Source organism: Felis catus, chromosome D2, assembly GCF_018350175.1.
Source record: "Felis catus isolate Fca126 chromosome D2, F.catus_Fca126_mat1.0, whole genome shotgun sequence".
NCBI classification, from domain to species: domain Eukaryota; kingdom Metazoa; phylum Chordata; class Mammalia; order Carnivora; family Felidae; genus Felis; species Felis catus.
Genome location: NC_058378.1, coordinates 41,888,471 through 42,869,942, shown reverse-complemented (window position 1 = coordinate 42,869,942; position 981,472 = coordinate 41,888,471). Strand labels below are relative to the sequence as shown.

At 39.9% G+C, this 981,472-nt stretch overlaps 7 protein-coding genes, 6 long non-coding RNA genes and 1 pseudogene across 44 annotated transcripts; 6 read left to right on the top strand and 8 right to left on the bottom strand.

Annotated features, from left to right (window-relative positions):
- Positions 1–15,317: 15,317 nt before the first annotated feature.
- Positions 15,318–68,965, top strand: LRIT1 (leucine rich repeat, Ig-like and transmembrane domains 1). 3 transcript variants are annotated; one of them, XM_019813404.2, is made up of 5 exons: positions 15,318–15,407; positions 48,019–48,159; positions 58,955–59,421; positions 63,738–64,043; positions 65,260–68,965. In XM_019813404.2, exons 3-5 carry the CDS (start codon positions 58,980–58,982, stop codon positions 66,222–66,224), a joined length of 1,713 nt encoding a protein of 570 aa, XP_019668963.2. In that variant the 5' UTR covers positions 15,318–15,407; positions 48,019–48,159; positions 58,955–58,979; the 3' UTR covers positions 66,225–68,965. The 3 variants fall into 3 exon arrangements, with proteins under 3 accessions (XP_019668963.2, XP_003994174.2, XP_019668964.2); XM_003994125.3 differs by lacking the exons at positions 15,318–15,407; positions 48,019–48,159 and adding an exon at positions 55,296–55,492; XM_019813405.2 differs by lacking the exons at positions 15,318–15,407; positions 48,019–48,159; positions 63,738–64,043 and adding an exon at positions 55,296–55,492.
- Positions 42,229–52,888, bottom strand: RGR (retinal G protein coupled receptor). 2 transcript variants are annotated; one of them, XM_019813410.2, is made up of 7 exons: positions 52,758–52,888; positions 51,014–51,170; positions 49,765–49,898; positions 46,922–47,075; positions 45,393–45,510; positions 43,297–43,410; positions 42,229–42,875 (listed from the first exon to the last, which is right to left on the bottom strand). In XM_019813410.2, exons 1-7 carry the CDS (start codon positions 52,834–52,836, stop codon positions 42,744–42,746), a joined length of 888 nt encoding a protein of 295 aa, XP_019668969.1. In that variant the 5' UTR covers positions 52,837–52,888; the 3' UTR covers positions 42,229–42,743. The 2 variants fall into 2 exon arrangements, with proteins under 2 accessions (XP_019668969.1, XP_003994175.1); XM_003994126.4 differs by having other exon boundaries at positions 49,765–49,886.
- Positions 68,006–77,937, top strand: LRIT2 (leucine rich repeat, Ig-like and transmembrane domains 2). 4 transcript variants are annotated; one of them, XM_019813406.3, is made up of 3 exons: positions 68,006–68,110; positions 72,507–73,288; positions 75,015–77,937. In XM_019813406.3, the coding sequence occupies exons 1-3, from the start codon at positions 68,094–68,096 to the stop codon at positions 75,773–75,775; spliced, it is 1,560 nt and encodes a 519-aa protein (XP_019668965.2). In that variant the 5' UTR covers positions 68,006–68,093; the 3' UTR covers positions 75,776–77,937. The 4 variants fall into 4 exon arrangements, with proteins under 4 accessions (XP_019668965.2, XP_019668966.2, XP_003994180.2 ...); XM_019813407.3 differs by lacking the exon at positions 68,006–68,110 and adding an exon at positions 68,156–68,267; XM_003994131.4 differs by lacking the exon at positions 68,006–68,110 and adding an exon at positions 71,811–72,230.
- A 2,464-nt stretch (positions 77,938–80,401) lies between these two features.
- Positions 80,402–102,849, bottom strand: CDHR1 (cadherin related family member 1). Its single transcript, XM_023240625.2, has 17 exons — positions 102,602–102,849; positions 101,907–102,002; positions 100,802–100,947; positions 99,767–99,817; positions 98,484–98,573; positions 97,198–97,284; positions 95,856–95,972; positions 94,625–94,768; positions 92,721–92,799; positions 91,291–91,391; positions 88,503–88,706; positions 87,853–88,005; positions 86,169–86,333; positions 85,608–85,675; positions 84,893–85,121; positions 83,507–83,764; positions 80,402–82,821 (listed from the first exon to the last, which is right to left on the bottom strand). Exons 1-17 carry the CDS (start codon positions 102,654–102,656, stop codon positions 82,285–82,287), a joined length of 2,580 nt encoding a protein of 859 aa, XP_023096393.2. The 5' UTR covers positions 102,657–102,849; the 3' UTR covers positions 80,402–82,284.
- Positions 102,850–110,918: 8,069 nt separating this feature from the next.
- On the bottom strand, positions 110,919–123,054 carry CD2H10orf99 (chromosome D2 C10orf99 homolog). Its single transcript, XM_003994129.4, has 3 exons — positions 119,068–123,054; positions 117,117–117,206; positions 110,919–111,875 (listed from the first exon to the last, which is right to left on the bottom strand). Exons 1-3 carry the CDS (start codon positions 119,135–119,137, stop codon positions 111,790–111,792), a joined length of 246 nt encoding a protein of 81 aa, XP_003994178.1. The 5' UTR covers positions 119,138–123,054; the 3' UTR covers positions 110,919–111,789.
- Positions 112,919–123,121, top strand: LOC123380820. Its single transcript, XR_006587055.1, has 4 exons — positions 112,919–115,659; positions 116,983–117,041; positions 117,893–118,001; positions 123,020–123,121. It is a non-coding gene; the product is annotated as an uncharacterized LOC123380820 (long non-coding RNA).
- Positions 123,122–128,254: 5,133 nt separating this feature from the next.
- On the bottom strand, positions 128,255–146,796 carry GHITM (growth hormone inducible transmembrane protein). 2 transcript variants are annotated; one of them, XM_003994124.6, is made up of 9 exons: positions 146,638–146,796; positions 145,051–145,215; positions 143,720–143,819; positions 142,354–142,465; positions 141,572–141,713; positions 138,266–138,374; positions 131,777–131,965; positions 130,968–131,139; positions 128,255–129,688 (listed from the first exon to the last, which is right to left on the bottom strand). In XM_003994124.6, the coding sequence occupies exons 2-9, from the start codon at positions 145,177–145,179 to the stop codon at positions 129,604–129,606; spliced, it is 1,038 nt and encodes a 345-aa protein (XP_003994173.2). In that variant the 5' UTR covers positions 145,180–145,215; positions 146,638–146,796; the 3' UTR covers positions 128,255–129,603. The 2 variants fall into 2 exon arrangements, with proteins under 2 accessions (XP_003994173.2, XP_019668962.2); XM_019813403.3 differs by lacking the exon at positions 146,638–146,796 and adding an exon at positions 145,897–146,471.
- Positions 146,797–160,001: 13,205 nt separating this feature from the next.
- Positions 160,002–163,236, bottom strand: LOC123381038. Its single transcript, XR_006587541.1, has 3 exons — positions 163,182–163,236; positions 161,924–162,027; positions 160,002–161,367 (listed from the first exon to the last, which is right to left on the bottom strand). It is a non-coding gene; the product is annotated as an uncharacterized LOC123381038 (long non-coding RNA).
- A 17,925-nt stretch (positions 163,237–181,161) lies between these two features.
- LOC123381008 lies at positions 181,162–970,797 on the top strand. Of its 23 annotated transcripts, none has more exons than XM_045041010.1 (8): positions 181,162–181,856; positions 488,708–488,847; positions 734,474–734,531; positions 752,774–752,848; positions 757,398–757,448; positions 950,530–950,641; positions 966,556–966,630; positions 969,192–970,797. In XM_045041010.1, exons 1-8 carry the CDS (start codon positions 181,832–181,834, stop codon positions 969,292–969,294), a joined length of 639 nt encoding a protein of 212 aa, XP_044896945.1. In that variant the 5' UTR covers positions 181,162–181,831; the 3' UTR covers positions 969,295–970,797. The 23 variants fall into 23 exon arrangements, 2 of the variants coding, with proteins under 2 accessions (XP_044896945.1, XP_044896946.1); XM_045041011.1 differs by lacking the exon at positions 181,162–181,856 and adding an exon at positions 251,842–252,619; XR_006587504.1 differs by lacking the exons at positions 488,708–488,847; positions 734,474–734,531; positions 752,774–752,848; ... (2 more) ...; positions 966,556–966,630; positions 969,192–970,797 and adding exons at positions 190,776–190,867; positions 192,450–192,530; positions 264,662–267,528; positions 400,800–412,088.
- On the bottom strand, positions 306,063–306,933 carry LOC101083712 (annotated as a pseudogene).
- Positions 505,215–516,566, top strand: LOC123381012. 2 transcript variants are annotated; one of them, XR_006587518.1, is made up of 3 exons: positions 505,215–505,949; positions 510,654–510,873; positions 515,913–516,566. It is a non-coding gene; the product is annotated as an uncharacterized LOC123381012 (long non-coding RNA). The 2 variants fall into 2 exon arrangements; XR_006587517.1 differs by lacking the exon at positions 505,215–505,949 and having other exon boundaries at positions 510,057–510,873.
- LOC123381011 lies at positions 615,567–643,336 on the top strand. The gene is made up of 4 exons (XR_006587516.1): positions 615,567–620,385; positions 622,258–622,370; positions 641,636–641,825; positions 643,201–643,336. It is a non-coding gene; the product is annotated as an uncharacterized LOC123381011 (long non-coding RNA).
- On the bottom strand, positions 787,156–802,192 carry LOC109492537. 2 transcript variants are annotated; one of them, XR_006587514.1, is made up of 4 exons: positions 802,110–802,192; positions 801,154–802,008; positions 800,810–800,919; positions 787,156–788,194 (listed from the first exon to the last, which is right to left on the bottom strand). It is a non-coding gene; the product is annotated as an uncharacterized LOC109492537 (long non-coding RNA). The 2 variants fall into 2 exon arrangements; XR_002736858.2 differs by having other exon boundaries at positions 787,161–788,194; positions 801,154–801,495; positions 802,110–802,174.
- Positions 908,803–935,028, bottom strand: LOC123381010. Its single transcript, XR_006587515.1, has 3 exons — positions 934,868–935,028; positions 913,116–913,281; positions 908,803–909,106 (listed from the first exon to the last, which is right to left on the bottom strand). It is a non-coding gene; the product is annotated as an uncharacterized LOC123381010 (long non-coding RNA).
- Positions 970,798–981,472: the final 10,675 nt, after the last annotated feature.

Here is a 981,472-nt window from a genome sequence, read left to right as displayed (position 1 = left end):
TCTGTCCCAAAAATAAATAAACGTTGAAAAAAAAATTAAAAAAAAAAAAGTGAGGACTTAATTCTCGAATTTTTTTAATTCTCCAGGTGTTAAAGACAACAGGCCATCCTCTTTTTTAGTAAGAAGTAAGTTTATACATCAAGTCTTGTCCAAGTAATGAAGTGGGACAAGATGGAAGGACTAGAAAAACATGAGTAACTGACTTCTATGTTTACAAGTTAAAGGCATTGTCTGGTGGCTTGTTTTAATTTCTCCTTCTATGCCAACAATTTTATGGTTAGACAAGTAGGGCCAGAGGGCTGAATAAGAACAGAGTAAGTGGCTCCTGTACCAATAACAAAATTGATAAATGAAACTTCCACATCCAGGGTAACCCAGGGCTCCCTTAACTTGATGTCAAAGGAAGCCAGACCAGGCCCGTCATGCCAGATCCTCTGCTCTGGTTCCTGCATTCTGGCAGGAAAGTGAGTTCCTGTCTTCCTCTCTCTCTCTCTCTGGAGATGAGGATATTCTCTATTCCAGTGTCCTTTTTTCTTACAGACAGGACATGGCCCTGGTGAAGAGCATATGTTTGGACATTCTTTGCTTCAATGTCTGATTTGGCCACGCCATACCATGTTCTTTTGTCTGATACTGGCTTTTTCTTTGGCCCCTGGTTAGTCTGGTATTGTGGGGAATCTGTAATAGCAGCAGTCAATGTTTGAGCCTGTACTTTACCCTGCAATTTAACTCTCCAGTCCTTTTCCTACCTAAAGGCCATATCTATTGATAGACTCCAGTAGCTACCTCTAGTAGGCACTGGGTGGGGGGTTGAAGACCTAAAACCATTTTAGTCAGTTTTTAAAGATGTCAGGTGCCAACTGACTTATAAAATGTATGTTTAGTATAGTTGTTCCCTCAGGTGAGATTGGGTCCAGATTTGTATATTTACAGATGGCTTCTCTCAAATGACTTTGAAATAGAGCTGGATTCTCTCGTCAGCTCCTTGAGTAAGTTCATGAATTTTATCAAAGTTTACAGGTTTAGAGAATCTTTTTTTCATTCTTTCTATTAAACATGTTATCTTATGGTCTCATCTTTTCCCTTCCCTGTCTATCTTCTTGGTAATTCCATGGTCCTAAAAAAAGCAAAGAAGCTCCATTACCAAGAAATAATCCTCCCTGACTCCCAGTGGTGTCCCATGCAGGATATGTCAGAGGTTCCTGGTTTCAAAGAGACCCAAGTGATCTCTCCAACGAAATCACTATGATCAACACCCTGCCTTGTAGAAAGGGATGCCATCATTCCCCACTTCCCCATTGCATCCTAGGCTACAAATGGGTGCCAGTGAATGGGCCAAAATGCCATGCCGTGCCATGAAGACCTCATGTTTAACTCATGGTAAACACACAAAAAAAGTATTACAAGGGACAATTACCCAATTTTGTAATTTAAGTAGTTAGTAGGGGACATTGAAGAAAAAACAGTAAAGACAGAAATCTACCATAATCTAAGTAACCTTCTAATACATGTAGTTCTTATCACTGACTTCCTTAGGAAACGGTCCCCAGTTGAGTAAGGTAACTAACTTCTAGCCAGGGTACTAACTTCCAGCCAAAAGGCACAGGTGGCGGATTGAACCTGAGCAATCAACATGAAAGTGTTCCAATAAGACCGTACTCCTTGAAAAGCCCCTGAAATGAAAGTAAAGGAAGAGAAGTACTCACCAAGTTTGCACCGAGGCTCAGAGTCAAGATGAGTAGACTTGAGCCCCACGTTGGAAACCAAAATGATGCGATTTGATGTTTGGGTACGAGAGCAAAAGGTCAAAAAGGAATTCTTGAAATGTTTTTGGTGCAAAATGTTTGTTTTATGAAAACACTGGGACTGGACCCATGCAGAAAAAGCTGCATTATAAAGGTGAGGAGTGACTAATTTTATGGGGTGTTTTATCTTATGGAGGGGGAAGGTGACATTAGGGCTCCTGGAAATTGAGTCTGTAGATTCCTGGAGGTCTGGCTATTACTGTGTTTTTCTTGTAAATCATTAAGACAGTAACAGACTGATGGAGTTTCGTGTCCTGCATGACTGTGATCTTTATCAGTTGACCATTTGCTTTTCCTTTCTTTGTTCTCGGGCAGTCATAAGTGCCTGGGGAATGTCACACATATCCCACTCTCACCTTGGGGGAGGGTAGGTATTGGAGTGTCAGTCTGCCTTTTGCACTCAGCTTACCTTTTGTTATCTCCTCAATTTAAAATGCTGCCTTTGTCATATATTACCTTTTCAAATGCAATTGAGTCTATTTCTGGATTTTTAAATTCTGTTTTATTGATCTTTCTTCATATTAATGGACCATTACCAAAATGTTTTAAATATAAAAGCTAGCTCCAACTCTTTCCACTGCTCCCTTGTTTTCAGAGGTTTTCTGACTAATTTTGCTCCTCTGTTCCTCAAATTTTACAATCCACTTATGTGGTTTCAGGAAAAAAAAAACCCATAATATTTTTATTGGAATTTGTCTGCATTTACAAATAAGGGAGAATTGACATTTCTATGAGATTGTATCTTCCTATACAGTAACTTAATGTCTTTCCATTTTTTTGCATTCAATTTTATAATTTCTTAATTATTTCATAGCTTTCCTTCTTTGGGTATTATGTGTTATATTTATGCCTTGGTATTTTATGTACTGTAATAAATGAGGATTTCTATTATGTCTTCCATTTCTTGTTTGCATGTATGAGGGTCTTTGGGTTTCATATGTTAATTTGATGACTTTGTTACTTTACTAAATTATCTTGTTTGTACTACTTTTCTCATTAATTCTTTGGGACTTTCCTCATATATAATTTGTTCTCTGTAAATAACCCTGGTTAATGCCTCCAATTCTATATAATAGAGGACATAATGACATTATTATTTTGTTCATTACTTTAGCAGAAAAGCTAGTAAGGTGCTAACTTTTGAGGTATGGCATATATATGTGTATATATATGATATATAGATCAATTTTCAGTTTACTGAGTGTTTTGACTTAAAAAAAATACAAATGGATGTGGGATCCTGTCAAATGCCTTTACTATATCTCTAGAAATGCTTACATATTAGTAGATTTTCTAATATTGCTTTCTTTTGCATTCTTGAAATAAACCACACTGGATCACAATGTATCTTTTAAATTTGCTGTTAGAGTCTATATTAAGTTTTTTGCATTGACATTTTTAAATGGTCTATGGTTTCCTTTTAGTAGAATAAAAACCTTTGGAACTTATTCCAAATAAATTTGAAGTTTATTGGAATAAAAATCTGGCAATCTTTGTCAGGTTTGTGATTAATATTATATGTGCTTCCTAAAATGAAATACTCTAAAATAATTTAAGTAACAATGGCATTATCTGATCCTTAAAGATTATATAGAATTCCTTTGTGAAATTCCTTTGTATATTCTTTATGATTCTTTGTGTAGTTCTTTCTGTAGAATAACCCATAAGCCTTTTGATTTCTTTTACACTAACTAGTTTTTTAGACTTTCTATCTCTCCATTAGGATAAATTTTGGTAAGTTGTGTTTGCCTAAAATATACCTATTTCTCCCAAGTTTTTAAATTTATCTGCACAGAGTTATATGAAATATTTTCTTCTTAAAAATTGTTATTTCTGTTTTTATGCTGTTTCCCCATTCTCACTTCTATTTTTGTATATTTGTGCTCTCTCCCTTTTTTAAAGTTTATATTAGCTAGTGGTTTCTGTATTTTATTGTGTTTTTCAAATAACCAAGTTTTGCATTTATTCTACTCTTTTCTGTTTTCCAAATTATTATTGGTAAGTTTATCTTTATTAATTCCTTTCTTCTTTCTTTCAATTTACTTTATTTTATTCTAGCTTTCCATTTTGGATATTAAATTCATTTATATTTATTTTTTCATCTTAATTGCCCTGGTATTTAAAGCTATAAGTTTTCCTGTGATAACTGCTTTAGCAGTATCACAGAGATTCTGTGTCGTGTTTTCATTACTATCTTTGAGAAATTCTGCTATTTTATTTTTTATTTTTCCCTTTATCCCAGTAGTTGTTTAAGAAAGTGTTTTAACTTAACAGGAAAAGGAAAATTAAAACATTTTAAGAAATTCTGTCATTAATTTCTAAAAGTTTTCTTACATTATGATCAGAGAATGTTATTCATATATTCCTGTTCTTTGGAATTTCTTGAGATTTTCTTGGTGGCCTAATATTTGCTCAATTTTCATGAATGTTCCACATGCACTTTCAGAAATAAAATATATTTTCTTTTTATAGGTACAGAATACAGTATAGTGTTATAGGATATATTAGTTCCCCTTTCTCACTTAACAATGGACAGAAAACAAAAATTGTAAGACATTGGAGGACAACCTTTAACATAGAAGCCAGAGACCCAAACAAACAGACCTAAAAGGAACCAGAAACACTGCAGGAAGAAGAAACTGCCTCCATACTCTCCCCGCCCAAAAACTATAAATAATATGTTCAGAGAAATAAGAAGTCCATATTACATTCATGACGCAACAATAGGTGTTATAAAAAAGAAATGTTCTGAAAACACAAAAGAGCTCTTGAAAATGAAAAAGATACAGCAGCAATGAAAACTCAAGGGATTGAAAATAAAATTGAAAAAATCACCCAGAAACTGACACAAACAGAAAAATATATTGAGAATAAGACATAAAATGGTTTAATTAGATCTCCTGAAAATTTTCCAGTGTCCTCAGATACTAAGAGGAAGCTCCTCACTGCAGATGGTTCACTGTGGGATAAGGGCTTGATAGGCTCTCTCTGAGGCTGGGCAGACAGGGCAAGTGCCTTTCCCCACTGTACAGCTTGCCCTGGCTATTTGCCTCTGGGATCAGGACAGCACTTCTCTGGTCTGGTATCCTTCCTGGGCACGCCAACAGAACCCCCTATGGACCTCTGCCCCCCATTCACACTAGATCTGACCCTTTCCAGTCTATACACCACAGGTGGGATCATTCACAGATGCGCCAGGCACTGGACCCCAGGACCCAAAGGCCTTCTTCCTGTGTCCTACCCTCAGCCATTTCTTAGGGTGCTGGCTCCAAATCCATCTCTCCTAAAAAACACTCATTTTGCTTCTTCTGTCACAACATGGCTTAAAGTCCTTTCAGGCAAAGCTTCTCAAAAAGGAGTTCTGTTAGCAATGCAGAAGTGTCTGCTAAATTAAGGAGAGCCTATCAAGCCTTAGAAACACAATGGTCCCTCTGCTCCTGCAGTGGGGAGAGGAAATGACTTAATTCTTTCTGGATGAATCATTGTTCCAGACAGTGGGTACAAAGCTACCTATGCTTAAGTACCAAAGATCACAATACAGGTTTAATTTTTATACCCTGGAATAAAACACAGAAATCCACAGGGCTCTGAAAACAAATGAGGTAAGTATATATGTACTGATACGGAAAACTACTGGGAAATAAGTTTAAGTGAAAAACCAAGTTTCCCTGTGCTGATGGAGTGTGTGTCTCCAGAGCCTGAACACCTGGCTCTGAATTCTGACTTTGTCACTTGTCATTTATGCTTTGTGAGGCTTTGGGCGAGTTACTTTCTCTGTCCCTCAGTGTTCATACCGGTAAGTGGGGATTAAATGAGGTTGTTATAAAAATAAAATGAGTTGACACATGTAAGCCCTAAGAACAATGCCTGGCATATAGGAAGTGTTAAATAACTAGATACTATAATAATATCTAGATGTTATAATAATAACATGCCCCAATGTATGTAGAAGAAGATGGAAATGAAGATGAAGATGAAAGAGAAGAGGAAAGGGAGAGGAAGAGGAGGAGAGGAAGAAGGACAAGAAGAACAAGAAGAAAAACAAGAAGGAGTAATGAAGTTGTAAATTTATTTAAACCATTATTCAGGTATGCAGATATATTAGTTTGCTATGGCTGCCATAAGCACCACAGACTGTGCAGCTTATACAACAGAATGTGTTTTCCCACAGTTCTGGGGGCCGAAAGCCCAACATCAAGGTGTCGGCAGTGTTGGTTTCTTCCGAAACCTCTCTCCTTGGCTTGTACAGGGCGGTCTTCTCCCTGTGTCTTCACATGGTCATCCTCTGTGTCTGTGTCCTAATTTCCTCTTTTTATAAGCACACACACATTATATTGGATCAGGGCCCACAGTAATGGTTCCATGTTAACTTAATCACCACTTGAAATACCCCGTCTCCAAATACAGTCACGTTCTGAGGTCTTGAGGGTTAGGAATTCAACATATGAATTTTAAGGGGACACAATTTGGCCCATAATAGAAGAGAAATTTAAATTCCTTTATTTGACTATAACTACACTGCCTTTTTTTCCTGAGTCCTTACCTGATGATTGGGGGGGGGGGGGTGGAGTGCTAAAATATCAATCTGTTTAAAACATAGACAAGGCTGATCTCTTAAACAATACCTTTGAAGAAGTCTGATAATTTCTGGGTAAAAAGTCCTAATATCTCTCAATCGCTTTCTCCATTCCCTGCTTGTCTCTCTAAGAAGATACCTTAGAAGGTATGGGGAGCAGGGAGAGGGCTATAGCTTTCAAGACTTCTTGGTGGTAGGGGAGAGTTGGAGTCCTCAAACATGATGTCTCCTGCCTATTCTGCCCCCTGTCTATTCTTCCCCACAGAAGACTCTAGGGGAGGTAGCAGGATAGAATGTTCTCTTGACTTATATAGGGTTCCCTAGTTCTCCCTGAATGACTTAGCCTCACTTTAGCTCCTGCAAACACAATAAACCCTCTGAAGTCTGTCTGTGATCCTGGGCAGTTGGTTAAACAATGGGCCAGGGAAAAAAAGGATGGTGGGTGATTCGTGTCACTGAAGACATTGTAGAGAGGACTTCTAATAGAAGAGGCAAGGATTCTAAATTAGCATGCAGAGCAAATAGCAAATATGAGTTACATAATGAGCAGGCTTGCACTTTAGTCTGGTGTGGTGGATGGAGCCCAGTAGCAGCTTCTCCAAGCAATATGGACACTCCAAGTCAGTTGGCAGCAGCTGAGCACTTCCAAGTGACCCATCCAATTGAGAGATGGGCGAGGTGCAGGCAGCCAGGCATCAGCAACCCAGAGAGGCTTCTCTCAGAAACTACGCACGTTGCCCTAGACTTCTAAGTCCATGCACCACCAGCCAACGGTGGTGTCAGTGATAGGAAACCATCTGCTTAATGACCCACAGGATGCTTTTCTCACTTCTTCCCAACTGGCTCCCATGCCAAATCTTTGCTTCCAGTTTCCCTGGTTCTCGAGATCAGTTAGGGAGAGGATATCCATCCCAGACCATTGACCAGTAGCCAGTTCTTCTGACAAAGGATGTGTGCCCTTGAGAAGAAAGTGACCCACTCATGTCAGAGAGGCAAGAAGTCTGTTTCTGACACTATGGGTCAGGCAGGTGTTGAGCTGATGGTCTATGGGTAGGTAGGTGTCCAGGGTGTCACCTCAGTAAAAGCAGGCATGTTGGAATCCAACCTCCCAAAAGAATAATTTGAAGCTGCTCTGTAACCCTCTGCCTTGCTCCACATACACACTACATGAGCGTAGTTGGCTTACCCACCGACTACGGCTGAGATTTCAAGCTAGGATTTACTATATAGGCAGGAAAGGCAGGGGCTAAGAATGGCTGATAGCTTTTAAATCAACATCCACAAATTAACCATTGCCATTATGAGCAGCAAAAATTTAAAAACAAACATTGAAATCTATTTCTTGAAAATTCTTTTTTTTTTTTTTAATTTTTTTGAGAGAGAGTGAGTGAGCACAAGTAAGGGAGGGGTAGAAAGAGAGGGAGAGGGAGAATCCCAAGCAGGCTCTGGCTGTCAGCCTCAGCACAGAGCCAGATGCAGGGCTCTAACTCACAAACTGTGAGATCACGACCTAAGCTGAAATCAAGAGTCAGATGCTTAAACAACTGAGCCTCCCAGTGCCCCCTCTTGACAAGGCTGAGAGGATGGTAGTTTATTAGTGAGGGCAGAGATGAAAAAAATAGATGTCCGCAAAATCCAACCTGACAGAGGTTACAAGTGGACTAAAACATATTCCTTCCTCATGGAAAAGTCCCAGGTGTATGTAGTCGCAGGTATATGGGGGTGGGGTGGGTGTGTGGCTCCATCAGGTCTCTTGGAAGTCTCTCTACCATCCCTACATCCCTAGGGTATGGCCTTCATCGCCAAGATCTAAGTCAGCACCTCTGTTCTAGAGAGCAGGATGAAGAAAGAAATGAAGAAAGGGCACAAAGCATAGTCCAGCAGGCTCTTAAGGAGGGTTCCTGAAGGTGGCCAAGGGACACTTCCTTTTTCCTCAGCCAAACTTTAGATCATAATCACAACTAGTTATAGGGAGGCTGGCAAACGTGTTCTTTCTTCTCTGCAGCTCTATGCTCAGATACAAAATCTACAGCTACTGAAGGAAAGGAGTGTGTACTGGGGACAGTTTCTGCTACAGATGACTTCAGTCCAGTGTCTGGTTCCTTTCCCCCTCCTTTTCCTCCTTTGCATTATCTTGAGCACGAGGGCACAAAGTCAGGGGAGACAGGAGACTCTGTTTCCCCCTGCTCTATGGAAATCACTAGCGGAAGGAACAGGAACCAAAAGCAAGCAGGAAAATTGAACACTTTCCCATCTTTCCGATCAAGTTTCTCTCCAATGGAAACATTACACAAGGCAGGTTTTAGAGCATATAGGAAGAAAGATTAGAGAAGGTAAAACCATAAGCTAGATTGAGGACCGGGACCACGCTTTCCTGTATAATTTTATACTTGGTGCCTAGAATACAGCTTGTAATGAATGCAGTAAGCATCCAGAAATATTAGTTGAATTAGGGAGGGAAAGGCTCACTTTTTAGGAAGTGACGACGCAAAAAACATGCATGATCAAGGAGTAGGGAAATTGAGATATCTTGCAGCCTGGCCCAGCCCTGAGAAGGATGCTGTTTCCCGTGGAAAGTGACCCCTTGTTTATCTTACAGGATAAACACTCCGATAAAGCAGAAAGGATTGCTGATTTGATATTGCTGAGCCTTGCCCTCACTGTATAAATGCCATTTGTCTGCTATGGCTGGGGAGGTTTTGTGTCTCTGGGCTCCTTGCCAGGCGTCAGCATGTCATTGTTGAAGGTCCACAGACTCCCTTCCAGAAAAAGCCATTTCCCTTTTCAGCTCAGCTGATCTGGGAGAAATTAAAGTGCTGCGGCTAGAACTGCTTCATTCCTGTCCACCACGGGCAGGGAAGCGGGGAGAGCTACAGGGAGGATGCCAGCTGCTGAGTGGGGGTATGGCAGGTTTGTGGGGGGGGGGGTTGGAGCAACTGCAGCGGGTACCTCTTACTAGAAGCTACAATGTGGGGAGCAGAGGGCAGGGTGGTGGGGGGTTCCTCAGGATGACCACAGACATTTTTCCAGAAGTCAAAGTCAAAGAAATGTAATGGCATGAACAGGAATGAGCAGCTCTCTATGTGCTAAAACAGAGCTCTCTCCAAGTCATGAACTAAGGAGGGAGAAGCCAGGCACAGAATAGTATGTATAGTATGCCACAACTTGCATAGGGAAAAAGAAATACATGTATATACACAAATATGTGTAAATTCAAAGGCCATCTCTCAGAAGATACTAAAGAAACTGTTAACAGTGGTTGCTCTCACAAAGGGGGATTCCATTACTAAGAGATGTGGAATGAAAGATTTTATTTCCTCCTATACCCTTATGTAGTTTTTCAAAGTTGTATCATGTACCAAAAAAAATCACACAAAATAGTAAATAAATAAAAATTATATAATAATAATAATAATACACAACGGAAAAAGAAATGATGAGAATCACTTGTCGAAGCAAGGAAGATTGAAGGAGGAAATGGCAGACAGGATTAGGAGTCAGAGCTATGAAATGCAGAAAAGCCAGGAGCCAGGATAGTGTGATGTGAGCAACCCAGCCAGAAGGAGGGCAGGAGCAGGAGAACATCAGAGATGGGGAGCCATTCTCAGGGGCTGGGCATTCATGGTGTAGGGGGGTAGGAGCAGACTCAGGTATATTATATCCCACAGTAAAACCACCATAATTCACTTAGAAGGGTCCAAAATATTCGATTTGATAAAACGCACAGGGGTATGTTACTGCAAGTTTAATGAGAGGACAGGAAGAGGGACAAGTCTTTTTAGCTGGTGCTTTATCATGTCTCTACCCAGGTCCTGGCTGCATTTGGTGCTACTTGCTAACAGATGGTGTCCCAACCTATATATTCACAGGAGTGATTTTGGGTTCTGTGGCTTATTCAGACATCCAAGAAAGAAGGGGCAACCCCAGGAACTCTTAGCTGGTTGGTATCCAGTTGACCTGGGGTGAACGAGCCAGGGAAATTCCAGAAAGTTGGAGGCCATATTCTCTTAACTTCACTGCCCAATCTGATATTTTCTTTTTTTCTTTAATGTTTATTTATTTTTGACACAGAGAGAGACAGAGCATGAGCAGGGGAGGGGCAGAGAGAGAGGGAGACACAGGCTCCAGGCTTCAAGCTGTCAGCACAGAGCCCGACCTGGGGCTCGAACTCACAGACCGTGAGATCATGACCTAAGCCAAAGTCAGACACTCAACCAACTGAGCCACCCAGGGGCCCCACCAATCTGACATTTTCTAACATCCCCCTTCCCTTGAGGAAGATCAGAATTTTAGCTTGTCCCTTTGAAAAGGAAGAGGAGGGCTGAGAGAAGGTAGAAAGGAAGTACCAATCTCCATAGATCAAAAAAAGCATTATGTCCAAATTTACATCATCTATGGCAGAATTTTAATGTCTATCGAAATTAAAGACAGTGAGAATGCTCCATGTTGAACCAATGGAATCCAGCCAAATGCTACAAAAAGATAAACTGCTCAGGTGCCTAGGTGGGCCAGTCAGTTAAGCATCTCTTGATTTTGGCTCAGGTTATGATCTCATGGTTGTAAGATCAAGCCCTGTGTCAGCCGCGGGCTTGCAAAGGTGTCTGCAATAAAAACAGTACATATGACGCGATTCCGTTTATGTAAAATTACAGATTTATATGTGATTGTGAAATATACCTTTAATGTTGATGAAAACAAACTAAGCTTTCTGTCTGAGATGTTAGGAAAAAATAACAAAGAAATCTAAAAATGACGAGCATCATAAAGGTAACAAAATTATTCAATCTGAAAATAGGAAGGAGTAGAATTAATACATAAACCCAAATCAAGAACCATAAACAAATAGAAAACTGTCCAGCAAATGTAATAAAGAAAAAAGATAACATAATTACTACATGTTCTGGGTACAATATTTTGAAAACATTGAACTATGTATTTTTTTTAAGTTTATTCATTTATTTTAAGAGAGAGAGAGAGAAGAAAAGCAGGGGAGGGGCAGAGAGAGAGGGAGAAAGAATCCCAAGCAGGCTCCACACTGTCAGCACAGAGTTCAACGTGGGGAGTTCAAACTGTGAGATCATGACCTGAGCCGAAATCAAGAGTCGGACACTTAACCAACTGAGCCACCCAGGTGCCCCTGAACTATGTATTTCTTAATATTCTCTAAATCATGTTCCCCAGAAGACACCCTGCCATTATGGCCCAGGGGAAGGTGGCCAAATGTTCACCACAGGAAGAAGGAGGCATTAAATGGAGAAGCAACGTTCAGACAAAAGAGGATATCAAAGAAAGCCTTTCTGGTTCTGGGGGGAGAAAAGAGAGGACATAAAGAGATACATATAATATCATATGCCACTGTCCTTGTGTTTTACCAGTCTCCACATTTGGATTCCAATGTCAAAGTGGGGGAAGATGGTAGGTAAAATTACCCCTTCACCCAGAAAGCCTAAAGCAAAGGGAGCTTGTATTTCTCTTCCCCTGGGTACTTTACAAGGATGCCTCTCACAGGGAGCTCCCATGTCCTTTTAGGGGACAGGAGGAGGCATGGAATGCTCACCAGAGGGACAGCTAGAGTAAGTGCTCCCCCGCCCTGACCCTTGTTTCTCTTGTGGAATACAAGGATTCCAGAAGTTCTCTTGAGCTCCCTGTAATGTGTGAGGTAGGCAACTGAGTTGAGAACCAGTGAGCCAGCCATAGGACCACCACAGTGACAACAAAGTGACCCCAAAGTAGAGGCAGCAGGAGAGATGTGGACTAGGGCTCCACAAAGTACAGCCTTTGGACCTGCCTCACCTGGTAGTCTGTTAGAATTGCAAAGTCTCAGCTCCACCCCAGAACCTACTAATCAGAGCCTACTAATCAGAGTCTCTGGGTGTGGTGCACAGGAATCTGTTTTGATGAGCTCTCCAGGTCATTGTCTGCACGCAGAAATTTGAAAAGCACTGGTGAGGACATCCTGGCCAGGAGGTTGATGGAGAAAGGTCTAGACGAGTTGGAGGTAGGAGAGAGACTCAGTTGGCAGAGAGGGGCTCGCAGAGACTTCAAGTGCCTGCTAGACCCCACGGCCAGATGTGACAAAGAACGCAGACAGGAGACCTGTCCGAGGACCCACCCCTCCGCATCCCTAGTGCAGGCTGTGCTCTGTCAATCCGCATACCTAATCAGGGGTAGAAGGCCGACTATTGATGGATATTTTACCTCCAATAAGAAACATAAGCCAGGGGCCACCTGGGTGGCTCAGTCGGTTAAGCGTGCGACTTCGGCTCAGGTCGTGATCTCACCGTTCTCATGGTTTGTGAATTCGAGCCAAACATAGGGCACTGTGCTGGCAGCTTGGAGCCTGGAGCCTGCTTCAGATTCTGTGTCTCCCTCTCTCTGTCTCTCCCCGGCTTGCGCTCTGTCTCTCTCCCTCTCTCAAAAATAAATAAACATTTAAAAATTAAAAAAAGAAAGAAAAAGAAAAAGAAAAGGAAAAAGAAAAAGAAAAAGAAAAAGAAAAAGAAAAAGAAAAAGAAAAAGAAAAAGAAACATAAGCCAGAAGAGATAGCTAAACCTTTAAATGGCAGGTCTAACTTGCTGCCAGGTCACCTGGGTCCTGGCTGCTGCTTGTCATCCAGGACAGCACAGAGATGGTGGGGTCTTTTGGAGGCCCCTCTCCTACACACCTAGAGTCCCCAGGACCTCCTGTCCCAACACCAGCCATACAAGCAGACACACTTCCATTTTCTAAATAACTTCCTAGATTTAGCAGCTTTTATACAAGTCATCCACAAACATGGCTAAGAATGCTAAGAGGATGATAATGATAGTAATAAAGCAACACGTTCTTCGGACCATGCCCCAGCTCTCCCCGGACAGCCACTTCTAATAACAACATTAGTTTTAGACATTCTCTCTTTACTTCCTATAGATTTTAGCTCTTACGTCACTTTCTCTTTCCTCCATTCTCCCAATATAGCTCTGCTACTATTTTTGGTTAAATCAATACACAGAGGTTACATTATTATATCTACGTTGACAATGTCCTTTGTAGAGCTAGGGAGTGTGTTACAACTACATATCCTTTCTTGTCTAGCTTTGTGTCTTTCTTTCCTGGAGTCCTAACATGATTTCTTTCATTAAATAATAACCACAAAAACAAGGCCTCGTGGTACCAGGTATGGAGTTATCTCCTTTTATTCCAGGAGACAGAGCCCCCTGCCAGTGCATCTGTCTGACTACTCTGACCTAGGCGTGCTGTCCTGGTGTTGTTCAGAGGCTTTGATTAGGCAGTGGAGGAAGAAAATTTGTCTTGTAGAAGGTGGTAATTAGCACTTCTCCCCAGAATCTATTTATTACCCCTCAGGGCACAACCCATGTGCTAATCTTGCTGTGGGCCTCCTGCCTGCACCTGCCTCATGGTGCCTTTCTTGAAACCTCTACCCACCTTTTGAGCAACAAGATCTGAGGAACAAGATCTCATTTCCCACACCCATCATTTTATACTCCTGTTACATGGCTCTAGTACCTTTCCCCAAGCCTGGGTCTTTCAACCCAAACAGTCCCCTGGGCTTCGGGAAGATGATGGAGAACTCCTACCCCATAACTGAGTCCCCTAGTCCTGGGCAGAGAAGGGCTTTGGCCTTCAGACACCAGTGGTGGAGCTGCGTGCTGCCACCAGGTCAGCTTTCCTTTGCTGTGTTCCCACTGATGTGACCTTGGGCTCCTTGCTTCCTCAAATGATGCACCTATTAAATCCAGCACCAACACCCACACGTTCCATGGACAAACACCAATGCTAATTGTCAGGGACAGTGCCCAAAACCTACAATGAGGAAAGAGCTCTTCCCTGACCGGTCTTGTAATTAGTAGCACACCTATCTTTTTCCTGGGAGTCAGTACGCTGCCTTATTATGGGATGTTCTATTTGGTTCATTTCCTGCCTCTCCTTGGGTCTAGCCTAAAAAAATAAAGAAGCCATGGTAAGCATTGGAGGAGGCCTCCTTGGTCACCCCTAGAGGGGCAGTGAAATGACCCTTCCAACTATGCCTTCATTTTATTCTCAGCCAAGAGCCTTTGGTTACCCCAAGTCCTTCTGAAGGAAAGGGACATAATGGTCAGTTCTTCCCATTACAGGGATGTGTACTATGTTTCCAATTTTACATATCCTGGGAGAAAAGAAAGTGGAAGGAAATGTACCTGTATGTTAGCAACTGTTATCTCTGGGTAAGGACCTAGAAGAGACTATTTTTCTTTTCTATACTTTTCCGCATTTTCTTATTTTAAAAACAATATCTGCCATGAGATGCTATTTAACAAATGCTTATAAAATATTAAAAATTATCTATCTACCTACCTATCTACAAAGTAGCAGGGGTAAAAGAGCCTATCTTGAGTCTGAATTGGGAGTAGGTCTATTTGAACACATCTGACCATTGGGTTGATGGAAGCAGAGGTCACTTTGCAAGAATGGGCACTCCAGGTGTCCTGGGTGGCTCAGTCAGTTAAGCGTCCGACTTCGGCTCAGGTCATGATCTCACGGTTCGAGCCCCTGCATTGGGCTCTATGCTGAGAGCTCAGAGCCAGGAGTCTGATTCAGATTCTGTGTCTCCCTGTCTCTCTCCCCCTCCCCTGCTCATGCTCTGTCTCTCTCTCTCTCTCTCTCTCTCTCTCTCTCTCTCTCTCTCAAAAGTAAATAAACATTAAAAAAAAAAAAGAATGAGCACTCCAGGATGGCAGGTAGTGTGGTTACTGTAGAACCCCCAGCACCTAAAGCAGTGCCTGGTGCATAATGGGCACTCAAAATATGTTTTCAAAATGCACTGGTGAGTGAATGAGAGGGGAGGGATTCCCACAGGTGGAGGCTGATCCAATCAGGAACTTGGTCATCAGGGAGGAGGCCAAACTGGGCATCTCTCAGCTTTGTCTCTCAGCCTAGTTTTTCATGTCCAAGTGCCAGGAGAACAGGATGTTGTAAGTAAAACTAAGAGACTTCTAGAGACAAACACCTTGCCTGAAGACTCCAGCAAGAGAATGCATTACAGAAGGTAGGAAAAGGATATTCCTCCCCTGCTTCTCCAAAGACCACACACAATCTCTGGCAAGAGGGAGTTCCCTGTGAAACCCAGGCACAGCCCTTGCCAGTGGAGCTGGGTGCTTGGTGAAGCAGCCAGTGGTATGAATGATTCTGAGCTGCATAGCTTTCACTGCATGGGATACTGTTATTCAAATTCAGCAGAATAGCAGGATGCTCTCTTAAAATTTCCTATGTGGGGGCAGGATAGTGGCAGTTTTTATCTGTGTTTTCTCCACCTTGCTGAGTCTAATAGTGCATTCTTGAGGGTCAGAAGACACAAACATAATGATAAGTGGAATTTCCCACTTCAGGAATCCCTGATTATTAGGTATGTGGCCTAATTTGTCCTTGTTCTTACCTCCAAATAGCTTCGTGATACCTCTACAGGTATTCTTATCATTTTTGCCAAACATCATTTCTCAATAGTCAGTGTGATGGCTGCAGATGTTCCTGGACCAGTGGGTCTCTGGATATAAGATGTTCATTTGAGGTCAAGAAGAAAATACTTTCTACCTCATTTTTATCTCTAGGTTATAACAAGAGGTGCTATAGAGGGAAGGAGTCCTCTGAATTGTTTTCTCTTAAAAATGGGATCAGGAGGGGGCACCTGGGTGGCTCGGTCAGTAAAGTGTCTGACTTCAGCTCAGGTCATGATCTCCCACTTCTTGAGTTCAAGCCCCATGTCGGGCTCTGTGATGACAGCTCATAACCTGGAGCCTGCTTTGGGTTCTGTGTCTCCCTCTCTCTCTGTCCCTCCCCTGTTCATACTCTGTCTCTCTCTCAAAAATAAACATTAAACATTTTTTTTAAATGGGATCAGGAGACTGGTGAGCACCCCTCAGAAGTCAAAGTGGACTGAACATGTCAGCTGGACTTCCACATACTTTCTTGGGGCCCTGTGATGGTTAATTTTATGTCAACATGGCTAAGCAATGGTTCCAGTTGTCTGGTTGAATGTTAGTCTAGATGTGAAGGTATTTGGTCGGTGTGATTGACATTTACAGACAGTTGACTTCAAGTAAAGTAGATTACCCTCCAAAATGTGAGTAGGCCTCATCCCATCCATTGAAGGCCTTAAGATATCAAATATCTGAGGTTTCCAGAGAAGACATTCTGCCTTGGGACTGTAACATAGAAATTCAGCCTGGGTTTCCAGCCAGATGGCCTGCCCTATGGATTTCTGACTGGCCAGACTTCACAATTATATGAGTTGATTCCTTAAAATAAATCTTTCTCTCTCTTTCTTTCCTTCTTCCTTCCCACCTTTCCTTTCTCTTTCTACCCCCTCCACACCCATCCTCCTTTCTCTCTCTCCACATACATACATCCTATTGGTCTGTTTCTCTGGAGATTTCTGATCCTGGCAAAGACTCCCTCCTTCACCAACTGTAGTTGGTCTTCTTTGAGTCCTCTCCTTGACTAGCTCTCATCCGTCACCTGCTGAGCCCAGTTTTGCCAAAGAATCCACCCACCACCCCCATAACCAATTACATTCTTCTTCCTCCACCCTTGATATCTAATCAACCTCCTCTTCCTCCACTCTTGATACCTAACCAAGTTTCTCTTAGTAAGTTTCTTAGTAAATCCTCACTTGTTCCTGTTTGTATTTGGAATTGAGTTTAGTCTCTCGTATTGCAATGGTCTCTCTCCTGTTCCCATAGTCTTGAATAAACTCTGTCTTTCATTAAAATTTTATTTATTTATTTATTTATTTATTTATTTATTTATTTATTTATTGAGAGAGAGACAGAGAGACAGAGAGAGACAGAGAGAACAATTGGGGAAAAAGCAGAGACAGAAAGGGAGAGAGAGAATCTCAAGCAGGTTCTGTTGTTGCCAGTGCAGAGCCCAAGGCAGGACTTAAACTCATAAACTGTGAGATCATGACCTGAGCCAAAACTAAGAGTCAGGCACTTAACCAGCTGAGCCACCCAGGCTCTCCTCTGCATGGTCATTTTTAACAAGCATCCACTGAGTAATTTCTCTGTAATAGTACAGACCCCCAAATCTAATGCTGGTTATAGAAATTTTATAATATTGGAAAATCAAACTTAGTTTCTCATATGGTTGCTATTTCCTGTGTTCCTACAGCAATCAGAAGTGCTAAAATCAAGAACAGCACATAGGCTTGCCTGAGGTGCAGCAAGCAGGGGGAGGGGAGAGACTACGTTTTACTGCCTCCACTCCGGTGTGGTACAGAATGGAAGGTGGTAGCTCTAACAGATGGGAACACTTCTGAATCCTTCTGGCTCATGTGGGTAAATCAGACAGCTGGCTGTGATCTGGTGTGAGGTAGGGCCCAGGAACTGAAGAGCAGTACTGTCTACTTACAACAAGCTTCTTTTGTGTCTAGATGTCCTTTGTGAGGACATATACAAGACCCACGGGGACTTCAGCAATATCAAATTGTGAGGAAGATTAGGATGCCAGATTAGGCTATCACAAGACTGGAGAGCCTCTCTAGAAAGCAGCTGCTGATCCACAGTGGTGGGTAGCAAGTGCTCATCTGGCTGAGAGAGGCACAGTGACAGCTGACACATTAAACAGATAATGCCATCCTTCTGACAGTCGGTACCCACATAGGAGTGAGCTCAGCTGTCATCTCAGGGTATAAGAGCCTCTTCCCCTAACTGATAGACAAAGACCACAAGATCCAGGTGGGGATCCAGGCCAGACAAGTGCCAGCAGAAAAAGTGAGTTGGGAACCAGGTCAGATAGACAAGGACAAGAGGAGGGGTGGCCTGGGATTCGGTGGGCACCTGACAAGAGGCTCAACTGTGGCACAGCTGGTGGTTGAGGACATGATGTCCTTCTGTGCTAGCTGGAAATATTTCAGGATGTGGGTGGGGCTGCCTCTGCAGAGGAGTGTCACTGACACTTCAACGGGGAGGATGTGGGGCAGGGAAGTGCAATCCATCCTGTCTTTCCAGCTCTACTTTGGGGAATATGGAGACATGCTAGGGAGTGTCTCCTTTTTATTATCAAAACTTTGCAACTTTGCCTTCAGTGACCTGCATTACTGCACAGTAATGATAATAATAATGCTACTAATAGCCAGATTTTATTGAATACTTTCCATAGGCCAAGCATATAACACTCATGATTGTATACAATCAGCCCTATTATTCCCATTTTACAGATGGGAAAGGTGAGGCTTATAAAATTAAGTAAATGCCCCCAAATTACACAGCTAGTGGAAACAATGTGAATGCAAACAATCTAAGCTGATGCTTAACCACCATACTATTATCTTATCACAAAAGGATCTTCTCTAAGTCTGTGTATTGCTGAACGACCGTATCTCAGGCTTCAAGGTGAGCTCCTATTCTTAGTTTGTGAAGCCCATTCTATTCACTAGGGACCTAACCACATGCCAGAAGATGGATAGGTTGCTGTTAAGCACTGGCACTCTTAAGTCACTGTCCTTGGGGTGCCTACGTTGGTTATGCGTTCAACTTGGCTCAGATCATGATCTCATGGGTCGTGGGTTCGAGCCCTGCGTTGGGCTCTGTGCTGACAGCTCAGAGCCTGGAGCCTGCTTCCAATTCTGTGTCTCCCTCTCTCTCTACTCCTCCCCCCCCTCTCTATCTCTCTCTCAAAAAATAATAAACATTTAAAAAAAAAAGATGTTTAGGTCACTGTCCTAGGACATTGTCAATCCACATCTTCAGGGATGACATTTCTCCCACTGAATAGGCATGTAGCTACTTGCTGGCTCCCTCTAGCATGAAGAGGAGCTCCCCTGAAGGCTGAGGAAGTGCGTATGGGGGGACCAGCATCCCCTGGCTTCAATCAGAGCACTATAATAATAAATAATCAAAACTATGACCTAATCAAATACTCTTTAGTTCTTCACAGGTAGACCAAGGGTCTGCAGTACTATTGAATTTTTGGAATAGCAGCATCCAGACCATAAGGAGCTGGAGCTTTGGACTGAAAGAGACCTGGAAATAAATTCTTTCTCTACTGCTGGAGCTGACTCACAGGGGCTTGAGAGAGCCAACTGTGTACAACCGTTCCCAACTGTGGTGGTAGCATGAGCTTAACCATGATGGGAATATTTACCCCATAGAACTAGGTAAATACTAAAAATCAGGGCTTTCAAAATTGTTCTAGAAATAAGGCTTATGAGCACACCACCTGCCCAGGCTGTCAGAACAAGACATAGGCAATGTCAAAGGCTCTCATTTCCGTGTCTGGTTTTTAGTCTGTGGTTCTCTGGCTACCTCTATACCATCCAGGGGAAATGGGAATTAACATGATTGGTATGTCAGTTATCTATGACTGCATAACCAATTGCGCTGAAATTTATTGGCTTAATGCAATAGTATCTCTCATAGTTTCTTTGGGCCAACAATTTGGGAGAGGCTTGGCTGCATGGTGCTGGCTTGGGGTCTCTAACAAAAGTGCAGGCAAGACGTCAGCTGGACTTCCAGCTGTCTGCAGCGAGAGCTGGAGGATCTGGGCAAAGTTTATTCACTCACATGGCCAGTAATTTCATTCTGGCTATTGGCGGGAGGACTCAGTTCCTGGTCCCATGGACTTTATCATAGGATTGCTTGAATGTTTTCACTGTATGAGAGCTGGATTCCTTCTGAATGAATCCAAGAAGGCAAGATAAAAGCTACGATGTGTTTTAATAACTTAGCTTTGAAAGATTCAAATTCTGCACTTCCACAATATCCCATTGGTCACACCGCAGCCCTATTCAGTGCAAAAGAAGACTACACTCTTTTGGGTGTAAATATCAGTAGGCAAGAATCATTTAAGGATCTTGAAGGCTGCCTCCCAAAATTTGTATAGAGAAATTGCAATTTTCTCACGCAGGAGGACTGATAGCACATAATGTTCTCCTAAATCTCACAGCTACCTGCCTGATATCTGCAGCAAATAGGGTTTTATTCTGCACAATAAAAAAGGGTGAGGGCCGTTGGATGGGCAAACAAATGACAGTGTCTGCCACACTATACACTCTCCAGACAAGAAACCCTTCTTGTGCCCACCATTCAATTGGCCTCTGCATGTTTTCTCTCAGCTTATTAACCAGAATAAATTGCTCTTCTGTCTTTTACACTTGGTTTGCACAAGCCAACTTTGTGTCTCTCTGATCAAATAGCCTTTTCATGGGGTGGGGCTGGATCTCTGAACAGAGAGCAAAGGAAAAAAAAAAAAGGCTGATGTGCAAAACAGAGTTTCTTTGCCTCTGAGGAGACAAGGGTAAATGCTTCTGCCACATTTGGCCTGATCACAGGTGTATAATTCCAAAGCTGCTGCTTGCTCGGTTAATATCCAGGTTGAAGGAAAATGTTCTGTGACTGATCCCTAGACAGTTGTCTTTGGAAGTATTGGAAACATTTTCAGGGCAGTGTACAAGGAAGGCAGGAGAGGTATTTTCTATAGCAAAGTATCTGTGGTTATTAACATTTGATTCCTTTATAGTATAAATGGCATAAATGAGTTCCAAGGTAAGAAGGTATTGTACCCTTCACATCACATCTGTGCTTTTCACTCAAAACTTTAATATGAAGAGCTCAAAACAATATGTGTTTAATAAATCTTCACCTTGTAGAAAGATTTGGATAAAGCAGGTGCCACGATTCCCCTCCAATGCCCAAATTGAAGACTTAGATCCCAAGATTCTCAAATAGAAAATGTGATGTGTCTTCCTCCTAACAGAGATATAGCTGGGTCTGGGACAGAATGCGTTGAAAGTAGCTGTCTTTGTTAATTAGATCATTTGTCCTATCCACCTATAATGAGTGTACTGTGTAGAAAATCACACCATCCACAAGATGTGCCAGACTCCATTGAGCCATTTGTGATGGGATCACTAGATAGGCAGATTAAAGGACTGCTTTGTCTGGACTTCAGCAAGGCATGAGGTGTGTACCTCCTAATTACCACGAAGACAGAAGTGAGGGATGGGGGTCGGATGGCAATGTCATAGAGATAGTCATAATTGGTTGTTTTGAAAGGGTCCCAAATGACAATCTCTATTGACTTGAAAGTGAAGCTCCCTTTCTCTTCGTAGAAACTGTTAAATATGTTCTTGTCAAAATCCCTTTTAACATGGGCTTTTGCAGAGCAAATGCTTTTATTTTGATGTAGTCAAACTTATAAGATTTTCCTTTTATAAATTGCCCTTTTTATGTCGAGTCTAAGAACATTTTGCCTGGCTCTACATCCTATAGACTTTTTCCTAAGTTTTTTTTTTTCCCTAAGATATTTACAGTTTTACATTTTATCTTCATGTCCATGATCCATTTTAGGCTAATTTTTGTATGGAAGTGACACTTAGGTTAAGCGTTATTTTTATTTATTGTTTGTTTGTGCCTAGGGCGTCTGATTGCACCATTAATTTATGCTTCTGCATCCTCATCAAAAATCATCTGGGCAGGGGCGCCTGGGTGGCTCAGTGGGTTAGCATCCGACTTTGGCTCAGGTCATGTTCTCACAGTTCTTGAGTTCGAGCTCTCTGCTGTCAGCGCCTAGCCTGCTTCAGATCCTCTGTCCCCCTCTCTGTCTGCCTCTCCTCCGCTTTCTTTCTCACTGTCTCTCAAAAATAAATAAACATTTAAAATAAAAGTCAGTTGGGCATATCAGCGTGGGTATTTTCTTGGGTTCTCTGTTCCGTTCCACTGATCTATGTGACTATACTTTGGCCAACACTACACAGACTTGATTTCTGTAGCTCTATAATAAGCCTTGAAATTGGGTAAATGGATTTCTTCCAGTTTATTCTTTCCTTTCAAAAATGTTAAGGCCTTTCCACATAAAATTTTTAAAAATCTATATCTAGAAGCAATTTTGCTAGGATTTTAATAAGAATTGCATTATACCTATGTATCAGTTTGGGGAGAATGAACATCTTTACTGTGTTGAGTCTTCCAATTTATGAACAAGATATGTTTCTCCATTTAGATCTTTTTTTTTTCCATTTCTTTCATCATCATTGCACAATTTTCAGCATGTAAGTCCTATATATGTTTTGTTAGATTTACACCTAGGTATTTCATTGTCTTTGAGCAATTGTAAATGGTATTATATTTTAATTTCACATGCTAGTTGTTGATGTATAGAAATAAAATTTATTTTTGTATGTTTTCCTTTTATCCTACAGTCTTGCTTGAACTTACTTGTTAGTTCTAAGAGTATATTCGTACATTTGCTGGAATTTTCTATGTAGAAAATTTATCATCTGAAAATAGAGGCCGTTTTACTTCTTCCTTTCCAACCTGTATGCTGTTTATTTCCTTCTCTTGCCCTTATTATACTGGCTAGAACTTTTTTTTTTTTCCTGGCTAGAACTTCTAGCATTATATTGAATAGGGTTATGAAAGCAGACATCCTTGCTTGGCTCATGATCTTGAGGAGAAAACTTTTGTGTTTTTGCCTTTAAGTACGTTAGCTCTAAGTTTTTTAGATGCTCTTTATCAAGTTAAGGAAGATCTCCTTTATTCTTATTTTTCTGAGAGTTTTTATTATGAATGGGGGCTGAATTTTATCAAATGTTTTTTGTCTACATCTGCTGATAAGATTACATGATATTTATCCTTTAATAGTCTAATCTGGTGGATTATAATGACAGATTTCCACATATTGAACAAGCCTTGTATCTCTGGATCCCTCTTGGATCATGATGCAAAATTGTTTTCCTGTATAGTTGATTTCTATTTGCTGATATTCTAAGGGCTTTCACATCTGTATTAATGAGATACATTGGTCTACAGTTTTCTTGTTTTTTCTTTGTCTGGTTTTGGTATCACGGTAATGATAGTTTCATAAAATGAACAGAGAAGTCTTCCCTTCTCTTCTATTGTCTAAAAGAGATTTGCATAGAATTGGTGTTAATTCTTTTTTAAACATTTGGTAGAATTCTCTGGGTCTGAAGATGTTGTTTCTGGGAGATTTTAAATTCTAAATTCAATTCCCTTAATAGTTGTAGGGCTATCATCTGTCTCATATTTGATGAGTTGTGGTAGTTGGCGTGCTTTTTAAGGAATTGGTCCATTCCATCTATGTTGTGAAATTTATGCTTATATAGAGTTTATATAGAGTTGTGTGTAGTGTTCACATATTACTGCTGCTATCTGCAGAGTCTGTAGTGATATCCTTGTTTCATCCCTGATATTGATAATTTGTGCCTTATTTTTTTTATTCTTGTCACTCTTATTAGAGTTTTGTTAATTTTATTGATATAAAAAATCTGTTTTAGGGGCACCTGGGTGGCACAGTCGGTTAAGCGACTGACTTCAGCTCAGGTCATGATCTCACTGTTCATGCGTTTGAGCCCTGTGTTGGGCTCTGTGCTGACTGCTCAGAGCCTGGAGCCTGCTTCAGATTCTGTGTGTCCCTCTCTCTCTGCCCCTCCCACACTCATGCTCTGTCTGTCTCTCTCTCAAAATTAAACATTAAAAATTTTTAAAACTGTTCTATTGATTTTTTATATTATTTTTCTGTTTCAGTTCATTGATTTGGTTCTTATCTTTATTATTTCCTTCCTTCTGCTTATTTGGGGATTATTTTGCTCTTCTATTTGTAGATTCTTGAAGTGAGAGCTTAGATAAGTGAGCTAACACCTTTCCTCTCTCTTTAAATTGAGATATAATTGACATGTAATATTACACTCATTTCAGATATACAACGTAATGACTTGATATATGTATATACAATGAAATGATCACCACAATAAATCTAGTTAACATCCATCACCACACACAATTACAGACTTTTTCCTTCTGCCTAGAACTTTTAAAATCTATTCTCTTAGCAACTTTCAAATATACAATACAATACTTTTAACTATAGTCACCATGCTGTACATTAATTTCCTGTAACTTACTCATTTTATAACTGGAAGTTTGTACCTTTTGACCACCTTCACTCATTTTGCCCACCCCTCTCCCCTGCCTCTGGTACACCCCAGTCTGTTCTCAGTATCTGCAAGCTTGGTTTGTTTTCTTTTAGAATTTGTTTTTTAAGATTCCACACACAAGGGGAGGCATCTGAGTGGCTCAGTTAGTTGAGCATTTGTCTCTTGATTTTGGCTCAGGTCATGATCCCTGGGTTGTGGGATAGCGCCCTGCATGGGACTCTACACTGAGCTTGGAGCCTCTTTAAGATTCTCTATCTCTCCCTCTGCTCCCCTCCTCCAATGGTATGCTCTCTCGCTCACACGCTCTCTCTCTCTCTCTCTCTCTTTAAAAAAAAAAAAAAAAAGGTTAAGATTCCACATATAAATGACATTGAGATTGTTTGGTACTTGTCTTTATGTCTGACTTGTTTTGCTTAGCATAATACCCTCAAGATTTCTCCATGGAGTTGTAAATGGCGAGATTTCCTTCTTTTTGTGGTTAGGTAATATTCCATTGTACATATACCACATTTTCTTCATGCACCCATGATGGACACTTAGATTGTTTCCATGCTTTGGCTATTGTAAATAATGCTACAATGAACACAGGGGTGCAGATATGTTTTTGAGTTAGTGTTTTAGTGTCCTTTAAATAAATACCCAGAAGTAGAATTTCTGGATGATATGCTAGTTCTATTTTTAATTTTTTGAGGAATCTCCATACTTCTTCTTTTCTAATAAATGCATTTAATATTCTCAATTCCACTCTCAGCACTGCTTTAGCTGTGTCTCACACATTTTCATATGTTGTATTGGGTTACATGCCTTTTTAAAATTTCCCGTAAGACTGGGTGTTGTATGGAAACCAATTTGACAATAAATTTCATATTTAAAAAATAAATAAATAATTAATTAAAAATTAAAAAATTAAAAAAGACTTCCTTTTTGGTTCATGGATCATTTAGAAGTGTTCTGTTTAGTTTCGAAGTGTTTGGAGATTTTCCTGTTATCTTTCTGTTACTGATTTTTAATTTGATTCCATTGTAGTCAGAGGACATACTGTATATGATTTTAATTACTTTAAATTTGTTAAGGCTTCCTTTATGGTATATGGTATATGGTATATGGTATATGGTCTACTTTGGTATATGTTCTGTGGACACTTGAATAGAATATGTATTCTGCCATTGGTGGATGGGATATTCTATACGTGTTGACCAGATACGTTGTTTGACGGTGGTGTTGAGTTCTTCTATATCCTGGCTAATACTCTATTTCATTGTTTTCTCAATTATTGACAGGGAGGCATTGACGGTTCCAGCTGTAATTGTGTATTTTTCTAGCTTTCTTGTCAGTTTAATCAGTTTTTGCTTGCCATATTTTATAGCTCTGTTGTTTGGTGCACAAGTGTAGAAATGCTGTGTCTTCTTGGGGAATTTATACTTTTCTTATGAAATAAAATTCTTTTAACTCTGGTAATTTTCTTTGCTCTGAAATCTATATTATCTGACATTAATGTAGCCACTGCTGAACTCCTTTGATTAATTTTTCCTCTGTTCCCTCCACTCTGCTGTTGAGCCGATCCACTGAACTTTTCATTTTAGTTATTGTATTTTTCAGTTCTAAAATTTCCATTTGGTTTTTCTTTATATCTTCTGTTTCTTTGATGAAGTTTCCTAATTTTTTTATTGTTTCAAGCATGTTCGTCATTGCTTCTTGAAACAGTTTTATCATTGGTGCTTTAAAATCTTTGTCTAATAATCCCAACTTCCTTCTCGTCTTGGTATCAGCATCTGTTGACTATCTTTTTAAATTCAATTTGAGATCTTCCCAGTTCTTTGTATGATGAGCAATTTTCAACTGAAACTTGGACATTTTTATATTATGTTAGGAGTCTCTGGATCTTACTTAAATCTGTTTTATCTGGCTTTCTTTAGCAGAGGATGGTGACACCTCCTCATTATTTATAGGTGGGAGTACAGGTTTTCTTTCCGGCCTCTGTTGATGTCCAAAGTGAGGAGAAGGCTCTACATTGCTGCTGTGTAGAGATTGGTGTTTAGTCTCCTAACATGTTCTCCACTGATACTCTGGGGTTGATTTATCTGAGGAAGAAAGTCCTCGTTCCCTACCCGATCTTCCCTGACACCATCTTGGTGGGGGGGTAATAAAGTACATTGTTACAGCCTCACAAGAGTGAAAGTATAGCCTCACTTCTCAGTTTTTCCTGGTGTGGGTGGGGAAGGGGCCCATAATTTTTTCCATGGTGTTTGACTGAAGGGGTGCAGTTTGTCTAAAGGTTTTCTGTTTTGCTAGGCTATGCCTTTCCTATAAATTTGGCTAGAAAATATTGCAATAATTTTGGCAACTAGACTTACAATGGCGATCATTTCATAACGTATGTAAATGTCAAATCACTGTGTTGTACACCTGAAACCAACATAATATTGTATGTCAACTATACTTCAACTAAAAAAAAAGACACTGAAAGGTCAAAAAATAAAAATGACTGTGAAAAAAATGTGTTCACTTGTAGAACAAACTTGCACTGAAAAATGGATGGACGAATGGGGCTTGGATTGTGTGAACATGATGTGAAGCCTTTGTAGAGGAAAGGAAGACACTAGGAAGGAGTATAAGAGTATAAAGTGGCACGTCCCTGCTCTGGAGAGGCATTGCTTTGGGACATGATTGCGAACCAGTTATGCTCAGGGACTGGAGAGCTAGGAAAAGGACAACTTGTGTCCCTTCCCCAGGGAAGCCTTCCTGGATCCCCCCTTTAACTTGTAACTCTCCTCTAAGCTCCCAACCACTTTCAATTCACATACCATAAAACTAGGATGTATGGTAAGATATATATTGAGATATAATTCACACACCATAAAATTCACCCTTTTAAAGTGTAGGAGTCAGTAGGTTTTAGCATATTCACACAGCTGTGCAATCAATAACACTATCTAATTCCAGAGCAGTTACAATATCCCCAGAAGAGCCCTGTATCCATTAGCAGTCACCCACCATTCCATGCTTCCCCCCAGGTCAGGCAACCACTAATCTACTTTCTGTGTCTCTGTGTTCGTCTATTCAGGACATTTCCTATATGTGAAGTAATACATAACATGGTCTTTTGTGTCTGGCTTTTTCTACTTAGCATAATGTTCTCAAGATTCATCCATGTTGTAGCATATATCAGTACTTCATTCCTTTTTATGGCTGAAGCATATTTCATTGTATGAATACACTACATTATTCATTCATCAATTGATTGACATTTGGGTTGTTTTCACATTTTGGCTATTATGAATAATGTTGCTGTGAACATTAACGTACAAGATTTTATGTAGAAATATGTTTAAATTCTCTTGGGTATATACTTAGGAGTAGAATTGCTGGGTCACATGATAACTATATGTTTAATATTTTAAGGAACTTCTAAACTATTTGTTAACATGCTGCACCATTTAGCATTCTCACCAGGAATGTATGAAAGTTCCAATTTCTGCACATCTCTGTCAACACTTGCTATAGCCAATCTTTTTTATTATAGTCATCCTAGTAGGTGTGGAATGATATTTCATTATGGTTTTGGTTTTAATTTATCTAATAACTAAAGAGCTTGAGCATTTTTTCATGGAATAATTTGCCACTTGTATATCTTCTTTGGAGAAATGTCTATAAAACTTCTTTGCTGTTTTAAAAAATTGGGTTTTTCTGTCCTTCTATTGTTGAATTCTGAGAGTTCTTTATATATTCTGGATACCAATCTCTTATAAGATATATGGTTTGCAGATGTTTATCCTAGTCTGCAAGATGACTTTACTTTCTTGAGAGTATACTTTGAAGCACAAAAGTTCTTAATTATGAAGTCCAATTTGTCAATTTTTTGTCGTTTTTGCTTATGCTTTTGGTATCCTATCTAAAAAAACAGTACTTAATCCAAGGTCACAAAGATTTATGTCTATGTTTTCTTCTAGGATTTTAATAGTTTTAGCTATTACATTAGGTCAATGGCCTCTTTTGAGTTGATTTTTGTAGATGGAGTATGGTAGAAGTCCAACTTCATTCTTTTGCATATCCTGTTGTCCCAGCACCATTTATTGACTATTCTTTCCTTTTTTTAAAAAAAATTTTTTTTTAATGTTTATTTTTGAGAGAGACAGAGTGCAAGCGGGGCAGGGGAGGGGCAGAGAGAGAGGGAGACACAGAATCCGAAGCAGGCTCCAGGCTCCCAGCCATCAGCCCAGAGCCCGACGCAGGGCTCGAACCCACAAACTGCGAGACCATGACCTGAGCCAAAGTCGGACGCTCAACGGACTGAGCCACCCAGACACCCCTATTCTTTCCTTTTTCAATTACCCTGACATCATTATTGAAAATTAGTTGATCATAAATGTAGATTCAAATGGTCACTTGACACTGACAGCGGAATTCATGACCTTTGCAGAAGTCATTAGGTGCACCAACCTTTGCCCAAGGGCCCATGACCATGCTCACTTGGCTTCAGACTCAGCGCCCAGGACTACCTGTGGTGGCCGCATGACCAAATGAACACCTTAATCTGCTCAGGTTTTTCAACCTAGAGGTTTTCTAAGCTGAGGTTGACCTATCACTAAACAGGACAGCATACTTCAATCACATGACCTAAGTTCGACACTTCCCAGATGTAAAAAAATATAAATAAATAAAAGCTAGTTGATCATACATAAATGTAAAAACCTCTTTCTGGACTTGATTGTATTTATTGATCTATATGTCTGCCCTTATGATAGTAGCACACTGTTTTGATTGCTGTCACTTTAGAGTAAGTTTTTCTTTCAATGTTTTATTTATTTTTGAGACAGAGAGAGAAAGAGAGAGAGAGAGCTTGAGTGGGAGAGGGGCAGAGGGGGGAAGGGGGACAGGGGATCCAAATGGGGACTTAGTGCTGACAGAAGCAAGCCTGATGAGGGGCTCAAATTCATGAGCCATGAGATCATGACCTGAGTCACCCAGGCACCCTAGAGTAAGTTTTGAAGTCAGGTAATGTGAGTCCTCCAACATTGTTTTTTTTTTTTTTTTTAAGTTTATTTATTTACTTTGAAAGACAGAGAGAGTGGCAGAGGGGCAGAAAGAGGGAAAGAGAGAATCCCAAGCAGGTTCTGTGCTGTCAGAGCAGAGCTTGATGCAGGGCTCAGCCTCACAAACCCTGAGATCATGACCTGGGACCAAACCAAGAGTCAGTCACTTAACCGAATGAGCCACCCTGGTGCTCCGAACATTGTTCTTTTTAAAGATCATTTTGGGGGCGCCTGGGTGGCTCAGTAGGCTGGGCGTCCCACTTCAGCTCAGGTCACGATCTCACAGCCAGTGAGTTCGAGCCCCGCGTCGGGCTCTGGACTGACAGCTCAGAGCCTGGAGCCTGTTTCAGATTCTGTGTCTCCCTCTCTCTCTGACCCACCCCATTCATGCTCTGTCTCTGTCTCAAAAATAAATAAACGTTAAAAAAAAATTTTTTTTTAAATAAAGATCATTTTGGTTGTTCTGGGTCTTTTGCATTTACATATGAATTTTAGGATCAGATTATAAGTTTCTGCAAAAAATCAGCCAGGATTTTGATAAGGATTGCAGCAAATCTGTAGACTAATTTGGAAAGTATTGACACTTGAACAATGTTAAATTTTCTAATCCATGATTATTGCCTGTCTTTCCATCTACTTGGGTCCTCTTTAATTTCTTTCTAAAGTTATTTATTTGTTTGTTTATTTATTTATTTGAGAGAGAATGAGTGGGGAGAGGCAGAGAGAGAAGGGGACCTCTTTAATTTATTTCAACAATATTTTATAGTTTTCAGTGTATACATTTCATACTTCCTTTAATGAATTTATTCTTAAGCATTTTTTTTAAATTTCTGATACTACTATAACTGGAGTTATTTTCCTAAGTTAATTTTCATATTATTTTCTGTTAGTATATAGAAAATCAACTGCTAATTTTATTTTGATCTTGTATTCTGCAAACTTTCTGTATTTGTTTATTACCTCTGATAGTTTTTATTTGTGTGTATGTGTGTATGTGTATGTGTGTGACACCCTTAGAACTTTTATATATGAGATCCGGTCATTTGCAAATAGGATAGTTTTACTTTTGCCTTTCTAATCTGGATGCATTTTACTTCTTTTAAACTGCCTAATTGCCTTCCAGTACAGTGTTGAAGAGAAGTTGGGAGAGTGAACATCCTTGCTTTGTTCCTGATCCTAGGTGGAAAGATTTCATCCTTTCACCACTAACTAAGATATTAACTGTGGGTTTTCATAGATATACTTTATCAGTTTGAGGAAGTTCCCTTCTATTACTAGTTCATTGAGTATTTTTATCATAAGAAGATCTTGGCTTTTTGTTAAATGTTCATTCTATGTCTATTAAGATGATGATATGGGGGCTCCTGGGTGGCTCAGATGGCTGAGTGTCTGACTTTGGTTCAGGTCATGATCTCACTGTTAGTGAGATCAAGCCCCATGTTGGGCTTTGCACTGATAGCATGGAGCCTGGTTTGGATTCTCTGTCTCTCTCTCTGCCTCTCTCCCACTCACACTCTTCCCCTCTCTCTCTCTAAAAATAAACATTAAAAAAATTTTAAAAGATTATCATATGTAGATCAATGTTTTTCATCAAAGTTGTGAAAATTTTGGCCATCATTTCTTCAAATATTCTTCCTGCCCCCCCCCCACTCTTGCTCTCTCTCTCTTTCTGGAACTCCCATTATGAACATGTTGATATTCTTGATGGTGTCCCACAGGTCTCTAAAGCTCTGTTCATTTTCTTAATTCTTTTGTCTTTCTATTATTTACAGTACAAAATGTCCAGTGGTCTATCTTCAAGTTCACCGATTTTTTTTTTTTTTGCCTGCTCAAATTTGTTGTTGACCCCCTCTAGTAACATGTCAGTTACTGTATTTTTCAACATTAGAATTTTTTATTTAACTTTTTAAATAATTTTTTCTTTTTTTTTTAACGTTTATTTATTTTTGAGACAGAGGGAGACAAAGCATGAACAGAGGAGGGGCAGAGAGAGAGGGAGACACAGAATCTGAAACAGGCTCCAGGCTCTGAGCGGTCAGCACAGAGCCCAACGCGGGGCTCGAACTCACAGACCATGAGATCAGGACCTGAGCCAAAGTCGGATGCTTAACCGACCGAGCCACCCAGGCGCCCCAATAAATTTTTCTTTATTGATATTCTATACATGGCAAGACATTAATCTCATAGTTTCCTTTAGTTCTTTGAACACGTTTGAAATATATGATTTAAAGTTTTTGTCTAATGGGGTGCCTGGGTGGCTCAGTCGGTTGAGCATCTGACTTTGGCTGGGGTCATGATCTCACAGTTCATGAGTTCAAGCCCGGCGTCAGGCTCTATGCTGACAGCTCAGAGCCTGGAGCCTGCTTCGGATTCTGTGTGTCCCTCTCTCTTTGCCCCTCCCCTGCTCCCCTGCTCATGCTCTGTTTCTCTCTCTCTCAAAAAAATAAAACTAAAAAAAATTAAAAAAAATAAAGTCTGTCTAGTAAGTCCAACATGCGAACTTTCTCAGTTTCTATTGATCACTTGCTTGCCTAGGTATGGGACATACTTTCTTGTTTCTTTGCGTGCCTTATAATTTCCCATTGAAAATGAGATTCAGGGAAGTTTCCTCAATAAACACTTCGTGGATTGTTGGATGATTTTAGTTAATCCAGGGTTATGAAAACACTGATTTTCTAATTCTTTGCCGGTGTTCTCATTGCTTTTGTGGAGGAGAAGATTTTCAGTGGCCCTTAATTCCATCATTCCTGCTGACACACCATGGCATTTTGAATTAACCTCTATTGTAGCACTTGTAACAAGTGGTGTGTATGAACTACTTTGTTTCTCTGCTAGGCTGTGAGCATCTAGAGGGAAAGGACTGTGTCTTATTCACCTCCTTATCTTTCCCTTCCAGAGTAAATCTGGATGCTTGATAAATAGCAGGCTATTGTTGAAGGACGAGTGATTGAACCCCCAAAGAAGGTAACCACTGAGAAAAACTTTATGTTGACTTGCGATGCTATGGCTTTATTTCTTAATCCTAGAGTATCCTGGAAAAACCATTTTGCGTTTGTATTTAGACAGTTCTGGGAATTTCTATCCAAATTGTGTCACATTTTAATAGTGCCCTGAAGCAGTTTTCATAATCATTTAGAGCCTTAGTTTTCATATATGCAATGAGGATAATAATACTTAAGATCATAATATTGTGATCCTAGTATGGTTCAGGGGATTAGATGGGATGACACACGTAAAGCCCATAGTATAGTATAGTATCGTATAGTATCAGGCAGTGCTGCTCATGATTATGAGTGTTTATGATTCTTGCCTGTCCCAACTCCAGGAAACTTTAATCATTTCCTGTTCAACTTGAGCAAGGGTTTGGCAAATCCACCTGCTATCAACAACCGATGAACAATGCTTTCTTCAGCTCCCTCATGCTGGAGCTTCCACAAAAGCCTCTTTTGAAACACAGGCAGGCAGAACAACCAGGGCACTTCTTCCATGGAGCTCATGCACTAACAGAGCTATGAACAGGAAACATCTGATGCTTATAGCGCTGGCCAGTTGTGGAGACGGACTGTGACGCAGCTTTCTTGGAGGACTGGAGGCTTTAAAGCTGGGGAAGGTAGGAAAACCCAGGACTTACCTAGAAAGGGAGGCAACCCACAGATTCCTGAAAACCAAAACAGAGCAGTCGCTAGAACTTTCAGGATGATGGTCCTGGGGGAAGCGGTCAGGGGACGGGTTATGCTAGGATCTCTCTAATTTACTTACACTTCCTAGTATGGCTTTTCTTTAAAAAGAATAAAAAAGACACTATTTTTAAAGTTTGAAAACAACTAACCTAACTCAAACCAGTTATTAGACAGATAAAAATGCAGACGAGTAAAATTCAATGACTCACCCAAGGTCAGACAAGAGGGAGCAGCAGAGCTCCAAGGTGAATGTTGGTCTGACTGGGAGCCCAGGGTTCTTTCCATCTTATCTGCTGTGACCCTGTTAAGTCACCTTACAGAGAACTCATTGAAAAAGACACCTAAGCATGTGCTGTCTGAAGTCATGTACATCTCTTATCTCCAAGAATAATTTATCTGATCATAGATACTTGGATCTATAGAGTTTAGAGGCTAAATTTAGAATCAAGAGGGTGGGATCCAAACATAAGATCTGCTGTCATCAGTTAACCTGTGTGAATGTCATTGTTTTCATCTAAAAATTGGGGCTCCAATCCCCTTCCTATCTCCCTCCTCTGGTTGTTCGAAGTATTACAGAAATAAAAGATGTGAAAAAGATTTTTCATTCTAAATTTTTTCATTCACCTGTTCACTGAGGTCCTCCATCTATCCCCTTAGTAGCAGAATACTGGTGTTCCATGGCTTTATTTGGTTTAGAGAATCACTAGCCCTAAACCTCTCATCAGAATCGTAGGCCACCCATCTCTTCATGCTAATCTTTGGGCTAGGAGTTAGGGAGAGACTATAACACTGACTTGAAGTTTGTCACTCTGTCCCACACCTAGGGGATGTCATGTGATGTGAGTGACTCCACCCAGGACAACTCCCTTTAGTTCCTGCTCATGTTTACAAATGTTCACCGGACTCAGATAGGTGACTGGACTCAGATAGGACTTAGATATTCTTGAGTATCTAAGAGGCATCTGGGTTTTTTTTCCCCTCCAAGTCTGTTGGTTTTCCCCATCTTAGCATGACACCTCCAAAAACTTAGGTGTCATTCGCATGTTCTTCCATGCCTTCAAACCCAATATGGTTTACAGTAACAGAAGTTATAAATTGCTCCTCAAAATCCATGTGGTTCTTCCTTACTATGTAGCACCTATGCCATTTGGGTAGGATTGATCACACCCATACCTTCATTGGTCCAAGACAACTAAGATAATTTCATCCCTTATCCATGCTGATTGTTTCCAGTAACTCCCATCTAAGCTAATCAGTCCACTGTCAGTGGAGGTACAGTGGGGGTATTAAGCCGACTCTCTGATCTCCCAATCACTCAATCCCAAGATCAAGATTTTTGTTTTACAGTTGTTGGAAATGATGCCTGTCCCTGCTCCATGCAAATAAAACCATCTTACAACCATGTATGTGTCTTGCTCTTGCAAACATGTATGGAGTCAGCATAAGGATAAATGGATACACAAAGGGTGGGGGACAGATGAAACAGGACTGAGAATCAGAAAAATAAGGCTAGAGGCCTGATCAAAGCTTGCCTTAAGCCCACCTGCATCATAGTTTTCATTTTTATAAGTCTGTAAGTTGGTCCTATTTTCTGAATAAAATTAAGATTGGGTTTGATTGTTACCTAAAATCAAAAGAATTCAAACTAATAGACTTATTCAAGCCACTAGCCAATTGTTATATTTGCTTCCAAAACCATACATCGTATCTGTTCACTTCTTAACATTACCACCATCACTTTCCTACTTTCAAGGATTAAAACCTTTCAAAGACTTTAAGTTGTTCTTTTTTTTTTTTAATTTTTTTTTCAACGTTTATTTATTTTTGCGACAGAGAGAGACAGAGCATGAACGGGGGAGGGGCAGAGAGAGAGGGAGACACAGAATCGGAAACAGGCTCCAGGCTCTGAGCCATCAGCCCAGAGCCCGACGCGGGGCTCAAACTCACAGACCGCAAGATCGTAACCTGGCTGAAGTCGGACGCTTAACTGACTGCGCCACCCAGGCGCCCCTTTAAGTTGTTCTTAAACAAAACCCTAAGCGATCCTTTCTATCAACCACCTTCCACCCATCCTACATTGGGCCCCTCCCTGCATTCCTATTGCTTCTCCTTGACTCCATCTGCTTTAGCCTCACAAATCTTTCTGTTTCTTGAACAGCCAAGCCCTATCCCACTTGCTGTTCCCTTTGCCTGGAATGCTCCCCGCCCCCCGCCCCCCCAGTGCCTTATTCTCATCCTTTAAGTCTTTGTTCAAATATCCCTCCTCAGAGGTGTCTTTCCTGACCACTCTCCCAATACCTTCCTATCTTATCCCTTGTTTATTTCCTACAGAGTGCCTATCACAATTTGTAATGATCTTACACACTTACTTGTTTATTGTTGCTAGAATGTAAGCTGCTCATGAGGACCCTGTCTTGTTTAAACTGTGTCCTGGCTTATAATTAGGCTCAATAAACATTTGTCAATCAACACCCAAGAGCTGCTCAGCAACCTGAAACCCTTAGGAAGGTATTGCCAGAGCGCCACCCAGTGGTGGGCTGAGGTCTGGCATGGAGGTCAGTGGATCTCCACAGTCACTGGCATGGCTTTCAACATGGGTCTCAATCATCCACCCCAGTCAGCTGCTGGGAAGGGAAGGCCAGGCAGTTGGGATCACGTTATCGTGCTCTGCTCTGGCCGAACACAGCACAGCTTCAGTAGCAACAGCTTTACTTGAGAGCTTGTTAGAAATGCAGAATCTTGGCCCCACCCCAGACCTCCTCAACCAGTCTTCACTTAACAAGATCCCAGGTGGTGGTTTGCACGTTATGGTTTCAGAAACCAGGCTCTCTACCACCTTGACATGCACTGCCAGCACTGAAATCTGAAAGTCTCTGATCCAGGAAGCTTCCTCATGCACTGTATGAATTTAAGCAGTTTGTTTAACCTTTTTATGCCTTAGTTTCTCAATTACTTATAAGACCTGACCCTATTATCTTATAAACGATATCATGGTAATAAAACAAAAAGCCTTGGGCTGAGGATCTCCTGCTGAGGTCTATGATCGTTGGCATTTGGGGAATTAGTAACAGAAAGATGAGAGCAAGCTATAGGACAAGATGGAGGTGAAGGAAAAAAAATGTGTGTATATATTAATATACATATGTGCACATATATCAATATGCATGTGTATATATTACATATGCACAAGTGTGGTAATGTGCATATGTCATGTACATGTGTGTATATATTATATGCATATTTGTATATATTACGTGTGTATATATATTAATATGCCTATGTGTGTAGTATGTTATATGTGCACATAAAACAGGAGAGAATGGCCTCAGAGATGACTCAGAGTAAATCTCAGCTAAATCACTCTTTGTAAAATGGGATATCCATAACACCCTCCCCCCATCAGTGGTTTTTAATCCTGGTTGTGCATTAGGATCACCTGGGAGCTTTTAAAAGTCTCAAGACCAGCCAGTTCTTCAGACCGATTACATCATTGTCTCTGTGGGAGAGACCCAGACATCCGCAGTCTGTAAAGCTCCACCATGCTTCCCAAGCTCTAAGTGCACACCAATTACACTTGGTGGGGGGGTTGTTGAAAAGCATATTTGGATTCAGGAGGTCTGGGGTGGGGCCTGAGAGTCTACATTTCTAACAAGCACTTGGGTAAAACTGATGTCTCTGATCCAAGGACCACACTTTGATGAATCACCAAGCCCCAGATGATTCAAATGTGCAGACAAGTGTGAGACCTATGTTTCTGAGGATGTGTGGGAAATTAAATGAGGTAGTAGGTTTGATTCATGTTGCATATAATCGTCACACAGTCATCATAATTTTCCTGAGTGTACCCCTTTGTTGAGTGACTAATAAGAAAAATCAGGGGATAGCAGGGAATAGCTGAAAGGTCCCTGACAGAGGGAATCTAATATTTGTTGACCATCCACTGCGTGCCATGTGCTTTAAATTATGCCACCCTGGTGAGTCCATTTTGGTGGAAGTGGAACAATTTAGCCATAAGAACCTTGCTCCAACTTGGTCACACACTGAATAAAAGGCAAATCCTGGATTCATGCCTAGGTCTCTCCAATACTCAAACTTTACTGCTTTTCAAGCTGCCTTGCTGCCTCGCACCTAGAAGAGCAAAGGACTTGCATGCGTTTCAACAGCTGCAGAGGGAAGGGCAGCTGGGCTGAGGAGTCCTTGCAGGGAGACAATGGAGGCCATTGTAGGAGCAGCTGGATGGATGGAGGAAAGAACAGGTGGACAGTGTCGGGGCCAGGGAACAGCTCAAGGGGCAAACAGCAAATTACCTCAACCCAGAGGAGAGAGAACATTTAGGGATTGTGGTTTTGGCCTTCACGCAAGGCTTTTCCAGCATTCGTTACCTTAGTAACACTACCATCACCAATTGCCATTCACAGCACATTTGCTGAGGCTTGAGCTGCTTCTCTGGGCACAGAAATTGTGAGTTATTGTGAGAAATTATGATAAGACAGAGGCAAAACCTCGAGCCAGACCTCTTAACCAAATCCTATGTGCAGGAAGACTTTGGAGGTCTACATTTGCTAGACTCCCAGTCACTGCTCTGTAAGCAAAGAAAAGGGGAATTCTGCTAGGGCCATCTGGGCGCGCGCGCTCTGGCCAAGGGGCATGAAATTTCTTTTCCTTCAAGGAGAGATGTGGAATCATATCATCATTTGAGGTAGAAAACAACTACACATTAGGCTTCTGTACCAAGAGCAGAAAAGGAAGCTTGCCTGAGATCCTGCAGGAATCAAGAATTCACCCACGTGGCCTCACCAGGAAACTCCCAGGCTCTTCAGAAAGGCACCTCCAGGGCTGCCGCGCAGGATCAATTTATCATTGAGTTAGCACTGCCACCTTGTGGTAGAAGCTAAGCACTGCGCTGTCCTAACCTGCCCAGGATTTATGCCTATCAGATCTTTGCTTTTTTCCCGCCCTCCTTTTCCTCTCATTTAGCTTATATGACAGGACAGATAGTAATGATATTTACAGAGATAGGGAAAATAATACTGGAGGCAGTTTTGTGGGAGGGAGAGTAAGCTTGTATTTGAGCAAATTGAACCAGGAGTGTCTCTAACAGGGAAAACAACAGAAATCCTATCGATTCCATGGCAAGGAGAAAGATACACATAAATTAGGCCTGTTACCTTGCTATTGAATTTATTTCTCTTTGTAGAAAATTTGCAAAAATCCCCTTACTTTTGAGCAAAAATATAGACCATAGTTTAGGCTATAGTCATATTTCCTTTTTTGCTAATCAAATCGGGCACACAGTCCCTCTCCTCCCCAGAAAAAAAAAAAAAAAAATGGTCCCAGTGGGGACTTTGAGGGAGGAGACCAGAGACTGTACATTCCTATACCTCAGAGATAACTGGCTATTTTGTTTGTGACTTTAATGTAAGTCCATTTGTCAGGAGGCAGAGCCATCTTTCCCAGATGGGGTGGGTTGGGGAATATTATTCTACTGTACTTATATTCCTTTGCAAAAGTCAGCTCTGAAATAAATGGATCTGAGAATGGTAGATAATCTTAGAAAACAAATTTTGTGCCTTATAAATTGAGTTTCATACAATTCCAGGTTCTGCAGAAGTGAGACTGGGTGAGTACTCTGGGTGCTAGGGAGCAGTGGCACCAGCCAGGCACTCCATCCCCTCTGCTGTCATCTGTTTCGAACAATGAGCTTTGGTGCAACATTGTATTAGTCTGCTATGGCTGCTGTAACAAAATACCACTGGCCAAGAGGCTTAAGCAACAGCAATTTATTGTCTCATAGTTCTGGAGGTACAAGTCCAAGGTCAAAGTGTCATCAGGGCTGCTGTCTGGTGAGAGCTCCCCCCTAGCCATGCGGACATCCATCTTCTGTGTCCTCACACGGCCTCTCCTTGATGCATATGCTCAGGGGAGAGAGGAGAGAGAAAAATCTCTGGTATCTCTTCTTACAAAGACACTAGTCCTGTTAGATCAGGGCCCCACCCTTATGACCTCAGTTAATCATGTCTGTGAAGACTATCTCCAGATATAGTCACGTTGGGGGCTAGGGGGGGCTTCAACATATGAATTTTAGGGAGGACCAAAAACATAGGATCCATAACACGATCTTGTTTGAAAAAGAGACTTTGGATAGTGTCTGAAAATCTTCTGCCCTTGTCAGAGCCTGCTCAAATTGAGAAGATTGGAACGGATAGGCCCGAGAGGGCTCGTGATTGACCCAGGGCCACCCAGGGAGGGGATGGCAGGGCTGGAGCCTCGTCACCACACACGAGGGCACGCATGTGGCTCTCCTCCCCTGTAGGTTACATTTTAAAAATAATGGCGGCACGTGGGTTACCGAGTCAAGCCACAGAAACTTGGAAAATACGGAATGGGGCTGAAATGCTCCCCGTTTCAATTCTGTTGAAACACATGATTAAACCACGTGTACAGTGACACTCAGAGGACATGTTTGATTTGTCTAGAATGAGGGAAAAGAGTTTAGTTTTGACATAGAGACTTGCAGAGATTCTGAGAAAAACTTCTGGGTGCTGTTGCGAATGCTTATTACTGTGTCTGGTTCCACTTACTTGGACACAGCGGGGCCCTAATCTCTGCTTTTGACATCTTAGCCACATTAGCACAGGTTTTACTCACAAAGGCCAGGAAGAGATATGAGGGCTGAGGCGACTGGAGAGGATCTCAGGCCCAAATCACTCCGTCAGCACAGTGACTCAGACACAATGTCTCCTTGCCCTTGTTTCGCTGCCACCATGGGGTCCGGTTCCCCTGGCATGCAGGAACTTGGGGACAGCATGATGGCACCAGTGGTGGATGGTGTGGGTTGGGGGACCGGGCTGGCATGTCCCGCAAAGCCCATGGTGTCTGTGTGGGGGCAGCAGGGCACTGTCCCTACTAGTGGCAACAGGGGCCACATACGTGAACAGAGGAAAGAGACCTGGGGCAGACGCTGCTCAGCGGGAGCCTGAGGGGGCAGGAGAGCGAAGGGGGTGGGGAAGGACTCTCACCAAAATCAACGACCGACCGGAAGGGGCCAGGAAACAAACACTTCGAGGAGACAAAAGTAACTGCTTTCTTCCTATGTTTTCCTGATAGTAAAAGTGACACATGGTCACCCTAGAAAATCAGCAGACAGGCTGGGGGCTGTGAATGGGCCTGGGTGGGGGCCAGGCAGAGTGAAAGGCGCCTCGGGAGGTCCCAGGGCGTTAGGGGCTGTGCTCTAACATTTTTAAGGCGCTGACCGCCTTCTGGGCCTGGCTCTGATTCCTCTCCCGGTGACAGTGCCACGGGCTTGCAGGGAAATGGGTGTGAGGCAGGACCCACCTCCCTTGTCCTTCTGGTCCCTGAGGGCAGGATGCTGGAGGGTGGTGGCAAGGAGGGCAGAGGACAGGCTCTGCACACAGGGTCCACCAGGACTCGAGACCCTGAAAGTGCTCTGGGACATGGGCAAAAAAGCTCAAAGGTGACAGAGCTCCCTAAACCCATTCCGTGAGTGAGAGGCCGGGGTGTGGGTGGACTTGGGGCTTTGGTCATTCCCCATGGGGTGCTGCTTCAGCCCTGCCATCTCCCACCAGCCCAGTGCAGGGTGGAGAGGCCCTGAGCCCACCTTCCCCCCTCTACACAGGCTCGGGATGCAGGGTTTGAGCTACAGGTGTCCTTGACTGTGCCCATCCAACCTGCATTCCTCCCCTGCTCTTTGAGCACAGGTGGGACAGGATCTGTTTGGGGACACTGGCCAGTCTTGCTGGGCACCCTCAGCCTCTTTGTCTTCCTTCTCTCTCTGAGTCTGGGAGTCACCTCCCTTCTCTGCTGTGCTCCCTTGTCCCATCTTACAAGGTTAGAGTCTGTACTTGTAGAGTGAAGAGGGGGTCCCCAGTAAAGACAATTTAAGGATCCATGGGCTGTGGGGGCAGGGTCAGAATCTCTGGGCTCTGGACACGATCACTTTTGCAGCCACCCGCTCAGCCTGTGTGTGAGCACAGCTCAGGCCCCAGGATTTCCCCTGTCAGTCCCCACTCCGGGGCTGATGACAGGGACCCCGACTGGTTGCTGGAATGAGGCTGAGTGGCATCTTGTCTCTACAGCACTGGGCACAGGGCGTGGTCTAGGAAACAGTGCTGTGGGCAGGCTGCTTCCCTCCCCACTCCACCTGGTTTCACAACAGACCGAACTGGCCTCCGTTTGGAGCAGACTTCTTGTGAGTTATGTTTATGTGGTCTGATCTCCTGCATCTGCAGAGCTGAGAGGCACGTCCTGGTGCACAGGGACCCCAGATGTTGTTCTTATGACCACTCTATCCCCCACCCCTCCACCCCCACCCCGGGAACCTGTCCCTTCCCTGCTCAGCATCCGGAGGTGGAGCTTTCGTCCTTCCTGCATCCGAGGTGCCTGGGGCAGCTGGCTCTCCATCATCAGACCTTCTGTAGAGCCCACCATCTCCCTGCCAACCTTCTCCACTTCCCTCTAAGACAACGGGTTCCACCCGGGTCTGCGCACCTGCCACACCTTGTCCCTGAAATGCTGACTCTGCTGGAGGTGGAGATGTACATCCACGGAGGGGACCCCGGCATCACTGTCACAGGCCCAGATGCCTGCAGGCTCTGCAGGGAATATAAAGCTACAGTTGGTGGAAGGGAACGAACCCTGGGCACCGGGACAGAGCTCCCTGAGCTCTACAAACTGTCACCATGGAGCCTCCTCCAGGTTGGTGGGGCCTCATCTTCGGACATCTGGACTTTCATAAATTTTTTTTTCAACGTTTATTTATTTTTGGGACAGAGAGAGACAGAGCATGAACAGGGGAGGGGCAGAGAGAGAGAGGGAGACACAGAATCAGAAACAGGCTCCAGGCTCCGAGCCATCAGCCCAGAACCTGACGCGGGGCTCGAACTCACGGACCGCGAGATCGTGACCTGGGTGAAGTCTGACGCTTAACCGACTGCGCCACCCAGGCGCCCCTGGACATCTGGACTTTTAAATGAATTGTCTTGAATTGTAATGTTGGCAACTAAGTAACCTGCAGCTAGCTGTCTCTGACTGGCAGGTGCTGGTGGCTAACTCTCAGTGAGCCCTGAATGTGCCAGGTAACGTTGCCAGGTAATGTGCCAGGTAACGGTGCTTTCTGCACGGTGAAGTCACCATTTCTGTCATCACATCTTACAAGTTGGGAAGCAGATGCACAGACAGACTCAGTCACTGGCAGCAGATCTCAATTTAATAAGCGGCATTTGAACACGGACAACCTGGGTTGCCCCCCACAAGCGACTTGGCGCTCTCACCCCTTTCTATGTAAGACTCTGAGCCCCAACAGCTGTTTCGATGAGCTTCTGTGTGCATGGTGCGTATACATTATCTTGCTTAAGCCTCACAGCAGCCCCATGGAGGCCTTATGTTCTAGGTCAGGAAGCTCGGTTCAGAGGGAGTGACTTTCCCAAGGTCTCTCGGCCTCTGTCTCAAGGGCTGTGACGGAAACTCGGGTCGGGCTGGCTCCGAAGTCCCAGCTCCTCCCACAAGGCCTGGTTGCTCTCTGAATCCCTCGTGTCCGACCTAGGGCCAGGCCCAACAGAGCCGTCGGGGCAGTCAGCGGGCAAGTGTGTGGAGCTTAGCTTCTGAGGCTGCCGGGCAGGATCCCAGGGCAGCCTCGTCACACCGGGCTCAGTCCAGGGTGTCAGGGGTGGGCCTGGGTCTGAGCGGCTCCACGGACAACCTCACCGGGCTCGGTCCAGCCCGCTTCCCTGAGGTGAGAGGCACTGCCAAATCCCCCTGTGGACCATCTCACTGCCCAGGGCATAGTTGATAGCATTGATCGTGGGCACCGTTTTGGCAACAAGGGCCGGCACCTGCATAACAGAAAAGTTCAGGGAAGAAGCTTCACAGCCTCGGCTCCTCTCCCTGGTCCCACGTGGCGACCCTGGCCCTGCCCCACCCTTCCCCCCACCTCCACTCCACTGCAGCCACCGGTCCTCTGTCCATGGCTTGATTCTGCAACTCCTAAGGCTTCCTTGACCAGAGGGCAGGCGGTGCATGGAAACACCCTCCTTCCCAAGCACCGGTCTCAGCCTTGGTCCCAGAGTCCTAAGCAATGTCAAGCAGCAGCCCCGTGTGACCCAGGAGACAAGCAAATTCCCGATGCATTATGAGTGTTCAAAGGAAGAGAGAAAGAGACTAGCGGAAGGCCATAAAGCAGGAGGGAGAGATCGGGCATGACAGAGACACAGACATGGAGAGAGTTCTAACTTGGGGTGCGGGAGGTGTCTGTACCATTTGCAGCTTGGGGGAGACGGAGCTCACATCCGCGATGGTGGCATATAGGTACAGGAGGGCATAGGGGCCCCAACCGAACAGCAGTGTCCTGGCCGGCAGAGTGGTGTTCACCTGGGAAGAGAGTGTCATGGGAGGGAGGCATTGACTTGCTTCAGGCGACTGCAGCCCCACACGCCTAGGGACCAGGCGGGCACTCAGCAGGGCGGGGCCGTGTGATCAGGCTGTGGGGCCACACGGACCTCCCTGGCGTGCAAGCTGTGCGACCCTAAGCCTGTCATCTAAGCTTACTTGACCTCATTTGCCTTGTCTGTAAAATGGCTTGATCATGCTTGACTTACCTGGAGGCAGGGGACTAGGGGACAGATAATGACTTTCCTTTCTGGTCTGCACTCCTTCTGAGGAACCCCGGGCTCTGGGAGTGTGGATGTGTGAAGGAGGCTCCCCATATGAGCTGCCCCCATACCTCAGTCCCAGAACCAGCTCCCATCAGCCATCAGCAGCTGCAGCCACCTGGTGTGCCAACCTGTCCTGGGTTCAAAGCGGCTTTCCAAGGTGTGAGACACAACCAGGGAGCAGGGCCTGTGTTGCCACCTCTGGCCACAGGGAGGCGCACGACTTGCGATCGAACTTCAGGAGGAAAGTTGCCTGCTTCCCACGCACACTCAAATGTTAAAAAGCTGAAGCTCAAAATCAGTGCCTATTTTCTCTTTGACCGCGTCTCCCTTTAAGAAAGGAGGCGACTTAAGTTGAAAGAGGACACTCTTTTTCATGGAATAAAAATATGTTAGTTGGGAGACATTTTTTCTCTTGAATTGCCCCCCATTAAAAAAAGGGGGGGGGGGAAGGGAAGGAAAGGAAACGAAAGGAAACGAAAGGAAAGGAACGAAAGGAAAGGAACGAAAGGAAAGGCAAGGAACGAAAGGAAAGGAAAAAAGAAAAGAGAAACAGTCCTCCTGGGGCGGGGCCGAGGCGGAGACAGTGTCACTTGGAAACCGCTCTGCTCTTGGCTGAAGTCCCTGGGCCCATGCACAGAGACCTCTGCTGATGCTTCCTGAACTGATGGTTTCAAGTCAAGCCAGAAAAAAGAAAATCCGTGTGGCAGCCCTGTCTCTTGGCCCATTGAACCTCGGATAAACGTGGCAACTTTGAGCACCCAGGCAGGGCTTGGGCGGGCAGTGTGAAGGACAGCCTGGAGGAGGTGAGGGCAGGGGAGCAACAGCCCAGAGCCGGAATCCTGGTCCCCCCTCAGTCCTCCTCCTCCTCCTGCTGACTGGGGGCAACTTAGATCTCTGGCTAAAATCGATTTGTACAGTCCTTTTCCAATTCACAGGGGGAAAAAAAAATCAGGGCAGATTGAGTGTCTCAACAAAGATTGAGTGTTTCTTGTGCACTCTATGACCACTTGGGTCATGGAGTCCCAGACACGGGTTTGATCCAACTCTGTTATTACTAGTTACGGAGCTTGTGGCTACTTACTTAACAGACTCTCACAGCCTCAATTTTCCACCCTGTGACATAGTGATAACAAAACCTTCCTTTGAGAGGAATCAGATTTTTTTTCTGAAATTTCAGTGCTTGTTAAGGCTCATCTCTAGAGGTTGTCCAGGTGACAAAAGAAAATTGTGGAAAGAGAATATTAATGCAGAGATTCAGAAATGGCCAGGAGAGCTTATTTTGAAGAATTATTTTTCTTGGAAAAATGTGCTTGCGGGTGTGATTTTATGTTGTGGGTAAATTAGACATCTTGGGAGCAATTTAAAAGAAGCTTTTGAAAAACATGTAACTTTGTGCCAACCCTCAAATCCTTGGAAAGAACGAAAGATGACAGCATGGATGGTGTCCAACAGGGTGACCCGGTTCAAGGTTATGGGGTCTGGTGAGTCCAAGCAGTCCTGACCCTTCCTCCCAGGTTTTGACGATGCCCAGCAATGGGGAGGGTGCATTCCTGCTCTAACCCCCGCAAAGCTCTGAGAAAGCTGAATTTTCTCCTGATCACTGAAAACACAGAAAACCCCTCACTACTGTCTCTCACATCACTCATGTTCCCTGAGAGAGACAAAGAGATTTCTTTTGCTCTGGGAATTGGTCCTTACCTGGAGGTGGCCAGTCTTCCTGAGTTTCTGTTCCATGAGCCGATAGGATATGAATGTGATGAAGAGAGGCATGAAGAAGTTGAAAAAGGCCATGGTAAAGAGGAAGCTGGTGAAGTTTCTGCAAGCAGAGTAGGTAGAGGAGTCAGGACCATCTCTCAGGGAAGGCTCATCAGTGGTTGTGCTAGACAGTCACAGGTAGGGAACTGCTCTCATCAGACAAGTGCTCAGAGTATGATTGTTCCCGGGTCCCAGGTTGACTCCCCTTAGAGACAGGGAGCCACTGGGCCCTCCTTGAACTTGCCTCTAGGAGCCAGAGAGCTGAAATGAGGGAGAGTCCTCCTTCAACTTGCTGTTGGGCAGTTCAAGTGCTCAGTCTTGTTCACATTATGTGCCCCAAGCATGGAAAATGGAAAATGTGTTTACCAAATGGAAGATACGTCAATGGACCAAGAGGAAGGATCATTCAAAGAGTGTTCCTGGCAGAGGGATTTGAAAGGGGTCTACAAATAAGAAAGAGACTGGATGCTGTGTCATTGAAGAAAATATTGAAGGATTGCCAGGAGAGCCTGGTGTCCTATGTAGGGTCATGGGGAGGTGGGAGGGCTGACCAGGAACAGGTGGGAGTCACAAGGAGGTAGATTCCCATTCTGTGAAGGGGAGAAATGTTACCCATTCTGGGTGCTGCCCACTAAGGAGGGGTAGGAGGAAAGGCTGCCAGAGGACTGGACCCTGGCTGGGGAGATATCTGTAGGGAGCACCCTGGAGAGACACTTGGGCCAGACCTAGGGTCCTCAAGTACATTTCACCTGGAAAGACTGTCATCAGGGGCAGATGCTTCATGAGTAAACATAGTAAACATGGAAAGCAGATGAATGCGACATGACCCTAGTAGAAGCAAGAGGGGGGCTGGAGCCCATTGGACCCTTCCCCAAGGTGTCCTCTAAAGGGTGTAAGCCCTGGTGTCCCCAGAGCCTTGTGGATGGGGCAGTACTAGACATATGCTCCATGATGGTGGAGGCCATCGTGCATCAATTTTGTCTCCTAGGACTAGGTCCAAGGGTTGGTTCACAGTAGATGCTCAGGAAATTCCGAGAACTGAACTCTATGCCAAGAAGGTCCCTCCCAATGCAAAGACATTTTTGAATCTATTGAACAAAGGACATGGCTCACCCTAGAAACTGATCAGGTCAGAGCTGGGACAACTAACCATGAAGAAGATGGCAAAGGGGTCACGGGCTCAGTTGCTGTTGTAACTGACACAAGTCAACAGCTCACTGGGTAATGCCCCTTCTTGGGACAACTCTACATCCCAGCTTGTATAACATGCCCATCACTTGGTCAGCCTTCAGAATGCACTTTCCCCAGTCCCATTGTCCACTTGCAAGTGGATGTCATAACTAAGGAGTTGAGATTGACTGGCAAATGTTGACATTTCCCCACTTGGATTTTCAGCTGTGACACTGTTGTTGAAAGGACTCACAGAAAGGTTCCCAAGGAAGGGAGATTTGTAGCTGCTCCTCCCACCTCACCTGTCCCCCCTGGAGTAGTCCAGGGTGCAGCACGTCCCCAGCGGCTCATAGTCATAGTGGCCCCAGCCCAGGAGGGGCAGTGCTGCCCAGAAGGCAGAAGACAGCCACACACAGATCACCAAGGAGATGGCCGTATTCCAGGCCAGTTGGCTGCCTGAATGGGAGAGAGGAGGAGGGTTGAGAGGAGGTAATAGCTAGGCAAAATGAAAAACAATGGACTTCATGATCACACAGAATATTCCTAAATCCTGGCTCTGAAGGTTAGTGCCTCGGGCAAGTTAAAAGTTTCTCTGAGCCTCCATTTGCTCCTCCACAAAATGAAATGATAATCCCTACCTCAGAGGATTGTTATGGAGAATAAAAGAGATAATGGGTGGTGAATATCTCCTTGCAGACTCTCTTTTCCATCTTTTTTGGGGACAGAAAAGGAGGGAGTAGCAAAGAAGTAGGTGTGTTTTCCAAAACCAACTTAGTAAAGAAGCATAGGTAGTGGTTCAGATGAGGGTTATGAAGGAGGGAGGTAGAAGGCTGGATGTATCACCATGCTTAGCTGTTACTCAGAAGCAGGCCACTGTCTCTGCTTCCAAGATACCCTAAGAGGGCTCTTGACCTGGGGCTTAGGGTCCTATCTCAGTGCCAATAACTGCACTTGGTCCTGGCAGCATATTTTGCCATGACCTGTCCCACTGACCTGACCTCCTCCATGTCCCTTCTCTGTGGCAGCCTGATCCAGCCCTTCCCGTCCAGTGCTTCCTCCTGGACCTAGCTTCAGAATGCCTTGCCCAGGTGCCTCCTTATATGGCTTATTTGTCATGTTCTTTTGTAGACAAGACCCCAGGGCAGAAGGCAAGACTCCAGGTGGGGTTTGATTAGCAGAGAACAGATCTACAACCACCCTCATCCTGACACTTTACTTCCATTGATACAGCCCCAGATGCAATTTGCTTGAGTGTCATCCCCTGCTGTGGACTGAATGTTCCCACCAAACTCATATGGGGAAGCCCTCATCCCCGGGAGATGGTATTTGGAGGTGGAGCCTTGGGAAGGTAATTAGGTCATGAGGGTGGAGCCCCCATGATGGGATTGTTTCCCTTAAGAGAGAAGACAAAGAGAGATGATCTCTCTTCTCCATGTGATGACTCAGCAAGAAGGCAACTGTCTGCAAGCCGGGAAGATGGCTCTCACTGGAACCCAACTGTGCTGGTGCCCTGATCTCCGACTCCCAGCATCCAGAAATGGTGAGAAATATACTTCTGTTGTTTAAGCATCCAGTATATTGTATTTTGTCATGGCAGCCTGAGCTAAGACGCCCCTCCCCCTAACTGTGGACATAATAATTAATATCTACCATGTCCCATGTGTCGCTTTTTTGGCTTTGGAAACAGATGACCAAGGTGACATGCCCAGGGTCACCCAGTATGGAGTAGGTAAGTTCCAACACCCTCCTTTCGCCTTCCCTGTTTCCATAGTGCTCCAGGGTGCCTTCCAGCACAGGAAAGGCTTTGCTCTAGGGACCCCTGGATAGGGACTAACTGCTCTATGTTGAGGTGGAGAAGCCTGTTGCTGTCTGAGAAGGTACGCATTGTGTATGTGCACATGTGTGAGTGCATGTATGTGTATGCATGTGCACACACGATGGCCCGAGGGAGCTTTGGGGGCTGGGCTGGGATAGGAGTGGCCCGGGAGGAGCTCCATGGTCAGCTGGGGCAGGTGGGGCTAACCTGCCACTAGAAATGATAAGAACAAAGGCAATTTTTTGGCCTGGAGAGAGGTGTGTGACTTTGCCAAGGGCAGGGGGCTATGTGTGTGTGGCGAGAGCAGATCTGCAGATTCCAAAGGGGCCATGCCCGATGCTTCGGGCCATGCTGGCCATGGACACCACAGTAGCCCCCATGCCAGGCAGAGCTACAGCTCAGAACTTGGGGCCCAGGAGACACAGGGAGTGACCCCCCCCCCCCCGGGAGGCATCCAGGCCATACCCAATCCCAGCTCGGCCTCTACTAGCTGTGTGACTTTGGGAAAGCTACTTAACTTCCCTGACCCTCCGCTTCCCAGTCTGCAAGTTGGGGGTTTACAATGAGGGTTAGCTGAGTCACAGCTCCCCAAAGTATGTTCACATATCCCTGGAGGTGAGTGGGATTCTAGATGGACTGTGGGTGAACATGTTTTTTGTGTGCTAAAATTATAAGAACATCAAAGTTGTCATTTCACAGATATTGTTGAGGATGAAACTAAAGCAGGTGTTTAAATTTTTCAAAGTGAATCACTTTTAAGAAAAAAAAATTGAGTAAATAACAGTGCAGGTGGTACATGGATGTGGCCAATTACGAAGGTGATATTTGACGATACAGTTTGGGAAATCCAGAGCCAGACTAGGCTTCATGACGCCCTGGCATGGCAGAGGCCCTAGGGAAGTGTGAGGTGCAGGGACACATGCCCAGCTACACACACACACACACACACACACACACACACACACACTGCCTCTCTGCCCCCCAACAGGGCCTGTCTGCAAGAGCATTTTCTGTATCCATGATCTCATCTGATGTCCAAAAACTGGGAGGTTGGTTACAAAAATCTGCTCTTAGTGGAGACTAAGGTTCAGAGAGGACTCCTGACTTGCCTGAGGCTGCATTGAGGGCACAGGCAGCTTTTCCGGCAGGTGCCTCAGCTACTTTCAAGTCCACTCTCCCAGCCTCCCTCCTTTCCTGAATGCCCACACCACACACTCACAGACAGACACCCACCCACACTGCCCTGGACTGGGTAACACAGTGTAGACCTTTGTCCTGACCACCCTCACTGTGTAGATGTCCCTTCAGTCCAGGAACCCAAAGACGTACGTGAGCAGTAGTGGTGATAGCGCCCCCAGGCGATGGCTGCGCTGCTGCAGATGCTGGCCAACGCCGTCACGAAGCCCTGGAAGCCATGAGCCTGGCAGCCGTTGGAGCCATAGGGCCAGCGCCTGTGGGAGACACTGGGACCAGTGACCCCTTCCCTCTGTCCTTGCCCTTCTCCCACACCTGCCCCTCAGAAGCTTGGAGGGCACCTTCCTGAATGTTGGCTCAGCTCCCCAGAAGAGGGCTTCATAATCTGTTTTTCCTAGAGGAAACAGCAGCCTCAGAGGTCAAGTCCCCAAGGTGAATGGGTGGAGCCCAGTGCAAATACCCTGGGCTCAGTGTCTTTTGCTGCACCTCAGTAGGACCCAAGGGTCTCTCTGTGTGGCCAGAAGCCTCCAGCATGGGAAATGGAACATCATAGTCAGGAGGAAAGCCCATGCCTTTATTCTATAGATAGGAAAACTGAGGCTCAGAGAGGAAAAGGTACTGAACCAAGGTCAGACAGCAGATGAAGACTAAGCCAGAGGGTAGAGCTGAGGGCTCCAGCTCTTAGCTCCATGGGCCAACCAACCAAAACAGCTTCTGTTGGTCTCCTCCCTAAGCCTGGGAAGGAGCAGGCAGAGATCAGGATAAGGAATTGTCACTGATTCAGACCCCACAGACTGGTCAGCCCTGAGCGTCACACTCAGGTGTGTTCCAGCTTCTATTTGAACGCCTGAAACCAGAGCAGGAACGTTCAGTTCGCTTAAGAAAACAATCTTGGAAACACCTGACACCATACTGAAAGATCATGGTTTGCACATAAGGTTTTAGACACTTGTCAAAATCCTGTTTGCTTTTACGAACACTCAGGTAGGGCTTCCTAGGTGCCATGCATCATTTAAGTTACTTCCACATAATAACAAGTTAATACTTCCAGCTGCTGTACGAGTTAGGCAATAATATTCAAATTCTAGAAGAAGCCAAGAGATAGAAATACTGAAGCCAGGACTCAAATCTGGGCAGCCTGGTTATAGGGTCCATGCTCTTAATCCCTACAGTCATCCAGCTCTGTTGGTGGGGTTTGAGCAACTCTAGAAATCAGCCCTGGTTCTTCAGGGATAGTCTGGAACTCGGATTTAGCCTTATGCTGCCTGCCCACCCTTTCCCCTGCAGTGTTCTATAGGTGGGAAGAATGCCTCTGTCCTGGCTGTCCGATACCCAGCTCAGGCTGGGCCCCCGAACTCAGGGACTGGGGCGGGGGGGCTGGTACCGGAGGAGGCTGGATGTGGCTGCCACGAGAGCATTCAGGCTGATCCCACTGTCCGCCAGAGCCAGGCTCAGCACCAGCAGGTGGGTGGGGGTCCGCAGCTCCGGGGTCTTGCAGAAAGAGAGGATGGTGAGGCTATTGAGACAGAGGCCGGTGAGAGCTGAAAAGAAGGGATGGCTGACGTCAGGGCTGGAGAGGCTGCCTGGGGTCAGAACAGGGGGCCTGGGGTGGATGGAGCCTCAGCAACCTTACTGGTGCAGCTCGTCAGACATCGCTGGCTCTCGGATCCTAAAGGCCATAAGATGTACATCCTGCCCCACCCCAACTCAAAGATAAGGAAGAAACCAATAAGGTACAGCATGATTCATGCTGGAACAGTCACAGTTACCAACAGCTGCTGACACTTGTAGGCTGGGCATGAGGCCGAGCACTTTCTGTGGATCCTCCCATTCAGTCTTCACCTGGATGCTGTCCTCCCCGTGTACAGCTGGGAAGCAGGCTTAGGGACACTAACTAACCTGCCCTAAGCACACAGCTGGTGAGTGGCAGAGCCGGACTCAGACTCAGGTCTGTTTAATTCCAAAATGCCACTCTGAGGCTGTTCAAACAGCAATGTCAGGGACAGCCTGGGAGAGGTGGGTTGAGGGGAGATCTGGGAGCTTCCTGGAGGAGCAGGCAATGAGGTGAGTCTGAGAGGGTGACCTCAGGCAGACCAGATCTCTAGTTTTAGCCTGTTCACCCACTTGCTGCTCTCTGAACCCTGCCTCCCCACTGAAAGGGAGGAGTTGGGAGAATCCTGTCTTCAAAATTGCGAGTGTTTACTAGGAGAGCAGGGTGTGGAAGAACATTCTAGAAAAAGGGAACAGCATGTGCAAAGATTTAATGTGGTAAAATTTCCAGGTCCATTTAAGGACTGAGAGGGATGCTAGATTGTAGGGTTCCCAGAAGAGAGGAAAAGGGGCAGGGTCCCCAGCCAATGGTGTCCCAAACTTCCAGGACCAGCCTGGTGGCTGCCCCTCCCTCTCCATCATCAGCTCTCAGAGGAAATGGGCTGATTATTTCTCTGGATCTGCTGTGAAAAGGGCCGCATTCCCTAATAACTTAGTCGTGGACTGACCCAGCACCATGATCTCCAGTCCTAACTCTGGCCTCACGGAGCATCTCAGGGATTCTGGGCTGAGGCAGGCACCTTGTGGCCCCTGGAATGGAAATGCGTAGGGCTGGGAACAGAGATGGCGGGAGTAATGTGGAGCTGGAGAGGATGGGGGCAAATGAACTTAAATCCTGAGTGTCTATCTAGGCCAGCGCTTCACACCCATGACCCCATCTAACCTTCACCACCACCCACTTGGGGTCAGAGAACCCAGCTGAACTGGGTTATAGTCACACAAAGAGGAGGTGACAGAGCTGTCTGTCTCCAGAGCCTACCAGAGGCCTGAGCTTATATGAGATTCTTAGCAGGATCTGGGGAGTGGATTAAAATTTTTCCCGGCCGGTGGGACATGAAAAGGCCTGAATTCTGGTTCTTGGTCATGTTCTGGGCAGATGTCCCTCACTCCCTGGGCCTTGCTCTCGCTCGTCTCCCAGACCGCGGCCTGCATCCTACAGGTGCACCCATCAGAAGCCCCACGGGTGGAGGCACAGAGGAGCAGGGTTTGGGGACCTCTCCTTGTCAGCTCCATGGCTGTGACCTGAGTTCTGGGAGCCCACTGGGTGCCCGCTCCACCCCAGGTCCTTCCTGGCTCACCTTCTACCAGCAGCACCATCCCCACAGCCAGCACCTCCAGCTCCCCGAAGCCGGTGGGCAAGGACCCAGATTCTGCCATGCTCGGCCCTTCTCCCTGCCAGCCTGGCTCTTCTCTGGCGCACCAAAACCAAGCTCCACCTTTTAAAGGGCCATTTCACGTGCTGGCACAAGCAGGTGACTATGCTAGACCTTGGGCTCCTTCTTGCTGCCCCCTGCCCTAAACTGTGCTTTTGGCCCCAAAAGAAGGAACCCATTCACCAGTTGGACAGTGCAGCCTTTGTGAAGCGGGAATGGAAGCCTGTCTCATTCATTTCAGCCCAATCAGGCAGGATTAAAGTCCCGGAATCCAAATGGTGTGTGGCTGAGAGCCAAATTAGAAAAGAGTTGCATAACCAAGGGAAGGGTGGGGAGCAGAAAAAGGGATTTGAGTGGCAGCTGTGCTTGAGACTGGGTCAGGAGCCAGGTCCTTCCATGCGTGTGCTCACAAGCGACTGGGAAAAGATGATGCTTGGCAGGTCAGCCGTTGTCACAGAAAGAACCCCAACTGGGACTAGAGACTGAGGTCGTGTTTCAGAACCTGACATTAACCAGCTATCAGGACTGGGGTGGGACCATTGGGGTCTTCTCGGTTTCCTTCTTTGCAATGGAAATATCCTTTCTAAGTCTCAGAAAAATACATCATGGATATGGCCTCCAGGCTGCACTGCCCAACTCCCACAGGGCATTTAAGCTATAGGAGCATAAAAATCTCCCAAAGGCATTAGCTTGGGACAGAGGGACTGCTGTCTTAGTGGCCCAGGACCCCGCTAAGAGCTTTGGCTTCTACAATGGGGTCTTGTTATCAAGTTACACTGGCCAATGGTGTAACATTTGGAAACACTAGTCTAGAGTGATTTAACTCCTTTTCTGATAAAGAAACCAAGGTCCAGAGCTCTATCAGCAATATAGTTAATGTTGAGACCCCACTAAGAGCCAGGCACTATGCTAACTGACCTTATGATGACTCCTACAGCAATTCCATGAACTAGATACCATCATCCTTTGCATTTCATGTGAGGGAACAGGCTCAAAGCAGTTTAGAATTGACCTGAGGTCATGTAGTAATTTGTGAGTTCAGCTGAAACAGAAGCCTGGTCTCCTGTCCCCTGGGATCCGGGTCAAGCGGCTCATTCTATTCCCATGCCTTTCCTCCGTTGGACCCCACCCCCATCTAATCAAGCCTAACCACCTCACAGTGCTTGCCCACATCCTCTTGGAAAACTTTCTTGATAAACAGTTACCCTTTTCCTAATTTCTACCTTGCATTACTGGTTCATACATGTGTCAAGTTTTTTTCATGCCTGCAAGACTGCAGAAGACTTCAGGGGAGACGGGAAAGCAGGATAGGGCCAGGAATCAAGACCAGAGCTCCGTTAGGCCAAACAGAGATGAGAAGGCATCTCCAACAGAAGGAGGAAAAGGCAGAGATGTGGGAATGGTCGCCCTTTTTGGCTTGGGGAGGAGGAGGGACAGGTGGCAAGCACTGAGAAAACCAATGGATTGGAAGAGAGGAAGAGATGGGAACCAACATTTCCTAGAAGCCAAGATTGTCAAAACTGGCCTGGCACAGAGCTAGGCATTTCATGTGTGCACTGGGGCCCTAGGTATCTGCCTTGGTCACACCTCACTGGTCTAGGTCTGCCTACGTCTATAGGCACCAGGCACTAGGGAACCTTCTGGAAAAGCTGAAGGAGCTAGGTAGGGCATGCTGGACCAGAGAGCAGAGCCTGGGGGTCAAACGTATCAAGTATCCTAATCTTTCCAATTCCTTTAAGAGCATGTGACTTTAAGTGCCAGTGAAATTGTGGGCTTACTACTTAGGAGGGAGCTTCTATTACCACAGGCCATCAAAATCTGGGAAACTTGGGTGGTTTAATTTTCATAAACACCCTGATTAGAGTAACATTACTTCCCTTTTTCAAATGAGGAGGATACACAGTCCAAGAGAGACCGTGTAACTTATCCAGGGTCACAGCCTATAAATGGAAGAGCTGGGATTTGAACCCAGGCTGGCCTGGTCCTTGAGCTTGGTCTCTTTCTAGTGTCTTTATCACCTTCATCTCATTGCTTTTCCCCTATAAAACAGTGTCACAGGAGACAATTTCCAATGGCCTTCATCAGAGGCCAGGTCTGTCTTCATCTTCTCTGAGCCCAGGCACCCCGGCAGGGTCCATGTAGCCCACAGCCTAGCTGGCAAGAGGCGACTTCGCAGGTGGACAGCCAAGCTGGCCAGTGCAGGAGCCACTTGCCCCTGGGTGGCTGCCCACTTGCCTCACCTTGCCACACCCTGGCCTCTCTGGGTCTGGGGCTGTTGCCACGGAAGAGGATCCTCCACCCTCTCCCTTAGGACTGGGTGATTCCAGGAGTAATAAGCGGCTGAGTGCTGTGGCCAGGGCTCCCCTCCCTAATCCCCAGTCTGTCTGTGTTTATCCCATGGCTTCAGGCAGAGGCGGGGGGGGGGGGGGGGGGGGGCGGAGCTGATGAGCCAGTGGGCAGCTGCTGGGCTTCCTGGGCTGGGACGACAGAGCAGTCCAGGGACAGGCCCCTGCCTGGGCGACAGAGGAGCCAGGAGCCATGAGGGTGGCAGTGGGCATGCTCTGGCTCCTGGCCCTCTGGGGGCACCCCCCAGCCCACGGCTCCTGCCCCTCTCAATGCAGCTGCAGCCTCCACGTCCTGGGTGATGGCAGCAAGGCCAGGTATGTCACCAGGTGTGTGGGATGGGTAGCCCGCCGCTTCCCTCTAGCAGCTTGGCTGGGTTGGGAGGGCTGTATGCAGGGCCCTCAGAACATGGCTGGGTGAGACCTCTATCTTCCAGGCCCTTGAGGCCCAAGTGTCCTAGGGGGCTGGTCTGCTTTGCATTGTCTTCCAGCCAGCAGGGCATGGGAAGTACCAAGTCCCTTTCTTTACACGTGGGGGCAGGGGTGGGACACAGTGTGCCCACTCCAGGAGATCCATCCTGAGTCCTCCTCCAGGATCCTGGTGGTGGGAAACCCTCCAAAGGGCATGAGAAGTCTCTCTGTTACCTCTTTCTTTTCCTCTCCTTTCCCCCTTCCTTCCTTCCTTGCTTCCTTTCTTCCTTCCATTCTATTCCACCATTCTCTCTATATCTCCCTAGCCCCTTTTCTCCCAGGCCTCTTCCATTCTCTTGCCTCAGCTTCTGGGGTTACCCAGTACAGCCCAGGTATTTCTTACCACCCCACCCAGAATGTAACCACCTGCCTCCTCATGTTTTTCCCACTTTGGGGCACCTCTGGCCCATCCCCCAGGAGCCTCGGCCTCAACATATTTCTACAGGCTTTCCAAAAGCCCAGGAGTGCCCATTCCATTGCAAACAAGCACCCCTATATCCTCAGCCTTTTCTTTGACTTTCCCCAAGCCCTACCTGAGCTCTGAGAGCACCTCCATCCTCTCCTCCTCCCTTCCATGGGATGTTCCAAAGCCACTGTGATTTGTGGACCCTTGCTCTCCCACCATGGCCCCCTCTCCTTTTCTCTTTGGCAGTCTTTAGACTATCTTTTCTCTGACATCCTCAACTTATCCACTAGTGACCATCGCATTTCCCAACTTGCTTAGGAATTTCAGTCCTTGGCTCAGGGCCTTTCCTACCATCTTTTTAACATTTTAGAATTCCATTCTCCCTTTTTCCCTTGTCTTAGATGGGTGCTGGGAGCCACTGATGATTTCTGATCAGGGCAGCAGTGTTATCAGTGTGACACTTACAATGATCCTGGCAATGGGTGTTGGGTTGATCGGGTGTGAGGGGATGGAAAGAATGGAGAGTCACCCCCCCACGAAAGGATACCCTGTGTGGTCTGAAAAACAAGAACTCCGTTTTTGACCCAAGTCTCTGATGGTCCAATTCATATGGATCATCAGAGGTAAGGATTCTCTCCTCAAAAAAAGCCAGGGCTAAGCCCTGAGCCAGCCAGGAAATAACCTCTGGCCAAGGACAGTGTGACTAGGGTGATGAAGAGCCTCTCCTGCTACTTACAGAAAGCACAGGGCTGAGAATCACACAGCATCAGTGACAGACCTGGTCCTAGAACCCACGGCTTTGGTTCCATTTCCAGATCTCTTCTGAACTGGTAATTCTGTCATGGGCAGGGACCAAGGGAGGGCTTGTGATACCAGGTTAGCCTTAAGATAGAAAATAAAATTCCAAGGTCAGTTTCCAGGGCTCTAATGTCAGCCAGTAGCCATCTTTCCTCTGAAGCCAGAGCTCTTACCATCAGTTCCACCTGCCTGACAGTCCCATGACTGATAGGCACCAGCCCATCTGCATGGAGCATCCTATGAGGGCAACAATGCCAGGAAAGGCTATAGGAGGCCCTGAGGTCCCCAATGGCCACAAGCACAGATAGCAAAGTCAGACGGAGGCTTCCTCCTCGTCCCAGATGCCTTCCTCAGCCCACCTCCAACCAGGGACTGTCAGAGGGTTCCATCCTTACATCAGGATAGCCTGGGTGACCTGCCTCTGCTCCACGCTCCCATGATCATGAACTTGTGGGTACTTGTGGATACTGGGGTTTCCTTGGGGGGCCCAGTCTGGGCACCTGGACAGAAGTGTTCCCACGTTCTTTATGCCCAGTTTGCCCCACCAGATGTGCTGTTGGCCCCTGCTGGCTTCTTAGTGGTTTCTTTGATCCCTCCCTTGATAAATTTCAGGGCATGTTTCCGGTCAACTGCCTTCCTCCCTCCTACATCCAGACCTTCCTCTTTGCAACAGTCAAACTTCCATTATCATTGAAAATATCACTGCCGCCAGTGATATCTTCCTTAGCTGGATTGTAAGCTATTGTATAGGGACAGGGGCTATGAGTCTGATATTCTTCTGAATCTCCACAGCACCCATCCCTCAGTAGGGGCATCCATGTATACCTGAAGAATGTGAGTGGGTGGGAGCCCCTGTGCCACTGACAAGGAAAAGCAAGTCAAGTTCAGCCAGTCAACTCCGAATAGAGTATTCAGGCTGAACTGATGGATGCTGGCAGAGTGTGTGTTACATCAGGAAGGCCTGATGTGAGCAGTACAAAAAGAACAAGGTCCCCTAGCAAAGCAAAACGTGACCACTGCCCCCACCTGCTCCAGTGTGAGCGGAGAAGCCCTCTAGATGAAATAGGCTGCACAAGGGCTGGGTCCCTCTGGTCTAGCCTCCAAGTTTTATCTCCTTGAGAATCTTTTCCTTTTTACCTTATGTGGGTGTGCTGCTCTCTCCGAGACGACACGTAACACAGCCTTGAACTGTAGGTTCTTGGATGGCAAGGCATGCTTCTTTTTATCTCTCTATCCTCTGTTTTAGTGCCAAACTTAATAGAACAAAGTTTAGGAGGTCAGTGTCTGGGCAGAGGGATCACTGCAAGGAGCTTTGCAGCGCTGGGATGCCGGAATTTTTGATAGTGGTCAATAAATAGCATTGCACTCCTCCAGATGACAGGTCTGCAGAACTGGTACACAGCAGGACCTCACTTAGACCCTGAATCCACCCCAGGGAGGGGGAGTCTGTTGTGGGAAACTGAGGAAAATAGAAGTTATATAATATACTCAAGGACACACAGCCAGCAAGCAGAGAGCCCAGATATGAATCCAACTGCAGGGGCCAAGTCCTAGCTCTTAAACATCTTAATCACCTCGTGGTCCCTCCGGGTCAGGGGAGGCTTGAGGCACCCAGTGAGTGTATGGCTTCGTTTCTGATGCCCAAGTTATATATATAATTGTATGACATGATATTGCATATATGTCATATAAATAATATCACAAAAACTGAGGTATAATTTAACAAAGGAACACTTTTAACACATATATGCAGGGCTGCAATGCTCAAAATGATCTCAAGATTTATGAATACCATTCATTCTTAATGCACTGTAGGTGGTGTGAGTTGTAAGGGGACACAGAGGTCCTTCAGCCAGGGACAGGACCAAATGGCCCTCTGGGACCCCTGCGAAAGGCTCTCAAAGCAAGAACCCCTCAAAGGGAAATCCGGAGTCTTCTCGTCCGCGGCGCCACTCCAGGGCTCACCTCAGCCTGGAGCCTGGGTTTGGCGGTCCCGGTTCCCGTGCAGACCGGGAGGCCTCCTGAAGGAAGGTCCGGGAGGGAGCGGGGTAGGATCGCGGACCCGACAGGACCCTCGCTCAAATGTCCCCCATTTCTGTGACCAGGACGGTGGTGTGCAGCGACCCCGACATGACCCTGCCCCCCGCGTCCGTCCCTCCGGACACCTCCAGACTGCGCCTGGAGCGGACGGCCATTCGCAAGGTGCCCGGAGAGGCCTTCAGGCCGCTGGGCCGCCTGGAGCAGCTGTGGCTGCCCTACAACGCCCTCAGCGAGCTCAGCGGCCTCATGCTGAGGGGCCTGCGCCGCCTGCGCGAGCTGCGCCTGCCCGGGAACCGCTTGGCCGCCTTCCCCTGGGCGGCGCTCAGGGACGCCCCCCAGCTGCGGCTGCTGGACCTGCAGGCCAACCGCCTTTCGGCCGTGCCGCCCGAGGCCGCGCGCTTCCTGGGGAACCTCACCTTCCTCGACCTCTCCAGCAACCAGCTGCTGAGGCTCCCGCAGGAGCTGCTGACCACCTGGGCTCACCTGCAGACCGGGCCCTTCCTTCCCGGCCACCACACCAGGCTGGTGCTAGGTAAGGGGCGGTATCCTTCACTTGGAGCTAGCTTGGGGAGCCTGCGGGTCTTAGGCAAGTTATTAAGCCTCTCTGAGTCTTGATTCTTTACCCGAAAAATAGAAATCACGCCTGCCTTCTGGATCTGAGTGAAGACTGAGTGAGAGGCACACACTGGCAGGTTTGGAGCTCAAGCTGCTGCCAGTTCAAATCCCAGCGCTGCTTCTTACTAGCTGTGTGTCCCCGGGGTAAATTGCTTAGCTTCTCTGCCTTGGTTCCCCTCTGTAAAGAGAGAATGGCAATAACATCTATCTCAAAAGGTTGGAGCTGCAAGTAAAAGACAGTTCTTAGCACACAGTAGGTACATGTGGCAGGCACAGTGGTGTGCCACCTGGGTCCCTGTCAAGGTAGAGCTGGCTGCCCAGGTTTTGAGGGCACTGTCAGCAGTGGCCTTCAGCTGCCAGCCCTGGCAGGGACAGCCTTAGCTGCAGAGCAGCCTTGCCCAAAGCCACCCATCCTTTCCGGACACAGCCCCTATCCAAAGACCTGTCAGGTGGGAGTCTAAGGACCCAGCTGCTTGGCATGACTCTGATGGGTTATGTCAGCTCCCAAGTCCCCCAGGGATTCACCAGGCCCACTTCTCAGCTCTGTGTCTCCCTCTTCCTTCCTTCCTTCCTTCCTTCCTTCCTTCCTTCCTTCCTCCTTTCCTCCTTAATGAACATGCTGCACATGTTCATCTCAGAGTCTGCTTCCAGGAAACCCAACTTCCAACAATCTTCAAAACATGTGAACACCCCCACCCCCTTGACAGTCTCCTCTAAGCACTAGGTACACATACATGGATGGAAGGTGGTCCTAACTCTTTGCTAACTGGTCAGTCCTTACTGGCCATCTGCATTAGTGTGGCACTGAAGCTTCCCTAAATTTCTTGCTCCCTCACAGAACTTGACCCTCACCATATCCCAGGGGGGTAGATAGTGCAAGTATAATGTCCTTTGTTTTACAGATGAACAAACACAACCTGAGGTTTAGTAAGTAGTGGTTTGGGCCCAAGGCTCATGTCAGATAGACTGATTCTCTTTCCTCTGTCCTGTGAGGGGATGGAGAGTTGTGGCAGAGGGTGGGTGGTGGGGAGTGGGTGGATAGTATCAGAAGAGAGCCCTCCTAGTAGCATGTGCCTGGAACATACCTTGGCTCATATAGGGTCCAGCACCAGGGGCTGGAGCAGTCTCAGAATGGTTTGGGGCAGCTCCTGCCCTAAGGCCCGGGAGGGTCTCTCAGGGAGGTAATATTTAGAAGCCTCACTGCCTGCAAACAGGGCAGGGAACAGCAAGCCCCATTCCAGCTCTCTGCAGACTTTCTCATCTGATAAAGGATAATATATAGGATAGTACTCACAGGGAAAAAAAATTGTTTATTTGAAAATAACACTTAACTGAATGCCCTTTTCAATATATGTATGCTATATAAATTTCATATATATATATATATATATATATATATATATATATATATATGAAATATCTGATAACTTTACCGCAATGACCATGTCAGGCAGCCAGGGCAAGGGGTGTTCACCCAGTATTACAAATAAGGAAAATGAAGTACAAGCGATCTTCCAGGTCATGCAGCCAGGAAAAGGCCCCCTGCGACTCAGTTTCCCAAAGCAGAGTTGAATGGTTATACTAGCTGACCCCCTCTCTTTGATTCCTTCTTGTTTGTAATGAACCAATGTCTTAACAGGTGAACCATTTCTTTTCCTGCCTAAAGCTCATACCTAGCCATGAGGGTGACAGGTGGCATAATTCATTACAGAAAATTAATATTAATTTTAATTACATAACTCACACATGATTATATGTAAACATTTAAAATATTACAGAAAAAGCTGGGGTGCCTGGGTGGCTCAGTCGGTTAAGCGTCAAACTTCAGCTCAGGTCATGATCTCACACTCCTGGAGCCTCAGAGCTTGGAGCCTGCTTCGGATTCTGTGTCTCCCTCTCTCTCTGCCCCTCCGCTGCTCATGCTCTGTCTCTTTCTGTCTCAAAAATAAATAAAAACATTACAAAAAATTAAAATATTATAGAAAAAACTAAAGACCCTTTTGTTCCCTCTTCTGATCCCGAATCCTTCTCCCCCTTCTAACAGGTAGCCACTGTTACGTTCATTTGCATGTTCTCTTTTTGAATGTATTTGCAGGGGTACCTGTGTGGCTCAGTCAGTTACGCGTCCAACTCTTGATCTCAACTCAGGTCTTGATCTCAGGGTTGTGAGTTCAAGCCCTGTGCCGGGCTCTGCCCTGGGTGTGAAGCCTCCTTAAAAATAATACATTTATGGGGCACCTGGGTGGCTCAGTCTGTTGAGCATCCGACTTCGGCTCAGGTCATGATCTCGCGGTTCGTGAGTTCAAGCCCCACGTCGGGCCCTGGTGCTGACAGCTCAGAGCCTGGAGCCTGCTTTGGATTCTGTGTCCCCCTTTCTCACCACCCCACCCCTGCTTGTGCTCTGTCTCTCTCTTTCAAAAATGAATAAACATTAAAAACATTTTTGTTAATAAAAAAATAAAAAATAAAATAAAATAAATGCATTTACATACACATACATATATAAACATACATACACATAGAAATTTTATCTGTGTTTTACATAAAGTTTCAGATTGTATATGTCATATTGTTTATATCAACCAGCACTAACTTCTTCACTCAACAATAGGTCTTGGAAATCTTTGTAAGTTGCTACAAATGGATCAGCTTCATTATTTATAAACTACTGCATAATTTTTAATAGTATAGTTATACTACAGTTAATTTAGCCATTCTCCCTTTATTGGCCCCTTAGATCGTTTCCATTATTTTATTAACAGCTATGATGATACAGAGAACATTCTTGACAATGCATCCTTGTGCCCGTAGACAAATGTTTCTCTAGGATAGGAACTGAAAAATGGAATAGGTCATGGAGGGTGCACATTAGACAGTTTAATATCAGTCTAATAGTCTCCAAGTGGCTGGGCCAATTCTCACCCCACACCTGTGCTGTGCGAGACCACAAATGCAGGTGTTCACTCTGCCAGTTTACTTGAGTGCCTATCAGTGTGGGAGCTTGGTTCTAGGTGCTGGGGACATAGCAGGGAAGAAGATAGATGAAAATCTATTCCCTCATAAGGCTAATAATTTAAATGGTTGGAAGATTTAACTTCTGCCAGTCTTAGGGGTAAAAGTTTCCCTGTCATTTAACTTTGCTATTTGCATTCATTCTTTGGGGGCTCAATTGTGAGAGGTGAAAGCCAGGTAGCTCACCACCAGAGCTGGGTGCTCATGATTCTTGGGGTGCAGATGTATCATTAAATGCATTTAACCAGTGACACAGGGTAGCGGTTACGAGAGGGATGGAGTGAGGATGGATAGAAGAAGGAACTGGTATCCTCCCAACTGGTGTTCAGAAGGACCTGAGAGTCACACGTGCACAAGCAGATGTATATGCGACCTCCTCAAACCTTACATTTCCCCTTCCAAATATATCAAATATATGCATGCAAATAAATAATCAAATGTATGCATGCAAATAAATAATATGCCATTGATTATTAGACATACTATCAAATTTAATAACAATCTTTGGGGGTAAAAAGACACCACATGAAATGAATTCATTCCGTATTTCAGAAATGCAAACATGTAAAAAGGAATCGTGCTTTAGGTATGAGGACACATGGTACGCTCTTGGATGTAGAAGGGTGGGTGCAGTGACCTACTGTCATCTTTATAAATAAGTCCAATTTTAAAGTAAAGAGGGCTGGGGATATGACATAGGATTTGACTTCCTGGCCTCCTCACTCCTCCCCTTTTGAGCTTGTATCAAAGGGACCAATGTCAGAGCCACCCTCCTTACTGGGGTGATGCTGAGAGTTCCACACTGAGAGGACAGGGATCAAGGGTCAGGGGTCACAAAGAATTTTGAGAAATTTATTTTGGCATATTGCAGGTATTGCTGAAATCCTCGCTGCCTGACCAGTAGCCTGAAAGGGTCAGTCCAGGAATGGCAGCAGTAATTGCCAATTTTGTCAGTATGCTGTATGGCTTACCCAAATGCTTAACAGAATTTGTTTTTATTTATGCCTATAGCAACCCTGAAAGGGAAGTACTGCTATCATTCAAGTTGAAGAACCAGCCTTAAAGTTGCACAGCTAGAGAGGCAAGGAGCTGGACCTGGAGGCCAGGTCTGCTGACTCTGAGCTCAGGATATGCCTTGTCCTCCCTGACGGGGCAGGGGGGCTGGGCATGGGGATATGAATATCGAGGGCTCACCTCTTACTTGCCCTCTCATCCCTGCAGGGCTGCAGGACAACCCCTGGGTATGTGACTGCCGCCTCTATGACCTAGCCCGTTTCCTGGAAGGCTGGGCCCCAAACCTGGCTTTCATAGAGGCCAGGCTGAAGTGTGCCAGCCCGCGCAGCCTGGCCGGAGTGGCCCTCAGCCAGCTGGAACTGAGGAAGTGCCAGAGTCCGGAGATCCGTCCAGGGGTAGCCAGCCTCAGGTCCCCTCTGGGCAGTGCAGTATTGCTACGTTGTGGGGCCACCGGGGTCCCTGGGCCGGAGATGAGCTGGAGGAGAGCCAACGGGTATCCGCTCAACGGCACAGGTTTGTGAGCTACAGGGACTGTGGTGCTGAGATTGCAGACTGAGTGCGGGGGCGGGAGTGGGGGCGGGGGAGGGTGGGGATGTCAGCATCTTTGGTGGGAGGTCAGGTCTGCCGAGGAAAGGGAGGTCAGCTGAGCGAGGCTGTTTACTCCTGTTGTGGCTGAGTGGAGGTAGACAGGCTCTGCCCAGACAGAACATGGGACAGTGGCTTCCATGATGACAATAGCTGTCAACCTGCCCTACATATTCCAGAAGACACTCTGATCAGGGCCCACCCTGGGAGGAACAAAATGCTGCCATTTTGGTGGAAGATACTCTTAGTGTATTTGATATTTATGGTAAGTTTCCAAGTTGTGAATGTTAAGCCAGTTTCACTAGGAGTGATTAACAATATGAGTTACCATCTATTGAGCTCCTCAGGTGTTGAGTACATTATGTTCATAATGTCACTGAACTTTAAAGAATAACCTGGTTATCCTTTTTGTTTTGTAAGTCAACAGACTCTGAGACTCTAAAAGCTTGGCCTACAGCACACAGCCTCCCATGTTATTTTTGCTGTGTAGACAGAGATGGTTCATCTCTGGTACAGGATGGTGGGGTTTACCAGAGTCACAGCCTACCTGCGTGCAGGCAAGGGGTTGAGGAGGGATCGTTTCTTAGTGCATGACCAGAAAACTGCATGTCCTCGCAGCTCCCTTCGGGGTCTCCTTCAACTAGGCTGGCGAGTGTTGCTCTGGGATTGTGGGTTTGAAATCAATTGATAAACAAACATTGTATAAGGAGCTTCATTATGTAAAACACAAAGTCGAAGACACTCTGATGGAGGTGGCAGTGTGTCTGGGCAGGGTGGCAATGTGCTTCCGCCTAGGGCTCTGTCTCGTGTTCACCCTGACCCACCTTCCCCCACAAAGCACAGCCTGCTTCCCTAAGGAGTCCGTTCTATAGGATTCCAGGACCCTGAAGAATACAAATTTAGAAGGCAGATCATCCTGAGACTCAGCCTGAGCCTAGGTCTCCCCAAATTTGAGCCCAGGTGATCTTGATCCCCTTGGCTAGTCTAAGAAAAGTTGAGTAACTCCCAGTGGTTTCTCAGGATGACAAGGTCTCCTATGTATACAAGAGCATGCACAGTCCAGGGGCCGTGAACTTGACCCTAGGAGGAAGCTTGGGGCAGATGGGCCCACTCATTTTCCTGCTTTATGCCTCTTTCCCCTCAGTGCACCAGGAAGTTGCCAGCGATGGCACGAGTTGGACGCTGCTGGGCCTGCCTGCTGTGTCCCACCTTGACTCAGGAGACTACATCTGCCAGGCCAAGAACTTCCTGGGAGTCTCTGAGACTGTCATCTCCCTGGCCGTCACTGAGCCCCAGGCTTCCACAGAACACGGTGGGAGCCCAGGGGCACTGTGGGCAAGGACAGGTGAGGGGGCGGAAGCTGCCGCGTACAACAAGATGGTGGCCAGGCATGTCCCTGACATTCCTGGACCTGCTGTCCTGGCCACTGGGCCCCCTGTGTCCAACATGAAGGAGGAGCTGACCCTCCAGCACTTCCAGATGGGGATCCCAGGAGAACGCTCGAACGGGCAGGCAGGACGCCAGGAGACCCAGATGGTGAGGTCTCTCAAGGTGGTGGGAGACACTTACCAGAGTGTGACCTTGGTGTGGAAGGCCCCCCAGGCTGGGAGCATAACTACCTTCAGTGTCCTCTATGCTGTCTTTGGGCAGCGCAGCATGCGGAGGGTGGTTGTGCCGCCTGGAAAGACCAGCATCACCATCCGTGGGCTGGTGCCCAAGACCAAGTACGTGGCGTGTGTCTGTGTGCGGGACCTGGTGCCCCAGAAGGAGCAGTGTGTCATCTTCTCCACGGACGAGGTGGTAGACGCCGAGGCCACCCAGCGGCTCATCAATGTGGTGGTGATCAGCGTGGCTGTTGTCATCGCCCTGCCCCTCACCCTGCTTGTCTGCTGCGGTGCTCTGCGAAGGCGCTGCCGGAAGTGCCGTTCTGGGGGCTCCACCGAGGCCTACGTCAACCTGGAGAGGCTGGGCCACAGCGAGGATGGCTCTGAGGAGCTGTCCCAGCACAGCCTCAGTGAGGCCGACAGGCTCCTCTCGGCCCGTTCCAGCCTGGACTCTCAGGTCTTGGTGGGCAGGGGGGGCAGACGGATCAATGAGTACTTCTGCTGAGGGGGGTGCTCCCCTCCAGGTGCCCACACACCTGCCACGTCTACTTTCTGTCTTCCACTCTCACCTGCTCACTCTGACACCTGAGCCCACACTCACCCACTCTTGCCCACTTGGGTTCCTGCTTACTCATAGGTGTGCACACAGTGACAGCAGCTAACACTTATTAAGCACTTACTATGTGCCAGGAAGTGTTCTAAGTGCTTTACATACACTGACTTGTTTAATTCTTATAACAACCCTTTGCAGAAGGCCCTCCCATTTTCCTGGAGAAGAAACGGGGATTAACCGACTTGCTTCTATCAGTCAGTTTTTCCCATGTAACAAATAAAAGCAAAATCTCAGGGGTATGCAGCAACAGGCACTATTTTCACCCAACCTACAGGTCTGTGGGTTGACCAGGGTGTCTCTGCTTCATGAGTTCTATTTGGGGCCCAGGATGAAGGGTCAATGGCTACTTGGGGCAGTGTTTCTCGGAGAGGTCAGATGATATCAGAGGAATGAACAAAAATAGGCAATGTCTCTTAAGTGCTTGGCTGTAGAGCTGGCACATTGCCATTTCTGCCCATATTCTCTCTGCCAAAGCCAAGTCCCATGGCCAAACCCACCTTTCATGTGGCATCAAAGGACAGCTCTGCCAGGGAGGTGATGGGGGGCAGGAAATAGTTTGCCGAGCAGTGATCTAATCCACTATATTGCCCACAATGTACACACAACTAGAAGGTGGCAGTTCTGGAGTCAGGATCAGGCAGTTGGTTCCAGGGTTGACAGTCCTTACCATGCCCCTCTTCTGCATCTTGATTACATTTATGCTAACTCATAGGCACTCACACACGCAGTCCCTTAATGCATTAGCCAAATTTGTATAGTCACACACACACACACACACACACACACCCACGCTGTGCCCTCACTGTGTACACTTAAGGATTCTAACATTTTTTTTCTGGGTGCCATTCTGCCTAGAGATAATCATTCGATTTCAATAAATTCAGTGAATTGCAATAAATTTGATTTGGATGATGCCCAAGAGACCACTGCTCATTTACTCTCAGATGTCAGGCTGGAGGAATCTGAGAGACCCTCCGTGGTGGGCGACACAGTACACCCAATGCTGTCTGGCACACAGCTCACCTCTGTTCCCATGTAGCAGTCTTTGTTAGGATTACTGACATTACCTGCATTCCTGAGGGTGTCTCAGGGCTTTCCCAGTTACTCAGTAGGCCACTTCAAGGTGGGATTCCTGTTCAGTTTGCTTCAAGTTGGGAAGCCTCTGAGACACCTCTGTGAACAGGTGAAGATGAATGTTTCCAGCAGAAGGGTCAATGTTGTGTCTTGTCTACAAGTCCAGGCTTTCATAAGGGGAGCATTCAGGGTGTTTGGTGCCAAGGCCTTTAGACAACAACGGAGAAAATTTGGGTACAGCAAGCAATCCCAGGGAACTATCCTGCTGGTATCGCCTAAAGTTACTGTACTCCCTCTCACATTTACAAAAGACCTTACAACATCTGACCTTACAACATATTTCCTTGCCTTCTCTTATTTGATTTTTACAACAACCCATTATGGAGGATGAGCTGCTTGATTTTACAGATGAAAAAACTGAAGCCCAAAGAGTTGACTGATTTGTAGGGGGTAGTGATCAATTTTCTTGGAGGATCTAAGTCTTTGATAACTTTCTGGCCAAGCTGAAGGTCACTATTCAGTGTGGATCTCTACAACATGATCTACAGCAAGTTCATTATGGGAATGGATTTTTTCAAGTCATTGAAAACTGTAGGAACCATAAGACCACCAGTACACATGAGTATGGAATTTCCATATGTGGATATTTTCTGCCCATCACTCGGAGGGTACATCTGACTGTAACTTATGGGCCATAGCCATTGGTAAGAGAAATTATTTGGTTGGAAGATGACAAAACCATTGTCTACAGCATGGGTCAACAAACATATTCTGTAAAGAAAGCCAGATAGTAAATATTTTAGGCTCTGTCACTACTACTCAGCTCTTCTGATGGAGTGTGAAAGCAGCCACAGACAATATGTAAGTTATGGGCATGGATGTGTTCCAATAAAATGTTATTTACAAAAACAAGTGGCAGGCTGGATTTAGCTCTCAGGCGGTAGCTTTCCAAACCCCAACGTAGATTCATTAAGACATTTCTGCTATTGAGACCCAAGACTCAATTCTGATTGTTTGCTATATGAGATTGATAGGCACTCCCCAAATCAGAACAAATTAAGTGGATGAAAGCAGCCATCTATTGAAATGATTAAGATGTTTTCTCTAAATGATTGGCTGAGCCAATTAAGATTGAAAAATTAATGGCCCAAAGACAATAAACATCCAGTCAGTTTTATTAAACCTTGTTTGAAGAAAATTCAGGAACTTGAAAGCAAGAATTTGTTAGTATTTATTCAACATCATGTGAATGTGTGTGTGTGTGTGTGTGTGTGTGCGTGTGTGTGTGTGAGAGAGAGAGAGAGAGAGAGAGAGAGAGAGAGAATTCAAACTTTTCAATAATTCATTAAGACCTGCTTTAGTGGGTCTGGATGGAATGACTCCAAAGATAGTCAGCCTCCCAATTTCCATCTTGTCAGTCTTCCTTTGTGTGTTCTGTCTTCCCTGGTTTGTTCTTGTAGAGGGGAACCATCCTGGATTATGCTCATAAATATTCACGTAACTGGAAAAAAATTAATTCCTGCTCTAAGAAATAAAATGATGTCTGGTTTATATATTGATCTTTTGGTATATGAGTCTGATTAGTATAAGTTGGTCCCTGAAAACCTTTTAGAGGGCAGGGAAAATAATTTCTTGTCTCCCAGTGATGAAGACCAACCTACACCAGGGTGGTCCCACAGCATGGTGTCCTTGGAAGCCTTGTTTGGAGGTTGAATGAGATTGTGGCATCTCCATCATGTCTTTTTCTAACTACAACATAATTATATTTCTTTTAACCTAAGCAGGGCGTATGTCCAATGCCACTTATCTCAAGTAGCATGTGTAAGTTGCAAGGTATAAAAGACAAGTAACAGAAATTATATCCTAGAAAGTTGATGTAGGGTATTGAAATTACTCAGTGACCAGTGCCTTTAAAGATCCTAGAGCTGGAAATGTTTGCTTTAACTATCATATAGTCCAGTGGAGACAAAAACAAACTTAAGAGTACTTGAACATGTTATTTGATTGCAAAGGTATTGTAGTCAGGATAGGTTAGGCTTATGCTATGCTAACAATTCCCAAATTTCAGTGGCTTAATATAGAAAGGTTTATCCCTGCCTTTACAGAGTCTCTTCAGTCTGTGGTAAATGTGGATGGAGGGTAGGCTCTGCTCCATTTATTCACTCAGGGGCCCAGGCTAATGAAGACTCCACCACCTGGAATGTTAACACTTGCTGTAACAAGGGAGAAAAGAACCTGGAGAATAATGTAGGGGCTTTTAAAACATTATTTCCTCTAAAATGCCATTAACCAGAATTTTAGTTGGAAAGCCCACCTATTCAAGGGAGCTTGGGAATGTAGTCATTTGTATGTCCATCACAGACATGCCATTAGCATGGGTAGCCAGGAAGACATCTCAGATGGGGTTGGCAGCAGATGGAAGACTGAGAGAGAGCACTAGCTTGAAAAGAGGGAAAACAGCATGTCTGCTTCTGGATATGTCACCTAGTTCTCTGTCTGAGCCATCCCAAAGTTCTACTAACATCAGGGTGCCATTTTCCAAATGAATAGATAGAAAACTCTCTTATTAAGGTTCTATTAAGACTAGCCAGGGAGCCACCACACAGAGGCTATTTATATCTAATTATTTCATAAACAGAATGTCTCTTCTCTCATGACTATCTCTACTAATAATTCTAACAGCCAAGTTCCTGAACACATCCTACTGGAAGGGAGATGAGGGTGTCATATTCTCAAACTCTTTCCCCTTGTGGTTAATTCTCTTGAGTTTTAGGAACACCACTTAACCACTAGTTATTTAAGGTAAATGACATAACCCAGCTTTAATTGCCCCAGTCTCTTGCCTTAACTGAAAACATAGGTGTTCCCTGTGCCCATATGCCAAATAAGGAAACCAGGAGATGAAGGGGTCAGGAGAGGAGAAGGAGCAGTGCAGAAGTGGCCTGCATGAGTCCAGAAATGACATGCCAGGGGATATTCTCAAGCTTTCATCAAACCACTGGAAAGTTAGGTTCAGCTGGATTCATTTGAAGAGGATAGCATGGGATGAACAGGGAAGAAATTGTGGGGGATGAAGATTTCTTTAGGCCCTTACATTTTGAGGTGAGAAAAGAATTCACTAGTGGGTTGTGATGCAGTGAATTGAATCACATTTTTTTTTTTTCAAAAAGCAAGCTTGAAAAAATCTTGGCCAACCTGGTACAAATTCTCTGGAGTGGGAATCAGAATTGTCTGCCATCAGGCCAAACTGGCCGGGCCCTTGGGCACCCCACCCTCAGTTGCTATATATGGTTTGCTTTGGGAAGGGCATGACCTCATGCAAGCAATCCTTGCAGCTGAGCATCGACTTATTCCTTGAAGGGGCTCTAGGCAGCACATCTCCATGTCTAGCACAAGTTTTGCACCCATTTCACTCCTTTGTTTTGATTTCTACCTTGAGAGGAACTTCAGAGATCTATCCAGATTGTAGAGCTAGACAAAAAACTCAAGCAAATATATCTGGCTTGGATAGAAAGCCTGGAGTGTAATCAGCTTAGTTGGTGACCCATTTCCCCCCTCACTGGTTAACTGCTAAGCGGATTTTCTTCCTTGAGGCCTTTTGTAGGGTATGATGTATATCATGAGTCTTAAGGGAACTCATGGAATTTCAATATTCACCAGGAAATACCCCAAGTAATAGGGAAGTAGACTTTTCTGCTTTTCAAGAGTCTGTTGGTGTGGGAAGGGAATCAATATATCTACTGTATGTTAGGTACTTTATTCTATATAACCTCAAATTTTCCTAGAAATGTTATGACGTGTTTATTAATTTCCCTATTTTTCAGAGGAGAAACTGAGATTCATGGAGCTTAGTGACTTTCCAAAGATCTCAAGACAAGGAAGCATAAGCTAGAGAGAAGACCCCACAGGGTCTATGAAGTTTTGTCCACCAGTGTATTCCTGACACCTAGAAATTGTATGGTTTAGAGCACATGGCCAATATTTGTTGAATGATTACAGAGTGACAAAGTACCCCAAACCACATATATCTCACCTTAAAATGTAAGCCTTTATCATGTGGCATACACAGCATTCAGGATCCAGGATAAGAAACACACTTTGGTTTAATCAGAAAACACAATCTTGTGGTTTAACCTCTGCATCATGATGCTTCTCTGTCTCTGGTCATCCAAGTGGCAAGAACAGCTGCCTTAATACAGTAGAGGAATGAATCCATCACACCAGGTGTGGAGAGAAAGCCAGAGATGGGAGTGGTCACATCTTTGTTACCCACCATGCATTCACTTCTAGAGAGTTGTTGAAAATTCTAGCTTTCAGGAGCCAATTGTGATGAAGTATTGGATGGATTCTGGCCAAATAACTTGAACCATTGTGCTCAGGATAGTATTACTTGCTGGTTTCTTGGATCTTTTTGTAAGAAACTGAGGGAAGACAGTATCATTGCTGAATAGGACAACTGGCTTAGAGTTTGCTTTCTAGACTTGAGAACTAGAAAAAGGATAAATTTTGTGACCTTAGTTAAGACACATAGCTCTCTCTTCATGAGTTCTTATTGAGCTTGTGATCTGGGCCATAACAGACCTCAGAGCATCCAGGGACTTTGCCACTGCTGTGCTGACCTACATCACCATGGATTACCAATAATAGGATTTGCCACTCGGAAGCTTGGACTATACTTACTCAAAACTTGCAAGGTAGTTTCCTACAGGGGAATATGGCTTCAGTTTCTCACTATTGCCTGCTAGTTCTGGTCTTTCTGGATTCACATGCAGCTCAGCCATCCTGTCTACCAGGATGTACCTGCTCAGAGGACAGTTTCGGCAGGTGCGCTGTGCTAACAAGATGCCAGAAGGTTGTAGGGGATGGGTTTTATTTGGGGAAGTTGTGGAGTGGGAACAGGCCTAGATTTGGCAGGAAATCAGCAAATCTCTAGTTGGTGCTGAACTTTGGAGAATTGTGCACTTTTACCAAAATGGGTCTCTTTTATTTCAAGTGAATAGCATATATATTTTTTCTTCTAATTCATACATCTAATGCCAGAATAAACCTGATCTCACTTCCCTGATGTTCATCTTAAAGATTTTGTGGTTTCTTGTACAGGGCTCTGCAGTGCATGTCTACCTCTTTGGGAATGATCCCAAGGAAACTTCCTGAAGAGTTAAAGCGGTTGAGAATTGAAAATTCACCCTTATTCGAACTACCCCAAGGGTCCTTCATCAACATGAGCACGTTGGAATACCTTTGGCTTAATTTTAACAACATCACTGTGATACACCTAGGAGCCCTGGAGCACCTGTCAGAACTGAAAGAGCTGAGACTGGAGGGGAACAAACTTCGTTCAGTGCCATGGACAGCATTCCAAGCCACCCCTCTTCTGAGGGTCTTGGATCTCAAACACAACAGGATTGACATGCTCCCTGAGCTAGCTCTTCAGTTCTTGGTCAATCTGACCTACCTTGACCTATCCTCCAATAGGCTTACAGTTGTATCCAAGGGCGTCTTCTCGAACTGGCTGGCCTACCAGAAACCCCATCAGCCTGGCTGCGGAGCCAGGACTCACTCCAGTTTGGTGCTGGCACTGCACGACAACCCCTGGCTATGTGACTGTCGCCTGAGGGGACTTGTCCAATTTGTAAAGTCCAACAGCATTCCGGTCATCCTGGTGAATTCCTACCTGGTGTGCCAACACCCTCTCTCCAAAGCAGGGCAGCTTTTTCATGAAACTGAGCTCAGTGTTTGCATGAAGCCACAGATCTCAACCTCCAATGCCAGTGTCACCATCCAGATGGGACAGAATGTGACCCTGAGATGCCTGGCACAGGCCAGTCCCTCACCAACCATTGTATGGACTTATCCTCTGAGCATGTGGAGAGAATTTGATGGTAAGCCACATGGACCCTCTCAATGTGTCTTGGGAAAGACTGAGGTCTACAGCAACCCTATCCTCAGTAGAGAGGTTCTAAACTGGGTCAATCATGAAATAAAGGTGTGGGGAAGATTGGGATAGCCTTAAATTATACTCACCACAATAGGAAAGTTTCCAAGATATAGTTCCACTATTGGCATGATTTTAAGTGATTGCACACAGATCTCTATAGGATATACATGTATATATGTAAATATATGTATTGGAGCTGGCTTAACATATTCTATAAATATTATAAAATTATACATGAACAAATATATTCTCTGAGAGTCTTCTAGATGCAAAATACGATACTATGTATTTTTAAATCATAGAATTTCTGACTAGGACTCATTCTAGAGACTATTACTTATTTCTTAAATTTGCTGGAGCAGACTTATCTGGGGTATTTGTTTGAAATAAGATTTCCAGGCTCCTTCCCTAGAGATTCAGATTTACTGTGTCCAGGGGAGGACCTAAGAATAATGTAAATTAACAAGAGTTCCCTCTTCTCCCCTCTTTCTTTCCCCAACTAATTCTTACCATTGGGCAAGGTTGGAAATTCCTACATATAGACTGAATTTTACACTTGCCACCACTGTGTTGTTCAGACCTTATCGGCTTAAAGTTGTACTACTGGGACCCTGGATGAGGAAGTGACCTCCATGGGCCTCACAACTGGGATTCAAACCTGCCTCTCATTTTCTGAAATTCTATGGTCTGCTTTCATACATTAGATGGAATCACCTTTAATGCTACCCTGCAGCACTGGGACATATCACAGGCCAGAGGTGGCTTCCCTAGGGATATCCTGAAGTCTAGAAGACAACTAGAAATATCTGAGTAAAACTTGAGAAATATAGTCAGTTATCCAGATATTTGTTGTGCATAGTGAAAAACCACTGGAAGATTAAAAACTACCTAACTGAACTGTTGATTTTTTCCCATCATTTTGATCACATCTTATTGGCTTGAGGTTAAAGACCAATGAAGGAGAAATGTAGGATTTATTGTTGTAGCCTTTTTAAGAGCCGTGAGATGCATGTGTGTCTTTTTTAATGCTTTGAAGTCAGTTTCTTTGGTACCATATTATATGTATCCTCTCAGTAATAACAACAGCTAGCACTAAGCACTTAGTATCAAACCTACATAAAGGATACTATTATCATCCCATTTTACTGATGAGAAAATTGAAGCCAAGAGAATCTTAGCAACTTGTCCAGGACCATATACTTATTAAGGGATAGAACCCAGGCATTTGGCTCCAGACTCTGAGCCTCTCTATACCTGGCAGGCAAAAAAGACCCTTCTTGAAGCTCACAGTATCACACGGTGGCGAGAGATCTCCCAGAAACCATGATGTTGGCTCAGTGAGGCTTCTGGTAGTTTGGTGGGAGCAGCTAGTGAAGTTGACAATGTGGTCTCTGTAGGCAGAAGAGCAAGGTTCCAGATCAGTCACTGCCTCTGATCATTTCTCACAAGGGGCAAGTTGCTTAATCACTCCAATCCTCAACTTGTTATGTGTAAAAATGGGGTACTTACCTTACAGGGGTGCTGAGAGGCAAACACCTGGCACCAAACATATGCTTAATAAATCGTCACCTTCAGCTCAGAAAAATAATAATAGTTAGCATTGCTGAACGCTGTCCAGCTTTCTGTCAGAGAAATATCTATTGGAACTGTTTTGCTCTCTCCCCACCCAGTGTTGACCTCATCTACTGCAGAAGATACTGCTCTGTCGGAGCTGGTCATACCTGCTGCCCACCTGGTGGACAGGGGTAATTACACCTGTGTGGCCTCCAACTCCATCGGCAGGAGCACCCTTGTCATCTCCCTCCAAGTCCAGCCTGCCCAGACCCTGTCTGTGCCCCATTCTGCCTTTTTCCCCTCGGATGGCAATGCCTATGTTGACCTGAGAGTCGTCAAGCAGACAGTGCATGGGATTCTGCTGGAGTGGTTTGCGGTGGTTGACACCCCTGAGGAGAAATGGTTCACCCTCTACATTGCATCAGATGAAACACTCAAGAAGGAGGTGGTCCACATCGGCCCCGGGATCAACACGTACGCCGTGGATGACCTCCTTCCCAGCACAAAGTATGAGGCATGCCTCAGCCTGGGGGGCCAGCCCCCACGCAGGGGCCGGTGTGTGGTCTTTGTGACGGGCAGAGACCATGGCGAGCTGGAGGGACGGGAGCGTCTCCTGCACATCACAGTGGTCCTGTGCGCTGTGTTGCTGGCGGTGCCTGTGGGCGCCTACGTCTGGGCAGCCCAGGCCCCCTGCAGCTGCAGGGAGTGGGGGCTGCACTGCTGTCCTCACCGCAGGAAGGCTCCCAGGTGCCCCCGTGCTGTGCCACAGCACAGGGACTGCTCCTATAGAGAGCACATAGCTGTCTGTGAGGACCGCCTGGGGCACAGAGACGATGAAGAGGATGAAGAGAAAGATGGAGAGGAAGACAGGGGCTGAACGGCTCAGGCTGGGGGCAGGGGGTGGGGGGAAGCATGGTCCTTTAATCCCTAAACCCACCCTCTGTGGCAACTCTACTTGGCTTGACCCATTCATTCAATAGTATTTATTGAGCACCTACTCTGTTCCAGGCACCGAACTTGACACAATGATCAGGTAGACACAATTCTTCACAGAAGGGATGGCAATGGAGCTTTGTCCTGTCCAAATAGTTATCTTATTATACATGGTGACTGGAAATCAATAAATGTTACTCTTTCCATATATATAGCTCTGTAACATTTACACATAACATTTCACATGTGTTATCCTACTGGAGAAAGGTAGAATTCTGCCCCCCCCCCTTTTTTTTTACAGGTGAAGAAGCTGAAGCCCAGAAAGTTACTTGTGTACCATCACCCATCTAGCTGCTGGTGGAGGCACCCCCTGACGGGAGCTCGAATGCCATTGTTTCCTCTAAATGTCTGTTTTGCAATATTCTTGTGTCTTCCATTGTTCAGAAAGTATTATTCTTCCTCTAACTGGAAAACTCCCAATGAGATCACATAGGTTTGATATTCCAAAGATCTGCCCTTTGGGGCAGTGAGAGCCCGGTGGGTGATGTGACTCTCTATTTGCGGGTGCCTGTGCTCCTGTGACCAGTCCTTTGGTGTTCGTGAGAGCCTGGGGCCATCAGCACTGAGGAACAGGAAACTGGCTGTAGCCCAGGGCTCATGCTCCAGTGGTTGTTAGAAAGTAGAGTTGTATTCCCAGAAGGAATAGAACCTATATAAAAATCATATGACTATATAATTATTATTATTGTCATCATTTACAAAGGGAGGCTACAGAATCCCGATTTGTACCTAGTCTGTGACATCCTGAGTTTCAGGCTTGTTTTTTTAGCCCCGTGTCCCTAGCATCTCAGCGCTGAGCACAACAAATGTTTGCTACATGAGTGATGACATAACCCCTACTCCCTTCCCCTATTGTTTCAAGCTCTCCTGTTAAACCCCTGAGAGCTGATTGTCTCCTCTTATCTGGGTGTATGTGGGGTAGAGGGTTCCCCATGAACCCTAGAGATGGCTCATTGTCCCTCCAGGCAGCCCTGCTGTTGCTAATCTTTCCCAGGGTTTGAACCCACGTCTGTCTTTTGCAGCTTTTCCACTAGCCACAGGAAAATCCCCTGGAGACTGTTGAGTATAAACTGGCCTCCCTGTGACATCCCTAGAAATATTTCCTCCCTCCTTCCCACCTTCCCCACCAATTCTTACTCTTTCTTCCAGGTCCATTTCGAGTATCACTTCCTCCAAGCCTTCAAAAAACATAACTACAAAGACATTATCACACCTAAGAACATATATTTTAAAATTATATATGTGCATATATAGTTATATATACATATGTATATAAACAACACATTCATACATATAATGCAGAAGAGAATTTGTTCATGAGAAATTTCCCATGATAAATTTTGAAGAAAAGTGGTCAGAGCAAAAGGCAAGAGCTTGTACTCCTGTTGGCCTCTGTTTTCTTCCAACAGCATCAGAAGCTGTCCACAGGTCTTGGAGGGTACAGCAATTATGAAGGAGCCTGGGGCTACCATGAAGGCAGCAATAGGTGTTCTGGCCTCCACTCCTAGCAAAGAAATCTTCATGGCAGGCACGGGACAGAAGGGACAGGAAGGGGGAAGGGGCCATGGAGGACAAGTATAATACAGCAGTGAGAATCAGGAGTACCTCAGTGAGCAGGGCCAGTGTTCATTCAGCCACTCCTATGAACATGGAAATTTAGGCAGAGGGAACAAGGTCTAGAGAGTATTTCTGGGAATCTGATTAGTTTAACACCCTTAGAGAGACCTTTTAAAAATTCCGAGGGTAAAGATGTGTATTATTCAGATCGATCAGGCGATGTGACAGCGGAAGGGGGACACTTTAAGGCACAGACCATGGAACTCAGTTTCCTGGGCTTAAATTCTTACCGGCTTTGTGATGTTACGCAAGTTACTCTCTTTTTCTGCGCGTTACTGTCCTCATTTGTAAAATGGGAATAATAATGCTACCTACCTCATAGGGGTAGTATTTCCCAATGATTAATGACTTTTCACATGGAAAGCTCTCAGAACAATGTCTGGCACACAATAAATGTCATCACAATAAACATTAACACCATTGAAAGCATCCGTGTCCGTCTGTGTTCTCTTTCAACGTGACTCAATATACAGACTGGGCCATTTGGAGCATCAGATCTTACTAGGATTATGTGTGTGTGTATATGTATAAATATATATGTAATAATACGATATCTATGCTAATACCCTTCACATTCTGTTCAATTAATGTTAACTAGTGTTCTTTTCTGTTTAATGTTTAAAAGATGCTATCATTTCAGATTCATTTGTTATGCTCTTGGGAATATTATCTATTTCAAGCTTAGGCCAAGTAATTTTAAGGTGAGTGCCTTTGGATCAGAAGTCATTTGTAAGCAGGGTGACTTATTTTTAGAATGAAGCCTTTGCTGGCCCCAGGCATCTGCTATTGTCAACCTGAGGAAGGGATTTTGTCCTTTTTCTTTTTTCTTCCTTTCTTCTGGTATGTTGGAGCCTGTACACCTAATACCCGGCCTGGCACCGACAGTATGCTCAGAACATGTGTTATTAAAAGAATGATTGAGTAAATTATTGGTAAATAAATAAATGGCTGGACCTCGTTCAGCTAAAAACATGCATTAGCACAATTTCATAATGTCACACAGATGGCCCCAACATCACCAGCCTGTTGCTACAAAATAAAGTCGCTTACTTTATTAATCAATTTATGGTTGGTGAAGTCATAACCACTTTATTCTGGAAACTAGGCCCTTCACAGCACCACCCCCCACCCCACCCAGTTATTTCTGTGACTCTTCTAAGGGACCCTCCCTGTGTCCACATGGCAGCCTGGCAGCTTTACTCCTCGATGGCATCTTCCCCATGCTCCCCATCCATCCTCCCATGGCCAGGGCCCTTGAAGACTATCAGAGAAGCATTACCATTGCCAACAGATGCCAACATCCATGCTAGGTGGGCTGACCCCGGCTTCTTTCAAAGCTTCCAGGCTTCAGAGTAGCAGAATTGCAGAAATCCTTATAGAAGCAGGAGACTCTGGCTGTGCCCTAGCTCTTGCCACATTTTACCAGCTGGGTTCTGAGGGACAGCTGTTCAGTACAGAGTCCCCCGGGTTCTCTTAGGGACAGTCTTATCAGTTCCTAACTCCTTCAGAACGCAGATGCTCAGCTGCACAGGTCACAGAGCTATTGCGTCTGCCCTGGCATCCTCCACTTCTCTCCCAGTCCACTCTCCTCTCCTCTCCTAGTGTGGAGGAGAGGCTCCCACGCCTAGCAGTGGGCAGAAGCAACCTGGGGGTAAGCATGCGCAGGAGTCCTCGCCTCCAGGATATGGTGTTCTAGCATGTGGACATCCTCCAACGTCCTCTAGTACCTCTAGGACAGAGTCTATCTTCTGAGCTCGTATCAGCGCATACAAAGCTGGTGCGAGGTGCTTTACATAGATTAGCCCTTGTCAACTTCATAACAATCATTTTTCACACCATGTATTGATGAGGGAAGTGAGGCCCAGGGAGGCTTGGTCTCTTGCCCAAAGTCACACTTAAGCGGCAGAGCCAGGATTCAGAATCAGGGCTGTCAGATTGTAAAGCGCCATGTTATTTCATACAATTAAAAAGTCTGACCTCAACCATAGGAAAAGCACACGCTGTTCTGAAGATTCCTTGGAGACACATCTGCTGAACGTCCACTTAGTTTTTTAGGACCCAGAAGTGGGAAGGCCTGCCTAATCTGTCACCCCTTGCCTCCCAGTTCGTTAGCTGGAGGCTTAAAATTGTGCCGGCTTGTAGTCCAGGTCTGTCCCCTGTGGCTGGGCAGGCAATCCCTCGGCCCCCATCACTCCCTAATGCAGTAGAACTTGGCCCAGCTCACTCCCACTGGCTGGGGGTCACTTCCAGTATCTCCACATTTGCTGGAACCTTAGGTTTAGCCACACCTTCCTGTTCATTCTCAGTATGGCTCTTGCCAGCAACTAGGTACTTTCCCCATACTTCCCAGTGCAGGAGGTTGCCCACAGGTGCAGTTTCCAAGACTGTCTCTACCTTGGTTCAAGCTTTGGATTTGTCCAGGAGCCCATGGCCTCCCAGAGCCTGAATGCTAGCCTGACCTTCTAGCCCAGAGGCTTTCCTGACTGCTGTCCCAGAGACTACACTTCTTCCCAGGCCTTCACGTCCACACCAGGCCCAATCCCTGCCTTCTCTGGGCTGGAATGAGGGATAAATTAGTTCTAGCTCCAGAGCCCATTCCTTTCCAAGCAGCCCTGCTGGAGCTTTTGCTGCTCAGGACAAAAGCCCATTCCAGGCTCACGATGGGGCATGATTAGATAGACAAACCCTGTAAATGTATTACCACTAGAGGTATATGCATGGCCATTTGGACAAACTTTTGCAGCCCCCCAGAGAGTCAGATCTGGGGGTTAGAGGCTGGATGGATTCACCCACTGAAGGAGCCAGGAGGCAGGCCGAGCTTGGCTGCCAGGGAGACTGGTCTCTATGAGTCAGCTAATGTCCATGTAAGCAGGGAACAGGAGGTCAGCTGGGCCCTTGCTTAACAGACTTTATTCACCATTTACAAAAGAGGTTGATTGCATGCAAAATGTAAAGATGGTGTATTCCCTGTGGAGAGAAAACATAAGCCAGCACAGCCCTCTCCTGAAATACAGGCTGCAAAATGCCTATTGGTTCAGTCTGGGCTCCCAGCTTGTTAGAAATCACCTCTTAATACACTCTGGGTTGGGGACTGCAGAAAGCCCAGCAAGGAGCTTACACACCAGCGTAATTGAGTAACTAACACCTCAAAACACAGACTCAGAAATCAGGAAAACCACATGTGCATATAGTCTGTTTAAATAAAATCACTGACGATACTGTAGAGCGGTTGTTAGTGAGGGGAGCAAGATGCAAAGAATCGCTCTACTTCCCTCTCCCTGCACACGTCTAGATTCCCCATAGAGCAGCTTTCCTTAAAGTTGGGCGGAACTTCTCTGCATTAAACATAGAGGCTTGCATGTCTTCTCTCCTGGGGGAGGTTGTCACAAGTTGACAAGGTGTGCCCGGCCAAAGGAAAATGTCAAGGAGTCAGGAGCCCTCAGACCAGGTCTCTGCTACCAACCAGCTGTGTGGCCTCCAGCACTGCTCCTGTCGTGGAAGCTCGTTTTTGTCATTTTGGCAAAATGGATGTACAGCCCGGCTTTGGTCCTTTCTGACTGGCTGGCCAGGGCTGCATGGGGTGTGGTGGGGCATAACTGGACGGGAGGAGCCTGAGTCAAGGGCAATGACATCATCCAGGTCTGGCTGCCACAGGTCAGGGGCTGTACTCAAACCCTGCACAGGACCTCCTGGGGGTGCTTGGCAGAATGGCGTGAAGGGCTCCTAATACTTTCTGGAGGAGCTGCAGCCCAGAGAACTGGCCTGCAGAAAAATACTCTGCATTTGTGCTGCTTTGCACTTGGTTAAAGCCCTTGTCACCACATATTTATTTCAGTCCTCACCTTGGACCTGTGAGTGAGTCAGCCAGGACTTAATTTCTTCATTTTACAAATGAGGAAGGAAGTGATCAGGGAATTTAAACAGCTTTTCCCAAGGTTATACCACATGAGCAAAAGAGCTGGATAAAAACAAAAGTCTCTCCAGATCTCAGCTCTGCACTGTCTTTTCAAGGGCTCCTGGGTGGTGGGGGGCAGGGGCAGCACCCTGGGGAGGGGTCTTGAGGCTCTTCCAGATGCCTCTAGGACTACCACCGTGGTGCTAGCTTGGACATTTCTGGGCCTGCCTGGGACAGCTCTGGCTGGGGCCATCCCATACCTTTGTGTCTCTGGTCCCACACATGTACAGCAGGGGCCCACGGTCTTTACTCAGACACCATCCTACATCTTTCCAATGACTTTGAGGAATAGCCCCACAGTCAGCATCAGTTTTCAGTGCATCACCACCCTGCCCTGATGCATTTGCTCTCCTACAGCCTGCAAGGGTCAACTGATCACAACCTTAGCCAGAACTGAACCTCCTTCTCCTGCTCCTGTTCTTAGCTGGAGGCTTCAGGATCCAGATTCTGGTTGGCCTTGTCACATGTGGCCAGGGCCCTCTTCCTCAACTGAGGATGCTAATGCCCCAGGAGGACCTGAGGGACTGTGAGGTCTGAGGTTGGTGAGTAGTAGACACCTTAGAGTTGGCTCTTTGTCTATTCCCAGTCTCTGTGGAATGGGGAGCATCACAGCTGTGCCAACAATCTGGGTGATGAGGAAGTATTTGCCAGTTGCATTCCATAAACAGAGAAATCCCTTGTCCAAAGCATGTCCAGAGCCGTGGATATGGGGCTTACATCATTGTACAAAACACAGGTGACCCTAGGGAGCAGATAGTGGGGAGCATGGCCCAAGTAGTGGGATAGTTGGGGTTGGGAAATTAGGGCCTACAAGACACATGCTAGAAGTAAGCCTTATTACCCACACTCTTCTTCTCAAACTTTTGCCTGAGCTCAGAGACCAGAGCTGATTGGATGGGGCTTCCCACCTTGGGTTTTGGTGACCGTTGGGGTTGCTGAGGGGTGAGTGAGCCGGAGACTGTAGGCACAGTCCAGTGGGCTGTGCCCATGTTGGGCGCCATTGTGGGTGGTGGAGGGGGAGCTGGGGCTTTGGGGGGCAGTGTGTTTCCTAGGCTGTTGTTGTTGCAGTTCTCATTGGGAGGATCCTCTTTGAGCACAAACTTGGCAGCAGCCTTGGTCCTTCTGAACTTGAGCCATTCGATGCGGACGGCACGGGGTGCTGGGCTGGGCCGCTTACGGAGCACGCGCCGCACTGGCAGGACCTTGTTAGACTTCTTATTGCGCCAGAAGGTGGCGGTGGAGATGAGAACTGTTATGGCCACAATGATGGCCATGATGCCAGCCAGGACACCCACAGCCTTCATGGGGTTGTCTTTGGTCTGCATCAGGAAGGCGGCCATGGGGCTCCGAGACAGCATCTGGAAGAGAGAAGCCCCCCTAACTGCATTCTGCTGTTCCTTCCTGGTCCCTGGAGGACAGAGCAAGGGTCATGAGCTCCCTTAAGCCTGATGGTGTGTAAACTTTCTGGGGTCAAGCATCCCTTGAGAGTCTGATGAACACCAGGGGTTTCATTCCAGAAAAAATTCACCCAGAGAAAATGCGATGCATACAGCTCTCCAGAAAAATGCACAGAGAGAGAGCATGACGCAAACAACCTCTTTCAGATTTAAAACTCCTACATTAGCTGGACTCTCTACTTGAGAGATTAGGGTATGGCTTACCTTTAGTTATGGAGGGCTTCATCTGCCCAAACATATCAGGAACCCCTTAATGATGACTTTCTGCCAGATACTGAGCTGAGAACTACACATAATGATTTTACTTATGCCTTTTAACCCCTATGTGAAGGAACCATCACTCTTCCCATTTTGTAGGAAAGGAAGTGGAGGCTTGGCAAAGCCCAAAGTCACACTGTTAATAAGTGTTGAAACTAGGCTTTCAACTTGATTCCAAAGCTTATGTGTCTCATGGCACAGGCAGCCTTTGCTAGCGTTGAGTGCCTTTTGGAGGAAGGCTGCAGATGGTCCCTTCTTCCTCTAACCGTGTTTCAGCAAGGCCTGAGCTGGTCTTCTGACCCTCTTCTGACCCAGACTTGGTACTCACCTCTGTGTCTGTGATGTCAATCTTGAGTAAGGCCGTGGTGCTGAAGGATGGGGAGCCACGGTCCTTGGCCTGCACCTCTAGGGACCACGTGAAGTCCCCACCAGGTGTAATGTTGTGCAGGGCATCAAGGGAGCGGATGGAGTTCTTGAGATGGATCTCCCCTGTGTGGGTGTCAATGTCGAACACGTTGGTTGGCTCCGCGTGGGTGATGGAATAGTCCACCAGGTTGTTGGGCTCATCTGCATCCTGGTCCGTGGCCTGCATGTGAGGAGGGACAGACAGAGTTGGGACTCGAAAATGATACTTGTGCGCCATGGTTAACCCAGTGTGTCTTATTTGGCTTGCTGGGTTGACGGGAAATGGTCCTAACCCTACTGTGAGTGGACTGGAGTTGGGGGAAGTACTGAATGACCCAGGGTCTGTGCCGGACCCTCTACATGCATTAGTACATTCCACTCTCAGATCAAGCCTGGGCAGTAGGTATTGTTAAAAAACAAAAGCTTGAATGATAAGTGACCTGTCTAAGGATGGATACATCAAAGGAGGGGAAGCTCAAAGTCAAGTATGTTGGGTTTCAGAGTTCAAGTTTTTTCCATACTGGGAAGACAGTACAGCATAGCACTGCTTTGAAAGCAGGCTGACCAGCTGTGTGAACAAAGGCAAGCCAAACGGTTAAGCTGCCTGAGACTTGGGGCACCTGGGTGGCTCAGTTAGTTAAGTGCCTGACTCTGGATTTTGGCTCAGGTCATGATCTCACTGTATATGAGTGCAAGCCCCGTGTCTGGCTCTGAGCTGACAGTATGGAGCCTGCTTGGGATTCTCTCTCTCTCTCTCTCTCTCTCTCTCTCTCTCTCTGCCTCTCCCCTGATCATGCTCACATGCTCTCTCTCTTTCAAAATAAATAAATAAACTTAAAAAAAAACCTGCCTGAGCCTCAATTATTTCTTTGGTAAACTGGCAATAATATCTTTTTTCTTAGAGGTTATTTCTGGATTGAGGTGGGGATGGGGATATATAAGGTACCTTAATATCCCCTGCTCACAGGGGGAAGCCAATAAAGTTTATTTTACTTTTTAAACTTTACTCTTGAGACAGTGAGAGAGAGAGAGAGAGAGAGCAAGGGAGGGGCAGAGAGAGAGGGAGACACAGAATCCGAAGCAGGTTCCAGACTCTCAGTTGTCAGTGCAGAGCCCAATGCAGAGCTTGAACTCATGAACCATGAGATCATGACGTGAGCCAAAGTCGGACACTTAACCAACTGAGCTACCCAGGTGCCCCTGAAGTTTATTTAAATTAAATAAATTAAAATAAATTCTTATACCACAGTGTCTCTTGCAACAGCTAAAACAAGGCTTTTAGGGAAGCTTAGTTGCCTTCAAAGCTCACCTCAATTTTCACTGGGGTCCCCAGCACCATGGTCTTCTCCTGGAAACTCTTTCCAAACTGAGGGTAGTGGTCATTGACATCCAGCAGAGTGACAAACACCTCGGCCAGACTGTATTTGCCCTCCATGTCCTCTGCCTTCACATAAAAGTTGTACCTGGCAGTGGCCTCAGCATCCAGGCTGGCCCAGGGCTGGGTGTAGATGATCCCGGTGGATGGGTGGATCAGGAAGCTGCAGGGCATAGGGAGTTTGGCGTGAGTGTGCATAAGTGCACACATGCACACACACACACACACACACACACACACACACACACACACACAGTGGACTGCAGGAATGAGCTGCCTTCGATGCACTATGCAGCTTCTCCAAGGTGGCCCACCTGCTCCTCTCCTCCACCTTGCCCTCTGACTGAGGGTGCTGACCCACCCATCTACTCATCCACCTATTAACCCTGAACTTAACCCGACTCACAGCCCTTCCCTCTCCTCCCAGGGCCTGCCCTCCCTAGCTCCAGGCCATCATGATGACCCTTTTTCTCTCAGATCCCAGAACTTCTGCCCCAGGCTCTCCACTGCTTCCCTTCACCCATGGCCCTCCTGCTCATTTCTCCAACCCAGGTCCTGTCCTTTCCTGCCTTCCGCACAGATCCCCTCTGCCCCCCTGCCTCCCAAATCCCTTGCCCGAGGCCCTGTTCAGCATTCTGGATGTACTTACGGGTCTGCCCCAGACCCATAGATGGAGTATTTGACTTCACCCCACGGACCTGTGTCTGGATCTACAGCCTGGAAGAGAGAGAGCTCCAAGTGGCACCTGCTCTTTGTCAGGGCGTATTGGCAGCTAATATACCTGAGGGTTGCTTTCAATGGCAACACAAGGGAACTGGGGTTTATCCAACTGGGGAGAAACTGATCTGGAGGTCTTCTCTGGAGCCCTAGTTATCTGCCCAGGAAACCAACTATTGAAGGAAACAAAAGGTTTAGATCTGGAAGACATGTATCCCTTCTTTGTAAATGAGCATAGAGAAGGAGATGAATCCTGTGCCCTGAGCTGAGGGTTTATGCCTATGTCCTCCTTATAATCCTGGGTATTGTTGTCCCCATTGTACAGGAGTGGAAACTGAGCCTCAGAGAGTTCAGGGAGCTTGTCCAAGGACACAGTTAATGAGTTTGGGCTTTGCAATTCAAACTGGAACCCCGGTTTGTCTGATTTCATCAGGCCCCCTTCAGTAGGGACTCCCCACCCCAGACCCAATCCCTGGGCCAGTCCCCAACCCACTGTGACAGCCACCACGTTGGAGCCCCCTGGGGCATTCTCAGGGATCCTGGCAATGTAGTAGTGGGAGGTAAACTTGGGGACATTGTCGTTGGTGTCCAGGAGCTGGATCACAACATCTGCTGTAGAGCTGAATTTCTCCGGAGTGTTCACTTCAATGGCCAGGAGCTGGGAAAGGAAGGAAAACAAGGACCTGTCTGGGTGGCAGTCAGTGGGCAGAAAGCCTTCCCCCTTCCTGTCTCAGCACTGGTCCTGCACCCACCTGCCTGGCCCTGCCTTACTCTCAGCCGCCAGCCTGCGATGCCTGACATCACCTGTAGGGGCGCCTCTAAGGACCACTGTCTTGAAAGCCTGCTTTCTTGAAGTTCTTATAGTTGTATTTGGGCCAATTTCTTTTGTCCCATTGATTTGCATATTCCTTTTTAGTTTCAAGTTCAAAAATTACTTTGTTTTATAATATAATTTAATATTTGTTAGGGAAGTTCCTGCCTCATATTCTTTCCTTCTGTTTTCCTGACTATTCTTAGAAATTTATTCCTCCAGATAAAAACCCATGTAATTATATCAAACCTTCTCGCCACCTGAAAGGAAATTCCAGGTAAGACTTAGTTGGAACGACATTGGATTCTTTATTCACTTGATGAGAATTTGCATTTTTTAAACAGGGTGCACCTTTACATATCTTGCCTTCTTTATATCCCTTTGTTTAATTCTTGTGTTCATTATCGTTTAGGTGCTGTGTATTTCCTGTTTGCCTAATTCCTAGGAATTTTATCTTTTAGTTGTTATTATAAAGGAGAAACTTTTATTCCATTATTCTCTTTGCTATTATTCATATGTAGGAACACTCTTCAATTTTGTGTATTAAGTTTGTAATCAATCACATTAGCAGCTTTGTGTGTTTCTGTTTTTCAAACGTTTCTTAGATTTGTTTACGCAAACAATAACACTACCTACAAATAATGATAATTTTGTCCCTTCCTTTCTAATACTCATACCTTTTATTTCCTTTCTTTATTCAGGAATAATGTTACTCCAGGAATAGTACTAAATAATGGTGGTGGTAGCAGGCATCCATGTTTTGTTTCTGACTTCACACACTGGTTTTAGAACACAAAGCATGATGTTGGCTATAGAGTTATGTGTGTATAATTATAAATAATTATAACAGTTTAGATATCAAAGAGGTATCTGTTTTTCATTTTTATTAATATATATTATTTATATAGTTATATATAATATGCATTAGTTATGTATGTGTATAATTTTAAATAATCACAGATACAAAGGAGTCTTTTTTTCATCTTCTGCTAAAATTTTTATCAGAGTTGGTGACAGATGTTAAATGCATATGAGGAATATGTTTATCTTGATAATCAAATAGTTTTTTCTCTCTCAATCTATGAACAGGGCACACTGAACACCTTTGCATTCCTGGGGACAGTCGTAATTTAGAGCCAGGAACACGGTGAGTCTGTGTGAGCAGTGGAGAGTTCTCTTGCACCTTCTTCTTCCCCCACACTCCTGCTCCCCCAGTCAGGAAGAAGGGCAGAGGGGCTGAGGGAAACTGGAGGGCCAGGAAGGGCAGAGGGTGACAAGGACCCCTCAGGAATGAATCCGGGAGCTGCTATGAGCTCCTAGGACCACCCCCTACCCCCCATTCAGGACAGTACAAAGTATCACCTACCTTGAAGGTTAGCACTTTAAACTTTTCATAGTCAATGGCAGCTGAGTTCTCCACAATGATAGTGACTTGGGCTTCATTCAGGACTGTCAGTGGGACCACTCGGAAGATGCCCCCAGGTCCCACCAGCCGCAGGTTGAATTTGGCATTGGCTCCCTGGGCAATAGTGTTTGGAGAGAGGAAACAGGGAAGATGAATGAGAATAGAAACTCATTAGATAGTCATGCTAAGCAAGAAACCTTCATATGCCCTTAGCCCTGGGAGATGAGTATTATTATTTCTTTCTATAGGTCAGGCCATTAAGGATCAGAAGGATTTAGCAAACTATGATAACTAAGCAAGGTCCCAAACACTGACAGCCTGGCCCTCTGCTGGGCATAGGAGGTGACAGGATGCATTCACAAATGCCTTTCTACAAGATCAGATATAGAGGGGCTTTTATTTGACTGGTTTTACTTTTTAATTGATTGTAAATGTCTTTAGGCTAACCTAAAGGTCTTTGGTTAGCTACTCTCCCACGTCTCTCTCTTGGTTACACCATCATTTCATTCATTTTAACACCTGCAAGGCCCCTGGGACATAAGCGGTGAAGACTGGTGCACTCTCTCAGCTTTGGCTTCTTGGAAGACAGGGTGGAGGGCAGGACCACACACCTGGTCTGAGTCGTTGACAGTGATCTTAAGGCCCCGCAGGATCTCTCCCTGAGGTGGGTGTTCATACATAGACAGCTCAAATCTGTTCTGGGGTCCACTCTCTCCATAGAACGTAGGCGGATGGTTGTTGAGGTCCACGATCCTGATGGTGACTGGGACCATGGCCTGGGCAGCTGGGATCCCTGCAGAGCTGACCTCAGTCACCTGGGATAGGGACAGGTGGCTATTGCTGTGTGGCAGGCAACTCCAAATGGCCCCATGGATTCGCAGCTTGAGGTATTCATGCCTTTGTGTAATTCCCTCTCATTAAGTATGGCCTGCCCTAGCAACTTGCTTCTGATATCACATGGCAAAGGTGATGAGATATACTTGGTGATTAGACCACAAAGACTGTAACTTCTGTTTTCTAGCAGACTCTCTCCCTTGCTGGCTCTGATTAAACAAGCAGCTATGTTGTAGAGGCTCATGTTTCAAGGAGCTAATCGTCACCTCTAGCCAACAGCCCACTAGGAACTCCATCCTGCCAATAACCATGTAAGCCTGGAAGACAATCCTACCCCAGTCAAGCCTTCAGATGAGAATCCAGTCCCAGCTGACAGTTTGAGGGCAGCTACAACAAGAGACCTTGAATCTGAGGACCCAACTACGCCGAGCCTGGAATCCTGACCCACGGCAATTGTGAGATATGAATGTGTGTTGTTTTAAGACACTAAGCTTGTGGTAATGTTACAACAGCCATAGGCAACAATATAGTGCTGTTACTAATCCTATTTCGCAGATGAGGCACAGAGGGGTGAAGCAGTCACCTGGGGCCACACACTAGTGAGTGGCAGAACTGGACTAGGAAGAACTCAGGTGTGTCTGATTTCTTAATCACCAGTCTCTCCAACTCACCATAGTGGCCCTTCTTTATAGCCAGACAGATCTGGGTTCAAATCCCAGTTCTGCCACATTCTCTCCTGGTGTCCATTTGGCCAGGGGTGGAGGCTGCAGAGAGGGGAGGTTTGGAGATGTAGCAACAGATAACTAATACAGGCTGCAAAGCCAGGGCTGAGAATCCACAGGCTCTGTGTGAACCACTCCATGTGACAGAGACAATCAAGAACCTCTCTTCCCTTGTTCTAGAAGCATGCTCTGGTCTCACTATGCTCCCCGGACACCACTCATCACACCCCAGCTGCTACCATGACTCCCTTCTCAGAAGCCTACACCTGCTGTCTCCATTTCCTAATTCCCACTCAGCTCTCAGCCCATCCCCAGCTGAGACACTTCACACTAATTTCCATGCTGTGTGTAGCACTGCCACTTTCTTTTGCCTTCCTGAGGGTTCTAGCCCTCTGCTAATGGGACTCTGCTTTCTGCAGGCTCCCCTCCACCTCTCTGATCTCTCCTAGGTTTCTTTCACCTGCTCCTGCCTCACTCAGCCTCTGATGCTCCCAGAGCTATGTTCTTGGCCAGTGATTCCTCTGTCCCCACAGCCATCCTCTAGGTGATTCCATTCCCCAAACCCATTCTTCCACAGCCACCTGTATGCAGACACTGTCTCCCCAGGTTCCACACCTGTATACACAAGTTTGTGTGTTTCAATCTGAGCATCCCAGAGACAGCAGAATGCCCCATGTCTGTCCTACTCAACTTGCCTCCTTTCCTGCACCCCTGATAGCACGGTACCACCCAGATCCTTCATCCTTCTCCTTTCCCTACAGTCACTACAGTTGCTCCTTTTCCTTACAGTCACATTCTGTGGAGTCTGCCTCCTCCATATGTTGCAGTTTGTCTCCTTATGCCACTCCACCTCCCCTCATCTGCACAGGTCCCCCCCCCCCATTTATCACCTTGACGAATGGCTCTGCCTCCCTGCCTCTCACCCAGTTCCCTCCAAACTCAAGTTGGGACCAGTGTTCTCAAACCCTCTCCTGGGACTGGACCAGAATCACCTGGGGGCTCACAACATGCAGAGTCTTGCATTTCTCAAGGACACACCAATTTCCCGTTGCCAGGACTAGGTCCTGGAAATCTTTGTTTGCCAGACTCTCTAAATCTGAGAATCATCCTGGTCTAAAGAAGCCAGAGTGAGCTTTTCCATGATCCTGCTCAAAACCCTTCAATGGCTCTTTACTGCTCTTGGGCAGGACCAGCTACATAATGTGCAGTGAAAAATGAAAATATGGGGCCCCTTGTTAAAAAATTATTAAGAATTTCAAGACAGCAAGAGCAGAGCCTTACACCCAGCATGGGACTCTTCTAACAGTGGTCCCTGTGTGACTGCACAGGCCACATGCCCACAAAGCTGGCTCTGTTCTGGGGAAAAACCTATATTTCGTATCTGGGGCCTTTGCTCCTCCAGTTCCAGCCTGGGATCCAACCTTTTTCTCTGTCTACATGTGGTCTAAACACTTTGCTGCCGTCCCATGACTCCTTGCTGCTTCCCCAGTACATCATGTGCACATCACCTCCAGCCTCATCTCATGGGGCTTCCTAGTCCACAGTGCCTGCACTCTGCCCCCATTCCCACCAGTGATGCCCTCCACCAGTGTCCACCTGCTGGGTCTTACCCATACTCAAGGCATTGCTGCTTCAGTCCTACTTCCTTGTGAATTCATGTCTCCCCTTCCCAGAGACTTTGTGTGTGTCTGCTGCAGCCTTCACGCAGGCTATGTGACGTGGGTGCTCTTTGGAGCAACATCTAGCTCCCTCCCTGGGTGGAGGGTGGGCTGGTGGTGGGGATACTGGTTTGCATCACCACGGCCGGAGGGCAGGAGGAAAGGCCAAGCTAGAGGGAGGGTACCTGTACATGCAGCTCATACACCTCCCTCCTGAGCTGGGCAGGACTCTGCATGACGGAGATGACTCCAGACGTCTCATTAATTTCAAAGGCTCCGTCACTCCCTGTCAAGGAGGAAAGATGTGTCCTGCAGTTCCACACATGGCCAGGGAAGGCGCAGGGGAGCCATGCCAGGCAGCCGGCCCTGTAATCCTCGGGCATTACCTCACTGAAGTCTCTATAGGACGTAATTCTATCATCTGTATTTTGCCAATGAGGAAACTGAATCTCAGAAGGGCTAAGTAACTTGTCTAAGATTACACAGCGTGTGTAGAGCTGGGACTTAAACTCACTTCTGAGTCTGGTTTCAGGTTCCATAGAACTTTCCTTCTCTTCTGTGCTGTGTGTATGCACGTGTGTGTATGTGATAGAAAGAGAAAGGGAGAAATGGATACAGAGTAAGGGAAATAAGGAAGGGGAGAAAGAGGAGAGAAAGGGAGGGATGGAAGAAAGAGGCCAGAGGCTACAGGAGGTAGAGCAGAAGACGGAGAGAAAAGACGAGATGGGGGTGGGGGTGGGGTGCTTGGTAATTGTGTAAAGGCTGCAGAAGTGGAGGGGAGGGGACGAGAGGCAGTCAAGGGTCCACGTGCCTGGGGAAAGGAGCCTGTGTGTGATGGTGGCATGTTCAGGCATGCTGGAAGGAGTGTGTGCACCAGGCATATCCTAAGGGAAAGGGTTGGGAAGGCAATGGTGTCTGAGTGAGAACAGAGAGACATATGCATGTCTGCAATCAGGCACCAGGCATGATGATCCCACCAAGGGGCCTGGTGCTGCAGGGACCAGCTACCAGGGGCTATAGAGCCCACCTGGGCCGGCTTGACCTGCTCCGTTGCTGCTCAGTTGTGCAAAGAGCACAGACTTGGAGCCAGAAGACTTAGGTTCAAGTCCAGTGGGAATGTGGGATGGCCCTTTAGCTTCTCTGAGCCTCAGTCTTCTCATCCATATACAGAGCTAGTAGTAGGAAATACCATATCATCGTTGCATTTAGTTCTTTTAATTCAACTATATGCTCTAGGCCAGAAGTTTTAAAGTATGACAATAAAAAACACAGTAACTTAAAAGTGTAAGAAATGTTGCCACTCCCTCTTGTTAATCAGCATGTGCTTAGGGTGAAGGGACATGAGTTGGTGCCTCACAGTGTTGCTCAGTCCCCCAATCCAACCCCATGTTTCTCCTTGTTGCTGGACAGAGTGATAAGGCAGGGTCTGGAGCACATGCCCAAGGAGACTCATCACCTCCTAGATGTACCCAGCCCGTCTCATGCATCTTGTACTTCTGGTTCTATAGATGAGGAAACAGGGACCAGAGAGGTCTGGAAAGCTCACTCTGGTCGCCCAGGGAGTAGAAGCCACAGCCCAGTGATGGGCCTGTCCCCAAAGCTTCCCCAGACTCACCATTCAAGAGGCTGTAAAGAATTTGGTTGGGTTTGCCCCGATCTCCATCCATGGCAACCACCATCAGTACCTCCGAGCCCTTGAGAGAACAGAAGCAGCTGCCTGAGGTCGCTGGGTGATAATAGGGCTCCCCCCTCCCCCATATACTTGCCCCCATAAGAGAGGAGGCCCCACTGCCACCCAAGAAAAGGGCCAGGCCTCTGTGTGGCCCCACACCTGCTCTGCAGAGAGATCATAGCACCCACTGACCTCCCCAGGCTGGAGGGAGAGACAGCCCAAGCCCTGTTTCTCCCCTCCACATAGGTTAGCACACGGCTGCCCAGGGACACTCAGGCCTCCTGAGTGGGCCTCCTCCTCATACCCTTTCTTTCCTACATGCCACACTCAAGTCTGGCTTCTACTGTCCTACCCTCGAGCCTCACCCTCCCTGCCTCCTTCACCTTTTGCCTGCAGAGGTACATGGTGGGGAGAGGTCAGAGACAGGTGAGAGAGGAGCCGGGCACAGAGGGGTCCAATGCAAAGCCAAGAAACCAGGATGCTCTCCTGTGGCCCTGGCTGGGGTGCCATTTGACAGATTTGGGCAGCGATGCCACAGCCAGCAAGCCTGTTCCATCTCAGCCAGCCGCCCCCTTCTAAGCCTCCTCCTCAGGCACTTCTCCTCGGCCTGTCCACACTCATGGCTGCTTCCTGACTGCCACATGCCGCCTGCTCTCCCTGAGCAACGCTGTCCGCCCTTAGATTCCAGCAGGACAGCTGGCCTCCCCCTGGCCTGTCTTCGGCGCCCCCCTAGAGGAGCCCGGCATTTCTCCCTCCACTCTGTGCTCATCTCTACTACTCAGCTGCCAGCTTCGGGAGCAGCGGTATCTTAGCTTGGGCCCAGCACGTGAGGGGTCCTCAGTGAGCATCTGCATTGTCTCATAGATCCTAGAATACTCAGAGCCTGGGGAGGAAAAATTCAGACAGCAATTCAGTTCCAGAGTCCTTGAGCTGCGGTTGTATGGGGTTTGGCCCCAACCTGGTCTCCGCCTACAGGTAGCTCATGGTCTGGCTGAGCCGAGGGGGCATGTAAATACATGCAGGTACCCCAAGGAGGGGTGTGCATCCCCCAGAGAAGGGGAGCTCCCATCTCGACCAAAGATGTCAGGGAAAGCAGCGTCTGGGCTGACCTGAGAAAGGCGGGGTGTATTAGGTCTGCAGGCACATTTCAGGCAGAGGGCTAAGGGCACAGTGGGGAGATGGGCTGGGTGCTGGGGGGCTGGTGAGGGCTCAGGGGTGGAGGGGGTGCTGGGCATCAGGTGCCAGGCCCAGGGGGAGTGCCATTCCTAAGAGACCCAAAGACAAGCATAGTAGCCCAAACACCAGGGACAAAGACTGCACTGAGGGGGAGGAAGCTGAGGCCGGCCTTGGAGCCTGGCTTGCAGGACAAGCCACACCTGTGGATGACATTTGACAAGGGTTGTGGGAGCTCGGCATCAAACTGTGGGAGAACTACTGGTCTGAGGGACCCGAAGCTATGGGCTTTGAGTTGGGGAGGCACAAAGGAATCTCACCACCCCCACTGCCCCCACAAGGTGTAGAAAGGGTTCCACCCAAACCACAGCCATGGGCCACCTGTCAGCCTCTCTTCTCAGCCTTTTTGAGGGGCTGAACCTTTGCAGCCGGGTTTGAGTAAGTTTGAATGAGTGAAGAAATGGCGTGTCAGTCTTGGCTCCTGGCAGGTGCTCTACACACTGCCCCTGCTTCTTCCCCCCTACACTCCCACAGGCAAAAGGACATGTTCATGGGCTGAGCTTGAGTCAGTCCAGAGCCATCCATGTGAAGAGGGTGACCCAGGGCCAAGCCACAGGGGATCCAGGGGTAGTGGCATCTGGAGGGGACACTGGGATGAGGGGACAGCCACCCACCGGAAGGGTGTCCTCATACACATAGCCGTAGTAGGGTGTGCCCACGAAGACAGGGGCCATGTCCTGCACGTCCTCCACATTGACTGTGACCGTGGTGGTGGCTGACAACACCACATCAGCCCCTCGAAGCCTCCCTCCACCATCCTGGGGAAGAAGCAGAGAGTGAAGAGAGGTTGGGCTCTGGACTCCTGGTACAATCTGGTTTCTGTCTCTTACTGGCCTCCGGACCAGCTGCCCTCTCTGATTTCTGTTTGCTCCTGTATCACCTGGAGATAATTCCCCCTCATAAGGGTCATTTAAATCAGATGATGCATGGAGGTCTTTAGTCAGTGCCTGGTATGCACTAGGCACTCAAAAGTGTTCCTTTGGAAAAGAGAGTTCTTTCTCCAGGGAAATCATGTCCGACAAATGGCAGAAGAGGAGAGGGATCAGAGCCAAATTCCCCCTCCCACCAGGAACCAAGCCTCCAACACCTAAGGACCTACTAAGACACGATTTGGGCCTGTGCCTGAGTCTATATGATGAAGGTGTGTGCCCAGAGAGCCGAGCCCTCGGTGGAGTATTGGGCAGGTGGTGCAGGCTGCAGTGGGATGGCCTGTGGCCAATATGTGACCAGCAGGGGCCTTTCCTTTCCTGGAAAAGAAAATGCTGGGTCTAGAGGGACAGCTAGGGTTTCCTGCCCTCAGGGGACAGAGCAGTCACTTTGGCTGAGCACCTGCCGACTTGCAGGTCCCACACCATGCACTTTAGAAGTACGAGAAACTCAGTTAAGCCTCATGGGTGGGCAGATGAGGAAACCAAGGCTCATGAAGGGTCACTGATCACACAAAGAGGAACAGGTGAGGTGAGCAAGCCCAGGCAGAGAGAGGGAAGTGCCTAGAGGCCAGGTCATGGGAGATGTGAGGGAGCATGCGTGTCCAGGCCATGGCCACCTAGTCCTCCAGAGGGGACCCTGGCTCGTCAGTCCTGATGGGGCATACACCCTCTTCCAGGAGGGAATATGCCCTCTGCAACCCAAAGACTCCAGCCTCCCTGGAGACTATGTCCCTGTCTGGGCAGAGTCCACTCAACAGAGGCTTTGAGCAGCCGCACCCCTACCCCATCCCCATCCTACCTTCAGCCCTCCAAACCTCCCCCACTCCCTCAGAGGACCCAACTCTTCCAATCCAAGGGCAGCTTCCTCTGACAAAGGTTGAAGAAAAACCAGATGCTCCCTAGTCCGCCCTGTTACCTTGGCAACCACGGTGACAAAATGGGCTTGGGCCTTCTCGTAGTCCAGGGTGGCCCCAGCCCGGAGGCGCAGCACACCGCTGTGGCGGTCCATGGCAAATTTGGTGGCGTGCATATTCTGTAAGAGTGAAGGGAAGGCTGGTCCTCGGAGAGGGACCCAGGCCGCCCCAGAAGTGTCTGTTTTGCTTTACTGAAAGGGTGTCTTCACTGGCCTTCTTCACAGGAACTCTGGCCTTGGGGCTGAGGTTAACCTCCAGAGTACTCAGCCTTTCTGGCCCCTAGGGTCCCCCTCCTGCCCCTCAGCATGCTTCCAGCAGCGCCTTAGCACTTCTTGCTGCTCAGCTTCCAGCTAGGCTCTGGCCTGGAGGTTCCAGCAGGTAGAAATGGCCAGCAGAGCGCTGTAACCTAGAGGAAGTGGGGCTCAGAAGCCACCGTGATGGAGAGGGCCTTCAGGATCTTTCAACCCCAGCAAATAAGTGACAATGGGCCAGTTCCAGGAAGCTTGGGGTGGGGGTGGGGGTTGAAGGTGGGTGGGGACAGGAGATGATCCTCAATCTGGAAAAGGGTTACTGTGTGTCACAGGCTATTTATCAGAGCTGTGCACGTATTTAGTCCTCACAAGAATCCACGAAGATGTGCTTTCGTCTTTCGAATTCTACACGTGAGGAAAGTGAGCTCGGAGGGTTAGATAACAGGCTGAAGGGCCCATGAGGAGGCAGTGGGATCTCTCCAGTACATGTGGAGCCCAGGGGATTTCTCAAGTACCCGTGTTGTTAGCCACCAAGGTGTACTGCCTTGACAATTGTGAGAGCAAGTGACTAAATGTGGAAAGAAGAGGAACAGTTACAGAAGCAGCGGCTGTGTGGAGGGCAGCTGGTTCCTGTGGAACCCAGGGAGAAGGAGGAGGTTCAGGAAGGGGTCTCTGCCTTTGGTGGGGTGGAGGGGTGATGGATAGAGGTGGGATGGGGGTGGGTCACAGCTCTGCTCCTCCTTAGACAGATCTCCACAGTTCTAGGCCCAGGCAGGTTTCTTCCACCCCGTGTGGGTGCAGTGTGCTCAGTGCCTCTCCTGGGAAAGAGGTTGAGGGTGGAGAGCTGAGGGTCCCGGAGGTCCAGGGACAGGGTGGCAGGGGAACTCAGAGGGAGCCAGCGTGGGCCGGTCAGGGGAAGATGGCTCCCACTCAGGCCCCTCTCATGTCCCTGTGAGTCTGATGTGACTTCTCTGACAATCTTTGGGGAATAGTGGAGACCCGGACCTAAGTGCTTTGGTGAGGGAGGCGGTGGCCATCCAGGTGTCCCTCTCTAGTCCAGGCCTCTGGTTATGACCAGTATGCCCCTCCTTACCTGCAAGAAGTAGGTGACACTCCCTCCAGAACCTGTGTCCTTGTCTACCGCATGGACCTTAATGATACTGCTCCCAGTAGGTATGTCCTGAGGGGTCACAGTGAAGGAGGGGGGGGGAGGATCAGTTCCGAGGCAGTGACAGAATGCTCAGGGGACTGAGGGTAAAGGAGCCATGGAAAGGTGCAATTAGGGCATGAAGGGCTAAAAAGAGGTGAAAAGGTGATGATTAACCAGGGAGCACCCATGGAGAAGACAGGCCAAAGTCCAAGTGAGCGCAGGAAAGAAGGAAGGGGAGAAGAGAAGCAAACAAACATCGTCCAAAACTAAGACTCCAAACAGACAAAGGGCTTAAATACGAAATGGGGAAATGGTTAATAAATAGAGACATTCAGCATTACCAGGGATCACATATATATCATTTAGAGCCAAAATGAAATATCTTCCTCCTACTGAATTAGCAAACATTAAAAAAATTGGAGAATCCCCAGTGTTGGTGAGGGATGGGGAGACAAAGCCTCTCCCACAGCCTAGGGGAGAGAGAGCAAATACATGCCATTCTGGAAAGGTAATCTGGCAGCCAGAACTTCCCGGGTTCTCCTGCTTTCAACCTAGGCATTTCAAATCTTGGGCCATGTCTTAAGGAAATCATTCTAATTATCTATATGGACGTTTTATGTTCAGAATTTGATGTTTCTTATGACAACAAAACTTTAAAGCATCTTAAATATCCAAACATAAAGGAATACTTTGGTACACGATGGAATGTGCAGCAAATGGAAACTATTCAAATGATAGTTACCTACACTTTACAATTACTGAGGAAAGGCTTATGTTGTAAATTGAGTGAGAAACAGTATACAGAAAGCGTATGTTTAAAAGTCACAGCGATGTAAATAAAACAAACAAAATAAATCCAATAAGCACAAAATGACTAGGAAGAACTACACCAAAATTTAACAATGTTGTCTAAGCTAGAGGGCTTGAGGGTGATTTCTGAGACTTTGTTTTCTACTTTTCTACATATTTCACATTCCGACAATAAATGTACATTATGATTATAATGGAAAATGGTTAATGGACATTCCTTGGGATAAAAATAAATGTGGGAGGGATGGCAACAGAGGTGGGGGGACATGTAGAGGAAGGGTTCTCCAGAAGGTAGGGAGCAATGGGTGCTCTTCACTCGGGGGCCAGGTCCCCCTGGTCAGGTCACAGGGCAGCCCAAAGGGCAGGCCACGGATCTGGGGTGGGAGTGCATTGGCCTTGCCTTGGGGCCCCTTGCTTACCTCAGGAACCTGGACAATGTAGGGCTCCTGGATGAAACTGGGGGCCTCGTCATTGGCATCAGTCACCAGGATGGTGACTTTTTCTGCCACCTGAGAAGAGACAAAAGGGACAGGAACTGGGGCAGTTGAGACTTTCTGGGCAATAAAGGGACAGTGGCCTCTAATGCCCCAGGTGTATGTCTCTGCCCGTTGTCTCTCCTTCTTCACCTCCCCCTCTCTCCCTTCCTCCCCTTCTTCCTCCCCTCCTTCCTTCCTGCTTTTATTCATTCTTGTAACAAATATTATTAAGCAACCACGTGGTCCCAAGCACTGTGTTCCATCCCAGAGGGAGAAGACACAGTCTGATGGTGTGTGTTTTGCAGGATGCGATGGCAGGGCAAAATTCATATTTAAAAGAAAGGTGGTGATCTTGTTCAGGGTGATAACAGTGGCATGCCAGGTACTGTAGGCAGGGCCCAAGCATTACGTGACTCTGGAGGCAACATGTACACCACGGCCTAGGTAAATGCCCCCCCCCTTTTTGTGGGGTTGTGGGTGCATGGTATAGGAGGGTGTCCCCAGAGGCCCTAAAAAGAGGGCATCTAGCTCAGCCTGTGGTAGGGGACAGCAGGGAGGCTTCACTTCACTTCACTTCAGCAGGAGTGAGATTTAAACTCTGCAACAGTTTGTCAGGTGAGAGAGAAAGAGGTGGAAAAGTATGTCAGGAAGAAGGAACAACACATGCAAAGGCAAAGAGTTCAGAGAATATAAGCAGATTTATGGCTAGATGGTTGGGAGGGTGAATGTGGTAGAGAAGGTGGGCGAGGCAGACAGTGCCTGATGGAGAGACCCTGCATGCGAGACTGGGGCTTGGATTTCATCCTGAGGGTAGTGGCCTACTGTTAGTGCTTCCCGAGTGGGGCTGTGGCCAGGTCTAACATTTCACAGTGATAGCTCTGGCTGAAATTCAGACATGGACTGGGGTCAGGTAGCCTGGAAGCTGAGAAACCCCTGTGATCATCTTGGCAGGCACTGGTGAGGGCTGGGCGAAAGTGACGGCTGAGGGGAAGGAGGTGAGTGAGAAGCTAGAGTCTGGGTATCCAGGTGTTAATCCTGGGTGAATGGGCAGGAGCTGGTTGGAAGAGGCAGATGGGAAAGCCTCCCCACTGGCCTCACTCAGTGAAGCCCTGTCTTGTGGGCTTGGGATTGCCAGAGAGCCCCTAGGAGACTGGAGGGGGAATTGTGGTCAAGCCCAGGGTGCTAGTGCTGATGGGGGTTGGGGGGGGCAGCTCGGGGGCACCTACCAGATTCAGGCCGTCAGAAATGCTGATGATGGCTTCAATCTCATCCTCTCTCTGTAAAGCATAAAGATTAAGTAAGTGTATGGGAATCTGATGTATCTGGGGACCCTGAGGCTGGGGGGAGCTCTCCCTGCCCCCACTGAGCCAACCAGAGCAGACCTGGGCATTTCAAGGGAGTCCTGGTGCAAGGCAGGGTGGCCAAAAGCTGCCTCTGGCCATGCTTGAGACCTTGTTTCAGGTCTTGGCACATCAGGGGTTCTCCTAAACCCTCAGTATTATTGAGGCACCAAGAGAGAATGCTCCCCTGCTAGACTGAGGACAGATGCTAACCTAGTGTGGTGGAAGTTCCAGGGAGCTGATGTTTCCCTTTTCTTTTCTTTCTTCCCCTTATCTTCCTACACCTCTCCATATTCTACAGCCCAGGTCTGCAGTGTCTCAAGCACTCCTGAGTCCATGGTGGGACCTGAGTGAGGAAGAATGTTGAGGTCACTAGGCCCCCAGGGATGTGAGGGAGGGGTGCACTGTCATACCTCCACCTCTGTGTCGCTGCAGAAGTCTCTGAGACCAACCTTTCTGTTCTCTACCCTGGCCTGTGGCTGGAGTCTGCCATTGGACCGCAGCTGGCAGTAACCCCACGGTGGAGGTCCAGTTATGTGGTCAGCCAGGGCCACCAGCCAGGTGAGGGGTCTCAAAAGAGAAAGGGAACCCATGCCCTGGCACCTTTAGGTTCAGAAAGATGCAGAGGGGTGGAGGGGTAGAGTTTTACCCAACTCAGACCCACTCTCTAAACCACTCTTTCCAGGCTGGCTCAGTCAGTAGTGCACGCGACTCTTGGTTTCAGGGTCATGCCCATGTTGGGCATAAAGTTTACACTAAAAACCAAACCAAACCAAACCAAAACACTCTTTCCAGTCCTGATCTGCTGTCAGTTTTCTGTGGCTTACAAGACCACTCCAGGAATGAGCTCAAGGGAACCTTCTAGCCCACCGACGTTTGTCTGCACACCTGGCAGGCATCACTTCTCACGCCTCCCCATACCTCTCTGTCCAGCTCTTCAACCAAGGTGATATTTCCAAAATTGGGGTCAACAGAAAAGACGCTTCTAGCGCTGGGGTCAAAGCTGATGTGGTAGGAGATGGGGTCTCCCTCAGGGTCTGTCCCGTTTAGGGTGTATACATGAGAACCTGGAAAGAGACACAGAAGAGGAGACTAGAATCTGGGACCCAACTCTTCCTAAAAACGGCATCTATTCAGGACCAAGGATTCAACTGTTTATAAAGTGGGTATTCAATTCAGTGCCAAAGGTACTGCCCTGAAGTGAGCATTTGCTGCAGGCCTCACCCCTGCTGGCTGCTTCCCACTCTTTATGATAATTCTTCATAACTGTCGGTGAGTATCAGCCACTGTGCAAGTTGTAATCTATAATACAGATGACACAGGAGCTTCAGGTCTGCTGTGCCTAACTCCAGGGCCTCTGCCTGGTAGTGATGACTGGGCCAGCAGCCAAGATTGGGGTTCCCTGGGTATGGCGAATGGGAGAAAAGGGAGAAGCCATTAAGGCAGGACTGTGCAGCACTGTGCCCCCACGCCTGGATTAGCTCCTCAGGGATTTCTGAATAGGTGCCTCTTTCACACTGCTATCCTTTTGCTCAGAGTTCTCGGCCCTGACAGAGAAAGAGAGAGAGAAGGGAGAATCTCCTCTTTCCACTTTTCCCCCTTTCCCATGAGTATCCCAGCAAGTTGGATGTTCTTAGGCCCCTTTAAAGCCTAAAGATCTGAGGCTCGGGGAGGTAAGTATATTTGCTCAAGGTCACGCAGTGAGTCAGGGGCAGTGCTGTGGCCAACCCCAGGGGTTATCATCACGCTACCAACTACTGCCTGCTGTCTGGGGCAGTCCTGTCTCTGGACCTGCAGCTGGGCCTCTAGGACTGGACTGGCTTAGGTCTCCATGACAGCCGTGACCTCCTTTCATGCAACTGCCCTGGGGAGTTCGGAGCACAAACAGGGTGCCCCAGGAGGGCCCACAGCCTGGCACTGGGTGTCTCCATAGGCACAGAGGAATCACGGGTTCAGTCCTTGTGTCCACGGGAACGCGGGCCACCCTCCGGGGGACCAACAGGGGGCTGGTGCCAGGGCTCCTCACCTACAGGGGTGTCCTCCGGGAGGCTGAACAGGGCCATGTTTCCGTTGGTGCTGCCCACCCCGTTGTCGAAGAAGTGCGGGGCAAAATTGGCCTGGGCTAGGAAGACAACAGACAGAACAGACACACGGAAGGGCCGGTTCACACCAGTGTGGTCACACGTCTGGTCCCAGTCTGGGCAGGCTGGTAGTCTCTTCCCCAATGGCAGCACGCCTACAGACTGGGGCTGGGGAGCTCCGGAGAGCGCCACCGCCACCTCCCTCACGCCCAGGGTTTGCTCTGGCTTGTCAGGGACGCGCACCATCGCGGGCACTTAGAACCCAGGCAGCGGCCAATCTCAACCCATCAAGGGACAGACGGGGAACCCGCGCCCAGAGAGGAACGGTGCCCTGGCCAAGGTCACACTGGGAGCTGGGACACCTTCCCCTGCCCCAGCAGCCTTCAGAGAAACCGCCAAACCTCCCACCCTGCTCTGAAAAAGCCGAGGGCAGCGGGGGTCCTGGCCCCAAGTCTGCGTTCTCCAGAGGACCTGCCGAGCCCGGGCAGCTGGAAGGATCACCCCACCCCGCCGGGTCCCCCAGCCCGAGTCCCACTGTGGAAGTGAGCTGCCCGGAGCTGGGTCTCGGCGCCCACCCGGGCAGTGCCAGTACCCACGCCTCGCCCCCCCACCCCGGGCGCGGGGCCCCGCGCCCACTCACCCAGCCAGAGGCGCAGCAGCCCCAGCGCCAGGGCGGCCCGCGGGCCGCGCCTCATGTCTCCGCGGGCAGAGAGTGTCGCGAGCCGCAGCCGGGCCGGGCGCGGGAGCGCGGAGCATTCCCCGGGCCGCGCGGAGTGCAGAGACGACGGTGGGGGCGGCGGCGGGAGGGGCGCGGGGCGGGCGCGCTGGGTGGCGCGAGGGCGCTAAGCGGATGACACCGCTCGGCCCCGCGCAGCTGGAGCGCTCCCGCCGCCGCCAGAAGAGACCAATTAGTGCGCGCTAAGCTCAGGGTACAGGTTTCCAGCCGCCGGCGGGCCGGGAGGGGTCACTGCCAACTCCTCTTCCTACCACGCCCCCCTCGCCCAGGTCTGGAGCGCAGGCGCCAAGGGGTCTCCAGCTCTGTAGCTGGGGAAGGGGCCAGGTCTTTGCCCTGAGCACGGCTTCTCGCGGTCCCCAAGTTCTGGAGGGCCTGGCTCTGTTGGAGTTATCCCTTTTCCTGAACTTGCACTGTGACTTTGAGGGGATTTGCCACTCTCTGAACCTGAGCGTTTCAGGTTGTAGAACAGCGGCGGGCAAGGAACAGCCCAGCCTGAGACCAGAGGGTTCCCTCCCAAGAGGAGGAAGGAGCAGGGAAGAAAAGGTGGTGTCTCGACTAGGGGGCGGGTTTGCCCTCCAGGGGCAAACGGATTCCTAGGATGGTGCCCCTGAAGACTTGGGGTGGGGGTGAGATGAAAAACAAAGAGGAGGGTTGTGGTAGGGAGGGGAGGCAGATGCGGAGGGGTTATTAGCCCCACCTCTCTGGGATCTCAAATCTTTCCTGCCCTCTCCCCCAGGCCAGGCCAGGCCAGGCCAGCTGTCCCAGCGGGTGGGGTCACTAGTGTGAACACTAGTGGGGGTCCATATATGTGGTAAGCAGCACGGAGAGCATACAAGTCTCCACTAAGGTGGGAGGCAGAAGTTACCAGATAGCAGGCTGGCCTCACTCCCTGTCCCCATGGGTGACCATGGAGAAACAGCAGACCCATTCAAGCCTTGTAAGGAAGGGTGAACAGCTTGAAGACAGAATCAAGCCCCATCCTGGACAGACTTGCTAACACAGCTGGCCAACACAGGTATGGACGGCCCCAGGAGTAGCGAGCCCCGTATCCCTGAAGGACATTTAGGCAAAGCAGGGCACTGCTATGAGGGCCCTGGATGCTGATAAGTAGGAAAAGCAGGGAAACTCAGGAGCCTTCTTGTTGTTGGGAGATTTCCCTAGGCTGGACCCTCATTCTCTTGCTCTGACATTGGACTTCAGTTAGAGAAGCCGCCTGTCCCCCTTCTATTCATGGGGGGTACAGGGAGGTCACGTTAGGCCCAAGCTTCGTCACTCCCCAGGATGGCCTTGGAGGGGTATATCTACAGAAATAGGAGACCCCTTTGTGTGCTTCCTGGAGAGGCCTCCATGGCTGGGGTCTCAATATTTCTCCCCAGGGGCCTTCAGAGGAGCAGAACATCCCCCACCCCCAAGGCCAGATCTCTTTGATCCACAGGTAGCAAGAGTTAGGGATTCAGGACAAGAAGATAAATCAGTAGTCCCAGAGTACTGGGCTATTTTCAGGCCCAGTTAACCAGAACTCCTCTTGTTGAATCCCCTCAGGCTTGGCCCTTGGCTGGAAAATGCACTTTAAATTGCACAGGTATTTCTGCATCTTTCTGTCTCAAAATGCTGGGACAAGGCCAAGATGGGCCATTCCACAAGTCCTACATACAGATGAGGGGACTGGGGCTTTTTGTAGACCACCCAGTGTGCTGGAGGCAGAGCCAGGGTTTCCTGGGGCAAACATCTTGCCAGTGTGCTGAAAAAAACCAGCTTTCCGTGTCCTGTCTGCCTGTCTCCTCCTCACGTGGTTCTGGTGCCTTGACTTCTTTCTCCTCAGTTCACTCAGTCAACAGACTTGCACCGGAGAGGGATAGTGAAGGAATCCTCTCCTATGCTGTGTGTGTGTGTGTGTGTGTGTGTGTGTGTGTGTGTGTGTGTGTGTATGGTCACCCATATTATCTTGTGTAACCAACACAACTTCTGGTGTGATTGTCCCTGCTTTAGAAAGGAAGAAGTAAAGCACAGAGAGGACAAGTCACTTGCCCAACCTCACACAGCCAGGAAAGGACAGGGCCTAGGGTCACATCCAGTTTCGGCTGGCTCCAAAAAAAGTTGAAACATTCTGTAACAGAGGAAGATGACCTTGAAGCTACTGATGCTTCAGCTCCGGGCCCCTTGCTCACATGTCCCTTCCGTAGCCTTAATTTTGTGTTTGTAGTTTACATATATATTTTTTTCCTTAAAGAGGCCACCCCCCTCTTCAGTTATACAGGCTCAGATCTGCTAGAATGACTAGCTGTCCTGGTTTGCCTGGGACTGAGGGGGTTTCCAGGGATGTGGGACATTCAGTGGTAAAACTAAGAAGGTCTGGGATGAACTGGGACAAGCTGGTCACATTAGATCTGCCCTTGTCCTCAAAGCATTTGAGAACTTGGGAAAAGAACAGTTCCTCATGGAGGTTCTCACCATGGACCCTGATCTTGACCTTTAGTACAGAGGAATGGGAGGCTATGTGAAAGGCTCAGTTTATCAGAGCTGGGAAGGGCTCACCTGCTGTGAGACAGAGGGGTTGACCCTCACCTGCAGACCCTGGGCAGCCCCGGACACACGTCACCTTGTCTTCCACGTCTATCACCCCTGCAGGGTGACGAGCTCCCTCTCTTCTACAGCCTCCTCACCATGGCACCTGCCGTGAAATACCAAATCCGTTTCATCTCAAGGTCAAGTCCTGACAGCATTTCCTCAGGTAGATGTACAGCAGCTGGTCCAGCTGTCAGTAAATGCGGATTCAGGTGTTAGCTGCCTGCCTGGGCATGCAAGTATGTTCTAGCTCTCTGCCAGCACACCAACCCAGGCTTTTGTAACCTCTTTGCCCCCATCTGATCTACCTGAATGGGCTAACCCATGGTGCCTTGTTTCCATGGACACGTGTTTACACGGATGCCCCACCCACCAAGTTCTGTTCCCATTTGCATATACATGCATGTATACCCTGTATGTGTGAATCCTTTCCCATCTCCTTGTATAAACACACATGCCCAGCACATGCACACCTACACCGAGAGAGGTTGGGCAAGCAGCTCTCCAGGCTCCTCCCAGGGCTGAGGGTGTGGTGAAGAGCAGTTGTCTGCTATTCGGGCTCACCTTCCTAAGGACCCTGAAGTAGGAGGGGCAAAGGACTGGTCCTAGCACCCTGCTTCCGCCCTAGCTGTCTGTGATAAGACCATCTTGCAGACTGACCTCTGCCCACCTACTGGGCATCCTGAGCTGTTCGGTCCTATTGCTGAATTCCAGAACAATGACTGTTCATGACAGGGAAGCCCTTGTCCAGGGCGGAATTCGGTACTGAGCATGAAGGCATAGGGCCCAGGGATCCTAGTAGGCCTGGATGTACTCTCTCTGGACATGACTGTGAGGCCCTGTTTATCCCAGCCCAGGGGAGGTCCTGATGACTGTCCTCTGTGGTTGTGGGCCAGGGTGGACCCACCTGGCTGGAAGTCGGGAGTCCGTTCCCACAGCAGCGGGCTCTGGGGTTAGCAGGCTTGGGGAGCCCGGGACACCACCTACTCTGAAATGTGTCCCCTTCACTTGTCCCCTTGCTGTGTCCAGGCCATGTGTAAGGTGGCTGTCTCTGTCTCCTCTGACATGGAGCTGGGATTCCTCCCCTGTCTGTCTAAGGCCCTGCCTGTCCCCCTAACTGAGGTACTATGCAGGAGTCTGGGGCTGTCACCTGTTCCCCAGTACCCATCTAGTTGGTACTAGTACCCACTGAATCAACCTCCTGGGTTGCAATGCTGGCTCTTGGTCACTGCGGCACCCACACAGGTGGGCGGAAGCTCTAACCCTGATGTTGCCTGTTTTTCAGCCTGCAGTGCTCTCCCTTGCTATCCAGCCTGCCTCATGTTTGAGTCTAGGTAGGTGACACAGCAATAATATCTTCTCCTCCGGAATGTTTTCCTTTTTTTTCTGGCATCTTCTGCCCCCAGGCAGAATTGGTCCCTACTTGAGACCTTGACAGGATCCTTAAAAGACTTTAGTACTATAATCTGTCTGCTTTGGTGTCTCCCCCAGAGTGCTGTGAACCACTTAAGGAAGAGACCATTTCATGCATAGGTTTCTTCAGTATTTACACAGGACCAGTCACATAGAAGGTCCTCAATGGGTAGTTGTTGACCAGCTGAATGAATGAATGAATGAATGAATGAAGAGGTACCTGACGATGACATAAGTCTTGGTTCCTGGTCATGGTCAACAACTAATCCTCTTCATGCCTTGACATGTGCTTCCCCACTCCATCCATCCTTAAGTTGATAGACTGGAGTAGCCCGGGGGTATAAGCTGAAATGCCTGCTGAGCCAGGCAGCAGGCTGAAATGTGTGAAGTGGCTGAGTGAAAGACAACAGCGAGCGGTGGAGACCGCTGCACATGTATATGTGTTCACATCCACAGTATATTTAAACCTTGATTTGAGCAAACAAAATGGTTGCATTTTGATGTGGAAGAGAACTTTTTTTCTGTTTCGATATCTTGTAACTTGACACTTCCCACCTTTTGGTTCACACTTTGCAAATCCTGAGGGGCAGTGCAGTTTGACAGATTAAACAGCAGATGAGTCAAAGACTATTTCCAGAGATGGGGCTGTTGATAACAAGTCTGCCGGTTGCCTCTGGACCTGTCCGCCTGTTACAAGGCTGCTAGTAAACAGACAAGGTGCAGCCACTGCTTGGGAGACCAGGTCAGAGCCCTGGACACATTCACACCCTAGAAGTTTTACGATGCATCCAAGGCAGGGAAAATGGCTGCGGAGCCAGTCAGGGGAGTCATGTGTGGGATCCTGTGTGAACTAACCAGTTAGGGCATGGCCCTGTAAGGCTCCAGAAAGTGGTCTACTCTGGACAGTTTACCCAAAAATAAGCTCAGAGACGAATCAGCAGAATGGGTGAGTCCACGAGGCTGTAAAGTGCTTGTGGTGCCCAACTGGAGGTTCGATGATAGCTGGAGATGAAATGGGTCCAGGGGGACCTAATCTTGAGTGGGGTTGGGGAGCGGGGAGACACCTGGATCCATCTAATGTGCTGGAAACAGACCTGTGACCGCCACTTGGCTTCTATTTCAGAGCCAGGAGCTTCTCATTGTCTCATTTAGTCTCCCTAACAGCCCTCTGTGACAGCCTCATTTTACGGGTGGGGAATCTGGGGCTCTGAGAGGTCACCTGACCTCCCTAATGTCACACAACAGGCATATGACAGAACCCTCATTTGAACCCAAATCTGGGAAGCTTGTGCACTGTCAACGATACCACATGTCCCACCTAGTCAGAGTGCGAGCCCCTTTAGTTGCCATGGGGACCGCACACTTTCTCTAATGACACTAGTGTGAACTGTCAATCAGTCTAGGTTCTTAAGGAGTCAAGTAAGGGCAAAATAAGAATTAAAGTTTTATAAATTGAAGTCCCTTGTGGATGTTTGGAATCCTCATGGGATCCCCCGTAGCCTTGAATCACCTTATTTGTCAGACTTTCCCTGAAGTCTCAGTCTACCCTTTGAGAGTGAAGTTCTTCCACCAAATTTAAAATCTCATGTTGCAACTTCTGGAGGTGACATCCCACAGGTGAGTGGGAAGGAAAGAGTTTGGCCTTTGGCCAGCCTCTAGCTCTGCACAGGAATCTCTGGGAATCAGTCTCAGGCTTTACCTTACTTCCCCTTACTTTCCAGAGTCAGGGAGGGTGGGAACAGAGTCCTCAGCTCCCTTTTGTGCCTCCCACCTTTGGTCTGGGCTGCTCTGAGGGGCTGGCATCCCTGGAAGGTCCCATGGGGTCACTGCCCTTCCTACCCAAGGCTGGTCTCCTGCACGCCAGTGGCTCAGAGCCATGGGCACTGCATTCCTGCCCCACAGAGACAGCCTCCTCTTTCCCCCAACATTCTGCTGTGTCCTTTTAATTGTGTACATTAAGTGACTGGTCTTTCCTACCTGAAAAAGAAGCTGAGGCTCCTGGGGTTTGTGCTTTCCTGAGCAGAAGGCTAGACTTGGTTCAGTGGCCAGACACATGGCCTCTGAATTGTTTTTCCTGTTGACTTTCAAGTACATGTGTTTAGTTATATGTCAGTGTTTTCTTTACATTGTGTGTGTGTGTGTGTGTGTGTGTGTGTGTGTGTGTGTGTGTGTGTGTTAGGGGGCAGGAGTTTGGTGGTGATGGAGAGAGGAAGGATTGGGAACAAGGATGTTGAACGGTCAGCTGTCACAGTGCTAGTAGCTGAGTGGATCACCTCGCCAAGGGCGTTCCCGGTGAGGGTCTGACACAGCACAGGAATGTTCACCGTGGACTTGTCTCCATAGCCCCAGCTACCGAGTTTATAAGGCCACACCACTGCTGCTCAGAAACCCCTCAAATTTCTCTTCTGTGCCTTCGTCGGCCCTGCCTTAGTTCCGGCTCATTCCACCTCCTCCTAATAGCCCTTCTTCCCTGCATTCCCTACAGTTGCTGTGAATTCTCCTCAAACCCTCAAGTCTTCTGCCTGGCCTTTGCTGCTCCTCTTCTTCATCCCAGACACACACACACACACACACGCACGCACGCACACATATGCTTGCACGCTCACACACATATCCCTTCTCCAGCTGGAATGCTCCCATAATTCAGCCCAAGCATCAGCTCATCTTTTTCCTCCTGTGCCCGGACCTCTGTTTATGCCCCGGGGCTCACACCCTGGTGCTTCTCAGCCCTCGAGGACTGCATTTGTTCATGTCTGAGCCTCAGAAGCTGGTGTGATGGGACAACTGCCTACCCTGGGAACGGGTGAGTGAGTGAAGGGACCAGCCCATGAATGCAGCCTCTGTATGGAATTGAAAGGTCTGGCCTACGACAAGGTAAGGACTCTGGCTTGCCCTGGGACCATTGTCCCCAGAGCCCTGTGCCAGAGAACTTCCACCCATCGATCCTCAAAGCTGTGGGCCTGGCGCTTTCAGACACAGACTGTGGGGTGGCATGGGGAGGGCTTCTCACCTTCCTGGGAGAATCAGATTAGAAGGGAGCTTTACCGGAGAGATGAGCCTCTTAGACCTGGCCATCTGTTCCTTCTGAGTCACAACCCCGGCTCATTGTGGGTAGAAGCATAGCCCCCAGTGAGGGCAGGGAAGGCAGGGACTTCCCTGAACCATTTTCCTCTGTGTGCCATGCCCTCTGTGGGTACTTTCCATCACCCACCGTGCCCTTTCAGTCCTCTGGATGGGTGCTGGGGTCTCCATTTTACAGAAAAGGGAACCGACTTGCCCAGGTCACACAATTCTGGGTAGGCCTGGGATTTGAGTCCTGGTGTGTCAGACCAAGAACGTTGTTATTGTCAGTAGTCCTCACCCCCCTTCTCCTAGTTAGATTTTCTCATGATGAAGGAGTGGCCTTCAGGAGAGGCTTTGGGGCACGGGTTTCCTCTAGCAGAAAGCTGTGGCTCAGGCCCAATCACTGACTTCTTCTTTTTTTTTTCTTTAACGTTTATTTATTTATTTTGAGAAAGAGAGTGCATGTGAGCAGGGGAGGGGCAGAGAGAGAGAGAGAGAGGGAGAGAGAGAATCCCAAGCAGGCTGCACACTGACAGAGCAGAGCCCGATTCTGGGCTCAATCTTATGAACCGTGAGATCATGATACGAGCTGAAACCAAGAGTCGGATGCTTAACCAACTGAGCCACCCGGGGACACCAATCACTGACTTTCCTTTTTGTCATTTTTGCTGCTTTAAATGTTTATTTATTTTTGAGAGAGAGAAAGAGAGAGAGGGAGAGGGGCAGAAGAGAGGGAGACAGAAGATCCGAAGCAGGCCCCGGTGCTGATAGCAGAGAGCTCAATGCGGGGCTCCAGCTCACAAACATTGAGACCCTGACCTGAGCCCAAGTTGGACACTTAACCGACTGAGCCACCCAGGTGCCTCCCAATCACTGACTTTCTTTTTTTTTTTTTTTTTTAATTAAAAAAAAAATTTTTTTTTCAACGTTTTATTTATTTCTGGGACAGAGAGAGACAGAGCATGAACGGGGGAGGGGCAGAGAGAGAGGGAGACACAGAATTGGAAACAGGCTCCAGGCTCTGAGCCATCAGCCCAGAGCCTGACGCGGGGCTCGAACTCACGCACCGCGAGATCGTGACCTGGCTGAAGTTGGACGCCCAACCGACTGCGCCACCCAGGCGCCCCAATCACTGACTTTCTTAAACATGGATGTTGCATGTGCATTTTGTGTGTGTATTTATTTATTTATTTATTTATTTATTTATTTATTTATTTATTATTTGGGGTTTTTTGTTTGTTTTGTTTCAGTGTTCTTTCCAGCAGATTCACATCAGGAAGTTAGGAAGGGGTTCCTTCAGAGGCCATCGGATGTGGGACAGTTAAGGGCTGTGTGTACCTCAGGATGCAGTCTTGGTCACTGCTCTTAGGGACCTGTTACCTGCTCCCTAGCAGGATCAGAATTGTCTGAGTTTGTAGCTGTCAAAAGTCACAGTGGAATCTTGACTGTCAACACTGTAGAGGCCAGGAGGGGACTGAGACCAGGTGGGCTGAGCCTGAATAACTCAGAAAGTGGGGGGCATGAGTGGGACTAGCATCTAGAATTCCGGAACTTTCTCAGGGCCCTTGCTGACCAAGATGAAGCCCCACAACATCCCAGCTCACTGCCGGGAAGGTTGAAATGCATAGTGAAACCCATTGGTGCCAGTGACTGATGGTCTTCCTTAGAGGGTTTTTCGGTCTCTGAACTTTACATCTCTGAAGCCAACATGCACCCAGAGAGGCTAAGTTACTTGTCCAAGGCCACACAGCAAGACAGCCATTCCAGCGTTTTGACCTTTGTATCCAGGTTGTGGTTTTCAGAAAATTCTGGTTCAGGCTTTTCTAAAAGGCAGCGTGAGCACATTCCAACATAGCAGGGAAGAAATGTTGTGTCTTTAAGAGAAGAGGCTTATAGTTCATGGGCAGAAGCTTCCATGGGCCAAGGCCCTTGGCATCTCTGCCCTCAGCCCCAGCTTCAAGAGGAGCATCCTGAGAGAAACTGAGACTTCTGGGTGCCTCAGGCACTGGGCATGAGGGTCTCAACCTGTGTGCCGACTTGTTTGGGCAGCATTACACTTGCGGGAGAGCCCCAGGTACTACCCAAGTGCGGGACCCTGGCTTGACTTTGCACTGTCTGCAGATCCTCACGTGGCGCCCTGGGAAGGAGCAATGGGCGGGTAAGACAAGACAAGAGCCAGGCAGAGTGGGGAAGGAGAAAGGGGAGAACACAATTAACGTTCATTTCCAGGCTCAAAGTGTTTTTAAAAATCAAGGCAAGAATCAGATCTTATCTCCTTCCTGGAGACCCAGAAGGAAGGGCTTTCATGGCAAACATGACCAGCTCAGGTTATTTCAGTCCTGTCAGGGAGGAATCTGATTTACTGGCATCAGATGGAGAGAAGGAGGCTTATGTGCCAGACTGGCTTTGTCAACAAGAGTCCACTAAAGTTGAAGGGTCTGGTTTCTGATGGCCACAGTAGGAGGGTCTGCCCACGTCACTTGCAGGCCCTCAGACTCCTCGGGCTATTTCCTTCTGGACTGCGAGTTGCAGGCAATATGTGTCTCAAAGCTATGTTTGCATCTTGACAAACCAGTCCCACTTATGGGAGGAATAGTCCACAAGAAAAAAGAACCAGCATGCATTAAACTGTTGTTCATAGTTTTGTTTTGAATACCAGAAAAACAATTTCTGGAAACAATCTGAATATTCTATGGTAGAGAAATGGTAAGTTAGGTATGTTATGTTATGGTATCTCATCATGATGGAAATGTTTAACGTGAGAAAATTCTGTAATTACGAAGACTGTAGCAAGAGGAAAAAAAATACAATGTAACATTAATTTTAAAAGTAAGAAAATGAGGTACAATAAAAATAAAACTGGATGAACATGGTTGCTTGAAAAAAAAATAAAAGAAACACGAATGTGAAGATTACTAAATTGTTGTGATGAGACTATTCTTTTTTTTTTCCCCCTTCTGTTTCCAGATTATTACTATATGCAATGTGGTATGATAGTTAAGAACATAGAATCTGGGGGCGCCTGGCTGGCTCAGTTGGATAAGTGTCCAACTGGCTCAGGTCACGATCTCATGGTTCGTGGGTTCGAGTCCTGCTCTGTGCTGTCAGCACTGGATCCCCTGGATCCTGCTTCCAATTCTGTGTATCCCTCTCTCTCTCTCTCTCTCTGCCCCTCTCCCACTCGTACTCTGTCTTTCTCTCTCAGAAATAAGCATTAAAAAAATAAAATAAAATAAAAAAAGAACATAGAATCTGGAGCCAGAGTATTCGGATTCAAAGCCCCAGCTCTACCACTTACTTACTAGCTGTGTGCCTTTCAACAAGTTACTTAACCTCTCTGTGCTTTGGCTCCTCATCTGTAAAAATGGGGGTAGTAATGTTATCTAACTCTTAAGATTGTGAGGATTAAATGAGTTAGCAGATGTAAGTGTTAGACAATAATTGCTATATAACCACCAGCTATAAAAATAAATTTAATTATAATTTATCCATAGCCTCATGTCTCAATCATAAATAAGTGCTAACATTGGTATAGTTGTCTTTGTATTTTGTCTTCCTATTTGAAAGTGCTTTCATCTTCCAACAGTGATAGTCATGGTACTATCATGGTACAGTGTAAAGTACTTTTTTCTATTAATATAATGTCATGAGAATTTTCCACTAGAATTTCTGATGGGGGACCATGGTTTCCTGAACACTGCTTGCAACTTCTGTCCACCCTCCTCAGATCCCCAGGACTCTCTGCTCTGGCTCCTACAATAAATACTGTGGTTGACTTATTGCACACATAGCCACAATTCTCCACCCTGTTTTTGCAATGTGACTTTGTAGCTCCTCCCACCAAAATATGGGGTTTGCTTCTCCTTTCCTTCAATCTGAGCTGCCCCGGTGAGTTTCTTTGGCCAGCTGAATGCAGCGGAGGTAAAGGTGGGCCAGTTCTGAGGTGCTTAGGTGCTTTCACTCACATAGGTGGAACCCTGCAGCTTCTGTGGGGAAGTTTGGGCTGGCCTGTTGGAGGATGAGAGACCATGTGGAAGAAGGTCCAGTTGCCTAACTGAGACCCTCCAAGACTTATGGACCACTGGCCCCCAAACATGTGAGAGAGCCCAGCCAAGGTCAGCAGAACGGTGTATCCAACCCTTAGAAGAATAAATGAGCCTGTTCAGCTGACCTGCAGATTCATGGAAAATGAGAATACATGTAGTTTGGGCCACTGAAGTTGGGAGTGTTTAGTTGCGCAGCTACGGCTAATGGATATAACCCCCGGAGGAGAAAGGCTACAGATATGAGACCCTCTGATTGGTCCACTGGATAGCATGGGTGGGGCACCCTCTTCACCTCTTCCCTTCCAGAGTCCATTGTACTGGCTCTTGTGTCAACCCAGCTGTCATGCAAAGTTGCCAAAACCCTCAAGTAATCACTCTGGTGGTCCTCAATGGGTAGTCTTTGTCTCTGTAGTCTGGGCCCCTTTCTGAAGACAAGGATAACCCCATGGTGGGGGAGGAATCTCTCTGGGCCCCTTCTCCCCCATCTCCCACTGTGGGTCAAGTAATTTTGCTTGTCTTCAAAACAGGGAGGGTGGAACAGAGCTCTCAGGTCCCAGGCAGTCTGTGGGAGGGGCAGACACACTCTCAGGCTCCAGGGGTCTTCAAACAAGACCTCCCCAGTCTTGCCCAGGAGCTTCCTCACCGACAGCCTCAGGACACCTGGAAGGAGGATGGCCTGACAGAGGTCCTAGGTGGGGTCTGTCATTCTGCCCCCCGCCTAAGCTTGATGCCTGTCCAGCACGAAGAGTTAACGAACTGAACACTCCACGAAAAACCATGACACGCTGCTACACAGATTGACACAAACTTTTCAAATACTTTGGAGAAAGCTTTGTTTAGCAAATCGGTAAACGTGGTAAATTCAGCCCACTGACTTTTGGAGATGGTTTTGTCGAACCGACCCAAGATCCTGTGCCTGCCACGTCCTGTCATCCCCACGGGCCTGGCACTGCACTTATGTGTGAATCAAGGCTCAGGAAAGACACTTTACATTGAAGAGTCCCACGCTGGCATGTGTATGTCTAACTGGTATTGTCAGCCCAGGGACATCCTCCAGGCACCCTTGGTTATTTTCTCTTTGGACAGGTAGGCAGACACTCTTATACACCGGGGGGCCAGAGGACAGAGGCCACCTTCCCAGAGTTTGGCACGCTCAGCAGCTCTGTTGTTGATGACCTGGCCCCAGGATCAGGCCCAGAAAATGGTGGGTGGAACCACCAAGCCCGGGCAAGAAGGCACGGGCCTTGGTTTTCAGTGTTGAAATTTCTGGCCTCCTGCTTCAGGCGCCCTGGCAGGGCTCTGACTTCCCCAGCAGGCATGTTTATGGGGGTAATGCCTGGCTATAGTCATGACTTCACTGTCTTCTTACCATAGCCTGGCAAGGTAGAGTCTGGGATCGTACCCTTTCACAGGTGAGGAGATTGAGGCTTAGCAGAGCTGGGTGACCTGCTCAAGGGCACACAGCTAGCAGGTGGTGGAGCTGGGATTCCAACCCAGATGGCGCTTTGCTTGGGGGAAGTCTGAGGTCTTGGGAATGCACGTGTCTTCACAAGCATGCTGCGGGACCTGCTCTCTATGGAGGAGCCAGTTTGTTGTAGTGGAAAGAGGTAGACACATCCGGGCTCCTGGCTCTGCCTCAGATTCTTTCTGAGCCTCGGTTTCCCAAACTGTAAAATGGTGACAATGCTTCCCTGATGTGGTTCCAAAGATTTAAATGAGATTGTACAATAAGGACCCGATAAAAAGGTTTGTTTTTCTCTTTTTGTTCTAAGTTGTTTGCAATATTCTGCAATGGAATTAAAAATATGTGCGTACACTGAAAGAAATCCAGAGTCAACATGGAATCCGTGCACCTCGATTATTCTAAAGTGTTGAGTGAGTAACAAAACAGCTGCCCTGTACTGGGCACAAGGAGTTAACTGGCTGTGTTTCCTAGGATCTGTGTGTGCGTGTGTGCATGTGTGTGTATGTGCACGCACATCCCTAATGTCGTTTTACTTCCTGTGAGTGCATCCATCCTGGGGAAGGGTTTGGGGATGGACTCACTCAGTAGGGAGGGACTCTTACCTCTCCCTTCCCTCGGCTTTGCCTTATTTCTTTCATGGAAACACTCCTCCTCCTTCACCAGGCTGGGGCCTCAGAGGAGAGCAGAGCTGCAGTCAGCCTGTCAGTGCACTTCCTCTCACCTTTCCTGGGCGGGTGCTTCACACTTGGGTGCAGGGTGTGAGAACGGGTTATTTTTACCGCAGCTGGATGTGATGCCAGTCTGGAGGGAGGGGCTGTCAGCCTCTCTGGAGAGGTGGCCAGAGGCTAAGGAGTGCTGTCTCTCTCTCTCTCCCTGTCCTTCATACCCAAGCTCCCGCTTTGTACACAGGACTCTTGGTAGTTGGTGGGATTGGGGGATGGGTGGGAGGACCTGGCTCTGGTCATGGGCTCCCTGGGCCATGGTCTCAGAGGTGCCAGCAGGACTGGGGCCTTCTCAGACCTTAGCTGCGGAGAATCAGGGGCAGGAGCCTTGGATTAGTGTCAGGCCTGGCTGGCTCTAGGCTCTGCAGCTTTCCCTGGGGGGCTGCATGCACCAGGCTGTGGGGCCCTCCTACCCAAGGCCAGCAGAAGTCTCCTAGTGCTAACTTCACACCCAGGCCACTTCCATGCACCAGCTGGCCCTCAGCCTGGGCCGGTGCTGGGAGCTGGGTACCTGCAGCCTCCTTCGGGGCTGTCTCCCTCACCAGCCGGGGCCCCCGGGGGCCTCGTGGGAGAGGGCAGTCTTGCTCCTCCAGGCCTCACCCTGGCTCTGCACCTCCAGCCTGGTTCCTGGGACGCATGCTGCCTGCCCTCATCTCTGGGACGTTCTGAGCCTGGAAGGTGACCACCCACTGGTCACCTTTCCTCATGTGGCAGCTCACGAGGCCAGCCCTACCTTGGGTAGTAGCTTCCATGAACACCTTGCAACTCACCAGCCTCTCTGTCTTCTGTGGCTCCCTCCTGCCCATCTCAGGCCTCCATGCCTGCTGCTTCTCCTGCCTGAACCCTCCCCTCTGTCTCCCTGCCGTTCTTCAGGTCTCAAATGCGGCCTCCTCTGATGCCTCCCACCCAGGCCGGGGGTGTTCCCAGTACCGTTTTCTAATTGCATGTTGTTCTTCTCTTGACAGAACGTATTCAGTTCAAAATGATTAATTTTGCATTTTTCCACACTAGAGCGGAAGCTCCATGAGGCCAAGATCACATCTGCTGTGGCCCCTCTGTGCCAGGCACAGGTGAGGGCTGATCCACATATATGGCCTGTCCCATGGCCTCCCCAGAGCCTCTTACCATCTGGACAGGGTGCTTACCTTTCTGGGCCGTCGGGACAGGACTAGGAACTCGGGAACAGCAAAGCTTGCCTTTCCGGGGCTTGGCAAGTTGCCTAGAATGCCTTCTCCCTGAGGGTAGAAACAGAGGGGCAGAGGCCCTTCCTTAGTGTGTTGGGGACACCATGAGGTTGGATCTGTGTACAAATGACTTGAGTCAGCCTCCGCTCCCAAGGTACAAAGGTCAGGGATATTTATTGAAGGAAACTCAGGAAGAGCCAGGCTGTGGGAGGGCCTGGGGAAAGGGGCGGGGGGGCCTGGAGGTGATTTATTTTTCAGAAATAACAAAGTCATTGTGGGCAGATACTCTCTTCCTCATGTCCCTGTCCAAAACACAGCATCCTCACTCAAAGTATCTATGCCCTTTGACCTGATATTCTCCCTTTGGCAATCTAGCCTAAGAAAATAATCTTAAATACAAGGAATGTTTTACATACACATATGCTCTTACCACATACTTAAAATAGTGCAAAATTATGAACCATCTACATGTCGAAGCATGAAATTCATCATAGCGCACTTGATGGCAAGTTATACCTAAAAATATTACTTAAATAATACTATTTGGAGAATATGCCAGAAATACTCCTAAATGTTTTAGAAACTTTATGGGGAAAGGTATTCATATTCATTGAATTGTCATTAAGGTAACAGTGGCAACGTCTAGCATGCCCCCAAATAAAGGTCTGATAAACTGCATTGCTTTGGACTGTGTTTATGAGGAATTCTAATCACTGTTTTCTGTATTACATATGCAGCAATGTTCACTGCAGAAAGTTCAGAAAACAAATACTTCCTATTATCCTACCGGTCAGAGATGACGACTGTTGACATTTTGGTATAAATGCTTCCAGAATAATTTTAATAGTAAGTATTTTTGGTGATTATATAATAATATAGTGATTTTAAAAAGATACAATGTTTAACATATAGAGATATATCAATTACCAAAAATGCTTGTCTGCAATATTGAAAAGAAATAAAATGTTAAACATGGCTATATTCCTGAGTCATGAAGATATGGGTGTTTTTCAACCCTACCTATTTATTTGTCTATGCTCCCAAATCCAATAAATGTTAAAATAACCATAATTGCTTTTTTTTAAATAGGGATGGTGTTTTTTTATTTTTTAATTTTTTTTAACATATAATTTATTGTCAAATTGGTTTCCATACAACACCCCGTGCTCATCCCAAGGGGTGCCCTCCTCAATTCCCATCACCCACTTTCCCCTCTTCCCCACCCCCCCATCAACCCTCAGTTTGTTCTCAGTATTTAAGAGTCTTTTAACCATAATTGCCTTAAAAAAATAATAAAAGTAGGCAGTGTCTAGAGAGTTAGGCAAGAGAAAAAGCTCAAAATAGCTAACCTGAATGAAACAAAGGCAGGAGTGCTAAATATTCATATCCACCGAGGTACAGGGAACATCTCTCCCACTTCTAAACACATACAAACATGCCTCCCCCACCCCCCACCCCCCCCCCCAACCATCACCACACCGGACTCATCTCATCTGTTGCAGCTGTTTGCTGGGATGCTCAGACTCACACAGTCTCCACAAAATTCACCGTACTACAGGCATGATACGAGTACAAGAGCGTGGCTCTAGAATTTCTAGCTAGGTAGGATTTAGGTGCAAGAATCTTGCCAGGAGGTTGCATGTTTGCATGGTAAACATCACCTTCACATAGCTGGTGTGTGGGTTTGGGGGGAACTGGAGCTACAGATGGAGATCATGGGGTCTAAAGTTCCCAGGCCACCCCTTGGTGCCGCCACTGTATACAGAAGTGCTACAGATTCAGGAGTGAGAGCCTGTCTTCCCAGGCCCAGGACTGCCTGCTGGGGGCCTGCCCTCCAACATTTTCTGATTCCAACCTTCCCAGGCCCTGCATTCCCTGCTGGGGAACCAGCACTTTGGGGGGACAGCCCTACCTTCCACGGAGAAGATGGAGAAGCAGAGGAGCAAGATGCAGAGCAATCTGGAGAGGGCTAGAAACCTCATGGTGGGTGGTGGGAACTTCACGTCCTGGGGAGACAGCGGTGCCGCACAAGTCCTCCCTTGGGGCCACCTCAGACATTTATAGAGTGACAGAGTGAGGTGTTTCCCAATGGGCAGGGCACCAGCAGGCTTGCAATTCTCATAAAGGGTAGAGTCAGCCGCTCCCAAGAGGAAAAAACCAGCTTTTCGAGAAGTTGAGAGTATTTAGTGAACTGTAACACACAGAGCTATAAATGCCCGGCCACGGGAGCTCCCAGAGCTGGCTTCAGTGGTCAGAGTGGCAAACCCCTGCCAGGGAAGGGCCACTTCCCGGTGTTGAACGTTAACTTTTAGTGTCAGTAATAATTCCATCACACACAGATCTTCCTGTTCATTCCTAAGATGGGGCAGGAGGACCATAAAACTCTTTGCAAACCTCAGGGAGGACTTCTAAGCAATTGGTGAAATGTAGGGAGCAGAGAGCCTGGAATCAGATGACGTGGGTTTGAGCTCTTGCTTTGCACAGGATTTATCAGCAGTGTGACCCTGGAACTTGCCACTGAATGCTTCTGAGTCTGCTTCCCATCTGTGAAATGGGCACAAGCACGAGCGAGGGCATGTGTGAGAGGCCATGTGCGACGTGGTGGATATCGATATAGCTGTTAAGGGGGTGGGGCTGCAGCTGGACTTTGATGGATGTTTATGATGAAGTGAAAGGGCACTTCAGGTAGAAGATCAGCCTGAGCAAATGTGTGGAGAAGCAAACATCTTACAAGGGTGGCCATAGGGAAGAGTCTGCCAGTGGGTGCAGAAGGCTGCTTGTCACCTATTCACTGAATGTATTCTGTGGGCTAGGCCATGCGCTTGGCCCAGGAGACATGGAAGACGCTGGGCCTGACCTCAGGGAGCTTCTGTTGGTGGAGGCAAGCCATGCAGATACTCAGAATTTGTGTTTGCCCTTGTGGTATCATGGCCATCTGTCCTTTGCCTTAATGAGTGTGCCCTTCTAGCCAACTGGCTATCTGGTTTCCAGCTTTGAAGGGCACATGGGAAGATGCCAGTGTCTGGTTCAGCTCCCCCAGGATCTTGCTGGTTCCTGGCAGCCAATCGAGACATTCCCTGCTGCCCGAGACTGGCTAACAGTTGCGCTCCACTGGCCCTCCTCTCTTGCTAGAGATTAGAGATACAATTTAGACCATGTGTTGGGACAGTTTGGTGAGCAAATCAGTAGTTGGGGATATCTTTTTAAAGTCAGCTTTTATGCATTCACATCCACACAAAGAAACTGGTTGGGCTGCTGGGCTTAAGAACCACATGTCATATCATGTTAGGCACCTGCCCAGCCCCTGCCTGATTCCCTTTCCAAGCTGTGCTCTGAATCCTGAAGGCTGTGCTGAGCATTCAGTGGCCATAGCAGAGGGTATGGTCAGGGAGACCCCGGGGGGCCTACCAGGGACAACTCCAGGTGCCTTAGGAGAGCCTTTGGAGCAGCCACTTTTGGAAAGGGCCAGGAAGAGGGTGGGACTTGTCCTCAGCCTACCTTTGACAGCCAGCACACTGTTCTCAAAGGGCATGGTACAGGTCCATAAAGTCAGCGGTTTCCCAACGATGCTTCCTGTAATTAGGATTGTATCCATGGTCTACATCAAGGACTAATGCCACTGTTTTATTTTTATGTGAGGTCATTTGGGGGGTCACCACCAAGTTGGTCAACAGCTTACGTTTGGCTACCACTCACCTGTTACCTGTTGTAATAGGTAGTCTTTGCATTGGCATGGTTCCTGTTTGCTTTTGGCAAAGTGTCATCAGAGAAGAAAAGAGCAACCTATCTGCCAAAGGGGACAGGGATTAGGCCAAATCTGAACTCTAACTGCTTAGCAGTGGTGCAGAAATTAGACTCTCAGGCTAGTGAAGAGGGAGGTTTGTTTGGATTTCTCAGGACCCTCTGCCACTCGGCCGCGGAGTCAGAGAAAGACGTTAGGTTCTCAACACAGCTTTTTTCTCACCACAGATCAGAGCTGTAAGGGTACCTACCACACAGCTAAGGGCCAGCAAAACTGGCTGTCTCCAGGGCTCTGTTCCTTAGCCACTCACACATAGGATTCAGAGATTTGCAGCTATTCCTGGGAACATATGTTTAAACGGGAAGAATAGATTCAGATGTCAGAATTCCACCCTGATTTTTGAATGCTTATGAAAAATTGCCGAAGCAATCTATGCCCGCACTAATTTAGATAACACCGGGTATAAAGTATTAGTTTCCCCCAAAACCCCACTCCCCAGAGACCATCACTGTACGCAAATTTTCAGCTGCTTTTTTTTTTTTTTTTTTTTTTTTTAACATTTCAAGGATAGTTGTCAACTTCTTACTTTAAAAAAGGAAGAAACACCTCTGGCTCTTTAGAATATTTGAAATCTCATGTTGGGTTGTGAGAAGTGAAAATGAGAAGCATTTTAACAGGAACACCTGTTAGTTTTAAGCATATGCAGTTTGAGTACAAAAGATAATATTTGAGGCTTTGAATAAATTATCTAAAGATGATTTTGAAACACTTGGAAGCCTTCCTGAGAAGTCTCCGGAGACACATCCGACACTCAGGGAAATTTACAAGGAAGAAAAAATTTTCAGGTCAAATTTATGATTTCTAAGGTCAATTAGGAAAATGCCTGAAGCGTCCCCACCCTTTACAGGTAGAACATTTTTGGCCTGTGTCCCACACTTTACTCTTGGTTGCCACACTTTTTTTCCAAACGTTTTATGAATCTTGTAATTGATCAGAAATGACTCTCCCTCCTTTATTTGCTTAGCAAATTGCAGATCAGTTTACAATAGAGGAAGGGAGCCAGACACTGTTGTGATCCTCAGCTGTCTTATTTAATCCTCCCACCCACCAACCCCAGGGAGGCAGGCACTGAATTTTCATCTTGCAACAAGGGAAAGTGAGGTTTTCTTTCCCCTCACAAAAACACTCATGGCAACTTCTCACCTGGAAGGAACCAGCTCGGCCTGACTCCAAAGCTGAGGTTTTTTTCCTAATGTTGGTTCCGTGAGAGCTCACAAGTAGTCAAAAATAACCCACGTTGCTATTTAGCTTACCTGCCGCCCCCAAATTGTACAAGAAACCAATAGCTCCCTCTATTTTTTACAATTAACCCGAACTTCCTCATAAGGCTCCAGCTCACTGCCTCTTGCTACTGGAATAAGACTGGTAAATGCAGGCAGTGTTCCTTCTACCTCTGCCCTCACTGGTCCCCTGGGTTCTCACCAATGCTGTGCATCCTCCCACTGTCCTTTCTCTGGGGGTGGGCTATCTCCCTGTAGCCAGGACTGTAGGCTACCCTACCTCACCACAGTGGCTGTCAGCAGGCCTCGGGCTCTTCCGTGGGAGTCATGCTGGAATGTCACCTTTTCCACACCACAAAGGCACCTTGGGGAGACTAGAAGGCAAGGTCTTTTTTATCCTGTGGCCACTCATGTGGGTACAGGAATAACTGTGAGGCCACTACCTGATAGGCATAATCCCTTGGCTGCTTTCCTGTCTCTGTCTCTGTGTCTGGAGTTCTGGGCCCTTTGCCCCCATCACCTCACACCTGCCCCGTGGTTTCAGCCTGGAGCCGGGGACTCAGAACCCCTGTCCACAATTTCTGTCTTCCTACCTCCCCTATACTCTAGAGCCTCGGGGTCCAAGCTCTAACCAGAGCTCTGCCATGTCTTAGCCTGTGCGAACCTGGACAAATTGCTCAACTTCTCTGTTTCTCAGTAAAAGAGTAGCTGAAGCTGGAGAGAAACAGATTCTTTGGACGAGAGGGTAATGCTAAAGTGTCGTGCTACATGAAAATAATTGTTAGATTAGGTGGACCATTACCAGAAGACAGGTACATAGCTTTTCTTCCCTTTGTCAACAGCATCCGGTCTCCAAAACAATACCAGCCTCCCACTTGTGTTCAAGGATGTATGACGCTTTTTTAACGCGGAACAATGGTTGTCTTTTCTTGCCTCGATTCAGGTAAAATTAAAAAAAAAAAGAAAAAGACACTGAAATTCAGGTCTAAATGACTGAGAGCAGGCCCATTACGAACGTGAAGTTTGACCAAGAGGGTGAGGACCGGGAAAACAATTGTGAGAGAATTGGGTGGCGGGAGGAAGGGCAATGCCAAGGTTGTCCACTTTTGCCAGTGCTTAAAGCCGAGAGAACCGCAGAGTTGGGATGAATCCTGTTTGTCAGCATCTGTTCTGCGCCTTGCAGGTTTGGCAGCAGGCTTCCCAGAAGAGAGGTGTCACCTTTCTGTATTCTCACCCCCCCATTCTAGCATCACCGGGACAGGGCGGGTGTTCGGGGTGCAGCCGGAGCTGTCATCCTGGCGTCAGCTTCAAGCCTGTTGTTGTGGACGCAGCGTGTCAGGGCTACAGAGACCTCGAAGGCTCTGGATCCAGCTCGTCTGAAAGGAGACGTGCCAAAGGCCGCAGTGTGGAGACATGTTCTGCTTTCTGGGTCTTTCCACTAAGTTCCCAAAATCTGAGAAGCTTCTTTTAGGGTTTTCCAATGTACTTTCTTTCCAGAAGTACTTTCCTTTTGAAAAAAAATTGCTTAGGGGCAGCTATAATATATATTGGCAAAGATACACAACACCCCATTTTCCTACCAAATGCCATTTTTTTCCTACTCAGAATTAACACCTGTGAAAATCTTGTCATGATTTCCCCAACTTCTTTGTACATGACTCTTCTACTTCAATGAAGTAGGTGACAATACTCCCATCTTTCCTGAGGCACCCAGTATGGTAAGGGTGACAATTTGTGAGCACACCAGCAGAGTCACAAGCACGTTTGGTTTGCAAGCAGAGAAGGCTGGGCTCCCAGCAAGTAGGGCAGGATACCTCCCATGATGCTGCATGTCGGGGCTGCCCAAACATCCCCCTTCCCTCAAGCAAGGAGCCTCCTCCAGGCACCAAGCTCTGTGCTGGTGTGTGTGGACACCTACATTCCTCTGGGCACCACCCAACTGCCCCCTTTCTCCGAACTCCTGTAGCAATTAGTCTGGATAATGTTTTTGTAGTTTCTAGATGACTTTACAATTACCTTGGGTCATTTGTCGCTATTTCTCACTTTTGACCTACATGGTACCTAATAGAGGGCTCTGTTGACTTAAGCTCCTAGAAGAGTGACTTGTGTTTGGGCCCTAAATTTCCCACTGGAGACCTTCTGTCTCCAACATTCACTGCTCAAAGGTCAGCAGGGCCAGCGGCCTTCTTTCACTCGCAGATTTCTCCTGGCTACTACCCACTGCTTCTGTCCATCAGATGCTGTTTTACAGATTTTTCAAGCCCAGCTAGGACGCCAGGGCAGAAAGTTTCTCATTCATCTTTGTTCCCCCCCACAGTTGGTAGAGTTAATTCCTTCAGAATAGCAAACTGAACCTATCAAATCCCTCACTCTCCTTTATGAAGTTAGATCACATCAAACCACTAACGCTTTCTCAATTCCCACTAGTCCTGCTTTGGAAGCATTTTTGCATTGCTGGGAAATCAGTCCATTCAACCTGCATGACTTACGTAACTGGGTGTGGGGCTAATTTGTATCCTCTTGTGGAAGATTTCCTCTAAATCATCAGTAAAAGTCGCTACAATTATGGAAAGATAATCCTTCAGTTTCCCGTTCTTATAGGACAATGAATTATTAGAAATGGTAAAATCAACTACTGGAATGTTTTTTAATTCTAAAATGCCACTGATTTTAAGATCGCTTAGTTTTGCAAAAAATCCATATTAATTCAGAAATGAAGTATAAAAAACAAAGCTCTTGGTATTGAGGCAACATGACTAATGAGTAAATAAAAATTAAGACCTAGAACAAACACCCTTCCTATGAAATCATCACATAAATCTTGTTTCACGAAGCTCGGTGATGCTATGTAAAACCACTCTGGGGCATACAGGTGACCAGCCCAGGTGGTTCACACACAAGGAAAGACGTATGATGGTGGCTAGCTGACATATCCAGGTGATTAGGCAACTTTTACAAAGTACTCAGTGGAAAGCATTTGTCTTAAATTTTCAAAAATTGTTCCTAAACTTGTGTGCTCATGTGTGATCATGAATGGCAATTTGGTCCTGCTAGAAAATATCAATTCTCTATTTCTAGATCCAATGAGGCTGCAGTACCCCCACCACCTATGAGCCCCTTAGGAGAACACCCCACCAGTGAGGAAGCAATACAAATACAAGCCATGAGTGAGGCAGAATAAAATGCTGAGGCAGAGGGGGACAGACTGCACACCTGCCCTCAGGCTAACTGGCTAGAATGGCCCATATAATCCCTCTTCCCTAATTGATTTCATCTTTGCTTCTGGCACAATATGCTCCTTTTGCAATTTTCAAGTGTTATACTGGGGGAACTTTCTCCAGTTTCCTGAACTCCTTTACAAAAGGCCAAGTCTTCAAGGTGATAGCTTTCATCTTTTCCTGAAAAATGGCTTCCATTCTGACTGCTAGCTAAATTGAGTGTATTTAGGGAGAACTCCATCTTACTGATTACATTGACCTTAAAAAAATCGTTTGACCAAGCAATTGAGTAAAGGAGTTTATGGTACTAGATACAACAAATAGGATCTGGGGAAGTAAAACATGATTACCATTTATTCTTCAGATACTGGAACCAATCCCTTTTGATAAACACTAACTTTTTTTTCATTTTTTTAAAAATGTTTATTTTTGAGACAGAGATAGAGCATGAACGGGGGAGGGTCAGAGAGAGAGGGAGACACAGAATCTGAAACAGGCTCCAGGCTCTAAGCTGTCAGCACAGAGCCCACGAACTGTGAGATCATGACCTGAGCCGAAGTCGGACGCTTAACCGACTGAGCCACCCAGATGCCCCCTTTTTTAATTTTTATTTTTTTTATAAACACTAACATTCTAACACTCTAAGCATTTTTAGCAAAATCTCAACCTATTTAATTTGTACAGTGCTTTTGATTCTCAAACAGGATTTCAGCCCTGTGGCATCCATCGAACTTTCCAGCTTGATTGACTAAGATGTTCGACTCTACCCCTTCTTGCCAGCCATATGACCTTGTGCAAATATCGAACTTTTGTGGGCTTCAGCTTACTCCTTGGAAAATGGGGATATCAAGTACCTAGCCCAAAGTAATCTTATGATTTATGCAAAGGACTTAGCATACAATAAGTAAATAATACAACTGAATCATTGGCAATTAACAGTGTTATCTGTACCCTCCTGCCATACTGGAATGATACAAATCTGGGGTATCACTCAGTTTCAAGAACTTTAACATGGACACACACCCTCTGTCCAGATGAACAATTTTAAAGGAAACATACCTGCCTTTCTTCCCACGTTCTAATATTTTCAAGTATGTAGAAAACATTCAAGGGTTCGAGGTCCTGGCACAGAACACACACACCTGTTGTGAGCAGGAAATCAGGCTTCCAGGGAGCTGCCATTTCTTGCCATCCTTCCCTGCTTTCCTACTCTTCCTCCATCATACTCAGGCTGTGTCAAACACCCTCCCTTTACTGTGTGCTGAAACAATCGTTTTCTCTTGGAAGACTTCCTCCTGGCACACCTTAGAAACAAAAAGCTTTGTTCACTAATGGACCATGTTTCCCCTGGGTTCAGGCACCATGGTACCTGACACGTATGATTTTTCTTTCTTTTTTTTTTTTTAAGTTTTTATTTAAAATTTATTTTGAAAGAGAGTGAGTGTACGCGCAAGTGGGAGAGAGGCAGACAGAGAATTCCAAGCAGGCTCCATGCTGTCAGTAGAAAGCCCATGAACCGTGAGATCGTGACCTGAGCTGAAATCAAGAGTCGGATGCTCAACCAACTGAGCTAACCAGGTACCCCACCACACTCCTGTTTTCTGACTGAATGTTTAGGATACCATTCTAAAAAACCAAAAGGGCCTTTATTTTTTGATTTTTGAGAGAGGGCACAAGTGACAACGGACAGAGAGAGACAGACACAGAAGCGGGGCTCATCCGAAGCAGGGCTCAAGTCCACCTGATGCGGGACTTGAATTCACAAACTGTGAGATCATGACCAGAGCTGAAGTCAGATGCCTAACATACTTGAGTCACCCAAGTGCCTTGTGATTATTATTTTTAATATTTATTTATTTGGAGCAGGGAGGGGCAGAGAGAATCCCAGGCAGGCTCCATGCTATCTCCCGCACTGTGAAATCATCATCTAAGTCAAAATCAAGAGTCAGATGCTTAACTGAGACACCCAGGTGCCACCTGTGTGATTATTTTTTAAATATATATCTCGGTTATCCTGTAACGCTTCAGGGGATGTTTTAGAACATAAAGAACAGATATTTTTCTTTTTTTCCTAAAGCCTATCCATGTGCAGGTCTTCACTCTTCCCTGTTAGGAATGTGAAGTAAAGACCTTGATGGCATGTTAATGGAGTCTAGAAACTAGTGATTTTTTTTTTTTTAAATCACTTTAGATCTATTATAATATTTTATTTTGTAAGTATTCACATTTTATATAACTCACTTTTTATACTGCAGTCTTCCTTGTCTTAGCAAAGTCAGAATAAGTGCTGTGATAAACTAAACTGAAAAATAAACTAAAAACAAAAAAAAAGACATACCTTATTTTTCTAAATAAACTTCTGCCTGATACCCATTGTTGAAATTACAGCATTTTGTTTTATGTGATACCACCGTAACATAGGGATATAAACTTTGGATTCTAAAATGTGACTGAAGACAAGACCTTTAAGACCACACTGACATTGTATAGGAACTAAAGTAGAGAAGGGAAAAAACAGAATTTGGCACTTAAGATTTTTCTCAAGACAACACCCACCCTGACCCCCTAACCCGCAGCTGAAGCATTTATAGAGCTAAATGCCCACACATTTCAGAACCTCAATCCTAGGAGGGAGGCTCTGTTACCATCTTCAAAAATGGGCACAGAGAGATTAAGTAATTTGCCCAAGGTCACATAAGAAATAAGTGGAAGAAGTGGGGTTCAATTAAAGGCAGTCTGGCTGTAAGTGTTGTGGTCATAATCACCCTGTACTCTACATACTAGGGTAAGACAGCACATGAAACAAACCCTCTATCCAAATAGTATGCGTATGGTTCAGCTGGAAAAATTACAGACCAATCACCACCTGGCTGGAACATTTATTAATTCAGAAATAAGCATTCTATGTAATTTGAGGTGGTTAGAATAGTTACTTCTGGATTACTGTAATAAATATTTGTCAAAAACACCAATCATCTCAATAATCATACACACTTATTTCATTCATTAAGAACTTCCAAAAATAACTCTTCTGTATCAAAAAAACTTACCAATATCACAACAGTCAAGTAATCGCCCATGCAGAAGAGAAGGAAAAGTCTGCTGGGGGAAACTCTAACAAAGCACTTTGCCCATTATAGTTTTGATTGATATAGTTCATGAAGAAAGACTAGCTATGTGTTTTTAGTGCTTAGTCTGAGAGGAATGCAAGAAACCAAGTCCTGAGAGAAAAACTGCTTTCATAATCTTAAGTGTAAGCCACAAACAGGCTTTTCTAATAAAAGCTTCAAAGCCTGAAGAGATGAAGAAAGGCAAGCATATATTCTCTTAAACATTTCAATAAATATGCAAAAAAAAATTCAGCAATTAGGAATACTGTGTTTGTATATTTGAAAATGCAACAGATTTCATGCTTTGAATGTTTCATCCTGAGAAGAGTTTTAAGGATATTTTGCTCCATAAGGTTTAAAAGTAAAACTTAAACATATTTAACTACGTCAGGAATTCTCCAGATGATTAAAATTCTCAACTGTCCTAACAATGTCAAACAATGAAAAGGCAAACACGATCACTTCTACATTGTAAAGATAGCACTGAGAAAGAAAGGAACATTGGGAGAATGAATCACCTAGGTCTTTGTTTATGGTCAATGCTTTTGATTAAGTTCAAAAGATGAATGTGAAAACGGCAATGATTAATTTGTCTCCAAAGAGCCAGACCCCTCTCACTGGCTCACCACCGACACAAGTGCTAAGTATTCAAAGAAAGACTGACGGTGATCCCTTGCTTCTCTCTGGTCCCTTTACCAAACTTCTACGTCACTTATGACATTACTTAATATTTCTGCATTTCAAAAAATATGCAGCAAAACAAAATCTGCTAATTTTCACTTAAATAAATTTTAAAACAGAACAGTTAAATCCTCACAACACAAACCTTAGTCTTCACATTCATTAAAACGTTTTAGAATTACTCACACTTGAGAAACTGGAAATGTGTGTGCTTATTTGGAAGAGAACAACTGAATTTATTCTTTAGAAGAGAAAGCAGACCCGAAGCATCAAATCACCAAACATCTGAAACCTGCTGACAAGTCTTATCTTCTACACATCAGTGAAAGCTGCTTATACAAACTATTCCGTGAACACCTGCCCCTATTAAACAAACAAGATATCCGAGGTACTGGAGAGGTCAGAAGCTGAGTTGCTTCACTTCTTTCTGTTGCTTCCAGTTGCTAGAATACTGGCAACTCGCATAAATATATTTAACGTATCCATGTAGATTCCCAGCATCCTGGAAAAGAAAATTACAGCCTATTATAGATGATGTAATTCTAATAACTCTAAAAGAACTATTTCTTAATCTAGAAAAGAAAAGCAATACTATTTGTCATAGGTACAGCATATGACATGGAAATCAGAAAAAGAAAAGATGCCAACTAAGGAAGGCTCTGAAAACAGTCAAGATTTTCCTTGGCAGATTAATCTTTGAAATGTTAAAGGGCAGTTTTAAAAATCATTATTCTACCCTCTGACCCTCTCTTATGAGTGTAGTATCTTGCAGAAACACCCTGTAAGATAGGCCAAGAAATAATTAAAACAAAACTAAAGTAGCACCTTCATAAAAATGTGTTAGACACAAGTCTGGCATTTTTAAATATAATATCCCCTCAAGGAAACCCCCCACCACCAACCAAAACCTGTTATATATCTGTGTTACAGCAGCATTTTTTAAAAAAAACATTAAATTTTAGCTTCAAAGAAACAAAAAACAAATTACTTGTAAAAATGTGATAGAAAACATGAAACCCAACAAAATTGTTTAAATAAAATAACCTACTTTGGTGGAGAGGCCAAGAAAAGAGAAAAAAAGTGTTGTTATATAACAACTGCACCACAAAGCTAGTTAACAAAAGTAGGTAAATATTTGGACTTAACTGAATATCTAAATTAAACTTAGTTACAATATAATCAAATGTTCTTTCTGTGGATACATAGCTTACTAAAAAGATACAACAGATCAAACAACAACAGAGATCGTAAAATTTGACAAACCCATTACTGTGGGTTGAATTCAAGATATGTTGACATCCTAATCCCTGTACCTGTAAATGTGGCCTTATTTGGGAAGAGGGTCTTTGCAAATATAATCAAGATAGGAGGGAAGATGAGGTTAATACTGGAATGGGGTGGGCCTCCACCCAAAATGACTGGTGTCCTTATAAGAGGTGACAGAGACATACGGGAAGAATGCCATGTGAAGACAGAGGGAGAGATTGAAGTGATGTACCTATAAGACAAGGAATGTCAAGGATTGCTGGCCAAAACAAGAAGCTAGAAGAGAGGCAGGGAGGATTCTCTTAGAGCCCTCAGAAGGTATCAACCCTGATGACACCTTGATTTCAGATTTCTAGCCTCTAGAACTGCAAGAGTGTAAATTTCCATGGTTTGAACCATTCGGTTTGTAATATTTGTTATGGTAGCCCTAGGAAACTAATACGACCATAAAACAAAACAGACCATAATAACACAAACGTCCTGTGTAACAGAGACAAGACATGAAGACTACTTACGAATTGATGGGATCATATTTTTGGACTCCATATGGTGGCACTATTTCTGCACGCTTGATTACTTTCTGTGTATCATAGAGAAGAAACATGCTGAAAAGAACTAATCCACCATAAATTGCCACTGAGTACAGAGTGGCACCAGCCACAGTGGTGGGTGGAAGAAACATAGATCCTGGGAGGAAAAAAAGAAAAAAGGACTCTTCTCTAACTGGATTTATGATTAACATTTCTTTAAAAAAACCTTTTAGTGTACTGCACAGATAGGAAAAAGACTGACTATATGCACCATGTGATTTTATGCATATTCAGTCCAAACCCATGATACTTATGCCTGTAATGGGTCACTTGCCCACATTACAGAAAGGCTCTTGCATGTTCTCCAGACGAACTTTCCCATTTTAGATGTATTGTGTGAAACCCAAAATAGTTTACCATGATGCCAAATAAGAAAATGCAGTCTAATTAGTGTTTGTCTTTTAAACTTTTTAAAATAACTCTTGGGGCACCTGTGTGGCTCAGTCAGTTGAGCATCTGACTTTGGCTCAGGTTATGATCTCACAGTTGACAAGTTCGAGCCCCATGTCAGGTTCTGTGATGATAGCTCAGAGCCTGGAGCCTGCTTCAGATACCGTGTTTCCCTCTCTCTCTCTGCCCCTCCCCTGTTCATGCTCTCTCTCTCTCTCTCAAAAATAAATAAACATTAAAAAAAAATTTTTAATAACTCTTAATAAGTTCCCTCCATTAGGATAGCTGAGTACATCAATGGTTTTCGGATACCAAGAAGTGAATGTCAAAGCGCAGTAGCTCACCCAGTGATGACACAAAGACGACACCCAGGCCAACTCCCAGGGGCGCTCCCATGTTCAGAAACTTCTCACTAGGTGCGCACATGGCCACAGTGGAGAGGCCTCCCACGATGCCTGCCGTGTACCATGCAGCTCTGATGAGAAGAGGCCCCCCTAATATTGTCAGTGGAGCCACCACTGCACCCATTACACCTGGAGAAAGAGCAAGTAGTTAAGTATTGACTAAGTAAGAACCAGAAAGAAAACACCACTTGTAACTAACACACCATCTGAACATCACGTACCTTATGGTTAACAGGACTACAACATCTCTCCCTTATTTAGGTGATACTACCCCCAAATCCCACACCCCAAACTTGTGGCTATCCAAATTCAAAATCACAACACTATACCTAGTTAAACAGTCTCAACTCAAAAACACAAACATTAATTTGGCGTTTTAATAACTTCATCAAATTCTACATGGTTCATTATCTGTGTGTGAGCCTACTGGTATTCTTCATAAAATTCATATATATGTAAGAATTGAGACAAAAAGGCTTAAAATGACTAACTCAAGGTCAAACCTGCTGCTGCCAAAAGGGAACAAAGTAAAATGAGAGAACGCATATATGATGCTACTCTTAAGATGCAGGAACTTCAAGGACAGACACTGTTGTTTCCTTGGGTAGAAGGGAATGTCAGCTCAGTTTGTAAACAGTAATTTTAGTTGTCAGATATTTATCAACAAGTTCAGGAAAATTAGTGAAAGCCACCAATAATTTAATCAGCAAAGGTTAAAAGGACACCTTAATTAAAAAAAAAAATCTCAGATAAGGCATTATTTCAGTGCTCAGTAGAACAAGTTGCCCTCTTCTTACACATTAAATGTGCAGAGTTTAACTCAGAATAGGAGCTATCTTCATCCTATAATTTTAACAGTGTGTCTCTTTTGTGAAAGTAACATTTCTAGATCAAGTAATAAGATATTATCACATGATAATGAACAACTAAAAATAGCTTTTGCTGTAAGAAAAATACTGAATAAAAATTCCTCTATGACATTTCTATTAGGATTCCCATCAGTTTTGCAACTGACAGCAAAATTTTTAGCAAATTTTGTGCAGAATCCACAAAAAAAACCTTTATTCTCCATCATGCTCCCCACTTTACTTGCCCCAGGTAACTAACTCCCTGTCCCAAAATTTGCATTAAGCCACAGGCAGAGGATGAAAAAGTGTCCTTCCCCCCGCCCCCCTCCCTATACTGGTGCCAGCTCTCTGCTCCAGGTTCTCTTGACCCCATTAGCCACCAATGGCCAGGAATAGGAGGGGGCCAGGAGCAGGAGGTAGAGCTGGTACCAGGGAGCAAGAATGAGGCCCTGCCTCCCTCATCACGCTTTCACAGCACCCCCTTGTGGAGCCCAATCCTCCCCTGGCTCCCCAGGGTCTAGCCTGGTGGTCCTGTTTTCCATGGCCTGCCCCTCAAATGGTCCTCTCCTGTGTGGGCTGACCCTGTCAAAGACAGTTTCTCGAGTGGCCTCAACGGCAATGATACACTTCTTTGGTTTTGTCATTCTGCATGGTTAGGTTCATTGGAGGTTCTTTTCTTTCTTCTTTTTTTTTTTTAATATGAAATTTACTGTCAAATTGGTTTCCATACAACACCCAGTGCTCATCCCAAAAGGTGCCCTCCTCAATACCCATCACCCCCCCTCCCCTCCCTCCCACCCCCCATCAACCCTCAGTTTGTTCTCAGTTTTTAACAGTCTCTTATGCTTTGGCTCTCTCCCTCTCCAACCTCTTTTCTTTTTTTTTCTTCCCCTCCCCCATAGACTTCTGTTAAGTTTCTCAGGATCCACCTAAGAGTGAAAACATACAGTATCTGTCTTTCTCTGTATGGCTTATTTCACTTAGCATCACACTCTCCAGTTCCATCCACGTTGCTACCAAGGGCCGTATTTCATTCTTTCTCATTGCCACGTAGTATTCCATTGTGTATATAAACCACAATTTCTTTACCCATTTGTCAGCTGATGGACATTTAGGCTCTTTCCATAATTTGGCTATTGTTGAAAGTGCTGCTATAAACATTGGGGTACAAGTGCCCCTATGCATCAGCACTCCTGTATCCCTTGGGTAAATTCCTAGCAGTGCTATTGCTGGGTCATAGGGTAGATCTATTTTTAATTTTTTGAGGAACCTCCACACTGTTTTCTAGAGCGGCTGCACCAGTTTGCATTCCCACAAGTTCATTGGAGGTTCTATCTCTGGAGCTTTTATCCCTGGGGGGTCTGGCCCTTGGCGGCTTGGTCTTCCAGAGATCCTGGCCACCATGCCGTGCCAAGGTCTCATCCCAGATGCCACGGTCCTCTGAGAGATACAACTCTCGTGGCCTAGCTCTTTGGCAATCAGGCTCTTTGTGTTCTAGCCCTCTGGGAGACTTATCCTCAGTATCTGGGTCCTCAAAGAGTGTGGGCACCTGATTCTTGGCCTTTTCAGAATAGTAGCCCCTAAGTTTGAGGCCTTTGGGGGTCTGGTCCTCCAGGACTTTTTGTCAGCTTTAGGGAGGTCCCTCCAAAGGTCTGTTGCCCACGGTCTGGCTCTTTGGTGAGCCTGTTCTCTAAGGGCTGGTTATCTGATGGTGTGGGGAGCTGTGGCCCAGCCTCCCTGTAGCTTTAGCAAAACTTTTAAGTTTATTCAGAGATTTTTCAATGATACTTTCTCATAAAAATCTTAAATGGTAATAGATGTCTGCTGCTTAAGGACATTATTAATTACAAAACTAACAAAGATAGCTCACCATTATTATTGTGAACAAAAACTAACATTCACCAAACTGGTACAGCCAGTCGTATGGAGGTTCCTTAAAAAATTAAAACGATAATTACCATATGATTTAGCAATCCCACTTCGGGGTTTATAACCAAAAGATAGGAAACCAGGATCTTATACAGATGTCTGTACTCCCATGTTCACTGCAGCATTACTTATAATCTCCAAGATACAAAAACCAAATTGTCCTTTGATGGGTGAATGGATAAGGATGACGTGGTGTATATACACAATGGAGTAGTATTCAGCCATAAAAAAAATGAGATCTTGCCATTTTTGACAACATGAATGGACCCTGAGGGCATGATACTAAGTGAACTAAGAGAAGAACAAATACCATATGATCTCACTTCTATGTGCAATCTAAAAAAGTCAAACTCAGAGAAACAGAGCATAGAGTGGTGGTTACCAGGGGTAATGGGGTAGGGGAAATGGGGTGATACTGGTAAAAGGGTACAAACTTCCAGTTGTAAGATTAACAAATCTGAGGACCTAATATACACATGGTGATTACAGCTATCACTGTATCATCTGCTTGAATGTTGCTAAGAGACCAGATCTTAAATGTACTCACCACAAAAAAGAAATGGTAAATACGGATGGAGGTGTTAGCTAATGCTATGGTGGTAGTCATTACGTAATATATAAATGTATAAATCAACCAGTTGTACATCTGAAAACTTACAGTATCACGTGGTAATTACATCCTGATAAAGCTGGGGGAAAAACACAATTAGAATAGTTTTCCAATGATCATTTCAGTAATTCCTGCATAGTATCACTTAGTCCTGATGAAGACCACAGCTGTATCTGCATAGTGCTAAACATCTGGATGAAAAATGAAAATGGAATGCACTGGGATGGTAATATTGGTCAAAAGCCAACTCTGATGTCCCTTTAATACTGTGAGGGGGTGCCCTTGGGTCACCTAAGCTTCCTTCAGTTCTCAGCTCAATCATTCCAGTGAATGAAAGAGTGAACATGGGTGCCTGAGTGGCTCAGTTGGTTAAGCATCTGACTTCAGCTCAGGTCAACATCTCATGGTTATGAGTTCAAGCCCCACATTGGGCTCTCTGCTATCAGCACTGAGCCCGCTTCAGATCCTTTCTCTCTCCCCCTCTCTCTAGCCTTCCTCAGCTCATGCTCTCTCTTGCAAAAGAAATACACTTAAAAAAAAAAAAAAGTGGATACAGGGCTAGACTTGAAGAAATAATACAGCACTTCCTGGCATACTGACCTCACATAACTTAGCTTCCTCATCCACAAAACAGGAATACTAATGCCTGCCTGCATAGCTTAAAATAGGTAGGTATATATGAAGCATAAAGCAAAAATTGGCATTCACGCTGTGCAGGGAAGGTTTAGCATAGCAGGCCTAAGGTTATCTTTACAAAGACTTGCTTGCAGGGCTGGTCCTTGGCTGGGATTTAAGAACTTGGCACTTAAATCATTCTCTGGCAGGGTTAGACTACTTGTGCAAACAGTTAAGAGTTATGCTGAAAGTCTGTTTTCCTTCTGGAATCTGTATTTTGATAGTTGTTAGGAGGGTGCCTACATGATTAGCCCTTATTAAAGCCCGTGGGTACCAAGTCTCTAACGGGCTTCCCTGGGCAGAAACACTGTAAGTTACTGCACTTTACACATCCTTACTAGGTCCCCTCAAAGGAAGGAGGGAGCACACTGAAAGCCTGTGGATGGATTTCTCCAGATTCTGTCATGTGTCCTTTTGATGTCCTTAGCTCTGAGTACAACTATATGCTGAGTCCTATGACTCCTTCTAAAAAAATACTGAACAAATGGGTAGTGTTGGGGGTCCCCTCCAATACATTAAATACCTCAAGTAATTTATACACTACAGTATCAGATTAAAAGGAGTTTTCTAAGCAACCCAGATAGAAAGCCCTTAATTCTAAGCTCAAATTGAAACAACATGACTATTTTAATTCAATAAGTCACTAAATATTTACTACTTATCAGAGGTAAAAACACTGAACCAGTTTTCTCAAGGAACTCAAGTGTCTAAAATGGAAACAGGTGCAAAAGTCCATTCACTGGACAAGATACTATAATCCAGAGAATTGTAACTGTAACATAAATGCTAAACTCAGATGGTGAGGATTTTGGTGTTTTAATGAAAGGATATACACTTCATACTTAAAAACAAAAAGCTCTGTATACTACTGTGATATGCAGTTGTCCCGAAGCTGAGTAATCCTTAAATATTTACAGATAGCACTCAAGAGATGTTACATTTTTAGAAGTACACATATTGTATTTTGGATAAAATTTTTTTTTAAGCAGGTTATTGATACTAGAAAATACTGGACCACCTCCCTCCATCACAAGGACTTTGTCCTGTAAAACTCCATAGACAAAATCTATGGTTGAATAACCTCAGGCCTAATGGAAGAGAGTTGAAAACTGAGATTGTGAAGTCATGTGAAGTCTCATGTTTACCAAAACAAAAACAGCACATAATAATATGAAAGACATAGTTCGCACTGGAAATCTGGCTCACTGGGTGCCAAAAACCTAATTTCCATTTACTAACCCACGTAAGAAACATTTCAGAGCCTGCTTCCAAGAAAGTTTCAAGGAAATGCTCATAAAACTTCTCTTAAGTGAATAAAAAAATAAAAAGGAGAAACAGATCCATAAAAACAGAGAACAGATTGTTGCCAGAGGGGAGGTGGGAGGATGGGCAAGATGGGTGAAAGGAGTGGGAGATACAGGCTTCCTGTTACAGAGTAAATCACAGGAGTAAAAGGCACAGCATAGGGAATATAGTCAGTGACACTGTATTAGTGCTATAAAGTGACAGATGGTAGCTGCACTGTGAGGCGTATAGCATAATGTATACAGAACTGGAAACACTATGTTGTACACTTGCCGCTGTAACATTGTTTATCACCTATACTCAAAAAAATATATAGAAAAAAATCTGTCTTGTTTTGAGGTAGAGAACACGTTATCTAAGACACACTTTTGCTTCTAGGTCTAGTTGGTTCTTTATTCAACCCACAGATAATGGCAACACTTTATCTAAACTTTAAAATATTTGTGTCTCCATAATTAAGGGAGATATCACAACATATACCTAAAAGGATATTAAAACTGTTCTGCAATACCAGGGAGTGGACAGCCTTTGCCCTGTCCATGGTAACTTTGCGCTAAGACCCATCTAAATAATGACCCAGTTAACTGTATCAGAGACAAAGTACACTTCCAAAGGTCTTTCTTATTGTTTTCTTTCTTCCAATGCTCCATTGCAAGATCCTGTACTCCTATTCTTTCTTGTGACTTACCTCCTCCTTTCCTTCTCCACCCTCATTTTAAAATTTTTCTAAAGATACACAAGAATAATTCTCAAGTAATGTGTATCAAGTTTGAAATGCTTCTAGTATTAGGCAAAATACATAAAGGAAATCTCTACGTGTATTAGACTGTCACAGGAGGCCAAGTATAATACTGGGATGTCCATGGTCTTAGTATCTGAATAATTATTTTTTCAGAGTAGAGATCTGGCTATAATACAACCACTATTACGTACAAAAAACTATAAGTGTTTTCTAAACATGAGTCTTTATTAAATTACGCACAAGTCATTCACAATTGTAAAGAACCACCAAAGAAGACAGTAATGAAGGTTATTTAATAAAAATTTAAAGTTAGAACATACCAGAATGTAGTAACCAAGCAAGATGCTTTGGGCCTGGGTTCTGGTCATATGGTATTGACTGTACCAGCATTCCAGCTCCAATCATGGCTGCAAAGGTTGCACCAATTGTCTGAAACACACGTTACTGAGAAAAATCAATCCTTATATACAACAACAAAGGGAAAACCCTCAAGTTCCAAGTTAAGCTAGTCCCTCCAATAAATTTTGTTTAAGAAGATTAAGGATAAGGGCGCCTGAGTGGCTCAGTCGGCTAACCATCCAACTTGGCCATGATCTTGCAGCTCAGGTCATGATCTTGCAGTTCGTGTGTTCGAGCCCCATGTCAGGCTCTGTGCTGACAGCTTAGAGCCTAGAGCCTGCTTCAGATTCTGTGTCTCCCTTGCTCTCTGCCCCTCCCCCACTTGTGCTCTCTCTCACTCTCCCTCAAAAATAAATGAACACTAAAAAATTTAAAAAAAAAAATTAAGGATAATGAAAACTGATCTAGGAGGGGACAAGAGTGTCCCCTACTGTCACACAAAGTTTTGCAGACTCTTCAAGTGAGTATGTTGAGCTCTGATTGATAACATGACCTTTTAAAAATTGTATTCTTCCTAGACAGAGACCTAACAAAACCTCTTTAAGAATCCCAAAATAATTATTAATTGTATTTATTTTTGCATAGCAAACTACATTAAAAAAAACTTATCATGATACACCAATTAGAATATATACATAGCACACTGCCTTGAACTCCATCATTTGCTTAACAAAAACCTAAAAAACAGAAGCACATGGAAAAGAGAATAAGATTCTACTTCTCTATCCTCTTAGTTTTCTAGCTGACTTGGTCCTCCGTCCCTTTTATCTTACATTTCCATTGTTATGACACTTAAATACTTCTTGTGCATATAGAAAGAAATGTACATAATAGAGAAAGACTGTAATGAACCTTTAGGAAACCTGAAACAGAAACTGCAAATTTGCTACTCTTGGACAGAAAACAGCAGATATCTGGTAGCCCAACTATTCAAAAAACAACAGATTGTGAATGCTTTTGGTTAGATGTCACTAATCCCTTGTGTGACCTAAGGCCTGCCTCCCTCCTCTGCATTATCCATCTGAACACAGGCATGTGAATGTTCAACCTCAGATGTAAAGTACAGATAAAAACAAAACAGCTATTTTTGCTGAGAATGGGAAAGCCTTTACTCATTAACAGAAAAAAGCACAGAGTTCTACTAGATCACTTTCCAATGAAGAAATAATTACTAAAATCCACTTCATGCATTTCTTCATACAAATGCAAGGCACTTTCAGGGTATTTATCACAACTGTATCTTTTTCTTTTAAGGTCCTTCATGTTCATGACCCAGTTCCATTCTTTGCCTTTCACCGTTCCATACTCTACACTCCAGCTACAATGAAATAGTAGGGATGCGAATATGACCCCATTTCGTGCCTCTTTAATTCTGTTTATTCTGCCTAATTCATTTGAGTTATTCAAGGATTATCTCGTCCCCTGGGAAGTTATTCTGGGAGGTACCCTGACTGCCATGAGCAGTGTCAGAAGCCTCTCCTCTGTTCCAAAATCACTTGGTGTCAACTTTGACATTATTTGTGTGTATGTCTGTCCCCCCCCCCCCAAAATCTTCATCTTCCTCTCTGTAGCACCTGCCTGGCTTTCCAAATTTTTTAATTTAAGTAGTTCTAACAGCAGGTAAGAGTAATCTTATGCCGAAAGTAAGTTGAGAATATGGCCCAAGCACAAACACTTCTTTGAAGTCTTATTTTAGGGGCTAAACTCTTTGTATACTTAAATTTTTCTCTTATAACCACGTTGCTTTGTTAAAAATCATTGTTTTAAATTATTTGCCTGATTAAAATGTACATTCCTGGTGAGAATGCACCGTGCTTATTCTGTGCCTTCATGAAGTTCTAGGCTAGGAGATTCAGGACATCCATCTGAGAAGTAAGATTCTAAGAATACTGAAGTGTCCAAATGGCCACACTACCCTAAATGGTTCTTCTTTGGAAAGTACAGATTTGGAAATCTGTATGATATAAACGGTCCCATCTCCCATTCCCTTCCAGTCTCAAACTCATAGCTCACATTCTTATAATCCTCCACCTCAGATCTTGAAAAGCCCCAGCTGGTATACTTGCTTCTTGTCTCTTCCATTTGACTTCTTAGAACTCAAAGACAAATCGTATTTTCTGCTGTTCCAGTATCTGCAACCGCTTCTCACTGATTAGACCCGCTCCTCAGTGTGGCAACCAGACACTGTCTGATTGTGTCTTCTTTACACTCTAGACCTCAGATACTCGAACTCCACTCTGATGTTTTCTTCTAATGTTATTTGGAGGAGAGAGAGAGAGAGAGAGAGAGAGAGAGCGCGCGCGCACACGCGCGAGCATGGGAGCGCACAAGGGTGAGGGGCAGAGAAGGGATTCTGACGCGGGGGCTCAATCCCAAGATCAGGAGATCACGAGCTCAGCCAATACCAAGAGTCAGACACTTAACCGACTGAGCCATCCAGGCGTTGCCCTCCACCCCAATGTCTGTTTATTTGAGAGAGAGAGAGAGTGAGCACTCTGCGGGTTTTAATGACTACCTCTTCTCCTTTGCTCAAGCTGTTCTGCAAACCTAGACTACCTTTGTTCTCTCCTAACATAAAAAATGATAGCCTCCAACAGTTCTGGTGAAATAAACGTCTCTTTCATGGAACTTCCCTACTAGTCTAAGATAAAAACAGTCTTTCAACTGATTTTACACTTTCTACTTCTCCTTGCACATCCTTTACCACTTACTCAAGTTCATCTCTTCAACCAGACAGTAGAAAAATAGCTACCACTTTTGAAATCACTATTTTTTTTATCCAGAAAAATTAACAAATGCTCAAGAAACACTCACTGAATGTAAAACCCTACACAGGGTCAGGAAAGTTCAGAATGTTAGCAATACATATTTTCCACTGATTTCTAAGATGGCTTTGCATTTGCCCTGTCTTTTTTTTTTTAATAAAATTGCTATAAAATACAAGCTATTTGATAGCTGCTTCTAGGTAAGTAGGATATTCCTGTATGTTTGGTTTTCAACCCCTTTACCAGTATTTAAATATACACTCAACTAAGAATAATAGCTGATTTATCTCAGAATGTACTTCCTACTTTGTCTCAGCTGCACTATTAATTCAGATTTGAACAACCTGTCAATATAGTAAGGGATTCTTTCCATTTAATCCACTCCCCCCCACCCCGGCCAATATTTTTTGCCTAATCTTTTGGTATTTAGTGGAAAAGGAAAACAAAAACAAGCTGACTTACCACCCAAGAGCCTCTCATCATGAAGTTCATAAGCACAGGAGTTCTGCTCACTGCCAGGGCGGACAAAGCTGTTAAACCAATACTTCCTGCTAAGTACATATAGGTAGAATGAATTCTATCCTTCACATACTGGGGCCAAATTCTGTAAGAAACACAACATGGTTCATTTATAAAAGCATGGATATAAATTTTGGTTCAATTATTTATTTGCTGGGAAACTTTAGGAAATATCAATTTACTGCTATCGTATTCACTTCATTTATCATGGAAATAATGATGCATGCATTATGAGCTATCATAAAAATTAAATGATATAAAACATAAGAACTTTGGGGCACTGGGGTGGCTCAGTCAGTTAAAAGCATCTGACTTTTGATTTCGGCTCAGGTCATGATCTCACGGTTTGTGAGATAGAGCCCAGTACTGGGCTCTGTGCTGACAGCGTAGAGCCTGGCTGGAATTCTCTGTCCCTCTCTTTCTGCCCTTTTCCAGCTTGTACTCTCTCCCTCTCTCAAAATAAAGTTTAAAAAATAAAAACATAAAACATGAGCACTTGGCACATCTACAAAAAAACACATTTTCTCCTTGCCTAAACACATATAACCTTGGTAAAAGATTTTTACTTAAGTTTGAACAGATGCCAAAAGATTTCATTTTTATTCATGTGTATTTTTATACAGTTGGAAGACTAGATATAAAACATTCCAAAAGTGGCAAAAGGGAAGGATGAAAACCAAAGTGGAATCTTTAAGATTAGAAATGTTTGGGAACCATTTACTTACACAGCCTTTTCAATAGCTCCAATCTCATTAGACATTCCCAAGCCATAGTAGCACAATGCTCCAAGACCAACAGCAGCCCCTCCAGCAATAAACCATCTTCCCATCTGATCAACTGCAGAGCACAGAAGGAAATGCACATTAATACAGTCATATCTTCACTAAATTGAAAAGGGATGGTAAGCTCTCTCTAATATTTATACAAGGAAAATCAAACTATATACCATACTCCTTTGTAAAACCAGAGTTAGAATATATAGGGGTATAGCAATGGTCTTAAAATTAGGGCACCAGTGAAAAAGGACAATGTTAAACTAAGTATAATAATACAGAAAGGATCAGACTTGACTGGCCTTTAATTTCACTCCAATGAACTTTAAGGAGGCAGTATATCTGTGGACATGGGAATACTTCTGTAATAGTGTTTTATTCCTAAGAATCGGGGGTACGTTCTCAAGATATTCTTAGAAAGATGAAAAAGAAATGTTAACAATCATATCACGCTGTGTCTAAAGTGCTATTAACAAAGATGATGCTTTACAAAGAGAAAGAAAAAGGAACCAAAAGTGTAATCAATATTTATGCAGCGGAATCAAGGGAGAGGATGCTCTAAAACAAGAGCAAGAGAAACAAACAGCTTATCAACTCTAATTGGCTGGAAGTATTCATAAACAGCGTCTTACCCCCTTTAGTATAAATTTGCTAAGATTATTACTATGCTGTAGCTGTAGGATTCATACAATTTGGTTTTCAGGGCAAACTTACTTATCAGAAAGAAATGCCCTGAAGGACACTGATTACAACTCTTTCTCATTATAATATATTGACATTCTGTAAAGTTGTTAACAAGCAATAGTGTTGAGTATACGTGGCTAGATGAACAATCTGGTTAAACTTGCAAAGCTGAAATCCAAACTGCCTTTGTTAGGTCTGGTTTCCAGGGAGGCCATATATGAACAACGAGTTAAGAGGACTCTTCTTGAATATTTAGGTTTTTATTAGTATCTGTTTTAGTGATTTTCTCTTGACTTGAAACATACACAAACACGATATGCTTGAATGAAGATTCTATGCAACTTCAAATGAACTTCCTCAAGAGATTGTATGTTTTTATATCATGTCATACTACTAATCCTTTTCAAAAAATGGTAAAAGTAACATTTTCTCTGGAAGAAATATGAATGGAAACCAATGGACCCAGTGTGAAATATTAATCTTTTCTGGGCCACAAGATCCTGAAGAATGATGGATTGCCTTTCTTCCAAGGAAATGCTCATATACGTAAGTTTGTACATATGTTTAGGAAGCTGTTCATGCATGTAAAATGTATTCACATATTCCAGCTCAAAAACTAAAGACTACTGCCTACTTTTGAATATTTTTTCCATTGATGGTTCCACTGCTGCCTCCTTAAGTTCTTGGACAGTTTTCCCACGCCGGATCCCAACTCTCGTCTTGGTGGCATATTCCTGATATACACGAAAACAAAGACACACAGCACACCCACCAAAACAGAATGTTATCAGTAAAATAAAATTAAATCTCATTGCATCAGAAAACTCTATACTAATTTGGTCGTTTCTATGTATGTACTTTCACTATAAAGGTATGTTAGCCAATCTAAAAAATTCAATGTAGACCTTACCTATGGTCTATCTTTGAAGTGATTCACTTAACTCCTTAGTTCACAACTTTATTTCTTAAAGTTTCGGAATAATTGTTTATTTAAAAAACCACAGATTTATATCTCTAGAATTATATTTCAAGGACTAACTGCTAAAAAATCTGCATTCAATATGTATTAGCTGCATTTTTTCTAAATCTGGGGAATGGGGCTCACGAAAGTTATCTTTGCTGAACACAAAGCCAAAGAAAGGGCGGGATGACTACTACCTCTATTTTAGCTGTTTTCAACAGGGAACAGTTAACTCAAGAGGAAAACAGCTGTCTCTTTTAGCCTGTATATATTTCCTTATCTACCTCATATTTCAAAACTTATACTTCTAATGTGAACGATGAACGATAAATCTATTATAAAAGAAAACGGGTTTCTCTCTAACCTAACGGATTTTTTAAAATGTTTATTTATTATTGATAAACAGAGAGAGACAGAGCACGAGCAGGGGAGGGGCAGAGAGAGAGAGAGAGAGGGACACAGAATCTGAAGAGGCTCCAGGTTCTGAGCTGTCAGCACAGAGCTGGATGCAGGGCTCAAACTCACAAACCAGGAGATCATGACCTGAGCCGAAGTCAGACGCTTAACCCATGGAGCCACCCAGGCATCCCTAACCTAATGGATTTTACCACTCTCTAATCAAAAGCTGAAATGACATTTTTAGTAACATTTCTAGCTACTGGCCAACTGGTAATATTCCTGGGTTCTTCAGCTTTTTACGACAGGCTCCACAATCTCTTGAGCCGTAAGAGCTCTCAATCTCTCACAAATCACTGTAAATTCTCTGAATGAAATTCCAAAAGCTGTAAGAGAAAGTTATAAGAGCTCTTTCATACATGGTAAGGAGGAACAAAATGATACAAAACTAATGGGAAGAAAGAACTGATTTGGGGCATTATCAGGGCTGTTTCAGCGCATCACTAATGGTAAAATAGGGAACTTCATACTCTGTCCAAAAAAAAAAAAGAAAAAAAAAGGTCCTAGTGCACAGAGACACAACATGAAAACATTCAGATTATCTTTACCCTGCTGGGTGTTAAGAGCCATTGATGCTTCATGATGGAACTCTTCACAACAGGCGAGGCCTTGGTGAAAGCTGGTTGGAAAACCCTGGAAGGTAGTGTCCGGAGACACACAAGTCTTGCGGCCAGCATGGTGGTGCACCAGGTTTACCAGGCAGATCTGAAATGCTAGTTAGACACAGACAAAAAATAACCCACTAACTAATTGAGGGAATTAACACAGAAGATACAGAGATACGAAAGGACCAATCCTGTTTTAGGAGAAAAATGGAAGTGACCTTTTTAAATGATAAAGATGAATTCTCTGTTTATTCCCCGTTATTTCAAGAAATCTATCCCAGAATCCAGTATGGGACGGTTCACCAAAACAGAATTAAATCCCAGGTTGAACAATAAGGTGTATAACTCTGTAGAAGTTATGTATGTAATACAAAGTGAATGCTAATTTCTTAAGACAATTACAGGGTGTGTGATGGCTTTTATAGATATGGTTTTAAGATTTACACCAGAATTCGATGGGAAAATTTAAAACAAGACTCTGTACAACTTTTGAGCAGAACAAAAACGTCATCCAAGGAAGAGATGAATAACTCTTCAAGGTCAGACTGCACTGTAAGGCTTCAAGACCTCAACAGTAATGACGCATTATGAATTTTTTGCTAAACACGCCAAATAGTACTTTCAAAAATGTGATAAAAATACCCAAGGTGCTGAAACCACCTAGGATGTGTCTTAAAACGTAGATCCTGGGTCTTAACTCTGGTCCTAATAATTCAATCTCTAGGAATGGGACACAGGAATAGGTTTTACCTAGCACACCAATAGTTAAGAATCTTTGCTAAAACTTACTTAACCGAGTGTACTTCCAGGTCCACCACTGAATCTATAAGAGGGTGTACAACACTGGGAAAATACCGAGTCCTTCTAATACTTTCACGTCGTTACATCATCTCAGTACGTTGCTGCTGTTTATCTCCTCAGCCATCGACACATGGACTGGGAAAGAGGCCCAACCGAGTGGCCACCACGTCGCGTGACAGAACAACGTAGAAATCTTGCTTCTGCCACATGCTAGAAATGGCCTCGAAACACTTTGCCCTCTGAGACGCCTGTGAGTTAGCTATAAAATGGGTAAGCTATCACCGACTCCAAACCCCAAACGCTCCCGTAAGCATTGATGCAATCAAGCGCCTGGTCCCCTGAGAAAGTTCAACCAGCTCTCTAGACTAGACTCGGCAGCAAGCCTCCAGTCTCCCAGAGTCCATGCACAATCCTTATCAAGCACCCCCTTATCTGAGAGAGCGGTGGCTGTGCGGCCCGGCCGCAGGGTGATTCAGCACCTCGCTGCCCCTGCAGAAGAGGGCAGCGGGGGGCGAGCCCCTGCCAGCCTATCTCAGGCCCTGCAGCCGTCGCCCCCATTCACCCGGTCACCCACAGGACGGTGACTCTAACGCGCCGCCGCCGCCAGGCTGTGACGCAGCCAGCAGCGCCGCCGCCTTCAGCTCTCCTCGGATGCACCCAGCGGCCCCGCGAAGCTAGCCATCATGACAGTGGATCTGCGGTGCCACAATCGGCCCGGAGTGGCCATACCTCAGTCCCCGGTCACCTCAACCGCGCAGTTACCCTTCCGGGCCGGCGATACGCAAACGCGCACACCTCCCTGGCCCTCCGCCCGCTCTTTACTGTCTGTGAGCGCGCAGTCTCCCCTACTCCCTGCGTGACGCAACATCCGGAGAATCGCCAAACACTAGGGACACCCAATCATGAGCAGATCTCTGACGGAAGGGCGGGCACGGTAGGGAGGAGGGGTTCCGGGCTAGAGGGGCGGGGCCAGTAGAGAATTGCCAGGAGCGTCATAGTCAGCGTCCATTTTGGGTGTGGGCAGCGAAAGCATTTTGGTCGTGTCAGCTATGGGTAGCGGAGCTAGTCTACGTTTTTGTCTCAACACTTTGAGTAGCGGCAGTCACAAGAATTACGTAAAAATTGAAAAAGAATAGTGTGAGGGGAGGGTGGGTGATGGGTATTGAGGAGGGCACCTTTTGGAATGAGCACTGGGTGTTGTATGGAAACCAATTTGGCAATAAACTTCATATATTGAAAAAAAAGAAAAATAGTGTGAGAGTTAAAAATTATTCCTTTGCCCGTTCTTTCCTCATGTCGCCTTTTCGCCTTCTCAAGAATGTATTTCGAGATAAATAGTGTGCCAAACGTGGTAGTTTCGAAGGGGAGCAAATTGGTTTCTTGGGTCTGACACCTAAAATTGGCTAATGAAATCGAGGAAAGGGTCTAAATCACCCAAGGTCATCGGGCCAGATTTTAGCAGGTTTTGTACCACCACTGCTCTGTGACCTCCACACGGCACATTTTCAAGCTTCACTGTATACATACATGTACACGTAGAGTAGGGTGAATAACGACAGCCTCCACCTCTCACCTTGTCCTGAGAACTGTGAAGATGTTTTCATTACTCGTAATTTGTGAAGTGCAAAACCATTTCTCAGCTACACGACAGAGGTTTTGTTTTGTTTTTCGTTTACTTCCTTTTATCCATTACACAAATATTTGCTGAGGCTCACTTTCTACCAAGCACTAAACTAGGGATATTTACAAATGAATGAAACACAACTAATACCGTTGTTTGGGCAAAACAAACAAAATGCCTTTACAGCATTTACTTTCTGGAGACAAAAAAATAGAGAAAATGTTTGGTGGTAAGTACTATGGAGAAAAATAAAGCTGACTGAAGCCCTGGATGGGTGCTGTTTTAGATAAAGTGATTAACGACGTGTAAAAGTCATGAGCCTTATCTCCTACGCTGTTGTTAATTGTGATTTATGATAATCCGCTAACCATGTAAATCTTGACAAACATAAAGGTTTACATTTTATGTGGGTAATAAAACGGTTTGGCAGCACACAATTTGTCTTTACTCTGAAAATGGCAGGAAAATAACTGTAGAGAAATGTGTCACTTATGACAGTGAACAGGTCAGGCAAGATCAATTTAATCTTTAGATCTTCACCCAATTCGATTAGCTAGCAAATGGATTCTTTGTTTAGCTCCCTTAGTATGTATTTTTTCTCCCTACAGCTTCTGTTATCAGCAAAGAGAAGGGATTCACAGCATAGTACCTAAATAAACAACATGCCTTTTTTTAAGTGATTGATAAGATTCTTATTAATTAAAGCTTATGATCTTCATAAAGGAAAATAAATTTCTGATTGCATATTTTCTTCTCTCCAGTATGGGACTTGGATTGTTTCCACAGATGTCAAATGTTTTCAAAAAGGAGAGTTACTTTGTCACATCATTGGGAAGATATGCTCAGTGTAGGGGGGGAGAGATTTCATTGACTGGAAACTAATTAGGAATTTATTGCAATTGTTTAAGCAAAAGGTGTTGAAGGCTGGAATTAAGGTAGTAGAGGGACAGAGAAGGGGTTTATGACAGAAATATATGACTAAGGAGGAATTTAGAGGGTTTAATGACTGATTGAATATAGCTGATAAGGATGAGGGAGGCACCCAGGTTAATCCCAGTGTTCTGAATTGAGTGAAATTGGGTGGATAATTACACCATTAATTTAGAGATAGGATACAGAAAGAGATACAGATGTGGAGGAAGTAGGTAAATAAAAGTCAGTATTGAGACAGGGACACTGAAAGACTCCATGAAAATCTGTTTTTGCTCCTTTTTCTGCTTTTATTCTTGCTAGGACCTGCACCCTCACCCCACTTTACACATGCCTCATAATGTCCTTCTTGTAAGGGGCAAGGAGTTAATGGTTTCCTTAGATAATATCTAAGGAAGGACCAGGTGAGAAAGACTGGAGAAAGCTATTGTATGCATATTCCAGACCGTTGGCACTAGACATCCAGACACCAAGGCTCCCTGGCTCCAAGTAATAACACCTGGGCCCTTTTCTTTGTTCTAACCGGTTTCTGGATGCCTGAGGGGACATGTGTACCAGACCATCATCCCCAAGACCTGGAACAAAGATGAGACTCATATTCCTTTCCTTTCAGAGTCTCTTAGACACTCTGTCTGTATCTGCTCTCTATATCTTCCATAAACACTGCTCTCACTTCCTGCTGGTTCACATTTGATTTCCATCCTATGAAAAGCCAAGGATCTTCTTGGCTGGTTCTGCAGGACCCCTCTCCCTCTAGGTCCCTGCACATGGCCTGCTGGCATCAGTATGAGGTGTTAAATTGTAAGTTCTCTGCTCCTAAGGCCTCGGAGCATAGGACAGAAAACAGAAAAAGACATGAATCATGACTCCTAATGCTGAATGTCCACCACAATGTTTATTAAAGGCTGCTGACTCGTTCCTTATCCTCCACCTGCTGGCTAAGTGGAAAGTGCTGGGTTATAGATGAGCAAAATCAGCACCAAGGACTAAAGAAAATTATTTTATTTCTGTTTAGTTAAAATAAATTCCCTTACCTTGCCCCACTAAGCTTTTCCATCAGGAGATATGGAATTGATGAAAGAGAGTTGAAAGGGGAGTTTGTGAGGACTTTCCTTCTGTCCTCCCCAATGGGGTCTTATGTCCTCACTGTTTCTCCCAACAAATGGAAGGTGCTCCTCCCCTCCTTGTTTTTCCTTGCATTTAAAATTTGCCATGTCAGAGATTCCTGGAATCTCTGAGACCTGGATAAACCCAAGAATATAGCTGTGAGTGTCAGTTAGCTCGTTTGCACCCTTCAAGACATTGCCAGGTAGTGAAGGAGTCACCAGAAATATGCATGAGCAAGATACTCAGATGGGCACCAACAGACCATGGTGTGTGCTACACAACAGAGACAGCATCTGACTCTGTCTGAGTGAGAGACCAAACAGTGCCAACCTCAACTGAAGAAAAATGAAGTTATAGCCAAGAAGAAACTGCTCCCTCCTCTGGGTCTTGCTGAAGGCACTACCTGGGAGCTGGTACATTGACCAGAGTAGAGTGGAAGAATAGAAAGCAGGCCACACCTGTTTCTTCTTGTTTTACATAATGTTTCTAAGCCAGGTGGGGCCCGGAAGAGGAGAAAGGGCTTTAAACTACAAGGCAACTGATTGTGAGAAGTCCTAAATCTGACTAACGAATTGTCAGACTGTCCTGAGCTTGCCAGAATGGGATAAACAAAGCTATGCACTTTAGGCTGACAGGGGGCTCACAGGCAACATTGATACTAGAATAAGGAAAAAGTGTAGTTCATTTTTGTACTTATTTTACTGGGAATTTTTCAATGTATACCCCTAACAGAGATGCAACCAAATGCTGTATGTGGATGTCAAAAGAGCAAGTTCGTTAATGGATAATATCTGTTAAGGGGTGGAACATTGGAGGACTCTTGAGAATAATCTCACACTTTCTGGTCAGATTGCAAAGAAGACACTAAGACTCAAATGATAGTGGCTTAAGAAAACATAGGAAGGTAACAAGCATACTCAATGGGGACATGTCACAGAATCCAAGGGTAGAAGTATAGCTGTGTCACAGTGACTCAAGTCAAACACTGGAAAGTCACAAAACATGTAAACTGGTGGTTCCCATAACCTCCTCCTCAGGTTTGATTAATTTGCTAGAGTGGCTTATGGAACTCAGGAAAACAGTTTACTTACTGTATTACTGACTTATTGTAAAAGGATGTAATCAGGGACAGCTAGACTGAAGAGATGCATAGGGCAAGGAATGAGAGTAGGAGCATGGAACTTCCATGCTTTCTCTGGATGTACTTCCCTTTCGGCATGTCCACGTGTTCACCAGCTGGGAAGCTTCCTAAACTCTGTCCTTTTGGTTTTTATGCAAGCTTCATTACATAGCACAATTGATTAAATCATTGGCCATAGCTGGTGGGTTCAACCTCCAGCCCCTGTACCCTCCCCTGGAGGACAGGGGTGGGAGGGTTAGGCTGAAAATTTTAACCCTTTCTTAAAACCAACATGATTCTCCTGGCAACCAGTCCACATGCATAGTTATCTAGGGGCTTTCCAAAAACCATCTCATTAACATGAACTCAGGTGTAGTTGGAAGGGGCTTGTTATGAACAACAAAAGTCACCCCTTCACCTTTATTGTTTTTATCACTTAGGAAATTCCAAGGGTTTTAGGAACTGTGTGCCACCAAATATATATTTCTTGTTACAAATCACAATTCACAACAATCCTAACGTAAAGGGGTTGTATCAAGAAATCTATAATGTGGCAAGTCTTCTTAATTTTGCTTGAGGTGGTAAATATTAAGTTTGAGTCAACTGTGAAAGTTCGGTATGTATATATTGTAAACCCTAGAGCAACCACACCAAAACAAAAATAAAAATAAAACCAAAACAATACCAACAAATCATACAAGGATATATAACTGAAGAAACAAGAAATAAATTAATATGGAATGCCAAAATAGAGTCAAATATTTCAAATGAAGTCAAGGAAGGGTAACAGGAAAAAAAAAACAGAGGGACAAACAGTGAATAAAAAAAAATGATAGATCTAAATACAACCATATCAATTATTAACCTGGATATAAATGGTCTAAATACAGTAATTGAATATACAGATTTTTATATTGGATTTTAAAGAAATAACTACATGCCACGTAGAAGGAACCTATTTTAAATAAAATAATGTAGATTAGACATAAAATGATGGGAAAAGAAATACCTTGCAAACGTTAAGCAAAAGAAAGCTGAAGTAACTTTTAATTTTAGACAAAGTAGACTTCAGAAAAAAGAAAATTACCAGGGATAAAGAAAGAGATTACATAATGATGAAAGGTTAAATTCATCAAAAAGGCATAAGTGTTCTCGATGTGTGTGCCCCTATTACAAAACAGAGATTCAAAAACACATGCAGCAAAAAGTGATATGAAAAGACAAATCCTGTTATACGTAGAAACATCAAGTCTTCCCCTTCAGTAAATGATAGAAGACACAGACAGAGAATCAAGAGAAGTTATAGGAGACCCGCACAACCCTAAAATCAATTTAATCTAACTGATACTGATAGAACACTCCACCCAAGAATAGCAGAATACACATTCTTCTCAAGCGTACAAGGAAGATTCACCAAGATATGAACCATGTTCTAAGCCATAAAACAAACCCTAACAAAGTTAGATGAGTTAAAAATCATATAAGGTATATTCTGTGACCATAATGGACTTCAGTGAGGAACCAGGAACAGAAGTGTATATGGAAAATATTCAAGTATTTGAAAATTAAATAATACATCTCTAAATAACTCAGGAATCAAAGAATAGTTCTCAAAGAACTATAAAAAATATTTTTTAACTGAATTAAAATAAAAATACAACATAGAAAATTTGTGTGATGCAGGGGTGCCCGGCTGGCTCAGTCAGAAGAACATGCAACTCTTGATGTTGGGGTTCTCAGTTTGAGCCCCAAGTTGGGTGTGGAGATTACTTTAAAATAAATAAATAAATAGATAAATAGATAAATAAATAGATAAATAAAATCTTTAAAAAAAGAAAATTTGTGTGATGCAGCTAAAGCAATACTTCAGAGAATTTTATAGCACTGAGTACTTATATTAGAAGAGAAGAAATGTCTCAAATTCATAATCAAAGCTCCCACTTTAAGAAATTAGTAAGAGATGATTAATTAAACTCCCCCCAAAACAGAGAGAAGGCAACTGTAAAGAGCAGAAATCAGTGACATTGAAACCAGAAAGGAATAGAGAAAATTGATAAAATAAGAAGTTGATTTTTAAAAAAGATCAATAAAAATTGATAAAGCATTATCCAGACTGTCCAAGAAACAAGAAAAAAGAGTAGTCCCAAATTATCAATATCATAAATAAAAATGGGGATTTTGAAGATGTTAAAGAGATAATAAGGGAAAACTACAGACAATATACGCCTAAACATTTTCATGAGCAACATACCCAAATATGATATGTTGCCTCCAAATTTCAGAGGCCCACCAAGTGTTGTGCTTCTTTGTGATGAGTAGTAGAAGGTGCAGTAACTTGTCTTTCATTCTAGAGTGGATATCTGACAAGTCCTAGTCAACCTCTGAGACTCGTAGAAATGACCAATATGGCAGCCACTGTACTTTGGCAGGTTTTATTTCTTATTCTCTGGCATCCACATATCTTACTAAGGCATCTTGGGTACTTGTTCCTCTCTGTTCACCAGGTTCAATGACCTAGTGCTGCCCAATAGAAATATACTGTGTTTTTTAAAATTCTTTTTTTATTTGAGACAGAGAGGGAGAGAGAGAGAGAGTGAGCCAGGGAAAGGGGCAGGAGGAGAGAGAGAATCCCAAGCAAGCTTCACACTCAGCGTGGAGCCTGACATGGGGCTTGATCCCATGACCCCGGGATCATGACCTGAGCCCAAATCAAGAGTCAGATGTTCAACCAACTAAGCCACCCAGGCACCCCTAGAAATATACTATGAACCACATATGTTATTGTAATTTTTCTAGTAGCCACATTAAAAAAGTAAAAAGAGACAGGTAAAATCAATTTTTATAACCTTATTTAACCAAACATATCCAAAATATCATTTCAACATACAGAATGCAAAATTATTAATGAGATATTTTACATTTTTTTGTACTAAGTCTTTGAAATCTAGTGTGTATTTTATACTTATAGCACATCTCCATTCAGAATAGCACATTTCAAGTGCTCAACCACAAGTGGCTAATAGTTACCATATTGGACAGTGCAGCTCTGGAGTTTATTACACCCAAGCAGTCAAGTTGTCATAGTACTGAGTTAAGTCAGAGATGGACTAATCACTCTACCATGAAAGGCAAATTTTGTTTGATGATCTTTATTGATGGGAATAGAAAAGGAAACATTTCCTACAGTAACTGTAACATACCAGATACCAGCGTGTTTGGTGTTTGCTCTAGTAAAGATATCATATTTGGTGGAGCTAGACAGTATAATAAAAAGAAATAAATCAGAGAAAGACAAATACCATATGATTTCACTCGTGTGTGGAATTTAAGAAACAACAAATAAGCAAAGGGGAAAAAAGGGAGATGCAAACCAAGAAACAGACTCTTAACTACAGAAAACAAACTAATGGTTACCAGAGGGGAGATGGATGGCGGGGTTAAGGGAAACAGGTGATGGGGATTAAAGAGTGCACTTGTCATGATGAATCCTGGATGATATATAGAATTGTTGAATCACTATATTGTACTCATGAAACTAATATAACATTGTATGTTGGCTATATAGGGATTAACATTTTTTGAAAAGATACTATATTTGGAACTTCAGTTGCACTTGACATCACCACCTGATTAAATTTATGATAATTAACAGTCATCTCCAAGACCCAGAATACTGTTACATCGGCCATCTTGGCAGGTTAAATAGAAATGTGAAGAAATTACCACATTTCCATCTTTCTATTTTATTTACTTTTTAAGCTTTATTTTTTAATTTATTTTGAGAGAGAGAGATAGAGATCTACCAGGGGAGGGCAGAGAGAGAGGGAGAAAGAATCCCAAGCAGGCTCCACACTGTCAGCACAGAGCCCGATGTGGGGCTCAAACTCACGAACTCTGGGATCATGACCTGAGCTGAAGTCAAGAGTTGGACACTTAACCAACTGAGCCACCCAGGCTCCCCAACCACACTTCCATGTTTCAAGTCTTTGGAAGTGACATTAATCTTTGCAGTTCTGTGGGAATGCATATTGCTTTGTGTTTACTATTTTGGCAAGGAGTATTCCAGAGGTTTCCACTTGACCCTTCCTTCCATAATTTGCATGATCAGAAAAGCAATGTGGAGATTCTTCTAGTTATAAGTAATCTCTTCACTGTATGTTCTGGCTCTTGGAAAATAACCATAGGATGTGTCTATAGATGCATTGGACTCACAGAGAGACAGACTCCTGACCTCCATAAGTCTTCATGCTTAACAGTGGATGACAACAATGTTGTGATTCTTCAAGGATTAGTGACACTTCAGGGGCCGTATAATAACCATCAGAAGGGCTGGGTATTTTTGTTTCTATACTAAATGGTCATAGATATTTCCAAAGAAGACTTGGAAGGAGAGTCATAGTCCATGCTTATGGCTATATTTCAAAATGCTTCTTTAGAGGGACCCAGTCTCCATCTCAAACAAAGATTTTGAATCTGTTTACTGGTTTTAGTTTGGAAACTACATAAGAAGCCATGAATCTTCACTATGACAACTTAAATCTAGTGTCTGCTTATCAGACCAAGAAATTTTCTATTTTTATATTATGGAACAGCACTTCATTAGGCTACTTATTTATCTCATTTCCAAGGACTGGGTGGTCCATTTAGTTAGTCATATTTGCCCATGGGGCAAAATACTCTGAGTACTACTCTGTCTTTGGGATTTATTAATCATTCCCATCTTTATCTATTTATTTATTGTTAAGGATCAAAATTTGCCCTCTAGTGCACTGGGATCTCATTATTCCCATTGAGACCAGGGAGCACAATTCCATGTTGGCATCTCGAAATTGTCATCTTCAACCTACAGAGGTCAGCCACCATGGAAATTGTAAGGATGTTGGTTATCCTGTTACCAATACACGCTCAGTGAGTATGGCTAAAGGGTGGTCCAGCAGTTGCACAAAATGGATATACTCCAGTGTTCTTTTTCCCCTGAGTCTTCAGAGTAGTGTTTATAGTAGTCTTTTTTTTTATTAATTTTTTTCAACATTTATTTATTTTTGGGACAGAGAGAGACAGAGCATGAACGGGGGAGGGGCAGAGAGAGAGGGAGACACAGAATCGGAAACAGGCTCCAGGCTCTGAGCCATCAGCCCAGAGCCCGACGCGGGGCTTGAACTCACGGACTGCGAGATCGTGACCTGGCTGAAGTTGGACGCTTAACCGACTGCGCCACCCAGGCGCCCCTATAGTAGTCTTTATAGTAGTGTTTCTCAAAGTGTAGTCTCAGGTCCCAGGGCTGGTAGCCGTGGCATCAACCGTGAGTTCATTAAAAATGCAAATTCAAGGCCACTCTCAACCTACTGTATCAGAATTTCCAGGTCTGAGTTTCAGGAAACTGTTTAACCAGATATCCATGGGATATTGATGTATGTTAAAATTTAAAAATCACTGTTCTACAGTATGCTAGAGAAATTTTGGCAACTTATACTTATAGACTATAGGCTGTTGTTAAGTCTAAGCTTCAGTCAACCAACTAGAAGCCTATACAGCCGCTTTCATAAGCTTACACTAACACATTTAAACCCCGAATTCCAGGTAAGTACATCCATATTGAAAATCAAATCATATATTTTATTTTCGATAGTGTAATACCTGTGATGACTACTTCCATGCATGCTAACTGGACTCCTGATGATACCATTGGTGAGATCCCATCACTCCTTTGGTATGTAATATGTCTCTCTAGGAGCAGGATTTATACTGCTCTGTCTGGACTAACTCTAACTCTTAGGACCAGAGCCAACGAGGGATGGCATGGTTGATGAGGTTCTGTATCTCTAGTGAGTCAAGTGCTTTCGGTATAGTTGTTGAATCTCATTTTTTTTTTTTAAGTGGTGCAAAGGCTGGTTTTAGATGAGGGCAACGTATTTGTGTGTGTGTGTGTGTGTGTGTGTGTGTGTGTGTGTGTGTGTGTGTGTGTGTGTTTGTGGCTACTGCTACCAGTGAAAAAGATTAAGGGGCGCTTGGGGTTCAAAATTCTCAGTCTCATTAGTATCTGGCCCAATGTTGCCACACCATTCTCTCTGCACCAATGCCCTTACTTGGCAGACTTTTTCAACTAATACATGCTGCTACTTCATAATCCTTCCAATCAGTCCCTGGGTTTGATCCTCAACTACATCTGTTCTGTGGTTATAGGAGATTGGAGGTTCCTTTCATAGTGGTATTTTGATTTTACATCTATTACTTGAGTTTGGATTTCAAAGTTTCAGTGTCCCCTTTTCTGTGTAGGATGGTCAGAAATAGCTAGCTGCCCCCACAATATTTATAATGACCTCACTTACCTTAACAAATAAATGCCAAATTTTTGTCTTAACAACTAAATGCCATAGCTATCTCTCAACTCCTGTCCCTGGACTCGTGCTCCATCCCTTGCCACTACCAGTGATAATTTGAACAATTGTGATGTCACCTTATGACTGAAAAAGAGGTTATCTGTGCTTTCATCAAATATGTGAGCCATTTCAGAATCATGTTTTGAGAGTCTGTCTCCTGGGTACCACTTATTGTGTTAACATCCAGTGGGAAACAGATGGCACATTAAAGAGACAATTGAAGAGAGTCTAATGAAGTCACTATTTGCAAATGTGTGTACTGGGATAACATACACATGGGGATAGTAAAGCACGCTGGAATTAGCAGCATGGGAAGCTGTTATCACCTTGGGTCTGGAGGGATAAGGGGGAGGAAATGGCCATAGTGGATGGGGCAAGAGATGCTATAGGAGAGGGATCACCAAACAGGAGGTGTGACTACCATTAAACCCATAGCGTGGTGGGGCAGGAGCCAGGGGGATAAATTCTCCAACCTCCCACCCTCTGATCACCTGCTGGTGCCTCCCAATGGCTGAACCCAGCTGTAAGCCAGAGGGAGCTGGGACAATGCAGTCCCAAATGTTAGCCTTCCCGGGCTCATGGTGGGGTGGAAAAGTGTGGAGAATGGGTCTTGACTTTCTCATTTGTTATAGGCTGACTTGTGTCTCCCCAAAATCATATGTTGAAGCTCTAACCCCTGAATGTGACTGTATTTAGAGATAGAGCCTTTATGGAGGTTAAGTTAAATGAGGCCATAAGTGTGTGGCCTTAACCTGATAGCACTAACGTCCTTAAAAGAAGAGGAATAGACACTTTTATTCATTCTCATCTGAAGACAAGGTGGGAAGGCAGCTGTCTATAAGCCAGGAAGAGAGGTCTCACCTAACACCAGCCCTACTGGCTCCTTATCTTGGACTTCCAGCCTCCAGAACTGTAAGAAAGTCAATGTCTGTTGTTTATGTCCTCCACTCTGTGGTAGTTTGTAATTGTAGCCCGATCAGCCAAACACATCACCTACAAGATGCAGATTGTAACATGTGTCTCATGCGGTTCCTGTGAGGACTGAGTGATGTAACATGAAGTTTCTGAGCTGAATGGATGCATAATGGCTCTTTATTATTTTTATTATCGGTATTAAGAGTTAAACACTGAGAGTCTCACTTTACGATTTTTAGATACCACTCTGTATGGTTTTTATTGAGCTTAAGTTATCTTTCTTGAGGTGAACCAAATAGGTCTTCATACATTACATATACTATGTGGTTTAGGATACCTTTTTACATTCTATTTACAATCTGCTTTTTAAAATGTATTGCTCTCTTCCTCCCACCTCTGTAGCATGTTGGATTAGTGTCTCATTTTAGTAGTTTATAATGTCTTTTTTACTGGTTTATAACAGATGGTTCTGAGCTCATTACTCTATAAATATAGATTATATATATATTTTTTTCTGTGTGAATTACTTTGTATTAGTCCCTGATGAAGCTCACCTGCCATGTCTGAAACTGTTCTTGTCAAATAGCAGATCCAACAATATTTTAATTTTTACCTTCTGTGTTTTACATTTTGCCTTGCTTGTCTTTTTAGTGCATAAATGCTTGTGGGCAGAAAGCACTCATTTTATATGTCAGTTTCAAGCTTCAAACACACTGACAGTTTTGAAAAAACAATGAAAAGACTTTCAGGTAAAAAAAATCCTATTTTAGGACTTATTTAGGTTTACTGAAATGGTGGAATACTTGTTATAAAGCACTATAATCCAAATATTTCAGTACTGGGCTATATGATCAGAAACCCACATGTGTGATGCCCACATAGATCTTTTACAAAAGGATAACTATGGTGAGATAGTTTGTTAGCTTAAGATTATATATATATATACATATATATATATGTATATATATGTATATGTATATGTATATATATGTATATATATATGTATATATGTATGTATATGTATATATGCATTATATATGTATAATACGTATATATGTATTATATATGTATAATATATATATGTATTATATATGTATAATACATATATATATTAAAGTTTTTTAAATGTTTATGTATTTATTTTGAGAGACAGCAAGTGCGTGGAGGAGTGAGGGAGGGGCAGAGAGACAGGGAGAGAGAGAATCCCACCCTACACAGGGCTCAATCTCACATTTGTGAGATCATGACCTGAGCCAAAATCAAGAGTTGGACCCTTAACTGACTGAGTCACCCAGGTGCCCCAAGATTATACTCTTTTAACAATAATACAGAAAGTAGGCCAAAAGAATAGTTTAAAAATTTTTTTAATGTTTTTATTTATTTTTGAGACAGAGCATGAGCAGGGGAGGGGCAGAGAGAGAAGGAGACACAGAATCTGAAGCAGGCTCCAGCCTCTGAGCTGTCAGCACAGAACCCAACGTGGGGCTCGAACTCACAGACTCTGAGATCATGACCTGAGCTGAAGTCGGATGCTTAACTGACTGAGCCACCCAGGCGCCCCAAGAATAGTTTAATAACAGCTATGGCTTATTGAATTCTACTGTGGGTAGACATTACTAGTTGCTGGTCCTTTTATATATTTATTTTATTGTGTATTCTTGTAAGATGCTATCAGAGGCTTGCCCCTGCCCTTTCCCCTGTTATCCTACCTCTAGAAGAATTTAAATCATTTGATTCGATTTAACCAGGGGATGAAGTTTTTCAGATGAGTGTGTAGGAGTGAAAATGGCAAACAGGGGAGGTTAGGGTGAAAATGGCAAGCAAATTAAGAGTTTTCAAGTGAGAGATTGTAATCATGGACCACGGGATCTAGGCTGGGTCAGAACAGATATGAGAGAAAAATGAGAGACACTAAGAAACTGGTATGGTTAATGGCTTGGAAGTTTTTGAATTTGAATAATGGTTAGAGTTGGCAATTTCACTGAAATGAGATTGTAGTAAAAAAGATTAGAAACTCAGATTCTGGAGGAAAGTGGGTTATTGGTAATGGCAAGTTCATGAGTATGAGCATGGGACAGGTGACTGAGGTGTGGTAGAAAAAAAGATGATTAAAGTGATAAGGAGCTGAGAGGTCCAGATGTTGGATGGATCTTCCAATGGATGAAGATGCCCCAAGAATGGTGATAGGACTAGGGGTGGAAGGGAAGGTGGTGTGGTAAGCACAATAATGGCTCCCTGAAACACCCATGCTCTAATCTCTGGAATTGTGAGCACATGTGCCACAATATGTGCCAAAAGAGACTTTGCATATATGAGTAAGTGAAAGATCTTCAGGTGGGGATCTTGGATTACAGAGTGAGGGACAATTTAATCACAAGCGTCCTTATAAGAGTCAGGCAATAGGATCAGGAGATGTGATGATGGAGGCAGGGTTTCAAGTGATGTGAGATCATGGGCCAAGGATGTGGGTAGCTTCTAGAAGCTAGAAAAAGGCATGGAAACAAATTTTCCCCTCTAGAAGGTAGTACCTCTAGAAGGAACATAGTCCTGCTGAAATTATTTTAGACTCCAGAACTGTAAGATAAGAAATTTCTGATGTTTTAAGCCAATGGATTTGTGGTAATTTGTTATAACAGCAATAAGACACTAAAACACTAAAAAACTCTAAATATTAGAGTCATTAACAAATTAAGGAGAGTGGTGGTAGTGGGTAAGAGGTAGGGTGGTAAATGAGAGAACTAAGGAGGCAATGCCTGATGCCCACATTCAAATGTTGCTGGGGTTTCAGAAGGAGGAAGGAATTTTACAGGCTATGTGTCATGAATTCCAGTGGTCATAGTAGAAGGTTTGGGAATGATAGGAAATAGGACCATTTTTGGGTGGGCCCAGGTGATCACAGGGATATGTTGATGGAGAACCTGGGGAGTTTCAGTTTCTGGTGGCACTTGGATAAACAAGGAAGAGAAGTGAGATTCCTGAGGGTCTCTTATTTCCAGAGAGTTTAATTTATTTATTGAACACCTATAAGGAAGCTCTGACATGGTCACAAGTGGTTTAGTGGAGTAGGGGCAAGTGAATGCATCCTCGTGGGGAATCCCAGGGACTAATGCCAGGAATCTGAGTTGTTCCCAAAGCTCTCTTTCTTTGTTCTGGAGGCAAAGTAGTATGGCATGCTGGAAGGTTGAGGGGAGATGAGAAGGAAAAGATGTTGATGGGAGTATCTTACTTTGAATAGGAAGCTTGAGACTTCTTGTCTGGTGGCTTGATGGGAAGGAGAGAAGACAAGCCACATAGAATGGAAGAATCAGACTTCTTATCCACAACACTGGATGCTGGATGGCAGTGGAGTAATGTTTTCAAAACTCTGAGGGAATAGGACTGAGGACCTAGAATTTTATACCAAGGAAGAAAACAAATCAAGTGTGAGTGAGGGAGTTTGTTTTGGGATGGATTCCTGGCCTTTGCTCTGCTCTGCTCTATACTGCAAGGCACTGGCTCTGTGGGCTGGATTTCTCAAGCTCCTATTTCGTTGGCTGCTGGTGGGTTCAAGTAGTGAGAGCACAGAAGGAATCAAGAAACCAGAGTATAATTCCTATTGCCCTTATGCCTCTAGTGAAATCTGACCTTTGCTGTGCCTTCTCTGTGGCTCCAGTTTCTTCTGGGTGACCAGGCTGAGGTCTGAGATCTGCTAACACCACTTCTTGCTTTGTCCCTCCAGCCTAAGGATGGTTGTGAATGTCTACTATCTGTAATAATCTGGGTTGCCTTTTCCCTTGTTTGGTTTCTCAGTTCTTCCCTTATTTATGTAACCAATTTTCTCCATTAAGTTCCCTCTGTTTAAATGCTTATAGTAGTTTCATTTTTCCTGTTAGGAATCTGAGTAATATATATATAATAAGATAAAGACATTTTTGGAGTTCATGGAATCAGAAAGCTTATCACCTTCCTTCTGATGTAGGCAGGCCGGGTCCCAGGACCCAGAGGAGGATCCTGAAGGACTAGTCAAGAGGGTCCTTGGCTTCCATAGGATAGAAATCAAACTTGAGCTGGGAGGAAGTGAAAGCAGAGTTTATTGAAAGTATAAAAAGAGTGCAGGTACAGATAGATCATCTGGGAGGCTTGGAAAGGAAAGTAGAATGAGTCTTGTCTGTGCTTGGGGTTTGGGGTTTTTAATGAGAATTATGGTCTGATGTATGTGTATGTATGCTCTCAGGCATCCAGGAATTGGTCAGAACAAGGGCAAGGGTCGAGGTGTCATCCATAAGTCACTTATTCCTTAAAGCCAGGGGGTCTTGGCGTTGAGATGTCTAGTGTTGGCAGTTTGGAATACTCATGGGATTGCTTCACCTGTCATTTTTGCCTGGGCATTTCTTAGTTGTTATCTATTGTGCTAGAAGACTCCAAAGAAATCATTAAGTCTTTGTCCCTTACAAGGAGGACATACATTATTTGTGTATATAAAGTGGGCATTTCTTAGTTGTTATCTATTGTGCTAGAAGACTCCAAAGAAATCATTAAGTCTTTGTCCCTTACAAGGAGGACATACATTATTTGTGTATATAAAGTGGAGATAGTAGTGGGTTACGAACGTGGGTCAAACCAACACTCGCTAGTGTTGGCAGTTTGGAATACTCATGGGATTGCTTCACCTGTCATTTTTGCCTGGGCATTTCTTAGTTGTTATCTATTGTGCTAGAAGACTCCAAAGAAATCATTAAGTCTTTGTCCCTTACAAGGAGGACATACATTATTTGTATATATAAAGTGGAGGTACTTGTTCTAGCAAAAATAGAATCAGTAAAAGAAGCAAAAAAGCATATTTTTATGGTATCCTTCAGTTTTCCTATCTCATTTCTTAGGAAGTTTCACCATAATACAGTTTAGAAAAACAAGGGAGGAACTCAAGAGAAAGGCTGGATCTACCTCGAGAGGGCAAGAGGGAGCAGTGGTTCCAATCCAAGAAGGGAGTGAAGGCAAATCCAGGATAAGAGCTATGCCTCAGGCCTGGAGATAAACATTTCAGCTGAAAACAGGCTATGAAATGCTCCAAAAAAAAGGCAGTTGAAGACCCTCCTCCCGCCTCCCCCCCAAAAAACCCAAATCACAATAAGGTCACAAGCTGTGGTGGTCCTAATTTAAATACAATATGCAAGGATTGATTTTAAACACAATTGATAGAGTGTAAGAGAACCCATTTCACCTTGATGCAAGGATCTTTCTCCTCTCCATGGCCCCAGGTGTTGTGACATTGGGCTTGTAAAAAAGAAAACACAATCCTAGCGTTACACTGGGCCTTGCAGTAAAAAATATTTAGAGTCATATTAATGTAAATGCTGTTTATTGTTTGTTTTTTTTTTTAGCTCTTAAAGCCAACTTAAATACAAAGAATAAAAGACTTGACTGTGGTTGCTGCAGAGAATATAAATGTTAACAGCCTTGTACTGGAAAGTGCAGTTGCCGAAGGTCAAGGGAGGCAAGTTGAAGGGATGAATGAGGCATTAATATTCTCATTTTGCAAAGAATGAACCAACTCAAGCTGATAGAATAAGCAGAGGACTACTATATTATTAAAAATGAAATGATTAAGATAACTAATAGTAGATATAAAAGCAATATTGTAATTTTCAAACATTAGGAGAAGAGGAGTAGCATATCTGAATTCCATAGATATTGCTTTCAATTGTTATATCTAGAAAAAGGCTGTCTAAGGGCGTGGGGGCTGGGGAGCAGGGATGGTGGGGTAGTCTGTTTCTTTTCAGCCTAAACTCTCTTATTTTTTAAATTTGTTATCAGGAGGTTTTAAAACACATGGGAATAAAATAGAATAAAATGTTAACAGTGCTTGTCTCTGGGAAGTAAAACTTTATCCCCGCCCCCCCTTCTTTTTTCTTTGCCTTTTGAGTTCTCTATAGTGGACATTTATTTCCTTTTTTCATGAAAGCATTTATTTACTTAAAAAAAAAAAAAACAAGAACAAGAACACTGTTTCCTTTTTCTTCATCTTGCACAGAATTGAGTCCAAAGTCCTTATTAGCAAGAGATAGTAGTGGGTTACGAACGTGGGTCAAACCTTACTCGCTAGCTATGTGATCTCTGTCAAGTTAGGTAGCGTCGCTGTATTTCAGTTTCTTATCTGTAAAACTGAGATATGAAATATGGTACTGATCTGTTTATGACTGTTCTGAGGATGACATGAGTTAATCTGTAGAGAGCTTCTGGACTGGTACCCAGCACATTGTAGATACTATGCAAGTGCTTACGATTTTATTACTTTGCTATTCAAGATTCTTTATGATCTGGCTCCATGGTACCCTTCCAAATGTGTCTCTCCTGCTTTCTTTCATACACAAATTGTGTCTTCCCACCTTTCCCTTCTGTCCCAATCAAACTCCTTCAAAGTCCAGCTCAGGCACCACTTCCCAGGCTGCTTTCTCTGATCTTGCAGTTGAAAGTAGTTCTGCCATGCACTACAACTTTTATATGAGCTATCTTATGACACTTAAAACTTCCTATCCTGTATTCCGTTATCGATGTACATATGCATATATTTTTCTATTTAGGTGTTGGAAGCACCTTGAGGACAGAGTATTTTATTTTCAAGAGCTTGGCAGAAAGTAGATGTCCCCCCAGTACTTTTTAGTGTACATTAATGAGTCCGAAAAGAAAAGGACAAGCCATGTGGTATCTTAATTGCAATAAAAGGCTCAATATGCTTTCCCTCTCCAGTAGAATTGTTATGCTCTTTTCACTTTTGTTTCTCTCCTATAACAGGCTGGGATAAGACTTAGAGGCAGTCTTGGTAATACACCACGTTTTACATTTCCAATAAATCTTTAGTAGCTCACTGCTGAGGCTCATTAGAGAAGTGCTCTTTGTTTACGGAACAAAGACCACAGTTTTTCACTAAAATGCTGACTCATTCCTTGCTGATGTTTGATCCAGTTCAATTGTTGCAGAAACAGGCTAGTTGCTGTTGGCACGGATTTTCATTGTTGTTTCTATAGGTGGCGCTAGCTGTGCGTGTTAAAGCCACAAATTGGGCTACAAATTAACCTTGCTCAAACATAATTGAATGTCCATTTGCTTTTCATTCTTTCTCTCAGGCATTTTGCTTCTTTGTATTTTATTTACTCTTAGAGAATTTCCCTAAGCAATATTATGGAGATACTCCTCATTAAAACCAGGTCCAGTAAACATGGGATCATTGTCAACATCTTTGAATAATTTAGGTTTTAAAGAAAATATCAATAATAAAAAAACTTACATTATTTATAGTGATTATGAATCTATTATGCTGAAGCATTAATTAAAAAATGCTATTACTAATAACACCTGGTTAAATGCAGAATGCTAATTATTAATATTAATGAAAGTATTTGTAGCATTTCATATTTTATAATATTTCATGCCTAACCTCCCTGTATTTTTATTATACCTCTCAGTAAAAATGCTGACATTTCTCCTTTCAATATTGTTTTTGTATTATCAGTGTGAATATTTGATATTATTATGCTTAAGGCCATATTTTATGTTTGAAAAATAATTTACCACAAGGACTTAAAGGTGAGCATCTTGTACTTTGGCTTAGGAGTCCAAGGCCTAAAGAAATCTAGCAGTGAGCTCAACGAGACTGAGTAAGTGAGAGTCAGTGTTTTCTGCTTCTTTTTTCAAAACGCTTTTCCTGGGGTTCTTGACACACACAAACATATACACACATGTGTGAACACATTTGTCTGTGTGTAGGAGAAGTTGAGAGGGGAGTAAAATCAGAGAAATCACAATGGATTCTTGGACAGAAGTATAGCCAGTAACTGGCACTGATTGCAGGAGAAGGCAGAGATATTTTCATGAGCGTGTGATGTAAGCTGTCACATAGGGCCCTCTGCTTAGAAGAATCCAGTGCTTGGTTTAATGCTCTGCTTTTGCTGTTAAAATAATGTTCAAAAGAGGGGCCCCTGGGTGGCTCAGTCAGTTAAGCCTCCGACTTCAGCTCAGGTCATGATCTTGCAGCTTGTGGGTTCGAGCCTGGCCTCAGGCTCTGTGCTGACAGCTCAGAGCCTGGAGCTGGCTAAGGATTCTGTGTCTCCTTCTCTCTCTGCCCCTCCCCTGCTCATGCTCTGTTTCTGTCTCTCTGTCTCTCTCTCTCTCTCAAAAATAAATAAACATTTAAAAAAAGTTTAAAAATAAAAAATGTTCAAAAGTTATTTAGAATTTCATTTTGCATTGGACCTGGCCAATCATGTATGCTGTCCTGCCTGTAGGCTTAATATGTTTAAAACCCATTGCAGGGCTAACGTACAGAAATTTGCTAATACATGCCATACCCTATGTGACTATCTTGAAAGCTTTGAGATTGAATGAAATGGAGAATCAATAAGAAATCCCTGAAAATGGTCCCAGCCCAGGGTCATTGCCAACGGGCCACGGAAGAGCCTTCTGTGTAGAGCCTCAGTAGGTGCCTGCCAGTGTTCACTCACCCAGATTTCAAAACACACACTCAGCATCCTCATGCTGAGAACTGTTAACGATTTTTGTTGAGTTTGTTAAGGATTTTTGATACTTCTCCAGAAATTCTCATATCACCTCACATTGCATTCGGTTCCCGAATGGACCTATGAAACATTTTTTTTCTGGTAGGCGGAGCACGTTTTCTTGCCATTCCTGCTAAGTAAGACAAAAAAAGATAGAACTAAGACACTTATATATTTAGCCTAGTGCAATGGCAACAGACCTACAATTGGATTAGCAAACAGGGTGGTTTTCAACTTTGGAGCTGAAACTCATAACTATATTGCGGGCACTCTTTTGCAGGGAGAGATGGCTTTATCAGCTGTTCACATGGCTGTGCTCATCAGCAGAAAATAAGAGTCTGTGCTTAATACAATTTCTCCCTGGAGTGAATTTGCACTGGAAGTTTTAAAACTTAGATCTGGGATAAAAACCTGAGCATGCCATGGCTTTGCCTCCTGCTGTGTATTCCAGATAACTGTCCTGGTACAGTTTATAGGGTTTAGGGGCTTACTTAGTACAGCTATTTGTGTTTACATTATTGTATCTATTTAAGAAGAGAAAGTTCTCTGTTTCAGTCTTTACAATAAATTCTTAACAGGGACATATGGAGACAGAATCCATATCACCATGAACTTGGGAGCACAGTTCCTGGGAATACTCTTGGATATTTAGCATGCTGGGGTTCCTGAGCCTTGTTCTCAGGAGAAACCAGAGGATATTTAGATACAAACCCTTCTTAGATAGAAGCACTTATGTTTGTCATTCATTCATACATTTATCGCTATTTACTATTTTATTTTTGTTTTTTGCTTTAGAAGTGAATAGGAATTTGTCACTTCCAGGTTTACACTGGGCAAAGACTCTAATGTTGGGGTCCCCGAGCTCAAGAGACCTTTAATATTCTGTTATGTGACCGTTCCAGAAACAGGAAGGGATTTCTTCAAAGCTATCAGTTTGTTAGTATCCACTTGAAATATGTAACCTCCTTTGAGGCTAATTTCAAGGAAATAAGTCATCATATATATCAGTTCCTTATATATAAGTTCCTTCTAGCAGATGGGAGCCAAACCATTAGCACATTTGCCACAAAATTTGAATTCTTAAGATCGTGGGAATGTAGCCTTCATTTCCCATTGCCAGGTTATGGGTACTCATGAGCCTTTGCCTCTGGATGGTAGAAATGGGCTTTTTGTTCAGAATCTCAAGTGACACGTACTATTTGTGAGGAATGACACATGCTGTTTGTGAGGAATCGGATCTCTGAATAAATTGACCATAAAGCAATTCTTTATCTTACCTTTTCTACAAGAGATCATAGTACTTAATTATACGTTTTTTAGAGTTTGAGGTTAGTAAAGGTAATTTGTAATAACAGTTGGTTTCACTTTATTTCAGATGTAAGTTCACAAATATCTCTAAAATAAAACTAGGGTTAATATCTTATTCCTTATTTAGAGTTCCATTAATATAAGGTATAACACTGTTCTTACAATAAAGCAATTCATTTGTAATTTTTATAGTCTCATTTAAAAGAGTGATTAAAATAATAAAGGAAGTCCATATGTAAATATTTGGAAGGTAATTGTCAAATAAAATTAGTATTTCTATAGAAATACATGCTCAAAGCTTATTCTTCTTTTCAATAAAAGTACTTCACAAGGTACCCAGATCCCTGTTTGATTTTCTTTGTTCCCTCTTTAGTTCTCTGTAACAAAATCCTAGATGCAGGAGAAACATTTCATCATGTGGTATCATCTTTTTCCTAGAAAAGATGCTTCCAAGAGTTTCCAATGACTGGCCAATGTTATCTGAGAGACATGTAAAAAATGCTTGACAGAATAAAAAATAATTAAAACAAAGCAATCCGTAATTCCAGTGGTCAGAGATGAGCACTGTTAATACAATAGTTATAGAAGTCTAGAACCTTCCTATGAATGAGATTAGTTGGTCTTTCCATCTGTCGCCTTTTTTCCATTAGGTTTTATTTATTTACTTTTGAGAAAAAGAGAGAGAGAGAGAAAGAGAGCACACATAGAGAGCAGGGGAGGGGCCAGAGAGAGAGGGAGAGAAAGAGAGAATCCTAAGCAGGCTCCTCTCTGTCAGTGCAGAGCCCAGATGAGGGGCTCGATCTCACAAATTGTGAGATCATGACTTGAGCCCCAAATCAAGAGTTGGACACTTAATCAACTGAGCCACCAGCTGCCCACATCTATCTCTTTCATTGATTTATCTTCATGTTCCCCCAATATGTGTGTGTCCATAATCTCACTTTACTACTTTTAGGACAGTTGCTGTTTTCATGTACTCTTGCTGTCCTCTCCATCAGAGAGGGGATTTGTTGGGGGTGGGGCTTCCTTAAATCTTCCCCTCACACCAACTCCACTATCTCTGATGTTTTTGTCCATGAATGTGAGCCTGCCTGGGAACTGCCAGCCCCTTGCATCCAGATCTACACATCGACTTCAGACCTTGGGGAGACAGAAAAGTAGCTCTACTTCAAAAGGCTGGAATCCTCAGACATGGGACTCTCAAGGAGAAGGCTGTTTACCTGATTGTGAGCAAATTCTAGAAAAGAGTCCATCACAAGCCTTGTGTGTAGTTGCTGTGATTCTTTCTGGCCAGGCAATGCTGCATCTGGTTTTGCCTGTGAATTGCAGAGCGCTCCATGCCTCTCTCCAGCACCCCATGAAGAAAAGCTTTTGACATGACTGTGGTCCTTTTTTGTCCTGCTATGATTGCCTGTCTATTCCTGTGGCTTCTAGTAGCTTTTTTCCTCACTTGAGTAAGAAATTTCCCCTTCTGCTACATCAAGTTGCTATTCTTAAAAAAAAAAAAAAAAAAAAGATGTTGGTCAGTCTTTATCTCCATAACCAAGAGAGAAAGGAAAAAAAGAGAGAGATTGGCAACCCAGAGTTTTATTTAGCGTCTTCATTTTTTTTATTTCAGAATCCTTCAGTTTCCTCAAGCCCATCTGCCTGTACTTTCTGCTCTTTCTATTAAAGCATCAGCTTTGAAAGATTTCAGGAAAGGATTTGGGGACCCAAAAAGTTAATACACACTTATGTACCAATCTAACCAATCTCAATCAACCTTAGATGAGCCGGGCTAACAATTGTCTATAAAGGAAGAGCTATTTCAACTGTTTGCCTAAGCATAGATCTACGAGCCATTTTATTTGCCATCTTTATAGACACTGTGTTATTAAAGTCATTCACCGACGGGGAATATTTTCAAAAAAATTCATTCCCCCATGGGAAATTATGAAAAATTTAGAATGGCACATTTTAACTACTGAATATTAATGCAACCTTTCCTAACTACTAATAAAAGAACGAAATCCCTGTTTATGAATATATTAAAAAGTTAGATCAGGCTGTTTTATATGCACCGGTAATTTTTTCACTGCGACGTTCATTTTTACTTTAGGGTTTAGACAGGACTGTGATGGGATTGATAAAAGCAGAACTACGCACTTTGTAAATGTGTGTAATTGTGCCCATTTTTGTCTGCATGGAATTGATTGCAGTGTTTGCATTTGAGATGAATGAGTTCAAAGTCCTTAATTCCATGCATGACATACATGGAATTACTCCCCATCAAAGGGTTCAATTAAACTGATAGAAAAATTAAGTTGACTATCTTGACTGAGCTATGACATGTCCTATGTCATAACTTGGGTGTCCCAGTGAGTGGACTAGAATTATATTGATTTAATAAAGACTAGCAGTTTAGGAATCAGGGAACCTGAATTTTAGCCCTATGTTCATTAATGACAAAATTGGACAATTGCCTGTGGGCTTCATGTATGCTGAGAGAGTATATATGAGTATGTGTGTATGTGTGTGTGCTTATTAAAAGTGGTACAAGGTAAGAAGTGTAGTAGAGCTGAAACCTTGGGTGTGTTATGAACAGTGGTGGGAAATAGAGGTGACAAGTAGGTCAGACCATGAGGGACATTAAATGTCATGCTAAAGAAATTAAAGTTTATTATAAGAGTACTTGGGAAACACTCTTCTAACTTTCTAATTATAATTCATTTAAGACTTATATAAGAGCTGCAAAAATAGTGTAAAGTCCAACATGCTATTTACCAAACTTCCTCTAATGTCAACAATTTGTATATTTATCAAAACTAAGAAATTTACATTGGTACAATCCCAATAATTATAGACTTCATTCAGATTTTTACCAGTTTTCCCACTAAATGAAAAAAAAAAATCTCTTCCAAGATCCCAAAGATTCTATCTACACTGCATGCGCCTAGCTGTCATGTCTCCAGTATTTTATAATCTGTGATAGTTTCAGCCTTTGTCTTTCCTGACCTTCACATGTTTCAAAAGTACAGGTCAGTTATTTTGTAGAATATCTCTCGATTTGGGTTTGTCTGAAGTTTCCTCACGATCAGATTGAGGTTATGGTGTTTTGGCAAGAACACTACAGAAGTGATTTGACCTTCTCAGTGTATTATATCAGGTGGTACTTGGTGCTGACATGCTTATTATTGGTGATGTTAACTTCTTTCATGTGGCTAAGGGGGGATATGCCAGGCTTATCCACTGGGAAGTTATTATTTTCCCTTTGTGATTATTAAGTATTTTGGAGGGACATTCTTTGACACTATACAAATGTCTTCTTCTCCTTAATGTTCTGCCCACTAATTTTAGCATATACCCATGGATTTGCCTGGATCCATTACTACGGTGGTGTTCAAATGGTGATTTTTTAATTTCCATCACTTCTTCTACTCTTATTAATTTGAGTTCTTTTGTAAGGAAGAGTCACTGAATTATTTTCAGGAATGACAGGATTACCATGGTATTAATATATGGATAAGAGATGGGAAGAAAGCAAGACTGGAGGAAGGGAGACTAGAAACTAGGTGACTGTTGAAATAATGACCAGGGCCTGAACTTAGGCAAGGACAAAACAGATAAGCAATTGATATGAGGGATATTTAAGAGGCAGAATGGAGAGAGCATGGTGAGTTCTTAGATGTGAACCAGCAAGGAAGGCATCAAGCATTGTACCAGGCATCTGTCTTGGAGATTAGGAATATTGGAGGGATAAATGGTTTTGGAAGAAGAGAGCCAAGACAAATTCAGGGATGGACATGCAGAGTTGAGGTATCCCCAGGGAACATCCATGGAGCATTGTCTAAGAAGTTAGTCATACAAAAGCCAGGAGCTTAGAAGAGAGGTCTGCCATAGAAGCATAGATCTCTAAGTCCTCAGTAAGTAGGTCAGAGTTGCATTCCTGGACGTTGCAGCCTGAAGCTGCCTAGGAGAAGTAAGTGAAGACACAGAAGTCATGGTGAGCTAAGGAACACCAACATAAAGGCAGGAAGGGGAAAAGGAACTCGTACATAGAGAATGAAAATGTGTACCTGGAACAGTAGGAAGAAAATCCACACAGTGGGAAAACTTAGGTAAAGTGAGTAAAGGTCTCATGGAGGAGGGGATGTTCACTGGCTTGCAGGTTATAGAAAAGTTAAGTAAGGAAAACGCTGAAACAGTATGACAGCTACAAGTTAATTTGTAACCTTAATCAGAGCAATTTCCCCATAGTGATGAGAGCAGGCCCTCCAGATTCCTATGGGAAGTGGAGAAGGAGAGACTGTGTGTATAGACTATCCTATCCGTGGGTTTGAAGGAGCTGGGAAAGAGACGGGATGGTAGGAGGAGAGGGAGAACTAATTTAGATTATTATTAGATATGCTCCCCTTCTCATAATCATAGACTATGGTTTTAAGTATAATATTTATTCTTTGTACATTATCATGAGCAATTCCCCTTATTTCTCTAGTGCTTTATATTAAAACACACACACACACACACACACACACACACACACACAGAAAATGTTATCTGGTGGTATCGAAGACAATGCATCAATCCATTGTCAAAGAATGTGCTTCACCTGGCTAGAACAGAATCACCTAAAAACATTTCATTATTATATCTCAGTTCAGCTCATTTGGATTGAGTATCTGGCCAAGGTCTCAGTGTGCTCAGTGGGCATGTCAATTTGCTTTGCTTGGCCAGGTTCCTGAGTGTCCCCAGTCCCCAGCCTTACAAATGCTTCATCATCAGCTGAATGGAAAGCAAGGTGAAAGGAGACAGAATGGTTCAGCTCAAATCTATCCCCATGAGGGAAAAACAATTGAAAACACATGCCCTACTCACAGAGGAGCAACAGCGTTATCTTTGTATAACATTAATTCAACATAGAGGTCAAATTTTCCTCAGTAAACCAAATTACTTCCTTTATTCTGTCTGGAAAGAATAATATTTGCCTCTAGAATATCCTTTGAGCATGAGAAATTAAGCCTGGAATATGAGTCATTTGAGCTAAAAGTACAAGATATTCTGGAAGCTGAGTTTGGCCTTGTAACTATATATTTTATAAGGAACTTCTTTTCATTCTAAAAACAATGTAATAATATTACAGAAGGGGAAAAAACAGAAAAAAGAACCATTACTAATCTCATTAACATAGTTACTCTGCTTTTTGAGTATTTCCTCATTTCTTTCTATATGCACCCAAAGTTTTTACATAATTGCAATCATACAGAATATATAGTTTTATGCCTGGCTTTTTCACTTGACTCATAGCGTTACTCTGAGTCGCTTTTTACTCTTTCTAATTATTCTTTTTTAATGATCATATAATATTCCACGGAGTGTTTGTGCCATAAGTTAATTAAGCATTCCTCTTCTGCAGGACATTTTGTTTCTAATTTATCACTTTAATACATAAGGCTGTATTGAAAAATGTTGTGCGCCATGGTTTTATCCCTATGTTTTGTATTATTTTCTTGGGATAGATTTTCTAAACCAAGATTACTAAGCCTGAGGGATGAATATTTAAGCTCTCCATATGTACTTTCATATTGTTTTTTAAAAGAACTTACAGATTACATGTCACCAACTGAGGTTTGCCACATGGGTGGGAGATCCAAAGGCCAGAGCCAGGTCAGGTGGACTGGGTTTCCATTGGGAAAGACGTGGAAGGCCAACACACATGCTGTCTAGAGATCTGCTGATAATAAACGTTAGGGAAGCTGACATTCTTTTGTCAAGTTCCAACTGGAGGTGGAATTCTAATATCTGCTTTTGGTAGAGACAGAGAGAGAGAGAGAGAGAGAGAGAGAGAGAGCGAGCACATGAGTAGGGGAGGGGCAGAGAGGGAGACACAGAACTGGAAGTAGGCTTCAGGCTCCACACTGTCAGCACAGAGCCTGATGTGGGGCTCGAATTCATGAACTGTGAGATCATGACCTGCGCCAAAGTCAGAGGCCCAACCAAGTGAGCCACCCAGGTGCACCAGGAGGTGGAATTCTAAGTAGGAGAAACAAAACAGGAATTAAAAAAAAAGGGTCAAAATCTGGTAGACAGTTCAAGGACTGAAGAAGTTGTGGGGTGGGAAAAGCCAAAAGGGGCATAAAGTACAAGGCAATTTGAGAACTTAGGTTTGGAGCCTGTATTAGAGGCTGTACGTGTGCAGAACTGACGCATTAGGAGTGTGTCAGACATGCATAATGACACGGGACTTGGCAATAATGAAAACTGATTTAGTTTTCACTGTCTGTTGGATACTCTCTTACGTTTTTCACGGACTCCTTGATTCAGTCTCCATTACAACAGGTGAATCTGCATTAACAGGTACTATATTATTGCTCCCAATTTCAGGCAAGGATGCTAAAACTTTGAGAAGAGAAGATGAGGGACTTTCCTAAGATGACACAGTGGCAGCTGTGTCAGGTGACCAGATGCCTGGGCTCTGCCTTGCCATGCTCTCCACTCCACTGGCTTCTAATTTTGTGAACACAGTGTGAGCACAAATATGCCATACTCTTTATTTAATTTCCGCTTCTAGTTTCTAATCATGTTTAGTATTTGATTAAGACACTTAATATAAGAACAGGGAAGTGGACAACAGGATCATTTACAGATTTGAAAAATGTGCCCATAGACAAGGAGGTGAGCATATTCCATGTTAGTACTGAGTCAGCACAAAACTAAGTGAAGGCATTCAATTAAAAAAATTTTTTTAACATTTATTTATTTTTGAGACAGAGAGAGACAGAGCATGAACGGGGGAGGGTCAGAGAGAGAGGGAGAGACAGAATCCGAAACAGGCTCCAGGCTCTGAGCTGTCAGCACAGAGCCTGACGCGGGGCTCAAACCCACGGACCGCAAGATCATGACCTGAGCCGAAGTCGGCCGCTCAACCGACTGAGCCATCCAGGTGCCCCTCAATTTTTAAACTTAAGAATGTTTGTCTAACACTAAATCTCTTTAGATGTGGCTATTATTTATTGTAGATATTCCTTCCTTACAAATTAAAGGGAACACCGCGATGACTTATTATTGCAGTGTGCTGGCCACATTGGGCTAAAGTCAAGAAGGGAGACAACAATAAGGATGTGAGAGGAATTTGAGGCCTCTGGCACCTATAGCTACAGCAACCATTAAACATAACCTGACTCCTACGCAGTGACCATAAATCTTCACACTAACAGCCTACTTACCTCTGTTCTTAGGATCTGATACAGCAAGTCTAGCTTTCAACAGAAAATTACAAGGCTTACTGAAAGTCAAAACAAAACACATACACTGAAGAGAAAATGCCATTCTCAGAACCAGACTCAAATATGATACAAATTTTGGAGTTACAGACATGGAATTTAAAAAAAAATTTTTTTTTAACGTTTATTTATTTTTGAGACAGAGAGAAGCAGAGCATGAATGGGGGAGGGTCAGAGAGAAGGAGACACAGAATCTGAAACAGGCTCCAGGCTCTGAGCTGTCAGCCCAGAGCCCGATGCGGGGCTTGAACTCATGGACCGCGAGATCATGACCTGCGCCGAAGTCGGATGCTTAACTGACTGAGCCACCCAGGCACCCCAAGACATGGAATTTAAAGTAGTTATGATTACTATGCTAAGCGCTCCAATATAAAAAGTGGACAACATTCAAGAACAGAGAAGTAATGTAAGCAGAGGGTTGGAAACTCTAAGAAAGAATTAAAAGGAAATGCTAGAAAACCAAAAGCACTGTAATAGAGAGGAGGAATGCCTCTGACAGGCTCATTGGCAGGCTAGAAATAGCCAAAGGAAGAATCAATGGGCTTAAACATGGGTCAATAGCAACTTCCCCAACTGAAATGCAGAGAAAAAGTACGAAAACAAAACACAACAAAACAAAAAACCCAAACAGAACGGAACACTGAAGAACTAAGGGACAATTTCAAAAGGTTGAATGCAGGCAAAATTGGAATATCAGAAGGAAAGAAAGAGAATGGAACAGAATAAATATTTGAGGTACTAATGGCTGATAAGATTCCATTTAATGTTCCAAAATAAAAGACTCCAAACCACAGATCCTGGAACAGAGAACATCAAGCAGGTAAATGAGCAACTTCCTCCGGACCCCAAACAAAAAAAAACCTTCCCCAAACAACAACAACAACAACAACAACAACAAAAAACAAAACAACTTTCATCTAGGCATATCTTAAGTTCTAGACAAAAAAAAAAAAAAAGACAATAAGAAAATCTTGAAAGAAACTAGTGAGTGGGCAGTGATTGTGGGAAACCATAAACCTCCAGAGAGATAAGGATAAGAATTTTGCTACATTCCTAATCAGAAACTATTCAAGTAAGAAAAGGATGGAATGAAATACTTAAAGTGTTGATCAAAACACCCTCCCACTAAGAATTCTATATCCAGTAAAATGTTACTTCATAAGTGAAGAAGAAATCCTTTTTCAGGATAGCAAAAATTGAGGAAACTCATCACTACCATGCCTGTCCTTCAAGAAATGTTAAAATGTGTTCATTAGGCAGAAGAAAAATGATATAGTTCAAAATCTTGGAGCTACATAAAGAAAGGAATAGGATTGGCAAAAGAATAAAAAATATGAAAGAAAATAATTTATTTTCTTATTCTTGATCGATCTAAAAGATATCTGAGGCAATAATAATGATCAGGTGATTATTTGCATATGGATAATTGAAATGAATGACAGCAATGTCTCAAGGGACAGAAGAGAAAAACTGGGAACACTGTGTTATCAGGTGCCTGTGCTACGCATGAAGAGGTATGGTGTTGTTTCAGCATAGATTTAGATTAGTTAAATATATGTATTGTGTATTCTTGGGCAATCACTAAATGCTTTTCTTAAAGCATATAACTGATACACTGAGAAGATAAAATTGAGTGACCTGAAACACCAATTAGAACCAGAGAAGGAAGGAAAAGAGGGACCAAAAAAGAAACAAAGAACAAATGCAACAATAGATAACAGTTACAAACATGGTGGAAATTAATCCAAATATACCAATGGTCACTTGAAAATTAGTCGGTCTCACCTCATGAAGATAAAAAGCTTCTGCACAGCAAAGGAAACAATCAACAAAACTAAAAGGCAACCAACGGAATGGGAAAAGATATTTGCAAATGACATATCAGATAAAGGGCTAGTATCCAAAATCTATAAAGAGCTCACCAAACTCCACAACCGAAAAACAAATAATCCAGTGAAGAAATGGGCAGAAAACATGAATAGACACTTCTCTAAAGAAGACATTCAGATGGCCAACAGGCACATGAAAAGATGCTCACTGTCGTTCCTCATCAGGGAAATACAAATCAAAACCACACTCAGATATCACCTCACGCCAGTCAGAGTGGCTAAAATGAACAAATCAGGAGACTATAGATGCTGGAGAGGATGTGGAGAAACAGGAACCTTCTTGCACTGTTGGGAATGCAAACTGGTGCAGCCACTCTGGAAAACAGTGTGGAGGTTCCTCAAAAAATTAAAAATAGACCTACCGTATAATCCAGCAATAGCACTGCTAGGAATTTACCCAAGGGATACAGGAGTACTGATGCATAGGGGCACTTGTACCCCAATGTTTATAGCAGCACTCTCAACAATAGCCAAATTATGGAAAGAGCCTAAATGTCCATCAACTGACAAATGGATAAAGAAATTGTGGTTTATATACACAATGGAATACTACCTGGCAATGAGAAAGAGTGAAATATGGCCATTTACAGCAATGTGGATGGAACTGGAGAGTGTTATGCTAAGTGAAATAAGTCATACAGAGAAGGACAGATTCCATATGTTTTCACTCCTATGTGGATCCTGAGAAACTTAACAGAAGACCATGGGGGAGGGGAAGGAAAAAAAATGGTTAGAGAGGGAGGGAGCCAAAACGTTAGAGACTTCTAAAAACTGAGAATAAGCTGAGGGTTGATGGGGGTGGGAGGGAGGGGAGGGTGGGCGATGGGTATTGAGGAGGGCACCTTTTGGGATGAGCACTGGGTGTTGTATGGAAACCAACTTGACAATAAATTTCATAATAATAATAATAAAATAAATTTAGTTGGTCTCAGTATACCAATCAAAAGACAGAGATTGTTGGAGTGGAGTGTATTAGAAAACAAATGATCTAACAGTATGTTGTCTATAAGTGATCCACACACACAAAAATCTGTAAACACAAAGCTCCACTTAAAAGATTGGAGGAGTGCCTTGGTGGCTCAGTTGGTTAAACGTCGACTTCAGCTCATGTCATGATTTCACAGTTCAGGCTTTGTGCTGACAGCTCAGAGCCTGGAGCCTGCTTCAGATTCTGTGTCTCCCTCTCTCTCTGCCCCTCCCCTGTTCATGCTCTGTCTCTCTCTGTCTCTCAAGAATGAATAAATATTTAAAAAAATTTAAAAAAGATAAAAGGATGGAGATTAATATTGAAAGGCTCTTGTGAATATGTTTGCAGGGAAGCATGTGTAGGGAGGTCTGGACTGTATTTAAAAGTTTTTTCGGGGTTGGGGGTGGGCAGGGATCCAGGGGTAATTTATCCTCACACTGATGATTGAAAGGCATCTTTCCCTTCGGCAGGAGGCTTTTTGGTCCTGGGGTTTCTAGGGTAGATGCTCTCAAGGTGTGGGACCTGAGCCAGCAGCATCACCATCACTTAGGAACCTGTTAGAGATGCAGAGTCTTGAGCTCCAACCCAGATCTGCTAAAACAGAGCTCTGGGGGTGGGGCCCAGTAATCTGTGTTCAACAAGCCCTCCAGGGTTTTTTGATGTTCATTCAAGTTTGAGAACCTCTGCTGTGGCACCTGTTTATATTAGTTTGGTCATGGATCACTATCTGGGCATCATCAAGAACAGGTACTCATTCTCAGACATATGCTTTCTTGTACTGATGACTGTATAGGGATAAATTTATTTTTCTAGCCAAACTGTAACCTCCTGAAGGCCAGGGTGTGTCACATTTATCTGTAAATACTTTATGCCTTGCTCCTGAAGGGTTGGTCCAAGACCAGAAGCATAAGCATCACCTGGAAGCTTGTTAACAAGGTAGACTCTTGAGCCCTATCCTAGATCTACTGAATCTGTATTTAAAAGCAAACAAACAAACAAACAAACATTTTTTTTAATGTTTACTTGTTTTTTGAGAGAGAGCAGTGGTGGGGGTGGTGCAGAGAGAGAGGGAGACACAACCCGAAGCAGGCTCCAGGCTCTGAGATTTCAGCACAGAGCCTGACATGAGGCTTGGACCCTGAACCGTGAGATGCTCTGAGGTGCCCTGAATCTGCAATTTAACACCATTCCCTGAGAATGTTAAGTGAAAATTCGTTGAGCAATTGCGTAGAGAAAGTGCTTGTTAAGGAAAACATGTATTACAAATTGAGTAAAGAAAATAAAAACCACCATTTTTGTATTTTTATCAAGGGGGTCCTAGACTGAGATTTAGGACTACCTGGTTATATCTGGTGGGAATATGGTGCCTCCTGGAAAGAAAGATACCTAAAGGAAGAAGCAACCACGAAGATGTCCTGAACCATCCAGAGCCATGGGGATGTGGTTGAATGTGGACTTAGAAGCATTTGCTATTTCAGTTCTTGTCCTTGTTCTTACTCCTTTAGGTTTCACAGAAGAGGGGAATCCCTTGGAAAATAGCTGTGCCTTACATAAAACCTGACAAGGCTTGCTTTTTTTTTTTTTAATTTTTTTTTCAACGTTTATTTATTTTTGGGACAGAGAGAGACAGAGCATGAACAGGGGAGGGGCAGAGAGAGAGGGAGACACAGAATCGGAAACAGGCTTCAGGCTCTGAGCCATCAGCCCAGAGCCTGATGCGGGGCTCGAACTCACGGACCGCGAGATCGTGACCTGGCTGAAGTCGGACGCTTAACCGACTGCGCCACCCAGGCGCCCCAAGGCTTGCTTTTTTTTAATTTTAATTTTTTATTTTTTAAAGTTTACATCCAAATTAGTTAGCATATAGTGCAACGCTGATTTCAGGAGTGACAAGGCTTGTTTCTCTAAGATTTAGGGCATGAGCTACACAGCTTTGACACTCCTGCAACAGAGCAGATAATAAAGGGAGAGGGACCACTGTGCAGCATTGAACTCCTGGGGTTCCAGGAGTTCAGCTGTAATGGGAAAGGGGACATCTGGCAGGAGACAGAGGGACAGCAGCAGCACTCACACGGGGTGGACATGTCCATAAATACACCTGAGATATACCTGGGAACTCGAAGAAATACTTAAAGCACCCTGTAGGGGCGTGGCCCACAGAAAAATGAGTTATTTCTGCTGATGTCACCCCATTGGCTCCCACAGGCTGTGCAGGGCTGGCTAAAGTCACACTAACTCTCAAGAACAGTTTTCTGTTTTCTCTCATTCAGATCGTTCCTTCAAGAAACGATGGTTCCTTGCCTGCAGAAACATCCAGAACTCCTGTAAGAAAAAGCCTAGGGAGCAATATTATGTGCGATAGTTCCTTTGCCCTGTGCGGGATTTTCTTTATTTTGGGAAATATAAATTTCATTAATATCTCCTTGCAATGGATGATGTGGGCCAGCATATTTGTGAGATTCTTTGTACCACTTAGGCCTTATCCTCTTTGAATAATAGAGTCTGAAATTGGTTGAGCTGCAAACTACCCACGTTTCTCAGCTTTTATCTCACACTTTACGAGTTTCCCCCTAAGAACACTGTATTTGCTTTCTAGGACTTTGGTTGTGTGCTTTATTTCCTCCACGGAAAGACCCAGGTAAAGTTTAAATTACAGTTAATTGATAGAGGCCAAGAAGGAAGATAGAAAAATTTAATTAGTTTCCCTGCAAAGTAATGTGTATTAATCTGACTTTCCACACTAGAGACTAACATATCTTAACTTAAGGTGCACATGAAGTGTTCTGTTTAAATATACAGGGTCTGAGTCATTCTCCCAGCTTATTTTCTGTCTAGACAGTGAAGAGACTCAAATCCCTTTTAAATTATAAAATTGTTCTGTGATTAGATATCATGGTTGTCTCCTGAGGCATTCATGGAACATCATAAATAGTTAACACCTGTTAACACTTGATTATTTAGGAGGCTTGAAGCAGATGCTGTTGGTGTTTCATGGGCCATGCCCTCAGCTTACCTCTGCGTTCAGCTGCCGTGTGTTGGGAGCTCTCGGGCGACCACCTCCCACCTCCAGCACCCAAGATTTTCGGCTTTCTGTTTTAGGTGCTTCTCCAAAGTTCAAGGAGCTTGCTCAGTACACAGGCTCAGGCCTGTGGGAAGTGGGAGGGAGTTAGTGTCCCCCCAATAACCAACAACCACCGGGGCGGGAGTTAGTTGATGGATAGATGGCCCAACCCAACACGGGGTGTGGAGCTTCTAGGGGTGAGTGAGGGGGTCGGAAAGCTGGGGTTCCTTCTTGAACTTTTGAGGAAAAGTGATTTTTTTTAAAATTTAAACATGTTAGACTTTTAGCTCAAATAGAAAAAGAAATGAGAAATTTTCTGTTCACGGGGGCTTCCTTGAATTTCATGGCCTGGGTGGGTTAGCCTTGATCCTGTTTACCCGTTTCTGTCTCTACTGGAGGAAAATTCCAGAAGCCAGAATTAGTAGTATTCAATTTAGCACATCCCCTGGTGCTGGGAAATGCCAGATCTTGTGCCCTTCTGTTCTTTAGAGGGCTTAAAAAGCCCTACTATGAAACGTGCATGGGGGGTGTGTGTGTGTGTGGAAGGGTTTGTGGTTGTGGCAAATAACTAGAAAATACTGTTGCAGGAGGAGGTCACGGAGAGGACATGACCCTGGGTTTACTTGCCAGCTGCCTGGGGCAATCAGACCCCCTCAGGGGCTTCCCACCCCCTCCCCTGTGCTTGGCACGTACTTTCCGCTCGCCTTCCCAGCTGCAACCTGTTTCAAGTGCACAGCCTTGAGACCACCTGGATGGGACACGTGACTGAACCCACGCGAGACTTCTATAAAGACCGTAAGGTTGGGGCTGGTAGATATGGAGGTCTGTTTCGCTCATGGGCGCAGGGAAGAGCTTGGTCGGTAAGTTTACCTTGTTGTTAAACCTGCCACTTATTCATCTGGAGTGGTCTCTTTCTTGGATCTTTCCTCGTTCTCCGCGTCCCTGGCTGGGCTAGTTTCAGGTTTCTGCAAGTCTGGTTGGTAAGTTATCCTTGCTGTTAAATCTGTCACTTACCTACGTGGAGTGGCTTTTTTTTTTTTTTTTTGGATTTCTCCTCGCTTTCTGTGTTCTCGCGCCAGTTTCAGGTTTCCTTAGGGGAGCTCCCAGAGCTGTGACCTAGCAATTGGTGAGCTACCCGGAGACTAAAAAAATCGGCATTGGCAGAGAGGCAGCCATGGGGAGAATACCAGGTAGGTGCCGCGTCTCTCTGGGGGGAGGGGTGGCCTGTACCCCCGGTGCTTGCGGACCGTTGTGTGAACAGAGGGACGCTCTGTTGAGCTGGGTAAAGTACCCGGTGGAGAAAGGAAGCACGTGGTGCACGGAGGGCTAGTGTTTCCTGTGGGTAGCTTAGCCGCTGATGGCCAACTAGGGGTTGAAGCTTGAGTTAGAAAGTTGGAAGAGCAGAGATTTAAAGAAGGACGAGTAGGTGTTCACTATGTGGCTGGTATCAAGACTGGCAGGCTAGGTAGGAGAGCAGGATGAGTTGGAAAGCTTAGCATAAGGGCCTACAGAACTAGGAGGGTGCAGGCCTTCTGGGTTAAGGTCTGGAGCAGTTTGTGGCAAAGTTGCTTTCTTTGGCCTCTTCACTTTGTGTGTTTGGAACCAGTTTCAAATTTCACCTGAGGAAGTCCTGGAGTTACCTGTGAATCAATAGGTGCGGAGAGGAGATTGAACAAAAAGGATTATGGAGCTCTTCAGGTGTAGGGATCTTGCCTTATGGTTTCCTTTTGAATTTGATGTTTATACTAAATGTTTGTCATGTATACTTTTGCAGCCTCGAAAGGGAAGGTGGAGAAGGGAAGGCAGAGTCCATAATCTAATGCTCATTTGTAATCAACTTAAAATCTCTTTCGGGAAGAGAACAGTTTACTGTTCTGCTTTGGTTGGTAATGTTCAATAACGAACGTCTCACCTATGTTATGCAGGGGCTGCTGGGAGGTCTGTGATGAGGAGTCTGAGGTCATAAGCAGGTGTAACGGGAAGGTAATTAGTGTGACCCTATCAAACTAGTCCTGGGTTTAGGAGGGGAGAACAGCTGTGGTTGTAAAACCTCTTTGCCATCCTTGAGCCAATTTCATGGTAACTAGTCGTACTCCTCAGCTGAGAGAACTCCACGAAGTCTTGTGGAGTTATAAATTTATCAGATCTCACTGTTCAGGTTCTTGGTTGCAAACCAAGGGAATTAAGCAGAAAACAAAAATATTGTAGGATATCAGGTAGTTGACCGAGTCTCTAGGAAGACTGGAGAACCCAGCTCAGAAAATGAGCAGTAACCAAGATAAGCTGGGCATGGCCCTAGGCAGGGGATCCCTGGTGTCACTGGTTGTTGTATGGACCCCCCAACTGCTTCGGGACTTTCTTTGCAACACTCTCAGACTTGTGGAAAGTTTAACTTGTTAAAAATTTCAAGCCTACACAATAAAGCATGATGAATCTCCATGAATCAATTCCCACATTCCCTATTATAGTTCTGCTAACTTTATTTAATCTGTCTTCCATTTAACTTTTTTTGGAGTACTTTGAAGCAATTTTAGACCTCACAACAAGTCACTTACAAATACTTCCTATCTTTTTTTTCTACCAGATGACTTAAAAAAAAAAAAAAACAACCCACAATACTACCCTAACTTGAGATGCTGTCTTTCCTATAAATTCGTGTAGGATTCTGCTCCCTGGTAAATCTTTTCTATTTAAGTTTCATCATCCTATGCCTACACCCTTGCAGCCTCATAGCTGGGGAGGGAATGTTCATCCTTTTAGTATCCATGATAGAAAATTAAGCCATTCCCTACACCCACTCCCCCCACTTCCCCCAGGCCCCAACTGTCCTGGAATTACTTTTTTTTTTTTAATTTTTTTTTTCAACGTTTATTTATTTTTGGGACAGAGAGAGACAGAGCATGAACGGGGGAGGGGCAGAGAGAGAGGGAGACACAGAATCAGAAACAGGCTCCAGGCTCTGAGCCATCAGCCCAGAGCTTGACGCGGGGCTCGAACTCATGGACCGCGAGATCGTGACCTGGCTGAAGTCGGACGCTTAACCGACTGCGCCACCCAGGCGCCCCTCCTGGAATTACTTTTTAACAAGAAGGGTGTATACATTCTGGGCAGACAAAATGGTAGATAAAGCATACTAGAGATCCGAACATGCTCACACGGCCATCAGATGAGTAGCCACTTGTCAAAATTGCAATTTAAATTTCCCAATTGCCTTTGACTTCCAGCCTAGCGTTCTTTTATAACTCTATAAAAACACTTTGATTGTCATTAAGCTTTGATTTAAAGCGATATGGTTTCCACCTGGATGGAAGGCTATTTTCTTCTTGGGAGGTTTATTAGCAGTAACATATGTAAATCTATGCAACTTTCTTTTGATACGTTCTCTTGGGAAAAATTACACCAAGAAATTATTAATGTACATGAAAACAACAGTTAAAATTCCCAGAGGATAATCGAAGCATTGAATATCTTTACATATTTTAAGGCATTGGCCAATATTACTGGAGGGTGGCAAGGTTGGAAAGAATGTTAAAATTTCCTTGTTGATAAACTTGGTCAGTGAATGTTCTTATGCCAGGAGAATTAAGGTTGTTTGTGGTAGTAAGATGTAGGCTCTTGGCTTGATCTGGTAGGATCCTTAATGCAAATCTTAGTCTTCGAGAAATAGGATGCATAACTTGTCATAAACCAAATGTTCACTTTATTTGTGCTTCCTGTGGTCTCACTGTTTTTAATCCTCCTGACTGAGAGATCATGAGTGATCACAATTATATTTTTTTAAATTTGAGAGCATGTGAGCAAGCGAGGGAGGGGCAGAGAAAGAGCTCGGGAGAGTGAGGATCCCATGTAGGTTCCACATTGTTAGTGTGGAGCCTGATGAGGGCCTCTAACTCCACCCAGGTGTTCTCTACAATCTAACTTCTAACCTTTGCCATCACTGGGGATCAGAGTTTGTAAAACTCAACAAGTATCTATTGATCTACTCATCACAGAGGTGGAGTGCATAGTAAGGTACTTGGCCCTCCAAGGGATCAGGGGAGATTAGAAGAACACTTTTATAAGATGAAGGTATCAGAAAGGAGATGAAATCTAAAAAGCCCTCCATGTTTAGAGAGGGGAAAGAATCTTGCTTGGAGAGATCTAGGAAGCCTTTCTGGTGTATGTGGCATCTGAGCCGGAGTTTTAATACTAGTTCAAGGGCATTTCACATGGAAACTCAAGTACAGGCAGGCACTAGGAGTTGCCCAGCTTAATCGGTTTGTGTGTGTATGTGTATGTAAGCAAGTGTAAAAAAACATTGTCCTGCAATTAGATTGACTGAAAACCAGGCCTTTGAGTTCATTAGCAAAGGCTAGAAGCAGAAGTTTCAAAACTTAGTACTTATTTCTCCAGGTAGTTTTTGTTACTACCACGAGATCTAGTGCAAGGGCACTGCCCTAGCTGGCCCAAGGACTGGGCAGAAACAATGGGCCCACAGCCTAGGGAGAGGTGCCCCTGGGGACAACTGCTCCCTGGCTCTCTGAGCAGGCCTCTGACACGTTTCTCCTGGTCTTCCATAGATACCTTTCTGGTGGTGGTGTTTTGGCCTGCTGCTCACCAGCCGAGGAAGGCTTTAAACCAGAACAGAGTTCCAGTCCTTTGCATTTGGATCTTGCTTGTGGATTTGTGCTAAAATCTGCAGGAGCAGGGTCCAGCACTCCATGTGTGAATGCTTTCCATGCTGTGTGAAGGAGCTGGCCATGTCCCTGGGTTTGGATATTGGCTTCAGTGTGTAGAAATCTGATCTCTGGCGAGTTACCATTTCCCCACCTGTAAAATGGTGGTAGCTGCCCTGCTCTTACAGGGTTGTGTGAAATAAGTTACTAGGTATAAAGAGCTTGTAGTGGGGTTATGGAGTGCTAACTACCACTGCCGTGCCAGGGTGTGTGTGTGTGTGTGTGTGTGTGTGTGTGTGTGTGTGGGTGGGGGGGGGTTGAGTTGGGGAGGGGTGCTGGGATGCTTTATGTGCAGCCTTGAGAATGAGGCCAGGAGTCTACAGCAAGAGCCCTGCATGCTGGCACACCTGGGCTTGCCCTGGATAAGAGTCTTCCTTTCTGAGCTCGAAATTATTTCAAGGGGCCAGGGGCTAACTTCACTCCCCTTCTAGCTGCTGCTGCTGGGGGAGCTGGGTCCTCCTCCTGTAGTTCCTGAAGGCCAGCCTAGAAGAGGTCTTGGTGTGGCCCCGATGTGACTGTAGCTGCACTAGCCTGTCGTACAATGAAATGACATGTGACCATCAGTGAGCAGCTCCTGTAGATTGCAGGTGGGACATATAAAGGCCACTAAGGATTGCTTCCTGTGCCGGGAAGCTTCCATTCTAAGGCAATTCACACAACAGAGGATTACAGGGTACAAACGCATGCAAAGGGAGATATAGTTGTCAAGCTTAAAAGACCAGGACTGGGTAAAGGAGTAGGAAGTGAAAATTCAGGCAACTATAAATCTTTGAGCCATTTCTCTGCATTTTGAATGCATTGCCTTAGTCCATACAAAGCCTTACATTGCTGTTCTGAACAAGTTTTTCAGAGCAGAAAACCTAAAAGGAAGATTACCTCAGAGAAAACCAGTGCCCTGGAACATAAGGGCTGCAGCTCACTGGGCCAGACCATGCTTGACTGGAGGCATTGACCTCCACCGTGCCTCTGGGCTGAATCTGCGTGTCCCTAGAGGAAGCCAGCCCCAGGGTTCAGGGGACACGTGAGAATGGGAGCAAGGGTGTGGGACCTTGTCTGAGGGGAGCCTTTAGTGCCCTTACACTCAAGGGCATATTTCCCCTCCCAGGGCAGGGGGAAGGGCCCTATCACTTCTGTCTTGGGTGAGCTCAAGGCTTTGCTCCTGGTTCTTCCTCTCTTCCCTGGGAGCTCTTCCCTGCGGATGGCTTCAGAGGGGCATCTCTATATGGAAGGTGGACTCCCAACAGTGGAAGGAATGTCGGCTTCTGAATATGCCTTAGAGACCATACTGTCCAGTGGTTGCTGTCTTTTTTTTTTTTTTTTTTTTTTTTCTGGAGAATAACCAAATTTAGAAAAGTGCTACTCCTTATTTTACCTTCTTGTAAGGGTATTCCTAGGTAAGGCCTATCCATTACTAGCCTAAGAGGCTCTGGTTTGACCCAGCCCTTTTCTAGAAGAAAAATGGAGTTCTGGAGATGGGGAGCCATTTACCTGCAGGACCTCAGCTCCACCTGTAAGTGGCAGGGATGAGACGGGGGACCCAGGTGCTCCTGGTTCTCTATTTCGGTGTCCTTTCCACTAAACACAGCAATGTGCTCAGATTCTGTAAGTTGTTTACATACTGTAGTTGCCTTAATCTCTTCCTTTCTCTTTAGCCCCAAAGATGATGGGGCTTCTGTACAAGCTGACCTCCCTTGGGATGTGGGTATCCTACAAGGGAAGTGGAAGCCTCTAGCAGTCTTTTCTTGAGATTTCTGAATGTCTCCAGTGATCTTTTTTTTTTCTTTTTTTTGAAGAGAGAAGCTTAATAGGGTGGAGGATCTTTCCCTTCATCAGGAAAATGCCAACAGCTCACAGAATCCTTCTTAGCCTTTCTGACGTTTCCCAGAGAACTTGCAAGTCCTTCACCGTGATTTGGAAATAATGAAGGACCTTACACCTTTTGTAGTAATACGATTTCCCAAATGTGTTATACTTGTCAATGGTATAGGAGATGATTTTTAAGTAGTAGAAAGATCCGACCTTTTTATTAGGTATAAATAGGTATTTAATATATGCAATAACATGAGCATGAAAAAACTAACATTACTTAATGGACCTAAATATAAAAGCAAGGTGACTTGAAGAGAAATGTTAATATAAGTAACCAGATTTGTCAAACTGGAACAGTGATTCCCCAGTGTTACACAAGTGCAGTTCAGGGGCCCACCCTTCATCAAGGCCACATGTAATGGGTATAAATTGAACCATTAAAACTGTCCTCAAAACCTGAGTACAACAGCAGAGCCCACAGTTCATAACTGAAGGAGTTTTTCGTTTCCATGAATAGGGGAGAATTTGGTCCTTGGTCTTTCACAAACAGTAAACATGATCCAGGGGCTTTTCCCGGGTAGATTCAAGATTCTTCATCCCCCTATGGTACCCAGCTGTGGCTTTCCCCCTGCTAGCCATCTGCCCGCCCCCCCCCCCCCCTCCCAGGAGGCCCCTTTGGTGTTTGATTATGAGTGAGCAAGTTTCTTCTGGACCTCTAATATTTCCCTGCCAGGGCCTTAACTACACCGCTCACCCCGGTGGGTGACCTCACTCGGTCTGGCCTGTGATGCAGGTAGGAGGTGCAACTTGGCAGCATAGACTGTGTGCACGGTTTCCCTTCCCCCTGTGTGTACTCCATGCCCCCCACCCTGTGCCACGGGTATTCACATGCAGAGTAAGTACAGGTTCTTTGCTTTTCCAGGATCCTTAGAGCATTATGGAGTTCTTCTAAGCCAATGAAATCTGTTGGACCCCAGGGGGTCTGGGCTTGGCTGTGCCTCTCCGCTGTTCTGTCTCTTCTACGCTGTTGGTACTAGATGCACTTGTGGGGGTTGTCGCTCAGCGAAGCCCCTTCTAGTCTCACAACACCAGTCTCTGCTAATGGATGGGAGGTGGATGCAGAGGCTCCTTTTCATACTCCCTTGTGTTTTCTCTCCATTCCTGTTTTTTTTTTTTTTTTTCTCTTCCCATTTAGATCTAGCCTGGATCCCTAGGTCATCTCATCCAGTCTCATGGTGGCGAGGGTGGTGGGGAGATCAGCAATGAACAGGATTGAAATGGTACTGTTCTTCAGTTTATATCCCATTTGGGATTAGAAATTCAAAAGGCAAAAGAATAGACCATAGTAATACAAATTATAAGTTTATAAAAGGGAGGGTGGTTGAGCTAGAAATACTGCAACAAACATTGCTTAAAGTTTTGCTCAATCTTCAGAGGATCCTGGATTCTGAAAAGTGGAATTGTTAGGGAAAGTTCTTGTTTTCCAGCTTTTGGAAACCTATTCAGGTGTCTCAGGTGAGGGTGGTTATTCAGAAGTTTGGGATGCATGGGGGCGTGTTTCTAATATTTTGAGCTAGGAATTAAAGGAAATCGTCACTGAAATAACACTCTGGGTCCAATTAGACAAACCATACTGTGACTTAAACGGGAATAATTTTAATGAATTAACTATGCCAGGGTATTACCTACTAATGTGTAAGCACCATAAAGAACACAGGAAGGTAGAGGGAGTGGTCCTGGTGTCTAGGGCTGTGGCAGAGCACCAGGGAAGGAAGGACTCTTGAAGGTGTTCTCCCTCTCCCCACTTAGGGCAAAAATCTAGCTCTAATTAGAGAGGGTATGGCTGAGGCCAACAGGTTCGTCAAGTATGCTGAGGTGTTTCACCTCTGGTTCTCCCTGGGCACTAGGGTGCCAGCAGAAGTAGCCCCCAAGAATATGCCCTGCTGCAAAACTCATTGGGAGCAACTTGTGAGCATGGTGTAGCTGAAGCCCCCTGGGGTGGTAGGTGGAGGTGGTGGTGAGTTTGAGTTCAGATGGTGTCCTTTCAACACCATCTGCCGTGCTGGAGGAGTGAGCAGAGAAGATTACACCAGAACCAGGAGAAGCCCCTTCCTTCTTCAGCATCTCTCCAGCACCTTCTACCAGTGAAGCTTAACTTCATGCCAGTTGGCAAGGGGAGAATGTTGTGGTATCCCGGGAAGCCAGCGGAAGACCTACCTGGAACTGAGGGGCAACCCCTGTTCCTTTATGGTTAAGGGTTCCTTATGGCGTATTAATTCACCAGCACTTTTGGCTTTGTTCTAAAAATGCGAGTCCAACTCTTGTGGCTAGAGCAGGCTCCTAATTCGTTGGCCTGTGATGAGAAGCCCTCTGTACTGAGTGGTGAGTGCTCTGTGGATCTGGGTGCAGCAAAGTATTTGCAGTAGCCACTACTTCTACACTGTAGCTACTCCTGTTTCCCCGTATTGCCTGCCTTTCTGTGTTAGAAGGTAGGCTTTATGAGGGCAGGGTTTTTTTTTTTCTGGTTTATAGACTGCAGCCAGAAAAATGCTCGATTCATTTTTGGCAAATCAATGGATTTCCCATGGGTCCTAGGGAAAGTGTGTGCGTCAATGGCCTTGGTGCACCTGGTGTTACTACTTCTTGGGCTCCAGAGGTCTCCCTCCCTAATCTTGAGCTGGTGAGCATTGAGACCTTCAGAGCAGGCCACATAGTCTCTTTTAAATTAGCTGTATGTGCCAGCTTTGAAAGGGTATGACAGGACACAGTTTTTAATACTCCTGGACAAACATAAGGTTTGAAATTGCTCATTTCTCAAGGATCGTAGCAACCCATAGCAGCTGTCCTGGCCCAGGCTCTCTGGGCCTAGTTAACTACAAGTGGGGGATGTCTATGACCAGGGAAGGCAAACCCAGGGTGGATAGTCTTCCTTGAAGGAATGCAGCTCTTGTCTCACCAGTGTCTCCTAACCCTCAGCTGTTCAGGAATTTTTACTCACTTACGACACCATCAGTGTATTGCATCTGTACTTTGGTTTCCACGTAAGAACCATTTCTGCTTGGATGTCTTATTTACTGGTACTGTTTTGAGAGAGGTCCTGTATTTCAGGAGAATGTTACTTTAGGGTGAAAGTCTATACACACTTCTAAATTTCACTGAACATCAAATCCTCTTAGACTGTGATGTAAAGGGCCAAATGTTTACCTTACTTGATAGTTTTATGCATCCAGAATTTTTTTTTTAACGGGATTCAAGGAGCAGAACCTGAATCAGAGTCTGGACTTTGGCATCTGAGTAGAGGCCCAGGTAACTCAAGAGGAGACGAGTATAAATTCCGAATTCAGTTGGTGGTAAGTTTTCTGCTCTCCTCTAAATTTATCCTGGAGTCTGCAGTCAGGTCTTTTAAAATGATTGAGGGCATGAATGCATGCTTCAAAACCAATCTTAGGAGCCAACACAAAGTTGAAGCTTTATCAATGCTAGATAGATAATAGGGTTTGAAATGAAATCCCATAAATCAAGAGTAAGCAGATGTTAATCCAAATCCTGTTGCTATATTGGGAGGTTAGATATAAGTTGGATGATGGTGTAAAAGGTCACCATGAGAAAAGAGTTTAAGTGTTGCCTATTGTGTTCAGGAATCCTGTCTATGGAGGAGCATCTCTACATAGTGTTGAAAGGTTTTTTTTTTTTTTTTCCTCCCCCCTTAACCCTCAGATTTAGATGTGAGAATGTGGGGGAAGCGGGGACCTAAGCTCTCCGGTCCTGTCTGAATCCATTAACATGGTGTTTTGGGAAGGCAGATGGTGACCTGGCTGAGAGCCTTGGTTTTTTTCATTTGTAGTATAGGAAGGATGACCATAGGTACTCACAAGTTGGTTGGAAAGGTTAAATGTGATCCTCTAGGTCCAGTGTCTAGTGCTCTGCCCATAGTAAACACTGAAACCTGTAGATGGGATTACTTTCATTGAATATGATGTGGCTTGAAGTGGCAAGTTCTCCAAAGCTGTGCCTTTCACTTTGAATTTAACTTTTCAGTCCAGAAGCCACTGGGATTCCTAGATGATTGTAAAGAGTTTTGAGTACCATGGATTCTGCTGACAAGCATGCTAGATTGGGGTCAACAATGTTGCTTTAAAGATAAACATTTTAGGCAACAGGAGAGACTCCATTTTTAAGGAATCCAGAATAAGCTTTCTTGGAAAACCTCTTCTTGAGTGTGCATTAACCGCAGATTTACCACAAATCATGTTAAGTTCTAGTACTGATAAAGCTCAAGTTGAGTTGTGGGCAATAGACAAAATAGTGATAGAAAGGTTGTTTCCCCCTTACTAAAGGAACCTGGCATGTTTGACAAGTCAGTAAGCCTTTGATTTCTGTGTTGCTCTGTCACCCTTAGGACTCTGCCCCCATGGTTCAAGATGGCTGCTTAGGCTTCAGTCTCCACATCTACATTCCAGTGGACAGAAGTGAGGAAAGAACTAACGGGGGCAGGCCTCCTTCAAGGAGTCTGAGAGTCCTACCTAATACTTACATTCCAGTGTTCAGAGCTTTGTCATTAAGCCATACCTAGCAGCAATGGTGGCCACATTTCATATGCTCAAATATAATGGATTCTTTCCCTAGGAAGAAGGGAGAATGGATACTTGGGGGCAATTAGTAGTCCGTCACCTATCCCTTCCCTTTATTCTCTAGCAAATCTGGTTAGCTACACTGGACCACTATACCCAAAGTGTGTTTATGTGCTTCTTTGGTAGACAATGACAAAGGTTGGGCTCCCTCTTTTAAAACCACACCTAGAGGTGTTTTGCAGATGAGAAACCTAAGAGATGCTAAGTACCTGGTCCAAGATGACACAATAAGTGATAGAGCTAGGATTTAAGTCCAGGTCAGTTTGACAGCAAAGTTGCCTTCTCTCTTCTCCACCAGCAAGCTGCTGCCCGGAGCGGACAGGAAGGCTCCCTGTTGTGTGTCTGTGAGGCCATCTAAAAGCACACATGTGTGCATCAGGTAAATTGCTGTGGAAATGTCCTCTGCTAGTCTAGTGGCAGGTCAGGTGCATATTGGCCAAATGAACCAGACTCTAGGACTTGGGGCTTTTGCTCCAGAAGATTCTCTTGGGGTGCTGTAAGTCAAAACAAGAAGGACTTTACCAAGTGTCGAAGAAACGACTTGACTTCTATCTTGAAAGAGGCAGTGGTTCATCTTCCAGAATCTAGTTTTTTTCCTTTGTCCTTCTTCTTCCCGTACCCCCACCGCCCAGATAAATTTGTTGTAAAATATTTATCCCCTTAAGTTTCAGTACAAAACAATGGGGGAAAGATCTTAATTTTGCTGGACTTCACACTGCTTAAAACCTAGGGTGTGCTCCATTAAAATGAAACCAAGAAATCGGAAAATCCAAAACCTGCTCACATTGTAATAGCTACTGAAAGATCAGCCTTATGTATATAAATGCATGCTTGCAATGTGTTCTTCTTTTTAACGTTTATTTTTGAGAGCAAGAGAGACGGAGCATGAGTGGGGGAGGGGCAGAGAGGGGGGGAGACACAGAATCCAAAGCAGGCTCCAGGCTGAGCTGTCAGCACAGATGCTTAACCTGACGGAGCCACATGGGAGACCCTGATGGGTTCTTTTAATTTTCAATTTTTATTTATTTATTTCTTTTGAGAGAACAAGCCAGTAAGGGAGGGACACAGGGGGAGAGGGAGAATCCCAAGCAGATTCTGCACCATCAGAGCCTGACACAAGGCCTTGATCTTCTGAACTATGAGAACCATGAGATCTAACCAAAATCAAGAGTTAGAGGCTTAGCTGACTGAATCACTCAGGTGCCTCACTATTCTTGATGGAAGCACTACTCAGGGCATTGCAGTGTGCTCCGCAGCAAGAAAGCAAAGGACCCTGGTGAGGGCATCCCTATGGATTTTGCGTAACATTTACTTAAATTCTTTTGTTTGGCATTCATCACTTCATATCTTTAGAAATGTTGCCAGGCTGCTGGGTACCAGAAGAATCCTAGGACAATTAAGGAGTAACATGCTGTCTCAGAAGGCATAAAGGCTTTGGAATCCGGTCTGGGTTCAGTAGTTACATTTTTAGACCTGTGACCCTAGGTTAGTCTTTATTTTATATTTTCTCTTCTTTAGTTTGAGGGCCTTTCAAAGGCAGCCTGGAATCTTTTTACAAAAAAAATATATATATATATATATAATTTATTGTCAAGTTGCCTTCCGTACAACATCCGGTGCTCAAGTGCCTTCCTCACTGCCCATCACCCACTTTCCCCTCTCCACCCCCCCCTCCCCCCCATCAACCCTCAGTTTGTTCTCTGTATTTAAGAGTCTCTTATGGTTTGCCTCCCTACCTCTCTGTTAACTATTTTTCCCTCTTTCCTTCCCCCGTGGTCTTCTAAGTTTCTCAGGATCCACCTATGAGTGAAAATCTAGGATATCTGACTTATTTCACTTAGCATAATACCCTCCAGTTCCATCCACATTGCTGCAAATGGCATGACTTAATTCTTATTGCTAAGTAGTATTTCATTGCATATATAACACCTCTTTATCCATTTAGCTGTTGATGGACCTTTAGACTCTTTCCATAACTTGGCTATTGTTGAAAGTGCTGCTATATACATTGGGGTATGTGTGCCCCTATGCATCAGCACTCCTGTATCCCTTGGGTAAATTCCTAGTAGTGCTATTGCTGAGTTGTAGGGTAGTTCTATTTTTAACTTTTTGAGGAACTTCCACACTGTTTTCCAGAGTGGCTGTACCAGTTTGCATTCCCACCAACAGGGCAAGAGGGTTCCTGTTTCTCCACGTCATGGCTGGTGTTGATAGTTTCTGGAGTTGTTCATTTTAGTCACTCTGACTGGTGTGAGGTGGTATCTAAGTGTGGGTTTGATTTTTATCTCCCTGATGAGGGACGCTGAGCATCGTTTCGTGTGTCTGTTGGCCATCTGAATGTCTTCTTTGGAAAAGTGTCTATTCGTGTCATTTGCCCGTTTCTTCACTGGACTTTTTTTCCGGGTGTGGATTTTGGTGAGTAGGTTAGTCTTTAAACATCAGTTTCTTCAGCTATCAAATAGGGATAATTGCACCTGATTTGGGGATATTTTGGAAGGCCTACATGTATCTCCTAAAACACTTATAAGTGGCTTAAGATCTAAGGTGTCACCATATTGTGTCACATAGACCAGAGGTCAGTGTGCACCTTGATCCTTTGTTGGGGACTCCCTTTAGTCCCAGTAAGCATTTTATTTCTGCTCTGTTGATGTGTGACTAAACAGCCCAAAACTTAATTCCTTAAAACACAGAATTCTATAACATGGACAGGGCTCAGTAGGGGTAGCTCGTAGCTGTTCCAGGTGGTGGGGACAGGAGTCACTTGTGTGGCTGCATGTACTTGGAGCTTGGCTGGAGCAGACACTGAATGGCTTTATTTGCATATCTGGCACCTCTTTTGCAAAGACTGGAATACCTGGTGGCTGGCTAGGTGCCTTTCTCTTTCCATGTGATCTCTCCAGCTAAGTAGCCCACCTTACATGGTGGTGGAGAGCTCTAGGAGAGCAAAAGAAGCTACCAGGCTCCTTAGGGCCTAGGTCTGGAGCTGGTGTAGTGTTACATAGGCTATGTTCTCCTGCATCAGAGAAAGGCTCTGGTCTAGATTCAAGGGAAAAGGGACCTAGACTCCAAGTCTTGATGGGAGAAGGTAGAATTTGTGGTCCTCACTTATATCCATGTCAATCATGACATAAAATTACCTTTTTTCCAGCTCTGTCTTGACCAGCAGCAGTGAATGTTGGCAAATCCTAAATTAGGAAGGTCTAATTGCTGCCATCTGCCAGAACAAACTGGTGCTATAAACAGGCCCAGAAATCTGGGGCTCCAGGAGTGAAGTAGGGGAGCAAATGATCTCTCCAGAACCTTTTCTCCCCCCCCCCCCCCCCCAAAGTGTCACCTTTACAAAAATTAACGTAATCTATTAACATAATGGTTAAGGCTGTGGTGAAGTTAGGAAGCCATTTAAAGCAGCACCTTGAAATCACATACTGTAAAAGATCTCTTCTGTATTTTCCTCCCTATGAACAGCGATGCCCTCCACCCTCCCCTCTCCCCGGGGCTAGCTTGATATTAATTAGAACCTATGCCTATCAGGATCAGAGCATCCTAGAAGCAGCCTATTCTAGATGTTGCTTGTTGGTGTGTGCATTGGCATGTGAAGGTGAATGTGTCTGGGACTATGTGTGGATGTGCACGTGGGTGTGAATATGTGTGTGGGAGTGGGGAGACTGCATGATGGTTGGGAGCGAGCTCCAAACTGGGCAAAGGAAGGGGACCACGTGGAATCTTGATTCAAAGTGATGTGATTAGGACCTGCCAGCCGCTTGGACTATTGCTGGGCTCCAAAGCCTGTGGCTTCTTCTGCTCATCACTGGTGATGCCACATTCATCTTCTTAAGTGATTGAAATAAATGATGCAATCCCTGCCAGTCTGAGAGTCTGAGGCCAGACACTGAAGGTGCGGGGATCAGGATGCCAGGCAGCTGAGCAGAGGGCTCCATGAGGTAAGCCAGTCACCAGTTCCAGAACCCAGACTACTCCCCCTTCATCCTGGTGATGGGTGCCCCTGAAGGGACTGCAGTGCAGTGTGAATAGTCCCTTCCCTTCTGCTTTTGAAGGGTGGTCCCTGCCAGTCTGCACACACCCCTGTGGTGTTCACTTCAGGCTTACATACCTACCATATCCTCCCATGTTTTGTAAACCACTGAACTCTCATGGAGCTGGGAGGAGCAGAAGAGACCAGCATCTTTTACGTACCAGTCTTTCTACTTTTAAAAACTTAAAGCCTTCTGACAGCGGGATATGATTTTGTTTCTTCAGCCTGAGAAAAATTGCCTTTTACTCATTTTCACTTTTAAACTATATTTCTCTGTGGGTTTGTTTTAAGTTTGGAATGATTGATGGGTTTGCAGTGAAGGAAATAACTGAGTGTAAAAAAAAAAAAAAAAAAAAAAACAACAAACGAATGGTGCCTTACCCCAATATGATTTGTTGGAAGGTTCCTAGAGCAGAGTGCCCCGAGCCTGAAGCCAAGCAGCATTCAGGCCCCAGCCGCCTGGAGAAGACCATGTCCCTTCAGAGTTTCCATCACATTGGGCCTTGAGATGGACAGGTTTAGTAGCCTGAGTAAGATTTGTTTTGCAGAAAAGCCAGCATGAATAATTGAAGATACCTGCCTTGCTGACTGCCCAGTAGCACAGGAAGACTGGTCAGCTTTAGTATTGTATGGAATGACTCTTAGGCGATGGATGGTCCCTGGAGGCCCATACTGGTGGAAAATGCCATTCAACAATACTATGAAAAAAATCTGCCAGTGGGCTAGCGAGTGGGACAATGTTTTATTCACGGTCTACTTTCCAAGACCTTTTGCAACTCCCATGTAAAACCTGGATTGTGATAGTTTTTGTATTTTCTCTCAAACCAAGAAGTTGGTGGTTTTAATAATATAAAAAAGTTGCTTTTCAACTGGCCTTCCACGGATTGTAGCTTAGCTCCCTAGCTTTGAGCTAATCAGATACCCTAATTTTTCCAGAAAAGACTGAAGATCTGGGGAAGGGATGCATTTCACCCAATGTCACCTGAGTAAAGAATTGCAAAGGTCTAGCAGTTAGGATCCAGTCGGGAGCCAGAAACCAAACCGTGATTTGAACATGGAAGCTTCATGTAAAGAGTCATTAACTATTTACTGGAACTTTACTGTGGCCGGGGGATAGGCGAGAACTCTAAGGGCTCAGAGTACTCAAGAAGTAACTGGGAAGGGGGACCTTATGCCTGGAACTCAGACCATCTTAGAAGGGGGTATAGTGACAGATGGCAGACCAATTCACCAGGTTGCTGGTAGGGGCAGAGCTGGTCTATAGTTAGCTCTGGCACTGGGAAGCTGGCAGTCCTAGACCAGAAACTGCCTGTTGTGGGGCTGATGAAATTTCCCGGGAAGCTACCTGTGGAGGAGTGCTGCCCAATTCATCACCAGGAAACCTGTGTTTGGGTTGGGGCACCTGTGGAGCTCACTGGGGTTCTGTCTGCACAAGTGCCACTTCAGTTTGCTAGCAGGGAGCTTCCTTTGTTGTCCTGCACACCAGCTCAGCACCACAGGATCAAGAAGGCAACAAAACCTGCAGGAACCCGGAGCAGGGGCGGAACCAAAACAACAAAACCAGTCCTCTTGCCAGTGTCTCTCCAGCGCCCCTACTGACACAGGTTAATATTGTGCGGGTAGGCAAGGGAGAAATATTCTAGCATCCTAGGATGGGTGATGAAGGGGGTTGGATTTAGAGCTCAGTGACAGTAAATGCTAGGCGGCACAGGGAACATTGGAACTTAATTCTTCTACCTTCTAGTGAGCTCATCCTTTTTCCACGTTATGTGACATGCCCTTAATGATCATTTTCTCCTTTTTTTTTTTTTTAATTTTTTTTTTCAACGTTTATTTTTGGGACAGAGAGACGGAGCATGAACGGGAGAGGGGCAGAGAGAGAGGGAGACACAGAATTGGAAACAGGCTCCAGAGCCATCAGCCCAGAGCCTGACGTGGGGCTCGAACTCACGGACCGCGAGATCGTGACCTGGCTGAAGTCGGACGCTTAACCGACTGCGCCACCCAGGCGCCCCTGATCATTTTCTCCTTAACTGTACACTGAGACCATAACTATGGTAGAATTTAGATATTGACAAAATATGATCTAGAACAAAGTGATCTAGGACTTATTTTCACCCCTCCTCAGATCTGAATACTCAGGGCAATGATTAAAACTGAGCATGATACACTTGGGGCCACTGCATCACCAGAGAAATACCAGAATTGAGATAAAAAATTTAACACCTAGATTTTGAGCGTTTAATAATCTGGCTAGTGCAGGCAAGGAAATATGTTTCTACAGCCTGGAGCCTGCTTCAGATTCTGGGTCTCCCTCTCTTTGCCCCTCCCCTGCTCACACTTTCTCTCAAACATTAAAAAAACTTTTTACACTTAAAATGTAAGAATACTTAAAGTATTAAAATACTTTGTTTAGAACTTGGAGGATTACATGGGAGGTTTTATGGGCCAGTCCAGGAGGGGCGCACTTCTCCCAATCTATTGTCTGGAGCTCAGTTGCTTGGTCACCAGGGAACTATGCCTCTGGGTGAAAAAACCTTTTGGTGGACAACTAGCCGGAGCCTGTCTGAGGAGATTTATGTAGGATTGAACCCACCCAGGGTGTCAGCAGAGGGCCCAGTGTGGTTTTGATCCATCAGTTTCTCTTATTTCTTTGAACATCACGGTTAACTCCGAGCTGGGGAATTAAGCTAAGCTGATTTGACTGGAGCAAACCTCAGGACTTTTAAAGAGAATGCTAGGACAGACTGGGTCCACTGAGGTAATGACACAAGGTATAGAGTGGCCCTTCCCATGGGGAGGGAGCCTGCATTCTGGGAAACTGTGGTCAGGATCCTGTGTGCAGAGCCAATTCAGAGGAAGCAAAGCCAAGAGATTAGTCCTGGTGATATCATTTGAGATAAGGATCCAGAAGGCACCTTGTGTCTAGTTATGTGACCCAGTACACTCCCTTTTAACCTCATCTGGCTTAGGTTGAGTTCTCTGTTGCTTGTAAAAATAATTCTCCATGTGGTATGCTACTGTAATTGGGGTCTGTTAATGCAAGACCTAGTGAAGGTATCTCATGAACGTGGAAGTGAATTATAAAGACTTGCTTGGAGTGAAAGTAGAATCCAGCAAGGAACAACTCTAGCTGTCTGTTACTCTCAACCCTCTCCATGTTCTCATGGTCTCACACATTCTTCTGTTTCTACTGCACTGCTGATGTCTGTGTGAGTCAGAACTTTGACTTGTACCCAACAATTATATTGGGGTCCTTGTGTGTTACCTGTCTACGGGACTGGTCCATTTGATAGCTCTTGTCCTGGCATCCCTTCTGGCTTAGCCTTTGTCCTGCAGTTTTCATTTTTTTAAACTTATTTTTTAAATTTACATCCAAGTTAGCATACTGCAACAATGGTTTGAGGGGTAGATTCCTTAATGCCCCTTACCCATTTAGTCCATTCCCCCCTCCCACAACCCCTCCAGTTATCCTGTTCTCCATATTTAAGAGTCTCTTATGTTTTGTCCCCCTCCTTGTCTTTGTCTTTGCTTTTCTTCCCTTATGTTCATCTGTTGTGTATCTTAAAGTCCTCCTATGACTGAAGTCACATATTTGTTCTTCTCTAACTTGGCTTAGCATAATACCCTCTAGTTCCATCCATGTAGTTGCAGATAGCAAGATTTCATTCTTTTTTGATTGCTGAGTAATACTCCATTGTGTGTATATATACACCATATCTTCTTTATCTGTTCATCCATTGATGGACATATGGGCTCTTCTGGAGTTCTCCTTTTTAATGGAATGTTGATAGAATTAAAGTAAGCCAGAGCAGGCTTGGTAGACCTTTACTTTGTGCTATGAGCTTTTACCATGGTTTTGTCTAGGGGAATGTGAGATGCCAGTGCAGTGAATGTGGTATTGTTTTAACACATGGTTAAATTTGAAAGATGAGCATGATAATCTGTTTCTCTTCTCTGGACCCCTTTTAGATGCAATAGAGCTAATACCCCCCACTTCAAGGATAATAGGTGGGGTGCTCACTGGTAAAGTATGCACTTCAGTGACGGTTGGAGCTAACCTGTTGGCCTGGTTGGCTGTGGGAGAACTATTCCAGTACTGCCTCTGCTGGCCACTTGGTCTACCAGCTGTCTGTGCTGTGTCCTGAGCCTGAGATGCACAAAGTTGTCACGAATTCATTAAGAAACTTCTGAAATCTTGTGGGTGAAGTATGTGAATGGAATGCAGGGAACAGAGGCTGGGCAATCCTGGCATAATGCCCATCAGTGATGTTCTGAATGTTCTTACTGCGATGGTTTTGCAATTTATAGTGTGGCGTTAATCTATAACTCGCTATTTTTTTTGTAACACTTCCGTAATGGTCGGTAATTATAATTGTAAAACTATAATTGTAAAATTTAAAGCATTTTAACTTAAAAACTTCTGGTATGCTCTCACTATTGAAAGTATCAAAAAGTTCAGATGAAAAATGTGGCCATCCTTACTGTAAGTCCTTTTTACATCTGTTTGTTCCAGCTCTTTTTGCTAACTGCCTTGTTTTTCCTTCAGCTGAAATTTCTAAGACCATCTTATTAGCCCAACTGTGACCATGCCACGTCCTTTGTTATTGGTTAGCCAATGAATTTGCTGCTCTTGAACCAGTGTTTGCACATGGTCCAATCAGCTGTGGTGGAATTGTTAGGTTTTCTGTCACATGACACCCCCACCTATCTGTTTACAGAGCTGGCAGTTTTCACTCAAAAGTGGATATGGGTGTGATAATTTGAATTTCTATGTAAAAGTACTTAAAAAAAAAAAAACAACTGCTAAGCTCTCCATAGGGTGAGGAATTGCTATTTGAAAGCTAATGCACTGATTACTAACATAACTTAATAGAATTTAAGCCTTGAGGTCAGGACTTGTTGAGCAGTTGTGTACCCAGAATATGTAAAGGTGCTGGATCTGCAGAATAGCTATTCCAAAAAGGTATATCAAGTAAATGAATAAACAGTAAATGGACTCCAGGTGTTGGACTCAAGAAAGTGTTATCTACTACTGAGGAGCTTAGAACAGTTTTTCATCCTGTGCTCGAATGAATGCGGGCTCGAGGGCTCAATGGAATATGGCAGGAGACTGAGAGACCTGATGGAACCAGGGTAGCTGTGATCCATACATAGCTTGTCTTCTGTCTTCTGTTCCAGAAATAGAACACAGCACAAGTCTGGTAAGAGCCCCCTATAACCTAATAAGCCTAAACTCCCCTTCTGGAAAAAGAGACTTGTCATGATCTTGTCCATTCCTCTTGGTGCCCACCGTCCCCCACTCTTTGATTTTCCTGTAGGCTGACTACACCCAAACACTGAGCATTTTCTCAGCCCGAATTTTCTATGCTGCTGTGTTCTTTCCTCTGCCTGGGGCACTTTTCTCACTTGGTGAGCTCGGATTTAGTCCTTGCCACTTGCCTCTTGTATGGGCTTCCCAGTGTTGCCTAATAAGTTAGTACAAACTTCCTAGCTTAAAAGAACACACCCTTATTCCACAGGTTTCATCAGACAGTAGGGTCGTCATGGCTTAGTGGAGTCCTCTGATCTGGATCTCCAAGGCTTTAATCAAAGTGTTGGCTGGGCTGCATTCCTTTCCAGAGCTCAGGGTTCTCCTCCAGACTCATGAGGTTGTTTGCACAACTCTGTTCTTTGTGGTTCTAGCATGGAGGTTTTGGTCTTGCTGGCTGTCAGCCAGGCCACGCTCAGATCTGTGAGGCCCCTGCAGTTTCCTGCCATGTGGCTTCCTCACAACATGGCAGCTTACATCTTTAAGGCCAGCTGAAGATGCTCTCCCTCAAGGCTGCTAGGATGGAGTCTTGGATAATAGAACACAATCATGGGGGTGGCTATCCTACCACATTTACCAAGTTCAGTTGCATAGGAACAAGGCAGATTCTACACATAAAGGGTAGGGGTTACACTTGGGTGTGACTCATTGGGAGTTACTGTAGGGGATGTGTGGCTGTTAATGATTCATAATCTCCCACAAGCAAAATCCACTCCTTTCATCCCAAAGTTTCTAAAAGCCTCCTTCCATTACATCTCCTTTCTGAATTGTTCCCTATTCCCCTTCAACAGAGTTGGATTTCCCTGCATCTGTGTTTCTGCCTTCTTCTATCCATGTTGCTGTTACAAAAGAGCCTGCAAGGGCCTAGGTCGTCTTGAGTGATCCATGAAGCCAGTTGAGGTCTGTTGTCAATTCTTCTCTAAATACAGTCCTATACTGAGATATACTTGATGCCTCATAAAGGAGGGCTTTATGCAGAAAGGCTTAAATTACCCCCTAAACAGCAAAAAATTAATTTCTAATTCTTTAATGTCCTGGGTGCTTTCCAAATGTCTTACTCCTGGGAAGCTGTCCTGTTTTCCTGCTCTCCCTCCTCTGGCCTCCACCCCTGTCCTGCCAGCCCTTCTCTTGGTTACATGTATTCCAATCTCTTGACCCTCCTGTCTATATTTCTTAATCATTTTTCTTATGTTTGGTTTAGCCTTTTCCTCTTTTACAGTTGACATCCCTACTTTTAACCCTGGCTGAACAAAAGTCCAAGATCCTTATCCACACCACTGTCCTTAGAAATCAGGGCTTATGAATAACTACTTAATAATTTTCCTATCATAATTGTACTCACGCTTACCTCACTGGCATTTAGTAATTCATTCATTGTTGGGTGAATTACTAAAGCATAAGGATAATTTCTCTGGATAACTCAGGGTACTAAAATCTCTACTTTGGTTTTACTTGCGTTGTCATAGCCTGAATGGACCAACTGCCGTGATTGGGTGGTTTAGTTCTATATTGAATGCTTCAGTCTTTTCTGCTGCATCCTCATTTGGTAGTCCTCTGCTGTGGACCAGCCCTTTCCCTCCCAAAGCTCACACTGGTGGTTTTCAGCTTTGAGGGGTGCCTGATGATCTTATTCACTAACGGCACTTCGGGCAGGGCATGTGAAAACACGGGGAGGGTCCCTGTGGTTGAAAATAATACTGTTCACTAATATCCCAGCTCTTTCTTTGGGCACATGGTAGGATGGTGTTCTTTGCCTCATTCCAAGTTAGGTGTGGCTGTGTGAAGAGGAGTGATGTGTGCTACTTCCTGCAGAAGCTTGAGCAGCCAGCCAGTGACCTACCACACTCTGTTCTTCCTGTTGTGGTGGTCATGCAGTGTATGTGGAGGGGAATTTTCTCTTAGCCAGGGTCCTGGAGTGACTAAAATAATCCTGGTGCCCTCTGCCCCTGACCTGCAGTAGATGTGCGATGTGAGCAAGAAATGTTTGTTGTGTTAACTCTAGAGTTTGGGGGTTAGGACTGCAGCTTATCCTGACTGAAAGTCACTGAAAATCAAGTTTGCCAGGGTAAATACATTTCTACTCCTCCTCAAAGTAATGTGCTATAATCCTGTTTTTAAATCTTAGGCATCTATAGAACATGTTGGATGGGGTACTTTGGCTGACCTGAGTGCCTCTGTTGACAAGAAATCGATGTGCTTTTGGCTTTTAGTGTGGGTGTGGGTGTTTGGTCTCTTCCCAGGATGAAGGGACTCTGAAAGAGCCGGTGGATCCTGGACATAGACGTTTGGAAAGAGAGAGGAGAGTTATGAATGGTTTTCCTTAATGCCAAAGTGATTGGCTTAATTCCTGTCTAGATCCAGTGTCCCTTCAGATACAGTCTCGACTCCCCTTTTCTCATTGCTCTTAACCCTTCCCTGTAAGTCACAAAAGTTGTGTTTGGAGGAACTTCATTAAATGATGTATTCTTTCCTGTAAAGAAAACCACTTGTCAACATTTTTAGCATGCCTGTTTCTGTGAGCACTTGGTGGAAGTCTATGATCTTTGGTGTCCATTGAGGGTTCTATTTGAAGGAAAGCAGAGGCAATGCCAAAATTGATGGGATGATGGGGAGATATGTCCCTGAGGCCTCGTTGTTACTCCCTCACAGTATCCAAAGGGCCAGTGGAAGGATGGCAATTATTTTATTTGGCAATCCAATTGTTTGTCTTTGGAAAATGATAGGATGAAGAGTGTAAGTCACCAATAATACTCTTCCCACTGCTATTTATGACCCCTGCTGCTTTTTTTTTTTCCTGTACTAAGGATTAAACCTTAGAGGAGGTTTGTAGAAGAGCGGGAAACTATACTAAAAACATTGGCAGACACCTGTAAGCAACTGTATATCTGTCCACTTCAAAGGAATCTCCCCTGGAGACTGTATACTTAAATGTGATTGTTGTGTTGCAGACTTCTAGAGCTGCTTTTAAGTTTTTAAAAATATTCTTAAATTTTTTTAACTGGATGAATTATATGTAAGGTACTGTGCCGAGTAGGGTGCTAGATTTTGAGAAGTAATGATGAATAAGTTGGTCCAGGATTTTTAGCAGCTATGGGGGACCATAAACCAAGTGCTTTCACTATGGATTTAATAAACGTAGTAGACATTCTATACAGGATGCTATGGAAAAGTAAGAGGAGGAACACCCAATCTAGACCAATGCCCCCCAGGGAATCTTTCCTTGAGTGTGTAAGTGGTTCTTCAAGTGGAGTTTGGGGAGAGCAGATTAGAGTTCTTGTGGAGGAGGAGATGTGTTAAAGATCTGGAGGTAAGTGGTAAAGTAAGATGTAGAGTAAACCTGCATCTTCATTTGGATGCCTAATGCATATATCTAGAATTGAGGGAGAATTGTAGAGATTTTCATACAATCATAGATCTTTAAAACCCTGGATCCGGATAAGATAACCTAGGGAATAAATGTAGATAAGAAGCTCAAAGATGGGGAACATTGTACGATTAAGAGGTCAGGGGGTGCCTGAGTGGCTCAGTTGGTTAAGCATCAGACTTTAGCTTAGGTCATGATCACGTGGTTCGTGAGTTCAAGCCACCTGGCGGGCTCTGTGACAGCTGAGACCCTTTAGCCTGTTTCAGATTGTGTAAGCTTGGTTACAGTAAGCTTGGTTTACTCTAATACTTGTACTGAAAACCATCCAAAATACTGGATAAAATAAGGTAACCCCCCTCAATTTTAAGAGCAAGACTAGAAAGATGGTCTAAATTTTGGGAGAATAAACTGAAGTTAGATACATGGGTTATTGGAATCTCCAAATCTGGAGGATATGTGCTATCACATGCTTGGGCTTCAGTTAAATGGCCTAAAGAGCAAAGGGGACTGACACCCAGGACCTTCCTCAGGTGGGATGTCTTCGAGTCTTTACACATTAAGCAGAGGCTGCCATGTCAGTTGTATGAAACAGTAATCTAATGGTAAGATCTCTATTCTCAGGTTTTTTTTTTTAATTTTTTTTTTCAACGTTTATTTTTGGGACAGAGAGACAGAGCATGAACGGGGGAGGGGCAGAGAGAGAGAGGGAGACACAGAATTGGAAACAGGCTCCAGGCTCTGAGCCATCAGCCCAGAGCCTGACGCGGGGCTCGAACTCACGGACCGCGAGATCGTGAACTGGCTGAAGTCGGACGCTCAACCGACTGCGCCACCCAGGCGCCCCTCTATTCTCAGGTTTTTATATTTGGGAACAATGTAAATGTTAAACTTTAGACTTTGATAATTGAGGAGTGCATGTTATAACTTTTAGAATAATTTTATGGATAGAATGTTTGGATCCCCACTCTGGGTGTTAGGGCTTCAACATTTCAATGTGATAGTGGTAGGTGGTGGGCCTTAGGGAAATCATTAGTTAGGGTGGGTCATGAGGGTAGAGCCTTTTAGATGGGCTCAGTAGCCTTTAAAAAGAAAAAGTGCTCTTTCCCCTTGCGTGAACGTGTACCCAGGAAAGGCCATGAGAAGCGGTCATCTGCAGCCCAAGGATAGTGCTTGCACCAGACACCAACCCTGTTAACACCTTGATCTTGAATTTCCTGGTTTCTAGAACACAAATTTCTATTAAGTCCCCTCATTTATGGTATCTTTTTTTTTTTAATGGCAACCTGAGTAGACTAGACTAAGGCAGTCTCTCAAAAGGTACAAAGAAATGAAATAAAAATATTGTCCATCCAAATGCAAGAAAAGGCAGAAAAGAAAGCAAACACAATATGCAAAATAGGATGGTAGATTTAAACTTGAGTGTTACATTAAATGTAGTGAATGTTGAAGTTAAATGCAAAGATCATCAGACTGGATCTTAAAGCTCTTATAAACATCACATGCTATTAAATGGAGATCTATATATTTTTTAAAGTTTGTTTTAAGAATGAGGTAGGGAGGGACAGAAAGAGGAGGGGACAGGATCCGAAGTGGGCTCTGTGCTGACAGAGCCCAATGTGGGGCTCAAACTCCAGAACCCGGAGATCGTGACCTGAGCTGAAGTCAAATTGGCTGAACCACTCAGGTGCCCCTGGAAGGCGTCTATTTAAAATATAAGAATTCAGGGGCAGCTGGGTGGCTTAGCTGGTTAAGTGACTCTTGAACTCAGCTCAGGTCTTGATCTCAGGGTGGTGATCTCAAGCACCATGTTGGGCTCCATGCTGGGTGTAAAGCCATCCAAAAAAAAATCCCAAAAGGAAAAAAAAATATATGCAGAGACACCAAAAGAAAGTTAGTATAACTAAATCATCAAAAAATGGACTTCCATACTAAAGGTATTACTAGAAGTAATGAAAATCCGTTCAAAGTGATACAAGGTTTAGTTCATCAAGAGAACATGAAAATTTAAATTTGCTGTGGTTCTAAGTCTCAAAACTTATAAAGCGAGATTTGATCTCTGAGAATAGAAAACCTACAACCATAGTGGGAGATTTAAAGGTCTCTTAGGGAAGACTACTATAAGAGTTGGTGGTACCTCTGGGAGAGAGAAGCTTTCATTAGGAAGTAGTATGTAAAGGGCTTCTTGGAGTTACAGAATATTCTATGTCTTTGTCTAGGTAGTGATCACACAGTCCTAGACTTCACAATTTCTTGAACTGAACATTGGTATTACTTTTTCGCGGGTATATTACATGTTACTATAAAAACAGTAAACAAATGAAAACAAAGATCAGCAATCCAGTTAAGAATTGAGAACCTATGACTGGTGTGGTAGGAGGAAAACAGAATGATGTCTTGGAAGGCAAGTCCAGAAAATACGTCAAAGATGAACAAATGTTACATGCTGTTAAGTACATTAACACAAAGACTGAATATCTGTTTGGATTCAATTTTGTGGATGCTGTTGGAGATGCAGACCTGAATTGCTTTGGCAAAACCTGATTGGAGTGGGTTGAAAAAAGACCAGAGAAAAATCTGAGGTAGTTACTGTACTCATTTGCCAGGACTGCCTAAATGTAGTACCCCAAACCTGGTGACTTGAACAATGGAAATGTATTGTCTCCTGGTTCTGAGGCCAGAAGTCTGAATCAAGGTGTTGGCAAGTTTCTCTTTTGAAGCCTGTGAGGGAGAATTTGTTTCTTGCCTCTCTCCTAGCTTCTGGTGTTGTGCTACCAATCCTTGACCTTCTTTGGCTTTTCTTGTGTCAGCCCACTATCTCTGCCTTTATCTTTGCATTCATTCTCTCCACGTATGTGCTTCTGTGTCCAAATTTCTCCTTTTTAAAAAGGACACCAGTCATGTTGGATTAGGGGCCTGCCCTATGCCATCCAGTAGGACCTCCTCTTAACTACATTTGCAAAGACCCTATTTGGAAATAAGGAACATTCTGAGGTAGGGTTAAGTTAAGACTTCAACATATGGTTTTTGGGAGTAATCACTCAATCCATAATAAGTATAGGCAAGCCTTCTGTGGAGCAAAGAGCTGGAGTTGTCTGGAAGATGTAGTCAAAATCCACATGTATGTATATTTAAAGATGGGGTAATGAAGAGTGTGTTGGTATGCTGGTTTGAATGACCCAGTCGAAAAGGGAAGAATTGGTGATTAAAGATAGAGAGGGGTAATTGCTTGAGAGCTGTCCTTTTGCAGGTAAGAGGGTTTATGGTCCATGGCCTAAGCAGAAACATGGGTCTTGAGAGATGAAAGCACCATATCCATGGTAACTGCAGGGAAGGCAGCCATGCTGGTAAACATGGTAGTGGCATGGTGTGGAAGCTCTTGTCTGTTTTTGTCAGGGAATGGAAGGAAGATCATCAGCTGTTAGGAGGGAGAGGAGGTGGTGGATGGTTGCTAAGGGAGGATAGGGTGTGAAATGGTCTTATAAAGTGATAAATGTAGTGAGCTTGCTGGGGCACCCTAGGGCTCATTTTAGATTAATGGCTGTGAGTTTAAGGCGTGACTAATTCCTATAGTGTGTGCTTGTCGTTAGCCATGGTTAACTGTGTGGGTGCAGGGACAGAGTAGGCAGATATTTGGACTGGAGATGGTTTTTGTCAGGTGAATATCACAGGGTGAGTGTGGCAAAGGAGTTGATGAAACTACCAAGTGAATGATTATAGGTATCGAAGGTGGGTAAAAGAGGAAGTAAGGATATGGTGGTGTTAGGAACAGTCCCTGTGAGATGAGATCAGAGGATTGGTGGGGTTGAAGGATTCTGGAGTTCTGAGGTCTTCTCCCCAGCCCGTTTCCACTTATCCAGCCTTATTTTCTACTGTTCTATCAGTCCCCTTCAGACACATCCATCTATTCAAGGTTCTTCAAACACCCCTGATGAACTCCAATCCTGGGTCCTGTGCATTTGCTGTTACTTCTGTGAAGAGCCCTCTTACATAATCTGTATGGCTCAGTCTCCCATTCAGATCTTTGCCTTATCAGAAACTAAACACTGGATGTTTGGTTTAAGGTCTCCTATCAATCCCATGTGAGTTCTATGAATGTAGAGATTTTTCCTCGTTTTGTTATAGGTGGGAAGCATCTTGAACAGTGTCTGGGACACAGTACTTATTAAGTAAGGGAATAAATCCAGGGGATGATGAACAGAGTAAGGCTTGAGAGTGAGCTTGGAGAGGAACAGTTGTAGGTGATGGATGACATTGTACTAGGGTATGATGTTGAAGGTAGGTGGTTTAAAAAAAAAAAAACCCAAAAAACCAAAGTCGCTGGAGAAGGGGGGTGCCGAGGAAGTTGGATTACTCGAAAGAATTTCAAAATCACTAGAAATTACAGTACAATGCTAGAGTGACAAAGAGCTAAAATCCTGGAGTGACAGGTCTGTTAATTGCAACAGGAGGGAATGCTGTGTTGTCTCATGGGGTGGGTTTCAAGGCTGGAGTTCTTTGTGTGCGTGTGCATGTGTGTGGCTGTCTTGAGCAAGCATACATGTGGGAGGGGCAGAGAAAGAGAGGGGGAGAGAATCCCAAGCAGGCTCTGTACTCAAACTCATGAAACTTCGAGATCATGACCTGAGCTGGAACCAAGAGACGCTTAACCAGTTGAGCCACCCAGGCACTCCAAGACTGAAGTTCTTTAGGGAACGGAAGGGAAAATTGGTTGAGAATGTGTAAAGCAAAGAGGATGGGTTACCTCCTTGCTAGGCTCAGTGGTTGGGAAAATAATCTGCACTTGATAGGGTTGCAGAGAAATGCACGCTCTTGGGGGGAAAACCAACTTTGAGTGGAACAGGAGAATAAAGGGAACTTCGAAAAAAGATTGATATGGGGGTTTTACTTATGGTGCGTTGTAATATTATAGATCCTAGAGGAAAAGGTTTAGGAGTTGGGGTGAAATTAGGGATACAGAGCCTTGTGAAGAGAGTCTAGGTGATGAGGGGTCTGTTTGTGCCTTTTTGCAATAACAGATGGCAAAAGGGATCAGCCTTGTTGGAGTCGGGGCAGACTGTATGGTGAGGCTTCAAGTTCTGGAAGGCAAGGGAAGCAAAGGGTGGGATCTTGTCAGGACAACGCACTGGGGTTTCCTTTTCCCTCTTGCCTGTAATGGTAGTGGGGAAGCTGGAGAGGAGTGGTCTCACTGGGGCATTCAGGACTAGCATATCCTTTTGTATCTGTTTTCTAGGGCTACTATAGCAAAATACTTCAGATGGGTGGTGTAAAAAAGAAAAATGTATTTTCTCACTGGTCGGTCAGCTAGAAGTCCAAGGTTCATCAGGGTTGGTTTCTTCTGAGACCCCTCTCCTTGTCTTGCAGGTGGTTGTCTTCCCTTGGTCTGTGTCAGTGTCCTAATCTTGCCTCCTAAGGATGCCAGTCAGACAGGATTAGGGCCCACCCATGTGACTTCCTTCTATCCTGGTTACCTCATTAAAGGCCCTATCTCCAAATGTGGTCTCTCTCTGTGCTATTGGAGCTTAGGGCTTCAGAACCTAAGGGGGAACAAATTTAGGGGGAACGCTGTTCGGCCCCAAATGCCTTTATATTCTAGAATAAAGACGCAGCATTCTAAAGGGAACTATTTTGAGGTCATTACTGATCTTCATTACTGCACATGAAGAAATGGAGATCTGGAAATGTTTGGTGGCTTGGTCAAGGTGACCCTGCTAGAGCAGATTCTGGAACTCTCTAAAACAAGCCATTCTGTCCTACCTAGGCTTATACTAGTTGTTGAAATCTAGTGGAGTTAACCAAAAGAAAACGATTTGGGGGTGCCTGGGTGGTTCCGTTGAGTGTCTGACTTAGTTTTCGCTCCGGTCATGATCTCCTGTCACTGTTCATGAGGTTGAGCGCTGCATTGGGCTCTGCACTGACAGTGCAGAGCCTGCTTGGGATTCTTGCTCTCTGCCTGCCTCTCCCTGCCCCAACCCCATGTGTATACACGCTCTCAAAATAACATAAGGATTTCGATTCTGAACAATTTCTATTGCCAAGAAAGATCTGGGGGGAAAAGCTCACTGAGGGGGGAGTTATGACTCCAAACATTCATGCTTCTTCATGTTAAAAAAAAAAAATCCACTTCTTGACATTAGTATTTTTACATACGGGGATATCTAGGTTGAGAGAAATCGAAGTTGGTGAATGTTACAGATACCAATAGATTGGGCTTGTGGTTTAAAATCTGTACAGTGTCCAGTGGACCAGCCAACATTACACATACAGATAGTTTGCTCCAGAATGTCTGTGTTTGGATTTCAGGTAGCATATAGAGGCCCTGTGGATATCAGGACTATTCAAGATGATGATTGGATAATTCCAAAATAGAATCTCTCAACAGACTTGGGAATAAATGCACAGCTTGCCAAGATGATGACCTTGAAGGAAATGGCAGTCATTTGTATCTTTTAACATTCTATCTGCTAAAAGAAAAACCTTTTTGTGGCTTCAGTTCACATACTTCTATTTATGTTACTGTAAGCAGATCACTGTTTTGAAAGGTCAGTCCTTTCAAAAGCCTTCCATTATCACTTAGCAATTAGTTCAGTGCTTTATATGTGCAAAATGTTATTTTAAAATGACTATTTGTTATGAAGTGTTTTCCGTTTGGTTTCCTCTGAAGAAATTCTCAGTCTATTTTATTAGACTCAGAAAACCCTTCTCCTTCTCTCTCCCCCCCCCCCCCCCCCCAATCATCCAATTCCAAGCTCTCCAAAGCTGGTAGGCATGGGAGAAGCTTATCATAGTGGTGAAGCACATAGGGGCAGATTTATTTGCTTTGAGTTTTAAAGACCTCCAAGGGGGGAGAGGAAGTTGAATGTTTGTTATAGTCCTATCACTAAACATAGTTTCTGACTTCAGTGTTCTTGTCTCTACTGACTGTACCTTTACCTTTCAGTGCTCCTCCAGTGGAGCTCTTGGGCTCTTTATCTGTCTACCAAAGCAGAAGCCTGTTCCTAGGGGCTAAGCCCGAGCCGAGGCCTGTCCAGGAGATATCTGTATCTAGTCCCTACTGAGGGTGGTTCTCTCATTCCACTATGAACAGCTGCATCAAGGTACCTTGGACAGCAAAAATACCACTTACCCTTAGCTCCACTGTGCTTGGGTCTGGGGAGTCTAGTCTTTGAGGCTGTGCATCACACTAAATAGAACTGGGCTTCATTGGTGATGCAGGGGGCTGCATAGCACAGCACAGGCGCTGGGTAAACTGGATGGCCATTCAAGTCTTCCACATTTCTAGCTCTCCAGCCCCATTGGAACATTTTATCTGTTGCCTTTTAAAACTCGGCAGTAAAGACCATGTACAATAGACTACACTCATTTAGGGTGTACATTTTTTTTTGACTGATGTATATACCCATGAAACTGTCACTACAATAAACAGAACATTTTCATTGCCCCCCCTCCCCTCCCCTATTCCTCTTTGTAGTAAATCACCTTCCCTCTACCTCTAGTCCCACATACCTACTGATCTGTTTGTCACTGTTCTGTATTAGGTGGCATCTTCTAGAAATGTATATAAATGGAATTCTCCAGCAGGTACCCTTTTTTGGCTGACCCTTTCCTCCCCTACTCAGAATGATCTTGAGATATAAGCCTACTATTTTGTTTTTTTGTTTATCCCTTTTACTTTCTGTTCCTTTTAGTTTTCCTTTTCTCCTGACTTTGGATTGTCTAACTTTTAGAATTTTGTCTGAATTTATGTACTGGCTCTTAAGCTCTCTGCATCTCTTAGTGGCATTTCTAGGGATAAGACTAAAGGTCTGGGTTAGTCATCAATTAATTGCCTCTCAGTTCCAAATCTACCCCTCCCTCCCCGTTTTGACCCTGGAGCTAAAATCTGCATAATCCTCTGCCATTGCCAGCTGGTGCAATGGCAAGCTTTGCCAATAGAGGGCACTACAAGGCTGCAAGTGTATGGCCAAGGAGAGGGTTTCTTCTCTTGGTTCTTGGGTTCTTTTTCCTCCTATGCCCTAACTGCCCACATGTTAGTATGTGGAAGGTCCAGGGCATGCTCACTCTCCAGAGGTTCTGTCACCCAAAGGGACTTTTCCTGCTGACCAACTCAGGCCTACCAGCATCTCACCAGGTCATGTTCTGTGAGATCAACTCCAGCCTGCTGTGCCCTCGTGTGAGTTTCTGGGGCACCCAGAAAGCTGTTTCTTCAAAGACCAGCTCTGTCTCAGATATGCTGGCAAAGTTCTTGGTCTCTGGAAGGCTGTGTGTACCTGTTGTAGCCACAACTTCTCTAGCGAGGTCTTCATCTCAGCCTTCAGAGGGAGCTAGGTCTCTTCCAAGTTCTTTGTTCCTGCCTTGTGTTTTCTCTCTCAGCTCTAGGGGTAGTAGCTGTGTTCTAGATTTGCTCTTGCTTAGAGTCCTCACCCCTTTAAGTAGATAATGTTTTCCTAATTTTTTTTCTATTAAATTTGCTTCATTTACATAATGGGCATGGTTTCTGTCTCCTGACTGGATCCTGACTGATACAAAATCCATAGTTAACTGTAGTAAATGCTACAATATTCTAAGCTAATGTAGAAACTCTGCAACCGGGGGCATCTACTTAACATCTTTTGTACTACAATTGCCATATAATGTTTCTACTTAAAACATTGTCTTGTTGGGTTTAGAACCTATCTGTTCAAGAGAAGTCCTGAGGAAAATAAGTTCTTTACACTTACCTAGATATTTACTATTCAGATTTTTTTTTTTAACATTTAGTCATTTTTGAGATTGAGAGAGGCAGAGCATGAGCAGGGGAGGGGCAGAGAGAGACAGAATCTGAAGCAGGCTCCAGGCTCTGAGCTGTCAGCACAGAGCCCGATGCAGGGCTTGAACTCAGACCATGAGATCATGACCTGAGCTGAAATCGGACGTCCAACCGACTGAGCCACCCAGGTGACCCAGATATTTATTTTCACCCAAGTAACTGAATTTTCCCCGTATCCTTTCTCTTAAGCCTAAATAACTTCAGCATTTCTTATAGTGCAGGTGTCCTTGTTGGCCGATTATCTAAGTCCAGTGTTCCCGGTGCCTGTCTTCATGTTGCTTTCATTCTTGAGGGATATTTCAGTTGGATGTAGAACTCCAGATTGACATGGTCTTCTGTCCTCTATGGATTTGATGAGAAACTTGCAGTTATTCGAATCCTGTACCTCTTTACGTGTCACATGTTGGTTTTTACCAATGTTCTTATTTTTCAGTTTTTATTTTTAATCTTTGCTTTTTGGTAGTGTTCTCGTGATATGCCTAAATATAGTTATCTTTGTATTTATGCCATTTGGAGTTGGCTCAGCAAGCTTGAAAGTAAGTTTGTGATCCAGTCCTCCCTCCATGTGGAGGTGGGACCAAAAAATGGCAGGAATGCTAGTTGGAAGTGATGTCATCCATTATTCTCTGCACCTCCCCCCTTCTTCACTTTTTTTTTTTTTTCTCTAGAGGTCTATTCTACTGTTTGAAACTTTCCCACAGATCACTAGGCTCTTTTCTCATTTTTTTTTTCTTTTCAAATTTTGGGTTTTTCTTCTCTCCATCTCCCCTTTCTCCCCTTCATCATATTCATTCTGATATTAACCCCATGCAGGGGATTTTTAACTTTCATTATTCTGCACTTTTAAGGTTCACTTTTTCCTTTTTTTTTTTTTTTTTTGGTCTTGTAACATTTTTTTCATTATCATTTTTATTTTCCTTTATCTTTTTGAGTATAGTTATAAATAGCTGGACTTCACCCAAATGTCAGTTTACCCCTCCACCCTCACTGCCCTCTTTGAGGTGGAATGTTTGTAGCCTGCCCTGCCATTTGTGATGCAGGAGTCAGCCAGAGACTGGGGCAGAGTTTAAAAGCATTGGGTTCCCTTTCTTTGACTCTCTTCTTTCTGGATGCCCCCTCCCTCCTAACTGGTGGCAGCCCTGGGCTCTTCTTCCCTCTAGACTGAGAGATGATGGGTTTCTCTCAGGAGTAACTCCATGCCATGTGACCACAGCCACAAAGATGGGGGACACCTGGTGCCAATTGCTGCTTCCAAGTTTCAGCTCTCCTGCAAATTTTTCCAGCCTTTGTTCACTCCAGAGCAGATTTGGGTAGTGTTTTAGTATTGTGTCCAGGATTTGTATTTCTGAGGAAAATAAAAATTTCAAGGGGATTTGTGAGCCAGGAAATTACCTCAACTAACAAATAGGACTCTCTTACCCACTGTTTTTACTGTCCGGGTGGTGAGAATGGATCTCCTTTCACAGACCCAGGTATATAAGAACTAGAGTTTTATAATGTAACTTTATTTCTGTTAAGAGACCTCAAACCTTCTTGGGCTTTACTTTCTTCCTGGCTTGTTTCCCAGTCCCAGGGTCCTATGACCTGGCACAGTCATTGGTCAAATGGGTCACTGTGCAGCGATCTTAGTGTACATATGTGGCTCCATCAGATCACTTTATTCCCTTCTAACTACACATACGAGGCTACTTCTGTTCCCAGATGCTTAGAAACAAGCCACTGTTGGCTTTCTAGGGTCATATGGGCCCTCCTTCTCCAGGAACCCCAGACCCCTTTCTTTCTCTAGTTTTCTTCAGAGCACAAAGGGAATCTTGGTCTAATCTAGGACAAATTCTTCCACTGAGTTACTTCAAGACTTTTTCCTATAATGTCTGAGAATTTTTCTCAGAATTTAGATTTTTGGAATATCAGAACCAGAAACACATAAAAATTTTTTTTCCCCTCACCCTGGCCATTGTTTTCCCTGAGGCTGTGATCCCAGAGCTCACCACTGTATTGTATGGAGGGCAATGGGAAGGCCAGGGAAGGAGAAAACCTAGGAAGAAATTCCACAGCTTGATAGATCGAAATAATACTCAGACAGGGATAATGTCTTATTCATCTGATTCCTCAGCTTGTATTTCAGTGCCTGGCATATGATTTCTCAATAAATGTTTATTAAGTCAAGGAGCTAATTTGCCATGTAATATTGGGCAAGCCTCAATTTCTAACCTCCTGTTCTCTGAACTATAAAATGAGGATAATGATACTGATGTCAGTGTTGTTGTAGGATTAAGTGAGATTATTCACTCTTTGTAAAGAGTTTTCTAATTGTACTTTCTCATCACTGTTATTATAAATGTTCACTGAGCTGAATAGTGCTTGGCATCTTTATCCCAACTCTGGGTGATTCCAGGCAGACCCAGTCAACTGGAAACACACTTTTATCTTTCTCCTAGAGAAGCTGTACAATTTCCATGTATTTTTTTTCTGCTCAAATTATTTATCCTCCTGATGACAGTTTTTATGTCCGTTTGCTTGATGATTTCTAGATGAGAATCGATTTTGGATTAGATTCTACCCAGCATGGCGTAACTGGTACAGTCCTGAGAAAATGATAATAAGATTGTATCTCTTCTTAAAGGTACACTTCGGCTATTTATGTTATATTAGTTCGAAGTTAAACTGTGCTCTAATCACATGACATGTTAAGATGCACTTTCAATGTGCTTTTTAAGTATTCACACAAATGCTTTCCAGATCTCCTTATGAAGGAAAGATCGAATGATCTCTTGTTGAAATCTCAGTAAATACAGCCAGTGTTTAATGAGAACTTCTAATTTTTGATGTCTGTGTACTCCTGTAAAAAGGACCTCACCAGTTCCCAAAGGACAGCAGTAGGAAGGGCTGGCTGGCACTCAATGGCCTGGTGTTTTCCAAGGAGCTCCTAAAACATGGCAGGTTGCACATATGGTGGTTTTCAAAGTCTTAAGGATAGCTGGACCGGCAACATGGCAGATACCTGAACCCCAGACAAGTACTGGGGCTCAACTATGAGAGCAAGGCTAAGGTCAAGATTTGGGAGATGGAATGATATGCATATGAATTCTGTGTAAGGTCTCCAGAAAGGGAGACCCAGTATGAGGGCTACTAGTCAAGCTCTATGGTGACCACAATTAATACTACTGTAGTGTATATTTGGGAGTTAAGAGTAGATCTTGGATGGTAACTCTGAGGTCCTGAGGGAGTTAACCTTACTGTAGTTATTTTGCAGTATGTGCATTTATCAAATCACCTTGTATACCTTAAAATTCTGTTACATGTGAATATCTCAAAGTGTGGAGGGGAAACAAGCCCCAGATCTCAAACATATCTCCATGTGGAGGTGGGGCAAAAGATTGGGAGGCTAGTAGGTGATGTCAGTGTCAAAGTCTCCCCTCCAACCTTACGGATCTGAATCCAGAGAACAAGGGTGTTGAGGACCAGGAAGTCCAGTCCCTGAAGGGACTGAGCTGCCGAGGCAGAAACCTTGTCTTTGGGTAAGAAGAAGTTTTTCAATGATTAGTTCAATAAATATTTACATATTTTTGCTTCCTGTATACAAGGCTCTGTTAAATGCTCAGATAAGAGAAAATTTACACTTAATTAGCCCCTTTCAAAGTATTTTTCCTTATGCTGTATCATGTACTATGTGTTATATATGTACACATAATGTATACTATATGTGTACATATGTGTATCATATGTATGCGACACAGCATATACAGTATAACTATGTGTGATACAGCATCTGTTTCCTATGGTACATCTATGTCCTGTATACACACATGCATTCATACACATACTTTTTTGAGGAGGGCTTTTCTGTATGTTGCAGTGTAGATTCTGGAGCCAGAGTGAGTTTAACAGAGTTGATCTTGGCACCACCGAATGCTTAGTAGCTGTATTTTCTTAGGGAGGTTAACCTCTCGGTGCTTTAGTCACTGTATCTGTACAAATACTTGTACCTATTCATAGGGTTCGTGTGAAGAAAGGTGTCATTTCATGGAGAGTTCTTGAAACAGTGCCTGGTATGTGCTCGGTAATTGCTGTTTGTTTGCTGTCACTTTGTGGGGCTGGGGAGTTGGAAGCCAGGTTCGTGCAGGGCCAATATGGGTGATTACGGGTCATCCTGAGCAGCAGTGAGTTCAGTCAGTGATGCAAGAAGCTGAGTAGATGAAGGGAGCAGGATTTCTGGCTACAGACTTTGGAAGGAGGCTCTGAGAGCCTGATAGAAAGGGAGTCAGAAGTCACAATCTGATAGAGATGTGCCTTTGGAAGGCTAGGCAGAAAGCCTGACCCCGGGGGGTGGGGGGGCAGAGAGCATGGGTTCTGTTGTGGGTAGTAAGACCATGTCTGCACTGTGGAATTGAGCATGTGAAAACAGGCATCTGAGGTACTAAGGTTGGGGGTGGTGGTGCACAACATTATGGGCTGTGAGCCAGTAGAGGGGACCTCTTAAATTCTTCGTGCCTGTGGACAGGCATGGCGCAGCCAAGATTTGCCTGTAAATTGGATTTGTGGTAATAACCATAACACCAGTAACAAGGCTACTGTTACTCACAATTGCACTTACTGACTGCATACCATGGATCAGGAACTGTATTAAATCTTCCATTCACAAGAACCTTATGAGGGATACTTATTTTTCAAATGAAAGTACTAAGCACAGGTGTTAAATGTCTTGTAAAGACTGCAGATGAATAAGTGGAGGGGTCAGGTTTGAACCTAGGCAGTCAGACCCTTGCTCTTAACCAGTTAGCATACTGCCTCTTAAAACTTGGACAAAGCTGTCAGACATCCAGAGAGAAAGAGGTCAAATATAGTGGAGTTGTACCATCTGTGTATTTATATTGTAGGAATTCACCAACTTGAGCCTGGGAGAGTGAGGGAGGAGGAGAACTATGAATAGAGCAGGCAGTTCAGCCCATCACTCCTTTCAATGAACATGTGATCCAGACCCAGAATAAGAAATAAAAAATGGGAAATAGCTGTTCCTTCAGTAGGATTTTGTGTGTCGTGGGAGAAGGCTCTCACTGAATCATGATCCTAGCATTTAAATACAGTTTCTGTACAACATAACCCTTACATGCAAGCCATGTGTTTCACCTTCAAATTCAGTGGAAGACCTGCCCGTCTTTTCCAAAGCTGGAGGATAAGCTGTCCAGGTTAGAATTACTGAGAAATGGCTGGTAGGTCTCCAATGTAGTGTTGCCTAGGGAATTAGAAAGAGTGATTTTCATTATAAATGATCTTTGCTTTGTGCTGACCAACTCCTTGGGTTCATGTGGCTGCCATTTTTCTTACCCCTGTGAGGGGAAGGAATGGGCTGTGCTGAAAGTTTATCAAACTCAAAATTATGAGCATACAGTGTGATCCAATGTGTTTTCGGTTTCCTGTGTATTTGAAAGTGGAGATGACTAGATTGTTGCCAGGTTAAGGTCTTGCAGTCCTTTGTTTAGATTGTACATTTCCTGCTTGCCTTTTGCTAAGCCTACCCCAATGCTTATTTAACCTCAATGTATTTTTGTGTAAGTGGGTTATTCCTACACACAAAGGAAGTAGAAAGTGGGAAATGCAAGCAGAAATGCCTGCAAAACTCTCCCAGCATTGTTCAGTGATTAGATAGGGAGGTACATGGAATTTCCATTTCAACCAGGTTTTCCATTAACCAAGATATTGCCTTGGTTCCCAGTTTAAGTTCTCAGAAACTGCATCAGGCCACTATGTTATAGGTACGAGTAATGAGGTGGTCCCATGGCGGTAGAGAGGCTTCACTCAGTTTTCATGTGAATATCTTTGTAAAGGCCTGGTGAACTTAAAATAGCACCAGATAGTAATTTGGACTCTAGCTACTGTCTTCAAATTTTTGAGTCATTATATTTTTGTTGGGAATAGTGACATAACCCTGCCCATCATGTGAGGAAACAGCTTCCCTTAAAAAGAGAAACGAGCTTAAAGCACTGCAGTTTTTGCTGGGATTGCTTTGGGGCGAGATTCCAATAGGGTTCGCCGAACACGTGGTCTTGACTACATCCCTTGGCACTAGACTTCCTTGAGAGTTTGTCTACTGCTATCCGGTAATCATTGCCTGGCTGTGTGGAATTGTGTGTGTTGGGGGTAGGAGAGCAGGGAAGTGGGCACAGACTTTAAAAACCTTCAGGAGTGGGGAATAAAATTGTATTCATTGGGTTCAGTGGGGGAGAATCAGGGAAGTTCACAAAAACTATATGAAATTCTAATAGGGAAGAGAATGGAACGAAATCTTTTTAGTTAAAAAATTTTATTTTTTAAATATCTTTTAAAAATTTGCATCTCAGATAGCATATAGTGCAACAATGACTTTAGGAGTAGATTCTTTAGTGCCCCTTACCCGTGTAGCCCATCCCCCTCCCACAACCCCTCCAGTAACCCTCAGTTTGTTCTCCATATTTGAGTCTCTTCTGTCTTGTCCCCCTCCCTGTTTTTATATTTTTGTTTGCCTTCCCTTATGTTCATCTGTTTTGTCTCTTAAAGTCCTCACATGAGTGAAGTCCTATGGTATTTGTCTTTCTCTAATTTCACTTAGTATAATACCCTCCAGTTCCATCCACATGGTTGCAAAGGGCAAGATTTCATTTTGATTGCTGAGTAATACTCCACTGTGTGTGTATACATACCGCGTCTTCTTTATCCATTCATCCAAGGGACATTTGGGCTCTTTCCATACTTTGGCTATTGTTGATAGTGCTGCTATAAACATGGGGGTGCATGTGTCCCTTTGACACAGCACACCTGTATCCCTTGGATAAATGCCTAGTAGTTCAATTGCTGGGTTGTAGGGTAGTTCTATTTTTAGTTTTTTGAGGAACCTCCATACTGTTTTCCAGAGTGGCTGCACCAGCTTGCATTCCCACCAGCAATGCAAAAGAGATCCTCTTTCTCCACATCCTTGCCAAGATCTGTTGTTGCCTGAGTTGTTAATGTTAGCTGTTCTGACCGGTGTTACGTGGTATCTCATTGTGGTTTTGATTTGTATTTCCCTGATGGGTGATGTTGAGCATTTTTTTCACGTGTCAGTTGGTCATCTGGATGTCTTCTTTGGAGAAGTGTCTATTCATGTATTTTGCCCATTTCTTCACTGGATTATTTGGGTGTTGAGTTTGAGAAGTTCTTTATAAATTTTGGTTACTACCTCTTTATCTGATATGTCATTTGCAAATATCTTCTCCCATTCTGTCAGTTGCCTTTTAGTTTTGCTTATTTCCTTTGCTGTGCAGAAGCTTTTTATTTTGATGAGGTCCCAGTAGTTCATAACTGCTCTTTGATCCTAGTCTGAGGTGCAGCCTGAGAGGTGGCCACAATGGATGGCGAGTGGGAAGAGGGGGCTAATACCTGCAGAGGCCACTAGGTGGCACCTTCCTCACGTCTGTTTAGAGGCTGAGGGGGCTATTCACTGAGTGCCTACTACTCACTAGGGATAGTTAACATTTGCTGTCACCTCTTTTAGTCTTCACAGAAGCCCTGTGAGTTTGCAAGTAAGGTTCAGAGGAGTTTCCAGCCAGTAGGTTGCTGAACAGGTCTTGTACTGATGTGTCTGACACCTGCCATGAGTTTTTCTACTGTCTTACTCTCTCTACAAAATGGATGTGAACATGTACTTTAAAGAATGTGTATTGCAGAAAACTTGGACTAAAATGTATGAAGATGATGATGCCACCTATTATCCTATTATCCAGAATTAATACCCATTGATACAATTAATCTTGGTTATGTTTCAGGTTTTCTCTGGTAATGTGTTTAAAACAATTTGTTTCCCCACCTAATATTTAAACTTCTGTGTATCTTTAAAAAAAATTTTTTTTTCAACGTTTATTTTTGGGACATAGAGAGACAGAGCATGAACGGGGGAGGGGCAGAGAGAGAGGGAGACACAGAATCGGAAACAGGCTCCAGGCTCTGAGCCATCAGCCCAGAGCCTGACGCGGGGCTCGAACTCACAGACCGTGAGATCGTGACCTGGCTGAAGTCAGACGCTTAACCGACTGCGCCACCCAGGTGCCCCTAAACTTCTGTGTATCTTAAGACAGGGCAACTAGAACCATAAGTTTTGGTGTGATGGGGAACTATGAAACAAATACAATTAGGAAATCAAAATTGTGAATTGTTTGAACTTCTGAACCTGTGTATGTAACACGTCTGAATCCAGATCAAACAAAACTTCAGCTTGTTTGCTGTTTCATAAACTTATACTGGAGTACAAAGATGGTGTAATATTGCCTGAGCAAAGGTAAGAAAGCAACTGAAGTTCTGCCAGATCTGGTTGATAGCCCTTTTCCTTGAGAGAAGGGGCTCATAATTGTTTCAGAGAGGAAGTTGGGAGATTAGGTAGGACTGTATAGCAGCTGTGAGGATGTCCAACTCAAGTGATGCAGGAGTACAGTTTCTTGGATTCTTTAAGGAAATTAAGGAAACCACTCTCTACTAAAACAAACTACATGGGGGGAGATGTTCATTCTGCATTGTCTCTAATAGTGATTAATGGGCAACAACCTTTATGTCAGGTAGGAGATTGTTAGATAAAATAATGCAACTGTCCCCTGAATAGAATATTCAGGCTTTCTGATGGCGGAAGATAAGGTGTCAACAGAGTTAAGATTAACTGAACGCCAATAATCATGCTAACTTTGATTTGCTTAGTGTTTCCTGTGTGCTGTATACTTCTCCACAAAGTATTCGATCCTCTCCAAACCTGTGTATCAGATGTTAGCATTTTCCTTAAGTCCAGAAGGCTAAGTGATGTTCCTTGCCCAAGGTTTAAAAGCTGGGAAGTGGAAAAATGTTCTGGTTTTACAAGTAAGGTACAGGAAGGAATGCAGGGCAATGAGGGGTAGGGCAGGCTTCACATGAGGGTGCAGCAGCACGGAGGGCCATCTGAGGAGGTTTTGGCTGGCTCTTTTGCTTTCTTCCTTTCACTCGTGCTCCCATTCCTACTTCCTCTACTTTGAATAAGAAAAGTGTTCAGAAATCTGGAGCCCTTGTGCTAGAAGGCATATATGCTTAGTAACTCCAATTTCCTTAGGTAAGTTAATTTCTTGAGGTGTTGCCCTAGACGAGGGGATGGAAGTTGGATGTAGAAACCCAGTGAAAAATGACTTTGTGGAAAAGAATAACCATGTCACCTAAGATTTATCTCGCAGCTTGTCCCAGAGGCACCTCTCCTCCTGGAAAAAAAAAATGCTCTGGGCAATAGTCATAAAATAAAGCTTTTTATCTCCCTGCTTCCAGTCTACTTCTAGAGATACATAAACATTCACGAGAGTATCCACAGGGATTTGCACACACTGGCTCTGTGCAGTGGTGCCCTGGGGAAATAGAGATCCGAGGTTGCAATTCAGTTGTTTTTAAAGGAATATTATCTCTAGTAGAGAGACAACATTGGTGAATCTGCTGTGTTGCCTCTTTGCTGATTAAATCAAAATCTCAGAATAAATCAATCTGCTTTTTTCCCCCCATTTAAGCCACCACTGATTCAACTTCGATCTTCTTACCGCTCACCTGGATGAATGCAGCCACCTCCTAATAGCTCTCTCTATTCTGGTCTTTCTTCCTCCCTGCGTTCACTTCTCCATGTTGTGCTGCCAAGGGAGCTTCCTAAAATGCAGATATGGTATTGACCATCCCTTGCTTAAATTCATCTAATGGTGCTCCATTTATTCAGTATAGAAATGCCCTTTCAACACATTAGAGAAACCTTCACGATCCCTGCCTACAGTTACAGTACTATCGCTGGTCCCTTCTTATGCTCCGGATAATCTAGCCACGCTTGCCGTCATTCCTGAACAAAGCAGGCTTTGTTGCAAGACCTTCGCAGATGGAGTTTGTTCAGTCTAGAACATACTTCTAGAATGACTCCTCTTCAATGTCCTTCTGTCTGCGAAGCCTTGCACCATTATACCCTAGGTAGCCCTGAACATTTTCAGGTGTCAGATAACAGAATCCACTGTAGGTAGCATATGCAGGAATGGATGAATTGAGGAAGTTACTAGTGCTTCCTGGGTTGTTGCAGGGGCTGGGAAAATAGGTTGTAGGCTCCTTTTCTAGGCATAGCTCCTAGGATGACCTCATGGTCTGGTTCTGGTTAAGTAGGTGTGTCTGCCTCTCAAATCCAGAACTTGTGTAGATGTGTTTGGGGAGAACTGAAGCCACATAGCTACATGGTAGCAGCAATGGAGGCTCAGGGCATTTTCCTTTTTGATTCTACAATGAGAAGGCAGAATTACAAACGTGGATAACTTATAAAAATGTAAAAATAGAAGATAAGGGGTGGCACGAATGACCAAGTTCCACGAGGTCCGTTTTTTTTTTTTTTTTTAATTTCCTGTAATGTTTATTTTTGGGAGCAAGGGAGACTGTGAGCAGGGGAGGGGCAGAGGAAGAGGGAGACACAGAATCTGAAGCAGGCTCTGGGGTCTGAGCTGTTGGCACAGAGCCTGATGATGTGGGACTTGAACTCATGAACCGTGAGGTCATGACCTGAGTTGAAGTTGGACGTTTGACTGAGCCACCCAGGCACCCCTACCATGGAGTCTCTTTTTAAAAAGCCATTCTTATGTTTTACTACCATTACCTTTAATAACATGTGTGCTTCCCTTGCTAGATCATAGACTTGGGTTAAGGTGATGTCTTCCTCATTTCTGTATCCACAACCCTCTGGCATGGTTTCCCGACATAGCAGTAATTCTTTGTTGATTACTAAAAGAACAGAGCTATTGGGAATTCCTTGCTTAAAACTTTTTGCATGGTTAATGGTAGGAGATGTTTTAATCTAGTCTTGAAAACTGCATCCTGGTCTTTAAGCCCTGAAAAACAATAAACCAAATCTTAAAAAAAATAACTCGAGCTGTAGGAAATAGGACTTTCAATACTCTTTCAAATTTGGCCTGTACAAAAAGGACTGCAGACTGTTCCAGAGGGCTCCTCTCCAGTGCCACCTCCTGTCATTTGCTGAAGGGCTTACTGTGGTCATGATGTAGAAGTTATCTTTACTGCTGTTTGCCTTCCCTCTCAGCTGTCCTCACTTCTCATCTGTATCCTGATTTATTATCTGCAAAGGACTTGCACACCTTTATCCATCTAATGCTCACAGACATCCCGTGTGGTTTTATTATCTTCGTGTAATAGTCTAGGCCAGAGACTGATAAACTACAGCCTCAGGGCCAAAACTGGCGTCAGTTTGTTTTTATCAATAAAGTTTTATTGGGAGTGCAGCCACACAGTCTTAGCTCAGGCTGCTATAACAGAATACCGTGGACTAGGTGGCTAAATTGCAAACGTTGATTTCTCACCCTTCTGGAGGCTGGGAAGTCCACGATGGAAGCACCGGCTGATTCAGTATTTGGTGAGGGCTCTCTTCCAGAGTGTGTGCTGTAATCCTTTCCTCTTAAGGACAGTGTGCTATATAGTCTTTTCCTCTTAAGGCATAATGGGATTATTGTCCTTCTATCTAACCCTCGTGTGTTAACTCCCAAAGATCTTACCTCCTAAATACTATGACATTTGGGGTTAGAGCTTCGACATGTAAATTCTGGAGAAACACAGACGTTCAGTTCATAGTACAGACCCACTCATGTATATGTTGCCTATAGGTGCTTTTGGACTACGATGGAAGAGTTGTGTGTTTGCTAGGACCTCAAAAAAATCCTAAGAAACTTCTTAGCTGGTTCTTCAGAGAAAAGTTTGTTGATCTGATCCTCTAGAGCATAGGGATTTGGTGAAATGATCTGTACAAGTCGGGACTTAAGTAACCTTAAAAACTTACTTTTTTTTTTTTTTTTTTTTTTTTATTTTGAGAATGTGTGAACAGGGGAGGGGTGGAGAAGAGCAAATCCCAAGCAGGTGCATGCTGTGACAGCCTGGAGCTGTACTGGGGCTCGAATTCCTGGAACTATAAGATTATGACCTGAGCCAAAATCCAGTGTCTGAGGCTTACCCAACTGAGCCACTCAGGCACCCCTAAAAACAAGTCTTGTGATTGTAGTTTGTTTAGATATTTTTATTAGGAGCCATCTAAAAATGGGCGGAGCTATTTGAAAGTAGATTTCCAGAACTACAGTGTTCCTTTTGACTGAGTTGATGTATGCTACTGCCCACGTGCATTAGAAGTGGAGTTTATGGTGGTACCTGGGTGGCTCAGTTGGTTAAGCGTCTGTCTTTGGCTCAGGTTACTTCCCAATTTATGAGTTCAAGCCCCTCATTAGGCTCTCTGTCAGTGCCGAGTCTGCTTTGGATCATCTGTCCCTGTGTCTCTGTCTGCCACTCCTCTGCTAGTGCGCGCTCGCGCTCGCGCTCGCGCTCTCTCAAAAAACAAATTTCTTAGTGTGTTAGTACATGTCTTAAAGCCTTGGCTGTGAAGAGCAGATCACAACATTAAAGTGGGTTTTGGTAATTTGGACATTTAACACACACTGGTTATTCACAGGTGGCTCACAAAATTCAGATGCAAATATCTGAATAGCTATGTAATCATAAGCTACAAATTTAGGAGCTTAAACTAATAGTCATTTAATTGTACATCTTGATTTTTGTGGTACAGGAATTTAGGCAGGGCTTTTAGAACATGTTCTTTTCCATGTGGTATCTACAGAAGTCACTGGTTCCAGTGACCATGGGTTGGTGGATTGGCTGGATACACATAACTGGAAACTTGCTGGGGATTGGTGGAAGGCTGGGCTTACCTAGAGCTGTGTCTGCTTAGAGTACCTACACAGTTTCTCCAGAATGATAGCCTCAGTAGTCCAGACTCCTTATATGGCTTCTTAAAACTTCCATAGACCACAGAGGGTGTTCAAGAGAAAACAGCAGCTACCAATTTTTAAGACTTTTTTTATTGGGGCACCTGGGTGGTTCAGTCAGGTAAGCATCCGACTCTTGATTTTGGCTCAGGCTATGATCTCCCGGTTTGTGAGATCGAGCCCGCCATCAGGCTCTGTGCTGATAACATGGAGCCTGCTTGGGATTTTCTTTCTCCCTCTTTTTGCCCTTCCCCAACTTGTGTGTGCATGTGTGTGCATGCGCTCTCCCTCCCTCACTCTTTCTCTCAAAAAACACTTTAAAAAAATCTTAAATCTCTTTTACTGATGTATAATTGATAGGCAACATTAAGTTAGCTTCTGGAGTGCAACTTAATGGTTTGATAGTTGTATATATTGCAAAATGATCACCATAATAACTAGTTAATGTCTGCCAACATAGTTATTTTTTTATGATGAGCACTTGTAAGATTTACTTTTAGCAACTTTCAAGTGTAGACTATTAATTAGTCTCCATGCTGTACACTACATTCCTGTGACTTAAGTATAACTGGAAGTTTGTACCTTTCAATTTCCTTCATCCATTTTTCTCTCCACTCTTTGCCTCTGGTATTCATCAATCTGTTCTCTGTATCTATGAGCTAGTTTTAAGATTCTATGTGTAAGTGAGATCATAAGGTATGTGTCTTTCTAATTTCACTTAAGATAATGCCCTCAAGATTCATCAATGTTGTCTTAAAAGGTAAGCTTTTTTTTTTTTCAATGGTTGCATAATATTGCATTGTGTATACATCGTAATTTCTTCATCTGTTGGAGAGCTAGGTTGTTTCCATGTTTTGGCTATTGTAAAGCTGCAACGAACGAAGGGGTGCAGACATCTGAGTTAGTGTCTTCATTTTCTCGATAGAGGTCTACAAGTGACATTGGAGGCTCATTGTGGTTCTATTCATCTTTCAAAATCCAACTGTAGTTGTTACGGCAGTTTCACATATACAATAAAGTGATTCAACAATTCTATGCATTACTCAGTGTTCGTCATAAGTATATTCTTAATCCCCTTCACCAATTTCATTCACACCTCTACCAATCTCTCTGGCAACCACCGGTTGGTTCTCTGTATTTGAGTCTGTTTTTTTTTTTTGTTTTTCTTTGTTTGCTTGTTTTAAGTTCTATGTATGAGTGAAATCCTAAGGTATTTGTCTTTCTCTGACTTAATCACTTACTATACCCTCTAGATCCTTCCATGTTGCAAATGGCAAGATTTCATTTTTTTATGGCTGAGTATTCCATGGTGTATATACACTGCATCTTTTTTATCCATTCATCTATTGATGAATTCATCTATTGATGGACACTTAAGTTGCTTCCATTCCTTGACTATTTTAAATAATGCTGCAGTAAACACAGAGGTCCTTTAAAATTAGTGTTTTCATATTCTTTGGGTAAATACCTGGTAGTACAATTATTTAGTGGTATGGTAATTCTATTAACTTTTCATGGAAACTCCATACTGTTTTCTACAGTGGATATACCAGTTTACATTCCCACCGACAGTGCACAAGGGTTCTTTTTACTCCACATCCTCACCAACACTTGTTGCTTGTGTTTTTGATTTTGGTCATTTTGACAGGTGTGAAGTGATACCTCGTTGTGGTTTTGATTTGCATTTCCCTGATTAGTGGTGGTGAGCATCTTTTCATGGGCCTGTTGGCCATCTGTATACTTTCTTTGGAGAAATGTCTGCTCATGTTTTTTTGTCCATTTATAAATTGGATTATTTTGGGTGTGTGTTCAGCTGTGTAAACATCTATATTTTAGATATTAGCCCCTTATCAGGTACATCATTTGCACATATCTCCCATTCAGGTTGTCTTTTTTTTGTTGTTGTTTTCCTTTGTTCAGAAGTTTTTTATTTTTGGATACTCTCAGTAGTTCAATTTTGCTTTTGTTTATCTTGCCAAAGGAGGCCTATCTAGAAAAATGTTTCTGTGGCTGATATTAAAGAGATTGCTATACATGTTTTCTCCTAGGAATCTTCTGTTTTCAGGTGTCAGGTTTAGGTCATTAATCCATGTTGAGTTTATTTTTGTACGTGGTGTAAGAAAGGGGTCTACTTCTATTCTTTTGCGTGTAGCCGTCCAGTTTTTCCAGCATCGTTTGTTGAGACTTATTCCCATTATATATATCCTTGCCACTTTTGTTTTAGGTGAATAGGCCACAATGTGGCATAACATGGGTTTATTTCTGGACTCTTCTATTGATCTACAGGTCTGTTTTTGTGCCGGTATCATACTGTTATGATTACTTACAGCTGTGTAGTATAGCTTGGAATCTGGGATTGTGATACCTCAGTTTTTCAAGAGGACTTTGCCTATTCAGGGTCTTCTGTGGTTCCAAACAAACTTTAAGATTATTCCAGTTCTGTGAAAAATGCTGTTGGTATTTTGATAGGGATTGCATTAAATCTTTGGGTAATATGGACATTTTAACAACATTGGTTCTCCCAATCGATGAGCATGGGATATCTTTCCACTTGTGCCATGTAGTGTTTTATAGTTTTCAGAGTACCTGTCTTTCACCTCTTTGATCAAGTTTATCCCTAGGTATTTTATTACTTTTGGTGCAATAGTACATGGATTAATCATTAAGTATAGAAAAATGCAATGGATTTCTGTCTTATTTTTTTTTTCCTATCCTATGACCTTATTGAACTCATCAGTTCAAGTAATCTTTTAGTGAAATTCTTAGGGTTTTCCATATATAGTATTCTGTCATCTACAAATAGTGGAAGTTCTTTCTTACCACATTGGATGCCTTTTCTTATCTGATTGTTGTGGCTAGGACTTTCAGTATTATGTTGAATAAAAGTGGTGAGAGTGAACATCTTTGTCTTGTTTCTGACCTTCGTGGAGAAGTTCTCAGTTTTCCCCCATTGAGCATGTCAGCTGGGGGTTCTTCATATATGGCCTTTATTATATTGAGGTATGTTCCCTTTAAACCTACTTAGGTTGAGGTTTTTTATCGTGAATCGCTGTCCTACTTGGTCAAATGCTTTTCCTACACCTATTGAAATGATCATATGATTCTTCTGTTAATATATCGTGTAGCTTTGTAAATATTGAACCACACTTGCATCTCTGAATAAGTCCTATTTGATTGTGAATGATTTTTTAAAAAATGTATTGTTGGATTTGGTCTGCTAATACTGTGAGGATTTTTATGTGTATGATCATCAGATGTTTTCTTGTAGTTCTTTTTTCCATAGGGTCTTGACCAGGTTTTGGTATCAGGGTAATGCTGAACTCAGAACGCATATGGAATCTTTCCTTCCTCCTCTGTTTTTTCTGGGATGGCTTGAGAATAGGTACAGGCTCCTCTTTAAATGTCTAGTAGAATTCATATATGAAGATGTCTGGTCTTGGAATTGTTTGTTGGGAATTTGATTACTGATTGAATTTCATTGCTGGTAATTGGTCTGCTCAAATTTGTTTTTTTCCTGATTAAGTTTGGGAAAGTTAAGTTTCTGGGAATTTATCCATTTCTTCCAGGTTGTCTAATTTGTTGGCATGTAACTTTTCATAATGTTATCTAATAATTCTTTGTATTTATGTGGTCTTGGTTATTTCTTTCCCTCCTCCCCGCTTCTTCCAGCGCAAGGGAATGGGGGTGGAGGTGTAGAGAGAATCTGAAGCAGGCTCCATGTTCAGCATGGAAGGGGATGGGGTTTGTTCCATTGACCCTGGGATCATGACCTGAGCTGATATCAAGAGCTGGATGCTCAACCAATTGAGCTACCCCTCTCCTCTTTGATTTCTGATTTTGAGCCTTCGGTGTGTTGTGTGGTGGTGGTTGCGGGGGGTGGGGGGGCTGTTGGTGGAGGTTTTTTTTTTTTTTTTTCTCTTGGCTAAAGGTCTACCAAATTTGTTTTCTATAAAGAATCAGCTCCTGGTTTCATTGGTCTGTTTTATTGTTTTTAGCCTCTATTTCATTTTTGCTCTAATCTTTATCATTTCCTTCTTTCTACTGGCATTTTTTACCCCCCCCCCCCCCCAGCTCCTTTAGGTGTAAGGTTAGGTGGTTTGAGATTTTTCTTCCCTGTGGTAGGCCTGTTATTAAAACTTCCCCCTTGGAACAGCTTTTGCTGCATCCTAAAGATCTTAGGTAGTTCTCATTTTCATTGGTTTGTATAACTTTTGATTTTCCTCTTTCATTCCTTTGTTGACCCGTTTATCATTTAGTAGCATGTTCTTTAACCTCCATGTATTTGTGTTCTCTACAGACTTGTTTTCTAGTTTCATAGCGTTGTAGTTGAAAAGATGTAGGATCTGATTTTAGTCTCATTGAATTTGTTGAGAATTGTTTTGTGGGCTAATAGGTGATCTGTTTTGGAGACTGCTTCATGTGTTCTTGAAAAGAATGTATATTCCACTGTTTTTGGATGGAATGTTTTGAATATATCTATTAGATTTATCTGGTCCAGTGTGTCATTCAAAGCCACTGTTCCCTTGTTGATTTTCTGTTTGGATGATCTGCCCATCAATGTAAGTGGGGGTATTCAAGCCCCCTATTGTATTGATTACTTTTTTTTTTTTAAGGATTAACTGTTTTATGTATTTGGGTGCCTCAATGTTGGGTGCATAAATACTTATAATTGCTAATATATTGTTGGATTGTTCCCTTTAGGATTATAGCGTCCTTCTTTGTCATTTGTTAGTCTTTATTTTAGTCTGTTTTGTCTGATACAAGGATTGATACCCCAACTTTTTTTTACTTCCATTCACATGATGAATGTTTTTCCACCCCTTCATTTTAATCTGCATGTGTCCTTAGGTCAGAACTGTCTTGTAGGCAGCATGTAGATGGGTCTTATTTTTTTTTTTTAATCCAGTCTTTTGGGGCATTGGGTGCATTTACATTATTTTATTTTTTTTATTTTACTTTTTTTAAAATTTTTTTAAATTTACATCCAAAGTAGTTAGCATATAAGTGCAACAATGATTTCAGGAGTAGATTCTTTAATGCCCCTTACCCATTTAGCCCACACCCCCTCCAGTAACCCTCAGGTTGTTCTCCATATTTGAGTCTCTTATGCTTTGTCCCCCTCCCTGTTTTTATATTTTTGTTTCCCTTCCCTTATGTTTATCAGTTTTGTCTCTTAAAGTCATCATATGAGTGAAGTCATATGGTATTTGTCTTTCTCTGACTAATTTTACTTAGCATAATACTCCAGTTCCATCCACATAGTTGGAAATGGCAAGATTTCATTCTTTTTGATTGCCGAGTAATATTCCATTGTATATATATACCACATCTTTATCCATCCATCGATGGACATTTGGGCTCTTTCCATACTTTGGCTATTATTGATAGTGCTATTGTAAACCTGTGGGTGCATGTGTCCCTTTGAAACAGCACACCTGTATCCTTTGGATAAATGCCTAGTAGTGCAATTGCTGGGTTGTAGGGTAGTTCTATTTTTAATTTTTTGAGGAACCTCCATACTGTCTTCCAGAGTGCCTGCACCAGTTTGCATTCCCACCAGCAGTGCAAAAGAGATCCTTTCTCTGCATCCTCGCCAACATTTGTTGTTGCCTGAGTTGTTAATGTCAGCCATTCTGACAGGTGTGAGGTGGTATCTCATTTTGGTTTTGATTTGTAGTTCCTGGGTGATGAGTGATGTTGAGCATTTTTTCATGTGTTGGTTGGCCATCCGGATGTCTTCTTTGGAGAAGACTATTCATGTATTTTGCCCATTTCTTCACTGGATTGTTTTCTGGATGTTGAGTTTGGTAGGTTATCTATAGATTTTTGGATACAACCCCTTTTATCTGCTATGTCATTTGCAGATATTTTCTCCCATTCTGTCGGTTGCCTTTTAGTTTTGCTGATTGTTTCCCTCACTGTTCAGAAGGTTTTTATTTTGATGAGGTCCCAGTAGTTCATTTTTGCTTTTGTTTCCCTTGCCTCCAGAGACACGTTAAGAAGTTGCTACGGCCAAGATCAAAGAGGTTTTTGCCTGCTTTCTCCTCAAGGATTTTGATGGCTTCCTGTCTTACATTGAGGTCTTTCATCCATTTTGAATTTATTTTTGTGTATGGTGTAAGAAAGTGGTCCAGGTTCATTCTTCTGCATGTCGCTGTCCAGTTTTCCCAGCCCCACTTGCTGAAGACACTGTCCTTATTCCATTGGACATTCTTTCCTGCTTTGTCAAAGATTAGTTGGCCATACATTTGTGGGTCCATTTCTGGGTTCTCTATTCTGTGCCTTGATCTGAGTGTCTGCTCTTGTGCCAGTACCATACTGTCTTGATTACAGCTTTGTAATATAGTTTGAAGTCTGGGATTGTGATGCCTCCTGCTTTGGTTTTCTTTTTCAAGATTGCTTTGGCTACTTGGGGTCTTTTCTGGTTTCATACACATTTTAGGATTGTTTGTTCTAGCTCTGAAGAATGTTGGTGTTATTTTGATAGGGATTGCATTGAATATGTAGGTTGCTTTGGATAGTATTGACATCTTAACAATATTCTTCCTATCCAGGAGCATGGAATCTTTTTCCATTTTTTTTGTCATTTTCAATTTCTTTCATAAGCTTTCTATAGTTTTCAGTGTATAGATTTTTCACCTCTTTGGTTAGATTTATTCCTAGGTATTACGGTTTTTTTGTGCAACCGTAAATGGAATGGATTTCTTTTTTTTTTTTTCTGTTGCTTCATTGTTGGTATATAGGAATACGACCCATTTCTGTGTATTGATTTAAATCCTGCCACTTTGCTGAATTCATGAATCAGTTCTAGCAGTTTTTTGGTGGAATCTTTAGGGTTTTCCATATCGAGTATCATCTGCGAAGAGTGGAAGTTTGACCTCCTCCTAGCCAATTTGGATGCCTTTTATTTCTTTGTGTTATCGGATTGCTGACACTAAGACTTCCAATACTATGTTGAGTAACAGTGGTGAGAGTGGACATCCCTGTCTTGTTCCTGACCTTAGGGGGAAAGCTCTCAGTTTTTCCCCATTGAGGGATGATACTAGCCTTGGGTCATTGATAGTATGGCTTTTATGACCTCAGGGTATAATCCTTCTATCCCTACTTTCTTGAGGGTTTTTAATCAAGAAAGGATGCGATGTTTTGTCAAATGCTTTCTCTGCATCTATTGAGAGGATCCTGTGGTTCTTGTCCTTTTATTGATGTGATGAATCACGTTAATTGTTTTTGCAGATATTGAACCAGCCCTGCATCCCAGGTATAAATCCCACTTGGTCGTGGTGAATAATTTTTTTAATGTATTGTTGGAGCCAGTTGGCTAATATCTTGTTGAGGATTTTTGCATCCATGTTCATCAGGGAAAATTGATCTATAGTTCTCCTTTTTAGTGCCATTTCTGTCTGGTTTTGGAATCAAGGTAATGCTGGCTTCATAGAAAGAGTTTGGAAGTTTTCCTTCCCTTCCTATTTTTTGGAACAACTTCAAGAGAATAAGTGTTAACTTTTCTTTAAATGTTTGGTAGAATTCCCCTGGAAAGCCATCTGGCTCTGGACTCTTGTTTTTTGGGAGATTTTTGATTACTAATTTGATTTCCTTACTGGTTATGGATCTGTTCAAATTTTCTATTTCTTTCTGTTTCAGTTTTGGTAGTATATATGTTGCTAGGAATTTGTCCATTTCTCCCACAGTACCCATTTTATTGGCATAAAATTGCTCATAATTTTCTCATTTTTATTTCTGGTGTCTTGGTTGTGATCTCTCCTCTTCCCTTCTTCCATTCTTAATTTTATTTGGGTCCTTTCCTTTTCCTTTCTGATCAAACTGGCTAGGGGGTTATCAGTTTTAATTCTTTCAAAGAACCAGCTTCTGGTTTCATTGATCTGTGTTTTTTTTTTTTGTTTTGTTTTGTTTTGTTTTGTTTTGTTTTGATAGCATTAATTTCTGCTCTAATCTTATTTCCGGTCTTCTGCTGGTTTGGGGTTTTATTTTCTGTTCTTTTTACAGCTCCTTAAGGTGTAAGGTTAGGTTGTGTATCTGAGTTCGTTCTTCCTTCTTTAGGAAGGCCTGGATTGCTATATACTTTCCTCTTATGACTGCCTTTTCTGTGTCCCAGAGGTTTTGGGTTGTGGTGTTACCATTTTCATCGACTTCCATATACTTTTAAATTTCCTCTTTAACTGCTTGGTTAGCCCATTCATTCTTTAGTAGGATGGTCTTCAGTCTCCAAGTATTTACCTTTCCACATTTTTTCTTGTGGTTGATTTTGAGTTTCATAGCATTGTGGTCTGAAAATGTACATAGTATGATCTCAATCTTTTTGTACGTGCTGAGGGTTGATTTGTGTCCCAGTACGTGGTCTATTCTGGAGAATGTTCCATGTGCACTAGAGAAGAACATATATTCTGCTTTGGGATGAAATGTTCTGAATATACTTGTTAAGTCCGTCTGGTCCAGTGTGTCACTCAAAGCCATTGTTTCCTTGTTGATTTTTTTTTTTTTTTGATTAGATGATCTGTCCATTGCTGTGAGTGGGGTGTTGAAGTCTCCTACTATTATGGTATTACTATCAATGAGTTTTTTTAACCTTATTTTTTATTTTTTAAAATTTACATCCAAATTAGTATCTAGTGAAGCAATGATTTGAGGAGTAGATTCCTTAATGCCTCTTACCCATTTAGCCCATCCCGCCTCCCACAACCCCTCCAGCAACCCTCAGTTCTCTTCTGTTTTGTCTCCCTCCCTGTTTCTATATTTTTGTTTCCCTTCCCTTATGTTCATCTGTTTTGTCTCTTAAAGTCCTCATGAGTGAAGTCATGATTTGTCTTTCTCTAATTTCAGTTAGCATAATACCCTCCAGTTCCATCCACATAGTTGCAAATGGAAAGATTTCATTCTTTTTGATTGCAGAGTAATACTCCATTGTGTATATATACCACGTTTTCTTTATGCATTCATCCATCGATGGACATTTGGGCTCTTTCCATACTTTGGCTGTTGTTGACTATCAATGAGTTTCTTTGTGATTTATATATTTGGGTGCTTCCACATTTGGTGCGTAAATGTTTACAGTTGTTAGGTCTTCTTGGTGGATAGACCCCTTAGTTATGATATAATGCCCTTCTGAATCTCTTGATACAGTCTTTATTTTAAAGTCTAGATTGTCTGATGTAAGTATGGTTACTCTGGTTTTCTTTTCTTGACCATTAGCATGACAGATGGTTCTCCATCCCCTTACTTTAAATTTGAAGGTGTATTTAGGTCTAGAGTGGGTCTTTTGTAAACCGCATATAGATAGATCTTGTTTTCTTATCCATTCTGTTACCCTATGTCTTTTGATTGGAGCACTGAGTCCGTTGATGTTTAGAGTGAGTACTGAAAGATAGGAATTTATTGCCAGTATGTTGCTTGTAGGGTACATTTACATTCAAACTAGTTATTGATAAGTATGTACTTCTGTTTTGTTGCTTGTTTTGTGGTGGTTTTGTAGTTTTTCTGTCCTTTCTTCCATTGTGATTTGATGGCTTTCTTTAGGGATATGCTTGGATTTTGTACTTCAGTTTTTTGTATATCACCAATTTCTGATTTGTGGTTACCATTAGGTTTATATATAACATCCTATGCATGTAACAGTCTATATTAAGTTGATGTTTAAGTATGAACCCATTCTAAAAGCACTACATTTTTTATCCTCTCCCCCACCCCCAGTCTCCAGCTTGTTTTATGTGTATAATGTCATATTGTTGTTTTGTGAATTCCTTGACTTAATTTTTAAAATTTTACTTATTTTGAGGGGAGAAGGGACAGAGAGCAAGGGGGAGAGAATCCCAAGCAGGCTCTACACTGTTAGTGCAGAGCCGAATGTGGGGCTTGAACTCCCAAACCATGAGATCTTGACCTGAGCCAATATCAAGAGTCAGATGCTTAACCAGCTGAGCTACCCAGGCCTCCCTTGACTGATTTTTTTTTTTTTCCAATGTCTAGTTGATTTTAATACTCTCGTTCGTTAACTTCCATACTGTTTTTGTAAGTGCTTAATCTACTTTTTTTTTGTTTTATCGTGAAATTTTTTCCTTTCCAAATTTTCCTCTGATAATGACTTTTTCTTTCCACTCAAAGAATTCCCTTTAATGTTTCCTGTAAGGCTAGTTTAGTGGTGGTGTAGTGGCCTTGTGAAGAAGAGGTCCTTTAGTGCCCTGTAATGCCATGTTCAGAATCAGGTGCTTCAGGGGTGTCTGTGTTACATGCTCCCTACTATTGTAGTTGTGCTGCATTCGCTTTCAGTCCAGTCAGCTGCAATGGCCCACTTTGCCCATTGTGGGCAAGGTTTGGTCCCTGTGATGTTAAAGGGCCAGTATAAGGCTGCCTTGGCCTTGTAGTTGGCTCAGACCAGATGCCTGTCCTTGGCCTGGTTGCTGGAACCTTGGTCCAATGGAACTGTAGGGCATTCTCCCTGTGTTGCCCCTTGAGAGGCTTTTGTTGGTGCATGGCACTGGCAGATCAGATGTCTGTCCCCAGCCTATGGCTGGGGCTGTGGTCACACTGGTGTGTGGTTATTTTCCTCTCTCTAGGGCAAGTGTCCCTTTGGAGTGGTGCTGGTCACTGTCAAGGCTGCTTGAAGGATGAGATGTGTCAGGCACTGCTTTGGAGGGATTCCTGCTGAGTGGGGCTGGTAGAATGGGGCAGGGAGTACTGTTAGCAAGCTACATTGAGTGTTAGCATTGATTCCACAGGTGTCTGGCTGTTTAGCCTGTGGGTACTGGGGAGAAAAATGCTGCCCAACAGCTCTTTTCTTCTTAGAGAAGTCTCTTAAAGATACTTGCTCCCCCAACACATACTCTGAGATTAGTGAATAAATCTTTCATATCCAGGTGCTTTCAAACTGCTGTTTCTGTACTGTATCTCAGCAGGGTTATGCTGGCCCTTTAAGGGTGGGGAATCGGTTTTCTTTTACCCTCTGGCTTGCCCAGAGCCACGCCCACTGATCTTAAAATTTTCCTGTGTTAAGCCCCGCTGTTGAAAAACTTATGAAGTTAAGATCCTCTGATTTTCATGTTATGGGGACTTGTTTTCCCCCTGCAGATCCTCCATGGCTGGGTCTCTTCCTCTCTGTTCTCTGTGCTTGTGATACTCCTCATGGTTGTGGTCTTGTCAGGAGTTTGGTTCCTGACCAGCTCTCCATCCCTTCTACCATTTTCCATGTGGCCTTCTCTCAACAATTTAACTGTAGAGAGTCTGTTCTGCTAGTCAGTCTTAGGGTTTTCTGGGTTAGTTGTACTGATGGGACTGTTCTCTAGGTGTACTGTGGAAAGAGGCGAGCTTAGGGTTTTCATACTCCACTATCTTCCCAGACCAATCTATTTTTAAGTTTTTGAGAAAACTTCATACTGTTTTCCATAGTGCCTGTACTCCAACAGTGCATAAAGGTTTTCATCACATTCTTGCCAACACTTGTTTGTCTTTTTGATACTAGCCATTCTAACAGGTGAGGTGAACTCTTGTTTTTATTTGCATTTCCCTGATAAGTGATGTTAGCATCTTTTTGTGTATCTGTTGGCTATATGGATGTTGTCTTTGGAAAAATGTCCTGATCCTCTGCTGTTTTTTTTTCTCTATTCAATTGTAGGAGTTCTTTATATGTTTTGGATATTAACCCCTTATCAGGTACATACTTTGTAAATGCCTTCTCCAATTTAGTAAGTTGTCTTTTAGCTTTGTTGGTTTCCTGAAGCTACTGGCTTATGGCCTGGAGTTACTTCTGTTTTGTTTCATTGACCAAAGTAGTCACAAGCTCATCTTGATTGAAGGGGGAATTAACCCCTTCCTCTCCTACTCAATAGGTGGAATGTTAAAGCCTTTGTGATTATTTCTAATTTGCCACAGAAATTGATTATAGAAAGTGCAAAATGTACGTAGGTATAACTATGGACAATGTGCTGTGGAAACCTAGAGAAGGTAGGTGTCAACCCAGAGTAATAGTCAATTCCAGAAAGGGGTAAAGGGTTCTCAGACATTTAAGAAGCATTAAGTCATGGTGCTGTGAAAGCGTCTGCCAAGTTTGGAAAATAAGATAGTCAATATATTAGAGTGGAGGGGAGCATGAAAAAAGATGAGGGAGGTAATGATGATCATGGTATTGATAAGTGATAGTATGGTAAGGGTGATAATATGAATAGAGTTTCCTATACATTGTGCATTTATTTCTCAGACTTTCAACATTAATTCTATATTAAGGCAGTTGGACATTGTCAGGAAAGAGGGAGAACCAACTGAGATGTTTAAGGATGGAAGAAGATTCCAATTTGTTTTCAAAAACCAACTCTAGAAGCAGTGTGGAGGAGATGGAAGAGAGATTATGATTGGGAGACCAATTAAAAGACTACTAAGGAAGTTAGTCTGAAAAGCTTGGTAGAGCAATGGCATATGACAGAGAAGGAGGGGTTGGATTCACAGAAGGAGGAGTTGGAATTAGTGGGATTTGGTGGCCAATTGGATATGAGGTATATATGGGAGAGAGGGGTTAAACATGAGTTTGAATGTTACAGTATAAACAATGCATAGTATATTTGGAGTCTGTTTGGTCACTACTTCTATTCCTACAATTTTTGGCTTGCTCTTGGCATCTTGTGGCTCCTCATGGCTCTTCATCTACCTTGGGACTTATCTATTTTATTCTCTTTATGATCCCTTTTTAAATTTCCCATTATGAGCTGTTTGATTTCTCTAGTTTGCAACTCAAATTCCTGAGTACAAATCTGATTAGCTTAGCTTTTCTTGGTTTTGGCAATTTGGTTTGTACTAGGTCACCTCATTGATAATCTACTGGGTATTGGACTTAGAATTCATGGACTATGAATTTGTTGTTGGTTCGGGAGCCCAACTTCGTACAAAAGACCATGACTGAGGGTTGGGGGAGAGGGACTGTGGCTTTATATGTAGATGCTGTGAGTAGGGCAGTTTCTTTTAGAAGGGCCAAGAATTTAGTTCTCCTTATTACATAGAAGTTCAGTTTGTCCATCCCCACCATATCCAATGTCCATCAGCTGTAGGACTTTGTTGACCTGGAAGGTACATTGGAAGGGGTAGGGAAGAGTAAGAATGAAGATAAAGGGAAGAATTCCACTAAAAATTTGGCCCCATGGTCCAGGGTAAGAGTGAAGTAAGGTGATGGTCAACAGAGAAAGGAGTGGCTGTGAGGAAAAGCCTGGAATAGTTCTTGTTTAGGGGGAGAAGGACTAAGCAAGGAGGATATGATCTCTGAATTCAGGAGTCCAAGGTAGCACAATTCTAGATGAAGAAAATCCAAGATGTGGCTATGGGAGGAGATCCCCAAAGTAGGAAGAAAATGAAATCTTACAGGATGGTCAGTTTTCAGTTGGGTTGAGTTGTCCGTGTGGATGGTGTATGTTGAGGAGATTGAAGCATCTATGTGGATGATGAAGTTATTCAGATGATAGCAGATTTGGGTTCCGGGAGGATACAGGGAGCCAAACTAAGCTGTCTTCAGTGCAACGTTAGAACAACCAGGCTACAATAGCAAGGAGATGGATAATGGGCAGGTTTGATTGGCATGGGGGGCTGAGGGGAGGGCATTTTGATTGAATTAGAAGAGTCAGGATCTGAGAATAGTCAAAGAAGTACAAAGAGAACAATAATTCTCTTCACCTCCATCTACAATCCTGCAGCCCTGTAAACAAAGTGTAAAATATACCCTGAAATAAGGAGTAGGGCTGTCAGAAGAGCATCTTGCCCTTGAGGGATAGACTCTGGAGAAAGCAGTATTGGTTAGGAATAGCCGAGTAAAGACAGTTTAGGAACCTTTCAGGACCTGGAAGGACCGTGAAGGAATGGTTGGCTTAAAAAAAAAAAAAATTCTAATGGGCTCTCCAGAAAGGATTAGGATCTGGGCAAGTAAGTGAGGGTCTAAGCTGCCAGGGGGATGAGGGTGGAGTGAGAGACTGGAAATAAATGACACAAGGTCCCGGATCTTTGTTGTCCATATTGTTCTAAAGGTGATGCATACAAGATAAAAGGGTGAGGAGGGCCTGGGAAGCCTGGGTGGCTCAGTCAGTTCAGTGTCTGACTCTTGATTTCGGCTCAGGTCATGGTCTCCATGGTTTGTGAGTTTGAGTTCCACGTTGGGTTCTGTGCTAATGGTGTGGAGCCTGCTTGGGATTCTCTCTCCATCCCTCTCTGCTCCTCCCCTTCACTCTCTCTCAAACATTTGAAAAAAAAAAAAAAAAAGGGCCTACTTTGTCACTTGGCCTCTGGGTCCCTCTCTGAGGAAGTAGGACCAATGGTGAAGATAGATGTGACAGCAGAGAAAAACAAAGGGTTGCTCTCTGGGAGCTTAGCAAAGTTTCTAGGGAAAGTAAGGGCAGACCAATCTTTCTCAGAATCAGATGGAAAAGTGAGTATAAATGAAGTTCTTCCCTTTTTTCTCAAAGTCCTCTCAACTTCTCATGAGGGTGATGCTATGAAAAGGAAAACTTGGAAAACCCAAAACAATATATTTTTTTGAGAAGATAAATCCAACTTGTTTCCGTGTGCTTGGAGATAAATCACATTATTGTATTTTATCAGCAGATGGGTGGGCAGTTTAACAGCATAAAACTGGCAGCAAAATGCAAAGAATTGCTAGTATCTATGAGGAATCCATTTTATGCAGGTTTCTGGACAGTGTAAATCAGGTCTGTGCAGTGAAACAAAGCAATTATGTAAATTGGGACAGCTTGATGGGGAGTGTTTGCAGAGTGTGAGAGGGAGGGATGGTGGTGGTGTAAGCATGGCAGGAGGATTTTTTCCCGTAGGGTAGACACTGCCCTGGATGTAAGTGCTGGTGTGCAGAGGGACACAAGGCCATGAGTGTCAACATGATGCCACTTCTGAAGTGTCTGTTTATCATCACCTGGTGGTCAACATCGTAATCAAGAGTGCAGGCTCTGTGGCTGCACTGCCTGGTTCCCATCTAGTACCTACCACTTGCAACTCTGTCTTTTGTAAAATAGGGCTGCTGACTTGGTTTACCTCGAATGGTTGTTGTGAAGGTAAGATTACGTATGAACAGTACTTAGAGCAAGTTTCTGATACATAGCATGCATCTAAGTTACTGTTGTGGTTGTCTACATCTCGTGTGTTTTATATCCTGTATGATACAGATGTACAGGTACCCTTATACTAAGGTCTCACTCTGCTTCCTCTCATGGGACAGAATTAAGTCCTGGATTTGTCTGTCACCGAGTCACAGCCATGCAGACACCAACATACCAGTGGAGAACATGCTGCATTCCTAAATGGAGAACCTGGGTCATAAAAATAGCTCTGGGGTTGCCTGGATCTTCACTTTTCATCAAGAAATGAAGGCTTGATACTACTATAAGCAATATCACCGGTGTATAAAGTCCCAACTGGGAATCTTGTAACTGAATTACAGCTTTAGCTTTGCCATAGCTGGGCTGGGTGTCCTTGGCCTAATTAGGAGTACAGTGGACAGAAAGAGTATGGGCTGGTAAGAGACCCGTTGAGCTCCTGGCTGGGGTTAGGCAGCTTTCTTTCGTATTGCCACCATGTTCTATGCAGTTTCTGATGGTACCCTTCCAAAGATTTCTATAATTGTTTATGCCTTTGTAGTCCTCACTAGACCATTAGTTCCTCAAATACAAATAACATGTATTCTGTACCAATTATCTCTGATTATAGTATTTTTCAGATCCCATAGTATCTGGCTCATGGTTGGTAATTAATGTTCAATGGATGACTAGATACAAGAATAGGTGACATGTTGGAGTTGGACAGTTTCTTAGCTTTAGGACTTTGAGAAAATTTCTTATTCTTTCAGGGTCTTGACTTGCCCGTGCCCATAAGTATATTTAACTGAAACATCCCACTTCACCAGCTTAAGAGTACAAAATTGGTATGATGCATGATTATTCCCAGATTTCTGTCTCTTGATCCACATTTACATATTGAACTACCTATTCAAGCATTTCTGGTTAGATGTGCAATAGAAAATGCAAGACTTAAGTTCGAATGTGACCTCCTCATGGGTTCCATTTGCTAAACCTTCTCCCAGGCTTGCTTCTCTCTCCCCCCCCTCCCCCCCTCCCCCCCTCCCCCCTCCCCCCCTCCCCCTCTCAGAATGGCACCACCATCCACCTACTTGCTCAAAACAAGAATGTAGGGATCACTGTGGACTCTTCCATATTCCTCCCACCTGACATTCAGTCCATTGTCAACCTTTGTTTCTCAGTCGGATTCCTTCTAGCCATCTCCACTACCTCAGCACTGTCCAAGCTCCCCATCATTTACACACAGGCTGCTGTACTTGTCTCCTGGAGAATCTTGGTGCTGTAAATCTTTCACAACATCCCCTTTTTGGTCTGGATCCCAACACCCCTAGCTCCTTCTGGGAAAATGATGGGTGGGTATGATGGAGTAATGACCTTATTCAGCTGAAAGATGGGGGGAAACAAAAGGCAGCGTGTGTATGTGTGTTTGGGGAGCTCAGGGTTCTGGGAGACAAGGAAATTTAAGACTAGAAAGGCTCCATTACAGGGGGAATCTATAAGCAGAGGAGCAGGTGTCCTTGGAAATAGGGCAACCACATGGGTAGGAGAAAGCAAGAGTCAGCAAGGAGAGCTTGGCCTGGGAGATGTCCATGTGCTTTGAATGGGCTGTGAAGGCTGTTCTGCCAGAACTACCCTGTTCATTCTTGAGCCTCCAGGCATTTCACTGAGGGATGAGTCATTAACATTTCCTGGATGTAGGCTCTACCATCCCACTCTTGATCGATGTCAAGGGCATGATAATAGGTTTGTAATAAAACCCCTGAATCTTGGAATGGAGCCTAGGTCTAGACCTTTTCTCTCTCAGGATGCTCTGTGCTCTTGGGCATGTTTACCTGCTGTCTTGCCAGCCAACCCTGAATTTTGGATGTGGAGGTGGGGTAGACTTGTCAAACCTAAACTTTGTACTTTGAGCAATCCCTGCCTCTATCATGAGGATCTAACACAGGGCTGTCCAAGGACAGGCCTCTGGTGAATATCTAGAGAGGTTAAAGAGCATCATACATCACTGGTATTTTTTTATTTATTTTTTTTATTTTATTTAAAAAAAATTTTTTTTTCAACGTTTATTTATTTTTGGGACAGAGAGAGACAGAGCATGAACGGGGGAGGGGCAGAGAGAGAGGGAGACACAGAATCGGAAACAGGCTCCAGGCTCTGAGCCATCAATCAGCCCAGAGCCTGACGCGGGGCTCGAACTCCCGGACCGCGAGATCCTGACCTGGCTGAAGTCGGACGCTTAACCGACTGCGCCACCTAGGCGCCCCATCACTGGTATTTTAATACCCATCAGTGATCTGCTTTGAGGTCTTAAGCACGGAATTGTTTCTATGTGCGGTCCTATTGTGAGATGGTCCGTACCGAATTTCTGCAGCTTCACGTTGTGGTGTTGTACACGTGGATTCCAAAAATCCTTCAAATTGAAGATAATGTGTCAGTCCTGATCCTCTTACACTGGAAGTAAAACACAAAAGTTAAATGGGATTCCCTGGCTGTAGACCTCAGCTTAATGTGGGTAAAACCCTGGCCAAACATGAACTTCCAGTTTTCAGAGTATATTTGAGAGCTGTGGTTTATTTTGTTCCCTGAGCTAAATTGGGATCTGTACAAACAAAAAATGTGAAAAACTGTAGCTGCAGGCTTAGGGGAACACTAGTAAGAAGGAGATTGTGTTTATAAAGCCACGGGGTTGAGCCGCCCTTCCCTTGTATGATCTTTCTCTCACTTCTATGTCTCCCTTGGCTGGAGTGATGAGGCCAGTGATATTTGCGAGCCATCTGTACAGAACCAGGGGGCCAGGAGAACATCCTCTCCCACCTTCCTTTCTTGGTAGTGTTACAAGTTCTAAATCACTCTACAAAACTTGTCTAGAGCCATAAGAAAGGAAATCATTCATCCTTTCTCCTTTGGGTGACCATTGTATCCACACACTCTTCCCCTTGGCCTGCTGTCAGAACCTGGGAGCTAAAAGTGTAATACCATTTCAAATTCTGCTTTAGGGACTTGGACAGGCTGTACTGTTTAGGTGAAAAGCTTAAACACCTGAGAATAATCTTAGACATTAGGCAACTATAGTTACCAGAATTTATGCTTTGAGTTCTGTGTCCAAGGACTATGGTTTTCTAGATTTTCTAGCAAATAGAATTGCTAGGATGCTTGAATCTCAGAATTGGTAGTGACTTGGAGGTCATCTCCTCGGAGTTTGTAGGGAAAAAACCCCAATTGTAGAAAAATTTCTCCCTTTTGCAAACTGGTATCATTTGTCAGCTTTTATACTTGAAAACACAAAAATCTCCGTTAAGACCATTCTTGCTAGTTTGTTCTTCTTTTGCCAGAAAATCACAGTACCATGATAGATAACAACAGGTAGTGAGGGACTCTGCCTACTCTCCAGGATGCATAAAATGCCAGGGAAATGTGCTGGATCTATCACAGCCCCATTGTATTGTCTTTTCTATGCTCCTCAGTTTTTCTGCAGCTCTCAGCCTCAAAGGCCGATAGGGACTCCAGGAAATGAAGCTGAACCATGACCGTCCACTTACAGAGAAGGGAGAACACTTTGATATTCATGTGCTGTGGCCCTTCCTCCTGACAGAGCTTGCTGACAGCCATTCTCAGAAGGGCTCAGGATGTTTGGATGCTTCACGCTTTTATTCTGTAAACAGGGAAGGGGTGTGAGCAAGCTGCTTGCCCGGATCTGAGGATCTGAATCCAGCCTCCTCTGTAGATCCTACACCCTGCTCTGTGACCTAACTACCCCTTCATTTCTGATGCAAGGCTCCTAGGAAGCAAAAGGAGATCAGCAGAAGGGAGCCTGTGGGACATAGAGAGTTGATCAGGCCCTCCACTCCTTCCTCTCCCTCCTGGCTCTTGGCTCTTTCAGTGGTACGTTTGAAAAGACAGTGCAGTGAGAAAATGCCAGAGCCAGGCATCTTTAAAACATGCTTTTTGTGAATCATCACCATCTGTAGTCACAATGCAGGGGAGGACATCAGACAGAAGTCGCGGCTTGCTCTGAGAGACTGGTCCCAGGAGGCTTTTGGTGAAGGAGGAAAGAGGCTCTTGAGTGTGTTGGCAAGGGCAGACAAATGGCTGTTGAATTTGTTGAGATGTGGGACTGATCCCAGCAGCTGTTCAGGCCCTGAGAGGGCTGTTCAGAATGTGCTAGAACCTCCAATCAAGCTGTTCTCCTGCTACTGCTGCTGGCTTTTTATAGCCTGCCTGCCTTATATTTGTATGGCATTTTAACAATTATGGAGACCTTTTATATGCATTACTACATTTCATGCTCTTGGAAACCCATGAGAAGTATGTATTATTGTTAACAACTGTTTTATAGGCCAAAAGGAGGAAGCCTCTGGATAAATGCCATGCCCAAGAGTAAGTGGCAGAAAGCCCCATTGCCTGTGATCTGGCCTTCTTGTCACACTCACGGCTTACTATTCTGTCACCTTTCTATTGCACAAAACAGTGGTTCTCAAGCATGCATCAGAACTGCCTGGAAGGCTTATTAAAGCCTGATTGCTGGTAGCTGTCTCCAGACTTTGAGGTTTGGGATGGGCTTGAGGATTTGCGTTTCTAGCAAGTTCCCAGGTAATACGGATACTGGTCCAACGACTACACTTGGAGAACTGCTGGTATGCAGGAAGTCTCCTTTCCAGGGTGTAAAACCATTTAATGGCTCATTTTGAAGACTTATTTCCATGTTCACAAAGCAGTTTAGTGTCCGTGTGTGTTGGCTACGGGTGTGGAGGTATAGAAGTCAGAAAGCATCCACTGCTCACAGATGCCTTTTCTCTCACCTGCTTGCTCCTTGCTTAATAATTTCCAGAGTCGTCTTTTCTACTAGGAAGCCATCCTAATTGTCATACTTCGGGTTCACCCAGAGGTGGACTCTGAGGCACAATGATGGCTATATTTAGTTTGAGGAGTTCTAAAAATACTGATAGAGGGCAAGGTCTTTTCACTCCTGGAACAAAGCCCATTTCATTGTTAGCATATGTACATAAATTAATTTGTGAATAAATCTATAAAGGCATACATGCGTGCATATATATTTTCTTACTCTTGTAGCCACTGAAAATAGCTTAAAAGCCTACACATTTACTTTGCAGCTTAGGAAAGGAAAGGAACACCTTCCAAATCCTGTAAAAAGAAAATGTATCCTCTTTCTTTAGGTGTGAGGATGTGGAGAGTGAGGGGAGTCCGGCTCAGGATGGTGAAATAAGATATATGGGCTGGAAGGGCAAGTCCAAGTCCTGACTGACTCCTTCACTCAGCACCAACTTTCTCCTCTGGGTGCTGAGTTCCTGGGCCCGTGATGTGCGCTGGGGAGGCCAAGATGAACACCAGTCCATATGACTATGGAGCTCACACACTGGTAGGGGAGGCAGATGAGGTGAGATGATAATTTTACACTAAAAATTTCTGTCCTTGGTCATTTCTTTTCTTCCATGGACCTCTCTCCCATATAAGCAACTTGACCAGTCTGTGCTTATCCACTTAAAGAAGTGCTGTGATAATAGAAAAGAGGAGTTCTTTTTTGGCTTCTCGCTTGAGAAATTTCACTCTTCATGGGGAACAGAAAGGACTCCTCACGAAAAAATACTGGAGAAGCCAAACCTCCTCCTCTTACCTCCTGCCCCTCCAACTCCTCCAGCTTTTAGAAAAGGAGCACTTTGGCTTAGAGGAGACTGAGTTGGAGAAGTAACACTGATGTTGCTGGATCCTACAGAGTGTTCCAGTAGATCTGGGAATCTTCTGGGACCCTGGAGAAGAAGTGGCAGCACATCCATCAGGGGCTCTAGCAGCGGGATGATTTTATGTGTAAAATGAGAGGGAAGTCGTGGAAAGAGGCTCTGAGACTGGGTCAACTCACATGGACCAAAAATGTAGGACCAGGCAGGGTGATGGACAGGTCAACCCCACATGTATAGATAATTTTGAGGACATGATATTCCACTCCTGTGGCTGCTGGGGCACTATATAAGCCCCCTGGTAATTCTGCCATTTTGAGCTGAAGTGGAGTAGCATAGAGAAAGCTAGAGAGAGTTGCATTCACTTGACTCAGTTTGTGGATTGAGATTCAAGCCTAGTATACAGGTACGTTACACAATACAGCTTGAGGGCCCTACCCTGGTATAGCAGTAACCCAGAGGAAACAGTGATGAATCCTGAGATGTCACCTTTCTGGAGGGAGATACGGCATGAGGGTGGGGATTGATAAGTACAGATTTAGGGATACTTCGATTTTTAAAAAAACCTTGCCGAATGCAATTTAGCTAATTACAATGTTTTCCAGGACCATAATCCCGTGTTTAGGGAGAAATTGCTATGCAGTAACATTCTCCTCTAGCAGTTCTGTGCATCTTTGAAGCCAAGATCTGCTTCTCCTCCTCAAAAACTTAGCAGATCTAGCCCACATTAATCCTTCCCTTCCCATGGCTGTTTAGAAAGGTGGTCAATTCTACAGATTTTAATGCTTTAGATCACATACTGTGTGTCTTTGTTCTCAGGTTCATTTGAGTTATTCACATCTTTCTGGATTGATCGTAGCTCTGGAGGTTTCATTAAGTGGTTTTTCCCTTTGAAGTTGCTCTAATGCTTACTAAGAACTTACATGCGTTGAAGCTTCTCTAAGTGCTGTGTAGACATTTCTGTACCCTGTGCAGTGCAGTAGGTACCATATTCTCCCCATTTAAAAAATTTTTTTTTTCAACATTTATTTATTTTTGGGACAGAGAGAGACAGAGCATGAACGGGGGAGGGGCAGAGAGAGAGGGAGACACAGAATCGGAAACAGGCTCCAGGCTCTGAGCCATCAGCCCAGAGCCCGATGCGGGGCTCGAACTCACGGACCACGAGATCGTGACCTGGCTGAAGTCGGACGCTTAACCGACTGCGCCACCCAGGCGCCCCAATATTCTCCCCATTTTACAGATGAACACACTCAGGGTGAGTGAAGAGGATGATAGAAGAAGGATCATAAGAGCTGGGACCATGAAAAATGGAGAAGATCAGTGTGGTTCTAAGCAGAACAGAAGCGATTTGCCTGTTTCCACTTAGCTAAGTTTCTTAATTTAAATTTTAAGTACATAAGGATTGGAAGTTAACCATCCTACCCTGAGGTTCTGGTACTATCTTTTCTATATGGCTTATCCTGAAGTTAATGATGGTTGGACCCTGTCATTATTAGTACAAGATCCCAGCAGATCATAAAACTGGCCAGAAGGTTCAGGTGTACTCCATTATTCTTGAGTGAATCTTTGCATGTTCCCAAGGGAGCTTGGAGGGGCATTCCCTCTTTGAGGATCTACTGGTCCATATTCCTGCCTCCATAGGCACGTGCTACCCATACAGGCCCTCCTCTGACCGATCTCTGTGCTGATGTGTTTAATCACCTTCTGTTCACCCCACTGATGAATCATCGTGGGGTTACAGAGATGGCGAAACACAACACATGGACACTGAACAGAGGGGATTGAGAGCTGTGTGTTCATCACCCATACTTGAGGTCTCAGGGTAGGAAGGCCCTGCACCACAGAGGGCCACATAACTTGGGAGCAGAATGAACAGCCATGGGTTGTGGAAGGCAGGTTTGGTATCAAGAGGATATGGTGGCCCCAGGTTCATGGTGAGAGGGGTGGCGGAGGCAGTGGTAGGATGGGTTGGTTGGTTTGAATAATTCCATGGGGTATAAGGGAAAGAAAACCTATAGGGACAAACAGGAACTTCACTTTTGACTGAAAGAGATCAAGATAGTTGTTTGACTAGGGAACTTTCTCCATGGGAGCAGAGAGGGGGAATTGTGGTTGGACCATTGAGGGCCTGCCAGTTTTATTATATATCAAGGCAGTACTTAATGTTGAATCTTCTTGAGATGCCTAAACTACCTTCTGTGGGGGCACTCAGGTGAAGGCTGTCACCTTATCAGTCGATCTTTATCCTATCAAACACACTATCTTTGACCTCATGCCTGTCAGCTCTAGGATACGGATATTCTGAACACAGAATGTTGGCTCTTCAGATTCTGAAGATTGCCTGACCCTTACTTGAGAATAGTTTCTTAGTCTGTTTCAAACTGAATGAGATTACTGCCACTTGGGAAGGGGAAATCTGAGGGACGTGTTTATTATTCAACCCTCAAACCTCCCCAGGATTCATACTCTAATCCTTAAACTAGACTACCAGGGAACTCCAGACCTTCTTTGATCAGATTACCCTGAGTAGTTGGGGCTCTTTCAGTTATGTGGAGAAGGAATCTACAAGATTTACTTTCAACAAAAAAAGGGGGGGGAAGTGGGGGTTGTTGTTACAAATGCATAGATTGGTCTCAGGGAGGAAGGCAGCTGACCCTTTGGAATGAATGGAACCAGGAGCTGGCTACCCATAGCTTTTCCAGACCTCACCCATCTTCCTTTCTGAAGGTCACCCCCTTTCTCTTCATAGAGTCCATATACGTCTCCTGGCCACGTGGTAGAAACCATGATTAACCCACAGAAGAGCACCTGAATTTTCATCTGTTTTCAGTAGATTGGGCAGACTGAAATCTCTTAATCCCAAATGGAAATGTCATGGAAAAAGTTTTATTTATTTGGGTCACTCATGGGCCAATTGGACAGTCTAGAACCGAGGAATACTGGATCACCTTAGAGAAAATGAAGCCAGGATTCTCAGCTGTGTCTATGTGAATTGAGAGGGTGATGGACAGTTATAGGAAGGGTTGGGTTGACACCTCCACTGCAGTGTTCTTCCTATAAAACTGCTTTTACAGAACCAAGCTTTATTGTCATGCCATTGGTGATCTTCAGTGCCCTATATTGTGTGGCTCTTCTTTATAGGGGTAAAATTTCTATTGAGGATATCATTCATTGTGTTCCACAAGCCACAGAGTCAGATACACATGGGTTAGAATTTTGTCTTGGAAGTAGCTTGAATTAGGCAAGTTACTTACCCTGTATCAACTATGGCTTCTCATTAATGTAACCCAGATAATACACAGGATTGTTGTACGAATTAAATAACATACTGTTTGCAAAGTACTTGCACTTAGGAGACACTCCATGATCAGTAACTATTACTAATTTAATACTAATCATTGTTTCATGGAGCACTCTCTGACCAACATTGACCAAGGCTGTTCAAATAAATTGGTACTTTCCTTTTAACTGGTGACAAGACTGCAAGATGATAGGTGGTCTGACAGGCATGACCCTTGCCTCTGAAAAATGTAAAATGTGTAATTATGTTTTTATGCTAAGAAGGCTTGAGAGGTAGTAATCTTTAATTTTCCGTGTGTGTATGTGTGTGTGGGTGTGTGTGTTGACATCCACTAACCCCCACCTAGCTTTCTTTGGTTAGAAGATCACATGATGACACTTCAGTCTGAGTTGAATGTGAACCTGTGGGCAAATTGAAGCTTGTCATTGCTGTCAAGTGCAACTGGGAGAGAAGAGCCAGCTGGTGTTAGGGGTGTGCTTTTTGTTTCTCAGATATGACTTGAGGATATAGGGCAAGAAACCAGAAAAAATTATATTGGAATTTGAGATTCAACACAGGGTTGAAAGAGATTTCTTCTATTCTTCTTGGTCTATTTCATAATTTACTAAGATACGGGTCCAAGCATCCAGTATTTTTCTTAACCATAAAGACTGTTCACTTGTTTTTTGAGAGCAAGAGCATGCATGTGCATATGTGAGGAGGGGGAGAGGGGCAGAGGGAGAGGGAGAATGAGAATCCTAAAATCTATGCTCAGCACTGAGGCGACATGGGGCTCAATCTCTTGAACTGTGAGATCATGACCTGAGCTGAAGTCAAGAGTGGGATGCTTAGCTGACTGAAACACCAGGCACCCCGAGACTGTTCACTTTTAAGAATATCCATGGAATAAATCCTTTCCCTTATTCTTTAAAATCCATCACATACAAGTCTTTAACCTGCTTGCTGCTGAGCCTTCCATTTTTACTTAGTGGTAGCTTTCCTTTACCAGAACTTTAGAAAGCAATTAGGAAAAATAGGAAACTTAAAAGTATTTGGCTATTGCCTTCTAACTTGAATGAAGTCTTTCTTTTAAGGTAAGCTATTTCAAATTCTCCTCTATTTGGCAATAGGCAGTCTAAATGAATACAATAATGAAATCAAAAGTTAGAAACGAGGGCGCCTGGGTGGCTCATTCAGTTAAGTGTCTGAATTCAGCTCCGGTCATGATCTCACAGTTGGTGAGTTCAAGCTCTGCATCGGGCTCTGTGCTGACAGAGCCTGGAGCCTGCTTCAGATTCTGTGTTGCCCTCTCTCTCTACCCCTCCTCTGCTCATGCTCTGTCTCTCTCAAAAAAAAACATGCTATTTTTTTTTTAGTGTGAGAGTCAACTATGTGCATATGTACATGTATATAATACCCAAATTACTACAACATTAAATTTAAAGCTGTAATCAAGCTTTACCAGTGCTCTTCACTTTGCAGTGAAACCCAATAAAGGGACAGGGCAATTGCTCCTTTTAGGAATGGCCGTGCCACCTTGAGAAGCTAAAATGGAGGTGGGGAACATACTGCAGTAATGTGGCACTAAGCTTCAGAAGAAAGCCAACAGCCCTGTTGAGACTGAGTCCAACCAGAAGGAGGCGATCTAACATTTCTATCTTTCTCTGTCATTCCAGACTCCTGTCTCTGGTCCCTTTTGTTCTAACCGCTCCAGACCCTTTGCTACTTGGGTGAGATGTCCACTTGGATGGAACTTGGATGGGACATGCACTTTCATAGCTTCTTGTCCTTGCTCTTGTGCGATTTCGTTTCCTGAAATCCCTTTTCTCCCTCCCCCACCTGGGGGAAATCCTTAGTGCAGTGATACAGAGAACATTTCATTTTCTTAAAAGAAGAATGATCCCTCTTTCCTCAGCCCTGGTTTTTGTTGAGTAAGCATTTTTATTAGCAGCCTGGGGTGGGAGGGCATTCTCCAAGGGCTTTCTTGCATAACAAGATAGGACTCCCTGAAGTGTTTCCTCCGGAAGCTCTTTGCAAACCTTTGAACTCCCGGTTTTTGCTGAGTTGGACATGGAGGCTGAGGTTGGGAACTGGTGACTTCGGAAGCTGATGAGATTGGAGGGTATGTGGGGCAGTGGGGGTGAAATGGGGCATCTGGAAGCTGGGGAATCCCTTGATCAAGGGAAAAAAGCATTTCCTAGGGATTTAAAACTGGTCTTTACTGCATGATTTATCATTTTACTTATCTCTCTAGTAAATCTTTAGTAAAGATCAATTTTAGTCACTAATGTAGGTAGAGGTGGATCTGCTCCTGAGCCTGGGGCGAAGCCCTTCTAGGGCTCAAGAGTGATAACTGAGGACTTCTGGTAACTGACTACCTCTGAATGACTTAAGGAGTCCAGGTCCATCTCCCAGTGCCACCTCCAGGAAGTCCCCCGTGACAGCCCTAGATAGATCTGATGTCCTCTTCTGAATGTTGAAAGTGTTTTATTCATCAGGCAGAACTCTAAATCTATGACCTGGGATTGTTGAGTCATGTGCCTGGCTTACTCACTGGATTGAATTACTTGAAGGCAGGGTGCTGGGCTTTCTCACTCTGGTATCCCCAGTATTGAGTAGTGCTTAGTAGGCCTAGAATTAGGTGTCCAGGAAGTGGTAGAAATGAGTTGCCATATCCAGTTCTATACCTGGTGTCTTCAGCTATGTTGGCTGCTGGTACTCATGTAATCCTAATGTGTAGCATTAAAGGGAGCAGTTCTAAGCAGCTTTCAGGTTTTCCTGGCTGAGCCATCTAATGCAAGAATGCTATTGGCTAAGGCTTTTCATAGTTTGACATTTGCTTACGGGTTCATAAGAATGTTTACTTTTCTCTAGCAATTGGGAGGCTGCGTTTTTCTTGATTGCTGACCTTCTTACCCCATTGGGGAACTTGGCATCCAATTAGGCCTGAGGATGTGCAGACCAAGGAGTGGGGTTGTAACCAGGTCAGGCTTTCTTTCAAAATAGTTAAGAAAGGAACTCCTAAGTGAAGTAAGTATGAAGGCAGTTTCAGGAAAAAATAAGAATAAATTGAGAGAAATGAATCTTCAGTTATAATTAGAGGACAAAGAAGGTTGAAACTGGCTATTTGTTGAGTAGAATGGTATTTGCCACTTGATTGGCATATGGAAAGTTTAAGGCTGTGTGAGAGCAATCGATCATGGAGTTAGCCTTTCTGGCATCCCCTTCAGTAAAATGCATATGGTGCTTCCTCTTCTAGGAAGTGTTGAATAAGTGAAATTACCATGGGATGGTAGATGTGAGGTGTAGTGGTTAGAATCCTGGGCTGGAGCACGACAGAGAGATTGACCATATGATCTCTGGATAAACAGTTGCTTTCAAGTCAAAAAGCAAAGTTCTTCTCAACTTTGATCATGTTAGACATTTGTGTCAGGTGGATACTTTATTAAAATTTGTTCTGATGTCAAACTCTGTAATCTGTTTTTCAGGTTTACAGCTTAATTCTTACTTTGTGTAAGTTACTTAGTCTTTGTGAGCCCATTTCCCTACCTGATACACTGAGCTAACGTGTGCCCTGGGAAATCATCATTAGATTTGATAGTGATGGTGGGATGGCCGGTGATTATGTCAGAATTGTTTGTACCCTGTTATCTTTATTTTGTCATCTTAGAGAGTCCTGGTGTAGACCAGGGTGGCAACGTGCCCTGCATAGGCTGCATAAGCTAGGCTCCCTTGCAGCTTGGTGAGAGCACGTTAGTATTTCTGGCTGCAATGTGAGGTGCAGTTGGTGGGTAGAAAATTTAGTAAGGTTCCTCAAGGGAGGGGCAGCCCAGTGGCCTCCCTTGCTTCCTCCCTGGTGCATGGCATTCAGAGATGATGGCAAGTGTGCCCGCAGCCATCAAGACCCTAAAGTGATGGTGAGAATGGAAACCATGATCTGGGTGTGATAGAAAAACGGCCTGGGTTCCTGATCCATCCAGAGCTCTTCATCAGAACTTCAAGGTGAGACGTCTAAGTCCTAGTTTTTACACTTTTGAGTTTTATCTGCAGTCAAGCCTAATTCCAATTGACAGTGATGGTGAAGATCATTGCTTGTCTTTTCAAACGACCTGCATTGATTTGGGGATTTCCCAAAGATTGCACTCTTGGTCGGCTGATTTCTAGCTAGGCCAGTCAGCTGGAGCAAAGTCCTGAGGGAATGGGTCAGTGCTGGGATAGAGCAAAAACGTGGCTCCAAAAGGGGTAGTCCAGGAAAAAAATACCACCAACTCTGTATTTACCTGCTGTGGTACCTTGGGCAAGTCTGATGACAATCCTAATGTGTCAGGCTTTTACCTAATTCCTGCTGCGTCTCTTAAGTGAGATAATTATTATTGTAATATGGCTTAGAGTAACTATCCAAATGTTTCTTTGCACTAATTTACTGAAATAGGCATAGAGAGGACCTGTCCCTTGGCCATCGAAAAGGAGGTAGAAATGTTTTTTCTTACCTAGGTTTGCATGGTTTGACAAGGAAGAGGCTCGTAGTTTCTTTACTGGTTTGTTTACCCGCTTCACTCTTTGATCTCTGTACTCCAGTTTGTGGTGACTGACAGGCCTGGGCTTGCCAGGCTGTGGGGGAGGTGGGAAGAGAGAGGGTGGACACCACACTTCAGCCTTCATTCCAGGGCACCCTGGCATGTCTCGGCCCATAGCAGAGCTGATGGCTCCTCTTTTCCCTTGGGATGTTATGCTAAACACAATTACATGCTGCATTTGACAACAGAGCTGGTAATTTATGTGCTGCTGGAATGGAGAAGGAAGGAGGAGGGTAATCGAGATGAATGTCAATGCATTCTGAAAAGATACAACATTTTCTTACCCCTGTCAGGAATCAGGGATTGTTATGGAAGGGAGAATTTTCATTGGTTATTTGGTAGATTGACTTAAAACCAAATTACCTTTAGAGTGATGTGCAGGGGAGATGCAGTATCCCTCCCAAGGATGGTTCGGTTTGGTGTTGGGATGGTGGTGGTGGTGGTGGTGTGGAGAAGGGGGGCAGAAGTCAGTATCGGATTCAGCTTGCAAATGTTTGACTAAATCATGGACTTAATACCAAAGAGATCTTGAACATTACACTTCTCTGAATCTTGGTTTTGTCCTCTGTAAGTGAAAGATAAGAGCATTATCTCATTGGGTTGTCCTGAAGGATAAAAGAAATTATATAGAACCTACCTGGGATAGTTGCTGGCCTTGGAACACAGTTAGGTGGTCAGAAATTTGTTCCATTCTTGTAATCAAAGGACCGTACTTCATTCCTACAAACATTTGTGAAAATGTCTCTTTGCAAAGTCCTAACAGGGACAGAGGAGCATCCTTTAATTATATGAAAGAAAGGTTGCTTCCCTATTTAGTATCACCATAAACAAACTTGGTTTTGAGGAACAGGTGTTAAGTGTGGATGTGTGTAAATTCAAGTGTACTTTCTGTTTTTCACGAACAATAAAGAATGCTGCTTCCATATTGTCCCTTTTTAAAAAGACTTTATTTTTAATCTCTATACCCAATGTGGGGCTTGAACTCCTAACTCCAAGATCAAGAGTCAAATGCTCCACTGACTGAGCCTGCCAGGTGCCCCTATTTATCCCTTTAAATGCAGCCTCTTTCCCTTCCTTAGAGTGATAATCTGAGATTCAGGCCATTTCCCTATAATTCCAGAGCTGGGTCTACTCTCCCCATGTCACGTTCAGAGTAACCTACAAAATGCTCCAGATGGATCCAAGACTCCAAGACTTTGCTCTTCAACTAGAAGAGTGAAGTGTGTTTTTTGTTTTTAATTTAAGAAGGAAGAAATGAGATTATGAGGCTTCAGGCAGAGCTTTCCCTGTTTGGATCCCATGAGTGACCTGTGGGTGGTACATAAACACCTGCCCAGAAAAAACTTCGTCCCTTAAGAGAAAGGCCTCTAGAATAGATAGCTTATCTTACTCTCAGTGCTTTCCTCACCAGCCTCTCAGAGCCCTTAGCAGCTTTGTGCTGTTGGATGTGAGTTTCCACTTTGTCCTCTTTTATGTCTTTAATTTCTTGTGGCTCTCTGGCTGATGGCTCCCTGCAGCTTGAGGTCTAGGAATGTTTGATTCTGCCCCTGTGAATGATCCCACAGCTGTCCTCCAAACCCCCAGGAGAGGTGAGGAATTTGGGTAGATTGAGCTCCACCAAAGACCCCGAATATCCTTATTCTACCCACTGATTGATGATCTTCTCTAACTCCCTGGCTCTCTAAAAAACCTATAGGAGGCAGAAGGTGACAAGCAGCAGTAATTGGCTCATCTTCTGTTATGAGAAATTAGCCACTTAGCATGTGTACCTTTAGTGTGGAGAGTCAATGTGCATTTGTTGCCTTTCATGGCTGCTTTGCCAGAGTTAGCACATAGCAGGTGCTTAGTCTGTGTGGCAACAAGTAGAATTGAAAATCTCTGCTCAAGTCCAGTGGCTCCAATATGCTTTGTCATTGGAACTGGAGCCTCCCCAAACTTCTCCATGGCTTCTGGGCTAAAACCATGGTGCTTGGATTCAGTGGCATTGTTGGCTGCCCAGAATCACTGAAGCTGGTTCTGGCTCATCTAGTGTAGCACTTACACTCCTGTCACTGTTGGTTATGTTCCCTATGGCCCCTGAAGTCAGAGTTACCTGTCCTACCCCTTTGAATGCACTGGAAGTCCTGTGGCAAACCCATCCAGAAAATTCTTCAGTTTCGCTTGATGGCTATTTTTTGACCAAGGCCCTACTTTTCACCTCTCCTTCGTGGAACTGCTCCTGTCCTTTCTCTAGCTTCAGGCTCATGTGATTGTTTTTTGAAATGCCCTGTTGGGCTTTCCCGACACGGTAAGAGAAGCTAAGAAGCTTTGTGGTATGAGTTTGCCATACCTTCTCTACCCCTCCCATTATCCTCCCTTTGTAGAACATCTAATTTGTTTTCTTGGAGTTGGTGTTGAGGGCTGGATGAGTAGGTCTATCCCAAATGTAGTAAAATCTTTAGAAAGTTCCAGGAGTTTTCTAAAGAGACGTTATATAATTGCAATGTGTCTTTTATGCTTATGTTGTCTTTATTCCAGTCAGTTGTGATATAATCAACTGACTCAATCATCAGTTGGATGACAAAAATTTATTGAGCTTCTGATGTGAGCTCAGCCATGTATTAAGTGCCCAAGGAACACAGGACAAGGAAAAGATATAGCTCCTGTTTGTAGGCAATTACAGTCCAGTTGAGTAAGGGATGAATAACCATGTTCCTACAGAAATTCCTATGAGGCAGTTGTTCATTGATTGCTGTGTGTGTGTGTGTGTGTGTGTGTGTGTGTGTGTGTGTGTGTGTGTGTTAGTGGTACAGGAACACCTGCTGTGGAGAGGTATTATGACCTAAAGGCAGCCTGGGATTGGGGACTGGAGGAACCAGGTTTACATCTCAGTCCCCTTTCTTATTGGTTAGGGCTTTTTGAATTTCGAGTCACAAGCAGAAAACATTTGATGAGGACTTTTTGTGCACACTGCCAAACTGCAAAGTGCTGTGGGATTGAGGGAGAAAGGCGAGGTGTGACGCCCACCCTTGAGCTGCAGTCTCAACAGAAGCAATGAGACAAAACAGCAGATGACAACATCCTCCTTATGTGTTGGCCCCAGAATGGATGAAGGGGGAGTCTATGACTGTGAACATATGCCCCACCAGATTGATATAGGGAAGAGATTTATGGTTCTTTAGTGTGCAATTTGAATTAAAGGCTATCCCATTTATGGAGCTCCTACTGTATTTCAGGAAGCAAGCAAGTGATGACTGCATGTGAACACCCACTCCACATTAGCTTTTTCTCTTTAATATGTTAGTTTCTTTTTCTTTTTTGCCACGTTAGCTTCTTAAAATCCGTCATCTGGGTAATCTCCATGATCCAGTGCAATTTTGCTCTTTTTTTTCACATCGAGGAGGAAATTGAGGTTGAAAAAAGGAAAGTAAATGGCTCAGGGTCAAACACTTAAGTAGGGTTGGTGAAGCTCAAAATCCAGCTTTGTGTGTCTCTGTCCATCTTGTCCTTGTATGGGTTAGGCAATGACGACCTGGTTAGGTAATTTAAGATGATCCTGCACTGAGCTGGGATCCAAACCTGCATCTGTCTGATTCTAAAGCCTGAGGCTGTTCCTGTCTATAAGCTTGAGGAGTTAGTAGAATCTTGCATTTCCTGAAAGAAATCATTGCTGTGTGTAAAAACCAAACCAAAAAACCCAGCAGAGTGCACTTTACACTGAGGGGACCTCCTACTATACAAAAGAGGACTTAAAATAGAGTGCTTCTAACATGTGCATGTGGGTCACCAGGGGATCCTGTAAATCTGTGGTGGGACCTGAGCTTCTGCCTTCCTGACAAGCTTCAGGGGATGCTATGCTATTGGTCCATGAGCTACACTTTGAGTAGCAAGAGTCTAAACCAGATTTCTCAATCTGGACAGTAGTGATACTTTGGCCAGAAAATTAAATTCTCATTGTGGGGGCTGTCTTGAGTATTGTAGGATGTTCAGCAGCATCCTGGCCTCTTCCCACTAGAGGCCAGTAGCACCACCCCCAGGGTGATAACAGAAATACCTCCTGAGGATGCCAAATGCCACCCAGGGGGCAAAATGGGTCCCAGGGTAAGTACCGTGGGTCTAAACCAGTGATTCCCAAACTTGTCTGCACATTGGAATTGGCTGAAGAGCTTCAAAATTCATGGTGCCTATGTCCCACTCAGCAGGTTGTGGTTTACTTGACCTGGACTGTGGCCCAGGCTTTGAAATGTTTAAATGCTACCCCAGGTGATTCTAATGTACAGTCTCTACTCTAAACTCAAACCCTGGTCCAATCAGCTTCTTCTTTTCTTTAGGCTTTCAAAGAAGCCTTCAGGCCCAATGCTTCCAGCTGCCCATGGCTGACCAGATACCTTGTTTTGGGAAGGGAAGGGCGGTTTCCAGTCTATATTCATCACATGGAGAGGCCAGCTCTGGGTTGGCTTGAATTCTCCAGTAAGAAAGGAATTATGCAGGGCTGGAATCTATTTAGCCCCATCCATCATGCTGTCTGGGCTGCTTTGTATACAGAAATAGTACAGGCTTACCTTGGAGTTCTTGCAAGGTTTGGTTCCAGACTACTGCAATAAAGTGAATATTGCACTAAAGCATGTCAAATAATTTTTCTGGGTTTCCCAGGTCATATAAAAAATCATGGTTATATTGTGGTCTATTAGGTGTGTAATAGGTTTTTTTTTTTTTTGGTTTTTTTTTTTTACTTTTTTTTTTTTTAAGATATAGCACTATTGCTAAAAACATACTATCCATTATCTGAGCTTTTAGCAAGTTATCTTTTTACTGGTGGAGGGTCTTGTCTTCATGGTAGTGGCTGCTGACTGATCAGGGTGGTTGCTGAAGGTTGGGCAGCTGTGACAATTTTTTTTAACATTTATTTTTTGGGAGACCAAGTACAAGCAGGGTAGGGGCAGAGAGGGAGACAGAATCTGAAGCAGGCTCCAGGCTCTGAGCTGTCAGCACAGAGCCTGATGCAGTGCTCAAACTCACAAACCATGGATCTTGACCTGAGCTGAAGTTGGCTGCTTAACTGACTAAGCCAACTAGGCACACCAGTGACAATTTCTTAAGATGACAATGAAGTTTGTCCCATCCATTGACTTTTCATTGCACAATTTCTCTGTAGCTTGTGATGCTATTTGATAGGGTCTTACCCACAGTGGAACTTTGAAAATTGGAGTTAGTCCTCTCAAACCCTGCTGTCCTCTTTATCAGCTAGGTTTATGGAACATTCTAAATCCTTTGTTGTCATTTTTACAGTCTTCACAGCATCTTCACCAGGAGTAGATTCACTCTTAGGAAACCACTTTCGACAGATGAAACATAATAGTCAAGTTAATGGTAGAAAAGCCATTGTAGTTATGTACAGGAGCCCCACAAAGATAGGAGACTCCAAAAAGACAGCCAAGCAATTGAGCCTTATATACCATCCTGAGCTAAGGAAAGGGAGAGGGGGTCTGTGTGTTTCAAAGGTAAGAAGGCAGATCATAGGAAGATGAGACAAGGAAATATTTGGTAAAGAAAACTTGTCCTGCCACACGGGGTTACTCCAAGGAGCAAATCCAAGCATGCCTGGTGGAGGGTCCAAAATAGCACTATGAGTAGGGTAATAAAATAACCAAAGTCACAACAGAGAGCAAGTAACAGTCTCCAGAAAAACACCTCCTGAAGGGCCAGGCCCTGGACAGTGTATGACTCTCCTTTAATATAGCAGTGCTTGCAGGTGCAGAGTGTACAACAAGCTTTTAAAATGCATAAGGGACAGAAAATGAGCCAAAATGATGAAACAGAAGAATTCTCAAAAGAAGTTCCAGGAAGTAGCAACAGCTAACGAATTGATCAAAAAATGATTTAAGCAATATAACTGAAAAAGAATTCAGAATAATCATAAAATTAATCACTGGGCTTGAAAAAAACCTAGAGGGTAGCAGAGAATCTATTGCTACAGCAATCAAAGGACTAAAAAATAGTCATGAAGAATTAAAAAACGCTATAAATGAGGTGCAAAATAAAATGGAGGTGGCCACAGCACGGATTGGAGAGGTGGAGGGGAGAATAGGTGAATTAGAAGATAAAATTATGGAAAAAGGAAGCTGAGAAAAAGAGAAAAAAAAATCCAAGAGTATGAGGGGAGAATTAGAGAACTAAGTGATGTAATCAAACAGAACAATATCCGTATAATAGGACTTTGAGAAGAAGAGAAAGGGGCTGAAGGTGTACTTGAACAAATCATAGCTGAGAATTTCCCTGATCTGGGGAAGGAAACAGGCATTGAAATCTAAGTGGCACAGAAAACTCCCTTCAGGTGTAACTTGGATCCATCTTCTGCAGGACATATGGCAAAATTAGAAAAATCCAAGGGTAAAGAGAATTCTGACAGCAGCTAGGGATAAACAAGCCCTAACATACAAAGGTCTAGCTACTACCCTTATGTGTCTACCTATCTACTGAAACCTGGCAGGCCAGAAAGGAATGGCAGGAAATCTTCAATGTGATCAACAGAAAAAAATATGCAGTTGAGAATCCTTTATCTAGCAAGTCTGTCATTCAGAATAGGAGAAAGGTTTTCCCAAACAAAAACTGAAGGAATTCATCACCCTACAAGAGATCCTAAGGGGGATCCACTTTGTTTGCTCATCTATGAAAAGCAACTCCTTACCCATTCGGGTTTTGCTGTGAGACGGAGACTGAATGCAGTCTTCAGGCTCCATATTTTAACATTTTTTTATTAGTTTTTTTTTTTCTCTTTTTTAGAGAGCAGAGGGGCAGAGAGATAGGGAGAGAGTGAATCCTAAGTAGCCTCTGCGATCACTGCACAGAGTCCAATGCGGGGCTCAAACTCACCGACCATGAGATCATGACCTGAAGCTGAAATCAAGAGTCAGACACTTAACCCACTGAGCCACCCAGGAGCCCCTTCAGGCTCTACTTCTAATTCTAGTTTTTTTGCTTTCCACCATGCATGTACGTACTTCTTCCTCTGAAGTCTTGACTCCCTCAAACTCCTCCTTGAGGATTAGAACCAACTTTTTTCAGACTCCTGTGTTAATATTGATATTTTGACCTCTTTCTGTGAATCACGAATGTTCTTAATGGCATCTAGAATAGTGAATCCTTTCCAGAAGGTTTTCAGTTTACTTTGTCTAAATCCATGGGAGGAATTCCACTCCTATGTGGAATTTAAGAACCAAAACAAGCAAAGGAAAAAAGACAAACCAAGAAACAGACTCTTAACTGTGAAGAATGAACAGGTGGTTACCAGAGGGGAGATGGGTGGGGTGATGGGTGAAATAGGTGATGGGGATTAAGAGTACACTTATCATGATGAGCACTGAGTAATGTATAAAATTGTTGAATCACTATATTGTGTATTTGAAACTAATGTTAACTATAGGTTAACTACACTGGAGTTTAAAAACTTAGTGATTCCTATGATGGGTTTAAAAATTTCTTGATGTTTATTAATTTTTGAGAGAGAGCTTGAGTGGGGGAGGGACAGAGAGAGGAACACAGAATTCGAAGCAGGCTCCAGGCTCTGAGCCTGATGTCTGGGGCTCGAACTCACAGACTGTGAGATCATGACCTGAGGTCAGATGCTCAACCGACTGAGCTATCCAGGCACCCCTGACGGATTTTTTTTTTTATTGTCTATGGCAGCTACAGCCTTAAAAATTAAGATTTGAAAGTAAAAATTACTCCTTAATCCATAAGCTGCAGAATGGATGTTCTGCAAGCGTGAAGAAATGGAAGTTTCAAGCAAGCATAAAAACCTTCATTTTGTTGTCCATCTCCAGCAGAGCTCTTGGGTGACCAGGTGCATGCCAATGAGCAGTAGTATTTTGAAAGCAATATTTTTATTTTTCCTGATCAGTAGGTCTCAACAGTAGACTTAAAATACTCAGTAAAGCCTGTTGTAAACAAATGTACTGTTACCCAGGCTTTGTTCTTCCATTTATGGAGTTGGGGAGAGTGAGTAGATTTAGCATGATTCTTAAGAGTCCTAGGCTTTTCAGAATGGCAAGGGAGCATTGGCCTCAACTTCAAGTCTCTAGCTACACTGGTACTTACCAAAAGCATCAGCCTGTCCTTTGAAGCCAGGCATGGACTTCTCATTAGCTCTGAAGGTCCTAGATGGCATCTTCCAATAGAAGGCTATTTACTCTGTATTGAAAATCTGTTGAGTGTGGCCATCTTTATTAATGATCTGTGCTAGATCCTCTGGAGAACTTGCTGCAGCTCCCACATCGGCTCTTGATCCTTCACCATGTGCTTTTATGTTCTGGAGATGGCCTCTTTCCTTAAACCTCACAAACCAACCTCTGCTAGCCTCCAATTTCCCTTCTGCAGCTTCTGCACCTCCCTCAGCCCTCCTAGAATTGAGGAGAGTTGGCGGCATCTTCTGGATTAGGCTTTGGATTAACGGAATGTGGCTTGTTTGATCTTCAGTCCAGACCAGTAAAACTTCCTCCATATCAGCAATAAGGCTGTTGAGGTTTCTCATCATTTCCATGTTCACTGGGGTAGCACTTCTAATTTCTTTCAGTCTATCTCTGCTTTCAGCAAATCTTGCCTTTTGATACGCTTTCCTCACCAAGCTTAATTAGGTCTTGTTTTTCCCCTTTAGAGTGAGAGATGTGTGACTCTTTCATTTGGACACTTAGAGGCCATTGTGGGGCTGTTAATTGGCCTAATTTCAATATTGTGTCTCAGGGAATAAGACTCGAGGAGAGGGAGAGAGATGGGGGAAGAGCTGGTTGGTAGAGCAGTCAGAACATAAGGTTTATCACTTAAGTTCATGGTCTAACGTGGGCATGGTTCATGGTGCCCCCAAACAATTAACAATAGTAACCTTGCTGGTCATAGATCACCACAACAAATATAATGGAAAAGTTTGGAATATTGTGGAATTCTCAAAATATAACACTGAGACATGAAATGGGCAAATGTTATAGGAGAAATAGTGCTGGCCTGACAGGGTAGTCACAAACCTTCAATCTGTTAACACAATATTTGCAAAGTGCAATACAGTGAACTGGGTGTTGTGCCTGTATCTATTTTTATCTCCAAGAATTCTATTTTGAGCTGGTGATCTCCCCTAGGTGCTGTAAAGGCCTCTGCCATGGCTTGGCTCCTTTACCACCCCAAACCTTTGATGGAGTCCTCCTCTATTACCCTTGAACCCAGAGGCTAGGATGATAGTCTAATATTTATCTGAAGTTTGGACTGAGGAGGTCCTCAGAGGTAGAGAATCTTTGCTAGCTAAGATCTCACCCAGTGGGCCATGGAAGGGATACCTATTGTTTGCATCTCAGCTGATTGTGTATGTGTGTTGTGGACCTCCTCATTCTAAGGTTACTCCTGTCTAAAGCCGGGGATATTTTGCTGTCTGATGTGACATGCTTTGAGTATGGGCAGAAGTTCACACTTGGGGCCTTGGATAGGAATTGCTCATTAAGGACTCACTGTTGTCAGATAAGTTGCTGCTTCTGTGGAAAGTAACAGAGGAAGGATACATTCAGGGCTGTTATTCTTACTACTTACTTCCTGACACCTACTTGAGCTTTTTTTTCTCTTGGTAGTCCAGGAGAGAAGACTGAATTGCAATGGCTGGAACCATGGATGAGAGAAGCACGCTCATCAGTAAATGTGCATGGAACACTCTCGGGTGGCAGTCCTGTGCTGCTGGGACTTCTAGGATAGGCAGCCTGGGCTGGCTTTCCCAGGTGTATTTTGCTGTCAAGGTTACTAACAAGTTACCTTAAACGTTCTCAGCCTCAGTTTCCTTATTTGTAAATGTGAAGATTAGTAACACCTACAGGCTTGTTGTGAAGATTACATGAAATCTCATGTTTACTGAGCCCTGCTACATTTCAGAAACCTGTATTAGCTCGATTGATTGCCCCAACATATCCTCCAAGGTTGATCTTCTCCCTCTTTTTCCAGTTGGGGGCTCAGAGATGTTGAGTAATTCATCTGAGCTCACACAGGGAGTATCATGGCAGGCAGTCTGACCCTAGGGCACATGATTTCACACTCCACTGCTTGTTACCAAACTTCTGGGCATTGTTAGTGTTCCACAAATGTTACTGTTCCCTTCTCCTGTTTGCAACATGTTTTTCTGAATACCAACTTTATTAGTGGGTTGGATAAAGATAGAAGAGGCAGGTTTCATAGGAGAATTTGTGTATCTTTTGGATATTAGTCAAATTAGGACAGGCTGAAGTGAGGGGCAGCACCTAATTGGATAAGCTAGGGATATTATGTCCTACTCTTAGATACTAAAAACCACTAGAGAGAGGCAGGAAGGAACTAATACTTACATAGATACCTACATATATATAAACTCATGTGTGTGTATATATGTATAAAATTCACATATATGTATAATTCACATTGATAAATGTGAATTAGCTGTATACCTAGGTTATGGTAACTGGGTTACAGAGGGACCCTGCAAGTCATGAGTTGACGGTCTATTGTCCTCAGCTCTACAAGGCTGTGAGAGCCCCATCCAGTTGACAGGCAGTTCACTATCCAGTTTCTCAAATGCTTGTACATTCACCAACAGTTTTTGTTTTTGAAAATCCAAAGTAATAAACTCAAAGATATCATCTGACGTGGATTTTGAAGTTTCCTTGCTCTGGCTGATTTGCTGGCAGATGAGATAATGCACATTAAAATGGCAGCCACAGCAGCACCAACAAGCTCCTGGCACGTCCCAAGCTCTTGAGTGAATGTTTTACATGCCTTACTTAATTCAGTGCTCACGACAACCTAATTGAGGTCCTTGTCCTCTTTTATAGATGAGGACATGGACTCAGAGGGATGATCTAATTTACCCAAGGGTCCTAAAAGGAATTAGAATTTAAAAGGCATCACATCCATAAAGGGGTGTTTCAGAAAGAACTGGCTGACTGAGGGCTGCCTTGAATGATCCACGGACTGGCTATTGGGATCCTGGAGAGGAGAAGGCTGGCTCCCCTGGGAACATAAGTGCCTGGTGTGGCCAAGGCCCTGGCAACTGCTTTACAAAGTGTTTGAGTGGATCTCCATGCATCTTGGCACATACCCTTGCTGTCTGAGATAGATTTTCTATCCCAAAGTGTGACAGTTTCCCCTAAGTGTTCCTGTCACTGGCTCAGTGATAAAAAGGGTGATTTCCATAGTTTTTCTGGCATGTAGAGAATGAGATAGTGTCACATGTAATGAAGCTCAGAAAGGCCATAATATCCTAAGCTTCTGCCTCATCATTCTTTCAGTTCATCTAAGCAAGTTCAGACCTGCTCCCATTTTGCATTTATCAGAACATAACGGGGAGGTGAAAATTCAGTTCTTGTAGTTTAGCACGTTGCCCTGAATCTTGCCAATAAAGCTTAAAGGACCCCAAGAATCATAGCATGCTGGGTCCTCTCCCCATTTAGCCATAAACCCTGAGCTACTTTTTTCTAATCAAATTGTAAAAAGTCTTTTTTTTTATTTTTTTTCTCTCGGCCCTGATGCACTTGTGCAATTCTTGGGGCTTATGCTTGAGGTAGAAGGAGAATTCAGGTTTGCCTGTCAAATCCCCCCTATTCTGGAGTCCCTGGGGTGCACTCTGCTGCTTACCATCTCCTGTAACCTTGGTATATTCCCCAGGTTTGGTCACCAACTTATTTTTTGATCTTGTGCAAAATTACCGTTGAAAGGTTAAGTTAACATTCTTGGGTATGTGTTTTGCCATAGGAAGATCAGGCAATTCATTCCTTCGACAGAGATGGTTCTTCACTTTCTGTGCATTGGGTGATTTGGGGCCAAACACCAGAGATAACGCTGGTGAGCAAGTTCACATGCAGCCCCTGCCTTCTCAGGGTGGGAATCTCCTAGACCAAAGGGTTTGGACTAGGCAGTCCCCAGTGCTTGCCAGGCCTCGAGGTGCATTAACTCCTTTCCACCCTGCAACGCGTGCATTATAATCTCCTTTTAAGAGCAGAGAGGGTCAGGTGCCGAGGTGGTAGGTTACTTTCCCAGCCTCCCACAGCAAATAAGCTCCAGAACTGGAACTGAGATTTGGTTCCAAAGCCCACTGGTTCTCCAGCCTCTCCTCTGCTAGCTTAAGGGGAAGGGAACTAATATTTACTGAATGCCTCTTAAGTCACAGTCAACACCCCTGAAAGAGGGATCGTGCCCTCCATTGTGTGAATGTGGGACCTCAGATTGAGAAATTCTCAGGGGTTTGCTCAGCCTCCCAGATAATGGAGGCAGGTTGAGAGGGCACTTGGGCCTGCTCTATTTCCAGAACTCGCCGCTGGGCCTCTGCTCCCTTTGTTCCCCGGATCTGTGAAAGAGTTCACCATACATCATACTCCAAGCTGCCTGCTTCTACCGTCTTCCTTGGTCTCAGCCATCCACCCCAGAAACCTGATATATTCTGATTTGGCTGACTGCCTCTCTTCCCAACCAGCACAAAGTAGGTGCCCAGTAAATACTGGTTAAATAAATACTAATGATTGTCCTCACAAGAGCAGGTCTTACCCCCCTGTTTTAAATGTTCTATATTTTATCCTGGAATGTGAAAGCATAAACTACAGTTAATGCTAATTACTCCTGAGCTGGCATGACCAAAAAAACCCTTCTTACAGGGTGTTTGAAAGATGCCCTAGTCATGTGAGTCCAGAACTTGTATTCATGCAAGGCTTTGTTTCTGGGATAAGTGGGGCCACCAATAGTGGGTTCTGGTTTGGATTAAGACACATATCAGGTAGATTTGCATTGATATGCAGCAAAGTGGGCCCAGGTGACCTTCCAGGAACCTGGCAGAGATTTTTTTTTTTTTTTTTTTTTTTTTTTTTTTTTTTTTTGCGTTTCCCCCAACCTCACACTGGCCCTGTGGGCAGTTGGATGGCTAGGGCGGGCAGCACCTAGGACTGGAATCACATCAAGCCTGAGTTCCATAGGACCTCACTTCCATAGGGCTTCAACCATGGGCTGTGGGGGTTGAGCTATGGCCATTGAAAGCAGTGCAGAAAGGGGCCCAGGTGTTGCGGGGGTCTGGTTGCTGTTGTCTACCAGGCAAAGTTGTCTGTCTACAGTAGCAATAATCTGCAGGTTATTTCTTGAAAGAGCAGCCCTCATCCTGTTTCACCCTCTACCATACTATCCTGCTGTGTGAACTCGCAAGTTTAAGAGGAAAAAAAGGCTTAGCACAGGAACAAGGCTCTATCTTAACAGCATTGGGCTGTGCTGTTAACATACAGACTCTGGAATCCTGGTTTCTCAGGACCTGAGGGTTTCCTGAACTCCACAGCAGTTAGCAGAGAGATCAAGCATTTGTTTCATATACGGGTGCCGTCCAGATTCTTACTGCCCACTGACAGCCCATTAAAGAAAGCTGTGCCTGCATTTATTAAAAGAGATAGAAGGAAAATTCCAGGTCTCTGTGCCTTAACATCCAGGTGGAGGAGCTAGCTCTTAGTTGAAGAAACTGAAAAGAGTCTAACAAGAAGCAGCAGGCTCAGTGGTTAGTTAGTGGAGGGCTAAGTGCATGTTGGAATGTTTTACTGAGCACCTGAATCCTCAATGATATGCAGAAGCCATAGTAATTCATTCTTAGTAGTAATTCATTCCTTTTGGCTATTTTAATCATCACAGCTTTATTATAAGGCAGGCGTTGCAAGCACCATTTTCCAGATCACTAACTGAAGCACAAAACCTAGAATAACTTGCCTTTGGAAACTATACAGCAGAGCCTGGACATAAATTCCAGTCTCTGTGATTCCCAGGTTCAGTGTTCACACCCTCATGAAGCCTTCATCAAGTATCCTCCATGTGCCAGGTTGTGACTTAGGTACAGGTTGTGTGGAGAGGGTAAGACCCCCATCTCTGGCCTTCAGGGGTTTCTGTCTAGTGAAGAACAGTCCATAAAGTTAGTGTTCCATCCTACAGGATGGTGAACACATCGATGTATGCACACAAAGCTCAGTGAGGAAGATGTGCCCAGCTCTGTGTGCAGGGTCGTGGCATAGGGAGCTGGCTCTTGAGAGATGCCCAGATGTCTGCTAAGTGGCCAAGCTCAGCTGTTGAAGGGCCCTTTAAGCTTTTAGACAAAATCTAAAAGCAGGGTTCTAGAAGGCATGAGACTAGACCTGAAGTTGGGGGTGCGGGGGAGGCATTCAGGAAAAGTGGAGAATAAGAATTAATAGTTCCTCAGTGTTTATTTCCCAGCTGCTGCTCTGTTTTTCCCATGGTGATGGCATGGCTTAGATGCTTGAACTGAACCTATTGGATGGGGACATCTTCCTGATCATGGATCTAGAAGCATGGAGAGATGAGTGACTGTTGAATTAGCTCACTCGGCTTCTAAGAGGGAGGGCCTTGATTGGCGCCCAAGTGGTCTGACTTCTAAGTTTGTGGAGGGGCAGAATAAATGGAATGGAGGCTGGCAGGGGTGTGGTACTGGGGCTTCACGCCTGTCCTCATTCTCAATCTTCACTCAGGATTTTCCAGTCTCCTATGCCAGGGGCTGTGAAACGGAAAAGCAAAGGGAAATAAATTAAAATCCAGTAGAGAAGAAAAGTCTTCCAAGAACAATGATAATGTGAGGAAAGCATCTGATGAGCAGCTTGGAGGTTGAAGGGGTGCCCCATTCCCTTTCATCATTTTTATTTCTCCCAATTCATTCACCTGCTCTTTTTGCAAATACCTTTAACTTCCCAGGGGTTTCCTTTCCCTCTGTGTCTCTCTGGTGTCTGACACTGTATCTCACTAGGAACCTTTGTTAACAAGTGACTCTCACATTCCTGAGAAATTGTTTTCATGTTGAAATCTAAGACTGTTTTCTTGACCCATGTTGCCCTATGTGAGGGCTGCAAGAATCAGGCCACCTTCACCTGTCCCTCCATTAGCCACTCAGACTGATCCTATTGGTCTGAATTTTCTCTAAGATGCTGGAGCTTCCTTCTCAGCATTGATTTGAAATGAACATCTATGGAGTCATGCCTGCTTCTTTCTCTCCTATGGCCTCTCCATCTAGCTTCTTCATGCTTCTCTGCCTCTACCTCTTTGTAGATGTCTACAAAGATGAGGTCTGCTGTCTCTTTGAATCCTTTAGCATTCTATCCTTTTTGCCTAGGAGGTTTTGCCTGTGTTCAATGACTACCTCTAAATATGTGTCCTCTAAATTTTATCTTGGTATGAACTTTTACTCTTAGCTCCAGACTTGTACATCCAACTGTTTTCTTTAGGCATTCTTTTCTTGGAAATTTCAAATACCTACCAGATGAGAATGATGAACCACCAATACTTAATCCAGTTTCAAAAACAGTTTCTGCCATGCTGTGGGTCTATCCCTGTTCCCTCCTTCTCCACCTCTTGGCTGTACACTTTAAAGCAAATATCAGACCTGTCATGCCCTCTCATCTGTAAATATGTCAGAATCCAACAGCCTTCTAATTATTTCCACTTAGTTTTCTCAAAAGTATGTCAAGCTTTAAGATCTTCTACCTTAGAATTGGCTGTCTTCTAATATTCTCCAGTTTAATGATTATCTCCAGCACCCATCCTAAGGGTTATTATTGATAAATGCCTTCTCTTCATTCTCTCTGTATATCGCTGAGCTCCCTTAACTCATATAACTTGGATTCTCCTGCTCTGTCACAACCCACTCCAAGCCACGGTTTCTTATCTTGACTAGGGCAATAGTCTTCTGAATAGCTTGCTCTTCCCTTACTCTGGTCCTCTTTCTTGTTACAGCCAAATCATGTTTTCTTTGTTCCTGAAACAAATATGTACCTAGTACTTACAGTGGCATAAGTGTTATAAGATACATGTCTAGTATTGGTGAGTGGGACAGATAAATTTCCTGTTAGTGTGTGTTCGTGGAGACAACATAATTTGAAGTGATATGAAGAAAATAAAGCTGAAGCTAGATAGTGACAGGGGTGCCCTCCTAGAGTGGTCAGTAAAGGGGTCTTTGATGAACTTAACCCTTGAGCAAAACCTGAATGCTGTAAAGGCATAAATCATATGTAAGTCCTGGGGTAGAACATTTCAACCAGGGTAAACTATACAACGAATAATAAATTTTCTTTATCGACTTGGTTTTTACCTTTTGAACATAGTAATAAATGTAGAAGGTATGCAATGAAAAGTATATTTTCCTGTTTCCAGTTTATTTTACATCATTCCAAAGATGTCCCAGCATAATCAAGCACATGTATGTATATATAACTTGATTATTTTTTTTGAAGTATGAGTGCACCCCCTTTTAAAAACATTTCCTATGGGATAATGCCTGCATTCCTGACAGGGATTTTGAGGCCTTTCTTCCTCTGGCTTCACCTTTGATCTTTGGGTCCTACCACAGACCCCCTTGCTCACTGTGACCTAGGCACGTGGGTCTTCCTCCAGTTCTTGGGCATTCTCCCTGCTGCCACAGAAACTTCATACGTGTTATTCTTTCTGTTTGGAATGCCCCTTCTCCCACCCCTGCTTTGTCTTAACCTAGTCTAGATGTAGAGTCCTTGATTTGTCCTTAATTACTTCCTTATCAGCCTCAACTCCCCCTCTCTTCCCCTCTCTTATCCACTCCAGTCCTAGTTAAATTTGCCTGGCTACAGTCACCATGGCTGCTTTTAGATTCTTCATATGCACCAACAACCTTGTATTGACTATTTTCTTTGCCTGAGATGCTCTTACTTATGATCTCCTCATGGCTGGCATCACTTAGACCTCAGCTGAACTGTCTCAAAGAGGCCTTTAATGGCCATCTAACCTAAAATGATCACTCACTTTATCTTCTCTCAATTTTAGTTCTCTGCTGATGTGTTTCTTAAAATTTTATTAAAATATAATTGACAAACAGTACCCTATTAGTTTTAAGTGGATATCTTAGTGATATATAGTATTTCTGTATAAAATGAAATGATCCTGACAATAAGTCTAGTTATCAGTTATTACAATAATATTGACTGTATTTCATGTGCTGTACATTACATCTCTATGACATATATTTAATTGTAAGTTTGTATCTCTTAGGTTCCTTCACCTACTTGCCTGTTCCTCAAACCCTTCTCACTCTGGTAACCAATAGTTTGTTTCCTATATGAATGATTTTTTTTTTTTTTTTTTTGGTGGTCAAAATTTTTTTTTTTTATATTCTGTATGTAAGTGAAATCCTGTGGGAGTTGTCTCTAATTTCACTTAGCATAATACTATCTAGGTCAATCCATGTTGCACATGGCAACATTTTATTCTCCCTTATGGCTGAGTAATAGTCCCGTGTATGTGTGTGTGCGCGTGTGTGTGGGAGGGGGGTGGGGGGCTGCTTTATTCATCTGTTGTTGGACACTTACGTTCCTTCCACATCTTGGCTCTTGTAAATAATGCAGTGAATCTAGGGATGCCCATCTCTCTTCAAATTGGTGTCTTTGGTGTTTTGGATCAATCCCCAGAAGTGGAATTGCTGGATCATAGGGTAGTTCTATTTTTAATTTTCTGAGGAAGCTCCATACTGTTTTCCACAGTGGCTGCACCAATTTACATTCCCACCAAGAGTGTGAGAGGGTTCCCTTGTCTTCACACCCTCACCAACACTTGTTATTTTTTCTTTTTGATAATAGCTAATCTGACAGGTGTGAGGTGATCTCATTGCAGTCTTGATTTGCATTTCCCTAATGAGTAATGATGTTAAGCATCTTTTCATGTGTCTGTTGGCCATCTGCATATGTTTGGAAAATGCTTATTCAGGTTCTCTTCCCGTTTTTTTAAATTGGGTTGTTTTTGATATTAAGTTGTGTGAGTTCTTTAGTTTTAGATATTAACCCCTTATAGTATGTATGATTTGCAAATATCTTCCATTCAGTAGAATGCTTTTTCGTTTTGTTGGTTTCTTTCACTGTGCAAAAGCTTTTTAGCTAGATGTAATGCCATTTTGTTTGTTTTAGCTTTGGTTGCCCTTGCCTGAGGAGACTGGTCCAGAAAATTATGGCTAAGACCAATGTCATGATATTTTTCTTGATTAACTGGTTTGATTGATCTCTCCCACTTGACCCCAAATATAAGCTCCAAGAGAGAAGAAAATGGTTTGTCTTCTTCATTCTGTGTTCCTAGTGCCTGGAGCACAAGGTAGGTGCCTAATGTCTCTTAAATGAATAAAGGCATTATAGATTTGCAAGCAGGGAAGTACAGGATAAAGATGGTGCTTAAGGAGGACTTACAGATCGATAAAATTCAGGGAGATAAAGGACAGCTTAGAGGTAGAAATGATAAAGGAAACTGAAGGAGAGTACATCTATGGTGTTTCTGCCCCTTGCACCCCTCTCAATTGAATTAATCTGGCCCCCATATCTGTATGTTTTGCAAGCTCCCCAGGAGTTTCTGGTACTCAGCAGGGTGCCAGGATGGTTGTGCTTGCTCAGTGATCTGTGCTGCCCACTGAACTAGAATGCCAGTCACATATGTGACCTTGAATTTTCTGATAGTGACAATAAAGTAAAAAGAAACCAGTGAAATTTTAATTTATTTAACAATACTATTTCAACATGTTTTCTATATAAAAACTGGGTGTATATTGTATACCTTGTTTTTTCTTTAATAGGTCTTTAAAAGTAATGTGTAGCTTAACCCCTACAGCTCTTGGCAATTTGGACTAGCCACATTTTAAGGGCTCAGTGGCCATATAGGGTTGAGGAGCCTGTACTAGGCAGTACAGAACCACAGGTCCTTTCTGGTTCTAGCATCTGACAGCTAATCCTGAGCACACCAAGATCTCTGTAATTCTGAAATACAAAGCAGGCCACCATGTACTGGGCATCACATTTCTTTCTTGTTCTTATTAAAATCTGTGTTTGTCCCCCAAATATTTCTCTTTGCTCTGGATTCATTCCTATTAGCTGATTGTTGGTACCTGAAAACCCCCAGCCTGGATCAATACTATCTTGGAGGTTTCTTTTCCTCGGTGAATATGACGCAGGACCTAATTTTTAGCCAGTGGAGGTCACTGTTTACTCAAGGAGTGTCCTTGGAGGAGACTGTTTAATTCAGGGACAAATGCACACAGCATCAATGTGTCCTCGTTCCCTGTATTAGTGTTTCCCTTCTAATTTGGAGGAGTGACAGATTTTTAGGAAGGGAACTGCAGGTGGTCAGACCTGGCACACCAATGTTGTCTAGAGGTGTTCCTTGGTCCTGGGGATTCAAAGTCTCATTTAATAAAAGTTGTCATGCAAAATGACAAGGCAATCAGCAACCATGTTAATTGTAGTAAAAAAAAAAAAAAAATCCCTGATGGCCCTTTTTCTTTTTTTTAAAAAAAGTGTTTCCATAGAGCAGAGGTCACAGTCAGCCTATAGTTAAGTCTGACCAACAGCTGTGTGACAGTGTTTGGAAAACAATTGTGCTAACGTTTACATTGGAGGGGATTTCACACAAGCATTCGGATTTCTGGCTTCTGCTGAAATACTGGAAGATCTGGCCACATTAGACTCACACTCTGTGAATCTGCAGCAAAGATGACTGTCTGTTGCTTTTTCAGATTGTCCTGCCCTCTTCACTTTCCCCAGGCTCCACTATTCCTGACCACTCCCCAACTCTGGTCCCTTCCCTTGTTCACACTGGTTGCCATATGCGTTTCTTGGAATGAAAGCACATACGCAATTAACTGCTGTTTCAGTCTTCTTGAGTGATGGGGTGATTTGGGCGAAAAAGTGGTATGTGGTTTGTTTTGGAAGATCTTCTCTTTTCCTGGCTTTGGGTTTAGGGCTGGAGATTCCTTGGCTTAGGGTAGGTAAGACCAGGTGCCCTGTTGCTTCGGCCTACCTCTTCAAGATGCCAGATATCCCAGTGGTCAGGAGCTCTTTTCTGTAGCCCAGGGTGTGGGAGATGAAAAAAAGGGGTTAGGGGGACAGTAGGATCTTTGCTGAAGCTAGAGGGGTTGAGGATTGACCCCAATGGCTTCCTCTAAACTGTACTCAGTGAATGGGGAGTTGGGGACTCTTCTGCCTTTAAGGCAGTGAGAGCATCAGAGTCACCTGGAGGACTTATGTTAGTCACAAGTGGTGTGTGTGGGGTCCAACCCCCAGAGCTTTTTTTTTTTTTTTTTAAAGTTTATTTCAGAGAACATGCACGAGCAGGTGCGGGGCAGAGAGAAGGAGGGATGGAATCCCAAGCAGGCTCTGCACCATCAGCATGGAGCCTGATTGGGGGGGGAAGGCTTGAACTCCGTGAGATCATGACCTGAGCTGAGATCAGGAGTCAGATGCTTAACCAACTGAGCCACCGAGGCGTCCCAGAACTTCTGATTCAATAGTTCTAGGGTGTAGGATTTGAGAACTCGCATTCCTGACAAGCTCTCATGATGCCGAGGTGGCTGAACTGGGATGACACTGAGCAAACACCAGTGGAAGTTTTCGAGGCCAAAGCGAGTTTTTTTCTTTTTTAAGGCAAAAGAGGGGTGTGTGTGTGTGTGTGTGTGTGTGTGTGTGTGTGTATGCGTGTGCACGTGCATGCAGAGGGGAAAGGGAGAAATGATCTATTGAAAACAGGCTCTTGACTTCCTTGCTAGACTGCATGTATGATACAAGAGCCAGTATATTACCAAAGGCAGAGAAGAATGGATTCAGGCATAAGCAACACCATGGAGAAGGTTCTGGCTTTTTCCTTATCAGTGTGTTAGATACCCTTCTCAAGAAAAAAGATGAAGTGCCTTTGGGTGGCCTCTAACTCTGGGGCTGCTTACCTGCAAGTGGATGAAATGACGTTTATCTTAGATGAAAAACAGGATCACAAGCACAGGCCCCCCTTCTGCTGGCTCTGACTGCTGTGCTGAGACCCGGAGAGGAGCTTTGGAGCAGTGTCAGCGGGTGGCTGCTGAACACTCATGGTGTGCTGGGAGCTGTGTTCCAGGCTTACCTGTAACAGCTCGTTCAGTTCTCAAACCATTCCAGGGGATGTGTATTCTGTGTATTTGCTTTTTAGAGTTGAGATTGCCTCAGAGTTAAGTACCTTTCTCTAAAGCCACACAGTTAGTGGGTGAGAGCCAAAGTGTCAGCCCGGCTCATTCAATTCTATAGCTGGAGCTCTGAAACACTGTGCCATGAGTCTGAGTGGGGTTTGAAGTGGAGGGATACCGCTGAGGTATAGGCAAGCATAGCCTATTTTGTGTCTTCAGCATTTTCTGCAAAATGGAAATAATTCCACTTCCCAGACTGTTGTACAAATCCAACTGAGATCTGTAGATCTTCTGATATGTCATGGCCTCAGTAAGTGTTCATATGCTTACCCCCTCCCTTCCCTGTGTCCCATGAGTTCCCCAGTGATTTTCACTGTACCTCAAAGCATCCATTCACTTGGCATTTGTTGTACAATGTGAACGATCAGGCAGGTATAGTACCTGCAGTGTGATGGCAGGAAGGAGCTACAGGTTGATAATCTAGCTTTCCACTCTTCATTTCCACTTGCAAGTCTCCGAGAACCCTCAGATTTGCCATGTCCCCTCCCCCCCCCAACCATGGCTCTCCCCAAAGACAGCTCTGGTTTGCTTGATGGTGCCATCTACTGTCATTAAGTTTTTTTGAGCCAGTGGCCTGCCTGTCCCTCTCCATCCATCTTTTTCAGATCTCAAACTCCTTATTTCAGCAGGCTGCAGATCCTGGGGGTTCTACCTGGAGAATTGCTTAAATCCTCAGGACTCTTGTCTAATTGGGCCATCTTTCACTCCTCACCTGGATCCCTCTCTGCGTTCTAAGTGGGGCCTCCTTTTCTGCCTAGTTTGCCCCTTCCCGTAGTTTCTATGTGGCTGCCAGAATGGGTGTTCTAATGTACCTCTGAGCCCATTGCTGCCTGCTCCGCGTTCTGTAGCATCTCCTCCCTGCTCTCCTGTAACCTTTGCCCCCCTTTGCCTCCAGGATACCCAGCCTGCCACCTTTTCTGGCATCATCCTTTCCTCATTCCCCAGCAACCTCAGTCCCTTAGAACCTGTCCTTGAAATCTCCCAGCTTGTGCCTCCATGGATTTGCTCATGACGTGTACCCTGCTGGGAAAACGCCACCCATCCCTACACTTGGCTCTTTTTCTCCCCTTTTCTGACCCCACTCAGGAACCTGCTTTCTCACACTTTGCTGCTCCACAGGATGGGGTAAGTTCTTCTGAGCTCCCATAGTCCTTGCTCAGTATCCCTTTTGTACTACAACGTACTTACCTGCAGCCGTTCCTCCACTGAATTGGAAGCTCTAGACATGTCTGTATTTCTGCATTCAAGTAGAGAGCAACCAGCCATGGTCTGGGTCCCTAAGGAGCTGTGAGTGTGGAGGTGGGTCCGGGAGCTGGGTGGAGTCGTCCTGGAGTGCTGGGAGGCCAACGTTCAGAGCTTTCACACCAGCAGATCTGCATGAAGGGCCCCTAGGGTAGCCTTTGGAGCTGCAGGGCTTAGAGGCTTAAATATCTACAGAAATCAGCATCTTTATTTCAAGACCTTTCTCTCTGACATTTTTCCCCTCAAATGCCACTTCTGAGCCACATGGAGACACATGTCCAGGAGGGTTTGACCTATTCAGGGTCTTGGTTATCAGAGGAAAGCTGAGCTGATCCAGGTTCCTAGCAGGGGGTGGGGAGTGGGGAGGTGGGGCTTTGGACAGCAGGAAACATCAGTTAGGTCCAGGATTGTTTTGCCTTGCCTCACCCTGCTTGCTTGCTAGCATTTGCCTTCCCTGGCTCTCTGTGTGGACAGAGACAAGCCATTAATTAAGCCAGGACCTTTGTTTCCTGAGCTACTTTGTCCAGATGCTTCTCCCCTCCAGGCATCTCAACTGTCCCTTTGTGGCTCAGGATGCTGGTGACAGCAGTGTGAAGGGTCAGGGGGCTCTTAATACTTCCACTCTATCATGGGCTCCAGAGGCTCGGAGAAAGAGTTGAGGGCTTTCTCAGTTTCAGAGACCTGAGAAATGTTGGTGTAGTAATCTGACAGAGGGTTCAGTCTTCAGAATCTAGTAAGAATGGCCCCAGGACTCCTTGTAGGGAGGGTCATCGGAATGAACTCTTTCTTAAAAGGGTGGTTTCTTTTTCCCTGTAAGCAGTTTCCTGCTGGCTTGTATCCTGTTAACAGGACCACAGATGACACCTATTGTAGAGTGAATTGGATTCCAGCCACACCTTCCAATTCTTCTCTTAATCTGATTACTTATCAACCTGTGAGATGGTGGGATGGGGGCACTGGAGACTGGCTATATGATCCATCTTTTAAAACATGGGGAAACTGAAGCCAGAGGTGTCAAGTGTTACTAATGAGGTCATCATTTAGCAAGTGCTCTCCAGGTTGCAGAACACTTACATGTAAATGCTTGCACTTGTTTCTTAAAATAGTGCAAGATGAAGTGTGAAACATCAGCAACTATTCTGTGCTTGTATGTGTTAGGCACTATCGCTATCATGTGATTATTAGATATTGTCTTAGGCAATAACCCTATGATAGGTGGGATTATGCCCTATTTGTCCAGGACTCAACTGAGTTCTCAGATAAATGAAATAAGCTGTCTTCCTTAGTCTTAGAGCACGAGCACCGTCTTCTGTTATTTCAGGAGGAAGGCCCCTACCCAGTCCCCAGCCTATTATCAGCAGGCTGGGGAGGTGTGTTTTGGTGCCTGAGACAGGAAGGTTCAGCGTCCACTCTTGCAATGTGGAAAATGTAAAACCTTGGGTAGAACTCACAAATAGAGTAGTGAAATGTCCCCACTGAGCAAGTCCTTCTGTTCTGGGAAACACTGGAGTTTTTGCCTAGACTTCTTCCGATTCCCAGATTGTTATTTGGGAGTTAATAATTTGTTAAGGATCCAAGCCAACCGTGTTACACGTGCAACTTGATCTTTAACTCAAGTTTCAGAATTGCCTGCTGAGACCTGTAATAGTACCCTGAACCTGTGAATGAGGACTTGGGAAATGCAGAGAAGTTGAATTATTTGCTCCAGGTCACATGGCATGGTCAGTCTGTAAGTTGCATAACCGGGATTTGAATCTCTGCCTGGTTGACCCGGAGGCCCTCCAAATTATCTACTTTAGTGCACCACGGGGGAGCCTGAAAGCAGATTATGGCTGCCCTATACAGCACCTTTGAGCAAATTAAGAAAAAGTTTCTTTGCTGGGCATGAAGACGTGGCTCAGAGCCAAGCCTGGTGGGAGAGCAAAGGCATCCTTCTCTCCATCCCCAGGGTACAGTGCTACCCTGAGGTGTGGGCTGCAATTCTGACCCACTGTCCAGATGGACTTGTGCACTGAAGTTTGTTTCCATATGTTTCTTCTGGATCCTCAACCTGTGGTAGTCAGAGATGGGCCTTGCTTGTTGTCATGAACAGGTGTCTTGGTACTATAGTGAAAAGCACGTGCCCTGTGTCAGCCTGGGTTTGAATTCTGCCTCTGTTTTTTCTAATAACCAGGAATAAGCCACATTACCCTGTGTTCCCGGAGTTTTCCTCCAGGGGTTATTGAAAGGATTAAATAAGCAGTGCATGCACAGTGCAGGCCTCACCGGGTCTCAGTGTCTGCTGGTGGTACTGGGAGAGTTGCCTGAAGGCTCCTCTCAAATAAGTCACCAGTGTTTTGCCACTGAGCCTGCCTCCCAGGCTCTTTTCATCAGCTGCTTTAGCATGGTAATCAGAGGCCCATGAGGATCTAATTAGAGATGGATAAACAAGTCAGGAAAAGGAGACACTCATTATTGGCGCACACACACCCAAGGTAGCATTACCATAAGTCTCTGTTCACCTCTATAGCTGTAAAGCTTGGGTGGAAGTATCCCAGAAGTGAGAGTTCTTGTGTCCCCGTAGGAAGCTCCTATTCATCCTTCCTCATCCCAGCTTAGAGCTCTCATCTGTGAAACTTTCCCTGATGGTAGATATGTTAAACTCCTAGTTCCACTTTAGGACATTCTTTACATGCATGGAACACCTACTTGCGAATTACTCGATTGTTTATGTTGGTAGTAAGGGAGCACCTACTATGCACAAGATTCTGGCACCAGGCATGGAAGCTGGTTTCTCTTTGTCCTTGGCATTTTTTGGTTCCTGGCTGTCTTGAGCAGAATGCCTCATGCTGTTTCTGCACCCAATTCAAAGACTTCCCTGGGCTCCCCACTTACCCCTCTTCTCACTCTGGAGTTAACTCCTGCACATGGCTGAGGATGGCTGAAGGAGCCATGTGTGTATTGGCCAAAGTCTTGTGTGGATGCAGCAGAGGTACTGAGGTGAAGCCCAGGAAGGTGGGCACGTGAGCCATGCTGGGTGGGACTCAGCAAGGCGAGGGCAAGGATTCTGACCTTAGGCTCCCTGCACTGGTGAGGGTGAGTGGGGAGTGCGGTGGCTTCCAGGGCTGACTTTACCACCTCACTCCCAGTATGTTTGTGCCTTCCCTTGGTTGGGGAGGCTTTAGTGCAACTGTTCTTACAATGCTATGTGTACATCTGGGCGAGGAAGGGGGAAAAAAAACCCACAAAAAACAAACAGCTGGTGAAGGAGGCCAGCTCAGCAATAAAGGCATTGCTGCAACAACCAATAGCCTTGACCTACAAGAAACATTAAACCATCTTGACAGCAACCATTTTGTGCTGCAAAATACAGAGAGACACTGGAGAGACGGCAGCTGCAGGAGAGGTCTAAGGCTAGAGGGGTGGAGGATTCTTGCATATCATCAGGATTTTTATTAGTAATTACCTTGTGAGGGAGAGTACCAAAGACAGAGGCAGCAGGGAAGGCCTTTTGAGAAGGTGCAGAAAAGCAGTGGTGTGATGTGGTAATAAGTAGCCTGGGAAGGAAATCTCATTTCATTGTGTGGACAAATCTCCATGGAACTGAGCCCCTTACAGTCCCGGCTTTGCTCTTGTTGGTAGTAAAACACCTGGTTTCATCGGCAGCTCTGCACTTGCTGGACAGAGGTAGGATCCTGAGCAAGATATTTAATACCTTTGGAGCTACCGTTTCTGTGTCTGCAAAATGAGGATCATTTTAGCTGTGGGGTTTAAGAGACCATGCATATAAACATCCTGAACAGTGCCTGGCAGGGAATAGCCATGACCAAGTGAAATGTAACTACTATAATTTTGGGGAGACTACAATGGTCGTGATGGTATTAATGTTAACACTAGCTAGTGGAAAAAAGAAATCCCATGGTTTTAGTTGCATAAAACCATAGAAATCTGTTTTCTTGGATGTGTAACCGTCCAATTAGGGCTGAAGGTGAGCGGGTGGGTTTCTTCTCTGTGTTGACTCAGGGACCCAGGCTGTTTGCATCTTGATTTAGGATCTACCAAGACTTCAGAGTCCACAGCCAGTAGAGTGGGAAGAGGGTGGACAAAGTGTCCCTACTTCCTGAGAGCCCTGGCTTGGATGTAATCCATGGCATTCCTGCCCACATCACATTGATGAGAATTGGTCACATGGTCTCCCCTGATGACCAAGAAGGAACTTCATCAGTGATTAAATGGGAGCTCCCTTCCAACTGCACACTGTTGGAGGTACACCCATTTTTTTTTGTGAGCAGTTAGCTTTCTCTGCTCCAGTGGTATTGGGTAGGTGACAGTCTGGGGTGACATAGATGCCTTAGGACAAAGCTAATAGTAGCCAGGTCAGTTACAGTGGGCAGTGGCTTGATCAGTTATGTGGAGCCTTGCTGCTCAAAGTCCTCTGTAGCCCCAGTAGCACTGGCTTCGCTCAGGAGCTTGCTTGATGTGAAGAATCTCAGGCTCCACCCCAGACCTCCGGAGTCAGAATCTGTATTTACAATCTCACACACTTCGACTGTGTAGATTCCAATTTATCTGGTCTTGGGGTGTGCATTGTTTCTAACAGTGCTCAGGTGATGCAGGCGTTGCTCATCTACGGACTACACTTTGAGTAGGGGACGCCAACGTCCAAAGCTCAACCTCTTCCTGAACGAAGTGAAGTTTTTTCCAGTGGCTGTGTGAAATGGGGGCTTCCCACTTTGCCTTCCTTATGCTGGTGGTCATCTACCCTGCATGGGCGGTGGTGCTGCAAGAAGGTGGCTGAGGAGGACTCAAAGCTTCTTGTTTTGTCTGAAGAGGAAATCCAGAGAGCACCCACAGAAGGCCAGCAGCTGGGTGTTTACTGATATTTGGTGGCTGAACAGAGACACCCTTCTCATATATAGAATCCGTCTCTGGGCGGACGTGAATCTCTGTCCAACTGAGCTCACTTGGAGTTGTCTGTAGCGAGCGGTGTTAATGAAGCCTGTGCTAGAGTCACACAGGTAATCACCCTCTTCCTGTTCTCCTTTCCCCCTTGTGACAGTTCATTCTTTTGGAAAAATTCATTAACCTACTGTAACACTTTTCACTGGTGACAACTCTAAGTAAAAGCACGCTGGCATTTCTTGCTTTTTCAGACTATTCTCTCAGCTCCCTGAGAGTTTCACATTTTAGAAGAACAGAAAGTCTTGTTTTGAGATCAGTGGCCCTCATGTAAAAATCCCTGAGCTCTGGGGGCGCCTGGGTGGCGCAGTCGGTTAAGCGTCCGACTTCAGCCAGGTCACGATCTCGCGGTCCGTGAGTTCGAGCCCCGCGTCGGGCTCTGGGCTGATGGCTCAGAGCCTGGAGCCTGTTTCCGATTCTGTGTCTCCCTCTCTCTCTGCCCCTCCCCCGTTCATGCTCTGTCTCTCTCTGTCCCAAAAATAAATAAACGTTGAAAAAAAAAATTAAAAAAAAAAAAATCCCTGAGCTCTGAGGCTCTGTGGATGCCTTGAGGTGATTCTGGCATCAGCTGATGGCCAAGACATTTTAGAAATTGTAGACTGGAGGGAGGGTAGGGATGTAATGTACATGCATCACCTACTGTGTGCTGTACTTAGCAAATGTAGCTCTGTAATCTTCTGTTTTTTTAATGTTTATTATTTTGCATGTGTGTACGGAAGAGAGTGGGAGAGCAAGCCAGCAGGGAGGAGCAGAGAGAGAGGGAGACACAGAATCTGAAGCAGAATCTAGGCTCTGAGCTGTCAGCACAGAACCCAAAGCAGGGCTCATAACTCCTGAACTGTGCAATCATGACCTGAGCTGAAGTCAGATGCTTAACCAGCTGAGCAGCCCAGGTGCCCCAGCTCTGTAATCTTCTAAACCACACAAATAGGGAAGGGAACTGATAGTAAATGTTAGGTGCTCTGCTGGGTGCTACCTACTGTCTCTTTCATTTGCCATTTAATCCATTTGCAACTCTGAACATTAGACCTTATTGTTATAGGTAAAAGAAGGTGAGGGTGGGGAAAGGTTAAGTAAACTATAAAGCCAGGATTTAAATACAACTCCTACCCTGAATGTCTTCCAACTTCATTGTAGGGTCACTGTGAATGAGAGCCAGGTGGCAGACTTTTTTTTTTTTTTTTTTTTTTTTTTTTTTTTGAGGAGTGAGTTGGTCTCCTATAGTCCTCAGATTCATAAGATTGCCCAGCTCCAGGGTTAAGGAGAAGTCTGGTATGGTAGTTAAGAGCATAAGCATAGATCCACCTGTGTTTAATTCCTGCCTCAGCTGGGAGTTTAATCAAATTAGCCTCTCAAAGCGTTAATTTCCTCAAAGGTAAAATTGGGATAAAAATAGTACTGCTCTCATAGGAATAATGAAATGATCGTATAAAAATGTCAATGTCATGCCAGATATACAAAATAAGCACTTAACAAATGCTAATTATCAGTAATATTTGTAGAATCAAGCCGCTTTTGGCTGACATGGACAGATATCACTCAACTTAGGTTACAAGAAGAAGATAGGGTTTTTACAAAGCTATGAAGAACAGCCTGTCTGGAAAGTCAGATATTGAGATTCTTTTTTTCCCCCATCTTTTCTGGGGCCACATGTACTCCTCCTGTCTACTCCCCTTTTTGGATCTGGGCCATCATTCTCTTGATCAGAGTCCTGTTACCTTTATGCTCCACTCTGTTGAGTCTGCTTAGTTAGGCCTGAGTCTGAATGCCATTTTATCCTAAGCACATGCCATCTATCACTTATAGATTCTCAGGACTTAATTGAGAATTAATAGGCATCTTGTTAGTTGAGGGCCAGCAAACTAATGGACCTCTTCATTAGTGGATGGGGTTCACTCCCTGCTCTAGGGGCCCTCTTCATGAAGCACAGTGGGTGAGGCGAGCAGACAAGTAGGTCTAGAATAGGGATTTGGGTTTTTTCCTTTGGTGTGTTTTTGTAATTTCGGTTGGGCACAGGTTACTGATTGGCTTATTGAAGGACAAGAATTTTATTTTTTTAAGTGTATGTATCTTTAAACACTTTATTTTTGAGAGAGAGTTGGGGAGGCAGAGCACGAGGGGGACAGAGGATTTAAAGCAGGCTTTGCACTGATAACAGCGAGCCGAACGTGGGGCTCGAACCTATGAAATGTGAGATTATGAGCCGAAGTCTGATGTATAACTGAGCCACCCAGGTGCCCGAAAGGAGAAGAATTTTAAAATTAAGATTCCAAGGTGATGAAAACCATTTCCTCAGAAATGATGAATTAGTAGAAAAAGCAGGGAAGGGTAATCTCATGTGTTTGGACCCGTTATAAGAAGGGTCTGTCCTGTGTCTCAAGCCTTAGCGCTCTTTTGGGATTTTAGACTCTGCATTGAGCGGGCCGACCTTGATAGAGGTTTCTGTTTCTGTCAGTCTCTTAGACCTTTAGATGTAATTGCCATTACTTTTCATTAAAGATTTTCTTAGAGAAAACTGCTTTCTTACCTGTTTTGCCGTTTCTGTGGCCTGAACATCATTCATAAATTCTGGAGGCAGGATTTTGTCTTCGTTTAAAGATTTAGTTTACTGGCAATTATGGACAAACCAGTGCAGCCCATTGAAGAACTTTCCAAATACCAAAAACTCTGGTAGAGTCAGTTAATTACCTGTGACAGGGTGTTATGAGCCCTGAATGGAAGCTTAAGCAAATGACTTAGGGCTTAGAGGAAGAATCCACATTGACCTGGAATCTTTTCTTCTTTGGTCTCCTACTTTTCCCAGACCCTTTTCAGTTAGTTGGGCCTGAAGGCTCCTGTTGGCCAAGGGTCTGTAGGTGGCCATGTCCCTGTGGGGCAAAAATAGTGAATTGTTGGTACAACACTTCTACACACGAGCAGACCCAGTGATTGAGGAAGCTACGCGTTCCAGATCATGTAGCTACAATAGAATGGTGGAGCTCCTGAGTGATTGTGTGGAGCAGAGCCCCTACCAATCCATGATGGGCATATAGCACGAATAATAAAATGGGCATTTATTGTGTTATATCACTGACATTTGCAGTTTGGAGATTTGGCTCCGTGGTGTCATCTAGTCTATTCTGCTTAATTCAGCAAGGCAGTGTGTTATCTGATGGGATTCAGCTATGAATAAAACTACTCGTAGTTCCTGTGGAGTGGTAGTTTAGTCAGGGAGATGCGGATTTTCCAAATCATCATGCAGGTAAACAATGGAAATTTTGAAGTGCTACAGGGTGTCAGCTGTGTATGGTGAAATGTTCGTAGTGCTCTCTACTGAGCGTGGAATTAGTCAGCTTTGGCACGAGCTTATGGCTTCATCATAAATTTGGAAGTGAAAAAGTCCTTTTTGCATTGCTATGAAGAGATAAGTGCATAAAGTGAACTCCCACCTGAGTCAGAGACACGATGGTAGTACTCAGGGCAGCCTCATGGAAGGACTTCCCTTTTCTGTATTAATAATTGTAATAATAGAGTTATAACTAATTTGTCAGGCTAGGTGAATGATCCAGACAAATCTGTTCTCATGGAGCTTACAAACTAATAGGTAGGTTTCCCCAGAGTTGAAATCGGGGGGCCGGAGGAAATCGGGGGGCCAGGGGCCCAGTGCTAGCAGTACCAGACATGGCTGCTGAGGTCCAGCTTTGTAGCCAGGGACGATTTCTAGGGAATGGAGAGTCACTAGGCACATACCCTGAGAGAGGCTGCTTTTCACCTTTTTGTGAAGTATGGCTCTTAACATTTGCTCAGTTATTCTCTATAGGTGCCAAACCCCTTACTGCTATGTATATGCTTAGTTCATTGGGAAACGGCCTGGCTGATGAGATGTACAATTGCTTGGGACCATACCTGATTAGGTGGACATGAAGCAGGTATAACACATGCAGGATGATAGATGTGTATGAAGTTGTTATGAGTTCCTTGAAGAGGATGACTTGGACTTGTCCCCTGCAGTGCTTAGCACACTGTGTAGCACTTACAGGTTTCTATTAAATGCTTAATGACAGAACAGACACTACATTTTACTTACAAAGCAGTCGATTCTTGTTACGATCTGATACATCCTATTGATTCATCTTATAGGATGCTATTTTGGTTTATATGTCAACTTGGCTGGGCCATAATTCCCAGATAAGTGGTCACACAGTATTCTGAGTGTTTCTTTTGATCAGTGTTTCGGATGAAACGAACATTTAGATTGAATAAAGCAAAATGCTCTGTGTCATGTGGGTGGGTCTCATCCAATCAATTGAAGGCTTGAATAGAACAAAAGACTTTCTCTGAGCCAGAGGGAATTCTGCAGCAGACAGCCTTCAGACTTCCCTTGCAATATTGACTCTTCCCTCAGCCTGATGGCCCACCCTAAAGATTTTGAACTAGCCAGCTTCCATAATCAATCTCTTTCTATACATATGCACATCTCATCTATTGGTTCAGTTTTTCTGGAGAACTATGTCTAATAAAGATACTCATTTAACCTCTCCAATCCCCACATTTATTTAGTGTCTACTGTGTGGCAGGGATTGTTGGGGAAGCCAAGAGGAATAAACCTTATTATCTGCTTTCAATCTCTTTATTCATTCATCATTTAGAAAATACTTACTAGATACCTCCTATGTTGTAGGCACTGTTCTAAGCACTTGAGATACAGCATACCCAAATTCTTGCCCTCATGAGAGCTGATGGTGAAGCAGGGGAACATAGGCAATAAAGTGTACAAGTAAAAAATAAAAGTAAAATATGCAGATAATGATAGGTAATATGGGCACATCTGAGTTTGGCAGCATGCTAATTTAAAAAGGGTAGTCCGAGAAGACCTGACAAGATGATATTTGAGCAGAGCCCCCCGCCCCCCAAAGGATACACAGAAGTGTACCATGGTCTGTTTTAGAAGAAGGCCTCATGCTACTTACAAAGGTCCCCCCTTCTGGAGCCACCTGACCTATTTCAGCAAGAGAAGGGAGGCTTGTGTGGCTAAGTTGGAGGGAACCTAGCATGAGAGGGTGTAAGATTATGGCTCATGTCATGTAGAGTCTTTTAGACCACTGTACGAATTTGGTTCTTCTGATTGAGATGGGACACTATCTGGGGACTTTAAGCAGAGATATGCCATTTAAACAGACATGCTTTGAAGGCTCATGCTGGCTGATCTGGGGAGAATAGAGTGTAGGGGGCATAGGCAGAAGTGGGAATTGCACTTAAGCAGTTATGAGCTGATGTTGGCTTGGATCATAGTGGCAACAATGGTGGTGGTAAGTGGTTGAGTTCTGAGAATATAGCTTGAAGGTAGAGCTGATAGGACTTGATGATGGATTAGATGTGGCATGTAGGAGGAGGGGAGAGTCAAGGATGGTTTCAAGGTTTTGGTTGGACCAAATTCAAATGATGGACTTATCATTTACTGAGAGTTGGTTGGTGGAGCATCAGAGAATAAACTAGGGTAGGTCAGCTTCTGATCGCTCCAAAATTCAGGTGTTAATTCTTGATTAACAATTCTAGTTTTTCTCCTTCAAGGAGAAGAGCCAACTGTGTTGCTAATCTTCATTCTTAAACCAGGATTTCCTATTGCTTTCTATGTCCCTTGGGGTATCTTAAATGGCTGCAGCAATTCAGATTTTTGGAATTCTACTGTAAGATATTTATATCCCTCAAGTCTCAGAAATCATGCTTAGTTATGGGTTAAAGTCAGCACCACCATTAAGAGCTTGGGCTTTTGAGTTGATCTCTTTGAAATTGCAACCATGTTTACAATTTAACAGCTTTGTGACTTTGGGTAAATTCCTCCTTCCCTGTATCTCATTTCCCCAGTTAGGATACAATGATGATGATAGGTGTGTGGTAAGGGATAGTATGTGCTTAGTGTAGTGACAATATGTATTAGTGCATAGAGTCTCACCTGGCATGGATGAGTTCTCAGCAACTGTTGGCTACAATTCTGTTATGAGCATTAAGTACAGCTCTGGGGAGTTTGTACATCTGTTGAAAATTGTTCGTTGGTCAGTTTCACATCTGTGGTTTAGGATAGAAGAGGATGTGCCCTGATCCCAAACTTGTTCTCAGCCACTGATGCCAGTGAGTACAGTGGTCTCTGTGAAACTTCGTTCAGATTGAAGGAAACCTCCTCTATTCTTTTTTCCTAGTATATTTGCTTCTTTTTGAAAATAAGATTTAAGAAGCTTTTCTCCCCTATGTGGCTTTGCTTGCCAATTGTAAGGTTAGTCATACCTATTTGTTGATATGGTCCTACATTTGCCTGGTCCCTTTTCTTCTGGATAGTCTGTCATTTTTCATGCTGAAAAACCTGTAAGAATATTTAACATTTACTGGATGTTATGAATCAGCCACTGGGTTAAATAGGTTTTAGGCTTTATCTCATTTAATTATCACCATAGCACTGATAATCATCCCTTTTCTGCAACTATAGAAACTAAAGCTGAGAAATTAAGTATCTGGCTGATCTGGAACTTGGTCAACCTTAAACTCCTGCTTTTAGACCCTTTCCATGCTCCCTCTTAACAGTACACATGCCTTTTGAGTTTATTGCCCCTTCTAGTCCTGTCTTCCTGCTCTTTTTTACCCTGTCTTGGTCCTTGTGTCTTGGTGGAAAGTCCACAATGACAGAGCCAAAAGGGGCAGAGCCCATACTGTAATGAGCATGTACCACCCCCTTCCCTTTCCTGTCCCCCCCCCCCCCCATCATCGTCTGAACTCCTGAGACTGGGTGTACTGTTCTCACCACCTGCTTCAGGGAGGTTCTGTCAGCCTTCCCAGAAATGTTTCTGTTGCCCAAGGAAGTGGAAGCAATTGTGCCCAGAGAAGGTTATTAGTGAAAGGGTGGGGCAGAATAGAAACCAGGGAGAGATTGGGAGTTGGAATTACGGTTTTCCAAGTTGAGGAGTGAGACTGACCATCACATAGGCCTTAAGTTTGACCTATTTTCTGGTATTTGGCCTTGGCCAGGTTTCTTTCTCTGAATGGCAATGGTGCCTGCCTTGAACTATTGAGATAACTATCTGAAGGGACTGGTGCAGTACCTGGTAACTCCATACATGCTCTTCCCTTCGTACCCCTTAAATGGTTGAGGAACACTTTCTCCAGCCAGCAACCTCCACTCCTCAGAGTGATAAGAACTCAGGATATTCACTCGAAGGCACTGTGTTCAAGCATAGCATTGTCATTGCCAACTGGATGAACTTGGACAAACAACTTCGCTTATTGTTTCTTGTTTATGTCTGAAATGAAATACTGTATGCTTTACTTGGATGAAGCATTATGATAAAGCTCAAAATATAAAATTCCTCGTAGGTTTTAGTGCGAAATGTGTACAGAAATCATTTTCTGAATCCTGCCCTTCCCGTCTCTCCCATTCTCAGATTCCTGTGTGTGTGGGGGCTTTGAGAGTGGGAGGAAGGCTGTAGGTTATTGCCTATGTGGTAATGCTCAGCTGTGGGGTGGGGGGATCTCTGTTCACATAACATTAAAACTGAAATATCTTTGACTTTATGTCGAGGGGCACCTGGGTGGCTCAGTTGGTTAAGCATCTGACTCTTGATTTTTGGCTCAGGTCATGATCTCACAGTTCATGGGTTCAAGCCCCCTGTCAGGCTCTGTGCTGACAGCAAGGAGCTTGGGATTCTCTCCCTCCCTTTCTCTCTCTCTGTCCCTCCCCTATGTGTGCGCTCACACTCCTGCTCTTACTCTCTTATAATAAACAACAACAACAAAAAACTGTTGAAGCATGTTTTAATCCAGATGGTAGCTTTAAAGATGTTGCAGACAAGTCAGCATAGGGTTTTGTGTCCACCCCTTCACCTCATAGGTTGTAAGAGGATATAAGGGTAAAATGTGGACCATCTATAGGGAAAAGCTTTATAAATGAAGTTGCTGTATAAGTTCTGAGTATTACTGTAATTGTATACCAGTGTGCCTTTTGCTTGAAAAATATTTCACTTGAGACCCAGTACTTACGCAAGAGCAGTCAACTCTCTAAGTTGACCAGTACATTGATTCCCTACAGGAGGGTGGCAGGATATGGAGAAAACTAACAATTGGTGTCAGGGACAGGTCCTGTGGGGAGGTGAGCCCCAGGCCGGATAGTCCACATGCACTTGAAGGGACAGGGTGTGAAGAGCTCTTCAGGGCTGGAGGTGGACCTGAGTGGTTGGGGACAGAGCCCAGGCATCTGATCCTTGTGCTTTTCTGCTGCTGACAGAAGTGCCTCTTGCTTTTTATGAGAGAATATGAATGAATTCTATTAGTTCAGCTATGCAGGAAGAGCTCTCACTCTGCAATCGATCCCCACGCTGTCAGTAGGCAACTGAGATGTTTGAAGCAGATGAGCAGCCAGCCCCTCTTCCTCTACCCACCTCTGCCTTCATTGTCAACAGCTCACGGAGACCTCCTCCCATGAATCTTCAGCCTGGCCTCACCGAGGTGGGGAGAAGGGAGTGTTTTCTATTTTGTAACTACTGACTATCAGGCTTTGTAAGCACCCTTAGATTTCAGGGTAAATCATTAATATCCAATTTGGGAAAGTCAGTCGTATGTAATAGCAGCATTGGCAAAGTAAATGGAAAGTGGAAGGTTGTGAGCAGGGTGTTAATTATCCTGTGCTATAGATAGAGTGCGAGCAGGTGTATATGGGTTCCATCTATCCAGCTGCCATGGCTGTATTGCCATTCACGTTCATGGGGGTATATCTTGTTCCCTGCCAAACAGCCCTTAAGCCCCAGTAGTAATACTGTGAATTCAGAAAAAATAGAATCTCCTTTGATAATATTATGTGAGGGCATTGCATTTTCGAGAACCACATCCCATCCCCTCAGGCAGGTTTTGTTAGAATAACTGTTCTGGATACTTTGCAAACACACACTTGAGTAAATGAGACCAAATGTCACGTTTGGGAATCATAGCAAATGGGTCTGGGATGAGGGTCTCCCAGCTTACATGGAGATTATAAATGTACCCTCAAGGTGAGTATGATTATATACACAAAATTAGTGAAATTATGGAAATTTAAGCAATTGGCCCTAAGATAATCGGTATCCTCTTGGTTCCAGTTCCTTTTTGTTCTTTTGATATCTTGTGTCATCTAATTATGGTCTCATGATTCTCTGTCTCCCTTCTGCTGCTTGGTTCTGGCAATTTCCCCTCTCAATTCAAATAACTGTCATTGCTGTTAAAGATGCATTGTATGTAGCATTGTTTTAATGTTCTTGTGCTGAAAGACCTCTTCAGGAGGGGTGAGGGTAGTCAGGATAACAGAAGGCAAAGAGCGTAGACTACTGCTACTCTGCCACAGGAAGTCTTGGGCTCGGAGACTGGGAATCTTGAAGTCCTCTTAGGACTGGTGACAAGGCTTTGGCTCCATCCTGGAATGGCTTGTTCTCTAGCTGTGTGGGTTGAGGTAGACCAGCTTCTTTGCAAGAGGCCTTGGGGTCCAAGGCCGTAGGAGGCCACTTCCCAGCTTTAGCGGGGTCTGCTCTCTTTTTAGCCATATCTTCTGTGGGGCCACAAAGGAAGACTCACACTCTGTGAATATTTGGGCTGTGTATAGGGCCACTGAGTTGCATCACTCCATGGTGGCCCTGTGGATTTACAAAACAACACTTTGCTGAGTAAATAGGGTATATACTTGTAGAATGAGGATCACAGCATTAGATGAAACAACAGCTACACATGCGTGCACACATACTCCCACATCTAATTATTAGCTTCGTAGAACAGTGTTTTCTGACTTAATCTGGGAGAGGAGGAAAACTTAATGTGATTTTTATTTCCTTTCTCTTTACATTTTGGGCTTCATCCTTTCCTTTCCCCTAAATTTACTTGAATTTGTCTCATAGAGATTGGGACTGGAGATTGAGATTAGTTTACAAATAAATTTCTTTGTAATGATTGTAGTCCACTATATGTCAGACACTGGTCAGAACAGTTTACATTCAATCCTCACAAGAAGACTTATTTTTAATATTTACAGTAAGTTTTATAACCATATTAACAATTATCTGGACAACTTATTTTGCTCATTTTGTCGTTCTTATTGAGGGGACCTCCTCACTTGATTTTCTGGCTTTGATTCCTCTTTTCACAATGTAGGGTGTGTTTATTTGGGGGATGATAAACATGGTGAGCCTACTTGGAAGAGCTTGCTTCTGTTGTCCTTGGACATGTATGAGAGTTTACAAGGATCAGAATTCTGAAGCCACAATCTTTACTATGAAAAATCCCATAGAATTAATTGATGTAGGATTTTAGGGAAGACGTTTATCACCTAATCTGATTTTTGTTCCTTTGTCTTAGTGTGCCTTATCTTGTTGCGTGCTTAGAATTTTGTTCTTTAGCTTTTTTTTTTTCTCAACGTTTTTTTATTTTATTTTATTTTATTTTTGGGACAGAGAGAGACAGAGCACGAACGGGGGAGGGGCAGAGAGAGAGGGAGACACAGAATCGGAAGCAGGCTCCAGGCTCCGAGCCATCAGCCCAGAGCCCGACGCGGGGCTCGAACTCATGGACCGCGAGATTGTGACCTGGCTGAAGTCAGACACTTAACCGACTGCGCCTCCCAGGCGCCCCTGTTCTTTAGCTTTGAAATAAAAAAAAAGGTACTAGGATCAATAAGGTGTGGCTATCATTTTATTTTGGCCTTTGACTCCAGGATCTTTTTTTTTTTTTTTTTTTTTTTGACTCCATTTGGCCCTTAGCAGGCAGCTAGTTGGGGTTTTCTCACATGAATATACAGCAGGAAAAGCAGTAAAGGAGATGATGACTCTGCAAGGGAGCAATTATAACGATGAACAATGGAATCTAAATTAGACTAAGCGAAAAGTAAAGACAGCAGGGGAGTAATGGATAATGCAATAATGGAGGAAGTCAATGCATTGGAGGTCTCGATGAGGATAAATAATAGTCTTATTGGGGGTGCTGAAGTAAACTGACTAGAAGAGAGAAGGACCTGAAAGAACTGAAAAAGATTCTGTGGTGGTTCAGTTTCATTTAAGGAATGCCTACAGTATGGGGGGCAGTGCTGGAATGGAGTGGGGGATGGTATGGAGGTCAGGTTGCTGATCAGCAAGCTAGGTTTGGGGGTAGGTTATCCACTGTGATGTTAGATTGGCCAAGAGGATGCCAGAGGTGGAAGGGCAGATGCTGCTTTTGGGAGTCTAGAATGAGTGCAGGGTTGACTTGGTGGCCAGTAGATGATAAATTTGTGAAAGGTGGATGGGTGACAAGGAGTGTCTCTGAGTAAGATGGGGGAGGACTGTTTGGAAGCACAGTGAAGGGGGTAAGGAGGACTCCTACCATCCTCTCACTGAGAGGTAAATTGAAAAGGCCTCAGCAACTGCTTGGGAAGGCTTAGGGTAGACAGTAGTGTCAGGGATAGCCAGGTTAGAGAGGAAGAGGGAAGGGGACGAGTTCAGAGAGCAATGGGGGAATTTTCTGGCCAAAGGCCATGTGTTCCAGAGGATGTAGTGGAAAGGTAGGGTGGATTAGAGTGGAGGAGGGTGCCCAGATTAATACTAGGGTGATGAATGACCAAGAAAATTTTGAGTAGTTACTCAGGTAAATAGGTGTGGCTCTTCTCATGGGCATGCCACCTGTGCAGTCACACAGGGGCCCATGTTTAAAAGGGTTCTATGCTTTGTGTAAGGTTCTGCGGCTGTTATCTTAAATTTTATAATGCACTTTTTTTTTAATGTTGATTGTTGAGCGTGCATGTGCGCGAGCAGGGTAGGGGGAAGGAGGGAGGGATACACACACACACTCTCTCCCCCTCCCCCTGCCCCCCTCCCCCCTCCCCCCTCCCCCTCTCTCCCTCTCCCCCTCTCTCCCTCTCCCCCTCTCTCCCTCTCCCCCTCTCCCCCCAAAGCAGGCTCCAGGCTCTGAGCTGTCACACAGAGCTCAACACAGGGTTCAAACTCACCAACTGTGAGATCATGACCTGAGCCGAGGTCAGACACTTAACCAACTGAGCCACCCAGGTGCCTCTGATGTCTTTTGAACAAGGAGCCCTACATTTTCATTTTGCTAAGAGACCCATGAATTGAGTTTTGTAGTTGGTCTTGGGATGGGGTTTAGGTATGACCATCTCTTGGAGGACCATGTAGTCCCCATACTGTATTTGGTACTGTGAGTGTGCTGGGCTGACTGGTCAAGATTTTGCCAGATCTTTCTTCCTTTCCCAGCAGTGCTGGTGTAAACTGTTTTGTCAATCAGCTGTCCCAAGGCTCAGCACCACTTCCTTCCCACACATCTCCTGCTTATGTCTCTTATGCTAACTTTGTGAGTAGTTGGTGAGAAAAGGAATGAGCCATCAACTTTTCTTCAACCCAGACAGTTCTATAGGAAGCATTATAGAAGTTCCTAACTTGAGAGTATCCTTACTTCCTCTGTTTCCACTACTGATTACAAATTTTCCTCTAATTTTATGAACTTTGGTTTTTCAATGAGAATGGGGCAGGAGGTGCAATGAGGAAGAAAAAGTTATGTGTCCAAATTGTCATTAAAAGAGAAGGCTTTACTTTCTCGATAAGTTATTTCTTAACTCTTTTTAAAGTATCTGGGCATATATCCTTATCTGCCAAGTCCTCTTTGCTCCAAGAGATGCTTGTATCATTAGATGTAGCTGATGACTCTAGAATTTAATTTTGGGAAGTTGCCAGTACTCGTTGTTGCTCAACTATTAATGCAATAAAAGAGAACTATTCACTATACAAAAATGAATTTAGGGTTGGCCTAGCAGCAACTGATGTAGTATCAATGGGTTACTTCCTTCTGGAAAGAAACTTTTTATTCTCTTCCCTCTATGTAAACTGTTGCCTCTGTTGACTACAGATACTTACAAATACCAACATCATCAATTTACTGCTGTATTTCACATTGTGTGAGGGGGGAAAATCTCAACTAGCAGAGATTAGTTTCTGTGCATTCAAAATGAGATCTAAATAAGCAAGACCTACAAGGGGAATGACCTTATTTATCCTGGTCATTCTTCACCTTTTATCTCCACCTAAGGAGGGATGAAAATCGAATACTTTTTGCCTTCTAACCTGCCGTGTGGCCTGTGTAGCCTGTGACAGTTACGTATGGGAGGAGGAGGAGGAGGATTCATGGGAGCTTTTGAATGTCATTGGCTCAGCCAAATACAGGGCTTTCTCTTCACTTCAGAAGAGTACAGATTTCTAATGAAGATGGTTACAGAATTAGCCTATCACTGGAATTTATTACACACTTACTGTTACTTGTCAGCTCCCTACTTTTGCCACTTGAGATGAAATGACAATGCTGTGGGGCTTATTTTCTATTTCTCATATGCAGAAGCTGACACACATTAAGGATGTTGTGAGCGCAACCACACCTTGGGCTGTTGCATTGAAGTCGTTGACAGAACCAAGCATGCCTAGAAATAAAAAGCATGTGTTTTTCCAATCCTCTAGTTTCATACTCTGGACCATGCTGTGTGGAACCATAAAGATCTAGTTCTACAATGAAAATGGATGCTGAAATAAGGTCTAACTGGAGGTCCTCTGGTCATTTGGGGCAAGGTGCATGCTTGGGCTGGTGTCCATTTGGACACCAGTGGGGAGAAGACTTGGCCTTTTAAAGGACTCATGTTTGATGCATTCTGCCCTACTGGATTCCCTGTTTGTCTCTAGTCCAATTCCTAGGTATGTTCTGATGCTTTTATTCTCAGCCTGCTGGTGGGAAGTAACCTGTGTGAGCACATGTGCGCGCATGAAGCCTGAAAATAAGAGTTAAGATACTTAGCTTTTGGCAGATTAGCACTTCAACTACAGGTGTTAAAATTGTCATTCTCCAGCAAAAGGGTAAATCCCAACCTGTATATTAACCTTTTAGTTTTTCCTTTGTGGATAAATACTGAAAGGAAAAAAAAATGTGTTTTGACTTTCTTAAAATCTTGTTTCCTGTCTCCACAGATTATGTGTACTCCCTTACCTCTTCTGTCCAGCTCTGCCTGATCTGAAGTTTTGGAACCATATTTATATTGCTGTGATGATCTTCCAGCAGCTTGTCTTTGACTCAGATGCACAACAGGAGTGCATCTGGGCATGTCAGGGATGGTAGTATCATGCCAGTGACCTTTGATCCATCTGGGCTTGGAGTTGGCTGAGAGCCTTGGATTTGAGGGGCAAGTGTGATATATTTTTTTTTTTAACAACATTTATTTTTGAGAGAGACACAGAGAATGAGCGGGAGAGGAACAGAGAGAGAGGGAGACACAGAATCCAAAGCAGGCTCCAGGCTCTGAACAGTCAGCACAGAGCCTGATGCAGGGCTCAAACTCAAGATCACGACCTGAGCTGAGGTCAGACCCTTAACCATCGGAGCCACCCAGGGGCCCCTGCAAGTGTGATTTTCTAGTAAAATACCTGGCTTTAATACATACAGGGAAGTTGGCCAAATTGGTGGAGATTCCACTTGCTTTCCAAAGAGAGGTTATATCTCGACAACATCCACTTCCCCCTAAAGCTTGGACTCTTTAGTATTATGGGATGTCTACCCATATAAAAGATAGAACTTGTGCTTTCTGTATGTTTTTTCTAAGCAACACACTAATGGTCTCTTGTTCTGCTTTCCTTAACTATCCGTATGTACAGAATATACTTTGAGGGCTAGAAGTTCAGAGACTAAGAAACCCACTGTGACCTTAGATAATAGGCATGTGAAATACTGATTACCAACACAGTAAAAGTCATTATATCATGATAGGTAAAGGGTATCTGAGAACATCTTCCAGAAGACAGTAATATCTTTGAGAGAATTTGGAGAGTAGGTATGAATTTTCCCCACTAAGAAGGCAGGAGAAATGGGTCTTGAGGAAGGAAGAGGGTTATGTGAAAGGGTTTGGCTTGGTTGGGAAGGTGTGGTTGGGCTCACATAGCACGAGGGTGTGGAGGTAACAGGAGGAAGTGAAGTTGAAAAAATGTGTGGCCGGTTTGAAGGCCGTAAACCTTAAAAGCAAAAATGGTCTATAGAGTCTGAAATTTATCCTATTAGTTTATGGGAGGCATCAGAAGTTTTAAATAGGAGTGCCATGGGCAGGTTTTTATTTTAGGATAAAAATTAATGATGTATAGAGGGTGGACTGAGCTGAATGGGAATGGGGAGGGACTAGGGAGCAGGAGCCCCTAGCTGAGGATATGTTAGTAGTCTAGCCCAAATATCTTAGGTGTCTGTGATGAGAATAAGGAGTAATCTGTTCATTGACATTGTGGAGATTGAATTGGTGGAACTTGGTTACTGTATAGGTGGTGGGATTAGGAAAAGAGCAAAGTGCTAGCAACAGTCCCCCGGTTTCTAGTTTGGACAACTGAGGGGATAATGGTACCCTTTACTAAGGCAAAGAACACAGGAAAAGGGGTAAGTTTGTCAAAGGGATGAGGGGAGGATAGGAACATGATCTGTTGGAGGCACTGCCTTCTTTAGCACTGATAACATTGAATGAAGAACCAGTTTATTTCAAGGTGATGCCAGTGGAGAGATCTCCCTTCTTTCACACTGAACTTCAAAGTTCACTAGGACACTGCTATGTAGACAGCTGTGTCATCCTTGAATTCTCTGTGCAAGCAAAATCAGTCAACAGCATCAGATCTGTGAGTGGCAGAAAGGAGGTGTTTGCAGCTCAGGCTGAATGGCAAGCCAGAGCTGTCGTTAATGCAATGTGACCGTGATATCAGGCCAAAGCTTACTGTTAATTTCAGCATTGTCCCCCAGTATTCATAAAAGCTACCTACAGCAGCTTGTAAGTCCAAGCTGAATGTGCAGAGCCATTATGTGGACTCTCCCCTGATGATGATTTGCACTCCTTGGTAGCCTGGCATTGCCACTGGTGATTAGAACACTGACGATGTCCTAGCCAAAATGTTCTCCTGGGGGAGAGTTGGTCTGCACCTGTCGGGTGAATAGATGTGGTGAGCAAGGCAGACAGATATGGGCTGGCTGGCCAAACACTGAACAGCTAGAATAGAAACTCTAAAACTTTGTAGAACCAGGACATGGCATGAAGGAGAAAAAGGTTTCCTGCTAAATACAAACTCCTGTGTTATGTAAGTCCTCTCAATGGAAAATACTTGCTAACTCTTCTAAGTGCTTACAGTGCATGCAGGCAGCAAAATTCCAGGGTTGGTGAACTGCTCTGATAGTGTCTTCAACCATTTGTTAAGGGTCAGGGAACCTAAAGAGAAAGTAACAGAAAAGTTACCCTGTGTCCCTTATGACAAATCATTAAGCAAGATTCTGGAGGGTTATCCTTCGGTTGGTAGGTCTTACTGGCTGTCAGTGAAAAAATCAGAAGTGGAAAGGAATATGCATGAATGGTAGACCAGGCTTCCTGCTCTGGAACACAGAAGCCCACCAGCTGTGATCCGTGGCATCCCTTTCCTCTGCACGTATCAGCATCAATGCATCAAGGCTTTGCAGTTGTCCAGCCCAGGGCCAGTACAGCCCATCAGCTTTTATCTGTATTATCTGTGTAAGGAGAAAATTACTAAGCACAAATCCAATTGAAGGCAGGAGTAATTAATGGGGAACATGCACAGATAAATAAGCTATTTAAATGTATGGCTACAAATCCCCTGGTCTGCCCATTCACAGGGGCCCAGCAACAGAGCCCCCTCAGATGTTCCAGAACTGGCTGCCAGGGAGATATCTGAGTGTAAAACCCCAGAGGGGATGTCAGGAAATATTAATGAAATGCCTTCATGAAGAGTTTGTGAGGCTGGTGGAAGGTCTTCCTGGCTGCTCTCCTCACACGGGCAGAATGCTGGGACTCAGAGTGCAGCATTCAATTCTCTTCAGTCCTCCAGGTGGAGTTCAGTTTTGCCAGAGAGGCAGAGCACTTAGTAAACAGAACGTGAGCATTAGTGGAGTTTGGATTCTTGGCTTTTTAGTTGCCTGAGGAGTCTCTGAACAGACTGTCCCTCTTCCTGGGTGTCAGGGAAAAGTAGAACAAAGCAGGCTCAGAAATGTAACATTCCTCTTCCCCAGAGACAATGTTTAAGGTAATGTCCTAATATTTCATGACTTAAAAGGTTTGTAGGGATCTTTGACTTGGAATAAAAGTTGGAAGGAAACTAGGAAATAGGTTTGGCTAGACTAGCTGTGAGACCATGATTACAACTGCTGTACCAGTTTCCTGGCTGAGCATATCTCTTTCCTCTATACCTTCACTTTACTCCTCCTTTCCCACCCCTCATACCTTTTAAAGTCTGTATTTTTAACTGACTGAGCTCCTGAATAACATACCACTCATTGGCTCTTCTCTTCAAGTCAATTGTGTGTAAGTCATGCCATGGGTTAACTGGTACTGTTTGTGGTCTCCATAAAGCCTTCCAGTATTGTTACAGATGACTAATTATCTGATTGGCTCCTTTGTACTTACTAGATTGAATAATTTGGTGCCCACAAGAGACAAAACAGGGCTTCTATCTAAGTTCTGCCTTACCAGCTTTACAGCTGTCAGGAAATGTTGCCTGTTATAAACACATCTAAAAGTACATATTTACTTTCCTTCACTGTAAACCTTCTGTGGCCCAAATACATCAGACACTTTACAGTATCTTCATCAAGAGTTGACTAAGGAACGTATATTTTGCTGTGTCTGAGTTCTTCCAAGAGTTTAAGATTAATTACTGTGTGAATTCCAGCTCTGAGAATGGATTCCAGTGTTGTAGTTTCAAGGACAGATATTACCAGACAATTATGCTACGATTATATGGTAGTTGATTTTCAGTTTTCAAGGTCAGGATTAATAGAATAATTATAGTGCAAACACAACATTGGCATTTTTAACCTTTTTTTTTTTTTCCTACTGAAAGAGAAAATCATTTTCTCCTGAGCTTGCTGAGCCAGCTCTCTTTGTGCAAAGGCTCCCTCGTGTTATCAGTCATTGCCGGAAATGGGAGAGCTGGCTGCTAGACCAGAGCAGGCTTGACTACCCACTGTCAGAAATGGGGCAGCTATTAGCCTGGGGATAGCACACTTTTGCTTGAGGAGTTCAGATTGATAGCACAAAGAACTTACATAGGAAAAGAAGAGGGGACTCAGGACCAAGTGGGGCAGTACATCTTTTGGATGAGAAATTTTGCCACATTTGCAATTAAGGCTAGGATAGTTAGGTCTTCCAAGAAGGCAGTGCTAAGATTGAGGTTTCTCACTTACTTATAGTGAGGGTCTGCAAACTATGCCCCATGGTCCAAATCCTGGTAGCTACTTGGTTTTTAAAGTAAAATTTAGTTTTATTGGACTATAGCCAACCTCATTCATCTACATATTGGCTATAGCTGTTTTCATGCTACCCGGACAGAATTGAGTAATTCCAACAGACACCTTATAGCCTGCAAAGCCTAAGATATTACTATCTTGTCCTTTACAGAAAAAGTTTGCTGACTTCCTGCCTTACCTTGTTTCATTCCCAAGTTGTAAATATCATGGGGGAGGGAAATGTTGATGGGTTTCAGGTAGAATTAACAGTTCAGATGAAACTTCACCCTGCTAGAATACAAATTTTGTGAACAATAGTCAAAATTTAAGACTCCTTGAGCTTAAGTTTCCAGTGAAATGGGCCAGCTGTCTTGGGTGGAATACCTAGGGATCCACCCTTTTAACAAACTGAGCTTTTTGAATCACATACCAAAGCTATTTTAGAACTTTGTTATATGGTGGTAATGCAGCATGTTACCGAAAGCATACTTTTGGAAAAGCCTACTTTTTCCTCCAGCATTTCTACATGCACCCAGTTTCTACTTCCAGAAGCCCCAGTATACTTTGGTTATTCTCAATTTGCCACAAATCCAACTTCTACTTGTCTGGCTTCTAAGCATTGTGTACATAGGGTACAGGTGTGGGGAGGGAATGCTCTGGGGCATCCATCTTGGGAAAGCATGTTGTGTGTCTTCCTGAAATACTCTGGTCACTTGGTTCTCAAACCCCTTGTTGATAAGCAGATCTAATTGCAGACAGTTTGTATTCATATGTCCCTGTTCTTCCCCTAGGACTGTAAGAAGCATTTAAGAGTTTAAGCAGAGAAAAGAGTATTAAGATGTCACTAAAAGGAACTACAAAACTTTTTCTTTAATTTAAAAGATAGAATATACAGTGGGTGTTTGAAGTTCCAACTGTCAAAATTTGAGAGGTTACCTTTTCATGATTAAAAGTTAATTAGCAGAGCACCTGGGTGGCTCACTGGGTTGAGTGTATCCGATTCTTGGTTTTAGGTCAGGTCATGATCTCGTGGTTTGTGGGGTCGAGCCCTGCATGTGGCTGCATGTTGTCAGAGCTTGGAATGCTCTCCCTCCCTCCCTGTTCTTCCCCAACTCGCATGTGCTCTCAAAATAAATAACAAAGAGTCAATATAGGATTATATCATCTGCTAATAGTTCATTTTCTTTACTGATCTGGATTCATTTTTCTTGCCTAATTGCTTTGGCTAGGATTTCCAGTACTATTTTGAATAGAAGTGACAGGAGTGAGCTTTCTTGCCTTGTACCCAGTCATAAGGGAAAAACTTTGAATTTTTCATGATTGAGTATGATGTTAGCTGTGGGCTTGTCATACATAGCTTTTTAAAAAAAATATGTTGTGGTATATTACTTTGACACCTAGTTTTCTGAGCATTATTTATCATGATAGGGTGTTGAATTTTGTCAAGTGTTTTTTTGTGTACTGAGAAGATCATGTGTTTTTTAGCCTTCATTCTGTTAGTGTGGTGCACTACAATGACTTGCATATAGACTGCAAAGCCTTAAAATATTTATTTGAATAAAATGGCAGGGCATAAAATCAACATATAAAAATCAGTTGTGTTTCTATACACTAATAATGAACCACCCCAAAAGGAAATGAACAGTTCCATTTATAATAGCATCAAAAATTAAAATAGCAATAAACCTAACCAAAGAGGTAAAAGACTTCTGTACCAAAAACTACATTGGGGGCATCTGTGTAGCTCAGTTAAATGTCAGCTCAGGTCATGGTCTCACAATTTTAAGCTTGAGCCCCACATTGGGCTCTGTGCTGATGGCTCAGAGCCTGGAGCCTGCTTCAGATTCTGTGTCTCCATCTCTCTCTGCCCCTCTACCACCCACACTCTGTTTCTCAAAGATGAATGTTAAAAGAATAAAAACTACAAAGTATGCTGAAAATTATAAAAAGATTAAAAAGAAATCCTACAAAAGTAATAAAACTAAAGGAGATGCAAATAAAAATAATAAAAGGAGATGAAAATAAATGGAAAATGTTTTCATGGATTAGAAGAATTAATATTGTGAATTATCTTCTGAGTTATCTTGTTTCCTGAGGTGCCAGCTGGGCTCAGGCCCTAGAGGTAGAAGCAGACCTTCAGCATTCTCCCATTGTTGCTATGGCAGCTCCAGTGTCAGGTTCAGCTTGACTTGATACACAGCTGGCTGCTCGGAGGGTGGAGTGATACAACTTGGGAGAAAGTTAATCATCCTTGGGGGTAGCTGTAACCAGTAAGAACATTCAACAGAAGATGGCAAGGAGTCAGCCAATAAATTAATGCTCCTTCTTCCTGAAGGATGTTCCAAGACACAGTGAGTCTACAGGCTTTCCAAAGATGTGTCAAATGACTAGGAACCAGCTGGGTTTTCTTACTTCCCACACTTCGTGACAAGTTCCTAAGTTTTTATTATATCATCATTTTTCCTTATAGAGGTATAAGATCTCTTACACAAAGAACATTTGCGATTAAAATGTTGGTAATACAGGATACAACTTTTACATAACGGTGAGGAAGTTGAGGGCGAGAAATGAGGTAAAGTAGGGCCAATGAGCCTACCAAAGGCAGAGCCCGGCTTATGTCTAGGTCGTGTTAATCCAAGCCTGCAGTTTCTGTTACAGCACAACCGTGCTCCTTTCTATTCTATATAGGGTGTGCACAATGTAGTATCATATAAAGCAATAGCAGCAAACTTTGTCTGCAAAGGGCCATCTAATGTCTTTGGTTGTTGGAACTATTCAACTCTGCCTTTTTGGTACAAAAGCAGCCATAGACTATTCATAAACATAGCTATGTTCAGGACCCACTACATGGTATGTAGGGCCCAGTACACTATCAAGACTTGTGGCTCTGTGTTGAAGAATTTAAAAAAGTCTACAGTGGCCCATTAAACTAAATATGGGGCCCTAAGTGTGGTTCCTCAGTGACTGCAGGTTGCGTGCTCATGAGGTCAGCCTTGGCTGTATTTCCAGTAAAACTTGACTAAAACAGGTGATGGCTGGGTCTGGCCCATGGGCCAGTTTGCTGATGTCAGCTATAAAGAATGACATAGTAACATGTATCTTTGCTTGACCCAAGAGGGTTGTGAGTGGGTGCATGCTATGGATTTACCTATTCAGCCATCCTTAAACTTCTCCATATTTAGGCTGAGAGTCCATATACTGATACTTGATCTAGGATTGTCCCTTGGAGAGGGGTGGCCCTGGCCCCAGAAGCTAACAGGTCAGTAGCAATGGGTTCTGACCTAAGCACTTCTCATGCTGTTCCTTCCCATTTACCTCTGGGAAGACAAAACAGGCCTTTTTGTTTGTTCTTTTTTAACTCCAGTTAACTTTGTGTTGACTCTTCCTGTTAGTGTCCTTGACTTCTGAAACACCTTCAAAGACCACCTTGGAAATAAACGCAGGGATCCTTTCAGAAGCCTGTCAGCCTTTGATTAGCTCTTGTTGACTTTCTAAGAACATGTCTTATCCCTTCTCTTGAGTTTTCAGGGAGGCCTTTGTAGTGTGTGGAATATATATTTGTATGTGCTTTGCTTCCCCAAATCAGAACTAGTCTCCTGGTGAGTTCCTGGACTTGGCCTGCTGGTTTTCATCACAGCCTGCTTTGGTCTCTGTCACTGGCCTAATGACTCAGGAGCCTCAGCCTTTTTGGGTACTGATGCTTTTCCAGGTAGTTACAGAATTAAAACAAAAAAACTCCATGGTACCATTAGAAGGAGTGCTACCTAGAGAAAGGATTTGGTCTGTATAACTGGAATAGACACCTGACTCTTCCTGTTCCTTCTCTTTGGGATTTGTTTTTACATTTGAAGCCGAAAATGGATTCATATGATGTGAGAACAATGAACTGAGCAATTATGCATTCTACAAGAAGCTCCAAATTCCCGTGACCCCTAGGTGGCTTAGTCAGTTAAGTGTCGACTCTTGGTTTCAGCTCAGGTCACGATCTTGCGGTTTCGTTGAGTTCAAGCTCCGTATTGGGCTCTACACTGAAAGTGTGGAGTCTGCTTGGGATTCTTTTTTCACCTCTCTCTGCCCCTGCCCCCTTCATGCTATCTTTGTCTCAAATACAAAGTACTTAGCTGTAACAGAGATCATCTCTGGCCTGGGTGGGTCTATGCCTGCCTGTGAGAATGACCTCGGAGCTTGTCTTCTCCGAGCATGATTTTCTTAAAAACCAAACATGATAAATGTGGAATGTTGTAGCTGCCTTTGCTGCTGTGGGGGACTGTGCCTGTGAGTTGGCATGCAGGCCTCAGCCTAGGTGAGTAGAAAGATGGGTGAGAAACTGAGGCTGCGGCTCTGTGTCAAGGTAACTTCTACACAGCTTTTAGCCATTGTCTGGGGCAATGGTACTTGTGTCACGTAAATAAGACGTGAAGATAGCTGCTGGGCCTTTTTTTTTTTTTTTTTTTTAAATGTAATACTGTTTAACTTCAAAAACATTTCAGCATTCTAAACATACAAAAAAATAACAGAACGTTGCAAATTGTATTTAGTACAGCAGGTTCTTGAACTCTCATTGATGCAGTGGCTCTTCGCTTTGCTGACAATGAAGGGTTCTACGGTTTGTTTCAAAAACAGTTTAAAACTACCGCGCTTAACTAAAAAAAGATCCAAATACTTCTCGTGCCAGCTGACCCCCCCCCCCCCCCCCTTTTCCACAGCTAAGAATGCCAGCAGAATGCTAGGTCACTATATACAGAAACAAGACAACCTGAAGCTAAACAGATGCCCACTGCAGTGTCCACAGTCCCAGCCTCACAGTGCACGCCCTGAGCTACAGCCCCTCCAAAAGGCATCTTCCCCACAGCCTCAAGCCTCGCAAGGAGCATCAATCAAGATCTTGTCTTGGTGGTTGTCCTTTTTTTTTTTTTTTAAACAAACTATAGATATGTACAGTTGAACTCAGGATTTCTAGCCAATAACCATAGAGTTAACACCACGTTACAAATTCAAAAAAGAAAATGCCAGAAACATCTTCATTTAAAAAAAAATTTTTTTTCAACGTTTATTTATTTTTGGAACAGAGAGAGACAGAGCATGAACGGGCGGGGGGGGGGGGGTGGTCAGAGAGAGGGAGACACAGAATCCGAAACAGGCTCCAGGCTCTGAGCCATCAAACCAGAGCCTGACGCGGGGCTCGAACTCACGGACCGGACCGCGAGATAGTGACCTGGCTGAAGTTGGACGCTTAACCGACTGCGCCACCCAGGCGCCCCTAGAAACATCTTTAAATGCCTTGTCTGTGCACAGAGTGAGGAGAACACGAGAGCCTTTTCATTTTAAAAATGTTTGGAAATATGTACACCTTTGATACAATTTCAGGGTGCTCCAGACCCCCATGGCCGCTTCACGTAAACCACTGACAATTTCTAGAGCACTTTGAAGAGACAACAATATGACCACGACCCAATTGTGTAATTAAACCTAACAAGGGCAACAGACACGCCTCAAATAAGAGAGGTGTCAATGACGGCGCTTCCTACTCTAAGGTATTCACAAGGAGACAGTTTGTTTTATTCCTCTTCCTCCTCCTCTTCCTCCTCTTCCTCCTCCTCTTCCTCTTCCTCCTCTTCCTCCTCTTCGCCCTCGCCCCCCGCCCTCCTCCCCGCCCCCGCCCTCCTCCCCGCCCCCGCCCCCGCCCTCCTCCCCGCCCTCGCCCTCCTCCCCGCCCTCGCCCTCCTCCCCGCCCTCGCCCTCCTCCCCGCCCTCGCCCTCCTCCCCGCCCTCGCCCTCGCCCTCCTCCCCGCCCTCGCCCTCCTCCCCGCCCTCGCCCTCGCCCTCCTCCCCGCCCTCGCCCTCCTCCCCGCCCTCGCCCTCCTCCCCGCCCTCGCCCTCCTCCCCGCCCTCGCCCTCTCCTTCCTCCCCCCGGGCAACTTTGGCAGGACACTTTGTGCCATCAAACTTTCCTTTAGACTTCTAGTCAGCGACATCCTTCTCATACTTATCCTTCAGCTTTGCTGCCTTGTTGTAAGGCTGCTTTTCACTGTCACTTAAATTATTCCACATCTCGCCAGCTTCTTTGCCACATCTCGAGATACCAGGGTTTGTAGATTTGATCTTGGGGTGGAATTCTGAACAGAACAGGAAGAATCCAGATGGTGGCCTTTTGGGGGCATTAGGGTCCTTCTTCTTCTTGCCTTCCTTAGCTGGTCCATAATCCTTCATTTCCTGATCACAGCACACTCTGTCTGCCTTTGCCATTTCATCAAATTTAGACTTCTCTTTCCCAGACATTGTCTTCCACCTCTCAGAGCACTTCTTGGAAAATTCTGCAAAATTGACAGGGACCTCTGGGTTTTTCTTATGTTCTTCTCTGCATGTCTGCACAAAGAAGGTATAAGCAGACATCTTGCCCTTTGGTTTCTTGGGATCACCTTTAGCCATCCTGACTGTATTGTTTGCTAGTCTGGGCAGCCTGCTGGGCCTTCTTCCAGTGAGTTGAAGATGAGTATCTGCTGCATTTCTTGTCCTGCGTCCTTCGATCAACTTTCCAGTTTAGTGTTTGGTGAAAGCCCATCGTGTCTCCCGGGTCTGATGGTCAACCCGAACCCATAACAACCACTGTGCTGGATGTCATGCTGTCCACCTTCAGATTCAGCATCAGACAGTGGTTCAGACCTTGGGATTTGAATCTGATGACTGGGTTCAAATCCTGGCTCTACCACTAACTTGCTGTATCCCACTGGGGAGATGATTTAACCTGTGTGCCCCAAATAATAATAATAATATAGTACCTACCTGCTAGATTGTGAGGATAGAACAGGTTAGTACATGATGGGTCATAGAGAAATGACTGGCACAGATTGGGGCCAATAGGGCTGTGCTCAGTGAGTATTAGTTACTATGGCTTTTACTGAGAATAACCTCTTCATTGTTATGCAGCTTTTCATGTCAAGAATACCTTCATTGCTGTTGCACATAAATGAAAATTTGGCTCGATATTATAATATTGGCTCACTCATTTAAGAGAAGGACCTAATTATTCTATATTTTGCTGCTGACTTCTGTATCATAATTTACCCAGAACCAGTAAATCACTTTAATTTTCAATGTTTATTCCATAGCCATTTTCTTCAATTCTATCTTTCAGTATTCTATTCCAGCTGACCTATGTGATAGTTATTCAAGAAATCAAATATTCCTCTTAATATTTTCTTCTCTCACAATTTGAGTGGATAGTCTAGTTCAATCTGTTTTTCTTTAGCTCTAATGCTATTTATTGCTTCTAATTCTTTGAGTTTTATGGTTTATGATACTGTTTTTAGTTCTTAGTTACCTGATAATGCATAATTGTATATAACTTTCTAAAAAAAAGTTATTTTTGATAGATCCATTTCAGGTGTTGGGCTTCTTCACTTTCCCTTTTTTGATCATCATTATTCCTAAATAAAACTTTGTGGTCAGTGTTTTCATTTCTGTTTACTCATATTTCCTCATGATTATTTTGCACATGATCAGACTAGAAGTGATGGGACATTGGAATAAGTGCATTGTCTCTTAGCTATGGTCAGAGTGGGCTTCCCAAGTTTGATATAATTCCTACTATCTGGAAATATTAAAGAGTGGAGGGGGACTCCTGGCAGAGTAATTCTCTTGGATTTGGGGTTGGAAAAGACACTGGAGGTTGTCCTACAATTTGCTTAAACTACTATACTTAGATCTCTCCTGAGAAGCTGATTGACTTCTGTCAAGCTGATGAGTGGGAGAAAATCACTTCCATCCCACCCCAGCCATGCAGGCTCTGGCAGAGGGAACCAGAGGTAGAACATCAGGCTGGATTGGGGGCATCTCCAATGAAGGATTATATGAAGGATTATAACTGGCTATCAGGTTATAGGTATGATTAATGCAAGTGGCCATCAACCTGCTTTGCCTCCCTGTTGAGACAGAAACCCTGCAGCCATGGCTGCCTGGGTCTGACTGGGAATCCAGGTAATAGAGCCAATATCTGCGTGAACACTCAGCAAGAGCACAAAGAAATAGCTCTGAATTCCAGGGGAAATGTGCAGAGCTGTGACAAAGTACATTTGCAAGCCAATCTGTGAGCTGGATTAGAGCTGTTACTACACCTGTACCCTGCCTAGACACTCTGGATATGGAGGACGTAAATACCTTCTGGCTGCTGCTTGGTAGCTCTGGTGTTTTCTGTGGTGGACTGCTTCTTGTTTCCTGAGGCTTTTTAATTCGAATGAGACTGGGTTGAGGGTAGAGAGACAGGACTCACTCAAGATTACTCATAGGGTTCAGACAGATTTCATTTGCCTGCATTTGTAGGCACACATCAGGAGGGGAGCAGGCCAGAGTGGGCCATGCACTATATATTTGCCTTCCTATCTGCAGAGCCCGTGGGAGGAGGAACCTTTTACATCTATAACTCACTACAGGAAAACCTGTTCGTTTTAGGGATGAATAGCAGGCTTAATGAGTAGGCTCTCCATCCCTGTCTTCCAGGAAGAGTGGGGTCATCCATGTCCCCAGTCTTTGTTTCACAAATCAGAGCTCTGACTCGATAGCAGGTCAGCACAACTGCCTTGCCTGGGTACTTGTTCAATCAGGTACAGAGCTGGCTACTAGGGTAATGCAAATCAGGGGAGAAGGCAGCACACGGGGGTAAGTGGGTGGCAGTGGGAATGGCCTGGAGAATTTAGTGGGCATCAATGCCTAGCTTGTCTTTGAGAAAAGGGCTAAATGGACTCCAGGTTGTCTGGGAAAAGATGCATGCACCCTTTAGGGTGCATTGAGAGGAGGAGGCAGGAAATGTGAGTAGTCCTGCCAGTCATGCTGGGAGAGGGACACCTGGAGACAGGCTTGGAAGATAGAAACGAGAAGAGCACCAATGAGATTGGTGATCAGCCTTTCTAAACTAAGTCCTCAGGGGACATTCACTTGGAACCTTCTTGTCCCTTCTCAGTATGCTGAGCTGATGGTTTCAAAGAATGTCATTGAAGCCATCATCATGACAGTGTGTCATAACATCCCCCTACGGTTTCCTTTAATGTACATGTTTCTGCATATGTGGCAAATAGGCTTTGAGGTATAGAGTTAAGCTTTTAGCATATGAGAATAAAAGTGTTTTTTTTTTTTTTTTCTTAGAGATCGCTCTGTTTTAGGGGAAGTGTATCAGAGACCTCTGACAACAAAACAAAAATGATCATATCAATAATAAAAGCTTACATACCATTGATCCTTGGTCAACATGGAATTAAACTGCACGGGTCCACCTTATATGTAGATTTTTTTCAATAAGTACAGTATTGTCCGTGTATTTTCTCTTATGATTTGCATAACATTTTTTTTTTTTTAGCTTTTAAGAATTTGTATATAATACAATATACAGAAATTAGCTGTTATTGGCAAGTCTTCTGATCAACAGTAGGCTATTAGTAGTAGGATTTGGGGAAGTCAAAAGTTCTACATGGATTTTCAGCTGCATGGGGTTCAGTGCCCTTAACCCCCCTGCATTATTCTATGGTTCTTCCTATCAGCCATGTGCTCTAAGCACTTTGAACTCCTGTAATCTTCACAACTAGATGTTCCTGTTATCCCTTTTCTTATCTGTGGGGTCCCTGTTTTATATCTGATGCCCAGAAAAGTTAAGCAACTTGTCCAAGTCCACAGACTATCTGGGGGAAAGAGAATTTGAAGTGAGACAGTCTTTCTTTAGAGTCTCTGTTCTAGGGGCACCTGGGTGGCTCGGTTAAGTGTCCGACTTCACCTCAGGTCATGATCTCACGGTCTGAATTTGAGCTTTCAGATTCTGTGTCTCCCCCTCTCTCTGACCCTCCCCTGTTCATTCTGTCTCTCTCTGTCTCAAAAATAAACATTAAAAAAAATTTGAGTATCTGTTCTTTAAAAAAAATTTTTTTTTTTTTTGCATTTATTTCTTTTTGAGAGAGAGAGAGACAGAGCATGAGCAGGGGAGGAGCAGAGTGAGAGGGAGACACAGAATCAGAAGCAGGATCCAGACTCCAAGCTGTCAGCATAGAGCCCAACGTGGGGCTCGAACCCACAAACTGTGAGATCATGACCTGAGCCGAAGTCGGATGCTCAACCAACTGAGCCACCCAAGCGCCCCTGGAGTCTGTGTTTTAACCACTGGGTAGTGCTTCCTTTCCTGCTCCTGACTGAGTCTTATGTAGGTCATGTGACCTTAATGGTGTCCTCTGTAAAATGAGGACCCTCAAACTGACCCCAGGGGTTTTGAAAGGATTTATTCATGGAATGCACGTAGTCCAATCAGCACCTGGTACACAGTAGGTTGGAATGTTCCACCATCCCTTTTGCGTCCTCCTTTAGAGGACAGTGCACAATTTGTGCTTCATGGTGCCTAAAAGAAGGCGAAACGCAGTCAAAAGCAAGCATCTCCTGTGTGTAGAAACTGGGCAAATAATTAAAAAAATAAACTGGGCAATTAAATTATTCTTGTGGTAAAATATACATAGTATTTATCATTTAACCATTTCTTAAATACTTTTTTTAATATTGATTTTTTGAGAGAGAGCAGGGGAAGGGCAGAGAGAGACAGACACAGAATCCGAAGCAGGCTCCAGGCTCTGTGCTAGCGGCACAGAGCCCGATACGGGGTTCAAACTTAGGAATTGTGAGATCATGACCTGGGCTGAGGTCAGACCCTCAACCGACTGAGCCACCCAGGCGCCCCACCATTTTAACCATTTTTAAGTGTACAGTTCAGTGGCATTAAGTACATTCACACTGTTTAGCTATCACCACCGCCCATCAGCAGAACGCTTTCATTTTGGGGAACTGGTATTGTATACTGACTAAGCAATAACCCCGTGGTTGCCTGCCCCTAACCCCTGGAAACTGTCATTCTATCTTCTGTATGAATTTGACTAATCTGAGTACCTTGTATGAGTGGAATAATACATCATTTGTCCTTTTGTGACTGGCTTATTTCACTTAGCATAACGTCTTCAAGATTCATCTATGTTGTGGCATGTGTCAGAATTTCCTTCCTTTTCAAAGTTGAATAATATTCCATTGTGTGTATATTATATATCACATTTTGTAATGTGTGATATTTTCATTCATATGCCAATGGTGGGCACTTAGGTTGCTTTTACCTTTGGACTGAATAATGCTGCTATGGACGTGAGCATACAACTAGCTGTTTGGGTCCCTGCTTTCACATTTTTGGGTATATACCTTGAAGTGGAATTCCTGGATCATACTGCAATTCTCTTTACAACTTTTGGGGAGCCACCATACTGGTTTTCATAATGGCTTCACCATTTTACATTCCTATAAGCAGTCCACAAGGCTTCCAGTTTCTCTGCATCCTTGCCAACACTGAAACGGCAATTTTAATGATTACTAAGAACACCTGAGATAGATTTCCCTCTTCATCTAGGGGAAAGGAAAGGAAGCCAGCAGACTGAGTGTGTATCGTGATAATTCCATTTGTGATAAAAGCCTCTAGCAAGTAGACTGTTGCTGTAGAGGCTTGCTGACAAGCTGAGGCAGTTGCTAACTCAAAGGGGGAGTGAACATGGAGCTATGGTGGGAAGACCAGGGCTCTGTCCCTTCTTGGTGCCGTGCATGGTAAAACCATGCACATTCCCTTCTCTCTTGGGGCTTCTGTTTCCTTGTTGGTAAACGGAGCTTGGGCTATAGGGTATCTATGACCACTTCCTACTTGGAAAGTCTGTTGTTTCCATGAGACACCTAAAGCTGGGGGTTCTTTAGAGTCATTGGGTTTGGATTCTGGACTCACTGGAGATCTGAGTCACACAGTAGCTGTCAGGCCTAACTATGAGACCACAGGGAGTTTGGGGTGATGATAGATGGGTGAGTGCACACCCTTTCTCTGGTGGTGGGGGGGTATCTTTTCCCTGAATGGAACTGACTGCCTCCTTGTGGGAATGTTGACCCAATGTTGGGTGGATCTCCTGATTTCTCAAGAAAAGCCAGAACGCCATGGTTTTAAAGGGGATTTTTCCAAATTTTAAATACTGGTGATTAACGCGAAACTTTAAAAACACCATAAGAACCTAACAAAATATTCTCAGACCAGATTTGACATAAAGCTCACTGTTGACACCTCCTGGTCTCAGGCAGCAAGCTGCAAACATTGGTGTAGGGACCACCCAGGCTGGACTGCGAAGAGGCCTCCCTGACCACTGATGTTCTTCTCAGACAAACCCACGATTCCTGTCAGATCTCCAGGCTGTGTGGCGCACACATCCAGTGGATGCTGAGGGAGGAACCGTAACAGTGCCCTTTTGTGGTCCTCATTGTGTTCTCCCCTCTTTGTCAGGAAAAGCCAGAAAGAAGATGTAGCCAGTCACATGGAGGTTCTGGTGTTTTGGCATGTTTCATGCTCTTTAGAATATTCCAAATTGAGTCAAATAGCACCATGTGTGTCCTCAATTTTGATACTACACCTACTGATATTTTGTTTATATACCTAGGTGTTGTGACAACAAATATGGTAAAGTCAGAATGCTGGCAGTAGTTGACATTCCACTCGCACTTTCTACAGCATCATTAGAGACCCCCAGGCTGATAAAGTTGTTAGCATTTGCCTGGTATAAATGTTTTCTGTGTCTTTAACAAACTGTCTTTTTCCCCCCCTTATTATGCTTTCCAATGATTAGACTCATTCTTGCCATCTTATTTTGTTTTCTGTTACTCTTTCTCCTGCTCCCCTTTACTCCCCTGAATTGATCAAGCATTCTTTGTTTTTTTTTTCCTCTTTTGGGGTTTTGTCCTTCAGAATCTTTACCTCTACCCCCAGCATACTTTGATTTCCCACTTCTCCTACATAGCCCCACATTTTGTTTTGAGATTGTCTCGCTTCTTAAAAAAATTGGAATCAAGGGCTACTTAGACTTAACTACAAGTCTTAGTGATGCCTTATTTCTTGCATTTAATTTTCTTATTTGTAACGTTTTTCTAGTATATACTCCATTCTCTCAAAGGTGTTCAGTGAGATAAATTTTTGAGTCCTTGTATGTCCATACATGTTTATATTATTTTCCCCTCTTGAATATTTGGCTGGAGATAGGATTTTAGGTTCAAAATAATTTTCCTCAAAGTTTTGAGGATTTACCTTTTTGGTATCCAGTGTTTCCGACAAGAAGTATAATGCCATTCTGATTTTCATTCTACTGAGTAAAAAAAAATTGTGGAAGCTTTTGAGGATTTTCTGTGTATCCTTGGTGTTCTAAACCATCGCCATTGTGTTCTCGGTGTGCTTCTTGGTGAGAATCTTTAGTTTGAATGTAATGTTTTTTCAATCCTGAGAAATTTTTGATTACTTCATCCCCTTTGTTCTCTCTGCACTTTCCTTCCGCAACTTTTATTGAATTGTGACACTAGAAGTTTTAGGTATATTCCCCATGTTTCAGTAATCTCTGCCCAAACCACTAAAAAAATTTAGTGACTTAAAATGGCAACAACTTATGTTTCATAATTCTGGAGTTAATGAAGCTGTGATCCTGCTCTGTGAAGTGTTGGCTGGGGTCTTCAGAGCCTTTCCATGTGGCCCTTTTCTCCAACAAGGTAGCTTGGACTTCCTTACAACATGGCAGCTAGGTTTCAAGAGGGCATTCTAAGAGGATAGGCCCCTATTTGCATCAACCCTGATAATGTCCCATTGGACAATTGCAAGTCACACGGCCAAGCCTGAGTCAGTGTGTGAAAGTGCTCTACAAGGACCTAAATACTGAGAGGGTTTTCTGGAGGTGAGCAATGTCAATCAAAGTTGGGGTGCTGATAGCTCGTCTTCTGAGTGGAAGATTTTTGTTCAGAGATTTAATGCCTGCCTGAGAAACACTGCCCAGCTTCTCCTAGGGGTGCACATTTCTTGGTCTAGTCCTTGGGGACCATCCCTGTCACCTACTAACGGGTTCTGGTGGGGGATAGGAAGCTCTCACCTTCTTAGCATCCAAATTAATTTTCTCCCTGAGTGCTTTGTGGCCCTTCATTATTTTTTCTCTCAGCCCCTAAGTGTCCCAGTCTTGACCTGCATTGTTTTAGGCAGTGACTTTCTTCTTCTCCTTGGCTGTATCCTTCTCAGTCTTCTCCTTTCCTTTTCTTTCCCACTGGAGATGTGATGATGTCCTTTGAGAGTATAAATTAGGTTTTTTGCCAGAAATAGACTTACTTTATCTACTCCCCACCAAAGATGTTTCACTAAGTCTTTGATTTAAATAACCACCTTTTAATTACATTGAACAAATATTTGTTGAACGGCTTAATTAATGTACAAGACTTTATTGGTTGGGCTTAATGAAATCTTTTATTGGAAGCCTTAGTGTTGCAGGTACTCTGAGAGGTCACCTAGACTAGTGATTCTTAAACTTTGCTTAAAATCCATCGGTTTTTCATGGCACTTTTGATAAACCCCAATTTTCTTAGTATTGCATGAATGACCATCTGTGGTCTATACAGTGCTTAATTGTACGGTCTCCTACCTTTAATTCTTTCTTCTATATCAGCCAGTCTTCAGTTCTTCAAAAGTCAGCATACCCACACCTGTCTGTGTGTCTATTTTGGGCCTCTAGAAAAGCAAGGCTTTCTATCAGGAAGAATCTTTTCTCTTCAGTAGCCAGTCATCCATCCATCCATCCATCCATCCTCTTTTCTTCCATCTCTCCAGGCAGACTGCCACATGCAGCGCCTCATTTGAATGTGTCTGGAGTCTTGGAAGCTCAACTACAACTCTACAAAGGGACCCTGAGGATCTAGCAGGGGAGTGAAGTTACTCCTATACTCTTGACTGAAGAATGGTCCTTCTCGATCTGGGAAGGTCATGCTTTTCAGCTGGGCATGCAGCTTTGGGAGGGATGCACGTGGAGTGGTGAGGGAGGAAGGGGACACCCGCCTAGCCAGCCAGACCAGCTGAGTCAGCACTGGCAATCAATGGAGTGACTAGATCACCCTCACATCCAGTAGCTAGTCATTGTAACACATCCTTTAGACCCAGTTTCTCTGGAATATCAACCATGACATCCCCACAAGGCCAAACATGGATTTAAAATTTCTGATGTACTTAAAATTCTCCTGAGAACTGATCATTCTGTGGTGTAATTACACATGGATTGGCCCACCCCATTGACCATGAATGGCAGGAGAGCAGGGATTGTACTGGCCATCCAGCCTGTTACACATTACTGAACATCCTGCCTAGCACTGTTCCTGGAGCATGGTTGACACATAGGAACTGTTTTCTGAGTGATTGCATTAATATGCTTCAGAAGACTACAAAATCTGAAGATTTGGATCGTTAGCCTGTATTTAAACATGTTGAGAATATTATTTAATGCTTTCATATATTAGGGTTTGGAAAAAAAAGCTAACTGAAAAGTTTCAAAATCCTGCACTGAGACAAAACTTTCATTTTATAGATGCAGTGGATTCCAGCATGGGGGCTGACTTACATATCTTTGTGAGAGCCAGAAGTAGGTCATCATCCCAGTTCTCTGTGACACAGCCTCTACAGTGGTTTATGTGGTGTGACTTTGCCATCTGACCTACCCTGACACATAGCCCTACATATTCTGTCCATAGCCTTTAAGATGGTACCTGGTGGCTTCCCCTGGGATGAAAACTGACTCCATAAATGTTCCCTCATGAATGCTATTTCCTAGGACACTTGATCACCAAACCCTAATGGGGCTTGAGCAGAAAAGGCTCAGCAAATCTATTAATATCATGTGAATACTTTGAAGAGGTTCCAGTCTTTCTGTAGCAGATTCTGAAGCCTGTCCTGTGTATCAGATGTCTCCATCTGTATGTCAGTCACCATGGTCAAGTGAGGTAGGCAGGGTGGTTTTTGTTGTCTTCATTTATAGGTAGGGAAGTTAAGACAAGACTGTGATGTGAGCTGGACCAAGACAGTGAAGGGCAGAGCCAGGAAGGAGTTGGGACTCACTGCTGTCCCTCCTGGGGATCACACTGCTGCTAACCGACTGGCTTAACAAGTACCCAATGTTCCTCTTGACTGGAGGAAAGCCACAACACAAATCGACACAAAATAATCATTCATTTCTGGAGAGGATGTTAAGTAGGACTTGTCTGTCTTAGACATTCGGTGGGGACCTATGAAGGCACTTTGCTGTGGTGTACCACCCAGTCCCATCCTTCAGGATGGAGTCCCTCGGGCCACCTGCTGCTGGAAGAGCTGGCTCCGATGACTCTCGGCAGCATCCTTCCCTGGGAAATTTTTGAGGGAGTTACCTTTGCCCAAATTTGTGCCCCACTCCATGGGGGCAGCCTATATCTAGCTATAAGGTACAGAGACATGACCCCCTTGCTGTCATCTGAGAAAGGCTGATCCAGCTTCAGAGCTTCCTGGGAGATAAGCTGAGGGCTGATGCAACTGTATGGAGGTTCAACTTCTCCCTCTCTAGTCTGTCCCTTTCCTTCTTTACTGGAGTTGCTCTTGGCTGTTCTCTTGGTGTAAATCTCCATTTCAGAGTCTATTCCCCCAGAACCCAACCTACACAGAGATATCAATGAGCTGGGCATCACCCACTCTTATGAGGGAATGATGCAAGTTCTTCTCCATCATCAAGTTGAGAGGGAGGAGGAGCTTTGGAGAATCCCAAAAAGAGCATGAAATGTGTTCCCTGGATTTTGGAGCATGTGGATATGGAGACTTAACCCACACCTGGAAAGGTCTTAAGTTGGGACACTTCCTGGGGTTAGATCTGACAGCTGGGCAGGGAGACAGGAGTGGGAGTGAGTAGCAGGTGTGGGTTCCTTGGGAAAGAGACTTCAGGCACCTTGAAAGGTTCTTTACCCAAGAGGCTGGCCTGGAGGGGTGAAATGACCCCTCTCTGATGGACTGCCAGATGCAAGGGCATTGTTCTATTTATTAGCTAGAAAAGGCAATATCTGTGCCAGGGAGTGCAGGCAGGATGTCCCTGCCATATAGGGTCTTGGAAGAAAACCCACAAGAGCTCCAATAGGACAAGAGAGTCAGTTTTTGAGTGTCTGCTATGACAAAGGGCTTTAAAAAACCCAGAGAGGACTGGGAATAGTGCCAGGCATATCAGATACTTTGATATTCTTTTCCCATGGCTCTTCTCCCTTCCCTAATGTCAGAACAGAGCAGCCAGGTGCAATACACTGCATGCGGGAAGGATGATAGAGCCTTGGGCGATGCATAAGAAAAAGGTAAAGGAGAAAAGACTAATTTTCCTCCTCTTCCAATTACAGGCTCTTTGTCCTGTCCAGAGAAACCATCACCTGTTATGGTTTGGGGAGAGAAGTTTTAAGTTGGATACGAGATGGAAGTTATGGTATTCAAGCTGATGGTTTTTTGTTTTTGTTTTTTGTTTTTTTTGCCTTGGAACTTGAGACTACTTGTTAGTATCTGAGAAAGCTCTGGGACCTGCCAGGGATTTCATTCAGGGACAGACATGTTCGATTTGGCTGAGCAGGTTAAGAGGAGACCCAATGAGAAGGCCCCCTACTGAGTCTAGCTAATTCAATAAACAGGTTTCACTCTGCTTCCTTTTTTGTTAATTTCCGTCTGGGACCATGCTGAGGGCATGTGGCAAGGAGGTAGTGTGTCAAATCCTTTGATCTGGAAGGTTTTCTTAGCACAGTATTCTTCCAAGGGTGTTTTGGAGTCTGTGATGTTAATGAGTATTACTTGAAAAGGGTTCTTTGGGGTCAAATAATTTGGGGACCATTGGGCTAAAGAAAACTCTGTGGTATTCTTTATGATTTTTCAGAGGCTTTAAGACACTAATATACATTGTGAATTCCTAGGGTAGGCTTTCCCAACTGAAACTCATTTGATGGTAATATCATTTTTCTGATGAATATCTGTTAGGCCTAGCATTTCTGGATACACGTGGGAATAGATGAATTTTTGGAGCATACTTCCCTGTACTAGTATGTCAGAGCAGTGCTTTTTGGTCACAAATAGGTGGTAGGATAATACAGAAGAGATATTGCCTTGGGTTTGGGTTGCTCTAAGAAAAACACCATAGGGGCATCTGGGTGGCTCACCCAGTTAAGCTGAGTCCAGTTTTGGCTCAGGTTCATGAGTTTGAGTCCTCATTGGGCTCTGCACTGACAGTGTGGAGCCTGCTTCGGATCCTTTCTCCCTCTCTTTCTGCCCCTCCCCTGGTCATGTTTTTCTCAAGAATAAATGTTAAAAACAACAACAAAATAACAAACCACCATAGATGGGGTGGCTTAAACAGCACATTTATTTCTCACAATTTGGAGGCTGGGAAGTCCAAGATCAAGTCACTGGTAGATTCTGTGTGTGGTGAGGGCCCACTTCCTGTTTCATATACGGCTGTCATCTTGTGTCCTCATGTGGTAAAAGGCAGAACACACTGGGCTCTAAATTTCCTTATAAGGGCACCAGTCACATCATGGGAGGCCCTGCCCTTGATTGGATAACCTCTCAAGGGCCCTGCCTCCAAACACCATCACATTGGGGATTAGATTTCAACATATGAATTTTAGGGGGACACAGTCTATAATAAAGCTTAAGGTTTTCATCCTTGCCTCTCCAACTAGGTATGCCATGTAACAATTTCAGGTCTGATCTAACTCACCATTTTGGGCTGGGAACTTCCTCTAAAAGGGGCTTCCATACATTTTCTTGCGGGAGCACACTGTGGAGCATCACAGAACAGCAGTGGGAATGGTACCCCTTGGGGATGGGCAGATATGTCCTCCTGCGCTGTGAGGCTCTTTCTGGAAAATGAGGCAGATGCCCTGCTTGCTCTCATATACCAGTACTTGTATTGGGATTCTATTGGCCAGCATCTTGAGGCTAATTCCACTTGTAGCTGGACCACCTCCACCAGCATTGTGCCATTTTCTCTTCTACTTTTCTTGGAATACGTTTTCTAATTCCTGGAATACAGTCACATGGCCTTTTAGTATAAGAGTTAGGGTGTGGGGGAATGACTCAGGGAATCAACAGTTCAGTTATGAGACATAGAACGTGCTGGATTCAGGCAAAGACAGAGGTAGCACTCAGAGGGAAGCAGGGAGTAGATGTGAACAGCGGCATCTGTCATTGAGACAAGAGCCCAGAGGAGAAAATATCATACAGCTAGGAAAATCCTTTTCAAGGTTCAACTTATTATTTCCTCTGTCCCACACGTGTGACTTTTGCCCTTGCTGTAGAAATCCTATTGATTTATAATAAAGCTGTGCTCACGGAAGGGAAATGAGTGCGCAGGAGTGCATGACTGAGTTATTGTGCTTATCACTAGTACTTGGTAGAACTTGGGAAATTACTGTGGGAAGTTTGCCCCCCCCTCCCTCATGTCCCCCATGTGGAACAGTTCCCAGAAGCCACAGAGCTTGGATTTGTTTGGAGTTGGAGCCACAGAGTTGGATTTGTTTCTTTGAGTTGCTACCTAGGCATTTTGCTAGATGATAACCCTGCTCATGCCGAGTCTGGATGTTCAGACGAGGAGTTGAGTTCAGGAAGCCTGCTGTAAGTTCCCACTTCACTTTTCCTGGGGATACCTTTTAAAATAACCAGAGTTAAACCTGTGAAAATTTAGTGACCTCAACCCCAGCTACCTCATAAGTAATAGGTGCTTGGTTCCCTGCTCACTCTCTCCTCCTCACCATTTCTGGGATCTGTAAGTAAGAAATCTTGTGACTCTCCTTCCTTTGTGCAGGCATATCGAAACTGTGTTTTTAATCAAAGGGAGCTTATTGGTTTTGCTTCCCCCAAAGTGGGAGCTTAGATGCTGGGGAACTACCTCCTGACTCCCTGTGTGGGTAGCTCGCGCTGCCCCATTGAGTGGGTTATAATCTGCACCGTCTTACTTTGGTCCACCAGCTGTGGGTCTCCCAACACATCTCTATGTGATGTTTCACCTCTTCTGAGGTATCTTTGTGTTTCCGGAGCCACCAGGGGTGCTACAGAGGATAAGAGAACATAACACAATTTTTAGAGGAGTTAAAAAAAAAAAAAAACACAACAAAACCTGCAAGCATCTCAATGGAAGAACAGGGTACCTACAAAGGAAGAAACCTCTGCTCACCTCAGATTCCCCTCCAGCACAGAACCACCATCTCCAGAGGCTTAAATGAAGAAGGTTGTGACCTGAGAATTCTGTGTTCAGCTAAATTGTCTTTCATGTGTGAATCCATAAAAAGATTCAGAAATGCAATGGTTTAGAAAGTATGCCACTTTTTTATTCTTCCTAGAAACCGTGCTAAGATGTATTTCAGCTGACTAGGAGAGAAATCAGGCATTCAAAAGCAGATGATAGCATACACCAAAAAGGAAATCTTGGTATGTTCCAAAGAACATAAGATGGCCCAAGCCACATTTCCTGACTGGGATACCATAGAATTAAAGTGCATAATAAATGAAATAAATTTCATGAATAACTACTGGATGAAAGATGACCTAAAAATGCAATTATATTCTATTTAGAAAATGAAGAATTTGGCACATGTGGAAAAATTTCACAAATTAATCATAATCATTTATGAAAAGTTTTCTGGGTGACTGTCATTGTGCCAGACAGTGGTGGGATCGGGACGTGAGTCACCACCTTCTGAGAAGAAAATGATGGAAATAGGCACACACCCTGGAGAGGCCCTTGTCACCCGAACTGTCCTGGAATCGGAAGCCTTCAGAGAGGGTAGATGAACTCATTTGATATGACTTAGTTGAGGAAGAAAATGAGCTGTAGGAATGTCTCCCTTAGAGGTGGAATCAAAGCAGCAAGATGGAACCAGAGAAAGGGAGCCAGCCTGGAGATACAAAGACACTTGCCTCTGTCCCCAAATCCCTGTTCACAGGGCCCTTGCCTGCATTGCCCATGCCCCTCCAAGATGCCAGCCTGCCTGTAGAACAGCTTCCTGTGCTGCCTGCTTGTGATCACTAAAGTCAATCCAAAGCCTTACCTTTGTGGGCCCCTTGGGAGTTCCTCAGAGCCACACCTAAGTGTAAGGGCAGGAAGCCTGGGGGAGGGGCTGTCAGATGCCATCACAGAGGCCTGCAGAGACCTTCCAGTCCTCTCCTTGACCCACCCAGCACCTCTTCCCCAAGCACATGTGGCACGCCCACCCTTTTTCTGTTTAACCGCTGTATCCCTTTCCTCACCTGTTGCACACAGGAGTCCCCACAGCAGTGGTGGGAATGGTACCCAGTGAGCTGGGCAGGGGCATAGCCTATGAGGCTGTCCTCCTGTGGAGCTCCTTCTTTTTTTTTATATAATTTTTTTTTTTCAACGTTTATTTATTTTTGGGACAGAGAGAGACAGAGCATGAACGGGGGAGGGGCAGAGAGAGAGGGAGACACAGAATCGGAAACAGGCTCCAGGCTCTGAGCCATCAGCCCAGAGCCTGACGCGGGGCTCGAACTCACAGACTGCGAGATCGTGACCTGGCTGAAGTCGGACGCTTAACCGACTGCGCCACCCAGGCGCCCCTGTGGAGCTCCTTCTGGAAAACAAGGCTGGCGTCCTGCTTGCTCTCACATCCCCGGGTATGCTTTGTACAGCCTCATGGCCCCCCCCCCCCCCCCAAACACTGAGGCCTGCTGATGCTCAGGATGTGATCCTTCCCCTTCTCCTTCCCCAGGGGTGGCGCTGCCACCCTCAGGGTTTCCCCGGGGGGAAGAGAACACCGTGGCTGCTGAGACCGTGCATGCATAGCTCCTGGTTGTGCTGGATGCACTCTCCGAGAATCTGGGGCCAGCTCAGTCTGCTGGTGCTGCAGCAGCTCTGGTGCCTTTGGGCCCCCCAGCACCTGCTGCCCTGCCTCAGCCCTACTCCCTGGCCCCTGGCACCGCTGTGTGGCCTGCCTCTGTGCTGCTTTTCTGCCTTTGGCATCACACACACTCCTTGATCCCCAGGTGTCAGCTAGAGGGTGACTTTTCTACGACACAAATCTGGCCATGTTTCTTTCCTTCAGTGTGTTCGGGGCCTGCCCCTTAGGTTTTTGGGTAATACCAAAATGCCTGGGGTGGACATACATCTGTATGTTTTCTGGGCTTACCTCGTTTCTTTTTCCTTTCAGACTCTTTATTCTAGCCTCCTGGAATGACTCGGTCTTCCCCACCTTTATGTATGCCCTGTGCACTGTCTGATGTGCCTCTCTCCATCTCGGAGGAGAAGCTGTTGCTCATGCTACGGGTCTTAGCTCACACATTAGTTTAGTAGGAAAGCTGCCTTTGGTCCCTGAGGCCTAGCTTCGGTACCGTCTTTGAGCTCTGTGGATATACTCCGCCTCCCCTGTGACAGGTGTCCCGTTGAGTTGTATGTGCTTAAGTTGTGTTACACTCCCCTACCCTTCCCAAAAGATGGGAAGTTCTATTAGGGCAGGAGCTTTCTTCTAATTGTCTTTTATTTGGAGCATGTGGCCTACTCGTGTACCTGGCACATAACTGGTGTTCAACAAATGCTTGCAGAATCACAGGGTGAATAGTGGGTGTGTGGTCACCCTGCTGGCTGCTGCATTTGCCCCAGGAAAATGGCAGCACTTTGGAGGTTGTCCATCTCTTGTTGGCTCTAGAGCCCTCAGGTGAGTGGGCTATTCACCTGGAGGGTTCACAACCTCCTGAGGGAGCTGAGAAAGTCCAGTGTTTATCCAAGAACTACTGGAGTGTGCCTGGAAAAGGGAGGGCGTGTGACAGCAGGGTCTCTTAGGTGAACCCCACTTTGCAGAGTGCCTGAATGTGGTTGGACTGACATCCAAATGCCTTGCATGTGTAGTGGGAACCCACATGCAGGTTATCTGCATTCCCATCCTGAACCCAGGATCTGGAGGAGCTGAGTAGGGCATTGAATGATTTGCCAGTCTCTGTGTCAGAACTCTAAGTGGTTGGGCAGTTTGGACTGTGCCAAGGGGAATTCATGTTGGACAAGTTAGTCCCTGCCAGCCTTTGAATTGTACCCAGCAGATTTTTAAAGAAATGGCAACTGCAACAGGGGATTTTAGGTTTTCAGCAAACTCCATTTCCTTCTTTCCTCCCTGCCCGCCTGCCCCCCCGCTGACGATAGCTTGAATACATTTCTTAGTACCCCCTTGTGGTTAGGTTAGAGTTGTGGCAAGTGGAATGTGGATGGAAGTGCTGTGTGCCATTTTATGGCCTGGCATCTAAAATTCTTTCTGTGGGGTAAGTACTGTCTTGTGGCTCTCTTTGGCCTTGTTGGCCAGCTGGAGGCAGAAGATCCAGTGTAGAATTCCATAGCCTAGGAGGCTTTGAGGCATCTAGGAGGGTGAGGAACCAATACATGGAAAGATCCTGGGTCCCTGGAGGACTGCACACAGCAGGGAGACTCTTGCGCACTCCTCTTCCCTGCTGACACAGTGTGGTCTGTGGTGGAAGAAGTGAACCCTTGTTGTATTGGGCTACTGAGGGTTGGGGGCTATTGGTCAAAGCACTGTCTACTCTGACTAGCACAGTGACTTCTGAGCCAACTTCATCTCCAGATCATTCCTCCTGTCTCAGCTTCCTGAATTTCCAGCTTTACTCCAGCTACTTAGAACACAAGGTTAAGAGCAGGCAGAGGGCCTACTACCAGAGGGTTGGTGCAGATACTAGAGGTTCAAGGGAAGGGGGGGGGGGTCTTACGTGTTTGCTCTGTGTGCTGCTTCTCTGTCATTGTGATGTGCTAAGGCCTGCAGAAAATTGTTTCCTCAAAGTGTGGCTACAGCTTGTATCAGCATGGCTAGCATGGTACCTGTCATTTCCAGATGTGCTTTATGCTCAAGGACCAGGCTTTGGGGCCCTTCCGTTCCTGCAGAGCCCCTGTGTTCATGCACTGAGCATTAGGGGCCATGACCCGGGGGAGAGAACCTGTCTGTTTTGGGGCACCAAGCTGCTGTCCAAGCCATGAAGAAGGTATCCAGTTCTTCTCTGTTGTGGTGAAGAATTCCATCCTAAGAGTCAAATAGAAGCTTAAAGCCTTGCTTTCCTACTTGAGTAAATTTGGGTGATCTTAATATCTTTGAGGGCCATTTTCTACTTCTCAATCGATAAATACACACACACCTGTATGAATAATATACCCCTGTTTTATTTATTTTCATTTAGCTATTGGTTGAGAACAAGATAATACTTACACGGTCCATAGTATAGTACCTAGTCCTAAACCTGTTGATTCTTTTTTTTTTTTTTTTAATTTTTATTTAAATCCCAAGTTAGTGAACATACAGTATAATAATTTTAGGAGTAGAATTTAGTGATTGATCACTTAAAATAACAGCAAGTACTCTTTCCAGTGTCTTCCTTAATGCCCATCACCCCCAACCTCTCCTCCAGCAACCCTCAGTTCTCTAAGAGTCTTTTATGGTGTGCCTCCTCCTCTTTTTTAATCATATTTTTCCTCCCCTTCCCCTGCGTTTATCCGTTTTGTTTCTTAAATTCCACAAGTGAAATCATATTTCTGTGACTTACTTTGCTTAGCATAATATAATCTAGTTCCATCCACATTGTTGTAGATGGCAAGATTTCATTCTTTTTGATTGGTGAGTAATATTCCATATTATTGAGTACTCTTGTCAGACTTTACATATGTTAACTCCTTTAACCTTCAACAAGCCTGTGACTTAGGCTCCATTACCAGTCCCATTTTAGGATGAGGAAGCTTGAGGCAGTTATGTACTTCTTACAGTTCATCTGACTGTAATGTTAGAGCTGACATTGAGCCCACATAATCAAGAGTCCCTGGTCTTAACTATCAGGTCAAAAAGATGAGGGGCACAGGAGGAGGAAGAGGAGGATGTTAACATCATCTGGTTTCTCCACCCTTTCTGGAAGTGATGTGCCAGGGCCTGCAGGAAATTGACTCCTCAGAGTGTGGCTACAGCATCTTTTGTCCACAGGAAAATAGGGCTATGGCTGAGAGATTGCCTTTCTCTCTGGATTCCATGGATCCCATTTTGGGCAGCTTAAGCGTCTTCAGATGTAAGAAAGGGGATCTCTGTTGGTTTCACTCAAAGTGACTTTGCACAATGGCAGTCTTGCCATCCCAGCACTGGTGCCAAGGAACTTGCTTGGGCAGAAGAATGCAGACTGGCACTTCCGGGTAAGGGGCACTACTTCTCTTGCCCGCATCACCTACAGCTTCTGTCGGGAAATGCCCGAGGAGGTGCCATTTCTGTGGGGCAGTTTTGGAGGGTCCCGAAGTCTTCCCTATCACTGATTTGCTGCTGCCATAAGTGAACGTGACTGGAGAAGCCAAGACTTCCCTGGACTTCTACCATTCTCTGTGGCTCATGGCCCTGCCCTGCTCCTGTTGTAAGCAAACCAGACTCCAGCAGTGCCAGCAGGTCAGTGTTCTGGGTGAAGGCTCGCTAGAGCCCGTCCAGTACCGCCAGCTGGAGTCTTAGCAGTCCTCATCCTTAGTAAAGAATGCACTGCGTGTGGACACTGATGTTAGACACATGATGGCCAACTACAGTAAATCTACGTCAGGAGGCCCAGTGCATATGCTTGGGATTTTAGTGGCTGCCTCTGTCTTGGTGTCACCCAGCACACATGGCAGTGACAGCTGCCTCTGGGGCGGGGGCCGTTGGGCCTCACCTTTCCCTGATAGGGTCAGTTTAGCTGGGAGTCAGTGCTGGAGAAGCATATGCAGGATATCATAACCAGATAATCAAAACCACTCTTATGGACTATGTCTCCTCAAATTTGTATATTGAAGCACTAACTTCCACTGTGACTAGTGTTTGGAGATAAGACCTTCACAGAAGTAATTAGGATTGAATGAGGTCATAAGGTTAAGGGCTTTGATCCCCCAGGGAAGAGAGGCCAGAGCTTGCTCACTCTCCATGTGCATGCACTGACGAAAGGCCGTGTGAACACACAGCAACATGAACAGAAAGCGAGAAGGTGGCCTTCTGCCAGCCAGGAAGAGAGCTCTCACCGGAGCCTGGCCCAGACTTCAAGCATCCAGAAGCATGAAAGAAATTTCTGTTCCCCAAGCATCTGGTCTATGGTATTTTGTTACGGCAGCCTGAGTGGACTAAGACAGCCACCTTCATCTGCCCCAGGAATGTAGTGTTTTCCACGTGTGGGCTCTGGTAAGAGCTTCACTCATGGCCTTACCTGTTTTTAGATCTCTGGTCCCAGGCTTATCCACTGATGCCAGGGGCCACGCCACCTGTTCCACACCCACCTTTGTGTGAAGATGAGCCCTGAGCCTTCTGCTGATCTAACCCTCATCTCCACTCCTATGACCAAAGGAAGAAGTCGAATTTCCACACCATCAGTGACTCTCAGGCCACCCCGAATTCATTCCCCATGAATTTACTGTGTATCAATTTGGGCAGGCCTTGTTGGCCCTGGCGAGGCAGTCGTGAATGAAAGAGATGGGATCCCTTCTTTCATACAATTGACGTTCTCTGAGGAAAGACAGGGTATATGTACACAACAAATGGGATAATTTAGAAGGTCACTGTGCTAAGAAGGAACATTGAAGCTTAACGATGCGACAGTGAGTGAGGGTCTTGTGCTTCAATTGCTCAGGGAATGTTTCTCTGAAGTGGTGATGTTTGTATTATAATCTGAACAGAAGCAGTCAGTTGAGCTAGGATCTGGAAAGAATGGTCCAGGGAGAGGAAAGAGCAAGTTTAAATTCTCTGAGGGAATGAGGTTGGGAAGCTTGAGGTGGATCTCAGCCATAGCATCTGCAGGAACCTCTGTCCTTAGCTGTGCATGTGTAGGATATGGGCCTAGAGACTCCATCGCGTAATTTTTGGTGTTCCCTGCAATTCTGTGATGATTACGGCTTATAGTGTCTCCCCAACCCAAACCCGGGCTGTGAATCCAAGTGCTAGGATGAGAGCCCCAAGGTAGTCCTAGGTATTGGGGTTCACAGATATGGTGTGAGGTAGATACTGCATCCCTTCTGGGACTCTGTCTCAAACATATCTGCTCAAAAGTGATAACTAGACAAAGATAATTTCAAAAGAAAGGAAAAACCAACTGGTCTCCTCTCTGAGAAGGTCATTAAAGAATTGAGCTGTGACTTTTTCCCTTTGACATTGATTTGGAACACCCAAAGATGAGTAGAACACTCAAAGATGAGTAGAGACCATGCCCTTGAGGGATTTCCATGAATGCCTCAGTTTCCTGAAGCATATAGTGAGTGGTTATCAGACCCTGCTTCCTGGTCTTAGTTTGCTGTGTATACTGGAGGCCGTGTTCAGAGGGCTCACTTGAGCAGCGGGGGGGGGGGGGGGGGGGGGGGTATCTGAGCCAAGGAGGACCCCATCTTGTATTATATTGTAGAAGGTATTATAGAAGATGAGGGGAGTTGAGATTTGTTCTCTCCCCACTGTGCTATGGTGTCAGAATGAAATAGGCCCCAGTGGATGTGCAGGAGCTTGGGCTGTGTCCTCCCTAGCATGTGTCTGTCAGGCCAGATTTCCTCCTGCCTGGGCTCCTTGCTACCTCACTCCAAGTATGTCTCTTTAGTCTTGAGCCCAGGCAAGAGCTAAGTGTCACAGTCTGTCTTTGGTTTCTTACATGACCCAGAAACTGTTGAGTTTTAGAGACCTGAGTTTGAATACCATCTCTATAATTGTGTGACCTTGACTGTCACTGAACTTCTCAGAATCTCCATGTATTTCTCTGTAAATTGAGTTACTGTAAAGATTCCAAGAAATTGAGTTACCTAATGTGTGTAAGCTACCTAGTGTCATGCCGAGCGCACAGATCTTCTCTAGGACTGTACTCCACTTGACTTGCCACACACTGGCTGTTACCTTAAGAGCTGGCCTGTCCTGCTAATTGCTGAGAATGTCTCCAATTTCCCCACGGAAGATGGAGAAATTGATGAGGATATGAATCCTCAGTATCCTGTGGATGTGATGATGTGGGCTCCAAGGCCAACCTGGCTGTTTCCTATATGTAATACCAGACACTCTCTCCTTCTCTTCTGCCTGGTGTTTGATGCTTACTGCCTGGGAAGAATTGTGTTGTTAAAACAGGTGACTTTTCTGCCAGCCCAGTCTTGTGACTTGGGGGGTCAGAAACATAGATCCGACTCTTGTATACAAGATGAGGTGGGGCTGGACATTAATGGAACCAGAATCCAGTCATCTCTCTTTCACGGCCCTGCATGCTTTCACTCACACCTAGGGCTGCCTGAGTATCAGGGGAGCTGGCTTTTCCCCGTTGTCTGAGATCAGAGCCAGCCTGTCGCCTATGGTGACATTCAGAGCTGGCAATTACCCAACACAATGTCCAACCACCCTCAAATTTAATACAGAAATCAGGTGTGTTGTGAAAGGTCCTGGAAAGGCTTTAATTTTCACAGCCGTCTAAGGCTCCGTGCTGACTGGAGTGTCCCTGGCACAAAAGCAGTGTCTATCATGTGTTTTGCTGAATACAACACTTATCCCAGCTGTGCAATCTTCCCAGACAGCTTGACAATGAGGCTCAATCAAGGCTCAGAACTTCTCCTTCCAGCCCCTCGGACCTGCTCTTGCTTCCCTCTTTCTGGGAGAAAGAATGAATCCATTGTTGGGTGTTTCTCTGATGCTTCGCGTTGGCTGGCAGGAGGTATCTGCTAATGCTTGTGACTTATGAGGTGGTGCCCCATCACCTTGCAGTCCAGTTTTCTTGGCAGGGAGGTCATTAGACTGTCACTTTCTCTAGTTCTCTTCTCCTTTCTAGCCACTGAAGCAGGAAAACAGTTGCTTTGGGAAAATTTCAGAATTTCTGCTTAAATTGACAACTTGAGAGACTTTGAGGTCCATTAAGTCTTTCCTCTAGTCTCAAAGCTGAGTAAGCTGGGGGTTGGCTCCACAGGTATTAACTGGAAATCTGAACTTAAGTATGCTACTTAGACAAATAGCTCCGGGGAGGAGGGCTTGCTTTGCAGTCAGCCACAAGTAAATCAAGGAAGCACTGAGCTGGCATACATCTTTGACCTTCCTCAGTGGTGTTTGGGGAATCACAGAGGAAGTGCTTAAAAGAAAAGTTTTCACAGTGGATCCGAGTAGGCTATGTTTGGTCTATTGGCAAAGTGCTATGCTTCCTGCAAGAGTGGTCACAACTTAGGTGGCTTATCTGCAAGGTAGGTGGAGCCACTGTGGAGCTGAGGAAATAGATACAGAGCTTCAAGAAAATTCCCCAAAGGATGGCCAGCTGCTCACTTTATAGACTTTCAAAGGAGTATGGGGACTCTGGTCTAATTGTGGAAGCATCCAAGTCAGGTGGTGTGCCTGGTGGGTGTAGGATGCTAGCCAGGAGTTAAAGTGAGTCAGAGTCCAGCCCAAGGTGGTGAAGGGGGTGCTGATATCCTAGCTGAATGTTGTGGTTCAAGACATGATGGCAGTGGTTCCAAGCTGGTGTGCTGGACAAGATATTAGGCAGACTGAGCCCTTAGTTGTAGAGCAGCTCTGGGACACAGGACTCGTGGAACCCAGCACCCCCCTCCCCCACCAGTGCTGGTGAATTCCAGCTTCCTGAGGCTGTTGTTACTTGGGCAACATCTGCCACCAAGCTCTGTGAGATCTGGTGTTGCGGGCGGAGGTGGGCGGGGGATGGGTGGGTAGGCAGGTTCTGGTAAAAGCAAGAGCTGTCCTTTTTATACAGAAAGAAAAAAGACAGGTGGCATTTTCTTGGGGACACATCTTGTGCTGTCATTAATGAATGCAATTCTAGGATTTTGTGTGTGTTGCTGGCACCCAGAATTGGATTTGTAGCAGAGACTAAGAGTCCTTAGAAGCTCATGTGGTTTCTTACCACTGACTTTCCCTTCACATTTCCTCTTCCATTTCACATTCCTGTTCACATTTTGGCTGCATTCTCTGGTCATGCTTAATTCTGCCTCCTGCACCAGCTCTGTATTAAACTTCCCTCTTTCTCTGCTCCCTTTTTGCCTTTTATTTTTACTCTGTTGTGATTATTGCTGCATAACCAACAGCTTCAAAATTTAGTGACTTAAAATCACAACCATTTTGATTGTGCTATTGGATTTCATTGGGCAGGAATTTAGAGACCGCAGTGGTTGTCTTTGCTCTGTGACATCTGGGGCCTCAGCTGGGAAGACTCACTGGTACTGGGGATGATTTGAATGGATGGGGTTGGACTTGTCTGGAACCTTCTTCACTGCTATGTCTGCCACCTGGGCTGGAATGGCAGGAAGGCTGGATGGACTCTGCTGACTCTCATCTGGAGAACCCACATGAATCCTGTCTAGCATGGCAGCTCAGGGCTCCAGGAACACGTGTTGGAACATGGCCACTATGACACAGCATCCCTTCTGCCATACTCTCTTGGTTGAGTGGCAATAAGCCTGCCAACTTTGAGGGAAATAAGAGTATTTTAGAATTTGAGGCCATGCTTTAAAATCTCTATGCCCTCTGGACTTTGTATTTGCTCTATTGTTGCCTCTTCTAATACTTTACCTGTTTCTTCTCCTCTCCGTGCAAGCAGGCTGCCTCCCTATTCAGGCAACACACACACACTCACTCACTCACTCTTGTTCGTCAGAGCCTATCTGTTCATTTTTTACAGTTTGTTCTTCCTGCATGGTTGCAGAGATGGGGTTATTCTTTATCTATCCCTCAGGAAAACCTGTCATTTGGCTGAGTTTGCAGCAGTGACACCAGAAAGATCATTCACAAAGAAGCATTATTCATAGTGTTTCCATGACATTTCTGGTTTCTTCCATTTTCCCAGTAGTTTTATCAAAGGTCACCCTTATATAGGAAATAGAGACTACAGAATAAATCATTAAGTCTTAAGTATTTCAACTTACCCTGCTTTGTAATAGCTGTTCTGCATGCACATCTACACAACTGAGATTTTTATTATATATGGCAACATGTAGGGGTTTTTTTGGTTGTTTAAAAGTATCTTGGTCTAGTCTCCTAGACTGTATTTATGATCTGTAGGGGTGGCAGGACATGTGTGGTGGTTGGTTCATACCCATCCTGCCAACCCGAGTGCCAGGAAAGCAATCTGCCTGAAGCTTGATAGAATTGATTAGAAAGGTCATGCTCAAGTTTGCTTTGGGGTCATTCAGATTTTTGTTTTGTCTAATTGGCTTGACAATGCAAGTGTACAACTTAGGTGCCAATGAATGATAGCTGAAGGAACCTATGAGTCTCTTCATTTAAAAAAAAAAAATTTAAGTGTGTTCGTTTTTGAGAGCGAGAGCATGAGAATGGGAGGGGCAGAGAGGGAGGGAGACACAGAATCCAAAGCAGGCTCTAGGCTCTGAGTTGTCAGCACAGAGCCTGATATACAGGGCTCACACTTAAGAACCATGAGATCATGACCTGAGCTGAAGTCAGATGCTTAACTGACTGAGCCACCTGGGTGCCCCCATGAATCTCTTTTCAAAAGAACATTCACATGTCAGAGCAATGTGGCCTTATGATGTATGGCATTATTTTGGAATCTCTTCATGTCCTTCTCTGCTATAGGGGGAAAGTAAGGCATATTGAATGTGAATACAGAGAAGATGAGGGTTGAATCCCAACTCTGCCACTAAATAGTGCTATGACCTTGGCATGTCCCATCCTCATTCTAAAACCTTAGCTATAAAATGATAGTAATAGAGACTGTTATTTAGAATTAGGATTAAATAGTGCCTGCTTTTTATGGTAAGAATTAAATGAAAGGGTTTATGGTAAAGTGTTTGTAAAATGCAGTTATAAAAGGTTTGTGATTGTTCATTAATAGGCTGAGTCAGAGTTCTTAACTCAGGGAGCCAGACTGGTGATTTAAATGACTGAAAAAGCTGGGCCTAGAAAAAAGGGAGTGTACAAGTGCCGTGTCTGAAGAGGGTTGCTTCTGTACCACTTCAGCTGGTTGGCCAATTCAGGCTCAGGTGGCCACATTTGATTTTTCTGAGAATTTAGAGCTGCACAATTTGTTTTTGACCCTTCTGATGTTTAAATGTTTGCTTATTGACTAAATATAGACACATTAAAAATTATCTTGGAATAAACAAAATACTTCTGCAAATTGTCTTTGTGGCACACACTACCGATTTAATACTGGCTTCAGAAATGAAGCCGAAGATGACATGAAAAGATGACATGAAAACATTTTTTCTCTGCTCCACTCTACTTTGTGTAGCTATAAGCCTTGGAAATGAGAGACAACCAAAAGAAGTCTGAAACGAGGAGGATGGGGTGATTAGGGACACTGGACGGAAGGAACAACCTAATGAGAGGACATCTTAGTGCACTCCACCCGTTGGCAGGAAGGGACCCAGGCTAAGTGTCCCCCCCACCTCTGACCTAACTACAGAAGGTGTGACTTAGGTAGGTTTACTCCTCTGCTCAACTGAGTGGGGGAGGTCCTGCCTCCAAGAGTAGTGGAACTAATAAGGCTCAAATGGGATTTTTGCTGAGGAGCTAAGGGAATCATTTTCCCTTCCTACTAGACCTGAAACTCCTTTCCCCCACCTAGGGTCATCAGGTGGCGAGGCAGTGTCTGCAGGTATGGGGGTGAGGGGATGGTTCCTGCCACAACAAATGGCCTGGCCCAGAAAGTGCTTTCCATCCCTGCTGGATCTGAAATTTCCCTTCTTAACATAGAGAGATGGGGTGGCCAGGAGATTTTGGCAGGAAGTTCCTGGAAAAACAAGCATCTGGCCCAAGCAGCCTCTGTATCCTGCAGCCCAGAGAGTCATTTCCCCCCACAGGAGACTTCTTCAAGAAAGTAGTGGCTTTGGTAGGAGGCATCTTGACAGAACAAGTATCTGGTCCAAGAAACACTCTTCCTTCTTCCACTCAGGGACATCAGGTGGCCCATCTGGGGAAGCTCCTTCTCCCTCAGGCAGCATCAGCAGGGAACATTGGAACCCCCCCCCCCGCCACACACACACATGTGGTCAGCAGCATCAGATAAACCTAGTGGACCAAAATAGCACCCCAAAGGCTCTGAAAATTACAATGCATTGGAACTACCGCCCATACAATAGACCAGGAATCCATGTGTTGATCCTGAAACAGGGTGACTGCCTATTAAAATCATTTAAGCTGGAATCAAGAGTTTCCTAACATAATAAAATGTTCAGGATATGATAGAAAATTGCCCATGATACAAAGAACAAAGAAAGTTACTACTGGAATTAGGAAAGACAAGTGATGCCAACACCAGGATGAACCAGATGTTGAAATTATCTCACAACGATTAAAGACTTCAATAATTATAAATGTTCATAAAACAAATGAAAAAAAACAGGAAATCTCAGCAAAGAAATAGGTCTTTTAAAAAAGAACCATGTAATAGGATAGAAATGAAAAATTCAGTAACTGAAAAAAGAGCAGAGATAATAGAAGAAAGGACCTGTGAACTTGAGGACAGATGAATAGAATTTACCCAGTGAAATTAAACTGAAAGAAATGAATAGAACCTCAGGGACCCGAGGAACAATAAATACCCAAATGTATCATGAGAGTCCCAGAAGAGGAGGAGACAGAGAGCAGGACTGAAAGAGTATTTGAAGAAATAATGGCTGAACTCTTCCCAAATTTAAGTGCAAGACACACACACTTACAGATTTAAGAAGCTGGGAAAAGCCCAAATAGAATAAACCCAAATATATTTATGCCCAAACTCATCTTCTGAGAATTAAACTTTTTAAAAGCAGTGGTGAAAAGTTAAAAACTTTATTCTAAGATGAGGAAAAAGGCGAGGATGCCCACTCTCATTTTTGTTCAACATAGTACTGGAAGTCCTAGCAAGAGCAATTAGAAAAAAAAGAACATTCAGACTGGAAAGAAGTAAAACGGTCACTATTTACAGATGACATATATAGAAAACCCTCAAGACTCTATTAAAAAACTGGCAGAAATAATAGGTTCAGTAATAATGAAGGATATAAAATCAGTACACAAATGTTGGTTGCATTTTTATATGCTAATAAACTTATCAGAAAGAGAAATTAAGAAAATCCCATTTATAATCACATCAAAAAGAATAAAATACCTGGGAATAAATTTAACCAAGGAGGTGAAAGTCCTCTATACTGAAAATTGGAAGAGGTTAAGGAATGAAATTAAAGACACAAATAAATGGAAAACTATTTTGTGCTCATGGATTGGAAGAAATAATATTGTTAAAATGTCCATAACCACCCAAAGCAATCTACAGATTCAGTGTGATCCCTGTCAAAATTCTAATGACATTTTTCACAGAAACAGAACAAAACTAAAATATGTATGTACTCACAAAAGATGCTGAGTGGCTAAAGCAATCTTGAGAAAGAACAGAGCTGGAGGCACCAAGTTCTCTGGTTTCAAACTCTATTACAAAGCTGTGGTAATTGTAATAATAGTATGGTTTACGGGCATAAAAACAGACATATATTAGAACACAATAGAGAGCCCAGAAATAGAACCCCCCCCCCCCCCGCCATGTGGTCATTTCTGACAAAGGAGCCCAGAAGATACAATGTGGGAAAGGCCAGTCTCTTCAATAAAGGGTGCCAGGAAAACTGGACAGCCACATACAAATTGTGAATCTGGATCACTACCTCCTACTGTCCACAAAAACTAACTCAAAATGAATTAAAGATTTGAATGTAAGACCTAACACCATAAAACTCCTAGACAACATAGGTGGTAAGCCTTCTAAGACCTTGACCTAGGTCTTGGTGATGCCTTTTTGAATCTGCCACCAAAAGTAAAGGTAACAGGCAAAAATAAACATGTGGGACTACAGAAAACTAAAAAGCTTCTGCACAGCAAGGGAAATTATAAAAATAGAAGGCAATCTACTGAGTGGGAGAAAATATTGGCAAATCATGTATCTGATAATGAGTTAATATCTGAAATCTATAAAGAGCTCCTACAACTCAACAGAAAAAGAACTGATTAAAAATTGGCAGAAGATATCAACGCTGTTTCCAAAGAAGACCTATGGATGCTCAACAGGTACACGAAAAGATGCTCTGCACCACTAATCATCGGTGCAAGGCACATCAAAACCATAATGAGACAGCACCTCATACCTGTTACAATAGCTATTATCAAAAAGACAAATAACAGGGGCGCCTGGGTGGCTCAGTCAGTTGAGCATCTGACTTTGGCTCAGGTCATGATCTCATCAGTTGATGACTTCAAGCCCCGCATTGGGCTCTGTGCTGACAGCTCAGAGCCTGGAGCCTGCTTCAGATTCTGTGTCTCCCTCTCTGTCTCTCTGCCCCTTCCCTGCTCACTGCTCTCTCTCTCTCTCTCAAAAATAAACTTTAAAAAAGACAAATAACAAATAGTGGCAAGGATGGGAAATGGGAACACTTGTGCACTATTGATGGGAATGTAAATTGGTGCAGCCATTATGAAAAACAGTATGGATGTTCCTCAGATTAGAAACAGAATTATTATATAATCCAGCAATTCCACTTCTGGGTCCTTACTTGAAAGTGAAAATGTTAATGCAAAAGGGTATCTGCACCCTCATGTTGATTGCACATTATTTACAATAGACAAGATATGGAAACAACCTAAGTGTTTATCAGTGGATGAACACACACACACACACACACACACACACACACACACACACACCTACCTGCATACACAATGAAATACTTAGCCATAAAAAAATGAATCATTGCCATTTGTGACATGGGTGGACCTCAAGGGCGTTATGTTAAGTGAAATCAGAGAAAGATTAATAAATAATCTCTTTTACAGGTGGAATCTAAAAAAAATCAAGTTTATATAGAATCAACGTATTTCTGGTTGCTAGAGGCAGAGGTTGGGGGTGGGAGAAGAAATGGGTAAAGCGGGGAGTAAACGGTGAAAACAAAAAACGAAAAAGCAGGAGAGAAATGACACATGACCTATAGGAGAACATGAATTCAAATGACGTTGGGTTTTTCATCTGAGACTATGGATGCTAGAAATAAATGTCGTAATATCGTTAAAAGTGGTACAAGAAAAGTGGTTAAGAATTCTATATCCAGCAAAACTTCTTCATAAACAAAAGGGAAGTAAAGGCATCCTAAGTTGAAAGAAAACTAATAAAAAAAATCATGAGCAAAATTATCCTTAGAGTAGCTAGAAGAGTTTCTTCAGATAGAAGAAGGGAAATGTTAGGAGAAGGAACCTTGGAACATGAGGATGAAAGGAAGAACAGAGGAAAAGAACAGATATATGGGTAAACAGACTACCATTCTCATGAGTTTTATAAATACTATGTAGTGATTAAAATGTAAATTATAACACTGATACTCAAGACATGATCTTTAAAAGTGGGGCATGCAGTGACTTAGATGGAAGCAAGGTTTCCACGCTTCAATCCAAGTGGCATAACGTTGGTACCAGTTGGCGAAGTCCTATGTGTGTATTGTAACACAGAGCAACCACAGAAAACTATATGTAGTAACGTATGTAAAAACACAATAAAAGAGTGTAGGTGAAATCCTAAAATACTCCAAAGCCACCTATGAGAAGATGAGAAAAGAGGAACAGAGGAGTGAAAAACAGAGCCAGTAAGTACATGCACAGACATTCAGCACCATTAGTCATTAGGGAAATGCAAAAGCAAACCACACTGTGCTATCGCTGCATATATATTAGAAGGCCTAAAATAGAAAATATCAACATGTCGATCTGTCAAATGTAAGAGGTTACATCCACTCTGAAAACAGTTCCCCAATATTTTGTGAAAATCAACACACAGTTATCATATGATCCAGCAACTACACTCATGGACATTTATCCTGGAGAAATGAAAATCTGTTTATACAAATATTTGAAATATTTTATTTTTAATATCCCAGTATGTGGAATAATCTGTTTTTTCTATGGCTGAATGGTTAAGCTGTGGCATATCACACCATAGAATACTGCTTAACGATAAAAAGGAGCAAGTTGTTGATACATACAACAATTGGAAATATCAAGGGAATTTTGATGAGTGAGGGGAAAACAGTTCCAGAAGGTTACAGTGGGAGCAAATCGTGCTATGAGAGAGCCTGCCTATAAAACACCAACACAAACAACGTTTGTGGTGATAGAATGTTAGGTCCATCAATCTTCACACATGAAAAAGTTTCATAGAGCTAAACACCCAAGTAAAACTGGGGAAGTATAAGATTTGTAGACTGTATCAACGTGAGTATCTTAGTTGTGGTATTGTACTACAGTTTTGTAAGATGCTACCACTGGAGAAAATGGAGTAAAACTGTCTAAAAACTTAGAAAAGGATGGGGCTCCTGGGTGGCTCAGTCGGTTAAGCACCCAACTTCAGCTCAGGTCATGATTTTGTGGTCTATGAGTTCGAGCCCCGCGTTGGGCTCTGTGTCGACAGCTCAGAGCCTGGAGCCTGCTTCAGGTTCTGTGTCTCCCTCTCTCTCTGACCTTCCCCCGTTCATGCTGTGTCACTCTCTGTCTCAAAAATAAATAAACGTTAATTTTTTTTTTAAACTTAGAAAAGGCAATCAGATTAGAATGTTACCCGTTACTTTTGAGGTCAGCTCTGAGCATGAACTGTGATAGGGCTCGGGTTTTGCAGTAGGTTAAGTATTTTTTCCTGTGCTGCTGGAAGGTTGGAAAGTTTTTTCTCTTTTGATTTCTCACAAGTCAATTCAGTTATTCCTTCCTCAGAACTCACGAGATAGAACTCTATTTCTGAAAAGCGAATTGTACATGATCTGTCATCTCAAGATACCTTAGTTTTGACAAATTATAGGAGTGAGTCCCCTATTCTGTTAGAATTCTAGGGACTACTCATGAGGGAGGAGGCATCACAAAGAAACTATTTCCTACCAAATTCTCATTAGAGAAATGGCTTTTCCATCATCTGTACCTATTGAACACAGTAGCAGGATTTCTGTTTGGAAACCTCTGTAGCTCAGGGGAAGCAAGAATTGAAAGCAATTCATGATTCATCTAAGTGAATGGATTGAGGCAGACCCAATCATTTGTGGTACCTAGATGCCTTATTTCACCTATCTGTTATAGCAAAGGCTACTCTATTAGCTCTCATACTTAGAGCAACGTGTGCACTTTTTTTTTTTTATCTCTTGTCAAAAATTCTCCCATAAAATAAAGCTTTCTGAGGGGGTGAGCTGGTGATGGGAGGGGACACGAGAGAATGAACAGGAACAGAAAAATCAAGAACTTGATTTTACGTCATTTTGTTAGGCTTTGGCTCAATTTAGGCCCATCAGAAGCTTTAGGAAATTTTCGGTTATCGCATACCTACTACACATTAAGTGTTATGCTAGTTGTTAAGGGGACTAGAAACCAAGTCACAAAATCCTTAGGTGAAGTGATACACAGATTGCAGGATGTTATCAAGAGCATCTTATCTGGTTCTCACAAAAAACCTGTCAGGAATGATCACGTGCCATCATTTTATAGGAGAGAAAACAATCTTGGATAGGTTCGGAGAGGGTGCCCCCTGTTTAGGCTGTTGTCAAGCATAGAACTTGAGCTGTACTTCGGATTCCAACCCTAAGCTAAGGCTAGTCACATCTGCTGTAGACTCACATGAAGTGTGGCTTTCACTCTTAGCAATCATGGTGTGCCATTATATGTATGTCTATTTATTTGCTTAATTTATGTTTCCCCCAGTGAAGTATTTTGGAGTCCATATCTGATTTGATTCATTTATTCATAGTTTCAATCAGTGCTTGCATTACGGTGATACTAAAAAAAAGATCCTGTTGTGATATATTGATTGTATTTTAGGTTTCTTTTTTCCCTCCTTTCTGATGGTTGTTTTTTTCCCCTTTTGTCCTATGTTTTTCTATATTTTATAGATTTTAATTGAGATTATTTTCCCCAAGTGACCAGAAATTACATTATTCTTACACCAATGACTTTTACCCTTAAAACTTTATTTCTTCAATAGCAAGATTGAAAGTGTTTGATTTCTCCATATTATGACGGGTTTTTTTAATGCCATGTTTTAATATCTGTTTACATTTTTTTCCCTCCCAGAATATTCTTACTTTAATAGAGCCTCAGCTTCTCGGTTCATGTTGTTAGAGTTATCTCAGCATGAGAAAGCAATCCCAGGGAAGCAGGACTTGAGAGAGAATCTGAATGAAGGGGGGAAGGAAGGAGAGCAAATATATAAGGGGGTGTGTTGCTGAGCTGGTCTTGGTTCATGTCAAGTGGCCTGCTTTTTTCTTACAAGACATTTTCTGTGTAGCTGGGAGAAAATCCAGCATTTCTCAATAATCCATTCAGAAGAAAGGGGGAGAATGGTGTCTTTTGACTCCTCTATCCTATCAAAGTTCAACTCAGCATCAACACTGACCTCTTTGGGTTGTCCATTTGTGGGTGCTGGCTGAGTCCCTAGGTTTCTTGTTCCCTGGTGGCAGCAGGGAAACCTTGAGAGAGAAAGCAAGGTGCATGTGGCACAGATACAAATATATGAGAAAGGCATTTAGCGTTGGAAATCTGAAGAGTCAGAAGCTGTCATCACTGTAGACCCCTTAAATGCACAGTGGTGGCTACACCAACAATCTGGCTCCTTGGCCACTGGAAAAGTACAAGTAGTTGCTATGGTTGGTCCAGTCAGAAAGCTAGATAAAAGTTATATACACGGAGTCTAGCAAAATTTGAGGTGCTGCGTAAAACAAATCTAGAAAATGTATTTGATATTTTTCTGTATCTTTTTTAAAAGTATTTCCCATTTGCCTTATATTTAATAATTACATCAATAGTTATTTAGAAACTAATTCAAATGTGACCAGTTTTATTCTTCCCCATAATTTCTTTTATGTTGCATCTTAAATATAATAGACTTCTTACACATTTTTGGAGGTTACAGAATATCAAGTATTTCTTTTTCAGGAAACCTATATGGGGTGGTATGTTTTCTGAGCCATAGCAAGTGTAGAACTTTCAGCTGGCTTGATACGTAAATAACATGGTGACTGGGTATAGACTTCTGAAGAGTAATGAATGTGCTATCAAAATTCTAGTGCATCTGCTTCCAGCCATGACAGTGATACTGGGTTTTTCCTTCCTCTGAAGATCACAATAAACCTAGACAAAACAAATGAAGCATTGGGCAGCAGGCAGTATGGAATGCAGACCTTTGAGAGAAGGGGAACAAGGTGAGCCCCATGATTGCTCTGGCATTTTGTCTGGAGTCCCTTACCTGACACAAAGGAGGCAGGTGGTCCCAAGTGGAGAAGCATTCTCTCTGAGCTGCGCATTCAAAGATGAAGTCTCAGGATGTGAAGCTGTTGTAATTTGTGGAGTGCAAGAGCTTGAGGAGAGGCAGTTGTGCGGAAATGGGTGGAGAATCACCTAGGTAATCTATTTGAGGTCACAGCATGTGTCTTTGGTCAAAGGTTGAGCTGCATGTGTCCAGGGAAAGACTTTATGGGGCCTCATACAAATTTCCCACTGTAAGTCAAGAGCTGAATGGTGGTATCAGAGAACAGGACAGGAGACCTTGGAGTTCCAGATCAGAGTGAGGAGATGCCTTTAAGTACCTTAGACCTCAGTGGAAAACCCAGAAATGTTTGGCTTTAGGAGTGAGAACATCATACCTTAGGATTCAGGATAAAATCTTCATGGTTGAGTTAGATCCTACTTCATAAAAAAGCATAATGATCATGACTAATTTGAAGGCAAAAATGAAGGGAACCTCAGATAAATACAGAAAACATCAAACAAGCTAACAAGTATCATAGTTCCATAAGGAAGGGAGACAATGGGACAAACTAATACTTGAAGTAAAGGCTGGAAAGTTGCAAAATTTGGCGAAATACTCAATTTATTGATTTAGGAAGTTCAGGAAAAATACAATGAACTCAGGTTTAAACATGGATTTTGAGGGAACACAGTTAATAAAACATTGTAAGCATAATTCCTTTTGGCTCATTCTTTCTCCTACTCCAGCTGAATTAGGTACTTAAATTTCTTACTCTACATTCTGGATATAGGCTTTGTCTGTATTGTTGCCTTTCCTTCCTACCACATCCTGAGCAAAACTTCCCTTCCAGCTCAGGTTACTATCCTCCCATAGATATCCTTCTGGATGCTGAGCTGAAATCCAGAGTCAGATGCTTAACCACTGAGCCACCCAAGTGCCCCTCCTCTTCCTTCATTTTATATACAAAGGTAAGCACTTGTACGAAGAGCTGATGGAAAAGTGTTCTCTGCAGCACTAGTTGTAAGTGATGTAACATTAAAACGTCAATGAAGATGGGTTTCATATGCAAATCATACGAGAAAGCAAGTGATACTTTATCCCCTTTTTGGAGGCTTATAATGCACACTTAAATATTTAAAGTTCTGAGAATTCCTGAAAAGAAGTCTATTAAATATTTTTTATCCAGTGTTTTCCACATTTATTTCACTTTTTAAAACCTAACCTTTATTAACTTCCCATAAGGCCTAGAGTGTGAGAGAAGTTATTTTGGAAGATGCTGAGCTGGAAGGTGTCCTCATCATTTTAAACTGCAATTTCTTTCTGCCCTCTCCCTCCTAACTTTTAGAACCTTGCTCTTGCTAATTTGCCTATATACTTGTAGGTAAGACCCATCACAAAGCCTAGGGTATTGCATTCCTGTTTTACCAAAGCTGATACAATTGCATCCCTACCACATAATAGGTCTGACAAACTGATTTTTCTAAACAAATTTTTAAATGTTTATTTTTGAGAGAGCATGAGCATGGGAGGGGCAGAGAGAGAGGGAGACACAGACTCTGAAGCAGGCTCTGAGCTGTCAGCACAGAACCCAACAACGGGGTTCGACTCCACGGATTATGATATCATGACCTGAGCCAAAGTAGGACGCTTAACTGAGCCACCCAGGAACTCCTGAATTTTTTTTTAAGTAGGCATCACACCCAGCATCGAGCCTGGTGTGAGGCTTGAACTTATGACCTAGAGATAAAGACCTGATCTGAAATCGAGTCTGAGCTTAAATGACTGACAAACTGATTTGGAACGAACTCTGATCCTAGCCCAAAAGTTGGTGGGAGAAGTAGAAAACTGAGCAAAAAGAAAATTCCATATTGGAGTCTAGAAATTTTCCTAGTGATGGAGAAATGTTTGTTTGCAATATAATTTTTTCATCTAGCATTTTCCCTTCAAAGAATCTATTGCTGAGGGTACTGGAGGGTCCACAGTTCAACAAGACAACTCCAGTTTCTTCCTTAAGGTCACTGATGGCTTTACATGCAAATTGGAGAGAAAGAGGGAAGCAGGCCGGAGGTTTTCAGTACCTGATCAATTTGCTCAGCCCTTAGTGATTAAACAGCCTTTTGTCAGATAATTAAGATTTTCAAATATTCCTGGATGCAAAAATTCAAAGGGCTTGGTTATAACTAGTGTTTATTTAATATGAACAGGCTCTCATCCCTTTACCTGTCCAGAAAGCACCTCTAACATTCCTTTTCAAAGTGGATTTAGCTCATGAACTGTTTCATCACTTGCTTGCATTTTGGGCCAAAGTGAGAGAAAGACAAAACACTTGAGTGTCTGTGTGAATTTGTTCTAACAAGAATGGGGAGATAGTCCAGCCACCCCAGCCCTTTTTATCACTTTCTTCATAGCTCTTATGCCAGCTATAAAAGGTACCTTTACAACTGGAACTGTAAGGTTTTTATTCACTTCATGAATAAAAATGTCTCTGATTCACTTTGCAAGGAGAAAAGTGGGCTTGAACTTGTACTTAGCGTGAGATGGAAGTTGAGCCAATGTTTGTGTCATTTACTAGAGTGGTTCATTTCACCTTGGGCTTTATGTCCTCAGTACGGCCCTTATGACTCAGATACTGGACTCCGTTTGAGGACATCCTGTTCCTCCAATTACACTGAAGTGGTCCGTTTCCAGCTAGGTTCCAGCCACTTCACCACCAGCCTCTTATCACAGCACCACTTACACAGACTCAAAGCAGTGTCTGTCTGGGGCCAGTTATTCTGGGAATGGCTTTTCTGGGTTGATGCTTTCAATGTTTGAACATAGCTAAGTAAATAGTCTTATTTCATTTGGGAGCTCTCAACCAAAGAAGTTTCCTTCCTTCATTTAGTAGTTAGTTCTTATGCATCTAATGTCTATCTACTCCATTTTATTCAGAATTTGTTTAGCTTTTTTTTTTTTTTTTTTTTCAAATTGTTACCATTTGGGGTTGCCTTAAACTCGTATTGTGAAGATCTGTTTACCACTAAGCATGCCCCTTTCCCTTTTCCAGCTCTGTATAAATAATCCTGCAATTCCATCAGGTCTCAGTTAAAATCATTCTTCCTCAGTGAAGCCTCCCTGGATAGGCCTAGGTCTTAATTTCTCACTGGTTTCACTTCCCCAGATCCCCAAACTCTGCAGCCTTAGGAGCCAATAGCCTCTCCTCTTCCCGTGACACCTCAAATATATAGTTGAAGACTCTGCTGTTGTTATAGCACTAGAAATGCTTTATGAAATTAACATTGTTTTATTTATTTTTTTAAGTTTATTTATTTTGAGAGAGGGGACAAGCAAGTGGGGGACGGGCAGAGAAAGAAAATCCCAAACAGGCTTCACACTGTCAGCGTGGAGTCCCTGACGTGGGGCATGCACCCACAAACTGAGGTCATGACCTGAACTGAGATCAAGAGTCTGACGCTTAACTGACTGAACCATCCAGGTGCCCCTTAACATCCTTTTAAATGCAGAATTAAACTTGCAAGAGGGAGCAGATAATTGGTGTATCCTAGAAATGAAAAGGTTTCCAGGAAACAGACTGGTAAGGATGAGAGCTAATCCTTCAGTGGCTTTTTGGTGGTAGGAGATTGTCTATCTCAGCAAACTGGGGGTGTGAATTTTAACATGTGCATGTGGAATGGAAGCCATGCTGTTCGTACAAGGCAGCAGGTTGGAACTGAGATCTCTGCATGAAGCCAGCCGCGAGGGTAAGCTAGCATGAAAGAATGGTCCAGAAAAAAACAAAACAGAACAAACCATCCTTGGACACACAGAGGCACACAGCGAAAGTTGTCCGCCTCTACCTGGACCCTGGGTGGGGAAAAATGGTCCCTGTGATGGTTTGTGACTATAGGTCTGTGCCCACCTAGGGTTAATGTTCTAATTTTTACTATCAGTTGGTTCAGGGACCCTCAGGCTGAAGGGAATAGAGATTTTAAATGGTTAGTTATGGAGACAGATCATGAATGACTATGTGCTGAAAAATTGGCAATATTTAGTGAAATAGAATAGAATTCTAGAAAACTGTTTTTAAATAGAAAATTATTTCTAGAAAATTTATAAATATAAAATTCCCCTTAAAGGAGAAATCACTTATTAGAAATTTACTGAGTTGATCCCCAGTACTAATGAAAAATAGATCCACACCATTTACAGGCACCTTCCAAACCTTTTGGAACAGATAATCCTTAACCTTACAAAAGTATTTTCAGAGGATAGAAAAGAAGGAAAACACCTCAGTGAATTTTTTGAGATTATTATCTTGATTACAAAATCAGGCAAAGGCATTATTTGTGAATTATTAAACAGTCTAGGGATATGTGTGTGTAATACATGTAGGAGTGTGTGTAGTATGTGTGTGCAAGAGAGAACATCAAAACATGTCGATACCATGTGTTTCATGGCATCATGCTGCATGGGTTCCCCTAGGAATACATGGTTGGTTTTAATTGAAAAACTGACTGAAAGTCTTTTAAAACAGAAATGGAAGGGAATGTCTCCTAACTAAAACTGGTATCTTTTAAATGCCTGCAGCATTTATCATGCTCAATTGATGGTGAATAAGAGAAGCATTACCTTAAAAGTCAGCAGTAAATCAAGAATATCCCTCTATTACCGTCTCTATCCAGTATTCCATTGAAAGTTTGAGGGAGTATACTAATATAGATTGAACCATGTAAAATTGATTGTATTCAAGTATTTTTGACCAACAACCTGACATGAAAAGAGAGCAGGTATAAAATTTAAATATAGGGGTCCTGGGTAGCTCAATTAAGCATCTGACTCTTGATGTCTACTCAGGTCTTGATCTCAGGGTTGTGAGTTCAAGCCCCATGTTGGGCTCTGTGCTGTGCGTGAAGCCTATTTAAAAAATTATAAACAAAAATGTGCCGTGTGTGCATACATATATGTGTATGTATATGTGTGTGTATATATATATATATGAATCAATAAGGAAAATACCCCCTTCATAAGATGAAAAATGGGCAAAATATAGACAATTCACAGAGGAATAAATACAAATGTCCTCCTCCCAAAAGAAAGAAAAGATTATCAATCTCTCTAAAACAAAAATGAGATTATTTCCTACTTCTGGAATTGCTAAAGATGGGTAACAAGTTTGATGGTCTAGAGAAAACTCCTACATTGCTCTGGGCGGAGGGGTCAAATTAATCAATTTACAGAACAGTTTGCCAATTCCTAGTAACACTGAAAATATGCATATCCTATGACCTCGTGTAATTGAGTTCAAGCTTATCTGCTCACCACACAAGAAGCAAGATGTTAGGATAAAGAAACTGACTTTATTCAGAAAATCAGAAAACTGAGGAGAAAGGTCCCAAAGAACTACCTCCCCGTGGTATGAAATCTAAGCCTCTTTTATGTTAGGGCAGTGGGAAGGGGGTCAGAGTCAAAATGTACTGATGTCTGTAGGTATCAAGGAAGGTCATGTAACTTCTTTGTCCTAGGTCAGTTGATCTTTGCTTACAGGAATCTGGTCATGTCGTTCCTGTAAATCTTGAACATGGTAGAGTCATTTCTGTACCTACATACTACCATATCTCTTCAGATGAGGTAGATTTGGGATAAAAAGCTGTTTCTGCAAATCTTAGCTGAACATGCTTAGCTAAGCAGAAGTTTCTAAGCTATAGATCACAGCAGCAAGGGAAATAGAAGCAATATGGAGTCAGACATGCTAAGTTTCTCCCTGTTATAATTCCCCATTGTGAAAGGTCCATTCCACAATCCTGTGGGATCAGGGACAAAGGACATGTTCTCTCTCCTCTGACTACTTCCTGCTGGACAGGGTTGATGAGGGGCAATGGCAGAATGGGAGTGTTTGACTTCTGAAGTATTAATGCCTCTTTTTGGCATTGGGATCTTGGAGGTAACCATAGGCCTTTCTATGGAAACAACAGAAAAACATAGGTTAATGGTTGGAGCAAATTATAAGCCTAGTATCAGAAGGGTGCTGCCAGGAAGAAGATTTCTAGATGTTGGGCTTGAAGCTTCTTCAGATGGAGTGGGAGCAATCAGTGGCAGGCTGATGGATCTTTCTGTTTTGTAGTTCAGATGTCTTTGGTGATCCTTTTGAGTGTCCTACAGAGGCACAAAGACAGTCTGTAAGTGAACTATTGTGGCAATTTCTCTCAAGTTTACCTCAAGTTGTCCAGCTTCAATTTGCAGGAGTTCAGGAAACAGGGGAGTTTTAGTTCTCTGTGATTTCAAGTCAGCAGAATGGGAGAAGGAAGATTGGAAACCTTAGTTTGGAGAGTTAGAGCCAGCTATTCAAGGAAACCAGAAGAATTCAGGAACCAACCCAGTTCTACTGGCAAACGACAAACGCTCAAAAACAATTACTCAGGACTAGAATCTAACACCCACAAAGGTGTGTTTTTGAAACATAATTTTTCTCAGTAAAGTCACTCATTTTTATGAAAGACACCCAAATTAAGACCAATTTGTTTGTAAAATAACTGTAGCTTTAACAAATTGGCCAAATTATTTACATAAGTGCAGTGGTTGACCATGTAGCTTCTTTTAAGCCTGCTTTGCTGAAGTTTTTATGAGGAATTTCTGATTGAACTTTCACTAGCCTCTCAAGACTAGAGGCCAAGCCAAATACCTGCCATCAAATTTCCTGTGATACTTGTATATTTGGGTAAATTCCTCTTTTCGAGGTCCCCAAAATATTCTGAAGTTCCTGCATCTGCCAGGAAGTGACATCCTTAGCTCATCTGATAAGGCTGCTGGGAACTCTTTAAACAAAGTATCAAGCCGCCATTTTCAAAGGGCTTTACTGGCTCCATAAAGTCAGCCTTAGTTCCTTCAAGCTGTCTCACCATAGCTGAGTCGATATCTTGAGTCTCTCTCAAAGACAGCTCTCTAGTCAAAGCTTTGGTCAAATAACCAATGTCTTCAGTGGTGTCCTCTTAGAAAAGATTGTTTTTAAACCTATGCAAATAATTGGTGTAAAAGAAAGAATACTCAGTGTTTCTGAATTCTGGAGGATTCAGATAGGGAGAAAAGATAAATTTCAATTTGTATACAAAGGAATTTTTTTTTGTTTCTTGAGTCCTAGATAACCTAAGAGAAAAAGTTGCCTTGAATCTGGAAGGGCGAACATTAGAGAAACAGCAGTGTTTCAAACAGGAGTCATGAAAACTATAATCGTCTTCCTCAATTCATTCAATTCCGCGTTACTAATTCTTTTGTTAGCAGTTTTTCCATTAGTTCTGGAAATTCTTAGTTTTATGATTGCAAAGATATCAGAAATGCGTATTTGTCAAAAGTCATTTTCATGCATCTCTTTGAAGCTGAAACACATTTACAAGGGCATTGGTGTGAAGCAGTAACTGTAAATGACAAAAGACTCAAAAATGGCCATAGTTAAATATGTGATGAGAGTTCTTTATAATGCAGTTTGACAAGGAAACTCAGTTATTTTTGTGGCACACATTTCAATAATCAGAATTACATGTGATGATATACAATGACATATTAAAACTTTAGGAATCTTCTATAATTTCTGGAAAAGTTCTAGCATTTGCCTACACAATATTACCTAAGAAGGCTGATCATTTGTTAGTGGTTCCTATGTAACTTAAGAAATAAACAAGCCTACTTAGTTAAAAAGACTTTATTTAGAAATTGGAATTTTTGGAAGTTTGTTAAAAACCTCAGATGGTTCTAAGGCACATACCTAAATAGGGTTATAGATTATTATAAAACTTAATCTCCTCTATTTAACCAATGTGGCAATAAGTTATTCTATAAAGGGCTATATTGTTTTTAGGAAAACTTTAATAGAGAAGTTTTAACTTCTAACAAATGTCTTAAGACAAAGCATTGGAACTTAATTTTTCTCATTAAGAAAAAAATTGTTGACAATTTGTCAAGAGTAGACCAACAATCCAAGAAGATTGTCTAACAAGGGAAAAAAATCAAACTTCAATCTTAAACTGATGCACTTTAAAAACTCATTTGTTCCAATCTTAGTCCTGGCCATGCAGAACATTTTTTCCAAAGATTCCTCTTCACGAACCTTGTACAACTTTTTTTCATTCATATTTTGTCCTGAACAACCAGTCTGATTTTGGGACAAAATTACTTTCTTGTCCCTCAACAAAAACGTGTTCTCATTCCTTATACCTTTGCTACACATCTCCCGTTTTCTCTACATGCAAAGTTGTTTTCCTTCTCCTTTCTAGCAGTCTTATTTATATTTGTCAGAATTTTAACCCTTATAAACTTCACTTTCTGATAAAAGCTAAGTAGTAACCAACTGTGAACTATTAAACCAGAATTCCTTAGATTGGCAAATTGATAAACACATTTCCTAATTTCTAGAAACATGTTTTTTCATTATATAACTTTCAATAAAGTATAAAACATGTTTATTAACAGACTCAAGTATTTTTAGTTCTTCTGTAATAAAAGCTAGCAAACCTGTGTTTAGTAATTAATGTTTTAGTATTTTAACTTACTTGGAAAAGACTTAGATACCCAATTAAACTGCATTTACCATTTAACTTAGCAAGACTTCAAAGTTTTAGGTTACCAAAGATTTTGAAAGCTATTTAAAAGCTTATAAACCTTTTTGTTAACCTGTTTGCTCTTAATAATTACCTATGAAAACTTCATGACACAAAATTAACCACCATTTTAAGTCATCCTTTTGCTGATAAAATGCAACAGAGATAACATGAGCTTAGTTGGCCTTTAATAAACCTTGGTAGAATAAAAGTTTTATGTTTGATGCTGATAACTCTAAAGATGTGTTTATTTTAATTAGGGTAACAACCTTGAATTAGCTTTAATTCTGAATATGTTGTACCTGTGTCCACTAAACAGTCAATCAGTTTGTTCCCAGCTGTCAATTTTATCCAGGGCTTCTGTGGGGAAATCTGAAGTGGGTGGTGGTTGGGCCCCTTCATGCTGACTTGGTAGGTGCTTCAGTTGGATCCTCACAAGGAGATGGCTCAACAGCTTGCGGTGCTTTTTCTCCTTGATAGGGTAAAAGGAACAAGAGCCGGTGGCACCAGAGGCACCATGGATGGTACAGGAGCCAGCTAGGTTAGTTGTACTGTGGGTGGCACAGGACCAGGGGGACGTGGAGGAGGGAGGCATGAGGGTGCTGCTGGCAAGGACAGAGGCAGATTCGAACTTTGGACTGAGATTCCTTTACCACCATCTTCTCTCTCTCTCCTTCCTGCAAAATGGCTTTATCTCTGGTTGCTTTTCAGTCCTCTACACCGTTTATTCAAAATTTGTACCAAGGGACTTCCTTGGGGGAACAGGAGAGATATTCCTCATCTTCGTAGACAAAGTTCAGAAAGAACGCCCAAGAAACGGAACTATGACTAAAGGGAGCCTGAGGCATCTTTGTTAGTATCTGTTCTTCCCCAGATGCTAGTGTTTCACCAATGGAACCAAATGGCTTCTTAGTTTCTGGTTCCTTCCCACAAGCTGAAGCTTTGCCAACTGAACCAGACGGCTTTCTAGACAAGTCAAGAGAGCCAAACCACAACCTCCTGGTTGGAGGCAACTGAATGGGAGGAGGAAAGCTAAGGGTGACTAACATTTGTGGAGAGAACATGAAAGGCCTTTTACGAAACAAACCTAACACGGCTGGTTTTGTCTAAAGATGCCAAGAGCTGCCTCAGCAAACCAAATGGAGAAGAGGTAGTTCACAAACAAATTGGGTAAAAGTCTAACAACCATTTGCCTCTGTGACAGGGCATCCCTGACAAGTGTAGACAATGTGACTTCTTTTGAAGGAAAAGCCCAAAGGGAAAGGGAGTTCCTGGTTGTATATGCCAGACCCTGCTTCCCAGTCTGTCCACTTGTAGGGTTTGTCCATTCTTTGCCCCAACAGCCAGTGCAGGAGCAGCCAGTGCCGCTGCAGGAAGTCAAAGGGGAAGACTCCCCAGCAGATGGTCCTGGCTGCTTCCAGGGTCTCACCTGAAAAATCTCTGGGCTGGGCCCGGCTGGCAACCTGGCTGGCACTGGCCCTTGGCTCGTTTGCCAAGTTGTAACCAAGTTCAAGCTCATCTACTTGCTATGTGACAGGCCAAAAATCTTGACAGGCAAGATGTTGGGGACAAGAAAAGTGACTGTTTGGAAGGCTAGCCAGCTGGGCTGAGGAGATGTTGAACTACTGTCCCAAAGAACCATGTCTCCAAGCATGAGATTTTGAGTTTATGTTAGGAAGAGGGAGGAGTGGCAGGGGGTTGGAGTCAAAAGGTACTGATGTCTGTAGGCATCAAGGAAGGTTGCATAACTGCTTTGTCCTGGGTCAGTTGATCTTTGCTTAAAGGAATCTGGTCATGTTCTTGTAAATCTTAAACATAGCAGAGTCCTTTCTGGATGTACTTCCTCATCTCCTTGGATTAGGTAGATTTTGGTTAAAAAGTAGCTTTTGCATATCTTAGCTAAACCTGCTTATGTGCAAGGCTAAGCACACGTTTCTCAGCTATAGGTCAAAGCAAAGTAGAAGCAATATGGAGTCAGGAGTCAGACTTGCAAAATTTCTTCCTGTTAAACTAGCAGTTTTACTTCCAGTCTACAGAAACTGTTGGTTGAATACACGGGAGACATGTAGAAGCACCTTCATTTAAACACTGTTTGTCATGGCCGAAAACCACTCCTCAGGAAGGGAATGGATGCATACATTGTGGCTTATGCATCCAGTGGAACACTACCACATAGTGGTTTAAATGAGTCGCTTAGATCTACATGCTTCAACACATAGAATTTGGCTAAGGATTGTATATCTTTTGAAGAATAGAGAGTCCAGAGGACTTTAAATAGGAATCACATATGCCTAAAACTTGTTTCTGGAGATGAGTCATTTTTTTGGTGAGTGTTCTATGGAAAGAGGCATCCACAGCTTTGGAATGTTAACGGGATAAAAAGGCCCAGAGAAAACCTAACAGTGATTGGATTGAGCCATCCTATATGAAATCAGATCCCACCTGAGAAGTTCTGGTGGGGCTTATATAGTGTCCATCTTTTCTGGAAATGTAAATGTGACATAGGAGCAGTAACTATTAACCAAAGTAACTGTTAGAAAACATTATGTAGGGGCGCCTGGGTGGCGCAGTCGGTTAAGCGTCCGACTTCAGCCAGGTCACGATCTCGCGGTCCGTGAGTTCGAGCCCCGCGTCAGGCTCTGGGCTGATGGCTCAGAGCCTGGAGCCTGTTTCCGATTCTGTGTCTCCCTCTCTCTCTGCCCCTCCCCCGTTCATGCTCTGTCTCTCTCTGTCCCAAAAATAAATAAAAAACGTTGAAAAAAAAATTAAAAAAAGAAAACATTATGTAAACTGCAAAGTGCCATCCATACAGGTGTTGGGAGAGTTGGTCTGATAATGCAGATAATCAGCCAGAATGTCCTTCCCAGAGAGAGCAGATCATTGGCAAGGCCCCTGCAGCTCCCACCCAGCGGATCCTGTAGAAAAGCACCTTAGCTGAGCAGATTGGGCTCAATTATGGAGTGTTGGCAGCTGTCTGTGGAGCCTAGCAAAGGAGTCATGGTTTTTTTGTTTTTTTGTTTTTGTTTTTTTTTTTTTTTCCAAAAGCATTATTAATTGCCTGGGTAAAAGAACAAGGCCAATTTGAGTCTCTGATTCCACCAGGGAGCCTTGGGGCTTTGCATGAGGAGTGAGTGACACAGGCTTCAATTTCAGGAGCTTGGAGCTGGCTCACTGCTTACCATTTCTAACCGAAGGGAAATACCCCAAATCAGATTAACTTAGTCCTGGGAAAGCCCAAGGGTTGTTAATTATTCTGTCCCTTGCATGGAAAAGGAAAATAAAAATCTAAAACGGGCAGTTTCTTAAGTGAAAGGACAAGGGGAAAAGAATAAGGCATTTTTTTCCCACCTATACTTCTGAAACAAGTGAATTTTGAGACATTTAAAAGGCTACCTGCCGACTTCCCTGTGTTTATCACTCTGTTGGGGAACTGGGGAGTTTTCCTTTTTGATTCACTGGCCTTTCCAAAAGCAGCCTATAAACTTCTGAGTCCCAGTTACCTAGGAAATAGTGGGGTTCCTATGGCTGGGAATAGTACAGTGCTCTTGTAAGTGACTGTCAGGATTACAGGGTCTGTGGTTGTGTCTTGGTGAACAGTGGGCAGGGCACTCATTAGGAAGAGGGCTGTACAGAGTAGGGGTCCTGCAGCTTTGCTGCTGACAATCTGGGCAGATCTAGGCACGTGGGTCTGACCAGAAGAAGAAATGCCTCAAACCCGAGCTCTTTGTTTTAGGGCCTGACTCTTCCTGAGAGAAAGCTCTGTGTTTTTGCTGTTCTTTCTTTGACTCTCATCTTGATACTTTCTGAACTCTGCATGCTATTCTCTGGTAGAGACCAATGAAGATCCAGGCTGTTAGTAGGACACTGAATTCCCTAACCTCTTCCATCCCAGAAAAGATAACGGATATCCTCTTTGGGGCCCAAATAAAGGCATCCTGAGTGTACTGGCCTGGGCAGAATTAGGTATCATGTTACCCAAGTGTACTCTTTGGTCCTAAATAACATTTGCTGGGGGCTTTAACCTGAAGGCTTGCCTACTTTAAAGAGGACAGCCTAGCTTCCTTTGGCCGGTTCTTAATTACTAGGAAGTAAAAACACAAAAAAATAATAATTCTCAGATATTTCATGTTTTTGCAAGTCTGGTGAGAACCTGGTGGGAGGCACTTGGGAGCTGGCAACTAAATGGCACAAAGCTCATGCCAGTGCAAATCCAGCGATTGTTGGCAGCTTCAGGCATGCCGGCCCTGAGGGTGATGTGTGGGTATTGAGGCCTTCTTAGCTGGCAGTGTAGGTTTTCTGACATGTGTGGAATTCCCAGTATAAAGGTGGAAGATGAGCTCATAGGTGAGCTTGCCTGGTATGCTTTGGCCAGTCACACGGGGAGATGTTTGCCATAGAGAAACTGAGTTGTTTTTCCAACAGTGAGTCCATAAGACCACCTACTCCCCACAGCCCTTTCTTATAGTGAGTGTCTAGTACAGCTACTCTAATTGTCCTCAAAATGTTAACCTTCCCTGACACCAGCAGCATATGGGAACATTACCGTAGGGCTAGGCTAGAAAGGTCTTAAATTTTAAGGTATGTGTTCTTATGGGATTTTCAGTTTGGAGAGCGAGAAAGTGAAGGAAGGGATATGGTGAAGAAAGAAATGCCTGGTAATTTTGGAGTATTTACAATGTTCCAAGCCCCATGGTAGGAGCACTAGTCCATTATCTTACTGGACCCCCAGGAACCCGTTCTACAGATTGGGAAACTGAGGGTGAGAAGGGGTGGGTAATGTGCCCCAAATTGCCCAGCTTGGAGGTTTGGCACAGCCGGCATTCTGGCATTTGAAGCCAAGACTTGCTTATTATTTTTTTAATGTTTATTTTTGAGAGACCGAGCATGAGCAGGGGAGGGGCAGAGAGAGAGGGAGACACAGAATCTGAGGCAGGTTCCAGGCTCTGAGCTGTCAGCACAGAGCCTGACACGAGGCTCGAACTCAAGAACTGTGAGATCATGACCTCAGCCAAAGTCAGATGCTTAACCAACTGAGCCACCCAGCTGCCCCCAAGACTTGCTGTATTAAAGTCTTGGTTGTATCATTCTCTCACACTAACCTTTGAATAATCTAATTGCTGCTAGATTACCAATGTCTTTTAGAAAACGTGGCACGAGACTGTATCCTGGCTGGGTTCCAAGGAGGGTGTGGAGAGGAGTGGTCTGGATGGAGGTGGCCTTTACTGGAGAAGTCACCTGGGAGAAGAGAAGACAGATATAGGGAAGCGTGTTTGAAGAGTCTGACAAGAATGGGGAAGGGCATCCATGTCAGTCAACAACACTTCGACCTTCCCTCTTGTTCATCCTTAGTTTATAAAACCGCAGGGCAGGGCCCCGTGACCTAGGGTGACAGGAGACCCAGGAAGATGGTGAGTTGGAGGAGAGAGGAGGTGAAAGGGTGATGGGGACCAGGGTGGGGGGTGTGTCTTGGGAAGAGCAGGGACAGGGAGGGATAACAATGACAGGAGGGGAGAAGAATGAAAGAGAAAGGAAATAATAACCACAAGAAACAAAACAAGGAAAGAAAGAGCAGAAAAACATAGCCTATAGATACTGGCTGCTCAGGCTTCAGTGATGACTGAATATATCTCCACCTGCTGGCCAGACATCATCCTTTGCCCGTGAACTTGAAGACATCACTTTTGTTACTGCTTGTAGCTCTGTGCTGGTTGAAACTCACAGCTGAAGGGATGAATGCTATTTGTAACGGGCTGACTTCCCTCAGGGGAAATGTTATGTGAGGTCCAGTTTCTGTTCAAGAAGGGCTGTGCCTGTGGAGCTTCTCCTTGTTGGCTCAGCCCAGCCCACCTGAGTGCCCAGGCCAGTGCTCACCCAGCCAGGAGCATAGCTTTTGCCTAAATCCCCGGAATCTGTAGGCTGCTCCACTTGGACCTTGCTGAGCTTGCTAGATCTCCGGCTTGAGTGTCAGGCTGATCCAGCCTGCTCGACTGACACACTGCCCGACAGTTCCAGCCTGGGTTCCTGGCTGTGTTCCCGACAGAAACTGTGTTCCTCAGAGCCAGGATTCTGCTGGGGGACACCCGTGGTTGTCCACCCCTTTCTTATTAATATTTTTGTGCCAGATCCAATGTCCAGGGACACTGACACCTGCTGAAATTGAGGCCTGAGCCATCCCCTCCCCTTCCCTCTGGGCTGGTGTTTGAGTGGGGATACTACTTTCCCCTGAAGCTAGCCTGTCAGCTGAACAAAAACAAATAAAGACACAGTATCTCCTCTCCTTGTCTCCCCCTCTTCCTCTCCAGGGGAAATGGAAATACAGCTGGAAGAGTATGTGGAAGTTACCTTGGGGGTAGGGGGGTGTTGGACCCTAATTGTAGTTAAACATGATTCTGTAAAAATCAGGGGAATTCATGAAAGATCATGAGGGAAGTGCCATGGTCGAATTGTGTTTCAGAGCTCTGCAAGCATGGTAGACGTGTGGGAGGAAAGAGAGGTAAGTGATGGAGGCCGGGGGGTGGGGGGCGAAAAAAGGCTCTGGCTCAGTCCATGTGGCAGTGGGCAGTATGGCTTGAGACAAATGAGCGAGGTGAGGCCCCACAAAGCAGGTGTAACCTTTGAACTTTTCTCCCTCAACTGTGCTTACGAGCTGCGGCAGGGGTTCTCGCCAGTACCCCACTGACTATCCTGCAATCCATTCTATGCTGCTTGGGTGTTTGAATATTCTAGAAGTAAACTGGGGTTGTCCACATAGGATAGAGCTCATGGTGTGTGGTCCTGTTTAACAAATTACCCCCAAATAGCATAAGACACAAAATAGGTACCATTTGAGTTTGTGAGGGCCAGGATCTGCTGAGTGGTTATGAGAACAGTGCTTGGGACCCTGAGGCTTCTCCTGAGGAAGCTGGCTGCACAGGGACAGAGACAGGGAGCGTGGGGCTCTAACAAAGCAAATTAGCTGAGCGATTCTGGCTCAGAGTCTTATGAGGTAAAAGCTAAACTCCAGGCTGGGGGTGTAGTCCTCTCAAAGCTCGGTTGGGGGTAGATCTGCTTCCAAGAATTCTCAGGTGGTTGTTGGAAGGAAGCCTCAGTTCCTCAGTGGCTGTTGGCTGGATACCCCAGTTCTTGCTGCACCAGCCTCCTTATTGACTGCCTAAGGTATCTCATGATATGGCAGCTGGTTTCCCCCAGAGCAAGTATAACATGTAACATTTGTGTGGGAGAGACAGAGGAAACATGACAGAAGCTGCAGTTTTTACAACCTAATCTTGGGAGTTGCACACTATGTCTGCTGGATTCTGTGGTCACACAGACCTACCCCAGTACAGTGTGTGTTTGTGTGTTTGTGTGGAACTGCACATAGGTATGAATACTAGGAGACAGGGATCATAGGGGGCCATTTTGGAGGCAGGCTACTACGCAGGGCTGGAGAAAAGCCTAAGAACATCGATGACTGTCTCTCCCTTGTGCCGGGCAGCCGGCAATGGGCTAAGTCCTGATGAGAGGAAGTCCACTGTTCCTAAGGGAGACTGAGTGTAGATGGCAGTGTCTTCTAGTGATGACTCGGCTCCCAGGAACCTGCGCAAAGTCTTTCCCTTTGTTAGAGTCCCATGCTCGATGTCCCTGTCCCTTTGCAGCCAACTTGCTCAGGAGAAGCCTCAGGATCCCCAGCACTGTTCCCATAGCCACCTCTCTCTGTTTCTCCCTTTCCCCATTCTCTTTTTTAACCTCAGGAAAATTCCTGTCGAGTTGTGTTTTCTTCAGAACTGCTCTATCTTATTTGCTTTCTCCTCTCCTCAACCCTATCCTCCAGTTCTTTTGTAAGAGATCTGGAAGGCTTGTGAAACCCAGAACCTAATCATTGACCACTTACAAACCTTGTTTCTTTCTTCTCAAGGGGACAGGAGGATGTGATCTTCAAAATTTCTCAGGAGGTGAGAGGGTATGCTTACATTCAATCCACGTGCACCACAAAATGGAAGATAGATGGGCCCCTTATGTTGCCTGATTTAAGTGGCTTACTGACCATTTTTTTTTTTTTTTACTATGGAGCTATCGGGGAGGCATGGGAGAGTGAGGAGTTAGTAGTGGGTCCAAGGAGCTAAAATCAAAGACACCAACTGCATGAGGAAAGTCAGAAGCAGATTGCGAAAAGAAATCCTTGAGTTGGCACATTCTGAACAATTTAGTATCCAGTTGATGATGCTGAAGACTGCCTAGGGGAGTGGATTTGGAGGTTTAGAGGGACTGGTTGTGTCATAGCTTGGTTAACCCTGTTTAATGCTCTGTACGACTCAGCACATGCTCTTATGATACTCAACCACCACGAAAAGAGCTCCTGTTCTGTGTCAAGTCCTATATCAGGTGCAGGGGATATGGAATAAAACCAGGGCCCCATGGAGGGTTTCCTGTCCCAGTGGGAAAGGCTGACTTACGAGCAGAGGATGTTCCACTATAGTGGGTACTGTGATAGGCACATAAATAACGTTCTCTTGGAGCTTGTGAATGGGTGAGAGAATTGGGGAGCGAGGGTAGGTTTAGAGAGGCTTTGCTACCTGAAAAGTGTACGGTGGGAGACAAGCTTAGTTTTCATTGTCATCACTGAACTAGGCTTCTCTGGGACCTGTCAATGGCACTACGAAGATAGCCAACCCCATATGCTTTTGCTTTTCCATCAGGCATAGAGGATGGAAACTATTGCCCAAAGAGCCCTCCTGGTTCCCACAATGTAATTGAGTAACTCAGACTGGCAGCCTCCACCTTCCTCCTTTGGCTTTGGAGCAGTTCCATCATTATTGGCTCAGAATCCCTGGGCCTCGGTGAATTCCTAGCTCCTTCCATTTTCCCTGGACTGCTCTCTTCTTGAATTGCCTTATTTAATCCTATCAAGCTTTTTTTTTTCTTCCCTTTAAGGCATTTGTATGTTAATGAAAAAAATCTGTAAATGAAGATAGTTTTTATTTTCTCTTTTGTTTTAACAGATGATTATTTTTCTTGTTTGGGCTTGAACAGAGAACAGCATCAGCAAGGCTCTTGTTGAAAAATTCATCTTTTTGCTGGTGGCAAGAGCCACACTGGAAGCAGGAATAAGGACAGCTGCATCTGTTGTTTAGATCACCGTGGAGACAGCAACACTCCTTTCCCAGTCCATGTTTTCTTTTCCTGCCCTTTGAGCAACCCTCCACAAGTACGTGGTTTATGTGTGTTGAAGTAAACTTTAAAAAACCCATTGGAACAGACTCCCTTTTCCTATCAAGCACAGTGAAGGACCTTTTCCCCAAGTGTCATTAGAAGACAGTGTCCTTGGTCCTAATCTGGACTTTGCTGGTCCTTGGGGATGCTGTTGGCCATTCAGTCCCTGACATAGTCCTTTCTGCCTTGGATTCTTACTCTAGGCAGCCTTTTACCAATTTTTCCCTCTTCAACAGCTACATAGAGACATATTAAGTTGCTGTCCAGCTCTCTCTGCTTGTGATAAATCACTCTGGACTCCAGGGAAGGAGAGAGTGGCAACATCAAGCTAGACCTCCAAGTGATCTCTAATGGAAATTGTACTATTCCTCAAGGTCTGACTCATGTGACACCTCCTTTATGAAGTCTACCAGGTCATCAGCAAATAGGTTAATGTTGTCCTAAATACATCTGCCCATCTCTTGATGAATACACTTATCACACTGTATTGTCATTTTCTTTCAATATATCTTAAAATTTTTTTTAATGTTTATTTATTTATTTTTTTTTAAGAGAGGGAGAGAAAGATTGAGCAAGCCAGGGAGGGGCAAAGATAGGGAGAGAGAAATCTTAAGTAGGCTCAGCACTGTCAGTGTAGAGCCCGATGCGGGGCTCAAATTCATGAACTGTGAGAACGTGACCTGAGCTGAAACCAAGAGTGGGATGCTCTACTGACTGACCCACCCAGGCACCCCTCAATATATCTTTTAATGAAACAAGATCTACAGGCTTGGAACCAATTTAGAAGCAGGGCTTTGTATCCTCCTCTTTGCTTCATCCAGAGCTCCTGACCAAGCCCCTGGCAGAGAGTTAGTGCTCTTTAAGTATATGTGGATGAATTAATGAGCTCTGAGCAATCCCAAACATGTACCTTTGTTGCTGTTTTCTTTCTTTTTCACTTCATTTTCTTGGCCTTGGCTGGAGGCCCCATGTGGATGGTGTAATCTTGCACCATCTACTTTCTCTCCTGGCAACAGAGATTTCATTTGTGAAATAGCTGTGACTTCAGTGCTGAGTCCCATCAGAAATGGTGCTCAGGGAGCTCCAAGCCTGAAAGCCTGGTTGGGAGCCCCAGGCCACCACTGAAAAAAGAAAGTTTGAGCTCTCGTCAGTGTTAGTGATAGGTTAGTGGATATGTGATTTTATGGCTTCTTTATGGATACTGAAACTTGTTATCAGAGGGGTCATTTGCAAACCACAGCAGATCAATGAACAGGGGATGTCCTTAGCTGTAGGTATTTTAGTTGGTCTCTCTGCTCACAGAAGAAGAGCACTGTGTGTCTGCCCCCAGGCTATGAGGCGAGAATCCAATCGGCTAATTCAATGTTGACATTTCCCAGCTTGGGTGGCACCTCAGTCGGAGACAATACCTTTCTCAGTAAGACTGGCACTAGGGACACCTGGAGTGCTAGCACTTGGAAGGAAATATGATTTGTTTTCTCCAGTTCAGTGGCTTTGAGGTTTAGAGCACTCATAAGACACATAAAATAATTCTTAGATGTTAGGAGTCAAACCGTTTAGCTGAGAAGTTAGGGAATTTAGCCTGTGAAGGATTAGCCAAGAGTTCCCATCAAGGACTCCATCCCGTGGACCATTTGCTGAAAGGCATTACAAATAAATGTGCTTTGTCTCAGAGACTTGAGTTCATATTCTGATTGGGTCACATACTGGCTGTGAGACCCAAAGGTCTTGCCAAAGCAAAGTCACTTCTCTGAGCCTTGATTTCATTGTCTGCCAAGAATGGATATAAATGTCTACCTCAGGATGTTATTTTGAGAGTTTCAATGAGATACTGTATGAAATTTAGTTCTGACACATAGCAGGCTCAATAAAAGATGAGGAGGAGGAGGAACTGGCCTCCAGCTCTTCCCAAGCTTGGAATCCGTTCCAGCTGGTAGACGAAACTTCAAATTTGTAATTGTCATTTCAATTCTTTTATAGGGTTCAAATTTGGGGGGACATTTATAGAATAATATCCAGTTGACATCTGTATGTTTACTTCATGATACCACTCGATCATCCCAAACCTCATGAAAGGGTTTTTAATGTTCATTTTATATGTAAAACAATTGAAGCTCAGAGAAGTCAAGGTTCTATATAGTGCAGATGGGGCAAGAGTAAGTCTCAGCTTTTCTGAGCTTCAATCTCCTTGGGCAGTTTACTGCTCTTTGCTGGTAAAGTGAAGGAAAAATCTGATCATGGTTCACACTGTAATACAAATAAATGGTATCTCCTAAAGCTGTTATCCTTCCTACTAAAATGATAGGTCCCAGGGAGACACAGTTATGAACAAGTGTTCCCTTTGGAAAACAACCCAATTGGAACACTGACCAATAAGTACTCAGGCACTTACGTGAGCTGTGATGTTCTAAGAAAGATTAACTTCTGACTTATAGACAGGTTGGGGTGGTGGTGGTCACAGCTACTTGGAGAGGGTAGTGGTTCAGCCTTGAAGACTCTGGGTCAGTTTACTGGACCTCATTGTGATTCCTAACAGAGCCATAACGGAGAGGCTTGGGGAAGGATGGGCATCCAGTAATGTGGCCATGGTGCTGTCATAAACATTCCCTGGGTGTCTGTACTCAGTGTGGTGCACATCTATCTTGGGGATTGGACCATCCTGCTTACAAGTCTGGGCAGGCTCAGGTAACTGTAGCCAATATTTCTGCTCAGAGATTCGTTCCATGAATGTAGACCGTGGCTTTTCATGTTATGTATGAACACAACGCACATATGTGTATATCCCAGGCCTGGCTTTTTGGTCTCTTGTGGAAGGGTATTTCACCACCTTTGCCATCATCAGTGGATTTCTCCATTGCTTTCTATAGTCTCCTCTTTTTGGGTCTCCTTTGCATCTTCATTGCACGGTTCCTTTGTGACCTTGAATTTCCCAGGTTGTCTCTCCTCTGACCTTGTTGTGATTGCTCCTTCCAGGCTGCCTGGCTGCTCTCCCCTTCATCATCAGAGATCCCTGTGGGGAGTCTACCTGTTTCAGGTGCCGAAGCCACTTAAGTCCTGACTTTAGAATCAGGGGCTTCTCTCCCTCTGCATCAATCTATCTCCTGGTGGTTTGAGCTCATTTGTTATTTCTTGCAAACTAGATGGTCGCAGCATGGCCTCCGCTATATTTTCCACCCCCTGCTTATTAAGATGTTTCACAGGGAAATACAAAAAGGTAGTGATGCATTTTAGTTATAAGAAAGATTGTGCTCAGCTGATCTATAATTCGACTCTAGATGGAATTTCAGCCTCCATTTCTCTTTCTGACTCTTGCTGATGTTGGGGCTCTGTTCCTCACTATTAAGCTGCCTTTGCTTCTGAAAAATTACTTTCCATACATACTGAGGGTCAGCTTTGTAGAAATGTGAGCAGAGCATTAGGCTGCAGAAGGGGCAAGTCTCAAGCAGATTGGGAGAAGAGCGCTGAGTTTTTAATTTCAGGCCCGTGGCTTATCAGCTATGCGATCTGTATCAGCTTAGTCAGCTTTCTTGAACCTTTAGTTACTAAGCAGAGACAGCAACTTGTTGATTGAGGACTAAATTTGATAGCATATGAAAAGGGCCTAACTCTTAGTAAACTCTTCACAAAGGCCCCATTTTCCCCCTACCCAGTGCGATAATGCTTACGTGTGTTTGGAAAGAAACGTCAAACCATGGATGATGATGTAGGTTAATGAATTGTTTATAAAACTCCAGCAGAACAATAAACAAGGACATTACCTATATAGACCTTGAGCATTCAGATCTGTAGACACAGAAAGTCAGATAGCAGCATTTGGGTTACATGGGCCTTTCTGTTTGGACGGGAATTATACCAGCTGTTTCTGGGGTGATGACAGGGTCTTACAGTGGCAGATAGAAAACACGTACCATCGTATCTGCGCATAAGGGATTCCCAGTGAATATTCTTTATCCTTTTTATTCAGAGCTGGAAGGAAATGGGTCAACTAGACATATAGGCATAAGCTAATTTCGAAGCCATCAGGCTGCCTTGTGCCTCTGGGCACATGTTGTATGGATTCCTGGGCAGGGGATGGCCCTATGTCCTACAGCTGCGGTGTGAGGCTGGCTCCAGCAGATGTCTCTGTGATACAGGCATCCTCAGCCCAACACACAGGCCATCGGAATTGCCTGATGGCCCCACAGAGCAGAAATGCAAGCTGTGATGTTCAGGCACATTGTCCAGCTAGACTATGTTTATGGGGGTCGACCTAGACACTGTCTTGGGCCTGAGGATGATAAGCACTGGAGTTGGTGTTGTATTAAAGGGCAATGAATAAGAAAAAGGAAAGGAGTGTTTTTTTTCCCCCCCAGGAAGAAGAGGAAATTCATATCTCAGGAACAGAGTGGCTCAGAAACATTTTCAGATAAAGGACAAGGACATACTTAATCTGGGTGAAGGTCTGGGAGCTTGGGGGAGGTTCACATATTGAGCTTGAATACGAACATACTTCAGTTTCTATTGTAACCTTCATTTTTAATAGTCTTTTAGTCTTTTTAATGTCCCTAGAAATGCATGGTATGTTTCAGTGACTTTTCTTGGCTCCCTTAAAAAGGGATAAGTATAGCCACGCTTGAGCCCTCTGTTTCCTTAAAAGGGTAAGTCCTTCATGTAGCTTTAGAATTTACATATACTGCAGGCTGTTGCAAGATGAACTTGAATCTTAAATAGCTCTCCAGGTAGAGTTTTCAATGGTGATACCTACATAGATGTGTCACTTGGGGGTTTTCTATCCCTGAACACCATCCAAGTTATGGGTGTTGCAATTCGGGCGCTCAGTGATCTAGACAACTGTGAGTTGTTTCTGAGATAAGGGACCCAGAAACTACAACCATCCAGATGAAAGTGGGGATTCTGGCTTTAGAGCTAATGAGATACCTGTTGCCCAACATCTCCAGGATGTCTTGGTTGTGGGTCTGTGCACACAGCTTGAGATAGGGCAACTTATCTGACCCATTGTCATAAACAACCAATCGATAACTTTTGGTGAGCTTATATATATCATAGATTCGGAGCTGTGCAAGGGTCTGGGGAATAGGCAAGGAAGGTGCAGGCAGGGTTCCCATGCCTAAGGAGATTACTACTACTTTAGCCTCTTGAAGTGACAAATAAATGGGTTAGGAAGTGGCTAAAAACCCACTAGGGAAATATAAGCTCAGGCTAAGTGAGCTATGAGAGTCATCTGTGTGCTTGGGGGGGTTCTGGGATGACCTGGAAAAGTTGGAAGAAACTTGAGGCAGGGAAATAAGTTTGAAGTATGCTTGGGTTTGGATGTGTGGAAAATCAGGGGGAAGTACTTATAGGTGGAGGAAAACTACATGAGAGAGGCAGCAATACGTGTGGTGTGGGTGGGACTATGCTAGAGCAGCTCAGCTGGAACTACTGGTTATGGACTGAAGAAGAGTGAAGTTTACGTTGGTGACAAGTAAGATAAGGCTTCGAATGCCTTTTAATTTTATTTTTAAAAAAAATTTTTTTTAAATGTTTTTATTTATTTTTGGGACAGAGAGAGACAGAGCATGAACGGGGGAGGGGCAGAGAGAGAGGGAGACACAGAATTGGAAACAGGCTCCAGGCTCCATCAGCCCAGAGCCTGACGCGGGGCTCGAACTCACGGACCGCGAGATCGTGACCTGGCTGAAGTCGGACGCTTAACCGACTGCACCACCCAGGCGCCCCTGCCTTTTAATTTTAAATAATTAAAAAACCCAACAGTTACTTGTATAGGTAGCATGGTACCACTAGGAAATTCATGTTGTAGGAATGTGCTCCTGCTGTGTTTCAACCATGTATGTCCAAGGCAAGTACCATTGATCTTGTCATCCAAACCAAAACCAGACATTCTTGATTTATTTTTCTCGCACTACCTCTGACCCCTACCGACGACTGACCTTTGGTTTTAAAGGGATACCAAAGGGCTGGAACCACATGCAGGGTGGCAATGTGGGTTGAAATGGGAGATATCAAAGCAGAGAGGCTGATGGGAAGGCTTCCACAGCAACTGAGGTATAATATGACTTGGGCCTGCCCTGAAGGATTTGAAATGGCTAGGAACAGATGGGGATCACTCTGGGAAATACTACAGGGCGATTGTAAGGCTTGGGGATTGGCTGCACGCAGGGGATGGGACAAAGAGAGGTACGAAGGATGACTTTTCTTTGGAGTGTTTTTTTTTTTTTTTTTTTTTTTTTTTTTTTTTTTTTTTTTTTTTTTTTTTTTTTAAGCTTTGATGTGCCAAGAGCATTGTTAGGCCCCTAAAAGATAGGAAGACTTTGAGGGGGAGTCACTTTAGAATGAAAGACGAAGAGTATAGTTTGAAACCTTGTGAAGTTGATGTTACCACGCACGTGTGGACATCTAATAGCATTTGAAAAGGTGGGAGTGTGTCTCTAGGGGATGGAGCCCTGTGTTTGGGGACCGATATGATATGAGTCACAGCCTGAAACATGGTGAAGGCAGAGAACAAAGAGAAGGCAGAGCACAGGCTGAGGGCTTGGTCTTGAAGTTAAGGGCCACGGAAGAAGAACTTGCCTGTGACTGGGATAATCTGAAGAGAGCTCCCCTTCACCTCAGTGTCTAATGCGCTATTTCCTGCCATTCTTTCACTGGTGTCCTGAGCATTTCTCTTCAGGGATATAAAGACCATATAGCTCCCCTCTTTGGCCAGGAGATATTTTGCACTTGTCCCAGAGGGTCTTAGTAGGTTCCAAATAACGAGAGATCTAGTCCAGCTGTCACTGTATGAAGAGTAAACTAAAGCCTAGGGAGTGTGGAGGAGTGACTTGCCAGAGCTGTGCACTTAAGGCAAGTAAGACCACAGCCAGTGCAAGGACTTTAGCCTTAATACCTGTGCTTGTCCCCTTTGCAAAAACCGTGTGGGTCATTGTCTTGGAGCTCAGGCATTGGCATCAGGCAGGCCTGGGTTCACATAACATGACCCCTTCCTAGGTCTGACACCTTAGCTAACTTCTCTAGGCCTCAGCTCCCTCACCTTTAAAGTGAAGATAATGAGATTAGCAACCATGTTCGGTCCTCATGTGGATGGTATGAGGCGACACCGTGAAGGTTCTGAGCATATTGCTACCAGAGAAGTGCTTAACAAATCCATTAATGCATTGACTCAAGTAATAATTGTGGTACATCTATTAGGCACTTGGGGTCAGGAATAAAATCCATACTGTCTCTGCCTCATGGATCTTACAACCTTGAGGAAACAAACAATCGAGTGGTATCAGAGATTGAGAATTAACAACTGTGAGAAGGACTATCTAGGAAAAGCACATGGCATCCTTATGATAAACAACAGGGTGGCCTGGTCTAGTCTGGGGCTTAGGGAGAGCTTAAAGCTAAAGGATTCCCAGGAAGCCCCTGTATGGAGACAAGGGCAGAAATAACTTCCTGTCCAATAGAAGAAAGCTGTGTAAAGGCCACGAGGGTGAGACAGAGAGGGAGAGGGAGAGAGAGAGAAGGCCAGTGTGGCTAGAGCTTGGGGGCATGTAATAACCTTAAGGGCTTTAAGTCATTAAGGGCTCCCTCCTATATGATCATCCCAGTCTGGATCAATCTCTGTGAGGAAAGGAGACCCACTCCTCCTAGTGGAAGGGAAATTAATCAATTTACTGTATAGTTGATATTTTGAGTATCTTGGGGGAAGCTCAGGGTACTCTTAGGACCCCACATGCTCCACTTTCCAGGTTTGCCAGTTTTGGAAATCTGGTCAGCCTCCACTTCCTGCTCAGTGAGAGCCCTGCCCCAACCTTGTCCTACACCCTTAACTCCACCACCTACAGGGCTGCGCCCATCACTATATCCTCAGCTCACCTCAGGGCTTATTGCACAGAATGTTGAGGTCATCTGGTGATAAGTTAGTCACAAAGAGAGCAGGAGGAGGAGGACAGGGATGCATTTGAAGCATCAGCTTAGAGGTATTGCTCCAAGACAGTGAAAATCTACTTACCAGGAGAGAGACAGCTTGTGTTCAAAAAACTGTGGTAATACCTTCCCAGACGTTGCGTACTGATAGTAATTCCTGTCAGTGTTACTGATGGGAACACAGAGTGGATGGAAAGAGAGCAACCACAGGCAGTATAGCCAGAAGGAATGAAGACGTCAGCTTGGGTTAAGCATTTCAGAATTAGGACCGTGAAAGGCACAGAGCTGCTTGACCCCATCCCCTGCACCCCTCACCCTGGTCATCGCACTTGGCTTAAGAATCCCCCCCCCCCCCCGCCCCCCATGCTGCAGTACTACTTCAGCAGCCATCAGGTTTAACTCCTCTGAGAGCAAGATCTGCTGGTGGTAAAACCTGTTTAATCACACCCTTAGACATAGTGCAGATTTGCAGGCCAGCATGCCCCCTGGAAGATCCGCTCCATCTCCGACTTACTCATAGCTGCTTTTCTTCTGCATACCTAAGCCCTTTTCTTCTGCATACCGAAGCCTCTGAGGTCCCTACATGTCTTGTACTCAAACTTGTCCAGCTTGTACCCTGTTTTAGTCTCTGAACCTCCCAAACTCCCAGTGAAGGATTGATGAGGGAGTATGGCTGCCAGGGAGGATGCTGTGCTGGCCGTGTCCAGGGCATGGGCAGCTGAAGTCCTTATGGAGGTGAGACCAGTTGTTATTTTTCATTGTCCTAGATATCAAGGTTAAAGGGATCCATAGGCACCAAAGAATCTCACAGCATTTTTAGATTTGGAAGAAACATTAAAGTCTTCTGTCCTCGGACACAGCCAATGGATTCCAGAATTCCTTGGTGATTCTCCAGATCATTTAGTTCAACAGGAAACCTTAAATACAAGGAACTTCCTCATATTTCTGGTATTATGTGATACTTATTTTGAAGTTAAAAGTTATTTTTTCTGGATGCATAGATTTCTGAGGCTCTAGAGGAGAATCCGACAAAGGTGGGGGGATGCGCTCAAGGATAATGTTACAGCTTTAAAACCTATCACCTCACTTCCTCATTAAGTGGTAGAGCTAGAATTTGAAGCCACATCTGTGAAACCAAGCCTATGGTGGTTCCACTACATCAAATTGCCTCGTATTTATTTATTTATGCATGGAGGCAGTAAAATCAGAAAATATATTTCGTAGGTGCTGTCTCCTGGAGTTAAAAAATAACACCCAAGCGTCACACTTTTCAAGCCCTCAGTTCTTGTCATCATTTATAAGCATACCTCAATGCCAGCCAGTTGCACCTGTCACCTTCCTGCCTTGAGGAGGGTGAGGATGAGAATTTCTATGAAAGATTTACGGCCTGAGATCAAAGAGGCAGTCAGGGTAAAGTCCAAGCCCTAGTCCCCAAGTCCTTTTTTTTCCACATGCCGATAAATCCAACAGCCCCACTCTGTAGTCAAACTGCTTTTTATTCCTGTGACTTATTCATTCCATAACTGGAGGTCTGTATCTCCTCTGTTTCTTCACCCATTGTTCCCATCCAACCCCTCCCCTCTGGCAACCACCTGTTTGTTCTTTGTATTTATGAGTCGGTTTCTGCTTTGTTTGTTCATTTGTTTTGTTTTTTAGATTCTACATATAGATGAAATCATATGGTATTGGTCTTTCTCTTCATTTACCGTAATACCCACTAAGTCCATCTGTGTTGTCACAAATGGGAAGATCTCATTTTTTTAAAATGGCTCATATTCCAGTGTGTGTATGTGTATCACATTTATGCATCTGTTGATGGACACTTAGGTTGCTTCTATATCTTGGTTATTATGGATAATGCTGCAGTACACATAGGGGTACATATATCTTTTTGGATTAGGGTTTTAATTTTTTTTGAGTAAACACCCAGTAGTGGAAATATTGGATCATATGAGATTTCCATTTTCAATTTTTTATGAACTTCCATACTGTTTACCACAGTGGCTGCACCAGTTTACATTCCCATCAGTAGTACATGAGGGTTTCTTTGTCTCCACATCCTCACCAACACTCGTTTCTCATCTTTGATTTTAGCCATTCTGACACATGTGAGGTGGTATCTCACTGTGGTTGGTTTTGATTTGCATTTCCCTGATGATTAGGGATGTTGAGCATTTTTTCATGTTTCTGTTGGCCATCTTCTTTGGAAAAATGTCTGTTGATGTATTCTGCCCATTTTCTAATGTCTTCAAAATCCTGACTTTAATTCTTTTGGTTAAATACACAGACATGGGATTGTTGGAGCATGGTTATCCTAGTTTTAATTTTTTGAGGAGCTACCATACTGTTTTCCAGGCTGCTGCACCATTTTGCATTACCAACAATGTGCAAGGGTTCCAAGTTCTCCACATCCTTGCCAACACTTGTTACCTTTTTTTTTTTTTTAATATCCTAACAGATATTAGGTGATCTTACATTGTGGTTTTGATTTGTATTTCTCTGATGATTAGTGATAGGGAGCATCTTTTCCTATATCTGTTGGCTATTTGTATGTTTTCTTTGAAGAAATGTCTCTTTAAGTCCTTTGCTCATGGCAGCTTGTGGTAGAGAGAGGTCATGGTACTTATCACCAGGGAAATAGCCCAGGTGGGCCACAGAGTATCTTTTTGAGTGTCATTTTCTCAGTTTTGACATTTACATTACTCTCCTCTTCTGACAATTGGCTGACTTTTAAAAACTGTTTTCAGTCCACTTTGGATTTTTCATGTTTTTCTGAGCTTCTTTATGGACATTTTGATGGGATGTTGGAGATGGCTGATTCAGTCTCCTTTTGATGACTTTTAAAATCAGAGCTGATAGATATTAGGCTAAAGCAAGCCCAATTTCAAGGCACCTCTTTGAGCACCGACTATTGGACTGTGGGCTACCCGTTTGGAGGCCACCCAGAGAGTTCAATTAGTTCTTCCAATCTTAGTTCTGCTTGCTCTTGGATTACTCTTTTTTTCCCCAAAATATATCTGAGTTCTCTGATTTCCTAAAGGCTGTGTAGGTGATGCCACAGCTATTTTTCATTTTTCTTGAACATAGATCTTCTCTGGTCCTTCTTAGCCTTAAATCATCTTTGCCTTTTCTTGTTTCCATAGATACCTATTCCGTTATTTGGGGGAAAATACTATAAGAATTAATATTTAGTTATTTGTGGGGTGTGTGACTTCTTTATCCAAGCTGCTTTCTTAGAGTCTCAGAGTTTGGCATTATTTTTCTTTAGGGTATAAAGTTTTTAATTGGCATGCAGCCTCCTCATTAGGTGATGCATGGTTATGTATTCACACCATCAAGGTGGGATCCTGGCAGGATCCCTGCCTTTGTTCTGGAGGAGCTGCCAGGACTGGGGTGTGTATAATTGCTTCAGATACTCAGAGCCAAATCTGTCATCTCCATGACTGCCTGATGACTGGTGAGGAGTACCTGCCAGCCAGTCAGCATCAGCAGGTGCGTCCAGGCCATGTGCCAGAGCCAGGGCCCTGAAAGCCTGTAAACTAGCAGCATCTCTCTGTAGGATGTGTTTGAAATTGTTTGGAGTGGAAAATGGAGAAAAATGAGAATTTCTGCTTTAAAATATTTCTGAAAAATTTCACAAAATAATTTCCACTACTTTAAATATCCCCTATATAGTGATGACTTGGAGAGTTCTATCTCAAATCCAGACCTCTTTTTTGAACTCCAGATCTCCCTCCTTGACAATTCCACCTAAATGTTAAAAACAAATTTATAACCTTTCCATCCTACCCACAAATGTCTTCATCCACTTTGTTCCCTAACCCACTATAGCAGCCCATCTCTCTTCTTGCTCCCTGGGAATTCATTGTAGACATCTTGACTCTTGTCTCACACTTGATCTAAAAAAAAAAAAAAAAAAAAAAGGAATATTATTGACTCTGTCTTAAAAATACATTCCTAGTACAACGACATCTCACCAACTCTACTTTAACCACTTTGGTCTGAGCCACCCATCATCATTGCCCGGACTGTTACAAAAGTCTCCTAACTTTACTTTTGCCCTGCTTCAGGCTATTTCCTTCCTAGTAACTAGATCAAGCCTTTTAAAATTAAAGTTATTGCATAAACCCTCTGTTCAAAATCCTCCAAAGTTTTCCAACTGACTCCTAGCACAAACCCAAGTCTCCACAAGGCCCTGTGTGACCTGGTCCCCTACTGGTGGCCCTTCTGGTCCCTACCTGACTCCCTTTGCTCCAGCTACACTGGCAGCTGTGATTTCTCAAACATTTTAGGCATACCTCTTTCTTAAGGTTTTTCTGCTGTATGTTTTCTTTTCTGGAATCATTTTTCAGCCAGCTATTCACATGGCTAATGTCTTCATCTTTTTAAAAGTTTTGTTCATCTCTTCATGAGGGTGTTCCTGGTTACCTTAAAATTGTGACCTGTTCATCACTGCTCTTATTCCTCATCCACCTTTCTTGCTCTTTTAAAACATATGCAGAGTAAACCTCACCTTCTAAAACATGATACAATGTATTTATTATGTCTATTTATTATCTGTGCTCCATCACCTCCACTCAATGGGGGCGCTATGAGGACAGGGATTTTTTTTTTGTTTTTTTGGTTTGCTGATGTAACAATTCTATATCTGTACTAAGTACATAGTAGGTGTTCAAATATTTGTTCAATGAATAAATATTCTCCTGAGTTCCAAGAATGATTTTTTTTTCCTTCAGTATCAACTTAGAATTAGAGGTATGGAGAGTATTACTGAAGAAGTTTGAAATTTCAGATTTCACTAGTCTAAGTTAAAGCCTGATTATGCTGTTCTTGTCAGTGCTAGGTTTGCAAAAAGCCATCAGAACGAAGGCTTTTTTCTCTTTTTTTTTTTTTTTGGTAGTAATATTTTGGGGAGATATTAAGTCTTTAATTCTAATGCAGTTTACATACAGTTATTAGTTTCAGGTGTATAACATACTGATCAGTAATTTTATACATTACTCAGTGCTCATCATGATTAGTGTACTCTTAATCCCCATCACCTATTTAATCCATCTTCCCACCCACCTCCCCTCTGTTGACCATCAGTTTGTTCTCAAGAGTGTTTCTTAGTCTCTCTTTTTCCTTTTTCCTTTTTCCTTTTTGCTTTGGTGAATGGAACAGTATGTTGGTTTACACTGTGGGATAATTTCCTACTCTCATCCTAGATGAATAATTTCATAGTCCTCATTTAGAAAGCCGTCGGCAAAGGTCACATTGGGAATCAGTCTAAGACCTTAACTGGAAGACCTATTTAAGCCCGAAAGAGCATTTAAATTAGAAATCAGGTTACTGATCATCTTGGGTTAATGTGATGGCAGACCACGTGGGCCTGACATATTTCCTGATTTCCTATTAAATACAAATGACATTTGACAACTAGACAAATATTTTGGTCACTACTCTCAAACATAAGAAATATGATGTGTTAACATCGGGTTGTGAAAATGAATAAAGGAAACCTTACTTAAAATGGAGTTAGGAAGCCCTGACAGGGAAGCTCTTGTGCAGACCACTTGCAGCCATTCACAAACTCCAGCGGGAAGAATCCTGTTTCACATTTTCCAGTAGGAACAAACATAATTTACACACCCTATCAGGAAGGAGAAATATTTTCTCCTTGCCCATCAACAACAGCCTAGCCTAGCCAATGAGACGATGCCACATTTAGCCATGAGAAGTTGCCCCCCCCCCCCCCCCCCCCGAACTCTTTCTCCTCCAATGAACTCTCATTCCAAACAGCCCCTCCCAACTCCTCCTTTTTCTCCATAAAAGGAACACTCTTCTCCTTTGTTCTCTGGACTTGACAGTGGTTCATCATAGTTTGCTTATCTCAAACTGCAATTCCTTTACTATTTCTGAATAAACTCATTTTGCCAATAAGATAACTATTTTATTTTTTAAGGTCAACAAGGTAGAACTTTTACTTACTAAACCATTAGGGAGTATGGGTTATGAAGAGCCATATTTTTAAAATTCTTTAGGTTTTATTTATTTTGAGAGAGAGAACATGAGCAGGAAAGGGGGAGAGAGAAAATTCTAAGGTCAGTGCAGGGCTTGAACTCATGAACTGTGAAATCATGACCTGAGCTGAAATCAGGAGTTGGACACTTAACCAACTGAGCCATCCAGCCCCAAGACTGTATATGTATATATACATATATATAAAAGTTGACTCATTTGTTTAAAGTTTATTACTTATTTATTTATTTTGAGAGCGAGAGAGAGCGCAAGTATGGTAAGGGCAGAGGGAGAGGGAGAAAGAATCCCAAGCAGGCTCCATGCTGTCAGCACAGAGCCTGAAATGGGGCTCAGTCATAAGACCGTGACCTGAGCTGAAACCAAGGGTTGGCCACTTAACTGAGCCATCCAGGTTCCTCTATTTATTTTTGAGAGAGAGTAACCGACTGGGTCTCCTAGGTGCCTGACCATATTTTTATTATATGCTGCATACTTCATCTTCTTTAAATTTTTTTAATGTTTATTTTTGAGAGAGAGAGAGAGAGAAGGCAAGGGGCAGAGAAGGAGGGAGACAGAATCTGAAGCAGGTTCCAGGCTCTGCGCTGTCAGCACAGAGCCTGATGTGGGGTTCGAGCTCACAGACTGTGAGATCATGACCTGAGCCGAAGTTGGACGCTTAACTGACTGTGCCACCCACGCACCCCACATACCTGATCTTTTAACAAAGGGCAGGACAAACTGCTTTGAAACAATGCCATACACTAATTTCATAGCAAATGGGAAAAGAAGTATAAATAGGAACAGAAGCATAAAATGTTGCAGGAAGTAGCAGTGCTTTCATGAACTACACTTTCTGGCGAGTAACTGAGGTGTTCGTTTGGATGGTAAACCTATATTTGGAGCAGGAGACCTTGGATCCATGTCTGGTGGGCATTGCAGTTGAATCAGGGACTGCATACTTCAACCTCTTCTTTAACTGGATAAGAAAGGAAGATGCTTCAAGAACCTAAACGGGCAGGAAGAATGGTGTGGGAACACTGTGCCTACTATTTTAGCAAATGCTAAATGTAGATCAGTATCTCCCAATTTAAGGTGACTGGAAAAAACAGTCATTAATGGAGAATATGCAGAGATCTGATAATAATCATAGGTTAAGATTCTCCTAGACTGAATCTCTCACAGAAAACAACTGTAAGTATATATAATATAAAAAATAGCATTGTGAGGCATTAGAGAATGAATATCTCTGGGTGGTATGGAGTACACAGAGGAGGGGAGTTGCATGAAATGAGTTCCTGTATTTATGGTTTTTAGCTTGGGCCCAAGCACCTTTAGTGAGCCAAACAAACTTTTGGCCTGGGGAAAAAACAATATTAAGCCAGGGACACTGTGACCACTGAAGAGAGTGGGAGGACCCTTGAGGGAAAGACCCAGATAGGAAATCCCAAATCTCTTCCAGGAATTCAAAGTGACTCAGATAAAGATAAATGATCTGAACTGAGGTTCAGAGAAAGACTTTGTAGTTAAAGTTCACCCAAGATAATTGCTTATTAAAACAAAATAAATAGCATTTACTAGGGAAAAATAATAGAAACAATCTCCGTAAGTTTTATAAAATCCAGCATACAATCCTGTTTAGAAATGATGCGTTATACATGCTAATGACAGGAAAATTGAAAGTAAAACAATAGGAAAAGATAGGCCATGAAAGCAGCAAGCATTAAAGGATTGAAATAGTTATATTTATATCTGATAAAATAGATTTCAAGACTAAAATATTTCTCAAGATAAAGGGGAAAATTTATCATTTATGTTGGTCACTTCCTCAGGAAGGCATAATAATCATAAAAATTCTGGCAACTAATGACAGAGCTTCAAAATACACAAGGCAAAAATTCCACAATCATAGTTGGAAATTTTAAAACTCTTCTCAGCAGTGGAATTGCTCTCTTATATTTAATACAATACTGAAGGTCCTAGCCCGTGAAATAAGGCAAGAAAATAAATGAATACGATTGAAAAAGAAAAGGTAACACTTGTTATTTGCAGACCACATACTTATATTAAAACCCATTAGGTAAAGTTGAAGATACAAAAATCAACTATATTTCTATATACAGGCAATGAATAATCCAAAAATGAAATTTAAGAGTTCAATTTACTGTAGCACCCAAAATAATATACCTAAGGATAAATCAAAGATGTCTAAGACATGTACACTAGAAACTTTAAAATATTGCAAAATAAATTTAGAGAAAGTGTAAATGGTGCAGTATATTGTTTATGAATTGCAAGCATCGGTATGGTTAAGAGGTCAATCAATTCACTCCACATATGTAGATTCAGTACAGTTTTCACCAAAATCTAACAGCTTCTGTAGAAAATGACAAGTTTATTTTAAAATTTTAGTGGAAAGCCAAAGAACTTGTAGTAGGTTAAAGTTTTGAACAACACAAAATAGATTGAAGGATTTAACACTACCTCATGTAAAGATAGGCTCTAAAGGGACGGTAATATACACACATATGCGCCCATGCGCACACACTGGAATGCTACCTTGGCAATGAAGAAGAATGAAATCTTTCCATTTGTACCAATGTGGATGGAACTAGAGGGTATTATGCTAAGCACAATAAGTCAGAGAAAGACCGGTATCCTGTGATTTCACTCATGTGGAATTTGAGAAACCCGACAGATGAACATAGGGGAGGGGAAAGAAAAATAAGATAATAGGGTGGCAAACCATAGAGACTCTTAAGTACAGAGGACAAGCTGAGGTTTTCTGGAGGGGAGGTGGGTGGGGGATGGGTTAAATGGGTGATGGATATACAGGAGGGCACTTTCTGGGATGAGCCCTGGGTGTCATATGTGAGAGATGAATCATTAGGTTCTCCTCCTGAAGCCAGGACTACACTGTACATAAACTAACTTGAATTTAAATAAAAATAAATAAAAATTTAAAAAGGGACAGTAATCACAGCAGGGTGGTACCACTGGTCAATGCAACTGAATAGAGAGGTCAGAAATAAATGTATGGTCAATAGACTTGCACCAAAGGTGTCAAAGTAATTAAATAGGGAAAAGATAGTCTTTTTTCTTTTTTTTAAATGTACACAGAGATTTTCATCTCATTTTTAATACTGGAAAAATTAGAAACAACCTTATTCAACAGTAGGAGATAAATTATGGAATAGACGCCTAACAATACTGTGTAGCTACCTAAATGATGCTGATATGTAAATGTAATGTCAAAAGATGTTTATAAATATTGAGATAATTCACTATGTATAGAATTGAAAACATTTATACAACTATAAATATATACATTTATACATATATAAAGGGCTGGAAGTTTTTTTTAACTAAAAAAATGTTTTTAATGTTTATTTTTGAGAGAGAGCATGAACAGCGGAGGAGCAGGAGCAGAGGGAGAGACCCAGAATCCAAAGCAGGCTCCAGGCTCTGAGCTGTCAGCACAGAGCATGATGTGAGACTTGAACTGGCAAACTGCTAGATGATGACCTGAGCTAAGTTAGATGCTCAGCTGACTGAGCCACCCAGATGTCCGAGGGCTGGAAGTTTATATAAAAAAGTATGAAGGTTAGTTATCTCTAGATGCTAGGACTACTGGGTATTTTTGTTGTAGTCGTTTGTTTATCTGTATTTTCTTAAATTTAAAAAATTTTAATTTTATATAATTGTCAAGTAAGCTAACATACAGTGAAAGATACTCTTTTCAATAAAGGTCTTAGAAAAGCTGAATATGTTCATGGAGCAAGCAGACTTTGACCTTATATTACACTGTGCAAAAAAATAACTTGATTATAGACTTAAATATATGAGTCAAACCTCTAAAACTTCTGGAACAAAAAAATAGGGGGAGGAAGTTTTTTGACTTTGGGTAAGGTTAAGACAAAAAGCATGAGGCATACATAAAAATGATAAAATTTATCAATATTAAAGACTTTTCCTCTTTGGAGGACATAATTAAGAAAAAGAAAAGACAAGTGAAATGCAAAATAGTTGCGAAACACGTTTTTGCTTTCTATCCAGAACATAAATCTCTTCCACTCAATGATCGAAAGGCCAAAGCAACAAAGCAAAAACAAAAGGGCAGGGAGGGGAACCTCAGAGAAACTGTAGAAAAGATATAGCCATGGCTGATAAGTACATGAAAAAGATGGCCAACATCCCTAGTGACAGGGGGAATACACATGAGATGCCACTCTAAACCCACTAAAATAGCTAAATTAAAAAGACTGAGCATACCAAATATTATCAAGGATATGAAATAGCTGGAATTCTCATACTTTACCGGTGGTGGTGGTAACAGTAAATGGCGCAGCCACTTCGGAAAGTAGGATGGCAGTGAGTGTTCTATAAAGCTGAAAATGTACTTACCCTGTCACCCAGAACCCCCGCTCTTAGATATTCACTCAATAGGAATTAAAATGTATGTCCACACTTATATGAATGTTCACAGAAGCATTATTTGTAATAGCCCACAATTGGAAACCTAACTGTTCATCAACTTGTGAATGGTTAAAGTGTACAATTATAGAATACTACTAAACAATAGAAGACACTTTTTAAGACTCAGAACAAAATAGATAATTCCTGAAAATATTATGAGTATCAGAAGTCCAACACATGAAAATGCACTACATTCTTGAGGGGCTCCTGGGTGGCTCAGTTAGTTTAGTGTCTGACTCTTGAATTTGGCTCAGGTCGTGATTCCAGGGTTGTGGGATTGAGCTCCACATTGAACTCCGTGTTGGGCTCCGAGCTGAGTGTGGAGCCTGCTTAAGATTCTCTCTCTCCTCCCACCCCCATCCTTGCCTCTCTTCCTCACTTGCATGTGTATGCTCTCTTTCTAAAAAACAGGGGCGCCTGGGTGGTTCAGTTGGTTGAGGGTCTGACTTCAGCTCAGATCATGATCTTGCTGTTGATGAGTTCAAGCCCCGTGTCAGGCTGTGTGCTGACAGTTTGGAGCCTGGAGCCTGCTTTGGAGTCTGTGTCTCCCTCTCTCTCTGCCCCTCCCCTGCTCGTGCTTTTTTTGTCTCAAAAATAAATATAAACATAAAAAAAACCCAAAACATTAAAAAAGATACCACATTATTCGATTGATCTGAAGTTCGAGGAAAGGCAAAACTATAGGCACAGGAATCAGTTCATGGTTTTCTGGGACAAGGGATGGCAAAGAGGATTGCTTATTAAAGAGCAAGAGAAAACATTTTAGATAGTACAAATACTGTTTTTCTTGATTGTGGTGGAGGATACCTGCTTGCATATAGTTAACAAACTTTATCGCACTGCATGCTTAAAGTGGATGAATTTTATTATGTGTAAATGATACTTCAGTTGAAAAAAGTCATAGGCTCTGTAGAAATATATTGCAATACAATATAAAAAGAGTATGACCCTTTAGATTGAAAGGAAGAAAATCTCTCTAAAAGTGATGAGTTTTCTTTTTCAACAAAGAAAACATTGAAAACATCTCTTGGTGTTTTCAGAAAGTTTTGAGTTCTGTAATAGAGATACTGGAAATCATAATGCAATAAAAGGCTACTTATGAAGGCATAGATGTATAGGAAACTTGTTTCAATTTAGAAAATAGAACCTGAGTGGCTTAGTTAAGCATCCGACTCGATTTCTGCTCAGGTCGTGATCTCATGGTTTGCAAGTTTGAGCCCTGTGTTGGACCCTGCCCTGTCAGCAAGGAGTCATCTTGGGATTCTCTCTCTGCCACTCGCTGTCTCTCCCCCTCTCCCCCTCTCAAAATAAAAAAAAAAAAAAAAAAAAAAAAAACTTTTTCAAGAACCCGAAATGCACCCGTGGTAACAGACACTGAGATTCAGAGTATAGAATTTGATAGAGTACAAAATAAATTCAGCAACATCAATAATAAACTAAAAAGAAAAAAAAAATCTGTCCTGGAATTAAGAGGAAAAAGCAAGGAGATAAAATGATAAATATAGAAGGTAGCTTTTAGTTCCAACGGAATAAACTTGAATCCTCTGAGGAGTAATAATTGCCAAAGGTAACACAGAAGTCTTCGAACTAAAAGAAAGTCTGACTCTATAATTCAAATGAACTTATTGAGTAGTGGATAAAATGAATGAAAGTGGTCAACTACTAGTCAGGCTGTCAAGGATTTTCTTTGTAAGCAGAAGGAAGCACAGAATTGGTAAAAATCAGTTTCATAAAGGAAACTGCAATCAGGCTTATTTTTCTCTCTAACAGTTGTCTTCTCAAATATTTCTTTTTTAAAAAAATTTTTTTTCAACGTTTTTTATTTTTTTTAATTTTTGGGACAGAGAGAGACAGAGCATGAACGGGGGAGGGGCAGAGACAGAGGGAGACACAGAATCGGAAACAGGCTCCAGGCTCCGAGCCATCAGCCCAGAGCCTGACGCGGGGCTCGAACTCACGGACCGCCAGATCGTGACCTGGCTGAAGTCGGACGCTTAACCGACTGCGTCACCCAGGCGCCCCTCAAATATTTCTTAAATACAAAAAGAATTCCATGCTAAGTCAAAGTTTTCCTCATGTCAGAAGGCAGCTATAAAGTATTCTCCTTTATCTTAGAAGGTAACCAACTACTATCAAACTGTTCTAAAACAAGTAATTGAAAGGTGTAATCCAGCTTTTTTCAGTCTTCAGTTTTTGCATGAAAGACTTAACAGCATGAAAGAACAACATTGAATATATGATCTATGTATAAGGAACTTTTAATTTTTTTTTTTAAATTTTTTTTTTTTAACGTTTATTTTTGGGACAGAGAGAGACAGAGCATGAATGGGGGAGGGGCAGAGAGAGGGGGAGACACAGAATCGGAAACAGGCTCCAGGCTCTGAGCCATCAGTCCAGAGCCTGACGCGGGGCTCGAACCCACGGACCGCGAGATCGTGACCTGGCTGAAGTCGGATGCTCAACCGACTGCGCCACCCAGGCGCCCCTATAAGGAACTTTTTAAAAGCATGGTTACATAATTGCATTATAAAAGCCCAAACTATTGCTTAACAAAGATGACTTTTATTCTGAATGCAGTCATTATATAGTAATGATCTAGGCCCACAGTCAGTGATATTTGCAACCAGTAAGTTAGGAAAACTGAATGATGAGAATGGACACCTGCCTTTTGATGTATGGGAGCCTGTGGCCAAATATCAGCCCATTATGTCATTCAGGAGAAAATTATCAATGGCTGTGAATAGAGGGGTAGCATGAACAGGAAAGATGTGTGCACAAAAATTCTTGGTGAGGTTGGGAGAATTTGGAAGTTACAATTTGTTCTTCATTATCATATGGAAGTTTATGTATTATAGTATTGATGATTAAAAGCCTTATTTCTATCTTCCAAACCTTAGAATGTAAAAGTAACAGTCTATAACACGAAAGATGAAGAGTAAGAGAAGTGGTAGAAAAACTTAGAAGCCATACAGCATGAAACAAAATAACAAGAATATACATATGAATTACTATAATAGATAAGAATGGGTTAATTCAGTCTCCTATCAACTCAAATTCTACAATTTGGTTAAATCCACAATCAAGATATGTTACTTTGAATGTATAATATTAAAATATTAAAATAAAGATTTACAAATCAAATTAACACAAAGAACAGAAGGGACTATTACATGGCAGCATGGTTTTATATTGAAGTTACAAGTTGTAATGAAGTATAAGCAGGTTTTAATTTGTATGTATCGCCATAGTATAGGGCAAATATAAAGATGATAGGAAATACCTATCTAGCAGTCAGTGTTAGAAATGATCAGTTCTCTGTGGTCATGTAAATGAGGGAATATAGAAGCTATCAACAGTAAATAACCACATTTCACCATTCAAAATGAGAATATGATTTGTTTCAAACATACATGAATCATTTATAAATAGTTGACCATCTGCAAGGCCACTTCACAATATAAGGAAAATCTTAATGATAGACATGAAAACAACCATAAATGAATAATAAGAAAATAACGTTAAAAAGTATTTTTTTCCCCCAGAAATCACATACAAATGAAATGCTAATTGAACACTGGGATTTGTTTTTTTGTTAAAACCCTGAAAAGTCTTGATATTCTCAACATGTAAAAATCTTAGAAATAGCTACTAACTATAGAAAAATGATCACATGACATGAGAAAATTCATCTAAGATTAAAGGCTAAGAACCATGTAGAAAAAAGTTCAGTCTTTTCAATAATAAAAAAGATATATTGGGGCGCCTGGGTGGCTCACTTGGTTAAGCGTCCGACTTCGGCTTAGGTCATGATCTCACAGTTCGTGGGTTCGAGCCCCACATCAGGCTCTGTGCTGACAGCTCAGAGCCTGGAGCCTGCTTCGGATTCTATGTCTCGTTCTCTCTCTGCCTCTCCCTGGCTCGTGCTCTGCCTCTCTTTCAAAAATAAATGAATAAATGTTAAAATATATATGTGTGTGTGTGTGTATAAATAAAAGGTAGAAAATATTTTTAACTCTCAAATCTGAAAATAATTTTAAAATATATAATACTCAGTGTTGACAGGTACAAGATGAACTGGGCACTGGGCTCTTCTAGGTAACTGGTGAGGGTGTAAACTGATAGTAACGCTTCTAGAAACAACTTTGATAATATCTGTCTCCACAGTAATTTCTTGAAATGTTTTCTAAGAACATTAGAGAAATGCACAGTAACTTTGTTAGCAGGCTCATTACTATAATAATGAAAAATGCAAGCAAACTGCAAGCCCAGCATTGGAAGAATAAGTATACAATTTGTACTAGGCTAAGTGTGCAAACAGGTACCCCAAATTCATTTCAAACGTCATAGACAGGAAGCTCAGGGCAGCAATCCCAGATTCCTGAGCCTGATGCCAGGATATGGTAGCCTTGATTGCAAATGGCTCAGACACTGGGTAAGACCAAGTCCGTGATGAGAACTATCACATATTTGGTTGAGTGAGACTGGGAAAAGCAAGGGTAGTTACCTGAATTCTGTGTAGATGACTAGGCTGTTTACTTGCAGTCTTGGAACCCTGTGATTCTCACTGGATGCGAGACTACATCTGTTCAAACGATGGTCTTTTTTTTATTTCCCTTGTTTTCAATGCTAAAAAAAAATACAACATGAAGTCTGCCTTCTCAACAAATTTGTAATGTACACTACAATATTGTTAACTATATGCACATTGTTGTACATCAGATTTCTAGAACTTTTCTTACATGACTGAACTCAATGCCCATTGAATACCTACTACCCATTTCCCTTACTCCCAGCCCCTGCTAACCACCATTCTCTTTGCTTCTATGAATTTGGCTCCTTTAGATAATTCATATAAGTGGAATTAGTATTTTCCTTCTGTGCCTGACTTATTTCACTTTTTTAATGTGCTCATGGTTTATCTACGTTGCAGCATATGATAGGATCTCCTTTTAAAGGCTGAATAATATTAAATTGTTTGTGTATACCACATTTTTTTTATCTGTTGTTTTTGTCTATTTTTGCTTTTTTTTTTTTGCCTATGCTTTTGATGCCATATACAGGAAATCATTGCATAGATCAGTGTCAAGATTTCTCCTTATGTTTTCTTCTAGAAACTTTATAGTCTCAGGTCTTAAATTTAAATCTTTATTTTAGTTGATTTGTGTATATGGTATAAGACAAGGATACAGTTTAATCCTTTTGCATGTAGATAGCTAGTTTTCCCCAGCATCATTTATTGAAAAGACCATATTTTCCCCATTGTATATTCTTGATACCTGTGTTGAAGGTTATCTAACTGTATTTGCGTGGGTTTATTTCTGGACTGTGTCTTCCGTTTCATTGATCTCTATGTTGTTATGCCAGTACTATACTGTTTTGATTATTGTAGCTTTGTAATATGTTTTGAAGTCAGCAAGTGTGAGATCCCCAGCTTTATTCTTTCTCTAGATCATTTTATTCACTGGGGGTCTTTTGTGGTCCCAAATGGATTTGGGCATTTTTCCCTATTTCTACAAAATATGCCATTGGGATTTCAATGTGGATAACATTGAATTGATGGATCATTTTGAGTAGTATGGATATTTTAACAATATTAAGTCTTCCAATTCATGAACACAGAGTGTATTTCCATTTAATTGTTACTTCACCAATTACTTTAAGCAATGTTTTGTATTTTTTTGGTGTAGTCTTTGGCCTCCTTAAGTTTATTCCTATTTTATTCTTTTTTATGCTGTTGTAAGTGGGATTGGTTTCTTAATTTCCTTTTTGTATTGTTAGTGTACAGAAACACAAATGGTTTTTGTATGTTGATTTTGTAACCTGCAACTTTGATGAATTTGTTTACCAAAACATTTTACCAGCTGTTCCTGACAGTTGCTTTATGATATCTTTAGGATTCTCTGTATATGAAAATGTGGTCTAACAGGTAATTTTACATCTTCCCTTTCTATGTTGGATGACTTTTGTTTCCCGTTTACAATTTCTTGTTAGGCAAGAAAGCCTAAATGCTCTGCCTAGGACTTCCAGCAGTATATTGAATAGAAGTGGTGATAGTGGACATTCTAGCCTTGTTCTTAGACGAAAAGCATTCACCATTGACTATAAAATTAGCTGTGGGATTTTCATATGTGGCCTTGTTATGTTGAGCTAATTTTTTTCTATACCTTGTTTGTTGAGTGGAAACACCTTATTCACCTTATCACGAAAAGGTGTTGAATTTTGACAAATGCATTCTCTGCATCTATTGAAATAAACTCATGTTTTAAATCTTTTGTTCTATTAGTGTGTTGTATCACCTCAATTGATTTTTATATGTTGAACCATCCTTGCATCCTAGAGATAAATAATAGTCATGGTGAATGATCCTGTTGAATTTGGTTTGTTCATGTTTTTCTGAGGATTTTACATTATTTATTAGGATTATTGGACTGTAGTTTATTTTCTTGTAGTGTCTTTTCCTGTCTTTGGTATCAGATAATCCTGGCCTCATAAAATGAGTTTGAAGATGTTCCCTCATCTTCACTATCTTGGAAAAATTTGAGAAGGGTTGGTGTCATTTATTCTTTAAATGTTTAGTAGGATTTGCCAGTGAAGCAACCTGGTCCAGGGTTTTTCTTTGTTGGGAGGTTTTTGATTACTGATTCAGTCTCCTTACCACTGTTGGTATATTCAGGTTTTCTATTTTTTCCTGATTCAGTCTTGGTAGGTTGTAGGTTTCTAGGAATTTATTCATTTCTTCTAGGTTGTCCAGTTGGTTGGCATATAATTATTCATAGTAGTCTCTTGCAATCCTATGTATTTCTATGTTTCCAGTTGTAATGTCTCTTCTTTCATTTTTCACTTTTTATTACAGGTTTTTCAAATTAGTGTGTTTTTTTTTTTTTTAAACAACTCAGTTAAGAAAATTTCCTTATTCTCCATTTCAGTGTATTTTTTTCTTTCTGTTAACTTTGGACTCTGTTACTCTTTTTCTGGTTCCTTAAAGTGCAGAGTGAGGTGATGATTTGAGATCTTTCTTCACTTCTAGTCTAAGTATTTAGAGCTCTAAACCTCCTTCTTAGTACTGCTTTTGATGCACCCTGTAAGTTTTGGTTTATCTGTTTGTCTTCAGTTTTTTAAAGATAGTTCCTAATTTCTCTTTTGATCTCTTTGTTGATCTATTCGTTGTTTAGGAGCGTGTTGTTTACTTTTTTACCGATTTTTGAATTTTCCAGTTTTCCTTCTGCAACTGATTTCTAGTTTCATTCCATGGTGGTCAGACAAAATAGTATGATTTCAGTCTTCTTAGATTTGTTAGGAAATCTAACACATAATCTATCCCAGAGACAGCTGTATGTGTGCTTGAGAAGAATGTATATGCTGCTGCTTTGGGTGGAATGTTCTGCATGTATTTGTTAGGTCCCCTTGCTGTACCCCCCACCCCCTTTTTTCCCTAATAAGAACAACTTCAGGTGGGGAGATTATGGGACCAATTCATAGAATATTGAAGTAGATACAGTCTAAGTGATACAGATCCTGTCAAAACAAAAAAAAAAGCTGGAAGGAACAAAATGCTTTTTGCTGAAGTGTGTTAGTGAACTGGAATGGGGACTTAGACGTACTCAGGCTTGCGGCCCTTTCCTACCCATGACCTGTTCTTGTTTCCTGCCATTCAAGCCTTGCATGCGGGGGCTCAGAGCCCTCAGAATACAGCAGGCCTGTGTGCACAGTTCAGAAGAAAACCCAAAGCCTCTTTTCAGTTGGGCCATTTCATTCTTATAGGCTTTCTTAGGGTTCAGGCATCAGACAGACAGCAGTAGCTTCTTTCAAGAATCCCAAAACTAGTCACCTAACCTCGACAGATGAATTCTCCTAGGCAGGCCAGAAAAATAAGTGTGTATAGCACATGGAGATATTAGGATTTATTTCTATTTCCACAGAGAACAGTCAATGTTTTGGTTAGAAGCGTGTTCTGGGAGTATCCTAACGGTTCTCTTTTGCCTAGGGATTCATTAGGAGGATTTGCAGAAAGTTGGGGCCCTGGACAGATTTTGCTGGAATCTCTGCAGAATACCGATAAAGATCCCTGTTGTGAAACCATATGCAAAACACGGGGGGGGGGGGGGTGGACCCCACAGGAGTTGCACAAAATTTCCATTTTTCAAAGCTGACAGTTCCCATGATTATTAGAGGATTTGCTTCTGAAAGCTAAACAGCTTCTTCCTCTGATGTTTCTTCAGTGACCAAATGTACAGGCAGCAGAGTGAATTTCTCTGAAGTGCTTGGAGTGGCTCACACATATATGATTGTGAACGTTTGCATTGATTTTGTGTATTTGGTAATAGCTACATCATTAGTGTCTAACTTAAACTTTCATCGCTTCAAAGGCAGAGGCACCAGAGTTGAGTGGGTTTTGGGTTTCTTTCCTGGCTGATTCCAGTAGGGAGGTGAGAAATACGGGAATTGATTAGCAGTTAGCGAGAGCTTGGAGTCAGGGACACCCTGTCATGGTATACTTTAATGAGGAATCCACAGGTCTCTTGGTTTAGATCTGATTCATCATTTGAGAGAAGGGCTCACAGTGGGAAGCCTCTGGATTTCCACTGGCGGCTTTTCTACAAAGTTTCTGAAGGAGTTGTTACCAATGGAAGGTTAGCCTTGCGGGCCAGTTTTTGTTCTGCAGTGACCTACGGTAGCTAACCCCAGACTCTTTGCTCTCACTGTGATGGTGGCCTGGTCCCTCATAGTCCTGAATTAGAATCAGCCCTTTTCTGAGCCATTCCCACCAGACCACAGCCACTAGCCTTCTGTCTCTGCTTCTCCTCAAGTGCTTGCTGCCTTGGGCCCACATCAGTGCCTTCTCTAGATTGAACTTCTAGTTATGACTACATGTGCTGCTGCTTCTTATGCATGCATATAACCGTTGCAAATTCTTGGAGAGATTAATGAGTGTTTCAAGGTAAATAAGCTGCAAAATGTTGAATCTTCAGCTCCCCGTTCTCTTGTCCTACTCTGGCATGGTATGGGGTGGAGTGCTGCTCTCAGGGTTCTCGTTGGTAGTAAAGTGTCCTTGATTACATCAAAACTGGGTCATCTCTAGGCAATGTAACACTACCTTCTTAGCTTTTCCTAATGTAACCATTTTACCTTGATATTAAAACGTGTCAGCTTAGCTTTTCAGAAGGCAGTGGTTGAATTACAAGTGTGAGGCCATCCTCACTCATAAACCAAGATTCATTTAGCTTGGGTTTGTGCTTCAGTGGCTTTTATACATTGTTGAACTTCATTGCAAATTCATGGAGAGTATGGGAAAATATTTTTATCATGAGACAATCTGATGGAATGGAATCTATTTAAATAAAATCAGCATCCAGCCTCTTCTTTGGCAGGAATAGTGGTGCTGTCTGGTGGGCAGGGTGACTGGAGTGCTCCCAGGCAACATGTTCACAGTCTCTGGCCTTGTCATTTATTCATCGGGTTGTGAGGGAAATATGTTTGGGCTCCCCAATCCCACACTTCTGTATTTTTCTGTTTGAAATTCTGATATGTTTTCAACATTACAATGGTATTTTACATGCACCTAGCCTTTTGTAATTTCGGAAATTCTTTCATATATGATACCTCAGGAATCATTGTTATCTTTTTATACGTGAATAACTGAATTCAGAGAGGTCAGATGGCTTCTTTAAGGTCACACTGCCAAGAAATGAAGGCTGAATTTTTTTTCACCTCTACTGCTCTATTATAGCATACATTTATGGATTTGAATCTTCCTGACAAAGCCTAGCTAGGCATCAAGGCAGAAATTGCACAGAGATGATAAGATTGGGGAATCGTTTAAAAGTGATAGAATTTTTTTTTTTGACCTAGGAATGAATAGACCTTTGTCCAGCTGAGATGTAGTTCTCTAGAAGTTGGAGAAGTTTACTGTCTTTCATGTACTTTCTATTGGACTATACTTTCTTGGTTAATTATGAATTCATTCATTCATTAAAAAACTATTAAGTACATACCCCCTGTTTGGCACTGTGCTAGAAGCCTGGGATAAAGAGGTAACCAAGACAGGCACGGTCCCTGGGTTTTGTAGACTGTGTGGTCTGGTGGGGAGTCAGATATTGAACACAACCTACACAATTGCAGTGAAGGGAAGTGCCTTGGGAACATGTGTCAGCAGGAACTGAGGTATCTGGGGATACAGGAAAAGTGTCCCTTATGAAGTATCTTTGTTGAAAATGAGGATAAGACAGACAATAGTGTGTGGGAAATACACTCTTGGTCTTCTTTAGGGAACTAGAAGTCCAGTGGGGCTGAAGAGTAGAGATAGATAGCGTAGCACTTTCATTCATAATGTAGAGAAAACCTGAAAAATTTGAGTCTTGCATGAAGGCGGTAGCTTGGTCACAGAATGGTCACCCAGAGCATGTAGAAGGTCATTTGCTGCCTGACTCAGGACAATTGCGCTATTGCAGAGTTTTATTATGGATGAGGAGCATTTTGTAGCCCTATGACCATTTTATAGGATTGGCTTGAGCATTGATATGATTGAGTTGGCTAGCTGAGGATTAATGGAGCTCATTGGCATGCTTGGCTGGGGCCCTTCCTTCATTTTGAATGGTCTTTATTGGGTTATACTCCTGCCTTTGATATGGGGCAGTGTTGCCCCTTGATAATGTATCTCAGTGGGAAGACTATTTTGCATTTTGGTGTAACTATGATTTTAAAAACACCTACAATTTAAGCATTTTTTTCCTTCTTTAAATTTCTTAAGAATTTGCTTATGGGGGCAGGGAACCTTCGGTGCAACTGAAATCTAGAGTTCTTCTGTCTCATGACTTTATTCAAGGATAAATCATGTGTAACCTTAAACATCTTACATTATGATAGTTCATAGTCAAGAAACTTTCTTGGTGAAAGTGATTTGACCATGTGATCAGGTATTTTCGTTAGAGACACAATTCTGGTTTTGGTCCTTTTAGCAGAACTAGGCTGGTGCTGAGAATATAGATTCTCCATGTGCTGGTGATGAGTTGAAGAGCTACAGAGTCAATAATCGTTGATTGATATGGCAGTAATGTCTCATTTTGTGGAGTAGAGCTCTTGTGATCTGATGAGTTATGGGAGGGATAACTGGAATTGAAATAAAGCACACTGTTAGTCAAGGGAAGCTCATACCTACTATTGCCCACTTCTTTCTACCCTTAAATGCTGCTTTTCTGAATTGGCCAGATTCTGGGACATTGTACTGGGACTCAATTCCAGTGGTATAGCTTTCAAAGGAAGTGGAGATCTATGAGGATTTTTTTTTTTTAATTTTTAGGTGGACTTTTGGGCAGTCTTTTTTCTAATAACTGGGAGGAGACAGCCTTTCAGTTACTGATTCTCTGAGAGAAAGCCCAACCATCTGTGCTTTTCTCTTTACAGCCTCATTCTGAAGGATTTCTTTTCCAAAATAACTAATCAATATGTATGGTTTTTGAATTGTGGAAGACCCAGGGCCAGTTTACTGAGGCCTGCAGCAAACATCCTGGGGCTTCACTGGGTTTCTTGCTTTTGGTTGGCCAATGTGTTTTCCCCCATTGTAGCAATGAAACGTGTGACTCAGCTTCGGCCTTGCAGTAGAAGTAGATGGAGGACATCTTTCCAGATTCTGTGGGATTCTTTAGTTTAGGCAGAAAGTGTCCTTTCCCTTCTGTGGCCCATGTCAGACAGCCCACTTTATTATGCCTCAGGACCTAAGCTCTAAAAGATATCAAATGTACTTTATGTTATTCTCTGATCCTGAATTTCTCTCAGAGATCTTAAAAGAAGAGTGGACTTGAGAGCTAGATTCAGATGTTCCTGGGTCCATGACCTTACCTGCAAAATACTCACTTTAATCTAGCCGTGTTTATAGATACTATGATTTTTTTTCTGTATGAATTTCCTGGTAAATAATAGCTTCTTTCTGATAAATGTAACATTTAATAGACAAAATTGTGTTAGGCAGGATCCTAACAACTATCATTACACACATCCAAGTGAATTCTCTTGAATCTGTAAATGGCTCTTTAATCTTTGACAATATATTCTGAATCTTTATTAGACTTACAACCTTTTCAGCAAAGCACTTTCATTGTTGTGGTTATTCAGGTTGCAAAGGATTAGGGTGAACTCATGGACTCTAGAGTGTCTCTAGAGGTGACTAGAACCAAAGGTACAGTCTCACAGATTTCTATTTATGAACAGAGAATCAAAGGGAAAGTAACTTTTTTTAAGCAGGAAGAAACACAGAGCTGGGCCAGAAGGGAACAAAGGTCCTTGTAGACTATTATGTGGTGATGTGTTTTTATTTCAGATGAATAAGTTGGATAAAAAATTTTATAAAAATGTATATCTCTTCCTGGAAGTGCTTATATTATATAAAAAGATCGTGGAAAATTGGATATTTCTGGGTTTTCATAAAACATCTTAATGGGTATCACTTCTCAGTCTAACTACAGATAACCTAGTTTGCTGCAGTGGGGTTGGGATAGACTTGATGGGATCAGAGCTTGGAATCAGACCTGCTCCCTGGGGCGGGGGGGACTTCTGAAAACAGACCCACCCTTTGAACATGGGAGGATGGCCAATCTAACAAAGAGAAAATGTTGTCCAAACAAGGTGGAACTTAATTTTGGGAGCAAAGACATCAGATCGAAGGGTGATGGGACTGATCAGTTTAACCCATCTACCCAAGAAATATTCATTGAATATTTCCAATATTCCAGATACTGTTCTAGGTATAAGGGATGCATCAGTGATCAAGACACACATGGTTTCTGTCAACATGGTGTACTTAGGTTAGTCCAATAAGTGATGGAAAATATCAAAGCGAAACATGAAAACAACATATTATATTACAACATATTCTATTTCACATAAAATTTTTATGTGAAAAAAAACAAGGAAAAGAAAATGAGTAAAAATAACCATAACACCAATACTTCAAAATTTCATAAATTAGTATTGTAATTCTCTTCTTTCCATCCCATCCCACCTAAAACAGTTTATTCCTTTTCAGGAGTTTTTAAATATAAATTTATAAAGATACTGCTGCATGCCTATGCATTTTGGTGAACAGCTTTGCTTTATTATTTCACAAATGTTGTGGACAACTTCCCAAATCAATATATATAGACCTATCCCATTATTTTGATAGTTGCCTTGTTACCCATAGTACAGGCATACTATACCATATTTAACTATTTCCCCCCAGACAGGCAGTTAGATTGTTTCCAGCTTTTATTACAGGCAATTACTGTTGCGTCTTAAATCTCTTAATTTTTTTTTTATTTTTTAAGTTTTTAATTTCAGTTAACATACAGTGTAATATTAGTTTCAGGTATACATTATAGTGATTCAAAACTTCCATACAGCACCTGGTGCTCATCACAAGTGCACTCCTTAATGCCCATCTCCTATTTAATCCATCCCACCTTCCCTCTGGTAGCCATCGGTTTGTTCACTGTAGTTAAGAGTCTGTTTCTTGGTTTGCTTTTCCTCTCTTTTCTTCCCTTTGCTCATTGGTTTTGTTTCTCAAATTCTACATGTGAGTGAAATTGTATGGTATTTGTCTCTCTCTAACTTATTTCACTTAGCATAATACTCTGTAGCTCCATCCATGTCATTGTAAATGGCACGATTTCAGTCTTTATTTATGGCTGAGTAATATTCCATTGCGTGTGTATACACACACACACACACACAACCTCTTTATCCATTCATCAGTTGATGGACACTTGGATTGTTTCCATAGTTTGGCTATGTGGATAATGCTGCTGTAAACATCAGGGTGCACGTATCCCTCTGAATTAGTATTTTTCTGTTATTTGAGTAAATACCTTGTAGTGCAATTGCTGGGTTGTAGGGTAGTTGTATTTTTAACTTTCTGATGAACTTCATACTGCTCTCCAGAGTGGCTGTACCAGTTTGTATTTTAAATCTCTTTTGTTAAGATCCTACCTGGTTCTATAACATAGGAGTGGGTTGGATTTAAAGGTGGGAATCATTTAGGAACAGAGATGGGAAAAAGGCTGGGGAGCAAGCATAGCCTGAGAGACAGGACATTTCTGCCTGAGTTATCTTACATAGACAATCAGTAAATGGGTCCATGATTATTCACTAGACCCCTCTCCGATGTTGTGCCTTTGTCTTAGATATAAGGTGGTCTTGACTTACTTGTCTAAGAACCAGAGAAGTGCCTTTGAGGAAGGTTGGTGGGCATGAGGGTCATTTGGGTGACCTTTCTTGGTTGGAAAGGAATGTACTTCAGTAAAAAAAAAAAAAAAAGTGGACAAAAGGAAAGGGAGAAAAGAATATTATTTTTACATGATTAATAAAAGTAAACTTTGAAAAAGTTTGATACAATAATTAAATAAACACATAGCTTTCCATTAAGTTGGAAGTTCATGAGAAATATCCTTTCCTGGAATATTGAAACCAATTTCTGCTTTTCTTTCCAAGTTCCTTTTAAGGGAGGGCAGCCTGTAGCAAAAATTAGGCTTCGGGACTCCAAAAAGTCATGGCTCTCTCAGTATGCCAGCTCTTCCATTCCCCAGCAGACCATCCTCTGTGGTACAACCACATGCTTGACAGATTTTTCATTTCAAATTCTGGATGTGTTTTCTGAAGGATAAAAAGTATTATTGCAGAAAATGTTAGTAAGAGTGGTGCTCCAAGAATCTCCTTGAAAAGGCAAGATAAGCCAGTCTCATTATTTTCCTATTATACTCTTCGTGTTGGCTTTTTTATTCCCTCTTTTTATGTTCCCTGCCATTTGGGTCATCCTGATATTCCCCCCTCCCCTATTTTATTATCCTCCTTTGGTGACCTTTAACATTTAACAGGTGAGAGGGTCATTTATCACTTCATAGAGTCATCAAGGGCATCAGTAATTGTACCAGATGTTACCAGCTGGAGACTGGTACTTTATACATTGACATCATTTGTACATTTGTTGTTGCATTTACTACATTTTGATCTTTATATTTCAAACTAGAGGACAGATTCCATAGAGGTCAGTCTTCACTGTGTCTCATGCAGAACTTTGATGAAGTAGAAATTTAATAAATATGGGTGTTTTGTGCATGGTCTTGAGAGGAATTTGAAGGAACGGTAAGAAATAGGGGGCCCTAGGCCTAGGAATGAGGGAAGTTTTACCACAAATGAAATGTGTGGGGCAGATCAGGATGGTGTTGTGTGGCTGGTTAGGAAGTCCATTCAGGCAGGAGCCTCATGTTTGTGAAAGAGCTTAAATTTAGACTTTGACATCTCCAATGTGATTATACTTAGTCACAGATACACATTACAGAATATGGAGTATGCAACTCTTAGAGCTTTTATCCTATTAGGAGTCTATACCATCTACAATGTATACTGAATTAAGTTTTCAATAAAATTACACTTGTCTTATGGTCAGTGTAATTACACTGCATTCACCTGTTGATGGACATTTGGATTGCTTCTAGTTTTTAGCTATTGAAAATGATCTTCCAGAGTGCCTGGATGGGTCACTTGGTTGTGTCTGACTCTTGATTTTGGCTCAGGTCATGACCTCAGTTTGTGGAATCGAGCCTTGCATCAGGCTCTGAGCTGACCGCGCAGAGCCTGCTTGGGATTCTCTTTCTCTCTTTCTGCACCTCCCCTGCTTGCTAACATGCACACCCTCTTAAAATATTAAAAAAAAAATCTGCCATGCACATATGTGCGCAAGCATTCATATGGACTTAATGTTTTCATTTATTTTGGGTAAATACATAAGAGTGGAATGGATAGATGATCTGGTAGGTGTATGTTTAATTTTTTAGGAAGAAATAACTAAACAGTTAGCCAAAGTGGTCGTACTGTTTTACAGTCCCAATTCCTCTACATCCAACACTTAGCTATCCAACACTTAGTATGATCAACTTGTTTTTTCCATTCTAATATATGTGCAGTGATATCTTATTGGTAAATGAGATCTCACTATACCCATATTCATTGGTAAAAATGAACCTTCCCTTAATACTAATACTTAAGCATATGAAAAGATGCTAAATATTACTATTTATCATACATATACCTTTGTGTGTGTGTGTGTGTGTATATATGTATACCTTTTTGAAAAATTGACATTTTTCATTTAAACTTTGAGAGATCTTCATATGTTCTAGATAAGTTTGTTTTTTTTCCCCAGATATAGGTAAATATTGCAAATATTTTTTTCTCATCCTCTGGCTTGTATTTAATATCTTTTGAAGAGTCGAAGTTTTCAATTCTGATGAAGTCCAAATTATCAGTTTATTCTTATGTGAGAAATTCATCAAACCACATTTGGTGCTTGACTAGGAAAACTGACAGGACACATGATGCTGTTATACTCATGACAAACTCATAATAGCAGAAGAACACAAAACAAGATCAGCAAAGGGAAAGGCACTCAAGATGTGGTCTTGAGGAAATCAAGTGTAAGCTTCCAAAAGTCCTCTCTTTGTGGAGTCACAGAGGATGCACAATCTTCTAGCATCTAATTGTGATGACGTGATCAACATGTTGTCTACCAGGGAAGCTCATTAGAGACTCTGTGCCTAGGGTGTTATTGGGAGCTGGTCTGTAGGCATCTTCTTCCTAGTATATATCAAAAATTCCAGACTCTTAGAAGGAAAACATGGTTTCAGTATAAGCCATATTGTTTGCAGGAACAGTTTGGGCTCAGTGTGCTACACTTACCAGTTGAGAATGGTGGGAATCCTCCTGAAGTTCATTTCCAGACACTCATAAAGGGCCAACCTTTCAAGCATGCTTTTCAGGGATAGCAGTCTCAGTCCTTCTATGTTAACTCTTATCTGTACAATTTTTTTTGGATCATCCTTTTGGTGTTGTGTTGGAGAAATATTCTCCTAAACCAAAGTCACATAGATTTTCTCCTATGTTGCCTTCTAGAAATTTTAGTTTTAGCTTGAACATTTAGGTCTCTGACCCATTTTGAATTATTTTTTGTATACGGTAATATTGAGGGGTTGAAGTTCTTTTTCTTTTTCTTTTTATTTATTTTTTAAAATGTTTATTTGAGAGAGAGAGATAACATGAGCAGGGGAGGGGCAGAGAGAGAGGGAGACACAGAATCCGAAGCAGGCTCCAGGCTCTGAGCACAGAGTCCAACACAGGGTTCAAAGTCACAAACTGTGAGATCATGACCTGAGCCAAAGTTGAATGCTTAACTGACTGAGCCACCTAGGTGGTCCGAAATTCACTTTTTTAAATGAATGGGTAGCCAATTGTTCCAGCACCGTTAGTTGAAAGGATTATGTATCCCTCTCCACTTGCCTTTGTACCTTTATTGAAAATCAGTTGTCCATATATGTATGTGGGTCTATTTGTGTACTTCTTGTTTCATTGATATGTGCCTATCTTTACATCAATACTATATAGTCTTCGTTGTTGTAGTGATATAGTAAGTCTTGAAATTAGGTAGTATTATTTTTCCAACTTTTCTTTTTCAAAATTGGTACAACATTTCTAGATCCTGTGAATTTCCATATGAATTTTAGATTTATTTCATCAATTTCTATTTTAAAAATCTTGTGTTATTTTGATTAGAATAACATCGACTTAATTAACTTAGGGAAAATTAACATCCTACCTGTAATGAGTCTTCTGCCCATGAACGTAATACATCTATCCATTTATTTAGTTCTTCAATTTCCCTCAGCAATGTATGTCTTCTTATACGTTATTTGCAAAACAGATTTGTAATTATTATGTTTCAAGCATTTGTAAACAGTATTTTTACAATTTTATTTTTTTATTATTTTTTTTAAATGTTTGTTTATTTTTGAGAGATAGGAATAAGAGAGAGAGGCAGAGAGAGAGAGAGAGGGAGACAGAATAGAAAACTGGTTCCAGGCTCCAAGCTGTCAGCACAGAGCCCAACGCAGAGCTTGAACTCAGGAACAGAGAGTTCACCACCGAGGCTGAAGTTGGATGTGTAACTGACTAAGGCACCCAGGTGCCCATGATTTTGATTTTTGATCTTTTGATCAATTGTGGAAACAATTGATTTTTGTATACTTCTATTGTGCAACCTTGATAAGCTCAACTTTAGCTTTTAGTTTTTGTAGATTCCATCAGATTTTCTACATACGTGATATTATTTGTAAATAGAGAATAGATCCAACTATATCCTTTCCAATTTGGAGGGTTTTTTTTCTTTATTTCAAACTGGATAGAACCTCTAGTACAGTATTGAGTAGATGCAGTAAAAAAAAAAATCTTGTTTCTGGTAGTATAGGGAAAACATTCATTCACTCTTGGACTATTAAGTATGATGCGTATTAGTGTATTGTAGGTTTTTTTTGATCTTACTCGTTTTGGAAAATGCTTGTATACTCCTTTTTACTGAAGTGCTTTTGTTTTTCTCCTCTCTCTCCTTTTCATCTTGCACTTCTTTTCTTTAAATAAAGAGTGAATGTTGGATTTTATCAAATGCTTATTTGGCATCTAGTGAGATGATCATATGTGTTTTATTTTTCATTTTGGTAATATGACAATATACATTTATTGCTTTTTAAATGTAAAACCAACTCATATTTTTAGAGTAAATCCCACAGTTATATTTCCCTTTTTGTGCATTGTATTTGATTTGTTAAAATTTTGAATAGAATTTTTATGTTTATATCAATGAAGTTATTAATAATCTAACAGGTTATTAGTTTGTAATTTTTTTTCTTGCAATGTTTTTGTCTGTTTGACATCAGGGAAATGCTGGCCTCAGAGAATGAACTGGGGTGTGTAGTCTTTAATTTTCACTTTTCCAGAGGAGTTTGAATAAATGTATTATTTCTTCCCTCTTTTTTTTTTTTAATTTAATGTTTATTCTTGAGAGAGCGTGCATGTGTGCGCATGAACAGAGGAGGGAGAGAGGGAGACACAGAATCCAAAGCAGGCTCCAGGCTCTGAGCTGTCAGCACAGAGCCCAATGCAGGGCTGAAACCCATGAACTGTGAGATCATGACCTGGGCTGAAGTCAGATGCTTAACCAACTGAGCCACCCAGGCACCCCTTCCCTAACTCTTTAGCAGAATTCACCAGTGATGCCATCAGGTCCTGAAGTTTTCTTTGTAGGTAAGTTTTTAACTACAAATTAGCAGGATTTCAAAGAAATATATACACTTCTATGTTCAATGTGGCATTGTCCCAATAGCTAAGATGTGGAAACAATCTAATTACGAATGGATGAATGGGTAAAGAATATATATATACACACACACACGTACATATAACATATGTTATATATAGACAGTTATATATATACCATATATACGTGTGTGTGGTTATACACACATACACACGATGGATTATTATTCAGTCCCAGGAAGAAAAGAAAATCCTGTCATTTGCAACAACATGAATGGAGAGAGGGCGTTATACTAAGTGAGATAAGCCAGACAGAGAAAGAGAAATACTACATGGTATCACTAATATGTGGAATCGGAATAAAAAGTCAAACTCTGAAACAAGTAGAGAAGTGGTTGTTAAGGGCAAGGTCATCACCTATGTTCCTCTGTGCTATTGTTTTTGTACGTTTTACTTGAGTTGTTATTAATCCCATACTACATTATTATTTTTGTTTAAACACTTGTGTTTTAAAGACATTTAAATAATATGAAAAATCATGTATTTATCCATCGAGTTACCGTTTTTGGTGTTCTTCACTCCTTTTGTAGATTCATACTACTATCTGGTATTTTCCTTCTACCTGAAGGATTTCTTTTAACATTTTTTTGTAGTGTAGGTCCACTGGTGATGAATTCTTTCAGGTTTTAGATGTCTGGAAAAGACTTGATTTTGTCTTCATATTAAAATAATTTTTTTTGCTGGATACAAAATTCTAAACTGATAGGGTTTTTTTCTTTGACTAAAGATGTTGTGTTAGTGTCTTCTCACATGCATTGTTTCAAAAAAAATAACTCAGCTTAAAAAAAAAAGTCTGCCGGCTTAAATATTTCTCTGCCCATAATGTGTCTTTTTCCCCCTCTGTCCTCTTTTAGCATTTTATCTTTATCACTGAGTTTGAGCAATTTGATTATGATGGGTCTTAGTGTATTTCTTCACTTTTTCTTATGATTGTGTTTCATTGAGCTTTTTGGGTTTGTGGATTTATAGTTTTCATCAAATTTGGACAGGTTTTGTCTATTATTTCTTGAAATTATTTCTTGAAATAGATGTTCTGCCTTCTCTCTTCTTTGGGACTTTAATTACATATATATTAGTCCTCTGAGATCATTCCACAGCTTACTAATACTCTTTAATAATTCGTATTTACTTTAGCATCCATGTTTCATTTTGGATAGTGTCTAGGGCTAGGTTTTCAAGTTTACTGATCTTTTTTTTTTCTGTAATGTCTAATCTATAAATCTCATTTAGTGTACTTTTCATCTCAAACCTTATAGATTTTATGTTTTGAAGATTGATTTGTTCATGTCTCTACTTAACTTTTTCAGTCTTTGAAATACACTTACAATGACTATGGTGTACTTCTCTATTAATTCTGACATCTATGTCAGTTCTTGGTCAGTTTCCATTGATTTGCGTCTTCATTATGTGTTGTATTTTTTTAAGTTTCTTTAAATGCCTGCCTTTTTATGTGAGGCCAATCTTATAAATTTTTCTAATTGAATGCTAGATTGCTTTTTTAATTCGTGTAGATATTGTGCTTTTTTTTTTTTTTTTTTTAATCTGTGATATAGCTACTTGGAAATAGTTTAATCCTTTTAGGTCTTGCTTTTAGTATTTGTTAGGCATGATCAGAGCAATGCTTTATCTGGGATAATTATCCCCCATTGCTGATCTAAGACCCTTTGTGTACTCTACCCAGTGTCCCATGGTTCTTGAGGTTTTCCATTCTGGCTCATGGGAATAGGAATTTCTCCCAGTCTTGTGAAGCCTAGCACTGTTACCTCTACCCTTTAAGGTCATTTTCTTTATTTCTTGAGTGGTTTCCTCACATGCATGTGCTCACCAGTATTTGGTTAAATACTCAGGACTGACTCTCTGAAGACCTCCAGGGTTTTGTCATATCACAGCTCTCTCCTCACCAGTACTTTCTGTAAAGTGTAGCTGCCTTGAAGTCCCTAGACTTTTAGTTCAGTCTCCTCAGTTCAGGATGGAGTTGTGTTTCCCCTCCCTGCATTGTGGTCTGGGAACGGTCAAGAATGTATGCCATAGCAATTTTAGGGCCGTCTAGTTTATTTCCTGTTTATCAAAGATCAGTGTTCTCCTTTCCTGATGTCTAATGTCTTGCCATTGTTTCATATATTATGTCTATATTTTTGTTGTTCCAGGTGGGAGGGTATATATAATCCCAGTTAATCTATCTTCACTGGAGGCAGAAGTAACTGCATTTAGGAATGTTTGGATCCTTGCAAGTCTTAATTTGGCATGATACAAGTGTTAACAATTCACAAATCTTCTTTCCCTAAATTATTTGTCAGTAGTTCCTTTTGAAAACAAGAAAACTGTTTACTTACTCATATTTATTGAGGGTAGGGGAAGGGTTGACCACACCATAAATCTCTGTATTTTAGAGATGATCAGAGAAAATTTAGATAATGGAGTCAGTAGGTCTGTGATTGAGTAGGGTACAGATTATACAGAGTTAAAGTGCAAGGGCAAAAGGGGACAGTGCTTCTCAGAGCATTCTTTACTTGATATATGGCATCTTTCTGAAGCTCATCTTAGCAGTCCCAAAGAGCCTAACTGGTCTAATGCAATGCAGTGGATTAGAGCACTACATATTGATTAGGCATCTGTTTATGCTTGGGAAGGTATTAAGAACTCTGGAATTTCAATAAATTTTGACATGTGCAATTCTGTTAGCATGTTGCCTAGCCAGCTTTTAAAGCAGAATGGGGCCGGCCTTGTAGATGGAGAGTCTGGGCTTAGGTGGCAGGTACTACTCAATGTGAATCATGCCTCTGGCATTTATTATCATCTGCGTGGCATACGGAAATAGGTTTAATCTCACTAATCCATGATTTCCTGTTCTGAGTAATGAAGATAACCACACCTAAAGAAGTTGTGGGTAGGCATTAAATGAGACACAGTACATTACAATGTGGCTAGGCATTATGCTTGTATTCATTAGGATTGTTCAGAGAAAGAGGACCAACAGGGTTGTGTGTGTGTGTGTGTGTGTGTGTGTGTGTGTGTGTGTGTAGAGAGACAGAGAGATTTATCTGAATTATGGAGGCTGACAAGTTTAAAATCTGCAGAGTGGATCCAAAGCTTGGAGCTACAGGTAGGAGCTGAAGTTGTAGTTGAAGTCCAAAGGCCATCAGCTAGGAAAACTTCTCCTTGCTCAGGGGAGGTCAGTTTTAATTCTGTTAAGGCCGTCCACTGATTGCTAACTCACATTATAGAGGACAATCTTCTTTACTTAAAGCCCACCAATTTAAATGTAAATCTCATCTTAAAACACCCTTGGAGAAATTTCCAGAATAATGTTTGACTAAATATCTGGACACCATGGCCTAGCTAAGTTGACACATAAAATTAACCATCACAATGGTTACGTACATTAGCTCATTTAACTCTCTCATCAACCCTTTGAGGGTAGGTATTCTTTTCTCAGACTCACAGTGGGGATTTGAGGTTCAGGGAGATGAAGTAATTTGCACAAGACTGAGATTTGAATTCAGGATTTATTAGACTACAAATTCCATTCTCTTAAAAACTCTATTCAAAGATATCCCACCACAGTGCCTGTTACATAGTAGGTACACAATTGAGGTTACCCCTCACTTCTTGCAGTGGGGAGTGTTTGGTTTCTATCCTTCTGTCCTTGACTAAGCTGTAAGTAATTCTGTGACCAGGTGAGGTCTTTTTGGTCTTGACTCTTTTTTCTTTTAATTTAAAATTTATTTATTTTGAGAGAGAGCAAGCGAGCATGTATGAATGCATGCAAGTGGGGGAGGGGCAAAGAGAGAATCCCAAGCAGGCTTTGCACCTCCAGCGTGGATCCTGACACAGGGCTCAAACTCATAACTCAGGAGATCATGACCTGAGCAGAAGTCAGATGCTTAACTGACTGAGCCACCCATGTGCCCTGGTCTTTCTCTTAATGCTTATTAGTGTCTGGTACACTCAGGTTCTCTGTAAATTGATGCCTGAATACAGCTGGAAATACTATGGGGAACCTCTTAATCATTAAATCAAATAGTTTTTTTTTTCCTTGACTAATTACTTTGTATAAAGGGCCAAGAGCTTTGGAGAAAACAAAGCCAGATCTGGCCTGGATTCTACCCTCAAAAATCTTATAGTTTCATATTGGAAGTGTGGAATAAATTCATTCATTCATTTTTCATTCAACAAGTGACATTTATTTCCCTCTCTGTGCTAGGCTTTAGTCTAGGAGTTAGGAACACCGTGTAGACCCTTTATTAGTTTCTTTTTGCTGCTGTAACAAATTACCACAAACTAAAAGCAATACATTTCTGTTATTTTACACTTCTGAAGCCAAAGTCCAAAATGAATCTTAGAATGGTAAAACCAAAATGTTGGCAGGACTGGTTCCTTCTAGAACCTCTGGACGAATCCATTCTGCCTCTTCCAGCTTCTGGAGGCCACCTGCATTCTTTGCTCATGGCCTCACATCACATGCTTTTGTCCTTCTTCCATTGTAGCATTATCTTCTACTGACATCTCGCTTTCCTCTTACAAGAACCCTTCTGATTGTATCATGCCCACTTGGATAATCCAGGATAATATCCTTATCTCAAAATTCTGAATTTATTCACATCTGAAAAGTTCTCTTAGCCATGTAAGGTAACCTGTTCACATGTTGCATGGATTAGAATGTGGGAATCTTCAGTCGACCTTTATTTAGCCTACCATACACCTTCATTCAGTAAATGATACAGTAAAAGATTGGGATCCGATATAATATGTTTAGATAAGTGCTATAAATGGAATAAATTATGGTAGAGATATAGAGAATGATTGGATGGGAGGAGTTCTTCTAGTGAGAGATTTGTCAGGGAGAACCTGGCTGGTGAAGTGACATTTGAGTAGGGGCTTTAGGACTGAAGTGTACCCCAAATGTTGTTCCACAGCTGAGATCTCCTCATAAGCAACAGCATCCTACCTGGAGAGAAGCACATGACACTGTCCAGATTTCCTGTCATCGGCTTCAAGCTCTTGATGGCATTCCTGACTCGGATCAGTTACTCATCACCAAGACAACTGTGTCCAGGATCCAGGTCAACCTCAATATTCAAGAGACTGAGCAAGCAGATGCTTAGGGTCAAGGAGGAGCAGCAACCCTATCAGAAAAGGGGGGGACAGTTCAGTTTTAATAAATTTACCTGTAACTTTGCAATTATAAAGTCTAGAGAAAAATGTCTTTTAATCCAGCCTGTACATAAAGGTAATGCCATTTTGAAAAATAAATTTTCTTTTGACTACCCTATGAGGAGAATTGGACCATCACCATTCATTCTCTCAGAGTCTTCTGTGGCTCTGGCCTGGGCTTAGCTCAGAACCAGCCAATTTTCCCCAGGATCTGTCCTGCCTGGGCAGGCCGTATATCAGGAACTGGCCCTCACTGCCACTCCCCTCTGCTCCCAGCATGTGATCCTGTGACCAGCTGCCTCCTGCCTGAGTCTCTAGCTTTGTTATTTACTAGATATTTTTCCTATTTTTCCCACACTGCAATTAACATCTAGAAAGGCAGAGATCCCTATGCATAAAGCTTTGAACCATCACCTGAAAATACACCCAGCTGTTTCTATACTGGAGTTTAAGAACATTTAGCTAATTACCGTCCTCAGGAAGAGAAAGCTTCCTAATGGAAGCAGCAAGGTCTTTTCTGCCTTACAGTGGGAGCCAGTCACCAACAGATAAATAGGAGTTATGTTACACCCCTCCCCATTTATGCCTTCACAGGGGAGGGTGTCATAAAGTGCTGCCTCGGCAGGCCTAATACTATGATGTGTATTTTGACAAAGATGCTTTTTCAGAGCCATGAAAGTAAAAGCACCATAAAATCAGAAGGAAGCAGAGTATAAATTGAATCTGAATGAGTCCCAGCTCAGCTTTGCTATTGCACCTTGGCGAAAATGGCCTGACTCCTCTGTCCCCTCCAGCTGCTTCAGTGGCTGGACTTCCAGGAGCCTAATGACACACAATGGTCACTTGGGTTGCATTGGCCTGGAGGGCCTGGGAATGGAGAGGAGGGAGGGAGACAGGCCTGGTCCTAGCAATGTGAATACACAGAAGGTCTTGGAAGTGTGTGTGCATGTTCATGGATACGTGTGTGTGCGTGTGTCTGTCTCTTGGGGTTAATGTGCTGATGCTTGGCCGGAAAGCAGTTCATGGTTCCTGGCTCCTATGTTCTGATAGGTGGCTGCCCACTCTTTTTACAAGGCATTGCTGAGAGCAGGCTTGCCCTCATTAATCACAGTAATAGCAATAAGTAGGCAATTAAGTTCTCTCAAGGATGCATGTAAGATTCCTTGGCTTTAGCAAAGCTGTACTAGTTGGTGGAGTTAATGGCAAGGAGCTGGAGCTGTGAGTCTGGGTCAAGGCTCATTTTCAGGTTCAGAGAGATAATGACAGTCGTAGAATTGTCTAGTTTTCTCAGCGCAGGGAGGTCACCCTCAGGCTTGCTAAACTGTGAGCTCAGTATCGTAGGGGCTGAGATTTCTTCATCTCCCTGATGCAAGGGATAGCTGGCTAGCTGCTGCCCCCTGACCGTGCCAAAAATTCACCCTACTAATTCTTTCTTACCCTGGAGACCAAGGGGAGGATCCATTCCCCGATTGTGGCTCACACACTGTATCCTAAAAAGGAGCACCAATCCACATTAGTGAACTGAATTCAAGACTTAAAGTACTGTTGATCTGATGATGATGAGTTTGGGCATCTTAAAGGCCAACTCCAAATCTGCCTATTAGCAGGATCATTGTAATGGTTTCTTGGAGTGGGAGTTTCCTTGAAGCTCTATCTTGCCCACCTCCAAATCATCTTGCTGTTAAACAACCTTCTTAAGTACCCTCACCATGGTGCCTTTGCTCAGGAGCCCTTCACATCTTTCTGTGTATGTGTGCAGGAAGCCAGCTCCCCTGCTGGGTAATCCTTGCTTAGTAGGCCCATTCAGCTTGTGTCCCAGCATGCATACTGTTTCCATCCTCCCCAGGGGTTCTCACCTGTGCTGGGCTCCCTCCTTCCCTTTTGCCTTTTCTCCTGCTGTTCTGCTCATTTTAGAAATTTCTCTGCTTTCTTCTTCCCTTAAACAAATCCTCTTGATCTCTGGAGGGATATTATAAATCTTGTCTCCTTCGGGAAGGCTTCCCAGGTTGATCCCTGGCTGTACCAAACACTGGTTCTCTGAACTCTTAGATCTGTGTTACACAACTGAAACTTTAATTTATACTGACTTGGAAGCTTCACTACTTCCTTGTGTGCCCTCTATTGGGTCTTTTTACCCTGCTTCACTGGAAGTACCTGGAAGGCAGAAATGAAATGTTCAGTTATTCAATGGGACAGTTTGGAGTATGGGAGAGACAACAGACATGGGCACAGGAAACCAAAGAGCCTAGTTATGCCATTTCCTTCCTGTGGGAATTTGGGGAAATTACTTATGTCTGCTGGATTTCCTACCAGAAGCATAAGCATCCTACTTAAGGTAGAGACTGCCCTTTCTTATCCCACATGATGCCCACAGCTCAGACCTAGGGGTATTCACTAACCCTGCTTCTTTCTTTTACAACTAGGGTAATCATTGGGATTATAATAAATATTCAGCTCTTCCCTTCTGGGCACAGTATAGGAATATACTAGTGCTTGGTCAATAAAATGTGAGCATGACTGACACTTGTCACTTCCCAGTGAAAGTGTCAACTAGAGCATGTATCAATGTATTCTCCTTTTCTCATGGTAATGGAGAAGTACATTGTTCCAAATGGTATCCACTCCCTCAGTTTGGGTCCTTGAGTGAAGATGTGATGATATAACCATAGCCTCTATCCTATCAAACAAGGTTATGTAGTATCAGAAAGAAACAAACCTTGGTTTTTCAAACCACTGAGATTGTGTTTCCCCCCTCCACTAGCAGTGTAACTTACGGTGTCCTGTGTGACTTACCATCTTCCTTATTCTTTGCCCCTGTTTTTCTTCGTCTTTTTCCTGATGTCCCTCATCATAAAGAGTATCCTACAGGTGGGCAGCAAACTCTCCATAAACAGTGCTAAGAGCATGATACTCTCAACAGTAGTGTCTCCATCGATTTCAGAACCAGGGAATTCTCACTGCTTTTCTGGTGGGCAAACTTTGGAAGTGTCAGAGTATTTGGGGTCAAGCCAAGGCTTGGACTTTGATTTTGTAGGTGGTGAGTCATTACTTCCCCAACATATCCTTCTAATGTCCAAATCAAAGTGCTACAGAAATATGTAGGATATTTAAAATGTTAGAAGCAATAAAAAAAATCCTGTAGAAGATTTGAATTAATAAGAACTCTTATAGGCCTTTGTGATTTTTTTTTTCCCACATTACACCACTAATATAATTTAATCTAAGTTATTGAAACCTTCAAGGATTTCTTGTGGTATCAGGATCTGGCAGGGTGAGTTGTTGGTGATATACAGAACAGATAAAGTTGATTTTGTTTTATCTACTATGAGAGATGTGAACAAACCCTTGCTCAGGATCTCTGAAACGGATGTCTGAGAGATCTATAGAAAACAAACATCCTCATGGAATGAGCTCACATTTCATACGTTTTCACCCTTCACAGCCTCCAAACGTGCCTGCCCCACTGTGTCTGTAATAAGGATCTCTAAGAGAAATTCCAAAGAGGAGGAGGGAGGAGCATGACTTTGCATCTAGACTGAGAAGAACAGTACTTATATAATTTTGTTTTTCAGTCTTGGTTAACCCAGACTTTTCTTTAATTAACAGACTTGGCCAATGTCATGTTGTTATCTAACAGTGTGTCTAAGAAATAAAAACACTTCTTTTTCTCACTATGTGACAAGGTCCAGATGTGCTCAGATTAAGTGTAGAGTCCAAATTCCAAGACAGGACTCAAGATTTTGTTAAAAACTCCATGAAAAAGGCAAGAGTGAGGGAAAGAAATTTACATGTTCCCCAACCACGATGTTTGGTTGGAGATGGGGGAAGGGACCAGCTGGATGAAAGGCTCTACAGCTACTTCAATCCCTGGATGATCAGGCAGAGAAAAGTCAGGCTGCAGGATGGTATAGCTGTGTCTAAAAAGGGGTTCCAGGCAAGTATGGTTTCTAGTAATATTTTTTTTATGGGAAACAAAACACCACAGAACGTAAAATTTCTAGCAAACTTGCTTATTTTGTAGCAGCAGTTGGACAATCGAATGTACTAGCCTCCTCAATTCAGATGCTAGATATGAAAATTAAAGCTGTAATTTTTTTAACTTAAAGAATCCCTGGACACAGTGATGCAATAGCTGATTTATAGATGTGAGGACTTCAATAGCCATGATCTAAGAGAATTACAGCAATGTGACACACTGAAATACGCCTTTATCTCTCCAACTCAGCATGCGTGAGCATACTAAATACACAGATTCTTCAGTTTTACAGGAAAATCATGTGTGAATACTGAGTGTAACAAGCTTTGGAAGACTGGTAAATTCTGCACAGCAGAGTGTTTGCTAATGAAAGCATTTAGGAAAAACTAAAGTGGTAAGACAAAGTGAATGATTCTCCATTTTTCAAAATGATAAAGCAGGGTCAGTTGACTTCATACTTATTTATCCAGGTTGGAGAAGGGGAAAAACTGGGATTGGGTTCAGGAGACACTGAACAATCCCAGTTTGCCACCTTCAACCGTGTTACATTAGGTGGGTAACTCAACTTCTCCGAGTTCCAGTTTCTAGATCAGTGAAGCTACTTACAGAAGGTTGTTTGGGAAACAAATAATATAATTCATTTGAAAATGCTAAGTAATTTGTAAAGAACATCACAAATATGAGAAGTTAACGAGTGTTGTTACTTTTGCTCTTTTTGGCGAAAGGATGACCAAATAACTGGTAAGACATATTTTCTGTATGTGTCTGTGAGGGTGTCTCCAGAAGAGATTAGCTTTTTAATCAGACTGAGTAAAAAAATATTTTTACCAATATGGGTGAGCATCGTCCAATCTTTAGAGGGACTGAATTGAATAGAAAGGTGGGAGGTCGGTAGATTTTCTCTCTTGGTTTGAACTGAGATATCCATCCTGTTCTCAGGCTGTGGACTCCAGTGAATTCCACCGCTGGCTTTCCTGGTTCTTCAGCTTGAACATGGCAGATTGTGGGACTTGTGGGCCTCTATGATTGCATGAGCCAATTCCTGTAGTCAATTTCTTATTTATGTATACTTCTATATATCCCAATGGTTCTGTTTCTTTGGAGAACCCTGATTAATAGACTCATGTGACAGATGACCATGAAAGACTCGAGAATATGGTTAGGGAGCCCTAAAGATCAACTGATCTCTAGGAAGTATTACAAAAGGTATTGGAAACCCTGCAGAACATGCTTTCTCTATGGCTGTGCTCGACCTGCTGCACTGGTTCTGTATCTAAAAGAAAAATTTCAGATGAGTTGTAGGAAGCTTAGAGAGTGCGGGAGTGCTACAGGAACCAGAGGATGGAGGCACTTGCATAAGAAACCAAACCACCCAGGACAGGACTTTGGTCTGGGTTGGGGCAGCAGAGGAGCCCAGTGCATGTGATTGAAGTCTACAAAAACAATGAGTAGTGTGAATTTTATTCACCTCGCTCCATGTAAATATAGGGACAATTTTAGAGTTTGAGAAAACTTTAGAGCCAACTGCTTGAAATATGTGCACTCAAAAAGGATGATGAACTTTCTGATTCAGAGATTTATCCTATCTTATTAATCTCCCTGCCAAATTTTTTCTTTCCAGTCAACCCACCCTTCATACTGTAACTCCAGATATACCTACAAAATATACATCTGATCACCCCAACCCCATCTTTGAACTACACATACCTCCACATCATAGACATAAGACTGTACCAACATTTTGCTCTAACTGTGACCATAGCCAATAGTTATCTTAAAATCTAACCTCCACTATGGCCCTTGGAACTAAAGAACAGGAAAGAAAAGTCTTGAACTTCTCCTGGAAGGGCCAGTATTTCCCTTCTTTTTCTTGTTAATAGATTGCAGAGTCAATTCTGTCATCATCCTGAGGGTATTGCTCTAGAGAAAGAGCCTGGGTGTCGGAGAAATCCAGCTGTTTATGCCATCCCTTACCCGTTTCTTTGTTACCTTCCACTTGAGAGGATTTTGTGGTTCAGTTTCTTAAGATAGTTAGAAGCCTGTCTAGTTATTGCCCTAGAAACTTGAGGACATCACATAACTACAGGGCCATAGGTATATCAGGCTGAGATTCATCTATGATTCTGTTTCTCATTTCAAATTAGCTGTAGCCTTTTGATAAACAGGCTCACCAGAGACTTGAACAATGGACACCAGGTGACAGCATTATTCAAATAACGAATCGTCATCAACGCTACATGCCTCAAATTTGCTGTGACACTTGAAAATTATGTGAGCCCCTGCCATGTAAAAACAACTTATTTTTCCAAGAGAAATTAAAGCCTAACTGAAAAAATCACAAGATATTAGAGAAAATGCTTTCTAAAACTAGGTACAAAAATGTCTTCTCTCTCCATGTGCTACCTTACATTGCTATTGTCCCAAAGACTGGACCCTTAGGTTCTTGGTGAGAGCTGGTGTGAGCTATGCCACTTGCTTCTTTCCCCGAACTTTGACTTCCTTCAGCTCTAATGTTCTACAAGATCTGAGCAAGTCTTGCTACTCCACTGTAGCCCTGAATCTCTGCAAGTTATATTCATGACAGCTTTTTCTCCCTCTACAGTCTATTTTTATTCTCCTCTGTCAAGAGCTTTCTTCTTTCAAGTAGGTTAAACCCACAACTCAAGTCTGCAACCCAGGTTAAACTTTTCCCTCATCTCCTGTATGTAGGGCCAATACTTATATTTATTGGGTTGGAAGGTCTTTTCTCTTCCCCATGGTTTTGAACACAAAGAAAGCCTTTTTCTTTACATTATTTGTTTTCCTCGTTGAGTTTCTGATACCTCAGTTCCAAAGCCCTAAGTGATAGTTAATCGTTTAAATACTAAATCTTGAAGACTCTCATTTTATTTTTGAGATTTTTAAGCTGCCCTACTCACACACATTGGTTGGCAATTTCTTCTTTCACTGTGATTGAAACTATATTTTGGGTCTCTGTGATCCACAACCATCATTCATTGTTCATATATTGGTTGAATTAACTTGAACACACATAGTGCAGAGGTCCACAGAGGAGGCTGTACTAAGCTATAAAAATGTGTAGGTCAATTTTGCCTCAGGTATTTCCCTGAAACTGAATACAAAAATTTCAAATATGTAAAGGAAAACAAATACAGGACTTAAAATTCATTCATTCTTTCCTGCCAGTTCTAGCATCAAAAATCCCAAAGCCAGTAAGTACCATGCAATTGGAATCTGTTATTTCAAGCTGCCAAGTGGAAGGTAAATTTCAGAGCAGTTGTTTCTTAGTTATTTCAAGGGATTGGGAGAGTTTATAACAGCCTTGGAGACATTGTGGCTATGGAAGAGGTGTTGTAGGTGTTTGTTATTTTAATGTGGGACTACCAGGAACCCTAGGGTCCTGCATATTTTTAACTGGAACCTGCATATTTTTAACATATTTTAACAGCCATGGAAAGTGAAGGCCAGTGGGGTGCTGCTGAATCATTGGGATAAGAGTGCCTCCTGGATCCCCTTGACTGACAGGTAGAATATGACTTCTCAAAATAGTGCCTTTCCCAGCTCTCTTCCTGAGTGACCTTGGAAATAATCTGGAGCACAGCAGAACACAGGGACCCTTGTGTTTATTTGCTGCATTCAATAGAGCACTGTTACTATAGGTGGTACTGAATGGGTCAAATTTTCCAGAAGGACCATCACCGGGGCATACCCACACCTGCAACTCTAGAATTCAGGCTTTAGCAGGAAGGTTCTGCCTAATAGTCTTGGGGGTTGGAAGTGTCAACATATTAAAAGTCAAGTATCCAATAAAATTGGTTATCTTCGCTGGAATGAACTAAATTTAGCATTTATTTTGTCTGTTCAAGGCTGTTAGTGGGCTCAACTCAAGGCCTTTCAGAGAATGAGGGCCATAGAAGAAGAAACAGATCCCTGAAGGTGAAATTTCCCTCTTAAGGAATGGACCCTATTGCTATCTTGGATATACCAGTCTTTCCCAAACAGGGCAGGTTTGAGGCAGAGCTAATTAATGCCCCTAAGTAGCCCCTAGGCTGCGAATCAAGAAACTTGATGATTAAATCTGTCCTTTCAGAATGGGCCAAGAGTCCAAATCAATTGCACTAATAAAGGAATTGACTTTAGGGTTACCTGGGGTTCTAACCCCAGAACAACCCATACCTTTCTTGACTAGACAGAAGTAGGTCCAGAAAGTCAGTCAAATGGGTTTTATAATGCCTTTCTTCCTAGGACCTGAAAAAATAAAATATGTATCTGGTGGACGAGAAACCTGAAAAGGTAACTAAAAAGACATGGGTAGGCCTGATTTGAACAAAATTAGGAGAGCGTGGTATAAAAGCAAAAATGTAGGGTGTTTTGAGGAGGAGAAAATATGTAGAAGGATTCTGAGAGATGGAGTGAAAATGTTGTTTAGAAATGTCAATAATATAGTCACCTGGGTGACTAAGTGAGTTAAGCATCAGTCTCTTGATCTCAGCCTCCTAAGTTCAAGCCCCATGTTGGGCTCCACTCTGGGTGTGAAACCTACTTTAAAAAATGTCAATTAAATCTGGCAACATGTACATTTTTGGTGATCTTGACAAGAGCATTTCTATTTGGAAGAACCCAAGATGATAACAGGGCAAGGTATTAATGTGAGATAAGTAAGTAAAGGCAGTATATCTAGAAAACCAGAGCATTTAGGTTTGGCCGTGAAATGAATAAGAGAAATGGAATGGTAGGTAACCTTAATGGGGAGATAAAAGAGAGAATACCTTGAGAAGCAATGAAGTAGAGAAGTGAGAGTCTTGACTGAAAAGAGAAGGATGAAGAGTCCTAGAATACTGGGACTTAAAAGCAAGTTCTCAGAGCAAAGTATGGTGTACGTAGGAAAGTACTTCCAGGGATCTTTGGGCCCCAGCATGGCACAGTAGTAGTCCTGTCTGTAACTAGAAAGCATGGACCACGTGCACCTGGGTAATGAGCATCTCAGCACTAACATGTGCAAAGGTAGTCAATAACCAAATGAGTTTTATATACTTCCTGTTGCTGTGTAAGTACCCTAATATTTTTCATAACAAATGTTCATGTTGGGAATTCCCAAGGATTATTGAAGTTGAATTTCTCATTTGCTTGAGAGATTGGATAGAGGCAGAAATAATTTGGTATCATCCAAATAAATCTAATTTTTGAGCACTTGTCTTAGTGGATTTGGAGTCATACTTGGTACTTTATAAAGGAAAAGTCAAGCATAATGAGAAGTTACAGCAAAGAACCTGCTTTCCACTGGGTGGTCAATGAAGACCTCTCTGGGAAAGTGACATTGAAGCTGAGAATTGAAGGACGCAAAGGAATGAACCAACTAAAGAGGGGAGGAAAGAGTGAAAATCCCTAAGACAGGAGGTAACTTGGTGTCTGCTATGATCTTCAAGAAGGTTATTGTGAGTGGTACATAATAGACAAGTGGAAGAGTGTCCTGATGTGAAGGAGGAGGTGTGCACAGGAATCAGATTACGTACAACTTTACAATGAGAAGTATAGGCCATATCTAAAATGTTTCCTAGAAGATTCATGAAGAATTGTTTGATCAGAGACTAGTAATAGGGTGTTCATTTAGAAGGTTACTAGAACAATAGTTCAGCGGAGAAATGATAGTTGCTTGCAGAAATGATACAATGATTTAAGGAGATTCAGTAGATTTAAGACCTATCCCAACAATGGCATTGACTATACTGAACTGAGGCAGAAGTTACCAAGTATAGTTTCCAGGTTTCTAGAAAATAATGGAGAGTTATTTTTAACTGTAAAATGAAAATTCATAAGCAAATATATATGCTGATTTAAAAAATGTAAATGAGAAGAGACACGGGTAATGCAACAGAGAATGGATAACTGAAGAAAAAAAATATTGAAGACAGCAAGAAGTAGAATAATCCACAGGACAGGTTGATAAATGGTATTTCATGGGAATGAGGAAATTCTTTATTTGTAACAGGACTGAAGAAGAAGATGGCTTCAAGTATGTTTATAAATTTGGTAAGGGAATTTGAAGATACATGTGTGCTTGGCTTATTTTTCCTAATGATGTATGAGAGAATTAGTGGGTCTGGAGGGTTGTGAGAGCAGTCTAGGGGAGAGGGAAGAAGGTACAAAGGACGGACTTTGGACAAAAGAAAGCAAGCTTACTGGAGAAATTTGCTAGGGTTGCTAATCAGTGTTGAGAGCCAATCTAAGGTCTGTGTCCATTAATTTAAGGTTACATTCAGTCACAGTGATTAGAAGATTTCCTTCAGCAAGGATCAGAAAATAATGCTTTGGCCGCATTTGTTTGCCTTTTTAGAAGAAACATGAGTGAGCAGAATAATCCAGAAGAGTAGAGTGGAAAGTCTCCTAAGAAAATGGAAACCAGAGTCATCTGGGGAATTTGGTTTTTTGGACACGTCGTCCTTTGTAGTTCTAAGAAAGGCAAGGGTGATGGCAAGTGTGGGGAGTTTGTTAGTTTGATAAAATGAGGTATTTGCTTGTGACAACTTCTATTTTTCTTTATGAAAGACTACAAAAAAATTAACTGCCAGTGGGGAGTAGGTTTTTGGGGTAGGGAGAGAAGGAAAAGAAATCTGAGGTTTGAGAAACTTACACCATGTAATTGGTAGTTCTCTTAAATACGCTTCCATTGTTTGAGCATGTAAGATATTCCCTGTTTTCTGATACTTAAAAGTGATGTTGAACAGTCTTAGCAACAAAATAATTCTATCTATGGCCATTTCCTTAGGATAAATGATAAGATTTAGAAAAAAAATGTTTTCTACTTTTTGTACTTTTTCATTCCTTAAAAAATTACTTCTAAATTTTTTTTTTAAAGAAAGCATTCATTGTTAAAATTTAATTAACAGAGAAAATCTTATAGTGATGCCCTGGCTGAGAATGCAGCAAAGGACAAGATACACAGTCTGGTGTAAATTACTGCGTTCGGTGTCACATAGCTTTCAGTTCCTAAAATTGAGGTATCAACACCACTAGTGTTTTACATGGATTGTGTGTGGCTGTGTATAGGATAGAATTCAGCGCATATAATTCCGGGGCCTAATGTTAGCTCATTCTGAAAGAATCCAAAGTGAAGGCAGCAGCCTGATCTAATTAATCTTCCTTACTAAGATTTTGGATTGATGAAGTTTGGATAATTCCCTTGGATCTCTGGGGGCTGTCTTCATGACTAGCATTAAGCAAGCTATCAGTAAGAAAATTAGGAGGCAGGATTCAGTGACTAGGTCTACAAATAATTAGTATTTTCATTTTCCAGAGAAAATCTAAAAAATGCTCACATCTTTTCCAGGTTAAAGTATTCCACCAGGCTTGATGATTTAAATCAATCTACTTGTTCATTCTTTAACAAAAAAAGATGATTTTGCATTTTTTTTTCCATGCCAAATTGAACTCATTCAGTCCTTCACTCATTCATTTAACCAACACTTCCTGAACACCTTGTACATGCTGGACCCTTGCCTTGTCACAGGGAAGGCATGGATGGGTAAAATTATCTTCCCTTTAAGATGGCCATATTTTATGGGTAAGAGAGAAGCAGATTTAATAACAATGTGTTAAATTTGGTGGTAGAAATACGCACAACACATCATGGAAGCCTCAAGGAAGAAGTCCAAGAGACACTGGGTCAGAAATCCTCCCAGCAGGCAGAGATGGATGGTGGGCGGGTTGAGCTATGCAGTATGAGAAGGTTTGTCAGTCAGCTGAGGAGTGTTCTAGAATGTGGGACCATTTCTTGAGTTTAACCCAAATGTCAGCAGCCTCACTTGGTCATGATAGCACAATAAGAGTGACTACTACTACTTGTAAATCTGTAATTTTTTGAACATTTGTCTAGTAACCCAAATGTAAGAAATTAATTACCTTCAATGTGGCCTCCCAGTTACAGCCGAAGACTTTCTGTGGTATTTTCTTAGATTTTTCTCTAGAAGACATTTCTCAGATTACTCCATTTAACCATCCATCCTAGGTTGTTGTCATAGTCTTTAACTGGTCTCTTTAGACTGCTCATGTCTCCTCCTAAATCACCACTTATGGTGTGATGGGACATCTCCCTGAAGTTGAGATTCAATCAGTCTTCATCCTTATTTAAAATCACACACTTAGGTCTTATTATAACCTGGATCCTTAACAAATTTCCATGCTAGTTTGTCCCTTTTTGGGTATGAAGCAAAAAAATGTGACCTACTGTTCATATACTTATTACTTAAACTACTCATTTAAAAAGAGCAAACATAACTACTTCTTTTCTTTTTTGACCCACATACAAAATAGTGCACTATAAAATTTCCCTGCTGATTTTCTCATTTTTTTCTGGATATTGTTCCATATCAATTAATACGGACCTTTTGCTCTGTTTTCTATAACTGCATGTTACTTCATTGCATGAATGTAGTTGATTAAATAGACATCAATTCATTGATATTTTAACTTCTAATCTTATGCTTACAGTCAGTGTGTCAATAAATAAATCTTGGGCATATTTGGGGAGGTATGTATTCCACATGTTTAGAAGTGGATTGCGTTGTCAAGGATGAATTCACATGTCGTCTTGCTGGATAATCCCAAACTCTATTCCATGGAAGTTTATATCCTTTGCCAATCACAGTAGCCAGATATGAAAGAGATTCTTACCTTCCACACTCACAAAAACTGAGTTCAACCTCATGCTTTCGGATTTTTGTCAATCTTTTAGTTAAGAAATACTATTTCATGTTGTTGTCATTTTTTCTTTATTATAAGTGAAGTTGAGTGACTTTTTATGCAGTTAAGATACATTGTTTGACTTTTTTTGTTTTCTAAATATCTAATAATGTATTTTGTATATTTTTTTCTGTTATGGGTTTTTCCATTTTTGTTCATTTAGGTGTTCTTGATTTTTAAGAGTTCTTGCTGTATTTAGCAGATTAGTCTCCTGTGGTATGGGTTGTAAATGTGTTTATGCAGTATGCCATTCACCATATATTTTTTTTAATTCTTTAATTTTTTTTAATTCCAGTGTTTTTTTTTTTTTTTAATTCTTTGGGTAAATAGCCAGTAGTGAATTACTGGGTCATAGTGTAGTTCTATTTTTAATTTTTTGAGGAATCTCCATACTGCCTTCCATAGTGGCTGCACCAGTTTATATTCCCACCAACAATACACAAGGGTTCCTTTTTCTCCACATCCTCACCAACACTTGTTTCTTGAATTTTTGATTTTAGCCATTCTGATAGGTGTGAGGTGATATCACACTTGTAGTTTTGATTTGCATTTCCCTGATGAGGAGTGATGTTGAGCATCTTATTATGTGTCTATTGGCCGTCTCTATATCTTTGGGGAAATAACTGCTCGTGTCTTCCCATTTTTTAATTGCATTATTATTTTTTTGGTTTTGTAGAAGTTATTTGTATATTTTGGATACTAACCCTTTATCAGATATGTTATTTGTATATATCTTCTCTCATTTAGTAGGTTGGCTTTTAGTTTTATTAGCTGTTTCAAAGGCAGAAGTTTTTTTTTATTTTGATACAGTCCCAATGGTTTATTTTTGCTTTCATTTCCCTTAGAGGACCTATCTAGAAAGATGTTGCTATGAACAGTGTCAGAGACCTTACTGCCTGTGCTCTCTCCTAGGATTTTTATGGTTTTAGGTTTCACATTTAAGTCCTTAATCCATTTTGAGCTTATTTTTGTGTGTGGTGTGAGAAGGTGATCCAGTTTCATTCTTCTGCCTGTAGCTGTCCAGGTTTTCCAAAATCATTTGTTGAAGAGACTGTCTTTTCCCCATTGCATATTCTTGCCTGTTTTCTTAAAGATTAATTGACTGTGTAATTGAGGGTTTATTTATGGGCTTTGTATTCCGTTCTATTGATCTGTTTTTGTGCCAGTACCTTACTGTTTTGATTATTACAGTTTTGTAATGAAACTTGAGGTCTGGAATTCTGATACTCTCAGTTTTGTTTTTCAAGATAGCTTTGGTTATTCAGAGTCTTTTGTGGTTCCATAATAATTTTAGGATTGTTGAGGATTCTAGTTTTGTGAAAAATGCTGTTGGTATTTTGATAGAGATTGCATTAAATCTGTAGATTGGCTAGTGTAGACATTTAAACAATATTCTTTCAATATTTCAACAATATTTTAACAATATTCTTTCAATCCATAAGCATGGAGTGTCTTTCTGTTTCTTTGTGTCATCTTTAATTTCTTTCGTCAATGTTTTATAGTTTTCAGAGGACAGGTGTTTCATCTCTTTCCTTAAGTATTTTATTTTTAATGCAATTGTGAATGTGCTTGTTTTTTTGTTTATTTGTATGTTTTGATTTCACTTTCATATCCTGTGATCTTACTGAATTCATTGATCAGTTCTAGTAGGTTTTTTGGGTGGAGTCTTTCGGTTTTCTCTGTATAGTATCATGTCATCTGCAAATAGTGAAAGTTTTACTTCTTCCTTATCAATTTGGATGCTTTTTATTTCCTTTTGTTGTGTCATGGCTATGGCTACGGCTTCTACTGATATGTTGAATAAAAGCCATCTTGTTCCTGACCTCGAGGGAAAAGATCTTCGTTTCTCCCAACTGAGTATGATGTTAACTGTAGGTTTTTCATATATGGCCTTTATTTTTTATTTTAAAAAAATTTTTTTTATGTTTGGGGTGCCTGGGTGGCTCAGTCAGTTGAGCCTCCGACTTCAGCTCAGGTCATGATGTCACACTCTGTGAGTTCAGGCCCCATGTCGTGCTCTGTGTGACAACTCAGAGCCTGGAGCCTGCTCTGGATTCTGTGTCTCCCCCTCTCTCTGCCCCTCCCCTGCTCATGCTCTATCTCCCTCTGTCTCAAAAATCAATAAAAACAATAAAAATATTTTTTAATTTTTTTTATGTTTATTCACTTTTGAAAGAGACAGAGCACAAGCGGGTGGAGTGGAGAGAGAGGGGGGGGACACAGAATCTGAAGCAGGCTCCAGGCTCTGAGCTGTCAGCACCAGAGCCTGACACGGGGCTTGAACTCATGAACCGTGACGTCATAACCTGAGCAGAAGTCGGACGCTCAACCAACTGAGCCACCCAGGCGCCCCTCATATATGGCCTTTATTATGTTGAGTTATATTCCCCCTTAACCTACTTTGTTGAGGCATTTTTATCATGAATGGATGTTGTACTTTGTCAAGTGCTTTTTCTGCATCTGTTATTAATATGATGTATCACACTGATTGATGTACAAATACTGAACCACCCTTGCATCCCAAGTTATTCACTTGATCATGGTGAATAACTTCTTAAATGTATTTTTGGGTTCAGTTTGCTAATATTTTGTTGAGGAGTTTTGCATCCATGCTCATCAGACATATTGGGCTCTAGCTTTGTTTTTGGTGGTGTCTTCATCTGGTTTTGGTATCAGGGTAATATTGGCCTCATATGATGAATTTGGGAGTTTTCCTTCCTCTTCTGTTTTCAGTTATGTTGTTATTTTTCCCCTTTCATTTGTGATCTTGTTTGAGTCTTCTCTCTTTTTTTTTCCATGAGTCTGGCTAGAGGTTTATCAATTTTGTTTACCTTTTCAAAGAATCAACTCCTGGTTTTATTTATCTGTTATACTGTTTTTTGTTTTTGTTTTTTTAATTTCTACATCATTTATTTCTCTAATATTTATTGTTTCCTTACTTCTGCTGGATTTGGGTTTTATTTGTTGTTCTTTTTCTAGATCCTTTAACTGTAAGGTTAGGTTGTTTATTTGAGATTTTTCTTGCTACCTGAGGTAGGTCTGTATTTCTAAAAACTTCCCTCTTAGAACTGCTTTTGCTACATGTGAAAGATTTTGGACCATTGTGTTTTTGTTTTCATTTCTTTAAATGTAATTTTTGATTACTTTGACTTATTGATCCGTTTTATATTGTTTAGTAGCATGCTGTTTTACCTGCACATGTTTGTTCTCTTTCCAGATTTTTTTCTTATTTCTAAGTGTTGTTTTATAGTATTGTGGTCAGAAAAGTTGCATGGTATGACTTTGATCTTTTTGAATTTTTGAGACTTGTTTTGTGTCCTAATATGTGATCTATTCTGGAGGATGTAATATGTGCACTGAAAAGAAGGTTGGTTATTAACTGTTGTGTGTATTTGGTTGCCTCCGTGTTGGGTACATAAATATTTACAATTGTTACATCTTCTTGTGGATTGTCTCCTTTATTATCATGTAGTGTCCCTTATCTCTTTTTACAGTCTTTGTTTTAAAGTCTGTTTTGTCCTATATAATTATTAGTGTACCAGCTTACTATTGACATCCATTTACATAATAACTGTTTTTCTATCCCTTCACTTTCAATCTGCAGGTGTCATAAGGTCTGAAACGAGTTTTAGTGTAAAGATTGTTTATGCTCTTGGTTTTTTTTTTTTTTAAATCCATTTCATTGCTCTCTGTCTCTTGATGAGAGCATTTAGTCCATTTGCATTCAAAGTAATGATATGTATTTATTGCCATTTTGTTACTTTTTTTGTTGTTTTTCTCTGGTCCTTCTCTTGCTCTTTTTTATGGTTTGCTGGTATTCTTTAGCAATGCACTTGGATTTCTTTCTCTTTATTCTTTGCTTGTCTGTACTGGTTTTTGATTTGTGGTTACCATTATATTTATATATAACAGCTTCTGCATATATCAGTCTATATTAACTTGATGGTCACTTATGTTTGAATCAATTTGTTACTACCCTTCCTCCCCACATTTTAGGTATATGGTGTTGTATTTTAAATCCTTTTATTTTGTGAATCCCTTGACTGATTTTTACAGATATACTTTTACTGCTTTTGTGTTTTCTACTTTTCATGTTCTTACATCTGGTCTTTACTTTCTACTCGAAGACTCCCCTCTAACATTTCTCACAGGGCTGATTCAATGGTCTTGTACTCCTTTAGTTTTTGTTTGAGAAATTCTTCATCTCTCCTTCTATTCTGAATAAATAGCCTTTCTGGATAGAGTATTCTTTACAGATTTTGTTTTTGTTTTTGTTTTTTTTCCTTTCAGCACTTTGACAATATATATCATGCCACTTTGTCCTGCAAAGTTTCTGCTGAAAAATCCTTTAATAGCCTTATGGGTTTTCCTTTATATGTAACTGTCTTCTTTTGCTGCTTTTAAAATCCTCTCTTTATAACTACTTTTTTTTTTTTGACTGTTTAATTACTATGTGTCTTGGTGTGGACCTCCTTGGTTTGATTTGATGAGGGATGCCTGTACCTCCTGGATCTGGATGTCTCTTTCCTTCCTCAGATTAGGGAAGTTTTCAGCTGTTATTTCCACAAATAAATGTTCTGCCTCCCCCTTTACTTTCTCTCTCCTCCTGGAATCCCTATAAAGTTAATGTTTTTAATACTTGATGGAGTCAATGAGTTCCCTAAGTCTTTTCTCATTTTGCATAATTTTTTCTCACCTGTTCAGCTTGATTATTTCCCATTAATCTATCATCCATGTTGCTAATTTATTCTTCTGATTCTTCTAGTCTATCTTTTTAATCTCATTTATTGTGTTCTTCATCACTGCTTAGTTTTTTTTATGTCTTTGTTAAGGGTCTCACTGATACCCTCCACTCTTTTCTCAGGTCCAGTGAGTATCTTTATGACCTTAAGGTCCTTTCATTCTGCCATCATCCCAGCCTCCAGTCTCTCTTATTATACTGGTTTTAGATTTTGAGTCATATTTTTAAAAATCTCCCCTACCCTTGATTATAAAGAAAAATTTACTCTTTTTTTTTTTTTTTTTTTTGTAACTTGTATGGTTTCATTTTTACATTTGGTCATTCTGAGTATAGTTTGAGATACAGAGTCAATTCATCTTTTTCTAAGTGATATCTAGTGGTCACAGCTACATTTTATATTTGCTTATAAGCCATGTAAATGTTCTACGTATTCAAAAAATAAAATGGAAAAAATCAAACCCTTAAGTTGAATATAAATAAAAACAAATGAACCTATTTATATCAAATTGATAACTCAATTTTGAACAGAGTACTCTAACTGTACTTTTTTGGTGGGATGCACTGTAATGACAAAGAGGAGGTGTCAAACACCAATGAGTCATGACAAAATTACAAAAGAGCCAGCTAATTCACTTCCCACTAGCCAGATTTAGAACAATTTGAACATCTAAAAGAATCGTGACTAATTATAACACATTGAAGTTATCCATGTATTCAGTCACACAGGAACTAAGAGTGAAAAGGAACAAAAGGAAAGCCCTTTTACCAAAATCTACAAGCTTGTAAATGGAGTAAACATAGTATAATTCTAAAATCGTTATTTGAAAACTCTAGTGTAATAATTTAAAGGCATGCACTATCAAGGAATATTAAACTCCTTGCATGAAAGTATATAAAATAGGTTATTCACATGGTGGCAAAGGATCACCTGGATTACTGAAGTTATCTGGAATAATGAAGTGATACATAACAGAATAAAACTCTACATGCTTCTGTGAAATTGTTTGCAAAAACAGTCTTTTACTCCCTTCCTCATGTCTCTTTCCCTTTGTACATGGCTTTGCAGAAAGTGCCATCAAGACATGGAGTCTGTTTCCCCACCCTTGAATCTGGTTATGACTTCCTTTGGGCAGTAGAACACAGCAGAATCAATGCTGTTCAGTTCCAAACCTTGGTCTCAAGAGACACTTGTGTTTCTGCTCACTTGATTGGATTTCTGCCACACCATGAGAACACATCAGGATTGATCTGCTGGAAGATAAGAGATCACAAGCACAGAGCTGGTCCAGCTGTTATAAAGAAAGCCTTTGACATAGGAGATATCCTTGCCAAGATCAGCAAAGTTAGCACTAGTCAAGCTGTAGTTGTTTGCAGGTGCATGAGTGAGCCTTGCGAAAAGACCTAAGGCCAGCACACCCAGAAGATCTGCCCAGGTGACCTGTACACTTCTTGCTTTTAAGCTACCAGATTGTGAGGTGGCTTGTTACAAAGCAAATTCTGATTCCCAAATGGGCCTATGCATGTATGAACGTTGGCTTTGGGTCCAGGGAGTCACAAAAAGCTGTGAAAATAATGAGCAATTAACAGAAGCTGAAAACTGGAGCCTGGAAAGTGAAGCCCTGTATTATGTAGTTGTGAAATCATTGGCAAATGTTGCCTTTAGTAACTTGGAAAGTTAAAAAAAAATGTACCTAATCAGCTTGTCAGTTACCTCATTTTTTACTGTAATAAGGAGCTACAAGGGATACATAAGCTAAAATAAGAACTATTAAGTTTACAAGTAGAATTTACAGGGAACATGGAGGAAGCAGACCTGGCAGGGATAGAAAATGAAACTATTATCTCTGTTCTTCTCAGCTAGTAACAGTTTCTTAAGGTGGAATACAGCCTAAGTGTACAGAGAAAATAAGGAGTGTTCCTCTAAGACCCTTGTAAAGATGTCTGGAAGAATTAAGGAGGTATTTAGAAGGAACTCTCAGCTAGAAAAATGTTTTATAGGAATCTTTAAGTGCAGTGTCCTGCAGGAAACTGGCGTGCCCAATGTGCTGTGAGTTAAGACAGAGGCATATTTGAAAATTAGTGTTAGGTGTGGATTTTTCCCAAGTGGAGAATATACTCAGATATATAGAAAGCTCACAAAGTTTTTAAGGGTCTTGTAATAGCAGCATATCTCTAGCTGTGTTCAAAGGGACTCAGATTTTATAAATTTATCAATTGATTTTATGTACATTGGAAGGATGCAGGTTGAAAAAGGTTACTCAGATGCAAGCACAGGCTATTTCTTAAATTTATTTTTATTCATTATTTATTTTGAGAGAGAGGAAGGAAGGAAGGAAGAATGGAAGGAAGGAGGGAATCAAGGAATCACAAGCAGGCTCCATGCTGTCAGCACAGAGGCCAATGTGGGGTTTGATCTCAAGAACCACAAGACTGACCTGAGCTGAAATCAAGAGCCAGGTGCTTAAACAACTGAGCCACCCATGCGTCCCAATAACAGGCCATTTATTATATGAAAGAAAGGATATCTCAGAAGGTGACATCAAGAACCTGGAGGGAAAAGTGAATTGCATAGAGAATGGTTTTTTGAGCCATTCCTAGAATTAATAGAGGTTGTTGGATTGGAGGCCAGTCCCAGAGAACAGAACTGAGCTGTAATTAAGAAACATTTCCTGCTCCCATATTTGAGGATCTGGCAACATTTGGGGGGGGGATTTAAAATTGCTATGGACCAGAAAATGCCATGTACTGTCACTTCCCCTCTTAAAAAATTGTTTCTAATGTTTGTTTCTGAGAAAGAGCATGCAGGGGATGGGGTGGAGATAGAGGGAGACCCAGAATCTGAAGCAGGTCCCAGGCTATGAGCTGTCAGCACAGAGTCTGATGAGGGACTTGAACCCACAAACTGTGAGATCATGATCTGAGCTGAAGTCAGATGCTTAACCAACTGAGCCACCCGGGTGCCCCTCATTTCCTCTCTTTAAATAATACCATCTATTGTGGTTTTTCCCATTCTCTGTCTCATTTGTTGAGTCTCTGGACTCAACAAATAACCTTTACTGGGTATAGATCCTCAAAACCCAGACTTTTAAGAGTGATGGTGTAATTGGAGCAACCTAGGTGGCTCAGTTGGTTAAGCATCAGACTCAGGTCACGATCTCACAGTTATGAGTTTGAGCCCTGCTTTGGGCTCTGCGATGACGGTGTAAAGCCTGCTTGTGTGTGCTGTCTCATTCTCTCTGAAAATAAACAAACTTAAAAAAAATGATGTGATTACATGAAGCTTTTGCAGATGTCAGGAGGGAATGGATATCTTTTTCATATGAGAAGGTCATGAATGATTTTGGCCAGAAGAGAGATTGGTAGATTATTTACAAAAAGGTCAATATTCTCCTTTTGTATTTACACCTCATTGTTCTTCTCATCAAAGTTTGAAGTCCATTTCCCTTTCTCTTAAGTTTGGGCTGTCCTTGTGACTTTCTTTTCCCAGTAGAATTCAGCACAGTACAGTAGGCCAATTCTGAGCCCAGGGCTTACACATTTCCACTCAGTCTTTTGAATTCCTGCCTGCCCGTGAAAACAGATCCAAGATAGCCTGCTGGGTGACTAGAAATCACAAAGGCCAGAGTGAGCCCAGGTGTTCTGGGCAAGACCCTAGCCATGTAAGAGATCTCAGTTAACATCAGCAAAGCCAGTCCTTTCCAACTGACATGTACGTGATTGCAAATACCTGAGTGAATCCCACTGAGAATAGCTGAGGTAGGATTGCTCTTAACCAGAATGTCACAACTGACTTGCACACACGTGACGTAATCACTTGTTGATTAAGCCATTAAGTTTTGAGAGGCCTTTTTTTGTGTGGTAAAAACCAACAGCTACAATGATCAATGTTGTGAAACGGAGGGGTAAATAAAACTATGTGTCCCAGATGGTATCACTGGTCAGCCTAATCAATGCCAGCGACTACCTTCTTTGGGTATTTTATTATAGAGAGAAAAATCAACCCTGTTTCTTTCAGTTACTGTAATTTTTTTTGGTTTCTTGCAGCTAAATTAATTCCAAATGGATACATCCACTTTTTGTCTCTAGTGCACTTCTCTTTTTATTTGCCTTGAGCAAATTTCTCTGATTTATCTAATGCCTTTCTCAATTCCTACAACAAAATGGTGTTCTCAGAAAGTATTAAATGAATTGATGAGTGAGTGATTTGACCACCTAAAACTGTTGATCCTGGTGTGTTTGTCCTCATCAAGTAACACTTTTGGGCTGCAGGTCAGTATTTCTAGTGGTCTCAGAGTCATTAGAGCTTAAAAAAAAACTCTCAACCATGAGATCTCATTCAGCTGCTGGTTTTCTGCCTTTTTAAAGACAGGAATTTGATATATTAGGACATTTATATTGCAGTTTCAGCCTTTTTGTTTTCTTGAATAACACTGCAAACAAATTTGTCATTGCTATTAACATCCACTCACATGACTGGATGATGTATTTGACTAGAACTCTGCATTTTGCTCTGTCACCAAATAACTGGTGTCACTTCTTTACATTCACAAACTTTTGGACCTAATCCATCAAATAGGAATATAGCATATTAATGTATGGGAACAGCAGGGGTCCTCTCTAGACTTCTGAGTCTTGAGAAATTAAAGACATGTAAATGCTTTGTCTTATTGCTACCTTCCATTTTCGTGTTCCCACAGATACTGCCACATACTCAGGTGGAAGAGTGTTTTATTCTACAAAAAGACTTTCTTTGAAAAGAATTTGTCATTTATTTTTGAGAGACTGAGCACACCTGGGGGAGGGGCAGAGTGAGGGAGACACAGAATCCGAAGCAGGCTCCAGGCTCTGAGATGTCAGCACAGAGCCCTACATGGGGTTTAAAATCATGAGCCACGAGATCATAACCTGAGCCCAATGCTCAGTCAGACGCTTAACCAACTGAGCCACCCAGATGCCCCCCCCCCCCCCCCCCACCAAAAAAGACCTTCAAATTAGGCAAAAAACTCAGAGAACTCAACGATAACCAAATTCAATGTTCTATCCTAGGGAGATTTTTTTTTTAATTTTTTTAATGTTTATTCGTTTTTGAAAGACAGAGACAGAGTACAGCAGGAGTGGGGCGGAGGGAGAAGGGGAGCACAGAATCAGAAGAAGGCTCCAGGCTCTGAGCTGTCAGCACAGAGCCCGACGCGGGGCTCGAACTCACCAACTGTGAGATCATGACCTGAGCCGAAGTCGGATGCTCAACTGACTGAGCCACCCAGGCGCCCCCCTAGGGAGATTTTAAACTGAGAAAGGCGTTCCATCATCATGGCGGAGCGGGGATAGGGGCTTAAAGAAACTTGGCCAAGTCACTTAAACTTATTCCATCTCAACTTGCTCATCGTACAGCTGGGTTGATAATGATCTGTTCCCTTTACAGGGGCATTCTGAGAATACTACATGCTTTCCCACATTCCATAAACGTCTGTGTTGAAGAAATAAAAGATATCTTTGTCTTAGAAATCTTGTTTTCCTAGAAATATTGAATATATGAGGTTGAAACACTAATATCTTGATCTTGATCATTATTCTTAGTATCATTAATGTTTGTGTACTTTTTGAAAGTTTAGCTTTTCTTCAAAGAATATATTTGTAGGACTTTTTAAAAAAGATTTTGATATATTTTTTTTTTAAATTGTTTCGTGGGGCGCCTGGGTGGCGCAGTCGGTTAAGCGTCCGACTTCAGCCAGGTCATGATCTCGCGGTCCGTGAGTTCGAGCCCCGCGTCAGGCTCTGGGCTGATGGCTCAGAGCCTGGAGCCTGTTTCTGATTCTGTGTCTCCCTCTCTCTCTGCCCCTCCCCCATTCATGCTCTGTCTCTCTCTGTCCCAAAAATAAATAAAAAACGTTGAAAAAAAAATTAAAAAAAAAATTAAAAAAAAAAATTGTTTCGAGAGAGCAAGCACAAGTGGAGGAGGGGCACAGAGAGGGAGGCACAGAATCTGAAGCAGGCTCCAGGCTCTGAGCTGTCAGCATAGAGCCTGATGTGGGGCTTGAACTCATGAAATGCAGGATCATGACCTGAACCAAAGTTGGATGCTTAACCGACTGAGCCACCCAGGTGCCCCAAGATTTTTAGATACCTTTTTAAAGAAATGTTTGGGGCACCTGGGTCGCTCAGTCGGTTGGGCGTCCGACTTCGGCTCAGATCATGATCTCACGGTTTGTGAATTTGAGACCCACGTCGGGCTCTGTGGTGACAGCTCAGAGCCTGGAGCCTGCTTGGGCTTCTGTGTCTCCCTCTCTCTCTCTCTCTACCCCTCTCTCTCTCAAAAGTAAATAAACATTAAAAAATTTTTTTAAATGTTTATTTTGGGAGAGAGAATACAAGTCAGTCGGGGGGGCGGGGAGAGAAAGAGAAAGACACACTGTGAGCACAGAGCCCCCCAGATCATGAGCTGAAACCACGAGTTGGATGCCTAAGCAGACTGAGACACCCAGGAGCTCCTATTTGCAGGACTTTAGATTGCATTTCTATATTGCCATCTCTAACTACTACATAAGGATGCTGATTACCCTGACATGGTTTCCTGGGCCTTCATATGGTTAAAATGCTGAATGGCACATCCCTGATACGTGGTGATATAATCCTGTCACTTGGACAGGAGACTCTGGTCCTCAGGTTGGAAAGGAAAATGTATCAATGTGAATGAGGGAAAGTGAAATCTTTAAGAAGAGAAATGTGAACTCAATGAAATAGAAGTGGCAAGGAGGTACTGGTGCAATGTGGAGATGAAATGGATCATGTATTCAAAGCAGAGACCAATGTTGAGTAATAAGGAAGATAACTGAAAAAACTCATCTCAAGGACTAGTTGGGGTGGAGAAATAAAGAAGAGGTTGTACATGTATGTTCGGGAAGATGGATTGTGAGAGCACTTAATGCTTTAGGGATGAAAGGGTAGCATTAATAATCAGCTTTTTGTTTCTGAATCATGAGTTTAGCCCCCTGGTATGTGATTGTACCTATGACAGTTGACAAATGAGAGTCAAGCGAAGATCTCAGAGGCTTTAGTGTCTCTGGGCTGCTCTTTCAGATGCTGAGCATTTAGAACACTTTGGGGGGGGGGCTCATAATCATGGCAGGTGGAGTGGTACCTTCTGGTGGCATGATGACAACAGGTCCTATTCTTAAGGAGAGAGAACAGACTCCTTCTGCCTTCACAAAAACCTGGTTTTGTACATTTTGTACTTAGGCAACACATATTCTCACCAACTAGGATAAGGTATTTTATAGCCCACAATAACTTACACTTGTAAGTACTTGAAGAAAAATGTTCTTTTGTTCTCACTGCCGAAGAAATGGTTGAGTGGTGTTTTTCCCTTTCCTATTGTGATTTGAGCCTGGTATCTTTGTTGAATGAATTCTTGAGTTAATTCATTCCCTCACTTATTCATTCAACAAACATTTCTTGAGTAGGTACTTTGTGTCAGGGATTGGGTGCATAGTGGTAACTAAGACAAAATACTTCTGCCCTTATGGAACTCATAATTTAAGGAAAACAGTCATTCAAAGAATGAGATAATTTAAGGTAGTGATGTATGTTATAGATGGTAATGGGATTGCTATGACATGGGAGGAGAAAGTTTTAAGGAATCGGGGTATTTCTCTCTGAATAGGGACATATGAACTGATTTCTGAGTGATGCACAGACATTACAGAAAAGTAGACAAACAGTGCCTCAAATTATTGGCATTTTACTTTCTCTTTGGACATGTTCAAGATATCTAGAGGTAGGCAGTTTAGCACCAATGTGTCAGTTCAATAGCAGTATCAGAAACAAGACTCTCTTATCATTCCGCTCATTCATTTTTAATATGTTGGATTTTTTCCTCATGATTTCAGAATGACTCCTGTACCTCTAGGTATCACATGTGCATTCAATTCAGAACAAAAAGGAAATGGCCGCGTCTGTCAGGGCTGGCTACATAATTGAGAAGGGCAGTGAAAAAGGAAACTGTGGAGCCCTTATTCATAAAGCAGCAAAGAAGTGATGTTTAGGGATACTAACAAAAAAATAAAGCTTTTTCCTTTAAAAATCTCTATTATAAAACATAACAGTAACATACAAGGAACAGCATAAACTTACCAATTGGAAACATAACTATTTTGGTGCCATAAATTTATATAAAGCAATAAATACTAATGACTAATGTGATATCTTAATTGATTATACTATTTGGCTTTTCTGCAGCTTCATTTGTAATCTAAGTTTATACTAATAGTAAGTTCATGTTGAATAACGAGAATTGAAAGCGACACCAGTCACTTTTGGCAAATGCAAGACTGCAAATAATTTTGTTTAAATTTTAATTCCAGTATGGTTGGCATACCATGTTATGTTAATTTCAGGTGGACAATATAGTGATTCAGCAGTTCTGTACATTACTCAGTGATCATCATAAATGTCCTCTTAATCCCCTTCTAAGACTACATATGGTTTTTGATAATATTTTAATTTGGGGAAATAGCTTTCCACTGGTGCCACTGTCAGTGGAGCTGTTAAGAGTATTTTATAGACTGTGACAACATGGAAAAGATTTTTTGATAAGTTATTTTGAAATATAAATTTTCATACATCTCAAGTTGATTCTCATGGAACACTTTTTCTAAAATCAGTTTTGTGTAAGTCTGAATTTTAAATGTAAATTTGTACAGTGGCATTTTAATGTTTCCTCTGACATTTTCTGTGGCGTGTGGAGATTGGACAAGAAATTGAAAGTGGCTTCATGCTTTGTCTATAATTCAGAATGCCTGTGCATGCAGTCTATCATTACATTTTCAATTAAGAAGAAAACATCCATTTTGAAATTGTCTTCCTCATTAATAATTGGTTCAACCAAAGCTTCTATTGGAAATAGTGTTCTTTTCTGTGGAATGCCATGATCTTTAAATTTAATATTTATTTGCTTTTCAATGTTGCAGCAGTTTTCCAAACTGGAGATTCTAAACTCCTTGAAGAATGTAAATAACTCCTGATATGTTTTACTGCAGTGTCCATGTATATGCTATTAATTTGTGGTAATTTACTGACAGTTTCCTGTCTCAGCATTGGCGTTCCTGGCCTATACCGAGGGCAGAGTTAATATCTGTGCCAAGGCTGCAGTGAAGGTCTCCAGGGATAGATGACAAGTGACCTCCCACTGCATCCCATCACACATGGTGATGCAGCTGCCACATCTGCCATTTTGGGCCCGGGTCCCTGCCCCATGACACTGTGGCCCCATGGTATCCCCACTGCCCTGGAGTGGATTGACCTGGGCTCTGTGAAGCCTCTTGATCTTGTACAAACATTTTAAGCATCATTGGATCCTCTGGGTCATAAAATTTGATTGATAGTGTGGACCATCTGGAAACCCTGCCTTGCTCTAGGTCCTTCTCTAAGCTGGCAGTCTCTATTCTCTCTGTAAATTCATCAGAACGGCACATCTAAATGCGTATGTGTCACGTCAAAAAATAAAATGGCCTCACCATTATGCCACTTCCTTTCTGACAGAAGTTGCAGTGTGTGTAGCAATTTGTCCTTCGCTTTTGAAAATGTACCCTGATAAGTCCTAGTTCACGGGACACGACAACCCTGCTGAGGTGGCCACCCTTGTACTGGTTGTAGACTTTGTTTCCCACCCTATGGCATGTGGGACTCTTACCAGGTGATCTAGGAAATGTGCCACTTCCTGCTCTCCCAGCCCTTTCCCAAGACGTCATCATTATAGCAGACAAGTATGATGTTTTTCTTATTGTCTCTTTATGAATAAAATTTCTCTGCTTCACCCTGATCTATGGCCTTTGAGGCTGTGCTCTAAGGCTCCTTTGCTGTCTGTATTCCAGCTGGGTTTAGCCTCCAGAATGTACTGGCAGTGTATTGAAGGTTGGGAGGAAAGAGATTAGTGTGTTACTTTCCCCTCACTCTGTCCCACGAGACCTTCAGTATTACTCCACTGAAGATCACAACTTCCACTGATTGGCTGCTCATACAACTACATGTCTGATTAATCTCTACCTCCATTTGCCCCTTCAGATCTGGGATGATAATGACTTCCTGCTGTTTTAACCTCAGGCTCCTCCAGTGTCTCTCCGTGGTGTCTTTTAATCCTCTTTAGACCTTTGTAAATAGTGTCATCGGTAAATCATCTTTTACTACGTCTTTTGAACATGTCATCAATTTCTTGCCTGGCCTTGAATTCTAGAACAAATGAGGACGACTTATTGAATTCAATTCCCTTGGAATTGTAATAGGGGAAAATAGCCTCCAGATCAATAACTGAATATCAGGATCCAGGAATTATATGGCTATGTTTTAGAAAATAGTTTGCATTTAAAATAAGTAGCTATAATTATAACCACTATGTGATAATGGTTGGTACAGTCACTCCTTAAGAACACCCTGGATCATTACTCCCTGCATGTCCCAAGTTTTCCAAGGTAGAACACATATCTGCAATTACCTAGAGATGTAGATTTGGATTTGATATTACATTATGATCAGATGCTTCCACTTGGCCCTTATTGACGTGTCAAGTATGTAGGTTTTACTAGCTCTTGACAGCCATTCCTATTAAGTACTCTGTACCTGGCACATGTACACGATTGTACCATTTCTGTAAGAGAGTATATATAGATAGTTTGAGAATAGTAGAACCAGTTCCATACTCCGAATGGTGGAATGTAGTGCTATTAAGGAACACAAAGAATGAGTATTACCCCAGGCACCAGTGTTTAATAAATTCTGAAGAGAGTATTTCCCTTTCCCCGCTGTGTAGTTAACCTGGAAAGTGGCCACAGGCACCTTTATGGCAATCTAGGAATAAGATCCAGAGTTCTTGCTGCTGATGGTGTTGGAGACCCTTTTTCAAGGTTACCCAGCCTCCCCTTTTTCCAGTAAGCCTTGGAGTCTTTGAAGTGGCTTAGATTAGCATATTAGATAAGGGATTATGTCTCTCTTTTGGTTGCCTTATGTTCATAGGACTTTTACTTTGTTTTGTTTTCTCCCTAGTTACATGGGGAACTTAGTGGGATACCCATCTGTTAGTTATCCCCCATGAAGGTCATTTCACAGAAGGTCATTCTGATGCCTATGCTGCATTTTTGGCCTCTACACCCTCCTGAGTCTGGTAACCATTGCCTGGTGTCACCCATTCATGATTGTGCTATTCCCACTGAAATTAAGGAAACTGTTTCAGTCATAGTAGCTACTACCAGCCTTCCTGACCCTAAGAGAAGAGCTTAGTTTGGACAGAGGATTGCACATGTTCAATCCACTCCAATATTTGCATCTCCCCAAGCCTCTGGAGTCTTTTTTTAATAGCACATTAAGAAATTGTTGGCATTTTTATTTAGTGCAAGCCTTTGTTGAACCCATGTTTCAGTTAGTACCAAGCAACCAGTCAGAACTACCTCCTTGCTGTTTGGGCTAACACATTGAATACATAAAAGCTTCAAAGTGTGTAATAGACACATTAAGTGAAATTTAAAGTTAAGCTCTTTTTTGTTTTTGTTTTGTCTAGCACCTTCAGAATCCATTCCTGCACTTGTTTCCAGAATTTTGCAGATAGAGATAAACAAAGCCTTTCAATTCTTTTGGAGGATAAGTTTTCTATCTTAGGTCTGATGTTGTTATTGGCCCTTGGGGAATGCTGACATGTCACTCTATGTCTAGGTTGCACACAGTGAAGAATATTCGATCGAATGGAATGAGAAGACAGGTTATGTGAGAGGCAGTGAAAATGGCACCGTGAGTGAGGATGTTTACAGGCTCTTGAAGAATGACTCATCAGACAGGCATGGCACAGAGAGTTCAGGCAGTGTTAGGAGGTTGAGTTAGGAGGCAGTGTTGGGTGGTCTGGGTTTATCGATGCTTTCTCAACTAAAGTACTCAAGTCCATGTGAAAGATCTGGTGAGATTGTGGATTTGCCTGATAGTGTAATTTGCGAACCCCTCTTCAACAATCTTAGTTGAATTTCAGCTATTTCAATCTTAACTGCAAATGTTACTTTTGGAGTCTACTCGTAACATCCCAAATTTTCAGTATGTGTCTTCAGTTGAGAATTATTTTTAGGCTTTTCTCTTTTATAAACCTATCTGCTGCTGCTAATAATAAACATTCCATCCCATAACACTTGATTTTTTTTTATGCCTCTTACACTGGGGTGTGGCTATGGCTATTGAATCTCCCCAAATTTTGCCTTCACTTGACGCTTTAATTCAGATGATCACAGATTATAATATAATTATGTATTTCACCAATGTCTGCTCTCAGATAACAGAGCCTGATCCCGTATTCCATTTTGAATTTTAATAAGTGCTAAATCCAAAAAGGTCAGATAATGTACTCAGAGTTTGGATTTGGAATTTTAGGCTCACAGAAAATGCTGGCAATTAAGAAAGAAGAACTGGTTTAGTCCCACTGGGAGAGGACCAGATTTTCCAATACTGGAAAGGTGACAGATTTGTATAATGTCTGTATTTGACGCCTTCAGCATTTTTGAATGGAAGAATGTGGCTGACAGGCTACTAAGCAGGACACTGAGGGCCATGGCTTTTGAGCCTCCCTGGATGGCTCTAGCTTGGAATTGGTGGGAGGGAGGGTGGAGGGGGTGGGGGTGGAGGTGGGGTTGGGCAGGGAAAACCTGAATAAACCATAATGTTGTACAATGAGCTTCTCAGTGCTAACCACGATGGATGTAAAAGAGTCCCTGCTTCTGTTTATATAGAATGTATTTATTTGGTTCCCCCCAAATAAATAATAATATCAAATTGTGAATTTAAGGATGAATAAAATCCTGTAAGTTTCTTCATTATTTGCTGATTAACTTTGTTACCTTTCAAAAGCAACAAGGGGCATAGTCAAGGAAAAATATTTTGCTTGGGTTGATGTTGAAATTATTTCTTTGGTTCAATGTGTGGTTGGCTATAATGATATAGCATTCTTGGTGTCAAAAATTGTAAGACTTACTTGAACCATTTCAAGGTTCATTTGGCTTACAGTGTGTGATAAGGACCATGCTCTGCATTTTGATAACACAAACAAAAAACAAACCTACATAATCCTGGGGTTGAATTTAGTACTGTCAGTTTTCAATTCTATAATTTATATTTTAAAACATTTTCTAATTCTTTGCTGAGAACTTTTTGATTTGTTTTGTGGAATTCATAATTGGTTGTTGAAGCGTTTTTATGATGGCTGATGAAAAATCCTTGTCAGATAGTTCATCAATCCATCTTGGTATTGGCATCAGTTGATTGACTTCTCGTTCTAGTTGTGATTTTCCCACTTCTTTGCATGAGTGATTTTCGATTTGCCCTTGTACCCTTTGTTGTCTTAGGAGATTCCTGGTCTTAAATCTTATTTTTGCATGTCGTCACTCTGTTTAGTTTTAGCATGCGGGTCCTGGCGTGTGCACTGTGGTAACAATGGCAGTTTAAAATGCAGAATTTTTGGAGTGCTGTTTTTTGTTTTTTTGGTGTATCTGGTGCCCATGGGGGCTCCCATTGGTCCTGTTTGTGCTACCTGAGAGGTGAAAGGGGTTTTCTAGGCCCATCTGCTGGGTATCTCTTATTGGAGGATGGTGTGGAGGGAATCCCTCTGCTGGTTCCCTCTCAAGCTTCTTCCCCCACACTGCTCATGTGCCTCTGGACAGGTGCAGAGTGACTTTAGAATGCATGGACAAAGACATTTCCTAGACCACGCCACTTGTTGTGGTTGGGTTTCTTTTGTCCTGTTCTGCCTGTTGGTATCTCTTTGAGGAAAAGTAGAGTCCTCAGGGTTGATGAAGAAGGTCAGTGCCCCTCAAGCTGTTTATTTTTGGTGGTGGTCCCACATGGGTCCCCTTTGCTGATGGTGTTGGGCTCACCACCATGTCTGAGGGACTCCTGTCAATCTGAGGGAGGAATGAGCCCACCTGGGATAGGGATAGCAATAGGTAGCTTGGTGGTTGTGAAACACAGCCCTCGGGGCTGCTGCCTTCTGATGTGCGTGGGTTGCAAGATGCCCTGCTATTGTGGTGTTCCTCCAATCTTGGGGTCCCAAACCACTTTTCAGAGTTCTCCTTTGGTTGTCTTTTGAGCTATACAAAGGCTTACAGTTTGGCTTAGCAGGGGGAACCAGGAGAAATGGGTCAATCTCCTACTGCTTGGATCTAAATTCCCGGGACTGAATTTAGTATAATAGCCAGAAAATGTCCATAGTTGCCTAAGGTTACTCAGCTACATATAACAGAGTTAGGACTCAGAGTTAGGGTCTCTGTAAGCCCCAGTTCTGTGATCTGTTTTCTCTACCTAAATGCTAATTTTAAAAGAGATATTAATAGAAAACATCCACTAATTCATAATAAACATAGCTTTCCGCTCAGCACCCATGTTTATCATATGGATTCATTTTATTTATCCCAAATCTAAAAGATAGAGATTGAATCACAGACACAGATATGCTTCCTAAATGGAGCAATGCTTTTTACCTGGGCACCACGTTTTTCATTTTTCACATACTCCTTTTTCTACATCTCTTGAGATTATATTCTTCTGTTACACAATTAACACCTTTTAAATAAGATGCCCCACAGATAAAACTAGCTTTTCAACATGGCATGAGGAGGGGAAACTTCTGTTTTTTTTTTTCCACATATAATCTAAGATGAAAGAAAGTTGATCACCATCAAGGTGTTTGAGGTCCCACTTGGCTATGGAGAGGGTAACACCAGATCTTTGTAGAGCTATGTATATAAATAGTCCAGTTACAAGGTTTTTTTTTTTTTTTTGGAGTAATTATATATGAAACAAACAAAAAAAGATGTAAGTTATGTTCAGAACAGAAGGACAACTTTCCTAACCAACAGTCATTCTCAGTAGGTTCCTAGTGCCATGTATCAGGCTGTGGAAGGAAGCAGTAAAATGAATCAGGATTAAGACAGCCTTCAAGAACAGTCCTTTGTTAACGCTAAATTTATCCTGCCATAATGGCCCCTTTATACAACACTACAGGATGCATATCTGACTTCCTGAATAAAAACTGAAAAGAAATGGAATTTAACACTGAAGCCTGTGAACAATAGCTAGGTCTGCTGACACAAGTAGGTCTGTGATAATCTCCCCCTTTCTGTGAAAATGCTAATCTTGGGTAAAGGGTCAGTAGTGGTGGTTTCTGTCATGATATTCTGGATACCCCCCTTCCTCCGGCCAAGAGCAGCATCTCTTCAAGAACCTTTGCTTTACTTGTTTCCACATAAGGCAGGATAAAATTATCTGAGTTTAAGAACACAAAGCACACGGGTAAGTGAGCCCTGACCTTGGCTGTGCCTCAAGCAGGCACAATTGGTATGTAACATGGGAAGGATTTTCCCTATCTGGTGGGAGCTAGATGTTCCCTGCTCCCAGCTTGTTCCCTTTCTTTGTATTTCAAATATAACATTTTTAGGAAGTGGCGTAACTGTACTTGGTTTGGAAGATCCCTTCCTTTCTTCTCTGCCCTTGAATGTCTTTCCATTCTTCAAGGTCTAGTACACGTGCCCACTGTGAGCTTTTTGCCATGGTGTGCATATGGGGGCTGCCTCTAGTTGATCATTTGGATCTTAACACCACCTTCCCTGCCCCCCAGACCTGGTCTTCCTAGTAGATTCTCTCATTTTCTACTCTGGGCTATGTTATACTTTGTAAGTGCATATTTATGCAGTTGTTTTATTTCTGTAGTTCTCCCACAATCAGTTATTTTTGCCTATTACATTCCCAGAAAAAAGCATATCGCCTAGTATGTCATTTGCAGTAAATACAAATATTTGTTGAATATTGAATTAATTTGAAAATCAAACTGACTTAATTAACAAATTTACTTATTTGTTTATTTTTAAATTAGCAGATCTTTAATAACTGTTCCTTTCTGGGCCAACTACATTATAGCCACAGCTGAATGAATAACCTGGGGATATTACCAGGAACTCAAGTGCCGTACTGCAGTGGCCCTTGCCAGATACAGTTCCCTTGGATCTAGTATGCTGAAGGAAACAAAAGCCTAGTGAACTGAATGGTAGTGTGAATGTTCATTCTGATGACATTTTAGAGCCTTGTTGCTTTGTCAAATCCATGGTTCCCTTCCCCTTTGTGGGATTCTCTATCATCAGGGCATGTTTGCATGTTTATCAGGGCTTTTGGCAGAAGTTGCTGTAGATTTCAGGGGCTATCTGGGAGTAGGAGAAGGGAGCTCATTTTCTGTGTGTGCTCACCATGGCAGTGACTACTCACTGTCAGTGTGTAGTGTGAAGACAGTCAAAACCATTGGTGCCCATATTATTATTCAGTCCAATGATTCTTGGCTTTTAAATTGAAATCCTTTTTTTTTTCCCCTGATAAAAGTCTAATAACCTTGGCTTAACTCTAAGTGATGCCGATAGCCAGACTCGGAGAGTTTTCTGCTGGGTACACCAGTGTGTGAACCCTGGGGCATCTGTAGAGATGGGAGGGATTCTGAGGGAACTTCGCTAGCTTTCCTCTTTTCAGTGCCTGAATCTCCAATTTGAGGTGGTTTTCAGGTGCAGCTCCATCATTATCTTCTCAATTTTCTTTCTGTGAGGATGGGCTACTTTATTGGGAAGGAGGTTCATACATTTATCTTTTGCCTTAAATTTTTTTTTTTAACTTCAGTCTTTAGTCTGATAATACTCATGCTGCAGGGAACAAAATGTTATAGGAGTTGCTGGCTTTCAGGTGCACTTATTTCTTTTTGTTCTTTTTTTAAAAATAGACTTTAATTTTTAGAGCAGTTTTAGGTTAACAGAAAAATTGAGGGGAAGGTACAGAGATTTCTCGTATTTCTCTTGCTTCCACTCATGCATAGCCTCCCTCATTATCAACCAGAGTGGTACCTTTGTTTAAACTGATGAGCCCTCATTGACACATCATTATACACCAAAGTCCATAGTCTACATTAGGGTTCAACCTTGGTGCTGTGCATTCTAGGGGTTTGGACAAATCTATAATGGCATGTATGTATCCTTATACACAGTAGTTTCAGTGCCCTGAACATCTTCTTTGCTCTACCTGATCATCCTTCCCAGTCCACTAAGCTCAGTCAACCACTGATGTTTTCACTGTTTCCATTTTTTGGCCTTTTCCAGAATGTCACATAGTTGGAATAATATAGTATGTTTCCTTTCAGATTGGATTTTTTCACTTAGTAAGATAGATGTACCTACTTCTGCTTTAGCGTTTTCTCTATTCTTATTCCTGGGATGATTTCAATAGGAAAAGAGTTGAGGGGATGGAAAAAGAGTTAGATGTCTATTCTTTGCCTTTCCTACCTTTCTAATTCATAGGAGCCTCCAGGTTATTACTAAAAGCTTTAAATGTTAGAATTTGCTTAGGCTAATTAATTATGAAATAATAAATATAATGAGAAAATATTTATTATCCTCATTTTACCAATATTTATCTCCTAAAGAGTACATGTGGATTGAAAGTAATATATTTGAAATTAATTTATAAACTCCAACTACCATACAATAGGTTCTTCAATAATTACTTCCTGGTTAGCAAATGAATGTACTCACTTTGCCGGGAATATTATTCATGACCCACTTTATTCATTGGAAAACAGATACAGTAATAGTGAGTTGTGGAGAAGGTGAATCAAAGGACAGAGCTTCATAGCCAACTGAAGAATCATAGGATTAAAAATCCCTAAATTCTGTTTTTCTATCCCAAATCTCCATGATTACCCCAGAGACCAAAGCATTGCCAGACTTTAGCAAAATGGATGAAACTTGTCTTCTTCACCATGTAATACTCCAGTGAATTCCCTAATATATTTTTTTCTCCCAGGCACAAAGATTAGATATGTTTGTTTTGTTATTTTTTGGCTGTAATCAACAGAGAGCAACTCGGCTTATTAGCTCAAGGAAGCTAAGCAATGTTATAGGAAGTATCCTGGCATACAGTGCTGGATATTGAATCATGAAGGAGCAATCAGGAGAGCTCTGGAGCCCCAGCAGCAGAAGTTCATAAACCTTCTTTCCTGGCACTACCTTGAGTGTGACTTACTTCACATGACATGGTATCTGTGCCTCTGTCGGTTTCGAGCTTCTTTAGGAGAGCCACTAGTCATCAGCTTGTTCAGGAGGGAAAGGCTATGTGGCAGAGGCATGGTCACTTGGGGCCTTCCCTTGCACTGGATGCCCTTTTCAGAGCATGAGAATATCCGGGCAGCCACACCAAGGGGTACTACTTCTCCATGGAAGAAAAGGAGTCTTGCTAAAATTGGCAGGTGTGGTCATATGTTACATTTGGAAAGTGCTCTCCATTTCTTTAGCACTATCACATTTGAAGCACTATGATATACTTTCTATACCAATGAAAACAATAAATGGTAATCAAATCACTGTAGCTTTCAGAGAGACATGACACAGGAAGGGATTCTTTGGCCAGAAGAAACAGTTGATAGGAGAGAAACGTTGTCATGAGAGCCAGTAAGTAGAACTAAATGGGATTTCCCTTGGTGGTGCTTGAGAGACCTTCTGGGATTCTTTGGTATCTGAGAGTCTTGGGTAAAGACAGGTTGGAGATTAGATTTACTACTTGAGCCTTGGGAATGAGGCAATCCTAGCACAAGTCATCTGAGTAGTACTGTTTGTGCTGGTGGAAAGAATGGTGATAAGAATTTATGCTTCTTGAGCACTTACTGAAACACTATTCTAGGCCCTTTACTCATTAAGTCTTTGCAGTTGCCCTCTGAGATAGTACTTTGGTCTCAGTTTCAACTCTGAGGGAGAGCTGAAAGGGAGTTTCTATCTGCTTTCACTCTTGAGCATGTGCATTCAAGTCCCTGGAGAAGCAAACAGTGGAACATATTTCCAGACCTCATTTACCTATTCTGGAAAAGACTTTGGCATCAGGATATGTGGGTCAGGATAATTCATTTCCTACTCTAACTTCACTTTGAAATATTCTGTATTTACTCTAAGAAGATGTAAATAAATGTTAAGGGCCTTTTGCTAAAACCTACATCTTTACCTTTATATCTGACAAGATTATTATTATTTTTTTGTATTCCAAGTATTCCCAGGAATAGAGGAAATTGAGGAAAATGACACCAGGAAATGTCCTATAAAAATTGCAAGGTTTATACAATATAAACGTATAGTTATATGTTTATGTGATAATAGCATCTGTTATATAGACGTATGAAAAAAAGTTTAAAATCTGTTGATTTTTTAGTACCTCTGTGAGTTTGGCAAGGTAAGGACCATTGGCCTTACAGAGGAAGAGCCATGTGTCCACGCCAAGAATTACTCTGCGGGACAAATGGATGTTGGATATTGTCAAATGTCTTTTCTGCATCTGTTGCCATAATCATATGTGTGTTTCTTCCCTATGGAGCCTGTTGATGTATTTGAATACATTAATTGATTTTGAAATGTTGAACCAACCTTGCATAACTGGAATGAATTTAACTTGTTTATGGTGTATAATTATTTTTATACATTGTTGTGTTTGATTTCCTAATATTTTGTTGCGGATTTTTACATCTGTCTTTATGGGAGATACTGGTCTGTAGGTTTCCTTTCTTATAATGTAGGTCCTATACATTTTAAAATACATACTTAAGTGTTTTTTATTTGTAGTGATTGTAAATGGTATAGTGTTTCAATTTTGCTTTCCAATTGTCCAATTGTTAGAATATAGAAATGTTTGATTTTTATATGTTAACCTTGTATCCTGTGACTTTTATCAAAATCACTTATTCTTGGAGTTTTTTTGTGTGTATTCCTTATGATTTTCCACATAGACACTTAAACTATCTGAGAGTAGGACTGTTTTGTGTTATTTTTCTTTTCTAGTCATTTTAACGTGTATTTCCTTCTCTTGCCTTATTACAGTGGCTGAGACTTCCAGTACTCTGTTAAATGAGTGGTGATAGTGCACTGTTGCCTCCTTCTTCTTATTGCCTTAGTCTAAGTGGCAAGCATTCAGTTTTTCAACATTAAGTATATAAGTTGTAGGTGTTTTGTAGATTTTATTCTCAAATAGAGGAATTTCTCTTCTATATATAATTTTCTGAAAATTGTCAATGATGTTTTTTAAAAAATTTGTCAAATGCCTGTATCAGTTAATATAATCATATGGTTTTTTTCTTCCTTACAAAGTTAATGTGATGAATTATATTGATTGGCTTAAAAAATTTTGAACCAGACTTGAATTGTTAGTAAAAGACTCCACTTGGTTGTGGTACATGGCCATTTTATATATTTTAGATTCAACTTAATATTTTGTTAGGAGTTTTTGTTCATGAAGGATATTGGTCTCTTTAAGAATACTATCTTTGATTTGGGTATTGGTGCTGGCAACATAGAATGAATGGGTTGTGTTCTCCTTTTTTGTACACAAAATTGTGTAGAATTTTTAAAAAATATTTGATAGAATTCTCCAGTGAAACCATATTATTCTGGAGATTGCTATTTTGAAAAGTTTTCAACTATGAATTCCATTTCTTTTTTACTTGTAGGATTAATTCTATATCTATGCCATCTTGGATGAGTTTTGATAGTTTATGGTTTTTGATGAATTGGTTCATTTCATCTAAATAGTCAGATTTATGTGTGGAGTGTTTTTCATGATGTGTCTTTATTTCCTTTTAATGTCTGTGCAATCTGTAATGATACAGTGTGATTCAGTCCTGATGCTGGTAATTTGTGTTTTCTCTCTTTTTTTAATGTTTATTTTTACTTTTTTATGGGGGGAGAGGGAACCTTTGGGGGTGGGGCAGAGAGAGGAGGAGGGAGAATATCAAGCAGGCTTGCTCCACTCTGTCAGCACAGAACCTGATGCAGGGTTTGATCCCATGAACCTTGAGATCATGACCTGAACCAAAACCAAGAGTCAGATGCTCAACTGATGAGCCATCCAGGCTTCTCTCTTTTTTACTTTACCAATCTTGATAGAGATTGATCAATTTTATCATTTTTTTCCAAAAATTTATTTTTCTATTCTTTTTCTATTTTATATTTCATTAATTTATGGTCTTTATTATTCTTTCTTCATTGTTCTTTTTATTGTTTCTTCAGGTTGTAACTTAGTTATTACTTGGATATTTCTCTTCTAGTATACATACTTATTTAAATTTTCTTCTAAGCATTGCTTTAGCTTCGTCCTACATATTTGACAAGTTATATTTTCATTTTTCCTAATACATCTTCTTTGATGTATAGACTATTTAGAAGTATGTTGTTTACCTTCTAAGTGTTCAGAGATTTTTCTGCTCTCTTTCTTTTATTGATTTCTAGTTTGAATTATGTTCAGAAAATATATAAGTTTGATTTTTGTGTATGTTGTGGTGTTTTATGACCCAAATGTGGCCTGTTTTAGTGAATGTGCCATGCATGTTTTAAAAGAATACATATTCTGTTGTAGGGTGTGTTATAGATTGTCAGTTAGATTCTGTTGATTGATGGTGTTTCTCAGTTCTTCTCTGTTATAACATATTTTGTCTAGTGGTTCTGTCAATTACTGAGAGGTTGGTATTGAAGTCCTCAACTATAGTTGTGGATTACTCTATTAGTTCTATCTTTTTGTTTATTTTTGTTTTGCAGCTCTATTGTTTGGTTTATACACACATTTATACTTAAGGTTATCCTGTTTTCTTTATGATGAATTGACTACTTTATCACTGTTAGTATACTTCTTTGTCCCTGTTAATTCTCTCTTCTTGGAAACCTATTTTATGTATTAATATAATCACTCCAGTTTTCCATTGATTAGTGTTTTCCTATTGTATATTTTTTCCATTCTCGTACATCTACCCTATATTTGAAGTGAGTTTACTATAGACAGGTCATTTAAAAAAATTAAATCTATTCTGCAAACCTCTGTCTTTTAATTGGTGTGTTTAGACTATTTACATTTAATGTGTTTGTTTTGGAAAAATCAAATATTTTTAATTTGTGTTTACTCTCTTTGAAGGGGTGGGCCATCTTGAGTATTAGATTTATGTGGTAGTATCTCCAATCAGACTTTATGCTTGTGTCAAATTCAAGGCTTTTCTCCTCTGTGTCCTATTTATAGAAGACTAGGAGATCTGGATCTTGAACATGTCCCTGATAATCTTAGTGCTTGCTTATTCTCATAAACTTGTGCCCACATGTTTTTTTTTTTTTTTAACTTAATAGGTTCTCTTTTCCTTTCTTTAGGTGGAGGGGCGGGATTATTCAAATATGTAAAATTATCAATCACAGTTCTTTCAATCATGTCTTATTTACTCCTCCTTACTGTTATGTAGATATTAAAGTACCTATGTTAATACATGAGAAAATAGATAAGGACTGTAACTTCTATAGTGAAATAACATTTTCAAAAGTCAAAGGAATTGAGAGAAAGTATGTGTCAGGCAAAAGGCGGTGTTCAGATGGTTGGAAGCCTTAAAAAATAGACATTTCAGAGGGCTCCACCATTGGTCATTTAAGTTTGTCAGAGAGAGGGCTGTAGTACTGAGAGCTTTAGTTTTTAATTAAGCCACTGGAGCACCTAGAATGAATGTATCTGTCAATCATACCCCCTCAGTGCCTGTATTTTACACCTTATTTTAACAAGATAATGTGGCAGAACTTCTAGGTAAACAAAATGTCAAATATGTTATTAGCTTAGAGAAAATAATTCCCCCTTCTATAAATATATACACACACACACACACACACACACACATATATATATATATATTATAACTGACAGAAGATTGGTATCCAATGTATAACAGAAGTGAAGAACTGTAAGAAATCAGTATTAAAATTATAAATGAACAAATTTTACAAGTAAATATGAATAGGCAATTCACAGAAGAAATTAAGATCCTTTTCTAATCTTTCAGGAATCAAGAGGTACAAATGAAAACAGCAATAGCATTTCATGTTAACCAGATTCATAGATTCACCCAAATTAAAAAAAAAAAATTGATAATTCCATGTGTTACTAGATTTTGGAAAAAAAGGAAAATTCATACACTGTTACTGTAGAATCAGTGAGTATGACCATTCTAGGGAGTATTTTGAAAATATCACGTATTTGTGTTCTCTATGACACAGCAGCAATTTCAACTTTAAAGGATGCATCTTAGAGAAATTGTGAAATAGGAACAGAAATAAATTGCTTAAAAAATGTAATAGATTTTCCTATTATCTGTACTCCTCTTTACTGTCTGATTTTACCTAGGAAATCAAAGGAAAGCAGTTATTCAAATCCCTTTTCTTTCACCAATCTGAAATCCTTGTTCTAGGCTTAAATGTCTGGGCAGGCTAGCCAGAAACTGAGTAATTAAAATAGCGTGCATCACAGCCAAACTTGCACCTAGGCAATTTTTCTGTTAATTACATTGAAAGAGAGAATGGCAGATAACTTCAGAAGATATTTCAGAAATCATTCCCATTTTCTGTGTCACACCATCCATATCATTTGGCAATACATGGTAGAATTTTTATGTTAGCAAAGAATCTTTATGATTGTATTGAAAACTTGTACTAAGGCACCATGGAAAGTTGGAAACATCATATATTTTCATGTTATATTAATACTAAAGGCACTTATGGAGACAAATGAATCTTGGATAAGAACTTTTGGTTTATCATGCTTTGCTTCAGAGACACATTTTAAAAATTCATGCTTTAGTGAAATGCATCTGCAGTGTTGGAATCAGACATTTCTGGATATTTTAACCTTTTAGAAATTTAACCTTTTTGAAATTCAGTTTCTTTGTAAATAAAATGGACCTAAATGATGATCATTTAATAGAGTTTTTGTGTGGAATAGATTAAATTGTAAACAAAAGCTTTTGGCATAATGATTGGTACAGACTAAGAGCTCAATGAATGTTAATTTTCTTTTTTCCAGTTTACTTAGAATAATTCCAACATGCAGAGAGTTATAGAGCATAATACAACAGCCATTTAAAAATGGTAATACCTTGTCAAATTTGCCTCAAATTATTATTTATTATTATTATTTTAATTAAAAGAATTTTTATTTATTTTTGAGAGACAGGGAGGGACAGAGCATGATCAGGGGAGGGGCAGAGAGAGAGGGAGACACAGCATCTGAAGCACGCGCCAGGCTCTGAGCTGTCAGCACAGAGCTCAACACGGGGCTCGAACCTATGAACTGCGAGATCATGACCTGAGCCAAAGTTGGACGCTCAACTGACTGAGCCACCCAGGGGCCCCTATTTTTTTTTTTTAAGAAATAAACCATTGCAGGGGCACTTGGGTGGCTTGGTCGGTTGAGCGTCTGACTTCTGCTCAGGTCATGATCTCGTGGCTCGTGAGTTCAAGCCCCGCGTGGGGCCCTGTGCTGACAGCTCGGAGCCTGGAGCCTGCTACCCTATCCTGTGTCTCCCTCTCTCTTTGCCCTTAACCCACTCGCATTCTGTCTGTCTCTATCAAAAATAAATACACATTAAAAAAAAAAAAAAAGAAATCATTGCCCGGGTGCCTGGGTGGCTCAGTTGGTTGAGCGTCTGGCTTTGGTTCAGGTCATGACCTCACTGTTCAGGAGTTGGAGCCCCACATCAGGCTTGTTGATTTCAATGCAGAGCCTGCTTTGGATCCTCTGTTCCCCTTTCTGCCCCTTGCCTGCTTGCTTGCTCTCTTTCTTTCTCTCTCCCCCTCAAGCATAAATAAATATTAAAAAAAATATATAAAGAAACCATTGCAGGCACAAAGCTCTGTCCCATCTCTGACTGCCTTCACCTACCTTCCCTAGAAGTTAATGCCTATCCTATTTAATTTTTCCCATGTAGAAAACAAATTGTCTCAGAACAATATATTAAATAATCCATCCTTTGTCATCGATTTATCATCTCAATCATATATCAAGCTTACTTACAGGTGTGTGTTTGAGCTTGAATTCGCATCCACGCCATTGGTTTCACCATTGATATTTTATAAGGCAATTCCTTATACATTCTGATAAATTATAGTGGCTATTCTTGAATTTTTTATTTTCCATATTAGAATCTGATTAAGTTTCACACACACATTTCATATTTTCATTGGGATTGTATTCAATTTGTGGAGTAATCGGGGCAGAATTGGTGGTAATGATAATATTGTCTTTTAATTTATGTACATGGTATATCTTGATGCCTCTGTTGAAAAGAAACAAAGCCAGACATTTGTCAAAGGAAGTAGATTTTAGGTAATAACCACTGCAATGGGGAAGAGAGAGGGGAATGTAAAGTTGAGGTCAATTTCAGTCAGTGAAGAGATGACTGGGCATATTAAGTGGGAGAATGCTAGAAGCCCTGAAAATTCATCCTCCCTCAAAGTCAGAAAAATAGAAGATTATGGAGAGAGTAGGTTGAGAGGCCGATCAGTGTGATTAGGTCATCCAGGTTTGCTAACTGGTGCATATTGATAGGAGGTTTCTACTTTCCCACAGAGACTAGGACACAGGAACTCTGTTTAGGTGTTAGCTGGAACTATCAGTCAATTCTGGCAGCTTTAAGCTTTCCCAGGCAGGAATTTAAGGTGCGTGTGGCATCCTAGGGGCACAGCCTAGATGAGAAGTGAGCTCAGAGTAGTCTGGATTTGGTCAAGGAGTCTATCAATTCGGTTCTTTTTACATTTACTAATAAGTAATTATTTTTTAAAAATCCTACGGTGGATTTGTAAGAGAGCTAAAAAACATATGAGCATGTCATATAGAATATGTTGTTTTTCCTAGGCACACTGAGAGGCTTAAGCCACTATGAGACCACCTATACAAAATAAGGGTTACATTTTTGTATATCTGATTTTTGGATGTTTAAATTTATTCCCTCCAGGATGTGGTAGCCAACATGTTCTCTTTCACAAAGGGCCTCAAAAAAGAAATAAAAGGGTCAAAAGAAGAAAAATGAGCCGTGAAGTGAACTGAGACGCAGGGGTCAGAAAGCAGATAAAAATGGGAGAAAAACAAAATTTTTTGAAAAGATGAAAGCCATATGAATAGAAACACGACATAGAATAAAACTTAAAAAGCATTTGTTATAGAAATGATAATTGATATAGATGAGAGGAGATATGTCAGCAGATATATCCTTGGAAAAGGCCAAGTACAATATAAAACAATGAAATACATGCCTGAAAGAAATTTCTTCTGAAATAAAGAGCATTGTTATCTGTCAGGTAAAAAGGTGTATCAGTCCCCAGAAGATTTTTATACAGAAAAATTAACACCAGTTTATGGTTTGAGATAAAAGTTGAGATATTTAGTATGAATAGACTTATGTAATGTTTTTAAATTTAGCTTTTCATTTCCTGTTCCCCTTTCTTCCTACCTTTTCTGTATTTCTTTATTTTTCCTTGTCTCCTTCCTTTTTCCCCTCCCTCTTTCTCCCCCTCTTTCTCTTTCTTCCTCTGTGTATGCATAAATACGAGAGGTAACTGCAATGATATGTACCAAATGTTAATAGTGATTTGTGAATGTCAAGATAATTGTATTCTTTGCTTTTTTTTCTTTTTAATATTAGGATATATTCTCTACAAAAAATATTTTAAAATTATAATACTAGGTATAATTTGAAAATCTGGAAGGCAGTAGAAAAGATACTATATATAGGCAGTTTGGGGCATGAGGTAGATTTAATGTTAGTTTCCAATATCACCTTTTATGTAGGTAGCCTATTTCTAACTCCATATATTGCTTCTCATAATTATGGTAATAGCACCACAGTTTATAGCACTTCCTGCCTATTTGATGCTTCCAGACCCGTCACTGTCTTGAATTAATTTCTATCTGATAAAGGACAGCATTCTTTAAACTAGCCTCATTCACCCATTTGTCACAGACCCATGGACAGCTTACATGGCATTCAACCAGATCTCCCAGAAAATCCTCACTTATTTCTGACCTATTCCTATTTATATCAAGTTCATAATATAGTTTTGAAACTTGGATTTTGGTCATAATACATTTATTCCCCATCTGGCCCTCACAACTGCCCTCTCTGCCTTCCTTTCAAGGGCTTTGTTTGAACTTTTCCTCTTCACCTTTTTCCTGCTTCACCAAACAAGCCCTGCTCATGTTGACCCCCCCAGAGCCCAGCTTCCTGTCCTAGCACACCCACTGGGACTCTAGCACTCTGAACACATCTTGAGATAAGAAAACTTCAATTAGAGGCCACACAGGAGAGTGGTGAAGTGCCTGGTGTTTGGAGGAATCTAGGCTTGGTGCTTATCCAAGTCTTGACTTTTGCTGGTATATGATCTAGGAGCCTTATGTAAATTTCCTGGTCTGTTTAATGGGTATCAGTGTGCCTTCCTCTTAAACTTGTTGTAAGGATAAAATGAGATCCCTTACCTAGAGAACTTACCATAATGGGAGCTTTAGGGGAAGTGTTCCCTGAGAGTGGCTTTCAGTTATTATGAAATAGTAAAAGCAAAGATTCTTCTAGGAAACATAACAGGGAAAATTCTGATGTGAAAATTGCTCTTTCCATACTAATGACTATAGAGTATATTTTTCCTTCTGTGTCTGTGAGAAGTGGCGTATGGAACTACCTGTTTGAATACCTACCGATACCTTAAATTGCATTTTCCTGACTCTGAAAGATATTTTAAATTGCCCCAGAGGTAATTGTGATTCCTCAGAAATCTCTGATTCTCTTTCCATGAGATACTTCCTTTTCATCCCCAAAATGTGGATGAAGAAGAAGCTTTCCCATCGCAGAGGAACACGAGTCAACTACAAATAGGAAGATGCTGTTTATGGTGCATATTTCTTTTGGGAGAATCATTGTCACATATCTGACTCAACACTTATTTCTAGAAGAACAAGTTGTTCAGGAAGGAAATCTATTTCCATATCTAAAATGAAAGTTTTATTTAAGAAGTGCAATTGGAATAAATCACGCAAGAGAAAGTAGTTAAAGTGCACAGCTGCCGGTTTCAAATTTAACACTATTTGTATATGACAAAGTAGCTGGGAAAGTTTCACTTTTAGTTCTAGACCCGCTGGGTAGCTTCAGGGCACGTGAAAGTGTTCTCGATTCGTAGCTGTTTGTGAGGGTCTTTGCTCAGAAGCTCTGTGGCTTTCAAACAACCAACCATGAAACAAAAACCCAGGTGCTTCTCAGAGTGGGATTTTCAGATTTGACCCTGAGAGTTGTCTAACACGCGCTAGAGTGTTTGTTGCTGCTACGTTGAACAGAAGCGAAATGTAAAGGGATGCTTAGCTGAGTGGATCTAGAACAACATGGAGGTTAAGATGTCTGACCCAAGGCTGTGTATTCAGGGGAACTGTTAGCAGAGACCCACAGCCTAATGCCATAGAGAGTTTGATCATTTTATAGGGCATGTCTTCACTTTGAGAGTTTTCTATGTCTCACTTTCCTTCGGCCTTTTCACGTTCTGTCCCCTTTCCTCTCCTGCTATTTCCTCTTCTTTCTCCCCCCATTTTTTCCCTTGTATATATCTTCTCTTACAGTTTCTCTCCAAGTTTTCTGTAGTCTGCTGTTCGTTTCTTCCCCCACTTCTTTCTCCCCATTTTTTCTATCTTTTCATTACCTCTTCTTATACCTATTTATCTTTCTTATTTTCTCTCTCTTTATCAGCAATCGAATGAGCAGTAGAAAATATGCCTTACTATGATTGCCTGGTGTTTGCCACATCTTCAGGAAGCCTCACCTTACTTTGCAGTTAGAAGTGATCTTTGGCTTCCCTGGAATTTCCTGTCGCTTGATCCGTCTCTGATTTGTCCTTTCCTTCCTCCTGCTAGCTATCAGAATGTCTGTCTTCTGTCCTTGAATCACAGGATAAGCTCCTTGTATGAAAGGATGAGGTCTTTCCCACGATTGTCTCCTGCATAAAACTTAGCAGAATGGATTGCAATTGGTAGAAACATTTATTCAATAAATATTTCCAACTGTATATATAAAATGGTTAATATAGCAACTTAACATGTGATCAGAAGTTGCAAGTTTCTATCTGCTAAGAAAATTCTACAAATAGATCTCCGTATTCTGCTAATATTCTCAAAAATCTGCTAAAAGATTTTTAAGGATGAATTTTCAAGGAAACACTGTTTTAGAAAATACTATTTAGATATTATGAGTTTAGAATCAGAGTAATCACTGTATTTGTCATTAGGTATAGTAGGCCCTAAATGAATGTACTGGGTGGGGATGGGAGAAGAGAATGACCATGGTCATGGAATCCAGGAGGACCTTTGGGCTCTGAGACACCCCATAAAGTAGATATGGTAAAATACAAATTATAGTATTTGGACAGGCCTTGATGATTTCCCTTCATTGTTTAATTTTATGTTTCTAAGAAGAGCTCCAGATATGTATCCCACTTCCTCTTCTTTCAAGGTCAAGGAAGAAGGTACATGAACAGATAATTATGACAAGTATTTTCATTTTTACTGTGATAAGCAAAGGTATAAAACTACTCTGGGTGTGTGGGATTTTATGTGATGTCACTCATAGTAAAAGTCAAAGCATTTAGGATGACCTGAGATGATAACTGGTGTATATCCTTCCCCCGTGTCTGTTAGTCTTTGGTCTCATATTTTCTACTCTTTCTCTCCCTTTCTCTACTCCAACCATTGTTTCTTCAGTAGGCTGGGTGTAGATATGCTTCTGTTTTGGGGTTTCTTGTTCTTTGTAGGGAAGGCTTTTTTCCAGATGGCCCCCTGTCACCATCCCTCCATACTTCCAGTCTTTAGTTAGAAGTAATTTTCTCAGAGAGCCTTTTCCTCTTCACCTTCCCTAAAAACCTCAAACCTGCTACTTTACATCATTTATTTGTTCATACTTTATAAAGCAATATATATACTCTAACACTACATATCACTTTGCTCAGGGCAGTTTCATGGTCCCATGCTTGATTTTATGCTCTGCTATCAAGGTACTGAAATTTTTAATCATTTTTCTTTTCTAAGTGGGCTTCAAGCCCAGTGCCGAGCCCAAAATGAGGCTCTATTGTGGGGCCGCTTAACTGAGCCACCAAGGTGCCCTTGGAAATTTTTAATAACTTTTGAACAAGAGGCTCTACAGCTGCAGATTATGCAGCCATTTCTGAGTTTACTTATTTTTAATATTGCCTATCTTCCCTTCCTTTTTAAGCCTCAATGATATTATTTTCCTGAATGTATAGGCCACATTTTGTTTATGAATCATACATTTATGGACACTTGAATAGCTTCCTCCTTTTGGCTACTGGGAATATTGCTTCTATGAACATGGTGTGCAAATATCTGCTCAGGAGCCTTCTCTCTATTCTTTGGATATATACTCAGAAGTTGAATCACTGTATCATATGTTTAACCTTTAATGTTTAATTTTTTGGAGAATCACCTTATTGTTTTCCATAGCAGCTGAATCATTTTACATTCCCATCAGCAGTGCACGAGGGTTCTAATTTCTTTACCTCATTGCCAACTTAAAAAAAATCATATCCGTCATAATTATGGGTTTGTCATTTTTCTAATGATTAGTGATGTTGAGACTCTTTTCATGTGCTTATTGGCCATTTGTGTATCTTCTTTAGAGGCATGTCTATGCAAGTCTTTCTGGTTAGTTTTTAATGAGGTTGTTTAGGTCTTTTTCTTGTTGAGTTCTAGGAATTCTTTTTATTCTGGATATTAATCCTTTATCAGATAATATGATTTGAAAATATTTCCTCCTATTTTGTGGGTTGACTTTTTACTCTGTTGCTAGTGTCTTTTGAAGTTTGATGTAGTCCAATTGATTTTTTGCTTTTGTTCTTTGTGCCTTTGGTGTCTCATCCAGGAATTCATAGTCAAATCCAGTGTCATGAAAATTTTCCTTTATGTTTTCTTCTATGAGTTTAATAGTTTTAACTCTTACATTTTGGTCCTTTGATCCATTTTTAAAGTTCTTATTTAAATTGCAGTTAGTTAACATATAGTGTAGTATTAATTTCAGGTGTACAATTTAGTGATTGAGCACTTACACATAACACCCGCAGTTTAGTGATTCAGCACTTACCTATTTCTCCCCATTTTTTCCTATCCTTTCATTACCTCTTATACCTATTTATCTTTATTTCCTATTTTCTCTTTTTCTTTATCAGCAATTGAATGAGCAGTAGAAAATATGACTTATCAGGTGCTCATCACAACAAGTGTACTCTTTAATCCCCATCACCTATTTAACACCTCCCCTCTGTTAACCATCAGTTCTCTATAGTTACGAGTCTGTTTTTGGCTTGTCTTTCTCTGACTTATTTCGCTTAGCATAATATACTCTAGCTCCCTCCACGTCATTGAAAATGGCAAGATTTCATTCTTTTTGATGGTTTAGTAATATTCCATTGTATTTGTGTGTGTGTACACACACACACATACACACACACACACACACACCACACACACACACACACACACCACACACACACACACACACACACACACACACACACACACACCACATCTTATTTACCCATTCATCAATTGATGGACATTTGGGCTCTTTGCATAATTTGGCTATTGTTGATAATGCTGCTAATAAACAGTGGTTGCATGTATCCCTTCAAATTAGTATTTTTGTAGTTCTTTGGATAAATACCTAATAATATAATTACTAGGATAATAGCGTAGTTTTATTTTTAACTCTTTGAGCAACCTCCATTTCCAGAGTAGCTGCACCAGTTTGCATTTCCACCAATAGTATGAGGGTTCCCCTTTTTCACATCCTCACCAACACTTAATTTTTTTTTAAGTTTATTTATGAGAGAGAGAGAGAGAGTGTGTGAGCATGAGTGTGAGCATGTGAGCAAGAGCAAGCAGGGGAGGGGTATAGAGATATGGAGAGAGAAAATCCCAAGCAGGCTTTGTGCTGTCGGCAGGACTCGGACACACAAACCTTGAGATCATGACCTGAGCCAAAATCAAGAGCTGACTGCTTAACCAGCTGAGCCACCCATGCACCCCACCTGTTTGTTGTGTTGTTAATTTTAGCCATTCTGACTGGTGTGAGGGGATGTCTCATTTTAGTTTTGATTTCTATTTCCCAGAGGTTGAATGATACAGAGAATCTCTTCATGAGTCTTTTGGCCACTTATATGTGTTCTTTGGAAAAATGTCTATGCATGTTTTCTGCCCATTTTTTACTGGATTATTTTTCTTGGGTGTTGAGTTTTATAAGTTCTTGATATAATTTAGATACTAAACCTTTATCAGATATGTCATTTGCAAATATCTTCTCCCATTCCATAAGTTGCCTTTTAGTTTTATTGATCGCTTCCTTTGCTGTGCAGAAAGATTTTATTTTGATTAAGTCCAAATGGTTTATTTTTGCTTTTGTTTTCCTTGCCTCAGGAGACCAATCTAGTAAGAAGTTGATCTGGCTGATGTCAAAGAGGTTACTACCTGTTTTCTTGTCTAGGATTTTAATGGTTTATACTGTCTCACATTAAGGTCTGGATAGGAACATGCAGAAGAATGAAAGGGACCACTTTCTTATACTCAAAAATAAATTAAAAATGGATTAAATACCTTTAATCCATTTTGAGTTAATTTTTGTATATGATATAAGGTAAGGGTCCAACTTCATTCTTTTGCATGTGGGTATCCAATTTTCCTAGCACCATAAAAAGGGCTCTCCATTTCCCATTGAATGGTCTTGGTACTATATATATGAGGATTTATTTATGGGATCTTTATTCCCTCAGTCTATATGTTTGTTTTATGCCAGTTCTGAACTCTTGCTTAGTGGATAACTTTGTAGTAAGTTTTGGTTGTTTGAGGTACCTTGAAATTCCAGGGTACATGAGACCTTGAAGTAAATTTAATTACCTTATGGTTCCAAATTTACTTAGAGATTTTTGTGGACAATAGCTAAACTGCCCATCTCAGTGGGTCAGGAAGATCCAGGGGGTACTGCCAAGTACTGTGGGGTGGGGGATGGGGCGGCAGCAGCTTCACAAAGGCAGAAATCCTGGAACTGGGGAAGAGCACTGCTTAACTGTTACTAACTATAAATACTAAGAAATCCTGGGTAGGAGGATATTCCATACCCTCCCCTCATTCTTCTCTTTTTATAGACATGAAGCAATTCATACCCACAATCATTTCCGATTGCTCTCCCTTTCCTAGCTTCTGTAATGGAAGGAGGAATTTATTTAGGTATGGGGGTTTTTCTTAACTATTGTATGATGTGGGTTGGTTTCTTGGAATTGTTGTATTTTTGTTTAATTCCCCCGACCACTAGAGAATGATAATTCGGGAATACAAAATATTTCACAGGTTGCCACACATTGGATATCTTGCCCATAGCAGATATTGTTAATCAGATAAATCACTTCTCCCAGCTGAGACCTAGTATTACTTGAAATATCCTCCTTAGAATAATGCTAAGCACCAGCTCCCTTTGAATTGAAATTGGCTACAGAGAGAAAACTTATTGTTGCTCAGATATAAAGTTAATCATTAATCTTTTGTTCCTGTATATGTGTATGTAAATTATATCTGGAAAGATACGAAAGAACCTATTAATATAAATTCCTCCAGGGAAAGGAACTGAGAATAGAGATAGGAACAGGAAAGCGATGTTTCACTATATAGTGTTTTATACCTGAATTTTGAACCGTGGTGATTGTTTTAATTATTCAGAATTAAATACAATAATATTGAAAAGTGTTGAAAACTATTTCTTTCTAATTCTGATACATTTTATGCCTTTCCTATACAATGTTGAAGAGTAGTGGTCAAAGTGGACGTTTTTGTCTTACGTGGTGCTGAAAATGTTCTGTAAAAGTTTTACACAGTATTTTTACATAGGATTATAATTTGGAAAAAAAATTCTATCATCTCTAATGGTATCCATTTGGAAATTTTCAAAATGCTTAATTATTGCTAAGTGTAAACTGATAATTGGGTCAAGTACCAACAGGCATTACCTCCATTTTCTTGGGGGGAAATACATTAATAGCCCCAATTTGTTCATTTAATTACTTTTACATAAAGAGGAGGGAAGATAATTTGGTATTGGAAAAATTAAACAGCTAAGAGAACAAGTCAATGATGACTTTAGATGAAATTTTGATGTCTCTGTATCCAGCTCATTTCATTGCCTCTTCAAAGTGGGTACTGCCATCCTAACTTCTCAGGTATGGCTTCTCTATCTCTGGTAAATGGATGTGTAAGGTCACATTCTTTCTGAAGGCCTAGCTGGGAGGAAACAAATATGGCTGAAGACTGTGGCCTCTGCCATATTTTACCAAATATCTAATAGAGCATTGCATTAACGCACAAAGTGTTTTTTCAATGCTGAATAAAGTAGTGCTTTCTCATTGGCTATTACTGTTTGTGGGCATCTTTCCCAAGATTTTTGTGGAGGAGATCTCAGGGTTTGGGTATAATACTCATTCCAGATTCTTAACAGTTAACTCTAATTGCATCAAGAAAATAAATCATAGGAAATAATTTTTTTGGAAAAAAATACTTCTTTTGGTGTTTTTACTTATTAAACTAAATGTTAGAGAATTACAAAACAAACAAAGAAAAAAAACAACAACAACCAAACACTGAGGAATGCTTTTGGGAAACAGTTCTTAGAAACTATCATAATATTTCTTTTTGGGTTCCTGAGAGCTTGCAGGCCACTAGAGATAGAGAAATACAGAGAAATATTTGTGGAGCCAGCTGGCAGGAAATATCAGTGTCTGTGAACCAAGAGAGAATTCACATTCTTCTAGTCAGCCCTGGGCTGTAAGAGTAAATGGAAAGAGAAAATGCAATGTTTTATAAATTTATGAAATGAATACAAAAGGGAAAAAAAGATATTAGGAAAACCTGGGAAACAACATATTGTCGTAGTTGTTACATGACCCAGTTATGAATGTCTCTCTGCAAGAGATGAGAGAGATGATATGAGAGGGAGCTCCCACCACTGGGTCCCAGACATGTATGGAAGACTTAGTATTACAATTCACCTCTTGATCATGACTTTCTGCCTATTGAGTTTTTTAATAAGAGTTTTCTTTTTAATTTTTTAATGTTTATTTTTGAGAGACAGCAAGCGAGTAGGGGAGGAGCAGAGGGAGAAAGAGACACAGAAACAGAAATAGGCTCCAGGTTCTGAGCTGTCAGCACAGAGCCTGATGCAGGGCTTGAACTCATGAACTGTACCGTGAGCTCATGACCTCAGCTGAAGTCAGATGCTCAACTGTCTGAGCCACCCATGTGCCCCTAATTGAGTTTTTTTTGAAGATTTTATCTTTTTAATATTTATTTATTTTTGAGAGAGAGAACGAGCACGCATGCAAGTGGGTGAGGGGCAGAGAGAGAGGGAGACACAGAATCCGAAGCAGGCTCCAGCAGAGAGCCTGATGCCAGCCTTGAACTCATGAACTGTGCGATCATGCATGACCTGAGCCGAAGTTGGACACTTAACCAACTGAGCCACCCAGGTACCCCTTTTAAATTAAACTTATTTTAAAATAATTTTAGATTCATATACAGTTATAGAATAATATCAGTGGATCATTTGTACCCTTTACCTAGTTTCCAGCAATGAAAACATCTTGTAAAAGTAGTCCAGTATATTGCAACCAGGATGTTGAAATTGATACAGTCAGTATTCAGAGCATTTCCATCATCACAAGTATCCGTCGTATTGCCCTTTTATGGCCACCTTTGTCCCTTCTCACTCCCACCCCATTTTTAACTCATGGCAATCACTAAACTGTTCCCCATTTCTATAATTTTGTGACTTCAAGTTGATATTCATATATGTATATCTCCATCCAATTCGTACATGTATATCTCTTCATAAAATATGTAATGTTTTGGAATTTTTTTTTCACTTAGCATAATTTTTTGGTGATTCCTCCAGGCAATTACATGTTTAAATAGTTCATTTTTTATTGCTGGGTAAGTATTTTGTGGATGGATATACTACCTTTAGTTTAACCATTCAACTGTTGTAGGACATCTGGGGCATTTCTAATCTTGGGCTATTAAAAATAAAGCTACCATAAACATTCAGGTACAGGTTTTGTGTGACCACAAGTTTTCATATTTGTAAGATAAATGCCAAGGAGGGAGCTTGCTGGGCTGCGTGGTTGTTGCATGTTTAATTTTATAAGTAACTGCCAAACTGTTTTTGAGAGTGGCTGTACCGTGTTTTATTACAACCCTATCCTTGCCTGCATTTGGTGTTGTCACTATTTTTTTTTTTTTTTTAACTTTAGCTGTTCTGAGAGGTGTATATAGTGATATCTCAATTTGGTTTTCATTTTCGTTTCTTTAATGATTAGCGATGTTGAATATCTTTTCATGTGCTTATTATCTTTCTCAGTGTAATGTGTCTTCATATCCTTTGCCCTAATTGTGTCATTGTATTTTTGGTTTGGTTTTGTATTTACTGTACAGTTTTGAGAGTTCTTTATATATTCTAGATACACATCCTTTGTTGATTATGGGTTGCAAATATTTCCCCCCACCCTTTAGTTTACCTTTTCATTGTACTAATAGGGTCTTTTATAGATTAAAAGTTTTTAATTATGATGAAGTGCAACTTTACTTTTACAGGTCATGCTTTTGGTTTCAAGTAAAAGAATTTTTGTATCACCTTAGATCCCAGAGTTTCTCCTTTTCTTCCTAACAGTCTTAAATTTTTTTTTAAATGTTTACTTTTGAGAGAGAGGGAGGGAGAACAAGCAGGGGAGCAGCAGAGACAGGGAGACAGAGTCTGCAGCAGGCTCCAGGCTCCAAGGTATCAGCATACAGCCCGACATGCGGCTCGAACTCACGAACCTTACTGTGAGATCACGAACTGAGCCAAATTTGGACACCTAACCGACTGAGCCACCCAGGTGCCCCTTTCCTAAGTCTTAGAGTTTTAGGTTTCAATATAAATCTATGCTTCATTTTGAGTTAACTTTTATAAGGTATGAGATTTAAGGTGACCTGTTTTGCCTATGTTTGTCCACTCAGTCCAGCACCATGTGTTAAAAAGTCCACCTTTTCTCCTTCAAATTGCTTTTGTGCTTTTTTCAAAAACAGGCCTCTTTGTGTAGGAATATTTCTGGGTTCTCTGTTCTTTTCTACTGATCTATGTGTCTGTGCCTCTGAGAATACCACACGATGTTACTCCTATAGTTCTAAAATAAGTCTTGAAATTGTGTAGACTGGCCCCCTTCATTTTATTGTTGTTTTCAAAATTATTTTAACCATTCTAGCTTCTGAGCCTTACCATGTAAGTTTTAGGATAATTTTGTGTGTGTGTAGAAAACAAAATTTGTTGGTAATTTGATAGAGTTGTACCAAATCTGTATATCAGTTTGAGGGAGAATTGACATCTTTAATATGTGAAGTCTTCCAACCCATGAATACAGCATGGATCTCTCTTTATGTAAAAATTTGATGATGTTTTCATCAGTGTTTTGTAGTTTTTAGCACACAAGTCTTGAAGGTGTTTTGTTAGACTTGCATCTAAGTATTTCATATTTTTTAAATTTTAAATGGCATTATAATTTTTAAACTTCAATGTCCACATGTTCAGTGTTAGTATTTCTGTATACTGTTGATTTTGTATAGGTATCTGTATTCTGGGATCTTAGTGAAATCACTTACTATTTATAGAAGTTTTTGTAGATCCCTGGGGATTTTGTATGTAGATAGTCATGTCATCTGCTAATTAAAAAGTTCTTCCTTTCCAACTTGTGTGCCTTTCATTTCCTTTTCTTGTTCTATTGCACTGGCTAGAAATTTAAGCACTAAATTGAACAAGTATGGTGAGAGTAGGTATCCTTGCCTTTTTCCCAGTCTTAGGGGGTAAGCATTCCGTCTATCAACATTAGATATAATGTTAGTTTTAGTTTTTTTTTTTTAAGATGGTCTTTATGAAGTTGAGGATATTATCTCAAATTCTTATTTTTCTGAGAGATTTTATCAGGAGCAGGTATTATCGGGTGCCTTTTCTGCATTGATTGATACTATCATGTGGTATTTTTTCCTCTTTAGTCTATTAGTGGGGATTAAATTGATTGAGATTTGAATAATTGAACCAGCTTTACATCCTTGGAAGAGCACTGCTTGGTCCTTCTGTATATTGCTGAATCGGATTTGCTAATACTTTCTTAAGGATTTTTTTTTTATGTATATTCATGAGTTGTGAGTCTAAGTTTTCTCTTGAACTGTCCTTGTGTGTTTTGATATCAAAGTAATACTAACTTCATAAAATGAATTGGGAAGTATTCTCTCCTTTTGATTATGGAACAGAGTGTCTAGAACTGGTATTAATTATTCTTTAAATATTTGATAGAAGTTTTCAATAAAACCAGTTGATCCTGGAGATTTCTTTTTTGGGAGATTTATTTTTTTTAAGTTTATTTATTTATTTTGAGAGAGAGAGAGGGAGTGGGCAGGGGAGGGGCATAGAGAACCCCAAGCAGGCTCCACACTGATAGCATGGAGCCTGATGTGGAGTTGATCCCACGAACTGTGATATCATGACCTGAGCTGAAATCATGAGTTGGACACTTAATCGACTGAGTCACCCAGGTGCCCCTCATTTTTGGGAGATGTCTAATGACAAATTTGATTTCCTGAATGGTCATAGAGCTATTAAAATAATCTGTTTAATATAAGGTAAGTTGTGGTAGCTTATGTTTTTCAAGGAATTGGTCCATTTTTCTGTCAAATTAACACGTGTAGAGGTGGTGTTGAGGTGCTTCATTGCAGCCTTGCAAGAGTGATGTCTAAGCTCAGCTTTTGTTGCTGAAAGTAGGAATAGGGCTACAGGTTTTTCTGTGGTGTGTGGCCGCCAGAGTAGAGCAGTTATTGGTTAAAAGGTTTTCATCTTGTTCTGCTGTTCCTTTCTTGATCCTTAACTAAAGAGAGTAGGTTTTTGTTGGGGTCTACAGGTTGCCTGGCTTCTTTAGCTCCAAGTGTAGGCTACCTGAAGCAAAACAAATAATAAAAATAAAACTTCCCCCAAACCAAAAACCAAGCCAAACAAGCAAAACAAATGAGAAAAAACCACCTTGCTGTTCTTTGTGTCCTGAGGTCCCTAGGCAGTCTACATTCTCATTTCCATTTTTAGAGTGTTTGTCTTGTTTTATATATAATGTTCAGGGATTTTAGTTGTTTTTAGTGAGAGGAATAGGGAAAAGTGTATTATTCCATATTGCTACCAGCAGAGGTCCATGATAAGGTGTTTTGTTTTGTTTTTTAAATTTTTAAGTGTTTGTTTATATTTTAAGTGGAGGAGGGGCAGGGAGAGAGGGAGACACAGACTCTGAAGCAGGCTCCAGGCTCCAAGCTGTCAGCACAGAGACCATCGCTGGGCTTGAATTCATGAGCCATGAGATCATGACCTGAGCTGAAGTTGGATGCTCAACTGACTGAGCTGCCCAGGTGCACCAGTCCGTAATATGTTTTTATTACTGTTTTTTTTTTTTTTTTTATTTTGGGTAGAGCACAAGTGGGGGGGGGGGCAGGAGAGGATAGCGAGGGAGAATCTTAAGCAGGCTCCACGCTCATTGCAGAGCCTGATATGGGGCTTGGTCCCACGACCCTGGAATCATGACCTGAACCAAAACCAAGAGTTGGACAATCAACTGATTGAACCAACCAGGTGTCCCTCCATGATATATTTTTAAAGTATATACAGTAATAGTAGTAGTATGTATGATATTTGCCCATTTTTGTGTAAAAATAACTAAAAAATAGAATTACCGTATTATACAAGGGATGTATATTGTGTACAAAGATGTAAATATATATAATGTAAATGAAACGTAAACATCTCTGAAATATACTATGTAAATGAAACAAAATTGCTCTTTTGAAGTGCAGGTGAGATAAAGTTGATGCTTTTATTTTCTATTTTTAAACTTCTGTATTTTTTTCCTTATAAGCTACCTTTTTTTATTCTTCCATTTTTTTTCAAATTAATTAAATCTTAGTTGGACAATTTTATATTGAAGACTTCATGCCTTGGTTACAAAAATCTTAGTTTGTAGCCATGTTGTTCTGACTGCCTTCTCCCTCTGTAGAAAAATGCTTTCAATCTGTCTTACGTAGTCCTTAATACAAACTTGTTCTCATGTATTGAAGGGCTTCAATTTTGTCTGCTCTTCTATGCTCTTCAATTTCATCTATTTTCTCAGCAACTTGAATGATGTCTGTAATTATCAGAACAACTTTAATATCTTTCTTAGATACAAGGTTTTACTAATGTGCATAATTGTGCATCTGTGGACAAAACATAGTTTGTTCATATATTCCTTCTGCTTGAAAAGTGATGTCATTCTTAAAGTCTTCTCTTCAACATTGGGTAATGAGCTCATAGCTGACAACTCACTGGATTTGATCTTGATAGTCAGCTGTGATATTAGACATCCACCCAGCTTCCTTCTGGATATTAGTTTGTTAATTGGCTAGGAAATACTCTAGGTTGTTTTATATCTAATACAACCTGAGTTTGTTCATTGGTCTCAGTGGCAGTATTTCCTATGACTTAAACATTCCATAGATCCGTGGAGCTCACTAATTAAGAGCTTTTTAAAAAAAAATTTTTTTAATGGTTATTTTTGAGAGACAGAGATAAAGCATGAGCAGGGGAGGAGCAGAGAGAGAGGGAGACACAGAATCTGAAGTAGGCTCCAGGCTCTGAGCTGTCAGCACAGAGCCCGATGCAGGGCTCGAAACCCAGGAGCCGTGAGATCATGACCTGAGCCTAAGTTGAACACTTAAACAACTGAGCCACCCAGGTGCCCTTACTTTTGTTTTCAAACCTATTTCAGTTAGTTTGTTTGGACCATCATGAATGTGGAAATTACTGGGTATGTATTTGCAATAAATTTTTAAAAATTATTATTAGATACAGGAGACTTAAAAAGGACACTGCTTAACAGTTCCTAATGGGAGATCAGTGGTTTTGTTGCAACCAGCATTTAAAAATACCTAAGTAAGACCATAATCCCACTTTCATGGTGATGTCTAAGGAAATATAAGTAGATCTGAGAAAGGATCCATTGACACATACTTGATAACCAGGTCAGAATCTTAGCCATCACCTGTAGTATTTCCTGGAGTCCAGGTTATTTGTTCTTTGATGTGAGCTTGAGGAGATGTCCTAGAACAGAGAATGCTGTCAGAGCATCCTCTACAGGCTTGAGAAGTGCCTAGGCGAATGTAAATGTAATAATACCAGACCCTGCCAACACCACCACACACACACACACACACACACACACACACACACACACACACACACACACACACACACACACACACACCCCATTTTGGAATCAAACCAGTCTAGTTTATGCCTTCTGTGGAGAGGGTGGTGTAATTTTCCTTAGGAGGAAGTCTACTAGCAGTTTGGGTAACTTGGCCTTGCCAGTCACTACTGTTTATTCTTCTGACAAGATCCTCCATAGACGAAGAGACCAGTCGCCTCTGTTCATTTATTTTCTTGCTGTGGCAAAATAGTATCATTAAAAAAAAGAGCTTACCTTTCTCCTTTCAGCCTCTGCTTATCCTTGGGGGCTTTTCTTAGTTCCACAGTCTCTTCTATGAGCTTCTATCTGTAACTGCCTGGTTTTTCCCTGGTAATTAAACCACTTGACATGAGGAGCTGATGAATAGGTAACCCCACTTGTAGAGAGTCAGACACCAATGAGAAGACCCATAAGCTGTGGACCTACTCCACTTGCACATCTCTTTCAGTATAATGTTTCATACAAACAATGTTTCTATGTTTTTATTCATAAAATAAAGATATTTCCATTTTCAAAAAAAAAAAACTTGGAAAGGAAGAATCCTATTTTTTAAAGATTTTTTTTTGAGAGAGAGAGAGGGCATGTGCAACTGGGGAGTGGGAGAGAGAGAGGACGACAGACCATCCCCAGTAGGCTCCACGCTGTCAGCCCAGAACCTGAAATGTGGGGCTCAATCTCGCGAACCATGAGATCATGACCTGAGCCAAAATCAAGAGCCAGGTACTTAATTGACTGAGTCACCCAGGTGCCCTGAAGAATCTGTCTTTTAAAGAAATATTTATTGGTATGAGTTTGTAAATAACCAAGTTTATGTTCTATACCTATAAAATTGATATCTGTTTTCTTTAAACTACTGGTGTGTACCATGTGATGTATGTGATTTTTTTTCATATTACATCAAGCTTGAATTCTCAATTTGATTTATTACTGTCCATTTCCAGTAGTTTTAGATTTTCATATTTATAGCTAGCTGTGTTCAGTTCATACCTTGTTTTGTGAAAACTTTTTCAATTTTCAGGATTTTGGTGTTCATTACCTTATAGAGTTATCTTGGATAACTTTCCTCTCTATCCATGCCTTGGAATACCTGATAATATGAAATCTTTAAAGAATAATTTGGAAACCCCTCTCAGACCATGACCTTCATTGCTGTGGGTAGTCTTTAACAATTTTGTTTCCTCTTTTGTTCTGTTTAGGCTCTCTACTTCTTACCGTGTTAATTTTAGTGTTAGCTTTTCTGTTATTTTAGTACTTGATCTATTTTATAGAAAATGTCTTTCAGTGACATTTTTAATTTTATTACAAAATCATGGTAGTGATTCACTACAACTTAATCATCTTAACCATTATGATACTTCTTTTCTAATGTTGACATCTTATTAGTTTTTCTATTTTTAGGACTTCTTAAGCAACTGTATTTAGAATTTACTCATTAACTCACTTAGTTCTGTATTATTCCCTCACATTTTTTGGGGTTGCTTTTTCTCACCTTCTGAACTCTTAGCTAATTTGCATTTCAGAAAATGAGGTTTTAGTGAACATCATTGTGGAAAAATAATTTCATATTTTCAAAAAATGCTCATTCCTTCTGGGAACCTTGGATTCAATTAAGAGAAGATTGAGTAAATAAGATGTGGTCAGACCTGCTGTGCTCGGTTCCTCTCTGCCTTGTAATGTAGGGGTTTCTAGTTTATGCATAACCATGTTATGCATAACATGGTTATAATATGACCACACATGTGTCATACATGGTTATTAGAACTTACGGATAGGACAGTGAGATGTTGTGAGTGACATAGTCAGAAACTATACCGGAACTAGATAATAGTTCCAGGTAGCAGAGCTTTGTAAAAGTGTTTCAAGGTAGCATGGTCAAGGGTTCTTGTGTTCTGGCAGGACTGTATCCTGAAAAGGTAGAATACCTGAAGAGCCATCACCATAGTACTTCTCCCATGAGGAAACTGGAATGATCAAAGAAACATGGCTCTTTAGCTTTCCCATCCTGACACATTTTGATATCCTTTGTTGCAGTGTATCTTTGAACTAATTACAAGTCATGGATTTATGCAACAGAGTGATCATTTTCACCAAGCTTCAAGCCCAGTCCTCTGCGAGATTATTTCAAATGAGTTCTTTAGTGAACAGTGTTAATTCTCAAGAATGCAAAATCATGACTCTCAGGCAAATATAAAATGAGCCTATGTCAAAGATTTTAACTCCTTAATTAATGAGGGGATCAGTAAATGTGACTGGTTCAGAGTATTTAAGAAGCAAGAGTGTTAATAGGCAATTTAACAAAGAAATGTTAAGACACCATTGCTAAGTTAGTATAAACTGTTTGATGTCTAACAGACCGTAAATTTGTGGGGGTAATCTGTTTGATAGAAATTATTTGCATTACTGAAAATATGTTAATTAGTCTTAATGAGATGAACTAAGTATATTCTCCTAAATAATCCTTGAATCTTTGCCCCTATATGATATTAGAAGGATGTGAGGCCCACCTTATTTTCAAGTTTTAGACAGTTTTTCTGATAATGAAAAGCCTCTTAAACAGTTTTCACCATGGGAAAGCCTTCGATGATTGATCTTACCATTTCTAGCACTAGAAAGATGATTGCAGGTAAGAGTATGTTTCCTTCAAAAGTCAGATATCATTTCAACCCATTTGGTGAGAAACATTCTTTTTCAATTTTTACCAAGCCATGTGGAAAATTATTTAGGCAACTAAGCAAGGAAGATCCTGAGGAGAAATAGATGAATCAATTTTTACTGGAGCAAAAGAAGAGTTTTGATGCAACCATGGCCTGAGGACTTACAGATATGCTAAGGTGGACCAGACCAGAGGACCTTGTGTGTGTGTGGGGGGGGGGAGGGGTGTGTGCGTGTGGGAGGGGTGTGTGTGAGTGTGTATGTTTTACTAAGTGTTAGAGTAGTTCTCTTAACTTTTGTTCATGCCAAGTATCCCCTCGGGGAGGAGGTTTGTAAAAACACAGATTCTGGCCCCCATCCCCAGCTGTTGTTCTCGATGTGTGTGGTGCTCCTGGCCAGAATCAGCCTCACCTGGGAACTTCGAGAAAGGCAATTTCTCAGGCCCTACCTTCCATAGAAACTTTGGGGTTGGGGCCCAAGATGTTTGCCAGCCCTCAGGATGATTCTGATGCATGCTCAAGCAGCTGAGAGCTGCTCCAATAGAGTAAGTCACAGGATTGTGAACACTTCATATTAAGAAATGTCAGGGATCACTGAGAAGTGTGGTAATGCTAGCGCTAAGCATGTTATAGTTTCTGCATCGGTTAACTTCTCATAACAAAACTATTGAGAAGATACTATCATAGTTTACGTTGATCGATGAATGAAGTGGGTCAGAGAGAGGTGAAGTCATCAACACAGTATTGCATATAGAGAAATGGGGAAGCCAGGATATGCCCCCAAAGTCTGTTTTTCCCCCATTTCAGATTTGCTTTAATGCATACTACATTTAAATATTTTATAATTTATGTGTCTTTTTAAAAAATGTTTATTTTGAGAGAGTGCTCACACTAGCAGGGGGAGGGGCAGATAGAGGGAGAGGGAGAATCCAAAGCAGGCTCCACCCTGTCAGTGTAGAGCCCACAGGGGGTGGGGGGTGGCGGGCTCTATCCCACAAACTGTGAGATCATGACCTGAGCCGAAACCAAGAGTCAGACACTTAACTGACCATTCCACCCAGGTGCCACTATAATTTTTGTATCTGTCTTAATCATTCTTTCTAACACCATCTGTGACATATTATTTGGTGACTGTACCACCCACGCACAGGACCTCAATAGCACATTGGACTCCAGTTCTCTAACCTCATCTCCCTGATATTCTCTCTTTTAGCTTTTATCAGTCACTCATGCCCATGGTGATCCTGTAGAATTTAGTATTACCAGTAACTGCACCCTCTTTGCTATCTCAGCTCTAAACTTACTGTAATCTGGTGGCTACCTTCCACTTTTCCAGCTCACTCCTATAGTGACCTCCCAAAATTTGACCACAGAGCAGCCTACAGTCTTATTTTATTGACTTTTCATGGTTATAACCATTGAGTCCTCAAGTCCTTCCTTACTCAGCTGAGAGCCCAGGGTCCAGCATACTAATTACCTTTTCTCCTACACCTCAGTCCCCTTGTCTTTCTTCCCTCTATTGTATTCATCTGGTTAAACCCAACCTTGGTTCAATATAACCTATAACTCATTTCATATGTACACGTAGGCTGCTGAAGCTGGTGGGGGAAATGACCATGCTGACTGGTCATGTTAATACCATGATCTCTAACCTCAGTGCTATCCAGCAGTCATGCCCCATTTCCTTGGTCCAGTGCTCACCAAATTTATCTGCACATTGACATCAACTGTGAAGCTTCAAAAAAAATACTCATGCCTGTGTCCCACTCCCAACAATTGCAATTTAACTGGTCTGGGATATAGCCTGGGCTAAATTTTTGAAAGATACCTGTGATCTTGTCCATTTATTCTCCAGCTGTCCTAGATGACGTGTTCGATTTCTTCCTTCACATCTCAGACTCCTCCTTAATTATCCTCCCTCTCAGCTTGCTTCATTTCTCACTGAGAAAATAGAAACTAACAGAAGAGAATTTCTATATACTCTGGTTGTGTGTCTAAAAACCTATAGTTATCTGGGCCCATTTATTCTGTTATCCCCAGCTGGTATCATGGATGGGTTGCTCATGTGTCTTACAAATTAGCTTCCATCAACTTTTCCCTGCTCGAAAGCATCACTTCAGCAAAATACTTGTTCTCTTTTCCTACTTGAAATTAAGGACAAAGACTTCATTGTTTTTGTTTACTATGCTCCTCCAATGCTAAAAACAGACCTTTGCAGTAGTCAACATTCAAGAAATACTGAGTGGAAACAACTTTATCACTATTTGTTGGGCTGGTTATTTATTGTTTGGTCCTAAATCCATCTGTGACCCTTTTTTTTTTTTTTTTTTTTTTTTTTTTTTTTTTTTTTTGCCTTATCTAAGCACAACAAAGCTGGCTTTTAGAGGCTGTTTTTCCTGAGATTACTGGCTCACTGGCTTCCTGCTGGGCTCCGTGTAATGTTAAGTGGGAATGTGGGGGCATGTCTTTCCAGCTGAGCTCTGCAGTAGCCATATCTCTTCCTGATCCCCACTTCTTCCACACATTCCTCCTCCTCCACTGCTGCCCCTCTTACTGGGATCTGTAATGGGATTTTTTCTTTCTCTGCTTCAGTTTTAGGAGTGGCCACGAATCCCCACTGTTGATCCTCCCAATGTGTCAACATCCTTGTTGGCTCCTTTATTGTTACTCCTGCCTCTAGCACTGGTGCCTTCCTTAAGGTTCCTTTGTATGACCCTTGGGAGAGAATTAAATCTCTTATCAGGACCTCCATTGCTTTAGTCAGTTAGGCTTTTGTTTTAAAAGTCAGTGTCAACCTGGATAAATTTTGAGGGATTTTGCTGAGCTTAAAGAGCCAATCTTCAAAGGTTACATACTGTATGATTCCATTTATATAATATTCTTAAAATGACAAAATTATAAAAATGGAGAACAGGTTTGTGATTGCCAGTAGTTAGGGATGATTGATGGGGGGGGGGCGGAGTGAGATGGAGTTGGTGTGGCCGTAAAAGGGCAATAAAAGGGATCCTTGTGGGGATGGAAGTGTTCTGGATCTTGTGGATCTCAATGGCAATATCCTAGTAATGAGAGTGTACTAAAATTTTGCAAGATGCTACGACTGGGGAAAACTGGATAAAAAAGTGCATGAGATCTCTCTGCATTATTTCTGAAAACTGTATGTGAATCCACAGTCATCTTAAAAGTTTAATTAAAAATATATGCGCACATGGAAAAGGTTAGTTTTTTAAAATTCTATTTGCTTTACCTGCGATATATATGAAAAGCCTTCCTTTTGAGATCGTGAAGACGTCCATGTTGGAACCATCACTATTCACCTGTGATGGGGGTTCCTAACTGGCCCTCCCAGGCACAAGCAATGTATGAAGCTCCAAAGCCCTCACCTGTGTAATCCTAAATCCAGGATGACAAAGGCATTATTATCCTCTGGGTAACTTCTAAGTGCCATCTACTACACAAAGGATTTCACATATTAATGTATGTGATTTATTTAGCACTCGAAAAGCTTCCATAAGGAAAATGTAGTTGTTACTCCCATTGTTTTATTGTGGTGAAATACACATAACAAAATTTACTACTTTTAACCGTTTTTAAGTGCACAGTTCAGTGGCACTAATTACACTCATGTTGACGTACAGCCATCAGTACTATCTACCTCGAGAAGTTTTTCATCTTTCCCAAGCTGAAACTCCCCCTCCCTCCCAGCCCTTGGCAACCATAATTCTACCTCTGTCTCTAAGAATTTTACTACTCGAGTTATCTCCTACAAGTGGAATAATACAATACTAGTCCTTTGGGGTCTGGCTTGTTTCACTTGGTATAATGTTGTCGAACAAGAAAGAACTGAAAATTAAAGCAAGTAGGTATTTATTTGGGCAATTAGAATTGCAACTTGGGAGACACAGATTCAGGTAGAAACCTGAATTGTGTTCTGAGGAAGACAAATAGAGGGCAGAGTTATATAGGCAAGTCACTATGGGTGTAGTTCTCATGAACAGGGATTGATTGAAGCTAGGTTAATTATGATTGGTTGAGGTAATACACAAATAAAGGATTGAAACTTGTTTAGATGCACTGACCTCTTTCAAAGTGAAAAATGCCATTTGCAGCAACGTGGATGGAACTGGAAGGTATTATGCTGAGTGAAGTAAGTCAGAGAAGGACAGATAGATGTTTTCACTCATGTGGATCTTGAGAATCTTAACAGAAGCTCGTGGGGGAAGGTAAGGAGAAAAATAGTTATAAACAGGGAGGGAGGTAAACCACAAGAGACTCTTAAATACAGAGAGAAAACTGAGGGTGGATGGGGGAAGGGTGGAGGAGAGGGGAAAGTGGATGATGGGCATTGAGAAGGGCACTTGTTGGGATGAGCACTGGGGGTTGTCTGTAAGCCAATTTGCCAGTAAATTAAAAAAATGTGGAAGATTCAGGTGTCATGATGAAGAGGAAGTGAAGTCTCAGGCTGAGGGCTTACAGCTGGCTGAAAGGTTTTAAGAAAAACTCATGGTTTCTCATGTGTACATTCCTCTACCCTATGGCCTGCCTCCTAACCCTATTCTAAAAAGAGACTCTCTTAGCTAGGCTTGCTTGCTCCATTTTGAAACATCTTTTTACAGTGTCTTCAGTGCTGATCCATGTTGTGGCATATGTCAGCATCTCCTCCCTTTTTAAGGCTGAATAATATTCCATTTGGTGTATGTATGTCCATGTCTCTGTGTGCATCTACACACCACATTTTATTTTTCCATCTGTTGATGGACATCATGGTTTCTTCCATATTTTAGTTACCGTGAATCCTGCTGCTGTGAACATGGGTATATAAATATGAGTCCTCGTTTTCAGTTGTTTTATGTATATAGTCACAGGTGGAATTACTGGATCATATGGTAATTCTATGTTTAATATTTTTTATGTTTATTTTGAGAGAGAAAGCGAGAGAGAGAGAGAGAGAGAGAGAGAGAGTGAGTGGGGGGAGAGAGACAGAGGGAGTGTGAATGGGGGAGGGGAAGAGAGAGAATACCAAACAAGTTTGCCCTGCCAGTGCAGATCCTGATGTGGGGCTCCATCTCATGAACTGTAAAATCATGACCTGAGCCGAAATCAAGAGTCAGACACTTAACTGCCTGAGTCTCCCAGGTGCCCCTCTGTTTAATTTTTTGAGGAACACACATACTGCTTTCCACAGTGACTGCCATTATTCCTTCCATTTTTTGAATGAGGAAAATAAGACTTCGGTTAAATGATTTGCATAGTTTTGTCTCCGTGGCAAACACTAAAATCAGGGCTCTCATTTGTGCCTCTTGCTCCAAAGCCCCACTATAGCATATTAATAATCTACCCTGGCAAATAGTCAAGGCGAAAAAGGGCAAACATTTTTTTGTTGTTCAATTAGCTTTAAAAAACAAAATTAGTCACCCGACTTCTGTGTGGAGATCTACGTGTGTGTACAATTCCACAGCTTCTTCCCTTGGAGCCTCTCTTCCCATGCAAAGACTGGTACTTTTCTTGAGGATGCAAAGAAGCCCAGCTGTTTAAATATTTATATAACAGTATTGCAAAATGTATGCCCAGCCAGGAAGGCTTTTTTGCATGTAGACATAATTAAACAGGCAGATGAGCCCATGAAATATTTAAGGCTCCTGTGTAAAGTCTTTAAAGAACCCTTTCTAAACCAGTAAGAAGATGTTAGGGGAAGCGCCGTTCCCCTGTGTCGGAAAGACCTGGAAAATTCTGAATGTTCATGGAAAGAGCTGCTGTGGCCACATCAGCATGAGTCTGAGTACACATTGACACCCAGAGGAGTAACCCTCAGAGAGTTGGCCTCTCGTTGGTAGGCCAGCAAAGAAACCTCCAGCCTCTACACCCCAGGGCCTGGTTTCATTTAGATTGCAAACAGCACTTTGCATGGGTTCCAGGGAAGGAGTTGAATGAAATCATACTTAAAATTCAGTTTAATAAGATCTCACTATTATGTCCTTTTTTGGTCAAATGCTTCCAGTGCCATTGGCTCCCTCCTGGATAATAAAGGGGTCATGTTAAAATTAATCACATACTTATTTTTTTGCTAAATGCTTTGCTGAAGACTCTGATGATTTGCATTCAATTTAAAAATAGATGATAAAAATTGCTTCAATAACAACAGAGCCCAGGATACAGTAATAATAACAAAAATAGTCTGAATAATAATGATTACTATTATTGAACTCTTAAAATGTGCTTGGTACCATGCTAGCTTCTTTTACCTAAGTTTCCATCTAGGTCCTCACCATGACATAGAAACTATTTTCACCCCAGTTTCTCTATGAGGAAACTGAGGCTCAAACTCACATAGAAAGTAGTTGAATTTTATCTGAGCTCTATAGGTCTAGAGAACAGTGATGATTAGGAAATGCCCCTTCTCTTTTGTGTTCTAGGAAATGGTTTACTACAAACACACACACCCTTTGTCTTATGACTTAGACAAGACTCACAGGCATCCTTCTTGTTTACCTGTCACAAGGCCAGACACAGATACTCCAGATTCTCATTCTTTGTCCTATAGGGATTAGTTAGCTGTATTGTTTGTACCCATTGACCAGTATGGACAGAATACCTGCTATTGTGACTTGAACAAACTTAAACTTCATTCCTTCCCCCATGCCCTTAGAGTTTGATCTGCCCTCAAACTTAAGCAGCATACAGTTGCTCCCTAACCACCCTTCCCAGGAGTGGATTCTCAGGGTAAAACCCTCTGATCATCTGCCAGACCAGGCCACCTGCCACCTCCATCCACCCATCTCACTTCCCCACACTCAGTGCTTCCTGTCCCCCTTTGCTCCTTCCTGCATAAGAAAAACACTTTGCTACCTAAGCTCTGAGACATTTGTGGATCTCATGGTGTGTTCTTTCTCCCTAATGAATAGGCCCTCCCCACTATTGCAGTAGTTCCTCTTGCAATAATCCTTTGGAATAAAGTCTATCTTTACCTGAACCCAAATTTATTTTTATTTCATGAAAGTGTCATAATAAAAGTTTGTCTGAATCAAAATATCAAACACAACGCTGCATAGTAATTAAAACTCCAGAGAGCCTATGTAGACAGTTCTCATCCCCAAAATCTAGCTCCTCCAGAACACTCTGTAACTATATCACATTTGAGTTGCTTTCTCTCTCCTCCATTGCACTGTGAGCTCCTCAATGGCAGGCCCTTGGCTTTGAATTTACAGCCAGAAGAGAGTGTCTGCCAAAAAAGTGTTTGCTGAAAGAATGTGTAGTAAATGTCACTTTAAAAATATTTTTAATGTTTATTTTTGAGAGAGAGAAAGAGACATAGCATGAGTGGGGGAGGGGCAGAGAGAGAGAGAGAGAGAGAGAGAGCGAGAATTCGAAGCAGGGTCCAAGTTCTGAGCTGTCAGCACAGAGCCCGACGTGGGACTTGAACTCACAGACTGTGAGATCATGACCTGAGCTGAAGTCAGATGCTTAACTTACTGAGCCATCCAGGCACCCCTAGTAAATGTTATTTAGAGTTATTGACTGTGCTATGGTGAGAATTTCTTTCGTTGGTTCTCAGATCCATATTCCTGTAATAAGCCCTAGACCCCAAACGATCTGTCCTTAATTGTTTGTACAGTGTTGTTTAAGTCAGCCCTCAGAAATGCTCTCTGGATGCTGGTTAATTAGACCACAGCTACTAGATAAAGCAGGGTCTAAGATTGTGCCAATATGCTGCTATTGCTGCCGGCAAACCTAGGAGACCATTGTCACTGCTAGACCGGGAATCTGGACAGTCTAAAGATATTCCTGTGATCCTGTACCTTCACGGGCGTTGGAAAATGCTGTTACCAACTGTCCTGCATAAAGAACTAAGTTTGGTGTTTCTTTCTCTTAGAGTGCAGACTCCCCTTCCTGCCTCTGGCCAGGGAACGCCTCAGCTGATGGCTTCATCCCCAATTTGACTCCAGTGCTCAGTGGTATAATACCACTGACCAGTGGACTAGAGAGGCCTAGGGAGGCACCTAAAGGCCATGAGTGTAGGGAGGCATCATGGCCAAAGACAATAACAAGGTATGTGGTCCTCAGCAGGGGGTGTGACATAACATCGGACAACCTGGGGAGGCCTGGATTCACCTGAGTATGCCCTAGCACAGGAGGCCTGGTCAGCAGGTAGGATAAGGGGGCAGTGAGTCCTACTTTGAGGGAAGCAGGGGACACATCACCTTTATGGTCTGCCTGTGCCCTGGGCATGTGTAAACCATATCTTATCCCCAAAAAACCTTCTTGGGGAGGGGCGGGGGAGGGAGGATACATTTCAGAGAGGAGAGAAAGACCTAATAGGGAATTAGGAAATTTGAACTTAGTTTATCAAAAGGAATTAGGAGATTTTAACTTAGTTTATATAAAAAAGAGAATGTTCTGAACTTTAAAGGAACTGTGACAACTTTAATCGTATTCCAAACCCCACTTTAGTCAGCTGCAGTGAGATCTTCACAAGAAAAGAACGTAGCTCACACTGTATACATCTGAGTAGCAGTCCTGAAATCTGACCTCAAGACGGTGTCTCTGGTTAGTATCACAAATGAGCAAGCGCTTAGGAGGAGGGTATGTCTTGAAGTGAGCAGAGGTGAACAGAGTCAGTGAAGCAAGGCAGGGAGGAAAGATCACTACAGGTGGATGGAGACGAAGCACAAGGTCTCTGAGGAGGAGGGCACAGGGCACATGTAAGAGGTAAGGAAGCCAGCGTGGTCCAGAGGGACAACAGACGTTGCTGAGGTGTGCCTCTGAGTGTGTGGGGTCGAGAACCGAGGACGTAGGGGCAAGGTGATGTCAGAACTCCTGGCAGAGAGCTGGAGTGGAGAAACTCCTGTTTACACTTGTCCGTGGTCGGACGTGTGAGTTCTCTTGAAAAGAGAAGTAAAAAAAGTGGATTTTGTGTACATTTAAATAGAGACAAATTCTAATTTTCCAGCTGATTTGATATTTCAGCTTGTTTTTCCTGGACGTGTCCATTGCTTTTTAATGTGATATTCATGCTGTATTGAGGAAAATCATAGTATGTCCTGAGATTATCTCCAAAGTTAGGAACTGGGGACGTGAACCATGTGAACTACAGTCACTGTACCTACCATCCCTTAAGAGCCGGAATGAATCTTAAGGGGGCAAGGAGTGTGCAGGAAGTGGATCTCAGAGGTTGTGTTCCCTCTTTTCCCGTGTCAGCCTGCAAGTGTGAGAAAGTGTGGCCAAACAACTCTAAAAATGGTTTTTCATTCACTGTCCTATGTTGACTTTCACAAATTCCTGAACACTGGTGATTTTCTAATATGCCATCATCTCTTCTGATGATGGCATATTGCTTCTGATATGTTCCTTTCTGACCCACAAGCACTTCCTGGTGAGGGCCATCCTGGCCCTCAGGCCTCCAGCCCCGATCCTCTTTTCCCTCTGTCCATCACCAGCATCCTGTGCACTTCAGAGGGTAGGAGCCACAAGCTTCCCAAGGAGCTTCTCTCAGTGTGAGAAAGTGGTCAAAACTAGTCTATAGTATCACACATGGAGGATGCACAATTCACATGAGGACCCTGGCTTCACTGTCTAGAATTACTTGTTTGGATCAAGGAATGTTAATGAAAAGTTGGTCAGGGTTCCATTCTCTCTGTCTTTCCCACTTGCACACATGCCTATACATGCACACATATATACACATATGAACACATTGATAGAATGATTTGAAGAGGACTGTAATTGTTGGAAGCCCTAGTCTCTAGGAATGGCCACACCATCGTGGCCCTCATGGCCAGGTAGCTACAGGGTAGTCTGTCCAAATGGGGAAAGAGAAATTCGGGGAGACAAGCTTGGTGGTAGCGAACTGAGGGCTAGAAGGCAAAGTCCAGCTTCCTGCCTATAGTGAGCCTGTTACAAATTGTTGCTACAAAGTCCAGCCACAGGGAGAAAGAAGGTAAATTAAAGGACAAGTCTGAAGGTACTGCAGATGAAAATGGGGAGCAAAGGGTCAGCATGAAACAGGCAGCTGAACTGAGGTCTTGGAAGGACCTGGTGAGGTGTAAGGGATCCAGGCACTACCCAGGAGGTCTTGGAGAACCAGACATTGCCTCGGGGAGTTTAGCACACAGCTGCCAGTGGCTCTGGAGAAGAAGAGGCATTAACAGGTATGGTAAAGGCAAGTAGGAGGGGTCACAGTTCCTTTCTGGTCTAAATCAAGTTTAGCATTCTCCCTCCCTTTGCTTTTCCCTATGGGGATTCTCTAAGCACAAAGCATTCTACTAACAATACACATTCACTTCTCAGCCTTCTGTGCTCAGTGGGACCTCCACAGCTTACAAAATTACAAAGAATTGAGAATATCCCCAAGCTTAATGGTCTGCGCTGCAATTCCAGAATGAATGCCTGGAACAACTGATACCGAACAGTAGCCTTTCAGCCTGGAAGGAGGGGTTTTAACCAGGCAGAATGCAATGATAGCATTCTCCATCCATTTTTCAAGTTCCCAGCCAGTCAGTCCCATTTCAGAGCAAGAAGCACAATAATAAATAGTGAGCCTAAACAGGTTTACCCAGAGATCTTAATAAATAAAAGTTGGCTGCTTCAAAACATACCAGTGCAGGTTTGGAGTTTGTTATGACAGACTGTTTGTTTTCATGAAATATAAGATGTGCATTAGAGACTTGAGACTGCTGAAGCCAGCAGAGAATAACCGGGGCTTAGCAGGCAGATTTATAGAGATTCAAACCCCAGCCCTACCCTTTGTGAGCTGTGTGACTTTGGAAAAATCATTTAATCTGTTTGTTCCTCAGTGTATTGATTTGTAAAGTGGGTACAGTAATAATACTCCTATCTTAGAGTGGCTCTTAAAATGGCTCTGTCCCTCCTGTGTGAGGGACAAATCATACCTACAGAGAAACCTTATTCAAAGACTCCATCCTGCTGAAGGTCTTTCCAGCCAGAGATGGGGATTTGAGTGGGCAGGCTCTAAGCATGAAGTGGACATCAGGGTTGGAATGTTCTCTTGGCCATGCGAGAAAGAGTGCTGGAGAAAAAGCACACATGTTAGCTGGTGTTCTGCATGTGCCAATGGGGCTGGAAACTTGAAAGAAGGAACAGAAGTACAGATGATTCTTGGGGAGAAGAGTTTGTATGTTAGGAGATAGAGTGCCATCATCCAGGGCCCATGAGTCTGGGGTAGGAGTGAGCTGAGATAGGGGTCAGTTTTGTATGATGAGCCAGAGTGTTGGGGCACTTTGTTCATTCTTGATCACCGTTAGAATTTAAGAAAGTCCTCGTGAAAATACCAGCCTGTCTCCCCTCTACTAAGAAGTTCCTCAGTCCCTTGAGTCAGAGCTCTGAAGGTAAAGCCGTGCCCTCGGGAAGCAGAAGTGGTGGGTGACATCAATCCGAGGGAGAGACCCCTCTCCTCATGTTTGAGGCAGTTACCACAAGGACAGAGATCATTCCTGACTCTTCCTCTGGAGACACTCTTTAGAGGGCTGCAATGTGGAAGTTCTGGATTGCATTCACCTGAAGCCACTTATAGCTGAAAAATGGGAAGTTTCCATTGAGCATCTTCACCTGTGAATTACACGGTGTGCAGCCATTGTGTCAGCTGTTATTGTCATTCAATCTGGAATGCTCTTCAGAGCGCCACAATAAATTAAAACAAAAAAGCAACCCTTCATCCACAGTAAAACATTTCTTCCAAAATGGAAGCTGTACTGGCTGGTTAGTCAGTGCTTGAACAACAGTTTTGGGAGCTGATTTTCCAAAGTCAATTTACTAACTTTTGTGCCAAACTGGTATTCTTCATAATTAGCCTGATTGAGCAGAAGCTCACCTCCAGCTTTTAACACATGAAAAATGGTGCACTGTTATCTCTATTCCCCAGAAATGTTAACCTCCTTCATTTTCCTCATTTTCTTTCCGCATTCCACTCTCCTGGTTCTGGGGTGGTTGTTTGTTCAATTGATGGAGTCCTAACTTCTGAGAAATCCAGGTCTCCCCACATCCTCTCATGGACAATAAAACCAGGGTTTTCCTAGCTGTGAGGGAGTAAAAGTCACAGAAAGTTGTTGAAAAAGACCAGGAACTACCAGAAATGCCCAAAGCTCAAGGTGAGTTGCAAAAAGGCATGGATTTGGTCCCTAGAATACTTTGAGATACTTCCCTGGGTGTTCTAGGGAGCTTGGAACAGAGAGAAACGAGCTGCTGAGGGGCGGGAGGGAAGCTAAGGTAAGAGAGGAGAGAAGAAATCAGGAAGAAGCCACAGAGCAGTCTGCCCTAAGAGTAAAGTGGGCTAAATGATACACGGGAGAAGCAAAGCCATTCAGGCTTGTTTATCATGCCAAGAGTTAGGGTAGAAAGATTCTGCTGATTTGGAGTTTTGGATTTAAATACTAATTCTCCTCCTCCTCCTCATGTGACTTAGCTATGAATGCAGTAGAAATAAGGATTCTCCCTTCTCTCATAGGAAAGGACTCAGAAAGTCATGTGACCTGGGTGAGGCAGAATGACACAGCCAGAACTGTGCCGTGGGCTCTGACTCTGAGCCAGGTGCTGCCTGCATAGCTGAATGGACTGATGATTGTATGAGGTTGCTTGCTTTCTCCTGTTGTCTGTGAAAGCGCTGGGTGCCTGAGCACCTTGTGTGTACACACAACAGTGAAGACTTTCTTAAGCACCATTTCCTGGCCCTTGCATTAATTCAAGGGGACGTGGACATGCTTGCTCCCCATGATCTTGTTAAAAAAATTTTTTTTTTCAGCGTTTTTATTTTTATTTTTGGGACAGAGAGAGACAGAGCATGAACGGGGGAGGGGCAGAGAGAGAGGGAGACACAGAATCGGAAACAGGCTCCAGGCTCCGAGCCATCAGCCCAGAGCCTGACGTGGGGCTCAAACTCACGGACCACGAGATCGTGACCTGGCTGAAGTCGGACGCTTAACCGACTGCGCCACCCAGGCGCCCCATTGCTCCCCATGATCTTAACTGACCATGAACCGAACTGTTTTCTGTGTCCCAGGAGTTTGGCTACTTGCTCTTCCTGTATTCAGCTTCTAACATGATTCCCTAGGCCTATATGCCAGGCTTCTCTCTGCTGTTAAGATTACACTCAGCCCTGGGATTCTCTGTCAGCCGTTGCCTAGACCTGGGGAGTGGAAACTTAGCAGATTGCCCCATAGTTTGAAGGATGGTTGAGGGAATGGGTCACACTGAGCTCTCAACCCGAACACTCAAGTCAGACCACCTGCCTTGAGTTCCACCTCTGACACTCAGGGCTGTGACTAGTTTGTTTACCAATAACATGAGGATAGTAACACTTTTCCTCATGTTGTGAAATGTGTCATTAGCACCATGCTAAGCACATGCTAAAGAGCCTGCAAATGCTAGTCTATTAATATTTCTTCACGACCCTCTCTTTTTTCCTACTTAAACTAAACCACAAAAATTAAGTTCTTGTAGATGCCATGTGGCCCAGGATCTATCTTTATCCTTCTGGTCAACCATGTGTTCCAAGAAAAAGATTGTCCGAGGAACATTCATGTCTGTATCTATTTGAATTTCCCCAGACAAGAGCCTGAAGGTACTTACTCCACTATAACTATTCTTCTGAGGTCAATGTAAATTTAGCCGCATTGATTCCCTGGTGATTCTGTAATTGCTGCCTGGAAGATCGATCTTGATCACCTAAGCATGGTTTTGGAAGGCAAGTCCGCACATAATGTGTATACTTCCTCTGTTGCTGTCTGGGATGCCTGCGGAAGCTGTTTCTCCTTCCTCTGCCAAGGGAAGGTGGCCCTGAATGCTTGTTCTTTTGGTGATGAGAATTACTGGCAGATCTCCACACACAATACTAGAAAATAACTTGGTGCTGTCCTTCCTCTCATCTACAGCATAAGATGTAAATGAAAATATTAACAAATCGCAAGAAAAATTCAATAAACAAAAAAATTACAATTTTCATTATCTTGAAAGGCAATTATAAAACAAAACTCAGTAAGTGTCTTGCTCTCATTTGGCTCCAGAGGGAAATTGCAAAACAGAGGGCGAGCAGGTCTTAACCTTTTCATGCAAGATGAGAGAGATCTTTGAGAGAGGGCAGAAAAGAAAACCCACTTGAAGCCAAGCTATAGATTTAAAGGGGCAGACATTTTGTGTGAGCAGTGCTCTTGCCAAGCTGGAAAACCTACCCTTTTGCTTTTTCAGTGTGGTAGTACCCTATATATTAGGGCTTGTTTACAGCAAAGACAAAGATGTTACATTTCGTCACTCAGCATAAGTGGGGACATTTCTTGAGAGAGGAGTGTCTTTTGAAACCCAAGGGCAGCAATGTAGTGAGGCTTCAGAGTTTCTCTGTATATACCTTATTTTCTCTCACCTGCAGACCAGTTTTCTCCACTTCCAAGCCCACATAAGTAAAAAAAAAAAAAAAAAAAAAAAAAAAAGTGACCTACATTTTTGACTTTCACATGTTGGTATTACCCAATGAGACGGGGATTTAGCTTTAAACTAAAGTACTTAACGTTCTGATTGGCCCACCTTGGGCAGGTCATGTGACCCAGTCAACTGTAGATAGGGGCAAGATTGGGGACATGATCACATTGTGCAGAACGCCTACTGGGAATTCTTTATTGTGATTTAGGGAGGGAGGGAGGGAGGTTGGGAGGATACAGTTAAAGTGGTGTCACTGAACTGGGAAGGTCTGCTGTAACCCCACCAGAGAGCCAAGACATTCAAGTAGGGGCGTTGTTCACACACTTAACATTAGATTAAGTAATTTATAAACTCAAGATGGAGGAGGTCAAGAGATTTATAAGTACTGGCAACTCTTTATGTTGACATTTGGGTTTTGTTCTAGCATGAGAAAAATGAGCCTCAGTCAAACTTTCCAGATTTTAATGTTCAGGTCTCCAGGTCACCTGGAGAAATGACTTAAATGTAGGAGGGCATCTATGCAGGGAATTACAATGTGGTGAGGCCCAAATCAGTATAGCTATTCTTCCTCTAATTCTTGGAGTCTGCTAGTGGGAGTTTGTCCTCTTCATCTGGGTTTGCAGCTTACTGGATGACCACTCTTCACCCTCTGGGTATCAGGAACTGGAATCGAGGCATGCTGTCTTTGCTTTCTTGCCCAGGAGGTTGAGATCTTAGGATCTGATCCAAGTGCATTCTCATAAGTTCCAGAGGTAGAGTCACTACTAAGCAGCTAGCCTTGCTCCCTTTCCTCAGGGCTCATCTTGGACTTTTTAATTTTCATTGTGCAAAGATGCTTCCCAAATAAAAGGGACTCCTGAATCAATGAAGCCCTTCTTGAGACTGCCCTTGCAGGCACTGGCGAAGAGAAACAACAGCTTTTAGAGTTCCTTCACTCCTCACCTAATAGTCTCACCCTGTAATCCTGTGAAAGGTTTCCTTAAGGGAAGAAGGCAAGGGCTGACCAGCTTTCATATCAAGCTCTGCATATAGTGGCTGATGTTCAGGAGAGCAGGAACCAAGAGGAAAGTGAAGAATAGGAGGAAGGGTAGACTTTAAAATCATCTAATAACTCTCAAATCTCCTGCTGTTTATCAGAATATAACTTGAGCAAATCATGTAGAATTACATAAAAGTTACCAGCAAGATTATGTTGAATCCTTTAAATTTTGGCTTAAGTTATTTTTCCTTTAAAGGAACTTTAAATCTGTGTACAGAAGAATGCACAAGGCATGAGAAGCTAGATTTTTTTTTTTTAATATTTTGGATTAATTAGAGTGAAAGGCTGAATTGATAAAAAAAAAAAATTAAGGTCAGTTAATTTTCATAAATTAAAGCTCCTGTTCCTCTCTCAGTCACTTCCCCTCCAAAAGTAATAACTATCTTGACTTGTAACGCCATTGGAAAATTTTGTTGCTGAAATGTATATAGTATGTCTCCTCTTATTTGGCTTCTTTTGCTCAAAACTATCCAGAGATTCTCCATGTTCACATGTTTGGTGTGTGAAGCTTACTTTCAATTCCATGGAAGACTGCATTATACAAATATGACACAATATATTTATGCGTTCAAATGTTGGTGATTATTTGCATTGTTGCTGTTATGAGATTATTATAAACATTACTGTCACAAATGTTGCAAATATCTTTCTTAGAAAGAAAAATATGGAACACACTGAGAATTGCAGTGTCAGAGTATATATGTAAGATGAACTTTGATAAATACAGCCAGTGTACTTATGTGGCCTTATCAACATACACTGCCAACAGAAAACTAGGAAAGTTTCTAACTCCCAAATTTCCCCAACAAGTGTTATATTTAGTATTTTTTAAATTGTCAATTGTGGGGGTGCCTGGGTGGCTCAGTCGGTTGAGCATCCGACTTCGGCTCAGGTCATGATCTCACAGTTTGTGAGTTTGAGCCCCACGTCGGGCTCTGTGCCAACAGCTCACAGCCTGGAGCCTGTTTCAGATTCTGTGTCTCCCCTCTCTGACCCTCCCCCGTTCATGCTCTGTCTCTCTCAAAAAAATAAATAATGGTTAAAAAAAATTTTGTCAATTATGGCATTTTATATGGCTTTCAAAAATTTGCATATCTCTGATGATCGATGAGCTAGAACTTTTTGAAATGCTTACTGGACATTTGGATCTTAATTGTGATATGCCATTTCAGGTATTTGCCAAGTTTTCTTTGGGTTCTTATTGTTTTGGTCAGTTCTCTGCACATAAATATTTTGTCAGCTATGGACTTTCCAAATATCTTCTCTCATGCTGTGATTTGGCTTCTGACTCTCTTAATGGTGCCCATTGATGGATACAATGCTTAATTTTAATGTAGTCCAATTTATCAATCTTTTATTTATATTAATTGTTTTGTATCCTTTTAAAGAAATCTTTCTTATGTCAAATTCATGAAAGTATTTTCTTTACTGCTTGATCTTTTACATTTGGATCTATAATTGACCTGTAATTAATTTTTGCATATGATGTGAATTTAGGGATAAAGATTTTTATATGATAGGAAAAAAAGATTTTTATATTGATAGGAAATATCATTTCTTCATTCCATTTGTCCATTGTCATGAATCAAATGATCATCTGACCATCTATGTGTGAATCTTTCTGACATTTTATTCTATTTTCTTTTTGATACCAATACCATACTATGTTAAGCTTAATAGAATGACAAAAATCTTGATATCCAAGAGTATATTTTCACTAATTTTGTTCTTCTTTCTTAATTTCCAGAAATAGAGGGACTCCAGTTTTTTCTTGTGAGTGTCCAGTTAATTCCGCTGTGCTCAGAGAACATACTATTAATTATTTAAAATTTTTTGAATTTCCTTATGATCCAGCATCAGTCAATATTAGTAAATATTCATACTTGAATATTTATTCATGTGCTGCTTTTTACAGTGTGGTGTGCATATCAATTAGGTCAAGTTCGAAAGAATTTTCTGTATTTTTTTCTATAGGCTTTGTAATATTTTGTCGTCTTATTATATCACTTTCTGAGGGGGATGTGTTTACATCCTCCACAATAATTGAAGATTTGGTTATTGTTCCTTTTATTATAGTTAATTTGTGCTTTAAGTAATTGGATCCTATATTGTTAGGCACACACAGATTTGGAATTGAAAAATGCGCTTTATGAATTTGATCTTTTTATCATTACAAAACTGACTTAAAAAAAAACTTTTTAGGGGCGCCTGGGTGGCTCAGTCGGTTAAGCGGCCGACTTCAGCTCAGGTCAGGATCTCGCGGTTCGTGAGTTCGAGCCCCGCGCCAGGCTCTGTGCTGATAGCTCGGAGCCTGGAGCCTGTTTCCGATTCTGTGGCTCCCTCTCTCTGACCCTCCCCTGTTCATGCTCTGTCTCTCTCTGGCTCAAAATAAATAAACGTTAAAGAAAAAAATTAAAAAAAACCTTTTTAAATGTTTATTTATTATTGAGAGACAGAGACAAAGCATGAGCAGGGGAGGGGCAGAGAGAGGAGGAGACACAGAATCTGAAGCAGGCTCCAGGCTCTGAGCTGTCAGCACAGAGCCCGACGCGGGGCTCGAACTCGTGAGCCACTAGATCATGACCTGAGCCGAAGTCCAACGCTTAACCGACTCAGCCACCCAGGTGGCCCCCCCCTTTTTTTTTTTTTTTGAGAGCGAGAGAGAGCAAGAGCAGGAGAGTGGCAGGGGGACAGGGAGAGAGAGAATCTCAAGTAGTCTCCATAATCAGGGCAGAGCCTGACACATAGCTTGATCTTACAACTGTGAGAAAATGAGTTGAAATCAAGAGTCAGATGCTGAACCGACTGAGCCCCCCAGGTGCCCCAAAACTGACTTCTCTTTAACTCTAGGAATGCTTTTTTATATATCAAATTTTATGAAATTAATATAGTTATAACTGCTATGTTTTGGTTTTTGCATTTATATATTTTTAACCATTTACTCCTTTTTGTTCCAATTTTTACAATTTATCTTTTAAGACAGTTTTTAATCATCTTACCATTTTTTTCTTTTAATTAAAATGCTTAGTTCACTTAAATTAATTCATGATATATTAGGTTTTAAATCTATCAGTTTAATATTCACTTTCAATTTGTTACAGCTAGTCTAATTTCCTTTTATTACTCTTTTCTGGTATTTAGTAATCAAGTTCTTTTTGTGGTATGTCTCTTCCTTTAGCTATTCTTTTGTTAAACAAGCATTTATTATCTCATTAGTAGTTAGAAGGTAAAATACTTTTGATTTACTCGAGCCTAATCAAAATTAGTTTCGGGGTGCCTGGGTGGCTCAGTCAGTTAAGTGTCTGACTTTGGCTCAGGTCATGATCTCACAGCTCATGGGTTCAAGCCCCACATTGAGCTCTGCACTGATACTACGGAGCCTGCTTCCGATTCTCTGTCTCCCTCCCTCTTTGCCCCTCCCCCACACATTCATATTCTCTCTCTCTCTCTCTCTCTCTCTCTCTCTCTCTCTCTCTCAAAAATATTTAAAATAGAAGTTTCTTTTTACCACATCCCAATAATGGAAGTTTGATAAAACATTTTTATTTCATTTATAGCCCCCACCAGTCTGTGTTTTTGTTGTCATATTTATTAATTCTGAATATCATTTAAAACCTCTAAAATATTGTTACCTTAGTTTTATAATATTAATATTAATTTAGCAGTACTAACATATAAAACCATTTATTGTTCATCATTTCCTTCTGTATTTCCATGGATTTGTCCGGGATTATTTTACTTCTTCCCCAGTAGTTTTTGTGTGGTAGTTTGTTAGAAATTAATTCTTTCTCTTTCTCCCAACAAATACCTTTACTTCACTTTCTGTTTAAAGCGATGTTCTCCCTGTGCATAGAATCCTAGTTTGGCAGTTGAATTCCTTCACCCCTTCATGGTTATCTTTCCACTGTCTTCTAGCTGCTGTCACTTCTTTTGAGAAGTCAGACATACTCTTATTTTTCTTTTCAATTTATTGTGTTTTTTGAATTTTTAAATGTTTTCCATCCTCAGTTTTTTAAAATTTATTTTGAGTGAGAGAGAATGAGTAGGGGAGAGACCTGGAGAGAGGGGGAGAGAGAATCCCAAGAAGACCCTGTGTTGTCAGCACAGAGCCAACCATGGGGCTTGAACTCATGAACCATGAGATCATGACATGAGCTGAGATCAAGAGCCTGATGCTTATCTGACTGAGCCATCCAGGCGCCCCTCTATCTTCAAGTTTTTGGACCATTGCACTGAACATTTGGTTCACACTTTTCTAGTCTCTAAGCAGGCAGAGTAAAAGTAGGGGCTAAGCTAAACAGGTGTGAGAACTAAACAGTGCTCTTGAGAAATCATGTTGCTGAGCCTAACATATAGGATCTTAGAAACCTTGGGAAGTGTTTTGTTGTTACAAGGTGGTACAGGAGCCTTGGAATGTTTATTTGTGCTCTAGAGAGTTCAGACATACTGGGAAGTGGTACTGTAACTAAAGGATCCTTAAATATCAAAACAAGGATCACCTCTTCAGGGGTATGCATGGCTTGTCAATGGAAGACATCATCAGGGATACCATGGTGTGCATTATAGAATAAATATCTCCCCTACACTCCCCCACCCTAAATTACAATGTAGATACTACTCCAGAAGCAGGTAGTAGAGACCTCAAATTGAGATTAATATTCTATCACCCCAGCACACACACACACAGTAAAGAGAACAATTTTGGGGGGAAATGTTTGGTAAATATAAATTGTTGTCTTCATTGTGTAGAAAAAGAAATTTTTCCACATAGATGAATATAAGCTACAAATGTATCGATGTAAATATGTGTCCACGTGTGTACACACACATATATATTTCCCAACATATATTTATATGTGTATTTTCCCCTAAAGTTATTCTCCCCACAGTTTTAAGTTTCTGTCAACAAAACTAATTAGAACTAGGCAATTCTAAACTGTCCCTTTTATTAAGAGGAAAGAATGTTCAAACCACAAAAACAAAACGATGGTATGGTTTATAAATGGTGTTATATTGTTCTCTTCAGAGTAAAGAGAGTAACAGTAAAGAGCTGATAGGCTGTCAAAGGACAGTCTCAAGGACAAAGTACAGGCTCTCTCAAATTCATGTCCTAGGTAGACTCCAGCAAGGACTTTCTTGCTCTTTTGCTGGCTGTCCCAATAACCCTTAGTAAGTCCTTATTCAACTAGGTGCCTTTCGTTAGATATTCCTGTACTCACTTATGTGTTTATTTAGTGAATATTTTCTCTTCCTTTCTTACCCTTTCCTCTATTGATGACTTTGAGGCCTTTGTGCATTTTCTCCTCCAGTTCCATTGTCCACCCATCATCACCCTTGTCTGAAGTCCAGATGCTCACCTGTGTAGACTGCACCAGTGTTTTTTTTAAATGGTTAACACCAGGTGAGCCAGAGATGAGCTTCCCCTTCCTTTGCAGCCTCCCAAACTGCAGATCAGTGAGCAAAATAAATGTAGTGATTATAAGCTACTCAATTTTGGAGTGATTTGCCAATCCCTATTAGATAACTAGAACATTCATCTACTTGCTACTATTAGTATTTTGCACCCTGACTTTCTACATCCTCATCTTTTAACCTGTGGTAAGGAAGGAGAATATATCCTGGTGCAGATCCTGAAGTATGGAGCCACATAAGACTCCATACTAATAATCCTGGGGAACCCAGCCCTGGTCTGCCCAGAGGCGGATGTGAAGACAAAGCTGGAACAAAAGCTATTGCCCAGGAGAGCCAGGACCAAGGGGATCCAGGCTTGAGGACCAGGGCAAGGTGAGCAGTTCAGAGCTAGAATTCCATGTATTCTATGTATTTGGCATTCCATGTATTCAGTGCATGCATAAAGTTGGAAATGGCTGCCTACAGGAGTTGGGCAGGGCTAGCCAGGAGGCACAGCAGGTGTGTAAAGAGTGACATGTTGACGTTAATTCTGTTTGTACTGACCTGGAGGCAGGGCCCAGTTCTGAAGCAAATTCTTCTGCATAATTTCCTTACATTGACCTACATTTGTGCTCCAACAGCTGCTTAAAAAGCTGCCAGTCTCTCAAATAAATGATGTTGTTAACGGGGATTGCAGCCATTTAGACTCCTCAGTGAAACTGAAGTTGTGCCTTTAAAAGCAATGTACATTCCCTCTGACAGCTGACTTGTTTAAAATCTTAATCATAGTTCTTTACGATGGACAGCAAATGGTGCATGTGACCTGTTGGCTGGTATTAACCTTGTATTTCATTTCATCATAATAAAATACTCTCCTGGACACTGTTGGCAAATGAAAGGCAGCCACAATGCTTATCAGCCACTGTAAATGAATCATGACTAAAAACAACAAGTATGAACACAATAAAATATTCTATAGAATTAAATTGTGGGAAAAGAGTTCATCTTTCTTTGACAATTTTATACTGCCTGCAAGCACATGGCCCCTTAACTGCCTTATATGTTTAGGAGCAATGACTGAAGTGTCATTCAACAAACTGATGTCTTAAGCGATAACTCCAAAAATATATAAAAATAGATAGAGAAGAACACCAGAAAGTTAATGATCCTTGTAATTTGACAGTAAGGCACAGTGTTGTTCCAACTTTCCATTGAGATCTTTGTCCCCTAGATAGAAATTTGACTGTATTTGAAATGATGGGCAATGGGCAACATGAAACATTGTTAACGAGTGTGCCCTCTATGCCACTCATATTCAGCCAACAGTGAGGGATGAGCAAGAAGAAAAAGAGGGAGAGGAAACTAAGAAGAAAATGGGAAGGGAGACTAAGAGGAACAGAGAGGGCAGCAACTGGATCCTTTCCTATCAAGGGGTGTAGTGTAGTAGAATCAAAAATGGTATGAGTTCTTTTTATTCAGGGAGTCATGTGTCTGAATACGGTCTTACTTTTTACCAGCTTAGTAACCTTGGGCAAGTCACTTTAGCCGTGTGATTTCTGTACCTGCAGAATGGGGTTGATGACATCTTGTATGGTTGATGTGAGACGAACAGACAGAGCAGGGCCTGACCTCAAATGTGAGCTGAGTAAATGTTGGCTCCCTTCCCGTTTCCCAATGTGTGTTTTCTCTCAACTTCTCACTTGAGAGAAGAAAAACAAACCAGCCAAGGTGCCTAGTGTTTAGAGCAAAGGTTCTGAAGTGAAGATACTGCCCAGATCTCTTTAGTAGCACAGTCTTCCCTATGGAGAAAGTTCCTTCCGAGAAGACTCTGGGGACATCTCTGGAAGGGAAGGTGGATCATCAGGACAGCCAGCCTAATCCAATATTTGACCTGTGAAATTGGGTTGGCTTCCTTTCTCAAACAGTTGAGGGATTTGCTTAACTTCTGTTTCACACTGGGCCATGTCAGTGCAGCTTAAGAGTGTAGACAGATGTTCTGCTTGCATGTATTAATAGAGTTTCTCAGGGTCACAGTCCAATATTGAAAGACAATTCACTAGGAACTAGAATTTTTAATCAGCTGATTCTCGGACTGCTTCTCTTTGATTGCAAACTCTGGATATCAGGGTGCTAACAGGCTTTTCTGAGGGGGACATTCGGTCTTCTCTTCAAGAGTGGAGGCTCTATTTCATCTTGAAGCCTGGAGGAGTTGTAGGATTGTACATCTCATGGAGAGTAAAATGCCACCATGAGCGATATACTTGGCCTGGAGTTAAAGAAGGCTCACTATGCTCACATGATCCCAAGGTCCTAATCTGGAGTCCCCCAAATCTGGTACAGCATGCCGTAGCCCACATTCATAACTCTCTCATTTAGCTCTCTCCCCAGCCAGGCTGTGAGCTTTGTAAAGGCCAAGCCCCTGATTGGTTCTCTGTACTTGTTCTCTTCCTAGGGTGTTTGTGAGTTTATCAAATAAATTCCAAAAGGAAATAACATTAAAATGCCATTTTGCTGAATAAATGCTGGTCTTCTGATCTTTGCAAAGAGCTATTACCTGCCTAGATTAGATTTGCCAGTAAGACATGAGTAGTTTGTGTCAGAGAGAAGTGGATTGTCTTCAACTTTGGAAAGAAAGAGGATGAGGGCAAAGGAACTCATTTTATTGAGCATCTCTTATATGCCAGTTTGGACCTTCAATGAGCTATTTCATTAAATCCTCACAATGGTACTAGGGCATATATATTTGGAAATAGAGATTAGATGAAATATAGAGACAAAAAGACAGGTAAAAATGAATTTGTGCCTTGAGTCTCCCGAACATGATAGTTCATTCAAAATGGCCTGATACTACACAGAGCATGTATACAGTAAGCCTGACATGCACATACCTCACATCCCACATGAGACTTCAGTCTTTGCCAGGAGAGACTTGCTCACTTCTTTTAGAAATGAAGAATTGGGGCTGGTTCCTGAAGGTGCCTAGTGCTCATACCCTGGTCATTCATGGGCTTAAGGCCAGTTCCCCGCCCCGCATCATGCCCTCCTGCCTCTTTACAGCTTAACGGAGAAGGTGGGGGTCAGATTGAAAAAGAACAACATGTACTTTGTCTCCGTTGTGTGAATAGTGACCAAACCTTCTAAGAGAGTGAGAAAAAGACCGCAATCCCTTTTCCAGGAGCTGAGGGATACAGTACTATGCATTTGGCATGAAATGCTACAGGCAACATCAGTCCTTTCCTTTGCTTCCCTAGGTACATATTTTTCAAAGACCAGCAATCCTGAAAATAGGTTGTGTTGATGAATACTTCAGTAAGAAAAAAAAATCTCAGACACAGTATTGGCCAGTTGTAGCCAGCAGCTTTTAATGCCATGTCTGCTTTTCCACTGGTGTGATGCTCAGCACTGGGCACAATCCATCGATGTCATTGTAAGGCAACTAAACAGAAAGAAAGAGAGTTGGCTTTGCAATTAGATGGTGCAAGGCTCATCTAGTGGCTTAAACACTGACTGACTCTGGGACCTCAGGCAAAGTTCTTCTATAAAACGAGCAAATGTCAGCTACTCGACAGAAGAGCTGGGAAGATGAAATGGAATAATTTGTGTTAAATGGCTCGAGCAGTATGTGGCTAGGTAATTTGTTGTTTTCCTCGTGTTTCTTTTTTTGTTGGCCTTTCAAGTTGACTGGATTGATAGACCAGCGCTGTTCAAATGGTGAGCTTGTGTTAGAATGCCAAAGATATCTGGGGAAAAAAAAAGAGGAAGAATTCACACCCCACAACATACGACATGGAATGGGAGGCGAGCGATGTGCCTGGATGTTGCTGCCTTCCATACACTGAGTGGATTCAGTAACTAACTTTAATGAAAGGAAAAAGGTTTTCTTCTCTCTCTCTTTTTACCCAGAATAAAAAATCAGGAGGCTCTGTTTTCAAGGAATGAAAGAGAGGATGTCTGGTGGAAATAGAGAAGAGATTGGAAAAAGAGATAAAAATACAGAGAAAATTGAATTTGTGTTCCGAGTGTCCCAGATGTGATAGTTGCTCATTCAGAAGGGCCTGGTACTTCAGAGATCATGTTGCATAGGGTGGGCCTGATACACAGGCCTGATTTCAACCTTGCCCACTGGAGGCCAAGAATCCCATACCCAAGTGTCCTTACCAGGCTCTCCCTTCCTTCTCTGGGAATCTGAGGACATCTGCCTAAAAGCACAGATGCTGTCTCCTGCTGCTTTATCACTACCTGAAGTCACAGGATAGCGGTAGCCATAGCAACACCTTCAGTATTGCTAACCTGGCGCTATAAACTCTCAGGTAGGAAACAGGAGACAGATGTATTGAACCAAAAGAAATCTAAGGGGAAAAAAATGATTTCAAACGTACCACTTCCCTCCCCTCAACTCCAGACCTTAGTAGATTGTAAATCAGCAGCAACGAGGAAAGGGGAGGGAACAGTGCTTATTAAACCTCTCGTGTACCAGATACTCTGCTAGGGGCTTGACTAGTTTTTTAATGTAATTCTGAAAATAATCCAGTGAGGAAGGTATAATTATTAACCTCCATTACTTATACACAAGCCAGAAGTAACAAGCTGTTAGGTAAGTTGTCCAAGGGCACAAATTTGGTTAAGGAACAAAAATGGAATTTATACCAGCTCCATCAGATTCTGTCTGTACTGTAAGTTTGGTCTCCAGTTTATGAACATTTCCCCTATGATGTTTACTCTTACCAACTGCCATTCCTCCACTGTCTGGTGGAATTCTCCTTCTGTGAACCTTGGTCCCTGTCTGCTCCTCCCTTAGGACCTAGTCTAGAAAGCTCAAGTGTCATGGCCATACTTGTCCCATGACTGAGAAGGAATAGAAGACCGCTACTTTGTCCTGCAATGAATATCTCAGGATGTCTCTATCCACCAAACAAGATCGTTATATATGAAGAAAGGAAACAGAGACTCATGAGGTTAAGATACTAGTTGAAAGCCAAAATGCCAGAGTTAAAATTATTGCTTGTCAACTTTTGGCTTAAATTTGGTAAGGGCCCACAGCACTACTGGGAAGTGAGAAAGACCACAAGAAACAAAAAACGGACATGTGCATTGGTTCACCTTCACCTCTTCCTCTTTCTTATCAAAACAGTAGATTTCAGTATCTGCAGACCTCTAGAATAAAATTGTTCTATGCAGTGGGGCTATAGGACATTTTGACCTTCCTTTTTGTATTATTCTGAATTTCCGTAAGATTTTATAATTATAGATACAACTTGTATTTTAAAATAACAAAATACTGAATTTCTGTTAAAAATACAGCATGAAAACACACACACACACACACACACACACAGTGAAATGTTCGGATGAGACACATGATTGGTATCAGTTTAAATAGACAGCAGGAAGGACTTGACTGGTATTGTAATGAGTTGGTACTGAGCTCTTTGTTAACATTGGCCCCATGGATGTTATTTCAATGTGATTTAGTTGCAGGACCTGGAGAGATGAAGGCTGATTCTGGAACTTGGCACATTCAGAATCTTTACCTGTGGGACTCTGTATGGGGCACTTGTATTCATCACTTCAGAAACCCCTGTCCAAGTACAGAACAAAGCCCAGGACTGAAGGTACTTCTTGTTTGTGGGGCCATTGGTGCTTCAGTTGGGAGAACGTTTGCGATATGTAGATAACAATATCGAACTTCAGTAAAAAGAAAAAAAAATACACTCAGTGTACACGGTCTCCATTCACCCTGACTATGCTGCTGTGTTCTCTCAAATTTCAAAATGTTAAGCACTGTCTTTCCATCAGCAGGAAACAGGGGAATATCACACCAGTGATGCTTTGTCTATGCCTTAGCCATCCTGCTTAAGAAAATGCTACTGAACAACAAATAGGCAAAGTGAAAAATCCATCATGAAAAGCAATGAGGGAGTATGGTCAATTATACTATTATGCTTAGTATTTGATCAGTTCTTAGTATTCAGTTATGCTTATTATCAGTTGTTTCTAACCTCGAAATTCTAACTTTTCAATGTTTCACCTTTTACCTGTCCATGCTCTGTATTAATCTGTGTCATTTTTACCTTACCCTGTGATACTGGGAATGACTTTATTTAATAATTAAAGTCAGAAGCATCGTTGTAAAGAAGAAATATTGAATCCCACATTTGCCTTCATTGACTCTGTGGACCTGATCATGATCTGTCTGGATTCTGGAGCCCTGACTCCTTCCTCATGCCAGCAGAGCCCCACAGCACTTTTGATAAAATGCTTGCAAATAGCATTGGCCCCATAGGACTGCAGTCTAGAGACAGCAATGCTGAGCTCACCTTTCCTAAATCATTGGCTCCTCTATGTACCCATCCTGTCTCCTGCTACATATGAAGATGGACATACCCTTTAGTGAAAGTCCCTGCACTTTAAAGTCTGTGGAATGAAAGAGTATTAAGAGTTTAGAGGCAACTCTTCAGGGGTCAGAGCTCCACAGCCAGAGTTTAGTCCCAGTGGTAAAACAGGACAGCAGTGAAAGAGAGGTACAGATTAGGAGTCACAGCAAAATCAGCTGCTTGGGGAGGTCTCACACAGTGGGGACTTTGGGGGCAGCACACAGACAACAATTGGTGTATATACATCCATGGCTGATCCCCAAAATATTCTGCAATCTGTGTAGCCCCCAGGCAGAATGAAATCTGAATAGACATGTATCCTTTAAGGGACACATATGCAAGTTGTGGATTTTTTGCATCTCAACTTCTAATTGTAGCCTGTGAAAATGGATTTGGGATCTTTGAATATTTTTGCTTTACTAGTAAACACATGCTAAATTTTGATAGTAGAGGGTGAAAGAGAGTGATTGCAGGGGAAAGAAAGGAGGGTTCCAGGATGCAACTTGGGCAGACTGGTATAGAAAGCATGGCTTTTCCAAGTCTGTCTCCTATAGCTCATGGGATGTCCCCCGCTGTGGGTAGTTTCTCCAGCAACTGAGTCCTTCAGTGTATAGCAGACAGCAACACCTGAACTCCCTCTCAAGCTCTCCTCAAGTAGTTACGTAGAAGATGCCTCTAATGAGACACCTCCCTGTGAACAGTTTTCTGAAAAGGTTTGGAGGGTAGAATTCCAGAAATTTCTTTGGATATGTCACCATGGGACTTGTCTGCCCTTCAGTGAGCTGTGGCTGTGCCTCCCCAGCAGAAGAGAATTAAGATACTTTTATTCTCTACCGTCTCTCTTTTTAAGACAAAAACTCAGATACTTGAGGTCAGCCTTATTATTTAATTGAAATTTAAATGAATGGAAATACATTAAAAATTAATTCAATTTTTCTGTATGGGATCAAGACATGGCATTTGCTTTTGAGAAAAAAAAAAAACTACAGAAGTGTGTAAGAGAATAGAATCATAGAACATCTGAGCTAGAAAGAGATCATTTATTTCAATGATTTCATTTTGTAATCCAGAACTAGAATAAAGTGACTTTTACAAGGATGAAATGAGGTCAAGGCCTCTAAACTCATTGTATGCTCTTTGGGAAAGTTATTTAAATTCCCCAGGTATTTCTAAAATGCAGCCAAGAATCAGAACCATAGGTCTAGATGGAAAAGGCAAACCAGTCAAAGATGTAGGAAAGGTGTGTGTTCAAAAGATTTATCTGTATCTCGTTTCCTTCAGATCCAGTCCACTTACTTCTGACTTCTCTATGTGATCCATCTTCCCTAGGCCTCACTGATCAGGAGCTATCCTCTAGGAAGCAGATTCTAGTGATGGTAAAAATTGTAGTCTTTGATGCCTACCTTCTTCTTAAAATCACTGGAACTGCAACCTCCACCCCCCTTCTCATAATCTGTAGGCTCCCATGGTGACATCATTGGCTTCTGAGCAGCAATGACACCTATGCCTCACCTTCACTGTGGTTAGCCCCTTCTTGTCTTCGGTTGCACCAGGGCTCACAGTAGAGTCTCTGATTGTTTCACTGATGTCCTATTCATGGCCTTACCACTGGCTTCTCTTCTGGTCTCCTGGCTCAGGTGCATTGGTATTTTCCTAGCTGGTCTTGGTTCTACTCCAGCAGTCCCCACACTGAACTGGGGAATATGTGCTTCTATGTCTGGTGTTAAGTTTCTTCATTTGGAAATTAATTCCAAAGCTTCTAAAACACAGCTGCTTATTTCAGTCCATGCCCTATATGTCAGTAGTGTGGGTTTTTTTTTAACTTTAGTAAAATTGAAAAGGTACTTTCAGATTGCCATATTTTACTAGGCCAAGTCAAGATACAGAGAAAGAAACACTATTTAGTTTTATCATCTTTTCATAAAAGATGTTTGATCTCCGGAATATAGAAAGGGTGTGATGTTTAAATGAAGATTATTTCTTTACATTTCATAAAATGTATTTTATTAAAAGTAACAACACAATACTTTTTTCCTCATTTTTATGCAAATCTTCACAAATGAACTCTGATCCATGAAGAAGGGTTTGGGAGACAGTGCTGTACATTTCTAGGAATGCATAAGGCATTTGGTTGGAAGAGTATATAGCAATTTTACATATGCCTACACTGTGGCACTTCATAATTCACTCTCATGATTCCTAACCAAAGATCGTCAGTTTAGCTGGGGACCTTCCATGAGCAAGAGTATTCCGTATACTCCCCTCAGTGTTAAAGATGGTCACACCTTCTCAATTTATTGGGATATGTTAGTTTCATTCTTTGGTTATAAAGAACAGGTCACTTGTTTTATTTCCCAAAAGAGAATGTTGATTTTGAGTAAACGTGTGTGCTGAAACTGATACTGACCTGGAAATCATAAGCTCTCTTTATTTCATGGGACCTTACTCAGGATCTTTGTACATGAAAAAATATGAGATCAAAGAAAATGTTGAGGATGCCAATGAAAAAATATGTTTACTTTAAATGTTTGCCATAGAGAAAGTCTGGCCTTTAGAAGAACTGGGTTCTCTGAGGAAAAAGTATAGTGAGATTCTAGAGGAAAATAAAGTTGCAAATAGTCTGCTCATTGGTAGAAAAACACAAGTTGCCTCTTTTAATAATTGTAATATATAATAATTGTAGATTATATAATCTACAAGTTATAATGTATAGTAAGAGTTGGTACATGTCCATGGATATCACTATTGTGAAAGTCTGATATAAAGTTGTTTTCATTAGTGGATCAGAAATATAGAGGACGGGGCTCAAGGCAGTATTTATTTTGGGGAATAGAGGTAGATATAGGTATTGTATTTTGCAGTTTTTCTCTTAATGCAAAGTTTTTATACGTGTGATATACATGGGTACACCAAATAATGTATCTTATTCATATGGAAGCAGGGCAAGGCATCAGTCTTGCTTTTTCATCTTTCTGTTATAGGTCTCCCTAACCATGAACTATTTCATCATTACTTATTTCACCTTCCTGGAAGAAGACTATAATTGACCACATTCACTTTTTCATGTCAAATCATGAATCACTGTCCAGCCTATTATATTACTGCCCTTGAATGAAGTGCTCATCTTTGGTTCACATAGCTGTAAAGAGCTATGGGTCATATAGAGGACGTATTATGACTGAAGGACAGGCAGATTCTTCTAGAAGGAGTGTGAGCAGGCAAGTAGCATAAATACCAGGTTCTAGTGCAGCAGTCTTCAACCTTGGCAGCCATTAGCATAAACTCATTTGCTCTTTAACACTCCACAAGATCCATTACCCCTCAAGCAAACAGAAAATCAGCTAACCTACCCTACTAACCTTCCCAGGCATTTCTGGAGTCCCACAGTGGGTGACTGTGAAAGAGATGAGGTCAGGAAAACCTAGTTTGGATACACACAGTGGGACTGAATTAAGATTTTCTTGACCTGTTACATCAGAAGAACTTCAAACTGATTGTTTTTCCTTAAAAGATATTTTGGGGGATCTAAGCTAATCAAGGTGGTGATTGGTAATCCTTGAAATAAAGACATGAAGGAACTCAATAAATGAGATTTTCAAGGATATATAAATTGAGATGTATGTGCTAGTGAAGTGATACCTGTTCCTGAATATGTCAATAGTTGTTGCAAATATACTTTTATGCTTTTCTAATTAGGATAGTATTTGTTATTAGTTGCCATAATGTCCCACTGAGTAAATTTGTGTGAACCCTTTGTTTAAAATGTTAGCAAGTTTAGAGAAAAAAACTAAAACTTTAAGTTTGTGTAGGTACTAAAGAAAGAAAATTGCTGTCATATTATCAATAGTAGGACGGAAGTCATGCGTCACAAGTGTTAACTACAATGGGAAGAAATGTAATATGGTTTCAAAAATAACACACCATGAGATTGACAGTGAAGGAAGCTGAGTTTCGATCCTGTGGTGTAACTGGATCACTGCATAAACTTGGTCTAGAAACTTCTCCCTGAGTTTCCATTTCACAAGCATTGAAAACAGACAAACACTCTTTCATCTTGAACACACAATGTGAAGAGTATCCCTATTCTTTCTGAAAGGAGGCAAAAGGAAAGGAGAAAAAGAAGAGAAAGAAGTCAGATCTTATAAATGTGTGACTTTGCCTCAAAACAAAAGAGTATGGAAACCCAAGGCTACCAATCATGGAGGAGATCCAGGCCCTTGCATGCATTAGCTTTGTGACCACAAACAAATTCCATCAATGCCCCAGACGCCTCAGTCTCCTCACTTAAAAAAAAAAAAAAAAACACAAGTAAGAGGGGCACCTGGGTGACTCAATTGTTTAAGCATCCGGCTTCAGTGCAGGTCATGATCTCGTGGTTTGTGGGTTCAAGCCCCACATCAGGCTTTTGGCTCTGAGAGCCTGCTTCAGATCCTCTGTCTTCCTCTCCTGTGCCCCTCCCCAACTCGTGTGCACATCTGTGCACGCTCTCTCAAAAATAAAAAAAAAACATTAAAGGCATTAAAAATAAATAAAAGTAATAGATGAGGTACTTTAGAGCTACCTCCCTAATCCATGACTTAGCTTTATATAATTGTAAAATTGAAAGATTTCATTTTACTTGCTTTAAGCTGCCAAATACCAACTGTGCCCCTGCAGTACCAAGATGCAAGTAAGCCCAAAATGCTTTCATGGCATGACTATGCATATGCTCATGGATATCCTTCAATACCTCATGCAATCTCAGTCATTAATAAAATATCAAAACTGCAATATGTATACTTACTGTGTTTGCTTAACTGAGGAATGCATTTGCCAGGAAGGCAATCCCTGGACCTAGACCTCAGGTAAACTCTGCACGCAGTCTCTCAGTGCATCCTGCCCAAAGCTAGACCCTTAGCCCTAGCTGTATCTGGCTTAAGTATTAAAGCAAGTTCAGTGGAATCACACGGCTGTGCCTCCTAGAGCTTTGGGGAATTTTGTGCCATATGGCAGGTCCTCCTCATTGTTTCTAGTGCCTGGAGTGAGCAAGCAGACTGTGCATCAGCTTCAGTGCTGAGACAGCAATTTGGCACTTGTAGCCAGATCTGGCTTAGCCTCCAGCAAACAGCATCTGCCCTGCTGTTCAGCTTTATAGGGTTTACCACCTTTGTGAGGCAATGTTGTTTAAATGTCTAACAAACTCCTTATATAGCAACATGGTAGAATGGAATGGGAGTGCATGTTAGGGAAAATGATGGGGTTCAAATCTGTCAATCTCTCATGAACTGAAGGATCACGAATTAATCTCTAGATTTCTCTGAGCCTCTCTTCGTCTATAAAGTGGGAATAATAATGATAAATGCTCAGTTTGCCTCCTTCTGCAACTTTAATTCTCCCTCACCACGTAACGACACATTCACAGGGTCACAGGAATGGGATGTGGACATCTCTGGGGAGCCATTATTTTGCCTGTCGGAAGAAGTAATTACTTTCTGATGATAAACGATGGGGTGAGGGCACTGGGGACAGGGACAAGTTTAAGAAGGCCATTCCTGAAGGTGAGGATGTCGAAGACTTGTTCGGGGAAATGTGGGTAGTATAATGATGGAGCTTGCCCAGGGGTTAGAGAGGGAAATGGCTGGAGTTGAAGCTGGAGCCAAGAGCATTTTCAGGTGGTAGGGAGCCATCATCTGTTCATCGGGTGATCTGTGAACCAAGCTTTTTATTGGTGTTGGAGGAAAAGTGTACGTAAGAGGGTGGTTTTCAGGAGGAGCAAGAGGCATGGCTATGCAGGCAGGAATTACTGAAATAATTTCACACTCAAAGACAAGATATTGCCTCTCGCTGAATGTAATGAAAAGGGAGACAAGATAAAGAATTCGAGAGCTTTTTTGTAGAAGAAACAACTGATGGTAGTGGCTGAATGCATGTCTGGAAGAAAACACCTATAATTTCCAGTTTGGGTGCCTGAGTAAGTTCTGACCCTGTTTTCCTAGCCTCTCGCCAAGAACTCCCTCCACACCTGTTCATGGAACTAGCTACCAAGCAGCATGACTGAGATTTCCAGGCCAACCCACTGAAGTCAGGAGTGAGGGATTGGTGAGCAGGGATTCTGTGTGGGCAGAACCACTGGTGATTGTCACAATCGGAGCTGTCCTCAACTCCCCCCACATCGCATCTCTCAGACCTCCTGCCAAGACTATTTCTCGGATTAAATCTTTGAAGTGACACACCTGTCTTTTGACATATCTGATCATTTGGCTAAGTGCTCACTGCATTCTCCATTAACCTGCTCTATGCCATTGTCAACTGAAACATAAATTTAGTATTTCAAGGGCAATAACTTAGAACAAAGATTGTAAATGTAGCACTAGTGATTACTGTCTAGCTTGGGCTGCCTTAACAAAATACTATAAACCAAGTGCTGAAATAACAGAAATTTATTTCTTGCCGTCATGGAGGTTAGAAAGTTCAAGATCAGGGAACCGGAAAGACAGGTTTCATTCTGAGGCCTCTGGTCTTGGATTGGAGGTAGCTTCCATCTTGTGTGCTCACATGACCTCTTCTTTGTGTCTCTTCTCAGAAGGGAGTAATCCCATCGTGGGTACCCTACCTCTGGCATCATCTAACCCTAATGACTTGTAAAGGCCCCATTTCCAAATACCATCATGCTGGGAGCTAGGGCTTCAAATTATGACTTTGTTGGGAGAGGAAGGTGGCACACAGACATTCAGTTCCTAACAGTTACGTTACATTACTTATCTCAGATTCAAGGAAAGCCCCTTATTTTCATTCCTACTCCCTTCCCATGTATACCCCTACAATTTATTGCTCTGATTGCCGTGACCAGACAGTTGCCTATGGAAGAAGTATTCATAGATGAACTTTTTTTTTTTATGTTTATTTATCTTGGAGAGACAGAGAGCATGAGTGGGGGTGGGGCAGAGAGAGAGAGGGAAACACAGAATCCGAAGCAGGCTCCAAGCTCCGAGCTGTCAGCACAGAGCCCGACGCGGGGCTCAAACCCACAAACCATGAGATCATGACCTGAGCCGCAGTCAGATGCCAAACCGACTGAGCCACCCAGGCGCCACTTTAGATGAACATTCTTTTGATAAGTCTCTTTCATAAGACTCCAAGGCTTTGATCAGACCTCTCCACATACTCACTTATCTTTGTGATCAACTAGTCCATCAGTCACCCAGCAGAACCGGAACATTTCTGGTCTTTATAGCTGTGTGAGGCCTCGTACACACACATGCGATTCCTTGGAATGAGTTGCAGCTGAAATTGAGGCCCTGCAAGGATTTCCTTGTTGCAATGGCTGCTTGGGTTTTGGGGCTAATGTCAGAAAGATACACCATCCTGGTTTTCAGAAATTATGTTGACTTGATGATGTCCATGGAGAGAGAGTGGAAGGCTCCTGGAACGGCATAGTTCAGGGTCCTTTTGTCATCCTCATAACCTATGTTCCTTAACAAGTGACTGTGGAGTTATCTGGGAAGATGAGGTGGTGAAACAACAATTGCAGTTGTGCTCCCATTCAGAGAGGTTTATGTAAGTCATCTCCTCCTGATGTGTTTGCACATTTTATGGTCTCTTGACCTCTGATTAGTCTTAAGTGTCAGATGCATCTGGGTTCCACATAGGATCTCGTGTGAATTTCTTCAACCATATGTCTTCCTCCAATACCCAGAATTACTGCATCAGAAATCAGAATCTTAGGTAAATCCCACATAATTTACAAATTAGAATACATCTTTTTGTACCCTGACTACTAATGATGCTATTAAAACAACCCCTCCACGGGGGGGTTCCGGACACTATTTTGGGATTGAAGAAGAATACAGAATAATATATGTAATTTACATGTGGTGAGGGTCTTGCACAGTGACTTAAACACAGCAAATATTCAATTCATGCTGGCCTCCTTTTCCTCTGGTGATTATCATCCATCTTTTATTTAGCAAGATCTTGTGTCAATTGCCATGTGAAAAATAAATAGGAAAGCAACCATTCCTATTTTTCTTGTACCTCGATTAATCCATTAGTATGGGCTACCTTTTACATCTCTTTTTACCTAACCATTACCTAGTTCTCCAGCCTAGTAATACTAAATAAAATCTAGTAAATACAAGATATGAATTTCTCCTAATTTACCCTCAGAGCCAGCCTCTACTGTAGGTATTTTTGTCTATATCTGTCCTTTGAGAAATTGGCTCAGAGAGGCCAACTAACTTGTCAAGGTCACACAGCTCCTAAGTGTTGAAGCCTCCAGGGTTCAGTTTAAAAATAAAATAGCTATTAAATATTGCTCTCTAAAACTTCCTATTTTAATAGCCACCTTTTCAAGGTAGTCCAAATGACTCACATGACACCGAGGGAAATCAAATACTGCCTTGATCCTGGGCCGAGAGGAAGAAAGGTGACAGGTGGTACATGGATTTTATAAACTGTGGGCAGGCATAGATTAAAGTCATTGATCAACATCATAGAATAAGTCTGGTGGTTGCCTTTGCAATGAGGGAAGAGGAATTTGCATTTCTTATTTTCAGGACAATAATTGTCCTGCTGTCAGGATGCTGTCGCATGCCTGGTGCTGATTTATATGCTGAAGCACTATGACTCTCACGTGGGCTCTCTGCTAAGCAGAGAGGTGCCTGCCATGTATCCACCTTTGGAGGGGAGCTAATTCTACCAAGTTAGCTGTGATTTATAGCCCTGAGTCCATGCTGTGTTTCTGACAAACCACATCTTGGGAACAACAAGGAGGGAGGAGCTGGAGAAGCAGGTGTTGAGTAAGGGTATGCAGATACTATTGCACTTGGAATACATGATCTGCACCCCTAATAAGGGATGCCCAGGCCACACCTGGCTGATCAGTTGCGATATCAAGTAAGAAAACCCCCAAATTTGGGGTTACTGAGAAGATCAGGGCATCAGCTGATCCTGTGGTTGCTGTAGATGTGTTCTATGCAGTGATCTATACCTCTGGGGGAAATGGTTGGCTATAGATGCATTTGTTATATGCTCCTCACTGCGTACATCCTTGGCCAGCTTTGCCCTTACTATTGGCTTCACCAATTAAGAGAAAAACAAGCAAATAAAAACAGGGTGTTTATCACACATTATAGCAGAGAGACTGTGGAGAACACCCAGGCTCATCTGTCATTTGAATCCTGGCCCCTTGGTTTCCTTAGCATCATGATTTTGGGCAAATTCCTGAAACTCTGTGGCTTTGTCCGTCTGTAAAGCACAGATGGTTGTGATGATTAGAACAGAAAGTAATAGAGCACATTCTACCTGCTTTCCTTTTAGGAATCGTAGTTATATATATTGTTCTACTCCTTACATGCCAGGTTCATAGCTAATTCCTCTGTTGTTTTTCCCCACACCCTCAACCCAGCATCACGATTGCCATGGAGTTGAAGCCCAATGTGTATTAAATCTGAAGCTGATAGCAGAAGGAACTCTTGGCTGCACCTGTTCAAGAGGAGAGCAGATCACCAACTTCCATCATAGGAATTAGGACTAGGAGAAGACAAGGACGTAGAAATTATTTAGTAAGCACTCTGCCACATAATGTAGTGGAAGAAACGTGAAGTAAAATAAGGATAGTTGTCTTCCAATTGTGTAGTCATGTAGGTAGCTAATAACCATTAACTGCTAAAGGGTAGTACGGATATCTGTTATTAGTATTATTATGATCATCATTAGTAAATTCCCGGAATGAAGCTAAGCCTTTTCTTTTACACTGTTCCTTGACTTCCATTGACAGCCCTCAGTTCTCAACTCAACTCTGGAGTAGGTTAGTTTTTATCGGAAGGATTTGCTAAATCTTCATGGCAGTCATTCATCTATCCATTTATAAAACTTATCAAGCCACTGCCTTAGTCGAGGTGTTTTTGGGTCTGGAATGCAGTGGTGTGCAATACTAATGATAATACCAGACTTCGTTGAGTGCTTAGTGTGTGCAAGGCACCATGGTCAGTGCTTTACATTTTCTGCCACTCAATCCTAACTGTAGCCCTATGAGTTATATGTTAAATTCTTATCCCAACTTTACAAATAAGGGTGAAAATGTCCAGTAAATTGAATAACCCAGGATCAGGCAGCTAGCCAGTGTTGGTGCCAGAATTATAACCCAGGTGATTGGGCTCATGAGTCTTAACCACTACACTTGTCCTCCTGAAGCTACAGTCTGGAGCAGAAGACAGACAATAAGCAAGTTAATAAATGCACACATAATAAAATTTCGAGGGGCATCAAATATGACTAGAAAACAATAAGAGGCTAGAGAGGGGGAGATGAATCTAGCGACCTTGATAGTCTGTGAATTCACCCGTGAGAAAGGAATTAGTTGCCAAAAATTTTGAATAATGAAAATTAAAAACTATGTGTAGACCAAAGGGAATGGCTTCTCAGGCAGCATGGATCAGTATGTTTAAAGGGTAGCGAGAAGGCCGGTGTGACTAGTGTGGTGCAAATACAGTATTGAGATTCACTATTGTGACAAAAATAAGCCTGAACAAATCTTTGTGGCTTAAAAAACTTCACGTGAATCCTTGCTCATATTACATATTGGTGGCTGCCCCTGTTTGAATGCTGCTCTCGTGGGTGGGTGAGAAGGGGAAGTGCTTCCGGAAACATAACCCTGTGCTACAGAGTACCATCACTTCTCATTTTCCCCTGGTCCAAAACGGTGGTGTGGGCAGTGATGCTTCATGGCAAGCCCCGTGGCACAGGCAGAGATGAGGTCCGAGGGGAAGGTTAGTTGCTGTCCTGAGACCTGGCAGAGAGTTTCTCTAGGGTCAGCAAAGACTGATCCCAGGGTAAAGCAAGACTTCCTCAGGCAGCAGAAAAGCTGGTTACTTCACTCTAATCTGTGTTGATGTTTGCCTGGGCGGGGGGGGGGGGGGGGGCTTTCAAGCCTGGGTCTCCAGTCAAAGGGAGCTCCTCAGACAAAGGGCTTCTAATGTAGTTACACCCCTGATTTTCTGTTCCAGGGTGTGAATGGGAGAGAATATGCTTCAAATCCAGTGAAAACTTGACCTTTTAATTCTATCCTGGTATTAAAAGGCAAATGATTTCATGTTGGTGAGGCTCATGCATAAAATGGGGACCTCACACACACCTCTTAGATGATTGTTTCAACAGAAGACACATGCACCAGGGGTCACAATACTAGACACAATGCCTGGCCATTAGGTTTTCCTTTCTGATGATGAAATTTTCCTTTCTCTGTCTAGGAGAGGGAGATTATTAGCATCTATGATTTGATTTCACAGGTTAAGGAATTATAAAGATCAGACAGACAGAAAAAGTTGCGCTATCCTGTAGTAGGTAGGGATAGCACCTGCCATGCTAGACTTGATCACATGGGGCATTGGTTGTGTATTGGTTCTCTCACTTTGTGATTCTTTCTTTTGTTATATACACAAAGGAAATGATTCTCCTATCTTTCCCCTGTCAGGGCATTTTGGGATTGGCACACCTTTCATATCTATCAAAACAACCAGAAGGGGATCCAGAGAAAGACAGAACTTTCCTAATAATAAAAGACCGGGAAGTTTTTGCAGTAGAAATCTCAGAGGTTACTGGCACTGTTCATATTAGATAGCCACCAACCTGGCCACCTAATAGAATCTTTCAATTTTCTTAACATCCTAGAACCTGGCCAAGGGCTGTAGTAGCCTCTGCAGATGGTGAAACGTTGGTAGAAAGGGTATCAGAAAGGACAAAATTGCCACCACAGTAAAAGAAACTGCTCTGTTGTGGAGGAAAACAAAACATTATAAACGGAAGGGGTTCAAATGGCTTTCTTCCCCCCCAGGGCTTTAAGAGACTTGAAAGTGAAAGCTGGTAAAATTATCAAGTGAGGGGGACAGAGACTATTGATCTAGGGAAGAGAGAAGAAAAAAACATCACCTGATGAAGTTACATTAGCAAAGGCACTGGTATAAAACAAGAGAGTAGGGCGATTTTAGAAGTCCAGAGGAAGAAGGAAGATAATGAAAGATAATGAATGTCTTTTACTTCCCAGGAACGAGGAGTGAAAAAAAAAGAATAGGTGGAAAAGGGTAGGGAGGGCGGAGGGAAATGTTGGATGTTGATAGCTGAGCAACCTTCCTTTTCTGTGGTGGTACAGCTGGTTAGAGTGAGGTTTCCATGTGCTGATGAAAGGCTTATGATTAATGGTAAAAAAGACACCAATCAAAACTCCACTCTACTGCTAACTTTCCTATGTGACACAGGCTTGATTATCTGCACACAGTAAATTTTTGTTTCTGTATTTAAATACTGAGAGTTCTTTTATGTTTTAAATAACACATTTATTGGGAGCCTGCTGTGTGCCAGGAAATGTGTTAAGGGACCATAATAATACATCATTCATAGGAGTAATGTAACAAGGATTAAAAAACATAGCAATCATATACGTTGACACAGAATAATAGCCGGGTCGTCAGTGTTTACTGTGGCTGAGCATTGTTATAATTACCTTATACTTATAAACTGCTTTTGTGAAAGGAAGAGGCTAAGTAATCAGCCCAAGGTCATATGTTAATCAAGGGACTGAGATTTGAAGGAAGGCAGTCTGGCTCCGGAGTCTGCAATCTTAATCACTATACCATACTATCTTGACCCAACACAGAAGCAGGACTTGAGGCCCAGAATCCTCAACAATAGCTTAGCAGATGTTAGCTTTTGTACTTCTTATTCTCCGTGACTCTATGGCTATAGAACACTCAATGTATGCTAGATCTTAGTATCAGATAACCTATCCCAGAATTCACTGTTTCTCAATGGGGAGACAGAAGATCCATAAAACCCAACTTCCCTCTAAATACATACAAATGATTGAAAAAACAAAATCTTTCTGAGCTTGACAGCAAGAAAAGGAAATAATGCTACATGAAAAAGAAATTCAAATCTGTAATAATAATCAGAATGAAGTTTAGCTGTGCACACAAATAAGATGCCTCATAAAAACCACTCTCTGTACAGGCAGGGCTGGAACCAAGTTCCTTTCTTAAAGGCAGAAACCTGGATGTGTCTACTGATTAGTGAAAGGGGACACAAAAATCCTACCATGAGGAACTCAGACAAATAAGCACTCTGCAAGGGGCCATAACTTAGAACAGATACCTACAAATGTTAGAACATGAACAATGTACTATATGTGTGTGTATTGGGAAGGGATGGGTCAAATATCCACACTACTAGGAGGAAGAATTGACATAAAAATTGTCCCCGAGTTTGCTAAACCTATAGGGTCCCAGCAGAGGCACATGTGGAATTTTCTGAGTCATTTCTCCAAACCCGGCATTCAAAAACAAGTACCCCCCTTTTATTGAGTACAAATTAAATATTTTCAAAGTTGATTACATAAAAGCAATAAAATAAAAATCAATGGCTAAAGTTGTCATACATTTAGAAGCTATAGAACATACTTCCAGATTATTAACAGGTTAAATAAGAAAAAGTAGAAATTAGGGAATATTTAAAATTGATTAACATGGAAAGCACAAATATATCAAAACAGGAGGAATAGATCTAAAACTATTCTTAGAGGAAGATTGGTATCTTAAAATGCATGCATTAAAAAACTAGGCTAGGGGCGCCTGGGTGGCTCAGTCGGTTAAGTGTCCAACTTCAGCCAGGTCACAATCTCGTGGTCCGTGAGTTCGAGACCCGCGTCGGGCTCTGGGCTGATGGCTCGGAGCCTGGAGCCTGTTTCCGATTCTGTGTCTCCCTCTCTCTCTGCCCCTCCCCCGTTCATGCTCTGTCTCTCTCTGTCCCAAAAATAAATAAACGTTGAAAAAAAAAATTAAAAAAAAAACAAACAAACTAGGCTACACCTAGGCATACACCTGCTCTAGCAGGTGACCCAATCTTTTGAAATAAATTGAGGTGGAAGCATTAATGCCCCCCTAGTGCGCTCTTGGTGCTGGTGGAGTTAGCACTGTGCCTTTTACAGCCAGACTTGCTGCCTGCACCTTCTGGAGGTAGAGCCACCATGACTCACATGCACTGGACCCCATAGGAGCCACACTAGAATGCAGGGAGTGGATCCCTTAAGGTCAGGTGGTTCTGGGCAGTACACCGGGCCTGCAGGTGTTCCTCCTTTTAATCCATTGTCAACCTGACCCTTGCACTCTGGGCCCACGATGGAATGGCCGCCGTGAAGATCTCTGAGTTGCTTTTAGGACCATTCTTCCACTGCTCTTAGCTTCTGTTGAGATGGCTGAGTAATCTCCTTATCAAATAGTCCTTTGGCTGCACCTTTAGTGATCTCTCCCGAATAGGCTTTTTCATTCTTTGTAGTACAGGCTGAGAATTTTCCAAATCTTAAATTCTGGTTCCTTTTTGCTTAACGATTCTATCTTTAAGTTCTTTCTTTCTTCTCAAATTTTATTTTAAGCAGTTGGAAGTAGCCAGGCTGCTCCTCCAATACTTTGCTTAAAGATTTCCTCAGCCAAATATCCAATTCCATCACCCACAAATACTAGTTTCCACAAAACCGTGCATGAACATAATTTAGCCCTGTTACTTGCCATTTTATGACAAGGGCTGCCTTTTCTGCCACTATTCTGTAATATGCTCTACATTTCCATCTGCAGTCTCATCAGAATGACTTTTTATCTTCTGTATTCCTACATTTTGTTCAGGATTACTTAGGTATTTTCTAAGAAGCTTGAAGCTTTCTCTGTAGCTCGCCTCTTTCTAAGCTTTTATCAGATGGTCCCTTAACGGTCCATTCATAGCAATGTAAGGTTTTTCTGGCATGCCCTTCAAAACTTTTCCAGCCTCTACCCACCATCAGTCTGTGAAAAATTGACATGGCTAGAGCCATTTCAAGATAGATTTAAGCCATTGCAGAGAAATTGCCTTGCCTGGCCTTGTTTGAACTGGGCCAGAACCTTTGGAATGGGTAAAACAGCAATTGTTTTACGAGCAAATGTTCCTAAAAGTCAACAGGACAATGGGCACCCTGATCATGATACTGTGGGTTGTGGACTTTCTGAAAACCAGAGAGTTAATTAATGCATAGCAGAAATTGTTTCATTTGTTAACACCAATGTGGTAGTCATCAATGTGCAACAAAAAAGTGACTCAATCTGTCAGTTGACCATTTTTTTCTTTCTCTTATCCAAGTAATGGAATTGTCTCTCATCCTTTTCCTCGTAAATCCCATTTACTTTCATGCTGTAAGCAGGAAGACTATTGGAATATTTACCTGAATCTCTGTTCCCCAAATTGCAATTCTTTGATCTCTACTAAACTTGTTTTTCTCTCATTATGGCCCTTTATTTTCAGGATGATATATCCCAGAGCTGCCTCCATATTTTTAGGTATTTGTTACAGCAGCACCCAATTCTTGGTACTAATTTCTATGTCTGTTCAAGCTGCTATGACAAAAATACCATAAACTAGGTGGCTAATAAATAGAAATGAACAACTGACTCTTGATTTCGGCTCAGGTCATGATCTCATGGTCAAGATCTCACATTTGTGAGATTGAGCCCCGTGTTGGGCTCCACGCTGAGCATGGAGCCTGCTTGGGATTCTCTCTCCGTTTCTCTCTGCCCCTCCCCAGCTCACATGTGCTCTCTTGCTCTTTTTCTCTTTCTCTCAAAATATAAATAGAAATAAACTGAAATTTTTTTCTCACTATTTTGGAGTCTGGGAAGTCTAAAATCAAGAAGCCAGCAGATTTTATGTCTGATAAGAGCCTGCTTTGTGGTTCATAGATGGCTGTTTTCTCACTGTGTCCTTTCAATGTAGGAGGAGGCTGAAGAGCAATCTGGGGTCTCTCTTATGAGGATGCTAATCCCATTCAGGAGGACTCCATCTTCATGACCTAATCACCTCCCCCAAACCCTACCTCCTAATACCATCCATTAGGGGAGAGGATTTTAATACATAAATGCAGTGGCTGCGGGGGTGGGGGGCTTGAGTGTATAGCACTATGGTGTAAGAACTATTCTTTATTGTGCTCACCCCTTCAGGTTTTGATGCTTACTTCTTATGGCTATTGGTCCTTTTGAGCAGCCATCATTATTTTAATTAATATGAATGAGAAGCATTGGGGAAGCTGGTGGGGAAGGAGGATGACTGTAATTTAATAGGATGATCAGAGTGGCCTTAAAGGTAGGACTGAGGCCTTCCAGCAATAACATAGTTGGTATATTCAATAATCACTGAAGGATCTAGGGATGGTCTTTGCGATGTTTGATTTTCTCTTTGCTCTTAGGAAAATAAAAATACTGAATGGACATATCTTTGTTTACATTTTTTTACATAATTATTTCTTTTTAGGAAAAGATGAATCTGTAGAAGTGAAATTCCAGAGTTTAAAGGTATATGCATTTAAAATTTTGATACATATTCACAAACTGGCCCTCTGGGAAGAGGTAAATATTTTAGACACTCACCAGTACTGTTTTCCTATCTTTTAATTACAGAGTAGTATCAGTTTTCATTTTTGCCAAAAATAATAAGCCATAATGATAAGAATAGTTGACATTTATTGAGCACTGATTTTTTTCCAGATATGTCACTAAGTGCTTTATAAATATTAACAAAGTTAATCCTTCTATAAACACTACATGTTATTTGCGTTACTTCTACAGCATATATAAGGAAATTGAATTATACAGAGGAGTGAATCAGTATGATTCCAGAAGGGGACCATTAACTACTTAGCTATAACCAATTTAATTAAATGATGTCTTATTTTACTTTATCTTGATTTATCAGTGAGATTAAACTTTTTAAATAATAAGAAAAAATTTAAGTTTATTTTTGAGAGAGAAAGAGTGTGAGCAGGGGTGGGGAGAGCAGGAGATAGAGATAGAGATAGAGAGAGAGAACGAACTACAGAACTACAGATACAGAATGCAAAGCAAGCTCCAGGCTCTGAGCTGTCAGCACAGAGCCCTACGTGGGGCTCAAACTCACAAACCACAAGATCATGACCTGAGCCAATGTCAGATGCTTAACTGACTGAGCCACCCAGGCACCCCAAACTTTTAAAATATTTTAATTGGATATTTTCACTTCTATAAATTGTACTTCCAACTCATTTCCCAATATTCTGTTGAGAGGACTGTCCATTTCATACTGCTTCTAAGCTCTGTGCTATTTATCCCAGTTGCATTTTAAGTTGGTTACAATATCCATTGTTGGAGAAAAATATAGTTTGATATCATAAATTATCTGTCTTTAATCAGAAGCCATTTAATATTGACTGGGTATATATCTTTACAAACAGAAACAAAAGGTAGTATTTTTTAAAAATTCTGGTAATTTTAATTTAAGACAAATAAAATGAGAGAAAATAAAGCAAAATATTGAATACTAAGAAAATTCAAAAATCAAATGAAAAACTAAGTTGTCAGGTCTAAGAGTTTTTTCATTTAGATGCAGTATACACAGAGTGCACAGAACATGTGTGTCCAGTTTGATGAATGTTAACTGACACTGACACATTTACCACCCAGATCAAGATTTTATACATTCTCACAACTCTACAAGTTCCCCATGTGCTCTTCCCCAGAAAGTACCACCCTCTTCTGAATTCCGTGTCCATTAGGTTCATTCTGGTTGTGTGTTTGTTTTAATGAGGCATAATTTGCATATAGTAAGACAAATATATAGCTCATATGTACACACCCATGTAACCACTATCCAAATTAAAACAGAATATTTCCATCATCCTAGAAGTTCCTTCTTGTCCCTTCCCAATCAACATTTCCTTCCCAGGTAATCAACATTTTGACTTACTTCATCCTAATTAACAGTTTTACCTGTTTTTGAACTTCATGTGAATAGAACCATACAGGATATTCTCTTTTGGTCAGGCATCTTCATTCAATATGTGGTTGAGTGGGTCACTAGTTCTATTTTTTTTTAACTGTAATGTTCCATTACATAAATGTACTACAATTAATTATCCATTTTTTCTGTGTTGTACATTTGAGTTTCCGGTTTTTCATTTTTACGATACAGATGCTATGAACATTCTTATAAGTATTAAGAGTTTAATAAAGAGGCCAAAACAAAACTATCAAGGATAAAATCATCCCATTAAACCAGCAGCAATTAACTATAAAATTATAAAAGGGGTTCCAATTATAACTGAGCTAAATTATCTAAAATAATAAGGGCTGAACTTAATAAGAATTGTATTAGATCTTTGTAAAGGGAACTATAATATTTTATTGGGACAAATAAAGAAGTAGCATTGATAGAGCAAATCATGTACCCGGACACTTTGGCTAAATGTTGCAAAAATGTTTAGTGGTCCCAATTTACCTTATACAATGAGCACAATTGCACCTATAATCCAAATATAATTTTGGATTAAATATTTCTAAAATTCATCTGGAAAAACATCAGTGGGAGGTTTTGAAGAATATTTTATCAACAGTATTGACTTGGGGGGCATGGCTTAGTGTTACTGAATTTTCCGTATATAATGCAATGGAAGAAAATTGAGAATTGAAAAAGAAAACAACCAAAAATGCTTGATATAACATAATAAAGTAAATATTTCTATAATTAAGAAAGGACTCTTTAACAATGCTGCCTATAATTTTGGATATTAAGAAAGTTGAGCCTGAGTTTCAGCGGATACTTGGTCTTTGCCTCGTAACCAAATGGCATTGAGGGAGAACTACTAGGGCAAGGAGATGGTGAGGTTCTACAGCAAATTTATATATTTTTATACTGGTATTTTGAAGTGCTAACCATGGGCAGCAAATCCAGTAACCCATTAGAAAATCAAATCTTGATGAATGCAACACCTTCAGCCAAATCTTGATGAATGCAACACCTCAGATTTGCTGGGTGTATTAATAAGGGTAGGTTAGGCTGTGCATCAAAACCAAAAACATCAACATCTCAGTGGCTTGATGATGTCACAGTTTATTCCTCCATTTGCCCAAAGTCTGCTGCATGTCTGGGAGCTCTTGTAGAGTTCCTGTCCTTCATGTGGTACTCACATTCCAGCATGCTTTGACCTTTGAATGTCTGCATTGAACACAAGTTTCTGCAACTATTGAAATGAAGAAAAGAAAAATGGATAACAGTACCCCTGCTTATGCATGCTTTGGCTCAAATTTTGCTGACAAGACGCAGTCATGTGACCATTAAAAATTTTAAGAGTATGTAGCCAGAAGGTAATTTTCCAGTCATGAAAATTCCGCTGTCTTGGCCCACTTTTGTAGAGAGGGGATGGACTAAATACAAGCTTCCATGTCTCTGACTTTGCTCCCTCGTGACTTTTCTCCATAATGCCAGGGCTCAAATGGAGTCCAGCTCAGATGGGCGGGTTTTTGGTCCCTGTCTACTGCTTTACAAAGAATCTTTTTAGGGGCTTGTAGAACTGTGTGCCCTTCTACTGGGGGAGACAGAGTAGGTTGCCATGGCTCGCGAGAACCTTCTGATGAGCAGATTTTGCTCTTGCATCAGGGGGCTAAGCTCAGGTCCTACAAGCACTGGATCAAGGTTTTCCAGTGTGAGCCCCTCAGAGCAAGCTCAGAAGAGCTCAAAACGGATCAGGTGTAGCAGGGGATGGGTATGTATTTCCAAAAGGACTTGCCTACAGATCCTTGTACCATGAACTCACATAATGCTGGACATGAATTAAATGTATGACAAAAATATAGTCCAAAAGCAGCACTAATTCCCTAAGGATTCTGTCCATCTAAAAAATAACATGGGGCAAAAGAAACAGTTCTCCTTTTGTGTTGCATAACAGGGTGCATACACATGTTATTTGGTGAAGTATTTAGATGTTTTCATAAATTTCAAAGAAAATGGGTTTAGCATTAAGATCTCAAAATCTAAAATTTTAGATCCCTGATGAGATTAAAATGGCGCCATTAATTTAAGTGTGCATATTAAATATATTGCAGCTGAAAATTAGCCAAGTATAGAGGTGAGGGAGTTATATGCAGAGGAAAACTAAGCTTTCAGACCTGTTGTGAGGTCCTGGGATTCTAGTGAACCGTCAACCTGTTTCCTCACCTGTAAAACAGGTTAGTGGAGTCTGCAGATAGGACTTTAGGTGACATTTTATTAATGATTCACTCTGGCTGATTCTTAAAACTATAGGTTTAGAGTTTGGTAGCTAGGACTGGATTTGAATTCAAGCTCGCCAGGAAACTTTGAGAAAATCATTTGCCGCCTTTGAACCTGAGTTTCATTATTTGTAAAACAGAGATAATATCTCCTTCATATGATTCTTATGAAGATAAGTAAAATAATGCTTGTCAGTCATTGTACCACAGAGATCCTGGAATGCAACAGGGTTTTTGTTTTTAAATTTTTTAAATGTTTGTTTTTTTTTGAGAGAGTACGAGCAAGTGGGGGAGGAACAGAAAGAGGGAGAGAGAGAATCTGAAGCAGGCTTTGTGCTGACAGCAGACAGCCCGATGTGGGGTTCAAACTCACCAATCTGAGATCGTGCCCTGAGCCAAAGCTGGACACTTTACTTACTGAGCCACCCAGGTGCCCCCAGCAGATTTTCAATAGATATTTGTTCTCTTCTCTTCAATGATATATATTTTAAATGGGGGATTTTGTATATTGCTGTTGCTGTATTTGTTTTTTGATATTCTATGCCTAGCCGATGAAGTAATTAAAATTTTTATGAAGTGCACTTTGTGTGTAAGCATGCACACACATAAGCATACATACATGTGTGATTCTTTATTTCCTTTTTTTCTCCTAGCTTTGCCATTTCACTTTTGCGCAATTTACTTAACTGATTTTTCTGTTAATCTATTGCCATGTAACAAATTACTGCAAAATTTGGTGGCTTGAAAGAGGGGTCAGCAAACTATTGCCCATGGACCAAATCCAGCCCACAGCCTGTTATGTATGGCCCATAAGCTAGGATTGATTTTTGCCATTCTTAAAATGCTGAAAGAGAAAGAAAGAGAAGGAAAGAAAGAAAGAAAAAGGCGGGGGTGTGTTGTGGAGGCAATAATGCCAAACCTAAAATATCTGCTAGTTGGTTCTTGGCCTAAAATAATACAAATTTATTTTGCTTGCAGATCTGCTCTTTGGGCATGGTTTGGGGGGAGAGCTGATCTCTTCTTCACTGAATGTCAGCTGGGAAGTCTTAGCAGAGGCTAGAGGATCTGGTTCACTCACCTGGCTGGCATGTTGGTGCTTGCTCCTGACTGGGATCTTAGTTGGGCCCAAGGGCCAAGGAGTTCAGTTTGTCTCCATATGGTCTGGGCTTTCTCCTAGCATGGTGACTTGGTTCTCAGGGTAAGTACATTAAGACAGAGCCAGGCGGGACCTTTACTAGCTTCAGCAGTCACATAAGCTACTAGTCAAGCAGTCACAAAAGCCAGTAACACATGGTCTCAGTCCACTACCAGATGCGTGGCTGCAGACACAGAGGCAGTAGTTTCATAGGAACCTAAACTTTTGTTCTCACCTCCATCAAAATTAAGACCCAATTCCTATAACAATTCCCTTATTTCATAGTACTTACAGAGGCTTTGCTTTACCAATTGATCTCTGGTTGATCAGTTATTAGTATCAGAAATGGTTTGAGGGGGACAGAACCTTAGAGATTGGATTTGTTCTGTTACCTAAGTTTAGAGGGATTAATGACCCTAATACCAGTAGTATATATATTAGTAGCCTAATGCATGTTGTGGCAGATAGTTACTTAAATTGTCACCTGTGGTCAACAGGAATTAAGTGCTAATAAGCTTAATGCCATAGAGTGTTTCATGGAAATGGAACACTGGGACTAAAGGTTTGTTTGGATGTCTCTAAGTTACTGAAAAATGTGTGCAAAGAAAATTTTGAGTACAGGACTTTAAATTCTCACCTCAAATTCTGGGTAATAAACCAGAAAGAAACTTTATCTCTGCTGACCACAAGACTGAAGTCTGTGAGAAATAAACCCAAAGACTAAACCTGTGGGTTGCCAGATTACAGATTAAATGAATTCACATTCCTGGAAGCTCTCTTTTGTTAAAGTTAAGACACTGATTGTAAAGGGGCGGGACCTTGTAAATTGGAAGGATAACATCTGGGTAGATTCTTATCAAGCTAAAGACCTTGATCTTTCATATTTTGCTGAACTTCCTTTGCCAATAGAATCCACCTTCCCTCCCTTGTTTGAGAAAAACCTAAATGGCCTTTCCTGGAGTTGTCTTGAGAGAAATTCCTGATACTACCTCCAATGCCTCTCTTAGAAATGTTGTTCCTAGACTTATAGCCGAGCTTAATCCCCAACAGGTCCTAGAGATCAAGTACAAAATGTGTTGAAAAGAGGTGGAATAAATGTAACTATGTTGGGCTGAGCTTATTAATATTGGAGTCCTTAGGAGAGGTTCTTAAGGGATTATTCTAGTGCAGTCAGCTGGCTCTAACAATGTACTTGGTTGGTTGATTGAAACATGAACCTAAATGTGGTCTACAGTGACTAAAGGTGAGATGCCAAAATTTGCCTGATCTTGTAGAGGAAAGCATCCAAGGGCTAAGGGAATCTGAAATGCTAGAGTGAATTTACTATGGAAGATCTGCTCATCCATTTCTAACTATGTCCCACAGAAAGATGCAGAGGACATGCCACTTACCAAGCCTTAAAAAGTACATTGGTAGGGGAGCACTGTCATTCTTGAAGTGGTCTATAGTGGTCATTCTTCTGGCCAAGAATGACAGTGGGAGCTTATCCTATGGAATAGGGTTCCCCGAACTCAATGAGAATCATGGTAGCTCAGAGTGGCAGGGACCAAATGGTTTCATTTAAGTATCAGAAACTCTGACCACAAAAATACTGAACCAAACAAGTAGTAAAATGGAGTAACTATGTATACAGTTGCATTAAATGTAAAGAGACTAAAAAGGCAATAAAGGAGAATTTTTTAGGTTGGATAAAAAGGCAAGGTCTTCCAACCGTGTATTTTCAACAGGAGACACAGTTATAAAGACTAGATAGGGCACTGGGGTGTCTCAGTTGGTTAAGTGACTGACTCTTAATTTCAGCTCAGGTCTTCTCTCATGGTTTGTGAGACTGATTCCCACATCAGGCTCTGTGCTGGCAGCACGGAGTCTGCTTAGATTCTCCATCTCCCTCTCTGCCTGCCCCTCCCTCCCTCCCTCCCTCCCTCCCTCTCTCTCTCTCTCTCTCTCTCTCTAAATAAATAAACTTAAAAAAAAAGACTAGAAAATCTGAAATTAAATGTGGGAAAATATATACCATAAAAACTGTAAGCATAGTAAAATGGGAGTAGCTAGATTAATATTAAATAAAATAGACTTCAGGAAAAGCAATACTTTTAGACTTAAAAATGATACTACATAATGCTAAGACAGTCAAATTTCAAAATGCATGAAGTAAAACTAGCAAAACAGAACAGATAGTCAAGCCTATAATTATTGTTGGTGATATTAATCTCCTCTTTCAGTAGCCAGAGTATGAACAACTTTTGAACTAATTGCTATTTGTAAAACTACACAAAACAATTGCAGAATACCTATCCTTTTTAAGTGCCCACAGGTTTCTCAAAGAAAGCCGTAGGATGGTGATTGAGTAGGTATTAATTTTTAGGGTTTAAAATCTTATAGTTTCTTCTCTTAGAATGAAATGAAAAATAAATATCAGTATGAAATGTAGGACATCCCATGTAGTTTGTAATTAACCTTACTCTTCTAATCACATGAATCAGAAAAGAAATCACAAATTTATTTTTAAAAGATTTGAGCTGAGTAAAAAAGAAAGTACAATATAGCAAAATTTGAGGCATTCAGCTATAACAGTGCTAGAGGAGAACTTATAACTTGAAATGCTTTTTTAGTTTTTTTTGGAAAAGAAGAAGGCTTAAAGTCATTTTTTCACTTAAGAACCTAGAAAAAAATTATCGTAGAATACATAAAATGAAAGAAAGAAAGATGAGAGCAGAAATAATAAAATGGGTGACATAAGAGAAAATTAAAGTCCAGACTGGTCTTTAGGAAAGTGAAAACAATTGATGTAACTCCAGATTAATCAGAGGACACATACACCTGCATGCACATGTGCACACACAGAGAAAATTATCAACCTGAGAAAGGAAAAAAGACTACCATTATAAATCCTACCAATATTAAAAGGATAATAAGAAAGTATTACAAGCAGTTGTATGCTAAGATATTAACAATTTGGATGAAATAGCCAAGTTCTGACAATAGAAACAAAAGCACAACATACCAGGTAGGCTTAATTCTAGCATTACAAGTTTAGTTTAGCAGTTGCACATCAATCTAATGTAATCCCCACTGCAAAGATTTCAGCAGTGATGGATAAGCAGAGGGCCCACCAACTTCACAGACTACAGTTAGACTGTGCAAAAATATGGGACAGCAGGGGAAAGAGTGTGCAGGCAAATATCAGGGTCCAAGATGCTTGCAGGCACAGGTCACCAGGGTCTCTATTATTTGTACAAGGATATGCTTAACGTAAGGATTAAGCCAACTAAAATTTGTGCAGTGAAACGTGGCGGCAGGAAAATTTTATAAACATTCCAGCAGAGAGTTTTATGGAACTCTGACCATGTGGCCAAACAAGATTAGCTGATTATGTCAAATATACACCATTAATAAACAAACCAACTCCAGGTGTTGCTGGGGAAGTTTTAAATCTTAAACTTCACATAGTAAGTCATTACTGATTCCACTGCCCTTGGTCAAGAATCAGTGCCAAATTTCCAGGTACTCTTACGTGTATGCATTGTATCCTAAACCAGCTGTAAAATAGCTCTGCCCTCTATACCCACATTGTTATAAAGAAGGGAAACAACCTATTATCAGTGGAGGTAGAAAAAGCATTTGGAGACAGACTTTTATCAAAAATAATCTCTCTAAATGAGTAATAACAAAAATATAAGAATTGCAGTCATTTTAAACACAAACTTTCACGAGAGGTGTACAAATGCCCAATAATTATGTAGTAATGTATGTAATATTATTAGTAATCAGAAATGCAAATTAATATCACCTTAAGATAATACTTCATACCCCTTATGATGACTAAATTTTTAAAAGATGACAACCCCAATGTTAAATAGGAGGTGGAGCAAATTGAACATTCCTACATTGCTAGTAGGTCAGCAAAGTATTCAATCATTTTGGAAAACTTGTTTGACAATGTTTTTTTAAGGGAGCATGCACACATGCATGCATGGGGGAGGGACAGAGGGAGGGAGGGAGAGAGAGAGAGAGAGAGAGAGAGAGAGAGAGAGAGAGAGAGAGAGAGAGAGGGAGAGAGGGAGAGAGGGGGAGAAAGCATGGAGCCTGACATAGGGCTGGATTCTATGACCCTGGAATCATGATCTGAGCCAAAATCAGGAATGGACGCTCAACCAACTGAGCCATCCAAGAGTCCCTTGTTTGACATTTTCTTATAAAGGTAAACCTACATCTATTCTATAACCATTAATTCTAGGCATTTATTCAAAAGAAAAGAAAATATGTGTCTACAAATAGATTCGTATAAATATGTTTAAAGTAGATTTATTCATAATTGGAAATTGGGAGGAGGAGATCCAAATGCCCATTAACAGGACAGTGCATGAGGAATCTATGGTGTGTTAACCTACTACCAGAGGTTGAACTATTGAAATATATTACAGCCTGAATGAGTCTCCAAATTAAGTCAAGTAAAAGAAACTAGATACAAAGAGGTCTATATACATAGTACACACAATGTTGTATATTGCATTTACATGAAATTAGAGGCAAAACTAATCTACAGGATATGAACCAGCAAAGTGGTTGTCTAGGTTACATTAGGGTACTTTTTGATGTGTTCTATTGTTCCGTATCTCGATTGAGAAAATAGGTTATGTATTTGTCAGAATTCATTGAATTATGCACCTAAGGTCTGTGTCTTTTTCACTCTGTGCAAATTTAATTTTCAAAGAACAAACATTTTAAAAGATAATAAAATACAACACATTGAAAGAGAGACAACAAATAGTATATATACTATATGATTCTATTTGTCTGAAGTTTGAACCAAGCAGAATTTATGGGCTTAGAAATCAGAACAACAGTTGTCTCTAGGGATTGGAGAAGTACAGGAAAATATCAGGGAGCTTTCTGATATGTTAGAAAAAAAATGTTCAGTATTTCAATTCTGATGGTAGTTATATGGATAAGTACATTTGTTAATATTCATCAAAGTGCACACTTAAGATCTGTGACTTTCAGGGGTATTAATTTAACCACAATAAAAAGACATGTTAACCTTAAGCATATATTGCAAAAGAGAAAGTCTTAAAATCATTGTTCTGTATATTGATCTCAAGGAGCCAAAGAACAGCAAATTAAATTCAAATAATGTACAAAGAAGAAAGCAAAGCAGATAAGAGCAAGAATTAATGATACAGAAAGCAACCTACAGCAGAGGGAGTGAAGAAAATCAATGGTGTCTTCTTGGAAGGAAAAAAAAATTGACAAACTCCTGCAAAAATTGATAAGAAATAATGAGAGAAGGTAAACCCTCAATATCAGGTATAAAAAGGAGCATCCGTATAGATTGTCCAGGCATTAAAAACTTGTAACAGCATTATTAAAATAACTTTTTAAATCCAAATACAATAAACACATCCCTAGGAAATACTATTTGTAAAAAGTGACACAAGAAGAAAAAGATACTTTAATAGTTTATATAAACTATATAAAATTCTAAAATAGAAACTCTAATTTGAAAACATTCCTACAAAGAAATTTCTATTTCCACGTAGTTTTATTAGTGACTTTTTCCAAATATGTAAGGAAGGCATACTACTCAAATGTGTATAAACTCTAATAAAATGAAAGAGAACCCACTTATGAACTTATTTTATAAAGTCTGAATAACCTTGTATAACAGCATGAAAATATTAGAATGAAGAAGACAAAAACGTCTCTCTCACATAGAAATATCTAAAATCCTAAACAAAAGCAGATAATTAGTGCAACATTATGAACGATTGCATATAGTAAGGCCAAGTATGCTCAGGGTGACTAACTTAGCAATTTTCCAGGAATGCAAAGTTGGTTTAACATGTCAAAAATAAATCCACATATTTCACGTTAAGTGAACTCCTACAAATCAATAAAAAAATAGAAAATCCAATCTAAAATATACAAAAATAAATAAAAGTAGACAAAAACTTGATCAGCTACTTCACAAAGAGGATATCCAAGTGAAAGGGACATACCTGTTTGAAAAGTAGCTCTACTTCATTTTTTAACAGGAAAATGCAAATTAAAAAGAAAATTTGCAGTGTACACACAATTTCTAAAATGTACAAAAGGACATCCTTAGGGTGTGTAGTTGCATGAGTTTTAACACAGGGTGGGAGCTTTATGTAAAGTGTACAGCTTTGGAAAACTAATTCTCTGTACCTACTGAAGCTAACTGTATGTTGAGCATATCCTGTGACCCATCAATTCTATTCCTAAGTATCTAACCAATGTTCATAAATATATTCATTAAGAGACATGTAAAGAAATATTCATCACAGTACTATTTACAATAGTCCCCAAACGAAAACAACTCAAATGTCCATCATTAATGGAAAGAGAAAAGAATGGTGGTATACTTATATAATAGAATATTAGTTAACAATGAAAACAACTGTTGCTGTGTGCAACGAGTTTACTTTTAGGAAAAGAAATCAGACACAAAGTGTTTTCTGTATGCTTCCATTTTATTAAATATATAAACAGAAAAAATCTATGGTTACTAAAGATCAAAATAGTGGCTCATGTCGAATCTAAAAACAAATGAGTAAACAAATAAAAGCTGAATCACACCAATAGAGAACAAACTGATGGTTGCCAGAGTGAAGGGGAGTGGTGGGCAAAATGGGGAAAGGGGAGAGAGACAAGCTTCCAGTTATGGAATAAATAACTCATGGGAATGAAAGACCCATAGGTAATGTAGTCAATGATACTGTACTAGCGTTGTATGATGACAGGTGGTAGCTACACTTGAGGTGAGCACAGCATAACGTATAGAGAAGTTGAACTACTATGTTGTACATGTGAAACTAATGCAACATTGTATGCAACTCAAAAAATTATACAAAGCTCAACCTCCCAACCCCCCAAAGTAGTGGTTATCTTTGGGAACATCAGTAGCAAGGAAAAAGCACAAAAAGGACTTTAGGGGCACTCATATATCTTGAGTTGGATGGGTGATCCAGATATCTAGATCTTGATCTGCATGGTAATGAGCATTAAAAAAAAAACTCTTCTAGGTATGTAAGTATAATGTGTGCCATTTTCTATATGCTTGGTGTATTTCAGTAAAAATAGTTTTACAAATAAGAACAATGATGTGAAAGTGCCCATGAATTACAAGTTCCCAGTTACATTTGGGATATTCCAGCAATAATGCATTCTTTTGGACCTTTGCTGCTATGCTGTAGGAAGAGTGTATTTGAATCCTAGAATCCAATTGTTACATTTCAAAGATACTGTGGTTATAATACACAAAGTCATCTCAGCAATCCTGGGTTCCTTCTCTTTAATACCTTTAGCAATGGCTGTTTTTAAATTTAGAATAGAAAAGATGCAAAGCATCTTCCAGTTTTTTCCTAGCCATCAGGAAAGACAGATCTTTCAGTTTAAGGAAACAAAATTTAATTTTCCTCTTCAAATCATTTGTTTTTGTTTTCTCTTTGGAATTCACTACAAAATGCTGTTTTCATGCCAATTTGCCAAATAATGATTATTATAGAATTATTTTTTGTTATTGTTTTTTGTTTTTGCAAATCCTGGTAAAGTACTGTAGGGAGGTCCAATATGTTAAGAGAGAACACTAGAGAATCGCTAAGGAAGAGGAATGCCTTTTTATGGGGAGAGGGGCATGGACATGTGAAAAGACATCCCTGAGCTGGCAACAACTCGCTCTTTAGGATGAACTAAATTTCAACAGGTAGAGAATGGCAGGGAGTATCCCAGGCGTGGGAGCCAAGTAGGAATTGGTGGGGGGGAGTCAGAAATCCCAGGGTTCTGAAGCTGCTGAAAGGAAAGAATGCAGTAGAGGGCAAGGAGGGTGGGAAAAGTGACAAGGTAAGAAAGTTTGGCTGGGATCAACTTGAGGAAGGCATGAATGTCGAGCCAAATTATTTGGACTTTTTTTTTGTTTTTGTTTTTAATCTGGGGAGGGGGAGTCATCATAGAATACATTTGAAGACACAGCAGACATGTGAAAATACCTGAGATTGATTGATTTATAAATATGAAATTTATTATCAAATTGGTTTCCATACAACACCCAGTGCTCATCCCAAAAGGTACCCTCCTCTCCCTCCCACCCCCCATCAACCCTCAGTTTGTTCTCAGTTTTTAAGAGTCTCTTATGTTTTGGCTCCCTCCCTCTCTAGCCTTGTTTTTTTTCTTCCCCTCCCCCATGGTCTTCTGGTAAGTTTCTCAGGATCCACATAATTTACCATTAGCAGCTCTGTATTTAAAATGTTTACATTTATCTCATGAAGAAAGCCCAATCTGGTGTTTTGGATTTTTCTTTTTATGGTTATTTTGAGAGAGAGAGCGAGCACGATTTGGGGAGAACTAGAGAGGGAGAGCAAATCCCAACTAGGCTCCTTCTGTCAGCATGGAGCCTGAGGTGGGGCTCCACTTTCTGAACAAGGAAATCATGACTTGAGCCTGAGCTGAAATCCAGAGTCAGAAGCTTAAGTGACTGAGTCACCCAGGTGCTCTCAGTGTTTTGGAATCTGAAATCACAGTGACTACGTGACTAAACAACCACTTATAAAGATATTAAGCATTAAGAAATTGGGAAGGAATGCAAACTAATAATTTTAACATGGCTCTAATAGTTTATAATCATTCTTCCTTGACTTAAGGTTTCTAGTACAATGTTTTCCTAAATTATTTCCACAAGTATATTTGTATAGAATAGCTTTTACATTTACAATCCAAGTTTGTTTAACGGGCGTGGGTTATAATGTTAAAATCAATGGATACTGATTGTCCAAGCAGAGTTTCCAAAGTTTTTGGAAGTAAATTTACTCATCATCTTGTTTTGACACTCTACCTTCCCTGGAGTTTACAGCTGTTTTCAAGAGAGGAGGAGTTGCCCTACAGTGTTGTTTTGTGGTTGTTGTTTTCAACAGACCATTTGTAAGTCCTTAACCATACACTATGGATGTGATGGTTGCTGGTGATACAATAAGGAGTAAGTCATGAATCTTGACCTGTCTTCTTTGGTTCCTTACTAAAATCTGTTTTTGTTTCCCTGCCAATGCTTTCTTGTCCTAATGTCCTCAATGCTTGTATCTTGGCCTTCCCGTCTTATGCTAGTAAACCATCTACTCTAAATAAACACAACTTTCTAGTTATCTTCCTTTTTCTAGGCAATTGATGAAAATTAGAATCACTCCATTCATGACCATTGCTTTCCACTTAATTCCTTCTCCCAAGGTTGTTTCCGGGCTTCACATTCCTCAAAATTCTGATCCTCCTAACTTCTTCCTAATTCTCAGATGGGAGACTGAAGCCATTGATGGAACCTTCCTCAATTTTAAGCCATAGACCTGTAAAACCAACCTCTATATGCACCAATTCTCTCTCCCTCTCTCTCTGAGGAGATAGCCATCCTTCTATTTATGGCTACTCCATCGGGCATCTTGTTTCCAAGTCCCTGCTCCCTCCCTTCTCAGGAAACTTCACCTATATTATCCCATGTCATCCTTTTTGTATCTACACTCTGTTATATCATGGCAGATGGCAATATAAAACCAAGCCAAAGCAAAGTATCTAGAGTCCACTCCCTACTTTAGCTGTGTTCTACCTTTCCCCTTATTTTTAAAAATAAAAATTGTCTTATAGGTTCTTTAACATGATGTTTTGGGGGCTTAAAATTTTTTTCAGCTTTATTGAACTTCAGTTGACAAATAACACAACATGATTTTTTGGTATAAATAGTGAAATTATTATTACAGTTAAGCTAATTAACATATCCGTCTCTCACCTCACATAGTTACTTTTTTTTTTTTTTTTTGGTGTGTCCAGAGCCCCTGACATCTACTGTCTTAGAAAGTTTCCAGCATAAGATAAAATATTATTAATTATAGTTATGTGGCGTATACTAGATCTCTAGGGCTTTTAAATCCTACATAGATGCAACTTTGTACCCTTTGGCCAACATCTCATTTCCCCCACCTCCCCACTCCTGAGGTGTTCTACTCTCTGTTTCTATAATTTGACTTTTTTAGGTTCCACATATGAGACCATATAGTAGTTTTCTTCCTGTGCCTGGCTTATTTTGTTCAGCATAATGTCTTCCATGTTTATCTGTAATGTCACAAATGACAGGCTCTCCTCCTTTATTAAAGGGTGATATATAGGGTGTCTGGGTGGCTCAGTTTGTTAAGCATCGGACTTTGGTTCAGGTCATCTCGTGGTTCTTGAGTTTGAGTCATACATCGGGCTCTTTGCTATCAGCATGGGAGCCTGCTTTAGATCCTCTGTTCCCTTCTCTCTCTGCCTTTCCCCCACTTGTGCGTGTGTGCTCTCTCTTAAAATAATCATTTAAGAAAAAGAGTTATATGTATACATGTACATATTATATATATGTGTGTGTCCATCCACTGATGAATATCAAATCATCATCAGTGGATGGACACTTAGGTTGTTTCCATGTCTTGGCTATTGTGAATAATGCTGAAATGCTCCAGTGAACATGGCAACACAGACATCTATTCAAGGTACTGATTTCATTTCCTTTAGTTAAAAACCTGGAAGTGGAATTGCTAGATCATATGGTAGCTCTAGTTTTAACTTTTCAAAAAATCTCCATAATGACTATATCAATTTACATTCCCACCAAACAGTACACAAGGATTCTCTTTTCTCCATATCTTCGCCAACCCTTGTTGTATGTTGTCTTTTTGATAACAGCTATCTTAAAAGATGTGAGGTGTATCTTACTGTGGTTTTGATTTGTATTTCCTTGACCATTAGTGATGTTGAGCACCTTTTCGTATGCCTGTTAGCCATTTGTATGTCTTTTTTGGAAAAATGCCTATTTAGGCAATTTGCCCATTTTTCAATCCGGCTATTTGGGGATTTTTGCCATCAAGTTGTTTGGTTTCCTAACCTACTTTTGTTATTAACCCCTTTATCAGTTACATGGTTTGCAAATCTTTTCTCCCTTTCCATAGATTGCCTTTGCATTTTGTTGATACTTTTCTTTGCTATGAAGAAGCTTTTTAGTGTGGTGTAGTACCACATTTATTTTTGCTTTAGATGTCTATGCTTTGTGTGTCATATTCAAAAAAATCATTGCCAAAACGAATACCAAGGAATGTTTTTCCTTAGGTTTTATTCCAGAAGTGTTATGGCTTTAGGTCTTATTTTTAAGCCTTCAATCCATTTTGAGTTGGTTTTTATTTATGGTGCAACATATGGTCCAATATTAATCTTTTGAATGTGGATATCTAGTTTTCCCACACCATTAAAAAAATTTTTTTTAATGTTTGTTTATTTTGGTGAGAGAGAGTGTGAGCAGGGGAGGGGTGGAGAGAGAGGGAGACACAAAATCCAAAGCAGGCTCCAGGCTCTGAGCGCTCAGCACAGAAGCTGATGTGGGGCTCCAGCTCACGAGCCATGAGATCATGACCTGAGCCTAAGTCGGATGCTTAACTGACTGAGCCACCCAGGTGCCCTTGCCAACAACATTTATTGAGTAGACCATTCTTTTTTTCATTGTGTATTCTTGGAGTCCTTGTGGAATATTGTTTGAGCATATATGCTTGGCCTTATTTCTGGGCTTTTTTATTCCTCTAGTGAACATGTCTGTTTTTGTGCCAGTACCATACTGCTTAATTACTATCACTTTGTAATATCATTGGAAATCAGAAAGTTTGTTGCCTTCAGCTTTGTTCTTTCTCAGATTGCTTTGGTTATTCAGAGGTTTTTTTTTTTTTTAATGGTTTATGTAAATTTTAGGATTGTTTTTTTCTTTCTATGAAAAATGCCATTGGAATTTTAACAAAGATTGCGTTGATTCCATAGATCACTTTGAGTAGTATGAACATTTTAACAGTTAATTCTTTCAGTTTATGAAAATAGGATATCTTTCCATTTATTTGTGTCTTCTTCAATTTCTTTTGTCAGTGTCCTATAGTTTTCAGTATACAGACTTTTCACCTTCTTGGTTAAGTTTATCCCTATTTATGTTCCTAAATATTTTCTTCCTTTTTTGAAGCTATTGTATTGTCTCCTTGATTTCCTTTTGGTAAGGTCGCAGGATACAAAATCCACGTACAGAAAGTAGTAGTGATTCCTTTTACCAACAACAATCTTGCTGAAAAGGATATTTTTCTCCTTATATTCATTCTCCAATTTATCAGAAGAGGGAGGTATGGGTTTTCTCAATTTCCCCTCACACTTAACACTTTCTAGTTTGACCTATGCCTGTATTTCATCAAAGTTCTCCTTTGAGATCAGCAGTGACCTGCATGAGCCAATTCCAGTGGGTTTCCGTTTTTGTTTTACTTAATCATTCAAGGAATTCCACAAATTGAATATGATCCATTTCTTGACACTTGTTTGAAAAATCACTCTCTTGTCTTTCTTGTATTACTCTAGGCTCTCCCCAGATACTTTAACCAGCTCAGCCTACCCTACTTGAGTTTTGAATGTGAGAGCTCTTCAGGCTCTAGTCTTAGGCTTAGAGTCTTAGTCTAATCTCTTGTCATTCTGCTTCGTTTCTCCTGGATTTAAGGCAGCAAGTGGTAAATTACATGCTGTTATTCCCCAGCTTTTATCACTAGCCCACACTTGTTCTTTGAACAGCTTATTCTTGTAACCAAATACTTTCTTGACATCTTAGAGATCTAACAAGAGTCTCAAATTGATTATGTTGCAAACCAAACTCATGATTTTGTTCCTCAATTTTGGTCATTCTCCTGCATCCCCTTCTTATGGATGTCATCACTAAATCCATCTTCCCCTCATTCACAGTATCCAGAATCTGAACAACTCTACGCCCTGAATATCTTTTGGAATCACTGAGTTAATGAGTTCAGTGTTACAGTGGTACCTAATGGCCTAAAGACTGTGTAGATACTGTTGCCTGGGGCAGGAAATAAAATGTGGTGAAATCTGGCTTTGAAGTAAGGAAAATCTGATTTTTTTTTAACTTCAGTTTTTAAATTAGACATTTCCTCAGGTTTGTTTGTTTGTATGTTCGTTTTGGCAATGAAGTGGCTCAGTCCCTGGATTGCAATCCAGTTTTTGTATTGCGTGGCTCTGGGGATCAGTTCATTGTGTTGTTTTTTGTTAAAGTTACTGACATTTTAGACTCTCTCATAGTAGAGAAATAAATGATAGTTGACCCTCATGTAAAATTCTGGATCAGAAACATCATGAACCCAAAGAAAGGTAGGTACAGGGAAATAGTTTCCAGGCAAACATCATATACTTATTTTAAGGAATGATGTGTCAATGACATTTCGAATTATCTGACAGTTTAGTAGCTTATAAAGACCTAAGCTCTGTGCTTCTGAAAGCTCTCTCCAAAGAACTATGTTCTTTGATCTGAATGGTTATACAGGTGAATCTTGTTTAATGATGTTTCCAGGGACATCACAAGTGCTGTTATATTCAAATCTTAAAAAGGAAAGCAATTGTAAGTTTACAGAATATGTGCACCATGGGTATTTTTATTCCTATCTCAAGTAATGTTTGTGGGACGTGATGTTTGCATGCTATTTTGTATGCATATTTGTAGCAAGAACTAGAACTACATTTAAAGCTACTTAAATGTAGCTTTAATTCCCACTTCAGCGTTCCCCTTCACAGTAAAATGCCTCAATGTAAAACTCTTAATGATTATAATAGAAATAGTCGTAATAGCTAACATTTATTGAAAGCTAGTATATGCAGGGTACTTTGCTAAATAGTTCACATATATTTGTTTAATTTCCACAGAACATGAATGAAATAGGTACTACTAATAGCTGAACTTTTTCCAGATGAGGAAACTTAGGCTTAGCAGGCAAAATAATGTCCCCAGCTTTTCGAAGTGACAAGTGACAGAGCCATGATTTGAAATCAGGTACAGTACACTGACTTCACAGTTTACAATCCTCACCTTTATCTTATTTTGCCCGCAGAGAATTTTCCATTGAAGGTGACATTTCTTCATCTCCCTATCTTCCCCTTAATCCTATCTGGTTCATATTCATACGACTCCACTAAACCTAAACTCCACCTAAACCTCCTGTCTTCAGAGTGACCTATGAGCTGCATGTTGCCAAATGCAGTCTTCCTCCTCAAATCCCTCAACTTGTCAGTACTGCAAAACACAAAATCTTCTTCTACAAGCCAGGTTCTTGCTTGACTTTTGTGATGTAGCACGCTATTTTGTTGTTCTTCTGTCTTCTTTGTTCACATTTCACCCCCTTTATCCAAATTCTGGATGTTGGAGTTTCCCAGGGAATGATGGTCTTCTCTTTGAAACCTCTCTTTTGGTGTAATCCACAGAGCTTATATAGCATCTGTATTCTGATAAATTCCAGAGCTATACTTTCAGCCTTTACTTCATCTAGATTTTCCATTCAAGTCCAACCAAAGTTTCCACTTAGAAATCTAATAGGCTTCTCAACTTTAATATGCCTAAGCAGAAATTTGGAATCCTGCTCGCCTTCCCTAAATTTGCTTAGTCTGCAGACTTCCCCCATCTCAATTATTGGAAACTAATTCCTTCATGTTGTTTAGGCCAAACTTAGAAATCTTCCTTGACTGCTATCCTTCATTTACCCCCTCCATCTGAAGTGTCAGGAAATCTTACTGGATTTCTATTCAGAATGAATTCGGCATGCGACAACACATTACCACCTCTTCTGGTATTGTCTTAACCCAAGTCAACATAACCTGTAATCTGAATGTCTGCAGTAGTGTTCAAACTGACTTCGTGCTTCCGAAACCTTACCGCCATTACACCATCTATTCTAAACACAGCATCTTGAGTTGTAAAAAGCAGGTCATATGAAGTCATTCCCTTACTCAGATTCTTCCAGTATTTCCTTGTCTTGCTCAGAGTACATGACAAAGTCCTTTGAATAACCCTGCATGATTTACAGCCTTCAAACCCCCTGACCTTGCCTTCTGTTATTTTCCCCTTTAGACCCTACTCCAGCTACATGAATCTATTTTCCTGCTGTGTCTTATGTGTGTCAAGCATGCCTGTGCCTTAGGGTCTTTGTGCTGGTTGTTTCCTCTTCCTCAGACGTCTTCATGCTATTTCCGTTTCTTCCTTTTAGTATTTGCTCAGGTTTTATCTTCTTAAAGAGGCCTGCCCTGGCGGTCCTGATTAAAAGTAACACTTGCATCCCCACCCACATCTCTTTAAATCTCCCCCTGCTGCTCTACTTTCCACAGTGCTTCTCAGCTCCTGACGCACCAGAGGATTTATTACTTTGTTTCTTCTCTGACTTCCGCTGTAGGAAAGTAAGCTCTACAAGGGCAGGGATTTTTAGCTGTTTTGTTCACTTCGTATTCCTGCCTAGAATAATATCTCACATATTGTAGCACCATATATATGTGTATGTATACGTGTATCAAAGACTAAATGAAGTCAAAGTAGAAGAAAAAAGTCAGGGCCAAGAAAAAAAATGTATAAATATGTCAACACTGTAAGCTCAAAGAGCATACTTAACATTTCTAAAGCAGTGCCACCAAAGATCTTAACTAGTTGCGTGTGTATATTTATCCTGTCTATGGGGATCATCACGATATAGCTAAGGAAGCGTCAGAGATGCGGTTTGAATGGGAGTCTGCACATGGTGTAGATTAGCCTAGAGGTAGGTGGATCCAGTATGTGATTGTACAGGTGGGATCCACAAGTGAGTCCTCTAAGGGGAAACACACTCATACATTCATGTGTGTGCGCGTGCGCGCGCACACACACACACACGATGCATACATTCCCATCCACACTCACAGCTCAAATAAAATCTGAGATAATGAGTCATTTCCAGGAAGAAGTGTGGCTTTGATCCACCACACTTGACTTGTCACAAATTAGTTCAATATTAGAAAAGAATTTGGACAAAGCTTTAACCTTCCTGGGGCTCTTAACTTTTTTATAAAAAAAGTTTTCTTAACTTTATTATAAAATGGCAATAACAGTGACACCAAAACCATTGAGAGCTTAGGAGGATGAAAATAGGTAGTGTGTATGAAATAATACTTATATTTTATCATGAGGAACCCTCTCTAGTTTTGGAATATCAGGCCAGTTGAAGGTTGGCAAATATCTCCTACTCCTTGATGGCATCCTCCATTTTCCAAGGCATACCACATCTCTGGAGCTGTGAGCTGTCCTTATCATACTCCTCAACAGTGTTCCTGAAGCCATTTCCATCCGTGGAAGTTGGCATATGAGGTGGGATACTTGCCTTCCTGAGGATGGGAGAATTCCCAACTTTACTACAATTCTAAGGTCTTATAATTTTAGAAAGATGTGTTTCAGGCAGGAGCACCATATTAAAACATCATTAAAAGCAGTTGTTAATAGATGCGCAGAGAGCTAGTGATGATTTTGTTCTGGAAGGACAAAGGACAGATCATACTGGCAAATCAGTTTTAGTATAGGCTGTTGGACAGTACATGGAGATGAACCCAGAAGATCATTTAATATTTAGCCTACAATGTTTTCACTTTGGTTTAATTTGATTCTGTTGTGAGGTATATAGTTATGAACAGTAAGTAGTAATTTATGTTCCCCCTCCCTTAGGGTCTTCCAGTGGGTCAAATAATTTAGTGTCTCATCAGATTAGAGAAAAAAGAGTAAAGGAAAATGGAAGTTCCTCATGTAAAGTAGCAACGTTGTTCTTCTGCTCTAATGGTAAAGCTACAGAAAGTGCAGTGTGGATCTCCTGGTGTCAGAGAACTGTGAGTTCTAATCCCGTCTCTGTGGTTATCATGTGGGTGATTTTATTTATGTTGGTTCATTTCTAAGATTCTTGGGGATTTGTTCCCTCTCAAGATGGGCTTTAATAATATAAGTTTCTGGGGCGCCTGGGTGGCGCAGTCGGTTAAGCGTCCGACTTCAGCCAGGTCACGATCTCGCGGTCCCTGAGTTCGAGCCCCACGTCAGGCTCTGGGCTGACGGCTCAGAGCCTGGAGCCTGTTTACGATTCTGTGTCTCCCTCTCTCTCTGCCCCTCCCCCGTTCATGCTCTGTCTCTCTCTGTCCCAAAAATAAATAAACATTGAAAAAAAAATTAAAAAAAAAAATATAAGTTTCACAAAAATTCTTATGGAGATTATATGAAGTATTGTATGTAAAAGTGCTCAACACGTGGCATAGGACTAAGTATTGCCTTTCCTTCTTACCCTTGGTCCTTTTTTCACTACCTATCCCTTAGCATTTTAATGAACCTGTGCCCATGATGACGTTTTTTATTCATGCGTTGCTTTTGAAGTATTTGGTGTTTGATTTCTGATTTTTTCTCTATGCTTCTGGCCCCCACTATATTGTGGGGATTGGGTAAGGCTCAGCTTTCCAGAACCCCTGAGTGGTAGGCTCCTGTTCAGGCTGATAACAGGACTCCCCTCCCAGCAAACACTGCTAGAAGAGTGACTCCTCGAGTACAAATCTAGCTTCTCTGCCTCCTTTACCACAGATGCTAATATTGCCTCTAATAGTTTTATTGTCCAGTTTTTGTAAGTAAACACCTAGAAACAAAGCGTGCCCTTGTTTAGGGAATAGGAGAAAAGTGAGTTCTTATTTTCCCACTTTGTTTTGTTTTCTAGGTTCCAGGGAAGCAAACGTTCATTTTCTATGGGTCTGGCTCCACCAGGAGGGGAGGCAGAGGGGAAGGTGGATGCTTGACTAGGGGGTGGGTGAACTTCTGTGCTGCCCTGAGTTAGACTTGATTTATACTCAATTATTATAGACAGCAAAAATGGAAAGAGAAAATAAAGCTGAAAAATTATGTGTGAACATTGAGGTTCCAGTAAGCAGGATGTATAGAGGCCTGATAAGACGGTACTGGTTCAGAGAAAAGGTTTAGAGTTGTTAACGAAAGCCAGGATTTGGGGGCCGAGCCCTGCATGTAAGAAAAGCTACAGAGATAAAATCTCAGAAACCTGTTTTATCATTTGGCTTGCTTTCACTAATTGAGTTGTGCTGTAAAAGTAGTATGATAGCCTGGCTTGGAGGGGCAGGTACAATTTAAACAGTCATGGCATAACTAACCTTTTATGAGGGAGAGGATTATGCTTAACATTAATTTATCCCTTCATTTACTCAGTGAATAAAACTGAGGCAGTAGAATCTAAGCTCCAGGAGATCAAGGACTCTGTTTTGTTTGCTTCTGTTTCCCCAACTTCTATAAAAGCGCTGGCAGAGAGCAGACACATATAAATTTCCTAAGAGAATTGATATGTTGGGGTGTTTTCCTAAGTAGAGAGAGGACTCTGTATCTAGGACTTGTACTATTCTCAACGTTTGTTTACTCCGGCATCAAACACATCCAGACAAGGTCATGCCCCACTCAGTACTGGCCACATTTTAGACCAAGGTCTTGACTGGGAGGACAAGCACATCATCTTCATTGAGGAGGGCTTAATGCTGTGGTTTAGTGATGATGTGTGACACTCTGGAAGTGGGGAGAGGCCAGGGCCCCTTGGCCACTGCTCAGCTGGAGGAAAAGGGCCTGCAGACCCTTTGTGTGTCATTGACAGTGTTGTTGAATGTTACAAATCAGAATGAAGGGTTGCAAAGAACAGCTCAGGAATTTACAGGGTCTGCCTGGAAATGAGACAGACTTTCAGCCGATTTATCACTGCACTCACTGTGCTTGCTTCAAGGCAGAGGGAACCATAAATACGGAGGATGGGAGTGAATCTGCAGTCTGAGCATTTTAATTCCAAGCAAGTAAATATGTGGACCTCATAGGGACCATTGTCTCCTGACAATTTCTTTCATTGTCATTTGTCATCTCTCTGGAAGTTGGTAGAAATGTAGGGTGTGGAAAGCACGGTACTGGGTCTGGAAGGGCAGAGCACCAAGAAGACTTGCTCATAAATTTCAGATTTATAAAAGCTAGCAAGAAAGATCTTCAAGCTCAACTTGCCTAGCCCTTGATTTCATTCAGGTAAAATTAGAACATCCAGGATATTTGCTTTGCTTCCACTCACGTGACTTAAAACTCTCCTTCCTTCTTAATTCCACATATTCATAGTGCTGTGCATAAGGTTCACTTTGATATCTGATCACAGTTTCTCTTGCTTTATTTTAGCGAGGATTTTTGAAAAGCATCAAATAAATTGCCAAACATCTCTCAGGGGAGGGAGGTGGAAAATACACACTTTTATTTATTTATTTTTATTTTTTTAAACTTTTTTTTAACATTTATTTATTTTTGAGACTGAGAGAGAGCATGAACAGGGGAGGGTCAGAGGAAGAGGGAGACATAGAATCTGAAACAGGCTCCAGGCTCTGAGCTGTCAGCACAGAGCCCGACGCGGGGCTCGAACCCACAGACCGTGAGATCATGACCTGAGCCGAAGCCAGATGCTTAACCAACTGAGCCACCCAGGTGCGCTGAAAATACACACCTTTAAAGTCAGCGATGAAGTCATCTCTTTTTGCCCCCCCCCACCTTTATTTTATTCAAACATAAAAATTAACTCTTATCATTTTCCAGGTAGTGTTTTGAAGACAGAGTTCTGTGATAAATCCAGTATGGTCTACAGGCTCCAAGTTTAGCTAGAGTAGCCTTTCAAGAGGAATGTACACAAAATCCAACAAAACTACAACATAATGCAGATGTAAATAGGGGTCTGTGGAAGGTCAGAGTAGCAAACTACTGACCACTGAGCCCTGGGGAGCTAGCAGGTGGAGAAGTAGCATTTTTTTTTTTTATATAGGTGAGTTGATGAGGTTGTTTTGACTTTGGGACAATTCGATGTGGCCAGTTTGAAGCTTCAAAATGCAAAAATGCTTTAAAAATATTACTGATCACAGTAGATGCCCCTAAATCTTGTATTTTCTGCTCTATCCCCGACCATATCCTTACATTTCTCCCTCAGGGGTGGGTAGTAGCAAAGACGAGGGTTAGAGGTTGAGGACAGGCTGCAACCCAGGGATAAGGTGCGGATTTTCATGCCTCTAACTATGGTACATCACATAATGTATGTAATACTGTATATACATTTTAACAGATTTATGAGAAATAATTTACATATCACAAAGTTCATCCATTTAAAGTGTTCAATTCAGTGGTTTTTAGTATATTTACAGAGATGTACAACTAACACCATAGTCTTTTACCGTAATTTCATCACCATAATTTTAGAACATTTTCATCACCTCGAAAAGAAATGTCATACCCATTAGCAGTCACATCATCTAACACACCCATATACAAAACACACACAGATATACACACATCCCCTTCCCCTCCTACCCTGAGCAACCAGTAATCTCTCTGTCTTGATAGCTTGTCTTATTCGGGATTCTTGTCGATGGTATCATGTCATATGATCTTTTGTGGTTGGCTTCTTTGACTTAGCCTGATGTTTTTGAGGTTCATCCATGCTGTCACGGGCGTCATCAGTACTTTATTATACTTTTTTTCCTTTTAAGAAAAATGCTGCTGTGAACCCTCATGTACTAGTTTGTGTGTGTGCATATGTTTTCATATCCCTTGGGTGTATACTTAGGAGTGGAATTAGTGTGTCCCATAGTAACTGCATGTTTAGCATTTGAAGATCTAAGTTGTTTTATCTATCTATCTATCTATCTATCTATCTATCTATCTATCTATCTATCTATCTATCTGAGAATGCAAGAGCATGAGCTGGGAGTGGCAAAGGGAGAGGGAGGGAGAATCCCAAGCAGGCTCCATATCCAGCAGAGCCCAACATAGGGCTCGATCCCATGACCCTGAGTTCATGACCTCAGCCGAAATTAAGAGTCAGACATTTAACTGACTGAGCCACCTAGGTGCCCTGAAGTGTAATTTTTAACACTGAAGATGTACTAGTTTTTCCTTTTAGAGTTTATTGAAATGCATGTACTGCAGCCAAGTGAAGATATTTCATACTCACTAAATTGGGTATTACAAATGATCAGGACTCATGCTATTCAAAGAATAAATCATGATGCTATCCACAAAAGCTCATGATTTAGAAGTGAGACAGACCATGACGCTGCAAGGTGTTAGGAAGCAGAAGAGAGCAGGTGGAGGGAAGGTAGCCAAGAAGGCCAAGAAAAACATCCTAAGGAGTTTAAATATTGTCAACAGTAGAAACTGGTGAAGAAGGGGACAGAAGGGCAGAAATGCATTGTAAAGCAAGAGAGCATCACCTACGATAGCATGCATTGGGTGAAAAGATACAAAACATCATAGGAAATCAAACAACACAATCTAAATGCGGGGTTAGTTTGGAGGTGGTAGCCTGCAACCTCAGACCTTTATGCTTCAAGAGAACTATTTTCTATTTTCTTTTATCATTGAGAGAAATAAAGGAAAACTGCTTGCTATAAAATGCTTTGAAAAATAGAACTATGGAAAAGTTTATTCTTATTAGAACGTTAATGGAAAAAGCAATACCTTATTTTCAATTCAAACCATCCTATCCTGAAACTTTAAGTTTTAAAAGACATAAATGCTATTGTAGAAAATTTGGAAAATACTAAAGAGTATAAAATAAAAATCAGTAGTAATGTCACAACTTAGAAACAACCATTTGTAATTTTAGATTCTACCTCTATTCATTTCATGTTTATAGCTGCTTATATAGTTGCAATTGTAAATGTAGTTATATTTATAAAATAGGGATTAAAGCATAAAGATTATTTTAATTGTGTTTTTACAGTTAATACTATGTTATAAACATTTTGCTGATTCCTAACATATTCTCCAGGAAAAAGATTTTTAAGACAACATGGAATTTCCTTTTATCACATCTACATGTGGTCATTTTATGACGTTCTCTCTCTCTTTTTTTTAATGCTTACTTATTTTTGAGAGAGAGAGTGTGTGAGTGAGCAGGGGAGGGACAGAGAGAGAGGGAGATACAAAACCTGAAGCAGGCTCCAGGCTCTGCGCTGTCAGCACAGAACCATAGGTGGGGCTTGAACTCATGAACTGTGAGATCATGACCTGAGCTGAAGTCAGATGCTCAACTGACTGAACCACCCAGGTGCCCCTATGACATTCTTTTATTTCAGTATAATCTACAATTATTTTGATGTTAGAAATGGCCTTTGGGCATGGATAACTGCCCACTAATATGATTTACAGGTGGATCAATTGAACAAAATATTAAAAAAGATATTTCTAAAAAGGAAGAAAGTGTTTTGTATCTTTCTTGACTTATGAGGAAAAAGACTTACTAGCCACACATAAACACTGTTGAGACCCTTGCCCAGACAATAGATGATGGCTTTGATTACATTGAAGATTTAAACAACAAAACATGTTTGAAATAAAAACAAAGGAAAGCCAGGCATCTTATTGACCAAAAAATGAAGAAATGTTGATATTCTTAATGTGCACAGGACTAACACATGTATTTTAAGTAGTAGACAGCACCTAAGGTAGTAATAAAATGGGCAAAGAATGTGTCTAGTCATTTCTCAAAGAAAGTCACATACTTAATGTAAAGTTTAAAAACAATGTTTCTTGTTATCCAAAAAGCATATTAAACAGAAATTAGATATCATTATTTTGCATATCTAGTTAGCAACCAGTTAAAAACCAGTCATTTTTAATCAGAGAAGGTTTAGCTGAAATCTGCATTCCCGGCTTTCTTAGTGGGAAAAGTGGTCAAGACTTTCTTGAATGTAGTTTGACAATATGTAGTCATGGCTTTAAAATGTTCATGTGCATTAATGTGATCTGAGGAAGTTTCAATGATTTATGACCAATGATATCCATGTCAGGTATTTTTATACCATATCACGTATTTTCATTATCACTAAATAATGACTGTAAAGAATGTTAACAAAAAGTGTTAAATAAATTATGTCAAAAACTACATATAGTGGAATATTGGTCTTTCACTAGAAGTGTTACTTTAAAGAACATTTTATGACATGAGCTAATTTATATTATGTAATATACATGAAAAATCAGGATAGAAAATTACTTCTGGATAAAGTTTATAAGCATATGTAAATGAAATATATTTATGATGTTAATATTGGTTTCTTGTAGCAAGTAGGCTACAGTTAGATTTCTGTATTTCTCAAATCCTGTTTTTCATTCTGATAAGGTGAGAAGGGGATATTCCTCGAGAGCCCTATGCAAGGAGATGCTTATAGGAAGTGTCTAGAAGGATATCGAAAGTGTCTCCTTGCAAAGATGTTTTAGAGTTTTGTAGGTCCTGAATTTGTCATTCATCCTCAGTTCAAGGATAATGTTCTTGTCCTGTATTAATTCCTACCCAGTAGGATGTCCTATCTAGTTCATGGCAGCCTTTCACTGAGGACTGAAACTTTGTCTCACAGCCTCAGTTGCCAGACTTCTGTCTTATGTGGACAAGATTTTGGGACTGGAGCAGAATCCACAAAGTCATCTGCTGCATTTCCTGCACCAGAACTGGCTTTTGTAGTTCTATCCAGTTCCTCACTAACCTTCCTCAGTTTCTTAAGATTTTAGGATCTTTGCTGGCTTTGTGTTGATTCATCATACATACTACTGTGGCACACGTGCTTTGTAGAGGGTTTTCTTGGGTGATTTTCATTACATCAAAGGAGAGCAAAGAACAACACAGAAGCTGGTGATGGGAACAGGCATGGGCACAAGTACACAGAGTTGTAAATCCAAAGGGGAAATACAATGTTAAAGACTCAAGGGAGAAACAACAAAATCAGAGTGAATGAAGAAACCTTGGAGCCCTTTCTTTGAGTTGTGCCGTCTCTGAAGGCTGACTTGAAGTAGTAGAATAGTTATTTCTGCCTAGATCTTCCTAAGGGCCCAATGGGGAGCTTGTTCTTGAACATCTGGAAAATTATGTAGACAATAGCCAAACGCTGAGTTGTCTTCCTCAGAGATTGCTGTTCTTAAAAGACAGATGGCAGCTAAAGTCACTGATGCCTTCACCTGGAAGTTTAGGTCCCTGAGGTGATCCTTTAAAAAAATAAGATGTTTATCATACCACACAAAGTGGTATAAATTGTATTACAGATATTGAATTTTCCTTATCACTCAAAATAATAGCTTAAGAAATATTTGCCAGGTTTCAACTGTGCACAGAGAGCAATAGTAGGCTGTAGGGTAGAAGATAAAATATGGCACCTGCACATGGGAAGCTAATTGTATTTCTGGAAGGGTAATATATGTTATATTATGGCACATAGTTGCTATAGATGAGGTATTTACATTCCTTGTGTGAAGGAAAGAACATATGGCTGTTCAGTGACTATTGATATTAACAGGGTAAGAACATGGAACAGTTAGATTTCAAAGCCAGAAGAACTCAATAAATTAAGTCATAAAAGTACTAACAATTTGTGTGATCAGAGAGTGTATATCACATCTACTTCTGTACTTTAATTTTTATATATATAAAGGGAATACATTGGGAGACATTTGGAGGGCACTGGAGGCTCACTTAGTTGTGAGGAAAAAACAGGACTGTCAACAACTCCCATGTGTCAGACATAGCACTAAAAATGTTTCATACAGGGTGTCGTCTGGGGTGATAACTCTGGTAATAGATATTATATCCATATAGAACAAGGCACTTTTTAGATGGGATGTTTTTTCAATTTTCATTGTAAATCTGGAGGTAAATATTAGTTTCCCAAATTGAGTCTGAGTCCCTTCATGGCTGATTTCGTTTTATAATTATCTGTATCTCTATCACCTGACTAATGCTTGGCCCTCAGTAAGTGTTGAAAGTTTCAGAGAAAATAAATGGCATGCTGGAACTTTCACTATAGTCTGCATGACCTCAAAGTCAGAATGTCTAGATTCTTCTGTTTGGCCTTGGAGAAGTCACTTCTCAAATATTCAGTCTCCTTTACCTGTAGGTAAAGGCCATTGGTTTACTAATTGGTTGTGAATTGAAATCTAAGCTCTACCACCATGAGCAGCATGAGTAGAAGTCCTGAGGAAGTGGGGTTGGGAGACAAACAGAGGAAGGGTATCAAATATCTGAATGTTTCAAATTTCCCCTGATGATGTGGCCACAGATAACCTCTGGCAGGCAAACTCTACTATGCTCTCAGCTGCAATGTGCTCTGGTTGGATGATCTGAAGGAAGACTGTCTGTCGTAACCAACAAATAACTAGAATGGGAAATAGAATGTGACTTCAGGAAAATATGGGGATGCATTTTACCTCTATATTTGTGCTGCCCAATACATATAGGATGTGTGCCACATAAGTGATTATAGATTTCCCAGTAACCATATTAGAAAAATAAAACTAACTAAAGATAGTTGAAATTAATTTATTGATTTTAATTATATATTGTACTTATCTCAGTATATCCATAGTGTATTTTTAACATGGAGTCAGTGTAGAAATATGAATGAGATATTTTAAATTCTTTTTTTCATTGTCTTTAAAATCTAGTGTGTATTTTATATACGCAGCACATCTCACTTTGAGCTAGTGACATTTCAAGTGCTCACATGTAGCCAGTGGCTGTTGTATTGGACAGTGTAAGTCTAGACTCCCTAGTTTACTCTTAAAATCTGAAACCTGCGGTTCATACTTGCTTGGAAACCCAATATGGTCTGGGCTATGCAAACGATCTCTGTGGAAGACACATCTTTGCACCTCTTTGTGTGTACTATACACTGAATTGGAAGTGTGGGTGATGGGCATTGAGGGAGAATAAGCATTCCCTCTTAAAAATAAAATAAAAAGCTTTTTATACACACTATCTCATTTAATCAGTACGACACTAATACACAGGTTTCATAATATTCATCATACAGATGGGAAGGCCAAGATGTATTAGTTTCCTGGCGCTACTGAAACAATTAGCACGAACTGGGTGTCTTAAACAATAGAAATTTATTGTCTTACAGTCCTGGAGGCCGGAGGTCTGAGATCCAGGTATTTGCAGGGCCATGTTCACTTTGAAGACACTAGGGAAGGTGCTATTCCAGGCATCTCTACCTTCTGATGTGGCAGCAGAGTTCACACGTGCTCTTGCTGGGCGTATGTCTCTGTCCAAATTCCCACTTTTTATTTTTTATTTATTTTTATTTATTTTTATTTTTTAATATATATATGAAATTTATTGTCAAATTGGTTTCCATACAACACCCAGTGCTCATCCCAAAAGGTGCCCTCCTCAATACCCATCATCCACCCTCTCCTCCCTCCCACCCCCCATCAACCCTCAGTTTGTTCTCAGTTTTTAACAGTCTCTTATGCTTTGGCTCTCTCCCACTCTAACCTCTTTTTTTTTTTTTTCCTTCCCCTCCCCCATGGGTTCCTGTTAAGTTTCTCAGGATCCACAGAAGAGTGAAACCATATGGTATCTGTCTTTCTCTGTATGGCTTATTTCACTTAGCATCACACTCTCCAGTTCCATCCACGTTGCTACAAAAGGCCATATTTCATTTTTTCTCATTGCCACGTAGTATTCCATTGTGTATATAAACCACAATTTCTTTATCCATTCATCAGTTGATGGGAAAAGATATTTGCAAATGACATATTGGACAAAGGGCTAGTATCCAAAATCTATAAAGAGCTCACCAAACTCCACACCCGAGAAACAAATAACCCAGTGAAGAAATGGGCAGAAAACATGAATAGACACTTCTCTAAAGAAGACATCCGGATGGCCAACAGGCACATGAAAAGATGTTCAGCGTTGCTCCTTATCAGGGAAATACAAATCAAAACCACACTCAGGTATCACCTCACGCCAGTCAGAGTGGCCAAAATGAACAAATCAGGAGACTATAGATGCTGGAGAGGATGTGGAGAAACGGGAACCCTCTTGCACTGTTGGTGGGAATGCAAATTGGTGCAGCCGCTCTGGAAAGCAGTGTGGAGGTTCCTCAGAAAATTAAAAATAGACCTACCCTATGACCCAGCAATAGCATTGCTAGGAATTTACCCAAGGGATACAGGAGTACTGATGCATAGGGGCACTTGTACCCCAATGTTCATAGCAGCACTCTCAACAATAGCCAAATTATGGAAAGAGCCTAAATGTCCATCAAATTCCCACTTTTTAAAAGGACCCCCCACCCCCCCCCGACTCTTGCAGTACCTATCTTGACTAATCACATCTGCAGTGACCCTATTTATAAATATGGTTACATTTAGATGTAATGGGGGTTAGAACTTGATATGAATTTTAGGGTGACACATTCAACCTATAGGCTTGAAGAGGTTAGTCATCAGTTCGAGTGCTTTAGATGGACTGGTTTTGCATTACTAACTTCACAGGGTATTTGTGCATATGTGTATCTGTGTCTGGGTTTGTATAGATGTTTCTCCTCAGCTTCAGAGGGGCCCACTCATCACCTCAGGCTTCAAGCAGTCCTCAGCACACAGTAGGCTCTTAATAAATGTTTAGTGAGCAAAGAGTAAAAGAGCAGCATTTCTGGCAAGCTAGGAACCATGTTTATGTTGTTATTATTGTCACATCAAGGAGGTGTGCACCTTTTATAGCTTGTCCTTGCTTTGGCTAGACTCTCTGGTTTTCAGAGCTTTATAACACTTATTATAAATTCCATCTTGATGGAAACTTGGCTAAACTTCTTGGCCTTCAGCTTTTAATTGATGCTATGTTTACTGGAATGTGAAAAATAGGAGTTCTAGTCTTTATGATGCTCTTTTATGCCTATATAATTTACAAATAGTTTGTTGCCACCACAGGCTGTTTCTGACTCAGATATCCGTTTTTACAGAAATTAAATATAGATGCCTTGAGGATATGCCTTCAGAGGAGGCATCGGGTGCTATGGGTGGCGGTGTCCTGAGCAGCAAATTATCTTATATTGAAATGTGTTTTTTTTTTTTCAGATTCTCTTAAGAAGGGCCCTCATCCTGACACAGGTTGAGTTAAAGACAATCTACATGTAGACACACAGTGCTGCTTTCTCATAAAGGGGCTCCAGGCCATCTTCAAGCACAGCACCACCTGTTCACAAACACGCTCTCAAATCTCGATCCAGCTGGTTGGGTTTTATTTCCGATTCTATGGTGTGGAACACAGATTATTGGCCTTAGAGATACTAATGTGTGTTTTGTGAGTTAGAGATATAATATAACTGAATTCATCCATTTATTGAACTAACATTTGTTGAGTACCTATTGTACGTTCAGTGCTGGGAATGCACATAAATGAGACTGTGAAGTTGCCCTTGAAGACTTCAAGATCTATAGATATAAACAATTCATACTCTAATGAAGAAAGGTCAATAAAGGTAGGATAGAGTGTGTTGAAGGCAGAGAGGACGTTTTTATTGTGCATATTGGAATGGGGTAGATGGGGGACTCACTGTAGCCCTGCATGAATTTCTTACAGAGCAAGCTGATTGTGGCAAATATTGGCAAATTAGTAAATATTAACATGAAATAGCACTGCAGAAAAATAACTTTTTCACTCTAATAGTACATTAAGTGAGGGGGGGCTCTTAAAACCATATCTCATGGCTTCTAGTAACTGAGCCACATCATTATGGCGTCAAAGGAATCCCCCTTTGACAACTCGAGATGTCCTTCTTCCTCTCTCTCTCATAATAACAATGATAATAATATGGGCATGTTGTACACTGAACTTTGAAGCATTTTTATATAATTTTCTCATGCAATCATCATCCTCAAACTGTGATGTAACAAAGTTTTACTATATTCATCCTAGAGATCAGGAAATTAAAGCTTGGGAGATTATATGATTTGTCAAAGGTCACATGGGTATTTTGTGATTATATTGGTCAGCACTCTTGCTTTTTGATAGACATAAAAACTGGAATTAACCTAAATAGAATAGACAGTTTATTGGTCGGCTATCTGAAAAGTACCAGTGTAGACGTGTTGCCACAGATGATTAGAAATAGGGGCACTAAAGTCATCAGGACTTTCTCTGCACTGAATCTGTCCCTTTCTGCAAGTTGGCTTTGCTTTCTCCAGCAGGTCTCTCCATGTGGTAGTTTACCCTTTCCCTGGCAATGCTTAAGGCGTATTCCAATGGCTTTACTACTGGAGGGCACATAGGGTTCTCAACCATCTCAGATACAAAGTCCCAAGGTGGGCTCCCACTGGCTCATTTTGGGGTGGGTAGCCACTTGCTAGAGCTGAAGGTAAGTGTCACCATTCACCCATGCATGTGTTTTGAGGCATTTCTTAGAAGAAAGATCATGTTTTTTTTAGGCAATCAAAATAATAAAGTCCACCATGGTGGTAGAGCTGGAACTGAAATCCATACTTCTTGACTCCAAGTTCAACATTATTTTTGGACATTGAGAACACCATCATAATTTTTAAGTTGTATGTCTAAAAGATTTTTTGTCATTTGCACTTAAATGTTTTACAGGGACCTCAAAACCTTCAACAGATGTCATAACTGACTTGCACTGTGCTACTATAACCCTCCAGCCCCATGCCCACCTGGTCTTTCTCCATTTGTTTCAGTGACAAATGGCTCAGGGCCATGTTGTAATTTTCATGGGCCCTGGGGACTTTGACTTCCTCCATAAAAATATTAAAGATTGCATTTTACTGTACTGATAAAGATGGATATGTTATATATGTAAGCCCTTCCTTTGAACTAAAAGTTCATTTTTCTTCTATCATTAAAAAAGCCTTAAAACACTTTTGTGAGCCTCTACAAATATTTTGGGCCCTGGACACTGTGCCCAGTGAGCCTAATGGATAAATTGGGACTGAATTTGCCTGAATCAGTCTGAAGAGTACAATCCAGAAACTGAGAATGTACCCTTAACACGTCCTCTTTCCATCAGCACATCTCAGTCACTATATTCCGCCAGATTCACCAGTTAATTTCTCCCGAAATAACAAGTCCTCTGCATTTCTTCTTTTCTACCATCTTGACTCATCTCCTTGTAGCCCTTGTTATTTTTCTCCAATCTATGATCATTAGTGCAGCCTGAATGATCTTATAAAAACAAATTTTGGTTTTACAACCTTTCAAGAGCTTAATTTTCTTCTTGAGTTAGTGAAAAAAATAATCTTAGCATAGCCTTTGGGTCCCCAGAGGGGCAACCTCCTGCCTGCTTCACTGAATGTATAACATAGGACTCTGGCTAGCTCTTTATGCCATGGCAACCCTGGGCTTCCCTTAGTGCCTTGAATGCAGATTTATCCTTTGCATTTCGAGGCCCTGAAGCCTATTCTGTCTTCTAGAATGTCCTTTCTTTTCTTCTCGCTGATCTGTCATAGTAACTAGTCATCATTCTTTATATTCTGCCTCAAGTGTGCCTTTATCAGGGAATCTTTCCCTGGAACATCCTTACAACAGCTTGGATCAAAATAATATGCTTTCTTAGCAAACTGTATTTACCTTTGTAGTGAACTATCCACACCTGAAATCCGGTATCTAATTGTGTAAATGATCATTTACTGTCCATTTCACCCACCAAGAAGTAAGTTCCATATCTAATTTGCTTATTGTTTCCCCACTGTGTCTGCTACACAGTATGTACTCAGTATCTGCTAAATGAATGAAAAATTTATGTTGGTATATACTTAACTATGTTACATTTTTATTCATAACAAAGTTTTTTGAGGGTGAATGCAAGGCACTCTAGTATGCTCTGAAGACACAAGACATTTGTAATCACTACCCTTCTGGACTTTTTGTTAGGTCAATGGAAGTTAGGTCAATAGCAAATTAATTAAGCCCTCTCCAGTTGTGTTTAGTGTTCTAAAGGAGTGAGAAGGATGCCGAGTTAGTCTTTAAAAACTTCCTCATTCATTACAGAGAGGTAATTTATATGCTAGAACAACAGGTTCTTGAAGTTTGGGACGTAATTTTTTTCCTCTGGCCTGAATTTACTGTGAGATGTGTGAAGTATACAAGGGTTGAGGATCCTAACAGCTTGTTGCCTTACTCACATCTGAATCACTGAGTTCGTGCCTATTGCACTGAGCAAAAGTACAGCTAGCAGCTGGAAGGTTTTGACCCTTCATCCTGGAATTCTACTTAGTTTGGATAGTTCCCTGATGCTGACTCAGAGCTGATCAGAGTAGGTGGTTGTTTAAGAAAATGAGGCTCTGGAAAATGTAAATCCCCAAAAATGAACACAAATATCGATGGATACATTAAATGGTCAAACCAATGCGGAAAGTCTACTATACTCTTAATCACTGATATCAGTCTGGTCTTCTCTGATCGTGTAGATCAGAAAATGTTGCATCTTTTGAAAGTTGAATGCAATATCAGGAGTGTGGACTAGTCCACAAACTTAATGGTAAATGAATTACTGCAGAGGGAAATTTTTTAATACTGGTCTCTTGTATAACAGTTACCCACCCCCCTCCATTTCGTATACTGATTTCTGGCATAAGAAGTAGAAATAACTTTGTTTTATAGTTGATGGAATGGTGACTCAGGGAAATGACGTGATTTACTCAAAGTTACAAGATTTCTTAATGATACTACTCACTCTAGAGACTGCCTAAGAGATTTGGTGATCCTCCTGTTTTATCATTCTACTTTGCTCTTCCATTATCATTTGGTTCACAATCAATGCTTACTCATTTGGGAATGTACTAAACACACTGTGGTTTGTATAATGTAAACCATCTGTCATAAATTATGTGATGCTCACATATTAGCACACCCTCTCCTCCTCATTGCCAATTCCTCTGTTCCCAGAAGTCTAAATAATAACAACAGCCTGAGGAAGACAGAAGTAGGAGGTGAAATAAAGGTAGCCCCACCTGAATATAGGGGCAGACCTATCATGTGCTATAAGATGGAGAGCTAAAAGTAATCAGCATCCTTAAGACTACCACAACAATATAAGGTATTCCAATAAAGAGTTTGGTCTTTGGAGTCAGAAAAAAATTAGAAATGTAACTACTGATTTTTGCCAGTGACCTTGGGAAAATTAATTGACCACTTTAGAGTCTTGGGTATTTTCCTAATTAATTTGAGATAATAAAGCCAACCAGCAGAGCTGTATGTGAGAGTCCCTTCCTTGCTATGCAAAAGCTGATTTGAAGGGAGATTAGAATCTGGCAGCATTGTCTCTTCCTTCGTCCACTCTTTATTCCCCTTGTAAGAGGGTAGCCATTTCTAAAATGATTGCTTAGCTTGGAAAGTATTTATTGGGCCAGGGAGAAATCATTGTACATTAAACTATCCTAGTGCATACTTCAGCATATTTTCCACTGCACGGTGTCAGAATCATGCAGCCTGCTGGAGGGTGCTGCAATCCCAAGATATAGATGCAAGATTCAGAGAGGTCAGAGCATCTGCTTAGATGTAGAGGTTAAGCCCAGATTCACTAAAGTGTCCTGCGTTGCAGCATTTGCCAGTGGGTCAGCTTTTAATAATGTCCTTTTCTCTCATTTCCCCATTGACAAAATTGGAATCATAATAGTATTCCCCCCCCCCCCCTTGAAAGTTGAGTAAAACTCAGTAAGGAGAGTAGGATGCCTGACAGGGTTCGTGCTCAATAAACACACATAGTGTGAAAGAACTGCCTTGTGAAAGAGGGTTATGATCAACCCCACTTTGAAGATGAGAACACTAGAGGCTAGAGAGGTGATGCCACACGTGGGAGATACCAGAGCCAGTACTTGAACCAAGGCCAGCTGACTACAAATTGCATTAGCAAATATTATGCATTTCTTGGTGGGGAGAATACAGAAAAAAAAGTCTTTAAATTTCCTTCCCCAATTCCCTATTGCACCGCTGAGAAAAGAGATGTGAAGGAAGGGCAGGTTAATGTTGAGTGACCTCGTTTGGCATCTGCACATTCATTTCCATACTTGGGTTAAATCGGTTGTCAAATGATAGGAAGAGTTAAGTGAGGGCGGGGGGCTCAGGGTAAGGACAGAGTCTGAGGTGATAGTCATCTCTGATCCAGATAATCACTGGCTGTTTTCCCCAAACTCCGGTTATGTCACTAAAACAAGAGGTGTGCTCTTAGCTGAAAGTGAGGAGGAGGAGGAACTGAGCTTGGGAACTTAAGAATTATGAAAGAAGCCAGTAAGTCACTGTGGAGAGAAATCAAATATTGCCTAGAGTCCTGCAGAAGAGCCATCTCATCATTCAGGATACAGATTCCAGGAAAAGGTAAAGGATAGAAAGATGGAGGGGGAAGGAGATGGAGGGAGGGAAAGAGAGAGATTATGGGAAGTAAGTAGTAAAATTTCCATATGAGAACATGTTTCCATTTCACCAAAATAACTTAGATAAAAGGCACCCAGAAAGAGAATCTCAAGCCCATATTTTGGTTTTGTGTTCTGGGATACAGCCTATTATAAACAATTTGCCATGAACTCAGAAATTCACAAGGCACACTGCAGCCTTCAAACCTTTTTCTCCTCACTCCCTCATCTCAGAGATATGCTCACTTTCCCTGGCTCTTGGCTGATACTGTAATTAGCCCATCCAAAGCAGAACTGTCCCTGATATTTTTCTATGAGCCAATTCCTGCACAACTTGGCTAATCCTCCTCTATGGCTTAAAGGTATAATGTGGGCCATACCAGGAGAGAATTTTTAATTTCAACAGCCGTACTTGATTCACATGGGTCACATGCTTCTTTGCGTGAGTGAGCCAGCCAGGACTTCCAACTTGTAACTAAACAGATCTGCAGTCTGCTGTCATAACAAATTCCAGTGTGTCGAAATATGGTGGTAGTGGAAAAAGAGATGTGGATGTGGCCTGTACCATGACACTATCTTCAGACCTATAGGAGTTGGGCTCAGATAGGCTTCTGTTTTTAAAGGCACTAGGAGGAAATTGATGCACATAATGTTAAACAGGCTTTGCTCATCCTGCCAGATGGAAAGGTAATTCAAATTGAGTTCCAAGTTCCACCCTATAGATTTTACAGCAGTCTTCTGGTGTAAGTCATTACCCTTTTCCTTTTTTGTTCTTGCATGGTATATTGATGCAGAAGCAAGCAGCACCTGGGAAGCACACAGTAATGCTGCTGAAATACATGGTTAAATAAGTAATGAATTCTACTTTTTGAAGGGTGGAGTGAAGGGTCCTATTCTTATTGTCAGAAGATCTGAATAATTGAGTGGGGCTTGGGGTGAGGATTGAGTCTAAGAGACTAGTAGTGGTGATTTATGATCTAAATCATTAAAAGAGATCTGTAATGCTGACTTTAGCAAGATTCAAAGTAGCTGTGGTTAAAAAAAAAAAAAAACCCACTGAGGAAACCTACAAGAGAGATTCAGGAGCAGAATAGGCACAATGTTTAGATTGTCCTGAGTAAATCCGATGAAATAAGGTTTAGGGTAGTGTAATGAAACCCAAAATCACATAAAATTATAACTGTTTTTAGTATCGCTTAGAATTATGAGTATTGCAATAGGTCCATCTCACCTCTGACTTCCTTAAGAGCTAAGATAAGCTCTGAGAATTCTATCCGTGAAACATTATGTTTATGATGACATAAATTCAAAAGAACCATTGTTACTATCTTAGAAAAGTAATGCTCTGATTACTCATTTCCTTTAGCTTCTGTTGTAGGATAACCAATCGCCCAGGACTTGAGGATATTTTGACTTGTTGATAATGTTACCTGTGTAATGAGATTGGTCAATCCATCTGACACTTCTGTTCACCTCTTCTCCAGTTGAATAATGGATGTCTCAAGAATAAATCTTCAACAATCTATAAAATTGATGGTTCGCTGATGAAAATATCTCCAAACCATGACAAGAAACATAGAAAATAATTCATATTTTCTGTGGTGATTTGTTGGCTCTTTATTTCTTTAATTTCACCAGGCATGAGTAGGTTTTGTGAATCAGGGTAAAATTTCATTCATCAAGAAAGTTTAGGAAGTATCAAAATTTGGTTAATGGGATAATCAGGATATACTGAAGTTAACAAAAAAAAACCCACATTTTTTCTATTTTTTTTTTGTTAAAAATTTTTTTGGGGGGGGGGGGAAGAATAGAGGCCCACAATTCCTACATATTTGGCTACCCTAAGAAATTAAGACAGGTATTTAATATTCTTGAAAAGACTCATAGCTATTCCATTCTTCCTTCTAGTATTCATACTGGACAATAGGAAAAGAGGCTGAGAATGAGCTTGGCTTAGGATAGAGAAGAGATTTATTCCTCCCCCTTTCCTACCACTGCCTCTTCCTCCGTATCTGAGAACAAGAGGGTCCCTCTCTCTTAGCTTTTGAATTTCTTTCGAGATTTTACTTTCAGACTTCTACAAGAAAGAGCTTTGGTTCTAGTTCGTGTTGAAAACCGTAATTTTTTTAAATGGAATATACTCTTTGAATTACCATGGATTGCTGTTTTTCAAGTCTTTGGGTGACTCACCATATGCTATTTTCTTATCTTTGTTTATTTAAGAAAAATAACTTCCTAATAACTAGATGGGGTGAGGAAGAGAAGTCCCTTCTCATCTGGGAGCCAGGAGTCCAAAGTTCCTGTTGGGAAAAAAAAAGAAAATTTTCCATCCTGGACTATGGTTGTGGTGGGAATTAGAGATGGCTTAGACAGCTCCTGGGTGGCTCAGTCGGTTAAACCTCTACCTTCGGCTCAGGTCATGATCTCATGGTTCCTGAGTTCCAGCCCCACATTGGGGTCTGCTGCTGTTCGTGCAGAGTCTGCTTCAGATTCTCTGTCCTCTTGTCTCTCTACCCCTCCCCTCTTGCACTCTCTCTCTCTCAAAAACAAGCATCAAGAAAAGAAGCATGGGGGCAGAAGAGGGTTGTTAAGCCTATAGTGACTTGAGCTTGTTTATACACTGAAAGCAAGAGCAGAAGAGTTGCTGGAACAGGACCCTGGAATATAGGAAAGTCTCCAAAAACGTGAGACAAGGAAGGGCAAAGGGTTCACCTTGAACAGAAGGAAAGACTACTCATTTTACCAGACTTCTGGACAAAGGAGGGATTGTTGCCAGCACAAATTAGCATCTTAGTAGAGGGAAGGAATTGAGGGTGTTCAGCCTGATTGACCAACTGAAAAGTGGGAGAAAATTGGGGCAGAGCAAGAATATTTATAAACAAGGAAGATGAGACACAAAAAGGTCAAGTAAGAGACTCAGAGTCACACAGTGGGTACATGTAGAGCCAGGATTCCTACCCAGCCAGACATAGAGTTCCACAGTGGGTGTTCTTATCTATTATTCTGTGTCTCAGTGAAGTAAAAAAAATGGTGCCCAATATATTATCTCCTGTTTTACCAAGACAAGGTCCAAGGTTCAGGCCGTTATCTGAATATTGCATCCTAAAACATCTCCGTCTTAGTTTATAGGTAGATCACCTCTCTTTAGTTTGAGCCACAGGGAACAGAAAGAAACACAGTATCTGCCAGAAAATCCCGGAGTTGTTGTTCAAAACACTTCATTTTGTATGTGCTTAGTGGATGATGTCTTAATCTACTACTGCGTTTTATTAAAAAATCCATCCTTATTTTCCCAGAGGTGTAAATTAGTTTGTGCCACTCGCACCCCCACCCTCTTTCATTGGTTGCCCTGATATTACTATCTTAAAAAGCCCTCCCTTTGAGGAACGCTTTGAGCCCTACAAACCTCACAGAGCTGGAAACCTGCAAAGATCAATTTCTTTTGTTAAACTGGCCAGCTCCCCCAACTCCCAGAAGTGAAATCCCAGGAATTGGAGAAGCCTCCTGTTGTGATTGTTTCTTGGGCAGGTATTAAAGGGCTTCTGTACCATTTGTCCAAGTTCATTCCGGATCCCGTCTGGTTTACGGCCAGGTAGAGTCTGAAATCTTGACTATTGCAGGCCGAGGGCTACGTATCCCACTGCCAGCAGTATAACCAGTTGCAATCTTTGTTTGGGATCCCGTGGAAGGGTGAGTGAGACTGATTGGCATTCAGGGAAATAATTTCCTCCAGCCTAATCGTGCCTGTTAATTAAAACCGCTCAAACTGTCACTTTGGGCAGTTGCAGAGAGGTCCTGGTTGCCAGGGAGAGTGAAATGCCACAGCGACTCTGACTGATGTGTTCAGGCATTTTTGACAGGGACAATCTTCTGAAGAAGTCAAGTTAAAAAAAAATTTTTTTTTGGTTTTATGTTTTTTTAATTAGCAAGAACAAAATTACTTTTAACCCTTTGCCTCTCTTCTGCCAAAGTAACCTGTATGAATATTCTGAGAGTTGAGCAAGTTTTCAGAAATGACACACATTTTGGATTTGCCATTAGACTTCTTTTGAGACCATCCAGGAGCTGTTGTATGCTAATGTAAAGTAGTATGGACTGGGAATCATATATTCCTGGGTTCAAATTCTGGTTCAGACCCTTCCTAAATATGTGGTAGAACGACTTAAACTTTTTATACCTGAAAGGCTAAAAATCAGGGGCATAACATTACATATCTCAAACTTTATAGGACTAAATGAGATAGTATATACAATAAGCTTATATAGCAGATATTTGATAACTGTTACTCTTTTATCTTTCCATATCTCTTATAGTAGGTTATATTTTGCAAAAAACAAAAAGCCTTCAAAGTCAAGACTTAAATTAGGAAGTATTTTTTTATTTTAAAACAAATAGCAGGGGCGCCTGGGTGGCGCAGTCGGTTAAGCGTCTGACTTCAGCCAGGTCACGATCTCGCGGTCTGTGAGTTCGAGCCCCGAGTCAGGCTCTGGGCTGATGGCTCGGAGCCTGGAGCCTGTTTCCGATTCTGTGTCTCCCTCTGTCTCTGCCCCTCCCCCGTTCATGCTCTGTCTCTCTCTGTCCCCCAAAAAATAAATAAACGTTGAAAAAAAAAATAAATAGCAGCCACATAGGAATAGTTGATATAGCTTGATATAGCCAAATGAAAGAATATTTTACAACCATTAAAAAACATATTTTTTACTTCTGTGAGAATATTGTGAAAATACTAAATGGTATATAAAATATGATTTTATTTTTAAAGGAACACAAAAAAACTTATCATGATTTATAGAAACATATTAATACTTCTTAATTCCTGTCAGTGGGTCTGTAGGGCATTCTTATTTTCCTATATCTTCTGTGCTTTAATACAAAATGTATAGTTTTAAAAAGAGGGTAATATAAAAATGATTCAAAAACTGGAAATGCAACTAAGTGCCAGTGAAGTGTTTTTCTTGCATGGCTTGGAAAATGACTCTGGAAACAATTTTGAGAAAGAGTTGGCCTGAAGTTATTTAAGCAATGCCAGTGGTATTTAAACAACGTAGTTTGGGGCGCCTGGGTGGCGCAGTCGGTTAAGCATCTGACTTCAGCCAGGTCACGATATCGCGGTCCGTGAGTTCGAGCCCCGAGTCAGGCTCCGGGCTGATGGCTCAGAGCCTGGAGCCTGTTTCCGATTCTGTGTCTCCCTCTCTCTCTGCCCCTCCCCCGTTCATGCTCTGTCTCTCTCTGTCCCAAAAATAAAAATAAACGTTGAAAAAAAAATTAAAAAAAAAAAAGAAAATAAACAACATAGCTAAACTGGAAGAGTCAAAGTCATTTACACACAGGAGTTCTTCTAGTTTTTTTTTTTTTTTTTAATTTACATCCAAATTAGCATATAGTACAACAGTGATTTCTTCTAGTTTTGAGATAAAAGTTCTTCTAGTTTTGAGATAAAAATTAATATTTTGTTTTATTTTAATTTTATCTTGTCATTTTATTGATCTCAAAACACTCTCAGCAATGTATGAGGAAGGGGGGTGGGGCATGAATTCTGGGGAAAAGGGTGCATATCTTTATTGGAAACTTCTTAGAATGCTTTACTGCTGGCTACTTTACTTACTTTTCTGTTTTGTTCTTCCAATCCTGGCAGGGAATCTACTGTTATTCCAGTATTTAAAGATAAGGAAACTCTGGTTCAGCAATGTTCTGTAATTTAGCTAAAGTATGCAGCTAGGATGAGGAAGAGAAGGAATGGAAGGGTTTGTCTAATTTTATTATTTTTAAATTTCTTTAAAGTTCATTTAATTTGATAGAGGGAACAGGGTAGGGGCAGAGAGTGGGAGAGAGAAAGAATCCCAAGCAGGCTTCGTACTGTCAGCATGGAACCCAATGTGGGGCTTGAATTCACGAACCTTAAGATCATGACCTGAGCCTAAACCAGGAGTTGGGCGCTTAACTGACTGAGCCACCCAGATGCTCCAGGTCTATATAACTTTAAAACTGTCCAAATCTTTACCACAAAATCAATAGTAGGTGCTTCAGCTGTGCTGGCCAATGCACTAGACATTGGTCACATGTAACTTTAAATTTCAAGTCCATTTAAAATGAATACAACTAGAAACTAGTCATACTAGCAACATTTCAAGTGCTCTGTGGTCACATGTGGCTAGTAGCTGAAGTAGCAGACTGTGCAAATATTGCACATTTGCATCATCTCAGAAGCTTCTGTTTGACAACACTGCAAGTCTAGAGATTCACAGACTTTAATTCTTTCTGCATCGTGGGGTGGTTAGAAATCACCTTACGATGGAGAAAGTAAGAATCAGCCAGGTTAAGGGGAAGTAATCTTTATTTTTAGTATCTCTTTCTTTCAAATTCTTTTCCTAATCCTTGTTCCTCACCAAGTACCCTGAGTCCTGATTATCTCCTCCCTGCTTTCCGTGACAACCATCTTGAGTTCTGCATTCAGGACCCACACTCTGGTCCAGTGATATGTTTCCCTTCCCAGGGAATACAATTTATTACTCGGGTTTTGCCACAGAGTTCCATTGAGCAAAGATCATCTTCACTTTTCATTTAATGAAAACAGGGTAATGGATATAATTGTCTCAATTTAAATTTTTTCATTCATAACTGTGCTTAAACATTGATTCTTGGACCTAATTTCTGTTAGGAGTACTTGCAGGGCAGAAAAGGGATGACCCTTCAAAGACTTTTCTTGCACAAAGGCAAGGGCTACCCATTCCATTTGTTCTCAGACCACTCCTCTTCCCAATCCTTCTCTTTGTTCCGCAAGACTGCATCTCCCAGGCTTCCTTACCACTGGGCTTCAAACTAGGGTTGACTGAAAAGTAAAAGAAGGGGAGAAGCCAGGATACTTCTCTCTTCCTGCCTCCTGAGGCATTTCTGGTAGCAGCTGTGTGGCTCTAGCTCTTGCCAGGAAGCTCTGGCCCTAGTACCTGGGCTTCTATGACACCACCACCTTCATATGCTCCTTCAGCCTAGAGGGCACGGAGCCTCCTTGTTATTGAAGCTGTAGGTTCCCTCCATGTCTTCTCTTTCCAGCTCTTCATCCCCAGTAAAATCAGTTCCTTGTGTCACATTCTGTTCAATTGGAAGTATTTAGAGTGATTTTTGTTGTCTTAACTGGATGTGAGTGAAATATTTCCTAGTGTGTCCCCTCCCTGCTAACCTCCCTAGCCTCATATGTCGCCTTTTCCCCATTACTTTCTGACCTCCAGTCGTAGGATAGATGCTTAGCTCCTGAATGTGCCCTTTCCCGCTCATGTGGAAAATTCTTAGTTCTTAGTCATCATCAGAGAACAGCCATCCTGACTCTCCTAGACTATCTTAGGGACTCTGCTACTTCTTCAATAGAAGCTATCCTACTACCTACCACATTTTAACATAGCTATTAAGTTTTCTATCTTCCTAAGCGCTGTGAGAATATGGGCCATGACTTTCCTCTTTACCACCATCCCCGTAGCTTCTGGAGCAATGCCTGATACATGGAGAATGGTCAAAAATATTTTCAAGTGAATAAATATATGTATATATGAAGTAAATTTTAATGAAAGCCAGTCTATGTTGGTGGCCAGTTTTATGTTGCAAATGCAGAAGTCAACTTTTAAGCCTCTAAAATGATTCTTTGTCCGTATGGTAGAATTGTGAGCATTTTATGATGTCCTACAAAGAGTACCTTTATCTCTGGGTGCTCTGACATCCACAGGTGCCTTAGCATCACTGCTGTCATCTTCTTTCCTCATCCCTTGTCTTGGGCCTTATTTCACTGAACCTCGTTTTGAGGATCCATTTCTAATGAGTCCATTAATGGACTGTTGGATAAATTATAGCATATGTTCAAATGAACAAGGCCTTTTTAGAGAGCATGACTGATTCAAAAATAGATGAGAAAAGAAGGGGAATTTTAGGCTTTAGTAAAATAGTATTATTGTGGATATATTTGCACTTAGTCAAGAGTGTGTTTGAAACTTAATAATTAGGTGATCTTGAGAAAGTTAGTAAACGATAACCCATTATTCCTTCCCATGTAAAATGGGGAATGTAATCTTTATAGGGTTGTTGTGAAGATTAAATTATAATTTAATGAGTTGTAAGTTGTATAGGTTGTAATGAGTTATGTCAAAGCCTAAAATGCCTACAAATATTAGTTATAACTAAGAGGATCATTTAGAAAAGAGTCTCATTTAAAGGCTTAAGAGAAGTAGCCATTTCATTGATCAGCTGCCCAAGGAATGAATGATATGGTCAAAGCTTCCAGTGTGGACCTTCCTATTCCTGAATCTTCAGACCATAGTAAGTGACAGTACCAGAAGTTATCTCAGGTGGCAAATGTCTAAGTAACCTTTTAGAGTCTTCCATATATAAATGAAGGATTGGGCTTTCTATGTGTGGTTTTAAGAGGTAGTAGTGGGTCGCCTCTGGGAAGTTTAGTACTGATGTGTTTTAGCTAATCTATTAGTCATATACATTGACCTCACGTGAGTGTAAGCTCTGGATTTCGGAGAGACATGAATAGAAGCTGGTGTATATGTGATACAGATGCTGTTCATGTACTTGGAGCCTGGCTGGAGTATGAGCCCTGAGGAATTCTTCCACCCATGCATAGGTTTATGTTGATCTGTGTCCTGCCCCAGCAGCCACATGCTCTGCTCTGACATATAGTATAGAATCCCTGTGTGTTGTCTCAGGAAATCAGTAGTGTCTCGCCTGGAACAGAAGGGTAAAGACACTTAGGATAACACTTCTTAGGTATACCAGAGCCTGCACTAATTATTTTATATACATTTACTCAGTGAAACCTTATACTTATTATAAGGTGAGCTTTGGATCATGATTAAAAATAACATTTTAAATGGAGCTAGAGAGGATTATGCTAAGTGAAATAAGTCAGAGAAAGACAAATACCATATGATTTCACTTCTATGTGGAATTTAAGTAATAAATGAGCAAAAGGGGAGAAAAAGAGGCAAACCAAGAAACAGACTCTTAACTATAGAGAGCAAACTGATGGTTATCAGAGGGGAAGTGGGCAGGGGGGATGGGTGAAATAGGTTAAATAGGGGATTATTTAGGGCACTTGTGACGCCCACCGGGTGTGTATGTAAGTGATGAATTGCTAAATTCTACATGTGAAACTAATATTACACTCTATGTTAACTGGCTGGAATTTAAAAATTTGGAAAGAAAAAAATAAAATTTTGTCCTCTGAAAATTTGCACGTGTAAGAGCTATTTCATGCCACATGGATACTGCCTTTCTTAAGCAGTGATATGAAACTGGAGATAAGAAATATCCCTTTATGAAAAGACATTTTGCTTTTTTTTCAGCTATGACAATATTCCATATACGATATCTGACTCAATGCCCAGGATCATACCCCTCGGTCTCAATCCTCTTCATCAGAGATTAGCTTTTTTTTTTTCTTAGGATTAATTCCTTCTTCTGAGGCAGGACTATTTTGCTTATAAAATGTCCCAGAGAATAAATATTCATCCCTTATGGAAATTTAGCCTGAGAAAGGGTACAGAAAGCAGAGGGAACTTGCACATAGCCACTCTCCACCACCATGTGTTAGCACAGCTAACTGATTTACACAACATGGCAGTTAAATAAGATCAAATGAGGAGCTCCATTAATACTGTTTTTAAAAATGGTCACCATTCTACTGCTGCTAGATGGCATTTGCGTTTGCATCTCAGTCTAGGCCTGCCATTGAGGGCTGGAAGATGGTCCCAATCTTTACTAAAAGTAAAATTGGCAACACAGGTCGATGGGAACAGAAAGAGTCTTAATGGTGCATTAAGTCTCCAATTACTTGAGGCTATTTATCAGAGCTCAGTTATATGACTTTAACAGTGCAGATTTCAGATTTCACACCTTCTGGGTTGAAGTGCCATTTATAATTCATATTGTCTTACAGCAAATGCAAAAATCAAAGCAGATTCATATATGGTAATTTACCAGTTAAGTCTCTTCATTGCAGATTTCAGATTTGTTCTTCCCTGTGACTCATTCTTTGACAAAGGAGGCTTCTTATAATGGAAATTGCAGTGATAGCATCATCATCATCATCAATCATTTTATTATTCATTACTATTAGTATTTAGCCCAGAAATTGTGAAGAGGTCATTCTAAACAATAACTAGCCCAAGAGGCTTGTGGAAATGTCAGAATCTGAAAACGAGTAAGTTTGAAGCGCCTGTTTTATAGGCTAGTTCTTTGCACTTGGCACATTAACCATAAAGATATACCTAGGAACCTTAAGATACCTGAAGGCACAGCATACTTGGTGGTGGGCATATGGAGGCCTGAGTTCTTATCCCAGGTCAGTAATAAAATATGTGCATGTTCTATGAATCCTGATCACCACTGTTTGCAAGGAGGTGAATGTTATATGGAGACCTTCTAGTTGGATTGAAGCTAATTTGTGTCTTGCTCTACCCTTAAACTTTCTTATCTGTCAAATGTAGATAATGATAGTGTTGTTGGGAGACTTGAATGAGGCAAAACACGCAAAAGATGTTTATCATCCTGCTTGCTGTCTTTCATAGTAAATGCCTAACAAATGTGAGCTCTTGGTTTCATTAAATTGAAAGAGTATGAATAAGTGATATTGAACCTTCTTTGACCTGATTTACATTCTCATCGAAAGTACTTTGTGTGTATGCATGCATACCTCATAGGTAAGGATTAACTTGCAATCAGCTAAATTGAGGCATAATATTCTTTTGATATTTAGAACGGAGGTACCTAAAAATATTTCAGAAGTAAATATGATGAAAGCAAACAGGAAGCACAGCTGATTCTTGCCCATTAATTTTCCTAAAATTTCTAGTTTGTGAGAGCTGGAGTGGGTGGCGTTTGACAACTGGCATACCTTGATGTCTTGGAGAGGCACTCTGATTCAGTGTGGTAGAGTTCATTTCTGTTGTTTACTGTTTCCATGACCCTAGGCAAATAATTTGGCCTCTCTGAGCCTCTGCTTTCTCATTGGAGATAACACCTGCCTCATTGGAATTGGGACAAATAAATTTGGTAACTGAGTGCCGAGTCCCTGACATAATACATGGCATCTAGTAAATGTACAAAAATATTCCTGGGCTAACTCAAGATTATTAGGATGGGGGAGATGGGAAATAACATATAAGAAACCTCCTTAAACCAAATAGGCTGAAGACAAGGTAATAAGACAAACTCCAGAAAATGAAGCTGTGCTGTCACTCTGTGATTTTCTAGTTAGTTCTTAGTCCCACTAAATTGCCTTTCTCAGCAATGCCAATGACAAAATAATTGTGTCTTTGGTTTTCATAATATATTTTGTGTTAAGTTTTGCTTGTTGTTTTTCCAAATAAGGCAGGTGCTACAGAATGAATGTTTGTGTTCCCCTCCTACCCCCAAATTCATATGTTGAAGCCTGATCCTCAATGAGCTGGTGTTTGGAGGTGGGGCCTTTAGGAAAGGATTAGGTCATAAGAGTGAACTCTCATAAATGGGATTAGTGATCTTACAATAAGAGACCCTGGAGAGCTCCCTTGCTCCTTCTACCTTGTAAGGACACAAGATGGGTGTCTTTGCAGCAGGAAGTGGTTTTTTACCAGTGGTTTTTCTACTAGCACCTTGACCTTAGACTTCCCAGTCTCCAGAACTGTGAGAGGTAAATTTCTTTTGCTTTTAAATGACCAAGTCTGTGGTATCCTATTGTAGCAACCCAAACAGGCTAAGACAGGAGGTCATTAGAGAGACTTTTTTAAATTGTTTTTTAATGTTTGTTTATTTTTGAGAGACAGAGCATGAACAGGAGAGGGGCAGAGAGAGACAGACAGGGACACAGAATCTAAAGCAGGCTGCAGGCTCTGAGCTGTCAGCGCAGAGCCTCATGCGGGCCTCGAACTCACAAACCGTGAGATCGTGACCTGAGCCGAAGTCGGATGCTTAACCAACTGAGACACCCAGGCGCCCTGAGATTTTTTTTAATATGAAAAAAAAATGTATTTAAAAACTTTTCCTGGCCCTTTTTAAATTTCCAAACAAGCAAATTTGAGATTCTTTTGGCTCCAAATATTACTTGGGGTAATTTCTTGGGGATCAGAATGTGGGGAAGTTATTAGAGACAAGGGCTCTGACTGTATCTAAATTGAATCTTGAACAAAAATACCTGGAGGTCCAGCTTGTATCGTGAGATCCTTGAGTACAGAAAAAAATTCTTTTTTTTAAAAATTTTTTAAATGTTTATTTATTAGAGAGAGAGACAGAGACAGTGTGAGCAGGGGAGAGGCAGAGAGAGAGGGAGACACAGAATCCAAAGCAGGCTTCAGGCTCTGAGTGGTCACCACAGAGCCTCATGCAGGGTTTGAACTCATGAACTGTGAGATCATGATCTGAGCTGAAGTTGGATGCTTAACTGACTGAGCCATCCAGGTGCCCCAGAACAGACAAATTTCTATTTCATCATTTACAACATGTCTTCTGAACCATGACCATACCTGAAACCATGACGTAAGTATAGATACAGCCACATGAGTTTCCTTGTTTCCCACAGAAGCCTATGAATTAAGATGCCAAATCCTCATCATCCACAGAGATCATAGACCTGCTGCTAGGGCTGCTCTGGGGGAAGATGTGGAAACCTACTCTTCATCCTTCTCCTCAGCAAGACCCTATGAGTTGCCCAGTATTCCAGACAGTAATGTGATGTTTTGATAATTAGGAGTGCATGGGATGCCAGAGCTGACTCAGCTATTAAATAGCTGTGTGACCTCGGGAATCGATTCATCTTTCCTGTGCCCCAGTTCCGACATAAATATTAAACACAGCTTTGTTATTAAGTGAAGTTAAGTGAATTGTAAGCTATAACAGGGTATATAGATGATACTTAACTAATTTTAAGCAGCGCAATTAGTAGAGTGGGTTTATGGAAAAGAAGGAATGGAGGTAGGTATTTGTTAGTTTTGTGCTGTTTTGTTGGTTGTTGTGGATGGCATGTGAATATGGAGCCCCACCACACACGTTGTCAGAGTTCACCGCACTAGGTGAAGTCACAGGTCTGACAGTACAGGGCACATGTGACAAGAGAGCCAGATCTGGTCTACTTTCCCAAGGAACACTGAAATATGGGGTCTGAGGTTGAGTGAGGGGCTCAAGGGAACAGTGGCCCACAACTCAGGCCCATCATGGAAGTTGGTTCGACACACAATCCCTTTGTGCCCTTTGTGTGCTGTTATTGTTATAGTTGCCATGGGGAATGAATGGCAAGCAAGGGACAGACTCAAGGGACAGACTCTCTGTTCTCAAGTTGCAGACATATTTTAGGATAATGGAAGGAACAGACCTGAAAAAGACAAAATCAAGTTACAACTCAACCAAGTATGTGTAGACAGGGAAAAGAAAATGACTTGGCGATAGGGTATTAAGTTGGAGGAGATTTCTGGGGTTATGAGTGATAATCTTTTCATGGTACAGAGTGGATGTGAACCTAGAGAGAGGAAGGGTTCAAGAGGAATTTTCAATTGGTACAAGGTAATTTGGTAAAACAGTAGCATCTTGCTTATCGTAGGGAGACATGTGGAATTGTATTACAATGTACATATTGTTAAGTCTTTAAAAAGATGCTTTCATGCTCTTGATTTCTAAAAACAGTATCACTGGTACTAATAGGACTGTGAGCAGGGTTCCCCAAACCAGACTATACCATGAGCTGGTATATCATCTCAGCTCTGCTGAGACTCTCAGGGAACAAGGATGGGAGATAGAGGGAGGATGGAGCTGAGTTGTAGCTGCTGTTCCTGAAGGTGAGGCACAGATTAAAAAAAAAAAAAAATCAGCCTTGGTAGTTAAAGGACAGGCTGTTCAGAACCATAAAGTGCCGAGGGCCTGTTATGATCCCTTTGGGTAACACTTGTTTCTTTTCCACAGTTGTAGTAGGATGTGAGACAGGCCTACTTTTTACTTAGATTGCATGTTTTGGGATTCCTTTTGATGGAGCTACTAATAAATACAATCTGGTGGTTAAAACGGCCTCCATCCCAAGCTACCCTTAAGAGCAGCAACTGTTCACATTCTGGGAATACAATTGCAAGCTGTGAAGGAGTAATATTTGGTGTTCTCTGTTATTGGCAGCCTCAAGGTGATGAATCAGCAGAAAGATTGAAACACCGATTTCAGTGCTTCCTGACTTATGTAGTCTTAAGCTCAGTTTCCCAGTATAGAAAATAGAGATGATAATTCATCATTTAATTTGGAATATAACATATTTATGTTTCTGATATGTGAGAAAGAAGCCTTTCAGATTAATACTGGCTAGAATATTGAGACAGGTTTTAAGTTGGAGGTTGAACTTGAACACTGAAGATGCTATTCATGAAAAGGATGGTTTGAATGGAGGAGCAGAAAAACAATATACGAGTTGGTGCACTGATGCTTGAACTGTGTTGTACATTAGAAGCATGTCATTTAATTGATTTTATTTTATTTATTTTTTGAGAGAGTGTGAGCAGGGAGGAGGAGTAGAAGGAGAGGGAGAGAGAGAGAATCTTAAGCAGGCTCCACAACCAGCCTGATGTGGGGCTCCATCTCATAACCATAAAATCATGACCTAAGCTGAAATCAAGAGTCAGACACTTAACCCATTGAGCCATCCAGGCTCCTTATTATATAATTGATTTTAATACTGTTTTGTCTTTTGCAGATTAGACTAATGGTAACTTCTCTTTCTAGTGGTATGGCAAAGTAAATACCTTGGCAGACCCTTCTAATAAAAATAGTTAAAAATGCTGGATTAAAAAAAATGTTTAGTAGACAAATAAGTTGTAGAGGTCAAAAACAATGTCAAAGTGGAAATCCACAGCAATAAACAACTTTTACATATAAATCATCTGCTGAATCCTAGTGACCTTGGGTTTAGTATTGGTGACCTTATGGTCTAGAGTAAGGGCTTGAAGAAACAGACAAATGCCTATTCTCAGTCTCAAATGAGAGTTTAATAGGAGGGCTGACATAAGGTTGTCAAAATGGACTAGAAATAAGTCAGCTTTGCCTGCTCCCTGAAGGACTTCAGGAATAGGATAGTTAATTACACATACTTTTACTATGTTTAAATCAGAGAAAGAATTTGTATCTAGGTCATTTTGTGCTGGATATAGCAGAAAGTAATTTTTCTTTGGACTTGGTAGACATAAGCCAATACTCACATGAGTTTACAGCCCACATTTACACTGCATGGGAAGTAATTAAAACTGTAAACTAATAATTTAGGTTAAAGTGCTTCTGAGTTAGTATTGTCCACCAAAGCCTGGAAGAGGCACATGTAAAGACTCTCAAGAATAATCCACCTTCGTCCAATACCCCAAGAATCCCTACAAGCAAAGTTATAAGGATGTAGTAGCTCATAATTCGAAGCCAATTAAAAAAAATAACACAAATGGGTAGCTAAAAATGAGGAAAATCAACAGGGGGTAGAATCACACCCTTAAAGGCTCAGGAATATGTGTAATAGACACAAATATTCTTTCTATTTTTTAAATAACTTAAAAAGACAGTAAAGGCTATATAAGCAAAAGACTATGAAAAGGAAAAATTAGATTTAAAAATAACAACTCCTGGACATAAACAATTAAATATTGAAAAGAAAAAGAAATAGCTGATTAGGCAAAGTTGCAAACAGAGTTAGTGATTGGAAAAAGTTAAAAAGAAATTATTTAAAAGGCAACACAGAGAGACAAAAAGAAAGCACTGGCTGGAACATTATACTGAAATTTAAGAAAAAAAATGAAATTTTTAAAAAAGTTAAATAAATGTCAAATTATAAAATATTATATTTTAAATACATATAAGAGTTAGGCAGTCTCTAAAATGACTCACTCCCAGAAATAATTCATTCAACATTTATTAACTCCACATCAGTGTGGTATAACAATGGGGAAAAAAACACCCTTTCCACAGTAATCCTGTGGGGGAAAAATGGCTATTTAATAGAAAGTAGTTGGAGGGGCGCCTGGGTGGCTCAGTCGGTTGAGCATCCGACTTCAGCTCAGCTCAGGTCATGATCTCTCAGTCCGTGAGTTCGAGCCCCGCGTCGGGCTCTGTGCTGACAGCTCAGAGCCTGGAGCCTACTTCAGATTCTGTGTCTCCCTCTCTGTTCCTCCCCTGCTCATGCTCTGTCTCTCTCTCTCTCCAAAATGAATAAATGTCTAAAAAAAATTAAAAAAAAGAAAGTAGTTGGGACAGATATCATGCTTTGAATTGACAGAATTTTTTTTACTTCATACAATCTTAAGTTTATTAAAATATTTTTTGAGTATAGTTGGCACAGTGTTACAGTAGTTTCAGGTGTTCAACAGCTCTGTCTGATGCTATGCTCATCACATGTGTAGCACCTCTCCACATACAACACTGCTATAATACCATTGGCTATATTCCCTATGCTGTAACTTTTATCCCTGTGGGTTATTCATTTCATAACTGGAAGCCTGTAACTTCCACTCCCCTTCTCCCATTTTTCCCATTCCCCAAACCCTTCCCTTTGGTAGCCATTAGTTCTCTGTGTATATAGGAATGATTTTTTTTTGTTTGTTTATTCATTTGTTTTACTTTTTAGATTTCCCCATGTAAGTGAAATCATATGATACTTGTCCTTCTCAGTCTTACATATTTCACTTAGCAGAATACCTGCTAGCAGAATATATCCATTCATGTCACAAATGGCAAGATCTCAGTTTTTATGGCTGTATAATATTCCATTGTATATATGGGCCACAACTCCTCTATTTCATCTATTTATAGACACTCAGGTTGCTTCCATATATTAGCTATTGTAAATAGTGCTGCAATAAACAAAGGGGTGTGTGTGTGTGTGTGTGTGTGTGTATGTATGTGTGTGTGTGTGTGTGTGTGTATATATATATATATTTGAATTAATATTTGCATTTTCCTTGGGTAAATACCTAGTATTAGAATTATTGGATCATATGGTATTTCTGTTTTTAATTTTTTGAGGACACTATATACTGTTTCCTACAATGGCTGTACCACTTTACATTCTCAACAGTGCATGAGAGTTTCTTTGTCTCCATGTCCTCGCCAACACTTGAATTGATGGAAAATGTTTTTTTTTTTTAATTTATGACAATTATGTTACAGTGGCAAAGAAAATATGGCTTTAGTAGACCAGATATTGTGAGACTTACCTGAAGGACAGAGGCAGATAAGACTTTACTGATGTAAAAAATAGCCCATAACAGACTCAGGAAAGGATTAGATAAAAACCCGGAAGGATAGGCAAGGTTTTCCAAGCTAAGAAATGGGGGGATCAAATGGAAGCACTCAGAGCTGGGTGGTTGCAATACCATACATGATTGTCCAGACTACCTGTTCTCTTGCCTCTAATGCCTTTTGTGCAAAGCCCCAGATTTTAGACGCATTTGTACCGGGCAGTGACAAAGAAAGATTGGGGGTTTCCTGGAAGGCTGGAAATTATAGGTGTATGGTCCTCACTACTCAATGAAAACTAGGTATTTCTGTATATTGCTGAATATTGACTTCTTCATGGCTACTCTTCATGGCTACTAAAGGAGATAGTTACACTAAGTTACAACATTCACATACATGCCTTTAGCGGATCTAAAAACCAAAGATGAGAACCCACACAAAACGTGAGAAAAACTGATATAATTAAACAGAGACAAGCAGATTTAGTACAATAATGAAAAGGAGAGTTTCAAAAAGTAAATAAATTTAAGAAATGATATTTTGTCATAAAATGTTTATCTTGTCATTAAATGCAGTAAAGTAGTGACTTTGTACAGGAAAACTATAATTATAAACATTACAAAATCAATAGTTATAACAAATAGCAAAGTGCTGCTGAAGAGCAAATCACTAAAACAGAAAGATGGATTGAGAAATTCTTCCAGAATAAAGAAAAACAACAATAAAAAAAGATCTGGAAACTTTAAATAAAAATTTGAGAAACATGATGTTTCCACACTCCTCTATTGTGAGTTCCCGAAGAAATGTCTAGAGAACATACAGGAAGGAAATAATTAAAGGATTGGCAGAATATTTCATGGACTGTGATAGATACAGATCTTTAAGTTGACAGGCCTCACTGAGTGATGAGAAGACTGAAAAAAATATCTAACCTCACCCTGGGGAAGTTGTGAAAAATTTCAGAATGAGCCTGTAGGGACTACCTACACAAAATGTACAATAAAAGAAAAAGAAAAAAAAATATCTCAAAGCAATAAATAATGGTATTGACACCAGAATCCACAGAATACAATACTGAAAGCATGAAATAAAGGGAACACTAGTTTCATATTTCTGTTCTCCCATCTTCATTAGATGTGATAGTTCTACAAGAGCCAGGAAAGTTTTGAAAAACAGTAGATCCATTTTTTTTCTTTTTTGGAGGATGCTGACTTGATTTGGAAGTTAGAAAAACCCCATGTATCTCTGAGTCTGAAACAGTAATGATCTTGGTGGCAAAAGAATGTGCAAGGTCAGCATTGGTGTAGAGTTATAATACTGGTTGGGTCAAGCAGACTGGCAGACATGCCAAGGATTGAAACAGTCATAGTGACTGTGTGTAAATTCCCACAAAGCCCAGCTGTCTGGAAGACAGCGTGCATTTGCAAGACTGTGTGCATGTACAGGAGAAATTAGAGAGGGCTATACCTATATACGTACCCTTGGCTGAGTATGAGGTCCTGCACATGTGCCCAAGAGATACAAGAAAGCCCATGGGAAAAAGAACAACCTGGGGCATGTTCTTAAACTTCCCAAAATGTGAATATTTTATGGAACACTTAGTGTTCCGTAAGACTCATTGACTCAAGGTTTTTGAGTAAAACATCTGACTAGTCATTGGCTTACCACTAGGATTTGCCTATGTGTGAGCCCTAGGAAGCTATGCATAAAAATAAAAATAAAAATGAGCCTGGTGGCTCAATTGGGTGAGTGTCCGACTTTGGTTCAGGTCATGATCTCACGGTTCATGGATTCGAGCCCCGCCATCGGCTCTGGGCTCTGTGCTGACAGCTTAGAGCCTGGAGCCTGCTTAGGATTCTGTGTCTCCCTCTACTTCTTTGTCTCTCACTGGCTTGTGTGCGCGCTCACGCTCTCTCTAAGTGAATAAGTAAACTTAAATAAAAAAATAAAAATGAAAATAAATATGACCTGAGTACTCAGTATCTGTACAGTGTGAGACCGTATAGCGTCAGACTAGGCAAGTCACAGGAAAAAAAAATCCCATGAAGAGCATCAATATAAATACCCAAGGGGGATCAAAATCTAGAATTGCTATATGATCTGAAGGTGTATTTTCCACAAAATAACTTGTGAGACATAAAAAGTAACAAAAAAGTGCAACAGGTTTAACTCATACACAGGAAAAACACAGTCAGTAAAAGCTGAGGGAGTTCAGAGATTAGATGTGCCTAGCAGATGCCTGTGGTTTTTTGTTGTTGTTTAGGCTCTATTTTTAGTATAGTTGACATAGCAGATGCATGTTTTAAAGCAGCTATTATAAATATGTTCCAAGCACTAAAGAAAACCACAATAAGGAATTAAAGTACAATAATGATCATAAAAGAGAAAATCTTCATAAATAGAAATTATTTTTAAAAGAACCGAATAACTTTAAAGTGGAATTCATAAGTACAATAATTTAAATTTTAAAAATTCATTGAAAGGGTTATCTTCCCTTACGAGATGGCAGAGGAAAATATTGCACTTGAAAGTAGATCAGTAAAAATTATCCAATCTGAACAGTAAGTAAAGACGCCTGTGAGACACTATCAAATACTAGTCTAGCAAGTCCCTCCCACCCATAAAGCTGTTTTAAAAATCTGGGAAACTGAACAACATATTTAAATCCAAAGCTAACTAAAAGACAGGAAAAAGAAGGGTATTTCCAAAGCTAACCAAAAAACAGAGAAAAGAACAAAGAGACATTTTATAGTGACAAAATACACAATCTATCAAGATTTTAGACTTAATATCATAGGGATGAGATGTATATTGCAAAATTTGTTAGAAATGTTAAAAAGTAAACTAATGATTAGAGTGGATATTTAAAAGGACACTTTCCTCAGAATGGATAGGTTATACACACAAAAATAAGAATATGGAGGACCTAAATAACATAGCTGTTAAGACTTATCTAATAGATAAAATAGTGCCTTATAGCAAAAACATAGAGAATAAAGTTATTTTTCTAAAGACACCAGAAATAATTCACTTCTGTTTATTTCTTGTTCACTTCTGTTTAATTCTGTTAAAAATATTTTTGACTATGTTACTTGTAATTTAATTAGAAGATTGTATTATACGGGGTCAAAATCTTCCTTGACTATCTTTTGGAGGCCCTTGAGGGAAGAAACCCTTACAAAGGAGGTCAGAATAAAAAGGGAAGTTTGAGTGTCTACACCCTGTCCCAGCAGTGTGTAGGCTCTATGCATGCTTCAATTCACCTAATTTAAATGATAGAGTCCTGGTTGCTTGGTGTGGAAAGGAAGGGAGTTTAGTTTATATATGTATGTTTAACTTGGAGGCTGCTCTACAAACTCTCCCTAGGGAATTGTTGTTTAACTCTAGAAAACTGTTTTCTGTGTTCATTTACAAAACCCAAGTGCATTTTGAGAGAAAATCAATTTTAAAATGTGTTTTCTCAGTTAAATGAAACTGAACTCTGTAAACAGTCACCTCCCAGGATGATAAGGTGTTGGGTGAGTTGGCATTTGTCTCTGGGGAAGGCAGTTGGCCTAAGTAATCACCTCTTTCCTATGAGCCTCAGTGACCTATGAGAGAGGCTGGCGCACAGATCCACCACACGTGATGTATTAACTCACCAAAGCGAGGCAGCAGCGTGATGTGGGTGCCTGCCTCTCATTCCTTAAAATGTCTACATGGCTCTGCCTGTATATTAATATCTTAGCAGTAAGGTTAGAACCAGGTTTAAAAGTGTGTCACTTCTTATCAATCCATTGGTGACTACTGAGACGTCTGTGTGTTCGGCGGGGGGCACCCACTGCCAAGAGGGGGTTCTGAAAACTTTTCAGGCTTAGCACAAAAGAGAGTGCTGGTTAATTAGATAAACATAGCTGTGTTTTTCTTGGGTATAGAATACAGGGGCTCTGATGTACAAGCATTCATCCTCACCAGCACTGCGACAATTGGCGAGGCACTTGATCTTCTCCAGCCCCAATTTCCTCATTTCGTAAAACCCTATCTGACAGTGTTCCTAGATAGAGATAATGCATGTAAAACCATACTGTCTGAGAATAGTTCGTTCAATAAACATACTTTTTTTCTTTTGTTGGATTGACCTGTTTGTTTTAAGCAATTTTCTATGTAGAATATCATAGATCTAGTCATCACCTAGCTGTTTATTTCCAAAGCTCGCATAGGATAATAGAAAAAAAAGTCACTTTTTTTCCTAATGTCCAGAAGTTTTTCTTGGGATAAAATACAGACAATGCCAGTAGGCCTGAGGACAAAGGAATACACATTCATGCCTACCATTAGGTCAGTGCATATAGATCGACACTTCTGGACCTATAATATAAGCTGTGTATATAGACAGTTAATAGCAGAAATGCCAACATTGCTAAGTAATTCTAACACCGGACCAAACACAGACAATTTTGGATCTTTAAATGGAGACCTAACTCCCATATACCCAGCTCCTTTTGTAGAGCCACTGAATACAATATCCCAGCCATTCAGATAAACAATCAGGACAGCACATTCAGTTTCCTTGAATTGGTATGGGTGTGGTTTTCACAGAATTTTACCCATTGAGAATACAAGAAAGTATCAAAAGGTTAAAGAACATGGAATTTGGAGTTAGAACTTTGAATTTCTCCTCTTTCATTTCCTGGCTGAGTCATATTGGGAAAAACTTTGAGTGTCTCTGGGCTTCAGTGTCTCATCTGCAGAGTGGAGCTGATAATAACTATCTTTTAAGGTCAATGTGGGGATTATAGTAATGTATGTAAAGCATTTGGCACAATGCCTGGCACAAATTTGGTATTCACAGAATGGAGAAATACAACTGTATGGATCTTAGGTGCTAGAGAATTTAGTAATTTTTTTCCCTTTTTTTTTTTTCTAAATTTGGGTTTCATATTAGATAGTATCATTCTTTGGAACAACCTTTTCATGCTGAAATTTCATTACATATGTAAATCTGAGGGCTTTTTTTTTTCTACCTCCCAATATGATTAGTGCTTTGCCAAGTCACTAATTACTGAATTAGCAAAAGCAGCTGGTTTAAATCAAATCATTGATGGAAGTTAAGGTGAGGAATAGCAATGTCAGAGCGGTATTGATTTGAACAACAGACAGGCATGCCGTGTTTAACCTTCAAGCTCAAATCACACCGTTAGGAAATCTACCATTGATACTAATTGGGAGGAGGAGAAAATCAAATCATCTATTTGCTGAGTGGAAAAAAATAGATCAGCATTATTGGGCAACGGGCCTCTTCAAATGAATTGTGTAACACAATTTAGAGTCTGTTATGCCAAAAGCTCAAGGTCTTTAAGAGGTGAATGGTTACTTTCAAACAATCAAACTGGGCAGATACCCAACAATCACTGAGCCTTTCCGGTTAGTGTGGTGGGAAGAACCCTGGGAGCCTGATCCCTAGAAATGCCTGGATAATGACAGAGGTTTTATTTTATTGGCCATCGAGAAGAAACACACTCCCTCCCCAATCCTCTTATTCACCCATCCCAGTTCATCAAGGTACAGGGAAAGATTAGAAGGCAGTTCATGCTTAAAGGACCAAAGATAATGGTTTTATTTGTAATTGTCTACCATGAGGATCTCTGTTCTTCCTCTCATTTACCCTTAGGATTTGAAAAAGTCTGTCCAAATGCCCATGAGGCTAGATACTAAGGATGATTGCACTGTGTCTAGCAGCGTGTTGAATAAGTAGACCAAAAGCATAGTAACAGGACAAGGGGTTGTTCTGTATGACATTGCCTCAAGACTATGCTGATATGAACAGAAATGGATGGTTGCCTGGTGAACTCAGGGTTTAATGCCAACAGATGGGTCATGGAGACTAGAGTAACTGATTAGAGATACACACCTGAATGGTTGCTATGATAGGAACTCCTGAAGCATTGTAATACAGTGTTTGAATTTGGAGTAATAAGTGTGTGATGGTTAATTGTATGTGTCAATTTGGGGCATAGGGGGCCCAGATATTTGGTCAAGCTTTATTCTGAGTATGTTTTTGAGGATGCTTCTGAATGAGATAAACCTTTGGATCAGTAGACAGAGTAAACTGGATTTCCCTCACTAATTAGGGTGGGCTTCCTCTAGTCAGTGGAAGTCCCAAATAGAACAAAAAGACTGAGAAGAGAGAACTTCTGTCTGACTGCTTTGAGCTAGGACATTGGTCTCTTCCTACTTTAGGACTTAAATTTAAACATTGGCCCTTCTTGAGTCTTCAGCTTGCTGTCTTTTGATTGTAACTTATACCAACAGTTCTAGTTCTTAGGCCTTAGGATTCAGACTGGAGCTACGCTGTCAGCTTTCTTGGGCCTCCAGTTTATAGACTGCAGATTGCAGGACTTCTTAACTTCTATAATTGCATGAACCTATATCTTACGATAAATGTCATGCATGAGTTATGTATAGATAGATAAACAGTAAAATCTTAAATTGTGAGTAACTTGTTCTGTGAGTGTGCTACAAGAGGAGCAAACATTTCTAATAAATTTTACCTTGATAAATGAATGATGTCTTGCAATACAAGTAGTAGGTGATGCTGAATGTCACACGATCACAACTGAGCAGTGGTGTGTTCTCTCTCTCTCTCTCTCTCTCTCTCTCTCTCTCTCTCTCTCCAGGATTGTGAGTGATCATCTCCCATGCTCAGAAGCTCGGTCTCAGGCTTTGGTGTTTGGCAGAAATCAGTGATTTTTCAGAACGTTGGAAGGTGCCCGCCATGGGCACCAGTGTATTTTTTTTTTTTTTTTGTCACTTCAAAGCACCTATGGACAGTCCTTTGCTTTTCCATACAAGAGTAAGCTTAGGAATGCTTTGCTTCATTCTAGATCAGGCTGCCTGCAGATATAGACCACCCTATTGCCTCTGCTGCCTTATTGCCAGTTATATTAAATAAAGTATATAACAAGAGTTTGTTAATACGGTACTGTAGTTAACATCCGTGTGAGTGTGTACAGTGGCCTCCATGCAGAAAAAGATTCCATTGAGCCAATAATTAGCAGTGATTCTGTTAGTGATAGAGCAAGTCGCCCTACACAATAACCCTCCTCGCTTTGGTCTCCCTCACACCAACCATGAAGGTTTTCAAAGGTGAGTGCAGGATAATTTATATTTCTTTATATTTTGTATTTTCTTCATTATTTATATTAAAGTATTGTAAGAATTTTATATGAATATTTTTGGGTTGTGGAATGGATCATCTGAGTTTCCATTATTTCTTATGGGGAAATTCACTTTGATATACAAGTGCTTTGGATTACACGCATGTTTCTGTAACGAATTATGTTCACAAACCAAGGTTTTACTGTATCTCCTATTGGTTCTTTTTTTTTTTCTTTCTTTCTTTTTTTTTTTTTTTTTTTGGAGAACTCAGACTAATACAGAGAGATTCCTAGGATTACCTATATTAAAGCCAATACTAAGATCTTTTTTTTTTTTTTTTTTTTTTTTTTTACCATGCTATCCTTTCTTCACATACTGTTGGGTTACACATAAGAAACTTCATAATCTTTACAACCATGATGGGAGACGTTGTCACTTGCAAATGGGGAAACTAGAAATCTAAGGGATTGACTTTCCAGAACCAGATATCTATTAACTAAGACTTAAGTTTCAAGTCATTGTCTAGGGATTGTATTTTGCTGCCTCATCACTAACTGCTAATCCAAAAATAGCCCTCTGATTTCTTTTACCAATTCTACTCACAAATGGCCTCCAAATCCCCAGTTTGAGTTGTGAACAGATAATGAAAGGGGCAAATTTAGTTATCAATTAGTCTTCCCTTATAGGCTTTGGCTACTATTTTTGTGCTTCAGTATCCTTGGTCAACATATAAGCCTGGTGGAGATGAGGGAAATAAAGACAGTGGAGAAACACATATCATCCAATGAGTAGGTGATCAAGACAAGTCCCTTTTATATATATCTTTTAGAACTTACCTGAATTTCTTTAATGTTGGGAAGCAGACCTTTATTTTGTTTGTATACTTTATAAGAGTCCACTTAAGCGATTTCCAGACTAGAATTACAATTTTGCACACTCAAAAAAAAAAGGAGAGAGAGAGAGAAAGGCGATTTGGGATTTATTTGTGTGTGTGCAAATTTGTGTACAAATGCATGTACACAGTTTTGCAGACCTGCACATTTATCAGGGTGGCACTTCTTTGATAAACATTTAAGGCCTTAGGGAATTCTAGAGCCAGTCAATGCTGTGGATACTAGATGAAAAGAACACAAACTTCTCCTAAATTCAGTGGTCTGGGGAACACAGCTGACCACCATCACTAGAAAAGTGTCTTAATTGCTCTGTTACAAGTATGTGCAGATTGCTTTGGAATGATTCAATCTACTTGAGAAAGCATTAGTGAGAAAAGAACATTTAAATTGGATCTTGAAAGATGAGAATAATCTTCCAGGTGAAGAATAAAGACCATTTTAGAAAACTGTGAACAGTAGATGCCTAGAGATGGGTCTGGGTCAGTCTGTGAAATACCATTCATAAAGCCCAAGAAGTTGGATTCTTTATTGAAGACAACAGGTTTTCCTTGAAAGTAATACCTTTTCCACCATTCCACCTAAGGCCTGGCATGTTCAGAGCTTGCTTTTGGACAATTCTAGCAGTGGCGTAGTGGAAAGATGGTATATTGGGAGAAAATGGAGAAAAGGGATTATATAGACTTCAAAGAGTTTCAGTTTACTGTATTTTGCATTATATTTTCCTAATATAACCCTAGTCTGCATTGTGACAGTGCCAGAAAGATTACAACAGCAATTTTCAAGGGCTGTAAGAAATCCTTGTGATATATAAAACTTGAAGCAGCTATTTTTATACATACATACATACATACATACATACATACATACATACATACATACACTTAACATCAAAACTTGATGGCCTTTTATTGCAGTTTCAGTTAACCATGCTGGAATTTGAACACACTGTGACATTTACTATTCACATAACCATTTAGCCTTGGTAATTGGGTAATGGTGGAGTGTTGCAATAGTTGCAGAGCTTCAGTATTTAAATTCTTTCTTTTTAAAAAAGATGTTTATTTATTTTGAGAGAGAGAGAGAGAGAGAGAGAGAGAGAGAGCGCGCGAGCGAGCAGGGGAGGGGCAGAGAGAAAGGGAGTATTCCAAGCAGGCTCCATGCTGTCACCACAGAGCCCATTGTGGGGCTCAATCTCATGAATTGTGAGATCACGACCTGAGCCAAAATCAAGAGTTGGGCACCTAATCGACTGAACCACTGAAGAGTCCCTTTAAATGATTTCTGTAGCACCCTTGGCAAGTGTGTGTGTGTGTGTGTGTGTGTGTGTATGTCTGTTGGATGAGATACAGGAAGGCTCCTCTTTATTTCTCCAGGAAGTCCATTCATTCATGGAAGAGCTCTTCCTCATACTGAAAAATTTTAACTTTTAACAAGATATCCCAATACAAGGTTTGTAGTTTTAAATCTTGGAGAAAAACAGTTCAGACTTTCACATGATAGCATCTGGGCTACTTTTATCCTTGATTCTTTTCTATCGATATGTTCTCCCTCTTCAGCCTCACACACATTCATGGCCCTACATCCCACACTGCATGACAACTATCAAATCCAGCCTGAATATCCGATCCCCCCCACACACACCCTGAATACCTGCACTTGAATGTCCTTTATATAAATTCCCAGTATCCCAAAATGGGTTGCTCTTCCCCTCTCCCAAATTGCTCTTCCATCTTTTTGCCCTGTTTCAGTGGTGGTTACACACTGTATACCCAATCGCCATCAATTTGATCACTTACTCTGCAAATCTATCATATATCATTGAAGGATGCTCTTTCAACTTCAATGTGCGTAAAAATCACTTGGGTGGGGATTCTTTTTAAACTGCTAATTAAGTTGCCTTGGGGTTGGACAGTTTACATTTCTAACAACCTTTCATGTGGTGCCACACAACACATCCTTAGATCATACTTTGCGTAGCAAGGCTTTAAACTTACTTGTCTTTTAGTCATACATAGATCTTAGTGGCTTGGTAGAGAAAACATAGGCTTTGGAATTGGACAGCTCTAAGTTTAAATCATGGATCTGATCAATAATAGTAATGTGTCTATGGACAAACCATTTAACCTCTGTGCTGCGATCACCTGCTCTTTAAAATGGGGATGGCCTATCTCATGGGGATCTTAAATTATACAAAGTAAGTAAAATGCACACTCAGCATCTGCTGTACTGTAGAGACTCAAAAACCTTAATTTCCTGTCCTTGGTCAAGCCTGGAGCCTGCTAAAAATAAATTGGTGATCATTAGGTGGTAAAATTTCCTTGAGGGAAAATGCTTAGTCTTTATCTGACTGGGCTGAGATCTCAGTGGCCTGATTAGAAGGTGGACTTAGACCAGGTGATGCTATGTGGTTCAGGACACAAGGTGAGCTTCCCAGGAGAGAAGAATTTTTTCCTCTGATAAGGAGCACAGGTACCCCACTATTGGAGCAACTCTGTGAGTGCTCGAAGCTCTGTGCATGTTAAATCTGTGGTTGCTATGATCATTGTCCATATTAGGAAGGAAACTGAGGCCCCAACTGATGATCTCTTGATGATTCCCATGGTGACTTGTGGTACATAGGTGGCTGGGCTATGAAGAAAACAGATCAGGAGGGAAGAAACTGAAACTGATAGAAGAAGGACTGAATAGGACGGAAAGTCAAGTCTTCATAAGCTAAGTCTAAACTACTGTTTGCAGTTGTGGAGTTTAACATCTATTGGAAGATATGAATAACTAGACAATTAACTTCAAGATAGGATAGAGCTAAGACGAGGTGTTATATAGCAATCATGCATAATCCAGTCTTAGGGAGTAATAGAAGGTTTTCAGAAGGGAGAGACAATATGACACTTACCATATTTCGTTTAAAAATGTGTTCATGTGATTATATAGAAATCATAACTTTCCATATCTTGTGAAGCAGTACATGATAAAAATATACCATAGTTTATTCAATGTTGTTTCTTCAGTAGATTTTTATAAAACTTTTATGTAAAAGTTCAAAATTGTCCTGCTATAAACAGTGCTGCCTTGAACAGTTTGTATGTGTCTCCATGTGGATCTATGCAGTGTTTCTCCAGTATAGACACTAGATTTGAAAGGAGCAATGATTCACTGGAGAGCTGACTTCTCAAAGCAAATTGTAGAAGCCAATTCAAAGCAATGATGATCTTTAAATCCGGAAGGGAAAGAATGAACAAAATTTCAACATACAGAGATGGTATTTTTTCCATAGTGTGTTTTCTAAGTTAATGCATCAAATTATCAGTGGCTAATCATTTAAAAAATTATATTATTTTCATGTTTTTAGTGCCTCTCTCACACTCTGAAAGACTACTTGTTCAAATGATAAATTGGAACATATGCCCCTTTCTGGGTAAGAGCATGTTTAGTTTTGCTAGAAAGTGCCAAACTTTCTTCCAAAGTGACTGTGCCATTTTGCATTCTCATAATCATTGAATGAGATTTTATGTTGCTTCACATCCTTTCCCATTTAACACATAACATTTAGTGTTATCAATGTTTCAGATTTTAGCAGTTCTAGTAGGTGTGTAGTGATGTCTCATTGTTTTAATTTTCATTTCCCTAATGACATATGATGTTTAATATCTTTTCATATGCTAACTTACCATCATTACATCTGCTTTGGTGAAGTGTCTTTTGGATCTTCTGTCCATTTTTAATTGGGTTGTTTATTATTGACTTTTAAGAATTCTGTATATTTTGAGTATCAGCCCTTTATCAAATACATGTTTTGCAAAGGTAGTTTCTCAGTCTGTGGCTTTTCATTCTCTTAAAATGTCTTTTGCAGATCAGAAGTCTAATTTTGATGAAGCCCAATTTATCAGTTTTTTTTTTCTATCATGGATCATGTATTTCCATTTTTGACAATTTATTTCTACTAATGTATATTTTCTACTAAAAATCAAGTTCTCAAGACAGGACAATGGTACTGGTTTTGTTAAAAACAAAAACAAGTAACAATTTTATTTTATTTAAAAAGTTTTTTAAATGTTTATTTTTGAGAGAGAGACAGAGCACAAGCAGGGGAGGGGCAGAGAGAGAGGGGAGACACAGAATCCAAAGCAGGCTCCAGACTCTGAGCTGTCAATACAGAGCTTGATGTGGGGCTTGGACCCGTGAACCATGAGATCATGACCTGAGCTGAAGATGGTTGCTTAACTTGACTGAGCCACCCAGGCGCCCCAAAACAAGTGACAGTTTTAACTTACAAAGGATGGAAATATAAAAAACATCCATCTCATAGTACATACAATTATAATAAACTGATTAGATGTATACTAATAAAACATTTAAGACTTTATGTACATACATATGTACCTTAAAACAAGAAACACAGAACACCCCTAATCTTAAATATATCATGTCTACTGGGAGAAAGAACATTGCTGATTTGAGTCTAATCGTTTCTCTAGTAGGCAAACAGAAAAATGTGGTGTATCTTCCTTCATTCCTTTCCTGTTAATCTGTGTCTTTATATTTAAAATGGGTTTCTTATTGACAACATATATTTGGATCATGGTGTTTTGTCCCCCCCCCCACTGTTTAGTCCCTTAATGGGGGTATTTATGGGTATTTATACCACTGACATTTTAAAGGACTATTGGTATATTTGGATTGATGGCTACCATATTTTTACTGTTTAGTGTTCGTTGTTCTTTGCTTTTGTGGGTTTTTTTTTTGTTTTGTTTTATTTTGTTTTGTTTTTGGTCTTTATTTTCTGCCTTCTCTGGTTTTATTTGAGCATTTTGTAGGATTCCATTTGTTTTTCTTGTCTTAGCATACTGTGTGTGTGTGTGTGTATACTATATGGTATAGTGTGTGTTTATACACACACACACACACACACACACACACACACACACACACACACACAGATGTATGCTAAGACAAGAAAAACAAATGGAATCCTACAAAATGCTCAAATAAAACCAGAGTGTGCGTGTGTGTGTGTATGTATGTGTGTGTGTGTGTGTGTGTGTGTATATATATAGAGAGAGAGAGAGAGAGAGTGTATATACAGTGTGTGTGTGTGTGTGTGTATATATATATAGAGAGAGAGAGAGAGAGCGAGCGAGCACGCATGCACGCAAGAGAGAGCGAGCCTAATAAAAATAAAGCGGTGATCATTAGGTGGCAAAGTATGTTCTTTTTTAGTGGTACTCTTATGTTTGCAATATACATTTACAACTAACACAAGTCACTTTTAAGGAACCCTATATTACTTCATATGTAGTGCAAGTACCTTTTAACAGAATATATGTAACTCCTCTCTCCCATCTCTTACAGCATTGCCATTATTCATTTTACCCATCAAAGCACTAGTCTCTTAACACATTGTTACTATTATTAACAAACTGCTACCTGTTAGGTCAACCAAGAATAAGAAAAAGAAAATATTTTATTTTACCTTCATTCATTTTTTTATAGACATCTTCCTTTCTTTATGTAGATCTGAATTTCTGATCTCTCTCTCATTTACTTAAGAATTTTTATTTGCTTGATAAAGTCTTTATTTCTCCTTTACTTTTGAAGGATATTTGCTGAACAAAATATTCGGTGTCGGCGATTCTGTAAACACTTTAAATATTTTATTCTATTCCCTTCTTACTTGTATGATTTCTGCAGAGAAGTCTGATGTAATTCTTATTTCTCCTCTTCTATAGGTAAGGTATTTTTTTCTGTGGCTTCCTTAAATATTTTTTCTTTGAGTTGATTTTCTGCAGCTTGAATATGATATGCACAGGTATCAATTTTTTAATATTTATCTTGGTTTATGTTCTCTAAGCTTCCCGCATTTGTGATTTGGTGTATATCATTAATTTGGAAAATTCTATTACTGTTGCTTCAAATTTTTCTTCTGTTTCTTACTCTTTCTTCTCCTTATGGTGCTTCCATTGTGTGTGTGTGTGTGTGTGTGTGTGTGTGTGTGTGTGTGTGTGTGTGTGTTTTAAAACCTTTTATAATTGTCAATAGTTCTTTGATTTCTGCTCCTTTCATCTTTTTTTTTTTTTCCTTTTTGAATTTCAATTATGGAAGTTTCTTTTTTTTTTCAATGTTTTTTTTTAATTTATTTATTTTTGGGACAGAGAGAGACAGAGCATGAACGGGGGAGGGGCAGAGAGAGAGGGAGACACAGAATCAGAAACAGGCTCCAGGCTCCGAGCCATCAGCCCAGAGCCTGACGCGGGGCTCGAACTCACGGACCGCGAGATCCTGACCTGGCTGAAGTCGGTCGCTTAACCGACTGCACCACCCAGGCGCCCCTCAATTATGGAAGTTTCTATTGACATTTCTTCAAGCTTACTTACCCTTTTATGGATGATTCTTTCCTTTCTATTGGTGAGTCATTTAAAGGCATTCTTCATTTCTATTACTTTGTCTTTAGTTTCTAGCATTTTCTTTTGATTCATTCTTAGGCTTTTATCTATCTGTTAATATTACCTATTTATGCTTGCATGTTACCCACATTTTCCATTAGTGCTTTTAGCTTAGGAATCATTGTTGTTTTTAAATTTCTAGCCTGACAATCCCAACATCTCTGCTATATCTGAGTGTGGTTCTGATATTGGTTCTTTTCAAAATTTTGTTTTAGTATGAGTTGTAATTTTTTTGTTTTAAATTTGACATGATGTACTGGTTAAGTAGTCCTTTAGTGTAAGGTTTTTTTGTATATCTGGATTGGGGTTAGGCTATGTTTACTGCCTATGGTAACTGTAGGTATCACAGGCTAACATTTCCTCTGATGTCCTTGTTTCCCTCTCATCTCTTGGCTTTCAGTTTCCCTAGGGACTCCTTCTTAAATACAGTCTGAGTCATGCAGCTCTTCTGATTGGATTCTCTTGTTATTATACAGAAGCCCTATTGAAGTGATGGAGGGAAAGCATTCTAAAGTACTGTGACTATGCATCAGTCTTTCAGGGAGCCTGTGCCATCAGCTGTGGCCTTTACAAGTGCTTCTCAGTTTTGTTTTGCTTTGCTACACTTAGGTAAGACAAGAAGGCTAAAGGGAGCTAGAGTTGGGTATTTTCCTTCACTCTTGTGGAAGTCCAGAGACAGCTGGAGTTGGGTATTTCCTACCCAACTCAGAACATTTAGATTCTGATAAAACCCTAGAGTTAGGCTTTCATAAAATAGACTCTTTTGAGGGCAGGCCTGTTAAGAAGAGCAAATGCTTCAGGCTTATTTCATAATGGCTGCTTTCCCCTTCCCTGCTGGAAGGAAGCAAGAGGGAATTTTTCTCTGATCTTTACTGTGAGAACTTGTTAGTGTTCCTGGAGGTAAAACACAAAATGTAGGGCCCCCAAGTCTGGATGCTGCTAGAGATTTTAACTCTCAGATTTGAACACATTGAACTACCAGCAACTCTTCAGTTATACGTTATATTTTTCTTTCCCTGTTATTGGTTCCCACAGAGTTTTCTTCTCCTGGGTTTCTGCTCTAGTAAGTTGTAATTCTTGGAATCTGCTTGTCTGTATCTCCAATTCTGGGTGGGGGGCATTGGTTTTCCCCGTGACCCCCGTTCTCTGGTGAATCAAAGAAGAGTTGTTGATTTTCAGTTTGCTTAGCTTTTTTGTCACTGGATGAAAGTAAATACTTCCAAACTCTGCATGGAAGTAAATACTTCCAAACTCTTGGCATGCCAGTACTCTTTATAGTACTTTTATTTAGTTGTTTCTAATATTTGCTTCTTCTCGCATGTGCATTGGGTGCAAATGTAACTTCCGAGTGAGCAGGGGGCCTTTCTGTCCCTTAATGCATGCATAAATATCATTGGTTCAAGTGCCCATACTACATATACAACTTGTGAAAAGTCCAGTGTCCATTGAAAGATTTTGAAATTTTTAAGGGAATCATGTTTCATGGCCTTTAGCTCACACCTTCTGATTCTTCTATTAGGTTAATGTATGAGTCCACTCAAAATCTGTGCATGTGGTCCCATTTATTACATTAAAACAAATACGCAGATGTTCTCTATTAACCAAAGACCTTTTGGTGTGTAGACAACTTTAGTAATGTTTAGAGACCACTTGAAAGCTACTAACAATATTAGGCATTTCTGGTCTTTCAAAAAGTTTCTAAGTAATTGACACCAACTAGAGTTCTAGACTTCAGCCAAGTGACTAGGCCCACTTCCATTTTTCTCTCTCCCCTCCCTTTATGGAAGCAAAAGAAATATAATTAACAAAACCCATATTTTCATTTTTTATATAAATTATGTGTATATGGTAATTCAGCACCCTACTTGCTTTGCACACCATCCCTCTGATGCACCTGTCCTACTACATTGCCTTCAGGACCCTTGCTGAAGTGCAATCCATGGAAACATTGGCATCACCTGGGAGATTGTTAGACATACTGATTCTCAAATCTAGGTCAGAAAAGCATAGCCTTTCTTGCAAACCCTGCAGAAATCCTCTTATATCTTATGGTCCAGAATCATATCGCATGGCCACCTCTGCCACAAAGGTACACTGTTGGAAGGTCTAGTTTGGGCATTCCAGGATATAAAAGATGATCCAAGAGAGAGATTTAGAGTGGGCATTAAATGAACTAAACTCATGGACTCTGCCACAGTTATTTCCTCCTTTTGAAAACGAAGAAATTGAATTCAGAGAATCTGTGGCTCTCTTGAGGTTCCACATGAGGCATTTGGGGATCAGAAATTAAATCCAGGTTCACCATCCGACAGCATCGTAGTTGCCTCTGATTTTCGTGCATGTTGGTAATGAAAACCACCTGTGAATAAGCTTGGCAAAGAAAAATAAAACTTTTTCCAAACATTCCAAAATTATTTTTTTCGTTTTCACCATTGCTTCCTATTCAAAACCTAGTGAGAAGCTTACTTGAAAAGAACTTTTATTTTTCTTAGCCCTTTTCTTCCTGTTCCTGCCACTCACTAGCTTGTTAGGTGCTGGCATGCAGAAGGTCAGATTGGAAAGCTCTTTGCAGCTGTACTGAGCTAGGGAGATGCTGACTGGCATCAAACGAAGACAGGACTGATGAACTCGTCAGATGCCCTTGTGTTATAGAGAGTGAGGAATGGATTTTCTGTAATGCTATTAAAGCATGAAAATCAGCTGCTCGGGGGAATAAATGGTAACTTGCTGTCTTTCACAAAATAGATAACTCTTTGGGAAGCTCATAACTTTATTGTATGTTACGATGGGGTGAGGAGGGGTGTGTGTGTGCAAGTGTATGTGTGTATGTGTTTTAGTTGTGGAGCAGGACACAGCTCATTATTTCCACAAATATGAAAAACTGTGTTGTCTTAGTGTTGTCAGAAGGGAAAAAAAAAACTTGCTTCTGAAAATGCCTGTCACACATGTTTTTCTATGAAGCCGGAATTTCCAGTATATTCTACTTGTCTTTGGCTCATCTTTCTCTGAGAAAGTCCACTGAATCACTTACCCAATAGAGGAGGAGAGTGAAGGACTTAATAGTGACCTCAAATTCTTGACAGCTTGTCCAACAGAGAATGGTGCCTGGCTTCTATCATTATGTCAGGTAGACCTGATTTCTTCCCCCTGCCCCAAGAAATAAGGGAAAATTGCACATATTTAAAATCCTTCCTTCGTATATGAAGAGACAATTATGTTTTACAATGCTTCAGCCCCCGGTGATACCGATGGTCTTTATATTGGCATTTCTGATAACATTAGCTAGTAGTCCCATGATTATTGATTTTATGAACTATGTCCCATGATTTTATGAACTAAAATGGCATGGATGAAAGATGACACATTGTGTGTTATATCCTCCTTTAGGAAATTTATCAAGTATATTAATATGCAAACTGCTGTGCCGTAAGAGAATCCATTTAGTTTTGTTTAGCTCAATAATTCCCACACTTACTTGGATTTGTATCCCATTGTACATAACACTTGTTTAATGTAGGAAACAAGCTGTGGGAGACACTCTCCATATATGTGCTCAGGGGGTGGAGGAAACCTGGTTTGTAACTCCAGCTCTGAACTTGTAGGTTAGAAGGGAAGTAGCCTAGCCTCTGCTTTTCTCTTAGCATTGTTGGATCAAAAACGAATTAATTTTCTTTATATTAAAAAACTGAAAATTTTTTAGCCTAGGAGACTGATTCACATCAACTAGATGGTGATAGAGATTGAGGAATGACTTAAGAGTTAAGTTATTGATGTGCAATGGCATATCTTAATTTTAGTTGTCAAAACTTTTTCTCCCCAATCCAGGGCATGTTTCTCTCAGTGTTAGAGACTGGGTTAGGAGGCTTAATGTTGCTGACTGAAATAAAAGGAAAGCACAGTTGCAGGGAAGCGTCAGGGACATTTCACTGAGGCAACACTCAACCAGGCCATGTGAATCAACTCCATTCCAAACAGCGCCATTTTAATGATTGGGACAAAACTGTTCTTTCATGCAGTGCTTATTTGTTTATTTTGTGCTTAAAGGTATAAGAAAGCAGAGAGAATAATAGAAATCACCTTTAGTTCCTCCCTTTGGAAACTAATTTTAACATTTTGCTATTTTTGTGTGAGATATGAATCCACACACTTATATGAAATTATATATAACGGTATATATTTTAATGAAACCTCATAGGTAAAGGCAAAGTTTTAATTCTTGTCCCCAAACCATTTGTCTCTCTCCCTCCTTAGACATACCTACCAACCTGAAGTTGGCTTCACACATTCCCTGTGAATGTTTGAGACTTGAATATTATATTTACCAGGGTTCTGTTTCTCTCTCCCTCCCTCCCTTTCTCTCTCCTACCCTTTCCCCCTCCTTCTCCCTCTCTATATATAGATATATATACATCTGGCTGGGTATCGTAGTCTAGCCAAGTTGACACATAAAATTAATCAGCACATATGCTGTATAATTTTATATTTGGAAAGAATTAATATATAAATTGCTTTCTGTATTTCTATTTTTAAATTTCCCAGAAATTATTTTTTATGCAACTTGTATTTTTTTAAATTTTTTTTAACGTTTATTTTTGAGACAGAGAGAGACAGAGCAGGAACGGGGCGGGGGGGGGGTGGTGGGGAGCAGAGAGAGAGGGAGACACAGAATCAGAAGTAGGCTCCAGGCTCTGAGCCATCAGCCCAGAGCCCGACGCGGGGCTCGAACTCACGGACCGCGAGATCGTGACCTGAGTTGAAGTCAGACGCTTAACCGACTGAGCCACCCAGGCGCCCCATGCAACTTGTATTTTTTTAACTTAACATTAGGTTTTTAAGTTCTTTCCATACTGCTGTATATAAATCAAATCCATTCATTTTAAATGCTATATGATATTTCAGCATATAAATAGTCCACAGTTTATTTATTTTATTGATGGACATTTAACTGCAATTAAATTTTTTATTGTTACCCTGATACAACAAACATTCCTGACACGTCTGCTATCATTCACGTACAAGAATTTCTCAAAGGATATACCAGTTGTAGGATTGAAGGGTTACCTTGAAGATGCAGTCAAGATTTTTTCACTTTGGTGATTTGGTTTCCTCCTTTTAATTTTACATGCCGAGCTTCTTCAAGTAATATGAAAAAAATCTATATGATGTTTGTCTTTTTACATTGAAATTTAAGCATTCTCTATATCTTCTCAATAACTGTTGTATATGTTATAAATACCTTCTTCAAATATAATTGTTTATGATGCCTTTGTTAAAAGGAAGATTTTTTTTTGTTTTATCATATTTTTCTTCAAGGTTGTGTGTGTGTGTGTGTGTGTGTGTGTCTTGTAGGATACAAAAATGTTCTATACATTCTTCTAAGAGTTTCAAAAGGTTTTATTTTTGGTTGTCATGAAAAGTCAAGTTTTTTGCATTGTATTTTGGAGTTAATCTGTTTAGAATTTACTTGTAAAAGGATATTTTAAAGGAGAAATGTCTTTATACACTTTTCTGATTTTATAAGCACCCACAGTATTTTTTATACTGTTTGAGATACTCTTATCAAGATAAGTGAGTCTATAATCAGCCAACTTATCAGAAGATGTGTTAAGAGTAGGCTCCCAAGGAAAGTAATTTATAATTCTAGGAGGACAAACATATTTTTATATAAGAAACATTCTGACACATAGTTTATTACAGTAAATATTCATAATGGTAAAGTCAGAATTCATCAGTCCTTGGCATTTTAAAAATGAATTTTTTGATATTAGGAAAGTACTTTGCCTCTTTTAAGAAGTAGGCTTAAGCAGAAACTAAATTTTATTGTAACAAGTTATAGTATATTTCATGGTAACTGGTATGGAAATGATCACTGATATTCTTATCTACTCAGGCAGAGGCTAATACTTAACCCAGGGCTTTACATTCTCTACAGTGTTACAGGCTCCTAATATAAAATTTTTTTTGTCATCATCATCATCATCATTTGTGGTGTGAATGTGTAATGCCATTTGTCTACATCCCCTCTGTTTTTTCAATATTCCATTTCCCCCAAGATTTAAGTTTCCACTTAAATCTGAGAATTATTCTAACATTTGTTAAAAACAGCGGGACAGACTTTATTGAATAGAAGGGGGAATTAACTGTTGTTGTAGGGGAGAGAGACTGAACTCAATTCCGTATACAACAGAGAACAGTAGAAATTTATAGCCAGGGAACAGAGAGAAAGGGAGAGAATGGAACATTAGTAAGAATAACTTGGTTAGGGGGTGTCTGGCTGGCTTAGTCAGTGGAGCATGTGACTCTTGGTCTCAGGGTGATGAGTTCAAGCCCCACGTTGGGCATAGAGATTACTTAAAAAAAAAAAAAAGAACAACTTGTTTAGGTATTAAGGGTGGGAGGGAAGAAGAATTTGGTTAGATATTAATGTTGTAGGAACAGCAGTGGGATTGACTATCAAGGGTGAGGAGATGCTCCATAACTGGCTGTGCAAGATTCTTTTCAACGTTTATTTATTTTTGAGACAGGGAGAGACAGAGCATGAACGGGGGAGGGGCAGAGAGAGGGAGACACAGAATCCGAAACAGGCTCCAGGCTCTGAGCTGTCAGCACAGAGCCCGACGCGGGCCTCGAACTCACAGACCGCGAGATCGTGACCTGGCTGAAGTCGGACGCTCAACCGACTGCGCCACCCAGGCGCCCCAAGATTCTTTACTAAAATGGCTCAGCAGTCTGAAGAGGGTATCAGCAGCCTGATGAAGAGGGCTCAAAGGAGTCTGGCTAAATTCTGGTCAAAGGGTCTTTGTCACCCCAAACCAACTTCTCATACGTGTGTGCCTGTTTCTGGGCCGTTTTATGGTATTGATCTTTGTTGTGGACTGAGTTGTGTACCCCCCCCCCCCAACAAATTCATATGTTGAAGTCCTAGCTCCCTATGCCACGTGATGGAGATTGGGAGAAAAGAAAAGAGAAGTGTGGTCATACAGGTGAGTCCTAATCCAAAAGAACTGATATCCTTATAAGAAGAGGAAGAGTCACCAGAACTCTTGGTTCCCCACCATCCCCTTTCCATGTTTTTGACAGAGGAAAGGCCATGTAAAGCTATATTAAGTAGACAGTTCTCTTCCAGCTGGAAGGATTGCTCTCACCAGGAATTAAATTGGTTGGCACCCTGGTCTGGGACTTCTAACTCCAAAACTGAGAAAATCAAATCTCTTGTGTAAGCCATCCAACCTATGGTATTTTTTTATGGTAGCTCTAGCAGACTAATGCAATCTCTTTTTTGTTTGCTGTGTTAACACCCAATTGTCTTAATTACCATGCTAATAATTGTGAAGGAAGACCCCATTCTGTCCCTTTCTTTTTAGATTCTCTATTTTTTTCTCCTTATTGGTATAAATTGATTTTAACATAAGTTTGTCTACAATCCCATCAAAATGTTTGTTGGAATTCTATTGGTGTTAGAAATTACTGTGTGAAGAATTAAAATTTTCGGATATTGATTTTTCCTACTTAGGAAAATAGTGAATCTACCTATTTATTCAGATATTCTTTCCTATTACGTTTTATAACACATATACATTTATTTCTTGATATCTTAGAGTTTTTTCAATTGTAAGTGGTATATTTTTCTCCGTTACATTCTATAGTTGTTATCTGATAATGCTGATATGATGTCTCTTTTCTTTAACACTTCAGTGTCTGTCTTACAAATCAAGGTCATGCTCTTTCATAATCACAGTGAAATTGAAAGTTTATGAATTTTACATTGGTGGATACTATTATGATTTCCTATTGATCTTGCTCAAATCTTACCAGCTGTCCTGATAATACACTTTATAGTCAAAGATGGGGGAAGATTAATTTTTTTTCTGGTCCTACACTCAGTCCAGAAGCACACATTGCATTTAGTATTTAGTTGTCATATTCCTTTTGATTTGTTTAATCTAGAACAGGTCCTTAATTTTTCCTTGATTTTCATGAGGTGGCATTTTTAAAAGTTCAAGCCATTTATTTTCTGGAACATCTTTCATTTTCATTTTGTGATTTTGTCATGACTAGGTTAAAATTACACAGTTTTGGCAGGAACATCATAGTGGTGATGTAGTGAGTATACTTTTCAGTATGTCATACCAGTGAGAACATGCTGTCAACTTGTCCCATTACTGAACATAACTTAGATACCTGATTAGTGTGCATGTCTGCTAGATTTCTTACTGTAAGAGTAGTATCTTTTTTCCTTTGATAATTAATAAGCTTTGAAATGATGTAAATATTCTAATTCTAATCACTTCCACCCACGGATTTTAGAATTTATTCATGATTCATGCCTAAGTTAATTATATTATTGTTATGAAATGATGATTTTCTAGTGTCATCGTTTCCTCTACATTTATTCGTTGGCATTCTAGTGAAAGGAATAGATCTCCCTTCTATTTAATTCATTTCTGTTTTTCTGTATTTATTTGCTTATATCACCACAGACTCCTGGATTGTTTTATCTAATGAATAAGAATCTATAACTGTTACTCTAATCCTCACATTTTTACTGGTTTGTCCAGTGGGCGCCCCTTCACTCTGGCTTCTGTTATGTTGACACACCCCTCTGTTCTTTGAGCATTTCCTTACTTTATGGCACAAGGTATTTCAGATTCATCCATGAGTTTCCAGCCCAGTCTGAAAGCAACCATTTTTAGTGAGGATTGCAGGGTCCGTATATTGCAGAATGGCATTTAGAAACTAAGAACTGGGTGCTAAATATACTCATTACTATTAGGGTGTCCTTGCTGCTAAACCCTCTTTAGTATGCAGAAATGGTAAACACATAAACCCATGCGCAAATACACTTTTCTATTTCCATATATATTAGCTATCTATATTAAATTTCTAAATATTTACCTCCATTTCTAATACAACACTATAGGACTAATTTTTTAATATATTAAAATATATGAATATATTTAATTAAAATATATTTAATATAAATTAATTAAAATATATTAATTTTTAAAAATATATTTATTGTCAAATTGGTTTCCATGCAACACCCAGTGCTCATCCCAAAAGATGCCCTGTTCAATACCCATCACCCCCCCCCCCACCCCCCATCAGCCCTCAGTTCTCAGTTTTTAAGAGTCTCTTATGCTTTGGCTCTCTCCCACTCTAACCTCTCTTTTTTTTTTTTTCTTTCCCCTCCCCCATGGGTTCCTGTTAAGTTTCCACTTTTCCCTATTTGTCAATGCCTCCTTTTCCTCTCATTATGGCACTCTGATAGCTTGATTATTAGCCATTCTGGTATTTTTCTATAGGTCTCTGAGTCTGTTAATTTTTTTCTTTTCCTTTTTCCTCTCTTTATATTGAATAGTTTCTATTAATTTCTCTTCAAGTTCAATGACTCTTTTTTTTGGCATCTCCATTTTGTTGCTGAACCACTAAGAATTTTAAAGTTTATTTTATTATGCTTCTCAAATATGGCTCTTACAGTTGTGAAATTGTGTCTTTCTATTGTATTCGAAAGTGGTTACCCTTACATCTCGGAAATGGTTATGGTAGCTTCACTATAGACTTTGATAATACCAACAATCGTGTCCTTTCAGGGTTTGCACCTGCTGAGTGTCAGGTCTTGGTTGTTCTTTTCGTGGTAATTTTAGATTATGTCTTGGACATTTTGAATATGCTGTGAGATCCTGAGTCCTTTAAAAATCTTTTGGAGGGGCACATGGGTGGCTCAGTTAAGCTTCCAACTTCGGCTCAGGTGATAATCTCGGGCTTCATGAATTCAAGCCCTGTGTCAGGCTGTGTGCTGACAGCTCAAAGCCTCGAGCCTGCTTTGGATTTGGTGTCTCCCTCTGTCTCTGCCCCTCCCTCGCTAGTACTCTGTCTCTGTCTCTGTCTCCCTCAAAAATAAAGAAAAACTTTAAAAAATTAAAAAATCTTCTTGAGAATACTGATTTTGGTTTGAGGTCAACAGATTGTCAATCTGGAGATGTCAGTGTCCCAAGTTCTGACCCACCAGTACTGGTAGAAGGGGATAGTGTTACATAGGTCAAAGGGTATCCAGCGATTTGTTAGCTGATAGGAACCAGGACAGCCCCACTGAGAAATGATTCACTTAGGTTCTAAGGGCTGAGCTATTCTTTCCTTGTGCTGACTGGCTTGATCCAGGGAGACAAGGTCTGACGAGAACAGCTTGACTTAGGGTCTCACAGTCTAGGCATGTATCTCAGGAGTTGAGAACCCACAGCCTATGGTCTTCTCATCAGTGGATGCTGGGATGGACACCATAAGAAGGGATAGCTACTCCTGTGTATATGTTCAGCAAGCCTCTTCTGCACCAGCTTGCTGATGCCTTGCTTCCCTCCTTGACTTGTTTTGCTTCCCCTCCCCCCTCACTCCTCACCCTCACTGGTCTTGCCTTCCCATTGCTTGCCATTCTACTACATTAACATGATCTTTTCTGACTCAGTTTTCTAAAGTGTATTATAAATTCTTACAACGGTTATGAACAAACAGCCTTTGCCATCGTTTTTGTCTATTTCATCTGTGTAGCAAGATCTACTCATAAAACAATGGCTTTGAAATGATGCTTTGTATATTCTTACATGAAATGGTTTTCAAATCAACTTTAAGGTAAAATTTACATAAAATAAAGGCATCCATTTGAAGTATACAGTTCTGTAGGTTTTGTCAAGTGTATATACTCAAGTACCCACCAATGTAATTAAGATATAACCGTTGCTATTATCCTAGAAGGGGATCAGTGACATCCCAGGTGGCTTCAGAAGGGAAGAGACTGAGGGATCTCATGACCCTGTGCTGCTTGACCTCCTTCCCACCTTAGCACTTGCCCTGCTGTGGCCATCCTGGCACCTCTTCACTCCCCTCTCCAGACACTGCCTGTCCCAGACGGCTCTGCCAAGAGCCCCGTCCCTCCATAAGTTCCAAGTTGCTTGAGTGGCCTGGCTTTGGGTTGTCTACCCTCTCATGACCTCTGGGGGGAAAGGACCATCTGATGCACAGACACAGACCAGCAAAGATACCTTGCAGGGCCGGTGGCCAGGCAGTGTGCAGACCCTGGTGGTGCCAAACCTGCCCACTTGGGCATCAGTGGTCTTGAACATTCGCCACTCAGTGCAGGGCCCATCCAGTGCCAGACACCTGTGAGAGCCAGAAGTTGGCAGCACTGGTGAGTTCAGCGGAGGTTGGGCCGCTGACCTTGAGCTTGCCTTTTGGTGCATTTTTGTCGTGCCCTTCACTTGTGCGCTTTTCAAGTCGTACGTCCAAGGATGTGTCACAAGCATGCAACAAATCAGTGAGTGCTTGGCCTCTGAGGAGGAGGCAGCTAGGAGGCCTCTGCAGGCTTCTGAACATGTAGTAATAACGTACAAACTAAGCTTCAAGGGCCACTCCCACAGCCGGCTGCACCCCGGCCTGGACATCACCAGCCCATTCACCCACTCACCCATTCATCCACTCTGGGGTCATCTGCTGGCCCTGAACCTCTCCTCGGCCTTGTTCACAAGCCATTGTTGTACCGAGAGGGCTGTCTTTACCCCTCTGTTTGACATCACCCTTGAAAGGCTGTGTGCCATCCCACAACTCAGAGCCCCTCTTGGGGGAGCCCCCTGCTCCTGTCCTGGCTGGACTCTTTGAAGAAGCTGGTTCCCTCTGTTGGCAACTGCATGATGTTCGGCCCCTCGGGAATGGTGGAGTCTTCCAACAGGGGCCCAGGCAGGCTTCCTCTGCCTTGTGAGCTGCTAGACTTCTCTAGGAGGCAGGCCAGTGCTATCCAGTCACAACCTCCCCCCCCCCCCTTTTCCTTTACTATAAGAGATGGAACCCAGGGCTTTAGCAAAGTGCCAGAAAAGCAGAGCACAAGAGGAAGACAACCAGAGAAGTAGCCCTGCCACCACTGTGTCTCATCCCCCACCCCCAGAGCAGTGAGAATGTATCACCAGCATCTAGGCTCCTGCAGACCTCTGGAGTCTTCACTGCCTTTCATGCAGTCTGGGGCCTGTGGAAGGAAACCTCAGTTCAAGCTCCCAGAAGACAACTGAGGTAAGAAATCCCAGGTGTCTCTTAGCTCCTTCCCTGAAGTCCCTTGCCATCAGTAGCTCGTTACAGCCAGAGGTGTCCTGCCTGTTTGCAGGAGTGAACCAGATGCAGCAGGTCTCTCTAGCCAGCCACATCCTGATCCCTGCTGTAAAAGAGGCGGAAAGTACTGGATGAAGACCAGGCCACTGGGCCCAATGGCCCAGTGAGGCCCATTCTCCAACCTCACTGATGTCAGGAAAAAAGACACAAGGAGAGAAGTTTCCAAAGACACTGTGCAGTGGAAATTCTCCACCCGCAAAATGGAAAAGGTCAATGTCACCAAAGCTTCCTTGCCTGCCAGTGCCACTTTGTAGGGTCAAGGTGAACTAGCCCTCTCTCCTTCCTTGCCCCACTCCCTCCAAGCTTCCTTGTATAGCCATTGGTGGAGTCCTAGGCTTGAGAAGAAAGCTGAACTCCAGTGGAACCACGAGGTCTTGGAGGAGCTAACTAAAGCCCCTTCAGACTAAAGTGCCACTCAGCCTGCCTGCTCTTTCTCTTGGCCTGTGCAGGGGTCTGCAGGCTCCCAGCCCTCACCCACTTCCTTTGTAGAAGCTGGCCACAACCGTGTTATTGGTTGCCGTTGACTGGCCTGTGCAACAGGTCCCTGGTCCTGTATGCCTCCCTGCACCTTCCCCCACACCAGATATTTATTATGAAATGAGATGTACAGTGCCTACTCCCCTTCTTCCCCCCCCCCCCCAGTCATAGCTGTAGCATTTTATACTTCTGGATACTCTCACCTGCTAGCATCTCAACCCTCCCCTCCAGGCTTTCCCCCTGCAGAATGGAGTCACCTCTTCCTATGTGTGTGGATTCTCTTCCCTTGTTCTTGTGGACCCCTCCTCCCTTCTTCACCCTCAAGCTCATCTCTTTGCCAGTCAATTCCACTGTTGCAGCCAGCACATGTGACTCAACCAGCCTGCCTGCTTTGTACCTGGGTGGAGCTGATCTGGACACCACTTCCCTATCCCAGGCTTTTATCTTTGGGTCTCCCCCAGACTCAGAGATAAGCTTCCTCCTGCTTGTCCAGGCACATTGCAGTATACAGCAGATATCCCCAGCCTACCTACATTTATGGTTAGCAGCTTCACTCCAACTCACAACCTCCTCTTTGACCCACGGGTCACCTCTCAACCCCCGTTTTGGGCCCCTGCTGAGCAGTAGTCAGGAGCTGCTCTCCTCAGTGCCCCGGTACATACTGGCTTCTCTCTCACTGTTACCACAGCCGCTTCCCCTCCAGTAGCCAGCACATCTGCAGACTCAGCATCCAAACCCACCTTTGACTCTGATGAAATTGATACGGACGCCATGACTCCTTCCCTGGCTGCCATCTCCCCATCTTCCCCATCTCCAATGAGAGTTTTCCATTTTCCATTTTTTATGGCCCTTCCTTGTTCTGAGAACATCCCGCCCAGTGGCAGCACTGCTTCAGCTCTGATGTTCACCAGCTGCCTACACCCTCAGTCAGCGACCCACGTACAAACTTCCACCTTACAGCCAACATTTGTTCTCCTGGTGGGCTAGAGCCTAAAGCCACCAACTGCGACAGCTCTCTCCCCTTTGGAATCTTTGCAGCCCCAGCACTGGCTCCAGACTTAGCCTCTCTTGTAGCCCAGCCACCCAGTGGAAGTGTGGCCCTATCAGTTTTTGTCAGTTTGACCTCCCTCTGTTAGATCTTTGGCATCCCTGTCGGTACTCAGCTGGCCTTTTGTGACACCCTGGTGTTGGCGAAGGCTTAACCGAGCAGCACCAAAGTCATGGCCCAGTTGCAGCTGAAGAGGCCAGCTCTATGGAAACAAACCTGTCTTAGGAGACACCTTCCTTCCTGCCAGTGGTCAGGTGCTTGGGTCTCCCTTCTCATCAATCCATGACCATCCAGAGCACTCCTGCTACTACCAGAGGAGACAGCACTGCTGAGAAGAGACATGTGCCAGGAGACAGTTACTCCTTGTGGTCACATCACCCGAGGCCCTTCTGATTAGAACACATCTGTAGGCAGAAGAGCCAATAGCATATCAGTGTTTGGAGATACTTCTGCCTTTTTCCCAGAACATCTTGGGGCTCTCTGACCACTGCATGTGTACTGCAATGCAGGGCCTGGTGCCATACCTGCACTTACAGCCAGTATTGTTCCTGCCTGTAGTCAGAGCCCCTGGGGCCTACGTGTTCAGAGCACAGGTGTTGCACTATGGGGGGATGGCACCATACCTGGGCTTGAAGCTACTTCTGCTCCCGTCTCCATTCAGAGTACCTAAGGCCCACCTGTCCAGAGCATTCACGGTACAGTGGGAATTGACACATTTGTACCTATGACTGGAGGCCCCTGTGTTCCTGTCTCTGCCAGAACACCTGGGCCCCCCTTGTCCAGAGAACAAGTGATATACGAGGAGGGGCCGATATGATATCTGTGTCTGGAAACACTACCATTCCCACCAATATTTGGAACGTGTGTGGGGTTTGTGTTCAGAGCACACCAAACCCTACAGTTTTAGGGGGACACTTCCAGTCTCACATTCTGTCAGAATGCCAGCAATCCACCCATTCAGGGTACCCCCTTTGACTTTGGGGGAACCAGCATTACTGAGAAAGTACCTGTGCTTGGAAATACTTTAGGCCAGAGTGACTATGCCTCTGATATGAGCACAGCAAGCAGTTGTCTTGCTTTTAGGCCACCCATATCACCAGCTCAGGGCTTCACTGGAGACAGCTGTTAGGCCTCCATTCATATTCCTCTAGTGCAAGGTCCGGGATCTCAGCAACTAAGCAGGAAAGGTTTCCTCTAGGAATGGTAGGCCACCACAATACCCCACGAATGGACCTTGCTTTGCTGGTCAGAGGCTCCATATCTTTTGGCTATGTGAAACAAACCTAACCTCTCCTTGTCTTCCTAAAGTAAGCTGGAGGTTGAACACCTCAGAGTGTGTATATATGCAAGTGTTAGAGGGAATGGAGCAGACAAGGCCAGCCACGTGTCAACACACTAGACTTGAGAAGTTCCGCCAGACTCAAGTTGGAAAGAGCTCTGTACGTATCATTAATCAAGCCCTCCTTGGCTTTGACTGTTAGCCTGGCGGATCCAAGCTCTGGGTCAGAAGCAGCAAGACACCCACTGCTGCCTGTAGCTGTCCCTTTCCCATTTGCCTCAATGAGCTCTTATCTATCCCCAGTTGTAACTACATAAATCCTTATTAACTTGTCCTCTGTTCACATGTCCTTTGCTCTTTGACTCAACTGGAGAAAGAATTGTCTGAGTGTTGATGTGCTGAGTCAGAATGAACTGTACGAAATTTCCTGGGCCCATGACTAGGATGCGGAAGGCCCTACACTTTATGACTATGCATGCTGACTTCTGTGGCCTCTGTTTCCAAGTATAGGGATGACAGCGCAGGAGGACATGAGTCCAGAGGAGGAAGAGAAGAGGTAGTGATCCTTGACTTTCTCCTCTGACTCTCACCATTCTGACCTCCTCTAGGCCAGACCATTCCTGATGTGGGTTAGGAAACCATAAGTCGCAACTTTAATCTTTGTAAAATGTTTAAATATATTTTTGTTGCTTTTTTATTTGGTTAAGCTTAGATCAATGCCTCCACATTCCCACCTTAGCAAGAGAGAATGGGCTTTGCATCCAGGCTCTTGGGCCTGGAGGGACAGAAGAAGAAAGAGCTCATACCTGTTCTGTCATGATTGAAAAATTTAAGTCTAGGATGTTCCATGTTACCTAGAAGTTATTTTCCATAATATGTCTGAAAATAAGTGTTTAAGGCCTAGCTGGAAAAAAAATAAGAACAAAAATCAAAAAATCAAACACATGTCTGGCTCTAGTGCAAATCACTAAAATATCAAACTGCAAGAGTTACAATTTCACCCAGTTATAGCTGACCCTAGAGTTAGTCTGTGTCTCCACTGGGGCTAATTTCTGAAAGCACTTCTTTTCTAAGCTATTTCACAACCCATGAGAATCATCCTAAGATGGGGGAAAGAGACCAGCACAAGCATTTCCCTTTGCTCCTTCTGAATTATCTTATTAAACATTTCTCCAGCGAAGACTCTACCCCTGACCCTGAGCTGGGCTCTAGTGACATAGACTTGAAACACATCTCTTGCCCCTGAGGAATTTACAATATAGTAGAGGAGACAGATGAATAACCAAAATTTACAAGTGCAGGCATACACGATAGGTTTATGGGAGCAGGTAAGGAGGACATAAAACTAAGTCTGAGGAGATAAAACAGGAATTGTGCCTTTAAGAAGAGGAAGCAGCCTGGTGGAGAAGGGCTATTTTCCAGGTCAAGGAAAAAGTGTGGAAGGCAGAAAACAAAGGTCAGTCATGAACTCATGGGACACCAGGCAGGTGGTCCAGTGTGGCTGGAGAGAGAAACCAAAGCTGAAAAATGCAGCTGCAGGGAGAACGGGTGCAGGTGATAGACAAAGTTATATTGCAAGGGGGGAGGAGGGGGAGGTGTCCATGATTCTGAAAGTGTAAGGTATCATGAAAGGGTTGTAAGCAAAACTGTGAAAAGATATCTAGGTTGTAGAAATGTCCCTGCGGCTGGGTGTAAGCATTGAATAGGTGCCAGAACAGGGGCAAGGAAGCACGTGGGAAACTTTGCATTGACTCGAGCAAAGACCAGACAATGAGTTGCTGGTCTAGAGGACATGACAGTGAGTATGGCGAGGATGTAAAATGAGAGGGAGGCTAAGTGGAAGACTACAATAATACAGGCCTATTCTACCATCTGATTTGGATAAGTGGACATGAGTAGTTTTGCAAAAACGAAATCAGTTTAATTTTTAATAGTATGAGATGCTTGTGGAGGATTCAGGTAATATTGAGAAGGCACTTCATTTGCCCATCAGTTTCCTGTATTTATTTAGCCTCTGGGATGGGATAAGGACTCTTCTAAGTCGTAGCATCAATTACAAAAAAGGCCAAACCCCAGCCTTTGTGGAGCCTGCATTCTAGCTGGAGGGGAGAAAATAAACAACAAACATAGTCAGTAAATTATCTGGTAGGTTAGCAGCAGCTAGTGCTATGGAAAGTAGGACCTTTGTGCCACGGGGCCTGACCCTGGCAGACATGCCCACTCAGCTGAGTGGGCTCCGCTGAGTGGGCTCTGAGATCAGACGCTGCTGGCTCCCACTGGTTTTTCTGGTCCTCCAGGAAAGCTGCCTACAGTGTTTAAGGGTTATTAGTGAGCTGTTTGGAAGTGAGGGCAGGCAGGCAGATGGGAGGAGGCAAGGAGGCCACACTCTCTCCTAGTGCTTTTCACTGACATCACCCAGTAGAATATGATGGTGAAGTTAGACTTCTGAAACTTTGTGTGGAATCACATTATGAATGAGTGGCTAGAGGTCCAGGGACCAGGAGCCTGGTGTGGCAGGATGCAGAGAAAACTCTCACTGATGGATTTATCCACCCACCTTGGATGATCAAAAATTTAAAGCTATCAGGTAAACTCCTGTTACTCTGCTGAGCTTCCCTGGGTCCAATTGTGCACGGGACTGTGTACAGCCCTCACAGCAAGCTCTGTGCTTTGGTCGGGTCTTACGTCTCATGACTTCTATACTGGACAGGAGAGGGAACATGTACTGAAAAAAAAATCTGAGCTGCCTTAAAATGGCTCTTAAAGACAGGGTTGAAATTAATTCCAGAAATACCCTGCACAAAACTCAGAGATGTCACATAACCTTTTCCAATCTCACCATCCTTGTCTGCAAAATGTAAAACTAGTTCCTGCTTTCCAAAGCAGGCATATTATATGCAAGTGATTTGGGAAATGTAAAATGCAGAAAGCAGAAAATCAGAGAGCCTGAGTTTGAATCCTGCCTTTAGCACTCAATAAACCCTGGTAGAATACTTCATCTTTCTGTAAAATCAAACTAAGACTAATGCGAAATTTCATTCTTTCTTGTGAAAATTAGATTAATTATTATACATACAGCACTAAGAACACTACCTGGCACATAAAAGGTGAGATACAGGCATTTGCCATTTTATTATAAAATGTTAATAATTCATAGAAATTATTAGCATATATTTTATTAATCTATAATCCCTTCAAAATTGATGAGATGACACTATGAGTCTAAGATCCCAGTAAAGATTTAATCGGTCATCTGAGAAAGTTTGTTGGGAAAATAGTTGATCTTTATCGCTTCCTTTTCTATAATTATCAACTCCATTTGGCTCTTCAGGGAACATATTAATATTGTTAAGAGGTAGCAGAGAACTGAATATGACACTTTGAAATACTTCTCATATGGAGAACTCCACCTCCAGTTGAATTTACACGTGGAATTGTGAAGAAAGCTGGCCTCCCAGTATGCCTGAAATGGAACCCAGTATGATATCTTGAAGTATCCTAAGTAGAGCACCCACAGGACAGGAAGAAGTTGGAGCAGTGTGAGTGGATTTATTGCTTCTTATCCTGAAGAGGCTTGTTAACAGCTACATGCTTTTCACCGAAAGGTCAAGTGCAGACAGACAGATTTGACAGAAAAGAGTGATTCCACATTAAAAGCCTAGGGGGGAAATGTCTGTCACTTCTCTCAATAGTTGCCAGCAGCTGTCTGGTGCTGCAATGACATGTCTCTGGGCATTTCTGAGTTGAGCTGTAGACTGGGCTCAAGAGGGGCCCTTCTAGGTCAGAGAATGGACAAGGTTAAAGGGAAAGAACTTTGCTTCAATTCAATGAATGGACATGAGGTATTCACATTCCACCTCCCTCAGGGATTACTGATATAATGAAGAAAAAAAAATGTAAAAACTGGGCCACTCTGGTGGTGATGGGACATAGGATAGAGTGTTTAGTGGGTGGTAGATGGAATTAACTTTCTGTTCCCTTTTGTAGGAGTTTTTTCCATCATTCCTTTAGAACAGTGACGTGGTGCTTTCTCTAAGAAGTGTCTCTTCTGAATTACATTGTCAGGTTTAGTTTGTTGAGATAAAGGAACAATATGGTGGCTGGTCCGCAAAGACAGCCTTCCAGTGGACCACACCATCCAGTCTCCGTGTTCTATGTAGTCTTTCCCACTTTGTTGATATGGGGCAAGGGAATGAAGCCCTTAGTCAGAAGCTGAAGTAGTCAGGAAATTGAAGCACTATAACAGAAGACAAAGGTCATATAAGAAAAAGTGTGGGACTGAAAGCTCAGTGGTCTCAGGAAGCCAGATCAATGCACAAGTGTTGGCCTATTGGTTCTAGTGAATCGCATGGATATGAGGTTCTGCATCGGGTTCTCAAGATAACAGTATCTGCATTACCTAGGAACTTACTAGACATGCAAGATTTGGGGCTATACCCTAAGCTAACTGAATCACATACTCCAGGGGTGGGGCCAGAGCTTAACAAGCCTTTAAGTGATTCTGATGCTCATTAAAATTTGAGAACCAGTGGCTTAGAAATTTGTTACTCAAAGTGCGATCTGTGGAGTTTGTTAAAAATGCAGACTTGGTCTGAATCAGAATCTGCTTGACAGTATCTGCAGATGAATCCTGTGTACCTAATGTGTGAGAAGCATTGGCTTAGAATGTTCATGTCAGACTACAGGTAGTACCTTCAAGCATGAAGCATTTGCAGAGTCAACAATATGGAGAACCTGGATGTATTCCCACCTGAGGAAGTCGTGGCCCTGAACAGAACTGAGCCCTGGTTGAGCTGGTGCTTGAACCTCCAGCCTAAAAACCTTACCTGGAAAGACCTACAAACCCTGTTCATTCCTAGGCTGTAAATCCTACTCGTTCCTAGGATATAAGCCCGGCATGGAACAGTGGAATGGCCTAAAGACTCCCGAGCACTAATTTCATTCCAGTCAGAGAGAAAAGGCTCCTTGTTTCTGGACTCAGCTATACTCCTGAGGTTGTAGGTGAGTCTTCTTAACAAAGACTCTCCACAAGATCTTTAGGAGTTGACTGAGAGGCTAGCAAGTCAGGGCAATGCCTTTTTTCCCCTCTTGTGAGCTTTTATCAGTAATGGCAGTCCCTGCTGTGGTGGGAAAAGGGAACAGGAAACTCCCATTTGCTGAACTCTATTATGTGTAAGGAATTATGCTTTCTTTACCTGATTTAATTATAAAGGATTGAAGGGATCTTCCTTGTTCCCACCAGTAGGAGCAGGTTTTTTAGGCTCCCTCATCTTCTGATATGACTTGCAGGTTCTTTCGTCATTAGACAACCCAGGGTGACTACAGTAGCATTCTGCCTACAAGATAGAGAAGGCTGTGATTTTTGTATTAAGATGCTTTGTTGTTCTCTCAAGGAATATCTAAAAAAAGAAATCGATATTATCAAGATGCTTCAGATTGGTACATTCTGACAACTACATAGACCTCATTTTTAAATTTGAATTTTAGTTAATATACAGTGCAGTATTGGTTTCAGGAGTAAATTCAGTGGTTCATCACTTACATACAACACCCAGTGATCATTACCACAGGTACCTTCCTTAATTCCCATCACCCATCTAGCCGATAGACTTTTAAAGGATAACTCTTAAGTTTTTATTTTGGAAAGTAGCACAAGAATAGGAAGAAAGCATTGAGTTTGGAGTTTGGATTCAGGCTTCAAGCCATGTCCCAATTTCTGAATTTATTAGAAGAATAACCTTGGTCAAGGTCAAGGTTAACACCCTTGAGCCTGATGTATTTTTATACAAAGTGCCTGAGACCTAATAAACCTTAAAATATTGTTAGCCCTTTTCCTTTCCTTTTGTGATCTCCCTATATGTTTTTTTTCCCCTCTACAATGGGCCCTGGGGGCAGAAGTGTTCTAATAACTTCACCTTGACCTCCTTCCTTCATGACAAATTGTTGAGATCAAGTGGGCTTAGAACAACAACACTTTCTCTTAATATAGTCTTCCATGGTATATAGTGGCACCTATACATTTGCTTATTCTTCATTCATTAGTTTACTCAATTTCTATGGAGTAAGTTGTACTAGACTCAAGGATATAACTGTAAGCAAAAATAGAACCCATGAGCTACAATCAAGAGGATTGGCAGACATTTAGCAAATAATCATGCAACGTATATAATTATAAATTTGGATGGATATGGGAAAATGTATAAAATGCTCTAAAGATGAACAACACAGGGATCTGATCTTGTCTGGGCAGTCAGAGAAGGCTTATTTGAAAGAGTGACCGAAGATCTGAAAAATAAAAGAGTAAGTAGAATTTAAAAATAATTAGACCCTTAGAAGAAAACAGGAAAAAGTACTTCATGACCTTGGGTGAACAAAATGTTCTTAGATACAAAACCAAACTCATGATTGATAAAAGAAAAAATTCAATAAAATGGATCTTACCAAATTAAAAAAAAAAAAAAAAACCTTTGCTCTTTTAAAGACCCTGTTAAGAGAAAAAAAAAGATAAGTCACAGACTGCAAAAGATACTTGCAACATATATCAGATTACATACAGAGCTCTCAAATCTCAAAAATGAGACAACAACATGATTTATAAGATGGGAAAGATATTTGATGGTATATTTATATGCCAAAAAAGGTATATAAGTGGCAAATGAGCATATTAAAAGATGCTTGACATCATAAGTCATTAAAGAAATACAAAATAAACCCCAAGTTCTTGTGAGAATACTAGGAATTTGTATGCACAGCCAGAAGGGAAGACCATGTGAAGACAGAGTGACAAGGTGGCCATCTGCAAGCCAAGGAGAGAGCCTTAGCAGAGACCAGACTGCAGACACTTGATAGTCGACTTCTAGCCTCCAGAAGTGTGAGCAAGTAAATTTCTGTTGTTTAAGCCACCTAATCCATGGTACTCTGTTATGGCAGCCCAAGTGAACTAGTAATATTGATAGATATCATGTGTATAAAAACAATACCACAAGAGGTAGAGAAGGGAACTGAACTATATCAGAGTAGCATTTCTTTATATCATTTGAATTGAACTAGTATAAATCTGAGGCTGAGTCTGATAGATGTATATGGTGAATCCTAGAGCAAACACTGAAAAGGAACTGAAAAACCATAGTGGTAATAGCAGTAATTAAGTTACACACTACATTAGAAAACTTGATGAAATTGAAATATCAGTAAAGGAGGAATTGAAGAACTAAAATCACATGATTTTTATATATAGAAAAGCCCAAGGAAGCCGCTGAAAAACTTCTGGAATTAAAAAATGAGTTTAGCAAGGTTACATGATGTAAGATTAATACATAAAATCAGTTGTCATTTGTATTTCTGTGCACTTGCAATATTCAATCTGAAAATAAGAAAGCAATTACATTTTAAATAGCATCAAAATGTACAAAATACTTAGGATTAAATTAACAAGAGTTGTGCCAAACTTGTACTCTGAACACTACAAGACTTTGAAAGAAATTAAAGAAGGTTTAAGTAAGTGGAAAACATCCATGCTCATGGATTGGAAGACTTGGTGTTGTAAGATAGCAATACTCCATCAATCAGTTCACAAATTGAACACAATTTCTAACAGAGTCCCAACTGACTTCTTTGGGTAAATTTAAAAGCTGACTCTAAAATTCTTGAAGACTTGCAAAGGACCCAGAATAACCAAAATAATTATTAAAACTAACAATGAATGGGAAGACTCACACTTCTTCTATTTTTTTTATAAAAACATATTTTTTATTTAAAAAAATTTTTTTAATGTTTATTTATTTTTGAGAAAGACAGAGACAGGATGCGAGTGGGTTAGGGGCAGAGAGAGAGAGGGAGACACAGAATCCGAAACAGGCTCCAGGCTCTGAGCTCACACTGCTAGTGGAAATCTTAAAATGATGCAGCTGCTCTGGAAATCAGTCTGGCTATTAACAGTCAATCTATTAAACATAGAGTATGACCCAGCAAATACACTCCTAGGTTTATACCCAAGATAAAACCTATGTCCACACAGAATCATTTGCTCATGGCAGCATTGTCCTTAATAGCCCAAAGATGGAAATAGTGCGAATGCCCATCAACTCACAAATGAATAGACAAAATATGCCAATACATACAGTGGGATATTATTTGTCCATAAAAAGGGAATCTAGTAGTCAGTACATGCTACAGCATGGATGAACTTTGAAAACATTTTACATGAAAGGAGTAAGTCACAGAAGAGCACATATTATATGATTCTGTTTGTATAACGTCCAGAATAGGGAAATCTATAGATACGTTAAGTAGATTAGTGGTTGCTCAGATCTGGGGTTGTGGGTGGGAGTGAGGGAGGGAAGTTAATAGAGGGTATCAAATTTGTTTTTGAGGTGATGAAATGTTCTAACATTGAGTGTGGTGATGGTTGCATATATTTGTGAGTATAGTAAAAACCTTTTGATTGTATAGTTTAAGTGGGAAAATTGTATGGCATTTGAATTATATCTCAATCTGTTGAAGAAGGAAAAAGAGGAGGAGAAGGAGGGAGAGAGGAAGAGAAAGAGGACCCAGGGAAAGTCCAGAGCAAAGTCCTGAGAAACACCAGTGTTTAAAGGTCATGTAGTCTGATGTCAAAACATCAAGGTAAAATCATAAAACAGAGGTGCCTGGGTGGCTCAGTTGGCCAAGTACCAACTCTTGATTTCAGCTCAGGTCATTATCCCAGGGTTGTGGAATAGAGTCCTGCATCAGGCTCCATGCTGAGCACTGAGCCTACTTAAGATTCTGTCCCTTTCTCCCTTTGCCCTTCTCTGCCATGCAGTCTCTCTCTCTCTCTCTCTCTCTCTCTAAAATTAAGTAAATAAATAAATAAATAAATAAATAAATAAATAAATAAAAGAAACCTTAAAGTAAGTATTAAGTATTGGTCGTGTAGGTCTAATAGCAGCTGTGGAAACTATGTGTAAAGTAACGGGGTTTGGAGGAGGGGTCCTATGATACCCTTACGCCTCCCAGGAGGTTATCACATCTAACTGATAATCTGCATATTGGGAAGGCAGGTGGTTCTGGTTTGGGAAGTATGTGGGGAAAAGAGGTAAATTCATAGAAGGCATAATTTGCTTTTCCCTAATTTTAAGACTGGTTCTGTCCATGAGAACCATTTGTTAAAACAAAAGGATCTGGTGGCAGAGTCTAACCCTCAACTTCCCCTTTCTAATCATGGGACTAGGTTAGCTGTGGAAACCATTCGGAGGAGAGAGGATGGATGGGCATGTCCTGTGTATTCTTTTCTGGGAATGCCTTTTATCCGATCCTTTCATGGGTGACACTGAAGAAGAGTTACCTATAAAATGTAATATGCTTTAGAGTTAAAAGAGTCCTTAAAGTTCATTTCATTTAGTAGTTTTTAAAATTTTTATTTGAACTGTAGCCCATTTTCAAAAGAAATCTTACATGAGACTCATGAGACCAATAAATATTCCTGGTATCTAGGAAAAGAAATACTAACAGGAGGCAGGAAGAAGCTGCTTCTTTTTCAGCAGTGCCCACAGCAGTGTATGGCTGGTGTTCTCCCATGGGCATCTTGGAGGTGAACACACTCTACTCAGAATATGAACAAAGCAGAGACATGGCAAAGTTAACCATATTTAAAACAAAAGTCTTCTCTCTTCAGAGCAGTTCTCAGTCCTGACTGCACATCACCACAGATGGGAATGCTTTTGTTGTGGTTTGTTTAAATTACAGATGTTAGGACTTTTGTTTTTGGAGGTCAATGAACATTGCCAAAATGTTCTAAAAGTGCAACAGTTTACCCAGGGATCAAAATGCACACATGTTTATAACCACCACATTTTTTGTATCTTTAAGGTGTATCTTCTAGTCCCCCAGGTACGCAATTAGAATGTCAAGGGACTTCACTTCAAGTTCCCTTAATCTGGAGTAGGGGACACCGTTTTTCAATATTGTTTTCTCTTAACGCACCATAAAGCATGATTTGGTTTATAAAAGTTCAATTAAAAAAAATGTAATGGCCCATGTTACTTGGGATAATGACCTCAGGCCTCTACTTGGCTATAGATTCCTTATAATTTAGAAAGATACCTTAGCATAATCTTTGGAGTACAGTCTCTAGTTATTAGCTGATGGAAGGAAAGGCCATATTAAAGACAGGCTGGACCTAACATCATAGAAAAAGAAAAACTGGTTACATCCTAAATCTCCCAGGTTACAGATGCTCTCAGTAGTGGCCTCTAGGAGTGGACATCTGCATCTCTAAGGCTGCATAGAATTACAGAAAGAACATTGGCTTCTGAGTCAGACTTCCCAACATCCAAGACCTAGACTTGCCATTTACCATCTCTGTAACCTTGAACAACTTGCCTCAGTTTTTTCTTTTGGGAGATAGTGAAACAAGGTCTTTTTTTTACAGGAATGTTGTGGAGATTAAATTAGGGTACCTACCATCTGAGAAATTAAATAAACAATTAGAAAATGTGACTTGACACAATGTGACAAGTGGACAAAATACAAAACAATTGAACACTGACTCAGAAGCTCTTTAGCAACTAGTTCAGGAAGGCAAGCCATAGCCTTCGTAGTCATCTGCCCAGAAGGGTGGGGGCTTGCTGAATGACTCCCTCCTTGTTTCCTCTGCTTCTAACACAGAACCAACTGGAGAAAGCCAAATAAGCTTTCCAGTCCAATCCCATAGGATGCACCCCCTTCTAGGTAGCAATCTCCAGTTTCCACACCAATAGCTTTCAATCAGGGCCCACCTGAGACCTTCCCTTTTCTCCCACTGTGAATCTTTCCCACTCCTCTGCCTGCCTTTGAATCTGTACTGACCACAAGAGATGTTGGCTAATTCGCTTTGCTTTAACAAGCTCTGAATAAATAGCCTGGACTTCTTTTCACTTCGGTGGTCATTGTTTATCTCCCTAAGTAGGCAATAAATATTCATTTCTTCCCTTGTGTCCCCCTTTCTCTTCTATCTGTGGGTACTGAAATATCCATATTGATCTTCCCTTTTACTTCACGGAATCAGTTACAAATACTTCTGAAGGTTGAACAAAGTCTCTCATTTCATCTTAAAGATCTATCTCTAATAATTTCTCATTTTCCAGATATTTCCCAGGACACTGTTTGCTAAAGAATCCCCTGCAAACCTTGGTAATCATGGTTGGAAGGATCGAAGAGACAGGGATGGATGTTGAAGAGAGAGGTCCTTGCCTGAATAGAGACCAAGTCTCATGTATGTTTTATAAAACAAGCAAATCAACAACCAACCAACAAAAAAAACCTTGTCTTTGATCAGCATAAAAAGAGGCTTCCAGATAGAGAGGCTGAATTTACTTTTATCTTTCAAATATATAAAAATTGACCTTCCATAAAGCAGCCTTAAAAAGTCTAAGTTAGGGCTGCTGTGAATCTTCTGTTGAGGGGTCTTTCTTCGCTTCCACAATGCAAAAATAACAACTTGGGGGAAAAGCTGTCAGGCAGAACTGAGCTTCTTGGCCTCAGTCTTCTCAGTGTGGCCTGGGTGTTACTTACAGAGGGGTTTTGCGGATATTACAAACACTGGCAGGATTTCTTTGAAATCTTTTGGTCAAAGGAGATGGGGATGCGTCATCCCTTTCAGAGCTGAACGGGGGCTGGGAAGAGGAATGACTACTCACAGGGCCCCAAATTGTCTTGAAAACAGCTTGCTTGTGTCCCATGATTAAGTTAGTAAGATGTGCACCATATGCTGGCTTGGGCATGCTAATACCCTGATCCCCTGAGGATGAAGACACTGACCACTCGGAGTGGAGATGGCTCCCAAACTCGGACTGCTTGTCTGCATTCCTCTGTCTTTGAGGGAGAGGCTCTGTGGTTACCCAGGCGGCTTGACTGCAGAGTTCCCTGTAATTTGGGAAGCAAATGGTTCACTTGTCCTGTTAAGCAGCACCAAGGTTGTGTCAATCGATTTTGTGCCTATTTGATTGAAAATTAGACAGTGAGAACCCTTCATTTCAGTATATGCGGTAAAGTCTGAAGGCCATTTTCAAATGGGTGACATTAGAATCAAGCCTCTTGAAGTAAAGCAAACAGAGAAGGAGTGAACAAAGCTGGTTTTAGAATGGTAAATTGTCTCCTAACCTGGAACTTCTTTCTGCCCGTGCATACCCACAGCATATCACACCTGACCCCAAAGATTCTGCTTTCCCTAGTGAGGCCAGCCTGCCTTAAAACACTGACTGTCCAAGGAACATATTGGCCCCTCAGATGGATGAGAAGTTAAGGTACAGTTGGATTTTAATTTGATACAGAACTCTAGTTCTTTTCATCCAGTTCTGTGTCATTGGCTGTCATTGTTTCAGAGAGAAGAGTGCCTTCCCTACCATTTTTGCTGTTTTTTTCAGAATGATCACAATGGAGGAGGCAGACTAGAGTGCTTTTATGGACTGAATGTTTGTGTCCACCCCCAAATTCAGATGGAGAAGCCCTATCCTCATGTGACAGTATTTGAAGGTAGGACTTTTGGAAGATAGCTAGGCTTACATGAGATCAATGAGGCTGAGGCTTCCATGTTGGGATTAGTGTCCTTATGAGAGGAAAAGAGACTAGAGCTCTGTCTCTCTTGGACTTTGCCACATGAGGACAGGGAAATAGCCCTCGACAAGCCAGGAAAAGGGTTCTCCCAGGAATTGAATCTGCTTAGCCCCATGGTCTTGGACTTTGAGCCTCTAGAACCGTGAGGAATAGATGTCTATTGTTTAAGCCACCTGATCTATGGTATTGTGTTATAGCAGCCTGAGCTGATGAATACAAGCAGTTATTCCAAAAGCTACTTATTCTAATTTATTCACTGTATGATTCATTATTTCAGCCATTCATTCAAAGATCCTTTGCATTCATTGCATGTTTATTTTATGTCATTCATGGTGCCACATGGGTCGTTAGGATAGAAATAACTAAAGTTTGCTGGCAGAGGCAGACATATTACCTAGAACAATTACTTCATGCACTAAAGATTCCAACAGAGACGTATGAAGTTTCCAGTAGAATCACAAAGGAGGTAGTGTTATATTGTCTACAGTTTAGTTGTCTGTAGACAAGGTGACACATACGTATGTAAATCACTTTAAGTTAGGAGCTAAGAAGATTGGTTAACACCCAAAGATTTCTAATAAGAACTCCAGGTTCTAGGTGTGGTGAGTTACCTTTACCCAGAGAGGTTGGCACTCTAGAAATGTGTGTTTCTAATACTAGTATCAGACTATGTTTAGGGGAGTTTCCAATTATATAATAATTAATTATATAATTATAATTATATAATATGTATAATACATAGTTATAATACAATATTTAATATAATTATACAATATACAAATACATTAAAAAATTTTATTAGTGAAAACTTACAGTGTTTAATTTATGTACTTGGTTATTTGGCTAGAAAACTTTGTGTGCTTATATCCACTCTTACATAATTTAACCCCTCACACTATATTACCCTGGAACTAGAATTCTATTAGGTGTTTTCCAATTGACAAGATATCCTGCCACTGGAAATTATAATAGTTGACTATGCTCTCATCATATTTGTCATGTTTGCCTTGGGGTGAGCCTCTCAGACAAGCCTTTAATACAGTGACTTCATGTAAACCCTCTGTGCTTGACAGAGGACTTCACCAAGCTTAAAGCATTGGTAGTAATATTGTTATATGCCTGCTTAGTTAGTAAATGTCCTTCGGGTGGCAGTGTTTAGTCTGGAACTTGCTTTCATTGTATACCACCCAGCTGAGCTTGTGGGGAGAGCAGACATACAATTTCTACCCACCTCTAATTTGGGTGAAGGTGCCAATATTTGCCAAAGATTCTAACTATAAATGGCCAACCTGACTTAGATTAGCTCTCAACAGATCTGCACAGAGGAAGTGATGTCTATGTTGGGTTTTGAAGCCCACAATTTCTAGTTTATAGATTTGAAAGGAAATCATTTCCGCAAACCTGCTAAACAGTGCTGGGCAGAGAACACCTGCTTGAAAACAGGAGCGTGTCATTAGAATTCCCGTTCCCTCACTACTTCCATTTTGACCTCAGGAAAGGTTTGAATGTTTTTGAGGCTGTTTGCACATCATCTCCAAGGCTTTTCCACATCTGTAAAACAAGAAATGTTTTGCTTGATCTATCAAATTCCTCTGGAATTCTTTGACAGAATATACTGAAACAAAACTGGGTTAAAGAAAAATGTCTTCAATGGAAAAGAGAAGCCCCTGATATGAGTAAGAAAAGAATCAAAGGCCAAGGGGTAGTCTTTTCAGACTCCTTCCTATCTTTGCTGGTCTTCATTTATTGAGGGCTAGCTCTCTTACACAATTATTTAAATACAGTCTAATCAAGAAGACACATAAGCAACTAGGCTGTATATTAGGCCAACACAATCTCCTTTCAGTTTCATTTTCCTTATCTAAAATATGGGCTACATAGCAACAATTATAGGATTATTTTGAAGAGTAAAGATAGTTTACAAACTGTACCATACAGTTTCTGGTAAATAATAGATACTTAAAGGTTTATAATTATCATTACCATTAATGACAAAATGCTAAGTGCAGTAGTGGAACTATATCAAGGCAGTGGTGGCCTGGGAGGGGTAGGGAGAGTGAGTGTTCTTTGAGAGGGAGTGTGAAGGAGGGTTTCACTAAAGTGCTGGAGTGCGAGGGGGGTTTTCCCAAGCAAAAAAGGTCAGTGTCAGTTTCAAGATTGGTTGTATGTGAAAAGACCCAGAATTTGAAAAGTTTAAAGAATTCAAGTAGTTTAACTAAAGTGAGGGATGAACATAATAGGAGATGTATCTATAAAATCGATCAGGACCAGATCAGGAAGTAGGAAAGGGAAGAAAACTGGTAGTTTTTGACTAACCCCACTTACCATGCAATAATCGGGGCATATTAGGAGATTATGTAATTTTCAGAACAACCCTGTGAGTACGATATGATTATCCCCATTTTACAGATGAGAAAGCTAGCTTTATGAGTCATGCCAAAAGGTTTACATATTATTCTTTAGGGGATAGCCTGTGAGAGCCTTTAAGCAAGGGACTTTGGTATAAATTATGTAGTCATCAAGAAAGCTGGCTTCCCTGGAGATCCTCAGAGAAATGAGGCCACAGAGCTACCTTGCAGACCTTTTCAAACAACATGTCGACAGACACATGGCTGGAAGCAGGAACATCTGTCAGCAGAAAGGCTAGGCTTGGCTGGCTCCAGCTGGGGGACGCTCTCTTGGGGAGACCTGTCATCCAGGGCTGCCGCATGGTTCCATATCCTTTCCTCGTTCTGCCTACTTACTATCCCCTGCCAGACATAGGTCCCACAGGATGACTGAAGCAAGCCCATTATCACAGGGAGAAAAGTTACTCAGAGCTGAATCACTGCTGTGGAACAGAAACCACCTTGACTTAGAACAGCTGTTCCTGAAACATGGCCTACAATAGTTTTTTGGGGTCAGTTTTGGTTTTTATTTTAAGCAATGTCTCCACCCAACATGGGGCACTAACTCCCAACCCCAAAATCAGGAGTCACATGTTCTTCTGACTAAGCCAGCCAGGAGCCCTCTCACAAGAGTTTTAAAGCACAACCTGGAGTAAAGAGCATGGGGCAAAAATTGTGGCCAACCGAAGTGACAATGGAAGTGTGAACAAAATCCAGAGTTTCAGAGTGGAGACTGAACTTACCCACAGGAGGTACCAAAGTACCAAAGGGAAGAAGAGTATCTAGGTTCTGAAAATGCGGTAGCTGGGAGTTCTTGCTATGTGACTGACTAGCCAATAACAAGGAGAAATAGTCTTAGAACTGCTTTTCTGTGCTGTACCCCCAGCTGTTTGTCCATGGCCAGACGCTGTGGCTGCTCTAGTAGATAAATGCATTGGTTCCATTTGAAGAATGTGGAGCTATGAAAGGAGTTTAGAATAAATGAGAAAAGGCCTTAGAATTGACCCAACACTAAAGAGTTCATCTAGTCTCCTCCCTTTCTTTACATTGGGAAAACTGAGGCTCACAGAAGCGAATTGATATGCTCTAGGTCCCATGAGCTGATTTACTCATTGTGACCCCAAAAGTTACAGAATTGAGAAGAGGGGTCAGTAAATCTTAAATCTAGCCTGACTTTGGTGCTTAAAATCACCCTTCCTTCTCTCTGAAATCATTATAACAATGGAAGATTAATAAGAATTGCCAAAGGTCTGTGGTTGTCAGAAAGAAGCAGCTATATTCCAAGCTATTATTAAAAGAGGATAGGGCCAGGAGTCAGGGGAGGTTATAATGGTGGGAAGGAAAGGAAGATGCTAGGTCTCTGGGGGCCTGGGTCTTGGCAGGGGGTTAGCTCAGCTGCTCTTCAGCTCTGCTTCTTTTCCTGAAGCTGGACTGAGGTGTTCTTCTACCATATACACATGACTGCATGACATACCGTTGGCTTCTATTGAGAAGCCTGCAAATTCTCTTCGATGTCTTCGTATCCAAAATCTGTAACTTTGATAAACGAGACTGTCACAATGTGAGACTGTATGACAGGGTGAATCCTGTTTGTTTTTTCATAGCATGCAGAAGATTGCTAATGAAATAAAAATTCACTCCCTTTAGTTTTGTAAATCATTTCTTTCTGCCTTTGCTTGTCTGCCCTGGAAACTACAAGATGATATCTGATTTACACCCCAAACATACATAGTGTTTTTGTAAGTTGACAACATTAGTATTCAATGGAAACAAATACCCTGGCTACATATAGCGTGATTAAGGTCCAGAGGTTTGGCCAATTAGAGTTAAAGGTGAAACTCTATCCAACTGATTTTATAATTAGTAAGAGATTCAGGAAGATGAAAGTTAAAAACCTCCCATGTTCAAGTGAATGTGTCAATGTTGGAAATAGAGATAGCAGTTTTACTATCATTTTTTGGATATTTTTCATTCTATCAATCAGTGAGGACAATAATGAAGGAGGCATGATCCTTGCCTTCTAGGTGGAAGAGCACCGACTTTCCTGAGCCCATGATACAGGTTAGACACTTTCCTTATACATATACATTAATTCTAAGGTTGACATTTAAAGCAACCCATGAAGTACTTTCCATATTATAAAAATGAGGAAACTGAAGTTCTAAGAGGTTAATACACTTGAGCAAAGTCACACAGTTTGTGTCAGAGCCGGAATTAAATCCACATCTGTTTGATCCCAAGTTGATAGTGTTCTATCACATCATTCTGGAGAAGCATGTAACACCTGTTAGGGCCCAAGCAAGAAAGCCAGGGCTGGACACTGGACACATCTATCACCTATTGGCAGATCCATTAGACACAATATGTTAATGGCTCTGCCTACAAATTCCCTTTGATATCTTCATATATGAAATCTATAACTTTGATGAATGAGGTATCCCCATGTGAGACTACATAAAGGGTCAAAACTCCTGATCCTTCTCACCTGTGATTAAAATGAAAGCTGAGAATAATGTGCCCAAATGTTTTACTCCTGAGTTCATTCTGTCCAGATTTGGAAGCCCAACAGGACATTGTGTTCTCTGATATGAAGAGCCCTTCACTGAGCCCTGCCACTGTTTTCTCTGGCCACCCTTGATGTGAAAAGTTGTTCACATTCAAAGTAAATGAGATGGTATGCCCTTGATAATATCCAATTTGTTGAGTAGGGTAATATGCTATATCAACTACTGTAACTCTGGAGCTTGAATAGCATAGTCTTTTGGTCAAACAAGGATATTTTCTATTGCATATCTTTTGAGGACACCACAAAGGATGCATGTACAATTGACATCTTCCTCCAAATGTAAAGCTGTCTCTCCCCCAAATTAGCTTGATTTTTCTGACTGAATTTCCCCATAGGACTCTCCTTGGTTTCCACTTACTCCAGAGTCCATGATTTTTCACATGTCACTCTCATTACTGCTTGCTGTGGACCCTACTACTTACAGGGTCAAAACTTGGCTCAGTCTGCAGCTGGGACATTGTGGTAACCCAGTATTACTTTCAAATGAATTCATCAGAGATAAAACATATTCCATCTTTTTAACAATGTATTTATTATAGTAGATCTTAGGTTAATAGTATTCAGAAACAGCATAGTATTGATGCAATCAACTTGGGGAGGGAAGAGGGCATGGTCATTCCTTATTTCTACTTATCTTTTTCTATCAAAGGCTTAACTCATAGAGTTGAGAAGTCATAGGAGAGCTTATTGATTACTTGACAAAACTTCAATCTCTTTGTAGTGGTATCTTTACTACCCAAGAATTCTTGTTAAAATTATTAGATAATTATTAGTTAACCATTGTTTGGACTGCAGTATTTCAGAACTACACATGGGTGAGGTGAAGTTTGGATTGATCTACTCAAAAGACCTCAAAAGACATGGGTTGGGGTGGCTGGGTGGCTCAGTCAGTCTGACTTCAGCTCAGGTCGTGATCTCACAGTTTGTGGGTTCAAGCCCTGCATCAGGCTCTGTGCTGATAGCTCAGAGCCTGGAGCCTGCTTCTGGTTCTGTGTCTCTGTCTCTGTTCCTCCCCCAGTTGTGCTCTTTCTCTCTCAAAAATAAATAAACATTTAAAAAAAGACATGGGTTAAAACTTACATATGCCACTAATGACTTTTTAAGATGTTTTTCCTGTCAAGGTCTTAGTTTCTCATCTCAAAATGAGGAGATTGGACAAATCAGGGATAGAAACCAGTTGTGAGTTCCATGCCTAATGCAGGCATTAGTAAGTCCTTTTTCCTCCTGAATACATATATAACTATACAATCTTTCATGCCTCAGCACTCAGTCATTGATTGCTACTCAATGAGCTTTTACATAAGACATAAAGTCCATGTCTCATCTCTGAATAGCATGTGAATAGATCTTAAATATAGCTGCAATATTTTATGATTATTTTTCTTAGTGCCTTTGTTGGCCCAGAGAAGATTGTAAAAGAGACAAGTGATCAGTTTGTTATATTTTATAGTATTTTTCAATTTTCAGTGCTCCTTTAAGTCTGTTAAGTCACCTTTTCTTCACAAGAAAACTGGAAAAAACAAGATATTTTGTTCTCATATGTATCAGCTAGCTTTTGCTGCTTAACAAGCCAACCTAGAGTTAAGTGGCTGAAAACAATAAGCATTTATTACTGTTCACTAGTGTATTAGTTTTCTGCATAGTTCTGGTCTCAGCAATAATAGTAGGCTTGAAGTTGACTGAAGGCAATTTAGTGTAGGAAGGCCACTATTTGAAAGGTTGAGAAAACTAGGTTCTGCTTCAAATGATCTTTCACTGTCCAAAAGATTAATCTAGGCTTGTTCAGATGGCAGCAACACAGTTGTGAGAGGAAGACACAAGCAATACCTCTTGAAGCATAGGCTCAGAAGTAGCACAGTATCACTTCTATCTTATTTTATTGGCCAAAGCAAATAACAAAGCCTATTCAGATTCAAAGACTGGGAAAATAGACTTCTTAAATGTTCTGCCCAAAATTGTATACTCTCTGGCAATCCTCTTTCAAACAAGGTATAAAACATTTCCATCAGAAATTTTCCACAGAAAATTTTCCTGTGTCCCTTTCTTGTTGATTCTCTTTCCTACCACTCTACATTCCTTCAAGAAGCCATATTCTGACGCTTAGCACTGTAAATCATTTTAGTATATTTTTGGCTAGAATCATAAATTAATTTCTGCCTCTTTTGTCTGTTTTTCTGGGTGATCCATACTGTTGCAGGTGTACTTTTTAAAAAGTTTATTGGTTTTCTTGTTTCTTTGAATTCTAGCTTTGGTTGTCCTTTTTGTTCATCGTTGTATGTCTCAGTGCCAATCACTGTTTCTGTAAGTAGTAGTTATTCTACATACAAATGGAATGACAATGTTCATGGTAGAACATGTGAAATGTCTTTTAAAGCATAAAAATGAAAATTACTGATACTTCCACTAATAGTATTTATCACCACAGTGAATTTAGTATGTTTTTATCTCATTAAAAAAATAATCTCTTTATATTATTTACTTATGAAAACACAGCCAGGGGCACCTGGGTGGCTCAGTTGGTTAAGTATCTGACTTCAGCTTGGGTCATGATCTCACGGTTCATGAATTGGAGCCCCCTATCAGGCTGTCTGCTGTCAGCATAGAGCCTACTTCAGATCTTCTGTCCCCATCTCTCTCCCTCTGCCCCTCTCCTGCTCATGCTTTTCTCTCTCTCTCTCTCAAAAATAAACAAACATTAAAGAAAAAATTTAAATCTAAAAAACACAGCCAGGATCATGAATTTATAGACTTATGTATATTCTTCAAATTTACCTGATTATTATACTGTGTTTTCTAAATCATTAAATACTCCTCTTTAAGCCTTGTTCTGTTTTTTTTTTTTTTCCTACACATATACTATTTGTATTTCACTCTCTTTCTTGGCATTCTCTCATCTCATAATATATTTATTTAAGTTTATTCATTTTTCTGTGTACACTTTTGACAAACTCCCCAAAATTTTTTTGGTTTCTTATTGTAAGATGCCTGTAATACCAGTATTAATTTCATTTTTGCCCCAAACTTATTTATCAAAGCATATTTTTATTCTATTTTGTATTTTTAGTTTCATTGTATTTCATCCTTATTACTTTGAGGCAAAAGAATTAAGTTTACATATTTTCTGTGTTTTGTAATTTATTGTTTGTGTATATAAATGCATTATAAATACTTAAAAGAATGCATACAATCTGTATCTAGGCCCAAAACCTATTTATGCCTTTTCAGTGTGACTTACTAGTTAGGAAACTATAGCCACGTGGTTAAGAGCTTGCGCTCTGGAGACAGGTTTGCTTGTGTTCATTATTTAACTCAACCAATCTCAGCTGTGTAATAGTGGCTACTGAGTCGTGATTGCATTAATTCCCTCATCTGTAAATGAAATTATAATAATATCTTCCTAGGGGGTTGTTAGGAGTAGTAAGTGAGCTAATAAGTTTAATAATAAATATAACAGTGCCTAACGTATAGTGAACACTATAGGTATTAGTTTTCATTGTATTATCACCAGGTAATTGATCTTTATTAATTATTTTCTGTTTTCTGTGTTAAATATTGAGGTATACTCAACTCCTTCACTATGGCTGTAATTTCATCAACTCTATCTTGTATTTCTACATCTTTACTTTAAATATTTTCATGTCAAATTATTTAAAACATAAATATTAATAATTGCCATATATATGCATATTCTTCATTCATTCATTATTCATATAGAGCATAGCCATTTTCCCATTTGATGATTCTGCCTTAACATCTGTAACACTGATATTGCCAAGGCTGCTTTCCTTTCACTTGTAATTGCCTGGTATATAACTGTCCATCTTTTTATGTTTAGTTTTTCTGTTTTCATTTAATTGTATATGTTGTGAACATCATATAATTGGTTTGGTTATTTTACCAATACAAGAGGAATTTAATTCTTTTAGAATAATTGTAATAACTGGTATTTTTTATTATAATGTTGCCCTCTTTATGCTTTCTAATTTTGGCTTTATTACTCCTCTTGCTCAAGATTAGTCTGTATCAAACAAGTTCTTGATGCTTTTTTTCTTCAGTGACTTGCATCTTACACATACTAATTATACCAAGTATGATTATCTTTACCCTAAAAAGTAAACATGTTTGAAATTTTTATTTCCTTATCACCTTAAGGAAGAACAATATCTATTTATGATGGTATGTGATGTACACTAACTGCATAGTAGGGGAGAGCATGTTATTTCCTTCCTCCCCTTGGCCTGAAGTTTTAATAAGGTAGGATCTTACGGGTGGATTATAATCATAATAAATAACTTATGTTGTATATTTTAATCAACACATTCACCATATTAATAATCATATATTATGAATATTGATTTCTTCCATTTTATGATTCTCCACTATTTCTTTTTTACCCTAAGTTCCCAATCCATAAATATTTTAAGTTACTAGTCAGTTGCAAAGCATCTAGGAATAGTATTTTCAGGCATCATTCATGGGTGTGATAGATTCCTGATTATGAGATCCTGGAGGATTTTTTTTTATAATCTTACACTTGAATGATATAGCTCAAAAGATCATTTTTAGGAAGTGATTATTTAATATCCTTTAGATTTACTAGTATTCTCATCACCTCTAAGAATGTAAATTTCATGATCTTTGAAATGTTATATCATTTGTGTCTAATTTAATTTGTCTTCAAGCTGTCAGTGGCTTTTATCTGTGTTAATGAAATAGATTCCACTTGTTCTCTCTACTTTCAGTCTTGCGCCTTCTAATTTACCTCACCATGACTTTCACTGTGAGTTTTGAAAAATGTCATATGATTGTTATTTTTCTGCCCCAATAAATTTCTTCATTTGTTTGTCATTTCCTTTAGGATAAATGGCAATGTCAAAATTTTTGCTATTTTAAGTACACTATGAGATGGAAGAACAGCTGGGGAAAACCATAAAAATAAATTGTAATAGCTTTGATTCTTTACATTCCCTTTATATTCCCTTTATATTCCTCCCTTCCCTTCTTTCTTTCTGTTTTCCTTCCTTCCTTCCTCTCTCTCCTTTCTTTCTTTCTTCCTTTCTTTCCTTCCTCTCTGTCTCTCCATTCTTTCCTTTCTTTCTCTCTCTTTTTCTATTTCCTTCCTTCCTTCCTTCCCCTCTCTCCTTTCCTTCCTTCCTTTCTTCCTTCTTCCAAGCTAGATGTTATTAGAGAACATTTACTCTGTAATAAGCAAGTCGTTCCCCATACATGCAGTAGTGGGTATTCTGATGTTATGGATTATGGAGCCATGCAGACCTGGTTTCAGACACCACTTGGCTATTATTATCTATTGAACACTATAAAATAGTATATTGTCAATTCTTAGTGGACAATGAGGATACAAACAGGAGAGTGAGCTCTGGACAAAGATGCAGTTTGAGGCAAATAGAAATAACAGGAGATTTTCCAGCAAGGTGCTTGAATCCTAGATTCTGTAAATAGGTAGACATTAAAGCGTTTCAAATAGACCATTGGAGTCCATTAGAGGCTTTTCACAGATGATTGAGCAGAGATAGTTTAGGGTGGAGCAAGACCATGCAAGCTATTGCCATTTCTAAAATGAGAGCTGATGAAGGACTGAACTAAGGCAATGAGAGAAGGATGAAAAATTGTGGGCTCAATTGATACTTATGCAATAAAATTGAGAAAAATAGGATTGATTTTTTTCTTTTAATAAACTGTGCTATTTTAGTAATACATATATAGTAAAAAGCACACACATCCTAAGTGAATAGCTTAATAAATGTTCACAAAGTGAGCACAGTCTCCTGTAAATAACACCAAGACCAAGAAATAGAAGATTCCAGCTGCCTAGCAGTGTTTTCATGCCTCCCACTGGTCACTATCCATAAATTCACCATCTGAAATCATAGATTTCACTGTTTTTGTGCTTGTCTGAAGACAGTCATATTATACTCTTTGTGTCTGACCTCTTTGATTCAGAACTATGTTTGGCAAACACAAGCATTTTGTTCTGCATTGTTACAGTTTCCACTTATAGTCGCTCCTATTGTATAGATCACAACACAGATAACCATTCTACTTTTGATACACATATTTGGTAGTTTTCATTTGAGGGGCTCTTACTAAAAGTACTGATATGTATATTCTTATATATGTCTTTTGGTATAAATGTGCGGTTTTAGAAAATACATAGCAATAAATAGAAGTGGTAGGTCCTAGAGTATGTATATGCTGCATTATATACAGTGAGATCTTTCTCAAGTTTTATCGGTATATCCCTCCACCACCCTTCAGCATTCTATGAGAATTGGGTTGCCTCACATGGTCACCAGCCCTTGATGTCCTCAATCTTGTTCATTTTAGCCATTCTGATTAGGAGGGAAGTATAGTGGTATCTCATTGTGCTTTCAATTTGCATTTACTGATGACCAATGAAGTTGAACCTCTTTTGATATGTTTATGAGTTGAATATCTTCTTTACTGAAAGGCTTAAGTATCTAGCCCATTCTTCCATTGCATGTCTCTTTTTTTCTTATTTCTTTCTGTATTTTCTGTATAGAATCCCTTGGTCAGTTACAGCATTGCAAATACCCTCTCCCATTTTGTGATCTTCTTCTCCATTTTTTGCTGGTATGTTTTGATAAACAGTTTTAATGTAGACCAATATATCAGTTATTATCCCTAAGGTTATTGCTTTTTGTGGTTTGCTTAAACTGTCTTTCCCTATCCCCAAGGTCATGAAGCTCTTCTATTTTCTTCCAGAAATTATTGTTTCAACTTTTACATTTAAATGTACAGTCCACCTTGAATTGATTTGTGTGTATAGGGTCACAGATTTTTAATATGCATAACCACCTGCCCAAAATGATATATTGGAAAGGCAATGCTTTCCCACTGCTCTGCAATGACATCTTTGTCACACATCAGGGGATTGAGTGTATGTAGGTATATTTCTGGATTGTCTTTTCCTTCCATTGAATGACTTGCCAACCCATGTGCCAATACTACACTGTCTTAATTTTAGAAGCTTATATCTGAATTACCTAATTGCTTATGTAATTCCTGTAAACTTGTTCTTCAAGATTTTTTTCTGAATATTTTTTTGGCTTTTGTATTCCAGTGTTAATTTGGGTATTATCTTGCTAAAATTCTCCCCCAGCATCATGTACTATCTACATGATTTAGAAGACCCAGTATTGTAAATAATACTGTATAAACCCCCAAACTGATCTATAGATTCAATGCAATTCCAAACATAATACAGAACTATTATAATTGGGGGAGGGAAAATTGCATTGAATCTATGGATAAACTTAGGAAAAATTATACAACATTATTTATATTTTGGGTCTTCTTTTTTTATTTATTTATTTTTTAATGTTTATTCATTTTTGAGAGAAAGAGAGAGCAAGCAGGGGAGGAGCAGAGAGACAGGGAGACACAGAATCTGAAACTGACTCCAGGCTCTGAGCTGTCAGCACAGAGCCCAATGTGGGGCTCGAACGCACAGACTGTGAGATCATGACCTGAGCTGAAGTAGGGCGCTTAGTTGACTGAGCCACCCAGGCACGTCAAGGGTCTTCTAAATCATATACAAAGTATATTTTTTCACTTCTTTATTTAATAATTCTCATTAATAATTCTCATTAATTCTTTATTTAATAATTCTCATTAATTCTCAATAATGTCTTATAATTTTCTCTGTAGAGACCTAAAGGGAAAGCAAAAGCAGATTTAAAGTAAACTTCCAGATCTTGGTTTTGAATGACAAGGTCCTAGATGCTGTCGTGTGTGTGTGTGTGTGTGTGTGTGTGTGTGTGTGTGTGTGTGTGTGTATGTGTGTGTGTGTGTGTGTATGTATAGCAGTGAAAGAAAGCACTGACATCATTTTCAGATGCCTTTGGGGGCATACAGTTCAGGATATCTTGGAAGAATTTGAGACTCTTGAAAGTCTTGAACTTAGTGACAGTTTATTCATGTACTCATTCAGTATATATTTAGTGAATACCTGTTATGTTCCGGTAAATTTACTAGGCACTTGAAATAAAATGGTATATAAAACATTTACAAAAAGTAAAGACCCTTGTTAGAGAGTCAAATATTAATCAAAGAATCACACAAATTAACACAAATTTCCAGAAGTCAATTGAGAGGAAATGATAAAATAATGGAAGTCCAGGAAAGCTTTTCTGAGTAAGTGTTCGAAGTCTTGTATTGGGAGGAGAATTGAATGTGATCCTGCAGAATAAAAAGGTTAAGATTCTACAAGATGCATCAGATGGTAGAGCAAGAAGGAACGACCTAAGAGAGGTGACATTGTGGAGTCTTGGATATATGCTAAGGTGCTCATCTTAGAAGCACTATGGGAAACTGAAAGGTTTATGCTATGTGGCTCCCATATTAGTACAAATGGTACAGATTTTTAAAAATTTCCAATACTGCAAAATGTTCTGTTGAACTGTTCTGGAATAGTGGTTTCATTTATCAGTCAAGTACATAAAAGTGGAAATTGAAACCTGGTCATTGATGAGCTTGCTAGGAGAAAGTATAGTTAGAAGATGGCCTTATTTTGAGAAACGCAAATGTTTAATGGCTAGGAGAAATAGAGTTAGCCTAAAATGACACAGAGAAGGAAAAGCTTGAAGGCTAAGAAGAAACTCAGATAGAATGATGCCCAAAGGACTACTTTAAAAGGAATAGTTCATTGTATACAATTCTCCAGACGAGTCAAGTAAGATGAAGATAGAAAATTTCTGCTGGATTCAGCAATAAAGTGGCATTATCAGGAGCTGTTTTAATGAGAGTGAAATCCAGAATACAAGTGAATACATTATGTATGGATAACTAGTCAAGAAGTTTAGATGCAAAACAGAGGAGAGAAATAGCAGAGACTAGAAGGTATTATAGGATCCTGATATTTTTGTGGGTTTTTTTTTAAAAGGGAGAGACACGAACATATTTACATGCCAGTTGGAATGGTGTATTAAAGGAGAGAAGATAAATTTACAAAAGAAAGAACAAGATAATCTAACTTTAAGATTCAAGAGACTTGAAAACCATGGATTCATAACTGGTGGCTAGCTGCCTAGTTAAGTCTCTATACCTCAGATTAAGAGTGAGCCTGTGGGTTAAACAGGACTGATTTATGGGGTCTTTGGCAGGGGCATTACAGGTGTAGGTGTGCAAAGAACGTGACAGGGCTCAAGAAGGGGCAGTTCTAGGGAGAGACAGCTAAAAACGTGAGGCCATTCTAGAACTGTGAAGACTAGGAGACAGTAGAAGACTTGATGTATTGGAGGGCTCAATGCAGTTATGAGCACATGTTTCTGAGTGAAGAAAAAGAGAATGGGCAGGATAGGAGGTCAAGGCCAAATGTGAACAGAATTTGAAATTTGAAAGTGGGACACCTCCAGGTGTGACACAACTAGTGAATTTCTAAGAAGATGGCAGGGATTGAGGTAGAAATGAAAACTGTTAATGGGGTTCTAAAGTCCCTAATGAATGTTGGGAGAGGATGATGGAGCATTAAAAATGGTAAAAACCTAATGAAATTATATTCAGAGTGAGGAGTGGTGTAGTCATGAGTAAGTTATCAGCCCTATTAAACTTTGAGGTTTCACTTGTAAAAAAAAAATCATAATTTTTCCCAAAAGTCATTGATGTTAATGTATTGACATGGATATATGGCTTATATACTATACTGAAAGTATAATATATATGGGAGAAAAAAAATCATGTTCTTTCCATCATCCATATGTTGATAATTGCCAAGTTGCTAATACTAGGATGTATCAAGTTTAATAAACAATGGCGATCCTCAAGAAAATTGCTGTTGCTGATGGAAGAAAATTGCCATGATCATGTGCGGTTCCGTGATGACCAGAGGCCCAGTATGGGACTTAGACTATTCTTTCTGTCCATAGAAAAAGTATCATTGGTGAGTGACATCATAGCATAGAGGTGGGTCTAAGGAAATTTCTTCATTTGCTCTGGTAAACAAATGCTTAAGCATTTTCACACTGCCGTGATTTGAAGAAAACTAGTGATATATTGCTTCAGAAACTCCAACTGCAAAACTGGGTCACCAAAGTTCATGCCTCACAGGGATCCAGAAAGAGAAAGCATGTGCTTCAGCATCTGGAAAAATGCATTTCTAATATGAACTTGTGTCTTAAGGAAATTGATCAAGTTCAAAACTGTACAGAGAGTGTTTTATAAAGCCAACTGAATCTACTCATGGTAGACAAATCAGCAAGGAGACAGCTTTGAAAAAGCTCTGCCTGGTACAGGCCACCCTGTGATATAGTGGAAAGTTTGCTAATACCAGGAATGAAAGAAGAGTATTCATAGGAAAACAAGAAGTGTGAGAATTAAGGATTTTACTGCAAGTCAGAAATATGGCTTCACAGATTTTATTGGGTCATAAGCAAGATTTGTTTGTATTTTTCTAATGCAATGGGCAGTCTCATAAGTAATTCCTCCATGGATTCACATACCTTAAAGTCATATCCTCTATCTCTGAAAGTCTGTGTAAAGTTGACATGCTTGATTGTCCACAGAACACATTTATGACAAGTGGGATAATTGGGTATTTGTCAGCTCTTACTGCAAAGTTACTACTTTAAATCATGAGATTTAAGTCAGAAATATTGACTAGCCATAGTGATTCTAAAGAAGCACTTAGCCCCAAATTTTATGTCTCCTAAAACTAATTCCAGAAACATTTTCAAAATTTTATTTACTTCAGTATTAGTATCTATTGTTGTAAGAGATACTCAGCCTAATTGTTGAATATAGGGGAAAAGAATAAAGAAAGGTAGAAAAATGGGACTTTCTATAACTTAGCTGTTTCTCACATTTTTTGCAGGAATCTTTTGATAATAGGGTGTAACAAGAAAAATAAAAAACTAAAACAGTCTTATCCCATATCCTAAGAAAATTTAGTAAATTGGTTTCTCTTTATAGGAATTTTTGGAAAAGGTTACTTCAAGTGTTAATACGGCCGTCCAAATGAAAACACTAGCAAGCCTAATAGAAAACCAGGTTATAGAGATTTATGGCGAGGTAGAGAAAAGAATAAGGAAAAAAACCAATTAGTTGATAAGAATTTACAGTATAATAATTTTGGAGGAGGTATGAGTTGAAGGGGGAAGAAAGGGAGCTCAAATAGAAAAGATCAGAGAACAAAGAGTCTATTGAATCACTTGGTTAATTAACATTCCATTCGTCTTTACATGAGTTATATCAATATTTCCTAATCCAAACTATAAACGGGCTTTCTCTTTGGTTGGTGAGATAGGAAATGAAGGGAGAAGAAGAGGAGAAAGAACATGACACAGTTACTGTCATAGAGAAAGGGAATGGAAAATCAGTTGGGCTATGGGGGCTAATATGTACCCCTCAGGGCCACGGGGCAGTTGTTGGCAAAATACATTAGTGATACAAACGTTTCTACCAACTTCAGTTTCTTACCGAGACCTCTGCTTCTCTTTGTTTAAGACATACCACATTTTTCTAAAGGTGTTTTGTTGAAATGAGCAAAACAAATTTAAAAGATTGTCAAAAGCTGTAAAAAGTTATCAGAATCCCCTAGAATAAAAGCATTGCTAATTAGACAGTGATGAGGTGTTTGATCACTGACCAATGAACCTGTGTTTTGCACATTTATACTACATTATTTTGCTAACATATTTTGAGGAAGGTTCAGTTTTATATTAAAGCTTATAATTTTAATACTGAATAAACCCATCTATGTTTAGCGCATGAATGAAGAAAGTAATGCGGTCATTATAGTTTCTTCTTTTCCTTTGAGAACAATTATTTTCAAACATGTTTTCCCGGAGACTCTTTCCAAGTTTCAAAATAGCGTATCACAAGTCCCCTTTAACTTTGCTTTGGTCAATGTTCTGTTTAATTCATACTTTGCTGTTCTGATGTTGGCCTCCAGAAGGCATGGATGGAGTGACCTTAGCTTCAGTGTTCATGCTGTCACCTTTTCCACTCACATCTAGAAGGTTACATGAGTAAGCATTCCCCTACATTCTGGTTTGCCATGCCAATGGGTATTTGTGTGTGTGTGTGTGTGTGTGTGTGTGTGTGTTTGTGTTGGAATGAATTCCAATGGAACCTACCTTCCTCTGACAGTTCAATTCTGGGCATAAGCCAAAGAAGCAAATGTTGTTTATCATTCCTATTGTATCATGTAGGATATGAAAATCTAAATAACCCAGAATTAATTGCTCCTAAATTTTGTTACCTCAAACTCTGCTCCCCTAGGTATCTGTATTTACCATGCCGCAGCATACTACCTCACACACCTCTCTTGTTACTGCACTATGAAGTCCTGGGAGTTATGGAGCCAAATATATGTAAGAATCATTGTTAAAAGGATATACGGAGGTTATTCTTGTGAATGGCTTGGATGATTGCACTTATGTAGTGGGTTTTCCTCTGGTCAGTGTAACCACCTTGTCACTGAAGATGACTGAGATGGGGAAATTTGGGTTTGCCTACTTTCTTTAGAAGCTGTCCATGATGCTGTCTTTCTAAGGGAGAAGCCTATATAGTATGTGGTTCAAAAGATTCTTCTCAACCAGTTCCCAGTGACTGTCTAGTTAGCAATGATGATGACAAATGTTTATGGAGAACCTCATGCCGAGGTTCCATCCTAGATTCTGGGCATCCACTGGTGAAATAAAACAGAGATGATACTTACCTTTGTGGCACATAAAATCCAGTTAGTATAAATGAACTCCAGATTTAGGCATATTGTCCTGTATTACTTTTGGTTTACAGTGTAATTGTTTATCATTGTCTTATATTATGCCCTTACTGAAATTTTAATGAGATATTTAGAGGACACTTACTGGCATGGTTAGTCCATTGCCTTTTTTATCTGGAATTTTTCATATTAATTCCTGTCATAAGGATTTTATTCCATGTCATTTTCCTTCCATAATGCAAATGAGAAAAAAAAGAATACAGTTTTTTGGGTTCGTCCTCCTCTTTCTTCTAAACACAATTTTATAATACTTGAGGATTTGAAATTTTTTATTGCCACTTAGACTAAGAACATAACAGTAGCAAACATATAGAAGTGATAAAATTTTAAAAAAATTTTATAGTTTCAAACACAGATTTATAGTTCTCTACTCCCTTTTTGAGATAAAACTGAAATCACTCTGAACTCTTGCTCTTGGATTTTATTTTTGATCATGGAAGTTACTTATCCTTTGTCAATATCCGACCTCCACCAATTTGTAAGATGTATTTAGGTCCCCAAACTCTCATTTAAAGAATCCGTATTGTTCATCTGTGGCTGCCCTAACAAAATACCATAAATTTGGTAACTTAAATATTACGGGTTTATTTCTCACAATTCTAGAAACTGGACAGTCCAAAATGAAAGTGCTACCCACTTCACTTCCCTGGTAAGGGCCCTATTTCTGGCTTGCAGAGAGCAGATGTCTTGTGTTCTCACAGTATGAAGGGAGAAAGGGGAAGAGAAACAGAGAGGGGGTGTGTGGGGGAAATCATCTGGTCCTGCTCTTTTTTTTTTTTAATTTTTAATGTTTATTTGGTTTTTAGAGAGGGAGATAGAACGTGAGCATCAGAGGGGCAGAGAGCGAGGGAGACGCAGAATCTGAAACAGGCTCCAGGCTCTGAACTGTCAGCACAGAGCCCAATGCGGGGCTGGAACTCACAAACCATGAGATCATGATGTGAGCTGACATCAGATGCTTAACTGACTGAGCCGCCCAGGCGCCCCTGGTCCTCCTCTTCTTTTAAGGGCAATAATCCCATTATGGGGCCCCACCCTCATGACCTCATCTCAACCTAATTATCCCCCAGTTAGATCCCCCCATCTCCAAAATACCATTATACTAGGAGTTAGGGTTTCATTGTATGAATTTGGAGAGGACACAATTCAGTAGATAACACAAACTCTAATTATCTTTGACATCGATTGTGCAGACAGTAAAACATTTGGTTGTTTAAACTTTGATTTTTACCTGGAATTATATAGATAAGTTATGTCAAAATTGATACATATATCTTGAAAAGTTTTAATTTGTTGAGAAGCCTAAAGCATTAGAACTTAAAAAAAATTCTTTGTAAATTATATGTCAACATACTTTGGCATTACATTTGTTCAAAAAAACCATCTTTTCGTTTCTGGTGCCTGTTTCCATATGACTGAATCATTTTCTTTCTATCCCTGCTGATTATAAAATGTTTAGAGATGAGCAAGATGGAACTTGATAAAGCATCTGGAATTGAAAATTCTCACAGTAGGGCCTGCTAACTTGATTGCCTCATCACCATGGCAACGCTCATCGGTCAGTATAGCCAGGTAATGAGATGGCTTAGTTCAATTAGGAGTTAAAATACTCTTCTGCCATTGCATATGAAATTTGCAAAAGTATTTGTCCAAAAATAGCTCATGCTGTCCTATGACTCATAAGATGTTTTGGGTTCAATAGAGGGCACTTACAAAGGTAAGTGAGCAAATCTATCTCTAGGTTCCTCCATTTATTTTGTCCTTGAACATAACATAATGCTTAAATAGGTCTTGGAAAAAAACAACATGTTTATATAGTTCCAGACATTTATACATAGCCCGTTTGGTCTTCAGTTATTGTGAGCAGAAAACTGGTTCAGAAGAGACATGCATCATTTGGGGTTGGGGTTATTAGTTTCAAAGTGCAGAAGCCTACATTGTTGAACAAAGGTGTGGCTCAAGTGGAGACTAGTGTCTGTGAGATGTGAGTTTATGTTCATCGTTCAGTTTTGCTCTTATTTTCCATGTATTCCAAACCTGAAGCTTTCTTTCCCTACCCTCCTAGCAGAGCCCAGTGAACCTCCCACTTAAGTGAAAAATAGAGGCCATCTGGCATATGCTTTCCTACCTCTCCACCTACTAACATCTGCATCTGTTTTACTTCCTTGAGGTTCATTTCCATATCTACCTTGCATCTTCTCTCCTGGATTTTCCATTTCTCACCATTTCTTTGGCTCTTTTTTCCAATAAAGGTGTATATTCCAGTGTCTTACATCTAAAAACCACAGGAAGCACATAATATTAAATGTGCCCTTGCCTTATCATTTTTAAAAAAATGTTTTGCTCTTCAGAACCAAGTCTTTTAAGAGTTGTTTTCTCACTTCCCTTTGACCCTTTTGCCCACAGAAGTAAGTCTCCTGTTCCCATCTTGGTACCAAAATTGCTTTCAGTATGATCAGCAACAACATTTAATGAAGCATTTGTTGGGTACCCGGTATGACACAGCGGTTTGGTGACACAGTATTGAGTAAGAGATGTCCTTGTCCTCAAGGAATTCACAAATCATAGTTCTGATGCATCTTTCAACACTAAACACGTTCTTCTTGTGAAATGTCCAGTTTTTGTCCTTTCTGATCCTGTGGAAACCGCATCCCAGAAATCCCCCTTCTATTCTCCCCCTCCGTGCCATATTGCCTCCAGACAGTATCCCCATTCCACCCCTACCATTTCACGTCTCCAACAGTCCTTAGGTTCCTCTGATGCTGCTCTCGGCATCACTTGGCCATGAGTCTTTCAGGACTCTCAGGACCCTATTGATTCCATGGGCTTAGCTGTACACCAGCTGTTTCGAGATGCCATCCCCAAGCCTCATCTATTGTGTGTAACTGTATTCCTCGGTCCATCAATGCTTTGCCTATATAGTCACCTCACCACCACACATTGTCTTCTAATTTATTACGTGGGCTGTCCCAATTATTTTTTTTCATTAAACTTTTTATTTTGACGTAATTGTAGATTTCCACACTGTTGTAAGAAATAATACATAGAATTCCCATGTACCCTTTACCCACTTTTCTCCAAAGTGAAGTCTACTAAAACTATAATACAACATCAGAACTAGGATATGGTCATTGACATAGTTAAGATATACAATATGTCAGTTGTCACAAAGATACTTTGTGTTGCCATACTTGCCTTTCACCCCCAACCCCTTCCTAACCCCTGGCAAACACTAATCTTTTCTCATGTCTGTAACCTTGTCATTTTAAGAATGCTGTATAAGCAGAATCGTGCTGTATGTAATTTGGGGGGATTTTTTCCTGACTGAGCCTGATTCTCTGGAAATTCATCCAGGTTGTGGTGGTTGTGTGTAGGAGTACTCTATTCTTTTTCTTTTTTCCTTGAGCAGTATCTATGTATGGATATACCACAGTGTATGTGATCATTCATCCATTCAAGGGCAATTACCCATTTGGGGGCTTTTATGAATGAAGCTGTTCTAAATATTAATGTCAAGGTTTTGAAGAGAACATAAGTTTCCATCTCTGGGATAAATGTCCAAGAGTGCAATTATCTGGTCTTATTGTAGTTGTGTGTTTTGTTTTTTAATGAACTACCAAAGTGTTGTCACAATGTACCATTTTATATGCTCACTGTCAAAGTATGAGAGATCCAGCCTTTCCACATCTTCCTCAGCATTTGTTGGTATCATTATTATGTTTTTTTTAATTTTAGGCATTCTCATAGCTGGGTAATGGTAACTTACTGTGGTTTATATTTGCATGTTCTGAATGCCTAATGAGGATGAGTGTCCTTTCATGTTCTTATTTGCCATCTATCTTCTTCAGAGAAATATCTATTCATGTATTTTGCCCATTTTCTAATTACATTTTTTAAACTATTTTCAGAATTCTTTATATACTCTAGATGTTAGACTTTCTTGTATATGTAGTTTACAAACATTTTCTGTCAATCTGTAGTATGTCTTTTCATCCTTTTAACAGGGTCTTTTGCAGAACCAAGTTTTTAATTTTCACAGGGCCCAATCTATCAGTTTTTCCTTTTACAAATCATGGTTTTCATATCAAAACAGTGAATTTTTGGCCTAGTCCTAGATCCCAAAGACTTTCTCCTGTTTTTTTTTTTAATTTTTTAATGTTTTATTTTTTGGGGGGACAGAAAGAGAGCTAGCACAAGCAGGGAAGGGGCAGAGAGAGAGGGACAGAGGATCCAAAGTAGGCTCTCTGCTGACTGTGAGATCATGACCTGAGCTGAAGTCAGTTGCTTAACCGACTGAGCCACCCAGGCACCCCACTCGTATCTTTTTTCCTTAATAGTGAAATAGTTTTGCATTTCACATTGAAGTTTGTTATATATCTTAAGTTAAATTTTATGTAAGGTGAAAGACTTAGGTCAATATTGTTTGTTTATTTTCCTGTGGATATCAAATGGATCAAGAACCATTTATCTAAAAAGTATCTGTCTTCCATTGAATTTCTTTTACACCTTTGCCAAAAATTAATTGCAGATACTTAATATGGGTCTGTTTCTGGATTCTCAATTCTGCATTTATCTATGTTTTTGTCACATTGTCTTGACTGCTTTTGCTATATAATAAATCTAAGAATCTGGTGTATACTGGGTCCTCCCACTTGATTCTTTTTTCTATTAATTTTTTTAATTTTTAATTTTCTTATTGAGATATAATTGACATAGAACATTGTGTAAGTTTACAGTGTACAGTATGTTGGTTTGATACATTTAAGTATTTCAATATGATTACCACCATGGCATAAGCTAATACTTTTACCATGTCACATAATTGTAATTTCTTTTTCGTGGTAAACACATTTAAGATTTAGTCTCTTAACAACTTTGAAGTATATAATACAGTATTGTTGACTGTAGTCACTGTGCTGTGCGTTGGCTCTCCAGAACTTACTCATCTTCTAGTTGCAGATTTGTGTTCTTTATCAACATCTTCCCTGTTCCTCCCCTTGCCCAGCTTTTGGTAACCACCATTCTACTCTGTTTCAATGAGTTTGGCTTTTTAGATTCCACGTATTAGGTGATAACGTACAGTATTTGTCTTTCCTTGTTTTTCTCAGTATAATGCCCTCCAGATCCGTCCATGTTGTCATAAATGGCAGGATTTCCTTCTTTCTCATGGATGAATAAGATTCAGATTCCATTGGGGATATGTATATTCTTGATTCCAAGAATCGTATGTCAATGACATCTTCTTTATTCATCTTCTGATGGACATTTAGGTTATTTCCATATCTTGGCTATTATAAATAATGCTATAATAAACATGGGAGTGCAGATATCTTTTCAATATTGTTTTTATTTTCTTTGGATATGTCCCCAGAAGTAGGATTGCTGGGTCATATGCTAGTTCTATTTTAATTTTCTGGGGAAAATTATTCTGTTTTCTGTAGTAGCCTTCCTTTGGGAAAGGAAGGGCACTACCTCAGTACTACCAGGTGGGGATAAAAGACCATGTTCCCCATTTATCCTCTATCAACACCCGAGCAGGGATCCTTATTAAAGCTAGGTGGGGGGTGGGAATGCTGGTTCCCAGTAGTCCTCCTCTGATACCTCCATGGATGCAGGTACCTTGTTACCGACAGTGTGGTGGGTGGCTTTGTCTCATAGCTGAGTGGTGGTGAAAGCCCTTGCCCCCATTTGGCCTCCTCTGACACCACCCCAAGAGAGAAATTAAGGGGTCCTCTGACTGTTGGGAGGTGCTGAGGTCCAGGCTCCTCAGATGGTCTTCATTGACATCTCCTCAGGGATTGGTGGCTTGTTACCACCCATCAAGGATGAAAGTACTCTCTTCTTATCTTTGACCTTACTCTGGTGGGGAAGTGGACCTTATTACAGTCATCAGAGGGTGGAAGTCTAGGCTCCTCACTTAGTCTTGGCGGGAATGGATGGAGGAAAAACCAGAGTTATTTCTGTGGCATTTGGCTGGAGTAGAGTAGTTACTGCCTCAAAGTTTTCTATCTTGCTGTGTTGGATTTGTTTGGGCCCTTTGGACACAGAGAGCAGCCTTTTGTTTTTGTTTCATTTTGTTCTGAACTTGTTGGCATATTCTGGTTGCTGGCTTCTGCAGCCTCTTCAGGCTCTGAGTTTGGGACACATAAGGCAAAAGAAAACCCAGAAAACTCACCACCATGTTTTTCCTCAAGTTCAAAGTCCTTTAGCCTGTCTTCCTTCTCTCCATCTTTCAGAGTCTTTATGTTTGTTTTAGTTGTATTTAGTGGAAGGAACAGGGAAAATATGTCTACTCCATCCTCCCAGAAATACAAACTTCCTGTTTGTTTTTAACTAATTATAGTGCAAAAGATTTTGATTCAATCTTTTTCCCTCACCTTCCTCAATTTATAGAACGCTATTGTCCCAGCAGTCAGATGGTTTGTCCATCAATTCAACAAACTGGATTTGGTAATGGATATCGGTCCCTGATTGTTCCTCAAAGAGCCTGTTAATGTCAAGCAAGGACAGGTGACTTTGGAGTCCTTTCTGCATGGGTTGGGAAATTTAACCCAGCTCAGATTGGTGTGTGCCTGAAGCTAAACTGGGCTGAAATGGATTTCATTTTGGGTAAATGGCATGGGTACTTGATGTAAATTTGGTAGTTCCAATAGGAACTCATCACAGATGACAAAGAATGCAAGTGCAGGGGTGTGTTCCAAGGGAAGGGCCATTTATTTTCTCTCTCTGAATCTCCACCACAAAGCACAACTCCTGTCACAGTAGCTGCTAAATCATCGGTACTTGTAAAACCTTGTATTGCATTAAATGAAATTTCCTTGTGAGACAGGTTGGTAGGTATTGTTTTGTAACCCAAACCCATGTTTTATAGTAAATTAAATGGGCTCCTTCTTTTTGTTTGACCACAGCTTTTGTTTTGTTTCAAGTTGACATCCGTAGTGAGTATCTTAATAAAATTTTTAAGTAGATTTTATTCATCTGTGCATTTTATGAATTGACACTTGAATAAAAAATATGAGAATAGTATTAGAAGTAGGTGACAACCTGCCACTCAAACATAAATATGAGTCCCACTATATTTAAACCTGTTGATTTAAAGCCATCTGTATGAAGCATTAAAAATAGTTCAATAACACCCACGCTGTGCCACCAGTGAGCACTGAATTAATTGACTGTTAGCAACATGCAGATCTGCTGATGAGAACGGTTCCTTAGCCTGACTCTGTCTTAACAGGAGTTTCTTGTTTGCCTGTCTCAATCCCAAAGACAGGCCATTGCTTTAGAAACTCTAAGATGGCCTTTTCTGAAATGCATAGGGCTGGTTTTCTTAAGGATGGGTCACTACTCTGAACACATCTGAAATACCATAATTATGATGCTCATTAGATTATTTTTTTCTGAGTATGTCAAATGTAATATGTACTAATTACATAAACTGTTATCAAAAAATTAACAGGCGTTTTAAAGAAAAAGTATGTAGTCTCCTACCATCAGAAAAAAATAAACTGGTAGTGTTTTCATTTTTAGATCTTTTTATATACATCTCTTGTTTTTATGAAGCTGGTAATAATAGCATAGAAATAATTTTAAATGCCATATTTCTTTTTGAAATATTTTTTCTGGCTTTTAATTTTACTTCCAGTATAGTTAACATACAGTGTTATTAGTTTCAGGTGTACAATATAGTGATTCAGCAATTCTATGCATTACTCAATGTACCTCAAGATAAGTGTCCTCTTAATCCCCTTCACCTGTTTCACCTATCCCCCCACCCACCTCCCCTCTGGTAATTATCAGTTTGTTCTTCATAATTAAGAGTCTGGGTTTTTTTTTATTTTTGTTTTTTGGGGTTTTGTTTTGTTTTTGTCTCGTATTTTCTTTGTTTCTTAAATTTCACATAGAACAGGCTCCTGGGTGGCTCAGTCGGTTAAGCATCTGACTCTTGATTTTGGCTCAGGTCATGATCTCATGTCATGAGGTCAGGCTGTGTGATGGGCATGGAGCCTGGTGGGCATGGAGCTCTCTCTTCTCCCTCTGCCCCTCCCCTGCTTGAGATCTCTCTCAAAAAAAAATTGACATATGAATGAAATCATATGGTATTTGTCTTTGTCTGACTGACTTATTTCACTTAGCATTATACTCTCTAGCTCCATCCATGTTGTTGCAAATGGCAAGACTTCATTCTTTTATATATATATATATATATATATATATATATATATATATATATATATATATATCCCCCGCATACATCCTTTTGAATTAGTGTTTTTATATTCTTCAGGTAAATATTCAGTAGTGGAATAACTAGATAATATGGCAGTTCTATTTTTAACTTTTTGAGGAACCTCCATACTGCTTTACCCAGTAGCTGCCCTACCAACGGTGCATGGCATTTCCTTTTGCTCTGCATCCTCGGCAACACTTGTTCTTTCTTACATTGTTTTTTTTTTTATTTTAGCCATTCTGATGGCTATGACGTGATATCTCAGTGTGGTTTTGACTTGCATTTCCCTGATGATCAGTGATGTTGAGTGTCTTTTCATGTATTCTTGGGATGCAAATGTGCCTCAATAGTTGCAAATCAATCAACATGATACATGGCATCATCAAGAGAAAGGATAAAAACCACATGATCATTTCAGTAGACAAAGCGAAAGCATTTGACAAAGTACAACATTGATTCATGATAAAAACCCTCAACAAAGTAGGTTCAGAGAGAATATAACACAACATAATAAAGGCCATATATGAAAAATAATACAGATAACCTATTACTGAATGGTGAAAAACTGAGAGCTTTCCCCTAATGCCAGAGACAAGACCAGGATTTCCACTTTCACCACTTTTATTCAACATAGTACTGGGAGTCCTAGCCACAGACAACAAAAAGAAATAAAAGGCATCCAGATTACTAAGGAAGAAGTAAAACTTCAACTCTTTGCAGATGGCATGATAGTATGTATAGAAAACGCAAAAGACTACAAAAAACTGCTGGAGCTAATGAATGAATTTAGTAAGGTTGCAGAATACAAAATCAATGCACAGAAACCCATTGTATTTCTATATACTAACAATGAAGTAATAGAAAAAGAAGTTAAGAAAACAGTCTTATTTACAATTGCACCAACAATAATAGAATACCTAGCAATAAACTTAACCAAGGAGGTGAAAGACCTATCCTCTAAAATCTATAAAACACTGATGAAGGAAAGATTACATAAATGGATTGCAAAAAAAATTTTGTTAAATATATCCATATTATCCAGAGCAATCTACAGATTTAATACAATCCCTATCAGAATACCAACAAGCATTTTTCACAGAACTGGAGCAAACAATCCTAAAATTTGTATGGAACCACAAAAGACCCCAAATAGCCAAAGCAGTCTTGAAAAAGAAAAACAAAGCTGGGGAACACACCTGGGTGGATCAGTCAATTAAGCATCTGACTCTTGATTTTGGTTCAGGTCATGATGTTGCAGTTTCTGAAATCAAGCCCAGCATTAGGCTCCACGCTGACAGCACAGAGCCTGCTTGGTATTCTCTCTCTCTTTCTGGCCTGCCCTGCTCTCTCTCTTCCTCTGTCTCAAAATAAATAAATAAACTTAAAAAAAAAAAAGAAAAACCTGGAAGTATCACAATCCCAGATTTCAAGATATATTACAAAGCTGTAGTAATCAAAGCAGTATGGTACTGGCACACAGAGACATAGATAATAGACCAAAATAGAGAGCCCAGAAATAAACCCACAATTATATGGGCAATTACTTTACTATACTATACTGTACTATACTATACTATACTATACTATACTATACTATACTATACTAATTTCTTAATAATTTCACATGGAATTAATTATGCCACATGATTTTCATATGTGTTTTGATTATGAAACATTTTGAGAATGCCAGTAAAATTAGTGATAATGTAACCACAAACATGCTGAGATAGTGTTGACGCATAGTAAGATTTTTTATAATGTTGCTTCAGATAAATATTAAATAACCTTTGGACATAAAATAGAAATTACCCTTTAATTTTGGGAAAAACACAGAAACATAACAGAACTTTTATGTTCTTAAAACATAAAAGTAAAACTTAACAAATTATCCTGAGGTGGACATTTTTATAATAGTCTTTTGAAGACCAGATGTTCTAATGAAGTACGATTTATCAGCATATTTCTTTTAGTGTCTTGCTTTTGGTGACCTACAAAGTCTACTTCAAAACTGCAGAAATTTCCCTCTTACGTGTTCTTTTAGAAGTTTTAGACATTTATCTTTTACATTTTGACCTTTGAGATATTTAGGATTAATTTTTGTGTAAGCGATAAGATAAAGGTCAGATTTTCTCCTTATGTATATTCAGCTATTGCTACACCATTTGTTAAAAAGTCCATCTCTTACTTATTGAATTACCTTGGCACCTTTTTAAAATATCAAGCAATTATTTATATGAGTTTATTCCTGAACTCCCTTATGTAATATTAGCCTATTATCGTTATGCCAATACCAGATTGTCTTGACTATTTATTGTAACTTATACCAACTTTGATGTATTATGCCTTGATTTTCATGCAGTTCACACGTGTTATTTCTTTTTTTATGTAAAAATTTTTTTTAACGTTTATTTATTTTGGGGACAGAGAGAGACAGAGCATGAATGGGGGGAGGGTCAGAGAGAGAGGGAGACACAGAATTTGAAACAGGCTCCAGCCTCTGAGCTGTCAGCACAGAGCCCTACATGGGGCTCAAACTCCCAGACCACGAGATCATGACCTGAGTCGAAGTCGGACGCTTAACCGACTGAGCTACCCAGGCACCCCTCATGTGTTATTTCTTAATTGAACAGTAATTATATTAGCTGTGTTTTGTTTAATTTTCAATTATTTCAGGATTTTCTAGGTATCTCTTTATATTTTACTTCTAATTTATTTTTTAAGGTCAGAAACATCCTTTCTATAATTAATTAGTACTCATTTTAGAGGTTAACATACAGTCTAACTTGTTGAGTGTTCCATGTGAAATTGGAAAAATGTGTAGCTCCCTCTTGTTGGACAGACCTTGAAAATATCAATTAGATACTATAGAGTCTTCTATATACCTATTGATTTTCTGACTATTTCTGTAAGTTACTGAGAGACAGCTATTGAAATCTCTAGCTGTAATTGTGAATTTGTGTGTTTCTCCTATTCTATGAGGTTTTTCCCTCATGTATTTTAATGCTCTATTTTTTAGCTATAAGACAGGCATTTAGGAATTTTATTTCTTCATTCATCATTAAGAAATAACACTCTTTATCTCTTTATCTCATTAATACAGTAACTCCAACTTTCTTATGATTAGGATTTTCATGTTACTTATTTTTCTATCCATTTACTTTTTTATAAAATTTTATTTTTAATTAATGTATTTAAATTCAAGTTTGTTAATATACAGTGTAGTACTGGTTTCAGGAGTAGAATCCAGTGATTCATCACTTAACATATAACACCCAGGGCTCATCCCAAGATGTGCCCTCCTTAATGCTCATCACCCATTTAGCCCATCCCCCTACCCACCTCTCCTCCAGCAACCCTCAGTTTGTTCTCTAAGAGTTTCTTATGGTTTTAGCCTATCTGAGCCTTCATATTTAAGACCAACTGCATATACATAGCACATAATTGATTTTTGTTTTTTAGCTGCTCTGGCTTTATCTGCCATTTAATTGGAAGGTTTTTACCATTCATATTAAACATAAACCTCGTGAGATTTGAGTGGAAGTCTATTTTCTTACCATTTGTTTTGTTTTGCTTTTTGTATCGTTTCTAAATGACCTTCCCCCCACCCCCCATCCTTGTGCTTTCTTTCTTTTTTTTTTTTAAATGTTTATTTATTTTTGAGAGAGAGACAGAATGTGAATGGGTTAGGGCCAGAGAGAGAGGGAGACACAGAATCCGAAGCAGGCTCCAGGCTCTGAGCTGTCAGCGTAGAGCCCGATGTGGGGCTCGAATCCACAAACCATGAGATCATGACCTGAGCCGAAGTTGGACGCTCAACCGACCAAGCCACCCAGACACCCCTCGTGCTTTCTTTTAATTTATTAGTTTAGAGTTCCATTCTGCCTCCATGTTTGACATATTAGGTATCTCAATGTGTAGTGTTTAGAATGTGTGCCCTTAGCTTAGCACAGTTTATGTTCAAATAGCATTATAGCACTTTCACAAATAAAGTAAGAACCTTACAATAGTTTATTTCCTTCTGCTACCCTTTCCTTTCTTGTGCTCATTGTTATTTATTCTTTCATGTTTTAATCCATGCAATAGATTATTATTACCTTTTCTGCACACCCTAAATTACTTTCTAAAATTTTTTAACATATCTCATGACCCATTTATTTACCATTACTGGTTCTCTGCTTTTTTGGGGGATACGTCCAAGTTTCCTTATCATCAGGAAGCTTTTTCTCATCTAGAAAGGTCTCTGTAATACTTTTTTTGAAGGATATTTTCACTAGATATAAATACTTTTTTTTTTCCTTTTTAGCTTTTTAAATGTGGCATTCCATTAAACTATGGCTTTCATAATTCTGATATAAAATATGCTTACGTTCTTTATTTTTCTGTACATATGGTGCCTTTCTTTAAAATTTTTTTTAATGTTTATTTTTGAGAGAGGGAGGGAGAGAAAGAGAGAAAGAGAGAGTGCATGAGCAGGGGAGGAGGCAGAGAGAGAGGGAGACACAGAATCCAAAGCGAGCTCCAGGCTCTGAGCGATCAGTACAAAGCGCCCTGCGGGGTTGGAACCGCAAATGGGGAGATCATGACCTGAGCTGAAGCTGGAAGCTCAACCAACTGAGCCACCCAGGCGCCCCCATGCCCTTCTTATCTTTTAAGATCTTCCCTCTGTAATTAATGTTCAGCAATGTATGATGTACAATGTACCTTGATGTGTGCTGTGTAACTATTCTAGTTGAAATTTGTGAAGCTTTCTGGACCTGCTGCTTTAGAGCTTCTGTCTAATTTGGAAAGTTTTCAGTATTTTTTTCTTCAAGTATTTTTTTTTTTAATTTTTTTTTTCAACGTTTTTATTTATTTTTGGGACAGAGAGAGACAGAGCATGAACGGGGGAGGGGCAGAGAGAGAGGGAGACACAGAATCGGAAACAGGCTCCAGGCTCTGAGCCATCAGCCCAGAGCCTGACGCGGGGCTCGAACTCATGGACCGCGAGATCGTGACCTGGCTGAAGTCGGACGCTTAACCGACTGCGCCACCCAGGCGCCCCTCAAGTATTTTTTTCTATGACCTTTATTCCTCTTCTACTGGAGTTCCCATGCATTAGACTGCTTGTTATGTGTCTCCAGATTTCCAAGGCCCTTTTTAATTATTTTTCAGTCCTTTTTTCAGTCTCTGTCTTCATGTATATATAGCTATATTTTTGGTACGCTTATTTTCTTCTGGGGTATCTAATCTGCTAAAATTTTTATTTCAAAAATTGTACTTAAAAATATCTAAATATTCAAGGTAGTTCCTTTTTATAGCCTTCGTTTTTAATTTATACTCATGTTTTCCTTTCAATCTTTGTATATATTGAACATGTTTGTGATAACCTTTCTAGTGTTCTCGTCTAAAAATCCCACTATCTGTTATTTCTGGACCCTATTTCTACTTTATTTTTTTCTCATTTTGGGCCAAATTTCCTTGCCCTTTTTGTAACTAGTGATGTTTGATTAGATGCCAGACATTTTACATTTATTAGGGCTGCATTTTTTGGCATTCCTTGAAAGAGTGTCAGACATTGCTCTGGAAGGCAATGTAGTTATTTGAAATGTGTTTGATCCTTTTGAGGCTTATTCTAAAGCTATATTTTGGAAGGGCATTTAGGTAGGTATAGAATCTGCTTGGAAATTAATTTATTTTAGCAGTCTAAAGATTCATTTATTTGTTTTCTGTTAATAAATCAGATGTTTCTCTCATTTTAACCTATCTAAAAGTAAGATGATTTCATAGGGTGATTTTAAGCTTTTGTACCATGATGTGCACATTGTATCTTCTTTTCAATGTATTCCATTGTAGCTTAAAAGTACTTCTTGAATCTGTTGTTTAATATCTGTTAACACACTTAGAAAATTCACTTTCATTATCTTTGCCAATATTTTTTCTTCCTATTTTTTTCTATTCTTGTTTGTTACTCCAGTTAATATGTCAGACCTTTTAAAAGTCATATGAATACTTAATTTAGATCTGTCTTTTAGTATCTTGTTGATTACATAAGTGAAGAATATGAAGATCATAAGTTAATGAGTATTTAACCTTTTATGAAATTGTCAAATCATTTTCTGTATTGGTTGTGATAGTTCCATTAGCCATGCGTGAGAACGTGACTGGTTCCATATCCTTGCTAACCCTTGGTACTATCTATTTGTTAAAGCCATTCTGAGGATATATTATTTCATTGCACTTTTAATTTGTATTACCCTAATAATTAATGATTTTCATATTGTTAAGAGCCATTATGATGATTGTTGGTGAAGTGTGTGTTTTTATTGGCTTGATTGTCCTTTTACCACTGACTTGAAAGAGTTCTTCATATTTTATGGAAATGGTTTCTGTGTGGAAATATGTATTGCTATTATTTTTTCCATGTGTTTAATTTGCTTTTTTATTTCCCTAAAATCATTTTTATTCAGAAGAAAAATTAAATTTTCAATGTATCTTTTTTTTAAGGTTAGTGTCCTTAAGAAATTATTGACCAAAGTCACAGAAATATTCCTCTGTATTATATATATATGTTATATATATATATATATATAACATATATATGTATATAACATATATATATACACATATATATATATATATAACATGTATATATGTCGACTTATTTTGAGAGAGAAAGTGTGTGTGTGTGTGTGTGTGTGTGTGTGTACGTGTGTGTGCATGAGTGGGGGAGGGGCAGAGAGAGAAAATCCCAAGCCAGCTGTGCACTGCCAGCACAGAACCTGATGGGGTCTGGAGCCCACAAACTGTGAGATCCTGACCTGAGCTGAAGTCAAGAGCCAGATGCTTAACGAACTGAGCCACCCAGGTGCCCCAATTTCTGTATATTTTTCTTCAAGATGCTTAAAATTTGGTTTTCACATTTAGATCTCTGGTTCATGGTACAATGTGAATTAATTTTAGTATGATGTGAATTAATTTTTCTATTATGTGAGTTGGAATTCAAGGTTCATACTCTTCCATACAGATATCTAATTGTTCTAGTACTGCTTCCTCTTGAATTGAACTGAGACCTTGGTCAAAAATCAAGGTAGCATATATGTTTGGGTCTATTTCTGAACTCTTTTCTGTTCCACTGATATTTTTGTCTATCTTCATGTCAATGTCACATTTAATTACTGTAGCTTTATAGTATACTAGCTTTTGAAATTGGGTAGGGTAATATCTTTAACTTTTTTCATTCATTTCACAATTATATAAGTCTTTTGTGCTTTTAAAGGGATATTAGAATAAACTTGTCAAGGGGCGCCTGGGTGGCACAGTCGGTTAAGCGTCCGACTTCAGCCAGGTCACGATCTCGTGGTCCGTGAGTTCAAGCCCCGCGTCGGGCTCTGGGCTGATGGCTCAGAGCCTGGAGCCTGTTTCCGATTCTGTGTCTCCCTCTCTCTCTGCCCCTCCCCCGTTCATGCTCTGTCTCTCTCTGTCCCAAAAATAAATAAACATTGAAAAAAAAATTTATAAAAAAAAAAAAAGAATAAACTTGTCAATTTCTACAAAATATCCCAGTGGGATTTTTACTCACATTGCATTGACGTGCTAGATGAATTAAGGGAATATAGAAATCTTAAAATTTTTGAATTCCTCAATCTATGAGCTCTCCATTTATTTTATGTCTTTTACATTTTTTATAGCAATATCTTGTATTATTATTTAGGTCTCATTTAACTTCTGAAAGCTATATTTTGTAGCTAATTGTCATATATTTTGCCTAACATATTTCTGAATATCTGATGTATTTTGTGCTATTGTACATGATATTTTTAAACTTCATTTTATGATTGCTTATTGCCATATATATATATAAAGTTTATTTTTGAATATTGACCTTGTATCCTGCAATCTTGCTAAATTCATTTGTTTCATTAATTCTTTGTGGATTCTTTGGAATTTCTGTATTTCCAATCTTTCACCATCCTTTTTAATGTCTGTCAATCTATAGTGATAGTCACATTTTCATTCTTTTTATTTTTTTTGACGTTTATTCATTATTGAGAGATAGAGACAGAGCGTGAGCAGGGGAGGGGCAGAGAGAGGGGGAGACACAGAATCCGAAACAGGCTCCAGGCTTTGAGCTGTCAGCACAGAGTCCAACGTGGGGTTTGAACTCACAAACCGTGAGATCATGACCTGAGCTGAAGTCGGAAGCCCAATCAACTGAACCACCTAGGCGCCCCCACATTTTCATTCTTGATATTATTGATCTTTTCACTTTTTTTCTTGATTCAGCTCTTCAAGAATTTTTTAATATTAAAAACATTGTCAAAGAAGCAATGTTTGTCTTTTAAAAATATTCTCTGTTGTTTCTTTTCTTTCTGTCTCACTGGAATCTGCTCATTTATTTTGCTCCCATTTTTCAAACTTTCTTCCTGTATTCTTTAACCTGACATTCAGATTATTTCTTTTTTGCTTAATCAAGAACCTAGTTAATTAGCATGGGTTAAATGGTGTGGCAAACAATTTGAACACCTATTCTTAACAATGCGATTTTGGATTTTGCTCATGTAAATATGAAAATCTTCATGAGTCCATGGTTATTTGGGGAGACCCTAAACATCAAGTTATAAAATTGACGACTCTGGGGTCCAGAATCATTCCAATTGATGATAGTTGCATCTTCAAAGCATAGCCTGTGAGTCACCAAAGAAGGGAAATAGAAATTGCAGAAGCTGTTACAGATACTTAACAATCTTGGTGTGAATAATTTGTTTAAATTTCACAATGCTTATATCTAGTCAACTTCATCCCATCAGATGAAAAGGGACCAAAAATAGACTCTGACTTGAGAAGTGATTTTCATTCACAGCTCTTCATTTTAGAGGAGAGCATCTTTTTGTTGGTTAGCTAATCTTCTTTGCTGTCTCACTATTTAAAATCCCCTGTAATGTGGATCTCCAGGTGAAAACATTTTTTTATATTTTTATCTTTATTTTTGAAGAACGGTTTTGCTGATAATAGAATTCTAGTTTGGAAAATATTTTCCTCGATTTACTGACTGAAGTTCTCTACCTTTTGGTTACTGTGTTAGTCTACTAGGATTGCCATACCAATGTACCACACACTGTATAGCTTATACAACAGAAACTTATTTTCTCACAGTTCCAAAGGCAAGTAATACAAAATCAAGATGCCATCAGGGTTGGTTTCTGCAGAGACAGACTCTTCCTGGGTTGTGGACTGTTGCCTTCTTGCTGTGTCTTCAGATGACCTTCTTTGCATGCTCAGAGGTGGGGGATAGGTCTCTGGTGTCTCTTTTCTTAGGCCCCACTCTTACATCCTCATTTAACCTTAATTATCTCCTTAACAACCCTGTCTCCAGATAGAGTCACACTCAGGTTAGGTTCTTCAACATATAAAGTTTGGGGGCACAATTAAGTCCACACTATCACCTGTATTGCTTTTCAAAGTCAATTGTCAGCCTTAACATTTATTTTGAAGGGAAAATTATTTATTTTTTCCCTCTGCCTGACTTGTAGATTTTTGCTTTTATCTTCGGTTTTATAAAGTTGTTTTAATGAAGTTTTACTATGCTGCATCTAGGTGTGGACTTTTTTTTTTTAATATGGATTTGGATTCATTGTGGTTTTTGAATCTATGTATTGCTGTCATTCATAAGCTGTGGAAAGTTTTTTTATCTATAATCATTTGAAACATTACCTGTTCTCTCTTGCCTATCTTTCTAAAATTCCAATTAAATATTTCCTATTTGCTACTCATTTTTTTCCCCTAAGCTTTTCTTTGTGTTTCTTCTATTCTTTATTCTCTTTTTATCCTTCTGGCTTCATTCCAGATAAGTTCATACTCCAGAGAGTATTTTTGAACTTTCTGTCCTTAAAATATATACATTTTTAAAAATGTTTGTTTATTTATTTATTTACTGAGAGAGAGAGAGAGAACACGAGTAGGGGAGGGGTAGAGAGAGAGGGCGACACAGGAATGAAGCAGGCCCTAGGCTCTGAGCTGTCAGCACAGAGCCCAGCGCAGGGCTTGAACCCATGAACCGTGAGATCATGACCTGAGCAGAAGTTGGATGCTCAACCAACTGAGCCACCCAGGTGTCCCAAAATATATTTTTAATTCTAAGTTTAACCCAAATTAGATATATCTGGAGATAATTCATTCCCGTGAGCTGAGAAACTTTGTCTTAAGGGACCAGGTAGTAAATGTTTTAGGCTTTGCCAGTCAAGGAGCAAATCAAGTCTACTGTATAGATTATCATATAAACATTTAAGATGTAAGTCATTTAATATGTAAGTACTATTCTTAGCTCATGTGCCACACAAAAACAAATTGTTGGCTACATTTATACTACAGGCCATCATTTGCTAACTCCTGATTTAACTCATCTATTGAATTCTTATATTGCTTACTGTTTGTTTCTAAAATTTCTGTTTAGTTTTTTTTAAGATATTAATATTGCCTATTGCCTCCTGGTAGGATTGGCTCTAATTTCCTTGGACAATATAAGTCTAGTATTTTTAAAATCTGTCCCATAGTTTTGATAAATTATCTGTTTTAATTGTCTGTGTAGGTTGTTTTTTGCTCACAATGGCTTGTCTCCACATGTGCCCAGAGAAACTTTAGTTTCATGGGATATCGCATTTGAAAAATTATTATTTTTTTTTTTTATTTTTATTTTTTCAACGTTTATTTATTTTTGGGACAGAGAGAGACAGAGCATGAACGGGGGAGGGTCAGAGAGAGAGGGAGACACAGAATTGGAAACAGGCTCCAGGCTCTGAGCCATCAGCCCAGAGCCCGACGCGGGGCTCGAACTCACGGACCGCGAGATCGTGACCTGGCTGAAGTCGGACGCTTAACCGACTGCGCCACCCAGGCGCCCCTGAAAAATTATTTTTTTGAAATAATTTGATTCCTATGATGATTACATCTTCCTCCAGAGAAAGTACATGTTTGGGTGTTTATTATGCTGGCCGTTTGGAAACACTCATCTAACTTTAGAATTTATAATTAACATGATCTAGAAAACATGTAGCTCAGCTGTTCATCCAGAGTTCATTCAGTTCACCCTCCTGAGTGCCGCTCATTGAGGTAGGTGTTTACCAGCGTTGTTAACCTTGGCAGGCCCTGGATTCTGACTTTTGTCTCGCTGCCTTCACGCATTACCAGCATTACAACTCAGCCTCTTTACCACTTCTTCCTTATTGGGAAATGCTCTCAGAGCAAGAGCAGCTCCGAGTGGTAGCCATTCATTCCCCATCATCTGTTGTACTTGTATCATCTCAGATCGTTGTCCTGTCATGCCTCATTATCTTGGTAGCTGTATGATGCTTTGTAAACTTTGTCAGTTTCCTCCGGACATTTTTTTTTTTTTTTTTTATCATCGGCCTCAGATTTGGTTTGAAGTAATAATTTCCCATTATCAGCAGTAATATCTCAGTGCAAGTACAAGTGTTCTTTTAACCTTCCCCAATCATTTTCTTGCCTCCTATCTCATGAACAACTTATATGTGTGTCCTTCCCATCTATATCTTTATGCTTTTTAGTCGTCCATTTTGAACATATACATAGGGTTTAATTATGCTTTTTGTTTACACAAATGTTATAAAACTCTCCCTATAATTTTGTAATATACTTTTTTCTTACATACCTTGTATTTTTCTGAAAGGTTAGTCATTCATTTGAAAATATGTGTAATATTTTAGCCTGTGGCTAAACCATAAGTTTTTAAATCCATACCCCTGTTGATAGTTTCTTTTTTTTTCTTGTTAGTTTTCTTACATAAACCATGTTGCAACAAAAATCTTACATAGATTTTCTTCTGCACATGTATTTGAATTTCTCTAGAAGTTGTTTGACACAGAGAACCCATTTTATTCCTTCTTAGTGCAAAGCTGGGTCACACTTTACAGACTCCACTTATGTGGAGTCATGGCACTGTGATCTCTATGGCACTTTCCATAGTTGATAGCTTGCTTCTTCAGAGCTAACCTAATTCAAGCATCTCTTGTTCCTGATTGAAATACCCTGTCTTATCCTTTCATCTTCTCACTACTCACTCTTCCTGAACAATTTCTCCTATCCTAATGGCTTTAGTTCAACTCCTTGTCAGTGACCATAGAGCCTATACCACATTTTAATCCTCTGTTCTTTTTTGTTTTAATTTTTTTAATGTTTGTTTATTTTTGAAGGGGAGGGAAAGCATGAGCAGGGGAGGGGCAGAGACAGAGGGAGACACAGAATCCAAAACAGGCTCCAGGCTCTGAGCTGTCAGCGCAGAGCCTGATGTGGGACTCGAACTCACGAACCGTGAGTTCATGACCTGAGCCAAAGCCCAACGCTTAACCGACTGAGCCACCCAGGCACCCCGTGGTTTTGTTTTTTTAATCCTCAGTATCACTGGTTTCACCTTGTCCCAAACCTAATTCATCTGATATTCCAGACTACTGTTTAGGTCTTTGCTGTCTTCATGAAAGTTACCATTACCTATTCATTTTTTAAATCAGAAACCTGGTATTGAATATAGGCTTCATCTAGTACATATAGATGATAACAAAGACTATTGAATCTAAGTACCAAATGGCCCTTAAATCTTTTCTCACCTCTTCATCTTCAGTGCCACAACCTCAGGACTTTGTTGTTGTTCAACTTACACACAACAATAGAACCATAGTGGTCTTCATGTCTTGAGACAATATATCTTAGTGATGAAGAGTATGAACTTCAGATGGACAGATGGATATGACTTGAAATCATAGCTGTGCTCTTTATCAGCTGAATGACCTTGTGCACAAGACTTAACCCAGGTGAGATTTAGTTCTTTCATCTTTGAAATGAGGATAAGTATATACTTTCTTTATAATGCTGCTGTGAAAGTTTAATGGGATTATTGAATGAAGAATTTAACACAATTACAAGAATATAATTAAGGTTAATGATTGATGACCAAGATGTCCTTAATGACTTCCTCAGCTTGACAAACTTTAAACAGGCTTCTTTCTGCCCCCCTAGCTCCCAGACCTCTCTTTGCTTAAAGCATTTACTTTAGAAAATTTGCAAAATGTAAATTCTTTTTCTGCCCTTTTGAAATATTTAAATCTTCTCCTAGCCTCTTGCCAGTTTTACAACCCAGGAAATGTATTTTGCACGGACCTGGAAACCATCTCTTTTAAATGAGAACATGAAGGAGATAGCACCTCTATTTTGCAGCCTCCGTGGGAGGGGAGGCTAGGAGGCTTACTTTGATGGACACACCAATTAGCAAACACAGATGGCCTAATCACAGAGAAAAGATCACAAACTCAGGAATAATACAATGTGTTTGACACATTCCATTGATCAACGTCTACCCTAGCATGCACTAGAACTTTTTCACTAGCTCACCCCAGAACTTGAAAAGCCTCCCAACTTCTTTCACCGTAGCGTAGCTTAGTCTCTCTCCCTTTATTGTGATGGTCTTGAATAAAGTCGTCTTTGCCCGATTCACTTTGTCCACTGTAATTTTTACTTTGAAACTAACTGCAATTATTCATAGCTAACGGCTAGAATCCTCTGTCTGTGATTCATACTTTTTGTCCCCATTCGCCAAAGACTTTTTTAAGAGTAGACATCTGATATTATTTTATTTTGTACTACAAAATCCTTAATGAATATTCAGCATCTTTAAGATAAAATTTGAGTACCTTGGCATGTAAGCAAGACACTTAACACACACACACACACACACACACACACACACACACACACACATCTTTTAACACTAAAGACTACTTTTTAGTATTTTAGCATTTCTTTTTTACATGCAACTCAATTTCTAAAAGTGACATGTAGGTGCCAGAATATACTGTTGGGCTTCTATATTTGAGCCCATAAATTTGTGATAGAAATCATAATAAATACCATTGGCTTATGCAGAATTAATTATATGAGGTAGAACAGGAGACAAAGCTGAAACAAAGAAAGAGCCAGGATACAAATGAAACTTGTTAGGTTACACATCTAGTAAGAGATTCTATCACCTGGGTCATGGCTCACATCTGCAGCCTTGTTGCTAACACTTCTCCCTCCTTGCTGCTGCCATGAAATATTAACATTTGTGGAGTCAGTGTGCTGAACCCAATTTCAACTGAAATAAATTTTTGGAGGGATAATCTATAATTTTTCATATCATGTCATGTTCAGATATCACTTTGGGAGAAAAAGAATAAGATTACCTGTCTCAATATTTGGGATACTTAAGAAAACTGAACACAGATCCAAAAGTAAATGTAAAAGGTAAGAAAGAAATTATTTAAACTCTTATACATGAGACCATGAAACTTTCTTTCATTTCTGGGATGTTAAGTTATCATAATTTTCTTTTTCTAAGCATTATGGAAAACAGAAATAAAAAAATATTATCTTTGAATATATGTTGTAGTGAAAATATATAAAAAGTATTATGTATATTATATGTATACATATTTTAAGAATACATATAATAGGAGCACCTGGGTGGCTCAGTCGTCCCACCCATCTGACTCTTGATTTTGATCAGGTCATGATCTCAGGATCATGGGATCGAGCCCCGTGTCAGACTCCACGCTGCATGTGGAGCCTGCTTGAGATTTTCTCTCTCCCCACCCCCCCCCCTTTTACCTCTCTCCTCTACGTGCATTCTCTCTCTCTGTTAAAAAAAAAAAAAAAGAATACATATAGTAAATCCTTTGGCTGAATCAGGGATGTGTCTCTGTTAAACTGCTATGTGATATTAAGCATGTGCACTCAGAAGATATTTGTCTGCTCTGGACATTTTATTGTCATGAATATTGAAACTGTTGTCCAAATAAGGTTTGCTTTTCAATGAGGTCTCTGTTCTTATGGAGAAGAACTTGAAGCATATATATGATTAAGGGTGCCTAGAGGGGAATAGATCAGAAGAAAAGACGCTGGAGTCCTTGGAAGGAGATTACTGTGAACAAGAAACTTGGAACAGTGGTGAAGACTGATCACTAGGGACTTCAGGTAGGAAGGAGCCATTGTTCCAGGTATAGATCCTCATTTGTTTCCTAGGGTTTCTGTAACAAAGCACCACAAACTGGGTGGCTTAAAGTAACAGAAATTTTCTTAAAGTCCTAGAGGCTAGCAGTCTGAAATCAAAGCATCAGCAAGATTGTTTCCTTCTAAGAGTTCTGAGGAAGAATTTATTCCATGCTTTGTAGCTTCTGATGGTGGCTGGGAATCCCTGGTGTTCCTTGGCTTGTAGATGCACCACTCCAATCTCTGCCTCCATCCTCCCATGGCTTTCTCCTTGTTTCACATACCCATCTTCCTTCAGTGTCTCATTCTGCTACTTGTAAGGACACCACTCATATTGGATTAAGGACAGGATCTACTCCAGTATGATTTTATCTTAACTTGTTACATCTATGTTGGCTTTATTTCCAAGTAAGGGTCATGTTGTGAAGTATTTGGGGTTAGAATTCCAACATATCCGTTTTGAGAGGATGTAATCCAACCCATCACAGAAAGGAAAGCTTCCCCTTCATTGCTAAGACCCCACCAGTTCTGCTGAAGGAAATCCACTTAACAAGCTGATCAGAAAGCAGAAGTATTTCGCTGCTGATCTAGAATGGAGATAAGCATCAGAGTTGGTAGTCTTGACAAGGTGTCATTGGTGGGGTTAATGCTCTCTCCAGAAATGAGAGTTGGGGAGAGTTTTCCACAGGACCAACTTGGTTGGAAGAAAGATAGCAAATAAGTAGACAAGCAAAAGAGTATCTGGAAGGAATAATAGAGCAGAGGGTCATGTCACACCTTCTATTTATTGTCTTTGATAAAGACCCTATTCCTTTCATGAAGATCCTCTTCTTGTTAATGCTTTTTAAAACTTTTATTCTGGGTCACCCTTTCTTAATCTCTCTTGCCTTGTCATTTTTGCCTCCTGTTTCCTTAAAGGCATCCTGAGAGCCAAGAACAAATATTGGCACAACACACAGTAGATGCATAAATTTTATATATGTCAAATGTTGCTTTTGTTTCAGTTAGTCATTTTGAAAGATAAAAAATAAACCTAGATAACATCCCTCTGATACCTGAGTGAATTACTTTTGTCTGTATAATTCACTAGAGGGATGGCCAACTCCCCTTTACAAATCTAGAGGTCAATTAGCTCATTAATGAACTCCTTTCTTCTGCATATAAGCAGATTTGTATTGTATTTTCATAATATGTGGCTCTGTTGGACTGAGGAGAGATTTCTACTGCCTTTTGTGCTTAGTGCTCTGGCTTTCTGAATTCATTTTAAATGCATAAGAAAACTAAAACTCCTAGCTTGCAGCATCTGACGCTCTTTCTGTCTGTGCTATTTTGCCACATTTTACTGATGGAGAGACTATGTCTCCCGGCATTAGATATGCCACCACCAGTTCCCACTGCTCTGGTTTGTTTTTGGATATCATGGTCACTATATGGATATGTATAGAGAGGTACTCAAGGGAGAACAGTACTCTGTCCACCTCACAGAGGATCAGCCTTGCAGTATGGTTCTAGCCACCATGTTTTCTCTTCAATGGGATCTTGCATTTCTGAGCGTAGGGAAAAGCCTGAAGACAGGATGAAACATCTCCTTGTGTTCCTTTAGACCAGGCCATGTTCTTTCCCATGTCTTTGCACATATAGGCTGCACAAGGAGTTCCTTAGTGTGTTCCATAATCTTTCAGTTAGTGAAAACAAATGCCTCTCAGTTTCCAGTAATATTAGATAACTTCGTGTATTTTTCTCTTGCCATCATTACATGAAAAGCAGGGAAAGCTGGATCAAGAATTACTAGCAGGCTGCATTTGTTGAATTCATTTTTTTCCATGAGTAAAAATGCTTTAATTTTCTGGGAATATAAAATAGATAAATTGTGTGTGTGCACACATGCGCACACACACACAGAATAAATTAAGCACTTGGTAGGAAGATAAGATTTCTCAAGGGAAAGAATAAATTCCATTAAATCTAATTCAAAACAGTAGTCCCAAGAAGATATTTAAACCAAGTGTGCTATAAATTATTTTTAGAATCATAGCCTTAAAAAGAAACTTAAATGTAGAAGAAGATAAGAGTTTCAGGGAGCAGAAGGAGAAAGAGACTATACAGTCACGAGGAGCAAGCATTTCAATAGAATATGATGCTTCATTAGAGGAGGCATCTTTTTGGCAACACTTTCAAAGTATTTTGACAAATGTAAGGTGAACTCACATAGGTGTCATTAGAGTGACAGGAAAAAAAACAGCTTCTGAATCAGAAAAATAAAATGACTATGATTTACCCCTGATAAATACTCCAAGAATAATTCAATATTTTCAAATAAAAATTATATGATGAAGTCATTGGACTGAGAGAAAATAGTCATTTTTATTTACATAACATGGTCAGTCAACACCATGCTCCTCCTGGTCTTGTTGAACAATTTTATTAAAGTGAATTTGTTCCCAGTGCCATTGGAGTAGTCAAGATCCCAGCTGTAAGAACTCACGATTTTGACATTTGGGTTTCTCCCCCATTGTAATTTGCCATTGTAAAACAGTAGACAGTTGATCTCAATGTCAAAGACACTTTGAAATATTTGCATATTGCTATATATATTTAAATGTGTAGAAATCTACAGGAAGTATAACAGAGATGAGTAGGAAATGAGTACCTTTACATGAAGCACAATTATGACATTAACAAAAAGGGAGATTTTATAACTACTGGAAATTTTGATGCCTGTCCCTCAATGAAATCTCTCTAGACATAATTGTAAGACTGCTTTGTTACCAAAAAAGACAAAGAACCTAGTATATTTCCTCTTTTTATTGCCTACCTGAAGCCTAAAGGCAAATTTTACAAATGTATTTATTCTGTTTTCACTGCTTCTCAGATCCTTTTAATATATTTTGTTTCTCCATATTTAGAATGTATTATTCACTTATATATACATTCATTTTTACAAGAAAATTATCATTAAAATGATAGTGTCAACAACCTCACTGTAACTACTGCTTGATTACACACTTTTCTAATCTTTTTCAGGTTCTAAGAATTATTTTTTTAAAAAACTTATAATCATTTAGGCCTTTAGAGCTCAAACAGATCAGTCAACCATGTCATCATAGAAAAAGAAAAAAATAACAGTAACCATGGGAAGCAAATATTATCTGTCTTCCATTACACAGATGGTAAATATTTGATCAAGAAGACACAGCCCCTAATAGATAGCAACTAGATGTTAAAATCCCTTTTCTAAGTTCTAAAATCACACTTTTTACATGGACTGTTTTTTCTCTTTCTTTCCACTTATTATCACCTAGGATTTTTGACTAATGTCATAAACATTTGGGAAGATGATAAAATAGAAAAGTCTAGAAAAGTGGGATACAAAATGTCAAGCAGAGAGACCGTTCTAGCCTTGATCTTACAAGAGGAAAAGCTAGACAGTAGCAACAAAGTGTAGTTTGGATCTGAATGGAATTACATGTTAGCAAAACAAAATCATGAGAGCGGATTCTACCACAGCAAAGATGAGGGAAAACAGGAGATCACTCTGCCCAGTCACAAAGATAAAGGCAAACACCATCAGCCATTAGCTGAAGTTCATAGGGCACTAATTTAAATTAAGCGGACAGTGCTTTAGCCACGTCTTGTTGCCCTTATGATACCAGCCTCTCCCCATCCCCCACCACAACTTTTTTAATCTTACACCAGTGGAGTAATTTGAAAATGACCGCTTGAAAAGGGGAAAGAGGCAACCCTTATCAGCATCTGGATTCTCTGTTTCCTCTAGCAAATGTGAATTCAGCATGACAGTCATGGTGGGGGGTGAGAAAAATAAATGTGTGGAAATGGTCAAATTTCAAGAAATCTCAAAAATGGTTCTTACAGGCATAAAACCAAAGTGACACTGCAGGGCTGCCTACTGTGCCAGCAATGGCAGTGGAGGAAGAATCAGGAATAAAACATCTCTGACCCTCTGTTTACCAACTCAGGAGTAAAACTGCATCAGCGAAGCTTCCCAGAGCCTCATGTCTCCCATCCATCAAATGGAGATCATACTGTTCCTTCACAGACACCTCACAGGGAAGCTATGGATATTCAGTGAGACAGGGAATTCTTTTGCTTATCCAGATAATACTAAAAACAAACAAAACCACTATTTCTGCTTTCTCAGGCCTTGTGCTGAATCCTAACAGCAGAATAATAAAAAAGATAAGGGGCCTATTCAGTGTGATACCAGTCAGGTCAACAATAGGATGTTTAAGGATAATGCAAATCCATAATGAAAATACAGTCAAAATCAAGGGAAAAATAAACACTTAGGAGTAATGATTAAGTCTGTGGATAAGAATATTCAGTCTGTGAGAGGTCAATGGGAGCTTTAGGAGGCTGGTAATATTCTATTCTGTAAGCTAGCCCTGAGCACCCAACTTCACTTTATCATTCTGTATACCTTCTAGACTGACACACAATGGACGTAGATACAGGAATTACTTCATAATTTCAAAAATCTCCTTTAAAAAGATGTGGGCCTTTTCATCAAAGAGTGCATAATATATTTGGAAATAAAGGTGTGGAACCCAAGAATGAACAAATACAAAATATATGCTTTTGTGTTGGCATTGATAAAGGGAAGTCTGGTTAGTGAGTTAGAGGGAAGGTTTCACTGTGATTCTGACATTGTGGGTTTTCAGAAGGAATAGAAGAGAAAGCATGCATGGGTATTGAGGAGGGCACCTTTTGGGACGAGCACTGGGTGTTGTATGGAAACCAATTTGACAATAAACTTCATATATTGAAACAAAAACAAAAACAAAAAGAGAGAAAGCATGCAACAGAAAATAAAATAAGAAAGAAAAAGAGGCACTAGAAGAACACTTTGTATGCTAGGGGCTAGTGCCTGGCAGGAGGAACACTTGGGGAAACTCAAGAATAAAAAGGAAATTGATGATGTAGAGAAACAGGCTAATATGCCATTCAATACAAGATTTGGGCCAAGCAGCTATACGTTTGGGATTTGGTTTTCTCATCCGTAAAAGAGCAAGCAAAGGGGATGCACCCCGCCTTAAAACTGACCTCATTCAGACCCTGTCCTCCCCTCTCACAGGGAGAAAGAAATCCTTCAACAAGTTCCTGCCATTTTTTTTTTCACCAGCCAGAGCTAGCTGCTAAGAGCATCTCCTGCCAAATAACAAAAAGGGAGGGACAAGAAGAATATGTGCCCTCACTATGGCTGCCTCTTGCCTCTCTGAGCTGCCACAACAGTTTACTTGAACAGTTTGTTTGGGCAACAACAGTTTACTCTCGGAGTTACTGCTGCATAATTCTCAGGAAGATCACACAGTTTAATTTTTCATTAGCTTTGGCATTAATATTTTATGATAGTTATCTGAGAGGTAGGTTAGTGTGGCACAATCCTTACCCGGTAATTAATGACCTGCTGGGCATTGAAGGGATAAGCCATCTGGCGAGGCAAAGGCGGCACGGAGGAGGGAAGAGGTGAGGAGTTTACACTCACAGGGTGCCGTTTTCGTACAAAAACACAGACAAACAGAGCTGAAAACCTTTGAAGGAATGGAGGAACAGGAATAAACAGAGAATCCTGAGTATGCTATGCTGAAACTTGGGATAGCTGGGATGATTTGGTTGTAAGGAGAGTGAGATGAGGTATGAGTATAGCAAGAGTAAAATGCACAACTGTATACTGACTTAATAATGGCGGTGACAGTTCACTTTGCTCGTACTATGGATCAGACACTAGGACAAATATTGTTCATATCTTATGCCATTTTACTCTTGCAACCATCCTTTGAGTTAAGTGCTACTATACATCACCGTTGTAAAGGTCGTAAAATGTGATTTACCAAGATTAAGTGATTTGCTCAAGGTCACATGGCTGATAAACAGGAAGGAAATGTTTGAACCCAAGTGGCCCTTTAAAAAACCTCATCCTTTTCTTCTGTTTAAGGTTTTATTTTTTTAAGTAATCTCTACACCCAACGTGGGGCTCAAACTCACAACCCTGAGATCAAGAGTCACATGCTCTACCAACTGAGCCAGTCAGGCATCCCCCAAAACTTATCCTTTTTTATGTGTTACCCTATGTTGTTGATTTGTTCTCTCTTAGCTCACTGGTGTCATCATCAAAGTCTGATCAGTCGATGTAGCAGGTGACCACTGAGGTGCAGAGATCAGAAGTAAGGCTGTTTCCCCCTGTGTGAGCGTGTCACTTGTTCATTTTATATCTTCTGCAACTAGTCAGATGGGGAAATATGAAATATGTCAGACAGCCAACATTTAAATTAATTCCAAGCCTAACCCGTATCCTAGGCCAAATATTCCCCTAGCATTCTATTGCTCACTTTAAATTTGTGCCAAGGCCCCTGTCCAAGCTTGCTCCCTAGACAACTAATGGTGAGTTCCATGTGACAGCATTCTTTGAAAAAAAAAAAAAAAGGAATATTTTATTTTTTAACAACTTCAGGATCTATGAAAAAATGTACATGGCAATTCACTTAGCTCTAAGCAATGAATGTATGTATGTGTGTATGCATACACACAGGAGTGGTAGAAAATTCAAATTTACTTTTCTGAATAATTTTCTCTGTCCCATAGGTAAATGAACTTGGCACACACAATTAGTCAAACTGTCTTTGGTAACGTGTTTTATTACATTTTCACAAAAAATCGTAAGATGAGTCAGAATTAAAACTTAAAACAATAATGCCACAAAGTCAGTAGCTCACAGAGTGGGTATTTCATTATTGATCAAAGTGTGGCTTCATCAAAATTATTAATATTATAGACTGAGAGTAACGTAGAAACCAAATTTCGCCACAGCTGAGTAGACAACAAAGGGACTGTATCCAGGCACTGGTACCGATAAAGACACTAAGGATATAAAGTTTGGTGTACAAGGAGCGATGGCAGTTATCAGATCACAATTCATGAAAGCAATCATCAGTAAGGGACTAAAGATAAAAAATGGGTTTTGCAACAGAGGAGAAAGTCAGGGAAAACGCTATATGGAAATCCAAGAAATTATCAAGTAATGTGAGTAGGTACTAGAGAATCGAGCACAGAGCTATAGTCTCTTAATGTGGTGTTGGAGTATATAAACTAATCCAGTCAAATGAAATTACTATCATATTAAATAGGTTTACAAAAATTATATTCAAGAACAAAAAATAAGGCTGAAGTCTATTTCTTAAAATAATCTAGTTCAGGCTGTAGCAGTATATTAGCCATGAGAGGGTAGATTAAGCTGTAGTAATAAAATCTCCCAAACCTCATTAGAAATACTTATTTCTTGTTTATGATACATTTCTGTTACCACCTGGAATGATATGATCTAGGTCCTTGGTCTTCTCATGGGAAATAATTCAGTCAAGAGACCAGAAAGCACAAGCAAGCAGAGTTTATTGAGTACACTCATGAGAAGAGTGAGTGGGCAGCTTGAGAGAAAGAGATTCAAGTGCCCTGAACAGATTTGGTTCCTGGGTTTTTATTAACTAGGCGGGTGGAATATTCATAACTTGGGGGGTTGGAAGCAGGGTTTCACACCTTTTATTTTTAATTTGGTAGGGGATTCCTGAACAAATGGCATTCACCACCTTGGGCCCATCTGGTTTGATCCAGCTTTTTGTGGAGCATTGCCAGGATTGGCCTCTGACCTTCCTTCCTGATAGCTGGCCAAGTAGGAAGGTTCCTTCCTTGTTGCAGTGCCCCCTGTGTGAAGTTCTTTTGTCTTACTTATTACCTACCATCTGCAAAGAAAGCCCCTGGGGGCAGGCCAAACCACAATGCTAATGTGCATCCGGTGGCTTCTGTATTGGAATACCCCTTGGCCATCCGGGCAGCATATGCCTAATTGCAAGTCTTAGCTATCTCCCACCCAAGATTTGCCCTCCCTCCCCCTGCTCCTTCCTATGGGACTCAGGCCTCACCCAACTCTCTAACTGCCTACCCCATTTCCACTGAAAGTTGGCTGGGAAACATGATCTTTATTATGATGATTGTCCTCTTTTTGGGACCCAGGCTAACAGAGCAGCTACCTTCTGGAACATTTTTAGTCCTAAGGAGGAAAGAAAAAAAAAGCATGACATAAGCATTGGCTTTTAAAACCTCTTCCAGAAAGTGAAATATATCATTCCTTCTCAAATGTCATTAGTCAGGGCGTATCATACAGCAGACCTACGTTCAACAGGATGGGGGACATATAATTATCATAAAGAAAGTAGAACTGGAGGGATGTGAAAAATGATGGAGTTTACTGCAACTGGTTATGATATAACTTGATTCTGAGCCAATAGAATGTAGGAACTAGTCAGGCATGAACTCTTTATTTACTTCCTGACTATGGTAGGCTTTTGGCTAGAAAATGGGAAAGATGAACTTTTTTTAAAAGATGTTATTTTTAAGTAATCTTTTCACCCAACCTGGGGCTTAAACTCACAACCTCAAGACCAAGAGTTGCATGCTCTACCAACTGAGCCAGCCAGGCACTCCAGGAAAGATGAACCATTAAGTCAAGTATCCTAGATAGATTTGCATGTTGTTATGTGTTGGTAGGAGTATATGTGTTGGTATGTGTGTGATGGGTGCATTTGTTTTTGTGTATGGAAATGGGGGATGGGAATGGGATTAAAAAAAAAGGATATAAAAGATTAAATAGATCAAGTAGATGAGACAAAAGCAAAAAGTGGTGCTAAATTATGTAACCAAGGAAGAAGAACTGCAACTTGACTATCTGGGGCTTAGAGTCTGTTCTACTGAGAAAAAGAAAAGGAGAAGAGAAATGGCCTAACACTGAGGGTGTGTGAGAGTATTTGATAAAGATGTTACACCAAGTCTTTTATTTAATTCCTCCAACAGCCTTCTAAGATCAGTGTGTAAATTCAATATTTAAATTCACTTTGAAGAGGGAGAAATCTAAATCTTTGAGAAGACTCCAAGGTTTTAGGATCAGGATTTGAACCTCACTACAAGCTATTTTTCCAACCCATGAATATGATGACTTCCCATTTCTGCCACCGATGTAGCTCACGGACATTTCCCACACAGCATGGGATGAATATAAAGTGATATAGCAACAAAAAAAAAATCCCCAATCCAGTGGGAAACTCAGTCTTGGAAGAACTAAAAAGTAACATTTCTGAAATCACTCCATCGACCAAACATCAAATTTTAGATGGGGTCTCTAGGCCCAGATGGTAACACCTGCTTTTGTCTAGCTTTTACCTTTGCCGCAGAGTGGCCATCCTGGCTCAGGAAAGGTACCTGTTTAAACAACAGTTTTACAAAGATACAGTTTCTCCTTCATTGGCTGTAGTATGGAAGATTTTTTTCTTCCTGTGGAATAGATGTTTAAAGGTGCCTATTTGACCTCTACCAGGTAGGCTGCCTTGCAGCTGACCATCCTGTATAAATACGTCCAGACAATTGAGATCAGCTTTAATCCAAGCACAGGGATGAGAGGTGCAGCAGGGTCCCCATCCTCATGTATTTGGTATTCCTGAGGAGTAGCTCAAGTCCTAGGCCTTGTTAGAGAAAGAGGCAAGATGCGGAAAGACCTTGGATGTGAATCATGGCTTCTCCCTCAGCTTATTAAAGACATGTCTATTCCTGTTTGGCCTCTGATGCTGTTTTGGTGCTACCTGTCAGGGCGATTTTTTTGAACGGTGAATGAACAGTCGGGTATTTTGCAGTATATTGCTCTGTATGGGCATAGGCCATTTGTCAGAGAGCCGACCGACAGCCACTTTAGACAATGCTCTCTCTTGAAAGATTAGGCAGAATTATTGATATGGACAGTTCTGGTAGTGGAAGAAAAATGTATTTTGGTTTCTGATAGACTTTACATGAAATACCTCAATAGTGGTATTTTAAAGAGCTCCTTACATACAAAAAAACGTTTAAAGAGCCCCTTAAAGTTCAGAATTACTGACACACATTCTTATTAAGTAAAATATACATTCCAACATGTAATAGAGTTGATTCATTCTTCATTGGCATTTAACATGTCATCCGTGAAACTCAAGATTTTTTTAATTGGATACTTTCCATGCAATCGTTTGTAAAAAAAAAAAAAAAAAACATTTTTTAACATTTGTTTATTATTGAGAAACAGAGAGCGTGAGCATGGGAGGGGCAGAGAGAAGGGGAGACACAGAATTTGAAGCAGGCTGCAGATCAAAGCTGTCAGCACAGAGTCCAGCGCAGGGCTTGAACTCACAAACTGTGAGATCATGACCTGAGCCCAAGTTGGACGCTTAACCGACTGAGCCACCAGGTGCCCCACCATGCAATCACTTTGTTTAATATAGTAGTTGGAAATATATTATACGAACTGTCTCATTCTTACATTCATAGTTAAAACTTACTATATGACAGTCCTTTAAAGAAAAATTTCGAAAAAGGAGTCTGCTGACAGATGATAAATTTACAATGTAAAAGTAAAATTAATCCAGGTCACTCAATCTGAAGCTTAACCACTTTTTCAATTTCTTGTGAATGATGATGTCCATTATTTTGTTTTGCATAGTTATTTCTGCTGGGAAAACACATTTCTTTAGAGTTAGTTATTTTACTGGCACAATCCGCTAAGTACATAAACAGTTTGAATTTTTTAATAAATGCTGAAGACAGAGACAGCATGTATTGTTTTAAGTGGCCATATAGCTGAGCAAGAAGTATAATTGAGTAGTGAAGATTATGCTACAAACCACACTGTTTCTAGCGTTCCAGGATTGGCAAAGAAAGGGTGGATATACCACGAATTCCATATACTTGAATTATTAATTTTAATGAATTAGGTAGCTGAAATAAATCATAGGAAAATTATCTTTATTTCATTTATCTATTTTTGCAATTTTGGATTTTTTAGTGAGTATTCCTTGCTTTTAAGTACATTTTAAAATATGTTTTATATAACATTTTTATAAAGAGAAATGCATTTGCGCATATGTAAGCACTGAAAATCCTAAAGAAGCCTGAATTAAAATGCTAAAATGTTATATTCATGTGTAATGAAATTGTGAATATTGGAGGGTTTTATGTGTTCATTTTTCAACATTATTTAGTACTTTTTAAAAAATATTTATTTTAAGAGAGAGAGACAGTGTGAGTGAGGGAGGGGAAGAAATATATGTAATTCTCCCAGTCTGTAGCTTGACTTTTCACTTTTGTGACTGAAGTGTCTTTCAAAGTAAAAAGGTTTCAATTTTGATGTTTATTTTTGTCATTTAAAAAAAACTTTATGGTCCATCCATGCTTGTTGAATCCTGATTAAAAATATTTTCCTAATTCAGTGTCTAGAAATCATCTCTCTTCTTCTACAAGCTTAAGCAATTACATTTAGGTCTACTATCCATTACAAGTTAATTTTATCTTTGGTATGAGGTAAGTGTCAATGTTTACTCTTCCTATATGGGTTGCTATTTGCTCTAACATTGTTAAATATATCTTCTTCACCCCCCCCCCCCGCTTTGAATTATCTCAATGCCTTTCTAGGAAAGCAAGTGTTCATTTAAGTGAAAAGTCTATTTCTTGGGGCACCTGGGGGGCTCAATCAGTTAAGCTTCTGACTCTTGATTTCACCTCTGGTCATGATGTCACAGTTCATGAGATCGAGCCCTGCATCAGGGTGTGCATTGACAGCATGGAGCCTGCTTGGGATTTTCTTTCTCCTTCTCTCTCTACCCCTCCCCCACTTGTACATGTGTGTGCTCACTCTCTCTCAAAATAAATAAATGAGCATTTTATTTTTTTTTAATTTTATTTAAACCCAAGTTAGTTAACATACAGTGTAGTAATGGTTACAGGAGTAGAATTTAGCGAGCCATCACTTACATGTAACACCCAGTGCTCATCGCAACAAGTGTCCTCCTCAAGGCCCGTTACCCATTTAGCCCACCTCCCCATAGAACACTCTACCAGGAACCCCCCGTTTGTTTTCTGTATTTGAGAGTCTCTTATGGTTTGTCCCCCTCTCTGTTTTTATCTTATTTTTCCCTTCTGCATATGTTCATCTGTTTTGTTTCTTAAATTCTGCATATGAGTGAAATCATATGATATTTTTCTTTCTCTGACTTATTTTGCTTAGCATATCTAGTTCTATCTAGTTCCATCCACATTGTTGCAAATGGCAAGATTTCATTCTTTTTGATCACTGAGTAATATTCTATTGTACACACACTACGTCTTCTTTATCCATTCGTTAGTCTATGGACATTTGGGCTTTTTCCATAATTTAGCTATTGTTGATAGTGCTGCTATAAACATTGGGGTGCATGTGCTCCTGAAAATCATCATTTTTGTATCCTTTTGATAAATACCTAGCATGTTACTAGGTATTTGATAAATACCTAGCAGTTGCTAGGTCATAGGGTAGCTCTATTTTTAATTTTTTTGAGGAATCTCCATTCTGTTTTCCAGAGTGGCTGTTCCAGTTTGCATTCCCACCGGCAGTGCAAAAGTGTTCCCCTTTCTCCACATTCTCACCATGATGTGTCATTGCCTGAGTTTTTGATTTTAGCCATTCTGACAGGTGTGAGGTGGTAGCTCATTGTGGTTTTCATTTGTATTTCCCTGAAGAGGAGTGATGTTGAACATCTTTTCGTGTGTCTGTTAGTCATCTGGATGTCTTCTTTGGAAAAGTGCCTTTTGCCCACTTCTTCCCTGGTTTATTTGTTTTTTGGGTGTAAATAAATAAGTGAACATTTTTTAAGTCTATTTTGTGGGGTGCCTGGGTGGCTCAGTTAGTTAAGCATCCAACTTTGGCTTGGGTCATGATCTCATGGTTCATGAGTTTGAGCCCTACATCAGACTCTGCACTGACAGTTTGGAGCCTGGATCCTGCTTTGGACTCTCCCTCTCCCTCCCCCTCCCCCTTCCCTCCCTCCCCTGCTCACATTCTGTCTCTCAAAAATAAATACTCAAAAAAATTTTAAACGCTATTTCTGAATTGTTCATTATGCTACGTTGTTCTATATGTCTATTCTTGTAGTAACACTATACTTTCTTGACAATTGAAGTGTTATAGTAAGTCTTAAAATAAGATAGTGTAAGTCCTTCAAGCTGCTTTTATTTTGCACCATTGGTTATTCTAGGCCTTTTGCCTTAACATATATATTTTAGCATGATCTTGTCAATTTTTTCAAGAAAGCTGGCTAATATGTTGTTTGGGATAACATTCAGTCAATCAATAAGTCAATTTGGGGACAATTGCCATCTTAATCACACCCAGTCTTCCAATTCATGATAACTTTATATCTCTCTGTTTATTTAGGCCCTCTCTAATCTCTTTTTTCTGTGTTTTCTGCATTTCAGGGTACAGGCCTTACACATTAAAAAAAAATTATCCCTGAGTATTTTTTTTGAATGCTGTTGAAAATACAGTCTTAAATGTGTCATTTTCCATTTGTTTAAAAACAAATAAAAATACACTTAAACTTTTGATATTGACTTTGTATCCTGAAGTCCTGCTAACTTCACCATGAGATCATGACCTGAGCTGAGATCAGGAGTCAGACGGTTAACCAACTGAGCCATCTAGAAGCCCCTAGTTTTAATAGCTTCTTGATAGATTCTTTAGGAATGCCTGTGTATATAATCATGTCATTAACTAAAGAGGTTTTGTTGTTGTTGTTGTTTTACTTTCTGTATGCCTTTTATTTAGTTTCCCTGCTTTATTGTACACATTAGGATCTCTAATACAATGTTAACTAGAGGCAGTAAGAGAGAACATCAAGCTTTGTGCCTGATATTATGCAAAAAGCACAGGTTGTCTTTCATGTCCTTCATGGAATACTTTGAAGCACAAAAGGTTTTAAATTTAATTAAGTCCAATGTATCTCTTTTTTAGTTTGTCACTTGTACTTTTGATGTAAAAAAAGAAACTGTTGCCTAACTCAAAGTCACAAGATTTTACTGCTGTAATTTTTTTTCTAGGAGTTTTAAAATTTTAGCTCTTACACTGGTCTGTGATCTATTTTACATTTTGCAAGGTGGGTAAGATGTGAGGAAGGGCACAAATTAATTCTTTTGCAAGTGGATATAGAATTGTCTCAGTGCCATTTGGGGGGAGTGAAAATCCTTTCCTGATTGAATTGTCTTAACACTCTTGTTGAAATAAATTTACCACAAATGTATGAATTTATTTCTGAACTCTCAATTCTATTCTATTGATTGACATGTCTATCATTACTATGTTATCATTAGTAATTTCATTACTAATTACATATGAATAGCTAATTTAACTGTGGTCAGAAAACATACTGTGATTGATTTCAGTCCTTTTAAATTTACTGAGCCTTATTTTATGGCTTACCATGGAGAATATGTATTCTCTTCTATTCTCGGCTCGAGTGTTTTATATTTTAGGTTTAGTTTGTTTATGCTATTGTTCACATCTTCTATATCCTTGTTAATCTTTTGTCTCATTGTTCTATCCATTATTAAATGTGGGGTATTAAAGTCTCCAACTACTATTGTTGACAGCAGAAATAGATTTCTGCTTTTAGTTTTGACATATATATATTATTAGAGTTCTGTTAGGCACATATCTGCTTATAACTCTTATGTTTTCCTGATGGATTGATACTTTTATCATTATAAAATGTCCCTCTTTATGTCTAGGCACATGTTTTTTGTTGTTGTAGAATCTTTTTTTTATATATATATATTTCTTAGCTGCTCCAGCTCTTTTAAGGTTGATGTTTGTATGGTATATCCTTTTTCTGTCCTTTTATTTTCAGTCTGCATGTATCTTTGAAATTGAAGTGTTTCTCCTTTAGACAGTATTTATTTGGATATTTAAAAAATTACGTTAACAGTATCTTCCTTTTGATTAGATTGTTTAACTCATTCACATTTACTGTTATTATTGATGTTGTTGAATTTGTATTTCTTCTTTGTTACATTTCATATGTTTCCTGTCTGTTTGGTTCCTCTGTTTTCCTTTATTACCTTCTTTTACACTAAATAGGTATTTTCTAGTGTAACATTTAATAATTTAACTTGAATAACTTTAATGTTTAAACAGGTTTTTTATGGTTTCTCTAGAGCTTATGATATTAATATTAGTCTATCAGATCTACTTCAGATTTATACTAACTCAAATACAGTGAAATATAGAAATTTTCACATTTCTACATTAACATCTTTCCTTTCTTGTTTTTGCTATTATTGTTATAAGTATTACATATATCTATACTATAAACCTAACCATGCAATTCTGATAATTATTATTTTTGTGTTGTTGTTGTTTTATAGAAGGGAAGGGAAGAAAACAGAAATAGTATATACTTACAGAGTTTGTTTTATTAACCTTATTATTTTCCATTTCTGGTTGATTTCTTCCTCTGGATTTGGATTACTATCTGATGTCATTTCCTTACTGCAGGACAGCTTTGTTCCCGGCTACCTTCTATGCTGCTAATTTTAAACATATTAGGGGCGCCTGGGTGGCTCAGTCGGTTAAGCATCTGACTTCAGCCCAGGTTATGATATCACAGTTCGTGAGTTCCAGCCCTGCATCAGGCTCTGTTCTGACAGCTTGGAGCCTGGAGCCTGCTTCAGATTCTGTGTCTCCTCTCTCTGCCCCTCCCCAGCTCGTGCTTGCACTCTTTCTCTGTCAAAAATAAATAAAGTTAAAAAAAAATTTAAACATATTACACTGTTGTATGTTTTAGTCCCAGCAATACAACTGCATGCATATTATGTTATGCTATTGCTTTTTTAATTAGTTAAGAGAAAAGGAAAGAGGTATATAATTCTCTACAAAATTACCTTACTGGTACTCTTTACTTTTTCATACAGATTAAAATTACTATCTGGTGTCACTTGCTTTCAGCTTGAAAAACTGCCTTTAATATTTTTGAAAGGAGGTCCTACTTGTAACAAATTATCTCAGTTTTTATTTATCTGGAAATGTCCTTATTATATCTTTATTTTAGAAAGAGAGTTTTGTTGGATATAAGATTCTTGCTTGATAGTCGTGTTTTTTTCCCCAGCACATTGAACATTTTATATCACCGCCTTCTGGCCTTGATTGTTCTGATGTGAAGTAAGATGTTAATCTTATTCAAGTTCTCTTATACATGCCTCATTCAGAATATTTTCTTTCTCTTTCAGTATTTAGACTCTGATGTGTCTGGCTGTAGCTCTCTATGCATTTTTCCTCATTGGAGTTCACTGAGATTCTTAAAAGTGTGGACTAATAGTTTAATCCAACTTGAGAATTTTAGACATTATTTTTTAATGTTTGTTTATTTTTGAGAGAGAGACAGTCAGAGTGTGAGCAGGGGAGGGGCAGAGAGAGAGAGGGACACACAGAATCTGAAGCAGGCTCCAGGCTCTTAGCTGTCATCGCAGAACCCGATGTGGGGCTCGAATTCATAATCTGCGAGATCATGACCTGAGCTGAAGTCGGATGCTCAACAGACTAAGATGCCCAGGCACCCCTCAGCCCTTTTTTTTTTTAAATATATTTTTTCTTGCTCCTTTCTCTCCTTCTGATAGCCCCATTTTACATGTCTTTATATGTTTAACATCCCATATATTTCTCAGTATCTGTTCATTTATCTCCCTTCTTTTATTCTGATTGCATAATTTCTTTTGATGTATCTTCAGATGTGCTGACTACTTCTGTCAACTCAAATCTTCTGTTGAGGACCTGTAGTGAATTTATCATTTCAATTATGCACTTTTCAACTCCAGGATTTCTATTTGGTTCTATTTATAATATCTATGTTATGTTTATAATATCTATATGTTTATTAATATTACCTATTTGATGAGGTATTTATCATGCCTTTTCTTAATTCTTTGCAATGGCTTCCATTAGTTCTTTTAAATGTTTATAATGTCTAGTTTGAACTCATTGTCTGCTAAGTCCAACATTTTGGCTTCTCAAATTCTGGCCTTATTTTCTGATCTTTTTCCTGTGTATGGGTTACATATTAGTGTGTCTTTGGATATCATATTTATTTGTTAAAAACTATACATTTGAGATAATACATTGTAGCAACCATAGATACTGATTCTCCTTTGGGATTTGTTGTTGTTATTTGCTTTTATATTTTTTTGGTGACAAATTCATTGAAGTCTGTTTACCCTGCAGTGTCTAGCCTCTAATGCCATTACTCAGAGGACATATCCTACAGCATGAGCTCAGTCTCCCAGAGGGCATGAGTTGGTCTATCTCTGTTGGTATCACACCCAGATGTTAGGCTCCACTTAGTCTATTGTTTTCAGCTATGACCTTGGACATAAATTGTCCCTTAGCGTCATCTGATTAAAGTAGATTCCTTTTGCAGAGGTAGAATATTACCAATATTGAAGTTGGCTCAACACCAAGAGGTCTCTTCATAGCTGTCTCTTTCCTTGGTTCTCTCTGTTAAACTTCTAGTTGGCCTACCATTTCACTTGCTATGAGTGCCATAGACCTACCAGTCTCCTTTTCATTGTCCCACATCTAAGGCTCCATTGTTTTTGACAAAATCCTTAGGCGTGAACTTCCTCGCAGTCTGTTTCAAAGAAAGTTAGTCTCCTCAGGAACCAACGTGGAGCAGTTTAAGTCTTGTTCCTTCCCTGGGAAGAAACTGCCACTGAGAGTTTCTCAGGGTGAGGACAGCAGATGGCTTCTTCTAGAGTGACACCCCTTCTCTACAAACAAGACCCTGGGTGGGGATGGTAGCTGCTCCTCTTCTTTGTTTGCTCTTCCTAGTGTGAAACCTGTGTCCTACAAGTGAGCTTGTTTGGAGGCTTCCAAACCAGTATTCTAGGCCTACCATGCTGAAGGTTGAGTTTCCACTCTATGAGTGAGGGCTTGGTAGGAAAAGGTAGACCAGTCCTCTTGGAACTTTCCTAGAATAAAGCTTCTGTAATAATAAGCCGAGGTGGTGGTTGAAAGATACAGGTGGCCTATCGCCATCAGGGTGAAATTATAGTCGTATAATATCAATCACAGTGAATTGGCTGACAGAGGAGGTAAGTGTGGATTGTGGCTCACATAACACATGCTGTCAACGTTTTTTTCAAAGACTTGCTAGATTTCTTGAATAGTTTTCCATTTGCTGTATGCCCTAAGGAGAATTGCTAGTGAATTAATTTTTAAAAATAGTAATTTCCAACAGGAAAATGTTTGTTTCATCAGGGAGAGATTCTAATGTACTCTTCCAAGTATCAGGACCCACACATGAAAGAAAACCGAACTCTGTTTTACTGGAGCCACAGAACTCTTAACCACTTCACTATACTCGCACTTCATGAATTTCTCTTCCCAAATGCACCTTTGTTCAGTCCACTTGTCTCAACATCTACTGCAACCACCTCACTGTTAGCACAAGCCATCATCTCTCTTTAGAGCTGCGGTATCGTTTTCTATTTGGTCTACAACATATATATTTTTCCCCCTCTAGTCCCATGAAACTGGAGACCTATTTCTAAAACCCAAATTTCATGTTACATTCCCTTCTTTAAAGTTCATGAACAATTTCTCATTGTTCTTAAAAACAATGAAAACTTAAACCAAGGATGATAAGACTCTGTATTATCTGCCTCCAGCTAGTTCTCCAAAACTAATCTTATGTCTTTTGCTTCTTGTGCTTTAGACACTATGAGGTTCTTATTTTTATGTGGATATTTTCTTCTGTTTCGTTTTGAGAGGTCTTTATACATTCTGGATGCAAATCTTTCCCACATGTGTTATTTTCAACTATTTTCTCCTAGTCTGTAGTATGTGTTTTTATCTTTTTACCTCTATAAAAAAGAGTCTTTACAAGGGCAAACATTTTAATTACAAACATTTTAATTTCAATGAAGTTCAACTTATTTTCAAATAGATTACGCTTTTGATGTTTTATCTAAGAACTCTGTATAATGCAAGGTCACACAGATTGAGAATAGTCATTTTCAAAAGAGGGCAAAATTTAGGGGTTCTACTGGCATCTAGTGGGTATAGGCACATGGATTCATGTGCACAGGATAGTTCCACAGAACAAAGAATTATTCCTACTAAAAAAATCAGTACAAAGATTGAGAAAAGCTTTTATAAAGTTGTATAGTTTAAGGGTTTATATTTAGGCCTGTGATACATTTAGAACTATATTTATGTAAGGTAAGGGGTATATGATGAGGTTTATTAATTGCTTTTTTTCTGAGGAATGTCAAATTGTTTCAGCACCATTTGTTGAAAAGATTATTCTTTCTCCATTGTATTCACATTGCCACCTTGTCAAAAGTTAATCTACCATGTTTGTGTGATTTTATTTGGGAATTTTCTTCTTTATTATTTTCTCTAATACCACACATTCTTGATTACTGTTGATTTATATTTTCTTGAAATCTGGTCATGTTAGTCCACTCCTCTACACAGGAAACATAATAAGAATATAAAGAAGTAGTAGGATAAGTGCTTAAGGATGCTTTTAGGGTGTTGGGAAGAAACTGTGTTCTTTACTCTTAACAGTACAAATCAGCTCAGTAGGCAGGAGATGGCCCTGAGGACTGGGCCAAAGTTTCAGGTTGAAATGACTGCAAATTTAAGAATCCACCTTGATTCTCTGCTCATAGAGCTTTGGACAATGTCGCTGGAGTGGCTTACACGAAGATTAGAAGTTGCCACAAGTTTTTAATATTCAAGGAACTAGATGATTGTTTATATACTTTGACTTTCTATCAGAAGCCAGAATGATCATGATATTAATATTTTGCATTGTTTGTGGCAGTGACATTTATAAAGTTACTTCAAGTGCATTATTACACCCTTTTGCAACAAAAACATTTGTAAGATAGAAAATATTTTCCCTGTATTAGGATAAGGAAGCTAATATTGAACCATTTATCAAAGATATGTATAGAAATTAATGCTTTTAGCATTTCAGAGTTTTCATAGATTAAGAAAGAGAAAAAAGAAAGAAGGGAAGGGAGGGAGGCCTTGGTCAATATAGTACAAAATGAGCTATGAACAACATTTAATGTCATCAAAACAAACACTTGCCTAAGAATCAACTAAAAGAGGAACCTGTTAAGGGGTCCAAAACACTATGTTGATATAAACAACAAGTGGATGAAAGTGGGTGGCATTGTATATGGCAACATAATTAGAGCTAATGAGATGAAATTAGGTGGGAATTACGGAGGAGGTCAAAGTTAACTGAACTGTGGAGTTAGAAACAATTAAGCAATAGAGCCAGCTTTTCTGTTGAGTTTTAGGGAAAACATGTTTTATGTATGAGAATATTTAGTTTATGGGGTTAATATCCCTCAAGAGCTGCTGGAGAGACTGTTCCAGAAAAACATTAAGTTTCTCAAAAAGTATAGCCAGAAGCAGAACAATACATATGCATATGCGTGTGTGTGCGCACACACACACACACACACACACACACACACACAGCCTAGTTTAGGCAAATTTTAAAAATTGTTTTTAAATACCTACTATGTGCTGGAGAATGTTAAGTTGAAAGATGATGATATTTTGTTCCTCCTTTCAATTTAGTCCCTTAAAATTTGGTAATGACAGTAAAACTTTATATTATATAAAAATTAACACTTTCCTTCCCTGTGTATTTTTGTAAAATGTCATGGTGATATATTAAAATATTTTCTTAAAATAATCTATAAATCATTAAAAAGGTAGCAATAGAAATGATATGAATTTTACAAGCTGGTTCTTTGGTGTTACTCTAACAATTGAAGATAATTTTTGAGTTTCAAAATCATTTTGATTTCAACGTTGACCCAATCTCATGTAAATTTTAAATTAGGAATAATCACATTTTGCTCAATTATGACAAAACCTCTCCAAGAATAATTTTAGAAAAACACAACATATTTCTGTTTCATCAAAACGTTAAATCATATTTTTATAGTCTGCCGAGCAAAATGTCAACCAACGGCAACATGATGAACTAGAATGATTTTCACACAGGAATGGGTAGGGTCTATTAGAAACCTAGAGTAGCTTTTTCAAGATATATTTGTCTCTCTTCCACAGGGCTGGGTCTTGGAATAAGAATAAAGGTGGAAAACCCCAAGTGTAGTAAAATACTGTGTTATGGATAAATGTATATAATATCTCTCTCTTTCCTTTACCATTTTTCACATATAATCTCTTGATAACAAGAGGAAACAAGACTGGCAAAGTTGATGAATGAATGAAAATCCTTCTTCCTGTTAGGAATATAATTCAGAATCTCTCTAAATGTAAAGTCAGTAGCTTTCTGTTCATATGTGAGTTATTACACACCTCTCTGCACAATAATTGTTTGAGATTGGAATGCATGGTGGAAATATGCCCCATCAGGGCTGCTCATGGAGATGCTATAGGTATGACAGGTATAGAGATGAGGGAGAACTCAAAGGAATGTTATCATTCTGATAAGAATTTGTGACAAGAATATGACAAGAATTAGTGCTAAAGTGGGGAGGGGGTAAGCAATAGTTGGAGAGTCTGGAAAATTAAGGCAATAGATTAGCAGCCAGGAGAGTGATATTCTTGCTGGGAATGTATTCTGCTCCAAGGACATGCTGGACATTGAGTAGCACTGGGAACCTGGAGACCCGAGACCAAAAGGGGTCTGAATGGTCAACTGCTAATTCTGTTGATCCTTGTTAGATTTGCATAATCATTTTTCATGAGCCCCAAGGTTAGAGGCCGTATTGCTACTGTTTGCAGGGGCTGGGACAAGAGATGGAGTGCTGTGACGTCTATGATTGAAAACACCACATTACTCCCTCTCGCTGATCCTTGGCTTCCTATCAGACTAATAATGCCCATAATACCTGCCCAACCTCTTTCATAGGGCAAGGGCCTGCTGGTGTGGGGCAAGAATCTGCATTTTTTGTGACAGGTTCATTGGATGAGAGGAGCAGTTATTCAAATGGTTGAAAGGACCCTATTGACTTGTATCTTCCCATGGATCATGGGACTCGTCTCACTTGTTACCTTCTAAGTGGATCAACATCACATCCTCCAGGTTTAAAAAATAAAACCCTTTCATGAAGGAGAAAGACAATTCATGCAAATGGGAAATTCATTAATAAACATAAAAACCTGGAGAATGACATGAGGCATATTGATATTTTCCCCCCTTTGTTTGCGGCAAAAGGCCACAAAATTTCTCTTTGAGAACCCAGTTATGAACACACTTTATCTGATCATGAATCATGGTAGAGAGGGAAATTTATATGTCCTTGTCCTAACCCAGGTTAGAAATTATTTAACATTATAGTCTATGTGGTTGCTTTTGTTTTGGGTTTTTGGTTTGCCTATTCACATTACTTTGTTTCAATAACAGCCTCCCTCTTTTTCCTTGAGAAGTGGGAGCCAGATGATGGAGGAAGAGAATACCATTCTTTGGGTCCATGGAATTGCTGGACCAGCCTGCCAGCCATGGGGCTTCTTCATTTTCTGTCTGTCTAGGTTAGGAACTGTAGTAGTTTATCCTACTTGAGTCAGTAGGGACTCATTTGTGGAGGTTTGGAGATCTGTCTAAAAGCTCTCAGTGGCTCTGTATTACCAAAAGCCAAATCAGAGAACATCCACTATCACCAGAGCAACAAAGAGAAAGCACTTGTGATTACCTCTGACAGCTGCTTGGTGATTGCCTCAGGCTGTTGGGCCCTAGCGGTGAGGTTTCTCCAGAGTGGGACTGCCCACTCTTCTGATTTGGCCTTACAAGGAGAGAGGCAGACTCCTTTGTCAAGTGAGGATACAATAAACTTTCCATGTACCAACCACCCACATCTTATAGGTGAAAATTTCCATTATGATTGCCAAGGTATGGGAAGACATATAGTTATTCTAATACAAAGAGTTCAGGAGTATTAAAGTCCTTGGGGGATGGGGCCCATATGTGTTCAGAGACAACACGGGGAGGTGGCAGGGCTGATAAACTGAGTCAGGAAGTTGTGCTTATTTCACTGCTTTCAGAGAAGTTTGTCAGTCATCCACTCTGCAGACTAGCTGGGAAATAGAGGCCTCACAAGATCAGAAATAGAAAATTAGGCACCAGCAAAATAGGTCACTTGGACTGTGAAACAGAAAGACACTGGAATCAGCTTCAGCAAGGAGGAGGGAGCTGCTAAAAGGAAAGCACTAATTACTCAATCTGAAGAGCCCAAAACTGAATTTATTCTAGTTTCTAGCTGCAGGAATTGAGAGACTTAGTGGGGGGGGGGGGGGGAGAAAAAAAGCAGGCAACCTTTAAATAAAATGAAGTGCAGGGATATTTGGGATGAGGGAGTGTAAAATTTAGTCACTATAATTAAAAAAGAGTTCTGATTATATTCTAATTTAAAAAAAGCTGATTGGTTAAATTTGACATTTCAAAGAGATGTGGATGTGGGGTTTCTGTTTTCAGTTTTGACACTTCAAGTATACAGGTGGATCACATCCTGCTAGAGAAGAATTTACAGCTTTCTCCCAGGTGTGCATCATGTGATTTTTTAAATTATTTTTTTCTCAAAGCTAATTGAATATCAACAGCTGGAAGAGTTGATGATGCATACAGGTTCACACACGTTCAAGTTAACCTGGACCAAATCTTGATTATAATAATAGGTGAAGAAGATTTGTTTTATCTTAAAACTTAAAGTGAATCCAGCCTACAAAAACTAGCTAATAAATATATTTTATTCAACTGTGTGAGAGCATGGATAAAGTTGAAAAGACTCTTGTAGGAGTTTGAAGGGTCCAGTGGTCTTTTATGGGAGAAGTTGTGGATTGCTGGAAATATGTAGGTGCATTTTGTTGATTTGCTTATTTTGGGGTCATTACAATGATGATTTGCTTTTCGCATTTTGTGGGAAGCATTTAGATATGCATGCATGCTGTGTGTTTGGGACAGCTCTACATAGTTAATTTTTCTGCCTCAAATGCCTATAGTGCCCGCATGGAGAAAAACTGGGAGTTTTAAGAAAACTCACGGGCCAAAGGAGTGCTTTGTTCGATCAGATCATAATAGAAAATTATGGCCCAAAGACCAGGACAAGAAATTATTGGGCCCAGAGAGTAAAATACCTTCTATATCTAGGGCTTCAGGGACCCAGACTTCAGGAAAAGAAAGGAACATCTAATGAACATCCCTTGGACATATATTGAGTGACTTTTCCACTTTGAATAATTCCATCTGTTCAATGACTTTATGAGAAAAGGGAGATAGTCCTCTTTTACAGTCAAGAAAACTGAAGCCAAAAGAGAGTAACTTGCCCAAGGGCAGAGACCTAATAAATACCTCTTTTTATTCCCTATTTGATATTTATTAAACTTAGCTTCTGTATGGTTTGACATTATTCAAAACATCTTCAAGACATAATAGAGTTAAAAAGATCTTTACAAAAAAAGAGGGTGGGGTGCCTGGGGGGCTCAGTCGCTTAAGCATCTGACTCTTGATCTCAGCTCAGGTCTTGATCTCAGGGTCGTGAGTTCAAGCCCTCTGTTTGTTTGCTTGTTGTTTTGTTTTTTAATCTTTACAAGTTGAAATGTGGTTCCCTTGTTTCCAAATATTTTAATTGCAGTAAAGTCCTTTAAAAATACCCGTTAAGTGCATGTTTGACACAAAACTTGATATAATCTTGATACCCCAAAATACATATACTAGACAGATGTGGCAAATATTAGTTAGTATACAATACTTTGCTCCCAGTTAACAGCTTTATTATGTGAAATGCACAGAATAACTTAGAAATTCTAGCTTTTGAGTCCCAAATTACCTCTGAAATTTTAATGTGGTGCACCAAATAAAAATTATAATATATAACTGAAAGTTTTTTTAAAAATGTCAGATGCCTAAATGTTTTGGATAAAAGAAATATAAAACAAAGGCTTGGATCCTGTACAAAACAAAGGCATACTATCATACCTAGGGTGATGAAAGTGTGAGACCTGTGGGCAGAGTTTTGGAACCTTCCCATCCCCTTTCAACCAGAGCAGCCCCACTTAACACTTAATTTCTGGTGAGTTTCATTTAAAGAAGTAAAAAGGGAGCCCCAGAGTATAAAGGGAACTTATCATTGGACCGTGTTTCTTGACTATTAGAACTAGCTTTGAAGTAGAGCTGTTCTACCAATGGAAATGTTATAAAAGCATTTGACCAATTTATATTCCTGCCAGGAGACCTTATTACCATGAAATTATTCTTTGTGATTCTGTTTTCATGATACACCGGTCTTTTTATTCTCCTTTGCTGTTAGTTTGTTCAAGTTAGTCTACACTGAATACTAAAAGAATGGTGTAGTTTTTATGTCAATCCTGTAAACATAGTTACTGAAGAATTAGAAATGATTAGCCTCACAGCCATCTGAAAATGTACTGTTAAATAGTAAGAACTAATTCTGAAAGCTGGAAACTCTTACGAACAGCCCATTACTGTAATTGGCTTTTGTGCAACAAATGGAATATGTTCCTCAGGGCTTTGTAGGGGAATGAAATAAATTGAATATAAACTAGATTACCATCCCTTAAAGTACTTTTAAGTACTTTGTGTAGTCTAGTACTTCAAAGATATTTGCCAACATTATGGCCTCCCCCACATGTCTCGTTCATTTGTTGCTTTTCTTATTAGAAGCTAGTAAACAGATCATTGAAGAACATAAGAGAGCGCTAACTTAAGTATCCACATTATTAGACTCAATTTTACACTAAATATAACATTACATGTGCTTCTTTATCAGGACAAATGTAAGCCATTAATTTCTGTTAATATCACCTTTAGAATGACTCTCCAATCTTGCAGTTTTAATGCATTCTTTCCTCTCTTTGCCATATATATCTTGAATATATTTCTATACATAATATACCTTATATGTGAAATTTTGATATATGTATAGTCTGATTATTGCACAGTGCTATTATTAACCACCAGGCATTCAAATATCTTAATGACCATAAATTCTCACCCATCACCTGTTTAGAAATGCAGGAACAATGTTGTGTTGTTTTCGTTGGTCATAATATTATAGAAGGAAGTCAGACCCTATATAGGACTACTACGGAAATCCTCAAGCTCCCCTTTAGTTTTGAGAGACCAATATTTTGAGATTCTAAAAATGATTATCTTTTAGAATAAGGAAAATACTAACTTTTATTCAGTTTCACTTCTTCCTCTGATTTCTTAGAATGTTCAACTTGAAATTTGATTCATCACAGAGCTTGTATGAGTGTGATTAAGTTCTAATGCAGTCTGAGTGAAGTCAATATTTTTATAATAATTACTTAGCTGCAAGAAAATTTTTAAATTTGAAGACCAATTCTATATCACACGTATTTACTTTATAGCAAGAGTTATTAACAACAACAAAAACTAAACCAAGAAAAAAAGGGGGAGGGAGGCATCAAATATAAACTCTGGGACCGGAGGAAATAGACACTCAAGTGATTTTTGTAATTATTAATATTGTTCCAAATGAGTGAGTTCCTTATACCATCAACTGTGTTTCCTGACTTGGAACTTGACAGCCGTGGTCAGAGAAGCTTCCCTCAGAACTTACTACCTTTTTCCCCAACATTCACATACAACATAGGTATCCTTACTGATTTATACAAATTTGCGTCTCCCCGTCTTAAGCAGGAAATATATAAGTGGGATTATGCAACTTTGTCCTTTCTCATAATGAAAATCTCTTTTCATATCAGTATAGGTAGAATTTTTTCATCTTTTTATACTTTGGTATAATATCCCAGTAGAATGAGATTATACCTTAGTTTACAGAGACATTCCTTTTTGATAAATCTTTGAGTGGTTTCCAGTTTTTCACAATTAAAAAAAATCCCACTATAGACATCCTAGAAAATATATATTTATGTACATGTCAAAATTGACATCCCAGGACATGTGTTTAGAAGCGTATCTTAGAGTTTTACCAAATGGTGGTTTGTGGACTTAGTGGCATTGACATCACATGGGAGTTTCTGGAAGTAAAAAGTTCCATGCCACAGTCTAGACCTGCTGTTTCAGAATTTGCATTTTATCAAGAAATTCAGTGATTCATATTAAAGTTTGAACAGCACTTATCCTAGAGAATCATATGTATATCTTAAAAACTGATAGCTGTTCTTCCCATGAGTAATATCAATCACTTTTTAATTTTTGCCAGACTATTTTAACTTTAATTACTTGATTGCTAAGTAGATTCAGCATCTTTTGTTAGGTTTATGAACCACTCGTTTTACTCCCTGAGTTGAACATTTATATAATTTTCCCTTTTTTTTCTATTATTTGTGTATGCACGTTTTTCATTATGATACACAAACTTGGGATTACCAGTTAGATGATTCACATGTTTTCTCCAAATTGGTTGCTTAATTTTATAATTCTGTTAAAATAGACTTTATTCTGGAAATTTTGAAATGTTAGCACAATTAATTTATCAGTCTTCACTTTCCTGGTTTCTGGGTTTTCTTGATTCAGATGGTCCTTTTTACCCCAATCATTATGTTTAATTTTTTACATAGATATTTTAAATATTTCTAAAAGCTTTTTTATGTTATGGATTATCTAATTTTGTACTTTCCAAATGTTTATCTAGTTGTCTCCAACTACTTACTGAAAAATGTCTCTATTCTTGCATTGAAAAGCCTCTGTGTCATATACTGAACCCCACATAGAAAGGATCTGTTTTCAAAATCTCTATTCTGTTCCATTGATGTATTGCTATTTCTGTTCTTATTTTCATAGCTGTTTTATTTCCATTCCATATGTGATATGGAAAATTCTTTTTTTATTGTATATTTTAAAATTTGTTTTCTTGACCAAATTAAACAGTATTTTCTTTCAGACAGATTTTATAATTACATTGTCGAGTTTCATAAAATGGTTCATTTGGGAGATTGGAATCATGATTAACGTAACAACAAATTTGAAGAGGATGGTTTACACTCTTTTTTCTATACATAAGTACAATAACAGTGTTTTCTTAATTATACAATACTATATCAAACATTTTTTTGGAAATAGACATATATATCCATCTTATGCACTATAATTGCAAAAGGAAAAATATTAAAGTATAAACAAAATCATTGTACCCTTCTCATATTAACTTTGTTAAAATCTGCTTTATTTTTATGGAGTCTTATTTCTTAGGATGTTTATATCTTTATAAATTCATGCAGGATACACTTAAAATGAGAAGAAAATGTGGATGAACAAAAAGATATAATCTCATGTAAATATCTCCTTGAGACTTCCATTTTAACACTTAAATGTATACAGCATTTCAGACTGGTTTTTGTATATATGTATAGTATTTTTTAAAGCAGTAATAGTAACAGCAACAGTTACCATTTATTATTATCAAGGACAATACAAATGCTAAGTGCTTAACAAAATTTTCTCAATTTAACAAATTTTTCTCAATTTAGCTTCATAGCAGCTCTCAAAGGAAAGTACTAATCTTATTATGCTTACAGATATATATACTTATTATATATATATCCATCCATAACTTCTGCAAATCCATAGGAGAAGGATAATTATTCCATGGATAAAGAACATAGTTATGCTCTAGAAGAAATATAAATTTATTAAGAAAAATATGAAAATACATTCTACTTCAGCTTGGTCAGATAATGGCAAATGACAACCAAATGGGTGAGGGCGCCTGTGTGGCACAGTTGGTTAAGCGACCGACTTCAGCTTGGGTCATGATCTCACAGTTCCTGAGTTTGAGCCCCACGTCCAGCTCTGTGCTGACAGCTCGGAGCCTGGGCCCTCCTTCAGATTCTGTGTCTCCTTCTGCCTTCTGTCTATGCCCCTCCCCTGCTCACACTCTGTCTCTGTCTCTGCATCTGTCTCTGTCTGTCTCTCAAAAATAAGTAAACACTAAAAAAACAAAACAAAAAAACACACAAAAAACAAATGGGCATTTATGTAGCTTTCGTGTTCTTTTTCAGAAGAGGCAAAGTTCATTTCTGTTTATATTTTTATATAAGCATTATATTGAAATGAAGCATATACATAAAAGAGCACAAATGGCAAGTTTGCAGGCTTCAGTTTTCTCAAAGTGAACACACAGATGTCAACTGCACCCTATTCAAAACACAATACTACACTCATCTCCTCCCTATCCATTTTTCAGTCAATACTTGAAGTTCTTTGTCCATTTTTCTATCTTCTCTTTTTCCTGTTGGCATCAGGACTTTTAAATAAATCATGGATACATTCCCTTTGCACTTTAAACGTCTATATGCACGGTGGCCTGCTTTTTTAATCTCTTATTGTGTCCTTGATAAACACAAGTTCTTAAACTTGATACAGTACAATTTATAATTTTTTTAGTAGTTTGTACTTTTGTGTCCTGAAAAGGAAATATATACCCATTTAAAAGTGATTTCTATATTTTCTTCTAAAAGCAATATTGTATTATCTTTCATACTTTACTCTGCAATCCCATTGCAAATGATTTACGTTTAGGTGTGAGGTTGAGATAAAAAAAAAAATATATACGCGTGGCCAGTTGACCAAGCACCAGTTATTGAAAAACCTGACCTTTCCCCATTGTGTTTCATTGTCGGGTAACTATATGTGTGTGTTTTCAGACTATTCTTTTCTATTGGTCTTTTGTCCTTTGTTCTCCAGTCCCATAGAATCTTCATTCATAGCTTTATGAACATCTTGATAGTAGTGGTGTAGCATAAATTCTCCGAATTTCCTCCTTCCATTCAAGATACTGTTTAGGCTATTCTAGGACCTTACATTTCCATGTAAATTTTAGAATTAATTGTCAATTTGACTTTAAAATGTCTCCCAGGATTTTGATTGTAATTATGTTGAATTCACAAATCAAATTGACGAGAATTGAGAATTTGAAGACATACAGTTTTCCAATGACAAAAATAGTACATTCCTCCATTTGTTCATGGCTTCTTGAACTTTTCTCAATTATATTTTACATTGTTTAATGTTGATATGTGGCATAGCTTTGTTAGATTTAATCTTAGACATTTTTTTTCCAGGATGCTTCTTAAAAGTGTAAGTTTAGTTTTTTAAATTATCTGCTATATTGATATACTTTGTTTTATGTTGACATTGTCTTCAGGGACCTTTGTTACATTCACGTATTCTATTAAGTTTTCTGTAGATTTTTACGGATTTGTTATGATAAAATCATGTTATCTGCTGATAATAATAGTCTTATTCTTCCTTTTATTTTCCACTGCCTTCTATTTATTTCTCAAGCTTTACTACAGCAGCCAGGATCTCTAGTGCTATGTTAAATAAACATAGTCGAACAAGCATTCTTTTCCAATTCCTAGTATCAAGGAAATCTTCCAATATTGGCAATTTTTAAAAACTTTTTTCAAGCCACAATAGTCACTGTAGGTGAGGATGTGGATCATACATATAGATGGAAATGGAAACTGGTTTAGAAAGCAATTTTGTGCTACATCTCAAGATTTAAAAGTGCAGTTTCAGACTTTATGTGCATAGACAGCACTGCATTAATATAATAAAAATCAATGGCACTGTTTAATTAAATATGTTCATGTGATGAATGATATAAAATTAGATAAATAACATGGATCCCTAACTCCTACAAGGAAGTACTTTAATATATTGTTACATGTATTTTTGAAAGTACAGACTTTAGGAAACATTTCTAATAACAACGAATAACATATTTTCTTGGATTTCTTCTCTAACTCTGTCTTGCCATCTCTCTCTCTCTCTCTCTCTCTCTCTCTCTCTCTGTTTCTCTGTCTCTGTCTCTTTCACGCACACACACACACACACACACACTGTGAGAATTTGGGTGTTTACCCCTTGGAATTTGGGAATAGAAGGAATGGGTGGGACTGTTTTTATTGTGCATATCCGTATCCTCGAATAGTCAGATACCATGGTGTCTGTGTGGCTCACTTGTTTAAGCGTCTGACTTCTGATCAGGTCATGATCTCGTACTCTGAGTTCAAGCCCTGTGTTGGGACTCTGTGCTGACAACTCAGAGCCTGGAGCCTGCTTCAGATTCTGTGTCTCCCTCTCTCTCTGCCCTTCCCCCCACTTGCGCTCTGTCTCTATCAAAAATAAACAAACATTTAAAAATGCTTTTTCTATAAATTTAAAATAATTTTGAAATAAAAATGTTAACTTTAAAAAAATTAATACATGAAAGGAAGATAATTAAAAGCATGTTACCTTCCTAATTTTTAAATTTAGTTCTTCTGGAGTAAATCCTAATTATACCTTGGAAAAAAGCCAGTATTTTTTCCTGAATTCAACTTCATTGTCTAAATTTAGTGGAAATTCCTCCCAGATTCTGACATGGACAGTCTCAGTATTCCTGATTTTGCTCTGAGCTTCCAATACCATGTTTAATTTACCAGGTTTTTTTTTTAATTTTTTTTTAACGTTTATTTATTTTTGAGACAGAGAGAGACAGCATGAACGGGGGAGGGTCAGAGAGAGAGGAAGACACAGAATCTGAAACAGGCTCCAGGCTCTGAGCGGTCAGCACAGAGCCTGACGCGGGGCTCGAACTCACGCACCGTGAGATCATGACCTGAGCCAAAGTCAGACACTTAACCGACTGAGCCACCCAGGTGCCCCTACCAGGTGTTTTAAAGGCAGGGCGGATGACATATTCCTAGCTGCTTTAGCCAGCAACAGTTTTAAAGTTGAAGGCTATTCAGTGTGTTTTCCAGATTTTCTTTATAACTATGCACATTGCTCTAATATTTGTTTCAAGTATTGAAGAGAACTTTAATATGTAAATGATAAAAATTGACCATGTATTAAGACCCATGTATTAGGACTTAATGATAAGCTATAGATACTAATAGATCACCTACTCCACTAATCCCTAAGCAAGTGTTTTGAAACCTCTGTTGGCGGATGTGCTAGCAATGGATGTACAGTTAACTTCAGGACGTCATTTTTGTTGGTCATAGCTTCCAGGCTTCAGTGGCAGCCCCCATAAGTGTGGCTGTAATGGCGGCATACATTCACTGATTTTGAGATACGGAAGATTTGACTAGGCAGCTCCACATATAAGCTCCGCTACCATTCTCTCACCTTGGAAACACTACATCTACTGCTCATGTACATCTCTCACGTGCAGATAAATCTCCCTGTGGACCTTAGGAATTTTACATAATACTTTTCCAATTTTAGTCCTTGATATATCCGTATTTCCAAATTCTGACCATTATTCTTGGAAATTTAGTATCTTCATCCTTAGTTACCTAACTAAATTTCAGTATCCTCACATTAGTCATTTTGTAGTTTGTTTGTTTGTTTTTCCCTCTCTTATCATTTGGAACTGCTGATTCTTAATGTAGTCACTCTACATAACAAGTCCCTATAGTGAATTCTTATTTTCAGTTATTGTTTTTTTCAACTCCAGAATTTGTTTCTTCTTCTTCTTTTCCTCCTCTTCTCCTCCTCGTCCTCTTCTATTTCTATTGTGTCATTTTTTTTCTCTAAGTGGTGAGACAACTTTCTCACCCTTTCCATTACCCCTTAGACATCATTGTCTTTAGCTCTTTGAACATATTAAAATAGCTTTTTATTGTCCATTTAACATCCTTAAACATTTGCAAGGCAGAAACTCAAGCCAAAGTGTTGTTAAGAACATTTAAACTGCAGGGGTGTCACTGGGATATGGGAGGCCTCATAAGACATGATCATTGCCTCAGAATATATTAATGCTAGAAAGAAATAAGTCAAATTTCTCTTAGTAGTTTGAGAGGGCAGAACCAGAAAGATTGGCTAGAAGCTATCTGTAACAGGACAAAGAGAAGGTAAAGTTTTATTACTTTTTATTTACTTCTTTTTATTTTAAGTAGGCTCTGCAGCCAATGTGGGGCTTGAACTCACAGCCCTGAGATTTAAGAGTCTCCACCAAATGAGTCAGCCAGGCACCCCAAGAAGGTAAAGTTTTAAACCGAGTGTTCTTCATTTGGGTTTAGACAGGATTCTGAAGTATTTCTAGAATCAGATTATTGCATACAATTGGAAAGATGCAGTTTATATGAGACTCTATGGTAATTAAACTCTTCAAAATATTTGATAGCTGTTGTTTAAAAAAAAAAGTATACCTCAGTGTTAAAAATTCATGACAAAAAAATTCGTGACAACAAACTTAAGAAAAAATCCCATAAATTCTAACAGTACTCAAGCTTCTTCCTTTATCATTTTACCTCCTCTTTGAATACCTCACTGCCACTGTCATCCAATTATTTAAACCATCTGGATTCCATTTTTAATCAAGAAACAATTCCCATTTTTACTGCTTATTCTAGTCTCTGTCTTACCTCCAATGTTGGGAGGAGAGATAGTAAAAACAATTACAGTGAAGATTTTCGACAGAGAGGAGAGTCAGTTGTTAATAATTTCATGTGTCATATAATGATAGGAAAGGGGGTATTTATACCTGGTAAGCATTTATAAACAAAATCAGTATTCTCTTATGAGATATTTAGAAAAAGATAATCCCTTGGAAATGGCAACAAAAACATACATTCTCCAGTTAAATTATAGTGAGAAATAAAGAACCTACAAGAAGGCAAAAACAAACTTTCTTAAGGAGAAAGTTTATGCACAGATTTGAGAGAAAAACTAGATATTTTAAAGTGGACATGATACCTTCAGGAATGGATCTTCGCTTGAACTGGAGTTTGGGCTGCTGAAGGTGCTCCCAAGGAGTTAACCTTCCCTTTTTTGTTCCCAGGGAGCCCTGAGGGATTACTGGCTGGGGTTGCTGTGAACCTATTTCTTACAACTGCTGACCAGACAGGCAGCTGTTGAGTCACCAGAACAGTCAGTAAGAGAGTGGCCAAATGCACAGTGGCCACTCTACAGGTGGGGACCTGGGAAACCGTATCCTTTTGTAGACCATGCTATGCTTTATGCAATTGCTTCTGTACATTTCTTTATCCTATTACCATTAAGAAAATGGCATTATAATACGGGCTGTTGATTTTTTTCAAAGACATCATCAGTTTATTTTGATAACTGCACATTCCAAAATTATGACATAGTACAATCCCAATCAATACCCCAATTACTCTACTTGGAAACATAAAAAAAAATAACAATTCTATTTGGAGAAAAAAAATAAATCAGAGATACGACTTCTAGTGTAGCTAGCTGACCACAGATGTACATTTTAGTCCAAAATTTATGAAACACCAGAGAAAGATAAAAACAAAACAGTCCCCACGACCTAACTGCTTGCCTAAATCTGGGCAGAGTATTGACTCTATAGGTTGTGAAACTAAGATGAGATTTGCAATCACTGTCTCATACCAGTTTTGTGTGGCAACAATGCTAGCTTGAAAAATGTAACAAAATAATGTGTTGCCTCTTCTCTGTCCCCACAAGTTGTTTTATTTCCAGAAACCTGAAGCTTGTACCAACTAGAAAATGGAACAGCTGTTTCTCTACTTGCATGAATGATAGCTTTAAAGGTTATCAAAACCTCACCAGCTAGTTTCACCTCTGACTGAACAGTTTTTATATAAAAAGCTGAATGTGATAGTAGTGATATTAACCAAGATATGGAATATGAGGGAAAGGAAATTTGGTAGGAGAGGAGGGGAGAAAGGCAGAGACAGTGAGTCTATTTGGGGATATATTGATTTTTGAGGTGTTTATGTGAATTCCAAAGGTGATATATACAGTAAGATTTGTATACATGTTTCTAGATTACAGGAAAGAACAGGTGTGAAACCCACAATTTCTGTAACCTCATATTCCTACTCACATCAATCTACTACATTCTGGATTCTCTCATCACTCTAGTGAAATCCATTTTATCGAGGTTATCAATTCCTAAATTAAATTCAATGACTGCTTCTCAAGTTTTACCTTAACGTCTTTTTTGCATTTGGAAAGGTTGAGGTGTCCCTTCTTTATGAAACACAAAACGCTTTTGGCCTTAACATTAAATTTCCTCTTTTATATTGAGGTTTACTCTGTATAATGCATTTATGTACATATGTGTATATGTATATATACATATATGCGTATATGTATTTCTTTTCCAGTCTCAATAGTAGCTCCCCTTCCTGCTAATTAAATTTGGAATTTTCCAAAATTGTCCCCATATTTTCTTTTCCTCTCTAGATGGTTTTCCCAGCCTAATTTATCCATCATTTTGGCGTTATTTATGTTTTATACTCTGATACTGTTCTGATATTTATCTCCACGTTTCCTTTAAATTAATATTTTCCCAGTTCAGGAATATTTTCCTTAATATTCTTTTGACAGCAAAAGCTTCTGGTTTATCCTGTTTTGAGACTTGATATGACTTTGATTACATACATGTGGAGTCCCTGTTTTTATCTTTAATGTCCCAAATGAAGAGATATTGGAAAAGTTTTCTGTTATTTGATGTTTACTATATTCCATTTCTAGCAACATGGCAGGTGAGATATGCTTCCACTACAAACACGTTGTAAAGCTTTGTAAACTGTAACAAAATTTTAAATGCATAGTTGAATTCCCAATAAGATGAAAAACTTCATGGGTAAAAAGCAAAGAAGACATAGAAAACTAGAGCAGTGCAGGAACAGGCAACACATCTGGCAATATGGAGCTGGGGAGAGTGTTGCCAATCTCAGTAACAAACGTGCTGGCATTCTAACAGTCTCATGTGAATAGGAGAAGACCTTTTATAAAGAGGTGAGTTGGAACTGAATTTAACTAAGGCATTACTAGCAAATTTTGAAAAATGTAGATTGGGGTGGATATCATAATTGCTTGGGATTCAGGGTAAACAGGGTAGAGAGGAAGGGGAAGCTATGGTATTCCCAACGTGCCCTGTCTACTTTTCCACTCTAGATCAGAACATCTTGAAGCTTTCTCTGTGCTTTAGTAACAGCTAACATTTCTTAAGTACTCACTGTGTGTCAGGTACTGTTCTAAGAACTACACATGTACTAGATCATTGACATTTGTAGTAATTATCTGAGGAAGGTACCATTATTATTTCTGCTTTACAGATGATGAGTAAGAGACACAAAATGGTGAAGTCATTTGGCAAAGGCCATGTAACATAAGATGTAAATCCAGCATTCAAATTAGGGCAGTATAAGTCTAATACTTTTTTTTAACTTTGTCATGGGAAATTTCACTTAGAAAAAGTGAAGGGATCATACAGTGAACATCCATATACCCATAGGTAGTTATTTTGTGGGTAATTCTGAAAATTTTGAAAATAAATGTCACCCATAATGACCTTTCACCTCTAAATATGAGGGTATTCTCCTACAATAGAATGATGATGCCAATATCATTGGCAGAAAGAAAATTAAGACTGTATCTCATAACCAATATTCAGTCCATATCCAAAATTTCCCAATTGCTTTTAAAAATATATATTATAGCTGTTTTGTTTTCTTATCAAGATTCAGTGAAGGTTCACACATCATGTTAGATCTTATGTCTCCTTAGTCTTTTTTAAACAGAAAAATTTCCCATCTTTTTTTCTTATCTCACAATATTGAATTTTAGAAGCAGTCATGCCAGTTGTTTTATTGAATTTCCCACATTCTGGGTTTGTCTCATCTTCTCAGGGTGTTGTGTAAATGGGTCCTCTATAAAGCCTGGGTTTTATCTATGTCCCTTTTCCTCTTCTTTAGGCTCCACGAGTTGAATCATTTACCCAGGAAACAGTCATTTTAAAAAATGGTGTTGATTCTTTACCCTTAAATAGAATGGATAACATTTAAAATGTAAGATTGTCTTTGGTAACCATCACAGTGATTAGTACCAGGGCCTGATTGTATTGAGTCTGTTAGGAATGTATTGGATTCTTCTTCTCCAATGACCATACTGACAGTGGAGTTATGCTGATGTGCACAGTTTAAATGAAGTAATATCTAAGTACCTACTATTACATGTGGTTCAACATGTATGAGTCTGTTTCTGTGTGGGCGCGTGTGTGTGTGTGTGTGTGTGTGCGCGCGCATGGGTTTGTGTGTATGTACATGCATCGTACACACTCATCTCCTCACAAAATCCTCATATTATAGATAGTATTATCCATTTTAGAAATAAAAGTAGTTATATAGGCATTCAAAACCATTATTTAAAAGAGATTTGCCTAATTCTAAATCCTGTGATATTTCTACAATCCCAAATAGGAAAGAGGTTTCACCTATCATGCCAATGTTGATTAGCTATTAATGGCTATTAGTGACTACATTATAAAATATAGTCTTGAGGATTCTGAGGCCACACTTCATCCCAGTGAGAAAAAGTGCAATGAAAAATATTCAATGAAAATATTCAGTGTCTGCTCTGAAGCCCAGGGAGGATAAATGCTAGTATGTCTGAAAAATATTTGAGAATACCACCTGACCCACAATGCAAATTCTAGCAGCCTCCTATCTGGGAATACCATTTCTTTTTTCCTCCAAAGACAGTCATGGTCCTCCAAGATTTTATCAGTACAAAGTATCCATGTGTTGAGGTACTAACTCATATTGAAGGGTATGGGTTGTTGGGGGAAGCAATGAATTTCATAACAGTTTCCTAAAGTAGACAAGAGGTTACTATTTGCACCTGACTAGAAATAACTGCGATGTAAATGGTCCCATCATGTGTCCTCTAACAGATTCTACGTAAGAGAGCATTTAATGTAAAGCCAGCTTCATGGGTCATTTAGATGAAATCCACAGTTTGGTGAGCAGCACTGATTAGATGCTTTCTGTTGAATTCTTAGAAAGCTTCAGACCCATGGAAAGTTTGGAAAGAAAAGCAACTCTGTAGGATGTCTTCTCCAGGCTTCATTTATCCCACTGTCGTGTAGGCATTATGACACGGTAGAGTCATTGCCTTGGAAACAAATGGTAATTAGGAATGGAGGCAGATGATTTGATTGCATTATTAAGTCTTAGGTAATTAGAGACATAATTTTATTCCCTGTAATATGGCTATTAAGTTAGAAGTCACCAACAACACCAAGGATTGAAGGATGTAGTTAATGCTGAAAATTTACTCACCATCCACTTTCAAATTCTTCACTGCCATTTCCCAACCCAAGGCATTATTTCAGCACTGAAAATAGCTTTCACATGGTATCTTCAGGTATCACTTTACACTTCTTACGATGGTATTCCACCACTTACCTAACCTGAACTCAGTAGTCTAACCCAGTGAGTTAGTGAAGATGTCCTTTACTGATCTCACATTTCAGGTCGACATGTAGTGAGGTTAAATATTTGGGCCATTACTACCTGAATTTGAAGGGACAGAACAGTAATAAAAATAGGATTCTTTCCTGTTTTTCCTCCACCTTATGATGAGTATAGAAGTCACTGTGAAAAATAATACGTTATAAAGAAATGTTGGGCAACCCAATAGCATATATTATATCATATAATTCCAAAGGCTTTTGTCCTTTTTCACTTTTCTGTTTCATACATCCCCACTTATCCCCGCAATTGCAAAATGGAACATTCTCTTTCGTTATGGCAGGTTCTAGCGACCCGGGCATTTTTTATCTCATTACTGCTGCTATCATCTACTGTATACCCATTGGTGTATGGGCATCCTTTCATTGCCAAAATGACTTTGAAAACAAATGTACACATTTTAAAGTTTTTTTGTCTCTACTTAAAGGAGAAAATTTTAAACTATATGTAAGTATCACTTGAGGAACTTGTTAATACAACTGATTCCTAGAATCTGCTCCTAGAGAATGAGACTATGTTGGTCTGCATTTGAGACTCAGAAATATACATATTTTACAGTACTGTGGAAAGATTTAACTCAAGTTATTTTCAGAACTGAGAAATACTGCAATTAGAGGGATAACAGAAATAGCATAATGGGAAAGTTACAAACGCTCTTAATCTTTCACAGCCTTGTAGCTAGTATCCTCCATCTATGTTCTTATCTCTTTTATAAGTTTCTTCCTTCCAACTGTATTCCTAAGAGGCCTGTCTAACCTCTGCATTCTGATACCACCTTAGGACAGGTCATAAAGATGTGACTAGTAGCTATTATATTGGAGAAAATATCTCTGGAATCTCAGAACATGCTTGCCCATACACTAAAAGGCTTTTACCCTTTGCTGGATGACCATCTGTAAGACATTATAGCTCAAATGGGTACTTCAGCACAACTTAGACATTCATTTCTTCCTTCTATTACTGAGCTTTAGTTCAGTATCACCATCTGTAATATGATATTATAAACCTTATTTGCCAGAGATTTTCAAAGGATCATTTGAGAGAAGACATTTTCATTTTTAAATAGGCTACATTTTTAAAGTAGTTTTAGGTTTAAAGAAAAATTGAGCAGGCAATGCATATACTCTCTCCTAATTACCACCCTTCCCCAATTTTCTCTATTATTAGGATCTCCATTGGTGTGGTAATTTGTTACAAATGATGAGCCAATAATAATACATTATTCTTAACTAAAATCCATACTTCATATTAAATTTCATTTTTTGTGTTGTACATTTCTTTCAGTTTTGACAAATACATAATGTCACACATTCACTTAGTACAGTATCATACAGAAGTTTTACTGCCCTAAAATCTTCTGTGTTCTGCCTCTTTATCCCTCCTCCCCACACAACCCCTAGAAATCACTGATCTTCTTACCATTTCTATTGTTTTGCCTTTTTCAGAATGTCCTATGGTTATAATTATATAAAATGGAACATATTTGGACTGGCTTCTTTCCTTTAGCAATAGGCATTTAAGATTCTCCATGACTTTTCATTTCTTGATAGCTTATTTATTTTTATTGCTGAAAAATATTCTATTATCTGGATGTACCATAGGTTGTTCATGATTTCAGCTAGTGAAGGACATCTTGGTTACTTCCAGTTCTGGAAAATAATGAAAAAAATAACTACTATAAATATTCATGTACATATTTTTGTGTGGGCGTAAGTTTTCAAATCACATGGACAAATACCTCAGAGCGTGATTATAGATATAGTAAGCCCATGTTTAGTTTTGTAAAAATTGCCAAAATTACTTCCAAAATGGCAGTGCCATTTTGCCCTCACCATTAGCAATGAATTGCAGTTTCTATGGCTTTACATCCTCATCAGTATTTGGTGTTGTCAGTGACTTGCATTTTAGCCCCTCTAACAGGTATATAATGGTATCTCATTGCTGTTTTAATTTGCAGTTGCCTACTTCTCATTTTTGTTATCTGTATATCTCCTCTGGTGAAGTGTCCAGATCTTTTGCCTATTATTTTGTTGGGTTGTTTTTATTCTTATTGTTGAGTGTGGGTAAGTTTTTTGTTTGATAAGTATTTCACAAATATTATTTCCTACTCTGTGGTTTGTCTTTTGTTTCCCTTAGGTGTATCTTCCATTTTAATGTTTTATTTATTTTTGAGAGAGAGAGAGAGAGAGAGACAGACAGCGTGAGCAGGGGAAGGACAGAGAGAGAGGGAGACACAGAATCTGAAGCAGGCTCCAGGCTCTGAGCTGTCAGCACAGAGCCCGATGCAGGGCTCGAATTCACGAGCCACAAGATCGTGACCTGAGCCGAAGTTGGATGCTTAACTGACTGAGCCACCCAGGTGCCCCTGGAATGTTAAAATTCTAATGACATCCAACTTACTAATTTTTTTTCTCTCATGAATCATGCTTTTGGTGTTGTATTTTAAAACTCATTGCTAAACACCAACTTGCCTAGATATTCTCCTATGTTATTTTCTAGAAGTTTTGTATTTTACACTTAGGTCTGATTTATTTGGGGTTAATTTTTGTAAAAGATGTAAAATCTTTGTTTAGATCCATGTTTTTGCAAGTGGATGTCCAGTTGTTCCAGCACCATTTGTTGAAAATATTATATTTTCTCCATTGAATTGCCTTTGTTCCTCTGTCAAACATCAGTTGACTGGATTTCCATGGGTCTGTTTCTAAACTCTGTATTCTGTTGCTTTGGTCTCTTTGCCTATTCTTTCACCAGGACCATACTGCCTTGATTACTGTAGCTTTACAGGAAGTCTTGAAGCTGAACATGTCATTCCTCTGAGTTTCTTCTTCTTTGTTGTTGTGTTTGCTGTTCTTGGTGGATTTTGATTAGACCAAGTTGGAAAGAACTGATATCTTAATATTGAGTCTTCCCATCCATGAATATGGAATATCCCTCTGTTTATTTAGGTCTTTTTTGATTTCTTTCTTTATTCAGAGTATTATTATTTTCTTCATATAGATCCTGTACATATTTTTTCAGACTTATACCTAGGTTTTTAATTTTTGGTACTGATATAAATTGTATTATGTTTTTAGTTTTTAATTCCAATTGTTCATTGCTGGTGCATAGAAAAGTAATTGTCTCCTATATATTAACATACATCCTACAAATTACTATAATCACCTACTTGTTTCAGGTAATCTATAAAAAAGATGATTTTATTTCTTCCTTCCCAATCTGTATGCTTTTTATTTACTTAATTGTCCTAGTTAAAACTTTAAGTATGATGTCAAATAGCACTGGTGAGAGAGTACATTCCTACCTTATTCCTGATCTTAGTGTTATGGCATCTGATTTCTCACCATTAAGTATATTACCTATACATTTTTGTGGATATTATCCATTTGAGGAACTCTCCCTCTATTCCTAGTTTGCTGAGGGTTTTTTTTTTTTTTATCATGAATGAGTGTTGGAATTTGTCAAATGCTTTTTCTACAGTTAACAATATAATCATGATTTTTTTCATTTTTAGCCTGTGGGTCTGATGGATTGCATAAATTGATTTCTGAATGTTAGTTAAGGCATAGTTGAAATGTAGTTTCACACACAGCCTAACATTCAAAGACCAGGCATTGTTATGTGCATTTGCTTGACCAAAAGAGTTCTCAGATACAGGGAGTAATGAAAGTCAGAGGAAAGTAAGCTTCTGCTCCTGTTGCATGCTCTGCTTCAGGAGCATTTCTTGCTGTATGTTGAACAAAGAAAAACTTGTTTTAAATACACTTGCAATGTATCTAACACCCCTTGACAAAGAAGAGAGGAAGATAAAGATTTCATGTTATATCATTTGGTTTATTTCATTTTTATCCTCTCCATCTTCAGAATCAGAATTTTAAGGTTGGTTCCAGAATTTTAGATTTTACAAACTAGTAAAACCTAAGGCTTCTAATTTTTTCAGATTTTGCCAACTGAGGTTTTGCCTTGAAGGTTTTAGGACAAATCGTGAAGGGCAACTTAGAATGTGAAGAGAAGACAGCTCTTGCTGCTGCTTCCTACTTTAGAAAGGAGGGCCTCAAAAGCTTAACTCAATCACCTTTATGCTGTAGACTCTAAACTGGTGGTGGTTATACAGGTCACATTCAGAATTAAGGGTGATCTTTCATAAAAAAAAGATAATTTGGTAATGTAATTGAATTGCATTTGTGATATCAAAAACATACTTTAAATTATGCTTAGGGGGCAACTGGGTGACTCAGTTGGTTAAGCGTCAGACTCTCAATTTCAGCTCATGTCGTGATCTCACAATGGTGAGATCAAACCCTGTGCTGGGCTCCGTGCCGAGCTTGGAGCCTGCTTCAGGTTCTCTCTGACTCTCCCCTGCTCATGCATGTGTGTGCGTGCACACACACACACTCTCTCTCTCTCAGAAAAGGAAAAGAAAAGAAAAAGAAAAAAATTGTGCTTAGAACTCTGAGATATAAATGGACAGGAAGCTAAGACTGCCATCCTCGTGGAGCTGGTAGCCTATTTGGGAAGACAGGATTAAATGGGAACTACCCAGGCAGGAGGCAAGCTTTACCATAGAGGGCCAAACCAGATTTTACAGAAAATAACCATTTTAAGGAGTCAGGAAACTGAAACCAGAGTAAGCTGAAGAAGGAAAGGAAGACTATGAGAAATGGGGATTTGATTTGGACTTGAAGGAAAAGTGGACTTTTGGGTGGAAAAGGTGTCCCAAAAACATAGGAAGAAAAAAAAACAAACCAGAAAGATGGAGTGTGACTGTCCTAGGATGCTTCCAAAGCATCCCTCCTCCCATGTCATAAATAGTTTTGCTCCTTTGTAGCTCACATCTCTGACTGCATCATTCTCTTTTTTTTTTCCTTAGATAGTTGTTACTTACCAAGCTCCTTATGGTTGCTTCTCATTTTTTCTTACACGTTATCAACTAGCTCACCAGCTTCCTCTTAGCCCTAACCTTTATCCTCACCCAGGGTGATTTCAACAGACGGTTTTAGAGTCACTCTAGAAACCTGGAACTCTGGTGCAGGTTGTCAACAATATCCTCCTTTTCGTGTGCATCTCAGCCACCAACTGCATTATCACCAATTCTAAACTACAGTTTCATCCCACAAACTCCTGCCTTCCAGCTCAGTTGCTGCAGTGTGCTGTATCAAACTCTGCTTTAACTTCATAGCAACTCCTCCTTTAATGTCTCTGCTTTCCACAGGATGGCTCTTGGGTTCACTCACACAGTTTAGAATCCATGGCTCATCATCACAATCACATTTTTACAAGTCCTTCATTAGCTTGTTCTTCCCTGTGCTTGCATTAAAGCACCTCATCTTAGCTACAGAAAAAAACACAAAACTCAAGAGATTCTTAATCACCAAAAAAATCTGTTATATATAGCCTTGGTATGCTTGCAAAATTGTCAGGAGGAGTCAGACCAATCTCTACTTAGGGCTTAAGGGCAGACTTGCCCCTTAGACTCTCTTATACTATATAAAGGTCCATAGACCCTGGGTCTAAATATCTGAAGCTATAAATCCAACTAAAAAAACTGCTAAATGAAATAGGATCTTTCCTTCCATCTTGACAAATACTCCTTCACAATGACTTGAAAGGGCAGATTTCAACCGGGCTCCTCAGAACTCTGTGGGCACAAGCAAATGGAGAAAAAAATCAATGGCTTTCCTCTTTTTATTCTCAGTACCAGCTCTCTCCCATGTGACAGGGTCTTGAGCTTGTAGACAACCTAGTGAGCATATCCATTTACTTTGCTCATAGCAACTGCCCCTCAGACTCTACTAGGGCCTCAGGGTGCATGCAGTCATAGCTGATAGTATCTCAGGCAGGCAGACATGGGGAGAGGACCAAACAGGACAATGGAGTAGTCTTGGGACATGTGGACAGTGAGTTCTGGGTAGCGAGCTACCCAAAGGCTAGTTTAGAGGGTCGTGGTAGGCTTTGGGTATGCACATCCCTTTAGCACCATGGCTAAGGAATGTGGTTGCCCAGCCAAGGACCAGAGTGGGGACCCCTAAAATATGAGGTTGAGGGTCGAGGCCCTTTCTGCCAGGGTATCAGGGCAGTATTAGGCTCAAGAAATCTCTAAGGAAAAGCCCTATCATATAGGCACAGTGGGCTGGGCCAGAAAGAAAGAAGTGCCTTTCATTAAAAGATTACTGATTGTTAATACCATGTATTACAGTAACACAGCATGAAGCCTGACACTCCAACCCAGTTTTCATTCAGAGAAGGGAGAAGAATTTAAGATTAATCCAAGATACCCAGGAGCTTCTGCAAAAGATAGGGGCACAAAAAGCCATGTTTTGGGACCTACTTACCCAATATGAACCAAAGATAAGAGGGCCATTTATTATTAAGTCTCTTCAGCCTCTTCTACCCCATAAGTGCCTTGAAGCTTTGGTAAGTGAGGGTTCTACTCTATGCAAGGACACACACACACACACACACACACACACACACACAGAGAGAGAGAGAGAGAGAGAGAGAGAGAGAGAGAGAGAGAGGCAGGCAGGCAGTGGGGCCCCTGCTGAGAAAGCACAGTGAGAGCAGGCCAATGCAGGTCCCCAGAGGATAGTGCTAGCAACTCCATTAAGACAAACTTTGTCAGAGCACATGGGAGACATTCCCAGGGGCCTCATGGACTATTTGAGACAGTGGTAGTTTTTTCAGGGATTTGGACACTCAGAAATCAAGTTATGTGAGGGACCTGGAGCCAGGGGACGTTTACATGGAGAGGCTCTATGGTTAACCATTTGACACCAGAGGTTCTTAAGGATGCATGTGTTTGGGAAAGGGATAATGAAGAAATGAAGTCCGTAGTGCCAGCTAAGTTTGCTCAGGAGAGGAGACTTGAACTGACATTTTGTGATGCCTATTGTGTGAGAGACATTTTACATATGAAGTTTAATTTTCTAAAGAATCCATTGAGGTAGGTCCTATCCCTATAAGACGCCGAGGTCAGAGAGGTCAAGAAGTTGCCCAAAGATACACTGTAGACAGAGATCTCATTCCTGAACGATATTAGTCTACTTTGCTTTGCTGCTGTCTGTAATTACAGAAGTCCCTTCCCTAAGAGAGTCTCTTGGCATCTTGGCAGTGAAGGTTATTTCATAAAGAAATTCTTACATTCAGTGTAAATAGCAGCACTCTTTTGACCTTGGCTGTCTCATCTGTTTCACACTTCTAGATATTAAATTATATTTCATTATGTATATGTCTGAAATAATATTAGTTTTGGGAGGGTTATTAGAAGCTGCCAAAGAAAGGGACTGTGTATTAAATTGGCAGGTCAATCTCTAAGAGAATATCATTTTCATGTGGGTCTTTAATAAATAATATTTGAGGATAAAATAGAATACAAAGATTATATACACCTACATATGAGTGTGTATATATAAAATAGAATCCAAAGATTGCATATATATATATATATTATATATATAACACATGCATATATATATGTGTGTGTGTATGTGTATATATATATGTATATATACATATAGAAATATATATATATATGTATACATACATATATATATATCAGAATACTACTTAAATCACCTTTAGATACTCTCTCCCCTTCTCTCTATTAAACAGCTTGAATGCTGTGCTGTCCTGTGTCTGAATCTCATAGCAGGCGATGTTTCTGCTGCTTTTTGAAGCTCCATAGAAGAAAGCTCAAAGCTGGCTTTCTCGGACACTGCCAGAGGACAAAAATCTGGGTGATGATGGCAAGATAATTATCATTTCTGTTGCTTCAGAGAATTCTCATGTTTTAGTGCCATGTATATAAAAAACTATAGCAGCTAATTGAATTGTGGATTTTGATGCCAGTTTCATTAAGCTCGGCAAAACCAATGCTAGTTCCCCATGTTTGCCACCAATAGAGTGTCCCCATTACACCCATGGGTGAGGAGAGACATGACTATGACACAGAGCAACTTGGTCATGAAACCCCTTATTTATAATCACATTCAGAAAGCCATGAACCTTTCCCACTTACTATCATATTTTAATTCGCTGCCATACTTGTGAGCACATATATAAATCAGGGTGCATCTTTAAGAGATAAATCTCACACCAAATCCAGGGCGAACAAGTGCATCCTGTTTTATGGAATCTATGTGACCTGACTGCAAAAAGCATTTTTGATTAATCAGAACTAAGATTTTAATAAAGAAACAGCAGGTGGGCTAACCACAAAATTAAAACTCCCAACCATCTCAGAGTAATAAAGTCATAAATATAAAAGTGCTCAAAATATCTCATTTGCATCTTTGAATAACGTCCCTGTTTAACAAGGACAGGGCACTGGCTTGACCAGCAGAGGGCAGTTTCTTATATATGTTGTCATTTCCTGGTTCAGTCTTGCTGCAGTATCTTTGTCAATCTTTCACTGCGTAATAGAGCAGGGCCTGTGTGGTAATTAATTGCCATCTGCAGTGTGTTTTCACCAGTGATTTTTACACCCAATTGCTCAATTGCAATATCAAATCAGCTGTGTTTCGATACATGCTGGAACAAAAATGTGCCTTTGGTTTCCTAATCAAGTTTGGTCGATTGAAGGATTCTTTTTTTACAGAAGCGATATCAATTTATCTATGTGACTGTGGTATAGCCTCCCTGTTAGTACTTAAAATTTTATGGCTTTTTGAACACGGCAGATCAAGGTTTGAAATCAGGCTCTGTTGCCTCGTGGTTGTGTATCCTTATATTGGTTTTGTTGATTACTCTGATTACTTAAACTGGGTCTTTTTTTTTTTTTTATAGAAAAATGTAAATCATGATACTATAGCCCAAGGTTGTGTTGAGGTTTCAACATCTTAAGAATTTATTCAGTAAGTACGCGAAGATTTTCAGCTTACCTTTGTAAGTTACACATAAACCCAGAACATAGTCTGACGATAAATTGGCCTCAGGAATTTTTGAGCATTAGAACCATGCACTACACTAACTACATCTAAGCAAACAATTGAATCAATATGCCCATCTGTTGTTTTGGTGATTGTAAACATGGCAAAGTGATGGGAACAAATATACTTTATAGTTCATGATATGTTTCTATGTGCATTATTTTATTCACTCTTCATGCTGACTCGTTAGCTAGGGAGGACACATATTAGGATCTAACTTTTACAGTGAGGAAATCAAGCTTCAGAAGGTTAAGCTGTTTGCCCATGGTGAAGATAGATACAGAGCTTGAATTTTGTTCACCTGGATAAACAGTCCAGGGCATTTTCAACACACCCCCTGGTATCTCTGAAGAGTCAGGGCAACTCTGCCTCTCTCATTGTCTGCCTCGACGTGTGTAACCAAGAGAATTAGGCCAAATGACCTCCCAGTTCCCTTCTAGCTCTGATATTCTAAGAGGTTCTAGGACACTTTCCATGAAAGGGATGGTTCTAACATCAGTGGAGATTTATCACTATATTTGTACTATTCTTAGGGAATGAGGCTTCAAGACTTAGAAGTACTGAAGAAACTTCTTGGAGGGAAGAGAGGTAAAGAGAAAGATGGTGAGGCCCTATTGAACCCTGGAACAGTTAATCATTAGATTAAAAAAAAAGTCAGACATGTTATTTTCCTCTTTACTGCCCATTAAACATCCCCTTAGACAGCATACCATAATGTACTTGTCTACCAAATTTCTTTTTAAGTCAGTGAATCATAACACACTGAATGAATCAACTGTCCCTCACTGCCATCCAAACACCAACCTAAAATCAAACCAAATAACCAAATAACACTTGTAGTCATATTAATGGTTGTAATCATAACAAGTTTTTTATGTGCTAGAACTGTTCTTTGTGCTTTAAAGGCATAATTTTATGTGATTTTTTTAATCTCATGAGGTAGATACTTTTAATATCGATGTTCTACAGCTGAGTGATTTGCTAAAGGCCTCACCTCCATCTCTTCTGTACCTAATCAAAAAAAATTTTTTTTAATCTTTATTTTTGAGAGAGAGACAGCATGTGAGCAGGGGAGGAGCAGAGAGAGAGGGAGACACAGAACACAAAGCAGGCTCCAGGCTCCAAGCTGTCAGCACAGAGCCAGACGTGGGGGTCAAACCCACCAACCGTGAGATCATGACCTGAGCCGAAGTTGGATGCTCAACCGACTGATCCACCCAGGCACCCCTATACCTAATTTTTTGTTTTTGTTTTTGGTCCAGGCTACCATCACTTATTTCCTCATTACTGCAATAGTCTTTTGACTGGTCTTTTTCTGCCCTTATTTACCAGCGTATCAGCCTACAAAGCATCTGGATTGATCTTTTAAAACGTAAACATAATTATGTCATTCTCATGTTTAAATTCTTCATGAGGGGCGTCTGGGTGGCTCAGTTGGTTGAGTGTCCAACTTCGGCTCAGGTCATGATCTCATGGTTCTTGAGGTCAAGTCTCGCATCAGGCTCGCTGCTGTCAGCATAGAGCAGAGTCTGCCTTGGACCCTCTGTCTCTTTTTCTCTCTGCCCTCCTCCCACTCACTCACTCTCTCTCACAAACAAATAAACATTACCCAAAAAAAAGGAGAATTAATTAAATTCTTCATGAGATTTCTGTTTCCTTTCTATCCTTAAATTTGTTATTCCATTGTATATCTCTAATTAATGTCATTTCTACATGGAGGCTTTCCTGGAATACCGAGTCTCAAGTAGACACATTTAATTCTTTTTCTGGATTCCCTGCTTTTTTCATTATACTTAATATAATTAGTAGTTATACACTTCTGTACATGTTTATTGTGTTTTTTAGTGAGGGAAGGGTCCACATGTGTTTTTTTTCCCACTTTATATCCATATTTTCACACAGTTACTTGCAGAGAGTAGAAATGAATTAAGTAGCAAAGTCAAGGATTCAACTTTTCCATCCTTCCTAAACATGCTTATTACTTTCCCCCCAATTTCTTCCTCCAAAAGTTGCAAAACATTTAAACAACCTATTCCTTAGAGGAAAACAAAAATTATAGAACACATCAATATGTAATTAAAACAAAACAAGGAACAACAAATAAAAATTGCACAAGGGTAATAAAAGAATAAGCAGGAATTAAATGGATGACTCATCGCTTTTACATAAGATTTTCACCCTTGTTTTGATTTTTCAAATAATACTTGTTCACCTGATGTTAGCATTCCAGATATCCTGGATCTAACTAATAAAGAAATTATCAAAAAATTACTGGGGAAAATAAAGTAGCATCCACCCAAGAATTAAGAAGGTACTCAGGGATGAAATTGAGAAACCACTGGGCCCAGCATTTAATTGGAAGGGCCATATGATGTAAGTCATAAAATCATAATTATGTGAATGAGGTGAATGGTGTGACTAGTTTGCCCAATCCCAGAATAATAAACTAGTATGCACTCTTCCCAACCCACAGCTTTGAAACTTGAGAGAATTACACATTACGCTTAAGGAAAATAAACAAAAAAAAATTTAAATAGAGGTACATTTTAAAGAGTTTATATGAACTCATGGATATTAATATTATGGGATCTTAAAGGGAATGAGGTCATTGGGTGTCTATCATTTAGCATCTTAAATTCCCTGGATCAAAGGCAAGCTTTCCTTTAAATCATGTTCATGCCATAGATTAAACACATATTTGATGCAACATATTAATTTACAACTTACCAGTGCATATTATTTTAGTCCACATATTGGTGTCAAATTTTTCTTATACTAGAATCATGGAGCCAACTTTCATTTAAGTAGGGCATATCTAGTATTTATTAGGTGACTGCATGAGTGAGTGATCCTCTCGGGCGTATTGCTTCCAATTAATTCTGCCCCTCAGTCTGTCTATCAGAGCTTTCATCCTAAGGAGACAGCTCCCTACTCTTTGCCCCAGGGATAGCCCACTAGACTATTTTTCCAAGGGCTCTCTTTTTACCTGACATTATCTATTCATTTGATTATCAGTAAATATTTACTGAATACCTACTACAAACATGCTAGGCTTGGAGAAATAGGGTTGGAGGGAAGGGACATGATTACATGATTCCACATCTTGCATGTATTCAAGAGAAAGAAAAAGTAATGTGTGATCACTATATAAGTGAAAGTGCTACAAGAGAGATACATGCAAGAAACCAAGACAATTGAAAATGGAAAGTCTCAGAGCAAACGATGTTTGAGTTAAATCTTTTGTGTTCACAGGGCAACACTTGGATGGAGAAAGAAAACATTTGTGGAAGGAAGTGATGTACTAGAACATAATATACTTAGGAAATGGAATTGATTTTTGGAGGAAATGCCTCAAGAGACACATTAGCTTAAAGGCAGAGAGATAGGCATCTTCTAAAAGGAGAGACTGGAGCCACTAAGAGAAGAGCCTCCACTAGATTTTGAGAGAGAAATGGAGGATAAGAAAGCTTTCTGATTTCTAAGCTGTTCAGCTAGATGGATTATGGTGGCATACTTTGAGATGGGACACACCAGACAAGGAACAGTTGAGAGCGTGGGTATGTGTTTGTGAAGGAGAAGGTATACGGTGATGAGTTGCCCTTTGCACATGTTAGCTTTAGATACCTATGGATCCTTTGGGCAGAGATGAACAACAGGCAGCTTGATATACAGTCATGGAGATGAAGACTGACGTTTTAGCTCAAGATAAAGACCTAAATGTCATAGAAATGAGAGTGAATGCCATGACCCTGGGTGAGAATGTGCTGCCAGAAAACTTCTAGTGGGAAGACAAAGTGATATTATTAATCAGAAGTTATAAAATAATGTAATTTTCATTAAGGCAAGTTATTGACTACTTCTGCAGTGACCTCAACCTGGCAAATGGGACCATGTGCGCACATAGCAGGCCTTCACTCAGTGAATGAGCACTTAACATTTGTGAGGCACCTAGGAAGACACAGGGTGTATTTATACAGAAGTTATGAAAGTAACATTCTAAGCAAAAGTAAGTCTCACAGAACTACAAATTGTGTTGATTTCTAATTGCAGTTTGCTAAAATTCAGGAGAAATAAGCTTCCAGTTGTGATGTAGCAATGCTATGAGGGGATAGCTAAGCAAGCAGAGCATTACCTCCATGAAAAGTTGAACCAGTATGGACCAGTTCTTTGCTTCTCATGATGGGTGGGGCGAAATGGAAGGGTGAGAACACAATAAGACAGATTTCTCAAAGACAGGACTCCTGTCATATATCCAGCTAGTCTGAAATAAGCAATAATATCTGTCTCAGCAGCTTGTCTTGTGAAAGCAATTGAGCCGGAAGATCAGCAACCAATGATCTACAAGTAGTCACTATATTACGTTCACACTAACTGTAAGTGCCTGGTTTTTGGGAATATCCTTTCTTGGGACCGTGGATGGACATGACTACAAGAAATGGGCTACTTTCTTCCTTCTCTGTCCATAGTTTCCTGTTAGATGGAAATATATTAGCAAAATAAATAGTGATGAGTAGCTAATTGGACACACAGATGTATACTTACTGAGCAGACATCAAGGAGAAAGGAGGATTGGAATCATACTGCTCCCTCACCCTACTCCCAGTCTCCTACCCATCTCTGAAGCCATGTGGGATTGTAATACCTCAAGTTCTTCATACCTAAGCATATTCAAAGCTATTGGATTTTTCTTTGGCTATACTAAAAAGTAATTTGAGGAGAGATAAGCTCGGGCAAGCCAGAAGCATTTGATGAATGTAAAAGGAAGGATTTCAGAGTTATCTGACTAAAGAATCATTAAAAACAATTGTCTGTTCATCAGAATAGACCCATAAGAGCCCCTTACCTTTTGAAAGCTTGAATATAGTTTGGAAGTAGATGATTAGGGATATAACCAAAGACTTTGGATTTCAATTACTTGAAAAATAATTAAAATTGATTTCTTATATATTTTATTGTGCTGAGAATGTAGTCATATTTCTGGGCCTCCTCTTAACCATTTTATGAATTGAGGTGGGTCGGTGACAGAGTCCTATGCTTATTTCCTCAGTAAATACCAAAACCCTCTCATGTCCTTTAATTCTTATTAACTCTGTTAAAGTTAAGCTATAAAGGACCGAATAACCATTGAAGGATCGAAATTTTCAAGTACAGGCAGAATTTAGAAAATGACAATATGGCTTTATGCACACCTGACTTAGCACTTTAGAGTAAATAGGCAAATATTTCAGTGGAAGAAAAATGAATAAATTTGGCATTATTGTCTACTGTATTTCATTAATTATAAACTCTGGGAATCAGGAGACCTATGTTCTCACACAGCCCCCTTTTTTTTTATAACTGTCTTGATAAGCTACACCTTTTGGGGTCTCATTTTTCTCATCTCCAAAGTGAGATTGGACACATGTTTTTTTTCAATTCTCACATTCTGAGAGTTTGTGAAATAGTGCGGATTCCAGCGAACCCTGGCAGGAAAGAGTGGTGTCATCCTAGGCTCTGGCTGGTCCATACCCGGTTGCCACAAGGGATGATGAGATCTGCAGGGTCCAGCAACTTTTCTGTGCCTGGTTGCAAGGAGGTTCGCGTTGTGGTTTGAATCTCACCAGCCAAGAACTGAAACCTTTTCCTGATTCGAGGAAGCTCATGCTCTCTTAACAGCTGCTCTCAGTCATTGCACCCTGAAAAGACCAGGAGCAAAGACTTCAGTCAGATCCACATGGGTACTTGGTGCCACTGGGCGGTACGTGCCTAAGACTCTACGTGACACTGCAGCCGCAATGCAGTCAGAAAGCCTGGATTGCATTGTCAGGGCATCCACGGGCTACCTCTGTGCTGAGTAAATATTGCACTTCCTGTGACACAGACTTGCCAAGATACTCCTAATTCTCTTCTAGCATGAGGGCTCCCAACCAGGAACTATATCCTGAGAGATTGTGGCAAGCTCTGTTACACACCATTTCACACACCTGTTTTTGTCTCTGTAAATTTGCAATTACTTTTCCTCCAGGCTTGGACTGATTAGAGCATTCTTCTTTCCCCTCCACTTGTTACACAGGCCGTTTTAATGTGAATCAGCTCAAATGCCAGACCAGGTCAAATCCTTAGCTTTTAGTCTCCCCCAAGGAGCCTAGTTTAAGTTTAAAAAGGAGCCTTTAAGCCTTGCTGCATAATGCTGTCTCCTGGCCTCTGAGCAAGAAACCAAGAGAGTTGGTACTGATCACAGCAGAGAATTCATTAAGCTGCCTTAATTGAGGGCTGGGGTGAGAGGGAAGTTAGGGCCCCAGATTTGACCTGCTTGAGCCCGGAGACTGTAGTGAGGAAGACAAGAAACACTTCAGGAAGCCTCTAAGAACTAGAGGCTTAAACATTTTATTTTACCCTCCTGGCATCTCTCCAAGATAAGAATTATTATCAGCATTTCACAGATGGCTCAGAGAGGTTAAGTAATTTGCCCAGGGTCACATATCTATGAGAAGAGCCATGATTAGAATGTGGATCTGTCTACAGGCCAGTGATCTTTTTCCTGTTTCCTAGCCTGCTGGGGAGAAAAACCCAGGCGTAGGGAAGTGGAAAGAAACATGAAGAATAACGTGGGGAGTCAGTTTCCTATGGGAGCAAGCAGCTGACTGAAACCTGTTGTCATGGTTGGAGGCAGGAGCATGGACAAGGAGCAGAGGGTGAGTCTGAATGAGTTACAGGCAGGGAGGGCAGGCTGGGAGGAGAAGGCAGCCAGGGATCAGGCTTTGTAGAGAATTAGCTGAGGCCTAAGAGTCTTCATAGAAAAGGCTCAACTTACTTTTCTTTTACTAGCATTTAAGACCCTCTAACGCTAGCCACACTGGTATTCCCGCCTTATTGCTAAATCTCACATACCCTGTGTCCTAGCCAAGTAACATGAAAATAGGCGTGTCTTCGCTGACCTTCACGTGCCAGAGGGCCTTTCTCCGGGGTCTGGAGATGCGTCTCCTCTCACCTGCCCGACTCCTTCATCAAGGCCCAGATCACTTGTCTGTAGCTTTCCGAGTCCCCAAGGTGAAAAAAGAATCTCTTCCTACTGAATTCCCTCAGCACATTTATCAAGTCCTGGCCACACAGAAGTTTCTGTACAAGCCTAGTATTTCTAGATAGATTCTCAGGTCCTTAAAGGTTGAGGCAAGAGACATGGCAGAGACGGCACGTATTTGAGGTTTGAAAATGTTCCCTTTACCCCTCTCAATGTCCTGCGCAGAGACAATGCTCAGAAGATAAGGATAAAGTAATGGAATTTACTACCTCCATTATGCTTGCTGTTTCTTTTCTTTCCCTTGGTGAAAACCACTGATCCTCCACTGAGTAAGTTTTTATTTACTAAGCACCAACCATGTGGATCGTTCTTGGATGGGCCAAGTCATGGAAGGGTTTTTTTGTTTGTTTGTTTGTCATGCTGTGACACTGAATGCTACTGTTATTTCAGAGAGATACGAACAGATACATGAACATATATGACAGAGAGGTGACATGATGAGACTTGTTTTTTAGAGAAATTCTTTCTTGATGCAATGCCAAAGAGTAGAAGGAAGGGAGCCTGGCTGCAGGGAGAATAGAAGGATATTGGCAACATTGCAGGCATGAGATGATAATGGCTTAATTCAGCCTTCATAATAGACAAGGAAAGAATAATTCAACTGTGGGTGTGTGTTCATAGACCTTTACAGTCCAGATTTAATTGCCTGATCATTTACAGGTGATACTTTGTATCTGGCCATTCCTTCATTTCCACTCCATGGAGTTAGACTTTTCTTCTTTGTAGATTTGCCAAAAGCCTCACCAAAACTTATTATTATTATTTTTTTAATTATAACTATCCAAGCAGGTGTGAAGTATTATCTCACATGATCTTGATTTGCATTTTTCTAAAGATTACTGAGATTATCATATTTATTGAGATTATCATTTCTTATGATATCCATTTGTATATCTTCTTTGAATAAATGCTTATTTATGCATTGTATGCTCAATAATGTGAGTATGCGTAATGTATTTTTATGCATTTGTGTTTTAAATCATGTGGGAAATAAAAAATAGAGTTACAAACAATACAGTGATAAAAACTTATATTTGCCCATGTTATTGCCTTTACTGGAGATTTTTATTCATATGGCTGCAAGTCTAGGGTCCTTTTATTTCAATCTAAAGGATTCCCTAAAGGGAAACTAAAGGGAATCTAAAGGATTCCCTAAAGGGAAGTGGGGCACCTGGGTGGCTCAGTTGACGGAGCCTCCAACTTTTGATTTCGGTTTAGGTCACGATCCCAGGGTTTGGGATCAAGCCCTGCGATGTCAGGCCCTGTGCTGAACATGGAGCCTGCTTAAGATTCTCTCCTTCTCCCTCTGCTCCTCCCCTGCTTGTGCACTCTCTCTATCACATAAATAAATAAATAAATAAATAAATAAATAAATAATAAATAAATAAATAAAATTTAAAAATTAAAGGACTCCCTTTAGGATTTCTTATAGGGCAAGTATAGTAGCAATGGACTCCTTTAGCTTTTTATTTATTTATGTTTGTCTAGGAATGTTTTATTTTCTCTTTCATTTTTGGAGGATAGATTTTGGAGGATAGATATAGAATTATTTTTTGACAGTTTTTTCTTTCAACACTTTAAATATATCATCATACAGCCTTCCTGTCTTCAGGGCTTCTGATGAGAAAATTGGCTGTTAATTTGACTGAGGATCTCTTGCACTTGATAGCTTGATAAGTTGCTTCTTTTTTTCTTGCTGCTTTTAAGATTCTGTTTTTGTCTTTGGCTTTAGCTAGTTTGATTATAATGTGTCTTGATATGACTCTCTTAGACATATTTGTAGTTCATTGAGTTTCTTGGATTTTAGACCTATGTAATTCATCAAAATTAAAGTGTTTCTGGTCATTATTTTAAATACTCTTTCTCTGATACTGCAAATGTTGTTCCACTTCTGGTATCACATGAGTCCCTCAGGCTCCGTTCACTTTTCTTCATTTTTTTTCTTTCTGTTCCTCAGATTCGATAATTTCGATTGTCCTATCTTCTAATTCACTGAATCTTTGTGCCTATTCCAATTAGCTAATGAACTCCTTTACTGATTTTTTTTTTATTTTAGTGATATTTCTGGGGGTGGTGGGGAATGAGACCTTGAGGCTGCATATTCTCCCCTCTTTCTGACATTATTCCCAGTGCCTTTTTCTAAAGTAAGATTTTATTTAGGTGAAACATACCTTCAGAGAAATGCACAAGTTTAAGTATAGAACTTAATGATTTATCACCAAAGGTAAACCTGTTTAATAAACAATCAAAGAAATAGAATACTGCTTGCTTTTCATATATATTATGTTTAAATAAGTAAAAAATGAACACATTGCAAAGTTATTAATTTTCTCTACACCAAGGTATCATTTTCTTTTCATTTTTATGAAGATTTTACTTTTGGAGTGGTGTCAGCAGCATGGGTGCATGTGATTTCCCATGTTTGTATCCCCCCTTCAACAATAATAGTTGGGCATCCATCTGTGAATGATGCTGCTTTTGTGACAGCTGTGGCATCCAGCACCATATGCCAAGAAATCTGGGGGAGGTCTAGCCATGGGTCCTGCTGTGGCTTATGAACTGGTTCTATTACCCTCTAAACTATGGTCTGGAAGCTCCTGGAAAACACTGACTCTCATCCCATGGATGAGAAAGCCTTTTTGGAGGTCCTGGTCTCCAAAAGAAAAGTTCTAGCACTCCACTGGGGCACAAAAAGTTGAGTTTGGATGCATAGAGAGGGTGTGAAAAATACATGGCTTTATCTATGTCACTACTTCCCTAAAGTGGCACATTCAGTGCCAACAGAGATCTTCTCAGCCCATGATTTCTCCCTCAGGGGAAAGGGAGCTTGTCAGTGAGTGCCTGGCTTCTCCAGCAAGGAGGTGTGCAAGAGGATGTCAAAGAGGCCTATTTCACTTTCAGTCTACCCAGAGTCCCGAGTCATGATCTGCATGACTGGATTTGGGAAGAAACTAGGAAAGTGACAGGACTCTGAGAGGGCATTAAAGGGACATGGATCTTACCGTGTCACATATTCCATTATGAAGCCCACCCGTGAGCTGCTGAGGATGCCTTACCTACAGATCCCTCCAGCTGGCCCATGGGCACCCCTGATGCTCCATGTACCTCACTAATATATACCTCCACCCCTCTGTAGGCTAGCTCTCTGTGAGCACTTTTTTTTTAAGCTGCTCAATTTTCTTTTTAATTTTTTCTTATTTAAAAAAACTTTTTTAAGTGAGCTCTGTGCCCAACATGGGCCTCAGAGTCAGGACCCTGAGATCAAGAATCACATGCTCTACTTAATAAGCCACTCAGGCACCCCTGGGCACTTTGAACAGTGGCAAAAGCATCCTTAGCAGATGGCTAGTAAGCTTTTGCAGAAAACCAGCTTGAATGTAAAGGCCAAGAAGAGATCACAAAATTTATCTTTAGCTCTACCCTTGGGAAAGCAGAAAGGAGGCTGTCAGCACATGGCATGGGTGGTTGCAGGGCAAACGAAGGCGTACAAACTTTAAAATTCTGACACAGGGAAGAGCAAGAAGCTTGGCACAGGTATATCCATAGCAGGTCTGAGAAAGCCTTAGAAACCCTAGCAGGGCTGACAGAAGATACTGCTTTCCTGAGGTCAGCTAGTAAAAACTGGAAAGGTGACTACATCTTCAATGTGAAGAGAGCAATACAAGACTTCAAGCAACATGAAAAATCAAAGAATCATGACATCAACAAAGGATCACATGGGCCTTCTAGTAACTGATTACAAAGACATGGAGTTCTACAATTTATCCAATAAATATTTCAAAAGAGTTGTTTCAAGGAGGGCCTATGAGCTACCAGGAAAAAGAGAAAGATAATTCAAAATATTAGAAAAATAATGCAAGATGAAAATAAATAAATAAATGAGACCAATAAATAAATAAATAAAGACAAAAATGAGAGGTTTAACAAAAAGAAATAATTAGAAATAACCAAGCAATAATTCTGGAGCTGAAGAATACAATAAATGAGATGAAAACTGTAATAGAGAGCTCCAGCAACAGAATGGGTCAAGCAGAGGAAAGAAGTGACCACAGGACCTTTGAAATTACCCGGTCAGAAGAGAAAAAATTAGAAAGAATGAAGAAAGCTAACATGACCTAGAGAAATCCATCAAGAGAAATAATTATTAGACTCTCAGAAGGAGAATAAATGGAGAATAGGGCAGAAAGCTTATTGCGAAAATTAAAGTCTGAGAAATTCCCAAATATCGGGAGAAATTTGGATATTCAAGTTCATGAAGTTCATAGGTCATCAAACAGGCTATGATTAAGTTGAGAGGAACTGAGATTCTGACAATATTGAGTCTTTTTATTCATGAACATGGAGTATCTCTCCATTTATTAAGTGTTCTTTGATATTGTTCATCAGACTTTTGTCATTTTCATCATATAGATCTTGCATATAATTTGTTAGAATTATACCAAAGTATTTCATATTTTGATGCTAACTTAAAATCAGTTATGTTTATAATTTCAAACTCCACTTGTTCATTGCCAGTGTATAGGAAAGAAATACTTTTGTATGTTAACTTTTATGTCAACTTTTCTATATTTTATATTAACACTTTATGTATTTCACTTCATTCTCTTCTTAACTTACGTGGTTGCTGAGAAGTCAGATATAATTAGTATTTTTGTTCCTCCGTAGGAAAGCTTAGCTTCCTTCAAGATTTTTTTTTTGTGTTTGATTTTCTGTAATTTGTAAATTATATGCCTAGGTGTAATTTTGTTGATATTTATCTTGCTTGGTGTTCTCTTAGCTTCTTGGGTCTGTGATTCAGTGTCTAACATTAATACGGGGAATGTATCAGTCATTATTGTTTCAAATATTTCTTCTGTTCCTTTTCTCATGGTATTCCCATTAGGAATGTGTTACACCTTTTGTAGTTGTCTCACAAACCTTAGATTGTCTGCTTCCCCCCCCCCCCCCCCCCAGTCTTTGTTCTCTTTGCTTTTTGGTTTTTAAGGATTCTATTGATATATCCTCTGGCTCCAAGATTCTTTCCTTAGCCATATCCAGTCTTACAATGCATCCATCAAAGGCATTCTTCACTTCTGTTACAGTGTTATTGTCTTTTTATCTCTAGCATTTCTATTTGGTTGTTTTTTTAGTATTTCCATCTCTCTGCTTACATTGCCTATGTGTTCATGCATGCTGCCTATTTTTTCCATTAGAGCCCTTAGCATATTAATCATAGTTGTTGTTTTTATTTTTTTAATGTTTATATTCAAGAGAGAGAGAGAAACAGACAGAGAGAGAGAGAGGTAGAGAGGATCCAAAACAGACTTTGTGCTGACAGCAGAGAGCCCAATGTGGGGCTCGAACCCACAAACCGTGAGAGCATGACCTGAGCCAACATCAGACACTTAACTGACTGAACCACTCAGGCACCCCTAATCATAGTTGTTTTAAACTCCAAGTCTGATAATTCTGCCATCCCTTCTATGTCTGGTTCTGATGTTTGCTCTGTCTCTTCAAATCATGGTTTTTGTTTTTGTCTTTTGATAAGCCTTGTGATTTTTTCTTGATGGCTGGACATGATGTTTGGAGTAGAAAGAACTGTTATAAACAGATCTTTAGTATTGTGGTAGTGAGATGTGGGCGGAAGTGATCTATAGTCCTTTGATTAGGTTTCAGTATTTTAGTTACCTTATGTTTCTGGGTTGTTAACCTCACAAGTGTTTCTCAGTTTTTTTCTCTCCCCTCCTAGATGAGACAAGATGGCTAGAGTGGGCTGCAGTTTGGTATTTCCCTTTTCCAGTCCGTTAGGCTCTGATGATATCTCAGCCAGTGAGGCTCTTGTTAACTAGTTTCCTCTCAGGACAGACCTATTCATGAACAGAGTTCTCTGGTGTATTTCAAAATAATTTACTGCCCCCCCTCCCCTTGTGGAAGCAGGAGGGAATTTTTTTTCTCTGATATTTACCTTGGGAACCTGGTCAGATTTCTAGAGATAAAACTCACAATATTGTGTAGGCCCCACTATGGATGGGTCACCCTGGAGTTTCTAACTCAGAGTTGTCTGTGATGAGCCTGCAGCAATTTGTCAGTTACAGCTCAGGTTTTTCTACCCTGGCACCAGTTCCCACGGCAGTTTCTGCTGATGAATCTGTGCTCAGGTAGGTCATGACTCCCTGTATTCTACTTGTCTATCTTTCCAGTTTTGGTAGCATCAGTTTTCCCTGTATTTTTACCTCTCTTAAGGAACCTAGAGGAGTAGTCAATTTTTGTTTAGCTTTTTACTTGTTTGTTAGGATGGAGTGTTGGCTTTGAAACTCCTTCCATGCAGAATTAGAAACATTTTTATTTATTTTTTATTTATTTATTTTTTTAGGATTTGGGAATTTTTTTTTTATATGAGATTTATTGACAAATTGGTTTCCATACAACACCCAGTGCTCATCCCAAAAGGTGCACTCCTCAAAACCCATCACCCACCCTCTCCTCCCTCCCACCCCCCATCAACCCTCAGTTTGTTCTCAGTTTTTAACAGTCTCTTATGCTTTGGCTCTCTCCCACTCTAACCTGTTTTTTTTTTTTTTTGTTTTTTTCCTTCCCCTCCCCCATGGGTTCCTGTTAAGTTTCTCAGGATCCACATAAGAGTGAAACCATATGGTATCTGTCTTTCTCTGTATGGCTTATTTCACTTAGCATCACACTCTCCAGTTCCATCCACGTTGCTACAAAAGGCCATATTTCATTTTTTCTCATTGCCACGTAATATTCCATTGTGTATATAAACCACAATTTCTTTATCCATTCATCAGTGGATGGACATTTAGGCTCTTTCCATAATTTGGCTATTGTTGAGAGTGCTGCTATGAACATTGGGGTACAAGTGGCCCTATGCATCAGTACTCCTGTATCCCTTGGATAAATTCCTAGCAGTGCTATTGCTGGGTCATAGGGTAGGTCTATGTTTAATTTTCTGAGGAACCTCCACACTGCTTTCCAGAGCGGCTGCACCAATTTGCATTCCCACCAACAGTGCAAGAGGGTTCCCGTTTCTCCACATCCTCTCCAGCATCTAGAGTCTCCTGATTTGTTCATTTTGGCCACTCTGACTGGCGTGAGGTGATACCTGAGTGTGGTTTTGATTTGTATTTCCCTGATAAGGAGCGACGCTGAACATCTTTTCATGTGCCTGTTGGCCATCCGGATGTCTTCTTTAGAGAAGTGTCTATTCATGTTTTCTGCCCATTTCTTCACTGGGTTATTTGTTTTTCGGGTGTGGAGTTTGGTGAGCTCTTTATAGATTTTGGATACTAGCCCTTTGTCCGATATGTCATTTGCGAATATCTTTTCCCATTCCGTTGGTTGCCTTTTAGTTTTGTTGGTTGTTTCCTTTGCTGTGCAGAAGCTTTTTATCTTCATAAGGTCCCAGTAATTCACTTTTGCTTTTAATTCCCTTGCCTTTGGGGATGTGTCGAGTAAGAGATTGCTACGGCTGAGGTCAGAGAGGTCTTTTCCTGCCTTCTCCTCTAAGGTTTTGATGGTTTCCTGTCTCACATTCAGGTCCTTTATCCATTTTGAGTTTATTTTTGTGAATGGCGTGAGAAAGTGGTCTAGTTTCAACCTTCTGCATGTTGCTGTCCAGTTCTCCCAGCACCATTTGTTAAAGAGGCTGTCTTTTTTCCATTGGATGTTCTTTCCTGCTTTGTCAAAGATGAGTTGGCCATACGTTTGTGGGTCTAGTTCTGGGGTTTCTATTCTATTCCATTGGTCTATGTGTCTGTTTTTGTGCCACCCAGAAATAATTTTTAAAATGGAGAACAGATTGAAGGTTGCCAGAGTTTAGAGACAATGGGGAGGGGGACAGATAGGTGCAATTATAAAAGGGCAATGCAACAGATCCTTGCAGTAAAAGAAAAGTTCACTATCTTGATTGTAATGATAGGTACATGAGACTACATATGTGATAAAATTGTGTAGAATAAATACACATGTAGAGCTAGAGGTCCCTATGAGGCAAATTAATAGTTGACAGTCTATGACTTCTAAGTATTATCTTGTCACTTAAGGATTCTAAAATTCAGTGGTTCCATTTCTACTACAAAGAGTGAAAAGTAATTTGCCATGAAATTAAGACAAAAGCTAAAAGTTGAACTGTGTGCATCTAAGATTATTATTTAAGTACCACTGATGTTCCTAAATAATTTAGGAAAATGCAGTTTTTTAATTATTTTTTAATTTTTTTTAATGTTTATTTTTTGAGAGACGGAGGCAGAGCATGAGTGGGGGAGGAGCAGAGGGAGAGGGAGTCACAGAATCTAAAGCAGCCTCTAGGCTCTGACCTGTCAGCACGGAGCCTGACATGGGGCTTGAACTCACGAACCATGAGATCATGACCTGAGCCGACGTTGGTTGCTCAACCGACTGAGCCACCGAGGCGCCCCAGGAATATGCAGTTTTTTAATTTATGAAAATAGTCATCAATGGCCACCTTACTTTTAAAATGGCTGTTGGTATATTCCTGCTATTTTAAAGTATATAAATATAAAACTCTGGCATTTCAGAAATCTTTTACTCTTTATGCCCTCCCTTGCATTCTATTTTATATATGTTAACTTGATTATTTTAAATAAAATGTTATATAACTTACAAGAATAAATATAATTTAAATAGAGAAAACATTTACCTGGCATAAAAAGAAGCAGGCAAATGTGATCCATAGTAAGAACAAACAATTAATTAAAATGGACCCAGCACTGACCTAAATGTTAGAATTAGAAGACAAAGCCATTAAAGCAATTTTTATAGCTATATATATATATATATATAAATTTTTATATATAAATATATATATAAAAATATATATAAATATATATATAAATATATATATTTTATAGCTATATATATATAAATATATATATACACACATATATATATATATATATATATATATATATATATATATATATTTAGAGAGGGAGGGGCAGAGAGAATGGGAAAGAGAGAATCCCAAGTAGGCTCTGCACTGACAGCCAAGCTCCATCTCACACCAGTGAGATCATGACCTGATCTGAAATCAAGAGTCAGACATGTTCAACCGACTGAGCCACCCAGGCACCCCTGTATTTTCAAAGAATTAAGTAATGACATAGGAAGTAAATCAAAAGCTGAAATAGAACTTGTAGAAGAACTACAATGTCTTAGATTAGAAGTACACTGGATACATTAACTGCAGAAGGAAGAGAAAAAGAAAAGAGCAATGGAGAAAAATGGTGATAGAAACACTAAAATGAGACATGAGAAAAAGTTTGAAATGAACAGAATATCAGTTGAGAGACTCACAGAAGTCCTGATATATAATATATAATATTGTATATAATTTATGTAATATATAATATTATATATTATATATCATAGGACTTCCTGAAGGAGAGGAGACAAAGGGTGGACATAGAAACATTTTTGAAAAAATAATGGCCAAAAACATCCAAATTAATGCTAGTTTTATTATTTTTGCACTCTCAGTATTTATAACATTCCATTCTGTTTTGCAAACATTATTTCCACATTTAAAAAAATACTTGCTCTGTAACTGAATATATTAATGCTCTCTACCTATCTTTTTGGTACTATTTTTCCTTAATTTTCCTGGTCAACTAAAATACATCTTCTAATGATTTCTTTTGAAAGGGCTAAAAGTATTATTTCCAGAACTTTTGTACATTTCAAATATTGTCTCTGTTTCCTTTTTGAATGTGTACACAACTCTTGAGTCCAAATTTGTTTTTTTGAATTTTTAAGTGTTCACTTGTCCTCTAGCATTGAATATGGCTGTGGAGAAGTCTGAGGTCAATGTAATTTTTCTGTGTTGAAGGGACCTGATCTTTATCTAGTTGTCCAGAGCCAGAGGTAATAGGACATTTATTAGCATTGACATTCTGTGTCACATTTCCATTGGACACAGAGTAAATTTTAGTCTCTATATTAAGACCTTTTTTCTGGAAAGTTTTCTTGAATAATATCTTTTTTTTTAATTTTGGTTTTAATGTTTACTTTTGAGAGAGAGAGAGAGAGAGAGAGAGAGAGAGAGAGCGCACGCGTGCGCGCGCGCAAGCGGGGGAGGGCCAGAGAGAGAGAGAGAGAGGGAGATACAGAATCTGAAACAGGCTCCAGGCTCTGAGCTATCAGCACAGGGACTGATGTGGGGCTCGAACTTATGAACTGTGAGATCATGACTTGAGCCAAAGTTGGATGCTTAACTGACTGAGCCACCCAGGTGCCCCTTGAATAATATCTTTAAAGATAGATTCTTTTCCAATATTTTTTTGAGTTACCCAACTTACACAATTTTTGTATCTCCCTAGCCTTTTATTTTCTCATAAGCTTTTTCAGAAGACTTATTTGTATCCATTTCATTTTGCTTCCTTTTTAGGACTTCATGACCTTTATCGAATATTTAGCAACGTGTAGTCTCCTATTATCTCTGACAATTTTGCCTTCATTTCTGTGATTTGTATTGTCCTCTCACCTCTTTTCTTAGCATTTCATCATATTCCAGTCTTATCATTTTATCTAAACTTACATACCTTTGCCTATCTCATCATTTTTACTGTTACATTTTTGAGTTCATAGTGAAATACCTAAGACTCTCTGTGCTGTTGTTGTTACTGTTGTTGTTGTTATTGTTAATATTAGTTATGGTGAGTATGCTTCCTATGCTCTTTGGTTTACTCATGTTTGTTTCTCATGTCATCTTTGAACTGGTGGACTTTCCTTTGTGATTAAATATTTCTGAAGTAAGCAATTTGTTTTCTGAAACAATTTTCAGCAAAGTTCATTGGAAGAGAAGCCAGGCCTATGTGTCATTGTTCCTTTAGAATGAAGATAATACATGTGGCTACTTTTGGCTTCTGTATCTCACTAGAAAATGGAGATAGGAAGTTGGGAACTGGTCATGAACTCTTTCCCGTTTATCCATTTCTCTTGGTATCATTTCCACAAATGTCAACATTTTTGGAAGATATTGTTGCTATTTCCCATTAATCTTCTTATTTTTGCATGATTTCCCATTAGACCATGAAGGAAGGCTATCTTTCACATGTCCAACTTTAAGTTAAAAGTTCTCAAAGATAATTTACAAATCTGGGGGAAGATCCTATATTCTTACAAATACACTCATACCACAGGTTGTGCAATAGAAAAGTCAAGATTTTGATACTGTTGTATTCTGGATTCTCTGAATATCCTGCCTATGCTATGAAAAGGCATGGAATGGTCCTTCAGCCTATGGGTGAAAGCGAGTGTGATATCAGATAAACACATCTGTTTGCACTTTAAAATAATTTCTCCATGTGGTCTATAATTGCTTCTCCAAAAGGAGATGAACAAGAGAGTTGAGGAGAAGCAATCTGTCTAGGCCTGATCTAGGGCAGAAAGACCACCAGGTTGGCTGCTGCCATTTAAACATTCATTGGCATCACAAGAACAAAAATCAAATTAGAGAATTAAAATTTGTAGGAAGGGCTCCGGAGAAGTGATGCATTTTTCTTTGTTATCTCCTGTTGACTTGTATTCCCAAGTTTTCTTTTGACTGAAATGCAAGGTCACTTCGGTGACTACAGAGATCATATTACCAGAGCAAACAGATGGCTCAGTGTGTCATAGTGAGTAATCAAAATGGGAGGCTTTGCTTGAACGTGCCTGTGTAGGTGTGTGTAGGCTGATCCTTTGGAACAGGCCTTGAGAGGAACTATGATAGACTCTAAAGGGTGTGATGATTGATGAGATACGGATGGGGAAGGAGAATTTGAGAATGATGCCTAGATGTCTTGTTTGGACATCTGAGTGGACAGTTCTGTCTTTCAGCAAAATCGAAAATACAGGAGAAGCAGCCTGTCTGAGAGTGCAAAATAATGAGTACGTCTTCGAACAAGTTAAGTTTCAGGTGTCGGAGGGATATCAAGGTGATGTCCAGTAGGCAGTTGGATGTATGGTCTAGTGCTCAGGAGGGAGGTGTGGGCTGGAAAAGAGATTTGGAAGTCATCAACATCATGTCAAGGGCTTGTCAAGTGGAAACTCAAGTGAAAGCTCCAAGATTCATTTTATATTCATCAGACCAATAAAGTACCAGGAAATTCTTTGTGCAGACGGTGCATTTCTCTCTGAAGAATGCCATTCCTATAGTAGGAAAACTTTAGTGTTTTAGCACTCACTACAGTCCCCCGTGAAGTGTAGCTTTTGATAAGTGATGATACTATCTCTGTCCCTGTGCCATAAAATCTATATTTAACCAGGAAAAGTCATAATGGAGATAATAAAAAAACAGTATACAATATTTTAACTTAATGAAACTGACTTAGGTATTTCATCCTGGACTCTGTAATTATTGACATAACCTTTAAAGAAAGGGAGTTGTGAGAAAAAGTAGAAGGCTGTTTAAATGTGTGTGTGTGTGTGTGTGTGTGTGTGTGTGTGTGTGTGGTTTTTTATTGAGGTTGAATACAAATAACATGCAATCTACCATTTTAACCACTTTGAAGTATATGTTCAATGGCATTAATTATATTCACAGTATGTAACCAACCCCACTATGGGAAGGAACTACTAAATGGTTACAGGATTGTGTTAGCTTCAGTAGCACATATACTAAATGGTGGTCCGGGGTTTCCATTTGGCATGCAAAAATGTTCTGGAACTAGGTAATTGTGTGTGTGTGTGTGTGTGTGTGTGTGTGTGTGTGTGTGTGTTAGACAAAGGTTTGTCTTGAGAAAGAGCAAGGTAAAGCAGAAGTGAAGAGACTTGAGATCTAACCCTACCCTTCTAAGCTTGAGATCTGCTCCCTGCATATGACATCTCTCAAGGCTTAATTTCACACTGGAAAATGAGATAATAGTATCAAATTTATAGGGTTGTCATGATGATAAAATCAAACTATGTGTGTGAGTGTATCATTTACCACAAAATGGGTATTTCATCTATGTCAGTTTATTTCAGCTACTAGGCTCTGCGCCTGAAGCCTAAAGTGGAATTGGTAAGGACGTTGGACATTAAGTCTCCAGCAATTGTCTCCCAGCAGTGCCTTCCCCTTGGGAGTTGGGCATCTCACCAGGGAAGTGAAAACAGTTGAATAACAATAAACAGCCAAGTGAGTGGCCGAGGCTTCCTGTGTTTTAATGGCATTAAGTGCAAGTTCATTTGTAACACAGAATATTATACAAATAGATTTTGAAATGTAGCCAGGAGATTTAGGAGGATGTGGAGGACATCCCCAGAATTCAGGAAGAAGTTGCCGGAGGTGGGTGATTTAATCAGCAGGAGGTAATGAGGCTGTAGTTGAGAAGTCAGCAGTGGGATTCAGGACCTGTATTGAGGAATTAGGAGAAAGATGAAAGATGGGGAGTGTGGAAGGCAGAAAAAGAGAGAGGGAGAGTGAGAGAGGAGACTTTGATTTTGCCAGATTTAGTCATGCTCCATGCCTTCTTTTTCTAGGGAAAGATGCAAAATCATGTTTATCCAGAAGCCAGTGGAGGAGGGACTGACAGAAGGGTGACCTGATTTCAGTTTTCTGGAGACAAAGCTTTAGGAAGGAGGAATCCTGGAAGCTGGTGGGGAGGGTGTGACTGCGCATTTCAAAGAGATGAAGGGAGAAGAAATGTCACCCATTGACCACAAGGGGGTCATTATAACTCTGTCAGTGCTTAGAATTAAGAGACTAGATTTTAAATTATCAGAAAATCACAATTTTAACTCTTTGGGTTTTTTTCTTTCATTTATTCACGTGCTCATGCATCTCTTTGTTTAATCAACAAATAAAATTTGAAAATCGATTTTATGCAAACTCATAGATATTTCAAAAATTTTTGTTAGGTGTTGGGTGATAGGAAAAATAGGAATGGGGAAAGACAAAATTCTAGTGTGAGAGGAAAGGCCTGACACAAATGTGGGAAATTCAGGAATTTGAATCTATTTTCAGATGTCCCTGGATGTGACATCACTAAGGTTCTTAAGCTTCCCCAGGTGTACTGTTCACACAGGTAGAACTCACTTTAAAATAAGGATCAATTACAAAGCTGGGTTATAAATTCTGTGAAACTTAAATCATGTTTTCTCAAAAACACAATGCTATGCATGGTAAATAGTTCCAATGTTTTCTCCATAAATACCTCATTAATCCCCAATGTGGCAGGGAATAAAACTACCAGAGCTACTATGGGTAGGCAATGAATCTTCCCGTGATGTCCCAAGGGCTCTGGTTTAGAAATACTACCTTAATTGGATTATAGTGAAGGTGCATTTAACTGTGGAAGTTCAACTAAACAACAGTAGGAGAAAAGTTGGAATGGGCATAAATAGAAACACCTTAAATAGCGAATGTCGGTCCCATCTGACATTTCGCTCAAAAAGATTATGTCCAAGAGTGAACATGAGGTGTTGGCATGAGAGGGTGGTGCCTTCAGTGGGTTTCATTCTCAGGGAGCTGCCTTTAATAATGTGATTATGCTAAAATCTCTGCTAAAAAGGGGTTCTCCAGTTAAAGGTACAAAGAAGGCTTTTTGAGTTGGGGGCATGGGGGGATTTCTCTCTATGGTAGCCACAACGCTTCCATCTCTTAGGAGCTGATTTTGTCTTTAAGATTTAGCTTTTGGAAATTATTGGTTTCTTCTCTAGTGATAATGGGATGAGATGAGAATATCTCTCTGTTTCTCCCTGAAGACTCTCACTTCCCTCCTCAATGATCCAAATGTCTGGACTCCCAACTCTGGATTCTTAGTCCAACTGAAATGCGGTGGCAACCCTGAGAGGTCCTGCCTGTACCTCCCCTCTCAGCGACAGCAGCCAGCGGGCATTCTTTCTTTCTCCCATTCTTCCCTCTGTGCTTTCTTCTACCAATACACCCCAATTGATACTATCTTAAAACTGCAGATTTGATATTAGCACTGCATCTATATTGTGAGTTTAAAGGATATTTGAGGACTGGATGAAGTTTATAACTCACAATAAGTAACATCCTTGCTAAGAGTAAATGCATTGGTCCTCAGAAATCAACTCTTCTAGGAGTGCCTGGGTAGCTCAGTCGGTTAAGTGTCTGACTATTGATTTCGGATCAGGTCATGCTCTCAGGACCGGTGAGTTCAAGCTCTTTAACAGGCTCAGAGCCGACAGCAAGGAGCCTGCTTGGGATTCTCTGTCTCCCTTTCTCTCTGCCCCTCCCACACTCATGCTCTCTCTGCCTCAAAAATAAGTAAATAAACATTAGAAATCAACTCCTCTACCTCAGTGGCCGGATCTACTTGCAAATGCCTTCGTGTTGAAAGCAGACTCGATAACTGAATCCCTTTGCTCATAACAGCAGCAAAAGTCTAGGGATTACAAGCAAACATTTTGTAACCAACCCTAACCTCGTTCTTCTCACCACATGATAAGCCAAGGAGTCAAGAGCCAAGATGTCAGGGTAGGAAAGATAATTTATTTGGAAAGCCAGAAAACCAAGGAGATGGCAGACTAACGTCCCAAAGAACCATCTCCCCCAGGAGCAAAATTTGAGCTTCTTGTATGTTAGCAAAAAGGGGAAGCAGAAGCAGGGTGGAATCAAAAGTTGACTGACATTTATAGACATTGAGGAAGGTCGTGTAACTTTTTTGTCCTTGGTCAAGTGAATCCAAGTGTACAGGAATCTGATCATGTTGTTCCTGTAAATCTTAAACATAACATTGTCATTTCTGTACATACTTCTTTTCCTCCTCAGGTCAGGTAATTTTCGGGTAAGAAAGCAGTTTTTGCAAATCTCAGCTGTAAGCAAAATTCCTTCAATGGTTAGCATGACTATGTGCAGGGCTAAGCAGAAGTTTCTAACATATAGGTCACAGCAGCAAGGGAAATAGAAGCAATATGGAGTCAGACAGGCTAAGTTTCTCCCTGTTATAACTACAGCCACTGAAAATGATGGTGGCAGAAAGGTCTTTGTGTCGGACAAAGTACAGTAGGAAAGGCTTTGACCTCTGTCAGAAGAAAAACAGTACCCACCACTAGGCCTGGCACATAGTGTATGGTCAGTAGATACTGCCTTGCAGGACCATTGGCCAGAGCAAAATGAGAAACCCTGAGGGTGAAGAGGCCTACATATTTCTTGATGTGAATTACTATATTTATTTGAATCTAAGTTACCTTCTATTACAGTCCCATTATTTTATGAACTACAAAGGAGGAAAAAATGTAGTCTGCTTTCAAGACATGCTTTCTCATGTAGAAATCTTATTTTAAATGTATTTAGATACAGAGTTTTAATATGGAGCAGGCTGGTCTATTCTATAACTTTCTGAACACACAGTACCTTCTGTTTCACTACTTGGCCATGGCATGTTATTTTTGAGGACATTTTAAATGGCAACCAAATTCAACACATCTAGTACCTACAATGCAAATAATACATAGTCAAAGCCATGATACTATGAACAGCTACAGATGAGCTTGCCCCTGTCAGGCAGTAACAACCTACAATACAAGTAGCTCCTGGCCTGCTGCCTGACTGATGCATACTGAGACGCTCTATCCACTCTAAGGGATATCAAACTTCAGGGATTTGTGCTATATGGAAAATACGCATCTTAGAATTTTTGAAAGAGCATTGATAAATTAGACCAACCTTTCTGTTTTTATTGTTAATAACTTAATAAACATAGGGTAGCTTTGCTCCAATCAAATGATGTGTAGATATTGGGAGAAGAATTAATTCTGAGAAAATTGATTCTAACATGTTGAAATTTGTCAACATGACAGGAAAATCATTACTCCCAGGGATTTGCTGCCTGTACCTGGTAACGGATACCAAGCTTGCCATTAGAGAAAGATTACAGTTATGTAGTGAAATCTTGAGCACCTAGAAGACAAGCTACCCTCTAATAATACTGATGGCTAACACCTGCATAGGTAGAGTTCATCCTGTGTGCCAGAGTTTGTTGGGTATTGTTGCTACTAAACTTCAGGGCAATCTTAGGAGTTAAGAATCATTGTTAGCACATTTTATTGACGAGGAGCTAAGGTGCAGTAAGGCTAAATAACCCACCTGATATTCTATAGCTGGTAAATAGGGAAGCAGAATTCAAAATGCAAAGCTCAACTATTTTTCACTCTGCAATACTATCCCCTGGCAAGTTAGCTTGGGCCAGTAACTTTTCTTTTTATATGCCAGGTGTTCATCAATTAGGCATTTGTGAGTTGGGAAGTCACTGTGCAACTTTGGCTTTCTATCAGAAGCAGTCATGATTCTCTACTGGCTTCACGGTAGAGATGACACCAGTCAATGCAGATGTACTTGGTACCAGCATGTTTGAGAGTGAGTGGTTGAGAAGCACTTCTTTGTTTTTCTTCATATGTTCTTTCTATAAGTTTTTAGTTTATGGGCTTTGAAAAGTATTTTTCAATTATTATATTAGTAGAGGTCATTGTTAAAATTTTAATTAAAGAAAAATATCCTCATAAAAGCATAAGAGTTTCCTTTTCCTGTTGCCTACTACTCCAGGGGTAAATCAATGTTAACACTTGTATATATCTTCTATGATGGTTTTTACATTCATATACAAAAATTTTAAGTTTTGTATAAATTATATCAAACTATTCATATTGTCATGAAACTTGCCTTTTTACTAGCAGTTGTAACATTAAAATACAAACTCAAGATACCTCTGAAGAAATATGAACAAGGCTTGGTGGGGCTCTAAAAATGTGGGTATTTCCCTAGGTTGGGAAGGATCCCACCAGTATATTCTCTTAAAAATATGTGATTATTGGGGCGCCTGGGTGGCTCAGTCGGTTAAGTGTCCGACTTCGGCTCAGGTCATGATCTCACGGTCCATGAGTTCGAGCCCCGCGTCAGGCTCTGTGCTGACAGCTCGGAGCCTGGAGCCTGCTTCAGATTCTGTGTCTCCCTCTCTCTCTGACCCTCCCCCATTCATGCTCTGTCTCTCCCTGTCTCAAAAATAAATAAACGTTAAAAAAAATATGTGATTATCAATAGCCAAGATATTGAAACAACCCGTGTCCACTGATAGATGAATAGATAGCGAAAATGCAACACACACACACACACACACACACACACACACACACACACACACAAAGGGGAATATTAGCCACATAAAGGATGAGATCTTGCCATTTTGATAATATGGATGGACCTAGAGGGTATTAGGCTAAGTGAAATAAGTCAGAGAAAGACAAATACCATACGATTTCACTTCTGTGAAAACTAAAAAGCAAAACAAATGAATAAGCAAACAAATAGCAGAAGCAGACCCACAAATGCAGAAAACAGACAGATGGTTGCCAAAGGAGAAGAGGGTGGGAAGATGGGCAAAATAGGTGAGGGAAGTTGGAGATGACGGGCTGCCAGTTATGGAATAAATAAGTCACAGGGAAAAAAAGTACAGCATTGGAAGCATAGTGAATTGTATTATAATAGCATTGTATGGTGGCAGATGATAGCTACAGTTATGGTGAGTATAGTATAACATGTATATTTTTTAAAATCACTATGTTATACACTTCAAACTAATATAACATTGTGTGTCAACTATACTTCAATAAAAACAACAAAAGCATATGTGATCATGGGATGTACTTCCTTAAAACCTTTTAATGCCCTCAGAAAATTTGCTTATGTGGCCTTCTGAGGTCTGCCATCTCATTTCACTTCACCTACTTTGCCTTCTGTGCTCTAGCCGTGTCAATCTTCATTCAGTCCACTCATAATTCATTGCTTTTGCACTGTACATTTCCATTGCCTCAAAAACTTACTTGCCTTACATCCTTCACTTAATATGTCTATCTTAATATCTTTCTAAAATTTACATTAGTGCCACTTTCTAAGGGAGCCCATCTAAATGGCTGAGAGGCTGAGAGCATCTTCATAGTTGTCAATCCATCTAAATAAGTCAGTTCATCTTCCTCTGGAGGAGACACATCTTGCATTCAAACATATAAACGGATTAAAGGTAAAAGGATGAGAAAAATATATTGTGTAAATAGCAACTGTAAGAAAACTGTAATGATTGATTCTACATACACCTGATAAAATAGGCTTTAAAACAAAAAATGTTACATAACGTAAAATAACATTTTATAATGATAAAAATGTCAATCCATTAGGAAGATAGAATAATGATAACCATATGATCACCTACATGAAACAAAATACATGAAACAAAAATTGACAGGAATGAAGAAATAATTCAACAGTAGTTAGAGACTTTGATACACCATCTCAATAATTGATGAAACAATTACATAGATGATGAACATCAAATAGAAGATTAGAACAGCACTATAAAGCAACTTGTCCTCATAGACACCTAGAGAAAACTCTACCAAACACCAGAATATTTATTTTTCTCAAGCACCCGTGAGATGTTCTCCGGGATAGACTATATTCTTAGGCCATGAATTTCAATAAATTTGAAATGACAAAATACAAAATATCTTCTCTACAAAATGAAATTAGAAATTAACAGGGAAATATTTTGGAAGCACACATACATACATATTAAACTACACACTTCTTAATAATCAGTGAGCCAAGGGTGAAATCAAAGGGCAAATAGGAAATACTTTGAGATTAGAGAAAATGAACAGACAGCATGCTACAATGTATGAGATACAGCTAAATCAGTGCTTAGAAGGAAATGTGTAGCTATAAATGTGTATATTAAGAAAGAAGGTATCACATCAATAATTCAGGGTAAAGAACAAACTGTAAAGTAGACAGAGGAGAATAAGAGAGTTGAAATATTTGAAATGGATGTAAAAACAACAGAGAATATCAATGAAACCAAAAACTGGTTCTTTGAGAAGAGCATCAAAATTGATAAACCTTTATTTAGACTAAGAAAAAAAGAAACATTCTAATACTTGGAATAAGAAACGAAAGATAGGACACTACTACTACTAAACTTACAAAGATAAAAAAGTATTATAAACCAAAACTATAAAAAATTGCATGCCATTAAATTAGATATGTTAGGTGAAATGGACAAATTCCTAGAAGGACACAAATCACCTTAATTGACTTAAGAAGAAAAAGACATCTAAATAAATCTGTAACAACTGAAGAGATTAATTTAGTAATCAAAAACTACCCACAAAGAAAAGCCTAAACCCAGATACCTTCACTAATGAATTCTATTATCCAAAACATTTTAAGAAGGATTAATGACAGTTCTTCAAAAATGCTTCAAAAAATATAGAAGAGAAGTAAACACTTTCTACTTAATTTCAATTAGCAATAATCACACCTTGAATAAACCTCTTAGGCTATGATACTGTCACCCTGCAAATCTCCCAACTCATTTTATAAGGCCATTATTGCACTTGTACCAAAACTAAATAAAGGTGTAACTAAAAAATAAAATTACAGACCATTATTTCTTATGAATATAATGTAAAAACTTCAACAAAATACAGACAAATTGATTCTAGTAACAGATAAAAGAATTAGACTCTATGACCAAGTGGAAGTTTATGCCAGGAAGGAAAGGTTGGTTTAAGATCCAAAAATCAATCACTACAAATTATCATATCAGTAGAATAAAACAAACATGATCATCTCAAAAATGCAGGAAAATGACTTGACGTAACTCAGTACTTTTTCATAATAAAATGACTCTCAACTCAAACAGGATCATCTGGGTGGCTCAGTGGGTTAAGCGGCTCACTTCAGCTCAGGTCATGATCTCACTGTTTGTGAGTTTGAGCCCCACACTGGGCTCTATGCTCACAGCTCAGAAACATGGAGCCTGCTTCAGATTCTGTGTCTCCCTCTCTCTTGGCCCCTCCCACACTCACACACACTCTCTCTCTCTCTCTCTCCTAAAAATAAATAACCATTAAAAAAAATGACCCTCAACAAACTAGAAATAGAGGGAACCTTTATCAATCTGATATAGGGCATCTACAAAAGTCTAGCATCATATTTCATAGTGAAAGATATATGGTTTTCCCCCTTAGATCAAGAATAAAACAAGGCTATGAGAACAATGTACAAAAATACATTGTATTTCCATACACTGGCAATGAACAATCTGAAAATGGAATTAAGAAAAATTTTCAATTATAATAGCATCCAAAAGAATAAAATACTTACAATTAACTTTTAAAAAGTAGTGCAAAACTTATACTCTAAACCTACAAAATATTGTTGAAAGAAATTAAAGAAGATCTAAATAAATGGGATAATATCCCATGTTCATGAATTAGAAAATTTAATATTAAGATGACATATTTCTCAACTGATCTACAGTTTCAGATATAACCTCAGAATCTCAGCTGATTTGCTTATATAAATTGAAAAGCTCTTTTTAGTATTTTTAAAAAATTGTTAATGTTTATTTATTTTTGAAAGAAAGCATAAGCAGGGGAGGGGCAAAGGGAGAGAGAGCGGGAGACACAGAATCTGAAGCAAGCTCCAGGTTCTGAGCTGTCAGCACAGAGTCCCACATGGGGCTCAAATCCATGAACTGTGAGATCATGACCTGTGCCATGGTTGGACACTTAACTAAGCCACCCAGGCGCCCCTGGAAAGCTGTTTTTAAAATTCATATGAAATTTTAAGAGGCCCAGACTAATCAAAAGAATCTTGAAAAAGAAGTAGAGAGTAGGGGACTCCCACTTCCTGTCCTCAAAACTTAGACAAAGCAATAATAATCAAAAACAGTGTGGTATAGGCACAAGGGTAAACATACAGATCAATGGAATTAATTTGAAAGTCCAAAAATAAACCTGTACATCTATGATCAACTGACTTTTTACAGGGATACCAAAGACCATTCAGTGGAGAAGAGAATAATTATTTAAACAAAGGGTGCCTAGACAATTGCATAACCACATGTAAAAAAAAAATGAAGTTAGACTCCTGTCTCACACCATATACTTAACTTACCTCAAAAAGTATCAAAAATCTGAATGTAAGAGGTTAAACTAACAATTGTTAAAAGAGAACAGAGAGGTAAGCATTGATTGCTTTGGGTTTAACAAGGTGTTCTTAGACATGATACTAAATTAGATGAAGCCAAATTGGGGCGGGGTGGCTGTTCATTGGAACTGACCAAAATTAAATTCTTATTGTTTATTTTAAAAAAAAAATTTTTTTTCAACGTTTATTTATTTTTGGAACAGAGAGAGACAGAGCATGAACGGGGGAGGGGCAGAGAGAGAGGGAGACACAGAATCGGAAACAGGCTCCAGGCTCTGAGCCATAAGCCCAGAGCCTGACGTGGGGCTCGAACTCGCGGTTGGCGAGATGGTGACCTGGCTGAAGTCGGACGCTTAACCGACTGCGCCACCCAGGCGCCCCAAATTCTTATTGTTTAAAAGACATCATCAAAAAAGTGAAAACAGAATGGGAGAAACTATTGACAAATCTTGTATCTGTTAAGGAGCTTGTATTCAGAATATATAAAGAACTCTTACAATTCAATAATAAAAAGACAAATAACCCTATTAAAAAGTGGGCAAAGGATTCGAATAGACATTTCTCCAAGGAAGAGGTGCAAATGGCCAACATGCACATGAAAAAATGCTTGACATCATTAGTCATTATAGAAGAGTGAATCACATCCCCAATTGGATGTTATTTTACACTAAGATAGCTAGGATCCAAAAGTCAGATAATAACAAGTGTTGACAAGGATGTGGAAAATTTGGAACACTCATACTTCTTGAGGGAATGTAAAATGGTTCAGCTGCCTTAGAAAACAGTCTGGTAGTTTCTCAAAAGCTTAAACACAGAGTTACCATATGATCCAATAATTCTACTCTTAGGTATATACCTGGGAGAAACCTGAACATATGCTCCCACAGAAACCTGTGCTAGGATAATTATAGTAGCATTATTCAAAATAGCCAAAGGTGGAAATAAACCAAATGTCCATCAATGGATGGATAAATACAATACAGTATACCCACAGAATGAAATATCTTCAGAGTCAGAATTAACGTAGAGGAGATAGCTTATGAAAGGAAAAAATCCTCAAGCAAATTACATTAGGCAGTGTCTGCTGTGTAGTACTGCCACCAGAAGTGGATTGTTTATAAAGACTTAAGGGCACCTGCTCTTGGATGCTGATATGAATATCAAGTGTGTAGACTAACTTTAGCAACAAATTCACCTTTGGCAACCACCTGGATATTCTCTGTAGCAGTTCCTCTTTTGCTGCCACAGAACTATTGTGAGACAAATCTTATGGAGGGTGTAGTTCATGAAGATGAACTAAAGCCTGTCTGGAGCTACTGTCTGACTATAATGACCCCTAGAGGACTGAGTTGATGCTGTCAGTAGGTTACGTAAAGAAAGAGATCAGGATTCACTGATGGGCCAGACTTATGAGGTGGTGATCACTTATCCACTCCTTGTACACAAGGGATCAGAGCTGGAGGGCTACACCGTCACCATAAAGCCCCAGTCTTTAACACTCCTTCCCCGTCCCACGTTGTATAGTATAGCCTCTTTGCCAACCTCAGCCAGTGGGCTTTCAGAGATCATGCTGTTCCTGCCTTTCCCATCTCTAATTCTCAGAATGCTCAGGGTATTAGGAGGAGGCCTAGGAATCAGAGGCCAGGACAACCAACAGAATGGCAGAAGATATTTGCAAATGACATATCCGATAAAGGGTTAGTATCCAAAATCTGTAAAGAATTTATCAAACTCAACACCCAAAAAACAAATAATCCAGTGAAGAAATGGGCAAAAGACATGAATAGACACTTCTCCAAGGAAGACATCCAGATGGCCAACTGGCACATGAAAAAATGCCCATCACTCATCATCAGGGAAATACAAATCAAAACCACAAGGAGATACGACATTACACCTGTCAGAATGGCTAACATTAACAACTCAGGCAACAACAGATGTTGGCAAGGATGCGGAGAAAGAGGATATCTTTTGCATTGTTGTTGGGAATGCAAGCTGGTGCAGCCACTCTGGAAAACAGTATGGAGGTTCCTCAAAAACTAAAAATAGAACTACCCTACGACCCAGCAATTGCACTACTAGGCATTTATCCAAGGGATACAGGTGTGCTGTTTCAAAGGGAAACGTGCACCCCCATGTTTATAGCAGCACAATCAACAATAGGCAAAGTATAGAAAGAGCCCAAATGTCCATCAATGGATGAATGGATAAAGAAGATGTGGTATATATATATACACAATGGAGTATTACTCAGCAATCAAAATGAAATCTTGCCATTTGCAACTATGTGGATGGAACTGGAGGGTATTATGCTAAGTGAAATTAGAGAAAGACAAATACCATATGACTTCACTCATATGAGGACTTTAAGAGACAAAACAGATGAACATGAGGGAAGGGAAACAAAAATAATATAAAAGCAGGGAGGGGAACAAAACAGAAGAGACTCCTAAATATGGAGAACAAACTGAGGGTTACTGGAGGGATTATGGGAGGGGGGATAGGCTAAATGGGAAAGGGCATTAAGGAATCTACTCCTGAAATGATTATTGCACTATATGCTAACTAATTTGGATGTAAATTTCATTTTATTTTTTATTTTTATTTTTTTAATATATGAAATTTATTGTCAAATTGGTTTCCATACAGCACCCAGTGCTCATCCCAAAAGATGCCCTCTTCAGTACTCATCACCCACCCTCCCCTCTCTCCCACCCGCCATCAACCCTCAGTTTGTTCTCAGTTTTTAAGAGTCTCTTATGCTTTGGCTCTCTCCCACTCTAACCTCTTTTTTTTTTTTCCTTCCCCTCCCCCATGGGTTTCTGTTAAGTTTCTCAGGATCCACATAAGAGTGAAAACGTATGGTATCTGTCTTTCTCTGTATGGCTTATTTCACTTAGCATCACACTCTCCAGTTCCATCCACGTTGCTACAAAGGGCCATATTTCATTCCTTCTCATTGCCACGTAGTACTCCATTGTGTATATAAACCACAATTTCTTTATCCATTCATCAGTTGGTGGACATTTAGGCTCTTTCCATAATTTGGCTATTGTTGAGAGTGCTGCTATAAACATTGGGGTACAAGTGCCCCTATGCATCAGTACTCCTGGATGTAAATTAAAAAAAAATAAAAAATAAAATTATAAAAAAAAAAAAAAGAAGAGAGGCCAGGAGTGTGCCTGCCACATCCCTCCCTCCTTGTTCTGAAGAAGAAGAAGATAACTCCTGTTCCATTCACAAATAGGAACCCTTCCACCAGCACAAATCAAAGCATGAGTTCCTCACTTTTGCACAGTGCTATCCTTGGCCAGGCCTCCATCCTGAATGCAAAGTGACTCTGCCAGGGTCTGGGGCTTCCATGGCTTCTGCTTTTGCCTAGTTGGCCAGACTTGTCCCCACCTATCCTAGAAACCTGTGACAGCCTTGGTACAGCCCAGCCAGGCTTCTTGTGCTCCACAGATATTAACGGTGGAGTGCCTTAGCACAGCCCTGTCAGCATTCCCTGTGCCTTCCTGCTCTGCCCACACATCAGCAACAGTTGCTGGAGCCCCAGACAGGAAACTCTTTCCACACCAAGCAGCTCTGACATGTTCATAACCAGCAGCATTTGCCCTGTGGGAAGAACTCAGACTCTCCATAGGGCAACAGTCAGGGCTACCGGGGAACTACCAGTAACTGCTTCGGCAAGTTCAGTTTCAAGTTTACAGAGACATCAGTGTTTCAGGCATATTCAGGAACCTGAATGAGACTGAAAGTAAAGACCTAGTGGGGAGGCTGAAACCTCATGTGGTGGGCAGCAGAGGCAATGATAAAATAATTTCTAAAGGCCAGGTAGTGCTCACTGTACTTTACATGGCGTATGAAGATCACAAGCTCCATGGAGTCTGTTGGGACATCTGTAAGGTCTTGGATGCAGACAGCTACCGTGCCAGCTAAAGGAAAAAGGCAGGCTGCTCGGCATTCACAGCTCCCAGGGCCACAAGGACCACATGGAGGGGAAGATGGAGGCATGCAAAGTGCCACAAAGGTCTCTCAAAGCTTTCCACTTATGTGGATATCTAGCACTTCCATGGCCTTCAAAAACATTGCCTCTAAAATAACCACGGAGTGAAAGCCATGGAGCCACCAGGGAGACAAGAGGTAGGGTGGCTGTAGATGTCAGGCCAGCCACTCTGCCCGGGCCTGGGAGAGACTGCAGAGATTGGACTAGTATGATTCCCCTGGGGACCCCTATGCTCCCCCGACTCTCTCTCTCTCTCTCTCTCTCTCTTTCTCTTTTGCTTTAATTTTTTTTTTTTTTTTTTTTTTTTTTTGCGGGAATGGGGAGATGGTTCTGTTGAAATAATCTCTCTTCTCTCTCCTCACGTCCTGCTTTTAAGTCTAATATCTATTAGCATTTCTTTGAGCTGACTAGAATAAACCATTCTTTATAATAGACTACAGGTTAGATAGTAAATGCATTTACATCATGCCCTCTGGTGCAAAAAGGAAGCATATAGATACAAAAATCTACGGGTCAGATGGTTTAAATGGTAATCACTTAAAATCAAGGGTGGCATGAGAAGACAGGAAAGCACTTAGTTACTTCTGCAAAGGAAAAGAAATTTCTTTTCTCTGGAATAAATATAAGCCAATAAAGCTCAGCCAAATGACCTCATGAGCATAAATGCTCTCCAGGCAAACACTATAAAGTGTTAAGATGAGCATATCTAACATATTCCAATAAAGCTCTTCGGTGGCAAGAGCCCGTGGATTCCAAACCTCTAGGATGGATTAAATATTTTTATCTTCAAAGGAACAATAATCAGATTGGGAGAGTAAAGGAATTGACTTTATTTGATATTTGATTTACTTTCCCTACCGTTCCAATGAGTCACCTTTTGGTGTTGATCTTCAATTCAGCTGCTGTTGTAGCTCCAGAATCCTGAATGATGAGGAAATAAAAGAATGGTTTCACTTAGGAGAAGTAAATATTCAGTAGCTGTGAACTCGGGATTTAAAAATCATTCCAATTTGCTGCAAGCAAACAGACCTAGCATACAGTCAAGTGAGAAGCAAATGGCAGCAATGCCTGTGTGAGTCCAGCCCCTGGGTATACAGAGCCTGTGGCGGATCTATGGCTTGCCTCTGGTTATCTGCTTTGTTCTTCCCCCACTTTCCCCACAACTCCTTCCACCCCTACCTTTCCAACTCTGCCTCTTCAGATCAAGTGGTGATTCCTTCATTCTCTTCACTCATCTAATAAATATTTAAAATTTACTTGGTGGCTACTGAGTACTGTGCTCATCTATGGAGACACAGTATTTAATTTATACTAGGCAAATGCATAAGTAAATATACTGTGCTAAGAACTATTTTAGGGTAACTACTGATAGCTGTTGAAACAGAGAATGGTATAATTATTTGTGGGTAGAATAACCAATGGATGAGCAGAAATATGAGCTGCAAATATATACGGAACCACATTTTAGGAAGACAGACTTGGCATAAAGTCACGGAGTCTAGAAGGTTCTCTGAAATAGGTAATGTCAAACAATTGGGTATGACACAGGAAAGACATAGGTGTAACATGTGGCAGAAATTGTGGCAGATGATAGAGGAGGATAAATTGAGATCAGATTTTGAAGACCCCTGAAGAGATTGGTCTTTATCCTGGAAGTGAATCATCAGTGACTGTGATCAGATGAAATGCACATTTTAGGACGATCATTCCTGGTTCAGGATGGAGAATCTGCATTAAATATTCCAGCTTCTAGATTTTTCCACAATATGTAGAAAAAATGTTTGAGACCACAGTTTTTGCTAAAATATATCAATTACCAAAGTTGTTGCTTTTAAAAAGAGGGACACATTTTTAATAAAATTACTGGTAAATACAATTATCCCCACTATCCAGTAGGCTGTAGGAAAATGAAGTTATTTCTAAATGTTTTAGAATTAAGGGAGGAGATAATATGGTGAGTACAGAGACTCTGAGTGTCTGACTCTCTTTTGATCTTCAGTGATTGCCAGCAGAAAAAGATACTGAACTAAAACCAATACTCAGTGGAAAATAACTGCTTATAGGAGGCATAACTGGAATGCCACTCCAGTCTCAGGCCTGTCTTTAGTGAACTTTCCCTCTCATAACCCCTATTTATTCGATACTATAAGGAATCTGTTCCCAAACTCTGGCTGCAGGTGATTGGACCAATGATGGGCACATGACCTAAGGACAATCAAGCCATTAAACTGACTTAGTACACCTACTGCCTAACTTGGTAAGATACTCTACTTTTAGCCACAAAATCAGGGTCTATGGACAACCATCTTTGGCATTACCAGGTAGCTTATTAGAAATGCAAACTCTCAGACTCTAAGACCTCCTGAATCAATATGCATTTTACCATGATTCCCAGGTGACTCATATTTGTATTGCATTTTAAGAAGCACAACTCTAGCCCAGCAGGTCTGATTCATGAAGATTTTAAGTTAAGAAACACTGAAAATACAGGAGTTATTATCAGACTAGAAACACTGATAGAGGATAACTGTGTTCATTTTCATAGCCAATTACTTAATGGAAACGTCGTGACTTCTGTTACTAAAAGTACCTGGGAGCTATCCCATGTGTAGACTCACCCTCCAGTTCCAAGTATTTAGATCCCTTCTGTAATGTTTCTGTTCTTAAATTTTTATAGAATTCAAGTCTTTCATGTAGATATTCATAATAAACTGTCCTTATCTTGGAACCAGCTTTAGATTCTTTGTTTCCTACAACAAATATTGCCAAATAAAACACTTCTTGTAGTAGCAATCACCAAGGAGTTAACATGAACAAATCTCCAATCCAGTAATTCTAGTCAGAGCAACAATTTCTCTTGTGCATAAAATTAGCCACAATTCATTTCCCGCAGCTAGGGCTGGTCAGTGAGGAAAAAGTAGATCGCTCTCACTTAGGACATGCATTAATCTCCTTAGGCTAGCAGGATGGCATTCCTTATGCAGAAAAGGGACATTTACTCATGACCTGAAAGAAAGAAAGAAGACCTGTCAAGAGAAAATTGTCCAGTTTTTTATAAACAGAATCAACAATCTTTGCTGGTTCTTCTCTAGGGAAAAGACAGTCTAATGTAGATACTCCAATTTTAAATCCAGGAGGTTTGGCTTTTCCCCAAAACGCTTTCCACAAAAGTCTCCCTTTATACTGACATTTCCTCTATCTTTTGTTTGCATAACTTCAAAGAAAGTAGCATCTACGGTGAATATTCTGTTTTGACCCATTGCAAGATATTTGACCTTGAGCTAGTTATTTAACCTTGCTGCTTCTCCATTGCTTTATGATCAGGGAACATAGAAGCCCTGTTATTCCTCCTATATGATGTTATGCCATAATCAAATCCAAACAAATCTTATATGTATGTATATGTATATATTTTTTATATTTATATCAGTAATTACATATGTGTACAGTATGTGTCACACACATACGTAAGATATTCCTAAACGTTTCTGTGGTATCTTAGTGCTTTGTCAATATATTTTAACAGTGATATTTTTTGTTTAAAGAAAATATTACAGGAGCGCCTCGGTGACTCGGTTGAGCATCCTACTCTTGATTTCAGCTCAGGTCATGATCCCAATGTCCTGGGATAGAGACCTGCCTAGGGCTCCATGCTCAGCATGGATTCTCTCTCTCTTGGGGTGCCTGGGTGGCTCAGTTGTTTAAGCATCTGACTTCATCTCAGGACATGATCTCATAGTTTGTGAGTTCAAGCCCCGCATTGGACTCTCTCCTGTCAGCCCAGAACCTGGAACTTGCTTTGGATTCTGTGTCTCCTGCTTTCTCTGCCCCTCCCCTGCTTGCACTCCGTCTTTCTGTTTCTCTTTCTTGCTCTCAAAAATAAATAAACATTAAAAACAATTAAAAAAGATTCTCTATTTCCCTTTGCCCCATCCCCAGCTTGCATGCACTCTATCTTTCTCTGTCTCCTCTCTAAAAGAAAAAAAAAACATATTAAATGAATAAAAGAACTGGTGGAATAGTTGAAATAGGTATGTGGTGGTGAAGGTACCTGATGATACAAGAAATTGACTCTTTGAGGTGCCTGAGTGGCTCAGTTGGTTAAGAATTTGACTCTTGATTTCAGCTTAGCTCATGATCTCATGGTTTGTGAGATCAAGCCCCACCTTGGGCTCAGCACTAATAGTGCAGAGTCTGCTTGGGATTCTCTCTCACCCTCTCTCTCTGCCCGTTCTCCACTTGTGCTCTCTCTCTCTCAAAGTAAATGAACTTTTTAAAGAAAATGGACTCTTCAAAAATTAATACTAAATGTGGGGGTTCCTGAAGAAGAGTGTGAAAATCAGATTTCTGTATAACTTGAGACATCAGATCTAGTTATAGAGTACCTGAACTCTATATCAAGAGAATGTCAGAAGATCTCAGTTTAGGTGGGAGTTTTTTAAAAAATAGGTGTAAGGGTGCCTGGGTGGCTTAATCGGTTAAGCAGCTGACTCTTGATTTTGGCTCAGGTCATGATCTCATGGTTTCTGAGTTCAAGCCCCACATCAGGCTCTGCATGGAGAGCAAGAGCCTGTTGGGATTCTCTCTCCCTCTCTCTCTGCCCCTCCCCTGCTCACGTACTGTCTCTCTCTCTCTCTCTCTCTCTCTCTCTCTCTCTCTCTCAAAATAAATGAATAAACTTTTAAAAATAAATTTAAAAAATAAAAATGGATGTAATACTGTGTAGTATTGCTAATTGATTTTTGTAGATATTCCAGTTTTAAATTCGGGAGCTTTGTGCTCTTGGATCACAAAGTTCTTATCAATGCTATCTGCCTAATGAAAGTAAGGGAAACTCTATTTGCCTAATGATGGTTCTAGAGAATAGAAGTGAGGTTATATTTGACCTAGACCTTTAAGAATTTGTAGGCAATTTGGTGTGAAATAAGTGAGCTTATTTGTAAGTGAGCTTATTTATAAGCTCATATATAAGTGAAATGAGAGAGTGCTCCAATCAAGGGAAAAAACAGGTGGGTAAAGCCACAGTGGTATGAGTGAGTGGCTTCAAAGATATCATACAGTCTGATTTTATTTGAGTTTAGTTTATGAAGGAGAGGAAGACAGTGGTGGAAAAATACAAAAAGATATGTTGAGACCAACTTGTAAAGAGCTTTGAATTTCATGAAGCCCTACTTTTCCGGCAATAAATGTTTCATCAAAACAAACAAAAAGACCAAATTGTTATTTTGGACAAATCTCTGTGGCAAAAAGAGTTTGCTGCTTGTCACCTTTTACTTCTCCAGGTTCACAAACCATTCCGTAATCCTACTCTCTATTTTTCAGGACTATGACCTGCATAGATTGCATCAAGGTGCTTCCTTGACCTCTAGCTTCCAGTAAGGCTCCATCAATGGGAGGCACCAGTAAGAGACCTGAGGGGTAGAAGAGGGGAGACTGGGCTATTCTTTGTCTTCCAGCTCTCTCCCTAGTGGGTCACCATTGGTGAATTGCATCCTTGTATCGAAGGTTACACAGCTCCCACTGTGTGGCTTTCTTTAGGTTCGGGTGATCGGTTCTTCCTTTTCCTTCTCTCCCGTATATTTATTTATTCTCTATTTACGTTAGCATGGACTCAAGCATTTTAGTTTTTTTCTATGGTTTATAATCTGCTACTATCACATATTTTCAAGTAAATTGTCAGTCTTGACTATAGAGGGCACTTCAAGTTGGCTCTAATGTCCTCTTGACATGTCCCTTCTTTCCTTGACCAATTCTTTCATTTGAGGTTCAACACAATATTCTAGGCTCCTCTCATACTTTTACTGCCCCAGCACTAGAATCAGTCATTTCTTCCTAGAGCTCTGGTTCCTCTTCGTGGCTTAAGGTATGTTCATTTCGGTTGTGATGCTGCTTCCGGGACCTCTCAGCAAACAGACCAAGGGAAGGTCTACCAATTTATCTTGGTAGCTGCATATCTCATCTAACACTGAAGGATTCCTTCTAATATTCTCCTTTCCATATGTTCAATTCCCTTCCTGAAGCATCAGACATCTCGTTGTCATTATTCTTAGAATATATTTATTTGTTTGTCCAATCTCAGAATATATGCAAATTAGTTTCAGAACTGCTAACTCCTATTACTGAGAAAAGGAAACTCCCTCAGGTTTAGGAAATGATAGTAGGTCTTTGCTGTCACTAGCCCTGGGATATCACACCATTTTTTACTGGTTTTCCCTAAAACTCTGTGACACCTTTTGCTAACCGTCTTTTTATTAGATACTCTTCAAGTATCCAGTTTGACTTTGCCATCTGCGTTCTACTGGGACAATAACAGATAGAATGTGCTAGAGAGTGGTTGCTTACAAAGGGGATTAGAATATGTAGCAAGAATCAATCTTCTCTGGCTTTTCTCTGTCTGCAAGTAATGAGCACTTTGTGTCAGCACCAATGGATTGATCCAGTCCTTAAATTAATCAGTAACCCAACTAGAGTGAGCCAGACAAGAAGAACCTTATATTACGAAGATGTATGTTGACAGAGATCTAAGGAAAGGCGTCCACCATTCATACTTTCCAATAAAATAAATACATAACTTGTTAGACCAGCTGATAATTCCCACTATGATTAATAACATTCTGTTATTGTTCCTTCTCCATCTGTATCTGATCTGGGAACTACCTGAAAATTCCTCCAATAGCTACTTCTCCATTGGCAAGACACAAGAAGGAACAGAGATCATTTCTTCAAAAAGCCATGTCATGATGTGGCATAAAGAAATTTGGGGCTGGAAAACCTAAAATTTCTCTAGTAACAACTTGAATGTGTCTTAATTGTCTTGAATGTTTACAGACATTTCTGGACAGAAGAGAATCAGAGCTCAGATCCTAAGACTGAGAAAAAACAGCTAGTTGAGTAATCAAAGTTTTTATTAACTATGTGATAGGATTTTTCATATATTACATTTTGCATTATGTAAAAATCATACCATAATCATGGTACTGGGAAGCATGGAATTCCTGGACACTACAGCTAAGAATTTCAAAAAGTACAAACATTCTTAAGGGAAATGTGGCTATTTATACTACATTTGTGTAAATTGCTTATACTATTTGGTTCAGAAACAGATTCTTCTCATTAATTCTAAAGAAGTGATAAGAAATGACCAAAGGGATTTGTGTTAAATCATTTTTATTACAACATTACTTTTAATAATTAAATCTTGAAAACTTGTGAAAATCTTGATTACTATCAACATGGATAGATTTACTAAATCTACTTCGGTGAAGATTTTATAGTGATACTTGGTTTCAATAAATAATGACAAACAGTTGCAACATATTAAAGGAAAAGGGTAGGACATGAAATGGTAACTTCCAACTATTAACTCAGATTAAGAATATTAAGAATTATAGACACAATTCATTAGAGTTTGAAAAGTATTGTTATAAATATAAATGAAAACAAATTGGTCAGTTTGGGAAGACATTCGTGAACCAAATTATAATTCTGAAAAAACAAGTAATTGATGGGAAAAAATAAAAATTGTCTACTTTTTTGTATTAAAAAATATACCAGTGGATAACCAAGTAGAAGTTTAGGGGAAGTTTTTATTCATACAAGCATTCCAAGTAATACAGGAAGAAAAACAATAGAACTGGATTATTGCTATTTTTGTCACCCTTAATTCATGGATGTAAGCATTATTTCTCAGTGGCTGGTAACATCACAAAAATAGACATAACTAGATGTTGTATATGCTTTGATGGAGGAGTATAGTACTATCTGTGAATATGAAATATTTTTCCTTCTCGAAACATCAAAATTGAGTCAGGGCAAACCTCTAGACCTGTTAGCTTAGAGGAAGCACAGATGAAGAGGAACATATCCAATAACACCTTCATGATACAATCACTTGACAATCTCTATAATAAAATTTTTTTAAAAAGTTGCAAGAGAATGAAAAGTTTGGAGAGGAGCACCTGTAGATTCAAAGAGATAGGAGAACTCTATTAACCAATTGAGTAATGCTATTTTTGTTATTTAGATTCTTATTCAAATTACTACAGAAATTAGGACATGAGTCAATAGGACAAATTAACTGGATATTTGATGAAATAAAGGGATTATTTTAATTTTAGTTGAGTAGTGGCTGGAGAATATGTTAAAAGAGTTCTTATCTTTTACTAAGATAAAAACAAAATGTCATGATATCTGGAATTTGTTTCAAAATCATTTCATAGAAAAATAAATAGAGGTATAAAAGAAACAAAACTGGCCAGGACTTAATTATTATAAAACTAGGTGATGGGTGCATGGATGTTTATTAGACCAGAAGATCTAATTTTGCATGTAATTGAAATTTTCTTTAAGATATGAAAATAAGTAAAGAAATGCACAATGCAAATGTAGTGTGGCGTACTAATTCAGTAGAGGTAGTAAAAGAAGGAAAAATGCCTTATGATTTTCTGAAAATGAACAAAAATTTTTTTGTTACCTGCATGTTTAAAAAATTGTCTTCCCTTTTTGCCTGTCTCTGGACTTTCCAGCAGCTAAAATTGCAGTTGCATTTGCTTTCTTGCCATTCCTCTCTCAGAAGTCAAGGCAAACCAAGAAACTCAGAAAAATTAGCACCGTGTTTGTCATGATCAATTTCAATATCAAGAAGTCTGCTACCTTGTACCAGATTTTCTAACTGGGTAGTGTTGATATACAGAGAGGCCATCAATGTTATGATATTAGAATTTTAACCAACATATTGAACTTTCATACAGTTTTTCTTTTCTAAGAAGTTTTCAACTGATTCTCTTGAATTTCTAAGATACATATCAGTAGCATTTGTGGTAATGAACATTTTCCCCTTTTCAATATTTATATTTTTCATTTTTTACATTTATATGCTTGAAATGGTGATCAATGTGAAATATTAGTGAAGACAATAGTCATTCTTGTTTGTTCTTCTGAACTTGTTTTTAGAATGAGAGTCTACATAATTTATTATTTTAAAAAGTAGTTAATAGTATAAAAATAATACTTAATATATTAATTTTCATAATCACTTTAGGACATATACTTAAGAAAAGAATGATAACTTTCATGAAATTATTTTTTCTGAAAAATATTATAAATTGCCTCAAGCACACTATAAAATATATGTACACCATAAAAATCATTATCAGTAGCAAAATAAAAACAAAGACCCAAGTAACAACCAACCAATTAAGAAATAGAATATATTCTTTAAAACCCCCTCAAATGTCTTTTCATTACCTATATGGTGCATTTTCTGTTTTGCATTGTTTTCTGATTATAGATTTTTTTATGCTCATTAAAAGTAATTTTTAGGGACACCTGGGTGGCTTGGTTAAGCGTCTGACTCTTGATTTCAGCTCAGGTTATGATAATCACACTTTGTGAGTTTGAGCCCCGTGTCAGGCCCTTTGCTGACAATGTGGAACCTGCTTGGGATTCTGTCTCTCTCTCTCTCTGCCCCTTCCCTGCCTCTCAAAATAAGTAAACTTTAAAAAATTTTTTTAAATACTTAAAAGTGTAAAGAATATAATGAACAACGTGTAATTTACCATTTAGCAATCAGTACCCTTAACTTTAGTGTGCTTCCAATGTTTAACATATGTGCATATGTTTATGTGTTTACAAGATATAATCATACTATTTTAACTTGGAATTTTAAAAGTTTATTATTGTTTTGCTATTATAAGTATCATTTTTAAATGTTGAATCTGTATCTCTGATTATTTCCTTATGAAAGTTTGTGATGGTGAGAATAGTGCATTGATGGGTACAAACTTCTTACATATAACAACAATATATTTTGCCATTCATTGTATGCTAATTTCTTACATACAATAGCACTCATGCACTTTTTAAGTGTTTATAAGTCATGTAGTCATGTAGTTAACGATTTTTAAAATAATCATTTGACACATTCATATGAATTCCTTGGGGCTTTAGACAAATTATTCTATTTTTCTTCCTTTTCTTTTGAGTTTATTGTCATCTGTGTTTTTACTCAACATTTTTAATTCTCAGTTAATAAGTGTTACCATTTTCTTCTTAAAGATCAGGCAGTGCAAACCAAACTGCAAAATCGAACTCTGCATGTGTAATGGTGCATTCTTGATGCTCTGTTGGTGGTGATGCTGGGTTTTTTAGGTCAGACTTTACAAAGTCAAGTGAAATTTTACAGGAGAAATCAAGCCAGGTGCACTGTACTTCCACAGTATTTGCACCAAACATCATACTTGTCTATGTTACAATTCCATCCCACCACTATTTTCTTAAGTCTGACATGTTGAGAATCACAGAACAAAGTTAGAATGACATATTTATTAAATGTCTGGCTGCTCTAGCTAATGGGGCTTAGAGTCTCCTGCTTTTCTGGTTTCAGCTGCCAGTTCCCAAGCGAGTGATACTGCTGATAAAGCGTGGCTTTGACAGGGAAGAAGGTAAGGGGGCAATATGATTTGGGGAAATATAGAGGTTTAATGCAGAGACTTTTCAGAACTGAAAAAGAAATGCCTTCAGGGCCTCTCTTAAGCCCCACTTAAGTTGATTCCAGGATATCATCACCACTTTCCTCATCAATATGACCATAAGAGGTCAAGAAAAACCAGCCCAAACAGCAACGCAGAACAAACTTTCAAAGAGTGGAAAATAAGCTTTAGCTCTCAGTTTGGGTAGGGGTATGGGTAAATTTATTGAGAGGTTCTTTTGACCTCAAATTTTAATTATTGTACTATTTCTTTTTTCTTGCCTGCCTTCTAGGCACTCTTTGGTTGAGAAATGCAGAGTACATTGAATCCTTGACAGGGGAAAAGAGGCTTAGGAAAACTTAATTTAACCTTCTTAGCTCAGCCCATATCTGGAGATTCTCTATGCACAGATCTTACTTCCATATCAACATGTGCTTGGCCCATTAGACCTCAGCAAGATACACCAACCTGGGTCAGTCAGTCTTCACATACACCTGAACTCAAATCTCCAGTGTTTGGTTGAGTTTTGGTTCAATTTTCCGTGCCTTTTCCATGACTGCATTGCATAAGCTTTATTCCTTTTCTGTTGTCTCTGGTTTCCCCCACAAAGTCAACTCTAAATTCACCTTTTAAACAATTATTTTCAACAGTTGTTTGGTTTAGCTTAACATGAACGTTAATGTTTCTATGCTTAAGTAATTAACAAGAAGAATTGCGAGCACAGCTCTTTGTGGCTCCCGTGTTGCCCTGGAAGTTATTTTCTCCCTTGGTGCACATGCAGCCACACACCCTGTTTGGTCTGTGCAGGAGAATGTATACCACCCCACAATTTGTGGAGCTCAGACACCTCATGGGCAAGGACCCCAAGGCTTCTCTTTTTGGTCAAGGTTAGCCTGCCATTTTTCCTCAATGCTTTTGTCTCTTCCCACCTCCCCACCATACATAATTTCATGTAAGAATTCAGATTTAGTAAAACAAAAGGCAGGAATGGATTTTGCTTTCAATCACTTTGTTTTGCATTGCATTACAAGCCTTCTGTGAGTATATCTTGGAAATGGACATAAAAGGGAAAATGCGAAGAACCCTAAGAAGTACTTGTAAAAATGAGTAATCAAACCTCTTCCCTTTCTTGGCACATGATTTAATCCCATTTGTGTGTACCTTTACCTCAGTCATTTGGTTAATTTTACATAAGGATTTTGAAAAGGCCTCCACAACAGGACTCAGAAATAACTAGGGCTTCTCTTGATGACTTGACTTCAAGAACAATATACTCAACATATGCAGAGTATCTTTTATTTTTAAAGATATGTTAGTGACACACTGGGATTTTTATATTCAACATACAGCAGTTGGACAGAAGTCGAATTGGACATGGCTGCACATATCTGAGTGTGTTTTGTAAAACCTCTTCCCTAGGAACTCTCAACTGAGCTGCTGACATTTCAGCAACCTTTTTAAACACAGAGTTGCAATTTTAAAAGTATTTAAGTCCTGGGGCGCCTGGGTGGCTCAGTCGGTTGAGCGACTGACTTCGGCTCAGGTCTTACTCTCACGGTTTGTGAGTTCGAGCCCCACGTCGGGCTCTGTGCTGACAGCTCAGAGCCTGAAACCTGCTTCTGATTCTGTGTCTCCCTCTCTTTCTGCCCCTCCCCCACTCATGCTCTGTCTCTCTCTGTCTCAGAAATAAATAAACATTAAAAAAAAATAAAAGTATTTAAGTCCTAGGGGCCCCTGGATGGCTCAGCCCGTTGAGCAGTTGAGCTTCCAACTCTTGATTTTGGATCAGGTCACAATCTCACAGTTCGTGAGTTAGAGCCCCGCATCAGGCTCTGTGCTGACAGCATGGAGCCTGCTTGGGATTCTTTCTCTCCCTCTCTCTCTCTCTGCTCTGCCCCTGCTTGCTCTCTGTCTCAAAATAAATAAATAAACATTAAAAAAAATATTTACATCCTAAATCTAATACTCTTTGCAAAATTCTATTTTTTCATTGATTTGCCTAATAAATATCCACAATACAGTACAAAGGACTGTAGTAGTAAGTGCAAAGTACAAAGGCAAGTACAAAGCGGTAAATAAAACAACAGAGCCTGAGTTTTCTAGTCCTTCTCGAGGATCATTTTGGTTTCTTTTGGAGAACGAAAGAATGTAGTTATATTTGGAGCCAGTGAGATGTAATGGAAGGTACCAGAAGACCTAGCTTCATGTGATCAACTATAGTTTATATACTTTATTGGATATTAATTACATGTAGGCATTATTTAAAATATGAAATTTCTGTATAAATACAAATTACTTATTCCTAAATCCTAAGGTATTTGGAAACCAGTTCCAGTCTCCATATAATCCAGTCTCCACTCTTACTCCTAATACTATGTGAATTTCAGTTTTTAATCTGTATCTACCTATAGTTTAGCTCTGATCAAGTATATAAAATAAGTATGCATTATCTACATTTTTTAAACGAACAAGGTGTAAAACTTGAACAACCACACATAACCAATGCTATGGATGTTACCTTAAAATAATGTATAGAGTTCCCTCCAAAAGGAGCGTGGACTACATGGAATATTGTTCCCCCTCCCTGATCTCCACTAGACAAGTAGTAAGGTAATAGCAACAAACTTTTCGTTGATGGTTTATTATAGGCTGAGTGCTTAGAAACTGCTTTCTTGCATTATCTTGTTTTTTTTAAAGCCTGCATATGACACAAGTATCAAAATGTTCTTGTCTGAAATAGTGCTATTGGGGAATATGTTGGGATAGACCCAAGGCTCATGCATTTTCCCGTCTGTGCAAAACAACAGAGATTGGGGGAAATGGTAGAAAACATCCTGAACAAATAATGTTAGTAAACAATGCCAAATTTAGAAGGGTATGATGGAAAGGCAAGCATGCCTGGAATATAGCAGAGACGGAAGACTTTGCATTGAACAGCTTAATTTCTCTATATACTGATAAAAATGCATAATAACAAGAAAGAAATTGCTTCTAGAACTCTGTGTATTAATTCATCAATTTAGCAGATACTTATTAAGGCTTCTGCACCTTACATCTGCTTTAGGTTCTCTTGTGTATCTTTTGGATACAGAATTGAATGAAGAAAAAATATTATACGGAAGACATTTTAATACAAGATTGGAATTAAATGATAATAATATTAGAACACTATGTAAATTTCAAATGTATAATATGAGGACATTTTCTCAGGAAAAAAATAGAACACTTGGCAGGGTAACAGCCATGAAAAAAATTCTCTTTAATAAACACGGTGTACTTAATTCCCCATGATTTAACGGAGCTGTGTCATCAGTGTCCCTGGTGGCACAATATTCTATAATTTCTGAATATTTTTGTAACTTACTGTGATAAAGCTAAAATAAAAATATGTGCCGCTCCAAGCACACGTTAACTGATTTTTAAAAATTACTCCTGGTTCCTCCCATTGTTCTAAAATAGGACTTATATATTACATAAAACTTTAAAAGCTGATACATCCAGGTTGAACAAAGAATCATCGCCAAGAAAAAAGGAAACCTTTTTTACTTTCACAGAAAACAAATGTTAAGATTCTATACAGATGTATCCTTTACATTGGATATTGTATTAGAGCCCTTCTTGCAGGAAATGAAATAGTTTTAGCACTACTAGCATTAGCCTTCCTAGATTGGTGTCTTAAAGTTTTAAAATGCATAACCTGAGGGACGCCTGTGTGGCTCAATCCGTTAAGCATCCAACTTCTCACAGTCTGTGAGTTCCATCCCCATGTTGGGTTCTGTGCTGACAGCTCAGAGCCTGGATCCTCTTTCAGATTCTGTGTCTCCCTCTCTCTGCCCCTCCTCCACTCACTCACTCTGTCTCTGTCTCTGTATCTCTCTGTCTCTTTCTCTCTCTCTCAAAAATGAGTGAACATTAAAAAAAAATTTTTAATGCATAACCCGAAAATGAGGTCAATTTTGCATTATAAGAACACATCAAGATCTATGTAAAAAGAGTGTCCATTTGGTGTATTTTTTGAGAAAGCACTTTCATATTAACAAATAGCATGTGTATGAATTTTAGATTTTATAGGAGGAAATGGATAATGAACTTAGTTTGTAGTACTGATCAATAAAACTTTAACATTTTAATTCCAGTATAGTTAACATAAAGTGTTATATTAGTTTCCCATGTGCAATATAGTGATTCAGCAATTCTCTACATTACTCAGTGCTCATCATGGTAAGTGTACTCTTTAATCCCCATCACCTGTTTCACCCAACATAGAAATTTAATAATTTTAAATAACATTATTCTTTAAGAACATAATTTAGCAATCTGAGAGGACATTTTAATAATATTAAAATCACCCAGAAATTAATATGTAAATTTTAAACCACAATGAATTACAGATAATAATCATGTATCCACAGCAAAAATTGACAAATGTAGAATATTGCAGATGGGTGCACCTGAGTGACTCAGTTGGTTGAGTGTCTGACTCTTGATTTCTGCTCGAGTGATGGTCTCGTGATTTGTGAGATTGAGCCCCGTGTCAGGCTCTGCACTGGTAGCAGAAAGCCTGCTTAGGATTCTCTCTTTCCCTCTCTTTGCCCCTCACCCACTCATGTGCACACATGTTCTCTCTGTCTCTCTCTCTAAATAAACATTTTTTAAAGGTTTTTTTTTTTTTTTTTTTTTTTTTTTTTTTACTTTAAGAGAGAGCACAAGCAGGGGAGGGGAAGAGAGAGAGGGAGACACAGAATCTGAAGAAGGCTCCAGGCTCCAAGCTGTCAACACAGAGCCTGACGCGGGGCTTGAACTTGCAAACTGTGAGATCTTGACCTGAACCGAAAGTTACATGCTTAACCGACTAAGCCACCCAGGTGCCCCTCAGAATAAACAAACATTAAAAAAAATAAAATATTGCTGATAAATGTAAATCCTCTTTGTTATTCTCTTTAGTCCCCCCTTCCTTTTCTTCCTCAAAATAAAATTATTGTGTACTTGTTTTGCATAATTTCGGTCCATGTTTTAAAGCCATTACTGTACACTTTTTATCCACAAAAACTTGTCTGTATGTTTTAATTCATGTAATTTTTATAACTTCCCTTTTTCATTTAATCGTATGTTTTTGAGATAAATTCAAGTTAATGCAACACTTGTATTTCAATTACAGTAAAACCTTGGTTTGCGAGCATAATTCGTTCCAGAAACATGCTTGTAATCCAAAGCTCTTGTATATCCAAGCGAGTCTCCCCATAAGAAACAGTGGAAACCCAGATAATTCATTCCACAACCCAGAAATATTCATGTAAAAATGATTACAATACTGAAATACTGCAATATAATACAAAAGAATAAAATACAAAATATAAAGAAAAACAAATTAACCTGTACTTACCTTTGAAAACCTTCATGGCTCCCTCACTTGTGAGGCAGACAAGAGAGAGGAGGGTTATTGTGTAGGATGACGCTCACTATCCCTCATGGAATCATTGCCATCTATTGGCTCAATGGAATCTTTTTCTTTTCATGCACCTTTAACAAGGAACCTATCCAATGATGCTTGCTTTTGCCTCCTTTTGAGGATTTTGCAGAAATGTGACATTGCATTGTCCTTAAACAGATTCATCTCTCACACTGCTATAGCCTTATTCAGGTGGTGCTTTTCTACAAAATTTTGCACTGTTTCCCACATTTTACACATCTCCCTATTCTCGTTTGAACTGAGGGATTCCTCTGCCTTTTTCTCCTCCTCTGCAGATGAGATGCAGACATAGACTTCCTATGAAATCTTGCAGTTTTGGCCACTTGCATACCTTGTCCGTACTTCCTAATGACTTCCTTCTTAACTTCCACCATAATAATTTCCTTTTTCTTACTGCCTTTCTTTTCAACCTTTTTCTGCATGGGGCCATTGTATGCGCTCACACTGATATTGACTACAGTACCATATTGAACTCTTGTCATATATTCTTTTTAATATAACTAACAATAAGGCAACAGAGGAAAGGGTCTATATCTGCAGGCAGCGTGACCTGGAATGAAGCAAAGCCTTCCTAAACTTACTCTTGTACGGCAAAGCAAAGGACTGTCCACAGGTGCTTTGAGGTGCCAAAAAATACACTAGTGCGGTGTGGACACCTTCCAGAGTTCTGAAAAATCACTGGTTTCTGCCAAACACTGCAACCTGAGCATCCTAGCATGGGAGATGATCACCCACAATCCCTCAGAGAGAGAGAGAGAGAGAAAGGGAGAGAGAGGGAGGGAGGGGAGCCATTGGCTCAGTTGTGATCATGTGACTTACAGCATCATGTACTACTTGTATTGCAACACGTTGCTCATTTATCAAGTTAAAGTGTATTAGAAATGTTTGCTTGTGATGCAGCACAATTGCATAACAAGTTACAATCAAGGCTTTAGTGTATTTAAATTGTTAGGTTTATTCACTTTATGAATATAGCACATTTATCTGTTCCTGCATTGATGTTCCTTTTGCCAGTTAGGTTTGCAATGTGTTTTGCAAGAAATATTTCATCAGGTTGAGGAATTACTCTTCTATTCCTATTTTTCTGAGAGTAGTTTGCAATCATAAGCGTCCCTTAAATTTATACACACACACACACACACACACACACACATATATGTACACACACACATCCAGTTTTGGGCTTTTTAAATTATGTTACTTTATTATTGTAACAAAGAAAACCAGAAGTTAGCTCAAATACAAGCACCATTAATGGTCATTTTCAGTCTCATATACCAAACATTATTAATAAGTACTATCTTTATGTAACACATTTCCCAAAATATATCTTAATTAAAAATAAATAGCATTTTGAGATATAATTTACATACCATAAAGTTCACTCATTTAAAGTGATTTTAAATGCTTTTTAATATATTTACAGAGTAGTGTATAACCATCACTATAGTAATTTTAGATCATTTTTATCACTCCCCAAGTCATTTTGTATCCAATAACAAACATTTTAATTTGTTTAAATTAAACAAGTCCTTCCTCTTCCACCCACACAATTCCCACCCAGCCCTAAGCAACCACTAATATACTTTGTTTCTATAAATCTGTCCATTCTGGACATTTCACATAAACAGTATCATGTAACATGTAATTGTGATTGTCTTTTTTGCCTATCACGTTTTATGTTTTTGAGATTCATTCCTGTTGGGGCATGTCTCGGTACTTCATTATCTGCCCATTATTATGACATGCCACATGTTGTGCATTTATTCATCCACTCATGAACATTTGGGTTGTTTCTCCCTTTTTTCTGTTGTCATTAAGGTTGCTGTGAACATTTGTGTATAGGTTTTTGCATGGACATATATCTTCAATGCTTTTGAGTAGGGAGTTAGTGGAATTGGAGGGTCATATGGTAACTCTATGTTTAACATTTTGAGGAATGGTCAAACTGTTTTCCAAAAGGCTGCACCAGTTTACATTCCTACCAACAATGTATGAGTGTTCCAATTTCTCCCCATCCTTATCAAAACTTATCGTTGTCTGTCTTTTTTTATTAGGGGCCATCTTCGTATTTGTGCAGGAGTATCTCATTTTGTTTTTCTCTAATGACTGATGGTATTGAGTATCTTCATGTGCTCATTTGTCATTTTAAAATCTTCTTTGCAGAAATGTCTATTCAAATCCTTTGACGATTTTTAATTGAATGATTTTTATTATTGATTTTTAAAAAATAAATATATCCTAGATGTAATTATTTTATTAGGTATATGATTTGCAAATAGTTTTCCCATTCTGTGGGTTGTTTTTTCACTTTCTTGATGGTATTCTTTAAAGCACAAACATTTTCGGGACCTGAGTGGGCTCAGTCTGGTAAGGGTCTGACTTTTGATTTGGGCTCAGGTCATGATCTCACAGTGCCTGGGATTGAGCCTCATGTTGGGCTCTGTGCCGACAGCATGGAGCCTGTTTGGGATTCTCTTTCTCTCCCTATGCCCTTCTCCTCCTCTTGTGCGTGTGCGTGCTCTCTCTCTCTCTCTCTCTCTCTCTCTCTCTCAAAATAAACATTTAAAAACATAAAGCACATTTTTAAATTTTAATTAAGTCCAACTTAACAATCTTAGAACTTTTGCTCCTGGTGTTATAATGAAGATATCCTTATCTAATGAATAAAATCATGATTTACTCCTTCGTATTCTTCTAAAAGTTTTATAGCTTTACTATTACATTTAAGTTTATGATACAGTTTGAGTTAATTTTTGTGTGTAGCATGAGACAAGGGATAAAACTGATTCTTTTTATGTGAACATGAATTTGTCCCATAAAATTGTTTTTTTCTTGTATCTTAACATCCTATTCTCTTTCTGTGGTTATCATAATTTATTTTCTTAAATTTTAGTAAGGTGAATTACATCAATTTTTCTGGTATTGTACCATCCTTATAATTCTGTTATGAATTTAACTTGGTCATAATACTTTATTTTAAATACACTACTGAATCTCATTTGTTAATATTTTATTTAGATTTGTTTCAACTTTGTTAATAAGTAAAGTTATTCTGTTATAATGAAAATATCCATTTCTATTATAGTCCTTAGCCTCTTCTGACGTCAAATATACCAGCTTATGAAATGAGATGGACAGTTTCCTTATTTTTCTACTCTTAGATCATTTTTACTTACGAAGATTCAATAAAATGTTATTTGAACATAATGACATTCCTCTATGTCTATGTGTGTGTCTGCCCACCTGCACATTGAGTTATAGGAGAATGAGAAAGGATTTTTGAAAATAAAATAACTATTAAAATAATTTTCACATTTTTTATTAATTCAGTTTTTGCTCTTTATGTTTTAATAAAACCTGTTCTATTCGATCTATTTTAAAACTTATTAAGCTACTTTTATATTTCAGAATCTATGCAGTGGTCAGTCTACACAGTTTTGGATTCCATTTTCATTCACAATATTTTCTTTATATCAATTCTGTTTCTTTAGACTTGCTCAGTGTTTGTAATTTTCAGTCTTTTTCACAAACCATATTTTCTCCTTGTGTTCACTCCCATTTTTTATTTTTATGATTTTATTTTTGATTCCTACAATTTTTTTCTATTTTGTATTATAAGTCCTCCTCTTTTCTTTATTATTTTCTTTCTACTTTTTGAATTGGAGATAAGGTGGGTGATGAATGTACCTCTTTTTCAGTCTTCTTTAACTGATTGTTTTAAATGCTGTACTGTTTCCTTTTTTCTTATTATTACTGAATTTAATGCTGACATTTCTGTGTTGCTTTAGCAGCAAGTTGCATGTTTAAGCACATGTTACTTTTGTGACTGTTTAAAAAGGAGTATTTTATAGCTTCTATTACACTTCTTAAACCATGGAATCACTAAGGTTTCCTTTTTTTAGTCCCTTCTATATAGGCATTAGCTTATCATTTAATTGAAGATTTATAACTTATTTCATTATGATAAAAAATAATGTAGTCAGGGGGCACCTGGGCGGCTCAGTAGGTTAAACATCCATCTCTTGGTTTTGGCTCAGATCATGATCCCACAGTTTGTGAGTTTGAGCCCTACATCAGGCTCTGAGCTGGCAGCGTGGAGCCTGCTTGAGTTTCTCTCTCTCTCCCTCCCTCTCTCCCTCTCTCCCTCTCTCCCTCCCTCTCTCCCTCTCTCCCTGCCCTTCCCTGACTTGTGCTGTCTCTCTCTCTCTCTCTCTCTCAAAATAAATAAATAAAATTTAAACAAAAATTTTTTAAATGTAGTCAGTATAGTGTTGATTCTTTGAAAATGGTTGAGACTTTATTGGTAACCTGATAAGTCAACATTTTTTAATGTTACATTTGTCTTTGAAAAATGTGTTTATTCTTTAACATTTTTTATTATCTAAATTTATTTAATTTTTCTTCGCAAATCAATCCCCATAGTTTCTGTAGTTTCAAATTTTATAAGTCTGTGAACCAGTGTGGTTTCAGCTTTTAAATTTTGTTGTAATTCTGAGATTCCTCTTCATTAATAACACTGGGCACATCCAACTTTTAATTCTTGACGCTACTTTCTACACCAAAATACCTTATTCTAATTATGCAGAAGTATTACATGTTTGGAGACAGAAGGATGAACAACCAGCTCATTTTTTTTTTTCAAATTTACCAGGAGTCCATGAGAGTAAATCTTAAAGTTTTCAACATAAGGCCATTTTTTAAAAATGACCCAGCCCAAATAATTAATTCAGACAAAAGTTGCCTTTAACTTTGATGAACAAAGATTCTAATACTTTATAGATACCATAGATACACAAAAAGGAATACTTATCAATTAATTTTAAGGAAATAGCATACCGCTTTAAATAATACAAAAATAACACAAAATAGGTATGAATAAAACATTTCTCATTGTTTTATAGATCAAGTTTCTGTATGACAGTGAGCCAAAGATTTTTTTTAAAACACCATAACCAAGTAGTGTTTATCCAATAAATAAGAAATTTGCAGATGGTTTAACTTGGAAATCTGGTAACACCTAATGATATTTTAATATGTCTAGAAGAAAACAAATATATGGTTTTGCAGTGAAAACACCAAAGTAAAGATAAAGATATTTTACTCAAAGTAAAATATCTATTTCTGCAAATACTACTAAGATTAGAATGACACTCCTTTTAGACAATAAATGTCACTCTGAAACCATAATAGTAATAAAGATAGAAATTATATCATCACTTTAATGCTGGAAACATCTCCATTAAATCAGGTCCATAACATGTCTTATGTAAACCACTCTTTAAGAGATTTCTGGAAATTGTAATCAATCCCCTTTACAAAGTAGTAGGAGATGAAAGTATATAATTGGAAAAGACTAGGAAATTCATCATTATTTACAGATTATATGGCTCTGCCATGGAAACCTAAGAGCATAAAATGAAAAAATTATTATTTTATTATTATTTATTATGATTCCTATTATTGTTTAAGTATGCTGCACACATACTTAGAGCCCATACTTAGAGCCGTAGAGCCCAACACAGAGCTTGAACTCACAACCCTGAGATCAAGACCTGAGCTGAGATCAAGAGTTGGATGCTTACCTGATTGAGCCACGCAGGTGTCCTAAAATGACAAAAATTATTAACCACAATAAGAAATTTCAGTAAGATGTCAGCTTATAAGTGAAGAACACAAAACCACTTTCTGTGTGTACCAGTAATAAGTGATTAAAAAAATGAAAAGAAAAGACAATCATAATGACTATATGAAGAAAGCAAACAAATTGCTAACTCATGTAATGAAAAGATGTAGACTTAGAAAACATAATGTAAGCTATAAATTCTCATCAAACTTATCTATGAAAACTATATCAGGATTCTTTTTTCTTTTTTAGGAACCAACAGTTCTAAAGTTGATTTTTAAAAATAAATGCTGTAGAATAATCATATATCAAATTAATAATATAATAATGAAGTGTGAGCTGTTCTCACAGATTTTAAACCCCATCGGGATTTTCTGGTCTTGTATACTTTCAGCACATTGATTCCCCCCACATACTGTTACCCTTAAACTGCATTTCAAGGGCCAAATTCACACTCCTGTAACAGTGGTCTAACTAAAGCCATGGTCCGCTATGCAGAGGTATCTAATATTAAACAAACTCTACCAGTATCAACCTCTTGGACAGCAGTGTTTGTGCAGTTATTAGGATAATTTATTTGATTTCTTGCATTATTTAAAAAACTTACGTGAAGTGCAAAAAGTTCTGTCTCAAAACCTTAAATCACTGGATGTAGAGAAAATTATTCTTTGACCTTGTGAAACCTGCACATCTCATACTCCTGGTATTTAGCTCGATGTACCATTTTTTCATAAAGATCCAAATTCAAGAACAAATTGCTGGAAGGGGTCTTTGCATATCCTGAGCTCTGGAAGTTAGGGTAAAGCTGGGTTTCATAGCTCTCTCACTTCTGGTGCCTTTTCACTTGCTTATCTTGTACGATACAAGATAAGCTCATTGAGAATAGTCACCTTTTTTTATCTACATCTTTCTTTAAGATGCTCGTAGATCAGGGTGCCTGGGTGGCTCACTCGGTTGAGTGTCAGACTCTTGATTTCAGTTCAGGTCATGATTTTCTGGTTTGTGAGACGGAAGCCCTGTGTTGGGCTCCATACTGACAGCACACAGGACCTGCTTGGGATTCTCTCTCTCCCTGTCTCTCTGCCCCTCCCCTGCTTGCATGCTCTCTAAATAAATACATACATACGTAAGATGGCTCCTATATCAATGCCAGACACACAGAATGTGCTTACTGAATACATGCAGGGATATGGGAAAAGGAGCACACATTTCTCATATATCTCACATGGTACCACAGCATGCCCAGATCTGGTAATGATGTGAAAATGGAGGTGGAAGGGAGAGGCAAATGAGTAGGTGAGAAGAAGGGGCATTGAAGTCCTTCTCTGTGAAAGGGGACATATCAGCTCTCTCAGTCTTGTCTCCCTTTTCCTAGATCAAGGACAGGAAAGCAGCACCCACAGGAAAACCTGGAAGTTGGTCAAGAGGCTGCTTACTAACATAGAGCGTCACAGCTTCAAGGCAATCATCAAAAGCAATTCTGGAGCATTCACAACAAATCACAACATCCAGTATCTCTTCCTGCTAGCTACTGGTGGTGGCCACATGAAGGCATTGAGGGGGGATTCCCTGCCCATGGAGCATGGCTTAGTGCCCGGTAGCCTGTAGTCTTGTGATTCCTGCTGACAGAGGTTATGTCTGTGTGTATTTGTGACTTCACCTGAGAGTTCTGCTGTGATTGGGAAGGGCTGGAAACAGAAAGCCAGCACTTTATCTGGCCGAAGGGGCAAGGTTTAGAAAGTTTCTGATTTTTCTGCTTTTATAAAATATTGTTCCTCCCAACTTCTCTAGCCTAGGAAAGCACCTGTTATGCTTCCCTAGAGCTGGCCATTTTTTTTCTGCTTTACAAATGGAAATACAGTTCCCTTTAGGCTTCAGAGTCTACATTTGTAGGGAAATTTCCAGCTTGTTTTCCTCTTCTCAGTTTCCATTTCAAAATGTCTCAGCAAGTTTTTCTCCAAGCAAGCTGTGTGTAAATGAATGTGTGGGAACATTCACTACACATTAGAGCTCAGAGTACACATCTGAGAAGAATGCAGAGGAAATCCTCTAGGGTGAAGGCAAGAGCAGGCTGAGACAGGCTCTAAAGATTAAGACCTGCAAACATGTCATTATCACACTCTGGGCTGGCCCTGCTGAGCTCCACTCAAAGACTGAATATACATTCAAATTGGTAGAAGGGCTTTCCTACTAGGAAGAGATTTCGAACTACAGGGGTGCAGTTTCTGCCTGGGTTCCTTTATGTTCTGCACCAGCTGGTTAGCTCCAGTAGCACTTTCTCCTGTCTCACCATCCTTGTTAACACATTGAGGGGAAGGATTTTTGTAGTCTTCTTTTAGAATGTTAGCATAATAAACCAACGAAGGGGAGTTGATTTATAGGATATTAGGGCAGAATTTAAAAAGTTAAAAAAAAATTTAATGTTTATTATTTTGAGAGAGAGAGAAAGAGGGAAAGAGAGAGAATAAGAGCCCCATGTGGGACTCGATCCCATGAACCCTGCGATTATGACCTGATCCGAAACCAAGAGTTGGGTGCTCAACGTACTGAGCCACACAGGTGCCCATTAAATTTGATTTTTATACCATGTGGTGTAACACTTTCAAGTAATTTAGGTAATTGCAAAAAGGAAGGAAAACTGTTGCTACTCTATCACCTGTTCCAACTTTTCTTACATCATGGTGAATTTTATTTTGTTGATTTCTGGATCATAAAAGTAAACTATTATATACATTTATTGTCGAGTGTTAAAAGTGTCTATTTTGGATAACTGTCCTTAATTAGGTGTGTTTGTGCTTTGTCTTCTCAATTTCCTTGCTTTGTCTTAACAGAAGCAGACATTTTTAATTTTAATGGACTTCAGCTTCTCAGTTATTTTTTTCATGAATTATGTCTTTAATGTTATATCTAAAAAGGCACTACCATACCCAAGGTTATGTAGATTTTCTCCCATGCTATCTTTTAAAAAAATTCTTTTAACATTTATTTATCATTGAGAGACAGAGAGCATGAGCGGGGGAGGGGCAGAGAGACGGGGAGACACAGAATCTGAAGCAGGCTCCAGGCTCTGAGCTGTCAGTGCAGAGCCTGATGTGGGGCTCGAACTCACAAACCATGAGATCATGACCTGAGCCAAAGTCGGTCGCCTAACCAACTGAGCCAACCCGGTTCCCCTCTCCTATGGTATCTTTTAGGAGTTTTATGCTTTTGCTTCAGAATCATTTTGTTGATATACATGAAATCATTTGAAGGGATTTCGATTGGGATTGCATCGAATCTGTAAAACAATTTGATAAGAACTGACTTCTTGACCATATTGAGTTTTCTTATCCATGAATGTGGATTATCTATTTGACCCTTCAATTTTGTTTGTCACAGTTTTGTAGTTTATGTCACATAGACCTTCTACAAATTTTCTTAGGTTTATATTTAAGTATTTCAGCTTTTTGGAGGCTGATTTAAATGTTTTTTTTTTCTTTTTTAGACTATTGATGTGATGAATTACTATTAATTGAATTTTTGCATATTGAACTAATCTTGCAAACCCAGATTAAATTCTGCTTGGTTATGGATTACAATTATTTCTATACTTTTTGGATTTGACTTGCTGTTGTTGAGGATTTTTGCATCTATGTTCATGAGAGATCTTGGTCTATAGTCTTCTTTTCTCATAATGTCTTTGGTCTTATTATGAGGATTATAATAGCCTCATAAAATGAGTTAGAAAGTATTCCCTCTGTTTCTATCCTCTGAAAGAGATAGTAGAGAATTGATAAAATCTCTTCCTTACATATTTGGTAAAATTCACCAGTGAACCCACCTGGGCCTCATACTTTCTGTTTTGGAAGATTATTAATTACTGTTTCAATTTCTGTAATAGATTTAAGACCCAATCAGATTGCCTTATTTCTTTTTATATGATCTTTGGCAAATTATGCCTTTCAAGGAATTGATCTATCTAGATTATCAAATTTGTTGGCTTATAGTTATTCACACTATTTTTTGTTATCTTTCTAATTTCCGTGGGAACTTTAGTGATATAAGTAATTTGTGTCCTCTTTTTTCTTAGTTATCTTGGCTAGATAGCTTATCAACCTTATTAGTCTCTTCAAAAAATTAGTATTTGGTTTCATTGATTTCCTCTACTGATTTCCTATTTTCTGTTTCACTTATTTCTTTTCTAATTTTTATTATTTCTTTTCTTTTGCTTATTTTGGTTTTAAGTTGCTCTTCTTTTTCTAGTTGCTGAAGGCAGAAATTTAGATGACTGATTTGAGAAATTTCTTCTTTTCTAACATATGCATTCAATGCTGTAAATTTCCCTCTAAGCACTGCTTTGGCTACATTCCACAAACTTTAATAAGTTGTATTTTCATTTTCATTTAGTTCAAAATATTTTAAATTTCTCTTGAGATTCTTATTTGATCTATGTGTTAGTTAGAAGTAGCCCATGCATTTTAAGATTTTTCAGTCTTCTTCTGTTACTGATTTCTAGTTTACTTTTCTTGTGGTCTAAGATCAGACATTGTATGATTTCTATAGTTTTAAATTTGTTAAGGGGTGTTTTATGGCCCAGGATGTGGTCTGTATTGCTGAATGTTCTATGTAAGCTTGAGTAAACTGTTTACTCTGCTGTTGTTGGACTGATTAGTCTACAGATGTTCATTACATCCAGTTGAGTGATGGTGGTGTGGAGTTCAAATATATCCTTACTGATTTTTTACTTCATGATCCTGTTCATTTCTGATAGAGGAATGTTAAGGCCACCAACACTGAAAATGGATTCATCTATTTCTCCTCACAGTTCTATCAATTTTTTTGCCTCACACAGTTTGATGCTCTGTTGTTAGGTTCATGCCCTTTAAGAATTATGTCTTCCTGGAGAGTTGACCCTTTTATCCATAAGTATATACCTGATAATTTTCCTTGGTTTGATTCCTGCTCGGTCTGAAATCAATATAGCTACTTCTGCTTTGTTTTAATTAGTGTTTGCATGGTATATTTTTCTTCGTTTACTTTTAATCTATATATTTCTTTATATTTAAAGCAAGTTTCATATAAGTAACATGTAGTTCTGTCTTGTTTTTTAATCTACCCTGACATCTGTCTTTTAATTGGTGCATTTAGAGCATTGGCATTCAATTGGAATTATTGATCTAGTTGGATTAATATTTACCATATTTACTGTTCTCTGTTATTTGTCCTTGTTCTTTGTTATTTTTGTCTCTTCTTTTTTCTGCCTTTGTGGGTTTAATTGAACATATATAATTTCATTGTCTCTCCTTTCTTAGAATATCAATAATACTTTATTTTTCCTTTTTTAGTGATTGACCTTGAGTTTGCAATATACATACACAACTAATCAAGTCCACTTTCAGTTACCACTATACCACTGTACAAGTATTATGGATACCTTACAATAACAAAATAATCCTAATTCTTTCTTTCCATTTCTCATATCATTGCTGCAATTCATTTCCTTAGTTGTAAGTATATATGTGTGTATATTTAAATAAATATATATGATATATGCATGTGTACACAATCTAAAATTACGTTGGTTTTATTTTGAACAAACTGTTATTTATTAGATCATTAGTAAGAAAAAAGGGGTTTTTTTTTTGGTTGTTCTTTTACTTTTACTTATTCCTTTTTCACTAGTCCCCCATTCTTTATGGGTATCTGAGTTTCTGACCCATATTCTTTCCCTCTAAAGAACTTCTTTTAGCATTCTTTCAAAGAAATAAATTTCCTCATTTTTTATTTATCTGAGAAAGTATTTATCTTTTAATTTTGAAGGATAATGTTGCAGAGTATAGAATTCTAGGTTAATGGGTATTTTTCTCTCAACACTTTAAATATTTTATTCTGCTCTTTCCTATTGCATGGTTTCTGAGGAGAAATCAGATATCAGGTATAATTTTTATCTTCCTTTATAGATAAGGTGCTTTTTTCCCACTGGAATCCTTTAGGATTTTGTCTTTTTCTTTGATTTTCTGTAGTTTAAAAATTATATGCCTACATGTAGCCTTTTTTTTTTTTTGGCATTTTTTCTCACTATTATCTGAGCCTCATGAATCTGAGGTAGGTGTCTGGCATTAATTTGATGAAATTCTCAGTTATTATTTCAAATATTTCTTCTTTTCTTTCTCTTTTTCTTGTATTTTCATTCTGTGTATGTTACACGTTTTATAATTGTACTACAGTCCTTGGATATTCTTTTAGTGTTTTTTCTCATTGCTTTTCAGGTTTTGAGGATTCTATTAATATATTCTCTAGCTCAGAGATTCTTTCATCAACTGTGTCTAGTATGCTAATATGATCATCAAAAGAATTCTTCAATTTTATTATAGTGTTTTTTATTTCTAGCATTTTTTTTTAAGTTGGAAAAGATTGGGTAGAATGGGTTGGAGTTGGGTATTTCCCTTTCCTGGTTAGTTAGACTCTGAGAGTAATGCAGCATTTCAGGTTCTAGTTGACTAGTTTCCCCTGAAGGCAGGCCTTGTAAAGAAAAACGGAGTGATCTGCTATATTTTAATATGGTTTCTTTCCCCTTCCACTGCCAGAAGCTGGAAGGGATTTTCCTCTGATGTTTATTTTGTAAATGTGTTTGACCTCCTGGAGATAAATCTCACAATATTGTGGTGGTTCTCCTATGACAGTTTCCTCCCAGAGTTTTAAACTCTCAGTTTTGTCTGTACTGAGCCTCCAGCATTTGTCAATTACAGTTCAGATTTTCCCATTGTGGCACTGGTTTCTGCAGTGGTTTTTGCTGCTGAGCCTCTACTGAGGTACCCCACGTCTTGCTGGCTGCCTTTCTAATCTTGGGGACAGTGGTTTGACCTGTGTCTTCCCCTCTCTGGTGGATCCAAGAAGCATTATTCAGTCTGTTCAGCTTTATACTTGTTGTAAGGATGGAGTGACAACGTCTAAGGTCCTTATGCGTGGAACTAGAAACCAGAATTCCTATTTATAACTTTATACCTTTTTTGAAACTAATTCCCTCTAATAAATATTTACCTATATTTCCTATAATACAGTTTTCATATCCACCATTTTACTGGAGTTTGATGCCAAAAAAGGATAGCACAGATTTAGTTTATTCCTCTTGTTTTCCAGGTGAAGAAACTAGGAAACCACGAAGAGCAGTGATGTTTGCAGGGCTGAAGCACACTGAGGATTCTTCCCATCCAGGTATTTTTCTCTGAGACAAATAAGAGGGGAATGATTGAGTGTAGGAGGGTTTGTTTGTGGCTCCAACAAGCTTCCCGAGACTCACAGTGTGCCTGAGCAAGGTGTGTGTAAGGTAAAAACAGTGACCGCATGTTGCAAAGCCTGAAGGCATGGAGAGAAATTCAGTTCGTGGATATATTTAATTTTTAATAATACTCAATAAAATGACTACTACATGGGTCAGATCAAAGGTGACTTTTTAAGGTAAGCCCCATCGAGCAGAATAATATTATCCTTCATTTGCATTCTTCTAACATTTTGCTCATTACATTATGACATTTACCACATCTATTTTAATTTCCTGTTCAAATGCTATCCTCCAAGTAAGCTGAGAGTATATGAAACAGAGCACCATTGATTATTAGTTTTTCTAGTCCTAATATATAACTCTGGAACATAATAGGTGATCAACATATATTTGGTGAATTGAATCGGTACATATTATACCAGGTAACTTGAAGCACATAGATTTTCTCAAGTTTTGCACCTTATACAGAAAAGAATTCTCCTAGTAAGCTTTTAAGAAAATAGTAAAGTTTGAGGTGGGCCTTAGCAGATGAATAAAAATTTAATCATGTGTGTATGGTAGAGAAAGTTCTTCTCTACTGGAAAAAGAAAGTGTATTTTAAGGGGACCAATGTTAGTGTAGGTGACAGGAAGGAGAAGGAACAAGGATAGTGTGGCTGGAACAAAAGTCAGTCTGGGAAGTGAGGGTTAATAGTTAAGCAGATGAGCTCTTGTCACAGTGAGGGATGGGGTAGCAGGGAGTGGACATGAGCTTTCAGGTTTTTGGTAGGAGCGTTGATTTGCAAACCCCTAAAATTAGCTATGAATTTTCCTCCCCAAAACTTTTCCCTGTATTAAACTACTACCATTTCATTGTGTGACATTTTTACCTACTCAGTCAGTCCTGGTGGGAACCAATCCAGTAGCATTAGTGTCTCCCTTCTTGTTACCCGCTAAGCTATTCACTTCTATCTCCATCCACTGTCACCATCCAAAGCCAGGTCCTGCGTCTCTAACCCGATCTAGATTTTATCATCCTAACTTTTCTTGCTAATTTCATTCTTGTCCTCTAACACAGAAACCATAGCAGTGTCCTATAAATGTCAGTGGAAGTGTTTTTGTGCACCTCAACTCTTTAAGAATTTCTTTCTTCATGTAGAATAAAACTCAAGCTCCTTATTTTAGCCTCTAAGTCCCGCATGCTGTGGCTCGTGCTTTCGTCACCGATGTAACTTCACGACTCTGTGTTCCAAGTCCATCATGCTGCTGTTACAGGGACCTGCTTTCAGGTTTCCCACCTACATTAACTCTGTCTTTCCATACTCTTCACGGAGCCTGCTCCTTCTCACTCGGCATATCTCAACTTAAATCTTACACTCTTTGGGTCTTCTTCAAACATGTTATGAAAAGCGAAGTCCTTTCATTTATTTTAAGACTTCTTTAACTTCTTACTTGTAAAATAAAATAAAGATACAGATAATTGCTATAAAATAAATGTACAGCTAATTAATTATTATGAGGCCAACATCTTTATTAACACCTGACCGATCAGGTCAAGAAATATTGCCTGACACATTAGAAGCTGCTCACAATGCCTCGTTCCCAGCAAAATCTCTTCCATTCCCCTGAAGCAAATATTCTTCTAAGTTTCAGCAATCACTTCCTGGCATTGCTTTAATCTTACCATGCAAGTGTAGCTTCCTAAACCCTTTGCCTCAGCCTTGTCCATTTGTTTTTCCTTTGTTTATATCTTTCCAGTAGATTTTGATATATAGCTTCTATTTCTGTCCTTTTCTCCTTATGTTTTATTTTTAATTGAAGTATAACTTACGTAAAATAAAAGACCGATTTTAAATGTACAATTCAATATGTTGCTTCAAATGTATCTATCCCTGTCATCATCAGAACAAGTTTTTTTCTGTCAGTTCTATCTCCCAGAGAAAACCATTGTTCTGATCTTTATCACCATAGTTTTTCTTGTTCTTGAATGTCATAGAAAGATAATTATCCAATGTGTACTCTTTGTCTCTAGGTTCTTTCACTCGGCATAATGCTGTTTTATGTAGTAGTCATTTGTTTTCTTTTACTGCTGAATTCCTTTTTTGAATATGCTGTATTATTTTTGAATCCATTCTGTTGTTCACAGACATGCAGTTTTAGGCTCTGTGCCTAAAGAGCACAGAGTCTGCTTGGGATTCCCTGTCTCCCTCTCTCTCTGCTTCTCCCCTGCTTGCTCACGCTCCCTCTCTAAATAAATAAATAAACTTAAAAAATGTATATATGGACATACTTATACCAGTCTTTCTGCGAATATGTTCTCATTTCTTTTGGGAAAGTTCCTAAAAATGGTACTGATGGATTATACAGTAAGCGTATGTTAAACTTTATGAGAAACACATTGTTTTGCAAAACATTTGTACCATTTGACATTTCAACCAGTAATACATGAACATAACAATTGCTTCACATCTTTGCCAACAACTGAATTGTCAGCTATAGCAAGCACTCTGGTGAATGTGTGGTGGTATCACATTGTGGTTTATTTCTTTGGTGACTCCTGTTAAACATCTTCTCACGTACCTTTTGGGGACATATATTTGTCTGTTCAAGTTTTCTCCTATTTAATTGGATACTGGATATTTTTATTTTTGTATTGGAGTGCTTTTTACACTCTTGTGTCTGCACACATATGTGCACACATACATAAAGCTCGTATATACACGTAAGTATGTATGTACACACATACACATACATATGAGTGGGTGTAATGGTGGGTGGATGTCAAATGTATGTATTGAGAATATTTTCTCCAAATCTGTGGTTTGCCTATGTTTTCTTAATGGTGTCTTTGAAGAGACTATTTAATTTTAATGTTTAATTCATTGACTTTTTTTTCATGGGTATTTAGGCATTTTTGTCCATTCCAAAAATCATTACCTACTCCCTGCTCACAAAAATAGTCACCGATGTTTTTTTCTAAAATTTTGATTGCTTTAGCTTTTATGTTTATTTATATTATAAATCTCAAATTACTTATTGTTTATGTCATGTACAGGTCAACTTGTTTTTTTTTTTTTTTCATAAAGATACCTAGTAATTTCAGCACCATTCTTTAAAAACTATCCTCATGGAACTACTTTGAGAGCTTCATCAAAAATCATTTGGCCTTATTTTTGTGAATTTATTTCTCTAATATGTTCTTTTAGTCTATATTTTTAATCTTAATCCAACACAACCCTGTCCTTAGTCTTTTATTCTTTCACAGAATTATTAACTATTCTAAGGTCTTTGAATTTCCATATAAGCTTTAGAGTTTATCTTGTCAATTTATTAAAAACTTGTTGGTGTTTTGATTAGGACTGTCTTGAATTTTTATTTTATTTTATTTTATTTTTTTAGTTTTATTTATTTAAATAATCTCTACATTTAACGTGGGGCTCAATTTTAGGACTTTTGAGATCAAGAGTTGCATACTCTTCTGACTGAACTAGCCAGTCACCAGTCACCCCTCTCTTGAATTTTTAGATCACTGTTTCTCAATCTTTTTTTTTTTTATTCTTACCCTCCCAAACACAAGGAGAAAAAAGAAATCTACTTAAAGTTTCTCAAATAAGAAATATTATATATAAATAATAAGATTCTATTAGATAGGGTTGAGCTTTGGAAGGTAATAAGCCATTGTATATGTAAGAATATTTTTCCCTCCAGGAAGCAATTTTTATCTATTTGTGGGTGATTCTGCCCCTGTTGAGAATACATGCTTTAGATCATTGTGGAGAGAACCTTAAAAATATTTAGTCTTCTGTTCCATGCATTTGATATGTTTCTCCATTTATTTAGGTCTTCTTTAATTTCTCTGGCAATGTTTTCTGGCTTTTGGTGTGCAAATATTTTACCTTTTTTATTAAATTCATTCCTCAATAAGAATTTCAGTTTTCTTACACCTTAAAAAGTGGCATTTTTATTATATTTTCCAATTGTTTGTTGTTAGTATATAGAAATACAATCAATCTGACTACATTGACATTGTAACTTTTGGCATTTCAATGATAATGCTGGCATTTTTTTAATGTTTATTTATTTATTTTGAGAGAAAGAGAGAGAAAGTGAAGGGGAAAGGCAAGAAAGAGAGGGAGAGAATCCCAAGCAGACTTTGTACTGTTAGCACAGAGCCTGATGCGGGGCTCAAACTCGTGAACCGTGAGACCATGACCAACTGAGCCACCCAGGTGTCCCGTAATTCTGGCAGTTTCTTTCTGATGGGTTCTTTAGGATTTTAAATCTAAACCGTCATGTGTCTGCAAATAAAGGCAACATGCTTTCTAATCTTTGTGCAATATCCTCCTGAGGGGAGGGTTATAAAAATTTAAGTGAAAACACTTCATAAAGTTAAAAGTAATAAGCAAGTATTTTATTGCTGTTGTATTTTTAGCTGCTTTTCCATATCAACCAACAGTGACTGTGGTCAATGAGCATGCCCATTGTTGTCTCTTATACCTCATAGGGACCAAAGTGTCTGATACGATGGATGGACTGGTTTCCTGGATTGCCAAAGGTAGGATTGCAAAGATTTTTCTTTATTAGAGGGCAGCTGAGAAAAAGGGAGCTTTCCCAGCTGGCCTCTAGAAGAGAACACAACAGATAGATTTGGCCAATGACTGCAAGTTTGTGTAAACAGTGCTTTCTTTTGGGCCTGCTTCTGAGAGGGCCCCTGGAATGTAAGTTAACCACTGCGTTCATAACCAGAGTTTCTCTGGAGGCTCGCTGACTTTGATATTCCTGGAGGTGTGTGAAAAAACTGTGACCTTGGCTGGCCAAGGTCTGGAGAAATGAAAACATGCAATTACTTTGGAGTCACATTCTATTTTCTTATCATCTTATGTTTGTGTATGCCTGTGTTGGCTTCAGTATTGTGCAAACTTGATAATTAGTCCCTTGGAGATTTCTGGTACTGACTTGAATTAAACTGAGGAAAAAGTTTTCATCAAACATCATCAGATCTGGATATAGAGGAATGTGTAATACAGTGTGAATAAAGGAAAGCCAGTAAATGCACAAGAGACTGGAAGTAGAGTGAGGTGGTAAAAGAGGATAAAAAAGGAAAGAAAGAGCTGAAAGGAAGTCCCAAATGTATCCTGAAAATCTACCATATATCAGATATTTTAGATATTTTTTCCTTTTCATAACCTTTTCAAAAAACGTACAGCAAATGTAATACTTGCTCATTTTTAGCAAGTTTATAAATTATAGCATTTGTCATTATAATTGCAAAGACAAAAATTACCTGAGATGCCTGCCAAAGCATAACTAATATTATGTATTGCTTTTCACTGTTTCTTTGATATCTCTCTTACCTACCTATCTACCTACGTATTGATCAATCAGTCTATCACAACTTACCACAATATAGATCAGAAAGAGTTGTTCTGTACCTTAGGCTTTCTTTAATATTATACATTTTAAGCATCTTTACTGAGGTATAATTTATATTTTTAAAAAATTCATTGAAATTGACAGTTTGAGTACTGATAGATTTATGCACTTGTGAAGCATAGCCCATTCAAGATATAGAGCATTTCCATCCAGAAAGTTCCCTTGTGGCTTTTGCATACAGTCATCTCTAACTACTTGCTTCAGGCAACTACTGGTTTACAAAACTGAAACTATGCATTAGTTTTGTATATCAATTATACATTAGTGTTAAACATTAGTTTTACAGGTTCTATTTCATATAAATCAAGCCATATTATAAGTATTCCTTTATGTCTGATTTCATTTGTTCTGATTCTGTTTTTGAGATGAATTTGTGTGTGTGTGTGTGTGTGTGTGTGTGTGTGTGTACATGTGTTCATTCTTTTTGCTGCAGAGTAATATTTAATTGTATGGATATACCACCATTTCTTTATCCATTCATCTGCTTATGGTTTACTTACGGGTACTCTGAATAAACTATTCTATTTTTCACCATTAAGTATATTATTTATAGGTATTTTGTAGATATCTTTACTAATTTGAAAAAGATGCCTTTTATTTATAGTTTGCTCAAAGTTTTTTTTTTTCCTTCCTTACATTTTACCATGAATGAGTTGAATTTTTCCAGATTTTTTTTTCTGTCTCTACTGAGATAACTGAGATGTGAGGAGGATTATGCAATTTTTCCTCTTTTATGTGTTAACATGGCAAAACATATTTCATTTCCAAATGTTGAACCAACCTTGCATTACAGAGATAACTGCATTTGGTCATTTCAGATTATTTTATGTATATGTCTTGATTTCATTTGCTACTATTTGATCTGGAGTTTTGAATTTATGATCATGACTAATAGTGGTCTAATTTAAAATTTCCAAAAAAAAAAAAATCCAGAAATTCTTTGTTAGCTTTTGGTATTAGTGTTGTACTGGCTTCATAAAATGATTAGGAAAGCACTCTCCCTTTCGCTATTTTCTAAAAATGTTTGAGTAACACTGATAATGTATCTTCCTTAATTATGTAGTAAAATTAATCAGTAAACCACCGGGGTCTGGAGTTTTCTTTGTGAGATTTATTTATTATGATTTCTTTAATGGATATAAAGCTGTTCTGATTTTCTATTGCTTCATGTGTTAATTTTGGCAAGTTGCATTTTTTAAGGAATTTGTTTCATTTTGTAAAATTTTCAAATTTTTAAATAATATTCTTTATTATCCTCTTAATAACATTTATAGGACCTATAGTAATATTCCTCTTTTTATTTTTAATATTTGTATTTTGTATTTTTTCCTTTCTTATTTTCTTGATTATTTCTCCTAGATTTTGATCAATATTATTAATCTTTTAAAAAAAATTGTGGACTCTGTTGATTTTTTTTTTCTTCTGCCAGTCTGTTTTCTATTTCATCAGTTTATACTCTGATCATTATGAATTCTTCCCTTTTTAAATCTTGGTTTTAATTTGTTTATTTTTCCTCTTAGTCTTTTAATAGAGAAACCTACACTATTGATTTTAAATCTAAGAATTTAATCTAATATTTAAAAATAGGGTTTGCTTTTACTGTATCAAATTAATTTTTATATGCTACCTTTTCATTGCCATTATTTAAGATTGTTCTAATTGTCGTAGTTTATTCTATGAAAACTTATTTTCATATCAGTATTAATAAATTTCTCAATATTTTGTGATTTTATTTATGTTCATTATTAATGGTTTCTAATGAATTTTTATTATGGTCAGAAAACATAATCCTGAGAAATTTAACACAAGACCATGGGGGAGGGGAAGAAAAAGAAAAAGAAGTTAGAGAGGGAGGGAGCCAAACCATAAAAGACTCTTAAAAACTGAGAATAAACTGAAGGTTGATTGGGGGGGGGGGTGGGAGGAAGGGGAAAGTGGGTGATCATCATTGAGGAGGGCACCTGTAGGGATAAGCACTGAGTGTTGTATGGAAACCAATTTGACAATAAATTTCATATTAAAAAAGAAAGAAAGAAAGGGAAAGAAAGAAAGAAAGAAAGAAAGAAAGAAAGAAAGAAAGAAAGAAAGAAAGAGAACATAGTCTGCTATTAGGTGCATACACATTTAGGATTGTTGCATCTTTTTGGTCATTATTATTTTTTTTAATGCTCATTCATTTTTGAGAGAGAGAAAATGCAAGTGGAGGAAGGACAGAGAGAGAGGGGGACAGAGGATCTGCAGCAGGTGCTGTGCTGTCAGCACAAAACCTGACATGGGGCTCAAACTCAGGAACCATGAGATCATGACCTGAGCCATAGTCAGATTCTTAACCAACTGAACCATCCAGGTGCCCCTCTTTTTGTTTTTTTGTACTTTTTATCATTATGTAGATTTTCTTTAGCTTTCATATATCTCTTTGCCTTGATTGTATGACATTGATATACCATACCAGTTTTCATAGGCATATTGTTTACATAATATTATACCTTTTTCATTGTACTACTTTCTAACTATTTGTCTTAATTTTGAAGTTGGGTCTTCGTAGACAGCAAATATTGAGCCTTGTGTTTTCATTACTGTGGTTTAGTTAACATTTGCATGTAAATGATACATCTAGTCAACATTTACAAGACATTTACACATAATTATTGGTATGGTTGAGTTTATGTCTGCCATCTTTCTTTGTGTTTCCCCTGTTTCCTTTTTGTGTTTGTATCTCTCTTGCTCCTTTCCTTCTTTATTTTGGGTTAACTGACTACGTCTGGCATACCATTTTAATTTCTTTATTGGGTTCTTAGCCATAACAATTTTTATGGTTCTAAATATTGTCTCTAGGGCTAAAAATATGCATTCTTATCTTATTAAAGTCTATTTACAGTCAGTATTATACCAATTAACACCTGACTCTAAACACTTTTTATATCAACACTTTCCACTTCTCACTTTATACTTGACAGTTCCTATTTCATGGATGTAATCATTTTACTACCTTATATTTGCATTTGTTAACTCTTCTTCATTTATGTTATTGTTGTCATATATTTTACTCATGTATTATTATAATCCCCACCTTAAAGTGTTACTATTTTTTATTTTACGGTGAGTGGTACCTTGCGACAATTAAGAGATAAAAAATAGTTTATATTTATACTCTCATTTACCATTTCTGATTGTCTTTGTTACTTCCTATGGGTCAGAGTTTCCATTTGGTATCATTCACCTTAAACCTGGCAAATATCCTTTAGATTATCTTATAACTTGGGTTTGCAGGTACTTATCTAAACACAGCTCTTATAAAAAAAATAGCTATATCTCATCCTTCCTTTTTGAAGGGAACTGTCAGTAGAGATTTCTTTTTCTCTATTCTTTTAGCAGTTGAAAGTTGTTCCAATATCTTTTAGCTTCCATCATTTATGATGAGAAGTCAGCATTTATTCTTATCACTGATCCCTATATAATGTGTTGTTTTCCACTGAATCCTGTCAATATTTTCTCTTTCTTTTGGCTATAACCACTGTGACTTCAATGTGGCTATGTGTGGGTTTTGTGCATTTATCCTTCTTGATGTATTCTGAGATTCTTGGATATATAAATAAATGTTTCTCATCAAATTTAGGAATTTTCAGCCATTATTTCTTCAAACCTTTATTTACCTCATTATGCCCTTCACCAACTTCTTTTAAAATTCTAGAACTCTTTTTACAAACATGTTAGACCATTTGATGTTGTGTTTCCATTCCCTGATAAACTCTATTCATTTTTCTTCATGTTTCAGATTGAATCATTCTGTCCTTGAGTTTGATTTACTATTTCTTCATCATGTCAAAACAGCTCTTAAGGCTGTTCAGTAAGCTTTTCATTTTATTATAATTTTTAGTTCTATAATTTCCATTAGTTCTATGCATTATATATGTATGTAGTTTTTAAAACATTTTTGTATAAATGTACAGTTTTCTTTTTGTGGAGTCTATTTGTTCATTCATTAAATTTTGAATATATTTTTGTTTTGTTCTTTAGCCATATCTTCCTTTAGTTCTTTCAATAGGTTTGTTATAGCTGCTTCAACATTTATTATTTTTTGAATGTTATTCATTTTTCATTATAAGTGTACTTTTTTGTTATTTATCTGTGTTCGTTTTCATAGTAAACATGTATATTTGCAATGAAAAAGCAGTGAAATTTCAGGTTTCATATTATTTTGTTAAATTCACTCCTCAATAAGAACAAAAGAGAGATTTGTGACAATAACATTTTCTTGAAAATATTAATAACATTGTACAAGCTGATGCAATGTTTTGTTGTTGTTGTTTGATTTTGGTTTGGCTGTTTTTTTCATTTTATTTAAATCCAAGTTGGTTAACATATAGTGTAATAATGGTTTCAGGAGTAGAATTCAATGATTCATGGGGCACCTGGGTGCCTCAGTCGGTTAAGCGTCTGAGTTCAGCTCAGGTCATGATCTCATGGTTCATGGGTCTGAGCCCCATGTTGAGCTCTGTGCTGACAGCTTGGAGCCTGGAACCTGCTTCAGATTCTCTGTCTTCCCCTCTTTCTGCCCCTCCCCTGCTCATGCTCTGTCTCTCTCTCTCTCAAAAGTAAATATGAAAACAAATGATTCATCACTTACGTATAACATCCAGTGCTCATCCCAACAGGTGCCCTCTTTAATACCCTTCACCCATTTAGCCTATCCCCCCATAAATGTTTTTAATCCTTACTTTAATCCCCATCCCCCACTCTCCCCATCCTCCTACCCATTTCCCCTCTGGTAAGCATGTTTGTCCTCTATGGTTAAGAGTTTGTTTCTTGGTTTGTCTTTTTTTTTTCTTTGTTCATTTGTTTTGTTTCTTAAATTCCACATAGGAGTGAGATCGAATGGTATTTGTCTTTCTCTGACTGACTCATATTTTCTTCAGCATTATAATCTCTAACTCTACCCAAGTTGTTGCATATGACAAGATTTCATTCTTTTTTGTAGCTGAATAATATTCATCTTCTTTATCCATTCATCTATCAGTGGGCACTTGGGCTGCTTCCTGGTTTGGCTATTGTAAATAATGCTGCTAAACGTAGGTTTGCATGTATCCCTTTCAGTTAGTGTTTTTGTATTATTTGGGTAAATACCCAGTAGTGCAATGCCTCAATCTTAGGGTACTTCTAATTTTAACTTTTTGAGGAACTTCCATTTTGTTTTCCACAATGCTGCACCAGTTTGTATTCCCACTAACAGTACGAGAGGGCTCCTTTTTCTTCACGTCCTTACCACACTTGTTTCTTGTGTTGTTGATATCAACCATTCTGACAGGTATGAGGTGATATTTCATAGTAGTTTTGATTTACATTTCCCTGACAATGAGTGACGTTCAGCTTTTCAAGTCTGTTAGCCATCTGTCTGTCTTCTTTGGAGAAATGTCTTTATGTATCTTTTGCCCATTTTCTTAAGTGGATTATTAGGTTTTTGGGTGTCAAGTTGTATTCGTTCGTTATATATTTTGTATTCTAACGCTTTATCGGATATGTAATTTGCAAATATTTTCTTCCTTTCAGTAGGTGGCCTTTTAGTTTTGTTGGTTGTTTCTCACTATGTGCAGAAAATCTTTATTTTGATGTAATCCCCAATGTTTATTTTTGTTTTTATTTTCCTTGCCTCAGGAGACATGTCTAGAAAGATGTTGCTACAGCCGATGTCGGAGATTACTGCCTGTGTGCTCCTCAAGGATTTTTATAGTTTCTGGTCTCACATTTGGGTCTTTAATCCACATTAAGTTTATTTTTGTGCATGGTGAAAGAAAGTGGTCCAGTTTCATTCTTTTGCATGTGGCTGTTCATTTTCTCACCACCATTTGTTGAAGAGACTGTCTTTTTCCCATTGCATATTCATTCCTCCTTTGTCAAAGATTAATTAACCATGTAATTGTAGGTTTATTCCTGAGTTTTCTGTTCTGTTCTATTGACCTATGTGTCTATATTTTTGCCAGTACCAAACTGTTTTAATTACTTGAAATAGGGAATTGTGATACCTCCATTTGTTCTTCTTTTTCAAGATTTCTTTGGCTCTTTGGGGTTCCATCTAAATTTTAGGGTTGTTTGTTCTAGCTCTGTGGAAAATGCTGTTGATATTTTGCTAGGGATTGCATTACATGTTTGGATTGCTTTGGATAGTATAGACATTTTAACAATATTTGTTCTGTCAACCCATGAGCATGGAATGTCTTTCCATTTCTTTGCATTGTCTTGAATTTATTTCATCAGTGCTTTATAGTTTTCAGAGTACAGGCCTTTTACCTCTTTGGTTAGGCTTAGTCCCAGGTATTTTACTGTTTGTGCAATTGTAAATGACATTGTTTTCTTAATTTTACATTCTGCCACTTCATGATTAGTGTATAGGAATGCAACAGATTTCTGTACATTGATTATGTATCCTGTGACTTTACTGAATTCATTTATCAGTCCTAGTAGTGTTTTGGTGGGGTCTTTTGGGTTTTCCATATATAGCATGCCATCTGCAGATAGTGGAAGTTTTACTTTTTCCTTACCAGTTTGGATGCCTTTCATTTCTTTATGTTGTCTAATTGCTGTGGCTAGGACTTCCTAGTACTATGTTGAAAAAAAGTGGTGAGAATGGACATCCTTGTCTTGTTCCTGACCTTAGGTGAAAAGCTCTCAATTTTTCACCATTGAGTATGATATTGGCTGTGGGCTTTTCATGTAAGTACTTTATTATGTTGAGATATATTCCTGCTAGACCTACTTTGCAGAGGGTTTTTTATCATGAACGGATGTTGTTGTTGGTCAAATGCTTTTTCTGCATCTATCTAAATGATTATATGGTTTTTATTCTTTCTCTTATTGATGTGACATATCACATTGATGGTTTGGGGATTATTAAAATACCCTTGCATCCCAGGAATAAGTCCCACTTGATTGTGGTGTATGATTCTTTTTTTAATTTTTTTTTAACCTTTATTTATTTCTGAGACAGAGAGAGACAGAGCATGAACAGGGGAGGGGCAGAGAGAGAGGGAGACACAGAATCTGAAACAGGCTCCAGGCTCTGAGCTGTCAGCACAGAGCCCGATGCGGGGCTCGAACTCATGGACTGTGAGATCATGACCTGAGCCGAAGTCGGATGCTTAACCAACCAAGCCACCCAGGCGCCCCTGTGGTGTATGATTTTTTAAAAATATATTGTTGGATTCAGTTTGCTAATATTTTGTTGAGGCTTTTTGCATCTATATTCATGAGAGATACTGACCTGGAGTTCATTCTCTCTCTCTCTCTTTTTTTTTTCCTGGTGTCTTATCTGGTTTTGGTATCAGAGTGATACTGGCCCCATAGAATGATTTTGAAAGTTTTCCTTTCTCTTCTGTTTTTTTTTGGAATGGTTTAAGAATGGATATTAACTGTTCTTTAAATGTTTGGTAGAATTTGCCTGTGAAGCCATTTGGTCCTGGACTTCTGTTTTTTTTTGGGGGGGGGGTAGTGTTTGGATTACTGATTCATTTTCTTTCTTTGATGTTTATTTCTGAGAGAGAGAGAGAGAGAGAGAGAAAGAGAGAGAGAGAGAGAGAGAAAGAGGAAGAGTGTGTGTGTGGGGGGGAGACAAAGGGGAGTAGCAGTATCCCAATGACCCATCCTTCATAGTCCTATTCCCTGCCTCAACCTTGATCTCTGCCTCTTCTGCTCACTGCATTAGGTAAGAAAATGTCCTCAGGCTGAGAGTCAGGGCCCTCATGCGGTTCAGCTCGTGAGTCTGCCTTTGCTCAGGATTGAATTTCGGCACTGCCTGTTGTCCAATGCCTGCAAGTGATTGTGCCATAATTTTTTTTTTTTTTTGTCTAGGTTCCATTTGTTTATCATTGTTGTTTAGTGTGCTACCAGGTATTACAGAGAAACAGAACCAATAGCAAAGAGAGGGAGAGAGAGATTTGACTCCTGTGATGGTGGGGGCTGGCAAGACCTAAATCTGTAGAGCAATCCTAAAGGGTAGAAATTCAGGTAAGAATTAATGTTACAGTCTGTAGTTGGAAATCTGAAGGGCAGGCCAGGCAGACTGAAAGCTCAGGCAAGGATTCCATGTTGCAATGTTGAAGCCAAATTTGTTTGGGAACCCTTAGTCTTTTAAGGCTTTCAGTTGATTGGATGTGGCCCACCCACATTATGGAAAGTAATCTGTTTTATTCATAGTCTACTCATTTAAATGTTAATCACACGTAAAAAATACCTTCATAGTAGCATCTAGACTGGTGTGTGGCCAAACAACTGAGCACTATAGCCTAGCCAAGTTGACATATAAATTAACTATCGCAATACCCACAATTCTAATTTAGCCTCTATATGTGATCCTCTGTTGCCTGAAAATTATTTTATTAATACTAAATTCCCATAATTTTAATTTATTTCCTTCTTTTCACTATTTCATAAAGAATATACTTGTTCATATGTCTTCACCTCAAACATTGATTATTTCCTTGGGTTGAGTATAATAATCATAAGTATGAGGATGAATACTTGAAAGATATTAATATATCTTACCATTTGGGCCTCTGAAAAGTATAATATTATTTATTATCACTATAAATGTATGAGAGTGTCAGTATCCTATGATGGAAAATTCTCAGAATTTTTAAAAAATATTTTTATTTGGCGGGAAAAATTGTAAATTGTTAATGTTTGAATTTGCTGAAATATAATTACAAATGAGTGTGAGAAATCTTAAAATTATTTGATTACTGATTTGTAATTATTATTCTGCATATTTACATCGAACTTGCCAGTTTTATTCTTGTAGGCTTGTAATGGATAGTTTTCTAGTTTAGATGAAACTCTTTCTCATCTGTCATTTGCGATTTCCCACTTTGTTAGTTGCTATTTATTTTTCTTTTTAACTAGAATTAGCAGAAAGCTTTAAAAGAGCAACCTAATTTCTAGTATGGTGAATTTAGCAATTTCTCAGGTCTCTGATTAATGGAGAACTGTTATTCTTTCTGTTTTTTATGCAATATTGCACACACATTATTCCATGTGGAATAATTTTTGATTAATTAAAAGACTCATATTTAAAAGAAAAGATTGCTAGTCCTAACTGCCATTCCCCCTCCCCCCGCAGCCTTTATATTACTTACAGAATTGTTTAGAAGCCTATCCTTCAAGTTTTTCCCTAACTCCACAATAGGTCACAATTGGTCATGAAACATATAGAAAGAATGGCTATGTCAACCACAGAATAAGTCTCTCCATTTTTCTCAGAGTACCTCATTGGACACATCCTCTATATTTTAATATATAGTTTTCTCAGAATCGTTATTTTGAAAATAATAACTGCAGTTAGGATTCTTAACTCAGGAAAAAATATGAAGGCTTGAACGTTTTGATTTTGCTTTATTTCTTTTGTATTTTACTTCTAATTCAATGTAACTGTCCTTAGAATGGTCTATACAGCTTTGCCTTTGTGTATTTAATGGAGTATGAACAATAGGGAAGAATTTGTGCAGCACAAAAAACAATGTTGGACAGAGAGCAGAATTTGCCTGTGAGAATGCTGCTTTTGCTTATTTGTTTTTGTTTCAAAATCTTAAACCTGATCAGATTATGTTGAATACCCAGGTGTGATTCAGGACAGAGTGAGTGTCTGTAAGGAGGCTGGAATAGATGTGGACAGATTCCTCTAGATGAAAGAGATAATTGGAGCCTGGGCGAAAGGGGAAAGAGAAGTCCCTGGATTCCTCAAACGGGGAAGTATATCCCGCTGTCTGTCTGATGCTAAAAAAGATAAAAAGACCTAAGGAAAAGGATAGCTATGAGTTTTCTGGCTTTGACTAAATAGCCTCTTGCCTCAAGCAGAGAACCTAGAGGCTTCAGTGAAAAATTAGACCTAGGGAAATTTTACATGTCATGGTTGCCAGGCCCACTGACACCTCAGGACCAGAGAAGTCTTCTTAATTTAGTGAGTGTAGGTAAGTTCCCAGAATACTGTGCCCTGAGAGGCAGGTGTCCAGTGGGAATTGGAGGTTGCCTGTGTCATTCACTATGCAGACTAGGGCCAGGGATCACAGCTGGTTAATTCACTGAAACTGGGTTAATATTTTTTGAAAATTTGAAGCTATGCACTGAACCACTATTTTCTTATAACTTAATAACCCTGTTCTTTCATACTCTTTTGAATTTTGTTAATACTTGATATATTGAAGATTTGGAATAATGAATTAAATTCCACCACATTAATGTTTTTTTGTTCATCTGTATTTTCAACAGTTTTGTTTTTTGTCTTGTTTTGTCCTTTGCTATTATCTTACTTGTCAAATTAAAGACTGCGCCTATGATGTCTTCACTGAGGATTTTACATTTACATTACTTTACTGCATTACAAATATAAAATAACTCATCATCTTTAATGCCTTAAACTCTACTTTGTTCTTTCTTGTCCTAGATCTGTTTTTGATTGATAGGTCTGCACAACTGTTTTTCTAAGGTAGTCATTTTATTTCAGTGTATTATATAAACAACACAAAATAAATGTTTTCATGCAAAGATTGTCTTCATCTTAGAAAATTTATTCATTTAGTTTTGGTCTTAAAAAAATTATTCTCTATTTCAAAAGTCTGCAATCTATAACCTGTGGGCCAAATGTGGTCCAACACCTGTTTTTGTATGAGCTAGAATGTTTTTACATTTTTAACTAGTTAGACAAAATCAGAAAAAGAAAAATATGCGAGAATGACCATATGTAGCACACAAGACTTAAAATATCTACCGTCTGGTACTTTACAAAAAAGTTTGCTGACCCCTGCTCTGTTTTATCTCCAAACACACTTTTAGCAGATGCTGTCACAGCCCACTTATGTTCTCTCTGTGCTTATCCAAGGCCCGTACATGTGGCTCTTTGATTTAGGGAGGGTGGTTCCATTCTCCTTGCCCAGTGGCTGGAGCAGGATCTGAGTGCAAAGGCATGAATGCCCCCGGCAGCAGCCCTTACTAGTAAATAAACATCCACCCCCTTGCTCCTCAGGTGGGAAAGCTCTAAGGATATATTCTATACCAGAGTCCCCAAAGTGATCAACCTCAGTTGACTACAGCAGTGACATACTTGATACTACTAATGTTAATTTATTTTTGAGACACCGAGAGACAAAGAGCACGAGCAGGGAGGGGAGGAGAAAGCAGGAGACAGAGAATCCCATGCAGGCTCCACACTCTCGACACAGAGCCTGATGCCGGGCTTTTACTCATGAACTGTGAGATCATGACCTGAGCTGAAATCAAGAGTCAGATGCTTAACCCACTGAGCCACCCAGGCGACCAGATAGTACATACTTTACAGCTTCCTTTCGTTCCCTGTCTCACTTCCCTGCTCCCTCTCAGTGTTTTCCTGGTATTATCTCTCAAATAAATTCCTTACTCTCAATTCATGTGTCATTGCCTAAAATAGTCTTTAGAATGCTATCTTCTATTTTTTTCTGCTTCCTTGAATTTTACCCAGTTTGTTAATGTCATACATAATGCATTCCTGAAAACATGTACAAGTTAAATATGTATAATTTGAGAAGATAGGCTTACATTTTATAAGTTCTCAGAGAGCCAAATATATCATTTAAAATTTCTCCTGACATTAGCCTTAACTCAGTAACTCAAAAGCATATTTTAAATATTTAAACTTATTTTTAATTTTTAAACTTATTTTTCTTCACAGTTTCTCACACAGTTGACTGTGTTTATCTAATCATTAGTTGAGGCTAACGACTCATCTCTTTAAGCACAATTAATAGTTCCATCTTGGCCTGAGTTTCATTCCATATAGTTGTGCTGCCTATGACTTGGTAACTTTATGTTTTTCTCTTTCCACTTTTTAAATTAATCAGGTCCAAATGAAAATAGTTTCTCAAATAACTGAAAAAAATATTATTCTTCAGATAAAGACAACAGTGCTGCTGCTAAAATGTATGTTTGGCAAATAGGCAATTTCACTTTGAAATATTTCCATGTTTTTATCATCAGATGAAGAATGAAAACCATAATTGCCTTGAGAATGGCATTTCAGAGCAAACAATGCATTAATTTTTTAAAGAATGCTATAATAAAAGTTAAACATTTTTTTTAAGAACTCCCTCTCACTAACCTTTTTCTGTGTTTCCTCCAGGTTTCTCAGTAGTTTGGTGTTGCGGTAGCTTTTTTTAATTTGGTGACTTTTCTTGCTCTGTTTATTCTTACAGAAGGAGAGATTTATTTACCTGGTGTTTATTTAGGACAGTAGTTCTCAACCATGACCACACACTGGAGTCCAGGGTGCTTTAAAGACAGTGCAGAGGCCTGCGTCTCACCTCCAGGGATTCTGAATTAATTGGACTGGGAGGTGGCCTGGGTCCTGGGAATTTGAAAACTTCCCAGGTGATTTGAATGTGCAGCTAATGCTAAACCTAGGAATTCAGGTGGATTCTATTGGACTTTGATCTGTTCTTGTTTGAATCTTTCACATTATGAGAAAGAAGGAAAAAGGATGTATATAAATTTCACAGTGTAGTCTCAATAGGGGGCTCTGTTTCTTTTCCAAAGAGTTACTTTCTCTTGTGCTTTCTGTGAAAGCAGGAAGTTGCATGTTTTTAGCTCTTTGTCAGTGTGGCCAGGTCTCACCTACTGTCACTTTGCCTTCCAGAAGGATGTGTACATACCACCAGCCCCTTGCGTGGCACTGCCACCCTAAGCACAAGGAAACCAGGGGCTTTCTGTTGTCACTGCTATGGGCATAAGAATTGATCCTAAGTCTAGATAGATCACAAACAGTTGTTTCTTTATGCTTCCCCCTCCCCAAGTCTACCATCACCTCCCCCTCTCACTTCCTCTTTATTATCTATCAGGTATCTCTTCCAGACTGCAAAGTATGAGTTTTACCAGGCCCGTAGCCACTTAATTCTTTGATAATTTGAGGCTGAGATGGTTCCACATTTTTGCTTTGGGAAAAGCTTAAGGCACCCATTCTACTGGAAGGGCACTGGAGCCCCTTTCTTATGTCTTCTTGTGTAGAGCGTGTGTGGCGTGGTTATTAACCTCAAGTGTTTATCTTGGGCTGCTTTGGAGAAGCTGTTCCAGACTGTCATTATGGTTTTAGGGAAAGTTGTGGAACGTTCTTCAATTTAATCTGCCTGCACTTGTCAGTCAACATTCTTTAAGTTTATGGTACATGGCTGCTAAGATTTCCTCTTTGCTAATGCCATTGAAGGCTCCTCTCTTTCACTCCCATCTTTTTCACTTTAGTGCCAGCCTGGGAGTCAGCAAATAGCTGTGGTTGCTCTCACAAAGTCTAAGAAAAGTGTGATTAGTGATTTTTTTTTAATGTTTATTTATTTATTTTGAGAGAGAGAGCAAGAGAGAGAGCAAGCATCTGTATGAGCAAGCAGGGGAGGGGTAGAGAGAGGGGAAGGGAGAGAACACCAAGCAGGCTTTGAGCTGTCATCTCAGAGCCCAACGTGGGGCTTGATCTCATGAACTGTGAGACCATGACCTGAGCTGAAATCAAGAGTCAGATGCTTAACCGACTGAGCCATGCAGGTGCCCCGTGGTTAGTGATTTTTGATGGAGCAGTTTGGTCAGAGCCCTCTAGTGGGATGTGGTACATTATCAGTGAAGCCAGAAGTCATGGTTTCATTCCAAGAGTATTGGCTCTTCTAAGCTTCCAATGGTGGCAGCCTTGTCAGATTACATACATGTATCCCATAGGAGATGGAACTTCCACTCCCATCCCCTGCCATCGTGTGGTCCCAATAATTTCATGCAGCAGACATTGCCTTTCTACATCATTGGGCATCTTGTAAGCAAGCTCGGCCAGTCATAATAATTCACCTGATATGCACAGTTCATTACTGCATGGACAGTCTAAGCAAGACCAGTCAGAAACTGCTCAGGACATTCAAGGCAGAGCTTCAACCCCAGTCTCTTTAGCGATGAAGCTTAGAAATGTGAGGCACAGGACTTATCAGTGGCCTCACTGCCTGCTCTGTGGATGGATCCAGTTGACAACTAATGCCATCAAGCCTGGAGAAGGGATGAGACTCAAGTAATGTCCTGCATCTGTTCAGGTTTCTGAGTCCCAGCCACCTAGTTACATCCAGATTTCCATCTCTTGTGTAGCAAATCAATTCCCTTTTGCTGAAAATGGTTTGAATTTGGTTTATGTGACTTTGAAACCAAAGAGTCCCAAGTAATAATGGCATCCAAGTTGTAATCAGAAGGTGAATTTGAGACCTGCTTCTCACCCTGGGGATTTATATATAGGCATTCCTGTGAAATGATAATAACAACACCAGCACATTAGAGAAAAGATGAGAAAAATTCTTGCCTTGATGTATAATTATAGACTGTAATAGCATTTAGAAATGACTTACCTCCTCCCTTTTTCTCCTCACTTCTCTCCACCCACCGGCTAAAAAGGCAGCAAAGTGAAACCCCAGACCTGCTAAGCAAAGTGCCTGTTTTGCCTTTAGTGCTCCATGAAAGGGCCTGTTGTGTATGTCCTAATTAGGGATCTAATAGAATTTCACCTGAATCAAGCCCTACACTGTTAAAGAAAAATAGAAAATCAAGTCTTTTAGATTATTTTCCTGGTCTGAAAGTCCATACATTTCCCCCCTTTGAACAACTACATACCTTTTCTTAATGTCTGTGACATTGTGCAGATCTACAAGCGACTAATCTGCTTCTCATGACTTCACAGTTCAGAACTGGGAAGTAAACTCTGGTCAAGTCTTAAAACAGACAGTGCAACAGTCAACAGAAAAATAAAAGAACATTCCATGTGATTCAATTTCAACAATCTCTGTAAACATCTTGAGGAAGCCAAAGCCTTCTATTGATCAGTTTACTATGTCATTCTACTCCAGAGGAAAATGGTAATAAAATGAACACCATTAAGTGTTTAGAGACCACATCACAATATACTATGTGTGACAGGTCCCTGTGCACTCAGAATGTTCCACATTTATAAATAAAAATCTTCTTATCTGCTTCCTAAAATCATTCCTTGCTGTAAAATTATATCTGTGTAATTTTATGTTTCAAACTCTTATCTTTTGCTCATGTGTGCATTTTCCTCCTGCTTCCACTTTGGTGAGGGTGCTATATTTATATCCTCACTTGGAGTTCAGAGGCAGCAGAGAGAATTGGATAAACACACCAGGGGCCTGACAAGGCCATGGAATGCCTCATGCTGTTCCTGTACACTGCCTCCTATTACAGAAATGTGTTTGTCCTTGGAAAGTGTCTGTTTATTTCCTACTTTTGGATACCTCAGTGTCTTTGTGTGACTGTACTGCCAAGGATTTATCGGATAAAAAATAGAAACTAAGCCAATGAAAACAGCAGACAGGGCTTGGTGTCTCAGAAAACATGTGTACTTGTCAATTAACATGAAACATCGTTTCCTTGCATACGAATATAAACACCTGGTATAGAAAGTGTGCTTTTTGCCACTGAGTTTTAGAAGAAAGAGTATGGGCCCTGTGGTCAGTAGATAGGTTTGTTCAAGTCCAATTTCTGTTGACTAATTACATTTATCTAATGAAGAGGAATTTATCCCTGGAAGCACTGTGCCTCCACCTTTTGTAAAATCTAAATAATCACGCGTAACCAACCAACAGTTGGTTTAAGGAATAAATGCATGGAAATAAAATCCAAAGCATGTTTGCAAGTACCATAATTTGAAATCAAATGAACCCAAGAAACCTTCCCCGTGGATTATTGATACTGTCCTCTGGAAAAATAGTCCTAATAAGACAAAGTCAAAGTGCTGCTCTTTGGAGGAGGAGGGGAAAGTTAAAGCACATAATTAGCCACCCATGTTTTTTCATCCCTCAGTCTCACTTTCTCCATTGACATGTGAATGACCTAAGAGTACTTCTGAATTGCTAATGGAAGAAAGGCACTGAGGTGGCTGTTGTAAAAACACCTGCTCATTTCTCTGCAGTTAGAGCCTGTGACAAAACTATCCCTCATAATGATCCCAGAATCAAGAAGCAATGCCCCACGTATCAAATGAAATTCTTACTTGGCATGGAGTTAACCCAGGGAGCTCTTGAGACTCTTAAGTAACCATTTTACAATTGATATCATGCAGGCTTGACAGTCTGTAGCATGGGACAAAAAGCTAGTGCGATGCTTCTAAGATCTGACATTAAGCATGCTGTTTATCTGTGCTGCACCCTGCAGTGGATCCCCACATAGGACCTGGTCTTCCATATGATACCCAAAGCCTTTTCCATCTGGCTTCATTTTCTCTCCTTGCATGCCACCGCTCCCACACCACAGGCTGGCCTCTCCAAATTTTTATGCAAGTCATATCCTCAGGGGTGTGTGTAGAGGGAGACTGTGTTTTTGTGGGGGCAGGGAGGGGTTTGTCACACAGGCCTGTATTTCAGTATCTCTAACATTGCCTTTTCCAGAAGGCAGCGAATAAGTGCTGATGAGGCAGCCTGTAAGAACCGTATATTCTATTTCAGCGTGAAAAGAACAATCTCCTGAGACAGCAGAGACTAGCTAGGGCACCTTTTTTGCTTTTCTTCTGCTATGTGGCTGTCAGGAAGGTCACTTGGGCTGCTCTAGCTTTCAGTGGAAAGGAACTCTACCTTACATGCCACCAGGCAGTTGTCACTGAATACCAATGATACTTTCTTATGTCATAATTTTAATTATCCTCATGTAGCAAAAGCTAGAGATTAACCATTTCATGCCAAACAAAGGCACACAGTGATTTATAAAATACGTAAAGTTGTGAGAGTGGCAGAATATGATTGAGAAAAACATGAATCTTGGGTTACTATTTGCAACCATGTCATGAATTTAAAAAGACATTGGGGCTCCTGGGTGGCTCAGTCGGTTAAGCAGCAGACTTCGGCTCAGGTCATGATCTCGCGGTCCGTGAGTTCAAGCCCCGTGTCAGGCTCTGTGCTGACCGCTCAGAGCCTGGAGCCTGTTTCAGATTCTGTGTCTCCCTCTCTCTCTGCCCCTCCCCCATTCATGCTCTGTCTCTCTCTGTCTCAAAAATAAATAAACGTTAAAAAAAATTTAAAAAAAAGACATTAATTCACCGTAGTCTCCTTTCTAGTGATTAGAAAATGGCAGAAGATACTATATGTCAAACTGGTATTTCACAAGATATATAAACATTTCATTATGAGCAGAAAAGATTCAGTAGATTTGAAAATGGTTATGGGAAAGAACTATTGCTTGGATTGTGGTCATCATACATTTTTAACAACTGTTTTGGCCTGGGGCAGAGATGAGCCGCAGGCTGGAGTGTAGGGTTAAGGAACATTTGTCTCAGAGAACTTCTGGTGTCCTGGGAGGATCAGCTCTAGATGCAGAATATGCAAACATTTCTTCTTAACTTTATGGAATGCAACAGGACTGCAGCAGAAGCTTCCGCAGCACAAATTTTGATTTGTTTCAAGTTCTTTCTCAGTAAAAGAGAATTTGAATCTCTCTGTCGACTAAAGCTGCAACATATAAATACATATCGGATAGCCCTTTTCACCAATGAGAATGAATATATCAAAATTGCTGCAAAGCTCTACATGTAAATGCTCCAATGCCTTTCTGTTTGATTAGCAAGAAATCCAGTCTTTTCCTAGACCCTGTTCCCTCATGTTTCCCTCTAGAGGAAATGTGTGTGATGGTAGGGCAGATGTTTACCTTTGTAGGGTTCCCAGATGTTCTCAGGTCTACCACAGATGGGGATCTCTCTGTTACTCTGGTGCCTGTGGCTCTGTTCACCCTTTGGCTCTGTTGGAGGCTGTGACTCAGGCGTTTCAGGCTGCCACCTGTGCTCTTTGAGACTGATGCCCTCCATCCTCTCTGGCTGGCATTAACAGTTGGCTATCTGCTTTCCACCTTTCCAGATATTGTTTTAATGAGCAACATTTAGAAGAAATTTCTTATCAGAGAGCTGTTGAGCACTCAAAGCTCACAGGCATTAGGGAGAAGGGATGATAATGCTGGGGCCAAGTAGGAGTCTGGGCTGGACAGAGAATGGTCAGGAAAGCTCTATAGTAAGCTGAGATCTCTGCAAGCTAGGATTAAAAGCAAAAAACACAGAATCACATGTCTTGGTTTTAATTCTAATTAACTAGTTATATAACCTTGGGTAAATTATTTAATCTCTTTTTTCCTCAAATGTAAAATGTGAATAATTAAAGTTCCTGCCTGATGGCCTTATTGGAAAGACTTAGCCTTGTTATTGGTAAAAGTAAGCACTCTTGGAAAGTCTCTTGTCATATAACCTTCTAATGTATGTCAAATACAGTAATAATGGCATACCTCTGTTTTTTTATTGAGGTAAAATTGACATATATATTAGTTTCAGGTGTACAAAATAATGATTTGATATTTGTATATATTGCAAAATGATCACCACAATAAATCTAACATTTGTCATCATATGTAGTTACAAAATTGTGTGTGTGTGTGTGTGTGTGTGTGTGTGTGTGATAAGAAGTATGCCTCTATTTTAACCATCATTAATCCATCCGCAATTTAGATTTGGCCAATATTTCTCTTTTGTCATGGACCAAACATTGCCTTTCATTAAGTTCATTCATGAACTCTGCCCTTAGTTGTCATGGTTGGTAAGGGTTTACTCTCTTCCACATATTGGCTTTCAAAATATCTGAAGGCAATTATCCTTTTCCCCATGAACTTTCATCCTTCCATAGTAAATTAACCTGCTATTCAAAAAACAGCAAGTTCTAAAGCTGTATTGTCCTCTTCTTCCTCTATCTATACTCTAGTTTATCAGTACCTTATTAAAGTGGATCATCCAGACTATTCTAAACGTGCCTAACAGTACACAATGTGGAGTGCCTGGAAGGCTCAGTTGGTTAAGTGACCGACTCTTGATTTCAGCTCTGATCATGATTTCCCCACTGTGAGATTGAGCCCCAAGTCAGGATCTCGCTGAGCATGGAGACTGCTTAAGATTCTCTCCCTCCTTCTCTCTCTATCCCTCTGATGTTTGCACACATGCTGTCTCTATCTCTCAAAAAATAAAAATAAATTAAAAAATTGTTTTTTAATTAAAAAATACACAATCTGATTGAACTTCTGCTTCCATTAATGTGCTCTAAAAGCATATAGACCTTTCAGCACTCCTGGCATACTGATGATGAGATTTAAGTTACCTAAACTTCTAAAGTATTCTTGTATATCTTGCATTTGGGCAATTGATTTTTTTGAAGTTACATACTGGATTTATACTTAGCTCAATTGCATTTATTATATTCAGCTCCACTATCTTTAAACCTGCTGAGAAATTTTGGATCCCTAATTTGATCATTCGGTATTATATAGTTTCCCCACCTTTGTGTCATCATCAAAAGTTATAAGCATACCAGTTCTCTTTATTATGTTGTTTATATAAAGGTTGTTCTCAACTTCCAGTTATATCTGATGAATTAAACAGAATTATTTATTTCTGCTCCTTTCTGAAAATCTGTTCAAATGACAGTTAAGTGAAAAAAATTTAACTATTTACAGAGATGGCTGCCAATAAGAAACAGTCTTATTCCTGTGTAGAATCTTAGACAGGCTCTGGAAGTACCAGGTGCCCTGAGGAGCTGTGGTCAGGCTTAGGGCTGGAAAACTGGGGTATCATGTAAATTCTACAAAAGGATGATTTTGACCTTGGATTCCCTTCCTCATCTCATCCATCCCAATGGTTAACCCTGTATGGTATGTGGTTCTAAAGCCATTTTGTACTCTTCCTCCCCTGTATATACTCCAGTTTATCAGTAACTTACTAAAGTAAATGACCGAGAAAATTCCAGTTCCAAACTTGAATCAGAGAGGTCCTGGATTTGGGAATACCAGTGAAAATTCAGTGTGCAGGTGAGGTGCCATACTAAAAGCAGAAGAATACAGTTAAAATTGTTAGAGTGAATGGTGAAACCATACCCACCATCACCACTTTTTTGCTCAGATTCAGAATGTTGTAGCAAGATTTCTATCCCCTCCAGAAGATTAGGAGGTTCCTCTCTAGAACACTGACTACCACAGAAGAAAAAGTTTAGAGACTGTGAAACATAAAGTGTCCATGGACCTTTCTAATGCCTCACTCAGATATGAGGAAACAGCCAAGCCTGAACAAGAATATAAAGAAATCAACAATGTGAAAGAGACCAATAAATGTAAAATACATATATACATACATAAAATGAAATAAAAGTAACTGGAAAAAAGCAGAAAACACAAGAGGACTTTAAGTATATATCTATTTCTATCATATAACTATGTACATTATCCTCAGAGAGATGATAAAATATATTTAATCCATGAAGTAAACTAAAGAATACTAAAAAAACACTAAAAATACTAAAACTACAGAATACTAAAAAACCAAAGAATACTAATTGCAAATTAATATATACAGATATGCAAAATGTTTAAGTGCAGTGGAAAGATTGAAAAGTAAGTGGAAAAGTTGCATAGAGAATGGAACAAAAAGACAAAATATGTACCACAAAAAGACAAAATTATGTCCCACAATCATGTCTTTTCATGATTACCATGAAAAGACTCAAAAATTGTCCAGCTCAGTAAAGGTACAAATAGCACCCCAGGCCTATTATCATGATATTTCAGACACCTGGGTATGAAACGTCCTCAAGAAGTCCCAGAACAGGAAGGAAAAGGCTCGGAGGTTGTGGAAGGCTGCTCGGCACTGGACATGTCTGTTTCCTAACACAGAAAAGGAGATGATGGCTCAGTACCTTCAAAATGCTAGATGAAAATGATTTCCTACCTAGAATTAGAATGAAAAAATAGCTGGTGATGAAAGTATGAACATAGCCTTTCTTAAAATATTACCAGAGGATATATTCTCAACAAACAAGGGGAAAACCCAAGAAACTGAAAGCAGTAGGATTGGCTGACCTAGGCTGGGCTCAGCAAGCTGACTTTGCCTCAGGCAGGAGATCAGGGTGAAGGGAGAGCAGTTGGAAGGAAGAAAACCTCATGCACCATAGTGCAAGAGGAAAAATCCATCATATAAACATGTTTCAGTCTTCTATTTAAGTCAGGTCAGCTAACATCCTGTTAACCCAGTGGTTCTCAGCAGGGTCTATTTTGTCCCCAGCACAGCAGACATTTTACAAAATCTGGAGATGTTTTTGGTTGTTGCAACTTGAGGGGAGGCAGGGTGCTGTTGATCTCTAGTGGGTAGAGTCTGTGAATGCTCTTAAATATCAGCCCATCCCAACAAAGAATTATCCAGCCAAAATTCAATGTAGTGCTGACATTGAAGAGTTTTGCACTAATCTGATCAAATCCCATGGACAAGCCCAATGTCGAGGGGTTAGGAAAGACCCACCAGTAGTCTGGTGGGAAGGGTGTAGATGTATAATACTGTCACAAGGTAGTGAAGAATTGGATGCATAATTTGATCATCAGTGTATAATAAATTAAAAATTCCTTTCAAAGAATGTAGAAAAATCTTTCATGGGCAATGGTTATGGCCTTCAATTCCTATAAAGGAAACTAGTGATTATTACTACATATCATTGATTCTAAGATGGATACTTCTTTTTCACATTCTAACATCTCTGAAGTTCCAATGTGTTTTATGATCAATGTGATAATAAAGTATTGTATTATATTTTAATTGGCATTTTTTATTCCTGTGGAACATGAAATAATAATAGTCTCTTGCTGTTGATGTTGTATAGATTTGACAACACACGTTAAATGCTCATTATGTACTTATGCTATGGTAGGCAGTAAATTCAGAAGAACTGTTGGAAGTGTAGACAATTACATTTTGCAGATATAAGTAAGGATCAGAAGCCCCCTTCTCACATCATTACACGTATAAGAATCTACCTAGTAGACTCTTGAGCTACAGTTGATAGCAATTGGGGACATTTTAATATAGTGGTAAAAAATATGGGCACAGAATCTATAGTTAAATGAAGTAATGAGTGAAAACATTTAGGAGGATATTTGGCATATAATAAACACACACTAAATAGTTATTCTCAATCCTATATGCCCATTACTGTGATAATTGCTCTATTTACATTATTCGATTTGGATCACCCTTATCCTATGAGGTGTATCATCTACGTTTTTCAGAAATGGCACCAAGATAGCAAGAGGTGAAACAACCCAAGTTCACACATTTGAGGGTGGTCCATGTGTGTGGTAGGGGGAGTGGGATTTAAACTCATATCTGTGATCTTAGTGGCTGTGCACTCTTTGCAACTCTTTTTCCTTGTGGTGCTATGTTGGTTCTTTGAGCCTCTTAGCCTGTTTAGCCAACACTGGGAAACCAACTATTCTACCTGTACATATAATGAAACTATAGAGCATTTGTATCAATGGTTTCATGAATACATTCCTTTATTCACTTACAGAGAGGACAAGAAAGTTAAAAAGAGGCAGAGGAGGGGCTCCTGGGTTGCTCAGTTGGTTAAGTGTCTGACCTCATATCAGGTCATGATCTCACATTTTGTGGGTTCGAGCCCTGCATCAGGCTCTGTGCTGACAGCTCAGAACCTGGAGCCTGGAGCCTGCTTCAGATTCTGTGTCTCCCTCTCTTTCTGCCCCTCCCCCACTCACACTCTGTCTCTGTCTCTCTCAAAAATAAATAAAATATTAAAAATTTTTGAAAATGGCAGAGAAGTTAAAGAAAATGTGGTATGTGTGTGTGTATGTGTATATATATATGTGTGTGTGTGTGTGTGTGTGTATACATATACATATATACACAGTACAATATTTTTCAGCCATAAAAAGGAATGAAATCTTGCCATTTTCAGCAACATGGATGGACCTAGAGGGTGTAATGCTAAGTAAAGTAAGTCAGAGAAAGACAAATACCATATGATCTCCCTTATGTGTGGAATTTAAGAAACAAACAATTGGGGGCACCTGGGTGGCTCAGTTGGTTAAGCATCCAACTTCGGCTCAGGTCATGATCTCATGGTTTGTGAGTTGGAGCCACCAGGCTCTGTGCTGACAGCTCAGAGCCTGGAGCCTGTTTCAGATTCTATGTCTCCCTGTCTCTCTGCCCCTCCCCTGCTTATGCTGTATCTCTTTCTCAAAAATAAATAAACATTTAAAAAGTGAAATTGAAAAAAAAAGAAACAAACAAATGAATAAAAGAAAAAAAGAGAAAAACAAACCAAGAATCAGATTCTTAACTATACAGAACAAACAGATTGTTACCAGAAGGGAGGTGGGGGGAGGAGTGAAATAGATGAAAGGAATTAAGAATACACTTAGCTTGATGAATCCTGAGTAATATATGGAATTGTTGAATCAGTATATTATATACCTGAAATTAATATAACACTGTATGTCAGGGACACTGAAATTAAAATTAAACAATAAAAACAAAAAAAGGAGGGGTGCCTGGGTAGGTTAAGCGTCCAACTCTTTCTTTTTTTAAAAAAATTATTTTTAATGTTTTTATTTATTTTTGAGAGAGAGAGAGAGAGAGACAAGGAGACAAGAGAGACAAGAGACAAGAGACAAGGAGGGAAGGGGCACAGAGAGAGGGAGACAGAATCTGAAGCAGGCTCCAGGCTCCGAACTGTCAGCACAGAGCCCGAGGTGGGGCTCAACCTCAGGAGCAGTGAGATCGTGACCTGAGCCAAAGTTGGACACGTAACCAACAGAGCCACTCAGGCGCCCTGCGTCCAACTCTTGATGTCAGTTCAGGTCACGGTCTTGCAGTTTTTGAGATTAAACCCCACATCTCTCTGCCCCTCCCCACTTGTGCATGTTCTCTCTCAAAATAAATAAGTAAACTTAAAAAAAATAATAAAAAAATGAAAAAAGGAGGTAGAGGACTGTACAAAGAGATAAAACAATTGATAGTATTCATTGCACATGTTATAATTTGTAATAAATATTAGTGAAAATAACATCCAACTGTAATTTATCTTTTTGCCTCTTAGTGAAACGTCCAAAGTCAACTTTCGAATTACCTATTAAAGCAAACCATGAATCAGTTTAGAAAGTATATCTAAACTGAGAAAGTGTTAGGTAAGCATAACATTACACTGATAAGTCATCAACATTAATTTAGTACTAAATAATTGTGAAGTCTTGAGTAAATTATGATGTTTCGTGGCCCTCACTGTAACATAAAGCAGTTGACCTATTTTCTAGCCTGAATATTCAGTGTTTTGGTAGGTGGATAACTATGGGGAGCAGTGTTTTTTGTTTGTTATTGTTTTTGTCCTTTAGATACATCTTATTAGGCCCTTTTACAGGTAGCTAAGGTATTGTTTTAGTTGATTAATATTTTGCCAAAAGTTAAACATATGATTTCATAAAATTAAAACCACAAACTCAATTATTAGGTGGGCAACACTGAAGTCAGAGTATCTCTGTTTTGGTTTCTCCCCTGTAAAATGGGCATACTGATTTCTGTATTGCTAAGTCATACCTTTTATGGAGTATCACATGCAGAGTGGTTCACATTGTCAGCACAGAGAATACACATGTTACCAACGTGCTGTCAAGATATATCTCATCTGGCATTATATCCCTGGCAACTATTACCTAAATTTAGTGGTCTGATATTTTTGTCTACTCAAAGGCCTTGAGTTTAGTGCACATTTTCTTTAACGTGTATAAAGATAGGAAGCTAATCAGTACAGCTCAGCAATACATTTGTAAGGTAATATTAAAGTCAGGATTTGTAAAGAGAGGTTAAAACAAATCTTGTGAAATACTTAAAGAAGATAAATGACTAACATTATAGTTGGATTCAATATTCATTCCTCTAGAGCAACACTTACATAAACCCTCCCATTAAAATTTCCTCTGAGCACCTTATATATTAGTTAATAAGAAAAAAAGTATTTCTTTATACTCTAAATTGTCATGAATATAAATACAGATTATTGTAAATAGATAGCCCATGGAAAATGACTGCATTTATAAAGGGGGGAAATCACATAACAATAATGCCCCATTACCATGGTTGTGTAGGGAAGAAAATCCTATGTTACCATGGTAAAAGAACAAAAATGTGTTTATCAATGTAAGATAAGAGAAGTCACAGGTGGGAGGCATGGGGGAGCTGCCTGTCTGCTCCCTTGACTAATGTTCCAACCCTATCTTCTGTTGTGCCTTTGCAAGCAGATCAAATTTGTTTCCAACACATTTCTGCTTCTGAGTTAACATTTTAAGATTGACTGTGACTTGAATCATCTGACTTTCCAAACAGATTTGGGGGTGTGTAGGTGCATACCAATGAGGATTTATAATTCATTTCAAATAAAGCTCAGGACCATGGCGGTACAAGTCCAGGGCTATAACAGAAAGTGCCTGCCCTCTCTTAGGATTATTCTCACTGTCAGTTGGCCTGTATTTTATGTTTTTCTACTGAGTTACTGTTAGGTGCAACACGCAGGCCTAGCATTGTGGGAATTTATAGAAAGAAATGACTGGCACTATATATTGATGATTAGAATAACATGGCCTCATGTCCTTAAGACTAAGATTTTTGATGGGTTTATCTTTATATTTAGAGTACCTGCAGTTTGCCAACTTAGGAATGATGCCCCTCATGATTGAATGATGTACCCAGGTGTACTTGTTCTTTGGGGCTTTCTTCCAGATTTCAGAGGACAGAGTAAATGTCATGGCAGCCTAACTTTACTATATAATCCTAATCAAGATTTCAGGTTAGACCTAGAGAGATAGTGACATTGAATAGGGAAAAAGAACCTTAAATTAATAGATTAAAACTGGGTTTTAGTCTTGACTTTGTATTACTCTGGACTTTCTTTTCAAATTCTCTGGATTTCCAAAGCTGGGTTGATGGAGGAACTCTGTGTTCTGGCTGTATATCACAATCACCATAAAAGTCTGTGAAATATGCTATTACCTGCCCAATCCCAGGTTATTCGGTAAGAATTTCTGTGGGAGAGGCCCAAGTACGTATTTTTTAAGTATCCCCCAGGGTGTTCTAATTGAAGCCAGGATTAATACCACTACTCTGGCCGATTCCCAAGAGCCTTTCCATGCAATTCCGTGCAAATGGTCTTTATTCAACTTTTATTTCTTTCCACCTGCACTTTTATTTTACCCTTCACTTACTTTCTTATTTCCTTCTAATTTGACTTGTTACCAAACCATATCCTAATGTTTTAACTCATTTTCAAGATGTGTGGCAATATCAACCTGTATATACTGGTAAAATCAGGTAACATTTTAAAAGCAATATTTTCCTCATATAAAGACACAGTGCTGAAGTCCCTTCAGTTTCCAGAACTGATTTTAGTCTTGGCGAGGGGTGGGGGTGGCGGGGGGGAGGGGGAAGGGAGAACATGACTATCTGGCAAATGGGATGAGATAGACACGGCTTTCATTTGCCCATTTTCTAAGTCTTCTGATGAAAGGAATTCTTCAGGAGGAAAAGAATACTATTTGGTAGAACAGTTATTTCCTGTTGAAAAATGTCTACAATTCTTTCTTTTACTTTTAAAAATAAATGACTTTGGGGAGCCTAGGTGGCTCAGTTGGTTAAACATCTGACTTCGGCCCAGGTCATGATCTCGTGGTTTGTGAGTTCGAGCTCTACACCTGTGCTAACAGCACTGGGCCTGTTTGGGATTCCCTGTCCCCTCTCTCTGTCCCTCCCTGACTCATGCTTTCTCTCTCTCTCTCTCTCTCTCTCTCTCTCTCTCTCTCAAAATAAATAGATAAACTTAAAAAAATTAAAATAAATGACTTGGGTTATACTGGACTATTTGTGAACTGTGCCAATGAAGACCACAGGCCCCACATACAAGAGATTTCTCAATTTCTCCTACTAAAGAAATCCTGGGGCATATACCATTTTATATTCTGATGGCAAGAGTCTGAGTTGACAGTCTGGATTAATGCAGCTTTCAGCATGCATCTCAGGAGATTAGCAAATTGTAGGGAAGCTGTGATTGGTGGATAAAACATTGCTATCTGATGTGCTCAAATTGACACCTGGTGGATGGATTTTTTTTCTGTGTCATTGCTTATAAAATTCTTGTAGATAAAAACGCTAATAAAGAACTCTTTTTGTTATTTATTTTTGCTTGACTTTACCAAATTTACTGCAACCAGTCATCATCTACTTCATTTATCTTTTTACAGCCTAGAATGAATAACCCTAAATTAATCAACTGATTACAAATTCCTTAATTCTATGCATCACATTTCTCATTCTTTGCAATTCCTTTTTAGTCAGAATTGGGAATTAGACTCATGGAACTACACTGTCAGTACCAGCTAAGTGTTAAGTGGAGACAAACTTACATTGTTTCTGTGCCTCTGGGAAGTTTCCAGGAAGGACAAAGTTACTTTCATTAAATATCTGAATTACTTGGAAGGAGAATAGAATTCTGTCTGGTCATCCCCTTGAGAAGTTCACATTTTTATTGCCTCAATCTCCCTCCAGTGTTTCTTTGGGGAGTCAGGGAAAATCCAATATGTCAGTCCTTTCTCCTGGTTATAGGATCACACAAAGTATCAGATAATTATCACATTCACTCTTTCATTTAATCAACAAATATTTATAAGTGCCTACTCTGTGTCAGGCTCTGTCACAGGTCCTAGGAATGAGACATTAACCAAACAAAGACTTTGCTTCTGTAATTCCATTGATAAAGATCAAATGGTACCAAGTACCATGGAAGAAAATAAAGAAAATATTTGGTGCATGTAGCAGTTGGGGTTGTAGAAACAGAGAGGGAGGGAGAAAGTGCTATTTCATATATACAATAGACAGGGAATTTCTCTCTGGTACATGACATTTGAGCAGTACTTGAAAGAAACAAAGAAATCAATCAGGCTAGTATCTGGGGAAAAGTTTTCAAGGCAGCAGTAACACAGAGTGCAAAGGCCCTGAGGCAGCTATGTCTTTGATATATTGGGGAACAGCAAGAAAGCTGGTATGGCTGGAACAGAATGATGAAGAACCAGGATTTCAGAAGAGAAGGTCAGATGATCAATAAGGGGTAGGTCATTAAGGCCCAGTAGACCACGGTAAGAGCTTTGCTGTTTATTCTGAAAGTCATTCAAGGTTATTGAACTACCTCATTTCTCATTTTCAAAAGATCAGTCTGGCTTCTATGATGAGAATGAGCTTCACAAGCAAACTTTGGGGCAGAGGAACCAGGTGGGAGGCTTTTTATACGGTTCAAATGAGAGATGATGATGGGTTGGCTTCGAGAAGTGTGGTAGAGATGATATCACTAGTCAGATTCTGGACTCATCCTGAGATAGAACTGAGACATTCCCTTATGGATTGGGTATGGTATGAAAAAAATAAAGAAATTAAGGTTCTCAGTTTTCTTCTATAGACCATTGCCTTGAGCTTTATCATGGAACCATCTCAGGCTGGGGAAAAAGAGAGAACCGGATTCAAATTATTCTAGAAGTTGAGTGGCCATGGATAATTTTCTTCAATGTTATGAGCCTTGCTTTCTCTAAAGGTACATTAGTGATAATTATATTTTAACACATAGTGTATCCTCAGGGTTCAAATTAAGTAACAATCATAACTGTACTAAACACTCTTGACCTCTTAATTTTCACAGCAACACTGTAAGGGAAGTGACGTTATCCCCATCATATGGATGAGGAAACTAAAACATGAAGAGATTACAGAATTAGTTCAAGGTCACACAAAACTAGATCTGGGATTTGAAACCAGGTCTGTGTGACACCATAGCCCAGGTCCCCAAGGAGTATATTAACAACTGCAAAAACAATCCTTATCTTAATAATACAAATAACTAACATTGTACAGCATGCCAAGCCTTTTGTTTAATGTCTCACATAACATTATTTCTGTTCATTCTTGTAACTCCCTACTGGATTCATGTATTATCTTTCTTTTACAAATGAGACAGTAGAGGTTCAGAGAGGTTAAGCAGCTCATCCATACAAGTTAATCCATCAACTAGCACACCTGGAACCCATCTTAAAACTTGGGTCAACACTACACAAAATTGTCTGTTTGACTAATGCCAAGAGGCCTCTCCTCACTAAGGGATTCAATGTGTATTCCTTGCTGCTGGTGGGGAAGGGGGAGTAACGGTAGGGGAAGCTGAATGTGGAGATTCTTATTAGAACCCCCAAAGCTCTGAGGAACACCACATACCTGACCACCCCTAAGATAACTAGAACAATAAGCAGGGGCTGGCCACTTGAGCTCCCCAGCATGGGTCCCTGAGGTTAATATGATAAGGTTTTAGTCTGTTTCTTTTTCTAAAAACAAAATGTATTGCATTTTTTCATTGCTTTTATTTTCCAGAAATGATGAAGTATTTATCAGAAGGCATGCTTTTGCAATTCATAAGTACTCTCCTTTCACCAGCAAATCCCAATTATTTTGGTGAGAGGAAAAAAAGCAAACAAATAAAAATCTGGCTCTTGTTGGATTCTTTTCCCCACTCAGAGAAATGAAAGCCAAAAAAGAAAGAAGAAAGAAAGAAAAGAAAAAAAATTGCTAACTATGTCAAAGGTAAAATCTGATTGCGTTTAGAGGATAACAAAAGTGATTTATCATCAAATAACGGTGATAGATTGGTTTCCTTTTGTTTCAATTCAACATCAGTTGTTATGAAGTCCCAATATAAATTCAACTGAATGCTTTTTTCAGAGACCTTGTAGGTTATTTTCTTGTCATGATTTGGTCAAAATCTCAAAGGAATTAATTCAGTCCTTTATAAACCTGCATTTAGAAAGGCAGAGGGTAAGGCAATTCTTGACATAGCAGTGGACAGAACTTCTTCCAACTGTCCTTGATCATTTAAGATGGAGAATCCATTTATTCTGAGGGTGAAATTCAGCTATCCAGTTATTTTTGTGCCTTCTGCAGCATCATGGGAAAGGCTGTAAAGGGAATAGACAAGATGCTGAATACAGTTGAGGTATGATGTCTTGAATGTCCTTGATGTGCCTGACACATGACTAAGCCTTTTTTAAAAATGTTTATTGATTTATTTTGCAATACAAAGAGAGCATGAGCCAGAGGAAAGAATCCCAAGCAGTCTCCATGTTGAGCATCTCACAACTGTGAGGTCATGACCTGAGCCAAAGTCAAGAGCCAAAGTCAAGAGTTGGACATTTAACCAACTAAGCCACCCAGATGCCTCACTAAACATTTATGTTTGCCAATTTAATCCTTAAAACCATCAGAGATGAAGAAACAGAGGGTCAGAGAACTGAAGATTTTAAAATACATATCTAATATCTGGGGAGTTGGTGGGATATAAACTCACATCCACATGACTCCTACTGATGGCTCTTAGATTGCAGTGTCCCCTCCTAGCACCATAACCCTCCACTAACGTCTCTGTAAAATGGGACTACATAAAAGGATTGATTTTAAATAACATGTATAAAGTATCTAGTATAGCGCCTGGCATATTTTAGGAAGTTTTCTCTTGTTGTTCTTTACTGAGAATCCTTGTTTCTGTTTTACACAATTACCTAACCAAAGTGCTGAGGAGCAGACCATCAAAGTTCCCAATGGTCACTTAACATTGGAAAGTAGAGAGTTTAAATATATATATTTTTTAAACTTAAAGGTTTTAATTGGTGCATGTACCAGTCAGGGTTGTACAAAAGAGATGTGTGTGTGTGTGTGTGTGTGTGTGTGTGTGTGTGTGTGTGTGTGATCTGCAGTCTATAGGCAGAATTTCCTCTTCTTTAGGGTACTTTGCTTTTTCCCTTAATGTCTGTCATCTGGTTGTATGAGGTCGACCCCGCTTATCGAGGATAATCTTCATTAAAGTCAACTGATTGCACATATTAACCACATGTACAAAATACCTTTGCAGCAACACCTAGATTAGCATTTGGTTAAATAATGGGTACTATTACCTACCCAAACTGACACACAAAACTATCCATCACACGTATTTGTTAAACTGTGCAGCAGCGGGAAACTTGCCTGAATCATTTTATCATATTTGATAATCAAAGACCCAGCCTCTTAGTATTTTGTAGATTATCTTTAGGGGGTTGGGGGAACCAATGGGGGTAGAGGCACTGCTTTTCCTTGTGTCTGCGCATTTTCCCTAAAAAGTAACTATTGTAGTATTTGTTTTTTCTTATTGAATTATTTGCAAAATGCCCTGAATTCAATATTTTCTTAAAGGCAAAACACTTGTTAAATTATTCATAGTGCTACTTTGTGAGAATAATTAGATTACCTTCTGCCTACATCAGCTAGGAGACTATAGTACCAAAATTTGAGAACTTACAACATTTTTTGTGCATTTTTCCTTGACTAAACTAGACTGTATTTGGGAATAGAAATAGGATCAGCTCTGAAAGCAATTTGTGGAGCATGCCTTATGTTGATGGAGACTGAGATTTTAGAAAAGGTGATCAGAAAAAGTCTTACTGACAAGTTGACATTTGAATAAACATCAGAAGGAAATGAGAAGGAAAGTCATGTATACATCTGGGCAGAAAGCATTCCAGGAAAAGTTCCTCTGATGGGGGAGCATGGCTCTTTCACTCTGGTGAAAACAAAGTAGTGTAGCTGGAGGGGAATTAATGAGAGGAGACTGGTGAAAAATGAGGCCAGAGAGATAAAAAGAGGTCTGATTCATATAGACTTGTAGGTCTTGTTGGTGTTAGATTATTTTTCACTCATACTCCCGTTCGTACTTCCATGAGAGGGATATACTTCCTTGCCCCAATTTTGTCAACTTGTCAGTGTAACTGACATTATATCCAAGTAAATATGCTACTCAGATCTCCTTCAAAAAAGCCAACTCTGGACATCATGATTGGACCTAGAGCTTCCAGCATTGTCTCTTTGATATGTCACCATGTTCACCCAGAAGCTGTACTTCTACAGAGCTCTTCTCAGCCAATAACTGAGCATTACATTGCATCTACACTGGTACCTTTTTGTGGAATGTAAGGCCCCTTGCACACGAACTTTGGCTCCAGGATTCCACATTAGTTTAGGTGAAACTTTCTTAGTACTGCAATATGATCTGAGATTCACCCTACCTGTTTCTTCTTCCTTCCCCCTCTCCTTATACAGTTGTCAGTCATGCATTGTAGTTCTGCACTGAAAGTTCCTCCTGCCTATTACTATCCACTCTCTCTGGTCCTTCACTGGCCTTCCCCCGCTGAGTCTCTTGCATGTCAAATCCCTTTGTACCATCTGCTTTTTAGGGGGTCTGAACAAACACACTTGACTTGGCTTCATATTATTATATTGTACTTTCTGCACTTTGATTTTAGCTTGTCATATGGCATGCATTGACCAAAGATGAGGGGTACATGAGCAGACCTGGACCCAAGGTAGCCCAAGGTAGCTTGAACCAAGCACAACCAAGACTGGAGTACCACCTCAAACCACCACCAACCATTCCACAGATATGGGCATAGATAAAATATTGTAGTTTTAGACCATTGAGATTTAGCATAGGTTATTATGTAGCATTATTGTGAGAACAACCTAATTGATACATAGTAGAATTTTGTCCTTTTTTCTAAGTTAGATGTAAAGCCATTGGAGAATTTGAAATACAAGATGACATGATCTGAATGATACTGTTTTAGCAGGCTCACTCTTGTTACACTATTAATAATAGACAAAAAAGGATAAAGGGTAGGGATAGAGAGAAATCTACTATTTGTTTATGAAGTAATTCAGTTAAGAGAAAATGTTGGCTTTAACCAAATGGAGAAAGTGGTAGAAATCAAGGTATTTTTCAAAGGTAGAAAAGACAGGATTTATTGATGGGATGATGTGTAGTGTGCAATAAAGAGGAGAAAATGATGACACCAGGGGTTTTGACCTGAGCAATTGAGATGATGGAGTAGTCTTAACCAAGAGAAGAAGCAATATGAAATCAGGCTTTACAGATCCTTGAACTTTTCAGCTGCAATCATCTGTATCTCCATTACACTTCAGTCACCTCCCACAGATATTTCCTGGGCCTGTCATCACCAATAAATACATAATTTCCAGAATCTTGATTTTAGGTATGCCATACTCTGGTAACTATCTTATTTTTCAACTTTACTGCTTCAAGTTTACCAAGTACCCCACTTTGAAAAGTTTCAATGTTATCAGGAGTTATAAATTTTATGCTATCAACCTCATGGTATATCTTTTTCTTTTTCTAACATAAGACACCATACTTCTTACTTACTTACTATAAAGACTCCCAATATATATTGTCTTTAGGAATACTCACCGTGAGGTAAAATCTGAATCCTGCTTATCTGCAACCATTCACATCTAAGGCCATCTTGTCTCTCATGCTTAAGCCCATTTAAGCACATTGCTCCTCAATTACCCAGTCTTCTGCCAGATTACTAGCTTCTGCCCTGCTACTAAGTCATTTCCATCAGCAGACAAATATGCCTAAATAGGCCAAATATGAAATATCTGCTGCTCTCTCCACCCATCCAGGTTAACCACTGGGTGGGGGATAGAGGTCCAGCTACCCACTTAAAGAAGACTGGACACCATCCAGACAACAGCCAAGATCTCCTGAGTCTTGGGTATCAGAACTCCTTCACCTTCTCACACACAGCAGCCCAACTTCAGTTTAGACGCCACTGGACCCTGATATCCAGGCAACAACCTTCTCCAACCACTAGTCCATTGCATCTTTCATGTTAGCTTGGTACAACACTGTGCCTCCTGATCATGGATATGGACCCAGAGCTATAATACTACTTACTGCTAGTATAGTTTATTGGAGCTTCAGCTATCATTTCAGTATAATGGGAATGATAAAATGATAATGGAACTTAATCAAAGGACTGTTGTGTATATTAATTGTCCTCATGCACAGAATAGACTCTTATATTAGGAATATCTGTAAAGGATTTCCTGTGTTTAGATTTCAACAGGACATATGACTGATAGCTAAGGTGATTATGTAAAAAATACATCCAGCTTAACTTTAGGATACATACTGAAATAGACAGATGAAGGTAAGCTAGAGATAAAGGCAGCAAATGAAATATGGGTATATGTAGTGAAGATGGGTATTACAAAATAAAAACCATGTTCTCAAGAAATATTTCAGGGGCGCCTGGGTGGCGCAGTCGGTTAAGCGTCCGACTTCAGCCAGGTCACGATCTCGCGGTCCGTGAGTTCGAGCCCCGCGTCAGGCTCTGGGCTGATGGCTCGGAGCCTGGAGCCTGTTTCCGATTCTGTGTCTCCCTCTCTCTCTGCCCCTCCCCCATTCATGCTCTGTCTCTCTCTGTCCCAAAAATAAATAAATGTTGAAAAAAAAATTTTAAAAAAAAGAAAAAAAGAAATATTTCATTGACATATAATCAGATCTACATTAATACATGGATCCAAATAGTAATTATACTTTTGTTACTTACAATAAAAAAACATTTAAACATCATGACTAGTAGATGAAACCTATATCACATGTAAAATGAATTATGACCAATAGAATAAAATATATATGACCCATGGAATTAGAGATTTGTTTGTATTGGGGTTTCATGACCAAATTTAATTTATTAAGATATGAAAGAATTATTTAAAATTAGAAATTAATTAATATGGTTTATCTCAATAATTAATGGAATTTAAAATAAATCAAAAGTATGTAGCTATCTCAACATGCTTAGAAAAGGCATAATAATCAAATTTCTACCTTAAGTAGGAACGGAATTCCCTTGGCATAATAATGACTATGAAAAATCTGTAATAAACTTTATGCTTAATTTTGAGACTATAGAACTATTTCACTTTGTAAAATAATTTAGTGATTATCTTAAAATTGAAAATTTACATACCCTAAAACCTATGCACAATAACAATCATTGCTCCTTAATATTCTTCAAAAGTTAAATGCAATGTGGTAGGCTCATTTGATAGAGTACAATGCATGTCACAGAGAACAAATCTCAACACAATTCTAGGGGATGCAAGAGATTTAATCAAGTCCCAGTATAATGCCAACATTACCAGGCTATTTTGGAACATCTAAATATTGCTATTTAAGATGACATAAAATTAAGGACCTAAGTTCCCTTGTTTTATTTGGAACTGTGCCAAATGTATAGTGTCATAACTTTAAAGACAGAAAAATTTATATGTTACAAATGTGGGAGGTCTTTGCAAATTTTTGACATGTTATTTTCTAGAAGGAGGGCTAGCAAACTCTCTGTAAAGGGCCAGATGGTAAATATTTCAGTCCTTTCAGTAAGCCACACACGACCTCTATCAACTTCACAGAGCTTATATTCTAAATATCCCTCCTAGTAATTCTAAATAACTATTGTCCTTGGTGTTTGATATATTATACAAAGTACGTTTGATTTCAGAAATTAAAGTCTGAAAAGTATGAGTAAGTTTTTAGAAGACTAACCACTACACTTACTTCACCCCTTTGGAAGTTCTTTCTTTACAACCTTTGTTCTTCCAAAACTCATCTGCCTAACTTTAACAGCATTTACAACTTCCTTATTTGCATCTTATAATTTGTTTTTATGTCTCTTCTGCAATGTTTTAACCATAAGAGAGAAAAACCAAATACTGATTGTGAGATAAACTTTATTTTTAATCCTCTCATGAAGAACTTTGGAAAGAAATTTGAGGGTATATGTTTTCTAGAGTTGTTTAATATTTGTAAATATACCTATTTACCTGAATAATGCAATGATTATGCAGTATAAATATAGAAAAGCCTTGGAAATTTATTATTTAATTTATATCTTGCTGGTCATCAGCACACCTCCACAGCATTAAGATTGACTTCTTTTCCCAATGGGAAAAGAGAGGTGTAGTTAATACCTACCAAATATTTCAGAAGATTTATATTTTGATTTTTATTTTGCTCTAATGAGAGCTCATGAATTTGACATTATTAAGGAATATCATAGTGACAGGTGAGGAAACTGAGTTTCCAGGGGGTTAAGTAACTTAACCAAGGTCTCTTAGCTCTCAGGGATCCCTTTCTCCTCAACCCACCATCAGGAAAATGTTCTAAATCTAGCTGTAGCCGAGGATGGAGATGAAACCTTAAGAGTTTCAGTGCAATGTGATCCAGAAGATGAAACTCATTTTAAGACTATAGAAAACAGGACAATAAGAGAAGACAACACTTTCCATTATATAAATCCCATAAGAAGTCAATCAATAAATATGTACTGTATTTCTACTGTACTCTAGGACAAAGGTGGCTCCTTAGTGGATGGCAAAGATATAAAAACACTATCTCTGACCTCAAGGAGTATATACATGATCTTTTGAGTAAAGACCAATAAACAAGTTAATATTTCACAGCATGATAAAGTAATTTGGACATAAAATAAATGCTATATGCTCAATTAGATATTTTACCAATTTCCCACTGAAAATAAACTTTTCACATCACTTGTTTGTTTCTATGTCAACAGATTTTATAAAATTTGAGGGGTGCCTTGGTGGCTCAGTTGGTTAAATATCCAACTCCAGCTCAGGTCATGAAATCATGGTTCATGGGCTTGAGCCCCGTGTCAGGCTCTGTGCTGACAGTTCAGAGTCTGGAGCCTGCTTCCGATTCTGTGTCTCCCTCTCTCTCTGCCCCTCCCCCCCTTCTCTCTCCCTCTCCCTCTCTCTCTCTCTCTTTCAAAAATAAATAAACATTAAAAATTATTTACAATTAGGAGGGCATTTGTTGGGATGAGCACTGGGTGTTGTATATAAGTGATGAATCATGGGAATCTACTTCTGAAGCCAAGACTACACTGTATACACTATATGTTAGCTAATGTAACAACAAATTATGGGGGAAAAAATAAAATTTGAGCAGAGGCAAAGTAAGCTAAATGATTAACCCTGAATAATAGAGGGGCACCTGGGTGGCTCAATTGGTTAAGCATCCAACTTCAGTTCAGGTCATGATCTCACAGTGTGTGAGTTCAAGCCCTGCATTGGGCTTGGAGCCTGCTTTGGATTCCATGTTTCCCTCTCTCTCTGTCCCTCCCCTGCTTATGATCTGTCTCCCTCTCTCTCTCAAAATAAATAAACATTAAATTAAAAAAAAATAGTGGAAGTAGTTTCCTTTGGAAAGAGTAGAAAATAATATTGCTATTCAGCTATGTGCTTTAGAAATATTTAGCAGTTGTTGATTTGAGGTTTTTGTTTTATCTTACACCAACAAATTCTCTGATTCTCCTACACCAGCTTGGGTGTTCAACAATTCAGTTCAAGACTAACGCTAACTATCTGAGGTTAGCCCAGCCCCCATGGGTTAAGGATTCGGTCCCGCAAGACTGTCCCTAATTTGGACATCCTACAAATGAGGTGTCCAAGCTGTCCACATTTCTGTCTGGCCAACTACAAATACAGGAGTTTCCACAACAACACCTCTCAGGTTTGATAATTCGCTAGCACAACTCACAGAACTTAGGGAAGACCTTTATTTGCAATTACTATTTATCATAAAAGATACAATTCCATTTATTTTAAAGGATACACAGCCAGATGAAGAAGATGCCTAGGGCAAGGTATAGGTTGGTGAGAGAAGGAATGTGAAGCTTCCATGCCATTGTTGGACACATTACCCTCCCAGCACCTTGATGTATTCACTACCCCAGAAACAATCTGAACCTCATCCCATAAGTGTTCTTATGGAAGTTTCATTGCATAGCCATGCTTGATTAAATAACTGATGTTATGATTGAACTCAACTTCTAGTCCCTCTTCCCTCTCAGGAGGCCAGGGGTGGGGATGAAAATTCCAACCCTGTAATCACATGGTTGATTCCTCTGGAACTAGTCCCCATCTTGAGCTACCCAGGGTCCATCAATGATCACTTCATTAGCATAAACTCAGGTATGGTTGGAAGGTACTCATTATATAGCAAAAATCCTTTTCCTCAGGAAATTCCAAGGGCTTTCAAGGAGCTCTATACCAGGGACCAGGGACAAATAGCAAATATTCTTTTAAGCTTATTTATTTATTTTGAGAGAGAGGCAGGGTGAAGGGGCAGAGAAAGTAGGAGAGAGAGAGAATTCCATGCAGGCTGTGCACTGTCGGCATGGAACTGACTTGGGGCTTGAACTCACGGAGCATGAGATCATGACCTGAGCTGAAACCAAGAGTCAGACACTCAACCTGAGCCATCCAGGTGCCCCAAATATTTTTTTTATTATACCACATGACCAAATAAAATATCTTTAGTAGACCAACTTATTGTCAAGATTATTAAACAATTAATTGTTGAAGAAATAGCTAAAGCCTAGAAGGTATTACAATTAATAGCTAATAAAAAGAAACTCCAGGCTCTTAATGGAGTGGGTAGATGCATTCACATTTCAGGTTGAGGATAGGGCTACGTGCTCCCATTCTATACGAGTCAGCATGTGCCCTGGCTAATATATACATACATGCATGTGTTTTCTGTGAATTTTAAAAGGGAAACTTTTTTTGTTGTTAAACTCCTGTCTCTGGAACAGAAACTTAAAAAAATAGAACTGGTGAATCAAGAAAATTTATATGCTGCAATCTGCATGTTTTCCTGGATAAATCTCTGTACTTTTCTGTTTCTGTACTAAATTGAGCACAGATATTTTCACATCTTTGTAGATTCCTAAATCTACCAAATTATAACTGAAACCTTTTTTTCCCCACTAGTGACAAGTACCTAATTGATTAAATCTTTTTCCTCCAGAATAATGTTTGAGGTTTATAGAAAAAGGGTTTAAAATGAAAGGTAAAGAAATGTTAGGGTTACCAATTTTTTTTTATAGTTTTCTCATTATCATTTTTATGTTTTCATCATGTGAGTCTCACATCTTAAAACAGATGGGGCTGTATAATAACCTTAATAAAATTCTTATAGAGGTTCCTGGATCCTAGATTCAATTAAAAAGTACCTTTCATTTTTAATATGAAATATATGGATATTTAATTTTATACTTTATCCAAAATAAAGTATATTTTATGTCAAAATTTTATGGGCCTTTTAAAAAGTCTTCTTATCAGATGTTTGGAGCTTGTGACTTTGAAGGAGGTTTAATTTCTAAGAAAGATAAGATTCTCCTATGCTGTAAGAGAAAGAAATCTGATGATAAACCTAGATGCATGTCCAGGGGAAGAGGATGACCAAATCTAGGGAAGGGACTGACTTCCAGCAGGACTGGGAGCCATGGTCATAGGTTGAGATTCTGGATGCTGAATACAGAATAGTTTGGGCTAAGATAGAGTCCACTAGAAAGTAATGGAGGAAAAGGGGTTTGGCCCTAGAATCAAACACATTAAATGGAAATTTTGATTAGAATAAGATCTATCCTAGGAATTTCATGAGCAGCTTTCAAAGGCAAGAACCCAGGAAAACCAAACCCATTGGAAATCCAAAAGAACCAGTGATGTGCAGACTGTTTCATAAATGACTCTTTCTTAGAGAATTTGTTTCTTCTGCATTTAAACACCACTCTACAATATGAGTGTGATATATGTCTCACTTAAACTGTGATGTCTATTTAAAAGTTGCTTTAGATATTTATGGAAAGCAAAAAAAAATTTTTTTCCTATATAAGACCAACTTTGTTCATTTATTCATTCACCAAACATGAATGTAATCCCTACAATGTGCCAAATGTTATTCTAGATGCTAGAGATACTGCAGTGGTTAAAACAAGACAAAACACACACACACACACACACACACACACACACACACACACACAAAACCCAACTCTGCCCCTAAGGAACTTAAATTTTAATGGTGGGAGACAGAAAATAAAGAAGTATGTAATATATTTAATATAGTAGTTGGTGACAACTCTGCATCACTGTGCCAGCAGTTTCTACCATCCACTCTTGTGGGACATTGTGTCAAGGGCAGATGCGTTCCAATTGAACCTTATGAAAATTCAAGCACTATGAAGTAAAAAAAAAAGCCTAATTATACCACAGCCTCATACACAAGTTATTTATTTATGCCAACCATCATATTCAGTAACTAGAATCATCAGGGACATTATAAACCACACAGATTAATTTAAAAAGTGAAATTCATCAAGACAGTACCTAATAATTAAATAAGCCTAAAACCATGACAGAAATGTCTACGAGGAAGGAAGAATTCGACAAGAGCACACATTAATGTGGGTCTAAAATGAGACAAAATATGAGACTGTGAAGACTGCAACTTCCCTCATATATGAATTTTCCTTGGGACAGGGTGGTAGAGAAGTTTCACTGATTGTTTAGCCCCCACTTCCTGCAGTGCTGTGTTTGAGAAGCCCAGCTCCTGTGAAAAGCCTATGTGTGATTTTGTTCAGGCCTGACTGTAGGCTACACAAAAGTTTCACCTGGCAGGCCTCGGGGACCAGCTGCTCTCTGACCCCAGGCTTGTGCACTTGCACACCAGTGCAATGCAGTCCTTGAAGGGAGGTGCAGTCAAAGACCCAGATCCTTCTGCCTTGTCAGGCTCTTCTTCTGTCTGCATCCCTGCCACAGGGATTCCCAGGACCCTTCATGTGAGACCTTGGGCAGAGAGTCTCTTCAGGTGCCTCTGCTGAGATCTCCTTATGAGAGCGAGGAAGAGGAAACCCAGCCCTTTTTTACTCCAAGTCCATCCCCTTCCACCCTCTGGTCCAGAAAACTGCAGGTGCTTATGTTTGGGACTCTCTCAACAGTTAGTTGACACCCCTTGACCCTCTACTAGTGAGCCCTTAACATACAGGAAACTAAAATGCGGGAAGTTGGTACTTTCTCCAGGTTCAGCCAATAATTTATAGTATGGTGGTCATTAAAGGCTTCGCTGTTACTTTCATGTTGGCTCTTTGTTTAAAGTTGACTACAACACCTAGCAATTTATCCAGCCTGACCCCACCTCTGACATCGTGAAGCCAAATCTCATTTCAGCAACTCAGGAGTATCTTGTCAGTGATTGGCAAATGCTGGGTGACTAGCACCATGATGTTAGATCATTCAGGTGTCTCAAGAGGGTGACATGAATATGAACTTAGGGGAAAAAAGTGAGAGAGAGGGAGAGGAGAGAGAGTGGGAGAGGGGGAAAGGGGGGGGAGAAGAGAGCGGGGCAGAGAGAGAGAGAGAAGAGAGGGAGAGAGAGAGAGAGAAGAGAAGGAGAGAGAGAGGGAGAGGGGGAGAGGGAGGGAGGAAGGGAGGGGACAAACCAGAAAACAGACCTTTAACTATAGAGAACAAACTGAGGGTTGCTGGAGGGGATGTGGACAGGGACAGGCTAAATGGGTGATGGGGATTAAGGAGGGTACTTTTTGTGATGACCACTGGGTGTTATATGTAAGTGATGAATCACTAAATTCTACACCTGAAACTACTACTGGACTGTATGTTAACTAACTGGAATTCAAATAAAAACTTCAAAAAAGGAAAGAAAAAAAGGGTGGTATGGTAATCAGCCCTAGGTAGAGGGTGGGTTTACAATATACTGAATTGTAAAGTGTAAGTTGTACAGTTTACATCCTGCTTTTATACCCAATGAACATCTTTTCATGTTCATGAGATAAGCAGGTTGTAAAGCATACAATTTAATTCCTATTTGAAACAACACATATACAAACATATATATTATACGTATGCGTGTATGTTGGCATATAAAATAAAATAAATAGGGGTGCCTGGGTGGCTCGTTCAGTTAAGCATCTGACTTCAGCTCAGGTCATGGTCTCACATTTCTGAGCTCAAGCCCTGCATCAGGCTCTGTCCTAACAGCTCAGAGCCTGGAGCCTGCTTTGGATTCTGTGTCTCCCTCTCTCTCTGCCCCTTCCCTGTTCACGCTCTTTCTCTCTTTCCTTCAAAATAAATACACATTTAAAAATAAATGAATAAAATAAACAGTAAACATTTCAGTTCCTAAATATAGGCTTGAACTATAAAATTTAAATCAACTTTCCAGAAGAGTATCTCGAGTACAAGGCAGTTCTGAGGATCTAAATTTTTCCTCCATGTTAAGAGAATATTTATAGATTCTCTATAATATTGGGAACATTTTCTTTTATTATCAGTTAATGAATTTTCTAATGTTCAAAGTTTGTATAATCTTATCTTTTCCTTTAACTAGGCTTGCAAGTTAATTTTTTTAATTATTGTTTATCCAAAGAACTTACTCTTCGACCTTCATATTTTGCTACTCAATATTTACTTTCTTACTCATTATGTTCTGTTATCTTATGGATCCCTTTCTTCTTCATAAAATTATTTTTATTTTATAAAAAGATTTGCATCAGGGCACCTGGGTGGCTCGGTCGGTTAAGCGTCCGACTTCGACTCAGGTCATGATCTCACCGTCTGTGAGTTTGAGCCCCGCGTCGGGCTCTGTGCTGACAGCTCGGAGCCTGGAGCCTGTTTCAGATTCTGTGTCTCCCTCCCTCTCTGCCCCTTCCCTGTTCATGCTCTGCCTCTCTCTGTCTCAAAAATAAATAAACGTTAAAAAAAATTTTAAAAAAGCTTTGCATCAAATTTCTAGTCAATTTTATTTTTCTCATTTAATCATAAATCATTTATACATATGGATTACCCACCTAAGAAAATTTGGCATAAATATGTTGTGATACATGGTGTTCCTCTTGTCTTCATTTTCTGAAAATGTTGTAATTTTTGTCTTCTTTTTCAAACTTTCCTTGTGATACATCTGCTGACAACAATCATTGCAATCGGTTTATTTAAATTATTATACATATTCCTAACTTCATTACATTTTGATTATTGAATATGGCTTTAAAAGTCCTATTTAATTATATAGATTGAGATTTTATTTGTGCCCTAACATGGAATTAGTGTTACATATGCAACAGGACATTGAAATATACCTAAAAAGGTGGAGCCATGACCCACATGGTAACAACTTCAATAACAATACTCTTACCTGAAAGAGTAAAATCCATCCAGAATTGGCAAGAGAAAAATCAGCCCTGTTGATAACCAGACTGTAGCAGACAGGCCACTGGCAAAGCCAACGTAAAAAGAACTTTCTTCCAAGGCCACACTGTAGCTGTGAAATTCCTTTAGGAATGTACCAATTCAGAGCTGATCCTCACTTCCCTTTTTTTAGAATCACCCAGAACAAGCTCAAACCCCATAAAAATCTTCCTCCTTCCTAATGAGAGGCCCCATGGCTCCTCTTGTCCATTCTCTCTTGTAGCAGCAACTTAACAAACCCAGCTCTGTTTCTGGTGTTCTTTATCTGATGGCTTTACCACCCCCAATTCTGTAAGAGAATAAATTACATATACTAAAATTATTGTAATACATAGAAAAATGAGAAAATCTTCATTGGCACTAGATCTAATGAAAGGCACCAATAATGTCCCACACATTTTAGAAATATTCTGTTACATAACGTGCAGATGGAATAAAAAGAAAATGATACAATGAGGACAAGTTAGGAACTTCACTTTGTGTTTCCTTTTGATTTCTTTTTGAGCCTCAGAGAAACCTTGTATAGTGTGAAGGTTGCTGCTGCAGTGGTGGTCTCTGAGCACAGTTTCTTCTTTGAGTTCCATATATCTCTCTCCATGTCTGTGTCTCTTGCAGTTGATTTTGAGCTGTGTCATTTAGTTTGTGACCTAGTGACTTCCTTTGAATTTCTTCAGAATCAAGGAATAATACGTACCTCTCAAGTGGGTTTTGAAATCAAAAGAGTTACCTCCATTGCAGCAAATCGAAACCTTTAAATTGCTATGCAACGAAGGTCTGTCGTTATTATTTGCATTATTCTTATCTAAATATAGATAAAGGAGATGAGGTTCAGAAAGGATGAGAAACCTTCCTAGTTCTACTATCTATCAGCAATGTGACCTCTCTGAAGATCCGTTTCCTTACCTCTAAAATGAGGAACATTATAGTGTCTAACCTATAGGACTGTGAGAGAGGTTCAGTTACTGAAGTCATATGTAATGAATTGGAACTTCCTGGCCAACTGACAAGTGTTCTTAGAACTAAGACTCCAGGTTCTGATCCAAAGTCTGGTTCTCTTCTGCTAACCTTTCACCTTACTTTGATATTTGGATTTACTTTGGAAGTAAATGGAAATAAAGAATATTTTTAATTCGTTTTATAAGCTGTGGAGTGTGCTACATGGGTAAATGTTGAACGATAGTGTAGGAGGTGACAACCTTGCTGTTGTCACATTTGTTTGGACCCTGCCCTACATGTATATATATTTTTTTCTAGCAGAACTCATTTTCATTTAAATCAGACACTTCTCACTAAGGACACAGCACTCTACAGAGAGTTTTTGTCTTCTTCGAAAACTTTAGACAGCCTCTGAATGTCACCTCTGCTGCTGCGAGGATGTCTCCACATCTAGCAGGTTTTGTCAATGAATTTCCTAAAAGTTGTTCTCCAGTGGCCTTAAGACTATAGCTAACAGGTAGACAGACGTCCAGTTAGAGTAATGCCAGCATTAATAGAAGTAAAATAATTTTTACTCTCAACAGGTGAGATATTACCCATATAATTGTTTTGAGTGATGAAATTTATTATCCTTATCCTCCAAATCCCCTAAATACTCAATAAGCTCTTGTCATCCACATATAAGTTTTGCTTTAAAAAAATCATGGCGTTAGGATCCCAAATCTTCCTTCCATGACACACGTGTCACAAGTCACCAAATAAAAGTCCCTCTGCCTGCGCCTCATTGAACGAACAAGGAAGTAGAGGGGGTATGCAACAGACAGACCACACACTCTGCACTCTGGGCACATTCAGTACAGAAATCCCTTAGCTGCTTGACCAATTTGGCAGAACAGTTTTGGCTTCTCAGTTGCACATGTTCTAGATTCCTTTCCTCGGCCACACCAGGAAGTACCCTCCTGTCTAGAAACTCTAGAATGACAAACCAGGCATGAGTTGTTTAATGCCTGAGTCCAAAGTAATGAGATGAAATGGATGCAATCTATTTCAGTGGCTGCAATGAATTTCAGTTAACTGCTGCTTTAACAATGAATCATTAAACACAGGTGATGCTAAGTGTTAGCTCTGATCCCTCCTCACTTAGAGATTGTGGAATACTGCAGGGAAATTCCTCTATAATAATCGGGTTGTCAAAACTTCAGTGAATGTCAAGGACACCTCAGGGCTAGATAACAGGCTGATTTTAAAATTTTCCCATCCTACTTGTCCATTTCCATCCAGGCACTTCCCAGGTTCTGGCTCCCAAATGCCTTTTTGTGGATCCCGTTCTTGTTCTCTGCTGCCCTCTCATTCTTGGGGAGTCAAGCTTTGCCCTGCCACCTGGCCAACTTAAGGCCTAGATTTAGTCTTTGGTCCCCCTTTCCACACTCCTCAGTATATGTCCTGCTCTCCCCCCTTAATCTCTTCCCTGAAAACCACCACATAGGGCTTTGCCTCTTGCTGGCACCAAATGGGAAGATACCCTCCCATCTTCCATCAGCTGTAGCCTCTGCCATTCCATATTCTGGATTGATCCATGGGAGGTTTTTCACTCCTGTACAGAGGTTTCTCAGTCTGCCTCCAAGTGAACTATACATAGAGTTGCAAAGGAAAACCAGGATGCCAGTACTATGGACTGAATGTTTTTATCCTCCAAAAGTTCCTGTGTTGAAACTCTGATTTCCAGTATGATGGTGTTTGGAGATAAGGCCTTTGGGCCAAACTCATCCCTCATTGATGGGACGAGTGTTCTTATATAAAGAGACAGAAGACGGCTTGCATGTCTTCTCTCTGCTCTTGGCCATGTGAGGAGACAGCAAAAAGGTGGCTGGCTATCTGCAAACCAGGAAGAGAGACATCAAAAGAACCCAACCCTCGGCACTCTGATCTCAGACTTTCCAGCCTCCAGAGCTATGAGAAATACATTTCTGTTGTTTCAGCCACCTAGTCTCTGGTGTTCTCTTATAGTAGCCCAAACTCACAAAGATACCCGTTTAAATGTGAATTTCAGATTAAAAAATGAAAACAGAATTCACTGTTCAAAAATGATGAGGTGCTTACCTGAATTTCAAATTTAGTTGTATTTTTTATTTGCCAAATCTGGCAACCCAAACTATAAAATAACCCCCTTTCTTTTCTTTTTTTCAGTATACGAAATTTATTGTCAAATTGGTTTCCATACAACACCCAGTGCTCATCCCAAAAGGTGCCCTCCTCAATACCCATCACCCACCCTCCCCTCCCTCCCACCCCCCATCAGCCCTCAGTTTGTTCTCAGTTTTTAAGAGTCTCTTATGCTTTGGCTCTCTCACACTCTAACCTCTTTTTCTTTTCCTTCCCCTCCCCCATGGGTTTCTGTTAAGTTTCTTAGGATCTACATAAGAGTGAAAACATATGGTATCTGTCTTTCTCTGTATGGCTGATTTCACTTAGCATCACACTCTCCAGTTCATCCACGTTGCTACAAAGGGCCATATAAAATAACCCCCTTTCTATAGCACTTAGCCACTACTCTCCCCAAACACTTCCGGGATCTGGAGACTAAGCAAATGCAAATGTTGGTTGTACAGAGCAGGTAGGTCATTGTCACTGTCAGGGTTTGTGTCCCTGACTGTGGGCTGTAGCACTGTGGAGGGAACAAGTGGCCTAGACCTTTCTGCTCTTTCTCAGGAAGAAAATGTTTGTGTTTGAGAGCTACCTAAAAACATGCCCCTTGCTGCCTAGAACGTGTTCATTCTGGGCTTACTCTAGGCTACTGGCTTACCACCTAAAGTCCTGCTCCTTAACACATCTTGGAATGTGACTGTTGACCGTCAATGTGTGGTGGGTTAGGGCTACAGTGTCACTTCTGAACTCACAAGGCGGAGGCATTGTTTCCAGCATGCACCTTCCAGCTCATTCATCCCCCAGCCGCCTCCCTCCAGGACATTTGTGAAATGGACGGTTTCTTCTGCACGCATCTCTCCTTGCTGCTCAAAGGATTTGTTTTGTTTGCTTTGTTTTCATTTCCCAGAACAGGAATGTTATGTTGTGAGCCTCAGTATTTCTATGTATTGAACAGAGAACATAACACATATTTACTCCTGTGCTGTTTCTTGCCTTTATTTTTAATCCTGCTTAAAGTAGAAGTTCTTTCAAGCTCATGGCAAGATCTCTCAGACTCACTGACAAGTCCCCACTGCTGTATATCTTCTTCTTCCTTCTAGCACTAGATATTGCAAGAATCTTCACCATCATATAGATACATGTGCAAAATTCCTAGACAAGACCTTGGGAACACTGCCTCGGCTATGCCTTCCCATATGGAAACAAAGAATAGCACTCTCCTCTCACATTGCTATTAAGATTAAATGAGGTCATGCACATCAAGTCCAAGCATGTAGTAGTTGCTTCATAAATGCTTCATCCTTTCCCTTTCTTCTGACCACCAATACATAGAGTGCATAATATAAGTATGTAAAAATGCTTTGCACACTAGTAAGTCAATATAGCTAGTTTGCGCCTCAACCTGCTTGCTTTTTAAGGGTATGGGACAGGTGCATTAGGACATTTTCTGGAATCTCCAATTTCTAACTGTACTGTTACTCTGCACAGTTTTACTTGAACCTTTCTATACCATGCTGCCTTCTCAGGGCCCTCTGAAAATGTCCATTCCTCTCCTTGGAATGACGTTTTGTGCAAAGCTTTACCTACTTTTTTTTTCCCTATTTGCCTTGCATTATTTCAGCTTAAGTGTCATTTTTTTTTTTTCATTTCCTCAGGTAAGCCTTCCTTTAGCCTCTACCTTTCCACCCCTCCTGCCCCCTTTCTGTTGCCAAAAGGCAATTCCCATTGTCTTGTTATTTCCCTGAGCTGTAATTGTTTCTTTCAGAGGACTCTTCTCTGTTTAGAGTTACCCATTCAGTGTAAGATCAATTATTTAATATGTGTTGTTCCCACACTAGAATGCATGCTGTCCGAGGGGAAGGGGCAGTGTCTGGGTTTTTCCGCACCTTTATCCACAGATTGTAGAACAATGACTGGCATGCAGTTTAAATGTTGATGGAGGCAGGGTGAGAGAGAGCAAGGGCCCATGGTAACCCCTTGTAATAACCATGATGCCCACATGCCGACAGTCACATACACATTCATAATGAGGCAGCCGAACAGGGAATATAAACAGCTTTAAACCCAGCTTTACTTACTTCACAGTTTTGCCCGGGGTCAAAACTACTCTAAGAATTGCTTTAGTGCTTTCAGCATGGACTCTTTGAAATTCCTGAGCAACAATCAGTAGGGAATCAAGAAATGTCCTCCACTGCTCCATAGAACCAAGAAATGAGATGAAGTAAATAGGACCTAGATCTTCCCCTCAAGAAGGAAAATTTCTTGACAAAAATAAAATATTTCTACACATGGTAATCAAGTCCCTGGCCTTTTGATTTTACCTAAATGCCTACAAAGAGGTATAAACTTGCCATCTGGAATTTGTAGCTAGTTGATGGAATTTTATTTTGTTTTACCAAAACCTTTTTCCACCCTTGCCTGTGCCCGCTGAGTACTGTGGAAGTTGAAGTATGTATTGTGCCTTCTGCTACATTCAGCTCCCACCTCCCAAACCTCCTCTCCAGAATAAACTATCTGATGCAAAGACATCAGGAGCTTGAGTGGTACTGGCAGATTTGTGATTCGTACAGTGGAGGGAATGGCCACCTTGCCCAGATAGGACAGCAGCTGCCCTGGATGCTGAGTAGCCCTGGCACCGTCTGCTCGGCTGACCCACTAATCTGACATCCAGTTTTTGTGAATGCCAGAATTGTTTCCCATTGGAGATTTCTTGAAACATCTCTTACATCAATTAAAGACTAACAAACATATGGTGATTTCTTGAGACAGTGAAGGATTTAACTGATTCATTACTCATGTAAGGAACAGTGATAGCAACCAATTCAGCATCCTGTGCCTTGGCTTACTTTTCTTTCAAAACATCAATTTCCAGTATGTTAGGAGATTTCAGGTTTTAGGAGTGGAGACACCCTTCTGTCCTTCAGATGATGGAGACGTGTAAGAATGCCCTAGGAAGTCGTCAAGCTCAGGGATCTCTTTCAATAGTGTCAAGGTCAGGCCTTATATTAATGGAAATGGTGCTCATCACCTTTCAAGTACCAAAACAGCTCCAACAACAGCAAAACTAGCGACTGCTATAGAATTTAATAATGATGTATGTCAAAACATAGCACTGTGCCTGGCACAGAGAAAGAACTCAGTAAACAATAGCTGGCATTATACTACTAACTACAGAAATTCTAGGAATTTAAAAGCAGTTTTGTTGACCTTGTCATTCATTTTGGCATACTATTAGAAGAATGTATCTGTGTTTATAACTTTATTTTCTCAGACCCTGTCCTAGTTTCTACTGCTTTTCTTCCTTTCTCTCTACTCTGACTGATCTTTCTCTCTCTGTCTCTGTCTCTGTCTGTCTGTCTCTCTCTCTCTCTCTCTCTGTCACACACACACACACACACACACACACACACACACACACACCCTCTTCTCCTTCTCCCACTCATTTCCAACCACCATTCCTTAAGAGAATCTGATGAGGCACATTATTCACTATCCATTTTCAAAGCACACCCCCACTGGGCATTCTTGTGCCAAACTATTTCTTAAACTTTCCCTTCCAACTGACCCATCACTAGTCCTCTTTGACCCAGATGTAGATGGTACAATCCATCCCAGCAGATTAACAGATTCATGTGACGGAAAGCATGGGAAGTTATGTATAAGAATCCCTCTGAGGGACTCTGCTTAGAAGGAGATTGAGGGTACAGAGTACAATGTGTTTCATACACTACTAAATACACCAGTAATTCATTTTTCCTTTCCTCCGAAAGCTCAAAATAAGCTTTTTTTAAAAAATTTCAGTGTAGTTAACAGTGTTATATTAATTTCAGGTGTACAGTTTAGTGATTTAGCAATTCCATATATTACTCAGTTCTCATCAAGGTGAGTACACTCTTAATCCCCTTCGCCTGTTTCACCTATCCCCACCTACCCGCCTCCCTTCTGGTAACCATCAGTTTGTTCTCTTCAGTTAAGAGTGTTCCTTAGTTTGCCTCTCCCTCTCCTTTTATTCCCCTTTGCTTGTTTGTTACTTAAATTCCACATTTGAGTGAAGTCATATGGTATTTGTCTTTCTCTGACTGACTTCTCTTAGCATTATACCTTATAGATCCATCCGTGTTGTTGCAAATGGCAAGATTTCATTATTTTTAATGGCTGAGTAATATTTCATTGTACATATATATACCACATCTTCTTTATTCATTTATCTATCCATGGACGCTTGAGTTGCTCCCATATTTTGGCTATTGTAAGTAATATTACATTAAACATAGAGGATCATATATCTTCTTGCATTAGTGTTTTGAAATCTTTGGATAAATGCCCACTAGTGGAATTACTGGATCAAATGGTAATTCTATTTTTAATTATTTGAGGAACCTCCATACTATTTTCCACAGTGGTTGCCCTGTTTGCATTCCAACCAAGAATGTAAGAAGGTTCTTTTTTCTCCACATCCTCACCAACACTTGTTTCTTGTGTTTTTGATTTTAGCCATCTGACAGGTATGAGGAGATATCTCATTGTGGTTTTGATTTCTATTTCCCTGATGATTGGTGACATTGAGCATCTTTTCATGTGTCTCTTGACCATCTGGACATCTTCTTTGGAGAAATGTCTGTTCATGTCTTTGGCCCATTTTTTAATTGAATTATTTGTGTGTGTGACTTGAATCAGTTCTTTATAGGTTTTGGATACTAACCTTTATCAGATATGTCATTTGCAAACATCTCTCATTCATTGGGTTGTCTTTCAGTTTTGTTGTGCAGTTTTGTCTTTCACTTTTGCTGTGCAGAAGTTTTTATTTTGATGTAGTCCCAATAGTTTATTTTTGCTTTTGTTTCCCTTGCCTCCATAGGCATATCTACTAAGAAGTTGCTATGGCTGTGTCAAAGAAGTTACTGTCTGTGTTCCCTTCTAGGATTTTTATGGTTTCAAGGCTCATATTTAGGTCTTTAATCCATGTTGAGTTTATTTTTGTGTATGGTGTAAGAAAGTGATCCAGTTTCATTCTTTTGTCCAGTTTTCCCAATACCATTTGTTATCTTTTTCCCATTGGATATTCTTTCCTGCTTTGTTGAAGATTAAATGACCATGCAGTTATGGGTTCAATCCTGGGTTTTCTATTCTGTCCTATTGATCTATGTATCTATTTTTGTGCCCATACCATATTGTTTTGACCACTACAGCTTTGTAATATAACTCAAAGTCCTAAATTGTGAGGCCTCCAACTTTGCTTTTCTTTATCAAGGCTATTTTCATTATTTGGGGTCATCTGTGTTTCCATACAAATTTTAATATTGTTTGTTCTAGCTCTGTGAAAAATGCTGTTGGTATTTTGATAGGGATTTCATCAAGTGTGTAGATTACTTTGGATAGTATAGACATTTTAATAATATTTGTTCTTCTAGTCCATGAGCATGGAATATCTTTCCATTTCTTTGTGTCATCATCAATTTCTTTCATCACTGTTGTATAGCTTTCAGAATAAAGGTCTTTTGCCTCTTATGTTAGGTTTATTGCTAGGTATCTTATTATTTTTGGTGCAGTTGTAAATGGGATTGATTCCTTAATTTATCTTTCTGCTGCTTCATTATTGCTATAGAAGTGCAACAGATCTGCACATTGATTTTGTAATCTGTGACTTCACTAAATTCATTTATCAGTTCTAGCAGTTTTCTTGGTGGAGTCTTTCAGGTTTTCTATATATAGTACAATGCCATCTGCAAATAGTGAGTTTTTCTTCATCCTTGCTGATTTGGATGCCTATCCTGTATGATGTTGAATTAAAGTGATGAGAGTGCACATCCTTGTCTTATTTCTGACCTTAGGAGAAAGCTCTCAGTTTTTCTCCATTGAGTAGGTTGTTCACTGTTGGTTTTTCATATATAGCCTTTATTATGTAGACCTATGTTCCATATAAACCTACTTAAAGATTTTTCTGCATCTATTGAAATGATCATGTGAATTTTATCCTCTCTCTCATTGATGTGATATATCATGTTGACAGATTTGCAAATATTGAACCACCCTTGTATCCCAAGAATAAATCCCACTTGATTGCGGTGAATGATTTTTTAAAATAGTGTTCCATTTGGTTTGCCAGCCAATATTTTGTTGAGGATTTTTGGATCTATATTCATCAGAGATACTGGCCTGTAGTGTTTTTTTTTTTTTTTTGGTAGTGTCTTTATCTGGTTTTGATATCAGGGTAACGCTGGCCACATAGAATACATTTGGAAGCTTTCCTCTCTCTTCTGTCTTTTTGGAATAGTTTGAGAATAATAGGTAATAACTCTTCTTTAAATGTTTGGTAAAATTTGGGGTGCCTGGGTGGCTCAGTCACTTAAACACCCAACTTCGGCTCAGGTCATGATCTAATGGTTCATGGGTTTGAGCCCTGCATTGGGCTCTGTGCTGACAGCTCAGAGCCTGAAGCCTGCTCCAGAGTCCATGTCTCCTTCTCTGACCCTCCTCTGCTCACTCTCAGTCTCTCTCTCAAAAATAAATAAAAGATTAAAAAATGTTTTAATAATGAAAATAAATAAATGGTAAAATTCACCTGTGAAGCCATTTCATTTTGGACTTTTGTTTGTTATAGGCCCGTTCTGATTTTTGTATTTACGAGGTTCAAGCTTGGCAGGTCTTCTGTGGAGATATGTTGTCACATTTCACATGGAGATGCTGGCAATGCAGCTTCTGATAGTAGGAAGTGGGCTTGGAGAACTGCAGAGGAGTAAGCTCTGCATGACTAATAGGATACGTGGATGGAACCCAGGTGGAGCCTGGGCCAGGCCTGGTGGGATCAGCACCTGGACCAGACATGATGCCCTCACTGATACTGTGGTGAAACCCAGCCTACAAATCACCACATGAGTGAAAATCATGGCCTTGCTTATGCATAGCTTTGTATACCTCCTCAGAACACCCGATCCTGCTTTAATGCTGATCACCCAGGCACAGAACCTGTTGATATGAAGCCTTACTTCCTGCCTCTGCATCTTCCCTCTTTAGGAAAACCCTTCTTTGCTGAAAGGATCCCACAGAGATATTGCATACACGAATCTTTTACAATTACTACTGACACCATCAACCTCTAAGTAGTATATTTTGAGGGTTCAAAACCTCATATAGCATTCCTAAATATCAGTGCCAGATACTATATTTTGTAATTTCAACCGAGACCAACTACTGGGACTTCAGCTTCTTTAAATGGAAACTCCTATTAGAATGCGGTTTATAAACATTTCACGCTAGGTTTTATCTGTGTATAAGTAGAGTACATATTCATAGGAAAATTTGTGACAAGGTAACTTTTAATTGCCTTACTGAAATATATATTTCTTGAAGAATGAGACTACTTTTTTATCTTGGAATTTTATCATTGGTGCTATGAAAAAGACTAAAACATATTAGATAGTTGACATGTATTTGTATAATGGGTATACATTGATCATTTTATTAGTGTTATGGCTGTTCTTAGTGTTAATAATCACCCCAGAATATCACTCCTACACAACATCATCTGCTTAGATTACAAGATATTCTGATTATTCCTTCCTGGGTCATCCACCTTCATATGTGCGTAAAGATTTTAAGGGGCCCCTGGGTGGCTCAGTCGGTTAAGCATCCGACTTTGGCTCAGGTCATGATCTCATAGCTTGTGAGTTTGAGCCCCGCATCGAGCTCTGTGCTGACAGCTCAGAGCCTGGAGCCTGCTTCAGATTCTGTGTCTCCCTCTCTCTCTGTCCCTAACCCACTCGCATTCTGTTTCTGTCTCTCTCAAAAATAAATAAACATTAAAAAATTTAATAAAAAAGATTTTAAGGCATTTATTCTGTGTGAAATTTCAGGCCTTCCTACTCAGGTCTTCTCTCTGAACACAAAACTGCAACATATCCTCATAAATCTGAGAGCAATAAAAGTAGCCTAAACAAAGTTGGAGGAAATTATACATTTTAAATGCAGACTATCATAAAAGAAAATTGTAGTGAAAGTTACAGATATATTTTTATTATTGCAAATTATTCATTTGCAAAATTGAATAATACAGATCTGTAGCAATCATTTAAAAACAAAGAACAACAAAAAAGAGAAATATAAATGCCCTAAGGAGGAGTAAGCAGACATAAAACCCACGAAGATGCAACATTTCCCAGTTCCTTTCTAAAGAACTCTAAAATCCAAAAGGGGACAAAGATAGCATAAAATAAGAAAACCCAAGACCAGTGTCCTTTAATATCAAGACCCTAAATCTTAAAAAAGAAAATATCAAACATAACCCAGCATTATATTGAAAGAATAGTGAGAAATATACAGAGAATGAACATATGATGTGATACTGGTTAGTCTATTATTGTAATATAATGTATCACAGTTTAGGGTTAAAGAAACTAAAGCTATTTATATAAACCTGGTATCCAAAAGAAGTAGGCATCAGATTAAAAATAAATCACACCTGAAGATATTAAGAGACTTCAGTACATACAAATTTAAAACATCTATATGTTATCCTGGGGTAACTACTGACATCAATTTGCTTTTATATTTTTAGATAATTTTCTGTGCAACATACATCTATCCACATGTGTACATGTGTCTATAACAGTATATGGTCAATTATTCTCTAATTATTTAGCTTTTACTGTGGAACAAACCACTCCAAAACTTTGTTGTTTAAAGTAATATGCATTTAATATTGCTCGGGAATCAATGAGTAATGTCAATGAGGAATGACAGTAGGGGGTCTCTGCTGAACTTGGTGGGACTTTCTTGCATGTTTGGAGATTGCCCAGCTCCAGTCTGGTCCAGACTCTTCCTTGTGTTTACACTCACATTGTTACATTAAAAGATGGATACACACAAGGAGGGGAATAATTGAAGCAACAGTTTTAAAATAAACGATATAGGGGCGCCTGGGTGGCTCAGTCGGTTAAGCGTCTGACTTCAGCTCAGGTCACGATCTCGCGGTCCGTGAGTTCGAGCCCCGCGTCGGGCTCTGGGCTGATGGCTCAGAGCCTGGAGCCTGCTTCCGATTCTGTGTCTCCCTCTCTTTCTCTGCCCCTCCCCCGTTCATGCTCTGTCTCTCTCTGTCTCAAAAATAAATAAACGTTAAAAAAATTTAAAATAAACAATATAATTCAAGAGCCAAGGAAGACTACAGTATCATATCCATGTATTCTGATAAAATTTTGATGAAATTTGATGCCCATGTGAAGAATAAAAAATACTTGATGGGCCAGGAAAAGAATATTTCCTCACAATGATAAAAGATCTGTAACTCTGCCAATAGCCACTAACATAATTAATGATAAAATATTTCATGAATTCCTACTAGAATTCAAGACAGAAATGCTTTCTATCATTATGAGGGAAAAATTGAGTAGACTAATAGATTGCTAGGGCACCCTTTCCTCTTTCCTCTCCTACCCACATCCCAAGGGCTAATGGACCATAATTTAAGCTGATGATCTCCAGTGCTGTTTTGATTAAAGAGTGCAAAGGAGATTTCCTAAGGGGTGAGTTATTAGTAAGATGCCAACAAACGGTGGGGGGGAGGGTGTTTCTGGGGTTGGTTCCTTTAACAGAATGGGATCTTGGCAATAATGGTGACAGTAGCACTGTCAGCAGCCACTTAGAATAAAAAATTAGGTTAATTCTAATGATGGTTTGATTTGTCATTCAGTATGCTGTATCAAAGGAAGGTCTGGAATTCCATTCCGTTAAATAGGAAACATCTGACGTTATTGTTTATGCCATTGCAAATGAAGGTTAAATAGCCCTCCTTTGAAGATTATTGTTTTTTGTGCGTGATGATACAGACACAAATTTTGGTGGAGCACAGTGTTATGGTACAGAGAAATCTGATACCTAATAAAGAAACCTTCACAGCAGAACCATTTTTGGAATGAGCTATGGGACACATATAATTCATAATTGGTATCCAATCAATTTTCAAACTTGTACCAATCCAAATATAAGGTATAATTGTAGAAATTTACATATGTTTTATATGCACACATTTAGAGTAACCATAAGCATTCATGATGATATAAATGATGAATACACAAATGTACATTAGCATAGCAGTACATGATTTCTGTCTGTGCTGCCCATTATCACCAGGTTGTTAAAATCAGTTGAACCTTTAAAACTCAACTTTTTAAATAAATCTAAATCTCTTTAAATAGCATTGAACTATTTTCTGTACATTGGCCCTCCATACTGTGGCTGCAATTTCTTTAAAATCCATGGGAATGTTTACTCAAAAGCTGTAATAGGTTTTGTGGTCCTATTCAGAATGCCAAATGATACAATAAAAACAAACAAAAAACCCTAGATCAATTTCAGTGAAATTTAAACATCCAGAATTATATTATATATGATATTATATATATTATAATATATATTATATATAACATTATAATATATATTATATATTATTCTTTGAATAAGAAACATACCGTCTCAATATGGAGGAACAACAAACGTATCCTTTATACATATACATATAATACTACGTAAATTTTGTCACATAGAGACCAAAATTAAAAATATTATTAGATGAATGACTCCAATAAAGAGATTGCAATTATGAGTGCTAGAAAAGATTTAGGAATTATTGGTGATCAAACAGTAAATTAATGGTCTATAAGAAATAAGAAGGAAAGAAATAAGGAAAAGTACCATATTTCATGGACTACAACCTCCATGTTTTCCACGTATCAAAACTTGTGAAATTTAAATGAATCTCATAACTGTTTTTAGCCAGGAAACAGCCATGATGTAGTTGTCCCTCCTAGGTTTTGCTCAACTTGAACATAGCTGTTCATGCCATCATCATATCAGTTAGCTAACTGTGCTGTTAGTGATACATAAGTGGAGTTAAATTGTTGTGTGAAATGTCTTCTAGAACGACTAATATGATTTGAAGACAAAGTGAAAAGTTTTATGCGGAAAGGTGTAGAAATACAGCATTAACTTAAAAATTGGATGTCCTTAAAGCCAATATTTGTCACTGGAAGAGTGACAGCCATTTCATATTTCCCTATTTCAAAGCAGCAAGGTAGAGCTATACAGGACATAAGAAAGGAAGTTGCTCACTAGTAGATGGAACTATATTATTTTTTAAATTATTGTTGAGACTTTTTTAACAGAATTTTATTATTTTTTGTTACTGAGTTGCATTCATAGGTATTGACTATATAAGAGTGCAAATGAGGCTTGAGAGATTATCAGTTCCCTCAAAATGTTGTAAGAAATTTCAAATCTAAGAGGCACATGGAACATTTATTCAAAGGTACTGTTGTAGATTAATTGGAAGCACTTTTTAAACATTTTTTAGAAGGAGGGGTGTCTGGGTAGCTCAATCACTTAAATGTCCAAATTTGGCTCAGGTCATGACTTGCTGCTGTCAGCGCAGAGCCTGCTTCGGATCCTCTGTCCCTGTTTCTCTCTGGTCCTCCCCAGCTTTTCTCTCTCTCCTCTCTCTCCCTTACTCAAAATAAAAAAAACATTTAAAAAAATTTTAGGAGATAAAACAGCAGTTGGTCTTATAATTTATATCATGTTTTCAGAATTGATGTAAAGTATATCCATAACAAACCAGGCCAAACTGTAAACAATAACAAAATATAGGGAGGTAATAGTGCTGACTCTAGAATGTTGGGGAATATGTATATAGTAATTGCCTTTTACAGAGGACTGTATAGCTATTGATAACTTTAATATATGAAACATATCTGCATAAGAAAAATTAAAATTTGGAGTTATTTCAATTTTACTAAATTCTAAATATTTTCAAATGTTACTTTCTTTTCCCTCTATGATCCCTCAAATATTCAAAACTAAATTTGAATTGGCCAGTATCCTGACTACAAAGAGATCACTCAGAAAGGGTGATTTGTGAAAATATTTAGAATTTGTGTTTTGAGCAATCCCTATCAAAATAACACCAGCATTCTTCACAGAGCTAGAACAAACAATCCTAAAATTTGTATGGAACCAGAAAAGACCCTGAATAGCCAAAACAATCCTGAAAAAGAAACCAAAGCTGGAGGCATCACAATTCTATACTTCAAGCTGTATTACAAAGCTGGAATCATCAAAGCAGTATGGTACTGGCACAGAAACAAACACATAGATCGTTGGAACAGAATAGAGAACCCAGAAATGGACCCACAAATGTATGGCCAACTAACATTTGACAAAGCAGGAAAAAATATCCAATGGAATAAAGACAGGCTTTTCAGCAAATTGTGTTGAGAAAACTGGATAGCGACATGCAGGAGAATGAACTTGGACCACTTTCTTATACCATACACAAAAATGAACTCAAAATGGATGAAAGACCTAAATGTAAGAGAGGAAGCCATAAAAATCCTCAAGGAGAAAGCAGGCAAAAACCTCTTGGACCTTGGCTGCAGCACCTTCTTACTCAACATGTCTCCAGAGACAAGGGAAACAAAAGCAAAATCAACTATTGAGACCTCATCAAGATAAAAGGCTTCTGCACGGTGAAGGAAACAATCAGCAAAACTAAAAGGCAACTGACAGAATGGGAGGAGGTATTTGCAAATGACATATCAGATAAAGGGTTAGTATCCAAAATCTACAAATATCTTATCAAAGTCAACACCCCAAAACACAATCCAATGAAGAAATGGGCAAAAGGCATGAATAGACACTTTTCCAAAGATGGCTTACAGACACATGAAAAAATGCTCAACATTACTCATTATCAGGGAAACAGAAATCAAAACCACAATGAGGTACCACCTTACACCAGTCATAATGGCTAAAATTAACAATTCAGGCAACAACAGATGTTGGCAAGGATGTGGAGAAAGAGGAACCCTTTTGCACTGCTGGCAGGAATGGAAACTGGTGCAGCCACTCTGGAAAACAGTATGGAGTTTCCTCAAATAATTAAAAATAGAACTACTCTACAACCCAGCAATTTCACTACTAAGTATTTATCCAAAGGGTATAGGAATACTGTTTTGAAGGGGCACATGTACCCCAATGCTTATAGCAGTCAACTGTTATCAACAATAGCCGAAGTATGGAAACAGCCCAAATGTCCACCGACAAATGACTGGATAAAGAGGATGTGGTATATATGTATATAATGGAATATTACTTGGCAATCAAAAAGAATGAAATCCTGCCATTTGCAACAATGTGGATAGAACTAGAGTGTATTACACTAAGAGAAATTAGAGAAAGACAAATATATTACTTCACTCATATGTGTAATTTAAGATACAAAACAAGTTAGCATAAGGCAAGGGAAGGAAAATAATATAAAAACAGGGAGAGGGACAAACCATAAGAGACAAATACAGAGAACAAACTAAGGGTTGCTGGAAGGGTTTTGGGTGGGGACATGGGCTAAATGGGCAAGGGGCATTGAGGAGGGCGCTTGTTGGGATGAGCACTGGATGTTATATGTAGGTGATGAATCACTGGATTCTACTCCTGAAATCATTATTGCACTATATGCTAACTAACTTGGATGTAAATTTAAATACATCAATTAAATAATTAAAAAAAAGAATTTATGTTTTGAAGGTAGGGCCAATAGGATTTATTGATAGATTGGATTTAGTTTCTGAGGTAAAAGATTAAAGATAAATCTAAAATTATGTTTTCCTAAGCAAATAAAAGAATGAGTTTGCCAGTATGTGAGATGGTGAATGATAAAAGAGAGCAGGTTTTGAGACAAAGTCAGAATTTCAGTTTTACATCTATTAATTTGAGATGTCTATTAGACCTCTGAGTAGGCATGTTGTAGGTTTTGGATATAAGGATCTCACATTGAGGTGCTGACATAAACTTTGGAACCATCACCATAAAAATAGTAATGTAAAGCCTTGATAATAGAAAAAAATCACCTCAGAAAGAATATACAGGAAGAAAAAGTTTCAAGTGGAAACTCTGGTCCATGCCAACATGTATAAATCAGGAAGAAGAGAGGAAGGAGCAAAGGAAATTGGGAAAGAGTGGCCATTGAGGCAGAAGGCAAACTAGGGAGCTTGGAGATAGGATTCAAGCCACATAAAGAAAGTGTTTTAGAACAGAGGAAGTCATGAAACATGTCAAATGGTAAGTAAGATAACAACAGAGAAAACTGATTACAGTATAACAAAGTGGAAATCATTGGTGGCCTGAATCAGCACACTTTAAGGGGAGGGTTGGATATGAAAGCCCATCCAGAGTAATTTCAGAGAGAAGGGGAGACAAATTTAAGAGAATAAAGACAATTTTCAAGAGTTTTACTGTAAAGGAGAGGAAACAATGTGAGGAAGTAGCTAAACAGGTGCCCAAGAAAGGGTTTTGCTTTAAAAACTTAGATGAGAAAACAATAGCACGCATGTGTTGATGGGAAGTAAAAAGTGGAGAAGATATAAATGGTGGTACGGAAGAAAGGAGAAAATCTACACGGAATGACACCTAATGTGCAAGTGGAGAAGTTGACCTTTGGGAACCTTTTGTAAAGATGTTGATAGTAACTCGAATGAAAGCTGAGGGCATGAGCACAGACCCCTGTGACTGAGGAGGAGTAGAGGTGGACCTGTGGAAGTTCTCAAAGTTGTTCTTTTCTTATGAAACAGAAAGCTATGTATCTGCTGAGTAAAGATGGGGAACACATGAGCAAATGATTTTGTTCCCCAGAACGTGCCCTTGACAACATATTCTGTTTTCTCCACTATATATGACAGCAAGCTTGCTAACTATATCTTATCATTTGTATATTGCTTCTTTCTTTTGTCTCAGTCATTGTTCTTTACATCTGTAAAATGGAAATAATAATATCTTAGAATATTATTATGACATGTAAAGTTAATTTGAATAAAAATGTATAAAAGTACCTAGAACTTGCTTTGCATAATGCAAACAAAATATTTTCTTTTTCTTTTTTGCCATTTAAATCAAGGGGAGTCCTCCTCCTTACTGAAATTTATATCGTCTTATAAAACAGCAGTCTGAGCTCTTGTGAGCAAATGAGGACTCATCCTGGTTCTTAATTAGTGATGCACACCAGGCCAGTTATAATTAAATACATACTTCCTGTCAGTTGTAGGTTAACTACATGGTTCATGGCATCAGACAGTAGGAAAAGCTTTATGAATGGTGTTCCCAAGTGCACTGTGCTTTACCATATAAATTTATTGCCGGGAAGAAATTGCTCCTGGCAACATAATTATAGGTTAGAAGGTAAAGAGGGGGCAAACACTTCAACATACAGCATATGCCATGACTGACGCAATCAAGGTTTGACAGCCTGGCAGGAATCTATACCAGTATGACTGGCACACCATGACCTCTGATGCCAGCTTTGTCTCTATCATAAATTATTTCATTCATAGTGATTGGATGATTGATTTTTTTACCATGAACAATGACCTTGCTGTTGGAATAAGGGACCTAAGGTGAGGAAGATGAATCTATTCTCAAAAAAAAAAAAAAAACCCACAAAAACCCAAAATTCTTGAAATATCATTGTGAGGGCTCTGTCCCTACACCTGAAACTTAGAAATGCTTCAAAGAACTTCCCTCCTCTGGCTCAAATTTGTTTGAGAACTAGGAATTGGAGAGAAGAAATGCACGTGGCAAGAGATACTTTCTTCCATCTGTGGACACAATGGAAACATAATATGGAAGGGAGCTGAAGAGGACCCCTTTCCTGAGAGTGAGGATGTGGTTAAGAATTTTTGCAGTGCCTAGGTGACAGTTATAAAAGGAGGAACTATTTAAGACAGTGACAGCCCTAATCCAATGAAATAGAAGAGTAATTGAACCAAAGCTTTATCTTACAATCTTATGTCAAGAGTATGTCATGGGAGGAGTTCAGGACTTTCTAATACAGGTCTGTTTTTTCTGGACAGTGGGCAAGTAACTAGCATATAACATATCCTTACCCACACCTCAAAGCTGACTCACACTCCATTTAAAATATCATACTTTTTTTCCCCCTTCTAATATGAAGCTTGGATTTTCTAACTATTGAAAGGATTGATGGTGATGCATACAGGTCTTAGCAAAACAGATAGTGCTGGTCTGCCTCTGGTACTTGACACCAGGTAATTGCTTTCAATCACTGTAAATGACATCTAATAAGACTAGATTCCAAACCAGGAAAAAGAAAAGACTGGAAATAGGATTCATGTAGATGGTATATCTGCTGGGTGGAACTGACAACCATGAGAACCTTTCAAATGATGGTGGTCAAACTCTACCAGCTCTTGAAGAACAGTCTTCCTCTATGTCTGTCCTATCTTTGTGGCACCACAGCTGAATTCCAGAGACATTGTTTTAATTAACATATTTTTCCTGACTCCTAGACTAAGTCTAGGGGAAAAGATTATAAAAAACATTTCTGACTGGAGACTCCCAGTCCTACCTTTGATTTGTAAGAAGCTTAGAAGTCATGACTCCCGTCCTTACAAGAAAAGCTGGATAAACTGAAAACCAATGACTTTCTTAGATCCATTGGAAAACTGCCATTGCAGGGCAAATGGCTACCCTGAAATCTGGAGAGACAATTTCATCCAAAGGGACACAAGTGACATATACTTTTTTAGAGCAAGAGCTGCTGGAGCTATACACCGACAGGAACACTTAAATATTACATTTAATGGATTTCTGGATACTGAGTGTAAACTAATGTGACCATGAGAAACTCATGAGAACTGCAGTCCTAGGAGGGGTTTATGGGCTCTATTTCCAGGACTCCCACCCTGTTCTCACAGTGATTTGAAGAAGATCCCTTCTTGGATCTGATAGGGAGAGGAGAATCATTGTTTCACAACAATCATTGTGAAATAAGCCAGAATATTCTTCATAATAAAAACTTATTCTGTATGGAAAAACACTTCACAGAAACTTATCCCACTGGGCAAAGGGCAGTTATATGACTCTATCCCCCTCTAGCCTTCCTAGGCACCTAAGAGGGAAGGAGGGAAAGACACTTGCAAAGATCGCAGCCCAGGGACACCAGCTCACTAGAAGATGGAGTTTAAGTCATTAAGTTGTAGAACATCTCCTCCCCCACATGTAACCATCACAACAACAAGCCTCTAGCATAATAATGGTGGATTATAGCCAAATTGCTGCAAGGTGCAAACTCTATTTAAAAGGTGTTCTTTGGGGATCCCGAAGTTAACAGGGAAGAGAAATACAAAGACCCTAGGGAAATTTGAATTCTCTAGTTCCTCCAGATACAGAAAACACTAACCATAGACCGTCTCCTAAACAGATTAGTTGGAGAGTTCAACTCTCCTCTTTCAGCAATTGACAGTTCAAGCAGCAGAAAATCACCTAAGGATATGTCTGTATCTATATCCATATCTGTATATAAATAGATAAACAGCACTATCAATCAACATGATCTAATTGATATTTATAGAAACTGTATCCAACATTAGAAAAATACACATTCTTGTTTCAGGCTCACATAAAACATACCAAATTAGACCACATTCTAGGTTAAAAAAAAAAAAAAAACCTTAACAAAATTTTTAAATTTTGTATTAGAATAACATATATACAGTATAAACTCACAGGCTATAAGAAGATTAAACTAGAAACCAGTAAAATGATGATTATAAAATTCCCAGATGAAACAGTACATATGTGAATAACGCAATTTGGCAAGAAAAAAATCTCAAGAGAAATTTTTAACATATTTTGAGCCAGGGGCACCTGGCTGGCTCAGTCTTTGGGCTTCCAACTCTTGATTTCTGCTCAGGTTATGGTCTCTTGGTTTGTGGGAATGAGCCCCATGTCGGGATCTGTGCTGATGGTATGGAAACTGATTAGGATTCTCTCTCTCCCTTTCTTTCTGCCCCTTACCCACTTACATGCTCCCTCCCTCCCTCCCTCTCTCTCTCTCTCTCAAAAATAAATAAACATTAAAAAAAAAAACATTTTGAGCCAAATGTAAATGACAATGCACCTTATCAAAATTTGTGGCATGCAGCTAAAGGAGTGGTTAGCAATTAAATGGATTAAATGTGTATATTAGGGGAAAAGAGATCTAAAATCAATGTCTTAAATGTCTATTTTTGGGAACTAGAGAAAGGAGATGATTTCAGCATAAAGCAAACAAATAAAAAAGAAATAATAAATATTAGAAATCAGTTAAATTGTAAACAAGAAAACGATAGAGAAATACAATGAAACTGAAAGGTGATCCTTTGAATATACCAACAATTTGATAGCTTTTAGTCAGGCTAATCAAAAACAAAGAGAGAAAACACAATTACCAGTATCAGAAATTAAAGAAGAATCTTTATTACTGATCTTGTGCATATCAAGGCTAATAAATAGTATGAAGAATGCTCTGCCCACAAATTTAATAATTAGATGAAATGACCCAATTCATTAAAATATACAAAACTACCAAAACTCGCACGAAGATAAGTAAATACCAAAATAGACCTCTATCTATGAAATTAGTTGAATCAATTAATAACCTTCCAGAAAAGAAAGCACCAGGCCCAGATGGTTTCACTGATGATTTCTATCAAACTTTTAACAAAAAAGAAATGCAATTTCTCTAAAATATTGTCCAGAAAATAAAAGCAAGGACAGTACTTTCTATGTACTTTTTAATGATGAGGTCAGCATACTAATGCCAAAACTAGATAACAATATTATAAGAAAATAAGATATAAACCATTATTTCTCACAAACATTAATATAAAAGATCTTCAAAAAATATTATCAAATAGAATCAAGGATATTTAAAAATAATTATATGCCATGATCAAGTGAAAATTATTTCTGGCATGCCAGGCTGGTTCAACATTTAAAAATAATAATAAAAGTTGATATAATCCACCATATCAAATAGCTAAAATCATGTAATTTAACGAAATACCAAAAACATGGATCACATCCATTCACAGTGAAAACTTCAGTAAGGTAGGGATAGAGAGGAACTTCCTCGTCTTGATAATGAACATGTACAAAACATCTATAGCTAACACACCCTTAATGCTGAGAAACTGGGTGCTTTCTTCCTGAGATCAGGAACAAGCAAGATGACCTCCTTTACAAGTCTTTTTCAACAATGTGTGGGATGTTGTAGCTACTGGAATAATACAAGAAAAATAAAAGTTATATCAGCAGGGAAGAAAGTAATAAGAATGGCTTTGCTTATAGATGGAATGATTGTCAATGTGGAAAACTCCAAAGAATCAACAACAATAACAAAATACTTGGAATTGGTAAGTGACTATAGCAAAGTCACAAGATAAATCGTCAGCATACAAAAATCTATTGCTTTCTCATATCTGCAATGAAAAGCTGGCATTGGAGACTAATAAAAAATATCAATGCCACTTAAAAGAGCACAAAAATAATGTAATATATAGCTATAAATCTCATAAAACAGGTATAGAATCTATATTCAGAAAACTACAAAACACTGACAGTCAAAACCACAATGAACAGAGAGGTAATCTGTTTTCATGGAGTGGAAGACTATTGTTAACATTTCATTTCCTCCCAACTTGATCCACAGAGCAATCTCAATATCTCTGTAAGCTATTTTTTAGTAACCTGATTGTCAAACTGATTCTAAAGTTTATTTGGGAAGGCAAAGGGCCTAGAATTGTCAGCACAATACTGAAGAGAATAATAAAGTTGGAGAAATCACACGAACTGATATCAAAACTTACTCTGAAATTACACTAACTGAGATGATGTGGTATTGGCAGATACACAGCCCAGAAACAGACCCACACAAATACAGCCAAATGACCTTTAACAAAGGAATAAAAGTAATCCAATGGAGAAAGGATAGTTTTTTTTAACAACTATTGCTGGAATCATTGAATGTTCACTTGAAAAATCAAACAAAACATTAACCTTCTAACAAAACCTTTATCTTCCACAAAAAATTAACTTAAATGGACTATGGGCCTAAATGCAAAACACAAAATATGAAAAATCAGGAAGAAAACATAAGATAAAATCTAGGTGACACTTAGCTTTGTGATGAGTTTTTATATTTAACATCAAAAGCATGACACATGAAATTTTTAAAAATTGATAAATTGGATTTTATTAAAAGTCAGTACTTCTACTCAGAGAATGTCCCCATTAAGAGAATGAAACAACCAGCTATATATAGGGCAAAAAATATTTGCAAAACACAGATCTGATTATGCTCCAAATATGCAAAGCCCTCATAAAACTCAACAGTAAGAAAATAAACCACTCCATTAAAAAAAGTAGGCAAAAGATATGAACAGACACCTTGCAAAACAAGATATATAGATGGCAAATAACCATATGAAAACATTCTCAATATAATTTGTCATTGGGGAATTGCAAATTAAAACAACAATGAGATATGACCACACATTTATTAGAATGGCTAAAATAAAAGAATCTAACAATACCAATTACTGCCAAGAATGAAAAGCAACAGCACCTCTCATTGATTGCTGGTAGAATTGCACAATGATACAGCAACTTTGAAAGGCAGTTTGGCAGTCTCTTACATAGCAAACCATAATACTGCCGTCTGACTCACCAAATGTACTCCTAGGTATTTACACCACTGATTTGAAAAACCCTGCACACATGAAAACCTGTACATGAATATTATAACAGCTTCATTTATAATTGCCAAAAACTAGAAAACCAAGATGCCTTTGAATTGACGAATAGGAAAACTGTTATATATCCATATAATGACATATTATTCAGAAATAAAAAGAAATGAGCTCTTGAGGCACAAAAAACCAGATCAACCTTTGATATATATTACTAAGTGAAAAAACCCAGTGTGAAACAGCTAAATGCTATGTATTTCAAATTATACGACGCTTTGGAAAACACAAAGGTATAGAGATAGTAAGAATATCAGTAGTTGCCAGATGTTTGGAAGTAGGAGTTATAGTTGAATAGGTGAAGCATAGTGGATTCTTTTAGGGCAATAAAACTATTCTCTATGATATTATAATTGCAGATACGTGGTCTCATGAATTTATGAGAATCCATAGGACTGTACAGTACAAAGAGCAAATCTTAATGTATACAAATATGGAAAAACCATTTCGGACTTCAGGGCAAATTTGACAAAATAATCTGCGTTACACTTTTATGAAACAACCCTACTTAAGGAGGTGTATGTTGGAGTAGGGAGGTTGGTTGCTGACCTAACTTTGGAAATGATGGAGTCTATACAACTAAAGGCAAAAGTAACTATAGGTGAAGACTGTACCCTAGTTGATAGAATTGTTTCCCATAGGGATATGGGTTAACAATTCTATATTGCTATAAATGTATACTGGAATTGAACAATTAAGTAAGTGGATGAATAAGGTGGGAGCCAGGTTCTCACTGTTGGAAAAGGAGTTTACAGATAAGCAAGGGGAGGAGGCTAGATTGGTCCATTTATTAATGGATTAGAGTTATAATCAATATGAACTTATGTCTAGCTAAATATGATTACAGTTACATATAAAAATGTTATAGATATGAGTAGATACACAGGTTAGTATGCACGCATATATTTCCTTGCTCTGTTACTGAGAGGGCCTAGTAGCAACAAGCATACCTGTTGCCCAGATCTTGGTTTCTAATACCCTTGCCCAATAAAAGTAACCAAGGATCATTGGGTAAATGACTCTTCTGGCATTGAGGCAGGAAATATGCAATACAAACCTGGATATTTTGTAGTGTGTGAAATTAAAGAAGTGTTCAAAAAGAAAAAAATCCATGATGAGGTGAATTTTTCAAAAGGACACAGGGACCAAATTAAGGAGTTCCCATTGGAAAAGTTAGGACAATTTAAGTAACAAAATGTAAAAGGAGAATGAGATATAATCCAAAGTATAAACTATATATCCCTTGGCCCATATAGGTATAAGTAAGTGATTACATAAAAATACATTGAAGAAAAGAGACAAACTTCACATGCAAAAGAATCCCAAATAATTTATATAGGTATTGCACCTGCTCAGAGATGGAGCATAACTCTTCATTCCTTAAGTGTGAGACCTACATAGTGACAGTATGTACATACAATATGAAAAGGGAAGAAAGAGTGAGTTTACAATGAAGAAATCTGACAAATACTATCTCAAGCTCAGTGATTAAGATTAACATCAATATCCATAAGTCAAACTGAGAGTTTCTATTCTTGATGTGATGTAAATGGCATGTTACCTCTGTAGTCTTATTCATGGTAAACCATAACCCCCATCTAATCAGAAGAAAATCATCAGACAAATCCCAATAGAGGGACATTTCTACAAAATACCTGATCAATGTTTCTCAAATTTTTCAAGGTTACTAAAAACAAGGAAAATCTTGAAAGAAACTGTCACAGTCTAGAGTTGCCTAAGGAGACATGACAAATAAATGTAATGGCAGGAAAGAATAGAAAAAGGACATTAGGTAAAAACTAAGAAAATCTAAATAAAGTAGGGATTCTGGCTAATCATATATCAATATTGGTTTTTAATTATAACAAATGTATTTTATTACTAAAAGATGCTAATAATAGAAGAAACTGGGTACAGGGTATATGAAATCTCCCTGTACTATCTTCTCAATTTTTCTAGAAATCTAAAACTCTTTGAAAGAAGAATTATAACCAATTCCCACAAGAATATGAAATTTCAAGTGCTCAAATATTTCAATAACAAAAGAATTTGTATTTTCTGACACAGGTGTTAAAAAGTATATACAAAATATATTTGGAGAAATTAAGTGAAACACATTCTAATAAATATTTCTAGAATTCAAGATTTTTTTGAAAATCAAATTATATGGAAGGAAGCTTTTAAAAAGGTTGGGAATTCTGTGCATTTTTCTTAAAGAGAGAAATAAAGATTACCAAGAGTAGTTTGTTAAAATAGCTAGTGAGCATATATAATACACACATATATAAGTATATGTATGCATTTTATGGATAGATGGATAGAAGATTGACAGATGAAAAGTAAATAAACCTTTTTTATAATTTAGCCCCGAATTTCCTAATTTATACCAAGTCCTTGCTTGATATTTATCTATCTTACTTCAGAGATTTGGAATTACTAGGCTCATGGCTAGATAGTTCCAGAAATGGGATTTTGAGAAAGTCTAATCTGACTATAAAGTTATTACATTATTGTTGCATTTCCTTTCCTTCCAAAGAGTATTAGCGAAATCTACCTACATCCTGCCATGAACAAGTAGTGTAAGGCTGGTCAACATAGTTTCATGGCTGTTAGTCAAGAAAAATATTTTGTTCCTGCTATCACGTAAGCTTGTTTTGAGGATGAAATGAATATCATATATACATAATATATATGTATCGTATATAGTATATACACAAAATATATTCATATATTTCATATATATTCAAGTGTATTCATATATAGTGTATACATGATAAACAATAAGAAGAGAATCTAGCTTTGGAATCACTTTAATTACTACCTTTCTTGAAACACTACTCTAGTGAAAATGATCTAGAAGCTATAACCTAAAACATTGTTTCAAAATATTATTAGAACCATGGCATACCTAGAAGATGGGATAGAACTAATATTCCAGGCATATTAGGATACATACACAAGGCTTCCATTGTCCTGAAGGGCCTAGAGCCTTGATGCCCCAGGCCAAGCCCAAATAGATGTAAATAGGATCAGGGCACACCTGAAAATCTGGTTTCTAGCAGGTTGAGGCAGGCCAGATAGAAAACTGCACTCTGAATACCTTGAAGTTCTCCTCCCCGAAGCCTTTGATCACTTTATTCTCTACCTACACTGTCCCCCTCCACTCACGACCTATCGATTTAATATCCACAATCCCAACTCCAATTTTCATCTTTTTGTGTTTCTACCTGAATACTTAAACATGCATGCCTTCTTCATTTTCTAAATTTCCACAGTATTTGCAAACATATCACTAACTCTCATATCTTGACTTAAGTTTTTATTTATCTTCTTTATACATATTTTGTTTTTTCCCAACAAAATAAAATTCTTGGAGGAAAAGAAAGCTTGTGCTTACACATCTTTGACTTCTTCATAGAACCTTAGCCTATAGCAGACATAAAAATTTTTTAAGAATGTTATTTATTTATTGAGATTTATTTTATTTTGAGAGAGAGAGAGTGTGCAAGCAGGGGAGAAGATAAGAAGGAGAGGGAGGGAGAGAGAATCTTAAGCAGGCTTCACGCTCAGCACTGAGCCCAAAGTGGGATCCCACAAACCTGGGATCGTTACCTGAGCCGAAATCAAGGGTCAGATGCTCAACTCACCGAGCCACCAAGGCACCCTGAAATGTTATTTTAAATATAATCTCACGACCTTGAATTTATAGCTGTGTGTGAAGAATATTTCAATGATTCATTGCATCATTACTTGTAAATGGCAGTAACTGGTCTAGACTACATATGGGGATACCAACCCTGCCCTCAATCCTTGTTCCAATAAACATCACAAGGGGCTTTTTAAAATTTCTATCTGCTGAAAATGTTTAGTGTACATGAGTGATCAAAAGTTTTTTCCAGTATGACTTTGATTCAGAATGTGTGGTTTTGATTTTCTGGATGAGAGGTGAATCATATGCTATAAAATTTCACAGAATTGTCTTTATATATAAGATCAGGTAGGATAGAAAAGGAGGTATTTTACCTATTGGCTAGAATGCCCCAAATCTGACAAATGAAGGACATGGCAAGTTGCAGATTAAAAGTCATGACAAAATAGAGATAGCAGTATGGGATACACTTGCAACTTAGGTTCATGTGTCTTTCCAAATTGAAAGAAAAGAAAAGGAAGGAAAAGAAAAGAAAGGGAAAGAAAGAAAAGAAAAAATACTGCAAAACCATAGCATTTAGGAATGTGGAATGTGTAAATCAGCTTTCATTAGAATGACAATCTGAGATTTTTTTGTTGTTGTTGTTGAAGTACAAACAAAAAAAATCATATTAGCATTTGCAGCATGAAATGTTATTAAAACTAAACCAGATGTTACATTCGTATTCAAAGTTGTGAAGTCTTCTTCGCAGTGACAGTGCATTAGCAAACAAAGTAAAATAAACAATATGATAATGTTGGAATGTTGGGCTTGCTGCCAATAGAGGTAAAACTTAATCTCAAAGACAATCACCCGGAGTGAGGAAACCAGAGAAGACTCTTACTGGTATTTAACTGAGGAAATCTAGATAGATCAAAATATAGATATGGCTCCAAGAAGAATGTTCTCTAAATTCATAAAGACAACCCACATTGGGTTTTATTCATTTGTTTTCTCTTACAGATAATCAGAAATTTTTAAAAAATACTCAAAATGAACCCTTAAGAACAACTAAAATTAAAGAATGGATTCTATAAGTTCAAAACATTGAAATACTTTTTATATGGCACTTTGTTTTTGGCTATATGTACTACCTGAATACACCTGGGGCAAAGCAGCCTAGAGAGAAAGATGAAGACTTTGGCATCAAAAGTCATTCCAAATCATGATATAAAATGTAATTGTAAGATAAAATCAAATCTCAGTGTTCTCAACCTTAAAATGGAAAAAAAAATTATAGGTAGGATAAAAGTATCTGAAAATGTTGTAATTTATGGAATGTGTCAAACCAGGTGCCTGGCACCCAATAGAGAGACACTAAATATTACCTATTATTTTATTGTTTTCAGTACAAAATCATAGCCAGAGAATGAATAGGAAAAGAACCAATTTAGCAGACAAATATGTAAATACACAAAACAGTTCCAGTGGCCACCATGCTTCCAGGTATCGCACTGGGAATGCCTCCTCTGGAACTAGCAAGCACTCAAGGGAACAAAGCCGGAATATGTTGTTTTGTGAACTGATGCTCTGCGTTTTGTGTGTTGTATTTGGAAATATGTTACCATTGTGCTACAGTGTTGAATACTTAGCAAAGCAGTATTTTAATATTCAAGTTAAAATCCCCTTATGCATGGATACAGTTGGTACATGAATCTGAGGGAGATCAATGAGGAGGCAAAGCTGATTGTCAAGTATTGTCATGCTGTATTTGGAATTCCCCTGTCCTCTCTAGGCTTAGTTATGGGTCAAGGTCATCATGCCTGGCTCTCTTTACTGCTGGGTAAAATTGTTTCTCCAGAGACTCCTCAATCTTTTATTGAAATGGACACTTCTCTGGCATCCCCCTCCCTCGGTTCAACTGATAAGTAAGGGATTTATTTGAAATTTCTATTTTGATCACCCACACCAAGAATATGACAATCATAAACCTTAATGTAATTAACAACATCATCTATAACAATATTGAAAGCCTATGTAACGGGATCAAGGATCGCACAATGAGTCGTGACACCGAGGCTTTTCCTTCCAGGAAACAACTTTATTTGTGCTGGCACAGGCTCAGTTGGGTTTATACCTGAAAAACAAACTGAGCCCCAAGCACAGTGAGGTGTAGACTTTTATAAATTTCTACTTCTTTGTCTCTCATACATGGTAACATGCAGACATGCCTTCTGATTTGGTGGTCTCATGTTACAGGGTCATGAGGAATGTCATGACATTCAGAGTCCTGAATGTCTCTGTACAGACTTACAGAGTCCTGAAGAATGTCACATATGCATATAGCCAGGTTGCCTTCTCTTATCTTGAGGGTTTTTTTTTCTCTCTCTCCACATTCCTTAGGGAGGGGACTCTACTACACCTACACTGCCTGATGTACAAAAAAGATGATAATTGTGCCCACGGCTAATATTTATAGAGTGCTTACTAAATGCTGGGCCCCAATTCTAAGTATTATGTTTGTACTAACTTATTTTGTCTTCCTAACAATCCCATGATGTAAGGATCTTTCTTATTCCTATTTTCAGTATAAGGCACAGAGATGCTAATGTAATTGATGACTGTAGGATTTTGACAACAGCCAGTCTGACTCCAGAACTTGCTGTCTTAGCCACTATGTTATGCTCCAGTCATTGCATAACCCTTCAACACACTGGTAGAAAACAGTAGGGCTCACCAAAGATCTTTTCTGTTCTCTTACCTTCTTTAGACCTCTTGCAGTTAGGCGGAACTGTGTAACTAGTTCCAGCAAACTCGCAGAGGGCAGAAGTATTGGATGTCACTTCCAGGGTGAAGTATGGAAGAGCTGCACATCATTCTTCAGCAATGTCTTCCTTATTCCACCAACCGAGAAGGCCACATGTTCTAGATGGAGTGGCCACAAGAAGGCAGGGCCTCTCAGTCTGGGGCTTGAGTGGCTGTGTGGGACTGAGACACAACCCTTCCCACATATAGCATACATTAAATATGTGGCATGAATAAGAAAGAAAATAGTAAGAAATTATTACCTCACCATAGCTTAGCTTAATGCTAAGACACTTCCTGCTCTCAGAATTGAAAAACTATTTGAATAAAACAGCATAAGCTTTATTATCTATCTACCTATCAGACAGATTTACATGTGCAAAATATAACTTACATTATAAATATCTGTGAAATATCATCTGACCATAATGAAAAAGTAAACAAATGAAAAGGACAACTTCACAAGCCCAGAAAGAAAAAAAAAAAACTACCTACAGGGGCACCTGCGTGGCTCAGTCTGTTGAGCGTCTGACTTTGGCTCAGGTCATGATCTCATAGCTTGTGAGTTCGAGCCCCACATCAGGCTCTGTGCTGACAGCTCACAGCCTGGAACCTGCTTCGGATTCTGTGTCTCCCTCTCTCTCTGCCCCTCCCCCACTCATGCTCTGTCTTTCTCTCTTTGTCAAAAATAAATAAACATTAAAAAAAAAACTACCTAGAAATTTAAAACCAAAGGCAACAAATTTAATCTCAAACACAGTCCCTATTCTGTTAAAGAGAAAGTAGAAATAAATTGTATGTAGGATTTTAGCCTAGCATATAAATAGACTATTCAGAATCTGATTGCCAGGTCTCTAATATTTCCTCCTATATTTTCTATCTACAATGTGAAAATTTCCTTGACTTTCTATGAGCTTATTAATTGGATCTAAACTCACTCTCAGGGCACCTGGTGGCTCAGTGGGTTAAGTGTCTGACTTCGCCTCAAGTCATGATCACTCCGTTAGTGAATTGGATCCCCGCATCCGGGCTCTGTGCTGACAGCTCAGAGCCTGGAGCCTGCTTCCAGTTCTGTGTCTCCCTTCTGTCTGCCGCTCCCCCCCTTGCTCATGTGCTCTCTCTCTCTTTCTCTCTCTCTCCCCCAAAAATAAACATTTAAAAAAAATAAACTCACTTTCAAACTTTCAAACTATTAAACTATTTTCAAACTATTAATTTATTAATAGTTTAATAATATTAACTATATATTATTATATAGTTATATAATATATAATAATATATATAATATATAATTATATAATAATATATAATATATAATATATAATATATTAATATATAATATATGTTATATAGTTATATAATATATATAATATTATATAACTATATAATATATAATATATATTATATATTATATAACTATATAATATTAAACTATTCACTTTCAAACTATTAATACATATTTTTATTGATTTCAAAATTTTGATAGATTTTTTTTAATTCCACGAACTAATTTTTTCTTTTTATTATTACCCCCTCTTATTTTTTAACAGACTATTACTACATTTTGTGAATTTAATACCTTTTGTAATTTCTCTGAAGATGATGGGATTTTGGGGTGATGGTGGGGTTTGGAGCTGATGGCCAAGAAAGAATTCTTGAAGATGTCTTTGGTGCAAAAGGGTGATTTTATTAAAGCCTGGGGACAGGACCCTTGGGCAGCAAGAGCTGCACTGGGGTTGTGAAGAGTGACTGATTATATACCTTCAGGTTGGGAGGGGGTTAGGGATAGTGTAAGTCTCTAAGGAATTTTGGAAGCAAAGTTTCCAGGGCCTTGAGGGGCTAGCTGTTATTAGGAAAACATCATTTATTACTGTTTAGTAAAACCTCAGTCATGAGACCCTTCAGATGTATATCAGGAGCCATATGCTTGGATTATAATTGCCAGCATATACTTGGGGGTTAAAGATAAAGGAGGTTTGCAAAGGAATTTCTATGTGTTTAAGGAGACTCACAGGATCCTGGGGGGATCAGGATAATTCCCTTTTGCCCCTAGCAAAGCGTCATCATGGAGGCAGCTGAGCTCCTAGAGGAAGGTCACATTGCTTGTTTCAAGGACTTGTCACTGTGCTGTAGGCAATAACGGAATTTAATTTTTCATTTGCCTTTGTTTCCCACATCACCATGGCAAGCACTTAAACCCTGTTACATCTTGATGAGGGTGATATTAGGGCTCCAGGAAATGGAGTCTATAGGTTTCTGGAGATTAGGCTGTGGATAAGATTGCCTTTTTCTTGCAGTTTACTAAGTTATCCGTAAAGTGAAGGAGACTCCTGTCCGGCAGACTGTAATCTCTATCAGTTAATCATCTTTCCTTCCTTTCCCCTGTTCTTGGGCAGCCAGGAGTGTCCGAGGAATATCACACATATCCCGGGATGGGAGTGGGGGGGGGGGGGATGTGGTGCCGTTAACCTATACTTTGCCCTCAGCTTGCCCTACGCTCCCTCATCAAGGACACTAATCAGACTTATTTAAAAATCCCATTTGTTCTTAGCAGAATTTGTGTCCTCCAGACTCAGGTGTTTGTTCATTTATGCTTTTCTTCAATATCAGTTGATCTTTGATTTATTTTTTCACTAATCAGTATCATCTGATTTATATCATATAGAAATTCTTCAACTTTTTTTTTCTTTTGGTCTTTCAATGTTACCTTCTCCTGTTTTTGACACAATTGGGAATTTATTCTTCTTCCAATAGTATGTTGTTGTTGTTTTGATTCAGTGTGATTTCGGGAGAGAACAAAGTTCAACTTGTTTGCTCAGTTTACTATCTTGATGTAGAATTTTGCTTTTGACTCCTTTGAGGTGAAATTAATCCTGTTTTGTAACCTAGGATTATCCTCAACTGATTGATGGTTCCAGCTCATTGGTCCAGACCTTACACCTGATCCTCAGTTATCATCTCTAACCAGTTAACTGCTGGATTCTAATGAAAAGAGAGCACCTACCAGTTCAATTTAGTGATGCCCCACTGATGAGGGAGTAAGGCAAGCTGAGGACAAAGTACAAGCTAGTACACCACACCTCCCCACCTCCTGTGGGATATGGGTGATATTCCTCAGGCACTCCTGGCTGCCCAAGAACAAAGGAAATGAAAGAAAACAAATGGTTAACTGATGGAGATCACAGTCATGCAGGACATGAGTGTCCTTCAGTTTCCAAATATCTTAGTAAATTACAAGAAAAAGGTAATCTTGTCAATAGCCTAATCTCCAGAAACCTGTAGACTCAATTTCCTGGAGCCCCTAACATCACCCTCTCCTCCATAGTGATGTGGGGAAGAAAGGCAAGAAGGAAATAGCAGGTAAAATTAAATTTCCTTATAATCTGCGCCATTGACAAATACTTGAGGCAATTACAGAGTATTTCTCTGTATTTCTCTAGGAACCCCCTACTGTCCTAATGTTAATGCCTTACTAGAGGAAACACAACCTTAGCTGGATAATAGCAAGCCTCACTCTCTTAGGAGTCCTCTTTAGCATATCAAAGTCCTTCTGGAGGCCTCCCTTTTGACTTTACCTCCCCCAACTCCAGAGTATATAACCAGTCACTCTTCACAACCCCAGTGCAGCTCTTTCTGCCCACAGGTCCTGTCCCTGTGCTTTAATAAAATCACATGTTTGCACCAAAGGCATCTTCAGGCATTCTTTCTAGGCCGTCAGCTCTGAACCCCCACCATTTCAAAACCTCATCACCTCTACCACCACCAATTGTACCAGGATGCGTTTTGCTCTGACATCATTGCCAACACATTTTTTTTTAATAATTGAAATATTAGCTAATAGTTTTTTAAAGCTTTTATTTAAATTCCAGTTAATTAACATACAACATAATATTAGTTTCAGGTGTACAATATAATGATTCAACACTTTCATGCAACACCTGGTGCTCATCCTGACATGTGCCCTCCTTAATCCCCATCACCTATTTCACCCTCCCTTGCATTCACCTCCCCTCTGGTAACCATCAGTTTGTTCTCTGTAGTTAAGTCTGTTTCTTGCTTTGCCTCCTCTTTGTTTTTCCCTTTGTTTGGTTTCTTTTTTTTTTTAATTTTTTAATGTTTATTCATTTTTGAGAGACAGAGAGACAGAGTGTGAGCGGGGGAGGGGCAGAGGGAGAGGGAGACACAGAATCTGAAGCAGTCTCCAGGCTGTCAGCACAGAGGAGCTCAAACCCACTAGCTGTGAGATCATGACCTGGGCCGAATTCAGACGCTTAACCAACTAGCCACCCAGGCACCCCTGTTTGTTTTGTTTCTTAAATTCCACATAGGAGTGAAAGCACATGGTATTTGTCTTTCTCTGGCTGACTTCTTTCACTTAGCATAATATTCTCTAGCTCCATCTATGTTGTGGCAAATCATTGCCTACACATTTACCTATAGAACTGAATAAATGCCTGTGCAATTAAGCTACTGCACCAACTCGGGTTTAAATTTGAATTATTGTTTTACTGTCTCCCTTCATTGTGTATAATTCACTGAGAAAAATGACACCCTGACTGTGCCCTTTTTTCTTGTTTTATAAATATTCCTTCCTTCCTGGTGATTTGAAAAATGTTGAAATGAAAGTTTCAAATTTTCCTGGGGAAAAAAAAATGACAATTTTCAATTACTGTGTTGCTTATCACAAAAGCAGTTTCATTTGCCTGATGGCTTCATTGACTGGTGTCAGGATAATGCCAAGTAGAATGTTTTGCTAGCTTAATGCCACCCACAGAGCTAGACAAAATACTGCTTTCCATGTGCTTTACAAAAATAGTAGCTATTAATTGTGCTGCTCAACCATAAACTTATCAAGCTGGAGAAAACAAGAAATGTGGCATTTACAATTTAGGAAGCCACTTCCCTCAGATTTTTGGTCATTAATTCAGTTGAAATCTTGGACATAGGAATATTTGCGAAATTCTTTTATTCTCCTGATTTACTGAATGTTTAGTTATTGCACGTCAATGAAGTAAACTTCTAAAGAGGTTTGAGGCCACTGACTGAGATTTATTATCATTATAATGTATTATATCATTATAAAGTATATCATTATAACATTATCATTATAATGTTGTGTTTTTGTACCCTCATTTAATGTATTAAAAGTTAAATTGAGAGGGCACTTGGGTGGCTTAGTCGGTTATGCAGCTAGCTCTTGATTTTGGCACAGGTCATGATCTCATGGCTTGTGAGTCGCATGGCTTATGAGCCTCACATAGGGCTCCATGCTGACAGTGTGGAGCTTGAAATAAATAAATAAATAAATAAATAAATAAATAAATAAATAAATGTTAAAGTAGGGAATACGATTCAATATTTTACAATGACTGGACTTAGTCATGGACAGTTTTCATCAACAAGTATTGATTGGTGCTTTTGCCATGTCAGTGCTGTTCTAGGAACTATGAAATACCAAATGGTAATTTCAGAATTATGTGTATATGTTTTAAAGCAAGACCAGAATTTAAGCTGCAAGAAGTATAATGGTAAAATTTTCTAGAAAAGTAGACTGGGACTAGATTGTGAGAAACCTTAAATGCAAAGCCGAGAGATGTAAATATAGAAGGAGACACTGTAGACAACACCCTGGAGAGGAGCATGATAATCTATGCTTTAGAAATGTCATTTTGAAAACTTTTTAAATGTGCATTAATTTTTGAGAGAGACAGACAGACAGACCATGAGTGGGGGAGGGGGAGAGAGAGAGAGAAACACAGAATCCGAAGCAGGGTCCAGGCTCTGTGCTTTCAGCACGCAGACCCACACGGGGCTTGAATGCATGAATGGTGAGATCATGACCAGAGCCGAAGTCAGACGCTTAAGTGACTGAGCCACCCAGGCGCCCCTAGAAATGTCATTCTGGATGTAATTTGAATGATGCTGCAGTGGTATGGGATGAGACTGGATAGATGGGAGGCAGAAGTACATGGCTACAGTGGGGGCATAGCACAGAAACAGTGGCCGTGTGTTTGGTGAGCCATCACCAACATGAAAGCGAAATGGTTTTGCAACTGATGATTACACTGCAACAGAAACGGATGAATATATTATTGTTTGGAATCACAGTCATACATACCACATGTCTCCTGGGAAGTTATTTACATTGAAACTTTTACCATCAGACTTGTCTGTTGACACTCACCCTTCAATATTCAGAGCTGGTTTTCCATGTAACAGAATGGAAAGGTAGACAAATATGGTGGTGATGGTAATCAGAGATCCTAAAAATAATTATACTGTGGTAGTTAAAAGCACATTAAAATTAAATTAAAATTCTGGCCATGCCACCACAATCATACCTTAGGCAAGTTACTTAATCTTTCTAGCCTATTTCTTCACTCTTTGAAAAGAAGATATGCATGCGAACAACATAGAATTGTTCTTAAATTTAAATGAAAAATGTGGAACACACAAGGGAAGATTCTGGCAAATGATAGTGGCTCAGAATTTTAGTCATTATGTAGGCAAACAAATTTCAGTCATTTTATGATACCCTATTTTCAGTGCATCTCCTATACAGTATTGCAATAGGTAAAACCAAGTAAAACTTAGTTTCTATTTTGTAAGTTCAGATTATGATTTTTTTATTAGTGAGTAAATTACTTCAGACAAATCTTAATCCATATGGACTCTAACATACTATATTTGGTATGGCCCATTTGATTGCATGAGGTTTGTATTGAAGTTTTTAAGAATAAAATATTGAGGAATAAATTAGGTCAAATTACAGTACAATGCTGCAGAATCCTAGAAGCATTTCTGAGGAATTTTGATCTTGTCTGAAAGACCATTATTAAAAAAAAAAAATTTTTTTTAAAGACATGAATGCAGTAAAAACTCCATCACCCTCATTTGCAAATGAGAAACACCTTGAAAAGGATAAATGACTTGGTCAGATTGACAAGTTACTGACAAAGCCAAGGCTTGTTCTGTTTTTTTCTTGGAAACACATAGTGCAGGGTAGCAGAATATTATTCTGATAATTAAGGTATACGCCTTCAACCAGCATCTTCTCTCCATCTTCAGCTTTGCTCTACATACCCTCTAATTGCCGTTGTCCCCATTTCATCTTAGTAAAGCTATGGAGTAGGAGTGGCTGGGTGGCTGGGTCAGTTGAGCATCTACTTTCTCAGGTCATGATCTTCTGGCTTGTGGGTTCAGAACCCACATTGGGCTTACTGCTGCCAGAGAGGAGCCTGCTTCAGACCCTCTGTTCCCCTCTCTCTCTCTGCCCCTCCCCTGTGTGTACTTGCTTTCTCAAAAATAAATAAACCTTTAGACAAGCTATGGAGAAGATCATGAGTGATGTGAGCAAAAGTCACAAAAATAGAAGCTCCCACAAAGCAGGATTTTTGTCTTATTTTTTTCACTACTGAATCTCCAATGCCTAAAACAAAGTCTGGCTCATTACCAATTTCTTATGTTTATGGAATGCATGCCCTTTTTATAGACTATGAATGGGACTAGGGGATGGATATGATTTCAATTAAAATAATGGTAATAAAAATAATGATATTAATGAAAATAATACTTATAATAAATATATGCCCAGCAATATTCTAAGCACTTTGTATATAATGCCTCATTTAATCATCTGAGTGGAACTACTGGGTAGGCATTGATACTCTGCATTTTACAGATGAAAACTTTAAGGGCATATAGTTTAAATCATTTTTCAATGTTGCATGGCAATTGAGTGGCAGTGTTAGTATGGGAATGAAAGAGTCTGGCTCTAGAATTTGCTCTCAAAACCACTAGAAAATGAGTCCAAGACAAAGTCTGAAGTTTCATTTCCTTTCTACAGGTTTTCTGTTCCTTCAGAATAAGACAATGCATGAGATTATGCAAGTTTTATAGGGACAGTACAGCCAGAAGAAGAAGGTTGTCTGCTTCCAGTATGGGTGCCAGTCTCTGGGAGGAGGGCTTGGCAAGTGCATCAGTACTAAAAACAGATCTGGGCCAGGGATGACCTGAAATGAGTGATTAATTATCTGGCTGTGATGGCTTTAAGCAAATCAGCAATTATTTGGTGCTTCTCCCTTCAAGAGGTGGAGCTTTACTGTGCCCAACTGGAGTGTGGTTTGGACTTAGTGAATCACTTCTACAGACGGAACCCAGAGCACTGATCATGGTCTATCACCTAAGAGATGAATTTATAATTTTGTGGCTCATGTTTTGGGCTCTCTCTCCAATCACTGGCTCTCAGGGAGGCAAGCTGCCATGTTGTGAATAGCCCAGTGGAGTGACCTGCAGGACAAGGAACTTAGATATTCAGCCAACAGATGGTGAAGAACTGAGGCCTACCTGCAACAACATGAGTGAGCTTCGTAGCAGGTCCTCCGGCTCCACATGACTGTAGGTCTGGCCAGAAGCTGGACTATGACCGCTGAGCAATCCTGAGCCAGAGCTGTCCATCTAAGCTGCTCTCAGACCCTAACCCATAGAATCTGTGACATAATCAATATTGTATTAAGATGCTAAGATTGGGAGTAATTTTTACATATCTATAGACAACTAATATACTGACCTAAGTTATCCAGGAAAGGAAACATGTAACAGGAACTGAAAGAAGGCAGCATTTTTTTGTAATGTTGATTTTTTTCACCTCCTTGATTGGTTTAGTCTTATCACAAAGTATGAACATTCACTTCCTAGAAGAGGTCCTTTTCAGCCTGCAATTACATAAAGACCCCCGGGAGTATCTTTATCCATGCCCCATACAGAGTTTGATATGGGTACATAAGACACATTTTCTACTCCATTTACTCTATTTATTGAAAACTCAGAGGCCCAAACCATACTCATCTTAGTAATTATTTTCCCATTGTGCCATTAATAAAGGAAAAAAGTACTTGCTGGTCTGGGAGAAGACTCATTGATAGGGGAAAAGAAATAAACAAATTAGAGTTTGTAATTCTATTGTGATAAAATGTCTTAATGCTAAAATTACATTGTAAAGCTGGCTCATATAATATCTGAGGGAGGCCTTTTAGTGTACATTGCACATTAAAATGCATTTGTATGTGCATGTTAATTTGATGAATGGTGACACCTTCCCATTCAAAATGCCAAGTAGTAGTTGACAAAGAGTTCAAGTGGGACTGAAAGCAAAAGGAAAAAGTCTGTAAAAAAATTTCTGATGCCCCATCAGAACATGCTGGGGCCATTTTCAGAAACTCTTACCAAGCAATACAAATCAGGGTTTTCCCCCCACCCCCTCACCACAAACAGTAGGCAATATGCATTGTGTGTATGCAACCATAGACAGAATTTTTTTATATCTTAAAAATATTGTATTTCAAAGTGTACTGGCAAATTTAGGTCCTTAATGGTAGAAGAAAGAAGAGAAAGTATTTATTTTTCTATGATTCCATTTCCATGTAATAATAGTATTTTGGATGACAGCAATAGTTATAAAGGCTGTGAAAAGTGGAAAATCATTGATACCAGGGTGTTTTTGAAAGTAGTTGACACACTCATGATCAGATGTGGAGTGTGAGGCAGACAGAACCAAGATTGAACTCAAAGTTTCACCTGAGGAACAATGATCACTAATGCTATTAACTGTAACTGAGAACACTGACAGATGAACAGATTAAGTGATGGTGATGGGCAGTGAGTCAAGAGTTCTATGAAATTTTGTGACTTTACACCTAAGTATAGATGTCAGCCGTGCAGTTGGATTTATAAATCCATAATTCAAAGGAGATGTTGTCATTGAAAATATAAATTTGGGTATCATTAAATTGCAGATAGTTGTGGTAGCCAACCTCCAAAACAACCCCAAATAGTTCCTGGCCTTGTTTGGTTCCCTTCTTCATTTTATCAAGGTTGATCTGAGTGACTAGTAGAATATACAGAAGGATGGCATGTCACTTCTGAGATTAGGTTGTTGTATTAGTCAGAGTTCTTTAGAGAAATAGGTGAGAGAGAGAAATTCATTTAAGGAATTGGCTCATGCAGTTATAGAAACAGGCAAGTCTAAAATCTGAAGAGTGAGCCCCAGTAGGCTGGAGACCCAGAGAAGAGCTAATGTTACCATTGAAGTCCGACGCTGTCTGCTGGCATTAATTCCTTCCTGTTTAGTGAGGTTAGTATTTTTCTTATATTCAGCCCTTCAGCTGATTGGTTGAGACCACCAACATTTTAGACAGCAGTCTGATTTACTCAGAATGTACTGATTTAAATGTTAATCTCATCCAAAAACACCCTCAAACACAAAAAATCTTGCATAACATTTGATCAAATATCTGGGCCCTGTAGCCCAACCAAGTTGATCCATAAAGTTAACCATCACAATTATAAAAACCATATTGGTTCTCTGCTCTCTCTGGCCACTTTCTTTCCGGGAATCCAGCTGCCATGTTATGAGGACACCTGACGGTCCTATGGAAGAACGTATGTGGTGAGGTACAGAGCCTTTTGCCATATAAGTGAGCCTCTTCAGAGCACATCCTTCAAACACTCAGATAGGTCAGCTGTAGTCCAGAACTTGACTACAACCACTTGAGAGAGCCTGACTAAAACCAAGCAGCTGAGACGCTCCTGGATTCCTAACCATCAGAAAATGTGTAATAAAATAAATGTTGTCTTCAAGCTGCAACATTCTGGGACAGTTTTTTTATGTAGCACTTCATAACTAATGGAGATTTTACTTAAAAATGTGGCAGTGGTTGTGGAGTAAGTCCGTGAATAGAAGTGAGGAGGGCTGATGAGGGTGTCTGTAAAAGCCTAAAGAGCCTTAAGGATATTTTGTAGAAACATCATTGCCCTTGAGGAGGCTGTGATTGACAAAAGTGAGGAAAATCTGGGAAACGAGAATAAAGGAGATCCTTTTGTATAGTGGCAGAATATTTTGCAACACCATTCCCTACAATACGGAAGAAAGTGGGAGATGTATCTAATGAATTGGGTGATGTAGAGAAGGAGATTTCCAGCCCAAGTATTAGAGATACCACTTGTTCCTCAGATGGCTCAGGATAAGCCCAATGAAAAGAGCTTATCTCACCTCAAAGTGGTGTTTAGGTGTATCTTTTGTCTAATGTGTGACAGGATCTCTTTATCTCTTTAGTTTCACAAGTCTTCAGATTTAGAAAGAAATTGTACCTGAGGAGATGTACTTAAAGAATTAAATTCAAAGACCACCATTTATACCTGAGCCAAATTCCTGTCTCCTGGTATTCACAGCCTTGTTTAGACCTCTCACACATTATATTGAGATTAGTCTGCTTGAACAATACAAAATGGCAAAAGTCTTGGTATGTCACTTCCAAGACTATGTTATATGACATTGTGGCTTCTGCTTAGTTCTCTTAGGGTCCTCGATCTGGGGAAATGCAGGTGTCATGTTGTGACAACACTCAGGCAGCATTGTGTAGTGGTCCTAGTCAAGAGGAACTGAGGCTTCTTCTACCATCCAGGAAGCAACTGAGGCCTATTTCCAAGAATCACATGAGACAGCCATCTTGGAAGCAGATCTGCTAACGTTAGTCAAGACTTCAGATAAACTCCCGCATAGTTGGCAGCTGGACTACAACTTCATGACAGACCTTGAATCAAAACCATCCCCCTAAGCCACTGATGAATTCCTCACTCTCAGAAAGATAGTAGGTAGTTCTCATTTTAAGCTGCTAAATTTGGGATAATTTGTTACACAGCAATAGAGATCTACTACAGTGGTATTCAAAGCCATTGCTCTGGGGAGCACTCCTAGAAAGTAAAGGTGGGTAGAGAAGTCATGTTTTCAGAAAAGTGATACCTGAAGTCTCCTGGTGTTTATCAGGAACAGGGAGGAGAAGATAGAACTACATGATTTTGGCAAATTACTGGCATTTATTTTCCCAGTCCATCAAATGGAGATGGAACAGCTTACGGTGATGTGAGTGAAGATTAATGAATAACATTTGCAATGTATTTAATATAGTGTCTGAAACATTATAGAGTCTCAATTAGTATTTCCCTTCCTTATACCCTACTTACCATAGTTTTTGGTTTTCATTTTCATTAGCAGGACAGGATCTCAGATGTTCAGAGAAGCATTGTGAAGAGTATAAAATTTTCAGAATTAAATTTGAATTAGGTTGACTGCTCTTTTTACATATTTACTTTTCCCTTTAAAGCGGTATGTTACAAAGCCCATTTTCCAAGGACAATAGAAGATTCTTATCAAAATATGCATCTATTAAAATTATATGCAAGAAATATTACTAATGAAGGGGCATATGAAAGACTTAGCTACAGAATGATTTAGGTTTTACTTTTAGTATTATTCATGTACATTATTATTCTGTCTGACTGTTGAAAAATTTCTATTCAGTGGTGTATTTTTTTTTCTAAGTATAACATCATGGGAATTTTTTTAAGTAATGAGAAGTTAGAAGATATCTATTCAAAGCAGATGGGTAGAAAATGTATTTTCCTCAGAAATTATTTAATGTCACATTTAGAAATACTGTACAGCTGAAATCTGAGATTGACCACCAGGCATCTGACAATTTTCATCCTTATCTGCCAGTCAAATGCTTCAAAAAGACTAAACGATCTCACGTTTCATAGCGTGCTGGCAAAATTAGGTTCCTGTTGCTGAGTGGAGAATGCAGGGAAATTATTCTTGTTTGACTCCCTTAGAATTTTGGAATGAGATTTCTATAAAACTGTCTCTTATGTTGTTGTGAAGTAAACATTACAGCCACATCACAAATTCCATTTTAGACAGGGATGCTTACATTTTCAAAAAAGTGGGCTCAAAAAAATGTTTAAATCTTTCTCATACCAGCTTTCATCGAAAGAGAAATATCACCTTGTCAGGGTAACATTCTGAATCTGAAATGGCAAGTGTGTCCACCGTGTGAGGATGGCTCCTTCGCACCTCTAACATGGATGTTGGAGTTACTTTTTATTCTCCTTTATGCCTATTGCTTTTCTAATCCATTCTCTTCTACTTTCCACTGGTACTTTAAGCTTGTGGAAAATATATTATGATCATCCACTTTTGCTTCCTAAAATATAAATTTCATTGTTAAGAAAAAGATGTTTAACAAGAGAAAAGAATGAATACCTTTACAGTGTTTCTACATGACCCAGGTTTAGTCCCTGAAAACAGATTTTGTGTTGAAGACATCAAGAAGTTTATTAGAGGTTTTCCAGGAACTTACCCGAAGGGGAAGGGAAACTGCAAATCAGGATAGGGAGGTTAAAGGGAGGTTAAACTGCAAAGCAGGGTAGGAGAGGCATTCTGGAGTTGGATTGGTTCTTCCTATTTGTCCTAATAACCTTTCATTGACTAGTCATCAGAGGCAAGCTGCCTCCAAAGAAGGGTATGTCAGCCTGTAAGCCATAAGAGTGATGGAATCTGTTTGTACTGCCTCCAGAGAGCAAATTGCTAAATATCCAAGAATTTTGCAAGCTGGTTATTGAACTGTTGATACCTTAAAATTGGCCATCATGTGAATATTTATTTCAAGGCTTTGCTTTTGGAGCACCAGTTTACCAGCACAATACTGGGTGTATCCTTGGGCAAGGTGGTTTTCTTTAGCAGAAAGTAATGTCCAGAGAAGTACTCAGCTATGAGCCATTAGCAAGCAACAATCCCAGAAGCCAGGGAAATGAGTATTCCAGTCATGAAAGGGGAGACTTGAGCAGTGCGGCATGACATACACTATGGTTTACAGCATTTGTCACCCAGAGTCATGTGCTTTCTGTAGTAAATTCATACCACGGGAAAGAAATGTCTTCAGAATTCTGGGTGGTCTTTTTCCTTTGAGTAACTTAGAAAATAAAGGTTAAGTAGACTTTGAAGCCACAAACTGTACATCTCATCTTCTTTCCTTTCTCTTTTGTAATCCCTTGTAAATTCCCCTTATGCCTGATGGTCTAGGAGGCATGACTGATGGGAAGAGGCATATTTCCATAACAGAGAACTCTTTCCATGCATGGCTGCTATACTTCCATTTACCATCAGAATTAGGTAATGGAATACTAAATGATTCCCAAATGGATCACCTAGACACTAAATTTATTTATCCCTGCCCTCGGGGATAAATAAATTTATCCCTACTGATGGATGAATAAATTTATCACCTAATAGTCATGGTAAATTACCCCTGGCAGACTGTTGACTCTTTTCTTTGCCTCTGTTCTCATGGCACAAAGGACCAGAAGAGAGTGGCTGAAAGTCTGAAAATAGATTCGAATGGGACTTTATCTGTGTCCTCTGATGGAAGTATTACTCCTCTGGGTACTAAGTGCTCTAGATTCTCAAAGTCTAAGGTAATAGAAAATAGAAGTACAAATAACCTACGTGAGTCATCGCAAATTATAGTAATTAAAGCTAGCTACTCCTGTTTGTATCCCCTTAGTTCCTATACTTATTAATTCTACTTACTGAAGACCTCATGTGCTCACATCTCCAAGCTGGTACTGCAGCTCTGTCAGGACATCAGCCTCGGGGTAGTTTCATATGTAATATGACATCAATGGTCATGTGTCCACTGACATATCTCTTTGGGTGTGAAGTTGATCGCTTGGTCTGTTGTGTTATTATGGAGGATTCTGTGTTGGTGTGTCAGATATTCTGACACGATCCTTTGGATAGTGTATTAGCCGAGGCCCTAAAGGCAAGAAGGAATAATCCATACCCAAAATATATACTGATTCTAGTCAGAATGAATGGCTGTCTTCAAGGTAGCAGGGATCCAATGTAATAAACCTGCCACCAAAAAGCCTTCTTGGCAGATATTTTATTAAGGTCTAATGTGGGTTTATGTTGTGGCAAGTTCAACGTTTAGCAGAAGCAGTAGTTAATTCAGTCTTAGTGAGTTGCAATACATGCTATTGGGACCATATGTGTCTTGCATTTCTAATGTAATACTCTACTCACGAAGTCATGGTATTAGGAGTGAGGTGGTGGATGGCAAGGACTGACTGATCCCCTGACTGCTTGGTGGTTCAGTACTTATTCTTTTGAGTTTGTTTTCTAGTGGGCATCAGTATACAGTATAAAGTCTTCAACAATTATCTTCCAAATTTCTTCTTGGCCTACAGAAATCCAGCTAGTCATTGCCATTGCCCATTTGCATTCTGGTCCATTTGCATTCTTATCTTGGACTGCTTTTCTTTCCACACGAAGTGGCCAGCCAGATGTCTGAGGTTTGGTCTTTTTCTACTTCTAACAGATGATCAAAAGGAATTCCCTCATATCGTTGCAGATAGATGCTAGGGAAGAAGCACAGGTACAACATCAGCAAGTGATACTGGGATCTGGCCTATCTGCTCTGGTAGCTATGCCACTTTACTTATGTTGTACCTGGATATACCACTTTCATATTGCAATGAATTACTATTGAGCTCATTCAGCTTAGGACTTCATGAATTTGACAGCATGCAGCTATGGCCATGTGGTCAAATGACGTCCATGGTCAGACATTTTACCAGGGTGCAGTAGCAGAGCAGCAGCTGTTTCTCAAATTGTGTATAGTTCTCTGCAGAACAGGAACTTGCTGCAGATCCCAAAGGGTCTGTGATTTTTCTATTGGGGAATTTAATAAATGTCATATGATACCTTTATTAACTGCACCTTTTACACACATGGTACTATTGCAGTATAGTGTAGAAATTTCCCTATAATAACTAATACCCTAATTATAACTCATCTAATTTACATAATCATATCACTATATTTCATAACATTTATCAAAGCTAAGAATTAACATTGGTACAAAACTATTACTCAATGACAGACTTTATTCAGATTTCATAAGATCTTTAAATAATGTATTTTTCCTGTGTTGTTTTTCCAGAATCCAATACAACATACCACATTGCATTTAGGTGTCAGGTCACCTTATGCAAATTAAAGCCACAAGTTGATGAACACATGCCTTATAGAATGGCTAAAATTGAAAAAAAAATTCTGACAATACCAAGTGTTGAAAAGAACGTAGAGCAACTGGAATTCTTATACACCCCTGCAAAAATGCAAAATGACACAACAACTTTGGAAGGCAGTTTGGCAGTTTCTTATGAAGATAAGCACATTACCCAGAAATCTAACTCCTAGAAATATGAAAATATATGACCACACAAAACTTGTCCTGGAATGTTTATAATAGCCCCAAATTGGAAACAACTCAAAATGTCCAGCAACTATTGAAAGGACAAACAAATGGTGTTACATCAATATAACAAAATACTGCTCAGTCATACTACACAGTGATCTACTAGTGCATGAATAAACATGAGCTAATCTTAAAATTCTTATACAAACAATACATATTATACAATTCCATTTAGACAGCATTCCAAGAAATACCAAACCATTGGAACAGACATTAGAACAGTGGATACTATGAACAAGAGGTTGGGAAAGGGGACTGACTGAAAAAGGGAGGAGGGAATTTTGGGGAGTGGTGAATATTCTATATTTTTACTGTGGTGGTGGTATTTACATGACTGTATATATTTGTCAAATTTGGATCGCTTCTCGGCCTTTTGGCTAAGATCAAGTGTATTTGTCAAATTTGCCAAATTAAAATTGAATATAAAGGTGAATTTTATTATGTAAATTATAACATAATAAACCTGACCAAAAAAAAAAAAAAAGGAAAAAGCAAAGAAAGATGTATTATCGCACACTTATTAATTAGACTTTCATCCCTTAAAGTTAGAGTATTTCATAAGAAACTTTAATAGGCCTTAAGAAATTAACAATTGGAGCACAACAAAAGAGATTGGCCAAAAGCACTGCTTCTCTGCGTCCCTGAACACTACACAGACTTTTCTTCCAGGTTCCCAAGGAAGCTCATGCTCTTAGAGCTAGTAATTCTATGTAATTTCCCATGGAGGACTCAAAAGTGGCCGGTGTCTACTAATTTCTTTTTTAGATTTTATCCAGCTCTAACAGTTGTAGTAAATGTCTGTTAAGGTCAAGACCACTCCCCTCATGTTCATATTTTGATCTTATTGTTAGATGAGAGATGCTCTAAGTGTCCGCATCCACGCAAAGAATGAGCTTTCCTATCCCCACTACTCCTTGCCTGAGAACACTGAGCAAAATGACATTTCCAAATTGCAGTGACAAAAGTCCTGATGGACCTGCCTGCTTTGTGAGTGTGTTTTTGCTCAAATGTGCTTACTGACACTGACGTTTTATCGACCTAGTATCCTGTAACAAATATTAAATTAAAAATCAAAAATAATATCTTAGGTTGAGGGAGATCCAACCTCTGTCTGACATTCCTTATATGCAAGAGTCCATGCTCACAGATGAATAATTAGGAATTTTAAAGTCAAATGGCATTTATAGGGCATCATATAATATAAAATTCTGAAAGTTTTTTTGGTAAATGAAAGAAAGAGAGATTGAAATGAATGTAAATAAAATAAAATGCAACTCATATTTGAGATAAACATCTGAAATGGCCAGGTTTGGGCATTATTGACATCTCATGATGGTTGTAATATGAAGAAGCTATAGGTTTTTTGGTGTTTATAGGGGAGTTAACACCTGGAAATCTTGAAGGGAATCTCTTTGTGGCAAATTTAAGCATATTTTCCCTGAGTAATATCATGTATTCTAGTAATTAAGAGTTTCGGACTTGGAATATCATTGACCTTAACTGAAATCCTAGTTCTGCCATTTTCCATTAAGTGACCTTGGAATACTCATATAAGCTCTCTAAATCTCAATTATTTTCCACGAAAATGGAGAAGATAAACATTATCTAACAAGATAAGTTAAAGATAGCATAAAATACATCCAACGCATCTAGAGTGGTGCTGGCTCAGAACAAATGCTTAAGAAGTAGAATTCAAATTTTTATAATCATGAATACGATAATCTTTAAATTTGACCTGAAAACCAGAAGGATGTGCCTGCTCAGTTTTCAGATGTTCATCTGGTGGGGCAGAATACTTTTGTTTGTTAATAAGTGTTAGTGGATGTTTCGTATTCATAAGCAAATACTCATTTGCGTCACCTAGATCTACTAAATAGAAAATAAAGGCTGTGTCTAAGTAAGAACAAACATCTGAATATTGAGACTATGGAAGATGAAATGTTCATACTGCAAACATTTTATTCATAATTTATTAAAATCAGTGTAAAAGACCATGAATGAGTTATTTGTCACACCAAGAAATTAAGAGAACACAAAATAAAAAATGTGAGTTTTTAAAATAGCGCAGGGAATTGATGAATCACAAGAAAATGTATTTTCTATTTATGTCTCCCAGTCCATCACATATTCAAACCATCCGCCCACAAACTGATTATCAAAAAGGGGCCCCCATATTTTATATTATCATTGGAAATGAGAAAAAGGCTTTAAAGGGTCATTTCCTTCCTTCCTTCCTTCCTTCCTTCCTTCCTTCCTTCCTTCCTTCCCCTCTCTCTCCCTCTCTCTCTCCTTTTCTTTCTCTTTCTTTCTCTTCTTTCTTTCCTCCTTTTCTTTCTTTCTTTCTTTCTTTCTTTCTTTCTTTCTTTCTTTCTTTCTTTCTTTCTTTCTTTCTTTCTTTCTTGTTTCCTTTAGCAAAATGTAAGTTGTGAGTGTTTAATTTTGTGTTCTCATCTGAGATTATTTCTTTGAAAATTACTGGGCTTACATGGCACAAACAGGAGGAAACTTCCCAATTAAAATTTGTGTTACAGATGGCAATATAAAGAAACCATCTAACCACGTGTCTCCCTACCCTACCCCCATTAAACTCCACTTACAGTTAAAGGAAAAAAATGATCCCATCATTGGATATATTGTACATGCCAAGACTTCAAATATTTTCCCAACAGCAGAGATCTAATGGAGGGATAACTTTAACCAAGGGCTAATTTACACCTTCAACTTACCAAGAACTAAATAGAGGAGATTCTCAAAGAGTCTTGGTATGGTTTTTAATCTAGAAAGGCAAGGGGCCAAAGGAGAGGGCCAGTGGAAAAGAACAGAACTTGAAATTCCTCTTGGCACTGCTGATGGATAATATTGGCACATCCTTACTCTGGGGCAGCCCAGGGTTCATGCTGTAGTCTCAGCTGCAGGAAACAGTCCTCAGATGGGGTTTTTCTCTCTCTAGTGCTGGCAACAGACCAGGAGAGACACTGTTTCTAGTCAAACAAAAAAGGCATGTAGAGGAATCATTCCAGCCCAGAGACTTTTTCCATAACAATAGAGGCAAATGTCCTAACTGGGCTGCCCACATAGCCTACAGACACTGTTTCTGGACCTCAGAACTCACCACATAAATTTGCAACAGCTTGCTGTTGAGCTTAAGGTCTGATCAAAGGATACTAACAGAAACCAAGTTGTACTGAGAGAAAAAAATAATAAAGGAAACAAATCCACTCAATTTATGGACAAACACATAGGTGACCTGGTTGGATATCCCCTCATTCAGAGTGATCAGATAAACAAAAACTGGCATTACACCCATGGAAAAGTCAACATCAGTTTGGAAGGAGAAATATATAACTAGCAAGATTCAAAAGAATGCATATGCATATATGCATCTCTGTTCCCACATCCATATTTATATTTATTTGTATATTTTCATATATATGTAGATCTATAAATCTATATATATCTATAAACATTGGTTGCCTTATACAGATTTTGTGTGCTGATAAGATTTATCAAACTAGCCTGTATTAGAGAAGTTATGAAACACAATTTGAAGACTATAAATAAAAAATACGGAGACAAATACATGTCAGTATCAAACAAGATGTTCCTGGGTGACATTCCAGTGGGAAGAAGGCAAGCAGCTAGCTCACATGAAGGAAAAGTGTCATGCATGTGTTTGTATGTACATGTGTGTAGATGGATGGATAGATAGATAGATAGACAGACAGACAGACCACTGTTACTTATTGCCCAAGTCAGTAATTTGCAGTTGCCTACAAACTATAAAAGTAGATCTTAACACTGTTTTTTCCTTGACTTGTTCCGTGTTGTTGTGGAGACATATTTTAGGGCAAGAAATGACTTCACCACAGGGGACTTTTATTTTCCTTGCAGAGATGCAAGAAAGCACTGCCCCTGTCAACTGGCTTTAGTTTTTTAATTTTCTGTTAGAAAAACAGTAAAGAAAGGTCAAGCAGCCAGATATGTTAGCCCCTATCCACTGCTATGTTACCACGTATGGATTTTCTCAAAGCAAAATCTAAAAATGGCTGATGCTTTTAAAGTAGGATTGGCAGTCTTTTTATGTAAAGGGTTAGACAGTACATACTTTAGGCTTTGTGGGTTACATAGCTTGTGTCACAACTACTAACTCTGCTTTTGTAGGACAAAACTACCATTAAAATGTGTAAATGAATGAGCACTGCTGGGTGACAGAAACAGGCAGTGATCCAGATTTGTCCCTCGGACCATAGTTTGCTGACCCTGATTTAGCAAATATATGGACTTAATGGTACTAACTTTAAAAAAAATTAAATTGAAAAGACACAATTTTGTATGGAATTGAAGCTTTTTATCCTGGAGTAGAGAGAGGGAAAATGTAGATGATTATAGAAAAGAATACTATAATCCAATAATGAGAATAACCATTTTTTTCTTGAGAATCACTTCATATTGACACTTCAGGGGAAACAGTCATGTTCCAGCTAGAAGGTTCTAACACCCAACACCTTTGTCCTAACTTGGAAAATCTCTCGAGAGTCATCCCAGTTCCACAGTTCCCAATGGGATCAGATGACATCCCATTGTAACTGAATTGCAGGTCAGTTTTTCCCTTTGTCCAATCCTTCTTTCATTTCTTTTAGGAATTGTTCTCAAGTATCCACCAATCACTGTCTTAAATTCTATATTCAGGGAGCTGTACCTAAGACAATCATTCACCCAGCTTTATAAATTAGCATTATTTCTTGTTTATGTAGATAGGATTTTTGTTTTCATTGAGGAATTAAATATTTTAGCCATAATTCAAAACTCTTCCCTCTCATCATCTCTACAGAAATCCTCATCTTTAATTCAGTGTTTATAATTCCCAGGAACATTTTGGTATTTTAGTATATAGTTATGAATTCATAAACATTACATGGTAATTTGTACAGGTATTTAAACTCTATATGTGGTACCATAGAATACACAGTGCAACTTGATTGCTGTTTGTACTGAAAATTGTTTTTTGAGATTTGTATTTGCTGAGATAATTAGCTCTTTACAATGTGATCTAAAGCAACTACGTCAAAATATTGACAGCTGATGAATTTGAAATGAAAGCACATGCATATCTGGTATATTATTTCCTATATATTTCTTTATATTAAATGCTTGAGGACTCAACATTTTTATAAAATGAATTGATTTCATTCAGAGACAAATATTACAAAAATCTGTGTCCCTCCTCAATTCCTGTCTAGTCAATGGAGTCCAATTCATAGTGCCCAAAGCCTTCTGTGGTGTGACTCAAATTTCCATATCTAGCTACATCTGCAGCCTCATGTGGACCTGCTGGCCCTGCTCTGGCCCACCATTGGCCTTATATTCCATAGAAGGGAGTCCTGAAAAAGATTCAATAGCAAAGTTATTCCTGGTCAAATAACTTGATAACTATGTAACTTATAGGCCTCTCTTAGATGTGCATTCTTCCTATGAAATGTGGCAAGAAATTCTGCAGTAAGTAAACCTCTTCCATTTTTATGTAACTGATATTTCCCAATTTTCTTCTTTCATGAATTTTTTTTACTTCAGAGCTCCTAATAAAGTACCCACAGAACTGGCGTGCTCTGAACCCACTCCACAATCACCACTCTGGTTATATTTTGCCTGCTCATTGTCCATCCTCAAACATTTCATGAATTATTGTGTCTTCGTGTTTTGCCTTTGCTGATATGGGTGTTATGTTTGTTTGTTTGTTTGTTTGTTTGTTGTCATTCTTGTTGTTTTAATTTATTTGAGAGAGACAGAGAGTGCAAGAGGGGCACTGAGAGAGAGTGAAAGAGGGGCAAAGGGAGAGGGAGAGAGAGAATCCCAAGCAGCCTCCATGCTCAGCACAGAGACCGACTGGGGCTCGATCCCACAACACTGGGATCATGACCTGAGCTGAAATCAAGAGTAGGTCACTCAACAGACAGAGCCATCCAGGTGCCCCACATGTTATATACTTTTTTTATCTACCCAATACAGTGCTTCTTGTCCTTCTAAAACAATTTGTCACCTCCACTGTGTGGCCTAAGAAAGGCAAGCAGACCCTTGTCTACTACAGAAGATCCTTAGTTAATTAGAATCTAAGCTCCTCGAAGGCTGGGTCACTATTTGTCCTGTTCACTCAGTGACTTCCAGTACCTAGCACACAGATGGAATTCAATAAATGTGTGTTGCGGAGCACCTGGGTGGTTTAGTTGGTTAACCAGTTGACTCTTGATTTCAGCTCAGGTCATGATCTCACGGTTGGTGAGTTTGAGCCCCATGTAGGGCTCTGTGGTGACAGAGCGGAGCCTGCTTGGGATTCTCTCTCCCCCCTCTCTCTGCACTGCCCCCCCAACCTGTATTTGCACTCTCTCTCTCTCTCAAAATAAAAAATTAAAAATTTTTAAATGAATGAATGAATGAATAAATAAATGTGTGTTGAGTTCCTAGTGGGTGGATGGGTGGATAAATATGTGTTCTCATAGGATCAATGGATAATTATCATAATACATTAGAATCATTTGTTTAAACATCCCTCAGTGGCCAGGATTGTCCCTGATTTGTTCACATCTGCATTACTTACCACTATGCCTGCCGTGTAACAGATGCTCAAGGAAAGCTATGTGAAATTCTGGAAAAAGAAGAGAAAAAATATAGAAGGAACCCAAAAAATGTGTATGAAGGTCAAGCCTGAAATATCCTCCCAAAAATGTAATAGAAGAAGTGAAAAGAATCTGCTTAGAACAGCTAGCCTATTTAAAAGTAAATGTGTATAAATTGTCTTTAACTCTTTCATGCAATTTTCTTCCTCTCCCATTGCTCCTGTTTTTGCATAGAGAAAGTGGTTCTTAAAGAGAAATTAATCAAGGGCCCTAGGGCCAAGTCTCAAAAGACACTTTATGAAAAACATTGGGTTTTTACAACTCATAGGCAGCTTCCAAGGTTTGTAATATGCTAGCCTAGCATGAGGATTATAGTCCCTCAGAGGCATAGTATATTCAGGGCATGGATGACTTCTTCCAGAGAGGGTATAATCCCACAGTATAACAGTGGGTAGGAGCAAATGTATCTAGAAATTTTATAATTAGTTAACCTATGATTATGCAGATTTTCATCATTATTATTTACTGCTCTGAGTCAAAAGTATCTTGGTTCAGATATTCTCTCTGATGACCTCAGCTTCATTATGCTTGATAATTCTTTCTTCTCATCTAACTATTATACCCATCACTTCTACTCCTAGAACCCACTACTATGTGGCAAAAACATTCCCTGGTGTTTTCAGTCTCTCGTAGAATTGTTTCCCTAACTCCTTGCCTTTAGAAAAGATCTTCCAGGAAGATGCCATCCTTCTCCTGCTCTTGCAAATAGATCTCATGCACTCGCAAATAGATCTCTTGTGCTCGCAAATAGGCACACCTGCAATCATTTGGAATAGAGAAGTGAGTTTGGCATCTTCATCCATTGTGCCATATTTCTTGACCACCTTTTTCTTCACATTATGTAATACTGTCTACTGCGTGAGGTTCCCTCCAACCTACTGGAGCAGTGGCTCCCTCTTGTATTGAGTTCAACTATTCACTCCAGTCTACTTCTCCTGGTCTTTTCTTCCTTCATCCATGCTCATCCTCGGAGGCTGAAGTAGGAGCTCTTTCAATGTATTCTTATAGAACCTTGTAATTTTCCAAGAATGAATCAGCATATGGTTCTCAATCCACTTGTGTGTATCCCTTAGTAGAGTGTAGCTCCCTGAGAGTAATTACTATCTTTTTTTTATTGTTATACCCTCATATTTGGCACAATGCCTGCAGCCAGTTTTACTCTAGTAAATCATTTGTTGAATAACTGAATGATTATAGGGTACAAGGCAATAAGATCTGGGGCTCCATCTCAAACATCATTAATGTTGTTATTTTTACCAGTAATCCTCAGGTCTCCATAAAGCATTCTAATTACTACTGGCTGCTGTATTTGCTGGCCTTTTGCTTATTTTTTGAAGTTTATTTATTTATTTGAAGAGACAGAGAGAGAGAGAGAGAGAGAGAGAGCGCACAAGTGGGGGAAGGGCAGAGAGAGAATTCCAAACAGGCTTCTCACTGACAGTGTGGAGACCGATGTGGGGCTCGAATTCACCAGCTGTGAGATCATGAACTGAGCTGAAATCAAGAGTCAGACAATTAACAAATTAAGCCACCCAGGTGCCCCAATTTTGCTTATTTATATTTGTCAGATAGCTCATCATTGTACATGAGTCTTTTTTTATTCCATTAATTTCCTTGTTCCTGGTTCAAGTTCTGTGTTCTGTCAAGGGTGAGCTATCACTCTTGACAAGGTGGGTTAAGGGAGAATATTTAGGTGGATAACTGTTCATTCTGCTCAGAGAGGACATAGAACCAAGTAAACTAGAGACTTTTTGCCATCTTGGACCACTGTGGGGAGACCTTCAAAATTGCTACCTACTAACCCCACCAACCTGGTATATTATCACATCCCAACTCCAGTACTGGGGCACCCATTCTATCAATCAATACACAGATCACTTCATCCTAAAATCGTATTTATGGGATGTTTGTGTTCTAATTTGGTGCTGGATGAATAACCAACAAAGATGGCCCCTTATTAATAAATTTGGCTTATAAAGACTGTTAGGTATCTTTCTCAATTTCACTGATCCTTTGAGATCTTCCCAAATCCACATAACTCCTGTCAGACTCTTACAATAACTCTCAATTTTCCCTTGTTCCATTCCCTACATCTGCTTATTCAATGTTGAGTTCAGTCCTTGTTCAATCCTTGTAAAGTCACGAGTGCCTACCAAAGTTTACTGTTGATAAGTCAGACCTCTGAAGCATCCCTTCCTTCCAATGACCCATAGATTTCAAACCATGTCTACCTTACTTGAAACTTATCTTGATACTAATGGACCTGGTTTAAACTGAATTTCAGTTAAAATCTTAAAATTCAGCATTAACTCTTATTTATAATTTTGTCTTAAGCTGCTGTGAGTCAACTTAAATTAATCAAATTAAATCAAATCAGGCACATCTAAATTAAAGCTATTTAAATAAAGAAAGGCACAAGGAGCCTGATCTACTGTCTATTGCTGTCTTCTCAGATGAGATACCATCATCACTCATTTCCTGTAAGGATATGGCAATAAGTATTTCAATTTTCTTTTTTTATTTTTTTTATTTTTTTTATTTTTGGGACAGAGAGAGACAGAGCATGAACGGGGGAGGGGCAGAGAGAGAGGGAGACACAGAATCGGAAACAGGCTCCAGGCTCCGAGCCATCAGCCCAGAGCCTGACGTGGGGCTCAAACTCACGGACCGCGAGATCGTGACCTGGCTGAAGTCGGACGCTTAACCTACTGCGCCACCCAGGCGCCCCAGTATTTCAATTTTCTTGACATATCCCTGACCACACAAGGTCTGTCCAATCATTTGTCCTGGAGAAAACTAAAAAGAAAAGTAAGGTCTTAGTTTCATTTCCAAATGAGCAGTTTTCACACCCACATTCACAGCTGTACCTTGCTTGCAACTTCCTAGCCAGACACTGACCATTACTATTGCCCTAGTCCACTCTGCAGGATGGAGCTGATGGTTTCTACAGTGTGGTCCAAGGAGAAGAACCCCTTGCTACCCTGTTGCGATATCCACCTTTATTTTCCAACTCTGGCAGATGGAATCTGGAATCTCTTTAATTTAGCTCCTTCATCACCCTAGGAGGGCATCTATGAACAGTAGCCTGATTTGTCATCAGTTTACTGACATATTTTATTTATGATGACATCTGTATATGACACATTTTTTTTTTGCTCTCTGCATAGTATTTGGCAAAGAATAATATTGTGGTATGTGTATGTATGTATATGTATATATATGTGTGTGTATATATATATATATGTATATGTATATAGGTGTGTGTATATACACCTTCCCATGTATATATCACATGAAAAAACAGCATATACACTGATAAAGCATTCTAGCTAATAAAATTGTTCCTTTATACTCCCTGAGCTACAGATCATATTTTCCTCAATCCCTTCTTGAATTATTTGGCTTTTGCTTTTTGCATTCAGATGGACCTCCTCTGGGACTCAATGGACTTAGTCACATATTCATATTCTGTTCTAACCCTGAAATATCAAGTGTTGCTCTATAAAATGTCTCCCTGAACAACTTGTTCTTTGATTCCCAGAATACCAACACAGTAATGTTTCAAAAGCTGGCTAGGATATAAATATATGCCACTTATATTCTTAAAGAGCAGCACTTATAAAATAAGAACTTTAAGTCATTCAGGGAAAAGAAGCTGCTATTTCAAAGCCCACACCTTGACTACTTGGTACATTTAAACATTCTATATGGCTCATATGATGACCACAGAAACTTTGGTGGTATAAAGATGTTGGTGTTTTGTAAAATCTACTTGATAAAAATGTACCCGGACAAGTCATAAAAGGAACAAACCAAAGAAGAAAATTTCTAGTAGGAGGACCTTGGGCATAGATGGAAAGTGATAAATTTCATGCAGGGAGTAAGGCCAGTGTTTTTTATATGAGGCCACATTAATTTGAACTCAGATATAGTTTTGAATTCTGGCTCTCCACCTAATAAATTATGTGACCTTGGAAAAGTAATTTAACTTCTTCAACCTGTAAAATAAGGAGTGGTTAGTCCATAAAAAGTGTAACAGAGTCGGTGTGACTCTCAAATGAAACATCCTGTGAGGAAATTTAGCAGAATAGTTAGCACATGTCAGGTGATCAATCATCATTAGCTTTCTATAGTACATTAACTGCAAGAAGAAAATCCTTTAATATATGTCTTCGAAGGCATCCTTATTAGTGAGAGAATCATTGGAAATGATAAAATAAGTATATGGGAAACATAAGCAGAGGTAAATGCATTGATGAATGTAAGTAAAGTGATATTTGATTTCCTGAATTATATTTCTAATGTTCATGTTGTTCCCTAATTGAGGCTCAAAGAGGTTAACTGCCCCTTAATTGTGTAATTTTGCCCCCCCCCCCAATAAATATCTCAAGTCCTCTCCCTGGGGGCAAGGATTAGTGATTTAATATTTTAAAGATATTAGGTTCTGGTCTTTCTTCATTTGGTAAGCAACCTCGGGCTGAGAATTGGGAAATTCAGAGGAAGAGACAAATATAGAAAAGTGGAGCTTATCTAGCTTAATAAAATAACTTGTCCTATCAGCTCTCTCCTAAGCATGCTCAAAAGGAGAAGGGGAAAGTTTTCAGAATTTGTTTCTCAGTGATCCTCATTGTATAAGCCTCCAGAATGCCATGGTCACTACTCTTTTACCACCTCAAGAAGAAGAAATGAGCAGTCCTGGACACTCTGCATCTTGTGATCTGCTGCTTCTGATTAGCTTTGCTGCAGCAACATCTCAGTGAGTGAGCTGCTTACTCAACAGTAAACATAGAGTAGAAAGAGGTAAACAAGCCATTAAAGAAAGAAACACTGAATAGAAATGGATCTGGGATTATGTACTTCTTTAGATGACCACAGATTTCTTTGTGCATTCATTTATTCACTCACTCATGTAATGAACGTTTATGAATGGCAGTGATAAACCAAACCCTATCATTGGTGCTGGGATCACAAAAGGCGTAAGCTGGTACTTATTACAAAGGAACACTAGTATGCATGGGGCAAGGGTCAGCGAAGCAAAGAAAAGCAAAGAAGTAAGAAAAAAGTACAATTATGCTAAGAGTTCTAATGGAGATATTTTAATATACTCTTTCAGCTTAATGAAGTCATAGTTTAATTCAGTCTTCTGGGATCTGGAAGTAGTTCACAAAGAAGGTAATGTCAAAGATAGACTTGGAGCAATGAGGCAATCTTTAGGATTAAATTTTGTGAACAGGAATAGCCTCACATCACAGTAAACTTTATAGAAACTTTATTTCTATAGAAACTTTATTTCTCTCTCATAAAATTGTGACGATAACAATAAAAGAAAACACACCAATATTTGGCTTACTATGAGCCAGACAGAGTTCCAGCACTAACACATATTACCTTATTTTATACTCAACTCAACCCTTTGAGGTTGGTGGTATGATCAGCCCCATTTTAAGATGAGGAAATTGAGGTACAGAGAAGTTAAGTAATTTACCAAAGGTCACAGAGATCTGGGATTTGAACCCTGGCAATGTATCCAGAGTCAGAGGTTGGCCTTCCCTCTTCTTGTACAAGGTGTGATTTTTGAGGTAGTGAAAGAGACAAAAGCATGACATTTTTACTGAAGCATCACAAATTCTACTGCAACACATGGACATGCTCAGAAATGTGTGATTGAGGTCATCTCTCAAAAAAACAAGAGGCCACATTTTCTAAATGTGAGAAGAACAATAAGATGGATGTCATGGCTTCTGCATGTCCTGCTGGCTCCCTGTAGAAGAGCATCAAAGAGAAAACAAGATGCTTTATTTATACCATGAGCACAGTGACCATGTCATAAGATATGTATTCTGCCTCTAATGCATATTAGATAGGAAATAAAGAGATTCCTAGTATTATAAAATTGCAAGGCTTGGCAGAAATTTTACAAGTTTTTTAAAAATTTTTTAAATGTTTATTTTTGAGAGACACAGAGCGTGAGAGAGGGAGGGGCAGAGAGAGAGGGAGACACAGAATCCCAAGCAGGCTCCAGGCTCTGAGCCATCAGCCCAGAGCCCGACGTGGGGCTCAAGTTCACAAATCATGAGATCATGACCTGAGCCAAAGTCAGCCGCTTCAATGACTGAGCCACCCAGGTGCCCCTAAATTTTAGAAGTTTTAATAGTAAATTTAATAAGTAAATTAAAGGAAGGAAGGGAGGGAGGGAGGGAGGGAGGAAGGAAGGAAGGAAGGAAGGAAGGAAGGAAGGAAGGAAGGACGGACAAAAAGAAATCTCCTTTCAATCTGTAAGTTTTGATGAACACCTGGATGTTTTACAATAAATCCACCCCATCGGAAGGTAGTTCCAGATGGGGTTGGTTGGGGCAGTTGGTGTTCAAATGGCAAGTAGAAGTTCTGAGTATTAGTCAGGTACATGATGGAGAGAGGTTCTAAAACAAACAAACAAAAAATGGGCAAAAAGCATGTTTTCTCAAATGAGACTGCAGAAAACTCAAGTTCTTTCAATGCACACTCTTAGACGTGGGAGTCCTACAATATCCACAGAGAGGTAGAGATAGATTCAGCTACTTGTTCTCACCCCTTGTTCCAAATTTCAGTTAATTTCCTGCTAATGTTGATTGTATTAGCTTCATGCAAGTACACATGAGAACTTGTCACTTTTTCATTACATGGGGTGTAATAGTGCTTAACAAGAGAAACTTCTGACAGGAAACACTCTATTTGCAAAATACCATTGCAATAACTCTAAAAGAGTACATGAATATCTACAGATATTTTGCAGAAGTAAAAACTCATTGTGGTAGTTTGTACATTTTGTATGTTCCTCTGCAAAACCCGTGTAAACCAAGAGAGAAGTGTTCTCCAGTAGAAGGCACAGCTGACCTACTGCTGAGGCAGGGAAATACTGAACACCATTCACACTCTGCAGGTTTAAATGCGGATTGCTGCTGTATGCAGATTTCTTTAAGACTAAGCCTTTTGAGGTTGTGAAGATTGCATGCCTGCTATTTTCTTAACCTTATTCTTGTGAAAGCTCACGAGAAATGGGATATAATCATGAGTGTACAGCAATTTAAAACACTGAGATAAAGATGTAAAGAATAGTAGTTTCCACCAGTGGTCTGGAAAAGGATCTATCAGATCACCTGGTTCAACTCATTTTACAAGGGGGAAAAGTGAGGCCCAGAGAGAGAAAGTAACTTACAGATTGTGGGCGTACATGGAAAATAGCCAGTTCCTCTAACCATTTAATCATGGGTAGATGTATATTTATTAACACAAAAATAATTTCCACAGAAATTGAAAGTGGTATGTTCATCATAGTCATGGAAAGCTATATACCAGAATCTTTTTCAGAGTCCTTTATTCTTTTGAATGGGTTTTCAGGTAAATATTTTACAATTTATTGTTCAATTTTGATTGTTAGTAACAAATATGCATTACTTGTGTAATGGAGGAAGACAAATATATTTGGATATTGGTATTAAAAAAAATTTTTAATCATTATTTATTTCTGAGAGAGAGAGACAACATGTGAGCAGGGGAGGAGCAGAGAGAGAGGGAGACAGAATCTGAAGCAGGCTCCAGACTCTGAGCTGTCAGCACAGAGCCTGACGCAGGGCTCGAACTCACGAAGTGTGAGATCATGACCTGAGCCGAAGTTGGACGCTCATCCGACTGAGCCACCCCGGTGCCCCTGGATATTGGTATTCTTTATCACCCGTAATATTAGCCAACTTTATAAATTAGGTTAGACTGGCCAGCCCAATGAGTCTGCAGTATGAAACTGGAAAAGCAATTTGTATGGCTAACGTTTAATAAGGCTTTGCTTGCAACTAGAATGTTCCACGGAGAGGAGAGAAGACACTAGTACTTTGCTGCTCAGAGTGTGGGCCACAGAATAATAATAGCATGACTACTTCCCAGGGGTTCGATAGAAATGCACAATTTCTTAATTCAGTCCTACCAAATCAAAAACTGCCTTTCTTTTTTAAAAGATTTTATTTTTAAGCAATCTCTACACTCAACGTGGGGCTCAAACTCACAACCCCGAGATCAAGAGTTGTATGCTTCACCAACTGAGCCAGCCAGGTCCCCCTCAGAATCTGCCTTTTAGTAACAAGATCTCTACGTGTTTCATACACACATTACAGTTTAAGAATCACTGTTCTCAGCCAAAGCATGAATCCTATTCACATCAAATCACTGAATTTGAGGAGGCATACAGAGGAAAGACTTGGGAAAAAAAGAGGATGTAACATATAGAACTAGGGAATATAAATGAGTCATAGGAGACTTGGGTTAAACTTCTAACCTAGCCTGGTTATACAGTTTCTTTGTTTGATAGCTACCTTATATGTAAATGTTACAAAAGGGGTTAGTAATCCCCATATCGTGTGAATATTTTGAGTATTAAATGCAATAATATATGTAAACATGCGGAAATGTACATAACATATAGGAGATAAGATCTCATTAATGCCATTTTCTATTTCCTTATCATCAAAGTTTAAGAGCATGTTTTGTGGTTTTATAGTTCTGCAGCAAAGAGAGGGTATTAAAAATACAACTAAAGAGACATAGTATGTTGCTTCGGGCTGCGACTCTTATTTTCAGATATTATTAAGTGTCTCTAGCACTCAGTCTAATACAAAGTCTTGTAGAACTCAGATTTGGCAAGAAGGGCTTGGATACTTTCCCTTCCTAAAAAGGGAGGTAATGATGGGTTTTAATTGCACCACAATTAGAGCTTTTGATATCAAATTAATTTTCAGTGATAGTGTTGGTCTTGGCAGAGAGTACAGAATTTATGAGATTAAAGCCCCATGAGTATATGCACATATTCATATAGCTTTTTGTGCAAATTGAAATCCCTGCTTCATTTCCCAGTTCTAGAATCAGAGATTGAGGATAATAAAGCTTTTTAACTTAGCAAAATTAGTTAAATGCATTTTATTACATCAAGCCATACTTTATGATAGGCCAGACTTGGCAAATTCTCTTCATGTTAAATAATTGTTCACAAGATAATAATTTCATGAAATTTGTGCAGAAAATATGGAGACATGATTCTAAATTAAAATTACAGAGTTTTAATAAAATTGTGAGCCTGTATCTCACCTGTAACCATCAATGTACTTAAGTCCATATGCTTACACTAGAATGAATACTGAAACAAAATCTTATTTTTGTTAGTTAATGAAAATATTTCATATTTTTGCCAATAAAAGTGTTTTCAAACAAAACAAAAACAAATAGAAATGCATTTCACTTTGAACAAATGCAGTCAATATGTGTCTAAAATTTAGATCATTCCATAAAGACAATATTAGTGTCACAATAACTAAAATGAAAATATAAAGCCAATAATGAAAATAAATATTGAAAAAAATAATTTGATATAATATTAAAGTATAAACTCATCTTCAGTGGAATAGATATTTTCAATGAAGTTACCCATGGGGCACAACTGGATAACAAGCATGATTTTTTGAGATTTTTTTCTTAATAAAGAATAATAAAATTTTATTTTTGATTTGAATATATTTTTTCTCATCACTTCTTTCCTATATTTAAAGAGCTAATACAGTCACATAGCTCAAAATTTAAAATGTGCACATCTAGGAGTGCCTGGGTGGCTCAGTCAGTTAAGCGTTCTATTTCAGGTCAGGTCATGATCTTACAGTTTGTGAGTTTGAGCCCCAAGTTAGGCTCTGTGCAGACAGCTCAGAGCCTGGAGCCTGCTTCAGATTCTGTGTCTACCTCCTCTCTGTCTGCCCTTCCCCCACTCATGCTAGCGCTCTCTCTCTCTCGCTCTCTCTCTCTCTCTGTCTCTCTCAAGACTAAATATTTCTGTCTCAAGACTAAATATTTTTTTTTTTCAATGTGCACATCTATAGAATGAAAGTCTTGCTCCTACCCTGGCATCACACTAACAAACTTTCTGTCCCTAAATGTAGTGATAAAAACCATTTGTTGAACTGTTTTTAAGTGCTGGATACTGTCGTATGTCTTTTGAATCAAATGACTCCGTTAATCCTCAAAACAACTCTAAAGTAGCAACAGTTATTTGCCCATTTCCCAGATAAGGAAACTGAGGCTCTGTGTAGTTACATAATTTACTGTAGTACTTTACAACTATTACTGACAGAGTTAGAATTGGAACTCAGGAAGTCTGGGTACAACGGTACAATGCTTATATTCTTAACTACCTACCTCTTAAGATACTATCAATGCAAATAATGTTTCTTACCTCTCCTTTCAAAGAAATATATATAGGAGTAGTTACAAATGCTACAATTTTATGAACTTTGCCTTTTGCCTGTAACTATTATTAGATATTCAATATTATTGCCTAAAATATTCCCTTATTCTTTTATTTTTTAAGTATTTAATTGAATTTGGTTTTATTTACTGTTTTATGTACTTTATTGTTTGAATCAACTAGTCCTCTATGGATGGAAATGCATGTGGTCTCTAGTCTGTTCCTGTTGCAAAGGAGGCTGTAGTGACTACCTCTGTACACTTACCATTTTGCATGCAGGCAAGTATAACTGGAGGAAAAGTTGCCAGATATAGAAAAGCTTAGTCAAAAGATACATGCATTTTAATTTTTAATTTGCATTCCATAGAGATTTAAATTTTGATGCACTCCATAGAGATTATACCAATTTTTACCCCCACTAATAATATATTAAGGTTTCTGTTTTCCACACACTGACCCACACTGTGTTATAAAAGTATTGTCTTTTTACTAGTGTTATAATAAAAATATTTTATGGTATTTTTAATTATTAAAATTTAACTTTTCATTGAAAAAAGATGGACACAAAGTCTTGCAAAAATTTACTAAGTATCTGATATATACACATCAAGAGTATCCGTCCAATATTAACATCTTACATAAACACAGTACAATTACAAACATCAGGAAATTAACATTGATACAAAACTGGCACTTACATACCTTTTCAAATTTCACTAAATATTCCACTAATATGTTTATAATGGCCTAGGATTAAATTTGGGATCATACATTGTGCATAGCTGCTGTTATACCTTAGTCTCCTTGAATATGGGATTTTCTCTTTTTCCCCCTCCTTTTATTACCTTTACTTTTTTTTTTTTTTTTTTTGAGAGGACTAGCCAGATTTCTTGTATAATGTCTCTGATTTTGGCTTGCTTATGTCTCCTTAACGCTAAATTCTGTGATAAGAATACAACAGAAGTAACATTGTGTCTTTCATTGTATCACAAGGTGCATGGTGTAGATTTGGTTCCACTACTTATGATGTCAAATTTGATCACTTGCTTCAGATGGTACCTGATAGGTTTTCTATGGTACTGGAATTTCCCCTTTCTCATTATTGAGTATTTTCTGGGAGATACTTTGAGACTGTGTAGACATTTTAAACCACATATTCAGTCACTAATTTCAGAATCTGTTGATGAAAATAAACGGTGATTGCCAACATTCATTCTACGTTGAGTAGGTAGAATTCTGCTCTAAGGAAGAGTGTTCTTTCCCCTCCTATTATGCATTGCTTAATAAGAGCAATAAGATTGACTCTCTTGTTCATATCAGTCTGGACCCATGGAATGTTATATTATTCTATGGTTAGTAATTCATTCTTCCCACTATTTCTTTTCTTTTGTTGGTCAAATCACCCCACATTTGGAATTTCAGAGCTTCTTTGCTCTAGTCCTTGTGGCCTTTCAACATGGCCTCATTGGTTTTGAGTCTTTGCTTCACTTGTGTCCTCAGTGGGATTAAGCCACCTAAATTTTACTTTGAGTGAAACTGTCTAAACCTTTATCCATTTTTCCATTTAGTTGTTATTTTATTATTGATTCATAGAAATTCTTTTCTTAATTAGGCATTTAATTCTTTGTCATATGATTTGTGAAATGTATTGTAGTTGACCACTTATGTTTTGACTTTTTTATGTTTTTGCACTCGTATTTTATTACCTACAATAAAGGTAGGTACTCTACCTACAATGGCTAATACTTTCAAAATGATATCATAATTATGGTAATGGTGGCCATCTTTGCCTTAAAATTCTCAGGAGAATGATTCTAATTGTTCAATGATTTCAAAAAAGACTTTGGTGTTGAGATCACTGTATTTCATCATGTTTAAAGAATATCCATGTATCCTTATTTTTTTAATGTTTCTTTATTTTTGAGAGAGAAAGAGATCATGCACATGCACATGTGAATGGGGGAGGGGCAGAGAGAGAGGGAGAGAGGAAGAGAGAGAGAGAGAGAGAGAGAGAGAGAGAGAGAGAGAAAGGGAGAGAGAGAGAGAGAGAGAGAGAGAGAGAGAGAGAGAGAGAGAGAGAGAGAGAATCCCAAGCAGGCTCCCTGCTGTCAGTGCAGAGCCAGGTGCTGGGCTTGATCCCATAAACAGTGAGATCATGACCTGAGCTGAAATCAAGAATCAGACACTTAACTGACTGAGCTACCTAGGCACCTCTGTATCCTTATTTTTCTAATAAAAAAAGGATACTAAATTTTATCAAAGGCCTTTCAACATCTATGAAATGATCTATGTCTTTCTCTCATCATCCATTAATATGATAAAGTTAATAGGTTTCTTAATGCTGAAGTATTCTTGCTATAATGGAATAAATTTCACTTGGTGATGCCATAGTATTATTATTTTAATTTGTGGCTGAATTGTGTTTGATAATATTCATTTAGCATTTTCATCAACATCATAACAATGTTTGGTTTGGTCTGTTTATAAATCCTTTGCTGAATTTTGTTGTCATGGTAAGACTAGCTTCATAAAAGAGACTTACTTGATTTCTTTCTTTATGTAATTGAAGATTTTTTTAATAGTTTTGTAGGTTTCTGATCTATAAAAGGTTTGGTAAAATTTCCCTGAGATAGGTATGAGTTTGGTGACTTAATATAGAGAGGCAATATTTTCACAACTTCATTTTTTTCTTAGTGATTGGTTTATAGATATTCTGTTTATGTTAGGATCAATTTAATCTAGTGAACATTCCTAAAAAGTGTTCTGGGGTTTTTTTTTCCTGGAATTTCACTTGCTTTTGCACAGTTGAACAATATACTTTCTTATCAAAGTTCTAATTTCCTCCAAAAGTGATGATATACTCCTTATCATTTATTATTTTTTTGTTTTGTGTTTTCTACTAACCAATAAGGTTTGCTCAAAGATTCATTTTTCTTATTTCTAATTGGTTACATTCTGCTTTTATCTTTATTAAACCCATCCTTCTGTTTACCCCTGGTTTTTTGCTGTTTTCTTTTCCCTATCTTCAGTTAAAACCTAGTGTCTTTATTCTGATAGGAGTGCCTTTCACGGTTGATGTTTTTAGGCACTCCAAAATTTGGCTTTACATGTTTTCCTTAAATCGTTTCAAAACACTTTTCATAAGCCCCAGGTTTTAGGGACTTTTTGATATTCTGTTTTGTTATTACATTCATGTTGCAGTTCAGTTGGATCAGAGAATACTATATTATTTCTACTTTGAAATTTGTGGAGGCTTTATTTGTGGCTTATCATATGGCCAAACTTGTAAATATTCTACACACATTTTATTTTTTTATTTTATTTTATTAAAAAAGTTTTTTTTAATGTTTTTATTTATTTTTGAGACAGAGAGAGAGCATGAGCAGGGGAGGGGCAGAGAGAGGGAGACACAGAATCCGAAGCAGGCTCCAGGCTCTGAGCTGTCAGCACAGAGCTCGACATGGGCCTTGAACCCATGGACTGTGAGATCATGACCTGAGCCGAAGTCAGACGCCCAACCGACTGAGCCACCAAAAAGTTTTAATGTTTATACGATTTTAAGGTTTTATTTTAAGGTTTTTAAATGAAATTTACACTCATTTTGTTCAAAATCAAAAATACAATACACATTGTGATTTTTTAGAAAGATTACATGGCAGATAATTTCAATTTCAATATCAATTGGTGGATCATTTATTTTTTCACAAAGTTTAATTTTTTTTTTTAATTTAGGAACATTACCTTTCAAAATTTGAAAGGTCTTATTCAAATTTGTTTCATACCTTTTAGTGAAAGCTTTTTCTGTTTGATTTAGGTGTTTTCATAAAGTCTGTTTATTTTCTATTAAATATTAGCTATTATATTAGGCATCACTAAGTCTCATAAAAGTTTTAAATGAAAAAGTGAAATAACAAATTATAATCATAGCATATATGTTTAACTTTTTTCCCTTTTCATACATAACACGGATACACACATTCATACGTATAAATATTTTTATTTATTATAGACTTTATGTGGTTTTACAATAAATTTGTTAAACTGATCCCCACTTGATTGCCATTTAAGTGTCTTACAACATCATACTATTATGAACATTCTAGCTGAACAGAAACGGTTGTGTATGTGTACACACACCCACATATACAGGAAGTGTCCGTTTAGTTCCAGGGACTCATTCCCATCAGAAAAAAATGCTTCTTCTCAGAATTCACATTTCAAATTGATAGGATTAAGAACATGGATACTTAGTGCCATGTTGCCCCTAAGAAACATTGTATTTTGAAGAAATGTAGGAAGCAGAACTATTTATAACTGGTCCCATTTCTTTTCCAGCCCTCTCTTAATCTCTCGGAATGAGTGTGTATGAGGAACTGGAGTTTAGAACAGTGACCTAGATCGCATCTCTATATGGCACTATCTATGGCACGTATGACTTACATTTTAGAAAAATTTTTTAATTTTTTAATGTTTATTTATTTTGAGGGAGAGAGAGAGAGAGAGAGCACAAGCAGGGGAAGGGCAGAGACAGATGGAGACACAGAATCGGAAGCAGGCTCCTGGCTCTGAGCTGTCAGCACAGAGCCCGACGTGGGGCTTGAACTCACGAACCGTGAGATCATGACCTGAGCTGAAGTTGGATGCTAATTGACTGAGCGACGCAGGCACCCTGACTTTTACATTTTTAAAGTAGCTATTTTCATGAGGCTATAGCAAAACACTTGCTTCAAGAGTGTTCTTTACAATGTCTCCAGCAAAAAAAAAAAGAAAAAAGAACAAAAAAAGCCCTGCAAAAATGTCTGCTGCATCAAGTCAGCTACATCAAAGTGTCCTAGTTTGTCAATGTAAATAGTTGCTCTGTTGGTGTTATCATTTATTATGAATGTTCTTTCCTCTATGATGTACTGTGCTTTGCATTTTTTTTGTTTTCATCATGTATCAATATCATAATTAGAAAAAATGCATCACAAAATTGCAAGATTGTGAAGACAAAGTTTAGAGATACCATAGATGAATAATCACTGGTGAGTTATGACCTCTGCAGCCCCCAGCACCTACCCACCCCACTCTGAAGGGTGACCTACTCAAGTAAATTGGAGGCAAATCTGGCTCTATTCACCTAAATATCTCTTTGGAATAGGGCTGACTGCAGGATCGTAGAGATTTCAGGTTGACTAAGCTAGCACGCAGGCTAGTATTTGTTCCCTCCAATTCCCAACCGCTGCGGACAGTTGAAGTATAAGCTTTGTAATTTGGTCTCATCTAGGATTCCAAAACTCATTGCCTCTATCACAGAATCTTCTAGCCAGTTCTCAAACTGGACATGTGGCAATTGCTCAGACGTGAGGAGAGGGTCACAGGTTTGCTTCTCTTACAATTCTTCATTCAGGCTCCACAGAGAGCTCCCAGGAGGACAAGTTTGAGAAATGGTTATGAGAAGCACATGAAATTTCACTGAGTGGGGTACATTGCAGGTAACATGAAAGCTCAGACATTGCGGATTGGGGGATTGTTCAGTGAGAATCAGAAGGTGTCTTAGGTACTTTGCAGAATTTACTGTTTACATCCTGGACAGTGACTCTTCTGTCTTATATTTATATCCAGCACTCTGGTGTTGTCTTGTGTCCATGCATGTTACCATCAGACACAGGTGTCAAAATAATCTGAGCAAATGGTGGGGAGTGATGTGTTTGTTCTCAGTTGTACATATCACACACAAAAAAGTGAAAAACTCCTTGTGCCTTAGGATATCAAACTGTCGGGCTATAACACCTGTGACTGTTGCTGTTACTCACTGAAACCCACACAGGAAAGAGAGAAAAGCACAGGGAATCACAAAGAATGGAGGATTTAGCCTTGATATAGGGTATTTGGAGTCCAGACCCTAGAACAGGCCTCTATGGTCTTTTAGGGAGGATGAAGTATATATAGATGGTTCCTCATAAGCTGACTGGAATCCATTTACAGATTTATTTCTCATCCGGTCCCTACTTTCTGTCTTCTTCCATTTAACAAAAGAAGTTCCAAATAGCAACTTTTGAGCATGGCAGCTTTAAGCTTTTTCTTTTTGTGGGGAGTGGGGGGTAGTTTGGGGGTGGTTATTTATGTATATACTGTTCCTCTACACAAAATGTTTTTTCCATCTTGTTGTTTTTGAAATACCTACTCACCTTTTTTTTTTATATAAATAATGGCAATATTTATTGTAAATAGACAGTGGGCTAAAATCTTCCTTTAAATGAGTTTTTTGAAATATTTTTTACTGCAGTGTAGTTGACATTACAATATTATAGTAGTTTTAGGTGTACAATATAGTGATTTGACAATTATATACATTATGAAATGTTCACCATGATAAGGGTAGCTACCAACTATCACCATACAAAGTTATTGTAACATTATTGACATATAAATCATATATTTCCTATGCTGTACTTTTCATCTTCATGAGTTAATTTTATAACTGGAAGTTTATACCTCTTTATCCCCTTTACCTATTTTGTCTGCCCCCCCTACTCGCCAACCCTCTGGCAATCACCAGTTTGTTCTCTGAAATACCTACTCATCTTGAACGTACAACATGACCGCTCTGATAGCCTAGAACTACAGCCTGAGAAAAGGATTTGTTGCACATCATTTACTAAAGGGGTGCTTTTTAGGGAAAATCGGCTAGGAAGTGAGAAGAGTGGTGGAATGAAGGGGAAGGATTTGAGCATGGATACGGTCTCTGGTAATCTAGAATATCCTGATGCACAGGGACCCTGGAGCTGTGTCTCCACTTGAGGCAAGAGGTCTGGTGTTTTTTATTCTCTGAGCAGTCAGCCTGCAGCTGTGGGATGCCTCAAGCATACATTGAGGCCCATAGCCTAAGGGAAATTCTCCAGAGAAAAGGGGCAGTTACGAGTCCTTAGCAACAAATATTGATAGCAGCTGTCAGATGGTGCACCAGCCTGGTCAGCAGGCTCTGGGTAGGATACTAACAGTGTCTTGTGTGCTTGCTCTGGTCTATCATACGTGTGATACTGTGATACAAGCAAATACAAGGAAAAAGTTAATGCAGAAAAAGAAAAGAGCAGAAATCAGACTTGGAACCATGTTAGTTTTCTTTTTGTTGTTTTTATAAAGATGTTTAAATGAAGCTACCATGGCCATTACTTGGAAGTACTTATTTAGTCACAGATCAGCATTTTTTATTTGTGTTTTAGAAAAATACATATTTTCTCAATTAATATCCTCTCGCTAAATGGAATTCTGCCTTTTAAAGTGCTTTAGACACATTGCATTTTGTTTTCCAACCAAAAATAAATAATCCATTTACAGCATTTTTCAAAGAACGAATAGTTGTGTTTTCATAAGATTATCTCACAGCAGTTCCTGGTAAAATTCAACCAAGATCGAATAGGACAAAAGTGATTCCAATTTCACTAGATGGTATGCCTTTTTAAAGACAGACCTAAGGCTCTAAACTAAGAGGAGATGAATCATCTTCCTCAAATATCTATTGGTTGATGAAAACAAAATTCACATGGATTTCCCTGGAACATGTCCTGGGGTTTGATAATCACATTAACCATTGAGAGGGTGAGAGAAATGGTTCAATATCTTCACATTCAGTATTTCCCCCACATCTTCAGGAAAATCTTTACTATCTTGGTGAATACTCTCTTTGGGTAATAAAAGAACAATATCCTAGAGCAAAGAAAGATCTTAACTCTGTCACTGTCCCCACAGGACAAAGCTTATATGCTCAGTGCAAACACAACTTGGATGGCACTGATAAAAGGGAGCAATTTCAGAATCAGGAAATAAGATTCTTAAAGTGTTATTCATTAAAATTATCGACCTCTGAAGATAATTTCCAAATAGAGCTGTTCCCTTTTGTGCCTTTTTTACCAGTCTAATCATTAATTGATACTAGGTGCAGTGGTTTCTTCATTAGACGTACATGCAGTCTTCTGTTGGTAGAAAACTCCAATGGTCACTTGTTGGGGAGAGTGGGGAGAGGGAGGGGTGAAAGAGAGGCAGGCAGTAATACCTTTTAGTGAGTTTTCTGCCTTTCAGGTATGAAGCAACTTTACACAATACTTTAAGTACAACTCTGAGCTCCCCCTACAAGCCACTAAACAAATGCAAATTAACTTTTTTTGTCATTACTGGGGAGACCCTCCCAAGATCTGAAAATGCCCTGGGGTCTAATAGACCATCAACACTTTGGAGAATTGCCCCTGTTTTTGTGGTTACTGGTCCTTATTGGAAACTCTTGAGGTATATATTGTGTCAGTGTGTGCCTCTGCTGCCTGCCTTTTTGAACCATGTTTGTGTTATAGGATCCTTTGGAGATGCGAGGACTCCCTGTGCCTTGGATCTACCTCTCCCTGAACATCATACAGTCATTGACTCTGAAATCTTGCTCCCTTACCATAGAGCTGCCACCAAATAGTTTGGGAGCCTTCCCTGTAGTGGGATGCCCTCAGCAGCACTTGCCTCATCTTATTACAGCAAAGAGCCACTTGGTCCCTGTTTCGCTCAAAAGAACTATCTCCTTGAGAAGTATCAATCTCTTCATTGAACATAGGCTTTTACAACAGTAGGAATGTGTATTGACTATGAAGTGTTTCCTCTTCCATCTTGAAAAAAAAAGAGCAAGATAAGAATAATTTAAATGTTTATTTTTATTTTTGAGAGAGAAGGGAGAGGAAGAGTGCAAGTGGGGGAGAGGGGCAGAGAGAGAATCTTAAGCATGTTCCATACTCAATACAGAGCCTGACACTGGGTTGGATCCTACGACCCTGGGATCATGACCTGAGCCGAAATCAAGAGTCAGATGCTTAACCAACTGAGCCACCCAGGCACCCCAAGAATAATTTGAAAATAGGAACCTGCTTTCCCGGGCACCTGGGTGGCTCAGTTAAGCATCTGACTCTTGATTTCCTCTCAGGTCATAATTGGATGGTCATGAGAGCGAGGCCTGCTTTGGCTCTATACTGGGCTTGGAAGCTACTTAAGATTCTCTCTCTCTTCCTCAGCCATTCCCTGCACGCACATGTCTCTCTCTCTCAAGAAAAAAATAAATAAATAAAACTTTATTTATTTTTATAAATAAATGTACATCCATATAGTACTTTGTAGTCATAGAAATGGAAAAAGTTATTCAAACACTAATGTGGAGTGCTGTCAAGACATTAACATTTTTAAAAGTTTGGACTTCGAAGCTGGATATTGAACAAGGGAAACTTAACCTCTCTGCACATCATTTTTCTAATTGGAAAATAAAGATGAGGATACTGTTCTCATAGGATTGTTGTGAGGATTGTATGAGTAAATAATTGAAAGGGGCTGAGAGTAGGAGCTGACACATAGGTTAGTGCTATATAAATGTTAAGTGGCTGGGGACCCAGGAGGTCAAAACCATGTGAATGGTATGCTTCTGTTTATGTAAAAATGGGAATACAAGGGCATATTTTTACTTACGTTCCATGTAATACATTTTGGAAGTTATTCAGAGAGCCATTAACCCTGGTATTTATGGGAAAGAGAATTGGACTAAGTGTAAGAGGAAAAGAAACTTCTTGATATATGCCCTATTATGCATTTAAAATCAAGAATAATGTTAATCTGTTATCTATTCAAAATTAAAGAGAAAAAATAAATAAGAAGTCCTTCTCTGCAGCAAATGTACAAAAAGGAGCTCACTATTTATGCTTCTAATTATTTTGCCACCTGTATGAGGGGGGAGTTATTGCCAGCTGATGGAGATAAAAGTCCCGGATTGCCGTTTGGTCTTCTTTGAGCCCGCGCTGCTGTTATTAGGGTACCTCATCAGATCTTCACAGTGGTGGAAACCAAAGCTCCCCCATGTCCTTAGCTTGTGGGGGCAAGGGTGGAGAAACCAGTTTTGTAGGGTCTGGTTGAGGAAGATCAGTTGTTGTCTAAAAAGGACTAGGTGGTCCCTTTCATGTTCTTTAGGTGGACAAAACAGGCTTCAGCTGAGGTGTTGTTTTTGTGGGTTTGTTTGTTTGTTTTCCCATTGACATTTCTGGCTTGCATCTTTCAGCTCCAAGTCTGGGCTAGATGAGGCAAAAAGAAAATACAGGGAATTCACCAGCATGTCACTTTCCATGTCCTGAGGTTTCTAGCTGGTTTGCCTTCTTTCCTTCGAGATTTATGAGTCTTCTTATGTCTGTTTTAAAGAATGTCCAGGGTTTTAATTGTATTTATCATGAGGAATATGGAAAAGTATGCCTATACCATCTTGAAAATGGAAGTTTCATATGTTTTTTGAAATATCTTCATTGATCAGTTTCTAATTACGATAATACTTGATAATTTATATTTATGGTGCCATTCTGATTTGGCTAATTTTCCAGAATATCACGCAATGAATTATTCTAAATAGGAAAACTATTGACATAGTTTTGACATGACGTTGACATACACATGACAATGTGTATTCGACCATCTTACTCAACCCTGATAGTTTCAGTAGATTTTCCTTAACTTTCTAAGATATCCTGGGAATATTTTTTTTTCTATTGATAAGAGACTATTATATTTTCTCCTGGCTAACCCAGTAGTCAGGTTTTTAAAATGTCTGTTTTATTTCGTTGCACTGGAGAAACTACAGAAGAATGTTAAATTATGTTAATAATGTCAAACTGTTCCTCCTAATTTAATCAAACATTATATCACTTCCTCATCTCTCCTTCATTTCCCAACCCACAGCAATCAGCAGTCAACTGCTATGCTTAAGGAAACCTGTCATCCTAATATTTCTACATTCAATGGGACTTTTCTTTTTTTGGTCATAATCTTACTGGTTCTCCATGCTTTAATACACATTCGTGACCACTTTTTTATTCTTGAACCTCTACACTCTTTTCTCTAGGAAGACCCTCTAGCAACACTTTTGTAGCCTACCGAGTTCACTCCTTTTCCATTTGCAACCTTCACACATTGTTTTTATGCAGGTCTCTGCCCATGCACCCCTGCCCTTTCACTGTATCAATGTGGTTTTTCTTACTTTGCAAATGTCTTTGATGAACATGGTTAATCTGTCATTGATATGCTATATCAATATATAAATATAAATATAAATAAATACAAATACTTATATATAAATATAAATAAATATAAATATAAATAATATATAATAAAATAAAAATAAATATAAATATATATAAACATCCCAGATGTTCTCACATATCCAAATTTGACTTCTCATCATATCCCCATAACCCCTTGCATCCTCTTCTACTCTTTCTTGTAAGTGGTGGCCACCAGGTGTTTTTAGTCAATTCTATTAACATAACTCACTACTAGCCTCCTGAGGGAATGAAGGTACCACCGTCTGAGGGCCTCACTCTGGTCATGTTCCTCTACCTGTGCTACCCAATGCCATCTGCTGGCCCCACAGAGTAGGTTGTAGAAGTGCACACAGTCTTGTCACATTAGAAGACTACTGGCAACAGCCTCTATAACTCATACTTCACTGCCACCTGAGCTAATATACAATAATAGATTTTACCAGACAGAGGCAAGTCCCCTGAATTACATTTTCCATTCTTCTAAGAAGAAAGAGGAGATTTTGAGTCTCTCTCCCATCACCTGGTTGGTGACCAGTTAGCAGGTCGGTACCAATTCACTGCACTGGAAGCACCCATAAAAACATGTCCAGCAGATGCGGTTTCAGCATTCATGGTTGTTCTGAGGACTGTAGTCAAGGCTTCAGTGACAGAGCAAGGAGGCATTTATGTTTGGACCATAGCCCAGAGGCTCTCTCCTTCTACCCTCTCCACTCTGCCAGTCTTAGAGGTCGCTGCTCATTCCATGGTAGAAACAAGTGTCAAGGAGAGGTGGATGAAAGTGCTAGAGGCTTGCCCAGGGTGTGTGTGGAGAGATGGGGTTAATGCTTATTCAGCAAGGCCTACCGGGACAGAATTCCTCCTAGCAGAAATAGTAAGAGCACAAACTCTGGAACCCAGACTCTGAAACCACACTGCTTCTACTCAGCTACCATCTCTGCTCTGTGATTTTTGGCAGGTTATCTAAACTATGAGCTTTGGTCGGCTCATTTCTAAGATACGGGTTAATATAGGACCTATGTCATAGAGTTGTTTCAGGGATTAAATGAGTTACTCTATGTAAAGCATTTATAACAGTGCCTGGACATGTTCAGCTGTTAAAAGCTTTGGCTCTTATTTCCGTGGCATCAGCCTCCTTTGCTTCATGATTGATGGGCCCAGGAGAATACTGAACTGTCTTAGAAAATCAACCTCCTTGTATTTTTTCTTCTCACTATAATTTGTGATTTCTAGAACCTAGAGACCATTTTGGACTCTTCTCTTTCCCTCTGTCTCTACTTAGGCTCCTCATACTTCCAAGCACGTATCCTGCTGATGTTATTTCCTCAGTCAGTCTTCCTTTTCTATGCTTTTTGCCACTATTCTATTTAGGACTTTATTGTTGGTCATTTGAATTACTCTTGTCACTTTCTTTTTCTAATCCATCTCCTTCAAATCCGTCATCCACTGAACTGCAATTCTGACCAAATCCCTTCCCTTCAAAACCTTTCACTGGCTTGCCATGAGCAACGCAGTAAATTCCAGCCTCCCGACCATGGTACGCAAGGCTGGATCTTGCATCAGTAGTTTTCTCAGGTGTCAGTGGCAATGATGAAATGGATTGAGTGTGAGTATGTGTTTATAGGCAGGGATAGAAATGTAGGTTTAAGAGTACTTTCTTAAATTTCTTTTAATTAAGCACAAGATGAAGTGACAATATGAAGCACCATCCTCTCAAGAATACCCCTGAACCCTAGTCTCCCATTTGGATTAGATGTCTCAGTTTGGAGTTCATTTATCTTTACTTATATTATTGCATTATAATTTTGTTAGGCTGAATGATTTGAGAACACAGGCTCTCCCATATCCCATGCAGGGGTATAGAGTACATCTTCAAATAGGGTTAGGGAAATAAATGAGATGCAAATGACTAAAGAATCTTAGCCACAACAATGACCAGAAGAATCTTAGCACATGCCCCCAGAAATGAAATACCTGTTCCTTTTTCTGTATTTTCTCTTTACTATGCAAGCCAAAACAACAAAATGGGAGTTATCTTTAATCTGTAATTTTTTTTTGCCATCAAATCTGCCTCATCTATTTATTGCTTACAAATAAGCTATTGATACTTAGCATATGAAAGAATTTTCCCACTTGGTCACTGTGTAGAATGAAAATGGTATGCATCTTTAGAAAGGAGGGGATATTCTGGGTTATTTCAAGTAATAAAGTCTTAGAAGTAATCCCATTATGAATCATAGGAAGAATGCTCAAATTTATTAGTAATTAGAAAAATGGAAATATAAACAGATTAACATATTTCAGTATTAATAGCTTGACAAAAATTTCAATGCTGCATACTACCAAATGTTGGCAAGGATATGGAGATTTAAGAACCCTCGTGCACGTTTGTGGTCATGAAGCCTAGTGTAGCCAATTAGGTTATATACTTTACTCAAAGTAAATAGTGTGTGTTTACTGTGAACCTGCCATTCTGCTTCTGTATGGCAGACTGAAAAACTCTTTTATGTAGGTAACTGAGACTCAAATAGGTTAAAAAAAATGGACATTTTTTTACCCATCTATATCAATTATCTTTTTTTGTGTGTCTATAAAATGGAGATAATGATTCTTTCCTTAAGCACTGTTGACAAGATTAAAAATCCAACATGTGTACAACATGCCAGAGTAAGCTAACAGTCCACATCACTGTGGCTCAATTTCTTCAACGATAAAATAACGTGAGGATCATGCTTCAATGTAATGTCACTTGAGGATTAAACACAATATGCTTAAGGTTCCCAGTACACAGTAGGTAATATTAAGTATCAGTTGCTTTCTTTCTTCTCTTCTCAATCTTCAAAAGACAGAACTTTGATCCTCTTAGATGATTAGGTAATTAAGCAGTTACTGAGGAAAAACAAAACAAAACAATGGAACTTAAATACATGCTGGATCCCTAGAGCTGAGTTCTTTTGCTGTTTAATTGTGACAAGATGTCACTCGTGAGTTGTATTAGCTCAGTCAGGCTGTAGTAAAAATTTATACACCCAGTTCCAGAGTCAGAAACATGTATTAGCAGAAGGGAAAAAAAATCAGTACTTATTCTATTTTTCATTTGATTTTTACAAGGTCATTAATTCTTTAATGGCATTTATGAATATTTGTAACATAGAAGTCCACATGCTTACTGGTCAACTCACTGTAAACATGATTGTACATATTACTATGTAATACCCATATTATTTACGTAATGAGTCTTGGTAATAAAACAGCAACCAGTGATTCATTTCTCTGTGTTATTTCATGCAATACACTTTTGAGGTCTGAAATATGGAAAGCATCTTCTTTCAAAAGGAAATATTACAGAGAAGAAAGCACTATCAGTGAACAGGTTGAAACCAAATGAGATCTGAGACTAATAAAAGCTCTGAAGCTTGACCTTGCAGATATCCCCACACCTTGCTTGCATAGTTTCCAACTCAGACAAGGCCTAATGGCCAACATAAACCATGCTCAAATCCCGATACCACTTAAGGATTTCAAAATTGCCAGCCAATAAAATGGAAGAGAACCTGTGCATCCACATGTAAGAAATAAAGATAAAAATTGGGTGAAAAATGTGTTGATTAGCATTGGAAGGAGGGGATGGAGAGCCCAAGACAAAGCACCAGATACAAGCAGTAAAATGAAAAGGGAAAAGCTCACTGTGGCCATTCTAATTGCCATGGAATCAAGCCAGTAGGATTAATGAAACCAACCCAAGCTTTCAGTGTTTTAACTTTTCTGGTTTGTATTATGTTTTATCTGCTTTTTATCTTCTGTGATGATTATGAAGGCAGACATCCAGTAAAATGAGAAATATCAAAACACAGTAGAATACCTGGGTCATATTAGTTGACAAAGTAAATACTAATTGTTTGTTCTTCCTTCCTTTTCTGCTTATCCCTCGTATTAGAGAATTTATAGATATCACCAACGATCCTCTCATTTACATTTTTAGATTCACTTTTCTCTTAGGATTCTGCTTTATATTGAGCTACAACATTCCCTGTTTTTTGTTTTTATCTTATTCATTGGTCCTATTTTTTAACCCTGGAGTTCACATAAGTAGTTTGCAGGAAAAAATCCCATATTCCTAGTACTCCTGAGAAAAATCAACTTTTCTCTTGGCTAAACATTTCTATTCCTATGTCAAGTTTCCTTACTGTTGTGACTGTATTCTCTTCAAATTTTTCCAGGTGGCTGTGATTTTCTTAAGAGAGTCATCCTCTGAAGCACAAGAAGTATTTTAAGGACAGCTTGAAACAGTGCTTCTTAACTTTCAATGTTCCAATCACTGGAAGGTCTTGTTAGGTTGCAGATTCTGATTCATTAGGTAGGGTGAGGCCCTAGATGCTTCATTTCTAATCAGCTGCCCTGAGATGCTAAAGCTGCTAGTTAGCCAACTATTTGTATAGCAGTGGTCTAAGAATGCAGAGTAAAGTATATTATTAATTTCCTCATTCTGAGCACTATTCATCTCTCAATGCAGTGTAAGAAACAAAGTTGTTTATGCATGTGAAGGAGCCCCAACACCTTTCCTGTAATCTGTCAAGAGTAGTTTTTCATTTACCCTTTCATTTTGTTTTAGCCATATTGTATGTTCTCAGGAACATTACTATTCAGGTAAATAGAGCTCACCCTCCTTCATTACTCCGGGAAACCTTTTAACCAACCTGCTTGCTTTGCCATTAGTGTCAATCAGTCTTCAAATTTTAAGGCAAAATTCACTATCTTTCTGCATTGATATGCTATCTCCAAGCAACACAATACAGCCAAGTGCTCAAGACCAAAAATTTACAAGGTACTTAATATTTACCTCCACATCATATCCTTAGTCAGTGGATTTATTGCCAATGACTGATGATGATACTTCCTAACTAGCTTGTAGTATTATATATGCTGCAGATATTAGGTTAAAGATTGCTTTCTCCAAGGAACCTCCCTCTTCTTCCTTAGCACCCACATCTACAACCACATCAGCATCCAACCAGTTGGCTCCTTTTGCTGAGTTCCCTCAGAGTTACCCATGCTTCTTCTCTCTTAATTGTAGCATACTTATGATTATAGAAGCTTTATACATTTTCATTTCCCACTGTCACTGCCAAGACCATCAGAATCTAGAACAGAGAAAAAGTCTAACAAGAATCTATTGAATGTTTAATAAATATTGAGAAAACCTGTGCTTGATTTAGTCCTGTCTGTATCTAGGTGAATTGCATTAACATTCATTTGGAATGAAGCCTAACTTTGGTCGCTTATCACAACAATCATTTTACAGTTATAAATACTTTTCTATAAGTGGAGATTGTTAAAAATGGCTTTTTCTATTAATATGTGATATCTTTTTAAATGATGTTTTAACCTGAATAGTGTTAATGGATAGCATTCACATATAAAATCTTTCACTTGCTCATAACTACAAAAAAAAATAATAATCACAGCCCAGTATACTCTAGATTTTAAAAGATTATGCTGAAACCCAGTTTTTATTGATGCATGGAGGATAGATGACGTACATAATTTTCTGAAAGTGATTTATCTTTGCTCTCGCAAAAAGAAGAAGAAGAAGAAGAGGAGGAGGAGGAGGAGGGGGAGGGGGAGGAGAAGAAAAAGAAAAAGAAGAAAAAGAGAAAAAAAAATAATGTGCTAAATGCTGTCACTAGTTGTCCGTGAAGACTGTGAGCCAGGAGTAAGGTGATCCACTATCCCAGTCTGCCCAAGACTTAGGGGCTTCTTAGAATAAGGGACTTTTGATGCTAAAACCAGGATAGTCTTGGGCAAACTGGAATGGCTGGCCACAATAGCCAGTGTTTGCTGGATCTGGGATCTAGAATCTTCTTATAAGACCCAACTAACTGCAAAGCCTGTAACAACCAGGCCTGTTAAGGAAGTCACAAAAGCTGGGGTAGCTGCTTTCTAGATACAAAAGAGAAATTTGATTTGGCAGGCATTCTTGGCCAGTCTGGACCTTCCAACAGATTGATTCCTTGTTACTTTTTGTTGGACTCATTGCCATCAAAGGCCAGCCATCATGGAAAGACACACTTTTTTTTTAAGCTGAAGATTTATTTTCTTCTATTTATGAAGAACCAGATTCTATCCTTTTCTGTAATATCAGCCATGGCAGCCATCTGATGGTAATAATTTAACCATCTGCAACTGCAATCATTTAGTAAACTGTTTGCAAAAAATAAACCATAAAATGAAATGCAAATTGGATGAATTCAGAGGCACATATTTCTCTAATTAATATTGCTTCTTTCGGGAATTATAGGTTCCTTTTGGCAACATTCATTTTACTGAAATCTTCTCAGAAAATGCCATTTAAAGAGTGGAACATTAAATTTTTAGAAGGAAATAATATGGTTCCTTCAAAAATGCCTCCACCTTAAGTCTGTATTTTCAAAATAGGTCTCTTTTAAGAGAAGTTTAGGTACAGAGTCTGTTCTCAAAAGAGAGGGAAAAAATATGGAATGGCTTCCAAATGCGTAATGGATGAAATTCAAAGTGTTTAGTCTAGTTTTCAAAGGTGGTGTGGAAATAATGATCCCAAAGACTTTTCACTATCTCCCTGGAAACTTTCTCCATTTCTTCCTGGTGGATCTACAATTCGTCTTCAGACACTAACAGCACTGTGTCTTACACATAGTAAGAACTCAACAAATATAGATTGGATGGATGAAAGATCCATCCAATCCAATTGGATGGATTGAAAGGATGGAGAAATAATTGGAGTCAAGTTTTTACTGCTGAATTGTTGCTTATACAAAATATATTTTTTGTTCATATATGCTCATATTTTTGACTAGAACTTCTCTGATGTCTTTCAATTCAAACACGTTATGTTTTAACAAACTATTGCTTCATGTGTTCTTACATATGGTATAGGCTGTGTGCTTTTTAATTACTTTTATTCATGCTTCTATTACCCCCCCCTCCCCATTCAGACCTTAAGCTCCTTGGGGGGAAATGTCCAGTAAATGCTGCTGAATATATGCATATCTTGTTTTATTGCACTTTAAGGGGCTTTGTAGATATTGTGGGTTTTTTTTAACAAATTGAGGTTTTGTGGCAACCCCAAGTCAAGCAAGTCTAATAGCACTATTTTCCCAACAGTATCTGCTCATTTAGTGTCTTTGTGTCACATTTTGGTAATTCTCACAATATTTCAAGCTTTTTCAAGAGCATTATAGAGATGTGTGATCTGTGATCTTTGGTGCTACTATTGTCATTGTTTTGGGTCCCATGAACTGTTCCCATATAAGATAGCAAACTTAATCAATATATATGTGTGTTCTGACTGTTCTGCCAGCCAGCTATTACCCCTTCTCTATCCCTCTTTTCAGGCCTCCCTATTTCCTGAGACACAACAATATTGATTAGGCCAATTCTTAACCCTACAATAGCCACTAAGGGTTCAAGAGAAAGGGAAAGTCACATGTCTTTCATTTTACATCAAAAGCTAGAAATGATTCTTAGTCAGAAAGGCATGTCAAAAGCTGAGATAGGCCAAAAGCTAGGCCAAACAACTAGCCAAATCATGAAGACAAGGGAAAAGTTTGTGAATGAAATTAAAAGTACTACTTTTCATGTGAACACATGAATGATAAGAAAGCAAAACAGTCTTGTGGCGCCTGGGTGGCGCAGTCGGCTGAGCGTCCGACTTCAGCCGGGTCACGATCTCTTGGTCCGTGAGTTCGAGCCCCGCGTCAGGCTCTGGGCTGATGGCTCAGAGCCTGGAGCCTGTTTCCGATTCTGTGTCTCCCTCTCTCTCTGCCCCTCTCCCGTTCATGCTCTGTCTCTCTCTGTCCCCAAAAAAATGAATAAACGTTGAAAAAAATTAAAAAAAAAAGAAAGCAAAACAGTCTTACGGCAAAGAGGGAGAAAGCTTTAGTGGTCTGGAGAGATCAAACCAGTCACAACATTCCCTTAAGCCAAAGCCTAATCCAGAGCAAGACCCTAACTCTCTTCAATTTTTTTTTTTAATTAAAAAAATTTTTTTAATGTTTATTTATTTTTGAGACAGAGAGAGACAGAGCATGAGTGGGTAAGGGGCAGAGAAATCTGAAGCAGGCTCCAAGCTCTGAGCTGTCAGCACAGAGCCTGACGCAGGGCTCAAATTCACCAACCACAAGATCATGACCTGAGCCAAAGTCAGACTCTCATCCGATGGAGCCACTCAAGTGCCCCTAACTCTCTTCAATTCTATGAATGCTGAGAGAGGTGAGGAAGCTGTAAAAGGAAAGTTTGAAGCTAGCAGAGGTTGGTTCATAAAGTTTAAGGAAAGAAGCTGTCTTCATAGTATAAAAGTACCAAGTGAAGCAGCAAGCGCTAATGTAGAAGTTATAGTAAATTTTCTGGAAGATCTAAGATAATTAATAAAGGTGGCTATATTAGACAATGGATTTTCAATGTAGGTGAAACAGCCTTATAGTAGAAAAAGATGTCATCTATGGCTTTCATAACTAGAGAGAACCCAGTGTCTATCTTCAAATCTTCAAAGGACAGGCTAACTCTCTTGGTAGGGTCATGTAGCTGGTGACTTGAAGTTGAAGCCAATGCTCAATTACCATTCTGAAAATCCTAAGGCCCTTAAGAACTATGTTAAACTCTGCCTGTACTCTATAAATGGAACAACAAAGCCTGGATGACAGCACATTTGTTTACAATATAGTTTACTGAGTATTTTAAGCCCACTATTGAAACCTGTGCAAAAATAAAAAGATTTATTTCAAAATATTACTGCTCACTGACAATGCACCTGGTCACACAAGAGCTCTGATGGAAATATACAATGAGATTAATGTTTTCATGGCTACTAACACAACATCCACTTTGCAACCTATGGACAAAAGGAGTCATTTTGACTTTCAAGTCTTATTATTAAGAAGTATATTTTATAAGGCAAAACTCCATACATTGTGATTCCTCTGATGGATCCGGGCAAAATGAATTGAAAACTTTCTGGAAAGGATTAACGGTTCTAGATACCATTGAGAACATTCATGATTTATAAGAAACGTCAGATACCGGGGCGCCTGGGTGGCGCAGTCGGTTAAGCGTCCGACTTCAGCCAGGTCACGATCTCGCGGTCCGTGAGTTCGAGCCCCACGTCGGGCTCTGGGCTGATGGCCCAGAGCCTGGAGCCTGTTTCTGATTCTGTGTCCCCCTCTCTCTCTGCCCCTCCCCCGTTCATGCTCTGTCTCTCTCTGTCCCAAAAATAAATAAAAACGTTGAAAAAAAAATTAAAAAAAAAAAAGAAACGTCAGATATCAACATCAAAAGGAGTTTGAGAATTTTATTTCAACACTCATGAGTGACTTTGAGGGATTCAACACTTCATGGAGGAAGTAACTGCAGATGTGGTGGAAATAGCAAGAGAACTAGAATTAGAAGTGAGCCTGAGAATGTGACTGAATTGCTGCAGCCTCATAATAAAGGAGTTGCATCTTTGGATGAGCAAAAAAAGTGGTTTCTTGAGATGAAATCTAGTTCTGGTAAAGACGCTAGGAAGATTGTTGAAATGACAACAAAGGATTTAGACTATTCCATAAACTTAGTTGATAAAAAATACCATCAGGGTTTAAAAAGATTGACTCCAATTTTCAAAGAAGTTCTACTGTGGATAAAATGCCATCAAATGACATCTTAAGCTACAGAGAAATCATTCATGAAAGGAAGAGTCAATCAATGTGGCCAAGTTCACTGTTGTCTTATTTTAAAAAATTGCCACAGCCATTCCAACCTCAGCAACCACCATCCTGGTTAGTCAGCAGCCATCAACATTGAGGCAAGACCCTCCACCACCAAAAAGATTATGACTCCCTGAAATGTTAATGATGGTTAGCATTTTTTGCAAGAAAGTATTTTTATTAAGGTATGTACCTTGTTTTTTTTATACATAATGCTATTGCACACTTAATAGACTACAATATAGGGTAACAGAGCTTTTATATATACTAGGAAAACAAAAAAAAACTCTTTTGATTTGCTTTATTGTGATATTCACTTTATTGCAATGGTCTGGAACCAAACACCCAATATATCTGAGAAATGCCTATATTTAGAAGCTTTATCCCTGAATTTGTCTCTGTTATCATTGCTAAGATGGCAGATTATGTCTGATTCTCCCCCTCCCATGTTGTACTCTGACTGTCACTCCTTTCATTTTTCCTAGCTTAAAAATATCCCAAATTAGGTCTCCCCTTGCCCAAAGGACTATATGGTGAAAACTCACCTCTCTACTTTTTCCCCCCAGTCTACTCCCTAACCCAAATTCTTATTTAAATTCTAATCGCTACCAAAAAAAAGTAGACAAATTCAATTAAATTATCAAAGTTCACAGCAAGGTTAATGACATACCTGGAATGATTTTCATTTCTAAAAGACCACTTGTCTATACAGTAGATTTGTGAAACCAGATACTTGTCTATACAGTAGATTTTCAAGTACTGGGACTTGATAGTTTTCAAACATTTTTTGATGGTGTGGTGAATGTGTGTGTGTGTGTGTGTGTGTGTGTGTGTGTGTGTGCACGCGTGCGTGAGCGCTCACCGTCTAGGGGACAGATATTTCTCTTCCTCCATTAGCAAAGTCTGAAACATGAATAAGGATTAAAAGTCAGTGAGAGGTCATGGACTGATAATGGCTGGTAATAGAGAAAAATCTTAATTGAACCTTCAATTAACTGGATTGTTAGTGGTGAGGAGCAAGTTTTGGTACATCTTGCTTTTATTCCAAAGTGAGAAATTCGAGGGAAGAAAATAATCACAGGAATATCCTTTTTTAATTCTTGGGAGTATTCTACTGAGGTCAGAATAAATTCACTTAATTGTCTACATTTTCTATTTCCCAAGTTCCAACAATTGGAATAGATGTCCTAAATGATGACCCTGAGCCCCAACATGGGCTGTAATGATGAGGCAATGAGATAATGTGGGTGAAAGCATTTTGTGAAGTATAGTACATTGTGCAAATACAAGAAAGACCTTTTAATGCATACCTATCTCTAAAAATTAGTATTTCTTTGTAAAATTGTGACTCCCACTTTATGGAATTACTTAATGTGGCTAGATGGCCATGTTTTAAGAATGCTATAGAAAAATTTCCTTAAAGGGTCAGAGGTCTGCCTAAATCACATCCATTATTCTTTCCACCCTTGATATTTCACAATATATTATAACATGAGTGGGAGAAATACTATTTCAACAATTAGACTCTTGAACATGAAACAAATGTAATCTCTTTCTATTAGCACCCCACCTGCTTCCTGTCAAGATATTTAGTATTGAAACTGCCAGGTAATGTGATCTAATCCAGTGAATATCAACTTGGGTTGTATAAATCAGTTTCAGTTCTATGCTTCCCCATACTTGATCCTTCCCTTTTCACTAGTCACCCATCCTCCCAGCCATCAAGTGTCCACCACTGCCAGTCATAACAGTGAGCACTAGAAATGAGCATTAGCTTATAGGATTGGCTCTCTAGAGGGAGTAGCTCCCTAAGAGTTGGTATCATGCCCTGTGCTAGCCCACAGCTCATGCGTCCATAGCACAAGAGATCGTTGGTGCTGGTGGAGATGAATGAGTAATGGTAGGCTCTTCAGGAGCAACGTATTTCCAGCTACCTCTACTTTGGGGATCCTCTGAGAGAGTGAGATGAAACTTAAGTGCAGCTCAAGACAAGCAGCCTGTCATAGCATTTCCCTAAAGAATCTCACCTTGTTTGGTACCCAGAACTGTATTCAGATCAGTACTCCAACTGGTATGGTACAGCTACTGACAACCAGAGCAGATTCTGGCCAGAGCAGTGGAATGGAGTCTATGTCCATTTTAATCCTTATTTCATGGTTCATGGGGAGTCTTCTCAGAATGATGCTAAGAGAAGGGCTGGGGGATGGGAGGCACTAAAGGCCTAGGGAAGCTGCTGTTTTTCTGTCAGAAAGATTTCATTTTTAACAACCAGTTGAGCCATACTAGGCACACCAGCTAGGTATTAGTCCTGCCAATACCCTGGTCATTTCTGGAAAGACTATAGATCCACATTCTCCACTGCCATTCACAATTGCAACTCATGGGTACCTTTGGTATCCCCTTCTGTAGACCTATGAAGGACAGGACAGTTGTTTGGGGACTCACTATAAAGATGGTTAGCTTCCAACTCCTAACTTTTCCATTTACTAGCTATGAGACCTTAAGGGAGTTACTTAACTATATCTCCAGTCCATTATTTATAAAATCAAAATAACAATTTCATACATATGGTGTTGTGAGGACTAAATTAGTTAATATGTATAAGGTAATTGGAACAGTGCCTGGCACAGTAAATACTATGTAAGTATAAGCTGTCATTTCTTAGTCACTCTTGCCCAAAGGTATGAATGGTATCTGTAAAACTACTAATCTCATACCTTATCTGGTAACCAGTACTGCAGACCCCTCATATATGTGTGTACCTGCAAACTTTGATGGGTTCCTCCTGTATTTCTTCTATAACTATGATTGGCACTTTAGTCCAGTGAGGACAAACAGCCAAGATTCTACACTGCTTTCCTTTTCATATGCCTTCTTTTGTCCTTCCTTTTATAAATTTATATTGGTAATTTTTAGAAGTTTGACTAGTCTTTCTCTCTCTCTCCTGGAACAAGGGATGGAAAAAGTTCTATCTCATTGTGCCTATCTGACTATCTAAATGATCTCCTTCCCAGAGCAAGGCTGTTTTAGCCTTACAGTATGTAGGAACATTGCACTGAATGGTGCTTTATCTCTATGAGAAGGAAGGCTCCATCATGTAGCCTTAGAGGGATGAGTGTCAGCAATGATACGGTGTGGTGTGCGAAATGAGCCATTCATTCATACTTATAATGTAAATTCAGGCTCCACAGTTCTCTGCCCCATGCTAAGGCAATTTTTTGAATAGCTCAATTGTTAGGGTTTATGATCCTTTCCCATATTCTTCTACCACAGATGGTACAGAATCTTCATTCTTCCAGATTTTTAAATAGCTGACAAAGTCCTGAAGTGAAGAAAGAGGTAAGAGATGCATATACTGGAATTGTAAACAGTAGGAAAGAACTAATTGACCTAGATCAGTAATAATACTTGAGAGGGAACTAGCCTATGTGAATACCTACCCAAGTCATGTACGAGTTAGAGAAATTACAGAGAAATAATCTGCTTTTGGTTTCTATAATCCTAAATGTTTAAATATGAGTTATTGACTCCTATCAACTTGTGCATTGAGGTAGGGGATCACAACAGAGCATCAAATGAATCTGATTTTCTTGATAGCTGTGGCTAAGAAATCGGGACTGTGTTCACCTTAAGAACATAGCATATGAATACTCTTTGTGACTTTTAGTTGTTATGTGTATTTCCTGTACTGCATAAAAATGTAGTACATATTCAGTCTACTGTTGGACCAGATGTTTATTTTGCTTATCATAATAGACATGATACGAGCAGATTTCTCCATTCTTCTTTTATCCAACTCTGAATGGACCAATACCAATAAGCCCTTCTCCTTACCACTGTTCTGTGAGATATAACATGGTACAACCTGTCAGAAATGGAGTCCTGAATTTCCTGAGTGTCTATGTACTCATTCCTTGTTTCTGGATGTACTATAATAGCCATCCTTTTACTAGAAAAGCAAAATTAAGGTGGCAATTGAGTGATTAAAAGTATAGGAATAAAAACATTAGGTTTTTACCAAAAGGACCAACTCTCATATTAGTTCCTCTTTCTCTACATATGTATGAATAAATAACTTACACAAATTATATGTGAATAGTATAATTTATACAAATATATACACATATATAATATGAACATATTATATATGAATATAAATTCATTCTAGATCATATGTATTATATACATATCATATATATATATATATATGTATATATATATATATATATATATAACCTAGAAGGACTTTAATCTAGCTCTAGTCCTCAGATTCCTCATATATGGAATGTACTACTTGGACCAATTTATTACTAGTCATCTTCTAGATCTAAGTTCTATGGTTCTGTACATAATGGTAAAGTATTACTTTTTTCAGCAACCAAGAAATGAAGTTCTGTCCAGCTCAGTACATTGTGAGAAAGCTGTAGATGCTTTACTTCCTTTGCTACATTGACATGGTATATGTAAATATTTCATGAAAGCCACCAATTGCTGAAGAGGCAGTTCATTCTGACAATTCATTAGCATTATTTGCTCAATACAATAAACTCAGTGTTTTATATTGTTCAAACAAGGTCTATTTTGTAGCTTTGTTATTTTGATGTGGCTTTATGGGGATATTATAACATTTCTGTTCCACAAATGTATAGGAAGATGCAAGGCTCATTGTTTGGGGCTCAGTACAGTCCTGGCTGGCAGTTCCCTTATATAGCAGTGTATTAACTTAGCATATTAATGTACAGTTCATAGAGAGGCAGTTCATACGTCTCTCTTTCCATTTTATTTATACTCTTGAATGTCTACTCCAGATTATAATTATGTCCCTAAATCTCAAGATCATAATGCACACCAATTGCCGTACTATAAATCAAATCTACAAAAGCTAGTTTTGTTTAAGGAGGGCTTTGCAGCTTGGAAATACCTTCCTGAGAGTATTTAGATGGCACAATATGGAACTATGGGTAATGGTTGGTCTCAAAAGGTTTCTTAATTTTTTCTGTTGTCACTTATTTGGTTGCCATAACACCCTATAATAATCATCTCCATAAGAGAGGGAGGGAGGGAGTAAGGGGAAGTTGGAAGGGAAGGAGAGAGGAGGAGGAGGAGGAAGAAGAGGAGGAAGGAAGTGGAAGAGGAGGAGGAGGACAAGAACAAGAAGGCTTATTATTTTCTCAAAAGTTCCTTGTAAATGAGTAAACTAGAAGATAGCTTAACTGAAACTCCTGAGGGATTCTAGAACCCTCCGAAGGGGTTTTGCACACCAAGGACCTACCATTCTAGAGAACCACAAAACTAGGTTGATGAAGAAGCTGAAGTTGAATCCACTGTGAGGTCAGCATGCATATTAATAGATCTTTCCTTAATGGAGGTTTTATTTTTTCATTCCATAAGTGTATATTATGGGGAAAAGTAGCTATTCTCCTTGTTCACTTTTAAGATTGTCACCTGTGGTATATTTGAGAAACATGTGCAGCCTTGAAACCAGCAAGAGATCAGGGCTAGATGATTTTCTAGGAAGTTCATGTTTTATGGTACTTTTTTTTCTACTCGAAATGGCTGGAGAGCTGATAATATTAATAAAATTATGTATTTAGTAAATATTTAATGAACATCTCCTACATACTTTGCACTGTTAGGGAATGAAGTTATCTGTAACTTGAAAATCAGTGTTGATAGATGTGATGGCAAATTTTATACATCAGCTTGCTTGGGACATGGGGTGCCCAGATATTTGGTTAAGAATCATCCTGAGTGTGTCTTTGAGGGTGTTTCTACATGAGATTAATACTTACATGGGTAGACTGAGTAAAGCAGATTGCCTTCCCCAGTGTGGGTAGGTCTCATCCAATCAGTTAGAGGCCTGAACAGAACAAAAGGCTGAGTAAGAAGGAATTCTCTCTTTCCATCTATTCAAATTGGGACTTTTGTCTTTCCTTGAACTCAGACTGGTAGTTACACCATTGGCGCTCATAATTCTCAGGTCATCAGTCTTGGATGAGAACTCTAGCTTGCAGACCACAGGCTGTGGCTCAACTTCCATAATTAGATGAACCAATTTCTTATAATAAATTATCTATCTACCTACCTACGTACCTACTGTATTTGCTCTATCCCTCTAGAGAACCCTGACTAATACAATAGAAAAGTACAGATGTACACAATCATAAACCTACATCAATTGTTATTGGTGAGTCATGTGATAAAATATATAAACAGAGTGCCTTGGGAGGCCATCAATGGAAGTGGGTGCTCTATTTTGAGGGATCAGCAGGGAAGGATTCATAGAGGTGGTGACACTGAGTTGACTCTTTTTTCTGATTTTTCTAGGCAGAGAAGGTGGGATACTATGTACCACACACCAATATATGAGTCATTCATTTTATCCATTTCTTCAAGGAATGATGAGAGGTGCAGAATGGTTAGATTTTATACTATATGGGGAAATATCAGAAAGATGCATGGGGCATTGGCAAAGTGAAAGGACAATATCGTATTCCATAAGGAATATGGGGTATGGGTGAATCTAGTCAGACCATACCTACTTTTTTGGAAACTGAGCATCATTGCTTGGTTGCCTAATTTACCTGTAATGAACAATCTTATTACAAGTTTGTGAGAATTCTATCTTCTCCTGTAAAATAGTCCTTACCTTTACTTTATAACAATGTCCCTATTCAAATTCCTATCGTTTTTTACCTGGATAACTGTGAGCATCTTCTGCCTCTGTCAACACCTTGATTTCAGCCTTGAGATACCTTAACGAGAGGACTAACACTGAGTACTTCAGGAATTCTGTCCAACAGAAATTGTAAGAGAATAAATTTGTACAGTTTTAACCTGCAGAATGTGTTAAAACAGAAATAGAGAATATGCTACTGTCTCGTTTTATGTAGGAAAATTTGTGTTTTCAAAAAAATAATGTAATTCTCAATGGGAGCAAATTAGGGAATATAGCAAAAGCCTGAACCAAAGGTAACAGTATTTTGGATTAGTGTAGTAGAAGTAGAGAAAGAGAAAATTGTGTGAATTTGAACATTGGGAAGTAAGAGCTTCTAAGCTGGTGGTGGATCAGATATTCTAGGAGAGGAAAAGTGACATGTCCACAATTAGTCTTTGGTGTCAGGCTTAAGAAGCTGGTGAATGCTGTTGTCAGCCAAGAAGAGAGGTACCCTCTAGGGTGCACAGGCTGAGAGGGAAAGATTTTCTGCCATTCAAATGACTGACTAATACACACACACACACACACACACACACACACACACACAATGCTGTGCTAGTGGGAAAAAATATACCCATTTAACTTTGCAAATATACTTCTCCTGAACTGTTCACCCAATATTTTTTTTATTTTGAGCTACAAAAATGTTCCAATGCCTGTGTTATATTTCAACCTCTGAAAATCACAAATTTGCCCTGTTTCTCCACAAAAATTAGCAAACTCTTTAAATTCATTTACTTAATCTGGAAATACATATCTGCAGACTAATTACTAGGAGAGATTAAATGTTCTTTTTAAATATTCAGGATGATATATTTATCTGACGAAATTCTCCCCAAGTACATCTATTTGTAAGAAATGTAATGGGAATCAAGCCCCTCGTGCTGTGCATTATCCATGGTCCAATTTTCCAATCTTCTGAGTTGAACAGTGTCCATCAAAACGTGAGACTATTTCGCTTGGTGTGGCTTGTTTGGCTTATAATATGACAACAATATAGTAGTGGCAACATTATTATAATATATTCTGTATTATATAATTAATATATACATTTCATTATATACAGTCTATTATATATAAAATAAAATGATATGATATATATTAATAATATTAGTGTAACATTATCTTTAATATATGATACTAATTATCATGTTATATATTATATGAGATCTCTACATTATATTCAATGTTTGTTGGTCTCAGCAATTCTTTCCTTTTGCCTCTTCCATACAGCAGAGAGCCTTGGAAGTAGGAGAGTGTAAAGTTAAGGGAATCCTCACTGGTGTTAGCTTTCATTCGAGTCGTGCATTCATTTGGTGGTTGTATGACTTGGGGAAGTGATCTCTCTATACTTCAGTTTATCCATATATATGGTGGAGATGAAATAACAATTAACTCCATGTATTCTTGCTCAATTCTAAGTGAGTTAATGCATAGTAAACACTTAGCCCAGGGCTTATTACCTAGAAGGCATTCAGAAACATTCTTTTGGCCATCCTAGAGATTATCTGATTGAACCCATTTAACTGATAGATGAAGAAATGAAAATACAGATGGTGAAATCTTTATGCATACTCACATGCACTAAATCCAGGTTGCCTGCATCCTGAGGACACTGAGATACCAGGCTGCTAGTCCCTACCTCGCTTGTACTTGAAAGTAGCATGAATCAGAATCACCTGGAGCTGACACCCAGATTACTAGGCTCAATGCTCAGAGTTTCTGATTTGGTGGCTGGGGGCTGGTGGGGGGGGGGGTGGTCTAGCAAAATTCTCAGGTGAAGCTGCTGCTGCTGACTCAGGCATCACATTTTGAGAATTAGTGACTATGAGGCAGAGACCAGGTGAGAGTCTATTTTAAAGTGTGCCGATATCATGGATTCAATCAATGACTTAAGGGGTAAATAGATGAAGAGATCAGAACTTAATGACCTGTAGGAGGTGGGAGAGAAGGATGAATGTTGAGATGCATATTTTTGACAGCTAGGGAAATGCTATTAATTTAGATTAGGAAAACAGTAGGAGTGATGGTTTGGGAGGTGATCATGGGCTTCATTTTAGATGGGCCAAATGTGAGGTGCCTGTAGACTAAAAAAAAGAGGTGCTATGTAGTCAGTTAAAAGTTTTAATCTATAGCTTTGGCAAAAGCACTGAGCTAAAGTTAAAACATATAGTTGTATATGTGATCACTGAAAAGTGTTGACATGAATAAAACCTGTGTATACATGGAAAAAGAGGGGTGAGAATAAGAACATCACTGTTGAATAGGGGCACAGAGTAGATACAATGAAAGAGACTAAAGCATTTGTCAGACACAGAATTAGGGAGGAGCAGTAGGGTGAATGGCTAGACATGAATTGCCAGGAATATAATTAACATTGGAAAGTTATCCAGTGTCGTTAACCACATTAATAGGTTAAGAAAAAATCATGTGATAATCTAGATGCAGAAAAAGCATCAAGATAAATTTGAGAGAATGTTTCTCGTTGAGGATGATTGGAAAAGACTGGTGAGGTTTGGCAAAATGACACTCTCAGGCAAGTAGAAACCATATAGGATATGTTTACAACACGTTTTGAATTATTTTCTTTAATATTAACTACCCATTTTTATAATACGTAAAAATATCAAAAGGAAAACGTTTGCTGAGTATTGGAGCCATGGTGCGTGTCTCCTTCTGGCTCCCTGTAGCTCCTCAAATGGGAGATAAGCTCACTAGCACATTCTTTTAATCCTCAGAGTACCTTCTGCATTGTCTTGGATCAAAAGTTGCATCTTGAGCCATAAAGATTTTCATTTCCAGGGCACCTGGGTGGCTCAGTCGGTTGGCGTCCGCCTTCAGCTCAGACATGATCTCACAGCTGGTGAGTTTGAGCCCCGCGTTGGGCTCTGTGCTGACAGCTGGGAGCCTGGAGCCCACTTTGGATTCTGTGTCTCCCTCTCTTTCTGCCCCTAAACTACTCCCATTCTGTCTCTGTCTCTCTCAAAAATAAATAAACATTAAAAAAAAAATTAAAGATTCTCATTTCCTTCCATTGGACTGATAGGAAGCAAAATTCTAGAAGTTGAGGAACACCCTTTTGAAGATGCATTTGTATTTAGTTTTAAGTTCCATTTGGAAGTATATGTGGCATTTTCTACATATTTCATTGGATCTAAAACAATTACTCCTAGTATCTATGTAAACAGGTGGTATTATCAACATTCACTTATTCTTTGAAATGTCATTCTCCACTGGCATTCTCATCTCCCCACCTGCAAACTAAATATAAAGCATTAGAAAATGAAAACTTTTTTGCATGTGGTAGCATGAATTGGTAATTGAAGGTTTTCCTTGAACAGTGGGAGGAGGTCAGCCTGTAGAGTCAAACAGATCTGGTTTTGAATCCCAGGTTTGTTACTTAATATATGACCTTCAGCAGATCATTTCACTTCATTTCAGTTTCTTCATCTCTGAAATAAGGATAATAATGTCTTCCTTGTTTGGATATTGTGTGGAATGGAAATAATATATGGACTGCACATAACACTAATTATTCAGTAATTGGTAGCTATTATTATCATTATGTCATTTTCCACATTGAAGAATTTAGTCTCTTTCCCTTAAAAAGTATTAATCTCTAATCCTCTCTGTAAAGTATTCCCATAAACTTGAAGGAGTGGGCAGTCACTGAAATAATTACATGCATACACTTTCCTTCTGCCAGCTATTCCTACTGATTAAACATATTTGCATATGCAAATTAAAACACTGTGTACTCATTACTTTAAATATGTTTTTCATTAGGTAAATGAAATGCTTATTGAAGATGATATAAGGCTAAAAGCAGAATATTGTCAAAACAAGTTACAGGATGATTTTTTAAGTTTATTTTTTAAGTATGGCAACACCACTTTTACTTTTAACCATGTTATATAGATAACATAGTAAAATGTGTTTTATATATTACCTGGTGAAAAGTAAATAAATATATATTTTTTATTCAATATTTTTTGTCAGCACATGTACTAATCTGTAACCAAAGTCCACTAATAATTATGGTTTTTCTAACTAAATTACAGGTGTGATTTAAATTTTCTTTAAATGTCATTCTAATTATACAGGAATAAATCAGGTATTTTCTCTTTAATGCTTGACCAAAGGCTAAAGCAGAAATAAAGACAAAGTCAGAAAATGCCCTCTTTGAAAACTGAAGCCAATAAAAATCTATTTAAAAAAATGAAAGGACAACAAAGCATCCATATGCAGAACATTTCCACCAAGAGACTTCGAAATTTCCCAGATGTTATTAAAATAATTCGGGTAGCTGGTTTTCATGGTCTCTCTCAGCACCACAGTCAGCATCTTTTCCTTACTGATTCTATCTCAACATATGCAAACCTTCATTTACCTTCCTGATTACTGAAACAAACAAGCAAAATTGCCCTCTGGTTTCCTCTCCTCCCAGGTGACTGCCTGAGCTCTTTTCTGATGATCTTATATATACTCTCACATATAAATTCAGGCACTATCATGTATAAATTCGGGCTTTTATGTTCATTCAACTTTCTTAGAGGAATCTACATTAACAACTTCCCAGTTTCCTATGTTTCAACCAGTGAACCCCTCAACTCACTTGTGTTCCTCTGCCTCTTCCTCTTTCCATAGCTTTTCCCATCTCCAATCTAAACTATCCCACACTTAATAATCTATTCTGGTTGGAGAATACAGTTGTAAAGAAGAGAGAATTGTTCCTTATTAATTTAATTTGTACATTTAATGCCTCCAAGCTCCATACAAATTGCTTTTTGTTGTTGGCTATGAGGTTGACTGCCTGTTCTTGAGTCTTTATTTAGGGACTTGAATATCTTGTGTTCTTGGGTCTTTATTTGAGGACCTGAATACCCTCATGTATAGACCACATTATCCTGTTAATAAGGGCCATCTTCTTGGAGTATTAGTAATTTTCTAATGCTGGTTCCTTGGACTTTGCCATTCCAGTAGGAGATTATCTATCAGAGTCATACCTGAGACCATTAAAGATTTCATGTAAGCAACACACACATTAAACAGGAAAAAAAGAAGAAAGGAGATGAGAGTCTCTACATAATCAATAGAGAATGAGAGAACAAGGGACAGTCTAACTGTGTCCCCTCAAGCAAGCTGCCATCTGAATTCCCGCCATCAATTCCTGTCCCCCGCTGTGCTGCTTTGTTGCTCCATTGATATTTATCCTCTACTCCATTAGATCTTTTAAAAGCCTATTGAAACTGCTTAATTATGTAATGTCTGAGTCTGGTGAAGTCTTTCTCCTTGGATTTCTCTTACTTGGGAAGAGAAGATCTTTTTCCTGTCTCTCTCTCTCTCTTTATTGTTGTTAACAGATTTTTCTACTTCTCTCTCTAATTCCACACCATCCCTTTCCTCTGGATTTTTAAATTCTGATTTGATTTTAGTCTGTTCAGGCATTTAAAGGTGTAGTATGAATGCACTACCATCTCAAAAGCTTTTATTGTTCTTTCTGCATGCTCTAAAGCAAAGCCAACACAAAGTTGTACTTGTGTGGTGTTTGAAAACAAATGTGGCATATCACAAGGGGTACTATATATGTGCTGTTATTTCAAGGACTCTGTAAGACCTCTATGATGGTTTTTGGTTTTTAATCCCAAATAGCTCAAGTATTGATCCAAAATGTTTTGGGTCTGTGTAGCACTCTAAAGCACCTTGGAAGTTCCTAAGGAGTTGTTCTGTTCTTACTGAACTCTAATGATGACAATATAAAAAAGGAAAAAATGTGGAAGCACCTCCTAAGATGTTTTGGATGGAGCAAAGTTGTACTCTTACAGCCTCATTCAGGTAATATGGGTTCTGTGCATTCCATCTAGAAGAGAGAGTATGAAATCTTTGAGTGCCTGATGAGTTGTCTAGAGTCAACTTGCTCAATGCCAGAAGCCCACAAAAGATCACTCTCCTTGAAGGGAGAAAGGGGAGATTTCTTGGGGCAAATGTCCTGTTCTTCTATCATGCCAATTTTTCATTGTCATTATGCATAAAAGTCTAGCTCCTAAACAGTTCATCCTAAGTATATCTTAGGCTCCCCAAAGATGTTGGCTGATTTCCTGTCCTCACATGAGTCTCTTTGCTTGGAAACATATTCTCTATTTTCCAAAGATTTGGCAAAAATGCAAGCAAGGTTATATCTAACATCCTCCAGAAGGACTTCACATGGCACATTATGGTCTGCTAAAGCTTCTACCTGGGGGGTCTTAAATGTTGAAATTTTTGCAGACTCTAGAATTACAATGATCCAGATTTTCCCCTCAGGTTTGCATCTCACTCCTTTGTGAGGTTACAACTGATGTGTAAGTTCCTGCAACTCAAACAGTGTAGCTAAGGATTATGCAGTAGGACCAGGGATCCAAAGAGAAACACCATAGAGAAAGATATTTATTTGGATGATGCCAATGCCAGCCAGAGCCCTAGATAAGAAGCTTGTAATCTTTTATGTAAACTTTCCCTCTGTCATTGATTTCAAATGTCTTTGGATGATTTTGATCATGTATTCCTTCTTTCATTTATTTAGTCATAATTTATTAAATGCTAACTCCATACTAAGGACAGAAGGATAGGATCACTTTCTATAAAAAGCTTACAGTCAAGGCATCAAACAACCACTTTATCAAACACATAGAGTAGACTGTTGAGTCAGCCAATTACTGTAAGAAAAAAATGGCACAGTCAGTTTAGGGTAATTTGAAGAGGGTTAATTTACAAAGGGACTATTTATGGAGGTGCAGTGAGGGGGAAAACAACACTGATAGTTCAGCATCCTGCAGCCAGGATAGTTGTTATCACCCAAAAAGATGAGAAAGGTGAATGGGGAACAGAAACAGAAGGTAATAATAATTCCACAGAGGAGGCAGCCAGTAAAAAAAATACCTTTGGTCAAGTAAGACAAAACAAAACAAATGCAACAAACAAAACAGTCCATAAGGACTTTGAAGGGAAGCCAGGGAATAAAAACGATGTCATTCTTCCTCTGATCTCCTGGAATGACTCCCATTGGCTGAAGCAAACCAGAACACAGAAAATAAGAGTCCATTCATATGTCTGTGCATGTCAAGCACTCTGGAAATGAGCTTGAAGAGTGGGAAATAGAGGAGTAGATTTGCAGTGTGAACCAAGACATCTTTTATAATTGACCCTTATACTGCTTACCACCCTGTCTTTCCTTTTGTCTGGGGAAAAGTTTATAATAAGAAAATAAGTTTCCACTCCAGTGAGGGAGAATGTGGTCACCCCAAATTTTACCACTTTGGCATGTGGATGTTTTTGAGCTGAAGGCAATTAGGACCCAGCAGACTCAGAAAAGGTTTTTTTGGTTGTTTTTATTTTTTTGTTTTCTGTTTTTTTTTTTGTTTTGTTTGTTGTTTGTTTGGGTTTGTTTTGGTTTTTTTTCCTTTTTTAACCTCTTTAAGGCTGAAAGAATTTAAATAGAGGGCTAAAACTAGAGATAACATTTCTATCAGAAACTTATCTGCATTGCGTGGCAAACATTTGTTTACCAAACATTTCTTTCTTCTCATCTTTCTGTGAATTGGCTTCCTCCCCTCTGAAACCCCAATCCTCTCCCCTCTCCTCCTTAGCTAAGGATGGCAGAAAAGCCTCGATTACCTCCTGTCTTTGTGGCTCCTGTACTTAGGAAATTAAATTTCTCTCTTGCTAATCTGTCTTATGTCAAATTAATTATTAGATTAGCTAAAGAACCTAGAAGGGGGAAAAAAAAGAAAGAAGTGAAAAGTTGTCTGCCCCTACATCGGCCTCTATATTACAAGATGGATCAGTTTGGTCCTGCTAATACCTGAAACCTAAATCATCTACTACTGGTGCTCTTGGCAGAAAGTCATGGGGCTAGAAGTGGGAGAAAAGTGGAATAGAAACACCAAGTAACATAAAATACATCTGCTGTATTTAGGACACAGTTCTGTAGAACATATATTTTATTGGGATCACATACACCATCATATGTCAGAAACATCGTGTTTGTTGCTGCTAAAATATTAAGAGGTCCACCACATATTTATATCTCTTCCTTTACGGTGTACAGAGCAGGGTTTGGCAATTTATCAGTCACTTTGAAAGGAACATTCCATCTTTTTCCAGACTACTGCCTCCTTAGAAATGTTATCAATATGACAGCACCCTTAGCTTTTTCTGGGTCTACTGAGTCCATCAGTAAAATATTGCCTAGTAACACTACAGAACAAATGACCACAAACTATCAGGTCATAAAACCATAAACACCTTTTACTAAGTATATGGATCAGCTGGGGTGGCTCTGCTTTAGTCTGTATCATCTTGAAGGTGTCAGCTTTGTAGTACAGCTTTTGCTACACTGGTATCTCATCCTTTGCCTGATATCTAGTGTGCTGGTGTGAGCATGTTCCGGTGATGGCAGATGGGCTAGATAACAAGGAGAGGCACAAGAGACCTCTTAAGCCATAGGTCAGAACAGATATTCTGTCATTTCTGCCTCCATGCTAGTAGGGTAAGAGTCATGGTTGAGTCTAATGTCAACAGGTAGCAAAAAATATTCCACCTTCATGGAAAGAACACAAAAATCTCAGGGCAAAAGGCTTAGAAAAAGGGAGGGATAAAAATTTGGGCCAATAATGTAATCTACAACAAGGATCCAAATGGTTTGTAATGTCATTCGTAACTTGGGCCAGCATTAAATTCTATGGGATATCAAGAAAATTAAAGTCATTGCAGACTATAGTATGACATAGAGGTTGGAATGTTGAAATAGCTCTGTATCATGACAAAAATCATATACTAATGTCTCTGTCATTAAAACTGAAATTACTCCTAACTTTCTTTAAGTCAGATCTTATCACCTTTATAGTGGATAGGCTATTTCTTCCTATACTGCTTCATCTAGATCTATCTAAACTCTTTTTATAAGGAAAAACAAAAAAGATGATACCGGTGAACTTGTGAGGCAACTTCTGAGTCATAGATTTTGGAAGGCTCTGTTGCAAGAGAGAGCTGCTTTCCTCAAATGAAGAAAGAGCTGCTTCTGCCAGCAAGGGATGTACAAGAAATTGGGAGACTCAAGCTTTCAGCCTTATCTATGTCTGCCCGAATATTTCCATCTCTTTCTTCAGGATCTCATATTTTTCCTTGACTTGTGCCAAGGAGTAAGTGTAAAAGACTTGATGAGATTGAATTGGGCAGCTTTCATCATTATTGTCTTACTGTCTGCAACTCTTATTCCCGGACCCTGGGCTTGATCTAAGTTATTTCTGTCATGTGACTGCAAAAACTAAGGGACTTTGTCAAAGTGATTATGGAGCCCTAAAGTTTTCATACATATTTTTAGTTATTCATAGATTTTATTTTCTCTTTGCTCTTATGGATCCTCCCTAGTGTTCTTGGAAAACGTATGATTCCACAAGTTTACAGTTGCTCTTCTTGCCATAGCAACTAATGATCATATTCAACAATCCTCCAACACCTTGCCTTCCACCTGCTTTGCATCTAGTATCCCTACCACTGATATTGTGATTAATCATGATGTAATTATATGAACTGAATAATTAATATCCCATTTCCCCCTGTAAAAAAGTAGATTAACTTTGTACCCTAGAATATATGATTAATTAAAATTCACAATCTCATTTTAGAGATCTGTTTCCTGAAGCCTCTTATGATACCCATTACTATGTCAGTTAAGGTCTCAACAGAAAACAGATGGCATATTCAAATTAAGATCTTTTTTTTTTAAGTCTGTTTACAAGAGGCTGTGGTGGCTCTTTAATGAGAGAGTTATCGATTCTTTGAAACTCCATTGAGAGAATTCCCACTCTCTTTGAATTTGGACTAGCCTGTGACTACTTTGATCAAGAGAATAGGGCAGAAATGATGCTATTTGAGTTCTGGGCCTAGCCTTTAAGAGAAGCAGCAGCTTCCTCTTATTTTATCCAAGCCCCAAACCACTGCGTAAGAAGTAAGCCTAACCTGCAGGAAAGACCACATAGATGCTCTGAGGCCATGTTGAAAGAGAGGGGGGCTCAGTCAGCCCAGCTTTCCAACGATCCCAACAAAAGTGCTGGAAATGTTAGTGGAGCCTTCTTAGACATTCCAGATGACCACAGGTACCAGGTTAATGCCACTGGTTAAAGTTGTGTGGGGCAGAACTAGCCAGCTAAGCCCTGCCCAAATTCCTGACCCACAAATTATACAGTATAACATCACAGATGTTTGAATCCACTAATTTTCTGGGTGGTTTGTTATGCAGCAACAGATGAGAGGAACAGATTTAGTACCAGGAAATTAGTTGCTGTCTTGGCAAAAAATATGACTATGTGGCCTTGGCTTGGAACAAGTTGCAAGCCAGTGGAAGCTAAGAGTAACTCAACAGATTCTGTGCAAGTTAGAAGGGCTTCATGGAGCCTGTTGATGAAGACTTAGAGGACATAAGAAAATGTTATTAAAGGCTGGAGGAAAAAAGACTATTTTTATGTCGTGACAGTAGGTAACACTCTTGCCTATGGAGACATGGAAAATGTGCAAGGTATTTCACATACTTGTGGAGGTTGGAAATATTTCTAGCAAATTGTAACTTGTGTTTTCTTGCTACCTATGAAAAGAGAGAGATATAAGAAGAGAGAAAAACTGAAAGGAATTTTTAGTTTTTAATTTTTTTTAATGTTTATTTTTTGAGAGAGAGAGAGACAGAGCTAGAGCAGGGGAGGGGCAGGGAGAGAGGGAGACAGGGATTCTGAAGCAGGCTCCAGGCTCTGAGCTGTCAGCACAGAGCCCAATGTGGGCTGGAACTCACAGACAGTGAGATCATGACCTGAGAGGAAGTGGGAGGCTTAACTGACTGAGCTGCCCAGGTGCCCCTAATTTTAATTTTTAAGCTGAATTTAGAAAGCATATAAAAGCCAGGGGTGGTCTTTCTAGCTTGCAAAAGGCTCTTAAAGTAAGAACTGGCCTCAAGGCAAAGTTCAAATTCAGGACATTAAAGTATGACCCCAGAGTAAAGATAAAGTCAGGGTGTGGCTATAAGGCCCTTATTAAAAGCTTAAAACGATTTAGCTTTTAAGAGTAGTAAAGTTATGCCTTGTAGGTGGTTTCAGTTATAAATGAGGGTTTCTAAGAATACTAATCACAGTATTACTGCTCTGGGTTGAATTGTGTTCCCCTCAAATTCATATGTTGAAGCAGTACTTCAACAGTGCTCCTTTATTTGGAGATTCCTCTTTATCAAGTAAAATGATGTGGGTAGGGTGGGCCCTAATCTATTATGGCTGGAGTCCTCATAAAATGGGTAATTTGAAGACAGACTCACACACAGACATGTGAATGTCAAGGCAGAGATTAGAGTGCTGCACATATAAGCCATGAACACCAAAGATTGCCTACACACAGGAACACCAAAGATTGGAAGTGAGGGGAGAAGCAGAGAATAGACTTTTCCTGACAGCCTATGGAGGGTACCAACCCTGCCTTGATCTTGGACTTCTGGCCTCCAGAACGGCGGACAATAAATGTCTGTTGTTTAAGCTACCTTGTGTGTGGTACTTTGTAATGACAGCATGAGCAAATTAATACAGTCCCACATCACCCTCGCAGGGAACCCAGGGATAGAAAAGGTTATCTGTAAGAGATTTGGGAGTGTGGTTGTGTCTAATGAAGTGAATTACAATTTGACAAAGAAAGGGAAGACAAAACCTTTTTTAAATGGCTTAGATTGAAAGGGACAGAGACAGAACAAAATGAAAAGAGAGACCCTCAGTCTACTGGGGCAGGTAATAAGCTGAGAAACCTAATCAGCTACAAACACCAGCCATGTCTTATGGGAAAATATAATAGGAAAAGATAGGATAAAATAGGCAGAGAGGGAAGGATAGGACCTAAGGTCCCTGGGTGGGGGAAAACACATATTTTGGAATAATGCTGGGAGTGTCTGACCACAGCAAACTCCCTCAGACTTAAGGTTCCTCTTAAGAATGTAGCAGACCCACCTACTCCCCCTCAGTTTTCCCTCGGGAATTTGATGAAAGATCTAAGTATGGCCATAGACTGACTGCCCCTCATACAATGGAAACAAACCAAGCAGGAATGGACAACCCAGTACCCAGAGTTATCCAGCCAATAAGGGTAGAATCTCAGAAGGAACAAAGGGGAAGCAGAAGGCAGGGGTTGGGGGTGGGGTGGGACCAGAACCTTATAAAACAAGGACCCTTGCCTATAGTTTGCAGGCATTCATTTTTGAATGTTCCCTCTCTGTAAGGAGAGCTTCCCTACTATTCTTCCTTTCTAATCTTATATTCTAACAAAATTTTGCCTGCTGCTCATTCTGTGTCCACCTCTTCATTCTTCAAAGCTGTGAGACAACAAATCCTGGGTATTGTGGAAAAAAAAAATGCTGCAACAAAATGATGGATGATTCACAGGGTGGAGACAAAAGCCACAGAGAATCATCACCAGGGAGCAGGACTGAACCCTAATTAAGAGTTGACCAGATGTGCCCTGCTGGGTTTTAAAATTATTATGGATCAGTAACTGTTTGTGCCTTCCAGTTCCTCCCTTTTGGAATAGAGGTGTTGATTATGGTTATCCTTTTTTTGTTATCCCATTCTAAGTTTTGACATGTGAGAAGAAAATACCTATTTTTCCTCCTAGGAGGAACCATATTCAAAGAACTACACTCAAAGAGCTTCCTTTACCTGGGCCTGATTGAGATGATGAGATCTATTTAAGCCAATGCCAGAATGGGATGAACTCTGGCGCTCTTAGAACAGGGTAAGAACATTTGGCAGATTGTAGGAATATGAATAAATTGTGGCTAGAACATGGACTGAGGTAGATTAGAAATGGCCACACATCCTCTGAGACAACTGCCATTTGAGAGGTGAGGTGTTTCCCTCTCCCCTTGAACCTCTGAACCCTGGGATTGGTTTGACTGAAAGAGCACAATAAACATTTTATGTTGTCAGTTGGCAGGTTAAAAAGACATAGAGTCATCTCCTTCTATATGCACCATATGTAATCTCCCTCCTGTAAGTGTGAGTAGGCCTGTAAATACGATGGGCTATCACTCCCACGATTATGTTACATCTTGAGGGGAAGGGATTTTGCATATGCAATTAATACACCAAATAAGTTGATTTTGAGTTAATCAAAAGGACCCCATCCTGAGTGAGCCTGCACTAACCAGATAAATCTGAAAAGGGAGAGGTCTTTCATACAGAAAGAGATGCAAATCGTTCGAGAAATTATCTTGCTGGTCTTGAAGTTATACAGAGGTCTGTTGTCAGTGGGCCTATAGCATGAAACACGGAGCATAGTACTGGAAGCCTTTAGGAAGAGAGAATAGTCCCTGAGTGAAAGTCAACAGGAGAACAAGAACCTTGGTCCTATCTCCACAAAGAAGTGAATTCTGCCAAAAACCTTAATGAACTTTGAACACCACCGAGTCTCAAATAAGACCCCGGCCCAGCTAATATCTTGATTTCAGCATTTTGAGACCCTAAGCAGAGAGTGTGCCATGCTGTGCCTGGACTTCTGAACTACAGATCTCTGAAATAGTAAGTTTGGGTTGTTTCAGCATAAATTTGCAGTAATTGATTACACAGCAGTCAAAAATGAATACAGATTTTGATATCAAAATACGTTACTGTTGTTACAAATACCTAAAATATGTTAGTGGCTTTGCAGGTAGGCAATGGGCAGAGACTGGAAGAATATTGAAGCAAATGAGAGAAATTCTCAGTTGTCTTGAACAGACATTGAATAGAAATATGGACAGTAAGCATGTTACCAGTAAGAGTTCAGAAGGAAATGAGAACATTACTGGAAACTGAAGGAAAGGGGCTTTTGTTGTGTAGCATCAGAAAGATCAGCAGTATTGTTCTTGCAGTTATGTTGACAACAGAACTCAGAAGTGATGGATGTAAACATATAGCTGAGGACATTTCTAAGTGAATTGTGGAAAATTCTGCCTGGTTTCTTCTTTCTGCTTAGAGTTAATGTGAGAAACATAAACATAAAAAGTTATTAAACAAGAAAGAAACAGAACTTAATGATTTTGAAGACTCTGCCCCTCTAGATAATAAAAACGCTAAAAATAAAATGTAAAAGGAAAATAATATTGCCAATAGCATATGCCAATGGCATAAAGAAAGGGCTGAATGTTCTGTGCTCTTTTATAAGATGGTCGATCAGTTGTGGTCCCAAGAGGAGTCAAGAGGCTCAGGAAAACAAAGTTTATTATATTCACAGGTCCTAGAAAGGGGGTCACCACATTGCCACACAGAGTCACAGGGGAAGCACCAGGTTTGGGTCAGGTGGCAGAACAGAAGAGCAAGGGGAAAGGATAGGCTAGAGCCTTCACTGGGATTTCTGCAGGAAAGATAGGTAAGGCAAGACAGAATTAACATCTTAGGAGTAGCTACTTGAGTAAGTCCAGTGGACTTTGGGCTATCTGGGGTGGTCTCTAGTTGACTGGTACACAGCCCCGGGATGATAAGGCAGAGGAATATTGTCTCCTGGGGTGTAAGAGCCAGATGGAGGAGTCATAGGTCTGGATTGGTTAGTTTGCCTATGAAAGGCAGGCTCCTTTGCTATCCCTAAGAATTGGCAGGCCCTGGGAAGGGAAGTCTCTCCCCACATAGAAAGGTTTTTAAGATGTCAAAACATCATAATATATAGGAACTAAAAAATATAAACAGTACGCTGAAAGTGTGACTTTACAACCTTCTGCTAAGTCTCAGATAAAGATCGGTGGGTTTAGCTTTAGCCTAAAGAAATGAAACCCAATAAAATCCATTGAAGATTCCGATGTTCTCAATAATTTTTTTTTTCCTCCAGCAGCATACTGCTAGCTTGGACTGAAAGGGACAGAGAGAACTTGAAATGAAGGGGGTTTCCAGATCACCAAAATTGTATTGGCAGCAAGCAGGTGGATAAAACTACTCCATTTCCAATACTTGCTACTTCTCATGGAAAAGAAAGGATGACTCAGAGTGGAAACAGTAGCCCAGAGGGCAGAGCTTAGGGACCCAGAGAATTATTCTGAATCATTGAAACTGAGTCCAGAAAAATCTCACTATTTGCCCAGCTGTATTATAGAACTCCCAGGAACCAGTTTCTCCTTGGCACCTTTTTTTCCCCCCATTTGAACTGGAATATCTGTAAGTCTTATCAAAAACTTGTCTCTCCATTATATGTTGAGAATGTTGAGGCTACAGAATGTGTCCCTTTAGTTTCACATGTCCTCATGTGGGGAGAAATTTTGCCCCCAAAGCTGAATATAGTGGATTCTTTATTACCTGGAGTTTCATATTTATCTGATTTAGATGTTTTGGATGATGAGTTCTTGGACTTTGAGCTGATCTATAATGAGACTTTTGAGAACCTTTGGAGTGGAGTGAATGTATTTCTCATTTTAGTAGGATATGAATCACTGGGGACCTTGGGAGGACTGTAACAAGCAAACTTGTAATGTAGTCCCTAAGATTCCTGTCCTTTGGTGTACATGCTGCTTATAATCTCATCCCCTTGAATGTGACTAGGACACATGAATATGATGGGGTATTTGCTATGTAGCCGTAGAAAACTAATAAAGCCAGGTAATAACATCACTTTTAAGAGGACTAGTAGCTTTTTTCTTGCTCTAATCAAGCTGTATAACAGAAGATCTCTTCAAGCCATGTAAAGAAATCTGATTACCTCACTGGAAAGACAAAGTGGAAATGCACTGAGACCACATGGAAAGGAAAAGTGCCTAGCCTAGCCTAGCCTTCCAGCTGACATTACCAATGTTCCAGGGATATTAGTGAAGCCCTCTTGGATACTCCAATAAAGCCAGTCAATGCTACATGGTGCAGAAGAATTGGCTGGCCAAGCCCTGCCAGAATTCCTAACTGAAAACATTATGAGAAAAAGTACAATGTTTATTGATAAAGTCACTAAATTTGGGAGAAGTTTGTTATGTAGAATGGATATCTTGAAGGGAGGAGGCTGCTATTTACAGAAATAAGGTATAAGAAATAAGAAATAAGATTTAAAGCCATAACCCAAAGCTGGTAACCTGCAGACTTATAGAAATACTATGCTAAAGAGATACAAGAAGGAAGATTTAGTATAGCTCTGTCGTATGTGGTTGTTTATAGGAGACCATCTTGAATGAAGTACTGATTTGGGATTGAAAAATATGGTCAGTCCAAGAAGGAATCATGGGGTTGAAACCCCTGACCTTATTCTCTTTTCTCCCTCTGATCTCCTGCCATGGCTTCTGGTTGGTCAAAGCTCCAGAAAGTACAGATTAGGACAGTTCCTTGTAATTTATACAAGTCAGCCTTCTGGGGCAGAAAGTCTGGTGGAAATGCATGAGTAGTAGACCTGGTGGAGGAAGCGTAGAGAAGATATCTAGCCCAGCTGTAATCCCTACTGTGATGGAGACAGACACAAGATGTGTAGACACTAAAGATCAATGAATGCATCTCTAGGATTGGAAATTCAGTGTGCTTTCTTGAGGAACTGTTGCTTGAAAGATTGTTAAGAGTTCTATAAGTGAAGAATAAAGGAGGAGACAATTTATAAAAAGAGAAGAGCAGGAAAACCCATGGAGAAGAAGTAAAGATGCCATATTTTATTATAGTTCTGGGTAATTAGAGCAGAGCAATTAGCAATAGCATTTACCACAACACACCATTATTATTTTTGTTTGTTGCTAAACCACTTATTGGTGAAATAGTTAAGTGTCAGTTTTTCAACAGTCTACCACATCCCATATGCCATGTAATCGGTATTTTCAAAGCTTGAGTTTCAACAAATGGAATCACTTGGGGACACTCTTGCTCTTGCTCAGATATTCACACATTTATTTTATCTTCTTCTTGTTTACAAATGGTTTGTTTGTAAATCAACATTTATAAAAAGGAAAGAAAAAGCAGCAGGGTTCAATGGAAGAGGAAGTTAGTACTATGATCAGAGACCCAGGTAGGAATTGGGGAACAATTTATTATTCTGGATGTTTCCCACAGAGCAGCACTTGTTATGGGTTTTTTGTTGGGTCTCTTTCATAGTATTCATGAGATCCACTTACTGAGCAGGATGGCAGGTCCACTGTCACAACTGCTGAGTCCATGAAGCAAAACAGATATTACATCTGTAAAATGAATGCAGCAATCACAATTTAATTAGATTCCCTTTCAAAAGATAAAAGTTAGAAGAAAAATGTTTTTCTGCACCAGGGTAGTGATGTGGCAGAGCACAACAGGAGATGCATAGTTTGTTGAGCCAAAGGTAGGAAGAAGTAGATCTGTGTTTGCAAATAACTCACTTTACATGCAGCTTCCATTAAAAGCCATAAAGGTTCTACATTCTGCCTGATTTAATAAACACTTCTGTCTAGTGTCTGTGGTCAGATGCAAAAAAGCAGTGAATTGCTTATCCGCTTAGGGGCTATTTCCATCATCTTCTCTCAGCTGTTGTGGGTCTCCATTGGCAAGAATCCAAATATTCAGCATGCATTTATTTGTAGGACAAAACAGTTACAAAAGGCCTGGCCTGTTAACACAATGCCTGTGATTGCTCCCTTAAAGAAGCAAAGTGAGGTTGTACTGGATTTTTGTGTTTTGTTTTGTTTTGTTTTGTTTTGTTTTGTTTGCTGAGTGACTTTAGCTGAGAGCAACTGAAAGAATTCTTGTATAGTGCCCTGAGGAAAGTTTTTAAATTTATTCTTTATGCATTTCCTCATATTTAAACATTCCTTATCTACCCAGACATTAGAATACCTTTAAACTCATACCATTTATCATTAGAAAGAATAGCATGCTTTTAGCCCTTCTACTACTTCAAGGCAAAAGCAATGTCTTATTTTATATTAATTTTCTGGTAAACAAATTCCAACCACAGAGAATACATAATGTACAAAGCCAAGTTATCTTCACATACGTCCCCACGTATTATCCCTCATCTTTCTCCAGTGATGGCCACCATTATCATTTTGGTGTGAGTAGAGAGGATCTGGATAGCTCTGAAAACTTGCTTCCTTCCTCCTTAAGGTTTATTTTTTAGCTCAGCAGGTTTTAGCCAGCCCCAAGAGAAGTAATTAACAGCAGCTGATGAACTCCCAAAGTTTACCATCTAACAAGACTGTTGCTTCACTGGGAATCTTTCACTGTGATCTATTATTTGACTAGATATTCCATGCAACCCCTTCCAACTTTCCTACAAATTTATGGTGTTATGGGGTATAGTTCTCTCTCCTGGATTCCTTCCCCTGAGGCATCAATGCCAGGGTTAAATGTACCTTTCTTTGGGATGCTCTGCCTGTTTGTTTTCTGTAATAAATTTCACATTTATGTTTCATGGTACTAGATATGTAAGTGGGTGCAGAGAGTGTGTATTTTTTCAAACATTATCCATACCATTTGTATGGCTGTATCCAGCCATAATAATGTAAAAGAATAAATAATGTTATTGTGGTTTTATTTCTTATATACATGGACAATATAATTTATATTCCCACCAACTAAATGTTGGAGTATCCTACTATAATCACATTCATCAGCATTGTGATAATTTATTTTTCCAAACTGATGAGAAAAAAAAAGATACACCTTCATTTTTGCTTTTTCCTCGTTACTAATGAAGTTGACCTTATAGCTTACTGGACATATTAATCATTTTCTGTGAAACTTTCTTTCATTCCTATTGATTATTCTTAATAAGATTTATTAACAGTGGAAATAACATGGCTAACAAGTTTGCCCAAAGTCATTCATTTACTAGAGCATTTTCCCCCAAAGAAGTGAACTATGAGTTTTGTCATATAATGTATTCTTTGGTGTCAGCACCTATGTTTCTCTACTTTTTGTTCAGTACTACACATATATTTTTCCATTCTTGTGCCAGTACTAGAAAGTTAAAATTACTCCAGCTCTTAACATGTTTTTACGTCATGGTACTTGTCTGACCTCATTGTTCTTGATTATTATAGCATCTATAGAATTTTATATATAGCATATGTATTACCATGTAAATTTCTTTTTTTAAAAATTGAATCTATTGAGGTTTTTTTTTTTTTTAATTAATTGATTAAATCAAGTTGGTTAACATACAGTGTAGTCTTGGTTTCAGGAGTAGATCCCAGTGATTCATCATTTACATATAACAGGGCTCATCCCAACAGGTGCCCTCCTTAATTTCTTAACTATTTAGTTGAGATTCTTATTGAGATTGAAATAATATTGTTTACCAGACTAGCATAGTTTTCTCTGTTAAGGTTTTACATAGTTTTTGTTTTGTTTTTTGGTTTTTGGTTTTTGGTTTTGGTTTTTTTCTTTTGGAGAGAGAGAGAGAGTGAGAGAGAGAGTGGGGGAGAGGGGCAGAGAGGATGAGAGAGAATCTTAAGCAGGCTCCACATGAAGGACGGGATCGAGCCTTAAATACCATGACCCTAGAATCATGACCTGAGCTGAAACCAATAGTCAGACATTCAACCAGCTGAGGCATTCAGATGCCCCGTTTTTACACAGTTCTTTTTAATTTACTCTTATTTAAATTTTTATTGTAGCTATAATCTTTTTTTTTCTTTCACATTTTCAAGTAGGTCATTGCTAATGTATATTATAGATACATATATTCTATATAGTACCCAGGCATCCCATTTTAATAATTATAATTTTCTATAAATGTAATCATTTTATCTTCAAATAATGTAATTTTTCTTATCTTTTTGATATTTATCATTTTTCTTTTTCTTTTTCCTTTCTAAAATAGTGGTGGTAATAGCACCTGCTTTTTTCCCCATTTTAATATGACTTTATAAAAATTGAATAAAATATTTTTTTAAGAAATAATTTTTTAAAACTGTGGTGAAAAATATAGAGTAGACGTGTTCCTATATTCCATATCCAGGCAATACTTTGTACTTTCCAGCTCTCCAATTGTTAGCAACTGATGAATTTAAAATTCTATTACTGGGATGCCTGGGTGGCTCAGTCAGTTAAGTGTCCAACCCTGATTTCAGGTCCTGATCTCATGGTTTGTGAGATCAAGTCCCACATTGGGGCTCTACTCTGACAGCATGGAGCCTTCTTGGGATTCTTTCTCCCTCTCTCTCTCTGTCTCTCCCCTGCTCATGCACTCTCTCAAAATAAACAAACATTTGAAATAAATAAAATAAAATAAAATCCTATTACTTATTTCAACTGGTCATAGACGTAAATATAAAACTTCTAAAAGGAAACATGGGGAAAAAATCCAAACGACCTCATATTTGACAATGGAAGTTTAGGTAAAACATCAATAACATAATACATACAAGAAAAAAGTAGTAATTTGGACCGTATAAAAATTAAAAACTTCATCTTTACGAAAAACAGTTGGGAAGTTGAAGAGATAAGCCACACAATGGAAGAAATTATATGCAAAACATATATCTGTTTAAGGCCTTGTATACAAAATATATAAATAATCCTTGAGACTCAAAAATAGGAAAACAGCAATTTCATTTAAGAATACACAAAAGATTTGAACATACACTTCACCAAGGAAGAGATATATACCTGCACAAGCCTAATGAAATGACTAAACTCCAGGGTGTCTGGGTGGCTTAGTTGGTTGAGTGACTGACTCTTGATTTCAGCTCAGGTCATTATCCCAGGGTTGTGGGTTAGAGCCCCAGGGTCATGGGATAGAGCTCTGTGCTGAATGTGGAGCCTGCTTAAGATTCTCTCTTTCTATCTCTCTGCCAGTCTTCGCCTCTCACATGCACACGCTCTCTCTCTCTCTTTCTCTCTCTCTCAAATAAAAAAAAAGAATAAAATGACTAAACTCCAAAAACCTGACAACTTCAGTTGCTCGCAAAGATGAGCAGTGGTAGAGGAACTCTCATTTAATGCTGGTGGGAATGAAAAATGGTACAGACATTTTGGAAGACAGTAAACAGTTTCTTATGAAACTAAACATTGTCTTACTACATGATCTGGCAGTTTTGTTCCTAAGTATTTACTCAACTGATTGAAAATATGCAGATACTTGAATCTAAATACTAATAGCAGCTTTATTCATGATTATCAAAAATTGAATATATCCAATATGACCTTCTATAGGTGAATGAACAAGCAAACTGTGGTATATCCACATAAGGTGAATAGTTTTCATCTTACCTGCATGCTAATAATCTAGAATGCCACATTTTCATGGATGCTGGCAGAAGATCTAAGAGTCCTGGTTCAAAGACAAAGGATTTCATTAGTCATGACACAGCAGTCATCATGAAGCTTCATTCTCTTTGGTTCCTCTTGATCCCAGGTGTCATCCAGGCACATAGAGCTGCTCAGATGAATGCAATGCATGTAGTGAGTTTATATAACAGTTAAAGAATCTTAAGCTCAGAAAATTCAATCTTTTATAATGAGATGTGAAACAAATGGCCCAACCTTTACCCTAGATAGAGACTATGCTTTTAATATAGTGAATAGCAAACAATTCTACTGGTAGATATTGTGTTTCTATGTGATATCTATATTGGCATGGTTGAAAATGTGTTGGGATGAAAGTTGTCAGTGTCTCTGCTCATAAGAGTGCAGAAACATGAGAGACCAGTGGAGAACTGACTCCAGGAAAATAGTAATTTAAGCTTTAAAAATATGTAATCTCTTCAATTACATTGGCTTACAATTACACCTATCTAATATTAATCCATTACTTCATTCCTGGGTTAACTTTGATTCTTACTTTTCATTTTTAAGAAAACTTGAACAATACAGTTTTTATTTCCTTCATGTGATATCCTCATTTACAATAATAATTTTATTCTTTTATAAATACATGTAACCTGCCATTTTAACTGCATTTTCTCAGATATCAGTTTTGATTGCTAAGGTTGTCACCTTTCTTTCATTTTATAATTTTTCTGTAATATTTTATGATTTTTTGTTGTATATTTATCTTTTATTTGGTATTCCTGTTTCCCCTGTGTTCAATTGTATATTTTTTTCCAACCCTACCCACAGTAATCTTGAGGAATCAATATGTGGCTTATACTGATTAACTTCTGTTGCCTTATTTATTTTCTGTGAAAAATCCCCATTCTATTTGTGTGTTATTTTCTGCCACTATAGTCTGGTGTTCACAAAGTGTTATTTTTCCTAAAGCAATCTCAGCTGCTTCCTGCTTACTACAAAATGGGGAAGAAAAGAAATTCCCACTTCTTTACCTTAATATTTTAAACCAAAGTTTTAAACATTTCTACTCCTAAATACTCTTATCATATATATTTTCATATATATGCACACACACACACACACGTATTCCAATATTTACTAGGGAATTATGGCAAGCAGGTAAGTATTGTTAATTAAGTTCAACATCATCAAGGCTTTGATAACATTTTACTTATATTTGTATTTTCTACAAATATATATGTATTTTTCAGTCTATGGTATATATTTAATAATGAAATTATTTTTATCATAGCAACATGAAAAGCAAAGGTGGTAAGATTGGTAGCTTCCTCCTCTATAAAACAATTTATTCTTAAATCTTACTTCCGTTTCTGGAAATGTTGATGACAATATATCCAGAGAAATACTCATGCTAGAGAACACATAAAAATTCTGTACAAAATATAAAAGAATATCTATATCAATATCATTTCCATATCTAGTCTATGCACAGAAATTTGTATCTGTAGATAGAAATTCCTCAGTGGCTAGAAACAGAGAGATTGTATCTGGAGAGATAATATTTCTGCTGTGAATAACCCTGCAGATGTAAGCTAATCAATGATGGCTACAGTCAAGTTTTAACATGTACAGAAAGAGGGCTGACAAATGTGTTAGGTCTATGTACAGAGTGGCATTTTAAATTGGAGGTCTTTTATCAGAGTGAAATGCTTGAAAACACCTGCTTCATTTTTAGTTTTTGGTAAATGAGGAAAGAAAAGCCAAGTCCAAATATGTGGTGACCCAGTGTACTTGTCAATGTCTCTGACAGAAGCACAAACAAATACTATATGGAAGGACAGACTTTATACTCAGGGCCTTCTTTGAATTTCATTAAGTAAAATACCAATTGGAATGAGCTAAAAATTTAAGGAAATTCCAAGTCCCCTGAGAAAACATGGTCCCGTAAGCAAGAGTCAACAAAAAAACAAAACAAAACAAAAAACCAAAAAACAAGAAACAAAACAAAAACAAACCTGCTGAATTGTGCCTGCAAAATTTTGAATCATTGACTTTATCAGATTTAAAATATAAAACAATGGAATTTAATATATATAAAGAAATTGAGTTTATGCAGGCTGCTATAACAAAATACCACAGACTGGATAGGCTTAAAAGCAACAAAAACAGATTTCTCAGAGATCTGGAGGCTGGAATTTCAAGACCAGAGTGCCAGCATAGTCAGGTTCTGGTGAAGGCCCCTACCCAGTCAGAGTTGCAGACTATTTTCACAAGGTAGAAGATCTGGAGAGCTCTGTGGGGTGTCTTTTATAAGAGCGGTTATCCTATTCATAGGGCCTCACCCACATGACTTAAGCACTTCACAAAGGCCCCACCCCCTGATACTATCATATTGGGGATTAGGATTTCAAAATATGAGTTTTGAGGAGACATAAATATTCAAACCATAGTGGAAAAAAAAAAGGATTGGAAATATGATTAATGAATGAGACACTGTTGACTCTGAAAAAAGTACATCTTTTAAAAAAATACACATTTCCTTGGAATGAAAAAAATTATTAAAGTTGTAATTATATTTTCAATGACTATTTTGCAGCAGATTAAACATAAGGAGAGAGAAATTAGAAATCCAGAGAGCTGGATTTATTATCCAGATTACAACAAGAAAAACCTATAAATCTCAAATAGAAATTAGGATATATAAATGAGAGGATGATAAATTCTCTCAGCACTAATTAGCATGCATAGCACTAATATGATTTTCAGAGAGACAAAATAGAAAGAACAGAGTATATATAACTCTTTGAAAATAAAATGAATGAAAATTATCTTTATTGAAAGTCACCAGTGAGTACTGGTCAGAATAAATGAAAATAAGTACATAAAAGTAAATAAATAAATGCATATATTATAATAAAACTGTAGAATTCCAAAGACAAAGTTGTTAAAGCAATCACAGCGAAATGAATTTAGTACAGACACACCTAACTTCTCAATAGCCACATTAGAAACCAATAAATGGAAATAATAGCCTGAAAATACCAAGAAAGGCAATTATTTTTTTTAGAGATTTGGGAATCTTTTTTGTGTCTATGCATAAAAGCAGACAGTTTGATTACAAGTAACAAAAGCACACATGCTCTATCCTAAGCAAACAATGAGCATTTATTCCAAGGATGCTAGGGTGTTTCATGAAACTCAAGTGCTAGCATGTTCAATAGGCCTCCAAAGGAAACAGATCCAAGAACTGAAAATGGGGAGGGAAACTTAGCTTATTTTCATTCTCTCATTCTCTCATTTTCTTTCTTTTGCTCACTCCTTTTCTCTGCTCTGCATGCCCATGGATGATCTCAAATGTTCTGTGAATATTGATTTTGGGTTGACAAATAAATTTAGCAAGTAGATGAATTCACAAATATGGAATTCATACTTAATGAGGATTGATTGTATAATATGATCTCAGTATTTCATGTCCCATGTTTCCTTGTATATTCTCTTGAAAAATGTCAAAAAAACCCATAAGTACTCATTCATAATCTATGACAATTTTTCTCCCTTGGTGATACTTTTCAACATGTAAATTGCTATGTTGACCTTGTTAGTGTTGGATGAAACAATATTTTGTATTGTGAACTTCTTTCTGGCAAAAAGAAGAGAACCAACTGAATATATGATTCTTATATTATCATTATCAAGTTCAGTTTAAATTTGTTTGGATTAATATTAATTACCTTACTGATATATGTCAAAGAACACATGACTTAATATGAAATATAGCCAATTATCTAAAACTGTATAATAGCCTCTTTCCATGTTACATTTATTCAGCATATTTTTATTTGTGGTGATTTTTCTATAGCTGTTTTAATTGACTACAGTCTCCAAACTTTGATGCAGTGCTTTAAAGTTTAATTTCATCTTAATTATGATGAGCAAATTGCCCCTTAATGATTTTCAAGCCCCCAAATTTGCATTTAAAAGTCTCATTGACCATTGGAAAGTAATGTGTAGTGTGCTCTCATTAATTCTTAATTATGGTTTTGCAAAAAGAGTAATGGCATATGGAAGATTTCTGCCTTTACAAAAATGTATGCGCCACCATTAAAATATAAATAAAAAAATTCTCTATTCATTATGCTCAAGATTTCCCCAATTTAATTTGCTTGTCCTTGTATTTTTAAAAGTAATATTATAGAATGATTACAAAAGAAAGAAAAATTATCCATGAACACATAATTGGGGCTGTCTGGCTGACTCAGTAGTGTGCAACTTTGATCTTGGGGTCATTAGTTCAAGCCCCAGGTTGAGTGTAGAGATTACTTAAGTGAAAATAATAAATAAATACAACTTAAAAGGAAATAATTGCATTGAAATTAAGAATAATATCACAAAAATATAAAATTTCAAAAGGAAATATAAATAAATATAAAATATAACATACCATCAACAAAGAAAGTTTTTTTTTCCCCTCCAAAATCATCAGTTGCATATTTTATGTTAAAGTTAGGAAAAGTTTGGGGCACCTGGGTGGCTCAGTTGGTTGAGGGTTGGACTGTTGATTTTGTCTCAGGTCTTGATTTTCAGGGTCATTGAATCAAGCCCCACGCTGAGCTCCACAGTAGGCATGGAACCTGCTTGGGATTCTCCGCCTCCCCCCCTTTCTTGCCTCTCACCTATTCTCTCTCTCTCTCTGTCTCTGTCTCTCTCTCTTTAAAAAAAAAAAATTAGGAAAATTCAACCCAGGGAATACCCATTAAAATTGCTAATAAAATAAATTATCAAAATCTGTATAACTTAATATTAATCAAAACTTGCTTAATCAATTCGATCAAAAGGAAACAGTTATATCTAAACAGATAATAAATTCCTTATTGGTTATATGGGAAATGGCCAATAATTTCATTATTCACTTATTATATGGTTATATGTCTAAAAAAGCAAAGGCATTATTTAAGAACATGGTTGTATCAAAGGGATTTAGTATCTGGATAGAAGAAAAATGTGGGAATCATGATTGTTTATACTATGTGTCCCAGCAATAAACAGCTAGCATATAAATGAAAGTAAGTGAAAGAAATTATAATAGCTATAATACCAATTAAATGTCCATACTGAGATATAAGTGATTAACTGAATAGAAAAATACACACATACTTACTAAGATAGTAAATCAGGGTCATGAAAGCGGGAAAGCATAGGTACAATGGGAGAGCAGACATAGGGTCATATTTCCTGGGTTCAAATACCAGCTCTGCCAGTTATCAGCTCTATGATGTTAGACAAATTACTTAGCCATTGTGACCCTCAGTTTTCTCAGTTTTAAGTTCTGGATGTTAATAATAACTATTTCTCAATTTTAAGTTCTGGATGTTAGTAATAACTATTTCATAGAGTTTTATAAGGTTTGAATGAGTTACTACAGTGGACATAAAATGCTGCATAGAATATAGTAATGCAATGAATGTGTCAGTCACTCATATTGTACATAAAATGTGAAAATTTTAATCTTTTGCAAATAAAACCCAAGCCTAAGGCCAACATTCACAATCAAACCTAAAAGGGTTTTCCTTGAAATTCAAAATTATAATTTTAAAAATCAAATAAATTAAAAATGAGCATGAATAATAAGAATAATGTGGAATAAACAGCCAGGTGTGTCTATCATTATAAGTTGTTAAATGCAAAGTTAGATGTAATGGTAAGATACTGGAAGTATTTTTTTTTTTAATGTTTATTTATTATTGAGAGAGCGTGAACAGGGGAGGGGCATAGAGAGAGGGGGAGACACAGAATCGGAAGCAGGCTCCAGGGTCTGAGCTGGACATGGGGCTCTGAGCCCTGACGTGGGGCTCAAACTCACAAACTGCAAGATCATGACCTGAGCCGAAGTCGGACACTTAACTGACTGAGCCACCCAGGCGCCCCAAGATACTGGAAGTATTAATAGAAATATAATAATAGTGAAGATTAGTTAAAATAATAGTAATATCAATTGCCATGGATTTAAGGCTTGATACATATCAGTTATTCCAGTAGACTTTTAACCAGCATGCACCAACACAATATGGTAAGTAATTTGTTACTATCACATTTTACAGAAGAGAACACAGAACAAAACAAGGTGATTCCATAGCTCATTTTCAGCTGTGTCTTTACAATGGGCAAAAAAAAAAAAAAAAAATTACTTATGAAATAGTAAATTTAAATAATATATTACACATTTATTATATATTTATTTTATTAGATATTTTGCAAGTAATACAAAAAAAACCCTGGACACCTCATGAATCAGGCTTAGCCCAGAGTTTTAGTCCAGTAAACAGCAATGCAACCCATCAAGCCTTGGTGGATAATGTCAGCTGTCCTATAGTTTTTCTTAAGAAGTCTATGAGCAAACACATCAGAGACCAAAATTGCATAGAGAACATCTTAAGCCTCTTCTTCCCATGTTCCCTTCTCCACTCATCTTCCTTCTGTCAAACCTCTCATGACCACGCCTTCTCCTCATTGCCTACGTTTTTTCTCCCTGGCATCACTGTGCTCCACACATTTCCAATACCCCAGAGACACATTCTGATACTTGATCTGATAGTATCTATAGATATAATTGGCAAACCCTCCCTACTGTTTTCCCACTTTCAATCCCTAAGTCTGGTAAGTACTACCTAGTTCTTACCATTACATACTTATCTCTCTCTCTTCTTTTTTGAATAAAAACTAGAAGCGTATTTCAACGTCAAAATCATCTGTCAAATGCCATTTTAATGGCGTAGGGACCCTCCATTGCATGAATATTTACTATTACATCTAGCCAATTCTCAGTTGTTGAAAATTTTGGTTGTTTTAAGTTTTTCACTACTACAACCAACTGTAAAGCAAGCAGCCTTGCAGTTAATTATGCTAAAAGTTTGACCATACGCTTAATTACTTCCTTAGGATAAATTGCTAGTAATTGAATATTTGCTTCATTGTTTATACATATTGTTGAGGCTTTTGATACACATTATCAAATTACCCTGCAGATAGCTTGTACACATTTAAATTCACTCCAGCAGAGACACAGTGGTTGTAAAAAAAAAAGTATCTCATTGTTATTTTAATTTTCATTTCACAATAAGGTGTGAAATTGTTTAATAACTTTATTTTTGCCAAAAAATGTAGCCAGTGTCTTCATGGCATTGTTGATTAAACCAGTTGAAAATGAAACTATAACAACATAGTATGGTATGCACAAATACACATGTACTCAGAACACATAATATTTCCTGTGCATTGAATAAACACACACACAAGCACATGTTTCAATTCAGTGACTGATCACTTAAAAACTCAAGTAGGTAGATGTCTAACTCCTAAATAATAGTATCACCCACATAAAGCAGTGTTTTTCAGTCTGTTTTCAAGTCCATAAGTGGTTTGTGTAATGAATTTAGGAGATCAAGATAAACATTTTCCCAAACACCATATACAAGAACAGAACAAAATAGATCTATGAGTGTATGTTTCTTTAGTAGTATATAAAATGTGTTTCTTACTGTGAACTGTGATAAAAAAAAAGTTTGAAAGCCACTGATATAAACAATAGGTAGCAGTAAATGTGCTAATGCATGTAGTGAGCTTTGTGTAACACCTGGCATACAGTACTTATTCAGTACCTAATTTTTTTTAAACAATTATGATCATTACACACATGCATTTGTGTATATGTCATATTCAGGGAAATGTAAGACTTTTTCAATGAAAATACGCCTTCTGACATCCAGATGGCCAACAGGCACATGAAAAGATGCTCAACGTCGCTCCTCATCAGGGAAATACAAATCAAAACCACACTCAGATACCACCTCACGCCAGTCAGAGTGGTCAAAATGAACAAATCAGGAGACTATAGATGCTGGCGAGGATGTGGAGAAACGGAAACCCTCTTGCACTGTTGGTGGGAATGCAAACTGGTGCAGCCACTCTGAAAAACAGTGTGGAGGTTCCTCAAAATATAAAAATAGATCTACCCTATGACCCAGCAATAGCACTGCTAGGAATTTACCCAAGGGATACAGGAGTGCGGATGCATAGGGGCACTTGTACCCCAATGTTTATAGCAGCACTCTCAACAATAGCCAAATTATGGAAAGAGCCTAAATGTCTATCAACTGATGACTGGATAAAGAAATTGTGGTTTATATATACAACAGAATACTATATGGCAATGAGAAAGAATGAAATATGGCCTTTTGTAGCAATGTGGATGGGACTGGAGAGTGTTATGCTAAGTGAAATAAATCATACAGAGAAAGACAGATACCATATGTTTTCACTCCTATGTGGATCCTGAGAAACTTAACAGAAGACCATGGGGGAGTGGAAAGAAAAAAAAAAAAAGGTTAGAGAGGGAGGGAGCCAAAACATAAGAGACTCTTAAAAACTGAGAACAAACTGAGGGTTGTGGGGTGGGGGGGAATGGGAGGGAGGGGAGGGTGGGTGATGAGTATTGAGGAGGGCACCTTTTGGGATGAGCACTGGGTGTTGTATGGAAACCAATTTGACAATAAATTTCATATTAAAAAAATATGCCTTCTGATATATGTATAACAAACCTCTCCTGAGGGCTTCAGCACTGATGACTTCTACAAATAGGGGGTCCCTCCTGAACTTAGGGCTTCACTACATGCTCTTTGAAAAAAATCAAATTTCTATTGAGTCTGGCTTTACCTTAAGGTTGTGAGGATAGGCTTATGCATTCCATAACAGCCATCTGCTCACAGACATAAATTGAAGCTGGCAAGCCTCTTGTGTACCATTGACCCTCCAGATGGGATGCACCTATTCACTATTCACAAGAACCAAACTAGCAGAATTCTCCTTAAGTCCAAGGCTTTTATCTTGTTTGTAGGAGGATATTCTTAAACAAAGATCAAAGAACAGGTGTCTCAGTAATTTCGAGATGCTTGAGTATATATGTCATAAATATTCCATATTCTTAAGATAATTATATACACATCTCCACTCGTTTTTCTAGTTAATACTGTTCTTTAAAATTTACATTCTTAATCAATTTAGGAGTTAGAATTGTGAGCATCTTGCCCTTGGAAAGGATGTATCTTCCTATTGATAGTCCTAATTTATATTTAAATGAGACCATTAATTTTTCAATGATTTGATGCTAATAATCCTTCTTTGCTTAGGAACAGGCTTAAAATACAATAATTCTGCATTGTTAACTTGAGCATCTGACACATAATAAATGGATTGCAAAAGTTATGCTCATTAATCAAAGGCCCAAGTCATGATGAAAACAGGAAGAGTGGTGATGGGCACATTGAAAAGCAATGGAAAAATGTCTTCCTCTTTAGTCCAAACCATGTTCTCAACCAGAGGGGTATGAATCTATGCACCATTGGTCCTCAAGAGGTAGTGGAATATAACTTAGAAAGCCCTATATGATCAGATCACTTTTTACATCTCTATGAACAGTTCTGGCATTTTGTTCTCCCACAGTCATGCTCAAGTTATAAACTGTGATTACAAGCTTCTCAGATGTTTCTTTTTCTGCTCTGCTTCTGGGCTCTATTCTCTGCTTGTCCTTTATGTCGAGCCTGTGTCTCTGTAGATGTGAGGCATGTATCATAAGTGGTATGAGAAGCCATTTTAGACTGATACTCAGAGCTTTGAATATCATTCTATCACAGGTTAAGAAGAGTTATTTATCTTCTGATTAGGTTACGTCAATGAGAAAGTCTCACTTTTATACTAAGTGAATGTATTTCTTTGCTTAACTTAAGATTGCTAATATCCTCTTTTAAGTGGGATGGAAAGTCTTAGGCTCAGAACTTTCTGCAGGAGGCAGTAATTAGCTAAGATTGAATTACATGTTTTATATCAGTGTATTTGTTTTCAGAGATATCTTCTGCCTATAATACATGATTTTAATGTTATTCTTATGAAAATGAAATAATCTTGTCTTTTAAGATAACTTTAACTTAAATTCTAAAAATGATTAAAAATAAGTAGTCAGTAGATAATATTAATGGATATGAATAATATGGCAAAAGTCATGAACCTGGTAGGTGTATAAGTAAAGTTTTAGAAATCTTGACATAGAATATACTTCCCCCTTTCTATGTCTTCAGTTCTCATCTAAAATACCATTTTTGGCAGAAAGACAACATTGACTCTCTCTAAAATCTGGTTCCATTGCCTCTTTTTTGGCAGGGAGGTCTCCCTATCTTTCTCAACTTATCTTTATCCCCTATATCAAGTTCGGTGAAGGTAGATATCATTCAAAATGTCATATGGTAAATATTTGTTGAGTCATTAAATATAGAACTTAGATGAATAAGCACTTAGGCCGTTAAAAGGGTGGAATTGTCATTATTTGTTTTCTAAAACATGGAATCTCCCCCTGCCCCCACAAGACTTAGTTCTTCCTTTAAGGAAAAAAAAAAATGCTTACAATCAATCACTCTTGAGATAAAGAGGTTGTAACTCTAGACTTATTAAACAGTGGGCATAAAAGAAGGAGGCTAATTCCAGGCTTGACTTACTAGCTGGAAGGGGATTCACAGTAGTCCATCAACCTGAGAGTCTGGAAACTCAAGGTTTGGTGGAACTGAGTCACTAAGAAGCCTGTCATACTAAACATGTGGTGGAGACTGAGACAGAAAAACAACCACTCTGTTGATAATTAGTCTCAGAGTCTTTGCAATTGTTGATGCTATCTTGCTGACACTCTAGGCATGTTAGACATCCATGAAAAGCAGCTTGATCTGGGGTGGGTGTGACTGTGAACAGAAACTTATAAACCAGGGCTATGAATAGAAATGAATGGCAGAGATTTAAGAAATCCCTAATTTGTAAGGGAGTGTGATAGATGCTGAGGGAGTCAGTTAGCCTGGGTAATTGCATTCAGAGAATATCTGTTATTGGAGAGATGACAACTTATCAGTTAGTCAGTAATTGAGAATTTGATTAGCCAATCAATAATTTACTACCTTAACTGTCCATAAAATATTTCATTGCAAGATCTTAAATGAATTTTGAAATTACTTGTGCTAATTAAATTTCTTTCTTAGGCAGTGCCTATGAAATCATAATATTCCTTTATTACAGCAAACTAAGAGCTATTTAAAGAGAAAGGCCACTGCACAGAGGAAAAAATATATATGGTACTTTTGGTGTGCTCAGTGTATGTAATATTGCAAAATATAAATCAAATTATTATTTCATTTTGCAACATAACATATCTCTTAATGAAGAAGCAGATTATCCCCACAAATATGTTTTTTTTTTTAATTCTCTGGGTATATGAAGTGAAAAAAAGGTAGGGTGTTGTTTTATAAAGCCTGATTTGTCACCCATGGGAACAGCTAGGTTGATGAATACACTGAATTTGCAATTGACAAGACATTTGAGGACACATTGTCTAATCACAAATACTAAAATATTGTTTATTTCAAACCAAAACTAAAAATGGAGCACATGTGGAAATGACACATGATCCCATATCATTTTAGAGATAGGTAGAAAATTGTATTCCCTCATTAATTCAACAAATATGTATCGATCAACACATGTATCATGTACTATACTATGTGGTCTCTGCCTCCTTGAAAGCTTTTTTTTTTCTTTTTTTACTGGTAGAGTTCAATTTTTTTGTACTTATTTTGGAAAATATGGGATCTCAGGAGGTCACTGTGATAGAGACTGCTAGCTGTGTCTCCTCTTCTCAGCATGCACCTGGACTATATTTTCCATTCTCCCTGTAGTTAGATGTGACCAAGACCCTGAGATCTGGACAGTGGAGTGTCAATGGCCGTGATTATGCCTGGCCCATGAAAGCTTCATGTTCTTTCTTCTCTACCAATTGGATACAGATAATAAGTCCTGGGAAATGAAGGGTACTGGATCTTTAATCATTGAGAAGTGGACATCTCACCAACAAGAAGAATCCCACTTTTGTTATATGGAAAAACAAAAACAAAAACCTGCCCTCCACTTATGCTTTCTGTTACTTTGGACAGTTGTGTGATTTCTCTAATTTACCTCATCAGAACATGAGGCTAATAAAGATAGGCACCACATATGGTTGTTGAAAAGAACAAAGGCATTTACACGTGTACAGGGATTAAGCCAGGCTCTAGTAAATATGTAAAGAGGGTTGGCTATTTTTATTACTATTTCTCAGGGGATCCTTAAGAATCTAAGAAGAAAGCTAAAGGGGACTCATGATGTTACACAATGTGAAGTAAAATCTCTGACAATCTCAGGCAGGTTGGCTAGAGGAGGTGGGACATATAAAAGAGGTGTAGGATCATGAACATGCCCTCTGGTAAGAAAGTTGTCAATATACCAACCTCCTCATTAGACACTGTAAAATTCTCAATTCACTGTGGATCTCTGTATTTCAAAGATGGTCTGATGTGGTTATATCTTTCCATGGGGAATAAACTCCCCACAATACCTGGAGAGTCACAAGTTGTTGTGAAGGAGGTAATACAAATAGCAGCTGAGAGAAAAAGAAATCAAAGGGAAGGAGTTCAAGGAGAAGAGGAAAAATTGCCTCAGCAGTAGCAGCAGCAAAGCCATGAAGAGAAAACATGAAATCCAGAATCCTTCAGGAAAGGGAGAGAATTGAGGTGTCACAGGAATCCGCAAGGTACAGCAGCAACCCATGCTATTTCTTCCCTTACCTTATCAGGGTAAATGAACTGGAGATATTGTTGGGGGGACCAACACGTATGGACACGTATACCCATTTCCACTAGTCAGATAGAGCATTCATGATATATCTATGGTATTATCCACTATTGCCATGGCAGGTGTGATTATCAAGAACATTTAACATCCATCTTGAAATAAATGTTGGACTGCCTCATAATAATTACATAGATTTATTTTACACTTATTTCCTCAAAAGTAACCTTAGGTCCATAAAACATAAATGTTCTATTGTGCTCTCACTTATTAATTTTTATATAAGGAAGCAAAGCACTTTAAGAAATTTTCTATTAACCACTTTGACAGCATTTATCTGAGTCATCTTGGTTCTGGGAAGTCAATGAAATTTTTATATTTCTCATTTTAATTTGAAATCATTCTAAGTGTTTCTAAGGAATATCCTCCTGGCTATTTAGATCTTGTTATGACAAGTTTTCCTTATAAGAACCAGAAACTCTTACAGATTCAAGAGTTAGAGAAGAATCGGGGCGCCTGGGTGGCTCAGTGGATTGAGTGTCCAACTTCAGTTCAGGTCATGATCCCACAGCTCGTGAGTTCAAGCCCTGCATCAGGCTCTGTGCAGACAGCCCAGAGCCTGGAGCCTGTTTGGGATTCTGTGTCTCCCTCTCTCTCTGCCCCTTCCCCCCCCCCCCCCTCTCTCTCTCTCTCTCAAAAATAAATAAACATTAAAAAAATAAAAAAAAAACAGAAGAATCAGAAGAAAATGAGGTAAATGGGGTGAGACTTTCTGGGCTTGGAGAGAAGCACTGTGGATTCAGTGTTTAGCTCCGGTCTTACACAGGTGGTTACAGTTGTTGTCCCACACGCTGTCTCTAAAGTTCTCATTTTCAAAGTGGGTAGAGGAGGCTAGGTATGTTACTTTTTATCCAACAGTATTTCAGTACTGCTTCTCTTTCATCTGATGAGGATCTCAATCATCTGAGGTAAACAAATATCTGACCTAAACAGAACAAGGCAGAATCAGCCCTGGGATTTTGCTCAAACCATATGAAAGGAGGTCCTCCTTCTCTGAGATATACAGCCTGTGGCAACTACATAAGCTAAAAGATGCTTCTGGTGATCTTTGCCTGAAAATGAGTTCACCACAGATGAAAGCAGAGCCAAAGATGGATAAAGTGAAATTATATGTCATTAAACATTTGACCTCCTGGAGCCAGCTGTTGTATCTAACTCATCTACAGACCATTTGGCTGTGTCAATGATTTTCACAGTGTGTCCCCAGAGCAACAGCAACATCACCTGGAAGCTTGTTAGAAATGCAAATGCTCAGGCCCTAACCAAAAAGCTGTTGACTCAGATTCTCTGGGGCCGGGGCACAAAAATCGTGTCTGAACTAGCCCTCCGGGGGATTTTGCTACCTGCTGAAGTTTGAGCACCCTGGGTTACATGAATTGCTGCACTTCATTTGCTTTTTTTAATCTCATGTATACCCTATATCCATACCCTATATCTACATCCATATCTGTATCTATATGTCTATCTATCTAAACAAAAAGAGTCTGTTCCCAATTTAAGTGTGCCATTCATACCTTTACTGGCTCATTTGACAAGATGGACTAAGCTCTTGGCACCTACAGTCTCTAGATGCTGAGAATGAGAAATAAACGAGAAGCTTTCTAATTTCAAAGAACTTGCAGAATACAAGATAACTAGAGGTAATAAATACTTGAGCTGTCACTCTTCTACACTCATGACAGTCACTCCTAAATAAATGACCCTCATAGTCCTTCCCAATGAAGTACTTCCATCAGGCAATACCAACCTAACAGAATTGGTTCAAGATGATACATGAGCCATTCTCTATTTCTGAGAGAAAAACAATTTTATTATTAATTCTTAATATAACATATAAATTGTATTTTGATGTAAAGTGGTTTGGGTCACAGATATAAGGGACCTTTTCGGTTTGAGGCAATAAATTTTTTAAGCTCTGCATTCTCTCCATTGGACAGGATCAGAGTGGTGTTTTGGAAGGTACTTTTGATTCAGTGGTTCTTGAAAGACCAAGATAAAGCTCAGGGGTGAAAGTGCAAGGAACCACCAGCAGAGTTGTCAAAGACGTCTCAGTTTTCTTCATAATTTTCCAACCCAGTTTCTTAGAACTAAAACTTAGTCAGGAAAAGGCAAAAATACAATACAATACAATACAATGCAATACAATACAATACATAAAATAAAATAAAAAATCCTGACTTGTCCAGGAGAAGTCTGTGTTTTGAGAATGGAAGGCAACATAACATAGTGGTAAAACAGTTAAAGAAGATGGCCACAGGAGTTAAACAGAGGTCAATTACAAAGTGAATTTGGTCTGTGTTTCCTTTGGAAACGATATGCCATAGCCCTGGTGGAGTAATCTAATCTCAGATTGCAGGCCAATCCTTAGGCATTCTGTTTGACTCTGGGAGCCTTTTGCCCCAGTATCATTTATCTCTGATGTAGCGATTCTGCTTCAGAACATTGGAGGAAACCGATGAAAGTGGAGAGAAAACATGGAGATTAAAAAAACTCCCTAAGGGCTCTTTCTCTGTTCCTTCCCCACTCACACTCTGTCTCTCTCTCTCTCTTAAAAATAAAGATTAAAAAAATTAAAAAACAAAACAAAAGAAAACTCCTTAAGGGCCATCTGGTTCTTTTTAATTACCTTGTATTTACCAATAGTTTCTTAAATATGATGCCAAAAGCACAACCAACATGGGGCACCTGGGTGGCTCAGTCATTTAAGTATCTCGGCTCATGTCATGATCTCACAGTTAGTGAATCGGAGCCCTACCTCGGGCCTCTCGCTGACACTGTGGAGCCTGCTTGCAGTTCTGTCTCTCCTTCTCTTTGTCCCTCCCCTACTCTCTCTCGCTCTTTCTCTCAAAATAAATAAACTTTTTTAAAAACACAAGCAATATAAAAATAGAGAAATTGGAGTTTATAAAAATGAAAAACAATTTATTCATTAAAGGACACTATAAAGAAAGCAAAAAGATAACCCACAGAATTGGAGAAAGCATATACAAATCACATATGTGATAAGGCTCTAGTATTCAGAATGTAAAGAACTCTAAAAACTCAACAACAAAAGAAACCAATAGAAAAAATGGGCAAATGACTTCAATAGCCATTTCTCCAAAGAATATATACAAATGACCAATAATCACATGAAAAGATGGTAACATCATTAGTCATGGGAGAAATGCAAATCAAACTACAATGAGATGCCACTTCAAACCCTCTGGGATGGCATTAATAATAATTTTAACAATATTTAACAAGTGTTGGCTAGCATGTAGAGTAATTGGGAGCTCCATAAATTGCTGGTGGGAATGTAAAATGGTAGCTCTACTGTAGAAAACAGTCTGGCAGCTCTTCAAAAAGTTAAATATAGAATTACCATACAACACAACAAGTTCACCTTTGGGTATTTATCCTCAAAAATGGGAAACAGGTGTTCAAACCAAAACTTGACACTAACGTTCACAGCAGGACTATTAACTAAAGGAAGGTGGAAACAGCCCAGCTGTCTGTCAATTGATGAATGAATAAACAAAATGCCATATATCCATACGTTGAAACTGTGACCATAAAAAGGGATGAAATACTCCTACATGCCACAATATGGATGAACCTTGATATCATTATGTTAAGCAAAAGAAGCCAGACACAAAAGGCCACACCTTATATGATTTTTCTTATATGAAATATCCAGAATAGACAAGTCCATGGAACAGAAATCAGATTGGGGGTTGCCAAGGGTTGCAGACTGACTGCTTAATGGGTACAGGGTTTGCTTTGAGGGTGATTAAAATGTTCGGAAACTTGATGGTGGTGATGTTTGCATTCATATTGTGAATATACTAAACAGGTGCAGCCACTCTGGAGAACAGTATAGAAGTTCGTCAGAAAAGTTAAAAATAGAACTACCCTATGACCCAGCAATTGCACTACTAGGTATTTATCCAAGGGATACAGGGATGCTGTTTCGAAGGGGCACATACACCCCAATGTTATAGCAGCACTATCAACAATAGCCAAAGTATGGAAAAAACCCAAATGTCCATAAATGGATGAATGGATAAAGAAGATGTGGTGTGTGTGTGTATATATATATATATATATATATATATATATATATATATATATATTACTTGGCAATCAAAAAGAATGATATCTTGCCATTCGCAGCTACATGGATGGAACAAGAGGGTATTATGCTAAGCGAAATTAGTCAGAGAAAGACAAATATCATATGACTTTACTCATAGGAGGACTTTAAGATACAAAACAGATGGACATAAGGGAAGGAAAGAAAAAATAATATAAAAACAGGGACAGGGACAAAAACATAAGAGACTCTTAAATATGGAGAACAAACAGAGGGTTACTGGAGGGGTTGTGGGAGGGGGGATGGGCTAAATGGGTAAGAGGCATTAAAGAATCTACTCCTGAAATCATTGTTGCACTACATGCTAACTAACTTGGATGTAAATTAAAAAAAATAAAAATTAAAAATAATAAATGGTAAATTTTGTCATGTGTATTTTACCACACACATGGAGATTGAATTATGCTTCTTCAGTAAGTGAGGCACAACCATTCTTGAGAGATGGGGGGGGGTTGAACCTGTTTATGATTTCAGATAAGAGGGGCGAAAACTATGCATATAAATCCCACCTTCCTCCTATGTGATCATGTGCCAAAATTCCTGAGGAAGGTATGCAGACAAGGACTTGCAACCTTGATCAGCTATCCAATTGACATTGACCAATTATTTAAACTTTGATTATTCACCTGCAAAATGGGATAATTACACATGACTTGCAGAGTCATTATGCAGATGAAATAAGAAAAGTGCCTGAGGTAATAAATCAGCACTTTCCCCATTGTCTTGACGTGGATTGCTTTTCCTATGGCTACCCCTTTTCATCCCATAGATCTTGGCTTTAAAAAAATCCCTTGAAATAAATTTTCCTAACCTTTTCAGTTAGAGGTCTCTACCGTATTAGGCTCTACTATTACACCATATGTTTTCCTTATAGACCTGATCAAAATACATGAGTATATAATTTTGTGATTACTTATGTTTTCATCTCTCCTCTACTATACTGTAAAGCCCATGATGGGCTAAGACTGTATCTGCTGGCCTAACTATTGCATTTCTTGCATCTGTCACATTTATTTTACATTTAGGTGCCCCATAAATATCTATTGCATGAATGAAAAAGTTTATTAATTATAAGTAAATAGCCTTTTAGAGGGGAACACATGAAGACTTTCAACTGAGCTGCTGGCAAAATGAATATTTTTAATAATAATGGGAGGAAAGAGACAAAGTATATGGGATAAGTCAAGTCTTTAGGGACTTGGGGACTTAAGGACACTCATGTGTCACTCTTTTTATTCAACCTAAAAGGCAGTGAAAAAAATCATATTAAATCCGAATTGGTTATTATACAAATAGCTGCTTTACTGGAAAAAATACTATGGAGAGCTTCCATATCACTCAATATAATTAACTTATTGTCTCTGTGTGAGACTCTGAGACAAAGTTAAAACTTATAATCTGTTTACTCCCTTTAATTTAATTAGTAAATTAAAAATTTACTAATATTTGTAACAGCCCAAAAACTGGACTGTGAGCAAATAGACTAATAATATTTGTTAGGAAAGGGAATCTTATCTATTGAATAAGAAGGTCTCTTGTTAAGGATTGCTTGTAACAGAACAGGGAGGAAGAGGTGGGGGAGAGAAAGAAGAGGAAGAAGCCAGGGTATGAAATGGAGATGATTCATAGACTAAATGCTATTTCTGTAACTAATTTAGAGACTTTATGTATTCTGGACGAGTGAGTGTGTGTCCAGTGAAGACATTAAAAAGGAAAGGAAAAGAAAGGAAAGGACAGGACAGGACAGGAAAGGAAAAGAAAGGAAAGGAAAGGAAAGGAAAGGAAAGGAAAGGAAAGGAAAGGAAAGGAAAAAGAAAGAAAGAAAGAAAGAAAGAAAGGAAAGAAAGAAAGAAAGAAAGAAAGAAAGAAAGAAAGAAAGAAAGAAAGAAAGAAAGAAAGAAAGAAAAGAAAAAAAAGAAAGAAAGAAAGAAAGAAAGAAAGAAAGAAAGAAAGAAAGAAAGAAAAGGAAAAGAAAAGAAAAGAAAAGAAAAGAAAAGAAAAGAAAAGAAAAGAAAAGAAAATAGCTGAAGAGTTGCTTGGACTTCTTATTCCTTTTATGCTTCTTCTGAGCTTCTTGACTGAATTGTTGATATTAACAAGGTTATGTATGGGGTACAACTTCTTATTCATATGAGTCTCATTTGATATCTGATGCTTTATGTTACCTCACTATCTATGACCCACTTCTACCAAAGCACATTCTAACCAGAGTAGTCCATATGCAATATTGTCTCTGGCCCAGGAGACGTTGAAAAAAAACCTTTCTGAGCAAGAATTCCAAAAACATTTTGCTTTCTTGACAAATGAGGCATATTACTTGGAAAGCATATTTTCCTTTTCCCTTTTCTTCTTCCTGGAATGTAGATATGATCCCTATAGAAGCAGATGCTGTTTTGTGACCATGAGGAAAAAAAAAATATAATAAAATCCAAGAGTTTAAAATAAGCACTAATCTTGATATACAGAAGCTGCTGGAGTATTATCATGAGCCACAAAACTGTAGAATTATTATTTAAGATAAGCAACTCTCTGTTTATTTAAGTTACTGTAGCTATTTTTGGTTATTTGCAACCAACAGAAGAGAATTTCTGAATTACAGAGTCCCTATTAAAATGATGGAATCATCCTAGTTAATTTTTGGAAGATCAAATAAATTTAAAGTGTTATAGACACAAAATCACAATAAATCCATGTTATTATTCAGAAACCCTTAAAATAATCCAGAAGTCTATATTAAAAAAAAAAAAAAAGACATACCCACTAAGGTAACAGTGATTTTCTTGACTACACATTTCAAACAGTTTTATCCACTGAATAGCTACTTAATCTTTACAATCCCTCTACATGGAACCTATCCTGTATATCCCCAATTCAGTATATACATTTATTGAGTTTCTGTGAACTTTCTCAAAGAGCTCAGGAAATGAAAAAGCTCTCGGAGAGAACTTTTGTTAACTCTTGATTTTCATAGTAATCACATTTTGCAGGATGAGGCCATGCTTTTAATTTAAGATTTACTTTTTGTTCCACAACAACTTGAAAATCCCAGATTTTGTCAGATAACTGTTTCTTTCTTTTCTTTTTCTTTTTTTTTTTTTTTTCCTTATCACCCTTCTTCATTTCATTATGTGGGTTTGGACTCAGAAAAATTAAATCTGATTCAATGGTGATTTGACACATTCTTTTACCCCTTGTGCCATAGTTTACTTCTGTCTAAAATGGCATGAAAGAGGGGCACCTGGGTGACTCAGTCAGTTAAGTATCCAACTTCAACTCTCGTCATGATCTCACAGTTTGTGGGTTCAAGCTCCATGTTGGGCTCTGTGCTGACAGTTCAGAACCTGGAGCCTGCTTTAGATTCTGTCTCCCTCTGTCTCTTCCCCTCCCCCACACGTGTTTTCTCTCTCTCTCTCTCTCTCTCTCTCTCTCTCTCTCTCCTCTCTCTCTCTCAAAATTAAATATACATTAAAAACATTTTTTAAATGGTGGAAAACAGTCCTACCTCACTGCTATTTTAAAGATTAAAAGAGAACATTTATAGAGTATTTTTTCCCTTTTGTACCGGTAGAAATAAATGTGAAGTTGGTGACTGAACTCATGAATTTTGAACTATGACTAGTACTTAAGTTTTCCATTGTTCATTCAAATAGGAAAAGGGGAAGGGTCAAAGAATCAGAGAAGCTTTGGCTGAACTCCATTAATTTGTAAGTAACTGAATCAAAAGAGAAACATAAATGACATCCCCAAATGACTTCATCATTATCTTCTTAGAGGTACAAAAGTCATATTGTCTTTTGTAGTAGGCAGCATTTATATGGAAATGAGGGTGGTTCAGGAAGCAAGAACCATATGGTTTTCTGCCTGGATGTGTTGACCTTAAGATCTCTGTGTGGGGGTGCTCTGTGCACATGGTCATTGAAACTTCAGATGCGACCACAGTTATGTAATCACAGAAGAAGTGGCCTCTGGGGCTCCTACCTGGAGATCATGATCCAACACAGGATTTATTCATGGACTGTCACCACATAAGTACAATATAAACGGTGCAGTGTAAAGGGATCTCATTTTTAAAAAAGAACTGAAAATAAATTTTCTGGCTTTTGAATACCTAGATTTATGGAAGTTTCGAATGAGAAGAGATATTAGAACTCATAAATTCAAAGTCTTCGTTTTACAAATAAAAAGTAAAGAGTCTAATGAGAAGAAGTAATAACATAAATCATATTAGAAAGTAGTTAATAGTTAGCAGGAAAACCAAGTATCCTAACGTCTGGCTCTATCCTGGTTTTACTTTTTTTCCTACCATTATGTTAGGATAGTTTCCCTTTCTAGGTGAGTGCTAAACCATGGATAAAGGCTGTAGGCAAAAAAAAAAAAAAAAAAAAAAAAAAAAAAACCATCTATGCTTCTGAAGCAAATAAATAGTATTATAAATAATATTACCTCTATGAGGTGGCTTTGCAGGAAACAGAGAGAGTAGAGGACTTGAATTTTATTAGCATTATATATGGAATATGTGGTCTTTGAGTGGTAAGCCACTAGAAATATGTAACACCACTGAGCTGATACCCTACTCCCACTCTCATTTTGTATGTTCTCATGGCTTAGATTTAACTTTGATTTTCAGAGACTTTTCCAGCTTTTTGCAGGGACATCAGTCTGCCTGACTGATCGGGGTGCTAACCCTAGTTCAATTTTGTCAATCTTTACTCAACATTTTTGAACCTCTGGTGACTTCAATGATAAATCTCCAGAACCACCTAGAAGTCAGTAGCCCCACTTGAATTAGTATGAGCCTACTATATAAGTGAAACATATTCACAAAAATACAAAGATCACAACTCACCTGCATCAACCTTAATTTTATCAACATATATTAGACATTTTAATTTGATTCGTGTTGGTCCCCCAACTTGGATCTCCACTTGAGCATTAGTTACTGATTCCTAATCTGATTCTCTTCTCACCCTAAGAATGTCAATGAAGTTTTACTATGGTCCATACACACTAGGGTGACATTTAGTTATGATATTGTATGGAATTCTGTACCATCATAATAGCTTTATAATTCTTCCAAACAAAGCCAGTTTGTTCTGGGGCGTGGGGAAATTCCAACTACACTGATTGTCTCAATCAACTTCCTGTTGTAGTCACAGCATTACATCACATCCCATTTATACTTATCAAGGACTTTTGATGACATAATGAGCTTTATGGCAATGATTATTTCTGAGTATCTAACCTTTTCTTAATAAGTTCTTTCCTTAATAATGGGTTTTGAGTTGAAGGCAGTGATATGCCCAACTAAAAGATTACATTTCCTAGCCCCCATTGCAGGCAGGCATATCCATGTGCTTGAATTCTAGCCCCTGAGAGATAAGAGGATATGAAGTGGTTTTGACTTCAGAGAGGGTTCATAAGTGGGAAGAGAAACTGAGTTAGACAGCTTAGAGGATAATGGACATGCCTGACATATACATGCACGCATGCATACATATAGACTCCCAGAAAGCAAACACAGAGGATTCAGGGAATGATTAACAAGAGAGTATCTCAAGAGAGTAGAGCATGAGGTCACACTTTGGGCTAGCTCAGGCAGTGTCTACACAGTCTACCAGCAGCCTATGATTACTGGATGACCTGTGACTAGGAATGTTTTCCAATTTCTCTTTCTCCAAGGGCATTTTTTAATATGGTAATTCTAGCTTCCCCCCATCATTGTATATAAAGCGTGTTGCACAGAGATAATTTATATCTTAACTTACAGGTCACTGGGTCACTGGAATTAATGAAGACAACACAGATATTGAGGAGATATAATTTTGAGGTTGCCTATGTATGAAGAAAGAATTTCACCAAAGGCACAGACTATGGCAAACTTTGCCTTTAGTTTACCATACACATTATTTCTTGTTACCTTTTTAATAGAACTCTGATCCCTGAAGACAACAAATCCATCTTGCCATCACTGGGACTGCCCAACAGTAGACAGTTTTTCATGTATACAAAAAGAGAAGCCACTTTTAACTTTCTCTTCAGTTACTAACAACTGAAATCATTTGCTTACTGATACTAAATCTGCATCCAGTATTCTTTAAATCTAGAGCAAGTTTTCATATTCAACCATCCTTATAAGTATATGAAAATAACAACTGAATGGTCATAATTCCCTGTGCAGTTTTCTTGTTTAACATTAATTTTTAACATCCAGATACACATCTGTTCCTACCTTGAAAAACATTACCACAAATATACTAATTAACCTATTAAGTTATTAATCTATTAGTAAAAAATGGATTTGTATGTTCCTGAAATAGAGAATGAAACAAAATAAATCAGTCAGAGAAAGACAAATACCATATGATTTCACTCATACGTGGAATTTAAGAAATAAAACAAATGAGCATGAGAGACAGAGACAAACCAAGGAATAATAGGTAAATTTGATTGGGTAAAATGTTTTTCACATAGTGTAGGGGGTTCAAATTTTCATTTCATCCTGTGAAGAGCAAAGAACATATTTTCAAGTCACTGATGTAAAGCAATTCTCGGTATTCATGTGATTTTTTTTCTACTTTTGCTTTAGGCACAGGTAAAACCTTCTTAATATACAGAAGATGGCATATTAATAAAAAGGAAGATCATCATCAGTGATTGACTGCATGCCATATGTAAATGCTTTTATTGCATCAACACATCCTTATGAGTTAGGTTATTTTCCTCTGTATATAGATTATTTTACCAAGATTGAGAGATCAAATCACTTCTAAATTTTTACACATATCGTAATTTTGAAACTGGAATGAGAAAGCAATTTTCTCTAATTTAAAAGTATAATTAGTTATTTCCACTCCTTCAGATTTATTATGTAGGAGAAAGATTGTGACATATTGCTAGGATTAACGGTAAACTGGCACTTTTTGTTGGGGCTGAGGACAAGAACTAGATATGCACCCTGAGGTGGGGCAGGAAGCAAGAGAGGGGTCATACATACTGTTGTGAGGAAGGATTTTATTAGGTGAGCCAAATATGTGGAAGATGCTATCAGAGGAAATCTTGTGTGACAGGCCAAGTTCTCAGATGGCCACCATGATCTCCAACCTCTGGTGTTACAGCCTGGATAATCCTCTCCCCTTGAGCTTCTGGGAAGAACCTGTTATTTTCTTCTAACCATAGAATATAGCAAAGGTGATGGGATGCCACTGCCTTGGCTAGGTTACATTATATAGCTAAGGTGAGGGGATGTCAATCCCATGATTATGCTAAGTTATATAAGGCTCTGAAGAGACTGCGGCAAGAAAAGGAGAGCTTCCTGCCTTGAAGAAGTCAGCTGCTGTGCTGTGAAATGCCTATGGAGAAGGCCGTGTAGCAGGGAACTGTAGGTGGCTTCTAAGATCTGAGGGCCTTAGTACTGTAGCACACAAAAAATGAATTCTTCCTACAACCTGTATGAGCTTGGAAGCAGATATTTTATGCAATTGAGCATCTAGGTGAGAACACAGTCCAGACTACATCTTGACTGCAGCCTTATAAAATCTTGAATCGGACATCTAAGGCATGCCCAGACTGCAGACCCAAGGAAACTGTGAGATAATAAATATGGATCGTTTGAAGACATAAAGTTTGTGGTGACTTATTACACAGCAGTAGAAAACTGATACAATTTGTGAAGCAGGGGGCACCGAGGAGGCCCAGTTACAGAGTAACATGACGGGAAGTTGGCACTGGATGGGACTTCTTTCCTGGAAGGACTAGAGTGCTGGACACTCTATATAAATGACTCGAGAACAATGTAGAACTTGAGTTATCTGCACAAGGGCACAAGGCATGGGTATAGATTAATAGTAAAATAGGCCCAAAGGAGCTGGACATTTGTTCATTCATTCAGAAATATTTACTAATGACATAAGTAATTGATGGAGAATAAATGAGCTTGAAGAGAGATCTGAAGAAATTATGCAGAATGAGGCAGAAAAAGAAGAGAAGATGGAAAATATTGAAGATAGGTGAAAACATACTTCTCACTCTAGACCTGTGAATCAGAAACTGTGGGGTAGGGGTGTAGCAATCTGCCGTCCCTGCAACTGAATCTGATGTACAGTACAGTTTGCAAAATACTGATAAAGACGAAAAGAAGTAAAAGGAACACATTTTGACTTGAAAAAATAATAGGTGATGAAAACAATTTTATTATTCTCTTCTCTTTTGGCAACAATATAAAAAAGAAAAAAGATGGGGCGCCTGGGTGGCTCAGTCGGTTGAGCGTCTGGCTTTAGCTCAGGTCATGATCTCACGGTCCGTGAGTTCGAGCCCCGCGTCAGGCTCTGTGCTGACAGCTCGGAGCCTGGAGCCTGCTTCAGATTCTGTGTCTCCCTCTCTCTCTGCCCCTCCCCCGTTCATGCTCTGTCTCTCTCTGTCTCAAAAATAAACATTAAAAAAAATTAAAAAAAAAAAAAGAAAATGATGTATGTTCATTTAGTATAGCGTAGAAAATATGAGCACAACTAAAACTTTATTAGAAGTTGTGGACTAAATGCTCATTATCCCTCCAGAGTTCACAGGCTGAAGCCTTAATGTGATGTTATTTGGAGATGAGCCTTTGGGAGTTAAGTAGGTCATTGGAATAGAGCCCCTATGATCGGATTATGTGCTTATAAGAAATTAAAGAAAGTTAGCCCTTTCCCCAACATGTGAGCATACAACAAAAAGATGTCTGTAAACTGGACAAGGCTGTCAACCCTCACCAAGAACCTGACAATGCTGGCACCCTGATCTTGGACGTCCAGCCTCTAAACTGGGAGAAATAAAGATTTGTTCTTTAAACAATATATATTTTTTAATGTTTGTTTATTTTTGAGAGAGAGTGAGCAGGGAGGGGCAGAGAAAGAGGGAGACACAAAATCCGAAGCAGGCTCCAGGCTCTGAGCTGTCAGCACAGAGCCCGACATGGGGCTCGAAGCCACAAACCATGAGATCATGACCTGAGCTGAAGTCGAAGTCAGACACTTAACAGACTGAGCCACACAGTCACCCCGTAAAGATTTATTCTTTAAGTCAAGCAGGCTCTAGTGTTCTCTTGTAGTAGTCCAAATTGACTAAGAAGTAAAGGGAACTGGTTCATAAATGAATCAAAATTTACAAAAAAAAGAATATGGATAAATATTAAACTTTTACTTTGTTTTAATGTCACATGGCCATAAAGTCATTGGATAATATAGAAAGCAACCATTTTTATTTTTATTCACCTAGAGCCAGGGGCATTTCATGTTCTAACAAATCTTTCTGCTTTAAAAATATCACTGTTCTCTTGGGACCTGAAATTTTTATTCTGAAAATTTCTATTTGACACTGTAGTTAAATAACCATATATTTGTTGATGTGTGCCAGAATACAATGGACTAGAAACTTCCCAAACTGCAGGCATAATTAATTAATCCAGCTGATATAATATGTAAAGCCAAAAGAGTGGATACTTCTTTCACACATGCCTGTCCAAGAAAATGTCAGATTCACTTTGTTTCAGTACTTGCTTAATATCAAAGATTACAAGTATCTGACCTCTCAAATAACTTTTAAGTGCTGATTTTTGCTTTTCAATATGTTGAATGCTTCTCACATTTTAAAGACAATCAGTTTAGAAGATACATTCTGAAATCTTGAAATTAGGGGTCAAATGCTGGGAATAAAGTTAAGCAAGTATTGGAAAGTAAAAACTGGAAAAACCTTGCATCATTAAGTTCATAAAACTACCTTTTAGAATTTATATAAGTAGTTTTTTAATATTAAAAATCAGAAGCCCTGCATTTGAAATTGCTTCTGTAGCATTGAGTATTTTTTTTTAATTTTTTTTTTCAACGTTTATTTATTTTTGGGACAGAGAGAGAGCATGAACGGGGGAGGGGCAGAGAGAGAGGGAGACACAGAATCGGAAACAGGCTCCAGGCTCTTAGCCATCAGCCCAGAGCCTGATGCGGGGCTCGAACTCCCGGACCGCGAGATCGTGACCTGGCTGAAGTCGGACGCTTAACCGACTGCGCCACCCAGGCGCCCTGTGTATTTAAAAAAAAAAAAAATGTATTATTTTTGAGAGAGAGAGCAATAGTGTGAGCAGAGTAGAGACAGAGAAAGGGAGACAGAGACTCTGAAGCAGGCTCAGCGCTGTCAGCACAGATCCTGATGTGGGGCTTGAACTCACAAACTGTGAGATTATGACATGAGCTAAAGTCAGACACTTAACCAACTGAGCCACCCAGACACCCAGATTTTTAAAAATTAGAAACTAGTGCTCTTCCTAAACTTGCTTTATTCTGGAAAACAAATATTTTAAAACTTCTTTAATATAGACCACTTTTGAGAAAATATAACTCTATGATAACTTTGCATGTGTGGTGTTACAGACTGAATTGTATTCCTGTCCCAAAATTATGTGTTGGAGACTTAGCTCCCAATGTGAATGCATTTGGAGATAGGGCCTGTAAGGAGGTAAAAAAAAAAAAAAAAGTGAGGCATGAGGGTGGGGCCCTAATCTGATAGGATTAGCATCCTTATAAGGAGAAGAAGAAACACCAGAATTCACTCTTTCTGAAAACACAGAGAGAAGACCTTGGAAGGACACAGTGAGAAGGCCCCATCTGCAATCTGGGAGAAAGGTCTCACCAGAAACAAACCTTGCTCACACCTAGATCTTGAATTTACAACCTCAGAACTGTGAGAGGAAAAGAATTCTGTCGTTTAAGCCACTCACTCTGTCGTTTAAGCCACTCAGTATACATGTGGATATACATTAATGGATACAGAACAATCCCTGATACAAAGAAAGTGCTAAAAACATTATTCATTGAATAAAGGAATAAACACAGAGAGTTTTCAATAGTCAATACAACTACAGTTGTCTCAACTTCACATCTCAAGGACATGTCCATAAACATCTAACAAATGCCACCTTACGCTGTTTTGTAAACTGTGCACATTTGAGTTTTGTTAAATGTGTAGCTATGCTTATGTAATTATGAAGAGTAAATTTTGCATTTGTATTGCATTTGTGTTGCGTTTAACATCTAAGGTAAAATAAGAGTAAAGAATCACCCTTGACACACACTGGGTTCTAACATCAGGGCCTCACTGTAGTGTTGTTTCAAGTACTGGAACAGGAAGACAACTGACCCCTGAGGAAAACACCCTGTGTTGCCTATAGGAACACCGGAACTGGAGAACAAAATGATTTAATGTGCATTTAATATCCTGGCTTTCAGACCAAAAGAACTATATCAGTAACTTTCTGTCAGAACCTATTAGGGCCCTTAATTAAAAGGAAGCTAGGAAATATGTAGGACCACATGGATAGTAGTTGAACAGTAAATGTATCTGCCACATAATTGATCTTTGGTTCTAAGTTTTTGGTGACTGTTTACTGAACCTATTCTGGTACCAAATACTCATGAATCGTGGTTTGCTCAGGAAAATATTTCAAGGATTTAGGTACTTAAAATATATTTGCAAGGGATGATGTGAAGGTGGACGAAACACAACGATCTCAGGGAAGCGAGGAGTTTAGAGGAGATTTTTCTTTGTGAGCTCATGTTTTTATTTAATATTTCTTGTAAAACCTCCTGCTGACTTTATGAATTTGCCGATGTTGCTTCTACCTTCCCTGTTGGTGCTACCTAGCAGTTTTCTGCAAAAGCATCGGTATGTCCTTTTCCTCTTCAATAAATTCCAAGTGGCCCTCAGTCTCTCAGGGCTATTTTGTTGCCTTTTTCCTCCAGAATTTCCCCTTCTCACATTGAAGCATAACCATATCTTTTCTCATTTCCCTTTAATATTTCCAGGTTTTGATACAGTATATATCATTCTCACCTTTTAATCACTCAAAGTATTTATATCATGCTATTGTCTGAATAAATCCACACTTAGAAAAATATATTATCAAAAAAAAGTCAGGTTACAGATGAACACTTTGTGCATAGCTATTTTTATGCAACATACGTACCAAGGACCACACGGTAGCAGCAGCTGTGGTATGATTCCTAGAGTAGGCTGTATATGTTTCTCAGTCCTCTAAGTAACTTCACACTGACTATATTTCCCTCTCAATTTGATGCTTAAAATCTTCCCATACAGAGGGTAGCACAACTATTACTTTGGTCAATTTACAAGTGAGAAAACAGCACAGTGTTTCATGATTATGGAAAAATCATGAATCTGACTCCAAATTTAATAATTTTCATTTTAACATAATTCTATTAGCTATAACCCCATATATTAAATATATGTGTATATGTTATATGTGTAAATATATATAAATATATATGTTGTAAATCTAGGAAGACAAGACAGAATTTTCCACATTTTAGAGGCTAATTCTATTAGCTATAACCCCATATACTAAATATATGTGTATATTTTATACGTGTAGATATATATAAATATACATCTTATAAATTTAGGAAGATAAGACAGAATTTTTCACATTTCAGAAGTGAGAAAACTGAGACTCAGGAAACGTAGGTAATTTGCTCAAGGGCAAACAACAAGCAATAAAATACAAATTCAGCCTCTTATTCAGAAACCTGCAGAAGAAATATTACACATGCAACTTTCATTATCTACTTTGAAGAAATGGTACAGTGCAAGATACACTGAAGATATAATAACAAAGAATTCTATTTATGGTGACCCAAAAACTCACTATTGAATGCTCTTCTAGGAAGTTAGAACTTAAATTTTTTAAACATATTTTTAAAAAATGTTTGTTATTTTGAGAGAGAAAGAGAGCACAAGCAGGGGAGGGGTAGAGAGAGGGAGACCCAGAATACGAAACAGGCTCCAGGCTCTGAGCTGTCGGCACAGAGCCTAACGTGGGACTTGAACCCATGAACCGTGAGATCACGACTTGAGCCGAAGTCAGATGTTTAACTGACTAAGCCATCCAGGCGCCCCAGAACTTAATTTTTTTTGATTCAGCTTTACAACTCATGAAGTATCCAAACAGAATACTAATTTCTTTTGTTATAACAACTCTCAGATAACTCAAATCATTAAATCCATTATCTATAATCCATACTAGACGAGATTCTAAAATCAAGAGAGAGAAATTGATGTAATATCCTAAAAAAATTGATGGTGAAGTCTAGACTAGTACCTGACTTTAAAATACAAATCTTTGACATTTTCGCCACAACATATTTCTTTGACCAGAGGAAAAGCTAGTCTCTTTAAAAAATCAATAAATCTTATGATGTGCAAAGCAAACTCAATGAGCAATTAGTAGGAAGTGGTACCATTAACTGAAATGGAAAAATCTGGAAAAGAAACAGGTATAGGAGTAAAAATGTAAGTATTTTTTATGCACATGTGGGGATACATAAGAAAATCTAGGTACTTGTGTATTCCTATTAATAACATTCCTCTGTGCAATTGCTTTCTTTTAATATGTTGAAGAGTTGTCTCCCTGAATGAACACATACAAACCTAAAGATATATTTGCATGATATTTCATTCTAAGAATGTGTCATACTAAATTTAAGCAATTTCCTGCTTATGGAAAGTTAGGTTTTCAGATTTTTGTTACTATAAATAATACTTAGTGAAAATCCATGTTTCAATAACTCAGCATACTTTTGTAAATATATCTAGCACATTATTATTGGCAGCTTTATTTACATACCACAAAATTCATTATGCAATGTATACAGTTGAGTGAGTTTTGACAGATGTGCATTGTCATGTAAAACCACCGCCATGGTCTTAGTATAGATCATTTCCATCATCCCCAAAGTTTCCTTGTGATACAGCCACTCCCTTATCATTTCCTCTGGCACCTGGCAACCACAGATCTGATTCCTGTCCCTACAGTTTTACTTTTCTATAATTTCATATAAATGGATCATAAAGTATGTATTCTTTAATGTCCTTAGAATTCTACTTCTGATTCAACTGCTTTTCCTGCATAACAGTAGCTTGCTATGTATATTACCATATATATAGTGATATAGTCTATCATATATAATAAGATGTATTTTTCTATGGGTCATCATAACCTTTGATCAATCAAAACTTTGCACCAGTTTCTCTCACTTTTTGTCTACATATACATTCAAGTTTTGTCAGCAAGGATGTGTCAGCGCTCTGGGCCCTGTCTGATCTATGCTACACGTGTGTATTGCCCTCAGTCAACCTGGGATATCTATTGGAACTTCGCAAGCCCACTGTGGTGGTCTCATCTCCCAGAGCTAACCTGTTATATCTACAGTTACTCCATTGTTGTGTTGCTTTCCACAAATCAGATATGTAAGCTATTGGCACCCCCTTGTCCACTTGCCAGTTTGCCACTTGCTTTCTTACATTGTTACCATTTCTTTAAAAGGGAGACATAGCAGGACACAGACACACACACACACACACACACACACACACACACACACACACTTTCCAATTAAGTTCTTTGTGACCAGTAGCATGTTAAAATTTTCTTCATATAGGTCTTGTGCATTTTTGGTAAGTGAATCCCCAGTCACTTTATATTTTTGGTTGCCATATAAAGGGAATCATTTTTTCTCGTAAATATCACATTGTATACTAATTGTTCAAGAAAATTCCAAATATAAAAGGGTAGCCTTTTAACAATGGAAAGATTATTATTTTCACAGCCATATCCTATTACTTCTTGTTCATAAAATACTATGATTACAAGCCAAAATCAAACACAACTTCATAATAAGGGTAATATAAAGCCTATTCAAATGTCATAAATATTTTATTAGGCATTTAACTTCCTATTTATGTTTTTATAACATTTAGTTCAGAGATATAGGCATCAGGACTTGCCTTAAAATGGGAATGATTTTCTTTAGCATATACTGGAGTTTGTCAATGCAGACTAATCATGAAACTGTACCTAAAATTGAACATTTGCATTTTACAGATGAGAATTTTAAATATTGACAAACAAGCATATAACATTACAATGGTAGCATTTTAGCTATAAAATAATTTAAAAACTACAAATTGTTCTCTTCAAAGCACAGTGGGTTTTATTAATAATCATAGAATGTAATAAATAAGATTGAGAAACAAAGGAGGAAATTCCTGAATTTCCTGGAAGCCAAAGCCAAAATACAAGCACAAGCAATTATATATCAGTCACACATGCATGCATGTATGCGCACATTTAGTTTCTATTTGACACCAGCAATGTTCTCTGCTTGCTTCTACCCTCCTGTGTGTGTTTCAGGGACTGGCATGAAAGTCAGAGAAGTACATTTCCAGGAATTTATTGCCAATACCTTCTAGCTTGCAGCCCATCAGTGAGAGTTAACGCCATGAGATTTGGAAGTAGGAAGTGGCAGAATCCTTATACCTGTAACATAACTGCCAGGCATGGGCTTGGGCAGCCTACACAGATGAGGCTTTGCAGCGGCTTCCCAAAACTTAAATAAGGGGAATCTCCTGCTTCAGGACGGCAGGATCTGCTATCCTTGAAGAATCATACAAGTTCTTGCTGCCCTGAAACCAAAACCTGGGCTGTGAGTGTGTCATCATTGTTGGCGTGTGGCTACTCCCAAGCCCACAGCTCAATTTATTTCTTTTTCTATTTCAATTGAAAACCCTGGGCTCACACTGATACTTCTAGTTCCTATTCTACACAGTAGAATTGATTCTAGTTTTCTCTCTTTTCATGAATGTACCTCCTCTTTCAAACAGTAAGGAATCTGGCTCCCAATATACTGAAATAGTTACTTGTTTAGTCAGTCCCCCTTGTATGTAATGAGTCCACTGTCTTGCAGCTTCCTGTCCTCTCTCAGGCTCTGACCCTGTACCCTGCATTACTTCAACACTGCCTCCCATAGAGTTGCCCTTCTGCCCACTCTTGGGCTCCATCCTCCTGCTCTGTTGCCTCTATAGGGTGCCCTCATCACCTCACTCAGGCTTTATCACCCCTCCTCCTAGGGCCATACATGGCGAGTCAGCTATGGGGGAGGGCACAGGATTCCCTTAAGAAACCCTTTGGTCATAATTACCCTTTGCTTCCTAGCTCTTTTCTCTCCTCTCAGTAAAGAGGACCTTCTCTAACTTCAGTGGAACTAATTCTCCTCTTAATATCATCTGTATTCTTCCATGCCTGACATCCCCTCTGATGGAAGGCTGTATTTGTATCTTTATCATGTTCTACACTGTCATTCTTCTCTGACTTGTTAAAAGTGGAATGTCCTAGCTGTCTGCGATAGAAAGACAATGGATAAAATAAAATACTAGGGGCAGGGGGAAAACTTCTGCTAGCATTTAAAGATACAGTTTGCCACATATTTTAAAGATCAGTCTTTACACTAACTGTATACTATAGGAATTACAGTATTAATTTTATAATTGAGGAAGTCTTACAGTGTATCCAGGGTAGAGTTTTGATTGACAATCAGGTCAGCCTGATAACAAAGGGCCTGCTCCATGCATTACCCTGTGCTCCCCAGGTCTGGGTTTCTTCAGCCTGCATATTACAGTCTCCAAATTAATTCCTCAGAGTCTACTTCTTAAATGAACTCAATATTGATTTGTTCCCTGTCTACATAATGGGGCTAAAGTCATATATAATGTATTCTTGCAAGGCATCTTATGGGAGGATTTCTACAAAAGAGGATGTTATGTAAATTCTCGCTAAGATTACTAATATCCAGAATTCGTACTTTGTGAAGGGTAAGATTATTCAGGGAGATGAGTGGTTATCAACCCAGGGCCAGAGAAGATTTCTGAAACAGTTAAGACACACATGCTTTTTCTGGAACATGTCTGTCAGGTTGGACATTTAAATTATGGCAATTAATGACACTTGCACTATTTAAGAATGGAGATATAAAACAATTTTTACTTTTCTTTACCTGTAACATGAGTTCAGAGTCCCTACTGAGCCTCATGAATGCCCTTTAGCAGATATTTTTGTCTATTAAAATATCCTTTTTTTAAAAGTAATGCACTATCTAAATGTTCTCTCTTCATGCTTTAGTAAAAAAAATCTTGTAAGTGCCGTCTCAGTTAAATACATCAGACTTTTTATCCACCTTTCCTCCTAGAGTTCAAGTTCCAAAATACAGAGTTTTGCTTTGTTTATATACAGTTATGACTACAGACTTATACAATCCTATTTCTGGTAAAAGATAAATGTCACCCGAGCTTAAGATTTAATATTGGCAGGCGAATAACAGCTACAATTTATTGTTATTACAATATACAATATACAATTTATTGTTATTACTATATATATATATATATATATATGTATCTCGAAAGTATCTTTTAAGATTCTGAACATCCAGAGCTATGTATGAAGACTATATTTATGTATGAACACTTTGTGTATTCAAGTGTTGTGTTCAAGTAACAGTAGGTTCAAGACAGTATGCTGAGTTAGCCGGCAAATTATAAGTGTGATTAGCTCACATCAAACAAGGGCAAGGGCTCAGAGTTCTCTACAGGTCTTGGTTTATCTTGTATCTCTCTGCACAGCTATGTGTGCTACTTCCTGAGTCTGAAACGTTATTCTTCCCTTTGCATGAAAAGTGAATTCCTAAATGTCCTTCAAAACTCAGGTGTAAAGTCATAAACTCTTCATGCCTTGCCTGACCTCTGCAATTAAACCTCACCCTTGACTCTTCACATGCCTCTCATAGGACTCAGAATGTTGTACTTAATTATCTGTCACTTGTCTATCTCACTAGGTGATGGTAGAAACTTAAACTGTGCATTCAAATACTTCCTCTTATGAATTTTTCATTTATTTACTTGTTTAACACCTACCTATAGAGCATGTATTTTGATTAGAAACTGAGAGCAAGTGTATCCCATGATGAGGATGGAGAAACAGTCAAGCCCTGTCAAGGATATGGGGTGCTTTTTCTTTTCCAAAGTACAATAGAAACCATTACATAAGAACAGAAATATGAAACTATTGTTAGTTTTCTTGAAAAATGTGAGTTCACATCTTGAGGCTCCACAGACCTTCTGAGCCTTCTGGATTAGAGGCTACCTGTGTCATCATCTTGGTAGCAATATAAAAGGGGAAATACTTGTGCAAGAGAAACATTTAGAAGTCTGTAGTGACCCTTATTGGTGATGAATGGGATGTGCATAAAAATGGAGGAGTGGTCGCTTTAATGATAAAGGAAATATAATCGAAGAACCCTGGCATCAGTGTTCAATGTGTTGATCCCTCAAGATGAAGTGCCTTATGAATCCCTTGTTCACCAATCCTTTGAAAAATTGGGAATCAGATTTCATTTTCTCAAGGCTGAAATGAGGAGAGTTTCCAATAATTATAACTAAGGTTACTTGAGGCTTAACTAAAATGCTGTACAAAAAGCACCCACCTAAGCATGCAGAGAATGCTTAATAAAAGTGAAATAGCTACTTGGCACCCTTCTCTATGCCTATCTCCTCCCTGATTTTACCTCAAAGTGCCCCTTTTACTTTACATTTTCATAGGGCAGCTAGGTGTCCCCTCCTCCCAGGGATGTCCTGTCTTGTGCATTTTTAAAAACCTTTGTCCTTAGATTTTTTTAAAAAATTACTTTTTTTAATGTATTTTTTTTAATGTTTATTTATTTTTGAGACAGAGAGAGACAGAGCATGAATGGGGGAGGGTCAGAGAGAGGGAGACACAGAATCGGAAACAAGCTCCAGGCTCTGAGCTGTCAGCACAGGGCCCGACGCGGGGCTCGAACTCACGGACCGCGAGATCATGACCTGAGCCGAAGTCGGCCCCCTAACCGATTGAGCCACCCAGGTGCCCCCTAAAAAATTACTTTTTAAGAGAGAATTACATCTTTGCAAAATAATTGAAGATGCTAGAGAGAGCTCTCATATATTCTTTACCTAGTTTCCTCTAATGTTAACATCTTCCATCTTAACATCTAGTGCATTTATCAAAACTAAGAAATTAACATGTGCACAATACCATTAACTAGGTTTTTTCAACTAATGATCTTTTTGGTTTTAAAATCTAATCCAGAACACTTTGTATATTAATTTTCTAGGGTGACCGTAACAAAGTACCACAGACTGAATGGCTTAAGTAGCAGATACTTGTTTTCTCACAGTTCTAGAGGCTACAAGTCCAATATCAAGGAGTAAACAGGGTTGATTTTTTTCTGAGGCCTCTCTTCTTGACTTGTGGATGGCCACCTTCTCCCTGTGTCCTCACATGGCCTTCCCTTTCTGTGTGCCGGTGTCTTAAAATCTCCTCTTTTCTTAAGGACACTAGTCATATTGGGTTAAGACTCACCCCAATGACCTCATTTAATCTTTTTAAAGTTTTAATTTAAATTCCACTTAGTTAACATACAGTGTAATATTAGTTTCAGGTGTGCAACACAATGATTCAACACTTCCATACAATACCCCGTGCTCATCATGACAAATGCACTACTTAATCCCCACCACCTATTCACCTGTCCCCATCCATCTCCTTGCTGGTAACCATCTATTTGTTCTCTACAGTTAAAAGTCTTGATTCTTGGTTTGCCTCCCTCTCTCTTTATTTTCCCCCTTGGCTCATTTGTTTTGTTTCTTAAATTCCACATATGAGTAAAATCATGTGGTATTTGTCTTTCTCTGACTCGCTTATTATTTTTGCTTATCATAATACTCTTTAGCTCCATCCATGTTGTTGCAAATGGCAAGTTTTCATTTTTTATTGCTAATATACAATTACATATGTGTGTATATAGACATGTCTATACATATATATTATATATAACATTAAATTTTTTTTAATGTTTATTTATTTTTGAGAGAGAAAGAGAGGGTGAGCAGGGAGGGGCAGAGAGAGAGAGGGAGACACAGAATCCCAAGCAGGCTTCAGGCTCTGAGCTGTCAGCACAAGCCTGATATGAGGCTCGAACTCATGAACTGTGTGAACATGACCTGAGTCGAAGTTGGATGCTTAACCCACTGAGCCACCCAGGCACCTCTATGTGTAATATTTTTTAATTAAAATTAAAAAAAATTTTGATTATATATATATATAGTATGTATATATTTAAATTTAAAAAATTGACTATATATATAGTATATATATATTTAAATTTAAAAAAATTTTGACTATATATTTAAATTTTTATAAATTTATTTATAAATATATTATAAATAAATATTATTTATTATTTATACTATTATTATATTTAAATTATAATTATATTATTAAATTATTATATTTAAATTATAATATATTATATTTATTTTATAAATATATATTTAAATTATACATATATATATAAATATATATACATTTTAGATATTATATATATACATATACCTTTTCTTTATTCATCGATTGATGGACACTGGGATGTTTTCTATAACTTGGCTATTATAGATAATGCTGCTGTAAACATCAGGGTGCATGTGTCTCTTTGAATTAGTATTTTTGTATTCTTTGGGTAAATACCTAGTAGGTAATTGCTATATTGCAGGATAGTTCCATTTTTCATCTTTTTGAGAAACATTTGTACTGTTTTCCAGAGTGGCTGTACCAGTTTGCATTCCCACCAATAGTTCAAGAGGGTTCTCCTCTCTCCACGTCCATGCCAACATCTGTCATTTCTTGTGTTGTTGATTTTAGTCATTCTGACAGGTAAGAAGTGATATCTCATTGTAGTTTGGATTTGCCTTTCCCTGATGAAAAGTGATGTTGAGCATCTTTTCATGTGTCTGTTGACCATCTGTATGTCTGGAAAAATATCTGTTCATGTCTTCTGCCATTTTTAATTGGATTATTCATTTTGTGTGTGTTGAGTTTTATAAGATCCTTATATATTTTGGATACTAACCCTTTATTGGATATATCATTTGCAAATTTCTTCTTCCATTCCATAGGTTAACTTTTAGCTCTGTTGCTTGTTTTCTTTACTGTGCAGAAGCTTTTTATTTTGATGTAGTCCCAATAGTTCATTTTTGCTTCTGTTTTCCTTGCTTCAGGAGACCTAACTAGAAAGAAGTTGCTACAGCTGATGTCAAAGAAGTTACTGCCTATGTTCTCTTCTAGGATTTTTATGGTTTCAAGTCTCACTTTTAGATCTTTAACACATTTTGAATTTATTTTTGTGTATGTTATAAGAAAGTGGTCCCATTTCATTCTTTTGCTGTTCAGTTTTCCCAACACTATTTATTGAAGAGACAGTCTGTTTCACATTGGGTGTTCTTTCCTGCTTTGTCAAAGGTTAATGACCATATAATTGTGGGTCCATTTCTGGGTTTTCTGTTTTATTCTATTAATCTGTGTGCCTATTTTTCTGCCATTACCATACTGTTTGATTACCACAGCTTTGTAATATAACTTAAAGTCCAGAACTGTGATGCCTCTAGCTTTGTTTTTCTTTTGCAGAATTGCTTTGGCTATTCAGAGTCTTTGTGGTTCCATATAAATTTTAAGATTGTTTGTTCTAGCTCTGTGAAAAATGCTGTTGGTATTTTGATAGGGATTGCATTAAATGTGTAGATTGCTTTGGTTAGTGTAGACACTTTAACAATATTTGTTCTTCCCATCCATGAGCATGGAATGTCTTTCCATTTCTTTGTGTTATCTTCAATTTCTTAAGTGTTTTATTGTTTTCAGAGTACAAGTCTTTCACTTCTTTGGTTAGGTTTATTTCTAGATATCTTATTATTTTTGGTGCAATTGTAAACAGGATTAATTTCTTAATTTCTTTTTCTGCTGCTTCTTTATTGTTGTATGGAAATGCAACAGATTTCTGTACACTGATTTTGTATTCTGCGACTTTACTGAATTATTTCATCTGTTCTAGCAGTTTCTTGGTGGGGTCTTTCAGGTTTTCTATATATAGTATCATGTCATCTGCAAGTAGTGAAAGTTTTACTTCTTCCTTGCTAATTTGAATGCCTTTTATTCTTTTTGTTGTCTGATTACTATGGCCAGGACATCCAGTACTATGTGAAATAAAACTGGTGAGAGTGGATATCCCTGTCTTATTCCTGACTATAGAGGAAAAGCTGAGAGTATTTCCCTATTTAGGATGATACTAGCAATTGGTTTCTCATATATGGTCTCTATTATGTTGAGATATGTTTCCTCTAAACCTACTTTATTGAGGGTTTTTATCATGACCCAGGTTGTACTTTGTCAAATGCTCTTTCTGCACCTATTGAAATGATCATATGGTTCTTATCCTTTCTTTTATTAAAGTGATGTATCATGTTGATTGATTTGCTAATAGTGAATTACTCTTGCAACCCAGGAATAAATCCCACTTGGTCATGGTAAATGATTTTTTAAATGTATTGTTGGATTTGGTTTGCTAGCATTTTGTTGAGGGTTTTTGTATCTATATGCAGCAGAGATATTGGCCTGTAGTTCTCTCTCTCTCTCTCTCTCTCTCTCTCTCTCTTTTTTTTTTTTTTTTTTTTTTTTTTTACAGTGTCTGTATCTGGTTTTGGCTTCAGGGTAATGCTGGCCTTATAGAATGAATTTGGAAGTTTTACTTCCTTTTATACTTTTTGGAATAGTTTGAGAAGAATAGGTATTAACTCTTTTTTTAAATATTTGGTAGAATTCATCTGGGAAGCCATCGGTCCTGGACTTTTGTTTGTTAGTTTTTTTTTGTTGTTGTTATTGTTTTTTAATTACTGAGTTGTTTTCTTTGCTGTCTTGGGGTCCGTTCAAATTTTCTGTTTCTTCCTATTTCAGTTTTGGTAATTTATATGTTTTGAGGAATTTATTTATTTCTTCTAGGTTTCCAGTTTTTTGGCATATAACTTTTTGTAATATACTTTTATAATTGTTCATATTTCTGTGTTATTGGTTGCTATTTCTCCTCTCTCATTTGTACTTTTATTTATTTTGGTCCTTTCTCTTTCCTTACTTGATAAATCTGACTAGAGTTTTATCAATTTTGTTGATCTTCTCAAAGAACCATCTCCTGGTTTCATTGATTTGTTCTATTTTTTTCTTTCATTTCTATATCATTTATTCCTGATGTAATCTTTATTATTTCCTTCCTTCTGCTGGCTCTAGGCTTAATTTGTTCTTTCTATGGATCCTTTAGGTGTAAAGTTAGGTTGTTTGTTTGTTTGATTTTTTTTTTTTTTTCTTCTTGAGGTAGACCTGTATTGCTTTATACTTCCCTCTTAGGACCACTTTTGCTGCATCCCAAGGTTTTGGATTGTGGTTTCCATTTTCATTTGTTTGCATGCATTTTTTATTCCTTTTTTATTTTCCGGTTGACCCATTCATTGTTTAGTGGCATGTTATTTAATCTTCATGTATTTATGGACTTTCCAGAATTTTTCTTGTGATTCATTTCTAGTTTCACAGCATTCTGGTCAGAAAGTGTGCCTGGTATGACTTCAGTCTTCTTGAACTTGTTGAGGCCTGTTTTATTGCCTGCTATGTAATCTATTTTGGAGAAGCTTCCATGTGCATTTGAAAAGAATGTGTATTCTGCTTTTTAGGATGGAATGTTCTGAATATATCTGGTAAGTGCAACTGGTCCAGTGTGTCATTCAAAGCCATTGTTTCCTTGTTTATTTTCTGTTTAGATAATCTGTTCATTGATGTATTAAAGTCCCCTACTATTATTTTATTATCAATTATTTCATTATATCAATATTATATCAATTGTGTTTGTTATTGTTTTCTATATTTTGATGCTTCCATGTGGATTGCATAATTATGTATAATTATTATATCCTCTTGTTGGATTTTGCCCTTTATTATTATATAGTGCCCTTCTTTGTCTCTTGTTACAGTCTTTGTTTTAAAGCATATTTTGTTGGGGCACCTGGGTTGCTCAATTGGCTAAGCATATGGCTCTTGGTTTTGGCTCTGGTCATGATTTCACAGTTTTGTGGGTTCGAGCCCCACATCAGGAGCCTCCTTGGGATTCTCTCTCTCTCTCTCTCTCTCTCTCTCTCTCTGCCTCTCCCCCACACACTCTGCCTCTTTCTCAAAATAAATAAACTTTAAAATTTTTTAAAAAATTTAAAGTATATTTTGTCCAACATATATTTGGACACTCTGGATTTCTTTTGATATCCATTTGCATTATAAATGTTTCTCCATCCCCTCACTTTTAATCTGCAGTTGGTTTAGGTCTAAAATGAGTCTCTTGTAGGCAGCACATAGACAGGTCTTGGTTTTTAATCCATTCTGACACCTATGTCTTTTGACTGGAACATTTAGTCCATTTACATTCAAAGTAATTATTGTTAAATATGTATTTATTGCCATTTTATTACTGTTTTGTTGTTGTTTCTGAAGATTTTCTCTGATTCTTTCTTGTCTTTCTCTCATGTTTTGTTGATTTTCCTTAGTGATATATTTGGATTTCTTTCTCTTTATTCTTTGCATGTTTATTAGTGTTTTTTGATATATGATTACCATTAGGCGTGTATATAACTTCTTTCACAGATAGCAGTCTACCTTGAGTTGATGGTCATTCACATTTGAAACCATTCTTTTCTCCTTTCCTCCCCATGTTTTAGGTATGTGTTATTATGTTTTATAATCTTTTTTTAAATCAGTTCCTTGATTTATTTTTTTACAGAAATATTTACATTTAGTGCTTTTGTGTTTCCTACCTTTATACTGTCACTTTTGATCTCTCCTTTCCACTCAAAGGTTACCTTTAATATTTCTTGCAGGGCTGGCCTAGTGGTCATGAACTTCTTTAGTTTTTGTTTGTCTGGGGAAGATCTCTATCTCTCCTATTCTGAATTATAGCCTTGCTGGATAGAGTATTCTTGGCTGCACATTTTCCTATTCAAACTTTGAATATATCATGCCACTCCTGTCTGGCTTGCAAATTTTCTGTTGAAAAATCTCCTGCTAGCCTTATGGATTTTCCCTGGTAAGTTAAGGACTTCTTTTGTCTTTCAGCTTTTAAGATTTTTTTTTATCACTATATTTTGCAAACTTAATTACAATATGTCTTGGTATTGGCCTTTTGTTGATTTTAATAGGAGTTCTATGTGCCTCCTGGATCTGGATGTCTGTTCCTTTCCCCTTGATTAGTCAAGTTTTCAGCTATTATTTTCTGAAATGAATGTTTTGCCCCTTTTCTCTCTCTTCTTCTGGGACTCCTGTAATACAAATGTTATTACATTTGATGGAGTCACTGAGCTCCCTAAGTCTGTTTTTGTGTTGCATAATTCTTTCTCTCTTTTGTTCAGCTTCATTGCTTTCCATTAATTTGTCTTCCAGGACATTAATTTATTTCTCTGTTTATTCCAGCCTTCTGCTCATTGTATCACACGTGCTTCTGCTCTCACTTACTGCACTCTTCAACTCTGATTGGTTCTTTTAAAATTCTTTTATCTCTGTGGTAAGGGACTCACTGATGCCTTCCATTCTTTTCTCAAGTCCAGTGAGTGTCCTTATTATTATTGCTTTAAATTCTTCATCAGGCATGTTACTCATATCTGTTTCATTCTCTGGCCATGGCCTTATCTTGTTCTTTTATTTGGGATAAATTCTTCTGTCTTCTCATTTTGCCTAAGTCTCTATCTGCTTCTCTTTGTTAGAAAAGCCAGTTTTATTTCCTGCTCCTGAGAGTAATAGCCTTCTGAAGAAAAGGTCATGTAGTGCCTGGGGTCAGGTGCTTAAGGGAATGTCTCCAGAGTGCACTCTGCTGTTGTATTCTGGTTGTTCTATCCTTCAGGCCAGTCATCTACAGAGGTTCTCCTTCCCTACTGTGGGAAGTGTTTAGTCCTTGGCCAGAATGTGGCAAGTTTTATCAAAGTGTGCTCTGTTCTGCTTGTTAAATCACCACCTTCACTGGAACTGAGGAACTGGAAAACTCTGATCAGGAGACGTGGTGTGGACAGAGGTTTGAGTTGGACTTCTAGGGGGGGATCCTGAAGTTCTGGGACAGAGGCAGACTTGACTGAGAAAGGCAATCCCACCAGAGCACAGGGAGATGTGGTTTGGTATAAGCAAGTTAGACCCCCAATGTGATGCTTCCCACAGTTGGCTCTGTGTTTGTGCTGAGGTGTGAGGGAGAGAAATGACAATGGCCTGCTCCCTTTTTCCTGGAGAGATGTCTCAGTGAATGCTGCCTCTCAAGGACACCCTCAGAGAAGAGCAAATAATCTCCTCACTGTGTGCCCCAGGGACTCATCAGATCACTGTTGCCACACCGTCTGCCCCTGGATTATTTGCCTGCCTTCTCTACAAGAGCAGCACAGTGTCTCCTGGGCTCTATCTCAGCCAAGCCTGCTGACTTTTAAAACTCTAGGCTTTAAGCCCCACTGGTTGCAAGAACTCATAAAATTTAGCCTCTCTCATTTTTTAAGCCAGTGTCTTTGGGGAAGCATCCTTCTTGTGCATTCCCCTGTGGGCTCCTCTCTTGCCTGTGCTTCTGTGCAACCATGGCTCCCCCACTCCCTTCCAAAGCACCTGGGACCATTTTCTACCCTGAACCATGTCTCTGCACTTCCTATCTTCTTTGGTGTGGCCTCTTCTCTCCCTTTAGTTGTGGAGTTTGTTCTGATGGAGTTATAGATTTCTGGGGGTATTTAGGATGATTTGATTGCTATCTAGTTGTATTTGTGGGACAAGGTGAACCTAGGTCCTCCTACCATGCCACCATCTTCCTGCCTCTAACTTCATTTAATTTTAATTACCTCTTTAAAGTGCTGTCTTCTAAAACAGCCACATTCTGAAGTGATGGAGATTAGGACTTCAACATATGTATTTTGTGGGGACATATTTCAACCCATAACACAAGGTTTTATTTCATCATCATATCTCTTTAATTTCATCTAATCTGTGACAGTTTTTCAGGCTCCCCTCTTCCCCACTCCCTGGAGTTAATGGTGTGGAAAAAGAATACTATAGAGGTATTGTACCTTTCTCATCACATCCCTGGGGTGAGGGCACATGAAATTAACATGACTTATAATGTTGACCCTGATCACTTATTAAGGTGATATCTGTCAGATATCTCACTCTAAAATTAGTTTTTTCCCCTTTCTATAATCAATTAATCAGAAATGAGTCACTAAGTCCAACACCCACACTAAAGAGAAGATAATTAAGTACTACCTCCTAGAGGGAGGAGTGTCAAATAGTGTGTAAAAATATGATAAAGCACCAAAGTAATTAATAAATATGATGGGAGAAGAATCTTCAAGCTCTGTAAATATCCTGTTTCTCCTTAACATTTCACCTTTATTCATATATTTTGATATTGTTTAGTGATAGTCTTTTGAGGAAAAATGGGAACCCAGTCTATTCTAGAGATGTAAGCCCTTAAAGATCTTTTGTCAGCAGCCATACTAAAGTTATGCAATTTAAGGGGATCTCTTTAAGAAAGGGAAAGAAAATTACAAGTGCAAAATTTGGTATTAAATATAATATTCATTTTGAATGAGAAAAAAGAAAATTTACTGGAGTTTCAGATATCCACATTCCTGTCTTTTGGGATTCCTTTAAATAATTTGTCAGAATTGCTTATGTAGAAATATAACCTAACTTCTTCTTTCCAAAATACTGTACTACTCTTAGGGACTAGCATGTGAGTGGCCATGTAAGGTTTAGGTGCCTCTGTCAGTGATGCTTTATGGAGTAGGGATCTCAAGGCAACAAAGGCAGAGTAAACATAAAAACAAGATACAATTCCAAATCTGACTTCAAGGACATAATTAAGTCATAAAAGATATGTATATGTGAAGTAAAAGTGAAGTTCTGAATGAGGGGAGGTCAGAAATGGAGTAAATACCAAGAATCATAATGCCTGGGAAGGAGGCAATGAGTCTGGATTAAAATACAAAAAAAAAAAAAAAAAAAAAAAAAAAAGGGCCAAGAGAGTATGCCAGACACAAGGGAGAGGAAACAAAGACCCAGGTACCTGGTGCGTCCTTGAGTTTCAAAGTGTACTTCTGAGTGTGGCTCTGAACCTGGCATCTTACCACATTCCAATGATCTAATGGCTTGGCATCAGGCAGAAGATGCAATAGTGTGGAACATGAGTCACATGATTTTTTCTTTCCCTGGTCTAATATGATTTTAGCATGACTCACAAATAAGGAAAGATTCTCTCTAGCCATAAGGGACATGCTACAATGTCCATTCTACAAATGTAGTAGAGTTCCAGAATGCCCTTTATGCTGTTTCACTTACTATTGTTGGATGCCTGCTAATAAGTAGACAAGTGCACAGAGCTTGTTCTATAAAAGCTATTTCCCAAGAAAATCTACATGTTCATGAAGTGAGGAAATTACATTCCCCTGCAGGGAATATGTTTTTCAACTGGGCTCAAGAAATATCCTCCATGGGGCCCGTGGGTGGATCAGTGGGTTAAGCATCCAACTCTTGGTTTCTGTTCAGGTCATGATCTCACAGTTCATGAATTCAAACTCTACATTGGGCTCTGCACTGACAGCGCAGAGTCAATTTGGGATTCTGTCTCTCCTCTCTCCCTGCCCCTCCGCTGCTTGTTCTCTCCCTTTCAAAATAAATAAAGATAAACTTAAAAAAAGAAATACCCTCTGTAATCTATACATTGATTCAAGAATGTGATGTGAAGGAAAATGCTACTTAAAAAACAACAAATATCAAGTTTTGGTCTTCTAGGAAAGTGGAATAATTCATGTTGAAGTCAGGTGGTTTTATTGTCTTGGGGAAAAATACATAGTCTATTTTTATATATATAAAGTAAAGATTCTAGAGGATGGATGAATTTCTCTCCATAATGAAGAAAAAGATTTTTGAGTTTTGTGAAGACAGCCTTGGATTAAAGAGAAAGGTTTTGTAAAGGAGGATTTAAAAATGTGATAAGAATTGAAAGAGAGAAAAGAGAGACAGAGAAAGTGAGACAGCAGGGACTGAAAGTATGTGAAGGGAATGGAAGCCAAGAAGAGTCTTAATCACTGGAGAACATTACTGTGGCAGCAATGGCTAATATGGTTTTAGATTAGAGATATCCAAGACTTAATCCAAACTTCCTTTCTACTCTTCATTGAAATTGCTCATCATTACCCTCAAATTCTAAATAGACATGAACCATATACATAACCACCTCATGTTACAAATATGCCAGAGGAATGTAGCATGGGTGAATGTACACACTACTAGGGTAATCAACTGTCCTAGTTTGCCTGTGTATGTGAATAGAAAGAAGAAGAAAGGCATATACTGAGAAAGATAAAAGGAAAAGGTAAGAGAGAATTATAGGGAGAGAAGGAAAGAGTCGTACATATGTAAAGGCCACATATATTTGTTTATGTTTGCATGTATGTATCTTTCTATGGATATATTTATACATGTATCTCTCTATGTGTGTGTAAATATTTTAAAAGAGGAAAGAGGGGCACCTGGGCAGCTCACTTGGTTAAGAGTCAGACTCTTGATTTCACTCAGGTCATGATCTCACAGTTTGTGGGTTTGAGCCCCACGTTGGGCTCTGCACTGAGCTTGGAACCTGCTGGGATTCTCTCTTTCCTCTTTCTCTGCCCCTCCTCCATTTACACATGCTCGCTATCTCTCTCTGTCTCAAAAATAAATAAACATTTAAAAAAAGAAGAAGAGGAAAAAGAGAAGGATAGAATGATCTGAGTTTCAATTCTTACTTTGACATTTTATCATCTTTGGCAAGTCATGACTTATCCCTGAACCTTGGTTTCTCTATCTGTATAGTAAGTATAATATTATTTTCTTTATAGGATTACAGTAAATGTTAAATATAATATGTGTATACTATTAATTATATAACACACAAAGCACATATATATATTTTTATAATATATATTTTCTATTATCTATATATACATATGTCTGTCTATATTTAATATACCAAATTCATTCCATATCATTTGTTGCCAAGGCCAAAGAGAAGTCCATCCACAGCAACTCTTCCGTGTTTTCCTTCTCTTGTTTGGATTATACATGAAACCTGCTGTGTATTAAATCTATGAGATCATGAGAAAGGTGAGGCTTTAGCCTTCTGAAATTACTATCGCTTCTTGTTACGTGATTTCATGGAGAACATTATGCCAGATCTTCAGGTGTTCTCAGAGCACTGATCCTTACCAAGGCTCTCTCTGCTGACCTTATATGGAGCACTGGACAGCCAGGTTAAAAGTTGAAACCTCAAAGGTAACGAAACAGCTTTCATTCAGCCAAAATCCTGGCTCCTGTGGGGTGCTCTGTGGCAGAAAAGTACACTGCTGCCTCTTGTGGCACCCCCAAAATCCTGCTTTCCTTGTTCAGAGAGCCTTTTATCACCTTGGCTCCTCCCCTAGCGGCAAAGCTGCCAACACTTACCAACTCACCATTGGAAGATTGTCCTAATCCCTTCAGGAGCCAGGATTCTGAAAATTCTACTCAAGTGAAAAAGGAAACCCAGAACTCCAAGGGAAAATGGTCTGCTGGTCTCTTGACAGGGCAATTTTATATGCTATAAGCACATATTTTGCTGATGAGTTTATAGCTGCTCCCCCAAGAGTGACTCAAATTAATAATTTATGAATAATTTATCCTCTACTTTTAGTACTGTTATAAAGTTGATATTCAACACAATTTTAGTAGCTTTTTCTTTCCAATCCCTGCACATAAAACATATCCAGAAGTATTTCTGCTTCCTCTGAGAACTGACTAATGAGGAGATACTTAGGAAAGAAAAAATGCTCTCTCTATATTCATTAGTGAGAACAAGTTTTTAGTCACCTTAATGGCACTGATAGTATGTAATAATTAATGCAGCCACTTATGGTGATTCTTTATTTAAAAGACTTATCAATTCCATTTGAATTTACCACCCATTCTAACATGGCATATAAACAATTTCCCTGTTTGGTAATCCATCTTTGTATAAATACTCAAAGGAAAATAATGACTTCCTAACACCCTGTAATCCCCAGGTAATTGAGATGTTATCAGAATCGGGAACTGCAAAAGGAATTCGGGGAACAAACACAAGATCTAGAAACTTTTAATATCAATTATAACTTGTTTGAGATTCTTGAGTATGTTCATTTTAGTTTCCTGGTAGACACCAGTTTATTTTGTTAATTTTCTGCCTTCAAGTTATTTTGTAAGAACGCCATCACAAAAATATAAAAGGCAGTAGGCTGAGAGTATGGGGAGATAAATTCTCACTGAAATTAGAGGTTAGAAATTGGAAGGATATTTCTTCCAGATAATAAACATAGATCCACAGGAAGAAGAACAATGTGAGGGTTATCTGCTCATTCTCTCTTCTGAGGAAACTATTCTCATAACCACTGCCTCCTTTATAGCAAACATTTTGTATGATATAATTTGATGGTGAGCATCTAATTCCCAATTACTCCATTTTCCAAGAATTTGGAAATTTCAAGATAGGTTAGTATACTAAATGGAATAGGTGTATAATCTCAGAAATGGAGGTAAGCCATTTTCAGCTGTTGTACCCTCCAGAGCAGATGAAGTTTTTAACAGAGAGAAAAGGGAAGGGTATTCAAAGATGGCTTGATAGCCCTACTGATGTTCCCCACATGCCTCCTGCCCCTTGTTCCAGTCTTTCCTACGGCCTAGTTGCATTAATGCTCTTGGGCTCATGAGATATGATTATAGTAAATTATTTTTTGTTCAACAGTGTTTGAGTTAGAATCTGAAAGTAAAAGAGTCCTAATATGTGTAACTGTTTGTAAAAAAATTTTTTTAATGTTTTTATTTTATTTTTGAGACAGAGAGACAGAGTGCGAGTGGGGGAGGGGCAGAGAGAGAGGGAGACACAGAATCCGAAGCAGGCTCCAGGCTCCGAGCCATCATCACAGAGCCCAACACAGGGCTCAAACTCACGTACAGAGAGATCATGACCTGAGCCAAAGTCCGACACTCAATGGACTGAGCCACCCAGGCGCCCCTCATGTAACTCTTGTAGTAAAGTGAGAACAAGAACTTCAGACCAATAATTGATTATCAAGTAACCTTCACCTCTGTTCAACTCAGTTACACACATCGTTAATCTAGGCATTAGCATTAACACCTTAAATTATGAAGTTTTGACCTCCAGTATCCTACCCTGAGACCACCACCTCCTACCTGTCCATGTGTGTTGCATCCACTTCTACAGCTTTTGCCTTCTTAGTAAGTTGCAGACCCTTGAGAGGTTGAAAACTTAGACACTGAAGTCAGACAGATCTGGGATTTAATCTTAGGTGTAAATGTAATGATTTTTCGAATAAAGCTAGTCAATGTCTTAATGCTAAACTGATCCATCTAGACAAGGGGAATCATACCAGTCTCTGGGGTTGGAAAGCATATTCAGTGAGATGATGCTTTATGTAGCAGAGCACCTGGCACATAGTAGACACTCCACAGAGTCATCTATGCAGTTCTCATGTTGTTATTGCTCTCTCCGTTTTTCTTCAGTCTTCCTGGTTTTTCTTCCCTCCCCAGCCAATTGTGGATGCACCAGTTGTTCACATAACTCATATTCTTAACATCCACTCTTTTGCAGTCCAGTCCTTCTGTCTTAATTATGAGAGAAAACCCAGACATGGGATGCATTTTCCAACTATCTTCTCTTCTACTGCTGTCCCATGGAAGGTTCAAATTGACAGCCACCCCATGTCCATGGTCTACAAACTCAGCTTGGTTCCTAGAATTGCCTTTAAATCATTTTAGTTGATCAGCATTCCCCTCAATTTCTGTGTGAAATGTTTCCTACATTTCTTCAGGCCTCTGCCCAAGCAAACTACTTAACTTTCCACAAATCAATGCATTTAGATTCACTATGAGGATAATTTTACCAGCACAACACATTCTAACATCTACAGTCACATTCACTCTCTCTTCCTTTTCATCAGTCATGGAGAATGATGTGTCTATTCTCTCACTGCAGGCCACCACTTCCACTGTTCCCAATAAGCCCATCTTTTCACCTACTCTGGGACTTTGCTTTGCATTAGCCTTCCTTTTTATTTCTTTTATCTTCAACCTTCTCTCTTCCTACAGTCTCTTCTCTCGGCTAGCAAAAATTCTCAGATAATTTTTATCTACATATATAAGCTAAATTAGTTAACATGCTTTTGACTTCAATAACAAAATATCAAATAAAAGCAACCTAACCAATATGGAGTGTTTTTTTTATTATTATTATATCATAGAGTAGGAAGCATGAGGATAAGGGTCTGACCCTAAATATACAGAAGAAAACTGTAAGGCCTCGGATTTGCTGACACCACGAAGGCTTCCAAAACTGCCCTGATGTAGGCAATATTTGGTGGTAGTGGTTGTGGCTGTGGATGCATTGCTCCTATTTCAAAAATCTACATGCAGTTTCTGACTGGCGCACAAATGTAAATGAAGAGATCACTGTGACAGTGTCTTCTGATAGCAGCATATCTATCCACTGAGCCAGTGGATACTCTAGAGTTAACTAAGATAATCCCAGACCAAAAGAGCATTCTTGTTGGGAACCTGCCTATACTGTTTGGAGAGGAACCAACAAAATTAAGAATATGCAAATGCAAACATCAATCACTTGTAATCTTTTCAAGCCAGTGATTGCTCATGACCAAACTCTCACCAATGAACATAAGACCTCAAAATTGACCAAGATTAAGTTTTCATCTTTCACTTTACCAGTGGAATGGTGGCTCATACCAAAAATTACATTTGATTTATAAGGCAGATTTGATGTTGATTTATAAGGCAGAAATAATTATAAGGCAAATTTTGGGGATTATCTGAGGTTTGAACTGAAATATGTGCCTACTATTTCTTAAAATGGAAATCTAAAAATCCCACTCTTTAAAAAAATTTTAAGGGATGTCCTCATTCCTTTGGAGTACAGTTAAGACTGCTGACATGGCCAGTATAGGTGGTATAGCTAAGAGTTTAGCACATAAGCTCTGAGTTTAAATTATGGCCTCACCATTAATATGTGTGTCTTCTACCCTGTCTAAACCAGATATCCCTTAACACTCTAAATGTCAATTTCTTGTAAAGTGGGGATGAAGAGTACCAACCTCACAGCATTATGAAAAGATTGAATAAGATAATCCAATTAAAATATAGCAAGTAGGGGTGCCTGCGTGGTTCAGTTGGTTAAGTGGCCAACTTTGGCTCAGGTCATGATGACATGGTTTGTGAGTCTGAGTCCTGCGTTGGGCTCTGTGCTGACAGCTCAGAGCCCAGAGCCTGCTTCAGATTCTGTGTCTCCCTCTCTCTCTGCCCCTCCCCTGCTTGCACTCTGTCTCTCAAAAATAAACATTAAAATACATATATATATATATGGCACACAAATAATTACTGTGGTTCACCAAAAATTTTCAGTTCTCCTGGAAGCATAACTGAAGTACCCTGTAATTAGGTGTTAGGTGTGGCCATGAGGCTTGCTTAGGTCAATAAAAGTGGTTGAGGTCATATGTGTTAATGATTTGTCAAAAGCTTTAAGAACTAGGGTGCAATTTGTCATGCCCCCTTGTCCACTGCCATGATGATCGGCAATGCCCCAGATGGTGGCTGCTCTATTATCAAGGGTATCAGAGGCAGACAAGTTTAGAGCCCCCAGTTGATTTAAAACATACATGAAGCACGAGTGAGAAATATGCCAATGTTGTTTTAAGCCGCTGAAATTTTGGTGACTTTATTACTAGTGCACAACCTAGCACATGCAACTAGTGCAAAATGGCTAAAAATTATTTGAGATATTGTTGTTGTTATAGTTGTCATCATCCTCGTCAATATCATCACCATCTATATCATCATCCTAATCTCCATCGTCATCATCCTCATCCACATCATCCTCATGGTGATGCCCTCTTTCTGCTGTTCTCTTCTCTGTATACTCTTAGTACCTCTTGTCTCTCTTATCTCTTCTCCCTGCCTCAGCCATGGCAATCTCTGTCCATTTTCCTGATTGATACTGTTTTACATTTAAGGTTCTAATATTGGATACTTTATTTTCTCCTCCCTGCTTTGATCCCTCTTCTTACCATCATTAGCTAACAATAAGAGGTTCTTAAGTTAAACTGCACTTTCTCTTAATAGCATTCAATGAGACCTTGGAATTATTAGTCTAGGTCTTTTATGATAAAGCACTGTTGATTTTTTCCACTAGATCTTTTCTATCAGGTTTTATTTTCTTGTAAAGTGACAATCTTATCTACCATCCCGTAAGTGAGAAGCCTGAGTTATCCACTTTCCCTTTCTTTCCCTTGTTTCACATTAATAAAAAAGTCTTATTCTATCCAAAAAATATCTTTAATTTGTCAGCTTCTCTCATATATTCCATGTCTAGTGTGAATCAAGCAACCATCATTACTCCTCTGAACATGAAATAATCTCTTTTTTGGTCTAGTTCTTTCCAACTTTTGTCTTCTTCCACTGTATTATTTATGTAGCAGCCAGAGTGATTGGAAGACAAACAAACAAACATAAATCTGTCATGGTGTTTTCTTCCTTAGGCCTTTGGTGTCTTTTACATGCCTTGAACTAAAATCCAAACCCCTTACCATAGATGTATAACTCTACTGTTATCTAACTCCTGCCTGTTCTTCAGATTCACTTACTTATTTGTCTACAGCCTTATTGGCCTCCTTTCTCTTTCCCCAACTGCTGAAGTACATACCTATCTAAGAGCTTTTGTGTGTGAAATTTCCTCTACTTGGATGATGTTACCTCTACTCTTCATATGGTTGAAGTATGCATGGGCTTAAATGTTTCTTTCCCAGGGGTACCTTTCATAACCATCTTCATGAATGGGTTCCATATCACCTCTGTTCTGTGTCATTGTGACCTATTCATATCCTTCATGACACTTAATACCACACATACACACACGTGCACACACACACTTATTTCTTTATTAATTTTGTTATCTTAGAAATTTACTGTAAGCAATGAAGGTTGGGACCATTTCTATTTTATTAACCAATATCTTACCAAGTTGTTGAATGAATAAATGTTGGTCACAATTTCAAAGATCATCATATAATTCTTGCAAAGCATTAATTGTTTAGAACAATAAGGGAGGAATTCTTAAATTCTGCTCCTCAATATTATCTTTATTACCCATATAACAACATGTCAGCTATCATACATAGATTACCATCACTTCAGAGTTATCCTGGCTGAGAAGCCACCCATGCATTCTAGCTCCAGAGAGTATGGGATTAAAAACACAATTTGAACTATGTTAAAACCATGAATTCCAGTCTAAAAATTGATCTCCAACATGTCAAACAGCAAAGATGAATAATATGTCTCAATTCTCTGATAGTGAAAATTTGAAAGCAACATTTTTAAATAGATATATACTGAGAAAGGTATGGGTAGTGCAATTCTACTATCACCTGTGTTATGATGATTTTGGAGAATGAAAAAGTTATTGTTGAAATCCCTTAAGGTCATAAATGATTAACATCCAGATTTGGGGAGTTGGAAAGGACCTTAAAGATAATTTGAGATAAAGCATGAGAAATTCCTCTGTGAATATAAGCTACTAAGTGAATCATTTTCTTCTGTCCTTGTCTAATTGTTTTCCCATGCCCCAGCCCCACGAACTACCATCTCTCATCTGTGTGACTCCATCTGCCTCTCAGGTTCTCTTGCATCTTCTCTCACCACCCAGAAGCCATTTTCTACACAGAAGCCAGAGTCATCTCTTTAAAGAAAATGTGAGTTGATTCCTCCTCTCCTTCAACCTCTGTCATGATGCCTCACTGCACTTAAATTAAAAACCCATTCTAGTTAACCGTTGCAGACATTCTTGCCTCCTTGTTCCTACTCCAGTATGCTGACCTCCCCCCCAGCCTCACACGTGCTATTTCTTCTATTTGGGTTGTCCTTACATGACTCCTTTTCACTATTCAGGCCTATTTTGTCACATGTGGCACTCCTCAGAGGTGGCTTTTCCAATTACCTTATCTAAAATAGCTCCTTTCTCTCCATTCCCACCCAGCTACTCTCCATTTAATCAAGTTTTTCAATAACAAGCTGAAATTCATATTGTTTAGTTGCTTGTTCATTTATTGGTGGTCTCTCACAAAGAACTTTAGCCCAGTGAAGCTAAGGAGCTCATCAGTTTTGTTTGCCGCTGTATCTACTGCTCTTAGAACTTGATCTTACATGTAGTAAGCACCCAGTAGATACCTATGGAAGGGAGGGAGAGAAGGGAGGAAGAAAACACACAGACCTCTTAATGTGTGGGAGACATATGTGTGGAGAATTATTTCACCTGCTCTGTCCACCCAGCCCCTTCACAGGAAAAACTTGATGACAACAGTTTATATGGGAGAAATGAGTAAGCTTATGGGGTGAGGCAAGGGCTCTTTCTCACCCCACAGAAAGCACCATGGTTAGTAGAGCAAAATTTTTCTCCCCTGTCACAGGGGCTCTGCTACTCGGTGACTGATTCCTCCCTGCCCTCTCTGGAGTCAGACTTCACATTGTCAAAGGGCATAAATACACATTTTAGCTTTGCTTCAAGGAGCAGCAATAATTAATGTCATTTTACTGATGACGAATGGAATTCTATGAACGAGTTCAGTATCACATATGACTTAAAATAATTTTTTTGAACCACCCCAAATCCATTCTTAGCTACTCGAACGTCAAAAGCTTATGCATCTCTTCCGCGTGCCAGGGGCCAATGGTTTTCATGGATGGTTTGATGCTGGGGGCTATCTGTCAAGTATTAAATAACAGACAAAATTATGCACCAGCTTCCTGAGTTGGAAAGTGACAGACAAGAAAGTTGCCATTTGCCCCTGGGTGTAAGGGAAATGAGAAAGAAATTGTTACAGCAACTTGGTGCTGTTGAGCAAATAGTCTAATCTCTGGAAAATAGGAAGCCTCGAGGGAGAATACAATAATATTGTCCTGCTTCTTGTTGCTTCCTCTATAACAAACAATTGCAATGCAGAGGAGCGGAACCGAGGCCCCAGTTAATCAAACCAAAGAGGCATGCCAAAAACTAAAAGGCAAATGCCTTCAAAGAAAACACCATAAAACAATGTACTAATCAGGATTTGTAAGGATGGGAACAAAGCCATTACTTTTAATGGACAATTGAAATGGGTTCCCCACATTGGACTGTTGAAAATTATATTTAACAAATTTTCTTAATATAAAAGTAAAATATATCTACCATAAAAAAATAGAACATGTTGAAAATGCTCTAAAATTTTCAACATCTTACCACACATAAATAACCATTGTTAATATTTTAATATTTCCTTCCAATAGCTTATACTGAGAATGTTTTCTAAAGCAATCAATATTCTCTCAAAGCATGGTATTTAATAATTCAATATTATTCCATCTTCTTGTTATAATTGTTTCTCTGTAGTTGCATTTTTTGATATCTTTCAATTGCTATTAGGTTTGTTTTACTCATGTATATATATATATATGTATATATATATGTATACATATATATATATATATAGACACATAGGAAAAAGACAGGAAGGAACACACGCTATATATATGTATTACTTATGTTATATAATTTTAATTCAATTTTATCCTATATCTTAAATTCACTGTAATACTAAGAACAATATCTAAGAATATTTTAACTTCACAGGATTTAACAGAATTTTATCATTACATAAAATATGATTTTTTTAAACATTAGGCTTTTTTTCTCTTATAAATGAAGGTGTAATAAATATTCTTATACCTGAATTCCTGTGTGATTTTCTATATATAACTTCTATTATGAAATATTCCAGCCACAAATAATTATATATATATATATATATATATATATATATACATATATATAATTATTTCCACAAATAATTATATATATATATACATATATATAATTATTTTTAAGATCTCTTAAGACAGTAAGCTTTAATAATCTATTCTATAAACATTGTTCTAATGCCATTATGTACTTTATATTTTTGTAAATATCAATGTAAAATTTATTCCTCTAAATATAGTTCAATTTTGAGTTTTCTCTTTCTTTCTTTTTCTAGAAAGTTCTTGCCAACTCTATTTCTTCTAGGTCTTTTATGGTTTTATCTATTTCATTTAACTCTTTAGTTCATCGATATTTATCATAGTATATAGTATGAGGTAGTAACCTTTATTTCTCTTTTTTAAGTTAGCCAATTTTCTAGCAACTTTCCTTAAATAAGGCAAACTTAACTTATAATTTATTTTATTTTATTTTAATTCTAATTTTAAATGTCCTGAATTTCTATTAAATTTTTTTTTCCAGTATGTTTCTGGGCTGTCACTTATGTTTCTCTGCTTTCAGGACCTGCATCAACTCAGTAAGATTTCATAATTGTAGCATTACAACATCTTTGATGATACACTAAACTCTCCCTCTTTTTTTCCATATAATTTTATTTTTCAAGCTGATTTTGACTGTTCTCATTCATGTATTCTCCAAAATATTGTTAATATGTTTTTTATTTAATTGCATTATATTAATGAATGAAACTACAGACCCTTGATAAGTTTAAAATAGGGAGTTTTCCCACTAAAAGGAAAATTGTATTCTCCTTTATTTACATTTTCATTAATGCTATTTTATTTGGTAGTTCCTTTAGGTTTATCTCAAGGTAATGTATATTTATGTTAATGCTGCAAATTGGATCATATTTAGCACATTTTTTTCTCTAGCCATTTACTCCATTTTGTTGATAGGCTTATCACTGAAAGCGTTTACAGTATCATCCTGTTAACTCTTGAATTTTCTGTTCGATCATTTTGATTCTACATTTTCTATAGTTATACCTATTCTCTTATTCCTTTCTTATTGCTAGATATTGGTCATCCTGTTAACTTAGTTAACAGTATTAATAGTGAAAGACTGGCCTTGTTCTTTACGCAAAAGGGAGGGAGATGAGTCTAATGTTTAATTGATATACCTAATGCTGATGATTGACTTTTGTTAAGGAAGTGAATTTTTCCCTCTATTAACTAAATGCTTTATTCCGAATTAGAAATGGAATCATGTCTGATTTTTGCTATTTATAGAGATAAATTGTGTTACAATACACTAATATTGAAACATCATAAATTGCTGAAGTAAACTTTATACTGTCATGGTGATTTCTTTTTTATTAATACTAGTATAATTCATTTGCAAGTATTTCACTTAGCAGTTTTCACACATACTTGTAAGTGACATTGGACAATATAGATTTCCCAAAGACAGTTCTGCCAAACAATAGTACTTGATAAAAGATTTTGAGTTTCAAATATTTATAAGAAATAGAGCTGGATGCCTAAAGGGAAAGATTGGCTGACCTTCCTCTTCTTTGCTCATCTTTCTCACTTGTTATCTGACGTGATAGAACCGGATGGTGAGGAAATAAAAAAGGACAAAGAAAATGAACAAGTATAGTTTCCACCCTTTCAATGAGGCAGATGGAAAAATACAAATGCTTTATTTTGTGCAGTACTTTTTTGGGGTTGCTGGAGATCCTCTACCTGACAGAGCTGATGCATCCTCCTGGCTATGCCCTCTCCTTATCCCTGGACCAACTGCATGGAATCTGTTGGGTCACACTGCTGCCTCAGGCAGTCCTTCTTGCCATAGACCTTCACAGAGGTAGGGGCAGAGGGACCATGTATCTTTACCCTGAGACAAACACATGGATCTCCTCTCCTCACGTCTCTGTGTTTCCTCAATCTGGCAATTGGCAAGCAACCTTCAGCCAGAATTTTGTTCTTTCAGTTACCTAGGCTAGAACTTCCAAGGGGTCCCATACTACGGGATCACATGAGGCTCTTTTTTTTTTTTTGAGAGGGAGAGAGAGAGAGAGAGAGAGAGAGCAAGCTGGGGAGAGGGAGAGACAGAGAGAGAGAGAGAGAAAGAGAGGAGAATCTTAAGGAGGCTCCATACTCAATGCAGAGCCCAACACGGGGCTCAATCCCACGACCCTGGGATCATGACCTGAACCGAAAACAATAGTCAGGCACTCAACCAACTAAGCCACCCAGGCGCCCCACACATGAGGCTCTTTGAATGCCCTCTCGCTTGGCTTGATGTGAGAGGAATCCATCCTTTCTCCATTTAAAAAATGAAACAAAACAGAATTCTGACAATTCTCTCAGAAAGAGCTATCTCTCCTTTCAGAACTCACATTTTTATAGGCAGAAGTAAATGATGTCTACCATGGCAGAAATGGCTGTAACATTTAATGGCACATTCTTCTGAGGTGATGTAAAGATTACTGTAGAAAGTAGAGGCACCAGGCAACTGTTGCACTTGCCTCTCAGTCAAAATTTGGAGAGACTATCATTTTAACATCTTGTGTGTGTGTGTATTAATTAATTACATGTTAAGTATATAATATGTAATTAATACATATTTTATATGTGTGTATTTATACTATATATATATATGATATATATAGTATATATATATATATCAGTATATAGGTACAGCAGACTTACATACAAATCTATCTGGACCTGGACACCCATTGTAAATAGTTAAGTAATTCTTGGAAGGAAAACATTTTTTTTTTCTATTTATTTTCCCATGAATATTTCTGTAACTCAAATTTTCTGTTTTTAAGCCATTTGGTACATTTTATTTTCCCTGAAAAGTCCTAAGTGTCACTGGGATTTTCATAGCAATGAACAGAAACTTATTTATGCTGTTCAATAATAATTTAAAAAATGTCCTATATTTGTGATTTATGTACTTTCTTTTTATTTTCTGTATTTATTTTTATTTCTCATTTTAAAATTGTTTTCCTAACTTCATGGACTTCTTTTTTTTTTCAAAGTATTACTGCTTCCACACTTTTCCTTATTCCAAATATCTAGTTTCTCCCCTTACATCATTTCTCTTATTTTAAAAAATGGATTATATTATCTCTAACTTTCTCAGTTGAATTCTTAATTCAACACGTCTCTTCTTTTTGATGTTGAATTTGTTTAAGACTCTGAGGGTGCCACTGAGTACAACTTTTGCTGGTTTAAATATTTGTTGTTTATGTCTTGCTTCATATTTTAAAATTTTCCCTTAACTGGATTTTTTATTTCCTCTTTAGAAGAAAATTACATTTGTTTGCTTTTTTAACATTTAAAACATTTTCTATTTGTTATAATTTTTTAAAATTTTGGAACAGCAGGGAGGAAGAGTAAGAAATTAGACGGCTGTGTTTCTAGCTGCAATACTGTTGGAGCATAAATTTACATGTATCCAATTCTCCTGTTTACTAGTTCTGTCAAATTTTAGTTCTGCCTTCATTATTTCTTCTTCTTTAGAAAAAATTTCCTTGACTTTCTTCTTTATATACTGTTTGCTCTTTTACTGAGTCTCACCCATTACCCTTAGTCTTTTATCTCATTTCTGAATATACATTTATTGATATAATAGCTGATAATTTCTAAGGTGCAACATTATAGCAAATGTCATTATGAAAAAAGTCATGACCTCTACAGATTGAAAGCTCTGTTTGGCCTTTGCTCTTGCCTGCAAGTGGCTTCGCTATGCTCCTGCTGGAGTATTTTGTAATCTCTTTGCCTTGACTCTACAGAGATTCCTCTAGGGCTTGTGTCTGTCTAATAATGGTGAGTGTGGGAGAGATTGAATGAATCTTCTTTATTTATTCTATTTACCATGTACGTGCACACACAAAATCCTTATTTCAGATCATAGGCTTGAGGGACAGTTGACATAGATTTATACTAAGATTTCAGTGATGTGGCACCTTGAAGTGAATGAATAGGGAAGTATACAGCCAAACGAAGAACTAACTCTTGCTTTGCTGAAGCAGATGATCTGAGGACCACCATTGTGTACCCATTCTTCTCTTAATGGCAACAGTGGATGTAGCCAAGGCCATAGGTATGGTCTCTCTTGTCTTCTTCCTGATACTGCTACCTGTCATATTTGGGAGAGGAAATAGTCATTTTGGTAGCTATCTGATTGTTATATTTCATGTGTGAGAATTTCAAATAACCCACAAAATTGGATGCATAGTTCTATGCTCTGCCCTCCTTTTGAGCACTTGTTATATTCATTTGTTGGGTTTAGTGAACTGAGGTTAGGATCATTTTCACTTAGCTTTGGAGATTCTACCTTATGGTGGACATTTTAACTATAATTATAATAAATTCCTCAAGATAGATAATGTTATAGCTTAGAAAATAAAGGTAAGTCTGCACGAATTCTGGTTTGAAATACAGCCCCTTACAATTTGTTATCTGTCAAAATCTCAGGCAAATTTCTTAACTTCTCTGTGCCTTGATTTCCTCATCTTTAAAATGGGAACAATGCACATACCTACTTCATAGGGTTACTATGATGATTAAATAAGTTATATGTAAAACGTCTAGTGCTGGGCATATTCTCAGTTCATTATATGGTTTGTTTTATGTTAATGTCATGTCTCGTGGGTTCCAAAGCTGATGGCACTTTTTAAATCATCATCTTCTTTATTTTATAACACTCAGTTATTTTTTTTTTAAATGTAGATTGAAGAGGTGAATTTAGTAAGCTGTATAAAGGTTTCTCTAGGGCTTATGTCTTTTTATCCACTTGTCTGCATTAGTAAATACCATGATTTTGATGATCAAAATCCCTCAAGGAGCTGCTCCAAAAGACAGTTAATACTGTGGGGGAACCTAATATCTTTGTCTACCTATACACAGAAATATGCTTACACCAAAAAAACATTAATGTATATATGTGTACATACAATATTTAAACATTGACACAAATCAAATGTAGGTATTTAAAAATCATTTGAATAACATATGTGATGGATATTTAAAGAGCTCTTTGAAAATATGAATGTGTTTCATCTAGACAATGATTTATGTAGCAATTAAAAATATGTGTAAAGATACTTTACTAATTGAGGAAATTATCAGAGACCATATGTAAAGTTAATAAAGCAGGATAAAATGTTTTAAATGCTAGATGACTCCAATTTTGTAAATGACATATGGTGTCTATATATTTGTTCAGTTAAAAATATTGGAAGGCAATATACTCAAATATTAATAGTGGTTATCTCCTGGTGGTGGCTTTAATATTTCTTCTTATATATTTTATGTGTAAGCCTGTAAATTTTTTTCTAATTACAAATTAAAATTAAGATTCATGAAAATGGCGCATTTCTGATGAGACCTAATTCATGCTAGTGACAATGTGTTATATTGCTATGCAAAGTAAATAAGCAAACAAAGGAAAGTTCAAGTAATGTCAAAACTGTCCATATTAGCCACTTCCAGAAATCAGTTGAGTAATGTCTAAAACAAATTTCCCAAGTGATCATATGGAGACAGTAAAAATATCAGTGGTTGCTGGGGGTGGAGGAACAGAGAGTATGGGTAGGTGGAGTCCAGGGGAATTTTAGGGCAGTGAAAATACTCTGCATAATGCCATAATGATGAATACATGTCTGGATACATTTGTCAAAACTCATAGAAGGTACAATAACAAGAGTGAACTGTCATGTAATAACTATGGATTTTGGGTGATTATCGTCTGTCTACATAGGTTCTTCAGTTGTTTGAAATGTACCGCTCTTGTAGGGGATGTTGATCAGGCAGAGGCTAGGCATGTGTGGGAAAAGGATATGGCAAATCTCTGTACTTTCCTCTCAATTTTGCTGTGAATTTAAAGCTGCTCTAAAAACAAAGACTTATTTAAAACATAATAAAATAAATAATAAAGTAAAACAAAAACAAAAACAAAAAAAAACCCTCCCATTCATTGACTCCAGCCATATACACTTCTTGCAATATTAACTGGGGAATAACTTAAAGGAGTTTTTCTTAAGTATTAAAGTTCACACATTTTCTTTACTAACCTTATGACATTTTTAGTCAGAGACCTTTCCACCCCACCAAAAATACACACATACTGACCTATACACCAGCACAGCTTACAGTTTTGAGTGTTTACAGGCCGTATGAAAATTGTTCATGAACCTACAGTTTCTCCTTCCAAAAAAAAGAAAAAGTTAATGTGTATTCTATGATATTAATTGTGGAGTTACTTATGGTAGTAAATAAATCAAAGCAATTTAAATGCCAAATAATAATAAGGTTTCTAAATAAATCATAACATAGGAATAAACTGGAATTTAAGTAGCCTTTAAATTAAATCTTTACAAAGACAATGTACTACCATTGGACAGTATGATGTATTATTTTAAAAATTATAATGCAACATAGTAGGAAAATAACTGTGAAATATGCGCACATGTGGAAAATATACAAAAACACTGCTTAGCATGGTCTTAGTATTGTTGAATACATGCTGATTATTTTATTTTTCACACTTTCAGTGACATTAATTTTAAAATAAGGTGGAAAAAAATAGCAAAGCCAAAAGAAAATCAGTTAAATCTAATTAACTGTTGTGCAAATGTTCATAGCACCAGGTGCCTGTCTCTCCTTTTTCACTGCAGAAAGGACCCATGGTAATGCTTTATGATTATGATTATGATTATGATTTTCAGCTAGAATGGATGGAATTTGCAGGACAAGCTACTTTTTTACTGAAAGTCAAACTTTTTTTTTTTTTTTTTAACATAGGAATACCCAATTTCTCAATCTCTCTGGTATACTTTTCAGCTGTTTAGGTTTTTGATCTAAGAAAGATTTTGCTTTAAAAATGATACTGCAGGAAAGAAAAAAGTGGAGGATGACTCACATAAACGAGACTGGTCCTACTTTGTACTCGGCTTTGTTTGTTGGTTGGTTTGGCTTGGCCTTAATCATTAACTTACTGCAGTAGACTCTTCTTAGATCCTATGAGTACCTGAATTTCTAACTTCCCTCAGGTATTCCAAGTGAGCTTGCCTTTTCCTATTCTGCCACTCCATATATGTATGCCACACATTTTAATTTTCAGAATGTGTTGGCATCTGTCTCCGTATTTGATTCAGTAGCTTCATCTATGTTCAGCTTAGAATATGGAACATTTGGAGAAAACTGTCAATGAGAAAATAAGAATGGATTAATATTTAACAATTCATTCTACAAATCTGTGCATTTTTTTCCCATCTTAAACATAGATTTTCATAAATTTGTGTCAAGTTGGAAGAAGTGGCAAAAGTGTAGATTTTAGTATATTTAATGTTTGAGCTCAGTAGGCATAATTAATGCCCAACAGAAATTCTAAAAAATGAAATATTATTATGGGGAGAGTCCAGTTTACAGAGAATTATGAAACAGAAACCCATCTTATTTTGCAAACCAGTTACCTAATATTTCTTTACATTATTTTAGCCTTAGATTTGATTTTTAGTTGTATTTTACTTGAAGCCTTTAAAAATGTTATTGGTTTATTTTTTATTCAATGTTTAAAGATGATCATTTTCTTTTATTTATTGTTTTGTTATTTTACATAAATGGATGATTTTATCTTTCTCTCTTACAAAATAGAAAATATTGTAAAAAAACAGCAATAAGAAGGTTGAAAAGTCTGTTAACAATATTTGGAAAATGAAAGGGCCCTAGGCTATGTCTGTATTTGAGAAGATATTGGCTAAAGTCATGAACCTTATTATCACTTACATTTGAAACATTACTAGTTTATTCCTCCACTAACACAACTCAAAAGAACAAAGCTATTTTCTCTACAAAATCACATTAGTCTCTCATTTTAGCTGAAAATTTCCAGTTTAATAAATGAGAAGTGAGATAAAAGGAACATGCAGTAAAAACCCAACCTAAGGGAATCTGAGTGTACAGATTCATCAAAGACTACTCTTTAAGAAGATACAACAGGGAAATGGTAGTCAAGGAATCACTCCACAGATGAAAACTTACATGATAAAGTCAAGATTATTATTAAATTGATCATTAATATTATGATTTTTAATAAGCAGTATGGTGTATCTCCCTTGAAAAAAGTGCCACAAAATGTAACCAAACTTTACTGGGGTGTCAAGGGACAAAAATCTACATTATTTCCGAAAGCCTTCATATCTACTTCACAGAGTAGAGAATAGCATTTTGAAATAATTTCTTGGAAAAAGAAACATGTATACTCCTTGAAACAAAATCACTATCATAGGCACAAGAGATTGTTCCTGTTTTTTTTTTTTTATTTTAAATAACTACTAAAGATATTCTGCTGACCATTTTGTATGTATTCTTCTGTGTGTGACTTACATACTATATTTAAAATATGGTTAAATCAGTTAATAAAATATATTAATTATGAAGAACTAGGGAATTCATTTTTCATTTAGATTTAATATGTATAATTGGATACTTGAAAAAATAAGAGGGAGTCAAGGTATTTCCCTCAAATTATCTTTGAAATATACACAGTGGCCACTTAAATGTGTAATGATTTTAGGGTGAGTAGTATGTTCTTCCCTTTATTTCAGTTTGAACAAATGTATCTACTCTGCAGACATTTTTGATAAAGACAGGATTCAAAATCAGGTGTATAGGGCAAACCTTAAAAGAGAATCACTGTATATTTTTGCTGTGTGCATTTCCTATGAAACATATTTGAATCCAAGGACATCCATGTCATGAGAGTTTGGACACATTTGGGTGAGCTGTAAGAGAAAACTCTACAGAAAAGGAGGACACGTTGACTTTTAAAATGCTGTGTGTTTGTGTTGTGGTGTGTGTGTGTGTGTGTGTGTGTGTGTGTGTGTGTGTGTGATTGTTTAAGCCCTTCAATTTAAGTTGATTTCAGAAAGGACTGTATCAATGTAATGTGGAACAAGGTTGTGTGAATGGTTCATCAGACGTCTAAATACCGTCAAAAAGTTTAAAAAAGTGCATTTTCTTCTGGATTTTATAAACAACTAAATGGAATCCTTATGACTTTAAAAACAACACAAAGAGATGTATTGTTTTTGATTCACATAGTTTAAAATTCTACATTGTTTTACTGAAGACTAAGAAATTCAGACTTTGGGATATTGATGAAGAAAAATTATATGGAAGAATGTTAGTCCTAGTCAGGATGCTATGGAAGAGCAAATAGATATTGATTTGTCAGAAACAGTAATTAAAACCAAAATTAAATAAGTAAACTCTGCATTTTTTGGTCTATTGTGCCCCAAAGGGCAGATTATTTCCAACAATAATGTGGAAGTGTCCCCAGATAATTTATTGACTATTAATTGGAGGGTTTATCTTAAGGAGTTTGAGATGCAAAAATAATTGAGTATATCAACATGTATCCTGTGTATCTAGTGAGTGTCACTGCGTCTGTGAGAAGAGAACATGTTCAAAGTCTCATGCCTTCTCTGAAGCACCCTTTACTCAGGGTTTGATAAAGGTTCACAAAGGATACACTTTCTTTAAAAAAAAAAAGCTGCAGCAAAATTTATTCCAGAAATCTGGGCCAAATTTTGATGCTCAAGGTTTGAATTAGGTATTCTTGTGGCCATCGTCTTTCTACTTTCTTACCTGTCCTAGGGAAATATACTTTAAAAATGACAAAGGTGATCCTGTCTATTCTCTATGGAAATTAAATGGAATATTATAAATGTAAGTCTTATTTATAGATTGATATACAGGTTCCAATAATTTTTGAGCCTTACAAGACATATCTATTAACTTCCCGAGGGGTTGTGTTGAAATGATTGCATGAAAAATGACCAAGTAAAGTCTAAGTTAGAATGGTTGGATAACAGGTATTATTCAATTTGGAAGGAGATCAAAGATGAACTAGATCATCCTCCCTATTTGACAGATGGGGTCATGGAGCTACTAGTATGTAAAAGTCACAAGCTTTCACAAAGATGACTCTCAACATAAATTGTTTGCTGTCCCACAATTAATTATTTCATAGGCAACAATACCTATGCAATTGATATAGATGTTTAGGACAAAAAGTTTTGAAAGTACTAGAAGCCTAGTCTCTATTTTATCAAGATTGTGTCTGGTCACGTCTGCTATTAACTTCATAACTTCACTGGGAATCCAATATTAACGTGTAATATCCAGCCCTTCCGCCCCCACCCCCCTACGCCGTGTCTTCAACTCAACTCTGCACTAGAGCCTGTGGGCATTAGAAGCCAAAGGTACCACCTGTGTAGGCACCTTTGGGAGAACTTATGTTTATATTTGTAAAAAATATATTTGAGACCATTATAGCCATAGGGACAGCAATCATATACACCCATAGTTTAATCTTTAGGTTTAAGAGATAATCTAGCAGAGATTTTATTTCAGGGTCTTGTGAATTTTCCAGCCCAAGGATATTTCTGCTTACCTAAGAAAGAGAAAGTTCTGGAAAATGCATGTGTCACCTAAATATTGCAAAGTTGGCCGACCTCTACATAGTTTGATTTCATTGGATTTCACCTTAATATTTGTCAAACTAAGCAAAAATAAAGCTAACAAAATAATCAAACATGTAAGTTTCATATACATATTTTATATATACATATATGTTAGATATGTATGTATGTGTATATGTGTGTGTAGTCACAGTAGAAAATAGATTATTATAAGAAAACAATGTAGATCTTAAGGAATGAATTTCTTCCTTTACCCTCACTATTTCTTTAAAAGGGAAAGAAAAAATAAAAGAGGAAGAGATAAAGCTTATTTAAAGGCATCATTTCCCTTGACATATTGGGATGCATCTAAAATTGAGAACAGCCCAGAAACACTGTGCTGATCTTTCCTGGATGAAATCTGAATTTCTGAAGACTAAAGTACAAACACAGTAGAGATGTGCTATCATCGAATACACGATACTGAATCTATACAATCGAATAATAATAAAAAAGTATTCTTTATATAGAAAATGTTTCCCAGATACCAAAAGATCAAATAAAAATCCCGCCCCTCCTGCTCTGCTTCTAAGTATACTATTTCCTCATTTGGGAAATGTTTCACAGCTCTTGTCTCAGGGCGATATTTTCTGGCTTACAGGGCTGGAATCAAAGGAACCACCATCTCCCCTCACTTAGGGAGCCAGGGTTTCCTGTAGCACCATACAGCAGATGGGTGTGTGTGACTGCTGCATACAACAAGCGGACTCTGGTGGAGACCTGATTGTTGACAGCCTTCACCATGGTCGCCAGAGGGCTCACTTAAATTGCAGCCATCATTTAATCCGGAAGCCAGTGTACACAATCTTGAAGTCTGCTTGGCCCTCCTTTTCTCTTTTTGGTAGGTCTGATATGCTATTATTATTATCAAAAGAGATTAATTTGTGGAGTTTTAAAATCAGTGCTGTTCCTCCTGCAGAAGACCTATTGCTACTTAGAAATGATGTGAATCGCTGGAGATGGAATAAATGGACAAATATTAAGTCCTTAAGTCACAGCAAGGTAAATATTGGATTAGAGTGTAAAACAGAGCATTTAATAACGTACCAAAAAAGTCAGAAAGAAAATTTGGAGGCCAATTCAACATCATTTCTATTATTTCTCATTAGCATAAAATTGGTCATATATTTTGCACAACAGCGTTCCACAGCAGTCACTGGCAACTTAGAATAACATACACTTTATGCATCAAAAAAAGACTAATCAGAAAATGATTCAGAGTAAAAAAATAATGAGTGACATTCATTATTCAGTAAATAACTAATCCGCAACTTACTTAATCACAAATCTCCAAATATCTTCACATAACAAAGACAAGGAACATGAAGCAAAATCAAAGGTGTCTTGTAGAAATAAGCACCTCTCTGTAGGCACATGAGCTTGAAGGACAAGGTACCGATGGCTCCAGGTGTTTGTTTGTCATGTTATATCAACTTTGAGTCTTGATGCTATCAGCACTTGTCAGGTGGTGCCCAAATATGTGCATTTTGGGCTTGGACCCTTTATACAGGAGAGCTTCATATTCCAAAAGGAGACAAATAACTAATGAAATAACCATTAATATCTGTTCTTCATGGAATATTTTGTCTTGATTATCAATTAGGAAGTAACTATATCTCTAAACTACATCAGACCGCCAGTGGATATGCCTGATATTCATGTTCATCAGGATGCACGAAGGTGTTTATAATCATATGATGTATGGTTCCACTTAAAAAAAATGAGTAGGGGACTGGATTAGGACTCAAATTTGGTTGAAAATATTCAGTTTTTTCAGAGAAAATAATATTTGACTTGACTGCTGCAGGCCACGTAATTATAACCTGCTAACTGGGTGAAATCTGTATGAATCCTTTAGTTATGCAACAGGTAACATTTTGATGAAAAACCGAAGAAACAAGGTTGACTTCAAAAGACTTGTGAGGCCTTCCAGTTAGTGTTTGATAAGAGTGGTAAATTTCAACCCAATAACATATTGAATACGCAGCTTATGGGATTTTTTTTATATACTTGTAAATGAAGACCACCTTTCTGAGATATTCCCAAAGATACAATTTTTTAAATGAGAACCTAGATGATCTAGACATTAAAAATTTGTAATAATCTTTTAAGAGTCTAACAGCATTACCTCTATATTTAAAATAATGTAAGTATAATAGGACAGTTAATGAATACCAAAACCTTTTGTTAAATATAAAATGCATTTCTACCAAAGTGTTTTTTCAATATTTGAGACCTTGAAGTTTCACTAAACAGTGTT

Coding starts and splice junctions, on each gene's coding strand:
- CD2H10orf99 (XM_003994129.4), bottom strand. CDS start 119,137: ATGAGGTTTCTAGCCCTCTCCAGATTGCTCTGCATCTTGCTCCTCTGC. Junction 117,207..119,067: donor CTCCATCTTCTCCGTGGAAG/GTAGGGCTGTCC, acceptor TTCTACCCTCAG/GGAGAAGGCATTCTAGGCAA. Junction 111,876..117,116: donor TGTCCCGACGGCCCAGAAAG/GTAAGCACCCTG, acceptor GCTCCTTCCCAG/GGCGCCACGTGAGGATCTGC.
- RGR (XM_019813410.2), bottom strand. CDS start 52,836: ATGGCAGAATCTGGGTCCTTGCCCACCGGCTTCGGGGAGCTGGAGGTG. Junction 51,171..52,757: donor GATGGTGCTGCTGGTAGAAG/GTGAGCCAGGAA, acceptor CCTTCTTTTCAG/CTCTCACCGGCCTCTGTCTC. Junction 43,411..45,392: donor GGAAGACTGGCCACCTCCAG/GTAAGGACCAAT, acceptor CTCTCTTCCCAG/GTGAACACCACTCTGCCGGC.
- LRIT1 (XM_003994125.3), top strand. CDS start 55,371: ATGAGGGTGGCAGTGGGCATGCTCTGGCTCCTGGCCCTCTGGGGGCAC. Junction 55,493..58,954: donor GGTGATGGCAGCAAGGCCAG/GTATGTCACCAG, acceptor TTCTGTGACCAG/GACGGTGGTGTGCAGCGACC. Junction 64,044..65,259: donor GTATCCGCTCAACGGCACAG/GTTTGTGAGCTA, acceptor CTTTCCCCTCAG/TGCACCAGGAAGTTGCCAGC.
- GHITM (XM_003994124.6), bottom strand. CDS start 145,179: ATGCTGGCCGCAAGACTTGTGTGTCTCCGGACACTACCTTCCAGGGTT. Junction 143,820..145,050: donor GGCTCTTAACACCCAGCAGG/GTAAAGATAATC, acceptor CGTGTATATCAG/GAATATGCCACCAAGACGAG. Junction 129,689..130,967: donor AAATATGATCCCATCAATTC/GTAAGTAGTCTT, acceptor TTTCTTTTCCAG/GATGCTGGGAATCTACATGG.
- CDHR1 (XM_023240625.2), bottom strand. CDS start 102,656: ATGAGGCGCGGCCCGCGGGCCGCCCTGGCGCTGGGGCTGCTGCGCCTC. Junction 86,334..87,852: donor TTAAAGTGCTAACCTTCAAG/GTAGGTGATACT, acceptor TTCCTTTCCCAG/CTCCTGGCCATTGAAGTGAA. Junction 82,822..83,506: donor TTGACATCACAGACACAGAG/GTGAGTACCAAG, acceptor TCTCTCTTCCAG/ATGCTGTCTCGGAGCCCCAT.
- LOC123381008 (XM_045041010.1), top strand. CDS start 181,832: ATGGGCGCAGGGAAGAGCTTGGTCG. Junction 181,857..488,707: donor CGCAGGGAAGAGCTTGGTCG/GTAAGTTTACCT, acceptor AATGTGATTTAG/TTGCAGGACCTGGAGAGATG. Junction 950,642..966,555: donor GATTTTAGTCATTCTGACAG/GTAAGAAGTGAT, acceptor TCTGCCTCTCAG/GTTCTCTTGCATCTTCTCTC.
- LRIT2 (XM_003994131.4), top strand. CDS start 72,121: ATGGCTTCAGTTTCTCACTATTGCCTGCTAGTTCTGGTCTTTCTGGAT. Junction 72,231..72,506: donor TCAGAGGACAGTTTCGGCAG/GTGCGCTGTGCT, acceptor TTTCTTGTACAG/GGCTCTGCAGTGCATGTCTA. Junction 73,289..75,014: donor CATGTGGAGAGAATTTGATG/GTAAGCCACATG, acceptor CTCCCCACCCAG/TGTTGACCTCATCTACTGCA.